Source organism: Scyliorhinus canicula, chromosome 5 (genome assembly GCF_902713615.1).
Source record: "Scyliorhinus canicula chromosome 5, sScyCan1.1, whole genome shotgun sequence".
NCBI classification, from domain to species: Eukaryota; Metazoa; Chordata; class Chondrichthyes; order Carcharhiniformes; family Scyliorhinidae; genus Scyliorhinus; species Scyliorhinus canicula.
Window position 1 is genome coordinate 151625991 of NC_052150.1, and position 1015399 is coordinate 152641389.

The following is a 1015399-nucleotide window of genomic DNA, read 5'->3' on the forward strand; positions in this document are numbered from 1 at the left end:
GCTCTCCCTCACTCCCTTGGATTTCTCACATTTAAATATTTACACGTGAGGAGCATGATTTAACCAAAAGGTTTCTAAGTGTGGTGGTGAGTAGGAACTGCTGCGAGCTTCCCGACGCTTGGACCAGCGAGGCCGTCATCGTTATAAAACGTTAATTGGTCCACTTAATGATGCTCCTCGGCCTTCAGGCTGCAAATGATGGTCCTGCTGGCTGATTCGCTGGGACCGTGCTCGCCAGCCCCCTGCTAACAAGGTCGAGCAGCACTTAACCACTCCTGCACTGCCAACCCCACTCAGCTCGCAGCTATGCCGCCATGGAGAGCGGCCCTCACGATCTGGGGATGCCCACCTGGGCAGATGGTTGGATGCGGTAGAGCCAGACAAGGTGCCCTGTTCCCTGGAGGCTCAGCCACAGGGCAGTCAGAACCGCATGTCCGAGAACAGATTGGTCACCGACGTGGAGGCTGGCAGTAGCCGCAGAGGTCAGGAACCACCAGGCTCCACCTGTCAAATGTGAGTTATTGCCTTACCGACTGACCCATCCCTCCCACTCACCACATGTCCATTCTCCTGCAGGTCCTACAGCCTGTCATAATATCCACTCATGTATATAATGAGATGCAGACAGGCAGTGATTGACACACAGGATGACCAATCACCAGATAGGACATCACCACTATAAAGCCCACAGGGCATTAAGACTCTCCCTCTCTCAGGCCCCAGCTACTGAGACAGTCAGAGTGCACAAGTTAGTCAGTACTATTACCATGTGGTAGCTAGTAAGCCTGGTCAAGCCAGTAAGAGGTCATCAGTAGGATTAGTAGAGTGTCAACCCACAGCTGAACATGTACAGCAGTTCATAGTTAAATAAAACAGCGTTGGATCATCTCCGGTGTCAGATGTTTGTTTCTAGCTTCACAGCATCCAGTTGCAGTCAACGTCGAACCAACCTGCCTAACACATGATGGTACCAGAGTGCTATGAATCCTGCCGAACCTACCTCGAGTGAATCTGCAACGACCAGCAAGCGGCCATCCAGTGAAATGGAAAACATCCAGCCTCCTCCACAGCTCCGCATCTCCGGCAACTTCGCCGCCAATTGGAAAATCTTCAAGCAAAAGTTCCCCCTGTATATCGAGGCCTCCGACCTCAAGGCAGCACGGATGCCAGGAAGATCGCGCTATTCCTGTCGACTAAGGGGGATCACGCCATCCATATCTACAACTCGCTTACGTTTGCCGATGGCAAAGACAAGACAAAGTTCAAAACAGTTCAGCTAAAATTTGACAGCCACTGCGACATTGAGGTGAATGAGAGCTTTGAATGGTACATCTTCCAACAGATGCTTCAGGGTAAGGATGAACCTTTTCAGTCCTTCCTGACCCATCTCCGCATCCTGGCGCAGTCAAGTAATTATGGCTCGGCGGCTGATTCCATGATCTGGGATCAGATCGTTTTCAGGGTCCACTCCGATTCCCTGCGGCAGCAGCTCCTCAAAATCAAACAGCTGACCCTCTCCGTCGCTATCGAGACGTGCGTAGTCCATGTGCATGCCAAGAATCGTTACTCCCACATTAGAGTGGCAGAAACTGCAAAACTGGCCTCCCACGAGGCAGAACGGGTGCAGGCCATTGCAAAAATGCAAGGCCTGGGTATCAAGGAGAGTGGCCGTTTCGTGCGCTTTTCCCGGGACCCTACGAATGCGCACCACAACCTTGTGGACAACGAGGCCGAAAACCCTAATGCGCAGGTCCGTACGTCGGCCGACCACACTGCGCATGCGCGTTGGCGCACGGATGCGCTGACATCAGCGTTACGATGTGTCCGAATTATGGCTCTGCCCATTTAATGCGGCAATGTCCAGCCAAAGGACGGCGATGCCTACAGTGTGGGAAGCCTGGCCATTACACGGCCTGCTGCAGGTCCACTCCACCGATGATCAGCCAGCGATCCCAGATACGGCGCAGAAGTGTTCGCTTGGTACATTAAGACATGCTGGGTTCTGATCCCGACAGCCCAACGGACCCCGATACTGACTGCTTCGAGTCTCCATATCGGGTGGGCATTATAACCTCACGCGAGCTGGTCTCCACTGCACCTGCAACCCGCCTTTCGATCCTCAGTGTGGATCCCGATGACGATTGGTGTGCTGTCCTCACAGTCAACCAGGCTCACATCCGATTTAAACTGGACACCGGCGTGTCTGCAAACCTCATATCACAGTCAGATCTCAACAGCATCCGTGACCAACCACCATTCTTCCACTAGCCTGCCAGCTCCTTGACTACAATGGCAATGCCATAGATGCCAGTGGATTGTGTCGGCCCGGGGTATCTCACAAGGCAATCAAGGCAACATTACGATTCAAGATCGTTCGGCCTGACAGGGCGTCCCTGCTCGGTGCTCGCGCCTGCAAGCTCCTGAATCTGGCCCAGTGAGTCCATGTCCAAGACACCGCCGCAATGCCAGCAATCCCGCCTGTCCAAGTGCCGGCGTCTCCTGCTCCACCTCTGCGGCGATCAACAAGAATTCGTCGCCCGCCTCAAAGACTGAATCTATAGACTTTACTCTTGTAAATTGTGTTCAGTTTGCTCTGTATCTGCACAATAGACACCTTACCATATACAGATGTTCGTTAACTCACCACTTGTACATAGTCAGGCATGTATATACCTTCACGTTCTAAAACTTATTTTTTTAAAAAGAGGAGATGTCATAATATCTACTCATGTATATAAAGAGATGCAGACAGGCAGTGATTGACACACAGGATGACCAATGAACATACAACACAGAACAACCAATCACCAGATAGGACACCACCACTATAAAGCCCACAGGACATTAAGACTCTCCCTCTCTCAGGACCCAGCTACTGAGACAGTCAGAGTGCACAAGTTAGTGGGCACTATTACCATGCGGTAGCTAGTAAGTCTGGTCAAGCCAGTAAGAGGTCATCAGTTGGATTAGTAGAGTGTCAACCCACAGCTGAACATGTACAACAGTCCACAGTTAAATAAAACAGCGTTGGATCATCTCCAGTGTCAGACGTCTGTTTCTAGCTTCCCTGCATCCAGTTGCAGTCAACATTGAACCAACCTGCCTAATACATCACAGCCGATGGCGCCGGCCCATCCCAGACGGCCCCCTCTTGTGACTCCGAGGAGACCACCTCAGAGGAGAGCTCTGAGGATGCAACAGTTATAGTCACGGCACAGCTGTCATCCCCACCCTCCACCAGCGCAGATACACACGCTTCAGTGGGAAATGTTAGTGGTCAGGCTCTTGGAGCACAATCTGGTGAGCACCACACTTTTGATGATGTACATCAGGTGGAGGCAGGAACCCCCAAGGCAAGTCAGCAGTCGGAGGGCTGCTGGATCCCAGGACCCAGCCTGATGCTGAGCCCGTGGAACAGGTTTTCCCGGAGCTGATGAAGACAACAGGGAGCAGCCGGGACATTTAGAGGGAGATGCCAGCGTCACTCCAGCAGATCCATGGCCGCTTGGAGAAGTCCCAGAGGCTACGGGCACAGGAGATAGCAGCGGCACCAAGGCCGCTGGGGTGGTGATCGTAGTGGGGATCCTGGTGCACGACGTTGGCACCATGAGTGGAAGTGTCCAAGGCGTTGCCGGCCATGGCTGAGAGTCTCGGCAGAATGTCCGACTCGCTGGGGGTGCCACTCAGTACCAGGCTGACCTGGATGGGGTCCCGCAGGATATTTCCTACTCTCAGCTATGAATGGCTGAGACGCTGCAGAGCTTGTCCTAGTCGCAGAAGCATCGCCATGGGTGTCGACACCATGCTGCGGACCATGGGGAACCGCCAGAGCTGGCAGTGCCAGATGATGCAGGGGCAGCCGGGGCTTGAACCAGGTATCCCTCCATCCCATAGTGAACCCCAGGTCCCCATGGGCACCAATCAGGAGGAGGGGGCGCTGGATGCTAAGCCGGACCCATCCCATGGAGTGGCAACGGTAGCCACCAACTCCCCCGGGTTCAACCTCTGATGAGGCTGCATCTCGAAGTCAGCACACGGGACAGGGTGGCACGGCTGTGCACATGCCACCTGCCGACAAGTGCACCAGGGTCCTCCGGCCCCAGAGCCCCCAGAGGCCACCCGCCAGGGTAATCAGAGGCCATGGGACAAAGTAAGCAGCTAGCTGCCTCCACCTGAGATGTGCATCCTGGGGACACACTGAGAAGTAGTTGTAGAGCTAGGAAGGCCAAGCATGTTGAGGATTATTGAGGGCACCGGGGGGTAGGGGGTTAGGTAGGGGTGGAGAGGTGGGAGTTTGGTAGGGGGGGTGGCACCACCGGGAGTTGGGAGAGTGGGGGATTATACAACATTAAACACATTTGTGCACAACCATTATGATGCCTCCGTCACTTCCTTCTGTAACGCGGGCCGACCTCCAAACGCTTGGCCCATCTCTCCAGGCATCCCCCCCTCCCCGTGGCACCTACCCACCCTCCAGCCGTGGACATGTCCCCGGAGCTGTGTCCCATTTCCTGGCTGTGCGGATGGTGGCTACTGAGTCTGTGGTGTTGCCTCCCACAGTGCCCAGGCATCAAGGTGTGATTGAGATGCTAGGCAATGACTCTCACATGCTACATGCTACAAGCAGGTATCCACATGGGTTGTGTGAAGTGCTCACTTAACCACAATTGCCAATTCCCTATTAGCAATAGCCTCAGCTGCACAGCCAGAGGCCTCAGCAGTCGGTGGGGTTATGGTGGTTGTTGGGGTACACAGGCAGGGGCAGGACTTGCCCCTGGAACACACACGATCCAGGGATTCGCCTGGTGGTGCCGTGAGTGGTTGACCCCCCCCCCCCCCCCCCCCACCCTCCCATGGCAGTTCACCCCTGCGGAGGGTTCCCCACCACCAGCCAAGGGTCCGCCACCCCCCCACTTAGCACTGGAATGGCATACCCAGTGCCCCGGGCTCTTTGCCTGTGAGCAAAGATGGCTAATCAACTCCTCGGCTCCTGACTTCCGGTGGCGGCGATGACCTAGGAAGCCGCACATTTGGGAGCTCCCGATTCAAACGGACTTTTCGGCTCTTTTTAGAGCCCAAAACGGACTTTTTTCGACGTCTCCCGGTGGGAGAAGGTGTGCTGATCGACTTTCTCCGCATTTCATGACTCGAACTCGGAGTGGAAAGGGGGAAAAACAGCAGCAGCTCCCCAGAAAAAACAGGGGAAGGATTCCAAGATGGCGGCCGGCAGAGCACCAGAGGAGTGGAGGCTGTGGGCCCAGGAGCAGCAAGTTGCTCTCCTGCGCTGTTTTGCAGACTTTATGGCTGAGGTGCTGAGCTCTCTGCGGGCAATGAATAAAAAGCTCTCGGAGATTCAGATTACCCAGAGTGCTGCCATCCAGGCGTTGCAGGCGCAGGCCACTGAACGAGAGGAGGACGCCGTGGTCCTCGTGAGTAAGGTGGAGGGGCACGAGGCACTCCACAAGAAGTGGCAAGACCGCTTCGAGGAGCTTAATCACCGCATGAGGATCTTGGGCCTTTCGGAGGGGCTGGAGGGGTCGGATATGACAACCTACGTGGCTGCGATGCTGAACTCGCTAGTGGGGGCAGGATCTTTCCATCTGCCCTTGGAGCTGGAGGGAGCCCACAGAGTACTGGCCAGGAGGCCTAAGGAGAACGAACCCCCGCGTTCGGTGCTGATGAGGTTCCACCGGTTCAGTGATCGGGAGTGTGTGCTGCGCTGGGCCAAGAAGGTGAAGAGCAACAATTGGGAGAATGGGGTAGTACGGATCTACCAGGATTGGAGTGCGGAAGTGGCTAAGCGGCGGTCCTGGTTTAATCGGACGAAAGAGGTGCTCTACAAGAAGAAGATAAAGTTTGGAATGTTGCAGCTTGCGCGGCTATGGGTAACTTATTTGGACCGGCATTATTATTTTGATTCCCTGGAGGAGGCGTGGGCCTTCGTGCGGACGGAGAAACTGGACTCGAACTAGGGGTTGGGGGTTGCGGGGTCGGTTGTAATACTTTATTGCTCGATTCTGCTGTTGCTGTGTTCTCTTTTTCTGTACTTCTGTAATTTTGATATGGTTATTTATTGGGGTGTTGTTGTGCTTTTTGTTGGGGGCATTGTTTGAGTTTTGTATCTTGCGGGGAGGGTTGGGGGGGTTTGTTGTATTCTATGTCGGGTTGGGGGTATGGAGTGGGGCTGGTATTTGGGAGCTGCGTCAGAAGGGTGTGGTGGGGCAGTGCGAAAGCGCGGGCTTTCCTCTGGTTTCCCGCGCTGTGGGGCTCTGGGGTGGAGACGATGATGGGGGGAGGCGGGGCCTTAACTGGTTCTTCCCCGCGCTGGAGCGGTGCCTGGAGGAGGGATAGATTGGGGGATAATCCCACTTTGGGAGGGGTCGGGTAATTGGCGGGAGTTTCCGGGGTCAGCAGAAGTTAGCTGACCCACGGAAGTACAATGAAGGACGGTTCGCGGCTGGGAGGGTTCCTAGCCTGGGGGGGGGGGGGGGGGGGGGAGGGAGGGGGGGAAAGGGGAATACCGGGTTGCTGCTGGTAGGAGGAGAAGGAGCTAGTGGGGGCTGGGGGGACAGAGGTGAGGTGTTGTCGCTGTGGGGACTGGGTCGGGCAGGGGGTGCTGGCCTGGGGCGGGCAGTCGACGGGCTATGGCTAGTCGATGGGGGAGGGGGGCAGGACGCCCTCTGATTCGGTTGGTCACCTGGAATGCGAGAGGATTGAATGGGCCGGTGAAGCAGTCGAGGGTACTTGCTCCACTGAAGGGGCTAAAGGCAGATGTGGAAATGCTTCAGGAGACCCACCTGAAGGTGGCGGACCAGGTCCGTCGGAGGAAGGGATGGGTGGGGCAGGTTTTCCACTCTGGGTTGGATGTGAAGAACCGGGGAGTGGCGATTCTGGTGGGGAAAAATGTGTTGTTTGAGGCATCGGAGGTGGTGGCGGATAAGGGGGTAGGTATGTTATGGTTAGGGGCAGGCTACAAGGAGAGAAGGTGGTACTTGCTAGTGTGTATGCCCCAAATTGGGACGACGCGGGCTTTATGAGGCGTATGCTGGGACGGGTCCCGGATCTAGAGGCGGGAGGTCTGATCGTGGGGGGGGACTTCAATACGGTGTTGGATCCTTCACTGGATCAGTCCAGCTCTAGGACGGGTAGGAGGCCGGCGGCGGCCAAGGTACTGAGAGGGTTTATGGACCAGATGGGAGGGGTAGACCCATGGAGGATTGAGGCCGAGGGCACGCGAGTACTCTTTCTTCTCCCATGTACATAGGGTTTATTCTCGGATAGACGACTTTGTGGTGAGTAGGGGACTGATTCCGAGAGTGGAGGAGGCCGAGTATTCGGCCATTGCAATCTCCGACCACGCTCCGCATTGGATGGAGTTGGAGATGGGGGAGGTGCGGGACCAGCGCCCGTTGTGGCGGTTGGATGTGGGGTTGTTGGCGGAGGAGGAAGTGTGTAGGAGGGTCCGGGCAAGTATTGAGGGGTACCTCGAGGTGAATGATACGGGGGAGGTCCGGGTGAGGATGGTCTTGGAAGCCTTGAAGGCAGTGATTCATGGGGAGCTGATATCCATCCGGGCGCACAGGGAGAGGAGTGAGAGGGATAGACTGGTGGGGAAGATGCTGGAGGTAGATAGGAGGTACGCGGAGGCACCAGAGGAGGGACTGGTAGGGGAGAGGCGCAACCTACAGGCTAAATTTGATTTGCTGACCACTAGAAAGGCGGAGGCACAGTGGAGGAAGGCACAAGGGGCAGTGCATGAACATGGTGAAAAGGCGAGTAGGATGCTGGCTCATCAGCTCCGCAAGCGGGATGAGGCTAGGGAAATTGCTGGAGTGAGAGACAAGAGTGGGAATGTGGTGCAGAAGGGGGTAGAGGTGAATGAGGTCTTCAAGGACTTTTACGGGGAACTGTACCGGTCGGATCCAACGGTGGAGAGGAGGGGAACGGAGAGGTTTCTCGACGAGCTATCTTTCCCGAAGGGGCAGGAGGAGCAAATGGAGGGGTTGGGTGCGCCGATTGAGCTGGAGGAGCTAGTTAAGGGGATCAGACAGATGCAGTCAGGGAAGGCACCGGGGCCGGATGGGTTCCCGGTGGAGTTTTATAAAAAGTTTGTGGACCTGGTGGGCCCCTTGCTGGTGCGGACACTTAATGAGGCATGGGAAGGGGGGACTTTGCCCCCGACGATATCGTGGACACTGATTTCATTAATCTTAAAGAGGGACAAGGACCCCCAGCAGTGTGGTTCATACAGGCCCATAATGCTCCTCAATGTGGATGCCAAGGTGCTGGCAAAAATCCTGGCCACCAGGATAGAGGACTGTGTGCCAGGGGTTGTACACGAGGACCAGACAGGTTTTGTCAAGGGAAGGTAGCTGAACACGAATGTGCGGAGGTTATTGAATGTCATCATGATACCGGCGATTGAGGGGGAGGCTGAGATAGTGGTGGCGCTGGATGCGGAGAAGGCCTTCGATAGAGTGGAGTGGGGGTACTTATGGGAGGTGTTGGGGAGGTTTGGATTTGGTGAAGGGTTTATTAGATGGGTGAGGCTGCTATATGAGGCCCCGATGGCGTGTGTGGCCACGAATGGGAGGAGGTGGGAGTACTTACGGCTTTACCGAGGGACCAGGCAGGGTTGCCCCCTGTCCCCCTTGTTGTTTGCATTGGCAATCGAGCCATTGGCGATGCCATTGAGGGATTCAGGGAGGTGGAGGGGTTTGGTGCGAGGTGGGGAGGAACATAGGGTGTCGTTGTATGCCGATGACCTGTTACTGTATGTGGCGGACCCGGTGGGAGGGATTCCGGGGGTGATGGAGCTGCTAGCTGAGTTTGGGAACTTTTCAGGCTATAAACTAAATCTAGGCAAGAGTGAGGTGTTTGTGGTGCACCCTAGGGACCAGGAGGAAGGAATTGGTAGGCTCCCGCTTAGGCGGGCAGGGGAGAGTTTTAGGTACCTGGGGGTGCAGGTGGCCAGGGACTGGGGGACTCTTCACAAGCATAATTTCACCAGGCTTGTGGATCAGATGGAGGAGGAGTTCAAGAGGTGGGGCATGCTGCCATTGTCATTGGCGGGGAGGGTGCAGTCCGTCAAAATGACGGTGCTTCCGAGGTTCTTGTTCCTCTTTCAGTGGCTGCCCATCTTCACCCCCAGGGCCTTCTTTAGGAGGGTGACTAGCAGTATTTTGAGCTTTGTGTGGGCACATGGGACTCCGAGAGTGAAGAGGGTTTTCCTGGAGCGAGGGAGGGATAGAGGCGCGCTGGCGCTGCCCAACCTTTTGGGGTACTATTGGGCGGCCAATATGTCAATGGTGCGTAAATGGGGGTGGGGGGGGGGGCGTGGAAAAGAATGGAGATGGTGTCTTGCAGAGGTACGAGCCTGGGTGCCTTGGTAACGGCGCCGTTGCCGCTCTCCCCTAAGAGGTATACCACGAGCCCGGTGGTGGCGGTGACCCTAAGAATCTGGGGACAGTGGTGACGGCACAGGGGGGAAACAGGGGGCTCGATGGAGGCTCCATTAGGTGGAAATCATTGGTTCTTCCCGGGGAACACTGATGGGGGATTTAGGGGGTGGCATAGGGTGGGCATCAGTAAACTGAGGAACCTGTTTATTGGCGGGAGGTTTGCGGGCCTGGGGGAACTGGAAGATAAATTTGGGTTCCCCCAAGGGAACATGTTCAGATACTTGCAGGTAAAGGTGTTTGCTAGGCGACAGGTAGAGGAATTCCCTTTGCTCGTGGGGGGCGATGGACAGAGTGCTTTCAGGGGTGTGGGTCGGAGAGGGGAAGGTGTCTGACATTTATAAGGTAATGCAGGAGGTGGAGGAGTCGTCAGTGGAGGACCTGAAGGCTAAGTGGGAGGGGGAACTTGGGGAGCAGATAGAGGACGGGACTTGGGTGGATGCCTTGGAGAGAGTCAACTCTTCCTCTTCATGTGCGAGGCTTAGTCTCATCCAATTCAAGGTGCTGCACCGGGCCCACATGTCCGGGACTAGGATGAGTAGGTTCTTTGGGGGTGAGGACAGGTGCACCAGGTGTTCGGGGAGTCCTGCGAATCATGCCCATATGTTCTGGGCATGCCCGGCACTGGAAGAATTCTGGAAGGGGGTGGCGGGGACGGTGTCGAGGGTGATTGGATCCAGGGTCAAACCAGGGTGGGGACTCACGATTTTTGGAGTTGCGGTGGAGCCGGGAGTGCAGGAGGCAAAAGAGGCCGGTGTTTTGGCCTTTGCGTCCCTAGTAGCCCGGCGGAGGATCTTGATGCAGTGGAAAGATGCGAGGCCCCCAAGTGTGGAGATCTGGATCAGTGACATGGCGGGATTTATAAAATTGGAGAGGGTCAAATTTGCCCTGAGAGGATCAATATAAGGGTTCTACAAATGGTGGCAGCCTTTTCTGGACTTCCTGGCTCAAAGATAGGTGTCTTGGTCAATTGCAGCAACAACCCGGGGGGGAGGGGGGGTGTTCCTTATTATTGTTTCTCTCTTTTTTTCTGTGGTTATGTAACTTAACATTGTGTTAATTTAAGTTGTTGTTAATATGTTTTGTTGTTCATTGAGGATGGGCGAATGTTTATGACGGCTATCATTATTGATATTGTTGGTATTTTATTACGGTTCGTTGTTGTTGTATAGAACATAGAACAGTACAGCACAGAACAGGCCCTTCGGCCCTCGATGTTGTGCCGAGCAATGATCACCCTACTCAAACCCACGTATCCACCCTATACCCGTAACCCAACAACCCCCCCCTTAACCTTACTTTTTAGGACACTACGGGCAATTTAGCATGGCCAATCCACCTAACCCGCACATCTTTGGACTGTGGGAGGAAACCGGAGCACCCGGAGGAAACCCACGCACACACGGGGAGGACGTGCAGACTCCACACAGACAGTGACCCAGCCGGGAATCGAACCTGGGACCCTGGAGCTGTGAAGCATTTATGCTAACCACCATGCTACCGTGCTGCCCACTAAATACAACATTTTTCAATAAAAATTATTTTTTTTAAAAACAAAAACTCCTCGTCTCCTGATAGAAGCCCTTCGGTCAGGTTCATGTTTTATCAAAAGGTGTACTAATCGGTGCCGGCGTGAGCACTTGCAGGGGAGGCTGCTGGGTGATAGGTGGATCAGGGGTGGCTCCTGTTAATTGGATGGAAATTGGGCTTAAGTGGTAATAATTGATTTCTCGCCTCACTATGATCCCGATTTTGCCTACGGGAGTGGGTCGGTTGCATCGCAAACTGTTTCGGGCCTGGTGCAGTTCTTGTTTACTGCCTCTCCCGCTATTCACCGGCCTTGTTTCGCTTGAGCGAGTGTGTTGAGGCCGGTGCAGATCTGGGCGTGCTGGTTAGAAAGCGAGACAGGTCAACATTGAGATTCGTGCTGGGCATGTATCAGTTTGCCATAAAACCGGCCCACTCCTGAAGACGAGTTCCAGATCTTCCCCAAATATGGCGAGCATATCATTAACCGTCATTTGCATTAATTTGCATCTCATTAGCAAGATTGAAGTTGAATGAAACAGCCTCCTGGAAATTAACCAGAAATCACATGGGCATCGTTTAGTATTCCTTTTTTAAAATGTGGCGCAATGGCTGCTGAGGGGAACTGAGGAGGTGAGTAGCCATAGTTGAGGGGCTTTTCGTTCATGAGGCCTTCCAGCCATCTTTCAATATTGTGGAGACCCATAACAGGGGCAACTACAGCTCTGCCTGTCCTACCAAACACTTCAAGACAAAGCCCTGGTCTTGGTTATATGCTCAAGTTCACTTTAACTCCCTTTGACTGTGAGCAACCTCAAGCTTCATGGCTGACATTATTGCTAATGAGAAATTAGAACATAGAACATAGAACAGTACAGCACAGAACAGGCCCTTCAGCCCTCGATGTTGTGCCGAGCAATGATCACCCCACTTAAACCCACGTAACCCATAACCCAACAATCCCCCCATTAACCTTACACTACGGGCAATTTAGCATGGCCAATCCACCTAACCCGCACATCTTTGGACTGTGGGAGGAAACCGGAGCACCCGGAGGAAACCCACGCACACACGGGGAGGACGTGCAGACTCCACACAGACAGTGACCCAGCCGGGAATCGAACCTGGGACCCTGGAGCTGTGAAGCATTGATGCTAACCACCATGCTACCGTGAGGCCCCAAACTTGTTAGCAGCCATTGCGCCACATTTTAAAAAAGGAATACTAAACGATGCCCATGTGATTTCTGGTTAATTTCCAGGAGGCTGTTTCATTCAACTTCAATCTTGCTAATGAGATTGAACTTGTTATTTGTGAAAGCACTTCACAGCTGCAGGTTGTGCTTGCTGCTTGCTCCTGTTCATGGCCGCAAACACCTGGAGGCTGCTGTTGCTGTTTCCTTCCTTTTCTGTAGCCGGAAAGAAGCAACATTTTTTTCTAAGATACCTGGGACCTGGAACGCCGGGCTCAGGGGGAAGTATGAGTCTGGAAGGCAATCCGGTTAGAGGCAAGAAGACGCTGCGTGACTGGTTCACACCGCTCCAGCCTCTGTACGCAGCACCAAATGGGTGCCGCGCCAACCTGCGCATGCGCAGTTGGGTCAGCTCCATCCTGCGCATGCGCAGTTGGGTCAGCTTTATCCTGCGCATGCGCAGTTGGGTCAGCTCCATCCTGCGCATGTGCGGGGAACTTCTTACACGCACTGGCCCCTAACCAATATGGCGCTGGAGTTCTGGGGCCGGCCGCGGAAGGAGGTAGGTCGGGGGGGGAGAGAGGCCGGCCCGCTGATTGGTGGCCCCCGATCGCGGGACAGACCCCATCAGAGACCCCCCGGTGAAGGAGCCTCCCCCCTCCCACAGGCCCCCCCCCCCCCCCCCCAGCGTTCCTGCACAGTTCCCACCAGTAGCGACCAGGGGTGGACGGCGCCAGCGGGAACTTGTCGTGTCAGAGCGGCCGCTCGGCCTATCCGGGCCAGAGAATCGCCGCTCACCATTTGCGCCGATTCTCCAAGCGGCCTGGTGCGATTCTCGCAGTGCTGGTTTTGGGGTGGGGGGGTGGGGTGGGGGGGAAATCGCATGCGGGGGTCGGGGCGGCGTGGTGCGACTCACGCGGCGCCCCCGATTCTCCCACCCGGGTGGGGTGGCCTGACCCCATCAGATGGAGATCCTGAGAGAGAATGGCCATGTGGTCAGTTAGAGAGAAGGATTGGATTGGATTTGTTCATTGGCACATGTACCAAGATACAGCGAAAAGTATTTTTCTGCGCGCAGCTCAAATAGGTCATTAAGTACATGTAAAGAAAATAAAATAAAAAGAAAATACATAATAGGGCAACACAAGGTACACAATGTAAATACATAGACACCGCCATCGGGTTAAGCATACATGAACATAGAACATAGAACGATACAGCGCAGTACAGGCCCTTCGGCCCTCGATGTTGCACCGACATGGAAAAAAAAACTAAAGGCCATCTAACCTACACTATGCCCTTATCATCCATATGCTTATCCAATAAATTTTTAAATGCCCTCAATGTTGGCGAGTTCACTACTGTTGCAGGTAGGGCATTCCACGGCCTCACCACTCTTTGCATAAAAAACCCACCTCTGACCTCTGTCCTATATCTATTACCCCTCAATTTAAGGCTATGTCCCCTCGTGCTAGCCACCTCCATCCGCGGGAGAAGGCTCTCGCTGTCCACCCTATCTAACCCTCTGATCATTTTGTATGCCTCTATTAAGTCACCTCTTAACCTTCTTCTCTCTAACGAAAACAACCTCAAGTCCATCAGCCTTTTCTCATAAGATTTTCCCTCCATACCAGGCAACATCCTGGTAAATCTCCTCTGCACCCGTTCCAAAGCTTCCACGTCCTTCCTATAATGAGGCGACCAGAACTGTACGCAATACTCCAAATGCGGCCGTACTAGAGTTTTGTACAACTGCAACATGACCTCATGGCTCCGGAACTCAATCCCTCTACCAATAAAGGCCAACACACCATAGGCCTTCTTCACAACCCTATCAACCTGGATGGCAACTTTCAGGGATCTATGTACATGGACACCGAGATCCCTCTGCTCATCCACACTACCAAGAATTTTACCATTAGCCAAATATTCCGCATTCCTGTTATTCTTTCCAAAGTGAATCACCTCACACTTCTCCACATTAAACTCCATTTGCCACCTCTCAGCCCAGCTCTGCAGCTTATCTATGTCCCTCTGTAACCTGCAACATCCTTCCGCACTGTCTACAACTCCACCGACTTTAGTGTCGTCTGCAAATTTACTCACCCATCCTTCTGCGCCCTCCTCTAGGTCATTTATAAAAATGACAAACAGCAACGGCCCCAGAACAGATCCTTGTGGTATGCCACTCGTAACTGAACTCCATTCTGAACATTTCCCATCAACTACCACTCTCTGTCTTCTTTCAACTAGCCAATTTCTTATCCACATCTCTAAATCACCCTCAATCCCCAGCCTCCGTATTTTCTGCAATAGCCGACCGTGGGGAACCTTATCAAACGCTTTACTGAAATCCATATACACCACATCAACTGCTCTACCCTCGTCTACCTGTTCAGTCACCTTCTCAAAGAACTCGATAAGGTTTGTGAGGCATGACCTACCCTTCACAAAACCATGCTGACTATCCCTAATCATATTATTCCTATCTAGATGATTATAAATTGTATCTTTTATAATCCTCTCCAAGACTTTACCCACCACAGACGTTAGGCTCACCGGCCTATAGTTACCGGGGTTATCTCTACTCCCCTTCTTGAACAAAGGGACCACATTTGCTATCCTCCAGTCCTCTGGCACTATTCCTGTAGCCAATGATGACCTAAAAATCAAAGCCAAAGGCTCAGCAATCTCTTCCCTGGCTTCCCAGAGAATCCTAGGATAAATCCCATCCGGCCCCGGGGACTTATCTATTTTCACCTTGTCCAGAATTGCCAACACTTCTTCCCTACGCACCTCAATGCCATCTATTCTAATAGCCTGGGTCTCAGCATTCTCCTCTACAATATTATCTTTTTCTTGAGTGAATACTGACGAAAAGTATTCATTTAGTATCTCGCTTATCTCCTCAGCCTCCACACACAACTTCCCACCACTGTCCTTGACTGGCCCTACTCTTACCCTAGTCATTCTTTTATTCCTGACATACCTATAGAAAGCTTTTGGGTTTTCCTTGATCCTACCTGCCAAAGACTTCTCATGTCCCCTCCTTGCTCGTCTCAGCTCTCTCTTTAGATCCTTCCTCACTTCCTTGTAACTATCAAGCGCCCCAACTGAAACTTCACGCCTCATCTTCACATAGGCCTCCTTCTATGCCTATAGAGATTCGACTTCTTTGGTAAACCATGGTTCCCTCGCTCGACCCCTTCCTCCCTGCCTGACTGGTACGCACTTATCAAGAACATGCAATAGCTGTTCCTTGAACAAGCTCCACATATCCAGTGTGCCCAACTCTTGCAGCCTACTTCTCCAACCAACACATCCTAAGTCATGTCTAATGGCATCATAATTGCCCTTCCCCCAGCTATAACTCTTGCCCTGCGGGGTATACTTATCTCTTTCCATCACTAATGAGTGTAGTATTAATCAGGTCAGCCCATAAGCGGGTCGTTTAGGAGTCTGGTAACAGCGGGGAAGGAGCTGTTTTTGAATCTGTTTGTGCGTGCTCTCAGAATTCTGTATCTCCTGTCCGATGGAAGAGTGAGTAAGCCGGGTGAGAGGGGTCTCTGATTATGCTACCCACTTTCCCCAGGCAGCGGGAGGTGTAGATGGAGTCAATGTATGGGAGGCAGGTTTGTGTGATGGACTGGGCGGTGTTCTGGGCAAGAAACTCTCTGAAGTTTCTTGCGGCCCTGGGCCGAGCAGTTGCCACAACAGGCTGTGAAATAGCCAGATAGGATGATTTCTATGGTGCATCTGTAAAAGGTGGAAAGAGTTAATGTGGACTTGCCGAATTTCCTTAGTTTCCTGAGGAAGTATAGGCGCTGTTGTGCTTTCTTGGTGGTAGCGTTGACGTGGGTGGACCAGGACACATTTTTGGTGATGTGTACCCCTAGGAATTTGAAGCTGCTAACCATTTCCACCTCGGCCCCATTGATGCTGACAGGGGTGTGTACAGTACTTTGCTTCTGAAGTCGATGACCAGCTCTTTAGTTTTGCTGACATTGAGGGATAGATTGTTGTCATTGAACCACTCTACTATGTTCTCTATCTCCATCCTGTATTGTGACTCATCGTTATTCGAGATCCGGCCCACTATGGTTGTATCGTCAGCAAACGTATAGATGGAGTTGGAACCAAATTTTGCCACGCAGTCGTGTGTGTACAGGGAGTAGAGTAGGGGGCTAAATACGCAGCCTTGTTGGGCCCCGGTATTGAGGACTATTGTGGAGGCGGTGTTGTTGTTTAACCTTACTGATTGTGGTCTGTGGGTCAGAAAGTCGAGGGTCCAGTTGCAGAGTGAGGAGCCAAGTCCTAGGTTTTGGAGCTTTGATATGAGCTTGGCTGGGATTGGTGTTCAAGGCAGAGCAGTAAATAGGAGTCTAATGTAGGAGTCCTTGTTATCAAGATGCTCTCGGGATGAGTGTAGGGCCACGGAGATGGCATCTGCTGTGGACCGGTTGCAGCGGTATGCGAATTGCAGTCGATCAAGGCGTTCTGGGAGTATGGAGTTGATGCACTTTATGACCAAACTCTCCAGGTGGCATGTGTGGGCGCCTCAACTGGACATGAAGGGGTTGTGCTGGTGGGTGCCAAGGAGTGTTGGGGAACAAGCATGAAGATCAGATGTTGGGGGGTTGGGGGGTTGTGAGGAGCCAGCCAATTATTTGGTGGAGCAAAATTTGAGGCAGGCAAAACTGATGCCAGAGGGAGGAGGTAATTTACCCTTGCAGCTCGATGGAGGTAATTGGTCTTCTTCTGACATTGCACCCTGCTCCACCATGTCATGCTGCCCGCACTGACAGCCACTGCCTCCCAGTCAGTATTGGTGACACTGCTGCTGGTCCTCCAACCCCCTCGGGGTAACGGGAGGCCCCGTCTCGCATCGACGGCATCGGGAAGTGTGTCCAGGTTGGCATGCCCAAAGCGAGGAGCAGGTCTGCGTGCTGCCATGCTGGTGTGTTGACTGGGACTGAGTGGTGTGGGGAGTGTTTAAAAGCAGCTCCATCTTGTAAGCAGCAAGACGCTGGAGAATCAGACGGCGAGACAGCCAGTAATGGTGGAGAAGCTTGTGGGGCTGATTTTCAGCACTAAGTGCCGTGATCTTGCCAATGTGGCCGTCAAGAAACACCCTGCCAATTGCACCCAAAATTATACGTAGGAACATTTCCGTTAAATCGCGTCCTTAGTCATTTTTTGGGACCTTGGGGAGTTTCGCCCCAGTCTAGCCCTGACTCAAGGTTTATTCAGCAGTGGGGAGCGAACTCGCTGGTGAGACCAGCTCCTCAGAGATTGTGGCACCATCTTGAAAGGGTTCTCCAATCTCTAAGTGACCTTGAGCATCTCCCATGCCACCCTCCCACTGGCAAAGTCAAGCCCTGCACACACGGGATTTACCCCACACCCTGCTATGGGGTCGCTGAGGGGGTCCCTCTTTTCAAGCCTTCATGCCGCCCCAACCCCCCTTTCAGGTCCACCCCTTTTCAGACCCTCACCCTTTACCCCCCCTAACTTTTATGAACCCCCCTCATACCCACCCTTCACGTCCTCACTCCATTTCATGGGCATGGCCCACCTCAGGCCCCGATGCTTGACAACATCACCCTGGCAGTGCCAGGGTGTCAGTGCCAAGGTCCCAGGCAATAGGGGGAGTGCCAGGGTGCCACCCTGCCCTGTCCCCAACCAGCTCCAAAGGCCTGGGAGAACCCCCAGGGGCCATTACACCTGGACCATGTTTCTGTGGACCAGTACCAAATGGCACCCTCACAAAGTCTCCCAGGTGAGGCCGCTAGGTCCTGGGCGCCGGAAGAATCCAGTGCATGGATATTTAAATGAGCCTAATGGATGATTTAAATATGCTGCTCTGGACCTCATCCAGTGAGGGTGAGATCCGATTCGTGATGCCTTGCAATGTTCGGTTGATTCTTACGAGTCATTGTGAGCGTTGCGAATTTCACAAGAGGCCTCTCGCGAAATTCACCGGCCTTGTCCCAACACCAAATCATGCGCATCAAGGCCGTTAAATCATGCACGTTGTTCCTCAGCAGAGGTGCACCGGTGCTGAACACTGGTAGCAGAGAAATGGAAATATTTTACATTCCTTGGGGTTTATATTGCTCCTGTCAGGACGATGATGCTGGAAGGAGCATCAAGTGAGGTTTGAACTGAAGAACAAAAATTAGCAATCACACTGCTTGGGGTGTACTATCGACCCACAAACAAGCAGATGCAGCTTAGGATTGTACAGTGGCACAGCGGTTAGCACTGCGGCCTCACAGCGCCAGAGACTGAGTTCAATTCTGGTCTTGTGTGACTGTCTGTGTGAAGTTTGCACTTTCTCCCCGTGTCTGTATGGGTTTCCTCCCACAGTCCAAAGATGTGTCAGTTAGGTGGATTGGCTATGCTTTAGCATCCAGTGATGTGCAGGTTTGGTTATGGGGTTACGGGGATAGGGCAGGGTGGATGGAGAGGTGGGCGTGGGGGGTTGCTCTTTCGAAGGGTCAGTGCAGGCTTGATGGGCCAACTGGCCTCCTTCTGCCCTGCAGGAAATCTAAATATATGGGCAAATTGCTTTGAAATGTGGGCGTCACTGGTTAGGACAGCATTTCTTGCCCATCCCGAGTTGCCCTTCAGAAGGTGGTGGTTAGTTGCCTTCTTGAGCCATTGCAGTCCCTAAGGTAGAGATATACCCACTGTGCTGTGAGGGAGAGAGTTCCAGGATTTTTTCCCACTGACAGTGAAGGAACGCCGATATATTTCCAAGTCAGGGTGGTGAGTGACTTGGAGGGGAACCTCCAGGTGGTGGGGTTCCCAGGTATCTGGTGCACTAGTCTTTCCAAATAGTAATGCACTTGGGTTTGGAAGGTGCTGTGTCAGGAACCTTGGTGAGTTACTGCAGTGCATCTTGTAGATGGTACAATCAAGCGGCTGCCTTGTCCTGGATGGTGTCAGGTTTCTTTAGTGATGTTGGAGCTGCACTCATCCAGGCAAGTGGAGAACATTCCATTACACTCCGGACTTGTGCCTTGTAGATGGTGGACAGGTTTTGGGGGGAAGTCACGAGAAGAGTTACTTGCCATATGATTCTTAGCCTTTGATTTGCTCTGGTAGCCACAGTATTAATATGACTAGTCCAGTTCAGTTTCTGAGCAATGGTAACCCCCAGGATATTGATTGTGGAGGATTCAGCAATGGTAATTCCGTTGAATGTAAAGGGGCGATGGTTAGATCCTCTCTTGGAGGAGATGGTCATTGCCTGGCACCTGTGTGGCACGAATGTAACTTGCCAGTTGTCAGCCCAAGTCTGGGTATTGTCCAGGTCTTGCTGCATTTGGGCATGGACTGCTTCAGTATCTGAGGAGTCACGAATGATGCTGAACATTGTGCAGTCATCCGCAAACATCCCCACTTCTGACCTTATGATGGAAGGGAGGTCATTGATGGTTGGGGCTAGGACACTACCCTGAGGAACTCCTGCAGTGATGTCCTGGAGCTGAGATGATGGAGAGTAGACGGATAGGGTGGTAATTCTTATTTAATATCAGGACATTGTTTCCTCACCTGCCCTTCAAACACAAAACTGAATCCCCTGGAGGTCAAATGAACTGAAGGATGTTTTTATAATTCTTCATCTCCCACTGGCACTAATGAAGGGAGATAATATAAAATGGGTGGAATGAGTGTACAGAGAGCACCAAACTCACGCCACATGTTTCGTCCTTACGCATTCAGTCATTTGGCACAGCATCAGATCAGGTCTTAGTGAGGATGACCTTTTAAAAATACTCAATAAATTGCAATAAAACACCAACCGTTTCGTGCTTCAGCTGCAGACCTGGAATGATTTGAAGAGAATCTCTGAATAAAAGCTATTTGCAGGCAAATTGCATAAATAACTTGGAGACAGGGTCAGCACTATGAACGGAAGAGAATGAGGAATTGAAAGCTAGAAATAGTGGACGCATTGGTGATCATTTTCCATCATTCTGTGGACTCTGTAAGCATTCCAATGGATTGGAGGTTTTTTAAAAAACTTTTTTAAAAAGGAGGGAGAGAGAAAACGGGGAATTATAGACCAGTTAGTCTGGCATCGGTGGTGGGGAAGATTCTGGAGTCAATTATTAAGGATGAAATAACTGAGCATTTATAAAGCAGGGACAGGATTGGTCCAAGTCAGCGTGGGATCACAAAAGGGAAATCATGCTAGAATTTTTTGAGGATGTGACCTGTAAAGTGGACAAGGGAGAACCAGTGGATGTTGTGTATCTGGACTTTCAAAAGGCTTTTGGCAGGGTCCCACACAAGAGATTAGTGAGCAAAATTAAAGCTCATGGTATTGGGGGTAATGTATAATAATAATAAACTTTATTGTCAAAATTAGGCTGACATTAACACTGCAATGAAGTTACTGTGAAAAGCACCTAGTCATCACATTCCGGCACCTGTTCGGATACACAGATGGAGAATTCAGAATGTCCAAATTACCTAACAGCACATCTTTCGGGACCTGTGGGAGGAAACGGGAGCACCAGGAGGAAACCCACACAGACATGGGGATAACATGCAGACTCCGCACAGCGAGGAACCAAACCTGGGACCCTGGAGCTTTGAAGCAACAGTGCTAACCACTGTGCTACCATGCCGCTATTGACACGGATAGATAACTAGTTAGCAGGCAGTAACTAGTGGGGTACCACAGGGTTCAGTGCTGGGACCCCAGCTGTTCACAATATTCATTAATGGTCTGGATGAAGGAATTGCATGCAATATCTCCAAATTTGCAGACGACACTAAGCTGGGTGACAGTGTGTGCTGTGAGGAGGAAGCAAAGAGGCTGCAGGGTGACTTGGATAGGCTGGCTGAGAGGACAAATATTTGGCAAATACAATATAATGTGGGTCAATATGAAGTTATCCACTTTGGTGAGAAGAACAGGAAGGCAGATCATTATCTGAATGGTGGTAGTTTAGGAAAAGGGGAAGTGCAGCGAGACCAGGGTGTCATGGTGGAACAGTTGCTGAAGGTTGGCATGCAGGTACAGCAGGCAGTGAGGAAAGCTAATGGCATGCTGACCTTCAGACCAAGAGGATTTGAGTATTGGAGTAGGGATGTCTTATTGCAATTGTACAGGGCCTTGGTGAGGCCATACCTTGAGTATTGTGTGCAGTTTTGGTCTCCTAGTTTAAGGAACGACATTCTTGCTATTGAAGGGTGTCCAGCGAAGGTTCACCAGACTAATTCCCGGGATGGCAGGGCTGACATATGAAGAAAGACTGGATCAACTGGGCTTGTACTCACTGGAGTTTAGAAGAATGAGAGGGGATCTCATAGAAACATATAAAATCCTAATGGGGCTGGAACAGACTAGATGCAGGAAGAATACTCCCAATGTTGGGGACGTCCAGAACAAGGGGTCACAGCCGAAGAATAATGGGTAAGCCATTCAGGACTGAGATGAAGAACTTCTCTCTGAGAATTGTGAACTTGTGGAATTCTCTACCACAGAAAGCTGTTGGGGCCAGTTTGTTGGATATATTCAAGAGGGAGCTGGATGTGGCCCTTGCGGCTAAAGGGATGAAGGGGTATGGAGAGAAAGTGGGAGTGGAATACTGAATTTGTATAATTAGCCATGATCATATTGAATGGTGGTGCAGGCTCGAAGGGATGTATGGTGTACTCCTGCACCTATTTTCTATAAAAACGATTCGGAGTTATTGTACTTACTCCCGAAATACCACAATTTTTTTGGCTACCTATTTGATTAAGTGTATCTCCAGGGGAAATGCCAAGCCAAACTTTGGGGCCTACTATGCCAGATCACAGCTGTCTTGAGTCCACTGAGGTGTGTCAAGGGTGTAAATAGAGCAAGTACATAAGCAGGCAAACCTTGTGTCTTTCCTAGGTTTTAGTAACTAAGATACTCCCTCTTGTGAATAGCAATCACAACTATGTTCGAATGACATAAGTATCTGAATTTCACATACACTGCTAGGTAAATGCAAGTTCAGTCTTTTGCTGTCCGAAGCCTCAGAAGAGCAGCTCATATATGTCACATATATGGTAATTTAGTGATAGGTTTAGGAGTGGGTGAGCCGCACCAAATAGGGTAAAGTTACCTTTCAATCTGCTTTTTAGAAATTACATTAAAATTCACAGCACAGGAACAGTTCTAATTTATGCTCTGCCTGTATCCCCTCCTACCTTCACCTAAACCTCCAAGCATAACAATCTATGAAGGATAAGATCGATTGACATCAATCTGGAGGAGGCTTCGCTGTGTGATGTTTGCATGTCACCTCTCATCATGTGATTGCTATAATGCCCTTTTCTCAGAGGCCCAGTGTCCATAATCTGCAAATGGAGGGAATTCCCTTTAGTCACAAGCATTTTGCTCAGTACAACTTTCCAAGAGTTTGAAGGAAGGTGCTAAAAGCCTTTGTTCAAAAGCCTGGCCATTCAACATCTGGTTTACAGCCAGTTGTGTGGTAAAATGGAAGTGAAAATCAGTCACTATAAGCAGTGACTTAGCTACATGATAAGTTCTACACCCAGGTGTCAAGTGGAAAACTCACCCATTTTTCCAGTTTACCAGCTCCTTCCCGCTCTGTTCAGTATGAGTTTACAGTAAGAGGTGTTTCTGTATTGAAAACCTCACTGTTGTCACAGTCAGCTGTATTTCTGAAGATTGGGAATGTAGGTCCATGGGCAGCAGTTCATGTAAAATAAATGCCCTCACAGGCATAGGACAGGTCTCTGGCCTCCAAACTGACCCAAAAACAATAGGCCCGATTCAGCGGACTGGAGTTAAAGTCCGCTGAACGGTGCATTTAGCGGGGTGTTCCTCAGCTCTTGCAGTGCCAAGAAACATCCCACTTTTCGAAGGCACTTTGACATTTTTTGGGGGCCGAGGGGAGATTCTCTCCGCCAAGTCCGAACTTAGTTGGATTTTCTGCCGGCGAGGAAGGTTTTTAAAAAAATGTATTTTATTGCAAAGGTACAAAAACATAAATAAATCAAAAAAACATTTGCCAATCCTCACAGTTCATAGTTTTCCCCCCTTTTCACCCTCTCCCCTTCCATCCCCCATTGCCAATCCAGCAGAATCTTTCACTGGGAAACAAGAGAGGCGAAGGCCACGACATCGGCCTTCCTCCCTTCCATCAGCTTGGCATTTCTGATACCCCAAGGGCCGCCACCATAGGGTCAGGCCCGGCCTCTATCCCCACAATCTTCGATAATGTCCCAGACACCCCCTCCCAGTATCTCTCCAACTTCCCACAGCCCTAGAACATATATATGTGGTTCACTGGTCCTCGCCAACCCTTCTCACACTCATCTGCCACCCCCTGGAAGAACCCACTCATCGTCAACCAAGTCATATGCACCCTATGCACCACCTTAAATTTAATCAAACTCATCCTCGCACATCACCTCACTCCACATTCCCCATTCTATATCCCTCCCCCAGCTCCTTCCCCCATTTCTCATTAATCCTCACCACCTGCGCTCCCCCAGCCACCCATATATATCACCAATCCTTCCCTCCCCTTCCACATCCGGGAGCAGCAATCGCTCAAACAGGGTATACTCTGGCAGCTTGGGAAACACTCTCCATTCCTTCTGAGCAAAGTCCCTCACTTGCATATACCTGAACTTGCTGCCATTCGGCAACTCCATCCTCTCCTGTAACTCATCCACACCTGTAAACCTCTCCTCCAGATATAAATCCCTCGCTCTCACCAGCCCCATCAGCCTCCACTTCCTGCACATGCCATCCGTCTCTCCCAGTTTAAACCCATGGTTCCCACACAGCGGTGTCAGCACCGACATCCCCTCCATCCGAAAGTGTCTCCTCAACTGGTTCCACACCCTAATCATGGACTGTACCACTGGGCTCACCATGTACCTCCCCAGGGCATGCGGAAGCGACCGGACCCTCTACAGGACTCTTCCTCCATCCTAACCCCCTCTAACCCCTCTCCATCCCACCACTGTCTCACTTTCTCCGCATTCGCTGCCCAATTGTAGTGCACCAGACCCCTTTTCAGCCTCTGTAACAGGGCCTTCTTCTAGGTACCTTCATCGCCCATATAAATTCAGAAATTTTACTTTCTACTTTCCTGAAAAAGGCCTTCGGAATGAAAATCGGGAGGTTCCGGGATACAAATAGAAACCTTGGTAGGTCGTGTATTTTTACCACCTGGATCCTCCCCGCCAATGTCAGGTGTAACATATCCCATCTCCTAAGGTCCTCCCTGACCTCCTCCACCAACTTTGTCAGGTTCCATTTGTGCATCGTCACCCACTCCACCGTCACCTGGACCCTCAGAAACCTGAACCTGTCCCTGGCAACCCGAAGTGGCAACGCCTCCAGATCGGCTCCCCGACCCGCCGCATTCACAGGAAACACCTCACTCTTTCCAACATTCAGGTTATATCCCAAGAAGGCTCTGAACCTCTCTAATATGTCCATAATTCTCCCCATACTCTCTAATGGGTCCGACATGACAGCAGCAAGTCATCTGCGTACAGCGACATCCGGTGTTCCCTACTCTCGCTCACAATTCCCTGCCACACTACTGACCCCCTAAGGATCAACGCCAAGGGCTCCAACGCCAGCCCGATCTCTGTTGTCCAGCTCCTCCATCTCCCATCAACATTCAATTTTCCCCCAGTTTATGGTCTATAATGAATTCATTGGCCTCCTTTGGGGTTTCAAAATAGTAGTCCCGGCCTTCAAACATCACCCCCAGTTTTGCCGGGTACAGTACCCCATACCGGATCTGCAATTGGTACAGAACACTTTGGCCCTGTCAAACCCAGTGCATCTTTTTGCAAACTCCACTTCAATGTCGTGATAGATTCAAATCCTATTTCCCTCCCATTCACAGTTCCACTTTGAGGTGACCATCAATTCACTTGAGACACGATTGGAAGTAAACTGTGGTTTTAATAGTCTTACAACTGAGCCTGCCTGCGACCAGAAGTACTGAGGGCAGGCTCACGGCTGCAGCACTTTATACTTCCGGTAGTGGGAGGGGCCATAGGCGGAGCCATGGGCAGAGCCAAGGGTGGAGCCCTGTACAAGCTCCTCATCTCCCCCTATGGGCAGAGCCGCGCAACGGCTCACATACAGAGCCCACAAGGACATAATACTATGCAATGCAATACAGTGTGAATTACAATACATTCACCACATTAATCCCCTGTACAAAAAATCAAGCCCGGCGGGGGTGATGGGTCTACAAGTTGAACCGGTCCGGTGGCCGAGTCGTCCTTTGGGGTTGCAGCCTCTTCAGGTGGCAGGGTGGTGACGATCAGTGTGGGTATGGGGGTGGACTCTGGGGGTGTTTCGGTCCGAGCTTCATTTCTGACCGGTTCGACGGGCATAGGGGGGCGCAGGAAACCTATAGGCACGGGGGCGCAGAGCATGGGCAGGGAACCTATAGGCATGGGGGCGCAGGGCGTGGGGGGTTGGGTGGGGTGTAGTGTGAGGGGTACTTCAGCGGAGGTGGTGGTGGTGGTGGATCCTGCAGGCGCCAGGTCCCAGAAGGAAACGGTGTCCTGACGGCCGTCGGGGTATTCAATAAAGACGTAGTGGGGTTCGAGTGAAGCAGTAGCACTCTCCCTACTAGCGGGTCTGTTTTGTGTGTCCTGACGTGCTTCCGGAGGAGAACCGGGCCCGGTGTCCTCAACCAGGATGGGAGCGACGCCCCCGTGGTAGTTCCCCTAGAGAAAACAAATAGTCATTCGTGAGGGGTCTGGTTGGTGGGGGTGCATCGGAGGGACCTAATTGCATGGAGCGCGTCGTGTAGGACCTCCTGCCAATGGGAGGTCGGGGGATTCCTGGACCGGAGGGTCAGTAAAACAGACCGTCGCGTTCCCCCTCTCCACCTGCCCGTCCCCCTGGGGTTGTAGCTGGTAGTCCTTCTCGAGGCGATGCCCTTGTCGAGCAGGTACCGACGCAGCTCGTCGCCCATGAAGGACGAACTCCTCTCGCTGTGTACGTAGCTGGGGAAACCGAACAGGGTGAAGACACTGTGCAGAGCTCTGATGACTGTGTGGGAGGTCATATCTAGACACGGGATGGAAAAGGGGAAGCGGGAGAATTCATCGATGATGTTAAGAAAGTACACATTTCGATTGGTCGAGGGGAGTGGCCCTTTGAAATCGATGCTCAGGCGTTCAAAGGGCCAGGATGCCTTTATCAGGTGGGCCTTTTCTGGCCTATAGAAGTGTGGTTTGCACTCTGCACAGATCGGCCAATCCCTGGTGATGGCTTTTACCTCCTCGGTAGAGAAAGGCAGATTTCGGGCTTTGACGTAGTGGGCGCGCCGGGTGACCCCCGGGTGGCAGAGGTCATTATGGATAGCCTTCAGGAGGTCGTCTTATGCTCTGGCGCATGTGCCGCGGGACAGGACATCCGGAGGCTCGTTGAGCTTCCCCGGTCGATATATGATGTCATAATTATAGGTGGAGAGTTCAATCCTCCACCGCAAGATTATATCATTTTTTATTTTGCCCCTTTGCGAGTTGTCGAACATGAAGGCAACTGATCTTTGGTCGGTGATGAGGGTAAACCTCCTACCTGCGAGGTAGTGCCTCCAGTGCCGTACGGCTTCCACAATGGCTTGAGCTTCCTTTTCGACTGAGGAGTGTCGAAGTTCCGAAGCGGAGAGGGTTCGGGAGAAGGTGACTGGTCTCCCTGCCTGATTCAGTGGCGGCGAGAGCAACTTCTGAGGCGTCGCTCTCCACCTGAAAGGGGATGGATTCATCCAACGCCCGCATGGCGGCTTTAGCGATGTCCTCCTTGATGCAGTTGAAGGCCTGGCGGGCCTCAGCTGACAGTGGGAAGAGTGTGGTCTTAAATAGTGGGCGGGCTTTGTCCGCATACTGGGGGACCCACTGGGTGTAATAAGAGAAGAATCCCAGGCACCTCTTGAGGGCCCTGGGACAATGAGGGAGAGGGAGTTGTAAGAGGGGGCGCATACGGTCCGGGTTGGGGCCCAGGACTCCGTTTTCCACGACATAGGCGAGGATGGCTAGTCTGGTAGTGTGTAAAACGCATTTCTCCGTATTGTAGGTGAGATTGAGTTTCTGGGCGGTTTGGAGAAATCGGTGGAGGTTGGCGTCGTGGTCCTGCTGGTCATGGCCGCAGATGGTGACATTGTCCAAGTACGGAAACGTGGCCCGCAGCCCGAACTGGTCCACCATTTGGTCCATTGTTTGTTGGAACACCGAGACCCCATTCGTGACACCAAAGGGGACCTGGAGGAAATGGAAGAGGGGGCCATCTGCCTCAAACGCCGTGTAGTGGCGGTCCTCCAGGCGGATTGGGAGCTGGTGGTAAGCAGACTTCAGATCCACCGTGGAGAATATGCGGTACTGGGCGATCTGATTGACCATGTCTGCAATTCTGGGGAGGGGGTACGCATCGAGGTGCGTGAACTGGTTAATGGTTTGGCCATAATCAACCACCATCCGGAACTTTTCCCCGGTCTTGACGACCACCACCTGAGCTCTCTAGGGGCTGTTACTGGCCTCTATGACTCCCTCACGTAGGAGCCGCTGGACTTCGGCTCTGATGAATACTCTATCCTGCAGGCTGTACCGCCTGCTGCGAGTGGCTACTGGTTTACAGTTAGCCGTTAGATTAGCGAAGAGTGGAGGGGGGTCGATTTTTAGAGTCGCTAAACTGCAGATAGTGAGTGGAGTGGAAGTAGGGGTCCGCCGAAGCTGAGTGTGAGGCTCTTGAGATTACATTGGAAATCGAGCCCGAGTAAGAGTGGGGCGCAGAGGTCGGGGAGTATGTACAGCTGGAAATTAGAGTAGCTGGCGCCCTGAATCGTTAGGGTCGCGACGGTGCGCCCTTGTATGTGGACCGAGTGCGAGCCCGAGGCGAGGGAGATAGTTTGCCATGCAGAGAGGATAGGGAGTGAACAGCGTCTTACCAGGTCAGGATGTATGAAGCTCTCGGTGCTCCCGGAGTCGAAGAGGCACGGTGTCCTGTACCCGTTGATTTTGACGGACATCATTGAGCTCTGGAGGTGCTTCGGACGCGACTGGTCCAACGTGACTGCGTTGAGTTGCGGGTAGTCGGCGGCTTGATCAGCAGTGCTGTAGTGGACCCGTGATGACTGTCCGCTGAGGTCGTAGTCATCAAGGTGAACTTCGGTTGATGGTCAAGATGGTGGCCCCCGTTGATCGCACGTGGCGGGTGATGAAGAAGATGGTGTCCAAGATGGCCGCCCCGTGGATTGCATGTGGCGGGCGGCAAGGAAGATGGCGTCCAAGATGGCGGCCCCCATGACTCACACATGGCCGGCCGCATGGGGGAGGATTGCTAAGATGGCGGCCCCCATAAGTCGCACGTGCTGGGCGGAGGTGGAGTCGGCAGACACGCTGCAGCATTACGGGGTCTGTGGGCCTGCGAGTTTGGGAGGCGAGTGCTCTGGACTGCGGGGGAGTTAGAAAGTTTCGATTTTGCCAGGCATACTCGGGCATAGTGTCCTTTGTGACCGCAGCTGCTGCAGGTCGCGTTGCGGGCCGGGCAGTGCTGCTGCGGGTGCTGGTTCTGGCCACAGAAATGGCAGGCTGGAGCAGCATAGTGGATGGGTGGCCGCAGGCCTGGGGCAGTCGCTGGTCGGGGGTCCACGATGGGGTCGCTTGGTCCGCGGGGAATGAGTTCAGACTGCGGAAAGCGACCTCCGTAGTCGTTGCTAACTCTACCATGTCCTCTAAGTTCTGGGCCCCTTTCTCAAGTAATCTCTGGCGCACATAGTTAGACCTGAGCCCTGTAACGCATACATCACGAACAGCGAGTTCCATATGCTGGGAGGCCGTTACAGCCTGAAAGTTGCAGTCCCGAGAAAGGGCTTTTAAGTCGCGCAGGAAGTCTTCCAGCGACTCTGCGGGGCGCTGGCGCGTGTAGTGAAAATGTGCCGCGCGTAGACCTCGTTTACAGGCCGCACGTACAATCGGTCAAGTATAGCCAGGGCCTCAGTATATGAGGTGGTACAATTGAGTTGCGTACAGATACGATAGCTCACCCGTGCGTGCAGAAGGTTGAGTTTCTGCTCCTCTGTAGTCTCGGATGTGCTTGATTCAGCCAGGTAGGCCTTGAAACACCGAAGCCAGTGTAGGAAGATTTCCTTTCGCCTCTGCAGCCTGCAGGTCGAGTTCTAGTCGATCAGATTTGAGGGCTGATTCCATTGTAGTTTTCTTCAAATTTTCTAAGACTATTAAATTGATGTGACCATCAATTCATTTGAGACACGATTGGAAGTAAACTGTGGTTTTAATAGTCTTGCAACTGAGCCTGCCTGTGACCAGAGGAACTGAGGGCAGGCTCACGGCTGCAGCACTTTATACTTCTGGTAGTGGGAGGGGCCATGGGCGGAGCCATAGGCGGAGCCATGGGCGGAGCCCTGTACAAGCTCCTCATCTCCCCCTATGGGCAGAGCCGTGCAACAGCTCACAGACAGAGCCCACAAGGACATAATACTATGCAATACAATACAGTGTGAATTACAATACAGTATGAATTCACCACACACTTCTACCTAGCCCATCGCATGATCTCCTTCTCCAAAACATTATGGAGCCTCATAATCACCGCCCGTGGTGGCTTCCCCACTCTTGGCTCTGCCTGAGGGACCTGTGCGCTCTATCCAGCACCCCAACCACCACTAGCCCCGCCAGCATCCTTGAGACATATTTTATGCCACTTGTGCCTTTCACACCCTCTGGCAAGCCAACAATACGCAGGTTCAGCCTGTTCTCCTGTCCTCTAGATTTGCCCTTAATGACTTGCAAATGTCCCCGAGGAGCCCCACCTCCGCCTCCAACGCCACCACCTGATCACAGTGATCGGACATCACCTTCTCCGTCTCCGGATCTGGGTCCCCTGTGCATCCAGGCACTTCTCGACTCTCTCCATTGATCCTTTCAAGGTGCTACTGCTCCTTCGATGGCCTTTGACCGATCATCCCGCATCTCCTTTCGTTGTTGGCGGAACTCCTCTCTGATGAACGCCATCAACTGCTCCATCTGGGGTTTTCCGACTTGTGAAAAGCCTTCCCCCTGCGCCATCTCCTCAATTGCTACTCTTCCACTGATCTCTTCCAGTTCCTTCACCAGATCTTTAACATTCTTCTGATAACCAGCAGACATGCCACTCATCGAGGGATTTGCTCCTCCACACCTTCAGCTACACTTGCCTGTCAAAATTCCCCCGCTATCGGGTAAACAGAGCACAAACCAATGTGTGCGACCATTCACTCCATGGCCACCACCGGACGTTGCCGGCAAGGAAGGTTGCCCTAAACTGGCAAGGAAGGTCGCCATTGTCAATTCCTCAACCTTGGGGAGGTTCTGGGGAACACCCCACCCATTCTACCTGGTAAGGCACAACCCCCTGGGCCTGAGCCCTGGCAGTGCCAACTTGGCACCTGAATACCTTGGCACTGACAGCCAGGCACCCTGGAAGTACCAGAGTGACACTGCCAGGGTGCCCAGGTGGCATTGCTAGGGTGCCTGGCTGGCAGTGCCAAGGTGTCCAGGTACCAGAGAGAGAGCCATGGGGCCACCTGCTCTGTTCCTGACCACCCAGGGGTCTCCAATGGCTTAGGAGACCCCACCAGGTGCCATTACACCTGTGTTATGGGCCAGGGTTTAGAAAACTCCAATGTTTATCATGTAGTTCACCTGACCTAGAACTGTTTATTGATTTTGGTTATGATGAGCACAAGAGCCTACCTTTCAGGGTTATTCAACAGAGGCCTTAAGCACTTTTAATCAAAAACAAAGTTTATTCTACCAATTTAGTTAACATTTTTATAAACATACACAGAAAGCATTTTTATCAACTACAAACATAAATACCCCACACAGCTACAGTACTCCATGTATCACCCTTAATAAATTTCCCCCTTAAGCTGTCCCAATTTAATAACAAGGACCCAGAAACCAGAAACCTCTTTTCAAAGGTGTGGCCCAGCACACAGCACTCAAGACCTGGTGGTGACACTCTTGTTTCCTGTCCAAAACAGCAAGTTTGCATTCCTTCCAGAAAGCAATGATTTATTTTCAAGTTATCAAGCAGTCTGGAAACAGCTTTTAAACTGAAGGTAGAGAGATACTCCAAGATACTTACTTGTCTGTCTGAATACAGCAGCCAAAAGTGAAAACGAAAGCAAAAAACTCAGAGCCACCAAAACAAGTCCAAACCAAAACAAAAGTAAAACTCAGCGCCACAACCCAGCTCCACCCACACAATGACATCACTGAAGCCATGTGATAAGACTAAACATTTCTCTTGTGAGATTCAACAGCCTTATCCCGACACCAAGTCAGGTGCGATGAGGCTGCTGAATTTAGTGGAAAGGGGACCAGATGCGTATAGAACATAGAACAGTACAACACAGAACAGGCCCTTCGGCCCTCGATGTTGTGCCGAGCAATGATCACCCTACTCAAACCCACGTATCCACCCTATACCCGTAACCCAACAACCCCCCCTTAACATTACATTTTTTAGGACACTACAGGCAATTTATCATGGCCAATCCACCTAACCCGCACATCTTTGGACTGTGGGAGGAAACCGGAGCACCCGGAGGAAACCCACGCACACACAGGGAGGACGTGCAGACTTCGCACAGACAGTGACCCAGCCGGGAATCGAACCTGGGACCCTGGAGCTGTGAAACATTTATGCTAACCACCATGCTACCGTGCTGCCCCAAATATAAGTATATAATAGCCCATACTTTGAAAGCAACAGTTTTACACTGTTGACCTATCTTAAATTACCTAAAACTTACAGTAAATAATTCAGTTTGATGAATATAATTAGAACACTTAATTTTTCATACTTTTATACTTATATTTGCTGTCAAACATTGCTGGAAGGATGAGTTGGACAAAATCAATTTGGAAATCATAAAAATGAAAACTATGCCACAGTTCATTAGGATGAGTGAAGACAATATTGACAGCACAATGTGGAATTTGGAACTGCTCAGGAACTGTGTCTAAAGGGCTGAAGCAAGTGTTATTTATGGAAGATACAAATCTACAGGGATGACAGATATTTTTCTGTATTTACAAGGATTAATCTAAACGAGAGGGTTAGACAGTATCATAAATATAGATAGCAAAAATTCAGTTTGTAACCATTGTCTTGAAACATAAATTACTGCCTTGAAATCACTCCTGGGGGCCTGTTATGTAGTGCACTTTGAGAAAACTGGTTTTACACTGTTTTGAGTCTAATTTTGTGCCTGAAGTTCTACCATTGTTGCTCTTGTTGTGGATTTGAGATGGTTTTCATATTGCATGATTCACAATTTGTCATAAATTGTGTACATAGTGAGAAATGTTATGCCTGTTATATATTAAAAGCCACTAATGAAAATAATTCTATGAAGCCATGTTTTGGCAGTATATAAATAACTAATTTATGCCTAAAGATTGCTACAAAGCAATCAACAGCCAGATTCTTGAAACATCTATTTTATTTACTGCTTTTACAGGTGTGACCCCAGCAAATATCTCTTCTACAATAAAGAGTAGAATCTTTCATTTTACTGCTGGCCCATGAGCTGTTCTCTGTTGAGAAGGTCATAAATGAATGCCTGACACATCAATTTTCTCTGCAGCTCTAACTGTTGGGTTGCTGATTGATGTCGTTTCTGTTCCTCCTTTTCATCTTGTTTTTCTAATTGAATCCCCTGTAAACATCTCGATTGAGAGCTGTATTGTAATACATTATTTTGCAAACCTATCCTGTGGCACATTGTCAGGACCATCTTTTCCTGAGTTCCAAAACATCAGAAAAGCCGCTTTGGCCTCAAGGGTTTACTTTATAGGATTTTTTTTCATTGTTTCTTCGAATAAATTGGAGCTTGATTAATTGGCTTTGGAGATTCCTGACAGATTCAGTCATGGTTCCACTGTTGACTTTTGGTAGTACTATTTCTCTGACTCAGAAGGTTCTGAGTTTAAGCACCACCCTTGAGACTTGAACACAAAACTCTCGGCTTACATTCCAGTGCAGTGTGGAAAGGGAGCTGAACAGAGGTGCCATCTTTCATATAAGATTGTGATAAACCACTGTTAGTGTATTATATGTATTGTGGTAAACTGTACTGTACTACATGTATTGTGGTAAACCACTGCCTGATGGCTCCACCTGTGGCTCCTCCCCTCGGGCTCGGTATTAAGGTTGCTGACCTCCGGCCCTGCCCAAGTTCGGGATCAGTGGCCAGGAGGCTTCCTGTTTAGCTTATTAAAGCCACAGTTTTGTTCACTACTCGTCTTGTGTTAATTGATGGCCATATTTGGGTGCCAGATTTGCCCGAGCTGCCCGAGTGTGGGGGCCGATGTCTTGGCCTTCGCTTCACTGATGCCCGATGGGGAGTACTGCTGGGGTGGATGTCTGCATCCCCATCCAATGCCTCAGTGTGACTGGGAGATCTGATGGAGTTCCTAATTCAGGGGACCAATTGATGGGTTTTATCGAAGATGGCAGCCGTTTATTGTTTATTTCAAGGAGTTGTTCACCGTTAGTTGCTAAGTTGGGGAGGGGGAAGAAGGGGAGGTTGGAGGGGTTATGTTGAGAGTAGTTAGGCTATATTTTACGTTTGTACTGGTATTTCATTCTGTTTTGTTGTCTTGAATTATATAAAAGGAAAAATGTTAATATAAATATATATCTTAAATGTAAGTCGTTCATTTAGAAAGCCATAGAATAATAGAATCACCACAGTGCAGAAGGAGGCCATTCAGTCCATCGAGTCTTCACCAACCTACTGAAAGTGCATCCTACCTTGGCCCACTCCCCACCCTATCCCCATAATTCCACCTAACCTTTTGGACACGAAAGGGCAATTTGGCATTGCCAATCCACCTAACCTGCACATCTTTGGACTGTGGGAGGAAACCGGAGCACCTGGAGGAAACCTACGCAGACACAGGGAGAAAGTGCAAACTCCACACAGACAGTCGCTGGAATCGAACCCGGGTCCCTGGCGCTGTGAGGCAGCAGTGCTAACCAGTGCCACCATGCTGCCCACACCCTTCTTTTACCTTTCCTGTTGAAAAAGATGGGCGGACCTGACCAAAATGGTGACCAGGGCAAACCAAAAAATTATACAACCGTTCATGAAATCTAAAAACAATTATATAGAGAAATATATGTATTTGTACAAACGCACCAAAGGTAAGTTTGCCACTCCCATTTCCCTGAACATCTATCATTTGACAAACTAGTTTTTCTTTTTTTTTTAACAAACAATTTTATTGAGGTATTTTAGGCATACAGAAAAAGTGACATTGTACAGTACAAAAAAAAAGAAGTCAAGACACAAATTAAACATAGTGGAAAACACGGCTCTGTTTACGCACGGACCAGCCTCAATATCCCCCTACTCTACTGTACTGTACCCTTGCTCTCCCCCCCCCCCCCCCCCCTCCCACCCCCCCCACCCCCCACCCCCGGCCCGCCCTGCTGTCGCTTACTCCTCTGCGAAGAAGTCTGTCTGTCACCTTCGGGCAAACCCTAGTAGCAAACCGTTCCAGGCCAAGAAAGCTCGCCATGTCCGATAGCCATACCGCAGCCCTCGGGGGATTTGAGTCCCTCCATGCTAACAGTATTCGTCGCCGGGCTACCAGGGAAGCAAAGGCCAGAACGTCGGCCTCTCTCTCTTCCTGGACTCCCGGGTCCTCCGAAACCCCAAAGATTGCCACCTTCGGGCTCATTATCACCCCAGTTTTCAATACCCAGGACATGACATCTGTCAATCCCTGCCAATACCCTCTGAGTTGAGGGCGCGACCAGAACATGTGCACATGGTTAGCTGGCCCTCCGGCGCATCTAGCACACTTGTCCTCAAGCCCGAAGAATCTGCTCATCCGGGCCACCGTCACGTGGGCCCGGTGCACGACCTTAAACCGGATCAGGCTGAGCCTGGCGCATGTTGCAGTCGTGTTTACTCTGCCCAGAGCTTCTGCCAAATACCATCCTCCAGCTCCCCCCTGAGCTCCTCCTCCCACTTCAGCTTCAGGTCCTCTGTCTGCGTATCCTCAGCTCTCATTAGCTTTTTGTAGACGTCTGAAAATCTACCCTCTCCCATTTCTCCCCTAGAAACTACCCTATTCTGCCTCCCCTTCGGCGGGAGACGTGGGAAGGACGGCACCAGTCTGCGTACAAAATCCCTCACCTGCAAGTATCTAAAGTCATTCCCTCCCGCCAGCCCAAACGTCTTCTCCAGCGCCCTCAAGCTCGGAAAGCTCCCTTCCAGGAACAGATCCCCCATCCTCACAATCGCCGCCCTCCTCCACTGTTCATGTTCCCCGGGGCAAATCGGTGGTTGTCGCAGATTGGGGTCCACACCGATACTCTTACCTCCCCTACATGCCTCCTCCACTGGCCCCAGATCCGAAGAGCCGCCACCACTATCGGGCCGGTGGAGTACCGTGCCGGCAGAAGCGGCAAAGGCGCCGTGACCAGGGCTGCTAAGCTAATGCCCCTGCACAAAGCAGCCTCCATCCGCTCCAAAACCGACCCTGCACCTACCATCCATTTCCTTATCATCGCTATGTTGGCCGCCCAGTAATAGTTGCTGAAGTTCGGCAATGCCAGCCCCCCTTCGCCTCTGCTCCTTTCAAGCATCACCCTCTTCACCCGCGGGGACTTCCCTGCCCATACAAATCCCAGAATAATTTTATTCAGCCTCTTAAAGAAGGACGGCGGGATAAAGATGGGGAGACACTGAAAAACAAACAAGAACCAAACTAGTTTTTCAACAGTATGCCGAGAACGAGCAGTGAAACCAACTTTCAATCGTTTGCAAAGCAGCAGAATTAGAAAGGCTAAATATAAGGTTAAGTTTAGAAAAAATAGTTTGTGATACAACAAATTTAATATGGGTTGTTGCTGAAAGACTCCTTATTCCCAAGGAGCTTTAAAGAATGTTGGAATTATAGAGGTCATCGTCATTATAAGGAGTGTAATAAAGATGGACTCTCGTTTAGTCAGCTTTATATGAATATTTCACAAAGGCACAAGGAAGAAATGAACAGCAATATGAATGGCAAAGTGTGTGAGTGAACAGACATTCTGGAAGGAAATGTGAGAGGGATAATCACTCACTGCTGTCATTGTGAACCTTGCTCTATGGAATGCTTCAGTGTCCGTGGAGCTTGTTGATGCAGTGAGGTTTACACCTGTTGGCTGACAGTTGGTTCAGTAAATAATGTAACATATTTTGTTACATTAGTGTACAGACTGTTCTCTGTTTGGAATTTTTGATCTATACAATATAAGGTGACTACAGTAAGGCAGACAGTCCTTGCTTTAAGACCAGATCAGGCTTCAATTAGAATGCCCTTTAAGAATTTGCCTCAGCATGTTGGTTGGCACCTTGACATGCCCCATTCGGGACAGCACGGTAGCATGGTGGTTAGCATAAATGCTACACAGCTCCAGGGTCCCAGGTTCGATTCCCGGCTGGGTCACTGTCTGTGCGGAGTCTTCACGTCCTCCCCGTGTGTGCGTGGGTTTCCTCCGGGTGCTCCGGTTTCCTCCCACAGTCCAAAGATGTGCGGGTTAGGTGGATTGGCCATGCTAAATTGCCCATAGTGTCCTAAAAAGTAAGGTTAAGGGGGGGAGTTGTTGGGTTACGGGTATAGGGTGCATACGTGGGTTTGAGTAGGGTGATCATGGCTCGGCACAACATCGAGGGCCGAAGGGCCTGTTCTGTGCTGTACTGTTCTATGTTCTATGTTCTATGTTCTACTGCTCCCTCCTTTTGGGGGCGCAATCTAGTGGCCGCATCGCACCGGCGCGAAAACCAGAGGCCGGTTAGATAACGGGAGAGGCCAAAATCAGGAACCATGGCGGGCGCCAATTGATGTGCGATCTAACTGGCCGGATCCTGTTGGTGAGACTAGGATCCCGCTGTGGTGTGGCGAGAAACCAATAATCACCAATTATGACCAATCTCCATCCCATTAAAGGGAAGGAGCCCCTATCGAATAGCCTCCAGTAATCTTACCGCCGCCCCAGTGAGCAATGACCTGGGGCACCATTCAGTAGAAACTTTTTTTAAATGTGAAGCTAGCGAATTGGCTGCTGCCGGGATCTGAGGTGAGCAGCCATCTTGGAAATCAGACAGTCAGCCCAGAGGCACCGGGGCCACTGCAAGGGGGACCCCGGGGGAAGGGGGTGGGGGGGGGGGTGGGGGGTGTCCGACTTGACAGTAGTACATGCTTCGCTGTGCCACCCTGTTCTGCACACTGGCTCTGGGACATGTCGTTGTCAGGAGGACTGGACTCAGGAGAGCTGGTGACCAATGTTCCCATCCCACAGGGAGGCTCCAGGTCGGCCTCCAGCACACCCGCCTCCCAATCAGAGCCCGTAGGGCCCTGGGGGTCACCTTGGGACGGAGGGGCAGCTGGATTGAGCTCCGGATGATCCTGCGTCTTCTGGTTCTGCCAGGCCAGGTGACACCCCAATGTCTGCACCATGGTGTTGATTCCCTCAGCGATGTCCCTCTGTGAGCGGGCCATGCTCTGGAGCTCTACAGCAATACCCACCTGAGACTGGGACATGTCTCCCAGCAATTGGGACATGCTATGCAGTGGCTTGGCAATGCCCACATGAGACTGGGACATGTCTCCCAGCAATTGGGACATGCCATGCAGTGGCTTGGCAATGCCCACATGAGACTGGGACATGTCTCCCAGCAATTGGGACATGCTATGCAGCGGCTTGGCAATGCCCACAAGAGACTGGGACATGCTCCATAGCGCCGCGGAAAGGTCCATTTGCATCACAGACTCGGACATACTGTCGAAGCCCTCAGCCATGGCCATCACTGAGTGAGCAACGCCTTGGTCACCACTCATGGTGCTGACGTCGTGCTCCAGGCTCTACATTGCAGTCACCACCCTGCTGTGTTGGCCTTGATGCCACGCATTGCCTGCGCAATTTCCTGCACCTGTAGTGTTTGGGACTCATCCAATCGGCAATGGTCCAGCTGAAGCGTCGCTGACATCCCCTTCTTAATCTCATGGCTCCACCGTATCGACTGCATCAGCTCCAGGATAGCCTGGACAAGAGGCTCAGCATCAGACTAGGACTCAGACCTGGGATCCAGCAGACCTCCGACTGCTGCCCCCCCCTGGATATTCCTGCCTCCACCTGATGTTCCTCTGCGATTATGTGGTGCTCACCAGGTTGTGCCCCAGAAGCCTGTCCGCTACCTTCACCCACCGAGGTGTGTGTCTCTGCGCTGGTGGAGGGTGGGAATGAGAGCCATGATGCATCGATGGTGGCATTCTTGAAGATTTCCTTCAAGGTGTTCCCTTGGATGGTGGGGGCGGGGCCACCTGGATGGGCCAGCACCATCGAATGGAGATCCTGTGGAGGAATGGACATGTGGTCAGTGATAGGGAACGGTCATTGTTCTGGCATCAACAACTCACATATGACAGGTCATCTGGGTGGGGGCCGATGGATGCTCACCTCTGCGGTGAAGACCTAGCTCAACGCTGGTAACCGATCTCTCCGCAGCCCCCCTGTGACCTCCAGGCCTCGTTCCTCATAGGGGGTCAGAACCCAGAGGTCCGGCACCTTGGTGCCCTTTCCCGTCTATTGTGGGGACACGGAGGGGGCATCATAGAATTTACAATGCAGAAGGAGGCCATTCAGTCCATCGAGTCTGCACTCCCCTTGGAAAGAGTACCTCATTTAATCCCATGCCTCCACCCTATCCTTGTAATCCAGTAAACCCAACAAACCTTTCGGACACGAAGGGACAATTTAGCATGGCCAATGTTAAACCTAACAAGCACATCTTTGAACTGTGGGAGGAAACCAGAGCACCCGGAGGAAACCCACCAGACACGGGGAGGAAGTGCAAACTCCACACAGACAGTGTTCCAAGTCGGGAATTGAACCTGGGACCTTGGAGCTGTCAGGCTGCAGTTTTAACCACTGTGCCACCGTGCTGCCCATGAGCTGCACGCTCATGGAGTTGGGGGGGGTGTTATGGTGGGGGACATGCGTGGCCACCACTGCTGGGCATGGGTGGGGTGTGCTGGTGGGTGGCAGGGTATGCTGGGGCATATCATTGCATTCTGTTGGGGGTGCAGTGCCAGGCGCAGTGTTTTGTTGGGGTAGGAGGGACTGATGTCAGGGAGTCCATGCCAACTCACCCGTGCGGCCCAGTGAAGCTTTATATCTTACAGTCATCAGAACAAATGCAAGAATACCAAATTGCAACAATTTATACTGCAGGAGAAAAGGGTGTGGATTTGTTGGCAAGTGAACTCTGACTGGCCATGGTGTAGCCATGGAGAAAGCAATGAGAAACCATCAGCTCCCAAAGTGCCTACTTAATTCAAAATGGTGCAAGGCTTGAGCATATTCCTGTTGTTTGCAGAGAATAGGTTTCTGAATGTGGATCACTCTAACATGCCAATATGAGCCGATTATGAGCTCAACTCAGTATTTTAAGTAGGTTTTTGTTGTTAGTGTAGCTTTTTTACGCACTCAGGATTATTCAACAAGTGCTGCCCAATTGCAGAATCACATCTAACAATAGACATTTTGTTTTTGCTTTGTCAAGCATGGGCTGGTTGTACTCCACCTATTAGGAACTGAAGGGACATGCTGTTTTGATTGATCAGCCAATCACCCCAATATATAGCCAATGTACCCAGCATCACACTGGCATTGGCAGGATTTTTGAATTATCCAGGGGCTTACAGGTTGCCCCAGAACACAGAGGTAAAACCAGTTCCCCCAGAAACTCCCCCGGCAGGTTCTCCAGCACTCCTTGGCACACCCCTGGCATTACCTGGGCATCAAGGGGGCAATGCCAGGGGGTGTTTGTAGCCCAGGCAGTATCCAGGCATAACCCTCTCCGTGCTGTGCATTGCACCCCACGCTCCCCTTTGGGGTCTGTTTGCCAGGTACATGGCTTTGGAAACCAGTCATATTTCACACCATTCTGCTATCTCGCCGCCGTGGTTGGGTCTTTTGATGGCGGGAGAGAGGATTATTCAAGTATATGGGCCTGACAATGAGATGTAAATTTATTATAATGCTTGCCTTGATGTTGAACATCAGGAACCACAGCCCGTCACTGATGCCAACGTAAAAAGCAACTTACACTTCTCGTGATACTTTCCATTCCTGTCGCTGAACCCGCCTGATGTGAATGGGAATGGATAATTCTAGCCTCTGTCTCCATCACTGTGTATGTAGGCACAGACTGCAGTGTAAGAGTCCTCTTATTAATACAACAAAGAACAATACAACACAGGAACTTCGGCCCTCCAAGCCTGTACCAGTCATGATACCAACCTTTGCCAAAATCCTCAGCACTCCCTTGTGCCCTATCCCTCTATACCCATCCTATCCATGTATTTGTCGAGATGCCTTTTGAATGCTGTTAATGTTTCTGCTTCCACAACCTCTCCTGGCAATGCGTTCCAGGCACTTAGCACCCTCTGCGTAAAAAACCTGCCTTGCACATCTCCTCTAAACTTTGCCCCAAGGACCTTAAACCTATGCCCCCTGGTGACTGACCCCTCCACCGTGGGAAAGAGTGCCTGCCCATCCACTCTATCTATGCTCCTTCTATGCTCCTCATAATCTTGTAGACCTCTATCAGGTCACCCCTCAACCTCCGTCTTTCCAATGAAAAGTGTCCGAGTCTATTCAGCCTCTCCAAAGCCTCCACAAAGTAGTGTGGCAACCAGAATTGTGTGCAATACGCCAAGTGCGGCCTTACCAAGGTTCTATACAACTGTAGCATGACCCACCAGTTTTTATACTCAATGCCCCGTCCAATGAAGGCAAACATCCTGTATGCCTACTTGACTACCTTGTCTATTTGTGCCGCCACCTTCAAAGATCTGTGGACCTGTAGGCCCAGATCTCTCTGACTTTCTATATTCCTAAGAGTTTTACAATTTGCAGTATATTTCCCCTCTATGTTAGACCTACCAAAATGCATTACCTCACATTTGTCTGGATTAAACTCCATTTGCCATTTCTCTGCCCAAGTCTCCAATCTACTTATGTCCTGCTGTATCCTCTGACAATCCTCAACACTATCTGCCACTGCCACTCCACCAATCTTGGTGTCATCCGCGAACTTACTAATCAGACCGGCTACATTTTCCTCCAAATCATTTATGTACACCACAAACAACAGAGGCCCCAGCACAGATCCCTGTGGAACACCACTAGTCACAATCTTCCATTCAGAAAACACCCTTCTACTGCTACCCTTTGCCTTCTGTGACCGAGCCAGTTCTGTATCCAGCTTGCCACCTCACCTCTAATCCCGTGTGACTTCACCTTTAGTACCAGTCTGCCATGAGGCACCTTGTCAAAGGCTTTAGTGAAGTCCATGTAAACAATATCCACCGCCCTCCCCTCATCAATCATCTTTGCCACCTCAAAAAACTCGATCAAGTTAGTGAGGCATGACCTCCACTTCACTAAACAATGCTGTCTATCGGTTATGAGTCCATTTGTTTCCAAATGAGTATAAATCCTGTCCCTGAGAATTCTCTCCAATAATTTACCTACTTCCGGCGTGATGTTCACTGGCCTATAGTTTCCAGGATTATCCCTGCTACCTTTCTTAAACAGCGGTACCACATTAATAGAGTAACCCTCCCCTTGGTGCTGACTGCACACATATATAAACCATAGCACAGATCTATTGTGCCAAATTCAATCCAATTTTAGTCATTGTAACAACAATAATCTGGCTTGTCAAAATGGGAATACATTTTCTCCTGGAAATAATGATTGTTATTGCAAAAGGTAACTAAACGTCTTTTCAGATGCCTCAAGTTCAATAATGGCCCCCTAATTTTATGAAAAATGAATTTAAAACAATATTAACAATGTTAAAGTTAGTCAGAAACAAGATGGCACCTTTATAGTTTCAGAGAGTATGTCTATGTTTTGGCTGACACATTGCTGTTCAAACTGATGAAACATTGATTGGTTAACCTCTAACTTGTGGCCTCAGTGAATTGAAAACAGTATTTGCAGGGTTAAACGTACAACGTGCATTTGGGGGGTCACCAATACGTTTCATTTCTCGAACAGTTATAGAAATAGTTACCGCATTTTAATCTACGAGTCACGGATTGTGCAGGTACATCTGAGGTGACGCTGAATCCGCGAAGTACCTGGTTGGACTCAATGGAGCCTGGCAGCTGCCACCTTGTTTTGCTGACTGAATCAGTGGTCAGAAGAAGTTTAGAGATATGAGGGATCTTCTGGAGCTACACAGCTGTCAGATGTTAAACATGGTGCTATGTTGGCAGTGACGGACAGCACGGTGGTGCAGTGGTTAGCATTGCTACCTCACGGCGCCGAGGTCCCAGGTTCGACCCTGGCTCTGGGTCACTGTCCGTGTGGAGTTTGCACATTCTCCCCGTGTTTGCATGGGTTTCACCCCCATAACCCAAAAGATGTGCAGGGTAGATGGATTGGCCACGCTAAAATTGTAACATAATTGGAAAAAATTAATTGGGCACTCTAAATTTATTGTAGAGTTTATACTGGTTTATTTTCAAATGTGCTCATATATGTACTGTGACGTTTGCATGTACAAAATTAGTATTGCTGCTTTTGTATCCACCTACAAAATCAGGAACACTAAGCACAAGTTTTAGTACAAGATAAAGCTGAATTAATTATAAAAGTTAAAAAGGAGACATCAAGTTTCAACTTATACCAATTTGAAAATACAATACTGTAATACTTATAACCGGGATAAACAGCCAGGATTTGCAGCTTAATTGAAATTGCTGCCTAAGAAAATAGGCATTGGTTAAGTATTGATCCCAGGATAGAGTTCTATCTCTTCGAGAGCTTGTTTTACCCTCTGGCTCAGTTCCAATCTTCTTCAAGCTGTTAATGTGTAACTATAAACCTGCTGCCTCCCTGCATTCATTCAACTTCTTAAACAAATTGTGTTCATGAGAAGCTGTGACAGAGCAGGCAACGCTTTCAAACACAACCACAATACACTAAACCTCGAGAGACAGAGGATGGGATTTCCCGTTCTCCGCACCACCCACCCCGCTAGCAGCAAAGCCACGACGGGGGTTCGCAATTGTCCGGACCGGAAGATCCCGCCGGTGAGATAGCCGGGAAAATTCCAGCCATGATCTGTGGTTAGCGGAGGACCAGCAAAAGCAGCAGCTCCTCCAATCACAACTCGACAGTCATTTCCTGCTCTCAGTAACTGTCAGAAACTGACAGGGCACGAACTGCTGCTTCTGACATTTGGACATCTTTGTGAGTTTCTGGGTGACTTTTAGGAACAATTTTTTCTGTCGCCCCTCCCTCCTCCCTAATCTTGCCACCCAGGTGATCATCTAATTCACCTAGTGGTTGCACCTGTTTATGTCCAGTTTATACGCATATACGCCCAGATTCCTGTGTTCCTACATCCTATTACATATGCATCCTTTATTTTATATTGGGGGCGATTTAACTTGGTGTCAGGACGAGGCCGTTGAACCTCGCGATATTTGCAACGCGCAGATTTAACGGAGTGTGGCGAGATGTCGCAATCTGCAACTAGCCGTCTCTGGGCGAGATCCAGTTCAGCATATTTAAATGAGCCATTTAGATATGCGTTCACAGGATAGTCCCGGCACCAGCCGGAAATTACTCTGAGTGCGGCCTCGGCTGAGAAATTCCCCCAGGCCAAAATAAAGGGCAAAATGCTGTTGAATATCGGGGTGTTTCTCAGTACCTGCAGCCACCAGGAATCACCCCTCAAAACCCACCCAAAACAGGGCATAGCTTTTTCCTGGTTAAGTTGTGCCCATTGTTTTTCCTTATTCTTTCTACCAAAATGTATCACTTTGCACTTCTCTGCATTAAATTCCATCTGACATGTGTCTGTCCATTTCAGCAGCCCACCCTGTGTCCTCCCGAAGCCCATTACTATTCTCCTCACAGTTCACAACATTTCAGCAGCCCACCCTGTGTCCTCCCGAAGCCCATTACTATTCTCCTCACAGTTCACAACATTTCAGCAGCCCACCCTGTGTCCTCCCGAAGCCCATTACTATTCTCCTCACAGTTCACAACATTTCAGCAGCCCACCCTGTGTCCTCCCGAAGCCCATTACTATTCTCCTCACAGTTCACAACATTTCAGCAGCCCACCCTGTGTCCTCCCGAAGCCCATTACTATTCTCCTCACAGTTCACAACATTTCAGCAGCCCACCCTGTGTCCTCCCGAAGCCCATTACTATTCTCCTCACAGTTCACATTTCTAAAGTTTGTGTAATTTGCAAATTTTAAAATTGTGCCCGTTATGGACGGCATGGCGGCACAGTGGTTAGCACCGCTGCCTTACAGCACCAGGGACCCGGGTTCAAAACCGGCCGCGGGTGACTGTGTGGAGTTTGTACGTTCTCCCCGTGTCTGCGTGGGTTTCCTCCGGGTGCTCCGGTTTCCTCCCACAGTCCAAAGACGGGCAGGTTAGGTGGATTGGCCATGATCAGTTGCCCCTTAGTGTCCAAAAGGTTAGGTGGGGTTACTGGGTTATGGGGATACGGGGATAGAGTGGAGGAGTGGGCTTCAGTGGGTGCTCTTTCCAAGGGCAGGTGGAGACTCATTGGGCTGAGTGGCTTCCTTCTGCACTGTAAATTTTATGATTCTACACCTAACTCTAAGTCATTAACACATATTAAGAAAACCTCACATTCCTCCATTCAAAAACATTCACTACTACTCCCTGTCACTCAGCCTACAACATATCCATGCTATGACTACATCTTTGAACCACAATGTTAATATCCAAGGAGATAAGTGCATTAATTTTCTCTTTTTCTCAGCAGAAAATACTTAACTGCTTTTGATGTGGTCAGGATTTATAAATCATAGCTGTTTATAAACATTGTGGTTAGGATCACCGTCGGGTATTTGAGGTCTCTTCAAGCATGAGGGGAGATGAAAATAAACAATCCAGACACCTAGTTGTCTGGAAGCTATTACTTTGTCAATTACAGCCTACTAAAAGCTACTTTGCTTTGAAAGTGAATAGAAGCCTCACAGGACAAAGGATCTGAGGGGGGAATGGTACCATTTGGCCCCGCCAATTTTGGCGCCGATTTTGTGGCGCCGTCGTTTTGGCGCCATATGTTTTGGCGCCCATGCTTTTGGCATTCAACGATTTGGCGCCGCCAATATTCAGTGCTGACTTGCCCACTACAAACTCCTCAAGCCGCTCAAGGAGCACTTCCAACTGCAGACGCAATGAAGCAAATTGTAAGGAGAAGAAGAAATCAAATGAACCTCGTTCCTCCAAACCCTGTTCATGTTCGTGAATTAGTGATCCCCGATGATTACAAACATTATATGAAGAACAATGGTGAACGTGAGAACTTTTTAATAGCAGACAGTGGTCATGAAGATGATAGAATTTTAATTTTTGGGAGACAGAGCTGGACTGTGTTTTTATTAGATTCTGAAGTGTGGTATGTTGATGGGACCTTTAAATTATCTCCTCCGTTATTTAGAACATAGAACATAGAACAGTACAGCACAGAACAGGCCCTTCGGCCCACAATGTTGTGCCGAGCAATGATCACCCTACTCAAACCCACGTATCCACTCTATACCCGTAACCCAACAACCCCCCCTTTAACCTTACTTTTTAGGACACTACGGGCAATTTAGCATGGCCAATCCACCTAACCCGCACATCTTTGGACTGTGGGAGGAAACCGGAGCACCCAGAGGAAACCCACGCACACACGGGGAGGACGTGCAGACTCCACACAGACAGTGACCCAGCCGGGAATCAAACCTGGGACCCTGGAGCTGTGAAGCATTTATGCTAACCACCATGCTACCGTGCTGCCCTTTACACAGGTTTATGTAATTATGGGAAGAAGGCATGGAGGAGTTCATCCAGTTTTATATGCCTTATTACCAAATAAAAGGCGTGCAACATATGTACGCATGTTTCAGATGTTTCATGACGCAATCCCAGGATTAAATCCGAGAAGAATTTCTTGTGACTTTGAACAGGCAGCTATTTCTGCAATGGAAGAATGTTTTCCAGGAGTAACGATACAAGGATGTTTCTTCCATTTAGCGCATAACGTGTACAAACATCTTAAACAGATTGGGCTCCAGGTTGTATATAACAATGATTCTGAATTTGCTTTAAGAGCTAAAATGATCATAGCCTTATGCTTTGTGCCTGTTCCTTACTTGGATAACTACATCGATACCCTGTCCGAAGACTTGCCGGTAGAACTTCAATCACTGCTTAACTGGTTTGAAGATAATTACGTAGGACGACCAATGAGAAGAGGCAATGGCAGGCGGCCCCCTCTTTTTCCTTCAGAGATGTGGAACCAGTACAATCGAACAATCAACGGAGAGGACCGAACTAACAATCACGCAGAAGCAGCACATAGAAAGGTATATGCGGAATTATGAGTTCACCACTCCATTATATGGAAATTTATTGATGGACTGAGAAATATTCAAAACAACCGAGATGCATATTATGAACAATTGGTTGCTGGCCATGCTCCAAAACAAAAACTTCTTAAGTATGTGAGAGCTGACGAGCGCATTTTGAATATTGTGCGCCAGTTTGATGAGAGAGAACCATTAGAATATTTTTTCGTGGTATAGCCCACAATTACGAAATACATTAAATTACTGAGTTTTTATTATTATTTTCTTTTTCTTTTACATAAATATTTTAGGCCAGAATAAAGGTTTCGTATTTTTATCCTAGTTTCATTTAATCCATTTATTACATGCTTTAATTTTGGTGCCAAACCGTGGTGGGCCAGGTAAATGAGCGCCATAACAACTGAGCGCCAAAAAAACGGCGCCAAAAGTTCGGGGCCAAAAAGGCGGCGCCAAAAAGCACCCGACCCTCTGAGGGGGTTTAAAGCTATGTGTTGTATTTTTATAATAATAATCTTTATTGTCACACGTAGGCACACTGCAATGAAATTACTGTGAAAAGCCCCTAGTCGCCACATTCCGGCGCCTGCTCGGGTACACAGAGGGAAAATTCAGAATGTCCCATTTACCTAGCAGCACGTCTTTCTGGACTTGTGGGAGGAAACCGGAGCACGCGGAGGAAACCAACGCACACATGGGGAGAATGTGCAGACGCCACACAGACAGTGACCCAGCGGGGAATTGAACCTGGGACACTGGCGCTGTGAAGCAACAGTGCAAACATGGCTTTCTATGGAGTAATATTTGTGGCTCTCTACATTTTTGTATGAGACGGCAGGTCATCCAGCAGAGGGCAGCAGAGCAGAGCTACTGATTGGCTGTTCTGGGGAAATTTGCATACGTGCAGTGCAGTCAGCCTAATTTGAAGGTGTACCTGCGAAAGATACCCGAGGAGTTCGAGTGAAGGCAAGCATCCAGCAGAGGGCAGCAGAGCAGAGCTACTGATTGGCTGTTCCGGGGAAATTTGCATACGTGCAGTGCGGTCAGCCTAATTTGAAGGTGGTTTGTGGAGGGGCTGTTGTCAAGTGACAGTTAAACCTGAAACACTTCCTCAGTGTTTCCCCCCCCCTACCTCCTCCTCTAACCAAAAAAAACCACGGTCGTTGGGAAGCGGGAGCAGGGGCCTCTCGTGAAGGTGAGTGAGTGCCTTTAAATTTGCTTACCTTTCAGCGGGAGCAGCCTCCAGATTCTCGGTGGGAGCAGGGGCCTGTCAGGAAGGTGAGTGAGTGCCTTTAAATCTGCTTACCTTCCAGCGGGAGCGGCCTCCGGATTTTCGGCGGGAGCAGGGGCCTTTTGGGAAGGTGAGTGCCTGTAACAAGTCGGGTGGTTACTAAACCCGAGACACTACACTTGCAGTGTCCCCCACCCTTCCACCTCCACTAACCTAAGGGTTTGAGGGAATATCAGGTAAACTCTTCCTTTCTTTTTCTTGTTTTTTTTAATCTAGAGGTGATGTCAGGGAAGGCAGTACAATGCTCCTCCTGCAGAATGTTTGAGGTGAGAGACGCCGTCAGTGTCCCTGCTGATTTCATCTGTGGGAAGTGCACCCAACTCCAGCTCCTCAAAAACCGTGTTAGGGAACTGGAGCTGGAATGAACTTCGGATCATTCGGGAGGCAGAGGGGGTCATAGATAGAAGCTTCAGGGAGGTAGTTACGCCAAAGAATAAAGACAGATGGGTGACGGTGAGAGGGGCTGGAGGTAAGCAGTCAGTACAGGGATCCCCTGTGGTTGTTCCCCTTAGTAACAGGTATACCGCTTTGGATACTGTTGGGGGGGGGGGGACTTACCAGGGGTCAGCCATGGGGTACAGGTCTCTGGCACAGAGTCTGTCCCTGTTGGTCAGAAGGGAAGGGGGGAAAGAAGTAGAACATTAGTCATTGGAGACTCCATAGTTAGGGGGATGGATAGGAGATTCTGTGGAAACGAGAGAGACTCGCGGTTGGTGTGTTGCCTCCCAGGTGCCAGGGTCCGCGATGTCTCTGATCGTGTTTTCGGGATCCTTAAGGGGGAGGGGGAGCAGCCCCAAGTTGTGGTCCACATAGGTACCAACGACATAGGTAGGAAAAGGGATAGGGATGTAAGGCAGGAATTCAGGGAGCTCGGGTGGAAACTTAGAGCTAAAACAGAGTTATTATCTCTGGGCTGTTACCCATGCCACATGCTGGCGAGTCGAGAAATAGGGAGAGAGAGCAGTTGAACACGTAGCTGCAGGGATGGTGCAGGAGGGAGGGGTTCAGATTCCTGGACAATTGGGTCTCATTCTGGGGTAGGTGGGACCTCTACAAACGGGATGGTCTACACCTGGACCAGAGGGGTACTAATATCCTTGGGGGGAGGTTTGCTAATGCTCTTCGGGAGGGTTTAAACTAGTTCAGCAGGGGATTGGGAACCTGAATTGTAGCTCCAGTACACAAGAAGCTAAGAGTACTGAGGTCATGAGTAAGGTTTCAAAGTTGCAGGAGTGTACCGGCAGGAAGGAAAGTGGTCTAAAGTGCGTCTACTTCAATGACAGGAGCATCCGGAATAAGGTGGGTGAGCTTGCGGCATGGGTTAGTACCTGGGACTTCGATGTTGTGGCCATTTCGGAGACATGGATAGAGCAGGGCGAGGAATGGTTGTTGCAGGTGCCGGGATTTAGATATTTCAGTAAGTTCAGGGAAGGCGGTAAGAGAGGGGGAGGGGTGGCATTGTTAGTCAAGGACAGTATTACGGTGGCTGAGAGGACATTTGATGAGGACTCGAATACTGAGGTAGTATGGGCTGAGTTAAGAAACAGGAAAGGAGAGATTTCTATAGGCCTCCGAAAAGTTCCAGAGATGTAGAGGAAAGAATTGCAAAGATGATTCTGGATAGGAGCAAAAATAACAGGGTAATTGTTATGGGGGACTTTAACTTTCCAAATATTGACTGGAAACACTATAGTTCGAGTACTTTAGATGGGTCCATTTTTGTCCAATGTGCGCAGGAGGGTTTCCTGATGCAGTATGTAGATAGGCCAACAAGAGGCGAGGCCGTATTGGATTTGGTACTGGGTAATGAACCAGGACAGGTGTTAGATTTGGAGGTAGGTGAGCATTTTGGTGATAGTGACCACAATTCGATTACGTTTACTTTAGCGATGGAAAGGGATAGGTATAAACCGCAGGGCAAGAGTTATTGCTGGGGGAAAGGCAATTATGATGCGATGAGGCAAGACTTAGGATGCATCGGCTGGAGAGGTAAACTGCAGGGGATGGGCACAATGGAAATGTGGAGCATGTTCAAGGAACAGCTACTGCGTGTCCTTGATAAGTATGTTCCTGTTAGGCAGGGAGGAAGTGGTCGAGTGAGGGAACCATGGGTTACTAAAGCAGTTGAATCACTTGTCAAGAGGAAGAAGGAGGCTTATGTGAAGATGAGACGTGATGGTTCAGTTGGGTCGCTTGAGAGTTACAAGTTAGCTAGGAAGGCTCTAAAGAGAGAGCTAAGAAGAGCCAAGCGAGGACATGAGAAGTCTTTGGCAGGTAGGATCAAGGATAACCCTAAAGCTTTCTATAGGTATGTCAGGAATAAAAGAATGACTAAGGTAAGAGTGGGGCCAGTCAAGGACAGTAGTGGGAAGTTGTGCGTAGAGTCCGAGGAGATAGGAGAGGTGCTAAATGAGTATTTTTCGTCAGTATTCACACAGGAAAAAGACAAAGTTGTTGAGGAGAATACTGAGATACAGGCTACTAGACTAGAAGGGCTTGAGGTTCATAAGGAGGAGGTGTTAGCGATTCTGGAAAGTGTGAAAATAGATAAGTCCCCTGGGCCGGATGGGATTTATCCTAGGATTCTCTGGAAAGCTAGGGAGGAGATTGCTGAGCCTTTGGCTTTGATCTTTAAGTCATCTTTGTCTACAGGAATAGTGCCAGAGGACTGGAGGATAGCAAATGTTGTCCCCTTGTACAAGAAGGGGAGTAGAGATAACCCCGGTAACTATAGACCAGTGAGCCTTACTTCTGTTGTGGGAAAAGTCTTGGAAAGGTTTATAAGAGATAGGATGTATAATCATCTGGAAAGGAATAATTTGATTAGAGATAGTCAACATGGTTTTGTGAAGGGTAGGTCGTGCCTCACAAACCTCATTGAGTTCTTCGAGAAGGTGACCAAACAGGTGGATGAGGGTAAAGCAGTTGATGTGGTGTATATGGATTTCAGTAAAGCGTTTGATAAGGTTCCCCATGATAGGCTATTGCAGAAAATACAGAGGCATGGGATTCAGGGTGATTTGGCAGTTTGGATCAGAAATTAGCTAGCTGATAGAAGCCAAAGAGTGGTGGTTGATGGGAAATGCTCTGACTGGTGTCCAGTTACTAGTGGTGTGCCACAAGGATCTGTTTTGGGGCCGTTGCTGTTTGTCATTTTTATAAATGACCTGGAGGAGGGCGTAGAAGGATGGGTGAGTAAATTTGCAGATGACACTAAAGTCGGTGGAGTTGCGGACAGTGCAGAAGGATGTTACAAGTTACAGAGGGACATAGATAAGCTGCAGAGCTGGGCTGACAGGTGGCAAATGGAGTTTAATGCAGAAAAGTGTGAGGTGATTCATTTTGGAAGGAATAACAGGAAGGCAGAGTACTGGGCTAATGGTAAGATTCTTGGTAGTGTGAACGAGCAGAGAGATCTCGGTGTCCATGTCCATAGATCCCTGAAAGTTGCCACCCAGGTTGAGAGGGTTGTTAAGAAGGCGTACGGTGTGTTAGCTTTTATTGGTAGAGGAATTGAGTTTCGGAGCCATGAGGTCATGTTGCAGTTGTACAAAACTCTGGTGCGGCCGCATTTGGAGTATTGTGCGCAGTTCTGGTCGCCACATTATAGGAAGGATGTGGAAGCATTGGAAAGGGTACAGAGGAGATTTACAAGAATGTTGCCTGGTATGGAGGGAAGATCATATGAGGAAAGGCTGAAGGACTTGAAGCTGTTTTCGTTAGAGAGAAGAAGATTAAGAGGGGACTTAATTGAGGCATACAAGATGATCAGAGGATTAGATAGGGTGGACATCGAGAGCCTTTTTCCTCAGGTGGTGATGTCCAGCACGAGGGGACATAGCTTTAAATTGAGGGGAGATAGATATAGGACAGATGTCAGAGGTAGGCTCTTTACTCAGAGAGTAGTAAGGGCGTGGAATGCCCTGCCTGCAACAGTAGTGGACTTGCCAACACTAAATGTATTCAAATGGTCATTGGATAGGCATATGGACGATAAGGGAATAGCGTAGAGGGACTTTAGAAGGGTTTCACAGGACGGTGCAACATCGTGGGCCGAAGGGCCTGTACTGCGCTGTAATGTTCTATGTTCTATGTTCTAGGTGTAAGGTACAGGTAAGTGAAAAAGCTGTTTTACTGTTTCTGCCTGGACTGCTCTGGGGGGTGGGGGTCACTGAATTGGGGGTTCTCTGATATGAGAAGTGTTTCTGAGGTGGGGGCCTCTGATGTAGGAGGTCTCTGATGAGAGGGCTCTGATTTGGAGGGTCACTTGGTCACTTATATAGTGGTGTCAATAATATGGTAGTCTCTGAGATGGGGTGTTTCAAATATGGGGGTCCTTGATGGGGAGTCTCTATGGGGATCTTTGATAAGAGGTGGCCTCTGATATGGGATGTCTCTGAGATGGGGGGTCTCTGAAATGGGAGGTCTCTGAATGGGAGGTCTCCGATATCGGGAGATCACTGACATGGGCTTCACTTATATGAAGGTGTCAGATATGGATGCCTATGTTTTGAGGGTGTCAGAATGAGAATGTGAGATGGAAGTCTCTGATACTGGGAGGTCACTGATTTGAGGGTCACTGATATAAAGGTGTCAGATATGGTGGTCTCTGATTGGGGGGGGGTCTGAGGGCGGACTTTGAAGTGGAACTTTGATGTGGGTCTCTGATTGGGTCTCTGATGGGGGTTGTCTGATTGGGAGAGTCTGATGGAGGAGGGCTGGGTGTGGGGTGTCCAGGATTTGCTTCTCGGTGGAGGGGGCTCTCCGATGAACTTTGGGGGCACCAACATTACATACCTCCTTGGCCCACCGGGAGGTCCACTGGGGCAGGGTTACACTAGAAAATACTTGCCCCAATCCACAGACACACGAATCCTTGCGCGAGGGCCGGGACATCACGGAGATGTGGATAATTGGGCTTCTAGTCCGTTAGTCAGATGCAAATGAGGTCAAGTGTGCGATTTGCATCCTCCTGCTAGAGCGGGGACTGGAGCATTGGAACGGGATCGGCACACTTTTATACCTGACACATGATCCTCCACCGCATCAGGACCTCTGCTACCGGCGCAGGGAATCCAGCCCATTATCATAGAATCCCAACAGTGCAGAAGGAGGCCATTCAGCCCATCAAGTCTGCAATGATCTTCTGAAAGAGCATCCTACCTGGACCCAATCCCCCACCCTATCCCCGTAACCCCAACTGGGGGTAATTTATCATGGCCAAACCACCTAACCTGCACATCTTTGGATTGTGGGGGGAAACCGGAGCACCCGGAGGAATCCCACACAGACATGGGGAGAAAGTGCAAAGTCCATACAGACAGCCACCCAAGGTCAGAATCGAACCCAGGTCCCACTTCCCTGGTACAAGTCTGCCTCTTTAAATCTCATTAATTAGTTCACCTGGCTGGTTAATCCTTAACAGTAACTGGGGAACTACAGATCTGCCTGGTTTAAATATCAAGGGCTGGATTCTCCGCAGCCCCGGCCAAAATCGCGATCGGCACAGGGGCAGAGAAACCTATTTCACGCTGAAATCGGGCCCCGTGCCGGTCCGGCGATTCTCCGGGACCCGAGAATCGGCGTGATCGTGGAGTACTCCGCGCGGCTGGGGCCCATTGACAGAGGCCAGCCCAGTGACCCTCCGCTCCCGACCGTTCGAGTAAGGTCGCCGTGGTGCACATGTGCGGACTGAAAACCGTGGAATTGCCGCTGCGAGATTTACTCCGGGTCCCGGCTAGCCCCTTGCAGGGCTTTGAATTAGCTGCACTTTTTAACAGAAATCGCTAGAGTAAAATTCCAGCGTTTGTGCGCTGGTGTGGGGACATAGTCCCATTTTGCGAGAATCCAGCCCCAGATTATTGAGGTAGCTCAGTTTTTCGTCACCAGGCATATCATCCTGATACCAAGTTTAACCCCAAATAGATGTTTCTTACTGTCCCCCAAAGAGTATAGTTTCTAAAATAAAGATATTAAATGTTGAAAATAATCACCAGATCAGACAACATCTGTGGAGAGACAAATAGAGTTTTCAGGCAGATTACCTTTTGTAGCCACTAATTGATCAAATTAGACATAACATCAGCATTATCTATATTTTCTCTTTCATCTTCCATATTTTGACCCTCTTTCCTAAAATTATTCAAGCATTCATATGTATGATGTGGAGATGCCGGCGTTGGACTGGGGTGGGCACAGTACGAAGTCTTATAACACTAGCTTAAAGTTCAACATCTTATTTGGAATCATTGCTTTTGGAGCGTAGGTCCTTCACCAGGTGAGTCTGACTCCCTATAAAGCTAGATATTCAAATGCACAGCAATTAACCAAAATAAACAATATTTGTAAAAAAGTACGACCATTGTCCTGAGGCGGTCACTGGACTAGTAATCCAGAGATCAGGATAATGCCGGTTCAAATCCCACTATGTCAGATGGTGAAATGTGAATTCAATAAAAATATGGAATAGTGACCATGAAACCATTGATTGTTGCAAAACCCACCTGGTACATGAGGGCATCTAAATCTGTAGTTCTTACCTAGTCTGGCCTACATGTGATTCCAGACACTCAGCCATGTGGTTGACTCTTATATGCCCTCTGAAATGAAGGGCAATTAGGGATGGGCAATAAATGCTGGCCCAGCCAGCGATGCTCACGTCTCATGAATGACATTTTTGAAATGTTTGATAAAACTTTACTTTTAAAAAAATTAATCTACGGAATGTTTGCATCGCTGGTTATGCCAGCATTTATTACCCATCCATAGTTGCCCTTCAGAAGGTGGTGGTGAGTTGCCTTCTTGAACCGCTGCAGTCCCTGAGGTGTAGGTACAGAGAGTTCCAGGATGTTGCACCAGCGACAGTGAAAGAACGGTGATATATTTCCAAGTCAGGGTGGTGAGTGACTTGGAGGAAAACTTCCAGGTGGTGGGGTTCCCAGGTATCTGCTCTTGTCAGTGGTTGTGGGTTCGGAAGGTGCTGTCTAAGGAACCTTGGTGAGTTACTGCAGTGCATCTTGTAGATGGTACACAAGGCGGCCACTATTCGTGGGTGCTGAATGTTTGTGGAAAGGTGGAGCAATCAAGTGGGCTGCTTTGTTAGTGCTAGTGAAGCTACACGGTAGCACAGTGGTTAACACAATTGCGTCACAGCTCCAGGGTTCCAGGTTCGATTCCTGGCTTCGGTCACTGTCTGTGTGGAGTCTGCATGTTCTCCTGTGTCTGCGTGGGTTTCCCCTGGGTGCTCCGGGTTCTTCCCACAAGTCCCGAAAGACGTGCTGTTAGGTAATTTGGACATTCTGAATTCTCCCTCTGTGCACCCGAACAGGCACTGGAATGTGGCAACTAGAGGATTTTCACAGTAACTTCATTTGTGACACTAATAAAGATTATTATTACTCATCCAGGCAAGTGGGAGTACTGCATCACACTCCTGATTTGGGCCTTGTAGATGATGGACAGGCTTTGGGAGGGTCAGGAGGTGAGTAACTCGCCATAGGATTCGGAGTCTTCAACCTGTCCTGGTAGCCACAGCATTAATATGAATAGTCCAGTTCCGTTTCTGATCAACGGTAACCCCCAAGATGTTGACTGTGGGGGATTCAGCGATTGTAATGCCATTGAATATCAAGGGGAGATGGTTACATCATCTCTTGTAGGAGATGGTTCAGTTGCAGCTCCTGTTAGACCGCTTGACGGCTCTGGAGCTGAGGATGGACTCACTTTGGAGCATCCGCGATGCTGAGGAGGACGTGGATAGCACGTTTAGCGAGTTGGTCACACCGCAGGTGAAAGTTACTGAGGGAGATAGCAAATGGGTGACCAAAAGACAGAGCAAGAGTAGGAAGGCAGTGCAGGTGTCCCCTGCAGTCATCTCCCTGCAAAACAGATATACCGCTTTGGATACTGTTGGGGGAGATGGCTCACCAGGGGAAGGCAGCAGCAGCCAGGTTCATGGCACCGTGGCTGGCTCTGCTGCGCAGCAGGGCAGGAAGAAAAATGGCAGGGCTATAGTGATAGGAGACTCGATCGTAAGGGGAATAGACAGGCGGTTCTGTGGACGCAATCGAGACTCCAGGATGGTATGTTGCCTCCCTGGTGCAAGGGTCAAGGATGTCTCGGAGCGGCTGCAGAACATTCTGGGGGGGAGGGTGAACAGCCAGCTGTCGTGATGCACATAGGCACCAACGATATAGGTACAAAACGGGATGAGGTCCTACAAACTGAATTCAGGGAGTTAGGAGTTAAACTAAAAAGTAGGACCTCAAAGGTAGTAATCTCAGGATTGCTACCAGTGCCACGAGCTAGTCAGAGTAGGAATTTCAGGATAGATAGGATGAATGCTCGAGAGATGGTGCAAGAGGGAGGGATTCAAATTCCTGGGGCATTGGGACCGGCTCTGGGGGAGGTGGGACCAGTACAAACCGGATGGTCTGCACCTGGGCAGGACTGGAACCAATATCCTAGGGGGGGGGTGTTTGCTAGAGCTGTTGGGGAGGGTTTAAACTAATGTGGCAGGGGGATGGGAACCGATGCAGGAAGTTGGAAGGTAGTAAAACAGGGACAGAAGCAAAAGGAAGTAAGGGGGAAAGTGCAAGGCAGAGAAGACATAGTCGAAAATCAAAAAGGGCGACAGTGCAAGGTACAGTGACTGAGGGGAGCTCAGTGAATAGGCCCAGTAATACTAAAAGGAATAAAACTGGAGATGTTAAGATTGAAAACAGAGGTAAAAAACCAACATAAGTGTACTTTACCTGAATGCTCGTAGTATTCGGAATAAAGTAAATGAGTTGATGGCGCAAATCATCGTGAATGACTATGATTTAGTGGCCATTACTGAAACATGGTTAAAGGATGGTCACGACTGGGAGTTAAATATCCAAGGGTATCAAACTATTCGGAAGGACAGAGTGGATGGTAAGGAAGGTGGTGTAGCTCTGTTATTTAAGGATGACATCCGGGCAATAGTAAGGGATGACATCGGTGCTATGGAGGATAAGGTTGAATCCATTTGGGTGGAAATCAGGAATAGTAAGGTGAAAAAGTCACTGATAGGAGTAGTCTATTGGCCACCAAATAGTAACGTTATGGTGGGGCAGGCAATAAACAAAGAAATAACTGATGCATGTAGAAATGGTACAGCAGTTATCATGGAGGGGTTTAATCTACATGTCGATTGGTTTAACCAGGTCGGTAGGCAACCTTGAGGAGGAGTTTATAGAATGTATCCGCGATAGTTTCCTAGAACAGTATGTAATGGAACCTATGAGGGAACAAGCGGTCCTAGATCTTGTCTTGTGTAATGAGGCAGGATTGATTCATGATCTCATAGTTAGGGATCCTCTCGGAAGGAGCGATCACAATATGGTGGAATTTAAAATACAGATGGAGGGTGAGAAGGTAAAATCAAATACTAGTGTTTTGTGTTTAAACAAAGGAGATTACAATGGGATGAGAGAAGAACTAGCTAAGGTAGACTGGGAGCAAAGACTTTATGGTGGAACAGTTGAGGAACAGTGGAGAACCTTCCAAGCGATTTTTCACAGTGCTCAGCAAAGGTTTATACCAACAAAAAGGAAAGACGGTAGAAAGAGGGAAAATCGACCGTGGATATCTCAGGAAATAAGGGAGAGTATCAAATTGAAGGAAAAGGTATACAAAGTGGCAAAGATTGGTGGGAGACTAGAGGACTGGGAAATCTTTAGGGGGCAACAGAAAGCTACTAAAAAAGCTATAAAGAAGAGTAAGATAGAGTATGAGAGTAAACTTGCTCAGAATATAAAAACAGACAGTAAAAGTTTTTACAAATATATAAAACAAAAAAGAGTGGCTAAGGTAAATATTGGTCCTTTAGAGGATGAGAAGGGAGTTTTAATAAAGGGAGATGAGGAAATGGCTGAGGAACTGAACAGGTTTTTTGGGTCGGTCTTCACAGTGGAAGACACAAATAACATGCCAGTGACTGATAGAAATGAGGCTATGACAGGTGAGGACCTTGAGAGGATTGTTATCACTAAGGAGGTAGTGATGGGCAAGCTAATGGGGCTAAAGGTAGACAAGTCTCCTGGCCCTGATGGAATGTACCCCAGAGTGCTAAAAGAGATGGCTAGGGAAATTGCAGATGCACTAGTGATAATTTACCAAAATTCACTAGACTCTGGGGTGGTCCCAGTGGATTGGAAATTAGCAAACGTGACACCACTGTTTAAAAAAGGAGGTAGGCAGAGAGCAGGAAATTATAGGCCAGTGAGCTTAACTTGGGTAGTAGGGAAGATACTGGAATCTATCATCAAGGAAGAAATAGCGAGGCATCTGGATAGAAATTGTCCCATTGGGCAGACGCAGCATGGGTTCATAAAGGGCAAGTCGTGCCTAACTAATTTAGTGGAATTTTTTGAGGACATTACCAGTGCAGTAGATAACGGGGAGCCAATGGATGTGGTATATCTGGATTTCCAGAAAGCCTTTGACAAGGTGCCACACAAAAGGTTGCTGCATAAGATAAAGATGCATGGCATTAAGGGTAAAGTAGTAGCATGGATAGAGGATTGGTTAATTAATAGAAAGCAAAGTTTGGGGATTAATGGGTGTTTCTCTGGTTGGCAATCAGTAGCTAGTGGTGTCCCTCAGGGATTCGTGTTGGGCCCACAATTGTTCACAATTTACATAGATGATTTGGAGTTGGGGACCAAGGGCAATGTGTCCAAGTTTGCAGATGACACTAAGATGAGTGGTAAAGAGAAAAGTGCAGAGGATACTGGAAGTCTGCAGAGGGATTTGAATAGGTTAAGTGAATGGGCTAGGATCTGGCAGATGGAATGCAATGTTGACAAATGTGAGGTTATCCATTTTGGTAGGAATAATAGCAAACGGGATTATTATTTAAACGATAAAATATTAAAGCATGCTGCTGTGCAGAGAGACCTGGGTGTGCTAGTGCATGAGTCACAGAAAGTTGGTTTACAGGTGCAACAGGTGATTAAGAAAGCAAATGGAGTTTTGTCCTTCATTGCTAGAGGGATGGAGTATAAGACTAGGGAGGTTATGTTGCAATTGTATAAGGTGTTAGTGAGGCCGTCCTGGAGTATTGTGTTCAGTTTTGGTCTCCTTACTTGAGAAAGGACGTACTGGCACTGGAGGGTGTGCAGAGGAGATTCACTAGGTTAATCCCAGAGCTGAAGGGGTTGGATTACGAGGAGAGGTTGAATAGATTGGGACTGTACTCGTTGGAATTTAGAAGGATGAGGGGGATCTTATAGAAACATTTAAAATTATGAAGGGAATAGATAGGATAGATGCGGGCAGGTTGTTTCCACTGGCGGGTGACAGCAGAACTAGGGGACATAGCCTCAAAATAAGGGGAAGTAGATTTAGGACTGAGTTTAGGAGGAACTTCTTCACCCAAAGGGTTGTGAATCTATGGAATTCCTTGCCCAGTGAAGCAGTTGAGGCTCCTTTATTAAATGTTTTTAAGGTAAAGATAGATAGTTTTTTGAAGAATAAAGGGATTAAGGGTTATGGTGTTCGGGCCGGAAAGTGGAGCTGAGTCCACAAAAGATCAGCCATGATCTCATTGAATGGCAGAGCAGGTTCGAGGGGCCAGATGGCCTACTCCTGCTCCTAGTTCTTATGTTCTTATGGTCATTGCCTGGCATTGGTGTGGCATGAATGTAACTTTCCACTTGTCAGCCGAAGTCTGCATATTGTCCAGGTCTTGCTGCATTTGGGCATGGGCTGCTTCATTATCCGAGGAGTCGGGAATGGTTCTGAGCATTGTGCAGTCATCTGCGGACATCACCACTCCTGCCCTTAAAAAGGAAAGGAGGTCATTGATAAAACAGCTGAAGATGGTTGGGCCTAGGACACTACTCTGAGGAACTCCTGCAGTGATGTCCTGGAGCTGAGATTATTGACCTCCAACCATCACAATCATCTTCCTTTGTGCCAGCTACGATTCCAACCAGCGGAGAGTTTTCCCCGATTCCCATTTACTCCAGTTTAGCTCGGGCTCCTTGATGCCATACTTGGTCAAATGCTGCCTTGATGTCAAGGGCAGTCACTCTCACCTCACCTCTGGCATTGAGCTCTTTTGTCCATATTTGAGCCAAGGTTGTAATGAGGTCAGGAGCTGAATGACCCTGGTGGAATCCAAACTGAGTGTTCATGAGCAGGTTATTGCTGAATAAGTGCGGCTTGATAGCACTGTTGCTGACTCCTCCCATCACTTTGCTGATGATGAAGAGCAGACTGATAGGGCAGTAATTGGTTGGGTTGGATCTGTCTTATTTCTCGTGCACAAGACACACCTGGGCAATTTTCCACATTACTGCGTAGATGCCAGTGCTGTAGCTGTACTGGAACAGCTTGACTAGTCGTGCAGCAAGTTCTGGAGCACAAGTCTTCAGTACTATTGCTAGGATATTGTCAAGACCCGTAGCCTTTGCAGTGTCCAGTGCCTTCAGCCGTTTCTTGATATCACGTGGTATGAATTGTATTGGTTGAAAACTGACACCTGTGAAGCTGGGGACCACCAGAGGAGACCAAGATGGATCATCCACTTGGCACTTCTGGCTGAAGATCATTGTGAATGCCTCAGCCTTGTCTTTTGCACATCAAGGATATTTGTGGAGCCTCCTCCTCTTGGATGTGGCAGGACTGCAGAGTTTAGATTTAATCCTTTGGTTGTGGAATTGCTTAGCTCTATTACTTGCTGCTTATGTTGTTTGGCAAAAAAGTAGTCCTGTGTTGTAGCTTTACCAGGTTGACTCCTCATTTTTCGGTATGCCTGGTGTTGCTCCTGGCATGCCCTCCTGCACTCTTTATTGGACCAGGATTGATCCTCTGCTTGGTAGTAATGGTAGAGTGGGGAATATGCCAGACTATGAGGTTGCAGATTGTGGCTGAGTACAATTCTGCTGCTGCTGATGACCCACAGCGCCACAAGGATTGCCCACTCTGGAGTTTCTAGATCTGTTCAAAGTCTGTCACATTGAGCAGGGTGTTAGTGCCACACAACATGATGGAGGGTATCCTCTATGTGAAGATGGAACTTTGTCTCCATAAGGACTGTGCTGTGGTCACTTCTACCGATACTGTCATAGACAGATGCATCTGCAGCAGGCAGATTGGTGAGGATGAGGTCAAGTATGTTTTTCCCTCTTGTTGGTTCCCTCACCACCTGCTGCAGTCCCAGTCTAGCAGCTGTGTCCTTTAGGGCCCAACCAGCTTGGTCTGCAGTGGTGTTACTGAGCCACTCTTGGTGACGGACATTGAAGTCCCCCACCCAGAGCATATTCTGTGCCCTTGCCACCCTCAGTGCTTCCTCCAAGTGGTGTTCAACATGGAGGAGTACTGATTCATCAGCTGATGGTGGGCGATATGTGGTAATCAACAGGAGGTTTCCTTGCCCATGTTTAACCTGAAGCCATGAGACTTCATAGGGTCCAAAGTCGATGTTGAGGACTTCCAGGGTGACTCCCTCCTGACTGTATGCCACTGTGCCATCACCTCTGCTGAGTATGTCCTGCCGGTGAGACAGGACGTACCCAGGAATGGTGATAGTGGTGTCTGGGACATTTTATAAATGTAAACTGGTCATTAAAAAGAACTTATTTTTTCTGGTCATCATTAATATTCCATGTTGAAGATTCTGCATCTTCTGTTAATTTATCATCATTAAGCACTTTGGAGATGAACGTTTTCACTGTTTTAAATTCCCTTTGTCCCATGTGTTAGAAACCAAACTATTGTTTTCCCCTTGAGGATTGAATTATTTAACATTGTATAGCACCATCCAGAAGAAAGTGCAATTGCATGTTTAAATAGGTCCAGCGTCTGGTTTCATAAATGGAAATCTCCAGTCGAATGATAGATGATGTGCCACCGCAGTAATTGAGCATTTGTCACAGCAACATAAATGTGACTTGAAACCTTGGTGCATAAATGCAGAGCTAGAGAAATAATAAAAGGCATTGCATTTGTTAACTACTGACACAGTAATTGCCTGCTTATCCTCCATACCTTTATAAATTATGAAAGCAAGGTGAAAGATAAAGGCCCAGAGGGCAGAACATAATCAATATGAACACAGGCAAACAAGCGGGCGGCACAGTGGTTAGCACTGCTGCCTCACAGCACCAGGGACCCGGTTTCAATTCTGGCCTTGGGTCACTGTCTGTGTGGAGTCTGCACGTTCTGTGTGTGTGTGGGTATCCTCCTGGTGCTCCGGTTTCCTCCCACAGTCCAAAGATGTGCAAGTTAGGTGGATTGGCAATGCTAAATTGCCCCCAGTGTCCAAAAGATTAGGTGGGTTACGGGGATAGGGTCAGGCGTGGACCTAGGCAAGGTGCTCTTACCAAGGGTTGGTGCAGACTTGATGGGCCGAATGGCCTCCTTCTGTACAGTAGATTCTATAATTCTATGATTTAAAAAGTGTCAATCATCAAATAATAATTAAAAGTTATGAAACTTTGGAGAAGAGTTTCTGAAGTGCATTCAGGAGGGTTTTCTAGATCAGTATGGGCTGAATCTTCCAGAGGGTGGCAATCACTGTTGGATTGCCACTCCGCTCTCTTTGGTTATGTAGCAGGGCCACTGGCATCATGTGGCGATGGTGGAAGTAGAGTACTGAGCAGGGGAACTGGTCAGCCCCTATGGGTCCCTCCCTGCATGGAGCACTGTCAGGGAGCAAACTGAGCCACATGCCATGAGTCCAGAACTTAGAAGGTAGGTAGCAAGGTGGGCAGGTTGTCAGGTCAGTAAGGTGGCTTGGTCGAGAAGACAGAGGGTCTAGGGAGTCAGGGGGATGGGTTCTCCGATTTTGAGGCTATGTCCCCACGCTGGCGTGGGAACGGTGGCGGTTTACGACAGAAAAAGTGGCGTAAAACGGCCACCGATCCTCCATTTGACCGGGGGCTAGCATGCCTGCAGTGTAGAGCACCTGGTTATAGCTGCCGATACGGCCCGATGAATTGGCAGGTCCGTAGCCACGCATGCGTACGGCGGCGTCCTGCAGCGACTGTGCTGTGCAACAGGGCGGCGGCCGCTCGCAAACCCAGCCCGTGAAATAGTTCCCCCTTCTGCTGGCTCGCGACACCCCCCGGACCACCCCCCCCCACCTCCCCCACAGTGCCTCCAGCCCCTGATGAAGTTCTCCCCCCTGCCCGCGGATTGGTCCTTCCCCCAACTATGGCGCTGCTGGACTGAGTCCACAACCGCCACGCCGAGTTGCTAATGGTTGAGACCACATGCGACCGACGGCGTCGGGAACTCAGCCGGTCAGGATCAGAGCATCGGGGGGGCGGGCCTTAGGTGATGTCGTTTCGAAGGGGGTTGAGCATCGCAAAAGTAGTGCCGCCACCAATTTGGTCGCCAACTTTGATTCTCCGGCCGATCACCGAACGCGATTTTGGCCCAATGTTTCAGAGGGTCAGGGAGGTCGGGGTTCATGGGAGGTAAGGGTGGCTGGAGAGTTGTTGAGGGAGTCAGGAAGGGTCAGTGAGGAGTAGGAGGGTGGGGTGGAATCAAGTGTCATTAGTGGAACAGTTAGGAGGTAGTGATCATAGTATCAAAAGGTTTGGATTATCTATGAAAAAGGACAAGGAGCCATCTGGAGTAACAATCTGCCAACCTTACCCGGTCTTGGCTACATGTAACTCCTACTCCACAGCAATGTGGTTGATTCTTAAATGCCCTCAGGGATGGGCAATAAATGTTGTCCCAGCCAGCGACGCCCACATCCCATGAACAAATTGTTTATATGAATTAATTTGGGGAAGGGCCACTTTTAATGGGGAGGGAAGAGATCAGGCCAAGATAAATTGGAATCTAAATCTGGCAGGAAAAGCTGTAATGGAACAGTGCGCTGTCTTTAACATGGAGATAGTTTGGCCTAGAGTCGAGGTACATTTTGACAAGGGGATTGGTGAGGCAATAGAGCTATGAGCTCCATGGATGACTAAAAAGATAAAAAGTAAGATGAAGTAGAAAATGGGTGCACATGACAAACGTCAAGTTGACAATGCAAGCGACGCCAGACTGAATATAAAACATTCAGAGGGAAAGTGGAAAAAGAAATGAGAGAATAAAGAGTTTAACAGGAGACTGGCAACCAACATAAAAGAGAATCCAAAAGTTGTCTTAAACGCAGAAACAGTAAACAGGAAGTAAAAGGAGGCATTGGATTGGTTATGGACTGAAATGAAGATTTACATGAAGGCAGTAATCATGGCTGAGGCACGGTAGCATAATGGTTAGCACAGTTGCGTCACAGCTCCAGGGTCCTAGGTTCGAATCCCGACTTGGGTCACTGTCTGTGCGGAGTCTGCATGTTCTCCCCATGTCTGCGTGGGTTTCCTCTGGATGCTCCGGTTTCCTCCCACAGTCCAAAGATGCGCAGGTTAGGTGGATTGGCCATGATAAATTGCCCTTAGTGTCCAAAGAAAAGGTTAGGTGGGGTTACAGGGATAGGATGGAGGTGTGGGCTTCAGTAGGGAGCTCTTTCCAAAGGCCAGCGCAGACTCGATGGGCCAAATAGCCTCCTTCTGCTCTGTAAATTCTATGATTCTATCATTTGCCATCACCAAGAAAGAAGATGCTGCCAAGTCCCAGTGAAAGAGGAGATAGTTGAAACCACAGATGGGTGAAAATTGGTAAAGAAGAGCTATTGGAAAAGATTGTTGTGTTTGAAGCTTATAGATATCCAGGGCAAGATGAGATGCATTTGAGGATACTGAGGGAAGTAAGGGTAGAAATTGTGAAGGTGTTGCCGATAATTATCTAATCTTTAGATACAGGGCAGGTGCCAAAGGTTACATCCTTATTCAAAACGGGATGTGAGGATAAGTCCAACAACTGCAGTGTAAGATCAACAGGGTTTAGAAATGATAACCCAGGACAAAAATAACAGTCACCTGAGAAACAATGGATTAATTAAGGAGAACCAGCACATATTTTCTGATGGCAAATCATGCTCAACTTGATTGAGGTAACAGAAAAGTTTGCTGAGGATCATGCAGTTAAAGGCATTTGAGAAAGTGCCACAGGCTTGTCAACAAAGTCAAAGCTGATATAGAGGTCTGATGCAGGGGGGGCGGTATGATGAGGGGGTCTTCAATGGGGTTCTGATAAGGTGGTTACTGATAGAACATACAGTGCATAAGGAGGCCATTCGGCCCATCGTATCTGCACCAACCCATTTAAGCCCTCACTTCAACCCTATCCCCGTAACCCAATAACCCCTCCTAACCTTTTTGGTCATTAAGGGCAATTGATCATGGCCAATCCACCTAACCTGCACGTCTTGGGACTGTAGGAGGAAACCGGAGCACCCGGAGGAAACCCACGCAGACACAGGGAGAATGTGCAGACCTGCACAGACAGTGACCCAGCGGGGAATCGAACCTTGGACCCTGGCACTGTGAAACCACAGTGCTATCCACTTGTGCTACCGTGCTGCCCCACTGATATGGGGGGTTCTCTGATGGTGGCCTGGTGGGGGGTCTTGGGGGGGTTGGGTCAATCTCATGCATGTGTACAGTTGGTGGGCAGGGGCCGAGAGGGGGAATGACCCTGCAATTCCCATGGGGGTGGGGGACAGGGGAGGATGCCCCTACTTATTAGTGGGGAGGAGCCGGCAGGATTTTTGTTGTTGGGGGAAGCTACGGTAGTGGAGCGGGCAGCAGAGGAACAGGTGGCAGCCGCCCAGGCTGGAGAGCGAGCTGCCCAACAGTCCAATGAGGAGGAGGTGTCAAAGGGGTGGCGCATAAGGCCTCGTGTGTACTGGTTGCGCCTGTCATTTTAGGACCTGCCGGACCAGGCATGCCGTCGGAGACACAGGCCGAGCAGAGAGACAGTGCGACATATCTGCCAATGATGGCACACCTGGCACCGCAGGGCTATGGGGGAGGACACCTGCTCCCGGTGGCCATCAAGGTGACGGTTACCTTGAACTTTAACACAACGGGGCCTTCCAAGCGCCGAGTGGGAACCTGTCCGGGATCTCACAGACCTTGGTGCACAGGTGCAACTGTGCCATCATGGAGGCCCTATATGCCCAGGTAGCTCAATACTCCATTTCAATGTGGACCGAGCCCTCCAGACTGCCCGGGCGGCGGGGTTCACCGCCACCGCCAAGATGCCCCGGCTCCATGGGGTAATCAACAATATGCATTGGATTGGATTTCTTTATTGTTACGCGTACCAAGGTACAGTGAAAAGTATTTTTCTGCGAGCAGCTCAAACAGATCATTTAGTACATGAAAATAAAAGAAAATACAAACTAGGGCAACACAAGGTACATACTGTAAATACACAGACACTGGCATCGGGTGACGCATACAGGACTGAGTATTCACCAGGTCAGTCCACAAGAGGGTCGTTTAGGAGTCTGATAGCAGTGGGGGAGAAGCTGTTTTTGAGTCTGTTCGTGCGTGTTCTCAGACTTTTGTTCCCCCATACCCGATGGAGGAAGTTGGAAGAGTGAGTAAGCCGGGTGAGAGGGATCTTTGATTATGCTGCCCGCTTTCCCAAGGCAGCGGGAGGTGTAGATGGAGTCAATGGATGGGAGGGGGTCCGTGTGATGTACTGGGCGGTGTTCACGACTCTCTGAAGTTTCCATGCATGTCCCCCAATGAGCACATGCAGATGTCAGACCACTCCACACAAACCGAAAGTGGTACCACTCGATGAACATGCAGCTGTTGTGTGACCATCAGCTGCGCATCATTCACCTCTGAGCCCGATACCCGGGCAGTGTGCACAACCTGCACACTCGGCGATTCCTGACATGTTTGAGAAGCCCCGCGAGTTAGGGGGTTGGCTAATGGGAGACAGGAGCCACCCACTGTGATCGTGGCTGATGACACCTGTTCGGAGGCCACAGACCGACGCGGAGAACCACTACAAAAATGCCCATACAGTGACCAGGGGTGCGATTGAACGGTGCCTCGGTCGCTGAAGATTTGGTAGAGGTGCCTGGACCGTTCCAGAGCGGCCCTCCAGTATGATGCTGAGAGGGTCGCCTGCACCTTGGCGGCCTGCTGCTTCCTCCACAACATCCCCCAGCAGAGGGACAACATGCTGGAGCAGGAGGATGAACACCAGGCTTCGCCCAATGAGGAGGATGCGGGAGAGGGCGAGGATGGGCAAGACATGGGGCCCAGGCAGGCAAGCGAGGCTGCATGACGTATGTGTCAGGACCATCATGCACAGGACGCTCTGATCGTCCCTCATTCCCCGGCCACCTCCAGCCTGCAACTCCTGTGATACATACCTGCCGCACTACGGGTTGGGGACCCTGGGTTGGTGTAACATTGGGTCTGGTCCATGTAATGGAGGATGATGACAACCTGTTCTGTGATCAGCTCTGGTGCTCCGCATCATATGACAATGTCTGACTCCTGCCCACAGTAGCACTTTCCACCATCCATCTGGGTGATCCCTGCACGCAAGCTGGCCATTCCATCACAGTCCCATCGGATCCCTGGGGTGACGGTGGTCTGGACAGTTGGGAGAGGGAGGGGTAGAGAGCCCAGCCCAACCACAATGTCTGCCCCCCCAACGAACCATCTCCCTGGCCAGCCCAGACCAGCCTACCTCTCACACCCATGTGACAGAGCACCGAGGCAGGTTGGAACAGTGTTAACAAACAGGTGTTTAATGTGAAGAAATATTTACACAGATACATAATTAAACTGTACACTGCACTGTGCCAACTTAACTGGTGTCTAATTTCTGGCCTTATGGGCCCTCACGCTATGTCTAGGTGGTTCCCCAGACGGTACTGCAGGAGTGGAGGTGGCCTGCTGTGAATCCCGCCATGTGAAAAGGGTCCCTATTGGCGGGTGTGTTTAGGGGCAACTACACCTCGATGGGCCCGGCTGCCGACTCCGGTGTTCAGGGGGCAGAGAATCCAAGATGCTACGGTATTCCGGCACATCCCTTGCGGGAGTCACCGGCACGGGCCCCATCACCAGCTCCTCCCTCGGGATGCCTGATGTCCCCCGGGCTATTCCATGGGACGGGGTTGCGAGCGGAGCTATCCCCTGAGGCTCCCCCACCACCTGGCCCTGCCAGTCCTGCCGCCCAATCTGGACTCGGACAGGTTCTGCATGCTGGTGGCCATCGAGTGCAGGGAGTGGACCATCTCTATCTGGGACTGCACCACATCACACTGCGACTGTGCCACCACCTTCTGGGTTTTTGTCACATCAGCCAGTGACTACACCACCTCCCTCTAGGACTGGGCCACCTCCCTCCTGTGTCCGCGCCACATTAGCCAGTGTCTGGGCATTGCTGCCGACAGCGCCGGCCCTAGGGTTGCTGGCGCCCCGGGCAAGCTGAACTTCGGCGCCCTTGGGGGGGGGGGGGGGGGGGGGGGGGGGGGCGGGGGGGGGGGTAGGGGGGGTGGGGGTAGGGGGGCGGGGTCGGGGGGTAGGGGGGGGCGGGGCTGGGGGGGGCCGAGGGGGGGTGGGGGCGGGCCCGAGGCGGGGGGGCCGAGGCAGGGGGTATGGGCCGAGGCGGGGGGGGCGGGCCCGAGGCGGGGGGGGCCGAGGCAGGGGGGGGCGGGGCCGAGGTATGGGGGGGGGGGCCGAGGTGGGGGGGGGGGGGCGAGGCGGGGGGGCGGGCCCGAGGCGGGGGGGGCGGGCGGAGGGGGCCGCCCTGGGGGAAGGCGGCCACCGCGCATGCGCTGGTTGGCACCGGCCCAACTGCGCATGCGCGGGACCCGAGTCTCTGGCGCCCCGGGCGACTGCCCGAGTTGCCGGTGCCTTGGGTTGGCCCTGGCTGCCGATGCGCCCAGCCATGTGCTGCTGTGACTGGGCCACACTCAGAAGCGCCGCTGCGATTTCCAGGTGGCTCTGGGACATGGTCACCTGTGAACCGGCAACTATGTCCTGGGCCTCGGCCACCTCCTGCACAGAATGCCCCAGGCCTTGGACATGCTGATCCATAGCCAAAACTGTCGCCCCACCTATGCCTACACCGCAGACACCCCTCGTGCGGTATTGACCTGGGTGGCACGCATGGTCGGCTCCACCTCCCGCTGCAACATGGGTCAGACTCCTCCAACTGCGCCTGCAGGTGCTGGATGCTCGCCGACAAGCCCTCATACAAACCCTGGCTCTGCAACTATATCTCCATTATCGATGGGACTGTCCATTCCAGAAGCCCGATACCCGTCTAGCAGCTAGTTTCTGGGGTTGGTCTGCCCTCTGACCATCCGCCCCCTCGGGAGTTCCTAACTCCACCTGCTGTACCGGGTCAGCTGTCTAGTGAACATAAGATAGTGTGCCAGGAGCCTCTTGACTAAAGTGCCCAATCGAAGTGAGTGTCTGTGCGTTGATGGAGGGTGTTGGAGGCAGCTGTGACAGGAAGTCAGTGTCATCCTCCGACCCGAGCTCCGGGGTTTCCTGAGTCTTGGGGGAGGGCTAATGTCCAAGTTGCTCTCCTCGTCACTGCTTAGTTCACGGGGGAGGGCGGGGGGACTCTGGCTGTGGCACTGGCTGGAAGCAGGGGACACCAGATGGACACGCCTTATCATCAGCAGGTCCTGAAAGACACAAGCAAGACACATGATTAGACCGTGGACCGGGAGATTGTGGGGGTGGGCGAGTGGGTGGGGGGTGGTGTGGGAGTGAGGGTGGAAGTGTGGGGGTGGTGTTGGGGTGAGGGTGGATGTGTGGGGGGTGAGGGTGGCGTGGGGGTGAAAGAGCTGTGGGGCAAGGGTGGGGGTGAGGTGGTGTTGGGGTGAGGGTGTTGTGGGGTGGTGTGGGGGTGGTGTGGGGGTGAGAGAATTGTGGGAGTGTTGTTGGGGGCGGTTGACACGTGACCTGGGGAATCGCAACTAAGCGAGGTCTCATTTCCTTGCCCGTGGTCGAACTCTTACTCGACGCCCTCCCTTTCTTCCGGTCCGCCGGCCACGTCCAGGACCCTCCGCTCGGGCACGGTGAGGGGCCGCAGGTCCGGCGGTTCCCCTCCTGTCTTCTCCCGCTCCCGGCGGTTATGCCTGGCCTTCTCCTGGAGGGGGGGGGGGGGGGGGAGGAACAAACAGAAAAGGACAATGTTAGACAGCCTGACACATCCAGCCCAGGGGGTGGGTAGCTGGTGGCCTCAGTGGCCAGGGCACCAGGTGACAATATTGAGTTCTTTACCCGTCAGTCTGGCCTCAATAAAACTCGAGATGGATTTGTAGGTATAGTATTATTTATTTTTAACCAACTTGCAAGGCTGACTCGCTCCACAAAGACTCAGAACACACAGGCGTCTTCTGAAGCCCCAGAACTGAGTGAAATCGGAGACAAAGAAATCTCTGCAAATATCATTCAAATGGCATCAAGTTTCACATACAAGATTCCCATAAGTCATCCTATACACCTCCTGACCTGGCCATATATCCTGATTGGCTCACTTCGCATTCCTCAACCCTGGGCCTCTTGTTACCCAGCATCCTTTTCCCCACCCTCCACGAGGCTCCCTCCCCCCTTCCTGGCCATGCTTTCTGAATCCCTTTGTCCTTTGTTTGTGAGCTCACTACTATCAGACTGGCTCACATCTACATTATTCTAACTAATAATCCTATTTTATATCTCATTCGTTTGTTCAATTCCTCACAGGTATGGGCGCTGACAGGTGGTGAAGGGTGGGGGATCGTCCACCCTCAGGTGGGGGGTTGGATTATGGGTGTTAGTGCCAGGGGCACACTGTTGCCTACTCATCCTAGCCGCCATGAGGAGGTCGTGCAGTTTTTTACGTCACTGTTAGCAGGTCCGGACGGTGTTGCCCGGACTGATGGACTGAGCCATCTGCGCCCAGGCATCGCGAACCGCGGTGGCTGGCAGCCTCCTTCCAGGGCCGGGGTAGAGGGTCATCCGCTGCTCCTCCACTGTGTCCAAGACGGTCTCCAGCTCGGCATCGGTAAACCTCAGGGCTGTTCTCCTCACTGCCATCTTGTTGGCTGGGATGGCGTGTGAGGAGAGTGCAGTGTGTATATGCGGCTGCAGCTTGTCAACCTCCTGAGTGTCAATCGCGGAACTGGCAAATCTGGCACCTTTTTTTCATTGGGATCAATTGTGTTCCACGTGGCGCCGGTGCTAGCCCCTTAACACTCACTGAATCAGTCCAGGTGCAGCACTAGTTTTTCTGGCATGAATATCCACAAATTTTGCATTGGCATCAACACTTATGGAGAATCCTGCTCAGGGTGTGTTGGGTGATTTAGGAATGGTTTATGGAGGGAACATTCAATTCGGAAAGCTGAAAGCGGGGAGGAGGAGAAGATGTGTTTGGCGGCTGCATTGCACTAAAGGTGGTGGAAATGGTGGAGAATGATTAGCTGAATATGGAGGCTGGTGACAGGGAGGTGAGGTGAAGAGGAACTGGGGTTGCAACCCCCCCCCTCCCGCCCCTGAGTCTCCTGGAGTGACCTAGTGGAGTGGTGTAGCGACACCAATCTCTCCCTCAATGCCAACAAAACTAAAGAGCTGGTCATTGACTTCAGGAAGCAAAGTATTGTACACACCCCTGTCAGTATCAATGGGGCCGAGGGGGAGATGGTTAGCAGTTTCAAATTCCTAGGGGTGCACATCACCAAAAATCTGTCCTGGTCTACCCACGCTCGACGCTACCACCAAGAAAGCACAACAGCGCTTATACTTCCTCAGGAAACTAAGGAAATTCGGCATGTCCACATTAACCCTTACCAACTTTTACAGATGCAGCATAGAAATCATCCTATCTGGCTACATCACAGCCTGGTATGGCAACTGCTCGGCCCAGGACCGCAAGAAACTTCAGAGAGACGTGAACACATCCCAGTCCCTCACACGAACCTGCCTCCCATCCATTGATTCCATCTACACCTCCCGCTGCCTGGGGAAAGCGGGAAGCATAATCAAAGATCCCTCCCACTCGGTTTACTCACTCTTCCAAATTCTTCCATCGGCTGGAGATACAGAAGTCGGAGAACACGCACAAACAGACTCAAAAACAGCTTCATCCCTGCTGTCACCAGACTCCTAAATGACCCTCTTATGGACTGACCTCATTAACACTACACCCTGCATGCTTCATCCGATGCCAATGCTTATGTAATTACATTGTATATCTCGTGTTGCCCTATTATGTATTTTCTTTTATTCCCTTTTCTTCCCATGTACTTAATGATCTGTTGAGCTGCTCGCAGAAAAATACTTTTCACTGTACCTCGGTACACGTGACAATAAACAAATCCAATCCAATCCAATGAAACCTCCAGGAATACATTTAATCACAGTTGGCAGTGCCAAGATGAATCCCTTTGTAGTTCTGGGAGAGGAAGGAGTGAGACAGACACAGTCAATGATCCTGTCAACCGCAGTGGGAGCGGGATTCCTCATTCGAGGAGAAATGCTGGTGTAGAAGGTTGCATCGGTGGAAGAGATGCAGTGTAGCAGAGGAACTGGGAGAACAGAATGAAGTCCATTCAAGATAGAGGGTGTGAAGCTATGTAGTGGAGGTAGTTATGGCAGTCAATTAGCTATAATGAATATTAGCTGATAGATATCGACAGAAATGGAAGCAGAGGTGTTGAGGAAGGGAACAGTCGGAGATGAACCATGTGAAATTGAGAGACGGGTGGAAATTGGAAGTAAGTTTGATAAAGTCTTTCGATTCAGGGTGAAAAAAGTACATTCTGTCCCCTCATTTTGTTTCTTTGTTTTGTTGCATATTTTGGTTTTTCTCTAGTTTTTGCTTTCAGACAATCGCCCACGGAGTCTGTGGCAAGGGATTGTGCATGGAATCTTTCATCGTAGGAAAGACGCTGAGCTGCAGTTACCACACACTTCTGACAAACCAGGAAACTCTCCCGGTCCTATCACCTGCCATAGGCACATCCAAAGGATTTATATGTTGACAGTCAACCTGCTTGGCCACGCCACAAACACACCTTCCATTGCCATTCAGTGCTGTGGTGGGACTTGAACCCCGAACGTCTTGCTCAGAGATAGGGACCCTACCCACTGCATCACAAGACATCCTCACAGAATGGGTAATGGAGTGCATTTGAGGAATGTATTTGACTTATTTACTGTCTTCACTAAAGTAGGAAAGAGAGGTGATGTACCGTCAATTACCACGAGACGAGAATGGTGAAACAATTGAGGCTTTATTGAACAAGATGTTGTGCCTCCTGCAGCTGGAACCAGAATGGCTGCAGTGCAGGAGAGCATACACTTTTATACGCCCCCTGCTGGGAGGAACCAGCAGGCAGGGATTTACTGTGGTACCTTTCATACAGTGGCAGTACCTTAATACATGCAATGTGTTACCAGTGGTGTTTACCACAAGAGGGAGGAAATTAAAAAATAAATGTAGTTCCTAAAATCTCATTTACAGTCACTAACTGTAGTACCGACAGGAGCGCTGACCATGATCAATGCTCAGCAGTCACTGTCAATACAATTGCTTCAACTTCATTTGTCCATTTCCTCTGTTAACTAGAGCATGGCGTGGGTATAAAAATAATATTTCACATCTATTATTATAAACAAAACCTATTTAGGGTTAAGGATGGGAAGCAGGGGAGGGGGAAAGCAGCTATTCCACATATAACCATCTCATTTGCGCAGGGACAGATTAAGACTAATGACAATCATAGTGGAAATGTAGACGATGTAAAAATGGTGATGCCTGCAGTAAACACTCATCACGGGCTCTACATTTAGTGCTGTTCTGAAAATTTTGATCTCTGCAAAATGGATTAAGAAACAACAAACAAAAAGTTGTTTTTTCCTGTCAAGGTCTTTAAGGTCGCAATAAACATGTGATGTGTTCCACAGCTGTACACTGGTTTTTAAAGATTGCTTCACTAAGGTCAGGCCTGCACCACAATAGCAAACAAAGTGAATCAACCAGATGGGTTTTCTAGCCAAGAGCATGGGTGTGGCAGCCATTGTGGGGTATATTGCAATGAAACAGGAAGACAAAGAGAAGTGTGACTGAGAGACGTTGGCACAAGCAGTGTGAAGCAGGAAGAAAACATCCTGCAGTGGAGCCTGCTTTCTGATATGTTGGAGCGGCGAGGCATGGACTTCTGGTCATTTGTCACTTTAATGCCCCATCCCACTCTGACATTGGCATTCCACATTGTTCAAATAAAGTTCAACACAAACTCAGGTAACATCATCTATGGACAATACATTTTACAGCCTTGTTGCCTTGGCATTGAATTTAATAACTTGTAAAGCTATAAACACGAATCCCATTTTCAATCAGAAAGCAGATACTGGTAGTGGAGGATGGCTGTACCAGAGCCACTGGATGTGAAGGTGGTATGGACTGGTACTTAGTGGGGAACTCCTATCAGTCCAGGGCAGGTCAGGGCTGGCAGGGTGTTTGCACCTCTGGGGTCTGCCTGCCTTTCTTCCAATACATTACTGGGAAGAGCCATTTTTCATGCTTCCCTCTTCCTAAGCTATTATACTGTAAACAGCTGAACCTCCTCTGAACCCATCTTTTGTGTTTATGTTTCATTATCGATACATTTTGAGCGTCGTGAATAGTGTTCTTACAGGGAACAGATCAGTCTGAGGGGGAGTTGTTGAGGAGTCTTGTAGCTGTGGGGAAGAAGCTGTTCCTATGTCTGGATGTGTGGGTCTTCAGACTTCTGTACCTTCTGCCTGATGGAAGAGTCTGGAAGAAGGCGATGCCTGGGTGGAAGGGGTCCCTGATAATGCTGTCTGTCTTCGTGAGGTGCATCATGCAACCAAGTGATCCATTGAATCATTCTTGCCCTCCCCATATAACCATGTTAGATTTCTGCCTCTTTCACCTCCCCTTCCTCCCCATGTTCCCTTGGCTCTGCCCTTGCTTAAAAGTTGTGCTTCTAGAATTTATTCCAGTTTTGGTGAAAGTTCAAGTGATGCTCTGAAAAGCTAACTCTGCTTTTCTCTCTCTCTCTCTACAGATGCCATTTGTCCAGCTGAGTGCACCCAGCATTTTGCTGTTTTAAATAGCTGAATTTCTCTTTTCTTTTTAGGCAATGTATTAGCGGCAACCCGATGATCTTGGGCTGAATTCTCCTCCTCCCAACGGTGGCAGGATCATGATCGAAATGGAAAACTCGTGATTTGTGCTCGGTGCCGATGCTGACACCATGCTCCGGTGCCCCGCTGGCGGTGTTAGTGAACTTTGCACCCCACGCCGGCAGGCCTATGCAAAACAGTCATTTGCATGGATTTAAATCTCATTAGCAGGTTGGACACATGTATGCTGTGCCCCTCTCAGGCGGAAGTCACCCGGGTTCGAATTGGTGCAAGTATGTACAAGCGGGGCCTGGGCATTATGGCTGCTGAGGGTTGCAAGAGAGTTAAAAAAACTCAAAAAATGCGTCGGGCTTGTTATGGGGGGCGGGGGGGGGGGGGGGGGGGGGCGGGGTGGAGGGGGGGGGTGGAGGGGGGGAGTGGCTCACTAGGCTGTAGAGAGTAGTGAAAAGATTGGAAGACTTTAGGAATATTGAGCATTGAGCAATTTAAGGGGTAAAAGTCTGGGATTAACTGCAGTGGACATGGTTTTAAAAAATAATTCTGTTTGCAGAGCCATCAAGGGGATGGGCATGGCCAAGCTCAATCACTGGCCCCCCAGACATTGGCATTCCTTTGTTTAGTGCAACCCTCAGATGTACTGCCCCCCTGCAGAAAAATCAGGGGATTAGCTGAGCTCACCCCAATCAAAGTACTCCTGCACCGTAGCTGGATATCCCACTCATGCAGTGACCTCATCAGTGACCCCCCCCACCCCTCAGAATCACGAGCTGCTTCCCCCTGGTGATGCTGGAAGCACTGACTGCCTCTACCGCCTCTTCTCAGGCGGTGTCCAGGGGGGGCGGGCTTGAGTCGGCAGCCCACCCTGGGGTTGGGTGTTCCTCCTCTCCTCATTGGTATTGAGCAATAGGTCCATCTCCGACTCCTTACATGTTGAGGTGAGGTGTTGGATCTCTGAGCCATCTGGTTGGCTGGAATGATTATGTATGGTGAGTGAAGTGCGTGCTTATAAGCAGCTCTAGCTTGTCAGGCTCTATAACTCAAATTCTGGCCCCAGCGAATCAGACGCCAGTGGTTTCCAATTCACGCTAGCAGACTGCTGGCCCATTTGCATGTCCTGGACCCCCAGTACAAACACTGCCCCCAATGGGAAGGCAAATTGCACATTATTCTGTTCTGGCGGGAACATTTAGAGTGGGCCATTAGCTGACACTGAAATCGAGAAATGCGATTTGGCAGAGAATGGCTTCAAAAGGCAAGAACGCAGCAGGTGCCAATTTGACGCCAAATCGCGATTCTCCGTTACCTCGAAAACGCCGTCAATGCATTTCACTCTGCACGTACAGTAGGCACCGTGTGCATATCATTGATGGGCCTAGGGCAGCACGGTGGCCTAGTGGTTAGCACAACCGCCTCACGGCGCTGAGGTCCCAGGTTCGATCCCGGCTCTGGGTCACTGTCCGTGTGGAGTTTGCACATTCTCCCCGTGTCTGCGTGGGTTTCGCCCCCACAACCCAAAAATGTGCAGAGTAGGTGGATTGGCCATGCTAAATTGCCCCTTAATTGGAAAAAATAATTGGGTAATCTAAATTTATTTAAAAAATCATTGATGGGCCTGACCCGTGATTTGCTGCCTCCGATGGGCCGAGTTCCCGATGGTGTGGTTTATTTGTGCTTTTAAAAATCCTGAAACCAGCGTGACGGCTGCTGAGGGAGAGAGAGGGGGTACAGAAAGTGTCCAACATCGTCACACCAAAATTCACTAGACTCTGGTGTGGTCCCGGTGGATTGGAAATTACCAAACGTTACACCACTGTTTAAAAAAGGAGATAGGCAGAAAGCGGGTAGTAATAGGCCAGTTCGCTTTATTTCGGTAATCGGGAAGATGCTGGAAGCTTTCATCAAGGAAGAAATAGCGAGGCATCTAATGGAAATTGTCCCATTGGGCAGACGCAGCATGGGGTCATAAAGGGCAGGTTGTGCCTAACTAATTTAGAGGAATTTTCAGAGGACATTACAAGTGCGTTAGACAACGGGGAGCCAATGGATGTGGTATATCTGAATTTCCAGAAAGCTTTTGACAAGGTGCCACACAAAAGGTTGCTGTATAAGATAAAGATGCATGGCATTAAGGGTAAAATAGTAGCATGGATAGAAGATTGGTTAATTAATAGAAAACAAAGAGTTGGGATTAATGGGTGTTTCTCTGGTTGGCAATCAGTAGCTAGTGGTGTCCCTCTGGGATCAGTGCTGCACCCACAATTGTTCGCAATTTACATAGATTGGAGTTGGGGACTAAGTGCAACGTGTCCAAGTTTTCAGATGACACTAAGATGAATGGTAAATCAAAACGTGCAGAGAATACTGAAAGTCTGCAGAGGGATTTGGATAGTTTAAGTGAATGGGCTAGGGTCTGGCAGATGGAATACAATTTGACAAATGTGAGGTTATCCATTTTGGTAGGAAATACAGCAAAAGGGATTATTATTTAAATGATAAAATATTAAAACATGCTGCTGTGTAGAGGGACATGGGTGTCCTAGTGCATGAATCCCAAAAAGTTGGTTTGAGGTGCAACAGGTGATTAAGAAGGCAAATGGAGTTTTGTCCTTCATTGCTAGAGGGAAGGAGCTTAAGACTAGGGAGGTTATGCTGCAACTGTATAAGGTGTTAGTGAGGCCACACCTGGAGTATTGTGTTCAGTTTTGTTCTCCTTACCTGAGAAAGGATGTACTGGCACTGGAGGGTGTGCAGAGGAGATTCACTAGGTTAATCCCAGAGCTGAAGGGGTTGGATTACGAGGAGAGGTTGAGTAGACTGGGACTGTACTCGTTGGAATTTAGAAGGATGCGGGGGGGGATCTTACAGAAACATATAAAATTATGAAAGGAATAGAGAGGATAGATGCGGGCAGGTTGTTTCCACTGGCGGGTGAAAGCAAAACTAAGGGGCATAACCTCAAAATAAGGGGAAGTAGATTTAGGACTGAGTTTAGGAGGAACTTCTTCACCCAAAGGGTTGTGAATCTATGGAATTCCCTGCTCAGAGAAGCAGTTGAGGCTCCTTCATTAAATGTTTTCAAGATGAAGATAGTTAGTTTTTTGAAGAATAAAGGAAGTCCCCACCTGCTACAATGAAATGAAAATGAAAATCGCTTATTGTCACGAGTAGGCTTCAAATGAAGTTACTGTGAAAAGCCCCTAGACCACCATCATACTGGTGCCAAAGAAGAACCAGGCAATGTGCCTCAATGACTACCATCCGGTGGTCCTGACTTCAGTCATAATGAGAGGTTGGTCATGAAGCGCATCACCTCCATACTCCCAGAACGCCTTGATCCACTGCAATTCGCATACCGCTGCAACTGGTCCACAGCAGACGCCATTTCCCTGACCTTACACTCATCCCGAGAGCATCTCCACAACAAGGACTCCTACATCAGACTCCTATTTATTGACTACAGCTCCCCTTCAACACCATAATCCCAGCCAAGCTCATATTATAGCTCCAACACCTAGGACTTGGCTCCTCATTCTGCAACTGGATCCTCAACTTTCTAACCCACAGACCACAATCTGTAAGAGTAAACAACAACACCTCTTCCACAATAGTCCTCAATACCGGGGCCACGCAAGGCTGCGTACTTCACCCCCTACTACACTCCCTGTACACACACGGCTGCGTGGCAAAATTTGGTTCCAACTCCATCTACAAGTTTGCTGACGATACGACCATAGTGGGCCCGATATCGAATAACGACAAGTCAGAATAAAGGAGGGAGGTAGAGAAACTAGTGGAGTGGTGCAGTGACAACAATCTATCCCTCAATGCCAGCAAAACTAAAGAGCTGGTCATTAACTTCAGGAAGCAAAGTACTGTACACACCCCTGTCAGCATCAACGGGGCCGAGGTGGAGATGGTTAGCAGTTTCAAATTCCTAGGGGTACACATCACCAAAAATCTGTCCTGGTCCACCCACGGCGACGCCACCAAGAAAGCACAACAGTGCCTATACTTCCTCAGGAAACTAAGGAAATTCGACATGTCCACATTTACAAAGCATCCTATCTGGCTGCATCACAGCCTGGTATGGCAACTGCTCAGCCCAGGACCGCAAGAAACTTCACAGAGTCGTGAACACAGCCCAGTCCATCACATAAACCTGCCTCCCATCCATTAACTCCATCTACACCTCCCGCTGCCCGGGGAAAGCGGGCAGCATAATCAAAGACTGGCTTACTCTCTCTTCCAACATCTTCTATCGGGCAGGAGATACAGAAGTCTGAGAACATGCAGGAACAGACTCAAAAACAGCTTCTTCTCCGCAGTTACCAGACTCCTAAATGACCCTCTTATGGACTGACCTCATTAACACTACACCCCTGTATGCTTCACCCGATGCCGGTGTTATGTAGTTACATTGTATACCTTGTGTTGCCCTATTATGTTTTTTCTTTTATTTCCTTTTCTTTTCATGTACTTAATGATCTGTTGATCTGCTCGCAGAGAAATACTTTTCACTGTACCTAGGTACACGTGACAATAAACAAATCCAATCCAATCCAATCTAATAAAGGGTTATGGTGTTTGGGTGGGAAAGTGGAGCTGAGTGCACAAAAGATCAGCCATGATCTCACTGAATGGCAGAGTAGGCTCGAAGGGCCAGTTGGTCTATCCTGCTCTTAGTTCTTATGACAACTGTGATGCTGGCCGGGGGCGGGGTGCTTCTGCCAGGGCTGTGGGGAGTAATGGGGATGGCCAGGAAGTGGGCCGTGGGGTCAGGGTGGACCGACATGGAACACCATAGCTGCAGCCAGCAAGGCAGCCATACAGCTGCGCACGTCGCTAACAGCCCGCTTTGAACCTGGTACCATGGGTCATATAGGTGCCCTGTGGCCCCAGACAACCCATCAGCTGTATGGATGCACTCCAGCACAATGTTTAGTACAGTGGGCTGAACAAGTGGCTTGTAATGCAGAGCAAGACAGCAGTGCAGGTTGAATTCCTGTAACAGCCTCCCCAAACAGGCACCAGAATGTGGTGACTAGGGGCTTTTCGCAGTAACTTCATTGACGCCTACTCGTGACAATAAGCGATTATTATTATATTATTATTGTTATTTAACCAGTGCCATCTTTTTGGCTGGGATGAGTGTGTGTTGTGAGTGTAATGAGTATGTGCGGTTGCAGCTTATCAGCCTCCTGAGCGATGATCATGGATGAGGTGTGTCCCGCACCGTTTTTCAGTGGAATCAATGTGTTCCATGCGGCACCTGTGCTAGCCCCTCAACTGTAGCAGAATTGGTCCAGGTGCGCACCGGCTTTTCTATCGTAAAAGTCCACAGATTCTCCGTTGGCATTAACACTTGGGGACGGAATTCACCATTCCCCGACGCCGATTTCTCATCGGCAATTATGCGGAGAATCCCTTCTGACGCCAAAATCGGAGGTGACGGCAGTTTGCCGCAGGTTTTTTATCCTCTGCCCCCTCAGAAATGGTATCATTGCGCCAGGGGGTGTGCGGGTGTTATGCCATTGCGGCATTGCGCCAGGGGGTGTGCGGGTGTTATGCCATTGCGGCATTGCGCCAGGGGGTGTGCGGGTGTTACGTCATTGCGGCATTGCGTCAGGGGGTATGCGGGTGTTACCCATTGCGGCATTGCGCCAGGGGGTGTGCGGGTGTTACCCATTGCGGCATTGCGCCAGGGGGTGTGCGGGTGTTACGCCATTGCGGCATTGCGCCAGGGGGTATGCGGGTGTTACCCATTGCGGCATTGCGCCAGGGGGTGTGCGGGTGTTACGCCATTGCGGCATTGCGCCAGGGGGTGTGCGGGTGTTACGCCATTGCGGCATTGCGCCGGGGGTGTGCGGGTGTTACGCCATTGCGGCATTGCGCCAGGGGGTGTGCGGGTGTTACCCATTGCGGCATTGCGCCAGGGGGTGTGCGGGTGTTACGCCATTGCGGCATTGCGCCAGGGGGTGTGCGGGTGTTACCCATTGCGGCATTGCGCCAGGGGGTGTGCGGGTGCAGTGTTTGGCAGGTTGGGTCCGTGCACGGCCGGCATCATGTTTTACGGCGCAACCTCTTTAGGTCATCGCCGTGCGCGGCCATGGGCACGGCCATTCTCCTGTCATTTTTATCGTGGGAGCCGCTCACCAGTTGCATGATCGCTGAGGGGTTGGCGCCAATTTATTTGATGTAAAACACCACAGATCCTCCGCACTTAGACTCAAAAATGGTGAATCGCCAAAGAAATGCAGAATCCCGCCCTTTGTCCCTTAAACGGAGAATTCAGCCCCTTGTGTATTTTGTCTAAAAGACTTGTGCATCACACTCACCAAAGTAATTTGCTGCAAGCTTCAGTGATAAGATTATCAAGGACAGAAATGCCTCCTCTCAGAGCACAGTTCTAAATTTAATTATTTAACAGTGCTGCTATATCGCAGTTTTGGGAATGAGGGAATTGTTCATACAAACTCAATTTGCTAAGTTTTCACACAGAGATAGATAGGTTAATGCCTTTTGTAGAGGTTTGTAAACACAATCAATATAGAGGGAAGTTCGAATGATTATGCATGGTAATAATAGTACTTACTGGAAGCATAGGAAGTTGGGTCTAGTCGGTGCAATGCTATCATTCTGTAAAGCACTCAAGGTCTAAGAAATTCCATCAGAAATTTAAAATAACATGCAGCATAAACAAATCACATCTAAGTGCAATAAAGAACACAAAGAGGTTAAAAAAGAACTCATTACTGTAGAGCTTTAATTAGAGTGTGCCCTGTCTGTGCTCATGTCTTCTATGCACCCCCCCCCCCCCCCCCTTTCAAGGTCAGAGCACCAGCCCTGTAACAATACATAAAGCAGCTGTTAAATCTGACTTGGGAGTGTGCTATCAATGTGTGTACACTTCAGCCCTTCAAAGAGGAGTGCATCATGGAACAGAGCAATTTCCTGTTCCCCTAATGTTACAGAGAATGTCTACCCAAACCATGGCCTGCACATTCTTCTGTTGCCATTGATTGGGACAGTTACACTACACCAGGGGTGGGCAAACTACGGCCCACGGGCCGCATGCGGCCCGCCAAAGGTCTTTATGTGGCCCACCAAGTCATTAAAAAAAAAAAAATTTTAATTTTTTTTTAAATTTTTAATTTTTTTTTAAGGTTAATGGAGGGGGCTGTTGGGTTACTTACTGGTATAGGGTGATACGTTGACTTGAGTAGGGTCATCATTGCTCGGCACAACATCGAGGGCCGAAGGGCCTGTTCTGTGCTGTACTGTTCTATGTTCTATATGAGGCGCCCAGAATCATAACCGGGTGAAGTAATTATTTTACTTAATATACTATGCGGCCCTTTAAATTTGTGAATTTCTGAATGTGGCCCTTGCACGGAAAAGTTTGCCCACCCCTGCACTACACTAACAACTGTTACCATCCCAGCTGATGTTATTACGGGACAGTCAGGTCCCAGAATGGAAGCTTGGCTCGACAGACTAACCATTTAAAAAAAAACATGGATGAACAGTCGCAGGACTGCCGCCAATTAACTTTTAACATAATAATAAGATCTTTATTACACCAGAAAAGATTAACTATAATACACTAATCCTGCACCCCAGCTACATTATTGATTTGACAATGGATTTGACAGGATTTCACAAGTTACAAAATATATCTTATACTCGAAAGTTTTCGGGAAGTACACAGTCCATATACACCGACACACCAACTGCGGTCAGAAACAGCACACTCTGAAACCAAATGACAGATACCACCCGAAACCAAAGAGAAAATGCTGGAAAATCTCAGCAGGTCTGGCAGCATCTGTAGGGAGAGAAAAGAGCTAATGTTTCGAGTCCAATGACTCTTTGTCAAAACTAGTGAAAGCTTTGACAAAGAGGCATCGGACTCGAAACCTTAGCTCTTTTCTTTCCCTACAGATGCTGCCAGACCTGCTGAGATTTTCCAGCATTTTCTCTTTCGTTTCAGATTCCAGCATCCGCAGTAATTTGTTTTTGACAGATACCATCCAGTGTAATTTCTGTGGATTACTCCTCAAATCCCTCCCGATGCTTGTGTGAAGAAGGGGGAAAATTAAGATTAAAAAAACCCAAAGTAAAACAGGGAGTTGATTAGAGGCAGACATCTGGAGCAAAGATGAGATGCCAAATCCGTGGTGTGGTAGTATGACTAGGGGTATTACGGTACCTGGGAGTGTGAGCTGCCATTGGTGCAGAGGACGCGCTGCCCATTGGCCCAGGTATGTCATGTGCCTCTCAGCCGATTGGCTGAGAGGAAGGTAGCTCCGCCTATGAGGCGGGGTATAAGTACCCGTGTTCCCTGGCAGCCAGCCATTCTTCTGTACGTCCGCTGCCGGGTCCACTTCTTGCATATTAAAGCCTATCGTTCGGACTTCATCTACGTTTCGTGTCCATTGATTGTGCATCAATTTAATTCGCAAGATTTTAAAGGATGGAGTTTCGCATCAAGCCTAAGTGTCTTCGACTCAGCCCGCACGCAGCAAATGCAACAGCAGCATTTAAGCACTGGCTGGCTTGCTTCAATAGCTCCCTGAGTACAGCCGAAAACATCCCGACGAGGTAACAGAAATTGCACATCCTCCACTCGTGCGTCGGCACCACCGTGTACACGCTCATAGAGGGCACGACAGACTACAACGCGGCCATGGACTTACTGAAAGGACATTTCATATGGCCGGTGAACCAAGTCTGCGCTCGGCACTTACTGGCCACGAGGCAGCAGATACCTGGTGAGTCTCTGGACGAATTTTACCGGGCCGTCCTCGTGCTGGGGAGGAACTGTGGCTGCCCACAGGTGTCTGCTGAAGAGCATACCGAACTTCTGATCAGAGACGCCTTCGTTGCAGGTATGCAGTCCTCGCAGATCCGCCAAAGACTGTTAGAGAGAGACTTTAAGCCTCACGGAGGCACGGGCCCTCGCCTCCTCCCTAGACGTTGCAAATCAGAACGCTCGCGTGTACGCCCCCGACCGCGCGGCGGCCCCGTGGGCAGCGTGGAACGCGACCTCCCTCACCCCCACGGACTCGGACCCCCAGGCCTGCGCCGCAGTGCACCCCGATAAACCCACGGGGCCCCACTGCTATTTCTGCGGCCAGGCAAAGCACCCCCGTCAGTGCTGCCTGGCCCGTTCCGCAACCTGCAAGCGCTGCGGCAAGAAGGGCCACTTTGTGGCCGTTTGACAATCCAAAGCGGTCGCTGCGGTCCCGAGCAGCGACTGCGGGTCCTCCCCCCCCGCTCTCCTCAGGGGCCCCGTGCGGCCCGTGGACCTCATTGCCCCCACCCCCCGCCACCACGTGAGATCCCCGGGCGCCACCATTTTGGACCCCTGACTCCACGTGCGGGGAACGGGCGCCGCCATTTTGTCCACCCCCCATCATGTGCGGCCGACGGGCGCCGCCATCTTGGATCGGCACTGAGGACCCCGCAGGTGACTACTCTCTGCCTGATGACGACTCGGAGTTTCTGCCACGACTCACCTCAGTCAGATTGGACCAGTCGCGGCCTCGCACTCTATCCACAGCGACCACGAAGATCCTCCTCAATGGCCACGAGACAAGCTGCCTGCTGGACACCGGGAGCAATGAGAGTTTCATCCACCCCGCCACGGTAAGACGCTGTGCTCTTCCTGTTTACCCGGTAAAACAAAAAATCGCTCTGGCCTCCGGTTCACACTTGGTACAGATCACGGGGTGCTACATAGCGGACCTTACGGTCCAGGGGAGGGAGTTTAAAAAGTACAAGCTATTTGTCCTTCCCCACCTCTGCGCGGCAGCACTCCTGGGGTTAGATTTCCAGTGCAACCTCCAGAGCTTAACATTCAAATTCAGTGTCCCTATGCCCCCCCTTACTGTCTGCAGCCTTGAGTCCCTCAAGGTCGATCCCCCGTCCTTGTTTGCAAACCTCACCCCGGATTGCAAACCCGTCGCCACCAGGAGCAGACGGTACAGTGCCCAGGACCGGACCTTCATCAGGTCCGAAGTCCAACGGCTTCTGAAGGAAGGGGTCATCGAGGCTAGCAACAGCCCCTGGCGAGCGCAAGTGCTGATGGTCAAGACCGGGGAGAAAAATAGGATGGTCATAGACTACAGTCAGACCATCAACAGGTTTACGCAGCAGGACGTGTACCCTTTCCCACATATCTCCGACCTGGTCAACAGGATCGCGCAATACAAGGTCTTCTCCACGGTGGACCTCAGGTCCGCCTACCATCAGTTCTCCATCCGCGTGAGTGACCGAAAGTACACCGCGTTCGAAGCGGATGGGCGACTCTACCACTTTTTAAGGGTTCCCTCCGGTGTCACAAACGGGGTCTCGGTCTTCCAATGAGAGATGGACCGAATGGTCGACCAATACGGTTTACGGGCCACCTTCCTGTATCTCGATAACGTCACCATCTGCGGCCACGATCAGCAGGACCACGACACCAACCTCCGCAAATTGCTCCGTGCCGCAAAACTCCTGAATCTGACCTAAAACAAGGACAAATGCGTGTTTAGCACCGACCGTCTAGCCATCCTCGGCTACGTAGTGCGTAACGGAGTCATAGGCCCTGACCCGGAACGTATGTGCCCCCTGATGGAGCTCCCCCTCCCCCACTCCCTCAAAGCCCTCAAGCGCTGTTTGGGCTTCTTTTCATATTATGCCCAGTGGGTCCCCAATTACGTCGATAAAACCCGTCCCCTCATCCAATCAGCCACATTTCCCCTGTCGATGGAGGCCCGACAGGCCTTTAGCCGCATCAAAGCAGACATTGCAAAGGCCATGATGCGAGCTATCGACGAGTCCCTCCCCTTCCAAGTCGAGAACGACGTGTCCGATGTAGCTCTGGCAGCCACCCTCACCCAAGTGGGAAGACCCGTGGCCTTCTTCTCCCATACCCTCCACGCTTCCGAAATCCGCCACTCTTCGGTCGAGAAGGAAGCACAGGCCATAGTTGAAGCTGTGCGACATTGGAGGCACTATCTGGCCGGCAGGAGGTTCACCCTCCTCACAGACCAACGGTCAGTGGCCTTCATGTTCGACAACGCACAGAGGGGCAAGATAAAGAACGACAAGATCTTGCAGTGGAGGATCGAACTGTCCACCTACAACTACGACATCTTGTATCGTCCTGGGAAGCTGAACGAGCCTCCCAATGCCCTGTCCCGCGGCACCTGTGCCAACGCACAAGAGGACCGCCTCCGAACTCTCCACGCGGACCTCTGCCACCCGGGGGTTACCCGTTTTTTCCACTTTATAAAGACCCGCAACCTGCCCTACTCCATCGAGGAGGTCAGGACAGTGACTAGAGAATGCCACATCTGCGCGGAGTGCAAGCCGCGCTTCTACCGCCCTGAACAAGTGCATCTGATAAAGGCTTCCCGCCCCTTTGAACGTCTCAGCATGCACTTCAAAGGTCCCCTCCCCTCCAACAACCGCAACACGTACTTCTACAACGTGATTGACGAGTACTCCCACTTCCCTTTCGCCATCCCCTGCCCTGACATGACCACAACCACCATCATCTAAAGTCCCAGACACCATTTTCTCCCTGTTCGGTTACCCCGCATACATTCATAGCGATAGGGGGTCCTCCTTTATGAGTGACGAGCTGCATCAATTCCTGCTCAGCAGGGGCATCGCCTCCAGCAGGACGACCAGTTACAACCCCCGGGGTAACGGACAGGTCGAGAGGGAGAACGGTACGGTCTGGAAGACCGTCCTGCTGGCCCTACGGTCCAGAAATCTCCCAGTCTCCCACTGGCAAGAGGTCCTCCCAGACGCCCTCCATTCTATCCAGTCACTCCTCTGTACATCCACTAACCAAACGCCTCACGAAACCCTTCTTGTTTTTCCCAGGAAGTCTTCCTCAGGGACCCCGCTCCCGACCTGGCTGCGGAAACACGTGCGGGTGCACAAGTCGGACCCCAGCTACTCCACGCGAACCCGCAGTACGCGTATGTGGAGTATCCCGACGGCCGACAGGACATGGTCTCCCTCCAGAACCTGGCACCCGCCGGTTCCCGGCCACTCCCTCCCCCCCCCGGCGCCAGCACCCCCCAACCCCCCCAACCCCAACTGCCCCCAGCAGGCGCGCCCCCCCCCCCCCCCCGGCCCCACCGACACCTAAACACACGCTGCCTAGTGGACATGATGACCCTCCCCCGGCCTGGCCCCCGCTAGCTCCGACTAGGGGTACGGACGCAAGAACAGGATCATCGCTCCCGGAGTCATGGATGACCACCGCTCCAACGTCGCCGGCACAGCTCCGCAGGTCGCACAGGACATCCAAGGCACCCGATCGGCTGATCAAATCCATGTAACCTGCTGATGGATTCTTGTTTTTGCTTGTTCTCCATTTTTTTCTCTCCCCATTTCCCAAACTGTACATAGTTACTGTGTTCTGTATTTTGTAAATAGTTGCGGGCCAGCGGGCAGCCATCAATGAAATGGTACGATCTAACATCTCTAGTCATACTACCAGTCTCTCACATACTCACGGGACATGCACCCCCCCCCCTCCAGGTCCGCGTTCCCCATACGCCCCCCCCCCCCGGTTCCTTTCTCAACAGGGTGCGAATGTGGTAGTATGACGAGGGGTATTACGGTACCTGGGAGTGTGAGCTGCCATTGGTGCAGAGGACTCACTGCCCATTGGCCCAGATTTGTCATGTGCCTCTCAGCCGATTGGCTGAGAGGAAGGTAGCTCCGCCTACGAGGCGGGGTATAAGAACCCGTGTTCCCGGCAGCCAGCCATTCTTCTGTACGTCTGCTGCCGGGTCCCCTTCTTGCGAATTAAAACCTATCGTTCGGACTTCATCTACGTTTCGTGTCCATTGATTGTGCATCACGTGGAAAACAAGTATTTTACCTATGTGACTGGAGAAATAAATGGGACTATAGAGGTGGGAACTTTGAAGTGGAGAGATGAGGAAACTGACATGTAACTGCCAAAAGCCAACTCCACAGGGTGAATAACATAGGAACCTAAAAACTAAGAGTAGGAATAGGCCATCTGGCCCTCGAGCCTGCTCCGCCATTCAATAAGATCATGACTGATCTTTTTGTGGACTCAGCTCCACTCACCCGCCTGCTCACCATAAACTTTTATTGCTTTACTGTTCAAAAATCTATCTCCTTTGCCTTAAAAACATTTAAGGAGGTAACCTCAACTGCTTCACTGGGCAGGGAATTCCACAGATTCACAACCCTTTGGGTGAAGAAGTTCCTCCTCAACTCAGTCCTAAATCTGCCCCCCCTTGTTGTGAGGCTCTGCCCCTTAGTTCTAGTTTCACCCGCCAGATGAAACAACCTCCCTGCTTCTATCTTATCTATCCCCTTGGAAAAAATGGGTATCTCAGAGTTCAGATAAACGTAGATGGTTGGAGACCAAGGGATAGTTTCATGTAAAATTATGTGTGTATATGATAAGAAGTCTTACAACACCAGGTTAAAGTCCAACAGGTTTGATTTGAATCACTAGCTTTCAGAGCACAGCTCCTTCCTCAGGTGAATAAAGAGGTGTGTTCCAGAATCATATGTATAGACAAAGTCAAAGATGCAAGATGATACCCTTGGAATGTGAATCTTTGCAGGTAATTAAGTCTTTACCGGTCCAGACGGTGCACCTGGAGAAAGGAATAATCACAGTTTAAAGAGGTGTGAATTAAGCTCTAATGTGGTGCAAGTGAAACTGGACCCGAGCCCTCGGGAGGCCATATTCAAGGGTGTCGGACCAGCCGGGGTTGGAAAAGGGCGCGCAGGCAGATGCTGTGGCCTTCGCCTCGTTGATCGTCCGAAGGCGGATCCTGTGCCCTGGTGTGGGCGCGGGGGGGGGGGGGGCTGGAATTCTTACTGCTTGAAAAGGTCAAATTTGAACTGAGGGGAAGGATGGAGGGCTTCTACAATTCATGGGTGTTATTCATTATGCAATTTCGAGAATTGGATCACATCGAACATTAGGGAGGGAGGGCTGGGAGGGTTTGGGGGAGGGGGACTGTATAAGTTAATGGTGACTATGGGTGATTCCTGATTCCTTTTTGTCATTTGTTTATGTTAACATGCAGGCTAATGTCTGGGATTTGGTGGGAGGATGGGATTGTTGTAATTGATATGGGGATTGACATATTTGTTACTGATTATTGTTTATTGTTGGGTGTAAATTTGGGAGAAAATGGGAAAAAGGAGAATAAAAAATATCTTTTAAAAACGTGTGAATTATTTCAAGCTAGGACAGTTGTAGAATTTTGCAAGCCCAGGCCAGGTGGTGGGGGGTGAGTGAACTTCCACAAGTATGAGTATGGCCTCAGCCGGGACCTTGGATTCGTGTCTCATTACATTTACATAGCAATTGTTCACACAATACCCAATACCTGGACAGTTCCTCTCTGGGTTGTCCACCCTTCCTATATTATGCCAACAAAAACACATACACCACGATGAACAGGTGTCCCAAGTTAGCCTTCTGGGTTTTGGCATATCCTCACATTTAACATCAGTGTGCTTCATAAGAAAAATGAATGAATGAATGAATATCACTTATTGCCACAAATAGACTTCAAATGAAGTTACTGTGAAAAGCCCCTAGTTGCCACATTCCGGCGCCTATTTGGGGAGGCTGGTCCGGGAATTGAACCGAGCTGCTGGCCTGCTTTGGTCTGCTTTCAAAGCCAGCAATTTAGCCCTGTGCTAAACAGCCCCTGTTTTGAAGGCAAATTGCAGGCTCTTGGGCTGGATTTCAAGAAGTAAAATCCTTGGGTGTGGGGAAATTGTAGCTTCATAAATAATAATAATCGCTTATTGTCACAAGTAGGCTTCAATGAAGTTATTATGAAAAGCCCCTGGTCACCACATTCCGGCGCCTGTTCGGGGAGGCCGGTACGGGAATTGAACCCACGCTGCTGGTCTTGTTCTGCATTACAAACCAGCTGTTTAGCCCACTGTGCTAAATCAGCCCCCTGTAACAAGTGAGAGGAGCATGGAACCAAGTGAGGAGGTGTGTGATTGTGTGTGAGGTGTGTAAGGTGACTGCAAACATGGCTCTTGCACTGGCTAAGACTTGTTTGGGAGTAGATAATATCACCGTGGAAAGTTTGAAACGTGTACCCAATACAAAATTTATGGAATTGGCAAATAAGTAATGATTAGGGATTAAGAAAGCTGAGGCAGCTGAAGAAATAGCAATGGATTTAAATATACAAGAGGTGTCAGACAGACCAAGTATTTCAAAAAGTGAGAACATCGAATTAGCTAAAATCCAAGTCTACAAATTTTAAAACGTGAACTTGAATTGCAGGAAAAACAAAACTAAAGAGAAGAGAAAAAGCGAGAGCTTTTCAATGGGATTTGGGAATGCAGAGGTTAGCAATAGCAGAGAGGGAAAAGGAACGAGAGAGATTTTCAACTTCAAATGTGGGCAGTGGGAAAAGAGAGACCAGAGTACGTGGAGGAAGGAAGTAATTGTAGACATGAACCTAGCGGGGAGATCTTTAGATTTGTGCAGGCACTTCAATATTTTGCCAAAAAGGACGTCAAGAAATGTTTTAAGTCCTTTGAAAAAACAGCCATGGCCATAAGATATGTGAACATTACTCTTACAGAATTAACTTATAAGTCGGGCTAGTAAAGTTTTTTTTTAAGAAACACTTTATTGAATTATCAAATATAAACTGTAATATACATAAAGCCAAAAATATACATACAATGTAACTTTCATAAACAACCAAATATTCCCCGCCCCCTCCCTCCCAGACCCCTAATGAGTCATGGGACAGAATTCTCCGCTCCCGGGAAAAATCGAAAGGGCTGTCGTGAACTCGACTGAGTTTCACGTCGGCCTCGGAGGCCGCTCCTCGCCCCCTATTCTCCCCTCCCGGCGGGGCTAGGAGTGGCGCTCCGTAACTCTCGGCCGCGGGGGCGTCACGCCAGGAATGACACGGCCGGCGCGCCTAATGACGTCAGCCGCGCATGCGCAGGTTGGCCGGCTCCAACCCGCGCATGTGTGGCTGACGTCATGACGCTGACGGCACGAACCCGCGCATGCAAGACATGGCAGCTAGATATTGCGGGGCGGTGAAGGAGAAATAGTGCGTCCGATTTGGACGCCAGCCCGACGATCGGTGGGCACCGATCGCGGGCCTGTCCCCTCCCGAGCACAGTCCCCAAACGGGCATCTAGCGCCCATTTCACGACAGCAAGGACCAGGTGTGTTTGCCGCCGTTGTGAAATGGTCGTGAACGGCCGGCCGCTTGGCCCATCGGGGTCGGAGAATCGCCGTTCGCCGTGAAAAACGGTGAGCGCCGATTCTTCCAAGCATGGGCGGGAGGGGGGGGGGGGGGGGGGTGAAGAGAGAGAATCGCGGGGGGTGCCAGGGGGACGTGAACAATGTTGGAGGGCCCTCCCGCGAATCTCCCACCCAGCGTGGGGAGCGGAGAATTCCGCCCACTGGTCCTTAAAGAAAGAAATGAATGGCTGCCATCTCTGGTAGAAACATTGCCCAATGCAGGGATTTAATTCATTGTGGGAAATTATATAGTTGGATCACAGACAGTGGTGATGCCTACTGTGGCTGAACAGCCGGTTTAAAATCCAGCTACAGATGCTACCAGACCTGCTGAGATTTTCCAGCATTTTCCCTTTCGTTTCAGATTCCAGCATCCGCAGTAATTTGTTTTTATCCAGCTTACTCAACGTATTCCTGAAAGTTATTTTGTAAAGAATCACACATTAATGAGAAAATTACATCTCACATGTTAGTGCAGATGGCAAATGGGCAGAAATACATCAAATTGCATTATCTCCTGAGTATAGGAAAAAGAGTCTAAGGATAGTTCATGAAATTGTTATCAACAACGCTGGTATAGACTACCTACGTTTATCAGAACTCTGAGATACCCTGGCTGGGATTCTCCAAAATCCTCTCGGCCCAGCAATTCAGTGGCCTGCAGGGGGCCAGCACGGCGCCAGAGTGCTGCACGCAGCTCCGGCGGCAATACGCGGCCCTGCACTGCCGGCAGGGATCCATGCATGCGTGCGGCGGCCATTTCTGTGCCGGCGCTGCGCAACATGGTATAGCGACACAGCGGCCTGGCGCGGAAGAAGATAGGCCCCCCATGCCGACGGAACTCGGTGAGAACTTGGCCGGTCGATCGCGAAGACTCGTGACTGGCGCCGATTCTCCGGTCATTGGAGAATCGTGTCCCGGCGTCGGAGTGGCATGGCGGGAATATCCGGCGTCACCGTCAATTCTCTGACCCGGCGCGGGCTCGGGAAATCCCGGCCCCCTTTTACCAAACAACAACTAATTTTAAGTAACTCTAGGAGTTCAATCGAGCAAATAATTACCACAACCAGGTTATGGAGGCCACATCTGGGAAATAGTCTTCAAGTTCAGTGTGGGTGGAAAGTAGATGCTTTCTTTCGGGAGACTCTGCAGTTTGTTGCAATTCTGACGTTAGCTGGCTCTCTCTCTTTCCTTAGTTAATGTTGAACACTTATATGATTTATTTCCTTTTGATGTTGTTCACCCTGTGGTGTTGGCTTTTGGAAGGTACTTGTCAGTTTCCTTATCTATTCATTCTGAAGTTCCCACCTCTATAGCCCCATAGTTTCCTTTAGTCACCTATGTAAAATAATTGTTTTCCACTGATAGGTGAATTTGCATCTCATCATTTTGATTTGATTTGATTTATTTATTGTCACGTGTACCGAGGTACAATGAAAAACAGGTCGCTCCATACATGAATACATAGAACATACTATAAATACACAATATAAATACATAAACATAAGCATATGGAGTATGATGCTACAACTGGGGAGAAGATGCGTGGAAAGATCAGTTCATTCCATAAGAGGGTCATTCAGGAGTCTGGTAATAGCGGGGAAGAAGCTGTTTTTGAATCTATTGGTACATGTTATCAAACTTTTGTATCTTCTGCCCGATGGAAGAAGTTGGAAGAGTGAGTAAGACGGGTGGGAGGGGTCTTTGATTATGCTGCCCACTTTCCCAAGGCAGCGGGAGATGTAGACAGAGTCAATGGATGGGAGGGGGGTTTGCATGATGGACTGGACTGTGTGCGCGACTCTCTGTAGTTTCTTACGGTCTTGGGCTGTACAGTTGTCATACCAGGCTGAGGTGCAGCCAGATAGGATGCTTGAAAAATGAAATGAAATGAAAATCGCTTATTGTCACAAGTAGGCTTCAAATGAAGTTACTGTGAAAAGCCCCTAGTCACCACATTCCGGTGCCTGTTCGGGGGAGGCTGGTACGGGAATTGAACCGTGCTGCTGGCCTGCCTTGGTCTGCTTTCAAAGCCAGCGATTTAGCCCTGTGCTAAACCAGCCCCTCTATGGTACATCTATAAAAATTGGTAAGAATCAATGTGGACATGCCGAATTTCTTTAATTTCCTGGGGAAGTAAATGCGCTGTTGTGCTTTCTTGGTCGTAGAGTCACGTGGGTGGACCAGGACAGATTGTTGGTGATATGGACACCTAGGAATTTGAAGTTGTCAACCATCTCCACCTCGGCACCATTGATGCAGACAGGGGCGTGTACGACACTTCGCTTCCTGAAGTCAATGACCAGCTCTTTAGTTTTGCTGACATTGAGGGAGAGATTGTTGTTGTTACACCACACCACTAGGTTCCCTATCTCCCTCCTGTACTCTGATTCACACAGTCGTGTGTGCATAGGGAGTATAATAGTGGGCTAAGTATGCAGCCTTGCAGGGCTCTGGTATTGAGGACTATCATAGAGGAGGTGTTGTCGTTTATTCTTGCTGATTATGGTCTAAACAATTCCCTGTTTTACTTTGGGTTTTTTTAAACCTTAATTTTCCCCTTTAACATCTGTCAAACTGTGAATCAACATGTCTTACTGAAACTTCCACATGAGTATTTCCAAACTCCACTCTCAAAAAACACGTTTGGAATCTCCTCCCAAATGTTTTTTCTTGGATGCCCTCACCGACGATTCACTTTCAGGGTTTCAATCTCTCCTTCCAGTATCCCTCTACCCTGGATTGCCACATGCATTCAAGCTTCCACACAATCTCTCAGCTATCCAACCATTCTAACAGAACACCACTATTTCACAGGCTATTAAGTCATTACCAAACTGTTGGTTTACCTCTGATGTCTGACTTGACTTCTCATCCGGCCAACTTCAACTCTGGCCCTTGCAGCTGCCTCCTTGACTCAGAGCACTTTCTTTGCTTTTTACTTTAATGGGGCCTTTTCAGCTTCTTGTTCCTTTAACTCAACTGTTTCCCTGAGACATACTGGTTTCGAGACTTCCTTTTGAGAAGTCAGCTTTTTGCAGCTCCCTGGTCCTAACCCTGTGGTGTTCTTTGTAGTTCTGTTATCAGAATGGATGTTGCAGTGTTCACAAAGACCACAAAAGTTATGTTCATAAACAAAGCTAACATTTATTTACACTACTTATTAAAGCTCAACCACTTACTCCTAAAGCAAACAATAATCTAATCTACAATCTTTACTCAACTACACTAGTCTCAACATTCTATCTGATACTGTTCTGCACTCTCTATCAATGCACTCACTAGCTCTCTTCTTCAGCTCTCTCTCCCAGAGATCTGTGAGTCACTGCTTTATTATACTTCTGTAACTAGCTCCATCTAGTGGTTATCCACATCATTATATTAACCCTTTGTTATCTGTACATTTCCTATAATGTCACAATCCCTTCTCCTGCATCCAGCTTAAACCTCAACAGTACTTGCTACGCTAGGGTGGCCCCCGGTTATTAAGCAACAGCCTAGTCTTTCTTTAAACCTGGTTTGTTTTCACGTCGTAAACACATTACCATGCATAAATATAAACCAAACTGAATTCCTTAACCCTTTCAAAAACAAAACCACCAAATTTAAACTTACTCACAGCTATGCCTTATTTCTTTTTTATATAAAAAATATTTTTATTCTCCTCCTTTTTCACATCTTCTCCCAAATTTATATCCAACAATAAACAATAAGCAGTAACAAATGCAATGTCAATCCCCATATCAATAACAACAATCCCATCCTCCCACCAAACCCCAAACATTAGCCCGCATGTTCACATAAACAAATGACAAAAAGGAATCAGGAATCACTCATTGTCCACCCGCCCCCCCTAATGTGTCAGGGGAATGGGAAGCGATGCAGGAGATTGGAGGGAAGTAAAACGGGGACTGAAACAAAAGGCAGTAAGGGGAAAAGTGAAAGGCAGAGAAACCAAAGTAAAAAAACAAAAAGGGCCACAGTACAGAGACTGTGGAGAACTCAGTGAATGGGTCCAGTAAGGCTAAGAAAAACAAAACACAGGGAGAGTGCACAAAACATGAGCAAACAGATGGTCTGAGAAAGCAGGCCAGAGAGCAAGGGAAGTCTCGATTACAATACATTTATTTCAATGCAAGAGGCCTGACGGGCAAGGCCAATGAGCTCAGGGCATGGATGGATACATGAGACTGGGATATTATAGCTATTACTGAAACATGGTTACAGGAGGGGCAGGATTGACAGCTCAATGTTCCAGGGAACACATGCCATGGGAAAGATAGAACAGGAGGTAAGAGAGGAGGGGTATTGCATTGTTGATTTGGGAGAATATCACGGCAGTACAGAGAGAGGATATATCCGAGGGTTCGCCCACTGAGTCTATATGGGTAGAACTGAAAATTAAGAAGGGTGGGATCACTTTAACAGAATTGTACTACAGGCCCCCAAATAGTCAGCAGGAAATTGAGAAGAAAATATGTAAGGAGATTACAGATAACTGCAAGAAAAATAGTGTGGTAATAGTTGGGGACTTTAACTATCCCAACATTAACTGGGACAGCCATAGCACTAGGGGGTTGGGTGGAGAGAAATTTATTGAGTGTATTCAGGAGGAATTTCTCATTCAATATTTGGATGGCCCAACTACAGAGGGGGCAAAACCTAACCTCCTCTTGGGGAATAAAGAAGGGCAGGCGACAGAGTGTTAGTGAGGGATAACTTTGGGACCACTGACCATAATTCCATTAGATTTAAGACAGCTATGGAGAATGATAGTTCTGACCCAAAATTCTAAATTGGGGCAAGGATAATTTTGATGGTATTAGGCGGGAACTCTCAAAAGTTGATTGGGGGAGTCTGTCGGCAGGCAAAGGGACGGTTGGTAAGTGGAAGGCTTTCAAAAGTGCATTAACCAGGGTTCAGGAGAAGCACATTCCTTTAGAGTGAAGGGCAAAGCTGGTAAAGTAGGGAACCCTGAATGACTCAGGATATTGAGGCCCTGGTCAAAAAGAAGAAGGGGGCATATGACATGCATAGGCCAATGGGTTCAAGTGGTTCCCTTGAAGAGTATAGGTCATGTTGGAATAGAGTGAAGAGAGAAATCAGGAGAGCAAAAAAGGTACATGAGATTGCTTTGACAGATAAGGTAAAGGAGAATCCAAAGAGCTTCTACAAATGCTTAAAGGGCAAAAGAGTAACGAGGGAGAGAGTAGGATCTCTCGAAGATCTACAAGTCATCTATGTGCGGATCCACAAGAGATGGGTGAAATCATAAATGAATATTTCTCATTGGTATTTACTGTTGGGAAAGGCATGGATGTTAGGGTACTTGGGGAAATAAATAGTGACGTCTTGAGGAGTGTATATGTTACAGGGAAGGAGGTGCTGAAAGTCTTAAAGCGCATCAAGGTGGATAAATCCCCAGGACCTAATGAAATGTATCCCAGGACGATGTGGGAGGCTAGGGAGGAAATTGCGGGTCCCCTAGTAGAGATATTTGAATTGTTGACAGCCACTGTTATTTGTTATTTATATTAATTCCCGTACCAGCCTCCCCGAACAGGCACCGGAATGTGGCGACTAGGGGCTTTTCACAGTAACTTCATTTGAAGCCTACTTGTGACAATAAGCAATTTTCATTTCATTTTCATTTAATTTCATTAATGATTCGGATGAGAATTTAGGAGGCATGGTTAGTAAGTTTGCAGATGACACTAAGATTGGTGGCATAGTGGTCAGTGAAGAATGTTATCTCGGATTGCAACGGGATCTTGATCAATTGGGCCAGTGGGCCGATGAATGGCAGATGGAGTTTAATTTGGATAAATGTGAGTTGATTGGTAGATCAAATGAGGGCAGGACCTGCTCAGTTAATGGCAGAGTGTTTGGGAGAGTTATAGAACAAAGGGATCTAGAAGTACAGGTTCATAGCTCCTTGAAAGGAGAGTCACAGGTGGACAGAGTGGTGAAGAAGGCATTTGGCATGTTTGGTTTCATTGGTCAGAATATTGAGTACAGGAGTTGGGACATCTTACTGAAGTTGTGCAAGGCATTGGTAAGGCCACACTTGGAACACCCTGTGTACAGTTCTGGTCACCCTATTGTCAAAAGGATATTATTAAACTAGAAAGAGTGCAGAAACAATTTACTAGGATGCCACCGGGACCTGATGTTTTGAGTTTTTAAAATTTTTTATTCTCCTTCCTCCTTTTTCCTATTTTCTCCCAGATTTACACCCACCAACAATAAACAATCAGCAGTAACGAATATAATGTCAATCTCCACATCAACGACACTCCCAACCTCCCACCAAACCCCCAAATAGCAGCCCGCATGTTAACATAAACAAATAACAAAAAGGAATCAGGAATCACTCATAGTCACCATTAACACATCTGCCTCCGTGCCCGTTTCCAACCCTGGCTGGTCCGACATCCCGAATATGGCCTCCCAAGGGCCCAGGTCCAGTTTCAAACACCACCTTCCAGTAATCTTTCTCCTTTTCCAAAATAGTACCGTAAACCACCGATACTACCCCCTTCTCCAGTCCCCCTGTCGTCAGCACCTCCTCCAGCAATGTGGAGGCCGGCTCTACCGGGAAGCTCTGTACCGCCTTTCTGGAAAAATCGTGAACCTCCATGTATCTAAACATTTCCCCCTCCTCCAGCCCATACTTTGCTTCCAGCTCCTTTTATCCTGCAAACCGACTCCCAAGAATCAAATCTTTTAGTGTCTTTTTCCCCTTTTCCTCCTCTCTCCGAAAATTTCCATCCCACTTCCCTGGCTCAAATCTTTGGTTCCCCCAAATCGGCATTTCCCTTGACCCTGCCTCCAACCCGAAGTGTTGAAGGGATCAGTTCTGGGTCCTCTGCTGTTTGTGATTTTCATTGATGACTTGGGTGTGGGAGTTGAAGGGGGGGGGGGGGGGGGGTCAGTAAATTTGCAGACGATACAAAGGTTGGAGTTGTGGATAGTGAGGAGGGCTGTTGTCGTCTGCAAAGAGACATAGATAGGATGCAGAGCTGGGCTGAGAAGTGGCAGATGGAGTTTAACCCTGAAAAGTGTGAGGTTGTCCATTTTGGAAGGACAAATATGAATGCGGAATACAGGGTTAACGGTAGGGTTCTTGGCAATGTGGAGGAGCAGAGCTATCTTGGGGTCTATGTTCATAGATCTTTGAAAGTTGCCACTCAAGTAGATAGAGCTGTGAAGAAGGCCAATGGTGTGCTAGAGTTCATTAGCAGAGGGATTGAATTTAAGAGCCATGAGGTGATAATGCAGCTGTACAAAACCTTGGTAAGGCCACATTTGGTGTACTGTGTGCAGTTCTGTCGCCTCATTTTAGAAAAGGTGCAAAGGAGATTTACCAGGATGTTGCCTGGAATGGAGAGTAGGTCTTATGAGGAAAGGTTGAGGGTGCTCGGCCTTTTCTCATTAGAACGGAGAAGGATGAGGGGCGACTTGATAGAGGTTTATAAGATGATCAGGAGAATAGATAGACAGTCAAAGACTTTTTCCCCGGGTAGAACAAACCATTACAAGGGGACATAAATTTAAGGTGAATGGTGGAAGATATAGGGGGGATGTCAGAGGTAGGTTCTTTACTCAGAGAGTAGTGGGGGGCATGGAATGCACTGCCTGTGGAAGTAGTTGAATCGGAAACATTAGGGACCTTCAAGCGGCTATTGGATAGGTACGTGGATTACGGTAGAATGATGGGGTGTAGATTAATTTCTTCTTAATCTATGACAAAAGTTCGGCAAAACATCGTGGGCCGAAGGGCCTGTTCTGTCTGTATTTTTCTATGTTGGCAAAACTGCCTCCAAATTCTCAATGAGGCTATTATTACGGGAATCCCTGAGTATTTCGCCGGGGCCATCGGGAGCAGCGCTGTTGCTAGTGCTTTCAGTCCCGACCCCCTACACAAACTCTCCTCCATTCTGACCCACTGGGAATCAACCCCTCTGTACAACTCCGCACCTTCTCCATATTCGCTGCCCAGTAATAATACATCAGGTTCTGAAGACCCAAACACCCTGCCTGCCTTTCCCTCTGGAGCAGCACCTTTCTAACTCTGGCCACCTTCCCATCCCATATTAACGAGGTAATCATTCCTTCAATCTCTCTGAAAAATACCTTTGGCAGGGAAATCGGCAGGCATTGGAAAATAAACAGAAATCGCGGCAACACGTTCATTTTAACCGCCTGTACCCGACCCGCCAGTGACAGAGGGAGGCCATCCCACCTTGCCAGATCAGCTTTCACCCTCCCCACCAAACTAGAGCTATTGTACCTACGGAGCCTCCCCCCCCCAATCCCGAGCAACCTGCATCCCCAGGTACCTAGAGTGAGGCCCTGCCCGGAATGGCAGCCCCCACCTCCGGCCGAGACACAATAAAATACCCACTCTTGTCTAGATTTAGTTTGTACCCCGTGAAAGACCCAAACACTCGAAGCAGCTCCAATATTCCCCCTGTCGACACACTCGGTTCCGACACGTATAACAAGTCATCGGCATATAAGGACACCCTATGCTCCATTTCCCCCCGCACTATTCCTTTCCATAACCCCAAACTTCTTAACACGATGGCCTACGGTTCAATCGCGAGTGCAAACAGCAGGGGGGGCATAGGACATCCCTGCCTAGTCCCACGGTGGAGAGAAAAGCATCCCAAGCTGATACTATTTGTGCGGACACTTGCCCTCGGCTCCTTATACAGTAGCTTTACCCAGTCCACAAATCGTGGACCAATCCCAAACCGCTCCAGATCTGCCATCAAGCACCCCCATTCTACCCGGTCAAACGCTTTCTCGGCGTCCAATGCCACAACCACATCTGTTTCCTTCCCCTCCGCCGGTGCCATAACTACATTCAATACTCTCCTAACATTTGAAAAGAGCTGCCTCCATCTCATAAACTCCATCTGATCTTCACCTATCACCATCGGGAGGCACTCCTCCAGCCTACCTGCCAAAACCTTTGCGTCCACGTTTAAAAGTGATATGGGCCTATAAAACCCACACTCCGACGGATCCTTATCTTTTTTAAGCAACAGGTAAATCAATGCCTGCCCCAAAGTTTCTGGTAACACCCCCTTCCCTATCGCCTCCTCAAACATCCCCACCATCAGGGATGCCAGCTTATCTTTGAATTTTTTATAATATTCCCCAGAAACCCATCCGTCCCTGCCACCTTCGCTAACTGCATCCTCCCAATCGCATCTTTTATCTCCTGCTCCACTATTGCTCCTTCTAATGTAGCCCTGTCCCCCTCCCATAGCTTGGGTACTCCAGCCCATCTAGAAATTCCTGCATCTCCTGTAACAGCCTCCCCGAACAGGCGCCGGAATGTGGCGACTAGGGGCTTTTCACAGTAACTTCATTTGAAGCCTACTCGTGACAATAAGCGATTTTCATTTTTCATCTCTCGGTATCTCTCAGGTGGCTCTGACCTGTACAACCTCTCACAGAATTCCTCAAAGATCTTGTTAATCAGATCTGGAGCCACCACTAACTTCCCTGCCCTGTCCCACACCTGAACAATTTTCCTTACCGCTGCCTCCCTCTGAAGCTGACCTGCTAACATACACCCCGCCTTTTCTCCATGCTTATAAACTACACCCCTTGCTCGCCTCAATTGGCGCACCGCCTTCTTGGTAGAGAGTCGGTCAAAGAAAGCTCGTTCCACTTTTCCAACTTCGCTGGGTTCCACCCTTCTGCAGCACTCCTATCTACCTCCAGCATCTCATCTATTACCCTCGCTAACCTCGCCTCTTTGTCTAGCCTAGCCTTAAACAAGATCACCTCACCCCTCACCACCGCCTTCAGAGCCTCCCAGATAACTGCCTTCGACACCTCACCTGTGCAGTTGAAACCTACGTATTCCTCGATTACTTTTTCAATTTTGTCACAGAACCCTCGGTTCCCCAACAGTCCCACATCTTATTTCCACCCCGGCCTCTGTACTACTCCCTTCTCCAGTACCAGAGCCACCCAATGCGGAGCATGGTCTGATATTGCAATTGCCGAGTACTCCGACCCCTTAACCCCAGCCGGCAAAGTCTTCCCCACCAGAAAAAAGTTGATCCGCAAGTATACCTTATTGACTGCCAAGAAAAACGAGTACTCCTGCTCCCTCGGGTGCAGAAACCTCCAAGGATCCACCCCTCCCATTTCTGCCATTAGCCCAGCCAGCGCCTTTGCCCCCCCCGATGGGACCAGCTAGCACGGCCGTGATCTGTCCAACCTTGGCTCCTGCACCAAGTTCCAGTCCCCCCCCCCCCCCCCCCCCCCACTATCAGTTTGTGTGTGTCCAAGTCGGGGATGGCCCCAAACACCTTCTTTGCAAATCCCTCATCATCCCAATTGGGACCATATAATTGGGACTTACCAGCGCCACTAACCTCCCCCCCCCCCCCCCCCCCCCCCACCCCAGCGCCCCTGTCATAATCACATACCTACCCCCTTGATCTGCAACCACCTTCTCCATATGGAACCATACCCTTTTGTTGACCATTACCGCTACCCCTCGAGCGCTTCAATCAAATCCAAATGAAATACCTGGCTAACCCAGCCCTTTTTTAAGTCTCACCTGGTCCTTCACCCTCAAGTTAGTCTCCTGCAGCATTGCCACATCGGCCTTCAAACTTTTGAGATGCTCAAGCACCCTTGACCTCTTGACTGGACCTTCCAACCTGCTCTGATGGTTTGAGTTATTAGGAGAGGCTGGATAGACTGGGACTATTTTCCCTGGAGTGGAGGAGGCTTAGGGGTGAACTTATAGAGGTCTATAAAATATTCAGGGGCATAGTCAGCAGTGTTTTTCCAAAGGTGGGGGAATCTAAAGCTAGAGGGCATTGGTTTAAGGTGAGAGAGGAGAGATACAAAAGGGTCCAGAGGGGCATTATTTTTCACACAGAGGATGATAAGTGTCTGGAACGAGCTGCCAGAGGCAATAGTAGAGGCGGGTACAATTTGTCTTTTAAAAAGCATGTAGGTAGTTATATGGGTAAGATGGTAGCACGGGTAACAACATTAGGCAGCACAAGTGGATAGCACTGTGGCTTCACAGCGCCAGGGTCCCAGGTTCGATTCTCTACTGGGTCAATGTCTGTGCGGAGTCTGCACGTTCTCCCCTTGTCTGCGTGGGTTTTCTCCGGGTGTTCCGGTTTCCTTCCACAGTCCAAAGACGTGCAGGTTAGGTGGATTGGCCATGATAAATTGCCCTTAGTGACCAAAAAGGTCAGGAGGAGTTGTTGGGTTATGGGGATAGGGTGGAAGTGAGGGCTTAAGTGGGTCGGTACAGACTCGATGGGCCAAATGGCCTCCTTCTGCACTGTATGTTCTATATTCTATGGTGTGATGTTCTTTATTTTCTTTGTCTGGATGTCTTGAATACGTAGCGTTTAACAAAGCTAAGTTAATCAACAAAGCTGACTTATTACCACTACTTAAATTAGGAGCACATTCTTAAGTACACGGTTACTGAAATAAACAATGCTATAACTATCTCTACAGAACTCTGAAATGCACAACTACTCTGTCTCATGCCTTAACACTTTCTCCCAGAATCAAGGGTTGTCACGTGATATAGATGTGATTACTCTTGATCACCATCGGGTGGTAAGATGTATTTACATGAAATTATTAACCCTTTATCTCCCATACAAATATCCACATCATTACATCCCCTTCCTTTGAAGATGTTTGGAGACTGGTACAAACATATATACATGGTAGGGGCATTGTATCTTCTGTACATGTGAATGATTACTGTAATTGTTAACAATTTTGTTTTTACAGTTCACAAGTGGAGTCTGTTCGGCTTCTTTTTGATGCGAGTGGACCTTATCAATATGGTTATTCATCAGATTTCTTTGTCTTTTCTGGTGTGACAACATCTCGTTGTTGTGCTGTAGAAGTTGACTTGAATAGCTCTGTGTCAAACTCTACGTATGGAAATACAGGTTGAGCTGTCTTCACTTTGAGAAGTGCTCTACGATTCCTTCATAGAATTGAATCTTCGTTTGTCACAACAATGCGAGTGTGGAGCTGCTTGGCGAATCACATGTGCCATGCAGGACCATCCTCCAGTTGGAACCTTTGCCCGCACATTATCTCCTGGCTCTAGTGTTGCTAGATGCTTAGCTGGTCTGTTGTAGTAATGCTTTTGAGTTTGCTTGTTCTGCTTCATTTTCTGCACAGCATCATCATCATTATCTGCCATTGGTAAGTATGGTAACATTGTACGTAGCTGTCGATTCATCAGCAGTTGAGCTGGTGACTAACCTGTAGCTAGTGGTGTAGCTCTGTAGCTGAGTAGAGCTAAAAAATGGATCGCTTCTTGAATCCAAGGTTTTCTATAACAATTGCTTTGCTATGTGAACACCTTTTTCAGCTTCCCATTCAATTTTGGATGTAATGGGCATAACGTAATATGTTGAAAATTGTACTTTTGTGAAAATTCTGTCCAATCCCAGCTGTCAAAACATGGACCGTTGTCTGTCATGATAGTAAATGGGATTTCGTGTCTTGCAAATACCTTTCTTAGCTTTTATGATCGCTTCCGAACTAGAATTGGACACTTTGATCACCTCAGGGTAGTTCGAGAAGTAATCTATGATTAGTAAATAATCATTACCATGGAAGTAGAATAGATCGATGCCAACCTTTGACCATGGAGTCTTGACTAGTTGATGCATCGTCAATGTTTTCTTTTGTTGCTGTGGCTGGTTTCATTGACATGTTTTTCATTCTGCCACAAGGTTATTGATGTCTTCATTGATACCTGATTGACGAGCTCTTTGTTTGCACTTTTCCATCCCCAGATGGCCTTCATGCATCTTGCTGAGGATCACGTTCCTTTACGAAGTTGGAATTACTAACCGGTCTTGCCGAAGCAGGAATCCTTTGATGCTGCTCAGATCCGCCCAAATGTTCCTATAGTTGGAACACGTTTTCATAGAAACTTAAAATTTACAGTGCAGAAGGAGGCCATTCGGCCCATCGAGTCTGCACCGGCTCTCGGAAAGAGCACCTTACCCAGTCCGTCACCTCCACCCTATTCCCATAACCCAGTAACCCTACCCAACACTAAGGGCAATTTAGCATGGCCAATCCACCTAACCTGCACATCTTTGGACTGTAGGAGGAAACCGGAGCACCCGGAGGAAACCCACGCAGACACGGGGAGAACCTGCAGAATCCACAGAGGCAGTGACCCAAACCCAAACAGAGGAATCTGGAGCTCTGAAGCAATTGTGATAACCACTATGGTACCATACTGTCCTATTACCATTCTCCCTGAGCTGTATTTTGCACTTGAATGGTAACGTACCCATTCCATGAAATACATGTGGAAACTTGTCAATTATGTCATCAACACATACCTTTAGGCCAACCATTTCTCAAAGAACACATCACACACTGTATGTTTCATCCTTGGCTGTTTCTTATTTTATTAATTTCAATTTTTCATCCGAGACAGGTAGATTTTCTTCTATTAAGTTAGCTTGTGCTTCGATTGCCTGGACTATGTTTATCCCAGTATTTCTTCAGTTGCACGTGACAGTGCATCAAGCACCACAACGTCTTTACCCGGTGTGCAGACTAGCTCGAAGTCATACCGTTGAAGTTTCATTATTATATGTTGGAGTCATGGTGACATATCATTCAAATTTTTCTTGATGATTGATACAAGAGGACAATGATCTGTTTCCACGGTAAAGGTTGGTAACACATAGTTATGGAACTTCTCCATTCCAGTGAGGAAACCGAGACATTCTTTTTTGATTTGCACATTATGCTGTTCGGTCGGTGTCATCGCTCTTGGTGGAAACGCTATCGGTTGCCATTGCCCGTCAGATGTTTACTTATGTAGCACAACTCCTATGCCATCCTTGCACCTGTTGATATCTTAGTTTCATTCATAGGATTAAAGAAATGGAATGAAAATCGCTTATTGTCACAAGAAGGCTTCAAATGAAGTTACTGTGAAAAGCCCCTAGTCGCCACATTCCAGCGCCTGTTCGGGGAGGCTGGTACGGGAATTGAACCGTGCTGCTGGCCTGCCTTGGTCTGCTTTCAAAGCCAGCGATTTAGCCCTGTGCTAAACCAGCCCCAAGTGACAGAAAGAGTGGTGGAAAGAGTGACAGAACTGGTGCTGTTGTGAGTGCTGTCTTTAAGTCAGACCACTTCTTTTTGTGTTCTGCAGTCCATGTGAATAGAACATTTTTTCATATCAGCTGTTTCAAAGCTGTCGTACATGATGATAAGTTCGGAATGAACTTTCCCAAAACGTTTACCATGCCAAGCAGTCTAAGGACCGCCGCTTTGTCTTTAGGAGGAGACATCTTGTTGATGGCTGCAACCTTCTCAATGTTTGGCTGTACATCTTGACCTGAAATCTGGTCATCTATAAACAAAGCTTGGATATACCAAATTGGCAATTGGTTCTAGTGAGTTTTAAACCAAACTTCGCTTTTCATTGCATTACTTGAAGAAGTCTTGCATTGTATTCTTCTTGAACTGCTGACCATGTAATGATATCATCATATATACTCTGACACCTTCAATACCTTCTATCATTTGTTCCATCGCTCTATGAAATATCTCAAAGGCTGATATTATACCGAAAGACATTTTATTAAAACAGTACCTTCCATGTGGAGCGTTGAAAGTACATAATTTTCTACTGGTTTCATCTATTTTCAGTTTCCAAAACCCTCTTGTGGCATCTAGTTTTGTAAAAATTCTGGCATGGCCGTTTCACTTGTGATCTCTTCACGTTTGGGAATTGGGTAATGTTCCCTCTTTATATTTTCATTGAGATCTGTTGCCAATCAGCACCGGAGCAATATTGCCAATTAATAATGATGCTCATTTTAATAATGGAATACTATCCCACAAGCGTCACCAATAATGTTGCCAAATTAACTAGATATGGCAGTTATTAATGATAATATTGCTTTTTAGAGTCGCCAGGTATCAAATGATACCACCACAAGGCTTTACTGGATATCAATCAAAGGATCACACAACCAGTTATTCAGTTCAAGTTCAAAGATGGTTTATTTACACACAAGGATTACTTCGACATGCAACACAAAACACTATAAGTTAAACTACACCTAACAACTACAATAACATATACTTAACTTCAGGGCAACCGGGTCTTTGCAGATGAACAAGGCCTTTGTTCGGATCTTGTGTGGCTGGGTGGAAGAAGTGGTTTTATTTCTGCTGGGCTCGTCCGTCTGGTAGCGATCGTTGGGCTTGAACTTGTCTTCTGGTCGTAATGCTACACTTGGGTTTTGAAGTAGGCCGGTGCCAAGAGAGACCGAACACATGGCTGTGTCTCTTTTTACCCCTCTGGGATTCCGCGCTCTTTGGGGTGGTCCTTAGCTTTGGACCCAATAATTCAACAGGCTTCGATCATTGCCTTCGATTTTGGCCAATAAAGGGGCGGGTGCCTTAATGGCTAGGTGTGTCCTGAGCGGTCATTGGCCTTGGCTGTTTGGGCTTTCTTAGCAAAGGGAGTGGCGCCGGTTAGTCTGCATCTGTATTGGTTACCGGAGTACAGTCCTTTTGTTTAGGGGAAATAGGCCATTAGAATGCAAACAAGCGGGGGTTTCGATTGTGTCTAGCTATCTGGGTTGCAAATACACACTCAAGCTCGGAGTCTGTCTGAGTCCTGGGTTGGCCGTAATTCCCATGGTCCTTTGCAGGTGGCCATCTGAGATGGCTACTCATCTTTTGGATCAATGCAGATTTTGAGATCTCCATTTGGTTTCTTGGCACATACCATTGAACTAACCCAGTCAGTGGGCTCTATCACTTTAATGATGATTTCCAGCTGCTGCATGAGGTTAAGTTCCAGATCCAGCTGTTCCCTCAAGGGAGGTAGTATCCTCCTTGGTGGATGAATAACCGGCTTGGCATTCTCCCTGAGCTGTATTTTGCATTTGAATTGTAATGTACCCATTCCATGAAATACATGTGGAAACTTGTCAATTATGTCATCAATTTGGTCTTTTGCATTTGCTGAGATTTCGTCTGACCTGTGAATTTGCTTCACTAGCTGCAGTAGCTCACATGCCTGTACAGCTAAAAATGAATGCTTCGGCCCCACAATCTCAAACTTGATAGGCATCTTCACGTCTTTAACATGGACTATGAGATGTTCCCATCATAGTAATGACACTGCCACGATAGTCTCTTAACTGACAATCATCATCATCTATTTGAGGCTGTATGCTCAATTTGGCCAAGTCCAATTGATTGATCAAATTAGCACGAGATCATAATAATGTTTCATAATGCTTCCTAATAATAATCTTTATTGTCACAAGTAGGCTTACATTAACACTGCAATGAAGTTACTGTGAAAAGCCCCTACTCGCCACATTTTGGCGCCTGTTTGGGTACAGAGGGAGAATTCAGAATGTCCAAATTACCTAACAGCACGTCTTTCGGGACTAGCAGGAGGAAACTGGAGCAGACACAGGGAGAACATGCAGACTACGCACAGACAGTGACCCAAGCCGGGAATCTAACCTGAGACCCTGGCACTGTGAAGCCACAGTACTAACCACTATGCTAATCTTTAATGGAATTGTCCACTCATCTTTATCATGAACAATTGCGATCGGTTTTAAATTGTCCGCTTCGGAAATTGCCTGTGGAATTTTATTGACTTTTTCAAATGCTTCACAGCTCCAGGGTCCCAGGTTCGAATCCCTGCTTGGGTCACTGTCTGTGTGGAGTCTGCACGTTCTCCCCGTGTGGGTTTCCTCCGGGTGCTCCGGTTTCCTCCCACAGTCCAAAGATGTGCAGGTTAGGTGAATTGGCCAGGCTAAATTGCCCTCAGGGTCCAAATTGCCCGTTGTGTTAGGTGGGGTTACTGGGTTATGGGGATAGGGTGGAGGTGTGGGCTTGGGTAGGGTGTTCTTTCCAAGAGCCGGTGCAGACTTGATGGGCCGAAAGGCCTCCTTCTGCACTGTAAATTCTATGAAATGAAGTGCCTTCTAAGTCGTATTCATGTTGGACAGTGTGGGGTTTACTCGCTTTGTTTTCAGATTTATTTAAATTTAGTAACTGCACTCATCTTATATTGATGCATTGAAGTCCCCGTTCAACACTGATTGAATGATTGAGTCTGTGAGACTTTTCACAGGTTTTACCGAAAGCTGGGCACTTTCGCACTTGGTGGGCGTGGCCACAACGTTTACATGTCATGACACTCTTTATGTCATGCGCAAAATGGCGCCGTCTGGAGTGTGCTGTATTTTCAAGTGCGCCACAGCATCAATGGCGTCAGCCGTTATTCGTTTTAATGTCGCTTTAATGGACCAACATCTCAGAATATTGATTTTGAGCAAGTTTGCTTGCACTGCACATACTAATGGCATCTTCTGGTGTTAGCTTGAATTATCAGAGTAATTTTCCACACAGCTTTTCATTTTTTACACCAAATACAACCTAATCACGCAAAGGGAGTCTAATAAAATGGAAAAATTACAGGTCTGCGCTTTGAGCCGGAGATCTGTAACAAAACAGTCAAGTGATTCACCTGGACTCTTTTCCGAAATATGTATCATTCGAAAGTTTTATCTGAAGGTCACAATGCCTGTCAAACATTTTGATAACTTTGTTATATATCTTTTTGTCAACCTCATTCTCAAAATGGAACATGAATTTGGCCATTGAGGGAACCACCCATGAGACCGTGGTATACGGGACCAGATGGCATGTTTGCTCTTGGTGGTAGCGCCACTTAAAATTGGACCGACAACATGTCTGCCACATGTACTGCCATGGCCCACAAGGTGGGCTGGCAAAGTTTCCAGGCGTTTTTGCTGAAGGCAACTAGAGCTGGGCAATAAATACTGGTCTAACCAGCGACTCCCACATCCCATAAATGAAAAAAAAGTGAACCGGGTCTCTCGCCTTGACCATTACCCTGTCCCACTCATCGAGGACCTATTGCCAAGCTCAGCAGGAAAACAATGCTCATGAAGCTCCACATGAGCCATGCGTACTTGCATCTGGTCCTGGATCCTGACTCTCGGAGGTAACCACCCAGTCAACCACCCTGACTCTCGGAGTAAACACCCAGAGAGCTGTACAAATACAGCAGACTGCCTGTTTGGGTTTCGGGTGATGGAAAGCATCCTATTCAGGGTGGCCATGTACCTAGATGATGTACTCATTACTGGGGCCTCGGAAAAAGAACATTTGGTGAACCTGGCCAAAGCCCTCTGGCGTTTAGAATAGGACGCCGTCCACCTCCACAGAGAGAAGTGCGTTTTTAACGTGCCCTATGTCACCTATTTAGGGTACCGGGTTGACAGGAAGGGGCTTCAGCCAATGGAAAACAAGGTACGGGCCATCTGGCAGGCTCCCATTCCTCAAGGCCCACCAAACTCCATTCCTTTTTAGGACTTATCAACTACTGCGGGAAATTCATCCCCAAATTGGCCACACTGTTTAGCCCGCTCCAACATTGTCAAGAAAAGGACACCAGTGGGAATGGAATGCCCCACACGAGAAGGTGTTCCAAGAGGTCAAACGGCAGTTGACCTCCGAGAAGCTGTTGACACACTTTGACAGATAAACCACTTCTCCTGACGTGTGCCGTTTCTCCTTCGGCGGAGGAGCCGTTCTCGCACACCAGATGCCCGGCCAGTCGGAACGACCGATAACTTTCGCATTATGCACACTAGCCAATGCTGAGTGGAACTAGGCCCAAATCGAGAAGGAGGACCTGGCTGTTGTATTTGGTGTAAGGAGGTTCGAACAGTATGTCTACGACCACGCATTTACGATCTAAACCGACCACAAACTTTTACACGAGCTATTCAAAGAGGATCGAGTGATCCCCCGATTGCGTCTGCCAGGGTCCAGCGGTGAGCATTATTTTAAGCAGTGTATGAATACACGCTGGAACACCGCCCGGGCGCACAGATCCCACATGCCGACGCATTGAGTCACCTGCCCCTCTCCAAAAAACTATGTTGCTCGTTCTACTGTTAGTGTGATTAACACGCCTCCGTTTAAAGGACATGTGCTTAACACTGGTTTGGCTCTGTATCGATATCTATGCTCAAGAGTCGCCAGGTGCTGTTAGAGACACCGTCACAAGTTATCAAGGTCAAGTTCAAAGCAATGTCTTAATACCGATCAGTAAGTCTAAACAATTAGTGTTTATTATAACAGATATAATAAATACTCATGCACACGCTAAAAGACTAATACTTATTTCTACTATTAAACGACTAAATACTTATCTAAGTAGGAACCAGCAAGGTCAGGGGACAAGGCCTTTGTTCCTTTCTGGACTGCACCTTCTGTTCACTAATAGTCGGTAAGAGTATAAGCAATGCCTGGGTCACGTGGCGATCGTTGTTTTGGCACTTACTGAAAGATGGCTGATGCTCAACGGCCGGTGATGAAAGACAGGATCTGGAGGCTGGGGTCAGAGTCAGGATGCAACAGATCTGGGCCGGAGTCTGGAAGCAACAGACCGAATCATGTGCTTGACCTTCTCTTTATAGGTCCTAGAGGTCCGTGCCCCTTGGGGCGGGCTCCTTCACCTGCTAGGTATCGATTGGGTCTTTCCCAATCGATATCATTCGAATTCCCCTATCCTGGAGTCGTTCCTCGATGGCGGGGGCGGTTCCTAGGGGTCATTGACCTGGGTTCTCTGGCGCCATTCTGTCTGGGTGGCTATAGAAAGTATCAATCGATACTTAAAATGTTTCTATTGTATCTAGGCCTGGGCCGGGATCACCTCATTACTATGCAGATTGGTTTCCCATTTACACCTTTGGCTGAAACTCTGCACCTGCCTTGAAACCGGTTTTTACGAGTGTCTCACTGTTGAAAGCTTCTGCAAGCTGGTTGTCCTTACTATGGCTGTTTTTCCCTGCAGTCTTAGCAGTTCTCCATTTTGCAGACTGGTGTCCATTTTAGAGGGCTACAACTACCGGTTCCCGCCTTGGCCACAGAGGTAGTAATGACCCTCCACTTCATGGATTCCTTGCCAGTCATGGCTGCTCGCATAAAATAGCGGACCCAGATGGACCCGCAGCTATCGCAGGTCCGGGACATGGTCCAGTATGGGGGTCAACACAGACCTTTGCCTGACAATCTGTAGGCTTATAAGACAAAGCGTAGAGGACAGCGTCTCATTGTGGGGGACAGGGATGGTTGTCCCGGAACGTGGTCGGGAACTCCTGTTGCAAAACCTCCACAATGGACACCCAGGGGTATTCAAGATGAAGGTGCTTCCCGCAGCCAAGTCTGGTGGTCTGGGATAGACTCGGACATCAAGAAGGTGGCCCAGTGCTACGCTCCATGTCAGGAAAATCAGAAGGGCCCACCAGCTGTGCCAATACATCCTTGAGAATGGCCAGGAGTCTCTAAAATCAAAATGTTGGCCCGAAGCTTTGTGTGGTGGCCCGGAATAGATGGAGATATCGAGAAGTTAGCAAAGCAATGCAAATAGTTCCAGGAACGCCAAAACCTCCTCACCTCCTCCCCCCCTCCCCTACTTCACCCCTGGGAATGGCCCGCTGGCCATGGTCCTGCCTCCATATGGATTTCCCCTTCAGGCAGTAGAAGGTGTAAGTATATAAGGAAATAAATCTAACTTTTTCTACAGTTGTTGCTTCCGAGTGGTCACTTGCCTGTGACACTACAGCCTGAAAACAAACCCTCTTGCGAACCAGAATCGCCACCCCTGTTCCCTACTGTCAAACCTACAGTGAAAGACCTGGCTCACCCAGACCTTCAGCAACTTGATCTGGTCCCATACTCCCAGGTGAGTTTCTTACAGGAACGCCACATTGGCCCCCAAACCCTTTAAATGGGAAAATACATTTGCCCTCTTCATAGCCCCCACCCCCCCACGTTCCAGGTGATCAACTTTCTTGGGGGTGTCTCACCCACCCCTCCCCCTCGAATCAGCTATTTTCACTTTAATGCAATATTCCTGCCACAATTAGGGGCAGCACATAGCACAGTGGTTACTACAGTTGCTTCACAGCACCAGGGTCCCAGGTTTGATTCCCAGCTTGGGTCACTGTCTATGCGGAGTCTGCACGTTCTGCATGTGTCTGGGTGGTTTTCATCTGGGTGCTCCGGTTTCCTCCCACAGTCCAAAGATGTGCAGGTTAGGTGGATTGGCTATGCTAAATTGCCCTTCGTGTCCAAAAGGTAGGGTGGGGTTACTGGGAATAGGATGGAGGTGTGGGCTTGGGGAGGTGCTCTTTCCAAGGGCCGGTGCAGACTTGATGGGCCGAATGGCCTCCTTCTGCACTGTAAATTCTATGGTTCTTAGGTCCCAGGCCCACCCAAGATGACCACCAGCTCCACCCCTAGGGAGAGACAAAGAAAATTCCGTCGTCACTGTTGGTTCCTGTCCCCCCCCCCCCACTACCAGGACCACAGACTGCCTGGAACTGCATCATTACCCATCCCCCCCACAAATAAACAGCTAGACCTATTGTGCCCCACCCGATATGGCCCAACAGGCCACAGCCTCTCTCTCCACCACTCCACTCCCATTTGCTGTCCCCCCCGTCTCTCTCTCTCTCTAGCAAAATGACCACCATCCATGATCTCCCTCCAATATCCCCTCAAACATGTCCCTTCACTCACTATCATGCCCAAGTCCCCGCAAAATCCTCTCCAAACAAAACATAATAATACCCTTTTTATTACCGACCTCAGGCCTTTATTACTCTCCACCATGAGCTGCAACTCCGCTTCTAGTGAGGTAAACTGGTCCTCGTGTTGTGATAAGTCCTCCTCCACTCCCTTCAACGCCTCACCTTGTGTTTGCACCATGTTTGAGGTTCTCATCAACTGTTCACGGATCAGGCCCAAAGTCTCCTCAACAGTGGCCTTAAAAGATTCCTTAATCTCCATGCCCTGGCGCTCAAACTGCCTGCCCATCATTTTGCCAAATTGCTCAAGCTCCTGTGCCATTACCATGGCCAATGTGTCTGGTGTAATGGGCATTGTGGCCATCTTCCCTCCTTCACCTGCCTTTGGTGGGCTACCCTCTTGAGCCTTCTCAGTGTTGGGGCTGCTTCGTCGACGATTTCAACATCCCACAGTTAGGAAAGAGTCCACCTACTCAACAAACTTGGCTTGAACACCAAAACCCCTGAAAAATCAGGTAAAAGGAATCAAAAACAAAGACCCAGTCGGGAGCCATTTTTCACGCGTCCTGCTCTTACATGACATTACCGGAAGTGCTGTGTGTACCAATTTACCATGTTTTCATGGCCTTATCCTTCTCTCCCTGGTTCTCTGATGGTGTGTATCGAGGCACCAAGTTGAGTCTAATGATTGTGCTGGACCAGCTATGTTGTCGTTCTCCTGCCCCCTTCTATATCTATACATGTTGTAACATTTTTGTTGGGCTGTATCATTTCCTTGGTTTCGTTACGTTATTTGTCAAAATGGAAACCTTTAAAAAAGGAAAACGTAATATTAACGTGCAGAGATCCGATTGACCTTGTGACTACTTTTACCTCTATCACAAGCATCACCATCAGTTGAACTTGACACGTGCCATCTTCTAACTTCGGGACTGTGTGCAGACTGGTCCACTTGCATACCAATTGCACTTCATTGTTAGGAGTTTATTATTTTTTCAAGATGTCCTAATTAAGTACAAAGTTGTTCTTAATCAGTAGTTTATGAAGCAATTGATTAATTTGGTCTGGTATAGGTGATGTTGCTACATCATTTCTGGTATCAGGGAGACATTTCATAAATCTTCATAACAGTGGTGGTGCATCTACCATCGCCATGTGAGTTGCAGTAGTTGACAAAAGCACAATGGCAACTAGGGACTGGCAACAAATGCAGGACTTACTAGCGGTGCCCACAAATTGTGAACAAATTAAAACATCGTCTGCTTGGAATCTTTATCTGTGGTGAGGTGTGTTAATTTATTTTAGGAGAATAAATAAAATGTATAGAATCCAAAAAAGGATATATTTAGCTATTTTCTCAGTTTATCATGTTTTACTGTTTGGGCCTCAATATTATAGACACTAATACCCTTTAAAAGCAGCCTGCTGAAATAAGTCAAGTGTGAGTTATGATTTTATCATTATTTTATTTATTGGGTTAGCAATATATCAGATCATTAAACATGTTCTGCTTCATTAGCAGACCCCATCATAAGTCGGGGTGAAACCATGTTCTGCAGTTTAGAAACAAATACAAGTGGAGAGTATGGTTTTGTCTTCGCACAGTACATAAGGACTCCTGTAAGCTGGAATGAGACTGCAGCATGTCATGATCACTGTGAAGCAGGCCGAGAGGAGCGTGCAACAGGTCAGGATCACTGAACTGAGAAAGAGAACTGAGAAAGAAAAAAAATCACAAGGCTATGAGTTGATTGGCTTGTGAGTTGCTTTCTTTCCTTTTCTTTCAAGTTCGGAAATTAGAGGAGCTGAGATATTATTTGTTTCATAATAAGGGAAGTAAAGCATTTCAATTAACTTCTCAATATTTAAGACAGATGTGAAGTACATGGTGGGTCCTTTTTGAGTAGTATGTTTTATTATCTAATAGAGGAATAACGAGACACTCTGATCTCTGGAGTGCACATCCTGCTTCATGTGGGAACTCCAGGACATTTTATGTCATGGATAACCTTATGTGCAGGAAGTATCTCCATCTGTAGCTGCTTCAGTTCAGGATTTCAGAGCTTAAGCATAACTGGCATCAATGCGGTGCCACCATGAGGTTGAGAGCTTTGTGGGCACAACCTTTACAGATGTTGTCACACTGCAGGCTAAGAATGTGCAGGTATAAAGGAATGGCTAACCACCAATTAATCAAAAAGGACCAAGGAGGTAGTACAGGAGTCCATAACGTACCTCACTTGCCCATCAGCATTCAATTTGAATACCCGTGGTTCATCTGGGGTCGGCAGACAGTCAATTTCATAGCGCCACAGCTGACTCAGCTGGGTAGGGAGGTACAATACTGAAAGAGCAATAGTTATGAGATTCAATAGTTTGGGGGGAGCAGAGAGGTGTTTCTCCAGATGCAGATGTGAATTCAGAATAGTGCAAAGGTAAATAATGTCACTCAATTCTACAGAGCACCTTGGAGGGTGAAGGGTCATATGGATGCAAAACGTTTACTCTGTTTTTCTTTCCATAGATGCGGTCGGATATGCAGGGTCTTCCCAACATTTTCTGCTTTTCTTTCAGATTTTCAGCATCCGCAGTATTTAATTTTTATTTTGTGTCTATAATAGATGTTAGGTCGATAACACAATTGAGGACCACACCAAATATTGAAGGTTCAAAGTGAAATTAAAAAAGCAAATAAGAGAAGCAAAGGCAACGTAGCTGGCAGCTAACATAAAAGAGAATCCAAAAGTCTACTATCGACATATAGGGTAGGATTCTCCGCCGGCATGATTTTCCGTTCTGCCATTGCCCCAGGGTTTCCCGACAGTGTGGGTCTGCCCCACAATGGGAAACCCCATTGACCGGCCGACGTAACGGAGAATCCCGCCGGCCGGTCGGGGCAGAAATGTGATGCGGCGGGGCAGAGAATCCCGCCCATAAATAGTACAAAAGGTGAAAAGAGGGAATGGGACGATGAGGGACCACCAAAAGGATTTGATCATAGAGGCAGGGAGAATAGCTGAGGTATTAAATTAATATTTTCCATTATCTTTACCAAAGGGTATCAAGGGTTAGGTTGGAAAGTGGCACTGAGACAATCAGATCGGCGACGATCTTAATTTTAGGCAGAGAAGGTTCAAGGGCCAAATGGCCCACTTCTGCTCTTAATTTGTATGATCATATGTAAATCATTGAAGGTGGCAGGACAGGTTGAGAGCTCGGTTTGTAAAGCATTTGGCATCCTGGGCTTTATCAATTGAAACAGAGTACAAAAGTGAGTATGGTTATGTTAAAACACTGCTCTAGCCTCAACCTGGGCAGTTCTGGGCCCCAGACTTTAAGAAGACTATGAAGGCATCAGAGAGGGTGCAGAAAATATTTATGAGAATGGTTCCAGAGTGAGGAACTCCAGTTATGTACAAAGACTGGTGAAGTTGGGACTGTTGTCCCTGGAGAAGAGGAAGTTGAGAGATTTGATAGAGGTGTTCAAAATCATGAGGGGTCTGGACAAAGTAGATAGAGAGAAACAGTTCCTATTAGTGGAAGCATCAAGAACTAGAGGGAAAAGGATGACACAAGGAAAAGCTTGTGGTTAGGATCTGGAATGAACTGCCTGAGAGTATGGTGGAAGCAGTGTCAATCAAGGCTTTAGTACATAGAACATACAGTGCAGAAGGAGGCCATTCGGCCCATCGAGTCTACACCGACCCACATTAAGCCCTTACTTCCACCCTATCCCCGTAACCCAATAACCCCATCTAATCTTTTTGGACACTAAAGGCAATTTAGCATGGCTGATCCACCTAACCTGCACATCTTTGGACTGTTGGAGAACCGGAGCACCCTTAGGAAACCCACGCACACACGGGGAGAACGTGCAGACTCCTCACAGACAGTGACCCAGCGGGGAACCGAACCTGGGACCCTGGCGCTATGAAGCCACAGTGCTATCCACTTGTGCCACCGTGCTTTCACAAAGGGATAGAATCTTTATCTGGAAATGAAAAGTTTTCAGGGCTAACATGAAAAGGCAGGGAAGTGGCACTAGATGAATTGCTCTGTCAGATGACCAGCATGGGTATGACAGGCTGAATGGCCTACTTCCATGCTGTAATCATTCTATGATCTATTATGCATTAATCTAAGCCTATTCTCTAAACAAGAGTCTTCACCTGACAATTTGGTTTAAAGACATCACTTCCTATATAACAGGCCAATACTTCAATAAGCACATAATTTGGTTACAGCATTTGGTGTACATTCTAAGAAGTTTGTGGGTGGTTCACTAAACATTTGAGATCTCATAGTAAATGCAATTTTATACCTAATCACTACAGTGAATGTTGGTACAGTAAATTCCCGTGATTACTCAGTTATACACCAGACATCATACATGTATGAAATACAAATTAAACATTGCAGAAAAGTAACTTGTAGGAACACAAACTCTTAAATGCAGGGATATCTGCGTTACTATAATCATTTTGTAGCAGGAAGCAGGTTCTCAGAGTAGAAACAGTATAAAATATTCAGGCAGCTACTTTTTGACTAATTATTCAACAATATTGACTTGCGTTTTATTAAATTCCCACTTCCTAGCTTTGCAAAATGCTCCTAGGTATGGGCACATACATGAGATACAGCAGTTGAATAAAAAGACACCATTTCCATATTGTAAAATTGGAAGCACAATGTAAACACCCATTTCAGTGCAATATTGCTGATGCAATCAATCAGCAATTAGCATAAAGGCAACAAAGCCACAAAGACACCAGACCAACTTGGCAGATTAATAAAATAGCATTAGTCTAAGCTCATTGTTTAATCATTACCAGGTGCAAAGAATTTATTGCATTTCCATTACTAAGGGATAGCTACAGTGAATAAAAGGCTCATGTACTCCAGTATTATATGTTCATGACCACATCACTTCTACAGCAGTCAGAAGGATTAGACATTAATACTTCCCCAGCATTTCAAAATGCCACCACAGAGTCGGAGATACCAGAATTGATAAATATCTTCTTTATCCTGAAATATCTTACTTTATTATTAGAAATATCCACACCAGTTTCAGCCTTTGAAGCTACTGACAGAATTCAATTGTGTCCGAAGAAGCGGGCATGATCCTGGGGGTGGAAGTATCAGTTGTGAGTACCTGCAGCAGATTCTCGGCATCAAAAATGGTCCCCAGTTAATTAATCAGTGGGGAAGTGCCTGATCCGGGAATCCTGCCTGCCAGTATGTCAATTAGGCTCATGAATGAGCCACTTAACACCAATTACCACTGATCCCACCGGAATTTGTTGGCTCAGGGATTAAACGGGGCTCATATGGCTTGGCTTTACCTCCCAAAGGCCACGCAAAAAACCCTATTGTGTTGGCTTGCGTCCTTGTCAGGGGAGGCCCCTCATTCACTGGTAGTCAGAGCCTCAGGGGATGGAGGCACTGAAAGCTAGCCCCTGCCTTTCCCTTCGACTTCCCACCAGTAAACCCTCCCTACGAGCCCCATTCAGCCCCATACAGAAAACTCCCATTGCTGCCAGGTGAGATAGACACATTCTGCCTGACAGGTTTTTAATCAACATCGATATTCACAGCCTTCATATCAATATTTAGATTACAGGACATGTCAAGCAGGAAGTCCATTTAGTAAAATTAAACTCTGAAGTGTTAAAATGGTTACTAAGCAGTTAGAACTATTTGGGACAGAAGGTTAATGTCAGATGACCATATATCCTCACTTTTGAGGACAGGTCCTGGATGAGATAATGTATCGTCCCAGTAAATGTTCCTGAAGAGTCCCCCAGTTCATGAAATTCATCCCCGCATGAATACCCTAACTATTAAAGGCTGTGCCTGTTCAAATCAAGATTCATATGACATGAGCTACCCTGTGGTGATTAATATAGTGGGCAGGTCTGGGTTCTGATTGTTGGAAGGGTCATTAATCTCCTCTTTTTGACTGGTTGTAAGGGTGGGCAAGCTTTATGTACAGAGACTTTATGTACAGATCTCGCTCTGTGGCTGCAGTGCGCATTCTTGGAGTTCACCCTGCCCTAATCATTTCCTGAATACTTCGCAAGTTATGCAGTTTTCCTGAGAAATGGCTCAGGAGCCAAAATGTACAAGTATTGGGGTCCGCTGGTAACTACTACTGAAGAGTGGCTGGAATGGGATATCCTGGGAGCTGGATCAGAGAGCTGTCCATGGCCTGGGATTGTGTGGGTGAATGTCAAGCTTTATATTCCCAGACTTAATTTGGAATATATGGTCGCCTTAGGCATGAAGATAACTAATAACTGGCATGACTATGAGATGGACACCAAATGTAAATTCACATTATTTAACTATGATCCATCATTCAACTACAATCCAATACACATTATTAGGTCACAAGGACACACTGTAAGGAGCCTTATAAACTTTATATAATTTTCAGACTGAGAAAGGAGTGTTGCAGTTGTCAAGCAATCCATACAGAAATTTAATAGCGTGCAGATAATAGGTTTTCTACCAACATGGAGGCCAATGCTGACTGGAAACAAATTCAGATGTCCAGTGGGCTGACAATGGTGAAATCAGAATCCTTGCTGTTGCTACTGTCGTCATCTGGACTGGATTCGGAGTTGCTGGATGGTGACCCCAGAGCTCCACTGGTCAGAGGGTCAAAAAAAACTGGAGATTGTTGTGTTTGTTTTCTATTTGCTTCAGAGGAGTTAGGCACCTGTGCAATTTGATGTTTCTCTGATTCAGCTCCTGTCGTTTCCAATTTTACAGATGGGTGCTCATGCGCCAAGTCATCATCTTCTTTAGAAACTAAGATGTAGTCATCTGAACTTCTACCATCTGAATTCAGGGAAGTCAGTGACGTGACCTAGAAATAAATATGGCAACAGTTAAAGAATAGTGGATCACCAACTCCAAAAGCAAGGAGTTTACGGTGAACCTTAGTAAAAGGTCCGGAACAGAAATATATGAAGGATGTCAAGGCATGGAAGAGGGTGCAGAGAAGATTTGAGAATGGTTCCGGGATGAGGGACTTCAGATACAAGGATATATTGGAGAAGTTGTTCTTCTTGGGGAAGAGAAGGTTGAGAGGAGATTTGATAATGGTCTGGTGTGTAAGACAGGGAGAAACCTTTCCCATTGGATGAAGGGCTGAGAACCAGAAAACACAGATTTAAACTGATTTTTTATGCAATGATTGGTTCGGATTTGGAAAGCACTGCCTGACAGTGTGTTGGAGGCAGATTCAATAGTGGCTTTCAAAAGGAAAATAGTATCTGAAGGGAAAGGATTTGCAGGCCTAAGGGAAAAAGGCAGGGGAATGAGACTATCTCAGTGCCTCTCACAGAGAGTTAATAATAATAATCTTTATTAGTGTCACAAGTAGACTTACATTAACACTTCAATGAAGTTACTGTGAAAATCCCCTAGTCGCCACACTCCGTCGCCTGTTCGGGTACACAGAGGAAGAATTCAGAACGTCCAATTCACCTAACAAGCACGTCTTTCAGGACTTGTGGGAGGAAACTGGTGTGTCCGGAGGAAACCCACGCAGACACAGGGAGAACGTGCAGATTCCACACAGACAGTGACACAAGCCTGGAATCGAACCTGGGACCCTGGCACTTTGAAGCAACTGTGCTAATCATAGTGCTACCGTGCCGCCTTGTACATACACAATAGGCCAAATGACCTTCTTCAATGCTGTAACCATTACATAATTTTTAAAAAATCTTTTAAAAATTGAGAACATATTATTGATTAATCATATGTAATCTTTAAACTCAAAAAAATCAAAAATTAAATTGATGTACTAAGTTAAAAAAAATCAAAAATTCCAATTAAGGGGCAATTTAGTGTGGCCAATCCACGTACCCTGCACATCTTTGGGTTAGAACATAGAACATAGAACGATACAGCGCAGTACAGGCCCTTCGGCCCTCGATGTTGCACCGACATGGAAAAAAAACTAAAGGCCATCTAACCTACACTATGCCCTTATCATCCATATGCTTATCCAATAAACTTTTAAATGCCCTCAATGTTGCCGAATTCACTACTGTTGCAGGTAGGGCCTCACCACTCTTTGCGTAAAAAACCCACCAATGGTGGGTTATGGGGGTGAGACCCACACAGGCACAGGGAGAACGTGAATACTCCACACGGACAGTGACCCAGGGCCGGGAGCACTAAGTTGATGAACACGCCCAGCTGTTGAATTAATTTTCAAAATGTTACATCTGTATTTACACAACCTACATTCCAGACACCACATTAATACAAAATATTCCAGAAGTTACGTATTTCATAATCAGGCTGTGTTTTAGAAACTAAATGAATGCATATTCAAGCAGAATTCTAACTGGCCAGGTTTGAAGCCATCTTTGGTCATAAAGAGATGATGTAAAAAGTCCTTCAGTTTTTCTCTAACATCTCTTACGAACATTTTAAAATGAATCTCCTCGCCAAAGATCACAAAGAAATTTACTGCACAGTAGGAAGCCATTTGTCCAATAACATCTGTACTGGCTCACTGAAAGTGAGTCCTAATCCACTGCTCCTTTTCCATTGCCTGGTAAATTTTTCTTTCTAAATTAGTTCTCCATTTCCTTTATTATGGATGCTGCTGGACACGCGCAACAACCTTCTTTAAAAATATCTAATCTCCTGACCTCTTTCATTTCTTCTCATAATCTTCATTTTATGTCCCTCAGGTGAAAGAAAACCTGTTTTCTTGAATGAATATCCTAATTAAAGCCTCTTACTCTTGGTATTGTCGTAGTAAGTCACCTTTCTACCTTTTCCATGATCTTGACACCATTCCTAAAATAGGGCACTTTGGCACAACAATGCATATGATTTGGATAGGGTTAGTATTAGAATCATTGGGATGATTCTATGATCATAGGTTTAATGTTGTTTATTTAAATCCCAGGATTCCACATGCGACTTCTCTTGCTCACACCTTTATTCATGTTCTGCTGCCAATCTTAACTCTGAAATGCTGCTTCAGTGAGTGCATTGGCTTTTCATTTTTTTCTCAAAGAATCTTCTTACATTGTTTTGTATTAAATTTCATTCCTTCAATACGAGAAAAGATATTCCTTTGATGCAACAATATTGTTTATGAAAAATTGAGCAATGGTACATAACTTGTAAAATGACTGATTACCCATTTTTTAAAATCCTGCTTTTTAAAGCCATCTAATCTTACCAATTCCTGACCAATAGAGCAGGTGACTTAGTCTTTGGCCTGTGAGAAGATCACACCATTCACCAAGTAAGTTTCAGAGCATCAGAACATAATTCACCTATCAACTTCTCCACTACCTCCTTGTCGAGTCATTTACTTCTCTCCAGGTTGGCTCAGCTAAGAAGCGCCTTGCTTTCGTTAAATTTGGTATAATAATCTATTTGAAGTTAAGAAAGTTAAGTCGTTGATGCTAAAACTTTGAATACATTCAAGAGGCGGCTGGATATAGCACTTGGGGAGAATGGGATCAAAGGCTATGGGGAGAAAGCAGGATTAGGCTATTGAGTTTGATGATCAGCCATGATCGTGATGAATGGCGGAGCAGGCTCGAAGGGCCAAAAGTTCCTATCTTCTATGTATCTATGTAAAATCACATCAAGATACTGAGGCATTTAGTAAGATTCCCTTTTGTAACATATACTGTAATGCTTTTTTTTCTTTGGCCACTGCAAAATTTGCACCACTGGTTGAATTTTGACATATTTAATCAATTGGGTGAAGTATTCATGTCACAGAGGCTTCAGTTACATTCTAGGTGCGGATTTTTTTGAACGAGACTTGTTGTACATGTTAGTGTTTAGAGGTGTTATGCAGCATTCTAAACGCATCCAACGTCAAAGTTTTCCTTTACCAGCAGGATGGCGATGTGCTGTAAAGATGTTTGAAAGTTTAATATTTCTCCAAAATAAACGAAGCCATTCAACTCACCACGGCCTACTCGAGGGCGTTTGAGGATGCTGACCTTACAAGTGACATTCACATCCCAAGAGCATATAAAAATAGCTGACATCACTCTGAGGATATGCTAGCATATTGTTTATGTTACTGGACTTGGTTAATATTCCAAATCCCATTCAGGGAACTAATTAAATAATTCTGAAGTAAAAACGGCCCAAAATAATCATGGTTGTCACAAAAACCCATCTAGTTCACTAACATCTTTCAGGGAAGAAAGCTTTCCATCCATATCTAGTCTCCTCTTCTCAAAACATCTTTACACCCATATTTCTGGTCACCCACATGATTTGGTGTTCACTTTCCCAATCTTTTCCATTTGTGAATTACTTTCCCATTCTTTATGCTTAATGTGGTATATAAAGGTCTGTGTTACATATAATTCCATCCACTGCATCACTGATGAACACATTAAACAGGAAGGTCAGCAGAGGCAATTTTTCTTTGTTCCTTCTTAGAGAGAAAGAGAGTTTCACTGAGTCTCTTGGATCTTGGAGCAGGAGTACACATCTGGGAAAAAATCCAGGAATAAATTTGGAATGGCTACCTTTGTTACAGACATTGCTCTTAAGGTGGAAATGAAACAGAGATATGTGTTATCACCCCAGTTGAAAGTCCTACGAGTAAAAATCAGTGAATATCAGTGGTTGAGAGAAACGACCATTGAAATATAAGTTTCTATCACTGTCAAGACAACAGTTCCACAGCAAAGTGAGACAAACTAAGGAAAACTGCTAACGACTCCAGATCATGGAATCATGGTTCAGCCAACTGACATCGTTCCTGACAGACAGCAAGAACCAAAACAACAAAAGAGAAAATGCTGGAAAATCTCAGCAGGTCTGGCAGCATTTGTAGGGCGAGAAAAGAGCTAACGTTGCGAATCCGATGACACTTTGTCAAAACTTTGATTCAGATTCCAGCATCTGCAGTAATTTGCTTTTATTAAGAACCAAAACAATTCAGTTAATGATAAGCCACTGCACAGAGGCTGGGTCAAAAACCTGGAACTCTCTTCCAAACAGCACTGTGGATATATATCTACATGGTATGGACTATAACAGTTCATAAAGGTGGCTCACCACCTTCTCATGGGCAATTAGAAATAGGTAACAAATGTTGGGGGAAGCGGGTGACTCCAGGGTACAGGGGGGTGGGGGGGTGGGGGGGGTGACTCCGGGGTACTGGGGGGTGACTCCGGGGTACTGGGGGGTGACTCCGGGGTACTGGGGGGTGGGGGGTGACTACGGGGTACTGGGGGGTGGAGGTGACTCCAGGGTACTGGGGAGGGGGGTGACTCCGGGGTACTGGGGGGGGTGACTCCAGAGTACTGGGGGGGGGGGGTGACTCCAGGGTACTTGGGGGGGGGGGGGGTGACTCCAGGGTACTTGGGGGGGGGGGGGGGGGTGACCAGGGCACTGGGGGGGGGTTTGACACCAGGGTACTGGTGGGGTGACTCCAGGGTACTGGGGGGAGGGGGGTGACTCCAGGGTTCTTGGGGGGGGGGGGGGGGGGAGGTGACTCCAGGGTACTGGGGGGGGGGGGGTGACTCCAGGGTACTGGGGGGGTGACTCCAGGGTACTGGGGGGGGTGACTCCAGGGTACTGGGGGGGTGACTCCAGGGTACTGGGGGGGGGTGACTCCAGGGTACTGGGGGGGGGGGGGTAACTCCAGGGTACTGGGGGAGGGGGGTAACTCCAGGGTACTGGGGGGGGGGGGATGACTCCAGGGTACTGGGGGGGGGGGGTGACTCCAGGGTACTGGGGGAGGGGGGTAACTCCAGGGTACTGGGGGGGGGGGGTGACTCCAGGGGGGTGGGGGGTTGACTCAAGGTGATGAATAAACAAAGCCTGGTCCTTAAGAGACAAATGCTAACCATCAAGTCTTTCTCTTGATGATCTTGCTGTCATTGTTCCTGCTTGCAGGCAGGAGACAAGATGACATCAAAGGAGGCACCAGGCTCACCAAAGGCAAGAGCAGAACGGTAACGAGGTAGGAGTGCCAGCCCTTGCTACGCAAGCAGAGGATGGAACTCAGAGGCACCGCACTAGACTAGTGTCTGCAGACGGTGCCTAACATACCTGCAGATTTCAGAGGACCACTGTCACTGAAGACTACACATGTCCATAGAACTAGTTGGTCACCTCTGCTACCTTCTGCAGGATTTGACAACACGGGGACATGGAAGATATCAATAGCCTGTGTCGTTGAAAGTTACTGCAACACTCAATTTGTATACAAGTGGCTCCCCTCCAGGGCTCTATAGGTGATCTGTATGGGATTTCTCAGGAGTCCGCACACAGGTGCATCCAGGAGGTGACAGACGCAATCTTTGTGAGTGCACACAACTTTGTCCACTTTGACCAGGATCAGGCACACCAAGATTCCAGATCGACGGGCTTTGCACAAATCTCTGGTTTTCCACAGGTGCAGGGCTTTATTGACTGCACTCCTGTGGCACTCAGATCTCCACGGTATCAAGCAGTGAACCACAAGGGCTTCCATCCACTGAATGTTCAGCTGATCTGTGACTACACCAAACACATCCTGCAGACGTGTGCTCCATCCCAGGGAGTGTGCACAACTCCTAAATTCTGAGCCACTCCCAGATCCCTGACACGTTTCAGGGTCCACAGAGGTTGCAGGGTCGGTGCCTCGGGAACAAGTGCAATATATTGAGGGGGTGGCTGATGACGCCTGTGCGGAGGGCACAGATTGCAGCTGAGACAAGATACAACAAGGCTTGTGCTGCTACTTGCACTTTGGCGGAGCAGACCATAGGAATGCTGAAGGTGAGGTTCCAGTACCTGGACTGGTCTGTTGGAGCCCTGCAATACAATCTGCAGAGGATGGTCACGCATCGTGGTCGCTGAACACTGCACAACCTGGCTCTGCAATAGGGGAGGAACTGCCTGAGGACTGGGTTGGAGGAGTGGCATGTTTCCTCTAATGAGGAGGACTTCGAAGGGTATGAGGCTGAGGAGGTCCTTGAGGGGGAGGATATTGGCTGTGAGGCAATGGCGATGTTCAGACAAAACAACGAGTTTAGGACACGTTCATTGCCTCTAGCTTCATGGAGAGTGATGAGAACATCCAATGAGGACATCCGACTATCTCCACATCGCTTCTTTGGGCATTACTGTCCCGTCTGACTGATGGCAGCTCGCACTCTCTGTGATAAGGCTCCTGCATGCAGATACAGTGGATGCACACAGACCCTACATTACAGGAGAACAACGATGACTTGCAGTAGTGACAGTTCATCGATTCTCACAGAGTGTCTGTGAATGTCTGACTGATGGCAGCTCTCTTGTTCTCAGTGACTGCGGTCATATCATGGTGATGCAGCAGAGAAAGTTTCACTTTCCCTGATCTTACTGCATCCTTTGTAAACTGAACCCTTGAGTTTGATAGGATGGGGTTCAGCTGCATCTGAAAGGTGCAGAGTGCAAGGCGGCACAGGGTTAGCACTGTTTCCTCACAGCACCAGAGACTCAAGGCCAATTTCGGCCTCGGGTGTCTGTGTGGCGTCTGCACGCTCTCTCCGTGTCTGAGTGCGTTTTTCCCGGGTGCTCCGGTTTCCTCCCACAGTCCAAAGATGTTCAGATTAAGTGGATTGACCATGACAAAAGAAATTGCCCCATAGGGTCTAAAGATTGGGTGGGGTTGTGGGGATGGGGCGGGGGTGTGGGCCGAGGTGGTGTGCTCTTTCTGAGAGTTGGTGCAGACTCGATAAGCTGAATAGCCTCCTTCTATGGAAGCACACATTGACAATGACTAGAATGAGTGACGCTAGCCCTGTACATTGTGGGAGACATCCTCATTCCCTATGAGATACAGGCATGACTGACGTGTTCAGTCAGTGTGAACGGACAATATCAATGTTCTGGCAATCTTGCACAAATCACATGGAAGAATCCCTGAACTGAGCACCCTGCCTTTTCCTGGTGTGGTGTAGGAATCAGGTTTTCAGGTCGGGACTACAGGGACACAGCTCATCAGAAGAAAGAGCGATAGAAAGGGTGAAATTAGTGAAAGTTTATATGCAGAGGTGAATGCTATGTACAGGTGCCTGACACTAGCACCCACGCTGTGCAACTAGATCCCCTCAACTTTTCTAACCTTGCTGCTCCATCACGATGAATCCCCAACATCCACAGCAGAGGTGGAGTCAGCCTTCTGTCTGCACGCCCTGTTGTCTGTGATGACCTTGGTGGGCGTCCTGTAGAGGGCCGAGCCCTGGGGGGGCCAGGCATGCTTTTGGGTCCCGCTGTATGGCCTGTGGATCTGGAGCTAAAGTGGTCACAAGTAGAGGGGATTTGGATGGGCAGGGCACTCCTGGAGTCACCTGGATGGATGGCCCCAGCTGATCCTCGCCCTATGGGTGCCTTCCTCCTTGGGATAGATAGGCAGCTGGAATGAGCTCGAGAAGCCCCACTGTCCTCTGTTGTTGGCACCAACAGATCCCTGCAAGTGCCTGCACCATGGAATGCATGTCCTGCAGTAGTACAGGACAAAGTTCTTGCGCCAAGGTCTCCATGGCAGCCACCACCCTCACCGTGTTGACCTTGTTGTGTCAGCCCAAGCATCTCAGACAGAAGACGGATGGATTCCTCCATTCTGTCTCTCAATCTGAGGAGTATAGCTGACATCCCTTCCTGATTTTTCCGACTTTGGAGCTCCAGCAATGGAAGCATGACCAAGTCCAGAGGCTCGTCACCTGACTGGGATCCAGCAGATTCCTGGCCTCCAGCAATCCTCCCAGTGAGGTCACCCTATGGCTTTGAGAGTGTGATGTGCCTCACCAGATTGTGACTCTGAGGTTTCTCTAAAACTAAGTCCCACCAAGACGTGTGTCTCTGTGCTGGTGGCAGGTGTGGGTGAACGCTGTGACTGTTCTATTTCGGGGTCCATGAATCCCTCTGTGCTGCTGAAATCGAGGACCTGGCGGGACTCCCTGGGCTGCTTCCCAGATGTGCTTGTGAAAGAAAGGAGCATTCATTAGTGCATGGCAAGGGCTTGAGAAACAGGAGACGTGACTCACAGCATTGTTGAAAGATGGATGTTGCAATGATGGATCATTACTTGTTTTTTTTGCCACCGACCTCACCATCAGCACAGGAGCGGACAATGTCCTCCCGTCCAGCTGGATGGTTCTGACCCTGAAGTCCGTGAACATCGTCTGCTCTGGTTTCATTCCACCCATCTAGGATCTGTCCCCCTTGTTGTGAGCCAGCATCTCATGTATGAGAACAGATGGAGAGAGTGTAAGCAAGGCTCTTGCCAGGGCAGATGATAAGAATGCCTGGCATGTGTATATGGTAAGTGGGAGCAACAAAGTGATGAGGACATGGCCTGTAGGGGAGATAAATATGTGGTGTGGGAGAGCGAGTGGTGGTTTCCTTTGAGCTAGTAGTGAGCAAGATCCTTGTGATGGGTGTGTGAATGTGCAAGTTGAAAGTGATGAGTGACTTACCCTGGAAGAATGGAGATGATCTTTGATCCTCAACCTGCACTGTATCGCTGTCCTCTTCTGCAGGGTGTTAGTACTGACCACCATTGTCACCTTGCTGGCTGGTTTTCTTCCTCAGAGCAGGTACAGCATACCACTGCGGATCTCTACAGCATAGAGCAATCTCTCCAGGTGCCTGAAAATGTGGGATCTGATTTCTTGGCAGCCATCACTTCCTGGCAAACTGCGAAGTGTGGCTGCTCTGTCCTGGGACAGCCTTTAAATGTGTGCCCCCCCCCCCCCCCCCCCCCCCACAGTGGTTGCAGCACTAAGGTGATGGCGGGGCAGGCAAATCAGAGACTGCACTGCCAGTGATACAATGTAGAACATGTGCATGAAAATATTTGGTACTAAGTGCTGCATTATATGGTGGGAAAAGCCGCCATAACCATCTGCATGCTAAAAGCTGCTTCCCCCCCTCCACTATTGGCCTTTGTCGATTTCCGATTACATCTCACCCAGGGCTCTGAAGAGGAAGACAAGAGGAGGACAACAAATTTTGAAGATGGACAGAAAGGCAAATGAGTGGGTTAGATTCAGAGTAGAAGTTCTGGAATCAAAACGGTTGCTAAGTACAGTTAGAGAAAGAAAGAGAGCCAAGTACGGATACTGGAAATGAAGACTCAATAGCCTTGTCCTGGCAATAATTGAAGGATAAAAGGAGGTTAAAAACAGAAGAGAAAGAAGAAAAATTGGATAGGTGGATAACATTGAGGGAAGACTGAGGGAGTTTTGAAGAAAGCCAGAGAAGATGCAAGAAGATGTCAACGGACCCACTAAGGCTATGGTGAAAACTAACAAACAAATTAGAATTTTTGCCTCACAAATATTTCCATAAACACTTCCCACTGTAAACAGCAAATTGGATGATATACCTTGCTGCATATACTTCACTAGCAATCAGTGTCTGTCTCTATTATCCTGAATCACAATGAAACTCTAGTCAGTGATTCTGGGTAGATGATTATGGATTACATGATGAAAGAGCTTGTATGATTTCTGCAAGGGTGAATAAGGACAACATTTTCAGATCTGTCCAATTTCAATGATAAATTTATAGTGAAAAGGGGAATTAAGAAAAATTATATTTTAACACTTATCAAAGGGAGAGTTAAAAGATGAGTTGAATCAAAGGATTATTTTTAATCCATGGGAGGGGATGGGGTTGCATATGCCTGCAATGTATTTGAGTCTCATTATTGAAATGAACACTAAAAGTCCTTACTAATGTTACATTAAAAATGTGAAATTGTTATTCATCCCTTTTCAACAATCCATTTATTAATGGATCAGCCGTTAGGATCTGACCTGCAATCTTTTCTAGAGAGCAGACCATTTTTTACAGTTTCCTTCCAGATAGATGCCATTAACTTCACTTCAGTGAAAAGCGTAACTATAGGTGCCTCTTTCACAGACAGCAATCAACGTGTACAGCTATCAGAAAAGCAGCAGGTTTCCTGCCATGTCTTTGAAAAACAAAGATGATCATTTTACTGTACACAAATGTTAAGCTATAAATAGTCTGGAATCCCTTTCAAGTATAATAACGAAAATTAAAATCTTTACTTCTGCCCAAAATAGGGTACATTATTTGCATTTTGAACACAGAGGTGAAGCTGAATTTATCTTTTAACATCCATACGTAGCACCTTCCAATGTTTAGTCATTTAGGTTAGGTAGACAGTTGAATGAATTTACCTCTGCTCTTTTCACAGTGGCCTGCATCTCCCTGTCAGCATTCCGCAACTTGTTGTTCTCACCTTCTGCGACTTCTCCTCGGCTATTGGAACAGTAATGGTTATCTGCTATTGTAATCTCTTCATTTTCCTCTGCCTCCAGCTGGCTCTGGTTAAATCGCAGAGATCCTTTCAGAATGTCTTTAATCTGTTTGTAATTAAGACAATAAATGGTAATTTTCTAAGAAAACAAAGCGAAGCAAGAATTCCAAAGCAAACAAGACTGTTTTGTCAATGCATTGAAACAAATGGAAATGGGTATTTGTTTGAATTAAAAACAAAATATGAATGACTTTGATTTTAAAAGATATATATACTTTTCTTTCCAAACCCAGAATACACCCCAACCTGATCCTTAACCGACACCCAGACTGACCCCCGAACCCCTTTCCCTCCCATAAGGAAAACAAAACCTTAGCAAACCCTTAACCCAACTAAGAAGACAAACCCCTTCCCCTCCCCCAACCGCTAATGATAACCAACTCCCTAAAAAAGATGAAAGGCTGCCACCTCGAGTAGAACTCTTCCACAACCCCCTTAATGCATACTTAATCTTCTCCAGGTGTATAAATGTCATCAAATCTCCCAACCAAGCCGAGGATTTAGGAGGCACTGGGGACCTCCATTCAAACAGAACTTGCTATTAGCGAGGCGAAGGCTAAGACATCCGTTTACGTCCCTGTATGCAGCCCGGCAGGTTGGACACTCCAAAGATGGCCACCAATCGGCACGGCTCCAATTGAATGGGTGGGGAAGGGGTTCGGGGGAGTTGGGCTGGGTGTAGTTTAAGGACAGGATCGGTTGGGGCTGTATTGTGAATGCCCAAAATCCCTGAAAACGTATCGAAAAAGGAGACGCAGAAGCTGACAAGCTTTGAAGAAAGACCAAAACATGCGATTTGCTGGTCCCCAAGAACACCAATCACACCAATCCTCCACCCCCGGGAAGAACCCACATTTACACGCCCTAGTCAGATGCACCCTGTGCACCACCTTAAACTAGATCAGACTTAAACTCACACACGAGGATGTGAAGTTGATCATAGAATTTACAGTGCAGAAGGAGACCATTTGGCTGCACCGACACTTGGAAAGAGCACCCCACTGAAGCCCACACCTCCACCCTATCCTCGCAAACCGGTAACCCCACTAACCTAAGGGCAATTTATCATGGTCAATCCACCTAACCAGCACATCTTTGGACTGAGGGAGGAAACCGGAGCACCCGGAGGAAACCCACGCAGACACGGGGAGAACGTGCAGACTCCTCACAGACAGTCTGTGCAGAGTCTCATTCCACATCCCACCCCCTTTCAGGACCAATCCCAGCCCTTCCTCCCACTTCCTCTTTACCTCCTCCAACGAAACTTGCTCCATCGCCATAAACCTCCGAGATAATACCCTCCCCTCGCTCACTCATGGCCAGGATCCTTTCCATAAGCGAGGGCGATGGCACCACAGGAAATGAAGGGAGTTCCTTGCGCAAAAAATCATGCACCTGCAAGCAGCCTAAATACATTCCCCCGCGTGGGGTGAAACTTCTCCAGTAGCTCGACTAGGCCGGTGAACCTACCCTCTACAAATCATATCTCTAAACCTCTCCAGCCCTCCCTTCCGCCCTGCCTTAAACAATGAGTCTAAGCCAGACAGCACAAATGTATGGTTTCTGCAGATCGGAACCAGAAAAGACATGGAACTCAGCTTATAATGCTGTATAAACTGATTCCAATTCAGCAAGGTAGCTATCGCCACCGGACTAGAAGAGAATCTATCTGGGGAAAGAGGAAGTGACATTGTAACCAGAGCCCTCAGACTAGACCCCTTGCACAAAATCGCCTCCATTTGTTCCCAAATAGATCCCGGATCTTCGAATCACCCACGCACCTTATCAATGTCTGTCCAGTCATAACATAGCAGATTGGGCAAAGCAATCTGCCTGTCCCTCTGCAAAAACGTCTTACAAACCCGAAGACTATTATCTGCCCAAACAAAAGTAGAAATGAACTTGTCAACCCTGTAAAAGAAAAAGTATTGGTAAGAAAGATTGGGAGAGCCTGGAACAAAAACAAAAACCTTGGGAGAATATTGACCTTCACTGTCTGTATCCTTCCCGCTAGGGTCAGGAGGGCATCCCACCTTTTCAAGTCAGCTTTCACCCTGTCCACCAGACCAGAAAAGTTGAGTGTATGAAGTGTGGCCCAATCATGGGCCACCCTGATACGAGTAAAAAAGGATAAGGACTCCGTGGAATGTGGGTCGTGCCGCCCTATTTCTCTACTTAATGTGGATGTCAAGATATTGGCTAGGGTATTAGCACTGTGGCTGGAACATGTCTTCCTCAGGTTTTCGGGGAAGATCAGACGGGTTTTGTTAAAGACCGGCAATTGTCGTCTAATGTGCGGCGTTTGCTAAATATGGTGCTTTCCCTGTTGGAGTGGCGCGATCCAGAGGTAACAATTGTATTCGATGCCAAAAAGGCATTCGATAAGGTAGAATGGGATATCTCATTGCAGTCTTGAAGAGGTTGGTGTTTAGGCCCAAGTTTGTGTCTTGGATACAACTGTTGTGCAAGGCCCCAAAAGCTAATATCTGCACCAATACCAGGAGCTCGAGGTACTTCCAATTAAATTGGGGAACGAGACAGGGGTGCCCTATGTCCCCCCTCTTGTTTGCATTGGTGACAGAGGCTTCAGGTAAGTGGAGAGGGATAATGAGGGCAGGGGTAGCGCATAGGACATCCTTGTACGCTGATGATCTTTTACTTTAAGTGACGATCCGATCCCCAATATGGGTGACATAATGGAACTGTTGAGGCACTTTGGCTCTTTTTTAAGATACAAGTTAAACTTGGAAAAGAGTGAGTGTTTTCCGGTTAAACCCTCCAGGGAAGAGAGTCGACCTAGGTGCTATCTTTTCACATGGTTGCTTCCAACTTTAGGTATCTGGGTGTCCAAGTGGCCTGGGATTGGACCTGTCTCCGTAAATTGAATTATACTAGCCTGATAGGTGGGGTCAAGATCGATCTGCAAGGCTGGGATAATCAGACAAAAGTTGGGGCTCTTGCGTTCAAACTTATTCAGATATTTACAAGTTTGCAAAATGGATTTTCTCAACATTCTCCATGGTGCCACCAGCCTCTCTAATGGAGAGGGTTCTTTCACTTGCAGGGTCAGCGAAAGGGCGCACTTCCGGTATTTATGGATGGACTATGTCGGAGAATTCAGTGACGGTGGAGAAGGTTAAGGCTCAGTGAGAGGAGGAGATAGGCCCATATCAGATGACGGGGTGTGAAAGGGGCTCTACGCAGGGTGAATTCCACACCCTCATCGGCGAGGCTTTGGTTTAATCCAACTCATGGTTTATAGGGCACACCTGACTAAGTCCAGAATGAGTCCCTTCTTTGCAGGGATAGAGGACAAGTGCTAGCTCTGCTCGAGAGGTCCAGCTAATGACCTGCACATGTTCTGGTCTTGCCCCAAGCTTGTGGGTTTCTTGGTCTCCCTCTTTAGCACCATGTCGGCGATTCTGAAAATTAAGCTGCAGTCCTGTCCCTTAGTGGCCATATTTGGGATGTCAGACTCGCAGGAGCTCTAGATGGGCACAGGGGCCGATGTCCTGACCTTCATCTCGCTGATTGCCTGGAGGCAAGTACTGCTGAGGTGGAGGTCTGTGTGCCCGTCCAGTGTCTCAGTGTGGAGATCTTTTTTTTTTATTTAAAAAAAATAAATTTAGAGTACCCAATTCATTTTTCCAATTAAGGGGCAATTTAGCATAGCCAATCCACCTAACCCACATCTTTGGGTTGTGGGGGCGAAACCCACTCAAACATGGGAAAATGTGCAAACTCCACATAGACAGTGACCCAGAGCCGGGATCGAACCTGGGACCTCGGCGCCGTGAGGCAGCAGGGCTAACCCACTGAGCCACCGTGCTGCCCTCTCAGTGTGGAGATCTGATGCCCTATACCTTCAGAAAGTCAGGTACAACATGAGGGGAATAATTGAGAGGTTTTACTGCAGTTGTCAGCCGTTTATTGTCTATTTCAAGGAATTGGTCACTGTCAGTTGTTAACGGGGGGGGGGGGGGGGTGTCTGGGCTGTGGGAGGGGTTAGTTTATGTTCTGGGGGATTTTGTGTGTTACTCTTTCTTTTTTTTGTATTATATAAAGTGAAACAGGTGAATAAAAAAAGAATAATAGTCTCTGCCCTTGAAAATTACCCGAAGTTGAGCCACGTATATCATACCAAACCTGACGTTGTTCTTGTAGAGCGCAGCCTTGGCCTTATTAAATGGTGCACATGTTCTCACCTGTCCTCTCCCAAGATCTAGGTATATCCTGATGCCATGACCCTCTCATCTGCAGTCCAGGTGGTCCTATACCCATCTCAGGACCGCTCCTTATCCCGGTATCGATGGAACCTGACTATAACTGCCCGAGGTGGCTCCCCTGATCTGGACTTCTGCCTCAGCAATCTATGTGCACGGTCCAACTCAGGAGGAGTCAAAAGACCCCCCCCCTCCTTGCCCACCAACTTTCCAAACATCTTCGACATGTAGTCTATGTGGAGTCTGTGTCTGTGGGCCCTCTGGGCTGTCCAGAAGCCCGATGATCCTTCAGTTTTGCTGTCTGGAGCGGTTCTCCAGATTGGCAAACTTGACCTTCAGTGCCCACTGTTCCTCAGCCAATGGAGAGTGCCGTCTCCACCTTTTGAATCGTCTCTTCGTGTACCTCAATCTCTCGGTCCAACTTCTCCAAGGTCGCTTAGATTGGGTCCAAAGCTTCCTCCATTGCTTTCTTTAGATCCTCGATCAACTCCTGTCGCTGCTTCCTAAATTCATCGATCAGGAAGCTAATTAACTTCTTGTTCGTTCATCGAGAGGCCCAGCCTCAGCAGAACCTGCCATGTTTTCCTCTGCTGGGGCTCCAAGAGCTCCAGATACTGTTGATATTCCCTTACCGGACTTCTGCTTAGAATTGCTTCTGCTGAATGAACGGGAATATCTTTTACTATTCCTGTTTCCTCAAACAAAAACTTCTACATTGGGTGGGTGGAAAGCACTGAAAGCCGAGTGGCCCGTCGGGAGTCACCGTGTGTGTGTCTGCTCAGCACAGCACTGCCCTAGATTCCAAAATTAAATGATGTGCAAATTGTTTGGTTATCACCAAATATTCAATCCATATCTTTAGCAAAGATGCATATCTGTTCTGACGCTAACTCTCCTTCCTGGTTGTTCAGTAAATGCGACAGTTTAGAATTTGAAATTATGCCGCCACAGAAGATTCTTATCTCTTATTGCAATTTACGTTAAAAAATACAGCTATTGAACTAAACTTAGCTTTACGGGGTTAAATGGCAGGTTTTCAGACTGGGTGTTTTGACCAGCATCTTGGAAACAATGAAAGGTAGTTTAATAATTCAGTGATTGTTCATGCTCCCACAACAACTCTATTTCATTTGAAGTCAGCAGAATAATTGCTTGTTGTGGATTTTGCTTTGGGGAGGATTTGGTGTGACTAAAAACTGATGCTGCAGTCAGGTTTGGATAACACCAAAGAAAACAGGAAAGTACAAGGAGAAACTGGGCCTTGGGATGTAGGACAGATCTTGCCCTAACCTGTTTATGTTGATGTCTATCCTCCATATGAGCAAAAGTCCAATGTTTTTTTGCTGAGGGTCATTCTGTTCAAGTTACACTGAGTGACATGTGTAGAAAAGGAAATTTCAGTGGTGGAAATTAGTAAAACAAAGTGCAAATGCTGCTCTGCATTTTTACCTCCTTGTGGAAAACCTGCTTTCCATTAAGTCTCACCTTAGTTTAACCAGTTCTATTTTATCCTGAGAGGGACTAAAAAGATAAGCGCGTGAAAGACGTTTCTGGTTCAGTTCACAAGGGGGTGCTAATATTATATCCTTGAGTTATAATATTGTACATATAGATATAGTGCAGTTTGTCAATTAATTTAACTCAAAGATGAGGAGGAATTTCTTCTCCCAGAGGGTAGTGAAACTGTGGAATTCTTTACTGCAGAGAGCTGTAGCGGCTGGGTCATTAAGTATGAACTTTACAGGGGCAGCACGGTGGCACAGTGGTTAGCATTGCTGCCTCACGGCGCCGAGGTCCCAGGTTCAATCCCGACTCTGGGTCACAGTCCGTGTGGAGTTTGCACATTCTCCCGTGTTTGCGTGGGTTTCCCCCCCACAACACAAAAGATGTGCAGGGTAGGTGGATTGACCACACTAAATTGCCCTTAATTGGGAAAAATTAATTGGGTACTCTAAATTTATATTAAAAAAGTATGAACTTTACCTGAATGATCATAGTATTTGGAATAAGGTAAATGAGTTGATGGCGCAAATCATCGTGAATGACTATGATTTAGTGGCCATTACTGAAACATGATTAAAGGATGGTCATGGCTGGGAGTTAAAATATCCATGGGTATCAAACTAGTCGGAAGGACAGAGTGGATGGTAAGGGATATGGTGTAGCTCTGTTATTTAAGGATGACATCCGGGCAGTAGTGAGGGATGACATCGGTGCTATGGAGGATATGGTTGAATCAATTTGGGTGGAAATCAGGAATAGTAAGGCGAAAAAGTCACTGATAGGAGTAGTCTATCGGCCACCAAAGGGTAACATTATGGTGGGGTGTGCAATAAACAAATAAATAACAGATGCATGTAGAAATGGTACAGCAGTTACCATGGGGGATTTTAATTTACATGTTGATTGGTTTAACCAGGTCGGTCAAGGCAGCCTTGAGGAGGAGTTTATAGAATGTATCAGCGAGTTTCCTAGAACAGTATGTAATGAAACCTACGAGGGAACAAGCGGTCCTAGATCTGGTCCTGTGTAATGAGACAGGATTGATTAATGATCTCATAGTTAGGGATCCTCTCGGAAGGAGCGATCACGATATGGTAGAATTAAAAATACAGATAGAGGGTGAGAAGATAAAATCAACCACTAGTGTTTTGTGCTGAAACAAAGCAGATTACAATGGGATGAGAGAAGAACTAGCTAAGGTAGACTGGGAGCAAAGACTTTATGGTGAAATGGTTGAGAAAGAGTGGAGAACCTTCCAAGCGGTTTTCCACAGTGCTCAGCAAAAGTTTATACCTACAAAAAGGAAGGACGGTAGAAAGAGGGAAAATCGACCGTGGAAATCTCGGGAAATAAGGAAGAGTATCAAATTGAAGGAAAAAGCATACAAAGTGGCAAAGATTAGTGGGAGACTAGAGGATTGGGAATCTTTAGGGGGCAACAGAAAGCTACTAAAAAAGCGATAAAGAAGAGTAAGATAGATTATGAGAGTAAACTTGCTCAGAATATAAAAAGATAGTTAAATTTTCGACAAATATATGAAACAAAAGAGTGGCTAAGGTAAATATTGGTCCTTTAGAGGATGAGAAGGGAGATTTAATAATGGGAGATGAGGAAATGGCTGAGGAGCTGAACAGGTTTTCTGGATCGGTCTTCGCAGTGGAAGACAAAAATAACATGTCAGTGACTGATAGAAATGAGGCTATGACAGGTGAGGACCTTGAGAGGATTGTTATTACTAAGGAGGTAGTGATGGGCAAGCTAATGGGACCCAAGGTAGACAAGTCTCCTGGCCCTGATGGAATGCATCCCAGAGTACTAAAAGAGATGGCTTGGAAAATTGCAAATGCGCTAGTGATAATTTACCAAAATTCACTAGACTCTGGGGTGGTCCCGGCGGATTGGAAATTAGCAAACGTGACACGACTGTTTAAAAAAAAGAAGTCGGCAAAAAGCGGGTAATTATAGGCCAGTTAGCTTAACTTCGGTAGTAGGGAATTTGCTGGAATCTATAATCAAGAAAGAAATAGCGAGGCATCTGGATGCATTTGTCCCATTGGACAGACGAAGCATGGGTTCATAAAGGGCAGGTCGTGCCTAACTAATTTAATGAAAATGAAAAAATGAAGTGAAAATCGCTTATTGTCACGAGTAGGCTTCAATGAAGTTACTGTGAAAAGCCCCTAGTCGCCACATTCCGGCGCCTGTCCGGGGAGGTTGGTACGGGAATCGAACTGTGCTGCTGGCCTGCTTGGTCTGCTTTAAAAGCCAGCGATTTAGCTGAGTGAGCTAAACCAGCCCCTTTTTTTTGAGGACATTACCAGTGCGGTAGACAACAGGGAGCCAATGGATGTGGTATATCTGGATTTCGAGAAAGCTTTTGACAAGGTGCCACACAAAATGTTGCTGTATAAGATAAAGATGCATGGCATTAAGGGTAAAGTAGTAGCATGGATAGAGGATTGGTTAGTTAATAGAAAGCAAAGAGTGGGGATTAATGGGTGTTTCTCTGGTTGGCAATCAGTAGCTAGTGGTGTCCCTCAGGGATCAGTGCCGGGCCCACAATTGTTCACAATTTACATAGATGATTTGTAGTTGGGGACCAAGGGCAATGAGTCCAAGTTTGTAGGCGACACTAAGATGAGTGGTAAAGCAAAAAGTGCAGAGGATGCTGGAAGTCCGCAGAGGGGTTTGGATAGTTTCAGTGAATGGGCTAGGGTCTTGGCAGATGGAAAACAATGTTGACAAATGTGAGGTTATCCATTTTGGTAGGAATAACAGCAAAAGGGATTATTATTTAAATGATAAAATGTTAAAACAGGTTGCTGTGCAAAGGGATCTGGATGCCCTGGTGCATGAGTCACAAAAAGTTGGTTTACAGGTGCAACAGGTGATTAAGAAGGCGAATGGAGTTTTGTTCTTCATTGCTAGAGGGATGGAGTTTAAGACTAGGGAGGTTATGCTGCAACTGTATACGATGTTAGTGAGGCCATACCAGGAGTATTGTCTTCAGTTTTGGTCTCCTTACCTGAGAAAGGACGTACTGGTGCTGGAGGATGTGCAGAGGAGATTCACTCGGTTAATCCCAAAGTTGAGGGGGTTGGATTACGAGGAAATATTGAGCAGACTGGGACTGTACTCGTTGGAATTTAGAAGGATGTGGGGTGATCTTATAGAAACATATAAAATTATGAAGGGACTAGATAGGATAGATTCGGACAGGTTGTTTCCACTGATGGGTGAATGCAGAACTAAGGGGCATAGCCTCAAAATAAGGGGAAGTAGATTTGGGACTGAATTTAGGAGGAACTTCATCACCCAAAGGGTTGTGAATATATGGAATTCCCTGCCCAGTGAAGCAGTTGAGGCTCCTTCATTAAATGTTTTCAAGATAAAGATAGATAGTTTTTTGAAGACTAAAGGAATAAAGGGTTATGGTGTTCGGGCGGGAAAGTGGAGCTGAGTCCACAAAAGATCAGCCATGATCTCATTGAATGGCGGAGCAGGCTCGAAGGGCCAGATGGGCTACTCCTGCTCCTTATGTTCGAAGAAGGCTGAGAGAGACAATTTTTTGATCATGAAGAGAATCTAGGGTTATGGAAATAAGTCGGGTAAGTAGATTGAGGATTATCATATCAGGTCAGTGATGATCTCACTGAACAGCAGGCGTGAAGAGCCGAATGGCAGACTTCTGTTCCTATGTCTTATGATGTTATTATTTCACAGGGTGTGGGTGTGACTGGCTGGACTGGCATTTATTGCCTATCCCTAATTGCTCCTGAGGTGTGGTTAGCCACTTTCGGGAACCTCTTAATTTCCATAGATGGTGCTAAGACTATTCAAGGAGGTAATAAAGGTACAGAACAAGTAAGTTGTATACAGCAGATCCAATGCATACAAGTAGATGTAGACCAGTAGCCAAGTTCCCTACAATCTTTCTCCTTTTATGCCACAAATAGGATTTGTCCAGAGTTGAAGTTTCACAAAACTAGAATACTTCGGCACCAATATGAATTGAGCATTGGGACAAACATTCCGTTTATTCTCCAATCAATGCTTTCAAGACATTCCTGGAGTCATGCTGAAGCTACAATACTGCTTGCAGGAGGGCACATAATCATGAACCACATGTATCCCATTGTTCAAACGTGAAATGCACGCGATCCATCGGCAAATCTGTTAAATCCCCGACATGTGAAATAAATTCTGCAACTTTTTCAGAAATTCCGATAACACTCCGAGACCATTTGCATTGCAATCCAACATGTTGAATACACCAACAGTTTTTTTTTAGAATTTACAGTGCTGAACGAGGCAATTCGGCCCATCGCGTCTGCATCAGCCCTTGGAAAGAGCACTGGACCCATGCCCACACCTCCACCCTATCCCCGTAACCCAGTAACACCACCTAACGTTTTGTGGACACTAAGGGCAATTTAGCATGGCCACTCCACCTAACCCGCACATCTTTGAAGTGTGGGAGGAAACCGGAGCACCCGGAGGAAACCCACACACACACGGGGAGGACGTGCAGTCTCTGCATGCCACCATGCTGCCCACCAGTTTGAAGAGAGGCTTAGAATGTTACTTACTCCTCTTTATATAGAGCCATATTAGTTTATAGCACTGAAATGAGCCATGAGCCCATTATGTCTCTGCCAGCTATTTAGTAGAGCAATAAACAGCTAAGCTGACACAGCCTTGCTCTTACCGCATATGGATGCACATTCATAGAATTGTAGAATACCTACAGTGGAGGAGACTCATGACAGAGTTGGATATCAAACCCACAATGGAAGGACTTAGCAAAGCTATTGACCTGCTTCCTTCAGATGCTGGCGCTATACTGCCTGATCTCATTAAGTGTAGGAAACCAGCATTCCTATAGCATGTGCACAAAGTTCTCTGTCTCTGTTAGGGGAAGGGGGCAATGCCCCAGGATATCCATGATGCAAAAGCTGTGACCCTGTACACGAAAAAGAATGACTGCAGGAATTGCAAATAAATTGAGGCATTCCCTGCTGAGCATTGTGGGATACGTATTTGCCCATTGCTCTTATTACACTGTAGATCTTGGATAAATGCATCCATCCTGAATGCCAATGTAGTTCCGAACTGGAAGAGCAGTGGTGGTTCATTTAAGGCTGCTGGATAAAATTGGCTGTCCACCAAAACTCTCAATCTCATTTCCTCTTTTCATGACAACATGATGGGTAAGGACAGCTATGGTGGTGCAACATTGGAACTCTCTGAGATCTGCAGTCGAGTCAAACAGGATTGTGTTCTGGCATTGACACTCTTTGGCACATTCATCTGCCAACACATCCATCCTTGTCATGTACTGTCTTCCTACGCTAATTGCAAAGCAAAAAGACTTTACCCAATTGGATGATGCTTGACTGTCATCCAAACAGTCTTTTTTTCCCCATTTTCCATATTTTTATATCTGATAAAGTGATATGTTGAAAGAAATTAACAAAAATGATTTTTTTAAAAATCCTATGATTTTTCTCCAGGGTTGCACACAGCACTGTCCTGGAGATAGATCTTCAATTCCTGGAGATTCCAGGCTAATTCTGGAGGGCTGACAATCCTAACTGGAACTGTCAGAAAGCTGGTCAGCCTTGCTCGCCTAAGATCCAAGACAAATGTGCACCAAGTCTTCATCAGAGAGTTGCTCTACACTGTCAATGCCACACTAACATTCCATATTGATAAAACACCTGCGGTGGCAAATGGTGACTCTCTCACACTTTGTAAAGCATTTGGGTTGAGCAACCGGAAGACAAATATAATGGTTCAGGGTAGCCATATCACCATACATCAGCATTGATCATGTGTGTGGCCATGTAAAATGGTCGCCTGAAAGGATGATGGGAATTGTGGTCAGGTTGGGACACAGACAAGACACAGCCTGTATGGATTGCAAACAACTCAGACTTGTGCAGAAACTTTCACCTGCTGGAGGCCACTCACAGGTCTCCCCAGGACAATGGGCTTCAGATTGAAACTTAACATTAGTAACAGACTCAGGTGTGCCTATTTGCCTTATTTGGGAGTACTTACGTGCCTTGGACAATAACAACTAGTACCCGCCCAGCTGTCAAGGTATCCACCCCTAATTGGCCAGAATCGATCAGGATGATTGAAATCCTATCGATCCATTGGATCCCTACCTGGGGCCTCCCAAAAAGAGAGCAAAAGATCGGAGGATAAGAAGAACTGCGCGACCAACATTCTGCCTCTTTTGGGACCGGCTTCTATGTACCAGCTGCAGCAAATCGACCTGCCAAGTTCAAGGACCCGCGACCTCCACCTGAAAGACGACACTCAGCTTAGGCGCACCAGACGACCTCCAGTCGCTACACGTGGGGATCCAGATAAAGGCTTTATCTAACTTACACAGAGCCGGTCACTTGGAAGGCAAGTAAATGTCATTTAAACTGCTAGATTTGTCTAATGTGTAGGAGCATGTAAGTTATTAAGTATAGAACCAATCCTATGTTTGATAATAAACTGCAACTGTACTAAAATACTGGTTGTGCGGTCATTTGTCCAATCCACGGGACACACTCGTATAGTTTGGCTATTAATAGTAATAAGATAGAAGTCAACATGTGATACTAGAGGTTGTCCATAGTTTCCATGTCCAGGCACCAGAATCACCAGAAATCTGCACAGGCATTCAAAAGCTGCAGCTATGTCCAGCTGAGTAACAGAGTGTGGAATAGCAGCAAACTGACTGAGAACACCATCTGCAAGTCTATCAAGCCTGTGCCCTTAGTCCTCTACAGTGGTGAGGTGTTGACAACATATGCTCTGCAGTTTGAGCAGTTTTTGCCTTTGCGTCTCAGATATATCCTTGGCATCTCTTGGCAGGACATGATCACAAACTCAGAGATCCTGGAACAAGCCGATTCGATCAACATAAACTTATTGCTAAGTCAACAACATCTGCACTGGCATGGCCACATTCATCAGATGGATTAAAGTCATATACCAAAAGGTCTTCTGTATGGTGAATTCACCACTAGGTCACTACCTTCTGGTTTTCTAATTTTGCCATGAGCACTCTTTCCCCTTGGTTTTTGTGGCCATTAGCACCCGGTTTCCCTGGGTTTCTGTGGCTATGACTCATCTTTCAATCTCACTCCACAGTATAAATATTTCCCCACTTTCTCTATCTATTAGCTTTGACAGTCATCGGACTCGAAACGTTAGCTCTTTTCTCTCCCTACAGATGCTGCCAGACCTGCTGAGATTTTCCAGCATTTTCTCTTTCGTTTCAGATTCCAGCATCCGCAGTAATTTGCTTTATCTGGTTTTCTAAATCCGCTGCAAGGACACTTGTGACATTTGAAGATGGTGGATATTACCACGGACCTCTGTGAGGCAGTTGCTGATGGTTGTGACCTCTGGTGGCTAATAATTAGAAGAGGCAAACAAAAACAATAAGCTCAGCTGTCTGAGATGAGGGCCCAGAGATACTGAGTGCAGTGAATCCTCCATTTTCCTCACCCACTGTCTTCCTCTGCAGAAAGTGCCCTCAGAGACTGTCATACAGAAGATACTTCTTTAAAAAATATTTTTTAAAAAATATTGATTGAAGGCATTTGTAATTTTCATAATTTAACATATTGACATTTCTAAAACCGCGCGGGTCGATGCACAAAATACCCCCTGAAATACAACAAACAATAAAACCACGTACCCCACTTCTCCCGCCCTATCCCAAATTACCTGTATACAAAATTCCCTGTCCTTATTAACATTACCATGCCTCCTATTTTCCTCCCCCCCCCTTTCTCTTTCCCCCCCTTACTGCTGACGTTCAGTTTTGTTAAAGAAATCGATGAACAACTCTGGTGAATCCCTGTATTGATCCTCTCAGAGCTAACTTGATTTTCTCCAACTGAGAACCTCTACCATATCGCTGACCACCATTCTTGATTTCGGGGCTCCGAGTCCCTCCATCTCAGCAAGATCAGTCTCCAGGCCACCAGAGAGGAGAAGGCCAGGATATCAGCCTCCACCCCCCCCCCCCCCCCCCCATAACCCCTGGATGTTCCGACACCCCAAATATTGCTAATTCTGGACTCGGAGTTACCCTACCTTCCAGGACTTCCGACATAACATCTGCAAATCCCTGCCAGAATTCCCTCAATTTCGGACATGCCCATAACATATGGACGATGGTTAGCGGGGCTACCCCCACAGCCGCCCATATCTGTCCTCCACCTCCTCGAAGAACCTACTCATCCGACCTACCGTCATGTGGGCCCTGTGGACTACCTTGAACTGAATCAAGCTAAGTCTAGCACAGGTCGAGGATGCATTTACCCTATTCAAGACTTTTTCCCACAGTTCAGTTTCCAGCACCCCTCCTAGCCCCTCTTCCCACTTCCTCTTCACCTCTCTAATAGGGGCCCCTTCCCAATCTAACAATTCCCTATATATGTCCGAAACCTTCCCACCTCCAACCCCTGTTTTTGACAGCACTTTATCCTGTAGTCCCCTCAGGGGAGGCGAGGAAAGCTTGCAACCCGTTCCCTCCCGGCAAGTCAAGCTCCTCCTCTAATGTCTTCAAGGACGGAAAGTCCTCCTGGATGAATAGATCCCCAAACCTCTCAATCCCTGCCCGCTACCATACCTTAAGCTCCCATCCAGCCCCCCCCAGGACAAACCGTGATTGTCACAGATCCAGTCTCATATGCTGCCTCCATTGCCCCCACACCCTCAGGGCTGCCACCACCACAGGACTTGTGGAGTACCGAGCCAGTGAGAACGGCAGGGTGCCATCATACTTTTGCAGGATGCTGCCTCCATCGCTCCCAGACCGACCCCTCCCCACTACCCACTTCATGGCCATCGATATGTTGGCAGACCAGTAATAGTTAATAAAGCTTGGGAGAGCCAATCCCCCTTCCCCGCGGGCCCATTCCAGGAGTGCCCTCCTTACTCTCGGGGTTTTACCCGCCCATATAAACCTCGATATCGCCACATTCATACTTCTGAAAAAAGCCTTTGGACTAAAATCGGGAGACCCTGAAAAGAGAAAAGCAGTCTCGGAAGGACAGTCATCTTCACCGTCTGAACCCTCCCCGCCAGCGTCAGTGGGAGCATTTCCCATCTACAAAAAATCGCTTCTCATTTAATCAACTGCTTTTCCCAAATTTAACTTGTGAAGCTGCCCCCAATTCTTGGCCACTTGAATCCCCAGATACATAAAACCTCTTCTCAAACCACTTTAAAGGTAGCTCCTTCAGCCTCCTTTCCTGCCCCGTGCCTGAATCATGAACATCTCGCTTTTTCCCACATTTAACTTATAGCCTGAACTCGCTCAAAATCTCCTAATACCTCCATGATTTTGGTCATTACCATCCACCGGGTCCGTGATATAAAGCAGGCAAATAGTCCGCATAGAGAGAGACCCTGCTCTTCACCTCCCCCCCCCCCCCCCCCCCCCCTCACTATTCCCCCCAGGTATTTGCTGCTCTCAGAGCCATTGCTAAGGATCAATGGCCATGGTAAACAGTAATGGGAGAGCGGCATCCTTGCCTTGTCCCCCGACAAAGAACCAAAGACTAAAGTATTCTGACCGAACTTGGTTAGTTCTTACATTTGCCACCGGGGCCTGGTACAATAGCCGGCCCACTCCACAAATCCCTGCCCAAACCCAAACCTGCCTAAAATATCCCATAGATACTTCCACCCCACTGGGTCGAAAGCCTTCCCCGCGTCCATGGCAATTACCACCTCAGCCTTGCGCCCCTCCGCTGGCATCATAATTACATTAAGAAGCCGTCTAATGTTGGATGTCAGGTGCCTGCTCTTTACAAATCCCATCTGATCCTCCCCAATTATCTCCGGGACACAATCCTCTATTCGAGTGGCCAGGATCTTTGCCAATAATTTGGCATCTACATATCTACGATCCACAGCTCTCCGGATCCGTGTCACGATTCAGGATGAGAGAAATTGATGCCTGTGATAACATTGGGGGGGGGGGGGGGAGTACTCCCAGCTCCTTGGACTCGTTAAAAGTCTAAACCAGGAGCAGCCCCAGTAACCCAGAGAACGTCTTATAAAAGTCCACTGGGAACCCATCAGGCACCGGGGCTTTACCTGATCGCAGTGCCCCCAGTCCATCTATCATCACCCCAAGCCAAATCGGGCCTCCAAGGGCCTCTCCTCATTTACCTTCGGGAACTCTAGCCTCCCCAGAAATTGATTCATGCCCTCCTCCCCAACCGGGGGTTTCGACTCGTATAGCTGGCTATAAAATTCCCGGAACACTTTTTCACCGCCCCTGGGTCCGTCACCGTCTTCCCCTCAAATCCTTTTTCCCCTATTTCTCGCTCCTCCTCCTGTTTCCTCAGCTGATGCTCCAGCATCCTGCTAGCTTTCTCGCTATGTTCTTATATTGCCCCTTTTACCCTCCTCAGCTGACCCTCTGCCTTTCCTGTGGAAAGGAGCCCAAACTCCATTTGAAGTCTCTGATGCTCCTTCAGGAGCTCCTCATTTGGAGACTCCGAATATCTCCTGTCCACCTGTAAGATTTCTCCTACCAACCTGTCCAGCTCTGACCGCTCAGTTTTATCCCTGTGGCTCAAATTGAAATACATTCCCTTCTAATGACCGCTTTCAATGCTTCCCAGACCACCCCAGCTGCAGTCTCTCCCGTGTCATTGATCTTTATGTACCCCCGAATGGCCTCTCTCACTCGCTCACAGATCTAATCCGCTAACAGCCCTGAATCTAGTCTCCACTGTGGGCGCTGGGACATTCCCGTGTCTGCCCGTAGGTCTATCCAGTGTGGTGCATGATCTGAGACCACAATTGGTGAGTACTCAGTGTCCTTAACCCCTGCTAGCAGTGTTTTATCTAGCACAAAGAAATCTATCCTGGAGTACGCTTTATGTACATGGGAGTAGAATGAATATTCCCTGCTCCTTGGTCTCTCAAATCTCCACGGTTCCACCCTTCCCATGCGCTCCATGAACCCCCGCAGTTCCTGTGCCATTGCTGATAGCTTCCCCGACCTAGCACTCGACCGGTCCAACCTCGGGTCCAGGACCGTATTAAAGTCACTCGCCATTATCAGCCGGTGCGAGTCAAGGTCTGGGATATTCCCCAGCACCTTCCTGATCAACGCGACATCATCCCAGCACCACTGCCATTCCCTTTAGCTTCCCGCTAACCATAATAAATCTGCCTCCCGGGTCTACCTCTATCCTCCACACCCCGAATGTCACCCTTTTATTCATCAGGATAGCCACCCCCCTTGTTTTGAAGTCCAGTCCTGAATGAAACACTTGCCCCACCCATCCCTTCTTGAATCTAATTTGGTCTCCCAGCTTCAAGTGTGTCTCCTGTAACATAGCCACGTCCTCTTTTAATTGCCTCAGGTGTGCGAACACACAAGCTCTCTTAACTGGCCTGTTCAGTCCACGAACATTCCATATAACCAGTCTGGTCGGGGGGGGGGGCTTGTGTCCCCTACCACTGTCAGTCAACCATGATCTTGCCTAGGCCAGCTCCTGGCCCGTGTTCCGCACCTCACTTGATCTGCCCCTCGGCGGCGACTGCCATCTGATCTCCATCTCCAGTCTCCTAACTGTCCTTTACCAATCAGCAGTACACCCCCCCTCCCACTCCCTCCCCCCAACTTCATTTTTCCTCAGCTCTCCTCCCACTTTGCTCCCTGAACCAGCTATCCAGCTAGCTCAGCACCTCCCACCCTCTGGCGTCACAAAACCTGTGGACTGCCAGATTCTATCACACCTAGCAATAAAACTAGCACTCAACACAGTAACAACAATCCCAAAAAGCAAACATACCCTCTCCCAACGCGCAGGGAACGAGGCAAACCCCTCCCCCTTTAACCGATTCTTATCAGTCTCATCACCTTTAAACAGAATCAAACACAAAAGAAGCTTCAAGCAGCTTAAGCAAAAATATGTGTGCAAGAATCAACCATTTTTCTTGCAGAAACTAAAACACCCCATCGCATCTTAAAAGTTCTTCCTTCTGTATTCCAGTACATAAAGCAATAAATCAAAATCAAATTACACAAGAGAGGAAAGAAAAAAAGGAAATCACCAAAACATTTTCTCTTCGAACATCGCAATTTAACTCTCAGAATTAAAAGACCGAAATTTTAAACAAGACAAAGCAAAACATAGAACCATTTTTCTCCTCCCCCATCCTGTCCCTTCCCCCAAACTCAGACCATCACAGTTTGAGTTTAAAAGTAGTTAAACCAGATTGCCAGGTTCTACCCCTCCCCCTTTGACCAATTATAATCAGTCACATCACCTTCAAAGAGAATCAAACACAACAGAAGACTCAAGCGGCTTAAACAAAATTATGCATGCAAGAATCAACATCTTTCTTCCAGAGAATAACACACCCCGTCGCAACTTTAAAGTTCTTTCCTCTGTGATCCTGGCCCACTTATGTTCTTATGTTCTTATAAAGCAATAAGTCAAAATCAAATTACACAAGGAGAAAAACTGAAATTTTAAACAAGACAAAGCAAAGCACAGAACCATTTTCCTCTCCTCCCCGCCACTCCATCCATTCCCCCAAACTCAGCCCACCACAGTTAGAATTTAAAAGTCCGTAAACCAGATTATTGTTTTTCACAAAATAGCCACCTCTTCTGGAGAATTAAAGTACAGCTCCCGGTTCTTGTAGGTCACCCGAAGGCGCGCCGGGTATAACAGTCCAAATTTAATGTCTTTCTCAAACAGGGCCGCCTTAACTTTGTTGAAACTTGCTCTCCTCTTTGCGAGTTCTGGCCCCCAGTCTTGGTACACCCGGATCTCTGATTCTTCCCACGTGTACCATTTCGTCTGCCTGGCCCACTTCATGATACGCTCCTTGTCGAGGAATCGATGTAGCCTCACCACCATAGTCCTCGGGGGCTCACGACCCTGGGACTTGCGTACGAGCACCCTATGTGCCCGGTCCACCTCCAGCGGCTTGTCAAACACATTGACCCTGACCATCTCCTGCAACATCTTCCCCATATACGCTCCCCCATCTGATCCCTCCTTTCCCTCTGGCAGCCCGACGATTCGGATATTTTGCCTGTGAGACCAGTTCTCCAAGTCTTCTACTTTATCTCGCAGTCGTTTTTGGCTGTCCTGTAGTATGCTAATTTCCAAAGCCATTGCAGTGGACTCCGCCTCTCGTTCAGTCGCCAGCTCCTTTAACTTTAGAATCTCCTGTCCCTGGGTCGTCATTTACTCCTCCACCCCCTTAATCGAGGCTATCATCTGGGTTACATCTTCTGTACACTCCTTGCGATGCCGCGCGAGCTTCTCTTCCAGGTACTCGACCCATTGCTCTATCGACCAGTGAGCTGGCGTGGACACGCTTTGTCTCGTTACCATTGAGCTCGATGACCTCTGATTCTTGCTTTCACTCATTTTTTGGTTTCTCCTTTTTCAACTTTTATTTGGACACGATTCCATAAATTGAGGGTCACCTCCTTTTCCTCTCCCCTCAATCAAATTATGTTGAGAACTTTTCTGAAAAATCCGGCTTAAACACCATTAAAAAAAACCACTAAGGGCGAGAGCTGCTGAATGTGCGACGGTTTACTCCATGGCTGCCACCGGAAGTCCAGAAGATACTTAACGCAGGCATACTACTATCTTATGAAACAGAAGTCTGCCACCAAAGTGCTGACAACAGCCAATCAACCCTCTGCAAATCTGGAGTCTCATTTAAAAATGGCAAATCTTGAATTTAATTTTTTCTTACTTTTCTGTCTCTTTTTTGACTCTCTCATTCCAATCCAATCTTTCTTTCCTTTGTGTTATTTCGCTTTCTGTTTCTGACTTGACAATGGACAAGGTTTTTCTGTAGCAGGACATCTAATTTCCTCCTCCAGTGGTTAGATATACGTTTGCACCACGCAGCTCAATGGTTTTTGTCCATTAAGTTGCTGAAATACAAGCTGGTAATAGTGAAGTGAGAGAAACCGAGCACCTGGGACCTCAGTGAATAGAGAAAGCAACAGGGTATTTCATAACCAATCAGATTCAAGGGTTAAGAAATAAGCAGTGGAATGAGAAAGAAAGGTAAATTAGAGTGAGAGAATTGAATGTCAAATAATTTGCCGAAAGAAATAGAGAGGGGAAGAAACATGGATTAAGTGAGTAAATTGGGAAAAAATTATTTTAAAAGTTAATTTGTTGAAGGTATATCCAGAGAATACAAAAAATACAAAACAAGTCCATAACACAAAACAACATTGAACACTGCATAACATTAACAATGCATGTAACACTGCAGCAATATAACATAGCAGGAAGCCCCCATATATACAAGTACATCAACTACACCCCCAAAGAAAATTTTTAGAAACAAAATAGAGTAACCCCACCACCCTCAACAACCAATAGTTACTGTACCCAGTCACCCTGCCCTACACCCCACCCCATCCCCCACCCCCGCTGCCATTCTAATACTTTTTGAAAAAGTCGACGAACAGCTTCCACCTCATGAAGAACCTCTCAAGGCGAACTTCCTTCTCTCCAAATGAATAAACTCAGCCAAGTCCTGCACCCATGACCCGGTACTTTGTGGATTTGAGGGCCGATGGTTAAGCAAAATTCTCCTTTGGGCTAACGGAGGTGAAAGCCACAACACCGGCCTCCTTTCCCACCAAGACACCCGGATCCTTAGAAACTCAAAAAATAGCTCATGGCGAAGGCGTGACTGCCATTCTCATCCCTGGAGACATCCGTAACATCCTCCCAGAACCCCACCAATTTTGGACAAGACCAGAACATGTGGCCATGATTCGTAGAGTCCTGGCACATCGTGCACGCTGACTGACCACTTCTGGGAAGAATCGGCTCAGCCTTGCCAGCGTCATATGTCCTCTATGCACAGCTTTAAGCTGAATAAGACTAAGTCTAGCACACGACGAGGATGCATTAACCCTATGCAGTGCTTCCTTCCAAATCAAACCCCGCACTGTGCCTTCCAATACCTCCTCCCATTTTTGCCACACTATCACCATCAAAACTTCCTCCCTCCTGGCCAACTCAGCATACACGAGAGATCTTACCTGCCCCAGTATCATCCTCCGACGATTGCCACTCTTGTCCTGTGGATCCAAGGGCAGCAACATTGGGCACGAACCCACCTCTTTACTCAAAAAGGCCTTTATCTGGAGGTATGTAAACTCATCACTGCTGGACATTTGATAGGCCTACATCAGCTCAGTTAGGTCCGCAAACTTCCCACCCAAAAACAGGTTCTCAAATGATTTGATCCCCAGACGGTCCCAGTCCTTAACCTGGTATCTAGTCACGCTGGGACAAATCTATAATTATCATTAATCGTGACCTTTCTGTATATGCCCTTCCAGGCCAAAATGTAACCGGCACTGATTCCACACCCTCAGATTGGAAACTAACAATGGATTTGATGAGTACCTACTGGGTGAAAATGGAAGAGAAGCCGAGGCCAACGCCCTAAAGGAGGTCTCTCTACACGAGGCCTCCCCCAACCTGCACCACACCGACCCTTGATCCAACATCCATCTTCGGACCATGACAATGTTCGGGGCCCAGTAATAACCTTGAAAATTGGGTAGGGCCAGGCCACCACCTTGTCTACTCCTCTCCAGACAAACTCTTAATAGGGGGGACCATCCCCATCCACACAAAGCCCAGAACAAGCCTACTGATCTTTATGAAAAAGGATTGGGGCAGAAAGATTGGGAGATTCTGGAATGCAAAATGGAACCACGGCAGGATCACCATTTTTATTGTGTGGACTCTCCCGGACAGAGATAGCGGCAGCCTGTCCCATCTTTTAAACTCCTCTTTCATACTCTCTATCGACTGGAATAAGCGTATTGTTTGACATTTTGGTGCGATTTGGATTCGGACAGGGATTTGTGGACTGGGCTAAGCTGTTGGTTAAGCTAAGCTGGGTTAAGCTATGTGGTTAGCACTGTTGCTTCATAGAATCATAGAATATACAGTGCAGAAGGAGGCCATTCAGTCCATCGAGTCTACATCGGCTCTTGGAAAGAGCACCCTACCCCATGACTCCACCCTATCCCCATAACCCACCTAGCTTTCTGGACACTAAGGGCAATTTAGCATAGCGAATCCACCTGACCTGCACCTCTTTGGACTGTGGGAGGAATCCGGAGCACCCGGAGGAAACCCACGCAGACATGGGGAGAACGTGCAGACTCCGCACAGACAGTGACCCAAGTCGGGAATCGAACCTGGGACCTGTGAAGCAACTGTGCTAACCACAGTGCCAGGGATCCGGATTAGTTTCCTGGCTTGGGCCACTGTCTGTGTGGAATCTGCACGTTCGACCCGTAACTGCGTGGATTTCCTCCGGGTTCTCCGGTTTCCTCCCACAGTCCCAAAAGACGTGCTTGTTAGGTGAATTGGACATTCAGAATTCTCCCTCGGTGTACTCAAATTAGCGCAGTAGTGTGGCGACTAGGGGTTTTTCACAGTAATTTCACTGCAGTGTAATGTAAGCCTACTTGTGGCACTAATAAAGATTAAGATCCGAAAGCAAGCATCTCCACTAATGGGGTTAACTCTGAGTATTTCATTTTGCAGCCCGGGACGAGGCAGGGGTGCCCACTCTCCTCTGCTATTTGTCCTTGCAATCGAACCATTGGCAATGGCTCTTCAGACGTCTGAGGAGTGGAAGGAAACCGGAATCCTTTTTAGGATGAGGTAAATGGAGGCCTGTGATAGAATAGGGGGGAGCGAGCCCCTCTCCAGTACTTCATTGTACATCCGTACCATTAACGGACACAGCAACATGCCAAAATGTTTATAAAATTCGGCTGGGAATCTGTCCGGTTCCGGGGCCTTCCCTGACTGCACCAAACGCACACATCCCAGCACCTCCTGCTGACCTACCGGGCCTCCCAACTCCTGCGCCCGTGCCCGATCCACTCTCGGAAACTCCAACCCATCCAAGAATCTTCGTCTCAGTTCGTCCCCTGCTGGCGGTTCCGATTGGTATAGTCTCTGATAGGAGGACTCAAAAATGTTATTAATCCCTGCGGGATCCTTAACCACCTCGCCCCCCCCCCCCCCCCCCCCCCCCCCCCTCTCTCTATTTCCCTAGCAGCCGTTTGTTTCCTCAGTTGGAGGGCGAGCATCCTACCAGATTTCTCCCCATTTTTGCACACAAACCCCCTAAGCTCTGCACAGTTGTCTAATCGCCTTATCTGAGGTGACCAAATTAAACTCCATCTGGAGCCTCTGGCGCTCACAGTGCCTTGTCATGTGATCCCAGGTTACTGCGATCGACTGCAAAGATCGCCTCCACCAATCTTGTTTGGTCCTCTCACTCCACCCTTAGTCTGTGCACATGAATCGAGACAAGCTTTCCCCTAACAACAGCCTTCAGTGCTTCTTACACCACCCCGGTGGAGACTTCCCTGATGTTGTTTGATATAATATTACTTCGAATCTCATCTGGGGTCTGCAAGGGGACGGTTTCTCTGCCCGCAGGTCCACCCAGTGCGGAGCGTGGTCAGACACCACGATCGCCGAATACTCTGTTCCCGCAACTCTAGAAATCAACGTCTTATTTAAAATAAAGGAATCTATTTGAGAATAACACTTGTGAACGTGTGAAAACAAAGAAAACTCCCTCGGCCTAGGCCTCCCAAAGCACCGTGGATCCACGCTGCCCTTAAGCTAAATGAATCCCGACAGTTCCCCAGCCATCGCCGACATCCTCCCAGACCTAGGGCTTGATCGATCCAACTCTGGGTCCAGGACTGTATTGAAGTCCACCTCTAGGATAAGTCTGTGCGTAACTAGGTCCAGGATCAGTGACAGAGCCCACCTCACAAAATCCACATTGTCCCAATTTAGGGCATATATATTGCACAGAACCACTGGGGAGCCCTCCAACCACCCACTCACACACCAACACAAATCTATGACTCGGATCAGCAATGAACCCCTTCATTGAGAAAGACACCGCCTTACTTATTAACACGGCCAACTCTCTTGTCTTCATATTCAGTCCCGAGTGGTAAACCTGATCAACCCACCCCCGTCGCAGTCTTATCTGGTCTGCCACCTTCAAATTAGTCTCCTGGAGAAACATCAAGCCCACCCTCAGGTTCTTCAGATGAACAAGTATGCACGCCCTTTTGACAGGTCCATTGAGGCCCCGGACATTCCACGTTACCAGTCGAGTGATGGGACACCTGCCCCCTGTACCCGATAATCAGCCATATTTTTGCGTGAGCCAAACTCTCCAGGTCATCAAGCTGCGCCCTTCGGGACTCCGCAAGACATCCACTGCCCCCGACTTCTATATCTCAATACCCTAACATTACTCAAACCGTCAGCTTCCCCATACCGCACCTCACCCCTTCAGACTGAACCAAAAAAAATATACGAAACGCTGCCATCCTCACACCACTTTGTCCCCCACATCCCTTCCGTTTACAGTTTTTTACACCAGTATGGGGGCCCCTGCATGAGGCCTGCAACTTCAACTTCACATAACACCCGAACTCAATCACAAACAATAGACCCCCCAAGAAATAAATAACCCCAATCCCACCCTCCACATCCCCCGAACATCAGACCCACCTCATTAACACGGAAAAAAACAGGATGGAGAGTGGTAGATAGAAGAACACAGCAATGATACAAGAATGCATAGCAATCAAACTAACAACACAATCCCCAACCACTCAGAACAACACCATTTTAACATTTTAATGTATTGACAATCCCCATGTCCCGAAGAAACTTATCCACTTCCTCCAGGTGTCTAAAAAATATTCCAGTTCACGGAAGATGATCCACAGATGGGCCGGATACAGCATTCCAAACTTCACACCTTTCTTGTGGAGGACCGCCTCGACTGTGTTGAATCTGGCGCAGTATTTAGCCAGTTCCGTTCCACAATCGGCGTCTAACCTGATTACACTCTCCTCCCACGAGCTCTTCTTCGCTTGCCTGACCCACTTCAGAATATTTTCCTTGTGCAGGAAACAATGCAGTCGCACCACAATCACTCTTGGCTGCTCACCTGCCTTTGGCCTTCTTCTCAGTGGTCTGTATGCGCAGTCAATCTCAAGGGGGTGACAATCAACCTTCTCGCCTCCCAACTTCTGCAGCATCTGCGCCACATGCTCCGAGCCCTCCAACCTCTTCGGGAGACCCACTATCCGGACATCCTGCCACCGCTCTCGATTTTCCAGCTTGTCTACTCCTGTACCTTTTGGAAGCTGCTGGCAATCAAGGAAAGCTCTCCTGCCATCGAGACCATTTTTTGGTTGCCCCGTACATTCAGGCCCCAGGTGTCTGGTTTCCTTCACTGCTTTCAACAACTTTTTTCCAATTTTTTTTCCGACTGAAGAATGCAGGCTCAAGCCTAAGCAAAAGCAGGCAGTTACATGCTCTGTTACTGCAAAATCCTGCCCAGTGCTAACGTGGCTGCACGGTAGCATAGTGGTTAGCACTGTTGCTTCACAGCGCCAGGGTCCCAGGTTCGATTCCCTGCTGGGTCACTGTCTGTGCGGAGTCTGTACATTCTCCCTGTGTCAGCGTGGATTTCCTCTGGGTGCTCCGGTTTCCTCCCACAGTCCAAAGATGTGCAGGTTAGGTGGATTGGCCATGCTAAATTGCCCTTAGTGTCCAAAAAAAAAAGTTTGGGTGGGGCTGCTGAGTTGCGAGGATGGGGTGGGGTGTGGGCTTGTGTAGGGTGCTCTTTCCAAAGGCCAGTGCAGACTCGATGGGCCGAATGGTCTCCTTCTGCACTGTAAATTCTATGATTCCTCCATAACTTCACCTGTGAAAATTAGAGCTTCTTCATCCTGGAGCTGTTCTCTCTCTGGATTAATATTGTACTTTTTATATGCTTAAAGAAGCTCTTATTATTTAATGTAACATTACCTACTAGCATTTTTAAAAATTAGCCCATCTAACCTTGCTTTTTACTTCCCCACTTTGTCTTTTCACAAAACTAAACTTACATTATGAGAATGGCTCTTGGAATTATAAACCAGAGCTTCTTTGTTAAACAAATCTTGGTTTTCACATTTAGTTATTGTAAAACAAAACTTCATTTTCAGTTTTATGACCTTAGTATTAGCAAAACTGCTAATCTGCACTGTTTTGCGATATTGTGAGATTGTTCTTAGTTCTAAGATTTTGGTTTCTGTGTCTCCTCTGACTGCACATGGAGATAATATCTGGTGTGAGCCATGGTATTTCCTTTAATTTCCTTCCAGCTCATTCTTGAAAGGCGAGGCACAAAGGAGATGATCAAAATAATTTACATGTGCCTATATCTCTCTACTGACTTAGTAATGGACAACCACCAAGCTTTCTCTACTTCTCCATGTGTCTGTTTTTCTTCCTCATCGTTTACCAATTCACCTCTGTGTCCTATCACATACCTTACAGGTATTTTCAAGTGGATTCCAGCACTGGCGCAATCAAGCAACTATTTCTGAAGCTACCCGTGTTTGATCACTGTAACATTAAAAGAATAAAAAACAACAAAATACACACATTTTTAAAAAATGGTATAAGTCAAATAAATAAGTTACTGGAAATTTTCCCACGCTATGAACTTAATTTAAAATTATGCAACACACTGCTACCAATTGCCCAGAATGGCTTTAGAAATATATGGCTCTAGAACTTTGATTTAGTACTGCAGCTAATTGTGTTTAGCTATGCCCTGCTTGACAAGCGGTGTGCAGTTTTCATTCTCATGTAATCCAGCTTTCTTTAGTAGGTAAACAATAGAGTAATGGACTAAAAATAAACCTGTTTTGTTTCAAATGACCTTCTAAGTGTAATGGAACTGTTATTGCTATAACATAACCTTAGCCAAGATTAGTAGCATTTGGACAAGTATGACCTTGTTACTGATTGTAATTCACTACTTTTAGAGCAAATTGTGAGCCATTTCATCTGTTGTGATTAATATTTAGTCATCACAAATGGGTGCAGATATGCAATTCCTACAACTTTGAAATCTGCAGTTACAGGCACATTGTTAGAACTCTAACACATTGCATTATTAACACTAAAATTACAAATTACGATGAAACATTCCAAGATTATCCACATTTGGATGATACAGAACTGTTCTTTTTGAGGGAAGGTGAAAATTGGAGAAAATCAGCTTCTATTGACATGTCATTTTGTTGCAATAAATATTTACTTCGTCTGAGAATGACAATACTTAAATATTTGTAAAAATGCACGCACATAGCCCTGGATGGTTAATGGAATATTACCTTGCTTGCGTCATATTCAACACGTGCCACAAAAACACAGTCAGTGAATTAAAATGGGAGCAAATTCTTTCCTTTAAGCCTTTATCAAAAATCAGCAATTCCTACTAATGCGCTGAAATTAATTTTCTAATATATATTGCAAAAAATAAAATCTGTTTATTATCAAGCCCAGAAAACTAGTGATTCATTAGGAGCAACATCTTTGTGTCTGAATCTAGTGGCACAATAACTTGGAATAACTATTACATCAACAGCAGTGAACAAATGGCACATTATAGGAACATGGCTACCACATTATAGGAAGGATAAGGTGCCTGGAGAGGGTGCAGAGGAAATTTACCAGGATTCTGCCTGGGCTGGTCTGAGCTATGAGGGGAGATTGGGTAGGCTGGAGCTGTTTTCCTTGGAGCAGCAAAGGTTGAGAGGAGACCTGATAGAGGTGCATAAGATTATGAGGGGCATAGATAGGGTGGATAAGATGACAACTTTTCCATTGGTAGAGGAGCCAGTAACCAGGGGGCATAGATTTGAGGTAAGAAGTAGAAGGCGAAGAGAGGAGTTGAGGGCGTCACTGGTTGGGCCAGCATTTATTGCCCATCCCTAATTGCCCTTGAGGGGTCAGTTAGGAGTCAACCACATTGCTATTGATCTGGAGTCACATGTAGGCCTGGCTAGGTAAGCGTGGCAGATTTCCTTCCCTAAAGGGACATTTGTAAACCAGGTGAGGTTTTATGACAATCGATAATGGTTTTATGGTCATCATTGGACTTCAAATTCCAGATTTTTATTCAATTCAAATTTCCCATCTACCTCGGTGGGATTCGAACCTGCGTCCTTAGATCTCTGGAATATTAGACCTGTGACAATGCCACAATCTCCAAAGTTGAGAAGCAAGTCCGCAGAGGACCAAGATAGACAATACACTTGATGTAGCCAGAGGGCTCTAACAGCAACTGAATTAAAAAGTAGGGAAAATATTGGTGTTCTGTACTTCTCATTGAATTATAATTCTAGTTGTCAGAATAGAACTTTAGGAAAGGACATAAGAAACAAGGGTATGAGTATGTAATTTGGTCACTTGAACCTGCTCTGCCATTCAATAAGATGAGCTGATCTGGTTGGGGTCTTCGCTCCATTTTCCTGTCCACCCTCCTTAACTCTGGACACCCATGTTGATCAAAAACCTACCGAACTCAATTTACAATATATTCAATGGCCCAGCCTCCAATGCTCTCTATGGAAGAGAATACCAAAGACTAACAAACATCAAAGAAAAATATTCTCATCAATTCTCTTCGATGGGAAATGCACATCAGAGTACATAGTTAGATATTAGAACTCAAACCAAACAAAATACTGAAAGCATGCGGGTTCTGAAAATAGGAGCTCTTTCAAACCTTCCTTACACAATTACAGCTTTGTATTCAATCAACAAGAACATCATTTTGGTTCAGGAATAAAGTACTATGAAATGTAGACAGTACTACATTAAATATGAAAGTAACATTTACCACCAGAACATTAATAATACATGAAGCTTCTTATACTTTGAGATTGTACAACCTTTGATCCTATCCATTATGTTTATCATAGAATCCCTATACTGTAGTGCAGACCGTTAATCATTCATTGTTAATATGGTTTGATGTAGATTTGAATTTAAGAAAAGAGACTGCTTAAAATGTCACTATCAGCTACAGTGCAGAACAATTTGGAAACCAATTTCAGGCTGGTGGGCTGGAAAAGAAGTGCAGTGCCACCCAACAACTAGATATCAGGGGATGAGGCCATGTGCTGCTGGCCAACTTCCACAATGCTGCAAGCCATCAGGATTCTTCTTGATGACCACATCCCCAGCTCTACTCCAAGCACATATATAAAACCAAAATCTTCCACTGCTTTTAACAAATATCATAGAATTATAGAATGCCTCCTGTGCAGAAGGAAGCCATCTGGCCATCGAGTCAGTATCGATCCTCTGAAAGAGCACGTTATCTAGGCCCACTCCACACCGTAACCCCATAACCTAACCTACACTTCTTTGGACACTAAGGGGCAATTCAGAATGGCCAATCCACCTAACCTACACATCTTTTTGAATGTGGACGGAAACCGGAGCATCCGGAGGAAACACACGCAGATCCGGCGAGAACATGCAAATTCCACATAGTCACTCAAGGCTGGAATTGAAGCTGGGTGAGACAGCAGTGCTAACCACTACAAAGAAAAGTACAGCACAGGAACAGGCCCTTCAGCCCTCCAAGCCCGTGCCGACCATGCTGCCCGTCTAAAATAAAATCTTTTACACTTCCCGAGTCCGTATCCCTCTATTCCCATCCTATTCATGTATTTGCCAAGATGCCCCTTAAATGTCACTATCGTCCCTGCTTCCACCACCTCCTCCGGCAGCGTGTTCCAGGCACCCACTACCCTCTGTGTAAAAAAACTTGCCTCGTACATGTCCTCTAAACCTTGCCTCTCGCACCTTATACCTATGCCCCTAGTAATTGACCCCTCTACCCTGGGAAAAAGCTTCTGACTATCCACTCTGTCTATGCCCCTCATAATTTTGTAGACCTCTATCAGGTCGCCCCCTCAACCTCCTTCGTTCCAGTGAGAACAAACGTTTATTCAACCTCTCCTCATAGCTAATGCCTACCAGGCAACATCCTGATCAATCTCTTCTGCACACTCTCTAAAGCCTCCACATCCTTCTGGTAGCGTGGCAACCAGAATTGAACACTATACTCCAAGTGTGGCCTAACTAAGGTTCTATACAGCTGCAACATGACTTGCCAATTCTTATATTCAATGCCCCAGCCAATGAAGGCAAGCATGCCATATGCCTTCTTGACTACCTTCTCCACCATTCAGTGACCTGTGGACCTGTACACCTAGATCTCTCTGACTTTCAATACTCTTGAGGGTTCTATCATTCACTGTATATTCCCTACCTGCATTAGACCTTCCAAAATGCATTACCTCACATTTGTCCGGATTAAACTCCATCTGCCATCTCTCCACCCAAGTCTCCAAACGATCTACATCCTGCTGTATCCTCTGACAGTCCTAATCGCTATCCGCAATTCCACCAACCTTTGTGTCACCTGCAAACTTACTAATCAGACCAGTTACATTTTCCTCCAAATCATTTATATATACTGTGAACAGCAAAGGTCCCAGCACTGATCTCTGCGGAACACCACTAGTCACAGCCCTCCAATCAGAACAGCACCCTTCCATTGCTTCTCTCTGCCTTTATGACCTAGCCAGTTCTGTATCCATCTTGCCAGCTCATCCCTGATCCCGTGTGACTTCACCTTTTGTACCAGTCTGCAATGATGGACCTTGTCAAAGGCCTTACTGAAGTCCATATAGACAACATCCACTGCCCTACCTGCATCAATCATCTTTGTAACCTCTTCGAAAAACACTATCAAGTTAGTGAGACACGACCTCCCCTTCACAAAACTGTGCCGCCCTAGGTTACGAAGGCTATCATAGGTTACCTTCTGCAGTGCAGTCACCGCACAAACATTGGCAGACCCCAGTTGTTGTACCCAAACGCTCACACCAACTCACTGCTCTTTGACCGGGAATTGTTTTGTTTATTCAGTCATGGGATGTGGTAATCGCTGGCGGGGTGGCCGGTAAATCCCGCCTTTTATTTCTAATTCCATTTATTGCCCATCCCTAATTATTCTCAAGCAGGTGGGGTGAGCTGCCTTCTTGAACAGCTGCAGACTATGTAGTGTGGATATACCCACAGTGCTGTTAGGAAAAAAATTCCAGGATTTTGACCCAGTAAGAGTGAAGAAAAGGCGATTTTTCCAAGTCAGGGCGGTGAACGGCTTGGAGGGCAACTTGTAGGTGGTGTTGCTCCGTGTGTCTGTTGCCCCTGTCTATTTAGGATTTGGAAGGTGTTATCGAAGAAGGATGATGAGTTCCTGCAGCGCATCTTGTTAATGGTACACACTGCTGGTACTGTGCATCAATGGTGGAGGGGTTTGTAAAGGCGTGCCAATCAAGTGGACTGCTTTATCCTGGATAAAGCTTCTCTAGTGTTATTGGAGCTACACTCATCCAGTAAGTGGGGATATACCATCACACTCTTGACTCATGCCTTGTAGACGGTGAACATACTTTTGGGAACGGGGGGGTCAGGATGTGAGCTGGATTCTTAGCCCCTGATTTGCTCTTGTAGGCACAGTATTTATATGGCTTCTCCAGTTCAGTTTCTGGTCAATGGTAACTGCCAGGATGTTGATAATATGGATTCAGTGATGATAATGCCACTGAATGTCAGGGGTGATGGTTAGATTCTCTCTTGTTGGATGGAGATGGTCATTACCAGGCACTTGTGTGGTGGAAATGATACCTGTCTCGATGTTGTCCAGATTTGCATATGGTCATGGATTGCTTCAGTATCAGAGGAGTCACGAATGGCGCTAGACATTATGCAATTATCAGCAAACATCCCCACTTCTGACCTTTTGATGGAGGGAAGGTTATTGATGAAGCAGCTTGTGGTGAATTATAAACCTAGTAATTCACACTGTGTTGTATCATATGTATTGTGTCCTTGTGGGCTCTGTATATGAGCCGTTGCGCGGCTCTGCCCATAGGGTGAGATGAGGAGTTTGTACTGGGCTCCACCCACGGCTCCTCCCATTAACCGGAAGTATAAAGATCTGCAGTCATGAGCCTGCTGCCAGTTCATCTCGTCGCAGGCAGGCTCAGTTGTAAGACTATTAAAACCACTGTTTACTTCCAATCACGTGTCTTGTGAATTGATGGTCTCATCAATTTAATAGTCTGAGGAAACTTGAAGAAAACGACTATGGAATCAGCCCCCAAACCTGACCGACTAGAACTTGACCCGCAGGCTGCAGAGGCGAAAGAAATCTTTCTACACTGGCTCAGATGTTTCAAGGCCTACCTGGCTGATTCAAGCACTTCAGAAACTATGGAGGAGCAGAAACTCAGCCGACTGCACGCAAGGGTGAGCCACCGTATCTCTACTGAACTTAACAGTACTTCCTCGTATACGAAGGCCCTGGCCATGCTCGAATGAATGTACGTGAGGCCCATCAACGACGTCTACGCGCGCCACATTTTTACGACCTGCCGCCAGCGCCCCGCGGAGTCGCTGGACGAATTCCTGCACGATTTAAAGCCTTAGCTCGGGACTGCAATTATCAAGCTGTATCAGCTGCCCAGCATATGGAGCTCGCTGTCCGAGATGCGTACGTGGCAGGGCTCAGGTCAAACTATGTGCGCCAGTGGTTGCTTGAAAAAGGGGCCCAGAACTTGGAGGACACTGTAGAGTTAGCTACAACCATGGAAGTCTTGTTCCACAGCCTCACCTCGTTCCCCGCGGACCAAGCGACCCCATCCTGGGCCCCCGACCAGCGACTGCCCCAGGCCTGCACCGTGCGGCCACCCACCCACTACGCAGCCCCAGTGTGCCATTTTTGTGGGCAGTCCCAACACCCATGGCAGCACTGCCTGGCCCGCAACGCGACCTGCAGCAGCTGCGGTTGCAAAGGACACTATGCCCAGGTCTGCCTGGCGAAGAACTCCCCCTTTCCAAACTCTCCCGCAGCCCAGAGCACTCGCTTCCCAAATTCGCAGGCCCTGAAATGCAGCAGCCTGTATGCCGACATCGCCCCCACCCGACACATGCGACTCATGGGGGCCGCCATCTTGGCAACCCTCCTCCACGCAGCCGGCCACGTGCGACTCATGGTGGCCGCCATCTTGGGCGCCATCTTCCTCGCCGCCCGCCACGTGCGATCCATGGGGGTGGCCATCTTGGATCCATCCTCTTCAACCTCTGAAACTCACCTCGAAGACTACGACCTCAGCGGACAGTCATCATGGAGCCACTCTAGCACAGCTGATCGAGCCTCCGACTACCCGCAACTCAACGCGGTCACGTTGGACCAGTTGCGTCCAAAACACCTCAGCAACTCGATGATGACCGTTAAAATCAACGGGTACAGTACACCGTGCCTCTTCGACTCCAGGAGCACCGAGAACTTCGTAAACCCAGATGTGGTAAGACGCTGTTCGCTCCCTATTTTCCCTGCACGGCAAACTATCTCCCTCGCTTCAGGCTCACAGTCTGTTCACCTCCAAGGGTGCACCGTCGCGACCCTAACGATTCAAGGTGTCAGCTACTCGAACTTCCAGCTATACATACTCCCGAACTCTGCGCCCCACTCTTACTGGGACTCGACTTCCAGTGCAACCTCAAAAGCCTCACACTCAGCTTCTGCGGGCCCCTACCTCCACTCACTATCTGCAGTCTAGCGACGCTAAAAATCGAACCCCCTCCACTCTTTGCTAATCTCACTCCGGACTGCAAACCCGTAGCCACTCACAGAAGGCGGTACAGCCTGCAGGACAGGGTGTTTATCAGAACTGAGGTCCATAGGCTCCTACGTGAGGGGATCATAGAGGCCAGTAACAGCCCCTGGAGAGCTCAGGTGGTGGTCGTCAAGATCGGGAAAAATTCCGAATGGTAGTGGACTATAGCCAAACCATTAATCGGTTCACACACCTCGATGTGTACCCCCTCCCCAGGATTGCAGACATGGTGAATCAGATCGCCCAGTACTGCATTTTCTCAACGGTGGGTCTGAAGTCTGCATAACACCAGCTCCCAATCCGCCCGGAGGACCGCTACTACACGGTGTTCGAGGCAGATGGCCGCCTCTTCCATTTCCTCCGGGTTCCCTTTGGCGTCACGAATGGAGTCTCGGTGTTCCAACGAGCAATGGACCGAATGGTGGACCAGTATGGGCTGCGGGCCACGTTTCCGTACTTGGACAACGTCACCATCTGTGGCCATGATCAGCAGGACCACGACGCTAACCTCCATCGATTTCTCCAGACTGCCCAGAAACTCAACCTCACGTATAACACGGAGAAATGCGTTTTCCCACGACCAGTCCTGGGTCCCGACCTGGACCGTATGCAACTCCCTCATTGTCCCAGGGCCCTCAAAAGGTGCCTGGGATTTTTCTCTTATTGTGCCCAGTGGGTCCCTCAGTATGCGGACAAAGCCCGCCCACTATTTAAGGCCACACTCTTTCCTCCGTCAGATGAGGCTCGCCAGGCCTTCACCTGCATCAAGGAGGACATCGCCAAATCAGCCATGCGGGCGTTGGATGAATCTGTCCCCTTTCTGGTGGAGAGCGAATCCTCAGAGGTCGCTCTCGCAGCCACACTAAATCAGGCAGGGAGACCAGTCGCCTTTTTCTCCCGAACCCTCTCCGCTTCGGAACTTCGACAATCCTCAGTCGAAAAGGAAGCACAAGCCATCGTAGAAGCCATACGACACTGGAGGCACTACCTCGCAGGTAAGAGGTTCACCCTCATCACCGACCAAAGATCGGTTGCCTTCATGTTTGACAACTCACAAAGGGGCAAAATTAAAAATGATAAGATCCTGCGGTGGAGGATCGAACTCTCCACCTACAAATACGATATTATGTATCGACCGGGGAAGCTCAATGAACCCCCAGATGCCCTGTCCGCGGCACGTGCGCCAGCATGCAAGACGACCGCCTGAAAGCTATCCACAATAACCTCTGCCATCCGGGGGGTAACCTGGCTCGCCCACTACATCAAAGCCCGAAATCTGCCTTTCTCCACCGAGGAGGCAAAAGCCATCACCAGGGATTGCCCAATCTGCACGGAGTGCAAACCGCACTTCTATAGACAAGACAGGGCCCACCTGGTAAAGGCCTCCCGGCCCTTTGAACGCCTGAGCTTCGATTTCAAAGGGCCACTCCCCTCGACCAATCGGAATGTGTACATCCTGAACGTCATCGATGAGTTCTCCCGCTTCCCCTTTGCTATCCCGTGCCCCGATATGACCTCCCACACAGTCATCAGAGCTCTGCACAGTATCTTCACCCTGTTCGGGTTCCCCAGCTATGTACACAGCGACAGGGGTTCGTCCTTTATGAGCGACGAGCTGCGTCAGTACCTCTGCTCGACAAGGGCATCGCCTTGAGCAGGACGACCAGCTACAACCCCAGGGGGAACGGGCAGGTGGAGAGGGAGAACGCGACGGTCTGGAAGACCATCCTACTGACCCTCCAGTCCAGGAATCTCCCGACCTCCCATTGGCAGGATGTCCTCCCCGACGCGCTCCATGCTATTAGGTCCCTCCTATGCATAGCCACCAACCAGACCCCTCACGAACGGCTATTTGTTTTTTCTAGGGGCACTACCACGGGGGTTTCGCTCCCAGCATGGTTGAAGACACCGGACCTGGTTCTCCTCCGGAAGGACGTCCAGGCACACAAAACTGACCCACTCGTAGAGAGAGTGCTCCTTCTCCACTCGAACCCCCCAATACGCTTTCATCGAATACCCTGACGGTCGTCAGGACACGTTTCCCTCCGGGACCTGGCGCCTGCAGGATCCAATCCCACTACCACTACCGCCGAGGTACCCCTCACACTACACCCCGCACAACCCACCGCGCCCCCGCACCTACAGGTTCACTGCCTGTGCTCCGCGCCCCCGCGCCTATGGGTTTCCGGCGCTCCCCGTCGGCAGTCGAACCAGTCGGGTACGAAGCTCGGACCGAATCACCCCCGGAGTCCACTATCGTACCCTCACCGACCGTCACCACCCAGCCACCAGAAGAGGCTGCAATCCCGGTGCTTCGCCGATCCCAAAGGACGACTCGGCCGCCGGACTGGCTCAATTTGTAGACCCATCACCCCCGCCGGACTTGATTTTTTTTTAAACAGGAGGTGAATGTGGTGAATTATAAACCTAGTAATTCACAATGTGTTGTATTACATGTATTGTGTCCTTGTGGGCTCTGTATACGAGCCGTTGCACGGCTCTGCCCATAGGGGGAGATGAGGAGTTTGTACTGGGCTCCACCCTTGGCTCCTCCCACTAACCGTAAGTATAAAGTTCTGCAGTCATGAGCCTGCTGCCAGTTCATCTCGTTGCAGGCAGGCTCAGTTATAAGACTATTAAAACCACTGTTCACTTCCAATCACGTGTCTTGTGAATTGATGGTCTCATCAGAGCTGAAGATGATTGGGCCTAGGACACTACCCTGAGGAACTCCTGCACTGATGTCCTGGAGCTAACCTCCAACAACCACAGCCATCTTCCTTTGTGCTTCAGTATGATTCTAAACAGCATTCACCCCGATTCCCACTGACTTCAGTTTTGCTGGGATTCATTGATGCCACACTCAATCAAATGCTGGGCGGGATTTAACTAAATGGGAACAAAGTCCCAAAGCGGGCACGTTTAGCCGTGTATTTCCCAGCCCTCCAAAAAAAGGTCAATAATTTTCTTTAATGTCTGCTAAGAACTACTGTACTGATGACATCAGAAGATAAAGTAAGCAGGTGTTAGATTCCAGTCTTGAGGTGGCTTGGAGACATTCTCTGCTAATGATCATAAGCTAATGAAAGGGCATTGGCTAAAGTGACATATGAATTAATCAACTGACCCGTTTATCTTCGGTGGATTTTGGCAAGTTGATACTATGGTGCAATAAACAAAAAAGCATGTATTGGAAACAAAGTATTGGAAACAAGCTTTTGAAAACTTCCATGGAATTACTGAATGAAAGAACATTTTGCAGGTTTTTGAACAACACCCAAGATTACCAGTGAAGATGGGTGGAAAAAGTAAAGATTCTATTCAGTATTAGATCTTTTAAACAGAAATGTATGGGATGATCATGTGGCTCAGGCAAAGGCACAAGGTTCTTAAGCGGATCATGGACGGGATTTACCGTCTGTTCATGTTGGCAGAAATTCCAGTCCCACACCAGTGCATGTGTTTCTCTACGCCGAGGGGTGCTTTCAGTGGGAAATCCCGTTGACAACAGTGAGACTGGTAGATCCCACTGACGGGTGGCTTCACTCGCCATAAAACATGTGGCGGCGTAGTCGGTAAATCCCGCCGTATATTTCTAAGTAATCTTTCAGTCGTTATTAATGGAGATTTAATAAATTAAGAATGGAACACTGGTTCTTTCTCTACTTAAATAGTATAAACGTCTGCACAAGATTTTAGCTGCATCTAGGGAAAACAGTATCAGGCTTGAGTCAGAGAGAAAAAAATGCAGAATTATAATTACCTGCTTAAGGCCAGCCAGTGATACCAGGACTTCATCTTCCTTTTGAAGGTTTTCTTTTAGAATAACATCTTGTATTTTGCCTGCACCGAAAATAATTATGCATTACTTCAACGTAAATTGGCCAACTAAAAAAGATATGCAAGATTGTGTTAGAATAGCAACGGCCTTTAAAATATACTTAAATATATAGAAGTTCGAATTTTATAAATGAAAAATTTTAATATCTAAAAACGTAGCCTCCACAATTATAAGCTACAATCACTAAATATTCATGCATCTGAACTATATTTCATAATTTTGTGCCTGCAATGGTAGCTGATAAACTCAAACATCAGCCGAATACTGGTAACGTTAAAGCATTAAAGACTGACATAATAATACCATGAGAAACCTCAGAGGGAGGTATTATTAGATAATAGAATCCAGTTAAAAAGGGCACTTGAAGGGCAACAAAATAACGTTCAACTGTCATTCCATGACAGAACATCAACAGAATCGAATTTAAAAAGGACAGCAATCTTGGAATAAATTGCATAAGTATTGGCTCATTTTGCTTAAAATGTATCTGAATGACACACACTGTTATTAATGAGTAAATTGACCAGCAACTTATGGCAAGGAAAGGAAGAGATAGCTCTGCTAATTAAAAATTACAACAATTTGCAAGGCAAATTGTGCTCTTCAACCACTAGCCTCACAGTCATGTATCAGAGTGACCCCATTGGCTCGTATAATGCCACGTGTTACGCAATGACATAATTGGAGCTTTGCGTGGGCTTTTGTGTAGTTCACCATTGTACCCTGTTTTAGCAGCAGCTTCTTGTAAATAAACATCTTGCACTATATTATACAAACTCAACGCGCGTCACCTTGGACTCTTTCTCTTTGTGGCTACAACAATGTAAATAACAAAAGAGAGACTGTCGACAAGATCTGGGTGGGAAAGGAAAATAGGAGAAAAACAACTTTATTCGACTATTTTATGAGCCAGAAGAAGGGATTTTCGATGGAGATCCAGGCCCAAACCACCACCGGGAAAGAGGTCAGGAGAAATATCGTAGACTTCCAAGGTGAAATCATCTTTGTGGCAAGTCAAAACAACTTTCAACTCAATATGTGAATCCTGAACAGTTTGTAGCGGGTTGTTGATGAATCATCCAGTCTATCACAAAAGCCATCAGTGCAAGTAAAACGGCGATAACAGAACTGCAAGTTACTGGGAGGAGCCTTCAAACGGAGGATCAAAGTCCTCTAAACACTTACTGTTCTAGTAGTTAGAACTGCGTAGATCTACTGCCTGGGAATTGATAGTGAGGCAAAGAAACAGACTGCTTGTGCATTGCAAGGTGGTCTGCTTTAAACAGAGAGGAAAGAAACAGTGGGGAAGACAGAGTGAAGGCTGAGGAGCACAGATCAGGGAGCTGCAATCCAAAAACATGGGAAGAAAAGGTGCTATGGACGCGTTTAATGAAGAGGAGACGACATTTCTTAAAGCCACTCAGGCACCAGCAGACCTGCAATACTGCGAACTTTCTCAGCTGAGTTGGGAGAAAATATTCATGTTGCTACAGAATTTAGTCCACCCACCTAAACTGGGAGACAAGTCATATGGTGAGGAAATGACCATCTTGTAGGAACAGTTCTCTCCTCGCCCACTATTAGTAACTGAAAGATTGTGCTTTCACCGTTGTGCACAAGGAAAAGGGGAAATATTTCATAATTTGTTGCATCACTGCAAAAACCAAAGTACTGCGAAAGCCAGCAAAGTACTGCGAATTTGGCCAGACTGTGGATGATATACTTTGCGACCGATTAGTTTGTGGCCTCAGGAATGAAGCCATCCAAAGGAAATTATTGACTGAAGTCACATTAACCCTAAAATCTGCTATATGGCAACGTCTATGGAACTTGTTATGAGGGAAGCTTTGCTGATTGGAGTTCCAGCTAAAGTCCATAAGATGGAGCATGGGAGAAATAGGCCCACCAAGAACCTACCATGTCATCTTGGCGTTCTAGCAGTACAAGCAGACCAGCAATGATTTGAGGTCGATCCGAAATTAAATAGGAACACTACTAAGATGCGAGTGGATACAGACACTGCAGTATCACTTAAACCTAAATCAATATACCATGAGAAATTGGAGTATCTGCAAGTACAACCATCTGATGTGGTCCTGAGGACATTTACTGAGGAGGTTGTGCTGTGCTGAAGAGCTTCATCAAGATGACTGTGGAAGTTAATGAGCAGAGAGCAGAGCTGCTTCTTCACATTGTTCAAGGAAACTTTCCAGCATTGTTTGGGAGATCTTGTTTAAGGAAGATTAAGCAAAACTGGGCCGTTGTGAACTATCTTATTGATTTTACGAACGATCTTCAACCACTTTTAAGATAGTATGCAAAGGTATTCGAGGAGTCACTTGGATCCATGACCGGGGTGGAAGTGAAACTCTAGATAAAAGCAGACAACATGCCTCGGTGTTTGAAAGCGCATACTGTACCCTATACCATTAAGCTAAATTGGAAGAACACCTTGAGAGGTTACTGAAGACAGGAGTCATTGAGCCCGTCACCACCAGCGATTTGGCAACCCCAATTCTCCCAGTCTTAAAGAGGAGTTAAGTACGAATATGCGGGGATTTCAAAATGACCATCAACGCTGTACTATATGCTGATCAATACCATTCACCACTTATCGAAGATCTTTTCGCAAGTCTCTCAGGAGGCCAAAACTTTAGCAAAATTGATCTCTCCCAAGCCTATCTGCAAATGAATGTAGCTAATGAGTCTCAACTGTTGCTGACCAAAATAACACACAAGGGTTTGTTTCAGGATAACGACAGCACCAGCTCTCTTCCAACGATCTATGGATCAGATCTAGAGTGAGCTATCGTGTGCAATCCTACCTGGACGACATTTTGATCACAGGTTGGAACGATGAAGAGCACACAAACAATCTAGAAGCTACTCTTGCAAGGCTGTAAATACATCATCTCAGGGTCGAGAAACTGCAATTTTCAAAAATCTTCTATTCACTATCTTGGACACATCATTAACCAAGACGGTCTTCACAAAGAACCTAAGAAGGTGTCAGTGATCCTGGATGCTCCACTACTGAAGAACATAACTCAGTTAAGGTTGTTTATAGGATTACTGAATTACTATGGAAAGTTTGTACCGCATTTAGCAACAAGGTTGAAACCTTTACATATGTTGCTTTGTAGCAAACCGGCTTGGCTCTGGACGAAAGATTGGACGGATTCTTACCAAAGTGTAAAACAAATACGGAATCAGAGTTATTGATCCATTTTTAAAAAATTAAAAAAAAATAAATTTAGAGTACCCAATTATTTTTTCCAATTAAGGGGCAATTTAGCGTGACCAATCCACCTACTCTGCACATTTTTGGGTTGTGGGGGTGAAACCCACGCAGACACGGGGAGAATGTGCAAACTCCACACAGACAGTGACCCAGAGCCGGGATCGAACCTGGGACCTCAGCGCCGTGAGGCGGTTGTGCTAACCACTAGGGCACCGTGCTGCCCTTTATTGATCCATTACAACCCAAAACTGAAGATGCAGCTTGCATGTGATGCATTACTCTATGGGGCTGGAGCAGGGTCTTGCATATAATGCCTTCAAGCAAAGAGCGACCAAGGGCATTTGCTTCCAGGCTGTTAACTAGGGCTGAGTCCAACCATGTTCAACTTGGGAAAGAAGCTCTCATTATTATTTTTGGTATTCGAAGGTTCTACCATTATTTATTTTGCCGTCAATTTACTCTATCCCGACCATCATTCCTTAACGATAATTGTTGGCCAGCATAAGGGGATCCTTTCATGAGCTGCTACTCGATTACAACGTTGGTCATGAATATAGTCGACACATAATTGTGCCATCAAATATTGTAAGACTGAATGGCACGCAAACGCGGATGCTTTCTCTTGACTGCTGCTGCAAGATCAACAAGACAAAAAAGATAAACACGAATCTGATGAACACTTCAACGACATATTCTATCCATCTCATGTGGAAAATGTTCCAGTAACATCTCTTCGGGAGTGAAAACTTATCTGAACAGATCCAGTGATGGGGAAGGTGTGGAACATCATTCAAAAAGTCACTCGAACACAAGAGCACAGAAAGAATTCTACCTTAAACCCCGTCTTACCAGGCATCTTGAGTTGACAGTGCAAAATGGAGTATTGTTATGGGTATTAGAGTAATCACTCCACTGTGTCTATGAAGTTAAACAAAACAGAAGCCCTAGGCCCATCCAGGTGTAGTGAGAATGAAGGCGTTGGTGAGAAGCTACTTCTGGAGGCCCAGGTTGGATGCCCAAATAGATACTGTGGGGTTATGCCAATCCTCTGCTGAGTAGAGAAATGTACCTCCATTACACCCTTAGCATCCATGGGAATGGCCTACAAGGCCATTGTAAAGAATTAATGTTGATTATGTGGGACCAGTCGAAGGACACATGTTTTTGGTCATGGTAGATGCGCATTCGAAGTTGGCATCATGAAACGGACAATTATGAAACAGGCCATAAAAGGCGTGACGAGGTATTCGCAAGAATCCAGCGACCTGAACAACTCATGAGTGATAATGGTACACAGTTCACGTCTGTTGAATTAGAGGACTACCTGAAGGGGCATGGCATTTGCCATATCAAGTCTACCCACTACCATCCAGCTACCAAAGGCTCAGCTGAACATTTTGTACAATCGCTCAAGCGTGCAGGGAAGGTTTTGTGGGATAAAGCCTCACTACCTTAATGTGTCAAGAGCTTTCTATTGACATACAGAAATACCGCGTATTCAACAACACAAAGCTCACCTGCTATACTCATGTTAAAAGGAAACTACGCGCACAGTTTGATCTTTTGACTCCCCCTCAACTTCAGATAGTCAGGCAACAACATCAGATGCAGTGGTGAGAAGGGAACAACATTCCAAAAGCAGTCTTTGACCGAGAGGTCAAAGGGTTCTTGTGAGAAACTACACCTTAGTGAAAAATTGACTCCAGAATTTGTATTACGGCAAAAATGATCCAATTTCATGTACTGCACAATCTGACGATGAGCAAATTTGGAGTAGTCATGCTGACCACTTATTGTCTGTACGTAATGGAGTACAGAATCTGTACCAGGCGTTTTCACCACAGAGAGTATGGACAGTGACATGCCTGACTTAAGGACTACAACTGCTGAAATTACAGAATCTGCGATTTTTAAAAATAATATTTTATTGAGGTATTTGAAAATTTTTTATAACAGTAACATAAAGTGATATCAACATGGTAAAATAAACATTTCTCCCCCAGCCCAATCTTCACGCACCTCAACCATACAACAACTATCCCCCCCACCCCCCCCAAAACCTTGGAATACTGCATCTGCTGACATTTTAAATTTCCCTGAGAAAGTCAATGAATGGCTGCCACCCCCGGGTGAACCCGAACATCGACCCTCTTAAGGCGACCTTTATTTTCTCGAGACAAGTGAGAAACCCAGCCATGTCACTAACCCAGGTCTCCACACTCGGGGGCTTTGAGTCCTCCACATCAACAAGATCCGTCTCTGGGCTACCAGGGAGGCAAAGGCCAAGACATCGGCCTCTTTCGCCCCCTGAACTCCCGGCTCTTCCGACACTCCAAAGATCGCTACCTCTGGACTCAGCATCACCCATGTTTTTAGCACCGTAGACATTGCCTTAGCAAAACCCTGCCAAGACCCTACAAGCTTCGGGCATGCCCAAAACATGTGGACATGATTTGCTGGGCTTCCCGCCCACGCACGTCGCACACCTATCTACCCTGAAAAACTTACTCATCCTAGCCGCTGTCATGTGTGCCCGATGGACTACCTTGAATTGTATCAGGCTAAGCCTGGCGCATGAGGAGGAGGTATTAACCCTGCCGAAAGCTCCTGGTAAATATCTGATACCTTTCCAACTCCCACCCAGGTGCTGGAAACTACTCTAATCTGTATTCCCCGTGGCGGCAGCAACGGAAAGGCTGGTACCTGTTTTCTCAGGAAGTCGCGCACCTGCAAATACCTAAACCCATTCCCTGCTGGCAGTTTAAATTTATCCTCCAAGGCTTTCAAGCTGGGAAAGCTCCCATCTATAAATAGATCCCCCATCCTTCTAATTCCTGCCCTCTGCCAACTCCAGAACCTGCCATCTAGCCTACCCGATACAAACCTATGGTTATTATAAATCGGGGTCCAAGTCGATGCTCCCTCCACTCTCTTATGTCTCCTCCATTGCCCCCAGATTGTCAGAGGCGCCACCACCAGCGGACTTGTGGAGTATCAGGCCGGCGAGAACGGGAGAGGTGCCATTATCAGTGCTCCCAAACTGGTGTCTTTATATGATGCCGCCTCCATCCGCTCCCATGCTACCCACTTCCTAATCATGGCTATATTAGCCGCCCGGTAGTAATTACAGAAGTTCGGCAGCACCAACCCACCCTCCCACCCGACTGCACTCCAGCAACACTTTCTTCACTCGCGGAGTTTTACCCGGCCACACAAAGCCCAAAATAATCTTATTTACCCGTTTGAAAAAGGCCTCAGGGATGAAGGTGGGGAGGCACTGAAAGACAAACAGAAACCTGGGGAGAACCGTCATTTTCACGATCTGTACCCTCCCCGCCACTGATAGCGGGAGCATGTCCCATCTCTTAAAGTCCCCTTCCATTTGTTCTACCAACCGGGATAGGTTTAACTTGTGCAGTACCTCCCATTCTCGGGCCACCTGGATTCCCAGATATCGAAAGCTCTTCCCTACCCTTCTAAGCGACAGCTCTCCCAGTCTCTTCCCCTGTCCTGTTGCCTGGGTCGCAAACATCTTGCTTTTCCCCATGTTCAATTTATATGAAATTACGGAATCTGTGATGACAGAAACATCCACACAAGTTCCTGACTGGTTTCGCCAGATGTAACATCGACCAGAGTACATGAAGACACTCCTGGTACCCCGAAGAACCAAGTTCCTGAACGTTGTGTTCTGCCAAAACGAGACAGACATCCACCAAGAGACTGTCCAATTAATATACATATGTATCCGTAAAATGAAATGAAATGAAAATTGCTTATCGTCACGAGTAGGCTTCAATGCAGTTACTGTGAAAAGCCCCTAGTCGCCACATTCCGGCGCATAATGAGTTGGACCTGTGCTGAAGTGTTTGATTGAGCAAAAATGCCGGGGGCGCTAAAGGAGTAAAGAGGGAGGGAGGGGTGTTATGTATCAGAGTGACACCACTGGCTGGTGTAATATCACATTTTACACATGACATCATTGGAGCATTGCGGGTACTTTTGTGGAATTCACCATTGTATCCTGTTTGAGCAGCATCTTGTAAATAAACCCCTTGCACAATGTTATATTAATTCAACGCATGCCACCTCTGATTTTTTCTCTTTACGGTTACAATAAAAACATAACACTCACAAAGGCAGCCTCTCTCCTGTGAGTTTTATGAAGTTGGAGCATTTGCATGTTAATTGCCTATTAAACTCACCATCGGTATCAACACCTTGGAGGTTACTGTTGACCAGAAACCGAACTGGACTCGTCATATAAATACTGTGGCTACAAAAGCTCAGAATCCCATGGCAAGTAACTCACCTCCTGACTCCCCAAAGCCCATCCGCCATCTACAAGGCACAAGTAGGAGTGTGATGAAATACTCTCCCCTTGCTTGGATGAGTGCAGCTCCAACAACACTCAAGAAGCTTGACCCCATCTACTACAAAACAGCCCACTTGATTGGCACCCCATCCACAAACATTTACTCCCTCCACCATTGATGCACAATATCAGCAATGTCTACCATCTACAAGATGCAGTGCAGTAATTAACCAAGTCTCTTTAGACAACACTTTCAAGCCTATGACCACTACCATGTAAGAGCAAAGGCAGCAGATGCAGGGAAACACCAACACATTGAATTTCCCCTCCAAGCCACTGATTATCCTGACTTGGAAATATATTGTTGCTCCTTCACTGTCGCTCGGACAAAATCCTGGAACTTGCTGCCTAAGTGCATTGTGGTATACCTACATCACATGGACTGCAGCCGTTCAAGAAGGCAGCTCAGCACCACGTTCTCAGGGACTGTTAGGGGTGGGCAATGAATGCTAGCTTAGCCAATGATGCCCACATCCCTTGAAGGAAAAAAAAAGGTAACTCAGTAATTCCCAGTGTAAGCACCATTATCATAGAATGTACATAGCAGAAGGAAGCCATTTGACCCATCGATTCTGCACTGGCCCTTGGAAAGAGCACCCTACCCAAGCCCACACTTCCATCCTATCCCCATAATCCAGTAACCCTACCTAACCTTTTGGACACTAAGGGCAATTTAGCATGGTCAATCCACCTAACCAGCTCAACTTTGGACTGTGGGAGGAAACCAGAGCACCTGGAGGAAACCCACGGAGACACGGGAAGAACGTGCAGACTCCACATGGACAGTGACCCAAGCCGGGAATCGAACCTGGGACCCTGGAGCTGTGAAGCAATTGTGCTAACTACTGTGCTACCATGCTGCCCAGATTATGATTTAATAACTACCAATCAACTTCTCTTTTTCATGAAGTGAACAATTATATGTGTGGATTCCCATTCCTTCAGGTTTCAAATTATTTCACAAGATTTCAAAATGTCTAATTTAGGAAAGTATTACTTTTCCTATCTTTTTTTTCTGTTTCCAACCTCATTTCACTTTCTGCATCTGATTTGGGTTTGAGTTCACCTACTCTGATTCATCGTCCTTTACAGACCCTTTGGGTAGAGAATTCCAAAGATTCAGAACACTCAGCAGAAATTTCTCAGTCCTAATGGCTGACCCTTTATCCTGGGACCATGTCCCAAATTTCCACATTCTCCAGGCAGGGAAGACTGCTCTTAATATAGCGGGCAGCATGGTAGCACAGTGGTTGGCATAGTTGCTTCACAGCTCCAGGGTCCCAGGTTTGATTCCCGGCTTGGGTCACTGTCTGTGTGGAGTCTGCATGTTATCTCCGTGTCTGCGTGGGTTTCCTCCGGGTGCTCCGGTTTCCTCCCACAGTCCAAAGATGTGCAGGTTCGGTGGATTGGTCATCGTAAATTGCCCTTAGTGTCCAAAAAGGTTAGGTGGGGTTACAGGGTTGCGGGGATAAAGGGGATAGGGTGGAGTGTGGGGCAAGTGGGGTGCTCTTTCCAAGGGCTGATGCAGACTCGACGGGCCGAATGGCCTCCTTCTGCACTATGATTTATCTGCACTGTCAAACCCTGTAGGAATTATCAGAGCTTCATACTTTCAAACTTATATGACTCCATTCTACTCAATCGTTCCTCATAGGACAACCCTCTTATTCTAGAAATCAACCTAATGAACCTTCACTGCACCTCTTCCAAGGAAAATATATTCTTCCTTAGGTAAATAAATCAAAATTGTACACACTACTCTAGTTATGATCACACCTAAGCTTTATATGATTGCAACAAGACTTTTTGTTTTACTCAAACCTCAACTCTCTTGAAATGTTGACGAACATACTATTTGCCTTGCTAATTTCCTGCTGCACCTAGATGTTAACATTCTGTGATTTGAGCAAAGGACACCCAAATACTTCTGAGTGACAACGTTCGTCGTTTATCTAAAAGAAAGTTCTGTTTTTCTATTATTGTCTTCCCATTCACAATTCCCGACATAATACTTGGGAATTTGGTGCCGGTGGGAATACGGACTGAGGACAGCAGAGTGGGCTTTGGCAGGGTGTTCTTTTGGAGGGTCGGTGCAGACTTGATGGGCCAACTGGTTTCCTTCTGAACTGTAGGGATTTTATGATTCCATGATCTCTGGTACATTTTTCTCAAGCCATAATTTAGATCATCAGTCAGACTTTAACGGGCAGCACGATAGCATAGTGGTTAGCACAATTGTTTCACAGCTCCAGGGTCCCAGGTTCGATTCCCGGCTTGGGTCACTGTCTGTGCGGAGTCTGCATGTTCTCCCCGTGTGTGTGTGGGTTTCCTCCAGGTGCTCCGGTTTCCTCCCACAGTGCAAAGATGTGCAGGTTAGGTGGATTGGCCATGCTAAATTGCCCTTGGTGTCCAAAATTGCCCTTAGTGTTGTGTGGGGTTACTGGGTTATGGGGATAGGGAGGAGGTGTGGGCTTGGGTAGGGTTCTCTTTCAAAGAGCTGGTGCAGACTCGATGGGCCGAATGGCCTCCTTCTACACTGTAAATTCTACGAAAACTACCTATACGCATACTACCTTACTCACCTGCCATTCTACCCACCTACCATCCTACCTACTTACCTCGCCCACCCTATCCACCCCATCACCTTATCCATTCATTAACATTTACCCATTCACTGGCATTCACACTGGAAATTTAAACATAGCTTATGGCAGCTAGTGCTATAAAAAGAAAGCATGTCCTGTCTGCCCCTGGCATTACAGTGCTGCGATGGAGTTGTAAAAGGGACGCTGTACTAGGTATTTCTGGAGAAGCTTGGCTCAAAAGACATAATAGAAATGTGGAGCTGCACCTAGGTGTGAAAACATTGTAGCGGAACGCTAATCTCGCGATGGTTGCTACTTCGCGGAAGACCTGGACCATAGTTACTTCTAAATAAATCCTTTCCATATACTTTTGCATGGTCTTCAAAAAATCTAATTTATTTGTTGATTTTTTAGTTCTGTTCCTCACTCGCTGAGAACTTTACTCATCGATCCAATGCTTGCTTTTTGACATTTTTCATCTCTGCATTGTTGCTTTTTGTCCCAGTGTTTCAATACAAAATATACAATATTACAACCCAAGTGTCCACCCAATTCCTGAATACCTTGAAATGATAGCAATCGGATTTGTGTATAACTGCTCAGACTTTACGGGCAAAAAAACTTGGTATTTCTGGAGTACAGAGTTCACTAGACAAGTACCAGCTATATCCACAACATTTTGGACGACCATTGGTGTTAAGCCTGATAATGACTAAAGAGGGTTTACATGCAGCTGGGTCCACAAAAATAACGCAAATGATGATTTTTTGGGGACAATAATAAACACAGCCCTCAAGCAACATTAACACACATCACTGCATGAGATGGTTGGCATTCATAATATATTACTCATCACCTAATCTATAAATAAATTAACTTGTTTGTAAAAGACCGTGCTTAATATGGAAAAATAGTGAGGAATTTTGACTGTACAGAAAGACCTTTTGTAATTAGTGAGGTATTGGCTTACAAAGTTCTATAGCGCCTTTAACTCAATGAAACACGAAAAGGTGCTTCACAAGAGCATTATAAAGCAAATTTTAACACCGAGTCACTTATGGGAATATAAGGCAAACTGCCAAAACCTTGGTTGGAGAGGCAGGTTTTAAGGAGGACAGAGTTGTGGGTGGAAAGGTTAACATAGAACATCAAACAGTACAGCACAGTGCAGACCTTTCGGCCCAGAATGTTGTGCCGACCATTTATCCTAATCTAATATCAACCTGGCCTACACTCCTTCAATTTACTGCTGTCCATGTGCCTGCCCTAGAGTCGCTTGAATGTCCCTAATGACTCTGACTCTACCACCTCCGCTGGCAGTGCATTCCACGCACCCACCACTTTCTGTGTAAAGAATCTACCTCTTACATCTCCCCTATACCTTCCTCCAATTACCTTAAAATTATGTCCCCTCGTGACAGCCATTCCCACCCTGGAGAAAAAGTCTCTGGCTATCCACTCTATCCATGCCTCTCATCACCTTCTACACCTCTATCAAGTCAACCTCTCTTCCTTCTTCACTCCAGTGAGAAAAGCCCTAGCTCCCTCAACCTTTCTTCATAAGACATGCCCTCCAGTCCAGGCAGCATCTCCTCTGTACCCTCTCCAAATCATCCACATCCTTCCTATAATGAGGCAACCAGAACTGGACAAAATATTCCACGTGAGGTCTAACCAGGGTTTTATAAAGCTGTAGCAAAACCTCGCGGCTCTTTAACTCAATCCCCTGTTAATGAAAGCCAACACACCATATGCCTTCTTAACAATCCTATCAATCTGGGTGGCAACGTTGAGAGTTCGATGTACATGGACCCCAAGATCCCTCCGTTGCTCCACACTTCCAAGAATCCTGCCTTTAACCCTGTATTCAACATTCAAATTCGACCTTCCAAACTGAATCACTTCACATTTATCTAGGTTGAACTCCATCTGCCACTTCTCAGCCCACCTCTGCATCCTATCAAATAAGAGGTTATTGTACAAAATTAAAACGCATGGGATTGAGGGAAATGTATTGAGGTGGATAGAAAACTGGCTGGCAGAGAGGAAACAAAGAGTAGGGATTAATGAGTCCTTTTCAAATTGGCAGGCAGTAACCAGTGGGGTACCAGTGCTGGGACCCCAGCTATTCACAACATATATTAATGATTTGGATGAGGGAACAAAATGTAACATCTCAAAGTTTGCAGATGATACCAAATTAGGTGGGAGGGTGAATTGTGACGAGGATGCAAGATCTGGACAGGTTGGGCGAGTAGGCAAACCAATGGCAGATGCAGTATAATTTGGATAAGTGTGAGGTTATTCATTTTGAAAGCAAAAACAGGAAGGCAGATTACTACCTGAATGGTTGTAAATTGGGCGGGAGGGGAGTGTGCAGCGGGACCTGGGTGTCCTTGTGCACCATTCACTGCATGCAGGTGCAGCAGGCAGGAAAGAAGGCTAATGGTATGTTGGCCTTAATTGCAAGAGGTTTTGAGTTGTTGCTGCAATTGTACAGGGCCTTGGTGAGGCCACACATGGAGTATTGTGTGCAGTTTTGGTCTCCTTCTCTGAGGAAGGATGTTCTTGCTCTTGCGAGACTGCAGCGAAGGTTTACCAGACTGATTCCAGGGATGGCGGGACTGTCGTATAAGGAGAGATTGACTAGGTTGGGATTGTTCTCGCTGGAGTTCAGAAGAATTGGGGGGGGGGTGTCATAGAGACTTATAAAATTCTAACAGGACTAGACAGGGTAGATGCAGGGAAGATATTACCAATGACGTGTGTGTCCAGAACCAGGGGTCACAGCCTGAGGATTCAGGGTAAATCATTTCGGACAGAGATAAGACGACATTTCTTCACCCAAAGAGTGGTGAGCCTGTGGAATTCATTACCACAGGAAGTAGTTGATGCTAAAACTTTGAATATATTCAAGAGGCGGCTGGATATAGCACTTGGGGAGAATGGGATCAAATGCTATGGGGAGAAAGCAGGATTAGGCTATATAGTTGGATGATCAGCCATGATCGTGATGAATGGTGGAGCAGGCTCGAAGGGCCAAAAGGCCTCCTCCTGATCCTATCTTCTATGTATCTATGTATGTATCTTATCAATGTCCTGTTGTAACCTGCAACAGCCCTCGACACCACCTACAACTCCACCAACCTTCTTGTCATCGGCAAACTTACGAACCCACCCTTCCAATTCCTCAACCACGTCATTTATAAAAACCACAAAGAGCAGAGGTCCCAGAACAGATCCCTGCGGGACACGACTGGTCACCGACCTCCAGGCGGAATATTTTCCATCCACTACCACTCGCTGTCTTCTTTCGGCCAGCCAATTCTGTATCCAGACTGCCAAATTCCGCTGTATCCCAAGCCCCCTGACTTTCTGAATGAGCCTTCCTTGGGGAACCTTATCAAATGCCTTACTGATATCCATATACACCACATCCACTGCCCGACCGTAATCAATGTGTCTTATCACATCCTCAAAGAATCCATTGACGCTTGTGGGGCATGACCTGCCCCTCACAAAGCCATGCCGACTATTCTTAATCAAACTATGTTCTTCCAAATAATCATAAATCCTATGTCTCAGAATCCTTTCCAACATATTGCTCACCAAATGTAAGATTGACTGGTATGTAATTCCCAGGGATTTCCCGATTCCCTTTCTTGAACAGGGTACAACATTCGCCTCCCTCCAATCAAGGAAGAGAATTTCAGAGATTCAGGTATGGGTAGCTGGGGACCACCAATGGTGGAGTAATTAAAACTAAGGGTGTTCAAGGAGCCAGAATTGTAGAAGTTCAGATATCTAAGAGGTTTTTGTGACTGGAAGAAATCAGAAAGATCGGGAGGGGTAAAGACCACTAAGGATATGAAAACAGCAGAGTACAGAAGGAGGCTATTTGGTCCATTATGTCTGCACCGGTTTCCAAACAAGCAATTCACAGTGCCAGTCTTTCCATAACACTGGACATTCTTCCTTTTCAGATAAACTCCTCAATGCAATGGCCAAGGGCTCTATCACCAACGTAAAAGAAGGGGAGACATGGGGTACCCTTGCCTCATTCCCCGGTGCAATGAAAAATACCCTGAATTCATAATGTGCGCACATTCACCATCAGCTCCTTATACTGCAACATCACCCATGCCACAAATTTAAAAAATATATTTTTTTAGTCTCCTCCTTTTTCACATTTTCTCCCAAATTTACACCCACCAACAATAAACAATAATCAGCAACAAATATGTCAATCCCAATAACAACGATCCCATCCTCCCACCAACCCCCAAACTTCAGCCTACATGTTTACATAAACAAATGACAAAAAGGAATCCGGGATTACCTATAGTCACCCTTAATACACACAGCCCCCCTCCCCCCCCAACCATCCCCCCCAACTAAGGTTCGATGTTATCCTGTTCTTGAAAGTGCATAATGAATAATGCCCATGACTTGTAGAACCCCTCCGTCCTTCCCCTCAGTTCAAACTTAACCTTCTCAAGGGTCAAGTATTCCAACAGGTCCCCCCGCCACGCCAGGGCACAGGGTGGAGAGGCTGCTCTCCATCCCAGCAGGATCCGCCTTCGGGCGATCAACGAGGCGAAGGCTACGATATCTGCTTCTGCACCCGTTTCCAACCCTGGCTGGTCCGACACGCCAAATATGGCCTCTAGGGGACCTGGGTCCAACGAGGTTTATAGCATGGAAACAGGCTCTTTGGCCCAACTTGTCCATGTCGCCCAGTTTTAGTGAACCAGATGTTTTTTTCACAACAATCAACAATGGTCATTAGACTTTTAATTCCAGATTTTAAAAAAGTTTAATTCAAATTTCAGCATCTGCATTGGTGGGATTCAAATCCAGGTTCCCAGAGCATTAACCCAGATAGAGTTACAGAGTCAACAAGGTTTATAGCATGGAAACAGGCCCTTCGGCCCAACTTGTCCATGCCGCCCAGTTTTTACCACTAAGCTACCACTAAGAATTGCCACATTTGAGGTCCTACTTCTTAGTTTAACTCCTAACTCAATAAATTCAGCTTGGAGGACCTCATCACATTTATAACCTATATTGTTGGTGCCTATAGGTACATACAACTGGCTGTTCACCCTCCCCGTCCAGCTCCACGTGCAGCACCTTGGAAGTTACCCTAAAAACCTCCTTCTAGTAACCCTCTAGCTTTGGACAGGACCAAAACATATGAACGTGATTAGCGGGACCCCCCCCCCGCAACGGTGCGCTCTATATACCACCTTCAGCTCTATCAGCCCCAACCTCGCACATGAGTTGGAGGCATTTTCTCTCTGGAGCACCTCACACCATACCCCCTCCTCTATAACCTCTCCCAACTCTTCCTCCCACTTTGCTTTGATCCCTTCCAGTGGTGCCTTATCCTCGTCCAAAATAGCTCCGTACACCGCTGACACTACTCCCTTCTCCAGCCCCCTTGTCGTCAGCACCTCCACCAGCAATGTGGAGGCCGGTTCCTCCGGGAAGCTCTTATCTTCTTCCCAGCAAAATCTCAAACCTGCATGTATCTAAACATTTCTCCCTGCTCCCAGCCCATACTTCGCTTCCAGCTCCGTCAATCCTGCAAACCGACCCGTAAGAAACAAATCTTTTAGCGTCTTAATCACCTTCTCTTCCAATTTCCGAAAACTTCCATCCCGAAAACTCCCTGGCTCAAATCTGTGGTTCCTCCGAATCGGCATTTCCCTTGACCTTCCCCCAATCTAAAGTGTTGGGCGAAACTGCCTCCAAATTCTCAATGAAGCTATTATTACCTGACTCCATGAGTATTTCCCCGGAGCTATCGGGAGCGGCGCTGTTGTTAGTGCTTTCAGTCCCGATCCCCTGCACAAACTCTCCTCCATTCTGACCCACTGGGAATCAACCCCTCTGGCCCAGCTCCGCACCTTCTTCACATTCGCCGCCCAGTAGCAGTACATCAGGTTCGGGAGACCCAAGCCCCCTGCCTGCCTTCCCCTCTGTAGCAGCACCTTTCTCACTCTGGCCACCTTCCCTCCCCATATGAATGAGGTAATCCTTCCCTCAATCTCACTGAAAAAAGCTTTTGGATGGAAAATCGGTAGGCATTGAAAAATAAACAAACATATTCATTTTAACTGCCTGTACCCGACCCGCCAGTGACAGAGGGAGACCATCCCACCTTGCCAGATCGTCTTTCACTCTCCCTGTACCTGCGAAGCCTCCCCCATTCCCGGGCAACCTGCACCCCCAGATACCTAAAGTGAGTCTCTGCCCTCCGGAATGGCAACCCCCCCCCCCCCCCCCCCCCCACCAACCCCAGGCCGAGACACCACAAAATACTCACTCTTGTCCAGGTTCAGCTTGTACCCCGAGAACGACCCAAATACTCGCAGCAGCTCCAATATTCCCCCGATCGACCCACTCGGCTCTGACACATACAGCAGCAAGTCGTCGGCATACAAGGACACCCTATGCTCTATCCCCCCCCCCCCCCCCCCCCCCCGCAATATTCCTTTCCATGCTCCCGACCTTCTTAATGCAATTGCCAACGGCTCAATCGCAAGTGCAAACAGCAGGGGGTACATAGGACATCCCTGCCTCGTCCCACGGTGGAGAGAAAAGTATCTCGAGCTGATGTTGTTTGTGCGGACACTCGCCTTCAGCTCCTTATATAATAGTTTTACCCAGTTAACAAATCTTGGTCCAATCCCAAACCGCTCCAGAACTCCCATCAAGTACCTCCATTATATCCGGTCAAACGCCTTCTCGGCGTCCAATGCCACAACCACCTCTGTATCCTTCCCTTCCGCCGGTGCCATAATGACGTTCAAAACCCTCCTAATGTTCGAAAAAAGCTGCCTCCCTCTCACGAACCCCATCTGATCCTCGCCTATCACCTTCGGAAGGCACTCCTCCAGCCTACCCGCCAGTACCTTCGCCGATACTTTTGCGTCCACATTCAGAAGTGATATGGGCCTATATGACCCACACTCCGTCAGATCCTTATTTTTTTTAGCAACAGTGAAATCGATGCCTGCCCCAAGGTTTGTGGCAACACCCCCTTCCCTATCGCCTCTTCAAACATCCCCACCATCAGGGGTGCCAGCTTATCCTTGAATTTTTTATAATATTCCACCGGAAACCCATCTGGCCCTGCCACCTTCCCCGACTGCATCCTCCCAATCGCATCCTTTATCTCCTGCTCCACTATTGCTCCTTCTAATGTAACCCTGTCCCCTTCCCCTCGCCTCGGGTACTCCAACCCATCTAGAAATTCCTGCATCTCACGGTCTCCCCCGGGTGGCTCTGACCTGTACAACTTCTCATAAAACTCCTCAAAAACCTTGTTAATCAGCTCCGGAGCCACCACCAACTTCCCTGCCCTATCCCTCACCTGAAGAATTTCCCTTGCCGCTGCTTCCCTCCGGAGCTGACCTGCTAACATACCTGCCTTATCTTCATGTTCATAAACTACACCCCTCGCTCGTCTCAGTTGGCGCACCGCCTTCCTGGTAGACAGTTGGTCGAAGCTCGCCTGTAGTTCGTTCCTCCTTTCCAGCTTTGCTGGGTCCCAATCCTCTGCGTAACCTCTATCTACCTCCAACATCTCGTCTATTATCCTCTGCCGCTCCAACCTCTCCTCTTTGTCCACCCTGGCCTTAAACAAAATTACCTCCCCCTTCACCACCGCCTTTAGAGCCTCCCAGACCACTGCCTTCGACACCTCACCCGTATAGTTGAAACCTACATATTCCTTAATTACCGTTTCAATTTTCTCACAGAACACTTGGTCCCCCAAAAGCCCCACATCCAGCTTCCACCCCCTTCTCCAGTACCATATCCACCCAATGCGGAGTATGATCCGACACTGCAATTGCAAAGTGTTAACCCCAGCCAGAAAAGCCTTCCCCACCACAAAGAAGTCGATCCGCGAGTATACCTTATGGACTGCTGAGAAAAATGAGTACTCCAGTTCCCTTGGGTGCAGGAACCTCCAAGGGTCCACCCCTCCCATTTCCACCATTAGCTCAGCCAGCGCCTTCGCCCCCCCTGATGGGACCAGCGAGCACGGCCGTGATCTGTCCAACCTTGGCTCCTGCACTAAGTTCCAGTCCCCCCCCCCCCCCCCACCCCCCCACTATCAGTTCGTGTGAGTCCAAGTCGGGGATGGCACCAAACACCTTCTTCGTGAATCCCTCATCATCCCAATTGGGGCCATATACACTTAGCAGCGCCACTAATCTCCCCTCCAGCGTCCCTGTCACAATCACATATCTACCCCCCTGATCTGCCACCACCTTCTCCATCTGGAACCGTACCCTTTTGCTGACCAGCACCGCTACCCCTCAAGCCCTTCCGTCAAATCCAGAATTAAACACTTGACTAACCCAACCCTTCTTAAGTCTCACCTGGTCCTTCACCCTCAAGTCAGTCTCCTGCAGCATTGCCACATCGGCTTTTATACTTTTAAGAGGTGCAAGCACCCTTGACCGGACCTCCTAACCCTCTCACGTTCCACGTGACTATCCTAACTGGGGGTCTCTCATCCCCTCACCCTTCTTATCTACTATCATCATACCACCGGGCCCTGCCCCATAAGCCTGACCCGCCCCTGTCCATTGTTAACATCAAACACCCCCCCCCCCCGCCCCACCGAGTCCTAGAGCAAGAAAAAACAAAACCAACAATCCAACCCATACAATTCACTAACATAAGATATAACCGTCGCAACACAGAACGGCAATCCACCCAACCATTACCTTGAACTCTGTAACAATGCAAAGAGAAGTAAGTTACAATACACATCAGTAAAAAGAAAGTTGCAGCATTTATACATTTTCCAGCTGCCCATACAGTCCACAGTCTCTCTTCGAGCTCCGCTCCTCACGTCTGTCCCAAGCCTTCTGCCCTCACGAACGCCTCAGCCACCTCCACTGTCTCAAAATAAAAGTCTTTGGTGTTATACGTTACCCTCAGCTTCGCCAGGTACACCATACCAAATTGCACCCCGTTCTTGTACAGTGCTGCCTTCACTCGCCCAAACGCCGCTCGTCTCTTTGCCAACTCAACTGTCAAGTCCTGATAAATCCGAACTCCAGCACCGTCCCACTGCACCTCGTGCTTCTGCTTTACCCAGCTTATCACCTTCTCCTTCATGCAGTACTTATGGAAGCAGATAATTACTGCTCTTGGCGGCTCCTTCACCTTGGGCTTCGGCCTTAATGATCGATGAGCTCGGTCCAGCTCTACTGGGAGGAGTTCTCACCCTCCCCCATCAGCTCCGCCAACTTCTTAGCGAAGTACTCTGTTGGCCTTGGGCCCTCTGTCCCTTCGGGCAAGCCCACAATTCTCAGATTGTGCCACCTCGAGCGGTTCTCCAAGTCCTCGAGCTTTGCTCGGAGTCCTCTGTTGACCTCCACCACTCTCCGCAGCTCGTCCCCCATCGAGGTGAGCTGGTCGCTGTGCTGCGACACGGCCTCCTCCACTTCCTTCATCTTCTCACCCTGCTCTCTCACCTCGGCCGATGTCTTTACCACAGCTACCCTCACCGGGGCGATTGCCTCCTCCACCAACGATTTCAATGCGACCGCCGTCTCCTTCCTCAAAGCCTCCATATGCCTCGCAAACTGCTTTTCCAGCTCCACCGCCATCACCTCGGTCATCTTCTCCACCGTAAGTAGTGCGGCCCCACCATGCGGTCCGGCATCTGCCATCTTGTCCACGCTTTTGCTGGCCTTCTCATTCAACGGTGAACCCGGGTTTTCTTCCTTCTTCCTAGCTGCTTTTCGCATCCTCTAACGACTTCTTATTTCTTCTTTCTTTCTTCAATCCAAAAATAACCAAGTAATTATTTTCACAAATTTTTTCCCCAAAAATTCCAAAGTCAGGAAATCTCTTCCTCGGGGACCGGACTTCAAACTCCTCAAAGGTCCATTTTCATTGGGAGCCATCAAGTGTGCTCTAGTTCCCCCTCTACATCACGTTCTGGAATCAGGCCTGCCACCTCGATTGCCTCGCCTCATGTCAAGCTCTGCCCACGCATCCGACCTCTGGGTCGATGCCTCCCGCTCCGGCCGCTGGACACTCCCGGCTCCAAACCGGACCGACCCGACGGCCGTCCCTCAGGCCCCAAAGGCCGAAGAAACCCTTCCCCTTTCGTGGGAAGAAAGAACCACGGGGAAACCCTCGACAAATCGCGGACCGGCGGGAGCCACTACCTGATGCAGCCACTCCGCTCGCGAGCGCCACCGGAAGCCCCTCCCCAGGCAACAAATTTAGGCCCAATCCCAAACTTTTCCAGATAACTCCACTCCACCTGATCAAATGCCTTCTCCGCATCTAATGCCCCCACCACCTCTAACTCCCTTCCCTCTGCCAGAGAAAGCACCACATTCAGAAACATCTCATATTCGATGACAACTGTCTGCCCCTAATGAACCCAGTCTGATCCTCCCTAGTCAACCTCGGAAGGCACACCTCCAACCTTGATGCCAGCACCTTTGCCAATATCTTGACGTTCACATTCAGGGAAATATGGGCCTATATTACCCACACTCCACAGGGTCCTTTTCGTCCTTTAACAGCAACAAGATTGAGGCATGTCCCATCGTTTTCAGCAAAACCCACCTAACCTTCGCATCCTCAAACATTTCCACCAGCAACGATACCAGCTTATTATTACATTTCCTAAAAATTCCACCAGGAATCCATCAGGCAGCACCGCCTTCCCCGTCTGCATCTTCCCGATTGCTGCCTTCATCTCCTCTTCCCCCACCGATTCTTCCAGCCCCGCCTTCTCCATTTCACCCAACCCTGGGCACTCTAACCTCCCCATAATCTCCCTTATCTCCCACTCATCGTCTGGTGTCTCCGACTTATACAAGTCCCTATAAAACTCCTCAAACACCTTGTTCTGGGGCCACCACCAACTCTCCTGTCCTATCGCAAACCACCTCCTTCGCGGCGGCTTGCCTATGGAGCTGACCAGCCAACATCCGACCTGCCTTTTCCCCATACTCGCAGATGGCCCCCTTCATCCTTCTCAGTTGACGCACCGCTTTCCCCTTGGACAGCAGGCTAAACCTCGCCTGCAACTCCTTCCTCTTTGCCAGAGCCCCGGATCGGATCCTCTGTGTAATTCCCGTCCACTTCCAATATCTCTGCTTTCAACCATTGGTTTCCTCCCTCTCCTCCCTATCCACCTAAGTCTTAAATTAAATCATCACCCCTCACCACTGCCTTCAATGCCTATCACACCATCGATGGCGAAATGGCTCCCGCACAGTTGAATCCAACATACTCCTCAATCACCTTCGCCATCCTATCACAGAAACTCTGGTTCGCCAACAACCCCACATCTATCCTCCACCCTGGCTTCAGAGCCAACTTCGTCTCCAGTACCACATCCATCCAATGTGGAGCATGATCCAAAATCACAATTGCCGAATACTTTGTTCTCTTAACTCCAGCCAACAATGCCTTCCCCACCATAAAAATGTCAATCTTCAAGAACACCTTGTTCACCGGCGAAAAAAACAAATACTCCCGATCCCTCAGGTGTAAAAATCTCCTCAGGCTCATAAGCCCAGCAAACGCCATTGTTCGCCCCACCCCACGACAGGGTCAGTGAGTGCGGCTGGGTCCTGTCCACCCTCAGTTCCAGCACTGTGTTCCAATCCTCCTCCCCAATATCTACTCATGGGTATCCAGATTCGGGATGGTAGCCAGCATTTTGTTCACGAACCTTGCGTCATCCCAATTGGGGGGCATATACGGTAAACAACGGCACCAAACTCCCCTCCAGTGCACCCGTTACAATCACATTCCTGCCCCCTGATCCGCCACCACCATCTCCATCTGGAACCTCACTCGCTCACCCACTCAAAATTGCCACCCTCCCTGGGCCCTACTATGAAATCCTGAACAAAACACCTGGCTCACCCAACCCTTCCCAAGCCTCATTTGGTCCTTCACCCTCAGATGGATCTCTTGCAGCATCACACCAGCTTTCAAACTCTTCATGTGCGCGAAAACTCTCACTCTCTTCACTGGTCCCCCCAACCCTCGCATGTTCCACATCACCATTCTGACCGGGGGTCTCTCAGCCACCCTCGCCCTTCCTATTCACTATCACCATTACTCCAAACCCCGCTCATCTGGCCGGACCAGCCCCATCCTTTTGCTACCGCCAACTCCCACCCTTTCCCATCCCAGAATCTCCCCATCTACTTCCTCTTGCAAACGTCTCACCCAGTATCGATCCCCTTCCCCAACATTCTCACCAACCAGGTCCATTGAAACCTGCCTGAAGGCTCCAGCGACTGTCACACCACTCCCGGTCACGAGCCAACCTTTGTTTGCTAGCATGGAAGATGTCCACAAAGTACTCAGTCGGCTTCTGGCCCTCCACCCCCTTGGCAAGACCATGATCCTCAAATTCTGTCACCTGGACCTGTTCTACAGGTCCTCCACTTCGGCTTTTAGCCCTTTACTGACCGCCACCACCCTCTATAGCTCCTCACCCGTCGAGGTGAACTGGTCGCTATGTTGCGACAGAGCCTCCTCCACCCCCTTCATAGTCTCTCCTTGCTCAACCGACGTCTTCATCAATATAGCCTTTATTGGGGAAAGAGCCTCCTCCACCCACTCTTTGAGCGAGGCTGTCATCTCCCTTCGAAGAACCTCTAAATGCTTGGTGAACAGCCTGTCAAACTCCCCTGATACCACCTCGACCGGAGTACCAACTGCAATGGGAGCAGTCCCACCCAACGAACCAGCACCCGCCATCTTACCTCCTGTTGGACTCACAACAGCACTCGCTGGCGGACTTTCGCTTGTTCCCTTCCTTCTCTCCTTTCTTCTGGAACTTCGACATTCCACCAATTCCTTCCCTTATCCACTTTAAGTACAGACATTCTACCCAATACCTTCAACTTATCAAATTTAACCCTTCTAATGTCTGAATTACCTCCTTTTTTACCATGGCCTGGGAGGCATGTTCTTCCTTAAAACGATTGAACTAATTGCATGCAATGCCGCTTGAATGTTGGGTATACAAGAGAAAGCCCATATTCACCATCCCATTTTTAATGTGAAGATCAAGCTGAGAGTGAAAGCAACAATGCACAACAGAATGCAGATCAGCATTATGGCGTTGTTAAACTGAAGGCTCAAATTATTATAGTCCAACTTCTGAAATTGACTGAACATAATATCATTCCTCTGAAACGCGTCAATCAGTTTTGGAACTCTCTTTTGCAAATGACAATTTGGAGATAGACTAGAGAAACAAGAACAAGAACAGAATATAATTCCAGAGTGTAGGTCACAAAGGAACTATCTGCTGGAATATATAGCAATTATAAAGGTCTTAATTTGTAAGTGTGTTATTGATTTGAATGCACATTACAGTTCTTTTTCCTACAGAGATCAATCAAATACTGCACTCTACTCAATAAAACCAATCCTAATGGGTTTCTAGAATACAAAGATGTCAGTTTTCCTACAGCTGATGCCACCGTTAATTAAATGGTCACTCAGTTGAATACCAATAAAGATATCGGTTAAGTACTTGCTTTAGCCTTGGGAAACAGAAAAATAGGCATGTCAATAGGCGTGTCAGCCTAATAACTTCATTTTACCATAGTACTTGCAGAATCTTCTTCAAACACAAACACAGATAGTATTTGTTTGTTTCCTATGTCTTGTTGGTACAGTTTCTGGGAAAGGTTTCTTTAACTCTGATTTGCAAACAACTTTTGGAAACTACAACTGCGCTTAACCTGTTCATCAGAAACATGGGGCACTATCGAACTGAATCGGAACAGAGTTCCGGGAGGAGTGCGCTGAGAAACACCACACTATCTACCAGACTCTGGTTCGATTCTGGGTCTCAGTGGGAAACTTCCCGATGAGGCCATACTTAGTCCAGTTTCGGAGATGGAGATCGGAGCGGCATTTAAATATGGACGCTGAATCGGCACTGGAGCTGGCATTTGAGGCATCTGTTTTATGGTCAAGTGCTAGACAATTTCTGCAGCATGTAAAAGTCTAGAAACAGGGATCTTGCCTTCAGATATTATATGATATAACCCCTTGCCCACAATCCTAACTTCAATAGAAACTTAGTTGGTACTTTGAATAGTTGAAATTGTCCTGTTTAAGAGAAGAGGCAACAAACTCTCCTTTCTGTCAATAACGACGGTTAATAAACAATGGGCTGTGGGTTTTATTTTCCAGGTTGTGATATTGAAAGACTCTGGTGTTTCAATTCTAGCCAATTTAGAGCTGATAATATGATGCATGGATTGTGGTGGGTTGTTTGATTTAGTCGTAAATAAAATTACTGGTAAATAAAATGCTTGTTTCGAGAGTTTCACCTGGAGCTCACTTAGCTGGGAGGTGCTCAATGTTTCAAAGTAGTTCATTATAAAAGATGAAGTTGTAATACTGAAGGAAAAGTAAACTGGTTGTTCACAAAGGCATAGAAGAAACACGAGGACAACCCTTTAATGCTGGTGAGTTGGCGATCCTAAAAATATAAGAACTAGGAGCAGAAGGCCATTTGTCCCCTGAAGCCTAATCCACAAGTCACTAATGTCATTGCAGTGGATCACAGCCTCAAATTAATTAAGTAAGACCTGTGCTCTTAAAAGAAGGACAAAAGATGGTTAATAATGTAAAGTCTGAGAATATCATTCAGTTTCTGTCTGGAAAATTCCTGTGTGGATTGTACTCAGTTGTAAAAGAGGCATTGGAATGTCGCACCTGGAGGGTGCCAAGAAACTTCAAAGAGAAGTAATGCAAAAACTGTACTATAATCTTCTGTGGAGATATTGGAGACTTATTACCATCTGATCAGAAATCATGTCCTGTGAGTTATATCCCAGACCGTGGACATGATGTGAGTTGTAAGAAAGCAGTTTCTGGGTGAAAGGCACTTTTGTGTTTCCCCTTTCCAGGCATACCCAATAAAAGGGGTTAAAAACCAACTGCAATCCTGCTACATGTATGCTAATCCGCCGTGTTAGCATGTGCTGTGAGGGTTACAGTTGAAGAACATCCATTTGGCATCCCAGCGCTTTCAGGTGAAAAAAAGTCTCTCTCGCTCTGATTGCTGGAAGCAAGTCACGAGTTAGCAAAGTCACAGCCGAAAAGGAAACTGAACAACTCATTTAAGTTAACCTGCAGAACCAAGGGCTGGATTCTCCGATTTTGAGGCTACGTCCCCACTCCGGCATGGGAATGGTGGTGTTTTACGACAGAAACAATGGTGTAAAACGGCCAGCAATCCTTAGTTTGGCTGGGGGCCTAGCATTAAGGCAGCATTGAGCACCTGGCTCTAGCTGCCGATACTTCCTGGAGAATTGCCGGTCCCGTGGCTGCGCATGCACACGGCGGCGGCCTGCAGCAACCGCACCGTGCAACATGGCACCGGTCACTTGCGGACCTGGCCTGCGAAATAGTGCCCCCCTCTTTGGCCGGCTCGCACGCCCTGGACCACCCTCCAACAGTGTTCCCAGCCCCTGGCAAAGTCCCCCGTCCTCACGGTTCGGCCCTCCCCCGACTGCGCTGGACTGAGTCCGCAGGTGCTACGCCGAGTTACCGATGGATGAGACCACACTTGACTGACTCCGTCGGAGCATTGGGGGGGGATGGGCATCGATATGGTACGTGGCGTACTCTGCGGGTAAGCCGCTTTGGAGGGGGCAGAACATCGCAAAAGCGACATCGCTCCCGATTCGGTTGTGAATGGGGATTCTCCTGCCGATTGCCGAACGCGATTTCGGCGTTGGCGACCGGAGAAGCCCTCCCAAGAATTGCCAAACCAATTGTTCCACTGCTGAAGTCAGCGCTACCAGAATCACACAACTTAATATCGCAAACTATCATCATCGGTTCCTCACAGACAAGCCAAACACAGACAAGCCAAAGACGTATTCTTTTTTTAAACTTTCAGTTTTGGAATAATTAATTTCCAATTTGTGTATGTATGATCGCGCGTGTGCATTTATTGCATTTTATTACTTTAGTAATGCAAGGACCCCGGTGATAAGTGAACATCAATTTATTAACTATTTACGTAGTTCTGTTCAAAGCAGCATATTGCTCCCAGTACAGTCCTTGCGAGGAGAATTAACCTCACCTGCCTTGGCCCAGCTTTTATATTCGTACTCCAGGCGGGTGGCCTCCGCCCCCTCTCGGGGGGAGCTCGTCCTTCATGAGTCTCGCAGGGAGATCAATGCTGGTGGTCCTCGTGGGGGTTATGACAATTATTTTTCTCTCTCAAGTTTTAGTAACTAATAAACTCACTCTTTCGTTAGCTCAAGAGAACCTGGTTAATAGTGTGGGGATAGGGTAGAGGTGTGGGCTTGGGTAGGGTGCTCTTTCCAAGAGCCGGTGCAGACTCGATGGTCCGGGTGGCCTTCTTCTGCACTGTAAATTCTACGATTCTATAATAGCTGACAGGTTTTGTTTTATATTCCTTACCTATAAACATGTAAAACCTGACTTATATTTTCTGCAGAATGCAATAATCCACGTACTTCATAACTGAATCTTTCATCACAGTTGTTTTTTTTTACATCTGCCCTTCCAGACTAAACAATTTATTTCTCAAAATCAGTCACTTAATTGCTTCACTGTTTCTATATTTAGCTGTCAATCTCCACTGCCCTCATTGACCAATTAATCGATTTTTGGGTGCCTGTTTAAAGTTACTGTAGTTTTATCTACTGATACTGTAATTTAATATGCATTCCCCTTTTTAGAAAAAGCAATATGTACTCATTAATGTAAATGAATTTGGGAATTCCATGTCAGGTTTCCAGAGTCACTCCCAGATCAGCTAGGTGCTCAGTAACAGTCGCCCTATTTGGCCCAACAAAGTACCTCAAGTCAATTCTGGAAGGGCACCTGTTGCTCTACTAATGCAGCATTTTCTTTCTTCTCAAGCATAACTAACCACATTAACCTAATCTGTTTGAAGGATATTACCAATTAGTGCAAAATTATTTTCAGTTTGTGGTGATGACTCAACATCCCCAGGAACTAACTCGAAACTGCCCAAATCTATTCCACATGTAGTACGGTCAACAAACTCGGACTTTCATCAATTGAAATTGCATTTGAACTCAGGTAACCCACTATACTGACTATACTGTAGGTATTGGTACGCATCTTTCAATTTTCTTTTACTTGTATCTTCTTCAAATTGGGTGAATTTTATACTTGTATGTTATGCTAACAGAGGATTGATTATTCTGCACACATTGATTATCCTGCACACAAAGAATTCTGCGCAGAATTTATCCCACCATGATTAAAAATCATAACACAAACAAGCTGGTTTATAGAATGTTTTGAATTTTCTGTTTGTACTGAATTATGCATACCTGTTCTTTTGAACCTATCTCAATACCGGGTACCTGTATTTAATATACTGAAATCTAATTTATTTTTCTGTTTTTTTTATTGGTTCATGAAAAGTTCTTTCAAAACTTGTAAATGACATGTTCAACATTTCTGCTTTACAAAACGAGTGCACCTATAAATTATAAAATGTAAATTCTTGTATTCAAGCAAATAAATACAAACAGAATGCTCTTTGAACACCAGCCATGAGACATAAATAGAGTACAGCACACTCAAGTGAATTGTAAGTCCACGCTCATAAATCAAAGAAACATAATGATCACCCGGGCCATTTCAAAAATTTATTACTGTTAAATAATGGCGTAGTAAAAACAGAAAATGTAGTAACCACACAATGGGTCCATCAGAACCTGAAAATCCAAACAAAATAGGATGCTGTTTCAGGCTGAGATCATTTGTCAGAGCTTACTTTATAGATGCTGACTGACTTACCATGTGTTTCCAACATATTCTGTTTTTATTTCAAATGAGATCATCTGCCCACCTGCACACTCTACCTCTCACCCTGCTCCTGGGTTAACCAGAAATGGTTAGAGTCAAGGGTAGAACACATCCAAAAAAAATCAAATGACTTTGCAGCCTAATATACTGGAAAAAGTCAGCAGGCCATTTGAGTACCAAGTGGGAGAATGGTCATATCCCATGGAGAAACACCCGATTAAAATGGTCCAACAGAATGAAGAAATGCGACAGGAAATTCAGGTTAGGAAATCGGGCCTGGTATGAATTAGTATACCAAGTCATTCAAACTCCCTTATTGAGGATGCAAACTCTTATGTTTGTTAATACCTGAGGTCTGGTATTACTAAACCTAGTAGCTTCAGTTTCTTACTTGCGATATTTAATCAGGAAATTTGGAAGTTGAGCTTATGGTGTGGAAATGTGACAAATCAACAAAAATATTCCCTTCGCAAAGGGGGAAATGTAGGGAATAGTGACCTTTAAGGAATATTTTTTTAGAATTGTATAAACTCTTATGGGATTAATTGGTGCAGCATTCTTTCACTCTGGAGAAAATAACAAATAATTGCAAGGTGTCAGGGGCCAAGACAAGGTAGTGATAAAGATCACAACTATTGTGTTACTCGAATTAAGGTTACTAGACTCTATAAACATAGCAGGAATCCTTCTTGTGCCCTGCGTACCCCATTTATCTACAAATGGCTTCCAGCATGAGATAAATAAAAAGTGACCTCAAACCAAAGTTATGGACAGTGGGAGAGGTGACCACCCTGACATCACAGAGCTTAACCTTGCCTTCAACTGCCTCTACAGCCTTCTCTCCTGCGACCAGTATCCCATTGATCTGCATCCTGCCTTCTCTCACCGAAGGCCTGAGAAAACCGCATTCCTCGATCTCGGGCGGATGCAGCGCTGCCAGTAGACACGGCAGCTCTTGGCAGGCTAAACTTTCGCCACTGGGAACCTCAAACATGGGGAAGGCTCAAAGGAGTCAATAAAGTCTGTCACAGAACTAATGGGGATTTCCTCTGGCTCTCTGATCAGGGCCTGACATAATCCCAGCCCCTTCTAAAAAATTAATCCATGGGATGTGGACGTTGCTGTGTGGGGAGTCAACCACAGTGTTGTGGGCCTGGAGTCAGGCCAAACCAGGTAAGGATGGTAGATTTGATTCGCTAAAGGACAATAGTGAACCAGATGTTTTTTTCACAACAATCAACAATGGTCATTAGACTTTTAATTCCAGATTTTAAAAAAGTTTAATTCAAATTTCAGCATCTGCATTGGTGGGATTCAAATCCAGGTTCCCAGAGCATTAACCCAGATAGAGTTACAGAGTCAACGAGGTTTATAGCATGGAAACAGGCCCTTCGGCCCAACTTGTCCATGCCGCCCAGTTTTTACCATTAAGCTACCACTAAGAATTGCCGCATTTGAGGTCCTACTTCTTAGTTTAACTCCTAACTCAATAAATTCAGCTTGGAGGACCTCATCACATTTATAACCTATATTGTTGGGGCCTATATGCATCACAACATCTGGGTATTCACCCTCCCCCTCCAGAATGTCCTGCAGCTGCTGTGAAACATCCTTGATCCTTGCACCAGGGAGGCAACATACCATCCTGGAGGCTCGTTTGCGTCCGCAGAAACCGCCTGTCTAGTCCCCTTAACATTGAATCCTCTATCACTATAGCTCTGCCATGCTTTTTCCTGCCCTCCTGCTCAGCAGAGCCATTCACGGTGCCATGAGCCTGGCTGCTGTCACCACCGCCTGGTGAGCAATCTCCTCCAACAGTATGCAAAACTGTATATCTGTTTTGGAGGGAGATGACCGCAGGGGACACCTGCACTGCCTTCCTGCTCTTCCTATGTCTAATGGTCACCCATTTCCTATCTCCCTCAGTAATTTTTAACTGAGGTGTGACCAATTCACTGAACATGCCATCCACGACTTCCTCAGCATCGCGGATGCTCCAAAGTGAATCCATCCGCAGCTCCAGAGCCGTCAAGCGGTCTAATAGAAGCTGCAGTTGGACACACTTCTTGCACATGATGGAGCCAGGGACACCGGAAGGGTCCCTGAATTTCCACTCTCTGGATTACTAGTCCAGTGATAATACCACTATACCACTGCCTCCCCTGAACTAAGCAGTATGTTACTGCATGAGATATTAGACAGAACAGACACAAAAATGCTGGAAAGATAAATCTTAATTTAGGTTGCTGAATGAAATCACACAGATTACATTACAATATTTTGTAGTCAATGCCAAATCACAGCTCATGCTGCAACCCCCAGCCTCCCAAAGAATTCTGAAGCTAATATTGCCATAGCAGGTATGGGCAATGTAGTTGACTTTACATTTCTGATATATTTTTGGCAAGATCCTGGAGTGGAGATTAATTGCTAAAGAAAAGAGTCATACAATTGGGGGCAAGGCGCTGCGCTGTACAGAAAACTGACCTTGAAACAGAAAATAGCGATTAATGGAAACATTTCGTGCCAAGAGCCACAGCCAATACTGGGGCAGACACATGAATCAATTTATGTATAACCCGCTCAAAGTCCTTAATTACCCACACTTCATTTAGAGAACATGCACACACCCATTGCAAATGTGGCTAAATTGCTGAAAGCACGCACTGATCACCTCATGATGTCAAATTCTTTTGAAAATATTCTTTTAAATTTCAAAAAGGCAGAAATACTTTAACTCGTTAAATTAATTCAAACCTCAACAATATTTAGAATTAATTAGAGAAACTATTGCAGTCACTGGAGAGTCCTGAAAAGGTGTGTCAAAAGTAATTTATTTCCTACTCACAGCAAGGAAATACAGCAACTAAGCAACAGTCCAAGTCCCAACCGGGACCATCCTGAGATGCTGGCTCCTTCCTGGACTGGCTTTATCTTGGGGAATAAACGAGCCCGATGTTGGGTCATGCTACACAAACCCCACGGGGATCAATCGGGTCGTCCCCATGGGTCTTTTGGGGGTTATAACAGAAACAAAAAAAGGATTTGATCCTCTCAGGATGCAGTAATATCTCTACAAGTACAGATTTGTTTTCAGCAAACAATCTTTCAAAAGCTGATATAAATTCAATATTTAAGGTATTACATCACTAAAATAGTGTTGATACCATGAAATCCATCAAAATGTGTACTCTTGAACAAGAGTTTTCAGGTTATAAAGTTTAACTTCCTGTTATCTTGAATTAATGCATGTTTCAAGTTGCTATTAGTAAAAGAATTTGGTATTTTGATTTAGAGATATCTACCAATGAGACAATAACATTAACCTCGTCCCACACTCCTTAGCCCAGATAATGTAAACAAGATAGCAGTGCAAGTAAAACAAGTGGACATAAAATCGTGCTGCCTGAGCTTCGTGAGCTGAAATTTTAGCTTTGATATCTGCTGATTAAATTTGGTCTAAAACTAATATAGTGAGAAATGTGATAATTGACTAATTTTCAAAATAAATGGAGTACAAAAAATAGGTGACAGTTGCTGAGGAATAACGTAACTAAATATGTGCATTAATACAAGCATCAATATGTTGTGTGCAATAGTAGGACTTTTTGCCCAGGAATAATACAACCGATACTTACATATGTGCACATTCATCATCTTAGCACAGAATTTACACATGGCCTCGAGGTCATTCAGTTGCCCTTGAAGAAATGAGACTTGTGCCTCCAATTCATCCTCCTGGAATTAAAAAAAAACAAACTCTTACAAATCTCCAACATGCTATTATACTGGCACACTCTTGCCCCGCCACAATAAGTTGCACTGAATCTTTACTAATTTTGGTTTCAATACTTAAAAAAGAATTTTACTAATATTACTGAGGGACAAAGGATATTAAATGAAACCTCTTCACAACATTGATGTTATTCGTTTCAAACATAATGAAGTGGAGCAGAAAGTCGCTTTCTTATTTACTGGTTGTGAAGAAATTTTGGAAATATTCTGTTTCGTAAAAGGTTACAAACTTTAGTTTCCACAAAAAACTTAATGTGCCAATGAGCTGTGAAATTTATTTTGGGATGGTGTAATACCTTTCATTCAAGTAGCCTATGTGATCGTTCTCAATGCTGATCTGTTCCAACTCAAAACTGATAATACTACTTAAAACATTAGAAGGCCACAAAAATACAGAATTGCTTTGCAATAATTCATTATTTGGCTGTGGACTCTCCATGTACCACAATATGACTGAACATGGTGATGGAGCATTCTGAGATTCAACCATGATAGAGTTGGGGATCACGTGATGTGAGCACAAGAGTGGCTGTGTTTTTGCGAGCTTTGGCTCCGCACATCTTTCAATCTTTATTTTTATCCTTGTACACATCTATTTTTTGCCTTTTCCTGGTCTGCATGGTTAATGTAATGTACCAAGAGTTGTTGGTCAGTGTTTCAGCTTTATTAAGTCAAGTTGAAAGACTCGAGTCCGCGCTGACTCACGGCAGCTCGAAGAAGTTGGGGGGGGGGGGGGGGGGGTCCTGTCGTTGGTGGTGCAGCATCTGGAGGATTCCTGTCCTGACGGTATTGTGTTCACTGGTGGATGATGACTGCCAGCGATTAAGTTAATCCGTCTGAATGACATGACTCCGTGATGTGGGATGTCAGATCCAGGAGTTGCGAGGTGTCTTTACGAAGGGAGTGGCAACGCATGAGGAGGCTTTTGCAACAGAGAGAGCACTGTTTTTGGTGGAAGCCCACCTCTGCACGGTTGAGGTCCTGTTGCCTTGCCTGTCGTCCAGCTTGAGGGATGTGGATAAGGCGGAGCATGGTGTCTCCAGTGAGATGGTGGAGTGGTTCCCGGCCAAGTTTGAGAACTTTTATCTTTTATCCTGATGACTACCTCGTTTTCCTGTTGTGATCCTGGACTTTACTTGTTGATAACCATGATGTTGTCTGCTAATGTTGTTATTCTATCTGCTTGCAAGGTAGTGAATTCCTTGGGGGTGATGTCTTGCACCATCAATTATCTTAAATTAATAAGGTTGTATCATGTTAAACTGGGTATTGTATGTGGGATTGCGTTGTTTCACCCTTTTGCAACCTTGTGAGGAGGGTAAGCTGAGCCGGAGTGGGGTGAGGGGTCGAGAGTGAGTAGTAAGGTTAGTATTGTCCTCACTCTGAAGAAAGTCCGCCGTAGTCAGGGAGGAAAGAGCTGGGTCCTTAACAGATATCTTTGCAACATCTTTGACCACAGGCAAGGTTCCAGAGGACTGGAGAAAAGCCAATGTTGTTCCTTGTTTTAAGAAGGGAAGGAGGGATAATCCAGGGTAATTATAGGCCGGTGAGCCTGACGTCAACAGTGAAGCTGTTGGGAGGAGATACTGAAGGACAGGATTTATTCACATTTGGAAGTGAACGGACTTGTTAGTGATAGGCAACATGGTTTTGTGTGGGGAAGGTCATTCTTACCAACTTGATAAGATTTTTTTGAGGTGGTGATAAAATTACTTGATAAGGGAAAGGCTGTGGATGTCATCTACATGGACTTTAGTAAGGCATTTGACAAGGTCCCTCATGGCAGACTGGTACAAAAGGTAAAGTTGCATGGGATTTGAGGTGTGCCAGCTAGATGGATAAAGAACTGGCTTGGCAACAGGAGCCAGAGAGTAACATTAGAAGGGAGTTTTTCAGAATGGAGATCTGTAACTAGTGGTGTTCCACAGGGATCAGTGCTGGGACCACTGCTGTTTGTAATATATATTAATGATCTGGAGGAACGTGTAGATGGTCTGATTAGCAAGTTTGCAGATGACACTAAGATTGGTGGATTTGCAGATGGTGAAGAGGACTGTCAGAGAATACAGCAGAATATAGATAGATTGGAGAGTTGGGCAGAGAAATTGCAGATGGAGTTCAATCCAGAGAAATGCAAGGTGATGCATTTTGGAAGATCCAATTCAGGTGTAAATTATACAGTAAATGGCAGAACCCTTAGGAGCATCGACATAGAGGGACCTGGGTGTTCTGGACCATAGTTCCATGAAAGTGGCAACACAGGTGGATAAGGTGGTCAAGAAGGCATATGCATGCTTGTCTTCATTGGCCGGGGCACTGAATACAAGAACTGGCAGGTCATGTTACAGTTGCATAAAACTTTAGTTAGGCCACATTTGGAATATTGCATGCAGTTCTGGTCACCACACTACCAGAAGGGCAAGGATGCTTTGGAAAGAGTGCAAAGAAGGTTTACCAGGATGTTGCCTGGTCTGGAGGGTGTTAGCTATGAGAAGCTGAACAAACTTGTATTGTTTTCATTGGAAAGACGGATGCTAAGGGGAGACCTGATTGAAGTCTACAAAATTATGAGAGGTATAGGCAGGATGATGAGTCCAAAGCTTTTTCCCAGGGTGGAAGACTCAATTACAAGGGGGCACAGATTCAAGGTAAGAGGGGGAAAGTTTAGGGAAGATGTGCGGGGAACGTTCATCACGCAGAGGGTGATGAGTTACCAGTGGAGGTGGTGGAAGCAGGCACGATAGCAACGTTTAAAATGTATCTTGATAAGACACATGAACAGGTGGGGAATGGAGGGATACAGATCACTTGGGCAATGAGTAGTAGGTCTAAATAATGAATCTGGATCAGCGCTGGCTTGGTGGGCCGAAGGGCTTGTTCCTGTGCTGTAATGTTCTTTGTAGATCTAATCCTTTTCTTTTGGGTGCACTTATTCTTCTTCAGGCCCAGGCGGATTGTGCTTTATACTGTTGAGAACACTGGTTTGTTGAGCTCCCCTTTGAGAGGTTGGTCAGTTATCCAAAATTGGGTCGTCTTCTTCAATTGTTCATCTGCTGTCAGAACTTTTGTGGCGAGGGTGGTCTCAGGGTCATCTATTTTTGGTTTTAGGTGGTGTGTCTGAAGGGGTGGTCCCTCTTGGGAGTTTTTTTTAATGTGCCGTGTTTTGTACAGGACTGTATGGCCTTCCCTGTGGGGGGTCTTAGATAGAGGTGTCATGGTAGTCCCCAGGGCTAATTTTTTAATGCCTATATTCTTGTGACGGTGCTGGGTTAGGCCAGGAGTTGTGGTCATTATCCTGTTGCTCCTCGGGCGATGGCACCTCCTTTGGGGGTGCTGGGGGGGGACGGGGACCCAGGATAGGTGATTCACACTTGGTGAGACATTGAGATGGTGTAGATCTGAAGGTAGGGCCCAGTCTTTATCCTTGATTAATTCCTCCTGCGGGTTAAGCAGACCCATGTGGCGGTTGGTTGGTCTTTGTTTAGTCATCATATGGTGAGTCAGAGGGATTACTTCTGACAGTTCTTGCTCTTCTTCTTCCTCATTTTTCTTCCGACCTGGCAAGATGTGAGGAGTGTTGCCTATCTCCTGCTTAGTTTTGCTGCCCTTATGGGCAGTGGCTGTAGTGTTGGAAGGTGGGCCTGGGAGGGCACAGTCAAGCTGATATTGATTTTCGTTGGTTTTTGAGTGGCCAAATCCATGCCTTGTGAAATGAAATGAAATGAAAATCGCTTATTGTCACGAGTAGGCTTCAATGAAGTTACTGTGAAAAGCCCCTAGTCGCCACATTCCGGCGCCTGTCCGGGGAGGCTGGTACGGGAATCGAACCGTGCTGCTGGCCTGCTTTGTCTGCTTTAAAAGCCAGCGATTTAGCTCAGTGAGCTAAACCAGCCCCTGATTGTTCTGATTGTCCCATGGTTCCTCGAGCCTGGGAGGTCCAAAGCTCTGGGGGTGCCGCTCTGACGGTCCTCCAGTCCTGGTGTGGATGTCCCCCCACCCTCAGTCTCTTCGACTTGGGACTCGACTATTTTTCTCTCAACTTTTGACTTCAAGGTTGCTTTTTGCCCTATTGGGAGTGGGGTTGGTGGTTCAGTGGTCTGTTTTGTCCTTGTTCCTGGGGCTGGGAAGTGGGATTGTAGGAGTTTGATTCATTCCTACCCTTAGCTCCAATTCTTCCTCTCTTCTTACATTCTCTGTGTGAGATCACAGATTGTTTACATGGGTCTGGTTATACCTGGTTCTCTCCTTGAATCTGTTTTTGTCTTTTGCCATCTTGAAGGTGAGGGTGGATGCCTGTTCCGGCTGGGTCTGGAGAGGAGTTCAAATTGCACTGCAAGTATAGCCAAATTCTCCTTTGTACTGGGGACCCCGGGGGGGGGGGGGGGGGGGGGGGGGGGGGGGGGGGGGGGGGATCGATCCGTTTCCAGTCTTGTTGTTCCTAATGCTGTAAAGACTGTTGTTTTGGGCTGTACCTGTTGTACATTGACACCTGTAGTTGTCTTTTTGCTTGTTTTGTTGAATTTGTGTAAAAATGGAAAAACTCCAATAAACAGACGTCTAGAAAAAAACCCACGATGAATTAAGTATGAGAATCCAAGAGGCAGGATTGATGTGTCTGCAAGCATCTTCAATCAAAAGTTCTGAAGTGATGATCCCACTCGGTCTACCCCGAGGTCCCTACCATCTTAGTTCAGGCAGTTTGGCTCCACGTCATTAAAACGTGGTGGCATGCACTAAATTAAAAAAAAGATCATCATGCCAATCAATATTACAGCAGCAAACTGAAGACCTCTACATCAGAGGCAGCCGAACTGCTGACCAAGGTGTTCCAGGAAGATATAACACTGTTATCTACCTGACAATATATGGGATTGCCTCGAATCCCATCTTAGGGCAGCACGGTAGCACAAGTGGATAGCACTGTGGTTTCACAGCGCCAGGGCCCCAGGTTCCATTCCCCACTGGGTCACTGTGTGCGGAGTCTGCACGTTCTCCCCGTTTCTGCGTGGGTTTCCCCCGGGTGCTCCGGTATTCTCCCACAGTCCAAAGATGTGCAGGTTAGGTGGACTGGCCATGATAAATTGCCCTTAGTGATCAAAACGTTGAGGAGGGATTATTGGGTTATGGGCATAGGATGGTAGTGAGGACTTAAGTGGGTCAGTGCAGACTCGATGGGCCGAATGGCCTTCTTCTGCACTGTATGTTCTATGTTTGCTATGTTTATGAATGTTCTATCTACAAAAAAAAAAATCTAAATGATGCAGATACCTCTGAGAACTTTCCCTAGTGTCATCAAGCAACATCTACTCGCCAATACTCAATTTCATTTCCACCAGAACTATTAAGCTCAAGGCACTATCATAGCACAATGACACAGGAGCTGCATGCCAGCAGAGAGGTGAGAATAGCTGCAACAAGACAACGGTTGGCTGTTGATAACAGCAATCAGCAAGAAAGTCAATGGGCAGTTGAAAGGAAAACACTCTGTGGTGTACCACAATTTTAGGTTAAGTTTTTCAAGGTCTGACATACATCCTGACAAAGAGTCATCCCGACTCTTAACATTAGCTCCTTTTTCTCTCCACAGATGCCGTCAGACCTGATTGTCCAGTATTTTCTGTTTTTGATTTAGATTCCAGCATCCACAGTCATTTGCTTTTATAGACGCCCTGATTAATTCCTCTCAACATCCGCTAGAGGGAGCCAGACCCAAAGACGGCAACTAGGTTCTCCGGATCCGACCCAAACCTCAAATAAAGGAGTGAAAGAAGCCAGAATTATCTTATTCCTTACTTACAACCAGTTTTTAGCTAAATTATAATTTCCCCAGAAGGGGTTTATGAGTCTTTGATACAGAAGATTAAATGAGGCTGGTTTAGCACACTAGGCTAAATCGCTGGCTTTGAAAGCAGACCCAGGCAGGCCAGCAGCACGGTTCAATTCCCGTACCAGCCTCCCCGAACAGGCGCCGGAATGTGGCGACTAGGGGCTTTTCACAGTAACTTCATTGAAGCCTACTCGTGATAATAAGTGATTTTCATTTTCATGAGATAATTTAAGTTTTAAGTACTCCTAAATGTATTATAATAAGAAAGAAATTAATTTGGTGGTGATATGAAAAGCATAACTGGCAAAACTAGATAAATCCCAAAAGGAAAATATAGCTAGTTCTTAGTTTTACAAGAGAATCCAAGCTTTAGACATTATTCATTATACATAAAAATTTTTTTAAAGAATGCAAGGATATGGATATCTATCAAATATTAAAGTGAGGTTACCTTAATTCACAAGGTGTGAGACTCATCAGTTTCAGAACGGAACTGAAGCCAATCTAAACAGTTTAACAAATCTCCCAATATTTGACCTTTCCCCTCAATCTTAATATATTCTTTAAATATCCCATACATTTCCTGTCTTAATGCAGAAGCCCTCTCCCCACCCCCTTCTCTCAAACTGGGCCGTAGAACCATAGAAAAGCTACAGCACAGGAGGCCATTTGGCCCATCTTGTCCATGCCAGCCTGAGGACACCTTTCTCCACCCGGCCCATATCCCTGCAGCTTATAGCATTTAAGGTGCAGGTCAAGGTACTTTTTAAAAGAGTTCAGGGGCTCTGCTTCCTCCACCAACTCAGGCAGCGAATTCCAGACTCCTGCTCCCCTCTGCATAAAAAAGTTCTTCCTCATGTCCCCTCTCCACCTTCTGCCACCTATCTTCAATCTATGTCTCCTGGTTCTAGAATTCTCCACCAAGGGAAACAATTTTATCCTGCCCACTCAATCTCTTCCTCTCATAATTTTGTACAGCTCAATTAAGTCACCCCTCAGCCTTCTTTGTTCCAAGGTAAATAAAACCAACCTATCCAAACTCTCCTCGTAGCTACACCTTTCCAGCTCCATTCTTGTAAACCTCCTCTGCCTCTCTCCAGATCAATCACGTCCTTCTGTAATGTGGTGATCAGAACTGCAAACAGTACTCCAGTTGTGGCCTCACCACTGTTTTATACAATTCTAACATTATATCCTTACTTTTATATTCTATACCTCTGCCAATGAAGGAGAGCATTCAATTTGCTTTCTTTACAACCTTGTCTACTTGAACTGCTGCCTTTAGGGATCTGTGCACTTGTATCCCAAGATCTTTCACTTCATCTACCCCTCTTAGTATATTCCCATTTATTGACCATTCCCTATAACTGCTTGACCTCCCATTTCTCTGTGTTAAATTCCATCTGCCACTTTATCACCCACTCTACCAACACATCTATATCATTTTGGATATTATAGCTATCCTCTATACTTGATGTGGAGATGCCGGCGTTGGACTGGGGTGAGCACAGTAAGAAGTCTTACAACACCAGGTTAAAGTCCAACAGGTTTGTTTCAAACACGAGCTTTCGGAGCACGGCTCCTTCTTCAGGTGAATGGAAAGGCTTGTTCCAGAAATGTGTCTATATAAACATTTCTGGAACAAGCCTTTCCATTCACCTGAAGAAGGAGCCGTGCTCCGAAAGCTCGTGTTTGAAACAAACCTGTTGGACTTTAACCTGGTGTTGTAAGACTTCTTACTATCCTCTATACTGTCCACCATTTGGCCAATTTTTGTGTTGTCAGCAAATTTCCCAATCGTGCCCCCCACGTTCAAGTCCAAATTATTCATATGTAACACAAACAGTAAGGCTCGCAACACTGAGCCCTGTGGAACACCACTTGAAACAACTCTCCATTTGCAAGGGAGTCATCGACCATTAGCCTTTGTTTCCTGTTACTAAGCCAACTTTTTATCCGGTTTCCCACATTGTCTTGTCTCTTGTTCTTAAGTTTGCTACATTTTTGTTGCAATCTCTCTCAGTTACAACGTCTCAGTAGAACGTCCAACAGATTTTCTCTCTAGTTCTGATGGAAGAGCCATGCCAACTAGAAACGTCGACTGTTTTCTCTTCCAACAGATGCTGCTAGACCTGCTGAGTTTTTCCAGCATTCTATGTTTTGTCCCATTATTTGAGTTTGGTTTGAGATATTTTTAGTGAATTTTTGAGTTGTATAATTAATGGTTAGGCAGAAAATGTTCATTTGATCATTAATAGACCATCCCTAAGTAATGTACTGTATTTGGTGAAAGGATTTATTGGGAGTGCCCATTTGATTTCTAAGAAATGTTATTTGGAATTTATCCCTGAAAACTGGAGTTTAGGCAGCAGTCATATTGGTCAGTTTTGCTTTGTCAAGGTACCGTGTTCAGCATGACAATAATACTGAAGACCTAACATTCTTTTATCTCATTGCAGTTTTAATTATTGGGATATGGATACATGATAGTGTAATTGCAGGAACCATAGAATACCGTTTTTCAGGTTTGCGTATATTTCTTATCAGCAAATTCACATTGTTGTCAAGGGAATTAACTATATATATTTGCAAGCTAGTTTTAACTCTTGTTAAAATATGTTTTAATAAATGGCCCCATTCATATTTGACACAGGAGAAGGTAACTATGGTTGTTGGAAGAAAGTTCTGATTAAAGTCAGTAAAATAGTAACGCTGCTTTCCTATCCATATATGCTGCCTAATGTGCTAAGTGTTACAACATTTTTTTTCAGATTTGCAGCATTTTTCTTTTGCATCAACAATCCCGGGGGTTACCACCAGCCAGGAGTTGAATTGGACCAGCCGGCTCAATACTGTGGCTACACGAGGACAGACGTTGGATACTGTGCTCAGCTCTTGACCTAGGTCCAATAGTTATAAGGTGCTGCTAGAGAGCCATTAGGAGGGCTTTAACATTCTAATTCTGAATTTAAATCAATTGTGAAATTGAGATTCACTGATGAATCAATGCAAGTTCACTTCATCACATTTTTGATTTGTCAAAAACTCCAGTGATTTTCTAACATGAAACAATGACTTAAAATAACTTCCCAATGAAAGGTTATCAGCGATGTTTTAAGTTGTTTCTGTTTTCCAAAAATCATATGGGTTAAATTGCTAAAAAAATGTAATTTAGTTCCATTGTTTCCTTATTAGAATAAGCCAATTGAGTGAGACAGTATTCCATTCACAGCACGGGATTTTACTCATAACTCAGTCACAAATCTTATTCCTTTAAAAGTTCTGCTTTAAAAAGCTGCCCTCTGCTGCACAAACCAAGTATTCCATTCACACATGAATGGTCTATTGTGGAGCTCTGGACTAGGTAAATGAATTAAATAACCCACCTATTAAAATGGATAAGTGTAGAAACTTGAATAAATATGTTCATTTTTAATGTGATATAAAATCTAAACATTATTTACTTGTACTCAATGCCCTTGAGACAGTTTGGAATTACAGCTGCAAACTGGCATAAAAGGATTACATGTAAAAGATTACATGTAAACAATTTCATTTTGAACAAGTTGCACGATTGCATTATTGACACAAAGGCTAAATATATTTCAAATATATTTAAATCCATGCTGATTTATCAATTTGAACAAACCACATACAGTAACTATAACAATAATTCAGCATAAATGTGTGTGTGCAGATTATACTGTTTGATCTCTGGCATGCTTGCAGTAAGTCTGAGAATATGCTCTTTTCTTTCTTACTGATTTCTGATGCCTTCTTGTTGCTGTTTTCCCTCTGTCCCAGTTTTTTTCCTCTATCTGATGTTCCATCCCCTGAACTGTTTTTGCTTCTTCCACTCTGCCCCAATCTTCTTCTTTCTTGGAATAATTTTTGGTGGGAGCTTGTGAGTGGTATGGACACCCGAGATCTGCAGGTTGCATTTGGGATGGCACTTTTAGGGAAAAGGTTCCCCTCGGTGACTTCCTTGGTGTTCCCTTCCCAATCATTTCTGCTTCTTGCTCACCCAGTCTCTTGTGTTCCATTTGAACTAATAATTCCCTTTCCGAGCACTCGTGTCACTAACTATACATCTTCACTTCTGAGTTTTGAACAAGAACATAGAATATACAGTGCAGAAGGAGGCCATTCGGCCCATCGAGTCTGCATCGACCTCACTTCTACCCTAACCCATAACCAAATAACCTCTCCTAACCTTTTTGGTCACTAAGGGCAATTTATCATGGCCAATCCACCTTACCTGCACGTCTTTAGACTGTGGGAGGAAACCGGAGCACCCGGAGGAAACTCATGCACACACAGGGAGAACATGCAGACTCCGGAGATAGTGACCCAGTGGGGAATCAAACCTGGGACCCTGGCGCTGTGAAGCCACAGTGCTATCCACTTGTGCTACCGTGCTGCCCAAAGTTGGGGTGAGGACTTGACCAGGATTCAGGGCAGATGGGGTAGCAATGCCACTCAGTGGAGAGAGGATGAGCAGCCTACTTTGGGAAAAACAAGCTATTTCTAAAACATATTCAGTGAGAAACATCCATGTTGGGTAGGGAGAGTTGAGGTGACCGACAAGCATGGTCAGTGACAAAAAAACATACTGTGCAAGGCAGTTAACAAAAAAGGTCACAGGGATGTTCGGTGAAGATGCTCTATAGCTAGTGGAACCTGACTAGCATGCATGCTTAATGGCAAGTCAGCATATAAATTTAGCTGGTGGTTGTGGTGAATAGTGTGAAGTGGGTTGTCAGAAACAGTGGGAGTGGGGAGCCTGTGGAATCATGGTGGTGGGGGGTGTGTGTGTTTGTGAAGAGGAAGGATGAGCCGGGGAGTGTTTGAACTGACAACGTTCATCCTGTTGTTAAAATTGGGCTTAAATTGTAGCTGTTGCTGCAAGAATGTTTCATTGCTGTATTTTTGACATGTCAGTGCAGGCAGCAGCAAGTGCTGTTACTAGTACAGAAAGGAGAAAGACTATGTTTTACTGTGTTTACTTATGTTTTTGCTGTGTGCTGATGTTTTCTTGTTGAGCTGTTTTTTCAGAGAGGCCAATTTGAGGATGTTGAACAAGGGTGTGGGTTGGGTCAGTTAAGCAGCTAAGTGTTGCAATAAAACAAAGATTTGATGAGCAGCAACATTCAATAGTGGGGAAGGGGGAGGGCAAGAATATAATGGTCCAAATGTTACAGTGTCCGGGTCGCCGGAGACCAGACACACGACTGGTATGCGTGTCAGGACCTTATGGAAGTTCAGGGAATTACCCAGGAAGTTTCAACTTCCAATGAGCAATTCTTAGATAGAGTCAGAGTTGGCGGTGTCCAACTGTAATTCTGAGACTGCACATCGCCCCGAGTATAATTGATGTATAACATTTTGTATAGAGAGTTAGATATATATATTTTTTATTTGTTCATGGGGTCTGGGCATTGCTGGCTAGGCCAGCTTTATTGCCCATCCCTCATGGCTCTTGGACTCAGTGGCTGACTAGGCCATTTCAGAGGGCATTAAGTGTCAAACACATTGCTGTGGGCCTGGGACCACATGTAGGCCAGACAGGGTACGGACGGCAGATTTCCTTCCCTAAAGGGCATTTAATGAACCAGTTGGGTTTTTACAACAACGACAATGGTTTCATAATGTGGAGATGCCGGCGTTGGACTGGGGTGAGCACAGTAAGAAGTCTTACAACACCAGGTTAAAGTCCAACAGGTTTGTTTCAAACACGAGCTTTCGGAGCACGGCTCCTTCTTCAGGTGAATGGAAAGGCTTGTTCCAGAAATGTTTATATAGACACAGTCAGAGATGCCCCGGAATGCGAGCACCTGCAGGCAATCAAATCATCAAAGATGCAGAGAGAGAGGTGGACTCAACCGGGATCTGGGATTCATGTCGCATTACATTCGGCCCCCACCAACAAGCCTGGACTTGCAGAGGCCTACCGACTGAACTGGCTTGGGACAATTCACACCTCTTTAACCTGGAGTTACCTCTCTCTCTGCATCTTTGATGATTTGATTGCCTGCAGGTGCTCGCATTCCGGGGCATCTCTGACTGTGTCTATAAACATTTCTGGAACAAGCCTTTCCATTCACCTGAAGAATGAGCCGTGCTCCGAAAGCTCGTGTTTGAAACAAACCTGTTGGACTTTAACCTGGTGTTGTAAGACTTCTTACAATGGTTTCATAGTCATCATTAGACTTTTAATTCCAGATTTTAACAAATTCAATCCCACGGTGGGATTTGAACCCGGTTCCTAGAGAATTATCCTGGGTCTCTGGATTACTAATTCAATGACAATACCACTAAGCCACCACCTGACTAATGCAGATACAAGCTGTGAGCTCTTAAACAGCTGGCTTGTAATGCAGAACAAGGCAGCAGGGCGGGTTCAATTCTCGTACTGGCCTCCCTGAACAGGCGCAGGAATGTGGCGTCTCGGGGCTTTTCACAGTAACTTCAATGAAGCCTATTTGTGACAATAAGCGATTATTATTATTATTATTGTCATGGATCTCGAAAGTGGAGTGACTATTTGAAAAAGCATCAGAAACATAGGATATTAACTCGGACCAGGAGCATGTTGATAAAGAAAATCATGGAGAACGCGGCATGGAGGTGGTAGGTTACTTGCCTCTCCAGATGTTCAAAAACCAAAATAAAAATAACATAAAATGAACTGGTAGAAAGTATACTTAGACATCCATCTGCATTGTTACAACATAGCAATGCAATGCTCTTAATATTTTACTACGTAAATATTTACCAAGAGTAATGCATGTCACAATTGTGTCCAGTTATAGAAATGAAACTTTGCTAATTGACTAAAACTAATGATTTGCAGAAAGGCTTCTTAATCAATCACTTCAAACATTCACCTAGTCCAATGAACTGGAAGCAGAAAATCAATTACAGACAGGATTATAATGAAATGCAGAGGAGAAAATAAAGTAACGTTTCAAACATATAGACTTGTAAATAAAAATCTATAAAAGTTGCAAGCCCCTAGAAATGTTGTGGAAAGGGTGCGGAATATCAATGAGTGGCAATCAATAAATACTCATCCCACAAATAAAATATTTCAACCAAAATCGTAAACTGCTGTACTACACAAGACATACCTAAATGAGAAAAAAAAAATTGGTTTCATACAAGTCCAAAGCAATCATCAAATGAACATGTCTATCATAATACTAGGCTACCCAGAAAGCAATTTCACACCTTATTAAGAAAAAAGGCTGAATCTTCTGCGGAGTGGCAACCATAAAACAGGGAAGCAGAATTAGGCCATTCGGCCCATAGGATCTTCTCCGCCATTCAATCATGGCTGATATGCTTCTCATTCTCCTGCCTTCTCTCCATAACAACTGATCTCCTTATTATTCAAGAACATATCTATCTGTGTCTTAAAGACACTCAGTGATTAGGCCTCCACAGTCTGTACTTGTTGGAATTTAGAAGGATGAAGGGATTCTTATTGAAGTTTATTGAGTCCTGGATAGAATGGCCATGGTGAGGATGTTTCCACTTGTAGAAAAAACTAGAACCAGAGGACACAGACGACCAACCCCCCCACAGTGTCCACAGCCCCGCATAATGTCCTCCCCTTGCCCACGGATCGGCCCTCCCCCGACTGTGGCGGCGCTGGACTGAGTCTGCAGCCGCCACTCTGAGTTCCTGACGGATGAGACCATGAGAGACCCTCCTAGAGCATGCCGCTTTGGAGGGGCGGAGCATCGTGAAAGCGGCGCTGCCTCCGATTTGGTCGTAAACGTGGATTCTCCAGCCGTTCGCCGAACGGCTTTTTGGCATCGACGACCGGAGAATCCAGCCCATGTATTTTGAAGTAGAGCCAGCTATGCTCGCCTACTACCTGGCCTCTGCTGCCGTTGACGATGCATGAAGGCTACAGCACTAGGGAAAGCCCATGGCGGACTCTGCACAAGAAAGAGGAGCCTGCCCTCGAAGAGCAGGGGCCAGCCGGTGAGGCTCTAGTGTTGGCCGCCCCACAGGCCGAGGAGGAGTGCAAATGAGGTGCTGCATCAGGATATATGTATACCGTCGCCACCTGTCCTTCGAAGAGCTGCCTGACTCCCTGTGCTGATGCCGGCTAACCACTGAGACCATGCGACCCCTGACATATGGTAACGCAACTAGCACCACATGATATGAAGGAAGACACTCACTCCCAATGGCCAATGGGTGTTAAGGCCCTGAACGTTTATGCCTCTGGCTCACTCCAGGTCTTGAGCGGGCTCATGTGTGGGATCTCGCAAACATCAACACTGTCATGTGAGGGTCCCTTTAAGAAAAGTGTGTTTATCAAATAGCTGCACCGATGTCATTGTGTGGGTGGAGCTGAGCTGTGTTTCTGGCTTTTACTTTCGTTTTCAGCTGAAAGCTGTTTTGTAGCTGAGTTTTTGGTTTTGTTTACTGTTGGGAGCTGCATTCAATCAAGAAGGTGTATTTTGATCTCTCGCTCTCTGCATGCTAAAGAATGTCTTCAGATCAATTGATAATTTAAAAGTGATAACTGCTTTCTGTAGAGAATTCAAACCTGCTGTCTTTGTTCAAAAGGATATTTGACTTATGGATGCTGTTTGTTATGCTTATGCTCCCCATAACCAAAATCTATAAAAAGTTGTGGGTCAGCTGAACTGCATGATATACTTTGGTGTTCTCTAAACCCTGGCCCATAATAATAATACACAGATTCATCCGCGCTGTGACAGATGCCCTATGAACCCGTGCAACGTGCACATGAGTTCAGTTCCGGCAGGAACACTTAGCACGGGATTCTCGGCTTACTGACAGCGGAATCGCGAAACACGATTGGCCAGAGAATAGCTTCCGATGCGGAAATCGGGGTAGGCGCCGGTTTGACGCCAAATTGGGATGCTCCTGTACCCTGAAAATGGCGTAAATGTGTCGCTCGCCACGTGGGGTTAAAGTACAGTAGGCATATCAATAGCGGGTCTGACACCCTATTCTCCAGGGCCTCCGAGATTCACCACCTCCGATGGGCCGAGTTCCTGACAGCGTGGTTCACTTGTGGTCTCAAAAATCAAGAACCTGGTACCCTGGCTGCTGAGCGAGAGAGAGGAGGTAGGAAATGATGTGGAGTGACTGCGGGCTGCTGGCCCGGACACCGGCTGTGCTGGCTCCATTGGGAGGCCCCTTGCCAGGGCAGGGGGGGGGGGGGGGGGGAAGAGAGAAGAGACAGGCTGAGCAGCCTAGGGCCCGGGTTCGATTCCCAGCTTGGGTCACCGTCTATGCAGAGTCTGCACGTTTTCCCTGTGTCTGCGTGGGTTTCCTTTGGGTGCTCCAGTTTCCTGGAGCAAAGATGTGCAGGTTAGATGATTGGCCATGCTAAATTGCCCCTTAATGTCCAAAAGGTTAGGTGGGGTTACGGGGGTAGGCTCTTTCCAAGTAGGGTGCTCTTTCCAAGGGCCGGTACAGACTTGATGGGCCGAATATGTTAAGTAATGGGTTAAGAGACATTACAATTTGTTGTCTCATTTATGTTAAGTATCCAATAATTGGCAATGATATGTAAAGGGACTTCAGGTGGCCTTTGTGTCAGGTGATGTGACGACAGAGGTTTGTGCAGAGTTTGTTAAAGTAAAATAAAGGTGTTTGTGAAAAGGAGCAGAATCTTTGACTCTTTATACAACAGAAGCTAAACGTTGAACAAATAGTAGCAGAGGATGGTTGCTGTTCAAATGTGAAGGGTTGAAAGATACAACTTTTCCAGACCAAACCAAAGAGTGAGTGTGAAAAATAGAAGATATATGGCTGAACCTAGGATAAAGATGGCCGAATATGACTATCGCAGCTAGATGGATAAAGAACTGGCTGGGCAACAGGAGACAGAGAGTAGTGGTGGAAGGGAGTGTCTCAAAATGGAGAAGGGTGACTAGTGGTGTTCCACAGGGATCCGTGCTCGGACCACTGTTGTTTGCGATCTACATAAATGACCTGGAGGAAGGTATAGGTGGTCTGATTAGCAAGTTTGCTGATGATACTAAGATTGGTGGAGTTGCAGATAGCGAAGAGGACTGTCAGAGAATACAACAAATATAGATAGATTGGAGAGTTGGGCAGAGAAATGGCAGATGGAGTTCAATCCAGGCAAATGCAAGGTGATGCATTTTGGAAGATCAAATTCAAGAGCGGACTATATGGTCAATGGAAGGGTCTTGGGAAAAATTGATGTACAGAGAGATCTGGGAGTTCAGGTCCATTGTACCCTGAAGGTAGCAACGCAGGTCGATAGAGTGGTAAAGAAGGCATACAGCATGCTTGCCTTCATCGGACGGGGTATTGAGTACAAGAGTCGGCAGGTCATGTTACAGTTGTATAGGACTTTGGTTAGGCCACATTTGGAATACTGCGTGCAGTCCTAGTTGCCACATTACCAGAAGAATGTGGATGCTTTGGAGAGGGTGCAGAGGAGGTTCACCAGGATGTTGCCTGGTATGGAGGGTGTTAGCTATGAAGGAAAGGTTGAGTAGATTAGGATTGTTTTCGTTGGAAAGACGGAGGTTGAGGGGGGACTTGATTGAGGTCTACAAAATTATGAGAGGTATGGACAGGGTGGATAGCAACAAGCTTTTCCCAAGAGTGGGGGTGTCAGTCACAAGGGGTCACAATTTCAAGGTGAGAGGGGGAAAGTTTAAGGGAGATGTGCGTGGAAAGTTTTTTTACGCAGAGGGTGGTGGGTGCCTGGAACGCTTTACCAGCGGAGGTGGTAGAGGCGGGCACGATAGCATCATTTAAGAGGCATCTAAACAGGTATATGAACGGGCGGGAACAGAGGGAAGTAGACCTTGGAAAATAGGAGACAGGTTTAGATAAAGGATCTGGATCGGCACAGGCTGGGAGGGCCGAAGGGCCTGTTCCTGTGCTGTAATTTTCTTTGTTAGAATTAGAACAGTACAGCACAGAACAGGCCCTTCGGCCCTCGATGTTGTGCCGAGCAATGATCACCCTATTCAAGCCCACGTATACCTATCCCAGTAACCCAACAACCCCCATTAACCTTATTTTTTTTTTCGGACACTCAGGGCAATTTAGCCTGGCAATCCACCTAACCCGCACATCTTTGGACTGTGGGAGGAAACCGGAGCACCCGGAGGAAACCCACGCACACACGGGGAGGATGTGCAGACTCCGCACAAACAGTGACCCAGCCGGGAATCGAACCTGGGACCCTGGAGCTGTGAAGCATTTATGCTAACCACCATGCTACCGCGCTGCCCCCTATTCTTTTGTTCTTATTTTCTGAAAGGGGATCGGACAACCAATGGAGAACTGCAGTAGTTATGTGGACTAAGGTAACTGCCTTGGGAAAGAGAACACAAGGTATGGCATTGGCTCTTTCTCTACTTTATGACAGTAACATCCGAAACAAAGTGTTTTCTGAGCTGGAATTGGAAGAGTTAGACTCAGAAGAAGGTCTGAAGACTCTATTACGTTATATGGATAAGATTTATAAAAAGGATGACTTGTTAAGTGCGTATGAAGCATGGTCGGATTTTGATAGGTTCCAGAAAATAGAGGATTTCTCCATTGAAGACTATATAATGGAATTTGACAGACGATATAAAAGGCTGCAGAAATACAACCTGGAATTTCCACAGTCTGTGTTGGCCTTTAAATTACTTGACTGTGCTAGAGTGAGCAACATGGATCGGCTCCTGGTTTTGACAGAAGTTCAGTTTGCGGATAAGGATACCTTATTCGATCAGATGACAGAAGCTTTAAAAAGGTTTCTGGGGAAACATTTGATTCCAATGGCCCAAATAGGTCAGGCTGCAATAAGGCAGAATATGGAAGATACACTACTAACAGGATGGCAAAATTGTACGGCTACGAACAGGTTCCAAGACTACAGAAGGAGATCTGAACCTGGAAATTATGAAGACAGAAACCCAGTTAGAACCTACAATAGGAAGATGAACCACAGAAATGCACGGGGTATGATAAATTGATGTTTTCGATGTGACTCTTAATACCATTATGCTTTCAACTGTTCAACATGTTATAATAGAGTGTTTGAAACGACACATGACACGGAAGAGTCAGAAGAGGAAAAAGATAGTGACCAGAAAGAAGGCATTGTCCTATTAACAAGCAGTTTTACGCTGGTAATGAGGGTGTTGGTTGCAGAATCCTTCAATTGTGCTGTTCAATTGTGCCAGGGGTTGATTTGGAACACTGGGCTAAATCGCTAGCTTTGAAAGCAGACCAAGGCAGGCCAGCAGCACGGTTCAATTCCCGTACCAGCCTCCCCGAACAGGCGCCGGAATGTGGTGACTAGGGGCTTTTCACAGTAACTTCATTGAAGCCTCTTCGTGACAATAAGCAATTTTCATTTTTGGGCAGTGGCTGCACATCTGCTGTGTGTGGAATTGACTGGTTAAAATGTTACCTGGACTCCTTGAATGCTGAAAATCGTAACAAGGTTAAGGAATATGACATTTCCAAACGTTTCAGGTTTGGGGATGATAATACTCTGAAGTCGCTGAAAAGAGTGGTGATCCCTTGCAATGTTGCCAGAGTGAATCATTTCATTAGCACGGATGTTGTATCAAGTGATATGCCTTTGCTTTTGAGTAGACCGTCAAATGAAAAAAGCACACATGAAACTGGATATGGAACAGTTTTTGGAAAGACGGTGGATTTACAATGACTTACCAGTCTGGACAGTATTGTATTCCATTACTGACAAATAATATTTCAAGTAGAGTGGTTAGGGATGTGTTAAATGCAGTTGAAAATGGAACTTTAACTGATAAAAAGCTTGTTGTGGCCAGGGATTTTAACGGAATTGTGGCCATGGACCTTAAGATCTGGGATAAAGCCAATAATATATTTATTTTGCATTTTGTAGATTTAGCAACCAGATTTAGTCAATCAACGATTGTACCAAATAAAGAAAAGGAAGTAATTCTGGTTCAAATCGTGGAAAAATGGATAGGAACGGGGTGGGCCCACCGGCAAAATTCCTTACGGACAATGTGGGAGCATTTGCTAATGATGCGTTTAGGGATATGTGTGAAAACGTCAATATCACAGTTACGAATCCAGCTGCAGAAAGCCCATTTAGTAATGGTGTGTGTGTGTGAAAGAAACCAATAATAGATGACATGTTCCGGAAAATGTTGGCAGATACACCAAATTACAAGCTAAACTCAGCTTTAGCATGGGCGGTACATGCAAAGAATTCATTGCAGATGGTTGGGGGCTCTGGTCCCCATCAATTAGTGTTTGGTAGAAATCCTAAAATTCCGTCCATTTTGGATGACCAGCCTCCAGCTTCGAAGGGACTACAATTAGCTCTGCCTTTGCTGAGCATTTAAATGCATTACATAGCAGTGGAAAAGCTTTTTTGGAAGCAGAAGTCTCTGAAAGATTTCGCAGAGCTTTAAGGCATAATGTACGGCCATCAAATACCGTTTTTCAGCAAGGAGACACAGAATACTATAAGAGAGACAATTTTAATGAATAGAAAGGCCCAGGGAACATCATAGGCATAGATGCAAAACAATTATTTTGCAACATGGCCAATCCATGTATCCAAATATTTTGCAACATGGCAATCAAACTGTTAGGGTACATTCATCAAGAATAATGGGTACAGATTACAAATGTTCAAATTTAGACAGAGCAGACAGACATGACGAGGAACCAGGGCCATCTGATACGCACGTGTTACAGAACTATGAGGACCAGTTAATTGATACAGACAGGGTTTCTGTAGAGGAACACAACACTTCTGATGCGTTAGAACAGGCCATTTTTTCGAAAGGCCAACTGCCAAAAGTTGGTACAAAAGTGACATACTTGCCTGAAGGGTCTAGTCAATAGAAGGATGCAACTGTTATTTTATCTAGAGGGGATGGCAGGGAAGGCAGTACAATGCTCCTCCTGCAGAATGTTTGAGGTGAGGGACGCCGTCAGTGTCCCTGCTGATTTCATCTGTGGGAAGTGCACCCAACTCCAGCTCCTCAAAAACCGTGTTAGGGAACTGGAGCTGGAGCTGGATGAACTTTGGATCATTCGGGAGGCTTCAGGGAGGTAGTTACGCCAAAGAATAAAGATAGATGGGTGACGGTGAGAGGGGTTGGGCGGAAGCAGTCAGTACAGGGATCCGCTGTGGTCGTTCCCCTTAGTAACAGGTATACTGCTTTGGATACTGTTGGGGGGATGACTTACCAGGGGTCAGCCACAGGGTACAGGTCTCTGGCACAGAGTCTGTCCCTGCTGCTCAGAAGGGAAGGGGGGAGAGGAGAAGAACATTAGTCATTGGAGACTCCATAGTTAGGGGGATAGATAGGAGATTCTGTGGGAACGAGAGAGAGCCATGGTTGGTGTGTTGCCTCTCAGGTGCCAGGGTCCGCGATGTCTCGGATCCTGTTTTCGGGATCCTTAAGGGGGAGGGGGAGCAGCCCCAAGTCGTGGTCCACATAGGTACCAATGACATAGGTTATTTTCTCTGGGTTGTTACCCGTTCCACGTGCTAGCGGGTCGAGGAATAGGGAGAGACAGCAGTTGAACATGTGGCTGCAGGGATGGTGCAGGAGGGAGGGTTTCAGATTCCTGGACAATTGGGGCTCATTCTGGGGTAGGTGCAACCTCTACAAACGGGATGGTCTACACCTGGACCAGAGGGGTACTAATATCCTGGGGGGGAGGTTTGTTAATGCTCTTCGGGATGGTTTAAACTAGTTCAGCAGGGGATTGGGAACCCGAATTGTAGCTCCAGTACACAAGACGTTGAGAGTAGTGAGGACATGAGTAAGGTTTCAAAGTTGCAGGAGTGTACCGGCAGGAAGGAAGGTGGTTTAAAGTGCCTCTACTTCAATGCCAGGAGCATCCGGAATAAGGTGGGTGAGCTTGCGGCATGGGTTGGTACCTGGGACTTCGATGTTGTGGCCATTTCGGAGACATGGATAGAGCAGGGCGAGGAATGGTTGTTGCAGGTGCCGGGGTTTAGATATTTCAGTAAGCTCAGGGAAGATGGTAAGAGAGGGGGAGGGATGGCATTGTTAGTCAAGGACAGTATTACGGTGGCTGAGAGGGCATTTGATGAGGACTCGAATACTGAGGTAGTATGGGGTGAGTTAAGAAACAGGAAAGGAGAGGTCACCCTGTTAGAGGTTTTCTATAGGCCTCCGAAAAGTTCCAGAGATGTAGAGGAAAGGATTGCAAAGATGATTCTGGATACGAGCGAAAGTAACAGGGTAGTTGTTATGGGTGACTTTAACTTTCCAAATATTGACTGGAAACACTATTGTTCGAGTACTTTAGATGGGTCCGTTTTTGTCCAATGTGTGCAGGAGGGTTTCCTGATGCAGTATGTAGATAGGCCAACGAGAGGCGAGGCCGTATTGGATTTGGTACTGGGTAATGAACCAGGACAGGTGTCAGATTTGGAGGTAGGTGAGCACTTTGGTGATAGTGACCACAATTCGATTACGTTTACTTTAGTGATGGAAAGGGATAGGTATATACTGCGAGGCAAGAGTCATATCTGGGGGAAAGGCAATTATGATGCGATGAGGCAAGACTTAGGATGCATCGGCTGGAGAAGAAAACTGCAGGGGATGGGCATAATGGAAATGTGGAGCATGTTCAAGGAACAGGTACTGGGTGTCCTTGATAAGTGTGTACCTGTTAGGCAGGGAGGAAGTGGTCGAGCGAGGGAACCATGGTTTACTAAAGCAGTTGAAACACTTGTCAAGAGGAAGAAGGAGGCTTATGTAAAGATGAGACGTGATGGTTCAGTTAGGGCACTTGAGAGTTACAAGTTAGCTAGAAAGGCTCTAAAGAGAGAACTAAGAAGGGCCAGGAGAGGACATGAGAAGTCTTTGGCAGGTAGGATCAAGGATAACCCTAAAGCTTTCTATAGATATGTCAGGAATAAAAGAATGACTAGGGTAAGAGTAGGGCCAGTCAAGGACAGTAGTGGGAAGTTGTGCGTGGAGTCCGAGGAGATAGGAGAGGTGCTAAATCAGTATTTTTCATCTGTATTCACACAGGAAAAAGACAATGTTTTCGAGGAGAATACTGAGATACAGGCTACTAGACTAGAAGGGCTTGAGGTTCATAAGGAGGAAGTGTTAGCGATTCTGGAAAGTGTGAAAATAGATAAGTCCCCTGGGCCGGATGGGATTTATCCTAGGATTCTCTGGGAAGCTAGGGAGGAGATTGCTGAGCCTTTGGCTTTGATCTTTAAGTCATCTTTGTCTGCAGGAATAGTGCCAGAAGACTGGAGGATAGCAAATGTTGTCCCCTTGTTCAAGAAGGGTAGTAGAGATAACCCCGGTAACTATAGACCAGCGAGCCTTACTTCTGTTGTGGGAAAAGTCTTGGAAAGGTTTATAAGAGATCGGATGTATAATCATCTGGAAAGGAATAACTTGATTAGAGATCGTCAACATGGTTTTGTGAAGGGTAGGTCATGCCTCACAAACCTTATTGAGTTCTTCGAGAAGGTGACCAAACAGGTGGATGAGGGTAAAGCAGATGATGTGGTGCATATGGATTTCAGTAAAGCGTTTGATAAGGTTCCCCACGGTAGGCTATTGCAGAAAATACAGAGGCATGGGATTCAGGGTGATTTAGCAGTTTGGATAAGAAATTGGCTAGCTGATAGAAGACAAAGGGTGGTGGTTGATGGGAAATATTCAGACTGGTGTCCAGTTACGAGTGGTGTATCACAAGAATCTGTTTTGGGGCCGCTGCTATTTGTCATTTTTATAAATGACCTGGAGGAGGGCGTAGAAGGATGGGTGAGTAAATTTTCAGATGACACTAAAGTCGGTGGAGTTGTGGACAGTGCAGAAGTTACAAGTTACAGAGGGACATAGATAAGCTGCAGAGCTGGGCTGACAGGTGGCAAATGGAGTTTAATGCAGAAAAGTGTGAGGAGATTCATTTTGGAAGGAATAACAGGAAGACAGAGTACTGGGCTAATGGTAAGATTCTTGGTAGTGTGGATGAGCAGAGAGATCTCGGTGTCCATGTCCATAGATCCCTGAAAGATGCCACCCAGGTTGATAGGGTTGTTAAGAAGGCGTACAGTGTGTTAGCTTTTATTGGTAGAGGAATTGAGTTTCGGAGCCATGAGGTCATGTTGCAGTTGTAGAAAACTTTGGGCGGCCACATTTTGAGTATTGCGTGCAGTTCTGGTTGCTGCATTATAGGAAGGATGTGGAAGCATTGGAAATGGTACAGAGGAGATTTACCAGGATGTTGTCTGGTATGGAGGGAAGATCTTATGAGGAAAGGCTGAAGGACTTGAGGCTGTTTTCGTTAGAGTGAAGAAGGTTAAGAGGTGACTTAATTGAGGCATACAAGTTGATCAGAGGATTAGATAGGGTGGTCATTGAGAGCCTTTTTCCTCGAATGGTGATGTCCAGCACAAGGGGACATAGCTTTAAATTGAGGGGAGATAGATATAGGACAGATGTCAGAGGTAGATTCTTTACTCAGAGAGTAGTAAGGGCACGGAATGCCCTGCCTGCAACAGTAGTGGACTCGCCAACACTAAACGCATTCATATGGTCATTGGATAGGCATATGGATGATAAGGGAATAGTGTAGATGGGCTTTAGAGTGGTTTTACAGGTCGGCGCAACATCGAAGGCCGAAGGGCCTGTACTGCGCTGTAATGTTCTATGTTCTGGAGCAGGGAAGGCTATTGGAAAGTATAAACATTGGTTGAATGTACAGCAATCAGGGGAGGGAGTCAAGATAATGGATTGGGAACACGAAGTTCAAAAATGGAGGACACAGAAACGCAATGCCAGATCGGACAGTACATTGGATAGTGAACAGGTCCGCAGGAAAAGGTCAAGAACTTTTGAAAGGACATCCCACAGAAGAAGGGAAAGATCAAGCAGTAGCAGTACAGAATGTGATACCAGGCAGGAGAGAGGACGTAGTTTATCAAGGTCTCGGAACATGAGTAAGACTATGAATACTAATAGGAGTAGAAGCCCACATGCACGTGAGATTTTGGTGGCTTCCAATAAATTAGGTGAAAAAGTTATCAATGATGCCAAACAGCAAGAACTGCATAGTTAGAGTGAATTTGGGGTATACACGGAAGTACCGGATAGGGGACAAAGAGCTCTGACCCACAAATGGATTTGCACGGAAAAGGTTCTTCCGGATGGAACTTATAAGGCAAAGGCCAGGCTTGTGGCAAGGAGATTTGAAGAAAACTAAGATGATCAGGATTTAAGGGTAGATTCACCTCGGCAGGAAAGGTTATATTAAACATCTTCTTGGCTCTATTATTAACAACGGCATGGGAATGCAAATGTACAGATATAAAAGCTGCCTTTTTGCAGGGGCATCAGCTCCAGAGGGACATTTTTCTCCATCCTCCTAAAGAGGCAGCTAACATAGAAGGGGTACTCTGGAAGTTGAACAAATGTGTATATGGATTACATGATGCGTCTAGAGTCTGCCATTTTTCAGTAAGGTCAGTTTTGTTAAAGTCAGGCTGTTGTCAGTTGAATATTTTAATCTGGGATTCATGTCGCATTACATTCGGCCCCCACCAACAAGCCTGGACTTGCAGAGGCCTACCGACTGAACTGGCTTGGGACAATTCACACCTCTTTAACCTGGAGTTACCTCTCTCTCTGCATCTTTGATGATTTGATTGCCTGCAGGTGCTCGCATTCCGGGGCATCTCTGACTGTGTCTATATAAACATTTCTGGAACAAGCCTTTCCATTCACCTGAAGAAGGAGCCGTGCTCCGAAAGCTCGTGTTTGAAACAAACCTGTTGGACTTTAACCTGGTGTTGTAAGACTTCTTACTGTGCTCACCCCAGTCCAACGCCGGCATCTCCACATCATGAATATTTTAATGGCACTATAAAGGAAATCTTTATGGTATCTTTATGATGCATGTCAATGATTTTCTGTGGGGTGGGACTCGTGATTTTGAAGCTATTGTAATCTCTGGTTTGAGGAAAGAATTCAGGGTTGGAACTCAGGCTTCCGCTGCATTTAAATATATTGGACTGGAAATCGGACAGACTAAGTTAGGGGAAACTTTACGTCAGCAATCTTATTTGGAAAGCATCAGCCCAATAGCAATTAGTTGTGGCCGGGTTTCACAAAAAGACCAATGGTTTCAAAGATGGAAAAAGAGCAACTGCAAAATTTAATTGGGAAACTGAATTGGTTAGGTAGACAGACTCGACAGGACGTGAGTTTTGCTGTCTTAGAGCTGAGTACAAAAATGAATGATCCCAAAGTGGAAGACATAATAAGAGCAAATAAAGCGTTGGTCAAACTAAAAATACAGGCATGTGTTTTGAGGTTCCCGGTTTTAGGTGACCGTAGGCACTTGAAACTCATAGTTTATAGTGATGCGCCCTATGCAAATTTATGTGATGGGGTTTCAAGCGCAGTAGGTTTTAGAATTTACCTTTTGGGGAACAATGGTAAATGTTGCCCTCTTGTGTGGGAAACAAAGAAAATAAGGAGTGGTCAAAAGCACTTTGGCTGCTGAGACGTTAAGCCTTGTAGAGGCGGTGGATTATGGCCTTTTATATATCTCAGATATTGACAAAAATTTTGAGATTTGGGTAATATACCTATTGAATGCCAATATTGACAATAAATCCCTGTGGGAAAATGTGCACTCTACAAAAAGTGTCAATGAAAAAAGGTTAAGAATAGACATTGCAGGTTTGAAGCAGATGTTGGACAGAGGGGAAATAGCAAAAATTAAATGGGTCGACAGTAGCTATCAATTGTCAGACTGTTTTACAAAAAGAGGGGCTAGTTCACAGAAACCGTTGGATATTATTAATGAAGGGTACCTGTGTTTCTGTGACTGTTTATTTTTCTTCCAAAAATGAAAAACAAAGAGGGGGGGGGGGGGGGAATTGCATGCGTGCTTTTGAGTTTCTCACAATTTTGTTTTCACCTAATTATTTTTTTTCTCCAAGGAAGGGGAGACTGTTAAATAATGGGTTAAGAGACATTCCAATTAATTGTCTAATTTATGTTAAGTATCCAATAATTGACACTGATATGTAAAGGGACTTCAGATGGCCTTTGTGTCAGGTGATGTGATGAGAGAGTTTTGTGCAGAGTTTGTTAAAGTAAAATAAAGGTGTTTGTGAAAAGGAGCAGAACCTTTGACTCTTTATACAATAGCAGCTAAACGTCTAACAAATAGTCTCTTGCACTATAAATTATATGACCTTCTATACTGTTCTTACAAAGCTAAACAGAAGCTTGTGGAATTATCTTTCCATTAGACACTTTACAACCCTTTGGACTGAACCCCAAGCTTAATATTGCCAGACAGTATCCACTGCTCCCATGTTTTCAGTGTTTCCATGATGGCAATATGTCTTCTGTTCATTTAATCACTCCTATCTCCCATCCTATCACAGGACTTTCTTTTTTTAACTTTCCTCCCCTCTGCTTTCTTTGCACCTGTACTTGCTTAAAGCTGTGACACCTGTAGCTTTTTTCAGTTCTGATGAAAGGTCACCAGCCTGAAATGGAAACTCAGATGCTGCCTGGTCTTGCTGAGTATTTGCAGAATTTTCTGTTTACATTTGCGATTTCCAACATCTGTAGTATTTTGCCTTTGTATTAAAAAAAGTAACTACAATCTAATAACATTGAAGAAATCTGTCAATTTACAAGCAGTCACTTGAATTAACTTAGAAAGTACCAATCAGTATCAAGCAATAAGCTACATGATGAGTCTAAAGTTAATTAAAGATAAACCGTAAAATTGGGATTAATTATTTTCCAGCTGCAAACGAACAGAAAAAATACTGATTATTGACCGGGGAAAAATATTGAGTAGGTTCTGTATTTTTCAGTTTCCTTGAGGTTGATAGAATATTCTTTTGGATGGAGAGGATGAACGATGTCTAAGTTGTAGACATCCCATGGTTTGGCAAATTTCTAATGTCCTTTCCTCTAGTTATCCAATAATTTAGCCCTAAATTGATAAGAAATGCTTTAATTATAAAATATGCAGTCCTAGGACTAGGATATGTTGAGTTAGCAAAATTAACATTCAAATTGTATCAAAATAAATGCAGATATAGAGAGGTATAGAGATTAAACTCACGCTATTTATATCAAAACAGTGTTATAACCCGCACGGGTCTCATGGGGATGATCCACTACCCCATGGAGTTTGCCGAGTACGAGCACCCCCAAGAAGGGAACCCTTAACAGAGTTCACGTGCTTTTGTAAATATAGAGTCGGTCAGACAGGCACTAACTAGAGAAGACTCAGTAGGGAACTATGGAAGCTGTAATTAATAATTAAAGTGTTAAATAAGATTTTTGTTTTCTCTGCAACTCAGTGTGGACTCCTTTCATTGCCCCTTACAAAAACAGCCATTTGGATTTCATGATTATTTTACATTGCTCTAGTAACAAATTGGGGCAGACATAGCAGCAGTCACCATCAGTGTTGTAAACATCTGTACATTTTAGAAGAAATCCACCACAATTGTGATGCATAGATTACAACAGGAGTGACCAAACGTTAATACAGCCTAATTAAGTGTTTTTAAACAGGTGTGAATTTATAGGATCACTATTGTGACTATTTACTTTAACATAATGAGAATACTGTTCAGTAGGTTAATCACATTGCTATTCACACATTAGTTCGATGTGAAAATGTTTCGCTAAATTCCCACCTTTTTATTTCAGTGGTTACCTGAGAAAGGAAATTAAATGATAGTTTAACTTAATAGCGCAGTCCCATATTTCCACAATCTGAACCGTCAAGTATTTTTTTTTAGCATTTTCTGCTTTTATATTAAGTAGTTAACAGTTCTATGGGTTAACCAAAGCTATTTGACAAGAAAATATCAACAAAGGGACAGAAAGAACTAACTTTCTTCATGGTAAAGTAAAGAAGAAAAATACATTGAAGGATAGGTTTATAAATTAGTGTAAGAATAAACAGGAATGAAGATTCAAATTAGAATATAATAATAAACAATTAAAACTCATCTGGAAATATTTGCTTGTATTTCCTACTATTTAGCAACAATATCAATATACAAAATCAATGCACATCCAAATTTATGAAAAAGCTCATCATTTTAAGTCACATGTATAGGGCAAAGTACAAGTGTTCAATTTTGTTCTTACACACAAATGAAACTGGACCGGCCACCTGAGCATCGCCCTGGAGATCTGGAGTGACAATGGCACACCCAGCCTGTTAACTCTACAGTGTTCTCCTTGCTATCTGTGAGGGAGCTTTCCCACAGACTAGTCAAGCAACAGCCTGACATAGTCACACTCACAGAATGATACTTTACGGATAATGCTCCAGACGCCACCATCATCGTTCTTGGGTATATCCCAAGCTTTGACAAAGAGCCATTCAGACTCGAAGCGTTAGCTCCCTTCTCTCTCCACAGATGCTGTCAGATTTGCTGAGATGACTGTCCAGTATTTTCTGTTTCATATTCCAGCATCTGTAGTGATTTGCTTTTAGCTGCTGTTATTGGGTATCTACTGTCCTGCTGGCAGGTCAGAGCCACCAGAACAGTGGTAAAAAAATCAGGAGGGAGTTTCCCTGTGGGCCCTTAACATCAACTCTGGACCCCATGAAGTCTCATGGCATCACGTCAAACATGGGCAAGGAAACCCTCTTGTTGGTTACCACTTACCACCCACCCAGCTGATGAATCAGCTTTCCTCCATTAGCACCAGAAATACTCTGGGTGGAGTACTTTTATGTCTAACACCAAGAGTAGCTCAGTTCCTCCACATCTGTCTGAACTAGCTGAGTCCGAAACAACATAGCTGTTAGATTGGCTTTTTGGCAGGTGGTGAGGGAATCAACAAGAGGGGAAAAACCTCCTCAAACTCATCCTCACCAATCCACATGTTGCAGATACATCTGTCCATGACAATATTGGTAGGAGTGACCACTGCACTGTCCTTGTGGAGATGAAGTCCTGACAGATAGGGCTGTTTATCACAGGGCTAAATCGCTGGCTTTGAAAGCAGACCAACAGCACGGTTCGATTCCCGTAACAGCCTTCCCGAACAGGCGCCGGAATGTGGTGACTAGGGGCTTTTCACAGTAACTTCATTTGAAGCCTACTCGTGACAATAAGCGATTTTCATTTCATTTCATCTTCATATTGAGGATACCCTCCATTGTGCTGTGTGATACGACCACCATGTTAAATGGGATAGATTTTGAACAGATCTAGCAACTCAAAACTGGGCATCCATACGATGCTGTGGGTCATGAACAGTGGCAGAATTGCATTCAACCACAATCTGCAACTTCATGACCCAGCATAAGCTCTACACTACCATTACCATCAGGAAGGTGGATCAACACTGGTTCAATGAATAGTGCAGAAGTGCATGCCATGATCTGTCAAGGATTGATGCATCTGCACCAGGCATACCTAAAAATGAGGTGTCAGCCTGGTGAAGCAACACAGGATTACTTGCATGCTAAGCAGCATAAGTAGTATGCTACAGATAGAGCCAAGCGATCCCACAACCAATGGTTCATATCTAAGCTTTGCCATGTCCAGTCATGAATGGTGGTACACATTTAAACAACATGAGGAGGCAGTTTCATAAATATACACATTTGCATGATGGGGGACACCATCAAAGGCTTCCACTTAACAATCTTCAGCCAGAAGGGCCAAGTGAATGATCCATCTGGGCTTCCTCCGAGGTCTCCAGCATCAGAAATGTCAGTCTTTAGCCAATTTTATTCACTCCATGTGATATCAAGAAATGACTGAAGAAACTGGATACTGCAAAGGCTATGGGCCCTGAGCCCATTCCAGCAATAATACTGAAGACTTGTGGTCCAGAATTGACTGTACCCCTAGCCAAGCTGTTCCAGTACAGCTACAATACTATCATCTACTCAACAGTGTGGAAAATTGTCCAGGATTGCTCTAGCCACAAAAAGCAAGACATATCCAAAACAAACCCCCCCCCCCCCCCCCCCCCCCCCCCCCCCACCGCATCAGTTTGCTTGCAATCATAAAGAGATGGAAGGTGTTGAAGATACTATCAAGCAATATTTACTCAGCAATAACCTGCTTTCTGAGGCCACGATTGGGTTTCACCAGGGCCACTCAGCTCTTGAACTGAATACAGTCTTGGTCAAAACATGAAGAAAGGAGCTGAGCTCAAGAGGCGAGATATGACAGTGGCTGATTCGACATCAAGACAGAATTTGACCGAGTGTCGCACCAAGGAACCCTAGCAAAACTGGAGTCAATGGGACTCTGGGGGAAAACTCTCCACTGGTTGCAGTCACGCCTGGCACAAAAGAAGATGGTTGTGGTTGAAGGTCAATCACCTCAGTCCCAGTACATCGCTGCGTGAGTTCCTCAGAGTTGTATCCTGGGGCCAATCCTCTTCAGCTGCTTCGTCAATGACCTTCCCTCCATCATACGGTGAGAAGTAGGATGTTCGCTAATGATTGCACAATTTACAGCACCACTTGCAACTCATCAAATACTGAAGTAGTCTGTGTCCATATGCAGAAAGACTTGCACAACATTCAGTCTTGGGCTGAAAGATTGCACAGCAGAATTAAAAAATAATCACTATTTACAGTGGATAAAGGGCACGGAAACAGATAACTTTTGTCCAATCAGTCTATGGTGTTGTTTACACCGCACTTGACCTACCAGCCATCTTCCCCCATCAAATTTTATCAGCATAACCCTCTATTCCTTTCTTTCTCACATACTTATCAAGCATCTCCTTCAACTCTTACAATCCTTGTGAGCAACAAGCACTGTTTGGATAGTCCCATTTTCTCTTTATTTTTCAGATCCAGTACTTTTATTAATTGCCTTTTAATTTTCTTTCAGAGTGCCTCAATCTGCTATTCCAAGCTACATTTACTAAGAATCTCTTTTTTATTACTTTTACATTTTAGAAGTGAAAATTTAAACAATAAATATGCAGAAGAATTTTTTTTAATGAGAAAGTAGAGACTGACACCTTGCGGATCCAAAGATCAATCCAATTTTGTCATCAAATGATTTGAAAAAAGTTAAGGATTATCTGTCAAATTTAACAACCAGAATGTCAATTACTGCTGGGCGGAAAGGTTTCAACTCACATGAAAAAAAAATATTTCCTGGCCATGTCCAAAGGATTTGGATGGAAGGGTTTAATCTTGCATGTGTTTATATTACAGTTTCGGATCTCAGGTGTTCAATCAGAAATAATGTACAGTGAAGGCTAACATTATTACAAGGCATATCACCCCAGCATAATTACATAATCCAGTGCTGTGCCAGTAGATGTCTGAGAGAAAGCTGTGTCACTATCCCCTAAATTGAGCAAACAACATTTTTATATTTAAATAATATGAAAATGGACATAAAAAGTACATGGTTCCATGACCTTGCCTTTCCCTTGACATTCATTTAACTCGAATGCAATACAGCCCAATCTGAAAAATCCACCTTTTAACACGGGCGATTGCTGAAGGGACTCACCATGTCTTTTCGGCTGCCCATAGTCTTGCTGTGTGACCGTGAACGGGAGATTGTACTAAAGAATGAATCCTTTTTAGCAGTAGAATACGGAGGTGATGCTGTGTTATCCTTTGTAGCAGGCAAACTCTCGGTACTTGGCGAGGAACTAACATGAGTGGCACCATGACCTAAAACAAAGAGTTCAAAGGAACATAACAATTACCAAAGTGATTTCATGTTTATGCTTCAAAGGTCTTTCTGTTCTGTGTAGTGGGAAAAATGATTACTGTACCATAAATATTTTCTGAATATATTTGAATGATTCATAACTGTGAACAATATTCCAAGGTATGAACTCACCTGCAACTCATTCCATTATCTTTTTAAAGGTAATGATTACTTCAATTCCACATTTCAATTGAAGGGTTTGTTTTAAGGAAATATTAGCATTCCTTTGGGGGGGGGGGGGGGGAACTGCAGATGGTGGAATCTAAATTCAATAAAATACCTGGAATTAAAAGTCTAATGATGAAACCATTGTTAATTGTCGTAAAAACCCATCTTGTTCACTTGGGAAGGAATTCTGCCTTACCTGCCCTACCTGTGACTCCAGACCCACAGCAATGTGGTTGACTCTTAAATTCCCTCTTAAAGGCCTAACAATCCACTCAGTTGTATATAACTATTACAACAAAAATAAAAAGGAATGAAACTAGATGGATCACCCAACATCAACCTAGGCCGTCACCGTTGCTAGGTGAAAATCTTAGAATTCACTCCCTAACAGCACTGTAGGTACACCCAGTGGTTCAAGAAGGCAGCTCACCAGTGTTATGATACTAGTTAATGTTATAACTGGATGGGAAGATTCCAGAATGGAACTCTTGCTCAAAAGACTAGATTTTCCTTTTTGTGCAGAAAGCATGGAAACAGAGTCACAGAATCGCTAATTAGTTTTAACAAGAAACAAACATTTATTCAGCATTATTATACAATACTACTTAACTCCCTTCTTATCTTAACAAATGTACACAGGTTTTAAGATTAATACAGATTACTTAGAACATCTTAAGCTACAATGGGCTCAGTAACACCAAGTCCCTTAAACACTGATTGGCTGTGGTCAAAACACACATTTTGCCATGAACCCAAGTTTGTGTCTGTGGATTTCTCCTCAAAATCTCTCCAAATGATTGTCACATTAGTTTCCAAATGTCATTGACAAAAACCCGCCTTGAAATCTTCTTTCACAGCCATGCTTCCATCAGCAATTTGCATTCCAAAACCCAGTCCAGGCTTTCCAAATGACTCTTTCAAATAAAATGTCCATTCTACTTTTAACAAAAAAATCCAGCATCTGTGATTTTCAACTCCCCCTTAATGATTTCTTTGTCTTGATTGTTGTACCAACTGTTCACAATTGCTTTAACTACTGATTCTCAGACTCTATGGAAATATCATCAAACTTTATATTTACTTCTGAAGTAAATTAATTTGGCTACTGCAACTGTCTCTTTCTCTCATAACGCTTTGTCTGCTTTCCCTTGAATTCTCTTCTGAACAGCACCTTGCTCTCTGTTCTCTTAACTGTAGTCTTCTCAATACATTCTTTCTGTCCCAATTCCCTGGTTATCTGGGTTGCATCTGGGTTGCATCTGGTTCGTTGGGAAGTTTGCCTCTTTGGAGCTGCCTTCCTTTGCCTGGCAGAGTTGAGAGATATTCACTCCCGGTGTCCTGTCTCCAACTGCAAACAAATTCAGCTAAAAACTAAATTCAAAAGTCTTTCTGCCTTAAAAGACTCCCAGTTGCTAAGCAACAACTGCTACTTTTGACAGTCTGTATTTACTCTTCACGCCATAACCCTCTCTCAGCACAACAAAACACAATTTGAATTAAACCAACCCCCACACATACAAACACCTCTGTCCAGCATGATTCTAACAATAGGTTTTATCCTTCCTTCCACAGAATCATAAAATTAAACCCACCTAAAACTATACCTTCATTTAAAACTACCATTGTTTTCCTAACACCATCACCATCTCAAGCGCAACTAGCGATGGGCAATAAATGCTGGCCTAGCCAGTGGCGACCTCATGCCATGAATTAATTTTAAAACATTTCTGAAGCTAGATCCTTATTGAAGATTTAGTATCTTTTAACTGCCAGTTGTTACCTCCACTGGTTTTCCCATTATTAAAATATAGCAGTGTCATTGGATGAGTATATATTAAGGTTCAATGTGCATCAAATTAGTTAATATTCAATCTCTGATATCTGGACTCCTTGTGCAATTCCAGCCCCACTTGCCCCGGAGTCACAACACAAATGAATTAATCAGTAATTTTTATAAAAATACCCAAAGACTTTGGACCTTGGTTGCCCAATAATCACAGTCACCAGGTTTGTAAGTTTAAACACAATTATTGTTTATTTATTTCAGGAACTAATATGAACTAGGCATCAAATATAACTGGTTAACCATTAACTTATTCCTAACTTCCCACTTTAACTTGCCCCCACCCTCTAAAGACATGTCCATTAATCATTCATGGATCAAAAATAATAACTGCAAAATAAAGGGGAGAAATAAGGGAACAAACAGGAAGGATCCTTACAATATCCTTGAGTACCAGTAAATGTCTGATTCACTATATCTGCTACACATAAATTCCCTAGTGCCATTATATTTTATTCGTTCATGAGACGCAAGTGTCGCAGGCTGGGCCAGCATTTCTTGCCCATTCTTAATTGGCCTTGAGGGGCAGTTAAGAGTCAACAACATTGCTGTGGGGCTGGAGTCATATGTAGGCCAGACCATGTAAGGGTGTCAAGATTTCTTTCCCTAAAGGACATTAGTGAACCAGATGGGTTTTTAAGACAATCGGCAATGATTTCATGGTCATCATTAGACTTTTAATTCTAGATTTTTTTATTGAATTCAAATTTCATCATCTGCAGTGATGGGATTTGAACTCTGGGTCTCTGGCTTACTAGTCCAATGACAATACCACAATGCCATCAATTTCCCCTCCATCCATATAGCCAGTCCACTAGTATATCAAATAATAAGGATTTCAGATTCAATTTTATATGTGAGAAGGAATTGAACCCCAAAAAAGAATCAGATTCTTAACTCCCAGAATGAATAGATTATTATAGATGCATCGTCCATTGTACATCTCATTCTCCAAATCTATGTTTTCAACATTACAATTGAAACTAAAATTCAAGTAAAATACTTAATTGGCTTTACGGTGCTTTCTTGAGGTTTTGAAAAGTGTTTGAAAAATACACATCTTTATTTCTTTAAACATGATCACGATGAGCTCATTGAATATAAATCAATATGAAAATTTCTCAACGCTAATTTGTGAATGAAAATTACACAAATCTAACTGAAAGTGATTTCACGCACAGCGAGTTAAATTGAGAGAAATCCTGTGAACAAACTGCCCTATGCTCAAAACAATGGTTCTTTTAGTCCTGTTCAAAATAAAAATCAATACTAAAGTGTTGTATGACTATTCCCATCAAAACTTCTAATGCTACTGCCAATTTCTGAAAGTGAAAGTTATCTCATGTTCCAAATTCCTGGGAAATGAGAAGAGTGGGATGCACTTAACTTTGGACCACAAGAAGTTCTTTGCAATATTTCTAATACTCTATGTGCATATTTTTAACTAATGATCACGCAAAATTTGGAAAATGCATACGTTCAATTCTTCTTAATTTATGCAATATAGTAGAAAATACTTTTTAAAAGTGCCAAATTCTTCAAAATTAAAAATGTTTTACAAATATGGGAACATTAATGATCTAGAATGTAATAATGAAATGAAAAACTAAGCAGAACACGACACACAAATCTGTAGTTTGTTCAAAAAAAGAACATGAGAAGAATGATCTCTTAACCTCTTATTCTTTGAATAGTTTGTCTTTCATTCATAACAGTAACATATGTTGGTAATACTTTTCACACAGCAAAACATGCAAAGGCAGTTAAGAGCAGAATCATTATGGGAGACAGATCAGATGGGTGCTATAACATGTGGGTAGCCTGTGTACGCCATCAGATGGTGAAGACAAAATCTATGCCATTTCTTCTCTCAGGGGTTTACTTTCAGGGTATCTGCATTATGTGGTACACCCACTGTATAAAGCCTAGCCCTAATTCTGTTTGTTTCATGAAAGGCATCATGTAGTTTAGTCTGTGGTTACAAAGTAATATGATTAATTACTAAAATCAGATATCCAAAGACTTTAAATCACAGATAGAAATAATGTTCGGAGAGTTTGAGAAAGGACGAAATGAGAAAAGCCAAACTAGAAGTAAATAATTTTAATCTCTGTCTCATTCATTTATCTTTCACATATTTTAAATATATGCAACAGGAGTCTCAAATTCAGATAGGGTAGAGTCACAGACTTTTACAGCACAAGAAGAGGGCTATTGTTTCTGCGCCAGCCATCAAGCACCTCTCTATTCTAATTCTATTTCTAGTACTTGGTCCGTAGTTGCATGCTATGGCATTTCAAATGCTCATCTGAATGCTTCTTAAATGTCAAGGGTTCCGGCTCTACCACCCTTACAGGCAGTGAACTCCAGATTCCCACCACCCTTTGGGTGAAAAGGTTTTTTCTCAAACCCCCTCTAAATCTCCTATCCCTACATTAAAGCTATGTCCCTTGGTTATTGACCCCTCTACCAAGGGTTCTTACCTATCTTCTCAATCTATGTCCCTCATAATTTTGTCTGCCTTGATCATGTCCCCCTCAGCCTTCTCTGCTTTAAGAAAAACAATCACAGCCTACATTCTTAGCTGAAAGCTCTAACCCAGGCAACATCCTGGTGAATCCCCTTCACCTTACCTAGTGCAGTCATATCCTTAATATAGTGTGGCAACCAAAACTGCACACAGTACTCAAAGCTGTGTCCTAATAAGTGTTTTATACAGCTCCATCATAAACATTAGAAATAAGGTATAGTTTTAAGTGATTTAATTTAATGTTGGACAGCACGGTAGCATTGTGGATAGCACAATTGCTTCACAGCTCCAGGGTCCTAGGTTCGATTCCGGCTTGGGTCACTGTCTGTGTGGAGTCTGCACATCCCCCCAGTGTGTGCGTGGGTTTCCTCCGGGTGCTCCGGTTTCCTCCCACAGTCCAAAGATGTGCAGGTTAGGTGGATTGGCCATGATAAATTGCCCTTAGTGTCCAAAATTGCCCTTAGTGTCCAAAATTGCCCTTAGTGTTGGGTGGGGTTACTGGGTTATGGGATAGGGTGGAGGTGTTGACCTTGGGTAGGGTGCTCTTTCCAAGAGCCGGTGCAGACTCAATGGGCCGAATGGCCTCCTTCTGCACTGTAAATTCTATGAATCTATGTTACTGTGTGTCATAACCCAGGCTTGGGTGAGGATAATGTCGACCCAAGGGTGGGCTAAAAATTGTATCTATATTGATAATGGCAAAGCACACAGTGACACCTTCACGCAAAGGTGTTTACTTATACTCCAAATCCCAGTATAAAAATAATTTTACAATATATCACAAAAGACGTTTTGCCCAATCAAAATAGCAAACAATTAATCAAACACAGAACAAGCACTTAACCAGTATCGCTTTACAGTTATGAGCTACGGTCTCAGTTCCAACTGCAAAAAAGACACAGTCCCTTCCTACCAAATTCTTTAACTTCTCATCCTCATCAGGTATCCATTTAACCTTGCTACAGAGCTTATTTGTACCTTTCTGATGAGGTATATTGCAGTCAATACTTTAGAACAGATCTTCATCATTATCTTCGTTACTCCAAGCTGGTTTGCCCATCATAGTGTGCGCAAAGCTAACATCTACTAGAAGTATGCAGAGTGGGCAGATCATGACACCAGTGGTCAAGACTGATTTGATGCCAGTGGCACCATTTCAGAGCTCTTCACCCCAGTCAATACCCTTTCATAAACTTGTATAGCTAAAGATATGTGAATCAGTGAGAAGAATCACCACCCTGTACCCCCAACCCACCAGCACAATCCAAAGGAATCATAAACCACTTATAGGTTAGTTGTTTTCTTCTGGCTGTTGCTCTATTTCCCACAGCGTTTAGTGCATTTTCAAGCTGTTTCAAGTTGTAAAATATCTACAAGGAGTAGTCTGGTCAGATCTGAAATATGTTTTGTGACTTAATAGCTTCTGCACAGACCAAATTCTGGATGCACTAACAGATATTCCCCTTAAAATACAGCATGATTGGTAGAATGTACAGAGGCCACGCCACAAGAATTTTGCCATCTGCATCAGGCGCAACTGCAATCATAGAGCAGGGAAAGGACTATGTTATCAATGGCTGTGAAGGTAGTAGTGGTAACTAATTTTTACATAAATTTAGGAGTGCCTGACTCCTTCCAGGCTGGAGCTGAGATTTTGCAACATCTCACAGTTGCTGGAAGGAGGCTCTCTATGCAAAGATGGCAAACCAAAGGGTGTTTACTGGTGACAAGGGTTATCCTCTGGCCACAAGAGTTCCCGGTGTGCAACCCCTGGACATGAGCTTAGCAAGCATCCAATGAAAGCCAAGCTATCACATGAAATATGATAGCTCCTTCCTCTGCTGTGCTGAAGCAATGCTTCTGCTGCCTGCACTCCATACGAAAATAAGAACTAGGAGGAGTATTCTGTGTGCCCCCATCTGTCCTCATGTTCCTACAAGGTTCCTACCCCAGATGGTGGAAGACTGCTGACTTTCAGTGGAAGAGACTGTAAACAGTCTTGGGGGATTACTTTAAACAGCCCTGCGGACTGCTTCACCTCAGCATAGGTAGCAGGCGTCTGAGTTGACAGCAGCAAGGATACTGGAGGATTAGCAGGTGTGGAAGGATGAATATTGTCAGTCTGGGTGTGGACAGCAGGTTCACTCATGCTCCACACAGCCATTGCCACCCGACTGGGGAGGAGGCTGAGCATTCCAAATAACTTATTGGAGGGCCTAATCCACAGTCATGATAGCATCATGGTGACATTGTAAGACAACAATCTGAGTTCCCACTCAGCACACAGATGTTGGGTGGTTGCTGCTTGTGCTGCAATTGATGTTATACACTTTTGCACAAAGCCCTGTGCCAAATTAGTTCTCAATTTGTTAATACATCTTGACAGTGAATGCAGACTTGCCACTGCACCAAGTATTACACAATACTTACCATTTTTCTATAGGCTTCCCCATCAAAGTGAGTACTCGTCTGAGTCCTATGCAGTGGAAATCACTTCTGACCTCACCCTCTGGGAAAGCTGACACCTTTGTTATCCTTGTTCCCTTCTCTAGCTGCAGCACACTTGCACTGTGTCTTACCACGTGCAGATCCGACCTCTAATGTATCCTCTATGATACGTGCAGTGTCAGAATCAGAGCTGGTGACTGGGAGTGTGAAATCAAATAATGGTACTGTGTCCTCATCATCATTCTCTTGTTGGTGTTCTTGCGCTGCTGTGTGTGGTTGATATGCGTACATGCATATCTATATACAACTGTACAAATGTATAAAGCCATGTATCAATCTATGTAATCACAGGTATGACCTCCTGCCAGTGTATGATACCAGAGAGGCATCACATGACTGACGGGTTAGGGGGGCAGCTGGTAGTAGAGCACTCGCACTTAGAGTGGCTCCCGAGGAACTTTGTTTGTACGTAGATCTGTTAGTTACATTCCCACATGTTGGACAATAAATCATCGTGCTGGTTGAATACATTCATGTTCTGTCTGTGTCTTCTTCATCGGGGGAACCATGGAACACAACGCTGTGGGATGTCCATGTTAGGCTTGCAGCATTGCAAAGCGTGTGATGGTAAGGTGCAGCATATGAATGCTAGGTGTGAGTAATAATTGACAGAGTTTGTTGGTAGGTGAGTGATGGGAACTGTAGTCAATTGAGCAGCTCCTGAGGTTAGTAGTGCAGCTGCTAGGAAAGAGCAATAAGATATCCAAGGTGTATCTACTTACCTTGACCACTTGTGTGACGTCATTGAGCTTCTTGTGGCATTGTTTTCCACAACAGATTCACTTCCTGCACAATTCCCACCACCTGCTCTCGTGCAAATGCACTTTCACTTTAAGAGGTACAGGCTGCATTTAAGCAGAGTTGGCCCCTGAATTATGATTTTTGGGCCCTCTACTGATGCATGTAATTGATGGATAGCACAGTTAATGCTGACTATGAGCAGAAATAGTTAGAATGTCTGGTGGTATGAAGTTGATGTTCTCACTGCATTTCAATCAATGGCTGCAGTTTAATCACGAGTCACAGCCCTTCCACCAATTTTCAGGAACTAGCCAATTTAACCCCCATTTAAGGGATATACCATTAGATTTGCATACTATTTTGTAATCAGTGTGACCTTGCCCTGATTAACTCGTCAATTATCTCATTTACAATTGTGGAATTTTGTGATATGCAAATTAACATCTGCATTTGGTGACAAAATAGCAATGAATAGATTTTGAAAGAAATTCACTGGTTTTAAATTATTTTAGGGCGTATTTAGAATGTGAAAATCTCCATAAAAATGCTAATTCTTACTGTTATTTATTTTTGTACTTTACAACTTAAGTACCATAGATCAAGACATATAAGTCGACTTGGCGTACAAGATGATACCATTTATTGCACCAAAAATCATATTTAGGCCTAACCTCATTGTATAAATTGACTCCCATTTTCTGCTAAACTTGGGTCACTGTCTGTGAGGAGTCTGCATGCTCTTCGTGTCTGTGTGGATTTCCTCCCGGTACTCTGGTTTCCTCCCACAAGACCCGAAAGACGTGCTTGTTAGGTGAATTGGACAGTCTGAATTCTCCCTCTGTGTACCCGAACAAGCGCCGGAGTGTGGCGACTAGGGGATTTTCACAGTAACTTCATTGCTGTGTTAATGTAAAGCTGCTTGTGACACTAATAAAGATTATTATTATTTTTCATCTCAGAAATGCACGTCTTACTAACCTTATAAGTCAATGCATGGGCTGATGCAAGTAATAATTGCAGTTTCGTTGGCAGCGGGAATCTCTAGACCCGCCGGCAGTGCACCCCTGCCTGTGGGTTTCCTGGCGGCATGGGGTGGCTTCAAAGGGAATTCCTATTTACAGGGAGCAGCGAATCCCATCACCTGTGAATGGCACGCTGCCTCTCGCCGCTGAGAAACACTTGGCTGGGAGGAAGGATAATTCCGCCCAATCAGATTTCACTGTGTGCTGTTGATTGGCAGGTACCTTTCATTTAATCACCAGATAAATGAAATAGTGACAGCCAACACGTTAGCTGCTGCTCACATCTGAATCTTTTGACAACTCAATATGACGGTTTTTAACTTATGTCTCCGATAAGTGGCCTCAACAGTCACATGCATTATTTGGGGTTGAAAAGTATGCTCTCTTGTATATGCAGAGTTTTCAAAAGAATGGGACTCACCAATATTAAAAACATGAATGCAGAAGTACTAGGTTTATTTTAAACAAAGAACAAGAGGTGAGCAAGCAGCACTGCAAAGGGAAACAGCAGCAAACTATGAAATAAGGTCAAATTGCATTTGTTCAAAGGGATTAGAACATAGAACATTACAGCGCAGTACGGGCCCTTCGGCCCTCAATGTTGCGCCGACCTGTGAAACCATCTGAAGTCTATCTGACCTACACTATTCCATTTTCATCCATATGTCTATCCAGTGACCACTTAAATGCCCTTAAAGTTGGCGAGTCTACTACTGTTGCAGGCAGGGCGTTCCACACCCCTACTACTCTCTGAGTAAAGAAACTGCCTCTGACATCTGTCCTATATCTACCACCCCTTAATTTAAAGCTATGTCCCCTCGTGTTGGTCATCACCATCCGAGGAAAGAGGCTCTCACTGTCCACCCTATCTAACCCTCTGACTATCTTATATGTCTCTATTAAGTCACCTCTCAGCCTTCTCCTCTCTAACGAAAACAACCTCAAGTCCCTGAGCCTTTCCTCGTAAGACCTTCCCTCCATACCAGCCAACATCCTAGTAAATCTCCTCTGAACCCTTTCCAAAGCTTCCACATCCTTCCTATAATGTGGTGACCAGAACTGCACGCAGTACTCCAGGAGCGGCCGCACCAGAGTTATGTACAGCTGCAGCATGACCTTGTGGCTGCGAAACTCAATCCCCCTGCTGATAAAGGCTAGCACACCACATGCCTTCTTAACAGCCCTATTAACCTGGGTGGCAACTTTCAGGGATTTATGTACCTGGATGCCGAGATCTCTCTGTTCATCTACACTAACAAGAATCTTGCCATTAGCCCAGTACTCTGCATTCCTGTTACTCCACCCAAAGTGAACCACCTCACACTTTTCCGCATTAAACTCCATCTGCCACCTCTCAGCCCAGCTCTGCAGCTTATCTATGTCCCTCTGTATCCTATAACATCCTTCAGCACTATCCACAACTCCACCGACCTTCGTGTCATCTGCAAATTTACTAACCCATCCTTCTACACCCTCTTCCAGGTCATTTATAAAAATGACAAACAGCAGTGGCCCCAAAACAGATCCTTGCGGTACACCACTAGTAACTGAACTCCAGGGTGAACATTTGCCATCAACCACCACCCTCTGTCTTCTTTCAGCTAGCCAATTACTGATCCAAACCGCTAAATCACCTTCAATCCCATACTTCCTTATTTTCTGCAATAGCCTACCGTGGGGAACCTTATCAAACGCCTTACTGAAATCCATATACACCACATCAACTGCTTTACCCTCATCCACCTGTTTGGTCACCTTCTCAAAAAACTTAATAAGGTTTGTGAGGCATGACCTACCCTTCACAAAACCGTGTTGAGTATCGCTAATCAACTTGTTCTTTTCAAGATGATTATAAACCCTATCTCTTATAACCTTTTCCAACATTTTACCCACAACCGAAGTAAGGCTCACAGGTCTATAATTACCAGGGTTGTCGCTACTCCCCTTCTTGAACAAGGGGACAACATTTGCTATCCTCCAGTCTTCCGGTACTATTCCTGTCGACAAAGACGACATAAAGATCAAGGACAAAGCCTCTGCAATCTCCTCCCTGGCTTCCCAGAGAATCCAAGGATAAATCCCATCTGGCCCAGGGGACTTATCTATTTTTACATTTTCCAAAATTGCTAACACCTCCTCCTTGTGAACCTCAATTCCATCTAGCCTGGTCGACTGAACCTGAGTATTCTCCTCGACAACATTGTCTTTCTCCAGTGTAAACACTGACGAAAAATATCCATTTAACGCTTCCCCTATCTCCTCTGATTCCACACACAACTTTCCACTACTATCCTTGATTGGCCCTAATCTTACTCTATTCATTCTTTTGTTCCTGATATACCTATAGAAAGCCTTAGGGCAGGGGTGGGCAAACCTTTCCGTGCAAGGGCCACATTCAGAAATTCACAATTCACAAAGGGCCGCATAGTATATTAAGTAAAATAATTAATATTTAAAATAGCCAAAATAAAAGGTTTTTAAAGAAAAAAAAAGCAATTAATTTTTATTAATTAATATTTTAAAGTAGAAACTTTACATGAAACACATTTATTTGAAAAACAAAGTAACTCAGTTTAAAGAAAAAAAAGCAATTAATTTTTATTAATTAATATTTTAAAGTAGAAACTTCACATGAAACACATGTTGTGCCGAGCAATGGTCACCCTACTCAAGTCAACGTATCCACCCTATACCAGTAACCCAACAGCCCCCCCATTACCCTTAAAATTAAAAAATAAAAAAATAAAAAATTAAAAAAAAAAAATTTTTTTTTTATGACTTGATCTTGGTGGGCCACATAAAGACCTTTGGCGGGCCGCATGAGGCCCGCGGGCCGTAGTTTGCCCACCCCTGCCTTAGGGTTTTCCTTGATCCTATCCGCCAACGACTTTTCGTGTCCTCTCCTCGCTCTTCTTAACTCTCCCTTTAGGTCCTTCCTGGCTAACTTGTAACACTCAAGTGCCCTAACTGAGCCTTCATGTCTCATCCTAACATAAGCCTTCTTCTTCCTCTTGACAAGTGCTTCAACTTCCTTAGTAAACCATGGTTCCCTTGCTCGACAACTTCCTCCCTGCCTGACAGGTACATACTTATCAAGGACACGCAGTAGCTGTTCCTTGAAAAAGCTCCACATTTCGATTGTACCCGTCCCCTGCAGTTTCCTTCCCCATCCTATACATCCTAAATCTTGCCGAATAGCATAATTGCCTTTCCCCCAGCTATAATTCTTGCCTTGCGGTATATACCTATCCCTGCCCATTGCTAAAGTAAACATAACCGAATTGTGATCACTATCACCAAAGTGCTCACCTACATCTAAATCTAACACCTGGCCGGGTTCATTACCCAGTACCAAATCCAATGTGGCCTCGCCCCTTGTTGGCCTGTCTACATACTGTGTCAGAAAACCCTCCTGCACACACTGCACAAAAACTGACCCATCTATAGTACTCGAACTATAGTATTTCCAGTCAATATTTGGAAAGTTAAAGTCCCCCATAACAACTACCCTGTTACTCTCGCTCCTGTCGAGAATCATCTTTGCAATCCTTTCCTCTACATGGGCCTCACGGTAGCATGGTGGTTAGCATCAATGCTTCACAGCTCCAGGGTCCCAGGTTCGATTCCCGGCTGGGTCACTGTCTGTGTGGAGTCTGCACGTCCTCCCCCTGTGTGCGTGGGTTTCCTCCGGGTGCTCCGGTTTCCTCCCACAGTCCAAAGATGTGCGGGTTAGGTGGATTGGCCATGCTAAATTGCCTATAGTGTAAGGTTAATGGGGGGATTGTTGGGTTACGGGTATACGGGTTACGTGGGTTTAAGTAGGGTGATCATTGCTCGGCACAACATCGAGGGCCGAAGGGCCTGTTCTGTGCTGTACTGTTCTATTCTATGTTCTATCTCTGGAACTATTCGGAGGTCTATAGACAACTCCCAACAGGGTGACCTCTCCTCTCCTGTTCCTAACCTCGGCCCATACTACCTCTGTAGACGAGTCCTCAAACGTCCTTTCTACCGCCGTAATACTTTCCTTGATTAACGATGCCACACACCTCCCTCTTTTACCATCTTCTCTGTTCTAGGGCAGCACGGTGGCGCAGTGGGTTAGCCCTGTTGCCTCATGGCGCCGAGGTCCCAGGTTCGATCCCGGCTCTGGGTCACTGTCTGTGTGGAGTTTGCACATTCTCCCCGTGTTTGCGTGGGTTTCGCCCCCACAACCCAAAGATGTGCAGAGTAGGTGGATTGGCCATGCTAAATTGCCCCTTAATTGGAAAAAAATAATTGGGTACTCTAAATTTATTTTTTAAAAAAAGATCTTCTCTGTTCTTACAGAAACATCTAAATCCTGGAACCTGCAACAACCATTCCTGTCCCTGCTCTACCCATGTCTCCGAAATCGCCACAACATCGAGATCCCAGGTACCAACCCATGCTGCAAGCTCACCCACCTTATTCCGGATGCTCCTGGCGTTGAAGTAGACACACTTCAAACCAACGTCTTGCTTGCCGGTGCCCTCTTTCAAACTTTTAACCCTATCCCTGACCTCACTACTCTCAACATCCTGTACACTGGGACTACAATTTAGGTTCCCATCCCCCTGCTGAATTAGTTTAAACCCCCCCGACGTAGGATGTATCACATGAATATTTTAAAAACATTGATTTGGAGTTGAAGTTTGCCTGTGAATTGTTCATAGATTTCAACATTTCTGACCTCCATTCAATTTACAATTTTAATTCTGTGTTCTTTTGTTAAGTTCACTTCATCAAACCCAAGTAGTGCTTCAGTATTTAAGAATACACTCAGCCTACATGTGGAACTGAGGATAGGCGAGTCCTAGGAACATAAGCAGGAAAAAAAGCAGCAAGACTGGCCTGTGTTGGAAGGGGGTTAAATAAGATGGTGGGGAATGGGCTCTGGTAACATAAGCTTAGCTGAGTTTTAGCAGTCCAATATTCCAGAAGGGCAAACACTAAACTCAGATGGGATGATGAGAGATGCTGTCCATCTTTTTCTATCGCAGCTGGCATTTTACCAGTGGTAGGGAAGGGTAGCCCATCGACCCTTCGATCTTAAGCGGCCTACACTCTTTCTTCTGCTACTGGTACTTCACTCATGGGGGATGATTATCTTGCCATGTGGAGAAGACTGTCCAATAAAGCTTGGCAGAGTCCTTGTGGGTTTTGGAGGGTGGGGAGGGGTGGGGGGTTCCAACTGACTGGGTAATCTGTGGCTCACGGAGGGCCACCCCACCCATGTAGCAAGGGCCGCGCCCGCTGGGGGACCCCCTCCTGCCCTCGCAATCAACACTCCCTCCTCTCACTGGGACCTGCCTGATTCGCCCCAGCAAGTGCCGACTCTGAGGCTTTCTCCATTGCCCTTGGTATAAGATTGCTAAAGTCCGAGCAATGGTCACAGCTGCTGGTGGAGCTGCTGGCCCTTTGATTGGCCGGCAGCTCTTGAAGGGAGGACATCCTGATTTAGATGGACACAAGTCATGATTTTCGGCAATTTGCTGCCTGCCAGCTATAAAACCTGGTCATGGTTTGCTGGGTCAGTGGTGCGTGGTTGCCCAGCTTCCCGGCTGATGAGTGGTGCTGTCGCTGCCCAATTCTGGCCCTTGATTTGTGGTAATTTTAACAAGAAAATAATTTTTTTCCATGCAAATGGTACACCTAGAGCCATTTCTAGTATGTCCTTTTGGAATAATGAAATCATAGAATTTACAGTGCAGAAATAAGGTAAGGTAAGTTGTCATAGTTCCAGATGACCATAGGGCTGACTGATGGTGATTTAACCTGAGGATCACTAAATCTCAGGCGAGGGGCAAGGTTGAGAAGGCGGGACCTTCATGAATAACCTTAGCCAATACAGGAATTGAACCCCAGCTGCTAGCCTTGTTCTGCATCACCAAACAGGCCACAGAATAATGAAGTATGTGATAACACACTAACATTATGTTATACATATAGCTTGTTATCCACTTGACTTGAGGGTGACAATTATGACTTTTGATCATGTCGATGTGAATGCGCAATCATTATATGCTCATATTCACATATGCAGGTAAAACTGATGTTAAAGTATTCAAATAAGCATTAATTCCCCACTTGCAGCATCATTGCAATAATTCTCCCACTTTCTGGCACATAATAATAATCTTTAATAATCTATTCACATACACATATAGTACTGTAGTTACACTTCTTTAAGAAATACATTATTGTGCATTGGTTTATAAAATCAGAAGGGAAAACTTGCACTTGGGATTTAATTTGCGAGTTAAACATGCAAACAAGCACAATAAGGTTCATGAAATTCATTAATTATTTGAATAACACTGCCCCACAGTGGCGAGAACTTGACAATGGATCACAGCAACTAGAAATGAATGTGACGTAATGAGCACATTGAAACAAACCACAAAATGCTTCAATGAGCACGAGCAAATGCCACTACAACAGCCAGCTAAAAAGCGAGTTACTACAGCGATTGTTACCTGGGAGCTCAGTAATAGTCTTGACAGGGGTACAAGCCTTAGCATCATCTCCTGTAACTATCTGCCCTAGTGAATAAAAGAAGTTATTTGCATAGGCAGAACTAATTATTTGATGTCATTTTAAAGTTAGTCCGTTATAAAAATCTGTACTTTGCTTCTGCATAATAAATTCATAGGAAAGAAATCCGAAGTTGCTTTTGTAACAGTGCAGAATATTAACAACTTAGCTTCAATAAATAAATCTATAAACTACCAATGAGGAAACCATGAAACATTTTAGTTTGACAAATTGTTTTTGTTCAGTTTACTTTCCCTCTCGATGAGCTTTAATAGTGAGTGTCACTCGGCTCTCCCCATGGGGGAAATCACAGCTTAACACAATGTAGTCTTCAAACTAGTCAACACAGAAACATGCCTTTCCAGTGCTCAGGTCTGAGACACTGATTAATTTCCCCCCAGCTGAAAGGCAGTGAAATCACGTACAGTGTCCCTCTGTTTCTACCCAAATTGAGTTCAGCTAACTCAAACATTGATCAGGGATCAAAACCTTTAAAAAAAAATAAAAATTAGAATACCCAATTCCTTTTTTTTTCCAATTAAGGGGCAATTTAGCATGGCCAATCCACCTAACCTGCACATCCTTTTGGGTTGTGGGCGTGAGGCCCACGCAGACACAGGGAGAATGTGCAAACTCCACATGCACAGTGACCTGGGCCAAGATCGAACCCCGGGTCCTCGACGCCGTGAAGCAGCACAGTGCCACTGTGCTGCCCCGATCAGGGATCAAACCCAACCTTCCCAGCATGCAGAGCCCAATGACACATTAGGGAGGGCTATGTTTACCTGCTGAAATACCAAGACAAGATGTTCCTTTAATTTTTTGGTATTCTTTGTCTCAGCCCAGAAGGAAACATGCATAAATGATTGTAGAATGGAAAAACAGCTGAAACCAATGAAGCAAAATTGACTTTACAATAAAACATTTTCACTCATTGATCCAAGTAGTTATTATTTCTTTGTGAGGTTAGACATCAAGTATTAGCAGGCTATTTTATGACAGTAAGCATCACAGCTGATTCCAAATCTGTCCTTAAAAGATGTCCACATGTTTCCCTGCAATATACATACAAACAAGGAGCAGGAGCAGGCCATCCAGCCCTTTGAACCTGCTGCATCATTCAATAAAATTGTGGCTGATCTGTTTATAACCTTTCACCCCTTTGTTAATCAAGAATCTATCTAGTTCTAAAAATATTCAGACTCTGGGCGGGATTCATCATTCCCTGACGCCGATATCATAATCGGAAATTGAGCGCAGAATCTCTTCTGACGCCCAAGTCGGGGGCAGTGCCTGTTTGACGCGGGGTTTCCATCCTCATCACCCTCTGAAACGGTGTCATCGCGTTGCGTGCTGCACGCCATTGGAATGACGTTGGCACATCACTTGAAGGCCCTCCCCTGATGGGCCGAATTCCCGACCACGCGGGGGATGTGTGGTCTCAGCGGTCACAGTTGGCCGGGAGCCGTGCTGCTGGACAGGGTGGGGGGGGGGGGGGGCTTCCGCGAGGACTGGTGGGGGGTGGTCGAGGAGGTACTATTTGGCAGGTCGGGTCCGCCATTCTCCAGGCGTTTATATCCTACCCGGTTGTTTTACTCAGCACGCTGCTCGCAAATCACCGCTTTCAGGATCAGTCAGGGTTTGGCGCCGATTGTGCCGTCGTAAAACCTAGCCTGAAAAACAGGGAATCCAGCCCTCTATTTCCACTTACGTTTAAGGAAGAGATTTCCAAAGACTCACTGCTCTCAAGAGAAAAAAAAATGATCTGTCTAACACGACCAACCCCTTATTTTTAAAACAGTGACTCCCAGTTCTAGATTCTCCCACAAGAAGAAACATCCTCGCCACATCCACCCTGTCAACACCCCTTAGGATCTTAAAAGTTTCAATTAAGTTGCCTCATATTCTTCTAAACTCCAGTGAATACAAGCTTTAGTAATTCACATTGCCCTTGTCTGTACATCTCAAGAACTAAATGTTTAACTGCCTGCACCTTCAGGGGAGCCAACATTAATTATTTATTCTGTAATAAATAAGAATCTGCCCAGAATGAAGATTACAGTCAGATGAGTATTTTTGTTAATGATGTCTGGTTATCTGCCTGCAGACACACAATCGTTATTGGATGTAAGATCTAAAATTCTACTCCTATGCTGCATTTGTCTCAGCTCTCATTTCAGAGTACACAATCCTTATAGAAATTCTAACAAATGGCCAGTGATTTAAGATACTTGCTTCCAGTGGAAGAAACTAAGGGGCCACTTGGAATGCACTACTCTAGCAGGAATGCCACGAGCAAAATCTGACCATCCTGGACATATTTCCAGCATGTTTGTTGGACGGCTGGTACGTGATGGGGAGCAATACCAATATCAATTCCCGTACCGACCTTCTCAACCTAGCCACTTGCCTGAAGGGTGGTGACCCTCAGGTAAACATCAACAGTCAGCTCTCAAAAGGAAGAGCAGCTTATGGTCCTCTGGGACTGTGGTGGCGACATTGACATTCTTTTTTACTTCTCAAACTACTAGGGGAACCAACATAAAATACTTTTTTCAGGAATATAAAGATGAATCAACGCAAGTTCAATCTGCAGTTTTTGTTGTTGCTATACTTGATCTAATCTACAAGAAAATCAAAGTTGACATGGTTTGAAAAATTCTGAATCCAATCTACCTGCACATCTAAGTGTACTAACGTTTTACAAACAGATTTTAAACAGATTTTGCATGGATCGGAGCCATCGTCTGCTATTTACACTCGGACCAAAAAAATAAGTATTCGGCCGCTATGCAGTGGCACATCTGGATTTTTTGGCAGCATGGTGGCGCAGTGGTTAGCACTGCTACCTCACAGTACCGAGGACCTGCGTTCGATTCCGGCTCCGGGTCACTGTTCAGGTGAAATAATGACCTCATTGTTCTTCTTCAATTTAATTAGTATACCATATTTGTTGGTCACAATGCAGTCTCATCCGTGAGCTTCTAGTTGCCTGTCATTTTAATTCTCTGTCCTCATCCTACTTTGGCCTCCCTGACCTTGGCACCATACACTGTTCTAAAGAAATTAAACAAAATCTTGAGAAACACCACCTCATCTTTTGATTGAGATATTAGCCTTCCTAAAGAGAGGGATGACTGATTCAGAATAATGCCAATAACGTAGGTTCAATTCCGAGACTTCCGGTGGCGGCCATGGAATGGCCCCGCTCAAGGTGGATTTTTTTCAGTTTTTTCACCGCCCAAAGGGCGAAGCATTTGAGTGCAAGAGGTGCAGGAGTGCCTGGGGAAGGTTTTACTCCTCTGGTGCAGCTGGTGGATGGATGCATTGACCAGGAGTGGGGCTAGAAGGAAAGAGCTGCTGGAATAGGAGAGTGCTCATGGTGCGCCATAGGATAAGATGGCAGAGGGCAAGGCGGCTGGTCTTCCTGCCCAGTGGTCAATGGAACAGTTGATAGAGTTCCTTAGTTCTGCCAGCAGAGGAAAGAGGCCTGGAAGACCGAGCCAAGGTGGTGGAGCCGATTAAGTCGGGGTTCGAGAGAATGGAACAGAGGCTGTGGAGTCTCAGGGCCAGGCGATCCAGAAAGTGGAGGAGGCGGTGGGGAGCACGAGGAGCAGTTCACCTCGTCGATGGCTGAGAAGGGAGTGATGCGGAAGATCCAAAAGAGGCTGAAGGAGAAGGTGGAGGATCTGGAGAATCGCTCAGAAGACAAAACCTTAAGAAACTGGGGATGTCCGAAGGAGGCTGGCGTGTACGTGGACAAGATTCTGGACAAGCTGATAGGGGAGGGGGCCTTTGACCGGTCCCTGGGGGTCGACCGAACACACAGGGCTCTGATGAGGCCGCAGGCGGTTGGAGCCGCCGAGGGCAATACTGATGCGGTTGCGCCGCTTTCTGGACAAGGAGAAGACTCTCTGATGGGAGAGGCAGACCAGGAAATGGACCTGGGAAGGGAACAAGCTGTGGATGTATCAGGACCTGGAAGTAGAACTGCCGAAGAGGAGGGCTGGGTTCAACCAGTTCAAGGCTTCCCTCTTTAAAAGCGGGGTGAAGTTTGGAGTATCGTACCTAGACTTGTGGATGACTTTCCAGAAGCGAGAGTATTATTTTAGGACGCCAGAGAGGCGATGGAGTTCATGAGGGACAATGGGCTGGGAGGAGAGTGATGACATTGAAATTTGAAAGAACTTGTGTGTTTCTTTAAAAGTCTAAAAAAAAAGTATTTTGATGGTGGGTTTACTGAAGAGCAGATTTTTCATGGGGAACATCGAGGGTGAGTGCACCTTTTGTTACACTTTAGGGTAGTGTGGCTGGGGGCGGGAGCAGAGGCCAGCTGGGTGGGCTAGTTAACGGGAGTGAAGTAGGGGGTTGTCAGGAGGCAGGCGTGGGGGTGAGGAAAACAGGGTTGGTGTTTTGTTCAGGAAGGAGGGAGGTGTGGGAATGTTGCTGACAACGGTGTGGTTGACGTGACACAGTTGGTAAAGGATCGATGTCGGTGGACATCCGTGGAGTGGCCTAGAGGATCACGTGACGCGGGCCAGGGGCTGGCCCAAAAAGGGATATGGCTGATCGGCAGGGGAAGGGGGCGGGGAGCCCCCCCGACCAGACTGGTCATGTGGAATGTGAGGGGCTGAATGGACCGTCGAACAGTCACGTGTGTTCGCGCACCTGAGGAATCTGAAGGTGGACGTGGCCTTTTTGCAGGAGACACACCTGAAGATGGGGGACCAGACAAGGTTGAATAAAGGGTGGGTGGAGCAGGTGTTCCACTTGGGACTGGACATGAAAACGAGGGGGGTGTTGGTGTTGGTGAATAAGCGGGTGGCGTTCAAGGTGGGGAGCATGTGTGATGGTTCGTGGAAAGCTGGAGGGGATGCTGGTGGTTTTGGTAAACGTTTATGCCCCAAATTGGGATGATATTGATTTTATAAGGTGGGTGTTCGGGAAGATTCCTGACTTGGACACGCACTGGTTGACTATGGCTGGGGGGGGGGGGGTTCATGGAGCACGTGCGTGTGTTGGGGGGGGGGGGGGCAGTGCTGGACCTGTGGAGGTTTAGGAGGCCGAGGGCGAAGGAATTTTCATACTTCCCCAATGGGCACCGGCTGTACTCCCGGATCGATTTCTTCGAGTTATGTCAAAGCGTTGCAGGTGGGGGTGGTCGACCGGAGCATTCGCTGATCGTGTTTACCGACCACGTGTCGCACTGGGTGGATTTGCATGTGGCTTGGCGGGGGGGTGGGGGGGGGATTGGTTCCCGGTGGAGTTCTATGTTCTATAAAAGGTTTGGGGCCACTGCTGGTGAGGGCATATGAAGAAGCAAGGGCGAAGGGAGGGGAACTCCTCCCTCCATTGTCGCAGGCTTCCATCTCCCGGATACTGAAAAAGGACAAGGATCCAGACAAATGTGGGTCGTACCGCCCGATATCGTTACTGAATGTAGACACCGAGTTGTTGGTGACGGGGTTGGCCTCACGAATCGAGGACTGCGTCCCAGTGGTGATAGGCGAGGCAAAGACCAAACGGGGTTTGTGAAGATCCGGGAGTCCAGGAAGTGAGAGGGGCCAATGTTTTATCCTTTGCCTCCTTGATAGCCTGGAGACGGATCTTGCTCGGGTGGCAGGATTTGGAGCCACCGAAACGGGGGTGTGGGTAAGCAACCTGGTGGAATTTCTGAGGCTTGAGAAGGTCAAATCGTCTTGAGAGGGTCGGTGGATGGGTTGGCTCGGAGGTGGAAGCTGTTTACTGAATTCTTTAAGGAGGTTTGAGGGGTCTGGGGGATGGGGGGTAAGTGAGAGAGGGGCAAGGGGGTTAAAATGGGAGACATGGACGGTATTAGGGGAGCTGGGGGGGTGGAGTGGGTGTTGGTTGTTTATAATGTTATTTGTTCTTTTGCTTTTATTTGTTTACATGAAAATGCATTGAAGAGATTGCTGCCAGCAGCTCACGGTTTGATCCCTGCTCTACTTGAGGAGCATTCAGAACCTGCTTCCTTGCCCAACCTGTGGTGGCAGTCGCCGGACCTGCCTTCGGGCAGAGAACACAAGCAGAAAAAGTCTTCCTAACTCAGCTAAACAATTTCAGATCATAACCAGGCAATGTCAATGTTCCTGAACTTTTGTTCTCATGAAAGGTTAGTGATCTGAACCATTAATTCTGTTACCCTACAGATGCTGCCTGATCTGCTGGGTATGTATTTTCAGGTTTTATTTTGTATCTTTTGTTTCTCCCTTTATCTTAATACCAGACCCCTTTGCCTTACACCATCATCCCTTCTGTTATTTAATCATTCCTGCCTTCCACCCAACCCATCACAGAGCTTCCCATTTATTCTTTCCTCACCTCCAACCCCCCTCCCGCAGGCCCTCATTTAACTGCCCCTGTACTTGTTTAAATCACGAACACTATATCACTATTTTTCATTTCTGATTAAAGGTCATTGGCCTGAAATGTTCCTCTCCTTCAGATGCTGTGTGACCAGTTGAATATTTCCAGCATTTCTGTTTTTGTTTTGAGCGGCCTAGTATTCACAGTAGTTTTGCTTTTATAATAAAAATGTTTCTGTTCTCTGCAGTGGACAGTAAAAACATATCTAAATATTCTGTTCACTAGATCAGAGTAAAAAATATATTCAAATTCTGTGACACATTTATGTAGCTAGCAGTATTTCGATACATTTATCAAGGCTGCCAAACACAACTGTTTTAGGAATAAGAAGCAGTTTGAGTCTATTTTAACCAAGTTTCAGTTCTCACACATAAGTGTACCATCAAAACAAATAGATTGAGTCGTTAAATCATGGGCGGCACAATAGCTAGCACTGTTGCTTCACAGCACCAGGCACCCGGGTTCGATTCCCAGCTTGGGTCACTGTCTGTGCGGAGTCTGCACGTTCTCCCAGTGTCTGCATGGGTTTCCTCCGGGTGCTCCGGTTTCTTCCCACAAGTGCTGAAAGACAAACTTGTTAGGTTAATTGGATATTCTGAATTCTCCCTCTGTGTACCCGAACAGGTGCTGGAATGTGGCGATGAGGGGATTTTCACATTAACTTCATTGCAGTGTTAATGTAAACCTACCTGTGATACTAATAAAGATTATTGATTATTATTATTAAAAAGTTCATTGTTCACTAAATTTTGAGATTATTGGTTCTCGATAGTGTGGTGGTTATGTTACTGTGGTCATGAACCTGAGCGGGTGGGCAGCATGGTAGCATAGTGGTTAGCAATATGGCTTCACAGCGCCAGGGTCCGAGGTTTGATTCCCGAACAAGTCCCGGGGTGTGGTGACTAGGCGCTTTTCACAGTAACTTCATTGCAGTGTTAATGAAAGCCTACTGTGACAATAAAGATTAATATTATTATAATAATCTCGAGAACAGAAGGTCAAACCCCAGCACGGCTGTTGGATATTTGAATTCTGCACATTTAAAAAAAGGGTGTCAGATTGTTGTAAAAGCGCAACTAGTTTACTGATGTCTTCCAGCAAAGGAAACTTGTATCATATAAGTATGATTGATTCTTTACTGTCCTTAATTTAGCAAGCGACTCAGTTGCATTAAACTATTCAGAGCAATGTTAGAAGGTGGGACCTTCTCAATCCAACATAAAGGGGCTGGTTTAGCTCACTTGGCTAAATCGCTGGCTTTTAAAGCAGACCAAGCAAGCCAGCAGCACGGTTCGATTCCCGTACCAGCCTCCCCGGACAGGCGCTGGAATATGGCGACTAGGGGCTTTTCACAGTAACTTCGCTGATGTCTACTCGTGACAATAAGCGATTTTCATTTCATTTCAAGTAGGCAATAAATGCGAGCCAGTGATATCCACATCCTGAGAATTATTGTTTTAAAAATCACTGAGTAACTTCCAAAGTTTCAATTAGTAAGAAATATATGGAATAGATATTGGAGAGTTAAAATGGAACGTCTCTATTGCCATTGTTAAGGTCATGGTTATATTTATGTAACTGGGACAGGGCAGTGCCCCATCTGTAGAAAACAGAAACGTTTACATAAAAAGCTTGGACACACTTTTTAAAATAAAGCAAAAAAAAAAAAAATTTGAAAAATTAGAAACATTAGCTAGTGTATACTTATTACATTTAGGATTACATAGCAATGTAATGAATACTTTTAATAATGGCTCATCCAACCTTAATTATATCGAACATACCGCCTCCAGGTGTGCAAGGCTCAGCCTGACGCAGCTAAAAGTGGTACATAGAGCCCACTTAACAAGAGCCCGTATGAGTAGGTTCTTCCCAGAGGTGGAGGATAGATGTGAACGATGCCAAGGAGGCCCGGCCAAACACGCCCACATGTTCTGGTCTTGCCCCAGACTTGCTGCAGGGTACTGGACAGCCTTCTTCGAGGCTATGTCCAAAGTGGTGGGGATGAGGGTGGAACCATGCCCGAAAGTGGCGGTCTTCAAGGTTTCAGACCAGCCTGATCTATTCCTGGGGAGGAGGGCGGACGCCCTTGCCTTTGCCTCCTTGATCGCCCGCCATAGAATCCTGTTCGGCTGGCGGTCAGCAGCACCACCCAAAGCTGCAGACTGGCTGTCCGACCTCTCGGAATCTCTCCAAATGGAGAAAATCAAAATCGCCATCCGAGGGTCAGACGACAGCTTCCACAGAATGTGGGAGCCATTCACCCAATTGTTCCGGGACCCGTTTGTTGCCAATGAACAAGCAGTGAATAGCCAGGTAGCCAAGAATCAGGGGAAAGTAGCCAAAGCATGAGAGGGAGGGATAGACTGGGGGTGGGGGACAGCTAAACCCAAGAGGAAAGGAAGGAGGGAAGGGACAGGGAACAAGAGAGGAGAACCAGGGAGGTGTGTTGGGGGGCAAGGAAATGACAGCCGGAAGGAGGGCATGGGATACGATAACAAACTTGGCATCCCCAGGAACAGAGAACAAGGAGAATACAGGCGAAAGACGGGAGGAACTGCTGAAGTGGAGGTGAGCGCGAGATGACAACGGCAGCGAGATCCGTCCGGGAGAAGCATGTGACAACACCAACATCAAACCCATTCGAATATTGCCCACTGTAATCGTTTCTCCGGCTCCCCCATATGTATTTTTACCTCCCCAGTCCCCACACACACACACACACACAAACAGTCACCTACTTGTGTGTTGTAAATAATTTTGCCAGTTGTACAGAGTTGCTGCTGTTGAGCTGGTGCATAATACCCTACCAGTTATTCTATTTTATTTTTTATTATTACTTTTTTTTGGTATGTTTGGGTGTGCCCTTCTCTTCTTTATATGTTTCTTATTCCGTGTACATAACGGTAAATATACTTTGTTCAAAAACCCAACAAAAACATTTATTAAAAAAAAATTATATCGAACGTAAAAGCAAATTGCCGCCGTGTTGGTATCTGAAACAAAACCAGAAAATACTGGACAATCGCAGCAGGTCTCACAGAATCGATGGAGACCACAGATGTTCCACAGATGCTGTCAGACCTGCTGCGATTGTTCAGTATTTTCTGTTTTTGTCTTAATTATATTCAATGTTTAAAAATTAGATTAACACTCTGCTCATTAATTTTATCTTCTTTGGACCCATTTTTCATCACTTCATGCCGAAAGAAGTAATTCTAAGTGCGAGAAAAATTGCATTCCTCCAAGTGCTCAAACCCAAACACTGCAGTAACTACAACACTGGCAATATATAATTCAATGAAGTATAATCCACATTAATGGTAACATGATCACTACGATTCAGATGGAATATTTTTGAGTGACTCATTGTTACTGCTAACCCAAATAAAGGCTATCTTATTTCTTGCTAAATAGAATAACAGAAAATTAGAATTTAGCAGATCACAAACATTGCACAACTTCTACAGGTCTACAAATTGCTTTATTGATACCTGTTTGGTAAGGGATTTGGCTGATTGTTTACTTATCGGAACAAATTTTAAGTGCATAATTTTGATGTAATTCCACCGTCACCTTATTTTATATTTTTGCTATTGGTACAAAAGTTATTTTGTGAACCTGTTTTTTCTTTCAGAAAAAGTTAAAAATCAAACAAAAGGTACCAAGATTCCTTTATCATACAAGGATAGGTGAAAATCTAAATTGTGTGGAGGGCAGAGAGGCTGCAAAGAGATACAGAAGTTTAAGTGAGTGGACAGCAAGATGGCATATGGAGCATGGTGTAGGGAAATGTGAGGTTGCTCACTTTGGTCATAAGAAAAGCAGAATATTTTTTGAAAGGTGTGAAATTTGTAAATGTTAATGTCGAGAGAGACTTGGGTTCACTTGTACAAGGAACACAGGAAGTTAGCATGCAGTTACAGCAAGCAATTAGGAAGGCAAATGGCATCTTGGCCTTTATTGCAAGAAGATTGGAGTACAGGAATAACAAAGTCCCACTACAATTTACAGGGCTTTAATGAGACCACACCCGGAGTAGTGTGAGGTTTTGGTCTCCGTACTTAAGAGGATATTTGCGCTGGAGGCAGTATGGCAAAGATTCACTAGATTGGAGTCTGAATGAGGGGGCTCACTGAGTGATGAGAGGCTAAGTAAATTGGGCCTATATTCTTTGGAGTTTAGCAAAATGAGAGATGATCTCGCTGAAACATACAATATTCTGATGGGGCTTGACAGAGTAGACACCGAGAAGTTATTTCTACGACTAGGAAATCTACAACATGGGGGCACAGTCTCAGGATAAGGGGTCGATCATTTAGAACTGAGATGAGGAGAAGGTTCTTCACTCAAATAGTTGTGAATCTTTTGAATTTCCTAACCCAGAGAGATGTGGATCTCCATCGTTATCTATATTTAAGGGTGGGCTAGACAGATTATTGGTCCCGGAGGTAATTAAGGGATAATGGGGAGAAGGCAGGAAAATGGTGTTGAAGCCCAAGATCAGCCATGGTTGTACTGAGTGGCAGCAGGCATGATGGTCTACTCCTGCTCATATTTCTTGTGTTTTTATTATAAAATTGGACTACCATTCTGAAGGCATAACTTTGAACCCAGCTTCAAGTGATATTTGAAATTCAGCTGATTTTAATGGACAAGAATTGCCAAATCTCTCAATTTCTGAAGAAGTCATACAGAATTGAAACATTAATTCTGATTCTCTCTCCAAAGATGCTGCCAGACCGGCTGAGTTTTTCAGCATTTTCTGTTTTTATTAACAAATCTGTTAGTATTCAAGGCGAAACTGCTTACAGCAGGGGGAAGTTCTATCTCTTTGTGAACTCATGTGTGGAAGGAGTAAGGGTTGAAGAAACAGACTGCTGTTACGATCAGACCAGATTGTGAAGATGATCTCCTTATGAAATACCACCAATACTGATCAGGAATTAAGAGGAGTTTAAGGCCAGTCCGAGGGCAGGACTGGAATGGAGGCAGGATGGACTTTTCCTGGATTGAGCCCATCCCAAGGGTGGGATGGGGAGGCAGCAGAGCTACCACATGTAAGTGGCGATCAATAACCAATTGATATGGTAGCATGGTGGTTAGCACAATTGCTTCACAGCTCCAGGGTCCCAGGTTCGATTCCCGGCTTGGTTCACTGTCTGTGTGGAGTCTGCACGTTCTCCCCATGTGTGCGTGGGTTTCCTCCGGGTGCTCCAGTTTTCTCCCACAGTCCAAAGATGTGCAGGTTAGGTGGATTGGTCATGCTAAAATTACCCTTAATGTCCAAAATTACCCCGTGTTGGGTCGGGTTACTGGGTTATGAGGATAGAGTGGAGTTGTGGGATTGGGTAGGGTGCTCTTTCAAAGAGCCAGTACAGACTTGATGGGCCGAATGGCCTCCTTCTGCACTGCAAGTTCTATGCACCTAATAAATTCAATCACTTAAGGTCAATTCTTGGACGTTGACTGGCTTCCTCAGGTTCCCAGATATGGCCAGGGACACTTTGCTGCCTAGCAGTGGCCTCCTGAAGAGAGACATGGGGGCCAGCATTCTAGACAGGATTGAAAGTTCTCCATAGCTGACTGGGTGCAGCAGTAGCTGCAGGCCGGCCTATAGAAGGAGACTCCTCCATCACTCGTCACCCATCCTCACACTGGTAGCTGGATGCGGAATTGATTTTTTATTTTAAGTTTTAAAAAGTTGTAGAGAATGTCTCCATTTTGTCACGGCATGCCTACTGCTTTCAAAATGGAGGGATTGCTACTGGACCTGCAGTTTCAGGAGTCTGCCATTGTCCTTTGTTGGATGGCGTGTCCACCTTCTGGTCATTAATTGGGCATGCTGGGGAAAATCACAGTGGTCCCCATTGAGCCTGAGAGTGGGATTCATAGGCCTGCAGGAAAAATTCTGCCTCAAGTGAAAGGCACAACCATTTGGCACTTACAGATTAAGGAAGATCATGAAGTCACATAGAAATCTAAAAGGAAAAGAGGGATAAAGGAATTTCTAAAGAAAGCACAAAATGAATATAATAAAACCCAGAATCAACTAGCATTAAACCAAACAGACTGAGCTTTGAGAAACCCAAATTATTCAACTTTGGGCAGAGGTTTTTGAGAGGGCACCTTGGTAGAAGCACACAAGGGTGCATTTGCTGGCAATGGAAATCTGGACACATGGCCTAACATAACCACAGATTGAGAAATCCTGAAGGATAAACTTATATTGTTTTTCTTTGACACTAAATGAAATGCAAAGTGCGACTCTAGCGCCATGTTGATTCTGATTTGCAAAGCATTCCGTGGGACCATCCGGACACTTTGTAAAACCCAGCTAATCTCAATTTAGAATGTAGGGATTTCAATGGATAAACATTAAAATGTTTTAATTGTTGGGAGAATGGTGTGTATGAAGCACTCTTATTGCTCTGGTCAGACAGGAACCGGAAAATGCAAACATGATTCTGTTTGACTGGGGCCCAAACTACAGCGCTTAGGTGCTGTGCTGCAGTGTAAATGCTCACTTTGGCTTCATCTTAGCCTTAGTTTTTAAATGAGGGACAAGTCCATTTCCACTTCCAAGCCCGAATGGTTTCTGAGGTCCATCTGCCTGTGCAGGCTTATTGGAGGTGGCCAAATTAAGAATAATGAGAGCATGTCATAGGCAGAAAGGGAACGTGGAGCACTGAGAATCCTGGTGACTGGCTCTCTTCTGAGAGAACTGGGTGCTGTCGATGTAAGGACACCACGAAGGACACCTCAAGGTGGAGACACCCTCTGAAGACTTTGAAGAAAGGTTAACTAAACCATGACCACAGGTGCCGGACCATCAGTGTGGTGGGGGAACACTTTCCCGGACCGTGCTGTGGCCAAAGTTGCCGCCTCAGGCATCTAAGGTTCTAGGGTTGGGGGAATTAGAGCTCCTGGTCTGTTACTGGGAGGTTGCCTCCAGGTGCCTGCTGCGCTTTGGTCACGGCAGGGGTCCTGTACATCACCGGTAACATTCTGGCTGGGTCGGGGATCACCCAGCCTTCAGCAAGATCATTCAGAGGTGGGAAAGTGTCAGGTAGAAGGCTTGACATGTGTATCTCAAAAATTCCCTGCCCTCATGCCTCAGCAGGGCTGACAAAACAACAGCATATTAGTGTGGTAAACATAAAATGAATGAGTTCAGGGGAATTAGAAGAGACTGCAGGCTCTGTGCTAATAGGCGAAAAATGGTTTTTCACATCTGCATCTTATGATTTTCCAACTTTTAATTCTGGTGTGCTAAACCCCGAGAGAAATGCATTCTTTTGTAATACTACCCAAGGTACTAAATTACAACACATCATTTATAATTGATTAACTTTTACCTTTGCTGAGCTGCACTGGCATGCTTTCAGACTTCATCATTCGCTGTTGCTGATGTTGTTGGGTGTGTTCCACCATGACTTTGTGGGAGGGTGGGTGGGGTGCAGGATTGCTGCTGTAGTTTGTCCCAACGTTTTGAAAACCGCTGGTCCCACCAACTAAGATAGCTGGATTTATCAGTTTCCGTCCAAGGTTCATTAAGCTACTGGACACTTTATTGATGTTGAGAGGAGCAACCTTTGGCCCAGCACTGAAAAATGATAAAATATTTGAGAATTATTTTTACATGTATATAAAATTTATCTATATACCTTAATGGTCCCAATAATCAATAATCAATTTAAAAATTACATGTCTGTGAATGAAAGATAGAGGGTGGGGTTCTCCAATAAGCGTGCTGGAATTGTGAATGGGGCAGAGAATCAGGTGTCAGCCAAAAATAGAGATTGGCGCAGGTGCCCAATGGAACATCATGCTCCAGTGCCTTAATAACAGCATGAATGTGTTCCTCGCCTTGCTACGGCGTGAGCATGCAAATTGTACTGTAACACTTGTTAATATATCAACACCCGACTGGGTGCTCTCCGGTCTCCTGCGATGCTCCTCTTCTGCCAGGCAGATGTGACGCTGGCGTAGTTCACTTGTGGTATTTGAAATGGGAACCAGGTGCCGTGGCTGCTGAGGCAATGAGAGGAGGTAAGCCAAGTTGTAATCGTGGGCTGCCAGTTGTGCCGCTGGTTGGGAAAGTGTCTACCAGGGCACGGGGGAGGCACCAGGAGATGGGCTTTGGGCCAGGGATGTCTCAGCACGGACTGCCATTGCCAGGGCATTGCACTGCCCACTGTGTCACATAAATGTGCAGAATGCCACCGACTGTATGGGTGCCCCCCCCTCACCCAGGCTACCCCCAGGAACCTACAGATGCCAGCCGACCCATCAATGTGATGGGCATGATCCAGCGCAGCCAGTGGCATTGGCACCCCTCAGTTCACCTACCCGAGACACTGCTCCAGAGTGCACCCGAACAACGGATGCATGCACCATTGTCCTTGCGACCCCCCCCGCGAACTGCCCCCCCACTGGGCAGAAGGCCCACCAGTGGCACATTTGCTAGCCCACTCCGTAGGAACACCAGCCTACACCATGCCCTACCTGCCAACTGCGCCGTTGCTCCCATCCACCCTACCCCAGACAGGTAGATACTACCGGTGAGTCGTACAGAGGACCAAAGGGACACTACAGCTCCGGTCCCAACAGGAGCCCACCCCCTCGCCCAGCCCTGTCCATGGTCCCTGTCTGCACACATGCCGCCAGGCAGGTTGGTTAGACATGGTGCCCCCTCTGCAACCAGATGGCACCCTGCTGGCGGGGTATCACGCAGCCCACCAAAGGATGGCAACCACTGTAAACCCCACAAGAGGGCGTAAGACAGGGGCCACTGGCAGTGGCACATGGTGGGGCAGGAGGGGAACATGCAGTGGTAGCGGCTGCAGTGCAGGCCAGGGCCACCATGTAGCCCACTGGACTTGGGTGGGCATGGGTGTACTCACCATGCTAACATGTCTGTCCATTACTCCCTGCAGGAAAGAGATTTCAATGTACAGCCGGATGTGGCTCGCATCTTCCTGGCTGCCGCAGCCCTGGCGGATGGACTGAGGCTGCATGAGCTGGAGCTGCAGAATAGGAACCTGCCCCAGAGGAGCAGGAGCCAACTGCTGACAATGGAGAGCCGGCCGCCCAACAGGCCGAGGAGGAAATGGGAAGGAGGTGTCGCATCAGGCCTCGTGTATACCGACAGCCCCTGTCGTATGAGGACCTGCCGGACTGGGCGTGCCGCTGCCGACTGCAGCTGAGCAGGGAGACCGTGCAACATCTCTGCCGGGTCATGGCGCATCGGGAATCGTTAGGGTATGAGGGAGGACACCCGCTCACGGTGGCCGACAAGGTGACGGTTGCCTTAAATCTCGAAGCCACAGGGTCCTTCCAATTGCCGACCTGTCTGGGATCCCATTGAAGCCGCCCCAACGGATGTACTGAAAAATGCTTATTGTCACAAGTAGGCTTCAAATGAAGTTACTGTGAAAAACCCCTAGTCGCCACATTCCGGCGCCTGTTCGGGGAGGTTGGTACGGGAATTCAACCCGCGCTGCTGGCCTGCCTTGGTCTGCTTTAAAAGCCAGCTATTTAGCCCTGCGCTAAACCAGCCCCTACTGTATACTGCATGCCCGGGCAGCATAATACATTGCCTTCGGCATGGACCATGCTCAGCAGGTTGCCCGGGCCGTGGGATTCACTGCCATCGCAGGCAGGCCCCACATCCAGGGAGTGATTGAAGGACACATGTCCTTCTATGAGCAGTGGCGCATGAGGGGGTGCCCTTCATCAACCAGGGGTCCCACTCTCTCAATGTGCAGCTGGTGTGTGATCAACAGCTGCACATCGCGTACGTCTGCACCCGGTATCCAGCCAGCGTGCACGACACCTTTGTTCTAGCAGACCCGATGAGGCGCCTCCCCCCCACCCCCTCTCGGGTTAGAGGTTGGCTCCTGGGTGCCAGAGGTTATTCGCTGCGGTCGTGGGTGATGACGACTGTCTGGAGGTCTCAGATGAATTCGGAGAACCGCTATATTAATGCCCATGCAGCGACCAGGGGCGTCATAGAGAGGTACAACGGTGCATTGAAGGTGTGGTTCAGGTCCTGGACCGCTCTGGAGTAGTCCTCCAGAACAGCCCATGGAGGGTTTCCTGCATCGTGATGGCCTGCTGAGTCCTCCACAATATCGCGCAGCAGAGGGGTGACATGCTGGAAGAGCCATGCTTCGTACTACAAGGAGGATACGGAGGGCCAGGACATGGGGTCTGGGCAAGCACGGGGCCGCCCAGTGTGTGCGCCAGGGACGCCGCACAGGGGACAATTTGAATGCCTCCAAGTTTGCTGACAGGGTTTAGCCACCAGCAGCTCAACTGTCCTGACCCAACCCCATATCCATCGCCCCCAATGGACCCTCTCGCCTACACTGCAAGCCCCACACACCAACCCCACCAGCTGCATTACAGGGTGTTGACCCTGGGTTGGCAGTATCAGTGGGTTTGGTCCATGGGGCGGAGGATGATGATGATGACCTGCTCCGCGATGAGCTGTATCCCTCTGGCACTATGCCAAATCATCCTGGGACTGGTCCATGTCACGTGCCAGGTCCCGCTGTGACTGGCTCAGGTCAAATAGCGCCAGACCAATGCTCTCGACCCCCGCAGCCATGGACAATTATGATTGGGCCTTGCTCTGGACCACCGCAGCAATGTCCATGTGGCCCTGGTACATGATTGTGCCTTGTCGATCTCTGCATCTGCGACTGCCCATTCTCCCATCCTGCCGACCAGGTCCAACGACTTCTGCTCTGCAACGGTGAGGAGTCGCAGGTCCGATGGGCTCCCTCCAGTTTTCTCCTGCTTCCGATGGTTGTGGGCCGCAATTTCCTGGGGGTACAGCTAATGCACAGTGTGAGACACCCGGACGACGGCAGCTCAGGGTGTCTGCGGCTGTTGGCCAGTGTGTGTGGGGCACGCGGCCATGGCGGGTGGGATGGATGTTGGCATGTGGTGCAGTGTGGGATGCGAGGGGGCTACTGGTGGATGGGATGTGGTACAGGGTGGGGTGCGAATGTGGTTGTCCTCTGGGGGGGTTTGGGGGGGTGGGGGGGGAAGAAGAGTGTGTGAGGCAGGGGTGGTGCTGGGGGCACGGAGGTGGTGACTCTGAGGAAGTAATTCAGCTTTTTTCCAGTACAGCTGCTTGGTCCTTGCGGTGGGGACCACAACGCTCACAATCTCTGCCACCTGCGTTCAGGCCCGGGTGACGCGGCAGGTGGCAGCCGCCTTGCCACCCGGGGAAACAGGGTGCCCCGCCTCTCCTCCATAGCATCCAGCAGTATTTCTAGCTCTACGTCTGCGGATCTTGGGCTGTTCTTTGGGGTGACATCTTCTCGGCTGGAAAGAGAATGTGTGGGGAGTGGAGTGCTTATATACAAGTCCAGCCTGTCAGGCTCTCGAGTGTCGATCCTGACCGCAGCGAATCAGACGCTGGCATGAGTTGGAATTGCACTAATTCCACGTGGTATAAGTGCTGGTCTATTTTCATGTCCTGAAATGCTCTGGGACCGGGCACTGCCATCGGGACCATGGAACAGCCACCATTCAATCCTGGCGACAGCACTTAGTCTCTCAACGGAGAATCCCACCCTTAAACTAATAATGTTCACACCATGCTAAGAATAAATCTATTCTTTGAACAAAGCATGGTACAAACTTAAGGTGATCACACATAGAATTAATCAGGAGATTGGAAACAATTTATTTCCGTGGTGGTTGGTTAAAATGTGGAATTCTGCCACAAATCATTGCTGAAGTGAAGTCCATATATTGGCTTAAAAGGGAATATGATGGTATATTAAGAAAGGTATAAGAAAAAGTGGAAGTAAAGATTGATCGGGTGGGAAATGAGAATAGATGAATGGACAACAGAAGACAGTAGTGCAGTGGCAATGTCATCGGACTAGTAATCCAGACACCCTGGCTAATGCTCTGGAAACATAGGTTCAAAAACCACATGGCGGCACATGGCACAGTGGATAGCATTGGGACTGTGGTGCTGAGGACCCGTGTTCGAATCCCGGCCCTGGGTCACTGTCCGTGTGGAGTTTGCACATTCTCCCCATGTGTGCGTGGGTTTCATCCCCACAACCCAAAGATGTGCTGGTTAGGTGGATTGGCCACACTAAATTGCCCCTTAATTGGAAAAAAAAAATTTGGTACTCTAAATTTATTTAAAGAAACTACAACGGCAGCTGGTGGAATTTCAGCTCAACTAATAAAATTTGGATTTGAAAGCTAGTCTTATCAATTTTTGTAACAACTCATCTAGTTTAGTAATGTGCTTTAGGGAAGGAAATCTACCATCCTTACCTGGTCTATCCTACATGTGACTCCAGATCCACAGTCATTTGGTTGACTCTGGCAAGGACAATTAGGGATGAGCAACAAAAGCTGCTCTTGCCAGCAAAAAACATCTCATGTTGGGCAGTGGGCAGGACAGTCACACAGTGGTTAGCACTGTTGCTTCACAGCTGCAGGGTTCCAGGTTTGATTCCCCATTGGGTCACTGAATGTGCGGTGTCTGCACTTTCTCCCCGTGCCTGCGTGGGTTTCCTCCGGGTGCTCCGGTTTCCTCCCACAGTCCAAAGATGTACAGGATAGGTAGATTGGTCACTATAAATTGCCCTTAGTGTCCAAAACGGTGAGGTGGGGTTATCGGGATAGGGTGGAGGCATGGGCTTAAGTAGGGTTCTCTTTCCAAGAGCCGGTGCAGACTTGATGGGCCGAATGACCCCCTTCTGCACTGTAAATTCTATGATTCTATGAAAGAATAAAGAAAGACTGGAAAAAGAACAACTGAGCAAAGTACAAATGGTGAACATGTTACTGTCAAATTATTTTTCCATTATTTCAATGAAAATTTGAACCCATCTAAAATAAATCGGTTAACATGTCTTAAGATAGAACATAGAACAGTACAGCACAGAACAGGCCCTTCGGCCCTCGATGTTGTGCTGAGCAATGATCACCCTACTCAAACCCACATATCCACCCTATACCCGTAACCCAACACATTCAGTTCCAGGGTGAGAAATTTGGGCCTGAAACCATTGTTTTAAATTTAAATAAAAGCAATTACAAGGGTAAAATGCTAATTGGCTGATGTGGAATGGGTACATAGATGAAAAGACCCTAGAGAAGCAGTGGCAGACATTTAAGGAGATGTTTCACAACTCACAACAAAGATATCTTCTATAGATAAAAAAAGATTCTGAGGCTAACTGTGGCTAATTAAGGAAGTTAAGGAGGGTTTCAAATTGAAAGAAAGGCATCCAATTCTCTGAAGAACAGTGGTCGGCCAGAAAATTGGGGAAGTTTAGAAGCCAGCAAATAATAAAAACAATAAAGAGTGCCATCTATCAGTTGGAAAATGTTAACGTCATTTATAAAGAATGTAATAGCATAACATGTATAAATACATAATGTAATCAAGCAGAGTCAGTATGGCTTAGTGAAGGGTAAACTTAATAATTATGCCTGACAAATTCATTAAAATTCTTTGAGGTGGTAATAGGCAGGATAAAGGGGAATCAGTAAATCTGACATACTTAGATTTTCAAAAAGAGTTTGATAAGGTACCACACAAAAGGCGACTTAATGAGATGAGAGCCCGTGGTGTTGGGGGTAGTATATTAACAGAGATAGAGGAATGGCTAACTAATAGAAGACAGATAATTGGGATAAGCAGGGTATTTTCATGATGGCAAACTGCAATGAGTGGAGTGCAACAGGGATCAGTACTGGGACCACAGTTATTTACCATATTAATGACTGGATGGGGAAATAGATGTGCTGCTGTCAAGTTTCCGGATGGCATAAAAATAATAATATAATAATCTTTATTATTGTCACAAGTAGGCTTACATTAACACGGCAAAGAAGTTACTGTGAAAGTCCCATAATCACTACACTCCAGTGCCTGTTCAGGTTTACAGAGGGAGAATTCAGAATGTCTAATTCACCTAACAAGTAAGTCTTTCGGGACTTGTGGGAGGAAACGGGAGCACCCAAAATAAGGGGGAAGGCAAGTGGTGAGGATGATGCAAAGAGTCTTCAGCGGGCTATTGATAGGTTAAGTGAATGGGCAAATATTTGGCAGATGGAATAAAATATAGAAAAATGTGAAGTTATGCACTTTGGTAGGAAGAGTAAAGGAGCTGAATATTATTTAAATGGAGAAAGACTGCAGAAAGCTGTAGTACAGAGGGATTTGAGAGTCCTTGTACATAAATCACAAAACGCTAGCATGCAAGTTCAGCAGGTACTAGGGAAGGCAAAGGTTGGCTTTTATTTCAAAAGGAATGGAATACAAAAATAGAGAACTCTTGCTAAATCTATGCAAGGTACTAATTGCACCGTGAATCATTTTGGTCCCCTTATATCAGGCAAGATATATTGGCATTGGAGGCAGTCCGGAGAAGGTTCACTACGTTGATCCCAGGTAAGGAGGTATTTTCTTATGAGAAATTGAGCCCGTACTCATTAGAGTTTAGTAGAATCAGAGTAAGGGGTCGCCCATTTAAGACAGAGATGAGGACAAATTTCTTCTCTCAATGGATAGTAAATCTGTGGAATTCTTTACCAGAGAGAGGGTGGGTTGTTTGGTTTGTTAAATATGTTCAAGGCTGAGATAGACAGATTTTTAATCAGTAAGGGAATCAAGTTTCATAGGGATTAAGCGAGAAAGTAGAGTTGAAGATTATCATATCAGGTCGATCATGATCTTATTGAATTACGGAACAGACATGATGGGCCAAAGGGCCTACTTCTGCTCCTATGTCTTTTGGTCTTATGACCTGGAGATGAAATGAAAATCGCTTGTCATAAGTAGGCTTTAAATGAAGTTCCCCTAGTCGCCGGCTAAATCACTGGCTTTGAAAGCAGACCAAGGCAGGCCAGCAGCACGGTTCAATTCCTGTACTAGCCTCCCCGGACAGGCGCTGGAATGTGGCGACTAGGGGCTTTTCACAGTAACTTCATTTCAAGCCTAGTTGTGACAATAAACGATTTTCTTTCTTTCTTCTTTTCTTTCTTCTTGGTAGAGAGAAGAAAAATAGAATTCCAGAAACTTTTGAGGAATTGATGTTTGAGCGTGATAAAAGGGATTAAAATTCTCAAAGTAATGTGAATAACAGGGCTTACGATAAAGCTGAGAGTTTGTGTCAGAGTCCGAGGTTATGAACCAAGACTAACTGACTTTGTCATTGGAAAAGGAACTCTGGGAAGCTGCACCTTCAGGATGTGACCTGGCCCAAGGGAGAGGTGTGAATTATATCTGGAGACTCGGATGGCTCTATGGCTGCTGGTGAATATGATTCGAGAGTCCAACTGATTGTGTGGGTAAGTGAGAGATGAGTTAGAGATTTTGGAACTGCATGTGGTGCCACGTGTGAGTATGCAGGTGCTTGTGTTGATATATCTTTGTCGCATTAGTGAAATTTACCTTTTTATTTGAAATATCAGTTGCCTGTTAATTGAAATGAAATGAAAATTAAAATTGCTTATTGTCACAAGTAGGTTTCAGTGTAGTTACTGTGAAAACCCCCTAGTCGCCACATTCCAGCGCCTGTTCGGGGAGGCTGGTACGGGAATTGAACCGTGCTGCTGGCCTGCTTGGTCTGCTTTAAAAGCCAGCAATTTAGCCCAGTGTGCTAAAACAGCCCCTGCTAAACCAGCCCCTTGTTTAATTCATGTTTAATTAAAGTTGATTCTGATTTGTGTTGAAGTAAAAGTTACAAAAAGTTAAATCTTGAGTATTGCTGAAAAATAGACACAATGAAACTTTTCATCCTGCACTCATTAGGACACTTCCCAAGAATACCAATATATAAAAGAGGAAAACAACAATTTATGCTGTAAGAGAATGTGGATTTGTTGGCAACTGGACGTTGTATTTAGTATGCATCAGTTGACGTTGACTAACAGATAAATGTGAAATTTTAAAAATGTATACTTGATAGCTTGGCCCTGATTGGTCAAAGCATTGCCCTGGGGAATGAATCAGTGAATGGCTGTCACTTATTTTGTATAGCTGAATTAAATGCAATGTGTCTATATGTTCTGTCTGTGTGCAAAGAACAGTGCCTTGTGTATTAATATATATATAGCTTCCAGTACAAGCAAATGTACCACACGGCGAACACGGCTGACACGTTAGTTGAAATCTTGTCTGTAATTTCTTTATTTGAGGGGTCATTTGGTGAATTTGGCTATTTTGGTTTATGGTTCACCCACAGAGATTGTAACATTGTAAACAAGTGGCAGAAAATTAACATGTAGGTATCACAATCAATTGGGATAGCAAAACAACAGTCTTTTTGCAAGGAGATTGGAATATAATAGTAAGGAAGTCTTGCTGAAATTGCATAGGGCTTTGGTGTCAGGTGGATGTACTTTTAAGAAATGGATGTTTATCAAATAGCTGCAGTGATGTCAGTGTGTGGGTGGAGCTGGGCTGTCTGTCTTTCACTTTCGTTTTTGAGCTGGCAGGTGCAGTGTGTTTTTGGTTCAGTTTTCAGAGGTGAAGAGCTGCATTCACAACAAGAAGATGTGTGATCTCTCTCTGCACTCTAAAGATCACTTGGTGATTTCACAGTAATACCTGTTTCTGTAGAGAATTAAAACCTGCTGTCTTCATTTAAAAAGGGTTTAACTTGTGGATGTTGTTTGGAAAGTTATCAAGGGTTATCTATAGAGTACTGTATCTTTTGGTGGTGTGGTCAGGATTGGTAGTTGATAAACCGTTTACTGTGTTTAAAAAAGGTTAACTGGATTCATAGAATACACATTGTTTGCTTTAAACATACTTTAGCTCTCTGTTGGATCACACCTGTAAAATGGGCAATGGGCCCGTGTGCTCCGCATAACCAAAATCTATTTAAAGTTGTGGGTCAGGTGAACTCCATGATATACTTTATTGTTCTCTAAATGCTGGCCCATAATAATTTGGGAGCTCGTGAGATAAAAGTCTATCTTTCGTGATTGGGTTGGCTTAGTGTACTTAAGGACAGTTAGGAGTGAGCATATTTGTGTTTGCTTTTCAGGCGTGGTATACCAGTTTAAGGAGAGAGTTTGTTGTGGACAATGGATCTTTCAGAGGCTCGGAAGTTTTTGGGGTGGAGAAGGTCACACGCAGTACCTGACAAACCGAGACTAAAAACAGGGCTTTAGATTTATCAAAAAACATTGCAGTTAACATTACCTGACAGAATACGAAAAGAGGTACTTACGGCGCTAGCTGAGTATTTAAAATTACCTGAGATACAGTCTGGCTCAGGACCTTATCAGATTGAAAGGAAATTAAGTGAGGTGAATCATGTGGTAAGAACACCAGGTAGAAGGAAAACTCACCGAGTGTGTCATGTGAATATGCTTAAAAGGTACTTTTGAAAGGGAAGGAGAGGAAAAGTAGGGTTTTAATGATTTTAACTCAAAGTGACGAACCAAATCCAGATGACTTTGAATTTGACATCCCTCAAATTAAATTGGAAAATGAGAATGTACTTAAAAATTGGGATAAATTGTGGAGTTACCTTCCAGAGGGAAAATGAACTGACCTGAAAGAGTTATTGATATGACATGGGCAAGTTTGTGGAGATAAGTTGGGAAGTACTAAAATGGCTATACATGATGTAGATATGGGAAATGCTGTTCCAATTAAACAACATCCATATTGACTTAACCCTTTAAAATTGTCACAGGTTAACAAAGAGATTGAGAGTATGCTTAAAAATGGCATAATTGAAGTGGGTTGCAGCCAATTGAGCTCACCCATAGTGATCGTACCGAAACCGGACGGTACCCAACGGTTGTGTGTGGACTATAGAAAGGTTAATGCAGTTACAAGAACGGACTCTTATCCTATCCCACGCTTGGAGGATTGCATTGGGAAGATGGGGCAATCAGCTTTTATTTCCAAACTGGATTTACTTAAAGGTTACTGGCAGGTACCTTTATCCGAAAGGGCGAAGGTGATTTCAGCTTTTGTGACTCCAAATGGTATATACCAATTCAAAGTTATGCCCCAGCCACATTTCAACGGTTAACTACCAAAGTTGTTTCAGGATTACCCAATTGTGCGGTATACATCGACAATCTGGTAATTTTCAGTTAGACATGGAAAGAACATTTCAAGTATCTGATGAAGTTATTCGATCAACTGCAGGAGGCAGGTTTGGCGGTAAACCTAGCCGAAAGTGAATTTGGAAAAGCTCAAGTCACTTTCCTTGGCCATACAATCGGACAGGGTCGAATGGTCCCACGGGATGTGAAAAGAAAAGTTATTGGGGAGTCTCCAATACCCTCGACACAAAGGGAAATAATGCGATTTCTTGGCATGAGTGGATTTTACCGGACATTTGTGCCGAACTTTAGCAGTGTGGTTGCTCCACTGACGGACCTGCTAAAGAAGTGTAGCAAATTTAAGTGAACAGCGGAGTGTCAACGGGCATTTGACTTCCTGAAGGCTGTGTTAATCATTGCTACTGTGTTAGCCATCCCAAATTATACAAAACCATTCAAAGTGGCTGTTGATGCGAGTGATGTGGGCGTAGGTGCGGTGCTTCTACAAGGCAATGATGAAGAGCTGCCTATTGGTTATTTTTCGAAGAAATTAAATAAGCACCGGAAGAAGTATTCAACGATTGAGAAGGAGACTTTGAACTTGGTGCTGGCTTTACAACATTTTCATATTTATGGGACCAGCAATCCGTCTGACACAATTATATATACTGATCATAATCCATTGATGTTTTTGGAGCGATTCAGAATAACAATGCAAGACTGTTTTGATAAGAGTTTATTGTTAGAGCCATTTCATTTAAAAATAATACATGCGACAGGACGAGAAAACGTGATAGCCGATGCTTTGTCACGAATGTGATGAAAAGATTGGGCAGCACGGTAGCATAGTGGTTAGCCCGATTGCTTCACAGCTCCAGGGTCCCAGGTTTGATTCCCGGGTTGGGTCACTGTCTGTGCTGAGTCTGCACATTCTCCCCGTGTGTGCGTGGGTTTCCTCTGGGTGCTCCGGTTTCCTCCCACAGTCCAAAGATATGCAGGTTAGGTGGATTGGCCATGCTAAATTGCCCTTAGTGTCCAAAATTGCCCTGAGTGTTGGGTGGGGTTACTGGGTTGTGGGGTTATAGGGATAGGGTGGAGGTGTGGGCTTGGGTAGGGTGCTCTTTCTAAGAGCCGGTGCAGACTCGATGGGCCGAATGACCTCCTTCTGCACTGTAACTTCTATGATATGACAGAAGTAGGTTCAGTGGAGGAAGAACAACTAAAATGGACTATGTTGTTATAAATGTTTGCGTGTTTCGTTTCTTTTAAAAAAATGTGTATTCACTATCAATATTTCTTAAAGGAAAGTGGAAAGGTGAAAAATTAAACCATCTTGAAGTTGATGGTTTATTTATGTTTCTTGGGAGGTGTCAGGTGGATGTACCTTTAAGAAATGGGTGTTTATCAAATAGCTGCAGTGATGTCAGTGTGGGGGTGGAGCTGGGCTGTCTGTCGTTCACTTTTGTTTTTGAGCTGGTAGCTGCAGTGTATTTTTGGTTCCGTTTTCAGAGGTGAAGAGCTGCATTCACAGCAAGTAGATGTTGTGATCTCTCTCTGCAATCTAAAGATCACTTGATGATTTCAAAGTAATACCTGTTTCTGTAGAGAATTAAAACCTGCTGTCTTTATTTAAAAAGGGTTAAACTTGTGGATGTTGTTTGGAAAATTATCAAGGGTTATCTATAGAATATTGTATATTTTGGGGGCTGGTCAGGATTAGTAGTTGATAAACTGTTTACTGTGTTTTTATAAAATTTTAACTGGGTTCATAGAATAAACATTGTTTTGTTTTAAACATACTTTAGCTCTCTGTTGCATCACACCTGTAAAGTGGGCCTTTGTGCTTCACATAACCAATAAAGTTGTGGGTCAGGTGAACTCCATGATATACTTTGGTGTTCTCTAAACCCTGGCTCATAATATTGGTGAGACCACACCTGGAGCTTAATACAATTCTGGTGTCCTTTTGTAAAGAAGGATAGACCTGCCGTGGAGAGGTTGCAATTAAGATTCACTAGATTGATTCCAGGAATGGAAGGCTGCCCTACGAGGAGAGATGGAGTAGAAATTACCTCTGTTCTCCAGAGTAAGAGATGCTATTGAAATGTATAAACCTCTTAGCAGGCGTGACAAAATGGATGCTGAGGGTCTATTTTCCCTGCTGAAGAGTTTAAGATCGGGGAAAGTCGCAGGATAAAGAGATAATCATTTGGTGAGGAGAAATTTATTCACTGAAAGGGTTCCAATTCTTTAGATTTCTCTACCCTCAAGGTTTGTAGATGATCACTTGAATATATTCAAAACAAGAGATCAATAGGTTTTTGGGTACTAAGGGAATCAGGAAATTGGGCAGGAAAGAGGAGTTGTTGTAAAAGCCCAGTCATGATCGCATTTAATGGCAAAGTCGGCTCAGAGTTGCATATCCTTCTCCAATTCTTTACGGATTGGCAATTTAATTAATATATCTTAAAGATAAATACTTTGTCAAAAAACTTGATAGAAATAGCAAGAGTAATTCTGTATCTATCTCTAAATCTTACCGTGTCTTATTTACAATTTCTGCACCACGTGCCATGTAATAATCTAGATTCTGTTGGAACTGGTAATTCACAGGTCTTGGGTTGTTCTGGGAAAAAAAAGTGTGAAACAAATTTATAGGCTGTACAGAAAAATGTAGTAAACTATTTTATATTCAAAAATGAAAGCTACAAAGCTTGTCAACTGAGAACCCAATGCCAGTGCCTCAATTGTTGTATTCAGGCAATTAGGTCAAACCTACTTGTGTCATAAGTTATTTAAACATTAAGATGATGAAACATCACAGCTGATTTAATTCAACACACATCATATGTCATCACGTTGCCCGGTCAATAGACTCTCTTCTTCACTTATTGCTCATTCAGTCTGTGGGCTTTGGAGTCTCCGCACAATTTCTGTCAAGCAACATCTCGATTTTAAAATTGTCATCCTTGTTTTCAAATCCCTCCAAATCTCTGTAAACTCCTCCAACTCCACAGTCTTTTGAGATACTTGCGCACCTTTAATTCTGGCCTGCATTCCCAATCATAAACGTTCCACCATTGGTGGCCATGCCTTCAATTGCCCTGGCCCCAATCTCTGGAATTGCCTCCCTATACCTATTTGCACATTGACCTTGCTTTCCTCTTTTAAATCACTTCTTAAAACTTAACTCCTTGACTAAGTTTTTGGTCATATTGTCAAGAAAGCCTATCAGGAAAACTCAAGAAATTGTAATATTTTTCTGCCGGTAATATTCTTGTCATGTTTTTCAGTAGTTGGGCTATGTGGTTGGTAATTAAAGCAAAGTACAGAGTGATTGTGCAAATCTAAATTGTGGGTTTAATATAGTAATGAGTTTAGCAGGACTTCAAACAGATGTTTACATGAGGTAATTTAGTAAGGATAGTTACAGAATGTGAATGGATTTGAATGGGTTGATGTGATTCAAAGGGGAGGATTTGCAAGGTGCAAGAGAAAAGTGCCATGGGTAAAGTATGGACAGAGTCAGTTTACGTTTTATTTAAATTCCAAATGCCAAAGTAAAGAGATGAAAGTAATCAATTCTGGGTGAGACAATGGAGAGATCAAAGGGAAAGCACGTATTTAAGGGGATACTGAAACATATGTAGATAGCTGTTTTAGATCTCTACAGATAGCAACAATCACAGTCCAACTCCTAACAAGCAGTGTGAATGAAGCCAGATCTGAGAAGCTAATTGCTGTTTTTTTAAAAAAATGTTTTATTGAAGGTTTCACATTTAACAAACATGAACTGAACTGTGACACAACTGTGCAAATTGTCCAAACAAGGTACAATTGTCATGTTAACAACACAAGAAATCAGATATAGAAAACCACACAACAAAAGCTATATCCAAATCCTCCTTATATCCAAACACCATCCATTAATCCTACCTCCCCCAGTTGATGGTAATTAACTCTTTGAATCATGAGTTAAATGGCTGCCACCTCAGGTAGATCCCCTGACGGTGTACTTGACCTTTTCCAGGTGTTAAAAAGTCCATAAGGGCACCCAACCAGGCCGAGGCACGAGATGGAACGGATGCTCTATATCCCAGCAGAACTCATCTTTGGGCTATCAGTGAGGCAAAGCAAGCACATCCGCCCTCACCCCGGTGAGTCCATCAGCCCAATCCACCAACAGGCAAGGCTCCAGATCAATGTCAAGAATTGCTGACATGGTGTCAAAGAAGGAGACCCAAAATCTCACCATCTTTGGACAAGAAACAGAACACCTGCGTTAAGGTTGGCGGGTGTATGAGAACATCGCTTGCACCTGTCCTCCACTTCAACAAAGCCATCTGTCTATAAACAGGTCTATTAAGCACTCTAGCTCCGTCCTTTGCCATGCCATAAAAATCGAACACAAACCCGATGACGGAAACAAATGGTTACAATTTATAGCAGCCAATAATGACATGGCACTCAGTTTGGAATGTTGTCAGAGCTGCCTCCATATCTTCAAGGTGGAGATCACCACTGGGTTTGAGGTATATCTCGTTGGAGAGAGAGGGAGTGGTGCTGCTACTAGAGCCCAGAGGCTCGACTCACCAGCATAAAGCGACACCCTATGTTCCCTTGCCCTCCGATCAATCCTCCTCCATCCCCAGAAGCCCTTCATTGCCATATGTTCTATGGCCAGAGTGAAAAGGAGAGGCGACAATGGGCACCGTCTTGTACCCCTGCTCAGACAAAAGTGTCCCGATCTCGTCACAGTGGTACAAACGCTAGCCATGGGTTTTGTGGACAGCAGCTACACCATGAAATAAATTTCTGTCCAAATGCAAACCTCCCAAGTACCTCAATGAGGTATGTCCATTCCACGCTGTCGAATGCTTTCTCGACATCCATAGTTCGGGGGTCAAAGAAGGCGAGAGGATAACATTCAAAATCCGCCTCTCCTCCTTATTTTCCTCCTCTACTCTCGTCACATTTGACACCCCTTCCGGTGGCTCCGATCTGTACAGATCCCTGTAGAACGTCTGAAAAGCTGTATTGACTTCTCTCGGTGTTGTCATTAACCCAACCTTCAAATTCTTGACATGCATTATCACCCAAGAGGCCGCGCACTGCCTCAGTTGGTACCCCAACAGACGACCTGTCTTCTCCCTGTGCTCATACACTATGCCCCTTGCGCATCAACAGATAACCCTTAATAAATTCCCAAACAATATCTGGAAGACAAAATACCCTTTTAACACAAAAATCACGTTTAAATTCACTATTGATAACAGTCAGCACTTTGAAATCACCCAATTGATTTGGAGACAGTCCTTAGTTTGCAGAGAGTGATCCTTATGCAGCTCCTTGTTTTGCCTGCAGCTATCCAGCTCTCAAAAACAAAACTAACCACACTTTGTAGCAAACAGCCTAAAACGAAAGTAAAGCAGACAGACATCCCAGCTCCACCCATTCTCTGACATTACTGCAGCTCTCTAATGAACACACATTACTGCTGGGAGGACTAACAGATTTGGACCTCAGACGTCTCCACAACCATCAGTGGTTCCCCCAATTAGAATTAATGTTCTTCTTCAGGGTGGCTGTTACCCAACCAGCTTTTCCTACCCACAGCTATATGTTTTACTGGGCCAGTGACGTAGCAAAATTGGAAAGATTTAAACAGACAGGACTGGTTGGGCATGTTGCTACTCTGTGATCACCAATCTATTATTTTTATGCTACGGGCACTGATCATCCCAAACCTGGTCTTCCCCTTCTCCCTTGTAATTTGTTAAACAACATTTAACATGGAGAAGACTGTTTCCTGTACTGAAAATGCAGACATTTTTGCTAAACATGTAAACATGCTGTTAACAGAAGTTGAAGTTTCCTCTTGAAAAGATAAGTGTAGCATATGTAGACATGTGAATTCAATTTAATATGCGCAAATGTCATCTCGTTTCGGTCTTCACTGAGAGGCACGCTTGAAATTCAATTTATTTCTCATTAGGGAGTTTCTTTTAGAGAACGTTAACTTTGCTCGGAAAGGCAAGCAAACATTTTTGATGTCTCTAAAGAATAGTACTTTTTGTGATGTAAGTGCATACCTTCAGACATGTAGAATAATTCATTTCTGAAACTAATTATAAGTTAGTATTATTGCAAGGTTAGAGGGCATAATAAAATGCAAATAGTTATTTGAACCCCTCAGCAATATTGCAGCCTTAAAATTAATATTTATTGGGGAATATGTACTATGTAGTTCATACAATCATACAGCACAGGAGTAAGCCATTTGGTTCACTGCGTCTGTGCAACACTTTGAAAGAACGATCAAATTTGCTCTTTCCCAATAGCCCTGCAATCTTTCACCAACATATAGTAAATTCTCTCTTGAATCTGTTTATACTACTGTTTTGGGCTGAACATTCTAAACCATAACAATGCAATGCATGAAAAAAATGGTCTCCTCAACTCATCTCTGAGCTTTGTTTTTGCCAATAACCTGAAATTTGTGCCCGATGGTGATCGACCCTTCCGCTGGTGAAAACATTATTTTCATTTACTCTACTAATATCCATCTTGGCCGGGACTCTCAGTTGCCCACTGTCGGCACCGGAGTTCCTGATGTGGAGAATCATCTTGCGTCGGTCAAAAAACGGGATCAGCGGCGTTGTGATGCTTCTGTCTCCCACTGGCGATGGCATCGAGGTTTGTGCAGAACGCTGTCAGGAGGATGCAAATAGGTCATTTCAACTCATTTGCTTCCTATTAACGGGCTGGACACCGGATTCTCTACGCCTCCAAGATGCTCCGGCCCTCTGGGCTGGGATTCTTGCGGGTGTGGATTTGTGCAAGTATTTGCCAATGCGCCATAATGCCATTAGTTGCTTCGCACAATACCTCACAGTGGGCCAAGGGAGTAAGTATTTAACATAGTTGCCCCCAAAGTCCAAAAGAGGGCGCCCTCCCCCCACACAAATCCTTCCCACCCCACCCCCAGCCCCTCCCATCAGAGCTCTGTACCAGAGACCCCTAGCAGACCCCCCATTTCCAGGCAGAAACAGTGAAAAATCACTGCTTTCTCACCTACCTGACCCTTACACCTGCTGTCTCAGACAGAGGTGTAGAAAGCAACAGTTGTTACTTCATAGAGAGCCAAAACACATCACAGGGCTTTAAACCCCATCATGTCCTTTGATCTAGGGTGGAATGGACAGCGTAATAGCTTTCAGACAGCCAGGTGCCTGGATTTTTAATTTCCATTTTCCTTCACGCTTGAATGCATCTAAGTACCCTGCTTTGAACCTAACCACAATATTTATAACCATCTAGGAGTTTAAGTATTTCACTTCCGCTTCATCTCAGCAAAAAGCTCTTAACCGCTTTTGATGTGGTCAGGATCTGTCAATTATAGTTTGATGTCCATAAACATTGTGGTTAGGTTAATTATCTATGAAAGTGAATAGAAGTCTTTAGTATCAAAGGATTTGACAGGGTTTAAAGCCCTGTTATGTGGTTTTGAGTTCCTGTGAAGTAACAGCTGCTGCTTTCTACACCTCTACCAAGGAAACAGGTGTAAGGGATAGGTAAGTGAAAAAGCAATGATATTTCACTGTTTTTGCTGGACTGCTCTTTAGTTTCCAGGCAGGGAAGGCTAATGCACATGGGGGACGGCGGTCTCGATATGGGGGAGGGAGGGGTAGAGAGAGAATGTCACTAATGTGCAGGTGGGGGAGGAGCCTTGGATGTGGTGGGGTGTCGCCGATGTGGGGAAGACGGTGTCTCCAATGGGGGGGGGTTCCAATGTGGGGGGGGGGGGGGGGGGGGGGGGGTGTCTCTGATGTGGGGGGAATGTTTCTGGATGTGAGGGACTCTGGTGGGAGGTCTCTGAACCGGGGGTTTCGGTCACCCTCATGTGTGCATTATGTGCAAGGGTGGGATGACTGCAATTCACATGGTTGATTGGGGGGGTGGGGGGAGATGGCTCCCCTATTTGTCAGCAGGGGGGGGCAGGATTTGTTGGATGGAGGGGGAGATAGCTGCTGGACTTCAGTATCGGGCCTCCTGGGCTTTAGTGATTCACTTCCGACAAGATAACATAGTCTCCCAAACAGAAAATCTTGTCCCATAATTTAAATATCCCTGTTAAATCTCCCTTTAAATCTTCTCTGTTTTAAGCAGAACCATAGGACCATAAGTAATAGGAATAGGAGTAAGCCATTCTGCCCCTCGAGCCTGCTCCACCGTTTAACGGGATCTTGGTTGATCCAACGTTCCTCACATCCACTTCTCTGCCCTTTGCCCGTAACGCTTAATTCCCTTACTGATCGAGAATCTATCTATCTCAGCCTTAAATGTAAGTAAGGGCTCTGCCCCAACAGCTCTCTGTGGCAAGGAGTTCTAAAGACTCACAACCCTCTGAGGGAAAAAATTTGTCTTCATCTCAGTCTTAAATTGGCACCCCTTATTCTGAGACTATGCCCAGCTTCTCGATCTCTCCACATAATTTAACTCCCTCATCCTGCTAGCACTGTAATAAATTGCCTCTTTACCCTCTCAAGGTATATTTCCAAAAGTATTGTGCCCTGAACTAGACACATTACTCCATCGGAGGACTGACCCGTGATTTACAAAGGTCGAACAAAGCTTTAATTGATAACTTATGATTTTCACAATGCACAATTACCAGCTGTAATAAAACCACAACAAGTTTGTGTATTTATCAGCGGTTTATCCCAGCAAAAGGAGGTAAGTATTTGAAGAACAAAAGACATAATTTGAAATAAATCACTAGAACACCATTTTAATTTAAACCCTCCCCATCCTCTCCAGAAAATGCAGGGTCCATCAAATTTGTCAACTCAAGAGCAAACTTGCCAGTGCTGTGGTGGGAAGCAGCTTCACGGGAAAGGTCAGTGTCCAGCAATTACTGTCCAATGCTTCCAGTGCAACCAACAGGGGCACTTTGGTAAACTGTGCAAATCAAAACCCCAGGACCGCACAGACACCCTAAAGGTAAACCACAAGGCCAAGACCAAAATCCCTGAAGACACACAACCATGCTTCCTGGGTGACATTAGAGAAAGGGTTTTTCATTTTGGAATGCTGGCATTCTGGTAAATGGTTATCAAACAAATTTTAAATTGGATTCAGATACCTGCGTGACAGATGGACACTCCACTTTATGAAGCAAGTGGAGACCAACTTCTGGTCATTGGCATGATCTTTGCACCACTAAGGTATGGCACCAGACCTTTGAGCTGAACTGGCCTTTCTTTCTCGAGCAGGGATGTCTGCATAGCCCTACATCGCCTTGAGATGGCAGAAGAGTCAAGACTGCCACTGTAATTAGTCTGCTACACAGCACAGTCCTGAGTCCCCAAACTCCAGAGTATTCAGACTTTGATTTCACCTGCCATCTTCCTTCTCTTTTTGCAGAGCAGATTCGTCCATCATCATTTCAGGTTCTGTAAAGTCATCAGTGGTCAGACTAACTTACTGCAGATGACTAGGATACCTGGTGGAAGTGGTACCACAGAAGGATTAACAGTCTGAGGTGCCTCCATCTACAACGATGGCATAATCGGTAGACATATCAACCACTTTGCTAACTTCCAACCAGTGTGCCAGAACCACAGAGATGCCCGGACCTCATTGTAGTCTTGCACCATTAACCAAAGGTCAAGGTGGCCATGCTGCTCAATCTTCTTCTTGTCAAGGAACGCCCTGCCTCAGCCTCAGGGAGCTTCTGACAGTAAAAAATGAAACACAAAAAGCACCATCAAGCAGATAAATACCATTTTTGTTCTCCCTGCATGAAACAATTATTAGCAACACCAACCATGCACCGCCAAACCAGCCAGACCAGTCAGTCGTGGCTTAACATCAAGCAATCGAGGAAACAGATGAAACCATATCAAAATGCCAGTTCAACCTCAATGCCAACAACAAGATCCAGAACATATCACCCTCCCGACTGAAAAGTGAAAGAGATGTGGAAGGTTTAAGGTCTCCAGATCACCTGAATTTCTAATCAAGGACTCAGTGACTAGTGATTCCACATCTAGTGATTCTGGAAGACGGAACTGAGAGCATTGAAGCTAAGTTTATAGATGATACAAAGATATAACAAAGAACAAAGAAATGTACAGCGCAAGAACAGGCCCTCTAAACCCTGCCCCTCGCACCTTAAACCTATGCCCCCTAGTAATTGACCCCTCAACCCTGGTAAAAAGTCTCTGACTATCCACTCTGTCTATGCCCCTCATAATCTTGTAGACCTCTATCAGGTCGCCCCTCAACCTTCTTTGTTCCAGTGAGAACAAACTAAGTTTATTCAACCTCTCCTCATAGCTAATGCCCTCCATACCAGGCAACATCCTGGTAAATCTCTTCTGCACCTTCTCTAAAGCCTCCACATCCTTTTGGTAGTGTGGCGACCAGAATTGAACACTATACACCAAGTGTGGCCTAACTAAGGTTCTATACAGCTGCTTCATGACTTGCCAATTCTTATATTCAATGCCCCGGCCAATGAAGGCAAGCATGCCGTATGCCTTCTTGACTACCTTCTCCACCTGTGTTGCCCCTTTCAGTGACCTGTGGACCTGTACACCAAGATCTCTCTGACTGTCAATACTCTTAAAGGTTCTACCATTCATTGTACGCCGCCCAAGTCTCCAAACGATTTAAATCCTGCTGTACTCTCTGACAGTCCCCATCGCTATCCGCAATTCCACCAACCTTTGTGTCGTCCTCATTGTTGAGGGACAGGTCATGTTGAGGAAGCATGCGGGCTACAGAAGAACTTGGATAGGCTAGGATAGTGGGCAAAGAAGTGGCAGATGGAAGACAATGTGGAAAAGTGTGAGGTTATGCACTTCGGTAGGAAGAAGGGGCATAGACTATTTTATAAATGAGGAAAGATTTCAGAAATATGAAGCAGAAAGGGATCTTAGGATCTGAGTTCAGGATCCTCTTCAGGTTAACATGCAGGTTCAGTGTCAGTTAGAAAGGCAAATGCAATGTTAGCGTTAATTTTGAGAGGGCTAGAATACAAGAGTAGGGATATACTGCCAAGGCTGTATAAGGCTCTGGTCAGACCCCATTTGGAATACTGCGAGCAGTTTTGGGCCCCGTACCTCGGAAGGATGTTACGGCCTTGAATGGGTTCTAGAGGAGTTTCCTGAGAATGATCCCCAGAATGCTAGGCTTGTCATATGAGGAACAGTTGAGGACTCTGGGTCTGAACTTGAGTTTAGAAGGATGAGGTGGTGAACTTACAGAATACTGTGAGGCCTAGATAGAGTTGATGTGGAGAAGATGTTTCCACTTTTAGGAGAGACTAGAACACGAGGGCATGACCTCTAACTGAAAGGACGATCCTTTAAAGCATAGATGAGGAGGAATTTCTACAGCCGAGGGTGGTGAATCTGTGGAACTCATTGCTGCAGAAGGCTATGGAGGCCAAATCAGTAAGTGTCTTTAAGACAGAGATAGATAGGTTCTTGATTAATAAGGGGATCGGGGTTATGGGGAGAAGGCAGGAGGATGGGGATGAGAAACTATATCAGCCATGATCGAATGGCAGAGCCGATGGGCCGAATGGCCTAATTCTGCACGTATATCTTATCTTCTTAATGAGTTGAAGGGGGAGAAGGGATAGTGAGAATGTTGTTAATGTAAGGCTGTAATAGCAGTAGTGTTGGAATAGCACTAACCTTGTAACAATAAGGCAAATGCCTATGGCATTTATAACATTATAAACTTTAAGTAAACTAAAGTAACTCTGTATCCAAAGGATAAAGACTTGATGGGAGTGTAGTAATAGGGTCTGGTACATCAAGCGTTAATTTGGGACTGAGTACAGTACCACCCACACACTGATCTAAGAAGCACATGACCCAGAGCCAGAACCTAATGTGGAAAGATCTAGGATAGAGTCAGCTCCATACCTGTACCCTTTACCGTATATATGTATATAGTTATGAGTTGTTTAAGACTTGCTGTTCATATACTTAAGAATACAAAGCCTACTGTTCTGGGGCAGAGTCTAATGTTACATTCTGTACTTTAAAGGTTACAATCTCCATTCAATCAAAGGTCACCACCACAGGCGCTAACGTACCATGCCTCCACACCAAAACGCAGGCAAGAATCCCAAAACATAGATTCCCTCACACCTGCCTTTGCCATTAGTGCAATTGTGGCATGGCTCACATTTAAAAAAAATAACTCTTGGGATATGGGGATAATTGGCAAGGCTGATATTTATAGCCCAACTCTAGTTGCCCTCATGAAAATGCTGGTGGTCTGCCTTTATTTTGGCTTCAGCCTATGGGGTGAAAATATTCCTACAATAATGTGAGGCCATTTGATGATTTTCGCAGAAGGTAATATGTCCAAGTCAAGTGATTTGAAGGAAAAATTGAAGGTGAAAGCGTTCCCATAAACTTGCTACCCTTGTCCTTCTAGTTGTTGGAGGATGCAGTTTGGGATGTGCTGAAGTAACCGTGGCAATTTGAAGCAGTGCATCCTGTGGGTTGTAGACGCTGCAATCACAGTGTGTTGATGGTTGCAGGACTGAATTATGATGGAAACAATTCTGCTGCTGCTGCTGCTAATGGCCCTGAGGGTGTCCAAGTTTTATATGTTAAACTTAATCCTAACATTTCTCAATTAGTGTGATGGTAGTGCCAGCCAATACAACGGAGAATGCCCTCAACAGAAAACAACTTGATGTCCAAAAATGTGCAGCGATCATTCCTACCAATGCTGTAATGGATAGATTGGTGAAGATGATGTGAATTAGATTTTTCCTCGTTTGCTGCTCACACCATCTGCCCAGTGAGTCTTTGTCTACAACTTAACAGAAATATTTTAAATACATTTTCTCTTCTACCTTGTGATCCTGCAATTATTTTTGACCTTGAGGCAATTCTTCTCTGACATATCCACATAGCCGTTGCTATTATTAGGTTTGGTCTTTTCCAATCCTGACCTACCCGTTGATTCTACACTGTCACACTGTTATCTGCTTAGTGAAGAGAAGTGGTGGGTTGAAATCTACACAGTGGATCCTTGTGAAATGAGAAATGTACCATCTTACTCCACTTTGTCATCTATTTTAATCAACTTTGATAAGGACATGAGGAGTCCACACCAAGGACAATAAAGAAACATCGGTTTATTTACTTATTTTATTCAGGCATTTATGTAAACAACAAACACACAAATAAGAGCAACAGCAAACTTGTACAACATAATAAATAACCAACACCTTCCCCTCCTCCCGTCCGGCCTTCCCCATTTTAACCCCCTTATCCACCCCTCACCTCTGCTGACATCTCAATCCTCCTCAAAGTCGTTGAACGTCTTCCACCTCCAGGCAAACCCATCAACCGGCCTTCTCAAGACAAACGTAATCGTTTCCAAACTCAGGAATTTCGCCAGGTTGTTTACTACCCCACCCACCCCCAGAAGAGTGGCTTCGAGTCCCTCCACCCAAACAAAATCTGTCTCCGGGTTATCCGAGAGAGACAAAGGCCAAGACATTGGCCTCTCTCGCGCCCTGGACTCCCGGGTCTTCCGACACCCCAAATATCGCGACCTCTGGGCTTGGGACAACCTTTACCCCCCACCACTCAGATATGACATCCGCAAATCCCTTCAGTTTCGGACATGCCCAGAACATATGGTATGGTTTTGCAGGCCTCCCCACGCACCTACTACACCTATCCTCTTCTCCCTCGCCAGGGCAAAAAGCAATGGGGAGAGTGGACATCCCTGTCTTGTCCAACGGTGCAACTCTGAGCTCACCCGGTTCGTCCACATGCTTGCTACCGGCGCCCTAACCAGCAGCCAGACCCAATCCACAAACTCTGCCTGAACCCAAACCGCCCCAACACATTCCACAGATAACCACACTCCACCCAGTCAAAAGCCTTCTCTGTATCCATTGCCACTGCCACCTCCACTTTCTGCCCCTCCGAAGGCATCATCACCACGTTCAGTAACCTCCTTACATTCGCCAACAACTGTCTCAAAGAACAATACAGCATAGGAACAGGCCTCCAAGCTTGTACCAGTCATACTACCATGGCCAAAACCCTCAGCACTTCCTAGTGCCCATCCTATCCATGCATCTGTTGAGATGCCTTTTGAATGCCATTAATGTATCTGCTTCCACAACCTTCCCTGGCAACGCGTTCCAGGCACTCACTACACTCTGTGTAAAACGGACCTTAAACCTATGGTGCCTGGTGACCGACTCCTCCACCCTGGGAAAGAGTGCCTGCCCATCCACTCTATCCATGCCCTTCATAATCTTGTCTCTCCTTCACAAACCCCGTCTGGTCCTCACCTATCAACCCCGGAACACAGTCTTCAATTCACACCTTTGCCAACAGCTTGGCGTCCACACTTAGCAACGATATCGGACGGTGCGACCCACACTGCTCCGGATCCTTGTCTTTCTTCAGTGTTAGGGAAATAGACGCCTGCGATAGTGTAGGGGCAGATCCCCCCTTTCCGTAGTCTCATTAAATGTGCTCACCCTCGCCGCCTCCTGCTTCCTGGGTTGGTGGGCCAGCATCCTACTGGCCTTCTCCTCCGCAACTGCCTTACTGTCTTCCCCATGGACACCAGCCCAAACTCTATCTGGAGCCTCTGCCTCTCTTTCAAAAACCCTGTCTCAGGGGCCTCCGAGCACCTCCTATCAACCTTCAAAATCTCATCCACCAATCTTGCTATCTCTGCTCCTTCCTCCTTTTCCCTGTGCTCCCGAATCGAAATAAACTGTTCCCTACCCACTGCCTTGAGTGCCTCCGACACCGTGGCGACCGTAACCTTCCCTGTAAGATGGGAGATATACATAACCCCGGACTGTCAGCCCTCACCCACACGCACACCTCCTCACCTGCTTGTAACCCCACATCCAACCTCCACTGCAGGCACTGGGCAACTGTCCCGTCCACACACAAATCCACGCAGTGCGGCGCGTGGTCTGAAACCATGATCCCCGAATACCCCGGACGACCACCCCGGCCAGCAACGTCTTGTCCACCACAAAGAAATCATTCCGGGAGTACACCTGGTACACATGGGAAAAGTACGAAAACACCTTTGTTCTCAGCCTCCTAAACTCCATGGGTCCACCCCCACCATGCGCTACATAAACCCTTTCAGCTCCTTCGCTACAGGCGACCCCCCCACCCCCTAACCGCCATGATCAACCGGTGCAAGTCCAGATCCCAGCACCCATCTCATAAACTCCACATCATCCCAGTTTGGGGCATGAACATTCACCAAAACCACCATCATCCCCTCCAGTTTTCTACTCACCATCACAAACCTTACCCCAGAACCTGCCACAATGCTCCCCACCTCAAACGCCATCCGCTTATTTACCAGCAAAGCCACCCCGCTGGTCTTCATGTCCAGTCCCAGCTAGCCTGGCAGCCCCCACCCAAGGCATCCAAGCCTCCTATACCCCACTGAGCCACCCCTCACCCCCCCCCGTTCGCACTCCCCATGAAACAAAGAAACAGGAAAAAGGTGCACTCACCCTCAACTCTCGCCCAGCATCACGCCACCAAGCCCAACAAAACTCAAAGGAGTAAAGTTCTCCAACAACCATCAAGAGAAGAAACAAACACCTCCTCAAAAGTGCAATGTCTTCGTTCTCCTGCCAGACCATTGTCCCTCAGAAATTCCGTTGCAAAATAATGTTCCCGATTCTAGAAGGTGATCCAGAGGCGGGCTGGGTACAACATTCCGAACTTCACCCCCTTCTTAAAGAGGGCAGCCTTAATCTGGCTAAACCCGGCCCTCCTCTTCGCCAGATCTGCGCCCAGATCCTGGTACACCCGCAGTTCATTGCCTTCCCAGGTGCACTTCCTAGTTTTCAAAATCCTTTCCTTGTCCAGGAAACCGTGTAGCTGCACCACCATCGCCCTCGGTGCCTCATCTGCCTGCGGCCTCATCAGCGCCCTGTGCGCTCAGTCAACCTCCAGGGGCTGGTCGAAGACCTCCTCCCCCATCAACTTTTTGAGCACCTTGGCCACATACCTTCCAGCTTCCGCTCCTTCGATGCCTTCGGGGATCCGCAGGTTTTGTCTCCTGGAGTGGTTTTCCAAAACCTTCACCTTCTCCGCCAGCCGCTTTTGGGTCTCCCGCATCACCCCATCTCGGCTATCAATGAGGCGAGCCCATGCTCCCCCACTGTCTCCTCCACTTTCTGAATCGCCTGACCCTGGAACTCCAGCCTCTGCTCCACGCAGTCAATCCCCGCTTTCAGCGGCTCAACCACACTGGTTAGGTCCTCATGGCCTTCCCTTCTCTGCTGGCTGAACTTCTTGTTCAAGAAGTCCACCAGTTGCTCCATTGGCCACTGGGCGGGCAGGACAGGCCCTTTACCCTCCGCCATCTTGACCTGTGGCGCACAAAGATTCTCCTGTTCCACTAGATCCCTTCTTCACGACCCACTTCTGGTCCGTGGATCCATCCACCAGCGACACCAGTGGAGACGCACTTTCTCCAATCACTCCTGCACCTTTTTTTCATCCAGACCTCCACCCTGCGGGAACGGGGAAAAGGTAAAAAATATCCGCCTTGAGCGGGAACTGCCAAATATGCAACCACTCACTCCATCGCCACCACCGGAGGTCTTGAAACATAGTTTTATTTACACATAATATTTACACTGTCCAGTAGATCCCTGCCGGATTCCTGTTTTGATCAGTGCCTTACTGGCAGACCTTTTATACAGAGGTTAATAGAGATTCCCTACCCCTAGCGGGGGAGCTTGTACTCTTTAAGACACGGGGAAGATAATGATTCCTACGCAGGCTATTACATCAACGTTAGGTGGTTTTCTATTTTACTCCCAGCTGGTGTTCCGTCTTCACTCTGCTGAATTCACTGACACCAGCTCATTCCCCCCTGCTACCTTTCCCGTTACATCGCATGTTCTGTACTCAATTCCTTGCTCACAGCTAAAGATACCTTTCTTAGGTTATTACCCTTACCTCCCCTCTGAAATAAAGTAATTTCTCAGGACTGCAGTTGTCCTTCCCGTTAAACTTTATCTCTTTGACTCCCTTCACTTAGAACTCTTTGGGCGCGATTCTCTGGAAACATTTCTAAGTTCATTTATGGCTGTTTTCTCAGGGAGTTTCCCGCCAGCTCTACCGGCGATTCCCCACCGCTATTCAATGACACTTAGTCATTGTTTTGGGCCCTCAGGAGTTTCTGACTGGTTTAGCCCACACTTAGAATTTTTTTTTAGCACTGAGGAGCTGAACTCAGAGATCAGGCCACCATTTTGAAAGGGTGCCCTGATCTGTAAATTAGTTTGTGGGTCCCCATATCCCCCACACGTAGGCAATGTCACCCTCTACACACATGGACACTACCCCACACCCCCTAAAGTGAGGACACCTTGATATGGTACCCTTGGGGCCCGTTCTTCAGGCCCTCCAAGCCCCTTACAGCACACCCTCCCTTCCAGGACCCCACCCGTCGCCCCCCCCCAACCTCGCTGAGGCCCCGACTTACCTGCCCTGCACACCCCACCCTTGAAACCCCCCCTTCACCCTCCTTTATGGGCATGGCCTCCCTGGGGCACTGACCCTTGGCAGTGCTACCCTGGCACCCTTGCACTGGCATCCTGGCACCCAGGCAGAGTTCCAGCCAGCTTGACAGTGCTAGGGTGCCAGCTCGGCAGTGCCAAGGTGTCCACGTTCCAGGGGGAGGGTCAGGGGGCTACTTTGCACTGCCCCTGACCACTCAGGGGTCTACAATGGCCCGGGAGATCCCCCGGGTGCTATTCCAAATGTGGACCAGTGCTGAGCAGCGCCTGGCTGCAGCCTCTACTGGGGAGGCCGGAAAATTGAGGGAGGCCAGTGTATCGTGCAGGTAGGTCTTAAGTAGGTTTATGACCTAAATCCAGGAGCGCCTTTTTGTCCCACCCCTTTGGGGTGGAGTTCCAACTCATCTCACAGGATCTGGGTGAATCCCGTGAGGTACAGAGGCTGTGGGGAAGCCCGCTGGAAGGCTCTCCAGGGATTCTCTGGCCTTGTTCTGCTCTTGCTCAAGCATAACGCGGCAAGAGAATCGCGGCCTTTATCTTTCACTTCTACCGTTATTTTATTCATCTTCAACCCATTTTTGCCTCCAAATTACAATTCTCCTTCCATAGTGATCTAGGATCAGATCCTCCCTCTGCACGGTGGATTGATTTGTGCTGTGAGCGCATTCAGTGGAGAAGGAGGCCATTCGTCCCATCGAGCCTGCACCGGCTCTTTGAAAGAGCACCCTCTCCAAGCCCACACCTCCACCTGATCCCCATAACCCAGTAACCCCACCCAACCCTAAGGGCAATTTTGGACACTAAGGGCAATTTAGCATGGTCAATCCACCTAACCTGCACATCTGCAGGGAGGACTGTGGGAGGAAACCGGAGCACCCGGAGGAAACCCACGCACACACAGGGAGAATGTGCGGACTCCGCACAAACAGTAACCCAAGCCGGGAATCGAACCTGGGACCCTGGAGCTGTGAAGTAATTGTGCTAACCACTATGCTACCGTGCTGTCTTGTTGGTTCAGGATGGTTAATCACCTTCATGATGCATCACATGACACCTGCAGCCGTATTTTCATCTTCACTGTGATGCACTATCAATTGCGATGAGACGAGAGTAGAGAGTAATCGAGGCTTTATTACGCATGTGGAGCCTCCCGCAGCTGTTGCCGAAATGTTGAGCTTACCGGGGCGATACAAAATCTCGTAATTGTAGGTGGAGAGCTCGATCCTCCACCTCAAGATTTTATCATTTTTGATCTTGCCCCGCTGTGTGTTATTGAACATGAAGGCAACCGACCGTTGGTCAGTGAGGAGAGCAAATCTCCTGCCGGCCAGGTAATGCCTCCAATGTCGCACAGCTTCTATGATGGCTTAGGCCTCCTTCTCAACGGAGGAATGCCGAATTCCGGAGGCATGGAGGGTGCGGGAAAAGAATGCCACGAGCCTGCCTGCCTGGTTGAGGGTGGTGGCCAGAGTGACATCTGATGCATCGCTCTCGACTTGGAAGGGTAGCGTCTCGTCGACTGCGTGCATCGCGGCCTTGGCAATGTCGGCCTTGATACGGTTGAAGGCCTGGTGAGCCTCGGCCGTCAGCAGGAAAACGGTGGAGTGAATGAGTGGGCGAACCTTGTCCGCATAGTTAGGGACCCATTGGACGTAGTACGAGAAGAACCCCAGGCATCGTTTGAGGGCTTTGGGACAGTGGGGGAGGGGGGGTTCCATGAGGGGGCGTATGCGATCGGGGTCGGGCCCTAGAACTCCGTTCTGAACCACACAGTCGAGGATGGCTAATCGGTCCATGCTGAACATGCATTTTTCCTTGTTGTAGGTTAGGTTGAGAAGTTTGGCAGTGTGGATGAATTTGGAAAGGTTAGCGTCGTGGTCCTGGTCATGGCCGCAGATGGTGACGTTATCCAGGTACGGGAAAGTGGCCCGCAGTCCGTACCGGTCAACTATTCGGTCCATCTCCCTTTGGAAGACCGAGACCCCGTTAGTGATGCCAAAGGGAACCCTAAGGAAATGGTAAAGGCGGCCGTCCGCCTCGAACGCGGTGTACTGACGGTCCACCTTGCAAATGGGGAGCTCATGGTAGGCAGATTTCAGGTCCACTGTCGAGAAGACCTGGTACTGTGCAATCTGATTGACCATATCAGATATGCGAGGGAGGGGGTATGCGTCGAGCTGCGTGTACCGATTGATGGTCTGACTGTAGTCCACGACCATCCTGTTTTTCTCCCCAGTTTTCACCACTACCACTTGGACTCTCCAGGGGCTGTTGCTGGCCTCGATAATACCTTCCCGCAGCAGCCGCTGTACCTCAGACCTGATGAAGGTCCTGTCTTGGGTACTGTACCGTCTGCTCCTGATGGCGATGGGTTTGCAATCCGGGGTGAAGTTCGCAAACAGGGAAGGTGGGTCGACCTTAAGGGTCGTGAGGCCGCATACAGTAAGGAGTGGTAGGGGCCTGCCAAATTTCAGGGTTAGTCTGTGGAGGTTGCACTGGAAGTCCAGGCCGAGTAGCAGTGCAGAGGTTGGGGAGGATGTAGAGCCGGAAGCCGTTGAACTCTAAGCCCTGGATGGTGAGGATGGCGGTGCAGTACCCCCGGATCACCACTGAGTGGGATCCGGAGGCCAGGGAGATTCTCTGGTTGGTGGGGTGGACCGTGAGGGAGCAGCGCCTTACCGTATCGGGGTGGATGAAGCTCTCAGTGCTCCTGGAGTCCAGAAGGCAGGATATCTTGTGCCCGTCGACCTTCACTGTTGTCGACGTGGTCGCGAGGTTGTTCGGTCGTGACTGGTCGCTCGTGATGGAGGCCAGACGTGGCTGGTCGGCGGCGGTTGCAGGCGATGAGCAGCCTAATGTGGTGTCCGACGAGCAGGGGTCCTGAGGCAGGGAAGATGGCAGCGCCCAGGGTCCGCACGTGTCCTGAGGGAGGCAAGATGGTGGCGCCCAAGAGCCGCACGTGTGAGGCGAGCAAGATGACGAGCAAGATGGCAGCGCCTACAGGCCGCACGTGTTGTGAGGGGGCGGTGCCACTGGCCGCATGTGGTCTGAGGCGAGGAAGATGGCGGCGCCCACGGGCCGCACGAGGTCTGAGTCGAGGAAGATGGCGACGCCCGCGGGTCACACATGGGGGTGGCGGGGCAACCGAGCAGATCTGGCACACAGCAGCAAAAGGTCCTTTTTTACCGCAGGCTTTGCAGAGCGCGCTCCGTACCGGGCAGCGTTGTCGGGGGTGTTGTGACTGTCCGCATAAGTAGCATTGGGTCTCCCAGGGTAGTTTGGCTGCCGCGCGGCGCAGGCCTGGGGTTGGCTGGGGGGATGGTGTTCGCTGGCGGGGTCCACGATGTCCAGGAGGGGTGGGCCGTGCGGTCGGGGGCATATGCCTGCATATTGCATGAGGCGACTATGAGCGAGAGCGCAAGTTTCTTGGTCGCCGCGAGGTCGAGGGTAGCCCCTTCTAAGAGTCGCTGGCGGATGTAGGCCGACCCTATGCCTGTAACGAACGCGTCTCTAAGTAGCAGGTCGGAATGTTCAGCGTCTGAAACGGCCTGGCAATCACAGTCTCTCACTAGGAGTTGTAGGGCACGCCAGAAATCTTCCACATACTCATCGGGGAGTTGATGCCGCGTGGACAGGAGTTGCCTGGCTTAGATTTTGTTGGTCTGCTGAGCGTAGTTCTCCTTCAGTAGCGCCATGGCCTCAGCGTAGGTAGGCATGTTCGGATAAGGGGGAAGATGTCTGAGCTCAGACGCGTGTAAAGGATCTGGAGCTTCTGTGCCTCTGAGGGTGGTTCAGTCACATATCCGATGTATGCCTCGAAGCAAGCTAGCCAATGTGTGAAGGCCGACTTGGCGTTGTCTGCTTGACGGTGCAGCTGCAGGCGATCAGGTTTGATGCGGAGATCCATCGTTTTAAAATCTCTGCGTAATAAATTGATGCACTATCAATTACGATGAGACGAGAGTAGAGAGTAATCGCCGAAATGGCTGCAGCTCGGAGAGCCCACACATTTATACTCCGCCTACTGGGCGGAGCCAGAAGGCAGGGATCTACCCCCATACCTGTAATACAAGGGCCTTACTGTAATACCCTCGTATGCAGTACACACAATACAACAGTGGTGACTACCACACACTGTTGATTTAAAATAAAGGCAAAGAGCCCTTAAGATAAAAGCAACAGGGATAATCAAAACAAATGCAGATTCACACAAGAGTAAGGCCAAATTTATGACTCACCATTAGCAATATCAAATTTAAAATATTTTAAAAATTAATCCTTTTGCCTGTTAGAAAATACAGTCTTAGTTAAATAAATCCTCTCCTTTCCTTCCAATACTTCAAACTGTTCAATAGCCAACTCACTCCACTGTTTCTCTTGTACTCAGGCTCACATTGTACAATGCTTTTGTAATACTTATGTCTCATTTTGGAAGTTTTATTCAATAATTTTATTCACTCATTTAAGAATAAGTAATGTTTAAGTAGTGTAGACTTTTAAAAATATAATAAATTAATAAAGTGCCATCGGTTGCAGGCATTGAAGTTCACATTAAACTTGACAAGCAGTTTGTGGAATGCAGTGATTCACCTTCTACTTCAGTGCAATAATGAGGGCAAATTATCTTATCCTAGGTTCAAAAAGCGAAGATAGTGTCCTATTCTGAGAAAGCAGGAGATGCTGTACAGAAATGTGCTGTCCAAGGTAGGGAGCAGCCATTGTTAGTTACCGGTGAATTACTGAAGAGGGAAGAATTCAGAAGCACTGTCCTCTCACAGACTGGTAATGAAATGAAAAGGACAAATGAAAACTGCAACAGCTAAACATGGGCAGTAGGTCTGCCAGCTGGGTCTGGGGAAGAATTAGTCTATCATGGGAAAACTCACTCATCTCAACCCTGACCAGTAAAAGTTAAATGAGCCTGCTGCTCAGGAAGGTGTGACATATTCTTGTTTTCAAGAAGGGTCCTGTAGTTAGTTAAAATTAAGGTGAGATCTGATTACATCTGTGTGTTCATTTATTTCTTGTAAAATAAAACAGTTTGGCCTTGCTGCATTGAGTGTTTCAGGCTGCTCATAAAAGAATTGGAGAAGCGCACATCACAGCAGAACGACACAATCACCAGTTCAGTTCCTGGGGCTGTTCTATCGTTACACCCTGTGTGTGTGTGTGTCACACTAGTGTACAATGAGATATTGGGAAAGCTCCTGAACTCAAGCACCAGGCAGGCAATACAACCTTCGGGATTTTCGACCCTGGTCATAGGGAACCGTGTCAAAGCCTCTAACTATTCTAACCCCAATAACATTTCTTTTTTCTCCCCCCACTTGAACGGCTCCCTGTACCACGGTGCCGTATTCAGTTTGCTCATCCTCCTCGCAGTCCCCATTCCCATCCGCATAGGGAGCAAGAATCTCAAACCTGTTGGACAAGTTCAGGGATTGAGGCTCCTGCAACCCTACCTCCTGGATCCCTCTACCTGCCTCACTCGCAGCCACCCTCCTGCCCCTGGCCGAATTCAAGGTATTTAATCTAAGGGATATGACTGCCTCCTGTAACACAGTGTCCAGGTATCTCTCCCCCCTCCCTGATGTGTTGCAGCGTCTGAAGCTCAGAATCCAGCTCATCAACTCTGAGCCGGAGTTCCTCAAGCAACCAACACTTTGTACAGACATGCTCACTGGAAACCACAATGGGTCCACCAGCTCCCACATCATGCAGGTACAACACATCACTTGATCCTCCATCTCTATTTTATTTAATTACTTTTTAATTTGTTTTATTGAAACTTTCTTTTGTGTGGGGGAAGGTAAGTGTGGTATAGGGGAGGGGAGTGCTCAGTGGGGGAAGGGGAGCACTATGTGGGGGAAGGTAAGTGCGGTGTGGGGGAAGGTAAGTGCTGTGCGCCCCCATCCACAGCACTGTCCCCCCTCAGCACTGCCCCCCCCCAAACACCGCGGTCACCTCTTGCCCACAGCACTGCCCCCCCACCGCGGTCGCCTCCCCCCCCCACAGCATTGCCCACCCATAGCACTTCCCACCCCCCCCCACAGCAATGCCCCCCCACCATGGTCACCTCTTCCCCCCCCCCCACAGCACTGCCACTCCCCCCACAGCACTGCCCCTCAAAAAGCACTGCCCTCCCCCCACAACACTGCCCTCCCCCGCAGCACTTCCCCCCCCCACCAGCACTGCCCCCCCCAGAGCACTGCCACTCCCCTACAGCACTGCCACTCCCCCCGCAGCACTGCCCTCCCCCCCACAGAACTTCCCCCCCCCCCCAACAGCACTGCCCCCCCATACTGCACTCACCTTCCCCCACACAGCGCACTGCTCCTCCTGAAAAGAGGTTGGTCGTTATATCACTCAGCTTCCCAGGCTGCTCTCTAGATTTCTCCCTCTTTAATTACCACACTGCTCCAAATTACCAACTTTCAATCTCCACTCTGGCTGCCTCATTCACTCAGGCTATCTCCAACTTCACGTGTGCAAACCTTTACTCTCACACAAACGAAGAGCAAAACAAGCATCGTATATTGACAGACACGTCTTCAGCTGAAATATTCAAAGAAAAATATGAGGGGCCTAGAATAAACTGGATTTCCCGCACAATGGTCAGATTGTCAGCTCTCCAACTGCACGGCTGAGTTTTTAGACCAGATTTTGAGCCTCGCTGAAAACAAAAAAATCAGTGGGCATGTTTTACGCTGTTACTTTAGCAGGGCCTGAAAGAGCCGGCTAAGCTGGCTCCACAGAAATCAAGTAGCCCTTTAGAAATGGTACCCTGATCAGCACAGAACAGCCCCCCACACTCCTCCCCCCAACGTCAAGCATTGGGGGCTACCCCGCGCATCCCCCGCCACAATTGGGGATTTTTTCTCCCCCGCCCACACCCCCCATCAAAATCAGGGCTCTCTCTTCTCTTCTCCACCACAAGCATTAGCCTTGGCGGCCTCTCCCCCTCCAACAAACCTAATGCAAACCCCACCCTCAATGGGGTTCACCAGAGAGACTGCCCCTGGCACAGCCACGGGAACTACCAACCTGTGCCAGGGCATTGTCTGGGCATGTCCCTCAACCCCCATGTGCTATACTTATCCTTTTGACTGATTTACATTTTTCAAAATCTGTTGTAAACTTGGCCAACATGACGTCACATTGGCGACGTTTGCATATTCAGTGAGGGGGGTGAAAGTTCGAAATTTGAAAAACTCTGAAATCCAGGTGTTTTTTCGAGCGCCGAAATCACGTTTCTAGCAAAAAATATTGTGTTCACCCGAGATTCGTTAGCCATGCGACATTTCACAACTGTACCTGTACAAGTATTCCAATCTTTAAAAAATTCCAAAATCTGAGATACTTTTGGCCCCAAGTATTTCAAACAAGGGATGCTCAACATGCTTATTAAAATGTATTTCGATGAGGTTCCCGCCCTTTCTGGGCATGAACCTCATTACGTCACCGTAGAAAATCGGAAAATACAATCCCAACAATGAGAATCACGGTTTTCCAATTCCCGCGGGATTTCCCACTGCACTGCCGTTCTTGCTGACAGTTAACACAGGCTGAAAATCGGGTCTAATATTTTTTATCCCACTAGCCCAGATCTCAGTTTTAAACTTTATTCACAAACTAAAAAAATATTGGAAAAATATTAAAAATACATCAGAAAGGATTTAATTTTTTCTTTGGTTATTGTTGTTCCAGAGGTAGTTTGTAACCTTGAAATCAAGGCCCAGTAAGAGGGTTTTAGAAGGAAAAAAGACATTTCAAAAAAAGTTTAGAAATCATGTACATAAATAAATAAAAGCTGGTTAAGTGTGAAAATGTCACTCTCTCTTCCCCAATACCCTCTCCTTCTCCCCCATTACTCCCTCTCCTTCCCCAGTCTTATTCCCTTCCTTTCTCTCACACACAAACTCTCTCTTTCTCACCTCCTTATCTCTCTCTGACAGAGCTGCTTTACCTGCATTTGATCTGCCACCATCTTGGCCTCCCTCTCTCCTGTGTCTCCCATGTTGTTTCAGATATTCCTATCACAGGTTTCTTCCCCCTCACCCTCGTTGCTTCTCCAATCATACATTTGCTTCTAGAGACGAAGCAAGATCGAGTGAGACGGACCCTCTGATTCAAGGAGCTGCAGCAGTGAGCCTGGGAGAGACAGCATTTGCAGTTGGAGGAGCAGCTCCTCACAGGTTCTGTGTCTCCCACGCTTGCTGCTCCTCTAATCAAACTCAACAAAATTGTGCATCTGCAATTGCTCAGCCACAGACCAAGAGCAGCCATAATGTAAGATAAGATTCTACAGGAGTGGCATTTCTTGAATTTGTCCCCCGTCTTCTTTGCGGACTACTCGTGATATTTTGAGGGCGGATTTACTGCCAGCCCACGTATTTTGAATCCTAGATAAAGCTTATTAATTCTTCCAAAGAACTCTCTTAACGTAACAATGCTCTTTCCAGTGGAAAATTTTACATAATAATAATATAATCTTTATTATTGTCACAAGTAGGCTTACATTAGCACTGCAATGAAGTTACTGTGAAAAGCCCCGAGTCGCCACAGTACGCAGAGGGAGAATTCAGAATGTGCAAATTATCTGACAGCACGTCTTTCGGGACTTATGGGAGGAAACTGGTGCACCCGGAGGAAACATGCAGGCTCTGCACAGACAGTGACCCAAGCCGGGAATCAAACCCGGGTCCCTGGCGCTGTGGAGCAACAGTGCTAACCACTGGAGCAACAGTGCTAACCACTGTGCTGCCGTGCCACCCTCATGGTGTAACTGTAAATTTGTCTTCCTTAATGGCAAATACTTTGCTATCGTAGGCTGATAAAAGGTAAAAAGGACAACATTGAAACATATTTCTGAATACTTGATCACAGCTTCAGAATAAATTACTTAGCACAACTCTAGAAAAGTAAACAATTTACTAACATAAGAGAGAATATTCTTTGTGGAAAGATAAGTAACGAAATCTAAAAAAAAATGAAAGTTGTCCTGTCATTGTAGCAGAAGAAAGGTTAATTTTCATTATAAATTAGAAATACTGGAAAGCTCACTGAGAAAGTTAGACGGACCCAAATCATAGAATCTTGCAGTACAGAAGGAGGCCATTCAGCCCATTGTCCCTGTGTCTGCTTTGAAAGAGCAAACCAATTATTGCGACTCCTCTTCTCATGCCCCATAGCACTGCAAATATTTTACTTCTTAAGTCCACTAGTTTTTCTTTACATGCCCCAGAAGGCAAGGTATTCTAAGGCAAATACGATGCCGATACATAAAATGTGGAATTAAAGTGTCACAAAATAGGGTATTTTACCTAACTAGCAATTAACAGACTCAATTTAAAGATGTGAAGGAGCAAAAAACAGACCGGTGTATAACCATCAAGTAGACAGCTTCCTCTAATAACAGGCTTGGTACTGACTATGTGGTCGAGTCCTTTGTTTTTCTATGTATAACCAACAAAGTAAAATATATTTTTTATAAATGGTTTTTAATTGGGTTTTTAAACAAGGTATAATTACCGTTATGTACACAGAATAAATATACATATATATATATATATACATACACATATTTAGAAGAGAAGGGCACACCCCAACATAAAATACAATAAAATATGAAATGGAATAACTGGTAGGGTATTGTGCACCAGCTCGACAGCGGCAGCTCTGTACACCTGGCAAAATTATTTACACCACGTAAGTAGGCGACTGTTTGCGGGGGGCTGGGGTTGGGGAGGCAAATATACATTTGGGTGTCGGGGAGATAATTACAGTGTGCGATACTTGGCTGTGTTTTGTGTTGTTGTCACCTGCTTCTCCCGAACGAGTCTCGCTGCCGACCCGCGCTCGCCTCCGCTTCTGCTGCTCCTCCAGTCCTCCATCTTTATTTCCCTCGTTCCCCGCTCCTGGAGATGTCATGCAAGTTTTGGCATCCCGTGCCTTCCTTCCGGCTCACGTTCCCCCCCCCCCCCCCCCCCCCCGGTTCTCCTCTCTTGTCTCCCCCCCCCTCACGGTTCGCCTTTCTTTCCTCAGGTTTAGCTGTCTCTCCCCCCCCTCCGTGGTTCACCTTTCTTTCCTCAGGTTTTGCCTTTCCCCCCCCACCTCCCAGTCTATCTCTCCCTTTCATGCCTTGGCTATCTTCCCCTGATTCTTGACTAATTTCCCTTATTCTTGGCTACCTGGCTATTCTTCCTCTTGTTCATCATTGGTCACAAACGGGTCCCGCAACATTTGCGTGAATGGCTCCCATGTTCTGTGGAAGCCGTCGTCTGACCCTCAGATGGTGAATTTGATTGTCTCCATTTGGAGAGATCCGCGAGGTCGGACAGCCAGTCTGCAGCTCTGGGTGGTGCTGCTGACCGTCAGCCAAACAGGATTCTACGGTGGGCGATCAGGGAGGCAAAGGCAAGGGCATCCGTCCTCCTCCCCAGGAATAGATCTGACTGGTCCGAGACCCCGAAGACCGCCACTTTCGGGCATGGCTCCGCCCTCACCCCCACCACTTTGGACATTGCCTCAAAGAAGGCTGTCCAGTACTCCACAAGTCTGGGGCAAGACCAGAACATGTGGGTGTGGTTGGCCGGGCCTCCTTGGCACCGTTCACATCTATCCTCCACCTCCGGGAAGAACCTACTCATACGGGTTCTTGTTAAGTGAGCTCTATGTACCACTTTTAGCTGCGTCAGGCTGAGCCTTGCGCACGTGGTGGGGGAGTTGACTCTATGCAGTGCTTTGCTCCAGAGTCCCCGCCCTATCTCAATCCCCAGGTCCTCCTCCCATTTCTTTCGTGTTGCGTCCAGTATGGTGTCGGCCCTTTCTGTCAGTCGGTCGTACACGTCACTAGTTTCCCTTGTCTAGTATGCTTGTGTCCAGTAGTTCTTCCAGTAGTGTCTGTTGTGGCGGTTGTGGGTCCGTCCTTGTCTCCTTTCGTAGGAAGTTTTTAAGCTGCAGATACCTTAGCTTGTTCCCCCTGGCTAGCTGAAATTTCTCTGTCAGTTCGTCCAGTGTTGCAACCCTGCCGTCCGTGCATAGATCCCTGACTGTCAGTGTCCCTCCGTCCTGTCTCCACCTTTTGAAGGTGGCGTCAGTCAGTGCTGGTGTGAACCTATGGTTGTTGCAGTTGGGAGCTTTGTCTGACATTTTGGTCAGGCCAAATTGCTGCCGCAGTTGGTTCCAGGATTGGAGGGTGGCTATCACCACCGGGGCTGCTGGAGTGTTTTTTGGGTGGGGATGGGAGTGCTGCTGTGGCGAGGGCCTGGAGGGAGGTCCCCACGCAGGAGGCCTCCTCCGCGCGCACCCACTCGGCCTCTGGCTCCTTGATCCATCCCCTTATTCGCTCGGCTGTCGCCGCCCAGTGGTAGAATTGTAGGTTTGGGAGGGCTAGCCCCCCCCCTGGATTTTGTTTTTTGTAGGACCTTCTTTGGGATCCTAGCATTTTTACCCCCCCCCCATACGAACGCCATGATTAGTTTGTCCAGCGCTTTGAAAAAGGCCTTGGGGATGTAGATCGGGATGGATCTAAACAGGAAGAGGAACCTGGGCAGTACGTTCATTTTGATCGTTTGGACTCTCCCCGCGAGGAAGAGTGGGAGTGTGTTCCATCTTTGCAGGTCCTTTTTTACTTCCTCCGTCAGACTGGTGAGGTTCCATTTGTGGATCCCTTTCCAGTCATGGGCACAAAGTAAAATATTGACGATCCGAGAAACAATGTTGGATATTACTTGCTGCTGAGGTAACCTTCGTAACACACAATAATTGCTGTCTCATTTGGAAAATCTAAATGCACACATGGTGCAGCTGTAATAATAACAAAGTTGCTGCTTTCTCAGAATCAGCCGGTTAAGCAGGACCACCGTCAAAATAATTATTCGGCAACGAACTGTTTAGGAAATGAACAAATTAAATGAATCTCGTATGATTTACAAAAATCACTGCAATGCAGCCATTAAAAAAGAAATTTACTGGCTCACCATAAATATTTACATAATCAACTCAAATGTTCCAAAGAACATTTTTAAGAGTTTGAAAAGACAAATACAATTTTCATGACAGTACATAGAACATAGAACAGTACAGCACAGAACAGGCCCTTTGGCCCTCAATGTTGTGCCGAGCCATGATCACCCTACTCAAACCCACGTATCCACCCTATACCCGTAACCCAACAACCCCCCCCTTAACCTTACTTTTATTAGGACACCACGGGCAATTTAGCATGGCCAATCCACCTAACCTGCACATCTTTGGACTGTGGGAGGAAACCGGAGCACCCGGAGGAAACCCACGCACACAGGGGGAGAACGTGCAGACTCCACACAGACAGTGACCCAGCCGGGAATCGAACCTGGGACCCTGGAGCTGTGAAGCATTTATGCTAACCACCATGCTACCCTGCTGCCCTAAAGTACTCAGCATGCTAAAGGTTCTGTTGTATTCTTACTGGAAAATTATCTCCAAAAGGTTATCTATGAAAAAATTGAACAATGTTGCGTCTCACTTTCTTTTGCGTTTTGTCTAGAATAGCAACATGCTTTATTTTTCCTCACCAATAAATCACTGGTTAACACAAAAGTTCCACTCATGCTCACAGAACAAAAGAAAAATCAAGATCAACAATAAACTCCTCTCTTTGGCACCTTTTCTCGATTAATATTCATATGCCAGCTATGATAGCAAGCATTAACAAGCTTTCGACCTCATGGAGCAAACTAACTAAGCCTGCTTCTGTTGAAGATTAAATGAATACTAAGCTCTGAACATCTGGAATATTAAGATTTCTGATTGTTATTGACAGCCAATGCATTACTATAAATTTAGAATTGAATTATAATGGTTGCAGCAGATGATTAACACATCCCACTAAAATGTTAATATAGCCACCAATACCTTAAGGGTTTTGGTCTTCAGGAACACCATATAAATAAAATTTACATTTGAATAAATAAAAGATTCAAAATGGTGCCCATTAGGAAACAAGTATGTAAGATATATATAATATCAATAAAGATGATTTTTGTGCTGATTTAAAAAAAGGAAGGCTTTTTCAGGTTTGATTTGTAGGGTGCAAAATAGCAGCCCCCCCAAAAATGTACAAAAGAAATGGTTTTTAAAAAGTTTTAGTTTTGATTTTATTCATAGTCTATAATAATGTCTTGATTGATTCAATTCAATACTCCTTACTTATTTTGAATTTGTGTTTTTTCCATTTTCAGACTATAGCAGGTAATATTTGACAGCACAAGTATCAAATAATATTTTCTTCAACAATAAGAACAAGCACCTTGTTGTGAGTTTCAGTGCCATCATCCTTGTCAGATCTACTGATGACTAGACAACTAACTGGACCAATAATACTCTTGATATAAGAGCCGAATGGTCCTATTCCATGCTGTAAATATTTTGTAAAAGCAGAGCAGAGGTCGGGTATGATGTGGTACGGTTCAAGTCAGGAATACTTACATTCATCCCGATGCTGTCTTCTTGACTGACAGCCCTGCTACTAGATTCAACACCCTCTGCCTCTACATGCAGTATATTACAGCCACTGTTTGTATGATTTACAGGACTCACGACAACAACACATTAAGCTTGCTTCAACAGCAGCTCCCAACCATGGAGTCTTTATCATCAAGAAGGGCATGAACAATAATATCCGGAGTAAACACCCCCCTCGCCCCCAATTTCCCCTCCAAAATGCACACCACCCTAACTTGGACATACTTTACTGATTCTTTCCTGTCATTCGGTTGTAATCCTGAAATTCCTTATCTCACATCACTGCAAGGATGCCAGCCAGTGCAACAAGGACTGCAATGATTCATAGAGAAGGCCCATTATTATCTCCTCAGTGCCAAAAGGGTTCAGCAATAAATTCAGCCCAGCCAGCAGTACCTACATCTCATGAATAAATTAAGCAAAAAGCCAATGGTTCAATGCAAAAAATTTATTTTCCATACAATCTAAATGTATAACTGCAACTTGTTTCACCAAACCAAATAAAGGCAATTCAATTTAAAAATGCTCCAAAATTGCAATTATCAATAGATTCAGTAGCTAATCAGAAAGATTGGCTCTCTTCAACAGCCCCGACTCCCAGGCACTCGTATCAATTGCCATGCAACATCATGAGCAGTAACTTTACCAGCAAGAGCACTGGCTACACAAACCTGTGCATGATTAACATAAACTGTGACATGAATTCAACGCTTGGAGACAGGAATGTGGTGTTGAAAAATCAAATCTATTACCAACATCATTACCAACACATGTGATGTGAATGCTGTATATAACACAAATCACATACATCAAGCAACTTATGTGATGTCATTAATCATGAGATCGGATTTTTCTTTCAGCAAAATCACTAGAAAATTCAAAGGTTTGAGTGCTAAAGCTACTTATCCACCAATCTTAAGATTCGGGGAACTTATTATAGAAACTAGAAAAAATATATACTTTTATGTATGACCAATAAAAATTATAGCATACTATTTAACATTTACCAACTATTTGCAAAGATAAAATGTCTTGAATTAACATTGCCAAGTTTCATTTTGGAATACAGTACTTCTATATAACTACATAATCTAATGGAAGCATTATGGAGTAATCATAGCACCATCACAATCCACAGAATATATTAATGAAAACAAGTGCAACAATGCTCAAGGAAATGATAAATTGAAAGGATGATCTCAAGGACGAAGTTACAAGTCAAAATATATATCCCCCCTCTCCCAGTCCCACTGGAAGAATCATTTTTAAATAAGTTGTCCAGCATCGCCAACATGAAATGACAGGAAAGTGGACAACAAGCAATTTCTTAAATTATGATATTTCTTGAATAAAGCAAAATGATTTTTTTTAAAGACAGCCAATAAGATACAAGATAGTGTAAGGGCACAATGAGACTGAGTACAGTACTGGCCATGCAATGATGCAAGATGGCACATGGCTCAGACCTTGGGTGCTGAGCAAAGATGTGTAAAGACATTTGCATGGAGAGAGCTCCTTGTCTGTATCCTTTAATGCATATATGTACATAGTTACAAGTAATGAATGAAGGCTCGTTGTTAACCGATTGAAGGCTACAAAGACTTCTTTAAGAGATGCTGTTCTATTATCAATACTGTTCCAACAATAATGGTTTAGAATAAATGTGAAATCCTGCCCTGACAACAGTGGATTTAAAAGGTCCACCTTTAGCCACCTTTTCCATGCTCAGCCTGGAGAATCAAATACCAATGTGCTGTAGTACCATTATGGTAAACTAGTTTGTCATATTAGTAAAATGTAGCAAACGGGTTTATGCTGCAAGATGCAGTGGGATAGGCCTGTTGCAATGCTTTGGAGGTTCATTTTTAGGTATGTTGCTACGTATAGTAAATGGCAGCATGTGGGTAAAAATCACTTGGCAGTAAATAATTTGGACATGCTGGAAAAGGCACGATTCATTGATCTATGAGAATTTGGAAGTAAAGAAGCAACTACTTTGCGAATAAAGCAGAAACATGCCTTAAAGAATTGAGACTTATTGATCCACAGTTTCAATTCTTTAAGATTCACTGTTCTGACGAACAATTGTTAATTGTCGTAATTCCCCAAGATTCTCATGATTGATCAGTCACATATTTTCCTGACACATCCACACAACAATGTATTGTTGTGCAATGCGGTTGATGATTTCTTGCTACTACATATAGGTTATATATGAGAGAGAGCTATTCTTCTATCTCATAATGTGAATGTCAAAACTTATTTTTTAATACTTGGAGCAATATTTTTTAAGTCCACATTATGTCTCACACATTAGGTTATTTTTCTGTATTTTAGCATTGCAAGTGTTAATACTATTATTATGCATTTCAAAATGGGCAGTATTCCAACAGTGAGAAATTATGTACCTGATGGGTACAAACAAGGTCATTATAATTAGGCTATTAAAAAACATCTGTTATCAAGCTAATGAACTTGATCATTTTGAACAAATAAAACTTGACAAAGACCCTGTAAAATTTTAATTAGTTCACATGTTGCTCTCTGGTATCTTTTAACATTTTCCTATTGGCACACTTATATCAGTAATATATCACAATGAAAATCTGATTACTTTCTAATGAAATTTAATAAGGTTAAAAATACTGTTGAAAGATGGCTGTGATTTCATTGAATCGTACAGCACAGAAAGTGGCCATTCAGCCCACCATACCCATGATGATTCATGGAAAGGGCTATCCCCAAATAGAACTACTCTGCTGCTTTTTCTCCCATTAAGTATTCATCCAATTCACGTCTTCAAGTTAGCAATGAATCTGCTTCTACCAGCCTTTTAGCCAGTGCATTCCAGACCATGATAACTTGCTGCGTGAGAAATTCTCATTATCACACCTCTGGCTTTTTTGACAATTATTTACGCATGTCCTTTGGTTTCTGCCCCTTCTCCACTGGCTTCACTTTCGCTTTATATACTCTGCTATAACCTAACATGGTTTTAAGTATCTCTATTAAATCTCTCCTTCCCCCTCGCTTCCCCCCTCCCCCAGATAAACAAACCCATTTTCTCTAGCTTTCACCATTCAAGTAAATCTCTTTTGCACCCCACTTTGACGTCCTTCCTAAAATACGATGCCCAGCATTGGACATGATGCTTCAGCTAACCAATAATTTATAACGTTTTAATATAACCCCTTTGATTTGCGCTCTATGCCTCTATTTATAAAGCCAGGGCTCCTGTATATATATTTTTAAATAATCTGATTAACTGCTGTGTTGAATTGATGTCATGTTCTGGATATTAATCTTTGAGACGGAAAGCAGGAGTTGGGAAAATTCCTGGCTTCATGTGCCCGCCTCAAGAGAAACTGCCTGCAAAGACGAGTTCTTCATTGCCGGGGGGCAGGTATGGGTTGCAGTCAGGCCGCCGACCGGGAAAAGAGTTCGGAGCAGGTGCTGAGGTGGGCTATTTAAAAGAGACACCTCGATACCATGGGACTTTGGCTTAGGTATAATTTTTTTTAAATGTAAGGCTCTCTACCCCATTCGCCCACCCAGCCATAGCCCTTCATGGTCCCTATGCCAGGCTATGCCCATACACATATACCCCCTCATGGTCCCTCATGCTCCCTATACCAAGCTGTGGCACTTCCATACCAATTGATCGACTGTACACTGTATAGCACCAGTGAACCCTATTGTGACAATGGGATGTGTTTTTTAAAAAAGCCTTAAAAGTAATTAATTCATAACTTTCCACTATGCTAAAAACGTCCTTTTAGTACAGGGCATTAAAAGTGTCAATCAACCAGAACCTTAAAGGTAACAGCAGAAACTGCAAGCACTAAAACCTCCATCTTGCGTAAATAAACATTGTGCAATTGATAGCAGAAATTAGACAGCCAGAGCTGTCAATCAAGCAAAGTTTTCCCTGGGGCTTAAGTTTTTCAACAGATTACTCGATTTCTGGACTCTCAGTCAAGAACGCATACTTTCTGGCTCAATGGCACCACTATTGACCAAGTTGGCTAAGTTCTGAAGGACAACAGGTGTGAGAACACCAAAAAAGGCAAATACCTTGTTCGCACCAATTTACATGTCGCAAATATCTCTATACATGACAGTATTGGCAGAAGTGGCCGATGCAAAGTCCGCACAGACTCATTCTTCACTCTACCATTACCTTCAAGCCAGATGACCAACCCTAGTTCAATGAGGAGTATAGGAAAGCATGCCTGGAGGAGCACAAGCCATATCTAAAAATGAGATGCCAAAATGACAACACAAGACTTCATGCAGGCTAAACAGCGGAAGAAGCAGAAGATAGATGGGGAGATTGAAGCCTGGATATTCTGCAACAAATGATTCATCTCATGTCTCCCCTAAAACTTTTCCGCCGTCTACAAAGTACAACTCAGTGTGATGGAATACTTTCCACTTGCCTGGCTCAGGGGCTAAATGTAGCCCCAGCACTCAAGAAGCTCAATGCTCTCCAGGAACAAAGCAGCTATTTAATTGACACCAAATCCATCACCGTAAACATTTATTCCCTCCACCACCAGTGCAACAAAGCTACCGTGTGTACTATCTATAAGATGCACTGCTTTTTCGACAGCACCTCAGAAACCCACAAACTCTACCACTCAGAAGGGCAAGATCAGTGGGTGCATAGGAAAACCACTACCTCTTGGTTCCCCTCGAGGTCACACACTGACTTAGAAATAGAAGGCCATTCACCCATCATCAAGATCCTCCTAGTCACTACCTAATGGCTCGCCATCACCTTTTCGAGGACAATTAGAGATGAGAAGTAAATGTTCGCCATGCCAGCAGTGACTACATCCTGTGAATAAATGAATTAATATAAAATGGCGTGTAAGTGTGCAATATGCACGGGGAAATGGATGCAGTATGTGACAGTAGTGAAAGGGTTGTGGGGGATATATTAGAACTAATAGTTGGTTGTGAAATTCTAAAGTAGCGGAGGTAGATTTCAATACAGAATACTGAATAAAGACTCCTTGGATATGGTAGTCCTAGGGTCCGTTAGAGAGGAGCGGATACAAAATGAGAGAAGTGGAAAGGGGGCTTGAATAATCAATGGACTCTTGGCGTTTGGAATCAGTGGGAAGGAGTTACAGGATTAGTCTAACAATGGGATGAAGTTTTTAAGAGAGATGGAAGATGCTGAGATATCAGTGCTTAAATAGGATGCAAAGATATGAAGCACTAGGTTGATGGGTAATGATGAATAATAGAGGTTCTCCGGCCTAAGTGTCATGGGGAAATGGGTATCTGATATGGTGGGTGTAATGATATGTATATGTGTAGATAACTAAAAGGTTAATTATAACAGCCAGCTGGAACACTACCACTAGAGGGCACCACTAGATCCACCTATAAGTATCAGCTCCCAGAGGATCTTGGTCTCTTTCAACCCAGGAGTGTTGAGTAAGCAGTGGTGTATGATAGATAGTTCTCAGTATAGTTAGTATTTATAGTTGTGAATCAGTTAATACAATCATATTTAATTACTTGATTTCTAGAGGTAGTTCTGTAAAGTGTCGAACTCAGATATAATCAATTGTTACTTTAATAAATTAGTTTGCTTTAAGTTGAAGACTCGCGATTTGTTCAGGATCACACCATCAGACCATCTGAATCAACAGCAACGAGTAACGATACATATTACTAGATCCAGTAATATAACAGTGGGATCAAAGATGATGGCTGAAGATCCCAAACCGACAAGGATGTGAGACCGAAGAGTATTGGGGAAATGAGTACCAAGATGAAGTGGCACTGGCAGTGGCGTATGAAATGAAATGAAAATCGCTTATTGTCACAAGTAGGCTTCAAATAAAGATACTGTGAAAAGCCCCTAGTCGCCACATTCTGGTGCCTGTTCGGGGAGGCTGTTACAGGAATTGAACCGTGCTGCTGGCCTGCCTTGGTCTGCTTTCAAAGCCAGCGATTTAGCCCTGTGCTAAACAGCCCCTAAACAGTATTGCAATAAAGAAGAATAATGTGGGAATCTCGGGCTGTTGGTTTGCTACTACAGTAGGAATTTTTGACAGGAACAAGTTGACAGTGCAATGAAAGGTATGGGTCTTTGTGATGGTAAAGAGAATCCTTACCCCTTCCATTAGAAATACTTGCATTCATGTAACACTTCTCATTACCACAGATGTCCCAAAGTACTTTGCATCCAATGAAGTACTTCTGAAGTGTTGTCACTATTGTAATGCAGGAACTGTGGCAGTCAACTTGCGTACAGCAAACCCTCACAAATAGCACTGATAATAATCAGGTAATCTGTATGTTGATTGAGGGATCAATATTTAACAGGACCTCAGGGTACCATGGGGTCACTTATATTCACCTGAACAGGCAGAAAGACAGCATTTCTGACAATGCACCACTCTCTCGGTAGTGTGCTGCATTATCAGTGTAGATTTGTACTGCATTATCAGTGTAGATTTTTGTGCTAAAATCCTTGACTGGGACTTGAACGTGGAACCTTGTGATGAGAGTGACACCAACCGAGCCATGGCTGAAAATTTAAAAGAATCAAAAAGGCAATCCAATTGACAAATGTATTTATCGCAAAATCGGTCTCAATGGTTTCGTGTATTTATGTTGGAATTCAGAAATTTGGGTGAATGAGGAAAACTCACTGAAAGTTTTTTCAGAGAATGGTTTGAGTGATTTGTGGTCAAAACACAATACAGTGCCAACTAGTGAAAGAATGAGGAGTTACAAACTTCAGCAAAGTGAGCTGAAAGCTCCAAGCAACATGCAGAAAAGCAGATCAGTTTCCATAGGACAGATAGAGTTAAAATCTTCCTTGAGCGTTTCAAGTAAATGTGCCAGTCGACTGTTGCATTCTGTTCTATGCGTGACTTTTAACATATTATAGATATATAGAATATTATGGGTTATCAGCCCAGAGGAATGTGAAAAGTTAGCAGCAAGAAGGGCACCTGGTTATAATACCACCTGCCAAATCCAAAAATGGTGGTTTTAATGAAAGTCATCAACCAACATTATGGCAACCCCAAAGACAAAACAGGAATCAATCTTATAGAATCTTGGGGATGCTAAGATATTGTGGATGATATTCAGCAATTTATTATTTTAAAATGTTTTCATGAAAATCATTGGGTTTCCAGAATGCACCAAAGACCCAATGTTATGCTAAACATCATTCACATTAGTGTACTGCAGTCCTTAATGATATCATAAATCATTTGTTGAAAATAATTTGTAGGAGATGAGAGATGAAATCTACACTGAGTATACACAAATTTAATTCTGAGGAGCAAAGTACAGTGGATGTGAAAAAAGGTTCAACCGTCATCAGGCACAAGTTCTATAGTTATTTCTCTTTGTGACGTCTGGTGATTGAACTATAATGAAGATGTGGTAATTCGAACACAACTATTGCCAAAAATAATGCAAACAAATTGAACCTATGTCTTCACTGTAAATACAGCATGTACACATCTATAAATTTTATATCAGGTAAAATATAGGGCTGGATTCTTCCACCCTGCCCACCACGGGCGAGCCGCGTAGAATAGAGAATTCCATTCACCGCGGGCGGGATTCTCCAGTCTCCGGATGGATGGAGAATCCCACCCATAGTTACATAGCACAACGGAACATGTCGGGCATGTTATTTCTCGGTACTATTTGTTGAAGTTAAACTTTATATCACTGTGGTATGAATCATGTAACACAAAAACGCACAGGTATGTGTCATGGAGATTTGTGGTGTAATAATGCTACACCTTGACTGAAATTATATAGGATGCATATTTATAGCCCAGCTGAATTGGGACTTTTAACCTGAATCTCAGTAATTAAAGATGAACAATTATCATTGTAAAATGACTGAAAACAGATTTCAAAATACCCTAATTGTAACCTCAATAATCAATCTTATCCAATTGCCTGATAGGAATACATGTATCCGATTGCAGAATAACAAAGCAAAATGTTTTGAAGAGTACCTAGCTCTTCGATCAAATGATGCCGATATGGCTGATAAAGCTTTGCAACACACTCATACCAATATATTTATTCTCCATTTAAGCAACTGAAAGCTACATCTTATTTCGTTCATGAAAAGCATTACAGCAACTCACAAGTGGCAAAAAAAACTCACTTGTGAATTGCGTTGGCCAGTAAAAATGGCTGGGTTTTGATATGAATTTCCTAATTTTTAAAAATACAAATACAATTCTGATTCTCAATTAATTCCGCACGAAACAAAATTATGGAATATGACTGAATTTTCCAATGATACACTACCTTTTCTCTATTAATATATTGTTTAACACTGTTAGTGTTATACCATAATTGTATTCAACCATGTTGTGCTATTCAATGTGTGAGATTGTACATGTTCACATTGTCTCAATAATTTTAATGGCCAAAAGCCACTTGCAAAATATCTCAAGTCAAATCGTACATACCAGTCAGAGTCACAGGAGGCTGCCATTTGGCCCATCGGGTCTATGCTGGCTCTCCATGGAATAATGCACTCATTTATTCATAATTCATTTATTCAAAAAATAAATGCACAGTCCCACTCCCCTGTTCTATCTCCTTGGACTTGCAGGTTTATTTCCTTCAAGTGCCCATCCAATTTCCATTTGAAATCATTGATAATCTCTGCTTCCAACACCTTCGTAAGACAGCGAGTTCCAGGTCATTACCACTTGCTGCATTAAAACGTTCTTCCTCAAGTTTCTCCTGCATTTCTTGCCCAGAACCTTTAGGTTGCACAAAAGCGTAGTGGTTAGCACTGTTGCATCACAGCTCCAGGGTCCCAGGTTCGATTTCCGGTTTGGGTCACTGTCTGTGCGGAGTCTGCACGTTCTCCCCGTCTCTGCGTGGGTTTCCTTCGGGTGCTCCAGTTTCCTCCCACAGTCCAAAGGTTTGGCCATGCAAAATTGCACTTAGTGTCCAAAACGGTTAGGTGGGGTTACTGAGATAGGGTGGAGTTGTGGGCTTGTGCAGAGTGCTCTTTAGTGCAGACTCGATGGGCCGAATGACCTCCTTCTGCATTGTAAATTCTATGATCTGTGCCCCCCCCCCATTCTTTTACCATCAGATTATGGAAACAGTTTTTCCTCACCTTACTTAGAACATCTCCAGCCTCTCCAACCAAATCTGGTAGCTAAAATCTCCCATGGCTGGAACCAATCTGGTAAATCTCTTCAGACTCTCTCTATGACCCTCCTATCCTTTCTAAAGCATGATTACCAGAAATTGATTAAATATTCTAGTTGTGGCCTAACCAGAGATTTACAAAGGTTCAGCATATTTTTCCTGCTTTCGTCCTCAATGCCTCTATTAACAAAGCCCAAGATTCCATAGACTTTGCGAATCACACTGTCAATACGTCCTGCCACCTTCAAAAAATAAATGCACATTCACCACCACATTCCGTTGTCCCTGCACAATCCCCATCCTCTCCCCTTCCCTTCTACCAAAATGCTTCAGCTCACACTTCTCTATTTCCATCTGTCACTTATCTTCATATTCTGAGAGCCTTTCCACGTCCTGTCGCAGGCAATAATAATAATTTTAAAAATAATATTCTTTATTGCCACAAGTAGGTTTACATTAACACTGCAATTAAGTTACTGTGAAAAGCCCCTAGTCGCCACATTCCGGCGCCTGTTCGGGTACACAGAGGGAGAATTCAGAATGCCCAATTCACCTAATAGCAATCTTTCGGGTCTTGTGGGAGGACACCGGATCACCCGGAGGAAACCCACACAGACACAGGGAGAACATGCAGACTCCGCACAGACAGTGATCCAAGCCAGGAATCGAACCTGGGACACTGGAGCTGTGAAGCAATAGTGCTAACCACTGTGCTATCGTGCCGCCGCATCACCCTCAATGTTTGTTACTCCCCCAAGTTTGCAATCACAGGCAAATCTTACTCTGTATTCCGATATCCAAGTAATTTATATAAATCACAAAAAAAGCATTGGCCTTAGCATTAACTCTTGGTGCATACCACGGTCTACCATCCTCCATCTGAGAAATAAATATTTATCATAATTAGTTTTGTCCTTTAGCTAATATTTTATCCAAGTTGACATTAACCTTTCATTCCATAACAATTTTGTGAAAAAGTTTTTTAATGTGGTACTTTGTCACTTCTTAAAATCCATATAGACCACATTCACACATCCCCTTCATCAATCTTTTCTGCTACTTCATCAAAAAAATTAAGTTAGATTAATCAAGCATGATCTGTCTTTTACAAATCCATTCTAGTTATCCTTTATGAATTCAAACCTCTTCATGTGCTTGTTGCATCTCCCCCCCTGCCCCATCCGCCTCCATTATTGTTTCTAAAGCCTTATTGCTCATGGATATTAAACTAACTGCTAACTAGTCTGTAGTTGTTAGGACTGTTCTTGTACACTTTCTTGAATAAGGGCAGAAAGGAAAAAAACAGTGGCCACATTTGCAACACTTCAAACGCAAATTACTGTGAATGCTAGAACTTCGAAATAAAGCAAGTGTTGGAAATACTCAACAGGTCTGGCAGCACCCATGGAAAGAGAAACAGAGTTAACACTTTGAGTTATGACACTTCATCAGAAGATGCTTCATTTTGCTTTGCTTCATCTCAGTTTCCTAAATTACAACAGTGATTAACTTTAGCAGTAATGATGGTGCAGAAGCTTATTGTCTGCTTCAGCCTCAGACAGTTGCCAGGGAAAGGAATGGAGCCGGTTGCTCTGGATCTTGAGCATTCCTGTGAGGCCACTGAACCTTTTGCAGCACTGCGTCCAGGTCCTCATGGCTAGTCATTTGGCACTGATTGCCACAACTATCTGGTCTCACCAAACCACTTTCTGCAATATTATGCTATTATTAACTGTTCCATGTCATATCAATATTAAAATGATACCCAGCATCTGCTCTAACTACAAATCACCTCTCCTTTAAGAAGTAAGGCAGATTAGCTTTAACTTGTGCTAGTTTTGCACGGTTTAGTACCCCTTAGTACGCCATCAGGCATTGAGCCACTCAAAGGCATGCTTATGCTGACTGCACTTACTTAAATTAATACTTTGACTACCAGGACAGGTCAAAGACTAGGAAGCCTACAGTAAGTAATTCACCTCCTGACCCACCCCTGCCCCCAAAGCCTATCTCTCCACCATCTACAAGGCACAAGTCAGGACTGTAATGGAATACTCTCCACTTGCCTGGAGGAATGCAGCTCCAGCAACACTCGAGAAGCTCGACACCATCGAAGACAAAGCAGCCCACTTGATTGCTACCCTGCCACAAACATTCAAACCTCCACCACCGACAAACAATGGCATCCGTGAGTACCACCTACACGGTTCCTTGGACAACAACTTCCAAACCACTACCCTCTAGAAGGACAAGAGCAGCAGATACTTAGGAACCCCACCACCTGGAGGTTCCCCTCCAAGTAACTCACCACCCTAACTTGGAAATATATTGCCGTTCCTTCATTGTCGCTGGGTCAAAATCATGGAACTCCCTCCCTAACGGCACAGTGGGTATACCTGCACCTCAAGGACTGCAGCGGTTCAAGAAGGAAACTCACCACTACCTTCTGAAGGGCAACTAGAGATGGGCAATAAATGCTCGCCTGATCAGCAGCACCTATATCTTCTATATGAATTTAAAAAAGGAAGCACAAAGTTTGGATGCTGCCTGCAATGGAATCAGCAGCCATAGGAAAAACCTGCATCTCAATCCTTGCATCTGTGTTGGGTTCTGCCCAATCGTACATCCCCAAGATGTAGCAATAGGCCATTTAAAAAATGGGGTACATCCCTTTAGACTCAAATGAAAAAGCATTTAGTTAATTCTTGATAAATACAAAGCACTGTACTTACATATATCAAATTAATGTGTAAATATCTATTTAATTCGGTAACATTTGCATGACTTGTGAGGCAAACATAGTTACCTTGTACAAAAATTATAGACCTGTGAGCTTGACGTCAGTGGTAGGCAAACTGTTGGAGAAGATGCTGAGGGATAGGATCTATTCATATTTGGAAGAAAATAGACTTATCAGTGATAGACAGCATGGTTTTGTGCAGGGAAGGTCACGTCTTACAAACCTAATAGAATTCTTTGAGGAAGAGACAAAGTTAATTGATGAGGGAAGGGATGTAGATGTCATATACATGGACTTCACAAAGGCATTTGATTAAGTTTCCCATGGCAGGTTGATGGAAAAAGTGAAGTCGTATTGGGTTCAGGGTGTACTAGCTAGATGGATAAAGAACTGGCTGGGCAACAGGAGACAGAGAGTAGTGGTGGAAGGGAGTGTCTCAAAATGGAGAAGGGTGACTAGTGGTGTTCCACAGGGATCCGTGCTCGGACACTGTTGTTTGTGATCTACATAAATGACCTGGAGGAAGGTATAGGTGGTCTGATTAGCAAGTTTGCAGATGATACTAAGATTGGTGTTGCAGATAGTGAGGAGGACTGTCAGAGAATACAGCAAAATATAGATAGATTGGAGAGTTGGGCAGAGAAATGGCAGGTGGAGTTCAATCCAGGCAAATGCGAGGTGATGCATTTTGGAAGATCTAATTCAAGAGCGGACTATATGGTCAATGGAAGAGTCCTGGGGAAAATTGACGTACAGAGAGATCCGGGAGTTCAGGTCCATTGTACCCTGAAGGTGGCAACGCAGGTTGATAGAGTGGTCACGAAGGCATACAGCATGCTTGCCTTCATCGGACGGGGTATTGAGTACAAGAGTTGGCAGGTCATGTTACAGTTGTATAGGAATTTGGTTAGGCCACATTTGGAATACTGCGTGCAGTTCTGGTCGCCACATTACCAGAAGGATGTGGATGCTTTAGAGAGGGTGCAGAGGAGGTTCACTAGGATGTTGCCTGGTATGGAGGGTGCTAGCTATGAATAAAGGTTGAGTAGATTAGGATTGTTTTCGTTGGAAAGACGGAGGTTGAGGGGGGACTTGATTGAGGTCTACAAAATTATGAGAGGTATGGACAGGGTGGATAGCAACAAGCTTTTTCCAAGATTGGGGGTGTCAATTACAAGGGGTCACGATTTCAAGGTGAGAGGGGGAAAGTTTAAGGGAGATGTGCGTGGAAAAATTTTTACGCAGAGGGTGGTGGGTGCCTGGAACGCTTTACCAGCGGAGGTGGTAGAGGCGGGCACGATAGCATCATTTAAGATACATCTAGACAGATATATGAACAGGCGGGGAACAGAGGGAAGTAGACCTTGGAAAATAGGGGACAGGTTTAGATAAAGGATCTGGATCGGCGCAGGCCGGGAAGGCCGAAGGGCCTGTTCCTGTGCTGTAAATTTCTTTGTTAAAAACAAAAGGGTCAGCAGTGACCTAAATTACGGAGGCATCTCCCCGCTACGTATTGTGGGCAAGGTCTTTGCTGCTGTCACTCTGACCATATGCAGCCACTCATCTACCTTGAGATTCCATGCGGCTTCAGAACTGGCAGATTGACAGTTGATGTGATTTTCATACATTGGCAGTTACAGAAGTGCCGAAAACCGCATAGACCACTCTACTTTGGCTTCAATGGCCTTTGGTCTCATCAGCAGAGAGGGATTCCTCAAACTGCTGCAGAAATTAGGCTGCCTACCTAGATTCCTGGGCGTCATTTCTTCTTTCGATGAGAACATGCTGTCAGATACAATGGATCATCATCAGACACTTTCAAGATTAGCAGCGGGGTAAAGCTGGGCTGCGCCCTATCATCAATGCTCTTTGGCATATTCTCATATTCTTCTCCACGCTGTTATGGTATGATTTTGGCGACGTAAATGAAGATGTTCAATTGCACACCACATGTGACAGCAAGCTCTTCAACTTGGCAAAACTGTGCTCAGATCAAAGTGCCCAAGGTCCTTATCCATGAATTACCGTTTGTTGATGACACCATGCCAATATCCTATCATTTGCAAATGTTTGTGGATCGAATCTCCCACACCTGCAACATCTTTGTACTGGAAATCAGGGTCAGGAAGGCATCACTGGTTAGCACTGTTGCCTCACGGTGCTGAGGACCCGGGTGTGATCCGGGCCCCGGGTCACTGTCAGTGTGGAGTCTGCACATTCTCCCCGTGTCTGCGTGGATTTCACCCCCCACAAATCCAAAGATGTGCAAGGTAGGTGGATTGGCCATGCTAAATTGCTCCTTAATTGGAAAAAATAGAATTGGGTACTCTAATTTTTTTTTAAAAGGAAGGGCATGGGTGTGAGTGAGAACATGAGACTCCGTCTTCCACCATCACCATCACTCTGGAGGTCGTCAACAGCTTCATATACCCTGGACCAACGATCACCAGCAACTTGCCCCTTGATACCAAAATCAACAACAGGGTTGCCAATGCCATAACTGCCATGTCAAAGCTGAGAAGGTGAGAGTGCACCAACAGCAAACTAACCCAAAATGCAAAACTGCTCGTGTACCAGGTTTATGTTTTCAGCACTCTCCTTTATGGTAATAAAGCATGGACAACTTATGAAAGCCAAGAAAAGTGGCTGAATAGCTCCCACCTCCATTTCCTTGGATGACTATTAGCCATCTCATGGATGGACAGGAATACAAAAGTACACCAACGTGCAGGGATCCCCAGAATATCTGCCCTCATGTTTCAGCTGTGACTCTGTTGGCTGGATCATGTGCGCTGAATGGAAGACAGCCACATTCCCAAAGACTTGCTCTATGGCAAGCTTGCTACTGACATGAGACCAACAGGTTGTTCAAGTCTAGGGATCCGGGTTCAATTCCGGCTTTGGTTGACTGTGTGTAGGGTTTACACTTTCTCCCCGTGTCTGTGTGGGTTTCCTCCGGGTGCTCCGGTTTCCTCCCACAGTCCAAAGATGTACATGTTAGGTGGGTTGGCCATGCTGAATTGCCCCTTAGTGTCCAAAAACGGTTAGGTGGGGACACTGGATTACAGGGCTAGGGTGGAGTTGAGGGCTTAAGTAAGGTGCTGTTTCCAAGGGTCGCTGCAGACTTGATGGGCTGAATGGCCTCCTTCTGCACTGTAAATTCAATGATTCTATGAGAGGTTCTGGCTGCTGACCGAGTGCCTGGAGACAAGCAGTTGGGAAGGGTGTGGAAAAGCAAAGGGCAAAAGAAATGACCAGATGGTGGAAAAGAAGGTAAAAAACATCAGTCGATCACAGGCTGCGCTATTCATCTATACCAGCTGCGGAAGGGACTGCCACTCACGAATCAGCCTTTATTACAGCCACAACAGACAATGTTCAACACAGAAGTGACATACACCCGGCACAGTCCATAATCTTCTAAAATGGATGGAAGTTACTACCATAAGTAATGAATTTTATATTTTGAAAAAAAAATTAAAACAACGAGATTTACTAATAGGTGAAACATATTAGCCAGTTATGTCACACAGGCTGAATTCCAGTCTTCTATTTTTGTTTAGCTGTTCTCTATTAATTGCCAGTTACTACTTTCATTATTGCAATTAGTTTTGCAATGTGATGCATTTGTTATCAATAGTGGTTGCTTAGCTACATACTAAAAGGCGGTATTAAGATAAATTTATCAAGGTCAACATTTGTTGCTCTGCTGCTTCCTACTTCAGCTATTCTTTTTAGAATAAACTCTTGCATCAAAGCTAAAATTTGTTACAATCTTAAATGAAGCCTGATTTTGCCAATAGCAAATTTTGCTGCCCTATTTAACATTTTACTTCAACAATTCCCTCAAAACAAATAACAAAGAAACTGAAGTATTATGAAGAAAATGCAAAAAAACACAATGTTTTTTGTAAACCCTGCTTGAATAGTTATAAAAGATTTTAAATGTACAGCAAGTATTCTAGATAACGTTATGATAAAGTACTTTACAGAAAAACACCGATTAATCAAATTAAGCCAGTTTGTGTGTAATAAGCGCAATAATGACTTCATTCTACTTGCATGGATTTATGTTAGAATAGTAATTAAGGTATAAAATCACATTTATTGTACACAAATTTGTTGATTTAAAGAGTAGGAATTTAAAGTGCTGCTTCATGTGTGTGCAAAGCCAAAGACTCTGGGAAACCATTCTAATGACAAAGAATGAAGCATAGTTTCCCTGGGATCATTTAGTTCTGGATCTGCTCTTGTGAAGCTCCAGCATTATTCTCTCAGTTAAAACAAATGGAGTCACTCAGAGAAACAGGAAATATCTTTGTTACTGATGTCACCAGAAGAGTTTGGGAAGATGGGTCTCAACATGCCACATCAACTTTCCATCAGAAAATGCAAGTGTTTTTTAAAGCAATCATTTTATGATGCAATTATTTTATTTGTGACAAAGTATTTGCAAAAAATGGACAACATGCTTTGAATAAAACATGCCTTGTAAGACTTTGCTTTAAGATAATATTCCCGAATTACTTCTTGCCCCATTCTTGTTTTTCATGGCTTTCTAAGTTTTTTGTGTGCTTACGTCATCAACCTGAAAAGTTCACTCTATTATTCTGTCCACAGATGCTGCACAACTTGCCAGGCATGTCGAATATTTTCTATTTTCATTTCATTTTTCAGAATCCACAATATTTTGCTTTTGTATTTTATGTGCTTGCTCTATCTTGCCAGTTAATTTTAGCAATTTGTCAAAATTACTCACAAAAAAATATGCATTACACCCTGACAGTTTAATTATTGTTACATAACATCCATGACCCAAATAACCTTATGAAAATATAAAAAAATAGGATTAAACTAGGCAACCCCTTGATCCTACTCTGCTATTCAATATGATCAATGGCTAATCATCGGCCTTAACTTCACTTTCCTGCCTACTCATCATATCCCTTGATTCCCTGCGAGACCAAAAGTCTGTCTATCTCAGCTTTAAATAAATCCCACAATGGAGCATCCACAAACCTTTGGAGTAGAGATTTACAGAGATTCACAACCTTCTGACTGAAGAGGTTTCTCAGCTCAGTTCTAAATGATCCATCTCTTTTCCGGAGACTGTGCCCGTATTAAATTTTGCAGCCAGGGGAGCGAACTCTCAGTATTTACTCTATGAAGCCCTTTCTGAATCCTGTATGTTTCCATGAGATGGCCTCTCATTCTTCTAAACTCCAGAGGATTGGCCTAATTTACTCGGTCTCTCATTACAGGAAAACCCTCTCACCCCAGGAAGCAATCTAGTGAACCTTTTCTATGCCTCCTCCAATGCAAGCATATCCTTCCTTAAACATGGAGACCAAAACCAAGTGTGGTCTCCATAAAACTTGTATAATTGCAGCAAGTCTTCCTTATTCTTATACTTCAAACCCATTGCAAAAAGACCAACATGGTATTTGCCTTCCAAATTTATTTCTGTATCTGCAAGCAAAATGCTTGCATTCTTTGTACAAGTGTACCCAAGTCTCTCTGAACGTCAATATTTACAGTTTTCATGCCTTTTAAAATATATTCTGCTTTTCAGTCTTATAGCCTAAGTGAATACCTCACACTTACCCATGTTACACTTCATCTGCTACTTTGTTGCCCGCTCACTTCACCTGTCTCTATCTCCTTTGTGTCCTCACAGCTTACATTCTCACGAAGCTAAGATACATAACTCTCAGCCTCTTCATTCAAGTTATTAACACAGGTAAATCCTAGCACTCATCCTTGGTGCACTCCACTAGCCATAACCTGTCCACTTGAAAAAGCTCCTTTTTTCCCCATATTCTTTTCCTGTCTGTTAATCAATCATCTACCGTTACGAAGAATCCATGAGCCCTTAACTTGTGAATTAACCTTTTGTGTGGCACCTTCCATTGAATGCCTTTTGGAAACTCAGTCACAACCTGAAAAACTCTAATGAACTTAACAAGCATGATTTCCCTTTCATAAAATTATGTTGACTTTGCCTGATCACACTATAATATTCTAAGTCCATTGATAATAGAATCATAGAATTCCTACAGTGCAGAAGGTCATTCGGCCCATAGAGTTGGCACCGACCCTGCGAAAAACCACCCTGCCTAGGCCCAATCCCTCATCCTATTCCTGCAACTCTACCTAAGGGGCAATTTAGCATGGCCAATCCACCTAACCTGCACATCTAAAGATGTGCAGGCCTTGGGGATTTGTTGGATTTCAATCCTTTCTAAGTTTCGCAAATCTTTTTCTCGGCTGATATTAATTGACAAAATTCCTTTCACTTTTTAGTCACTTCATTACCCTCCATTTCTGCTGTGCAATTTTTTTTTTAAATTTAGAGAATCGGATTCATTTTTTCCAATTAAGAGGCAATTTAGCGTGGCCTATTCACCTACCTGCACATCTTTGGGTGGTGGGGGCCAAACCCGTACAAACACAGGGAGAATGTGCAAACTCCACACGGACAGTGACCCAGGGCTGGGATCGAACCTGGGGCCTTGGTGCCGTGAGCCAGCAGTGTTAACCACTGTGCTACCGTGCTTCTGCTACGCAATTTGGGTGTTATATTAAGAAGACAGGCACACAATATTTGTTCAACATCTCTGCCATTTCTTCACTGCCCATGGTAATGTCTCTTGTATCAGCCAAGCTCAGGGACAATCCTATTGTTGTGCCTCTACTGCTCAGCGAGCGACTTTGAGACACCTAAAAGGTACTAGTTTAGTTTGTGCACTGGTACATTTTTTTTCCTTCTAGGAACATTCTCTTCATCTCGGCTTTGGGCTTCTCCCTGATACTAGGGTTGGGAACTTGCTACGGCTGGCATCACCTTGCTTCATCACACTGTCCTTTACAGTTTCTTAACTATTTGAAGAAAATCCTTTGCCAGCAAAACCTTGATGATAAAGAAAGAACTTGATTTACACAGTACCGTTCATGGCCACTGGACATCCAACTATTTTGATCAACATAAATAAATAAGTAAACTAAATCAAATAAACTGAGGGGCAAATTAAAGGGAATCTGACTTAAACAAAAAGCGAATCACAAATAAGACTAAAAACATCAAATCAAAATGTGGTTAGAGGAGTTAATAAGGCACCCCATCCCCTGTGCATGCCAGTGGACACCGCATGATCCTTCTCCAGGAACATCCAGCTGCAAATGTAGTGCGGTAGAGGGGCATACAGTCGGGTCAGACGATTCCCTCAATCGCCCGCTGCCTGGACCTGTTGATGACAAGTCTGGCCAGCCCAGGAGCAGGTTCAGGAGGAGGTCCTCCTTTCTCCCTCCTCCTCCTCCTCTCTTCACTGGGTGCCCGTAGATCAGCAGTGTGGGGCTGAACTATAGATAAAACTGCAACAAAAGGTTTTTTAAGTAACTGAAAATGGTTTGCATTCTAAAGCAACCTATAAAGTGCTATACAATAAGTCAATTAAGTCTAACTGAAGTATAATCACTGCTGCAATTTAATGTAACCAATCAGTGCACAGCAAGGTCCAATTGGCAGCAATGAGTCAAATGACTAGATAATCTGTTTAGTGATGTTAGTTGATTTACCAGTACACATGGAAACCTCCCCTCCTTTTGTTCCAATATTGCCACAGGGTCCTTCACATCGAGCTGAGCAGACAGATGGGACCTGGTTTAATCTCAGATTGTGCAACTTGTACTGCTCTGAAGCGCCAGTCTAAAATTATGTGCTTTAAAGTTTCTGTAGTTAGTTTGAAACACATGATCTTCTGACTAATAGGCAACATTATTATCACTGAGCCAAGACTGTAACTTGATGTAACAGAACAAGCCCAACAAGCGAGGGCCACCAAGAAACAGAAAAACAATTATAGATATTTCAGATAAAAAAGTTACTTGCATTTACTGACAGTGTCTTTTTAAATACGAACACTGTTGGTTTGGGGTTATATATTTGTGATAATTTTGGCCTGAAATACATGATTTGCTGAAAATTATTCATGAGAAATTGTTTTCAGTCTTGGCAAATAACTGATGACAGTAGGCAATAATCTTCAGTGAACAGACCACAAAGCACAGGCTATTAACCATTCAAAATGGGTGAAAACATTTCCCATTTGAAAAATAAATTTAGCTCATGGGTACAATAAAACAAATATTGACTGCAGCTCAGAAGCTATAATTGGTGAATTATTACCCCTCTGGTTACAGATGTGCCCTCAAATGTACAATAATTCAGAACATTTTCTTCTTTTTATAAGCCAGCAAATGACCATTATTGAACCAGTAAACCATAGTGGAGATGCCACAACAATGTTCCTATTTGTCACAGATTTTACCCATTTTCATAGACTGTACTACAAATATTTGTACAAATATATGTTTCAAATATAGATTTTCCTTTGGTTGACTTCATATTGTTTAAACATTGAATCTCAACCGTCAAATTGTTTATTATTATTTTTAAGTATTCAAACATTTCATGCTACATTCTGTTGCATTGCCCTGTAATTTTATACATCAAAAATAAATGCAAATCCCACTTATGAAACTTTTAGAACCAAAAATGCATCTTAATTGATTTCAGTTTATTTCATAGGTAATAAACATAACTTAATTTTACATAATTTATCATTTGAAGTTAGATCTCTATACGGTTCAATTTCAGAGAGGGTCAATGAGCAGTGCAATTCTGAAAGTATTTTTTTTAAACATAAGAATGTAACTCAAATGATAGTATGTTACCTTTGGATCTCGTAAGAAGAGTGCTTTCTGAATTAAGGAATGTACATCTTCTACAGAAGGGTAATGGAGAAGTAGTCCAAGACAGGTTTGATAGTTACTGGCAATTACTGAGGAAGATAAAACACAAAACAGTAAAAGTATTTTTAGTCATGTATGGATATGTACACTCACACACATACATGTATAGGTATACCTTTAATAACCGCAGAAGACAGCAAAATCTAGGAATTAAAAACAATATTATCCCAGAAGGCATGTGTCCAATAGTTTTGTTTGGGTAGGGAAATAGCCAGATATCCTACAGTTTTCATCACACAAATATCACACATAAATAAAGAACAAAGAATAATGGCAGAATAATGTTTGCAAAACAGCTTTACTTAAAGATAAGGCCACTTTTAACAGTGAGAGATAAATCAGGGTAAAGCAATATTACAAAACATCAACGCAATGAATAATATACCTTTTCGCAATAACCTCAGGACCTTCATCAAATTTATTTTAGCCATTCTATGAAATGTCTGATAATATTTCAGTAATTAAATATTATTGTTATTAATTGCATTGTTACCAGATTAAATGCCTTAATAATAGAGAAATTAAAACATCCAAGGCAATATTGTGTGCTCCCATCACTCAACTAACTGCAGTTGTATGCTAGTAGTCATTGCAAATCTGGACATTTAAAGATTATGAGCAAAGAATTTTGAAAGTAATTGAAACAAATAATTATATTTTATAGTGAGAACTACTTTATCATCTTCATTTCCTTTTTGATCTGACAGCTTGTAATTTCATACATCTGGTTTCATTTGTGAAGCACTCTCTTACTGTGCTCACTGTTCCATAATACTTTTGTTCTCTTGTGACCATTTACTGTACTTTTTGTGAAAGTCATTAAAACCAAAAACACATGGTACATTAATAATGCAAGTTAGTGCTATCTGAACAGAAAACTATATGGTACTGCGTTCTTACAAAACTTAAATGATTATTGTTTACTTACGAGTTTGACATTTAAACCAATCGGTCAGGAGTATGTTTTGATATTTAATCGACTACACATCTGGACTCTTTATAAATAAAAAATCACCTCAAGTAATATAGTTAAAGCAGTAAGATAGAGATCTTTATTAAGGTCTGTTTTTCATCTCATTCCCAAAGCATGTACAAACAAAAGCTTTGCTATATTTACAATGCAACTTGCAGACTATAAAATTATTTCAATCAAGTTGGAATGATGCTTTAGTCACAAGGTGGCAGGCTTCCACATACCAATGCTTGTGCTTTGCTATACCTATTTTTCTTACTGTTTAAAACTTAGATATACAGTATCAACCTTCTCAGGTCCAATGGCATTGGTTGCTGCCTTATGTGGTTTGAGTATCTTACTTTTACATATATTTATATATTAGCATAAAAAAGGTTTAACAATAATAACCCCATATGACTTAAACTGGATATTCATGTCTTTTACTTGTGGCATTCAAACATTTCTAAAGATGGACCGATAAGACACCAATTAAAGCAGTCGCATATGAATCAATAAGCTGCTTTATTGAACAGTAATGTGAACATACAGAATTATCAGTTGGGATTGAACTCACTTGTTTCAATGAGCACAACTTATCTCAGCATAATATGAAAAAAGCATGTTTCTCCACATCAGTGGGCTGACTTACACAACTTAAACAAAATGACTTTCCAGTTTTTCAGCATTTCTCATCTCTATGATTTGTTGAAAGCGTTCATAGATTTCCAATTTAAAAGCCTTACTGCATATGCAGCATTAACAGGACCTGATTTTGACATTTCTGTCTGTTCATAGCTGAAAACGAAGGTGTGCTTAGACACCTGCCAGAACCAGAGACTTCAAAACAGAATAGGTATGAAGTGCTAATTGATAATAGAGACAAACTGTTAATGTTTACACCTTTGGGAAAACAAATATTAATAACCATCTCAGAGAACCATTTAAAAAAATGCGTAACTACCCTCTACTTTAAAATGCAGTATTTAAAAAGTAACCAACGTCACCCGAATATTTTGCTGCAAAAGTGGTCAAAACACTCAAAGCTTGACTCCTATTTGGGGCAATATCTGGGGCTGGTTTAGCTTAGGGCTAAATAGCTAGCTTTTAAAGCAGACCAAGGCAGGCCGGCAGCACGGTTCAATTCCCGTACCAGCCTCCCCGAATAGGCGCCGGAATGTGGCGACTAGGGGCTTTTCGCATCATTTGAAGCCTACTTGTGACAAAAAGCGATTTTCATTTCATTTCATTATTTTGATATAATGAAATATCATTGCAAATTTATCATACATATTACATCAAATATTTTAAAAAGCATTGGAAATGAGCAATAAAAATGTAATATATATATATGCATATACTTACAAACATCTCTGATGTATAACAGCATTGCTACAAAAACATAGTCAACTAAATCCAGGGTGACACTGTCAGCAAACAAAGTATCCCAGATCACCAAGAGATCCTGAAGAGGAAATTCTCGTCCAAACAAAAGTCTGACCCAACGTCTGCAGGAGTGAAACAGACAATATATTACAAACGAAAGATTTAACAGTTTTACATGTAGTAACATAATGAAATGCATTCAGACTTTATTGCAATACTCAGTGAATTGAAGAGCTCGTAAGAAAGGGTCTTCAACAATTACCTTTGATAAAATCCAATGCTGTTATGTAGTACTCTTGAATAATCACTTAAGACCTTGGTTTTATTTTTTATGCTGGAAAGCACAGACCGTCAATTGGATGGTGAAATTTTAGATTAAAATTATCTGATTTTCAGTTTGACACTCACTGAAAATAAACTGACACTGTCCAGGGATGATATTTATAAATAAAACCTTTACCACTAAAAAGGCAGACAGAGATGCTTGCACAAATCAATTCAAACAAGTTCATGGACTGAAGGTTAAAAAATGCATCTTTTTGGGGATTTCCAAAAGTTGAGTTCACGAATGTCAACACACCATTTGCCTCATTTCCAAAAATTTTACTTTCTGTCCTCAAATTAAGAGAAACATACTCATTTGCTCAATGTGTTTTACAGATGAAGAGGGGGGGGGGGGGGGGGGGGAGGGGGATTATGGGAAGGAGGGGTAGTAAAAATTAACTTGTTCTTTAAGCTGATTTTTAATCAGACTCTTTGCAGTCTCTCTTCAAGAATACGAGTTTGGTTTGGACTACCTGAATTTTTATAACTTTAGGCACAAAAGAATTAATACTTGGAAAAAATATCAAGGTCCATCTAGTTTGCTTTCTGCCAGTCAGTTACATGATACAATGATAATGCAGCTGTTGATGAATCGTAGCGATCAATCTATCAATTAGTCCATACAATACATCCTGAAATGACATGAAGAAAACCTCTGTTGAACAGCTTTAGGAACTATAAAGTCCAAAGCCACCTTTTGCGTCCCATGCATGTTATACTTACCACATGCCATGTCTCAAACTACGCATACACTGTTACAAAATATGATTTCCTGAAATAAATCTATCTAATTTGGACTTGAATAAATCAATTCTGCTTCCCACGGTCACCCTGGAGAGTCTGTCCCATAGACTGACCATAGAAATATTGTTTTTACAAATTAGTTTTGAAATTATCCCCATTTCAAGTACTGGCTGTATCTGTAATGATATGTATAGTACAAGTGGAGTAAAGGATTAGCATCAGAAGCTATGTGTAAATCAAACACTAGATGGTGTTACAAAGTGATTGTATATAAGGCTGCATCTCTTGGAATTCTGGGAGAAGCTGTTGGAGAAGTCAATGATAGAAGGATAGTGTGAAGTTGAGTTATAGTGTTGTTTAATAGTTAGAGAGAATATTGATTACTGTACTACAGATTCAGTATTTTTATTTTATCATCTGTTACTCAGTAAAGTGTGTAAAACTAATCAAGTTTAGTAGTGGAAATATAACATGCTACTAGTAGTGTAAATTAAATTACTTTTGATTTAAACTTCTTAGTTTATATTCTTTGTCAACACTACATATCTGGTTATCTTGGAGAACAAGGCAAGGAATAGAACAGTATCTACTCCAATCGTTCTTGTACAAGGTGAAATAGCTTTGACGCCACTCCTTTATGAATTCTGCCCAATTTGGTCAGGTGATCTTTTCCCCATTGAATTCTACAAAAGGTCTTAACAGGAGTGGGACCAGACATCCCGTGGGGAAGTTTGAGTTTGGTGGGAGTTTAAATTAAATTCTAGGGGGTTGGGCAAGAGCACATAGTAGTAGAAAAGGGAAATGAAGTGCATAAAGATAGAATACTAAACAGTGTGAGAGAAAAGAATAGTTCCATATTACATAGGGGCAGACAAGGAGGAAATAGTAAGTTATTAGGTGGGTTCAGAGTCAGGGAGAAAGTAATAAAGTCCAAATTAGGGCCATTATGAATGTATGTGAAAGTGCAAAGTGTGGTAAATAAGATTGGTAAATTGCAGGTGTAGATTGACGTCTGAAAATACAATGTTTCGGCTATAAAAGTGGCCTGGTTCAAGGAAGGGCTGGGTACTAAATATTCATGGGTGAAAGAAAGGGTAGTTCAGACAATTAAAGGCTTTAAAATTGATAAGGAGGTGCATTGGAAAGGTTGTCGGTATTTAAAGTCGATAAGACACTAAGATTGGATGAGATGCAGTCAAGGAAAGTGAGGGAGGTGACATAGGAAATTCCAGAGGCACTGGCCATAATTATCCAGTCTTCCTTAGTGTAAAGAACCCCGCTGATGTTATCCGAGTATCCCAAAACTCTGAAGGGTAACTTGAAACACTGATTCTCATAATGTGAGAAACAATGTATAGTCCAATGAGGAACCAGTCCAGTCATTGTATAGACAATTAGTTAAGAATATTTATTAACGTAAAAACAAAAATACACACAACAAAAGACTATGACACTACTTTATCTGAAGATATCTCTTGTTCTCAAAATATAACCGGTTCCCTGAACTCACGGAGACACTTTGCCAAAGGGCCTCTTTCCGTGCGATCTTAAACGGAGTTGTGTTCGACTCCCCCCCAACGTCGGGGTCACCAATTTGTTAGGCTAAATCTCAGTTCAATGAGTGAGTCGACACAGTAAGGCTTCAATCAAGTAGATAGTTTTTACTTAGGATTGTAACACGTACAGCCATCAGAGTTATGGCTGGAGAAGGCGCATTCTGCCGAGCCTCAAGTTACACACACTGATAAAGGTTGTTCCGCGCGCAATAGCCTTGGGCGGGTTACATAGCTGCCCACTCACAGTACTGTTGCTAACATAAATGTTATCTAAACCGCCACCCCCATCGCCCTCCTTAGTCAGAGCTAGAAGCAGCTGCAGAAATATACCTTACACTTCATATTAATAATCTAGATCTTGGATGGGCAGAGCTTAATTTCAAAATTTGCGGATGGTACAGAGCGTGGAACCATTGTGAAATGAGGATAATGTAGAACTTCAAAAGAACCTAGACAGCTTGGAGCAATGGACAGATAATTGGCATAGGAAATTTAATCCTGCGAAGTGTGAAGTGATACATTTTGATAGGAAGAATACGGAAAAACAATAGAAATAAAGGGCTCATTTCTATAATGGGGGGGGGGGGGTGTGGGGAGAGAACTGCAGGAGGAGAGAGACCTTGGTGTATAAATCACTGAAGGAGGCAGGGCATGTTGGGAGAACAGTTAATAAAGCATACAGCATCTAGCAAGAAAGTTTTCTCAAACTTGTATAGAACAGTAGTTTGGATTTAGCTGGAGTACTGCGTCCAGTTCTGGGCACTACACTTTAGGAAGACGTGAAGGCACTTCAGAGTTCACAAAATATTTGCAAGAATAATTTGAGGGATTATGAACTTCTGTTACATGGATAGATTGGTGAAGTTGGGACCTTTTTTCTTGCAGAAGGGAAGGGTGGGAGTAAATTTGATAGAGGTATTAAAGTCATGAGGGAAAACCGGCAAAAGAAGCAATGGTGACATGAGGAAAATCTTTTTCACGCTGTGAGTGGTTAGGATCTGGAATGCACTGTGTGAGAGTGTAGTGAGGTACAATCAAGACATTCAAGAGGGAATTGGTATTGTTATCTGAAAAGGAAAAATGTACAGGACTACAGTGGGGGGGGGGGGGGGGGCGGGTTTAATGACATTAGGTAAATTCTCCTACATGGAGACATTATGTGCTGAATGGCCTCTTCCTGTGCTGGAATTCTGTGACCCCCTTGACCACTGTAAAGGGGGAAATTACAAAGTAACTTAATATCATTAATTACACCACCGTGATTTTTTTTCCTGTGACTTTTACACAACTTCACCATTACCTGGATAAGGTAGATCAGCTCTGCCGTCATTAAAATCAATATTAATAATGACTTTCTCTTACATTTGTTTTCATGATACTGCCACTCCAACTCAAATATAATGACATAAGTGGTGTGGCAATGGTGTAATTTATTGCTCCAAATTTCGAGTTCAAATCTTATCGTTAAAAATGAACTACTGTTGCAGAGATCAAACAACCAGGTGCCTTTGGTACCTGGGATTTTCAGTTTTATTATTGCCATCTTATTATGTTCAAAAGGTCACAGGGAAAAAAATTACAGTGGTGTAATTAATGACATCAGAAGTTACTTACTCCATAATTTCTCCCTTTTACACTGTTCAGGGGTCACAGAATTCTTACAGCACATAAGGAGACGTTATGAAATTGTTCCCAGAATTTAAATATTGTTTTTCCAGCGCTCAAACTCACTAAAGGCACACGGGCTGGAAAACCAACAGCGAGGCTAGAAATACGGGGCCTTTGGCAAGGGGCAACAACACGCCGACAGGGGGTGAGGCAACGCCAGGTACCCTGAACAAAAAGCAAACTGTTACCCAACGAACCGCCACAGGTGGGAAACCAGACCCCAGCACAAGGGCACGAAAGTAGCAGAGAAGGGAGAGCAATTGGTGGAGCACAGGGTAGGACAGAGGGGGGAAGAGCGGGCAGAAAAACACAGAGGCTGGGCAGGGGAGAAGCGAGACACTAACTCCCTAGAGGGGGGTCGCCGCACTAGCAAGAAATCTAGCACCGGGGACATGCAAAAAAGCAGCGCACCCCCAACTAGAGGGACGGCCCCAGGCAGGGAAGGGGGGATCCTTTCAACAGAGGCGGGAGAGCAAACGGGGATAGGAGCAGGGGAAAGAGGGACAAAGGAGGGATATACAGGAGAGGGGGAGAAATGGGGAGGAAAGGTAGGGACAAGGGGGGGCACAGAAAGGGAGGGAATGGGGGGGCGGAACACAGGGACGGAGGGACAAACAAGGCTAGGAAAGGAACAGCAAAAGGGCTACAGAGTGCCACAACCAAGGGCTCGGAACAAGATATCACTGCAAGCATCCACCCAGTACGGCCTCTGGGCGAAGGGAGGCCCCAGAGTGCAGGGGACTACCCGTGTGGCGGCCGCACAGCGGGCAACCATGGCGGGGCTCCCCTGGATGGAGGGAAACCCCGGAGCGCAGGGGCCCGACTACATGGAGAGCGCAGTGACAGCGGGCATCCTGGGCGGTCCCCTAACAAGGGGGAACACCAGAGGGCAAGGGCGCATCCACCAGGTGAATATGGTTAATCCCACGGGAGCGAGGGGACAGAAGCCCCCCACCAGTATAGTCACCTGGAACGTAAGAGGACAACGGCTCAGTGAAAAGATCCAGAGTCCTCAACTACCTAAGAAACATGAAGGCAGACATAACCTTCCTTCTAGAGACGCACCTGAGAGAGCAGGACCGACTGCGGGTAAGAAAGGGCTGCGTGGGACAGACCTACCATTCTTGCTACGGGACGAGGGCCAGGGGGGTGGCAATACTGATCAGCAAATGGACGATGTTTAGGGCGACAAAGACGGTTACGGACCCAGGGAGACGGTTACGGACTCAGGGGGATGGTACGTCATGGTTAGCGGGACCCTGGATGGGGCACCGGTAGTACTAGTTAACGTGTACCCGCCCAACTGGGACGACATGAGCTTCATCAAGAAGACCATAGCAGAAATCCCTGACATAGCGACGCACCGGCTAATCGTTGGGGGGGGGGGGGGGGGGGGGGGGGGGGGCTTCAGCTGTATACAGGACCCAACGACTACAGATCAAACCCCAAGACGGGGAAAACCTCAACATAGCAAGGGAACTCGGTCACTTTATGGAACAGATGGGAGCGGTGGACCCTGGAGGTTCACCCACCCAGGGGAGAAGGAGTTTTCCTTCTTCTCCCCAGTACACAATGTATACACCAGAATTGACTTCTTGTGGTGGGGAAAACGGTGCTTCCGGGGATAGACAAAGTGTGACAGCACTGGCCCCGCACCTGCGGGAGATGTTCACAGGCTCACTAGCTAGGGGCACACTGCCACCCAAGCTAGCACAAGCCTCAATCTCGCTGATACATAAGAAAGATAAAGACTCAACGGAATGTGGGTCATACAGACCCATCTTACTGCTGAACGCAGATGCCAAAATACTGGCCAAGATTCTAGCCAAAAGGCTAGAAGACTGCGTGCCAGAGATGGTCGCAGAGGACCAGACGGGCTTTGGCAAAGGTAGACAGCTTACCTCCAACATTAGGCGCCTGCTGAATGTGATAATGACCCCATCCGGGGAGAGAACACCAGAGGTAATCGTCTCCCTAGACGCAGAAAAGGCCTTTGACAGAGTCGAATGGAAATACCTCATAAAGGTACTGGAGCGGTTTGGGCTTGGAACAGGATTCACTTCCTGGGTAAAAGTCCGATACAACGCTCCCATGGCGAGCATATGGACAAAAAACACCAACTCCCGATACTTCCAGCTGCACAGGGGCACCAGACAAGGATGCCCACTGTCCCCGCTGCTGTTCGCTTTAGCGATCGAGCCACTAGCAATTGCGCTCAAGAGTGGCAAAAAGCTGGAGGGGGATCCGAAGGGGCGGCAGAGAGCACAGAGTCTCCCTCTATGCAGATGACCTGCTCCTCTACATTTCAGACCCACAAAGCAGCATGGACAGAATCATCGCGCTCCTAAAAGAGTTTGGCGCCTTCTCGGGCTACAAACTCAACATGAGCAAAAGCGAGATCTTCCCGGTACACCCACAAGTAGGGGGGCAGCACTAGCGGACTGCCATTTAAACATGCCCGACACAAATTCCGCTACCTGGGGATCCAAATAGCCCATGACTGGAAAGGGATCCACAAATGCAACCTCTGACAGAGGAAGTAAAAAAGGACCTGCAAAGATGGAACACACTCTCCATCGCGGGGAAAGTCCAGATGATCAAAATGAACGTGCTGCCCAGGTATCTCTTCCTATTCAGATCCATCACGATCTACATCCTCAAGGCCGTTTTGAAACCATTATACAAATGGCTAGCCCTCCCAAACCTACAATTCTACCACTGGTCGGCGACGGCCGAGCGAATAAGGGGATGGATCAAGGAGCCAGAAGCCGAGTGGGTGCGCGCGGAAGAGGCCTCAACAGGGGGACCTCCCTCCGGGCCCTCGCCACGGCGGCACTCCCACCTCCATCTAAAAAACACTCCAGCAGCCCAGTGGTGACAGCCACCCTCCAATCCTGGAACCAACTACGGCAGCAATTTGGCCTGACCAAAATGTCGGACAAAACTCCCATCTGCAACAACCATAGGTTCACACCAGCAATGACTGACGCCACCTTCAAAAGGTGGAGACAGGATGGGGGGGGACACTGATAGTCAGGGACCTATACACCGACGGCAGGGTCGTAACACTGGACTAACTGACAGAGAAATTCCAGCTAGCCAGGGGGAACGAGCTCCCCCTGCGAGGTACCTGCAACTCAAAAACCTCCTACGAAATGAGACAAGGACTTACCCACAGCTGCCATGACAGATATTACTGGAAGAGTTACTGGACGCAAGCATATTAGAGAAAGGAAACTGTAGCGACATGTATGACCGACTGGTAGAAGGGGCCGACACCGTACTGGACGCAACAAAAATGAAATAGGAGGAGGACCTGGGGATCGAAATAGGAGAACTCTGGAGCGAAGCACTGTATAGGGTCAACTCCACCTCCACATGCGCAAGGCTCAGCTTGACGCAACTAAAAGTGGTACATAGAGCTCACTTAACAAGAACTCGTATGAGTAGGTTCTTGCCGGAGGTGGAGGAAAGATGTGAACGGTGCCAAGGAGGCCCGGCCAACCATGCCCACATGTTCTGGTCTTGCCCCAGACTTGTGGAGTACTGGACTGCCTTCTTCGAGGCAATGTCCAACGTGGTGGGGGTGAGGGTGGTGCCATGCCCGAAAGTGGCGGTCTTCGGGGCTTTAGACCAGCCAGATCTATTCCTGGGGCGGAGGGCAGACGCCCTTGCCTTTGCCTCCCTGATCGGCCGCCATAGAATCCTGTTCAGCTGGCGGCCAGCAGCACCGCCCAGAGCTGCAGACTGGCTGTCCGACCTCTCGGAATCTCTCCAAATGGAGAAAATCAAATTCGCCGTTCGAGGGTCAGACGACGGCTTCCACAGAACATGGGAGCCATTCACCCAATTGTTCCGGGACCTGTTTGTGGCCAATGAACAAGCAGAAGAATAGCTAGGCAGCCAAGAACCTGGGGAAAGTAGCCAAAGCATGGGAGGGAGGGATAGACCGGGAAGGGGGGGGTTGAACAGCTCAATCTAAGAAGGGGGAAAGGTGAACCACAGGGGGGAGGGTGGGGGGGAAGAGACAAGGAACAATAGAGGATAGCCAGGGAGGTAGGTTGGGGGGGGGGGAGGAAGGGAAGGAAGGGAAGCGTTAACCGCCTTGACATCCACAGGAACAGAGAAAAAGGAGAATACAGGTGGAGTACGGGAGGGCCAGTTGAAGCGGTAGTGTGCACGAGAAGACAACGGTGGCGAAATCCGTCCGAGAGAAGCAAGGGGCAACACCGGCACCAGACCCATTCAAGGATCGCCCTCTGGAATTGTCTCTCCGGCACAAACAGATGCCTACTTATATATCATATCCTGTGTACATAACGGCAAATATTCTCTGTTCAAAAATCCAAAAACATTTATAGGAAAAAAAAGGATTGTGAGAATATTCAACTTCAAAGGCCACATATTTCATTTGAAAGTGTAATGATTGTAGAAGATATATATTATACTTCATATTTGTGGCAGTAATGTTATTAAAATGCTGGTTTAAAATACATGCAGGCAGTGTGTCTAATTAAGGAGTCGTAAAGGTTGAGATAATGATTGATTTTAACAATTTACTTGTTTACAGAATGATGGCTAATGGGATATTATTTTGATTAGCTGGAGATCCCTGAAGAGTGGATGCACGGTAGCACAGTGGTTAGCACTGTTGCTTCACAGCGCCAGGGACCCGGTTTCGATTCACGGCTTGGGTCAATGTCTGTGCTCAACCTGCATGTTCTCCCCATGCCTGCATGGGATTCCTCCGGGTGCTCTGGTTTCCTCCAACATGTCCCGAAAGACGTGCTTGTTAGGTGAATTGGACACTCTGAATTCTCCCTCAGTATACCCAAACAGGTGCCGTAGTGTGGCGACGAGCGGATTTTCACAGTAACTTCGTTGCAGTGTTAATGTAATCTACTTGTGACACTAATAAAGAGTATTATTATTTATGAGGGAATTGTATTTAGTCCTAGCTAAACAGGTGAAGGGACATCTTAGTGGGATACAGATGATGCAATTAATGGGAGAAGCCAGATCTGTCTGTAGTTTAAAAAAATTTTTTTTTTTTTTAGACTACCCAATTCATTTTTTCCAATTAAGGGGCAATTTAGTGTGGCCAATCCACCTAGCTTGCACATTTTTGGGTTGTGGGGGCGAAACCCACGCAAACACGGAGAGAATGTGCAAACTCCACACGGACAGTGATCCAGAGCTTGGATCGAACCTGGGACCTCAGCGCCGTGAGGCCTCAGTGCTAACCCACTGCGCCACCATGCTGCCCTTGTCTGTAGTTTTTAGGTTTTCCAAATGTGGTTAGATTGAGCTGAAGTGTCTGGCAAGACATAAGTGTATTGATCTGCTCTTGAAAGGGTCTCTCCAAAACGTCTCTACACTGAAGGCTGCAAATAAACCTGTTTTGTTAATTTAATTTTAAGTTGCATTTGTACTGTATTGGGTTTCTTAACTGGAATTAGTGGCAGGTGTAGATAATAAGTTAAAGTCCTTCCTTTTATTTAAGAAATATGTAACAATTGCAAAGCTATTTTGTTGATGTTAATGTGGTTAATTCTGAGTTTAAAGTTTGTTTCAACATAAAGGATACCTATTTGTCTTTGTCAGAGTCATCACCCCTCCTCGGGTGACACATTCTTTCCTCTCAGTTTTACAAATTGAAAAATTGTTTGGGGTTCTCGTCCAGGAATTCTAGAAACAGTCAGGGTATGGTCTGGTATCCTAACATTTTTTTTTGTTTTTTTTGTTATAAATTTAGAATACCCAATAAATTTGTTTCAATTAAGGGGCAATTTAGCATGCTCAATCCACCTACCTTGCACATCTTTGGGTTATGGGGGCGAAACCCACGTAAACATGGGGAGAATGTGCAAACTCCACACGGACAGTGCCCAGAGCCGGGATCGAACCTGGGACCTCGGCGCCATGAGGTTGCAGTGCTACCACTGCGCCACCGTGCTGCCCGTCTGGTATCCTAACATGAGGTATAACACAAAAGCACATTTACCCTTCATTCTAGGGTTGCCATTAGGCCTTTGGTACCAATATACCATCAACAAAATTGCAATAAAGCTGATACACTTTGATGTTGTGATGTTCTAATTCATTCCACAAAATGGTCTCCTTCAACCAGTGATTGATCTGCATCCATGGGCATTTTACAGACTAAATTTCTTTCTTCAAATACAACGGACATTTGAAAGGAAATAATATAAATTTTATTGTTGCTAGTTCTCACACAGGCCAAACACTATACCTACCAATATTAAGCTTTAGGGAAATCTCAGTGAAATTACTCCATTCTTAGGATTCACAAATAGTATCCTGGATTCAATCAGATTTGGGACTATAATCTTTTTTCATGATAATGAGGTCACATCCCACGCATTGTGAAAGTGAGACACCTTTCAAAGATTTGTGGTAAAATGGGAACATTGACAACTGATGTAAGACTACAGACGCTCTTGTCAGTAAAGTAATTCTGCTGCTGTGAGTGTTTATCGGCATACCCCAAAATATTGGTAGTCTTTCTGCTATCATAACAAGAGAAACTAGACACCTGGGACCTAAGTAAACAGAACAAGCATCTATATGTCTCTTTACCAATGATATTGAAAGTTTGTGGAAGTAATAGTCATAGGACTGAGAAGGAAGTGCAAATTAATGTGGGTAAATTCAATGTCAAACCAGGCACAGAAAGAAAAATAAAAAGGAAAGATAGATTAAACTGAGAGTGAATGAGAACGAGAATGAGAGTGAATGAGAGAGAGAGAGAATGAGAGAGGAGAGCGAGAGAGAGAGGGAGAGAGAGAGAAAGAGAAATAAAGGGAAAGAAAATCTCATTTTTAAAATAGCTAACAATTTAAATCTTAAAGAATCATTTTCCAAACATACAATAATTAATTTTTGGTGCCAGAGAAGTTCATTGCCAGTAATTAACTACTCGCACATCGCAAACATCATACAGCTAATCCAAGCTTAATTAAATACGCACGTACATTAAATAGCTCTAAAACGTGCTCCTGACATGACTTCAGATCAGATCTAACTTTCTGTGGCAACATTAGTTGGGAAATAAGTAAATTTGCCCTGGACCACAGGCTGCTTTCCCCTTTGCGGAGCAGAGCTGACTGGCGGTGACTTAACCTGAGGGTCACCACATCCTCAGGCGAGGGGCAAGGTTGGGAAAGGCGGGGCGTTCATGAATAACCTCAGCCAATATGGGAATTGAACCTGCGCTGTTGGTCTCGCTCAGCATCACAAACTAGCTGTCCAGCCAACTGAGCTAAACCGGCCTCAGGCTGGTATGTCCCGTGCAAATGCAGCAACATTATGCCTCTTAATGCATTTCAATGCGGAGCCAGACAGCAAGATGCTGTTTTGGCGAAGCTAATGGCAGAGCAGCGCATCGTGGAAACCAACCTTTGAATTTCCATATCTAATGAGGCACCAGCCCTCATGAATTTGCGGTAGTATTTGGGTGTAAATGAAGGTTTGGTCATTCAAAAGTGCAACTTTTGTTTGGTCAGGGAACTTTACAAACTGGAATATGATACTAGAGCTAAGAATTGCAGGTTTGAAAGATTCAGTATATTAAGATTGTTTTTCATAGAACATACAATGCAGAAGGAGGCCATTCAGCCCATCGAATCTGCACTGACCCACTTAAGCCCTGATTTCCACCCTATCCCCGTAACCCAATAACCCCTCATAACCTTTTTGGTCACTAAGGGCAATTTATCATGGCCAATCCACCTAACCTGCACGTCTTTGGAGTGTGGGAGGAAACCGGAGCACCCGGAGGAAACCCATGCCGAAACGGGGAGAGTGTGCAGACTCCTCACAGACAGTGACCCAATGGGGAATCGAACCTGGGACCCTGGTGCTGTGAAGCCACAGTGCTATCCCCTTGTGCTACCGTGCTGCCCATTCTAAGAAATTGCAATGTCTCTTAACTCCCTGTCCTCCTGTCCTTCAAGATGATCAAAACTTACCGCCTTGACCAAGCACTTAACTCTTCTGCCCAAATTTAGCCTTATGTGGCTCAACGGCAAATTCTGTTTAATAATGCTCCTGTAAAACATCTTGGGAACATTTTACTACATTAAAGGTTCTATATAAATGCAAGTTGTTGAAAACAGCATAACTTAAAACTACAATATATTTTATTATTAAGCTATCCTCTTGTCTTTGAGGTATGACAGAAATTTGAAATCAATATGAAATCCAAGTGTAACGTGAAGGACAGGAAGTGCATACTAGATATACTGTGTTTGTGCATTACTAACAAATCTCCCTTGGTATTGCCCATCATAATAATCAGAGGATACAACTGGCAATATATCATCAGGGCCAATGATTTATAGTGATTGAATATAAATCAGACCATCATCAGATGTGTTGTGAGAAAAATAATAAAGGTACAACTGTGCAAATTTTCTATCTATCCATCAATATTGCTGTTTTGCATATTGCATATGGTCAAATTTTGTAGTCATAAAATAGCTACAAATTGGAACAGAGTGGATATGAGTACCACCAATCAGGAAGTTGCATGCTAGAATTAAAACCAACAACAGACAGCCAACAGCAACTATCAATTAAACAAAATGATCTACAATATATTAAAAACCTTTTTGCCGACAGGTAACGATTTTCCCTATCTGAGAAATGCGACATTAATAAAAAAAGACACTACATATAAAAAAAACGACTACATTTGCTTACATTACAGCATTTTCGATGTTAAAATGACATATGGGTGCCTCTTTCAGAATAGCCAGATCTTGTGTAATTCATCTTCCAACAAGCATCACCTTGTTAGCTAATTTGTCTTTAAACACAGCTCCTAACATGCATCAATGCCTACAATTTCGAAGGCACCTGTTTTTGAATGGACAACACTCCCTCAGCAGGCATTTCCGTGATTTTTAACAAGTTGTGAAGTTACATGGAAGTTAACCTTGAAAAGTGTGATGTGATGCATTTTGGGAGGACTAACAAGACGAGGGAATACAAAATGAACAGTAGGATGCTAGAATGTACAGAGGACGTGGGTGCATGTCCATAGGTCCCTGAAGGTAGGAGGACAGGTTAATAAAGTGGTTAAGTAAACATATGGAATACTTGTCTTTATTAAACGAGGCACAAAATATAGAGCAAGGAGGTTATGATGGAGCAGTCTAATTGCTGATTAGGCTACAGCTGGACTACTGTGCAGTTATGGTCACCCCACTATACAAAGGACGTGATTGCACTAGAAAGGGCGCAGAGGATGTTGCCTGGGATGGAGCGTTTCAGCTATCAAGAGAGGCAGCTTAGGCTTGGCCTGTTCTCCTTAGAGCAGAGAAGGCTGAGGGGAGACCTGATTGAAGTGTACCAAATTATGATGGGCATAAATGGGGTAGATATAGAAATATTTCCCCTTAGTAGAGGGGTCAATAACCGGGGGACATAGATTTAATGTAATAGGAGATTTGGAGGAGATTTAAGGAAAAACACTTTCTCCAAGAGGGTGGTGGGAATCTAGGACTCACTGCCTGAATGGGTGGTGGAGGTAAGAACCTTCACAGCATTGAAAAAGCATTCAGATCAGCATCTGAAATGCCATAGCACACAAGGCTATGGACAAATTGTTGGAATATGGGCTTAGAATAGTTAGGTGCTTGATGGCTGGCGCAGACACAATGGACTCTTTCTGTGCTACATAACTTTAAGCAATCTAAACTTTACAACCCAACGTGTGAAAATGTAGCAGCAATTATAACTCGATTTTCCAAATGAAATCAAAAAAAGCTAGAACATGAATTTTGGAACATTTGAGGGAGTGGTTTGACAGAATGGCTTGTCCACCCACTGTGGAACCTGCCCAATTTTTATGCTATCGATCAGTATTGGATAGGTTACCCCCGGCAGGGAGGAGGGGGAGGTGGGGTGGGGTGGAGGAGGAGGATGAAAGTGAAAATGACCAAACATCTCTGAGTGATAGAGATCCGCATGATCACCTGAATTTTTCTATAATAATGACAGCAAAATTGTCAGCATTTGCCATCATTACTTCACTGAAATTAACAGAATTAGGAGTCCAGACATGTGCAGGTTAGGTGGGGTTACGGAGATGGGGAGTGGGTCTTGGTGGGGTGCTCCTTTGGAGGGTCAGTGCAAACTCAATGGGCCAAATGGCCTTCTTCTGCACTGTAATAACATGGAAATTCAAATAACACGAACATCCAAAAGTTTCTGTCAAATGCTAGTCCCCTACAGAGGGCATCTTGTACAACTGACCAAAATCTGCAATCTCCCTCGCAATAATTAGCTGACAAGAACTTACACTGATGGCCGTGCTGTAACTGCAGGCGTAACTGGGTTTTTAAACAAAATGCTAATATCATAATTACTGCTGAACACCCTTACTAAAAAGCTAATTTTATATTTCTGGAATGTCAAATCTCTCCATAATGATAAAAAATTCCAAATATATTTAAAAGTAGGTATTTACTTTGGAAAGTCAACTTCATTTTAGTTGCTATCGTATTACAGTCATACATTTGTTCAGTTTCTGAAGTTTTAAATTAAACCTGAACAATGTAAAGCTTCTGGTTTGTTTTGTGTGAATATGTCAATGCGATTGGCTCATTAACTGTTGCTGACATCACTACTGCAGTATGCCAAGACATCGCCTTCACTTGGCACTAGATTTAAACTGCTATCAAGCAAGTTTAAAGTTCCACCAACAATATCATGAGATCTTTGTGGTCAGCTTTCTTCAAGATTAGTGGAGAGTGGCTTTGCTTTGCCGCTAACTGTAAAATCCAGGTCATTATGTTTGAGAAATGAACACACTGGTTAAGAAATGGATGTTGGTTGGGCAGTACGCATTCAACGGGAATTGTATCATCACTGAATAGGACAGAAGATGTCAGAAGATTACAATATGAACATATATGTGTACACACACGTAAGAAAAAGTGAAACTGAGAAAGAGAAAGGAAGAGAAAAAAGAGTATGCTAGATATAGAATACCAGAGAGATCAAAGAAGCATACATAAAGGTACAATCTATGTCAGAAGACAGGAGAAAATCAAGAAAAGTCTTGCACGAAGAAAAATAAAGAGGAAGAAATAGAATTGGAGTCAAACCCAATTTTAATCAGCTCCATGTTTTAAAAAGACTCTTTTTTGTCTTGCTAAACTTGCCTAATATTGAAATAGATCGGCAGTTGGTTACTATAACGGATGCCCTGGCAGTTGACAGGCACCAAATACCCTCTAAAATCAGAGTTTAGATAAAATTGCCCATAATGGATTTCCGGTAGTGTTCGAGAGCGGAACGGTCGCGTTGAGAAGAGGCTCCCGCCAGTTTGCAACATTTCGGCCTTTTTTGGGGGTTTCCCGTTGTTTCTTCAATTGGGATTTCTCGGTCTTTGGGGCCTGAGGCATGGGCGCTGAGTCGGGCCGGTGTGGAGCCCCGCGGCCGGAGGAGCAGTGGCCATCGAGCCCAAAGTGAGCGGTGGGGGCGGAGCTTGGCACGAGGCGAGGCCCGAATCCAGGACGAATGTTGAGGGCGAGCAGAGCGCATTGAGTGGCCCCCACTGAAAAATAAAATGGATGTTTGAAGTCCGGTCCCGGGAGAAGAGATTTGTTGAATTTTCATTTTCTGAATTTTTTAAATTACATTTAAAATTTTTAAAAATTTATTCTTTTAATTTATTTTAATTTTATTTTTAATTTCATTATTAATTTTATTGTTTATTTATTTGAAGATTGAAGAAAGAAGAGGAAGAATAATAAGTCATTAAAGGCTGGAAATGTTTAGATACATGCAGGTTCGAGATTTTGCCAGAAAGGAGATACAGAGCTTCCCGGTGGAGCTGGCCTCCACATTGCTGGAGGAGGTGCTGACGACAGGGGGACTGGAGAAGGGGGTAGTGTTGGCGGTTTACCGGGCTATTTTGGAAGAGAGGAAGGCACTGCTGTGGATGGATCAAGGCAAAGTGGGAGGCAGAATTGGGAGAGGGTATGTATGGAGGAACGGTTCTGGTGTGAGGTGCTCCAGAGGATGAACGCCTCCACCTCGTGTGTAAGGTTGGGGCTGAAAAAGCTGAAGGTGGTGTACAGAGCAAACCACACAAGGGCGAGGATGAGCCGGCTCTTATAAGGGGGAGAAGATGCGTGTAAATGTTGCGGGAGGTGCAAACCACACTCATATATTATGTTTTGGTCCTGTCGAAAGCTGTTGGATTACTGGAGGGAGGTTTTTGGGGTAATCTCTAAAGTGGTGCACATGAAACTGGACCTAGGCCCTCGGGAGACCATATTTAGGGTGTCGGACCAGCCGGAGTTGGAAACGGGTGCAGAGGCAGATATTGTAGTCTTCGCCTCGTTGATCGCCCGAAGGCGGATCCTGTTGGGATGGAGATCAACCTCTCTACCCTGTGCCCTGGCGAGACGGGAGCACCTGCTGGAATTCTTGACTATTGAGAAGGTCAAATTTGAACTGAGGGGAAGGATGGAGGGGTTCTACAATTCATGGGCATTCTTCATTATGCACTTTCGAGAATTGGACTACATCGAACATTAGGGCGCGTGGTTTAGGAGAGTTGGGGGAGGGGGACTGTATGTGATGATTATGGGTGATTCCTGATTCCTTTTTTGTTATTTGTTTATGTTAACATGTGGGCTAATGTTTGGGGGTTTGATGGGAGGATGGGATTGTTGTTATTGATATGGGGATTGACATTGTATTTGTTACTGATTGTTTATTGTTGGGTGTAAATTTGGGAGAAAATGTGAAAAAGGAGAATAAAAATATAAAAATTAAATAAAAATTGCACATAGTGCAAAGTGAAAAATCTATTTTGGCTTCTTCCTGAGATCCCAGTGTCATAGATTCCGGTCTTCCACCAATTAGGTTCACTCCAGGAAATCAAGAAACAGAATTGACAATGCCATGGATGACAAGCTTAGGCAAGAGCAAGCAGAGTTCTGCAAAAGCAGAGGCTGCAGACATCAGATATTTGCTCTGTGCAACATCAAAGAGCAACGTATTGAATGGAACGCACCCCTCTGTACCAGCTTCATAGACTTCAAAAAGGCATTTGGTAGTGTTCAATGTGAGAACCTGTGGAAGATTCTCAGTAAGCCCACAGAATTTCACTCAAGATTGTCAATCTCATTGGGAAGTTCTAGGAACGCTTTGAATGCCATGTCATTCTTGGCAATACATTGTCTGAGTTGTTTGCAGAGAAGTCCGGAGTGCAACAGGGCTGCATCCTCTCTCCTATTCTATTCCTCGTCAATATTGATGCGTCATGTGTCAAACAACATCAGATTGTTCCAGGGGAATTCAGTGGCCCTTCTTTAAATACTTGGAGAACCTTGAATTTGCTGATGATCTTGCTGCCACCTCTTTGAGAAAAACATCCATCTCCAGGTGACAGACTCCGGATGTATGGAAAACAGACTGGTCTGCATTTCAACATGCAGAAAACACAAATCATGAGCATCAACATACTAGAAGCGCCTCCAATTACTATCGATGGATAAGCGGTGGAGTATGTCGAGGACTTCACTTACCTCGTGAACCTTCTCAGCAATGACAAAGGTGTTAAGAAGGAAATTAAGGCCTCGCTACATAAAGCTAGAGGTGCACTTAGCAGACTTCCAACCATCTGGAAGCACAAACAATAACGTCTTAAGACTAAAATCAGACTCTATAACAGAAAAGTCAGTCCTGCTGCATGAACCTGAATACTGGAGGGTAGTGAACACAGATGGGCCAAGGTTAGCCCTGTTCCAAATAGTTGTCTATGTCAGATCTGTAACATCTATTGGTCAAGCAGAATTTCCAATGAGGATAAGAAGGCTGGTTGCTACAGCATTGTCATGGAGATCAAGAAGTGTTGGATAAGATGGCTCCGGCTCATGCGAAGGATGACCCAAGAGCAAATAACAACGTTTTCTCTATGATGGACACCAGTCGGGAAATGTAAACGAGGCAGTCTAAAATCAACATGGCATAGGTCTGTGGTGCCTGAACTGTAAGATATGGGCCTTACGTAGGTCGAGGGACAAGCCACAGCACAAGACTGGATCTGATGGAGGAATATTGTTGTGACCTTATGTTCCAGGAGGATAAGTAACTAACATAACAAAATGGCTGAAGGCACTGGATACTGCAAAGGCTGTGGGCCCTGACAACATTCCAGCAAAAGTACTGAAATGTTGTGCTCCAGAACTAGCTGTGCCTTTAGCCAACTTGTTAACTACGACATTGGCATTTACTAAAATGCAATTACCCAGACTTCGCTTTGCTGACTAATGCGTGCCCATGTACAACTTGTCCACAAAAAGCAGGACAAATTCAACCAAGCCAATTACTGCCCCATCAGTCTACTCGTGATAATCAGCAAAATGATAGAATGGGTCGTAAGTGCCACTTGCCCTGAAATAGCTTGCTCACTACCCCTCCGTTTGGGTTCTGCCAGGATGACTGAGCTCACAACCTCATTACAGCCTTAATCCAAACATGGACACAAAAAACGGAACCCCAGAGGCGAGGAGTGACACCCCTCGACATCAAGGCAGCAACTGACCGACTGTGGTATCAAGGAGCCCTGAGAAAACTGGAGTCAATAGGAATTGGGGGAATCGCACCAGAGGTTGGAGTCATACTTGGCACAAAAGAAGTTAGTTGTGGTTGTTGGAGGTCAATCAAGTCCCGGGTATCACTGCAGAGGTTCCTGGGTTGGGAGTTCTTAAGGCCCAATAATCTGTGGTTGTTGGAGGTCAATCATCTCAGTCCAGGAACATCGCTGCAGGAGTTTTTCAGAATAATGTCTTAGGGCCAATTGTCTTTAATTACCTTCCTTCCATCATAATGTTAGAAGTGGGAATGTTTGCTGGCAATTGCACACAATGTTCAGCACCATTTTCAACTCCTCAGATATTGAAGCAGTTCATTTCAATATGCAGCAAGACTTGGACAATTTTCAGATTTAGGTTGATAAGTGGCAGGTAACAATCACATCACACAAGTGCCAGGCAATGATCTTCTCCAACAAGAGAGAATCTACGCATCTACACTGGATATGACCATTACTGAAACTCCACTATCAAGATTCTGGGGTTGCCATTGACCAGAAACTGAATTGCACCAGCATGTGAATAGTGTGACTACAAGAGCAGGTCAGAGGTTAGAAATTCTGTCGTGAGTAATTCACTTCCTGACGCCCCAAATTTGTCAACCATCTGAACGGCACACGTCTGGAGTGTAATGGAACACTCTCCACTTACCTGGATGAATGAAGCTCCATTGGCGCTCAAGAAACTCAACATCATCCAGGATAAAGCAACCTGTTTGACTGACACCCCATCCACCACCTTCAACATTCACTGCCTCCACCACTGATGCACAGTGGCAGCACCACAGTTGCAGTAGCGAGTACCATCAACAAGATGCACTGCAGCAAGTCACTAAGGCTCCTTCAAAAGCAGCTTCCAAACCTATGAACTCCAGAAGGTCAAGTTAGAAATTTCAGTGAAATTATTATTGGTACCACTCATTAAGTGTAATTTGAACTTCAGGTGGTGATGAAAGAGGTGGTGAAAGAGGTGGTGATGGAACCGATGGCCGCCCTCCAGTGGAGGGAAGGGACACAATGGACTACATCGCCCAAATGCTGGGCAACTTGGTCGGGAGGGACAGCTTCCCAAACCCCCCAGAATGCGACAGGGCACACAGGTCGCTGCGACCAAAACCTCCAAGACTGGGAAGCAGGCGAGAGCGATCATTTCAAAGCTGCACCGGTACCAGGTCAGGGAAAATATCCTAAAGTGGGCCCGACAGACAAAGTTGTGCTCGTGGGAAAGACACAGAATAAGAGTTTATCAGGACATTGCGGCAGACCTCGCAAAAAAAAGGGCCGAATTTAATTCGGCGAAATTGGCCATCTACAAGGGCAGAGTGAGGTTCGGCATGTTGTTTCCGGTCAGGCTCTGGGTAACTCACAAAGGGAAAGAAAATTACTTCAGCACCACGGCGGAGGCCGAAGAGTTCGCGAGAACCAACAGTCCAGAGAGGAATAAACGCGGCAATGGGGAGGACAGCTGGGAAAAAGACGGAAAGTGGAGGACGAAATGAGACCGAGATCTGCTGTATGGACTGTGTTTGCGCAGGACTGTGCTGCCTCGTTCTCGGACTAAAGTAGAAAGATAGAGAGAGGGAATTGAGGATAGGGGGAATAGGTGAGGGGGTGAGGTAAGGTACGGTGACAGGCAGACAGAATAGAGACATGGAAGGACCAGCCCAGGGATGGAAGCTACTGTACTACCAGGAAGGGCTAGCACAGGATGACAAGCAGTAAAGGGGGCCGCAGCACACCTCTCAGGGGAGTGGGAGCGTCTGGCCAAGGGGGTGAGGCAGGAAAGAAAGGGGGAGGAATACAGGGGGGTTGGGAGGGGAGCGAAAGGGAAGTGAAGGGGGGTACTCACAGAACAGAAACGGGGCAGAAGGATAGGAAAGGGTTGGCAGCGAGAAAGGCACAGGCATGGAGCTGACCGAGGAATCAAGATGGCACCACAAGCAGCCACTTTGGAAGGTCCCTAAACAAAGGAGCTGGAGTGCCGGGGTGCACCCATGTGGCGTACACACAGTTGGTGGCCATGTTGAGTACCCTCTGGACAAAGGGAATCGGCAGAGCGCAAGGGCCCGACCTCATGGTGAGAACGGTGACCGCGGCCATTTTGGATGGCCCCCTCACAAAGGGAAACCCCGGAGTGCAAGGGCGCGTCGACCAGGTAAGTATGGTTGAACCCACAGGACTGGGCTGTCAGAAACTCCCCACCAGGTTAGTCATCTGGAATGCAAGGGGACTTAACGACCCAGTGAAAAGATCCAGAGTCTTCGCCCACCTGAGATGCCTGAAGGCCGATATAGTCTACCTACAGGAGACACACCTGAAGGAGAAGAACAGACTACTGGTAACAAAGGGCAGGGTGGGACAGACGTACCATTCATGCTACGGGACAAGGGCTAGGGGAGTAGCCATGCTGATCAGCAAGGGGACGAGATCTACTGAGACCAGGATGGTTATGGGCCTAGGGGGCTGGTATGTTATGGTCAGCGGTGTCCTAGACAGGGCACCGGTAGTACTGGTAAATGTGTACGCTCCCAACTGGGACGACAAAGATTTTATAAAAAGATCACGGCGAAAATCCCCAACATTGACACGCACCAACTGATTGGGGTGGGGGGGGGGGGGGGGGGGGGGGGGGGGAGAGAGAGAGAGAGGAGAGACAGACGACTTCAACTGTGTACAGGACCCACTTACTGACCGATCAAGTCCCAGAACGGGGAATAAGACAGGCATAGCTAAATAAATAGACCGGCTTGTCCATTCTCCAGTTGCATTTTGATGGTGTATTAGCTTTAATTTCTGCCAAAAGACATCTCGAGCACTGAATGTCAACTCTTACCAGTGTGTCGTCTCATTCTTTCAGTTTAATTATTGTTGGGGACTTCAAATAAAAGTAAATACTTTTTTCAATTTTATTTGTCCTGTCTCTCTTTTTCTCCCCTCTTAATTTATTTTTATTTCCCTTCTTTTTCCATTTTCTGCTCGATTTGACATTGAATTAAATATTCTTAACTGGCTCCAACTTTGCATTGCTGAGTAACTATTCTTCAACCTAACTGGTTAATGAGTTATGTAGTTTCTTAACCTGATTACAAAGATCTTTTGTGGAGGTGCTGCAATTAAAGTGCTTTCCACTCCAAACTCCTCCCGTACTGTGAGAAAATGCAAAAGTAACAAATAACTGCTGCCAATTTTTCGCCACGGAAAAGAATATTTGGCTCACCACTGCCTAGTACATAAGTTTGTCCTTAAAAACTGCTTAATACTTTAACCAATAGTTAGCTGACCTTCTGAGCAAGTTTTTGCATCTGCACATGTACAATTAAATGCAGAAGCGCAGAAATTACTGCCAAAGATACCGTGTGGTGAATAGGGTTGGAAGAAGGGGCAGGGAGGTGGTTCACTGTGCCCCCCCCCCCCCCCCCCCTTCCTAATATCAGACCAGGCACCAAATGCCCTTGAACGAGGGGCCCATCCCAGAAGAAAACCTGACAGATCTAGTTTTCGGGTCGCCCGCAAGGCAATTCCCCGCCGGCCGGTGGTTGAACACCAGCAGTGGTAGGATGAAGCCCTTGGCCTGAATTAGTGTCCAGGTAGGATGGATTGTCCACAAACCTTCCTGCCCTGGACTTAATCAGTAGAGGAAGCAAGGTGGTAGAATCCTCTCCAACCTGGGACACATTATTCTTTGACCCTTCACCTAAAGCATTGATATAATTTGTTAATACCTGGGGCTGCATAACTGATCCTTATGACACCCCACAAGTAACAATCTGCCAACCTGGAAATGACCCATTTATTCCTACTTCGTTTTCTGTTCTTTAACCAGTAGTCTATTTGTCCTAATATATTATCCCAAATCACATCTTACAACCATTCATGTGGCATCTTATCGAATACCATTTGAAAATAATTTAAATGCCCCATCTGTGCTATTCTTTAAAGGCCAAGATTTTTCAATGGTGGGGATGGGAAGAAGCTATTAGAGAACTCGAGATGGATGAATCATGAAGAAGTGTAACAGAAGACAGGATTGGCTTGAGAAAGGAGGTAAGTAATAAGGAGATGGGGTGGAAGAATGATAGGAACTAGTAACTATCAGTAGGATTGTAGTCTGGGTGTAAGATGACGTTGGGGCGAATAGGATTCCGCAACACTCAGTTGGGGAGGGGAAATTAGATTCCTCACAACATAAACTGCCATTGCTAAGTGCACAGTCAGGATCACTGTGCATTCATACTTTTCTTAATTAGTTTTACATTTTTCAGCAAGCAAAGAAAACAGCTGTCAAAACAAAAAATAACTTACTATAACGAGAAAACTCAAGGATATTTTCATATATGATTTGCCATTAATTGCATTAAGTGTAATAATTAATTTGTTACTTGGAACACAACTTTGCCTTTAAAGAAATCATGAAATTTTATTCATAATTCAATATTCACCGTTCAAATTTCGCATCTGTTTGCCAGATTTGTATTATGTGTACTGACAGATGAAGTTGCATTTTTCAAACTGGAGCCGAGCACTAATAAACTTTGGGCTGAATTCTGCCAGTTCATATATTACTGCTAATAAAAGTTCTGAAATGGCAAGCAGTGTGTTCCATCGGATCACTTTGCTACCTTTGTGCTCTAGAATGCCCCTCGTGGCAAGAAAGGCCCCAGTGACAGGGAGTTAATTCACTAATTAACTATAGCTTTTGTTGGGAACTACAGCATTTAACTATGCAGAAGGAAGTGCAAATACTGTTCTTTCAAGTCCCTGCTCACAGAGAATGTAGTGGAGGCTGGCGGTGCCTACGCTTTTTCTAATTATTCCAATTATCATGGCACACTATGAAAACTTGATTAATAACACTGAAGATATTGTTGTGGCAATTAGCCATATGGTTGTGGGACTTTATTCTGTCACGATTTGGCCATTAGCATCTACTTATGTTTGTCAGATGTACTGCATCCGTGACAAGTTGAAGTTCCACTCACCTTGTACAATCCCATGTGTGCCAAACTAGAAAACAGTTTATTCCTAGGAGTTCCTTGCCCAAGTAAATTTTTCACATTCATCCGGTCTTACAGGGGACAAATGTCAAACAGGGTCTATGACGACCCATCAAACCAAATGGTATTCGCAAGGTGGCTTAGTAAATTCCCTGTCAGAATAAGACCTTGTTCAAGGAAAGGATTTGACCAGCACAATTTTTGTCATTAATTCACATCTTTTCAGCACTTCACCATTTACACAGTATTCTCCTGGGCTAAACTTGTTCTAATACTCCAGATGGTACCAACACAAAACTGAGGCATGCAGCATTGCAGAGAAGAGGGAATTTTTTTTTTAAATGTAAAAAATACAGAATAAATATCATACTATGCTGGTTACATAACCCTACAGGTAATTCTTGTATTCGAGTAGCAACCAAAACAAATTTTCTTTCCTCCTGCCACCTTCAGCCCCCTCCACCATAATCCACAAGTAGTTGAACAAATTGTAGTGAACAAAATTACATTTTGCTTTGAGGCAGAAATATACATTTTGATTTCTGAATTCTGAGAACTTCATCAAGATGGTCCCTGCGTTGGAATAATTACTATCTACAAAGGTTGCAGCAGCTTCTACTTAATCACTTGAAAATAAATTAGAATTCAACTTTAAAATCATCTGTCACTAGCTACTCCACTTTATTGAGGCAAACTCTGAATATCAGTAGTACCACAAATAAAAATATCAAAGTTTATAACCCAAGGTGTATCTGCCATGGCTCAATAAGGAAATAGATAACATCAGGACGGACAGCCATAACATAGAACATAGAACAGTACAGCACAGAACAGGCCCTTCGGCCCTCAATGTTGTGCCGAGCCATGATCACCCTACTCAAACCCACGTATCCACCCTATACCCGTAACCCAACAACCCCCCCTTAACCTTACTTTTATTAGGACACTACGGGCAATTTAGCATGGCCAATCCACCTAACCCGCACATCTTTGGACTGTGGGAGGAAACCGGAGCACCCGGAGGAAACCCACGCACACAGGGGGAGGATGTGCAGATTCCACACAGACAGTGACCCAGCCGGGAATCGAACCTGGGACCCTGGAGCTGTGAAGCATTTATGCTAACCACCATGCTACCCTGCTGCCCCCTAAGGACGAGTAAATTCTAAGCTTTATACTCTGCTTTGTGAGAATTAGTTCTCATTAAGGTTGGTAAATCCAGACTAACACATGAAATGTTCGTGGATGTACGAGAGTATCATATAAAGTCTCATCTACTATTCTCTTTAACATGACTCCATCCCATCAACGTACCCACCAAGACTAACTATCCATATTCACAAAGAATACCCATCTAGGAGGCATCTTGGGTTTTATAAACGGAGGCACAGGATCAGATTCTCCTATTGGAGGCAGGATCAAATCGGTAACAGGGACTTATTCTGCGGTGCAAACCCAACTCCATCTCTAGCATGCTGTGAAGCAATTTTCATTAGGTCAGGGATATCATCATATTATCATAGGTAAAATCTTGTAAAGATGCAGTTTCAATTGTCAATATTGTTGAACTTGTCAAATGTTCCTGGCTTTTCATACTTTGCAAATAATTTTTCACACTTTTCAATACATCAGAAGCATTCGTGAAAGGTATTATTAAAAATATCTTCAGAATGGTTTCCACATCTGGAAAGATTACCTGCAAACCATCAAGTACAAGTCTATACAAATCAGCAGGTGAATTCGAAGCACAGAGCTCATCATTATTGACAAAATGAATGAATTGTTCCACTTCATCTTCAAAAAATCTATGTCCTCTTGGTAGAATTCAATTAACCTCTTAGTGCAGTGGCTCTTTTCACCCAAAACCTTCTTCGAAAAGCACACAAAATAATTCAAGTCTTCTTCAGAGATCCACTTTTCACCTGCAACTGCACCATTATTGTGTCAAAAATAACACAAGAGTCTCAATAATGATCTTCCCTGTCCCTTTTTAAGTGTTTTCATTGTCTCCAGTTTCATAGAAAAATAACTTCTCGTCTCTTGCATGCTTCTCATCATCAGAGGGACCTGTATTATTTGTTAATGTTAGTGTATCTGCTTCCATTGAGGTATGGTTATTTTGAACTTCCATGAGAAAACCTCAGAGGTAAACAACTGTGAAGCATCGAATAAAGTTGTATGACTATTTTGCAGCGATTAGCTGACACCATTAATTCGTGGAAGTAAACGGTTCCACAAAACAGTAAAAACTACAATTTCGTACTTTTCAAACGTCTCTGCTAAGGATTTTGCTTCACCTTTCAAACATGGTTTCTCTGAATTTGATATGGATATGACTGATAAGCATTCCTTTATATTGACAAAGTTCAGTCTCAAAGCCAGAACAGCGTGAAAATTGAAAAGATGGCATGAAAGTTTTGAACAAAGTCAAGAAAATATACGGCTGCCTCACAGGATTCAGCTGCTGCATTGCAGATTCAATTCAAGGAGTGACTGGAACATTGGATGAATAATGCACAACGGTTCTCATCAAGCCAGTCTTGGTGTTTCCTGGTGCTGTGGTCAATGGTTTCTTCATTGTTTGAGATGATGGCTGTCTTCAGCTCCTTCCAGTTTTCCTCTACTCCATTAGAATGGACACTTTGCAGATTTTGCAGACAATATTGTTGTAAGCTCACTAGCATGCTTGGCTCTTGAAGCCATTCAATATTGATCTTTTTATTTTTTATAAATTTAGATTACCCAATTATTTTTTCCAATTAAGGGGCAATTTAGCATAGCCAATCCACCTACTCTGCACATTTTTTTGGGTTGTGGGGGCGAAACCCACGCAGACACGGGGAGAATGTGCAAACTTCACACGGACAGTGACCCAGAGCCGGGATTCGAACCTGGGACCTCAGCGCCGTGAGGCAGCTGTGCTAACCACTGGGCCACCGTGCTGCCCTAATATTGATCTTTTTCTGAGCTATTTCTTCATCTTCCGCTGCTTCTGTTGGAGTTAGATGGATAGAGAGGAGCGGATGAGCCTGTGGTCTGTCCAGCAGTCATTTGTAAGGGTTATCGCTTTGGTGATGAGGGCATCTTTTGGGTCTTAGGATCGGATGATGATAGAGTCGATCATGTGCCAGTGCTTTAATCCAGGAAGTCTTGAACTTGTCTTTTTGGCGGAACAGTGTGTTGGTGATGACAAGCTAGTGTTCTGTTTATTTGGCCAGCAGGAGAACCCTGTTGGAGTTGCAATTCCCAACTCCTTCCTTTCTGGTGCTTCCTTTCCAGATTTAGGAATATTTTCCAACCCCAGCTTTGAAATCCCCAAGGAGGATGATCTTACCTTCCTTTAAAATGTTGGAGAGCATGGTAGCTAGGGTGGAGTAGAAGTCTTCTTTGGATTCACCATTGGACATCAAGGGTTGGTGCATCGACACTCATGACTGTTGCCTGCTGGTTCTTCGCAAGTTGCAGGCGGAGGGTCATGAGGCACTGGTTGATGCAGACAGGGAGTTCCAAGAGTCGGTTGATGAATTTATTCTTGATGGCGTCCCGGGCTGATCCTTGGGTTCCCCTCTCCAGAAGAACAGAAAACCGCCACCATCTGCCTTCAGCAGCCATTCGCCAGCTCGTTGGATCTCTTGCAAGTCAGAGACATCAATGTTGAAGTGCCCAAGTTCATGGGCAAAAAGGCCAGTTCCCTGTTCCGGTCAATTGTTTTGCTCATTAACCATGATGGTTCGTACATTCCAGATTCCGAAGTTGAGTTTAACTTTGATTTTCTGATCGCTTGCTGGATGTGGTTTTCCAGCCAGGGTGGGGATGGGCATCTTTTCTAGCCCTTTACCCAAGCCAGATGAGCAGAGTGGATTCTGAAGCTGGTTGCTCAGTTGTGAAGAAAGGTGCTGAAACCTCTCTTGTTTCCATTCCAAGAGCGAGACAACCGAATCAAACTCCACTGCCTACGTTCCAGTCTGAAGCTCGGGACTTCCAGATCTAAAGGTCCTGTCCCCAGTCACCTCTTGCTGGAAGGTTTGTCATTGTGAGGGGGTATGCTGGTTTCCTCTCGGTAGACGCCTAGTGCGGGACATCTTTTAACTTGTGTATGCTGTTGCACATCAGCACACACACAGTCCTTGACAGAGGCTAGGTCCAGTTCCAGTGGCAAGGGAACCTCAATGACTGGGGATCTACTACTGATGCAGCCTTAATCTGCCAGCGCAGCCGTTGATACCATGCGCGTGTCTTCTGCCTGATCCGCTGTTGAGGACTTGTTTTGGATTGCTGTTTGTCTGGTTCCTCCCCTCTGACCTTACTGTCATGGGTAACGCTGCCAGGTGCTTAAAACTCCCGACTGCATTGCTCTTGGGATCAATGGAATGTTCAAGCCTCTCCACCACAGCAAGTTGGCAATCCACGGAAATGCTTAGTACCCCCGACACCATGACAAATATCAGAAAACTGCAAATATTTCACTAAAATATTGTTAAAAAAACAAATTTTACTTGAATAAAAGCAAGATACTCTGGATTCTGGAAATTTGAAATGCAAATAGAACATGCTGGAAAAACTCAATGGCAGCATCTGTGAAACAATACAGAGTTAACCTTTATAGTCCTCGTGACTTCTTTAGAGTCTTCTCCCTTGACAGATGCTGCCAAACCTACTGAGGTTTTCAAACTTTATTTGAAGTTAATAATAATCACAATTTTAATCTTTTTGAGCCAGAATCATTAAATTTGCATTCTATCCCATCTTTAGGATATATATTACTTGAACTCTGTGCCCCCATTTTTCACTTGGTGTTCAGTTCTCCTCCAGTCTGCAACGTGGGATTGACTGTAACAAACTCAATTTTTAAAAAAGATTCCTTTCTCGGAGTTACAAAGCCAATGTACAGAGTGGATAGGACAAGCCCTTCATTAATCTCCTTGCTCCAAAAAACAGCTAAGATTCAAATTGAATCCAATTCATGGTCCCCACAAGAGAGACATACAAGATCCAAGCTTGATCTCGGGATTGATCCAAGGTACAAGTGGATGAGAAAAGGCATATATCCCACTTCACTCATGAGAAGAGACAAATTAACAGGAATGCTCAAACAGGGTCAACAGATAATAAGTGGTAAAGCTTACGTAAATCTGCTAGGTTACTACAAGTTAAAACTGACATTAGGACTAGAGGTAAAACAAGTTACAAGGAAATTTAGGACTAATGCCAGGACGTCCTCCACACAGAGTGTGGGATAGATTCATAAGTTCTGCATTATAAGGAACCATCTCAGAGTCATTGAAAGAACAGCTCGACACTATAATAGAGACACAGTGTATTTTTTGAATTTTCCCTTTCTTCCTTTGTCCATAGCCCAAGCTGATAAATCTTGTTTGACTGAGTCCAAGTGAAGAACTATTCTGAAATGGTTGCGGCTTTCAAAAGCTTTAGCTATCAAGATTCTCGATGGGCATAATTTTTAAAATGGCATGTCTGTAAAACAGAATGTTTTGAAGTCAAGCGTGTGCCAAACAAATAGATGTCTTCCTGAAATGTAAGCATTTGGATTTATGAGTTTATAATATGCAATTTTACAATGCACAGATTTTCACTATGGTATTAATATCACACAGTTTAGCTGAAGTAGGTCAGAGCTTGTTTCCTAATTGTTTCATCTGTATCTGTTTTAGTAAACCCCTCAGTTTATTTATCAAAGCTCTGTGGAGGCTAGCCTCTATATCTGAAGCAACAACAGCTAACAGACTCCCCACATTATATCACACCTTATTACACCTGCTTCAGAATTTGAATCTGAGTCGTCTGGTAACCTGCCAATGCAGCATTATTAATCAGGAAAATTAAACACTAGTCCACAACAATGTCTGCTGTCTAATGAAGTCCCATAAATCACAGCTGCAACCCATAATTTTTTTTCTAGAAAGGTCTCACTTGTGACAAAAAAAGATGTTTTGCCATCATACCAATGCTACAAATAACTTGAGCACGGCATTTTCTTTCCAAAACTAAAATCAGCAATTATGGATACTGCTGTGTTACTTCTGCCTTCCAGTTCCAGAAGTATAACATAAAAACATGCTTTTCATTGAAACAAATGCCATTAATCAAAGCAGCATGAGCTACTTCTAGTCAGGCCAAACACACCACCATGCTTGGTAATACATCAAAGTACCTTTTGTCAAATATGCTAAACAAACCTAAGCAGTCTATCTTCACCGACCCGATATGATTCGTACAAGATGGTACAAATAAAAAAAGTGCTTTGTGAGTAAAATTTAATTCTTTGTAATTAATATGGAATAAGTGGAAGTCTTAGTAAAAAACAAAATAAAGGTTATGCTTTATTTTGACAGAATTATATGTAAACTATTCTTATGTGCTTCATTTCTGGCTATCCAATTTTATATCACTCTTTAAAGCTGAAGATGTTAAACTATCAAGTGGATGCTTACATGTAGATGCAATGTAATGACAGGCTTAATTAAAGCTGTTTTGATTTTCGCAATCATTTTTAGGATCATGACTGAAATATATTGCACGCTTCATAGTTTACTTACAGAAGTACCTTTTTCCTAAGTTGCAAACATTAAGTGACTACAAATTTGGTTCCTTTGCTATCCAGACTCTATCTGGAATTTTAAACATATGCATGGATATTGCCATATTTAGAGTTTAGAGATGCAGTTTTGTTGGCCTATATGAAGTGATTTTTGGAGATTTGACAAAATGAGAGGAAGAGCTAAGGAAAATTTGCAAAAAATGAACTCTTCATGGCGTCAAATCAGGATATTTGTGTAGACTCTCCAACATCTGCTGCTTAATACCAGCTGCTGTGGCTGATTAGAATTACCACAAATTTGTTGTTATAAAAATGCCTGGGCAATGCCACTATATTAATAGTTTATTGAGTAAATGATGAAAACCTTGATCCAGCTGATGCATTTTTTGCAGATAAGGTTTTCTGTGAATAATCAGTAATTCTCACAATTTAAAGCACAAGAGAAAAAAATAATTTTACTAATTACTTTGTTTGAACTAACCTGGAAGTCACTAGCCAATACTTAAGCTGCCGTAGATTTATAATTAATACACTCATTTAAAATTCAATACAATACTGTGGCGATCAGAGGGTAAATGTACAATTTTGTTTGAAATACTCTGTGTATAAAGTGAGGAAGGTGATGAAAGAATTGCCAGTGGGGTAGATTTTCACCTTCACCTCCTGTGAAGCTCCTTTTGTAGAACCTGAATGATTTTCATTTCACTATTTCAAATGGAATTAAAATTTATGAAGTGTGAACTCAGCTAGGGTCCTTAGATTGCACCATCTAAACCCACGACCACTACCATGCAAGAACAAGACAGCAGACACATGGGAACACCACCACCTGAAAGTTCCCCGACCACCCACTCCTAATTCGGACTTGAAAATATATTACCTTTCCTTCACTGTCGCTCGGTAAAAATGCTGGAATTCCCTCTCTAACAGCTGTGGATATACGTACGCCTGAGGAACTGCAGCAGTTCAAGAAGGCAGCTCACCTTTGCATTGCTCATTCTTACCATAGGCAATGAATGTTGACCTAGCTAGTGATGCTCATATCGCGTAAAGTAAATTTAAAAAAAAAAATCAGAATTAAATAGCGAATATGGACCGACTATAGGACTTTGGTTAGGCCACATATGGAATACTGCCTGCAGTTATGGTCCCCACATTAACAGAAGGATGTGGATGCTTTAGAGAGGGTGCAGAGGAGGTTCACCAGGACGTTGCAAGGCATGGAGGTGCTAGCTATGAAGAAAGGTTGAGTAGATTAGGATTGTTTTCATTGGAAAGACGGAGGTTGAGGGGGGACCTGATTGAGGTCTACAAAATTATGAGAGGTATGGACAGAGTGGATAGCAACAAGCTTTTTCCAAGAGTGGGGATGTCAATTACAAGGGGTCACGATTTCAAGGTGAGAGGGGGAAAGTTTAAGGGAGATATGCGTGGAAAGGTCGTAACGCGGAGGGTTGTGGGTGCCTGGAACGTATTGCCAGCGGAGGTGGTAGAGGCAGGCACGATAGCGTCATTTAAGATGTATCTAGACAGATACATGAATGGGCAGGGAGCAGAGGGATACAGATCCTTAGAAAATAGGCGACAGTTTTAGATAGAGGATCTGGATTGGCGCAGGCTGGGAGGGCTGAAGGGCCTGTTCCTGTGCTGTAATTTTCTTTGTTCTTTGACTATTCCACAATCCACTTAGAAGTTCAATGGGTAATACACAGAAGCAGGAGACGACATTTGGCCCTTCAAACCTGCTCCCCCATTCATTACGATCATGGGTGATCATCAATACCCTGATCACACCTTCCCCCCATATCCCTTGATCCTTTTTCTCCTCAACTACTTTTTGTGGTAGTGAATAACAAATATTTACCACTCTCTGGGTGAAGAAATTTCTCCTCACGCAGTCCTAAAAGGTTTACCCCTTGACCTCAATTTATTACCCCTAGTCTGGACTCCCCTACCATCGGGAACATTCTTTCTGAGTCTACACAAGTATGGTCTCACCAATGTCCTATACAATTGCAGTAAAACATCTCTATTCCTGTACTCAAATACTCTCGCTATGGAGGTCAAGTTGGCCTTGTTTACTGCTTGCTATACCTACATGCTTACTTTCAGTGACTGATACACGAGGACACCAAGGTCACGTTGAGTATCAATATTACACCAGTTTCAATTTACCCCCATTCAAAAAATAATCTGCCTTGCTATTTTTGCTACGAAAGTGGATAACCTCAGATTGATCCACGTTATACTGAAACTGCCATGCATATATGCCCATTCACTCACCCTGTCCAAATCCCACTGAAGCATCTCTGCATCCTCCTCACAGTTCACCCTCCCACCCAGCTTTGTATCATGTGCAAATTTGAAAATACTACATTTAGTTCACCCGTCCAAATCATTAATATATGTGAACAGTTGAAGTCATAGCACAGATCTGCTGTGCCCCACTAGTCACTGCCTGTCAATCGGAAAAAGACCCACTTATTCCAATGTTTTGCTCCCTGTCTGCTAAACAGCTTTCTATCCATCTCAAGACACTACCCGCAATTCCACGTGCTTTAACTTTACATAGTAATCTGCCACGTGAGACCTTGTTGAAACCTTCTGAAAGTGTAAATAAATCACATTCACCGGTTCTCCATGGTCAACTCTACTCGTTACATCGTCAAAGAATTCCAGTAGATGTGTTAAGCTGGATTTCCCTTTCATAAATCCATGCCTACTTTGTCTGTTTATACCTCTGCGTTTCCAAATGCTGTGCTAATGTAAGGCACTCTATTGTGAATCCTCGTTGGACTCTTGTTTCCATTTAAATTTCTGTTCTTTTACCTATTATAATTCCTGCACCTGGGCATTTCTGGGAGCTACACCTTAAAAAAAAAACAGTAGCAGTATAAGGTGACATCAGCGGTGACACATCATGACTGACTTCGCTAGCAACCGATCAACTCCATTGCAATCCCGGGGCTAAACAGATCCTTGATGTGGACTGGTGCTTTTTATTCTGGAATGCCCTGCTGGGTGACTCTCTGATTGTTTGGTTTCAATTTCATTTTGGGACAGAGCTGAAGAAGGCTTTAAGTTTTCTCTCCCTGAAGGGTGGACCTCTCTTGAGTTGGAGGCTGTGTTTTCTCCTTAGCTAAGCTGGTAGGCATTCTCTGTGAGACTGTTTATCCAAGTTATGGTTTTGATTGGGACTGCAGAGCTGAGCAGAATCCTTTTGAATCTCTCTCCCAGAAGCAGTAGAATGCTCTCAATTCTTAGCTGGACCTCCCCTCAGGTAAACAGAGCAGTTAGTCGGCATTCAAAACCTGACGATAGAGCTGGGGAGGGGGAACTTTCCAGATTCCTCTCCCATTGAAGGTACCAGACCACTCGAAGGCCTTGTGAAATGTGCTGCTCTGATATTCTGTTTAACTGAGACAAACTGTTGGGCAGTCTGTTGAAGCTGACCACATATCAGAAACTGGGCAGACCTGAAGGGCATCTTCCAAGGGTAAGGGTCAGCTCAAAACAAGTTGAAGCATGTCCTGAGAGGGGATCCCACAGGCTGAAAATCTGCCAGAGTGACCCAGCTTGAAGATCCAAACCAACCAATGGTTCAGCGCCTTCCATTCTGAAGAGATCACCGCCTACAAAGGCCTCAACCCCAGCAGTGAATAGCCTCAAATATCAAATAATCCCCATTATTTTGATCCTTCCCCTTTCCCCTTGTGTGTCTGTCTTGTGTGCATGTGGGTGGAGGGAGGGACGGTTTTTGACTTGTATGCCTCTTCTTTGAATCTCATACTATCTTCTCCAATTTCCCTTTTAAGCCATGGTTTGGCTACGGTTCCCTTTGTACTCTTGTGAGAAATAACTTTTGGAGTTCACCCATTCATTCCTTAAATACCTGCCATTGTCTGTCCAATGTCCTTCCTTTCAGTAATGTTCCCCAGTTCATCATAGCCAGCTCATGCCTCATATCATCATAGTTACCTTTATTGAAATTCAGGATCCTGGTCTCTGAATCAACTACCTCACGATCCATATTGATAAGGAATTCTTATCATATTATGGTCACTCATCCCCAAGGGTTCTCTCACAACTAGATTGCCAACTAATCCTTTCTCATTGCAGTACACCCAGTCCAAGATGGCCTGTTCCCTTGTTGGTTCCTCAACATACTGGTCCAAAAAAGCATTCCGTACACACTCCAGAAATTCCTCCTCAATTGTACCGTGACTAATTTGACTCACCCAATCAATATGCAGATTAAAGTCACCTATGATCACAGATGTTCCTTTAACACACATCTCTGATTTCCGGTCCAATGCTATTCCCAACATTACCACTGCAGTTTGGTGGTCGAATGTTTTATGCTCTGTGGTGGTTTTAAATTCAACCCAGAAAAATTCCACATCATCTGTGCTAATATCTTTCCTCAATATTGCATCAATATTTTATTTAATAGACAATGCAACTCCACCACCGTTCCCTTTCTGTCTGTCCTTCCTAAAGACTGAATAGCCTTCAATGTTTAGTTCCCATCCTTGGTCACCTTGGAGCCATGTCTCTGTAATGCCAGCAGCATGGCAACACAGTGGTTAGCACTGTTGTTTCACAGCGCCAGGGTCCCAGATTCAATCCGTGTCTTGGGTCACTGTCTGTGCAGAGTCTGTACCTTCTCCCCGTGTCTCCGTGGGTTTCCTCCGGTTGCTCCGGTTTCCTTCCACAAAGGCCCGAAAGATTCGATTTGTTTATTGTCATGTGGTACTGAGCTACAGTGAAAAGTATTTTTCTGTGTGCAGCTCAAACAGATCATTCAGTACATGAAAAGAAAAGAAAATACATAATAAGAACATAAGAACTAGGAGCAGGAGTAGGCCATCTGGCCCCTCGAGCCTGCTCCGCCATTCAATTAGATCATGGCTGATCTTTTGTGGACTCAGCTCCACTTTCCGGCCCGAACACCATAACCCTTAATCCCTTTATTCTTCAAAAAACTATCTATCTTTATCTTAAAAACATGTAATGAAGGAGCCTCAACTGCTTCACTGGGCAAGGAATTCCATAGATTCACAACCCTTTGGGTGAAGACGTTCCTCCTAAACTCAATCCTAAATCTACTTCCCCTTATTTTGAGGCTATGTCCCCTAGTTCTGCTGTCACCCGCCAGTGGAAACAACCTGCACGCATCTATCCTATCTATTCCCTTCATAATTTTAAATGTTTCTATAAGATCCCCCCTCATCCTTCTAAATTCCAATGAGTACAGTCCCAGTCTACTCAACCTCTCCTCATAATCCAACGCCTTCAGGTCTGGGATTAACCTAGTGAATCTCCTCGGCACACCCTCCAGCGCCAGTACGTCCTTTCTCAAGTAAGGAGACCAAAACTGAACACAATACTCCAGGTGTGGCCTCACTAACACCTTATACAATTGCAACATAACCTCCCTAGTCTTAAACTCCATCCCTCTAGCAATGAAGGACAAAATTCCATTTGCCTTCTTAATCATCTGTTGCACTTGTAAACCAACCTTCTGTGACTCATGCACTAGCACACCCAAGTCTCTCTGAACAGCGGCATGCTTTAATATTTTATCATTTAAATAATAATCCCGTTTGCTGTTATTCCTACCAAAATGGATAACCTCACATTTGTCAACATTGTATTCCATCTGCCAGACCCTAGCCCATTCACTTAACCTATCTAAATCCCTCTGCAGACTTCCAGTATCCTCTGCACTTTTCGCTTTACCACTCATCTTAGTGTCATCTGCAAACTTGGACACATTGCCCTTGGTCCCCAACTCCAAATCATCTATGTAAATTGTGAACAATTGTGGTCCCAACACGGATCCCTGAGGGACACCACTAGCTACTGATTGCCAACCAGAGAAACACCCATTAATCCCAACTCTTTGCTTTCTATTAATTAACCAATCCTCTATCCATGCTACTACTTTACCCTTAATGCCATGCATCTTTATCTTATGCAGCAACCTTTTGTGTGGCACCTTGTCAAAGGCTTTCTGGAAATCCAGATATACCACATCCATCGGCTCCCCGTTATCTACTGTACTGGTAATGTCGTCAAAAAATTCCACTAAATTAGTTTGGCATGACCTGCCCTTTACGAACCCATGCTGCGTCTGCCCAATGGGACAATTTCTATCCAGATGCCTCGCAATTTCTTCCTTGATGATAGATTCCAGCATCTTCCCTACTACCGAAGTTAAGCTCACTGGCCTATAATTTCCTGCTTTCTGCCTACCTCCTTTTTTAAACAGTGGCGTCACGTTTGCTAATTTCCAATCCACCGGGACCACCCCAGAGTCTAGTGAATTTCGGTAAATTATCACTAGTGCATCTGCAATTTCCCTAGCCATCTCTTTTAGCACTCTGGGATGCATTCCATCAGGGCCAGGAGACTTGTCTACCTTTAGCCCCATTAGCTTGCCCATCACTACCTCCTTAGTGATAACAATCCTCTCAAGGTCCTCACCTGTCATAGCCTCATTTCTATCAGTCGCTGGCATGTTATTTGTGTCTTCCACTGTGAAGACCGACCCAAAAAACCTGTTCAGTTCCTCAGCCATTTCCTCATTTCCCATTATTAAAACTCCCTTCTCATCCTCTAAAGGACCAAAATTTACCTTAGCCACTCTTTTTTGTTTTATATATTTGTAAAAACTTTTACTGTCTGTTTTTATATTCTGAGCAAGTTTACTCTCATACTCTATCTTACTCTTCTTTATAGCTTTTTTAGTAGCTTTCTGTTGCCCCCTAAAGATTTCCCAGTCCTCTAATCTCCCAGCACTCTTTGCCACTTTATATGCTTTTTCCTTCAATTTGATACTCTCCCTTATTTCCTTAGATATCCACAGTCGATTTTCCCTCTTTCTACCGTCCTTCCTTTTTGTTGGTATAAACCTTTGCTGAGCACTGTGAAAAATCGCTTGGAAGATTCTCCACTGTTCCTCAACTGTTCCACCATAAAGCCTTAGCTCCCAGTCTACCTTAGCTAGTTCTTCTCTCATCCCCTTGTAATCTCCTTTGTTTAAACAGAAAACACTAGTATTTGATTTTACTTTCTCACCCTCCATCTGTATTTTAAATTCCACCATATTGTGATCGCCCCTTCCGAGAGAATCCCTAACTATGAGATCATGAATCAATCCTGCCTCATTACACAGGACAAGATCTAGGACCGCTTGTTCCCTCGTAGGTTCCGTTACATACTGTTCTAGGAAACTATCGCGGATACATTCTATAAACCCCTCCTCAAGGTTGCCTTGACCGACCTGGTTAAACCAATCAACATGTAGATTAAAATCCCCCATGATAACTGCTGTACCATTTCTACATGCATCAGTTATTTCTTTGTTTATTGCCTGCCCCACCATAACGTTACTATTTGGTGGCTGATAGACTACTCCTATCAGTGACTTTTTCGCCTTACTATTCCTGATTTCCACCCAAATGGATTCAACCTTATCCTCCATAGCACCGATGTCATCCCTTACTATTGCCCGGATGCCATCCTTAAATAACAGAGCACCGATGTCATCCCTTACTATTGCCCGGATGCCATCCTTAAATAACCACCTCCCTTACCATCCACTCTGTCCTTCCGAATAGTTTGATACCCTCGGATATTTAACTCCCAGTCGTGACCATCCTTTAACCATGTTTCAGTAATGGCCACTAAATCATAGTCATTTACGATGATTTGTGCCATCAAATCATTTACTTTATTCCGAATACTACGAGCATTCAGGTAAAGTACACTTATGTTGGTTTTTTTACCTCTGTTTTGAATCTTAACATCTCCAGTTTTATTCCTTTTGTTATTACTGGGCCTATTCACTGAGCTCCCCTCAGTCACTGTACCTTGTACTGTGGCCCTTTTAGATTTTTGACTATGTCTTCTCTGCCTTGCACTTTTCCCCTTACTTCCTTTTGCTTCTGTCCCTGTTTTACTACCTTCCAACTTCCTGCATCGGTTCCCATCCCCCTGCCACATTAGTTTAAACCCTCCCCAACAGCTCTAGAAAACACCCCCCCTAATAATAGGGCAACACAAGATACACACTGTAAAGACGTGCCGTTAGGTAATTTGGATATTCTGAATTCTCCCTCAGTGTACCCGAACAGGTGCCGGAGTGTGGCAACTAGGGCATTTTCACAGTAACTTCATTGCAGTGTTAATGTAAGCCTACTTGTGACAATAATAAAGAATATTATATCATATCACTTTACATCTGTCTGCGCAACTAATTCATCCACTGTAGTTTGAATGCTCCAAGCACTGTAGCTTCACCTTATGGCTACTTTTAATGTTCCTTGACTGGTTCTTACTATATTTTTAAAACATTTTATTATGGTATTTATGGTTTTATAAAATACAAAAGACACAAGTACAGATATAAACATGGTTCAATGTGTAACACCACACTCCATCTCCCACAGTTCTCGCCTAAGCTAGACTGACATAGTCTAACTCCTTCCCGTCTACCCCCCTCTTGCACACTACCCCCCCCCCACCCACCCCCCCCATATTGAATCTGCTGACGGTTCAATTTGCTCCGAAGAAGTCGATAAACAGCTGCCACCTCCGAACAAACCCTAATGATGAACATCTCAGGGCGAACTTGATTTCCTCAAGGCTGAAAAACCGGGCCATGTCACTGACCCATAACCCTGCTTTCGGGGGCTTCGGGTCCCTCTACGCTAGTAAGATCGGTCTCCGGGCTACCAAGGAGGCAAAGGCCAAAACATCACCCTCTCTCCCCATGGACTCCCGGGTCTTCCGACACTCCAAAAATCGCCACCTCTGGACTCGGTGCCACCTGACCTTTAACACCCTGGACATGACATCTTCAAATCTCTGCCAGAATCCCCGGAGCTTCGGGCATGCACAAATGTGGACATGATTTGCGGGCCCTCCTGCACATCGCCCATACCTGTCCTCTACCTAAAAAAACCTGCTCATCCAGGCCACCGTCCAGGGGCTGGTTTAGCACACTGGGCTAAATCGCTGGCTTTTAAAGCAGACCAATGCAGGCCAGCAGCACGGTTCAATTCCCGTACCAGCCTCCCCGAACAGGCGCCGGAATGTGGCGACTAGGGGCTTTTCACAGTAACTTTATTGAAGCCTACTCGTGACAATAAGCGATTTTCATTTTATTTTTTTCATGTGTGCCCGGTGAACCACCTTGAATTGTCCCAGGCTGAGCCTGGCACATGAAATGAAATGAAAATCGCTTATTGTCACGAGTAGGCTTCAATGAAGTTACTGTGAAAAGCCCCTAGTCGCCACATTCCGGCGCCTGTCCGGGGAGGCTGATACGGGAATCGAACCGTGCTGCTGGCCTGCCTTGGTCTGCTTTAAAAGCCAGCGATTTAGCCCAGTGAGCTAAATCAGCCCCTGATGAGGACGTGTTGACTCTGCTCAGGGCATCCTCCCACAGACCCGCCTCTAACCTGTTTCCCAACTCATCTTCCCATTACGCTTTGTCTCCCATATCTGGGTTTCCTCCCACTCCACAAGTTCTTTGTAAATTTCCGATACCTTCCCCTCCCCCACCCCCGTTCTAGAAACTACCTTGTCCTGTATCCCGTCTGCCGGAAGGAGCGGAAAGGTAAAAACCTGCCTTCGCACAAAATCCCTTACCTGGAGATATCGGAACCCATTCCCTCCCAGCAATTCAAACTTCACTTCCAGATCCTCCAGACCGGCAAAGCTCCCATCAATAAACCGATCCCCCAGCCTCTCAATACCCGCTCTCTGCTACTTCTGAAGCCCCCATCCATCATCCCCGACAAACCGGTGATTACCACAGACTGGAGTCCACACTGATGCTCCCTCTACTCCCATATGCTTCCGCCATTGCCCCCAGACTCTCAGGGCCACCACTACCACTGGGCTTGTGCAGTACCAAGCCGGCGAGAACGGCAGAGGTGACGTTACCAATGCCCTCAAGCTTGTGCCCTTACATGATGCTGCCTCCACCCGCTCCCACACCGGCCCCTCCCCCACTACCCGCTTCCTCATCATGGCTATATTCGCTGCCCAGTTGTAGTTTCTAAAGTTCGGCAGTACCAGCCCGCCCTCCCTCCCCTCGGCTCCGCTAACACTTTCTTTACTCGCGAAGTTTTACCCACCTACACAAACCCAGATATCACCCTGTTCACTCGCTTAAAAAAGGCCTCTGGAATAAAAATAGGGAGACACCGAAAAACAAACAAAAATCTTGGGAGAACTGTCATTTTTACGGTCTGTACCCTCCCCGCCAACGAAACAACGGGAGCATATTCCACGTCCGGAAGTCCTCTTTCATTGGTTTCACTAATCGGCCCAGATTTAATTTGTGTAGCTGCTCCCATCTCCTTGCTACCTGAATACCCAGGTATCGAAAACTACCTCCCACCACCTTAAACGGCAACTTCTCCAGTCTCCTCTCCTACCCCCCTCGCTTGGATCACACAAACCTCACTTTTACTCATATTCAATTTGTATCCCAAGGACCGGCCAAATTCCCCTAAGATCCGCATAATCTCCCCCATTCCCAACTGGTCAGAAATATATAGGAGTAGGTCATTTGCAGATAGCGTGACCCTGTGTGGTTCTTACTATTTTTTACAGTGTCGTTATCTGATGCTGGCCCTTGGTTTCGCTGCCTATTACTTTCTTATTCTCTTTGCTGTGTTTTTCTCTTGTTCATGATTTCCCTCCTGCTTCAAATACTTACATAGGTTCCCATCCCCATGCCATAATAGTTTAAATCCTCATTTAAGAATATTAAAAATTGCAAAAACAACAAATCAAATAGAAATATTGCAAATGGTTCACGGAACTACAGATTTAAATCATTACATTAAGAAAACCCCACTGCACAAGCTATGTTGTGCTCACAAAAATGTATGGACAAATGTATTTTTTTTTAATGAATAGCAGCCAATACATGAATCATGCTGAAACACAAGCACATCATCACCATAATTTTGGCTCTTCGGGGTCGGTCACAGAGTCATTATGACAGAAAAGGAGACTAATAGGTCTCTGCTGATAAAGAAAATACACCTCAGAAAAAACTGTAGCCTAAATTTAATCTCCGTACAAACAGAATCATGAACATTTATGGCACAGAAAGAAGCCATTCTGTCCATTGCATAGGTGCTGTCGGAAAAAGAGCTATCCAACCTAATGTTTCAAGTCCATGACCTTTCATCAGAACTGAAGGAAGATAGAAACATATGAGTTTTTAAGCTATTAGAAGGGGCAGTGGCATGAAGAACAAAGGAGAGGGCCTGTGACAGGGTGGAGGCCAAAGTAGATTAAATAACAAAATATTTCATATTTAATCTCCCTTGTCCTCCATGTTATAACAACCCGTTCTTCCTGCTCCCCGCCCCCTTCCACTGGCGTTAAAACTCTTACATTTCTATCTTTCTTCAAATCATCGGTCTGAAACGTTAACTCTGTTTCTTTCCACAGATGCTACCTGATCTGCTGGGTTTTACCAGCATTTCTTGTTCATATTTCAGATCTCCAGCAGCCGCAGTGCTTTGTTTCTCTTTCAGTCTAATCACACTTTCCAGTTCTTGATAGCCTTGAAGGATACGGACAACACTTCAAATGTGCATCCAAATACTTTTAAAATGTAATTATATGTTTCTTTACCTCTACAACCCTTTCAGGTATCGAGTTCCAAACCTCCTCCATCCTCTCTGGGTGAAAGAAATTTCTCAATTCCCCTCTAATCGTTCAGAAAATTACCGTAAATCTTTGGCCCTGGTTATTCACCTCTGCTGAGGAAAATAGGTTACCATCCATTCTCCCGAGGCCTTCTTAATTTTACATGCTTCAATTACCCTCCGGCCTTCAGCCTCTTCGGTTTCAAAGAAAACAACTCCTGCTTAACTAATTTTTCTGATAGCTAAACTTCTCCAGCTCTGGCACAATTTTCGTAAATCTCCACTATACCCTGTCTAGCACAATCACATTCTGTACCTAATTCTGCCCCCCCCTCCCCCCCAATTAAGGGGCAATTTAGCGTGACCAATTCACCTCCCTGCACATCTTTTTGGGTTGTGGAGGTGAGACCCACGCAAACACAGGGAGAATGTGCAAACTCCACACGGACAGTGGCCTGGGACCGGGTTCGAACACGGGTCCTCGGTGCTGTGAGGCAGCAGTGCTAACCACTGTGTCACTGTGCTGCCCGTGGCGCTGAAAGGTATTGTTGCTAAATTTGTTGATGATAGGTAGGAAAGTAAGTTGTGAAGAGGACACAAGGAAGCTACAAAGAGTCACAGATAGATTAAGTGCGTGGGCAGAAATCAAGCAAATGAAGTATAATGCGGGAAAATGTGAAATTGTCCACTTTGGCAGGAACAATAATTTATTATCTAAATGGTGAGAGATTTCAGAGCACTGACATGCAGAGGAATCTGGGTGTCCTCGTGCATGAATCACAAGTACAGCAAGTAATTAGGAAAGTGAATAAGATGTGAACGCTTATTGTGAGCAGAACTGATTACAAAAGTAGGGAGGTTATGCTTCAATTGTACATTGCATTGGAGAGACCATATCTGGACTATTTTGTACAGTATTTAAGGAAAGATGTAAATACACTGGAAACAGTTTAGAGAAGGTTTACTCGGCTGATAACAGGAATGTCTTTTGAGGAAAGAGAGGCGTCATTAGGTTTGTATCCACTAGGGTAAGAGGCGACTTGATTGATACCTTTAAGATCCTGGGGGTATTGAAGGGTGGATGTAGAGAGGATGTTTCCTCTTGTTGGAGGATCTAGAGGAGTGTGTTTAAAAATAAGGGGAGATATCTTCCGGCTCTTCATACCAGTAGGATCTTCTTGTCCTGCCTTCGGCGCCCCCTTGCCGCGGGTTTCTTTGCCGCGTGGGGTAGAATCAATGGGAAATCCCATTGATAGCGGCATGACCAGAAGACCCTGTCACCAGCCAACAGTAGGCTGCCTCTTGCTGCTGAGAGGCCAGAGAATCCTGCCAAAGGGCAGGAAGGAAGGAGGAGAACTTTTTTCTCTCAGAGGGTCGTGATTCTCTGGAACTCCTTCTAATGGCAGGAGCAGGGTGTTTTGAATATTTTTTAAGGCAAAGCTTGGTAGATTCTTGATTGACAAGGGGGTGAAACATTATTATAGGTAGGTAGGAATGTGGGGTTGAGGTTACAATCAGATCAGGCATTATCTTGTTAAATTGCGGAGCAGGATTGAGGGGCCAAGTGGCCTATTCCGGCTCCTAATTCATATGTTTGTATGTTGAATGCCATTAGTCTTGCAGTTGAAACCCTCAAAAAAGTTATACTTTGAATGAAGTTTCATGTGCCAAATTCATAATTCCCACTGAACACCCATTGTAAATCTGAAAAACTAATTGTATATCGGTGGAATGCCAAATTTCACCGTTATAGTTTTTTTAAATCTGTGGAATTGAAGTTTTTTTAAAAATTGATATTTCAGCTTCAAGACTATTTCAATTCTTATTTTATTCTCTATAAAATGATAATTATACAGTAAAGGATAACTATTACTTTTAATTTTGCAGTATGCGAACTGTGAAAACTTTTCACTGTGTTTGGTTGGTTATCCTGCTTAATGACATTACTGAATCTGGAGATCTGGAGACTTAGCACCAGATTCATATTAAAGTCAGTAAAGGTTAAAACCGTGCCACTGAGAGATCTCTGTCGGTGAGCAGAGTACCTTGCTTCGTCTCTGACGATAGAACCAGAACAATATTTTTATTTGAGTCTATATTCCAGTCTGTGTGGGGCATGGCACTAAATTCAACAAGAGCAGCATATGAATTTTGCATTTGAAGAGTCAAAGCTCTTAATTTCATTAGAAAGCAGTTGTCCGAACCCAAAACATCAAATTAACCTAAGGTCAACAGTTTCTGCTTGAATTAATAGAATGGGAACTTCATACTAGTGAATTCTTTCAGGGATAAATCTTTAAAACTGAGAACCAAAATGCTTTTCAAGGATAACAAGTTGGCCATCAGCCCACTGAGTCTGCTCTGCTCTGCCATTCAATTAGGTATTGTCTGATCTGTACACCCTTTATTTATTTATTGTCTGATCTGTACACCATTTATTATCTACTTATCCGCTTTGCTCCATATCCATTAATGCCCAAACATAACAAAATCTATTGATCTCATACTTGAAAATTACAATTGACCCAGGATCCACGACCCCTTTGTGGCAAAATGCACTCCCTGACTTCATACTTTAACTGTCCTAGCTCTAATTTCAAGATTATTCCCTCTTGTTCTTGATTTCCTGACAAAGAATATTGATTCACTGCATGTTGCCGATAGTTTATTATTTTAAGCACCTTCATTAGATCTAACACTATTTCCTCACTCAAGTCATTAATATATATGCTAAATATATATATAGTATATGCATGTATGGTAATAAGCTGAAGTCCCAGTACTGATCCTGGAGGAACACAACTGTTTGCACTCCACCAGAGAATGATCACTTATCTCTACTCTCAAGTTTCCCACATCCTAATCAATTGACAACTTGTGTTGCAAATTACCTCCAATACTGTGCACTCTTTTTGTAATAATCTCTTCTGCAGACCCATTCTGGAAGTCCACATAGACAACATCATGAACTCCCCTACCCATAAGGCCAGTGGTCATAATAGAGGGTTAAGTCCAACATTATCATGGATCTGTATTGCAAACCGCAGAACAATTGGAGTTTAAATCATTGGAAGAGAACATCTGTGAACTCACCCTTGTGCCTGGTCCTTTAGAAAATACAATGACCTGTGACAATGCATTCCATGCTCCAGCAACTTTGTAGGGTTACTGGGTTATGGGGTAGGGTGGAGATGTGGGCTTAAGTAGAGTGCTCTTTCCAAGGGCTGGTACAGACTCGATCAGCCGAATGGCCTCCTTCTGCACTGTAAATTCTATGATTCTATGAACTCAATGCATCCAGAGATTTTTCGTAAGCCTAAACTACTGGATTGTCATAAAAACCTATCTGGTTCACCAATGTCTTTTAGGGAAGGAAAACTGTTATCCTAACCACAGCTAGGGGATCGACCCTGGTTCAAATCGGAATGCAGGAGAGCATGCGTGGGAGCAGCACCATGCATATTTAAAATCAAGATGCCAACCAGGTAAAGCTACACCTGCCAAATAGAGGAAGCAGAAGGCAAAGGACAGATCTACACAATCGCACAATCCAATGGATCAGATTGAAGCTCTGCAGTCTTGCCAAATATAATTGTGAGTGGTTGTGGATCATTAAACTAGTAACCGGAGGAGGAGTCTCCACAAATAGCACATTCTAAATGATGGAGACGACCAGAACATCAGTGCAAAAGATAAGGTTGAAGCATTTGCGACCATCTTCAGCAAAGTGCAGAGTGGATGATCCATCTCAGCAGATTCCTAAAGTCCACAACATCACAGATGCTAGTCTTCAGCCAATTCAATTCACTCCAAAGGATATCAAGGAACAGCTGATAGCACTGGATTCTGTAAAGGCTGTGAGTCTGATAACATACTGGCTGTTGAACTGAAGACTTGTACACCAGAAACATTTATGCCTCTCGCCAAGTTTTTCCAGTACAGCTGGCATCTAACAGAATATGTGGAAAATTGACCAGTTATGTCCTGTCCACAAAAACACAACAAACCTATTCTGGTCTATTGAGGCCCCATCAGCCTATACTCAATTACCAACAAAATGATAGAAGGGGTCTGCAACAGTGTTATTAAGCCGCTTGTACACTGCAATAACCTGCTCACTGGTGTTCAATTTGGATTCCGCAGGTCCTCAATACCGGGGCCTCACAAGGCTTCGTACTTAGCCCCCTATTATACTCCCTGTACACACACAACTGCTTGGAAAAATTTGGTTCCAACTCCATCTACAAGTTTGCTGACAATACGACCATAGTGGGTTGGATCTCGAACAACGACGAGATACAAGAAACACTGCAGCAACTCACTAAGATTCCTTTAACAACAACTCCCAAAGCCACAACTTCTACGACCTAGGACAAGTGCAGATGCATGAGAACATTACTACCGGAAAATTCTCTTCCAAGTCTCACACCATATGACCACTCTTCATTGTCGTTGGGTCAAAAATCTGGAACTCTCTTCCTAACAGCACCGTGGGTGTACCTGCACCAGATGTACTTCAGCAGTTCAAGAATGCGGCTCACCACCTTCTTCTTGAGGGTAACTAGGGATGGGAAACAAATTGTTGGCCTTCCCAGTGACACTCTCTTTCCATTAAAGAATAAAAAGCAACTATTTAAAATTCATAATCAGTTGTCACTCACTGTCCAAACCAAAAGATCTTTTTACTATTTGCCTACCATTTTTCTCTTCTTTTAGCCTTCTCTGCTTCAGTGAAATAGTTCTGGTTTCGGAAGCCACTCCTCAAAACTATACATTCCCATTGCTTATATCTTCTTGGGAATCTACACTGCATGGATTCTATGGCTTTATAACATCCCTCTGTGCCCAAAACTGCACAAATGCATTGTTAACTCAACGGCTTTGTATTCTATACCTCTATCATGGAGCCATAGAATTCCTACTGTGCAGGAGGCCATTCGGCCTATTGGGTCTGCACCACCATCTAAAAGAGCACTTTACAACTCCCCTGCCCTATCCCCGTAACACCGTAATCCCACCTAACCTGCACAACCCGGGACACTAAACGGCAATTTTATCATGGCCAATCCACCTAACCTGCACATCTTGCAAGTATAGGAGTAGAATACATAGATTCCCTACAGTGCAGAAGGAGGCTATTCAGCCCATCGAGTCTGCACCGACCCTCAGATAGAGCCCTCTCCCCGTAATCCCACGCATTGATCATGGCCAATCCACCTAACCTGCACATCTTTAAACTGTAGGAGTAAACCAGAGCACCCGAAGGTAGCCCATGCAGATGTAGAGAGAATGCACAAACTCCACACAGACAATCAACCAAGGCCAGAATCAAACCCGTGTCCTTGGTGCAGTGAGGCAGTCGTGCTAACTACTGCACCACGGTGCCACTGCACATCTCTGCTATTAAACCCCAAATTATAGTGGGCTTTTTCTGGCTTGGCGAACCAGCATGTACATTTTCAGAGAATTTTATATGTGAGAACTCTTTAGTCTCACTGATAAGTCGTACCTTCCAGATGCCTATTCATGCAGTGTTTGGGGAAATAGCATGTGCTGTGGATAAAGAGGAGCCTGTAGACATGCTGTACCTGGAATTCCAGAAGGCAGTTGACATGATGCCACCTTAAAGATTATTGCGCAAAGTCGGACCTCATGGTGTAGGTGGTAACATATTAACATGGAAAGAAGATTGCGTGGCTGGCAGAAAACAAAGAGTACAAATAAATGGGTATTTTTCTGATTGGCAGGATGTGACAAGTGGAGTCCCACAGAAGTCTGTGCTGGGGCCTCAACTTTTTACAATTTGTGTCAATGGCTTAGACGGAGGGAGCAAAGGTATTGTATTTAAAGTTCCAGATGGTTATGGTGTTCAGGCCGGAAAGTGGAGCTGAATTCACAAAAGATCAGCCATGATCTCATTGAATGGTGGAGCAGGCCCGAGGGGCCAAATGGCTGACTCCTGCTCCTAGTTCTTATGTTCTTATGACACAAGATAGGTAGGAAAGTATGTTGTGAAGAGGACATAAGGAGGTTGCAGATGGATATAGATAGATTCAATGAGTGGGGAAATATCTAGCAGATGGAGTAAAATGTGAAGTTATAAATTTCATCAGGAAGAAGAAAAAAGCAAGATTATTAAATAAACGGAGACCGACTTCAGAAGTCCGAGGTGTATAGGGATCTAGGTGTCCCAGTACGAGTCAAAAAAAGCTGGTATGTAGGTACAGAAAGTAACTAAGGAGCCTAATGGAATTTATTCTAGTAAAAAGTGTTACAACACCAGGTTAAAGTCCAATAGGTTTGTTTCAAATCACTAGCGTTCGGAGCACTGCTCCTTCCTCAGCTGAATGGAATGGGTGAGTAAAAGGAGCAGTGCTCCGAAAGCTAGTGATTTAAAACAGACCTGTTGGACTTTAACCTGGTGTTATAAGACTTCTTACTGTGCTCACCCCAGTCCAAAGCCGGTATATCCACATCCTTTATTATGAAAGGCATTGGTGAGATCACATTTTTAATACTGTGTTCAGTTTTCGTCTCCTTATTTAGGGAACGATGTAAATGTGTTAGAGGTGGTTCCGAGATTTACGAGATTGATACCTGGAATGATTGGTTGTTTTATGAGGAAAGGTTGGATAGACTGGGCTTATTTCCACCGGCGTTTTGAAGGGGTGGGGGGTGACTTGGTGGAAGTATATAAGATTTTGAATGTCTTGACAAGGTGGATGTAGAAAGGAAGTTTCCTCTTGTGGGCAGTTCCAGAACTAGGGAGCACTATTTAAAAATATTTTTTAGGACAGAGAGGAGGGTAATATTTTTTGCCAAAGGTTGTGCTACTTTGGAACTCTGCCTCAGAAGGCGGTGGAGGCAGAGACAGTGAATATTTTAAGGCAGGGGTAAACAGATTCTTGTTAGGCAAAAGAATCAACAGCAGTAAATGGCAATGTGGAATTCAAAACACAAACAGATTAGCCATGATCTTATTGAATGGCGGAGCAGGTTCGAGAGGCCAAATGGCCTACTTCTGCTCCTAATTCGGATGTTGGTATGGTTTCATACCTTGTTTTTCTTTACCCTCAAAAAGAATGACTGAATACTTTTCCATATTAAAATGAATCTGCCACCTGCTTGCTTACCCATGTCCTTCTGGAGCCTTTTAGAAATTCACTTGTTTGCTTTCCTTCCTTTCTTTATGCTTCCTCGGTAACTTTCAAATAATATACTCAAGTCTATATCCATCACATTTACAGAGAACAAAAGTAGATCCAGCACAGGCCTCTGCAATACATCGCGTCTGTCACTTCTCCAATTTGAATAGCACCCATTAGCATTAATTACTTGGTTCCTGTCCAATCAACTTTCTATCTACATTGCTATATTTCATATCATCTGCTTTAGTTTTTATAATAGGTTTACTACGAAACATCTTATTGAACACCCTCTGGAAATTCATATACATCACATTGACTGCATTCTCTTTATCTGCAAGTGGTCAATTCTTCAAAAACAAAATTACATTTATCAACTCAACTTCCATTGGCATATCTCCACATCTCCAACTGCTGATTGTTCCATAAATTTCATGAAATGAAAACAAGATTCTCTTCCAAACAGTAAAAATAAATCACAGTAAATAAAAACCTCTTTGCTTGCAATATTTATTACACAGCAAAACCCTCAAACCGCTAAATTATTGGCAAACAAGTAACTGTCCATATGTTATAATAAAATTAGAAAGTAGTCACACCTAACTATTGCATATGCCAGCCATTTATTAAGAGTTCCTATCAATAGCAGATAACTTTTAAATTTACAGGCATCTCCTGGGAAATCCTAATGTCTGATCCTAATCCTCTGAATAATGAGAAAAAAAAATTAGGTTACAGTAGCTGCAATGGAGGTGGTTAAAAAAAGCAGTGCAACTACAAAACAGGATTTCCTACAGGTTTTCTGTTAAATGACTGTTCGTAATTCCAGCTACTTGAGAATTTTGGGGATAATGCCTGCATATAAAAGAAAATGAAAGAAGTCTAAAAACATGTTGAAATACAAACTGAAAAAATGTATATGTATAAAACAGACAAGCAGGGTGCAAACATTAGATTATCTAGCCTGCCTTTCTAAATTATCAGATTCATATCTTCATTTGATATGGCTTTGACTTATTTTGGTTACAACATTATACCAAACTAGACCACAAAATATTGCTGAGAAGTTTGCAGTACAACAATCATCTTTTTTGGGGGGGGGGGGGGGGGGGGGGGGGGGAGAGAGAGAGAGAGAGAGAGAGAGAGAGAGAGAGAGAGAGATAAGAGAAGATAAAACCAACACAACCAGTCTTTTTTTAAAAAATTGTTTTCTGGTTCATTCATTAGATATCAGCTATGGTACAGCAAATAAACTGTTTAAAGAAACAGTGCAATATGATGGAAAGTTCATTTATATTTTGTAGATTGCCTTGTTCCGTCACAAACACCAGAGTTCTAAAGGTGCTGCAGAAGTGAGGTAGTCAGGCCAGACTACTGTACATTTATTCATGTGTCACAATCCATCACGTATCAAAATGTGGAGCATTTGGTGGGTAGGGGAGAGAGGGATGTAGGGACGGAGAAGCTAGGGAGGGCGAGAATGCGCAGAAGGGGTGGAGGGACGCTTTAGAATGGTGAAAGCTTTTGCATCGAGTTGAGGTCACCATGCCATCAGGTAGGCTTGTTAATGTGAATAAAGTGGGGGGGATAGACCTGTAGAGGGAGAAAAGTGGATGGCTGGTTGGGCCGGGATGGTTCTTTTTATTTATGGCTGAGAGGGAGGGTGTCCCGGGGGGGGGGAGGAGACTTTTAGAATGTTAGGGATTAAACGGGCCGATTAAGAGGTCATGGGTCTTTGCTCATTTGAAGACTTTGAAGCGGACGTAGTGTTCTTACAAGAGACGCATTTGAAGATAGTGGATCAGGCGAGGTTGAGGAATGTTTGGGTGGGGCAGGTATTCCATTCAAGGTTGTACGTGAAAACGAGGGGTTGGCAGTGCTGGTTCGTAAGAGGGTACCTTTGCGGCGGGGAACATAGTGGCGATCCTGGGGTCAGATTTGTGATGTTGAGTGGAAAGTAGGAGTGTACGCCCGTAGAGTTGGTGAATATTTATGCCCCAAATTGGGACAACATGGAATTCATAAAGAGGGTTTTGGCAAAGGTTCCAGGCTTGGACACACACCATTTGATTATGGGGATGGTTTTATACAGTATTGGATCCTAGGTTGGATCAGTCCTGCCCCAGGTCCCGAAGGTGTTGGCGATGGCAAAGGAGCTGCTGGGGTTTATGGTGCGGAAGAGCGGGGTGGACCCATAGTGGTTTGGGAGGTCGCGAGAGAAGGAATTCTCATTTTTCTCGCAGGTCCACAGGCGTATTCCCAGATCGATTGGTGTGTCTTGGACAAGACATTATTGGTGGGATGGTTGGTTTGGAATATTAGGCGATCATGGAGTTCGACCAGGCACCACATCGGGTGGAATTGCGGCCACAATGCTGGCTGGTTTTGGGAAAAGATAGGGGTGGCTATCGGGAACTATGTGGCGTACATTAAGACGGATGAGATTTCTGCCTTGGTGTTGGGGGAAGCGTTGAAGGCAGTGGTTAGATGGAAGTTTATCTCTATCTGGACGCACAGCGAGAAGGTTGAGTGGCTAGAGAGGCAGAGGTTGGTTGGGGCCATTCGACAGTAGATTTGAAGTACGCAGAGACCACGGAGGAGGTGTAGTTAAAGGAAAGGAAGAAGTTCCAAACAGAGTTTGGGCAGATTAATTTAGAGCTTGGATTAGTACTTGGAACTATGATGTTGTTGCCATTACAGAGACCTGTTTGAAGGAAGGACAGGATTGGCAGCTAAACGTTCCAGGTCTCAAATGTTTCAGGCGGGATAGAGTAGATGTAAAAAGGGTGTAGGAGTTGATCGACTGGTTAAGGAGAATATCACAGCTGTACTGCGGGAGGACACCTCAGAGGATAGCGAGACTATATGGGTAGAGATCAGGAATAAGAAGGGTGCAGTCACAATATTGGGGGCTTTCTACAGGCCTCCCAACCGACAGCGGGAGATTGAGGAGCAGATAGGTAGACAGATTTTGGAAAGAAGTAAAAGCAACAGGGTTGTTGTGATGGGAGACTTTAACTTCCCCAATATTGTCTGGGACTCACTTAGTGCTAGGGGCTTGGACGGGGCAGAGTTTGTAAGGAGCATCCAGGAGGGCTTCTTAAAACAATATGTAGATAGTCCAACTAGGGAAGGGGCTGTACTGGACCTGGTATTGGGGAATGAGCCCGGCCAGGTGGCAAAAGTTTCAGTAGGGGAGCATATTGGAAACAGTGACCACAATTCAGTACGTTTTAAAGTGCTGGTGGACAAGGATAAAAGTGGTCCTAGGGTGAATGTGCTAAATTGGGGGAAGGCTAATTATAACAATATTAGGCGGAAACTGAAGAACCTAGATTGGGGGTAAATCAAACCTTGTTTGAGGGTAAATCAATATCTGACATGTGGGATGATTTCAAATGTCAGCTGAAAGGAATTCTGAACCAGCATGTTCCTGTGAGGAAGAAGGATAAATACGGCAAATTTCAGGAACCTTGTATAACGAGAGGTATTGAAGGCCTCGTCAAAAAGAAAAAGGAGGCATTTGTCAGGGCTAGAAGGCTGGGAACAGACGAAGCCTGTGTGGAATATAAGGCAAGTAGAAAGGAACTTAAGCACGGACTCAGTAGGGCTAAAAGGGGTTCAGAAAAGTCATTGGCAAATAGGGTTAAGGAAAATCCCAAGGCTTTTTACATGTACATAAAAAGCAATAGGGTAGTCAGGGGAAGGGTGGGCCCACTGAAGAACAGGCAAGGAAATCTATGTGTGGAGCCAGAGGAAATGGGCGAGTTACTAAATGAATACTTTGCATCAGTATTCACCAAAGAGAAGGAATTGGTGGATGTTGAGTCTGGAAAAGGATGTGTAGATAGCCTGGGTCACAGTGAGATCCAAAAAGAAGAGGCGTTGGGCGTCTTGAAAAATATTAAGGTGGATAAGTCCCTAGGGCCTGATGGGATCTACCCCAGAATGCTGAAGGAGACAAGAGAGGAAATTGCTGAGGCCTTGCCAGAAATCTTTGGGTCCTCACTGTCTTCAGGTGATGTCCCGGAGAATAGCCAATGTTGTTCCTTCGTTTAAGAAGGGTAGCAAGGATAATCCAGGGAACTACAGGCCGGTGAGCCTTACATCAGTGATAGGGAAATTACTGGAGAGAATTCTTCGAGACAGGATCTACTCCCATTAGGAAGCAAATGGACGTATTAGTGAGAGGCAGCACGGTTTTGTGAAGGGGAGGTTGTGTCTCACTAACTTGAGAGAGTTTTTCGAGGACGTCACAAAGATGATTGATGCAGGTAGGGCAGTGGATTTGGTCTATATGGATTTCAGTAAGGCCTTTGACAAGGTCCCTCTTGGTAGACTGGTACAAAAGGTGAAGTCACACTGGATCAGAGGTGAGCTGGCAAGATGGATGCAGAACTGGCTAGGTCATAGAAGGCAGAGAGTACCAATGGAAGGGTGCTTTTCTGATTGGAGGGCCGTGACTAGTGGTGTTCCGCAGGGATCATTGCTGGGACCTTTGCTGTTCGTAGGATATATGAATGATTTGGAGGAAAATGTAACTGGTCTGATTAGTAAGTTTGCGGACGACACAAAGGTTGGTGGAATTGCGGATAGTGATGTGAACTGTCAGAGGATACAGCAGGGTTTAGATCGGAGACTTGGGCGGAGAGATGGCAGATGTAGTTTAATCCGGACAAATGTGAGGTAATGCATTTTGGAAGGTCTAGTACAGGTAGGGAATATACAGTGAATGGTAGAACCCTCAAGATTATTGACAATCAAAGAGATCTAGGTGTACAGGTCCAAGGTCACTGAAAGGGGCAGGTGGAGAAAGTAGTCAAGAAGGCATACAACATACTTGCCTTCATTGGCTGGGGCATTGAGTATAAAAATTGGCAAGTCATGTTGCAGCTGTATAGAACCTTAGTTAGGCCACACTTGGAGTATAGTGTTCAATTCTGGTTGCCACACTACCAGAAGGATGTGGAGTCTTTAGAGAGGGTGCAGAAGAGATTTACCAGGATGTTGTTTGGTATGGAGGGCGTTAGCTATGAGGAGAGGTTGAATAAACTTGGTTTGTTCTCACTGGAACGAAGGAGGTTGAGGGGCGGCCTGATAGAGATCTACAAAATTAAGAGGGGCATAGACAGAATAGATAGTCAGAGATTTTTTCCCAGGGTAGAGGGGTCAATTATTAGGGGGCATAGGTTTAAGGTGCGAGGGACAAGGCTTAGAGGAGATGTACGAGGCAAGTTTTTTTTAAAAACACAAGTGGGTGCCTGGAACTCGCTGCCGGAGGAGGTGGTGGAAGCAGGGACGATAGTGACGTTTAAGGGGCATCTTGACAAATACATGAATAGGATGGGAATAGAGGGATACGAACCCCGGAAGTGTAGAAGATTTTAGTTTAGACGGGTAGCATGGTCGGCGCACGATTGGAAGGCCGAAGGGCCTGTTCCTGTGCTGTACTTTTCTTTGTTCTTTATGTCTACGTGGAAGGCAGTGGGACAACTCTGTCAGGCCCGGGGCAATGTATGAGCATGAGGAACAAGCCAGCAGGATGCTTGCACACCAGCTGAGGCAGGTGGCAAGGGAGATTGGGCGGATGAGGAATTGTGGGGGCAAGGTCATCTCGGAGCCAAGAGAGGTGATTGGGATATTTGAGGCTTTTTACCGGAAATTGTACAGTTCTGAGCCCCCGGCGGGGTTGAAGGTATGAGGCGGTTTCTGGATGGATTGGAGTTCCCGATGATTGGTGAGGGGAAGGGGCAGGGGCTGGGTGTTCAGATTGGACTGAGGGAGGTAATGGGGTGTGTGGAGTCAATGCAGTCAGGGAAGGCCCCGAATCCGGATGGGTTCCTGGTACAGTTTTATAAGCAGTTTAGTTTGGAATTGGAACCCTATTAGTTGAGATGTGTAATGAGTCAGTGGGGAAGAGAGAACTTCCTCCCACACTACAGTCCTCTACTGTACTCCCTATACATACATGACTGTGTGGCAAGATTTAACTCCAACTCAATCTATATGTTTGCAGATGATACGACTGGTGGGCCTCCAAATGTCGGAAAGACCAAGGAACTGATCATCGACTTCAGGAAGTGTAGCGCAACACATTTCTGTCTGCATCAATGGCTTCGAAGTGGAGATGGTCAATAGTTTTAAGTTCCTGGGGGATCACCATCACCAACAGTCTGTCCTGGTCCACTCACGTTGATTCAACAGTCAAGCCCAACAACATCTCTACTTCCAATGGAAGCTAAAGAAATTTGGCATGTTTGCATCTACTCTCACAAACTTCTACAGATGTGCCATAGAGAGCATCCTATCCGGCTGTATCACAGCTTGGTATGGCAACTGCTCGATCCAAGATCGCAAGAAACTGCAGTGTGGTGAACTCAGCCCAACGCATCATACAAGCTTGCCACCCTCACATTGATTCTGTAAACACCTCCCACTGCCTCAGGAAGGCAGACAGCATTATCAGAGACCCCTCCCACCCAGGCATTGGCCTCTTCCAGACCCTTCCATCAGGCAGAAGGTACAGAAGTCTGAATACCTGCACATCCAGACATAGGAACAGCTTCTTCCCCACAGCTACAAGACTCCTCAACGACTCCCCCTTGGACTGACCTGTTCCCTGTAAGAACACTATTCACAACGCCCTACGCTGCTCTTGCTCATGTATTTGCTTTGTTTGGCCCCTTGCTCCGCACTGTAACCAATCACTGTTTGCCGATGCACCATTTGTCAATGTACTCTGTTGATTATTCTTTTTGTCTACTATGTGCGTACTGCGTACGTTCCCTCGGCCACAGAAAAATACTTTTCATTGTACTTCGGTACATGTGACATTAAATCAAATCAATAAAATCAATCAATCAATCAGGCTTCCACTTCATTGATTTTAAAAAAAGTCAAGGAGCCGGAGCAATGTGGATCATACCACCCAATATCACTGTTGAATGTGGACGTCACACTATTGGCGAAGGTGCTTGCAATGCGTATAGAGGGCTGTGAGCCTGCGTTGATAGGGGAGGAGCAGACGGCGTTCATGAAAGGGTGGCAGTTGTCAGCTAATGGGCTCAGCTGGAGGTTTTAAGTGCAGTTATAATGCCCCTGGGAGGCCAGGAAACGAAGATAGTAGTGTTAATGGACGTGGAAAATGCATTCGAATGGCAGCAGCGAAGGAGCCTGGGCAGGTAAAGGACTCTGAGGGAAGGGTGGTCACCGAGCCAGGTGAGTGTAGTGTCTAAGGCCTTCGACCGGGGGCTATACAGGTCGGAGACCCTGGAGGGATTTTGGGCATGAAGCAGTTTTTTGATGGCTTGGATTTCCCGAAAGTGGAGGAAGGGAAAGTACAGGGGTTGGATGCCCATTTGAGTTGGAAGAGATGACGAGGTGGATTTGGTCGATGTAATCTGGGAAGGCCCCGGGCCCGGATGGATTGCCAGCTGAATTTCACAAAAGGTTTGTGACAGAGCTGGGCCCGTTCCTAGTGGAAATGTTTAATGATTCATTTGATAAGGGAAGCTTCCGCCTACACTGGCACAGGCAACAATTTCGCTTATTTTAACAAAAGATAAAGATCCAGAGGAGTGTGGGTCATATTAGCCAATATCACTTTTGAATGTGGAAGTGAAGTTATTGGCTAAGGTGTTGGCAATGCATTCAGAGAATTGTGTGCAGAGGGTGATAACTGAGGATCGAACGGGGTTCGTGAAGGGGCGACAGTTGTTGTCAAACATTAGGAGCTTGTTGAATGTGGTGATGACATCCCCGACGAGTCGAGACATGGAAGTGATAATATCCATGAATGCGGAGAAGGCATTTGACTGGGTTGAGTACCTTTCTGAAGTACTGGGGCAGTTTGGTTTGGGGCCAGGGTTGGTTGGCTGGATCAAGGTGTTATACATGGCCCCCCCAAAGCGAGTGTACACACGAATACTATAAGTTCAAAGTATTTTTGCCTACATCGGAGAACAAGGCAGGGATGCCCACTGTGCCTGTTGATTTTTACATTGACAACTGAGCCATTGGCGATGGCGCTTAGGGTTTCATTGGAGTGGAGAGGAAAGAGGGGGGTAACATCTTGTACGCGGGTGACCTCCTATTATTTGTCACAGACCCGATTGCAAGTATAGGTGGTATCATGGGGATCCTGACAAAATTTGGATTGCTTTCGGGGTATAACATTTGTGTGGGAAAGAGTGATGTATTTGTGGTCAATGCTCAGGTACAGGGGAGGGGTTTGGAGTAGCTACCGTTTCAGCCATTATCTCATTGAATGGCGGAGCAGGCTCGAGGAGCCAGATAGCCTATTCCTGCTCCTAGTTCTTATGTTCTTATGTTTTGGCTGGTCGAGTCACGTTTTCGTTATTTGGGGGTATTGGTGACGCATAGTTGGGCTCAACTACATAACAACTTGGCTAATCTGATGGACGGGTTGAGCAACGATTTCACAAGGTGGGATGGTCTCCTGTTATCACTGGTGGGGGCATGTCCAGACCATGAAGGTGATGGTGCTCCTGAAGTTTTTACTCACTTTTCAGAATCTCCTGATTTTTGTGCCGAAGTCGTTTTATGGGAAGGTAAATGGGATGATCACAGGTTTCATATGGGCAGGAAAGGTGCCCTGGATTCAGAGGGTAGTTTTGGAGGCAGGTAGGCAGAGTGGAGGCCTGGCTCTGCTGAACTTGAAGTACTACTGGGCGGTTAACATTGAGAAGGTGCTGAAGTAGATTGTGGAGGAGGGGGTCGGCGTGGGAGCGGGTGGAGAAGGCATATTATAGGGATACAAGTCTGAGGGCACTGGCGATACATAGAAGATAGAAGCAGGAGGAGGCTTTTTGGCCCTTTGAGCCTGCTCCACCATTCATCACGATCATGGCTGATCATCCAATTCAATAGCCTAATCCTGCTTTCTCCCCATAACTTTGATCCCATTCGCCCCACGTGCTTTAATCTTGCCGCCTCTTGAATATCTTCAATGTTTTAGCATCAACTACTTCCTGTGGTAATGAATTCCACAGGCTCACCACTCTTTGGGTGAAGAAATATCTCCTCATCTCTGTCCAAAATGGATCCTCAGAGTGTGACCCCTAATTCTGGACAAACCCACCATCGGGAACATCTTCCCTGCATCTGCCCTGTCTAGTCCTGTCAGAATTTTATAAGTCTCTATGAGATCCCCCCCTCATTCTTCTGAACTCCAGCAAGAACAATCCCAACCTAGTCAATCTCTCCTCATATGACAGTCCCGCCATCCCTGGAATCAGTCTGGTAAACCTTCGCGGCACTCCCTTGATGGTGCCCCTTCCGTTTTTGCCAGCTAAGGACTCCACAAGCCCGGTGGTGGCAGCCACGTTAACGGTCTGGAATCAGTTCAGGCAGCTCTTTCAGACTGAGGGCATGTAATTACGGCCACCGGTCTGTGGCGTCACAGAACAGTCCCAGCAGGGTTGGATGCAACATATAAGATGTGGGAGCGGGAAGGGATTGAGAAGTTTAAGGATTTATTTGTGCAAGGTAGGTTCACCAAGTTGGGAGAATTGGAGGAGAAATTTGAGTTGCCAAAGGGGAATCAGTTCTCAGTTCTTACAGATTAAGGGTTTTGTTGAGAAGGGGCCTTTACTACGGTTGCCGCCCCCTTCGTTGCTTGAAAAGACGGTGAGTCAGGATGATTTGGGGAGGGTAGGCTCTCTGATATCTGTGGGCAGTTGATGGAGGGGGAGGGGGCGTTGTTGGGGAAGTTAAGAAGAAGTGGGAGGGATGAGCTGGGTGGAGTATTTGAGGGGGGGTTTTGGAGTGAGGCCCTGTGGAGGGTAAGTGCAACATCCTCCTGCATGCGATTAAGTCTAATTCAATTTAAAGTGGTGCATAGAGCACACACGACAAATTTGCAGACGGGTTGGTTCTTTCTGCAGGTGGAGGACTGGTGTGGGCGGTGTTTAGGGGGGAGAGGGAAGGCGTGAAAATATCAAAATGGCGGACACAGTTCATTGTCTGAAGTTGTTGTGCTCAAAGTCCAGAAGGCTGTAAAGTGACTAATCGGAAGATAAGGTGCAGTACCTCCAGTTTGCATTGTGTCTCGCTGGAAAATTGTAGCAGGCGGAGGGCAGAAATGTGAGGAGAGAAAGATTTGAAATGAGAAATGCCATGAAGATCAGGCTCATGCTTATGGACTGAATGAAGTTATTCTGCAAAACATTTTGCAAAATATTTTTGTTCGAAACTCAATTGACTTTTGCCCAGACTGTGCTATTCTGGTTTTACATCAAAATTACACTAAGTTGTTATGATAACAAATATTGCATGGCAATGTTTTGTTCAACTTTCTGCCAAAGTAAGCAGTTCAAAAAGTAACACTACCTTTTACTAACACTTTAAGGTGCACGCTTTTGAAATGAACATTCTTGACAAGACAAAATCAATAGAAATAAAAGTACATCTAGTAAGGTTACAATTCTCAGAAAAAATGTATCATTTGAGGTTTCTGTTTTTAATAACAATGCAGTGGTTCAGATAAAGGAAAGCTTAAACGCAAAATTGGCAAATAAAGTAGTTCATTAGTGCAATGTTTGTTATTCCAAAATTTTAATTATCCAAATTTAGAATCATAGAATCCCTACAGTGCAGAAGGAGGCCATTCGGCCCATCGAATTTACACCGACCTTCTGAAAGAGCATCCTGCCCAGGCCCTCTCCCTTGCCCTATTTTCATAACCCCACCTAACCTTTTTTTCTTTTGGACACTTAAGTGGCAATTTAGCCACTTGAATATCTTTGGAATGTGGGAGGACACCGGAGCACCCGGAGGAAACCCACGTAGACAACATGCAAACTCCTCACAGGCCCAAGGCTGGTATTGAACTCAGGTCCCTGGCGCTGTGAGGCAGCAGTGCTAACCATTGTGCCACTGTGCCACACAAAGTGAGCATATTAAGTTGTACTGTGCCACATTCTACTCTTCACAGCCACTGCATAATTTGACATCTTCATATTTAAATTTTAATTACGAAAGCATTGATGTGCAGAATTATAGATGAATAATTTTATCATGTTTCAAATACATATCAGGTATATCCTTTTGATCTTGGTGCTATACACATTTCATAAAAGATACACTCAACAGTATATGATATGTGCAAAACAAGTTACTGGCACTCCCAATTACGTTCTTATTAATTTAAATGGTTCACATTATCAGCTGGGGTAACTTAAAACTGAAATATGTGGACATTGTATCATACGAAAGAAAAAAAAGAACATGAACTTGTATAGCATTTTCCTGATCTCAGTATGTGCCAAAGTGGTTCACAGCTAATTAAGTACTTTGGATGAATAGTCTCTGTTGTAATATAGGGAAACCCAGTAAAAAAGTTTGAATAAAGTTTGTGCCAATTTGAAATTTGGCTGATGCCCAAGTTGTCTGACCCACATATTTGAGCTTTATTCTAATACTGCAATGCTGAACACATCACAGCACTTTAACCACTTTACTTTTATGCATCAATTGTATACAACAATTCTGATAAGGTTCAAAACAAATCTCTTCAATTTTCTCCACTGCATAGCATACTCTTCGCATTTCTTTAATCATTGGGATAACAAAAAGATGAGCTAGATATACACATCTAAATATACGTTTAGTACGTATTATATAACACATATCTGCATGTATATACATGCACTTTTTTTTTGTTTTTAAAATTTAGAGTACCCAAGTCATTTTTTCCAACTATGGGGCAATTTAGTGTGTTCATTCCACCTACCTTGCACATCTTTGTGTTGTGGGGGCGAAACCCAGGCAAACATGGGGAGAATGTGAGGCAGCAGTGCTAATTCCACACGGATAGTGACCCAGAGCTGGGATCGAACCTGGGACCTCGGCGCCATGAGACTGCAGTGCTAACCACTGTGCCACCGTGCTGCCCATATATATATATATTATATACTTTGATATATACATGTGGATGTGCTTCAATTTAATTTTCCTTTCTATTCCTAACTGGTCAATTTCACAGAATTTAGACCATTAGGAAACAAATGGCTGAATTCCAATGGACTGTGGCATTGGGACTGGAGGTGGGTATGCTGATAATGGGGGAAGGGGGAGGGGAATTCCCATTGGTCAGCCAGTTTACACAAGATTATGGTGGAGCCGGACTGACGGCATGAATGGTTACTTACCTGTTTGTCTGTAGTGGATAACCAATTAATACCTAAAGGACTTATTATGGGCACATTCCTGACACAAACTAGATTCTCGATGTAACACACAGGGCAATAATATCTTGCACAATACTTCCTATCGCATCTGGAGGCTGTCCATGAAAACTGTGGCAGTGTCCCAGTACTGGGAGACAATAAAGCTGGAGGCTCCAATCTCTTTGAAACCCTCTGCTCCAAAAACCAGCTGTAACCGCTGCAGTGTTCAGTACGGTAGGAGTTCCCCCTCCAGTTCCAAAGGGCCTAAACCTTTCTTTTTACCCAAAACCATGCCCTTCACCAGTCCTTTACCCACCTGATTTAAGGCCACCTACTGGCTATTTCATTGAAAATCATCCTTTGGTTCTCACTGCTGGCACTTGGGAGAGTTGTTAAAGGCACAATTTTTGAATTAGTACATGGTGTATTTTCAACTGGGGTCATACTTGTTTCAGGGAAGCCATGATGTGGAGATGCCGGCGTTGGACTGGGGTGAGCACAGTAAGAAGTCTTACAACACCAGGTTAAAGTCCAACAGGTTTGTTTCAAACATGAGCTTTCGGAGCACTGCTCCTTCCTCAGGTGAATGGAGAGGTATGTTCCAGAAACATTTATATAGACAAAGTCAGAGATGCCAGACAATGCTTGGAATGCGAGCATTTGCGGGTAATCAAATCATTACAGATCCAGACAATTCACACCTCTTTAACCAGGGATCACCCCCTATCTCTGGATCTGCAATGATTTGATTACCTGCAAATGCTCGCATTCCAAGCATTGTCTGGCATCTCTGACTTTGTCTATATAAATGTTTCTGGAACATACCTCTCCATTCACCTGAGGAAGGAGCAGTGCTCCGAAAGCTCATGTTTGAAACAAACCTGTTGGACTTTAACCTGGTGTTGCAAGACTTTTTACTGTTTCAGGGAAGGAAGATAGTTAATCTTTTTCTTAATGAAAAAAAATTTGTACAAGCATCACTTCAGTGAAACATCTTAAGCATAACGCAAGTTGGCTGAACAGTTCATCCATTTTTACACATTTGATAAACATTAAACTGATTGTGGGTGCCATTTTTGCATTAAATAACATGACTTTTTCAATATCTTGAAGCTGTAAAATGACACATTCATTTCACACACCATATGGACAGACTCAGAAGAATCTCTGCAGCCTTCATTTATGCAGAATTATAAATTTCAAGTCCATCCATTTGATTATTTTTTCACAAAAACCTTCATTTGGCAGTTGTGGGAAATAGGCTACATGGTTGAAATAGATTGGGAACATTATCCCTAATTTTGTTTTCAGCAGGTTTGTTTGTTTCCTGTGCATTGCTTACGAACTTACCAATTCCTATTGCACATGTTACTTGCACAATTTATTACTACGTGTTTCAGCACTCATCGAACATGATTCCTTACACAATTTGTACAAGTAAAACTATTACGGTTTTTTTTAATGGAGCAATGTCAGTGAAGCGAGACTAAAGTTACCTAGGATCACTTACATTCCATAAATCTGAGGTGCTATTTCGAGTCGATTGAGGTGCATGTACAGCTCTGCGTCGTATTTCTTTAACAACTGGTCTTGAATGCGATTTACTTTGGAAACTATTGCAAGTGACGGTCCCATGTCCTGAGGCCTTGCAAATGGTACAGCTGTAACCATCTCTTCTTTTCCCTAGAGATAAAATGAGTGTCCAGATGAAAATATAATGCAAGATTGTCCTACAATCAATAACAATCACACAATATTAATCATAACTTTTTATCAATTTTCTAAATCTTTATTAAGTCTCTTAATTCTTTCTAAAGTTACAAGCACGATTTCAAGTCTTTATCGTGAAATCAGACCCAAAACAGTGATAGGAACCATGAATGTTGCTAATTTTGGAATAAAACTAGCTCCTTGACAATTAACATATATCTTAGTTACACAATCTTGTTGTAATAACAACTTCCTGCACTCCTAAATGGGTCATATTAATAGCGCTTATATCTTGCTTTTTCCTTATCTGTTCTAATTATAGTCTTAAAATGACACCCTTGTGCTCACATCATCAACTGCGTTGAGAAGAAAAAATCTTCTTCTCACAAAGTAACAATTCCCGTGATCTAGGTTTAAACCCAAATTGGCACTCTTATTGCAAGATATATACAAGAAAGCTGAAATAACTGCTGCATATGCCTGAGTCGAATTTACTCTCGATCCAATGATACTGGAAAGAATGATAAAACTACAGATACTTTACATAGCAAAGGAGCCTTCTGAGCCAAGAATCAGAGAATAAAATCCAAGATTCATTATGGTCTCAGTAAGGCCCATTTTATTTATTTTTGGTGAAGCTTTAGATCTCCAATTTATAGTAATCTACTGTCAAGCCAAGTTCTCAAGGTCTTTCCTCTTCCGGTCGAATACTCGGCCCATTTAAATGTTCCTGAGCATCCCTTCCAAAGGCAGTCTTCACTGCCACAGATGAAACAATTAGAGAAACCGCAAGCTGCCATGTAGGTCAGTTTTGGTAAATCTTTTTCAGGATTAATGAGAATGAAGAGCAAAGTACATCTCAAAACTCAAGGCTTGATAACACAAAGGTCCATTGTCACATGTGGTGATGGAGGGAACCCCAAATGTTCTGTGTTTTGCAATATGCAGAAGTTTATGAACTAATAATTTATATTTCATGAATATTTGTGGCTTTCAGGTTCATTTGACATCCATCAGAGTTGCTGCATCTTTTACAACAAATGCTTAGCAGACCATGGTGTCCACTGCTCTGCTTGCAACTTCTTTGGCAGGGCTTACAACATAGACAGTCACAGAGTTGTCGTGTTTAGAAGCATCAATTCACTGAGAGTCTTTAAGACAGAGATAGATAGGCTCATGATTAATAAGGGGATCAGGAGTTATGGGGAGAAGGCAGGAGAATGGGGATGAGAAAATATCAGCCATGATTGAATGGCGGAGAAGACTCGATGGGCCGAGTGGCCTAATTCTGCTCCTATGTCTTATGGTCTTATCATTTGGCAGTCCTGATGAAGGCAATAGCCATACCCAAAATAATTAAAAGTAGAATCACAGCTTGTACTTATATAATGTTTGAATGTAAAATGTCCCAAAGGACTTCACAGAACGTTATCAAACAAATTTTCACACTGATGCATGGAGATACTGTAGATGTTGACATACAAAGGCGTTCCAAAAATTGAGATTGACTAACAGTGAGTATAAAATATCAATCCCGGTCTGGATGCGAGTCATTGCCATTTTTTAAATGTGGAAAAAATTAATCTGGCACAGTTTACTGAATAAATTAATTGTACAACGATACCTTTACCAGGATGAAAACATTTAAAAAACCTATAAAATTCACTGTCTTCACAATGTTGTCATGTGGTGATGGTAGGGACCCCAAATATGGAACAAAGAGACATAAAGAGTGCATCACATTCATTCCAAGTCACTTATGGCATCATGGTTTGGACCCCACTTTGGATCAAATGTGGTGCTTTTGTTTTCAGAATCAACAACAAATTATCTTCCTGTTCATCTATTGAATTTGATACTCTGCCTTTTTTGAATGGTCTGATGACAATTTGTGCATGAACAACACATCTGATGACAAGACCACAGAAAAATATCAAGTGCATATTCTCATGCTTTCTGAAAGATTTTTCTATTTCATTCAGTGTGAACAAGATCCTTGGATGGCTTGTTGAGGCACATATCCAAATGTTGAACAATGGATGAAAGAACCACTGGTATAACTGCAACGTGGGTGTTAGTTCTTCACGAGCATTTTTCTTATGAGATCCGATCTTTTCACAGCGGCTTTTCACAGTAACTTCACTGAAGCCTACTTGTGACAATAAGTGATTATATTATCATCTTGTCCCACACTAATAAACTGCACTCTTTACATAGGCCACTGGGATGCCTATTTCACGCATTATCAATCCACAACCATTTTATCCTCACCCATCCAACCATCATCATGGACATGCACAAAACCGCTGGCAGCAGAGTCGATTTTTTTTTATGTTTTATGGGCCATGGTTTTATGTTTGAAAATTACCATAATTTCATTCCATCTGCCATGCAGGCTAATACCATTGCAAATCTAGTCTTCTCATGACCTGTGGATCTTCACTACTCCACAGTTTGGTTGCTGGATATACTGAAATTGATGGCTTAATATGGTAAGTATATGCAAAAACACTACTTTTAGGGCCAGACAATTGAGTCTTCTTATAAGTCAGGTAGACCTACGTGCCATGATCTAAGATATTTGGGGGGCCTCAGAGTGTGTTCTAGGGCTCCCAGAGAGTCTCCCGATGGGGGAGAGAATCTGGCAGGAAGGGGAGGCACGGGCGTCGTGGGAAAGAAGGACAGGGTCTGGCGGAGGAGGGAGGGCGAGTGTCTGGCGGAGGAGAAAGAGTGTCTGGCAGGGAAGGGAGGGCGAGAGTCTGGCGGGGAAGGGAGGGCGAGAGTCTGGCGGGGAAGGGAGGGCAGAGGATCTGGCGGGGGAGGGAGGGGAGAGGGTCTGGCTGTGCAGGTGGGAAGGGTGGGTCAGATCAGAGGGGCTGGAAAGCAGGAGGGGGTGGGGCAGTCAGGAGGGGGCGGGGCAGGCAGGAGGGGGCGGGGCAGGCAGGAGGGGGCGGGGCAGGCAGGAGGGGCGGGGCAGGGGGGGCGGGGCAGGCAGGAGGGGGCGGGGCAGGCAGGAGGGGGCGGGGCAGGCAGGAGGGGGCGGGGCAGGCAGGAGGGGGCGGGGCAGGCAGGAGGGGGCGGGGCAGGCAGGAGGGGGCGGGGCAGGCAGGAGGGGGCGGGGCAGGCAGGAGGGGGCGGGGCAGGCAGGAGGGGGCGGGGCAGGCAGGAGGGGGCGGGGCAGGCAGGAGGGGGCGGGGCAGGCAGGAGGGGGCGGGGCAGGCAGGAGGGGGCGGGGCAGGCAGGAGGGGGCGGGGCAGGCAGGAGGGGGCGGGGCAGGCAGGAGGGGGCGGGGCAGGCAGGAGGGAGCGGGGCAGGCAGGAGGGAGCGGGGCAGGCAGGAGGGGGCGGGGCAGGCAGGAGGGGACGGGGCAGGCAGGAGGGGGCGGGCAGGCAGGAGGGGGCGGGCAGGCAGGGGGGGGCGGGGCAGGCAGGAGAGGGCGGGGCAGGCAGGAGGGGGCGGGGCAGGCAGGAGGGGGCGGGGCAGGCAGGAGGGGGTGGGGCAGGCAGGAGGGGGCGGGGCAGGCAGGAGGGGACAGGGCTGGCAGGAGGGGACAGGGCTGGCAGGAGGGGACAGGGCTGGCAGGAGGGGCAGGCAGGAGGGGCGGGGCAGGGGGGGGCGGGGCAGGCAGGAGGGGACAGGGCTGGCAGGAGGGGCAGGCAGGAGGGGCGGGGCAGGGGGGGGGCAGGAGGGGGCGGGGCAGGAGGAGGGTAGGAGGGGGCGGGGCAGGAGGGGGCGGGGCAGGCAGGAGGGGCAGGCAGGCAAGAGGGGGCGGGGCAGGCAGGAGGGGACGGGGCAGGCAGGAGGGGGCGGGGCAGGTAGGAGGGGGCGGGGCAGGCAGGAGGGGCGGGGCAGGCAGGAGGGGCGGGGCAGGCAGGAGGGGAGGGGCAGGCAGGAGGGGCGTGGCAGGCAGGGGGGGCGTGGCAGGCAGGGGGGGCGTGGCAGGCAGGGGGGGCGTGGCAGGCAGGAGGGGGCGTGGCAGGCAGGAGGGGGTGGGGCAGGCAGGAGGGGGCGGAGCAGGCAGGAGGGGGCGGAGCAGGCAGGAGGGGGCGGGCAGGAGGGGGCGGGCAGGCAGGAGGGGGCGGGGCAGGCAGGAGGGGGGCGGGGCAGGCAGGAGGGGGCGGGGCAGGCAGGAGGGGGCGGGGCAGGCAGGAGGGGGCGGGGCTGGCAGGAGGGGACAGGGCTGGCAGGAGGGGCAGGCAGGAGGGGCGGGGCAGGGGGGGCGGGGCAGGCAGGAGGGGACAGGGCTGGCAGGAGGGGCAGGCAGGAGGGGCGGGGCAGGGGGGGCGGGGCAGGAGGGGGCGGGGCAGGAGGGGGCGGGGCAGGAGGGGGCGAGGCAGGAGGAGGGTAGGAGGGGGCGGGGCAGGAGGGGGCGGGGCAGGCAGGAGGGGCAGGCAGGCAAGAGGTGGCGGGGCAGGCAGGAGGGGACGGGGCAGACAGGAGGGGGCGGGGCAGACAGGAGGGGGCGGGGCAGGCAGGAGGGGGCGGGGCAGGAAGGAGGGGCGGGGCAGGCAGGAGGGCCGGGGCAGGCAGGGGGGGCGTGGCAGGCAGGGGGGGCGTGGCAGGCAGGAGGGGGTGGGGCAGGCAGGAGGGGGCAGGCAGGCAGGAGGGGGCGGGGCAGGCAGGAGGGGGTGGAGCAGGCAGGAGGGGGCGGGCAGGCAGGAGGGGGCGGGCAGGCAGGAGGGGGCGGGGCAGGCAGGAGGGGGCGGAGCAGGCAGGAGGGGGCGGAGCAGGCAGGAGGGGGCCATCCCCTGTTCATCTTCTCCAGTAATCCAAATTTTCTTGAGTACTGTTACTACACTCTTAACCTGATTAATACCTACAAGTGCAAATTTAACATATTAATATTTGAAACACACTTTGATCATTTTGAAAGCTAGAACAAAGTTTACAACAACACTGTACTTCACACATCGCCATTCAAAATTACCCTTCGGAACCATTCTTGTTCTCTATTAACATTTCTCCCCCATTCTTCATATATCAATTTAAAATAAATGTTCATGATCTAATACAAATCAGCAAACTTCCTCTCAAAGAAATCAAATTTCAGTTTATAATAAAGACATATCTTGTCTTCAGTATGAACTCTCAATGCTGCAGCTGCTGTGGACAAAACATTTGTTGCAATGATCATCACCAGCAATTTTGAAGACCACTTATCCTTTTGGTTCCTGAACAGAAGACCGAAAACTCCTGGTTTTAACATACTAATGACTGTAAAGACAAAATCTGCTCGTGTAGTCGATACCAATCTTCCCAATTATCATGCCTCTTTCTCTTTCCAGGATGGAAATGTTAATGAACATATTTCCGGCAATTATATGCACCAGAGAATGAGGGGATTGGTTACGGTGAGAAATATTAAGATAATTAGTGTGGGCTGTTCCTGTAAACAGAAGTGAAACTGAGAGTGTAGCTAATATATTTGACCGGAGTGGCAATATTTAATTCCATAGAAAATCTAAAAAATATTTATTTTGAATATATAATAAATACTGTGAGCATCTCAGGCGAGAACCCAACTATCTGCCATTTGTAAAAATGTGAGAAAATATTACTGCACCACAGGATAACACTGCCCAATAGGTATCCTTTATGTTGAAACAAACTTTAATTTAAACACATAATTAATCACATCAGCATCAAAGAAATGACTTTACAGTTAATAATAATAATCTTTATCATTGTCACAAGAAGCCTTACACTAACACTGCAATGAAATTACTGCGAAAAGCCCCTAGTCACCACACTCTGGCGCCTGTTTGGGTACACCAAGGGAGAATTCAGAATGTGCAATTCACCGAACAAGCACGTCTTTCGGGACTTATGGGAGGAAGCCGGAGCACCTGGAGGAAGCCCATGCAGACACGGGGAGAACATGCAGACTCCGCACAGAGTGACCCAAGCTGGGAATCAAACTCTGGTCCCTGGTGCTGTGAAGGAGCAGTGCTAACCACTTTTCTACCGTGCCGCCCATGACAGTTCTTAAGTAAAAGAGAAAACCTTAGCTTACTTGCTAAACCTATGGCTATATTCCAATTAAGCAGCCCAACACATCTTAAATACTACTGACAGTCTAGTTTTAATTCTAGTTTTATTCATATAGGGGTTAGTTGAATGCATGTAACTAATAAGCAAATTATTAAAAGTGTCTTGACTGTGGGAACCCAGTCACTTTCTCATATAAAGAACTAAACATTGTATTCCATTGTATTCAGTACTGAGAATGGAATGTTTTTTGTGTAATCAACTAATTAATTGTAGTCAGGTCTCCGCCAAGCTATGAAACATGGCAAAGTGTGAGAAAACATACCCAGTATTTTTCCTAAGACTGTGCACGCAAACGATAAGCTAGGTTTGATAGGCACCAATCAATCTCAAGTAATGTCCAATATCTAGGGCAGCACAGTAGCACAAGTAGATAGCACTGTGGCTTCACAATGTCAGGGTCCCAGGTTCAATTCCCCGCTGGGTTACTGTCTGTGCGGGGTCTGCACGTTCTCCCAGTGTCTGCGTGGGTTTCCTCCGGGTGCTCCGGTTTCCTCCCACTGTCCAAAGACGTACAGTTTAGTGGATTGACCATGATAAATTGCCCTTAGTGACCAAAAATGGTAGGAGGGGTTATTGGGTTACGGGGATAGGGTGGAAGTGAGGGCTTAAGTGGGTCGGTGCAGACTCGATGGGCCAAATGGCCACCTTCTGCACTGTATGTTCTATGTTTAATTAACAGGTTATCCTCCAAGTAACAGACATTGATTTGAACAAACCGGGAGGTCCTAGCTACGAATTAGAAGCCAATGAATGCAAGTGAGGGGTTAAACCGGAGATAAGGGGCTGAATTCTCCGCTGTCGGGATTATCCATTTAGCTGGCAGCCCGGGGTATCCGGATGGTGTGGGGCTGCCGACACCACGGCGTGCCAGAAAACTGGTGCGGCCGGGCGGAAAATCCCACCCAAGAATTCCCTTAAAGATAAAGGCCGGGATTCTCCGAGCCTCCGCGCCGCAATCGCGCTCGGCGCGGGACAGAGAATGGGGCATCAGACCAGTGATTGGGTCCGACGTCTTCCCGCGATTCTTCGAGGACCGGAGAATCGCCACCAATCGCGCGCGCGCGCAGTCGACGCGGCTCCGGTCAGGGGTCATTGAAAGAGGCCCCCGCGGCAATTCTCCGCCAACAACTGGCCGAGTTCCCGCTGGCGTGGTTCACTCATGTCCGCGGCCGCCCTGGTTTGGGAGGGGGGAGGGGGGGGGGGCGGTGGGATCTGTCACCAGGGGGGCCCCCAGCATGGCCAGGCTCGCGATCGAGGGCTACTGATTGGCGGGCGCGCACGATCTGGGGGGAGCCTATATTGTTGGGGCCAGCCCGCTGTGTGGGCCTGCCATGTTGCGCAGACCGCCGCTGCAGGCAGCCGGTACTGCGTGAACTAATCCGGGGCCCTGCTAGCCCCTTCAAAATGGAGAATTACTCTGGATTTTCTAGAAAAAAGCCCAGAGTGATTCGCACCTGTTTTCCCACAGGCGTGGGGACATAGCCCCATTATCAGAGAATTCCGCCCAAGATTTTATGGTGCAGGTTCTTTGTTCCTGAATTCTTGAATCATGTTTGTTTCTTGTTAGTGATTTTATTTTGTGCTCATGTTTTTGCCATATGCTTGACTTTTTTCTGTATTGTTTGATATTTTGTTTCTAAGTTTTTATTCAGTTCTGCAGTTTTTATTCAAGTGTATACCAGTGAGTAACTGAAAATAAAGTCGTATTTTTGACACCTCCACCAACCGGACTACCGATTCTTATTAGAAGAGAAAAATAAGAATCCCCACAACCACTCAGTAATAAAATTAACAACCAGTTTTCTACTTGCTTTCCTCTATGCAGAATCCTTAGAGATAACTTTCAGGACCAAACCGAAGCCCTTCTGTTCAGATGAGAGTTCTAGGATCATTGACTTTTCAGAAAGATGTGGTTCCATCCATTAACTACATCCTCTGTCCCCAAAGCATAAGGAATTTGTTTGTCTCTTCTTCCAAGATGTACCTTGGCTTGTTTAACCATGACCAAACACAGTACACCCTTCCATAAATTATCTACACCTCAGGGATCAGTATTCCATTAGCTAGCCATCTGTAAACAAGTAAACGATTCTCAAGGTATATTAGCAGAACACTCCACCTACAAATCAATGATGACCTCACTTTTACAACACCTTAATCACACCTCGAGCAGTCAGACTGTATGCATCTTAACCCAGGTTTTAATAACATTTTTGCAAAAAATATAAAATATGACAATTTCTTAAGCAACACATAAACCTTGAATGCATCCATGAGAATTTTCCAATATCCACAGGATATTAATGGTAATGTGTGAGATCAGGGAGAGAGGTAATCAGCTGATTTGCATAAATCAAAATAAATAATTAAGTCATTTTATCTTAAATAACTCTTGAGGAAAATGTGCATAATTAAAGTATTTTAATTTATCATTAACTGACAATCAATATGAGCATACCTTTCTTATTTCTCTTTCAAAACTTGAAAACCATGGTTCAGCAGTGTCCATAAGTTGTGAGAACATTGCACTGAAGAGATAAGACGACAAGTTTCAAAACAACAAGAAGCAAAACAATAGCAATAACAAAAATAATTATGTCATTGTTTAACTCACTAAGCATCATGTTCCAAGAACTCAGGGTTGAGGAGAGCTTTCATTTCCTCGCTGTGGAGATATAAACTGTAAATCAGCAAAATATTCCTTTCTATACCAATATACTGCTTGACCTACAAGGATTGCCAAAATCTAAGTATTCACATTGCGCATCATCAAAAACAGCCGTGTGTAATAATCTTTTATAGTTGCAAAACTAAGGTAATTTTTAACAAAATAAAATAAGACTTTTTTTTAAATGATTTTTCCCTCCCCCGGTCCTAAAAGCACCCCATGCATTAATTCCACTGTTTCTTTGGCCAGCCCACCAAATACAGTTTGTTCTTCTGCCAGGAGGAATATGCTGAATTTAAAAGTTTTCTCACTCTCCCAAGGTTTTTCAACTCCATGGGAAACCCGTGGGACTGTTAGTCAAGACTAAAAGCTAAGCTTTGATTTTTTTATTACGAGTCAGCACTGTTTATTAAAAACTATTTAGCACTCTGGGTAGCAAATAGGTGTTGAGATTATTGACCAATCCAGTTGGCTCACAGTACTTTATTTTACGTACATGAAACATTCAAGTAACAAAAAGATTATGGTCAATCAACAACATGAGTTTTGTACCTGATTTGATAGAAAGATTTTTATATCGAACTTTATTTCAAAATCTTTCCTCTTTTCCATTCTCCTGTCAACCGTCCTTCCAGAATTCACATTACCAGTTGTTTAAGGTTTGCAGTAGACTGGCTTAAGAAGGGTATCAAAATTGACTCTCCTCTTAATGGCAGACAAGACTCAAATGCTGCATCACGCTACTCTAACTGCACTTTCGTAAAATCGTGACAATCCAGCTAGCATTGCAATTAATGAACTAGCTTCCCCTCTCTGGAGTTGACTTACGTCCTACATTAAGTGTAATGTTGTACTTATTTCAATTAATTTCAACTTCAAATTAAATAATACAGAACTTGTATAGATAAAACTTGCCTTGGATTTGCTGTCTCATTGGCATGTGAGAAGGCTTGGTGATCACAGTGCAGAATAAAGACAAGAGGAGCCAGCAGTTCATGCATGCCCTAAAACATTAGCATAAAAAAAAATCAACAGAGACGGAGCATTCTTACTCAAATTAAAAAATAAAATGTGTCTGGAAAATGAACGAGGATCTATTAAAGTGGAGTCGCTTCAACTGCTCAATGAATTTACAAAGTGCAAGATGCATGCAGACTAGCTAGATGACACAGTTCTACACCTAAAATGTAAATCAGCCTTTTTTCTTTACAGATGCTGATGGGCTGCTTTGCACACCCAAAATTTTGTGTTTTGAAACATTTTACAATTTAGCATGGTATACATCATACAAATCAAGAGGTTATTTCTCTTTGTTCATATTTATGCATAAATAGCCTAAAACTGTGATATGAATGTACGATTTTCAAATGTAATTGCCTTAGTAAATGGACAATTAATTACAGATTTAATCTCTTATAGCCTTCACTTAAACATTAAAAGAAATAGTAGAGTATATTTGCTTTATAATTTAAAAGCAAGCAACTCTGCAGATAGAAACACATTGGGAAAAGACAGAATAATTAAAACATTAATGTGAAAATTACTAAATCTTCTGTGCATGGAAGGTTTTTTTCTATAAAAATGTACTGGAACAAAACACTAAAACATATGCAATGTGTAACTTGCAGCAGACTTAAATGCTTTGGGGACAGAATGTTATGCCCAGAATGAATGCATATTTATTCTTAGTAAATGTCACAAGACACTTTTTCTTACAGTCCAATTTTAAACTGCTTAATTATTCAACCAAACCTGTACAGTATTTCATTACCTGCTTGTAAAGCAGCTGCTCATTTTCTCTCGCATAACAAAACAGGATATCTGTCAAGATCTGCCTCACACTTTCCTGTTGGAAATACTGCATTTCAGGAAACCTGAAAGACACAAAATTTCAGCACATCATCTCAAGAAATGTTGTTCCTTTTTGCTCCTCAGGTTATTTTTCACAATGCCATCAGACAACATTCTGTTAACACTGTGATCTTGTTACAATTCTATTTGAATTAAGCCTGTTTGAAATGAACATTAAAATGGCCAATTACAATATTGCCTGAGGTACATCAACTAAACTTTTGTAGCGTTTAAATATTAATTTCCATCTATTTAAAAATAATCAGACAAATTCACTTGGTGTTTTAAATTCTTATGGAAGCAATGGATAGGATTTCCTTTTTTGGAAAAAGGCTTTGCGATCCTGACGTTGGGACTGAATTGAGGTGCTGAACAAACAAAGGATTAAATTCAGGTCCTGAGCCCACAACTTGCTGACATTAAGATCAGAACAGTGATACTCCTGGAGGCTGTCTCCTAATTGGTTGCCTCCACGTTTGCTGTCCAATGAAGGATAGGGGGGAAGCTCCGTTGTTACTAGCCAATCAGAGGACCGGCAGCTCGGAAGCCATGGCAACCCCACAGAGGGGTAGATGCTGCTGAGGTAGGTAGGAAACTGATGGGGTCATGAAGGCATCCTCAGAGGACTAACATGGAAATAAAATTTCAGAGTGGTCATGTAGTCAGAACTCTCAGATTGAAGGAGAAACCCCTCAAGGGGGTTCTTCGGGACCAAAGGGCAGCCTTCCTGTTGGAGACCTCCTCTTTTGGAGGACATGGCTCCAATGTCCCCTGGACTGTTGAAAAGTCCATTATGCTGACAGCCTTCAGACATGGCACTGTTCTAATGCCAGCAAAATGCTGCCAAGCATTCTATATAGCTCTTAATCGGGGCCTTAAATATGAAATGAAATGAAAATCGCTTATTGTTACAAGTAGGCTTCAAATGAAGTTACTGTGAAAAGCCCCTAGTTGTCACATTCGGGCGCCTGTTCGGGGGCGGACTGTCAGCTTTCTTTCAGTCGGGAGCCATTTTATTCCCCTGCCTGCCCTTGCCTGATGGCACAAATGAGTCAGGGAGCCATATCAACATGGCTCCCCCACGTCCAATCCCACCAACCTGGTGTCAGGAAAATTCTGTTGTGTTCTATAATTGCTGGACACATCTCCAGTATCACACTAACAAGTATATTTCATGAGAATCTGGGCAATTGTTTGAATGTTGTTGAAGTTTGAGTGACATCACAGTAGAACCACAGTCTGTCATGACCCATTCTCCAATTGAAAAAAATTCTCAGGGTATTAACAGCATTGACAGCATGACGTGTATTGCCCTCGGGACATGGTGGTGGGCCACCTTCTTGAACAACTGTGGCTCTTATGGCAATGGTGCGAGGTAAGGTATTTTAGGATTTCAACTCAGCAAAGAAGAAGAAAATCAAAAAAGGAATTCATAAGGAAGTTCTTTTGCCAGAAAGAGGTGAGAACGTGAAACTCGTTACCTCTGCAATCAGCTGAAGTATATAGTATTGGTGCATTTAAGGGGAGCTAGATATGCATATTAGGGAGAAGGGAATAGAGGATCATGATGCTCGAGTTAGATGACGAAGGATAGAAGTCTTAAGTGGAGTGTAAATATGGTATGGACTAGGTTCGCTGAATGGCCTTTTTCCGATGTAAAATGTCCAAAATATGATTGTGTGAATTGCTGGCATTCCCATGACATTGCTTCTCTAATGCTTTATGATAAAAATCGTAAAATGCTATTGAAGTAAACTTAATAAAATGAATTGATGCAATGCACCCTCTAGGCCACATACTGCAAACAAAATTATCCGGTAGAGTATGGCTACTGTGTCCAGTATCAGCAGCATTGACCATCAGATCTCTCCCTTCTGTATGATGTTGAGCTTCTTGTGTTGGTTCAGCACCCATGTAGCAAATCCATACCTATTCCAACACAATCCCCCTGGAGCCTTGTGGATGGTGGAAAGATAGTAAAGGATTAGAAAATGAGCCACTTTTCAGTTTACCCAGTTTTGTCCGGTTCTTGTAGCCACAGAATTGATATGGCTCATCCAGTTACTTTTCTGGTCAGCACTTTTGCAAAATATGCTGTTGATCAGGGGCTTGTGGTGGCTGCATGCTTAAAGATCAGAGGGAGGAGAGTGAATCATATAATCATGATAGCGCAGAAGGCCATCATTAGGACCTCTTGTCCAATGTAACTCTATGTAAGAGCAACTTGGCTAGTCCCACACCGTCTTTTCCCTGAAATAATTATCCAATGTTCTTTTCAAAGCCATAATTGAGGTCTGCTTTCAACACATTTGCAGACAGTACATTCCAAGTCTGAAGAGGAGCCATATTAAACTCAAAAGGTTAACTGTTTCTCTCTCCACAGATGCTGCCAGACTTGCTGGGCTTTTCCAGAATTTTGTTTTTATTGAATTCCAGGTCCAAACAACATTCATTCATTTATTTTCACTGTAGCTTTAGTAGGGCCATTGGCACTGTCTTGCTTCTTCTCTGTCTTTCTTCAAGCCTCTCAGTCCACATCTCAACATTATCCATCCATCTGATTTTTCTCCTCCTTCTTCTGTTTTTACCCTCAATTTCTCCTTCAATTGTTGCTGAGACAAGGCTATCGAGCCCTTTGTTTCCAATGTCCGGACTTGACTATCTTTCTTTATCTAACTGTACTCAGCAACCATTCTGATTCCTGAACTTCCAGCTCATTTGTCTTTTTGTCCATCTAGTTGATCTTGGGCCATTCCCATATCTCAAAAGCTATTATCCTCCTCTCCTAAATATATGCTGCCCAAAAAGGTTATTCCTAATTTCTTCTCTGGTTCTTCACCAATCATCTTAAATCAATACCCCCTGATTATCAATGCTTCTCAGAATGGGAACAGTTTCTCCGTATCTATTGTGTCCAGATTCATAATTTTGAACACCTTTCATCAAATTTCCTCTCAACCTTCTCTTCTCTAAAGAGAGCAGCCCAATACTCCAGCCAAAGCAGTGTCTTAGAAAATGCTGACCATAACATCCTTCTTGTATACTCCTTGTTTTATTTATAAAATCGAGGATCCCTTATGTCTCATTAATTGTTTTCTCAACCTGCTTTGCCTCTTTCAACAATTTGTCTACATTTAGCCCCCAGGTCCATTTGCTCCTGCACACCTTTTACAATTGTACCATGCCTCCTTGTTCTTCCACATTAAATGTATTGCATCATATTTCTCTGCACTAAATTTCTTCTGCCACGTGTTTGCCCATTCTGCCAGCCTATGACCTTATAATAATAATATAATAATAATAATCTTTATTATTGTCACAAGTAGGCTTACATTAACACTGCAATGAAGTTACTGTGAAAATCCTCTAGTCGCCATACTCCGGCGCCTGTTCGGGTACACAGAGGAAGAATTCAGAATGTCCAATTCACCTAACAAGCACGTCTTTCAGGAATTGCGGGAGGAAACCGAAACCTGAGCACCCGGAGGAATCCCACGCAGATAGGGGGAGAACGTGCAGACTCCACACAGACAGTGACCCAAGCGGAAATCGAACCTGGTACCCTGGTGCTATGAAGCAACAGTGCTAACCACTGTCCTACCGTGCCACCAATATCCTCCTCAAAGTTCACAGTACTTCCAAGTTTTGTCATCTGAAAATTTTGAATACGTGCCCTGCACACACAAGTCATCAAGAATATATATCAAGAAAATAAGTGGTCTGAATACTGAGCTTTGGCAACCACATTATCTACTTTTCCCCAACCTGTCAAACAACTGCTCATTGCTACTTTTCCGCCACTCAGTCAATTCTGTAATCATAGTGCCACTGTATCCGAATTCTATGAGTTTCAACTTTGCGAGCAAGCCTGTTAAACAGCATTTGGTACAAACACATGTTGGTAGTTTATGCACACCATATTAATCACAATTCACTCATTAGTTAACTAGATTAACTTTTTCAATGGAATAACAGAGGATGAAAGACATTTTGCCTTTAAAAAATCTGTACTGGTTTTTCTTAGTTAATCCAAATGACAAGTTAACTTTGGTCTCAGATTATGATCTCTAATAATTTCCCAACACCAAAGTTAAACTGACTGGCCTATCCTTACACCCCATTTTTGAACAAGGATGCAACATTTGCAATTTTCCAATTCTCTGGCACTACCCCTGCATCTAAGGAGGACTGGAAAATTATGGCCAGTGCCTCCGTAATTTCCACCTTTACTTTAGTATCCTTGCATCAATTAAGTCCAGATGACTTATCAATTTTAGGGCCAGCAGCCTTTATCAAATTTTAGCCTATCCAGTGACTCAATTACCTCCTCTTCCCCAAAACCTTGACCACGTCTTCTTACTTGGTAAAGGCAGATGCATAGTAATTTAGTAGCTCAGTGTGCCTTCTGCCTCCATAAATTACCTTTTTAGTTCCTTATCAGGCCTAATCCTTTTACCACCCTTTTGTTATTTACATATCCACAGAAGCCTTTTGATTTTTCTATTATGTTGGCTGTCAGTCTCTTCGCTGCTCTTATTTATTTTTTAACAGCTCCTCTGAACTTTCTATATACAGCCTGGTTCTCACATGTATTATCAACATTGACACCTGCCATATGCACTGTTTTTCTGTTTCATCGTACTCTCTCTTTTGTCACCCAGGGAGCTCTGGCTTTGTTTGTCATACTGCTCCCCCATGTGAGAACGTATCTAAATGAACTCTTCTTTAAGACAATTATGATTTTTCTGCCAATCTTTGATTCAAATTTACCTGGGCTAGATCTGTTTCATTCCCATCAAAACTCGCCCCCTCCCAATTAATTATTTTTTTCTCTGGATTACGCTTTTCCAAAACTAATCTAAACCATATGATACCCTGATCACTATCCCCTACATGTTTTCCGACTGACACTTCATTCATTTGTCCTACCTCATTTCCCAGAACTGGATCTAGCAATGCCTCCTTTCTCATTGAAGTAGAAACATATTGATGGAAAAAGTTGTCCTGAACACATTAGCAAGCCTTCCTCTCTCTGCTCTTTACATTAGTACTATCGCAGTCTTCATTAGGGCAATTAAAGTCCCTCAATATATCTATTCTATAGTTTTTGCATCTCTCTCATTTCTTTGCATATTTGCCCCTCTACAGCTTTCCCAATAGTCAAAGGTCTATGGAATACATCCTGTCCTGTATGTCTCATCTCATGAAAGGTCACGTCATCCTGAAACATTAAACTCTACTTCAATCCACGGATGCTGCCTGATCTGCTGAGTATTTACAACATTTTTTGTTTGCTTGATTTTGCGACAGGTTTCAGTTATCAGCAGAACATTATACTCCCACGCAAAGCCTGCAGTTCAGCTAGTTGGTGCTTTTTTTCTATTTATGGAGATGGTATTTCCTTGCCACTGCATTGATGTCATCACTGACTCATTGATACTGAAGATAGCTCCTCTCCTATCTTCTCCAACAAGGCTGTGAAGATGACAGCAGATGCCTGGTTCTTGTGAACTTGAACTGAGCTATGGGAAAGGAATAACGGTGAATTGCTGTCATCTGTGATTCCTTCTATAACTTTTAGTGAATGAAAGGAGGTTGATGCCAGTTGACCATGTTAAATTTTGCCTGGTTGTGTACAAATCCTGCTATATGCTGGTTTGGAGCATTTGTCAATAAAGCTGAACATGGTATAATCATCAGCGAATAACCCCATTGCTTATCTTATGCTGAATGAAGACACTGCTGACTGATGAAGCAGTTGAGGATCATTGGACATACCATGCCAGCCTCAAGTACTTATGCTGCAACGTCCTGGGCCTATGATGACTGGCTTTCATGACCATCTTACTTTGTACGAATTATATCAATGGAAGGTTTACCCTTTAACTTCAGTTTTGCTAAGCATCCTTATTGCAATACTAAATCTATTGGGACCTTGATATTGAAGATAGTTCCTCTCCTATCATCCCCAACAACAAGGCTGTGAAGAAGTCAGCAGATGCCTGGTTCTTGTGGAACTTGAATTGAATTTTGGGAAAGGAGTAACGGTGAATTAATGTCATGAGTGACTCATTGTATATCTTTTGGTGAATGAAAGTAGTTTGATAGGGCGCTGGTTGATAGGGTGAGACTTTGTTGCTTTTTGGGAATACGATGCATTTTTGGTTGATGTCAGTGTTGTCATACTTGTTAAGAACCACACTGGTGTTAAATGCGAGGGTATCCCATAACCCAGAAGAGTAACTTGGAACACTGGTTCATTGTGGCTTGTGTGTTTTTTTGGCAGAATGTCAGGAACGATGGACAAGCCAGTGAGGGGAACAGTCCAGTCGTGTACGAACAATTGATAAATAATATTTAATAACTTAAAACACAAAGGCATGCATGACAAGAAGGACTATAATACACAATGCCACTTAATTACACTGAAGACTATAGACACAATTTTACATGAAATTATCCCTTCGTCCCCAACTACCCAAGTTACCTAAGCTCCTAGATACCCCTTTTTCCTAAACAGCCAATATTAAGTAACTCTATGAGCTCAATCCAACAAATGATTGCCACACTCGGGTTAAGGTGGTCACATCTAGGAAACAGTCTTCCGGTTCAGCTAATGCGGAAAATGGCTGATTCTTTCAGAAGACAATATCTGCAATTGCTGCAGTTCCAATGTTATCTGTCTCTCCCTTTTTCCCCCCTTAGTTAGTGTTCTACAATTATACCTTTTCTTTCCCTTTGCTGTTATTCACCCTGTGAAGTTTGCTTTTGGCAAGTACATATCAATTTAATCATCTCTCTATTCCATTATTGTTATTATTATTGAAATTACCACCTCTATAGCCCAATTGTTTTCTCTGGTCACATGTGTAAAATACTTGTTTTCCACTGATAGGCAAAGTTCACATCTCATCTTTTTCCAGGTGTTTGCCTCTAAAAAACTCCCTGTCTTACTTTGTTTTGAATCTGAATTTTCTCCCAATTCTTAACACACTACGATAGCTTGAAAGGGGGATGGGTAATTCGGTTAGGCAGGTTTTCACCATTAAAGCTGAAGGCATCAGCAGGACCCCTTGCTTTGGTGTATTCAGAACTAAATATACATATTTGTGTATTCTACACAGGCCACAGATTTATGATTTTCAGAGAACAATGGAGAGCCCATAACAAAGTGGCAGCAAAAGTCACAGAATACCATTTAACAAAATAAAATGTTCTTACTATAAAATCAATGGATGAACACCAATTGCTATCAAAAACTGCATCCTCTACCTCATTCTGCACAACTTCATGAGAAAGACTTACAAACACAAAATGCAATGCGCATATAAAGACATAAGCACAGACTTGCCAGCAAGGGTCATTCAGTTAAAAACAGGGACACGTATTTAAAAAGGTAAATATGCAGGAACACGGGTTTCTTGTTGAAACAACAAAGTCCTCGTCTGGATCTGATCATTAAAGAAAATCACCTTTTGTCAGCACAACACCAATTTATATTGCATTAAATTGGAAATCGATTTGATTAATCTTTGAAAGCTTAAATTGAGAGAGTATTTATTACACTAGGTGGCAGTCTGTGCCATGGATGATATCAGTATACATTTCCAGGTTACACTGACATTTATCGTGCATCTTCCTTAATTTACAAGTATGTCCCCAAAATCCCCTATTCATTTTAGTGTACAGAAAAGTCAGTTATTCCAATACAATTCACATCAATGAGTACTCGTTACCTATTAAGCATAAATGAATTGGGGGTGCTGTTAATTTGAGATTGAAAATACATAATTACATTGCCTCTCAAGTACACATTAACAATGAAAGTTAATGATGGGTTGTAACTTAGTTCTTTATTTTAATATTTTTGCCAAATAACAAACAAAAGCAAAACAATATAGCAGCACGGTCAGGGCAAGTCCAGAATCTGATTAAATTTGATGTTGTGCACTTACTGACTATAAATATACACATTAACACTTTTGTAAAACTATGAAATGGAACTTTGGAGCTGCCCAAATAGAATGTTGTTTGACAGGAATTCTAATAAAAATTAAAAAATCACCGATGGCCTAATCTAGAAAATCTGGAGAAACTCGGAGTGTGAATCAGATGTTTCACGTTCTTAAATGCTTCACAGCCGATGAAGCACTTGTAATGTAGTAATTGTAATGTAGGAAACATGTATGTACAGCAAAGTTCCACAAACAGAAATGTGATAATCAACAGATTTTTAGATGTTAGGTTAGGGATAAATATTGACCAGGCAGTGGCACAGCGGTTTGTCGCTGGACTAACAATCTGGGAGAACTCCATTGATTCTCAGAACTGTGCCAATGGATCTTTACATTCGCATGGTTGAGTAGATGGTGTCTTTATTTCATGCCTCATTTAAAAGATGGCATCTCTAACAGTGCAGCATTCTCTCAGTAGTGCACTGGGGTAGCTGCTAGGTTTTGTGCTCAAGTTCTTCGCATGGTACTTGAATCCACAACCTTCTGACTCGGAGTGAGTGAGAGTGCTACCGCTGGATCACAAATGGCAGAACAAAATATTAATTTTGCCTTCAAAAAGGTTTTGAAATATTTCCTCCTTTTTCAAAATTATTAGTCCTTCACTACATTCCCAGATTGGTTTTGCATTATTCAACAGTTATGCAACGACACTGATCATCTCATATCTAAGCTGCAAACTGACAGTATCATAGCTACAAATTACTGAATAAATCTCCATGGTATTTTGCAGGCAAAAGCAAAAACATAATTTGGAATAGGTGGGTGGCCCAGAAGTTCAACTGCTGTAGAAACAGGAGGCTTTGAGATTTGAGTTGCAGATTTCATATTGCTTGAACTTGCTTTCATTAGTTGATTAAATACAAATGTTTTCAAAAAAGTATTTTGTGCAGTTTGAAAAGCTATTGAAGAATTTATCGCATTCAAAATAAAATTGGAGACTCATTTATTCTCCTCAAGACAGCCTTCTATTGTTTTTTCACTCGGTCATGGAATCTGGGCGTCACTGGCAAAGCCCAGCATTTAATGTCCATCTCTAATTGCCCTTGAACTGAGTGGCTTACATTTCAGAGGTTATTTGTAAGAGTTAACCACATTGCTGCATGGGTCTGGAGTCACATGTAGGCCAAACTAATAACGACAGCAAGTTTCCTTCCTGAAAGGATATCAGAGAATCAGATGAGTTTTAATGGCCATCGACAATGGTTTCATGGTTATCATTAGAGTTTTAATTCCAGATTTCTTCTAAATTGAATTCAAATTTTACCATCTGCCATGGAATTCAAACCCGGGTCCCCTGAGCATTAACCAGTGTCTCTGGATTATTAGTTCAGCGTAAATACCATTGTGCTACTGCCTCCCTGCTGGTCCTAAAATACTACTGCACCACGACTATCCTTCTCATGTGCTTGGGAGGAATATTCAGTATACAATCAGTAAGGACAGAAATAGGAAAGAAATACAAAACCATTTATGAAGAAAATTGCGTATACTTAAGGCCTATATAAAGCCTAATATCAAAATCTTCATACATTTGATAAAGAAATAACATCCTTATGCTGCATAGCAGCTAATTATGCATTTACGTCATCTAAAAAAAGGATGGACAGCAATTTACTGAAAGCAAACATCTTAAATACCAACACATGGTTTGCATTTTATGATTCATTTACAGATTTAATGCTGCACATACGTTCTAGTCACATCTTGTTGAATCATTGCCCGAAGTTCTTTATCTTGAAAAAACCTGTTCCAAAGACTCTAGAAAAGAAATTGGACAATAAATATTAATTGCAAAAAAACTGAACCAAATGCTTTAATAGGCAACATATTTTACTTGATAGTCTTTTTCAATTGCCTCTTGTTCACCTTCTTAGGATCATGTACCTTATTGCAGCCTTGCAATTCATGATACAACCAAGAATTTTCCAAGCAAAGATAACACGGCATTACATTGTACGGATAAACAATTTGTGCTTCTCCTAAAATATTATTCAAACACGTGGAAGCAAAAAGTATAGTGTTGAATTATTTTTGAAAAAAGCTATGTCACAGCTATATCAGTGCAGGATCAAATGTTTAACTTCAAGGCAAAATATTATGTGAAAATGTCAAAAAGCTTTAAAATTAATTTTTCACATTTATTCTTTTAATTTTCATTCAAATATTTTTGTTATTCTACATTAGCTGTAATGTATTGTGCAGTCTTCATTCAATTAGCGGAAAATTGTCACCAAAAGAAAATAGTTGGGGATGAAAGAAGAGAACATGCATTTTACTGTAAAATGAGCTGCAGCTGGCATCTAGAATGTTGTACAAAAGGTACATTTTACAAAATTACATTATCAACACAGAGCTTTGCCTGTCAGGTGTCCATATTAGGTATTTGGGTGTGGCCATTCAATTATAATTGTAATGGATAGAAACCCTGTTGACCTGTGCCGAACATCTTCACATGCATTTCATGCAGGTGCAACTTCATGACGAGACTGGAAATTCATTAAATTTACCATCTAATTTACACAAGAACCACAAGTATGAATAAAATTCTAAGACTGGAAGAGAGAAAAAACATTGGGAACAGGTGGCTACATAATCTTTCTTAAGATATATTTCCAAGTCAACAAGTGGCACAAGGAATGACAAAGGGGGGGATATAATTGATACAGTAAGATTTAACATGTGGAAAATAACCTCCTTGCACATCTCCTTAGCTAATTTCACTATAAAAACATTAAACTTCGAGAAATTGCAATGAATTTTATGTCAAAGTAATATTCCTCATGGGTGGTACAAAATTAACTACACAAAGGCTTACTTTACACAGAGATGTCAACACCTTGATGTAAAAGTTTCTATAGGTATGTAAAGAGAAAAAGATTGACAAAAAAGAATGTAGGCCCCTTACAGTCAGAAAAGGGGGAATTTATAATGGAGATCAAAGAAATGGCTCAGGGACTAAATTCGTACTTTCCTTCTGTCTTCACAAAGGAAAAAATTAATAAGACGCTCTGAGAAACACGGAGCTGAAGGAAATCAGTATTAGTAGAAAAATGGTTTGGTGGAAATTAATGGGATTGAAGGCGGATCAATCTCTGGGGCCTGATAATCTTCATCCCAGAATACTTCAGAAAGTGGCCCTAGAAATAGCAGATCCATTGGTGGACATTTTCCAAAATCCTTTGGACTCTGGAATAATTCCTACAGATTGGAAGGTAGCTAACTTAAGCCCGCTAGTCAAAAAGGAGGTAGAGAGAAAACAGGGAACTATAGACCTGTGAGCCTAACATCATAGAACATAGAACAGTACAGCACAGAACAGGCCCTTCGGCCCTCGATGTTGTGCCGAGCAATGATCACCCTACTCAAACCCACATATCCACCCTATACCCGTAACCCAACAACTCGCCCCCCCCCCTAACCTTACAGGACACTACGGGCAATTTAGCATGGCCAATCCACCTAACCCGCACATCTTTGGACTGTGGGAGGAAACCTGAGCACCCGGAGGAAACCCACGCACACAAGGGGAGGACGTGCAGACTCCGCACAGAGTGACCCAGCCGGGAATCGAACCTGGGACCCTGGAGCTGTGAAGCATTTATGCTAACCACCATGCTACCGTGCTGCCCAATCAGCAATGGGAAGTTGCTGGAGTCCATTATCAAGGATTCCATAGCATAACATTTGGAAAGCAGTGGTTTAATCAGACAACGTTGACATGGATTTACGAAAGGGAAATCATGCTTGACAAATCTACTGAAATTCTTTGAAGATGTAATTAGTAGAGTTGACCAGGGAGAATCGGTGGATATGGTTTATTTAGACTTTCAGAAAGCTTTTGACAAGGTCTCACATGGAAGATTACAATGTAAAGTTAAAGCACATGGGATTGCAGGTGTTGTCTTGAGATGGCTAGAAAGCTGGTTAGCAGACAGGAAGCAAAGAGTTGGAATAAATGAGTCTTTTTCCGATTGGCAGGCAGTGGCTAGTGTGGTACTGCAGGGATCTGTGCTAGGATCTCAACTGCTCATATTATGTATTGATGATTTGGACAAGGAAACTAAATGTATTATCTCCAAATTTGTAGACAGTACAAAGTTGATTGGGAGGGTGAATTGTGAGGAGGATGCAGAGATGCTTCAGCATGATTTGGACGGGATGAGTGAGTGGGCATATGCATGACAGATGCAGCACAATGTGGATAAATGTGAGTTATCCATTTCGATAGAAAATATAGATAGAAAAAATAGAAAGGCAGATTATTATTTCAATGGTGTAAATTGAGAGGTGGATATTCAGTGAGACCTTGGTGTCCTTGTATATCAGTCGCTGAAAGTCAGCGCGCAGGTACAGCAGGCGGTAAAAAAGGCAAATGGTATATTGACCTTCATAGCGAGAGGATTGGAGTAAAGGAACAGGAATGCTTTATTGTAATTGCCCAGAGCGTTGGGCGAAGTCACACCTGGAGTATTGTATGTAGTTTGGTGTCCTTATCTGAGGAAGGATGTTCTTGCTATGGAGGAAGTGCAGCGAAGATTTACCAGGTTGATTCCTGGGTTGGCGGGACTGTCATATGAGGAGAGACTATGTTGGTTGAGGATTATCTTCATTGGAGTTTTGAGGAGCGGGAGGGGATCTCATAGAAACTTATACAATTCTAACAGGATTAGACAGGGTATATTCAGAAAGAATGTTCCCAATGGTGAGGGAGTCTAGCACTAGGGGGTCATAGTTTTAGGATAAATGTTTTGGACTGAGGTGAGGAGAAATTTCTTCAGCCAGAAGAAATTTCTTCAGCCAGAGAGTGGCTACCACAGAAAGTAGTTGAGGCCAAAACTTTGTGTGATTTCAAGAATGAATTAGATATACCTATTGGGGTTAAAGGGATCAAGGGTAATGGGGGGGAGGGGGGGGGGGGGGGGGGGGGGGGGGTCAGGGTACTGAATTTAGTGATCACAATGAATAGCGGAGCAGGCTCAAAGGGCCGAATGGCCTACTCCCGTTTCTATTTGTTGTATGTTTCGACATATCTTGAATAATTTGCAGTGAGTGCTAGTCAAACAGGTAGGTTTTAAGGTGTGATTAAAGGAGGAGAGGAAGAGGAATTTAAAGGTTTCGGGATGCTTTATGCATATGAACGAATTGCTGCGAATGGTGGAGGATGAAAATTTGGATTGCTTAAGTGGCCAGAAGTAGAGCACATGGGCAAATAGGACTTGGTGCAGCCTAGGGATGAACAGCAGAATTTTGAATGAGCTCAAGTTTATAGAAGATGGAAGGTAAGCAACTGGCCATTTAATTGTCAAGTCCGGAAGGAGAAAGTCACAGTTAAAGGTTTCAGCAGAAGATGAGCTAAGGTAGGATGGCCAATATTACGAAGGTAAATGAGGCAGCCATGATGGAGGGGATATTTGGTCTAGAGTTCAGCTTAGGGGTGTTTGTAAGATATATGGGTAGCAGTTAATTATGCAGATATATCATCTCACAAAATTAGCTGCAAACAGTCTGGACAGTGGCCAGAGAGTGGGATGGAGTTGGTGGCTAATTGGTATAACGCAAACTTTTAGAATGCAATAACGAATGGCATCTGAAATTCAAAATAAGCAGCTTGTTTAGCGCACATGTTTCTATTGCAAAAGGCAAGGTTATTTCACACAAATTACATTGGTTTGATGTATTAGCTGAGAGTGGCATCAAATTTGCTTCAACTAAATAGCTGAAGGTATTATGGGTTAACCAGCAATCTTCAAGAAATTAAATGACAGAAACAAATCTGATCATACTCACCCCCTCATCCTGTGAAAGTGGGTTGTTGACGACTAGATCTTGCTGTCCAGCAGCTTTCCGAGGGTTTGTGATATGCTATGGTCAGACAAGACTACTGTTGGTACTTCAGTGTTTGTTAAATAATGAGATATATAGTTTATGGAAAAAGTGTAAAAATACTTACAATTTCTTTTATCTGCTCATAGTGAGATCTTAATTCTCCTATTTTATTCAGCCAATGTTTTTTGTCCTCAGGCAGAACATCCAAGAACAGCTGCAAGGACACAAATCTTACCAGTTAGAACAAAGTAAACAGAAAATATATCATTGCTTTCCAGTGAGAAACAAAACCTATCCATCGGGGAAAGAAAGGCATCACTCACAGGTTACGATAAATCTAACAACACTGAAGTAAACTTTCTACCCCACTGAAACTTATTCCAATTGAATTTAATGTTCACAGACCCAGGATCTAATGCCAAGTCATCCCTCTGCATCTGGCTGTCATTTGCAACGGCTGCTTTATCCACCCGCATTTATTATTTCGTTTAAAAAATTTTTTTAGAGTACCCAATTATTTTTTTTCAATTAAGTGGCAATTTAGCGTGGCCAATCCACCTAACCAACACATCTTTGGGTTGTGGGGGTGAAACCCAAGCAGGCATGGGGAGAATGTGCAAACTCTACACGGACAGTGGCCCAGGGCCGAGATTCGAACCCGGGACCTCAGCGCTGCAGTCCCAGTGCTATCCACTGCACCACATGCCGTCGCATCCACCCGCATTTGACTATGAACAGCAATAATCACTTCCTCAAGGTGGCCCTGGCTCTATTCAGCCAAACTATTGTCAAAAAGTGAAATTTGATGGGAGAGAGGTGGTGCCTGCCCCATTTGGCCAAAATTTGCTGCTTTGGTTTGTTAACGAGGCAGAAACTCAATATATCTGGGTTCTATCATTAATTATGATATATCCACTAATCTTCTGCCTGAATTCTGTCCCGAGGATTGGAGTTCCAAATTTAGGGGTTTAAAATTGATGCATGGGTGACTTCGGTGACGGTGATGTTCTGAGAAGATGTACATCAGGTGGCTCGCCTCCACAACACAACCAAATAGGCACTTTTATTCAAAAATGGCCTGAAAACCTGGACTTATCACACCCACAATTAAGAAAGGGAAAGGACAGAAACAGCAAGCCAGCAAACGGGAGTTCGAGCGGCTGCAGAGACAGCAGGAGCGGAGGGAAAGGCCACAAGCCGACAGACCCTGACCTGCCCCAGAGAAAGGGAGACTGAGTTGGATGGAAGACATTCCTGACAAAGGAACTGATGGCGATGAGGGAGACGATAAAGGTGGAAATCCAGGTAGTGGTCAAGGTGGCAGTGATGGAGACGTTGGTCACCATGCAGAAGGTGATCGATGGAATAGGGGAGAAATTGGTGGCTCAGGGCAAGACGATCCTTGAGCTGGAAAAGGCGTCGGCGGACATCAGCGACAGGATTGTCGATCTGGAGGCCAAAATCAAAAGGTTGGTGGCAACCCAGGGGAGCTTCTAAAGGAAAGTCGAGGACCAGGAGAATTTGTCCCGAGACCAGAATATCCGGACCGTGAGCCTGCCAGGGGGGATCGAGGGCAGGGACCTGACGGGCTATGTGGCCCAGATGCTGGGCAACCTAGTTGGGAGGGACAACTTCCCCAAACTGTAGGAGGTTGATAGGGCACACAGATTGCTCCGACCTGAGCCCAAACCAAGGGCAATAATTGCAAAACTGCATTGTTATCAGGAGCATCAGAGGATCCTGCGGTGGGCCAGGCAGATGACGAGCAGCTGAGAAGGACATTAAATCCAGGTCTACCAGGACATTGGGGCAGACCTGGCAAAATGCAGGGCTGAGTTCAACCAGGTAAAATTGGTCCTGTATAAAAGCAGAGTGAATCTTGGAATGCTGTTCCCAGCCAGGCTCTGGGTCAGATTCCAAAACGACGAATACTATTTCAATACCCCTACAGAGGCGGGCGTATTTGTTCGGACGAACCACCTGGACAAGGGGCAGACAAGGCAGCGCTGAGGGCGAAGCTGAGGAGGAAACGGGGGTGGGGGGGGGGCAGAGAGAAAACTATGAGGGACGCATACTATGTTTGTGCGGGACTGTATTGCCTCACTTTGAACAGAATGGTCAGACGACAGGGAAAGACTAGGGCAGCGGAATGCAGGAGAGGATGAGACAGAGACAGAGGGAACAGGATTCTAGAGGGCATGGGAAAGGGGCAAGATCAGCCCCAGGAGAGGCCACCACACTAGCAGGGAAAGCTAGTGCTACGAAGAATGAAAATAAGGGGAGACTGCAAGGGGGGACCACAAGGGCAGGGATGGGGAAGGCAAGGGGGGAGATGGGGAAGGGGGAATGGGGGGGGGGGGGGGAGAGGGGAGAGGGGGAACACAAGAGGAATACAAGGACAAGAAAGGGATGTCTCTCAGATTGCCTTCAGCAAGTAAGGTGCAGATTGAAAGAAGAAGATGGTGCCAAAAGCAGCCACTTTGGAGGATCTCTGTACAAAGGGAGTCCTGGAGTGCAGGGATGCACTCACGAGGCGTGTACACAGTTCGAGGCCATGTTGGGTGCCTCCTAGACAAAGGGAAACCCCGGAGTGCAGGGACCCAACCAAATGGCGAGAACGGTGACCGTGACCATTTTGGACGGCCCCCGAACAAAGGGAAACCCCGGAGTGCAGGAACGCGTCCACTAGGTAAATATGGTTGATCCTGCAGAAAGGGGGGGGGGGGGGGAACCCACCACCAGGATTATCACCTGGAACGTTAGGGACTTAATGCCCAGTGAAAATATCCAGAGTCTGCGCTCATTTGAGAAGTTTTAAAGCCGACATAGGTTTTGCTGGACATCTTCAAAAATATTTGCACCCACAGCATATGTTCGCAGACTCGCTAGCAAGGGGCTTCCTGCCATGCCTTCTATGCTAATACAGGCCACCATATCGTTGATACCAAGAAAAACAAAGACCTTACGGAATGCGGATCATATCCCATTTTGCTGTTTAATGTAGATGCAAAAATACTCACGAACGTCCTGGCCAAGAGACTGGAAGACTGAGTACCAAAGGTGGTTGCAGAGGACCAGGCGGGCTTTGTCAAGGGTAAACAGCTAACTGCGAACATCATATGGCTGCTGAATGTGATATCGACCCCATCCGGGGAGAGAACACCAGAGGTGATCACTTCCCTGGACGCAGAAAAGATCTACAACAAAGTCGAATGGAAGTATTTCGTTGACGTACTGGAGCGGTTTGGGCTCGGGGCGGGGTTCACCTCGTGGGTGAAACTCATGTATAACGCCCTCAAAGTGAGCATTCGGACCAATACCACCAGCTCTGAATACTTCCAGCTGCACAGAGGCACAAGGCAGGGATGCCCGCTGTCCTCGCTCCTGTTCCCCCTGGAAATTGAACCCCTGGCAATCTCTCTACGAGACGCAAAAGGCTGGAAGAACATTCGAAGAAACTCAACCTGGGCAAAAGTGAGGTATTCCCGGTGAACCCGAATGGGGGAGGGACAGAGCTGGAGGGTCTACTATTCAAACTAGCCCAAAACAAATTCCGCTACTTGGGGATCAAGATTGCTCACTTCTGGACACGAATCCACAAGTGGAATCTGACCAGTCTGGCAGAGGAAATTTAAAAGGACCAACAGCGATGGGATGCACTCCCGTTCTCCCTGGCAGGGAGGGTGCAGATGATCAAGCTGAACGTTCCTCTTCCTGTTTAGATCCATACCGATCTTCATCCCCAAGACCTTTTTCCAAGGAATAGATAAAATTATTATGCCATTTGTGTGAGGGCAGGAGGGGAAACTCCAAGAATCCCCAAAACTACACTGCAGAGGATAAGAAACACGGGCGGCCTGGCCATTCTGAACCTGCAATACTACCACTGGGTAGCCACACCCGAGAGAATGAGGGGGTGGATAAGGGAGCCGAGCAACGAATGGGTGAGCATGGAGGAGTCCTCCTGTACAGGAATGATCCTCCAAGCCTGAGCCATGACAGCATTCCCATTCCCCTCTGGCAAAGTACACATCTAGTCCAGTGGAGGTTAAAAACTTGGAACCTGATGAAACAACACTTCAGCTTAACCGAGGTGTCCACCATGGCCCCCATCTGTGGGAACCACAAATTCTCACCAGCCATGCAAGACGCCACTTTAAGTGAAGACAGGACAGGGGGGATGCTAGCGATTAAGGACTTCTACCTGGGGGACAGACTTGCAATCCTGGACAAGCTGACGGAAAGACTAGAGCCACCGAACGGACAATAGCTCCGACATGTACAAATCAAAAACTTTCTCTGCAAGGAGATGTCAAGGTACCCCTGGGCCCCTAGAGACACAATGCTGGAGGAACTGCTGGACGCGGACGGTAAGGAGAAGGGGAACTGTGGGGACATTTACGGGCAACTGTTAGAAAGGGCAAGGTCACACGAGACATCGAAGACAGAAATGGGAGGACACACTAGGGACGGTAGTAGTAGGTACTCTGGAGCAAAGCACTGAGCGAGGCCAACTCCATCTCCCTTGCGCAATGCTAAGCCTCACACAGTTTAAGCACACAGCGCACCTAACCAGTACCCGAATGAACAGGTTCTTCCCAGTGGCGGAGGACAAGTGTAAATGGTGCCAGGGAGGCCTGGCCAAACACGCCCACATGTTCTGGGCCTGATCTAGACTTGTTGGGTTCTGGACAGCCTTCTTTGGGTCAATGTGTAAGGTAGTAAGGGTGAGGGTGGAGCCATTCCCAAGAGTGACAGTCTTCGGGGTATCGGACCAGCCAGAACTGAATATGGGGAAGAGGGCCAATGCCTGGCTTGTGCTTCCTTAATCGCACGTCGGAGAATCCTGCTCGGCTGGTGATCAGCAGCACCACCTACAGCTGCGGACTGGCTGGCAGACCTGTTGGAATTTCTCCATCGGGAGAACATCCAATATACCATCCGAGGGTTGGACGAGGGCTTCCACAAAGCATTTGGGCCATTCATCAGCCTGTGCAAAGATCTGTTCGAGGCCAATAGCAGCTAGGAAAGGAGGCGGGTTAGGGCCTAATAAGGGCAGATAGGACCACACAGAGCAGATAGGAACAAAGAGGGGGAAGGAGCAGCAAGGAAGGAACCCAGGGAAACATCAGGAGGAGGCATGGGGAAAGACAGAATAGGGGACCAGAGGACACCCCTCCCCCACAACAAAGCCATAGGGGCAACAGTAACAAATACAAAATGAAAGAGAGTCTACAGCAGGGGTGGGCAAACTACGGCCCGCGGGCCGCATGCGGCCCGCCAAAGGTTTTTTTTTTTTTTTTTTTTAAAAGGTTAATGGGGGGGGCTGTTGGGTTACTTACTGGTATAGGGTGGATACGTTGACTTGAGTAGGGTGATCATTGCTCGGCACAATGGCGAGGGCCGAAGGGCCTGTTCTGTGCTGTACTGTTCTATTTGAGGCGCCCAGAATCATAACCAGGTGAAGTAATTATTTTACTTAATATACTATGCGGCCCTTTACAATTGTGAATTTCTGAATGTGGCCCTTGCACGGAAAAGTTTGCCCACCCCTGGTCTACAGCATCCACGACAGAAAAAAGGCCCAAGATAGAGCCCGAACAACAAAAGGGGTGGGGGGGGGGGGGGGGGGGGGGGGGGGGGGGGGGGGGGGGGGGCCCTGATGATAGGAAACAAAACATGTAAATTGTACATACGAACAGTCTTGCTCATCTATTGTATAGTGTACAGATGTAAAAATTCAATAAAAAGATTTTTTAAGAACTGATGCATGGCTTACAACCAGAGTTTATTTCCCAATACTACATACAGGTTTGTACCCAAATCTTCTCAGACTATTATGTTATGGGGATGTCTCTTTAGTAGCGATGGGACAATGTGATATGTTCTAATTACTCCCAACAACAAACCTGGGTGACTTGGGAACTATGGCGGAAATGGAGTCCAGTTTGACTTACTGGAAGGAGGTGCAAGACATCCAGACCTGTAGGTGAAGGCAAGAGCAGCTGTGCCGATTGTGGGAGACTGTTGGTGTCCATGTCTTACAGTGCATTGTTAGGAATGTCAGGCTTTATAAATTATTATACTTTGAACTGCTCAATTCCAAAATCAAATGGAGTTAGGGGTTGATAAGAAAGTAAATTAGCATTTCTACATGAATACAAGGCCCATAATGGTTCATGTTACAAAAGTGATGGGATTTGGAACGGCAAAAGTCAATCAAGAGTCATAGTATCGAGTTGTAAGCTTCTTAGGAGATCACCAAAATTGACAGACAAAAGTCAGTCTGCAAGAATCCAAGAGAACATAGAACATAGAACAGTACAGCACAGAACAGGCCCTTCGGCCCTCAATGTTGTGCCGAGCCATGATCACCCTACTCAAACCCACGTATCCACCCTATACCCGTAACCCAACAACCCCCCCCTTAACCTTACTTTTATTAGGACACTACGGGCAATTTAGCATGGCCAATCCACCTAACCCGCACATCTTTGGACTGTGGAAGGAAACCGGAGCACCCGAAGGAAACCCACGCACACAGGGGGAGGACGTGCAGACTCCACACAGACAGTGACCCAGCCGGGAATCGAACCTGGGACCCTGGAGCTGTGAAGCATTTATGCTAACCACCATGCTACCCTGCTGCCCCTTTTAACACAATGTGCCAATTGGGAGAGGGAGAGCAAGAAGGCAGAGGTAGCCAGTCCTGCACTAAAACAGAGAAAATACCGACTCTGTTGGTCAATCAAAAAGCTCAGATAGAAAAGACCAAGTTCATGAGGATCTAAAGAAGGCTGGAATATTCGCCGAGCTTGGGCTAGAGGGAGAAATATCTGGTGTGACCTCCCAGTGAAAGTCAGTTTCGGGATTAGAAGTTATCCGACAGGAAAGAGGAAAAGGAAGGAAGCCATTGGGGGTGGAGAATAACTTTGAACTGGTCCCTGGAGAATGAGTATCCTCTTGAGTGACAGTGTGAAATATAACAGTCGCGCATGATTTTTGGTCACGTCAAAGGCAACTTTTGAAAAACGAACATGACGGCATGGAAGGGTTGAAGTGTGAAAGTACAATATAGATATGTCAAACAACAGAACTGGTAGAAATTTAACTTTTGCCTCTGGTAACACTTGCTAACATCCAAGTTGTCTCATTTTAAAAAACAACATTGGCCCTAAAGGCAGGGCTACCTCTGAAAGCAATGCCATCACGTGAAACAAAAATGGGATGCAGTCACGGCAACAATATTTCAGACTTAAACATATTAGATTTTCATACACATCCAGGACATTCTTTGAGATGCATGACATAGTGACAAAATACAAATATTGTTTCAAATTCAATGGGCCTGATTTTAACTCTTTATAAGTGGATGGGATTTGAAGTAGTTATAATCGGGCCCATTTTACTTGTTCTTGCACAATAATCAATAAAGCTTTCTCATGTAAAGAAAATTGTTACCTTCCAACAAACACTGCGGAATCTGCTGCTTCTCAGTTGCCCATTAATCCCCTTCAGTTTTATTCTTGAAAAATAATTACTATGTCCAAACAGGTCTTCCCATTCTTTGCTAATTTAAAAATGAAATATATGCATAAAATTTATAGTTTTGGCTGAATTAAAGTCAGCATCCATTTAAAAATATATTAATAGAAATCTGGTAGCCATTGATTGTACAATTTTGAACCAGGCAAACACACAAAACCAATGAAGGGTTACTTGGACCTAAATGCAATTTTTTAAAACTGGTGAGGTTTTCATTATTAGCAATATTTTAAAAGTTTGAGTACTTTACAGTGAGAATCTTTTGCTCTTCGTCTTGATAGATATTCCCTACTTAGAAAGATCACACCTCAGTTATTTTAGAAACATTTTATGATTATTTTGAACATAATATACAAATACCATCTTCACTTCATGAAGGGAAGATAAGCAATTGCTACAGATGTACTGAACACATTGGGAGTGAGCCAAGCAAGGGCAATCCTATGGAGGAAGATTGGAGTTGTTGACTGTATTTAATAACAGGTAGATGAAGGACAAGAAGGGGCACCAGAGCAAACTAAGAGGATGCATGTGGGGCGGCACGGTGGAACAGTGGCTAACACTGCTCCTGCACAGCACCAGGGACCTGGGTTCATTTCTAGCCTTGGGGAACTTTCTGTGTGGAGTTTGCACTTTCTCCTTGTGTCTGCGTGGGTTTCGTCCGGGTGCTCCAATTTCTTCCCACAGTCCAAAGATGTGCAAGTTGGGTGGATTGCCCCTTAGTGTACAAAGGTTAGGTGAGGTTATGGGGAAGTGGGTCTAGGTAAGGTGCTCTTTCAGAGGGTTGGTGCAGACTTGATGTGCTGAATGTCCTCCTACTGCGCTGTAGGGATTCTATGTCGTCAATGTTCTGCCCAGAGCAATCCCGTGCACTGTGCACAGCGTGGAAATGGGGCTGAAGTATTCAAAAGTAGATTTGCACAAGAAGCTACTGAAATTGATAGAAATGGATACATTCAAAAAGTTGAGGGGGAAAGGAAAATTAGAGCATTAATTGAAGATTTGGGGTTTTGAAGAAGAAATAACAGTGAACATTTTGAACATTAGAGAGTGACTGAGGCAAATAAAACTAGTTGTGCACTGATTTGGGTTGGGAGGGAGTTAAGAAAACATGAGATGGATCTCGTGGACGAAGTAAGGATGCAGGGAAGTTAAAAAAATAATTGGGGTCAGGCCAGGAGTGGGAAGGCAAGAGCAAGGGAGGAGGGAACAGGATGCATCAAACATAATTGGCTGTTCACAAGTGGTGTTGGAAATTTGGATGCAGTGGTGAGGGAACAGTTTGGAGGAAGTAAAAGATTGTTGAGCAAATGAGCCTGAGAATTATTTTGCATTTGAGAATAATCATGGAGTTATAGGAGAATTTAGATGTGGCAAGATTGTTTGAGGAGGTCAAGCCAGAGTTAATTGATATTGGAGGACAATGGGCTGAGTTCTAATGAAAGGTCATTGCTCTGAAACGTTAACTGTTTTCTCTCTCCACAAATGCTGCCTGAGCTGCTGAGTATTTCCAGCATTTTCTCTTTTTTGTGCGTGAAGGTTTGAGAAGTTGAAGCAGTAGAAACCTGGAGCCAGCCCGGTGGACAAGAGTCTATGTTTAAGGTCTAGACCCATTAAACTATTAAGTCTGCAGTCAATTGGTTAGTATCACTAGAATGCAACATATCAGGCTGAAAATATTTTACTACACAAAGCTACTTATCAAATTGTACTTACACATCATCCCAAGTTCTATTTTAAGAATTCAAACTTAAAATTTATCCTACATTCTTGAAAAAATGCAAGTACGCCTCATTGTTTTAACTGTTGATTACACACCGCAATACATTATAGTGCCTGCTGTGAACCCCTAGATAAATAACTTAATATGCCTCCTAGGCTTGGAAACACTTGGGAACAAACACCTGTGCTTCATTAATATACGAACGAATAAATTCTCCAATGGGAACAATTAGAAATTAATTGTCCCAAACCATTGACAGAGAAGTGGACCAGTGCTAAGCCCATTTGAGATCCTATAATGATGTACAAAACAAACATATGCTGTAATGATTCATCATTCAGCCATGCACTACAATCTTCTTAAAGCCCTGTTAAAAACAAATATACTTTTATATAATTTCATAGCCTCAATTTCAATGAGGGAGGAATGTGCAGTTGAGCTGACTAAGGAGCAATTTTATCTATAGTTTCATCTTATGCTGATGACACAATATAAATTTTTCCACAGAATTTGAACTCAGGGTTATTTGACAGGTGATTGGAAACTATGGCAAAGGGCCTTCTCTCAAAGGCAATAAGTTAACCATGAGAGTAGAAGTTGATGTGCAGATAGAAAATTGGAGCTGACGGTTACAATGACAGAACAAAGACATGGTTAACACTGGCCTCGTTCCTACCTGATACAGGGCTGTGCCCACAGGATGACCTTCCATGAAGTGAAAACCACACGTGTGGAAAAGTACTAAATGATCTTTCTGATCTATTGCATACAGTTGCACATCAAGAAGCTTGCTGATATCAGGAAGTAATACTACACACTCCTTGGGCTGGATTCTCCGCCCCACCGCGTCATATTTTCGTTTTCACCCCACCGGTGGGATGTTCAATTACTCCGGCCGGTCAATGGGGTTTCCCATTGTGGGGCAGCCGCATGCAGTTGGGAAACCCCCGGGCGGCAAAACGGAGAATCCAGCCCCTTATTTTTGCATACATTTCTTTTTGGACCATTTAAGCATTGCACAAACCTAATATGGAAATTCTCTTATCCACGAGACACACCCAATTGTACATAGTTCATGCTTTTCTATTGTACCAATGCTGCATGGCACACTATTCTTGTATGTACATGATGTGAACAGCTGGTTTTCAGGCTGCTGGTGATAGAGTAGAATCCCAGTAGTTATAACCCATTTAGCCTGTCAGATCCACGCCAACTCTCTGCAAGAACTCAGCTTCTCCTATTCCACTGCCTTTTCCCCAAAGTCCATGTTTATCAAATCTCTTCTCAACCTCTTCTCTAAGAACAGCCCCAGCGTCTCCAAAATATCAATGCAACCAAAGTCCATCCCTTTTGAAACCATTCTTGTGAAATTTTCTGCAGCCTCTCTAAAACCTTCATATCCATCCTAAAGTTGGGCGCCCAGAATTGAAGATAATACATTAATTGAGGTTAAACCAGTGTTTTATAAATGCAACTTCCTTGCATTTGCATTCCATGCCTGTATTTTTACAGCCCAGGATCAGTAAGCCTTATTAACCACTTTCTAAACCTGCCCTGCCGCTTTCAATGGTTTGTACATATACATACACAAGTCTCTCTGTTCCTGCATTCCCATTAAATTGCATCCTTTATTTTATATTGCCTCTCCTCACTATTCCTACCAAAGTGTAGATCTTCATTGTGCTCTGCATTAAATTTCATCTGCCTTCACTGGGCCATAACTTTCTTGGAGTGGCAATCAGCTTGGATTGCCACTCAGTACTGACTTAGCTGTGTGAAAACTCTTAAGTGTCTGTCTTGCCTGCCTCAGGCTGGGTGAGCTCCAGCGTCAAATTATAAAACAAATGGAGCGCAGGAGAACATGTCGCTTTTTCGCAGCACAAGCTTCTGTAAAGCAGAGGAGTTGTTACAATCCCAGCTGATATCATTACTGGACAGTCAGGTCCCAGAATGGAACTCTGGCTCAATAGACCGTAACTTTTATTTTTCTGTTTAGAGACGTGGATGAACAGAGTCGCAGGACTGCCAATTAACTTTTTAAAAAATAATAAAACATTTATTAAACATTAATAAAACATACATTAAACATGAAAAGATTGACTATAATACTCCTTCACCCCACCTATATCTTCACAGATGGACACAGATTTGTAAGGATAAAACATAAGAACTATGAGCAGGAGTAGGCCATCTGGCCCCTCGAGCCTGCTCCGCCATTCAATGAGATCATAGCTGATCTTTTGTGGACTCAGCTCCACTTTCCGGCCCCAACACCATAACCCTTAATCCCTTTATTCTTCAAAAAACTATCTATCTTTACCTTAAAAACATTTAATGAAGGAGCCTCAACTGCTTCACTGGGCAAGGAATTCCATAGATTCACAACCCTTTGGGTGAAGAAGTTCCCCCTAAACTCAGTCCTAATTCTACTTCCCCTTATTTTGAGGCTATGCCCCCTAGTTCTGCTTTCACCCACCAGTGGAAACAACCTGCCCGCATCTATCCTGTCTATTCCCTTCATAATTTTATATGTTTCTATAATACCCCCCCTTATCCTTCTAAATTCCAACGAGTACAGTCCCAGTCTACTCAACCTCTCCTCATAGTCCAACCCCTTCAGCTCTGGATTAACCTCGTGAATCTCCTCTGCACACCCTTCAGCTCTGGATTAACCTCGTGAATCTCCTCTGCACACCCTCCAGCGCCAGTACGTCCTTTCTCAGGTAAGGAGACCAAAACTGAACACAATACTCCAGGTGTGGCCTCACTAACACCGTATACAATTGCAGCATGACCTCCCTCGTCTTAAACTCCATCCCTCTAGCAATGAAGGACAAAATTCCATTTGCCTTCTTAATCACCTGCTGAACCTGTAAACCAACTTTTTGCAACTCATGCACTAGCCTGTGAAGCAGTGGTGTTCTCTCTGCACAGCAGCATGTTTTAATATTTTGCCATTTAAATAATAATCACTTTTACTGTTATTCCTACCAAAATGTATAACCTCACATCTCTCAACATTGTATTCCATCTGCCAGACCCTAGCCCATTCACTTAACCTATCCAAATCTCTCTGCAGACTTCCAGTATCTTCTGCACTTTTTGCTTTACCACTCATCTTCGTGTAGTCTGCAAACTTGGACATATTGCCCTTAGTCCCCAACTCCAATCATCTCTCTAAATTGTGAACAATTGTGGGCCCAAAACTTATCCCTGAGGGACACCACTAGCTATTGATTGCCAACCAGAGAAACACCCATTAATCCCCACTCTTTGCTTTCTCTTAATTAACTAATCCTCTATCCATGCTACTACTTTACCCTTGATGCCATGCATCTTTATCTTTTGCAGCAACCTTTTGTGTGGCACCTTGTCAAAGGATTTCAGGAAGTCTAGATATACCACATCCATTGGCTCCCCGTTATCTACCGCACTGGTAATGTGCTCAAAAAATTCCACTAAATTAGTTCGGCACGACCTGCCCTTTATAAACCCATGCTGCGTCTGCCCAATGGGACAATTTCCATCCAGATGCCTCGCTATTTCTTCCTTGATGATAGATTCCAGCATCTTCCCTACTACTGAAGTTAAGCTCACTGGACTATAATTACCCGCTTTCTGCCTACCTCCTTTTTTAAACAGTGGTGTCACGTTTGCTAATTTCCAATCGGCCAGGACCACCCCAAAGTCCAGTGAATTTTGGTAAATTATCACTAGTACATTTGCAATTTCCCTAGCCATCTCTTTTAGCACTCTGGGATGCATTCCATCAGGGCCAGGTGACTTGTCTACCTTTAGCCCCATTAGCTTGCCCATCACTACCTCCTTAGTGATAACAATCATCTCAACGTCCTCACCTGTCATAGCCTCATTTCAATCAGTCACTGGTATGTTATTTGTGTCTTCCACTGTAAAGACCGACCCAAAAAACCTGTTCAGTTCCTCAGCCATTTCCCCATCTCCCATTATTAAGTCTCCCTTCTCATCCTCTAAAGGACCAATCTTTACTTTAGCCACTCTTTTTTGTTTTATAACAAGTTACAAAATGTGTTTTCTTGGTAAGTATGCAGCCCATATAAACCAATAGGCCACCATACTAAGTGGCAGATGCCACTCAATACAACTTCTGTGGATTTCTCCTCAAATGCCCGAGATGCTTATCACACTGTTGAACCAATTGATCTCACTGGAATTTCACCTCTGCACAAATGTTTCCAAAGTCCACTCTCGAAGAACAATATTTTGTACCTTCTCCCTAACAACGCTTTCTCTTGGATGCCTTCACCAAGAATCCACTTCTTGGATTTCAATTTACCTTTCAGTATTCCCCTGCCCCGAATTGCCACATGCATTCAGGCTTCCACACAATCTCTCGGGTACCCAGACATGACAACAGAACACCACTGCTTCACAGGCTGTACTAAGGTATCACCAACTTTAGGATTACTTTGCGAGCCAACTCCATCAGGCCTGCACCTTGCAGCTCTGTCTTTAACTGGGAGCCTCTCTCTGCTCCTTTCTTTAACTGCAGTGAACTGCCCCTTGTGCAGTGAACAGCACCTTGTTCAGATTCTAGCTTTGTCCCGTTGAATTCAGTCTTCTTGGGACTTAAAAAAAATCATTCTCTGGTTTCCAAAAGAAGCTATTCTGTAGCTTCTGGAATTTGCTTTTTGCCTCTTACTCCAGTGTCCTGCCTCAGCTGGCAACTTCTGTGAAAGCTGCTTTCTTCGCCGATACCTGGTTCTAACTGAACCACAAGTGCTACAGTGTGGGTCACTGGTTGCTAAGAAACAGCGTTATTTCTTTACTTCTATGATTGCTTTTATGTCATAAACCTTTAATTAAAATGCAGACAGTTTAAAATTAAACCAAAATCCAAAGACATGCAGGCACCTCTGTTTAATCTGAGCTAACTGAAGTTTTAAACCTTTCTTATGCAGAAACATGATATTAAGCTTCTTTAAAGCTACACCTTATTTCTAATACCCACAAATACAAATGTAGATTACTTAAAATGATCTTTGTTTCCTGACAGCTTAAAGGTCCCATTAAAATTAACAGGCCAGGGAGAAGGTAAATGTCTAAGGTAAGTGGATGGGATGTGGGGTTTGGTCATGGGGGAGTCCATGGTCCAGGTCGGAGGGCCGGGGGGTGAAATTGGTGGTGCGGAATACCGTGTGGAATGAAGTGCTGAGTTGGGGTCGTGGTGGTATGGCAGAATCCCCAAGGGGGTCTGGAGTTTCGGGGTTATTCCGTGCGGTGCTCAGTCTGTGTGGTTAAAATAGTTACACTAAGTTAGAAGCAGTTTAATTTATTCTAACTCTTCCAGAGTAACTATTAACATATCACTGGCAGAACTATCCAAAGTTAGAGATTTAAACCACTTAATTGGATGGTTCCCAGCGCAGCGTAATTGTGTTGGGAAGTTAGCACTTCTCAACAAGTGCCACATAAACCCTTACGTGGAAAATTCTCAGCACGGTGGCACAGTGGTCGGCACTGCTGCCTCACCGCACCAGGAACAATTCCGTCCTCAGGTAATTCTCTCTGTGGAGTTTGCATTTTCTCCCCATGTCTGCGTGGGTTTTCTCTGGGTGCTCAGGTTTCCTCCCACAGTCCAAAGATATGCAGATCAGGTGGATTAGCCATGCTAAATTGCCCCGTGGTGTCCAAAAGGTTAGGTGGGGTTGCTGGGATAATGTGGATGTATGGCCTTAAGTACGGTGCTCTTTCTAAGGACCGGTGCAGACTCTATGGGCTGAATGGCTTCCTTCTGCACTGTAGGAATTTATGAAACTCAGAAGGATTTCCCAAGCTCATCTTTGGGGTACCCCATAAACCCAATACTGGAGAGCAAGGAAGTTATGGCCCACACTGTTGTTCAATGGGGTTTGCAACTGAAATTAGCCATAGACTTCAAAGAGTCATCTTCCCCCCCTGTGATTGTTTGTTTCCTCTCAACAGGAAATTAGGAATTGTCTCTTACTAATGATATTATGCCTGCTTCCTGGACAACAGCAATTAAAGTGCATACAATATTTATATGGTCAGATAGCAATTAAATATTAAGTGCAAACATTTTCTTCGCAGATGGGCCATACTGTTAATATGAAAAATCTTGACAGTTCAAATGACTACCATCTGCAACATTTTGCACTTCAGGGATGTCTTATCAATCTGTCAAAGTTCTAACCAGCTGATGCCTTCTTTCCACAAGGGATCTGATGAATGTATTGCCCTTTGGAAACATGGCACTTGTAACTTTGATACAGGTGTGCATTTTAGATGAGACAAGTGAAGAGGGGCATTGAATAGAGCGTATGACTCGACACGCTGTGTTAACTCAACATTATTACAATTACACAGCTCTTCCTCAAAGTTTTTTTCCCTGCTTGGTTGATGCTCTGTAATTATTTTTACAAATAAAGACGTTAATAGGATTATTATATTTTGGAATCCTGAAGGTACAAAAGGTTTACACCTGTAAATAATGACCAGAACATCTGTGCTGATGGTGGATGCACTTTTAGTGTTCAAGTACAACAGAGAGGTGTTAAAAATGTCAGGCTTTATAAACTGTTCTACTTTATATTGTCGATTTAATTCCAAGGTAGATTGGAGTTTGGGGTTTAGAAGGTAATTAACATTTCTTCCTGGACACAGGGCCTATGTGATTCATGTTATGATGGAGGTGGGCTTTGAGAGAGAAAAAGGTCATAGAAAGCCATTGTAGTATCAGATTACAAGTTTTCCGAAGATATCACAGCCAGTTTCTATTTTGATCACAATGCAGAACGTGGATGGGAACTTGTGCTCAGATTGAAGAGGCCAAATACGTGATGATATAAAGAAGACTAGAAGATTCACCCAGCTTTGGCTATAGGGAGTAATCTCCACAGTAACCCTCACTGTGAAAACTAGTTCAGGAATTACAAATTACTTGGCTGGAAAAGGAAAAAAGAAACAAACTATTGGGACCTTAAAATAGATTTAGACCGATTTCCTTGCAAATGCAGTGTATAATTAAGGAACAGAATAAAGCATAACCATACCGATGGATTTTTGGATGTTTTAAAGATTCAATTCGGGATCTTTTCAGTAGTTTAGGTTATAGATTTGTCATGTGAATGTCACTTTAGGAAATGCTTGTTTTCTTTTTTTTTTAATTTTATATAAATTTAGAGTACCCAATTCATTTTTTCCAGTTAAGGGGAAATTTAGCGTGGCCAATCCACCTACCCTGCACATCTTTTGAGTTGTGGGGGCGAAACCCACGCAAACACGGGGAGAATGTGCAAACTCCACACGGACAGTGACCCAGAGCCGGGATCGAACCTGGGACTTCAGCGCCGTGAGGCAGCAATGCTAACCACTGCGCCAACGTGCTGCCCTTGAAATGTTTGTTTTCTTAAGTGGCTGCAGTGATTTCATTGTGTGGGTGGAGCTCAGCTCTGCTCTTTCTTTCATTTTGAGCTGGGAGCTGTTTTTGGCTCTGTGTTTAGTTTTGCTTTCAGTTGGAGAGCTGCATTCAAACCAAGTTGATGTGTGTACAGTAGTCCCCTGTTATACCGCGCTCCGCGATATACCGCGGGGGGGGGGGGGGCTTATGGACCCCAACTGTCAGTTGTGTCAATTTCAGCGGCCAGCTCACTTTGATCCGGAGAGAGAAGTTGCTCTCTCACTGAAACAATCAGCCGGCCGCTGAAATTGACACTGCCGGCTGCTCTCTCCCTCCAATCGGAAACATTAAAACTTAAAAGTTGGATTGGAGGGAGAGAGCAGCGGGCAGTGTCAATTTCAGCGGCTGGCTGGTTGTTTCAGTGAGAGAGCAGCTTCCCTTTCCGGATCAAAGTGAGCCGGCCGCTGAAATTGACACTGTTTTAATTAGATCCACGATGGGGGTTTTAAATTTATTTAAAAATCTATGCTAGCGCTTCCCATTGTGAGTCTACGGGGGTCTGACCTCTCCCCCCGCCCCCCGTAGACTCTCAATGGGAAGCGCTAGCATAGATTTTAAAATAAATTTAAAACCCCCATCGTGGATATCCGCGGCTCGGTTGCAACGCGGGTGGCTGTCTTGGACCCCAACACCCGCGTTATAAAGGGGGACTACTGTATTGATCTCTCTCTCTGCAATCTAAAGAATGTCTCCAGATCACTTGATGATTTCAAAGTAATAACTGTTTCTGTAAGAATGCAAACCTACCGTCTTTGTTAAAAAGGTTTATTTTTTTACTTACGGATTTTGTTTGTAAAGTTATTTAGGGTTATCTATAGAGTATTGTATCTTTGGGGAGATATCAGAGTTGATAAGATGTTTACTATGTGTTTATAAAATGTTAACTGGATTCATAGAATAAACATTGTTTTTGTTTTAAAATACGTTTAGTTCTCTGTTGCATCACACCTGTAAAGTGGGTCCTTGTGCTCCCCAAAGCCAAAATCTATTCACAGTTGTGGGTCAGGTGAACTCCATAATATACTTTGGTGTTCTCTAAACCCTGGCCCATAATAGATTGCCAACTGAATAGTGTTTAAGCAGTGCCACTTTTAGTGAGTTTATTTCAGTAAAAGCCTTAAAGCTTTAAACCTTGTTGTGTGGTTGTTCCCATCAGTCACTGAAAATTCATTTTTTCCCTGAATATGTATCAGTCACTACAGGGATCACAAAGCTGAAAAATAAATATGCTTATTAATATCTTCCATCTCACTGAGGAGGTTTCAGGCCATCCAGATCCAACAACCTGCTCTGAAATCTCTGCTCACATTTTGACAGCTGTGACAAGTTACATAAGAACATAAGAACTAAGAGCAGGATTAGGCCATTTAGCCCCTCGAGCCTGTTCCACCATTTAATAAGATCATGGCTGACATTTTTGTGGACCCAGCTCCACTTACCCACCTGCTCACGGCAACCTTTTATTCCTTTACTGTTCAACAATCTATCCATCTTTGCCATAAAAACATTTAACAAAGTAGCCTCAACTGTTTCACTGGGAAGGGAATTCCACAGATTCACAACCCTTTGGGTGAAGAAGTTCCTCCTCAACGCAGTTCTAAATCTGCTCCTCCTTACTTTGAGGCTTTGCCCCCCTAGTTCTAGTTTCACTCACCAGTGGAAACAACTTCCATGCTATCATATGTATTCCCTTCATAATTTTATATGTTTCTGTAAGATCCTCCCTCATTCTTCTAAATTCCAATGAGTATAGTTTCAGCCCACTTAGTCTCTCCACATAAACTAATCCTCTCAACTCCAGAATCAACTGAGTGAATCTCCTCTGCACACCCTCCAGTGCCTGTTCATCCTTTCTCAAGTAAGGAGACTTTAACTGTACACAGTACTACAGGTGTGTCCTCACCAGCACCGTATATAGCTGCAACAGAACCTCCCATTTTTAAACTCAACTCTCTCGCAATAAAGGACAACGTTCCATTTTCCACCTTAATTACCTGCTGCACCTGCAAACCAACTTTTTACGATTCATGCACAAGGACACCCAGATCCTTCTGCATAACAGCATGCTGCAATTTTTTACCATTTGAATAATAGTTCATTTTGCTGTTATTCTTACCAAAATGGATGACCTCAGATTAACCAACATTATATTCCATCTGCCAGATCCTTGCTCATTCACTTAAACTATCCATATCTTTCTGCAGACTTTCAGCGTCCTCTGTACACTTGGCTCTACCACTCATCTTAGTGTCATCTGCGAACTTTGGCACATTACACTTGGTCCCCACCTCCAGATCACCGATGCAAATTGTAAACAATTGCAGCCCAACACTTATCCCTGAGGCACATCACTAGCTACTGATCGCCAACCAGAAAACCCCCTATTTATCCCCACTCTTTGCTTTCTGTCAGTTAACCAATGCTCCAGCCATGCTAATACATTACCCATAACGCAGTGCATCTTTAAATTATGCAGCAGCCTTTTGTGCTAACCTTGCCGACTGCCTTCTGGAAATCCAGATACACCACATCCACCAGTTCCCCATTGTCCACCGTGCTTGTAATGTCCTCAAAGAATTCCAGTAAGTTAGTGAAACATGTCCATGCTGATTCTGCCCAATGGGATATTCGCTATCCAGATGTCTTGCTATTTCTTCCTTGATGACAGATTCAAGCATTTTCGCCACTGCAGAAGTTAAGCTAACTGACCTATAGTTACCTACCTTTTGTCTACCTTCTTCAACACATTCTAAAACAATGAACACAATTCTAAATAAAACAACACAATTCATTTCATCTCTCAATGTTAACGGAGTCTTTTTAAAAATTCCAGGATCTGAATGGTTAATAATAATCTTTATTATTGTCACAAGTAGGCTTATATTAACACTGCAATGACGTTACTGTGAAAATGCCCTAGTCACCACACTCTGGCGCCTGTTCGGTACACAGAGGGAGAATTCAGAATGTCCAATTCACCTAACAAGCACGTCTTCGGGACTTGTGGGTGGAAACCGGAGCACCCAGAAAAAACTTGCGCAGACGCGATAAGAACGTGCAGACTCCGCACAGACAGTGATCCAAGCGGGAATCGAACCTGGGACCTTGATACTGTGGTGTAACAATGCTAACCACTGTACTACCTTCACAAAAAACTAATCAACTCTCTCTTGGACCATACCCTATCAATGCACCTAAGTTTTGTGAGCATTCATCCATTAGGTTTTGCAAGATATTGTTTTCAGACAATCAGACTAACAAATAAGGGCAAAGACATTACCTGCACTGGTAGAGCCAAATGTAGCACATACAGCATGGCTTGAGAAGCTGTAGATCTATGTGAGTTTTTTGCCTTCTTAACTTCACTTCCATTGGAAAAGTTAGTCTTGTTACAAATGTTTTCTGCAGATCATGGGCCGAATGGCCTCCTTCTGCAATGTAAATTCTATGAAATTCCATCTTGAAACATATGTTAATAATGAATGACAGCATAATTGTCAAATATGAGGAGGTAATGAAGATAGGACTCCCTGGACATATCGAGGTACATGGGGAGGTGTCTGTGAACATAGTTGGAACATTTTACGGGTATTATTGCAATTGTATTAGGTGGCTCCTCAGAAATCCTTCCTTATCTGAAAGATAATAACTCAAACTTTGCCAATAATCTGTGCGACAAGCTCAAAAGGTTGAATGGGCTTCTCTTGTCACAACTATATACAATGTCACTTGAATATCCAGAGCAATAAAGATAATAAAGGATTATGCTGGCAACAAAGAACCCAAATGCAAAACTAGTGTGGTGAACGTATTGCATCAACCATTCACCATGTATGTAACTGTCCCACGCTGTTGCCCATGAGGGCTCCACCTATGGACCATTGTAAGGTATTACCTGTAATGTATCATGTTGGTGCCTTTGTGGGCTCCGCCCCTGGTTCCACCCCTTGAGGGGAGGTGTAAAGAGCAGTAGCCCTGTAGGCGGCTCTCAGTAGCAGAGCAGTTGCAGGCAAGCACTGTTCTAGTTGATTAAAGCCACAGTTTACTTCTACTTCTTGTTTCGCGTGAATTGATGGTCGCATCAATTTAATCGACTACAACACCACAATGGAATAGGCCCTCAAACCTGACCGACTGGAACTCGACCCACAAGCCGCGGAAGCAAAAGGGATTTTTTTCGCACTGGCTCCGCTGTTTCGAGGCCTACCTCGCCGCCTCCTCCTCGCCTTCCGTCTCTGACGACAAGAAGCTGAGCCTCCTCCACGCCCGGGTGAGCCATCCAATCTGTGTACAACTCGAGGAAGCTTCCACCTACGCAGACGCCCTCGCGATGCTGAAGGGTCTATACGCAAGGCCAGTGAACGAGGTGTACGCGCAGCATCTCCTCACTACTCGCCGCCAACGCCCTGGCGAATCGCTGGAGGAGTACCTACGAGACCTCAAAGTCCTTGCGCAAAGTTGTGACTACCAGGCCGTTACGGCCACTCAACAAATGGACCTCGCCATCCGGAATGCCTACGTGGCTGGAGTCAGCTCCAACTACGTGAGACAGCGCCTACTCGAGAAAGGTGCCCTAGACCTGGAGGAGACGGTAAAGCTAGCCTCCTCCCTAGAAGTAGCGTTCCAAAGCCTCAACGTGTTCCCGTCTGATCACGCGACCCCTTCGTGGAACCCCGAACAAAGAGTACCCCAGGCCTGTGCCGCGCGGCTGCCCGCCCAACATGGGCTACCCTCCTATTTCTGCGGCCAGCATCAGCACCCCAGGCCCGACCCTCAGACTCACAGGACGGCTCCGCCGCCCCCCCCGGACGCGTCATTGGCCTTGTGTTGTCCGTGGGGGCAGCCATCTTCAAGCCCGCACAACATGGGCGACTCACGGGGGCCGCCATCTTGGCCATCCTTGCCCACGCAACCCACCACGTGCGATTCATGGGGGCTGCCATCTTGGCCGCCATCTGCAACGACGCCCGACACGTGCGACCGATGGGGCAGCCATCTTGGGACCACCCCAGCATCTCTGACCACGCCGGCTACCCGCATTTCAGCGCGGTCACACTTGACCAGCAGCGACCCAAACACCTCCGGAGCTCCATGACCACCGTCCGGGTAAATGGACATGAAACATCTTGCCTGTTCGACTCCGGGGAGCACGGAGAGCTTTATTCATCTGGACATGGTAATACGCTGCTCACTCCCAATCTTCCCGGCTCATCAAACCATCTCCCTCGCTTCTCGGTCACACTCGGTGCAGATCCGGGGGTGCACTACCGCAACCCTCGCAATACAGGGCGCCGAGTACGCCAATTGTAAATTATATGTACTCCCCGACCTCTGCGCCCCTCTCCTGTTGGGACTGGACTTCCGGTGTAACCTCAAGAGCCTAACTCTGAAATTCGGCGGGCCCCTACCCCCACTCACCGCATGTAGCCTCGTGACACTAAAAGTCGACCCTCCCCCGCTCTTCGCAAATCTCACCGCCGACTGTAAGCCAGTCACCACCAGAAGCAGGTGGTACAGCATCCAGGACAGGACTTTTATCAGGTTCGAGGTCCAGCGACTCTTGCGGGAGGGGATCATCGAAGCCAGCAATAGCCCCTGGGGAGCTCAGGTGGTCGCCGTCAAGACCGGAGAAAAGAACTGGATGGTTGTAGATTACAGCCAAACCATAAACTGGTACACGCACCTTGATGCGCACCCCCTTCCCAGGATCGCAGACATGGTAAACCAGATTGCACACTACCGGGTGTTCTCCACGGTAGATCTGAAGTCTGCGTACCACCAGCTCCCAATCCACCCGGGGGACCGCCACTACACGGCCTTTGAGGCAGACGGCCGCCTCTTCCACTTCCTCCAGGTCCCCTTCGGCGTCACAAACAGGGTCTCGGTCTTCCAAAGAACGATGAACCGAATGGTGGACCAGTACGGGCTGCGGGCCACATTTCCGTACTTGGACAATGTCACCATTTGCGGCCATATCAGCAGGACCACGATGCCAACCTCCAGAGATTTCTCCAAACCGCTCAAACCCTTAACCTCACTTACAAGGAGAAATGCGTTTTCCGCACAACCACCATCGGCTACATCGTGGAAAACGGGGTTCTCGGACCCGACCCTGATCGTATGCGCCCCCTCCTGCAACTCCCCCTTCCCCACTGCCCCAAGGCCCGGAAAAGGTGCCTCGGGTTCTTTTCCTATTACGCCCAGTAGGTCCCCAACTAGGCAGACAAAGCCCGTCCGCTAATCAAGGCCATCATCTTCCCACTCAGCTGCATCAAGGCGGACATCGCCAAAGCTGCGATGCGCCCGGTGGATGAGTCCGTCCCCTTCCAGGTGGAGAGCGACGCGTCAGAGGTCGCCCTCGCCGCTACCCTCAATCATGCAGGCAGGCCAGTGCCATTTTTGTCACGTACCTTCACCACCTCCGAAATTCAATACTTCTCAGTTGAAAAAGAAGCCCAAGCCATTTTGGAGGCTGTGCAGTACTGGAGGCACTACCTCGCTGGTAGGAGGTTTCCCTCGTCACCGACGATCGGTAGCCTTCATGTTCGATAATACGAAGCGGGGCAAGATCAAGAATGATAAGATCTTGAGGTGGAGGATCGAACTCTCCACCTATAACTACGATATAGTATATCGTCCTGGGAAGCTCAACGAGCCCCGAGATGCCCTATCCCGCGGCACATGCGCCAGCGGGCAAGATGACCGACTCCGAGCTATCCATGATGACCTCTGCCACCCGGGGGTCACCTGCCTTTCCACTACATCAAGGCCCGCATCCTATCCTGTCCTACTCCACCGAGGAGGTCAGAGCCGTAACCAGGGACTGCCCAATGTGCGCGGAGTGTAAGCCACACTTCTATCAACCGGATAAGGCCCACCTGGCAAAGGCATCCCGTCCCTTTGAGCGCCTCAATATCGATTTCAAAGGGCCCCTCCCCTCCACCAACCGCAACACATATTTCCTCAACGTCATCAATGAGTTCTCCCACTTCCCCTTTGCAATCCCCTGCCCCGACATGACCGCCGCCACTGTCATTAAAGCCCTACATAGTGTCTTCACCCGGTTTGGTTTCCCCACGTATGTTCACAGTGACCAAGACTCGTCATTCATGAGCGACGAACCGCGTCAGTACCTGCTTGGTAAGGGCATCGCCTCGAGCAGGACTACCAGTTATAACCCCCAGGGAAATGGGCAGCTGGAGAGGGAGAACGCAACGGTCTGGGAGGCCATCTTCCTGGCCCTACGGTCTAGGAATCTCGCAGTTTTCCACTGGCAGGAGGTCCTCCCCGATGCACTCCACTCTATTGGGTCCCTCCTTTGCACGGCCACAAACGAGACCCCGCATGATCGCCTGTTGTTATCCCCAGGAAATCCACCTCCGGGGCCTCGCTTCCGTCCTGGTTGAAGACACCGGGGCCCGTCCTACTCCATAAACATGTCAGGAGCCACAAGTCCAACCCCTGGTCGAGAGGGTCCAGCTCCTGCACACCAACCCCCAGTATGCATACATAGAATACCCCAACAGCCGACAGGATACAGTTTCCCTCCGGGACCTGGCACCCGCAGGTTCCACTACCACCGCCACCCCAACTTACAATGCCCAACCTACGCTGACCAGTGCCCCCGCCCCTACATGGCACCCGCACCCCCTCCTGTCCTCCATTCCCCTTTCACCGACCCACAGGAACGAAGTTCCAGAAGACACGCTCCCGGAGTCCACGTCTGCGCCCGCACCGGCGACTTCACTACTCTTGCCCGCACGGATGAGTTCGACACCCGGGCCAGGTGCGATACCAGAGTTTCGGCGATCACAGCGCATGAACACTTCACCCCGCCGGACTTCCTTTTTTTAAACAGCGGGTGAACGTGGTGAACGTATTGCATTAACCATTCACCATGTATGCTCCAGGGTCCCAGGTTCGATTCCCGGCTGGGTCACTGTCTGTGTGGAGTCTGCACGTCCTCCCCGTGTGTGCGTGGGTTTCCTCCGGGTGCTCCGGTTTCCTCCCACAGTCCAAAGATGTGCGGGTTAGGTGGATTGGCCATGCTAAATTGCCTGTAGTGTAAGGTTAATGGGGGGATTGTTGGGTTACGGGTATATGGGTTGCGTGGGTTTAAGTAGGGTGATTATTGCTCGGCACAACATCGAGGGCCGAAGGGCCTGTTCTGTGCTGTACTGTTCTATGTCTATGTCTATGTATCACGCTGTTGCCCATGAGGGCTCCACCTATGGACCATTGTAAGGTATTACCTGTAATGTATCATGTTGGTGCCTTTGTGGGCTCCACCCCTGGCTCCACCACTTGAGGGGAGGTGTAAAGAGCAGTAGCCCTGTAGGCGGCTCTCAGTAGCAGAGCAGTCGCAGGCAGGGACTGTTCTAGTCGATTAAAGCCACAGTTTACTTCTACTCCTTGTTTCACGTGAATTGATGGTCGCATCAACTAGTAGATTTCACAAAGCAAAATTAATGCATGGAACAAATTGAAACACTAAGAAAACAGAAAATTTGTTTTCAGAAGACTACAACGTGTACCTGCTTTTTAAAAGTCTGTTTGCACAGGCTAGCTCCCAAGATCCACAGTATACCATGTTCAACTTGCTAAGCAGCAAATAGTCAATAGTCCAGAACTCAAGCAAAAGAGCCAATTTTCATAAATATTCAATTTTAGTCGGTAGCATGGTCTAATTTTGACTAACAAAAATATCCACATGGGTATAAAAAACCTGATTTCCCATTTATTCCCACTACTTAAAAGATTGTACACCCTTGTGAGACCTCTGGAAATTTGCCTTTTCATCTAAACAGATGGACAAACCAAATATGAAATTGTGGATAGCCAAAATAAAAAGGTTTCCAGATTTTATAGAAAATCAAAATGTCTACATTATTTGATTTTCACTGGAGTTTTTATTTGCATATTTCCATTGAACAAGTCACTATGCCTGTATTGAGTATGTTCAATTATCACCAACAACAATTGTTTTATATATAAAATTAATGCTGAAAATGAAGTACTTAAATTACAGAATGACTTTATTGTTATAAAAGCAATTATTTGGCTTTCTCTTCCTTCTCCAATTTAGTTGATGTTTGTTTACCAATTTAAAACCATAAATGCTTGGTTACATCAATTGGAAAAGCAAGTACTGATTTTTGTACTCAACTGGCCTGAGTGAGCCCAGTTACTCCTATTCACATTATAAATGTTAATGGGTTGTGATAACAGCAATGGCATTCATTGCAAAAAAATGTCACCCAATTGTGCAAGAAGTAATCAACAATTGGGTGATCTGTCGATTTATGATGAGGTCCCCAAGTTCAAATTCCTCTTTTGTCAAGAGGAACTTGAAAGGTTTTCTTGGGAGAAACAAAAAGAAATATTACATGTTGTTTGTTAGTAACTCAGCTCAGCAGGGATGTCAGCAGGTGCCTAGTACATATGGAATTCCTATCTGTGGAATTAACTCAAGTACAGAGAAGGAAAATATTGCAGTTGATGAATAGGTTGATATATAGCTGGAAGCTGCCAACCTCATTTAGCCATACCATGTTCATAACAACCATTTGAGGGCGAAAATACTATTTTTGTACCAAGATAATTCTCTCCCCAACTATTCAGTGAATGCTTATTCTAAATAGAGTAGGTCCTTTAAAGGAGAAGGTAACTGTGGAGACAAGTAGTTTCAATGTAAACTAATTATCTCTTTATGTGTTCCACTTTTCAAGCACTTCTTCTTACTTTCAGAGAAATCAGTAGCTGAAGGGCTCTTCTCTTCGGAACTGAACACACATCGTAATGATGGAGATTCACTCAGGTTACATTAGACAAGGAAACAATCTTCATGGAGCACATCTGATGCTCGAGCATTGACTAGAGCAAAAACAATCAATTTGCAGACAGATCTGAAGCAGTGTTATTTTGTTGTTCTGGGCGAACTTAAACATGAGAAACCCAAGGTTCTTATCAATGTCCAGTTTTAGTATGCAACAGATATGATTCTGGGATATCCTCTTCACAGAGATTTCTGTTAATTCTTTTCAAGACATAAATGTATGAGAGGAAACAATTTAAGCAACCATTTTATTTATTTTATTTTACACAAAATATTAATTAGACCTTTTAAACTAATTTAGCAAGGATAACAGAGGCCATTTGTGTATTTTGCAGTTTGAAAAGGAATTATTGCATTGAGTGGTTATGTGAGTTGATAAAGATAAAATTAATGGCTGGATCTTGCTGGAAAAATAACGGGATGTTAACAGTACATGTCATATTACTGCACAAAATGGCGACTAAGCCGAGGGAATAAAGAGAAATCGTGGAGTTCCGAATCTCAGAGTTTAATCAATTTGTGCTCTTCGCACCTGTTTTTTTTAAGAATTTGTTGGCTCGGTCCATTAAATGACCGACAAAATCAGCACTCAAAAGTTTGAATGAACTTAAACAGTCAAGTACGTTTTCAAAGAGACGACAATTGTTAGTGTAATGCCAATCAACTTCACTGGTCAAGAAAGAGCACAATTTTAACCGTTCTACCTTATTCCTGTATGCAGTAATATTTTCCTTATTTTAGCTATCTCTTTTTTCTCTCTCCGAATCTAATCATTCCTTCACTTGCTTTATTTCTCTTTCTGTACCTGATTTGAGTCCAATTCACCAATTCTAATTGACCTGTTTTTTCTACATTTTCTTTGTGTCCATTTCAAAGCTCAAATCTCATTCAGTAGAGACACTGTTGGTCACACTGTTCACCAACATCACAATGCCCTGTAGCCCTCAGCATGTTTTCATGGTCTCCCACTTCCTGTTATGGTGCAAAACAGATTTTGAGCTAAAGGGTGCAGGAAAAAGACCTAATAACATACAATAAGCTGCTCTGCAACACCAAGATCTGACCCTACAGTTTTCAACAATACAGTTGAAGACTTTCCAACCCGCAAGAAGCAATTAAATAAATATTACGGGAGATATTTAATGGGACCTGAAAGCAGGAATGTAGCAGGCAGGGGGACTTACTTCAGCAGGAGCCAATCTCAATTTCCCCTGATCTTAAGCTGCATTTGTATGATAGTGGGCAGAGTGTCAGAAGTGGAGTGGCCAATACACTGCCAGATAGTAGGAGCCTGTGCACCTTCATTTGCATATCATGAATATTCATTAATTGGGAAGCATGGCAAATTCAGTCCCAACTTCAAGATTAAATCAGTGGTGCACGCTCAACACGTGCTTCCAGTTTCCCAATAGCAAAAAGATGGCATATCGTCAGGGGAGGTCATTCAATCTTTGGATTGGAGGTGAAATTTTGTATTTGTCAAACTCAGCAGCATAAGGAACATTACCAGGAAAAGATTATGGAAAGGATGAGGCTGGTATAGAGTGCTCAGGTCCTCAAATAATGCAGCATTTGGGCTTACAAGAGGGTGGACCTTGTGCTATGATCTTCAAACGGCAGCACATCAAGGCACAGGCATGTTTGGGGGCTGGGGGTGAATCAGAACACCCAATGTTTTTACGAACTTGGGCTGCGGAGGACAGGGTTTGCCAGGCGGTGACCTCCACCACACAACATAGGCAGCAAGTCCATCAAGGAGGGGAGGGGGGGTGTGGTCAGAGGCACGTGGAACTCAATCAAGCCCATCTTTGTCACCAAAGAACATTAATGCATGACCAGAATGCAAACCAACTACCTCCAGATGTCTAAGAGGCAATGTTGGACATAACTAAGGTTTTCTCAGGGCACAGTTATTGACCTGGACATGATCCAAAACAAGACATGCAACAGATTTTGGAAGGTACCCCATGCCATTTGCGTTCAAGGTAACTGGAATCCTAAATTTCTATGCCAGTGGCTTGCTCTACTGCTCTGCGGGGGCATATGTGGCATTTACCAGCCTGCAAAGCACAGATGCAGGAGGAAGGTGGCAATGTCCTGTTTAGAAGGGCCAAAGAATTCACAGTAATCTCAACAGATGCTGATGGCTGGTTTTGAGGCCACTGCGTGGTTCCCACAGGTACATGGTGTAATCGACCACGCGTACGTGGTGGCCATTAGAGCTCCATGGGTACAGTCAGCTCCATGTGTCGACCTGAAAGGATTTCATGTCCCTCACGTTCAAGTTGTCGTGACCAGTGAAAAAGGTGAGTGATCATTTATGAGGGAACTCTCATGACGTTTACATCTTAAAAACCTCCATCTGCAGCAGCTATGTGAGGTCCCTGACCAAGTCTGGGGTGGATCCTGGGTGACCAGGGCTATCCTCTGAAAAGCATAGCTCATGACATCAGTGTTTCAGCCCCTGCAGAGGAACATTAAACTGCTCAACAAGTGCAATAATAGAGCAGATCATAGGATTGCTTAAAATGTATCTGCGATTCCTTGTCCATTAACAAGAAGCTTTGCAACACTCGCCATAAAGGCTGTTCAGGATTATCATTATCTGCTATATGGTGTACAACATAGCATTGCAAAGGGGGAAGAAAGGTAATTTGAGATCATGGAGCGGTTGCAAACCTCCTCAGATGAAGACGATGGGAAAATGCAACAGAGATTTTGTGGCAGCTCTCCCAGATGCCAGGGCCATGCAGTCATGCCAGGGCTGTCAGTGCCAACATCAGGTTAATCATTTTGACTGTGATTTCCATACCTGCAAATATTTGCCTGCTCCAATTGTGTGCACCCATCTCAGCCAGCCACCATCCAGAGATACCACAATACATGTCTTCTACCCCCGAGAAGAGGAGTGAACTATTCTCACATGGAATTGAAAAGAGATCACTAACCCCCCCCCCCCCCCCCCCCCCCCCCCGGATACTGACTTTGAATTGACACTCGAGTCACTGAAGCTATCATAAGCCATCTCTCTGCTCCTTGCCCACACTGCAAAGGAAATGGCTACACGAGCGGCACTTTAATTCTCTCACTCATCAGTGACCTTGGCCAATTGCTTAGCAAGCCATTTATGGGGAGGCCAACAGATGCCGGTTTGCAGCCATGTTGCATTTCCTTGTGAATACAATTCACTCCACATACATGATCTCTGACACATTGCCACACAGTTGCCTCCAACGGTGAAATGTCTCTCAGTCCTTTTTGTCAAATGCACACAATATTCAAATGGACAAATTATATTATACCTATCGTTTACCTATGTAAACAGCTTAACAGTGTCTCAGCACCAATGTTACCCTCTGTCCTTAATAACGTACTAGTTTTTATTTGGTGAGCACAATACGTTGTGGCAACCCCCAAATCAGCAGCTGAAGAAGAGGAGGCTGCTGAGGATGATCCCTGTCACATGATTGCATGTGGGAAACATGCCCACCGCGCACACTAAATTTGTATTCAGATTCTGTGTTGCAGCTCCCGACAGGCAAGCCAATCTCGTCCTTAGGAACTGTACTCTTCTTCTTAAAATCCGCCCTATGTATACTAATTAGCAGTAATGACCAAGGACTAGTCATGGCCAACATTTAATTCATTTGGTACTAGTGCAAACTGGCCCAGTAAAGTTCATTTGGAGGTGTATTGTATGGCCAGAATTGCTAGAATTCTGCAGCAGCTGAAAACCAATTTCTGCAGTACAAAAATATAGATTTTGCAGCAAGAACGGTAACATTATTTTCATATTATGAAAATGTATTTACTTGCTATTGAGAAACATACCATAAAAATAAACTATACTTACAATCATACATTAACTTAATCATTATTGCAATCAAGCATTAATGGCTTTTAAAGCTGTAAGTATCAGCAATTTTAATTTAAAAGCTCAAACCACTTTTATAATAAAAAAGCTTTTTAATCACAAATTCCCTTACTCATGAAAATAATTTAGAATCATCTAAAATCCTATTAAACATAGCATTAAGCTATTAAACAAAATGAAAGCATTAAACTATCAAAAACTACCTTCTAACAAGAGATCAAAAAAAGTCCTCAAGTTATCCACGGTTCACACTGAAGCCACCCTGAAGCAAAGGAGCTGTCATGAAAGGACCATTGCACTTTAATTCCAACAGCAGCAGTTCCAAACTTTTCATCTCATTGTTCTCACACCAAGTCACATAACTGACGCCGGACATTGCTTGCATGTAGAAGACATCAGCATGGAATTTGTTATGTTCAAACCATTTTAAGATGGTTTCTCTTGATAAGATGTAGTAAAGAAGTGACAATATAGTCCCAGATGAGGATGGTGTGTGGCTTGGATTGGAACTTGCAGGTGGTGTTCCCATGTATCTGCCGCCCTTGCCATTCAATGTGGTAGTATGTGCATATTTAGATGGTGCTGCAGCCATCTAAGATGGCCACCTGCAAAGGACCATGGGAATTATGGCCAACCCAGGACTCAGACAGATACAGAGCCTATGTGTATCTGAAACACATGTAACCAGGCCTGATCGAAACCCCCACTCGTTTGCATTTTAATGGCCCATTTTCCCAGGGCAATAGAACTCCAATCAAGCAACCGGTACAGCCACAGACTGATGGGCGCCACTCCCTCTACTCAGAAAGCCCAACTGCCAAGGTCAATGACCGCTAAGGACCCGCCCAGCCACCAAGGCATCCGCCCCTTTATTGGCCGGAATCGAAGAGAGTGATCAGAGCTCTGTCGAACTATTGGGTCCAAGGTTAAGGATCGCCCCAAAGTGCGCAAAATCCCAGAGGGATAAAAGAGAGCACAGCCACGTGTGCTGTCTCTTTTGGGTCCGGCCTGTGCCAACACAACTGCAGCAGGAACAGCCAGCTAAGTTCAAGACCAACGATCGCTACCTGATGGATGAGCCCAGCAGAGACAGTGCCACTTTCTTCAAACCAGCCAAGTGAAATCCAGATAAAGGCCTTATCCATGTGCACAGTGCCGGTCGCCCTGAAGTTAAATATAGGTTATTGTAGCTGATAGGTGCAGTTTAACTCATAGTAGAAATTGTGTTTGCATGTCGAGATAACTCTCGTGTATGTAAGTAAAACATCTTTTGAACTAACTAACTGGTTGTGTGTGGTCATTTGATCGATACAAGGGAAGGCTTGTGGTTCACCAACATTATTAATAGAGCAACATTATTGGCGAACTCTGACGGGACTCGATTAGAAGTGACTGTCACTCCAAGAGAACCCACAAACTTTGAATCCAATTGCGAGAAAGAGAAAGAACCACAAGTACAAATCCCATATCGACCAAATAACTGAATTTCGGAAGTGTGTACTAACCCGCATGCGCACCTAACAGGAAGAGCAAGGTAAACTTGTTAGAATTGTGTACAAATATCGAGGGATTGTGAGCCGGAAAATAGTTTAAGCCATACCTGCTGTTCAAATCGCCGCCTTATTCCCTTGTCCCAAATTAAAAGCAGAGAAAGAGATAAGAGAAGTAATGGCCACTAAAGCAATGGAATGATTGATGAATCCACAGGAACCTGAGGTCACAGTGGCCAACAGAGCAGAGCAATACCCCATATGGGAGGAAGAGTTAAGGAAATACTTAAAGGGGAAAGGATGGCCCCTTTGGTCGAATTTTTGCTCTAATGATGAGTCAGGTCTAGGAAAGGTAGGACAGACTTGGTGGGAGAATCGAAGCGAGGTCCACAAGAAAAATGTAGGGAAAGTCAGAAAGCCGAAGGCAATAGTGTCCTGTTTGGCACAGTTGCGAGGCACAGATGCGGTCGTGAAGACGCTCTGTAGGCAGTTTATTGAGAAGAAAGTAAAGAATGAGGGATACAGTAACGAAAGAGAGAAGATAATTGAGCAACTCCGGGAACAGTTAGCAGCTAAGGATAAGGAAATGGCCGATGTAAAACGTGCACATCAATCTTATCTAGTTCACCTTAGCAGCTTCCAGACCCAGTACGATAAAGCCTACCAAGATACACAGCGCGCAGTCCTGGTAAGAGAGGAAACAGAACAGGTCGCCCAGCTAACTAGCAAATGTGCAGATTTAAAAGCAGCTTTGAGACCGCTCCGAAGCTCCACCAAGAAACAGAGGCAGAGTACGGTTGACCACGCTAAATGCCGACAGAAAACAGAAAAGCTACAGTCGCTACTCTCAGTACAGAATGGCTTCAGGTACACTTTCGGGCAGGATTTAGATGAGGAAGATGCTCCCGATTGGCAAGAGTTAAACGAAAGCGCCCAAAGATACGTAGAAGACACGGGAAATCAAAATTGAGCCCCCAACTCCCCAAAAAGAAAAGCACCCGCAGCACCGACTGCACAGGCAGCGCACACCCCGACTCACAATTCGACCCCCATGAATCCGGTTACCACACAGCGCAAGTCATTGGATCAGGAGGAGCCTGATATCGTTTACACCACCCCACTATCCATAAGCCAAATAAGAGAAGCTTGCACGAAAATTAATCCATTCCAGCTCACCGCAGATCCGCACGGCTTCTTTGAGGAGATGCGCCAACAAAAAAGTTATGTACAGCCTAGACGAGAGAGAGGAAGTAAAGCTAATAGTTATGAGCCTTAACCAGTCCGTAAGGTCAGCTTTGTCAGAACCCAAAATGTAGGAGGAATCCTCCAGGAAATGAAAACAGCCATATTAGATGCCATTGGGTATAACAAAGGAGATCCAGTCGAGGGTTTAAATCACTGCAGGCTAAAGAAGGGAGAACACCCGACTGCGTTTGCTGGCCGTCTATGGATTCATTTCATGGCAGTCTACGGACAATTGAACCGCACACACCTAAATGAGGAGGACACCACTAAATGGTTCCGCACCTTAGTCTTGCATGCCACAGGCGCAGGTCAAAACGCTTGTGTGAACTACAACACCGCAGACCACACACACAATGAAGTTTGGGTGTTGAAACAACTTTGTAGAGTATGGGAACAAACCGTACACCAACGGACAGATCAGGACAATATAGAAGAAAACATGCAGTTTTGTAGTCCAGTTAGGACTAGCCAGGACCCAGCATGGATAAATGAGGGTAGACACGAGGGACAGCACCCCAGAGCACAGGCACCACGAGGTTGTTACAATTGTGGCCACATAGGACATTACGCCCATGACTGCCGACAAAACCCCCCAACGATACAAACAACCAAACCCCCCACCTAGGAAAAGTGTTCGGCCCATGCATAATGTTAGCGCCCATTCAGACGACTTATCGTTTAACGCCACAGATTGGGGAGTCCGAACACCGTCAATCTGTGGAGTTAAACGATAAGTCATCTGAATGGGCGCTAACATTATGCATGGGCCGAACACTGTTGCTAGGCAATGGCTTTTGGTCCATCCCATTAGACAGGGCCTGCCAGTATAAATTCGCGTTTACGTTTCAAGGGCAGCAGTACACGTGGACATGCCTCCCACAAGGATTCCATAACTCCCCCTCCTTTTTCCACCGACAATTGGCCAACAGACTTTCTAAATTTTCCCTACCCAAATGCCTAATACGTAGACGATCTGCTCTTGTAAACTGACACAAAAGAGGAACATGTAGAACTCTTATCGGAATTACTAGGCCTACTGCAATCCATCGGATGCAAGGTAAACTCCAAAAAAGTCCAGATTTTAAAGGAAAAGATTCTTTATTTAGGCACCATCATCACCCACGGGAAGAGGGAAATTGAGCAAAAATGGATCAAGTCCATCGTTAAATTGCCCCTGCCCCAAAATGTCACTGCACTCCGGTCATTCCTAGGTTTGGTAGGATATTGCAAAAATCATATAGATGATTTTGCCATTAAAGCAGCCCCAATCTCTCAGAGCTCCTTAAAAAAAACACGCCATGGGAATGGCTTCCGCAGCACACAGGCACCATTGATGATTTAAAATGCACCCTAGGCACAGCCCCCGCTTTACAAGTTCCAGACCCAGACTTGCCCTATGCCTTGAAGTAACAACCACCGACCGAACCCTATCAGCAGTACTCCTGCAAGAACACAATCACCTAGGACCTGTAGCCTATGCCTCAATAGTATTAGACCCCCTAGAGCAACAATTCTCAGCCTGCGAACGGCACTTGCTTGCAGTCTTTTGGGCAATACAGTACTTTGCGTACATCACAGGCCTCAACCCAGTCACGATCTTGACCGAGCACACCACCACTCAACTATTATTAGACGGTAGATTAAAGGACGATTCAGTCAGCCAAATCAGAGCAGCTCGCTGGACACTACTGTTACAAGGCAGGAACATTACGGTAAAATGCACCAAAACCCACACATTTCTGGCCGATAATCTCCAATAGGGACCCGACATGAGTGCCAGATCATAGTAGCCCAACACCACACAGGACTCTTTATCCCAAAGTCACTATACCTACGAGCAGGCAGGAAGACACAGGATTCCAGAGCAACAGGGGCTGCTTTAAAAATTTATGTAGATGGTTCGTCCACAATCAAAAATGGAGTTAGAATTACTGGTTGTGGAATTTACGTGGAAGATGCGCAGGGTCGCCCATTAGAAGAGATCTCTTTAAAATTACCCGGCCACCTAGGTTCACAGGCAGCAGAACCCACAGCCATAGTCTATGTAATTCAGCACCCCGACTCTTTTTCAACTCCCGCCGACATACACTCGGACAGCCTGTATGTGTGCAACAGCTTAACAGAATTCCTGCCCCTGTGGGAATCTCGAGGTTTTGTTTCAGCCAATGGAAAACCCCTACCCTCTGCCCCGTTGTTAAAGCACATTCTCAAGACAGCCTCAGACCGCACATACGGTTTCATTAAAGTAAGAAGCCATCATCGCTCCTCCCCACCCGGGAATGCCTTAGCCAAAACAGGATCACGCCATGGTCACTTCTGGTAGCCATCCGAAAGCGAACCGATACACTCAGTCCAGGTTTCCCAGACCAATATTGAGGATCTCAAGCCCAAAAAGCAAACAACACCCTCAAACAGGTTTCAGACGGTAACTTCCCAGCCCCATATGGTAAATGGAAGGACGCACTGACTGTACAGGATGGTATAGTTTTAAAAAACGGAATTTATGTGGTCCCCACCCAGGACAGAAACCAGCTCAGTTACCAATTTCATGACTGACACAGACATCAGGGCATAGACAATACCATTGGCCATTTAAGACCTTTGTGTTGGTGGTCCGATTTAAAAAGCAATGTAACCCATTATGTCGATAATTGCCTTATCTGTGCTCTGAACAATCCTGAACGTTACTCAAAGAAAGTAACTACCCTGGGGCAGCAGGGTAGCATGGTGGTTAGCATAAATGCTTCACAGCTCCAGGGTCCTAGGTTCGATTCCCGGCTGGGTCACTGTCTGTGTGGAGTCTGCACGTCCTCCCCCTGTGTGCGTGGGTTTCCTCCGGGTGCTCCGGTTTCCTCCCACAGTCCAAAGATGTGCGGGTTAGGTGGATTGGCCATGCTAAATTGCCCGTAGTGTCCTAATAAAAGTAAGGTTAAGGGGGGAGTTGTTGGGTTACGGGTATAGGGTGGATACGTGGGTTTGAGTAGGGTGATCATGGCTCGGCACAACATTGAGGGCCGAAGGGCCTGTTCTGTGCTGTACTGTTCTATGTTCTATGTTAAAGCACAAGCACATCACACCCGACCTATGAATGACCCTTGGACAAATTTTCCAATCGATTATTTTGGCCCCCTTCCCCCTTGCAGAAATTGTTTCAATTACGTGCTGGTTGTAATCGACACCTTTACTAAATGGGTAGAAGCATTTCCCTCACGGACAAACACAGCAAAGGCCACCGCTAAGATTTTGACCCAACAGATATTCACATGCTGGGGTCTCCCCCACAGCATTAAGTCAGACCAAGGTTCCCACTTCACAGGCAGAGTCATGCAAAATTTTTTAACAATTTTTGGAATCAGGCAGAAATTCCATATAGCATATCACCTCCAATCCAGTGGCATTGTCGAGAGAATGAATTGAAATTTAAAAGCGACCATTTGGAAGATGGTGCAACAGGACAATACCACGTGGGACACAGTCCTCCCATTTGCTCTCATGTTTATTCGGAACACTGTTTCCAGTTTCACATGTTTCACCCCCCACACTCTCATGACGGGAAGGCCCATGAAGGGTACTGAATATTTATTAGGCCTCGATTTGGCAAGCCCCACAGTAACTGCCCTCACCCACAAAAAAGCAGTCCAACAGGTTACAAATTACATTAAAGCGGCACAACTCGCTGCAGCTGTCTTATTAGACGCTAGAAGGAAGCAGAGTAAAGCCTGCATTGACAAAATGTCAATGACAACCCCGTAGAGTACACAGTCGGTCAGCAAGTAATGGTTTCACTTTGCAACCCCAGTTCTTTCCTCTCCCCAAAATTTGCAGGACCCTACTCCATTTCCGACAAAGTGAGCCCCTCCATGTACAAAATAACGTACCCCAACGGTAAAACTGGTTGGTTCCACATCAACCAACTCAAAGGCTACGGATCACAATGTAGCCACTCCCGCCACATCTCCCTGGCAATAGGAGATGATTACGCCCCGCCCATCGACAACCTAGTCCAGCCCCTACGCCAACCCTCCCCTAGCTATGCCGACATTTATCCCTTGTCCACGCCATCAGACCCGAATTTGACTCTGATGACAGTGACAGCCTCCCGGATTTGATTACTATCCCTGAACACTGGCGCAATCTCTCTGCCCTAAGTCACCCCAGCCCCTGGAATCACGATTTACATATCTTTTACCCCCTATGTGCTCTCCCCCAGCCACCGTCCGACCACAGTAACTTGCCCTCCACTCCCAACGCCCCTATGCTTCATGACAAACAACCCCTCTTTGGCACCGCGACAACTCTTGCAGACTGGTGATGCATGACGATTCGGATTATCTGACGGCCACGCGGCCAAGGCACATAAATGGCAGACACGAGTCTGGCAACCGAGCGATGGTGATGATTCAGATTCTGACTCTCGTTCTGGTAATGCTTTTACAACACTGTTTGGTACAGAACCGTGAGGTGTGCAGATGATGACAAAGTTCTGATGGAACCTGCCCGCCTTTTTCCTTCTTTTTTTCTACTACATGGTTTCAATTCATGTTGTCCGACACACAATTACTCTTCTGATTCGAGGGTACAATACCCAATGTCAGTTAAAGGCACAAGTTTGTCGAGAAACAGATCACTGTTCTCCCAGTCTTTATGACAAGTTTCCACACGACTACAAACTCTTACCATCCACTCAGGTCACCCAGGTAGGGAGTAACGGCACTGATCCCCACCCTACCTGAGGACCCCAAATGCATCCAGTCAGTTAAGCTTAGGTAGTGGAGTAACGGCACTAACCCCCGCCCTACTTGGGGATTCCACCCATTCTTATCCCGCAGCGGCCCACACGCACCTTATGTTCCCTTCACTTCATACGCTCTGGAATGGTTCTCTACACTGCCTTTGGCAGGCCTTAGTTTCACCTTCTCTACTCTCCCTTTGGTTGTGGTATAAAGAATGCATTTTGCCACGTTCCGTAAGCTCACCCCTTCTTTCCTTCACCTTCCGCGACCCCCTGGTTGCTCCCCACCTGCTATCGACACATATGACACAATTGGTTGCTATACACGCTGCTGCACGCGAACTACCTCTGAACCCTGGGACTAAACTATAAAACGGGCCGCCCTGAAATTCGTCTGGTTAAGATAAGAGTCAACCACCACTGGTTGCAAGTAAAGCATTGTGGAATATTACAATGGCAAACTGTCTCATTTTATTGACTCAAAAAGCATGTTCACAGGGTTCAAAATATATGGGCCCCCAAATAGCCCGTGGAAAATCAACGATGGGGCGGACAAATGAGAGGAAACATCGCCAAATGTTGGAACGGCGGAATCTGTGAGAAGCTGCTCCTCCAATCAGACGGTTCCTCTGCCATGCAAACTGCTGAACAGATTTGCAGTGAGGTACAGTTCAGCCCATTAGCAGTCAGCTCAAGAGACCCTGGGATTGGAGGAGCAGCGGGAAAGTGAGTAGCAGCACAAAGCCAGAGTAGCAGTGGCGATAGACTGGGGGTTCATGAAGGGACAGAGATTAGGGGTTCAGCAAGGGAGAGAAAATGTAGTAACTGCCTTGCTGAAATCTTCTAACATTGTGCATATGCAATGAAAACTGTGGCCTCACCAGTCCATGGAAGGTGTTAGTGTGTTGGCTTTTTGTGTGTAGAAATATGTGACAATTGTTTTGAAAAAAAAACTTGATGCTAACTTCTGCCTGCTTTTAATTATGTAATTTAAATTGTCTCAGAAAATAATATTTTCCTTATATCTTGTAGCTTCAAGTTTCATGGATGGGTGATAATTATTCATGGTATTTATGAATTCTTCGAATTCTGCTTCCTACGAGTCCAAATATCCCGTATATCATCCAAATGCCTGTAGTAATACATAGGGAACCTGGCATATTTGTTTTAAAAATCCCACACTGCCATGTTTTATTTGTATAGGCTGGGGAAAATTTATTTCCCCGCGTCCGTTCCTTTGATTTGAGGATAACATTCATTATTGAATTCAAAGTCATTTTTTGTTAAACTTAAATATAGTCACAGGATTACAGCTCTATCTCATCTGTCAGGCTGGGGAAATTTATTAAACATACTGTCTGTTTCTATATTTGTGTACAGAACTTCGCTGTCTATTGTAAAAGGTATGCCATTAGCAGGTACGGCTAGCAAGTCACCCACCACTATAAAATGGCATGTGCTCTTAATGTAACTAGGCCTTTCTATGCTAAGGTGCTCCCTAATCGATGGTCATCGGTGTTATAATGAAAAATGTGAAAAGGTGCATGAGCTTGGAAAAAAAATAAATCACTGAAATTGAATTAAGCCAGTGCTGGTGTGATGCCAGGTGCGTAGGCCATACATCCCAATTAGAGACAAACAGATTGTCCATATACCCAGAGTACAGGCCTTCCTCAACCAATCTGCGCTTGCAAAACCCAAAATAAAATGTTTACTGCTAAATCCGATTCTGCAATTGGGCTGCAATTGCTGAACAATCCAGAGTGTGCTAATAGCTCACTAACAACCAATTTAAGGTAATCAGTCAAGCTTGTAACATGGCTCATTATAATTGCTTGAGGCAACATACATTCATATGCAAAGACCTATTCTCTGCAAACAAAGGAATACGTTCAAGCCTTGTGGTTGTTTTTAATTACCGGGGGTAGGCGGAATCTATAGTCCCCACTGTTTTCTCCATGGCAATGCCTTAGCTAATCAGAATCAATCTACCAACAAATCAGCACCCTTTTCTCATGTATCATAAATTGTTTTGATCATTTAAAATCTGGCATTCTTGCATTTGTCCGAGTGCAAGATGTAAAGCTTCGACAACATGTACCTTTTTTCAGCGATATAGAACATCAATTAAAGAATTTAGGAGTGATTTATTTTCATAGTAAATGGTGAGAACATGCCATATGAAGTGGTTAAAACAAATAGCATCAATGTATTCAACAGAGGCTTTGTACATAAATTAGTCAGAAGAGCGAAGCAAAGGCACATAACGTGAAGATCAAATTACCTGAAGATTACATGTGCCACAACACAGCCATTATAATTGCAGGTTTTGATAACCAAGTGCATGTATGTTATTAATTAAAATGCAAAATCAAACAACATCACTTACACTGACCATGCAAGGTTTCAATGGCTAGCAACACAGGCAGTAAGTAGCCATAATATTAACCAATATTCAGATATTCCACAATGTTATTCCACATAAGAAATAGAACAATCCTCATGATGTAAAATCCTACATTGAAGATTCCAAGTTAAATATAAACCGACACAATGCTGAAATACTGTAAATTAACTCTATTGCAAATTTACTCTACAATTATCTCTAAGCTGCCGTTACAATTACACAAAATTTATGACAATTTTTAAGCGATATAGGTTAGCTTTACTAACTTCAGACAAATATATACTATTTGCAAATATAGTTTTGGAACATGAGTTTTTGCGCCATTACCGTTTCTGCCCTTGCCAATATATTTTGGGGCTGATTTTCCTGAGCACTGGAAAGATACAAGCATCTGATGTATAAATTGTTAAAATTTGACATTAACTTGGTCCAGTTGTATACCTGGCTTAGGTCTGTCTCCAGCAAGGACTTGTGCTGGACTCCGTGTGATGGGATATGGCAAGGGAGATGCACGCCTTTCACACCTATGACCATGGCCACCAGCAGCAGGACATACTTGCAAATGGAATTTCGAAAGCATCCATCTATCTGACGGATCCAACAAAGGATGATCATTTATCTTTTGGCCCTTCTGCACTGAGCCACCAGACTCTCTCAGACCCTATAATTAGAGAGGCTTCTGGCACAGAAACAACTTCAAGCTTTAATAATAATAATAATAATAATAATCTTTATTGTCACAAGTAGGCTTACATTAACACTGCAATGAGGTTACTGTGAAAAGCCCCTTGACACCGCATTCCGGCGCTTGTTCGGGTACACAGAGGGAGAGTTCAGAATGTCCAAATTACCTAACAGCATGACTTTCGGGACTTGTGGGAGGAAACCGGAGCTCCCGGAGGAAACCCACACAGACACAGGGAGAACGTGCAGTCTCCACACAGTGACCCAAGCCAGGAATCGCACTGGGACCGTGGATCTGTGAAGCAACAGTGCTACCCACTGTGCTACCTTGCTGCCTACGTATGGGCCACTACTAGAAATGGGAGCCCTGAGTACAATCACAGAAAACAGAGGTAGGAGGGCCCTGCACACCCCTTCTACCTCATTATTATGGTACTGCCCGTAATTATTGCAAATAAAGACTTTGCATTATCTCTCATGAGAAGTCCTGAAAATCCTGGGATGATTTAAATGTGCAGAGAATTGGTATACTAGTTCAGCAACTTCTTCATGGCGAGGACTATTAATTTACTGGATGTTAACAACAGAGAAAATTGCAAATTTAAATGAACAAAATATGGTTCCAAACTTATATATTTCAAAAGCGTATTAAGGCTGAGACTCACTAATCCAAATGGTGCAGTTTTTCAATGCAGTATGGAGACTTGAACTCTAAACTTGGTTTTAATCGACATCAGAATTTACCTACTCAAATGGAAAAGTTTAGCATAAATATCTGCATTTATAAATATGTTTTTATTAATAATTCATATTTTAAGGTTTTATTAACTAGTGATGAATGCAACTTAAACTACTGCATCTCGCAACACACTGGTGATCTGGTAATAATTAATTTTTAAAGTTCCTCCCTCATTCACAACTTTGGATGATTCTTGGGTTTGATTTCATGTTCAAGTACGCCACATTACTAGCAACAGTAAAGCAGGCCTACACATAGATTCGTCAGTGACAAGAAAGTGTGCCTAACTGTAGAGGAATGCAAGTATATAACAACGGGAAAACACATCTCAGATGGAGGAGTTGTTAGACCACAATATTTCTCCCAAATTTGAATATGTGGATTTGAAGACACAGTAGAAAACTAGACCTGGCAATGAGGCACAACAGATGTGAATCACCAATACAAAAAGAAGAATGTATCTTTTAATACTCGTGTGAATTGGGATTGTTTGCACTGTATCATAGCCTTTTTCTCACACCAACATAAAATGAGATTTACCAGCATTTACACTGATCCAGTATGTTTAACTTTGAGATGATTAGACTGGGTAGTGGTTGTTATTATAATTTTGTTTGTTAACGTGTCTTGATTATATTGTGTAAAAAAGCTTTTGTTAGTAGTGGTCATCCATTTGCCCTCAATACCTTAACTGGTTGGGATGCAACACAGTTGGTTCTTCTATTGGTTGAGCTCCGTTACATGACTTTTTCTCACACATCCAGAAAAAGACGTCACAAACTATACTAAAAGTACCTGATACAAACGGGAATAAATATTAACCAGAAACATAAATGATCATTTTTTTAAATAAAAAAGCCATTTAAAAACAACATCAAACTGTTGCAAAATAGAAGTGAAAGAGTATGGTTAGAGCCACTTGATCGTAAAGACGTAATGAGGTGTCTCAGCAGTTTAAGACAAGCTTCAGCAGTTATTGGCAGGCAAAAATTAAGAACATTTTTTCTTTACATTATTAACTGCCTGAACTGTAGTCTTCAAGGTATATTTAAAAATAATTAATTGCAGGATTTTAAAAAATAATTTTATAACTTGAATGGTTTGGATTGGTGAAGAACATAATCATTACTTCTCTCCAAACAGCTGATTGCAACTAATGTATATTTATCTACAGGACACTTCAGTTAAGTACACAGTTGTCTGCAAAGAGGCATCAATTATGTTCTCCAGAGGTGCTGATAAGGTTGCAAATGCAGAATTAATGAGTGAATCAGAGTATAGTTACTGTAGATTTAAAGATATGTAATGGAACATTGGATTGATCCATTGAACAGAGCCATTTGGTGCAAGGCATGATGGAACAGAGTTCTTCAGACTAAATGCAGCTCGTCACAGTACTATGCTCCTTGGTATGTAGAAATTTGCTTATCGCATGCACATTTAAAAAAAACTCACAACAAATAATGACTCACGGGTAATGAACAGAAATGCGAAAAGCATAAAACTTCAGTGAGACCCTTCTCCTTGTAAGGCTACCAGAAATTTGTAGTGAAAATATTCAGTGAAATGATCAATTTGTCAGTATGCCACAAACTTGGTCAGTAGATGACATTTATTTTGTATATTAGGAAAATATGCAGCACTATTAGCAACCCCTGCTTGGTTACTTCTTGTATTATTGCAAGATAACATACCATATTCAATTCTCATGTCCAAATTCAGCTATTTTTAAAAACCTCCACATTTTAACAAGATCTTCTGTCAGTAACTAATCTTGTGTAAAGAGAGCTGTTGACAATTTGTGAATTCTAACATAAAGAATCTGTAAGGATTTATCTCCCTTGGGACACTATGTTTGGTGGTTTATAACACAAGATATCACTTGCTAAAGTGATACAATACTGTAAATTAATCATGTTACTTTAAAGCTAGTTTCCATCCTTCCTTCACTGCTCCACCTTGTCAAATGTACAAAGGCAAGATTGATTACCATGTAATTTGGTTAACATTACTGCATAAAAGATATATACACTGGTCTTATTTAAAACAAACTACACTTGCAGGAATAAACTAACTTCCAATCACACCCAATACTTCAAACCTATAGTATGTTAACATAATTAGATATCTATGCGCAATAGCAAGCATAAAGGGCTTTTTAAAAATATAAATAGAAAACTGCATATGCAGAGGGTGCCAGGATATCTTATACGGTAAATAATTGGAAATCCCATGGTTATCAGTAAATGCCTGAAAAGGGAACAAGATTAAGGGCGGAATTCTCCGCTCCCGGGAAAAATCGGGAGGGCCGTCGTGAACTCGGCCGAGTTTCACGACGGCCTCGGATGCCGCTCCTCGCCCCCTATTCTCTCCTCCAGGCTTGGCTAGGAGCGGCGTTCCGTAAATCTCGGCCGCGGGGACGTCGCGCCGAGAATGACGCTGCTGGCGCGCCTATTGACGTCAGCCACGCATGAGCAGGTTGGCCGGCTCCAACCCACGCATGCGCGGCTGACGTCACGACGCTGACAGCTCGAAACCGCGAATGCACGGTGGCCGTCTTTCCCCTCAGCCGCCCTGCAAGACGTGGCGGCTTGATCTTGCAGGGCGACGGAGGGGAAATAGTGCGTCCGATTGAGACGCTGGCCCGACGATCGGTGGGCACCGATCGTGGGCCTGTCCCCTTCCGAGCACAATCGTGGTGCTCATTCCCCACCAGGCCCCCTACAAGCCCCAAACGGGTATCTCCACACCCGCTTCACGACGGCAGCGACCAGGTGTGGTTGCCGCCGTCGTGAAACGGTCGCGAACGGCAGGCCACTCGGGACATCCGGGTCGGATAATCGCCAGTCGCCGTGAAAAACAGCAAGTAGCGATTCTTCCGAGCCGGGGGGGGGGCGCGCGCGAGATTTGTCGGGGGCCCTCCCGCGATTCTCGATTCTCCCACGCGGCGTGGGGAGCGGTGAATCGCGCCCGAAGATTCTGGACCACTTTCATCATAAAGTTGTGTGGTTTCACACCAGCATTCCTCATTCCCATGATGCATTTATTTTTACACATTTCTGCTCACTGATTCAATCTTACAGCGTAGCTAGTCTCAGGTAAATTGGTACATCTGATTCCCAGATTACACATTTAAGTTCTCAGATTGTACACTAATTCAACAGCAATTTGCCATTATTCAAAACATGAAAATAACTCCTACAACAGCTTATTTTAGTAAACTGCAGACTGTGCCTCGGGATGAAAGGTTATACATTTCTTGGATTAATTAGCAATAAAAAAAGTTATTTTTTTAGTAACTACCACATGTCAGAAACAGTGATTTCTTGAGTGCACAGGATAGCCTTCTACATCAATATGTTCTTGAACCAACAAAGGTTGAGCCACAATAGATTTATGGGCCAGATTTAGTTAACAATCAACTTTTAGACTCTGATCATTTATTGAATAGCAATTACAATATGGTTGGGTTCAATATTGTGCTTGTCACAGAGAAATGTGAATGATCTACTAAATTTCTATCCCACTTGAAATGTTAACTCTGTTTCTCCCGATGGATGCTGCCAGACCTACTGAGTATCTCCACAGATGGGATCAGACCTGCAAAGTATTTCTAGCACTTCGTTTTTATTTCAGATTTCCAGTATTTGCTGTATTTTGCTTTTACTAAGATTCTAGATTTAGGTAAGGTTATCTTCAATGTAATGATACAAAGTTTGTCCCAGTAAACTGGAAAAAATGTCAAAGGTTCAGTAGGAGGTATTCAAAAGATAATTTAATTTGACACAATCAGTTTACATTCCCAAAGGGCAAGAGTTCTTAATTAGCAGAGTGATGGATGGGAAAGATACAAAGTGCAGCAACAAGTGACAAAACAGATAGTCAGAGCTACAAAAAGGGCATATGAAAAGAAACTTCCAAGGATACCAAAATTAAATAAAGGTTTTCACAATTATATTGGGGAAAAAGATGATGATCGGGACTAATGCGGACCTCTTGAAAACTGTTAACGGTAATCTTGTTAATGAAAATAAGGAAGCGGTGGCATGTTGAATAACTTCATTGTCAGTATTTCCAACTGAGGAATAAGTCAGCCTGTCAGGCACCCCAAGAGTAATAATCAGGATGGGACTGTACAGGGGTCAATAACAAGGGGCACAGATTTACGGTAAAAGACAAAGAGGAGATTTGAGGAAAACCTTTTCACCCAGAGGGTGGTGGGATTCTGGAACTCACTGCTTGAAAGGGTGGTTGAGGCGGGAACCCTGAACATTTCAGAAGCATTTAGAGGCGCATTTGAAACACCATAGTGTACAAGGCTACAGAGAAAATGCTGGGAATTGGATTAGGATAGGTGCTTGATGGCCAATGCAAACATGATAGGCTGAAGAGCCTCTTTCTGTGCTGTAAAGCTCTATGACTCCTTGTATTGTTGGTTCCTCACAGGGGTGGGAATGGGGTGGGTGGGGCATGCAGATCCCAACGCAGGCATGCTTCACAGGATGAAGATAAGGCAGATCAGAGATCTAGCTCGATTCAGTTTGGAGGCTAATTAACAATGTTAAGAAAGTCACTGGGCTTGTTAAGGAACAGGTTGCAATTTTTATGGATGCATATGGGTTACATTTGCTGTCTAGGGCAGACCAGTTGAATGAAGAAGAACACAGTGGGGAGCTGGTGATGGCTGCCCCATCAAATTAGCTGGGCCCCCTGAAAGGATGAACAATGCAAAGGGAGCCTCAGCCATTAGGATACTTAAGTGGCAGAAAGAGTTGCCAATAAGCCAGTGCAGAAGGTCAACAAGCTCTTGCCATCACATATAGGAGATGGGGAAAGGTTGAGAAACAGACTGGGGACCACCTGGCTGAGGACAAGGAAGGCAGCCAGGCCCCTGGCTCTCCTGAGACATTCCAATTTCCACATAATATAACTTCCTGCAAGGTTATGCTAGAGCATTAAAAATGCAGCCACAGTAATGGTTGACAGGTGTCTTTGTGAATCAGGCCTGCACTTCAGCAGTCCTGCCTCCTTTCCACATCTGCCACTGTTAATTTCCCACCAAATTACCTTTCATCTCAATTAATGGGGTACCCCCCACCCCAAAAGAAACTTCAGGCTGATGACTGTTTCCCCCTCTATCACAAACATAGGAAATAGGCCATTCAATCCTTCACGCATGCTCCGCCATTCAGCCAGATCATGGCTGATTTTCTAGCTCAATGCCATTTTCCTGCACTAGCCCCATATCCCTTGATGTCTTTAATAAGTAAAAATCTATTGATCTCTCCATTGAACATATTCAATTATTGAGCTTCCACAGTCCTCTGGGGTAGAGAATTCCAACGAATTACCACCATCAGTGAAATAATTCCTCCCCACCGCAGTCCTAAATGGATTACACTTTATTGAGTCGATGTCCCATAGTTCTATACAACGTTCCCCACTCCCAACTTCCTGCATCTACTCTGTAGAACCCAGTATGAAATGTCTGTGTTTCAATGAGATCAGCCCTCATTCTTCTGAACTCCATTCAGACCCAAACTCCTTAATCTCTCCTCATAGGACAATCCTGACATCTTGGGAATCAGTCTGATGAACCTTTGCTGCACTCCCTCTTTGGGGGCCATTTTAGCCCAGTTGGCTGGACAACTGAGGTTATTCATGAAGGCTCTGCCTTCTCAACCTTGCCCCTCGCCTGAGGTGTGGTGATCAGTCAGCTCTCCCCCTCAAAAAGGAAAGCAGCCAATGGTAATCTGGGACTATGGCGACTTTGCTTTACTCTTCCTTAGGTAAGATGACCAAAACTGTATACAATATTCCAGGTGCGATCTTAGCAAGTCTCTATACAATTGCATCAAGATATATTTACTTCTATACTCACATTCTCTTTCCTTATTCTCTCCTCATGGGACAATTCTGACATCCTGGCAATCAGTCTGGTGAACCTTTGCTGTATTCTCTCTTTGGGGGCCATTTTAACTCAGTTGGCTAGACAGTTGGTTCGTGATGCAGAGTGAGGCCAGCAGTGCAGGTTCATTTAAAGGCCAAAGTGCCATTTGCTTTCCTAATTTGTTCCTACTCTGTTTTCTGTCCTATAGGTAATTCTGAATCCATGCCAGTATATTATCCTCAATCTCATGTGCTCCAATTTTATTCACAACTTGCGTGGGTCCTTGTCGAATGTCTTCTGAAAATCTAAACAGACCACGCCCATTGGTTGTCCCTCAGAGGGGCTGGTTTAGCTCAGTGGGCTAAACAGCTGGCTTGTAATGCAGAACAATGCCGACAGCGCGGGTTCAATTCCTGTACTGCCTCCCTGAACAACCGCCGGAATGTGGCAACTAGGGGCTTTTCACAGTAACTTCACTGAAGCCTATTTGTGACAATAAGTGATTATTATTATCTATTCTGCTAGTTACATCCTCAAAAAACTCCAACAGGGCTGTCAAGCATGATTTCCCTTTCATAAATCCATGTTGACTCTGCCCAATCCTATCATTATTTTCTAAGTGTCCATTTATCCACATGCTTTACAACAGATTCTGGCATTTTCCCTACTATTGTTAGGTTAACAGGTCTGTAGTTCCCGATTTCTCTCTTCCCTCCTTTTCATAGAATCATCGAACTTACAGTGCAGAAGGCCATTCGGCCTATCGAGTCTGCACCAGCCCTTGGAAAGAGCACCCTACTTAAGACCACACATCCACCCCGTAACCTAGAAACCCCACCTAACCTGTTTTGGACACTAAGAGTAATTTAGCATGGCCAATCCACCAAACCTGCACATCTTTGGATTGTGGGAGGAAACCGGACCACCCGGAGGGAACCCACGCAGACACAGGGAGAACTTGCAGACTCTGCATAGACAGTGACCCAAGCCTGGAATCGAACTTGGGACCCTGGAGCTGTAAAGCCACAGTGTTAAGCACTGTGTTACCGTGCCGCCAATTTCTAAACTATTTCTAAATAGTAATGTTATATTTGCTGCCTTAATTTTGAAAGATGACCACCTATGCATCCACTATCTTTAGTCACCTCCTTCAACACACTGGGATGTGTATCATCGGGTCCAGGGGTTTAGCCCCTTGGTTCTCTAGTATTTCACGGAGGCTTTTCACATCCTCCTCGGTGAAGACAAACACAAAGTATATGTTTAGTTTCTCAAACCATTTTCTGCACATTCTGCAGGTGTTTCACGCGGTACCAGTGCTAGCCCGTCACCGGTGAGGGTTTCGCGCCGATTTTCCTGTCGCGAAACACCATGGATCCTTCGTTGGCGTCGGCACATAGCCTCAGTCCACTCTGTTGAAACCATTCATAATTTTTAAATACCTATTAGCTCATCCTTCAAGAGTAAAAATATCCACGGCTGTTGTTCATCCTTTGCTGATAATTTTAACCTCACAATTTTTTACACCTATATCTTCTTACTAATATAGGTATCTGAATAGTCACTGAACTTAAGGGCTCCTCTACCTCATATAAATTTTAACTTAACAATATTTTAATATATTCCTTATGTCACAGGAATGTCCCTTTAAGAATTGTTTGTCTTCTCAAATGGATGCAGTGATGTCATTGTGTGGGTCTGAGTTTTACTTTCTGTTTAGACAGTTGGAAGCTGCATTCAGACAAAGAAGGTTTATTTTGGTCTCTCTCTCTCTCTCTCTCTCTGCATGTCAAAAAGGGTCCAGATCACTTGATAATTCAAAAGTGATAACTGCTTTCTGTAAAGAATTCATCCCTACTGTTTTGGGTAAAAGGGATTGTCTGATTTACGGATGTTGTTACTTGAGTGAAACAGTAAAGAGAAGTTATTAAGGGTTAAATATAGAGTACTGTAGCTGTGTGGGTATTTATGCTTATAGTTGATAAAATGCTTCCTGTGTGATTATAAAATGTTAACTGAATTTGTAGAATAAACTTTGTTTTTGATTTAAAGTGCTTCAGGCCTTGTTGAATAACACCTGAAAGGTAGGCCCTTATGCTCCTCATAACCAAAATCTATAAACAGCTGTAGGTCAGGTGAACTCCATGATATACTTTGGTGTTCTCTAAACCCTGGCCCATAACACTTACCAAAATATAACATCCTTATTGAAATAAATTTCCTAATTAAATGTTCATTCTGCAAGTTTACTATGTCTTCTTCTTGTAATTTGTTGTCACCCTGCCCAGTGTTAAATGTCCCAATCAATTAGTGCTACCTACAAATTTAGAAATTGTTATTTTGATTGCCAAATCTAAATCATTCATATAAATTGTGAACTACAGTGGTCCAAACATTGATCCTTTGGAGTTGCACTTTCCACCTCCTGTCACTCTGAATAGTCAGTCTTCATCCTTAGTCTGTTATCTGTCTTACAGCCAGGTGGCTATCCATTCCATTCCATTTCTCCTAAAACTCTGATTGCTCTATTCTTAGCACCTCATCGAAAACCCTTTGCGAATCTAGGTAAATTACATCTACATTTGTATTACCCATTTCTATTCTCTGTTATGTCTACAAAGAATTTAATGATGTTGATCAAGTAAAGCTTTCTCTTTTAACATCTCACGTGATCACGTTAGATCTTGCGAGACTGGTGGGGCGGGTAGATCTTGGGAGCAGGGTCTCCCGTCCTTTACTGGCCTTGTTGCGCTCCGGCACACTGCTTGTCAGTACAGAGTGGCCAGCAGATCGCACTCTGTAAGTCATTTAAGTCTTAACCTGGTCTACTGTGGCATTTGGCATACTCTACATAAAAAGATGTTTGTATTTTAACAAATTCATATTTCAAATTCTCAATATTCTAAATCCACTTGTCATCCCATATCCTATCTTAATGACCTTAGCAAAATATTTATATTTGTGAAACAATAAGATAGTTCTAATGCAAAAGAATACATAATTTCAGAACAAATCAATAAGAAACACTTTTTTTTTTCAAATTTCTTTCAGCATAATATAATCCAAGAAACTATGCAATTATCTATTTTCTGTAGGTATCAAATATACCTGTAAGAGCTGTATTTCCCACTGTCCAACTCTGAAAACATTTTTATTTGCTGGTTTTCATTATTCTCACCTATGGAACACATAAAAACACACAATTAATGAATGTCATAGTTAACAAAATGGAAGATAACTCGGAACAAAAAATTTAAAAAGATCAAACGTAATTGTTATAGACTTGCCAAACCTTGATAAACTTTAAAATGATAAAAGGATCTTATAGGACAGGTACAGCGAGACTGGGCTTAATTTTCATTCCAGATTCGGGAAACTGATGTTTGGATAATTTCTGGGACCCAATTCCGCACTGCATCTCTATCACTCACATAATGCAATCTTCAAATGGAAATGTCCCAATTGGGCTGGCAGCAAGACCGAAGCTACCTGGTGAGCACAAGTGATAAAGGCAGACACCAGCCATGAGGAGGCTTATTTCTTGTTCTCTTATAGAAAAGGGTCAACTGTCTTACGATGCATACAAATGGCCAAATGAAAGGTGCTATTTTCAATCTGATTCAAAATTCCTAGTAGCAAAAATCTCTCATAAAAAACAGAAATCCACATTTTGATGGTAACAGTTCTGCCCTAACATGCACCAGACAGTTTGGGTTTGTTGAATATACATTGAACCTGTCTTCTGGCCAATTAACAGGCCAATATTTGGAAGCAAGTGGGTTCCTGACTTCCCTCCTGCACTCGCACTTTCAAATTTCCAGCACGTCCCGGAGGATGGGTGACTGAATATGCCGGCCACTATTTTCCCTGGTGGGGAGACAATAGGACATTGCAACACTTCAAAATACTTCGGCCAATTAGGGGCGACATCAAGAAGAGCTTCTGGAAGTTCCCACCGGCGAGAAGGGCCGGAAAATCCTGCCCCAAAGTACAGACTGAATGACCTGCTTTTGATCTGATGTTCCTGCATTTCTAAAATAATTGCAATCAAATTCCAACTTAATTCACAATCTCTTGTTGATGTCAGGACAATAACAAAGCAAGATTTTTCTTAGACCATAGCTGATGATGCGGTCACTATAAAATATGATTTTTTAAAATTGATTGCATAATAATTGAAAAAGGATTCTAGTTTGGTGCTAGAATACAAATTACAATTCACATCCAAGTTATTTTACTTGAGATGGGCAATAAAAATAGAAAATGCAGGAGATACTCAGCAGACCCTTCATCAACCAAAAACATTCACTCTCTCTCCAAAGATGCCGCCGGACCTGCTGAGTATTTCCATTATTTTCTGTTTTCATTTCAGATATCTAACATGAGCAGTATTTGGCTTTTGTAACCAAATCATGGGTTATGGTCTGTGTTTCAATTGTTATACTGAGTAACTTAAGCATACATAACTGAAGTCAGTCCTTTCATGGGATGTAAATGTGTGTCTTCATTACACATCCTCATGATTTCTTGCAGAATTAAAATTTTATTAAGTGAATTATCTCAGACTGACTATCGAATTATATTTTAGGACAACTTCCATTTGTAGGAAGATGATTATTGTATCTTATAATCTGGCCAAAAGAGCTGAACTCAAGAGATGAGGTGACTGCTCTTAACATCAAGGTAGCTTTTGACTAGAGTGTGGCATCAAAGAGCTCTAACAAATTTAAAGGTAAATGGAAATCAGGGGAAATCTCTCCACTGCTTCGGGCATACTAAGCACTTTACACAGAGGGAAGTGGGTGCCTGATACCCACTGCCAGAGGAGGTGGTGGAAGGAGGTACAATAGTGACGTTTGAGGTGTGCCTTGACAAATACATGAATAGCATGGGAATAGAGGGACACGGGCTCCAAAAGTATAAAAGGTTTTAGGTTAGACGGGCAGCATGGTCAGAACAGGCTTGGAGGGCCGAAGGACCTGTTCCTGTGCCGTACTTTTCTTTGTTCTAACAAGAGAATTTAAACCACTTTTCTTTGATATTTAAAAGCATTAACATAATTGAAATCCCCAATATCAGGATCGTGGGGGTTACCACTGGCAAGAAATTGAACTGGGTCCATATAAATACTGTGGCTAAAAATTCAGGTTCGCTACTGGGAACGCAGTGGTGAGTGACTCACCTCCTGACTCCTGAAAGCCTACCCACCATCTACAAGTCTCAAGTCAGGAGTGTGATGGAGTACATTCTTCACTTGCCAGGATGAGTGCCGTTCCAACAACACTCAACCAGCTCAACACCATTCAGGACAAAGCAGCTCTCTTGATTGGTGCCAATTCACCACCTTAATCATTCAATCCCTCCATCACCGACACACAGTAGCGACAGTATATACCATGTACAAGATGCCCTGCAGCAGCTCAGCATAGCTTTATTGATTGCACCGCCCAAATCCATGGCCTCTACTGCCTGAAAGTACAAGGGCAGCAGATGCATGGGGACATCGCCACCTCTAAGTTCCCCTCTAAATCACATACCATTCTGGACTGGAACTATAACCTCTATTCCTTCACCGTCTCTGGGCCAAAATCCTGGAAATTCCTTCCTAACAGCACGATGGGTGTATTCTTCACCACATGGCCAGTCGCATTTTAAAAAGCAACTCACTGCCATCTTCTCAAAGGCAATTAGGGATGGCTATAAATGCTGGCTTAGCCAGTGACACCCAAATTCTTTGAACAAATAAATTAAAAATTATGGTTGATTGATTTCCAAAAGCTTGCACTGCACGAACACACTAATATTGCATCTTATCCCCTTTACATGCCAAAATACTTGCTTTCCCACCTTTTTGATTTGTAAGTCATGGAAACAATATACAACGGTCACTATGCAAAATTGCATCATGCGACATTTTGATCAGGTTTACACCTGCTGTGGGAAAATGAATAGATTTCCGGCGATTGCTTTAATTCTCTTTCAAACTTCAAACAATTAAATAACACTACAAAATTCAATTTAAATACTTAAACATGAAGAATTGTATTCCATTATATCCAAAATAACAAAACTTACAGCCTTTCTAGGCCAAAAGAAATTGAATCTGACAGACACTTTACCTAATGATTCAATTTGATCAAAGATGGCATTCTATATTGGCAATTTAATTGCATGGTAGGCCTACCATTTAATTTTAATTCTTCACTCAGATTTTCCAAACATTGAACTTTAATTAACCAATCATTAAACAAATAAAATAAGAGGGAGGCAATTGTACACAGGGAGCAAATGCTGCAAGGAGATAGTAAGCAGGCCTTGAATTTAGGAGAGGGAAGTCCAATTGACAATGCCATGAAGGAGAGGAAAGATCATCTCAGCTGAATATTACTTAAATCAGTAGAAAATAGTGAAGAGGGCATTCAGTAGAGCACACATCTCCACCATGCTGCCCTAGTTCAATGTTATTACAATTACTGAGCTCTTCCCAGAGGCTTTTCCTGACTGGTTGATGCTCTGTAACTATACAGCTGAAAAAAGAAATAATTATATTAAGAGCCCCATCTTAGGGGGCTTCAGGACAATTCACATCCAACATCTTGCTCTGAAAATTCTGCCCTCATTTTGAGAGCTGTGGCAAATTCAACTTCAGTAGCTGGGACAATCCACCACCTTCAAAAAAAAAAAAAAAAATTCTTAAAAAGAAATCGTAAAAGAATGTCAATTTACCTATTCCCAATGTTCATGTATCCTGTAAGAAATTCCAGGATCCAGATCTGCATCTTCACCAAAAACTAATCAGTTCTTCCTTGGGCTATAAATTTCTATGCATCAAGTTTTGTGGAAATCTGCCCATTCATTTTCAGATATATTGTTAGCATATTTTGTATATTGAAAATCTGAGACTTGTGATGAGATGGTGGAATTGGGGAACAGAACAGAGGCCCTGAGATGGAGTGTTGGCAGTTGAGCACCAGGGCATGGATAAAATGGTGGCCAATGATGCACTGAGCCACTACTACATGATTGGTTAAACACTTAAAATATGTATCGAGCCAGTACAATGTATGTTTCACCAGCACCCATACATGTATACGTTATGCATACAAACATATATAGACATGACAATAGATGTTCGCTAGCATCCCAGCTGCAAAGCTGAATGTTATAATCGCTCTCTTTTCAGTTCACGGGCAAACAGTTCAGAATCTAAGCAGAGATTAAGTGACTTAATGAACAGTTTTGCTCTCAACTTGTTGACTGAACTCAACTCGAGTACTAAAATCTAATCTTGCGCTCAGTGCACTCGTGAATAAAACAGTTCATCACAGCAATCAGTCACCAACATTAAGTTTTAGTGTTAGTGAGATTGACATAATTCTGCATTTTTAAAAGTTGTTAAAAGTACTGCTTCTGTTTAAATTAATACAAATTGCCTCCTTCTGTTGACTGTTTAAATCAATCAGTGCTAGTAATTGGCATTTTGGAGGCTCCTTTAATCATAACAGGAAAAAATATGAACAGTCTTACTTTATAATTTCCATCATGTCCAACCCGGTCTTTTGTAGGGGCTGGTTTAGCACACTGGGCTAAATCGCTGGCTTTTAAAGTAGACCAAGGCAGGCCAGCAGCACGGTTCAATTGACGTACCAGATTCCCCGAACAGGCACCGGAATGTGGCAACTAGGGGCTTTTCACAGTAACTTCATTGAAGCCTACTTGTGACAATAAGCGATTTTCATTTCATTGTATGAAATGTATTAAAACATAGTGGCACACCATTAATATGAAGGGGAGGGGATAAGGTAAGGCATCCACTAGCCCGCCCTTTGGCCTTTTGAAAATTTTAAGTGGTTAATTAATGCCCATTTAAGGCCCTTAATCAACTGATTCAAGAGAAGGTAACCAAATAAATGATAAGGCACTTTTAGCATGGTTGCGAGAGGCCAGATGGAAAATTTACAGGAAACAACCATAGAAACCTATGCGGAGGTGGATAATGATATGCACGACACGACGGAACTGACAGATAATGCAATTGTAGATGCAGTGCATTCCTCAACCGACAAATTCAAGGAGTCCAATGGCCCTGAAGACTTTGATAAATATCTGGAGCATTTTCTAACCATCCCTCAAAGGCCATACAGATGCTCCAAGATTTTGCAGTGCAGCACGAAAACATGTTTGACCACATTAACAACATGGTGGACTGCTCTGGAACGCCCAGATACAGGAAGCTCAGCATAAAGAGTTTCCAGAGCCACCAACTGACATTTTTCAATGCAAAGCTCCAGCATTTTACGAGGGGGGAGAGGGAAAAGACAAGGAACAAGAGAGGAGAACCAGGGGGGGGGGGGGGGGAGGGAGGGAAATGAGAGCCGGAAGGAGGGCACGGGATACAATAATGAACATGCCATCTCCAGGAGCAGAGAACGAGAATAAAGACGAACGACGGGAGGAACGGCAGAAGCGGAGGTGAGCACGGGACGGCAGTGAGATCCGTCCAGGAGAAGCACGCGACAACACCAACACCATTCGAGTATTGCCCACTGTAATTGTTTCTCCGGCACCCAAATGTATATTTACCTCCCCAGTCTCTTTCTTCCCCCCCACCCCCCTGTTGAGCTGGTGCACAATATTCTATTTTTTATTTTTTACTATTTTCTTTGGTATATTTGGGTGTGTCCTTCTTACAGAATTTACAGTGCAGAAGGAGGCCATTCGGCCCATCGAGTCTGCACCGGCTCTTCGAAAGAGCATCCTACCCAAGCCCACACCCTATTCCCATAACCCAGTAACCCCACCCAACACTAAGGGCAATTTTGGACACTACGGGCAATTTAGCATGGCCAATCCACCTAACCTGCATATCTTTGGACTGTGGGAGGAAACCGGAGCACCCGGAGGAAACCCACGCACACACAGGGAGAACGTGCAGACTCCGCACAGACAGTGACCCAAGCCGGGAATCGAACCTGGGACCCTGGAGCTGTGAAGCAATTGTGATAACCACTATGCTACCGTGCTGCCCCTAGTTCTCTTCTCTTCTCTTCTATATATGTATGTGTGTGTATATATATATATATATATATATATATTATATGTCTCTTATCCTGTGTACATAATCGTAAATATACTTTGTTCAAAAACCCAATAAAAACATTTATTAAACAAAATATAAAAGATACCTATTGGTCAGTGTTATCATGCCTGGGGCGAAGTATCCTTCCCTCACAGTCTTACAAATTGCAAGTTGTTGGGTTTCCATTCTGGAATCCTAACAACAGCATGCCAAATATGTACTAAGGAAAAATATTAATGTAATGAAACTTGGAAACAGTTTGAAGGGGCAATAAAATTTCTCAGTTATTTCTGTGATTACACATTCAAGCCACATCACGACTCTTTTTGACTTTCCTTTTTCGATATGGAGTCTTTACCATGTTTTGCCTCAAGAAACTGAATTACAGGAAAAAATTACAATGTTCGAAAGCATACCTTATTGCAGGTCAGGATGGACATAATAGAAATTACAATTTGAGACAGTTAATGTTCACGGTTAAGATTAAATACATTTTGAAAAATGGCAATTACTGGCACTGATTGATTTAAAGCTAGCAGGAGACAATTTGCATTGATTTAAATAGCAGAAGGACATCTAATAGTTCTTAAAGACAGGAAATGCCAGAATTATATCACTCCCTCCATTACTTAAACTTTAATTTATTTTTAAAAAAATGTAAAGTAACATAACTGATTACTGAGCAGAACTGTTCTGATCACAAGAGCTTTGAGCTTGAGATTAGGTTGTCAAATGACGTTTTCCAAGTACCATACTCAAATCATGAGTGTAGTCTACAAGTCAAGATTAAAATGATTAATTAAATCATTCAATATCATTGCTTATATTCTCTCACTCTGCCCATAACTGAGGAGAGAGAAATTAAAAATTCAAATTTAAATTTGCGTGCTAAAATCATGCATTCTCTCACAAACAAAACTTTGTAGCCATTTGATACATAATTCTGGAGAGAATAATAATAATAATAATAATTGCTTATTGTCACAAGTAAGCTTCAGTGAAGTTACTGTGAAAAGCCCCTAATCGCCACGTTCCGGCGCCTGTTCGGGGAGGTCGGTAGGAAATTGAACCCGCACTGCTGCCTTGTTCTGCATTCAATAGGCATGAACAGGAAGGATTAAAATAAGTTAAATAAGCTATCACTCTTAAAATAAAGTTACAAAATAGTTACCACACAAGAGCACCTTCACCATTCAATTATAACCTTCACCATTCAATTATAACATAAAGTAGCAAAACTGAGGATTTAAAAAATAATTTATGCCATTCTAAATATGAAGAAATGTTACGGTGACCATATTAAGATAGAAAATATCCTCACAAATAGATGCAAATAATTTTTCAGTACTGATGGTTCAACAGCTTCAGATATCACTCTGCACTATTTCTACAGCTCTTGTTCAAATTTTTTGTACCTTCCAGGATATTTCAGAGCTTGAGCACTCGGCATCAGATGGCGTGACCTGCCAATGGTAGAGAGAATAAAACTGGGGATGCTTAAGAGATCAGAGTTAGAGGAGTGCAGTTTCTAAAGAGGAGTGCACTGACTGAACTAGATGTTCATTGAAGAGGAAAGCAGACAAGCAAATTAGGGAGAAGATGGTTACAGTGGTAATTTAAATGAGAAAAGATGGGAGGAGGCTTGAGTGGAATATAAACACTGATATGGATTGGTTAGGCTGAACAATGTCTTTTGGAAATCCATGTACACGTCATCACCGTCATCAAACCTTCTATTATCTTATTTTTTAATAATCTTGATTGTCACAAGTAGGCTGACATTAACACAGCAATGAAGCTACTGTGAAAAGCCCCATGTCACCACATTCCAGCACCTGTTCGGGTACAGAGGGAGAATTCAGAATGTTCAATTCACCTAACAACACGTCTTTCGGGACTTGTGGGAAGAAACTGCAGCAGCCAGAGGAAATCCACGCAGACACAGGAAGAACGCAGGAAGACTCCACACAGACAGTGACCCAAGCCAGGAATCGAACCTTGGCCCTGGCGTTGTGAAGCAACAGTGCTAACCACTTGTGCTACCGTGCCGTCCATCATAAATTATCACAAACAAGTTAACTAAACATGATTCGGCCAAAAAAAATCCGTGTTGGCTTTCCTCAATTAATTCATATTTGTCCATATGACTGTTAATTTTGTGCAGCCAGCACAACATCAACTTACATTTATACAGGCCCCAAAACATTTCACGAGAACATTGTAAAACAAGATGTGGAGATGCTGGCGTTGGACTGTAAGAAGTCTTACAACACCAGGTTCAGGTCCAACAGGTTTATTTCGAATCACTAGCTTTCGGAGCACATCTCTTTCCTCAGGTGAATAAAATAAAGTATGACACCGAGACATACAAGGAGATACGAGGTCAGATGGTCAAAGATTTAGTCAAGAAGGGAGGTGGAGGAATGCCTTAAAGGAGGAAAGTGTGGTAGAGAGGTAGAGAAGTGTAGACTGGGTATTCCAGAGCTTGGGCCCGGAGCAATAGATGGTGTGGCCTGCTAATGGTAGAGTGAATAAAACTGGGGATACTCAAGAGATCAGAATTAGGGGAGTGCAAATAACTTGGGATGGCTTGCTGGAAGAGATTAAAAAGATAGGGATGGGTAAGGCTATAGAGAGAGCTTATGTTCGGGCAGCACGGTGGCGCAGTGGGTTAGCACTGCGGCCTCACGGCGCCGAGGTCCAAGGTTCGATCCCGGCTCTGGGTCACTGTCCGTGTGGAGTTTGCACATTCTCCCCGTGTCTGTGTGGGTTTCGCCCCCACAACCCAAAAATGTGCAAGCTAGGTGGATTGGCCACATGCTAAATTGCCCCTTAATTGGAAAAAATGAATTGGGTACTCTAAATTTTTTTAAAAAGAGAGAGCTTATGTTCCACCTAACTTTGTATTATACCTTCCATGGACAGCAGTCAGACACAGATACAAAAATGAAAAAAATTGCACCAATAAAGCTTATTACGAGGAGTACATGATAAAAAATAAAACATATCAGTGAAGAATCACTCCAAATTACTGCTATAGTTTTTAGCTTTGCAGTCTGCATAAGATTGCTAACAAAGGAAACTGTCAAGTTCCTTAATATTGCAGCTCTAGCTATTCACCTTATGTTCAACACATTCTAGCAGCTGAATCAACTGTAATAGATTAGTACAAGGCTTGAAGTAAGGGGTTGATTTTAATCTTGTCAGTCTTTGGTGAGTGAATGGCAATTATAGCAAAAGTGAAACAGACTTGGGATGTCAGTGCAGCCTGATCTGCATTTTAAAAGAGGAGCCCACTGAATAAAGAATAAAGAAGAAGGAAAAATAAAGTACAGGAAAAGGCCCTTCAGCCCTCCAACCCTCAGCACTTCCTTGTGCCATATCCCTCTATACCCATCCTATCCATGTGTTTGTCAAGATGCCTTTTGAACATTGTTAATGTATCTGCTTCCACAACCTCCCCTGGCAATGCGTTCCAGGCACTCACCACACAAGGTAAAAAAAGCTGCCTCGCACATCTCCTCTCAACTTTACCCCACGGACCTTAAGTATATGCCCCTGGTGACTGACTCCTCCACCCTGGGAAAGAGTGCCTGCCCATCCACTCTACTCATGCCCCTCATAATCTTGCAGACCTGTATTAGGTCACCCCACAACCTCTATCTTTCTAATGAAAACAGTCAAAGTCTATGCTGTTCATAGTATATATAAATGATTTGGAGGAAAATGTAACTGGTCTGATTAGTAAGTTTGCAGACGACACAAAGGTAGGTGGAATTACGGATAGCGATGAGGACTGTCAGAGGATACAGCAGGATTTAGATCGTTTGGAGACTTGGGCGGAAAGATGGCAGATGGAGTTTAATCTGGACAAATGTGAGGTAATGCATTTTGGAAGGTCTAATGCAGGTAGGGAATATACAGTGACTGGTAGAACCCTCAAGAGTATTGAAAGTCAGAGAGATCTAGGTGTACAGGTCCACAGGTCACTGAAAGGGGCAACACAGGTGGAGAAGGTAGTCAAGAAGGCATACGGCATGCTTGCCTTCATTGGCCGGGACATTGAGTATAAGAATTGGCAAGTCATGTTGCAGCTGTATAGAACCTTAGTTAGGCCACACTTGGTGTATAGTGTTCAATTCTGGTCGCCACACTACCAGAAGGATGTGGAGACTTTAGAGAGGGCGCAGAAGAGATTTACCAGGATGTTGCCTGGTATGGAGGGCATTAGCAATGAGGAGCGGTTGAATAAACTCGGTTTGTTCTCACTGGAACGACGGAGGTTGAGGGGCGACCTGATAGAGGTCTACAAAATTATGAGGGGCATAGACAGAGTGGATAGTCAGAGGCTTTTGCCCAGGGCATAAGTTTAAGGTGCGAGGGGCAAGGTTTAGAGGAGATGTACGAGGCAAGTTTTTTTACACAGAGGGTAGTGGGTGCCTGGAACTCGCTGCCGGAGGAGGTGGTTGAAGCAGGGACGATAATGACATTTAAGGGGCATCTTGACAAATACATGAATAGGATGGGAATAGAGGGATACGGACCCAGGAAGTATAGAAGATTTTAGTTTGGACGAGCAGCATGGTCGGCACGGGCTTGGAGGGCCAAAGGGCCTGTTCCTGCTCTGTACTTTTCTTTGTTCTTTGTTCTATTCAGCCTCTCCGCATAGTTAACACCCTCCAGACCAGGCAGCATCCTGGTAAACCTCCTCTGCACCCTCTCCAAAGCCTCCACATCCTTCTGGTAGTGTGGCGACCAGAATTGTGCGCAATATTCCAAGTACAGCCTTACCAAGGTTCGATGCAACTGTAGCATGACTTGCCAGTTTTTATACTCAATGCCCCGTCCAATGAAGGCAAGCATTCCATATGCTTTCTTGACTACCTTGTCCACTTGTGTTGCACCTTCAAAGATCTGTGGACTTACACGCCCAGATCTCTCTGACTTTCTATATTCCTCAGAGTTTTACCATTTACAGTATATTTCCCCTCTTCTAGACCTTCCAAAATGCATTACCGCATATTTGTCTGTATTAAATTGCATTTGCCATTTCTCTGTCCAAGTCTCCAACCTATCTATGTCCTGCTGTGTCTTCTGACAATTCTCAACACTATCTGCCTCTCCACCAATCTTGGTGTCATCCGCGAACTTACTAATCAGACCGGCTACGTTTTCCTCCAAATCGTTTATGTACACCACAAACAACAGAGGCCCAAGCACCGATCCCTGTGCAACACCACTAATTCTTGAATTCAGAAATACACCCTTCTACTGCTGCCCTTTGCCTTCTGTTACCAAGCCAGTTCTGTATCCATCTTACCACCTCACCTCTGATCCCGTGTGACTTCACCTTTTTTTTACTAGTCTGCCATGAGGCACCTTGTCAAAGGCTTTACTTTTTTTTTTAATTTAGTGGATGGGGGTTGGTTAACCATTGTGTTATCATTGTGCTTAAAAAGGACTATGGCGTGAAGAATAAATCGGCCAGCAGAGGTATTGTGGGCGTTGCTTAGCAACTGGGGTCTTGTACGGTAAAGAAGCTTTTAAGTTTTAGTTTAGCTAATTTGGTTACAGTTGGCGCACGGCCTTGGGAAGTGAACATTTCTCAATCCTGCCAGAAGACAGGACAGGATGGGAGTTGCAAAGGAGCAGTCTTTTTGAAGTACAATTTACAATCCAGATAATCAGGGAATTAGGACAGAGGGAATGTTTAACACGATTGGGATTAAGTGAACAGAGACCAAAGTATTGGTCAGAAGAACTCAAGGAAGAGTAATCAAAATCTTCTGAATTAAAGAGACAATTGTAGTAAGCAGATTTGAAGTGGGGCAGTTGCCTTCAAAGGTAAATCAAATGTGTGATACTATTTTAATACAGTCTGGGAATCGAAAGTTAAAGCAATTGTGAACAGTTTGTCCAGCAGTCAAAAGAAAGAAATCATAAAGGAGCCCTGAACTGGATTTGTGGCTAAAAGTGGAGCGGAAGTTTTGTTTTCAAGTGTCATTTGGAAAATCTGGTTTGGATTTCAGAATGCAAACCGCGAAGGGAAAGCATAATTATGAAAGAAGATTTTAAAGTGCATTTTTTGGGAGTGGAGTTTGGAAATTCTTATGTGACAATCATCTGGGGGATTCTGAAGAGACATCCATAAAGACTCATTTGGGTTTCGAGTGGAGAGGGTTTTTGTCCAGGGTCATTAATGAGACCATTGTCAATTAAGATGTACAGTGGAGGTTGGCATAATGGTATTGTCACTGGACAAGTAATCCAGAGACCCAGAATAATGATCTGGGTTTGAATCCCACCACAGCAGGTAATGGAATTTAAACTCAATAACCATTGTCGATTGTCGTAAAAACCCATCGGTTCACTAATGTCCTTTTGGGAAGGAAATCTGCCATCCTTACCTGGTCTGGCCTACATGTGATTCCAGACCCACAGCAATATGATTGACTCCCAAATGTCCTCTGAAATGGCCTAGCAAGCCACTCACTTATGTTCAAACGCTACAAAAACACAAAGGGAATGAAACCGGTTGGAACGCCCAGCATCAAACCAGGAACCGGAAACGACAACAGGAAACCCTGAAAAGTCATCCTTACTAACATCTGGGGGTTTGTGCCAAAGTTGGGACAGACTAGTTAAACAACAGCCTGACATAGTCGTACTCACAGAATCATACCTTTCAGACAATGTCCCAGACAGCACTATCACCATTGCTGGGTATGTCCTGTCTCACTGGCAGGACAGACCCAGCAGAGTGGCGGCACAGTGGTATACAGTCAGGGGGGAGTTGCCCTGGGCGACCTCAACATTGACTCTGGACCCCATGTAGTCTCATGGCTTCAGGTTAAACATGGACAAGGAAACCTCCTGCTGATTACCACATGCCAGCCACCATCAGCTGATGAATCAGTACTCCATGTTGAACACCACTTGGAAGAAGCACCGAGGGTGGCAAGGGTGCAGAATATGCTCTGGGTCGGAGATTTCAATGTCCATCACCAAGAGTGGCTCGGTATTAACACCACAGACCAAACTGTCCAGGTCCTAAGGACACAGCTGCTAGACTGGGACTGCAGCAGATGGTGAGAGAACCAACAAGAGGGAAAATTAACCTTCACCTCATCCTTACCAATCTGTCTGCTGCAGATGAATCTGTCCATGACAGTATCGGTCGAAATGACCACTGCACAGTCCTTGTGGAGAAAAAGGCCCATCTTGGACACCCCCGATCGTAGTATGTTGCATTGCCATTGTGCTAAGTGGGATAACTTTGAATTGATCTAGCAACTCAAGACTGGGCAGCAGAATTATATTCAACCACAATCTGTAACCTCATGGTCCGGCATATCCCCTACTCTACCATTACTACCAAGCTAGAGGATCAACCCTGGTTCAATGATAAGTGCAGGAGGGGTAGCACTGTTGTTTCACAGCTCCAGGGTCCTAGGTTCGACTCCCGGCTTGAGTCACCGTCTGAGTGGAGTCTGCACGTGTGGGTTTCCTCCGGGTGTTCCGGTTTCCTCTCACAAGTCACGAAAGACGTGCTGTGAGGTGAATTGGACATTCTTAATTCTCCCTCTGCATACCCAAACAGGAGCCGGAATGTGGCGACTAGGGGCTTTTCACAGTAACTTCATTGCAGTGTTGATGTAAGCCTACTTGTGACAATATAGATTATTATTATTATACCAGGAGCAACATCAGGCATACCAAAAAATGAGGTGTAAACCTGATGAAGCTACAACACAGGACTACTTGTGAGCCAAACAGCATGACAGAGCAAAGCAATTCCATAACAAATGCATCTGATCTAAGCTCTGCATGCTTGCCAGATCCAGCCATGAATGGTGGTGCACAAACTCACTGGAGGAAGCAAAGACTCCATGAAAATCCCCATCCTCAATGATGGAGGAGCCCAGCACACATGCAAAAGACAAGGCTGAGACAATCTTCAGCCAGAAGTGCTGAGTGGATCTATCTCTGGATGTCCGCAGCATCACTAACGGCAGTCTTCAGCCACTATGATTCACTCCACATGATATCAAGAAACAGCTGAAACCACTGGACACTGCAAAGGCTATGGGCCCTGACAATATCCCGGCAATAGTACTGAAGACTTGTGCTCCAGAACTTGCCGCACCCCGAACCAAGCTGTTCCAGTACAGATACAACACTGGCATCTACCCGGCAATGTGGAAAATTGCCCAGGTGTGTCCTGTACACAAGAAACAGGTCAAATCATACCCAGTCAATTACAGCCCTATCAGTCTACTCTCAATCATCAGCAAAGCGATGGAAGGAGTCATCAACAGTGCTATCAAGCGGCACTTACTCAGCAATAACCTGCTCATGAACGTTCAGTTATGTTCCGCCAGGGTCACTCAGCTCCTGACCTCATTACAGCCTTGGTTCAAACATGGACATAAGAGCTGAATTCCAGAGGTGAGGTGAGAGTGACTGCTGTTGACATCAAGGCAGCATTTGACAGAGTATGGCATCAAGGAGCCCTAGCTAAACTGGAGTCAATGGGAATTGGGGAAAACTCTCTGCTGCTTGGAGTCATACCTAGCACAAAAGACGATGGCTGTGGTGGTTAGTGGTCAATAACCTCAGCTCTAGGACATCACTACCCCGAGGAGCTCCTCGGGGTAGTGTCGGAGGCCCAACCGTCTTCAGCTGCTGCATCAATGACCTCCCTTCCGTCATAAGGTCAGAAGTGGGGATGTTTGCGGATGACTGCACAATGTTCAGCACCGTTTGCGATGCCTCAGATAATGAAGCAGTCCATGTCCAAATGCAGCAAGACCTGGACAACATCCAGGCTTTAGCTGACAAGTAGCAAGTTACATACCTGCCACACAAGTGCCAGAAAATGAGCATCTCCTACAAGAGAGGATCTAACCACCACCCCTTGGCATTCAATGGCATTACCATTGCTGAATACCCCACAATCAACATCCTGGGGGTTACCACTGATCAGAAACTGAACTTGCCTAGCCATATTAATACTGTGGCTACCAGGGCAGGTCAAAGGCTAGGAATCCTACCGCGAGTAACTCACCTCCTGACCCCCCAAAACCTGTCCACCGTCTACAAGGTAGAAGTCAGGAGTGTAATGGAATACTTTTCACTTGCCTGGATGAGTGCAGCTCCAACAACACTCAAAAAGTTTGACACCATCCAGGACAAAGCAATCCGCTTGATTGCTCCCCCTTCCACATATATTCAAACCCTCGACCACCGACAAACAGTGGCACCATCTCTAAGATGCACTGCAGCAACTCATGAAGGTTCGTTCAACAGCATCTTCCAAACCCCTGACCACTACCATCTGGAAGGACAAGAAGCGCAGCAGATATTTGGGAATCACTCACCATCCTGACTTGGAAATATATCACCGTTCCTTCATTGTCACTGGGGCAACATCCTGGAACTCTCTCCCTGACAGCTAGGTGGGTGTAGCTACACCTCAAGGACTTCAGGGGTTCAAGAAAGCAACTCACCACCACTTTCTGAAGGGCAACTAGGGATGGGCAATAAATGCCTAACCAGTGACACCCACATCCTGTTAAAATGATTTTTTAAAAATCCATGTTAATCCCAAAACTTGTGAAATTGTTAAGCTAAGGGGGCAGTAAATGTGTATTGTTTCCATAATCCATATTTTTCATGTTTAATACATATTTTTCTTGATGTTAAAACTAATTAACGGTCCTGTGACTCTGTCCCTCCATGTTTAATAAAATAAAGTCTATGATCTTTTGAGCCTGCGTTCCATGCTTGAATCTTTCCATATAGTCACAAGCACTGGGCTAAATTAATGGCTTTGAAAGCAGATCAAGGCAGGCCAGGAGCACGGTTCAATTCCCGTAAAGGCCTCCCCAAACAGGCGCCGGAATGTGGCGACTAGGGGCTTTTCACAGTAACTTCATTGAAGCCTACTTGTGATAATAAGCGATTTTCATTTCATTTCAACTGGGATCATATCAAAAACATAATAAGCAATTTCATAGAGTCAAAGGAGAGATTAGATGCTTTGAACAATAGCCTCATTAAAAAAATAACTTGAAAGAGAATATTAAAGGAGGAAGGTAACAAGATGAAGGTATTTAGGGAAGGTATTTCACAAAATGAGTAGGGGGAGATAGAGAAAAGTCCAAAGCTAGAGGAGCCGAAAGCTAGGGAGGACTTGTAAGATTGGAGTCAGGTCATCGAGATAACAAGGGCCATGGGCGGCATAGTGATTAGCACTGCTGCCTCACAGTGCCTCCGACCTCAGGTGACTGTGTGGAGTTTGCACATTCTCCCCATGTCTGCGTGGGTTTCCTCCGGGTGCGCCAGTTTCCTCCCACAGTCCAAAGATGTGCAGGTTAGGTGGACTGGCCATGATAAATTGCCCCTTAGGGTGAGGTTGGAGGAAAAGGGGGGATTGGGTCTAGGTAGGGTGGTTTTTTGAAGGGCTGGTGCAGACTCAATGGGCCGAATGGCCTCCATCTGCACTGTAGGGATTCTACGATTGTATGAAAAAAAAATGAGAATGCAGTCAAAAAATTTTAATTTCAGGCATTCAGGGACAAGGCAAAAATATAGTCAGAAAGATCTGGAATGATGAGCAGGACTAGCGCAAGGTATGATAAGGCCAGCAGGATTTGGGATAAACTGCAGTTAAAGGATCAGAGGCCAGACAGTGGAGCACTTAAGTAAATAAGTTACCCAATGACAAGGTTTGAATAATAGTTTCAACCACAAATGGGCCAATGTGAGGGTGAGGACAGTACTGTTACATATTTGGAAGCATACAGTATTTGTGATGGAAGGATCTAGGTGTAAAACCTTAGCTCAAGGCCAAATGATGGCTTCAAAATTGAATGCCATGACCATATATGTCAAAGCAGAGCTCGGGTTTTCAGCTGTAAATGCTAATCAGTAGTCGGTAATTGAACAAATAGAGGAAAGGATGAACTTTAAAGTCTCAGGAATTTCCGGTGTGGGGAGGAAATAGAAGCCATTGTTAGAGATGCTCTGACTATAATTGGACAGGTAAGAGCAAAACTAAGTGTGGACAGCCCGAGGGGGCAGGACAATGGAGGACAGGTAATGCTACAAGAGCACAATGCAATCAACTGTGTTGAAAGCTACAGGGAAACAGAGCATGACAAGGAATAAGTCCACATGGTCAAAATCGCAGAAAATGGCATTTGGGAATTTGGCTTGTTTCATTGTTGTGCAAAGGGTGGAAGTCAGAGTGTAAAGAAACAAAAGAAGTTGTGGACAGAATGGGTAGCAGCATGTTCAAAGAGATTTGACGATGCGGATGATAGTTAACAAGTTGAGGGAGTTTTTATGGAATAGGAGATAGGCCACATGCATGAGATCCCATGCAAGAAACTAGAGATAACATAAAGAGGAATGCTTCTATATTTTTTAACTAAATGCCTGAATTTTTCTAACAAGTCTCATTGGCTATCAAATCAAATATTTCAATAATATCACTCAAGTGATTTAATCTTATTATTATTTACATACAATCCAACATTATTTACATACTATTACATAATTTCTAACTACAGAAAGATTAACCAAAACATTAAATTGGAATTTTTAATTCTGATTTATACTCAACAATGGATACACTCAATTGTTCAGTCCTGGTAACATAGTAATGAAGGCACCAACTATTTATAGCTTCCTCCCTCCTTCGGCAAACTTCATCTTGTTCAATGGGCCTGCCTATTCAACCCTAGCGAAGGATACAGGTGAGCGGTCAAATCCTTCCACCTAGCTCAATGGTATCAGTATTTGTTATTTGAAGCTAAGTCTTTCACTTTCACAAACATGCTTTCCTTTGTTCCATCAACGTTTTGGAGGAAGGAGGTGGCAAAGTGTTATTGTCACTGGGCCAGTAATCCAGTGATCCAGGTTAACGTTCTGAATTTAATAAAAATATGTAATTAGAAGTCTAGCGATAACCATGAGATCATCGTCGATTGTCATTAAAAACCCATCTGGTTCACTAATATCCTTTAGGGAAGGAGATCTGCCCTCCTAACTTGTTCTGACCGATAGGTGACTCGAGACCCACAGCAGTGTAGTTGACTGTAAACTGTCCTCTGAAGTGGCACTCAGTCAAAGGCAATTAGGGATGGACACTAAATATTGACCAAGTCAGTGATGTCCACATGCCATGAATGAATAAAAGCTTTGAGTGCTGGTACTCTCTGCTTTGATGCCAGTTGCTTTGGATCTGCCTGGTGGTTTCATTCCTCTTCAGCTGCTATTAGCTCTTTTTGCCAGTCTGATGCTCCAATGTCTGCAAAACCTCAGCAGTCAGAGCTTTCGAGTCTTTGGACACATCTTCAGTAGAAGCAGCAATTTTCACAGCAGGATTATAGATTGTCAGGCAGCACGGTGGCACAGTGGTTTGCACTGCTGCCTCAAGGCGCCAAGGTCCCAGCTTCGATCCTGGCTCTGGGTCACTGTCCATTTGCACATTCTCCCCGTGTTTGCGTGGGTTTCGCCCCCACAACCCAAAGATATGCAGGGTAGGTGGATTGGCCACGCTAAATTGCCCCTTAATTGGAAAAAATGAATTAGGTACTCTAAAAAAAAAAAAAATTTTCAAAGGATTACAGATCGTCATGGATTTTTGCATGTCACTTGATTTCCCCGACAGATTATCAAATTCAACAGCTTCACTGGATGTGGCTGACTTCACTGAAGACAGAAGTACTTCATCTCCAGTGAGATCATTTCCAAGTATAAAATCAACAACATCAATAGGCAACTTTGGTACAATTCCCACAACTGCAACACTGGAAATTAAACATTTCATGCACTAAAGCAGTTAAATAACACCCATGAACACCCTTAAGCAACACACTTTAATAGAGGGATGATCCCTTCACCCACTACCATTAACAATTTGGCTTACTCGTATCTCAGAATATTAATTAATTTGCTTGCTTTACTGGACAATGTGTTGGAGACGAAAGGGAAAATGTTGGAAAATCTCAACAAGTCTGGCAGCATCTGTAGGGAGAGAAAAGAGCTAACGTTTCGAGTCCGATGACTCTTTGTCAGAAGCTGGAGTCTTTGTCAAGAGCTTTTGACAAAGAGTCATCGGACTCGAAACTTTAGCTCTTTTCTCTCCCTACAGATGCTGCCAGACTTGCTGAGATTTTCCAGCATTTTCCCTTTCGTTTCAGATTCCAGCATCCGCAGTAATTTGTTTTTCCCCAATGTGTTGGAGACGTGTTCCTTGAACACACAACCCTTCTAATCAACAATCTGGTATCTTTGATTGTAAATACAGTTGAAGCCACTAGTTTCGCACAAGCTGCACCAACTAGAAACAATTTCCCGCAGTCATTATGCATGCCCACATATGCTAGTTTTGGCCTTTAATTTCAAGCAATCTGCCCACTGATGTCCTCTCATAACAAAACTAATACATTTGATTCCCCCGAATCAGGTTTATCCTCCATACCTTCTAATAATAATAATAATCTTTTATTGTCACAAGTATGAAGTTACTGTGAAAAGCCCCTAGTCACCACATTCCGGCGCCTGTTCGGGTAAACTGGTACGGGAATTAAACCCGCACGGCTGGCCTTTTTCTGCATTACAAACCAGCTGTCTAGCCCACTGAGCTAAACCAGCCCATTGCTTTTTAACTACTCTAATTATCTGTCATTTCATTTCTGAAATCTTCCTCACTGAAACCAGTATTCTGTTCAATATAATATCTCTTATCTCTAGTTTCTGTATGAGTTTGCAAACAATAGTCTGCTGCTACTCAAATGTTTGAGAGTCACTTGGAAAACAGTATCAGAATCAGACAGTCAGCATGGATTTACAAAAGGGAAATCATTCCTGCCAAATCTATTGGAATTCATTAAGGATATAAGTAGTAGCGTTGACAAAGGGGAGCCACGTGGTTTATTTGCATTTTCATAAGGCTTTCAACGAAGTCCCATAATGGAGATGATGGAAGATTCACCTGATGAAGGAGCTGTGCTCCGAAAGCTAGTGCATCAAAACAAACCTGTTGGACTTTAACCTGGTGCTGTAAGACTTCGTACAATTTTCTCATATAACACAAAACACATTGTAACTCATTCCTCCCTGAATTCAGCCCAATATTCTAAGCCAAATCCAAATCAGGAGTTAAATCTGACTCATCGTCAAGTTTTCTTACGACTCCTTGTTTGTGTAATTCAAGCTTTTCTTTGCCAAAATCAAATTTCCCACTTCTTTTCTTCCTGTGGAATTCAAGGCTCTCCCTTTCTATTTTTTTGTTTTATCTTTGAATAACAGATTCTTGCGTCTTTTCTCTCTGGAATTCAAGTCCATGATTTTACATCTCTCTTTTTTAAACCCTTTTTCCCCCCCATTTCTTTTCTTCAAGAAACTGCTTCTAACTCTAGTTCCAGTTGTTTTATTGGAAGCTGAATGTTAGGTAACTCAACCGGTGCACTAACGGGATTATTTTTCTCTTCCTCAATGTTCAGGTCCAATACTTCAATAAGCTTTACCTTTTGGTGTCTATTTTAAAATCTATTTTCAATTTCTCTGTTACAGCCTTCAAATTAAGCTTTGTTAACTGTTGTTATAGGTTCACAGATGGGCCTCTTTTGAGAAATGCTTGAGCAATAAACATTTTTAATTGATACAGCAAAAGCAACTTGACATTTTGTCTGTTTTTTGAACTCTGACAAATTCCAGTGTACTCATCCAGCCTCTGAATTCTGATGCAAGTGAATGCAGTAGAAGACAACTCCCCTGCAGCTTCTCAAGGGCAACTAGGGATTGGCAATAAATACTGGCCAAGCCAGCGACACCGACACCCTGTAAATATATTTTTTAAAACCCAAATGCATGCGATTCCTGTACAGATTGATAACTTTAAACAGATTTGAAGTCCCAATGACCAATTTAAAGAAATTACACAATATGTTAAATGTTATGACTTTTACTATAACAAATAACATCAACCAAACATTACCTAGTCAGCAACTAAGTCCATACTGCAAAGAAGATAACATTTATTGATATCTTCACATGACCCATAACCCCATGCCTCTTATACACACACACTTCACAGCATGCTCTCAACAAGATTACAGACTTTACAGGAGACAGTTCATGGTCAATCCCAGCTTCCAATGAGTTAATGTCTCCTCACCCTGTTAAGTCATAATATTTTGGACGGCATTGTGGCGCAGTGTTTAGCATTGCTGTCTCTTTACGTTGAGGACCCGGATTCAATCCCGGCCCCAGGTCACTGTCCGTGTGGAGTTTGCACATTCTCCCTGTGGCTGCGTGACAAAGTCCCTCATGGCAGGCTGGTGTAAACGATTAAATCACACGGGGTCAGGGGTGAACTAGCTAGATGGATTCAGAATTGGCTTGGCCATAGAAGACAGAAGGTAGCAGTGGAAGGGTGTTTTTCCTAATGGAGGTCTGTAACTAGTGGTGTTCCGCAGGGATCAGTACTGGGACCTCTGCTCTTTGTAACATATATAAATGACTTGGAAGAAAACATAGCAGGTCTGGTTAGCAAGTTTGCGGATGATACTAAGATTGCAGGAGTTACAGATAGTGATGACGATTGTCAGAGAATACAAAAGGATATAGATAGGCTGCAAAATTGGGCGGAGAAATGACAGATCGAATTTACCCCGGACAAATGCGAGGTGATGCATTTTGGTAGATCCATTTCAAGTGGGAGCTATAAAATAAATGGCAGGACCATGAGGAGCATAGAGAGATCTGGGCGTGCAGGTCCACAGATCCTTAAAAGTGGCAGCATGGGTGGATATGGTGGTAAAGAAAGCATATGGCATGCTTGCCTTCATTGGACGGGGCATCGAGTATAAAATTCACAAATTATGTTATAGTTATATGGAACGTTGGTGGGTTGGAATATTGTGTCCAATTCTGGCCACCACACTACCAGAAGGACGTGGAGGCTTTGGAGAGAGTACAGAAAAGTTTTAGCAGGATATTGCCTGATATAGAGGGTATTAGCTGTGAGCAGAGATTGAATAAACTGGGATTGTTTTCCCGAGAAAGACGGAGGCTGATGGGCAACCTGATAGAAGTTTATAAAATTATTAGGGGGATATAGGGTGAACAGTTGGAGGCTTTTTCCCAAGGCGGAAATGACAATTACAAGGGGACACAAGTTCAAAGTGAGGGGGGGATAAGTTCAGTGGAGATGTGCGGGAGAAGTTTTTTTTACACAGAGGGTGGTGGTGGCCTGGAATGCACTGCCAAGTGAGGTGGTTGAGGCAGATATGTTAGCGACCGTTACAACTTATCTAGATAGACATATGAACAGACGGGGTATAGAAGAACACAAGCGGTTGGTCTCGATAGGGCAAGATTTTCTGGCCTTTCGAGCTGGTACAACCTTACGATCCCGCCAACGGTGCACCTCCGCTGTGGGTTTTGTGGCGGTGAGGGGTGTGTTCAATGGGAAATACCATCGACAATGGCAGGATCAGAAGTTCCCGCCACTGGAGAGCCACTCGCAGCCACTGTAGAACACATCGCCGGGGGGGGGGGGGGGGGGGGGGGGGGGGGGGGGGGGGGGGGGGGGGGGGGGGGGTGACGACACCAAGCCACAGAGGCTTATGGCGAACAGAACTTGTGGTCAATCACATGTCCCTCTTCACTATTCCATTTTACCAGGTTAAAGAGACACTTTAAAAAATACTCTTACAAAAGTTCACATTTGTAGTAAAGTTCATCAATCAACCAATCAATTAATTTTATTATTCAGAAGGAAATTTATTTCGGATACACAACCTCGCTAATTTAAAAATTACATAGAAATGAAGGATAACAAAAATAAGAAAATTATCCATCGCAGATATTTAACTTTAATCAAAACGTAAAAGCTATTTAATACAATAATCAATTCGTCCCACCCTGAGTGCATGTCCTCATTTGTACATCAAACTCCTGTTAAAAGTTCATGTGGAAGGGACTTCCGGTGACGGCGGACAGGAGGCAGCCGCACATTTGAGGGCTCCCGCTCGGGAACGGCATTTTCGGGGTCTAACGCCCGGTCCCAGGGGTAACAGAGGCGGCAAAAGCAGGGAGAAGGCACAGTGAAGGAAGATGTCGAGAACACGTAATAAAACTGCCGTGAGAAAAGCAGCTGAAAGTCCGTCGGGGAGTGGAAAGGTCACCGCGGGGACGGCAAGAAAAATGGAGGCTGGGGCACCAGGGGAGGCCGCAGTGCCCACGGCTGAAGAAATGACGAAGGTGATGGCCGTGGAACTCGAAAGGCAGTTCACAAAACACATGGAGGCGATGAGGGAGGAGATGGGGACGGTATTGAAAGTGCTGGTGGAGAAGGCGATTGCCCCAGTGAGGGCGGCGGTATTGAGTGCAGTGGCGGAGGTACGGGAGCAAGGTGAGGCGCTCTAGGAAGTGGAAGAGACATTATTGCAGACAGCTATCAACTTACCTCGATGGGGAAGGAGATGCGGAAGGTGAAAGAGATCAACGAGGGTCTGCGAGCCAAAATGGACGACTTGGAAAACAGATCCAGGCGACAGAATCTGAGGATTGTGAGTCTTCCTGAAGGATTGGAAGGCCCGAGGCCAACTGAGTATTTTGCCACGATGTTGGCGAAGCTATTGGGGGAGGGTGAAAATACCTCCCGATATGAACTGGATCGGGCTCATCGGTCGTGAAGGCCTGTACCAAATGAGAGTGAGCCATCAAGAGTAGTGACTCTGTGTTTTCGTAGGTACAGTGTGAAGGAAAAGGTCCTGTGCTGGGCAAAGCAGAAGTGGGTGGTGCAGTGGGCTCGAGCTGGTATACGCATATATCGGGACTTTACGGTGGAGCTGGCGAGGAGGCAGGCTGCCTTCAGCGGGGTAAGGGCGGCGCTGTACATTAGTACGGTGCGGTGCGGCATAGTATACCTAGCTAAGTTGAGGGTGACCTACAAATCCAAGGACTTTTATTTCGGGAGGGCGGAAGCAATGCATGGGTGTCATCTACGGTACTTTTTCAGGAATTGGATGGCATTGAATGTTGGGGGTGGGAGGGACTCTATAGGTTAATGGTGACCATAGGCGATTCCTAATTCCTTTCTCTTTTATTTCGCCGTGGGAGGGTTTGTTCTATTTGATGCTTATATTGCCCAGGTGGGTCGTTGCTTGGGGTGGAGAGAGGATGGGGTCGTTGTTGTTGATAAGGAAATTGACTTTGTATTTGTTATCATTTACTGCTTGTAGGTGGGGTGTAAATTCTGGAGAAAATGTGAAAACGGAGAATAAAAATATTTTGTGAAAAAATAGTTCATATGGAAGTGTACACAAATAAGCTCAGGAACCGATTTCTCTGCATATTTCCTGGACGAATCCAGCAGTAATACTGAAGCAAGGGCCAATTCTCATTGTTCATGACACTCCATCAAAATTCTTCAGGGACAGATTTCATCATAAAGATCTGCTCATTAAATGCCCTTCCTGCCTGGCTCAATAACCTTTAAGTATCCTTTAAGAGACTGCTTTCCGAACACAATAATATCAGGCAAAGCATCTAAAAAAGATAGCACTCTCAACTACAGCCATATAGAAGAGTTTCATGATTGCAGCTACTTCGCAAAAGGATTCTAATTTCCTGAGGTAGTATAATCACCACAAAAATGTACTTTATTCCCTCCAATTCAACTTAACATCTATTTTGACAACTAGATACTTGTAGTAATTATTTCAAGGGGCACATCATGATTATTCACAGGGACAATAAGAACTGGCTTTTTCTTAATGCCTACAAGTAGTGCTTTTGTCTTGTTTTCGTTCAATCTAAGGAAATTGTTATCACACCACTTTACAAACTTCTTCACTTTTAATAATCTTTAATAGTAAGCTTACACTAACACTGCAATGAAGTTACTGTGAAAATCCCCTAGTCGCCACGCTCCGGCGCCTGTTCAGGTACACTGAGGGAGGATTCAGAATATCCAATTCACTTAACAAGCATGTCTTTCGGGACTTGTGGGAGGAAACCGGAGTACTCGGAGGAAACCCACGTGGACACGGAGAGAACTTGCAGACTCTGCACAGACAGCGACCCAAGCGGGAATCGAATCCGGGACCCTGGCGCTGTGAGGCAACAGTGCTAACCACTGAGCTACTTTGTTCGGTTCCTAGTTTCCTTCATTATTCCTGATGAGATCCACAAGCACTGCATCATCTACATTATCCAGGATTATATCGCTATCATGCTCTGATCGACAATTATTAATATAGGGGATGAAAAGTCAAGGTGACAGTACACAGCCCTGAGGAGATCTAGTATTCATTAACAAGAGCTCTGTGTAAATCCTAGAAACTAACATGAAGGAAACCACTGCTCCAAAGTAGGAGGAGGATTGGCATCACAAGTCTTCAAATCTTTCAATAAACGTGAATGGTTACATGGTATTAATAGTTGAAGAGAAATCAATAAAGGCATGTGAACATAGATGCCTAATCCATCTGTGTGCTGTTGGATCTGATGGACCAAGGTCAGAGCAGGATTGCCCACTGACCTATGGGCAAACTGTAATTGATCAATGTGGAAAAAGACGATCTAAAAGACATTTTTACTGAATACCTTGTAACATGTCATGACTATTGATATAATATAATACAATATAATATACTCAAACACCATGACAACAAGGACACCTACGTAAGACAGCTGTTCATAGACTACAGCTCCGCCTTCAACACCATTATCCCGACAGGGCTAATAACCAAACTCTGCAATCTTGGACTTGACCCCTCCCTGAGCAGCTGCATCCTTGACAGGGAGTGGGATAGCTTGATCTTGGTTTCGGACAAAGCTCGGCACAACATCGAGGGCTGAAGGGCCTGGTCTGTGCTGTACTGTTGTATGTTCTATAATACCAGTAATCATTCAGCTCAGCGTGTCACAACTTCCTAGCATGATAAACTATGATGGAGGCACGAAACAGCTTATAAGTGGAGAAGGCAGTGCATCTAACTATATCAAAAATACTGAAAAACTATCAAAGATTTAAAACTTAATAACTGAAACACAAAGCTAAGAACCAAAACATGCCAGCACACAAATCTTTATTTCAATGAATAGTAATTTTTTTAAAGGGAATTGGAAATATCATTGAAACGGAAATATTTGAAGGGTTATGGGGAAAATAGTGGGGGGAATAGAACTAATTGGATAATTCTCAAAGTGCCGGTACAGGCGCAATGAGCCATCTGGCCTCTTTCTATGCTGTATGATTCTATAAACTTTCAAAATACCAATGCCCCATATTCAATATTGTGTGTTCAATCAAGAAAACAATCAATATTCATCTCTAGACATCTGAATTAACAGTCCAGAGGATTTTAGACTTTGATTAAGTGTTATTTTAGATGTCAAATTTGTGCTAACAACAGCTGCTTTGTTGTATATAGAGATATTTTGATACCAAGTTGAATACAGACCTTGATTAATTTATCCTGAAAGATTTGCTATCTAAACTTTCTACCCATTTTAAGTGCCATTAGTCTTTACAGTCATTAGTCACTACCTCATCTCAGAGTGCATCAGCATAAATTTACATTGCTAATGAACATTTGTGGTAAATGTATTAATGACACTTGTAAGTATCAATTCAGCGTTAATAACTTTGTGTAACGCAATGAGTTTATTTTTTTTCACAAGAAAACGTCACCAGTCAAAATGCCTGTACTCAAATTTATTGAGTGCATAAATGATTCATTTTGCACCTGGGTTCTGTAAATATAGTACACTGCAAAGCTGAATGTTTTTTGTCGACTTTATCCCAGATAACCGTGAATAGCAACACTAAGATGTTTCAAATAAGGCAGTTACTGACCTTTATATTACCTAAGAGTGTATTTCAATTATAACAAAATGCTTTCTGAAGATTATAATTCTTTATACGCTGATGATATGAAAAGAGAAAGTAATATCCAGCATCAAAACAATTTCTGATACACATTTCTCATTCTCAAGAATCATCCTCCGTCAAACTGAACACTTACAATATAGGCTGGAATTTACTGGAACAAGTAAGTTAAACTTTTTCCTTGCGGTTAAAAAAAAGATTTGTCACGTATGTTGCTGGTTGTGCAAGCTCTCAACAACAGCGACACTATTGGGGAACCTGGAGCCTTGGTGAATCATGTGGCAAAGAATGTACCACCTTTACAGAGAGATTAAAGAACTGAGAAGACAAGAGACAAAGAGCTGAGGAGGAGAATTAATTTAAGGTTAATTCAATGTTACATAAGGTACCAAAAGAGTAACAAAACAAGGGAAAGGACGATTAGCACTGTGGCACAGTGGTTAGCTCAGTTGCTTCACAGCTCCAGGGTCCCAGGTTCAATTCCAGGCTTGGGTCACTGTCTGTGCGGAGTCTGCAGGTTCTCCTCGTGTCTGCGTGGGTTTGCTCCGGGTGCTCTGGTTTCTTCCCACAGTCCAAAGATGTGCAGGTTAGGTTGATTGGCCATGCTAAATTGCCCTTAGTGTCCAGAAAAGTTAGGTGTCTTTCCTGTGTTATGGGGATAAGGGGGATGGGGTAGGGGCGTGGGTCTTAAGTGGGGTGCTCATTTTGAGGGCCGGTGCAGGCTCGATAGGCTGAATGGCCTCTTTCTGCACTGTAAATTCTTTGATTGCATTATATTGGAGAGAAAAATAGAGAAAGAAAAGTATGAAAAATGAGTCAGTTTTACAGCACAGAAAGAGGCCCATCATGTTTATGCCAGCCATCACATACCTATCTATTCTCGTCCCATTTTCCAGCACCTGGTCCATAGACGTGTGGCTATAGCATTTCAAGTGCTTGTCTGAATGCTTCTTAAATGTTATGACGGTTCCCGCTTCTATCATTCTTTCAGACAGTGAGATCCAGATTCCCACCACATTCTGGGTGAAAAGTCTTTCCTCAAATCCCCTGTAAATCTCTTTATTATAAATCTATGCACTTGGTTATTGACCTTTCTATTGAGGGAAACAATTTTTTCCTATGTACCGTATCTATATCCCTCATAGTTTTGTACACCATAATCCGGTTACCCCCTCAGCCTTCTCTGCTGAAAGGAAACAAAACCCAGCCTATTCGGCATCTTTTCATAAATGAAACACTCAAGCCCAGAAAGCATCCTAGGTAATCTCCTCTGCACCCTTTCTATCACAATAACATCCTTCCTATAGTGAGGTGACCAGAACGGCACATTGTACTCTAGTTGTGACCTAACCAGCATTTTATACAGCTCCATCTTAACCTTACTGCTCTTATATTCTATGGTAAGAAGTCTTACAACACCAGGTTAAAGTCCAACAGGTTTGTTTCAAACACGAGCTTTCGGAGCACGGCTCCTTCTTCAGGTGAATGGAAAGGCTTGTTCCAGAAATGTTTATATAGACACAGTCAGAGATGCCCCAGAATGCGAGCACCTGCAGGCAATCAAATCATCAAAGATGCAGAGAGAGAGGTAACTCCAGGTTAAAGAGGTGTGAATTGTCCCAAGCCAGTTCAGTCGGTAGGCCTCTGCAAGTCCAGGCTTGTTGGTGGGGGCCGAATGTAATGCGACATGAATCCCAGATCCCGGTTGAGTCCGCATTCATGCGTGCGGAACTTAGCTATAAGTTTTTGCTCAGCAATTTTGCGTTGTCGCGTCTCCTGAAGGCCTCCTTGTAGAATGCTGACCCGGAGATCAGAGGCTGAATGTCCTTGACTGCTGAAGTGTTCCCCAACTGGAAGGGAACAGTCCTGCCTTTTGATAGTCGCACGATGCCCGTTTATTCGTTGTCGCAGTGTCTGCATGGTCTCGCCAATGTACCACGCTTCGGGACATCCTTTCCTGCAGCGTATGAGGTAGACTACATTGGTCGAGTCGCACGAGTATGCGCCGCGTACCTGGTGGGTGGTGTTTCCACGTGTAATGGTGGTGTCCATGTCGATGATCTGGCATGTCTTGCAGAGATTACCCTGGCAGGGTTTTGTGGTGTTGTGGTTGCTGTTCTGAAGGCTGGGTAATTTGCTGCAAACAATGGTTTGTTTGAGGTTGCGCGGTTGTTTGAAGGCCAGTAGTGGGGGTGTGGGGATGACCGTGGCAAGATGTCCATCCTCGCTGATGATGTGTTGGAGGCTGCGAAGAAGATGTCGTAGTTTCTCCGCCCCAGGAAAGTACTGGACGACGAAGGGTACTCTGTCAGTGGTGTCCCGTGTTTGTCTTCTGAGGAGGTCGGTGCGGTTTTTTGCTGTGGCGCGGTGGAACTGTCGATCAATGAGTCGAGCGCCATATCCCGTTCGTACGAGGGCATCTTTCAGCATCTGTAGGTGTCTGTTGCGCTCCTCCTTGTCTGAGCAGATCCTGTGTATACGGAGGGCTTGTCCATAGGGGATGGCTTCTTTAATGTGTTTCGGGTGAAAGCTGGAGAAGTGGAGCATCGTGAGATTATCTGTGGGCTTGCGGTAAAGCGAGGTGCTGAGGTGACCGTCCTTGATGGAGACGAGTGTGTCCAAGAATGGAACTGAATTTGGAGAATAGTCCATGGTGAGTTTGATGGTGGGATGGAACTTATTGATGTCATCGTGTAGTCGTTTCAGTGATGTCTCGCCGTGGGTCCAAAGGAAAAAATGTCATCGATGTATCTGGTGTATAGCATCGGTTGAAAGTCCTGTGTGGTGAGGAAGTCCTGTTCAAACTTGTGCATGAAGATGTTGGCATATTGAGGTGCAAATTTGGTCCCCATGGCTGTTCCGTGCGTCTGGATGAAGAATTTGTTGTCGAAGGTGAAGACGTTGTGGTCTAGAATGAAACGGATGAGTTGCAGAATTGCGTCTGGAGATTGGCAGTTGTCGGTGTTGAGGACTGAGGCTGTTGCAGCAATGCCGTCGTCATGGGGGATGCTGGTGTAGAGTGCCGAGACATCCATTGTGACGAGGAATGTTCCTGGTTCAACTGGTCCATGGGTGCTGAGTTTCTGTAGGAAGTCCGTCGTGTCGCGACAGAAGCTGGGTGTACCTTGTACGATGGGTTTCAAGATGCCCTCGATGTGGCCAGAGAGGTTCTCACACAGGGTCCCATTGCCTGAAACGATAGGACGGCCTGGTGTGTTGGCCTTGTGTATTTTCGGGAGGCAGTAGAGATCTCCAATGCGGGGATTACGTGGGATGAGAGCACGTAGGGTGTTCTGAAGGTCTGGATCTAAGGTCTTGATCAGTCTGCTGAGTTGGCGGATGTGTTCCTTGGTTGGATCTGCAGGTAACTGCCTGTAGTGTTCCTGGTTGTCGAGTTGTCGGTATACTTCTTTGCAGTAGTCTGTTCTGTTCAGTATGACGGTGGCCCCTCCTTTGTCTGCTGGTTTGATGACGATGTTGCGGTTGGTCTTGAGAGTGCGGATGGCGTTGCGTTGTGCTTGGGTGACGTTTGAGGCTGCCTTGTGATTGCGAGTGATGAATCTGGCATTGACACGACTTCTGACGGCTTGAGCATACATGTCGAGTCTAGGGCAGCGGCCTTCCGGAGGGGTCCAATTTGACTCTTTCCTTTTCGGTTGCTGCACTGCAGATCTCGCGGTCTGCTGTTCCGGTTCATTGGTCGTGTCCCTGGGTTCGCTGTCGGCCTCTTGGGGTCTGTGGAAGAATTCCCGGAGCCTCATTCGCCCGATGAATTCCTCCGTATCTGCCGCAAGACTGATGGGGTCCATTTTGGTGGTGGTGCAGAAATTGAGCCCTCTGCTGAGGACTTCGATTTCGTCTGGTTGAAGGGTGTAGTCTGACAAGTTGACAATGGATTTCCCTGTATTGTTTTCGACTGTTGTACCGGGAGAAGCTTGATTGCTGCTGGTGGTGATGCCAAGTTTCTCAAGCTTCCTGTTCTTGGTGTGCATGTAGGTGGCATAGTATTGCTGTCTCATCTGTTTGGCGGTGTTCCGCAGCTGGTCTGCTGTGTCCTGAGCGCAAGTTGAGAATATGGCCTCTCTCTTGGTTTCCAGGTTGCGTCGACTGCTGTAGAGTTGGTGTACGAGGTGTTTGAGGAGTGTGACAGAGGTGCGGTGGCAGAGTCTTTCAGCGTAGTCTGTGTTGTAAGTCCTCTTTATTGTAACAATACAGGGAAATCCATTGTCAACTTGTCAGACTACACCCTTCAACCAGACGAAATCGAAGTCCTCAGCAGAGGGCTCAATTTCTGCACCACCACCAAAATGGACCCCATCAGTCTCGCGGCAGATACGGAGGAATTCATCGGGCGAATGAGGCTCCGGGAATTCTTCCACAGACCCCAAGAGGCCGACAGCGAACCCAGGGACACGACCAATGAACCGGAACAGCAGACCGCGAGATCTGCAGTGCAGCAACCGAAAAGGAAAGAGTCAAATTGGACCCCTCCGGAAGGCCGCTGCCCTAGACTCGACATGTATGCTCAAGCCGTCAGAAGTCGTGTCAATGCCAGATTCATCACTCGCAATCACAAGGCAGCCTCAAACGTCACCCAAGCACAACGCAACGCCATCCGCACTCTCAAGACCAACCGCAACATCGTCATCAAACCAGCAGACAAAGGAGGGGCCACCGTCATACTGAACAGAACAGACTACTGCAAAGAAGTATACCGACAACTCGACAACCAGGAACACTACAGGCAGTTACCCGCAGATCCAACCAAGGAACACATCCGCCAACTCAGCAGACTGATCAAGACCTTAGATCCAGACCTTCAGAACACCCTACGTGCTCTCATCCCACGTAATCCCCGCATTGGAGATCTCTACTGCCTCCCGAAAATACACAAGGCCAACACACCAGGCCGTCCTATCGTTTCAGGCAATGGGACCCTGTGTGAGAACCTCTCTGGCCACATCGAGGGCATCTTGAAACCCATCGTACAAGGTACACCCAGCTTCTGTCGCGACACGACGGACTTCCTACAGAAACTCAGCACCCATGGACCAGTTGAACCAGGAACATTCCTCGTCACAATGGATGTCTCGGCACTCTACACCAGCATCCCCCATGACGACGGCATTGCTGCAACAGCCTCAGTCCTCAACACCGACAACTGCCAATCTCCAGACGCAATTCTGCAACTCATCCGTTTCATTCTAGACCACAACGTCTTCACCTTCGACAACAAATTCTTCATCCAGACGCACGGAACAGCCATGGGGACCAAATTTGCACCTCAATATGCCAACATCTTCATGCACAAGTTTGAACAGGACTTCCTCACCACACAGGACTTTCAACCGATGCTATACACCAGATACATCGATGACATTTTTTTCCTTTGGACCCACGGCGAGACATCACTGAAACGACTACACGATGACATCAATAAGTTCCATCCCACCATCAAACTCACCATGGACTATTCTCCAAATTCAGTTCCATTCTTGGACACACTCGTCTCCATCAAGGACGGTCACCTCAGCACCTCGCTTTACCGCAAGCCCACAGATAATCTCACGATGCTCCACTTCTCCAGCTTTCACCCGAAACACATTAAAGAAGCCATCCCCTATGGACAAGCCCTCCGTATACACAGGATCTGCTCAGACAAGGAGGAGCGCAACAGACACCTACAGATGCTGAAAGATGCCCTCGTACGAACGGGATATGGCGCTCGACTCATTGATCGACAGTTCCACCGCGCCACAGCAAAAAACCGCACCGACCTCCTCAGAAGACAAACACGGGACACCACTGACAGAGTACCCTTCGTCGTCCAGTACTTTCCTGGGGCGGAGAAACTACGACATCTTCTTCGCAGCCTCCAACACATCATCAGCGAGGATGGACATCTTGCCAAGGTCATCCCCACACCCCCACTACTGGCCTTCAAACAACCGCGCAACCTCAAACAAACCATTGTTTGCAGCAAATTACCCAGCCTTCAGAACAGCAACCACAACACCACAAAACCCTGCCAGGGTAATCTCTGCAAGACATGCCAGATCATCGACATGGACACCACCATTACACGTGGAAACACCACCCACCAGGTACGCGGCGCATACTCGTGCGACTCGACCAATGTAGTCTACCTCATACGCTGCAGGAAAGGATGTCCCGAAGCGTGGTACATTGGCGAGACCATGCAGACACTGCGACAACGAATAAACGGGCATCGTGCGACTATCAAAAGGCAGGACTGTTCCCTTCCAGTTGGGGAACACTTCAGCAGTCAAGGACATTCAGCCTCTGATCTCCGGGTCAGCATTCTACAAGGAGGCCTTCAGGAGACGCGACAACGCAAAATTGCTGAGCAAAAACTTATAGCTAAGTTCCGCACGCATGAATGCGGACTCAACCGGGATCTGGGATTCATGTCGCATTACATTCGGCCCCCACCAACAAGCCTGGACTTGCAGAGGCCTACCGACTGAACTGGCTTGGGACAATTCACACCTCTTTAACCTGGAGTTACCTCTCTCTCTGCATCTTTGATGATTTGATTGCCTGCAGGTGCTCGCATTCCGGGGCATCTCTGACTGTGTCTATATAAACATTTCTGGAACAAGCCTTTCCATTCACCTGAAGAAGGAGCCGTGCTCCGAAAGCTCGTGTTTGAAACAAACCTGTTGGACTTTAACCCGGTGTTGTAAGACTTCTTACTGTGCTCACCCCAGTCCAACGCCGGCATCTCCACATCATGGCTTATATTCTATGCCTCAGCTAATAAAGGCACGAATCCCATATGCCTTCTTAATCGCCTTATCTGCCTTCAGGGTTCTTTAGACATGCACCCCAAGGTCTCTCTGGTCCTCTGTACTTCCCAGTGTCCTATCATTCATTGTGTATTCCCTTGCTTTGTTAGTCCTTCCAAAATGCATCACCACAAAAAACTTTGAATTTGGCATTTTTTTTTAATTTCAAAAAGTTCACTCTGAACTGAAGAAATTAAATGCCACACTCTTCCATCCTTGCCCTTTGCCTGAGGTGTGATGATCCTCAGGTTAAATCACCACCAGTCAGCTCTCCCCCTCAAAAGGGGAAAGAGCCTATGGCCTGCTTTGACAGAGTCATCCAGGCTCGAAACGTTAGCTCCCTCTCTCTTCACAGATGTTGTCAGACCTGCTGAGATTGTCAAGAATTTTCTGTTTGTATTCCAGATTCCAGCATCCACAGTACTTTACTTTTATCTCATTTGGGACTATGGTGACTTTACTAAAATTACAAAGCAATGATTTCTACAAGTGTATAACTGAACCTCAGACCTACAAACAGAACAGCACAGTAAACAACTTTAGAAAATAACCATACATCCAAATCCAATGGTTCTATGATCCAGGATGTGGAGTTCTAATTTTCTAGAGTTATTATTTGATTAAATATACACACCGGAGGTACTCTCCATCACTTTATCCCATTTCCAGAAACAATATCAAAACGATTCTTGTTCAAGTGACCAGATTCTATTGTGAAGTTGGAAGATAGCTCCTTCGCTCCCATAAGGCAAACACCCCACTTTCACTCATTGCTTTACCTGATGGCCAGCTCATCCTTTTCACATACAGTTAGAGTCTGATGAAAGATCAGACTTGAAATGTTAACTTTTGCTTTCTCGCCACAGAAAATTAAGGCTGACATTCCAGTGCACTGCTGGGTGTGCGCAGCACACATTTTGGATGAGACTTCAAACCAAGACGGTGTCGCCCTCTAAGATGGACACAAAAGATCCCATGGCGCTATTTCATGGAGAAGCAAGTGAGCTATCCCTAAACTTCTGGTAAATCTTTATCCCTCGGCATTATAAAATACAGAATTAGTAGTTATCACATTGTTGTTTTTTGAGCTTCCTGTGCACAAGTTGGCTGTCGCATTTCCTAGATTACAATCGACACTTCAAAGGTTCTTCATTGGTCTTGCACATGGAGGCAGGATAAAAAGTGGAGGTATTAAGCAAATACTTTGCATTTGAATTTACAAAGGAAGAAGGCTGTGGTGGATCTTTTTTGTATTCTATGAATTTCACAATGATTATGAAACCCAAGAAGAGCAGGTGGTTAAAAAAAAGAGGGTGACAGTGACAGAGGGAGTGGATTGATTGGACAGATTAATTAAATGGCGGGCAGTAATGAGGTGGAAAGGGAAGTGGGGGAAAGGTCAAGAAACCTGGGAGGGCACAGGAAGAGAAAACAGTGAGTTGGAGATGCAAAGACAGGATGAGTTGGAGATGCAAAGACAGGAAGAGATGCAAAGACAGGAAAAGCTACACATCCTTTGAGGGGGGGTGGTGAGAGAAAGAAAGAGAAGGCAAAAGAGAGAAGAGAGAGAAGGCGAAAGAGAGAAGAGAGAGAAGGCGAAATAGAGAAGAGAAGGAAGAGAGAGAAGGTGAAAGAGAGGAGAGAGAGAGAGAGGAGGAGGAGGAGAGGGAGGGCTGGAAAAAAGAGACTGAGGGGAGCCAAATTGAGGGGCCAGGCCACAGAGTGGGAGAGAAAGGGCAATTAGGGACGGGTAGTAAATACTGGCCTAGCTAGTGGCACCCACATCCCATGGATTAATTAAAAAGGGGCCAAACAAAAGGACCTTCATGTTGCCGAAGAACAGAACTAGTTTCAAGCAACTCGAGAACTCTGCTGTGTACACAAGAAATGATTTCTAAAAACTACTAAATATGTGAAAATCAGATCATTATTCTGTGGATTCTTTATCACATGAATAAACACAGTTTCATGCTATATGGTAGTTAATGGGATCCTGTATATACATATATTAATTAAGTGGGAGAATTTTAAAAATGCTATTTAAGGGAACCATTCAGACTGTAACTGATTTGTACAGCAAGAGTACTATGTTCACTTTCATGTAGTTAACTAGGTAGAATGAATTCATCTGTGCCCAATTACAAGACTAGTATAACTATTTCAAAAGCAGTTTTTACACCTTCACATTGCTCAAGCAACACAACTTGAGAACTCTTGTGCTCTTACCAGTCAAAGCAACTATCCTGTTCAAAATCAGTTGCTATCAAATTGTAACAGTACGCAACAATGGCCCATTACTCTCTTTTTCCTGTATATAAGACAAAATCAAAATGCTACCTCAGGATTTTTTTTAACTCACCATTGTCGTCGTCTTTTAACAGTTCATTTTGTAATGGATCTATCCCAGTCTCTTGAACATCTGTTTCCAGAGGGTGTCTAGGTTCAAAAGTTGAAATCCTACTCGAAGAGGACAACATCTTGCCTGTTACCTGTAGCCGCAACTGAATTACCTACAAGCAGAAAAGATTAATATATTGGCACTGAAAAATATATTTATCAATGTCAGTTACTTGATTGACTAACACTGAACTGTATGGCTTAGTGTTGCACAAGTACCCACATAAGACTGCTGGTGTCACTGGAGACAGTTTCAGAAGGAAGAAGACAATGCAGTAGTTCAGAATACAGTAGATTATCACAGAAGTATATTAATTTTCAGAAAATATATGAATCTGTCACATATGAATCTGGGTCACAAAAACTAAGCCATGTGGTATTAAAAGAAGTCTAACCATATGCTAAGGGAACAATTTGAACAGGGAAACAAATCTTGTGTGGTCAGAAAGTGGGGAAATGAATATTTTTCAGGTTAGTTGGACGGAGGGCCCCCAGGAATCGGAGCCAGAAACTATTTTGTTTCTCGTTTATATAATTGATTTGGATATAATAGCTTGCTGAAAGCAGTTTGACCAAATGTTATGACCACAGCAGATGTTAACTGCTGAGCAAACCAAATCCCTGAGGGAACGTGGCTTATGGGCAAAACCTTTTCTTTGTATTCTGAAAACTAGAGGAAAACATACCCAACCTCAGCAGCAAGAAATCCAGTCACACTTTCGGGATTTTAAAAATTAAGAAAAGAAAACGTCAGCATACAAGATTATAGTTACATAGTTAAAATTAGTCTTATAAATGTGCCCTCGGGGCAGCACGGTGGCGCGGTGGTTAGCACTGTCGCCTCACATCGCCGAGGTCCCAGGTTCGATCCCGGCCCTGGGTCACTGTCCGTGTGGAGTTTACACATTCTCCCCGTATTTGTGTGGGTTTCGCCCCACAACCCAAAGGTGTGCAGGGTAGGTGAATTGGTCAAGCTAAATTGCCCCTTAATTAGAATGAATTGGGTACTATAAATTAAAAAATAAATAAATAAACATTACCCCCAAAATGATTCCCTACTTTTTCCAAGCAGTGCAAAACTCCCTCATAGATGGTCAACAATAAAAATCTAGTATTACACACGGCAAAACTGCTGTTGCTTTCATAAGGTATACCACATGACCTCTCAAAATCACTTTCACTCTGTTGTGGAAATCCAAGGAACCTTCAGAAACAAGACTGCTTTTTGCAGGCCAAGGTTTTTCTGACTTGACTGGAGGCCTGGTGCAAACTGTACCTTCTCCCAGCCTACAGCTGTTTCAAGGAGATCTTCCTCACAAAACCAACAACTAATTTCTAAAATACCTCCCCCCCCCCCCACCTTCATCTCAGTTTCCATTTTACCCGTGCTTCTTTGAAACCCAAATCCTACCCCCCCCCCACCCCACCTCATATGGGCAGGATAGCCCGGGCCTGATCCTGACGCAGGCAAGATGCCACCTGGACACCTTGCCTCTGCCAGCCCAGTAGTATCACCTGGGCACCTCGGCAGTGCCAGGGAGGCACCGAGGTAACACTGCCAGGCTTCTCAGGTGGCACTGCCTGAGTGCCAGGCTGGCAGTGCCATGGTGACTGATGGCATCAGGGGTGTCAGTACCACCTTTCCCAGATGCCACCTGGGCACCTTGCATCTGCCAGCCCCACAGTGTCACCTGGGCACTTTGGTATTGCCAGGGTAGCACCTCCAGGGTTCCCAGATGCCACTGCTGTGTCAGGCTGATAGTGCCACACTGCCCAGGTGTCATCGAGGGGTGCCAGGGTACTACCCTGCCCAGAGCCTGAGCAGCCAAGGGCCCGTGATCGCCTGGGAGACGCCTCTCCACATGTCAATACGCTTGGTCCACGTTTGTGGAGGCCAGTGCTAAACAGCGCTCGCTCGGGGTCTCCGAGGCATGGACGTTAGACCCCATGCCTTGGGTAACTCAGTGCAGACATATTCAATTGAGCAGTTCAGCCCACTTGAATATGCAAATCTTGATCCTGCCGATTGTGGGCGGGATCCACATCTAGATACCTCTCGAGATCATGTTAGACCTCGCGAGCATAACAAGTGTGATAAATCTCATGCAAGGCCTTTCGCGAGACTTACCAGCCTCGTCACATCCCGAGTCGACACGACAAGATGAATAGATTGCGCCCACTGTTTAAAAATACCGTTCATTTAAGTGAGAGAGATGAGGTGAATCTTTTTCTCTCAAAAGATTTTAGGAACTTCCTTCCTCAAAAGGCCGTGGAAGCAGAGTCTTTGAATATTTTAAGGCTGAAGTAAATTCTTGATAAACAAGGGGATGAAAGGATATTGGGGTTAGGCAGGAGGTTACAATCAGATTAGCCATGATCTTATTGAACGGTTGAGCAGGCTCGAGGGACTGAGGGCTTTTTCCTGCTCATAATTTGTATGCTCATGGGTCAAAGTCAGAATCTGGTGAGAGTCTTTGTAAAAGGTGTTTGTTGATGGAATCTTTTTTTAAATAAATTTAGAATACCCAATGTTTTTTCCAATTAAGTGGCAATTTAGCATGGCCCTGCACATCTTTGGGTTGTGGGGGTGAGACCCAACAGACACGGGGAGAATGTGCAAACTCCATACGGACAGTGACCCGGGGCCAGGATCGAACCTGGGACCTCAGCGCAGTGCCACTGCACCACCGTGCCGCCTTGTTGACAGAATCTTGTTAAAGGATATTTGTTATGGTTCATGTCTTTTATATTCTTTGGTATGAAATGCTAAAAATGTAATAAAAATGGTATGAAATGCTAAAACTGTAATAAAAATAATTTCCAAACAAAAGTCAGAATCTGTTGTAATGTTGCTCGATGTCTCACCAAGGGGTCTGGAGGTTTGTACGGTTGAACTGCTTATTGTTAACATATAATTATATACATATCTCCAAGGTATAGCCCGAACAAGATGCTATTTGCTGACTTCCCTCAGACTCTTTCTACACCTGGTCTGTCATTCTGTGACCCTCCACATCATAATATGTGCGATACGACTTCCCCATTCCCAGTTAACCCTTTTTGACCCAAATACCCTTGTACTATCAGAAGAAAACAACTACTGTGTCAACCAACAGTATTGAAATGTAAAGAAATCATGTAGTGATAGGCATTAGCAGTAATCAATTATCTAGATCCAAATTTGTCTTGAAAGCTAACCAGCCAAAAGGCATTGGACACAATCTCAGTTAGGAAACAAAACAATACTCACCTTCAGCAATATTCTCCTTGACCTACAGGTGCCTTAATCTATTTCTATAGTAAGGCAATTGGCTAGCATATTATCTCCTGCTATTACAAGCTGCATGCCTCCAACACCAAATTATTTCCAAATATTTCCAGCCTTGACAGAGTCATCAGACTCGAAACATTAGCTCTTTTCACTCCCTACAGATGCTGCCAGACCTACTGAGATTTGCCAGCATTTTCTCTTTCGTTTCAGACTCCAGCATCCGCAGTAATTTGCTTTTATTTTTTACCAAATTAATTGAAGGCAGAACGGAATACCCAGTTAGAACAGGGAACACATTCTAATCTCATTAAGGGCCACACCAACGTCTTCCTGTGCATGGAGCAGATTCCACTTGGTTATTTATTTATTCTCTGACTATAGCCAGTTCGAATGGTTTGCACTTGGAATTATTCTGCTGCTATCAGTATTTCCCATACTTAAAGAATATTTGATTTGAAAGGTGGATGGTCTTGCCCAGTTCTATGGATGCTATTAGTGTTGCTTCTCACTCAGGTGGTACAGCAACACCCAGTAGATTTGAGCTCTGAAGAGTCATATGGACATTCAACTTACAGATTCTGCCAGATCTGTTGAGTTTTTCCTAGCATTTTCTGTTTTTATTTCAGTTTTCCAGCATCTGCAGTATTTTGTTTTTAGTATATTGTAATACTTGCTGTTGTTCTGACATATCTTCCTTTGTGTCAACACCTGAAGACTCAACAGGTATTAATAATGACATGAGGAGAAAGTTAGGATTTAAGTATCATTAGAAACAAATATTGAAACCTTATGTCCAAGCACCCAACACTGATGTACTACAAAACTTGCTGTAACTACTTGAAGCCACAGAAATACTACAATAAATCATATTAATTACACAAAGTTTTCAGCACTATTTCATTTTAAAGTTGCAACTGTCTGCCCAATAAGTCTAATTAAACTTCAGCACTCACAAAAATGTAATAAGCTTTAAACTACTAAATTACAAGTTTTAAATTATTACACCTCACATCTAATGTCCAGCTCAGTGGGATTAATCTTGTTTGTTTCCACCCTTAGCTATCCAAACGTAGCAAGCATATCTCCAGCAATGGCTCTCTTCCTGCTGCAGCAATATTATATCTGGAGCTGCAAAAATCTATCCTCGGCCCTTTCCAATCTACGTTTCCTTTTGGTGGCATCGTCCAAACAGGTGGAGCCAGGTTTTATCTTACCAGGCCATTGTCATCTTATTCCTCTTAAAAATTACAAAAGCTGCACATTTCCATCTTTGTAAGTTTTCCCTACCATACCTCTGCCTCACCCATCTGCTCCATCCATACTTTTCTCACCCAAGACTTGGAACTATTTCAATGCTAACCTCCACAAGCTTTTGCCACCTCCAAAACTCTGCTACCCACAACCACACCAACTCTATCAGCACAGAACCTCTCTAACTTCCCTCTTAAAAACCAACTCTGACAAAACTTTGTCACCCCATCAATTAATCTTCTTCTTTGGCTGAGTGTCTATTTGTATCTGATTAGATTTTTGTGAAGTGCTATGGAAATATGTTAATGATGCTAAATAAACACAAGATGCTGTTGCTATTATATTTCCAACCCAGCATATACTAATTACAAGTTTTATATATCATATATTTTTCAGGAGGAGCAACATGGGAATTTATTATGGTAACATTAATAGCTTAGACAAAGAAAGAGGAAGTAATGTAAATCTAAAGACTGAGTGGAAATAGAAGTCAGAAGGACACAGAGGTTACAAAGAGATATAGACAGGGTATATTAGTGGGCAACAAGTTGGCAGGTTAAGCATAATGAAGGGAAGTGTGAGGTTATTCACAAAATAAAATTTTAAACTTAATAATTTAAAACTTCATATTCCACAGTGTCATGTGAGAGTACCTTTAAGAGATGGGTGTTTATAAATGGGTGTGTATATAAACATCTGTATCGAGAGTACCTTTAAGAAATGGGCGTTTATTACTGCAGTGATGTCAGAGAGTGGGTGGAGCTGGGCTGTCTGTCAGCTTTTTACTTTTGTTTTTGAGCAGGCTGCAGGGTGTTTTATAGTTTCGTTTTCAGAGCTGGATAGGTGCAGTCACAGACAGAAGGTGTATGATCCAAGCTGAATCCAAAATTTGCTTTGTGATAGGAGACAGAGGGTAGTGGTGGAAGTCAGTTTGTGTGACTGGAGGCCAGTGTCCGGTGGTGTAACACAGGGATCAATGTGCAGAAGAAAAGGTGGGGGAGGGGTTTGATAAGTAAATCGGAAGGAGGTCTTAGGTTACAGGAGGATACAGACGGATTGGTCAGGTGGAATTGAACCCTGAAAAGCGAGAGGTGAAGCACTTTTGAAGGAGAAACATGGCAAGGGAGCACTCAGTGAATGGCAAGACACTTGGAAGGTCAGAGGAACAGAGGGATCGTGGGGTGCTTGTCCACGTATTCCTGAACGCAGCAGAACAGGTTAGAGTAGTAAAGAAGGCATACGGGATACTTGCCTTTATCAGTTGTGGTATAGATTATAAGTGCAGAGAGGCTATATTGGAGCTGTACAGGACTTGGTCAGGCCACAGCAGGAGTACTGTGTTCAGTTTTGGTCACTGCACTAGCGAGGGTGCAGAGGAGATTCACCAGGATGTTGCCTGGAATGGAACATTTTAGCTATGAAGCGAGGCTGGATAAGAAGGGCCTCACGGTAGCATGGTGGTTAGCATCAATGCTTCACAGCTCCAGGGTCCCAGGTTCGATTCCCGGCTGGGTCACTGTCTGTGTGGAGTCTGCACGTCCTCCCCGTGTGTGCGTGGGTTTCCTCCGGGTGCTCCGGTTTCCTCCCACAGTCCAAAGATGTGCAGGTTAGGTGGATTGGCCATGCTAAATTGCCCGTAGTGTAAGGTTAATGGGGGGATTGTTGGGATACGGGTTACGTGGGTTTAAGTAGGGTGATCATTGCTCGGCACAACATCGAGGGCTGAAGGGCCTGTTCTGTGCTGTACTGTTCTATCTATCTTCTATCTAAATTTGGGTTGTTTTCTTTGGAGCAGAGGAGGACGAGAGGGGACCTGATTGAGGTGTGTAAGATTGAGGAGCATGGACAGGGGGATAATTTTAAGGTGAAAGGCAGGAGATTTAGAGGGTATTTGAAGGAAAAGAAATTCACCCAGAGGATGGAATGCGTTGCCTGGGACGGTCGTTGAGACAGGAAACTTTTCAATCTTTAAAAAGTACTTGGATGAGCACTTGGAATGTCATAAAATTCAAGGCTACGGGCCAAGTGCTAGGAAGAGAGATTAGTGTCAATTAAATTTGTGTTTTTTGTTGGTGCAGGCCTGATGGGCCGAAGGGCCATCTGTACTATCTGATTATGTATTGCTTTGTCCCCTTTCCTTCAACCACCTCTCTAACCTGTTATTAAAGTTGGTACAACCTCCCAACTCCATAAAACGTTTAAAAACTCTTTCACGGGACAAGGTATCCCTAATTTCCCTGGAAAAGCCTCTTTCTTGATGGCTGCAGTCATGTGATGTAGGTGATTCACAGTGTTGTTAAGGAGGGAGTTTCAGAAATTTGACCAGGCAACAGTAAAGGAACAACGATATTGTTCCAAATCAGGATGGTGAGTGACTTCGAGGGGAACTCCCAGGTGGTGGTGTTCCCAAGCATCTGTTGCCCTTGTCGTTCTAGGTCGTAGAGATCACAGGTTTGGAAGATGCTATTTGAATAATTTTTGGTGAGTTACTGCAGTGAATCTTGTAGATGGCACATACTGCTGCCACTGTGCATTGGCGGTGGAGTGGATGTTGAAGGTGATGGATGGCTTGCCAATCAAGCAGGCGGCTTTGCCCTGCATAGTTTGAGTTTTTTGAGTATTATTGGAGCTCCACTCATGTGGGCAAGTGAAATATATTCTATCACACTCCTTGTGCCTTGTAGATGGTGGACAGGCTTCGGGGAGTCAGGAAGCAAGTTACTCTGCAGAATTCCAACCTTTGACCTGCTCTTGTAGCCACAATATTTATATGGCTGGTCCTGTTCAGTTTCTCGTCAATGGCAACCCTCAGGATGTTGATAGTGGGAGATTCAGCAATGGTAATGGTTGGAGTCTCTCTTGTTGGAGATAGACTCTGGGGTGGTCCCCGTGGATTGGAAATTAGCAAACGTGACGCCACTGTTTAAAAAAGGAGGTAGGCAGAAAGCAGGAAATTATAGGCCAGTGAGTTTAACTTCGGTAATAGGGAAGATGCTGGAATCTATCATCAAGGAAGAAATTAGGGGCAGCAGGGTAGCATGGTGGTTAGCATAAATGCTTCACAGCTCCAGGGTCCCAGGTTCGATTCCCGGCTGGGTCACTGTCTGTGTGGAGTCTGCACGTGCTCACCCTGTGTGCGTGGGTTTCCTCTGGGTGCTCCGGTTTCCTCCCACAGTCCAAAAATGTGCGGGTTAGGTGGATTGGCCATGCTAAATTGTCCGTAGTGTCCTAATAAAAGTAAGGTTAAGGGGGGGTTGTTGGGTTACGGGTATAGGGTGGATACGTGGGTTTGAGTAGGGTGATCATGGCTCGGCACAACATTGAGGGCCGAAGGGCCTGTTCTGTGCTGTACTGTTCTATGTTCTATGTAAATTGCGAGGCATCTGGATAGAAATTGTCCCATTGGGCAGACGCAGCATGGGTTCGTTAAAGGCAGGTCGTGCCTAACTAATTTAGTGGAATTTTTTGAGGACATTACCAGTGCAGTAGATAACGGGGAGCCGATGGATGTGGTATATCTGGATTTCCAGAAAGCCTTTGACAAGGTGCCACACAAAAGGTTGCTGCATAAGATAAAGATGCATGGCATTAAGGGTAAAGTAGTAGCATGGATAGAGGATTGGTTAATTAATAGAAAGCAAAGAGTTGGGATAAATGGGTGTTTCTCTGGTTGGCAATCAGTAGCTAGTGGTGTCCCTCAGGGATCCGTGTTGGGCCCACAATTGTTCACAATTTACATTGATGATTTGGAGTTGGGGACCAAGGGCAATGTGTCCAAGTTTGCAGATGACACTAAGATGAGTGGTAAAACGAAAAGTGCAGAGGATACTGGAAGTCTGCAGAGGGATTTGGATAGGTTAAGTGAATGGGCTCAGGTCTGGCAGATGGAATACAATGTTGACAAATGTGAGGTTATCCATTTTGGTAGGAATAACAGCAAACGGGATTATTATTTAAACGATAAAATATTAAAGCATGCCGCTGTTCAGAGAGACTTGGGTGTGCTAGTGCATGAGTCACAGAAGGTTGGTTTACAAGTGCAACAGGTGATTAAGAAGGCAAATGGAATTTTGTCCTTCATTGCTAGAGGGATGGAGTTTAAGACTAGGGAGGTTATGTTGCAATTGTATAAGGTGTTAGTGCGGCCACACCTGGAGTATTGTGTTCAGTTTTGGTCTCCTTACTTGAGAAAGGACGTACTGGCGCTGGAGGGTGTGCAGAGGAGATTCACTAGGTTAATCCCAGAGCTGAAGGGGTTGGATTATGAGGAGAGGTTGAGTAGACTGGGACTGTACTCGTTGGAATTTAGAAGGATGAGGGGGGATCTTATAGAAACATTTAAAATTATGAAGGGAATAGATAGGATAGATGCGGGCAGGTTGTTTCCACTGGCGGGTGACAGCAGAACTAGGGGGCATAGCCTCAAAATAAGGGGAAGTAGATTTAGGACTGAGTTTAGGAGGAACTTCTTCACCCAAAGGGTTGTGAATCTATGGAATTCCTTGCCCAGTGAAGCAGTTGAGGCTCCTTCATTACATGTTTTTAAGGTAAAGATAGATAGTTTTTTGAAGAATAAAGGGATTAAGGGTTATGGTGTTCGGGCCGGAAAGTGGAGCTGAGTCCACAAAAGATCAGCCATGATCTTATTGAATGGCGGAGCAGGCTCGAGGGGCCAGATGGCCTACTCCTGCTCCTAGTTCTTATGTTCTTATGTTCTTATAGTCATTGCCTGCTACTTGGGTGGCGTGAATGTTGCTCGTCACTTATCAGCCCAAGGCAGAATGTTGTCCAGGTCTAGTTTTGTATGGGCATGGACTGCTTCAGTATCTGAGGAGTCACATATGGTGCTGACATTCTGAAATCAAAAGAGAACACCCCCATTCTTACCTTATGATTGAGGGAAAATGGTTGATGAAGCAGCTGGAGATTATTGGGCCTTAAGACACTACCCTGAGAAACTCCTGCATGATATCCTGGGACTTGATTCAACTGGATTCAATTCCCGCTTGGGTGACTGTCTGTGTGGAGTCTGCACGTTCTTCCCGTGTCTGTGTGGGTTTCCTCCGGATGCTCAGGTTTCCTCCCACAGTCCAAAGATGTGCAGGTTAGGTGGATTGGCCATGCTAAATTACCCTTAATGTTCAAAAGATTAAGTGGGGTTACTGGGTTGCGGGAATGGGGTGGAGGTGTGGGCTTCAGTAGTGTGCTCTTTCCAAGGGCTGGTGCAGAGTCAATGGCCTCCTTCTGCACTGTAAATTCTATGATTCTACAATTCTAACAACCACAAATATCTTTCATTGTGCTAGGAATGACTCCAAAAAGCAGAACATTTCCCTCCGATTCCCATTGACTCCAGTTTTCCTGGGCCACACTCAGTCAAATGCTACTTTGATGTCAAGGGCAGTCACTCTGATCTCACTTCTCGAGTTTAGCTCTTTTGTCCACATTTAGACTAATGCTTTTATAAGGTCTGGAGCTGACTGGTAGAACCCAAATGGAGCATTAGTGAATAGGTTACTGCTGAGTAAGTACCGCTTGATAACACTGTCAATAACCTCTCCTATCTCTTTGCTGATGATTGACAGTAGACTGATGGGATGGTAATTGGCCAGGTTGGATTTGTCCTGCTTTTTGTGGACAGGACATACGTGGGCAGCTTTCCAGTTTAGCGGGTGGATGTCAGTGTTGCAGGTGGACTGCACAGCTTGGCAAAGAGGCACATCTCTTCAGTACTATTGCTGGAATGTTGCCAGGGCCCATTACCTTTGCAGTATCCAGTGCCTTCAGCTATTTGTTGACATCATGTGGAGTGAATCAAAGGTTAGGTGAGGTTATGAGAGTAGAACAGTGGGGTTGGTCTCGATAGAGTGCATTTTTGGAGGGTTAGTACACACTCAATGGGCTGAATGGCCTCCTTCCACACTGAAGGAATTCTATGAACTGAGTGGGTTATTATGCAAGCCACATAATGGACATAGAATTGTGAGAAACTATTTGTTCCTTGATGATGAAAGTAGAATGATTACAGAGATAGATTATGCAAGGATGCCAAATACGGTCAGGACAAAGAAAACACTGTTTGATCCAAGATGAGCTTCTGGGCTTATTTATGTCATCACTAAGTCCACCTATTTCCACTTTCATAACATTGCCTGGGTTTGCCCTTGTCTCAATTCATCTGCTGCTGAAACCCTCATCAGCTCTAGATTCTACTGCTCCTACTCACCCCTGACAGGTCTCCCAGATTCTACCCTCTGTAAACCTGAGGTCAACCTAAACTCTGCTAACTGTATCTTCACTTGCTGCAAAACCTATTCCCCTAACATCCCTGTGTTTGCTGATCTACACTAGCTTGCAGTCAAGCAGGGTCTTGATTTTAAAATTCTCATTCTTGTTTTTAAATCTCTCCATGGCCTTGCCCCACCCAGTCACTGCAATCTCCTGCAGCCCACAAACATCTGCGCTTCTCTAATTCTGGCCTCCTGGATATTCCCAATTTTAATCGCTCCACTATTGGTGGCCACGGCCACGCCATCTGTTGCTTAAACTCCAAGGTCTGGCATACCCTCTCTAAAATCTCTCAGCCTCTCTGTCATGCATTATTTCTTTAATAAACTCCTTAAAACCTGCCTCTTTGAATAAACCTTTGGTTTTCTAACCTAATATCTCCTAATGTGGCCTGGTATTTCATTTTATAATGCATCTAAATAGCTTCTTGGGATGCTTCATTACATTAAAAGGTGCAGTTTAAGTTGTTGTACATGATGCAAATCTCAGTGAGGGATTTGATCATCTACTAATTTCCTTTCTCTTCATTAACTGGCTTATCATTGATTGGGGAAGATCCCTACAGGTAACATTTTGATCTTTAGTTGACTCCATCATTAAAGCAAATGAGGACTGTTATGGATCTGCCTAGTAACAGCAGTAAAACTATTTTAACAAGGCATTACAGGATGAGATCTGCTCAACAAGAGTTTGAAATCTACACTAATGACAGCAATAGACAGCATTCAAAAGGCACGATGAGATATGACTTTCCCAGAATTAGCAGGCATCTACACAGAATCAGGTGTAAATCGCCCTATTAGTGAAACAGCTTACCTAGCCACCTGAGAGATCAGTGGAGATATACACATGCTAATCTCTAGAATCTAAGAATGTGAAAGAAGCAGACAGCCCAATACACAGAATGAAGAATCAAAGTGGCAAATGGCATAATTGCCAGCACCTTCAGAAGCAGACAGGTCAGTTTATATCGAAAAGCCTCAGTGGCTGTACACAACTCACAGCCAGGAGGCCCAGCTCACATCAAAGTCTTTTTGGGCCAAGGCCATCAGAAACCTTGATAAAGGCAGTTTAAATATCTTCACTAGACCAAGAAAAGAAGTTTCCCAGACTTGATTATAGCCCTGAATTGTGTGGCAACTATAAACTGGATTTGAAAGATAGATGTATTTAATTTGGATTTTGTTTGTGGAAAGGGGAAGTCTTAAGGAGTTCAGCAATCATTGATATATTTTGGAATAAGGGGTTATGTTCTACATAACCTGTGTGCGTGTTTACTGATTCATATACTTAATTATCTTATTGTATTATAATCCTGTTTGTATGTATTTGCCTTTTCCTTAATTAAATACTCTTTAATAATTGTTATATGACAACTGGGCTGGTTACTCTCAATGGGGTTCCATGTGACTCCTCACACCATTCCTATAACAAAACTATACATCCCCAAGAACTGGTGTTTCAAGTCAGGACCCCTCACAGATAGCATCAGCAAGGCTCGAGACAGAAACCAGTGGAAAAACAGCAAATGTATGTTTTTAGCTTTGGACGGATATGTCGCACAAATGTGTAGCTGGGAAAGATGCTGTGATCACACAGACATGGAAGAATATTTATTCAATTAAGATGTTCGCAACTGTCAGTTCTTATGGTGGCACCTGCACTAATTAACTAGAATATCTATACCCCTTTTTCGTGGAGCAAAAGTCAAGAACAAGTTTATCGTTAGAAAGTTACACTTTTGAAAGTTTCTTTTTAAATAAATTTAAGTACTGCTGTACCTTCCTCTACCCCTAGCACATAACTGCTGTCCTCTAATGGTAAAGTTAATTCCAACCAAATTCATTCAGCTACTTTCAAATTGCTCAAGGAGCCATTGTTGACACAATCAGACTCTAAAATAAAGGAAAGAACTTTCATTTATGTAGTACTTTTCAAGACTTCAGGAGTCCCAAAGCATCTATAGCCAATTCATTACTTTGAAAGTGTAGTCACTGCTGATATGCTGAAAAGACAGCAACCATGCTGTTTTAGGGAAATTGATAAATATTGGCCATGACGCAGAGAACTCTGCTGCTCTTTTTTGATTAGTGCCTTGGAACCGTGCATGTCCATCTGAAAGGGTTATGGGACCTCTTTTTAACCTCACATCCGAAAGATGGTACCTCTGTGCAGTACTGGCTGAGATTATGTACGCAAAGCTCCAGAGTGAGGTTTAAATCCTTTCAGGAGGACAGTGGCAAAGGTAAGCCAAGGTTGATGCCATTGTCAACTGCCCAAAGTAGAAAAAAAAATTGATAAGATTACAAGCATCCAGTTAAAAATGTCTAATTTAAGAACAAAGTTAGATTGGTGTTGCCTCTTTTTGATGCACTGCTGCACGTTGTCAGCAATGCACAAAACATGACTGAAATGTCTGAGTCACTAAATTCTATTGCAGCTTTCTAGAATAAGAACTGTGCACTAACTTTCAAGCACATTGCACACATAACCAGCCTTCTTAAACCTCCAGGACTAATTCATCATGCACACTACAACCACTGAAGAACTAGAATCATAGAATTTACAGTGCAGAAAGAGGCCATTCAGCCCATCGAGTCTGCACTGGCTCTTGGAAAGAGCACCCTACCCAAAGTCCACACTATCCCCATAACCCAGTAACTCCACCCAACACTAAGGGCAATTTAGAATGGCCAATCCACCTAACCTGCGCATCTTTGGACTGTGGAGGAAACCGGAGCACCCGGAGGAAACCCACGCACACACGATGAGAATGTGCAGAAGCTGCACAGACAGTGACCCAAGCTGGGAATCAAACCTGGGACCTTGGAGCTGTGAAGCAATTGTGCTATCCACAATGCTACCGTGCTGCCCCAACTGAGTGCTAAGCCTTCAGGGATCCATGGTCACATCCATAAACCAGTGGTGTGATATGGAATTGAAGCTGCAGTGCATTTACATCCACAAACAAGGTAAGAAATTTAATGGCCAACAGGGTTATAAAGAACCCTGCTGGAGGGAATATTGTTTTTTGTGTATTTTCTCTAAACTGCAGTTTTTGCTGTCCAGGTGTAGAGAAAAATCTTAGCTTTTCTTCAGTTGATGTATTCGCCAACTTCTCATCACATGCAAAATGACACAAAGGTGGCATGTAATGAATTCCTCCATCTTAGAATTTCAGCTCGGGAAGTTTCAAAATCTCGAAGGAGTCACAAAGTCACAAACACTAGGAAATACTAATCTGCAGTTTACATGGATTTTAAAATAAAATCTAAAAATATCTAACTCTTATGCAACATTTTAAAAGTTGTGCAATATACAAAGCACACTCATGGGAGCAGCATGAACTTGAAACCACTACCAAAGATAAAGGACAAAACCAGTGAGGCAATCACAAAGGATTTTTGTGGATGGCTCGGTAGATGTCTGCTATGCTCATGCACTGGTCAACTAAAAACCATGGCAGATTTAGTGCTCTGTTCAGGCATTTTCTTTTCATGTCTTTGCAACTCATTTAACACCTCCGAACTAGTTTCACCTGTCACTGATCTAACTTTGGCGAACAAAAAATGACCACTATTTCTATCAACCTAAGAACACAAGAAATGAAGGAGTAGGCCATTTGGCCTGAGCTTGCTCCACCATTCAATAAGATCACGGCTGATCTGATCGTGGCCTTCACACCAATTCCTGCCTGACCACTTCCTGCCTGACCCACAGCCCTCAACTCCCTTATAGATCAAAAAGCGTAACAGCAGTGATTACACTTCAAATAAATTAATTTTCTGTGAAGCACTTGAAAACATTTCAGAGCTGCTAAACAAATGCAAGTCATTTTTGTATCAAATCAGCAAATTTAAGTTACCCCAGTCTGAGTACGTTTAGTCAGAACAATTACTTTGCATTTGAAGAACTTAAAAACAATTTTTGCGTGCTTTATTTATTTCAAACTACATGACAGAAGGAGGAATAATTTCTGAAAATTATGGTTTCAGATCCAGCCACAATTGTATTAAAACTGTTTAAAATAACCTTTGACAAGTAAAATAAATGTTCTGAATAATTTACAAAAACAAACATTTGCTGTTAATGCTTCCTAATTATAACAAAAAGGTTGTACAGGGAAATCGAAATTTATGCTCTTGGGTATAAGTTGTCATATCTACTCTGGGAAACTTCATCAATATACACATGGAGATTCAATACTGAATAATTTACTGAAGTGAACTGCAACAGTTTAAAGATATATTCATCTCCATATGGAAACAAGTAGCGGAAGTATTTTTGATTTCAAACCATTTATAAATCACCAAAGATAAGTCATGAAAAGCCAATAATTTAAAAATGTGATTCAAAAATTTAAATAATTTTAAATAAAAATTAAATTTGAACAGTTTTTACAATTTAAAAAAGTTAAGAAAATAATGATGAAATATTGCCCTTTCCCTTGACTAGCTCATCTTATGGGCAGCACGATAGCACAGTTGCTTCACAGCTCCAGGGTCCCAGGCTCGAATCCCGACTTGAGTCACTGTCTGTGTGAAGTCTGCACGTTTTCTCCGTATCTGTGTGCGTTTCCTCCGGGTGCTCCGGTTTCCTCCCACAGATCAAAGATGTGCAGGTTAGGTGGATTGGCCATGATAAATTGCCCTTAGTGTCCAAAAAGATTAGGTGGGGTTATCGGGTTACGGGGATAGGGTGGAGGTGTGGGCTTAAGTAGGGTGTTCTTTCCAAGGGCCGGTGCAGAAACGATGGGCCGAATGGCCTCCTTCTGCACTGTAAATTCTATGTTTGACAATGAGATGCATTTCATGCTCCTTCAATCCCCTTCCTTCTCCACTCCCAATCATCCAAATAATTTTCCTGACCCCTTGCAAACAAGCATAGTCAAAGCCAGCCGCCTCTCATTCGTAATTAAGAATATCATCCGCTCAAAAAATAAATTCTTGACCCCATCATATTTCCCAACTACCAACCCATCTCCAACTTTGCTTTCCTCTCTAAAATTCATACAGCATTGTTCCCATTTCACCTGTAACTCATATCAGAGTTCTTCCACCTTTTTCACAGCACTGAAATAGCACTAACCAAAGTCACACACGACCATCCTATCTGACCATGGTGTGTTTTACTCCTCCTCAGCCTTCCTGCAATATTTACATTTTACTGTGCAATTCTCTTCTAATATCTGCCCCTCCATTCATCACCTCTGTGGAACTGCTTTCACACAGTTATATTTGGCCTAACTGAATAGAGTCAGAACATATTAAACAATGGTTTCTCTTCTCTCCCCAGGAGTACCACTGCAGAGTCCTCCAAAAATTCATCCTCAGTCCCCTCCCTCTTCTTTAACTATATGTTGTCCATCAGCAGCATTAATGAAAATGCAACACAAGTTTCCAAGTGTACATTGATGATACCATTTTCACCTCTCCATTATGTTTTCCAACTACCTCCGAATTATCGGATTACAAATATGACATCAAATCATAGATGACTGATCACATCATCAGGATGACAAAAAGCATTGCGCCTTCAATCATCACCACAATCTTTGCCCCACTGGTCACTCGGGCTGAACCAGACTTCCGACCATCTTCCTGTTAGGCTCAGAGATGAGCTCCAGATGCAAGAACCACTTACATCCAATTCCAAATGATTACCCAATTTTGCTTGTACCATTTACAGACTCAATTATTGCTAAACTCTTTTTGCTGGGTTCCTCATTCCCATAAACGGTGGCAGGACCCAAATTCAATTCCAACCTTGGGTGACTGTCTGTGTGGAGTTTGCACTTTCTCCCCGTCAGGATGGGTTTTCTCCGGGTGCTCCGGTTTCCTCCCACAGTCCAAAGATGTGCAGATTAGGTGGATTGGCCATGCTAAATTGCCCCTTTAATTTACAAAGATAAGCAGGTTAGGTGGAGTTACGGGGATAGGGTGGGGTGGGTCTCGGTAGGGTGCTCTTTCAAAGGGTCAGTGAAGACCCGATGGAAAGAATGGGCTCCTTCTAAACTGTGACTTGTCCAAAACTCTGCTGCACATATCGTGCCCAATCAAGTTCAACTTGCCCATCGCTTCCTACCTCGCAATACATGGAATTTAAGATCCTCATCTTCATCTCCTTGTCCTTGCACAGCCCACTTTCGATGGCTTCCTCCAGCACTAAATCTGCCTGCGTCTCTTAAGCTGAACACTATGTTCACTTTAGCCTTTGTGTATCCCCTCTCCATCACTTTAACCCAACACTGGTTGCAGAGCCTTTCAACAGCTTGATCTGAGAGTGCAATTAGACAAGATGGCTCACCATGAGTAAAGTACTGCCACAGATTTGATTTTCTTTATTCTTTCAAGGGATGTAGCTGCCGCTGGCAAGGCCAGTAATTCACGTCCATTGTACTTTTCCTTGAGAAGGTAATAATGAGCAGTCTTCTTGAACTGCTTCAGTCCATGTGGTGCAAATACGTTAGCAGCACGGTTAGAAAGCAGAGTCCAGGTTTTTGACCCAGCAATAGTACAGGATGGCGGTACGGTGCTAAGTCAAGATTGTGTGTGGCTTAGATGGGAACTTACAAGTGAAGATGCTCCCATATGTTTTTTGCTGTAGAGTTTACAGCACAAAAAGAGGACCTTTTGCACATTGTAAATGAGGCAGCCAGCAAACACCTATTTATTCAAATCCCATTTTCCAGCATTTGGTCTGCAGTTGTACGCTATGGTGCTTCACGTGCTCATCTAAATGCTTTTTAGATGTTGTGGGGGGTTCCTGCCTCCACCACTCTTTCAGGCAGTGAGTTCCAGATTCCCACCACGCTCAGAATGATAAAAGTTTTTCTCAAATCATCTCTAAATCTCCTGCTCCTTACCTCAAATCAATGCCCCTGGTTACTATCCCCTTTACCAAGCGGAAAAGTTTCTTCCTATCTACCCAATTTGTGTCCCTCATAATTTTGTACAAATCAATCAGGTCCTTCCTCCACATGCTGAAGGGGGAGGGTGAACAGCCAGAGGTTGTAGTACACATAGGTATGAACGACATAGACAGGAAGAGTGATCAGGTCCTGCAGAAGGAGTTCAGAGAGTTAGGCAGTAAACTAAAAAGCAGGACCTCGAGGGTTGTAATCTCAGGATTACTCCCTGTGCCACATGCCAGTTAGGCTAGAAATAGGCAGCACGGTAGCATAGTGGTTAGCACAATTGCTTCACAGCTACAGGGTCCCAGGTTCGATTCCCGGCTTGGGTCACTGTCTGTGCGGAGTCTTGAAGTTCTCCCCATGTGTGCGTGGCTTTCCTCCGGGTGCTCCGGTTTCCTCCCACAGTCCAAAGATGTGCAGGTTAGGTGGATTGGCCATGATAAATTGCCCTTGGTGTCCAAAATTGCCCTTAGTGTTGGGTGGGGTTACTGGGTTATGCGGATAGGGTGGAGGTGTGGACCTTGGGTAGGGTGCTCTTTCCAAGAGCCGGTGCAGACTCGATGGGCCGAATGGCCTCCTTCTACACTGTAAATTCTATGAAATCTAGGATAGTGCAGCTAAACACGCAGCTAAACCGGTGGTGTAGAAGGGAGGGTTTCAGATTTCTGGACCATTGGGCTCTCTACTGGGACAGGTGGGACCTATACAAGAAGGACAGGTTACATCTAAGCTCGTGGGGCACCAATGTCCTGGCTGGGAGGTTTGCTGGAGTCACTCGGGAGGATTTAAACTAGTATGGCAGGGGGTGTTTACCAGAGCGTTAGCTTGGTAAGGTGTAATAACTGAAGGGGAAATAGAGAACCAGAAAATGAGAACAACATCACCCTCAGGCAGAGCAAAAAGGGTGACTAGTGTGAGAAGGAAGGTGGTCAATGCAGGACTGAGGGTGTTGTTGTACTTTAATGCACGCAGTATACGGAACAAGGTAAATGAGCTTGCTGCGCACACTGAAATTGGCCGGTACGATGTTGTGGGCATCACAGAGACGTGGCTACAAGGGGACCAGGGCTGGGATCTAAATATACACTGATATGTGTCCTATCGAAAGGACAGGCAGATGGGCAAAGGAGGTGGGGTTGCACTGTTAGTAAGGAATGAAGTTAAATCGATAGCAAGGAGCGATATAGGAACAGAAGGCAGAGAGTCTCTGTGGGTAGAGTTGAGGAATCGCAAAGTTAGGAAGACCCTGATGGGAGTTATGTACAGGCCCCCTAGCAGTAATCAGCATGTGGGGAAGAAAATAAATCAGGAAATTGAGAAAGCATGTAAAAAAGGCAATATCACAATAATCATGGGGGACTTCACTATGCAGTGGACTGGGAAAATCAGGCTGGCAGTGGATCCCAAGAAAAGTAATTTTTAGAATGTCTAAGAGATGTTTTTTTGGAGCTTGTGACAGAGCCTACTAGGGAACAGGCAATTCTGGATTTAGTGATGTGTACTGAGGCAGACTTGATTAGGGAACTTAAGGTGAAGGAACCTTTAGGAAGCAGTGACCACAATATTATAGAATTTACCCTGCAGTTTGAGAGGGAGAAGCTGCAATCAGATGTAACGGTATTACAATTAAATAAGGGCAACTACAAAGACATGAGGGAGGAGCTGGCCAGAGTTGATTGGAAAAGGAGTCTAGCAAGGAAGACAGTGGAACATCAATGGCAGGAGTTTTTTGGGATATTCGGGAGGAACAACAGAAATTCATCCCAAGGAGGAGGAAACATACTAAGGGAGGACAAGGCATCCATGGCTGACAAGGGAAGTCAAGGACAGCATAAAAACAAAAGAAAACGCGTACAAAATGGCAAGGATTAGTGGGAAGCCAGAGGGTTGGGAATCCTTTAAAAGCAAGCTGAGGACAACTAAAAAAGCAATAAGGAGGGAGAAGATGAAATATGAGTGCAAGCTAACTAGTAATATAAAAGAAGATAAGAAGCATATTTTTCAATATAGAAAAGGCAAGAAAGAGGCAAAAATAGACATTGGACCACAAGAAAAATGTGTCTGGAGAAGTAATAATAGGAAACAAAGAAATGGCACAGGAACTGAATAGTTACTTTGCATCAGTCTTCACGGTGGAAGACACCAGTGGGATGCCAGAGCTCCAGGGGAATCAGGGGGCAGAGGCGAGTGTGGTGGCCATCACTCATGAGAAGATTCTGGGGAAATTGAAACGTCTAAAGGTGGATAAATCACCTCGACTGGATGGACTACACCCCAGGATTCTAAAAGAGATATTGTTGAGGATATTGTGGAAGCATTGGTGGTGATCTTTCAGGAATCACTGGAGGCAGGGAGGGTCCCAGAGGATTGGAAAGTGGCTAACCTAACGCTGTTTAAGGAGGGAAGGAGGCAGAAGACGGGAAATTATAGGCCGGTTAGCATGACGGGCATTGGTAAGTTTCAAGAGTCCATTATTAAAAACGGATTGTGGCGTACTTGGAAGTGCATGATAGAATGGGACTGAGTCAGCACGGCTTCGTCAATGGGAGGTCATATCTGACAAATCTGTCAGGAGAACCAGTGGATGTGATTTATTTAGATTTCCAGAAGGCCTTTGACAAGGTGCCGCATAGGAGACTGTTAAATAAGTTAAGAGCCCATGGTGTTAAGGGTACAATCCTGGCACGGAGAGAGGATTGGCTGACTGGCAGAAGGCAGAGAGTGGAGTGCAAGATCAGGAGAGGTAGAGGAACAGGAGGGATCGCGGAGCACAAATACACCAATCATTAAAAGTTGTGCCATAGGTTTGTGAAGCCATAAAAAAAGCAAGCCAAGCAAGAGGTCATTTCGAGAGGGACAGATTTGAAAAGAAAGGAAGTTACGTTAAATCTGCATTGAACTCTGGTTGCACCACACCAATGCATCTGAGCCCAGATTCCAACTCCATCCTCAGCTATTTATTCAGGTTGAAGTCTGGTGTTCTCTTCAACTTTAAGCCAAGACTGAACCTTGATGTCTAATCCACCACCAATGCACCAAACTCACTTTGGAATATCACCTGCCTGGCATCCCCACCGTATCCTTTTTCCAACACCCGTTTGCTACAACTCTACCAACACTAGGCTCAAATATCCAATGTTTTTTTTTTTTAACAGCCTCAACTCCAACTTCCACAATCTCCAAATTAGAGAACTCAAACCTATGGATCCTGACCTTTACTAAGTTCTGCTCATCTATCATTCCTCTCTTCATCTACCTTCACTGACTCCCCATCAAACAGCACATTAATTTCAAAACCCATGGTTTCTTTCTAAATTCTTCCAAAGCTTTGTCCTACCCTGCCTATGAAGGTCTCTCAGCCCTGTGGCCCAACTTACTCCCTTCACTTTCTGACACAAACAAGTGGGCATTCTCAAGCACTTTTGTTCCACTCCTGGTGTTAAGAGTCTTCAATCATTGTGCCTCCCACTGCACAATTACCTTTTTAAAGCCCACCTGCCACTTACCACTTCCAACAGCCTGCACAAAAGCTACTTATTTGACTTAACTTTCAGTCACTTTCTTATTCCTTCTCCTGAGGAAGCAATAAACTGTGCTGTGTGGGTTCAACTATCCACAGCTTATCAAATTGAAGGGAGATTCACAGGTATACCATGTTGGCATATTTTCAACTATTTGGACACTTGACACCTTAATGAGAAGAAGGTGCAAGATATTCACATTTGCAGACAATGGTCAGAGCATCGGTGTTCACTTTTGGTAGACCATAGTTGCCAAATCTCCAAGGTGATAGGAATGTCAGATTTTATAAACACATTAATGAATGCTTTTAGCAGTTCAATAAAAATTTAGTACAGCATTGTTATGCCACCAATGGGAGTAGTTGATAATGCTGGAAACAAAAAATCTTTAATAAAAATCCCAAACATCTTGCGTTTTAATTTGAAAAAGATTACTGTCTGCATGATATATTTACATCATCCTGCTATTTTAGCTTTGTCTACAGGGAGCAATGCATAGGGTAAATCTCACGATGAAAGTCAGTTTGGAGATCAGAAGTTATCTGGCTGGAAAAGGAAAGGAAAGCAAACCATCGAGAGCAGAGAATAGTTTTGGATTGATTTTTGGAGAGCAAGCAACCACTTAAACAGGATAAAGAATAACCAAGGAGGGCAATTTTCAGTCATTTAAAAAATGAAATAGGGATCTTTTCTGTAGTTTAGCGTACAAGTTGTCTACTAAACAATATTTCGACATGGTTTAATTTGTTACAGTTAAAAGTCTGAAAACATCAAATCTTCATGAGTGATCCTTCCAGTCAGTTGCTGGGAATCCAAATATCTTATTTTAAGTTATTAGCCTCTATGGGGATCACAACACCAAGTAAAGCTTTTTAACCCCATATAAGACCATAAGACATAGGAGCAGAATTAGCCCACTCGAGTCAATTCTGCCTTTCAATCATGGCTGATATTTTTCTCATCCCCATTCTCCTGCCTTCTCCCCATTACCCCTGATCCCCTTATTAATCAAGAACCTATCTATCTATATGTGGAATGATAGAGAATAAATTGTCAATATCATGGGTGGCCCAGTAGTTAGCATTGCTGTCTCACAGCACCAGAGACCCAGATTCAATTTCAGCCTTGGGTCACTGTGTGGAGTTTGCACTTTCTCCCACGTGGATTTCCTCCGGGTGCTGTGATTTTCTCCAACGATATGCAGGTTAGGTGGATTGGCCATGATAAAATTGCCCCTTAAGTGTCCAGGGATGTATAGGTTAGGTGGGGTTACGGGGATAGGGCGGGAGAGTGGACCCGGGTAGGCTTCTCTTTCAGAGGGTCGAATGACCTCCTTCTGCATTGTAGGAATTCTATGATTCTTCTTTTACAATCATAACATAGATGAGTCAAAAATATGCCCAAGTTAACCTATTTTTATTATTAGGGAGAATAATCCCAAAATCACTTGACACAAGTACAGATGAAGATGACCTTTAGGACATTTGATCTCACCTTTCAGAATATCAGCCCTTCTATTTTTCCATTACAGATCGTCAAAAGATTTGTATGAATGCATGGCTCATATTTTTAAACCAAACAATAATCATAATAAAGGACACAGTCTTTACAACCACAAAAACTTACACTTTTAGAATGCCTAGAATATGGATTAACAGAGGTGGACCAAGCTAAAAATAAAGGTTTTATAAATGGAAACTACAAGTTTGGTCAAGAACGTATCCCTTCAAGAAAGAGAGGTATGTGGGGAGGGAAAAGTAGATTGAGAAGATAATTCCACACCTTAGAGCCTCGAAAGGTTAAGGCACAGCGACCTTAAGAACATAGGAGTAAAAGAAATGAGCAGGGGTAGGCCATTCAGTCTTTCGCATCCACTCTGCAATTCAACACCATTTTCTGGCACTATTGCCATATCCCTTGATGTTTTTAATATCTAGAAATCTATTGATTGCAGTTTTGAAAATACTCAGTGACTGATCCTCTGCAGCCCTTCCTGGCAGACATGTCCAAACATTCACCACACAGGGTGAAGAGGTTCCTCCTAATTTCCATCGTAAATGGACTGTCGCTTATTCTAAGACTTGCTTGAGAACTCCTAAGCAGGGGAAACATCCTTCCTGCACCTACTTGTGCGCCCTACAAGATCACTAACAATTTTGCATATTTGAATGAGATCATCTCTCATTCTTCTAAGCTCCAGAGAATAAAGACCCAGTCTATTTAATCTTTCCTCATCAGAAAATTCTGGAATTACTTGATCGTAGGAATTAGTTTGATGAATCTTCATTGCACTCCCTCTATGGCAAGATTTTCTTTCCTGAGATGCAGTCTCACCAAGGCTCCATGTGTTTGCAGTAAGACATCTTTATTCCTATACTTAAATCCTCTTGTAATAAAGGTCAGCATACCATTTGCATTCTTAATTGCTTGTTAGCTTTCATGAACCAGGACACCCAAGTCCCTTTAAAGTTCAACACTTCACAGCCTCTCACCATTTAAGAAATATGTAGTATTTGTTTTTCCAAACAAAGTGGATAACCTCACATTTCTCCACATTGTATTCCATTGTATTACATCTACCAAATTTTTCTCACTCAAGCCTCTCCAAATCCCCTTGAATCGTTTTACCATCCTCCTCACAACTCACATTTCCGCTTGTTAGGTTTAATCCCCACATCCTAATCATTAATATAGATTGTGAATAGTTCGGGCCCAAGCACTGATCTTTATGGTATCCCATTAGTCACAGTGTGCCAACATGAAAATGACCCAAAAAACTTTTCTGTCCACTAACTAATACTTAATCCATGCCTGTAGATTCCCCCCAATTCTAGGTGCTCTAATTTTGTTTACTAAACTAGTGTGCGACCTTATCAAAAGCTATCTGAAAATCTAAATATACCACAGCCACCGGTTCCCCCTTACCTATTCTGCTAGCTATATCGTTAAAAAACTCAGGTTGGCTAAACATTATTTCCCTTTCATAAATCCATGTTGATGGTGCACAGTCCTACCATTGTTGGGGTGAAAGTGAACCAAGTCTAAGTCCAGAATGAGAGGCAAGGTGAGTTTTAGCGCCCACATGAGTAATTTGGAAGGCAGTGGCATAGTGGTAACAATCACTGGACTGGTCATCCCGAGGTCCAGTCTAATGCTCTGTTCAAATCCCACCACAGCAGCTAGTGGAATTTGAATTCAATTAAGAAATCTGGAATTAAAAAGCTAGGCCCAGTAATGATGACCATAAAAACATTGTCAATTGTTATTAGACCATCTAATGTCATTGAGGGAGGGAAATCTATTCTTACCTGGTCTGGCCTATATGTGACTCTAGGTTGACTCTGAGCTGCTTTAATGGCCCAACAAGCTATTCATTTCAAGAGCAATAAAGAATGGGCAACATATTTGCACTGGAGTGCTGACTTTGAGCTGCATTAAAGTGCTAAAGTGGGAGTTCGCTGACTGATGGAGTTTGGTATCTTAGGATTGCTACCGGTGCCACATGCTCCTTTCATTTCCTCAAAGAGCTTGAGGGGAGCCAGGAGTTTACAAAGAGTACAGCTGACTGGGAGCAGATTTGGAGGGTGGGGTTCCAGCTGGTTCACAGGGCAGAATCTCAGCTACATTCTGTAGGTAAAAAAAAAAATTTTTTGGGGGGGGGAGGCATCAAGCTATATTTCTATCATTCTGCAGAATCACCAATTTTATAGGGTTCACTTGAGAGAGTAGCAGCAGTATATGTATATATTTTTAAAGGGTGCAATGGGTGTTTATTCTTTAATTTTTATTTCTTTTTCCTTTTAAATCTCTTTGGGAATTCAGATCAGAGGGGATGTAAGCTAGGGTAGTTGCATGCTCCTCCCGTAGGATGTGGGTGGTGAGGGACACCATTTGTGTCCCCACTGACTACACCTGCAGGAAGTGCAGCCAACTCCAGCTTCTCGGAGACCGCATTTGGGAACTGGAGATGGAGCTGGATGAACTTCTGATCATCCGGGAGGCAGAGTGGGTGATAGAGAGGAGTTACAGGGAGGTAGTCACATCAAAGGTTCAGGACAAGAGTAGCTGGGTTACAGTCAGGGGAAGGAAAAGGAACGGGGAGACAGTGCATGGATCCCCTGTGGCTGTTCCCCTTCAAAACAAGCATACGGTTTTAGATGCTGTTGGTGGGGGGGACCTACCAGGGGAAGGCCATAGCGGCCAGATCTCTGGCACTGAGTCTGGCTGTGTGGCTCAGAAGGAAAGGGGGAGAATAGAAAAGCGATAGCGATATGAGACTCAATGGTTAAGGGAACGGATAGGAGATTCTGGGACTCCCGGAAGGTACGTTGTCTCCTGGGTGCCAGGGTCAGGGATGTCTCCCGGATCGAGTCTACAGGATTCTTAATGGGGAGGGGGAGCAACCAGAAGCACATAGGCACTAACAACATAGCTAAGAAAAGGGATGACGATCTAAAAAGTGATTTTAAGGAGTTAGGTTGTAAGCTAGAGAGCAGTAATCTTAGGATTGCTACCGGTGCCACATGCAAGCGAGGCAAGGAACAGAGAGCAAGTGCAGCTGAACACGTGGCTACAGGGCTGGTGCAGGAGGGAAGGCTTTAGATATGTAGATCATTGGGATCTTGTTGCTCATGAGAATAGCGTGACCAGGTTAATAGACTCGAACAGGTTGATATTAAGAAGGAGGATGTTTGATTGATTGATTGATTTGATTTATTGTCACATGTACCGAAGTACAGTGAAAATTATTTTTAGCAGCTGAGGGAATGTACACAGTACTTACATAGTAGACAAAAAGAATAATCAACAGAGTACATTGACAAATGGTACATTGACAGTGTTTGGTTACAGTGGGAAACAAGGGGCCAAACAAAGCAATTACATGAGCAGCATAAGGCGTCGTGATGTGCAGGATATGCTGGAAATTTTGAAAAGCATCAGCATAGATAAGTCCCCTGGGCCAGACGGGATATACCCAAGGTTACTACGGGAAGCGAGGGAGGAGGTTGCTGATGACCTTTGCACCCTCACTCTCCATTGGAGTAGTACCGGATGATTGGAGGGAGGCGAATGTTGTTCCCCTGTGCAAGAAAGGGAATAGGGAAATCCCTGGGAATTACAGACTAGTCAGTCTTACGTCTGTGGTGGGCAAAATACTGGAAAGGATTCTGAGAGACAGGATTTATGATTATTTAGAAAAACAGATAGAGAAGATAGAGAACCTAGTGGAGTGGTGAAGCGACAACAATCTCTCCCTCAATACCAGCAAAACTAAAGAGCTGGTCATTGACTTCAGGAAGCAAAGTACTGTACACACCCCTGTCAGCATCAACGGGGCCGAGGTGGAGATGGTTAGCAGTTTCAAATTCCTAGGGGTGCACATCTCCAAAAATCTATCCTGGTCCACCCACATCGACGCTACCACCAAGAAAGCACAACAGCGCCTATACTTCCTCAGGAAACTAAGGAAATTCAGCATGTCCACATTAACCCTTACCAACTTTTACAGATGCACCTATCGGGCTGCATCACAGCCTGGTATAGCAACTGATCGGCCCAGGACCGCAAGAAACTTCAGAGAGTCGTGAACACCGCCCAGTCCATCACACGAACCTGCCTCCCATCCATTGGCTCCATCTACACCTCCCGCTGCCTGGGGAAAGCGGGCAGCATAATCAAAGATCCTTCCCAACCGGCTTACTCACTTTTCCAACTTCTTCCATCGGGCAGGAGATACAGAAGTCTGAGAACACGCACGAACAGACTCAAAAACAGCTTCTTCCCCACTGTCACCAGACTCCTAAATGACCCTCTTATGACCTCATTAACACTACACCCTTTATGCTTCATCTGATGCCAGTGCTTATGTAGTTACATTGTATATGTTGCGTTGCCCTATTATGTATTTTCTTTTATTCCCTTTTCTTCCCATGTACTTAATCTGTTGAGCTGCTCGCAGAAAAATACTTTTCACTGTACCTCGGTACACGTGACAATAAACAAATCCAATCCAATCATAGTTTGATTCAAGAGAGTCAGCATAGCTTTGTGAGGGGCAGGTCATGCCTCACAAACCTCATTGAATTCCTTGAGGATGTGACGAGACACATTGATGAAGGTCAGGCAGTTGATGTGGTGTATATGGATTTCAGTAAGGCATTTTATAAGGTTCCACATAGTAGGCTCATTCAGAAAATTAGGGGGCATGGGATACAGGGAAATGTGGCTGTCTGGACACAGAATTGGCTGGCTGAAAGACAGCAGCGAGTGGTAGATGATGGAAAGTATTCCGGCTGGAGGTCGGGGACCAGTGGTATCCGGCAGGGATCTACTCTGGGACCTCTGCTCTTTGTGGTTTTTATAAATGACTTGGATGAGGAAGTGGAAGATGGGATAGTAAGTTTGCTGATGACACTAAGGTTGGTGGAATTGGAGATTGCGCCGAGTGCTGTTGCAGGTTAAAACAAGACACTGATAGGATGCAGAGCTGGGCTGAGAAATGGCGATGGCGTTCAACCTAGATAAATGTGAATTGATTCATTTTGGAAGGTCGAATGTGAATGCTGAATACAGGGTTAAAAGCAGGATTCTTGGAAGTGTGGAGGAACAGAGGGATCTTGGGGTCCATGTACATAGATCCCTCAAAGTTGCCACCCAGGTTGATAGGGTTGTTAAGAAGGCATATGTGTGTTGGCTTTCATTAATGGGGGATTGAGTTTAAGAGCCGCGAGGTTTTGCTGCAGCTTTATAAAACCCTGGTAAGACCGCACTTGGAATATTGTGTCCAGTTCTAGTTGCCTCATTATAGGAAGGATGTGGATGCTTTGGAGAGGGTGCAGAGGAGATTTACCAGGATGCTGCCTGGACTGGAGGGCATGTCTTATGAAGAAAGTTTGAGGGAGCTAAGGCTTTTCTCTCTGGAGCGAAAAAGGAAGAGAGGTGACTTGATAGATGTGTACAAGGTGATGAGAGGCATGGATAGAGTGAATCGCCAGATACTTTTCCCCAGGGCGGAAATGGCTGTCACGAGGGGACATAATTTTAAGGTAATTGGAGGAAGGTATAGAGGAGATGTCAGAGGTAGGTTCTTTACACAGAGTGGTGGGTGCGTGGAATGCTCGGCCAGCGGAGGTGGTGGAGTCAGAGACATTAGGGACATTTAAGTGACTCTTGGATAGGCACATGGACAGCAGTAAATTGAAGGAGTGTAGGTTGGGTTGATCTTGGATTAGGACAAATGGTCAGCACAACATTGTGGGCCAACGGTCTAGTACTGCGCTGTACTGTTCTATGTTCGATATGCTGGCTTTCCCAGCAACAACCAAATCGCATGAAAGAATAAAGGAAAAAAAGTACATGGGACTGAACATAGAACAAAGAGTTTAAAAATTAAAAGTCAGAGGCAAAATGAATCACAAACAACCCTATGTTATAACAAACATACATCTGACACTGATTTAACACTTATCAAACTTGAACATACATTTGACTATTTATTAAAGGATCCAAGCAGCTTTAAGAAAAACAGACCATTAACAAGCATGAAATTAAACATTTGTTTGATGCTTTTTGAAAGGAATGCCCTCATGCTTACAGAAAACAACGCGTAATTAAAATACCATCACAACAGTTAATACCTTCTTGATCTACAAATCTCACTTTATGGGCAACTTATGATTTCAGTTTCCAGAACGCAGCTGTATTCAAATATATAATGCAGATTTCATTAAAAAAAAGTGAAACAGGTAAAGTAGATTAATCTATTACACATGTCTAACATATTAGATATTCAAACTAAATAATCACTAAGTTATGCCCAGTACAACACGCCTAAATATCAAATATCCATTTTTATGTGAACAGTGCTTTAGCAGGCTTACATCTTGGTGTTTGTTGGCAGAAATGAATACAAACTTAAACCGTGTGACTTTTGGGAGGTTTGTCAAGGACTCACTGCAGTTTCATTCAATGCACACAAATTATTGGTCATATGATTTCTCCATACAGCAGCAGAAAGTGATTGCAACACTCCACGAAAAGGCTAGGTAAGCAAGAGGTGTTAGAGGGCTTCAGTAAATATTAGAACCAGGAAAGATTGGTTTATAATTTTATTGGTATACCTAGTGAGGAAATGAAATATTTCCAATATTAAGCTTTGTATTTTGGTTAAATGTCTATCTTAAATTTAAGTTTATTTTCGAGGACATTTCAGCTTTAAATTCATCTAATTAAAATGGGGGGAGAAATCAAAACTCGGAAATTCAAGCTAACAACTACAAAGCGGTTCCATATGTTCAAAAGAAATCCCTCTGGGCAAAGGGGTGAGTGAAAAATTATGCAGAGAAATTGTTGAGCAAAAAGCTTAGTCTGTAAAAGAGTGGAAATAAATAGCTTTAAAGGGCAGCAAGGTGGCGCAGTGGTTAGCACAGCTGCCTCGCAGTACTGAGGTTCCAGGTTCGGTCCCGGCTCTGGGTCACTGTCCGTGTGGAGTTTGCATATTCTCCCCGTGTCTGCGTGGGTTTCGCCCCACAACCCAATGATGTGCAGGGTAGATGGATTGGCCTCACTAACTTGCTCCTTAATTGGAAAAAATGAATTGGGTACTCTAAAATTTATTTAAAAAAAGAAATAGCTTTAATATTTCTTATGTTAGGGAAAATGTTTAAACTACAATAGATCTTTGGGTATTTAACCAAATGACAATCATCTATATTTTTACTTGGGTCAATTAATATTTCTGATGGATAATCAATTAGTGCTAGCATGGTTTCACATTCAATCTTCCACATGCCCAGCAAAGTTGGCCCATCAGTTGCCAGAGCTCAATTAAGTCCTGATACATGAAAGCAAATCACGCTCCTGTGCTTAATGCTCTCACTTGCTCTTCTCTTGAGGAACCATGTTCTAACAGGGCATTAGGGATCACGGACCTCCATGGACTCTTTCTCTGGAGGCGTGGATAATCTTCGCTGATGGTTCATTCATGCAATTTTCTTTTGAGAGCGATGTTTTGTTGTCTACGTTGATCTGTTTGACCTTCAATCTTTTCCATCAGTATCGAACTTTCTAAATCATACTTTCTTATTACATGGTCAAGAAATTCTAACTGTCTCTTTGTGAACTTGGTCAGTAGAGTTCTTCTGGTCACAAGATTTTACTAGTATCTCTTCATTGGTAATGCAACTTCTCCAAAATATTGCCATTATTCACCTCAAAAACCACAACTCTGCAGCCTCAATTCTTCTCTGAACAGCTTCACTGATCAACTAACACTTCCGTATGTAAAAATTTATGTGCTGCTGCAGTCCAAGATTCTCAACTTTGTTTTTATGGCTAATTCTGAGTTGATCATAATATTTTCATTTCTTTGAACTACATCTTTTGCCATTCCAATTCTTTGTCTTATTTCCTGCTCGCATTTTCCATCCGATGTTAACATACTTCCTGGGTATCAAAATTTGTCTACCTCAGGGCAGCACGGTGGCGCAGTGGGTTAGCCCTGCTGTCTCACGGCGCCGAGATCCCAGGTTCAATACTGGCTCTGGGTCACTGTCCGTGTGGAGTTTGCACATTCTCCCCGTGTTTGCGTGGGTTTCGCCCTCACAACGCAAAGATGTGCAGGCTAGGTGGACTGGCCACGCTAAATTGTCCCTTAATTGGAAAAAATGAATTGGGTACTCTAAATTTATTTTTTTAAAAAGGGGGAAAAAATTTGTCTACCTCTGTGACCTATTCATTCTACACTGTAATCTTACATTCTGGTAGGACTTTCCTTTTGGACACTACTGGACATTTTTCTTTCTTATAATTTACACTCAGCCCTTTCTCAACTTTATCCAAAATGATTTGCATTTATCTTAAGAGTCAGCAAAACAAACAATATCATCAGCATATCTCATATCATTAAAGTTGTAAACTCCAACTAATAATCCAGGAAAACATTCAATCACTAAGAATATTTTCATTGTACAACTGAATAAATCAGGGGAAAAACTCACCCCTGTCTGACCTCTCGTAAAATAGGAGTGCCCACGGTGGATTAACAGGGTAACTCCTGAGAGGATGTTCTCCTCATGGGGGAAGTCTAGGACCAGAGGGCATAGTCTCAGAATAGAGGGGTGTGAATTTAAGGCTGAGATGAGGAGGAATTTCTTCTCTCAAGAGAGTTGAGTTGAGTGGCTTTGGAACCCCTTGCTACAGGGAGCTATGGGCCAGAGACCTTGTGGTTCAGATAGACAGATTCTTGATCAGTAAAGGAATCAAGGGTTATGAGAAAAGGGCAGGAAAGTGGACGCGAGGGATGTCAGATCAGCCATGATCCTATTGAATGGCAGAGCAGGCTCGAGGGGCCTAAAGGCCTACTCCTGTATTTCTTATGGACAAGATTTGAAGTGGGAAGGCAAATGTCAGATCAGGGTTAATGGATTGATCAACATTATACCTCGCCATGATATGGAACTTAGTTAAACGTTTCACTCTAGTTCAGATCAAGTGGTCCAAAATGTACAAAAACATTAAAAAAGGTGGAAGATTTTGGCATATTTGAAATACTAATTAAGAATGGTCATGCCTTTTTAACATGCATCATTTTATACAGAACCTAATATGTTGCACCAACCGTTGGTGTTGTACATACCAACTGATTTTTATACAAAGTAGCAGGAAAATAGAATACTCAAAATAAATTTAATATTTGAAAATATGGGCCCAGAACGTCTGATTTTTTTTTTCATAGAATTTACAGTGCAGAAGGAGGCCATTCAGCCCATCGAGTCTGCACCGGCTCCCGGAAAGAGCACCCTACCCAAGGCCAACAACTCCACCCTATCCCCATAACCCCACCCAACACTAAGGGCAATTTTGGACACTAAGGGCAATTTATCATGGCCAATCCACCTAACCTGCACATCTTTGGACTGTGGGAGGAAACCGGAGCAACCGGAGAAAACCCACGCACATACGGGGAGGATGTGCAGACTCCACAGAGACAGTGACCCAAGCCGGAATCGAACCTGGGACCCTGGAGCTGTGAAGCGATTGTGCTATCCACAATGCTACCGTGCTGCCCTGGGGTTTGTACCTAGGAAGTACCCCAGAAGGTGCGCTGGGGCACGCTTTGGAAGTTCCCACCCAGGACTACACGGGAATTGTCCAGGAAGTTCGTACCTCAGCCTATCTGCAAATTTAAGGTCCCAATTAGAGGCCATTTAGAGCAATTTGCTGGTGTCAGAGTGCGCCTCGCCACGTGCAGAGACACCGGCTTAATGGAGGTAGCCTCCTTTTGATAGCCCATCCCCCAAAAGTGGGGGGGCAGTTGGCAGAAAAGGCTATCCCCATGACCCAACCGCTTCCAGAGAGGTTCTCCTAAACCACAGACTGCCAATTAGGAGGCCACCTCTGAGAAAATAGCTCCCTCGGTCTGGCTCAGGACTCCCATTTGGTTTCATGCAGTGGTCTCGAAGTCTGCTGAAAAGCCCAGCCCCAAGTTCTCAAGTAAAATTCAGCAGTCTAAACTTAAAGAAAATTTATTCAGTTGGACTTCACTGAAATGCTGTATGGCTCCATTTAAATATGGCAAATGGCTTTCTTTGGTCTTAAACTGGGAGAAAGATTATCCTTCACAGCAGTGCTTTTCATTTCCTTTCAGTTAGTTGAACACGCAGTTCAATAATAATTATCATATTTCAAAGTTTTACAACAGTTTCTACATTGACGATTTTATTATTCAACGACCCATGCAAGCCAACATTTGTACAATACTAATACTGACATCATTTTATGTACTTTATTATTACTACTTGCTGGAATACCAACATATTTTTATGATCAAGGTCAAGTGTCGGGGAGGATGGGAGGGTGGACACTGTTCAGAACAAACTTCCAATCTCGTCTTGACATCCAAGTCACAATTTTGTGCGGTCCTTCTTTTTACTCTGTTTTCAGGTATGCAGTGTGAATCTTTGTTCTTTTCAGCTTTTGGGATACCAAGTACTAACTGGCTCTATGCCACATATGCTTCACCTCGAGGCTTTCCGGAACACTACTTTAATCATTTGGGTTTGGGAGCAGGATTGTGTAGCTTGCAGATCACAGCATCTGCAGTATTTTCCCACAAGGAAAGCGATGAAGCTGACAGAACTTGTCATTGTGTACCTAATCTTGAGAAGACTGTTTCACCAAACAAATTGTGGAAAACATTTAGACAGCAGAGATAGATGCTAGCAGAACATAAAAGTAGTTTAAATGCATTTGCTACCCCAAAAATATCTAAATATGTCATACATCATTGCATAAACTTTCAACTTGAAATTATGATTTTTGTCTTACAATGGCTTTAAAGGAACGGGAATTAAATCTGATCAGTCTCATCCATATCAAGCCCTTTAAAAACATACTGTGCTATAAGAGTCCTTTGGCATTCTTTTAGAACAGTTGGGGCAACATTTAAAGTTGAAAACTCATTGGGTGAGATTTTCTTACGGTCCCACCAACGGCGCACCCCAGCCGTGGGTTTCTCAGCAGAAAGGGATGGGAAACCCCATTGACTTTGGCAGGACCAGAAGTTCCCACTGCCATCCACTGGCAAGCGCCCTCTGCCGCTACGGAGCAGGGATGAAAATCCTGCCCATATTTTTTGTAATACTAAGAATGTCACATATGCATAACAACAGTTTGAGTTTGAGATTTCTTTGATAAACAGGTTGTGTTCCTGGATAAATACCCAACCGCGGTTAATTTGTTTGTTTTCCGCATAGTCTCACAGTTGGTATCACCTTGCTTCTTCTCTGGCTTTTTTCAAGCCTCCCTCAGTCCACCTCTCATTGTTATCCACCCATTTGATCTTTTTTCGTTTTTAAACTCAATTAATTCTCTAGTTGTTGCCAGGACAAAGCTTTTGTTTCAAAAGTCTATTTGGCTTTCTGTCCATCCAGTTGTTTCGGAGCATCCTCCACCGTACCCACTTTCCAAAAGCGATCATCTCGCTCTTCAGAGTCTGACTCTCACATCCATGGACTACAAAACTGCACACCATTGATTGTTGTGGACATTTGTTTAGGACTTCAAGTTGGTACTTACGTCACTGGTCATGCCTCCTTACCATAGCTAATCTAACCTAACCTGGATTTCATTCTTGAATGTGATTTTGGTATTTACCTCAAATGTGGCTTGATGTGAAGAAAGCCTGTATAAAATCCAAAACAACTGGCTGAGCGAAAGAGCTAAAGAAGCTGATGCAACGAAAGATTACTGATGTGATAAGGAATACAAGTAAATAGCTATAAGAGTGGACTATATAGGAGATGGTCACAATGCCCAACATAGTAGGCACGCAGGGCTGTTCAAAACATTGTATACAAAGTCCATCAATAGCCCATCTAAAGTACTGATGTCCAGTCAGCGAGTCACCTCAGTGTGAAAGGAAAAGTGGCAAATGAGCAGTTTGGCTTTATTTCTGGAAAGGGTGCAACAGACACAATGTTTGCGCTCAGAAATCTCATGGAGAAACATCAAAATAAGCAGGAAGCCAGCTTTTGCTCATGTACATAGACTATGCCAAAGCTTTTGACACGGTCCAACATGATGCTCTATGAAAGACACTTATGAACATTGGTGTGTCCAACTTTGTATTGATTTGGCTGCGTTGAAAAGCCTTCAGAAGTTAGCAGAGTTGGTGATAGGCATACAAAGCAGTTCCAGTTTGAGAAAGGAGTCAGACAGGGATGTTAACTTCATTACAGTGTTAATGTAAGCCTACTTGTGACACTAAAAAGATTATGATGATTATAATGTTGTGGTGCAGAAAGAATCATCAGAGAAATGTGGCTGTATCACAGGGTCATAGCATAATAAACTCAAGTATGCAGACAATACACACTCCTAGTCAGAATAAAGGAAGAGCGAGAAACTATGCCAAGTTTAGTCAAGAGAAACAGGGAGTCTTTTGGACTCAAGATAAATGAGGCAAAGATCAACATTATTGCTGTAAACAGCAATAAAAAAGTCAAGATTGGAAGTACCAGCATGGAGGCAGTGGACGTTTGCAAGTACCTTGGTTCAAAGTGGATAGACAAAAAGATGCCAAATTAAAAGTCAAATAGAGAAGCAGAGAATGCCAAACTTGAATATCACATTTCAGGCTTGAAACAACTGGTTAGGTTAATACTGTAGTAACTACGTACAGTTAGGGTTGCATTTCGAATGTGCTTCAAAGTTACATCCCCTGGTAGTACTCAGTACATTAACCCATGAAGAGCTGGAATGCACAGCAGCATTTACTTTAGAAGTTGCTTCAATGACTGTGTTTCTTTTCCACATGCTTTAAATAGGATTTTCCCATATGGATCTTCAGAATTTCTGGTTTTAAATCAGTACAGATTAAGTACATTGTACAAACCAGTACCATTAACTACAGTCTCTGGTTTAACTTGATAATTTTCATGTATAATTATTCTATTTGACAAATATAAAAGGTGTCAATAATTAAGAACTTAATTGAAAGAATGAAAGTTAAAAGAACATGCATTTTATTGTATGCATTGTATTTAAGTTTAACAGCATGCTGGATGAAATGTGTCTGCACCCAATAGGTTTGATTTGACCATAATTTATTCACCTACGTGATCAACCTAACAAAAATGGTAGAACTAGGGAGACTGTAACCCATCACATAATACGTCAGGCATATTATTCTCTTTGATAATTGCTTTTCACAAATGAAAAGGCATTGTTCTTTTGGATCATGAAATGGTTTGCAAAAAACAATAAAGTGACCATGTTTAGAGGAACAAATATGTCAAGTTAAAAGACAAATAGAGTAGCAGAGGTTGCCAATTTTGAATATCAAATTTCTGAGAAATATCCATGAACTGTACATGGCAAGTAACTGGCTAATCATGCTGCTGAATCATTAGCATTGTTAAAATGGCATTTTGCCTGAAATCCCTCCACGATTTTCATACAGTTTCTGTAGTTTCACATTTATTGCCCATTAAACCCACCACAGACAGCGATCTAGTAATTAACAGCATGTGTTCTCCTAACATGCCAATTGTTCATAGAAACAGAAAAGGTGTTGGAAAAGTTCAGAGAACCTGGCAGCATCTGTGGAGAAAGAAACAGAGTTAACCCTTCGGAGTCCAATATGACTCTATTGCAGGAGAGTTTGACAGAAGACTCATATTGGACTCAAAAATTAACACTTGTTTCGCTTGTCAAAGATGCTACCAGACCTGCTGAATTTTTCCAGCACTTTATTTTTATTTCATATCTCCAACATCCACAGTATTTTATTTTTATGCCAATTGCTAATGATTGCCAATCAATCTCTCTAGTCCAAAAGGGGATATTATAGGAAGAGAACCCCAAAGTGTATCATGGAGTTCACCCGACCCACAACTTGGAATAGGTTGTGGTTATGGGGAGCACATGGGCCTACCTTGTAGGTGTGATGCAACAGATTTACAGTTTTTTAAAATTAAAACAATGTTTATTTATGAAACTATTTAACACTTTAGAAACCCACAGTAAACATCTTAACAACTATCACCACCAATAAATCCCCCAAAGAATATAGTACCGATAAGTAACTCTTAATATTTCCTTGCAACATCCATAAGACAAATAAAGAACCCTTTGTACAGAAAGACATCAGGTTTAACTTCTCTACTGAGACATGTACCACTTTGAAATCCCCAAGTGAGCTGAAGTAAGTCTGTAGCCTGCAGAGAGAGATCCTTATACAGCTCCTTGCTTTGCCTGCAGCTATTTAGTTCTCAAAGCGAAACTAAAATACACCCTGTAGATGCAAGTCCAAAGTGAAAGTAAAAGCTGACAAACAGCCCAGCTCCACCCACACTCTGACGTCACTGCAGTAATAAACACCCAATTCTTAAAGGTACACCCACTGCAGCTAAAACCATGACACCTCCCCCCAAGAAAATAAAATAAGCCATCAACTTCAAGGTGATTTCATTTTTCACCTTTTCACTTTCCTTTAAGAAATATGGATAATTAATATACTTTTTTTTAACAAAACAAAACATGCACACATTTAATAGTAACATAGTCCTTTTTTGTTCTTTTTCCTCCACTGGAATCCTTCTCGATTGACAGTCTCTTTGGACAAGAAGGTCTCTGCACGATCCATCCATGTCTCCATGCCTCTGCATTTCTCTTTAAAGTCAGATACTTTAGTTCAATCTGATCACAGAGCCCCTTGGATTCTCCAACACAGGAGCATTGGTTATCACAGCTTTCAGGCAGTCAAATGCCTGTTGAAACTCCGCTGTCCACTGAAATCTCCAATGTTTCTTCAGCAAATCCATCAGTGGAGCAACCATGCTACAAATATTTTGCACAAATGTTTGATCAAATCCACTCATGCCAAGAAATTGCATTATTTCCTTTCGTTTCGAGGGTATTGGAAACTCAATAACTTTGTTTTCACATCCAGTGTGACCGTTCAACCCTGTCCGATTGTATGGCCAAGGAAAGTGACTTGGGTTTTTCCAAATTTATTTTTGGCAAGGTTTATCACCAAACCCGCCTCCTGAAGTTGATCGGATGACTCCATCAGATGTTTTAAATATTCTTTCCATGTCTGGCTGAAAATTACCAGATCGTCGATGTATACCGCACAATTGGGTAACCCTGAATCGAATTCAATGTTCGTTAACCATTGAAATGTGGCTGGGGCTTTTTTCATGCCAAATGGCATAACTTTGAATTGGTATATACCATCTGGAGTCACAAAAGTTGAAATCTCCTTCGCCCATTCGGACAAAGGTACCTGCCAGTAACCTTTAAGTAAATCCAGTTTGGAAATAAGAGCTGATTGTCCCACATCTCCTGTGGTCATTTCATTTGTTTGGCTACCTTCTCAAATGAAATGAAAAAGGCTTCCACCTCCTTCTCATCAAACCTTGGCAATGTTTGGACATATTTAAATAGATCCCGACCAAGCCGTCGACTTTGATGTTCTTTCTCACTATCCTCATCATTATCCTCCAACTGTACATTTCCCTTTACGTCCGCCAATTTTAACTGACTGTCATGTTTCATGGCCATTTTCCTCAGTTCAAACTCTCTCTCTCCTTTTTCCTCTCTCTCTTTCTCCCTCTCTTTCTTTTTCCCTGAACTCTACCTCCCTTTCTCTTTTTTGTTCTGCTAGGGTTCTTCTTTCTTTTTCTCTTTCTTCGCTCTCCTTTTATTTTTCCCTGATCTGTATTTCCCTTTCTCTTTGTTCTGCTAGGGCTATTCTTTCTTTTTCTCTCATTGCGCATTGAAGCTGAATTCTTTTTCATGTTCAAGTTGCTCATTCTGCAACTGGATCTTTGCCATTTCCAATGAGTCAGATTGTATCTCAGGCAATTTTAAATGCTCAACTACCGCGGTAAATACTTCACCTTTTTGCATTTTGTCAGGTAATATTAACAGCAATGTGTTTGCCAAATCTAAAAGCCTGTGTTTAGTCTCTGCCCGTAAGGTACTGCGTGTGACCGTCCCCACCCCCAAAAACATCAGAGCCTCTGAAAGAGCCATTGTCGACAACACACTCCCTACTTAAAGTGGAAAACCACACCTGAAAAGCAAACACAACATGCTCACCCCTCACTGTCTTTAAGTTCACTAAGCCAATCCAATAGATAGACTTTTATCCCGCTCGAGCCCCCAATTTATTATGGGCCAGGGTTTAGAGAACCCCAAAGTGTATCAGCTCAGCTCCACCCACACTCTGACATCACTGCAATAATAAACACCCAATTCTTAAAGGTACACCTACTACAGCTATTCTATAAAAACACCCATTTCTTAAAGGTACTCTCACATGACAGTGAACACTTAAGTTTGGAGATTCATTCCTTCAGATTATAAATTATTAGTGGTTTAAAAATTGTTTCTTACTTTATCTTTCTCTTTATCGTAATCTTAATTCAAACTTACTTCAATGCTTCAAGAAGACGACATTCATATACCGGTGTCAAAGAAGAACCAGGCAACGCGCCTCAATGACTATCATCTGGTGGTCTTGACATCGATCGTAATGAAGTGCTTCGAGAGGTTGGTCATGAGGCACATCAACTCCATACTCCCAGAATGCCTAGATCCTAGAATCATTTTTTTTCCAATTAAGAGGCAATTTAGGGTGGCCAATCCACCTAACGAGCATATCTTTGGGTTGTGGGGGTGAATCCAAGGCAGAAACAGGGAGAACGTGCAAACTCCACACAGACAGTGACCCGGGGCTGGGATCGAACCCGGGTCCTCAGCGCCATAGGCAGCAGTGCTAACCACTGAACCACTGTGCCGCCATAGGCCATGGCTGATCTGATGTGGTAATCTTCAATTCCACTTTCTCGCTTTTTCCCCCACAACCCTTGATAATAATAATACTCTTTATTATTGTCACAAGTAGGCTTACATTAACACTGCAATGAAGTTACTGTGAAAAGCATCTAGTCGTCACACTCTGGCACCTGTTCGGGTACACAGAGAGAGAATTCAGAATGTCCAATTCACCAAACAGCACCTCTTTTGGAACTCCGACTCAGCCTTGAACATTCTTAAATGGCCCAGACTCTACAGCTCGCTGTGGTAAATAATTCCACAGATTCACTGACCTCAGAATAAATTTCTTCTCATGTGTCTTAAATGGGTCATCCCTTACGCTGAGACCCTTCTGGTCAAAGACTCTTCCACAAGGGGAAACAATCTCTCAACATCTTACCTGTCAAGCCCCCTGAGACTCCTATACATCTCAATCATGTCGCCTCTCATTTTTCTCAATGAGTATCAGCTCAACCCACTCAATCTCTCCTCATAAGAAAATGCTTCCATATCCAGGATCAACCAAGTGGACCTTCTCTGGAATGCTTCTACTGCACCAACGCCTAAAACCTTGATTTCAATTATGTCATAACTATGTCCTGAATTATATTTTCCTACTCCAGCTGAGGATAAGGTAAATACTGCTGAATAACTCTTTGATGGAATGCTCAACTGACAACTGAAGAGCAGTGTCTATACTTTTTCCAGATCTTAAAATAGTAATATTGTCAAAGCAGATAGCAAACAATTCAGAAAATGAGTGAGTACACCAACAGATCTGCAGCCCATAAAATTAGAAATAAAGTAATACATTGGCAGGGGTAAAATCTCACTTCCGTGAATACTGAACATCCCAATCCAGCTTAGATTAACCTCCTAGAGGCTCTTGTATCCAGATAGCAACACATTTTTAAAAATTGAGTGAACAAAAAAGGGACCAAGCTTTGCCACAATGTTTAGCACTTTCACAGCCAAATTGATACAGAACATTTCTTGGCCCTTCTGGGCTAACTACAATAATAGGTTGAGGATGCTGAGCATTGTACAATTAGTTTGCTTTAACTGTACAGAGGAGAAGCTCAGGACAAAATAAGAACAAAAATATTTAGGCTCTACCATTTTTTTTTCTATGCTAGACTAATTTGTGTTCCTATCATGATTCTAATCTGTCAAACAAAAATTCAGAGAAGCAAGTCAAAAGACCATCTGGTTGGTATTCTAAACTAGCAATATGCACCTTTTCACTATGCAATAAAACCAGTTATATGGTGCAGAGACCACCCAAATAGAATGCAAAGATTTCATGTTACTTAAGGTGTATGTCTGTTGGCTATTAGAAAACTCCTCTTTAATTTATTACAGCAACACACACAATACTCATGTCATACTCATTTTCTAAATCAATAATCAGCACAGCATGCTTCATTAACAGCAACCAATCACAAACAAGTCAGGGATCGCTTTTAACAACATGAGCATTCCAGAGACATAAACCATCTGCCACTTGTAGTAACAGAAAAATCAAATTAATCCATTCTTATCACGCATTCAGATTTTTAAGCAATTAAAGATGCTCTTAGTGTAATCGCAGCAGCAGAAGTACCTTCATAATGAGAAACGCAAACCCTTCAGTGAACTTTCCGCTGTTATAAATTTGTTTGGTACTTTTACAAGCTTTCTGCATTGTGAACTTCTTTATGCTGCTGTTAGAAATGAGGTTTCAATTACAAAACTGACGCCTAGTGTTCATTGTAGTGAGCAATTTTGCTATTTTTGTAACGAAGGACTGCATTTTCTACAACACAGTTGTTTAGCATTCAAAATATTAACAAACAGAAAAGATCCAGCAACTAGTGTACAGAACACAAATTAACAATCAGAGGACAACAGTTAAACTCAGATATTACAAATACAAATTACAAATACAAAAAAATATTACAATACAAATTATTGTCTGCTGCCAAAGAACAGTGTTTAAAAAACAGTACTCAACCCTGCATTTTAGCTACGTAACATTGGATTACTTTAACAGCGGTCTGACACAGTTACAGTGGGTTGGAGAGTGATGCATAGTTCCATGATTCTATATGTATCTAATTAGTAAATTATATTAGATTAATCAGAAAACTACCATTAATCAGAAAATTACCATAAGATAATGGTTAGAGATTCTAGTTGCTGATGCTGAAGTTTGAAGAATTTTGGTGCTTATTTTCACAACTTTTTTCTAGTTGCTTCAAATCTGGGTTTCATTGGCCCAGAATCCACTGAAACATGGTATCTTGTGCTTAAATTGCTGAAATTCTGAGAGGACAATAGTGTGCCAAAGTCTACAGGACATGTAGAATCTTGGTGAACAATGAAGTAGGATCAGGAGTCTATCTCATTAGCAATGAGATCTAAGGATTGACAAAGAATCAGAGAAGCAACAGAAGTGTAAATTGTATGAATTAGAGTAAAGTTAGACATAGAAAGAGAAATAAAATTGGGCCGAATAGAGGAAAAAACACAGCAAAGAAAGGCTGAGGTAATGCATCTTGGAAGATCAAATTCAGGTGTGAATTATACAGTAAATCGCAAAACCCTTAGGAGCATTGACATATAGAGAGATCTGGGCTTCAGGTCTATAGTTCCATGAAAGTGGCAATACAGGTGGATACGGCGGTCAAGGCATACAGCATGCTTGCCTTCATTGGCCGGGGCATTGGGTACAAGAGTTGGCATGTTACGTTACAGTAAAACTTGGGCAGCATGATGGCGCAAGTGATTACCACTGCAGCCTCATGGCACTGAAGTCCCAGGTTCGATCCTGGCTCTGGGTCACTGTCCGGGTAGAGTTTGCATATTCTCCCCGTGTCTGCATGGGTTTCGCCCCCACACCCAAAAAATGTGCACGGTAGGTGGATTGGCCACACTAAAATAGCCCCTTAATTGGAAAGAAAATCAATTGGCTACTCTAAATTTAACAAAATCCCAGCTGTATAAAACTTTAGTTGGGCCACATTTGGAACATTGCATGCAGTTCTGGTCGCCACACTACCAGAAGGCCGTGGATGCATTGGAGAGTGCAAAGAAGGTTTACCAGGATGTTGCATGGTCTGGAGGGTGTTAGCTGTGAAGAGAGGTTGAGTAAACTCGGATTGTTTTCATTGGAAAGAAGGCTGAGGGGAGACCTGATTGAGGTCTACAAAATTATGAGAGGTATTGACTGGGTGAATGGTCAGAAGCTTTTTTCCAGGGTGGAAGACTCAATTATAAAGTTTGATTCTGATATTGGGTGACTGAGTGGAGTCTGCACGTTCTCCCCGTGTAGACACATGAACGAGCAGCAAATGGGTGGATGCAGATTATTTGGACAATTAGTAGGTTTAAGTAAGGAATCTGGATCGGTGCAGGCTTGGTGGGCCGAAGGGCCTGTTCCTGTGATGTAATGGTCTTTGTAAAAACATAAAATGTAAACTTCTAGATCTTAAAAACTTCAAAGAACAAATTACTACCGACAGAGTGAGACCTCATAATGTCATTATTTCCTTTTCTAACCAAAGAGGTTGAATGATATTGCAAGAACATAAATCATGTACATAAAAGGATCCTTATCCTAAGTGCTAGCCCTAACTTATTGTGCAAATGTAATGTTTTAATCGCACAATTGAAGTAATTTATTTACAGCCTATTTTGCAAGGCTAACAGAATGATGCTAATCATCTTGTAATTTGTGGCAATATGTAACCATAGAATTTTACAGTGTAGGAGGAGGCCATTAGGCCCATCGAGTCTGGACCAACCCTCTGAAAAAGAACCCTACCTGAGCCCCACTGCCCCACAACCCACCTAATCTTTGGACACTAAGGAATAATTTATCATGGCCAATTCACCTAACCCGCACATCTTTGGACGGTGTGAAGAAACCAGAGCACCCGGCGGAAACCCACGCAGACACGGGGAGAACATGCAGACTCCACTCAGTCACCCAATATTGGAATCGAACCCCTGTCCCTGGCGCTGTGAGGCAGCAGTGCTAACCGCTGAGCTACCATGCCACCCTAAACACTTGGGGTATTTCTTGCTCACCACAATTGTTCCATTATTTTTTTTTTTTTTTTAAATTTAGAGTACCCAATTAATTTTTTTCCAATTAAGGGGCAATTTAGCATGGCCAATCCACCTACCCTGCACATCTTTTGGGTTGTGGGGGCGAAACCCACGCAAACACGGGGAGAATGTGCAAACTCCACACGGACAGTGACCCAGAGCCGGGATTGAACCTGGGACCTCGGCGCCGTGAGGCATCAGGGCTAACCCACTGCGCCACCGTGCTGCCCAATTGTTCCATTATTTAAACATCACGTCGCACATACTAAATTTGTAATTAGATTTTGATTAACTTCAGGGCCACAATTTTCCTTCATCTCAAAAATATTGGGCAAACAAAAGCACTTTTCTATAGCAGTCAGTCAACTTCGGTGTAATTTGACAAAGAAATTAAATTCTACGTAACTTTGCTGACTAAAAGCAACTTTTACTTTGAAGAAAAGCACTTTCTGAATATTAATAAAAAATATTGCTGTATTATGCAACATAATAACCATTATAGAATAGCTGTTATTCTTACAATCTTTATTTCTATTGCACTGAAAACAATGAACAACAATTTCAGCATTTTCCGCTTAGGGAGAAAGGACATTATTGTTTCAACAGTAACGTGATTTCAATCTCAAGTTGTAACGAGATGTAACGTGATTTCAATCTCAAGTTATCACCAAAATATTAAGAACTACTACAACCTAGAACATTAAAGCATTATTGCTATAGAATTGGCTCCAGAGCTAAAACGTACTGAAAAAAGATTCAGTTATCTCAATGGAAAAAGTGTGAGTAAAATCTGAGCATTTCATTTTGATAATTTAGAAAATTCATAGCTAGCAAAGATTCATATGGATGTATTGCTGTATGAGATAGGGGAGGTGGTGGCATAGAGGTATTGTCACTTGACTAGTAAACCAGAGACCCAGGATAAAGCTCTGGGGACCCAGATTCAAATCGCGCCACTGCAGATGGTGAAATTTGAATTCAATAAAATTCTGGAATTAAAAGTCTAATGATCACCATAAAACCATTGTTGATTGTGGTAAAAACCCATCTGGTTCACTAATGCCCTACAGGGAAGGGAATCTGCCATCCTTACCTAGTCTGGCCTACATATGACTCCCTACCCACAGCAATGGGATTGACTCTTAACTGCTCTCTTAAGGGCAATTAGGGATGGGGAACAAATGCTGGCACAGCCAGTGACACCCAGATCCCATGAACGAGTAAAAAAAGACTGCATCTTCAATTACTCGTTGGGGGCAGCAAAGCAACTCATAAGACAATGGTTTGTGCAGTGGTTGACTCACAAACCATTGTTTTACGAGTAGGAATGCTGCTCTGTTGTGCCTTATGAGCCACTCTGACATTTGCTGCTGAGGAAGCCAGTGGGCTGAAAAAAATGCTACATTTGCTGACCTCTACTTTCTCAAGACAGTCTTCTCGGTTTCTTGTTTCTGCTTGCCTTGTCCGATGCCCTTGCAAACAGCCAGCCTTCAGCGGTCAGAGCTGCCAACAACCGTCTTCCAGTTGTCAGCATCAATGTCCATCATCGTCATATCTCTCTTACAGGTGTCCTATTAGCAAATATAAGGATGTCCAACAGGTTGTGACCCACTTGCCAATTCACCACATAGAAGGCCTTTGGGTATACGACCGTCACCCATCCAATAGTCAAAAGATGTGTAGGTTAGGTGAATTGGCCATGCTAAATTGCCCTTAGTGTCCAAATATTAGGTAGGTTAGGGGGATAGCGTGGTGGAGTGGGCATAAGTAGGGTGTGCTTCGGAGATTGGTGCAGACTAGATGGGCCAAATATCCTCCTTCTGCACTGTAGACACTCTTTGATTCTAATAAACATGATCAAGCAAAGGTTAATAAAGCAAAGGTTGGTTAATAAAGCATGCCGCATCTTGGGCTTTATTGGCAGTTGTTTACAGCACTAGATCAAGTTAAGCTTGCTTGGCCACAACTGCATCCAGGTCTGGGGGCTCACTTTAGGAAGGATGTGAAGACATTTGACAGAGGGCAGAAAAGGAACAGGAGAATGGTTCCAGGGATAACTGCCAAAAGAAGCAATGGTGACACAAGGAAAAAAAATTAGAATCATAGAATCTCTACAGTGCAGAAGGAGGCTTTTCAGCCCATCAGATCTGCATTGACCCTTCGTAAGACCACCCTACATAGGGCCAATCCCCCGCCCTATTCCTGCAACCCCACCCCAAGGGGTAATTTAGCATGACCAATCCATCAAACATCTGCACATCTTTGGACTGTGGGAAGAAACTGGATCATCTGAAGGAAACCCATGCGGACACGGGGAGAATGTTAAAATTCCACACAGATGGTCACCCGAGGTCAGAAACGAACCTGGATCCCTGGTGCTGTGAGGCAGCAGTATTAATCACTGTGCCACCATGCCACCCAACAAATTTCACACAACTAATGGTTAAGACCTGGACTGCATTGCCTCAGATTGTGGTGGAGGCAGTTCAATTGCAGCATTCAAGGATTTTGATTATCTGAAAAGGAAGAATGTGCAGGGGCACAGGGAGAAGGGGCACAGGGTGCATTGCTCCTTTGGAAAGACAGCACAGCCGCAATGGGCTGAATGGCCTTCTGTGCTGTAAACACCGTGATTCTGTGACTCAGCAATTATTTTATGCTGAAAGTATTAGCAAGTTCTCGAGTTGGTGATCTTGTCCTGCCAAGAAATGCCAAGGATGCATCTGAGATCGAAATGGTGGAACTGTTCAGTCATTTTTTTCAGCTTTTGAATGCATGCGTTAATTTCAGCATACGGATGACAAATTGCTGTGGAGCTTAGATATGCAATGCTAAATTTCCAATGTCTCATCGTCAACGGCGATATGGCAACATCCTGGACTATGACATGTGCCTTCATGATGCTGATGGTCAAACCAAGTTCTATACAAGCATGAGAAAGTGTCCATTTGCCCCTGCAGGTGTTTCTCAGTATGGAATGTTAGTGCACACCCCTCCCCAACCAGCCCCCGGAAACACGCTGGGTGAACAGCTCCGCGGCCAAGTGGATACTTGAGAGTTGAAGGCTAAGGCTAAGAGCCTTAGGTCAATCCTAACAAGGCATCTTGAGTGGATTAATTACTTAAATGTAATCTTTCCAGCAACTCTTGCAACCAAACTGGTGTCTGACGTAGGGTTTTGCATTTCTTTGGACTTAACAGTGTAAGTCCAGAGGGAAACTGACATTTGGTTAGGCCAGTGTCTTGTTAATTATGCCCAGGCTTGTGTCCCAGAGAGGGCATTCCAGTTTTGTTGCAGAGCATTAACAGAGCATGGAGGACAGTCTGTGCAGGAGTGATAAGTCCAACTCGATTATTATAGAGAATGGGTGCTACAGACTGTCTCCGGTGTGAGGGACGATCATGCCCCACTGGTCAGCCATTGGGCAGCCCTCAAAGAGAGAGAGAGAGAGAGAGAGAGATTTGATTTGATTTATTGTCACATGTACCAAAGTACAGTGAAAAGTATTTTTTCTGCAGCCGAGGGAACGTACACAATTTGTACATAAGAGACAGAGAGAATAATCAACAGAGAACATTGACAAATGGTACTTCAACAAACAGTGATTGGTTACAGTGCGGAATAAAGGGCCAAACAAAGCAAATACATGAGCAAGAGCAGCATAGGGCGTCGTGAATAGTGTTCTTACAGGGAACAGGTCAGTCCAAGGGGGAGTCGTTGAGGAGTCTTGTAGCTGTGGAGAAGAAGCTGTTCCTATGTCTGGACGTGCGGGTCTTCAGATTTCTGTACACCTTCTGCCTGATGGAAGGGTCTGGAAGGCGGCAATGCCTGGGTGGGAGGGGTCTCTGTTAATGCTGTCTGCCTTCCTGAGGCAGCGGGAGGTGTATACAGAATCAATGTGGGGGTGGCAAGTTTGTGTGATGCGCTGGGTTGAGTTCACCACACTCTGCAATTTCTTCCGATCTTGGGCCGAGCTGTTGCCATACCAAGCTGTAATACAGCCGGATAGGATGCTCTGTAGCCACCTGGGGCGGGCACGTCCTGATTACAAAATGGACACTTGCAGAGAATGAAGGGAAAAATAGACAATGCTGAGAAAGCAAGCAGGACCAAGGTTTGTCTGTTGATTGGAGTTTGCAGCTCCCAGACAAGACCAATACCGCAAAGACATTACCATACTAATGAGCCATCTCCGGGGACAAAAGAGAAACATTTAGGTAAACGATACCAAAGCAGACATCCTGGCGCCAGAGGAGACTAGAACAAAGCAGGCCAGCGACAACCTAGGGCCCGCCCAGCAATGAGGGCAGCCACCCCTTTATTGGAGGAAATCGATACCAATGATCAGGATACGGCCCAATTAATTGGGACCAAGTTCAAGGACCGCCCAAAAGCGCACAAAGCCCACTTTGGGTATAAGAAGAAGCCCCCAAGAGAGAATCGTTCTTCTTGGCCTTGGCTCTCAGCGGCGAGAGGACTGCCTAGCAGCTGCACCAGAACAAGTAAGTCCAAAGTCAACGCACGCTACGAGATAGACGCTCCTAGCTACTATTTCGTACCAGTTCGACCCCAACAGCCTCAGAACCGGACAACGGCCATTGTTCCTCTGACTGAGTGGGTGCCCGAAGCGAAGTACAGGCTTTAGTAGTAGTGATTGTTTAGTTGGTAGAGTTTGTGCATGAGTATAATTGATTGTGTGTGTAAATAAATGAGCATTGATTTCAAACTTACTAACTGGTGTATTGAGTCTTTGATCAGTATTCGGCTTTGAACCCTGTGGCGGTATCGAAAGATACCTGACGACTATTGAGCAAACGTAATTAGAATTAAGGAAGGCGACCATATTAACCGCCATAAACAGAGCCAATTAAAGAGAGAACACAACGAGCAACAGCTCTCTATCGCACACCTGTAGACGTTTGAGAGAGTAGATGCAGATATGCCAAATTTCTTTAGCTTCCGGAGGAAGTAGAGACGTTGTTGAGCTTTCTTGACTGTTGCATCACGTGAGTGGACCAGGACAGACTGTTGGTGATGGTGACCCCCAGGAACTTAAAGGTATAGGCCATCTCCACTTCAGAGCCATTATTGCAGACGGGAGTGTGTGTCGTGCTGCGCTTCCTGAAGTCAATGATCAGTTCCTTGGTCTTTCCAACATTTAGAGAGGGGTTGTTTTCGGTACACCATGCAACCAAGTGATTTATCTCCCTTCTGTAGTCTGATTCGTAGTTGTTTGAGATATGGCCCACTACAGCCGTATCATCCGCAAACTTATAGATGGAGTTGGAGTTAAATCTTGCCACACAGTCATGTGTGTATAGTGAGTACAGTAGAGGACTGAGCACACATCTTTGTGGGGCCCCGGTATTGAGGGCTATTGTGGAGGAGGTGTTGTTGCTTATCCTGACAGATTGTGGTCTGTTGGTGAGGAAGTCAAGGGTCCAGCTGCACAGGGAGGGGTCAAGTGCAAGATTGCAGAGTTTGGTTATTAGTCTTGTCGGATAATGGTGTTGAAGACGGAGCTGTAGTCGATGAACAGCAGTCTTACATAGGTGTCATTGTTGTCGAGGTGTTCGAGTGTTGATTGCAGAGCCAGGGAGACCGGTTGCAGTGATCGGCAAACTGCAGTGAATCGAGATCGCCTGGGAGGCTGGCAGTAATGACTAGCCGCTCAAAGCATTTCATGATAACAGACGTCAGGGTCACCGGTCGATAGTTGTTGAGGCAGGCTACCTTGTTCTTCTTTGGTACTGGTATTATGGTCGTCTTCTTGAAGGAGGTGGGGACCTCAGAGTGGAGAGTGAGGTGTTGAAGATATCTGCGAGTACACTCGCCAGCTGGTTTGTGCAGGCTCCGAGCGCTCGCCCAGGGGCTCCGGCGGGTTTGTTGCTTTCCATGGATTCACTTTCAAGAAGGCAGCTCTTACCTCTGAGGCTGTAATAGTGGGTATGGTTGTGCCCAAGGCTATTGGGGCGGGTGGCACTGATGCTGCATTGGCTGATTGCTCAAAGTGGGCATCAAACTTTTGTTCTGCGTTTCTTTAAAACTTTAGCCTGTGGCTGAACGGGATCTAGTTTCCATGTGCCACTATGAGGAGAAACAGTTGACAATTGCCGATGGAGAGGCTATTTAGTGGCATGGAGTAGCCTATACATTTGCCTCTCTTTCACATTGCTGCTAGCAAGTGATGCCGGCTGTGAAAATTGCTTGCACTCTGCTTTAACCAGTCACACAAACAAACTTCATGAAATAGCTGCCACATTTCTCAGGATTGAAATCTTGATCTATACAGGTCAAGAACATCATAAATACAGACTGTATGAATAGAAGATAGAAAAATTCAAGATAACAGCACTGCACAGCCATCACAGCTTCTTCTTAAAATTTTAATTTCAAAACAAAGCCAGCATTTTATTCCATTTCAAACAGAAAAATGTTTTACAAACAGATGAATTCCTTAGTTGAAGTACTTTAACTCAATAAACCTACATAAATGTTTCTAAAGAACCCTGACATAAGCAGAATATTCAAATTTTTATTGAAGGGTATGAAAGTGTCTGAATCAGCCCAAGGTAATTGCATCAAAATGCCATTATGACTTGATAATCCAACTACTGTACATCTGTTACAGGGAAAAATCATTTAGCAAAGCTATTGATGGCATACATTATTTTTATGCTGAAAAACATTGCTATATTACTATTTTGGACTTACGCAAAGTTTTTTTGAACCAATGAAATTTCCTACAATACAAGGAGTCATGAACTTTCTTTTAAATAATCAGTGCAAACAGCATAAAACCTTGCCCAGGTACTGTGTTGGAGTGCTTCACTTCAATTTGTAGGAAGACATAAACCAATCTTTTTCTGACAACAAATATACAATAAATTAAAAATGCAATGGTGGGTTGGGGGAGGGGGGGAGAAGAGGAGAAAACAGTAGCATGAAACAAACAAAGTGAATCAGGCTGTCAAGAAATAAACAAGCAGTAGAGCAGAAATGGACAGATAGAAAATAAATAACGACACGGTAAAAAGCAAAAGTTGACAGTTGCACAAAAAAAATTACATGGTTGGAAGGATAAAATATTTCATTGAAACACAAGAGGGCAATAACTGAAAATAGAATAATTTTTACATTGACCAATTCCCCAGCAAATCATATTTTTGTGGAACTTCCGACGGCAGCAAGTAGGTGGAAGTAACACACTGGGCAGCTTCTGCTCGAGGCTCTGGTTTTGAGTTTAATGCCTGGTTCCAGGGGCAGTTTTTGAATAAGTTGATGCAGGAAGGCATAAGGAAAGTAGGGAATGTCTAAGACACAGAAAAAAGCCGCTGGGAAGAAGGGGCAAGCGAACATGTCAGCCCGGCAGCAGGAAAGATGGCGGAGGCTGGATCCTGGGTGGGGCCGCAATTGGGGACTCTGACTGAGGTGATGGCTAGAGACTTTGAGAGGCAGTTCATCAAACACATGGAAGTAATGTGAATGGAGACGATGGCTGCGATGAAGGAGTGGGTGGAGGAGGCGATAGCCCAGAGAAGATGATGGCCCCGGTGAAGGCAGCAGTATTGAAGACATCGGCTGAGGTACGGGAGCAAGGAAAGAAGTTGAAGCGGGTGGAGGAAGCTCTGTCGCAACATTGTGACCAGTTCACCTCGATGGGCGAGGAGCTGCGGAGGATAGTGGAGGCCAACAAAGAACTCAGCGCTAAGGTGGAGGACCTGGAAAATAGGTAGAGGTGGCAGAATTTACGAATTGTGGGCTTGCCTAAGGAGCTGTAGGTTCCGAGGCCGACTGAGTACTTTGCAAAGATGTTGGCCGAGATGTTGCGGGAGGGGGAAGAACCTTCGCGGTACAAGCTGGGTAGAGCTTATTGGTCGCTCAGAACTAAGCCGAAAGCAAACGAGCCGCCAAGGACAGTCATAATTTGCTTCCACAGTTCCATATTAAGGAAAAGGTCCTGAGTTGGATGAAGCAATGGCAGGAGGTGAAGTGGGAAGGAGCTGGTATTCGTAGATACCAGGATTTAACTGTGGAGTTGGGGAGAAGGCGGGCGGTGTTCAGTTGGATGAAGGCAGTACTCTACAGCAACGGTGTGAGGTTCAGCGTGGTCTACCCAGCAATGTTGAGGGTGACCTATAACTCAAGAGATTTCTACTTTGAGATGGTGGAGATGTTTGTGAAGGCCGAAAGACTGGGGTTGAAATGAGAGATGGGATTGAGGTTTAGCCTTAGACTGGGGTGGGGGGGGGGGGGGGGGGGGGGTTTAAAACGTTGTGTGTACAGCCTTTATTTCTTGTTTCAGGTGGTTTATTTATTTTGTATTTGTGGGGGGAAACAGTTGGGTTGGTTAATGAGAAAGGGTTTTTTACCTTTGCTATGGGCTACAGTGGGTATGAATATATTGGGCTTGGGGACTAGGGTGGTTTTCTGGGGCGCATTTTTTTACTCTGTTTGCTGGTCGTTATTTTCAGGGACTGGGTAATAGGGAGGGGATTGGGGGATGGGGGTCCTAGGCAGGGGCCTCCACACTAGCAAGCGAACGGGAGTGTGGTGGGGGAGGGGCCGCATCATTGCAACCGGGTCAAACAGGACTTGATGGGCTGGGTGGTGTGAAAGGTGGGGGGGGATGAGATTGATACTGGGAGAGGCGTTTTCAAGAAAAAGAGTATGGGAAATTCTGGGAGGGGGCTGGTGATATTGGTGGGCAAAACAGTGCAGTTTCAGATAGAGACGGTGGTGGCGGACCAGAGGGGCAGATACGTGATAGTAACAGAGGCATTGGAGGAGACGTTGATGGCGCTGGCGAGCATATATGGACCCAACTGGGACGATGCGGGTTTTGTGAAGAGGGTGCTGGGTGCCATTCCGTATTTGGATACCCACAAGTTAATAGTGGGTGGGGGGGGGGGGGGTATTGTAATATGGTGTAAGAGCCGATGGTGGATAGGTCTCAGCCACGCTTGCTGGCCCAGTCAGCAGGAGCGAAGGTGCTGGCTGGGCTCTTAAGGGAAATGGGAGGAGTGGACCCATGGAGGTTCTTGCAGCCGAGGAATGGGAGTATTCGTATTTTACCCCGGTACATAAAGTGCACTCAAGAATAAACGTTTTCATATGGGGATGGTGTTATTGGCTGGGGTCAGGAGTTCCGACTATTTTGCGATATTGATTTTGGACCATGCGCTGCATTGTGTGGATGCGGTTTTGGAGAAGGGGATGGCTCAAGAGGCCGGGGTGGAGAATGGACGTGGGGTTGTTAGGAGACTGGAGCTTTTGCGATACGATCAGGAAGGCGATCAGGGAATATGTGGGGTTTAAATGCACGGGAAAGTTTTGCAGTCAGTGGTTTGGGATGCTCTGAAGCCATAGGCGAGGGGGGAGGCGATATCGCTCAAGGCTAAGGTGGACAAGGAGGAGAGTGAGGAGCGCCAAAAATTGATAGAGAAGATTCTGGAGGTGGATGGGAGGTATGCAGAGGACCCAGACCCAGCCCTCTTGGCCAAGAGGAAGGAGCCTCATGCGAAGTTCGATTAGTTGTCCACAGTGAAAGCAGTGCATCAGTTGAGAAGGGTGAGGGGGGCGGTTTATGAGCACAGGGAGAAGGCAGGGCATATGTTGGCCGGCCAGCTCTGGAGGGAAGCGGCGGTGAGGGAGATAGTTCTGGTGCGGGATAAGTTGGGGAAACTGGTGGTGACCCTGGAGCAGATCAATGAAGTATTTGAAGAGTTGGACAAGAAGTTATATAGGTTAGAGCCACCAGGGGAGGAGAGGATCGAGAGATTAGTGGGTTCCTGGACGGATTGGGGTACCCAAGGTTGGGTGAAGAGGGTCGGGCAGACTTGAAGGGGCCGGTGGGGGAGCAAGAGGTACAGGAATCGATTGGGAGGATGCAGGTAGGGAAGGTGGCAGGACCGGATAGGTTCCCCGTTGAATTCTGTAAGAAATTTAAGGATAAGCTGGCACCACTGATGGTGTGAATGTTCGAGGTTGCGACAGGCAGGGGTGTCGTGCCACAGATGATGGGGCAGGCTTCGATTTCCCTGCTGCTAAAGAAGGATAAGGACCCAGTGGAGTATAGGCCCAAATCCCTTCTGAATGTAGATGCCAAGATATTGGCAAAGGCTTCTGCGGCAAGGCTGGAGGGATGTCTCCTGAAGGTGACTGGGGAGGACCAGACAGGGTTTGAGAAGGGAAGGTTCCTGGAGGGTGTCTATGGGGGGGCATTAAGGCGAAATGGGAGGAGGAGCTTGGTGGGGTGGGGCAATGGAAGAGGGACTGTGGTGTGAGATGCTGCGGAGGATAAATGCCTCAACCTCGTGAGAGAGGCTGGAGTTGATACAGTTGAAAGTCATGCATAGGGCGCACCTAACAAAATCGAGGATGAGCCGGCTGTTGGAGGGGGTGGAGGATGTCCATGAGCGATGTGGGAGGGGCCTCACTAACCACGTTCATATGTTCTGGTCCTGCTCGAAGCTGGAAAGATTTTGGCAGGAGGTATTTAGCACAACCTTGGGAGTCTTGCATATGGATGTGGAGCCTGTTCCCCTAGAAGCCATTTTTGGAGTGTCGCACCGGCCCGAGCTGCAGGCGGGTGCTTGGGGAAAGAGGTTTTTGCCTTCACTGACTGATCACTCATTGGAGTGGAGGCCAGCCTCTCCACCCTGTGCCTCAATGTGGCAGGGGCACCTGCTGGAGTTTTTCACATTGGAGAAGGTGAAGTTCAAGCTGAGGGGTTGAAGGAGGGTTCTACAATTCTTGTGGTTTGTTTATTATGCACTTTTGGGAGTCAGTTGCCGTTGAATTGGGGCTGGGGGACTATTTTCTCTTTTATATTGTTGGGCTTGTTTTGTTTCTGTTTCTTATTGGTATAGCGAAAATGAAAATATGGCCAACAAAAGTATACAAATATTAAAATATTATTTTTGTCTTAAATCGAATACTGGTGTCCTTGACATGCAGGACAGAAAATTTAATGTACAGATAGATATAACGCAGGTAGGATTATTCCTAATTGGAACCGTTTTGCCAGTGTATGGTGTGAAGCGTGGCAATCCGTATGTTATATCATGGTATTTAGAATTCAGATTCGGACTCACAAATTTCAATCAAAATATTTTAAATCAGAGTATCGCTTTTTTCCTCCCTCACTCCCAACCACAATCCCATATTGGAGAGGAACCGAGGCCAAGATCAGATCAGCCATGATCTTATTGAATGGCAGAGCAGGTTCAAGAGACAGGCTGGCCTATTCCTGCTCCTTGTTGTAAGATCTTATGTATTCCTTTAAAGGACATAGGCACAAAGTAGATAGGCAAGTGAATGAGCAGGTCTCAGAGCCCAGGACAGGATCTCGACTGGAGAAACAGAGTGGTTGTGCATATCAAGTTGGATTGTGAACAGAAGGACAAAGCAGATATGAGCAGGTCTGTCAAGCCTGCTCTGTCATTCAATACCATCATGGTAAGTCTTCGAATTAAACTCCACTTCCCACTCACTTCCTCTATCTCCTCGGAGGCCAAACATCTGTCTATTCCAGTTTTAAATATGTTCAACAAAGCAGCATCCACAACCACCTGCGGTAGAAAATTCTGAAGATTCACAGCCCTTTGAGTTAATTATTTTTTTTACTCTTTTACAGGATTGGGCATCATTGCCTAGGCCAGCATTTCTTGCCCTTCCCTAAATGCATTGCCCTTAAAGGTGGTGAGCTGCCTTCTTGAACTGCTGCAGCCCATGTAATGTAGGTACACCCACTGTGCTGTTAGGGAGGGAGTTCCAGGATTTTGACCCAGCGACAGTGAAGGACCGGTGATATATTTCCAAGTCAGAATGGTGAGTGACATAGGGGGTAAACTTGCAGGTGATGGTGTTCCTATGCATCTGCTGCCTTGTCCTTCAAGGTGGTAGATGTTGTACCTTTCAAAGATACCTTGGTGAGTTCCTGCAGTGCATCTTGTAGATGGTACACACTGCTGCACCGCTATGCGTCGGTGGTGGAGGGAGTGGATGTTGAGGGTGGTTACTTGGTTCAGGGTGGTGTCAAACTTCTTAAATGTTGCTGCAGCTCCAGACAAACAAGCAGGTTGAGAGTATTTCATCACACTCCTGACTTGTGACTTGTAAATAAAGGACAGGTTTTGGGGGATCAAGAAGCGATTCACTCTCCACAGAATTCCCAGCCTCTGACCTGCTCTTGTAGCCACAGTATTTGGATGGCCTGTCCAGTTAAATCTCTGATCAAAGATAACCCCAGGATGGTGATATTGGACGATTCAGCCACAGTAATGCCACTGAATGTTAAGGGCAAATGCTGGATTCTCGCTCTTGGAGACGGTCATGCTCGACACTCGTGTGCCACAAGCATTACTTACCACTTACCAGCCCAAGCCAGAATGAAGTCCAGTTAGAACATAGAACAGTACAGCACAGAACAGGCCCTTCGGCCCTCGATGTTGTGCCGAGCCATGATCACCCTACTCAAACCCACGTAACCACCATATACCCGTAACCCAATAACCCCCCCCTTAACCTTACTTTATTAGGACACTACGGGCAATTTAGCACGGCCAATCCACCTAACCCGCACATCTTTGGACTGTGGGAGGAAACCGGAGCACCCAGAGGAAACCCACGCACACACGGGGAGGACGTGCAGACTCCGCACAGACAGTGACCCAGCCGGGAATCGAACCTGGGACCCTGGAGCTGTGAAGCATTTATGCTAACCACCATGCTACCGTGCTGCCCATTCTTGGTGCATATGGGCACGGAATGGTCCAGAGCATTCAAGCACCCTAAACACACAGCATTCTTTCCCAAACACCACCACTTGTCATTTGATCTCACTCTTTGTCCTCTCCCTAGATATCTTCTAATTCAACTCGCACCCCACAATAGCCACTGGTCACTTGCAGCTCATGCAAGCGCCACCACAAAAATCTTAAGTTCCCATCACATAAAAATAATAAGCTTTATTGTCACAAATAGACTTACATTTACACTGCAATGAAGTTACTGTGAAAAGCCCCGAGTCACCACACTACAGCACCTGTATTCAGAATGTCCAATTCACCTAACAACTCATTTTTCGGGGTTTGTGGGAGGAACCGGAGCACCCAGAGGAAATCCACGCAGACACGGGGAGAACGTGCAGACTCCACACGGACAGTGACCCAAACCGGGAATCAAACCTGGAACCCTGGAAATGTGAAGCAACAGTGCTACCCACTGTTACCGTGCCGCCATATCCCCCCAATGACAGAAAACATTCAAACAGAACAAAAACAGAGAATAAAATTGAATGGAAAACCAGAAGAGAAGAGAAAGGGAGGCAAGAGAAGGAAAGGAGGAAAGAAAACCAAAAAGCAAAATAAAATGTGGTTGCTGGCAATTGGAAATAAAAATACAAAATGCTGGAAACACTCAAGCCATCAGAATAAACCTGTGCAGTGAGAAAAGGAGTTAATGTTTGAGGTTAATGATTACAGGTAAACAGCTTTAATGCTTGTGCAGATCCATGGAAAAGGGGGCAGAAAAATAACAAAGACAACAGAGTGGAGGGCAGGAATAATTAAAGGACAAAAGGAGGTGACAATGAGACAGTGTCAAATCAAAAGATGGCTTTAGCAATGGTGTGAATGACTGCAACTGAACAGCAGAGATCGAGGAAAAAGAAAGACAGATGAGCAAAGAAGAGCAGGAACACGTAAATAAGAATGTAAAATCTGATTTATGGCAGCTCACTGATGAATTTAAATAATCCTCACTTTGTGGAAAATAAACAGTTTAATAAATATGAGAGAAACTTACCCACAGTGCCACCTAAAGACAAAGATGGTAATGGCAATTTAGTAAGCAGCTGCACCGCCAAGTGCTGGGTGACCTGAAAAATTAGGAAGGGTAATTTTAACATAATTTTAAAATAATCAGGCATAATCAAAGCATTACAAAACCTTGACATGGATGGTGCAACAAACAAGAATTTATAATACTTTTAAACATAGAACATAAAGTGCAGGAGACCATTTGGCCCATCGAGTCTGCACCAACCCACTTAAACCCTCACTTCCACTCTATCCCCGCAACCCCAATAACCCCTCCTAACCTTTTTGATCACGGAGGGCAATTTATCATGGTCAATTCACCTAAACTAAACGTCTTTGGACTGTGAGAGGAAACCGGAGCACCCGGAGGAAATCCACGCACACACGAGGAGAACGTGCAGACTCCGCACAAACAGTGACCCAGCGAGGAATCGAACCTGGGACCCTGGCGCTGTGAAGCCATAGTGCTATCCACTTGTGCTACCTTGCTGCCCCAACAGGCAAATTATCAGACAAAATGTAATACTGATCACATAAAATGATATCAGGATAAGGGAAAGATGTAGGCTTCAAGGAGTGGTTTATAGCAGGGTTTTTCAAACTCAAAATCGCGACCTGCAGGTTCCTGATCGCGGCAAGCGTCCAACTGCCATGACCGGCTTTTAAAAATGACAGCCGCAGTTGGCTTGCGATTACCAGCTAGACTGTACCCCCTTAGGTGGGTCGGGCAGTGTACATGCCTAGAACCCAGCAGTGCAGACTGCCGCCTCCTGGCGTCAGCACGCTGTCCCAGGACAAAATTCTTTTTGAAAAACAATGAAAAACAATGGAGTCTTCCTTCCAGAAGCGACGGCAGAGAGCAGGTCGTGCACCCGTATGTACACTGACATTACGTGCCCTGTATATCCATGCTTTGGGCGCAAAATCACGGAGGAGAGATTCCTCCATTTTGTAGCTGCTTTCAAGCAAGGCAACAGGACTGTGAAGAGCTGAAGATGGATCATTTCATAATAAGAAAGTGAGGGCCAAAGGCACAGACACATCCAGCATCTCACAACAAAATCTGCTGGACAGCCCTGTCAGGAGAGTCCATGGCAGGACAAAGCAGTGCTGGTGAGAGGTTCAGGGCCTCTGGTGAACAACACATTAAGAAGCTGAAATCAGGAATAAAGCAGTATAAAAGATGATTCCTTGAGTTATGGTTTAATTAAAATGTCAATACAAATCAGGATACAAAGCCCAAGTGTGATATGCAGGAAAGAACTGGCAAATGGAAGTTTAATACCCTCAAAACGTCAAAGGCATTTGAAGACTAAGCATGGCGAATACAAGGACAAACCGCTTGATTTTGTTCAAAGGATGCAGCAAGAACTTAAATCGTCAGCTGAAGTCCTCAGCAGAAAAGTAACATTGAATGACAAAGCAAGTGAGATCGTGAGGCCCAAGCAGGCTCACCTGTCACATTAAAGGTAAGAAATAATGGTGGGTCACGAAGGTCGGTCGGCGTGGGTCACAAAGGCTGGTCGAACTGGATTCCGGGAAAAAAAGTTTGAAAACCACTAGCTTACACGAGGAGAGACATTTAGAGAGACAAGAAGGCTTAGGGAGATAATTCCTGAGCTTAGTGACGAGGCAGTTGAAGACACTGCAACCAATGATGGAACGATTAAAATTAGGAATGCACAAGAGGCCAGAATTGGAATTTGAAAATAAGGGTGTGAATTGTAAAATCGAGGGGTGGCGATGCTGGACCAGGAACCAATTTAGGCCAGTGAGCAGAACGGGACTTGGTGAAATTAGGGTTTAGGTGGCGGAGTTTTGGGTGAGCACAGGTTTCGAGAATGGAGGAAGGGAGAACAACCAGGAGAACACTGAAGCAGACAGGAGGTAATACAAATATGAATGAGGAGCTCAGCAACAAGTGTGTCCAACATTGAATATCATACAAAGTGCTTCTGGTGTACATTTTCCATCACACTTTAAGTATCACACATCAAACTTTTAAATGAAAAAAACTTACATTTATATTGTACCTTTCATGACATCGGGAAGTCTCAAAGTGCTTCACAGCCAATGAAACATTTTTGAAGTATTGATAGACCCTGTTGTAATGCAGGAAACGTGATAGCCAATGAGCACACAGCAAGTTCCCAAAAGCAGCAATGTGATCACGATCAGCATATCAGTTTTTAACAATGTTGATTGAGGGATAACATTGGCCAGGTGCCAATGGAGAACTCCGCTACTCTTCTTTGATAATGAGCCATGAATGTTCATTCACATTCACCTAAGAATGCAGATGGAGGCCTAGGTTTACCATTTCATCCAAAATGCACGGCATTTTCTAGCAGTGCAGCATTCCCTCAGTACTGCATTGGAATATCAGCCATGATCTTTGTATTCAAGTATATGGAGTGGAACTTGAACTTACAACCTTCTGACTCTCAGGCAAGAGTGATACAAACTGAGACACGACTGAAAGCATGTACATTCTGCGCCAAATAGTAGTACTGCATTTATATAGTGCCATTCATGACCACCAGATGTCTCCAGCAACCAATAAAGCATAATCCCTGTTGAGATTTAGGAAACATGGAAACTAAATTGCACACAAAAAAATCCCACAATCTGTAAAGTGATAACAACCAGTAGTCCTTGTGATCTTGATTGAGAGCTCTTCATCAAATTAGTTCTTCAAAGTAGTGTCACAGGATCATTTACATCCACTGAGTGACAGGTTCCCAGAGTCATAATTTCAGCTCAGGAGCTTCAACAAGGGTGCAACCTACTTTGCTGCCCACAACGAGTACGATTGGCCATTCCCGTAACAGCCTCCCCGAACAGGCGCCGGAATGTGGCGACTAGGGGCTTTTCACAGTAACTTCATTGAAGCCTACTTGTGACAATAAGCGATTTTCATTTTTTCATTTCATTCACAGAACATGGCCAAGACCTATGCATCAATGAAGAATTGTGGACAAAGTAAGCGCAGTAAAATCTAAAGCAATTTTCTTTTCCATGAAAAGCAAGGTAAAAGCAAAGACCCTTCTGGAGAAGGATCATTTAGACCCGAAACGTTAACAATGTTTCACCCAACAGATACTGCTAGACATGCTGAGTTTAGCCAGCATTTTCTGTTTAAAACACAACTTATTTGTGATAAATTTACAAGCAAGAATTATGTACGCTTGCATATGAACAGTAAGTACAGTAAAATAAAGAAACAGCCATGGAGAAAACTGGTAAATGGGAAATTATTCAGGTGGGAATGGTTCAAACAAGTCTTCAGATTCTTAAATATATTCGAATGGTTTGACCAGGTGCACTTTTTCAGTTAAATCTGTCATGGAAATTAAAACTAGGAGAACAATATCATTCATTCATAACTGTCAACCTCTAGAAACACTATTATTCATGTTTGATGGGAGATTTTGTTCTATAATTATAAGGATTCATACAAGCTGATTCTTTTACTAATTCAATAAGAAAGCTGCAAATCAGTTTATGCCGTAAGATCATAGAAGCAGAATTAGGCCATTTGGCCCATCGAGTATGCTCCGCTATTCAATCATGGCTGATATGCTTCCCATCCCCTTCCTCCCGCCTTCTCCCCAATACCCTCGATTCCCTTATTAATCAGGAACCTATTTGTCTATGTCTTAAAGACACCCAGTGACTTGGCCTCCACAGACTCCTGTGGCAATGAGTTCCACAGATCCTAAGGTTTAGCGTTCACTGCTAAAACCTGAATCCTAAACTGAGGAGGCAAAAATGACATTTGATATCCTAAGAAAACATTATTTTATTGCCAGAACAGATGTGACAACTTTCATTCCCAAATCCCCTCACAGAATTAAGCTTTGTGTCAATGCAAGCTCAGATTCACTGTAAGGATCACATGGGGCGTGAAAGTCTGTGAAATGACAATCAGAGTCAAATTGCCACTCTGTTCCTAGTTTCCTACCACAAAATCAAAGCAATCCTCTCTCGCCGGCCTACCAAGACAAACAAGAACCATGTAGGCCAACGCATTCCTGAGACCTTCAGTCAAGTCTGCACAGTCGAAAATAAAGTGACCAGGCCCCTTTTTTCACAGCACTAGCTGCCGTAAATCAGTTTAAAGGTCCAGCCACATTAAAGCCAGGTTTGTAAGGTAAGTGGGTAGGATTGGGGCAGGGATCAGGAGGGAGTGCAAGGGAGGTGGCATAGTCAAGGGAATGTGAAGATGGGGGATGATTAGTCAGAGGAGCCTGCAACGGGCTGGGTATCTATTGTTGGAAGACAGTCAGAGCCAGCCAAAGTTTGCATTATTAATTGAATTTTTTGATGGTTCCCGATGCAGAGCAATTGCCCATCGGAGGTTTGAAACTTCCCAGGCGATTTCCATGAATCCTTATCAGAGATCCTCTGGTGGGAGAGAGGTGGTTTTCCTCACTGCATCTTTGGGGTATCCACCAGACACATTGCCCCAGAGCTCGGAAGTAACGGGCCATGATCTCAAAAACAATGTTGTACTGCCAATTTTAACTTCTCAGCACTCACTTTAATTTCCAACAGATTTGGTTTTGATTTGATTTGATTTATTGTCACATGTACCGAAGTACAGAGAGAAGTATTTTTCTGTGGCCGAGGAACGTACACAGAACATACATCGTAGACACAAGAATAACCACAGAGAACATTGACAAATGGTACATCGACAAAACAGTGATTGGTTACAGTGCGGAACAAGGGGCCAAACAAAGCGCAAACATGAGCAATACAGATAAATGTGCATACACAGGTTCGAATAACTGACTACACAATGTTATTTGAAGCCACAGGAAATATTGCATTCATAACCACAAGAAAACGAGGACGTATTCATAAAATATAATCCATCAGTAGTTCTCCTATGCACAATGGTGTTCCCCAGTGGTCAGTATTAGTTCTGTTCTTTTCGATATAGAGGGCATAATTTTCAAGTTTGCAGATGGCACAAAACTCAAATGTAATAAACAATGGGGATAGTAACCTTCAAGAGGATAAAGACAGATTGGTGAAATTGAACAGACTCATGGCAGATTAAACACAGAAGTACAAACAGGGTACACTTTTAGTAAATTAAAGTTCAGTGACTTTCCATGATTTATCCATGTTTTTTTAAAATTTAGAGTGCCCAATTCATTTTTTTCCAATTAAGGGGTAATTTAGCATGGCCAATCCAATTACCCTGCACATCTTTGGGTTGTGGAGATGAGACCAACATCGCCACGAGGAGAATGTGCAAACTCTACACGGACAGTGACCATGACTTACCCATGATGAACAATAAATTGTCAGTGGGTCTTACCCACAAGATCAGAGCAAGTAGTTCTCGAATGCAGACATGCAGCATGATTTTCAACATCCTCTCCTCCACTAAGTGTTTATTCCTGCTCTGCCTTACCTCGCTTATCATGCTCCAGCTCTGAAAAAAGTACCTGCTGAGTCCTCCATCTCCGTAACAAAAATCTGCAACTGATGATAATAAACACACCTCACATAGGCAAGCAAGAAAGGAGGGCCAGGAAAATTTGGCGAGTGGGAAGTAGACATCGGAAGACATTACAAATCCATCGGAAAAGTTTGGAATTCCATCCAAAGTCAGTAAAGTTTCATCCCTGCCTTTAAATTTCCATGACTTTCCAATGACTTGGGTCTTTGTGGAAACTCCTATGGCATTTCCAGGCTTGGGAAAATCATTTACAAATTCTATGACTTTTCCAAGTTTTCCATTCCATTTCTTACATAAAACATTGGTCAGGACATCCCGTGGCGGCATGTAGAAGGTCACACATCAGTAGTTCCTGCCAGGGTACTTGTTTTTTTGGTAGTTTTTGCCGCCATCCGAGGGAACTTTGGTGAATAAACTTGGCTCATCTAAAGGTTTACTGAACCGGTCGATAAAATGGCAAAAGTTTCAAAAAAGACTGCTGAAACTTTGGGAAGTACTTCAAAATACAAGGGCAGGTGATGATGGAAATCCTCAAAAGTCGATTAAGGAGGCGCTTGGTTCGATTCGGGAGAAGGAGCAGAAAATCATGAAGGCTGTTAAGGAGCAAGGAGAGGTGCGAAGATGGTGAGGAAAGTTTGTCGGGACACAGCGATCAAATCACTTCGCTGGAGGCAGATACCTCATTGGCGGAGGAAGAGAAACAAAATCCTGAAGTAGAAAATGGATAACCTGGAGAAGAAGGTCAAGGAGACAAAACCTTAATTGTGGGGTTGCCAGAGGGGATAGAGGGCCCGTGTCCCACTGAGTATTTTTCTCCAATGTTTGGGAAACTGGTGGAGGGGATGGACAGATGTCCCCTCCAGCACTGAACACACCGCAGAAGCCTTGGGCAAATAGGCCACCACTAGCAGTGGCTGTAAGATTCCACAGCTTCCAAGAGAAGGAACTGGTCCTGAAGTGGGCTAAATAAAACCGAGACTTGAGATGGGAAGGGAACGCCATCCGGATATATCAAGACGACGGAGCAGATCTGGCGAAGAAATGGTCGGCCTTTAATAAGGAGAAGGTAGCGTTATACCAGAGTGGAATGAGGTTCAGGGTGGTGTACCCAGCGAGGCTTCGGATCACATAGGGGCCGAAAGACCACTAGATTGATACATCAAAGGAGGCGGAGGTAATTGTTAAAGAACATGGCCTTAGATTCAGTGAAAAGGGTTGTGTGGGAACTGCTATTGTTGTTGGTGGGATAGATTTGTTTGGGATTTTTATGTACTGTATACATTTGTTGTTATTCGAGGTTTGCGTAGTTGTGGGTGGGAGAGAACCAATTTGGGTAGGAGGCAGTGGTTAAGGTAATAGCAATGGGAATACATGGTTCCGAATGGGAATTTGAACATTTCAGTGGTGTTGGATTTTTGTTTCATATAACGAGGATAGGCTATGGAGCTTTTTTTCTTGTTGTTTCTTTATTTCACCCCGAGTAGAGGCTACTTCGCTAGCAGCAAGGTTCTCAGCTAGCAAACGGGAATGTAGTGCGGTGAGGAGCTGCGACCTGTAGGACCTGCTTAGACTTGATTCAATGTGTCCAGCTGTTTGTTTGGTGTGAGGGAATGGGGTTGGAGAGGAGGGAGCATTGTTCTCTGGGTTGTGATCAGCAGGTTCAAGGGAGGTGTCGTGGTTGGGGAGAGGGGATGGTGACAGATTTTTTTGTCTCTTGTTAGCAGAAGAAATTGATATATGTATCAGGATTGGTATAATAAAGATGTCTCAAAGTATTGTAATAATACAGGTCAAGGTCAAACGAGCAGGCAAGGGGTTAAACATATACCAAGGGAAAACCAGCAAGCAAGGGGTTAAAGTCACTCACATTGGAAATGATTTAATCACTTGACAGAGCATTTGAATATGAAAAGGGAAACACAGGAGGCCCCAGTAAGTCTCAGGGATCCATTGTCCAACACATTCGCACCTCTTCTAGAAGTTAAATATGTTAAGCACAAACCCATGAGATTGTACGGAAACATTGTATTCTTTAATCGTTTTCCCATTACGGGGCCCAGAAAATATGCATACTGATCACTTTGTCTTGCTCCGAATGATTCAGTGACGTCAATACCTGCTTATGACTCCGAAAAACTTTAAATATATATGCACGTAATTCTGACTATGAACAGAGCTGACTTTTGCGAGCTAAAGCTAGCAGCAGAACTTGCCTCTCCTATGTGCACACAGTTTTTGCTAATTAAACAAAGTTTTACCAACACCATGCAGTCGAGAACAGATTTTGAGGTTTTTTTTTCCCTCCAACAGTTGGCGTAGTCAGGGTAGGAGATCAACACAGGACAACCGGCGACTATGTGGCTCCAAATCGGGTGAGTGCATTTTAATCTACCTCCCATAGTTAGGGAGCAATTCGACATCAATCGTTGGCCGGCCATAAGTTGCGATCTTAAAGAACAAAACGGAGGAAGAGTCTGACTGCGTGAAGTGAAGTAAAACTCGTTGGGGGAAACCGAGGTGTGGGTTCGTGTAGTTAAGTTAAGGAAAACTTGCTAAGGAACTTGCTTTGGAGATTGAAGTGGCTGGTCAAAAGTAAAAGTCCATAGGACAAGATATCAGGGGAGAAAGAGTTAGAAGGATCTCACCTAGTGTGAGAAAGGAGTAGCCGCAGGAGTAACCGCGAGAGGGCAGAGCCCCGGAGGAGGAACCCCGCAGGAGTGATGTGTGTGATAGTGAGCGGCAGAGATTGCCGGATCAGATAAAACAGGCAGCAAGAGCAAGGTAGAGCAAGATAGATGGGGGGCCCCAGGGATCAATCGTGCAGATGATTGTAACCCACAATAGTAAATGAATTACAAAGATGAGGGAGAAAGGATACAACCCAGATGCACCCGCGACTAAGCAGAAGGCCTGGTGGGCAGGCCAAACCAAGAATAAGTATGAGAAGAGGTAATAATTGCAACTGCAATTTTAAGGAACATAGGGAGTAAAGAATTACAGGAGGTAAGAGTAGTAGCTATAAGACGTGCGCAGGAAGGGGACAGAAGAAAACCGCAGGGCAGATTTGTGGGGACTGTGACCTCGACTGCACCACGTGTCATGGGGGAGGATTACATCCAAATTCAAAACCCCAAAGCGGGGATTAAGGTAATGATCAAGGTACTTAGTCAGACTGTGTAAGTTTGAATTAATCCCCGGGGGAAACCGGAGTTTAAAATTAGGGAAGGGGATCCACAGTAAATCCTGTAGGGATTGTGGAAAGCCCGAGTTAAGACTGACAAAGCTGCGACGTGAATCCTGCGAGGCTTATAGGCGGCCCACATCTGCGAGGTAGAAGTCCTCGAGGGAGGTCGTAGAGAGCCTAATTCTGAGGAGAAGAATGTAAGCTGAACGGTGGAAGGGTCTCGCTCCTAGCGAGGAGGAGTAGCTGCGAAGGGTAATTCCGCAAGAGGGTTCAGCCATGGGGGTTGGTGCCCCAGGAGAGTAGCAAGGATAGAAGTGTGCGACTGGCCGAGATGGCCAGAAATATTAAAACAGGCAATAAGACAGGGGATTTACAATGGAGACCACAGCCAGCGCACAAGTGAATGCTGTACCGCCTGCTTCTGGTGGCGACTGGCTTACAGTCGGCGGTGAGATTTCCGAAGAGCGGGGAAGGGTCAACATTTAGGGTCGTGAGGCTACATACGATGAGTGGGGGTAGGGCCCGCCGAACTTCAGAGTTAGGCTCCAGAGGTAACACTGGAAGTCCAGTCCAAACAGGAGAGGGGTGCAGAGGTCAGGGAGTACATATAACTTAAAATCGGCGTACTCGGCGCCCTGTATTGCTAGGGTTGCGGTAGTGCACCCCCGGATCTGCACCGAGTGTGACCCGGAAGCGAGGGAGATGGTTTAATGTGCTGGTAAGATTGGGAGCGAGCAGCGCCTTACCATGTCTGGATGAATGAAGCTCTCCGTGCTCCTGGACTTAACAGGCAAGATGTTTCATGTCCATTTACCCGGACGGCCATCATGAAGCTCCGCAAGTGTTTGGGCTGCGACTGGTCACGGGTGACCGCGCTGAGTTGTGGGTAGCCGGCGTGGTCGGAGGTGCTGGGGTGGTCCCAAGATGGCTGCCCCCGTTGGTCGCACACGTCGGGCGGCATTGCAGCTGGCGGCCGAGATGGCGGCCCGTCAGTCGCACGTGTCGGGCGGCGAGGAAGATGGCGTCCAAGATGGCGGCCCCCATGAGTCTCAAGTGGCGGGCCGCGTGGGTGAGGATGGCCAAGATGGCGGACCCCGCAAGCCGCACACGTTGTGCGGGCTTGAAGATGGCTGTCCCACAGACAAAACAAGGCCGATGACGTGTCGGGGGGTGGAGCGGAGCCAGCAGACACGCTGCCACACTGCGGGTTCTGCGGGCCTGTGAGTCCGAGAGTCAAGCCTGTGATTTTGAGGATTTGGACCTGGCCAGGCAAACCTTAGCTAAATGTCCCTTTTTAGCGCAGTCGCTGCAGTTCACATTCCGTGCCGGGCAGCACTGCCTGAGGTGCTGATGTTGGCCGCAGATATAGCAGGGTAACCCCCTGTGTTGGGCGGGCAGCCGCGCGGCACAGGCCTGGGTCCTCTTTGGTCGGGGGTCCACAAGGGGGTCGCGTGATCAGACGGGAACACGTTGAGACTTTGGAACACTACTACTAGGGAGGAGGCTAGCTTTACCGTCTCTTACAGGTCTAGGGCACCTTTCTCGAGTAGGCGCTGTATCACATAGTTGGACCTGACTCCAGCCACTTAGGCGTCCCGGACGGCGAGGTCCATATGTTGAGTGGCGGTAACAGCCTAGTAGTTGCAACTTCACGCAAGGGCTTTGAGGTCACATAGGTACTCCTCCAGCGATTCCCCGGGGCATTGGCGGCGAGTAGTGAGGAGATGCCGTGTGTACATCTCGTTCACTGGCCTTACGTGTAGGTGCTTCAGCATCGCGAGGGCGTCTGCGTAGGTGGAGGCTTCCTCGAGTTGTACAGAGATTCGATGGCCCACCCGGGCGTGGAGGAGGCTCAGCTTCTGATCGTTGAAGACGAGGAGGAAGCGGCGAGGTAGGCCTCGAAACAGCGGAACCAGTGCAAAAAAATCCCTTTCGCCTCCACGGCTTGTGGGTGTAGTTCCAGTCGGTCAGGTTTGAGGGCTGTAGCCACCTGGGGTGGCCATGTCCCGATTCCAAAATGGACACTCGCAAAGAGTACAGGGAAAAATGGACAACACTAGAAAAACAAGCAGGTACAAGATTTCCTGTGGATTGGAACTTGCAGAGCCCAGACAGAACTGAAACTATAAGCCATTGGCATAGTAATGAGCTATCTCCGGGGACAAAAAGAAACACTGAAACAATCGGTACCAGGACAGACTCCCCGGTGCCAGTGAGAAAACAAAGGCAGGCCAACGGTTACCTAGGGCCCGCCCAGCGATTGGGGAACGACCCCGTTGTTGGAGAGAATCAATACAAACGATTGGGACATGGTCCAATTAATTGGGACCAAGTCCAGGGTCCGCCCAAAAGGGCGCGAAACCTTGTGGACTATAAAGCAGAGTCCCCAAGGTCAGTTTGCTCTCTTATTTCTCCATCTTCATCTTCACCTTGGCCTTTGGCTCTCAGTTTAAGGTCAACGCACTCTACGAGATAGGCGCTCCTAGCTACTATTCTATACCAGTTCGAAGCCAGCAGTATCAGAACCGGACAGCGGCCATTGTTCCTCTGATTGAGTCGTCCCCCCCCCCCCCCCCCGAAGCTAAGTATAGGCTTTTAGTAGTAGTTGTAGTTTAGCGAGTAGAGTTTGTGCGTGAGTAATAATTGACTGTGTGTGTAAATAATTTCCACAATGCATTGATTTCAAACTGGTGTATCGAGTCATTGATCAGTATTCGGCTTTGAACCTTGAGGTGGTATCAGAAAGATACCTGGCGACTCTTGAGCAAAGGTAATTAAAACAGAGCAAATTAAGGGAAAGCATAACGAGCAACAGGGCCGATTCCATAGTGGTGCTGTAATCGATTAAATTGATGCGACCATCAATTCACGCGAAACAGAGAGTAGATGTAAACTGTGGCTTTAATCGACCAGAACAGTGCCTGCCTGCGACTGCTCTGCTACTGAGAGCCGCCTACAGGGCTACTGCTCTTTATACCTCCCCTCAAGGGGTGGAGCCAGGGACAGAGCCCACAAAGGCACCAACATGATACATTCCAGATAATATCTTACCATGGTCCATAGGTGGAGCCCACATGGGCAACAGCGTGATACAGTGACATACATGGTGAATGGTTAATGCAATACGTTCACCACAGGAAAATCAGTAATAATGATTCACATTGTGGAAGTTATTTAGAACACAATTCTCAGGAAGCAAACAAAAAGCGAAAGCAAAATGTATAAATTGGGATTTGTAAATGATTAGTTTGAACTCCGCACAGTCTTGGCTGCTCTTTTAAAAAAGGAGAACACAAAGGAATCTAAATTTAAATGCGAAGACGAGGCATTCTGTGTGGACTGAGCCCATGTGCTCCTTTGTTAGACGTAGTCATGATGTACCAACATTTAAAAACTTTGTTCTCTGTGTTCCAAATTTGTAGAGATTTCAGTATTTTCTCTCTAAACTCACTACGCGTCAAAATTACTGATCAGGGATTTTCATATTGCGAAGACTGTGGATTTTTAACTTTATTTTAAGATTACAAAGGGGGGAAGGAAGATCCCAGTAAAAAGGAAGAAAGCTATTTTAGAAATGCCAAAACCCCAGACCATAAGAGGAGTTAGGCAGGCATTGGGGCTGTTCAACTACTGTAGGAACTTTATCGAGAATTACTCCGAGCTTGCGGAGCCATTGCAAGGATTGACCAGGGGAGGAAGACAGTCCCAGGAGCAAGTCGAGTGGGACCCAGAGCAAGGCACAGCCTTTAACAAATTAAAGCAGACTTTCACTTTAGCCCCAGGCCGAGGTTTGACAGATTCGACTCAACCTTTTCACCTCTAACTGTGACAATCAGGGGAGACATTATACAGCGGTGGTAGGTCAGAAACACGGGGACAGGATGCAGCCAGTAGCCTATTACTCATATGGACGGGGTCCCGTGGTGGCAGGCTTCCATTGATGTGCGCAGGCCCTGGATTGTCCACGGGGGCAATAGAGGCAGCAGAAGCAGTGACGCTCTTAGAATCCGTTATCCTTCACTCTCCTCATTCCATAGTACAGCTATTAGAAGCAGGGAAATTAAGGGCAGTTTCAGATAGTCGCCGAGCTAAATGGGAAAGCATTTTACTCCCAGCAGACAAAACAATCCAGATAGCGAGCCCTCCACCCCAGAAGACACGGATGAACTTGTATCTGAGATCACCACTGCAGACGTCAGGGCAGCCTTCTCGAAGGTCAACCCACGGAAAGCCACTGGCCCGGATGGGGTACCCGGACGGGCACTCAGGTCTTGCGCAGGTCAGCTGGCGGGGGTATTCGCAGACATCTTCAACCTCTCTTTACAACAATCTGAGGTCCCTATCTGCTTCAAGGAGACGACCATCATCCCTAAACCAAAAAAAAATCCAAGCAGCGTGCCTCAATGACTATCGTCCAGTGGCTCTGACATCCATCATCATGAAGTGCTTCGAAAGGTTAGTCATGGCACGAATCAACTCCAGCCTTGATCCACTACCGTTTGCCTACCGTTGCAACAGGTCCACAGCAGACGCCATCTCCATGGCCCTGCACTCTACCCTGGAACACCTAAATAACAAAGACACCTATGTCAGAATCGTATTTATCGACTGCAGCTCAGCCTTCAACACCATCATTCCTACGAAACTCATCTCCAAACTCCGTGGCCTTGGCTCCTCCCTCTGCGACTGGATCCTGAACTTTCTAACCCACAGACCACAATCAGTAAAGATAGGAACAACACCTCCATGATCATCCTCAACACCGGTGCCCTACAAGGCTGTGTCCTCAGCCCCCTACGATAATCCTTATGAACGTAAGAACTAGGAGCAGGAGTAGGCCATCTGGCCCCTCGAGCCTGCTCCGCCATTCAATTAGATCATGGCTGATCTTTTGTGGACTCAGCTCCACTTTCTGGCCCGAAAACCATAACCCTTAATCCCTTTATTCTTCAAAAAACTATCTATCTTTATCTTAAAAACATGTAATGAAGGAGCCTCAACTGCTTCACTGGGCAAGGAATTCCATAGATTCACAACCCTTTGGGTGAAGAAGTTCCTCCTAAACTCAGTCCTAAATCTACTTCCCCTTATTTTGAGGCTATGTCCCCTAGTTCTGCTTTCACCCGCCAGTGGAAACAACCTGCCCGCATCTATCCTATCTATTCCCTTCATAATTTTAAATGTTTCTGTAAATCCCCCCTCATCCTTCTAAATTCCAACGAGTACAGTCCCAGTCTACTCAACCTCTCCTCATAATCCAACCCCTTCAGCTCTGGGATTAACCTAGTGAATCTCCTCTGCACACCCTCCAGTGCCAGTATGTCCTTTCTCAAGTAAGGAGACCAAAACTGAACACAATACTCCAGGTGTGGCCTCACTAACACCTTATACAATTGCAACATAACCTCCCTAGTCTTAAACTCCATCCCCCTAGCAATGAAGGACAAAATTCCATTTGCCTTCTTAATCACCTGTTGCACCTGTAAACCAACGTTCTGTGACTCATGCACTGGCACACCCAGGTCTCTCTGCACAGCGACATCCTTTAATATTTTATTGTTTAAATAATAATCCCGTTTGCTGTTATTCCCACCAAAATGGATAACCTCACATTTGTCAACATTGTATTCCATCTGCCAGACCCGAGCCCATTCACTTAACCTATCCAAATCCCTCTGCAGACTTCCAGTATCCTCTGCACTTTTCGCTTTACCACTCATCTTAGTGTCATCTGCAAACTTGGACACATTGCCCTTGGTCCCCAACTCCAAATCATCTACGTAAATTGTGAACAATTGTGGGCCCAACACGGATCCCTGAGGGACACCACTAGCTACTGATTGCCAACCAGAGAAACACCCATTAATCCCCACTCTTTGCTTTTTATTAATTAACCAATCCTCTATCCATGCTACTACTTTACCCTTAATGCCATGCATCTTTATCTTATGCAGCAACCTTTTGTGTGGCACCTTGTCAAAGGCTTTCTGGAAATCCAGATATACCACATCCATTGGCTCACCGTTATCTACTGCACTGGTAATGTCCTCAAAAAATTCCACTAAATTAGTTAGGTACGACCTGCCCTTCATGAACCCATGCTGCGTCTGCCCAATGGGACAATTTCTATCCAGATGTATCGCTATTTCTTCCTTGATGATAGATTCCAGCATCTTCCCTACTACCGAAGTTAAGCTCACTGGCCTATAATTTCCTGCTCTCTGCCTACCTCCTTTTTTAAACAGTGGTGTCACGTTTCATAGTTTCCAATCCACCGGGACCACCCCAGAGTCTAGTGAATTTTGGTAAATCATCATTAGTGCATCTGCAATTTCCCTAGCCATCTCTTTTAGCACGCTGGGATGCATTCCATCAGGGCCAGGAGACTTGTCTACCTTTAGCCCCATTAGCTTGCCCATCACTACCTCCTTAGTGATAACATAAGAACATAAGAACTAGGAGCAGGAGTAGGCCATCTGGCCCCTCGAGCCTGCTCCGCCATTCAATTAGATCATGGCTGATCTTTTGTGGACTCAGCTCCACTTTCCGGCCCGAACACCATAACCCTTAATCCCTTTATTCTTCAAAAAACTAACTATCTTTACCTTAAAAACATGTAATGAAGGAGCCTCAACTGCTTCACTGGGCAAGGAATTCCATAGATTCACAACCCTTTGGGTGAAGAAGTTCCTCCTAAACTCAGTCCTAAATCTACTTCCCCTTATTTTGAGGCTATGTCCCCTTGTTCTGCTGTCACCCGCCAGTGGAAACAACCTGCCCGCATCTATCCTATCTATTCCCTTCATAATTTTAAATGTTTCTATAAAAACCCCCTCATCCTTCTAAATTCCAACGAGTACAGTCCCAGTCTACTCAACCTCTCCTCATAATCCAACCCCTTCAGCTCTGGGATTAACCTAGTGAATCTCCTCGGCACACCCTCCAGCGCCAGTACATCCTTTCTCAAGTAAGGAGACCAAAACTGAACACAATACTCCAGGTGTGGCCTCACTAACACCTTATACAATTGCAACATAACCTCCCTAGTCTTAAACTCCATCCCTCTAGCAATGAAGGACAAAATTCCATTTGCCTTCTTAATCACCTGTTGTACTTGTAAACCAACCTTCTGTGACTCATGCACTAGCATACCCAAGTCGCTCTGAACAGCGGCATGCTTTAATATTTTATCGTTTAAATAATAATCCTGTTTGCTGTTATTCCTACCAAAATGGATAACCTCACAAGGTTGACAATCCTCTCAAGGTCCTGACCTGTCATAGCCTCATTTCTATCAGTCGCTGGCATGTTATTTGTGTCTTCCACTGTGAAGACCGACCCAAAACACCTGTTCAGTTCCTCAGCCATTTCCTCATCTCCCATTATTAAAACTCCCTTCTCATCCTCTAAAGGACCAATATTTACCTTAGCCACTCTTTTTTGTTTTATATATTTGTAAAAACTTTTACTGTCTGTTTTTATATTCTGAGCAAGTTTACTCTCATACTCTATCTTACTCTTCTTTATAGCTTTTTTAGTAGCTTTCTGTTGCCCCCTAAAGATTTCCTCGTCCTCTAGTCTCCCACCAATCTTTGCCACTTTATGTGCTTTTTCCTTCAATTTGATACTCTCCCTTAGTTCCTTAGATATCCACGGTCGATTTTCCCTCTTTCTACCGTCCTTCCTTTTTGTTGGTATAAACCTTTGCTAAGCACTGAAAAATCGCTTGGAAGGTTCTCCACTGTTCCTCACCTGTTCCACCATAAAGTCTTTGCTCCCAGTCTACCTTAGCTAGTTCTTCTCTCATCTCATTGTAATCTCCTTTGTTTAAACACAAAACACTAGTATTTGATTTTACTTTCTCACCCTCCATCTGTATTTTAAATTCCACCATATTGTGATCGCTCCTTCCGAGAGGATCCCTAACTATGAGATCATGAATCAATCCTGTCTCATTACACAGGACAAGATCTAGGACCGCTTGTTCCCTCGTAGGTTCCATTACATACTGTTCTAGGAAACAGGTGCGACAATAATAATCTCTCCCTCAATATCAACAAAACAAGGAGATTATCATAGACTTCAGGAAGCATAGTGGAGAACTTGCCCCTGTCTACATCAATGGGAATGAAGTAGAAAGGGTCAAGAGTTTCAAGTTTTTAGGTGTACAGATCACCAACAGCCTGTCATGGTCCCCCCCCATGCCGACACTAGTTAAGAAAGCCCACCAACGACTCTACTTTTTCAGAAGACTGAGGAAATTTGGCATGTCAGCTACGACCCTCACCAACTTCTACAGATGCACCATAGAAAGCATTCTTTCTGGTTGTATCACAACTTGGTATGGAGCCTGCTCTACCCAAGACCGCAGGAAACTACAAAAGGTCGTGAATGTAACCCAGTCCATCACGGAAACCAGCCTCCCATCCACTGACTCTATCTATAATTCCCGCAGCCTCAGAAAGGCAGCCAACATAATGTGCAACTCCCCACAGAAGGAACGGGGTAATGGATAAAGAAACCGACCACGTGGATCTCGGAGAGGGCCACACAGCCATCGACCCAAAGTGATCACAACCGTATGGGGAAGGACGGTGGCAGAGCGCACAGTTTTGGTGCCCCTTGAAAGACCAGGTACACCCATCAGACTCGAGGATCCAGGCTGCGACTGGGCCAATGCCAACTGAGGAACAAACAGCATTAAGCAACCCACAGGATGGCACTTTCTGAAGACACATGTGGAAGGAGGGTGGTTTGCCACCCCTTCTGACTTGGGACTAAAAACTGAACTGGACACTGAAGGACATTTGCTCATAAAGGGGATTTACAATGTACACACGGGTTTGGGAATGTGGGGATATACATGCAATATAACAGGATCACAAGGGGAAGCTTCAGTATTTGGCCCGTATTTAAATATAACAGCACGATGGGCCAGTTTGCCCCCTTTTGTGTGGGAGCCTGGCCTTGGAGGGTTGCACTGTCAGGAATATTGCACACATGTGATAGACAGATCAGGATGTAAAGATGTAAGATGCTACAATCTCAGCACTTGTGGATATCAAAATCCCGGTTAGTGAGGATTGGGCAGCCAAAATTACACAACATGATGTCACCATGGTGTCGCTAGAAGTCACACATAACGTTACAAGGTTATTGGACGTTTTGTGCTCCAAATGCTATGATCACCCTAGAGCTCTCATTTGGGTAGAGACCAGACTGCAGGAAGCCACAGATGACTATACCGACAGGATCGCCCCAGAATCAAAGTTATACAGGAGAGTCGAACTAAGGGAACCTTTTGTGGAAAGCTACAGGTTTGAATCCCTGGGGACAGTACAGGAGGGCTGGATCTATCGAACTGGATCCAGAGGATACATTGCACACAGCGAAGGTTTGGAACACATAAGCACTGCGGAGTGCTGTTCAGAGTCAAGACATTATATTGTGTGTGCATGTAAAACGCTTGAGCCCCTGTCTAATACCAGCAAAGTGATGGTCAACATACTGTCTTTACGGGAAGCCTTCAAAGCTATACAGGTGGGGCCGACACAGTGGTGCTTCACAACGCCGGAGACAGAGATCGTCTCAGGGGGTTTCCTCTGTGGTAGCAGCCATAGCTTCTGTTTGCAAGTCACAGACTCATTGACAGTGGGAGAATTTCACCTACCAGAAAGGACAATAGAGTATTTATTCGGAGCCTGGTGGGATGATTCTCTGTACATTGGCAAGGTAGTATAATTCGTGAGGCAATGAAACGCGCCACAGAATTAGCCCAGTATTATACCAGGCAGTCTGCAGAACAAACTAGCAAGGGGAGAATTCAGGTGAACGAGGATTCACCTGAGGAAGGAGCAGTGCTCCGAAAGCTAGTGTTTGAAACAAGCCTGTTGGACTTTAACCTGGTGTTGTAAGACTTCTTACTATGCTCGCCCCAGTCCAACGCCGGCATCTCCACATCAAAGTATTGTAATAGCACAGGTCAAGGTCAAACCAGCAGGCAAGGGGTTAAACATATACCAAGGGAAAACCAGCAAGCAAGGGGTTAAAGTCACCCACATTGGAAATGATTTAATCATCTGACAGAGCATTTGAATATGAAAAGGGAAACACAGGAGGCCCCAGTAAGTATCAGGGATCCATTGTCCAACACATTCGCACCTCTTCTAGGAGTTAAATATGTTAAGCACAAACCCATGAGATTGTTCGGAAACATTGTATTCTTTAATCGTTTTCCCATTACGGGGACCAGAAAATATGCATACTGATCACTTTGTATTGTTCCAAATGATTCAGTCACGTCAATACCTGCTTGTGACTCCGAAGAACTTTAAATATATATGCATGTAATTCTGACTATGATCGGGGCTGACTTTTGCGAGCAACAGACTAGCAGCAGAACTTGCCTCTCCTGTGTGCACACAGTTTTTCCGAATGAAACAAAGTTTTACCAACACCACACGGTCAAGAACAGACTTTGAGGTTTTTCTTCCCTCCAACAATCTCATTTTCTGAGTGAGTTGGCAGCCATCGTGGGTGGGCATAGGCGGAAATGGCTGACTTTGGGTTGAGGGAGGGTGAGAAACACCCACTCAGGATGGTCACATGGAACATGTGGGGGTTGGAGAGTTCAGTGAAGAGACAGAGAGTTTTCTCTCACATTAAAAATTTAAGGGCCAATGAGGTGCTTTTGTAGGAGACTCACCTGCAGATGAGGGACCAGACCAGACTCCGGTGGACGAAGAGCCAGATATTTAACTCTGGCCTCGATAGTAGAGCCTGCAAGGTGACAATTTTAATCAACAAGCGGGCGCGATTCTTGGCAGATAAGGTCGTAGCAGACTCGTGTGGCAGGTATCAGATTGTTACTGGGCCATTGACGGCTAAATTGGTACTTTGGTAAATGTATATGCCCTGAATTGGGATGATGTGGCAATTATAAGGAAGCTATTGGCCTCCATCATGGACTTGGACACACATCAGCCTGTCTTGGGGGGAGACTTAAACTGTGTGCTGGAGCCAAAGTTAGACCGCTCTCGGCTGAAGTCATTGGCTCCTTGGGGTGTATTGAAGGCACTGTTAGCGTTTATGAAAGTGATGGGGCGCGGACACTTGACGGTTCATGCATCCTAGGTATAAAGAATTCTCATTCTTTACCCCAGTTCATAAGATATACTCCAAGATAGACTTTTAGATGAGTAAGTCTCTTCTTCTCAGGGCGAGGAAGGCAGAATATTCAGCTATAGTCATTTTGGACAATGTTCCTCACTTGCTGGACTCAGTTTTAGAGGTGGGCCCTATTCAACATTCGGCATGGAGGCTGGACATAGGGCTACTGGCAGATACAAGGTTTTGTGGGCATATTTCCAAGGCTACAGGTGAGTATATAGGGTTCAATGGGAAGGGGTTGGTCTCTCATACCATTCTGTGGGAGGGCTTGAAAGCTGACATCAGAGGGGAGAGTATTTCATACAAGGTGCACATGGATAGGGAGGCAAGAGAGCACCAAAAGCTGGTTAACAATATTCTGGAGGTGGCCCGCAAGTATTCGAGTGAACCTACCCCAGAGCTCTGAGCAAATAGGAAGAAACTGCAGACACAGTTCGATCTGTTGTCTATAGGTAAGGCAGTGCTCCAGCTGCGGTGTTCGAGGGGGGTCATTTGTGACTGTGGGGAGAAGGCCTGCCGTCGGCTAGTATGCATACCAACACTTGGGTTCTGGGTACTTCCAAATTGGGTCTCCTTCTTTAGCACCATGTTGCCAATTCTGAACGTCGAATTGGAGTCCTAACCTCTAGTTACCATATTCAGGGTGCCGGACTCGTCAGAGGTGCAGGCAGTGGCGGATGTTCTTGCCTTTGCCTTGTTGAGTTCTGCTGGGGTCTCCAAGCCCACCCAACACCTCGGCATGGTTTGGGACCTAATGGAATTTCTGCACCTGGAGAAGGTCAAGTGGGAGGATTGGTCGAAAGATTGTATCGGAGGTTGTGGCCTTTCATTGCATATTTTAAGGAACTAACCACGGTCAGTTGCTGGGGGGGGGGGGGGGGGGGGGGGGGGGGGGGAGTGGTGGTAGGGAAAAGGGGGAGTTGGTATGAGCTGCATGTAGTTATATTTTATTCAATATATTTTTTTGTATGTTATATCTGTGGAATTGTAAATAAAAAATTAAAAAATATTTGTACTATTTGGTACAATTGAAAATCTTTAATTTTTTAAAAATATCATTGGTCAGGCCTCGCTGGTGTAGTGTATTCAATTCTTGGCAACTATACCTAAGCAAGGGTGTCAAGACCATGTGTGAATGGAGTCCTTGTTATCCAACAACTTGTTGTGGATGATGGCATCAATAACATGGAATTAATGGAAATATCACTCACAGGCAATGAGGCCTCCCTTTAATGAAGTGTTTCTGCTTAGCAATACCTCCCACCACCTGATCCTCCCAAATCACGGTGGTGGCAATGTAGCCCTCATCAACCAACCGGCCCGTCCCCACCGCTCCTCTCCTTAAAGCATCTCAACCGCTGGCCCTCAATAAGCTATGACTTTTTAAAAAATGTGTTCTTTCATGGGATATCAGCACCGCGCGTGAGGCCAGCATTTATTGCCCTTAATCTGAATGGAAATTTTAGAGGGCTGTTAAGAGTCACATGTAGGTCACACCAGGTGAGGTTCACAGATTTCCTTCCCTTAAGACATTCGTGAACCCGCTGCGTTTTATGATAATTGATGATAGTTTAATCGTCACGTTTACTGAGACTGCCTTTCAATTCCCGATTTTATTAATTGAACTTAAATTCTCAATTTAAATCTGTATCCACAGAGCATTAGCATGGTCCTCTGGCTTACTAGTTCAGTGACATTACTACATTACCATCATCTCGGACATTTCTGCAGCCACTAATTTGCTCAACCACACCCTTACCTCCATCTTTGATGCTCTTGTATTCACTAAAATTGCTGTGTTGGTTGTTCCATATAACATAGCCCACTTCCACTTATTTAAGTCCAATACTTCATGGCTGTTCATCGCCAGATTTGGCTGGATTGCATAAAGCACTATATAGCCTTGCTCTTCTCTGCCAAAGCTGCTCACTACTAAACTCTGAAAAACATTTCAAAGCATGCCTCTAAACAGCTATAACGCAGGCACCTTCTTACAATATATTTTAATTAACAATGAGCACAATGCATTCAATTCAATGAAAAGATGGCTTCAAAATGCGAGATTCTTCCTACTATTAACCTAAATTAATTTAAAGAAATTTTCAAAACTGCATTATCTGATTTGGGCAAACCAGTCAATAATAAAGTGCAACTTAATAAATCATGTGTATTTTTATTTTGTTGAAACCTTCACTAACTCCTAGCACCATCTGTTATCATCAAAACTATATGACAAGATATGCTATATAATTAATAGGTAAACAACAATCTAATTAAAATGGACAAATACCCCATGTTCTTGCCATTTGGGAGCTCTAATTACAGGCTAAATTTTAAGCTTGAATTAAATATTTAAGCTGGAAAATTAACTTTCCTTCTAGAGCCTTGAATACATTAATACAAATATGTGAAGCTATTTTCAATACAAGAGTTGCATGCCAGAGAAACTTCTCTATTGCTGTGTATTGTCCTGTGTTAATCATCTACTCAATTATTCACCAGCAACTTGTTTAGAACTCATTCAAGTAGAAGAGATTAAATTTAAGCAGACACTGTTCTAGGCTTTTATCTAGGTTCAACACTCAAAATTTGGCTTCACCAAATGATGAAACCATATTACAGCAAATTACTTCAAAGCATTAGGTAATTAAAATTTCTAATATTTTTAAAGGAATAAATGGTCTATGTAAAACAGTAAAAAAACTGTGAAAGAAATTGTCTCTATTAACTCAAATTACTGTACATTGCAAAATAAATGCACCATCAGAATCATGTAACTTTGGCCACTTACTGTGAGCAGAGGCAGTCAAGCCCACTTAATGAATAACTGATAAAAGATTGAAATATTGACAAAACCGCCAACACAAATCTCTTTTCTAACTTTTTCCAGTGTTAGAGGTCTCTGCTAAATGAATGAAACATTTAACTGAATTGCAGAAATCCTGATTTATTTATTTTAAACTGTTAAATTCCTTTAGTCAATCGGTTAGAATATTTTTAGAAACATTTTAAATTTAGATATAAAAATCATTTATTAACCAATTCAGTGTTTTTTCTGACTACATTTGATCTCATTTGAGTACATTGTTCAGCTTGAGTATTTTTGGCAATTATTATGCCAAGCATTTTGTGAGCTGTTAAAGCTACCTTATCAGGAGTTAATGCTTAGCTTTATGATGATGCCTATAACTCACCTATGTTTAGTGGCACAAAACCCTTCAGCAACAAACTGGCACAAACTGAATAATGGAAATGGCACCTCTCAAGAAGATGATTGTCTTGTTTGCAAGGTGAGAATAACTGCAATGTTGAGTGAGCTAAAGATTTCCAGGATCCTTAAAGTAAAATTTCTGAAGTTTTCTCGTATCATAGCCTCTTATATAAAAAAATAATTGACATACTTGTATAATTATGCAAATGAATTAAATGCACTTAGTTTTCCACATCAACTATGTGATAATTTTAACAGTAATGTAATTAGAATGCAATTTGCATTCGATTGCCATCTTCTTGCCAAACTTGATAAAACTGACAAAACTAATAAAAAAAAGTAGAATGGTTAAGTGAATAAAATTATTTGGCAAAATTATCCATCGAATAGTTTTCTCTATATCTGCATGAGTTTGCTCTTCAGCTACCTTTAGCTTTTGATTCTTTGTGCTAGATCAAGTGACTTGGTTCACAACAATATTAATGGTAATATTTATAACTGGAAATAAACTGGTGTTACCTATAAAACTTGGCTCAGTGTGTAGTTCTGTCATGTTTGACTGGCTGCAAAGTAGTTGCAAAAGTACTTCATCCCTCAACCACCATTACTAAAGCACATTAACTGCTCACGTATCTCATTGCTGTATGCAGTATCTCGATGTGAACTAAATGGCTGCCATGTTTGCCTACAAAACAAGTGACTATATTTTAAAATTAATTATGCGTTGAAGATGTTCAAGATGTTTTATAAATAAGTTATTTTTCCTACTGCTACAAGAACAATGGTTTTGAAATCAATTCTGTGTTACACAATTGCAGAATTAGAATTTGAAACACATGACATTGCATTAAATTTAGTTCTCAATTCTGAAGCACAAAAATTACATTTAATTGCAAATATGGAGAAGGAGCAGGAAGCACCAAAGCCTTGTTGGGAAGCTTCATTTAACAAAATTGACTGATCTAGTCATTTGATTATGATTTTTTTTAAACCAGCCTATCATTTGACAAAATAAAGCTATATAACTCAGTGACAGAAGATGTCGCAAGTCATTCTCCCATGTGTTGGAAAAATATCTTTTAGACTACATGCTGCAGCTAAAAATGCACTTGTCCCTATCTGCTGTCAATAAATGCCACAAAACTATTTTCCTCACATTGTTGTTGGAGGTTCAGCTATGCACAATGATTTTTATAGTCCGATTATCGGTCTCCAGACTTAGGCAGATAATCAACTCTGGACACGCACTAGATTACAGAACAGCAAGTATTGAAATAGGTTAAGTACCGAAGATTTTTTATTTCATAAATTTAGAGTACCCAATTCATTTTTTCTAATTAAGGGGCAATTTAGCGTGGCCGAACAACCTAGCCTGCACATCTTTGTGCTGTGGGGGCGAAACCCACGAAAACACCGGAAGAACATGCAAACTCCACACGGACAGTGTCCCAGAGCTGGGATTGAACCTGCGCCATGAGGCAGCAATGCTAACCACTGCACCACCTTGCTGCCCTAAGTACCAAAGACTGACAGAAAATTGAAAATGAAATACTAATTTAAACTGTACCAAGTTAGAATTATGACCATATTGTCAAGATGCCATGGGAAGAGGAAGGGGTGTTAGCGACGGTAAAGGAGTGGATTAGGGTGCGCATGGGGAATGTTCCCTTCAAAATGCTGACAGGGAAGGGAGAAGATGTTTTTGGTGGTGGCATCCTGCTGGAGTTGGCAGAAATGGCAGAGATAATCTTTTGAATACAGATGTTGGTGGGGTGGAAAGTGAGGAAATTATGAATCTGGGAGGTAAGGGGAAGGGGTGCAGGCAGATATATGGGGAATGGTCAGACACAGTTGAGCATCCTGTCATAGAATAACAGAAAATAGGTGGAGTAGGCCATTCGGCCCTTCTAGCCTGCATCACCATTCAATATCATAGCTGATCATGCAAATTCAGTATCCCACTCCCGCTTTCTCTCCATACCCTTTGATCACTTGAGCCCCAAGGACCACATCCAGCTCTCTCTTGAATGTATCCAACAAACTGTTTGTTGAGAATTCCACAAGTTCACAATTCTCTGAAAGAAGAAGTTCTTCCTCATCTCAGTCCAGAATTACTTAATCCTTATTCTTCGGCTGTGACCCCTAGTTCTGGGCATCTCCAACATAGGGAACATTCTTCCCGCATCTAGCCTGTCAAGCCCATCAGGATTTTATATGTTTCTATGAGATCCCCTCTCATTCTTCTAAAGTCCAGTGAGTACAAGCCCAGTCAATCCAGTCTTTCTTCATATGTCAGTCCTGCCATCCCAGAAAGCAGTGATCTTGCACTATGAAATGCTGATAAATGGTTCTCCTAGAAATGTACATGTTGCCTTACTTGCTCATTCTACTCTTCCAATCTCTCCAACCCAATCACCCATATTAACTTGCCCACTATTTTTGGCCACACGGCTCAACATGCTGACTGATATAATCTTTTTCTTTCCAATTAAGGGGCAAATTAGCATGGCCAATCCACCTACCCTGCACATCTTTGGGTTGTGGGGGTGAGACCCAGCAGACACAAGGAGAATGTGCAAACTCCACACGGACAGTGACCCGGGGCCGGGATCAAACCTGGGTCCACGGCACATTCTTGCCACCCCTTGACTGATATAATCTATCTCAGGGGTGGGCAAACTACGGCCCGCGAGCCGCATGCGGCCCGCCAAAGGTCTTTATGCGGCCCACCAAGATCAATTTTTTTTTTTAAATTTAAGGTTAATGGCGGGGGGCTGTTGGGTTACTGGTATAGGGTGGATACGTTGACTTGAGTAGGGTGATCATTGCTCGGCACAACATGTGTTTCATGTGAAGTTTCTACTTTAAAATATTAATTAATAAAAATTAATTGCTTTTTTTTCTTTAAACTGAGTTACTTTGTTTTTCAAATAAATGTGTTTCATGTAAAGTTTCTACTTCAAAATATTAATTAATAAAAATTAATTGCTTTTTTTTCCTTTAAAAACCTTTTATTTTGGCTATTTTAAATATTAATTATTTTACTTAATATACTATGCGGCCTTTTAAAATTGTGAATTTCTGAATGTGGCCCTTGCACGGAAAAGTTTGCCCACCCCTGATCTATCTACTCTCATTATCTCAAGTCGCTATCTCCAACTATTTCCCTCTATTGTTACCACTCATACCCCCAAAATCCCATTTCTCTCTGTGTCTGCCCCCAGCAAAAAACTCTTCCCTTTACTCGAGTATTGTCCCCTTACTTACAACTGCCTTTCAAATTCTCTAACTTGAACAATCTTTTGGTCCTGTATTTCCTACAATACTTCTGTAGCTGTTGAATCTGCTCAACAGCCATCTCAAGTCTTTCATTGATAACTCTCCCATTGCAGACACTTCCCCAAAAAGCCCATTCTTTGATATCTCATGTTCATGCATCAGAGACCTCAGTGTATCCAGTCAAGCTATCCATTGCCAGATTTGGCCAAGCCATGGCACACACTATCACACCTTGCTCGTCCCAGAATCATAAACTATTTTAGGATTATCCCAGTGATTTTTTTTCTTCACCACAAATCATCTCCTGCCTCTTCCCATAACCACCATCCCCATATTTAACGATGGGGAGGATGTTTAATTGTGAGATGGAGCCTATCTATTCAGTTGTCTTTTCCAGATCCACCACTTCTCCTTGCCAACAAATTTCTCCCAAGCTCTCTCTCCTGCCCAAGTCCTGAATCCTCATCTTTTTTCAGTTTCTCTCCTATCTTGTTTATGAAACACACAATTTGCTTTTGATGTGTTCCCACTAAATTACCCATCACTCAACTAACTTCCCTTCCTGGCTCCATGGCTAGCTGACAATACTCCCTTTACTCAGGTATTGTCCCCTTTCTTTTCAAAATATCTTTCTCATAAAAAAACACCTTTGACTCTTTACAAACTATAGTCCATCTCCAATTTCCATTTTATCTCCAAGTTCTTGAATGGGTTGTCACCTCGCAAATCTGTACACATTCATCCTTTAGCTCCTTGTTTCAATCTCTCTGATCAGTCTGATCGTTGACAAAATACTGAAATGGACCTTATTCCGCGTTATAAATTAAATTCCTTTGATTACGACTGCACTATTTGTCCATGTCCTTCTCAAATATCCATGCAGATTTTGTCATGGTTGAGGATGCCATCCTTTTCTAACAACTTCCCCCATTGGAAATGACAGAGTGTTCTAGCCTAGCTCTATTCTCAAATATCCAGGCAATGGTTCCACTTCATGTCCTCACATAATTTCTTCTAGAGTCTCTCAAAATAATCTTTCCTTGATCCTCTCCTACTTCTCCTTTGCACACTGCCCTCAGTCACATAATCTGAAACCACAATACATTAGGTCCAAAAATATGCTGACAACATCAAGCTGCAGCTCTATCTTACACCAACTCTCTCAACCCCGACACGGTCTCTTTGACAGACTACTTGTCCAATGTCAGTGATAGGTAACATTTTCCCAAATTGTTTTCCCAAAACTGCGAGGTTTGATAGATGGGTCGTTTGGAGGTTTGTGTGCTCCGTCCAATGCCTTGACTTTGCTTCAACAAGTTTCCGAAATGTGTTCATGCCTTCTCGTATGAGCCTTTTCCATTTTACATAGAATTTACAGTGCAGGAGGCCATTCGGCCCATCGAGTCTGCACTGGCTCGTGGAAAGAGCACCCTACCCAAGATCAACACCTCCACCCTATCCCCATAACCCAGTAACCCCACCTAACACTAAGGGCAATTTTGGACACTAAGGGCAATTTATCATGGCCAATGCACCTAACCTGCACATCTTTGGACTGTGGGAGGAAACCGGAGCACCCGGAGGAAAGCCATGCACACATGGGGAGAACTTCAAGACTCCGCACAGACAGTGACTCAAGCCGGAATCGAACCTGGGACCCTGGAGCTATGAAGCAATTATGCTATCCACAATGCTACCGTGCTGCCACAATGCTACCGTGCTGCTACAATGCTGGTCAGTCCCAAACCAGGATCTCCCATGAATCAGTGAGATGAATCGGTGAGGATGTTTGATCTCTTCAGGGATGCTTTGAGGATATCCCTAAAATGCTTAAATGCCTCCAATATAAAAATTGTGAACTACATGCTCAAATCCTTTCCTTTCATCACATTTTCCTTTTATTTTAGTAACCATCTCCATCCCTGCAACACTGTAAAGTTGCCTTGGTAACATCTGAGGACTAGTACTGAATTTGGGAGACCAGTCCAGCAACAACCGGACAGTGATATTCACGCAATCATTGCCAACATTCATTCTCCTCTAGCACCATCCCTGGATATAACTTTGTTCTGCCAGCAAGGCAGACACACGGAAGGTGGGGGCACAGTGATACACAGTCAGGTGGAAATAATCCTGGGAGTTTGCACCAACATCTCCAAAATCCATGAAGTCTCATGGTTTCAGATTAAGCATGGGCAAGGAAACCTCCTGTTTATTACCACATACCACCCTGAAAAAATACTCCTCCATGTTGAAAATTGCTCAGAAAGTCATAGCATAGAATATCACAATCAGTGGTTGGGCGTACCATCACATACTAAGTTGTGCAAGGCAGGCTTCCGGTGGCTGTGATGGATCAGTAAGCCACACATCTGGGAGCTCCCGTTTTAAAGAGATTTTTCGGCTCTTTTGAGAGCCCAAAACGGAAATTTTTCGACGTCTCCCGGTGGGGGAAGGTGTGCTGAACGACTTTCCCTGCAGTCCATGACTCGAACTCGGAGTGGAAAGGGGGAAAAAACAGCAGCAGCTCCTCAGAAAAAACGGGGGAAGGGATCCAAGATGGCCGCCGACAGAGCTCCAGAGGAATGGAGACTCTGGGCCCAGGAGCAACAAACTGATCTCCTGCGCTGCTTTAAAGAATTCAAGGATGAAGTACTGAGCTCTCTGCAGGAAACGAATAGAAGGCTGTCAGAGATTCAGTCCACCCAGGGTGCTGCCATCAAGAAGTTGCAGACGCAGGCCATTGAACGAGAGGAGGAGGCCGTGGTCCTCGTGAGTAAGGTGGAGGGGCACGAAGCACTCCACAAGAAGTGGCAGGAACGCTTTGAGGAGCTGGATCACCGCATGAGGCGGAAAAACCTGCGGATCTTGGGCCTTGCAGAGGGGCTGGAGGGATCGGACCTGACAGCCTATGTGGCTGTAATGCTGAATTCGCTAGTGGGGGCCGGATCTCTCCATCTGCCCTTGGAGCTGGAGGGAGCGCACAGGGTGCTGGCCAGGAGGCCCAAGGAAGATGAACCCCCGCGTGCGGTGCTGGTGAGGTTCCACCGGTTCAGTGATCGGGAGTGCGTGCTGCGCTGGGCCAAGAAGGTGAAGAGCAGCAATTGGGAGAATGGGGTAGTGCGGATCTACCAGGACTGGAGTGCGGAGGTGGCTAAGCGGCGGTCCGGATTTAATCGGACAAAAGACGTGCTTTATAGAAAAAAGATAAAGTTCGGAATGTTGCCGCCCGCGCGCCTGTGGGTAACTTATTCGGACCGGCATTATTATTTCGATTCCCCGGAGGAGGTGTGGGCCTTCTTGCGGACGGAGAAACTGGACTTGAACTAGGGGTTGGGGGTTGCGAGGTCGGCTGTAAGATATTAGTGCTGGGTTCTGCTGTTGCTGTGTTCTCTTTTTCTTCTGTTGTTTTCTTCTTGTTTTAGTACTTTTGCAATTTTGATATGGTTATTTACGGAGGGGTTGTTCTGCTATGTTTTTGTTTTTGTGCTGTGGGACATTGTCTGGGCTGTGTATCTTGAGGGGAGGGTCGGGGGGGGTATGTTGTATTCTATGCCGGAGTGGGGGTATGGAGTGGGGCTGATATTTGGGAGCTGCGTCAGAAGGGTGTGGTGGGGCAGTGCAAAAGCGCGGGCTTTCCTCTGGTTTCCCATGCTGCGGGGCTGGGGGGTGGAGATGGTGACGGGGAGGCGGGGCCTTAACTGGTTCTTCCCCGCGCTGGAGCGGTGCCAGGAGGAGGGATAGATTGGGGGATGATCCCACTTCGGGAGGGGTCGGGCTATTGGCGGGAGTTTCCGGGGTCAGCAGAAGTTAGCTGACCCACGGAAGTACAATGGAGGACGGTTCGCGGCTGGGAGGGTTCCTAGCCTGGGGGGGAAGGGAGGGGGGGGAAAGGGGAATACCGGGTTGCTGCTGGTAGGGTCAAGAAGGAGCTGGTGGGGGCTGGGGGGACAGAGGTGAGGGGTTGTCACTATGGGGACGGGGTCGAGCAGGGGGTGCTGGCCTGGGGCGGGCAGTCAACGGGCTATGGCTAGCCGACGGGGGAGGGGGGCGGGACGCCCTCTGATCCGGTTGGTCACCTGGAATGTGAGAGGGTTGAATGGGCCGGTGAAGTGGTCGAGGGTACTGGCTCACCTGAAGGGGCTAAAGGCGGATGTGGCAATGCTTCAGGAGACCCACCTGAGGGTGGCGGACCAGGTCCGCCTGAGGAAGGGATGGGTGGGGCAGGTTTTCCACTCGGGGTTGGATGTGAGGAACCGGGGAGTGGCGATTCTGGTGGGGAAAAATGTGTTGTTTGAGGCATCGGAGGTGGTGGCGGATAAGGGGGGTAGGTATGTGATGGTTAGGGGCAGGCTACAAGGAGAGAAGGTGGTACTGGCTAGTGTGTATGCCCCAAATTGGGACGATGCGGGCTTTATGAGGCGTATGTTGGGACGGATCCCGGATCTGGAGGCGGGAGGTCTGATCATAGGGGGGGACTTTAATACGGTGTTGGATCCTTCACTGGATCGGTCCAGCTCTAGGACGGGTAGGAGGCCGGCGGCGGCCAAGGTACTGAGAGGGTTTATGGACCAGATGGGTGGGGTGGATCCATGGAGGTTTGTAAGGCCGAGGGCACGCGAGTACTCTTTCTTCTCCCACGTACATAGGGTCTACTCTCGGATAGATTTCTTCGTGGTGAGTAGGGGACTGATTCCGAGAGTGGAGGAGGCCGAGTATTCGGCCATTGCAATCTCCGACCACGCTCCGCATTGGATAGAGTTGGAGATGGGAGAGGTGCGAGACCAACGTCCATTGTGGCGGTTGGATGTGGGGTTGTTGGCGGAGGAGGAGGTGTGTGGGAGGGTCCGGGCAAGTACTGAGGGGTACCTTGAGGTGAATGATACGGGGGAGGTTCAGGTGGGGATGGTCTGGGAAGCCCTGAAGGCAGTAATTCGTGGGGAGCTGATATCCATCCGGGCACACAGGGAGAGGAGCGAGAGGAGTGAGAGGGATAGACTGGTGGGAAAGATGCTGGAGGTGGACAGGAGGTATGCAGAGGCACCAGAGGAGGGACTGTTGGGGGAGAGGCGCAGCCTGCAGGCTAAATTTGATTTGCTGACCACTAGAAAGGCGGAGGCACAGTGGAGGAAGGCACAAGGGGCAGTGTACGAACATGGTGAAAAGGCGAGTAGGATGCTGGCTCATCAGCTGCGCAAGCGGGATGCGGCTAAGGAGATTGCTGGAGTGAGAGATAAGAGTGGGAATGTGGTGCGGAAGGGGGTAGAGGTGAATGAGGTCTTCAAGGATTTTTACGGGGAACTGTACCGGTCGGAGCCAACGGGGGAGAGGAGGGGAATGGAGAGGTTCCTTGACGGGCTTACTTTCCCGAAGGTGCAGGAGGAGAAGGTGGAGGGGTTGGGTGCGCCGATTGAGCTGGAGGAGCTAGTTAAGGGGATCGGGCAGATGCAGTCAGGGAAGGCACCGGGGCCGGATGGGTTCCCGGTGGAATTTTATAAAAAGTTTGTGGATCTAGTGGGCCCCTTGCTGGTGCGAACACTCAATGAAGCGTGGGAGGGGGGGACTTTGCCCCCGACGATGTCACGGGCGCTGATCTCGTTAATTTTAAAGAAGGACAAGGACCCCCAGCAGTGTGGTTCGTACAGGCCCATATCTCTCCTCAACGTGGACGCTAAGGTGCTGGCAAAAATCCTGGCCACCAGGATAGAGGACTGTGTGCCAGGGGTTGTACACGAGGACCAGACAGGTTTTGTGAAGGGAAGGCAGCTGAACACGAATGTGCGGAGATTGCTGAATGTCATTATGATGCCGGCGATTGAGGGGGAGGCAGAGATAGTGGTGGCACTGGATGCGGAGAAGGCCTTCGATAGAGTGGAGTGGGGGTACCTATGGGAGGTGTTGGGGAGGTTTGGATTTGGTGAAGGGTTCATTAGATGGGTAAGGCTGTTATATGAGGCCCCGATGGCGTGCGTGGCTACGAATAGGAGGAGGTCGGAGTACTTCCGGCTTTACCGAGGGACCAGGCAGGGTTGCCCCTTGTCCCCCTTGTTGTTTGCACTGGCAATCGAGCCGCTGGCGATGGCATTGAGAGATTCAGAGAGGTGGAGAGGCTTGGTGCGAGGTGGAGAGGAACATAGGGTGTCGTTGTATGCCGACGACCTGTTACTGTATGTGGCGGACCCGGTGGGAGGGATGCCGGGAGTGATGGAGTTACTAGCCGAGTTTGGGACCTTCTCAGGTTATAAATTAAACTTAGGCAAGAGCGAGGTGTTTGTGGTGCACCCTGGAGACCAGGAGGAAGGAATTGGTAGGCTCCCGCTTAGGCGGGCAGGGGAGAGCTTTAGGTACATGGGGGTGCAAGTGGGCAGGGACTGGGGGACTCTCCACAAGCATAACTTTACCAGGCTGGTAGATCAGATGGAGGAGGAGTTCAGGAGGTGGGACATGCTGCCATTGTCGTTGGCGGGGAGGGTGCAGTCCGTCAAAATGACAGTGCTTCCGAGGTTCTTGTTCCTTTTTCAGTGCCTGCCCATATTTATCCCCAGGGCCTTCTTTAGGAGAGTGACTAACAGTATTCTGAGTTTTGTGTGGGCACATGGGACTCCGAGAGTGAGGAGGGTGTTCCTGGAGCGAGGAAGGGATGGAGGTGGGCTGGCACTGCCCAACCTTCTGGGGTACTATTGGGCAGCCAATGTGTCAATGGTGCGTAAATGGGTGATGGAGGGGGGAGGGGCGGCGTGGAAAAGAATGGAGATGGCGTCATGTAGAGGTACGAGCCTGGGAGCCATGGTAACGGCACCGTTGCCGCTCTCCCCTAAGAGGTTTACCACGACCCCGGTGGTGGCGGCGACCCTAAGAATCTGGGAACAATGGAGACGGCATCGGGGGGAAACAGGGGCCTCGATGGAGGCACCACTGGGTGGCAACGATCGGTTCATCCCGGGGAACACGGATGGGGGATTCAGGGGGTGGCAAAGGGCGGGCATCAGCAAATTGAGGGACCTGTTTATTGGCGGGAGGTTTGCGGGCCTGGGGGAACTGGAAGATAAATTTGGCCTTCCCCAGGGGAACATGTTCAGATACCTGCAGGGAAAGGCGTTTGCTAGGCGACAGGTAGAGGGATTCCCTTTGCTGCCCTCGCAGGGGCGATGGACAGAGTGCTTTCGGGGGTGTGGGTCGGAGAGGGGAAGGTGTCTGACATCTATAAGGTAATGCAGGAGGTGGAGGAGTCGTCAGAGGAGGAGCTGAAGGCTAAATGGGAGGAGGAACTCGGGGAGCAGATAGAGGACGGGACTTGGGCGGATGCCTTGGACAGAGTCAACTCTTCCTCCTCATGTGCGAGGCTTAGTCTCATCCAATTTAAGGTGCTGCACCGGGCCCACATGTCCGGGACTAGGATGAGTAGGTTCTTCGGGGGTGAGGACAGGTGCACCAGATGTTCGGGGAGTCCTGCGAACCACGCCCATATGTTCTGGGCATGCCCAGCACTGGAAGAATTCTGGAAGGGGGTGGCGGGGACGGTGTCGAGGGTGGTTGGATCCAGGGTCAAACCAGGGTGGGGACTCGCGATTTTTGGAGTTGCGGTAGAGCCGGGAGTGCAGGAGGCGAAAGAGGCCGGTGTCCTGGCCTTTGCGTCCCTAGTAACCTGTCGAAGGATTCTGTTACAATGGAAGGATGCAAGGCCCCCAAGTGTGGAGACCTGGATCAGTGACATGGCGGGATTTATAAAATTGGAAAAGGTCAAATTTGCCCTGAGAGGATCAATACAAGGGTTCTATAAACGATGGCAGCCTTTTTTGGACTTCCTGGCTCAGAGATAGGTAACTGGGTCAATAGCAGCAGCAACCCGGGGGGGGGGGGGGGGGGGGGGGGGGGGGGGTGCATTATTGTAGTGTTTATTCTGTAACTTTATAGTGTGTTAATATGCGTTGTTAAAATGCTGGGTTGTTCATGGGGATGGGGCGAATGTATATGATTGTTAATATTATTGTTATTTTCGGTATTTTACTAAGGTGCATCAATGTTGTATAAAATCAAAATTTCTCAATAAAAATGATTTTTTAAAAAAAATTGTGCAAGGCAACTACAACCCTGCATTTGTAGCAGGTGATCAAGAACCAATACCCATTGGTCCTCAACCTTACCAATCTACTTATCACAGATGCATTTATGTTAGCAAGATTTGAACATCATCAGGCTTGGGTTGATTAACAGCTACACCTTTGGGTATGGTTGGGTATTAGCTACACTGTCAGAAAACGCCCATTACAAACAACAGAGCACCTAACCACCTTCTCACTATCAATGATAATGCCCTTGACAAATCCACAACTTTAAATATTGTGCAAGGCCACCATTGACCAGTGACTCAATTGTAAAAAACAGATAAACAGTGCGACTATTTACAGTATGTCAAAGACTGGGCATTCTGGAACAAATGTCATTTCTCTACCATCTAAATGGCACTGGCTGCTGGTGGCGCAAAACTAGGTGGGAAATAAAGTAGATGGAATATAATGTAGAAAAATCTGAAGTCACCCATCTTGGGAGGAAAAGCAAAAGTGCAGATTTTTTCATATATGGTGAAAGATTGGGAAGTGTTGATGTACAAAGGGTCCTGGGTGCCCCTGCTCATAAGTCAACATGAGGTGCGGCAAGTATTTATGAAGGCAAATGGTTTACTGGCTTTCAGTGCAAGAGTACCAGAGTAAAGTAGTCTTGCTGCAATTGTATAGGGCCTTGGTGAGACCGCACCTGGAGTATTGTGCAGAGGAAGGATATACTTGCAAAAGAGGAAGTGCAGTGAAGGGTTAGCATTCTGATCCATGGGATTGAGGAATTGTCCCAGAAGGAGAAATTGAGGAGACTGGGTCTGTAATTCTCCAGAGTTCAGAACAATGCGAGGTGATCTCATTGAAGCATACAAAATCCTCACAAGGCTCAATTGGTTGTAGATATAGGAAGGCTGTTTCCACTGGCTAGAACCTAGGGACAGTCTCAGAACAAGAGGTAGGCCAGCCTGCCCAAATCTTTCATCCGGAGGAGAGGCTCCCACACACAACCACTCACTCACTCATTCGCAAAACAACAATGTGATAGATAGTCTGTTTTAGGTATTGATTGAAGGACAATGTATTGGTCAGAACACTTTTGCAAAGGTGCTCCCACAACTCATAAAACATGAAGATCACAAACAAGATCATACATGGACTGAATTTACATGCATAATTTACACTGTTACGCTAAGAACACTTTTTCAAATAAAGAAAATCATTTAGTTTTCAGATTGGATGAATACAATTACATAGAGCATGGTACTGGCCTCGTTGATTCCTCACATGCAAACGTTCCCAGTCTACAGTTAATAACCACTTCCTACCAATGACAATATTAAAAAAATAAGATTCAGGATTCACCCAACACCAATATTCAAACAACCGTATTCAAGCAACATGGAGCAGGAAGAAACAAGGCAACGCAGACAGTGGGCAAATAATATGCTTTAACAAATATTGGATTTAAAAATAAATTTTGTCATTATCGTCACACCTTTGAAACATGTTTCTGCATTGATAGAATGAACAAACTTGCATTTATATAACATCATTCGTGACTCAGAATGTCCTAGGTACTTAACAGCCAACAAAGTACATCAACATCGGGGCAGCATGGTAGCATTGTGGATAGCACAATTGCTTCACAGCTCCAGGGTCCCAGGTTCGATTCCGGCTTGGGTCACTGTCTGTGCGGAGTCTGCACATCCTCCCCGTGTGTGCGTGGGTTTCCTCCGGGTGCTCTGGTTTCCTCCCACAGTCCAAAGATGTGCAGGTTAGGTGGATTGGCCATGATAAATTGCCCTTAGTGTCCAAAATTGCCCTTAGTGTTGGGTAGGGTTACTGGGTTATGGGGATAGGGTGGAGGTGTTGACCTCGGGTGGGGTGCTCTTTCCAAGAGCCGGTGCAGACTCGATGGGCCGAGTGGCCTCCTTCTGCACTGTAAATTCTATGAACATGCTGTAATGTAGGAAGTGCAGCAGCCAGGTTGCATAGCACAATCTCACAATCCATATATAGATATAGGTTAACAGATAAATATTGGCCAGGACACCAGGGGAAGCTTCCCTGCGAAAGAGATATTTTATATCCATCTGAGAGACAGACAAACGCTTGGCTTAACTTATTGTCCAGAAGTCAGCACCTCCAACAGTGCAGCACTCCCTTGGTACCACAATGAAGTGATGGCCTAGATTATGCACTGAAGTATCGGATGGGGCTTAAAACCAAAACCTTCTGATTCGGAGGCAAGAGTGCATCCAACCGGTCCGATGTAAGCAGATTAGCTGATACAATGCATGATAACGGGTAGATGATTAAATTAGTTAATGACTATTACACAGTACAAAAGAAAAATGGCGTTCAAAAGCAAAAAACAATAAGGATCACAGTCAGCTGTGAGTGGACTTAATTTAGACGGTAATGTTTATGATGTGCATCATAAAGCATCTGGTTGTGAAATAAAAATCACATATTTCCCTTTAATACATAACATTAAGGCATCTGTTAAAGAGGAAGCAAAGTTGCTGTTAAATACCACTGACAACTGAAAACCTAAAAATAGTACATGTTTTTACTATTTGGAATTATTAGGCGATTTGACTTTACTGCTACATTATATCATTTTTTGTTAAAATAACAATGTATACAAGCAAAAAGCTGACTTTCTAAATTTAAGCTACTAAATAAAGCCTGCTATCAATTTTTTCTATTAAAAAGCAGCAAACCTGCATGTCAATGGATTTTTTGTTTACCAGAGATGACTGGAAAGCCATATGTTTTTTCTATTGTGCAAAGAAGAAATGACTTTCAGTCACTTGTGTTTCTGATTAGCAAAATGATTTATGCCACAATCACTAAAAAATGCCAGCAAGTGAATGAAAAAGCACACCAGATGTGCACAATGAAAAAAGCAGTAGTTGCTACATTGTAATCACAGCTACCCAACTCAGTTTGTTATCCACGCAGTGTTTGGCACTCACGTTTTCACTTTCAGCCCGGTAAATAATGGAAAATAAATGATATATTTTAGACTTTTTGCCATGCACAATTCAATAAATTAGGTACAGTTTTGTCTTTAGACTTATCACCAAGAGGAGGCTGGCAAAGATCACAGGGATTAATTGCTTCAGAGGTGTGAAACGTAGGTTTCCTTTTCCCTGCATACCCAGTAAAGAAATAATGATTAATCACTGTTCAACTATTCTCTAAAGGGAATTGAGAGTTTGCCAAACCAGACCATATTCTCATAATCCAAGTTACATTTCGACAAGTTTCAACCTGCATTGAAGAACAGTCATTTGTAAATTAATTGAACAATGATTCTTAATCAATTTGTAATATAATGCTTCTTGCATATCCAAGTTCATAAGATATAGGAGCAGAATTAGGCCATTCAGCCCATGAGTCTGCTCTGTCATTCGATCATGGCTGATCTCATCCTGGCCTCAACTCCACCATACTGCCCACTCTCCATAACCCTAAACCTATTACCAATTAAAAATTTGTCTAACTGCCTTAAATGTATTCACGGTCCGAGCATCCACTCTGGGGTAACAAATTCCACAGATTCAGAACCCTTTGGAAGAAGTAGTTTCTCCTCAACTCCGTTTTAAATGTACTACCTCTTATCCTAAGACTATGACCTCTTGTTACAGAATGACCCACAAGATGAAGCATCCACTCCACGTCTACTTCTATCATTTTTTTTCCCTCAATTTGATCTCTCCTCATTCTTCTAAACTCTAGAGAATATCGTCCTAAACTCTTCAATCTCTCTTCATACCACAAACCCCTCATCTCTCGAATCAAACTAGTGAACCACCTCTGAACTGCCTCCTCTACATCCTTCCTCTAATAAGGGGACCAACCTATGAACAATACTCCAGGTGCGGTCTCACCAATGCATGTACAGTTGCAACAGTATTTCCTTATCTTTATACTCTATTCCTTTAGCTACAAATGCCAACATTCCATTTGCTTTCTTTATTATCTGCTGCACCTGCATGCTTGTTTTCTACGACGCATGAACAAGTACCCCCAGATCCCTTTGCACTCCAAAGTCTCTGTCCATTTAGATAATAAGTTGCCTCCCCTTTTTTTATGACCAAAATGCATGACCTCACACTTACCCATGTTAAATACATCTGCCATATTTTGGCCCACACTCCGAAAATATCTATATCATTTTGTGAGATTCTTATTTCCTTCTTGCAACTTACTGTCCCACCTATTTTTTGTGTCAATTGCAAATTTGGCTATAGAACCTTCTATCCCTGTATCCAAGTCGTTAATATAGATTGTAAATAGCTAGGGCCCAAGGACTGAATGAACCCTGTGACACCCCACTAGTTACATCTTGTCATCCAGAAAAATACCCATTCATCCTGACTGTATCTTCCGTCCGTCAGCCAGTCTTCTATTCAAGCTAATAAATTACACCTAATCCCATGTGATCTAATTTTGTAAACTAACCTTTTGTGCGACACCTTATCAAACACCTTTTGGAAGTCCAGATATACTACATCTATAGGATCCCCATTATTCACTTTGCTTGTTACCTCTTTGAAGAACTCCAGCAGATTAGTCAAACATGACTTGCTCTTCATGCTGACTCTGATGGATAGGTTTTGACTTTCCAAATGTCTTGATATTAATTCCTTGATAATTGATTCTAACAATTTCCCAACAATAGATGTTCAACTAACTGGACGGTAATTTCCCACATTCTGCCTTCCTCTCTGTTTGAATAAGGACATTACGTTAACATTTTTCCAATCCACAGGAACCTTTCCCATGTTTAGTGAATTTTGGGAGAATTATAACCAATGGGATCCACTATCTCTGCTGCCACTTCCTTTAACACCCTAGGATGTAGGCCATCAGGCTCAGGGGACTTATCTGCCTTCAATCCCAATAGTTTATTGGGTACTGTTTCCTTATTGATGTGGATTGTTCGAAGTTCCTCACTTTCTATTACCGCTGAATTGCTCATTCCTATAGGAATGATACTAGTGTTCTCCACTCAGAAAACTGAGGCAAAGTATTGATTTAGCATCTTTACCATTTCTGTGTCCACAATATTAACTGTCCGGTTTCATCTTCCAAGCGACCAACATTTATAGTTTCATCTTCCAAGGGACCAACATTCATTTCAGCGATTCTCTTCCCTTTTTTGTACTTATAGAAATTTTTGCTATTCTTTTAGAAATTTTCGCTAGTTTTTTTTGTAGTTTATCTTAGCTCTTTTTAATTACTTTTTTCGTAACTTTTTATTTGTCTTTGTAAGTTTTCCAATCTTCCAGCTTGCCACTGGCCTTTGCAATATGATATACCTTTGTTTTTGTCCTTACACTGCCCTTGACCTCCTTGTTTAGCCATGGATTTTTTTTTTTTACCCCTCTTACCATCTTTCTTCCTCACTGGGACATATTTTAGTTGTGAGGAATTGAGTATCTCCTGAAACAACCGCCACTGCTCATCAGCTGTTCCATCTGTCCTCTCTACTCGGCCCAAATCTGTCCTCATGCCTTTTTAATTTCCTTTGTTTCATTCCAGAACGCAAGTGTGGGATTCCGCTTTCTCGCCCCCAAACTGAATTTTGAATTCAACCATACTATGGTCACTACTCCCTAGAGGATCCTTAACTATGAGGTCATTAATTAATCCCTTCTCATTACACAATACCAAATCCAGAACAGCCTGTTCACTGGTTGGTTCCCCAACATACTATTCCAAGAAACAATCTCTGATACATTCAATGAACTCTGCCTCCAGGCTACCCTTGACAATTTGCATATTATGTGCATATTAAAATCCCCCATTTTTATTGTTGGATCTTTCTTACAAGTTAGTATTTCCTGGTTTGCACTGTGCCCCACTGCAGAACTAATGTTTGGGGACCTGTAGATTATTCCTTCCAAGAACTTTTTCCTTTGCTATTTCTTATTTCTACCCAAACGGATTCCACATCTTGATCTCTACTGCTTATGTCATTTCTCAGTACAGCACTGACCCCTTTCCTCACCAGCAGGGCTCCGCCACCTCCCTTTCCTTTCCGTCTATCTTTCCGAAATACTGCGTACACTTGGATATTCACTCCCAAACCTGGTCGCCCTGTAACCATGTTTCAGTAATCGCCACAAAATCATACCCTTCTGTTTCTACTTGCGCCATTAACTCATTATGTTTATTCCAAACGCTTCATGCATTTAGATATAAAGCTATTAAATTTGTTCCACTGTTAAATTTCCCTGCTCTTTTATAATTCCTTGGTGCACAAAGACATTCACCCATTCTATCCCTCGCCTTTATTTTCTGGTATCCATCCGCCAGATTGCTAACCTGTACTCTTTTACCTCCTCCTCTAATTTGGGTTTTCTAATTTCCCCTACAACTGAACCCTCCAGTGCAGGTTGCTTTTCCAACTCTAACACATTATGCGGTTTTCAACCTTATCCACCAATCATTCTTGGTGGACCAAATCAGCTTCTTCTATAAAATATTTAATTGGTTTTAACAATAGAAGTTCTCATTCAACCTTCTTGTGTATGACATCTTGCAGTTTTACAAATCTAGTTCCAAGTTAGGCAACTGAGTCACAGCACTGTGTTGGATGCACACTGTGCCTAGAATCCAGTGGCAAATTTGTAGGCCACATTTTTTCACAGTGTGAACAGTCTGTTCTGGGTGACCAATGTTATATGCTGGGCTCTCCACAAAATTCAATGTGTGACGGAGGAGAGATGTCCTTGCATGGAGAATGCAGATCTTAAGTGTAGGCCACAGTTGAGGGAGGTTGAAACCTGGAGGTTGTACCGTCAGATCTTTGTTGATGTCATTGGTGTCATCCCAAAAGTTGCACCATTTGTCCTAAATGATGCACTTTCCTAAATCTCTGTCTGTTCTCCAATTCTCTTCAACATCTGTGTGAGCAACATGCCTCTCACCACCTCTAGGAATTTATCTATGCACATGATCTGGACCTTTCTGTAGGCAACCAACCGTGAGAATTTTGTTTGATGATTTGGAAGTGATGGAACAATATTTCAACTGCTGGTATCTCTGTCCAAACACAAATGATGCCAGCTGGCTAACAGTGGACTGCAGTTTTCGCTTTTGTGGTAAATTGGTCAAGAATGAACCATTCTCCAAGTACCACGGTGTCACCCTGGGCCGCTACCTCACGTACTGCAAACATCTTAAAAGTGCTACAGAAAGGACCAAGACCAGAGTAAAAATTATCCAAGAAATTAGCAAGCATCACCTAGGTATCCAGTGTACGGCTCTCTTCACATTGCTAGCCTTTTTAGTAATCGTTATTGTCACAAGTAGGCTTACATTAACACTGCAAAGAAGTTACTGTGAAAAGACCCCAGTTGCCACATTCTGGCTCCTGTTTGGTTACACAGAGGGAGAATTCAGAATGTCTAATTCACCGAACAGCACGTCTTTCGGGACTTGTGGGAGGAAACCGAAGCACCCGGAGGAAACGTGCAGACTCCACACAGACAGTGACCCAAGCTGGGAATCGAACCTGGGATCCTGGAGCAGTGAAGCAACAGTGCTATCCACTGTGCCATTGCTCTTGTGTATTCTTCAGGAAAAATACTGCACCAGTGTGTGAAAGAGCAGCAACACAGATGTCCTCAACAAATCATCAGTTCTACAGTGAAATCAACATCTGTACCATGGCTCGGAGCCCTGTCGAACATCCCAGATCCTGGCATGAGCCAGAAAGCAAAAACGATGAAGGAGTTTGACTGCATTAAGCCAGTCCACGAAGATCTACCACGAAGAACCTACTGAATATGCAATTCAAATCATGCAAACCTTCAATCGGTTGCATACCTTAACAGATTTTTCAAAAAATATTTTATAAAGAAATGATTTTAATCTTCAGCAGGAATGGGCATAGAAGGCAAATATTTTGAAATGTATTTTGCAATATTATATTTTGTGCATACAATGGTAGCTCAGAGCAACTTGGAGTAATATTCAAGTGATTGAGTTCGTGCTTAGTTTTAAACTCTAGAAGAGTAAAAATAAAAGCTCATAGATTTAACTTAAATCGTTTGTTTTCAAATAGAATTCTCTAGCTTTAGTGATTATATTGTCAACAGGAAGAAGAATGCTAAACAATTCTAAGTTACAATTGGCCGTAAATCCTGGTTCCCCAGCATTGGATTTGTGGGCTACCCCACAAGGATAACCTGGGGAATCCCTATCGGAAGTTCTCAGGTAAGGGTTTGTGCGGCAATTGTTCTGGTACGCTAACGTCCCCTGGACATTTGCGTTGTGCTGAGAATCATCCGACAAAGCAATTTGAATCGCTTACCTCAGATGGTTCTGCCATTGCTACGCTAATAGTTACTCTGAAAACGTGAGGAATATAACCACTTCTAAAGTGTGTAAATATCTTAGACACCCAGACCAAGCACCACATGGGAAACCCTCCCTCCGACAAAGGTATTTCCATCTCCCCATACCAACCCTCAGACCCGACTCTCATTCTTCCTACCCAACACAACCCACACTCATCCCCGACCCGAAACCACCCCCCCCAAGTAAGAGAACCACCGCTGATCCAAATCCCTCCCAATTACTGACCCTATACATGCCCTCCAAATCCCATCCACTTATCTTCTCCCTGGCCTGTCAATTTTGTCAGACTCTTTAAAATTACCTCTTTCACAGCTACCGGTGTAGTTTTAAAAAAGGGCGTGGCCTGCCAAGTCCATCCCTTCTAGACTTGGCTGGGACCTGCGGGTACACTTTCACTTAAAACAGGTTCATTTCCAAGACAGTAAAGCAACAGGGTCCCCCAGAGCCTCGCCCCCCTCGTCTTCAGCTGTCCTGAATAACCAATTAATGGCCCCATTTATAGGTAGACGCACACCTATTCACCTAATTAACAATGCAATACCCATCACCTGTTTAACAACTTTTACAGATGCACCATAGAAAGCATTCTTTCTGGTTGCATCACAGCTTGGTATGGTTCCTGCTCTGCCCAAGACCGCAGGAAACGACAAAAAGTCGTGAATAGAGCCCAGTCCATCACGCAAAGCGGCCTCCCATCCACTGACTCTGTCTATAATTCCCGCTGCCTCGGAAAGGCAACCAGCATAATTAAGGACCCCATGCACCCTGGACATACTCTCGTCCACCTTCTTCCGTCAGGAAAAAGATACAAATGTTTGAGGTCACGTACCAACAGCTTCTTCCCTGCTGCCATCAGACTTTTGAATGGACCTACCTCGCATTAAGTTGATCTTTTCTCTATGTGGTGAATGTATTCACCTAATGCATGAGCTGTCTGTATGATACTGTAACCTATGACCTGGAAGTGGTGATACGAGCTACTTCCAGGTCCTGTACTGTAACCCCGGTGGGCTGCGCCTCTGGCTCCGCCCTCACCGGGCCCATTTATAGACCGGCCACCTGTGGGTGGTACAACCGACTCTGGCTAGGCAAGTTCATGATTAATGAAGCCGAATGTTCACTCGCTCTCTCAGTCTCTCAGTGAATTGACGGCACATCACTCTACATCCTAGTTATGACTGTAACATTACATTCTGTAGTGTCTCCTTCCTTCCCTATGTACGGAATGCGTTGTCTGTATAGCATGCAAGAAACAATACTTTTCACTGTACACTAATACATGTGACAATAATAAATCAAATCAAAAATCAAACAGTGTTATTCCCATTAAATCTTTCCAATGTAAGGCTGGTTTAGCACAGTGGTCTAAACAGCTGGCTTGTAATACAGAACAAGACCAGCAGCGCGAGTTCAATTCCCATAAGGACCACCCCGAACAAGCGCTGGAATGTGGCGACTAGGGGCTTTTCACAGTAACTTAATTGAAGCCTACTTGTGACAATAAGCGATTATTATTATTATTTAATAAAATGATTGCCACTGAATCTCATCAATACGACATTGACAGATTTCCCTAATTTCTTGAGAAATTAAAATTCCCTTGATACTAATAGAACATTGCTGTGTCTTCCTTTAGCTGAATGCAACTAGTTTTCAAAAGGACAGACCTCACTGAGAAAGACCATATAACTGATACATCATCCACCCCATAAAATACATTGTTCAATTTCCATAACTTCCATTCTATATCACCAGCTTCTTAGGTGGCTTCCAAAAAAAACATTTCCTTTGAAATGTCTCACCCTGCAAAAATGCAGCTTTTATATTAATTGAGTTGCTCTCTCGGGAATATGTTGCTAAAAGATCCAAAAAAAAATCTTCAAGCTCACTTTTTCTACAGGAGGGAATTCCACCCTAACATCTTGGTCACTAAGACTTCCTTCAAAACACCGAGCTACTAGTCAAGTGTTAGTCCTATGCGTGCCGTCAGTATGCATATCCACCTGCTTGATGAGGCTAGCTTTTCAGGGTACACCAAATTTTTTCCAACTCCTTTATCAACTTGTCTTCCATTTTATTAGCAGCTATTAAAACCTTCTCAATCTTGGGGCTTATATTCCTATTGACATTCCTAACCTGTTCCATGGTTCTTATTCTTGTCAAAGAAATACCTCTATTTGCAGTCCTCTCTTTCTGGACAACTCACAATTTCATCTGCATGTGATCAGAGTCCCTTTCAAAAGTCTGTGATCGTTTCCTAGACTCGTTACTACAATACATTGGGGCGGCATGGTGACTCAGTGGTTAGCACTGCTGCCTCACAGCGCTGAGGAACCGGGTTTGATCCCGGCCCACTGTCCGTGTGGAGTTTGCACATTCCTCCCGTGTCTACGTGGGTTTCACTCCCACAAATCCAAAGATGTGCAGGTTAGGTGGACTGGCCATGTTAAATTGCACTTTAATTGCTAAAAAAATGAAATGGGTAGTTTAAATTTAAAAAAACAATTACTTCAATACATTCCAGTCCACTTCCAAAATTCGCACTGCTTTTTCTCGTCTTCCACATTTATACCTCATTTTGCCTATCCATGGGTCTTGCCTCCCATCTTACAAGCTGCACATTCAGGCCATGATTGTACTTGCCAGTGGCTTTGCATGCTCTCCCGGTAATTGTGGCATCTTTCCAAACACTCCACCCTACTAGCACATATGTTGATCTTGTTCCTACTTTGGGTAGCTGCCTTTTGGATGAGTAGCCGTATGCAGTGCTTCGGAGTTACTTTTTTGCAATCAGTCACCCCACTATCTACAATAATCTGCTCCTCATAACTGCCCCATAGATGCATATGTGAAGTGTACAGCGCCTCTTTGCTTTCTGTGCATTGTTCAGAATCTATAAAGATATAATCAATGCCAATTAGCCTTGAAGAATGTACCCCAAGAGTTTGATTCCCATGTTAGACAATCACGGTCTTTGCATCACTTCTTATAAAATTACCAGGTTCTTTCTGTTCTTTCAGCCTTTCTCTTTGTAATACACCATGGCTCCATGACTAAACTGTTTACCTGATGGCCTTTTATGGTGCCGTAAGACTCAATGAATTTTCTTTGAAACCTCATCTTTGACGAAAGCTTTTCAACCTGCATGCAAGATGTTCAGGGGAGGTAAAAAAGTAGAGATAAGGCTAATTACCTCCAAGAGCATGGTGGGGCATCCAACATCAACTCTGGATTACTTATGTAGATCAAATGGTAGACTATTACCTCAGGAAGCCCCCCCCCCCCCCCCCAACTTCCCGAGTGGCAGCGCACAATAGGATATGTTGGTGCCATCCGATATTTAAGACAAATGGCACATTGAGCCATGATTTACTCAATAAGGTCACTGTATTCTTCATCAGTCACTCAACGTCTCTCAGTAGAGCTTTCAGTTTTTATGGCTCAGGTTTGCAAATTGTCTATGCAACTTCCAAATAATCATCCTTCTGGCCACCAATCTTTTATCTCCAGAAGTTAACAAGACCGAATGAATTATTTGACGAGAAGTATCTGATTTCCTTAATGGCAGGCAGTAATGGCCTGACTGAGTAAAATGTAGGTCCCCAGTTTTCCCAAACATAATCACTCCGTCGTTCTTCATGTCAAGCTTTTTTCATCAAATGTCTGCTTAAAAATAGAGGTATCTTGTTCAAGACCATTTCAGTACTGATTCTGAGATGGGTCCCAGCTATCCCAGTGGGCAGCACGGTAGCAGAGTGGTTAGCACTGTTGCTTCACAGCTCCAGGGTCCCAGGTTCAATTCCCGGCTTGGGTCACTGAGCGGAGTCTGCATGGGTTTCCTCCGGGTGCTCCGGTTTCCTCACACAGTCCGATGGTGTGCAGGTTAGGTGGATTGCGGGCAGCATGGTGGTGCAGTAATTAGCACTGCTGCCTCACGGCACCGAGGTCCCAGGTTCAATCCGGGCTCTGGGTCACTGTCCATTTGGAGTTTGCACATCCTCCCAGTGTTTGTGTGGGTTTCACCCCACAACCTAAAGATGTGGAGGCTAGGTGGATTAGCCGTGCTAAATTGCCCCTTAATTGGAGATAAAATAATTGGGTAATCTAAATTTAGAAAAAAAAGTTAGGTGGATTGACCATGCTAAATCGCTCTTAGTGTCCAAAAAAGTTAGGTGGGGTTACTGGGTTACGGGGATAGTGTAGAGGCTTAATAGGGTGGTCTTTACAAGGACCAATGCAGGCTCAATGGGCCGAATGGTCTCCTTCAGCACTGTAAATTCTATGATTCTATCTTGCAAGGGAGAATTACACTTTTGGAAGAAATTAGCATGTTATCATCACCAATCTTGAAGCAGGTAGAGCTTCCATACTCCTTAATCTTCCTCCGATCTGCTTTATTGAGAGACTTCTTTCGCTGCGGGCAATTCATTGTGTAATGATACTGAAAATCACTATTCCCCATGTATTTGTCAGGATCAAGCAGCTACAGTCTCCGTCCCAGATCCATTTTCTGTCTCAATTCTCGAAGTGGCTAAAACTGCAACCATCAGAAACTCCATCTTGGTACTGGAATCTGTGTTTAATATTTTGTCAACCTCTGAAATCTGCCACCATGGAATCCCTCCATTCTTTTTTTTTACTGCAGAGTTGTCTGTATTAGATAGGAAAGTAGCTGGAAATGACAATCTTCCCAAATAAGTTTTAGGGCAGCTCTTGACTGTATGTCAGAGAATTGAACCGCCGCCAATACCAAGAGTCTTGCGACACGAGAAATGCATGCACAATCTAATAACTTCAACAGCAATACAGGCCCCCAAAGCCTGTCCGCCTGGTATTCTGCATCTGAAATTGTCAGCAGCATCATTGTCAGCAGTATGCATCATTTGAGAAAAAGTACACTAAAACTTCTTATCCAGCAACAAATCACCAAAGTTTAATGTTCATCTCCTGCGACCATGTCAGTTTCACTAATTGCACGCTGAGGAAGAATTTAGTCTGAAGCTAACCTGCACCTTAAAATAGGTTTATTTCCAAGACAGCAAGGCAAAAGAGTCTCCTCAGTGTTCCAGCTGTCCCCATTTATGTTCTTTTGCATATAACCAATTAATGTCCCCATTTAGAAGTGACCAATACCCATCACCTGTATAACAATGCAACTGCCTTAACACTGTAATTGCCATTAAACCTTTCCAATGTTGTATTTTAGGGCCCAATCAACTAAATAGAAGAACAGATATTAACTGTGGGATGAATTGAAAGGGGCCGCTCCGAAAAGATAACCAGAGCACAGCCTAAAAAAAATGAAGAGGAACGGAAACTTAAAAACATTAAATCAAAATGTGAAAACTGGAGTCGATGAAACATTAACCTTTCCAATGTAATTGTAACAAAGTGATTGCCACTGGACCTTAACAATGTAATTAATAAGACATTGACATGCAGGGTCAACTGGTTTGGATGCACTCTGTCAACTCTGCTTGTTTATCCAAATTCCCAAAAGTCACCCAGCAGCAACATATCACAACTGCCATTTATGTAGCTGTTTAGTTACATATTAATTTATCTCATCTGCACAGGACAGGTCCATGTGCTGTAGCATCAATGTTGTCAAGGAGGGCAAAAGTAATAGACTTCAGGTAACCTGAACGCTATTTTGTAGTTCACAAAGTTGATTGTTGATCCATTTCAGGTACCAGTATGATACATCTTGCTTCAGTTAAAATAATCTATCCTTACTCAGCTCTCAATTTTGAAAAGGTAAAATGTAGTAAAATATAAAGAAATAAGCAACAACTAATTTATTTGAAATGTTTATCTACTTGGTTTATTTACATGTTATAGTTTTAAAAGAAGCCAAATATTGTAACACACATTGTAAACTGAAGCCTTATATCAACCGTATAAACAACAATCTAAAAACATTGATCTCATATTTGCAGACGAAATACTTCAAAGCAGGATATTTTCACTGTTAAATAAGGATATTAGGGAGCCTCTGAGTAGACAGACGGCGAGCTGAGTAAAATATTGCACACTGATGTTTTCCAAATGACTTGGAATGTCTTTATTTCATGAACATTTTAATCGGAAATAAAGGTGACACCTTGTTCAATAGGACACGGTCTGCTTCACCATTCTACCAAATCAGAGAAATAACATCCCTTTAAAATTGCCATTTAATTGCATTGGATCTCATAGCGAACAGTTTAAAATGACAATTATATAGTAAATATATAAACAATAACTTTATTTGATTAATTTCTCATGAATTCCTCAGCATCCTGCATGGATTAAGCACTTGACCTTGAAATTTCAACTCCTCCCATTCACTTCTTCCCCAACAAGAGTTCTCAGATCAGTAGTTGTACATTTCAAAATATTGCCCATTAATACAATTATAAAAATAGACAAAGTGTTTGACTATATTGGGAAGTGAAAGGAAAGGGGTACCTAAGATTTTCATTTGAATGGTGGAATGGCATGATGCTTTTCAACAATAACGGGAGTAATTTAAAATGATCACTTAGTGATAAACATGCATTGAATGAATCGGCAATCCCTTTTACTCCCGGCTTGATTTTCTTTTCTATTGAAGTCCTTAAGTTAAAATACCTCCACTAATTCTCTCACATGCCATGCATAAACAACATTGCTTCTGACATTGATAAGACAACAATACAGAAGCTAGGTGATTCTTAGACTCAGAACCACAGTTTGGAAACCTTTCAATATATTCAAGTCATTGGGCAAATAAGATTCAGCGACCCTGGTGGATAAAGCACATTTTTACATCTGTGCTAATTTCTGTGGATTTCTCATGGTGTTAAAACCACTATTTTTTAAAAATTCCTTCACAGGATGTGACCGTTACTGGCTAGGCCAGCATTAATTGCCCATCCTTGACTGTCCTTGAACAAGTTACTTGCTAGGAAATTTCAGAGGGAATTTAGAAGTCAACCACATTGCTGTGGGTCTAGAGTCACACAGAGTCATAGAGTTTTACAGCACAACAAGAGCCCCATCGGCCTATTGGGTCTGCGCCAGCCATCAAGCACCCATCGATTCTAATCCCATTTTCCAGCATTTGGTCTGTGGCCTTATATGCTATGGTGTTTCAAGTGCTCATCTAAATGCTTCTTAAATGATTGTGAGGGTTCCTGCATCCAGCACCCTTTCAGACAGTGAATTCTAGATTCCCACCTCTGTGTGAAGAAGATTTTTCTTCAAATCCCCTCAATCTCCTGCCCTTTACTTTAAGTCAATGCCTCCTGATTATTGGCCTGTAATGAGATTTTTCCGCACTTCCTTCTTGAATAATGGTACCACATTAACTGTCCTCCAGTCTTCTGGCACCTCTCCTCTGGCCAGATTTGGAATGTGTCAAAGCACCGAAATCTCCTCCCTTGCCTCACAAGGCAACCTGGGATATATCTCACCTGCGCTTGGGGATTTATCCACTTTACACATGATAAAACCTCAAACACCTCCTCCCTCTCGATGTTAATCTGTTCAACTATATCACAGTCCCCCTCCCTGCTTTCTATATCTACATCACCCTTCTCCAAAGTGAACACAGATGCAAAATACTCATTTAATACCTCACCTATGTCTTTCGGCTCCACACAGATTCCTACATGCAGGCTAGACCAGGTAAGGATGGCATATTTCCTTCTGCTAAAGGAAATTAACCGAACCAGATGGGTCTTTTCTAGAATTGACAGTGACTTCATAGTCATCCTTAGACTTTAATTCCAGATTTTTTTTTAATTCATCTGCCATGATGGGATTCGCACTAGGTGTTAACCAGGGTCTGAGTTAGTAGTCCAGTGACAATACCACTTATGCCACCACCTTCCCCAACATCATGTAATAGGCACGTATCCAGGGTAGCAACATTCATGCAGCATTCATAATTGTGGGTACCAAAGGTTAAACATACAATATTTGATCTTCCAAAGTTAAACACTTTTCTTATGATATATGAGGTGCAGGTGGGTCTGGAAATACTAGTTCATGAATCACAAAAAGCTAGTATGCAGGTTCAGCAAGTAGTTAAGAAAGATAATACAGGTGAAGCATCCCTTATCTGAAATTCCGAAAACCGAAAAATTCCAAAATCTGCACCTTTTTTCAAGTATGTCGCACATGCTCAGTTCCCAACAGTGCAGTTCCCAATGTTCATCGCATACGCCGTTCCCCACACGCGTCATATATGCGGATTTCCCCACGCACACCGCACCTGCGCAGTATATTCTGAAAACCAAAAAATTCTGAAATCCGATACATACTTCGGCCCCAAGCATTTCGGATAAGGGATTTTCTTCTTTTCTTTTTGAATTTAGAGTACCCAATTATTTTATTTTCCAATTAAGGGGCAATTTAGCGTGGCCAATCCACCTAACCTGCACATCTTTGGGTTGTGGGGGTGAAACTCATGTAGATATGGAGAGAATGTGCAAACTCCACACAGACAGTGACCCAGGGCCGGGATTCGAACACGGGTCCTCAGCGCCACAGTCCCAATGCTATCCACTGCGCCACATGCCTCCCCGATAAGGGATTTTCAACCTGTAGAATGTTACTGTTCATTGCAAGGGGAATTGAATAGAAAAGTAGGGAGGTTATGCTTCAGTTCCTTATTTACGGAAGGATGTAAATGTATTGGAAGCAGTTCAGAGAAGGTTTACCAGGCTAATACCTGGAATGGGTGGGTAATTTAATGAGGAAAAGTTGGACAGGCTAGGATTGTATCTGCTGCAGTTTTGAAGAGTAAGAAGTGACTTGATTGAAACATACAAGATCCAGAGGGGTATTATTGACTGGTTGGATGTGGAGATGATGTTTCCCCTTATGGGAGGCTCTAGAATGAGGGGTCACTGTTTAAAAATAAAGGGTCACCCACTGAGATGAGGAAAAAGGTTTTCACTCAGAGGGTCTTCTCTTCCTGAAGAGGTAGTGGAAGCAGTCTGTGGCCATCTAAAATGGCCACCCGCAAAGGATAATGGGAATTGTGGTCAGGTTGGAACACAGATGATACACAGCTCATGCGTATTGTGCAAAGGAAACCAGACCTATCCATAAACTTGCACCTGCTAAAGGTCAATCACCGATCTTCCCAGGACAATGGGACTCAGATTGAAAAATAACAGTAGTAACAGACTCGGGAGCGCCTATTCACCTTATTTGTAAGTGCATACGTGCCTTGGACAATAACAACCAGGACCTGCCCAGCTATCAAGGTGCCCGCATCTAATTGGCCAGAATCGATTAGGGTAATCAAAACCCTATTGGTCCATTAGATCCCAAGTTGGGAACGCCCAAAGAGCACGAAAGATCAGAGGATAAGAGGAACCACGCGACCAACGCTCGCTCTCTTTTGGCACCGGCCTCTGCCCCACCAACTGTAGCACCTAAGAACCAGCCAAGTGCAAGTACCCGCGATCGCAACCAGAACGAGCCTCAGCCCAGAAGCAACTGACAACTTCCAGCCGCAACATGTGGGGAAGCAGATAAAGGCCTTATCTAACCTGCACAGAGCCAGTCACTTGAAAGTTCAGTATAGGTCATTTAAGCTGTTAGGTATAGTTTAATGTGTAGCAGCATGTAGATTATTAAGTATAAAACCAATCCTATGTCTAAAAATAAACAATAATTGAACTAATATACTGGTTGTGTGGTCATTTGTCCAATACACGGAACATACTTGCGTCTTGTGGTACTAATAAAGATAGAGGTCCAACAAGTCTTTTAATATTTTTAAGGCAGAGAGGTGGATAGATGCTTGGTAAGCAAGGGGGTGATAGATTATCAGGGATAGATGGGATATAGATTTGAAGTTACTATCAGATCAGCCATGAGCTTATTAAATGGCGGTGCAGGTTTGAGAGGTTGAATGGCCTACTCCAGCTCCTCGTTTCATACGCCAATTTGATGCAAGTAATATGCCCACAGTGAAAATTATTCCTCAAGATACTTTGTCTTACAAAATAACAATCCAATGGCAAACATACTCACCAATCTTTGATTAATTTTTACTCCAAATGTCTTATTAGATGTCCAATTTAATAACTGATAATGCAGCCAATCAGCATCTAGAAGAGAAAACCAAAAAATTAGGAAACCAAATATGCTGTCAAATAGCTTTTAGAAAGTGTAAAGTTAGTCTGTAGACTTCCTACACTAACAATTTGCACTGTGTGTAGTTTTACTTTATCATTAACAAATTCTTTGAAGACAAAAAAGAACAATTCTTGAAGAACTGACGGACACAAATTTCCTTCCTTCAGGCACATCACCAAACAAATAGTTATAAACATGATTTCTATATGAGATTGTATAGAAATACATATGACAGTATATAAAGCAGTAAAAGATATTCCATTTACATAAATTCACGATAATTTTAATGTACCATCTTGCTGATTTGCTGCGATATTCAAACCCATATTCAGGACTTTTGGGAGGAAACAGGAGCACCCGGAGGAAACCCACGCAGACACAGGCGGAACGTGCAGATTCCCATCAGAGACTCTTTACCTTTGCGATTTCTCAACTCTAGTCACACAGATTCTATGCCTTCTAACCCAATATTGGTTCTTGCTATCGATTCAAATTAATTTCTTACTAACAATGCCATCCCACCCCCTCTGCCCATCTGCGTGTCCTTTAGATAGGACACATATCCTTGGATACAGGAGGGAGATAGAGAACCTGGTGGAGTGGTGTAACAACAACAATCTCTCCCTCAATGACAGCAAAACTAAAGAGCTGGTCATTGACTTCAGGAAGCAAAGTACTGTACACACCCGTCAGCATCAACGGGGCCGAGGTGGAGATAGACATAGAATAGAACAGTACAGCACAGAACAGGCCCTTCGGCCCTCGATGTTGTGCCGAGCAATGATCACCCTACTCAAACCCACGTATCCACCCTATATCCGTAACCCAACAACCCCCCCCCCCCTTAACCTTACTTTTTAGGACACTACGGGCAATTTAGCATGGCCAATCCACCTAACCCGCACATCTTTGGACTGTGGGAGGAAACCGGAGCACCCGGAGGAAACCCACGCACACACGGGGAGGACGTGCAGACTCCGCACAGACAGTGATCCATCCGGGAATCGAACCTGGGACCCTGGAGCTGTGAAGCATTTATGTTAACCACCATGCTACCGTGCTGCCCCTAATGGTTAGCAGTTTCAAATTCCGAGGGGTGCACATCACCAAAAATCTGTCCTGGTCCACTCACATCGACGCTATCACCAAGAAAGCACAGGAAACTAAGGAAATTCGGCATGTCCACATTAACCGTTACCAACTTTTACAGATGCACCATAGAAAGCATCCTATCGGGCTGCATCACAGCCTGGTATGGCAACTCCTCGGCCCAGGACCACAAGGAACTTCAGAGAGTCGTGAATACCACCCAGTCCATCACACGAACCAGCCTCCCATCCATGGACTCCATCTACACCTCCCACTGCCGGGGGAAAGCGGGCAGCATAATCAAGCATCCCTCCCACCCGGCTTATTCACTTTTCCAACTTCTTCCATTGGGCAGGAGATACAGAAGTCTGAGAACACGCACGAACAGACTCAAAAACAGCTTCTTCCCCCACTGTCACCAGACTCCTAAATGACCCTCTTATTGACTGACCTCATTAACACTACACCCTGTATGCTTCATCCGATGCCAATGCTTATGTAGTTACATTGTATATCCTGTGTTGCCCTATTATGTATTTTCTTGAATTTTGTTTAATTCCCTTTTCTTCTCATGTACTGAATGATCTGTTGAGCTGCTTGCAGAAAAATACTTTTCACTGTACCTCGGTATACGTGACAATAAACAAATCCAATCCAATATATGAACATAAGAACTAGGAGCAGGGGTAGGCCATCTGGACCTTGAGCTTGCTCCACCATTCAATAAGATATTTTGTGGACTCCACCCGCACACCATAACCTTTTATTCTTTTACTGTTCAAAAATCTACCTACCTTTGCCTTAAAAACATTTAACGAGGCAGCCTCAACTGCTTCACTGGGCAGGGAATTCCACAGATTCACAACTCTTTGGATGACTATGTTCCTCCTAAACTCAGTCCTAAATTTGCTCCCCCTTATTTTGAGGCTATGCCCCCTAGTTCTAGTTTCACCCGCCAGTGGAAACAACCTCTCTGCTTCTATCCTATCTATTCCCTTCATAATTTTACATGTTTCTATAATGTCTCTCTTCCCCTCCCCCCCAACAATTCTTCTAAATTTCAATGAGTCTAGTCCCAGTCTCTCCTCATAAACTAATCTTCTCAACTCCAGAATCAACCTAGTGAATCTCCTCTGCATGCCCTCCAATGCCAGTACATCCTTTCTCAAGTAAGGAGACCAAAACTGTACACAATACTCCAGGTGTGTCCTCACCAGCACACTGCACAGTTGCAACATAACATCCCTGCTTTTAAACTCCATCTCTCTAGCAACAAAGGGCAAAATTCAATTTGCCTTCTTAATTACTTGCTGAACCTGCAAACCAATTTTTTTTTTTTTGCGACTCATGCACAAGGACCTATATCATCTCTCACCTAGGTCCTTCTGCACAGCAATATACTGCAATTTTTTACCATTTAAATAATAGTCCATTTTGCTGTTACTCCTGCCAAAATGGATGACCTCACATTTACCAACATTGTACTCCATTCTCTAGTTTACCACTAATCTTTGTCACCTTGTATGCCTTTTCTTTCAATTTGATACCCTCCTTTATATTCTCAGATATCCATGGCTCATTATCCTTTTTCCGACAGTCCTTCTTTTTCACTGGTATACTTTTTCTGAGCACTATGAATAATCTCTTTGAAAGTCCTTTACTGCTCCTCAATTGTCCCACCACAAAGCCTTTACTCCCAATCTACCCTAGCCAACTCCTCCCTCATCCCATTGTAGTCTCCTTTGTTTAAATACAAGACATTGATATTAGATTTTACCTTCTCACACTGCATCTGTATTTTAAATTCAACCATGCTATGATCGCTCCTTCCGAGAGGATCCCTAAGTATGAGATCATTAATTATTCCTGTCGCATTACACAGGAAAAAACTAAGATAGCTTGCTCCCTTGTAGGTTCCGCTATATACTGTTTGAGGAAACTATTGTGGATACATTCTATGAGCTCCTCCTCAAGGCTGCCCTGACCGACCTGGCTTCATCAATCGACATGTAGATTAAAATCTCCCATAATTCATAAAATCCACAGTGCAAGAGGCCATTCAGCCCATTGAGTCTGCACCATCCCTTGGAAAGAGCACCCTACCCAAGCCCACACCTCACCCTATCCCCATAACCCTATATAATCTTTTGGCCACTAAGAGGCAATTTAGCATGGCCAATCTACCTAACCTGCATTTTTTTGGACCTAACCAATCCACCTAACCTGCACAGTGCCATATCATTTTTACATGCATCTGTTATTTCTTTGTTTATTGCCTGTCATACCATGATGTTATTATTTGGCAGCCTATAGACTATGTCTACCAGTGACCTTTTCTGCTCACTATTTCTAATTTCCACCTAAATAGATTCAGCCTTTTTCTCCATAAAACCTATATCATCTCTCACTACCGCCCTAATGACATCCTTAACTATCAGTGCTACACCCCCTCCCTTACCTTCCTGTCTGTCCATCCGAATAGTCTGTTATCCCTGGATATTTTACTCCCAGTCGTGACCGTCCTGCAACCATGCCTCTGTAATGGCCACTAAATCATACTCATTTGCGATGATTTGTGCCATCAACTCATTAATCTTGTTTTGAATGCTACGATCATTCAGGTAAAGTGCCTTTATGGTAATTTTTATACCTTTGTTTTGAATGCTATCACCTCCATTAATAACATCTCCCGAATTCTTCTTCCCTTTATCATTTGTCATGACTTTCCATTTAGTCAAACCCACCTTCCCACATGCTAACCTGCTGCTTTGCTTCCCATCAATCATTTTACTTCCCACTGTGTTACCCTTCCCTCCCCCACCTGCTAGTTTAAAGTGCTTGAGACCACCCTATATATCCTTTCCTCCAGAACACTGGTCCCAGATCGGTTCAGGTGAAAACCGTCCCAACGGTACAGATCCCTCCAGTTCCAATACCGATGCCGATGCCCCATGAAATGAAACCCCTCCTTCCCGCACCACTCCTTTAGACATGGGTTTACTTCCCTAATTTTCTCATCCCTATGCCAATTCACACGTCAGTCGCATATTAATCTAGAGATTATGACCCTGGAGGACTTGTTTTTTAAAATTTAGTTCCTAGTGCCTGATAATCCTCCAACAGGTCCTCTTTCCTAGTCTTGCCTATGCTGTTTGTCCAAACGTGGACCACAAAAACTGGATCCTCCCCCCCTCCCTCTACAATATCCTTTCAAGCCAGTCGAAGATGTCCCTCACCCTGGCACCGGGCAGGCGACATACCATGCGGATCCCAGTCCTGATCCCCTTGCAACCACGCCTGATGCCCACATCGTACCCGCCAATTTCAATGTGCACAACAAGTTCATTTACCAGGTTTCGTATTCTGCATGCATTTAGGTACAACATCCTGAGTCCTGCATTGATCCCCCACTTCTCAGAGTTGTCCCTTTTTTGCTGTGCCTGAAGTTAGATTGATTCCTGCCACTTTCTATACACTGTTCTAATGTGTATTCTGAAAACTTTTGCTAACCTCTCTTCAGCCCTCGGCCACTTTAACCAGTTAATTAATGTGCACTCCCACCTTTTCCTCTAACTTTGATTTTCTAATTTTCCATACAACTGAACCCTCCACCTCACTAGTTGTCTTGTGCCTTGTGGATAGGCTTTGAAGAGTCAAGAAGTGAGTTACTTGTTGCAGGATGCCTAGCTTCTGGCCTGTTCATGTAGCCACAGTGGTTATATGACTTGTCCAGTTCAGTTTCTGGTCAATAATAATCCCCAGATGTTGATAGTGGGTAATGATAATGCCATTGAATGTCAAGAGGCAGTGGTTAGATTCTCTCTTGTCCAAGATGGCCATTGCCTGGCACTTGTGGTGTGAATGTTACTTGCCACTTGTCAGCTGAAGCCTGGATATTGTCCAGGTTTTGCTGCATTTGGACATGGACTGCTTCAGTATGCGAGTCACAAAAAGTGCTGAACATCGGGCAATCATCAGTGAGCATCTTATGATGGAAATTCGGGCATTTCGATCAAATGCTGCCTTGATGTCAAGGGCAGTCACTCTTCCCTCACCTCTGGAATTCGGCTGTTCATGTATGAAACAAGACTGTAATAAAGTAAGGAGCTGAGCGGCCCTGGCAGAACCCAGACTGAGCACCAGTGAGCAGGTTATTACTAAGCAGGTTTTGCAGCTGTTCATGACCCCCTGTCATCACTTTACTCATGTTCGAGAATAGACTGATGGCAGTAATTGGCCGGGTTGAATTTGTTCTGGTTCTTCTGTACAGGACATATGTGGGAAACTTTCCACATTGCCAGGAAGAGGCAAGTGTTATAGCTGTACTGGAGCAACTTGGCTAGGGGCACAGCAAGTTCTGGAGCACACAGTACTGTTCCTGGAATATTGTCAAGACCCAAAACCTTTGCTGTATCCAGTGCCTTCAGCCTTTCCTTGATATTACATGGAGTGAATCAAATCAGCTGAAGACTGACATTGTGATTCAGGGGACCTTTGGATGAGACCAAGATGGATCATTCACTCAAAAGATTGTTGTGAATGTTTCAGCCTGATCTTTTGCAAAGATGTTCTGGGCCCCTCATCATTGAGGATGGGGGTATTGTGAAGCCTCCTCCTCCAGTAGTTGTTTAATAGTCCACCACCATCCATGATTTGACATGGCAGGACTGCAGAGCTTAGGTCTGATCCGTTGGTATGAGATTGCTCAACTCTGTCTATTAGTTGCTGCTTGGCATGCACCTAATCCTGTGTTGTAGCTTCACTAGGTTGACACATCATTTATAGGTATGGCTTGTTTTGCTCCTACCATGCCCCCCCCCCCCGCACTCTCCATTTAACCAGGGTTGATCCCTGGCTTGGTAGCAATGGTAGAGTGGAGGATATGCCAGGTCATGAGGTGAGAGAATGTGGTTGAGTACTGTTCTGCTGCTGGCTCACACAGCCTCAGAATGCCCAGTCTTGAGTTGTGAGATCTGTTCAAAGTCTATCCCATTTAGCATAGTGGTAGTGCTGCAAAACACGATGGAGGTGTTGCTCTTTTACCTGAACCACAAGACGCGAGTCTGTTTCTTGTATTGGACAAATGACCACACAACCAGTGTGTTAGTTCAATTACTGTTTCTTATTAAGCACAGGCTTGGTGCTATGTGTAATAATCTACATGCAGCTACTTATTAAACTACACCTAACAACTAAAATGACTTTTATTTAACTTCCAAGTGACCGACTCTGCAGGTTAGAGAAGGCCTTTATCTGGATCCTCACGTGTGTCGACTGGAAGTCTTCAGGTTCGTCTCGGCTGCGGCTCGTCCTTCAGGTAGTGACCGTGGGTCCTTGAACTTGGCTGGTCGAGGTGCTGCAGTTGGTAGGGGCAGAGGCAGGTCCCAAAAGAGACAGAAATCACATTGTCTTTTAACTGGCGTGAGTTTTCCCCGCCCCTTTTGTGGGTAGTTTCTGGGTCACTGTCAATCAATTCCTCAGGGCTCCACCCTCTGATTGATCACATCCAATCAGGGGAAGCCACATCACGTTTGGGGTGGGCACTCAGTGGGCAATCCTGGGAGGGCTCCGAGCAGGAGCTTGGTGCCGTCTAGTCGAGAAGATGATGCGATTGACCTGATGGTCCCATTGTTACTTTCATCACCCTGAATGAGGTGTGAATTCCTGCATACTTCGGGGCTGCGGTTTGCAAAGAGACAAGCTTCTGTGTCCCAAACCTGGCCACAATTCCCATAATTCTTTGCGGGCAGCCATTTTAGATGGCCACAGAGGATATTCTCAATATAAATCTCTACAGTGCCATTCGGTCCATCGAGTCTGCACCAACCCTTGGAAAGAGCAACCGACCTTGGTCCCACCCCCATAACCCAGTAACCACACAGAACCCTTTGGACACAAAGAAGCAATTTAGCATGGCCAATCCACCTAACCTGCACATCTTTCGACTGTGGTAGGAAAGCGGAGCACCTGGAGGAAACCCATGCAGACACTTGCAAACTCCACACAGATAGTCACCCGAGGCTAGAACTGAATCCATATCCCTGGCGCTGTGATGCAGCAGTGCTAACCACTGTGCCACCATGCCGCTTTGTCTCCACAAAGACTGTGGGGTGGTCACTTCTACTGAAACTGTCATGGACAGATGCATCTCCGGCAGGTAGGCTGGTGAGGATGAGGTCAGGTATGATTTTCACTCTTGTTGGTTCCCTCACCATTTCCCCTACAGGTGGGGTGGTGGTGGTAGCGTAGCAGTATAGTCACTGAAGTAGTCTATCAGAAACTCAGGATAATACTCTGGGGACCCAAGTTCAAATCCCACCATGGCAGATTACAAAATTTGAATTCAATAGAGCATCTGGAGATAAAAGTCTCACCATGACTATGAAATCATTGTTGATTGTCATAAAAACCCATCTGGTTTACTATGCCCTTTAGGAAAGGAAATTTGCCATCCATCTTTGGTGTGGCCTACATGTGACTCCAGACCCACAGCAATGTGGTTGACTCTAAACTGCCCTAGAAAACCACTTGGTTCAAGAGCAATAAATGCTGACCCAGCCAGCTACGCCCACGTCCCATAAATGAATTTCAAGAAGAACCAGTCTAGCAGCTATGTTCTATAAGACCAGTCTAGCAGCTATGTTCTATAAGACCAGTCTAGCAGCTATGTTCTATAAGACTTGGTCTGTGGTGATACTGCTGAGTCATTCTTGGTGATGGACATTGAAATCCAAGTATATTTTGCACCTTTGCCCCCCTCAGTGCTTCCTCAAAGTGGTGTTCAATGTGGAGCACTGATTCATCAGCTGAGAGGGGCCGGTATGTGGTAATCAGCAAGAGGTTTCCTTGCCCTCGGTGACCTGGTGCCACGAGACTTCATGGGTTTGAATCAATGTTGAGCACTCACAGGGCAACTCCCTCCCAACTGTATACCACTGTGTCCTAACCAAAGCACAATGAGCCGATGCCACAGTTTGCCTAAAGTTTACAGATGGTTAAAATAGTGTAGTTAAACCAGAAACCTTAAAACTGAAATAAGCCAATGAACTAAAAGCAGAAACAAATTCATTATTTAAGCACAGATAATCCAATCTAATGCAATTTAAATCTTCTCAGATGGTAAAATGTATTATTAATGTATAATTTTAATGACTGCAGTTCATGCAGTTTATTTACACACAATAAACTCAGGAGGTGAAGAGAAAAAAAAATCAACGCAACAATTTTTCTTTTTCCTCACATCCCTCCCTAATCAATACTGCAGGATGGGAATTTAACCAAATAACTATGATTTCCAAGTGCATACAGATAAATACTCTTGAAACTGCACAAGCATTTTGAATCTTTTTAGTTCAATTTCAGACAAAGCGAGTGGGCTTCATTGAACAACTGATTTGTCTGGTTGCACAAGAATTGATTACACTATTTTCCACTCAAAACAAATCAGTCATGTCTTTAATGAAACTAAGGTACTTCTCAAAGGTGTTTTCTTTTAAATGTAACTGTTATTAATGAAAAGCAAAAAACTCAGGCAAATAGAACATAGAACATAGAACAGTACAGCACAGAACAGGCCCTTCGGCCCTCAATGTTGTGCCGAGCCATGATCACCCTACTCAAACCCACGTATCCACCCTATACCCGTAACCCAACAACCCCCCCCTTAACCTTACTTTTTATTAGGACACTACGGGCAATTTAGCATGGCCAATCCACCTAACCCGCACATCTTTGGACTGTGGGAGGAAACCGGAGCACCCGGAGGAAACCCACGCACACAGGGGGAGGACGTGCAGACTCCACACAGACAGTGACCCAGCCGGGAATCGAACCTGGGACCCTGGAGCTGTGAAGCATTTATGCTAACCACCATGCTACCCTGCTGCACCTATATACTATGAAATTTGCATGAAAACATAAGATTGTTGAAAAAAGACATTGCCGAAGCTGTACATCTTCGCTCATCATGACAATTCACAAGAATACCAAATGTAAAGGTAACAACAATAGTTCTGTCCGACAAAACATGGCAGGAATTTCCGTTTCTGAGACTAAGTTTTGCCGGCGATGCAGAATTTGTGGACTTTCACAACAGCAAAACTGGTGCCGAACCTGGATTGGATTCAACAACTGTGAAGGGGCTAGCACCGGAGCCATGTGGAACACAATCGATTCCAATAAAAAATGGTGCAGGATTCGCCAGGTCCGTGATTGACACTCGGGAGGCTGACAAGCTGCAGTCGCAAATACACATTACAATCCCCCCACACACACTTATCCCAACCAACAAGACGGCACTGGTTGTGCTGGAGAGCACCCATGAGTTAGTTGGGACCAGAGGGCACCTCGGGGGAAACCTATACATGCCATGGGCCTGAGTGGGCTGTTAGCGGTGTGTGCCGCTGCATGGCTGCCTTTCCAGCTGCAGCAATAGTGATCCATGCCTCCCCCCCCCTTTCCCGGCCCCCACAGCCCACCTCCTGGCCACACCCTGCTACTCTTTCCACCCACCCCCCTCCACCCCCGGCCCGGCAAGCCGCACAACTGTCAGCAAACTATGGTGATGTTGGACACTTGCCACACACCCCCACACCCCCTCTCTCACAGCAGCCAAGCACCAGTTTCACGATTTTTAAAAGCAGAAGTGAACCGCGCCATCGGGAACTTGGCCCATCGGAAGCGGAGCATCACAGAGGCCCTGGAGAATAACAGGTCTGCCCTTTAATGACATGCAAATGGTGTTTACCGTACGTGCGGTCCAGACCGTATTGATTCCGCTGTCGAGGTGACAGGGAATTGCGAGTCAAATCGGCGCCCGCAGCGATTTTAGCGTCAAAACCTATTCTCCGCCCAATTGCGTTTTGCGATTTCAGCGTCAGCCATCGGAGAATCCCGGCCAAGATGTTGTGCTATCACAACAGATCAGTGACTGAATGAAAGGTTAATATTTCATATATTCCACATGCGACAGACACATCTACCTACATCCCCAGCTTGATCTAAATTACAGATCTCAAAAAGGATTGCAACAAGATGACAAGTGGAATATGGTCCTGAGATAGAAAAATATATATTGGATTTTGTGTTTGTAGCCCTGATAAATTTTCTACTCCAATTCAAAGTTTATTAAAAACAAGATGGAAGAAAAATCGCACCTACTTAGCAATACTGCTCTCTCAATATCTTTTCCTCGATTACAAAGTCCTGGCTTCAAATCACCCTGTTTAACGTTGCTTCACTTATTCCTCAAAGCCTGTTTTTGTCAGTTTACGTCGCTATTTTCGATCTTATATTGTCTGCACTCGGTTCCAGCCCTTGCCTGCTGTCCCACTGCATTCTAGGCCAGCCATCAGAGGCCGCAGCCGCATGGAGAAAGCAATGCCTGAATCTGGGAGGAGGAATTACCTAAAGATTTTCAGGAATGCAACCACAACTTTAAGTGAGCACTTACGGTACTGCAATGAAGTTTCTTCCTCTGAACTTAGCTTGTGTTGTCCTTCTAAGCCACAAATAAGTAATACCCCATTGTTTTCCTCTTCCTGTTGAAATCAAGCCTCCTCAGTCACTTTATTGCAGTGTTAATGTAAGCCTATTTGTGACACTAATAAAGATTATTGTTACTATCAGGGTCTTACATTTGTTTTTAGGAGCTTAAAATTGTAGAATACGTTACATTTGTTTTAAGAGCTTAAAATTGTAGAATACTTTACAATCTTTCAAACACAAACTTGCTATTGACTCCTAATTTTGTATATGGAGTCTTAAAATTTGAACTTTGGATTTAAAGACAATGACCAAAATACTTTTTACAACAAAAAGTCCACCCATCAGTCGATTTAAGAGATGCATGACCAGGACAGACCAAATGAAAAGAGTTATGACGTTTTCATTGTGATACTTGAGGCAATTGAATTTATTTCTTTGTTCTCATGGTGTGCACAGGCACACATCAACAGCTTCTTCATTCAAAGTTTAAAATTAGAATTTGGTTCCCACCACTTAGGCTGAAGTTGATTTTTTTATGTCACCCCTAGCCAGTGACGATGCAGCAAAAGTAACAAAAGCAATAAACTATTTCCAACAAAGTACATGTGCACTTGATGCCGTAAGTGCATTTTATATTTTTATGGGAACACAGTCTCTCAAATGGATAATGGCTGTTGCTACTAATTTACATTAGAAATCAACTGAGGCATGAAAATCTGTTTTAATGCATAAAGCTACATTGCTTTAATTTACTTTGTCCATCGATGAGTCCCATGACAGAAAGGGAGGCTTAAAAGATATGCACTCTGAACTGAAATTCCTGAATACGTCTTGGTGAAAGTTTGAAATTTACAACATGGTTGAAATTGTTCTCATAATAATCTTTCGTATTTAGCACAGTGGGCTAAATAGCGAGCTTGCAATACAGAACAATGCCAGCAGCGCGGGTTGAATTCCCGTACCGGCCTCCCCAAACAGGCACCGAGACTAGGGGCTTTTCACAGTAACTTCATTGAAGCCTACTTGTGACAATAAGTTGTTATTATTATTGTTATTGTCACAAGTAGGCTTACATTAGCACTGCAATGAAGTCACTGTGAAAATCCCCTAGTTGCCACACTCCGGCACCTGTTCAGGTACACTAAGGGAGAATTCAGAATGACCAATTCACCTAACAGCACGTCTTTCGGAATTTGTGGGAGGAAACCGGAGCACCCGGAGGAAACCCACTCAGACAATGGGAGAACATGCGGATTCTGCACAGACAGTGACCCAAGCCAGGAATCGAACCTGGGACCCTGGTGCTGTGAAGCAACACTGTGCTACCGAGCTGCCCTGTTGGTGAACAAGCTATATGAACAAACCCTAATAAACCACAAATTGTGCTGCTATAGAATAACAGTAAGATAATTTTCCCTATTATCTTTGTTATGCTGTAGCCTTTAACTAAAGTGATGAGAAAGGATTTATACTAAAAAACAGCAAAAGCAGCACAAACATAAAATATAATCAGCAAGTGAGACGTATGCGACTAACTACAAAATACAACATTTATAAGCCTACTGTGAATTTATAGAATGACATAAAAGCAACAGTATAACTTCAAAAAAAGTAAATACAAAATACAGCAAAAACAGAATTTCTGAAACAAAAAAAAACAAAGGCTGGAAACCCAAAGCTGGTCTGTTACCATCTGTACAGAGCAGAGAAGTTTTAAAATTTAGGTGCAGGATCTGTAAAAAAATCTTCTGCCTCTTATTTTTCATTCCTAAAAGGGTCCAGTTGCCAATTTGCAATTCTTTCTGTTCTCTATAAATGTCAACTGATCGTCTATGCGTTTCCAAAATGATGTGACCATCAATTCATTCAAAGACACGAGTGAAGTAAACTGTGGCGTTAATCGACTTACAACTGAGCCTGCCTGCAACTAACTGAACTGAAGGCAGGCTCATAAGACCGCAGCACTTTATACTTCCTGCTAGGGATGGAGCCAAGGGCGGAGCCCTGTACATGCTCCTCATCTCCCCCTGTGGGCAGAGCCACGCAACGGCTCACAGATGGAGCCCACAGGGGCACAGTAATATACAGTGTGGATTTATGTTATACATTCACCACACAAAACTTTGTACTTTTATTTCACTGTGACTCAGGGGTCACGTGAGTAATTTCTGAGCACTGTCAAGAAAGACTTGCTCTTTCCATTGTCAGAGGAGAGAATCCAAATATGCGTTATTTGTGTATTTCAAAAGATAGCGTGATTAGCTCACGCCTACAAAGTTACCTTAGCCGTTGTCTCATGGTCCAAATGATTATGTTTAGCATACTGTTTCCAACAGTTGAATCTCAGATGTTTGTCTTAATGTCTTACTAATCGCACAGGAGCTGGTCTTTCACATTCCTCAGGAGATTATTGTCTCTGGTGGAGTCTTCACAGACTCAGCATCCCCATCCCTATAAAATGTAGATTGCATAGTAATGCAAATTCTTCAGCCATTTTTGGCTGTAATTTCCAGTCACCCTTTCCAGCCTACTTTTAAAAAGTTTGTTCTTAAAAGTCTTCAAGTCCAAGTTCCCAGTTAGTGGATTAAAAAGCACTATTTGGAATAAGGAGCATCTTAAAGACACTTTCCACTCTAACACAACATAAATTAAATCTTCCCTTGAACTCCTCGGCTCCAAAGAGAACAATACTTATTTCTCTAATTGCTGTATATACTATACACAAAATCGTGCACATGATGCACACTTCCTGTCAATATTTAAAATCAGAAAACTGTCAGCATGTTACATTTACAGATTAATTAATTAAATAACTCAATGTTTTCACATTGCAGACAGTGCAGAGAAGGTTCACTTGGTTCATTCCCAGAATGAAGGGGCTGTCTTAAGGAAAGCTTGTTACTGGTGAGTCTATACCTTCGTGTTTATTAATAATAATAATCTTTATTGTCACAAGTAGGCTTACATTAACACTGCAATGAAGTAACTGTGAAAAGCCACGAGTCGCCACTGTTCAGGTACACAGAGGGAGATTCAGAATGTTCAAATTACCCATCAGCGCGTCTTTCGGAACCTGTGGGAGGAAACCGGAGAACCCAGAGGAAACCCACCCAGACACGGGGAGAATGTGCAGACTCCTCACAGACAGTGACCCAAGCGAGAATTGAACCTGGGACCCTGGCGCTGTGAAGCAACAATGCTATCTACTGCACTACCGTACTTCCCAAGAGGTGGTGTACATGTACCCACCGAACCATCTTCAAAAGACTGAGGTTTCAACAGAATATTTTTACCTCAGTTGGACAGGCCTTTAAATCATATCTGAATGGGGTGGGGGGAATACGGCATGATGGCGTAGTGGTTAGCACTGCTGTCTCACGGCACCGCGGACCCGGGTTCGATCCTGGCCCCGGGTCACTGTTGTGTGGAGTCTGCGCATTCTCTCCGTGTCTGCGTGGGTCTCAACCCCACAACCCAAATATGTGCAGGTTCGGTGGATTGGGCATGCTAAATTGCCCCTTAATTGAAAAAAAAATGAATTGGGTACTCTAGATTTTAAAAAATCTTATCTGGACATTATTAGTACATGTAGTTTGCAGAATTTTCCAGCATATAATCTGCACATCAGCATGCGCAAGGATGGGTCTCCACACCAAATTACTGAAAGTTTTGTTGTATTTTTCCAAACAATTGAAATAGACTGGAAAATTAATTCTCAAGGTGTATTAACTGTTATTCTGCAGTATGTTCAGACAGTGCTGATAGCAAATATTTTTAAATTAATAATTAGAGAAGAAAAATAATCTATAAAATATTTTTCTCTCAAGGATTGGAATAGTTTTCTAATGTAAACCATCTCGGACTTGGACGAATTATTGTATTCTTTCTCATTGGCTGTTGTCCACGTCAGTCACAGCAATCCATCCACAAATGCTGTTAATTCCCCCAATTTGTATTCCAAAAGCTCCTTGATCTGAGGGCCATCCAAATGCTCCCAAACCGAAAGACTTCTCGAATGGTCCAAGCACTCAACTGGTGAAGTGCCTTTTTAAAAGATGTTATTCTTTTCTCAGTTACAAAGCTAACGTGCAGAGGTGAAGTGCATTTGACACATAATCACTATTGTAACGTTGTGAGATTGCACTTGCCTGTTTCTATCCTTGTCACTCCAATCATAGTAAGAGTATCATCACCTTCTCTATACATTCCCACACTGTTAACTCTGCTGGACGCCAAGGATTTATTCTTGATCCCTGCTATTCTCATTTAAATGCTACCTCTCAGTGACATTCGAGAAGACAGTATTAGGTTTTACATTCAATAAGACAGTATTAGGTTTTACAGAGATAGCAATATCCTACAGCCTCACAACTCTGTAGGATCTCCACACTACTTCAGTTCTAGCTGCTTGTAGCAAATCCAAATGTAATTACTCCACCACTGCCTGTACCTTCAGCTGCTGAAATCCGAAGTTCTGGAATTCAAGCCATAACTTCTCCGCCTCTCTTCCCTCCTTTAAGATGTTCCTTAAAACCGACCTCTTTGACCATGCGCTTGGTCACTTGCCCAACTATCTCCTGATGGATTGACAAGCTATTTTTCTTTATTATGCTCCTGTGCAGCACCTTGGGATGTTTATGTTAGAGCAGCTGCACAAAGTTGATGTTGAAGTGGTTGCCTTTTGCGGATATTACTTCTTGAAGACTAAAGTCACGATGGGTAGCTCCCACGAAAAAGCCATCAAGCTTCAGAGCCACCCCGAGGCATATTCAAAGTCTGAAGATAGGGTGAAAATAATTTACAGATCTTGTAGTAGGAGTGCTGGCTGTGGGGAATACTATTTTTTGGTGAGAAATAAAATTAGAAAGATTAAGCAACAGCAGCCAAAGGCATTGCATCACACTGGAAATAAAGACGTATGAAAGCTTGGGAGCATCTCAGGCTTAACAGGGCAGCCAGATAGTGACAACTATATACCATCAGGCCAGATAAACAACAAAATGAATCAAACCTTTTCCTGACAGCTACCATCAAGAACTGACCTGGCAGAAGGGGAGGTATAAATTTCAACGCTGAACAAACATTGGTAAATTCAGTTATTTACAATTCTGCAAGCTACAGCTATGAGGGAAGAGACAGCAGGGTCAACAGATCTACCTGGTGGCACAGCTGGACCCCATGGTGTGGCAGGGAGCCTTGACAACTCCCTGATCAGATTAATACAGCAAATTCTGTGAAATAGTTACCCTACAGATGTGAGAATTAAGTGTGCATTTTAACCTTTCAAATTTTATACAAAATGGTTACATAGCTGTTTTCAATACAACATGAAATAAAAGAAAATAGATACACCACATATACACACATATATATATATATATATATATATATATACATACACACAAAATATTTCAAATGTCGTCATTTGAATTGTACAGCATGCAGTGCTTAATGTTGTTAAAATACAAAGCTCCTTGCAGAAACATGAATATCATACATCATAAAACATTACCACTGAATGTATCACAGTATTGTACATCCCCATTTGAACCACAAGAATGATGTATCTGAATTCTCAATTGTTTCACCTGCATTTGCCGGAAAATTTGTTGGTTGTTCACGCTCAAGGGCTTATACCACTCGAGTGGAATAAATATAGTTTCTCATATAGTTATTTCTGAGTCTGGTAATTTAATGTTTATGGGGGCCCATTTTGATGGACCAAATGGCCATTTCTTATTCCTGACTTAAGTTTCAATTTCCCCAAAGTTCTGCAATGCATTACAACGCATTCATAAATGATTGAAGTGTTTTAAATTGCTGCTTATCATGCCAACTGTCGACAATGGACTGCCACACTCCACTACACAAAATAATTGCTCCTCACCATCCATCTATTAGTATCAAACATTAAAAAAACAATTCTTTCAAGCCATACTGTTTCGCATCACACATTAGTTCATTACCACAACAGTGAATTCACTTTCATGAAATACCACAATTCAATTATGTATCAGTGAACACCCAAAAGAATTCTGCCACGACAAGTACAAAAACATTAAAAGCAATTGTGTTATATCAACATGTCAAAAAATTGCTTTAAAAACATTGAACATGTGCACTTAAGATGTATACTTCAGGTTTTGAACATTTTTTAAAAATTGAATTTTTCAAAAATAAAAAGCCTAAAATCCTGCCGTCAAATCTAAAGAGACTTGCACATGTATTTAGCATTCTACATGAAAATTTTGACTATATTAATCCATTGCAATTCAGTAATCCTAGAGTGGCATAATATTAGAAATGACCCTGGTTCCCTGGGATCATAACTCCATGCCTCATTATAGCTTGGTCCATAAAAGCTGACGGCCAGAGGTCAGATGAGAATGATTGCCTTAACATAAAGGCAGCATTTGGCAAATGTGTGATATTAAGGAAACCTTGTACAACTGAAGTCAATGGAAATCAGGAGGAAAGATTTCCACCAGCCAGTCATAATTAGCACAAAGCAAGATATTGTGTTGTTGGAGAGAACTGCAGGAGTTCCTTAGGGCACAGTCCCACATACAACCATCTTCAGCTGCTTCAAAAATGACGTTCCCTCCATCATAAAGGTAAGAAGTGGGGATGTTCAGTGATTATTTCAGTGTTCAATCCTATTCATAGCTCCTTAAATAATGAAGCAATCCTTACCTGCATGCAGGAAGACTTGGACAATATTCAGGTTTGGGTGATAGGTGGCAGGTTTGTCTTACATATGTGCTGGGCAATGACCATCTCCAACAAGATAGAATATGGCCATCTCCCTTTGCATCCATCAGCATTAAACAAGAATATAAGAAATAGAACCAGGAGTAGGCCACACAGCCCATTGAGATGCTCCGCCATTCAAGACAATCATGGCTGATCTTGAGCTTCAACTCCATTTTCCTGCCAGCTCCTAAGACACCAAAAACCTGTCTATCTCAACCTTGAATATATTTAACGATGGAGCACCCTCTGGGGCAGTGAACTCCAAAGATGCACATTTCTTTGAGTGAAGCAATTTCTCTTTGTCCTAAAATGATCAGCTCCTTATCCTGCGACTGTGTCCCTGTGTGCTGGATTCCCTGACCAGTGGGACTCAGCTTCCACCCTAGCAAGCCTCTTCTGAATTTTGTCGGTTTCAATGAGATTACCTCTCAATCTTCTAAACTCCAGGGAATATAGACCCAATTTACTCAGCTGCTTAGCATAGCAAGTGCCCTTATTCCAGGGACCAACATAGCGAACCTTCATTGTACTGCCTCCAATGCAAGAATATCCTTTTCATTATACTTTCACAGGATATAGGCCAGTATTTATTGTCCAGTCCTAATTGCCCTAGAGGAAGTGCGATAAGCCACCTTCTTGAACTGTTGCAGTCCATATGGTGTAAGTACACCCACAGCGCAGTTAGGAAGGGAGGTCCAGCATTGTGACCAATTGTGATTGTGATCACAGGATTGCAGCTTGTGTCCTGCCCGAAGCTTATCTTTCCACCTAGCTTGGTATAATCAGAAAACTTAAATGCATTTCTTTGTTGCTTCATCAAAGTAATTTTTATAGATTGTAAATAGTTAATTCTTGTGGTATTCCACTATTTAGTGCCTACCAACTTGAAAATAGCTTGCTTATGCCCACCCTCTGTTTTATCTCCATTAATCAATAATTTTTATGTTTTATTTTATTTCATTTTATTTTGGGTTTTTAAAAAATATATAATTAGAGTCCCCGATTATTTCTTTCCAATTAAGGGGAAATTTAATGTGGCCAATCCACCTACCCTACATATCTTTGGATTATGGAGGTGAGACCCACGCAACACGGGGAGAATGTGTAAACTCCACACAGACAGTAACCCGGGTCCTTGGCGCTGTGAGGCAGCAGTGCTAACCACTGTGCTGCCCTTCCATTAATCAATCATCTATCCACACTAATATATTACCCGCAATTCCAGCAGGCCTCACCTTGCCTATTAACCTTTGTGTGGCACCTTATCAAATGTCTTTTAGAAATTCAGGTATACTCTATCTATTGGCTCTCCTTTATCTACTCTAGTACTTAGATCCTCAAAAAAAACTATAATAAATTTGTCAAACAAGATTTCCCTTGGGTAAAACCAGGTTGACTTGTTCTAATCATGCTGAGATAAGTGTAATACTAAGACCTCCTTGATAAGATTCCAGCATTTTCCCAACAACTGATGTTAGACTATCAGACCTTAGTTCACTGTTTTTTCACTCCCTCCTTTCTTAAAAGCAGTATAAAATTTGCCAACTTCCAATCTAATAGGACCATTCCAAAATTTAAGGAATTTGGGAAAATCATAGCTAGCATATCCACCATCTTGCAGCTGTCCCTTGTAGAACCCGAGGGCGTAGGCTGTCAAGTCCCCAGGGATTTGACAGAGTTTAGTTCCTCAAACAATTCAATTCACCATTTTATACAAAGGATATGGAGGCGCTGGAGTGAGTACCGGGAAGATTTACCAAGCTGATACGAGAAATAGGTATGTATACATTTTGTAAAAGATCGACAGGCAGCATCTCTTTTCTCTTGAAAAAAAAGATAAAGCTGAGGGGCAACCTAATAGATGTTTTTAAAATCATGAAAGATTTTGATAAGATAGATCCAGGTTGAGCACCCTTATTCGAAATGCTTGGGGCCGATTCCTTAATGTTTTGAATTTTGGAATATCTGTATAGGTATAGCTTTGAAACATGGATAGCTAGCAGATCTTGGGTGAACACCATGGGCGGGATTCTCCAATAATGGGGCTATGTCCCCACTTCAGCATCAAAACGTGGGAGAATCACTCTGGACTTTCCTGAAGAAAGTCCAGAGTGATTCTCCTACCCGAAAGGGGCTAGCAGGACCCCGGAGTAGTCGTCGCAGCTCCGGCTGCCGATACAGGGCCCTGCATTTCCGGTTGGGGGTCGGCACATGAGCACGGCAGCGGCCACCCCACGCGACATGGCAGACCCACACCGCAGACTAGCACCAAAGAGATAGCCGCCCCCCCGCCCCCCCCGGGATCGCATGCGCCTGCAGATCAGTGGCCCCCTATTGATTGCCTGGCTGGCTGTGAGGCCCGCCCAATGAAGGGTTCTTCCCCTCCCCCCCCCCCCCCCCCCCCCTCACCACAAACCAGGGAGGCCGCGGACTGAGTCCGGAGCCGCCATGCCAAGTTCCCGATGGGTGGGACCATGAGAGACCCACGCCGCGGGAACTCGGCCAGTTACACTTGGAGAATCGCCGCGGGGGCCTCCGGCAATGGCCCCCGACCGCGTAGACCACACACGCGATTCTCCGGTGACCTGGGAATTGCGGGAGCAGCGTCACGCTGGATTTTAGCACCAATGCCGATTTCCCGCGTCGATCGCCATTTCGACGCAGAGGCTCGGCGAATCCTGACCCATGGTATTTCAGGAATTCAGGAGAAATGTCTTCACTCAGAGTGCTGAAAATGTGAAACTCACCATCAGAGACTGGTTGAATGTTGCATTTAAGGGGAAATTAAAAAGCACTTGAGGGAGAAGGAATAGAGGGTTGCGATATGGTAGATTTAAATGAGAAAAGAGACGACTCGAGTGGAGCAGAAAGAATGACCCGTTTCTGTGCTGTATATCCCATGTAATCCCCTCTAAAGCATCTCCAACACAATTTCTCTGATAATAATTTTCTTAATTTCCTCACTTTTTAGCTCCTAGGTTATCATCTGTTTCTCATGAGGAACGTGTGTCTTCTACTGTGAAGACAGACACAAAATATTTGCTCAATGCCTCTGCCGTTTCCTCATTCCCAATGATAATTTCTCCTGTCTCTGCTTCTAAGGGACCAAGGTTTATCTCAGCTACTCTCCTTCTTTTTCATATACTTAAAAGCTCTTCCAATCTTTTTATATTTCTGGCATATTCTGTTTTTTCCCTTTTTTAATCAACTTTTGGTGACCATTTGCTGGTTTCTAAAACACTCCCAATCCTCAGATTTCTACTGATTGTGCAACAGTGTAAGCCCCTTCTTTTAACCTAATACTACCCATAACTTCCTGAGTGACATACAAATGGCTCTTTCTTGCTGGGTTTTTGTTTTTCAATGGAATGTATTTTGATTGAACATTTTGAATTGTTTCAGTTCATTTACTTCCATACCTTTTAGTCTATTTACCCTCTTAACCGTAACCCGTTCTCCCCTCATATCTATGCAATTGGTTGTGTATATGTTATAACCTGCCCAGATCCTATTGGCTGGGGACAATTGGTTACCCTATGTTTCTTGAGGAATACGAGCTCCCCCAATTAGGGAGGGCCAAGCATTAGCTGTGTAGCTGTATAAATAGAGCTGACCAGTGTGGCACTAGCTACAGAGGGAAACAGTTGTGAATTGCTGGTACTGCATACATATTGTTGTAAATAAAATAACTTTCTGTTTGACTCTACAAACTCGTGCTGGATTCTTCGTGGCACTCACAAAAGTATAAGATTCTTGCTTGTGATTGGAATATATCACTTTCAAACAATATGGAATTGAATGGTATTATGATCATTATTTCCCAGTGGAACTTTTACTATGACATCACTAATTAGCCCTGCTTCATTACATAATTCTAGATCAAATATAGCTTTTATGCCTGGTAGTTCCACAATGTATTGCGCTAAGAAACAGTCCTAAACTGTCATTCTGCAAACTTGTCTTTAGGTCACTCTGTATAGACTGGGACAGTTAGATTAGCAAAAGATTAACATCTCCCACACTTACATTCCCTTTATTATAAGCTCTAATAATTTCTGGCCCAATGGCATAACTTTTGGTGGGGTCTCTAAACTTCTCCCACCAGTGTTTTCTAATAATCATCCATGCTGATTCTACTTCTTGATCTTCTGAGACCAGAGTCTTTCTCACTCGAGTCCTATGTCATGCTTTATTATAAGGGCTACCTCTCCTCTTTTGCCAGCCCATCTGTATTTCCAAAATATTTGTGTACCCCTGGAATATTTATTTTACAACCTTGATCACATTGTAACCATGTCTCTATAATACTGATTTAGATACAATTAATTACCTCTATTTGTGCCGCTAATTCAGCTTATTGCAGATGCTTCATGCATCCAGATAACTAATTTTTAATTACAGTTCTAAAAAATTCTGTTCCCTGCAATGACCTTATGCGCTGATGTATAATTTTTGATTAACTCTGTCCCTCTGCTCGTCTTTATCCACATCGTGATAATGTTCCAATGCCACAACATTTCTCTTTGGATTTCTAAATCTCCCTTCACCCAATCTTGTTTGTTTTAAACCCTGTTCACAGCCCTAGTTATATGACTGGACAGGACGCTGGCTCCAGCCTGGTTCAAGTGGAGCCCATCCCAACAGAATACTGTAGCTCACTCCTCCTCCCTTAGTACTGTTGCCAGTGTCCCATGAATTGAACCCCTTCTTCCCACACCACTCTTTGAACTACACGTTTTAATTCTCCAATTTGTTTGATACTATGCCAATTGGTACACGGTTCAGGTAACAATTCAGAGATGTTCACGTGCTCTGCATTTCATTTGGATCCAAATTCCTCAAATTCTCTCAAACATTATTCCTGACTACCTATGTCATTGGTTCCCATGTGGACCACGACAATGAATCTTCCCCCTCCTATTTTCTCTCCAACTGTGAGGATATGTCGTTAACACTGGCACCAGGCAAGCAGCACAGCCTATGGAGCTTCCGATCGCGGATGCATTAAACAGCATCTATCCCTTGACTGTACTGTCTCCTATGACAACCACTTTAATCTTTACTCATCTCCCATTTAAATGGCATCCTTCACCATGATGTCATGGTCAGTCTATTCATCCACCTTGCAGTCTTTCTACTCATTCACACAGGTAATAAGCGCCTCATATCTGACAGACAAAGTCAAGGGCTGAGGCTTCTCCATCACTACATGCTGGCTTCCCATACCTGCCTGACTCGCAGTCACACCTTCTTGTCCCTGACCAATTACCAACTCTAAAGTTCTGTCATTCCCAAGATAATAAAGTATCCTAACTAACAGTCTCCCTCCATGATGCATTGCAGTGTCTGCAATTCAGGCTCCAGATCAATGACTCTGAGCCAAAGCTCCTCGAGATGCAGACACTATCTGCAAATATTTGCCTTGGATCACATCATGTCCAGGAGCTCCCACATTCTGCAGTTACAACACATTACCTTCCCTGCCATCTTTATTGTGTTAATTAATTAATCACATTATTCTTAATTTATAATTAAGAAACCCTACTCCTCCAAAAAGGTTTTACTACTGCTAGTAAACCATACTGCCAATGAAATCTAACAATTACTAGTAAATTATTTGAAAGCTAAATGAGCAACATACTCACCTGTTTTTGTCCGAGGTCACTTTGATTTTTCTCCGAACAGTCGGTCCAAAAAAGAGCCCCCAATGCTCCTGTCACCTTCACCAGCTTATGGGTTGAAGCCTCTCTCTCCTTCTCATGCTTTTTCATGGGCAGAAGTCTCTGCTCTCTCGCGCTTTCCTGAGCTGCTTTATGGGTCCAAGTACCGGCTCCCTCTCACTCTTCTTCTGTTTCATGGGCATAAGTCTGCTTGCTCACTGCCTCCCAATCTCCAGCTCTTTTATGGGTCTAACTCTCTGCTCTCTCTCACCCCTATTTGTGCTGTTCTACAGGCCAAAGTCTCCACTCACTCTCCTTGCTGTTTTATGGGCTAACATTCTCTCTTCCTCTCACTTTCTGATGCTGTTTTATGGTCTCTCTCTCCCCCCTTCTCGCTCTGTCTTATGGTCCCTCTCTCTCTCACCTTCTCACACTGGTTTACTGTCTCTCTCTCTCTCTCTTCCCATCCTATTCTCGTGCTATTTCATGGTTTCTCTCTCCTTCTTGCACTGTTTTATGGTCTCTCTCTCTACTTTCCATGCTGTTTCGTGGTCTCTCTCTCCCCTCCTCGGGCTGTTTCATGGTCTCCCCTTCTTGCACTGATTTTAAGTCTCTATCTCTCTTTCTTTCCCCCTCCCTCCCCCAAGGAGTCATAGTTACAGACAGCACTGGAAGAGATCATTCAGCCGATCATATGCTATCTCCCTTCATTGTTTTATTGTCTCTCAGTCTCCCTCCTTCTCATGTTGTTTTATGGTCTCCCTCTCCCTCCCTTCACATAATATTTCATGGTGTTTCACTCTTCCCCACTCTCTCACATCCCATCTCGCACTCTTTTATGATCTCTATCCTCCCCCCCCCCCCCTCTGTTTTATGGAGCCCGTCTGCCCTTCTCATGCTATTTTATACACGCTCCCTCTCTCCCCCCCCACCCTCCCTTCCTGCACCGTTTTCTGGTCTCCCCCTCTCACTCTTCCCGTGCTCTTTTATGCTCTCTCACTCACATCCCTACTCACGCTGTGTTTATGTTCTCTGTGACTCTCTCTTCCCTTCTCGTACTGTCATGGTCTTTCTCACTCCCTTTCTTGCACCGTTTTATGGTCACTCTCTGTCCTCTTCTCAGCTGTTTTGTGGTCGCTCTCTCTCCCTTCGCACACTCTGGTCTCCCTCTCACCCCTCACACTGTTTTATGGCTTCATTCTCTTTCCTTCTTACACTATTTCATTATCACTCTTTCCCCCCCCCCCCCCATTCTCGTGCTGTTTTATGGTCCATCTCTCTCTCTCCTCTTTTTACACTGTTTTATGGCTATCTCTCTCCTCTCACTCTTTCTGCCCTGCTCGTGCCATTTTATGTTTCACTCTCTCCCTTTCTCGCACTATTTCATGATCGCTCTCCCCTTCTCGTGCTATTTTATGGTTCCTCTCTCACGCTCTCTCCTCACGCTGTTTTTTGGCCTCTCTCTTGTCCCTTCTCAGTTTTATGTTTTCTCTCCCCCCAGCCCCATCTCACACTTTCATAGTCTCTCTCTCAGCCCCCCCCCCCCCCCACCTCAGCTTTTGACAATATTTTATGATCTCTCTCTACCCCACCGCCTTCTCATGCTGATTTATGGCCTGTCTCTCTCACTCTCTCCCCCTTCTCGCGATTATGTTATGGTCTCTTTCTCTCCCCTTATGCTGTTTTCGGAGTTGAAGTCTCCACACTCTCCATCCCCTTCTCGTGCTGTTTCTTGGGCATAAGTCACTGCTCTTTCTCCTTTTCTCAAACTGTTTTATGGAATGAAGTCTCGGCTCTCTCACTCCTTATAGTGTTTTTTAATGGACCAAAGTCTCCACTCTCTCTCTACCCACTTCTCAGACGGTTTCATGGGCTGAAGTTTCTGCTCCTTCTATTAAACTGAATCCCACACCATCCACATCCCACACTATGGCCAGAAACTTAACTGGACTAGCGAGATAAATAGTACAGCTACAAGAGGTCAAAAGTTGTGAATTCTGCAGCGAGAACAAACTTCTTGATCCCCAAAGTCTATTCAACATCTTTAAGTCAACAATGTGGTCGAATGGTCTCCACTTGCCTGGAGCCATAAAAGGAGTTTCCCACTCTTTCTTTAGTTAGTGTTTGTGGCGAACACTGGAGTGAAGACATGACCAGATCAGAGTGTAGTGTATTATCATAATTGTTAGTTTAATCTAATCTTACTTATTTGTTTTACTGATCAAAGTATTAAAGTGAAAGAACTCATGAGCATATGATTATATTACTCAATAAATAATTTGTCTTCACCTGGAAGACTTCGACTGTTTGTCAGCAGAATTCAATACAACTCGGCAAGACAAAAGAGTAATATTATGGGCCAGGGTTTAGAGAACGACAAAGTACATCATGGAGTTCACCTGACCCACAACCTTTAATAGATTTTGGTTATGGGGAGCACAAGAGCCCACTCTACAGGTGTGATGCAACAGAGATCTAAAGTATTTTTAAACAATAACAATGTTTATTCTATGAATCCAGTTAACATTTTATAAACACACAGTAAGCATCTTATCAACTACCAATACTGATGCCCCCCCCCCCCCCAAAGATACAGTACTCTCTAGATAACCTTTAGTAACTTTCCTAACAACATCCATAAGTCAAAGACCCTTTTTAACAAATACAGTAGGTTCGCATTCCTTATTGAAACAGGTATTACTTGGAAATCATCAAGTGATCTGGAAACAAACATTCTTTAGCAGGCAGAGGGAGAGAGACAAAAATACACCTCCTTGGTTGTAATGCAGCTCTCCAACTGAAAACAAAACTAAAACTCAGAGCCAAAAAGAGCTTCTAGCTCAAAATGAAAGAAAAAACAGAGCCAGAGCCCAGCTCCGACCACACACTGACATCACTGCAGTCACTTGAGAAGACAAACATTTCTTAAAGTGATGTTCCCATGACAGTAATATTTACATTACAGTTCATTAATATAACATGGTACCAGGTAATAACAAGCTTTGAGAACAATTAGTAAAAAGATTAGAGAAGAAAAGAAAAAGTTCCGATACTGACTGCTCGACTGTGGAAGTCATCCCAGCAAACGGATCGACAGCAAATCGATTTGATGGACCCAGTGCAGGCTCCCAGACATCTGAAGACTACAGGTGACTTAAATCTTAATTGAAAGTTATTTAAACAGTAATTCCAGTTCTATATAGAAGCTCATGACTTAAATACAGCCTCTGAAGCTAGATGCATAGCTTTGCTTCTGGCTCTGGCAGGACACCAAGCTATCGAAATTTATAATTCGTTCATATTTGTTTAAGGCGAAGATACAAGTAAAATTTGGGGTAATTGTCGCAAAATTTGATGATCATTGCAAAATGCAAAACAATGAAATTCTGGAGCGATTCAGGTTTCGCAAGTGTTTACAGAAAAATGGAGCATCCATCACCAGCTTTATCACTGATCTTAAACTCCTAGCCCAGACTTGTAATTTTGCTGATTTACACGACTCTTTAATCTGAGATCAGATCGTTTATGGAATAACGGATGAATGTCTAAGAGAAGCCCTATTACGGAAAAATTATTTAACTCTAAAAATTGCTATCGAAAAGTGCATTTCAAATGAGCAGAGTAAAAACAAGTACTTGGAATTTTATCCACGAGAAAAAGTCCACCACGAGGTTGAAAATGGTAAAATGGTGCCGCAGGCAGCAAAGAAGCAAGTTCAGGATGCCAGCTATCTTGCATGTGCACATCCCAACTCGGGACATGCACAGTTCGTTCAGAAATACAAGACTCAACAGAAGTCTGTGCATGGGCGAACGTCACTCATTTGTCAAGGAGACAACATCATGGCATGCTACAGATGCGGTAACGCCCATTTAAAGGGGAATTGGCCTGCTCAAGGAAAACGTTGTTTAAAATGCTCAGAATCAAACCATTTTACTTCTCAATGTAAATCATCACCAATTTGTCGCCCTGCCGCACAGAAAAAGTATTTCAATGTAAGATCCATTGATAAAACTCAAAATTAAAACTCTCAAAATAATTTTTCAGATGAAGATGAAAGTTTTTCTTTGGAAAACACATTTTTTGTTGGTGTAATTGAAACAACAACAACAGATCTTCAAGCAACAACGACAGATCTTCCAAGCAACAAAGAAGGTTCCTCATCAAGTAAACGTCATTCGTCACGACAATGAATGGACAATAATGTACATATTAATAAAAGCCCTATGTTATTTAAACCCAACACCGGTGCTTCTAAAAATTTGCTCAACTGTCAGGATGTATCATCCATTCAAGGGGGTTACAAGATTTTACCTGCGGCATGCAAACTTAAAGATTATAATGGCAATCAAAGAATGTCACATGGTTCATGTCATTTAACAGCTCTCAACAGAGAAATACAGAGAACACTGCATTTTGAGATTATGGATGATCACCGATCTTCTTTATTAGGTGCTCAGGCATGCAAGGAGTTGCAGTTGATTCGAAGGATTTTCATGCACACGAATGAGACATCAAGATTAGAAGGTGACATTCAACAGTTACTCAGTGAATACCCTGATGGTTTTCATTATGGGCACATTGCCATATCAGTTTAAAATTCTGCTAAAAAAGGATGCAATCCATCCGCCCAGAAGAGTTCCAGCGTCTCTGAGAGAGAGATTGAAAGCAGAACACTTGAGATTACAATCTCAAGGTATCATATCCAAGGTCTCACAACCGACTGATTGGATTAGTTCCTTGGTCTGTGTAAAAAAAAGTCAGGAGATATCAGAATTTGCATGGATCCCAGGGATCTTAACAAAAACATATGTAGAGAACATTACCCTATTCCCAAAAGACAAGAAATCACTTCTGAAATGTCGAATGCGCGAATTTTCACAAAGTTGGACGCATCACAAGGTTTTTGGCGGATGCAGCTTAACGACTCAAGCAAGCTCCTCTGTACATTCAACACGCCTTTTGAGAGGTACTGCTTTAATAGAATGTCCTTCGGGATCATCTCTGCCTCAGAGATTTTTCACCGATTTATGGAGCAAATGACTGAAAACGGAGATGGTGGTTCGAGTCCAAGTATACAGCATCATTATATGGTCGACCACTGAAGAAGAGCACATTGTAAACACATACATCAGTATGGTTTAAAATTAAACCACTCAAAATGCACATTTGCTACCTCACCAGTACAATTTCTAGGTGATAACATCACAGCCAATGGTATCAGACAATATGAAGTCAAGATAGAATCGATCAAAAAAATGCAGCAACCAAAAGACAAGAAAGCTGCACTAAGGTTGGTATTGTCAATTTCCTCGGGAAATTCATCTCCAATCTATCTTCCAGAACTGTTGCGCTACGTCAATTGATTAAAAAAAACACTGGATTTGAGTGGACTCAATTCAGTGATATAACACTTACTTGAGAAAGGATATACTGGCAGTGGAGTGTGCGCTGTGGAGATTCACTAGGTTGCTTACGTAGTTGGGAGAATCAGCTTATGAGGAGAGACTGAGTAGACTGGGACTATAGAACATAGAGTGCAGAAGGTGGCCATTCGGCCCATCAAATCTGCACCAACCCACTTAAGCCCTCACTTCCACCCTATCCCTGTAACCCAATAACCTCCTCCTAACCTTTTTGGTCACTAAGGGCAATCCACCTAACCTGCACGTCTTTGGACTGAGGGGAAACCGGAGCACCCGGAGGAAACCCACGCAGACACGGGGAGAATGTGCAGACTCCGCACAGACAGTGACCCAGCAGGGAATCGAACCTGGGACCCTGCCGCTGTGAAGCCACAGTGCTAACCACTGTGCAACCGTGCTGCCCAAATACTCATTGGAATTTAGAAGAATGAGGGTGATCTTATGGAAACATAAAAAATTGTGAAGGGAATAGATAGGATAGAAGCAGGAAGGTCATATCCACTTGCTGGTGAAAATAGAACTGGGGGCATAGCCTCAAAATAAGGGGGAGCAGATTTAGGACTGAGTTGAGGAGGAACATCTTCACCCAAAGGATTGTGAATCTGCGGAATTCCCTGCCCAGAGAAGCTGTTGAGGCTCCTTCATTAAATGTTTTTAATGCAAAGATAGATAGATCTTTGAACACTAAAGGAATAAAAGCTTATGGTGAGCGTGCTGGTAAGTGGAGCCGAATCCACAGAAAGATCAGCCATGATCTTATTGAATGGCGAGCAGGCTCGAGGGGCCAGACGGCCGACTCCTGTTCTTAGTTCTTATGTTCTTATAATGAAACCACATGAAACTTCAAAATGGGCAGCAAGCATACTCTTTGTGAAGGTTTTTCTCCATCAACTCTGCTGGGATTGTGTCTTTTTTTCCGTTTTTGTTTCAGATTCCAGCATCGCAGTAATTTGCTTTTATCTCCCCCATTCCATTTGGTGAGAACATCATGCTTGAATGTCTTGTTATGGATGTTAGACCCCCAGTATAACTGTAATGTGGGTACTATTTATTTGCAAGCATCTCTTGATCTCATTATTCATAAGAGCTCTGAACATGTCCCACACGAATAAGCAACATTCTTTGCATAGGCCACCAGGATACCTATCCCATAACCTATTGATACATAACCTCACTCCATCTTCATCCAGTGTTATCCATTATAACACTGGCCTTGATTTTGATGTAAAAATGCATTTACAGTTACCAAAAATTAAAAAGGGTAGCTACTTCCAATGATGTGGAAATCAGGAAGCTGCTTTGAGTTTGTCTGCTTCTCCAGAAGTTTCAATGATTTACCTCCCCCAGGCACAGGAACCTGTGAATTTGTTGTACACACCCAATAGATTCCCACTAAGCCAGCGGGTAAAAGTGAAGTCCCGTCCATTCTTGTATAACTGTATTATACAGGGGGCAGCAGGGTAGCATGGGGCAGCAGGGTAGCATGGTGGTTAGCATAAATGCTTCACAGCTCCAGGGTCCCAGGTTCGATTCCCGGCTGGGTCACTGTCTGTGTGGAGTCTGCACGTCCTCCCCCTGTGTGCGTGGGTTTCCTCCGGGTGCTCCGGTTTCCTCCCACAGTCCAAAGATGTGCGGGTTAGGTGGATTGGCCATGCTAAATTGCCCGTAGTGTCCTAATAAAAGTAGGGTTAAGGGGGAGGTTGTTGGGTTACGGGTATAGGGTGGATACGTGGGTTTGAGTAGGGTGATCATGGCTCGGCACAACATTGAGGGCCGAAGGGCCTGTTCTGTGCTGTACTGTTCTATGTTCTATGTATTTCTAACAACGTAATATGACCATTACTGCCAAAAAATATATCCAGCACTGAAATGTTTTCTTTCAAAAAAGATGTATCCTCATTCTTTTAGGTTTAATTGCTGGCGGAGATTATTTTCTCCTATCTCTTATCTTTCTCCCTCTCAACCCATTTAACTTACTTCCCTTAATTTGCTTTTTATACATCATTTCACAATGAAATAAATACTTTAGCTCATACTTCCGAGTTTAGACTCTGCTTGGCACAGTAGGGATTCTCAAATCTGAACACTGACAGATACCCTATTCACGCAATTCTAAATCTCCTGTAAACCAAAGGTTGCTGGTGTGCTGAAATTGATTCCTAATTAGTGCAAATTCCAGGGCAAAAGCCCATAGAAATTCTGCAGGCAACTCAGTGTTATAAACATCATTCGCACCATTCGTTTGCTGCTGACCGCAAAATCTGGGTCATTGTCTTCGTCTGTCAAGTACCTTTACAATAAATTGCACCAGATAATTTGACAACTGTCCTATTTTTATAAGCTTCACAGCAACTGATGTGTCGGCTTCTTTCCCATGCCATTTTCAAACCAATTGTAATCTTGCATTGCTGGCTTTGGGTAGATTTACTTCCTTTCTGCTTTTAGAGTGGAAATCACAAATCTATTCATGAGAAATAAATCAGAAATGAATCTCTTTTTTCAGCTAGTCTGCCTCTGAGGGGCTTCAGCTAATGTGATATTAACTCGACAGAGACATGTTGTCATTTTTAACCATTCTGATAAGGTTTCCAGTAGTACAAGATTAAATCAATGTATGAGTCAGTTATATTTTTGGCAGAAACATGTGACTATTTTTATCTACACTTCACAAGCTTCCTAATGTGTCAATTAACATAACTTCTAAATAAAGGCTTTTATTTGGTGCTTAAATGAAACAAGAAAATTGACCATAATAAATTATTTCTATATACATGATAGAGCTCATTTAAAAAAACAAATTTATAGAAATAAAGCACTTACAGAAGAGGCAAATTATGATATACACAGTAGATCTTTGACAAAGTTAATTGTCAGTACCAATACCAACGAAGCAGGGGCAAATTCAACAAGCCATCATCTACAACTGTTTTAACACAATACAAGACAAATGTTAGCACCTCCTGCGTTTAAAGCATGGGCCTACTCCCAAGTTGGTTGCCACCTGCAACTAAATTTACACTACCAACTAGCATGGCCACAAACATCGGCAAATCTCAACAGGTTCATCTTCATGTTGCAGTCAGCTATGCAAAGCCTATATATAAATAACCTTGTGTGTTAATTTGGACCTACAATATAATTAAAAATTCAAATAAAAGTATAAAAATATTAGAGCAAAATCAATGTACACTAGTTGCCAGGCAATAGTCCTAAACAGCCCATTTAGAATAGTGATTCCCATTTGCACTTGCACACAATATCCCACAGGAGTAGAAACAGAGTCACACTTTCTATTAGAAATGCAAATCACCAATCATGTCTCCTGGGTTCTTATTGAACATCTGTAGGTGAGGTGATTTCCAAAAATCATGTGTCCAATTTATTTTATTGTGCTACAGGGGTGAAGTCAACAAAGAGCTACCCGAGAGCTTCAGAAAGTCAACTGTCGAGGCAAATGCAACACAATCACCAAAAGCAATGGCAAAGAGCTTTTCTGGGCTGAGCTGATCACAAACGTTTGTTTATGTACTTACAGAATGGGTTGGGGGGGGTGGGGGGTGTCACCAACAAAATTTAGCTTTTTGTTGCATCATTCTGGTGCCATGTGGTCATTTTTACTTGTGCTGGGCAGCATGGTGGCACAGTGGTTGACACTGCTGCCTCACGCCGCTGAGGTCCCAGGTTTGAGCCCGGCTCTGGGTTACTAACAATGTGGAGTTTGCATATTCTTCCTGTGTTTGCATGTATTCCGCCCCCACAACCCAAAAGATGTGCAGGGTAGGTGGATTGGCCACGCTAAATTGCCCCTTAATTGGAAAAAATAATTGAGTACTCTAAATGTAAAAAAATAAAGAAATAAATAAACAAATTTTACTTGTGCTGCAGGAAGTCCTTATTTGAATGAAAAAATACCAGTCAGGCATTTGGTGGGACAATGATCTTCAACTTTGGAATTGGTGCTTGAACTCACCTGCAATGAAGATAAAAAGTCAGTATTTGGGGTGCAAATGGAATGGGCTTTGGCAGCACTGACTCATTGTGGGCATGGGCTACAGCATAAAATTGTACCGGACACTAAATTAGCAATCTCACTCAGGTCTGCCAAAGGATGGCCTGGATTGGAAGTGGAAAAGTAATACGGGTGCTCTTCTGAACCAGCGTTAAGCCATATCCTGTAGAGGTAGAGTAAAATATATTTTAACTATTCTTCAATGCAATACTCCTCTATAAGAACAAAGTAATAGATGCAAAAACTTGTTCTGTCCATCCACATTTACAACGCGTAAGAATCATCCTAAACCAGATCTGGAAACATTTAATTTTGACATCAAATGCTTGAAATGGAAAGTGGCTCTTATTTTCTACTTCCCATCCAGGCCATCCTTTGGCACACCTAAGCGAGATTGCTAATTTAGTGTCAGGTACGAATTTATTCATGATATTTCCACAGTAAATTTGCCCACTGCTCCCATATTTTGAACCCTGCATCCACAGTGAACAATTATTCCTTATGTTACAGGATTGTGCCGTATTTGTGGCCACTTGTCCTATGTTGCATACTGTCGAGTTGCGGTTTTTCCTCAGTAAATTTTGGCATGAGCAGCATCTGCTGTCCTCCAGTTTGTGGGCTCTCAGTTCTGCCAGCACCCTCACTCCACAACCTTGGACATTCAGCACCCTCATTCCCACTGGACATTGCCTTAAGGTAGGTCATCTAGAATCCGTCATCTGGGGCACGCTATATAAATGCAAGTTGGTACTTTTATTATTGCATGTTTATTTTTCCTGTTCCACCTATATCTAAACATTTAAATGTGAAACTGCCTAACATAGCACCATTAAAATAGTGTCTCAGGGCACTTTGCCGATTCACCAGCAAAAACATGAACACCAAGCCAGTGACATATTAGAGCAGAAACCAAAACCACGATGAAACAGCTGGTTTTACAGCACCACATGGAGCTGCTGGTTTGAGTAGGGAATCATGTTGCATAGGATCCAAGTAATTGAACAGAATTGCCAATGGTTGGGCAAAGGGAGCGTATGTTTAAAAGGCCATTTGGGTTAGAGAAACACAGATTTGGAAGATTGTATGTGGGGGTTAGAGAGAAAATTATGGGGTGAGGAGATGGAGGAATTTCAAAACAAGGATTGAAATTTTAAAAATGAGGCATTGCGGAACCATGAGACCATGTAGGTCAATGTACACAGGGATGGTGGAGGAACACAACTTTGTGTGTTAGGATATGAGCAGCAGAGATTTGAATAACTTCAGGAGTTTATGCAGGGTGCAACGTGAGGAAGAGAGTTTGGAATAGTTGAGTCTAGTAGTAACAAAGGAATGGATGAGGATTTCAGTAGATAAGCTGGGGCAGGAGTGAGGATGGATGATATTAGAGAGGTGGAAGTAGGTGGCTTTGGTGAAGGAGGAAATATGGGCTCAGAAGCTTGACTCAATGACAATAGGATGCTAATGGGATGGTCTGGCAAGGGCAAACCCATTTGCAACCTTAGCATCCCATCTTAAGCAGAGACTCAAGTAATGGCTTTGATCTTCCCAATATTTAATTGGCGAGTAATTTTTTCTCATCTAATCAAACAAGCAATGTGATAAATTAGAGGAATTGGAGAACTGAACGAGGAAGTGGTGAGGTGGAGTTGGCTCCTGTCAGCATAAACATATAGCATCCGTTTTTAGATATATCTCTGAAGTCCAGAATATAGGTGAGAAATAGGATCGGGTCAAGAACAGATCGTCAAGTCACTCCAGAGATAACTACCTGAAAGTTGGAAGAAACGCTATTTCGGATCATTCTCTAGCTACAAATCGATTGATGAAAATGGAACCAGGTGAGTGCAGTCCCATCATAGACAGGTGGAGAGGCACTGGATAAGGATAGTGTGGTCAACCATGTTGAAGGCCGCAGACAGATCCAGAAGAACGAGAAGTAATAGCTCACCTTTGACATAGTAAAGTATGTTATTTGTAAGTTCACTAAGTACCATTTTGGTATTGTTGTAGGGACAGAAATCAGATTGAGGGTATTCGGACATGGAATCTAGAAAAGATGGGCTTAGATTTGGGAGCCAAAATGGTGATAGGAGTTGAGGTAGTCGTTTGCAAGGGCAGTGGGGGTCAAGGGCGATTGAAAAATAAGTAATATGAGAATACAGCTACTAATTTTGGATATAAATGAGGCAAAGTACTTGCTCACTATACTGTTGTTCCAAGTACAGTAATGATGTCAGGCAGTTGGGTTCAATTTTGTCGTACTATTTAAAAAAAAAGCTTTGTGCACAACTGTAGACTTAATGATCTTTTTAAATTATGAAAGCAATTTTGTTCTTGAGCTCTTGATACTAAAATTTCTGAATAATAACCGGCACACTTTTTTTTAAACAAAAACAAAATTATGGTCCTCAGATAGCCGCATTCTGTTTAAATTTTGAATAATGTCATTTATATTTTTCCTAGCAGATGCTGAGAGACTTTACAAGGACACCAGGTTCAATCAGAACCCTGATTAAAGTTCCATCTGGAGCTTAATGGATTCACAGATCTGTTACAATTACCAAAGTCACCAGTGTCAATCTTCACAACTGTATAAGGGCCTTCAGTTCCCATGTCTACAACAAAAATATTTTTAATCAAACAGCCTCAATCCATTTACAGTAAGTGGAAGAAAAACATGCATGTTTGTTAGGATAGAACTAAACATGATGCAAAGAGACTGAAAATTGTGTCCTGCCACATAACAGATCATTAAATACTTACGAGGCTATTCCCAATAGGAACCTTGCCCCACTAAATTTTGTTGTCTTGTTTCGACGAATTAAGAGTTATGTAACAATATTTTGATACAAAAAGAATTTCATTTGCAGTTTTGCCCTCTAGAATTGCAGCACCATACTTGTGACATGCACTTTAGGTCAGGAACACTTCAGAAGTGTATATGCACATTTATTTTACAAATTCCAGAAAGCCATTTTCAAATACACTTTTTTGTCTCTTTCCTTCGCCGCATCTCTCTCCCCCCCCCCCCCCCCCCCCACCACCAAGCCCAGTTAACAACTCCTTTGCAAGCTGTATTCAAAGTACTGGTAACTCTCTGCTAAAATTAGATGCTGAAAGACCTAGCTGTTTATCCTTCTCAACTATGGAGCACAACATCTCATATCTGGTCTTATGCAGTCGTTTTCCATGCTTTCAAACATCTTCTCTCAATTCTACCAAATTATATTAAGTCTTCAGCTCTGCATTCTGTTCATTCTAGCTCAAGAATACAGTCTCAACTGGAATTGCATTATCAACTAAAAAGCTATTTACTAATATATTCATATTTCTGGCTTAATACTAAGATCTGATACGTCAGAATTTTTCAAAATAAAGTCAGTCAGTAATGTTGAATGACATCAATACTGAAATTGCCACCAGATCATAATTTCTACATTCATCAGAAACCATGACATTGTGTCCTCAAAAAAAATTTAAATACTCCATTTCATCAGTGGTTTCCCATTTTGAAATGCAGCTTAACTCATGTGGAAATAAATGCTAAATACTAACCCAGATGTCACTCTGTTTTAACCAATATCTTACAGGAAATAGTGATTTGTTCTTTTGGTCATCAAGTAAAGTAGCCCTTAAACATTTCAATAATGTACATCTGATGCAGCCTACAAACAAGCTTATTCGTCAATCACTCCTGGCCAGTGCATCAAGTTGATTGATTTTAGTTACATGAAGTACATTCTACAATTGTACTGATGGTTTACAAGAAACCGGTTATGGCAATTCCATCTGGCAAGAGACAACCAAAGCTCAGCAGTTAGCTAAAAATTGACTAACAAAGCTAAATGGCAAAGCAAAAATAAGCAAGAAATAATAGCAAGCGACATTATCAATTTGCTGCAGTCGTTCATTTTTAATCTATGAATTACCATGGGGCAGAATTTCTTTACTTCATAACACTAGCTTGCACGAATTTACCCAGTTTCAAACATGTTAAAGAAAAGACCGCATGTTGAGCGGCCCATAACTATTTACAGAACAGCAGACTGAATTACTGCCCAAAACTTACATCTACTAATTGAAACTGTATTAGCCCCACTCTCAAGCTTGTTACCAAGGAGACAGTAACAAACTTATGAATAATTTAAGAATGCAGGTGGCTTTTTAAAATATTGCATATTCTAACCAGTGTTAAAGGGGTAACTGCCAGATGAAAAATGTACAGCACTGTTTCATGTTTGCCACATACCACAGAGCCAGTTTCAACAAAACATTATTTACAACATATTTTATTGCACGATATTTCATTTTGAAGCCTGCAGAAAAGGTAAGTATCGTGTTGAACTGAAATCCCATTTTGTCACTTCTTGCTCATCCCTTTTACTGGCAAATTGAAAGTGGCATGAACAGGATTGCACTGCAGTGACGGCAGTAAGCCAGTTCAGTTAGGAAGCAGTAGAGTCAAACGCAAAATGAATCCAAGCAAGTACCTATCAAGTGCCAATAGAGCTACAAGCACTGTCCATTTAAACTACTGAACTGGTTATAACCAAGATACCATAACCAAGGAAGACCTTATTCTTTCACATGACGATTTAGTATATAATTACATTTTTGATACAACTCATATGCCTTTCACAAATTGAAGAATTGTGTACAATTGAATGATGAAGACCTTTAACAAAAGGCATCAACTACAATATATAGCATTTTTCAGAAACTATTACTATAAAATCTAATAATAAACAGGGACATAGAAGCTGAAAGTTTATATTGTATACAGCAAATGTTTTAATGTATGTTTAGGGAGGTATGCAACTTTATTAAAAAAACTATAACTTTGAAGAGCCAAAGACCAGATAGAAAGGCAATACCCAAAGTAAACTATCAGGGAGTGAGCAGCCAGTGAATTAAAGCACTGACATTCAAAGAGAGAGCACAAATAGAGCAGCAACCAATTTTGTTTACTTTAATTGAAACTTTTTTGGTAAAAACATTCCTTTCATTCTGCTCTCCACTAGTTCTGGAATTTGTATATTCAGATTCTGTAGAGAAACCAGTTTGCAAGTCAGTTATTGGGACTCTTGCTGTGTAACATTCTACAGATCTCTACATATTAATACAGAATTTACCAAACTCCCAAAAACATTTCTATATGTTATTAATACTATAAAGATGTTCAATACACAGCTTTTTTTGTATACTTTAAAGGATTAACTATTTGCAAAATCTTCAAAATGTAGTATTAGGTCTGACACATTATAAACAAAAAAAATGTCAAGATGGAGCAATGATACGAATAGCACAAAAAGGTTCAAAAAGTACATAAAACCTCCAGAGATTTTTCAAGGAAGGCAACCAAGTTGTTCAAATTTCACTTACCAGACAACTTACGTAAAAGAGCAAGGTTACTTTAAGTGGAAATTGCACTACCTTGTCTCTATGGTTTGCTAAATCAAATTAAATATGAAAAACCTGATCAGCTAAAAAGCTCTGCTTTAAATAAATAATATCACTGCAACATAATTTTCTAATTACTGCATATGCTTAAAGCATTAAATCGACATTTTAATTCTAGAAGAGAACAAAGCAAAGACTTAGGAGGGCCCATCTTGCTAATAAGATGAATTTATGACATTTATTGCAATACTTAAAGAACACATTTACTTTTGCACAATAGTATTTATATATAATTTACTAAATTTTACTTCAGTTTTGTTGCAATTTCACAGAAAATCCTTCTATCTTACACCTCATGCATCGTTATATATTAACGATTTACATCAATCATGAAGTTACAGATGTTAAACGTTTTATTTATGACAATTGTGAAATGTTTTATTTACCAGGGAAGTTACATTTCTACTGTCTACATATTTAAAATTCAATCTCAGCATGTTCGGCATCACTGGCAAGGGCAGTATTTATTGCACATCCTGAGAAGTGGTGGTCGGACTTAATACAATGGAGTGCATTGTTCGGCCGCTTCAGAAGACAATTAAGAATCAATCAACTTTTTACTTTCAGATTTTAAAAATTGAATTCAAATTCTCAAATGAAGATATAAACTAGGAACGAGAGTAGATCACTCAGCCCTTCAAGTCTGCTCCACCATTCAATATGCTCATGGCTGATCTAACCATAACCTCAACTCTACAATTCCACTTACCTCCAATAAGCAATGGGGTGAAAAGTCATCAAGAACCAATCAACCGCTGCGTTAAAAATGTTTAAAAACTCTGCTTCCACTGCCTTTTGAGCACAGTAAGAAGTCTTACAACACCAGGTTAAAGTCCAATAGGTTTGTTTCAAACACTAGTTTTCGGAGCACTGCTCCTTCCTCAGATTCACCCGAGGAAGGAGCAGTGCTCTGAAAACTAATGTTTGAAACAAAGCTGTTGGACTTTAACCTGGTGTTGTAAGACTTCTTACTGTGCTCACCCCAGCCCAACACCGGCATCTCCACATCACTGTCTTTTGAGGAAGAGAGTTCCAAAGGCACTTCAAACCTCAGAAAAATGTGTCATCTCCATTTTAAATAGGTGACCCCTTATTTTTAAAATGTGTTCCCCGGTTCTAGATTACCTCACAAGAGTAAATATCCTTCCCACATCCACTCTGCCAATACCCCTCAGGATCTTATATGTTTCAATCAAGTCACCTTGTACTCTTCTAAACTCCTGTGGGTGCAAGCCTAGTCTGTCTAACCTTTCCTCATAAAACAACCCGCCTATTCCAGGTACTGTTCTAATATCCAAATAAAATGCTGGAAAATCACAGCAGGTCTGGCAGCATCTGTAGGGAGAGAAATGAGCTAACATTTCGAGTCCAGATGACCATTTGTCAAAGTTCTAGTAAACCTTCTCTCAACTGCAAACTCAATCATGGTGCAGTTTGAATTCTCATTCACTGTGTTATGGACAGAAGGGGGAGTGGGCTGGTTTAGCACAGTGAGCTAAACAGCTGGCTTGTAATGCAGAACAAGGCCAGCAGCATAGGTTCAATTCCTGTACCGGCCTCCCCGAACAGGCACTGGAATGTGGCGACCAGGGGCTATTCACAGTAACTTCATTGAAGCTTACTTATAAGCGATTATTATTATTATCATTAATGTAAACAACACTAATTTCTCCTCTCACCACCCACCAATAAACACAAAGGTGTTTTGATTGGTTCTTCTCCTCTTTATAAGTAGTGGCATATTTCTCCAACGCCCTCAGTGACTTGACTAAGGATGAACTCAAAGGGTTAATTTATTTAAGCACACTCAAAACACAGCAAAGAGGGTTCACAGAGAAAATAAATGTTGGTTCATGCGAGTCCCAGAGTTCAGAATCAAAATCAAGTAAGGTATACTTGCACGGCTGGCTGAAAACAGATGACAACTTTGCTAGTAGTGAAATAGGCATGCTGAGGTGAATCAGTTTTGGAGACAATGGAAGGATTTTCTGAGAATTTTCAACCGTGTAGTTGCAGTGTAGATGAGGCCAGATGTCCAACCCGGGGAGATTTCCGTTCTGTGTAGCTGCTAGTCAGATGCTGAAGAGCAGGCTGAGCTATTCAGCTCAGCAAGGTAATATTAACTTGTTCAACAAGGCCGATACCTGGGTCACATGACCCTCCACTCCATCAGATCTTCACGAAAGGATGTTTATCCAGCGTCTGGAATTCAGCTGGGGCTTAAGGACTGCTAAACGTTCCAGCGATTATAGAAACATAAAAAATAGGAGCAGGAGGAGGCCAGTCAGCCCTTCAAGCCTGCTCTGCCATTCATCATGATCATGGCTGATCATCCAACTCAATAGCCTAAACCCACTTTCCCCATATCCTTTGATCCCCTTCACCCCAAGTGCTATATCGAACTGCTTCTTAAAAACATACAATGTTTTGACCTCAACTACTTCCTGTGGTAACAAATTCCATAGGCCGGCCACTCTCTGGGTAAAGAAATTTCTCCTCATCCTCTGTCCTAAATGGTCAACCCCGTATCCTCAGACTGTAACCCCTGGTTCTTGACACACCCACCATTGGGAACATCCTTCCTGCATCTACCCTCTCTAGCCCCGTTAGAATTCTATAGGTTTCTACGAGATCCTCCTTCATTCTTCTGAACTCTTGGCAATACAATCCTGATTCAATCTCTCCTCATACGTCAGTCCCGCCATCACAGGAATCAGTATGATAAACCTTCGCTGCATTCCATCGAGAGCAAGAATATCCTTCTTTAGATAAGGAGAACAAAACTGCACACAATAGTCCAGGTGTAGGCTTACCAAGGCCCTGTTTAATTACAGCAAGGTATTCCTGCACCTGCACTCGAATCTTCTCGCTATGAAGGCCAACATACCATTTTTGCCTACTTTACCGCCTGCTGTACCTGCATGGTTACCTTCAGTGACTGGTGTACGAGCACATCCAGGTCTCGTTGCACATTCCCCTCTCCTAATTTATGGTTATTTAGATAATAGTCTTGTTTTTTGCTACCAAAGTGGATAACCTTGCATTTCCCCAAATTATACTACATCTGCTATTCATTTGCCCACTCACTCAAACTTGTCCAAATCACACTGAAGGATCTCTGCATCCTCCTCACAGCTCAAGATCCTACCCAATGTGGTGTTACCTGGAAATTTTGAGATATTACATTTTGTTCTCATCTAAATCATTAATATATATTGTGAACAGTTGGGGTCCCAGCACCCATCCCTGCGGTACCCCACTAGTCACTGCCTGCCAATTTGAAAAAGACCCGATAATTCCTATTCTTGGTTTCCTGTCTCCAACTAGTTTTCTATCATCTCAATACACTATACCTAATCCCATGCACTTTAATTAGGAGTTTAAAAGAATATTCAAGGGACTTTTGTCTCAGCAGACCATCTGCCTCCTGTGGGCCAGCTAAGTTATTAAATGCAAATGGTCTTTGTATAGCTCCCTTTAAAGTTGAGCTCCACAGTCAACAAGTGATCACTCATGGCTTGACAGACATACAGCTACTTTAAGGATCTTGTTCACTCAAAGTTTAGTTTTAAATTTCAGAAATAGCACTGAGTACATATACATATATAAAAGCAAATTACTGCGGATGCTGGAATCTGAAACGAAAGTGAAAATGCTGGAAAATCTCAGCAGGTCTGACAGCATCTGGAGGGAGAGAACAGAGCTAACGTTTCGAGTCCGATGACTCCATATACATATATATAATAAAAATATAGTGTGAGGTTTTAGCCCATCGCTATTGGATGGTTTTGGCTTAACATTCTAATAACTTAACTATACTAAAATGTCCCTTAGTAGTCAATAAAATCTTCAAAGATGTTGATTGTTATCCAACATAAAGGTTACAATTTAGCATGCATTACAAAGTCAAAATTAATTTTTAAAAATGGTATCCTAAAGGTAAGAGTGTATTTTGATATACATTTACAACAAGTGTCTTCACAACAGAGGCACAAATAACCCCCCAGAAATGTTTGGGAACCAAGAGTCCAGTGAGAGGGTGGAATTGAAGGAAACCAGTATTAGTAATAAAATGGTGTTGGGGAAATTAACAGGGTTAAAGGCAGACAAATTACCAGGGCCTGATAATCTATGGGGATCAGGGGTAATGGGGCGAAGGCAGGAGAATGGGGATGAGAAAATTATATCATCATGATTTAATGGCGGAGCAGACTCGATGGGCCGAGTGGCCTAATTCTGCTCCTATGTCTTATGGTTTAAATCCAAAGTAGGAAGTGGCACTGGACATATTAGATGCATTGGTGGTCATCTTCCAAAATTCTCTAGACTCGGGGCAGTTCTTACAAACTGGAGGGTGGCAAATGTAACCCCATTATTTAAAAAGGGAGGAAAAGAAAAAAAGGGAGAATTACAGACCAGTTAGTCTGACATCAGTAGTGTGGAAGATGCTAGTGTCTATTATAAAAGACGTGATAACAGAACATTTGGAAAGCATTAACGGTTTGGACAAGGCTAGCACGAGTTTATGGATGACAAATCATGCTTAACAAATCTACTGAGCTTTCTAAGGACGTAACTAGTAGAATAGATAAGGGAAAACCAGTGGATGTGGCATATCTCAATTTTCAGAAGGCTTTTGATCAGGTCCCTCATAAGGTTAGTGGACAAAATTAAAGTACATGAGATGGGGGTAATGTGCTGACATGGATCAAGAACTGGTTGACAGACAGGAAACAAGGGGTGGGAATAAATTAGTCTCTTTCTGAGTGGCAGACAATGAATAATGGGGTATTGTGGAGATCAGTGCTTGGGCCCCAGCTGTTCACTAAATATATATATATATATATATATAAATTACCTGGGTGAGGGAACCAAAAGTAACATTTCCAAGTTTGCTGACGACACAAAATTGGGTTGAATTGAGAGTTTTGTGGAGGATGCAAGGAGGCTTCATACATCGTGGCTAAATGTGACGTTATATACTTGGTGTAAAAAAAAAAGAGTATTACCTAAATGGTGATATATTGGGAAATGTGGTATACAAAGAAATCCGGGTGTCCTTGTACACCAGTCATTGAAAGTGGAGAGGTAGGTGCAGCAAGTAATGAGGAAGGTATGTTGGCATTCATTGCAAGAAGATTTGAGTTCAGAAGTAGAGATTTATTACTGCAGTTATACGAGGCCTTGGTGAGGCCACACTTGGGAGTATTATGTGCAGTTGTGGTCTTCCTACCCAAGAAAGGATATGCTTACTGGGTTCATTTGGGCGGGTAAGGACCCGAGGATCAGAGGGTGGTGCTGCAGAGACAAGCAGGGGGCTTGGCCTTGCCAAACTTTAAATATTACTATTGTGCGGCTGATGCTGAAAAAGGTGCTGGAGTGGTGCGGGGACCCGGAGGAGCTGTGGGTCAAGATTGAAGCAGAGTCTGTGAGGGGGATAAACCTGGGGTGTTGGTGACTGCTCTGCTCTCGTTGGTGCCAAAGAAACACTCAACTAACCCTGTGGTAGTAGCCATGTTAAAAATTTGGATGCAGCACCACCAACATTTCAATTTGAAGGCTGCCTCAAGGCTACCTCCCATCTGAGCAAACCAATTATTCAAGCCTGCTAGGCTGGATGTGAGGTTTAGGGAGTGGAAGGAGAAGGGTTGGAGAATGTGGCAGATTTATCTTTAGAAGATCGGCTGACCAGCCTGGAGGAGCTGAAGGCGAAATAGGAGCTGACGGATGCTGATGGGTTCAGCTATTTCCAGGTGCGCAGCTGGGTTCCAGCCTTCCCGGTGATGCAGCTTTCTACCTTGCTTGAGTGGATTTTATCCTGCTCGGGTTGGAGGTGGCCAGTACGTCAAGCATACACCAGCGGATAGTGGGGGAGGAGACAGGCTCAGTAGAGGGAGTGAAGGCAAAGTGGGTAGAAGAGCTAGAGCCAATTTTGGAAGAGGAGATTTGGAGCGAGGCACTGAGGAGGGTGAACGCGACCTTGTCCTGTCTGAGGCTGAGTCTCATTCAGCTAAAAGTAGTGTTTCAAGCATACCTCACAAAGGCTAAAATGAGCGGGTGGAGGATAGATGTGCTCATTGTTCAAGGGGCCCGGAGCACCATTCTCACTTGTTCTGGTTGTGCTCAAAGCTGGTGGGCTTCTGGAGGTCCTTTTTTGACACCATGTCAAAACATTGGGATGGAACAGTGTCTACTTGGAGCACATTTTGGGGTTTTGGATGTGCCAGAGCTCCAGATGGTGGCAGGCATTTTGGCCTTTGCCTCACTTGTGGCAAGAAGGCAGATCCTCTTAAGTTGGAAGTCAAGGACACCGCCAAGTGCCTCGGCGTGGCTGGGTGACCTGATGGAGTTTTTGCACCATGAGACAGTAAATTCACAGTGAGAGGATAGGTGGACAGGTTTACCACAGATGCCGGCAGTTTATAATGTACTTTTAAGAGTCGGTCACTGTCAGCTGTTGGTTGGGGTGGGGTGTTAGTTTATATTGTTGTGGGAGGGGGCTATTCCTATTATCTGTTACTGTTTGGTTTTGAGTAAACTGTATAAAAATCATTAAAATTTCAATTAAAATATTTCCCCAAGAAAAGAAAGGATATACTTTTCATAAAGGCACTGCAGCGAAGGTTCACTAGGCTAATATAATAATCCTAATTAGTGTCACTGGTAGCACAAGTGGATAGCACTGTGGCTTCACAGCACCAGGGTCCCAGGTTCGATTCCCCGCTGGGTCACTGTCTGTGCGGAGTCTGCACGTTCTCCCCGTGTCTGCGTGGGTTTCCTCCGGGTGCTCCGGTTTCCTCCCACAGTTCAAAGACGTGCAGATTAGGTGGATTGGCCATGATAAATTGCCCTTAGTGACCAAAAAGGTTAGATGGGGTTATTGGGTTACGGGAATAGGGTGGAAGTGAGGGCTTAAGTGGGTCGGTGCAGACTCGAAGGGCTAAATGGCCTCCTTCTGCACTGTATGTTCTATGTTCTTTGTAGGCTTACATTAACACTGCAATGAAGTTACTGTGAAAATCCCCCAGTTATCACACTACGACGTCTGTTCAGGTACAGACAGAGAATTCAGAATATCCAATTACCTAACAGCACGTCTTTCGGGACTTGCGGGAGGAAACCAGAGCACCCAAAAGAAATCCACGCAGACACAGGGAGAACGCGCAAACTCCACACAGTGAACAATGTCGGGAATCAAACCCGGGTCCCTGGCGCTGTGAAGCAACCAGTGCTAACCACTTTGCTGTTGTACCACCCATCAGGGTTGGCGGGACTGTCCTAAGAGAAGACATTGGTTCGATTGGGCCCCTATTCAATAGAGTTTAGAAGGATGAGAGGACATCTGAATGAAAAGCATAACAGGACTGGGCAGGATGTTTCCCTGGTTGGGGAATCTAGAACCAGGGAACACAGTCTCAGGATACGGGGTATACCATGTAGGACTGAGATGAGGAAATGTTTCTTCACTTAAGGGAAACGAACCTGTGGAATTCTCTACCCCAGGAATATTTAAAGTTATAGAGGTTAGATCAGCTTGAGTAGTTTTCTCTGGAGCAGAGAAGACTGAGGGGTGATCTGACTGAGGTGCACAAAATTATGAGGGGCATGGACAGGGTGGATAGGGAGCAGTTGTTCCCCTTAGTTGAAGAGTCAGTTACGAGGGGATACAAGTTCAAAGTGATGGGTAGGAGGTTATGGGGTGATTGGAGGAAAAATATTTTAACCCAGAGAGTGGTGACGGTCTGGAATGCACTGCCTGGAGGGTGGTGGAGGCACGATGCCTCACATCATTTAAAAGGTACCTGGGTGAGTACTTGGCACGCCATAACATTCAAGACTATGGGCCAGGTGCTGGCAAGTGGGATTAGGTGGGCTGGTCAGGGCCTTTCAAGTGCGGTGCAGACTCGATGGGCTGAAGGGCCTCTTCTGCACTGTAGTATTCTGTGATTCTGTGAGAAGGCTGAGCAGGCCAAGTCATTTTTTCGTACTGACTGAGGTTATTCATGAAGGTCCTTCTTTCTCAAACTTGCCCGAGGCGTGGTGACCCTCAGGTTAAATCACCACCAGTCAGCTCTTTCAAAAAAGGGAAGGCAGCCAATGTTCCTCTGGGACTTTGGTGACTTTCATTTAATCAATTCATTAAATCACTATGTTATCAAGGGCACCTAAGAATCTAGGATTGGAGAAGTTACTTAAAAATCAAAAAACACAATGCCATAACCTCAGTGGTACTTCAAAACTGAAACAAAGTTACAATGCAAGATCAGTTTATTACACTAATCTATCTACCTCTAATATTTCAAAGAAAATGAAATTTTAAACTGATCCAGGAAATTTTGACTTCTGTTATATAGGATTAAATTCTACCAGCCTTCGAGTTCAGTGCTAACTGTGCAAAGCAACATGATTAAAAATCATTTGATTAGAACTTGAATTATAATTTTAACTTGGACTTTATCTTGCGTCTTCACACACTCCCTATTTATAAAAACTTTTTCCTGTTGTTAATGTCCTTGTCAATTGTTTGACTGCACTTATAATGGAAACTATCCATGTCAATTTATGATATTACATATTCTGACCATCAGGTGGTGCTGCATAATCATTCTCCAACAAAACAGACCAAATACTTGAAAAACTTTCCTTTCTTTCTCTCAGTAACTGAATGTATTAATGTCCAAAATTAGTGCATAGCAAAGAATTTTTAACTTGAAAAAACTTTCAGCATAACATAATTGGATATATCACTGAATTGTCTGTTAGGTCACTCAATTCATGCACTTATTACTTGAAAGCTATATCCGCTTACAAAACCCTGGGTTTGGACTTGATATTTTGTTCTGATATTACATGCTAAGATTTGATTTTTCAATTTAAGAATGCGCAATGTTCCAGAGTGCATCAGGAATATTCAATTATTTATGCTGATTCAACATTTTCTTTCACTTCTTGCAGTTTTGACGCTGGTTCTTGTTTATTTGATTAAAATTTAAGGAACAAATCAAAAACATCATTCAGGTAAAATTTCTAATATAGTTGCCTTCTTGAACCACTGCAGGCAATGTGGCGCACCCACAATGCTGTTGGAGAGAAAGGCCCAGGAATTTGACCAAGTGACATGGAATGGTGATATATTTCTAAGTCAGGATGATCTGTTCTTTTGTATTTAAGGGACGTGGCTACCAAACCTGCAGGCTGTTATGTTTCCGATCGCCTGCTGCTCTTATGCTAAATGGTAACAGTCCTGGGGGGGGTAACTGTAGTGCATTTTGTACATGGTACACATAGATTCATGTTGTGCCAGTAGTAGAGGAAATTAATATTTAAGCTGATGGATCAGGTACTAGTCAAGCAGGCTGCTTCTCCCTGGATGGTGTTGCATTTCTTGAGCATGGTTGAAGCTACGATCAGCTGGGAGTGTGGGTGTGTATTCCATAATATTCCCAACACCAAATCTTGAATATGGTGGAGTCAGGTGATAAGTCACTCACTGAACACCCAGTCTCTGATCTGTTACTGTCACTATTATTGCCACATTGCTCTACTAATTTTCTACAGTTGTAGCTTTGATGTTTTACAGTAATGCACTTAAAGGTGAGAAGAAAGTGTGTCTTGCACAATCCGTGAATTCATTTAGGAAGAAAAACAAAATTTGTTGAATTGTAAAGCAAACTAGCTCCAAGTCCAAATGCAGCAAGTCTTGGACAATATCCAGGTTTGGACTGACAAGTGGCAAGTTACGTTCCCACCACACAAGTGCCAGGCAATGGCCAGACAACAAGAGAGGATCTAACCATCGCCCATTGACATTCAATGACATCACCATTGCTGAATCCCCCACAATCAACATCCTGGGGGTTATCATTGATCAGAAACTGAACTGGATGAGCCATATAAATACTGTGGCTACAAGAGCAGGTCAAAGGCTAGAAAGTGACTCGCTTCCTGACCCAACAAAGCCTGTCCACCATCTACAAGGCACAAGTCAGAAGTGTAATTGAATACTCTCCACTTGCTTGGATGAGTGCAGCTCCAACAACACTCAAAGCTTGACACCATCCAGGACAAAGGAGCTCCGCGTGATTGGTACCCCTCCCACATTCACTCCCTCCACCACCAATGAACATTAGCAGCAGTGTGTACCATCTACAAGATGCACTACAGGAACTCACCAAGATTCCTTAGGCAGCACATTCCAAACCCACGACCATTACCATCTGGAAGGGCAAGAGCAGCAGATACCTGGGAACAGCACCACCTGAAAGTTCCCCTCCAAGCCACTCACCATCCTGACTTGGAAATATATTGCCATTCCTTCACTGTCACTGGGTCAAATCCTGCAACTCCCTCCCTGACAGCAGAGTGGATGTACTTCCACCACGTGGACTGCAGTTTCAAGAAGGCAGCTCACCACCAGCTTTTGAAGGGAATACAAGGATGGGCAATAAATGCTGACCTAACACATGATGCCCACATTCGGTAAGTTATTATTTTTAAATTGCATCACCTAATTATGATCTGGCTTATATGTAGTAATTTGAATGTGTTTAAGTACAGCTGTCAGGCAGATAGAGTGAGTGAATGTGAGACAGGCAAGACATTATCCCTCATCTTAACTTGTGTTACTAAGTGCTATGTCCTGTGGTTCCTCGAAGTTCAAAATAATCACACTTCAACTTAAATGCTGACGGATATTTCTCATATCATATCAGCAAAGTGATGGAAGGAGTTGTCAAGAGTGCTTTCAAGTGCACATACACAGCAATAGCCTGCTCACTGACAGAGTCATCTCATCTCCAGGACATCACTGTAGGAATTTCTCAGGGTAGTGTCCAAGGCCCAGCCATCTTTAGTTAATGACCTTCTCTCCATTATAAGGTCAGAATTGGGGATCATCGCTGATGATCGCACTATGTTCAACACTATTTGTGACTCCTCAGATACAGAAGCAGTCTGTATCCATATGCAGAAAGGCCAGGACAACATTCAGGCTTGGGCAAGTAATTTTCGAATCACACAATTACCAGGTAACGACCACCTCCAACAACAAAGAATCTGGCCATATCCCTCGACATTCAACGATACAAGAGCAGTTCAGAGGCTGGGAATTCTGCAGAGTGCAACTCACCTACTGACTCCCCCAAAGCCAGTCTATGAATGCAGTTCCAACAACACAAGAACTTGACATCATCTAGATCAAAGCAACCTGCTTAATTGACACCCCATTTACCACCTCCAACATGCATCCCCTCCACTGCCAGCACACAGTGGCAGCAGTATAGGTATCTTGTGGATATACCACTTACAAGATGCACTATAGCAACTCAGCAAGTCACCATGCCCTCATTGACAGCAACTTCCAAACATGTGATCCCTGCCACCTAGAACAAGGTCAGAAGATGCAGGAAAACACCTCTAACTACAAGTTTTCCACAAGGCCACACACCATCCTGACTTGGAATGATATCGCATTCCTCTATTGCTGGGTCAAGATCCTGTAACTGGAAATATGCTCCCAGTATCCACCCTATCAAATCCCTCAGGGATCTTGTATGATTCAATAAGATCACCTTTCAAATCTTCTAAACTCCAAAGGGTACAGGCTCAACCTGTTCAACCATTCTTCAAAAGATAAGCCCTTCATTCTAGGAATGAGTCAAGCATACATTCTCTGAACTGCTTCTAATGCAATTATATATATTTTTTAAATAAGCAGACCAAAACTGTTCAGTATTCTAGATGTGTTCTCACCAAGGGTCTGTACAGTTGCAGTAAAGTTCTCGAATTTTATATTCAATTCCCCTTGCAATAAATGCCAACATTGCATTTGTTTTCCTAATCACTTGCTGTACCTGCATGCTAAACTTTTGAGATTCCTCTGTACCACCGGGTTCTGCAATCTCCCTCTTTTTGGTATGCTGCTTTTCTATTCGGCCTGCCAAAGTGGACAAGTTCATGTTTTCCCACATGATACTCCATCTGCCAAATTTGTGCTACTCACGTAACCCATCTACATCCCTTATATCGCATATATAGCTGTCTCGTTTCCATGGTGTTGAACATGTCTTTGCTTCTGTGTCCCTCTTATTTGAATTGTTCCTCGTTGTCGAATCTCAGTTCCACCACATGCCATTGCTCGGTTTCAGAGGATCTTTCTCTGGGTACCCACGTTTTTAACATTTTCAGGAAACGCTTCTGGGATAGTCTGAGTGGAATGATGTCACTCTGTATTCCGATATCAAGCCTCTTCCAGCTGTGGGTGTTTCCCAACATCTTCCTGATCTGAATAGTTATGTGAATTTATTTTCTCTGGGAACGAGGGCATTCAACCATTTTATGCTTGCATTCTTCCTATGTCAATTGTATAATGAAACCCTTCGTCATTCCCTTTCACATTCAATGGCATTACCATCACCGAATCCCCCACTTTCAATATCCTGGAGGTTACCATTGATCAGAAACTGAACTTGACTAGCCATACAAATACTGTGGCAACAAGAACATGTAAAAGACTTAGAATCTTGCAGCGATTAACTCACCTCCCAACTCCCCAAAACCTGTCCACCATTTACATGGCGCAAGTTATTAGTGTCGTGAAATACTCTCCTCATTCCCAGATGAGTGCAGCTCCAACAACACTTGACATCATCCAAGACAAAGCAGCCCACTTAATCGCTACCTCTTCCACAAACATTTAATCCCTCCACCACTGACGCACAGAGGCAGTAGTGTGTACCATCTATAAGATACACTGTAGGAACTCACCAAGGTTCCTTCGGCAGCAAATTCAAAACCCATAACCACTGCAATCTAGAAGGTCGAGGGAGCAGATACATGGAAACACCACCACATGGAGGTTCCCCTCCAAGTCACTCACCATCCTAACTTGGAAGTATATTCCTGTTCCTTCACTGTCGCTGGGTCAAAATCCTGGAACTCCCTCCCTAACAGCCCTGATACAGTACCTACACCTCAGGGTTGCAGTGGTTCAAGACGGCAGCTCACCACCATCTTCTCAAGGGAAACAAGAAGAGGGCAATAACTGCTGGTCTAGCCATGATACCCACATCCCATAAATTAAATTTTTTAATCCAGTGTATGGATGATTTAGTTTATTTACCTTCACATTCACTATGCTGCTCTGCCTCTGCAATTCTGGTTTCATCTTACTTTATTCTATTTCCAGTGATTGAATTTTCCACACATTCTGTAGTTTGATCCACAGGTGGGATATTTCCTTCTGCCTTTTAACTCAATGCGATCATCCACAGCTCCTACACGTCTTTCTCTCCATTTGGTGTGCACCTCCCACAAGTTCCGAAAGATGTGCTGTTAGGTGAATTGGACTTTCTGAATTCTCCCTCCGTGTACCAGAACAGGCGTCGGAATGTGGTGACCAGGGGATTTTCACAGTAACTTCATTGCAGTGTTAATGTAAGCCTACTTGTGACACTAATAAAGATTTATTCTTTTGTTGCTATTTCACTGCATCAATCCTGTTGGTTTTTCCCTTAACTTAACTGAGTAGTCAGTATCTTCATCTGTCTTCTTCTGGCTTCATGTGCTCTGGCAGCCTGCGATATTCTCAACTTGTTCTGTCCAGAGCTTTTTCTACTTCAGAGTGTGCAGAGCCCCAAATGAGCTAATCTACCAGCTCTTCAGCCAGTTTTCTTCACTCTTGCTGGCTTCATTTTTCAATCTCATTAAGAAATTGTCAACAGACTTGCTTGGCTCCCTGCGTCAGGCTTTGAAAATCATGTCGGTGGATCCGATGTTTTGACTTTGGCTGGAGATTTGTGCTGAATCCCTCAAAACCTTGGTCTGGGTTTTTCTTCTTATCCCCACTCATCTTGCAGCTACTAAACAAATCTAAATCTTTCTCTCTTGCCCACAAATGGGTGTAGTTGATTCCTTCTTCTTCAGTACTTCCTTTTAGAAAACTATTGAAGGTCAATCTGTACTTTCGTTAAACTTCTCAAATGCTTCCACATCATCAGCCTCCCAATTCATCTCGAGCTGGAATCGAGCATTTATTGCTGCAGCAGTGGCCATTTTGTTTTTGTACAATTCACTCAGATCTGCCTCTCTCTCAGGTATTAAGAATTGATTTTCTTCAATCGAATTCAACAGTAACAGTTACTCACAAATATCTGCTTCAACCATGCGATGTCTTGTAGCTCCTAGAAGTTTGAAACAATCTCAATTTTTTGGACCAAAATAATTCTAGGTTCTTGGCAGCAGTGGGAAATGACCTTGTGACAGTACTGTAAAGGGCTGCAGCAGTTTAATCTGGAATTACTGTGAATGTGGAACCAACTGTTCAGCAAAATTTGAAAAATGAACCATGTGCTTATGATATGTAGCTCACTAGTGAATTCCTATCGTCAAGTGCATAAAAGCGAGACTTCCATCCCTTTCTTGGGCAGAAGTCCCACCATAGAGAGCTGCCAGCCACCTGATTGTAATCCCCGCAGCAGCAGTCAGAAGCAATCATCACTACAGGCAGTTCCCACCACACAGAGTCCTGGTAAGTCTGGGGTCTCAGTCCAATATGATGTGGCCTCCACCCTAACCATGGGTAAAATACCACCTGGAGCTTAATGTGGACCTTGAGTGGCCACTTAAGAGGCTCAAAAGGTCCAACGGCTGCCTGACGCCTTCCCCACCTTCGTAAAATTTTAGAACGGTCATGAGCAGTAGGGCATGTTCACTAGCTGGATCTTATGTGCCCTGCAATCAAATCTGCAAGCAGAGGGGTAAAAGATTTAGCCCCGGCACCAACTTCATCTGCCAACCATGTCCATAATTTTCTTGACACTAAATAACATCTACTTTGTAAATTCGTATTTTGTAATATTTTATAATTATTGGAACATATAGGTTAACTTCTAACATTGAGATGAACTTAAATCAGTTGGGAATTAAATGTGATCTAAATACAGCCGGGCGTCAGGGTATGTAGGGTTTCCAGTAGGTATTAAAATTAAATGCAGCCTAATTTTTTTTTAAAATCAGCTTTCAAGAGAAGCACAATTTTTATTAACACGTCAATCTAGGCTCAAATCTATTCCAATGGGCTTCAGGGGTAGCACAACAACCAAGAGTTAAATAAATAATAAATGTAGCCAGAAGATAATTGATTTTAGAAGTCAATTCACCCTCAATACATACAAGTGGGGTTTGGCAGAAGCAGGCCAATTGGGAATTAATGAATTCAACATTTATATCCTGCATATCAGGTGTTAAGAGGAGTGCACCAACAGTAAATTAGTGAATTAAATACATTTTGATAAATATATCTAATGCAGCTTCAGGTGCAGGATATCATTCACAAATCAAACAAAATATATAACAATGAAGCATGCCTCAGTGACAGCTCAACTGCTTTGAACTAGTTTTAATTTCTGTCACAACCATGCCATATCCACCTTTCGTGGATGGGAGATTTAACATTTAAAAAGGCTAAACATTTTGTCTTCCAACTTTGTATGAAACCTGCATGTTTTTAAGTTCCACTAAATTGTCTTAAATGTCATATTTGTGTGTCTGTTACCTCGAGACTCAATTAATCCAATGCTGGTCTCCCACATTCTACACTTCTTCAACTTGAGGTCATCCAAAATTCTTTTTATTATTTTATTTTTCCAATTAAAGGGCAATTTAACATGGCCAACCCACCTACCCTGCACGTTTGAGTTGTGGGGGTGAGATTCAAGCAGACGGGCATTGGGCAGCACGGTAGCATAGTGGTTAGCACAATTGCTTCACAGCACCAGGGTCCCAGGTTCGATTCCCCGTTGGGTCACTGTCTGTGCGGAGTCTGCACGTTCTCCCCGTGTGTGCATGGGTTTCCTCCGGGTGCTCCGGTTTCCTCCCACATTCCAAAGATGTGCAGGTTAGGTGGATTGGCCATGCTAAATTGCCCTTAGTGTCCAAAATTGCCCATAGTGTTGGGTGGGGTTACTGGGTTATGGGGATAGGGTGGGGGTGTGGGCTTGGGTTGGGTGCTCTTTCCAAGGGCCGGTGCAGACTCGCTGTGCCGAATGGCCTCCTTCTGCTCTGTAAATTCTATGAAAGACATGGGGAGAATGTGCAAACTCCACGCGGACAGTGACCCGGGGCCGGGATTGAACCCAGGTCCTCGGCACCATCAGGCAGCAGTGCTCGGTCATCCAAAATTCTACTGGCTGTCCCATCTCTCTATCAGCCCTGTACTCGCTGGCTTACACGGTCTCCTGGTCAACTAACATCTTGGATTTTATATTCTTATCCTTGTTTTCAAATCCCTCCACGGCCTTGACCCTCCCTATCTTAAAATCTTCTCCAGTCCCACATTCCTCAAAGAGACCTGCACTCCTTTAATTGTGCATCCCTAATGTGAACTGCTCCACCACTGATGATCCACCATTGGAGACAATGCCTTTAGTTGCCTAGGGCCCCAAGCTCTCTAGAATACCTACTCTCCTTACACTTCTCCATCTCGCTTTCCTCCTTTAAGGCACTCCGGAAAGCTTTTGGTTATCTGACCTAATATCTCATTCTGTGGCCCAGTATCATACTTTACGACACTCCTGTGAAGCACTTTGAGATGTTTCATTACATTAAAGGCACTATACATAAATTATTGTTGTTTTTACAGATTAAAAGCAGTGACAAATCTCAACAGAATTGCAGAATGTACCATTCAGCAAGTTATGAGCATGAATGAAAACCACTATCACAAGTAGTATAAACAATCTTGAGTTTTCAATGCACAAAACTAATATTAAGTAAGCAAGAACTAAAATGTTCTTCAAAGATAACTTTGTAATCAAACTAATGTATGTTTTATCGTAGATGTGGTTCTTCAAATGAAAGGCCGGGTAAATAACCACACACAGCTAAAGAGAAAACCATCTATTGGAAAGCTATTTAGGAACAAATCAAAAGCAAGTCTCATTCTCTGATGTATTCCATTCAGCTGTCTCTCTCTCATTTGTTTACAATTTGAATTTTAAAAAACATTGTTCGTATTAACAAGACAAAAGTTATGAAAGGACCATACCATCTTGTGCCTGATTTAAACATGTATGTTTATTAACTTTCATTCTAAAAATTAATACCTTATTGATAATAAAAGTAAACCAATATTTCTCCCCTTGTCTGCATGGGTTTCACCCCCCACAACCCAAAGATATGCAGGTTAGGTGGATTGGCCATGCTAAACTGCCCCTTAATTGGAAAAAAAATTGGGTACTCTAAATTTATGAAAACATTTAAATAAAGTAAACCAATATTACAGGCAGAGATTTATTTACATATCTCTACTTGCAGTCAATAGGAACCAAAAAAAATCTTTACTATTTCCTGGAGAAGTCCTATTCAAACGGCTTCCCTTTTTTTTAGGGCAAATGTAAATTTGCCCCAACCAAACCCTCCCCTTGCCTAAATTGTACTGTTTAACTAAGCAGAAGCAAATTATAGGTCTAACTCACTGAAACTGCAATTCACAAACATTTACAATGGCTGATGCTTTCTGATTAAATGAGTCCTCTAACATCTGGCTTAAAATCAGTCCAATAAATGTGTTGAGAAATAAAATCTGTGAAAAAACCTCAATAGGTTAAACATGTTCATAACCAAAATGCAAGCTCCTATCAGACAGGGGAGGTAGTGGCACAGTGGTATTATCGCTGGACTAGTAATCCAGAGACCCAGGGTCATGCTAATTCTTTTTCTAAAATAAATTTAGAGTACCCAATTCATTTTTTCCAATTAAGGAGCAATTGAGCGTGGCCAATCCACCTAACCTGCACATCTTTGGGTTGTAGGGGCGAAACCCACAACAACATGGGGAGAATGAGGGCAATGCTAATTCAATAAAAATCTGGAATTAAAAGTCTAATGATAACCATGAAATCATTGTCAATTGTCGTAAAAACCCATCAGGTTCAATAATAATAATAATAATAGCTTATTGTCACAAGTAGGCTTCAATGAAGTTACTGTGAAAAGCCCCTAGTCACCACATACCGGCGCCTGTTCGGGGGGGGCGGTATGGGAATTGAACTTGCGCTGCTGGCAATGTTCTGCATTACATGTCAGCTATTTAGCCCACTGTGCTAAACCAGCCTCTAATGTCCTTTCGGGAAGGAAATCGGTTGTCCTTGCATGGTCTGGCCTACATGTGACTCCAAATCTGATATGCGGTTGACTGTTAAATGCCCTCAGGGATGGGCAATAAATACTGGTACAGCCAGCGACACCCACAAATAAAAAAAGACACAACTGAACTGATGAACTGAAGAATTCCAGTGACAATTTCTCACAAATACAAATCGATAATTCCAATGCTGGAAAGGCTTTTGAGGCACTAAACACCACTATTATAATCAATTACTTTCATTACTTACAGATATTGTTTTCATTTTTTTTTAATTGATAGTGATGATTGACAGTGAAATATCAAGGTCAGATGTGCCAAAATAGTATGATGAGCACCTGACACCAAACCAAACATCCACTGAAATCAGAAGTAGCTTTACAGAGCCTTGTATTCTCAGAATTGTCTCGGTTAGTGGTTGGTCACATGCCACAGCAGAGCAAGTGATTTGTATAGGATGACGGTCTTTGTAGCGAACAGGCTTCATGGCGCAATGGGCTTTTCTCATCCAGCTACACAGTGCTACTTGATTTCAATGTCAACAAGTTCCATACAACTAAGATTTGCAAAACTGCATCTGAACAGATCTATCTTTCAATCTATTTGCATTACTGAAAAGTTTTGTCTTGTAAGCTAAGTTCTATAAAATTAACTTAATACTTATTAAGTGCCAACCAGTTTGCTTCCTAAAAATATCTAATTAAATAGAACATTTAAAATTTTTGATTTGCCTTTCAGTATCACATTTCATTTGAAGTTTGCGTAGTATGAATATTTGTTCCACTGTGTATCATTAAAGATTACTATTTTTGTATAGCATACAAACACACACTTCCTTAAAACATTTTCTCATGATAATCTTTTAAGAGTTCAGTGTCATAGTCCCCAGGGGAAGTAGAATTTAAGCAATGCCAAATCTTACAGAATAATTTCTGTAATGATAGAATAATTCTCAGAACCTGTCTTTGACAATCACAAAACAAGCTGCATTGCAAGCACCAAGGGATAGAATGGGGATGTCTAGCAGGTGCTGTAGTTTATCACAAAACCATCTAAAATAATTGGAAGTGACAACCAGCAGCACCACAAATGATTTATTAGTCTTTCACTCAGCTTCCTCGGGGCCAGAATAAATAATTTACTGAGTCAGTGTCTTCAAATCATTAATTCTTCTCCATGGATCCAAAATGCATTAAACTCTGGTGGGTATTTCATAGCATTAAAATACAATACAAAGGGATTTTTCCCCACTTAACAGTATATAAAGGTTAAGTAGTCATACCAAAAGCACAATATATCCTATACAATATTCTATCAATATATTAATATAGCCACCTGGAATGCTGCCAATTTCATTGTCACTGATGATGCTGAGGAAAATATGCTGCTGTTCCTGATTAGCTTTAAATAATTCTGCGTCAAAAGCTTGGAAATAGTGCGATTAGTACAGCAACGCTTCTCAATAGCTTAAAAACCTATAATGAAGAAATAGGCCCAGAGTGCAAAATTAACTCCCATTTTCAGTTTTGTCTTTCAGATTGTAAATTTGAAATTTTAAAAGTTGTACATGCCTAAAGATCTAATCAAATGAAGCAATTTAATTTTAAGTAATTAAGACTCAGATTCACTGAATTTTAATTTGAGATAATCTATTTATTGATTTTAGAAAAGCCACACACGGTGCACATGTGCATCAGCACCCACTGCATGTCATTTATGAATAACTACATCCAGCCAAAAGCTGGAACTGAAGCAACTTGTGTTTTGCAGCAATTTATTTGGTAGCGATATGGCTTCAAAATTAATTTTACAGCCTTAATCAGCTGAAACAATATCTGAATTTTAAAATTAATGGAGAAGAACTATTTGTCTGGAAAACATAACATTTGTGCAGATTTCTTATTATCAAAATTCCAAGCACACTGAGGTGAGCTGGCAAATATGGTTACAGAAACACTTTGGGTGGGATTTGCCACCCCCCATGCAGCGTGTTTTGTTGTGGCGGAAGCCACCCCCCATTGGCCGGCAGCAGGATTTTCCCGTCCCGCCACTGTCAACGGGGTCTCCCGTTGTTCACACTCTTTGCGGCCAGGGAGCCTGCGGTGGGGGATCGCCATTGGCAGGACCAGAAGATCCCACCAATGGGAACAGCCAGAAAATCCCACCCCTTAGATTTTAACTTTTGAAAATTTGAAAGGCCCAAATGTTATAGCAATAAACAATGAAATATTTAGAAAAGGGATTATGTTTGAGGAAGTCACCCTCCTGAGCACTTTTTAAATCCTGGAGCTTAATTGCCAATTCTAAATTCATCTTTCCTGAGCAAACCTAAGCAGAAGCCACACTTTTGACAAAGCAATCAAAGAAGATGCTCCCCACTTGATTTTTCAAAAAATAGCTTTCTGCTTTTTACAGGCTTTTTTAGGCACCAGGCAACAATATAAGATAGAGATAAGTTACTTAAGAATAATATAAAAATTATATTTGAATTAATTGTTTACTCCATTGGGCTTCCTCCAAGATGTCTATTTTGATCTTCTGTCTCAACCAACATTCACAATCTTACTTCTCATAGGATTGATGGTAGTGTTAAGAAAAAAGGAGTAATACAATTTCTATTGAATTGCAACCCAAAGCACAATACTAATAAGTCTTCTTGAACTGTCAAATTTTATTTGTATGTGCTACAGACAAGTTTTATCATGTGCCTAAAGCACCTGTTTTAGAAACATACATAGAAAATACATTCATTCGGCCCTTGGAGCCTGCTCCTCCATTCATTATGATCATGGCTGATCATCAAGTTCCTGATCCCACTTTTCCCCCCATATCCCTTGATCCCATTAGCCCCAAGAGCTATATCTAATTCCTTCTTGAAATCACACAATGTTTTGGCCTCAACCACTTTCTGTGATAGTGAATTCCACAGATTCACCACACTCTGGGTGAAGACATTTCTCCTCACCTCAGTCCCATAAGGTTTACCCCTTATCCTCAAACTATGACCCCTAGTTTTGGACTCCTCTACATTCTTTCTGAATCTACCCTGTCTAATTCTGTTAAAATTTTGTAAGTTTTTGAGATCCCCTCGCACTTATCTAAACTCATTGAATACAATCCTTTTTTTTATAAATTTAGAGTACCCAATTCATTTTTTTCCAATTAAGGGACAATTTAACGTGACCAATCCACCTACCCTGCACATCTTTGGGTTGTGGGGGCAAAACCCACGCAAACACAGGGAGAATGTACAAACTCCACATGGACAGTGACCCAGAGCCGGGATCGAACCTGGGACCTCGGCGTCGTGAGACTGCAGTGCTAACCACTGCACCACCGTGCTACCCTCAATGAATACAATCCTAAACGACTTAGTCTCTCATCATAGGACAGTCCCGCCATCCCAGGAATCAGCCTGGTCAATCTTTTCTGCACTCCCTCCATAGCAAGAACATCCTTCCTCAAATAAAGATACCAAAACTGCACACCATACTCCAAGTGTGGCCTCACCAATGCCCTATACAATCGCAGTAAAACATCTCTATTCTTGTACTCAAATCCTCTTGCTATAAGGCCAACATACCATTTGCCTTCTTTATTGCCTGCTGTATGTGCGCTTACTTTCGGCGACTGACACATGAGAACACCAAGGTCTCAATTTACACCCATTCAGACAATAATCTGCCTGCCTATTTTTCTACCAAAGTGGATAACTTCACATTTATCCACATTACACTGCATCTGCCATGCATGTGCCCACTCATTCGGCCTGTACAAATCCCACTGAAGCATCTCTGCATCCTCCTCACAGCTCACCCTCCCATCCACATTTGTATCATCTGCAAATTTGGAGATAATACATTTAGCCCCCTTGTCCAAATCATTAATATATAATGTGAACAGTTGGGGTCCTAGTTGGGATCCCCGCGATACCCCATTACTCACTGCCTGTCAATCAGAAAAGGACTCATTTATTCCAACTTTTTGCTTCCTGACTGCTAACCAGCTTTCTATCCATCTCAAGATACTACCCGTAATCCCATGCGCTTTAACTTTACATATTAATCTGCTATGTGAGACTTTGTTGAAAGCATTCTGAATATCTAAATAAACTATATCCACCAGTTTTCCGTGATCAACTCTACTAGTTACATCTTAAAGAATTCTAGTAGATTTGTCAAGTATGATTTTACTTTTGTAAATCCATGCTGACTTTGTCTGATTACACCACTGCTTTCCAAATGCTGTGCTATGAAATCCTTGGTAATGCACTCTAGCAAATTCCCTACTACCCTTGTTAGGCTCACTGGTCTATAGTTCTCTCTACCTCCCTTTTTGAATAGCGGGGTTACATTCGCTATCCTCCAATCTGTGAGAACCATTTCAAAGTCCAAAGAATTTTGGAAAATGACCACCAATGGATTTACTATTTTTAGGGCCACTTCCTTAAGTACTCTGGGATGACTATTATCAGGCCTTGGAGATTTGTCTGCCTTCGATCCCATTACTTTTCCCAAAACCATTTCTTTACTAATATTAATTTCCTTCAGCTCTTCACTAAACCTTGTGTTGCTCAGAACTTCCAGTACATTATTCATGTCTTCCTTTGTGAAGACAGAAGCAAAGTACGAATTTAGTTCTTCAAACAGTTCTTTGTTCCCTGATACGAGTTCCCCCATCATAGGGTCGAAATCCTGGAACCCAGGGTCCCCCGCTCCCTCCCCAACACCAACACCGGGCAAACCCGGCCCGATCGCGGCACGCAAAAATTCCAGCTTGGCACTCTGGCAGTGCCAACCTGCCAGTGCTCCTGCCAGCACCATCTGGGCACCTTGACAGTGCCAGGCTGGCACCCAGGTGGCACTGCCAGGGTGCTAGGCTGCCACCAGCAGTGCCAGGACACCACACTGCCCAAAGGGCATGCAGCTGGGGGCCTCCGATCCCCTTGAAGACCCCCACGGGTGCCGTTCCCTTTGGTCCCCATTTGTGGCACCCAGTATCAAATGGCACTCGCCCAAGGTCCCCGAGGAAAAGGTATTGAGTCCCAAAGCCTCAAGTACCTTGGGAATCTTCACATTAGAGTAAGGCTTACTGCCTTGCTCTAATATGCATATTTGCCAAATACTGATCCTGCCCATTGTGGGCGGGATTCCCCTTGCAACGTCTCGCGAGATTGTGTTGAAATCTCGTGAGGCTATGCAAGTCGGGTAGATCCCGGGAGCGGGATCTCCTGGCTTTCATCATCCACACTGCGCCATGGCTGCTTTTCTGGTGAAGTGTGGCCGGAAAATCGCGCCCAAAGCATTTTGTAATACTTCTGGAAGATATGTTAAGAGATAATAACAATACACATTTTTCTGATATTCCACCCCTAGATCAGAAAGTAAGTTTCTTCCCTCCAAAAATATATAAAATGGATGACTAATTATTGTTCTAGAAAATATACTAGCTTTTCAAACTGCTTCAGCTTTACTAAGTGAGAATTCAAGGCTTTCAGATTAAGCAGGATGGTTTTAGCCGAAATGAGGGTAAAAGCCAGCTATTTTAAACTATTACCCAGAGCAGGTCGAATGAAACCCGAGGAAATACAAAGAAACAAAAGAACAAAGAAAAGTACAACACAGGAACAGGCCTTTCGGCCCTCCAAGCCTGCGCTGACCATGCTGCCCGTCTAAACTAAAATCTTTTATACCGGGGTCCGAATCCCTCTATTCCCATCCTATTCATGTATTTGTCAAGATGCCCCTTAAACGTCACTATCGTCTCTGCTTCCACCACCTCCTCCGGTAGCGAGATCCAGGCACCCACTACCCTGTGTGTAAAAAACTTGCCTCGTACATCTCCTCTAAACCTTGCCCTTTGCACCTTAAACCTATGTCCCCTAGTAATTGAACCCTCTACCCTGGGAAAAAGTCTCTGACGATCCACTCTGTCTATGCCCCATATAATTTTGTAGACCTCTATCAGGGCGCCCCTCAACCTCCGTTGTTCCAGGGAGAACAAACCGAGTTTATTCAACCTCTCATAACGAAAGAACTTTGGAGAACTGCTTATGGATTAGATTTTGGCTAAAATGAAACAAACTTTCAGAATCCACTCATCCCATGACTTTTAGATTGGATGACAATAGCTTCCCACCCACTTTTGAAATTTACGGCCTCAGGATTAGTAAACCAAGTTCATCTCGTTTGGCAGGCGGGTGTAAAGTGGTGTTACGGAAATGGATATATTTAATTCATGAGTTTATATTTATATAGAATCTCGAATGTAGTAAAATATCAATGTTTCACGGGAGCATTATTATATAGAATTTGAGTGGGGTTGGGGATGTGGGTGGAGAGCAATGGCAGGAAATGGCCTGTGAAATCCTGTGACTGGCACACAGTTCAAAGGGTTGGATGTGAATGTGTTTGAGAGGTACATAGAGGGGCAAATTAAGGGAGGTTAGGAGGGCAGTGAATTCACAGAAGTGGAGCATGATGAATTGAGCTGGATGTTGAAATCACGGAGGATGAACAGTTACTCATTGCAGAGGACAAGGGAGGAAAGCTGTGAAGATATTTTGGTGAGTGCACTTTTATGATACTTGAGTGGGTGGCAGAGGTGAAGATTTTAAATGAGAGGAGACCAAAATGGAAAAGGGTAAGATGTTCAAAGGAGCAGAAGGCACCAGAGGACCAGAAGGTGCAGGGCAGGGGGAGTTCATTTAGGGGGATGGTATCATCACCCCTCAGTAAGAGATCCATCAAGGCCACAATGTCATGCAATCATCCACAAAAAAGGGTGAATTTGTGGCAAAGTTACTTATTTTAAGAAGTTGTGGGTTATTTGATTCAGTATGCAGTTGATAGTTTTAGAATGCTTTGGATTGCCTTATTTGCTCTGGTGGAATTGATCCCAGCTGTCAAAGTGTGAGCTGAGTATTCAGAGCTCGTTATTGGCCTGCAGTCACCTCAGTGAAATGGAAGCTCTTGATAAAAATATTTCTCATTCAGTTTTGTACTTACAGAGCATCAGCTAGGCAGGGAAAAACCTCAAGGATGAACTGTGTAATTGTAAGAACATTGGGTTAACACAGCACAGTGGAAATGTGCTCTAGAGTGCAGTCTTCATTTTTTAATTGACACGAGATCACTTTATTCAATTTAAAAACTGAAATCCAATGGCTCCAGAGACATGGACATTTTTTATGACCTAAGCTGCAGCGATATAGCAATATAACTAATGGAATATTGGGTATGAGGTGGAGCCAAGTACATAATAATAGTTTCTGATGATAAATCTGAAATTGTTTAAGAAGAGGTCTAAGCTCTGATCGCATAAAATTTATTTTCTGGTGTGGCATGCATTTTGGTAAATTTTGTTTTCTAAAAATTTCAGTACAATGTTCAGCTTTTTTTGTGTGTGCTGTGATTCAGCACAACAGCAACTGTCCAAGCCACAACTGATTTACTTAGTGTATTCAGGTGATACTCAGTATATAGATCAACTTGCATTTACAGAGCACCTTCAAAGTAGCAAAATAATCCCAAGGTTAATCACACAAGACATATTTTGCCACCAAAACACAATATACTAGGACATATGACAAAAACTTTGATCAAAGAGCGAGGTTTTGAGGAACCTCTTAAAGAAGGAAACAAAGCTCCGTGCCTTGGCAATTGAAGGCACAGCCGCCAATGATGGAGCAATTAAAACTGGGGATGCCCATGTGGTTGGAATTAGAAGAGCGCAGATACCTCTTACAGTTGTAGGACTAGAGGAGGCAACAGTCAGAAGGAGAGGATTTGAGAACAGGGATGGGAACATTTAAAACCAAGGTATGCTTAAACCAATATATGGTGGCGAACTTAGGGGTGACAGGTTAAGAAGATTTGGTGCCAGTTAAGACATAGGCAGCAAAGTTTTCAACTAACTTGTATTTGTGGAAGGCAGAAGATGAGAATCCATCCTGGAGGGAGCATCGGAGATCAGGAGGCCATTAAAAATGTTCCCAACTGTACAAAACAGGGAGATGTGCGGCCTCGGATGCACATTCCCTGTTCAGGTCCCTTATTCAACGCGAGTCGCTAAATGTGGCTAAACGGGCTCGCTAGTGGACTTTGTTCCCTATTGGGAGAATCGTGCCTAGGCGTTTAAAAATCTTCCCTCCACACTTCTATCAGTAACAAAATTATTGAGGATGGGGACTGTTTGACTGATGGTCAAGAAATATTCAGTCAGAGGGCAGCACAGTGGCGCAGTGGGTTAGCCCTACTGCCTCACGGCCCTGAGGTCCCAGGTTCGATCCCGGCTCTGGGTCACTGTCCGTGTGGAGTTTGCACATTCTCCCCGTGTCTCTGTGGGTTTCACCCCCACAACCCAAAGTTGTGCAGTGTAGGTGGATTGGCCCCTTAATTGGAAAAAATGAATTGGGTAATCTAAATTTATAAAAACAAAAACAAAAAAAAAAGAAATATTCAGTCAGGTAATGAAGTGTTAGTTGACTTTCCATTTAGCACTGGGCCTCACAAATGCATATGGTTGGGCAACCAATGGGGAGAGTGTGGGGTGGCAGAGCATTGGAGTGAGATGCACATGTGAAGCTTCCAGGAATATATCCAATCAGAGCAGGCAATTCTAATGTCTGCAGCTTCCATAGCCAATAAATGAAATGAAAATCGCTTATTGTCACGAGTAGGCTTCAATGAAGTTATTGTGAAAAGCCCCTCGTCGCCACATTCCAGCGCCTGTTCAGGGAGGCTGGTACGGGAATTGAATCGTGCTGCTGGCCTGCCTTGGTCTCCTTTAAAAGCCAGCGATTTAGCCCAGTGTGCTAAACTAGCCCCAGATAGCAAATAATAATGATCTGGAAGCAACAAAATAGAGCATTAATAAAAACACATCCAGGTGAACTAATTTTATTCCTACAACATCATTGCATTCATTGACTTGACCAAAGTATTCAACTCAGTAAATCATGAAGCTCTATAGATTGTACTCCAAAGATTTGGATTTCCAGGCATCTTCACCACAATCCTGCAATTGCTTCATGATGATATAACTGCAACTGTTGAGAGTGGGAGATCTGAAAAAGATGCCTTCAAAATCCAAACTGGTGTCAAGCAAGGGTGTGAAAGCCCCCATGCTATTTACAATCTGACTATTCACCTCCATCAAAGATCAACTGACCTCTAGCCTCAACATTAAATACCATGTAGGTGGAAAATTGTAATCTCAACCCATGCCAAAAATAAACTGATCATAGATATAGAACATAGAACATACGGTGCAGAAGGAGGCCATTCGGCCCATCGATTCTGCACCAACTCATTTAAGCCCTCACTTCCACCCTATCCCCATTACCCAATAGCCCCTCCTAACCTTTTTGATTTCTAAGGGCAATTTATCATGGCCAATGTACCTAAGCAGCACGTCTATGGACTGTGGGAGGAAACTGCCACACCCGGAGGAAACCCATGCAGACACGGGGAGAATGTGAAGATTCCGCACAGACAGTGACCCAGCGGGGAATCAAACCTGGGACCCTGGTGCTGTGAAGCTACAGTGCTATCCACTTGTTGCCGTGCTACATTAGCTACAGTTTGCGGATGAATGTCTACTGTACACTAGATTTGCAAACCACTCCGATTTCTCCAATTCTGCAAATAAGAATCTTGGCCGGTCCGTCAACGTTCCCAAAAGAAAACCTATATACCAACTCACTTCTGGTCAATCAAATATTTTCTCTCCTTTTTATGTTGAAGGAGGAAACTCTGAAATATGTTGAGCATTCCCACACCTTGGCAGCCACTTCTCTCAAAAGGCCACCACTGACAAAGAAATCAAACACCAGTCAGCTGCACCAGTTCAACCTTCTACAAACTAAGGTGAAAGCTTGACAATAAAGATCTCCACGAATCAATAAAAGTCCGAGTGTGCAGAGTAGTTGTCGGCATCACACTCCTAAACTGCAACGAGATCTGGACTATGCACTGAGACACTAACAGTGCTAGAAAAATGCCATAGGCAATGCCTCTGCCGCAAGAGCGACATGGTAGCACAGTGGTTAGCACTGTTGCTTTACAGCACCAGGGTCTCAGGTGTGATTCCCAGCTTGGGTCACTGTCTGTGTGGAGTTTGCATTTTCTCCCCCTCTCTGCATGGATTTCGTCTGGGTGCTCCGGTTTCCTCCCACAGTTCAAAGATGTGCAGGTTAGGTGGATAGGGTATGCTAACTTGCCCTTTGTGTCCAAACAGGTTAGATGGGGTTACTGGGTTACGGGGATAGGGTGGAGGTATGGGCTTAAGTTGCTCTTTCCAAGGGGAGGTGCAGACTCGATGGGCCGAATGGCCTTCTTCTGCACTGTACATTCTATGATCCTTTGCATTCAATGGGTGGACTGTCGAGGGTGGACTGTCGAACAACCACTACTGTCCTTTTTGAAGCCAGTGCCCTAAGCACTTATGCAAAACTCCTGCAAAATCAATTTTAACGGACTGGACAGTGTCCGGATGACCAAACAATGTCTACCCCACCAGGATCTCAACTTTCAAATGGGCAATGTCCCAAGGGAGGACAACAAAAACATTCCAAAGGCACCCTGACAAACTCCTCGATGTACAGCGGCATTGATCTTAATGACAGAGAGGAGCTTGCTACCAATCATTTTACAACTTGTCCTTCAAACTGAATCGTGGTCTGAGTCTCACGTCCCAACGACGAGGCAGAGCGATGGCAAAGAGAAAAAAAGGAAGCAACTGCTGCATTCCAGATTCCACCAACTCATACAACACCTACCCCATGTGCCTAAAGATGTGAGAGTCAAGAATTGGCCTGGTTAGGCACAGGAAGATCCATGACAGAAACCGGCAATGATTAGTAGATATCATTCTCAAATTGAGGACTAGCCAATGACACCTCGAGGACAAAAAAAATCTCATTGCATTTTAGCCATGTCAGCTATGGCTCAATCTGATCCTATTTATAGGAGCACAAGTGAATCCCGGTTAATACCTACCACGTGAATACAATTAAAAAACAATTAATACACAATTAGTGGTATCTGTCCCTCAGGTGTGCTTTAGAGAGCCCATGACATTATTTTGAAAAAGAGCAGGAAAGTTACCTCCAGTACCTTGGACAATATTTAGTCTACCAATTACTACAAAATAAATTATCTGGTCATATAATTTTGGTTGTCACCATACCAGTGCTTGAGAAAGTGCACAAGAGACAGTCAAGACACAAGCTTCAAAAAATACCTCCGAGAGAGCATCTTAGAGTTATACAAGATACTTAAAGAAAAAACGGTAAAACGGAGGCAATGCTTTCAGTCAAGAAGCCTGATAAACCAGTATGCACCTTTTTATTAGAAAGCTCCATATTTCACTTGGAATGTTAGCACCACCATTTCTGTAAACAGGACCACAATTTCAACTCTATTATGCATAACCATCTTCTCGTAAATAATGTAAAATATGTCAACAAAAACATATCAAAATCCATTACTGTTGTAGACGATCTTGGTTTAATAAATCACTATATTTTTAAAGGAACTATGACATAAATTGTGAAACAAAGCTTCAGTAAAAATGATTTTTTTTCTGTGCATAATGTATGAACTTATTGTCATGGTATCTGTTGGCTATATAATGCATTACCACAAACAATTTAGGTGGCTTTTTCACATTGAAGAATCTTAACACTGGGTATTCTTTTTGCCCTATTTCACCAAAGAAGTAAAGATTTATTGCCTTCCAGCTTTTTGGAAAAATAAAGCTTTAGATAGTTTTAGTATCAAACATTCTAACCATTGTAATTGCTACATTTGTGATTTTGGATAGAAACTTATTCAAACCTACATTTTAATAAGTTAATCAAACCTACATTTTACTAAATTAATCAAACCGACATTTTACTAAGTTTCAGCTCTCCTAGTTTCTTGTATTGAAATCCTTTGGTGATTGCCGACACTTCCATTAGTGTAGCTTTTTTTCCCGTTAACAAAACGCCTGTATTTTTCAGTGAGATATCAAACAAAATATTAAAACACACCTTACCTAATCAAAATCAAACATTTTAACTATTTTCTGCAATTAAAAAATAGGTGGCGGATTCATTTAAAAAAAATAAATTTAGAGTACCCAATTTATTTTTTCCAATTAAGGGGCAATTTAGCATGTTCAATCCACCTACCTTGCACATCTTTTGGGTTGTGGGGGCGAAACCCACGCAAACATGGGGAGAATATGCAAAACTCTACACGGACCCAGAGCCGGGATCAAACCTGGGACCTCGGCGCCGTGGGACTGCAGTGTTACGACTGCGCCACCGTGCTGTCCTCGTGGCGGATTCATTTAATAAATGCTATCAATTACTTTATTAAATATATATCTGAGGAAGACATGTAGTATGGTGAAAATAACAGCAATTTAGTTTTGGAAAAAAGTTACTATTCGGTCATCCAAGGACAAAAAATATTAAATTCTTTGTTATACTCTAAGCACCTGGACTGAACTAAGCAAACAATAATATTTTCACAAACATTCAAGCCTATGTAAGAGCACCTAAAAACCTTGAGGGAAAATGCTCATTTAGCTAATTACCTCTGCCCAATCCAGAGTGTCCGATTATTTTTTCTATGGATATCACCGATTGATCCCATCTTTTACAGAACATTGACTAAAAGTCATCAATCCGAAACATCAATTCTGTTTTTCTCTCTCCACAGATGTTGCCAGACGTGCTGAGTCCTTCCAGCAATTTAAGTTTTTATTTCAGGTGGTCAGCATCTGCAGCCTTTTGTACTAATTTTCTTCCCCTATCCTCAATTACACTTTCCTCTCTAAAAAAATGAAAACCAGAGTATAATTTTTCAGTTTTACTTTAATTTAAAGGCAGAGGATATAAGGCGGAGAATTTGGGATTGTCCTTCTTACAGAAAACAAGGTTAAGAGGAGATTTGAAAGAAGAGTTGAAAATCACGAGGGGTCTAGATAGACTAAATAGAGGTAAACAGTTCCCATTGGTGGAAGAGTTGAGAACCAGAGGACACAGATTCAAGGTGACTGGCAAAAAAAATCAAAGGGGACATGGGGGAAAACATTTTCATGTAGAGTTGTAACGATCTGGAATACATTGCCTGAAAGGGAAGTGGAGACAGATTCAATTGTGGCTTTCAAAAGGGAATTCCGCATGCACTTCAAACAAATATTTGCAGGGCTACAGGTAGAGGGACTGGGTGCCATTGCTCTTGCAGAGAACCAGCATGGACCTGGTGGACTGAATGGCCTCTTTCTGTGCTGAAACTATTCTTTAGCTATTAAGTTGATTGATAACAAGCAAATTCTGAAAGAATGAATTACATTGTAAAATATACATTTTTCATTAAGATACAGCAATGGTTAAAGAAAGGTAAAAGTACCACTGGCGCTGCAAATTCAGCTGGATGCTATATCTAAATGACAGAATACATAAAATGTTGATGGGTTGAAATGTCTTCTTTTGTCTGTGACTTTTATTTTTCCTTAAAAGCATGATACCGTCAAAAAAAATTTAAACATTACACTATTTTTAGCGGGCAGCACGGTAGCATGGTGGTTAGCATAAATGCTTCACAGCTCCAGGGTCCCAGGTTCGATTCCAGGCTGGGTCGCTGTCTGTGCGGTGATCATTGCTCGGCACAACATCGAGGGCCGAAGGGCCTGTTCTGTGCTGTACTGTTCTATGTCTATGTCTATTTTTCTTTAACTTCCAACTGGCTTTTTTTGCCTTCAGAATTCCAGCAAAAGGCAGATAAAAATTACAAATGGCTTCAAAGCTCTTCAAAATCATGTATAATTAGGTTAATTTAAATAGGGTAAAATAAGCAAAAGTTTGTCAAATTTTACTCCTGCAGACACACAAGTAGTAACACATTTGGCCCAGAAGAAAACAAAAGAGTTGATGACTATACATAGTTGGGATGATAAGTTTGTGAAGGATTTCCTTTAAAAGCTTGTAAATCAGGGACATTAGGAAAGAACTGGAAAGATCCAGATAATTAAGTTATTATGAAAAAAAAAGGAGCAATGTTGATTCTACAATCATCTGCTTTATCAAAATAAAAAATAATTTTGGAAGCTAATATAGGCAGCAACATATTCAAATATATTTTGAAAGTAATGCAACAAAATATTCTGAAATCTCTGGTCCTTCTTTATTAATCTGACATGCTAAAATCAGAAGTGAAAGAAAACAGATATTGTGAAACAAAACAAAGTAAATTGGAGGCAAAATGGTTGAGAGGCTCATATATAATATAGTATGACCACAGGCAATAAGTTGAAGTAATAAACTGTTGTAGGGGACATTTAATGAAACATATTTTAGCATTTAAGTTTCAAGAAGAATACTAAATTGACTACTTTATGTAGTGCAAGAATGGATTTGATGGGAGTTTACCTACTAAACAGATGCTTGTACGAGACTGGTACTATGCATGATTAAGTCAAATGCCTAGGCAGTTGGGTTAAATAGTCCTTCACTGAGGTTTTGAACAGACTGTAGGTGTTAATATTGCAAATCTCTTCTGGCAAAGTACTTAGAAGAGTACATGCACAGAAAGTGAAACATCTGAATCCAGAACAACAGACTAAGAGAAAAAGGCCAAATAAAAGACGAGCACAAGCTAAATGAGGAAAGAATGTTAACTCTGGGATTCAATTCTCATAAAAGAAACATGTTTGGAAAAGTCTAGTGAATACTCGTTCTGTTGCAACTGCATATTGATATTTAAACAAAAAACATTACTGCACAAGTCTGAGGGTTTGCAGAAAGTGAATTTATGACATGAAAGTATTTAGAATGTAAGAAACAGAAACAAAATTTTACAGTTTAGAAAGAGCCAACCACTTCTGATGTTTCCTGCATTCAGTGTCCTTTTAAATTCTACTCTTTCAGATATTTATGCACCTCTCTTTTTGACACTTCTTTCACTCCCATTCCCCGTCTTAACAAGACTCCATAAAATTAAAATAAAACAATTATTCTACCTTTCCCTTCATTCTTTGGGTGATGTCTCACAATTATCCACTTGTATTTTTTATGGGATGTGGGTGTCGCTGGTTAGTGTCACTTATTGCAATCCCTAATTTTCTAGTTGTTCTTCAGAAGGTGGTGGTGACCTGCTTTCTTGAACCACTGCAGTCCTTGAGGTGGAGGTACACCCAATGTGCTGTTAGAGAGGGTGTTCCAGGATTTGCCCAGTGACAGCGAAGGGACGGCGATATATTTCCAAGTCAGGGTGGTGAATGACTTGGAGGGGAACCTCCAGGTGGTGGGGTTTCCAGGTATCTGCTGCTCTTGCCCATCTAGATGGTAGCGGCCGTGGGTTTCTGTCCTTGAAGTAAACAAGGGGATATAACTTCCTCAGAGTGGCAATCAGCATCAGATTGCACTCATGCCCAATTACTTGCATCGATTTTCTTGCAGGCCTGACTCACCTAACCTTCCAACTCAGGCCAGCTGAGATGCAGGCAGCCCAGCTCGTCCTAGAGGCCCAGCATCAAAGTCCACCCTGTACTGAAGTGAAAGAGGACTAGCTGCCGCAAACCAGATAAATTTAAAGATTCTGTTGAAATTTAAAAGGCAGGGAGAAGGTAAATGGATAGGATTTGAGTGGGGGCATTGGAGGTCCAGCCCAGAGAAGGGCAGACAATCAGGCCTTTGGTGGGGCAGAGGCAGTTACAGTGGAGGGCTTGAACTTGTGGTTGGGCAAGTCAGAGTGGGTCTCCTGGGTTCTTTGCAACAGTTGGCCCAAAGTTAGATGTGGTTTTAATTCTTCTAATGTTTTCTGTATAACTATTGGAACAACCCTATCAGAAACATCTGGGGTATGTTTCATCCCCCCCCCCCCCCCCCCCCCCCCCCTTCCAATCCGACACTGGAGAGCTTGGAGGTTATGGCCCCTTAAGAGTTCTTAGATTTTATCCTTGCCTCAAAGTTTGTGTGAATACAACTAGTGGCATCCACAATGCAGATCAGAAAGTTCAGTCTCTGAGTTCACATCATCACAGATGGCAGTCTTCAGTCAATCCAGTTCACTTAATGTGATGAAGAAACAGCTGAAAGCACTGCATACAGTAAAGGCTATGGGCTCCAACAACATCCTGTAGGTTATTAAAAAAATTTATTTACCGGATGCCAGCATCACTGATTCGGCCAGCATTTATTGCCCATCCCTCAGTTGCCCTTGGGAGTCAGGATGGTGAGTTTCTTGGGAGGGGAACCGGCCAGGTGCTGTTGTTTCCAGGTATCTGCTGCTCTTGTGCTGCTAGATGGTAGTGGTCGTGGGTTTAGAAGGTGCTATCTAAGGAGCCTTGGTGAGTTGCTGCAGTGCATCTTGTAGACGGTACACGTGGCTACCAATGTTTACTGGTGGTGGAGGGATTGAATGTTTCTGGAAGGGATACCAATCAAGTGGGCTACTTTGTCTTGGATGCTGTCGAGCTTTGAGAGTGTTGTTGGAGCTGCATTCAGGCAGGACAGTGGAGAGTATTCCATCTTCATCCTGACGTGTATCTTATAGATGGTGGACAAGCTTTGGGGAGTTAGATGGTGAGTTACTCACCGCAGAATTCCAAACCTCTGACCTGCTCTTGTAGCCACAGTATTTAGAGACAGAAAGCAGGAAACTGTAGACCAGTTGGCACTGCTGCCTCTCAGCACCAGGGACCCATGTTCAATTCCGGCCTTGCGTGATTGTGTGGAGTTTGCATGTTCTCCCCTTGTCTGCATGGGTTTCCTCTGGTTTCCTCAGTCCAAAGTAGTACAGGTTAGGTGGATTGGCCATGCCAAATGGCCCCTTAGTGTCTAAAGGTTCGGTGGGGCTACAAGGTTCTGGGGATAGGGTGGGGAGCGGGCCTAGGCTAGGGTGTTATTTTGGAGGGTTAGTGCAGACTCAATGGACCAGAGGGCCTCCTTCAGCACTGTAGGGATTCTATGATCTGTTATAGAGAAAATGATACGGCTAATGCATTCAGTTTCTGGTCAATGTTAATAGTGGGGGTTTCAGCAATGGTATTGCCATTGAATGTCAAGGAGCAACAGTTAGATCCTCTCTTGTTGGAGATAGTCATTGCCCGTCACTTCTGTGGCACTAATATTACTTGCCACTTGTCAGCCCAAGCCTGCATATTGTCCAGATCTTTCTACATTTGGACATGGACTGCTTCAACATCTGAAGAGTCACGATGGTACTGAACATTGTGCAATCATTATAAGCAAACACCATTACTGCCTCACGGCGCCGAGGTCACAGGTTCGATTCCGGTTCTGGGTCACTGTCAGTGTGGCGTTTGCACATTCTTCCCATGTTTGGGTGGGTTTCGCCTCTACAACCCAAAGATGTGCAGGGTAGGTGGATTGGTCACGCTAAATTGCCCCTTAATTGGAAAACATTAATTGGGTACTCTAAATTTTTTTTTTAAGTAATCAGCAAACATCCCCACTTCTGACCTTATGGTGGAAGGAAGGTCATTGATAAAGCAGGTGGAGCTACACCACTGGCAAAACTGTTCCAGTGCAGGTATGACACTGGCACCTACCCAGCAAAGAAGAAAATTGTCCTGTCCACAAAATGCAGGACAAATCCAATCTGGCTAATTACCACCCCAGCAGTCTTCACTCATCGGTAGAGTGATGGAAAGTGTCACTGACAGTGTTATCAAATGACACTTGCATCTCACCAATAACCTGCTCACTGATGCTCAGTTTGAATCCCGCCAGGACCACTTGGTTTAAAGGCCTCACTATGGTCGTAGTCCAAATATAAGCAATTCTAGAGGTCAGGGTCAGAGGACACTAACTGCCCTTGATAACCAGGCAATATTTGATCATGTGGCATCAAGGAATATTGAAGTTAATGGGATCTGGATACACATTCCAGCACAAAAGGATGATGATTGTGCTTGGCTTGTCCCAGGAATTCTTCAGGACATTGTCTCAGGCCCAATCATCTGTGGTGATAGTACATTGTTCAGTTCCACTCAGAACTATTCAGATAATGATGCAGCCCAAGCCTCATCCATCAAGGCTTGGACTGCATTCTGTCTAGCACCGATAAGTGGAAAGTAACATTCATGCCACATAATTACCAGCCAATGATTATCGCCCACAAGAAAGAATCTGATCACCTCCCCTTAACTTTCAACGACAGGAGGAGACAGTGGTGTAATACTAACGTCAATAGACTACTAATCCAAAAGCCCAGCCTCACGTTCTGGGGACACGGGTTTAAATCCCACCATAACAACTGGTGGAATTTGAATTCAACTAATCAATCTGGAATTATAAAGCTGGCGTCAGTATGAAACCACCATTAATTGCTGCAAAAACCCATATTGTTCTGCCAACCTTAACTGATCTGGTCTACATGTGACACCAGTTCCGCAGCAATATGGTTGACTCTTAACTGCTCTCTGAAGTGCTGTGGCAGTTAGGGATGGACAACAAATGCAAGCCTAGACAGCAGCAGCACATCCCATAAAAGAATATAAAAATAAAAATATAACCATTATTAAATTCCCCATCAACATCCTGGGGGCGTAACCGGTTACCAGAAACGTAACTGGAACAACTTTATAAATACTGTGGCTACAAGAACAGGTCAGACGCTCGGAATTCTGCAGTGTGCAAATCGCCTTCTGACTCCCTACAGCCTATCCTCCATTCACAAGGCAGCATATAATGGGATATTCTCCACTTCCCTGGATGTGTGCATTTCCAACAACACCTAAGAAGCTCCAACCATCAGGAACAAAGCAGCGCTTGATCGGCATCTCATTAACCACCTTAAATATTCACTCCCTCCACAGCAAGCTAATTGTTGCAACAACACGCCAAAAACCTTTCTAAACCCAGAACTCTACCATCTTGGGTGTGTGGGGGAACCCAACAGTTGCAAGTTCCCCTCTAAGTCATACGCCATCCTGACTTTGAAACATTTCGCCATTCCTTCACTGTCACTTGTCAAAATCAATGAACTGCTTCCCAAAAAGCAGTGTGGATGCGCCTAAACTGCATGGACTGCAGTGGCAAACAAGGCAGCCCACCACCACCTTCTCAATTGCAATTAGGAAGAAGGAATAAATGCTGGCCTTGCCAGCAACATTCAAATTCCATGAACAAATACCCCATATGTGCCATTTTTTTGTAAAATCAAACCATAGAGGATAGGACTGACAAGATTGACCAGGCAACAGATTTGCTTTATAACTTAATTGCTCACTTTCACTCTCCAGTTTATGTGCCACTACATTCATATGGCAAATTTATGGCTTGAATCAATTAGCATATCTTGCCATGAATCTCAGGTCTCCCTGGTGACATACAACAAAACTTAAGAGATCCCTTGCTTCGGGAGAAACCGCCTTTCACAAATTGGAGATTTTAAATTGTTAATTCTCTCAGGAATGCAAAAGTGACCATTGGCTTATTTTCTCCACTACTCAATTATCCCCTCCATGCTCACCTCCAAAATTCAGTGCAAGAAGCCTCTTTGTCACCAAGACTGAGACCAACCTCCTTTGCCATGCTCCTCCCATCCATTAACCCACCTGAGCAAAATTCCTATATAGCTCCTCCCCACCTCTCCAAACTCATGCCTCTCTACTTTCTCTATCCTTGATCCCCTCTTATTTTTCAACTACTTAATGGCATTATCTGAAAGCACAACGTTAGTTTTCAAATTTTTGACTTCCGAAAGGACTTGGGTGGTCTTGGTCATAAGTCACTGAGCGTTCACATGCAGATGCAACAAGCCTTTATAGCAAAGCAATTTGAGTACAAGTGAGGAAGTTTTGCTGCAGTTGTATAGAGCCTTGGTGAGACCGCAATGCAACACTGTGTGTAATGTTAAACAAGAGAGGAAATGCTGGCCATTGAGGGAGTGCAATGAAGATTCACCAGACTAATCCCTGGGATGGCAAATTGCCTTTGGAGGAAAGATAGAGGAGAAAGGGCCTATATTCTCCAAAGTTTGAAAGAATGACAGGTGATCTTACTGAAGTGTACAAATTCTTAAAAAAGCTCGACAGAGTAGACGCAAGAAGGATGTTTCCCCTGGCGGGGGATTCTCGAACCAGGGGACATATTCCCAGGATAAAGGGCTGGCCATTTATGACCGAGATGAGGAGGAATCTCTTCACTCAAGAGGTGAATCTTTGGAATTCTCAAGGGGCCTGTGAAGGTTCAGTCATTTTAAGCAGGGATCTCTAGATTCCGATGACATCAAGGGTTACAATGATATTTCAGGAAGATGGCATTGAAGAGGCCCGTTATTTGCTTGTAGAGGGCAAGTTAAAATGTTATGGCTGTTGAGTTCATAAAGAAGTGTCTCTGTGAGGAAGCATATTCCTTTAATTTTCACAAGTGTTTTTGTCCTACTGTTTAAAGGATACCTACCTTTGAAACATTCCAATCCAGCAAAATAAGTTTTTAACTTGAGGTAAAGGAATCTAAGTCATCATGAATAATGACAGGAAAATGGCCATGCTATAATATTTGCTATAAGGCAGGAAGGTACATCAGTAGTACAATGCAATCTCATCTGACAATGTTAGAACCCAAATATTCCTGACAGCACTTTAAATTTATCACCTTGACATTTGCACTTAGACAAATGACTTAACTGTTCATAGTAAACAATTACAACATGTTTGGAGTATGCTAAGAAAGCTAAGATTCCTCATATCTCAAGAAAAATGCCAACAAGGAACAATACAGGTTTTGTTTTCAAAGGAAGGTACCTTTGAAATCGATTTAGGATTGCTTTACAACAAAACAGCTTCGCCGTCACATCTTCCTATGAATGTGGAGGATTCAGAAGAAACTTGCTAGTCGTAGGGTTGATGCTGGCAACATTCACATTGTCAAAATGAAGATCAAGTAAGGATAATGCTCGATAAACAGGTATTAAGTCCAACATTCAAAGCAGAATGCTTTTACAAATTCAGTCAACGTCTTCCTTTGGAGACATAGGCCTGTCTCCTTGGCATAGGAAACAATCTGAAGGTGCAAGAATGGAGCCACATGGAAATGGTGGAGACATTCAAGCAATAATATTGCGGTGGTGCATTAAATAAAGCAATAAGGAGACACTCTCTCCTTGTACTTGTGCAAAATCAGCTTTACTGGTCTGGTTACTGCATCCGCATGCAGTTACTCTTTCACAATTGAAGGTGGCACATGCTATTTTTTAAAAATATTTTTATTCTCCTTTTTCACATTTTCTCCCAAATTTGCACCACCAACAATAAACAATAAGCAGTAACAAATATGATGTCAATCCCCATATCAATAACAATCCCATCATCCCAGCAACCCCCAAACAACTGTCCACATGTTAACATAAATGAATAACGAAAAGGAATCCAATTCTTGAAAGTGCACAATGAATAATACCCATGAATTGTAAAACCCCTCAATCCTTCTCCCTCAGTTCAAACTTAACCTTCTCAAGAATCAAGAATTCCAACAGGTCCTCCCACCACGCTCGGGCACAGGGTGGAGAGGTTGCTCTCCATCCCAACAGGACTCGCCATCGGGCGATCAACGAGGCGAAGGCTACAACATCTGCCTCCGCACCCGTTTCCAACCCCAGCTGGTCCGACACGCCGAATATGCATCACTTTAGAGATTACCCTAAAAATCTCCTTCCAGCTTTGGATAGGACCAAATCATATGAACACAATTTGCACCCCCCCCCCCCCCCCCCCCCCCGCAACGTTGACACACATCTACTCCCTCAAAGCGCCGGTTCATCCTTGTGAGGTGTGCTCGATGTACCACCTTCAGCTGTATCAGCCCCAACCTCCAGAGCACCTCACACCAGAACCCCTCCTCCATATCCTCTCCCAACTCTTCCTCCAACTTTGCTTTGATCCCTCCAGTGGTGCCTTCTCCTCTTTCAAAATAACCCGTAAACCGCCGAAACTCCCCCCTTCTCCAGTCCCCCTGTCGTCAGCACCTCCATCAGCAATATGGAGGCCGGCTCCACCGGGAAGCCCTGTATCTCCTTCTTGGCAAAATCTCGAACCTGCATGTATCTAAACATTTCCCCCTGCTCCAGCCCATACTTCGCTCCCAGCAACTTCAATCCTGCAAACGACCCCCAAGAAACAAATCTTTTAGTGCCTTAATCCCCATCTCCTCCCATTTCCGAAAATTTCTGTCCCACTTCCCTGGCTCAAATCTGTGGTTCCCCCAAATCGGCATTTCCCTTGATCCTACCCTCAACTCGAAGTGTTGGCAAAACTGCCTCCAAATTCAGAAAAACATTTTTAAGGGCACTCTGACTCCTCACTGTAAAGGGATCAAATTGACATCAATGTGTGAGAGGATCTGGTTATAAACCATGCCAGGTGATGGCACCTCAATCAACAAACCACAACAGTCAGAAACTAACCATATAAACTTTGCTGCAGAGAAGCAACAAAAGTCAGAGAGAGAGAAGAACCCTGGCTCAAGAACTTCTGTTCCTCAGGGCAACTCTTGTCCTCTCTGCCCAAAGGCCTGTGACTTCAGGATTGGCCTGCTGAATCACCCAAGGGAACACAAATCATCAAGTCTGGTAGATGCCACCTTCATTTCAAGGGACTGATGACGAGTGACTAAGTCAACAAAGCTTCGCCCTTTTAAAGTCACACACTACACCCTAGACAGAAGTGAAGTCCTCAAGTTCATGCTCGACACACTTTGCATTATTTCCAATGGTATCCTTCACTATACTATTCCTTCATTATGGTTTCTAAACAAACAGCTATCAAAATCTAGCTTCAGGAGCCAAGATAAATAGTTAGTCTTGAGAAATATATTCATGTTCTGGAAGTGAGTGTCAGTACCTGTATATGTTCTCATTTCCCGTTACTTTGAGGATCATCCATAAGAAGACAGCAATTGTGGTGAGCCCCACAGAACTGAGTGTTGACGCTCCTTTTGAAGTCCCCCATAGAGATAGCAACAGTAGGTATGATATGATTTCCCCACCCTTCGTCTTCATCAATTGTTTAATTCCAGAAAGTCTGTGAATACAAATTTATCTTGCTCCATTTAGAATATCCAGCCAGGGTGATGGTGTTGAATGGAAATGGTTCTTATTGGTGGCAGGGACATTAAATAGTTTTGGATGTGACATCCCAAGCTCTGTTTTCTTTGGTAATCCATGTTAATTTCAGATATTATGTCCAATTTTCCATACAACAGCCATTGTATTATATTGCTAGCAGTTGATAAAAAGCTCAATGGGAGAACATATGAAGGAATCCAGCAGAGGGCAGCAGAGCAGAGCTACTGATCAGCTGTTCTGGGGAAATTTGCATACGTGCAGTGCGGTCAGCCTAAGTTGAAGGTGAATCTGCGAAGGGGACCCGAGGAGTTTGAGTGAAGGCAATCATCCAGCAGAGGGCAGCAGAGCAGAGCTACTGATCAGCTGTTCTGGGGAAATTTGCATACGTGCAGTGCGGTCAGCCTAAGTTGAAGGTGAATCTGCGAAGGGGACCCGAGGAGTTTGAGTGAAGGCAATCATCCAGCAGAGGGCAGCAGAGCAGAGCTACTGATCAGCTGTTCTGGGGAAATTTGCATACGTGCAGTGCGGTCAGCCTAAGTTGAAGGTGAATCTGCGAAGGGGACCCGAGGAGGTTGAGTGAAGGCAATCATCCAGCAGAGGGCAGCAGAGCAGAGCTACTGATCAGCTGTTCTGGGGAAATTTGCATACGTGCAGTGCGGTCAGCCTAAGTTGAAGGTGAATCTGCGAAGGGGACCCGAGGAGTTTGAGTGAAGGCAATCATCCAGCAGAGGGCAGCAGAGCAGAGCTACTGATCAGCTGTTCTGGGGAAATTTGCATACGTGCAGTGCGGTCAGCCTAAGTTGAAGGTGAATCTGCGAAGGGGACCCGAGGAGTTTGAGTGAAGGCAATCATCCAGCAGAGGGCAGCAGAGCAGAGCTACTGATCAGCTGTTCTGGGGAAATTTGCATACGTGCAGTGCGGTCAGCCTAAGTTGAAGGTGAATCTGCGAAGGGGACCCGAGGAGTTTGAGTGAAGGCAATCATCCAGCAGAGGGCAGCAGAGCAGAGCTACTGATCAGCTGTTCTGGGGAAATTTGCATACGTGCAGTGCGGTCAGCCTAAGTTGAAGGTGAATCTGCGAAGGGGACCCGAGGAGTTTGAGTGAAGGCAATCATCCAGCAGAGGGCAGCAGAGCAGAGCTACTGATCAGCTGTTCTGGGGAAATTTGCATACGTGCAGTGCGGTCAGCCTAAGTTGAAGGTGGTTTGTGGAGAGGCTGTTGGCAAGTGACAGTTAAACCCGAAACACTTCGTGAGTGTTTCCCACCCTACCTCCTCCTCTAACCAACCCCCCCACCCCACGGTGGTTGGGAAGCGGGAGCAGGGGCCTGTTGTGAAGGTGAGTGAGTGCCTTTAAATTTGCTTACCTTTGAGCGGGAGCAGGGTTTGAGGTAATATCAGGTAAGCTCTTCCTTTCTTTTTCTTTTTCTTGTTATTTTTTAAATCTAGAGATGATGTCAGGGAAGGCAGTACAATGCTCCTCCTGCAGAATGTTTGAGGTGAGGGACGCCGTCAGTGTCCCTGCTGATTTCATCTGTGGGAAGTGCACCCAACTCCAGCTCCTCAAAAACCGTGTTAGGGACCTGGAGCTTGAGCTGGATGAACTTCGGATCATTCGGGAGGCAGAGGGGGTCATAGATAGGAGCTTCAGGGAAATAGTTACACCAAAGACTGGAGATAGATGGGTAACTGTAAGAGGGACTGGGAAGAAGCAGTCAGTGCAGGGACCCCCTGCGGTCGTTCCCCTGAGTAACAAGTATACCGTTTTGGATACTTGTGGGGGGGACGACTTACCAGGGGTAAGCCATGGGGTACGGGCCTCTGGCACGGAGTCTGTCCCTGTTGCTCAGAAGGGAAGGGGGGAAAGGAGTAGAACATTAGTAATTGGGGACTCAATAGTCAGGGGCACAGATAGGAGATTTTGTGGGAGCGAGAGAGACTCACGTTTGGTATGTTGCCTCCCAGGTGCAAGGGTACGTGATGTCTCGGATCGTGTTTTCCGGGTCCTTAAGGGGGAGGGGGAGCAGCCCCAAGTCGTAGTCCACATTGGCACTAACGACATAGGTAGGAAAGGTGACAAGGATGTCAGGCAGGCCTTTAGGGAGCTAGGATGGAAGCTCAGAGCGAGAACAAACAGAGTTGTTATCTCTGGGTTGTTGCCCGTGCCACGTGATAGTGAGATGAGGAATAGGGAGAGAGAGCAATTAAACACGTGGCTACAGGGATGGTGCAGGCGGGAGGGATTCAGATTTCTGGATAACTGGGGCTCTTTCTGGGGAAGGTGGGACCTCTATAGACAGGATGGTCTACATCTGAACCTGAGGGGCACCAATATCCTGGGGGGGAGATTTGTTAGTGCTCTTTGGGGGGGTTTAAACTAATTCAGCAGGGGCATGGGAACCTGGATTGTAGTTTTAGGGTACGGGAGATTGAGAGTATAGAGGTCAGGAGCACAGATTTGACTTCGCAGGAGGGTACCAGTGTTCAGGTAGGTGGTTTGAAGTGTGTCTACTTCAATGCCAGGAGTATACGAAATAAGGTAGGGGAACTGGCAGCATGGGTTGGTACCTGGGACTTCGATGTTGTGGCCATTTCAGAGACATGGATAGAGCAGGGACAGGAATGGTTGTTGCAGGTTCCGGGGTTTAGGTGTTTTAGTAAGTTCAGAGAAGGGGGCAAAAGAGGGGGAGGTGTGGCGCTGCTAGTCAAGGACAGTATTACGGTGGCGGAAAGGATGCTAGATGGGGACTCTTCTTCTGAGGTAGTATGGGCTGAGGTTAGAAACAGGAAAGGAGAGGTCACCCTGTTGGGAGTTTTCTATAGGCCACCTAATAGTTCTAGGGATGTAGAGGAAAGGATGGCGAAGATGATTCTGGAAAAGAGCGAAAGTAACAGGGTAGTTGTTATGGGAGACTTTAACTTTCCAAATATTGACTGGAAAAGATATAGTTCGAGTACATTAGATGGGTCATTCTTTGTACAATGTGTGCAGGAGGGTTTCCTGACACAATATGTTGACAGGCCAACTAGAGGCGAGGCCACATTGGATTTGGTTTTGGGTAATGAACCAGGCCAGGTGTTAGATCTGGAGGTAGGTGAGCACTTTGGAAACAGTGACCACAATTCGGTGACCTTTACGTTAGTGATGGAAAGGGATAAGTATACCCCGCAGGGCAAGAGTTATAGCTGGGGGAAGGGCAATTATGATGCCATTAGACATGACTTAGGATGTGTTGGTTGGAGAAGTAGGCTGCAAGGGTTGGGCACACTGGATATGTGGAGCTTGTTCAAGGAACAGCTATTGCATGTTCTTGATAAGTACGTACCAGTCAGGCAGGGAGGAAGGGGTCGAGCGAGGGAACCGTGGTTTACCAAAGAAGTGGAATCTCTTGTTAAGAGGAAGAAGGAGGCCTATGTGAAGATGAGGCGTGAAGTTTCAGTTGGGGCGCTTGATATTTACAAGGAAGCGAGGAAGGATCTAAAGAGAGAGCTGAGACGAGCAAGGAGGGGACATGAGAAGTCTTTGGCAGGTAGGATCAAGGAAAACCCAAAAGCTTTCTATAGGTATGTCAGGAATAAAAGAATGACTAGGGTAAGAGTAGGGCCAGTCAAGGACAGTGGTGGGAAGTTGTGTGTGGAGGCTGAGGAGATAAGCGAGATACTAAATGAATACTTTTCGTCAGTATTCACTCAAGAAAAAGATAATATTGTGGAGAAGAATGCTGAGACCCAGGCTATTAGAATAGATGGCATTGAGGTGCGTAGGGAAGAAGTGTTGGCAATTCTGGACAAGGTGAAAATAGATAAGTCCCCGGGGCCGGATGGGATTTACCCTAGGATTCTCTGGGAAGCCAGGGAAGAGATTGCTGAGCCTTTGGCTTTGATTTTTAGGTCATCATTGGCTACAGGAATAGTGCCAGAGGACTGGAGGATAGCAAATGTGGTCCCTTTGTTCAAGAAGGGGAGTAGAGATAACCCCGGTAACTATAGGCCGGTGAGCCTAACGTCTGTGGTGGGTAAAGTCTTGGAGAGGATTATAAAAGATACGATTTATAATCATCTAGATAGGAATAATATGATTAGGGACAGTCAGCATGGTTTTGTGAAGGGTAGGTCGTGCCTCACAAACCTTATCGAGTTCTTTGAGAAGGTGACTGAACAGGTAGACGAGGGTAGAGCAGTTGATGTGGTGTATATGGATTTCAGTAAAGCGTTTGATAAGGTTCCCCACGGTCGTCTATTGCAGAAAATACGGAGGCTGGGGATTGAGGGTGATTTAGAGATGTGGATCAGAAATTGGCTAGTTGAAAGAAGACAGAGAGTGGTAGTTGATGGGAAATGTTCAGAATGGAGTTCAGTTACGAGTGGCGTACCACAAGGATCTGTTCTGGGGCCGTTGCTGTTTGTCATTTTATAAATGACCTAGAGGAGGGCGCAGAAGGATGGGTGAGTAAATTTGCAGACGACACTAAAGTCGGTGGAGTTGTAGACAGTGCGGAAGGATGTTGCAGGTTACAGAGGGACATAGATAAGCTGCAGAGCTGGGCTGAGAGGTGGCAAATGGAGTTTAATGTGGAGAAGTGTGAGGTGATTCACTTTGGAAAGAATAACAGAAATGCGGAATATTTGGCTAATGGTAAAATTCTTGGTAGTGTGGATGAGCAGAGGGATCTCGGTGTCCATGTACATAGATCCCTGAAAGTTGCCACCCAGGTTGATAGGGTTGTGAAGAAGGCCTATGGTGTGTTGGCCTTTATTGGTAGAGGGATTGAGTTCCGGAGCCATGAGGTCATGTTGCAGTTGTACAAAACTCTAGTACGGCCGCATTTGGAGTATTGCGTACAGTTCTGGTCGCCTCATTATAGGAAGGACGTGGAAGCTTTGGAACGGGTGCAGAGGAGATTTACCAGGATGTTGCCTGGTATGGAGGGAAAACCTTATGAGGAAAGGCTGATGGACTTGAGGTTGTTTTCGTTAGAGAGAAGAAGGTTAAGAGGTGACTTAATAGAGGCATACAAAATGATCAGAGGGTTAGATAGGGTGGACAGCGAGAGCCTTCTCCCGCGGATGGAGGTGGCTAGTACGAGGGGACATAGCCTTAAATTGAGGGGTAATAGATATAGGACAGAGGTCAGAGGTGGGTTTTTTACGCAAAGAGTGGTGAGGCCGTGGAATGCCCTACCTGCAACAGTAGTGAACATGCCAACATTGAGGGCATTTAAAAATTTATTGGATAAGCATATGGATGATAAGGGCATAGTGTAGGTTAGATGGCCTTTAGATTTTTTCCATGTCGGTGCAACATCGAGGGCCGAAGGGCCTGTACTGCGCTGTATAGTTCTATGTTCTAAAGGGTTTCTGACACAGTCAGAGGCTTAAGCCATTGGCCTAGCAATACTTTGCTGGGAACTTGATCTTGCTCGAAATAGGCTCATATTTAATGTGCTTGAGTCTATGAAACACTTTAAGGTACTTTTGAGAAAAACGATAAGGTACTTCTATAAATGCAAGACTCCCTTTCTCTTCACTTTAATTTAGTGGGCTGTGAATATGCATTGGGCTCAAAATTGCCTATGAAGAGGAATTTTGCCATCTGACAAGCCAGCTTGATCAGCTTCTGCATCCAGCAAACTGGGATTTTAACCAAAATTAATAGAAAAAAATTGTGCGGTCATTTATCTCATTAGTCTTTGAGGGACCTTGCTGTGCACAAATCGGGCAGACATTTCCCTACACTGCAACAGTGACTACACTTCAGAAGTATTTTGGAGCACCCGAGGTTGTGAAAGGTGCTATATAATTGGACATTCTTTCTTCTATATTGTTGCATATCATTCTATTCCATTGAGTAAAGTGTCAATGGTAATCATGCAAGAGAGGCCAGCACTAGAACTAAAAATAATTTCAAAAATCACTTCAAGCGCATTATTATTATTGTGCTGGCTGTATTTTGGAAAATAATTAAAGCAATAGTATGAAAAACAATAAAATGTATAACACATCAGCAATAATAGCTGAGTTCATGACAGACAACTGGCATACACTATTCCAAATCACAGAATTGCAATCTTAAGAGGCCATACTATTAGCATTCAGTACTTTATTACAATACAAAGAAAGTTGTGCAAAAGTGTTAAGGCCTTTGTCACTACCAAAATTAAAACCTAAATAATTTAAAAATGAGGCAAGATGAATAATTTACAAAATAAATAATTTAATAATCAAATAAATAAAATTCATAAATAATTCCCAAATAAAGCTAAACAATAAATAAATGAGATAATATGAATAATCAAGCCAGCATAATGCAAGCTACATGTACAAAATTTACAGAAAAGTTATTTTCCTTTTCAATGTTAAGAGCATGCATTTTATGTTTTAAGATGATTAAAAGAAATACTTAAAGTTCAGGAAAATCGTATTTTTCTGCAAATTAATTTTAAGCAACCCAACCAATGTGCATTCGCAATATATTAGTGTTAAGTTTCCAATGGGGAAAAGCGTTTTTATGTTTCCACTGATGGTGAACCAAGGTATTAAACCAAACTCATTCCACCAAGAGCCAAAATTACGACTGTCCCCTCTGGGGAGCTGATCTCACACCTTGACTCCAGATTCAGGTTACATTTTCATTTAAAGTGCAACGTTAGCCTGAAAAAGAAATTAACTTTGCATTGATGCTACCTGTTGTAAAGTGATTGAACGTTTAAACCATACATATTTTTCTTGGTAACTGAAAAGGCTACCAGTTCTTGGTAACTGAAAAGGACAATTGTGCGTAAAACAAGTTTTATTTCATAGATCAACAACTTTACCCACCCAAACTTCACAACATATTATGCCACAATGCCTGAATTACACATATGGAACACGACCTTTACATTGCCGAGATTACTCTTTCCCACAGGGAGTTTCATACACTTATTGATCCAGTTTCCTGAATTTGTAAAGTGGGTCCATTGTTTACAACATAAAGAGTGGCCTTTGCTCAGCTATTAGAAACTCTTTTTTTAAGCAAAGGTCACTACAGGACAAATTGCAAAATCAGAATAGATTTGGATGTCCTTTCGGCTCATCCAAATTTACTTGGTTCCATTGAGGTGGTATAGAAAGTTCACCTGCACTGGCTGCCACATTAACAAGAAATAACACCAACAAAAAAATCAATAGATAAAGATCGAGTTACTCCACTCACCTCCTAAGGTTTAAAGGAACAGTCACACAAATAACCTCAAGCAACGAGACAAAACAATTTTGTGGAGATCTGGAACAGAACCTTACAGCACCAAAGATGTAGGACCCGGAATTACAGGAACAGGATCGTAATACTGCCTGGATTATTCTTTCCATTAGGGAGCTTCATACATTTATTGATGCAATTTAAATATTTTGAGACTTTAGACAAGTGTCCAGACCTCCTTAAAAATCAAATCAAGGTACTGAAAATTGCTCAAGAGGTCCAGAGACCCCTCAGGTACTTTTCAAGTCAGTTTAAATAACAACACCTCCAAGCCCCGCACAAAGATTATTTATTTCAAGTGAAACACTAGCCAACATCGAACTCCAGCTTTTTTTAAACACTGAAGCCAAACAAATGTCACTTTGCAGAGATATTAAAATTGCTGTATTAATTGTTAAGCAACAACAGCAAGATGATCACTGCACAGAAAATAAACTGAATAGATCTTTTTCTTTAAAAAAAAACCACCCAAAATGTAGAAATATTTTCAAGTATACAAAATCATGGTGTTTCTCTTTTTATATTCTTTCAAAGGATGTGGGCGTCGTTGGCTAGGCCTACATTATAGCTCATCCCGAATTGCCCTGGAAAAGATGGTGGTAAACTGCCTTCTTGAACTGTTACAGTCCATGGTTTGTAAGTATATTTGGTGCTGTAAGGGAGGGAATACCAGGATTTTGACCCGGTGACAGAGAATGAACAGCAACATAGTTCCAAGTCAGATTGGTGCATGGCTTGAAAGGAACCTGTACGTGGCGTTCCCATCTATCTGCTGCTCTGGTCCTAGACAATAAAGGTCAAGGGTTTGTAAGAGGTTGTCATTGATGAGTTGCTGCAGTGCATCTTGTACACGGTACACATTCCTGTCAGTGTGTGTCGGTGGGGGAGAAAATGAATGTTTAAGTTTGTGGGTGAGCGCTGATCAAGCGGATTGCTTTGTCCTGGATGGTGTCAAGCTTCGCGAGTGTTGTTGGAGCTGCACTCAAGCAGGCAAGTGGGGAGTATTCCATCACAATCCTGAAGTGTGCTGTGTAGATGGTGCGCAGGCTTTGAGGAGTTAGGAGAGTTACTCATCACAGAATTCCTAGCTTCTGACCTACTCTTGTAGCCACAGTGTTTGCATGGATGATCCAGTTAAGATTCTGGCTGATGGGAACCTCAGGGGGGGGGGGGGGGGGGGGGGGGAGGATTCAGAATGGGGACATGAGGAGATGGTCATATTCTCTCTTGTTCTAATGTCTCGATGGTACGCAAGTGGGTAATGGATGGGGAGGGGGCAGCATGGAAATGGATGGAGATGGCGTCCTGTGGAGGCACGAGCCTGAAGGCACTGGTAACGGCGCCATTGCCGCTCCCTCCAACGAGGTACACTACGAGCCCGGTGGTGGCGGCTACCCTCAAGATCTGGGGGCAGTGGAGGCGACACAGAGGGGAAGGGGGGGGCTCGGTGGAGGCCCCGCTGCGGGGGAACCACCGGTTTGTCCCAGGGAACATGGATGGAGGGTTCCTGGGGTGGCACAGGGCGGGCATAAGGAAGTTGGGAGACCTGTTCATTGACGGGAGGTTTGCGAGCCTGGGTGAGCTGGAGGAGAAGTTTGAGCTCCCCCCGGGGAATATGTTCAGGTACCTTCAGGTCAAGGCGTTTGCTAGGCGGCAGGTGGAGGGATTCCCTTCGCTGCCCCCGCGGGGGGTAAGGGATAGGAAGGTGTCTGACATCTACCAGGTGATGCAGGAGGTGGAGGAGGCGTCGGTAGAGGAGCTGAAGGCTAAGTGGGAAGTGGAGCTGGGGAGCAGATTGAGGAGGGGACATGGGCAGACACCCTGGAGAGGGTGAACTCCTCCTCTTCATGTGTGAGGCTTAGCCTCATCCAGTTCAAGATACTGCACAGGGCTCATATGTCCGGGACGAGGATGAGCAGGTTTTTTGGGGGTGAGGACAGGTGCATTAGGTGTTCGGGGAGTCCAGCGAACCATGCCCATATGTTTTGGGCATGCCCGGCACTGGGGGAATTCTGGCAGGGGGTGGCGAGGACGGTGTCGAGGGTGGTAGGGTCCAGGGACAAGACAGGCTGGGGACTCGCGATATTTGGGGTTGGGGTGGAGACGGGAGTGCAGGAGGCGAAAGAGGCCGGTGTTTTGGCCTTTGCGTCCCTAGTAGCACGGCGGAGGATCTTGTTGCAATGGAAGGATGCAAGACCCCCAAGCGTGGAGACCTGGATCAATGACATGGCGGGATTCATTAAGCTGGAGAAGGTCAAATTCGCCCTGAGGGGGTCGGTACAAGGGTTCTTTAGGCGGTGGCAGCCTTTCCTCGACTTTCTGGCTCAAAGATAGGGAACTAGGTCAGCGGCAGCAGCAACCCGGGGGGGGAGTGTGGGGATGGGGGGTTTCAGGGGGGGCATTGTTTATGTTAATTTAATTTATTGTTAATTTATTTTGTTGTTTATTGGGATGGGGGGGGGGGGGGGAGTGGGGGGGTTTGTTATATGCGTTGTTATCGGTGCTGGGAGGGTGTTTATTATTGTTATTATTATTATTGTTCTGTTGTTATACATTTTTCAAAAATCTCAATAAAAATTATTTAAGAAAAAAATATTCTCTCTTGTTGAATATGGCATTTGCCTGGCACCTGTGTGGTGTGAATGTTGCTAGTCACTTACCAACCCAAGCCTGAACCGTACAAGATCTTGTTGCATATGGACACAACCTGCTTCAGTATGGGAGGAGTTGCGAATGGTGCTATACATTGTGCAATCATCAACAGGCATCCCTATTTCTGAGCTTATGATGGAGGGAAGGTCATTGATGAATCAGCTGAAGAAGAGTTGGCCGAGGACAGCAAATACAGCAAGCATGGACAACTGCTAACATTCAAAATCAGTTAAGGTACTATTGATGGTCTATGAAGTTCGTGCGCAGTAAAGTCAGCTTTTACATGACCACAAATAGAAACTCAACTTGAACATTTGAAGATTAGCTACCCAAAGGTATAATAATCACACATTCTAATTAATGTTTTATATATCTTAATTTTTGCTGAATTTGACGGGTGCCAGTTTTGAAGCCATTTATTTTATCTGCTTGCTAAGCAGTTTCAGTCCTCTAATGCTTAAATCTATGTATTTTATATGTCATTTCTATTCACAGCTTTGTCCTAAAAGCTTCTTCAAACCAAGAAGAACACTGCAAATGAAGACAAAAGTGCTCCTATCTTTAGGAAGCATCATGAACCAATAGATTTCATATTGCAAATTTGTGAAGTTAAGACTTGGTGAAGGAAAGTCTTGGAGAATGATGCGTTAAGTACAATTCATTAGGCAAAAGCTGGTAAATGAATCTAATGGCACCATTGGCAACAGACCTGAAATCAATTGCCTCCCAATTATTCTGGCATCACTCCATTGTTTTTTCACTCTTATGATTTATTGTGCCATAAGGTGAAACATGTGAGTATCAAGGCATAAGCAATTTCCATTTTGAGCACCTGGCAACTTCAAGCATTGTAAGGTTAGGCACTGTATAGTTAAATGCACTAAACTGCTCTTTCTGCAATGCCCAATATTCAAAATATTTGCTGTACCAGTGGTATTTCCCACAGAAGCCACCAAGTGGTTCCTCTCAGAGAAACTGATAGTTTTATGCTGTAGACCTCACACCACAATAATCTGGTTACAGCGTTTGGAACCCAATTTTGTGCCAGTCCTTTCCACCCAAGGCTCTCATCTCTTCATTATGTGAAGTTCCACAGGGAAAAGTCCAGTTTCTAACCCAATCCCCTTAGATCTTGTATGAAGCAGTGTATTCATTTGCCTTAGAATCCTCCAAAGAATTCCATGTTCCACCAATTTTGTTGCCTTTTGGATCCCAAACTTCATCTGCTTACCATTAGCAGCAATACTTTCAGTTGTCTCAGCTCTAAACTCTGGAATTCATTTGGAAGCCTCTCCTCTACAACAAAGCTTAAAAACTACCTGTTTGACTGAAGCTTTGGTCACTTGCCCGAATATTTCCTTCACTGACTCGGTTTCAACAGTTGCCCCCTTTTAACAGCAGAGATGGTGCAGCACGCTGCAGTCCACCACTCGTCTGCTCCATCGTGTGTGGCAGACGGCTTTCAATTTATGTACATATGCGGGTAGGTTGCACACTGGAGTCATCAGCTATATTGTCAGTGGATAACCACCATACCCTATTAACCACCCCGTGGCTGCCATGGTGGCTCATTTGCAGATTTCACTGAAAATTCCACAAAATAAAGGTATCATGACTGCTGCCTAGATATCTGACATTTACCTGTGCCTTTTATTGCCTATGGTCATATATCAGCTGGATATTGAAGGAATGGAATGCCTTTCAGTTCAAGTACAATCGATATTCAGCATTTGCAAGACAGTCTGCAAACTCGGATAAAATGTCCATTGCCAAGACCACCTTCACAGCCACTAGCAATGCGAGTGTCATTGTTCTGCGGTTGCAATTGCAACAAATGACCGATTTCAGTGAATACTTCCTTACTGAAGTTTTGACATCTTACACATTACTCCTTATTGAGGTGCAGAGAGGAGAATTGGTCTCATAACACACCAAGGGAGTGGTGGGGGAGGAATTATAGGTGCTTGCTCTGCATAGTCTTTGTTCGTTCTCATTCCTGAAGCCATAGAGAATTCCAAGCAAAATGACAAGTAGTATACCAATATTTGTGAGCAACTGGTTTGTGCAGATGTCTTGAAATCACAAAACATCCTTCAGTACGTATCACACCACTTCTTGTAGACGTACAGCTTGTCACAATTATACAAAGCACAAAACTCTTGCAGGGGTTACGGGGAGAAGGCAGGAGAATGGGGATGAGAAAGTATCAGCCATGATTGAATGGAGGAGCAGACTCGATGGGCCAAGTGGCCTAATTCTGTTCTTATGCCTTATGGCCTTAGAAGAGCATAGCAACAAATATAAAAAATAAATCTGCAACTAACCTATAAGTAGTTGATGGTCCTTTTAATTGTCACAAGTTGGAAGCAGAAATGCTTATTACCAGAATTGCATGCAACTGAATTAATATCATTAGCTAGAGAGGGGGAGAAAAAACAATATTGTCAATCTTATTGCAATATGGTAAACCATAATGTTAAGTGTTGATGTAGGCATGATGTAAGAACCGGATATGTGATCTCTGCCGCAAAAATAGATTGCTGGCCTGAGTTGACTCAGGAATGGCTACTTGGAGATAGAGAAGAAAAAAAATCACTTCAAATCCCTACCATTACAAACACAACACATTAGAAATGTCATTTGATTTAATTAACAGTTTTGTTTGCTCTGCCATGTCGCAGAACCAAATGGGATTCCAGTCCCTCAATGTCCAAAGATCACAAGGAGCTAATGGCATAGATAAATGACTAGAGTCTTAACAGCAGTCATGACAGCTTTGGGAAGCCAAAAATATAGTTTTTACGGGAACACATTAACCTGTAACTTCCTCCCCTGGCAGATCAGACCGGGTTTTTGGGGGGGGGGGGGGGGGGGGGGGGGGGGGGGGGTCGGTACGAGGCTCAGTCTGAGTATTTAAATAGTTACACTGGAGTTAGAAGTTTTTTTCCCCCTTGTGACTCCTTCAGAGTAACTATCAGGGTATAGCTGGCAGAACCATCTGAAGTTAGCACTTTGGGATAATTGCCGGCTAAAGCCTTGCCTGGGAACCCAGTGCATCTTTGGGGTACCCCTACATGTGATGCTGGGAACCAGGTAGTTCTAGGCATTTAGTATTTTGGGCGCGATTCTCCGCCCCCCCACGCCGGGTGGGGGAATAGCGGGAGGGCCTTCCCGACATTTTTCCCAACCTCCCGCTATCTTTCTTCCCCCCCCCCCCCACCCACCCCCCCCCCCCCCCCCCACGACACGAATCGCTGCCCGCCGTTTTTTACGGCGAGCAGCGATTCTCCCCTGGCCGATGGGCCGAATTCCCAGGCCTTTACGGCCGTTTCCACGAATTTCAACACACCTGCTCTCACCATTCGTGGAAACGGCCGCAAAGTGCCGATCTGCCCAACCATGCCACCGATTGGCACAGCCGCACCACGGCCGTGCCAAGGGTGGCATGGGCCCGCGATCGGGTCCGATTCCCACGCACTCTTGTCCCTCCGCCGCCCCGCAGGATAAGTCCGCGGGGCGGCTGAGGGGCATGACGGACTGCGCATGCGCGGGTTGACGCATATGCGCGATGATGTCATCCGCGCATGCGTGGGTTGGAGCCGTCCAACCCGCGCATGCGCGGCTGACGTCATCGTGCGCGTCAGCCGCCGTGAGTCTTGGCGGCCGGGCTTAGCGAACGTTCGCGAAGCCCGCGCTGCCGTTCTTCCCGGGGCCGCGATGCTAGCCCCGACCGGGGGGGGGGGGTGAATCGGGTCCCGGGAGGGGGCGCAGAGGCTGCCGTGAAACACGGCCGGTTTCATGGCAGCCTTTACGACTCACCGCATTTGCGGAGAATCGCGCCCTTTATCTCAGATAAAAGTTCAGTTCTCAGTTTCCCATTTCCATAGAATCATTACAGTGCAGAAGCACCCCATTCGGCCCATCAAGTCTGCACCAAACCTCCGAAAGTGCACTCTACCTGGGCCCACTCCCCACCCTATCCACATAAGCCTGTGCATTGATCATGGCCAATCCACCTAACCTGCACATCTTCGGACATTTGAAGCAAACAAAAAACTATTTGTGCAAAGCTAATGAAAACCAAGTACATCAACATTTAAACACTGGAATTGTTTCGCTGCGAGCACTGTAATCCTGAATCTGTATCTAATAGCATTTTTTTTTCTAAATCAGCATTTGAAATTTGGATACTAGTACATAATTAATTTGAAGATGTACCTGAATGATAAATAAACGGAATATTGCACTTCATGGTGAATTCAGTGATTTACTTTAGCTAATGGTTTATTTATCCTAGCAAATCATATTCTTTTACAATTAAAAATGCTGCCGTTTAAAATCAATTTCAGTTGTTACTCTAGAAATATCTTTGGTATCACAATATTTTAATATCCTTCAGCAATGGTTCATACAGAATTTGGCCGACTGGGGAAAGGAGTATGTGGGGACCAAGATCTCACCTGATTTACAGGACAGCAGTGGTTCCCATATTCCAAGATGCTTCGGAAACGTGGACTACTACGGCGGAAACCTCAAACCACTGGGGAAGTACCACCAAGATGCCTCCACAAGCACCTAAAGCTGGTGGCAAGAAAACAGCTGCAAGCCAAAATCTGCATGATCGAGGAGACTAATCACACAAAATGAGCTCTGCTGGGTGGGACATGTTGTTCGTGTGGATGACGCCAGACCTTTGAAGCAACTGCTCTACTGGGAGCAACAGAAACGCTTCAGAGATTTTCTTAAAGCACCGATGAAGCGACTAAAACATCCCCGTCGACTCATGGAAGTCCCTGGTTTGTGACCAACCAAAAAGGAAGAGGTTTATTCAGGAAGGCACAAGAGAGAAACTTCATCGGGAGCATGCAGAGTGAAGTTGAGGTGTTGGAGAAAGAACAAACCTCCAAACACCTCCTTTGCTGGATTCTTCACATAGCAGAGTCTGCAGATTGCGCATTGAGCACATGAGCCATCTCTGAACCCATCGAATCAAAGCTATTCATCCACAATCCAGTGGGACTGCCAAAGGAAGAAGGACTAAAGAGAGAAAAGAGCTGACAAAGAACTACCTTAAAAGCAAACTGCTACTTTCCCCACATTCTGATTAAGATTAATCTGATTAGGGGGCAGCATGGTGGCGCAGTGGGTTAGCCCTGCTGCCCCACAGCGGCGAGGTCTCAGGTTCGATCCCGGCTCTGGGTCACTCTCCGTGTGGAGTTTGCACATTCTCCCCGTGTTTGCGTGGGTTTCGCCCCCACAACTCAAAAGATGTGGTTAGGTGGATTGGCCACGCTAAAATTGCCCCTTAGTTGGAAAAAATGAATTGGGTACTCTAAATTTTAAAAACATTAATCGGATTAATCTAATAAGATTAAAAAAACAAAGGAGAAAAGGACCTCAAAACTATGGATCTCTCTACTCTTCCTTTCCTCCCAAAACCTACAGGATTCTAAGACACAGGATGCCATCACCTACCATCATTTATCAAATCACAGTAGGCCAGCCAGCATTTGTGAAGAAAAAGATAGTTTTGATGGTTCAGATGTATAGCCTTCAAAAGGCATTTTTAAACAAAAGTGAGAAACTGGAGCATGATGAAAAATGCGGCAATCTTTGAAATTAAAATAAAATGCTGGCATTATACAATTTAGGAGTCATATCATCTCTCCTGCTCTTTTCGATTGTTTATGATGCACCACATTGTCTGTGGCCGACACTGAAGTTAATTAAGTTAACAAACAAAAACTTTGGTAAATCAGACATCATTCTCTAATCTCAATGGTTGAGGAGAGAATTACCCCACGTTCGGATCATGGGATTGAAAATATTACAACCATTTTTTTCAAATGATAAACTGTTATAATTAGACATTTCAACAGAATTCACAGAACTGCAGTTTATCTTTAGCCATCAGTGTTGAATCTGATCCCATCTTATGGACGAATTAAACTTTCCAAACTATTCAGCACTTGTACAAATTTAAATACCTAATCACACGTCTGATTAATTTTAAGTAATTTTAGTAGCAGTAGCACACCAATGGTTTTACTCACTAACTGAGAAATGTTATACATATCCCCATTTAACTTTCTCTTCCTATCTACAAAAATTACCCTGCCTGACTTAATTTTGACTAGCCTTTTTATGCCAAATCATAGAATCCCTACAGTGTGGAAGGAGGCCATTCAGCCCATCGCAGCCACACCGGCCACCAAAGAGCACACTATTTAAGCCCATGCCCCCCAGCCCATCCCTGCAACCCAGTAACCCCACCCAACTCCTTGGACACCAAGGGGCAATTCAGCATGGCCAATCCACCCGATCTGCACCCCTCTGGACTGTGGGAGGAAACCGGAGCACCCGGAGGAAACCCACACAGACACAGGGAGTAAGTGCAAACTTTGCACAGTCACCCTCAAGGCTAGAATTGAGCCTGGGTCCCTGGTGCTCTGAGGCAACAGTGTTAACCATTGTGCTGCCGTGCCACCCATGGTCTTTGCATGACTTTTTAAAAATATATTTTTATTCATAAAAGATTTATAACAATACAGAAAACCCCAACACAAACTACACCCACCCAATCCCAGTCCACCTGCCCACCTCCTCAATTCCCCATAAAAAAAGCAAAACTTTAACAAAAAGACAACCCCCTCCCCCTCACTAACAGCTGACAATAACCAGTTTCCCTGAAAAAGGAGATAAAAAACTGCCACCTCGAGTTGAACCCTTCCACTGAAGCCCCTACCCCTCTCATGGTTTACTTGATTTTTTTCAAGGTACAAAAATTCCATCAGGTCCCCCACCAGGCCGAAGCCTTGGGCAACACCAGATACCTCCACCAAGCAGAACTCGCCACCAGGGTATTAGGGAGGTGAAGGCCAGGACATCTACCTTCTTCCCCATCTGGAGCACCATTGAGTCCCAAATTCCAGAATGGCCACCGACAGGCACAGAACCAATTGAGCACCCAAAATCCCCAACATTGTGTCAAAAAGGGAGACCCAGAAACTAACAAGCTTGGAGCAAGATCAAAACACATGCTTGTGATTTGCCGGCCCCTGGAGCACCACTCACACCTTTCCTCCACCCCAGACAAGAACCAACTCATACGTGCCCTGGCCAGGTGCACCTTGATCTGAATCAGCCTTAACCTAGCAGTGAAGTTGACCTGTGAAGAGTCTTACTCCACGCTCCCCCCTCAAAACACAAACCCAGTCATGTGTGTATAGGGAGCACAGTAGAGGACTGAGCACACATCCTTGCGGGGCCCCGGTGTTGAGGACTATTGTGGAGGAGGTGCTGTTGCCTATCCTGTCAGATTGTGGTCTGTTGGTGAGAACTTAGAACATGGAGCAGTACAGCACAGAACAGGCCCTTCGGCCCTCGATGTTGTGCCGAGCTTTGTCCGAAACCAAGATCAAGCTATCCCACTCCCTGTCAAGGATCCAGCTGCACAGGGAGGGATCAAGTCCAAGATTGAAGAGTTTGGCTATTAGTCTTGTCGGGATAATGGTGTTGAAGGCGGAGCTGTAGTCTATGAACAGCTGTCTTACGTAGCTGTCCTTGTTGTCGTGGTGTTCGAGTGTTGATTGTGGAGCCAGGGAGATAGCATCTGCTGTGGATCGGTTGCGGTGATAGGCAAACTACAGTGGATCAAGACCGTCTGGGAGGCTTGCATTGATCCATCTCATGACTAGCCGCTCAAAGCATTTAATGATAACAGACGTCAGGGCCACCGGTCGATAGTCGTTGAGGCAGGCTACCTTGTCTTCTTTGGTACTGGTATTATGGTGGTCTTCTTGAAGCAGGTAGGGACCTCGGAGCGGAGAAGTGAGGTGTTGAAGATATCTGTGGATACACTCGCCAGCTGGTCTGCGCAGGCTCTGAGTGCTCGCCCAGAGACTCCGTTGGGGCCCGTCGCTTTCGACGGATTCACTTTCAAGAAGGCAGCTCTTACCTCCGAGGCTGTAATAGTGGGTATGGGTGTGTCCAGGGCTGTTGGGGCAAGTGACACTGATGCATTGGCTGACTGTTCAAAGCGGGCATAGAACTTGTTCAGATCATAGGGTGGGGATGCTCCAGCCCCAAGTATTCTGTCTGGCCTTGCTTTGTAGCCTGTGATCTTGTGCAGGCCCTGCCATCGTCATTGTGGGTTAGTGTCGTTGGCCTGGGACTCTAGTTTGATGCGGTATTGTCTTTTTGCATCCCTTATGGCTTTCCGTACGTTGTACCTGGATTTCTTATATAGGCCAGGGTCGTCAGACTTGAATGCCTCCATCCGGAACTTCAGCAGAGAGTGAACCCTTTGGTTGAGCCAGGGTTTCCGATTGGGGAACACCCGTATTGTCTTCTTTATTACACAGTCCGAGACACACTTACTGATGAATTCTGTGACGGTGGTTGCATCTCTAAATACTAGCGAATCTACCTTCGAGAAACATGTCCCTAAACATCTCCAACCCCTCCCTCTTCCATGCCCTGAACGGTGAATCAAAGCCAGATAGCACAAACTTATGATTCCTGGAAATCAGAGCCAACAGTGACATGGAGCGATTTAAAATGCTGCCTAAACTGATTCCAGATCCTCAAAGTGGCTATCACCACCAGGCTCAAAGTGAATCTTGCAGGAGAAAACAGGAGTGGGGCAGTAACCAGAGTCCTCAGACTCAACCCTATGCACAAACCCTCCTCCATCCACCCCCACATAGAATCCGGCACCTTGAGTCACCCCCTTATCACCATTTGCCGCCCAATAGTAACAAAACAGATTAGGTGGTGCCAAAACCTCTCAACTGCCTATTCCTTTGCAGAAATGTCCTACGAACCCGTGGGGTCTTACCCACCCAAACAAAAGCAGATATCAAATTAGTGACCATGCAAAAGAAAGCCTTGGGAAGAAAGACTGGGAGACATGGATCAAAAACAAAAACCTCGAGAGAACATTCATCTTCCCGCGAAGGTCAGAAGGAGGGTGTCACACATTTTCAAGATGACCTTCATCCCATCCACCAGGCTAGTATGTTTATGGAGCGAGGCCCAATCATAGGCCATGCGTATTCTCAGATAACGGAAGCTAGTCCTGGCCATGCGAAACGGCAATCTCCCCAGATCAGTTCCCTTCCCCGTGAGGTTGACCGGAAAATATTCACTTGCACAGATTCAGTTTGTATCCAGAGGAGCCAAAACTGTAAGGTATATTTGTGCAGCTGCTTCTAGCTCTGACTAAGGAGGGCGATGGGGGTGGCGGTTTAGATAACATTTATGTTAGCAACAGTACTGTGAGTGGGCAGCTATGTAACCCGCCCAAGGCCATTGCGCGCGGAACAACCTTTATCAGTGTGTGTAACTTGAGGCTCGGCAGAATGCGCCTTCTCCAGCCATAACTCAGATGGCTGTACGTGTTACAATCCTAAGTAAAAACTATCTACTTGATTGAAGCCTTACTGTGTCGACTCACTCATTGAACTGAGATTTAGCCTAACAAATTGGTGACCCCGACGTTGGGGGGGAGTCGAACACAACTCCGTTTAAGATCGCAGAGACAATTAAAAGCCGGCTAAAAAGAAGGTACGGAGTCAAACCTGTTAAATCAAAACTCCAAAATTGAAATTTTAAATTGTGTAATAATTGTCTCAGTGATTGAAAAAGGAGAAAAAATTAGAAGACGACCATAGCCGGACGTCAAACGCCTTGGGATTGTGACACGTAAGTGTTAAGTTAAACTTAAAAGTCCTTAAAGTGTAAGATTAATGACCCAGGAAGTCTACTACCTTCGACCAAATATTAGTGATAATATTTACTTAAAGTCTTTACTTAAAAAACTGTCAGATATCAGAAGTAGAGTGAGAAGGAAATAGAATTATTACCTTCGACCAAATATTAGTGATAATATTTACTCAAAGTCTTTACTTAAAAAACTGTCAGATCTCAGAAGTAGAGTGAGAAGGAAGTAGAGGACATGTTATTACCTTCGACCAAATATTAGTGATAATATTTACTTAAAGTCTTTACTTAAAAAACTGTCAGATATCAGAAGTAGTGTGAGAAGGAAATAGAGTCTATTACCTTCGACCAAATATTAGTGATAATATTTACTTAAAGTCTTTACTTAAAAAACTGTCAGATCTCAGAAGTAGAGTGAGAAGGAAGTAGAGTCTTAGAATCGGAAAATTGTTTTGTTGCCTTAGACTGGTTATTAAGAACAGAGATCTGTCACGTGAAGGTCGGGCATTGAAAACAAAACAGCTTTCCGATTCTAAGACTCTACTTCCTCCGCGCAACCTCAAACAAACCATTGTTTGCAGCAAACTACCCAGCCTTCAGAACAGCAACCACAACACCACAAAACCCTGCCAGGGTAAACTCTGCAAGACATGCCAGATCATCGACATGGACACCACCATTACACGTGGAAACACCACCCACCAGGTACGCGGCGCATACTCGTGCGACTCGACCAATGTAGTCTACCTCATACGCTGCAGGAAAGGATGTCCCGAAGCGTGGTACATTGGCGAGACCATGCAGACACTGCGACAACGAATAAACGGGCATCGTGCGACTATCAACAGGCAGGACTGTTCCCTTCCAGTTGGGGAACACTTCAGCAGTCAAGGACATTCAGCCTCTGATCTCCGGGTCAGCATTCTACAAGGAGGCCTTCAGGAGACGCGACAACGCAAAATTGCTGAGCAAAAACTTATAGCTAAGTTCCGCACGCATGAATGCGGACTCAACCGGGATCTGGGATTCATGTCGCATTACATTCGGCCCCCACCAACAAGCCTGGACTTGCAGAGGCCTACCGACTGAACTGGCTTGGGACAATTCACACCTCTTTAACCTGGAGTTACCTCTCTCTCTGCATCTTTGATGATTTGATTGCCTGCAGGTGCTCGCATTCCGGGGCATCTCTGACTGTGTCTATATAAACATTTCTGGAACAAGCCTTTCCATTCACCTGAAGAAGGAGCCGTGCTCCGAAAGCTCGTGTTTGAAACAAACCTGTTGGACTTTAACCTGGTGTTGTAAGACTTCTTACTGTGCTCACCCCAGTCCAACGCCGGCATCTCCACATCATGGCCTGATTAGATAGGCATTGTTCTATTGAAGAACCAAGACAGATAAGGTAGGCTAAATAACAAACTTCTGTGCTGTCAATTTCTGTAGTACAATACAATGGAGAAACCTATAAAATCTTCAGAACTGCAAATAGGTTCTACCCTCTTGTTACTCAAAATGTAATATTTAATTACAAAAAAATCTTTAAAACAATGCTAATCTGGGAATAAAAATACACAAATCTGTAATAATAGCAACACAGGTTAACCAGGTTTAAAAAAGCAAAGCAAGCACCAGGATTTATTTCTAAAGGGGTCGATTTGAAAAATGAAGTTAAACAAGTTTCAAACCTTGGTTAGACCACACCTAGAATGTTGCATACAATTCTGGTCCCCATGTTATAAAAAAGATATAGCGGCACCGGAAAGGATGCGACGTAAAGATTTATAAGGATTATACCAGAAATGCAGCGACATGCCTATCACAGGGAGTTCGGAAACTCTAGATGTCATTTCTCCTGAAAAGAAAATACTGGAGGATGACTAAGAGGGGCCTGAAAATGTTGATAGAGAACATACGGAGAATGTTTCCATTTGTGGGGGAAACAAAAACAAGAGACCATTAATAGGATAGTCATCATTGTCCTCAACCTCCAATTTGTCCCCCCAAGCCAGTCCCTCCTTTCAGCAGAACAATTCCCCCCCCCCCCCCCCCGCCCCCCAACCCCCCACACTAACAAAACAACAATCCCAACCTCCCATATCAAACTAGTCACCTGCTCGCCTCCTACTGCGCTTCCGTGAGCTAGCCTGCCCAGCTAGCCTGGTAGCCCCCGCCCATGGTGCCAAGCATCCTACTCCCTATTGTTCTCCCCCCGCTCGAACATACATATGCAAAATATCACAATCCCCAACAAACACAAAGAAGAAAATTCCACCCACCGTCCGCCCACAAGAAAAAGGTTAACCCACATACAAAACTGAGCAACTGCCCAAAATTGGTACAAAAACACTACATACACAGCCCATAAAGAAAATAAATTTTAGCAGCATAGGTACAGAATTACTCGCCCCCAAATTCAATGCCCTCCATCACCTGCCAGTCCCCTGTCCTTAACAAAGTTCTTTGCCTCATCCGGTGATCCAAAATAAAGTTCTTGACCCTCGTAAGTGACCCACAAACGAGCTGGGTACAGAATGCCGAACTTCACCCACTTCTTGAAGAGGGCAGATTTAACTTTGTTAAAGCTCGCCCTTCTTTTGGCCAGTTCCGCACCCGAGTCAAGTCCTTGTAAATGTGTGGGACATTATTTTCCCATTTACAGCTCCTCGTCTGCCTGGCCCAGCTCAAGATCTGTTCCTTATCCAGGAACCGTTGCATTAATACCACTATTGCCTCGCCGGCTCATTCATCCGCGGCTTCCTTGCAAGCACTCTGTGTGCTTTGTCCACTTCCAAGGGACATTTAATAATGGGAAATGAGAAAATGGCTGAAGCATTGAATAGTTATTTTGTGTCAGTCTTTACAGTGGAAGACACAAATAACATGCCAATAATTGTCGGCAAGCAGGCTACGGCAAATGAAGACCTAGAAACGATCATTATCACTAAGAAAGTAGTATTAGGCAAGCTAATGGGGCTAAAGGTAGATAAGTCTCCTGGCCCTGATGCATCCCAGGGTACTAAAAGAGGTGGTGGGGGAAATAGGAAATGCGCGCGTGGTAATTTACCAAAATTCGCTGGATTCTGGGGCGGTTCCAGCAGATTAGAAAACAGCAAAAGTGACTCCAAAGTTTAAAAAAAGGGAGGTAGACAAAAAGCAGGTAACTATCGACAGGTTACCTTAACTTCTGTAGTGGCAAAAATGTTTGAATCGATCATTAAGGAAAAAATAGCGAGACACCTGGATAGAAATTGTCCCATTGGGCAGACACAGCATGGGTTCATGAAAGGTCGGTCATGTTTGACTAATTTAGTGCAATTCTTTGGAGGAAATTACGAGCGTGGTGGACAACAGGGAACAGATAGATGAGATTTCCAGAGGGCATTCAACAAGGTGCGACACAAAAGGCTGCTGCATAGGATAAAGATGCATGGCGTTACGGGTAATGTATTAGCATGGATAGAGGATTGGTTAACTGACAGAAAGCAAGCGTGGAGATAAATGTGTGTTTTTCTGGGCAAGGCTCTGACAGATGGTTCAATGTTGATAAATGTGAGGGCATCCATTTTGGTAGGAATAACGGTAAAATGGTAAAACGGTAAAATGGACGATTATTTAAATGGTAAAAATGGTAAAAAATTGCAACATGCTGCTGTGCAGAGGGACCTGGGTGTCCTTGTGCATGAATCGCAAAACGTTGGTTTGCAGGTGAAGTAATTAAGAAGGCAAATGGTATTTTGCCCTTCATTGCTAGAGGGATGGAGTTTATAGGCAGGGAGGTTATGTTGCAGCTGTACAGGGTGCTGGTGAGGCTACACCTGGAGTTCTGTGTACAATTTTGGTCTCCTTACTTGAGAAAGGATGTACTGGCACTGGAAGGTGTGCAGAGGAGATTCACGAGGTTGATTCCGGAGTTGAGAGGATTAGTTTATGAGAAGAGACTGAATAAATTGGGACTATTCGAATTTAGAGGAATGAGGGGAGATTTTATACAGACATATAAAATTATGACGGGAATAGATAGGATGGAAGCAGGGAGGTTGTTTCTCCTGGCGTGTGAAACTAGAACGAGGGGGCATAGCCTCAAAATAAGGGGGAGCACATTTCGGACTGAGTTGAGGAGGAACTTCTTCACCAAAGGGTTGTGAATCTGTGGAATTCCCTGCCCAGTGAAGCATTTGAGGCTATCTCGTGAAATGTTTTTTTCAGGCAAAGGTAGATAGATTTTTGAACAGTAAAGGAATAAAAGGTTACGATGGGCAGGCAGGTAAATGGACCCGAGTCCACAAAAAGATCAGCCATGATCTCACTGAATGGCGGAGCAGGCCCGAGGGGCCAGATGGCCTACTCCTAGTTCTTATGTTACACCACACACACGGCACTCACATTCTGAGCTCACAGACTACGTCAAAGCAACCCGGCAATATACCGACAAATAACTATATTGTTCTTATATAGATACGTAGATACATAGAAGATAGGAGCAGGAGGAGGCATTCAAGCCTGCTCTGCCATTTATCACGATCATTTGATCATCCAACTCAATAGCCTAATTAATCCTGCCTTCTCCCCAAAGCCTTTGATCCCATTCTCCCCAAGTGCTATATCGAGCCTCCTTTTGAATATATTCAATGTTGAACTTCCGGTAGCAGCTATGAGGGAGTAAGTCGCACACTTGGTGGCTCCCGCTCCGGTCGGACTTTTGGACCTTTCCCCCTGACTTTTTTGCGCTTTTAAGCACTGGATTGGAAAGTAATAGCACTCAGGCACTGAATCCATACAGAGATGTATGGAACTAAGAGGTAGGAAGGATCGCAGACAGCTGAAGAAGTGGACAAGCAAGGGCAAAGGGGAGGCGGTGAGTGAAACCAATATGGCCGATGTCCAGACCCAGGCACCACCAGCTCAGCCGACAGTGGAGCACCTGTTGCAGGTTATAGAACATAGAACATAGAACAGTACAGCACAGAACAGGCCCTTCGGCCCTCGATGTTGTGCCAAGCAATGATCACCCTACTTAAACCCACGTAACCCGTAACCCAACAAACCCCCCCATTAACCTTTACACTACGGGCAATTTAGCATGGCCAATCCACCTAACCCGCACATCTTTGGACTGTGGGAGGAAACCGGAGCACCCGGAGGAAACCCACGCACACACGGGGAGGACGTGCAGACTCCACACAGACAGTGACCCAGCCGGGAATCGAACCTGGGACCCTGGAGCTGTGAAGCATTGATGCTAACCACCATGCTACCGTGAGGCCTTTATGCATGAGAACTTCCTAGCACTGAAAAGTGATTATTTGGAACCGCTCCAGAAATCGTCTGACCGAATGGAGAAAAGCCTGGATGCCCAGGCCGAGAAGATCCAGGAGCTGGAGAAGACGGTGGAGGAACAGGCGGACTTTCAAACGGTGGCGGACATGGAGATTCGAAGGTTGAGAGACCAACAAAAAATGCTCCTGGAAAAGCTGGAGGACCTGGAGAACAGTTCACGCCTGCAGAATTTAAGAATCGTTGGCCTCCCGGAGAGGACCGAGGGACTGGATGCTGCCACGTATGTGGCAGATATGTTCCAGAAGCTGTTGGGGAATGAGGTGTTCCCTCGCCCGCCGGAGGTGGACAAGGCACATAGAGCGCTGGTGAGGCAGCCGCGCTGAGGGGGTCCTGGATAAGGAACAGGTTCTTCAATGGGCCAAGAGCACGCTGAGCACGCTTGTTTACCAAGACCTGAGCGCAGAGGTAGCCAGAAGGAGGGCAGGCTACAGGCAAGTTAGAGATTTTATATAAGGTGAAATTTGGACTGCTCTATCGGACACGACTGTGAGCTACACACGAGGGCCAGCACCATTATTTCGAGGAACCCGAGGAGGTGATGGACGTTGCAAAGAGGCACGGGCTGGTCCCAAGCTGAGGACACCTGGACTTGCGTTGGAACTTTTAATTCTTTCTCTCTTGTTTCTGAGAGAGGCCTACATTTTTTTTCATGCTTTTGTATCTTGGTTTTTATGTGTTTTTTGTCTTTTTTCTCTTCATGTCTCTTTTTCGCTTTTGTGTTTGAGTTTAGTTAGAAAAAGAGAATAGTTAGAATCGTTCAGATATGGGGGGTATTTTTCGGGGAATTTTTGCAATCTCTTACTGCGTTCAGATAGGAATGGTTGACAGTACCTGGTATTTTATTTTGTATGACTTAAATTGCACTATTGTTGGGGCTGTCTCTGTCCTGTTTAGAGTATTTGTTCAAGCAGGGCTGATTGGGGAAGTGGTGTGGATGAGCCGGGGTGGGGGGGAGCCAGGGAACAATAGGTGAGAGACTCGCTGGCGCCGGAGTTGTGAGTCACAAGCTTAGCTGGGTGGGCTAGTCAATGGAAGCCAGGTTTTGGGAGGGGGGGGGGTGTTCATTTAGCTAGTTTACGACAGGGGTTAGGTCATAGGGTGGTGTTGCTTGGTTGGGGGGGGGGGGGGGCAGTAGGTCTGCTGACAATGTTGGAAATTGGGCATGGTAACAGTGAGGAGGTCAGGGGTGGAGGCTGCCAGGAGGCGTGACACATGGCTTGGGGGCTGGCCAAAGAAAGGAGATGGCTGAACGGCAAGAGGAGGGGGGGTGGCGGGCGGGCGAGGTGCCTCCCCCCCCCCCCGCCCCCCAAGACTAGGCTGATCGCCTGGAATGTTAGAGGACTAAACGGGTCAGTCAAGAGGGCGCGTGTATTCGCGGGTTTTGAAGGCGGACCTAGTCATGTTACAGGAGACTCATCTGAAAATGGCTGACCAGGTCAGATTAAGGAAGGGCTGGATTAGTCAGGTCTTCCATTCAGGGCTCGACACTAAGACCAAGGGGGTTGCCATCTTGATCAAGAAGCGGATCCAATTTGAGATGGAGGGCACAGTTGCGGACGGGGGTGGCAGATTTATTATGGTTAGGGGTAAGCTCGAGGAGGTGAGACTAGTCCTGGTCAACGTATATGCCCCTAATTGGGATGACGTAGATTTCGTTAAGAGGTTGCTGGGGAAGATCCCTGACTTGGACTCACGCAAACTGATTATGGGTGGGGACTTTAACACAGTTCTTGATCCTGGCCTGGACTGGTCGTGTTCAAAAATGATGGCAAAAGGAACTGAGAGGGTTCATGAAGCAAATGGGGGGAGCTGACCCATGGAGACTTAGTCGGCCGTCAGCGAAGGAGTTTCTGTTCTATTCTGATGTCCACAACGTGCATTCCCGAAGCGGGTCATTCTGTACCTATGCTGCTAAAATTTATTTTCTTTATGGGCTGTGTATGTAGTGTTTTTGTACCAATTTTGGGCATGTGGTGAATGTAATATATATATGTATATATGATAATTCACACTGTCTTTGTAAGCGCAGTAGCGCTATCCTACCACTAGGGGGAGTAGCTCTGGGAGTACTCAGGAACTTGTACTGGGCTCCACCCTTGGCTCTGCCACGACTCCTCCCCTTAGAGCAGCTGTATAAATACCCTTGTCCAGAGTCAGCCTGGGTTCACTAAGAGTTCATCAACGGGTAACAGGCTGGCTCTGAAGTAAGTCGATTAAAGCCTAGATTCATATCGGAAACACGTGTCTGGTGAATTGATGGTTCCATCAATTTAATCGACTTAAGAACAGTAAAGATCGATTATGGAATCGGCCCTCAAGCCTGGACGCCTGGAACTCGACCCGCTGGATGCAGAGGCTAAAGAAATCTTCTCCCACTGGATCCGGTGCTTCAAGGCCTACCTGGCAGAAGCGAGCACAGCCGAAACGACAGAGGATCAGAAGCTAAGTCTACTGCACGCGAGGGTGAGCCACAGAATCTCTACGCAACTAAACTCGGCCAGTTCATATACTGCGGCGCTAGCAGTTCTCGATAAAATTTATGTAAGGCCTATTAATGAAGTTTACGCTCGCCATGTGTTCACGACTCGCCGCCAGAATCATTCGCCAAATTTCTAAGGGAACTCAATAATTTGTCCAATGACTGTAATTACCAAGCGGTTACCGCGGCTGAACACAGGGAACTTGCTGTACACAATGTTTTTGTAGCGGGCCTCAGGTCTAACTATGTGCGCCAACGACTGTTGGAAAAGGGGGCCCAGGACTTAGAAACGACTGTGGAAGCTGCTACCACGATGGAGGTCTCCTTCCGCAGCCTTAACTCGTTCCCCGCGGACCCCGCGACCCAATCATGGGCCCTCGACCAGCGACTCCCCAAGCCTGTGCTACGCGGCCGCCCAGCCAACCTGCTGCCCCAGCCAGCCACTATGCTGCTCCAGCCAGCCACTATGCTGCTCCAGCCTGCCATTTCTGCGGCCAGAACCAGCACCCGCGGCAGCACTGCCCGGCCCGCAACGTGACCTGCAGCAGCTGCGGGCGAAAAGGCCATTACGCAAGAGTGTGCCTCGCTAAAAGGGCCCCAGCTTCCAACTCCCCAGCGAATCGAAGTAATCACTCCCCTCACTCGCAGGCCCGCAGGGCCCGAAACGCTGCTGCCTATGCCCCGACTCCGCCCCTTCCAGCCACTTGCGATCCATGGGGACCGCCATCTTGGAAAACCTCCACCACGCAGCCGGCCATGTGAGACTCATGGGGGCCACCATCTTGGACGCCATCTTCCTCGCCGCCCGCCACGTGCGATCCACGGGCCCGACCTGCATCTCCACGCTCGGACAACTCTGCGGAAGAATTCGAATTTGACTATGAACTCAGAGGGCAGTCATCATGGGGCCACTCCAGCACAGCTGATCGAGCCGCCGACTACCCGCAACTCAGCGCGGTCACCCTGTACCAATCACGACCAAAGAATCTACGAAACTCTATGGCAGACGTCCATATCAACGGGTACAAAACGCCATGCCTCTTCGACTCCGGGAGCATGGAAAGCTTCATAAATCCAGACCTGGTAAGACGCTGTTCGCTCCCCATTTTCCCCGTGCAGCAAACTATCTCGCTCGCTTCAGGCTCCCATTCAGTCCAGATCCAGGGGCACACCGCCGCGACACTCACAATCCGAGGCGCTAGCTACTCGAAATTCAAACTCTACGTTTTGCCCGAACTCTGCGCGCCACTCTTATTAGGCCTAGACATCCAATGCAACCTCAAGAGCCTCACCCTCAGCTTCGGAGGGCCCCTGCCCCCACTCACGATCTGCAGCCTCGCTACGCTGCGAATTCCCCCCCCTCCTCTCTTCGCCAATCTCACAAAGGACTATAAACCCGTAGCCACTCGTAGCAGGCTGTATAGCCTGCAGGATAGGGTATTTGTCAGAGCAGAGGTCCGAAGGCTACTCAGTGAGGGGGTTATAGAGGCCAGCAATAGTCCCTGGAGAGCTCAGGTGGTGGTCGTTAAGACCGGGGAAAAATTCTGTATGGTGGTCAACTAGTCAGACCATGAATAGATTTACGCTCCTCGACGCGCATCCCCTCCCCAGGATTGCAGACATGGTAAACCAGATCGCCCATTACCGGCTCTTTTCCACGGTGGATCTGAAGTCTGCATACCACCAGCTCCCAATCCTCCCGGAGGACCGCCACTACACGGCATTCGAGGCCGATGGCCGCCTCTTGCATTTCCTCCGGGTCCCTTTCGGCGTCACAAATGGGGTCTCGGTGTTCCAACGAGCAATGGACCAAATGGTGGACCAGTACGGGCTGCGGGCCACGTTTCTGTACTTGGACAATGTCACCATCTGCGGCTATGACCAGCAGGACCACGACACCAACCTCCACCGTTTTCTCCAGACAGCACAGAAACTGAATCTCACATACAAGGAGAAATGCGTTTTCCGCACAACCAGACTAGCCATCCTCGGCTATGTCGTGGAAAACGGATTCCTGGGCCCAGACCCGGACCGTATGAGCCCCCTCTTAGAACTCCCCCTCCCCCATTGCCCTCTAACGGTGCTCGGGTTTCTTTTCCTATTACGCCCAGTGGGTCCCTCAATATGCGGACAAAGCCCGCTCACTCTTTAGGGCCACACGATTTCCCCTGTAGCCGAGGCACGCCAGGCCTTCGACGGCATCAAGGAGGACATCGCCAAAGCGGCCATGCAGGCGATGGATGAATCCACCCCATTTCATATAGAGAGCGACGCCTCAGAGGTAGCTCTTGCAGCCACGTTAAATCAGGCAGGGAGACCAGTTGCATTTTTCTCCCGTACCCTCTCCGCTTCCGAACTCCGACATTCTTCAGTCGAGAAAGAAGCACAAGCCATTGTGGAGGCTATCCGTCACTGGAGGCACTACCTCGCAGGTAGGAGGTTAACCCTCATCACCGACCAAAGATCGGTTGCCTTTATGTTCGACAACTCGCAATGGGACAAAATTAAAAATGACAAAATTCTGAGGTGGAGGATCGAACTCTCCACCTACAATTACGATATCAACTATCGACCCAGGAAGCTCAACGAGCCTCCGGATGCCCTATCCCGCGGGACATGCGTCAGCATGCAGATTGACCGATTAAAAGTAATCCACAATGACCTCTGCCACCCGGGGGTCACCCGGCTCGCCCACATCAGGGCCTGAAACCTGTCTTTCTCCAACGAGGAGGTAAAAGCGGTCACCAGAGACTGCCCGATCTGTGCGGAGTGCAAACCGCACTTCTATAAACCAGACAGGGCCCACCTGGTCAAGGCTTCTAGGCCCTTTGAACGCCTCACGATTGATTTCAAAGGGCCACTCCCCTCAACTAACAAGAACGTTTACTTTGTAAACGTCGTAGACGAGTTCTCCCGTTTCCCATTCGCTATCCCGTGCCCCAACATGACCTCCCACACAGTCATTAGGGCCCTGCATAGCATCTTCACCCTGTTTGGTTTCCCCAGCTACGTACACAGCGACCGGGGTTCGTCCTTCATGAGCGACGAGCTGCGTCAGTACCTGCTCGACAAGGGCATTGCCTCGAGCAGGACTACCAGCTACAACCCCAGGGGGAACGGGCAGGTGGAAAGGGAGAACACGACGGTCTGGAAGACCGTCCTACTGACCCTCCGGTCTAGAAAGCTCCAAGTCTCCCAGTGGCAGGAAGTGCTCCCAGACGCGCTCCACGCTATTAGGTCCCTTTTGTGCACGGCGACCAACCAGACCCCTCACGAGAGTCTCTTCATTTTTTCCAGGGGCACTACCACGGGGGTCTCACTTCCGGCATGGCTGAGGACGCCGGGCCCCGTACTTCTGAGGGAACACGTCAGGGCGCACAAAACCGACCCCCTTGTTGAAAAGGTGCGCCTGCTCCACTCCAACCCCCAGTACGCATTCGTCGAGTTCCCTGACGGCCGTCAGGACACAGTATCCCTTCGGGATCTGGCACCCGCATGATCCAGCACCCCCTCTACCCCCACAGAAGGACCTCTCACCCTCCACCCCATGCTCCCGCCCCCTTGCGCTCCCGAGCCCACAAGCTTGCTCCACCAGTTCCACGCCGGCCAGCCCCCAGCGCCCCCAGTCCCCGGTTGAACCAGGAGAGTATGAAGCTCGGATACAGCCCTCCCTGGAGTCCGCCATCGTACCCCAGCACACAACACCCATCCAGCCACCGCAAGAGGCTGCAACCCCAGTGCTCCGCAGATCACAACGGACAATTCGACCACCGGACAGACTGACGTTGTAGGCCACCACCCCCACCGGACTTGATTTTTTTTGCACGGGGTGAATGTAATATATATATGTATATATGATAATTCACACCGTCTTTGTAAGTGCAGTAGCGCTATCCTACCACTAGGGGAGTAGCTCTGGGAGTAATCAGGAACTTGTACTGGGCTCCACCCTTGGCTCCGCCCACAACTCCTCCCCCTAGTGCAGCTGTATAAATACCCTTGTCCAGAGTCAGCCTGAGTGCACTAAGATTTCATCAACGGGTAACAGGCTGGCTCTGAAGTAAGTCGATTAAAGCCTAGATTCATATCGGAAACACGTGTCTGGTGAATTGATGGTTCCATCAGGGCAGTTGCTCAGTTTTGTATGTGGGTTAACCTTTTTCTTGTGGGCGGAAGGTGGGTGGAATTTTCTTCTTTGTGTTTGTTGGGGATTGTGATATTTTGCATCTGTATGTACGAGCAGCGGGGAGGGAGAACAATAGGGAGTAGGATGCTTGGCACCATGGGCGGGGGCTACCAGGCTAGCTGGGCAGGCTAGCTCACGGAAGCACAGTGGGAGGCGAGCAGGTGACTAGTTTGATATGGGAGGTTGGGGATTGTTGTTTTGTTAGTGTGGGGTGTGGGGGGTGGAAGGGGGGCCTCACGGTAGCATGGTGGTTAGCATCAATGCTTCACAGCTCCAGGGTCCCAGGTTCGATTCCCGGCTGGGTCACTGTCTGTGTGGAGTCTGCACATCCTCCCTGTGTGTGCGTGGGTTTCCTCCGGGTGCTCCGGTTTCCTCCCACAGTCCAAAGATGTGCGGGTTAGGTGGATTGGCCATGCTAAATTGCCCATAGTGTAAGGTTAATGGGGGGACTGTTGGGTTACGGGTATACGGGTTACGTGGGTTTAAAGTAGGGTGATCATTGTTCGGCACAACATCGAGGGCCGAAGGGCCTGTTCTGTGCTGTACTGTTCTATGTTCTATGTTCTGCTGACAGGAAGGACTGGCTTGGGGGGGACAAATTGGAGGTCGACAGAAGGTATTCTGAAGCCCCAGAGGCAGGGTTGTTGAAGGAGCGGCAGAAGCTGCAGATGGAATTTGGTCTGTTATCCACAGGGAAGGCGGTGGGGCAGTTGAGGCACGAGGGGGAGGCGGTATATGAACATGGGGAGAAGGTCAATAGGATGCTAGCACACCAGCTAAGAAGGAGGGAGGTGGCCAAGGAGATAGGAAGAGTGAAGGACAGAGGGGGGAACACTGTCTTGGACCCAGCAGGGGTGAATGGGGTGTTCAAGGAGTTTTATACTTCAGCCCAGTGGTTCCCAACTGTTGTGCCATGGTACAGAAGCTTGCATGTGCTGGAGCCTGCACACCAGGAGCGTGGCAGGCCCAGAGCTGAAGTATGGACGAGGAGAGCTGGCGGAAGAGAGGGGAGGACTGTGGTGGATCCAGAGCTCTGACTGGTGCTGTGAGCCCAGTGATCAGCAATCGCTTGGCAGCCACAATATCTCCGAGGGGCAGTAAAACCTGCCCAATGCTGCTGAAACACTCGCTTTCCAAAAACTTGTTCATTTTCTTGGCACATTTCTTAGGGTCTTGCCTCACAGGTGATAAAGTTTTCCCTTGTTTTTGAAAAAGTGCATTCCCATGTTCCTCATCACCCGCAGTGGGAACTACCAGAGGACATGTCTGAACATTAAATAACAGCGAAAGGCACACTCCCTTCAGCCTTAGCATCTCACTTCAGCAGTAAAACACAAGTCTGACAATATGATGGAGTAATTGTATGCTTATCCTCCGTCTCTCTCCCCACTGCAAAGCACATGTAAATATAAAGCTCCTTCACATCATTCCTGTTTAATTCCCCATGATTGCAACATGCTTAATGGTATCAGTGCAACTTTATTTGACTCAGTCATGTTGACAATCTGCAGCTCCAAAGTTGCACTGCAACAGCTGTGGTTAAACTGCAGACACATTCATTCAGGAATACTTTGTCCTGCTGAGAATGGACAGTGAGTTATAGACATGTGTGACACATGGTTAAGAATAACTAAACCATTTCACGTACAGGGGTTGGCTACGAAATACAACAAGGTGAACAGCACGTCACTGCAAAATGTATAAACATCATCGTCCCGGGCATCGGGCAAATGATCAGTTTTCAAATTCGAGTAAAGCTTCAAATATAGGCAGAATCCCCAAGATTGCAATCTAGCGAACTTGCTTTGAAGTTTATCGTCTAGTAAGACCGTGACCATGGTAAATATAATTAAATATGGCATTTATGAGCAATTGATTAAAACTGAAAAAATGGGTGTGCCATAGAATTGTTTCTCTCATCAAAATGTGTTGTGTTACTGAAAAGGTTGGGAATCACTGCTTCAGCCCATTCAGCTCTTCCTAGCTTGAGAAGGTTGAAAAGCTTCCACATTGTCCAGTTTATCAGTAGCAAGGAATATTTTGCATAAATATGATTACAACACTGACATGTCGAATGAGTGAGATTTGGCATCTGACTTTTGCGTTATATAGTCCAATTGGGTTAAAGACTACATTCACAAAAACATACAGAAAAAAAATCAATATAAAAGCTTTCTACATTTCTTGTGAATAATTATCATATTTAATTGTTTTCTTTTGTAGTGGTTGGAAGCAGAAGAGGTTTCATGCTTTAAAAAATGTTTCTTTCACTAATCACTGCATATAGCAGGCAAATCACATTCATATGAACCCATCATCAGAAGTGATGGTGACTGCATATCTAATTCCCTTTGAAAAGTTACTTTTAAATCTTCTTCCACTACATTTTCAGGCAATGCTTTTCAACTCATCTCGTCAGGCTATTTTATCGATTATCTTAATTCTGTATCCTCTAGTTAGTGATTCTCCTGTCGAGTGAAAATAGTTAATTATCCAGTATTCTATCAAAATTTCCCACAACTTTGATACATGTCTATTAAAACTCCCATTAACTTTCACCGCTCTCAGGAGAACAATCCCACTTTGTCTAGTTTCTCCACTTAACTGAAGTCCTTCATCATAGTATGATTCTGGTAAATCTCCTTTGCATCCTCTGAAGGCTTCAATGTCCTTTGAGTAGGAGGCTCAATTTACAAATCTAAAACGTTGAAAGGTTGGGGCAATGCTTTCAAACCCAAAATCCAGAAAGGTGCCCCTGTGTACAATATGAAGCCGTCCACTATTGCTACTGAAAGTTTCATGCCCAAAGGATTTGCACATCATATAACCTACAGTATCCCCATTATCCAGTATCATAGAGTAACATAATGTGACACTTGGTAATATTGATACATGATGATATACCGTTTTTTAAACAAAATCTGGTTGGTTGACATCTACAACTGTAAAGCACAATGCTCCTTAATTGAGGGGCAGTTACAATGCCTACATCCATATTGCTCATCGTAAATATTCTATACCATAGACCTGTTAACTGGTTATATATGCTGCATAACCGGAATGCACTGCCAGCTTCCATCAGATTGCAAGAATAAAATGCAAATTAGTTTCATAACTATGACACAAGAATACAATCAAAGTTCTGCAGCTTAATTTCTACACTACAGGTTAAGTTGAAATCGCAGTATGAATAGTTAAGTTTCAAACTGTTCTTTTCAGTTGAAGTAACCTAGTTGATATTAATACATTTCGCTTCTATGAAGGGAGTTTTATTTTTGTACATAACCCGTGACTCAAAACACAGTTCCACTGATGAAAACGAGAGCTTGTTTACTTATACAAAATCTCACTCTTCAACGTTTTGCATACATTCTGGACCTATTAATTTCAAACTACAGATGTATCCCAGTTAATGTCCTTTACTTGCTTTAGAAATTTGACTGGCTTCGTGGTATGATTAATTTAACCCTCTTCGAAAACATTTCCTTACTCAGAGCAATTGCAAGCAGAGAGAGAAATTAATTTGGAAGAGGCGGAGGGAGGGGGTGGGTTTAAAGTTTATTTTTTCCCCAGGTTCAGTTGAAATCCCGCTCCCTCTACCTCTGCAAGTCAATGTCGTCTTCAATAAAGCAAAGTTTCATCATTCACCCAGAAATAATATAAGGAAACTCCTTGGGGGTTGGAATCAGGCAGGTCCTCATATCTTAAGAGCTCGGCTCGGGTTTTACTCGACCTCAGTAAAAGCCTTTAGTTCTAGGCCTGACAACATGTCATTGGGGCGCTCAGAGGCTTGCAATGTGTGAAAGCCCCCCTCATTTCCCCGGGGGGGCCTTTGAGGCAGCAGGTAATGGTGTTTGTTTACCTGGTCCGCCGCACGGACTCCGCCTCCTCCAACCCCGTCCCAGTGACAGGCGACTGCAGCCCCGCGCCGCTGCCACGAGCCAGCCAGCCAACCGGCAACGCGCCTGCGTCCTCCCGCCGGGCGACCGGCAACGCGCCTGCGTCCTCCCGCCGGGCGACCGGCACCGCGCCTGCGCACGCCCAGCAACGGCGCCCGCACTCTAGCCGGACGTCACGTCAAGGCAATCATGAAAACAACTGTGGATGGTGTCTGCTGCACCCAGTGAGAGTGCGAATTCAACAAAAAACTGCACCTGAAACATGTCTATTTTAAAGTTTGCGTCGCAAAGTGTATTTTACTCTTACATGTGGCTATTGGAGCTGGCGTCACCACTTTAATCAACTCACTGTAGCCAACCATGTCTTCATGCCCTTTATCTTTAAATTGCCTTTATTTAAGATCAATACATTAAAGAGAAGGGATAAGGCAAAGAGCAGGGTTGTGTTATGGGCAATAACCATACTGTGGCAGGAAGGACAGAATGTTTAAACTTTAGAGTGCCCAAGCAGATAAGAGCAGGGTTTGCAAGAATGGACAGCACGGTAGCACAGTAGATAGCACTGTGATTCCACAGCGCCAGGGTCTCAGGTTCAATTCCCTGCTGGGTCACTGTGCAGAGTCTGCATGTTCTCCCCGTGTCTGCGTGGGTTTCCTCCGGGTGCTCCAGTTTCCTCCCAAAGTCCGAAGACGTGCAGGTTAGGTGGATTGGCCATGCTAAATTGCCTTAGTGTCGAAAAAAGGTTAGAAGGATTTATTGGGTGAAGGGGATAGGGTTGAAGTGACGGCTTAAGTGGGTCGGTGTAGACTCAATGGGCCGAATGGGCTTCTTGTGCACTGTATGTTCTATGTTCTTAATGAGAGCAGGAAAACTGGTGCCCTCTGGCTTTATAGTGGTCGTGTCCTGTCTGGTGATTGGCTGCTGTGTTCTGTGTGTCATCCTGTGTGTCAACCACTGCCTGTCTGCACTCCATCATATACATGGATGTATATTATGACATCTCCCCCCCCCCCCTTTTTAAAAAAAAAATGTGTTCAGGTCAGTAAATATTGAATATGTGTACAGGAACTTGACTATATACAGAATATGCTAACTTATATACATGGGAAGGTGTCTAGTGCTGATAGAGGGCAGATAACACATGAGAAAAAAATGATATGTACAGATGTCAAAACGATGAGATAACAAGGTAATGCAACATTCAGTCTACAAATTCAGTCTCTGGCGGGCGACGAATTCTGGTTGACCGCCTCAAGGGTGGGTCAGGGGCCGCCTGCACCTGAACGGGCGGAACTGCCGCCAATGCGGTGGTCGTAGAGGTCGGTAGAATAACTGGCAGATCGGTGGCCTCATGGAAGAGCGTGTCCTGAGGAAGCAGTGTGCAAGGCGGGACTTCACGGTCGGGTGGCGGGCATGGAAGTCTGCTCAGTGTCCGCCTGTTGCACCGGAGAAAGGAGCCATCAGGCATGTGAACGAGGAACGATCTCGGGGCCACTTGCTTGACTACCACAGCTGTGGCAGACCAGCCACTGTCAGGCAGCTGAACACGAACTCGGTCAGCAGGGACCAACTCGGGGAGATCTGTGGCATGGGCGTCATACGCCGACTTGCATTGGGCCCGAGACTGCTGCATCCTCTGTATGACCGGGAAGTTGTCCAGGTCCGGAATGTGCATAGCCGGAACCGTCGTTCACAGTGTGCGGTTCATGAGAAGCTGCGCTGGGGACAGCCCAGTGGACAGAGGGGTCGCTCTATAAGCCAACAGCGCCAGGTTGAAATCAGAACCCGAGTCAGCAGCTTTGCACAATAATCTTTTAACGATGTGGACCCCTTTTTCGGCCTTCCCATTCGACTGGGGGTAGTGGGGGCTGGATGTGATGTGCCGAAAGTTGTACAGCCGGGCAAAAGCTGACCACTCCTGGCTGAAAAAACGGGCCATTGTCACCGTGAGTGGGATCCCATGTCGGGCAAAGGTTTCCTTGCATCCCTTGATTACTGCCGCCGACATGAGGTCAGACAGTCTGACCACTTCGGGGCAGTTGGAAAAGTAGTCCACTAGGAGGACATCGTCATGCCCCTTGGCATGGAACAGGTCAACACCAACTTTGGACCATGGGGAGGTCACCATTTCATGCTGCTGTAGAGTCTCTTTAGACTGGGCCAGCTGGAAATTTTGACACGTCGGGCAATTGAGGACCGTGTTGGCGACATCTAGGCTGATGCCTGGCCAGTATACTGCCTCTCGGGATCGACGGCGACATTTTTCAACCCCCAGGTGACCCTCGTGGATTTGGCCGAGAACCAAATCTCACATGCTCTGTGGGATCACAATTCTGTCAAGCTTCATAAGGATGCCGTCTACCACCGTTAGATCATTCTTGACGTTGTAAAACTGGGGACACTGCCCCTTATGCCAACCATTCGTGAGGTGCTGCATCACCCGCTGGAGCAGAGGATCCCTGGCCGTTTCCTCACAAATTTGCACGACCCTCTCATCAGAGGCCAGAAGGTTGGAGGCACAGAATTGCACATGCGCGTCTATTTGACAGACAAGGTCAGTCTGCTCACACGGTGTGGTGATAGATCTGGAGTGTGCATCGGCAACAACGAGCTCTTTGCCCGGTGTGTACACCAGGTCGAAATCGTAGCGGCCGTAGCTTGAGAAGGATGCATTGTAACCATGGCGTCATGTCATTGAGGTCTTTTTGGATGATGTGAACCAATGGCCTGTGGTCCGTCTCGACCGTGAATTTGGGGAGGCCATACACATAATCATGGAACTTGTCGATCCCTGTAAGGAGGCCCAGGCATTCTTTCTAAATCTGAGCGTATTGTTGCTCAGTGGGCGTCATGGCTCCCGAGGCATATGCAACTGGGGCCCAGGAGGAGGAGTCATCCCGTTGGAGGAGCACTGCCCCAATGCCATCCTGGCTCGCGTCGGTGGATATTTTTGTTTCCTTGGCGGGGTCGAAAAATGCCAGCACCGGGGCCTTGGTGAGTTTCGCCCTTAGCTCACGCCACTCTTGTTCATGAGCGGGTAGCAACTGGAAGTCTGTCGTTTTTCTAACGAGATGGCGGAGAGCTGTGGTGTGTGACGCCAAGTTGGGGATGAACTTCCCAAGGAAGTTGATCATCCCTAGAAAGCGGAGGACCGCCTTCTTGTCCTCTGGGGTTTTCATGGCGTTGATCGCCGAAACCTTGCCTGCATCCGGCTGCACGCCTTGCTGCGAAATGTGGTCGCCAAGGAATTTGATTTCTGAGTGACCGAACGAGCATTTGGCTCTGTTGAGTCGGAGGCCATGCTCGCAGATCCTGTGGAACACCCGCTTGAGGCGATCGATGTGTTCTTGAGGAGTTGTGGACCAGATTATGACATCGTCGACGGACACTCGCACCCCCTCGATGCCCTCCATCATTTGTTCCATAATGCGGTGGAACACCTCTGAGGCGGAGATGGTGCCAAAGGGCATTCGGTTATAACAGTAGCGACCGAACGGGGTATTGAATGTGCACAGCTTGCGACTGGAGGCGTCCAGCTGTATTTGCCAAAACCCCTTGGAGGCGTCCAGCTTCGTGACAAATTTGGCATGAGCCATCTCGCTGGTTAGCTCTTCTCGTTTAGGTATTGGGTAGTGTTCCCTCATGATGTTGCGGTTCAAATCTTTGGGGTCGATACAGATTCGAAGTTCCCCTAATGGCTTCTTGATGCAGACCATGGAACGAACCCAGTCCGTGGGTTTCGTGACCTTTGAAATGACGCCCTGGTCCTGAAGGTCTTGCAGCTGCTGCTTGAGGCGGTCCTTGAGGGGTGCCGGCACCCGACCCGATGCGTGAACCACAGGGGTGGCATTTGGCTTCAATAGGATTTTGTATCGGTATGGGAGTGTGCCCATACCTTCGAACCGCTATAGTATTGCGCTATGATGTCATCGAGTTGAGCCTGGAAGTTATCGTCTGGTGAGGCTATTGCCTGTGCGGGCGACATGGTTTGAACCCGCTGCACTAGGTTCAGGAGCTTACAGGCCCGAGCACCGAGCAGGGAAGCTTTGTTGGTTCCTACGATTTCAAATCGCAGCGTTGCATTTAATGACCTATTGGACACTGCAAGCTGCATGAGCCATTGGCAGCAATGGCATTGCCATTGTAGTCGAGTAGCTGGCTGGCCGGTGGAAGAATGCTTGGTCTGACACGGATGGCGTCGAGGTCAGACTTTGAAATTAAGTTTGCTGAAGCGCCGGTGTCCAGTTTGAAACATATGCGAGCCTTGTTAACCGTAAGGGTGGCACACCATTCGTCGTCCGGATCAATGATCAGGATTGGGAGTTGTTTCACCATCGTTGAGAAAGGCAGCGCATGCTTAGTGATGATGCCCATCTGGAATGGGGATTTGAGGCACTCAGCGTCGGGATCTGGTACTCTGTCGGGGTCGGAATCTGTCACGGGCTGCTGTACTGATCGGATGCTCCTGCACTGTGGCTGGGATTGCTGTGTGCTGGGCAGTGGAGCAGATCTGCAAAGGGCTGCGTAGTGACCAAGCTTGCCACACTGGAGACAGCGTCGTGATTTTGCCGGACATTGCCGCTTTAAATGGGCGGAGCCACAATTCGGACACGTCATTGACGCCGACGTCAGGATGTTCCGTGCGCCACCGCGCATGCACAGTGCAGTCGAACGACGTGCGCAGTTGCGTGGGCTGGTCGTCGGTCTTGCCATCCCCTCGGTCGTGTCGCGCATGCGCTGGAGCCCTGGAAAAGCACGCAAAATGGCCACTCTCATCAAGACTCAGGCCCTGCATTTGTTTGATGGCCTGCACCCATTTCGCATCGTGGGGGTTTTGCCGTGCCGTTTCTGCCACCCTGATGTGGGAGTACCGGTTGTTAGCCTGCTCATGGAAGACACAGGTTTCGATAGTGATGGTAAGGGTGAGCTGCTTAACTTTCAGGAGTTGCTGGCGAAGGGAATCGGAGTGGACCCCGAAAACGATCTGATCCCGGATCATGGAATCAGCTGTCGAGTCATTGTTGCATGACTGCGCGAGGATACGGAGATGGGTTAAAAGGGACTGAAAAGGTTCATCCTTACCCTGAAGCCTCTGCTGGAAAACGTACCATTCAAAGCTCTCATTGACCTCAATGTCACAGTGGCTGTCGAACTTCAGCAGGACTGTTTTAAACTTCGTCTTGTCTTCACCTTCAGCAAATGTGAGGGAGTTGTAGATGTGGATAGCCTGGTCCCCGGCTGTAGAAAGGAATAGTGCGATCTTCCTGGCATCCGATGCGGCCTCGAGGTCGGTGGCTTCAAGATACAGCTGGAACTTCTGTTTGAAAATCTTCCAGTTTGCACCGAGGTTGCCGGCGATGCGAAGCTGCGGAGGAGGGCGGACGCTGTCCATGCTACCAGATGGCTGTTTGCTGGTCAAAGCAGATTATCTCAAGGTAGGCCCGTCAAACATCAGCATTACTCACTGGTACCATGATGTGTTGGGCAGGCTGGGTCTATGTGGACTGCGTTTGATGCAGTTTAGAGAGAGACAGGCTTCCAAGACTTGATGAGATGAAACACGATTTTATTGAACAACTAACTATAATACATGCTTAACTGTAGGTTGACACTATGCTGACTTGACTGGAGACCTGAGGCTAACCTGACCAGACTAACTGACTACCACATGGTGTTTGTACTAGCTTCTGCTCACGAGCTCTGACTGTCTCAGAAGCTGTATCCCGCGAGAGCAGAAAAACTGGTGCCCTCTGGCTTTATAGTGGTTGTGTCCTGTCTGGTGATTGGCTGCTGTGTTCTGTGTGCTCACTGGTCATCCTGTGTGTCAATCACTGCCTGTCTGCACTCCATCATATACATGAATGTATATTATGACAGCAACTTTGCCAGTTCAGGGAGTTGCCACCTCCCTGTCTTTGTGCAGGCAGCAAAGCAGTGGGCAAGACTGTTTGGGCTCCACCTCAGCAGGAAGGAGGCAACTGGACATGGGTGCAGTCCCTTCAGAAATTGAGCCATTGCCAGTCAGAGGTGTCTGTGTGCAGAAGAGGTGCAGTGCGGAGTCATCAGGAGGTCAAAGGTGAGAGACAAGGGCACAAAGAAGGAGGAGGCATTAAACTGAGCACAGCGTCTGCAGACAGAGGCAAAGAGATCTGTAGATGAACTAGTGACAAAGGAGGCTGCAATTCTGGAGGCAGATGGTCATAGACATCTGTGCCCTCATCAATATTGATCTCTATATTATCTGATGGGGCTGCATGGTGATGCATCACCCAGGTGACAAATGCCCTATTCACTCTTGCTGGATAACACATCAAATCACAACTGATGGAGCATTGCAGGCTCAGAGGGCACCAGGACAATTGCCTAGTCCAAAGATGTGCAGGTTAGGTGGATTGGCCATGCTAAATTGCCCTCAGTGCCCAAAAAGGTTAGGTGGGGTTACTGGGTTAAGGGGATAGGGTGGAGGTGTGGTCTTAGGTAAGGTACTGTTTGCAAGGACCGTGCGGACTCAATGGGCCAAATGGCCGCCTTCTGCACTATAAATTCTATCTATTCTATGATCCATGTAGGTGATATCCTCCTGCAAGAGTCTCAATCTTTGTGATGGTCTGCTGCTTTCCATAACATTGCCCTCCGGAGAGGTGTCGGATGGGAAGACCCGAGAAGGGGACAACTCATCGGGAGAGGAGCAAAAGGTAAGAGAGGTGGGCAAATTAGAGGAAGATGATGCTGAGCAGAGACATTCCCTTGCTGCATGATGAAGTAGCCTCCTGCCACTCTCCGAGAAGAAGTCCTTTCTCTTCCTCATGGATGGCAGACATCCAGCTCCTCTGGTGTCCAGGATGTCCTGGAGCTCACTCTATATTTTTATTAAAAATATACACATATCATCGGATCTCGTTTATAAAAATTTTTGAAAAACTGGACAAAGGCTTTAAAATGATTAAAGCCATTGCTGGCTGTGACTCAAGCAAACTGAAATTTCTGGCATTCAGAACAGTTGCCACTTAGTTACTATGAAGATATGCTCATGATCCCAATGACTGCAGAGATTAAATCCAAGGGAATTGTACAATACTGTTCTAAGACCAAGGTCTGTTCAACAGAGAGGAACAGTCTGACAGGTCAAAGGATCCCAAAACGTCTTTTGAAATTATTAATGGTTGAAATGTTAACCATCTTAAGTCAATCCAGTCAAAGGAATATGCAGCCTTTGTCCAAACAAAAGTTGAGAAGTGGAAGCCACGTATGATCTGCAGCTTGGAGAACCAGTTACCCTGCCTTGTGGAGCTGTAAAGCAGACTGTCAAGAGGGCAGCTCAGAACAAGGGTTGGTCCAGGTAAATGCCTGTGCCCCATCTACACAGTTTCTATGGGAACTACTGGGATCTCTAAACTTCTGGACCACCACCTACAAGACTAATTTGCCTCTGTGTACCCGACTCATCATGGATGTCATCTCTATTGGAACAATGGATAATCCAGCATCAGTTTTCTACCTGCTGATCCCTGTGAAGGACAACACCATTTTACTTTTCATTCTGGACTCTGCACTCATGTAAAACACGCATTCTTATCTCTGTGATCTTTGTTCTGCTCCTCATTTTCTTCCTTATTTCCTTACTCTGGGAAAGAGAAGGTGGTATTAAGTCTTGCAATGTTTGTCTCATCTTGCTGAAAATAAATTGTTGCAATTGTTAGCACAGATGCATTCTGCGATTGTCCTCCGCTATATTTTTATAATTCTTCATAAGATGATAGGGAAAGGAAACCTACTGAATTTAAGGCCTACGCTTTTCAGGGAAGCAGAAATTCTCTGAATAAAAACATTATTAGGCACATTTCAAATATAAAATACTACTCCGTAAACTGGACTTTATGTCCTCAAATTGGGAAGTTTTTAAACCCCCCCCCCCCCCCCCCCCCCCCCCCACCCCCAAACACACACACACACACACCCACACACATGTAAAATAGGGCAATATGATGTCGGGTTGAGCATGCCATTCTCCAAAATAACAGAAAGCAAGCAGTTGCAGAAATCGGAAGCCCATCTGCCATTTTGAAATTACCAATCAACAAACCAATTGAACTTGTTAACCACCTAATTGTCTGGAACTTTTCACTGCCATTGTACTTTTTGAGTGCCAGATGTGAAAGATTTGCAAGTGTTTTACTGCAAGTATAACAAGATGGCACCAGGGCAGAAACAGAGCTGTTCTCTGACTGCATGTAGCACCAGCTTCTGCTGGTGAAGGTAATAGCTGCTGTATGCTTTTTTATCTCTTTTTTTTCACTTTTTGGAAGTTACCATGAGAAATTAAGAAAGATTCAGAGAGTAGGGGTCCTTTAAACTTGTAGCCATGACCGACTTCCTGTTCATGGCAAAACCCCTCTTGGCCTACAGTCCCGATTGGGCTTGGAACCCTCCAAATGCCTCACCTCTAATTGGCTCCCTTCCTGTTGTATGGCGAATAATTGACCATTTGACACTTGAATCAATGAGCTGAGAAGGTGGTGGTGAGAGTGAGCAGACCACTCAGTTTCCGTTCCGCCTCCCTCACTCCACTGATAATCATAAAATCCAGCAGCCCATGTTTAAGTGTTGAGTTCATACAATAAATATTTTTCTCCCTGTATTAAATGATAAACTTCAGCCCTGTATTTTTTTAAACGTTCTTTCATGGGACGTGAGTGTTGCTAGCTAGGCCATAATCTTTTTGTCCATCCCTAAATGCCCTTGAGAAGGTAGTGGTGAACTACCTCGTTGGACCACGACAGTCCATATGATGTTGATTCGCCTTCTGTGCTATGAGGAAGGGAGTTCCAGGATTTTGTCCCAGCGGCAGTGAAGGAATGACGGTATAGTTCCAAGTCAGGATGGTGAGTGGCTTGGATGGAAACCTGCAATTGGTGGTGCTCCCATGCATCTGATGGCCTCATCCTTCTAGGTGGTAGGGATCACTCGTTTGTAAGGTTCTGTTGAAGGAGCCTTGATGAGTTGCCGCAGTGCATCTTATGTACGATACAGACTGCTGCCACTGTGCGAGGTGATAGAGGAAATTCATGTTTAAGGTGATGGATGGGGTGCTGATGAGGCAGGCTGCTTTGTTCTAGATTGTGTCAAGCGTCTTGAGTGCTGTTGGAGCTGCACTCATCTAGGCAAGAGGAGAGTATCCCATAAAACTCTTCACAGATTCTTCTATGGTAACTATGGTAGAAACACATATTTGGTAAAAAGGACTTTTTTATAGGTGTTTCTTCAGGAATTTTGCTAACCTCCTGTCAAAGGTGCAATATAAAATTAGAGAGCCTGCACAGAAATCTCCGGTACATATGTCCATTAATAGGTTTCTCTATTTGGTGAGAACTCAAAATGGTAACTGAAGGATTTTCAAAAGATAGTTAATGAAATTTCATTGATTTCATCTCTGCCATGTTTTGGTAGGATTTGCTCACTAGTTATTGTCTTTTTAATCTATCACTCAGGAGATTTCTATTGGAATCATTCAGTTGTGATATGTTGCTGTTTTATAAATATTCAATTTGAACCAATGTTATGCAAATTTGACACAGGGATTTGTATTAATGTATATGTATATGTAGGTGAGATGCCTAAACTGTGGCTCACAAGGTGTTAGAGGAAGTGCAGGTCAAATGCAATATATTTTTCAAAACAAATGTATTTTATTACAAACATGTATCAAAGCAGCTTACACATACTTCCCAACAATCAACCATACAGTCTATACAGATTTTCCCCCTTTTTCACCCTCCCCCCTCTCCTCCTCCCGTCTTCCCCCTACCCCAACCCCTTGTGACGGCCAGCTCCTCAAGCACGGTCACAAACATCCCCCAACTTTTTTCAAAGCCCCCTGCTGAGCCCCTTAACTCGTACAGGTCACCCAACCATGCTGCTACCCCCGGTGGCGATGCCGACCACCACTCCAGCAAAATTCACCGCTGTGCAATCAGAGAGCTGAAGGCCACGACATCGGCCTTCCACCTCTCCATGAGCTCCGGCTTAACTGAAACCCCAAATATCGCCACCAAAGAGTCCAGGTCCACCTCCTCCTCCACTACCCTGGCTAAGACAGCGAACACTCCCGCCCAGAATCTTTGCAATTTTCCACAACTCTAAAACATGTGTGCGTGATTCGCTGGCCCCCGCCCACACCTCTCACACTCATCTGCTACACCCTGAAAGAACCTACTCAATCTCGCCCGAGTCATATGCACCCTGTGCACCACCTTAAACTGTATCAGGCTCATCCTTGCACAAGAGGAGGTCCCGTTTATCCTTGGCAGTGCCTCACTCCATACTCCCCAATAGATCTCCCCTCCCAACTCCGCTTCCCATTTCTTCTTGATCTTCACCACTCACTCGCCTCCATGCTTCCCCAGCCACTTGTATATATACCCAATACTTCCCTCCCCTTCCACATCCGGGAGCAGCAGTCGCTCCAGCAGGGTGTATCCCGGCAACCTAGGGAACACCCTCCAGACCTTTCGCGCAAAATCCCTAACGTGCAGGTACCTGAACTCACTCCCCCTTGGCAGCTCTACCCTCTCCTTTAGCTCTTCCAGGTGGCGAACCCTTCCTCTAAATACAAATTCCTCACCTGAACCCCACTTCCCTCCACCTCCTGTATACAATATCTACCCCCCCCCCCACCCAACCCAACCCATGATTCTCAGACAGCGGCATTAGCACCGACATCCCTTCCATCCTAAAATGCCTCCTCAGCTGATTCCATATCTTCATTGGGGACTGCACCATTGGGCTCCCTGAAAATCTACTCGGAGCCATTGGCATCGCTGCCATCACCAGAGCCTTCAAACTAGACCCCTTACAAGATTCCTCCTCCATCCTAACCCACTCTATCCCTTCTCCTTCCCATCACCACCGCACCTTGTCCACATTCACGCCCAATAATAATGAAGCAAGTTCAGCAACGCCAACCCCCCCTGCTGCCTCTGCCGCTGTAGCAGGGTCCTCCCCACCCTCGGCATCTTCCCCGTCCATACAAAGTCCGAGGTGATCGTGTTTATTTTCCAAAAAATGGCTTTGGCATAAAGACCGGGAGAGCCTGAAAGATAAACAAGAACCTTGGCAGAATATTCCACTTATGGAGCCCCATCCATTCCCTCGCTACCTGAATCCCCAAATACCTAAATGTATTCCTCGCTACTGTAAATGGCATCCCCCTAAATTAGCCCGCTGTGCCAGCTCATTCACCGGGAATACCTCACTTTTCCTGACATTCAGTTTGCACCCCAAGAACCCTCCAAATCTGCCCAACAGGCACATAATCCTTCCCATACTCTCCAACGGATCCGAAACATACAGCAAGAGGTCATCGGCATAGACTGACATCCGATGCTTCCTCTGTCCTCACATAATCCCCTGTACTCCGCCGACCCCCTGAGAGCCATCGCCAATGGTTCCAAGGTTAGCGCAAACAGCAATGGCGAAAGTGGGCACCCCAGCCTCGTACCCCTGTGTAAGCTCATATCATTCGTCCTCACCCTTGCCCTTGGTGCCACATACAGTAACCACACCCATGCCATAAATCTTGGCCCAAACCCAAACCTTCCTAAAACTTCGTGGGCATTGCCACTCCACCCGATCAAATGTCTTCTCCGCGTCCATGGACACTACCACCTCCGGTACCGAAGCCCCCGACTGATTCATCACCACATTCAACAGCCGTCTTATATTACTCTCAAGCTGCCTGCTCTTCACGAAGCCTGTTTGATCTCCTGCAACCACTCCCGGGACACAGTCCTCCAACTTCCCCGCCAACAACTTTCACATCCGTGTTCAATAGTGATATGGGTCTAGATGACCCACATTCCACCGGATTCTTCCCTTTTTTGGGGATTAGTGTGATTACTGCCTGCGTCATCGTCTCTGGCAACTCCCCCTTCTCCAGTGCTTCATTAAACGCCCCCAATAGATGTGGACCAGGTCCATCGCAAATTCCTTATAAAAATCCACTGGGTACCCATCCAGCCCAGGAACCTTCTCCAACTTCATACCCCTAATACTAGCCAGTACCTCCCTCAGTCCCAGGGGCTCCTCCAATGCCTCACTCTTTGCTTCCTCCACCTGGGGAAATTCCAGTTTGTCCAGAAACCGCCCCATGTCCCCCTCCTCTCCCCGTGGGTCCGCCTCGTAAAGTTCCTGGTAGTGCTCCCTAAATGCCTCATTTATCTTCCCTGGCTCCAACACCACATCCCCTGCCTCAGCCTGTATCCAATATTTCCCTGGACGCAGCCTGCCTCTGCAGCTGATATGCCAGCCTGCGGCTCGCCTTCTCCCCATACTCATTTTGCACCCCTCTTGCCCTACGCAGTTGCCCTATCAACCTCCCCGTTGCCAGCCTGTCAAACTCCCCCTGCAACTTTTTCCTCCTCGCCAATCCCTCCACGGTGGGCACCCTCAAATATTCCCTGTCCATCTCCACTATCTCGCTCACTAGACGGTCATGTTCCTCCCTCCTTTCCTTATCCGCACGAGCCAGAAACAAAATAATTTCTCCCCGGACCACTGCCTTCAGTGCTTCCTGAAAATGCCTGCCGAGACCTCCCCATTCTGATTCAACTCCACATAATCATTAATCGCCGCCCACACCTTATCACAAAAACCTCCATCCGCCAACAACCTCGATCCAAAACCACCCCGGTCTCTCCTCTCGTCCCGTTCTAAACTGAATCTCCAGCCAGTGGGGCGCATGGTCCAAGATAACTATCCCCGCATACTCTGCCCCCTCCTCCTCAACCAAAATCTTCCAATTCACTACAAAGTAGTCGATCCTCGAATACATCTTATGGATGTGTTAAAAGAAGGAATACTCCCTTCTCCTGGGTTCTGAAAATGTCATGGGTCCACCATACCTATCCTCTCCATAAACCCCCCCGCTCCCTCGCCATTTGTACCCTACCCTCGACCTGGGACTTGACCTATCCACCGTTGGCTCCAGTTAAAATCTCCCATGATCAACTGGTGCGTGGCCAAATCCAGGTTCGCTGCCAGCAACCCCCTCATAAAACCCAAAACATCCCAATTTGGGGCATACACATTTACCAACACTTGGAAGGTGGCCCTTCCAATACCCACTCACAATCACATATCTCCCACCCAGATCCCTCACCACCTTCGCACTCACAAATCCCATTTTTTTGCTCATTAAAATTGCCACTCCCCTGGATTTGGGCAGCACGGTAGCATTGTGGATAGCACAATCGCTTCACAGCTCCAGGGTCCCAGGTTCGATTCCGGCTTGGGTCACTATCTGTGCGGAGTCTGCACATCCTCCCCGTGTGCGCGTGGGTTTCCTCCGGGTGCTCCGGTTTACTCCTACAGTCCAAAGATGTGCAGGTTAGGTGGATTGGCCATGATAAATTACCCTTAGTGACCAAAATTTAGGTTAGCTGGGGTTACAGGGTAACGGGGATCGGGTGGGGATTCACCCTCTGAATCCCCACCCGATCCCCGTTACCCTGTAACCCCAGCTAACCTAAATTTTGGACACTAAGGGGGAATTTGGCATGGCCAATTCACCTAACCTGCACATCTTTGAACTGTGGGAAGAAACTGGAGCACCCAGAGGAAACCCACATGGACATGGGGAGAATGTGCAAACTCCACACAATCATTCAAGGTTGGAATCAAACCTGGGTCCCTGGTGCTGTGAGGCAGCAGCGCTAACCACTGTGCCACCGTGCAACTCCATCTAAATGTATGTGCTCTCTTATCAACCATATTTAAGTTTATATGGAAGGAAGTGTGCGTTTCAATTTTTTTAATTTGCAGCAAGTCTTTGAAAGTTCAAAAATAAAGAATGTTATTCATTCTCACACACTTAGTCCAAATTTAAGCAACATCATACACACGGTCTCATGCACGCACACACATATAAAGATTGTATACAGATAAAGATAGGGCACTTTTATAGATTACAGTTAATTCAGTCTCTGCTTTACAATATCCAATCTCCCAAGTGGCAGGCTTATGGTTTCTTGAATGGATTCACTGATTTAAACTTGAAGTGAGGGTCTTGTAAAGCAAAGAGTTCACAACAGGATGCAGTCATAATTGAAATTGAATATTTGGGAGATTGGTTCTCAGGTGAACTTCAAAACTGGAAGAACATAGAATATAGAACATACAGTGCAGAAGGAGGCCATTTGGCCCATCGAGTCTGCACCGACCCACTGAAGCCCTCACTTCCACCCTATCCCCGTAACCCAATAACCCCTCCTAACATTTTTGGACACTAAGAGCAATTTAGCATGGCCAATCCACCTAACCTGCCCCTCTTTGGACTGTGGGAGGAAACCGGAGCACCCGGAGGAAACCCACGCAGACACGATGAGAATGTGCAGACTCCGCACAGACAGTGACCCAGTGGGGAATCGAACCTGGGACCCTGGCACTGTGAAGCCACAGTGCTAGCCACTGGGGCTACCGGGCTACCCCAAAGAAGTTAAGTACTTGGGCTGTTAGATGACTTGCATCTAGTTTCAGAGTCTGGTACTCAGACTGCCTGATGGCTAATGGTACTGATGAATCTGCTGGGCCTTAGGATAAAATTGGTGTAGTTCCTGCATATGACTACTGAGTTAACATTTCTGTGGTTCACATGGTCTGGTTTAGACAGGGGAAGATCGTCATGATACAATGGGAAGTTGATATTGGCCAATGAGTTTCAATCTTTCCTTTTGTATGAACCATGGAGACAGGGCAATCTGGAAAGTCCAGAGTGCCCATTCTTAAACATGGCAATGTGTGAATTCCACAACGTGAGATACCCTCACCTATATCCATATTTAATTAAATGTTCATAAAAAGCTTGATACCATCTGTGGTCCAAATGACAAAGTCACATGATTTCAGCAGCCATCCTAACAGTTTGCTTGAGTCAATTTTTTAAATGTATTGACTGAAAGTTCATAATATATGATATGCCTGTACAGCTGATTGACTTTATTTGCCTGAGCAACTGGGAAGAGAAAAAAGCTGCATGGAGCATGAGAAGTGCAATAAAAAGTGAATATAAACTAGAAAAAAATTCTAAGAAGTCATTTATTGCTTAAAAAGTTTGTTTAGTTACTTAGAAAAAAATGACTAGCAGAACATTGTTAGCCTTTGTTTCTTTTTCACATTTCCTGTACAGATCGGAGTTCTGGAAGTGTGATTTAGCAATGGAGATTGTGCAGTAGTAATAAAATGCAATTCTGTGCATGTGTAGCAGAAAGCATTGTGCTTTGGCAAAAGGGTTTTGTAGCTTCTATCACAGTATTATCTGTAACACAACAGTTCAAGTGAAACCCAAGCACAGCCTGGAGAAAAACACCTGACAAAATCATGCAAATTCAGCACATTGTATGCAGATAACCAGCTGACTTCATTACCTTTGGGCAAAATAAGTAATGTTGGATGACATTTTCCTCTACAGGAGAAAAGTCACTTTATAACTCAAATTTGCATACCCCAGATGAAATCACTTGATTGCGCAGTGTTGGAATATATGCTTCCTGGGTAGGCTTGCCAACTGAGATTGGATGTATTCTGGGAAGTCTCAATGCATGATACAACAGGTTTAAGCAGTGAAGTACTGGAAACTTATTTACTATGGAACAAGAAGTTTTACTGCAGCTTTCCTCCAGTGGAAATTAAAGAGTGAATAGCTTGCTGTGGACCACAGTGGCTGACTGTGGTTATATGGAGAACTGGTTACAGTTACATGGATACCTGGCTGCAGTTAAACAGAGATAACTGGTCGATCTGACCACTTGCCCATATCCGCGAAGCCCCCACCCCCACCAATAACTATTAGCTCCTGATTTAAAAATGAGCTAGATCTTGATTGAACATACCTCAAGTTGAGAAAAACCTCATGTCAAAGGCACTTCCATCCTCAGTGATCAAGGTACAGGTTGGATCAGACAAATCTCCCCCCCCCCCCCCCCCCCCCCCCCCCCAGTTCCCCCAACTCAGTTGTTTGCAGCAGAGCCTAGGGAATTAATCTTCAACTCCTGGAGACTTCAGAAAGATTCGGGAGGTTTGAAAATCTTGTGCATGATAATGTGCCTTTGATAGCAGGTCATCACTGCAATCTATAGCTGGTTCTCTCTATGGAAGCGAAAGAGGAACATGTATTAAAATGCTGGTTCAAAAACACGCATCAAACTCAAACCTAAACAGGATATAGGATGAACATTTTAGCATGACTGCATGCACTTTTCAAACATTTCAGCATGATAGATGCTCTACTTGCAGAACAAGTCATCAGGAGGTGCACATTTCTAAACCAAGCCAGAAGGAAGTCATTATAGCTAGTATTGTGATCATGGCACACCTGTTATCTTGAGGTTTGACAACAAAGATGGAGTAGGTCAAGGTGAATCTGAAGGCTTCATTGAAGCTCAGGGTGAACTTCACTCATTCACACAACAATGTGTGGCTGTTACGTATGAATGTAACCTCTGTCCAGATGAATTCTGCAACTTGTACCCTGCTAAGCATTCAAAGGGTATGAGACACTGTTTGGGTAGGAAAATGTTTGTGGCAATACTTAACTGAACTTGGTTTAAGATAATGGCGGATAGTCTTATCTTTGTTGATCTGGTGAGGTCTCTAAACGACATATAAATTTGTAGCTGGTTTCTCTGGGTGTTGGAAACAGCATTCACTCAGAGCGCAGCTGCTCCCACGGATTCTCCTATTTTCCTGTGGGGAGGATGATAAACAGGATGATCCTCCTCAACAGAGGCTTCAATAAACTGGATGCTCATTATAATAGAGCCTAATCATGGAGGATTCAGCAGCATTAGGCACATGTAACCAGACAGGTGCAATGCAGGGTCTCCCAACTCTGCCTTTCACAATTGGAAAACCTCCCAATGCTTCTCATTTAAGAAGGTTGAAGATGATTCTGCAATTGCAATCTTCAGGCTACCGGTACTAATCTAAACAAGATGTTGACAGTTCAGGAGGTAAGATCAACTCTCACTTTCAATGGCAATGGTGATGCATTATTTATATTCACAGCACTTCTTAATCCTTAAAAAGGCCACGAAGCATTTGCTGAATAAATTTAAATATGACAAACAATCCATGCAGTAACATTGTGGAAAATTAGTAATAAATTCAGAATGTTAATTTTCTTTTGTAAGCAGGAATGTGGACCACCACCACATCATGTCAAAAATCACAAAAACTAGTGTAAAGGATGAGCAAAAATGTTGTACAATCCTCCCCGAACCTCGTTTTAAAGTGATACTGCTATTTTGAAATGTAATAAAGTTACTTGAAATACAAGGCATGATTTTGCAATCCTGTCCTTTTACTGTGGGGAGGATGCAAGGGAGCAAGCCACACTGAATATTGTGATCGATGTATACCCTCTAATTTGAACAGCCACAGGCAAACGTTTGCAGAACACTTGGCCCACAGGACACATGGCGAGTGATTGCAAAATCTAGCATGTGATTATCTCTTAAAAATCTCCAGCTTGTCATAGAGAGGGAAAGTTATGTGGAAGCAGGGAGAGTTATGCAGTTCAGAAAAAAACTAATAGTTTGCTCTGGCAACTCAACAGACATAAACCACCATTCCCAATGCTCCCATCCCTGCTCCTCACAATCGTGAAACCTCTCAAATCTTCTCATTTAAGAAGCTAGCGGATGCTGTTGAGATTGTAACCTTTAGACAAACAAGGAGAACAATTGAAAATAGGCTAATGACACCTTGGCTGCGTGTGGGTAATGGCTTCTATTGATATTGAGAAGTTGAGAGGTTAGCTCCAGGAGGCACACTAAAGGAGGATGCCCAAGCCTGGGGCTGAAAGCTGCCTTCACATTTGCCAGTGAAAGGCTTCTATCCCAAACACCAAACCTTCTTGCCTGCAACTGAAACAGGCATGCCCTGCTTCACAAGTATTCCCTGCTGTCAAAAATGGAGTTTTACACAGGTCCTAAATTACTAAAGTCTATATGCAGACAAAGGATTCTCAGGGGAAAGATGAGAAACTATGACTGAAGTTTGTATTGAGTTTGTCATTATAATCTTTATTATTGTCACAAGTAGGCTTACATTAACACTGCAATTAAGTTACTGTGAAAATAGGGCAGCACGGTGGCACAGTGGTTAGCATTGCTGCCTACTGCGCTGAGGACCTGGGTTCGAAACCCGGCTTTGGTTCACTGTCCTTGAGGAGTTTGCACATTCTCCCCGTGTCTGCGTGGGTTTCACCCCCACAACCCAAAAGATGTGCAGGATAGGTGGATTGGCCACGCTAAATTGCCCTTTAATTGGAAAAAATAATTGGGTACTCTAAATTTATTTAAAAAAAGTTACTGTGAAAATCCAATAAAGGCGAACGTTTAAGCTCTGTGCTCCAGAAAGAATGGCTAAGAGGCAGCTGCTGTAAACTATTAAATGCCATGGAGAAGGTGAAGCTAGAACTTAAAGTAAGAACTAAAGGGCCTCACGGTAGCATGGTGGTTAGCATCAATGCTTCACAGCTCCAGGGTCCCAGGTTCGATTCCCAGCTGGGTCACTGTCTGTGTGGAGTCTGCACGTCCTCCCTGTGTGTGCGTGGGTTTCCTCCGGGTGCTCCGGTTTCCTCCCACAGTCCAAAGATGTGTGGGTTAGGTGGATTGGCCATGCTAAATTGCCCGTAGTGCAAGGTTAATGGGGGGATTGTTGGGTTACGGGTATACGGGTTACGTGGGTTTAAGTAGGGTGATCATTGCTCGGCACAACATCGAGGGCCGAAGGGCCTGTTCTGTGCTGTACTGTTCTAAAGGCAGGCAACCCAGGGTCCCACAATTCCGAAAAATTCACCCTGCTGGCAGAAATGTGGCAAAGCAGAACTCCCTGGACCTGCAATGAGTGCATCAGAGGCAGCAATTGTAATATAAGAATTAGAAACAAGGGTAGACCATTCAACACCCCGAGCCTGCTTTGCCATTCAATAAAATGTGGCTAATCTGATTGTGGTCTCAACTTCACATTCTTCCCACTCCTGATAACTTCTGATTCCCTTGTTAGTCAAGAATCTACCTACTTCTGCTTTAAAAATATTCAATGACCCTGCCTTCACCGCACTCTGGGAAGATAATTCCAAAGACTCACAACCCTTCGAGATAAAAAACATTCTTCTCATCTCCATCTGAAATGAGAGCCCCTTATTTTTAAATGATGCTTCCTCATTCTAGTCTCTCCTACAAGGGGAACATCCTCTCAACACTGTCAAGTCCCCCCCACATCTTATATATTTCAATGAGATCACCTCTCATTCTTCCAAACTCCAATGGGTACAGGTTCAGTCTGTTCAATCTTTCCTCATAAGACAACCCTATTGTAAAGTTTTGTTTCTAGGTCTCACTAAGACGTTCAGAGGCTTGTAAGATTGAACAGTCGTGTTTATTGCCAACACATAGCTATTTACATATGTACAAAGTATAGCCCAAATAAGTAGCTGACTCATGCAGACTTCTCCTTGATTCTTTCCATAAAACTATGCCTCCTGTCTACTGTCATGTACATCTCTACATCAGGGTTTTTCAAAGTGTGCATGCCCAACGGCCGCAACCGGCATTTAAATTGAGAATGGCGGTCCCTACCAGCTTTGAAATTAGAACAAAATGAGGAGATGTGCAGTCTTCCACCCATAAGTGGCTGCAGTGAGCAGGGTCATGCACCCTCCACATACACTTGACATCAAGCGCCCTGTACGTACCTGCTTTTGGTGCCAAATCACGAAGGAGAGCTTCTTCCATTTTCCATAGCAAGTAAGGCAAGATGACTGTTAAGATGGATCATTTGTTACAAAGAAGCAATGGCCAGAGGCACAAATAGGCAGTGTGCCTACTGGCCAGGATCTCACATTTGAATCTGCTGCAGAGAGCTGCTCAGGAGAATCCACAGCAGAACAAAGTAGTGCTGGTATTAGCTCTGTACAGAGCTCCAAGGCCACTGGTTAACAGCTTACAAAGAAGAAACTTAACTCAGGGACAAAGCAGTATAAAGATGATTTCTCAAGGTATGGTTTTGTCAATTGTGCCAATGCAAATAAAGATGCAAATCCCATGTACCAGATACAGGGAAACTGGCAAATGAGAGGGAAAGTTTCAGATTTTGAAAAAGAAGTGGTGGGTGCAAAATTATTTTTGAGGGTGAGACTCCAGAATGAGTTATTAACTTACAGCTGACTCCAAGTGAAGACTCCGCTGCTGAACTGACCTGTGACAGCACATTAAAAACACAACAAAAGTCCAAAAGGCTGTCAGCATTCCAGAATAGCATTTCCCAGGGGTAGCCAGTGCTATTGTTTTGTTACTATCGGCCTTTAAATGGCTGAGGAACTGAACAGGTTTTTTGGGTCGGTCTTCACAGTCGAAGACACAAATAACATGCCAGTGACTGATAGAAATGAGGCTATGACAGGTGAGGACCTTGAGAGGATTGTTATCACTAAGGAGGTAGTGATGGGCAAGCTAATGGGGCTAAAGGTAGACAAGTCTCCTGGCCCCGATGGAATGCATCCCAGAGTGCTAAAAGAAATGGCTAGGGATGCACTAGTGATAATTTACCAAAATTCACTAGACTCTGGGGTGGTCCCGGTGGATTGGAAATTAGCAAACGTGACACCACTGTTTAAAAAAGGAGGTAGGAGGAGAGCGGGTAATTATAGGCCAGTGAGCTTAACTTCGGTAGTAGGGAAGATGCTTGAATCTATCATCAAGGAAGAAATAGCGAGGCATGTGGATAGAAATTGTCCCATTGGGCAGACGCAGCATGGGTTCATAAAGTGCAGGTCGTGCCTAACTAATTTAGTGGAATTTTTTGAGGACATTACCAGTGCAGTAGATAACGGGGAGCAAATGGATGTGGTATATCTGGATTTCCAGAAAGCCTTTGACAAGGTGCCACACAAAACGTTGCTGCATAAGATAAAGATGCATGGCATTAAGGGTAAAGTAGTAGCATGGATAGAGGATTGGTTAATTAATAGAAAGCAAAGAGTGGAGATTAATGGGTGTTTCTCTGGTTGGCAATCAGTAGCTAGTGGTGTCCCTCAGGGATCAGTGTTGGCCCACAATTGTTCACAATTTACATAGATGATTTGGAGTTGGGGACCAAGGGCAATGTGTCCAAGTTTGCAGATGACACTAAGATGAGTGGTAAAGTGAAAAGTTCAGAGGATACTGGAAGTCTGCAGAGGGATTTGGATAGGTTAAGTGAATGGGCTAGGGTCTGGCAGATGGAATACAATGTTGACAAATGTGAGGTTATCCATTTTGGTTGGAATTATTATTATTTAAATGATAAAATAATTTTTATCATTTATCATTTTATCAAACGGGATTATTATTTAAATGATAAAATATTAAAGCATGCTGCTGTGCAGAGAGACCAGGGTGTGCTAGTGCATGAGTTGCAAAAAGTTGGTTTACAGGTGCAACAGGCGATTAAGAAGGCCAATGGAATTTTGTCCTTCATTGCTAGAGGGATGGAGTTTAAGACTAGGGAGGTTATGCTGCAATTGTATAAGGTGTTAGTGAGCCCACACCTAGAGTATTGTGTTCAGTTTTGGTCTCCTTACTTGAGAAAGGACGTACTGGCACTGGAGGGTGTGCAGAGGAGCTTCACTCGGTTAATCCCGGAGTTGAAGGGATTGGATTACGAGGAGAGGTTGAGTAGACTGGGACTGTACTCGTTGGAATTTAGAAGGATGAGGGGGGATCTTATAGAAACATATAAAATTATGAAGGGAATAGATAGGATAGATGCGGGCAGGTTGTTTCCACTGGTGGGTGAAAGCAGAACTAGGGGGCATAGCCTCAAAATAAGGGGAAGTAGATTTATTACTGAGTTTAGGAGGAACTTCTTCACCCAAAGAGTTGTGAATCTATGGAATTCCTTGCCCAGTGAAGCAGTAGAGGCTCCTTTATTAAATGTTTTTAAGGTAAAGATAGATAGTTTTTGAAGAATAAAGGGATTAAGGGTTATGGTGTTCGGGCCGGAAAGTGGAGCTGAGTCCACAAAAGATCAGCCATAATCTCATTGAATGGTGGAGCAGGCTTGAGGGGCCAGATGGCCTACTCCTGCTCCTAGTTCTTATGTTCTTATGTTCTTATGTTCAAGAAGACCCACATATGCGAGGTTGGATTTTCCGTTCTCACAAAGATGAAGTCTGCACATAGGAACTGGCTGAACTCTGCACCTGATATGTTCATTGCCCTCTCCGGCTGTGAACCTGGTTGGAGCGAGGACCAAGCAGGCTCCCCTTATGCACTAAATGTAAGCCAATGTGACGTGTGCCATGAAGGTTGGTTGGTGTGGGTTGCAAAGGTCGGCAGGCATGGGTCGCAAAGTAGGCTGGTTGGTAAAAGTGTGTTCTGGGATTGAAAGTTTGAAAAACAGTGCTCTACATCAGAGTGGGGTGGTACTATTCTCCAATCCCGCATTAACCCTTGCTATGCCGAGCATCCTTTTACCAAAACTTCATTATTTCTTTATCCTCCATCATTCTCTGGAGCACCAATGTGCACTTTACTTATTATTTTCCTTTTTAAATACCTGCAGAAACTCTTACAATGTGTTTTTTCATTTCTAGCTAGCTCTTTCTTGTACTCATTTCCCATCCTTATTAATCTTCAGTCATTTATTGCTGTCCTTTATGTTCTGTCCAATATTCTGACCTGCCACTCATCTTTGCAAAATTACAGTGTTTTCTTTAATTTGATACTATCTTTACCTTCCTTGGTTAGCCACGGATGGTACGTCCCTTCATTAGATACATTCCACTGGAATGTACCTTTGCTGAGTATTCTGAAATTCTGAAATATCTCTTTAAATGTCTGCCACTGTATGTCAGTTGACCTGTCACTTCACCTAATTTCCCAGTTCACTGACAACAGCTATGTCTTCATGCCCTCCTAATTGCCCTTACCTAATGGAACGTTTCATTAGAGTGACAATTAGCAAACGTAACTCCTTTATGGACTGACCTGATTAATACTCCACTCCTGTGTGCTTCACCCGATGCTGGTGACTATGTATTTACATTGTCTTGTCCTATTATGTATTTTATTTTTATTTTATTTTATTTTCACGTACTAAATGATCTGTTTGAGCTGCTCGCAGAAAAATACTTTTCACTGTATTTTAGTACACGTGACAATAAACAAATCCAACCCAATCCTTTATTCAAAAAGGGAGGGAGACAGAAAGCAGAAAACCAAAGGCCGGTTAGCTTAACATCTGCCGTAGGAAAAATGTTTGAAACTATTATTAAAGATGCGAGAACATGAGGCTTGGAAAAATTCAAGGAAATCAGGCAGAGTCAACATGGATCAGTGCTGGGTCTCAACATTTTACAATTTATACAAATGACTTTGATGATGGTGCTGATGGGATGGTTGCTAAATTCGCTGATGACTCAAAAATAGATAGGATAGTAAGATGTGAGGAACTAAGGAGATTACAAAGGCATAGAGATGGGTTAGGTGAGTGGGCAAAGATCTGGCAAATGCAGTATAATGTGGGACAATGTGAAATTGTCCATTTTGGCAGGAAGATTAAAAAAGCTTATTATCTAAATGGTGAGATATTGCAGAGCTCTGAGATCTGTGTGTCCTTGTGCATGAATCACAAAAGGTAAGTATACAGGTACTGCAAGTAATAAAGAAAGTGAATACAATGTTATTATTTATTATGAGGGGAATTGAATGAAATGAAAATCGCTTATTGTCACGAGTAGACTTCAAATGAAGTTACTGTGAAAAGCCCCTAGTCACCACACTCCGGCGCCTATTCAGGGAGGCTGTTACGGGAATCGAACCATGCTGTTGGCCTGCTTGGTCTGCTTTCAAAACCAGCGATTAAGCCCTGTGCTAAACAGCCCCAGATCAAAAGTAGCAAGGTTATGCTTCAGTTGTACAGGGCATGCTGAGACCAAATTTGGAGTATTGTGCACAGTATTGGACTCCTCATTTAAGGAAAGATGTAAATGTGTTTGAAGCAGTTCAGAAATGGTTTACTAGATTAATACCAGGACTGGGTGGGTTGTCTTATGAGGAAACGTTGGACAGGCTAGGCTTATATCTGCTGGAGTTTAGAAGAGTAAGAGGCAACTTGATTGAATTATATAAGATCCAGAGGTGTATTGACTATGCGGAATGGCAAGGATGTTTCCACTTGTCAGAGAATCTAAAACTAGGAGTCACTGTTTAAAAATGAGGGGTCACTCATGAAAGTCAGAGGGTTGTGAACCTTTGGAACTCTTTTCCTCAAAGGTAGTAGAAGCAATGGGTGCAAGTCTCTGGAAAGATTTCTAAGTATGGAAGCGAGTGGGAATTGCCGTGAGCTTCCCAGCGCTCGGCTGGTGAGGCCGGCAATGCTATTCAATGCTAATTGGTGCACTTAACGAGGTGCCACAGGCTTCATGCCACAAATGAAGGCTTGCCAGCCGATTCGCTGGGACCATGCTTGCCAGCTCCCCCGCTATCAAGGTTGAGCAGCACTTCAACAGCACTTGCACAGGCAACCCCACTCAGCTCGCAGCCATGGTGCCGAAATGACCGGCCCTATGATTTGGGAGTGCAGACCTGGAGAGGCTCCTTGATGCGTTGGAAGCCAGGAGGGATATTCTGTTCATCCAGGGGTCCCGAAAGGTGAGCCACATGGCAGACAGTGCCGCCTCAAAGTGGCGGTGGCCGTGAGCTCGGGCAGTGTGACCACGAGGACTGGCCTCCAGTGCCACAAGAAGGTCAGTGACCAAGATGGGCAGCACGGGTGAGTTAACACCCCCCCCCTCCCCGGAACCTTCCCAACCCTCAACGTGGCCATCTTTCCCCCCATCACCCCAACCCTCCCTTCACACCACCGCCCCCCCAGCACTGTGACCCATGCGTGTGGCTAATCATCCCCTCTCTGTGTCTCCGCAGGACAAGCTCTCCCACAATTGCTGGGAGAGGGCCCAGACTGGCAGAGGGGTGCCAGACATTAGAACCCTCATGACATTTGATGAACGGGCCTTGAAGGTTCCGGGGGTGCCCAGGGACATAGTGGTCGCCAATGTGGAAGTTGGTGCATTTTGCAGAGTGAGAATCCACCAAGCGCCACCCAGATGGACTGTCACACATGAGCTGCTATTACCATATGGACTGACCCATCCTTCCCACTGACCACATGTTAATTTCCCCCGAAGGTCTTCCAGCGCAGGCCCAGCCGTGTTGGCCCCCACCCCGACTCCCATGAGACCATCTCGGTGGAAAGCTCAGAGGATGCCACAGTGGATGCATCACAGCTGTCATCCCACCCTCCACCAATGCAGACACATGCACCTCGGTGGGAAACATTAGTGGACAGGCTTCTGGAGCACAATCTGGTGAGCACCACACAGTTGCTGATGTACATCAGGCGGAGGCAGGAGCCCACAGATCAGACAGCAGTCGGAGGACTGCTGGATCCCAGGAGTCAGCTGGTTCCCAACCAGATGCTGAGCCTCTGGACCAGGTTTACCCTGAGCTGATGAAGATGTTGGTCGGTGATGGATGAGGGCCTCAGCAGAATGCCCGACTCACTGGGGGGCGTGACTCAGTGCCAGGCTGACCTTGATGGGGTGCTGCGGGACATGTCCAGCACTCAGATGGGAATGGCCGAGGCGCTGCGGAGTTTGTCCCAGTCGCAGGTGGGCATTGCTGAGTGACTACAGAACATGGCCCAATCACTGAGGAGCATCGCTGAGGGCGTCAACACCATGGTGCAGACATTGGGGAGCCACCAGGGCTGGCAGAGCCAGATGATATAGGGGCAGCCGGGGCTTGAACTAGCTGCCCCTCCGTCTCGATGTGAACCCCAGGGACTCATGGGCACCGACACGGAGGAGGGGGGCACTTGGTAGCAACCTAGATCCATCCTATGGACTGACGACAGTGGCCACCAGCTCCCCCGAGTTCCACCGCTCTGATGAGGCCGTGCCTCACAGTCAGCACCTAGAACAGGGTGGCACAGCTGTGCATGTGCTGGTGACTAGTGTGGCGGGACCCTCTGGCCCCAGAGCCACCAGAGGACACCTGCCAGGGGCAGCGAAGGCAACAGGATGAGGTGAGCAGTTGGCTGTCTCCACCTCAGATATGCATTGTAGAGACGCCACCTAGACGTAGCGATGAAGCATGGAGGGCCAAGCATATCGAGGATCACTGAGGTGGGTGAGGGTGGGTGGAGGGTAAGGAATGGAGTGTGCATAGGGGGCAGGGGGCTTTGTGTGGGGTTTGGGGGGGGTGAGGTTAGGGTGGGGATAGTGGGTCGGCACAATAGGGTTAGAGGGGCACTTTTATGAGGAACATTAAAATACCCTCAACACAACGAGTATGACGCCGCTGGCTCTTTGGTCCGCGATGTGGGCCGACCATCAATCCCATGCCCCAACCCCCCAGATATCTCACCCCTCCCAACGCGCCATCCCACCTGACACCTCCTGCCCAGGCAAATCCGGCTGCGTATATGTGCCCGGGGCTGGGGCCCATCCCTGGATGCTCGGAGATTGGCTGCTGCATTGTGGTGCTACCTCCAGCAGTGTTCAAGCACAATGTCCATGCATCAAGGTGTGATTGGGATGCTCGGCATTCTAGGCCCGCCCATCCAATTTCGCCTATGGAAACGGCCCGGTTGTACCGTAAACGGTTTGGCGCCCAGCACATCAATTCTCATTTAGGGCTCTCTTGCTATTCACCGGCCATCGCTCGCTCGAGCGAGAGCCCCGCAATGAGGCTGGAGAATTGTGCCAAGGGTCTTTGAATATTTTTAAAGCAGAACAAGATAGATTCTTGATTAACAAAGGGATGAAAGATTATCGGGGATAGGCAGGTTGACACTGGTGCTGCACTTTTGGCCAGTTGATTGTCACAAATATAGGCCCACAACTTCTTCAGAATGTCAATCTCTGCCAGATTGCCACTCTCGATGGATTTAACTTCACTGGGATTCTGAAGCCCCTGTCTCACCCAACTTCCCTCACTCAGGCTGGGTGAGATAGGGACTGCAAAACACGTCCCCAGGACGCAGAGAGGTAAGAAATACCCCTTTTTACGACACTACCAATTGTAAAGGAAGTGTTTAAAGGGACAATTAAAAGGTAACTGGGTCAGACAACGGGGAGCAGGTGTACAGGTCAGACCAGAGGGGAAAGGTGGTCCTGCCTGGAGAATGGGGTGGGATTCTGACCTGGGGGGGTGTTGTTGGTCCTGGGGTGTTAGGGATGTTGGTCCGGAAGTGGGAGGGGGGGAAGCGGAGGTCAGTCCCGGTGTGTGGGTGGTGTGGTTGGGCTGGGTTGGGTCGAATGTGAGTAGATGGGTCCCCTGAGAGGTCATGTTCGGGAGTTGTTCCGTGTGAGGCTGGGTATGGGTTTTTAAAAATAGGCTTAGAAATGATTTTTTTCCCTCTAACTCATTCAAACTATCGGGGTAAAACTAGTAGAATCACATGAACCATCCGAAGTTAGCGATTTAAATTGCTTCTGTTGGATGGTTCCCAGCCCAGTGCACTGTCCGGTGGAAGTCATCATTTCTGGACAATTGCCGGGTAAACCCTTACGTGGGAACATCTGGGAGGAATTGCCCAGCACACCATTGGAGTGCCCCCTAAATGCAACGCTGGGGAACCAGGAAGTTATAATTTTATGGTTCCTATGTTTTACGAGTATCACTTTTAGTTTTGGGAAGTGAAATTTTAAAGGTAAGGTAAATGGAAAATCCCCGGGTTTGGGAAACTCATAAACACCCCTCATGTAATTAAATTCAAATGATGGTCCATTTTTAATGAAAAGAGTTAAGACTTAGAGGTGTAAAAACAATAAACAACAGGTGGTCTTCTCTTAGCTTCTTAATGGAGCCAGTGAGTCTGGTAGGATTGTAATCGCACCTATTCGAGATTTAAATTATTTATGTGGGTCCCAGAATCAAGGGGATGTTTTAAAGGTAGAGTTAATTAGTGAAAATCAAGTCCTGGCATATTCCAGGTGTGCCAATTGCTGTGCGGATAGATAGCATGGAGATATTTTTGGTTTTGGTTTTATCTGTGTGATTTTGTACACAAAATAGCAGTTGAATTCTGCACAGTTAGCTTGCAAACAGATAGAGAGAGAATCTGTCGAGCTTCTGAAGCCAGTAGCAGAAGATTATCCAAAACCAAGGGTGTTTCCTGATGTGACGTTATGAATGCAGTGAGGCCCATGCTTGAGCTGGAGAGTCCACATGCGTGAGGTGTGGAAGGAGAGTTGGAATGACATTTAGCTGGCTATTAATGGAAGGACCCCAAGAAATCTCAAAACTCCAGGAATAGCAGGGACATGGAGAGGAATCAAAGTGAATTCCTGAAAGCAGTGACTAACCTCCTTCTTAATTTTTTTCAATCCTATCTTGCCCAACCTACCAACCCATGCCGGTTGAGACCCAGGCCGGGTGAGACCCAGGCAGTGCAGTATGTCTGCGGGACCTAACATCAGATGTGCAGCTGGGCTGAACGAAAGAAGGTCATACCCTCTTTTAAACTGCACTACTACTGTTTTTTACAAAACAGACTATAGCTAGGGTGATAAAATGGCTCCAGTTGATCACATACTAGCTCCTGGAAGTTTCTGAGCAGTTTGATGCAGAGAGTCACATGATTGTAGATTGTGTGTTGCGTCTGGAAGGAGCCAACATGGAGACAGCACCCATGCAGGCCAGTACCTTGGATTTGTACATAGCTATGGATTACCAGGAAACAGTTTGTGTTCAACTGTACAAGCCTCCTGACCTGTTAATGAGACACCAAACAACCTTGCAACATGGTGACAATAAAGGAAGGACACCAAAATCCAAAAGTGGCGGGAGAAGGAACTCAGACTCTCAAAGCATGAAAAACTAAAGAAACTGAAGCCTGACCTGAGCAAAGAGTGCCTAAATTGTATACACAGTTGGAAATTGATGTGACCATCAATTCACAAGACACATGGTTGGAAGTGAACAGTGGTTTTAATAATCTCACAACGGAGCCTGCCTGCGAAGAGATGAACTGGCAGGCAGGCTCAGACTGCCAAGCTTTATACAACCAGTTGGTGGGAGGAGCCATGGGCAGAGCCAAGGGTGGAGCCCAGTACAAACTCCCGTACACTCCCAGTACAAACTCCCGTGCACTCCCAGTACATTTCCCCCTAGGGGCAGAGCCGCGCAACTGCTCGTGTGCCGAGCTTACACAGACATAGTACATCATATGTAATAACAGTGTGAATTACGCTACTGTGATTCACCACATTCACCCCCTGTAAAAAATTGAGTCCGGCGGGGGTGATGTGTCTACAATTTTCCCGATTGCGGGTTACAGTTACAAGTTACAATTTACAGGTTAAGTCGATCCGGTGGCCGAGTCGTCCTCTGGGATCGACAAAGCACTGGGGTTGCAGCCTCTTCTGGTGGCTGGGTAGTGGTGGTCGGCGAGGGAACCATGGCGGACTTCGGGGGTGATTCGTCCAGAGCTTCGTATCCGACTGGTTCGACTGATGACGGGGAGCGCCGGAAACCCAATGGCGCGGAGCATGGGCAGCGGAACTGCAGGCGTGGGGGTGCCGGGCGCAGGGGGTTGGGAGGGGTATAGTGCGAGAGGTATGTCAGTGGAGGTAGTGTCGGAGTAGGATCCTGCAGGTGCCAGGTCCTGGAGAGAAACAGTGTCCTGACGGCCGTCAGGGTACTCTATAAATGCGTAGTGTGGGTTTGAATGGAGCAGGAGAACTCTCTCTATGAGTGGATCAGTCATGTGAGTCCGGACGTGCTTCCGGAGGAGAACTGGGCCCGGTGTCTTTAACCATGCTGGGAGCGAAACCCCTGTGGTAGTGCCCCTGGAGAAAACGAATAGCCGCTCGTGAGGGGTCTGGTTGGTGGCCGTACATAGGAGGGACCTAATAGCATGGAGCGCGTCAGGGAGGACCTCCTGCCAATGGGAGGTCGGGAGTTTCCTGGACCAGAGGGTCAGTAGGACGGTCTTCCAGACCGTCGCGTTCTTCCTCTCCACCTGCCCATTCCCCCGGGGTTGTAGCTGGTTGTCCTGCACGAGGCAATGCCCTTTTCGAGCAGGTACTGACGCAGCTCGTCACTCATAAAGGACGAACCCCTGTCGCTGTGTACGTAGCTGGGGAACCCGAAAAGATTGAAGATACTATGCAGGGCCCTAATGACTGTGTGGGAGGTCATGTCGGGGCACGGGATAGCAAAGGGGAAGCGAGAAAACTCGTCGCTGACGTTCAGGAAGTACGCATTCCTATTGGTCGAGGGAGGGGAGTAGCCCTTTGAAATCGATAGCGAGGTGTTCAAAGGGCCGGGAGGCCTTGACCAGGTGGGCCCTGTCTGGTCTATAGAAGTGCGGTTTGCACTCCGCGCAGATCGGGCAATCCCTGGTGATGGCCTTTACCTCCTCGGTGGAGAAAGGCAGATTTCGGGCTTTGACGTAGTGGGCGAGCCGGGTGACCCCCGGGTGGCAGAGGTCATCGTGGATAGCTTTCAGGCGGTCGTCATGCGCGCTGGCGCACGTGCCACGGGGCAGGGCATCTGGGGGCTCGTTGAGCTTCCCCGGTCGGTACATAATATCGTACTTGTAGGTGGAGAGTTCGATCCTCCACCGTAGGATCTTATCATTTTTGATTTTGCCCCTTTGGGAGTTGTCGATCATAAAGGCTACCGATCTTTGGTCGGTGATGAGGGTGAACCTCCTACCTGCAAGGTAGTGCCTCCAGTGACGTATCGCTTCCACGATGGCTTGTGCTTCCTTTTCGACTGAGGAGTGTCGAAGTTCCGAAGCGGAGAGGGTTCGGGAGAAAAAGGCGACTGGTCTCCCAGCCTGATTTAGTGTGGCTGCGAGAGCGACCTCTGAGGCATCGCTCTCTACCTGAAAAGGGACGGATTCATCCACCGCCCGCATGGCCGCTTTGGAGATGTCCTCCTTGATCCGAGTGAAGGCCTGACGAGCCTCATCCGATAGGGGGAAGAGTGTGGCCTTAAATAGTGGGCGGGCTTTGCCCGCATATTGAGGGATCCACTGGGCATAATACGAGAAGAATCCCAGGCACCTTTTGAGGGCCCTGGGACAATGAGGAAGAGGGAGTTCTAAGAGGGGGCGCATACGGTCCAGGTTGGGGCCCAGGACTCCGTTCTCCACGACATAGCCGCGGATGGCTAGTCTGGTCGTGCGGAAAACGCATTTCTCCGTGTTATAGGTAAGGTTGAGTTTCTGGGCAATCCAGAGAAATCAATCAAGGTTAGCGTCGTGGTCCTGCTGGTCGTGGCCCTGCTGGTCGTGGCGACAGATGGTGACGTTATCCAGGTACGGAAACGTGGCCCGCAGCCCGTACTGGACCACCATTCGGTCCATTGCTCGTTGGAACACTGAGACCCCATTAGTGACGCCAAAGGGAACCCGGAGGAAGTGGAAGAGGCGGATGTCAGCCTCAAACGCTGTGAAGTGGCGATCCTCCGGGCGGATTGGGAGCTGATGGTATGCTGACTTCAGATCCACCGTGGAAAAGACTTTATAGTGGGTGATCTGATTCACCATGTCTGCAATTCTGGGGAGGGGATATGCATCAAGGAGCGTGAACCGATTAATGGTCTGGCTATAGTCCACTACCATTCGGAATTTTTGCCCGGTCTTGACGACCACCACCTGAGCTCTCCAGGGACTGTTACTAGCCTCTATGATCCCCTCATGTAGGAGCCTATGGACCTCAGTTCGGATAAATACCCTGTCCTGCAGGCTGTATCGCCTGCTGCGAGTGGCTACGGGTTTGCAGTCTGGTGTGAGATTGGAAAAGAGTGGAGGGGGGTCGATTTTTAGAGTGGCGAGGCTGCAAATAGTGAGTGGGGGCAAGGGCCCGCCGAAGCTGAGCGTGAGACTTTTCAGGTTACACTGGAAGTCGAGTCCCAGTAGGAGTGGGGCGCAGAGTTCAGGGAGCACGTACAGCTAGAAGTTTGAGTAGCTAGTGCCCTGGATCGTTAGGGTCGCGGCGGTGCGCCCTTGGAGGTGAACAGGGTGGGAGCCCGAAGTGAGGGAGATAGTTTGCCGTGCAGGGAAAATAGGGAGCGAACAGCATCTTACCAGTTCTGGGTGTACGAAGCTCTCGGTGCTCCCGGAGTCGAAGAGGCACGGTGTACTGTAGCCGTTGATCTGAATGGTCATCATAGAATTTCGGAGGATCTTTGGACGTGACTGGTCCAGTGTCACTGCGCTTAGTTGCAGGTAGTCGGCGGCTCGATCAGCTGTGCTGGAGTGGCCCTGTGATGACTGCCCTCTGAGTTCATATTCTTCTAGTCGAATTTCTGAGTTGGAAGAGGATGGAGCCCAAGATGGCCGCCCCCATGAGTTGCACATGGCCGGCCGCATGGAGGAGGATTCCCAAGATGGCCGCCCCCATGAGTCGCACATGCTGGGTGGGGGCAGAGTCGGCATACAGGCTGCAGCATTTCGGGGCCTGCGGGCCTGTGGATTCTGGAAACGAGTGCTCTGGGCTGCGGGGGAGTTAGGAGAGGAGGCCTGCTTTGCCAGGCAGGCTCAGGCATAGTGTCCCTTGCGACCGCAGCTGCTGCAGGTTGCGTTACTGGCCAGGCAGTACTGCGGTGGGTGCTGGGGCTGCCTGCAAAAGTGGCACACTGGGGCTGCGTGATGGCTGGCTGGCCGCGTGGCGCAGGCCTGGGGCAGTCGCTGGTCGGGGGACCAGGATGGGATCGCTTGGTCCGTGGGGAACGAGGTGAGGCTGCGGAATGAGACCTCCATAGTGGTAGCTAGTTCTACCATGTCCTCTAAGTTCTGGGCCCCCTTTTCTAACAACCGCTGGTGCACATAGTGCGATCTGAGGCCTGCCACGTACACGTCTCTAACGGCAAGTTCCATGTGCTGTTCGGCTGATACCGCCTGATAATTACAGTCCCAAGCTAAAATCTTTAACTCCCGCAGGAATTCTTCCAACGACTCCGCGGGGCGCTGGCGGCGGGTCGTAAAAATATGGCGCGCGTAGACCTCTTTGATGGGCCTCACGTACATTCGATCTAGCATGGCTAGGGCCCCCGTATACGAGCTGGTACCATTTCGTTGAGAAGACATACGGTGTCTCACCCTTGCGTGCAGTAGGTTGTGTTTCTGCTCCTCGGTAGTTTCAGCAGTACTTGATTCAGCCAGGTAGGCCTTGAAACATCTGAGCCAGTGTATAAAGATTTATCTTGCCTCTGCAGCCAGCGTGTCGAGTTCTAGTCGGTCAGGTTTGAGGGCTGATTCCATAGTTGTTTCTTTGAGTTGTTTCTTCGATTTCTTCTTATCGATTTCTTCTTGTTTCCTGAGATTATTAAATTGATGTGACCATCAATTCACAAGACACATGGTTGGAAGTGAGCAGTGGTTTTAATAATCTCACAACGGAGCCTGCCTGCGACGTGATGAACTGGCAGGCAGGCTCAGACTGCCAAGCTTTATACAACCAGTTGGTGGGAGGAGCCATAGGCGGAGCCAAGGGTGGAGCCCAGCACAAACTCCTGTACACTCCCAGTACATCTCCCCCTAGGGGCAGAGCCACGCAACTGCTCGTGTGCCGAGCTTACACAGACATAGTACATCATATGTAATAACAGTGTGAATTACGCTACTGTGATTCACCACAGAAATTATGTAAAAAGCTCCATTGCAGACATGGAGGCTCAGAATCCTCGACCAGGGCACGTGGAGATCCATTGCAGACCTGATCAAATGTAAGGTGAAGGGGCCTAGCTAGATTGAAAAAGGCAACGCATCATTCATAAAAAGGAAAAAGAAATGCTGAAAGGTAGCAGAGGAATCCACTGTACAGCTGAAAAGCCAGACCTAATTTGATGGAGAGTCAAACGGCCTGGCCCGATTACAAAAGGGCAAGCAAAATGAAGTAAAACCGTTGAAATTCCTTTTTAAAATAGGCAGAAATTCAGGATCCGCATGTCCAGAGAGCAGCAGCAAAAAAAGTATATAAGGAGCAAGAGGGTAACTAGAGAAAGGATTGGCCCACTCAAAGACAAAAGAGGGAATTTATGCGTGGAGTCAGAGGAAATGAGTGAGATTCTTAATGAGTACTTTGCATCGGTATTCACCAAGGAGAGGGACATGAAGGATGTTGAGGCTAGAGATGGATGTTTAAATACTCTAGGTCATGTCGGCATAAGGAAGCGGGAGGTTTTGGGTATTCTAAAAGGCATTAAGGTGGACAAGTCCCCAGGACCAGATGGGATCTATCCAAGGTTACTAGGGGAAGCAAGGGACGAAATAGCTGGGGCCTTAACAGATATCTTTGCAGCATCCTTGAGCACGGGTGAGGCCCCGGAGGACTGGAGAATTGCTAATGTTATCCCTTTGTTTAAGAAGGGTCGCAGGGATAATCCAGGGACTAGACCTGTGAGCTTGACGTCAGTGGTAGGCAAACTATTGGAGAAGATACTGAGGGATAGGATCTATTCACATTTGGAAGAAAATAGACTTATCAGTGATAAGCAGCATGGTTTTTTGCAGGGAAGGTCATGTCTTACAAACCTAATAGAATTTTTTGAGGAAGTGACAAAGTTAATTGATGAGGGAAGGGCTGTAGATGTCATATACATGGACTTCAGTAAAGCATTTGATAAAGTTTCCCATGTCAGGTTGATGGAAAAAGTGAACTCGTATGAGGTTCAGGGTGTACTAGCTAGATGGATAAAGAACTGGCTGGGCAACAGGAGACAGAGAGTAGTGGTGGACGGGAGTGTCTCAAAATGGAGAAAGGTGACTAGTAGTGTTCCACAGGGATCCGTGCTTGGACCACTGTTGTTTGTGATATACATAAAATGATCTGGACGAAGGTGTAAGTGCTCTGATGAGCAAGTTTGCAGATGATACTAAGATTGGTGGAGTTGCAGATAGCGAGGAGGACTGTCAGAGAATACAACAAAATATAGATAGATTGGAGAGTTGGGCAGAGAAATGGCAGATGGAGTTCAATCCAGGCAAATGCGAGGTGATGCATTTTGGAAGATCTAACTCAAGAGCAGACTATATGGTCAATGGAAGAGCCCTGGGGAAAATTGATGTACAGAGAGATCTGGGAGTTCAGGTCCATTGTACCCTGAAGGTGGCAACACAGGTTGATAGAGTGGTCAAGATGGCATACAGCATGCTTGCCTTCATCGGACGGGGTCTTGAGTACAAGAGTCGGCAGGTCATGTTACAGTTGTATAGGACTTTGGTTAGGCCACATTTGGAATACTGCGTGCAGTTCTGGTCGCCACATTACCAGAAGGACGTGGATGCTTTAGAGAGGGTGCAGAGGAGGTTCCCTGGTATGGAGGATGCTGGCTATGAAGAAAGGTTGAGTAGATTAGGATTGTTTTCGTTGGAAAGACGGAGGTTGAGGGGGGACCTGATTGAGGTCTACAAAATTATGAGAGGTATGGACAGGTGGATAGCAACAAGCTTTTTCCAAGAGTGGGGGTGTCAATTACAAGGGGTCATGATTTCAAGGTGAGAGGGGGAAAGTTGAAGGGGGATGTGCGTGGAAAGTTTTTTACGCAGAGGCTGGTGGGTGCCTGGAACACTTTGCCAGCAGAGGTGGTAGAGGCGGCACGATAGCATCATTTAAGATGCATCTGGACAGATATATAAATGGGCGGGGAGCAGCGAGAAGTAGATCCTTGGAAAATAGGCAACAGGTTTAGTTAAAGGATCTGGATCGGCGCAGGTTGGGAGGGCCGAAGGGCTTGTTCCTGTGCTGTAATTTTCTTTGTTCTTTGTTCTTTAACAGGTCCACGGCTGGCACCATAATGAGTGGTGCCCGAACTGGATTGATGGAAGTTTTTTATTTTTTGTAAATAGTACGCAGAGTTTAAAACATCACCATCCAGTTCATTCCCAGAGTTGGACGGGCAGGCAGCTGACCAAAACAATTTGACCTGACATTTCCCAACGAATTGAATCATTTTTTTTAAAAACCCTGTCGGCACAGCAGGAGCCTGCCAAAATCTCAAAAAATATGGGAAGAACCAAGAGTGAAAGAAATGGTAGCAATGGAATCATCTTAAAGAGAAATAAAACGGTACTAAATTGTTTTGACAAAATGAGAATAACTTAAAACTATCAGACCAATTTAGGCTAAAGCAGGATTACAGACTTTAAAAAGAGATCTGGGACCCCCCCAATAAAGAACTGACGAGGTGAGGAGACCCGAGAGCAAGGGAGACAGAGATCCCAGGCTGAAGTAGACAACACCTATGCAACCTCACAATGGCCATAGACCATGTTGGCGCACTGAAGTGCATGGACCAATCAGTTTAGTGCAAAAGAAAGAAGAGACATTTAAGTGGCTGAAATGCTTAAACATAGAGCTTTTGAAAAAGCTGACACAATACCCAAACTGCAAAATACTGGTGGCAGTATGGAGTGTGCTGATGGCTATAAGTGAAGCAAAGTTATCTCAGCTAACCCAAAGAAACAAAGCCTGTGAAAAGAAAATGAAGCTATTCCACAGGAAAATGTTCATATCAAAGCTGAGTTTGAAGAACTCAACCAGAAGTACAACCAGGCTACCAAGAGCTATACACCTCGGAGCCCCCAACGGGGAAGGCTGGGATGAACTGGTTTCTTGATGGACTGGATATACCAGTCGTGGGAGAGGGCAGAAAACGGGATCTGGAAGCACCACTAGCACTGGGAGAGATCATGGAGAGCATTAGCTCCATGCAGACGGGGAAGGCGCCGGGACCGGACGGATTCCCGGCGGACTTCTACAAAACATTCGCGACAGCGCTGGCCCCGCACCTGCGGGAGATGTTCACAGACTCGCTAGCTAGGGGCACACTGCCACCCACGTTAGCACAGGCCTCAATCTCGCTGATACCTAAGAAAGACAAAGACCCAACGGAATGTGGGTCATACAGACCCATATCCCTGCTGAACGCAGACGCCAAAATACTGGCCAAAATCCTAGCCAAAAGGCTAGAAGACTGTGTACCTGAGGTGGTCACAGAGGACCAGACGGGCTTCGTCAAAGGTAGACAGCTTACCGCGAACATCAGGCGCCTGCTGAACGTGATAATGACCCCCTCCGGGGAGAGAACACAAGAGGTGATCGTCTCCCTGGACGCAGAAAAGGCCTTCGACAGAGTCGAATGGAAATACCTCATAGAGGTACTGGAGCGGTTCGGGCTTGGAACAGGGTTCACCGCTTGGGTAAAGCTCCTATACAACGCTCCCATGGCGAGTGTACGGACCAACAATACCAACTCCCAATACTTCCAGCTGCACAGGGGCACCAGACAAGGATGCCCACTGTCCCCGCTGCTGTTCGCACTAGCAATCGAACCGCTAGCAATCGCGCTCAGGGCAGCAAAAAAATTGGAGGGGGATCCGAAGGGGAGGTAGAGAGCACAGAGTCTCACTCTATGCGGATGATCTGCTCCTCTATATCTCGGACCCACAAAGCAGCATGGACGGAATCATAGCGCTCCTGAAAGAGTTTGGAGGCTTCGCGGGCTACAAACTCAACATGAGCAAAAGTGAGATCTTCCCAGTACACCCGCAAGGGGGGGGGGGGGGGGGGGGGGGCAGCGCTAAAGGGCCTGCTGTTCAAACAAGCCCGAAATAAATTCCGCTACCTGGGGATCCAAATAGCCCATGACTGGAAAGGGGTCCACAAATGGAACCTCACCAGCCTGACGGAGGAAGTTAAAAAGGACCTGCAAAGATGGAACACACTCCCGCTCTCCCTCGCGGGGAGAGTCCAGACGATCAAAATGAACGTACTGCCCAGGTTCCTTTTCCTGTTTAGATCCATTCCGATCTACATCCCCAAGGCCTTTTTCAAAGCGCTGGACAAACATATCATGGCGTTCGTATGGGGGGGAAAAATGCTAGGATCCCAAAGAAGGTCATACAAAAAACAAAATCCAGGGGGGGGGCTAGCCCTCCCGAATCTACAATTCTACCACTGGGCGGCAACAGCCGAGCGAGTAAGGGGATGGATCCAGGAGCCAGAAGCCGAGTGGGTGCGTGCGGAGGAGGCCTCCTGCATGGGAACCTCCCTCCGGGCCCTCGCCACGGCAGCACTCCCATCCCCACCCAAAAAACACTCCACCAGCCCAGTGGTGACAGCCACCCTCCAATCCTGGAACCAACTGCGGCAGCAATTTGGCCTGTACAAAATGTCGGACAAGGCTCCCATCTGCAACAACCATAGGTTCAAACCAGCACTGACCGACGCCACCTTCAAAAGGTGGAGGCAGGACGGGGGGACACTGACAGTCAGGGACCTATACACGGACGACAGGATCGCAACACTGGACGAACTGACGGAGAAATTTCAGCTAGCTGGGGGGAACGAGCTACGGTACCTGCAGCTCAAAAACTTCCTACGAAAGGAGACAGGGACGTACCCACAACCGCCACGACAGACACTATTGGAAGACCTACTGGACGCAAGTATCCTAGAGAAAGGGAACTGTAGTGACATGTATGACCGACTGGTAGACAGGGACGACACCGTACTGGACGCAACAAGAAGGAAATGGGAGGACGACCTGGGGATGGAGATAGGGTGGGGACTCTGGAGCGAAGCACTGCATAGGGTCAACTCCACCTCCACGTGCGCAAGGCTCAGCCTGACGCAACTAAAAGTGGTACATAGAGCCCACTTAACGAGAAACCGTATGAGTAGGTTCTTCCTGGAGGTGGAGGACAAATGTGAGCGGTGCCAGAGAGGCCCGGCCAACCACGCCCACATGTTCTGGTCTTGCCCCAGACTTGTGGAGTACTGGACAGCCTTCTTCGAGGCAATGTCCAAAGTGGTGGGGGTGAGGATGGAGCCATGCCCGATAGTGGCGGTCTTCGGGGTTTCAGACCAGCCAGATCTATTCCTGGGGAGGAGGGCGGACGCCCTTGCCTTTGCCTCCCTGATTGCCCGCCGTAGAATCCTGTTTGGCTGGCGGTCAGCAGCACCACCCAGAGCTGCAGACTGGCTGTCCGACCTCTCGGAATCTCTCCAAATGGAGAAAATCAAATTCGCCATCCGAGGGTCGGACGACGGCTTCCACAGAACGTGGGAGCCATTCATGCAACTGTTCCGGGACCTGTTTGTGGCCAACGTACATGAGGAAGAATAGTCGGGTGGCCAAGAACCAGGGGAAAATGGGCGGGAATCGGGGGAAGGTAGCCGGGGGGAGGGGGGGGGGGGGGGGGGGGGGGCTACGGGCTCGGTATGGGGGTTTGATGGCAAGCCAAGGCCCAAAACCAAACTATAAATAAATGCCTATAAACATGTGCCTTGGCCATATTGGGGAATGTAAAATATGTATGCTGGCTAAAGGGGGCGGCCACAATTATTGTTATGAAGATGCTTACCTGTAAATATTCATGTAAAAAATTTTTGTGTTTTCCTTTTTTTTTCTTTTTTTTTTCTCTCTCTCTAATAACTTGTAATTTGTCATATATGAAATATGAAAACTCAATAAAAAACATTTATATAAAAAAAAGAAGTACAACCAGGCATCATAGCAGGCAGAACAGGTACATTGTCCGTCAAGACTCTTTGAAGAATCAATATGTGCCCATGGAAATAAAACATGAGGAGCTATAAAAGATATTGTTTATGTCAGGAATAAAAGAATGACTAGGGTAAGAGTAGGGCCAGTCAAGGACAGTGGTGGGAAGTTGTGTGTGGAGGCTGAGGAGATAAGCGAGATACTAAATGAATACTTTTCGTCAGTATTCACTCAAGAAAAAGATAATATTGTGGAGGAGAATGCTGAGACCCAGGCTATTAGAATAGATGGCATTGAGGTGCGTAGGGAAGAAGTGTTGGCAATTCTGGACAAGGTGAAAATAGATAAGTCCCCGGGGCCGGATGGGATTTATCCTAGGATTCTCTGGGAAGCCAGGGAAGAGATTGCTGAGCCTTTGGCTTTGATTTTTAGGTCATCATTGGCTACAGGAATAGTGCCAGAGGACTGGAGGATAGCAAATGTGGTCCCTTTGTTCAAGAAGGGGAGTAGAGATAACCCCGGTAACTATAGGCCGGTGAGCCTAACGTCTGTGGTGGGTAAAGTCTTGGAGAGGATTATAAAAGATACGATTTATAATCATCTAGATAGGAATAATATGATTAGGGATAGTCAGCATGGTTTTGTGAAGGGTAGGTCATGCCTCACAAACCTTATCGAGTTCTTTGAGAAGGTGACTGAACAGGTAGACGAGGGTAGAGCAGTTGATGTGGTGTATATGGATTTCAGTAAAGCGTTTGATAAGGTTCCTCACGGTCGGCTATTGCAGAAAATACGGAGGCTGGGGATTGAGGGTGATTTAGAGATGTGGATCAGAAATTGGCTAGTTGAAAGAAGACAGAGAGTGGTAGTTGATGGGAAATGTTCAGAATGGAGTTCAGTTACGAGTGGCGTACCACAAGGATCTGTTCTGGGGCCGTTGCTGTTTGTCATTTTTATAAATGACCTAGAGGAGGGCGCAGAAGGATGGGTGAGTAAATTTGCAGACGACACTAAAGTCGGTGGAGTTGTAGACAGTGCGGAAGGATGTTGCAGGTTACAGAGGGACATAGATAAGCTGCAGAGCTGGGCTGAGAGGTGGCAAATGGAGTTTAATGTGGAGAAGTGTGAGGTGATTCACTTTGGAAAGAATAACAGGAATGCGGAATATTTGGCTAATGGTAAAATTCTTGGTAGTGTGGATGAGCAGAGGGATCTCGGTGTCCATGTACATAGATCCCTGAAAGTTGCCACCCAGGTTGATAGGGTTGTGAAGAAGGCCTATGGTGTGTTGGCCTTTATTGGTAGAGGGATTGAGTTCCGGAGCCATGAGGTCATGATGCAGCTGTACCAAACTCTGGTACGGCCGCATTTGGAGTATTGCGTACAGTTCTGGTCGCCTCATTATAGGAAGGACGTGGAAGCTTTGGAACGGGTGCAGAGGAGATTTACCAGGATGTTGCCTGGTATGGAGGGAAAATCTTATGAGGAAAGGCTGATGGACTTGAGGTTGTTTTCGTTAGAGAGAAGAAGGTTAAGAGGTGACTTAATAGAGGCATACAAAATGATCAGAGGGTTAGATAGGGTGGACAGCGAGAGCCTTCTCCCGCGGATGGAGGTGGCTAGCACGAGGGGACATAGCCTTAAATTGAGGGGTAATAGATATAGGACAGAGGTCAGAGGTGGGTTTTTTACGCAAAGAGTGGTGAGGCCGTGGAATGCCCTACCTGCAACAGTAGTGAACTCGCCAACATTGAGGGCATTTAAAAATTTATTGGATAAGCATATGGATGATAAGGGCATAGTGTAGGTTAGATGGCCTTTAGTTTTTTTTTCCATGTCGGTGCAACATCGAGGGCCGAAGGGCCTGTACTGCGCTGTATCGTTCTATGTTCTATGTTCTATATCCGGCTTAGACTAAGTGTTGACTCAGGTGCGGGACACGTGGACTTCCAAGATATCCGGCTTAGACTAAGTGTTGACTCAGGTGCGGGACACGTGGACTTCCACGACAGCAAAACTGGCGCCACACCTGGACCCATTCGGGGCTTGCGCCCGCGCCATGTGGAATTCCAATGAGACACAGTGTTGGATTCACCGGATTTACGATTGATATTCAGGAGGCCGGCAAGCTGCAGCCGCATAAACACATTACACTCCCCACATACACTATCCCAGCCAACAAGATGGCACTGGTTGCACTGGAGTGTGCCCATACAGCTGATGGGCTGGCTGGGACCAGAGGGCACCTAGAGGGTGGCCTGTGGGGACACCCATACGACCCATGGCCCTAAATACACAGTGGGCTGTCAATGGCGTTTGTAGTTGCCTCGCTGCCTTGTTGGCTGTGGCAATGGTGTCCTGTGTCTGTCTACACAACCCCACAGCCCAGCTCCTGGCCACCTTCTGTTATTCCCCCCAGTCCTGGCAGAAGCCCCCTGGCCAGCGGCACAACTGTCAGCAAACTTTGGCGATGTCGGACACTTTCCGTACTCCCTCTCTCTCCAGCAGTCACGGCATCTGTTTCACGATTTTTAAATGCTCAAGTGAACCTTGCCGTTGGGAATTTCGCTCATTGGAGGTAGAGAATCGCAGAGATCCTGCAGAATACTGGGTCAGGCCCGCTAATGATATGCCAATGGCGTTTACTGTACGTGCGTTCTGGAACGCAACTTACGGCACTGTCGAAGTGACGGAGAATTGCGATTTGTTGCCAATGTGATGCCCACTGCGATTTTGGAGTCGGAACAGATTCTCTGCCCACTCGCGTTTCCCGATTCCGGTGTCAGCCGCTGGAGAATCCCGCCCACTGAATACTACTTCAGAAAAATCTGTATTGGAACTCTCAGTAGCAACAAAGCGGAAATACAGCAGGAGTTGACAGAGGTCAATGAAAAAATAAACAATTGAAAGAACAGCTAATCTCCCTCCAAGATCAATGCAAGTGGAGTGTGTAACTGTTTACCAGAATGAAGAAATGAAGGCTGTCTTGAAAAGCAGAGTGGAAGAAAAACAGAAGAAACTTAAGGAATCTTTGTTGAATAACAAGAAAACACAAGACAAAGCAATTGTGCTTCATAAAGAAAAGGAACACCTGATGGAGGACCTTCACACACTACAAAGATCCCTAAGGTCAAAGTTTGTTGCTCTGGAAAATTATGAAGAGAAGCAAAATTAATTTATTGACATTTAAAATGGCCTGAAGAACCAATTGGCAGAGAAGACTCAGCAATGTTCAATGTTCCAGGAGCAAGCCAAGAGGTACAAGAAAGAGAAGCTGAATGGAAAAGGGGAGGCATTGAAAATAAAAGCGGTAGAATTTTCCAAGCTGTGAGTGGATATGAAGCCAAGATGGCATGATAACAGAACGTTTAAGAAAATGTATTTTTATTTGAGCCAATTTCTATTTTACAACAAATATTCAACTTTATGCGATTTCTATAAAAACCATCCCCATCCCCCATGTCCCTCCCTTATGCAGATCCCCCTCCTCCCCCAATTACCCCTCCATCTACCCACCCTCACTTGCTGATGACCACCAATTCTTAAAGCAGATATAAACAGCCTCCACCTCGAATAGAACTCCTTCTCCAACACCCTAATGGCATATTTAATTTTCTCCAGGTGTAAAAACTACAATAGGTCACCCACCCAAGTTGTCGCCTGATATGGCTCCGGTTCCCACCACCCCAGCAGAATCCTCTCCGGCCTATTAGGGAGTCAAAGGCCAACACATCAGCCTTTTTCCCCTCTTGCAGCACTGGCCCATCCAATACCCCAAATATCGCCACCCACGGGCACGGTGTCACCATTACCCAAAGATTTTCTGATATAATTTTGAAAAAGAAAGCCAAGAACTTCTCAATTTAGGGCAAGACTAAAACATGTGCAAGTGGTTTGCCGGCCCCCTTCAACAACGATCGCACCTACCCTCCACCACGGGAAGAACCCATTCATTCGTGCCTTAGTCATGTGTGCTCTGTGCACCACTTTAAACTGTATCAGGCTCAGTCTTGCACACGAGGAAGTATAGTTTACCCTATGGTGGGCCTCACTCCACATCCTCCCTCTCAACTGCACATCCCAATTCTTCCTCCCATTTTCTCTTTATCTCTCCCAGCGAAGCCCAATTCCACTCCCCCACCATCAACTGCCCATAAATATCAGAGATCTTCCCTGCCCCATCTCATCCAATGACACTACCTTATCCATCAGAGAGGGGGGGATAGTAACTGAGGAAACGTAGAAGCTCCTTCCTCAACTGTAAATATCAGAAGCTGAAACTTTCCCACCATTTCCTCCAGTCCAGCAAACCTACCCTCCACAAACAAATCCCTAATTCGTATGATGAGTCAAATAACGCCAGGATAAATCTATGGTTCCTACATATCGGCACACTTAACAACATCATCTCCAGCTTAAAATGTTGCCTGAACTGGTTCCATATTCTTAAGAAAGCTACTACCACCGAGTTTGTAGAGTACCCGGCCAGCGAGAATGAAAGAGGAACCGTCACTAGTGCTCTCAAACATGACCCTATACAAGAGGCCTCCTCCACCCAGCCCCAGACTGACCTTTCCTCCTTGAGTAATCTCCAAACCTTCTCAATATTTGCTGCCCAGTAGTAATTCATCAAATTGGCCACGTCAAGCCCCCTGACTGCCGATCTTCCTGTAGAAACGCTCTCCGGACCTGAGGAATCTTGCACGCCCATACAAAGGTTGAAATTAGTTTGTTCAATCTCCCCAAAAATGCCCCTTTTTTGCAATAGCCAACGGCTCAATTGTCAATGCAGAAAGTATCGGGGAAGTTAGACATCCCTGCCTTGTTCCCATACAGCTGAAAGTATCCCAAGCTCAATGAGTTGGTATGAACACTCGCCCTGTGGGCGCTATCCAAGAACCTAATCCATGAGATGTACCTTTATCTCAAAAAGTTAATCGCACTCCATTTGGCTGAACGCCTTCCTTGCATCCATGGAGATTATTACCTATTCTATTATGGAGCGTGGTTGGATTTAACAATCACCGAATATTCCGCACCTACTATCCACAGGAGCAGCGCCTTATCCACTACAAAAAAAGTCAATGTGGGAATAGACCCAATGCACATGTGAAAAGGAGGAAAACTCTTCCCTCGAATGTCTACATCTCCATGGGTCCACTCCCCCATCTGTTCGATAAGCCTTATTAGCTCATTCCAGCCCCCCCGCAACCCGATATCTTAAGGAATTTGGGGCACAACCTATCTAGTCTGGCATCAAGCACACAGTTCAAGTTCCCCCTACCATGATCAACCGATGTGAGTCCAGGTCAGGGATAGCTGCCAACACCCTCATTTTAAGAATAAATTTAGAGGGCGGGATTCTGCCGCAATTGACGGGGCGGGCAACTCTGGGGGGAAGGAGTGGCGTGAACCACTCCGGCGTCGGGCCACCCCAAAGGTGCGGAATCGCCGCACCTTCAGGGGCTAGGCCGGCCCCAGAGTGGTCTGCGCCGTCCGGCGGGGAAAGGGCTTGGCGCCACGCCAACCGGCACCAAAGGGCCTCCGCCGGCCGGCACAAGTTGGCGCATGCGCGGGAGCGCCAGCATGTGCTGGCGTCAACATGCGCAGAGGGCTTCGTCTCCGCACCAGCCATGGCAGACTGCTACATCCGTTGGTGCGGAAGAATAGAGTGCCCCCACGGCACAGGCTCGCCGCAGATTGGTGGGCCCTGATTGCGGGTCAGGCCACTGTGGGGGCACCTCTCGGGGCCAGATCCCCCCGCACCCTCCCGAGGACCCCAGAGGCCACCCGCACATCCAGGTCCCGCTGGCAAATACCTGGTGTAACATACGCCGGAGGGACTGGCCGAGAATGGGCAGCCTCTCGGCCCATCGCCAGAGGGGCCGCTGCCAGCAGTCGCCGACCGGCGCGGCGCAATTTCCGCCCTCACCAAATCTCTGGTGCCAGAGAATTCTGCAGCCAGCGGGGGCGGGATTCACGCCACCCCCCGGCATTTCTCCGACCCGACAGGGGCTCGGAGAATCCCACCCAAAGTATCCAATTATTTTTGTTTTCCAATTAAGGGGCAATTTAGCATGGCCAATCCACCTACCCTGCACATTTTTGGGGTTGTGGGGGGAGACCTATGCAGACACGGGGAGAATGTGCAAACTTGGCAGTGACCCAGGACCGGGATCGAACCTGGGATCTCGGCGCCGTGAGGCAGCAGTGCTAACCACTGGGCCACCGTGCTGCCCTGTCAACACCCTCTGAATAAGATCCGCATCCTCCCAGTTCGGCGCGTACACATTCATCAAAGCCACAGAAGCTCCTCCAACCTCCCACTGACCATCACAAATCTCTCTCCCCCTAATCCACCACTTTGTTACCCATCGGGAAGGCCACCCTCTTATTGCTAAGTACTATAGTTCCCCTCGTCTTCCCTTCGAAATCCGAATGGAACATCTGTCCCACCCATCCTTTCCTCAACCTCCTTTAATCCCTAACTCTCAGGTGCGTCTCCTGTAAGATGACCACTTCCGCATTTAAACTCTTCAAATGGCCAAACACCCGAGATCTTTTGACCGGACCATTTAACCCCTTACATTCCTTGTGACCAGTCTGGTTGTGGCCCTCCAGGTCTCTTTCCCCCCCTCCTCCACCCCCTCAAGCAGCCATACCCTATTCCTTTTCGAAAGGAAGTCCAACAAGGTCGCTCAAATTCCAGGCCCATCCAAGTTGGCCACTACCCCCTCCCTTCCCCCAGCAGCTCAACAAAAAAACATTCAAGGGCAGCACGGTGGCCAAGTGGTTAGCACAGCTGCCTCACGGCGCTGAGGTCCCAGGTTCGATCCCGACTCTGGGTCACTATCCGTGTGGAGTTTACACATTCTCCCCGTGTCTGCATGGGTTTCGCCCCCACAACCCAAAAATGTGCAGAGTGGGTAGATTGGCCGCGAATTGCCCCTTAATTGGAAAAAATTATTGGGTAATCTAAATTTATAAAAAAAACCAAAGAAACCTTCACCGTCTGCAGCCCTTTTGCTTCCAAGTCTTGGTAAATTCTAACTGCACTATCGTGTTTCCTTCACCAACTTCAGGATCTTTTCTTTGTCTAATTACCGTGTCGGACTATGATCGCCTGTAGCAGCCTATCTGGGCTTCTTCCCCAGTGACCAGTGGGCCCGGTCTAATTAGGGAGGGCCTGAAATGAGCTACTCCCCCTAGCTGCTCAAACAACTTTGCCACATACTCTGTGGCCTTCACACCTACTATGCCTTTGAGCAGCCAGACGATCCTCAAAATTTGTAGCCTGGAGCAATTCTCCAGATTGTCGATCTTGCCCGTCATTACTTTTTGCTCCTTCACCAACATCATCACTTCTACCTCCAAGGAGACGACCCGATCATCATGATCCGAGACCATCTCCTCTACCTTTTGGATAGACAAGTTCTGTGCCTCCATGCGCTGTTCCACCCTTTCCAGGCTGCCCAAATTGGTCAGTCACTACTGTCAGATTCTCTGTGACCACCTGTCTCTGCTTTCTAAACTCCCCTGTCAAAAAACCCACCTACTTCTCAGTCAACCACTGAACGGGCAATGACGACACAGACTCATCTGCCATATTTTCCCAACCTGCGCCGTGTGTGCCTTCTGAGTCCAATGAGACCCCTTTGCTTGACATACTCCTCATCTGGTAACCTTTAGATATCCCACACCGGAGGAGCAATCTTTACTCTTTCACTATATCACATTTGCACCTCAACAGGCAAGAAGGGTCAAAAATCAAATCCTCAGGCAGGAGCACATTATGTGCGACCTCTCACTTTATGGGCGCCACAGGAAGTCATGATTACAGAACTGAAACACGTTCTATCGCCAGAGACAGGCCTGGCCAGGAAACAACAGAAAAAACTGCTGCAGACAGTAAAGAAATGACAGAAATAACATCAGAAAATGTAAATCCGATGCTGAAGCCCATCGAATGAGAAGGAAACATGCTGGATTCCTCAAACATATTGAGAATCATTGGGTTGTTGAAAAATAACATGGCTGAACAGAAAATTGAGAACGGAGAATTTCGTGAAAAGTTTGAACGGTTGCAAGAGAAGGTAAAAGTTTCCACAAAGGAGCATGAGAAATCTCAGAAACAAGTAGCAGAAATAAAATTAAAGCATGTTATCTTGAATTAAGTTCTGCAACAGAAAAAAATGTTCAGTGTAGAGAACCAAATTGCACGTACGGAAATGAGTTTGATGAAATGTTGGAACTTCATTGTGAAAAGGGCATTGAAATTCCTGAACTTCGATCCAATCTAAAGGACATTAAAGATAAGATACACCCAATGTGCAAGAGAAAATCTAGGCTTTAAAAGCAGATAAGTCTGAAACAAAGATATCTGAAATCACCAAGTAGTTGATGAGCTGACTGAAAAAGATAAATAAGCTTGACAAACATCTGAAAAATAAAACAGTAAACAAATATTTGATTGAAATTGTGCAACAAGTGGAACTAAAGGTTCAATTTTTGAAACGACAAACATGGCGCAACACATGGAAAAATAAAATCCGAAACCTCTCGAGCAATGAGTGGAGTGAATATTCTTTTGGAAGGAATGGGACAAACCCATGGGGTGGGATTCTCCTTTGGGCTGACCATGAAATCGTGAAACGCAATTGGGCAGAGAATAGGGTCTGGCGCTAAAATCGCAGAGGCTGGCGATTTGATGCCAAATCGCAATTCTCTGTCACCTCGACAAGGGCATCAATGCAGTCCGGAACGCAGGTACAGTGAACACTGTTTGCACATCATTAGTGGGCCTGACCCGGTATTCTCCGGGGCCTCAGAGATGCTCCATCTCTGATGGGCTAAGTTCCCGACGGCGGCGTTCACTTGTGCTTTTAAAAATCGTAAAACCAGCATTGTGGCTGCTGAGGGAGAGAAAGGGGTACGAAAAGTCCCCAACAGCATCATAGTTTACTGACAGTTGTGCCGCTGGCTGGGGGGGGGGGGCTTCTACAAGGGCCGGAGGGAGTAGCGGGCTGTGGCCAGGTGATGGGGTGTGGGGTCGGGGTGGACAGACGCAGAACATCATTGCCGCAGCCAGCCAGAAAGGCAGCCATGCAGCTGCGCACGCCGCTGACAGCCCTCTGAGAACTGAGGGTCACGGGCTGTATAGGTGTTCCCCAGGCCACCCCCTCAGTGCCCTCTCGTCCCAGATGACCCAGGTGTATGGGCGCGTTTCAGCACAACAGTGCCATCTTGTTAGCTGAGATGAGTGTGTGTGGGGAGTGAAGTATGTATATGCAGCTCCAGCTTGTCAGCCTCCCAAGTGTCAATCACGGACCCGGAAAATCCCGCACCGTTTCTCATTGGAATCGATTGTGTTCTACGTGGCGCTGGTGCTGGCCCCTCAACAGTTGCTGAATCGATCGAGGTTCGGCACCAGTATTTCTGTCGTGAAAGTCCACGACTTCTGCGCTAGCGGCAATCGATCCCGGCTCTGGGTCACTGTCCGTGTGGAGTTTGCACGTTCTCCCCTTGTTTGCATGGGTTTCGCCCCCATAACCCAAAGACGTGCAAGGTAGGTGGATTGGCAACACTAAATTGCCCCTTAATTGGAAAAAATGAACTGGGTACTCTAAATTTATGAAAAAAACAAAAAAAACTTTGTCTCAGAAACGGAGAATCCCGCCCATGGTGTCTGAACTAAGAAGATAGGAGGCTGGATTCTCTGCCCCCGCAGAGCATCCCGCTGGCGGAGAATCCAGCCCAGGAAATTGGTAAAGAGAAATACAATCAAATGAGTGCAAAAGGTGAATCAAATGGAGGCAATCAAGTTAAAAAAACACCAAGTACTACAATTTCAAATCCAAACAGACAGAGTCAACCCAAAACAACTGAGGTTACCATCCCCCCCAAAATGTAACAGTTTGAGATTTGGAAGAATTGTCACGTTTCCAGACCATTTGGATTTATAAAGTCAGACTGGAGGCAGGGAAAAGGGGCATCAAGTAAACTAAAGAGTGCTTTGTAAATGTATTTAGGTAAGGACTTAGGGACAAGGTGTAGGATAAGGGTGATTGGACAGATAAAGGGTTAGTGTGGGACTGAAACGTACTACTCATGGTAATATGTACAGAACCACAGGACAGTAGACTGTATGTCGAGGAGAGTCTGGTAGGAGTCAGCACCCATGAATGCTGTACCTTGGCTATATATAGATATAGTTATGGGTTTCCAATAAACAGTTTATGTTCAGTCATACAAGATCCCATTCTTTTATTTTAAATGTTTTTATAAACATGACTAGATGCCGCTAGTAGATGGCAATGCCTTAACTATCTGTGTGTTGTAAGGCCACTACGGCTCCTTCCATCCTATCAAGGGGAGTTCTAACCTTCTCTCCTTTCATACAACATGGCTCCAGATCTTTTGGTGAGACAGCAAACAATATTAGAATAGGTCATGAGAGAAATGATGGTGAAAGGGAATATAGGAGTAGCGACTGGGCTCACACGGTATCCACTTTATACTCAGTGGGCTGAATTTTCCAGCTGTTCCCACCGATGGGGTCTTGCAGTCCCACCAATGGCGATCCCCCACAGAGGGATGTCCGGTGGCATGGCCCCACATGCTGCTGATAAAATATCATTGACCTGGAACATTAACACTGCTTCTCTCTCCACAGATCAGTTCTGGCTGTTGCAGTTTAGGAGATGCACGTACTCTTGAAGAGTGGTAAGGTCTGTATAACATCCATGATCTGAAGTTTTTAAAATAACCCTCTCTTTAAACTTAAAAAAAAGTGGCTGCAGTTGTCAATGACAGTTAAAATGATTTCTCAGCTGAACATTTTTTTGATTGACAGGCATAGGTTAGAAAATAACATTAGTCATGCAGTTTTAATAGAGCTTTTGTTAACATTCCTCCAAGGGCTTTCTCTATGCCATTGTGAATGCTTGTCTTAGCTTCAAAGACTTCAATTATGTCAGGTGGCAGTTCTGATTTGCAGTTTGGCTGACAGTTTAAATAGGCTATCAAAGAATAAAGCTGTCCCAATATAATGGAGAAAAATTGGCTTTTCTGGTAAATAATTTTCAACAAAGATAAGAAACCCTTTTCACTTTTAAACATTCAGATTGTCATTCTTGGGAAATTTGCAAAACATTTTCCACGACCAGCCTGAGATATTATGCCTATTAAGGTACCACATGTAGAATTACGGGCTGGTTATGCATAATTTTGCAATGTACACACTCAGCTGCCCTGAAGAACTGCACAGCAGAAGTAATGATGCCTGGAAATACTGGTAGAAGAAATCAAAGCCTCAAAAAAGTCAGTCCTACTTCCATCTGCAATTTCTGTCTTCTACGAACACTGAACCTGGAATATTTCATTTCTGTTTGGTTGGCTATATATATATTAGCCCTTTTCTTGCTTTGAAGCTTTTTGACTTAACAGAGACAAAATAATCATATCAAAATCATTTACATCATCAAACCGATATAATTTAGCTGAGAGTATAGCCAGGTTCTAACAGAGCAACCACATAAGCTGATGTTTATACAAAATCTGATTCAGCTGCACTTCCTTAGATAAATATTATTTACTGAATAAAAGGTTACTGGAGCAGCAGCAGTTTCTCCAAAGGCTGGATTTTACAAGGCGCTGTGTCCCCATGCACACACCCAGGCACCCAGCTAAAACTTGGGCGGGAGCCTTCCCACGATCCCAGTGGCCACCCTCTAACAATTGAATTCATGTTAATTTATGCCCACAAGGAGTCCCACTTTAGAGAGTTGCTAGTCAATCAGGTTGGGAAATAGCTCTGCAGTGCTCAGCAACATTGGTCAAGAGCAGTGACCATGCCTGGGACTGCAAGCAGCCCTCCATGTCATGGAGCCGAGGTAAGTCTGTGTTTGAACGTCTCAGTGTGGGGAATGGTGGGTCGGGTTCAAGAAGTCAGGACAGGGTTAAAGGGGGGTTGACTTGGGGAGGATCCTGCGATGGGCACAGGCAACCCGCAAAGGAGGTGCTCGATCTCCATGTCTAATACCATCCTTTACAGCGAAAGCTGCCAGGCATCCCGCATGGGACTGGTCTTTGCCACCATGGATAAATGTCATTCATTGACCAATTAAGAGCTTCCATAGGCTGGGCTGCTGAATGCCTCAACCTCCCTGTAACATTTCAGGCAAGGTGGAATGGATAGGTAGATGGGGCGTGGGTGTGGGGGGTGGGGGGGTGGGGGGTGGGGTGGGGGGGGTGGGGGGTGGGGGGGGTGTGGGGGGGGGGGTGGGGGGGGGGGGGAAGCTACCCACTGGATTTTATGTGACCTCCCCCTGTCTTCAAATAACACCAGCAGAGGAGGGTAAAATCCAGTCCCAACTTGTTCTGCGTTTCCAGAGTGGTGTCAAATTTTTGAGATACACATGCGCATGCAGATGCCATCAGCTGTTGTTTGCCATTTAGTTAGATGTTAGATGTATCAGAGGTAGCATTGGCAGCACTGGTATCTGAACCTGAAAGCCAGAGCTTTAAACTACATCCCAGAGACTTGAGGACGTAAGCTGTACCAATACTCAGGGCAGTACTGAGGGAGTGCAGCACTGTTGAAGATGCTGGGCGGGATTCTTGTTTGGCTGATGCTGAAATCGCGGAATGCAATTGGGCGGAGAATAGGTTCCGACGCTAAAATCACGGCAGTCTCTTCTGAGCTCTCCTCTGAGGTGTTCTCTTGGGTGGCAGGGTTGGGGTTACAACTCTGGATGACCCGGCCTCATCAGATGGTGATGTGAAATCTCACTGTGATAGATTTCCATTCACCCCCAATGCCCACCCAGTACTCCTCATTCTTCTTTATCTTCTGTGGTCTCGTGCTATATCTAAGTGTGTCCCCAGGATGCCTGCTGTTTTCCATGCCCTGTATTCTTTGATGCCTTTGCGGATGTCCTCTGGAGGCCCGGGTGGGGGGTGGGTCCAGTCATATTACTGTGTGACTTGCGCGCCGTGCCACCCTGTTCTGCCCGCTGCCCTTGAGATGTGCTGTTTTCAGAAGGGGGATTCAGAAGAACTGGAAACTGCTAACGTCTCCTTGGTGGCAAGCCCTGAGTTGGTCCTTCTTCCTGATGGTGCCTATAAGGCCCTGGGGGATTCCATGGGATGGAGAGGCAGCTGGAGTGCGCTCCAGAGGCCCCTGAGTCATCTGGCACTGCCAATCCTGGCGGCTCCCCATTGTCTGCACCATGGTGTTGATGCCCTCAGCGATGCTTCTCAGTGACTGGGCCATGCTCTGCAGTGCCTCGGCAATGTCCACCTATGTCTGGGACTCGTTTCTCAGCGACTGGGACATGATGTTGAGGCCATCAGCCCTGGTCATAACAGACCAGCACACAACATGCAGATGTCATGCTCCAGATTTTCCACTGCAGTCACCAACCTAGCAGTGTTGGCCTCAGTGCCACGCATTGTCGGGACCAACTCCTGTGCCTGCAGCTTTTGTGACTCCTCCAATCAGACTTGCAGTCCCTGGAATGTCGCTGGCACTGCCTCCTGAATCTCACGGTGGTGTCCTATCACCTGCATCAGCTCTGCGAGAACCTTGTCCAGAGGCTCGGCATCTGGCTGGGACCCAGATGTCTCCTAGGATCCAGCAGACCTCCGACTGCTGTCTCCCTTGCATGTTCTTGCCTCCACTTGGTGTGCATCAGCAACTCTGTGGTACTTTCCAGATTGTGCCCTGTCCACTAATGTCGCTCACTGAGATCACAGATCATAGAATTTACAGTGCAGAGATGTGTGTCTCTGTGCTGTTGGAAGGTGTGAGTGATAGCTGTAACATCTCAGTGGTGGTCTCCTCTGGCTCTCCTTCGAGGTGTTCTCTTTAGTGGCGGGGGTACGATTCCAGATGGCCTGGCCTCATCAGATGGTGATCCTGCGAGACAATGGACATGTGGTCAGTGAGAGGGAAGGATCATTTTTCCTGACATGAACAACTCACTTGAGACGGATCATCTGGGTGAAGGGGCAGTGGATCCTCACCTCTGTGGCACAAACCAACTTCATTGTTGGTGATTGTTCTCGCCTTGGGCAACCCTGCGATCTCGGGTCCCGGGTGAGGACTTGAATCTCCGGGATTCCTCCCCCCGTCATGACCCTATCCTGTTTATTATGGGCTATCTTCTCCTTGGGGACAAAGAGAGGGCATTGTGAGCCACATACTTAATGGATATGGGGGGTCTATAGCAGGTGGCATGTGTGGGCACCGCACCTGGAAATGAAGCGGTTGTGCTAGTGGGTGCCAAGGGGTTCTGTGGAAGATTGGATGTGGGGAGGGTGCGAGGTGTCAGCCGGTTGATTGGGTGGGGCTCTTTGAGGGGTGGCAGGTAGAAGTGATGCCAGGAGAGAGCTGGTATCCTTGCAGCTCATTGGCGGTTGCTGGTCTTTTTCAGACATTGGACGGTGGTCCTCCTGGTCATGCTGCCCGCACTGACAGCCGCTGCCACTGCCCCCCAGGTTGCATTGCTGACTCTGTTGCTGGTCCTCCGACCCCCTTGGGGGAACAGGGTGCCCGGCTTCTCATCCACAGCATCGAGATGCCTTGTAAGCACCCCAAAGCGAGGAGCAGGTCTGTGCACTGCCATGCTTGTGTGTTGACTGGGAATGAGGGGTGAGGGAGCGTTTAAAAGCAGCTCCCTCTAGTTAGCGGTGAGCTGCTGAGGCGTGAGTCAGGTGAATCAGTCAGCGAGGGAGTCTGTGGTGCTCTTTATGGTTATCACATTATATTATTGTGGTGAACGTATTGCATTAACCATTCACCATGTATGTAACTGTATCACGCTGTAGCCCATGAGGGCTCCACCTATGGACTATTGTAAGGTATTACGTGTAATGTATCATGTTGGTGCCTTTGTGGGCTCCGCCCCTGGCTCCACCCCTTGAGGGGAGGTATAAAGAGCAGTAGCCCTGTAGGCGGCTCTCAGTAGCACAGCAGTCGCAGGCAGGCACTGTTCTAGTCGATTAAAGCCACAGTTTACTTCAATTCCTTGATTCACGTGAATTGATGGATGCATCAATTATAAATGCTCCCAGTAGAAGCCTGAAAGGAACCTGAGGCACAGCGATTGAGGCCTGTCTTGATTTTGACTACCGTTGGCAATGCCTTCCCAGTAGTTGATGCTCACTCTACTGCTGACAGGAACCATTCTTCACTCTTCCGTAAAGATAAACCATTTGGCCACTGTCCTGGCAAATTATTTGACAATTTTGTTGGGATCAAAAAGTTGGGAAAGGCGACGGTCAACGATGTGAGACTTTGAAGTACTCTGGGTCACAATTGGAATTTCCTGGATTGGAAAACAGCTGACAGCATCACTGGAATGATGCCTTGAGCATATGAGTGTCTCTGCCTGGAGTAATTGATAAGCATCCTATGGAAGATGTGAACAGAGCCCAGCAAGATCTTGCAAATCCTGTTGCTTGCTAGGATTGTCAGGAATAATGACTCAGTGACACAACATCTGGAAGTAGCTGGATCAGATGGATGCTCTGTCTCAAGGCCACATCTTGCATGCTTTGTTACCGTCGAGGTGGAACTCATGGTATTCTATGTTCCCCAGGCGTTTGGAGGAAAATTCACAAAATGGTGGGGAGCCAGTATAGCCTCAGCAGAAAATCCTACCCCATACCTCCACAGGTACGAAAAAAATCGACCTTCAGAAGTCTTCATTCGTTGGAGTCTGTTTCTAGAATTTTTTTTAGAACAGTACAGCACAGACAGGCCCTTCGGCCCTCGATGTTGTGCCGAGCAATGATCACCCTACTTAAACCCACGTAACCCGTATACCCGTAACCCAACAATCCCCCATTAACCTTACACTACGGGCAATTTAGCATGGCCAATCCACCTAACCCGCACATCTTTGGACTGTGGGAGGAAACCGGAGTTTTCAGAAAATAAGATCGAGGAAAAAAATACTATTTTTAAGTAATGCAACTTCCAGAAAGAACAAAAGACTCACAAAAATTGACAGATTTGCTTGGATTTTCTTTTAACGTTTCCTAGAAAAGAGCCACTTCTGCTGCTGACATTATGTTTACATAGACTGCTCAGAATAACTACTCATTTATTCTTAATTTTTAATTCACTGCACGTAAGTACAAAATTATTATTTTGATAGATTTCTTTGTGTTTCCTATGTTTTGTACTTTTAAATTAATTTTGCCTTTGTATCTGCATAGACATGCCATCATGTTGATACCAAAATCTATTGAAAAGATTGGCAGTGGAGGTACAAATCATCACATTGTTCTGTTTCACAAATCTACCTAACAGAGTGCTTCACATCACTTTTCCCAGCATAACAACTTTATGCTCCATGAAGTGTATTGTCATTGTCATTGTTTAGAGTACTGTATGCTACAATCATAGCAAAGAGAACAATTATGTGTATGCTTCCACAAAAGTTTTAATAGTATTCATTTTTAATATGTCCCAAAATAAAGGGCAAATGTTTAGCTCCCACCATCAGTAGGAATTGTTTTTACATTCATTCACAGGATGTGGCTGTCGCTGGCCAGGTCAGCATTCATTGCCTGTCCCTAATTATATTTCAGAAGTGGTGGTGAGATGCCTTCATGAACAGTTGCAGTCCAGATGGGGTAAGTAGACCCACAGTGCTGTTAGAGAAGGAGTTCCAGGATTTTGACCCAGTGACAGTGTAGAAATGGTGATATATTTCCAAGTCAGGGTGCTGACTGACTTGGAGGGGGATTTCCAGGTGGTGGAGCTCCCATGTGTCTGCTGCCCTTGGTCTTCGAGATGGTCGTAGTTATGTGTTTCAAAGAAGCTGGATAATGAATCTTGATTAGTTTCTGCATCGTTAGTTGTGGTGGGTGGTGGAGCAAGATTTGGTGGGAGACAAAAATCAGTTCCCTAATTTGTTTGGAAACTTGTTCCCCCTACTTTCACTGGCAGCTTAAAAGTGGGTCAAGTGTCCCATGCATCTATGTCAGGAACCCCATTTGTATCCCATGAATTCTCATTGAAAGGTCAACATGCCGTTCTCTTGTTCTCGCTTCAAATCTAGCCCTGCTGACAGGAATTTAGGACGTTCTGTTTTATGGCAGTACATAAGTGGTGTGCACCTGGCGAGTGAGGCTTCTTCCGAGACTTACCGGGCAGTCGATGTTGCCTTTACCATTCTTGCAGATATTCGTGGGTGCTGGGAGCCTAAGCTGCACCAAAGCAGGAGATGGTAGGCAGGAGAAGGGTGTGGAAGGATGGATATCTGGGAAGGGGGTGGAGAGGTGGTTGTCTGGAAGGAGGGGGGAAGGCTGGAAGGGGGATAGAGTGTCTGGGGAATGGGGATAGAGTGCGTTAGAAGGTGGGGGTCTGTGGATTCTGGTAGGCCTTGGGGCGAGAACTCAGGGTACTGATGGTAAGAGGGTACAGTGGCAGTCAGAGAGAAATGTAGGATGTGGTAGGGTGTAAGGTTCAGGGTGTGTGTGTGTGGCACATGTAGGGGGTCATCGGATAGATCATTGAGGGGTCAAGAAAGGTGGCCTGGACAATAGGAGTGGAAAGGGTCAGGGTGGGCATGGTCATAAGAGTGGGTGCCAAGGGGAGGAAAGGCATGTCAAGGTGACAATGCCCAGGGTGACAGGGGGAGGTTCAAGGGTGACAGAGGGGACAGTAAAGGTAATTATTGGTAGGTCAGCAGTGATACGTGGACATTGGTGAGTGACAGGGGAGGGTAAAAGATGATGGAGTGTGCTTTGATGGAGACATGCACTGTGTCTGCAGCAGCAAGGCAACTCCGTCGATATAAAACTGCAATATATTAAAGTGGGCGGAAGGTATTTTCGGGTGGGTGAACTCAAGGTCAGCACAGTTGGTCGACCAAAGGGGCAATGGTGAGTGGTGATCCTCAGTCTATGGTAAGGCCCACATGGCACCAGGTTTGACCCAGAATCATGGATCTGATAACATTGAGATCCCAACAAGATATGGAGCTGTGTTCATTCTGAGGCATTTGCCATCAGCTGCAGTCAGAGTCAGGAATGAAGGAGGTGGTGTGGGTGGATGGTTGCCTACAAGAGGTACAGCTGGTGGAGGGTTGCCAACTTGCGACTCCAAACTTCTATGCTCCTGAGTGAATGGCCAAGGCTGGCAAGGACTTTCGAAGCTGCCAAGGCAATGTCCTCCCCCTAGAGTTTGGAATGCTGTGGGTGCAAGTGGAAAAGTGTCTGTGCCAGGCTTCTTGCACATAGCTCTCATCACCCAGGTTAAAGAGTAATATCTGGATACGCATTCATGTAAGAACATGAGGATACCCATCTCTGGTCCTCCAGGATTTCCTTTACCTGGAAAAGGTGACGGCAGAAGAATAATCCAAAAATATGTTCTGAGAATTGTTAGTCGGTGTTTGCTTCATTGAGTCGAGATAGAATATTTAAATCCTCGCCTGTTGATGGTGGCAGGAAGGAGTTGGGGTGAAGCCTTCCTTTTAGTGGTGTAGCTGCTTTTGAGTGGATTCCCGCCCTGACAGTGTGATGTGCATCAACAAATGATGGCTGCCAACAAAGATGTGGTTCTGGCTGAAGATCTTGGCTGTGGTATAGTCTATCAAGGCCCAAATCCAAGAGATGGGGGATGTTTTTCTGGAGGCAATGGAGGTGCACAAGGAGATCCTGGCTTTGGAGAAATTCTATGGAGCGCATCTAATCTTGTCTTTGAGGCCTGGAGTTGGTGTGGCCTTCCGACACTGGTCCTGTGTTGTCCTGTTCCAGATGTCAGTTGCAGGGTATTGGGGGTGGCCCAGCTGGTCAAGTTATCCTCTCGGCTGGTGCCTATGTTGTTGACCGCCTGGGTTCTGGTGAGTCGGCATGGTGGAAGTAATGGTGCCTTGTGTTTCAATCGTTGGAATCCTTGAGAGATCCTGAAATGTGCTCATTGATCCTCAACCTTGATTTTGGCTTTCTTCGAGTGCCCGTGAAGAAATCTTTAACCTGAGGGCCGCCTTGCATTTCTGCATCTTGGTGTTATCCTGGACTTGACTCCCTGTTGATTATATTGTTGCTTGTTTGATGTTATCAATTGTTTCCGTTTACAGGGAGGTCAATAATGTCGATGTGATGATCTGTACCGTTGAATATCCTGATTTAATAGTTTGTATCATGTTAAGCCGAATGTTGAATATGGGATTTGTGCACAGTCTTTATCTTAAATGTATTCAGGCCTAATATTGTCTGACAATCCTTGTGGTGAGCACAGTAAGAAGTCTTACAACACCAGGTTTGTTTCAAATCACTAGCTTTCGGACCACTGCTCCTTCCTCAGGTGAACGGAGAGGTAGGTTCCAGAAACATTTATATAGACAAAGCCAAAGATGCCAGACAATGCTTAGAATGCGAGCATTTGCAGGTAATTAAGTCTTTACAGAGCCAGAGAGAGGGGTAACCCCAGGTTAAAGAGGTGTGAATTGTCTCTAGCCAGGATAGTTGGTAGGATTTCGCAAGCCCAGGCCAGATGGTGGGGGATGAATGTAATGCGACATGAATCCAAAGTCCCGGTTGAGGCCGTACTCATGTGTGCGGAACTTGGTGATAAGTTTCTGCTCTGCGATTCTGCGTTGTTGCGTGTTCTGAAGGCCGCCTTGGAGAATGCTTACCCAAAGATCAGAGGCTGAATTGTTCCCTGACTGGAAGGGAACATTCCTGCCTGACGATTGTAGCGCGATGTCCGTTCATCCGTTGTCACAGTGTCTGCATGGTCTCGCCAATGTATCAAGCTTTGGGACATCCTTTCCTGCAGTGTGTGAGGTAGACAACGTTGGCCGAGTTGAATGAGTATGTACCGCGTACCTGGTGGGTGGTGTTCTCATGTTTAATGGTGGGACCCATGTCGATGATCTGGCACGTCTTGCAGAGATTGCCATGGCAGGGTTGTGTGATGTCGTGGTCGCTGTTCTGAAGGCTGGATTGTTTGCTGCAAACAATGGTTTGTTTGAGGTTGTGCGGTTGTTTGAAGGCAAGTAGTGGGGGTGGGGGATGACCTTGACAAGATGTTCATCTTCATCGATGACGTGTTGAAGGCTGTGAAGAAGATATCGTAGTTTCTCCGCCCCAGGGAAGTACTGGACGACGAAGGGTACTCTGTCGGTTGTGTTCTATGTTTGTCTTCTGAGGAGGTCGGTGCGGTTTTTTGCTGTGGCGCGTTGGAACTGTTGATCAATGAGTCGAGCGCCATATCCCGTTTGTACGAGGGCATCTTTCAGCCTTTGTAGATGTCTGTTATGCTCCTCCTCGTCTGAGCAGATCCTGTGTATATGGAGGGCTTGTCCATAGGGGATGGCTTCTTTAATGTGTTTAGGGTGGAAGCTGGAGAAGTGGAGTATCGTGAGGTTATCCGAGGGCTTGAGGTAAAGCAAAGTGCTGAGGTGACCGTCCTTAATGTAGATGAGTGTGTCCAAGAATGCAACCGATTTTGGAGAGTAGTCCATGGTGAGTCTGATGGTGGGATGGAACCTATTGATGTCATCGTGTAGTCGTTTCAGTGATTTTTCGCCGTGGGTCCAAAGGAAAAAAATGTCATCAATGTATCTGGTGTATAACGTCGGTTGAGTGTCCTGTGCGGTGAGGAGGTCTTGTTCTAACTTGTGCATGAAGGTTTTGGCATATTGAGGTGCGAATTTGGTCCCCATGGCTGTTCCATGTGTCTGGATGAAGAACTTGTTGTCGAAGGTGAAGACGTTGTGATCCAGAATGAAGCAGATGAGTTGCAGAATTGCGTCTGGAGATTGGCAGGTGTCGGTGTTGCGTACTGAGCAATTGAGCTGTTGCAGTAATGCTGACGTCATGGGGGATGCTGGTGTAGGGTGCTGAGATGTCCATGTGATGAGTAATGTTCCTGGTTCAACTGGTCCATGGGTGCTGAGTTTCTCCTTGTGGTGGGGGTGCTTTTTATTGTCTCCCCCCTTGTGTCACTTTGAAGGAAGATGAGTGTAGCCAGAGTGGGTTGAGGGGCAGAGGTTTGGAGTTGGTAAGGTTAGTTTGTTCTCACTGTGGCCGACGAAGGTCCTCCCCAGTCGAGTTTTCGGCTTTTGTTTCTTACTTTTTTCTTTAAATTTGGATCAGAGTGTCTGTGTTTTTTCTCTCAGGTAGAACAACCCCTTTCTCCTGAGTGGTGCTGGTTGTCACGGTGGGTTCCCTGGTGCTGGGGGGAGGTGGGCTGGCCCTCCCTTCCAGGGCGTGCCCCCCACTCTTTGGGATGTGTCCTAACAACTCACCCAACACACCCTTCCTTGGGACGGGGTTCCCCCCTTCCAGCTGGGACCTGATGATATTCTTTAACCTCGGGCCTTTTGCATTGTGGGTAACAGTTTAATTCCCCCTTAATTCTGGGGTTCTTGATTTTCTTTAAATTCCTGTTATTTTTCTGTGAAGCTTTGGGCATACAAACATAGAAACAAAGAAAATAGCGCAAATCCAGCAGAAACCACTGGATTTGGGTGTCCAAGGCAGCCACCACCCTTCCTATGGAGACTTTGGTGCACTCACATACCAGAGCCATGACATCAGAGAGAATGTGGACATACTCCTCCATCGCTCATCCCAGTCTGTCAACAGCCTCTGCCAACTATGCTTGCTATTCCCGTGACTCTCTTTGCATCTCTAACACTTACCCTCAGGTCGATTTTAGAGGCTCGTCATCAAACTCAGAATCTGAAGGGGTCTGGTCTCCAGCAATCCTCTGAGTCCTGGAGACCTCAGATACCACTGGTCCTACTGTGGAGATATGTTAGTCAGTTCACCACATTGTGAACCCGGGCCCACTCTCGATCTCGGAGTCCCACCGAGGTGTGTGTCTGTGCTGGTGGAGGGTGCAGGTGAGTGAGGTGACAGATTGGCAGGGACCTTCTTCTTGCTTCACTGCGGGGGCTGGGGCTTTGTATTGTGGAGGACAATGTCCTCCCCCTCTTCCTGCTGGCACCTGGAATGGACAAATGAAAATATGAGAGAATTAGATTTGCTCAAACATTATACATCACTCTCAGTCGTGTCTCTCTATAATGGATGCTTTCTCATTTGTTTGTTGGGGGAGGCCAATATTGACTTTGGCGCATGTATGGTCTGTGTCCTCTGCCAGCACTGCAGCCTGCTCTGGGATTGAGTGAGATCCTGAGCTGTGGGGTCCTGTAACCTGTCTTGTATCTTTCCCTCCTGTTGTAGGTTTCTTGTCCTGCATAAAAACAGATGGATTGAACATGTGCACTGTGGATAAAAGGGCAGTTCAGAAGGCTACATGCCTGCTGTGTGTGCTGAGTCCTCACCAGTAAGGGAATAAGATGCCTTTTGTGCAGGATCCCAGATGAGATGTGAAAGTGGCAGTCAGGTTTTCCCACGAAAGCCAGGGCGAATACCTGGCCAATTACCGCCCCATCAGTGTACTTACAATCATGAGCAAGGTGATGGAAGGTGTCGTCGTCAAGCGGCACGTACAGCAATAAACTGCTCAGTGATGCTCAGTTTGGGTACCACTCGGGCCACCTAGCTCTTGACCTCATTATAGCCTTGATCCAAACATGGACAAAATAGCTCATTACAAGAGCTTAGTGTTCAAACAAATCCACGAGGGACACCTCGGTGTCAAAAAGTGCAGGCGCAGGGCCCGGCAGGCTGTCTATTGGCCTGGAATCAACCAGGACATATCCAACATGGTCCTAAATGGTGCGACCTGCCAGCGCATCCAGTCTGCTCAGACGAAGGAAACACTCCAGCAACACGAGATCGTAACCTCGCCGTGGTCTAAGGTGGAAATCGACCTTTTTCACACCAATGGGCGTGACTATGTGCTCATCATAGATTACTTCTCAAGTTACGTTGAAGTTGTGAGGCTGTCAGACCTCACATCCAGGACAGCCTGCAAGGAGACATTTGCCAGGCATGGTATTCCACTCACTGTCATGAGTGCAGTGTGTATATGCGGCTGCAGCTTGTCAGCCTCTTGAGTGTCAATTTTGGATCCGGCACGGTTTCACATTGGAATCAATTGTGTTCCCTGTGGTGCCAGTGCTAGCCCCTTAACAAACACTGAATCAGTCCAGCTGCGGCACCAGTTTTGCTGTCATGGAACTCCACGAAAAATGCGCTGGGGTCAACACTTAGGCTGGATACATTGATTTTGAGGCTATGTCCGGAGGAGGCATCTGGTCTTACGACCAAAAAGTCGCCGCTGCCCCCGCACCGATGCTATGCCCGGCGGGGCGGAGGGGGGTGGGGCTTGCAGCCGCACCATGTAAAGTCACTTACCTGCAGATACGGATGGAAAATGGCCAGGTCCGTGGCCGTGCATGCGCACTGCAGTGACCTGCGCCGTACAACATGGCGTCGACCACGCGCGGACCTGGCCTGCCAGATAGTGTAACCCCCTTGCCTCCCCCAGACCACCCCCCTTGCCCCCGCCGAAGCCCCGCATGCCAGGAGAACGGCTTCCCCCACCCCGACTGTAACGGACCTGGACACAGTCTGCGGCCGCCAGGCAAAGTCCCCAAAAATTGAGAGGACACGAGACCTACACTGTCGCGAAGTCGGTCCATCAGAGGCGGAGCATCAGGGGAGGGCCTCACGTGATGTCCTGAGGCCGCTGCCCCCGATTTCAGCGTAAAATAGATTCTCCACCCAATCGCCGAATGCGATTTCAGTATCGGCAATCGCAGAATCCAGCCCAGTGTCTCAGGAATGGAGAATTCCGCCGTTGTTCTTTCTACTTTCAAAATATTTATCAGTTAATGGATCTTAAGCTGTGTTTTAAAGGTTAATCATGGGAAGGATGCATTTGAGCTACAAAATCATCTTTTGTACGAGGTCCATGTGAAAAGGCAATGTACACCTAGTATCAAAAATGAGATTGGCTATGACTAGCCTCCACAATGAGCTGGGATTAATGCAGCCCAGTACATCTCATGAGTACAATGTTGTAAATTAGTTTCAATTTCAGTTGAGTAAACGTGCTGCGAGATATTAATCTGCCAATCCTACTTCAGGTTTCACTGAGAGCCAGTGCATGAGGTATTATACTGACAGATTACGCTTGACTGATTTTGTCACAATGATTTCATACCAGAATGAAGCTTAAATGCTGGTGCAGACAATTACTGCAGCTGCATTGAAGATCTTGTCTGGATTCTCCGTTTTGGAGATCAAGTCCCCACACCGGCATGAAAATGGTGGTCTTTAAGCTTGGAAAACTGGCGTAAAGGGACACCGATTCTCCGTTTTGCTGCGGGCTATTAGGGAGGCAGTGTAGAGCTCGCAGCTCTAGCTGCCTGTATGACCCCGAGCACTTCTGGTTCTGAGGCCGCGCATGCGCAGAACGGCGGCCAGCAGCGGACTCAGCCCGCAGACCTGGACCGCAAAAGTAGTGCCCCCCTACGGCCGCTTGTACGGTCCAGACCACCTGCCCACAGTTCCCCCAGCCCCAAATGAAGCCCCCCCCGCCCGTGGATCGGCCCTCCCCCGACTATGGCAGCCCCAGACTGCTGTCCGCAGCCTCCACGCTAAGTTCACGATGGGTGAGACCATGAGAATCCCACACCGTCAGGAACTCAGCCGGTCGGGGATGGAGCATCACGGGCCGGACTTCAGGCAATGGCCTGAGGCCTAGTACGCCACTTTTCAGGGGGCAGAGAATACAAAAACCGGCACCGCTGTCGATATTGGTTCCAAAACGGATTCTCCACCCCATCACCGAATGTGATTCCGGCGTCGGGGAGCGTAGAATCCAGCGCCTTACCTTTCCTGACTTTTTTTTTATTTTTCAAAGTTAAACCTTGTCCTTTCCTTATTGAAAAACACACACAAAGGCAATCGTTCCTTTGCTCCCTATCTAGTGTAAATGGATGGCTTCATATTTTTAGTCAGCTGGATAAAATATATGATGGTGTCCATCATCATTTTCAAGTGTCTCCAAACTAAGCTACTGCTAAATCTTCTCAGGCTGAGTGCACGTATTCCCTTTCCAGAGGGAGGTCCCACTTCAGAAATATCATTAACAGAGTCAAGCTAAGGAATCCAAAAACAGCCTACTTTAATTAGAAATTGGTAAGATTTCCACGACATGCCTTGGTGGGACTACGCAGTGCTCTAAGATCTTGACTCGCAGAGGCATTTTGGGATGAACCCAGCCTACATTTTGCCCTTCCAACTCCATCAATGAGTTAAGATGGTGGAAACCCCTGCGAGTGGCTGTGAAGGAAACTACCTTCTCAACTTCTAATGCCTCAGGATCTTCCCAGTGACCATCAGGAGACCTGTACGATATATCCCAGTCAGTAGCACACAGCTACTTTACGGTTAGAACTAATGTCCTGTTTGTTCGTGTAAGGGAGCACATTTTCCTTACATTTGGCATCTCAGATGCAGAGAGCCATGGCCTTTTCCCAATGATCCGGCCCCCTCAGGTGCAGGGTGTGATTGATTACGCACAAGTTGACATATTGGCTCCAAATCAACATGAGAACGTAATTGTCAATTGGAAGTCCTTCCACTCAATCGATGTTCTGATGGTTTGTGACTATCGCAAGATTTTCTTTCATGCGCATGAGGTTCTCTGGTAGCTTCCATTACTCCCTCATACCAAAGAGTTCTCAACACCCTCAGCTATTGCAGCACCAACACAGATCTGTGGGTGGTTCTAGGAGACAAGAGCTGCCCCTTAACAATTTGGATAATGACCCCTTTTAGGAGCCCACAAACAGAGGCAGAGGCAATTATACTAGCAGCTGTGTCTTCACCACAAGCACCATCAAGCAGGCCATTGACATTTTAAAACTTTACTCCAGATGCCTTGATCGTTCAGTTGGAGCTCTGCAATGTGCCCCAGCAAGGCTATCAGAAAAATTGTGGTGTGCTACATGCTGCACAACACTGCACAGTGCAGGGGATTACAAATCAATGACGATGAGGTCAAGGGCAGAGCTCCAACCTCTGAGGAGATGAAGGTGAGTAAGAGGAGGAGAACGAAGAGGAGGAGGATAAGGGAGAGGAGAAGGAAGCATCTGTGCATTTGGAAGATTCTGAAACAGATGAAGCTGAGGAGGCCAGCAATGGCGGAGCAGCTGGGAGGCATGACCACGTAGCCAGGGCTGGCTCTGTGCAGGAGAGGATCATTGCCAGACGGGCCTTAGTGCAAAATAGATTCTCATAAGGTCCTTCAATATCACAATTGGCATCAGCCAGTCCCTGATGACATACTTCCACATAAAGAACCTTGTATACTGACTCCACAATTGCTCCAGGGGTTGTTGTCCTCATAAGCGAGGGAATCAACATCAATGAGTTGGACTCATTCATATGGTTGAAATCCTCACCATCATAACCATGGGATTCATCATATTGCAAACAAACATTATAATAAATAATTCAGAAACTGGCCCCTTCACATGAACGCAGATAACTTTAATAGAGGGACCCATGCTGCCAAACTGCGCATACTCGAATCATAGCCACAATGCTGAGAGTGACACAATGTCAGAATATCAAACCCTATACATGCTGATAGGATTGTATGCTTTGTGTATGCACAGAAAGGCACCTTGCGCTTGTGGAGCCCATAACTGTGAAACACCAGAACTTGCGCATCATCCATTCAGGCCAATAGTCCAGTTTCGAATGTGGATGCCACACGTAACATTCGTGGCATTCATGTACCCCTGCTTACTGCAGAAAGCACTTCTTGTGACACTGAAATGCAAATGCAGCCAAAGAACTGAGGACAGCAGACAACCAATATTCCCTGTATAATACATGGCCTCTCAAGCTGCGATGCCCATACCTAGGCCAATGTGTAACACTGCAGTGTGGATGATTGCCTAGCACCCAGCACTCATACTTCAGATGCACCTGCTGCTCAGCATCTGTTTGTTCATTGAATATCCCTTGAAGTCAAGCTTGGATGGATATTGAAAGATACAAGGAGCATTTCAGTGCCTGAGTTTTTGAACACTGGAATCTTATGCGATACAGCAGAGAAAGAAGGAGCTCTCCAAAGTATCACCAAGTTGACAACCTTGACTTTATTGTTACCATGTTGAGATGGCCCTCCACAAACCATCCTCATTATTATTGGTAGAAACCAGTTTCCGAATGCTACCATTCTTTTTGAGCTCTCTAGTGTCCAGACACACACTGAGTCATGTACAAGTGTAAGTAAATATATTAAAGAAGTGTTCAGATGTGCTATTTCCAATGTGAGAAGTAGAATCAAGGTGAAGCTATTAGTACTATAGGGGAGATGGTGCCATTCTCTCTTGCATACTCCTAGGAACTCCCCCCTAGTGTTGCACCAGAGGCAGTGGAGGGAGGCTGCTTATGTCTCTGTCTAAACAGCAATGAAGAGTGTGGTGTCTGGCCTTGTCGTGCAGGCACCCATTGGGGACCTCCTTCAGACTGGGGCCTCTGTATCTCTGCATGTGCAGCAGACAAAGGCTCTGGTAGAGGGGCCTCAGAGCTGGAGGAAGATGAGCGTGCTGAGGAGCTCTATGTACCTTCACTCCCCTCAATGTGGTGTTGATGGAGCTGGCTGTTGGTGGACAGCACTCATCCAGTTCAGCAGTCGCTGTGCCAATGATGCAACCTTCGTGTTAAGGCTACACAGCTCCTTACACATTCCATGGATGCCAGCACTCATACACTGAGCAGACTGATTCAGGCTGCTGAGAGAGATTTGCACCCTTTCCTGGATGAGACGCTGTTCTTGCATCCATTCCGGCTGTCGCTACATGTGTCTCTCATGAAATTGACCAATCTGTTGTGGACATACCCACTGTGATTGACAATATGGGACTCATTTTTTAAAAATATTTTTTTATTCGCATTTTCAACATTATGTACATTGACGTTCGTGTTTATTTATTGTACAGTGTAACGCAAAAAGGCTTTTATCTTACACTACTTTATTTGCAGATTGCTGCCGTCTAGTTCAGCGTGTCCTCCACCATGCATCCCCCAGCCCCCCTTTCCCTAATCCTTCCCCGTCTCTCCCCCCCCCGCCAACCCCTGTGCTATCCTCCATGGTTGATACGTCAATGTGGAACTCATGGAGGTGATGAATTCCCCCATTCGCATTATAAGAGCTCCCAGTACTCATTCACATATGTTCTGTGCACATCTAAATGAGCTGTGTACACATACAGGCCTCAGTGCCGAAGTAGAGGTGCATGCCATGTTTCACACCTTAGCTGCAGCAAACAGATATGACCCTTCCCTTGGAGCTCTGTGTGGATGAGCCAAGCTGCTCACCTTGCCGGAATGTAGCGAGTCATTGAACCTTTTCCTGCACTGAATCCATGAATGCTGATGGTCTCCTGTTGCCTTCACCACTGTCATCATTTCAGTCCAGGACATCTTTGTTGCTGCAGGCGCATTGCAGTGGCCAGCTGGGTACAGGACTCGTCTCATCTTCTGGTCCTCTTCACAAAGTTTGGCCCTGGTTAGAAAAGTGTGGCGAAGTTAGAGCCATCCCTCCCCCAATATCTCTGTGTGACACTATATGAATAAAAACATAAAGCAAAAAAGGTTGTGAATCATTCAGATTAGATGTGCTCATTGACTTTTCTTTGCTAACATGCACTAACCGTTTGCACCAAATAAAAGCAAAATACTGCAGATGCTGGAAATCTGAGATACAAACAGAAAATGCTGGATAAACTCAGCAGGTCTGCAGTATCTGTGAAGCGAGAAACAGCGTTAACGTTTCAAGTCCATGTGACCCTCTACTGAACTCTTTCAAATGGGCCTTTCTGAAGCCCTGCTTTTTATCTGCAACTGAGATGCCCAACCCTTACCAGGCCCACCTCTGATCACCCGCCCCAGTTTCTACTGTAGCACGCCAACCCCCACCTAAGTCAAAAATCAGAAGTTTGGGCAACCGTTTTTACAGGTCAGGTTTGCTGAGGGAGTAAATCCCCCATCTCTGCATACCATCCTGGGGGTGAAAATCTGAGCGAGAGTGTTAATTTAGTTCTGAAATTTCATCCCCTGGATTGCCACAGATCCTATTAACTTTTCTGTGTTCCTAAATATAGTGTCAGTATGTTGGATATAATCTGGCCGATCTGGAGATGTTTTATTGTCTGCTTCATTCAGTTTAATATCTTAAAATAGCCAAAGAATCAATTCCCTTAGCTGTACCTGAAGTCAAATCCAGAACCAGAGAATGCCTATTAGGAACTTATTTAAGTCGTATCCAGCTATTGCTTCATTAATGCTGTCACTAAATTATTTTCTTTAAGCTTGGGGAAACATCCCTTGTTTATCAATTTTCTAGATTTAAGGAATAGGCTCATTAGGTTTTTGATGCTCCACATGATGCCTGTTCTGCTAAGTAGCTATAGTAATGATTGCAACAGTTATGGCATTTCTGTAATCTATTGATCAAAACATATAATCAATCATTGTTTGATTAATCAATATTGTAATTAGACTTCCTTCACAAGATTAAACAATGATTTGGTGCTTGAAATACATCTTTGATATGCTGGTAACATCACCAAGATACCATCTTGCCTAGTTGTCGCTAATCAATTCTGAGGAAGTTCTGATGGGAAAGACTTCTAAACTTCAAAACTACATTAAAAATCTTAGCAATGTAGGTCAAACATTGGTGGCATAATGACATTGGCCAAAAGTACATTCAAGCCACATATTTTCTTTATATCAGGGAAAGGTGCAATTTTATTTGACAGTTTTTAGGTTATTTGTTTTGATCTATTTGTTTTCTTGTTTAATTTTTACCGGCTGTAAGCTTTAAGAGTAGTGGTGTGATGAAAAGCACTTTGGGATTATTAACCATCGATAAGCACTGCTCTAAGGATTCCTAACATTCCAAATGTGATTCTCCTCCATTACAAAGTGAAACCTGATCACAAGAAACTCTCGCAGAATCCTATAGTTGTGACGATGGTCAAAAATGTGTATTTGGCTCCATGACAGTTCAGCTGTTAGTGAGATTAAGGAATGGAGGATTTAAAATTACCATTGGAGAACTGACAAAATTATTAATGCAGCCGAGAGGGAAGAAGTTCTTGCATGAACCCCTTAAATATCCAACCTTGTCCCCAAGGCGCCAGGACAAATTTAGGCCTTTGAATGAGGCTCTGGCTACCAGTTTATGCAGACGTTGATTAAAAATTTGGTACAGGAAGAATTTAGTGTTGGCACTCAGAAAGACTGAGACCAAATGGACCGAAGCGCCTTTTAAAAAACCTATATGATGTGTTGAACAGATTCAGTTACAAACCACCTAAAGTCATGCTCGTTTGATGCTTTTGTTGCTATTTGCCCTGTGTTTCTCCAGTGCTGAGTTTGTCTCGAAACTTTCTCATATGGATAAAATGTGATGGAAAGTTACTACCATCAAATTCCAGCCTCAGGTGTGTTAGGGAAATTAGGCGATGTTGTGCATCTGTCCTTCACTCGCAAATCACATCATATTTTCCCTTGAACCTTGGCATGACTTCTCGTTGCTCCCTTGGCCTTTGCTCTTTTGCATTGCCACTGCCAATGACCATTTTTGCTACATACCTTGCAGAATTCTTGACATGCTGGCCAGCTCTTTGGGACATGCAGAAGTTCACATCTTCCATGTGTCTTCCCTTTGGTATTCTAGTCCCTGAGTCGACATTTGGGGTTGCAGATAAGCGGCGGGGTTCTCCGTTCCTGAGGCTAAGTGTTGACGCCAGAGAAGGATTCTCGGAGTTCCATGACAGCAAAACATTCGCCGCACCTAGACCGATTCAATGACTGTTAAGGGGTCGTACCGGCGCCAAGTGGAACACAATAGATTCCAAACAAAAATGTGCCGGATTCGCCAGGTTCGCAATTGACACTCAGGAGACTGACAAACTGCAGCCACAAATACACATTGCACACCCCACACACACCATCCCAGCCAACAAGATGGCACTGGTTGCACTGGAGAACACTCATACGGCTGATTGGTTGGCTGGGGCCAGGGGCACCTAGGATGGTGTCCTGGGGGGGCACCCATACAACCCGTGGTCCTAAGTTCACAGTGTGCAGTCAGTGGTGTGCACAGCTGCATGGCTGCTTTGCAGGCTGCGGCAATGGTGTTCCATGCCCATCCACCCCAAACCCCACAGTCCACCTCCTGGCCACTCCCCATTGCTCCCCCAGCCAGCGGAATGTTAGCAGACTATGGCGATGTTGGACACTTTCCGTACCCCTCTCTCTCCCTCATCAGCCACTTTCACGATTTTTAAAAGCAAAGTGAACCTCGTCGTCGGAAATTCGGCCTATCGGAGGCGGAGAATCGAGGAGGCCCTAGAAAATACTGGATGTTAATGATATGCCAACACCGTTTACTTTACGTGCGTTCTGGAACACATTGACACCGCTGTCGAGGGGACAGACAATTGCGATTTGGGATGAAATCAGCTCCCGCCGCGATTTCAGTGTCAGAATCGATTCTCTGTCCAATCACGTTTCCCAATCCTGGTGTCAGCCGATGTAGAATCCTGCCCATGACCTGTAAACTTTATTATTTTGCATTAACCACTTTATACTTATGTCCGTCTTTGAGTAACTCATTGATGGTGTTGTTTTAAAAGCAATAACTCTGTGCATGTTTAAATAGTTTAAACTCAGAGAATTGGTCAGCTGCCTTCTAATTTAAACTTGGGAATTCTGTAGACATTTTTCAATATTCCCTTGACCTTTCTGCTTCTCTGAATAGTTCCTCTACTCACCACATCATGTTCCAGTGTCGCTGCAGCAACAGGGAAGAGTGGTGCTGTTACTGATGGTGTATACATTTCTGATGCTCCGCCCTTTAAACTAGGCTGTGTGGGGAATTCATCAAAATGCTCCACACAAAAAAAGCGCCAAAGAATTTCTCAACTTTCAACTCTTGATTTTGCCTGACATCATAGCAAACTTACTTGTCCTGATTTTCACGATGTTTACTGGTTCTCCCTTGACTGAGATCAATCTGGTACATATCCCATTGACCCACCTTTCCCGAATGAGCAATGCCCAGCTTTGAACCACTTGACGCTCTCTCACTGTGTGTTGAACTCAGAGACTGTGCCTCCCAATCTTTGGTTCAAGGCGAAACCAGCAGAGTTAAATAGGGAACCAGCACCTTCTGTAAATCACATGCCTGTAAGCCTTCCCCTAATTTGCAGCAGTTATGATCTGTCACACAGAAGTGGGTGACCTTACAAGGGGAGGAATGTGAACAAAATTCCAATGCTCAAACCGATGCAAAATGTAACTCCTCTCAAACATATTGGCTGGGATTCTCCAATCCTGCGGCCAAGTTCTAACCCCGGCGTGAAAAGTGGCGCGGGCCACTCTGGTGTCAACGGGCCCCAACTGGCAGCTATCCACCCCTTCCTGGGGGGCTAGTAAGGCGCCGGAGTGGTGTCCGCAGCTCCGCCGCATGAAAGCTGGTGCGCCACGGCCGACGCGAGTTCCCACATGTGTGCCACGTCCGGCCCGAGTTCACGCAAGCACGTGGGTTCCCGTTTCTGCGCTGGCCCCCGGGCAATATGGCGGAGCCCTACAGCGGCCTGGCACGGAGGAACATGGATCTAGCCCGCCCACTGATCGGTAGGCCCCGGTTGCGGGCCAGGCCACCATGGAGGCACCCCCTGGGGTCGGATCCACCCGTCTCCCCCACCAGGACGGCCCCCACAGACAGAACTCTGAGGTCCCGGTGTGTGGGACCATACGTAACCCTAACCCACACCGGTGGGACTCAGCCGAACGCGGCGGACACTCGGCCCGTTGACGCCCGGAGAAGCGCGGTGGGGGGGGGGGAGAGGTGCTTTTAACGCCCCGAACCGGCGCAGCGGCGATCCCGCGGGTGCCCGAGAATCGGCGAGCTGGCGTTGGGGCGGCGTGGCGCGATTCTCCCGCCTCCCCCCCCCACCCCCAGCGAGTCTCCGACCTGGCGCGGGGTTGGAGAATCCCGGCCATTCTCTTTGAACAGGGTCTCTGTCACAATCGTGCTGAACGGGAGAAGACTGGAGGCGGGTCAAACTTTTCTGGCGGGGTTCTGATTGAATTTGAGGAGAGGACCTGGGCTGAAAGGAGTGGACAGGGCCATTGACGATGGAGAGCTTCGCCTTGGCAATACTCAGACTAAGGATTCATCCATTCAATGCAAACCTTAGGGTCGAATGTGCCACAAGTTTGGAGGCTGCTAATGCTGTCACTTGCACTCACCTTTCCCACTTACAGGTGCCTCCAGGAAGGGACCAAGACCCCCTACCAATTCAGGTAGGTACACTTCAGTGGTGGTTCAGGAAGAGTGGTCACCGCATGCACACGTGTCCGCAATAAGAGGAGGCACGTTGAGCCAAGCTCTTGGAGAACTTCTGAGGAAGAGGCATTTGTGAGGACTCAGTCGCATACCAGCCTTTGGAATCCACCTTCCAACTTAGGGCAGCATGGTAGCACAGTGGTTAGCACTGTGGCTTCACAGAGCCTTTCGTTCAGGGTCCACGGTGGTTAGAAAATGTAGTATTTACAGGGAGCATTCTTTCTGGAGAGACACGTAGGGTGGGATTCTCCGATCCCTGACGCTGATTTTATCATCAGCGATGGGGATAAGAATCCCTTTTTACGATGGAATCGGGGGAGGTGCCTGTTTTCACACGCTCCGCCCCCTCCAAAACAGCATCATCGAGGAGCACGCCACATGCCTGAATATCACCTGAAGGCCCTCCCCCGTAATCCACCCCCGATACGGTGAGTTCACGACGGCATGGGGGATGTGCGGGAACCCGGCGTGGCGGCTGTGTACGTGTCCAGTCGGGCGGGCACCGTGCTTCTGGCCGGGGGGTTCTTTGGCGAGAGCTGGTGGGACTGGAGTGGGGTGGTGAGGGGGTGTGCACAGCGGCACGCTATCAGGCAGGTCAGGTCCGCGCACGGCAAGTGTCATGTTGTGTGGCATGACCGCTGCAGGTCGTCGTCTAGTGCATGTGCACCCACGGGCAATTCTCCAGTCATTTTTGTCATGGAGGTTTGGCATTTTACGTGGTGCGGCTGCTCGTCCCTCACCTGTTGGAGGATCGTTGCTGGGGCGCCGCTAATATTTTGGATGTAAAATGCCACGGATCCTCTGGACATAGCCTGAAAATCGGAGAATCCAGCCTGGGCCTTTAGCTGGAGGCTTGCCTTCAGGCCTACATCCTTCTGTAGAGACTCTTTATTTCACATTAAACCTTTCTGCTTTCTGCTTGTGGTTTGGCTTCAGACTTCTGAAGGCTCAAGAGAACAACACCCAGTCTTGCTGGAGAGAGAGTCCACACATTAGCCTTCTGAAGAGGATTAGTAACATCTTTTTGGACAGAGTTAGTTAGGTCCCTCTATCCAGGCTGCAGAATCAAAAGTGAAACCAAACTGGAACCTCAGGACTTTGAAAACATTCCAGTGGGGTAATATCCAATCATCACCTGTTAGCGGGCAGAGCACAGACTTGTGGGCCCATTCATTGGCCACCAGTCAAATCAATCAAAGCGAGTCATCACTGTGCTGGCCAGTCTGCAATCACCAGTCGAAAACAACACAGCCTTCTGGAATTTTCTGTTTGAATTAAAGACACAAGCATCTCCTTCTTTCTGCTTAAATTAAAGATACAGGCTGCCTGAAAGACACTAGTTCATAAATCATCCACGGATCAAAAATGTAATGGCAAAAATAAAAGAAAGGAGAAATAAGAGAATAAATAGGGAATAAACAAGAACAAACAGAAAGGACCCTTACAACAGAATCCCTGTTTTGGAGGTCTCCGAATTCTCCTTTCAGCAGGTGCTCACTGCCCCTCTGTTTTTGATGAGCACCTCTCTGTTCTTTATCTGCAGCGAGGTGGGCCTTTAGCTGCTTGGGCTGTAGGTGGTCTTAACTGCGCTGAAGAAACAGCACGTGTCATGGTTGTGAGCTAACTGCTGCCTCCTGCTCTTTCTCCACCCACCATCTGTTCTTTATGTTGTCGGTTTTTATGCTGGACCTCAGCCTTCAGCCTTCTGCAGAGCTGCTTTCTTGCTTTTGAGTTGAGTTGCTATTTTAGATTCAGAAAAGCTTGCATTCGTGACTTTTCAGCTCCTGGATATCCTGATCTCATCGAACCAATCTTGATATTCCCTTGTTGAATGACCAAGTGTCTCTTTGCAGGAGCTGATTACTCCTCATCTGTGTGTCACTGGGAGGAGTCACCTTGGCATTGAGGCGCTGGCGGAGTAGAATTCTCTTATCAGGATCTTTGAGTACCTCATCATTAATTTTCCTGTGGCATTGAACATCGCTGATTTGGGGGTACATTGATGTTAATTAAAGAACAGATTAGATTGGCCCGCCCAGCAGTCATCGGCTTCTGACATGGCATGGGTGATACGCACATCCTTGCAGTTCCTTGCTCGATAATGAAGTAGTTGAACAGCTGCCAGTGCTTGGAGTAAGAGTGCTGCCATGAGGTCCTGTACCTTTCTCTCTGACAGGTGTTGGTTATGACAAGTCCATGTTCTCGGCAGTTTCTCAGAAGGAGGGTACCGTTGGTGTTGGATTTCCCTGATCTATAGCTTTCAGTGTTAGGATGTAGGGGCTGAGGACTGCAGAACACTGGTTCTGGGCTAGGGTGAGCCGAAGGGCCATGAGGCATTCATTTAACCCGCAAGGGGAGTCTCTGAGATGGCCAACTAGTTCATTTTTAATGGCAAGGCCAATCCCATGAAGACAGCGGTCTTCTGTATTACCTTTCCAGAAGAAAGTGTAACTGCCACCTTGTTTCTTGACCTGGCCTTCCCCTGCCTGCTGGGTCTTGCTTAGGGCAGCGATGTCAACGTTGAAATGTCTGAGCTACCGGGCAATGATAGCGGTACATTGTTCTGATTGTCGCTGTTGGTATTGTCCATGAGGGTCCTGACATTCCAGGTCCAAAAGTTCACTTTAAGACGTGTATGATGCCTGTGTGTATGTTTTTTTTAAACATGGAGTGGCTATTGCACACCAGCTACCACACAGGATTGTTAGAGCCCATGGCCTTGGTCCAGTGACAAGGGGGTCCAAAATGACTGGAGGCCAGGCTCCACTGTGTGGGCCTAGGACGTACAAGCACACATACACCTAATGTCTTCCATTCTCCTTCCCACAGGACTTTTCCTCTTGGGATTCATAGAGTTAGTGGCACCCGTTATTCTCATTGACGCCTCACTCTTTTCTTCCCTGCTTTCCTCACTGAAGTTGCGTGCTTCATTCCTCTTGCTCCTCACTGGATTCTCGCTTGTTATCCAGCGCTCTCTTCATTGAAGTCTTGCTCTTCATTCCCCTCTCTCTTCTCTGAAGTTTTGCTCTATATTCCCCCTCTCTTTGCGAAATCCTGCTCTTTAAGCCCCGCTTTCCTTGCTGAAGTTTTGCTCTTTACAGCTTTTAAGCTATGCCAGGTTCAGAGTAAACTCTTCGCGACTAGCTGCAGTATGCTCATATGTGGTGATTTGTGGTGATTGTCTGTTTAAGGGAAACACAACAGAGTACGTGTTACCTGATTTGGGGGGCCAGTTGGGACTCAGAGTGGGTCCTCTCTGAGGCTGGAGTCATGTAAGGAGTTAGGTGCAGCCGTGAGATTGCTCTTATTAATGAATCCCTTTTGTTTTCACAAATGAAGGCTGTGAAAATGCATCATTACACCGTGTATTTAAGATTGGTGAATGCAAGTAGTTTTCCCTTGACAACCTCACAAAGAGGGAAACTATTTGTTCCAAACAGGTTTGGACTTTGGGGAGATGGAATTTACTCTCTCGCATGCAGTGAGGTAATCAGAAGACACATTTCCCTATTTTGCTACATTTGTTCGAGAAGTATCTCCAGCACAGTCTTCAGAAAATGCGGTGAGATCTGCATTTAAGCTATGATCCATGACTTACTTCTTTAAGTGAATTTTTCCAACAGATACTGCTTTCTTTTCAATCTGAACAGAAGCCCCTTTAAGTTATCTTGCCCTTGCGTGCAGTACTCTCCATATAGGTGGGCCAATCTGTTAAGGGAGTGTAAATCATCTATGGAAATGAGCTGATTTCAAAATATCCATTGAGATTAGCTTTTACAAAATGTCTGCTTTCCTAATGTGACCAAATTATTTGCCTTTATCTGCTATTTTAGCAGCAACATTAACCCATTTAAGGAAAAATGGCAGACAGAGAATGACATACAAATAAGGTGAGCAATCACCTGCTGATATCATCAACAATAATTTGTTGGTTTTAACATTATATGAATTGTCAATAAGCAACAAAAATCAAAAACAAAAAAATCATGAATTGGAAATGACTGGTTCACATTATTATTGAGGTCGTTAAGGGGTGATTCTGCGATCCAGTGCTTCCAGTGGGAAGAAGCACTCGCAGGGAGTACATCTCGAGAAATTACAATGCACGGCTCATGATTTTTCATCCATTAAGACTAAAATTAAAATTAATGAATGGAAAATCACAAGCTGCATGCCTGAGATTTCCCAAAATGTGCTCACTTCAAGCAACGTTTCCTGCTGGGAGCACTGGATCACGGAGTTATCCTGTAAGTGCACTTGTAGCAAATGCCTCTTTCCACTATTTAACGACAGCAATTACACATATATTTTGAATGGGTTAATGTCATTATTAAAATACTGGAGAAAGGACTTTGATATGAGCACATCAAAAACACCGCCCACACTAATTTCCAGCTTTATGCTTTTTTTTGATTGTTCAATATTTTCTTTTACTCTTGTTGTCAGCTGCCAATTGTTGTGCAGCACTTATGAAAGGCAAGGGAGCCATCCTATTTTTTTTATTTATCTTCCACTAGGCTTCCAGAAGACATTCTGGAATATATAGCCTCAGAACTTCAAACAATAACTTTCCCAGTCAGGAAGCATAGCATTTTACAAATACTCAGTAATAAAGTGTCTCCTACCCTATTTACACAAATTGTCAAACAATCACAAGCAAAAAAATTGAATAAAATCAGTCCCTAGATTTCTGAAAAATAAATTGTTTGTGTAATGTCAGTTTGGTGTTTCCTGATATTGTTCCTGTCACTTATAAGGCTTCAGCTGCTTTAAAACTTAATGAAACCCCCGAGAAGCAAATGGTCTACTAATTCTATAACCAATCAGCCGAATTAAAATGAGATTTTAAAGATGTAGATTTAAATGTATTTTATGGATTTGGAAGACTTTTCCCACCTGCTATTAGATTGGCAAATTGGGTTTAAAGTGTTTTAAATCAGTCTAATATTTTTTATATATTTTTTTTCTGAAAGGCATATTTAGAGTGTTCAACACAAAGTATTGATACAAAGTTATATTTTCTGACTGGACTAAAAATGGCATGTGCTAATTTGCTTAATTCTCTGTGAATCATATTTATACGTTGCTCCAGTTTAGATCTGTAGAGAGTGAGGAAGACCTATGTGATGATCTATGAAATAGTGGGAAGCAAAACGTCCTCTCCAAGTTGCATGAACATGGAAAAATCCCCATGCAGGCCAAGTGCAAGTCAGCCTCTTTAAGGTATCATGAGTGGGCCCACACACTTAAACAACTCGCCTGCAAACGACAATTAGAGAGCATGTTCATGGGAACGATATTTAATATTTCTTTAGATTTTTATAATGGATAGCCAGAGTATTTCCCCAGTGGTGGGATTAACATGTAAATTCAATATTCTGATAGTGGTTAAAGGTGAAATGGGAACAGAGAGCAATACTAAAACATGATTTAATCAATTAATTACCATACTATTTTTAACAGACTTCCTCTGCAGATCATCGTCAATCAACTGATATATGAATTAGTGTGCATCTTCTCCACAGATTTTGAAATTGTTCTCCAGGGTCCTATAAAGTTTAATCTAAATTTGACATAATTTAAGTCTTGTTCTATAGGGTTTATTATCCAATCATAAAGATTTTGCATTATAAAATGTAACTGTTTTAACATAAGCTTTATGTCATTTCCCTTACATGTTCTATATGAACTGGCTCCTGGCTGAGAGGACAGGTGGTGACAGTAAATATTTCCATGGTCTCTGCCAATGTCACTTGCTGGCCGGCTGGTATGCAATACTGAAGTGCAATCTAAGGTGCAAAACATCATGCCCTCTCCGCCACTGCCTATTCTCAGTCCGAGAGTGGCATTTCATGGCCACAACCTTTTGGTGACCAATGAGCTAGTGCTGGCACCAAGTAGTGCCAGCACTAGCTGGCACTACTGATCAACACTTGCCATTGTCTTTGGGGACACCGGTGGAGGCAAAGACTTTGGAATACCTAGCGGAAAAATTGGAGTAAATGTGTGGAATGCTGGGTTGTCTGTGACTGTTGAAAATCTTCATGAGCATTTTTTGTTCAATGGCAAAATCTATTTCTGGACTCAAAGTTTCAACCACCAATAAATTAAACCTACTGAGATCATTAGGCAGGGGTGGCAAGGTAGCACAGTGGTTAGCACTGCTGTCTCACAATGGCAGGGATCCGGGTTCAATTCTGGCCTTGGGTGACTGTGTGGAGTTTGCACTTTTTCTCTTTGTCTGCGCCAGTTTCCCCCAAAACCATCCCCTCCATCCCCCAAGCTCCTCCTAAACCAAAAGCCCCCCAACAACCTCCCCCCCAAACCCTTCCCCAGCAACAAACTAAATTTCTTTATTCTATCATGGATAAGAGTCAACCACATTGCAGGGGGTTTGTAGTCACATGTAGGCCAGATCAGTTAAAGAGCATTAATGAACCAGTTGAAATTTTTAACAACAATTGATGAGAGTTACCATGGTAACCAATACTTAAGCTAACTTTATATTCCGGATTATTGATTGAATTTAAATTCCATCAGCTGCCGTGATAGGATTTCAACCACTGGCCCCAGAAAATTAAGCTAGATCTCTGAATTACTCGCCCAATGATGTTACCACGACACCACCACCTTCCCCCAAATGTTTTGGATACAGGAATAAAGGTGAGAGGTGTCAATATTTGCACGTCAACCAAAGCAGGAGGTATAGTTTTTAAAAAAATATATATTTTTATTCGATTTTAATATTTTATACATAAGACAAAACAATGCAAAAATCAAGCACAACTGAAACCGCCCCCCATCCATCAATAAACATCCAAATAACTCAAAGAAACCTCCCCCCACCCCTAAATCCCACCCCCCCTTATCCCCCTCCCCTTAGCACTTATAGAATAAACACAGCCCATCTCTTGTGGAACCCCTCCATTTGGCCGGCCACCCCCCCCCCCCCCCCCCCCCCAAGTAAACTTAACCTTCTCCAAATACAGGAACTCCATCAGGTCCCTAAGCCACAGTGAGGCACAAGGCAGGGACATCCACTCCAATAGGACCCACCTGCGAGCAATCGGCGAGATGAAGGCTAATACAACTGCCCCCGCCCCCGTCTGCAGCTCCGGCAAGTCCCACACCCCAAACAGGGGACTGGGCTCAAAATCCACGTGCAGGATCGCCGACATGGTGCTGAAAGACCACCTCCAAAATTTCTCCAGCTTCGGGCAGGAGTAGAATATATGTACATGATTTTGCAGAGCACTCTCACATTGCTCACAAATGTCCTCCAGCCCTTCAACCGGCTCATCCTCGATCTCGTCAGTTGTGCTTTGTGCATCACCTTTAACTGTATTAATCACAGCCTCGCACATGAGGTTGAGGCATTCATCCTCTGCAACAGCTCCCACAACAACCCCTCCTCAAGCACCACCCCCAGCTCCTCCTCCCACTTGGCCCCCTCCAGCGATGCCATATCCTCTTCCAAATTCCTCTCATAAATCACTGAGATGACCCTCCCCTTCAACCCCATCACCAACAACACCCCCTCCAACAATGACGAGGTAGGCGTCACCGGCAACATTGGGAAAATCCTTTTTGCAAAATTTCACACCTGTATATACCTAAACGCCCACCCTCGTGGAATCCCAACCTTCTCCATCAACTCCTCCAAACTTGCAAACTGCCCCTCCAAACATACGTCCTTCACCCCGCAACCCCCCCCCCCCCCCCCCCCACACACACTCCCATCCCCGCCCCTCCCACCCCTGAAATCTAGCATCTCGCCTCGCCGGCTCAAACCCATGATTCTCATGGACCGGCATCAAGTTTGACCCCTCCCCCAATTTAAAGTGCTGCTGAAGTTACCTTCATATCTTCAGCTTGGCCACCACCACCGGTCTACCTGAGTATTTCGCTGGGGCAAATGCGACACCATTGCCAAAAAGAGGGGGTGAGACGAGGCACACCCCTGCCTCATTCCCCCCTGTAGCTGAAAATATCCAGAGTTCACCTCATTCATATAAACACTTGTCTTCAGTTCCTTATATAATAATTTGCCACAAACGTCGGCCCAATCCCGAAACAGTCCAACACTGCAAACAATTAACTCCACTTGACTTAATCAAACGCCTTCTCTGCACTCAGCGCCATTTCCGGCTCCCCCCCTTCTGATGGGATGATCACCACATTTAACAAACGCTGCACATTCAAAGATTACTGCCTACCCTTTACAAACCCTGTCTGATCCTCCCCAATCACCTGTGGAAGGCACTCTTCCAATTTAAGCGGCAACACCTCGGCAAGAATCTTAGCATCCAAATTTAGCAGGGATATTGGCCGAAATGACTCACCCTCCATCTGGTCCTTATCCTTTGTTAACAGCAGCAAAATAGATCAGCAGCAAAATAGATGCCCGTCGCATTGTCTCTGGGAGCACCCCCATAGACAGCACATCCTCAAACCAACAGTGGGACCACCCCCATAGCCAGCGCATCCTCAAACCAACAGTGGGACCACCCCCATAGCCAGCACATCCTCAAACCAACAGTGGGACCACCCCCATAGACAGCACATCCTCAAACCAACAGTGGGACCACCCCCATAGCCAGGGCATCCTCAAACCAACAGTGGGACCACCCCCATAGCCAGCGCATCCTCAAACCAACAGTGGGACCACCCCCATAGCCAGCGCATCCTCAAACCAACAGTGGGACCACCCCCATAGCCAGGGCATCCTCAAACCAACAGTGGGACCACCCCCATAGCCAGCACATCCTCAAACCAACAGTGGGACCACCCCCATAGCCAGGGCATCCTCAAACCAACAGTGGGACCACCCCCATAGCCAGCACATCCTCAAACCAACAGTGGGACCACCCCCATAGCCAGCACATTCTCAAACCAACAGTGGGACCACCCCCATAGCCAGGGCATCCTCAAACCAACAGTGGGACAACCCCCATAGCCAGCACATCCTCAAACCAACAGTGGGACCACCCCCATAGCCAGCACATCCTCAAACCAACAGTGGGACCACCCCCATAGCCAGGGCATCCTCAAACCAACAGTGGGACCACCCCATAGCCAGCGCATCCTCAAACCAACAGTGGGACCACCCCCATAGCCAGGGCATCCTCAAACCAACAGTGGGACCACCACCATAGCCAGCGCATCCTCAAACCAACAGTGGGACCACCCCCATAGCCAGGGCATCCTCAAACCAACAGTGGGACCACCCCATAGCCAGGGCATCCTCAAACCAACAGTGGGACCACCCCCATAGCCAGCGCATCCTCAAACCAACAGTGGGACCACCCCCATAGCCAGGGCATCCTCAAACCAACAGTGGGACCACCCCATAGCCAGGGCATCCTCAAACCAACAGTGGGACCACCACCATAGCCAGCGCATCCTCAAACCAACAGTGGGACCACCCCCATAGCCAGGGCATCCTCAAACCAACAGTGGGACCACCCCATAGCCAGGGCATCCTCAAACCAACAGTGGGACCACCCCCATAGCCAGCACATCCTCAAACCAACAGTGGGACCAGCCCCATAGCCAGCACATCCTCAAACCAACAGTGGGACCACCCCCATAGCCAGCACATCCTCAAACCAACAGTGGGACCAGCCCCATAGCCAGCACATCCTCAAACCAACAGTGGGACCAGTCCCATAGCCAGCACATCCTCAAACCAACAGTGGGACCACCCCATAGCCAGGGCATCCTCAAACCAACAGTGGGACCACCCCCATAGCCAGCACATCCTCAAACCAACAGTGGGACCACCCCATAGCCAGCGCATCCTCAAACCAACAGTGGGACCACCCCCATAGCCAGGGCATCCTCAAACCAACAGTGGGACCACCCCCATAGCCAGCACATCCTCAAACCAACAGTGGGACCACCCCCATAGCCAGGGCATCCTCAAACCAACAGTGGGACCACCCCCATAGCCAGCACACCCTCAAACCAACAGTGGGACCACCCCCATAGCCAGGGCATCCTCAAACCAACAGTGGGACCACCCCCATAGCCAGGGCATCCTCAAACCAACAGTGGGACCACCCCCATAGCCAGGGCATCCTCAAACCAACAGTGGGACCACCCCCATAGCCAGGGCATCCTCAAACCAACAGTGGGACCACCCCCATAGCCAGCACATCCTCAAACCAACAGTGGGACCAGCCCCATAGCCAGCACATCCTCAAACCAACAGTGGGACCACCCCCATAGCCAGGGCATCCTCAAACCAACAGTGGGACCAGCCCCATAGCCAGGGCATCCTCAAACCAACAGTGGGACCACCCCCATAGCCAGCGCATCCTCAAACCAACAGTGGGACCACCCCCATAGCCAGCGCATCCTCAAACCAACAGTGGGACCACCCCCATAGAAAGGGCATCCTCAAACCAACAGTGGGACCACCCCCATAGCCAGGGCATCCTCAAACCAACAGTGGGACCACCCCCATAGAAAGGGCATCCTCAAACCAACAGTGGGACCACCCCCATAGCCAGGGCATCCTCAAACCAACAGTGGGACCACCCCATAGCCAGCACATCCTCAAACCAACAGTGGGACCACCCCCATAGCCAGCACATCCTCAAACCAACAGTGGGACCACCCCCATAGCCAGCGCATCCTCAAACCAACAGTGGGACCACCCCATAGCCAGGGCATCCTCAAACCAACAGTGGGACCACCCCCATAGCCAGCGCATCCTCAAACCAACAGTGGGACCACCCCCATAGCCAGGGCATCCTCAAACCAACAGTGGGACCACCCCCATAGCCAGCGCATCCTCAAACCAACAGTGGGACCACCCCATAGCCAGCACATCCTCAAACCAACAGTGGGACCACCCCCATAGCCAGGGCATCCTCAAACCAACAGTGGGACCACCCCCATAGCCAGGGCATCCTCAAACCAACAGTGGGACCACCCCATAGCCAGCACATCCTCAAACCAACAGTGGGACCACCCCCATAGCCAGCACATCCTCAAACCAACAGTGGGACCACCCCCATAGCCAGGGCATCCTCAAACCAACAGTGGGACCACCCCCATAGCCAGGGCATCCTCAAACCAACAGTGGGACCACCCCCATAGCCAGCGCATCCTCAAACCAACAGTGGGACCACCCCATAGCCAGCGCATCCTCAAACCAACAGTGGGACCACCCCATAGCCAGGGCATCCTCAAACCAACAGTGGGACCACCCCCATAGCCAGGGCATCCTCAAACCAACAGTGGGACCACCCCCATAGCCAGGGCATCCTCAAACCAACAGTGGGACCACCCCCATAGACAGCACATCCTCAAACCAACAGTGGGACCACCCCCATAGCCAGCGCATCCTCAAACCAACAGTGGGACCACCCCCATAGCCAGGGCATCCTCAAACCAACAGTGGGACCACCCCCATAGCCAGCACATCCTCAAACCAACAGTGGGACCACCCCCATAGACAGGGCATCCTCAAACCAACAGTGGGACCACCCCCATAGACAGCACATCCTCAAACCAACAGTGGGACCACCCCCATAGCCAGGGCATCCTCAAACCAACAGTGGGACCAACCCCATAGCCAGCGCATCCTCAAACCAACAGTGGGACCACCCCCATAGCCAGGGCATCCTCAAACCAACAGTGGGACCACCACCATAGCCAGGACATCCTCAAACCAACAGTGGGACCACCCCCATAGCCAGCACATCCTCAAACCAACAGTGGGACCACCCCCATAGCCAGGGCATCCTCAAACCAACAGTGGGACCACCACCATAGCCAGCACATCCTCAAACCAACAGTGGGACCACCCCCATAGCCAGGGCATCCTCAAACCAACAGTGGGACCACCCCCATAGCCAGGGCATCCTCAAACCAACAGTGGGACCACCCCCATAGCCAGCACATCCTCAAACCAACAGTGGGACCACCCCCATAGCCAGGGCATCCTCAAACCAACAGTGGGACCACCCCCATAGCCAGGGCATCCTCAAACCAACAGTGGGGCCACCCCCATAGCCAGCACATCCTCAAACCAACAGTGGGACCAACCCCATAGCCAGCACATCCTCAAACCAACAGTGGGACCAACCCCATAGCCAGCACATCCTCAAACCAACAGTGTGACCACCCCATAGCCAGGGCATCCTCAAACCAACAGTGGAACCACCCCCATAGCCAGGGCATCCTCAAACCAACAGTGGGACCACCCCCATAGCCAGGGCATCCTCAAACCAACAGTGGGACCACCACCATAGCCAGCGCATCCTCAAACCAACAGTGGGACCACCCCCATAGCCAGCGCATCCTCAAACCAACAGTGGGACCACCCCCATAGACAGCACATCCTCAAACCAACAGTGGGACCACCCCCATAGACAGCACACCCTCAAACCAACAGTGGGACCAGCCCCATAGCCAGCACATCCTCAAACCAACAGTGGGACCACCCCCATAGCCAGCGCATCCTCAAACCAACAGTGGGACCACCCCCATAGCCAGCGCATCCTCAAACCAACAGTGGGACCAACCCCATAGCCAGCACATCCTCAAACCAACAGTGGGACCACCCCCATAGACAGCACATCCTCAAACCAACAGTGGGACCACCACCATAGCCAGGGCATCCTCAAACCAACAGTGGGACCACCCCCATAGCCAGCACATCCTCAAACCAACAGTGGGACCACCCCATAGCCAGCGCATCCTCAAACCAACAGTGGGACCACCCCCATAGCCAGGGCATCCTCAAACCAACAGTGGGACCACCCCCATAGCCAGGGCATCCTCAAACCAACAGTGGGACCACCCCATAGCCAGGGCATCCTCAAACCAACAGTGGGACCACCCCCATAGCCAGGGCATCCTCAAACCAACAGTGGGACCACCCCCATAGCCAGCGCATCCTCAAACCAACAGTGGGACCACCCCCATAGCCAGGGCATCCTCAAACCAACAGTGGGACCACCCCCATAGCCAGGGCATCCTCAAACCAACAGTGGGACCACCCCATAGCCAGCACATCCTCAAACCAACAGTGGGACCACCCCCATAGCCAGGGCATCCTCAAACCAACAGTGGGACCACCCCCATAGCCAGCACACCCTCAAACCAACAGTGGGACCACCCCCATAGCCAGGGCATCCTCAAACCAACAGTGGGACCACCCCCATAGCCAGGGCATCCTCAAACCAACAGTGGGACCACCCCCATAGCCAGGGCATCCTCAAACCAACAGTGGGACCACCCCCATAGCCAGGGCATCCTCAAACCAACAGTGGGACCACCCCCATAGCCAGCACATCCTCAAACCAACAGTGGGACCAGCCCCATAGCCAGCACATCCTCAAACCAACAGTGGGACCACCCCCATAGCCAGGGCATCCTCAAACCAACAGTGGGACCAGCCCCATAGCCAGGGCATCCTCAAACCAACAGTGGGACCACCCCCATAGCCAGCGCATCCTCAAACCAACAGTGGGACCACCCCCATAGCCAGCGCATCCTCAAACCAACAGTGGGACCACCCCCATAGAAAGGGCATCCTCAAACCAACAGTGGGACCACCCCCATAGCCAGGGCATCCTCAAACCAACAGTGGGACCACCCCCATAGAAAGGGCATCCTCAAACCAACAGTGGGACCACCCCCATAGCCAGGGCATCCTCAAACCAACAGTGGGACCACCCCATAGCCAGCACATCCTCAAACCAACAGTGGGACCACGCCCATAGCCAGCACATCCTCAAACCAACAGTGGGACCACCCCCATAGCCAGCGCATCCTCAAACCAACAGTGGGACCACCCCATAGCCAGCACATCCTCAAACCAACAGTGGGACCACCCCCATAGCCAGGGCATCCTCAAACCAACAGTGGGACCACCCCCATAGCCAGCGCATCCTCAAACCAACAGTGGGACCACCCCATAGCCAGCACATCCTCAAACCAACAGTGGGACCACCCCCATAGCCAGGGCATCCTCAAACCAACAGTGGGACCACCCCCATAGCCAGGGCATCCTCAAACCAACAGTGGGACCACCCCATAGCCAGCACATCCTCAAACCAACAGTGGGACCACCCCCATAGCCAGCACATCCTCAAACCAACAGTGGGACCACCCCCATAGCCAGGGCATCCTCAAACCAACAGTGGGACCACCCCCATAGCCAGGGCATCCTCAAACCAACAGTGGGACCACCCCCATAGCCAGGACATCCTCAAACCAACAGTGGGACCACCCCATAGCCAGCGCATCCTCAAACCAACAGTGGGACCACCCCATAGCCAGGGCATCCTCAAACCAACAGTGGGACCACCCCCATAGCCAGGGCATCCTCAAACCAACAGTGGGACCACCCCCATAGCCAGGGCATCCTCAAACCAACAGTGGGACCACCCCCATAGACAGCACATCCTCAAACCAACAGTGGGACCACCCCCATAGCCAGCGCATCCTCAAACCAACAGTGGGACCACCCCCATAGCCAGGGCATCCTCAAACCAACAGTGGGACCACCCCCATAGCCAGCACATCCTCAAACCAACAGTGGGACCACCCCCATAGACAGGGCATCCTCAAACCAACAGTGGGACCACCCCCATAGACAGCAGATCCTCAAACCAACAGTGGGACCACCCCCATAGCCAGGGCATCCTCAAACCAACAGTGGGACCAACCCCATAGCCAGCGCATCCTCAAACCAACAGTGGGACCACCCCCATAGCCAGGGCATCCTCAAACCAACAGTGGGACCACCACCATAGCCAGGACATCCTCAAACCAACAGTGGGACCACCCCCATAGCCAGCACATCCTCAAACCAACAGTGGGACCACCCCCATAGCCAGGGCATCCTCAAACCAACAGTGGGACCACCACCATAGCCAGCACATCCTCAAACCAACAGTGGGACCACCCCCATAGCCAGGGCATCCTCAAACCAACAGTGGGACCACCCCCATAGCCAGGGCATCCTCAAACCAACAGTGGGACCACCCCCATAGCCAGCACATCCTCAAACCAACAGTGGGACCACCCCCATAGCCAGGGCATCCTCAAACCAACAGTGGGACCACCCCCATAGCCAGGGCATCCTCAAACCAACAGTGGGGCCACCCCCATAGCCAGCACATCCTCAAACCAACAGTGGGACCAACCCCATAGCCAGCACATCCTCAAACCAACAGTGGGACCAACCCCATAGCCAGCACATCCTCAAACCAACAGTGTGACCACCCCATAGCCAGGGCATCCTCAAACCAACAGTGGGACCACCCCCATAGCCAGGGCATCCTCAAACCAACAGTGGGACCACCCCCATAGCCAGGGCATCCTCAAACCAACAGTGGGACCACCACCATAGCCAGCGCATCCTCAAACCAACAGTGGGACCACCCCCATAGCCAGCGCATCCTCAAACCAACAGTGGGACCACCCCCATAGACAGCACATCCTCAAACCAACAGTGGGACCACCCCCATAGACAGCACACCCTCAAACCAACAGTGGGACCAGCCCCATAGCCAGCACATCCTCAAACCAACAGTGGGACCACCCCCATAGCCAGCGCATCCTCAAACCAACAGTGGGACCACCCCCATAGCCAGCGCATCCTCAAACCAACAGTGGGACCAACCCCATAGCCAGCACATCCTCAAACCAACAGTGGGACCACCCCCATAGACAGCACATCCTCAAACCAACAGTGGGACCACCACCATAGCCAGGGCATCCTCAAACCAACAGTGGGACCACCCCCATAGCCAGCACATCCTCAAACCAACAGTGGGACCACCCCATAGCCAGCGCATCCTCAAACCAACAGTGGGACCACCCCCATAGCCAGGGCATCCTCAAACCAACAGTGGGACCACCCCCATAGCCAGGGCATCCTCAAACCAACAGTGGGACCACCCCCATAGCCAGGGCATCCTCAAACCAACAGTGGGACCACCCCCATAGCCAGGGCATCCTCAAACCAACAGTGGGACCACCCCCATAGCCAGCACATCCTCAAACCAACAGTGGGACCACCCCCATAGCCAGCACATCCTCAAACCAACAGTGGGACCAACCCCATAGCCAGGGCATCCTCAAACCAACAGTGGGACCACCCCCATAGCCAGCGCATCCTCAAACCAACAGTGGGACCACCCCCATAGCCAGCACATCCTCAAACCAACAGTGGGACCACCCCCATAGCCAGCACATCCTCAAACCAACAGTGGGACCACCCCCATAGCCAGGGCATCCTCAAACCAACAGTGGGACCACCCCATAGCCAGTGCATCCTCAAACCAACAGTGGGACCACCCCCATAGCCAGGGCATCCTCAAACCAACAGTGGGACCACCCCCATAGCCAGGGCATCCTCAAACCAACAGTGGGACCACCCCCATAGCCAGCGCATCCTCAAACCAACAGTGGGACCACCCCATAGCCAGGGCATCCTCAAACCAACAGTGGGACCACCCCCATAGCCAGCACATCCTCAAACCAACAGTGGGACCACCCCCATAGCCAGGGCATCCTCAAACCAACAGTGGGACCACCCCCATAGCCAGCGCATCCTCAAACCAACAGTGGGACCACCCCCATAGCCAGCACATCCTCAAACCAACAGTGGGACCACCCCCATAGCCAGGGCATCCTCAAACCAACAGTGGGACCACCCCCATAGCCAGGGCATCCTCAAACCAACAGTGGGACCACCCCCATAGCCAGGACATCCTCAAACCAACAGTGGGACCAACCTATCCAAAAATTTCTTGTAGAATTCCACTGGGAACCCATCCAGCCCCGGTGCTTTACCAGTTTGCATCTTCCCTATCGCCGCCTGAACCTCCTCAATCCGCACTGGCTCTCTAACCCTGCCCTCTCCTACTTTAGGGCACTCCAGCCCCTCCAAGAAGACCCTCATATCCAGCCCCTCCTCCGGGGACTCTGACCTATGCAACCTTTTATAAAACTCCTCAAATGCCCTGTTCACCTTCTCCGGCGTCACCACCAACCCACTCGCCCCATCCCCGACCTGAACAATCTCTTGCGGGGCCGCCTGCTGGCGGATCTGTCCCGCCAACAAACGACTGGCCTTCTCCACATATTCATTTTCTACCCACTTTGCCCGCCTTAACTGACGTACAGCTTTCCCTTTTACTCTAAAGGTCAAACCCACCTGCAGTTCCTTTCTACTGACCAAAAGCTCCGGAGTGGGATCTTCGCATAGTTCCCATAAACTTCCAAGATTTAATCTATTTGCTGCTGCTGTTCCTCTCTTGCTTCCCTATCCACCTGCGCCTTACACGGGATGATCTCGCCCCTTACCACCGCCTTTAACGCCTCCCAAACTACTGATGGCGAGACTTCCCCATTATTACTGAACATTTACCATCCCCGCACAAAGAAACGAATCCGCAAGCAGCCTCCACATCCAACCTCCACACCGGCCTGTGTGCAGGCCTCTTCTCAAGGACCATATCCATCAAATGTGCAGCATGTTCCGAAATGATCGCTGAGTATTCCGCTTTCCTCACCCCCGACAACAACAACCTCCCCATAATAAACAAGTCAATCCTTGAATACACATTATGCACTGGAGAAAAAAAGGAATACTCTCTACTTCCTGAATGTAAGAACTGCCACAGGTCCGCTCCCCCTATCCCCTTCATAAAAGCTGCCAACACCACCATACCCCCCAGAAAGGGTCAATGAGCACGGCTTAAACCGGTATTTATCTTCGGGTGCAGCGCTGTATTTAAATCCCCACCTAAAATCAATGGATGAGTGTCCGGACTGGTATGGAACCAACATCCTCTTCATAAACCCTGCATCATCCCAATGAAAATGAAAAAATGAAAATCGCTTATTGTCATGAGTAGGCTTCAAATGAAGTTACTGTGAAAAGCCCCTAGTCGCCACATTCCGGCGCCTGTTCGGGGAGGCTGTTACGGGAATCGAACTGTGCTGCTGGCCTGCTTGGTCTGCTTTCAAAGCCAGCGATTTAGTTCTGTGCTAAACAGCCGCGCACGGCATACACGTTAACCAATACACCGACTCCCCTCCAAAGCACCCATTTCTATAATGTATCTGCCCCCCTGATCAGCCACCACCTTCTCCATCTGAAATTGAACTCTCTTACTCACTAGTACCGTGAGCTGCTATCAAAGCCCGAGTGGAACTCCTGACTCACCCAACCCTTCCGAAGCCTAACCTGGTCCTTCACCCTCAAATGGGTCTCTTGCAGCAGCACCACATTGGCTCTCAAGCCCTTCAAATGGGAGAAAACACTTACCCGCTTCACATCCTGAGACTATTGCTATGGCACGCTTTGGAGGGGGTGGAGTATCGCAAAAGCGATTTTGTCGTAAACGGGGATTCTCCGGCCGATCTTGAAGTTGTACAAGGCATTGGTAAGGCCACACATAGAATAATGTTGATGCACTATCAATTACGATGAGACAAGTAGAGAGTAATTGAGGCTTTATTATGCAGAGATGTGTAGCCTCCCACAGCTGCTGCCGAAATGGCTGCAGCTCGGAGAGCCCACACATTTATACTCCGCCTACTGAGTGGAGCCAGCAGGCAGCGATCTACCCCCGTACCTGTAGTACAGGAGCCTTACCGTAATACACCTCATATGCGATATATACACAATACAACAGTGGTGACTACCACAAATGTGTTCAATTCTGGTCATCCTATTATAGGAAGAATATTGTTAAACTAGAAAGAGTGTAGAAGAAATTTACGAGGATGCTACCAGGACTTGATGGTCTGAGATATAAGGAGAGGCTGGAAAGGCTGGGACTTTTTTCCCTGGAGCTTAGGAGGCTGAATGGTGATCTTGTAGAGGTCTATAAAATAATGAGGAGCATCGATAAGGTAGATAGTCAACATCTTTTCCCAAAGGTAGAGGAGCCTAGAACTAGAGGGCAGAGGTTGAAGGTGAGAGGGGAGAGATATAAAAGAGACCAGAGGGAAAATTTCTTCACCAGAGGGTGTTGAGCATCTGGAACGAGCTGCCAGAGGCAGTTGGTAGAGGCGGGTACAATAGTTTTCTTTAAAAAGCAATTAGACAGTTACATGGGCAGGGTGTGTATAGAGGGATATGGGCCAAATGCGGGCAAGTGGGACTAGCTTCGTGATAGAAACTGGGTGGCATGGACAAGCTGGGCTGAAGAGCTGTAAACATCTATGACTCTATGGGTGGGATTCTCCTGCCACTGGCCGGATGGCCCGACGCCGGCGCCAAGAGCCGCGCGAACTACTCCGGCGTCGGGCTGCCCAGAAGTTGCGGAATCTTCTGCACTCCCGGGGGCTAGGCCGGTGCCGAAGGGCTGACGCGAGTTAGCGCATGCGCAGAACTGCCGACATGCTTCCGCGCATGCATAGACCGGCCGGCGTGTTCCTGCGCATGCACAGGGGGTTTTTCTCTGCGCCGGCCATGGTGGAGCCCTACAGAGGCCAGCGCGGTGGGAAAGAGTGGCTCCGCGGCACCGTAATGTCAGTGGGCCCCGATCGTGGGCCAGGCCACCGTGGAGGCCCCCCCCGGAGCCGGATCCCCCTGCGTCTCATCTGAGGACCCTGCTAGACGGCCGACAAGCCAGACCCCGCCGTGATGGACCATGTCCATTTCACGCCGGCGGGACTGGCCAGGAAATGATGGCCGCTTGGCCCATTGGGGCCCGGAGAATTGCCGGGGGGGCCGCTGCCAACGGCCCACGACCTGCGCGGCATAAACCCCGCCCCCGCCCGAAAACCGGCGCCGGAGAATATGGCAGCCGACATTGGAGTGGCAGGGCGGGATTCACGCGCCCCCCCCCCGGGGATTCTCGACCCGACGGGGGCTTGGAGAATCCCGCCCTATGATCGCTGAACGTGGTTTCGCCGGCAGTGACCGGAGAATCCTGCCCAATGGATATCTTCCAGCCTTGCGTATTTTTGAATTACCTGGAAGCATGGGAAGTTGAAGGTTCCCTGTTGCTTCATCCCTGACATGATCTCAACCAAACAGAGTCAGGTTTACAACAAAACAGCTCCCCTTTCTCCTGTATTACAAATTGTTGTAGTTGTTTGAAAATGTGTTTTTCTTGCATTTGTCCTGATAAGTGCAAGATGAAAAGCTTTGACAACATTTCAGCAATGTTCAAGCACTGCACAGCCAAGTGATTGTAATAGCTTTTACGTAGGTGAAATGGAAATTTGGAAAAGAACAAAATGGAAGGTTTGTGGAAGACAGAAGATAGTAAATGGCAAAAGGTTAGTGGGACGGAGCCAAAGGGAATGATAATGGGACAAGTTAAGAAACACAAACAGGTCCAGAGGAAGTGTGAATGGCAGAATAGTGAACTGTTGCCATCCAAAAGCAAAGCAAGAAAAACAAGATTAAGGCTGACAAACAGGGTGGTGGCAGCCTTCCGTCTCCTACAATGATGGATGGTCTGACTGTGTTAAACATCTTTTAGTGTGGCTCAGGAGCACCACTGTTCCTTGGCAGTCTCTGCAACATTTGCTGCAGAGGAAGACAGTGAACAGAGATGGTGCAGGAGGTGCCGGTCTGTTTTCTCTGGGCTCTCTACTTAGACAACTGAGCTTTTCATTTTTGCTCTGCTCTTCCAATGCCCTTCCAAACAGTCAGCTTCCAGACGTCACAGTCCCAGCTGTTAGTGTAAATGTTCCACATCCTGGTATCGCACTTACAGGTGTCCTTGTCGAGGAGGTATGGGCGCCCACATAGTCATGATCCAGTGGCCAGTTCATACATATACGGCTGTCTTCCATTCGATGAACTTGGCTGAGCCCAAATGTCATTGGGTTAGCAGTGAGTATTTTTTGATGGAATCAGCATGCTCCAGTTGGTGACCTTGTGTTGGCAGGAGATGCCAGGGATACATCTGATACAGTGAAAGTGAAAACTGTTCAGCTGTTTCTCCTGCCGAGTGTATGTTGTTCAGATCTCACCATTTAGAGGAGTGTGTTGAGGATTGAGACTTCGTAGACTCACAGTTTGGTATTCTCAGCGAGATTGCTGTTGTTCCATATGTTCTTACTCAGCATGGATATAACAGCTGCAGCTTTTGCAGTGCCTACGTCAATTTCAGCATCAAGTAACAGATTATTGGTAATTATGGAACCAAGATACATGAAACTATCAACAACCTCCAGCATCATATGGTCAATGCTGAGAGATGGCAATGTGGAAACATCCTGGACCATGATATTTGTCTTTCTAATGCTACTGATCAAACCAAATTCTTTACAGGCGTGAGAGAGTCTGCCCATTTGCCACTGCAGGTGTTCCTCTGTATGGAATGCTTTTGCAGCATCAACAGCGTAGAGCAAGTCTTTGATAAGGACTTGGAGAACCTTTGTCTTGGATCTCAGGTGGGCAAGGGTGAACTGATTTTGGTCAGATCTGATACGTAAATAGACAATTAAGTATGGACCTAAAGGGACATGGCAGCAGCAAAGAGAAGAGTATGTGAAAGAGTATCAGTGCCAGAAGACAACCCTGTTTGACTCCCACTTTGGATCTCAAAGTGTTCTGATGTTGCCATAACTTCCCTTATGTTGTCACATTGAGCAGCTTTGGCAGGCAGCCAAATTTCTCCAACAGCTTAAATAGACCTCCTCTGCTCACATGGTCAATGGCCTTGAAGAGATCAATGAAGGTATTATTAAATGGTCTCCTTTGTTCTCAGCATTTCTCCTGCAGTTGCCGGGCTGAGAAGATAATTTCAATTGTAGATCTTCCAGTTCTGAAACCACACCACACTGGGATTCAGGGTAGATACATTCAGCCAGAATCTGTAGTTTGACAAGAGCACCGTGACCAGTATATTTCCAATGATATCAGTAGGAGATGACTCAATAGTTGTTGCAATTGCTATGGTTTCCTTTGTTCTTATTCAGGGTCACAATCTTTGCATTATGCATATCCTGTGGCATTGCAACAGAGACAGAAATGTTTGTGCAGATGCTGCAGGAGTGCTGGTTTCCTGTGCTTGATGAGTTCAGGCAGTATAATATCAGCACCTGGAGCTTTGCCTCATGACAAATGAGTCAATAACTTTGCTGTGGGTTCAATATCAAGCTCTGCCATGATAGGTAGGCTTTTATGGTGTCTACAGCTTCCTCAGTGACACTGTATGTCCTTACGTACAACTCAGGAAAGTGATCCACCAGGTACAGACACAGTTTTCTGCAGCCAGGAGTATATGCCCAGGATATTGTATTGCTTGCCTAGTGCCAGAATTCAGGACATCTGAAAGCGCAAATAGAGATAAATACATATGACCGTATAACCATTTCATAGATGTGGTTAGAGCGACACAAAACTAGAAAGATATGGTGGAGTATTTCTGTTAATTAAACATGGGCTTAGTACAGTAGTCGAAAGAAATGTACTTAGTTCAGAAAATAAAGATGTGGAATAGATTGGGTAGGGATAAGAAATACAAAGGTAAGAACTGACTTGTGGGAGTAGTTTTCAGATCACTAACAGTAGCCACACTCGAGGATAGAGTATGCAGGGAGAAATAACGGGGGCTTGTAAGAAGAATACTACAATAATCATGGATGGTTTTCAACTTCATATAAACTGGGTGAATTAGATTGGCAAAGGTAGCCTGGAAGACGAGTTCAAAGAGTTTGTTCCAGGCAGTATCTTGGAGGAGCATGTTCCAGTGTCAATCACAAAGTAGATTATTTTAGACCTGTAAATGTGCAATAAAATAGGATTAATTAATGATCTCATAGTAAAGGAGCGTCTCCTTGAAGCTAATCGAATGTTATTGATTATTACGAGGGGAATTGTATACAAAAGTAGAGAGGTTACTTCAGTTATACACCGCATTGTTGAGATTACATCTGTAATACTCTGTAGAATATTCATCTCCTTACTTAAGGAAGGATGTGAATGCATTGGAAACAGTCCAGCGAAGGTGTACGAGACTAATAACTAGAATGGGTGGGTTGTCTCATGAGGAAAGGTTGGACAGGCTAGGCTCGTATTGATGGAGTTCAGAAGAGTAAGAGGCAATTTGGTTGAAACATACGGGATCCTGAGGGGTCTTGACAGGATGGATGTGGAAAGGATGTTTCCTCTAGTGGGAGAATCTAGAACTAGGGTTCACTGTTAAAAAATAATGGATTGCCCATTTAAGACAGAGATGAGAATGTTTTTGGTTTCTAAATGTCTTTGGAACTCTTTTCCTCAAAAGGGATGGAAGCAGAAATTTTGAATATTTTTAAGGCAGAGGTGGAGAGCTACTTGATTATAAGGGGGTGAAAGGTTATTGGGGGTATGTGGGACATGGAGTTGTGGTTACAATCAGCCATGATATTATTGAATGGCAGGGCACACTTGAGGGACCAAGTGACCTCTTCCCAATTTGTATGTTCATTGTTTGTGCTGTTATGGGCCAGGGCTCAGAGAACCCCAAAGTGTATCATGGAGTTCACCTGTCCCACGACTTTTAATAGATTGTGGTATGGGGAGCACACGGCCCACTCTACAAGTGTGGTACAGCAGAAATGGAAAAGTATTTTTTAAAGCAAAACAATATTTATTCTATGAACTCAAGTTAACGTTTTTAGAACATACAGTGAACATCTGACCAACCATTAATTCAAATACAACCCCCAAAAACTACAACACTAAGCAATCCTTTAAGCTTTCCTTTTAACATCCATAAGACTTAAAAAACAAAACCTTTAACAGGAGCACATCAGGTTTAACTTCACTACTGAGAACAGTTACCACGTTGAAATCAGCAAATGGACATTCATGAGCTTGCAAAGGTTCACACACATCCTGCTGTGATTGCAGCTTCTCCGAAACTAAAGTGAAACCAAACCCAGCCTGCAGCAAAAAGCCGAAAGCGAAAGTAAAAAGCTGACAGTCAGCCCAGGTCCACCCAGTGTCTGGCATCACTGCAGTAATAAACACCCATTTCTTAAAGGTACTCTCAAATGACAGTACGTTAGGCAACAGTGATCATAACGTGATGGAATTTCACATTGTACTTATGGGTGAGAAGTGTGGGTCTAAGACTTGTGCCTTAAATTTAAATAAAGGCAATTATAAGGATATGAGGACAGAGTTGGCTAAAGTGAACTAGGTAAATATGTTGAAACTTAGGACAGTAGAGAACCAGTGGCAACGTTTAGGAGATATTCCATCAGCGGAGTTCTCCATCGGCGGGTTTGTCCGGTCCGCTGGCAGTGCACCAACGCCTATGAGTTTCCCGAAAGCGTGAGGTGACCACAATGGGAAACCCCATTGACCGGATGCGGGAATGGAGAATCTCACTGCTGGTGGGGGCACGCTGCATCGGAAAATATGGCTGGCGGACCGGAGAATCCTGCCCCATAACTTTCAGCAAAAATATATTTACCTGAAAACGAAAGACTATGAAAGTGATGCACCATAACTGGCTAACTAAGGACGTTTAAGGATATTTTTGATTAAAAGAAAAAGTGTAAAATACTGTGAAGATTGGACAGATTTTAGAAATCAGAAAAGAATGACGAAAAAATGTAGGAGAGAAATTAGAGTATGAATTGAAACTATCTAGAAATATAAAACATAATAATATTTTCGACTGGTATTTAAAAAGGAAAAGAGTAACTAAAGAGAGCTTTGCTGCCTTCGCGAGAACAAATGGGCAATTAATAATGGGATAGAATGAAATGGCAAGTTTTGAACAAGCATTTTGTGTCTGTCTTCACTGTATAAGACACAGAATACTTCCAAAGAATATTTGAAAATCAAGGGGTAAAAGGAAGAGAGAAACTTAAAACAATCACAGTCACATAAAAGCTTTTGGGAAAACTGACTTGCCCCCTTGACCTAATGGCTTTCATACTGAGGTCTTAAAAGAAATGACCTGTTGAACAAGGTGCGAAGTTCACACACCTGAGAACGAAAAACACAGGGCACTGTGGCTAACAGAAAAGAAACTTAACTGGCCCCAAGCTTTTAAACAGAAGATAAAAGGGAGAGAGGAAAGGAATAGTGGTTTGTGTGGTCAGCAGAGCGAAGAGGCTGCAGGTACTTTGCGACCTACTAAAGCTGGACATGTGAGGAATATTTGCAGCCATCGAAGGAATTTGGAAGATTTGTCTGGCATGGCCAGGAGAGAAGAAGAATTATCAGAGTGGCCTTTAAAGCTGGTAGTGGATTTAGTAAAAGTTCAGCAAACCATCTGGAGACGGTCACTCAAAGATACCACCCAGTGAAATGTTTTAAACCTAAACCCATTGGAAGCTGGGAACGACTGTGGATTGCTTTCAATAAGGACTGTAACTCCACGGGGAGTGCGATATGTTGTAAGTATAAAAGTGGAATGTTCTTTTCTACAGTTTAAAATACTGGTTTCCTACAAAAAAAATTATTAATTAAAGGTTGCAGTAAAAATCTTAAAAGGTGAAATCTTGTTGTGTCATCCTTTTCAGCTATTGACTAGGTTTTCTTTTTAAACATCAGCAGCCTCGAGGGGAATTGTAACGCTGGCCTGAAGGAAGATGGCAGACAAGACCAATGGCCACACTCTCAACCCCCAGGACAATTGTTCAGTGTCCAGGACATCAAGATGAGCAGGTTGTCGTCCTAATCCCTGTATCAGACCCAGCTTCAAAACTTTCACCCTTCCCTCAGTATTTCAAACATCTTCTCCTCTGCTTCATGTGTCGCTCCTCCATTCACCAGGCGGCACTGTAGCAACGTTCCTCACTCCAATCACTCACAACAGGTACAAACAATTTTCTGTTTTTACCTGGTAGCAATTGTGAAATGTTTCACATTCTCTGCTCAATGCTTTCACTTTGTCATCATTTTCTTGCTCAGAAACACCCCTTTATCCTGATGACAAATTGCTGCTTCCTATCTCAGCTCGTGCTGTATATACTGGTTGCATTTGCGCAACTCTTTACAACAGCTGGACACTAGCTAACTTCCTCTATTTCTGCAGGAGAGGCTGGTTCACTAATACTCGGAGAGGACCAGAAGTGGTGACACTCAGTTAACACAGTGCAGTTGTGGCAATATGCAGGAAGACATTAATAAGATTGCAGAAGGGGTATGCAATTGGCAAATTAACTTCAATATAGATATGTGTACTGTGGTACATTTTCCTTTCGAGCATAGACCTTAGAAAATAAGTGTCTAAAATGGGATAGAGAAGCGGAGAGATCTGCTGATACAGATATATATAAATCATTTAAAAAGTAGCAACACAGATTAGTAAGGCCAAGAAAGGAAACCTCAAGCCCTGTGAGTAATTTCTAGAATCAAAAAACAGAAAAGTTATGTTAAACGTGTGTCAGAAGGATAAGACCTCACAATCTGGGCTGAATTTTATAGTCCCATCATGGAGGGGATGGGGCTGGAAATTGTGGCAAGCCATTCAAAAGTCTATTGACTTCAGTTGGAGCAGAATATCTCGCGGGTGGAAAATTTCATCCTCTATATTTTTATAAAAATATATATAGATATCCTCATGGTTAATTGCTAATTTAAAAAAAAAATTGAACAAAGACCCTTTTCAAATGGCTGAAGCCAAGTCTTTATTCGGCCCTCGAATAATTGGAACTAATATGGCAGTATCGCTCAAAATGTACACCTCGTTATCTCTGAAGAGATGCTAATGAACCCTGTGGGCTGCAGAGACCAAATTCAAAGGGAACCAAACAAAAGCCATCTGCATTTCATAAGCCAGGCCTGGCCAACTGGTGCCAACCATCTGCCAGGACAAGAGACCTTGTAATCTCCCTTTCAAGACTTAACGGTTGGAACATTAACTATCTCAGGGACCGAGACAAAGGGATACACATACTTTTCCAAAGCCTTAATGGAGGGATAGGAGCCATGTAACCTGAGCCCACAGTTGGTTGAGCAAGTAATATTGTCTGTGGCACTGAAAAACCTTAGTCTACTATTTTACCATCTAAAAACAATACAGAAAAGGGGGGCGGGATTCTCTCAGCCTGGGGCCGGGCCGTCCCGATGCTGGGACCCGATTCTCTGCAGAGTGGAGAATCAGCGCCATTGGCGCTGCTTGGTTGGCTTGGCGCCAGTCGGGGGCCGCTCTACGCGGCACCCCCCCCCCATCCGATTCTCGGCCCGGGATGGACCGAGCGGCCGTTGTAAAAAACCCAAGTCCCGTTCACACCTGCTCTCAGTCAACAGGACCTCGCATTGAAGGGTCCGGGGGTGGCCTGTGTGTGGGGAGGGGGTCTGACCCCGGGGGGGGGGGGGAGGCTCCGATGTGGCCTCGCCCGTGATCAGGGACAACCGATCGGCGGGCTGGCCTCTCTAGCTGGAGGCCTCCTTTCTTTCACGTCGGCCCCTCTAGCCCTGCGCCATGTTGAGTTGGGGCAGACGCGTTGAAGGGAGTCATTGCGCGTGTGCACATTGGCGCCGGTGCAATGTGTGGACCCCGTGGCGCCCAGTTCATGCCAGGATCAGCAGTTGGAGCGGTATGGTCCGCTCCAGTGCCGTGCTGGCCCTTAATAAGGGCCAGAATTGCTGATCCTGAGGCCATCTTGACGCCGCCGAGAAAAGCGACGGCGTTTCCAATGGCGTCAACACTTAGCCTCAGGATCACAGAATCCCGCCTGGGATTCTCCCAAGCTGAATACCTGCCCCATTTATATTGTTTCTGTTGGAACTTCTGTACAATTTCTGACAAGACTGATTCATCCCGGCGTGTGTATCTTATCATATATCAACTCGACTGGAAATGTGAATCATCCAGCATCAATTTTGAGCCTGCCTGCCTCCAGGAAGGAACTTCTCATTGGATCTTGTTTTGGGATTCTGGACACACATGAAACATTTATGTTTCTTTGTGGTCTTTGCCCTGTTATCTTTCTTTCTCTATCCCCCTTTTACTATGTGAGAGCACTGGGAGCTACATCGTGACCCCCATTCCGGCATTTTGATTGTGTGCAAATAATCTAACGAACTGAGTTCTTCCTATCTTGAGTTTGCTGTGGGGTAATTAATAGAAAATTGAATTACATAAAAACGGAGGGATTGGGAAAGGGAAAAACCTGTTGGCTGGAATGATTTTTAAAACAAAAGTAATTTGCCACAGCAAATTCCTTTCCCTAACACTTAGGAAATGGCAACATTTGATGCCGAGATGTGGGTTAAACAAGGGAATTTGAATGGTGAAACTTTAGTGGCTCTTTGCAAAGAGCAACTGAAAGCTGTAGCGTGGGAGATACAGTGAAAATTGCTCGGTAAAGTGAAGAGAAATGAACTTGCTGGTGGGACATTGGATCTTGTGATACTGTTTCCAGCACCCTGGGCTAGTGTGCGATCAATTCCAGCCCCACTTGACCTGGAGTCACAACAAAGTGAATTATCTAATAATTCTGGGAAAAACACATAAGCCCTTGTCTGCCCAATAATTACAGTCACCAGGTTTGTAAGTTTAAACACAATTACTGCTTATTTATAACAAGAACTCTGCAGCAAATTCAACTGGTTAATTATTAATTCCTAATCCCCCCCGTTTTAACCCCCCCCCCCCCCCCCACCTCACACACACAAGACAGACAAAAAGAGAGTGTAGGAAAGGGTAACAAAACACAAGTAAATGAGAAAAAAAAGAGTCTTTGCTTCAGATGGATGTTTCCAGCACCTTACTCCTGTTTAAACTTTGCTTTCAGTTTGAGGTTTACTGTAGATTTATCCAGGTTCACTGCAGTTTTAGGAATACAGCACTCACAACCTTTCTGGAGAGAGAGGGTCCTGTTCTTTCCTTGCAACCTGTAATGGTTCTCTGTAGCTTCAGGAATACAGCACTCAGCCTTTCTGGAGTAGGAGAAAAAGCAGGACCTTATCTTTCTGTGTCCAGGAGTCAAACTGAAACTGCTTGGGACTTTGAAAACCATTCCACTGGGACAAGATCCAATAACCATCTGCTCCTGGGCAGATGAAATGAAATGAAATGAAAATCGCTTATTGTCACGAGTAGACTTCAATGAAGTTACTGTGAAAAGCCCCTAGTCACCACATTCCGACGCCTGTTCGGGGGGCTGTTACGGGAATCGAACCGTGCTGCTGGCCTGCTTGGTCTGCTTTCAAAGCCAGCGATTTAGCCCAGTGTGCTAAATGGCCTTTTCATAGAATCAATAGAATCCCCACAGTGCAGAAGGAGGCCGTTCGGCCTATAGAGTCTGCACCAGCCCTCTGAAAGAGCACCCTACCTAGGCCCTCTCCCCGTAACCCCACCTAACCTTTGGACACTAAGGGCAATTTAGCAAGGTCAATCCACCTAACCTGCACATCTCTGGACTGTAGGAGGAAACTGGAACACCCGGAGGAAACCCACGCAGACACAGGAGAATGTGCAAACACCACAGACAGTGACCCAAGCTGGAATCGAACCAGGTTCCCTAGTGTTGGGAGGCAGCAGTGCTAACCACTGTGCCGTCCTCACTGTGCCTAATTCATTGCCCCCCACCCAATCACTCAAACCGAGTCCCATCCCATCTCTCTTTCTGGTGCCGAAATGTCTGAAACTTCTGTTCAAACTAGCAGAGACTAGCAGAATGTTCTCTCCTGTAACTTCTGAATTCTCCCAAATTGGGGCTATGTCCCCACGCCGGTGTAAAAATGCTGGCGTTTCACTCTGGAGTTTCAAATAAAAAAGATCAGCCGATTCACTCACCTGCAGGGTGCTAGCAGGGACCCACAGTGATTCACGTAGCTTTAGCTGAGGATACGGGCGCCTGCACTTCCGGTTTTGAGTCCGCGGCCGCGCCGAGGCCATGGCAGACGCGGACCACGAAGGCAGTCTGAAACGCAGGCTCCCTTGATCCGCTTTCCGGGTCCCAGAGAATTGCCGAACAAGCGCAGGGCCCGATTTCGGCATGAAATTGGATTCTCCGCCCCCGCACCGAAATCCAGCTCAATGTCCTTGCCACTGTATTAACTCAGGTTTAAGCCTCAAAGGGAAAATACAGCAGGGAACTGCCATTGTCCCTGCTAACTGTGTACCTGCGTGAATGAGAGAATAAATGCACACTGCATTATTTCCTATTCTTCCTTCAGGAGACCACAAAAAAAGAAATATAATTCATTTTTCTTTTCTCTAAAGCTGCGAAGGCTGTCAGGCAGCTAAGACCTCAGACTCTATTTTTATAAAAATACATGTTGATATACTCATGGCCAATTTCTATCATTTTTAAAACTGGCAGAGACCCTTTTAAATGGCTGAAGCTATATCTGTCTGTGTCCTTGAGCTCTGGGAGGTAATATGGCAGTATTTCAGAAGCGTGCCCCTCATTATGTCTGAAGAGACACTAATGACCACTGTGGGCTGCAGGAACCAAGTTCAAAGGGAACTATACAAAGGCCATTTACATTTCATAAACCAGGCCAGACCAACCAGAACTAATTCATCTGCTGGGACAAAGGACTCAGTAATCTCCTTTTGAAGCCTCAATGATTGGAACATTAATAATATCAGGGATCAAACAAGTGATACACATCCTTTTTGAAATCCAAAATAGATATATGGGAGTCATGTGACTGGAACCTCGAGCTGGTTGGACGAGTAACATTGCCTTGTGGTACTGAAAAGCCTCAGTCAGCCAGTTTATCATCTTCAAGCAGCACAGGAAAGGAACTGTGGCCAAGCTGAATACCTGGTCCCATCTACACTGTTTCTACCAGAAAGTTTCTTTCATATGGGCGGCACGGTGGCACAGAGGTTAGCACTGCTGCCTCATGGTGCCAGGAACCCAGGTTCCATTCTGGTCTTGGATGACTGTCTCCTCATGTCTGCGTGGGTTTGCTCCCACAGTCCAAAGATGTGCAGGTTAGGTGGATTGGCATTCAGTAATGTGCAGGTTAAGTTATGGGGATAGGGCGGAGTGGGTGGGGAGTGGACCTGGGGAGAATACTCTTTTGGAGGGTATGTGCAAACTGAACGGACCAAATGACCTCCTTCTGCACTGCAGGGATTATATGATTTAAAAAAAATATATATTTTATTCCAAACATTCACAACATTATCAAAATACACAGTCCATCAAAGCAGAGTCAACTGTCTGTCCAGTTTCCCCCTTTTAGTCCACCCCTCCGCAATGAACAGCTCCTCAAATAAAGTCATGAATGGCCTCCACCGCACCTCAACACCCTCTTCTGACCCTCTCAACATGAACTTAATCTTCTCCAGCCAGGCCGCCACCCACGGCATTGCATCCGACCTCCAATTCAACAGGATCCTTTGCCGGGCAATCAGAGAGGGGAAGGACACTACATCGGCCCACCTCTCCTCCAGCAGCTCCGGTTCCTCTGAAACCCCAATGATCGCCAACATAGGGCCCAGCCTGACCTCTGCTCCCACTATCCTGGATAACGTCCCAAACACCATTTCTCAAAAGCTCTCAAGCTTCTTGCAACCCCAGAATATGTGAGAATGATTCGCTGGCCTCCGCCCACACTTCTCACACCCTTCGACCACCCCTGGAAGAACCCACTCACCCTCGCCCGAGTCATGTGTACCTTCTGCACCACCTTAAACTGAATCAAGCTCATCCTCGCGCAGGAGGTTGAGTTCACCCGCCACATAGCCTTACACCAGAGTCCCAACCTATTTCCCTCCCAACTCCTCCTCCTAACCACATTGTATCCTCACCACCTGTGCCTTGTCCTGCTCCCCAACCATCCGTACATGTCTCCAATCCTACCCTCCCAAATTATCAGTCAGCAGCAGATGCTCCAACAGCGTGTATTCCGGTAACTGGGGAAACGTCGGCCACTCCTTTTGTACAAAGTCCTGTACCTGTATATACCTAAACTCACTGACCCTTGGCAGCTCAAACCTCCCCTGCAGCTCATCCAGCCCCACAAATTCCCCTCCGAGAACATATCCCTAACCTGCTCCAGCCCCGCTTCCCTCCATTCTCTGTACATCCTTCCCCGCACCCACCTCCGCCCCCGGCTGAAACCTGTGGTTCCCACACAGTGGTGCCCACACCGACATTTTATCCAATTTAAAATGCCTCCTCAACTGGTTCCATATCCTGATAGTCGACTGCACTCCCCGTATACGTCCCCAGGGCGAACGGTAACGGGGCCGTCACCAGGACCCTCAAGCTGGAACTGTTGCAGGACTCCTCCTCCAACCTGATCCCCCCCCCCAACACCATACCCTCTCCACTTTTGCAGCCCAGTTATAATACATCAGATTTGGGAATGCCAACCGAGCCCCATTTCTGTCTCTGCCTCTGTAGCAGAGCTCTCTTCACTCTTGATATCTTCCCTGTCCAGATAAACTCTGAAATCAGTGCCTCCACCCTCCGGAAGAAGGCCTGAAAGTTCGGGAGGGTCTGAAAGACAAACGGAATCTTGGCAGCACATTCATCTTTACCACCTGCATCCTTCCTGCCAATGTCAAGTGCAAAGTAACCCACCTCTTGAGATCCCCCTTAACCTCCTCCACTAACGCTGTCAACTTCCATCGGTGTATCATGGCTCACTTGTGCATCACCTGAAAACCCAAATACCTAAACTTTTCTCTTGCCACTTTAAACAGTTGTCCCCCTAATTGGGCCCCCGCAACATTCATTGGGAGCACCTCGCTCTTCCCTATGTTGCTCTTATGTTCAGAGAAGGCACCAAACCTCTCCAGCAGGCCCATAAGTCTGCTCATACTCTCTAGCGGTCCGACACAAACAGCAACAGATCCTCTGCGTACAATGGCACCTGATGCTCCTTGCCCCCTTCACAATCACAAAGAGGATCAGGGGTTATGGGGTGAAGGCAGGAGAATGGGGATGAGAAGAATATCAGCCATGATTGAATGACGGAGCAGATTCGATGGGCTGAGTGGCTTAATTCTGCTCCTATGTCTCATGGTCCAAAGGACCAGTGCCGAGGGCTCAATCGGCAGTGCAAATAACAGTGGTGATAGTGGGCACCCCTGCTTATTAACCCAAATACTCTGAACCCGTCTCACCCATACACACTCTTGTGTTATGGACCAAGTTTTAGAGAACCCCAAACTGCATCATGGTGTTCACCTGACCCATGACATTTAATAGATTTTGGTTATGGGGAGCACAAGGGTCCACTCTCCAGGTGTTATGCAACAGACACCTTAAGCATTTTAAAAACAAAACAATGTTTATTCTATGAACCCAGTTAACATTTTATAAACACACAGTAAACATTTTATCAACCACCAACACGTAGCCCCACAGATACAATACTGTATAGGTAACCCTTAATACCTTTCCTAGGAACGTCCATAAGTTAAACCCTTTTTTTAAACAAAGACAGCAGGTTTAGAATTCTCTACAGAAACAGGTATTACTTTGAAATCATCAAGTGAGCTGAAAACATTCTTTAGCTTGTAGAGAGAGATCATTACACATCTGTTTGCTTTGAATACAGCTCTCCAATTCTGAAAATGAAACCAAAAACAGAGCCACAAAGCAGCTTTTACAGTTCAAAACGAAAGTAAAAGACAGACAGACAGCCAAGCTCCACCCACACATTGACATCCCTGCAGCTGTTTGATAAACACCCATTTCTTAAAGGTACATCCACCTGACACTTGTCACCGGGGACGCATACAAAACACAAAAGACATGCCACAAACTTCGGCCCAAACCCAAACATGCCCAGAATTTTGAACATAAATACATTCAATAGCCTCCTAATGTTGCTGGAGAGCTGCCTAAACTTCACAAAGCCTGTTTGGTCCTTGGAGACCACCTCTGGCTCACACCCCTCCAACCAATAAGCCAACACCTTCTCCAGTGCTTTCACATCTGTTTTCAACAATGTAATGGGCCCGTAGGACCCACACTCCAGTGGGCCCTTCCTCTTCTTCAGGATCAGCGAAATCGAGGCCTGTGACAATGTTGCTGGCAACTCACCCTTCTGCACCGGTTCACTAAACATCTCCAACAGGTGGGGGGCCAACTCTATCGCAAACTGCTAATAAAACTCTGCCGGAAAGCAGTCCAGATCCGGACCTTCCCCTGATTGCATTCTCCTGATACTATCCATCACTTTCCTCAACCCCAACAGCTCCTTCAATGCCTGCCTCTCCCCTCCTCCGGTTCTGGGAACTCCAATCCATCCAGAAACTGCCCCAAATCCTTCACCTTTCCACCCGGCACGGCCTTATACAACTTCTTGTAGTAACCCCTGGACATCTCTTTTGTGAAGGCCACGAAGAATCCAGCACGAGTTTTCAGGATACAAAGAAATAACATTTATTTACAATAACATGTATATACACAACAGTAGCAGCAACAACTTCCCTTGCTGCTCACTCCTCTCTCTCTCTGGTTTCAAACTGGCCAGCTCTATTTATGCAGGGAGTCTGCTAATGATTTCTCCGCCCCCCTCATTGGGGAAGCTCATACTCCCACAGGATTGTGGGATTGTCATTAGTCCCCAGCCAATTGTAAGCAGGCAGGTTATAACAATTTCATTTATCTTTTCTGGCTCCTACACCAACTTCCAATTCTCCGCCCTTATTTCCAAAATATCCCTAGACGCTGCTGCAATTGGTGGGCCAACATATGACTCACCTTCTCTTATACTCATACTGCACCACCCATACCCTCCGCAGTACTCCACCACCTCGCCCCATCATCATCCTGACTAACTGCCCCTACAACCTCTTCCTCTCCCCTAACAATAATTCCTGCATATTCCGCCCCTTCCACCCCCATCAGAACCGCCCGACTCGCCACGAAAAAAATCAATTATAGAGTACATCTTGTGCACATGCGTGAAGGAGGAGTACTCCCGCTCTCCTGGGTTCCTGAACCTCCACGGATCTACCATCCACACTCTATCCATAAACCTTCCCAACTCTCTCACCATCCTCAACCTTCCCATCGACTTGGAGCTCAACGTGTCCACCTTCGGCTCCATTGCACAGTTAAAGTTCGGAATCGCCCCTAGTGCCCTCTTTACAAACCCCGCATCGTCCAGTCAGGCGCATAAACATTGACTAACACTATGAGCGTCCCCTCCAACACTCCACTCACTATCACAAACCTTCCCTCTTTGGGGTTTCGTACGTCCCTGGCCCCCACAAATCCCGTTTTCTTGCTCAAAAAAATGGCCAACCTGCCTCAACCTCAAGTCAAACCCCGAGTGATGTACTTGTCCCACCCATACCTTCCTCAGCTGAATATGATACTTCATCCGGACATGCGCCGCCTGCAAGAAAATCACCTCTGCTTTCAAACCCCCAGGTGTGCAAACCTCTTGATCGGTCATGCGGACATGCCATGTCACAATTCTTACTGGAGGATTGTGCCTCCACTCCCCTCTATCGTCTGCCATCACCCCGCTTTGGTTCTACTTCGCCCATTCCCACTCTGAACCGGGCCCTTCCAAGATGGCCACCCACTCCGCCCATGACCACACTCTTCCTCCAAGCCTCGCCACGTGGGATTCAATGATTCAACGATTGCCTGCAAAATTGATTCATCTCAATATAGGTATGAAATGAAATGAAAATCGCTTGTCACGAGTAGGATTCAATGAAGTTACTGTGAAAAGCCCCTAGTCGCCACATTCCGGCGCCTGTTCGGGGAGGCTGTTACGGGAATCGAACCGTGCCGCTGGTCTGCTTGGTTTGCTTTCAAAGCCAGCAATTTAGCCCTGTGCTAAACAGCCCCTCACCATCAAAGTTAATTCCACTGGAAAAGTGAATTATCTAGCATCAGTTTTAAGCCTGCAAACCTCGATACATCTCATGGACTTTGAATCTGGACTCTGGGCATCATGAAATTATAATTCCTTTATTTGTGGCCTTTGCCCTGTAAAGCTTACTTTCTCTATTCCTCTTTTACTCTATGAGGAGGGCTACGTAGCAACTCTCTCCCGCACTTGATTGTATGAAAATGAACTAATCCTCTGAGTTTATCCCATCTCAAGTTGGCTGTGGGGCTATTCATAGAAATCTGGATCACACTGAAACTGAGAGGTTGGGAAACACGCCATCACCTATAAAAGAGGATGGAAATCAAAGCACCTGTCTGTTCATGGATGGGTGGTAAGAGGAGAAATTAGGGCTGTTTAAATTAACAGTTGTATAGACTCCTGGTCTCCATTAGAACATAGAACATACAGTGCAGAAGGAGGCCATTCGGCCCGTCGAGTCTGCACCGACCCACTAAAGCCCTCACTTCCCCCCTATCCCCGTAACCCAATAACCCCTCCTCTCTTTTTGGTCACTAAAGGCAATTTATCCTGACCAATCCAACTAACCTGTACGTCTTTGGACTGTGGTTGGAAACCAGAGCACCCGGAGGAAACCCATGCAGATACAGGGAGAACGTGCAGACTCCGCACAGACAGCGACCCAGCGGGGAATCGAACCTGGGACCCTGGCGCTGTGAAGCCACAGTGCTATCCACTTGTGCTACCGTGCTGCCCTTATATTAAAAGAATACAGATAAGGTGAAAACATAGCTTTCCGAGAATCACCTCAGAACTCAGAGCCTATACCTATTAGATGGTAATGAATGGTGAGGAAAGAGAAGACTGAGAGGTGACCTGACATAGTCCTTTAAGAGTATGAAAGGCTTTGGTAATGTTGAAGTCGAGAAAATCTTGGAAACTAGAACTAGGGGCCATAACAATAAGATTGCCATTCTTCAATGCATATGCAGAAACAAGGGTTAAAAAAGCATTTGAGGACACAGAATCTGGTGTTAAGATTGGGGGAGATCTGCCAATGCCAAAATTGGTTAGATTTGCAGATGACAAAGCACTTGAAGCAAGCACAGAAGAAGGATTACAGCAACTAGTAGATAGACTAGTCAAAACAGGCATGAACTTTGGAATGAAAATGAACAGAAGCAAAACCAAAATGATGCATCTCTCAAAATCACCAAGGTAATATCCATATATTCATGAAGGAAAAGTTATTGAAAAATGAAGAGACTGGCTTGGACAGATAGACTATGCACCAAGGACCTGCCTCCGGGAAGAGGGCCCATGATGATGAAAATGAGTCACTATTAAATCCAATTGGTAATTCAGGAGAGATTTCTTTACGCAGCAAATGGTTAGCAAATGGAACCTACTGCCACAAAAGTAGTTGAGATGAATGGGATAGATGCATCTAGTGGAAACTAGATAAGCACATGAAATAGCAATAGAAGGACATATTGATGGAATGAGATAAAGAAGAATGAGAGGAGACTTGTGTGGAGCATATCCACAAGCATACATCTATTGGGCTGTATGGCATATTTCTGTGCTTGTAATACTTTGCATAGTCATCTGCTAATGCCCATCTCTTCCATGCCATGCTGACCCCATGTCCCTCAAATTGTTTTTAGTTCCATCTGAAGACATGGACCCTATAGAACACAACTTGAGGAGGAAAATCCTCCCGGAGAATATTTGATACATACTCCATTCTTCTCAAGCACCAGCAAAGTAGCATCAGGCCCTAGAATGCCCCTAGACAGGGGCATGTGAAAGTAACAATGATAGCCCTTGTCCGGAGTGTATGGTCTCTAATTAGGTGAGCTGGGGCAATTGGTTTTGGAGGATAGATTGGCAGTATATATCACTCATGACCACTGTCAGGAAACTGACCACAGATTTCTATGATTTGTTAGTGGGGGTGAATCAACAGCTGAACATTAATGGTAACCTTTCAAAATCATGAAGACTGCTGGCTGAATGGGATGAACACTGATCGGTACATGATGACACTTTCCTACAGACTCTTGACCTTCAGAGTAATGGAATAAAATTGTTACTCCTGGCAAAGGCATCAGTGATCTGCTTGATGTGAGCGTGGAATAAAGATGAACTTAAATGCCTGTCACCTGCGACAGCCCAGAATGTGCCCATGGCACAAGAGAAAATCAAGAGCTGTAAGTGAACATTTGGGAGAGTGGATTAAGGGTCAGAACATACGATGCTGGACAAGTTGGCTACAGAGGCTCTGAAGAAATGTAGTTTTGGAAGAGGTACACTGGAGGTATACAATCTGAGCCTGTGGCCCCAATGGAGAGAATATGGAAGCCTGAGCGTAGCTCACATCTTGTAAGGTCTCTTTAAAGTCACAATTTATATCAGAACAGGAGTGGGCCATTTAGCCCCTTAAGTCTGTTCTATCAATCGATAAAATCGTGAATAATGTGCGACTTAAATACATGTGCTGCAGCTCTTTGAAATTCTCTTGTTTTGATGTCATTCCTGCTTCTGCCGAAGCTTGTCTTACTCTGACTAGTGTCCAGAATTTCACTTACCTTGAGCATTAGGCTTCTTGAATATTTAGAAGCACAAGGAAAACAGAAAATCAGCCCAATGGCACTGGATTGGCCCAGGAACGCACAATACTTTTACTTTAGTGGGTGACGTTGGCTACAATGTCCGAATGACATAATAGAATCCTGATTTCAATTAATTCATGAGGTTCCATGTTTTAGGTAAATGCCTGGACCACCTTTGTGTCGATCCCAAGAAAAATGGTGGAAGGCGGGAGCGGAGTAGGAACGGGCCAGTGAATGCAGAACTGTGATTTTCGGGGGACTACATCTTTCCAGCCAGGTGGAATGATGAAACGTCAGCCCTATTAACTTTAAAGAATTTTAAAAAAACTAAATGAATGCTATCAACAAAAAGGCATAAACAGAAAGGAATTATGACAGCTCAGCGATTCAACAAAGTATTGGAAATTCTTTGGACTTTAGAAATCTCAAATGGGTAGTAAAGAAGAAAATGGAATATAGTGGAAAAGGTTGAAGGAACAACAAAAAAGCAATGCAGCTATAAAAAACCCTCCCACTCAGTTGGCTCGAGGAAATCATTGCCCAGTATTACTATTGAGTTCACAAAAGAGCCAGCAGAGTTCTTAAAATTGGATTTACTGTGTCGCTGATTTTATGAAGCCCAATTTGGGGATTTGAAGGGGGCTGTGGAACAGGGCATGTGAGCCTCACATTAATATTTAAATGAAGGCAATGAGGCCTCACATTGCATTTGATAAATTTGGTTGAAGCTTTGCCCACAGCATTAGCCTCTTCCATACAAAATGGTTGCATCGGTACGAGGGCAGCTGAGGCTTATTCAATTTGTCCTTTTAAAGCTCATTTGTTCCGTCTTCTGCCTGCATCTGTTTTTTGTTGCAGCAAACATTTAAAAGTTTCTACTTTCATCTGTGTTCCGACATGTTCATATATGTTTTGCAATCCCTTTTGCACAACCTTCATATTAAGTATGCTGCAAATGCATTTGAAGTGGAAAATAGTTTCAGCAACCCATGTAGCATTTAGGGAGGTTGAAAGGAAGGGCCTGGCAACATTAACTCAGTGTTCCGAAGACGAGTCATATCGGGCTTGAAACGTTAACTTTGTTTTCCTCTCCACAGATGCTACCAGACCCACTGAGTTTATCAAATGCTTTCTGCTTTTATTAACTCTGTGTCAAGTCCACATTGGTGCTCTTTTCAAATAATCTCGAAGTCTGTATCATTAATCAGTAACATCAATAGCTTAATCCTGCTTTTCCCCCATATCCTTCGATTCCCTTGACCCTAAGTGCTATATCTAACAGCTTCTTGAAAATAAACAATGTCTTGGCCTCGCATTTCCTGAGGTAACAAATTCCACAGTCTCATCACTCTCTGTCTGACGTACATAGAACCATAGAATCCCTACTGTGCAGAAGGAGACCATTCAGCCCATCATGTCTGCACGGACCCTCTGAATGAGCACCCTACCTAGTCCCACTGCCCCACCCTATTCCCGTAACCACCTAACCTACACATCTTGGACACGAAGGGGCAATTTAGCATGGCCAATCCACCTAACCCGCACATCTTTGCATCGTGGAGGAAACCAGAGCACCCTGAGGAAATGGTGGGGCTGATGTATGAGGAGAGATTGAATCGGTTAGGATTGTATTAGCTGGAGTTCAGAAGAATGAGGAGGGATCCCATAGAAACCTATAAAATTCATTCAGGACTAGATAGGATAGAGGCAGGAAGGATGTTCCTGGTGGTAGGTTTGTTAAGAACAGGGGTCACAGTCTGAGGATACAGGGTAGACCATGTAGGGCAGAGATGAGGAGAAATCTCTTCACCCAGAGAGTGATGAGACTGTGGAATTCGTTACCTCAGGAAATGTGAGTCCAAACATTGTTTATTTTCAAGAAGTAGTTAAATATACATAGATAATTAGAAGATAGGAGCAGGAGGAGGTCTTTTGGCCCTTCGAGCCGGCTCTGCCAGTCACCACGATCATGGCTGATCATCCAACTCAATAGCGTTATCCTGCTTTCTCTCCATAGCCTTTGATCCCATTCTCCCCAAGTGCTATATCCAGCCACCTCTTGAATATATTCAAAGTTTGAGCATCAACTACTTCCTGTGGCAATGAATTCCACAGACTCACCACTCTTTGTGTGAAGAAATGTCTCCTTATATCTGCCCGAAATTACATATAGAATTTACAGTGCAGAAGGAGGCCATTCGGCCCATCGAGTCTGCACCGGCTCTTGGAAAGAGCACCCTACCCAAGATCAACACCTCCACCCTATCCCCATAACCCAGTAACCCCACCCAACACTAAGGGCAATTTTGGACACTAAGGGCAATTTATCATGGCCAATCCACCTAACACGCACATCTTTGGACTGTGGGAGGAAACCGGAGCACCTGGAGGAAACCCACGCACACACGGGGAGGATGTGCAGACTCCTCACAGACAGTGACCCAAGCCGGAATCGAACTTGGGACCCTGGAGCTGTGAAGCATTTGTGCTAACCACAATGCTACAGTGCTGCCCCTAAAAAGGACAATGTCAGGAGTGGGATTTGAACCCACGCCCCTAGAAAGGGACAAAAATCACCAGGCTTAAACAAGGCAAGGAAACACACTCCTTGAGTCTGGCGCCTTAGACCACTCGGCCATCCTGACAAGTTGCTCTTGGTCAATAAAATAAACAAAAAACAAAAAAGAAAACACCTGGGCCACTAATGCCCTTTCGAGAGGGAAATCTGCCCCCCTTACCTGGTCTGGCAAGGGACATCAGGCCCACAGGTTGGACGAAATATAATGACAATCATTCAACGATTTTTGGAAAAAAAATGTCCCTTTGTTAGATCTGGAGGTAGAATTGTGAAATCCAAAAAAAGTAGCTAAAACAGTTGATTTTGTGTGTCAGGAGTGATGAATGACCAGTTACGTTAAAAGAAAATTCTCCATGTCTTGTTCAATTAGACCAACTCTGAAAAGAATAAGCAGTGACACCCTCCTAGCTACCAATTGACTTTTGGCCAATACAACATACATAGATCTCTAGATGCACGACGGAATTATTGTGCACTTAAGCTTTGCGATGTTGAATCAAAAGGGATGTGCGCCAGAACCAAGCCCACAAAACAAATGCTCATTTTTATAAATGACCAATATTGTGCTTATTTCCAAACTTTCTTCCCTCCCCAAGTGAAATGGTTTACCCTGAATCCTCAGACTGTGATCCCTGGTTCTGGACACACCCATCATTGGTAACATCTTCCCTGCATCTACCCTGTCTACTCCTGTTAGAATTTTATAAGTCTGTATGAGATCCCCCCTCATTCTTCTGAACTCCAGTGAGAACAATCCCAACCTAGTCAATCTCTCCTCATATGACAGTCCCGCCATCCCTGGAATCAGTCTGGTAAACCTTCGCTGCACTCCCTCAAGAGCAAAAACATCCTTCCTCAGAGAAGGAGACCAAAGCTGCACATAATACTGCAGGTGTGGCCCTAAATTGCCCCTTTGTGTCCAAGGCCCTGTACAATTGCAACAACACATCCCTGCTGCTATACTCGAAACCACTCGCAATGAAGGCCAATATACCATTAGCCTCCATCAGCTTTGCCAAAGAGTCATCGGACTTGAAACGTTAGCTCTTTTCTCTCCCTACAGATGCTGCCAGACTTGCTGTGATTTTCCAGCATTTTCCCTTTCGATACCATTTGCCATCTTTACTGCCTGCTGCACCTGCATGCTTACCTTCAGCGAATGGTGCACAAGGACACCCAGGTCCCACTGCACACTCCCCTCTCCCAATTTACAATCAGGTAGTAATCTGCCTTCCTGTTTTTGCTTCCAAAGTGAATAACCTCACACTTATCCAAATTATACTACATCTGCCATTGATTTGCCCACTCATCCAATCTGTCCTGATCATGCTGTAGGATCCCTGCATCCTCGTCACAATTCACCCTCCCACCTAATCTGGGATCATCTGCAAACTTTGAGATGTTACATTTTGTTCCCTCATCCAAATCATTAATATATATTGTGAATAGCTGGGGTCCCAGCACCGATCCCTTTGGCACCCCACTAGTTACTGCCTGCCAATTTGAAAAGGACCCATTAATCCCTACTCTTTGTTTCCTCTCTGCCAACCAGTTTTCTATCCATCTCAATAAATTTTCCCCAATCCCCATGCGGTTTAATTTTGCACAATAATCTCTTATGTGGGACTTTGTCAAATGCCTTCTGAAAGTCCAAATATACCACATTGACTGGCTCCCCCTTGTCAACTGTACTGGTTACATCTTCAAAGAATTCCAACAAATTTGTCAAGCATGATTTTCCCTTCATAAATCCATGCTGACTATGACTGATCCTGCCACTACTTTCTAAATTTCCGCTATAAAGACCTTGATAATAGATTCAAGCATTTTCCCCACTACCGATGTTAGGCTTACTGGTCTATAATTCCCGGCTTTCTCGCTACCTCCCTTTTTGAACATTGGAGTAACGTGAGCTACCCTCCAATCTGCAAGGACAGTACCAGAGTCTATAGAATCCCGGAAGATGACCACCAATGCATCCACTATTTCCAGAGTCACTTCTTTAAGCACTCTGGGATGCAGATTCTCAGATCCTCGGGATTTACCTGCCTTCAATCCTATCAATTTACCCAGCACCATTTTTCTACTAATGTCGATGTCCCTCAGTTCTTCCCTCTCACTAAACCTTTAATTCTCCAACATTTCTGGTATCTGATTTGTGTCCTCTATTGTGAAAACAGAACCAAAGTATGTATTCAATTGTTCAGCCATTTCTTTGTCCGTTATTATGCATCTCCACCCTGAGATAGCACTTAGGGTGGAGGGAATCAAAGGATATGGGGGAAAGCAGGGTTAAGCTATTGAATTGGATGATTAGCCATGATCAGAATGAATGGCAAATGACCTCCTCCTGCTCCTATTTTCTATGTTTCTAAACCCACGAGGGTATGGGGAGAAAGCGCAAACTCCACACTGACAGTCATCCAAGGCTGGAATTGAACCTGGGTTCCTGGCACTGTGAGGCAGCAGTGCTAACCAGTGTGCCACCGTGCCCTAGCACAAGAGCTGTATGTTGCTCACAGAGTAGACTACAGTTGAAACTAGCGCTTTGTGCTCCTGCATCAGTTCACTTCTGAAGGCATGCCAAATGGATGCCATAGGAGGTATATACATATGTAAATACGGGTCTGTAAAAAGTATGTGAGTGGTGTGACTCTTAGCCCATGAAATGAAAATGAAAATGAAAATCGCTTATTGTCACGAGTAGGCTTCAATGAAGTTACTGTGAAAAGCCCCTAGTCGCCACATTCCGGCACCTGTCCGGGGAGGCTGGTACGGGAATCGAACCGTGCTGCTGACCTTGGTCTGCTTTAAAAGCCAGCGATTTAGCCTTGTGAGCTAAACCAGCCCCTGGTTTACAAGCACATGCATGGTATTGTGGCAAGCAATGCAAGCTGGCAGAATGGTTGTTAGTGAATATGGTGCTCGAGTACTTTGCCAGATAACATCCTGGATTAATGAGTTTTCCTGAAATTCAGGCACAGACAGTGAAGGAGTATGGGGTTAGCTGGAGTGTGAAAGCAGTAAATGGGTGAAGATGTGAACTGCCAGAATTACCCAGATTTACTTTGAGCACCCTTGTCTGACAGTTATTGGGTGGTAGAGGTTGCACTGACCCTCCTCTATGCCTCCTGAACCATCTTCTTATGGCATTTGCTGTCTTCAGTGTCCAACAAATAGCACCTTTGTGTCAGTGTGCAACCTCCCTTACATTTAACTAATGGTTTGTTTTGGTGGAATGTTATCAATGATATACATTTTTCTGAAGGATAAAGAGGTTTAACTACTAATTCAACAATCATTGCTCATTATTCATTACTGACTACATCAATCATTAATCAACAAAGAAAGGATCAGTGCCTGCAGGTGCTGTCGAAAATTCTAAAATACGATTTTACTATTTCATCAGCACTTTGAAAGCAAGATTATTTTCCAGAGGAGTTTCCATTCCCATTCCGAAACAATATTTCATGCCAATTAACTTAGTTAAACAATGTAAAATGCAGTTTGAAGATGATCAGACAGCATTTAATTGTTTCATTGTTAAAGCCAGATATGAGTGGAATGCATCATCAGAGTGCTGAACTATTTTAAACCAAGTCTTGCATTAAATAGTCTTTTAATGAGTAATACTAACTGATGAAAACACATATATTGTCAGCACACAAATCAGACAGCTGCAGAATCAGGATTAAACAAACATTTTAGAAACTTTTAAACCTTCCTGGAAAAGAAAGATGCTTAAATGAATCTATGTTTACCTATGCCAACTAAAGACCACTCCTATGAGCAGAGTAGTTAGCAGATCGCTAAATGAGAGTTTAGCACATGAATGCACCAAACGTAGGAGGAAAAACAAAAGAGTTAGAAGCACAAATCCTGTCAAGACCATGATGTCATAGACATTTCAAGTTGGGCATGACTGGGAGTAAATATTTAATGTTGTAGAATATTTAGAAAGGACAGGACAATTGAAACAGGTGGAGGAGGAGGGACACTGATAACAGAAAAGATGGCATCAGTGGAAAGGGAAGATTTCATTTTGGGTGATCAGTCAGTGGAAAAACCATGGGGAATATAGCCCCCGAAAACATCATGCGGATTGCAATGTGCCTTGATTAACCCATGCCCAGTGAATTACAGGCAGCACGCCAACATTGTGCCGCTTGCTTATTTGAATGATTGCTGCGTGCAGCAGTTCTAATCACTGTTCATTGGCTGCACACATCAACAGGGGGCCCAAAATCCTAAATTGCCACTACCAGTTAAAGCTAGCTTCGCTGCATAAAGCTGGCCAGCACCTCTTAAAGAGCAAGTGCATGGTGAATGGAGCAGTACTGGCAGTTGTGCAGGAAGTGAAGATAAAAACAAATTACTGTGGATGCTGGATTCTCAAACAAAAGCAGAAAATACTGTCAAAGCTTTGACAAAGACTCGAAAAGGCTCCCTTTTCTCTCCACAGATGCTGTCAGACCTGCTGGGATTGCCCAGTATATTCTGTTTTTGTGCAGGAAGTGAGCTTGACCTGTGAACAGTGAGGGAAGGCACGACATGGGACATAGGGCACTCCCAAGCTTTTTGACACTGCACGGGAGGCCTTGGTGCATGAGGTGGACAGGAGAAAAGATGTCCTATACTCAGGGGGGGGCCAGAAGGTCTTGAAGACACATAGTAAAATGGCAGTAGGGGAAGATATCTGTAAAGGTTAATACCAGCAGTTCTGAGGATGTGGATGCAGTGCAGCAAGGTGATCAATGACCACACATGATGATCAATGTCAAATGCTATATCCTAACAAATACACGACTAGCCTCAGACACTGTTCAACTCACAACATCCCCATCACTCAATAATCTATCAATGAGGCCTCATACATAATGTTCATACACACCATTGCACCCTCACACACTCTGCAATGCTGCATACCACACAATTACATTCACAGCTTTGCAAACACAGCTATTCAACCATGACAATCACATCACCCAGACGCATTGCCCGACATTTACTGACATACTTTCCTCTCCCTTGCAGGACAAGGTGGCACACAACTGGAAGCAGCAGGAGCTAACCGGAGATGGACAAATATATCTACATGTCCTAACCCAATGGAAGAGATGGTGCTGGCCCTTTGTGGGATTCCCACTTCTGAGGCAGTGGCTGGTGACAGGGTTGAAACTATCAAAACATCCTCATACCAAATTCTTCCTCTTACATCTCACTTCCCCCTCATCCTACACTCTTCTGATTTACAAGATGCAGATACTGGAGGGATGCACTGCTTACATTCCCCTACTCCCCTTCAGTCCTAACCTTGTAGCTTTTCATTTTAGATGCTCATGACGAGCACCCTGGCCAGAGAGTGGAGAAACACAAAGAAGAGACTGATAGCAATGCACAGCACTGCCACTTGATTTCATACACAATATAATAAGAATAATCTTTATTGTCACAGGTTAGCTACCAGCTCAGGCACTGCTATTGCTTTCATCTTAGAAGATGGGTTAGAGGTGGGAACTGCACACAGTGAGGAAGCCAACACAAATTTTTTTTATTATTCATTTACGAGGTGTGGGCGTTGCATGTTAGGCCAGCATTTATTGCCCATCCCTAGATGCCCTTCAGAAGGGCAGCAATCATTCAGATAAGCAAGCTGCACAATGTTGCGTGCTGCCTGCAATTCACTGGTGGTTACTGGCCTTGTTCCTGGATCAGCACACTATCTCTTGTGGTGCAATGAATGTCCCCAGAATCTTTGGCATATCCTGAATGGTTGTTAGGGGCTGAGATAGTTGACTGCAGCATGCACAACATATTCTGCGATCAGTTATGATCCAATTTATTAATTAGATTGCGACTGATCACAGGATAAATCAAGCTGTTAACATCCAAGAGTTTCAGCGATGTTACACCACTGTCATCGTGTGCTAAATGATATTTCCATTGACCCCTATGGAATCTGGCGATGTCTACTCCTCTGGACAGACAGTGGACTGTCTGGGCCCTGACTAATTTCTTTTCCCCTTCTGCTGCATTCCACTCTGATCAATATCAGGAATGTGCCCTGAGAATCAAAGGAACTGGGTTCAGGGATTTCTGTAATATTGTCACACTGAGGTGAGGTGTTTAATATGTACAGAGTCAAATTGCATCCCATCACTTTGTCGTTGCCCCTCGAAATATAAATTCACCACCCCACTTTAGATAACAAAAGAGAGAAGTGAGAATAGAGAAATGTGAAGAAAATATAATTCAACATCTGTTACAACTGTTGAAAAAACAGATGTCTTTTACTCGGTTTACTGATTGTTGCTGACATGCTAGGTCCCTACCCAGGCTGGGAGCTTTGGGACTTCCTGCCCTGGCCCACCATCAGTTACAAGGTAGCCCCAAATCACACAGAAATAACAGAGACCCAAAGCAACCAGATGGCCAATACTTTGTTGGGGTTCCACTGGTTACGCTGAAGCAATGATGGGCAACCTGTAGAATTCTTATGGAGTTTCAGAGCCATTAACTCTAGATATTGACAGCAGCTGAAAAGCTTCTGTGAGCGTATTAAAGAGAAAAAGGAATGAATTCTCTCAGCAGTAAGCAGCTTAAAAAGCAGCCTATCGCATGGTGATGCAGAACCGAGGAAAAACATACTCTGGGACTGATTGTGATGAAGGTTAGAAGCAAAGCACATATGATTAACTCTGCAGCACAACCAATGATCTAGATTCCACTAGGACTTGGAGGAAGTGGAATCCATTTCAGTTCCAGTGTAGCCCCTCTGTGCTATACAGTAAAATTTTACACTGTAACAGAGTCAAATAAGGTGCTGTTAGGGCATTCAGTCAAAAGTTTAATCAAAGAGGTATGAGCATCTTGAAGGAAAGGGAAATAGACAGGCCAACAGGCTTAGGAAGGGAATGACAGAGCTTAGGTTATAGACAACAAGGATAGTTCCCATCCTTATTTTATTTTTAACTCCCAAAAATGGATGAATTGGGGGTCTGGCAAGATGTTATAACTTTTACAATCTCAAACCCAAACCCAACACATCTTCAATTCTCTCACTTTCAGGTTCAATGTAACCGGGACAGGGGACGGGAAACCAATCAATCTCAAGGGGCAGGTTGCCAATTTAAACATTACAATGAGGCTTGAAGCCTCACATTTAACTTGCTTTACATTATCAACCAAGACTTGTTAAGGTCTCCCAGGCTGGAAAACCTGACAGTTCAAGAGAGGCGAGAATAACGTTGGGCAGAGCCTTTACAGCATGCCTGTGAGCCTTGAGGAGTAGGAGTTCTTAAACAGCATCCCAAAGTAAGGTGCCTTACAGGAGCCAGACCCCTTCTGTCAGACCATCTCATCCCACCTGAGATGAAAGATTAACCCCCCCCCACCTCTGGTTTTCGAGATCAGATTTCCACCTCCCCACACAACACCCCCCACCTCATGCCCCCCAGTGTTGGGGATCAGAACAGCATCCCTGCTCCCACCAGCCCCCCACCCCCCCCCCCCCCCCCCCCCCACCTCCCACCACACCCCCTCCCTCCCAACCCCTTCTAATCTCCTACTGGCAGCTGCAGGCTCTTTACCTATATCTGGAGTCTGCTCCAGAGTTTTCTCTGCAAGGTTCAAAGCCAAACCTCTTCTTCAGGCTGACATTCGGATAGGGACCTTGTTTAAAAAACAGCCGCACACTGTGAAGTCAAAACTCCACAACATTCAGGGAAACAGGGGCCTCCAGCTTTCCTCGCGAAACTTCAGCTGTTCTCTTTACTTGGCTGTGCTCTGTCCTTGAGGTGCTGGATTAACAGTGCCAATGTTATCAACTCCCTACTCTTCATCTGCTCTTTCTACTTTGTCTTCATCTTCTTTTTCAGCCAAGCCAATGGCAGCTTCTTCTGGGGAAATCAGTGCTGGACAGGAATATAGATGGTTCATTTAGTCAGATATGAAAGTATGATTTATAAACATGCCACTTTGGGATCTGTGTCATCTGGTTTTAAAATGTTCTAAGAGACACTGAATTTTTATTATTCCTTGCACATTTTATGGAATGCATATAAAAGTGTTCAAAAAATGCTGTCTGTGTCTTTTATGTGCTGTACGGTGATACTGGTATCCATCATGTTAGCCTACATTGCATGCAGCTGACATTTCTGTACTGTTACAATATCAAAAAGGCTGAGGAGAATCTGATGACTCAGCCAATATGATCTTGTTCAAATGGTTAAAAATAAGCCAGCTTTTGTTTTGCAGTAATCAGTCTTATTGTTGGCAGAGGTAGAGTGTCATGTATCAGGTTCCAGATTGGATGGGCCAGAGTTACCTGGATAGAAATTGGTTACCATAACCTGTCTTTAAATTAGAATTGTATTCTCTTTTCTTAGTCCTGAGGGAATATTGTGGCAGAACTTTTCAATGGCAGAAAATAAATCAGAGCTCTGAAATATGATGACTGGGCTGAGGTACATTCCTAATAGAGAAGCTACATTTTGCAGGAAAAATCACTCTGGAGGGGTGGGCATCAAATAGTAGGAACAGGACAAAGAACACTAAAAGGACTAGCCTTGAAGTTTTGTACCTGAATGCTCAGAGCATTCATAATAAAATGGATGACTTATTTGCGCAGATTGATGTAAAGGGATATGATATAGTTGGGATTACGGAGACATGGCTCCATGGTGACCAAGGGTGGGAACTAAACATTGAGGGGTATTCAGTTTTTAGGAAGGACAGACAAAAAGGAAAGGTGGAGTTGCATTGTTGATTAAAGAAGATATTGATACAATATTGAGTAGCAATATTGGCACAGGTGATGTGGAATCTGTAACGTCAGGTTAAGAAACACCAAGGGGCAAAATACATTAGTGGGGTGGTATACAGACTACCAAACTCTAGTGGTAATGTTGGGAATAGCATTAGACAGGAAATCAGAGATACATGTGATAAAGTAACATCTGTGATCATGGGTGACTTTAATCTGCACATAGATTGCATGAGTCAAATTAGTCACAGTACAATAGAAGAGGAATTTCTGGCTGGGTACGGGATGGTTTTCTGGACTAATATGCTGAGGAACCAACAAGGGAACAGGACATCTTGGACTGGGTGTTGTGCAATGAGAAAGGATTAGTTGGCAATTTATTTGTGAGAGAACCCTCGGGGATGAGTGACCATAATATGATAGAATTCTTTATCAAGGTGGATAGGGAGCTGGTTGATTCTGAGACCGGGGCCCTGAATCTCAATAAGGGTAACAATGATGGTATGACACATGAGTTGGCTATGATGGAACGGGAAACATTACTGAAAGGAAAGTCAGTGGACACGCAATGGCAGGCATTCAAGGAACGAATAGGTGATCTCCAAAAATGGTTTATTCCTATTTGGCACAAGAGTGGAATGGGAACTGTTGCCAAATCCTGGTTTACAAGGGAAATTATAGATAGTTTTGGAAAGAAAAAGCAATAGACCTAAGGATTGGGAGTTCGAATTGGCCCGAGGCTAGGTAGGCCATCAGAAACTTACCCACCACTAGTAAAATACAAATGAAACCAGCATGGAACCCATCCCCTATTGCTGCCTTACCAAGCAATTTTATGCCCCGCTTCCTACTGCAAGAAACAATACTTTTCACTGTATACCAATAAATGTGACAATAATAAATAAATCAAATCAAATAAAAAGGGCTGACAACTACCAATGTAATGACTGGGAAGGGAAGTTATATAATGGGGATTGATTGGATAGACATATGTTTGTGATTTATGTCTTGCACACTCCGAGTACAGACCCAGAGTCCTCAACCGTTCCTCATATGACAAGCTCTTCATTCCAAGGATCATTCTTGTGAACCTCCTCTGGACCCTTTCCAAGGCCAGCACATCCCATCCTTCCTTAGATACGGCATCCAAAACTGTTCTTGAGGACTGTGCAGTTAGGGAGAGAGTGGAGGCCATGGCGGTGGGGGATGCATTGGTTTTGACCTTCCAGAATTCCTTAGATTCTAGAATGTTCCCTGTGGATTCGATGCGAGTAATTGCAACCACATTATTCAAGAAAGGATTCTGAAGGAACTGTCTTCCCCATGTTGCCCTTGTTCAGTCCTCAGTCACCCCAGCAGCACTCAAGAAGCTCAACACCATCCAGGACAAAACAGCCCTCTTAATTTCTCCCCCTTCCACAAACATTCAAACCCTCTGCCACCGATGAACAGTGGCAGTCATGTGTACCATCTACAAGATGCACTGCATAGACAACACTATCCAAACCCATGACCACTACCATTTAGAAGGACAGGTGCAGCAGATAACCTGGGAACTCCACCACCTGGAGATTCCCCTCCAAGTCACTCACCAACCCGACTAGGAAACATATCGCCGTTTCTTCACTGTCACTGGGGCAACATCCTGGAACTCCCTCCCTAACAGCACAGTCCTCAAGAACAGCTTCGGGCCCCGTATCTAAGGAAAGATGTGCTGGCCTTGGAAAGGGTCCAGAGGAGGTTCACAAGAACGATCCCTAGAATGAAGAGCTTGTCATATGAGGAACGGTTGAGGGCTCTGGGTCTGTACTCGGAGTATGAAAGACATAAATCACAAACATATGTCTATCCAATTCATCCCCATTATATAACTTCCCTTCCCAGTCATTACATTGGTAGTTGTCAGCCCTTTTTATTTGATTTTATTTATTTATTATTGTCACATGTATTAGTATACAGTGAAAAGTATTGTTTCTTGCATACTGTACAAACAATGCATACCGTACATAGGGAAGGAAGGAGAGACTGAAGAAAATAATGTGACAGTTAAAGTTAAACCTGTTACAATGCATCCACAATCACATTATCCTTTCCAGAAATATGTACAATTTTAACAGTAAACTGCTGTAATAATGAACCCCCATGGAATAATCTTGTGTTCTGGGTTTTAAACTTCTCTATAATCGCAAGTGAATTATGGTCTGCAAAAACTAAGCTTTGTTTATTGCCATGTTAGACAGATACATCAAAGTGCTGAAGGACTAATAGCACTGCCCCTATCCCAGGTAACCGGCATCTGTGGCTACTTCAAATGGTCTGATAAGTCCGGGGTGAACAGCACTGGTTCTCCCACCAACATGGCCTTCAATCTCACAAACTCTACTTGGCCATCTGTGGACCACAGCATTTTCACTTGTTTCTGCAACGTGTCCAACATGCATCGTATTTCAATCTCTAACTGAGTCAGTCTCCATGGTTTTAGTCGCGATGGATGTGGCTTTATTGGTTCAGAGTTTTTGAAGTCTACATCATGATTAGTTAACAGAGTGCCCCCTTGTGTTTCCTCACAACTCTGTCTATGCTCATTCAGTATCTTTATTTTATTTTCTCTCTCTTCTTCTGCTGTTGATAGGTTTGTATCTTTGGTTTTAGAACTCCTTCTGAGATCTTTAAACAGTGTCTTATTTTCACTCTCTTCTTCAAAATCATAGACAACGTGCTTATTTGGTCAGGTTTCTGACTGTCCAAATTAGAGAGGACCCCTGAATGAGTTTCTTCTGCATTTCTGTCTCTGTCTCTCGCCAGTCTTAATAATAATCATAATAATAATAAGACTTAATGTAGCCAGTCATAATAATAATCTAATAATCTTTATTATTGTCACAAGTAGGCTTACATTAACACTGCAATGAAGTTACTGTGAAAATCCCTTAGTCGCCACCCTACGATGCCTGTTTGGGTACACAGAGCGAGAATTCAGAATGTCCAATTCCCCTAAAAAGCATATCTTTGGGACTTTTGGGAGGAAACCGGAGCACCCGGAGGAAACCCACGCAGACACTGGGAGAACGTGCAGACTCGTGCAGACAGTGACCCAAGCCGGGAATCGAACCTGGGACCCTGGTGCTGTGAAGCAACTGTACTACTGTGCCGCCCGGTATGATTGTGCAATCATTGTTTATCTAAGTTTTGAGGATCTTCTGCAGCCAAACTACAAGTAGTATTATCAATGCTGAGGCGAATATTTGGTTCATTATTAATCAACACACACTCTTCAACTCCTCCAGCTTTATATTTTCTCTTTTCCTTCACGTGGTTACTTTCAGTGAAAAATAAAGCTGAGGGTTCAATCTTGGCAGAGTTAGTTGGCTATACATGCACCATTCTTTGTTTTACAGCTGGTACCTCCTCACTGTAGTCTTTGTAATCACAGCGCTTATCGCCATTTAATAATATAGACTGAAACAATTTCCACTTTTCAACTGTTCTTTACTTTCATAATCAGGAGATGGCACGTTACTGGCTCCATTAACTTTCTGGTTTTTGTTAACAAGGTGACACTGTAGCTCAGTGGTTAGCACTGCTGCCTCACAACACCAGGGTCCTGGGTTCGATTCCGGCTTCGGGCGACTATCTGCTTGGAGGTTGCACTTTTCCCCATGTTTGCGTTGTTTTCCTCTGGGTGCTTCGGTTTCCTCACACGATCCAAAGATGTGCAAGTTAGGTGGATTGGCCATGCTAAATTACCCCTTCGTGCCCAAAAGGTTAGGTTGGGTTACGGGGTTAAGGTGGGGGCTCTTTTGGAGGATTTGTGCAGATTCAATGGGCCTCCTTCTGTACTGGAGGAGTTCGATGTGAGATGCGGTTGCAGAATCACAACATGATTCTCCATCCACCTTCCTCTTAATTTTCAAATGGAATTTATTACTGATTATTTCATTTGCTATTTGCTTCCTTTATCTTGAAGAGGCACTGGGGACCTTTTAAAGGATGTGGGTTTTTTCTTTTTTTAAATAAATTTAGAGTATCCAATTATTTTTTTCCCAATTAATGAACAATTTAATGTGGCTAATCCACCTAACCTGCACATTTTTTGGTTATGCGGGTGAAACCCATGCAGACACGGGGAGAATGTGCAAACACCACACAGCTAGTGACCCGGGGCCAGGATTAAACCCGGGTCCTCAGCGCTGTAGTCAGCAGTGCTAACCACTGTGCTGCCCAGGATGTGGATTAATCAGCTGTTTGTTTGGTGTTACTTCAGACTTTTCTGTCATTACTGTCCTCATCCTGAATAACTGATGCCATGCTATTATGTATATTTTCCTTCAAAACAGGCATGCCCTGGGAAATATTTGCACCTGCAGTGAATGGTCTGGGTTTCCTGCAAGAGGCTGTAACAAATTATTTTTAATAAAGTCCAATTCACTTTCTTCTTCCTACTTGTTGTCTTCTTTCCTCACTATGGAAGAATTACTTGCCATTTGTTCAAGATCAGTTAGTGACAGGTCTATTCGGGAGCAATTCTTTATATTTCTTCACAATCAGAACCCAAATTGGATTCAGAACTCTCATCTGACCCTCCATCGCTGTTATTACTATTAGATTCGGGCTCCTTTTTTCTAGGATCACCTTCAGTCTTGGAGTTCTCAGAATCTGGTTTTCTACTAGATTTTATCTTTGACAAATCTTTGTGAGGAATCATTCTAGGAAAGATAATTTCATCAGAATCAGCTGAAATGGATTTACTACCATTGCCATTTGATATGTGAGTAATGTCTTCAACATTTCTTTCTTTGAGTCATTTAATGCCCAATCAGTTTTTCTAATTCCCACATGCCCTCCTGTTGTTATTTCACGTGCTAACTGCAGTACTTCCCTCGGACTCTCTGTAATCATGGGTGAAGAGGCAAGGTTTGATCAGGAATAGTCAGCATGGCTTGGTAAGAGTGAGGTCATGCCTAACAAATTTGATTGAATGTTTTGATCCTGTGAGCAGGGATTTCAGCAAAGCCTTTGACAAGGTCCCACATGGGAGACCTATAAAGAAGGCAAATGCCAAATGGGATACAGGGTAACAGGGATTCCAAAATCATTTTAACTATCGGAGACAGACGGTGATGAGGGTGCCACAGAAAGCTGTGGAGGTCAAGTCACTGAGTGCCTTTAAGACAGAGATAGATAGGTTGTTGATTAATAAGGGGAACAGGGGTTATGGGGAGAGTGCAGGAGAATAGGGATGAGAAACATATCAGCAATGATTGAATGGTAGAGCAGACTCAATGGGCTGAATGGCCTAATTCTGCTCCTATGTCTTATGGACAGACGCTGCTTTAGTGACTGGAAGCCAGTGTCCAGTGGCGTACCACAGGGATCTGTGCTGGGTTCCCTATTGTTTGTCATTTATATAAACAACATAGATGACTGTGAGGGGGGTAGGATCAGTAAGTTGTGGATGATACAAAGATTGGCCGGGTGGTTAACAGTGAGGTTGAGTCTCTTGGGTTACAGAAAGATATAGAAGAGATGGTCAAATGGGCAGAAAAGTGGCCGATGGAATTTAACCCTGAAAAGGCGTAAGGTGATACACTTTGGAAGGAGTAATTTGACAAGGAAGTATTCAATTAATGGCATGACACTGGGAAGTTTTGAGAAACAAAGGAACCTTGAGTGTTTGTCCATAGATCTCTGAAGGCAGAAGGGCAGGTTAGTAGGGTGGTGAAAAAGACACTTGGAACACATGTCTTTTTCAATCGAGGCATAGATTACAAATGCAGGGAGGTCATGTTGGAGTTGTATAGAACTTTGGTGAGGCCACAGCTGGAGTACTGTGTGCAATTCTAGTCTCCATATTATAGGAAGGATGTGATCGCACTGGAAGGGGTGCAGAGGCAATTCACCAGGATGTTGCAGGGATGGAACATTCAAGTTATGAAGAAAGGTTGGATAGGCTTGGGTTGCTTTCATTGGACCAGTGAAGACTGAGGGGCAACCTGATCAAGGTGTAGAAGATTATTAAGGGCTTGGACAGGGTGAATAGGGATCAGCTGTTCCCCTTTGCTGAAGGGTCAGTTACGAGGAAACACAAGTTCATGTGAGGGGCAGGAGGTTTAGGGGGTTTTGAGGAAAAACGTTTTTACCCAGATGGTGGTAGAGGCCTCACATCCTTTAAAAAGTATCTGGATGAGAACTTGGGACATCATAACATTCAAGGCTATGGGCAAAGCTAAAACTCAAGATGGCGCCGGAGCAGAGCGACTCTCCGTAAACTCTCTCCCACAGATCCTCTTTCTCCATCTCTTATTACTGTACGACCATGACCTCGTGTAGGAATCAACCCGGCTCCTGGAGCACCCAACCTGGCCTGGGAAGCGTCCCCGGCCCCCAGGGCTGTTTCCTGAAACACCCAGCCTGGGCCCCGAACATGAGACTCGGTCCGACCCGACCCGGAGAGGCCCACCCAGTTCCCTGACTTACTGACAGATGGAGGAAAGGAGGTGAATCCATGTGGAGGCCCGAGACCCGGCCAGTTGCAACCAATTACCGCATAGTGGCAGCATAGTGGTTAGCACTATGGGTTCACAGCACCAGGGTCCTAGGTTCGATTCCCGGCTTGGGACACAGACTGTGTGGAGTCTGCACGTTCTCCCCATGTCTGCGTGGGTTTCCTCCAGGCCCTCCGGTTTCCTCCCACAATTCCCGAAAAATGTGCTATTAGGTAATTTGGACTTTCTGAATTCTCCCTCAGTGTACCTGAACCGGCACCGGAATGTGACGACTAGGCGCTTTTCACAGTAACTTCATTGCAGTGTTAATGGATTGGATTGGATTTGTTTATTGTCACGTGTACCGAGGTACAGTGAAAAGTATTTTTCTGCAAGCAGCTCAACAGATCATTCAGTACATGGAAGAAAAGGGAATTAAACAAAATTCAAGAAAAGACAAGAAAATACTTGAGAATACATTATAGGGCAACACAAGATATACAATGTAACTACATAAGCATTGGCATCGGTTGAAGCATACAGGGTGTAGTGTTAATGAGGTTAGTCAATAAGAGGGTCATTTAGGAGTCTGGTGACAGTGGGGAAGAAGCTGTTTTTGAGTCTGTTCGTGCGTGTTCTCAGACTTCTGAATCTCCTGCCCGATGGAAGAAGTTGGAAAAGTGAGTAAGCCGGGTGGGAGGGATCCTTGATTATGCTGCCCGCTTTCCCCCGGCAGCGGGAGGTGTAGATGGAGTCCATGGATGGGAGGCAGGTTTGTGTGATGGACTGGGCGGTAATCACAACTCTCTGAAGTTCCTTGCGGTCCTGGGCCGAGCAGTTGCCATACCAGGCTGTGATGCAGCCCGATAGGGTGCTTTCTATAATGCATCTGTAAAAGTTGGTAAGGGTTAATGTGGACACGCCGAATTTCCTTAGTTTCCTGAGGAAGTATAGGCGCTGTTGTGCTTTCTTGGTGATAGCGTCGACGTGAGTGGACCAGGACAGATTTTTATGTGCACCCCTAGGAATTTGAAACTGCTAACCATCTCCACCTCGGCCCCGTTGATGCTGACAGGGGTGTGTACAGTACTTTGCTTCCTGAAGTCGATGACCAGCTCTTTAGTTTTGCTGGCATTGAGGGAGAGATTGTTGTCGTTACACCACTCCACTAGGTTCTCTATCTCCCTCCTGTATTCGGACTCGTCGTTATTCGAGATCCGGCCCACTATGGTCGTATTGTCAGCAAACTTGTAGATGGAGTTGGAACCAAGTTTTGCCACGCAGTCGTGTGTGTACAGGGAGTAGAGTAGGGGGCTAAGTACGCAGCCTTGCGGGGCACCGGTATTGAGGACTATTTTGGAGGAGGTGTTGGTGTTCATTCTTACTGATTGTGGACAGTTGGTCAGAAAGTCAAGGATCCAGTTGCAGAGTGGAGAGCCAAGTCCTAGGTTTTGGAGCTTTGATATGAGCTTGGCTGGGATTATGGTGTTGAAGGCGGAGCTGTAGTCAATAAATAGGAGTCTGATGTAGGAGTCCTTGTTTTCGAGATGCTCTAGGGATGAGTGTAGGGCTAGGGAGATGGCGTCTGATGTGGACCGGTTGCGACGGTATGCGAATTGAAGTGGGTCAAGACGTTCTGGGAGTATGGAGGTGATGCGCTTCATGATCAGTCTCTCGAAGCACTTCATTACAACTGACGTCAGGGCCACCGGGCAGTAGTCATTGAGGCATGTTGCCTGGTTCTTCTTTGGTACCGGTATGATGGTGGTCTTCTTTAAGCAGGTGGGGACCTCGGAGTGGAGTAGGGATAGGTTAAAGATGTCTGTGAATACCTCTGCCAGCTGGTATGCGCAAGCTCTGAGTGGGTTCACTTTCAGGAAGGCCGATCTGACTTTGGAAACTGTGATGGTGGGTATGGGTGAATTATGGGCTGCTGGGGCACTCGACAGCGGATTGTTGGTTACATAGAACATAGAACATAGAACACTACAGCGCAGTACGGGCCCTTCGGCCCTCGATGTTGCGCCGACCACCTGCTCAAACCGAGCATAGAATGCATTAAGTTCATCGGGGAGGGGATGCGCTGCTGCCAGAGATACTGCTCGGCTTCGCTTTGTAGCCCGTTATGTTGTTTAGTCCTTGCCACAACCGCCGAGAGTCTGTCTGTGACTCTAGCTTAGTTTGATATTCTTTCTTGGCATCTCGGATGGCTTTGCGGAAGTCGTACCTGGATTTCTTGTATAGGACAGGGTCGTCTGCCTTGAACGCCTCAGATCTGTCCTTCAGTAGGGAGTCAATCTTGCGGTTGAGCCATGGTTTCCGGTTGGGGAACGTATGTACTGCTTTCTTTGGCACGCAGTCGTCCACACATTTGCTGATGAAGTCTGTGACGGTGGTGACATACTTATTTAAGTTAGTCGCTGAGTTCTTAAATATGGACCAATCCACTGTCTCTAAGCAGTCACGTAAGAGCTCTTCTGTCTCCTCGGACCAGCACTGCACAACCTTCTTAGCTGGATTCTCCTGCTTGAGTTTCTGCTTGTAAGCTGGGAGAAGGAACACAGTCTTATGGTCTGATTTCCCAAAGTGCGGTCAGGGGATGGAACGGTAGGCGCCCTTGATTTTTGAGTAGCAGTGGTCAAGAGTGTTGTCGCCCCTGGTGGGACAGGAGATGCGCTGGTGGAATTTTGGCTAATGTAAGCCTACTTGTGACAATAAAGATTATTATTATTATTCCACAAGTTCAGACTTCTCGCATCGGATCTCACGACCTTCCAGGAGCAGCCGCCGACCAAGGAAGTGAGGGAAATCCAGCGGTCGGCAGACGAGACTACAACAATGTAGTTTCAAGTCTCCTCCCCCCCAGCATACTCCTGGTCATCGTCCAAGTGATCGAAAACAAGCTGGATGAGCTCAACGCCAGACTTACTTCTCAGAGGGAAGTAAGAGACTGCTGTGTGCTCTGTTTCACGGAGGCATGTCTCACCAGACTGTGCCATACAACCTGACCGAGGGATTCTCAATTCACTGGATGGACCGCACGCGTCATCGGGCAAGGTGAAGGGCGGAGGGGTTTGCCTCCTCATCAAGTCCTCCTGGTGCTCGGATTTGGTGACCCTGGCGAACGACTGCTCTCAGACCTGGAATATCTGACTGTGAAGTGCCGCCCATACTCCCTTCCACGGGAGTTCACTTCTGCCATTATCACAACGGTCTACATCCCACCCCAGGCGGAAATGAAGATGACGCTTGAATAATTTGTACACAGCTATAAATTATAATGAAACAGAACAAAATCATTAACCACTGCTACTCAAAAATCGAGGGTGCTTACCGATCCATCCCCTAATCACACTTCAGAAAAATCGGACCATAAGACAGTACTCATTCTCCCGGCTTACAAGCGGAAACTTAAGCAGGAGAATCCGGTTAAGAAGGTCATGCAATGCTGGTGCGAAGCAACAGGAGTGCTCCTACGTGACTGCTTGGAGTCAGTGGACTGGTCCATATTCAGGAACTCAGCCTAAACAAGTATGCCATCACTGCCACATACTTCATCAGCAAGTGTGTAGAAGATTGCATGCCAAAGAAGGTAGTACCTTCAACCGGAAATCGTGATTTAACCGGGAGATACACTCCCTACTGAAGGGCAGGTCTGAGGCATTCAAGACAGGCGACCCTGATCTAGACTGGAAATCTAGGTATTACCACCGCACTGCCATCAGGGATGCCAAGAGACAATATCAGACTAAGTTAGAGTCAAAGACTAACAACACAAACTCCTGTTGGTTGTGGCAAGGCTTAAACAACATAATGGGCTACAAAGAAAAACTGAGTAGAAACTCTGGCAGCAGCACACTCCGTCCCGAGGAATGCAATGCATCCTATGCTAGTTTTGAGCCTAGACACGCCCATACCTATCATCACAGCTTCCAAAGTCAGATCGGCATTCTTAAAAGTGAAACCTCGGAAAGCAATGGGTCTTGATGGAGTCCCTGGTCATGCATTCAGATCCTGCACGGACCAACTGGCGGGTGTGTTCATGGACATCTTCAACCTTCCCTTAATCTGTTCCGAGGTTCCCATCTGCTTTAAGAAGACCACCACCATACTGGTGCCAAAGAAGAACCAGGCAACATGCCTCAACGACTAACGTCTGGTGGCCTTGACATCTATCATTATGAAGTGCTTCGAGAGGTTGGTCATGAGACACATCAACTCCATACTCCCAGAATGCCTAGATCCACTGCAATCCGCATACTGCCACCACTGGTCCACAGCAGATGCCATCTCCCTGACTCTACATTCATCCCTGGAACATCTCGACAACAAGGTCTCCTATGTCAGACTCTTATTCATTGACTGCAGCTCCACCTTCAACACCATAATCCCAGCCAATCTCATATCAAAATTCCAAAACCTAGGGCGCGATTCTCCGCCCCCCACGACGGGTCAGAGAATAGCGGGAGGGCCTTCCCGACATTTTTCCCGCCCTCCTGCTATTCTCCCCCCCCCCCCCCGCCCAACTCCCGACACGAATCGCTGCCGCCGTTTTTTTACGGCCGGCAGCGATTCACAGCTGATAGATGGGCCGAAGTCCCAGCCCTTTACGCTGTTTTTACGAACGGCAAACAGACCTGGTCTGGCCGTTCGTAAAAACGGCGGGAACAACTCGCTTTTTATAACCATGGCACCGATTGGCACGGCAGTACCACGGCCGTGCCAAGGGTGCCATGGGCCCGCGATCGGTGGGCATCGATCGCGGGCAGCGGGCCCGACGCCCGCGCACTATTTCTCCTTCCGCCGCCCCGCAGTATCCATTCGCGGGGCGGCTGAGGGGCATCCCGGCCCGCGCATGCACGGGTTTCGCGCAAATACGCGATGATGTCATCCGCGCATGCGCGGGTTGGAGTCTTCCAATCCGCGCATGCGCGGCTGACGTCATATGACGCATCAGCCGGTGCTAACTCCGGCAAGCGGGCTTAACGAAATTCGTTAAGCCCGTGATGCCGGAGCTTACGGCGTCGGGCTGCTAGCCCCGACCGGGGACCAGAATCGGTTCCCGGTCGGGAAGGGGCGCGCTGGCGTCAAACCCGCTCGGGTTTGACGCCAGCCTTACGATTTCTCCCGTTTTGGGAGAATCGCGCCCCTAGGTCTTGGCTCCTCAGTCTGCAACTGGATCCTCAACTTCCTGAGCCATAGACCACAATCAGTAGGAATAACCAACAACACCTCCTCCATGATAATCCTCAATACTGGGACCCCGCAAGGCTGCGTACTGAGCCCCCTATTATACTCCGTATGCACACACAACTGTGTGGCAAAATTTGGCTCCAACACCATCTACAAGTCTGCTGATGACATGACCATAGTGGGTCAGATCGCAAGTGAGGTGTCTTTCATGCGTCAGTGCAGACTCAATGGGCCAAAGGACCTCTTTTGCACCCTATTATTCTGTGATTCTGTGAAGCTACTGTTAAGTAATGGGTTAAGAGACATTCCAATTAGTTGTCGCATTTATGTTAAGTGTTCAATGATTGACACTGATATGTAAAGGGGCTTCAGGTGGACTCTGGAGCTTGTGATGATCTGTAGAGTTCTGTGCAGAGTGAGTTTGGACCATTAAAGGTGTGTTGGTGAAAAAGGAGCTGAACTCTTGCCTCTTCATACCACAGCATCTAACACATTTAACAGTGGTAGCAGAGGATGGTTGCTGTGTAAATGTGAAGGCTTGAAAGATACAATTTTTCCAGATCAAACCAAGGAGTGAAAAAAAAAGGGAAACATGGCTGAACCCAGGACAAAGATGGCTGGTTATGATTATCCTCCCCTATTTTCTGAAAGGGAATCATACAACCAATGGAGAAGTGCAGTAGTTATGTGGACTAAGGTGACTGCTTTAGGAAAGAGAAAACAAGGTATGGCATTGGCTCTTTCTTTACCATATGGCAGTAAAATCCGAAACAAAGTGCTTTCTGAGCTGGAGTTGGAAGAGTTAGACTCAGATGAAGGTCTGGCGACTTTATTACTTTATATAGACAAGAATTATAAGAAAGATGACTTGTTAAGTGCGTATGAAGCATGGTCAGATTTTGATAAGTTCCGGAAAATGGAGAATTTATCTATGGAAGACTATATAATGGAATTTGGCAGACTATATAAAAGGCTGCAGAAACACAGGCTGGAATTTCCACAGTCTGTGTTGGTCTTTAAATTACTTTACTGTGCTAGAGTGAACAACATGGATAGGCTCCTGGTTTTGACAGGAGTTCAGTTTACGGATAACGATACCTTATTCGAACAGATGACAACAGCTTAAAATTTTTTTTTGGGGAAACATTCGATTCCAATGGCTCTGATGACCCAAATAGGTCAGCCTGCTATAAGGCAGAATATGGAAGATACACTACTAACAGGATGGTGAAATCGTATGGCTACGAACAGGCCTCAAGACTATAAAAGAAGACCGAGACAAGGAAATTATGAAGAAACCCAGTTAGAACCTACAATAGGAGGATGAACCCCAGAAATGCACAGGGCATGATAAATCGATGTTTTCGATGTGACTCTCAATACCATTATGCTTTCAACTGTCCAACTCGTTATGATAGAGTATTTGAAGCGACACATGACACGGTAGAGTCAGAAGAGGAAAAAGATAGTGACCAGAAAGAAGGCATTGTCCTATTAACAAGCTGTTTTATGCCGGTAATGAGGGTGTTGGTTGCAGAATCTTTTAACTGTGCTGCATTGGACAGTGGCTGCATATCTACTGTGTGTGGGATTGACTGGTTAAAATGTTATCTGGACTCATTGGATGCTGAAAATCATAACAAGGTTAAGGAATTTAAAAGTTCCATAAGTTTCAGGTTTGGGGATGATAATACTCTGAAGTCGCTGAAAAGAGTGGTGATCCCTTGCAATATTGCTGGAGTGAATCATTTTATTAGCACGGATGTTGTATCAAGTGAGATACCTTTGCTTCTGAGCAGACCGTCGATGAAGAAAGCACACATGAAGCTGGATATGGAACAGGATAAGGCAACAGTTTTTGGAAAGATGGTGGACTTACAATTTACACAGTCAGGACATTACTGTATTCCATTATTGACAAATAATGTTTCAAATAGAGTGGTTAAGGATGTATTAGTGACAGTTGATAATGCGACTTTAGCTGGTAAAAAGCTTATTGTAGTAAAACTGCATAGGCAATTTGCACATCCGTCTCCTCAGAGGCTGAAAAATGTATTAAAGGATGCAGGGGTAAGGGATGACGACTATTCTAAGCTGATAGAACAGGTTAGTGATCGCTGTGAAGTTTGCAGGAAGTACAGAAGGACACCAGCACGACCGATAGTAACCCTACCTTTGGCCAGGGATTTTAATGACATTGTGGCCATGGACCGTAAGATCTGGGATAAAGCAAATAATATATTTATTTTGTATTTTGTAGATTTAGCTACCAGATTTAGTCAATCAGCGATTGTACGAAGTAAAGAAAAGAGAGTAATTTTGGACAAAATTGTGGAAAAATGGATCGGAACAGGAATGGGTCCACCAGCAAAATTCTTTGTGTACAATGGGGGAGAATTTGCTAATGATGAGTTTAGGGATATGTGTGAAAACATGAATATCAGAGTTATGAACACGGCTGCTGAAAGCCCGTTTAGTAATGGTGACTGCGAAAGAAATCATGCTGTTATCGATGACATACTTCGGAAAAGTTTGGGAGATCGACCAAACTGCACGCTAAATTCAGCTTTAGCATGGGCGGTACATGCAAAGAATTCATTGCAGATGGTTGGGGGCTATAGTCCTTATCAATTAGTGTTTGGTAGAAATCCTAAAATTCCCTCCATTTTGGATGACCAGCCTTCAGCTTGGGAAGGGACTACAATTAGCTCAGGTTTTGCTGAACATTTAAACGCGTTACATAGCAGTAGAAAAGCTTTTTTGGAAGCAGAAGTCTCTGAAAGAATTCACAGAGCTTTAAGACATAATGTACGGCCATCAGATGCCGTTTTTCAACAAGGAGAAATGGTATACTATAAGAGAGACAATTCTAATGAATGGAAAGGCCTAGGGAAGATCATAGGCATAGATGGCAAAACATTTATTTTGCAACATGGTAATCAAACTGTTAGGGTACATTCATCAAGGATAATGGGTACCAATCACAAATTTTCAAATTTAGACAGAGCAGTCAGACAAGACGAGGAACCAGAGTCATCTGGTACGCATGTGTTACAGAACTATGAGGACCAGTTAACTGATATAGACCGGGTTTCTGTAGAGGAACACGACACTTCTGATAAATTAAATCAGGCCATTTTTCCGAAAGAGCAACTGCGAAGTTTAATTGGGCAACTGAACTGGTTAGGAAGACAGACTAGACCGGACGTGAGTTTTGATGTTTTAGAGTTGAGTACAAAGATGAATGATCCCAAAGTGGAAGACATAATAAGAGCAAATAAAGTGTTGGCCAAACTAAAAATGCAGGAGTGTGTTTTGAAGTTCCCTGTTTTAGGTGATCCTAGGCATTTGAAACTCATAGTTTATAGTGATGCGTCCTATGCAAATTTATGTGATGGAGTTTCAAGCACAGGAGGTTTTATAATTTTTCTTTTGGGGAACAATGGTAAATGTTGCCCTCTTGTGTGGGAAACAAAGAAAATAAGGAGTGGTCAAACGCACTTTGGCTGCTGAGACATTAAGCTTAGTGGAAGCGGTGGATATGGCCTTTTATATAAGTCAGATATTGACAGAAATTTTGGGATTCGAGGATTTAGTTAATATACCTATTGACTGTCACATTGACAATAAATCTCTGTGGGAAAATGTGCACTCTACAAAAAGTGTCAATGAAAAGAGGTTACGATAGACATCGCAAGTTTAAAGCAGATGTTGGACAGGGGAAATAACAAAAATTAAATGGGTTGACAGTAGCTATCAACTGTCACGAAAAGAGGGGCTAGTTCACAGAAACTTTTCGATATCGTGAATGAAGGGTGCCTGTTTCTGTGAATGTTTTTTTTCTTTTACTAAAAAAGGGGACTCAGGTGTGTGTTTTAGTTTCTTGACATTTTAGTTTCTTGAAATTTTGTTTTTACCTAATTATTTTTTTCTCCAAGGAAGGGGAGACTGTTAAGTAATGGGTTAAGAGACATTCCAATTAGTTGTCTCATTTATGTTAAGTGTTCAATGATTGTCTCATTTATGTTAAGTGTTCAATGATTGACACTGATATGTAATGGGGCTTCAGGTGGACTCTGGAGCTTGTGATGATCTGTAGAGTTCTGTGCAGAGTGAGTTTGAACCATTAAAGGTGTGTTGGTGAAAAAGGAGCTGAACTCTTGCCTCTTCATACCACAGCATCTAACACATTTAACAGCTACCACCTTAAGTTCTACCAAATCATTCTCCAAAAGTAAGTCAACTCCATCCACTGGGAATTTCTTAACCATTCCAACAACTACTGGAGCTGACACTATACCACAATCTAATTGTACTTTGTACAATGGAACTGGGATATAATCTCCACATATCCCATTCACTAATACCTTAGCTTTTATTGAGGTCTCTGGAGGGTCAACAAAATCCTTCTCCAGGAAAAGCATTTGAGTAGCATCTGTGTCCCTCAAAATAGTTATGGGTTTAGCTATATCAGTTGAGGAAAATGTGGTGATCTTCCCCTTAGGCAAAAACTCAGCCTATCTCTCCTCCACCTCATTCATCACACCTGCTGCCACAGCAGTTTTTAACCACAGGTTGCCCAAGTCCAGTTAATGCTACAGTCTGCCTTGTGGTATTCTCCACTTTTCTTACCTTTCCAGAATCCTCTTTATGAACTCCAACAAGTCCCATGGGCCTTCCTTGCAACTTCCAACGTGCTGAACGAATGTGTCCACCTTAGTACAATGGTAACACCTAGGTTCTGAGTCTCACCTCCACCTTCAGTACCTTCCTTCTTGGTCTGAGGAGGAGATCTCAGAGCATTCTCAGCTACCCATTCTTTACCTTGGCTACCTGCCTTCATTTCACTCTCCTTTTCAAATTTATGGGTGTGATGGAACAAAGTTTTACATTTATGGATTAGCTCATAATTGTTAGCCATAAATGCTGCCTGTCTACCAGTCTTTATCCTCTGGTCTTCTACATAGAATTTACAGTGCAGAAGGAGGCCATTCGGCCCATCGAGTCATAAGCCCACACCTCCACCCAATCCTGTAACCCAGCAACCCCACCTAACCTAAGGGCAATTTAGCATGGCCAATCCACCTAATCTGCACATCTTTGGACTGTGGGAGGAAACCGGAGTACCCGGACGAAACCCACGCAGGCACGGAAAGAACGTGCAGACTCCGCACAGACAGTGACCCAAACCGGGAATCGAACCTGGGACACTGGAACTATGAAACAGCTGTGCTAACCACTGTGCTACTGTTCATGGGTTCTTATTGTAGAAGGTAGGAAATTCTTTAAATTCCTCTGAGAGAATGACCTCTCTCAGAGCCTCATATTTAGTTGCAACTCCCAATGCTCGTACCCATCTATCAAACCTTTTCTTCTTAAACCTTTCAAATTCGGTACACATCCATCTCAGCTGTCTCCTTAAATTCCAAAACTTTTGCCTCTATACCTTGGGAATCAGTCCAAAGATGTGTGTGTTGGATAAATTGGCCATGATAAATTGCCCCTTTGTGTTCGGGAATGTGCAGGTCACGTTATGGGGTTAAGGGCATAGGGGGGTAGTGGGCATGGGTAGGGTCTCATCCAAAGGATTGCTGCAAACCAACTGGGCCTCCTCCTGCACTGTTGGGATCCAATGGACCAATTAATATGTGCCCAGAATAGTCTTTTTTAAAATCTCATTATAATTCTTAGGCAGGGAAGCATACATTTTCAGTTCCCGCCTTGTCAATTTACTTCGCAGGGTAATGTCCACTTTTCTTTCGGCGACCCCATTTGGGTTGCTATGTTCTCAAAAGCCCTAAAAATAGTTTGTCCCTTCGGATTTTGGGAGAACCACTAGGTTCCGCTCTAAAATTAAGCTCCCCTTTAATTCCTGGCAGCTCCCATCTAATTTCCAGTACCTTAAGCTGGAACTCTCTTTTTCCTCTCTCTCTGTAATTCCATCCTCTTCATTTCAATTTCCATCTCCATTTCATTTTCCATTCTTTTTAATTCCATCTCATGCTCGAACTGCAACCTCAATTTCCAACTCAATTTCCCCACCGGAAAATGTTTTTGATGCCACGTTATTTCATTGGCTCTCCTGTGTTCTGAGCATCTCTTTCAAATTTCAATCTTGAGCAATTGCTTCAGTTATCTCCACCTTCCTAGCTTTAGCTGGTACTTCTATTTTTAACACACCTGCCAATTTGACTAGCTTGTCTTTTCAAAGCTCTTTTAAATAAACCAAAGACAAGTTGTCCACCTGAAGAATAATCTCAGCAGTTTCCAGAGCCATCTTGTTATATTGCTACAAACCTAGTGTCTCTCTTTAATTTATACTGTTACTTAAACATCGCCATCTACCGTTCCACAAATCTCGGACCCTAGCCAAATTATGAAATGAAAACCTGGGCTAGGACGCAGTCAATTCCAGTTCCCCTTGACCCAGAGATTCAATACAATTGAATTAATCAATAATTCTTAGAAAAATACTCGAATTCTTTGGCTCTTGGCTGCCCAATAATTACATTTACCAGGTTTGTAAATGTAAACACAATGACTTTTTTTTATTAATGACAAGAACTATAATGAAATATGCAGCAAATACAACTGTTTAACTATTATCTAATGCCTAATTCCCCCACTTTAAATTGCCCCTACCCTCTATACACACACACACACAACAAGCAAGCATAAAGGGAAAGAAAGTGGTCAAAAAATAATTAAAAAGAAAAAGAGTCTTTGCTTCAGATGGTGGTTTCTATCAGACTTTCATTCACAGTAAGCTTGCAGGTCAAAGTCTCTGTCTTCCTGCAGGTTCATCCATTCAGGTTCTCCGCAGCTTCGGAAATACAACAGTTATACAGTTTTTCTGGAGAAAACACAGAGGGGTGGGAGTGAGCCTTCGTGTGTCTAGGATTCAACTGCTCCCTAAGGTCTCTGAGAATCATTCCACTGGGGTATGATCCCATCACCACCTGTCACCGGGCAGAATACTGCCTTTTAGCCAGTTCATTGCCACAAGCCAATCAATCAAACCGAGTCCTATCCCATCTCTCTCGGTGCCAAAAGGTCTGAGGTATCTTGTTCAAAACTAGCAGAGTGTTCTCTCCTATAACTTTGGATTTCTGTACTCTTCTCTGCTGCCTGACTTAAAGACACATGTCCATTAATCATCCATGGATCAAAAATAATAACATCAAAATAAAAGGGGAAAAAAGGAAATAAACAGGAAGGACACTTACACTATCAGGTTGTCTCGGGCATGTCTGACAGGTTGGAGTTAGGTGATGGCCTCTTTCTGTGGCTCATTTACATCTTGATTGGCTGGTCCTCATCTGACCTATTCCCTTCCACGCCCTCCTCATTGAAGGAAACATCTCTCTATTTCTATGCCTCCTTAGGCAATGCACCTTCCCTTTGCAGCACGATGATCTGGGACAGTCTCTGTGCTGAGTGTTGGAGAGCCTCACCGGAGTGGCCAAACATTGGTAAATACATCTTCAGGAGGCCTATCAAGGACCTCGTAGTGGAATGTGCAGGATTGTATCTCTCTTCAGCAGCACTATGTGGACAGCAAACCATCAACCAAGTCTTCTGACAGTGCCCTTTTCCCCTAAGGAGCCAAACTGGGGCAGCACGGTAGTACAGTGGTTAGCACGAGGGCTTCACAGCGCCAGGGTCCTAGTTTCGATTCCCGGCTTGGGCCACTGTCTGTGTGGTGTCTGCACGTTCTCCCTGTGTCTGAGAGGATTTCCTCCGGGTGCTCTGGTTTCAGGTCTTGAAAGACGTGCTTATAGGTGAATTGGACATTCTGAATTCTCCCTCAGTGTACCCGTACAGGCGCCGTATTGTGGTGACTAGGGGATTTTCAGAGTAACTTCATTGCAGTGTTGATGTAAGCCTACTTGTGAAAATAATAAAGATTATTATAATACTATTATTGTGGGCGCCGAGGTCCCACAAAAATCTGTGGTACCAGTAACTGTCAAGATGTAAAAGTCATGAGAGCTCCCTCACACAAACATGCAGAATCTGCTTTCTGTCAGCATAAATTAGCTGGACTTTCAGGGAGTTAAATCTTTTTAATTGCTGAACCTCACTGGTTGCTGCCAGGGTGCTCTTAAGGCTACACATGTGCATTCAATGGCACCTGCACTTGTGACAAACCTGAGATTACTGCAAATCCAATAGCTCTGGCAGCCCGGATTTTGCATTCTTGTGGAACAGGACATACTGGTGTGCTTGGTTGAATAGAGCATCTGTCACCTCTCTTTTGCATTTGTACGTTGCTAATTGTGACATGCCGAAAGGTCCCCAGTGGAGCCCTGGGAGGACCCATTGGCAAAAATGTTCAGTACATTGGTTATCTTTGATGCCCGCAGCAAGAGATGCCCTCCAAGATCTTGTGGCACTGGTTCTTCATGGAGAAGCTGGAAAATGTAAACTATCACATCCCTGGACAATTGAAGGTGCCTCTGCTTTTTGCTCATCTCTATACATGAGCAGAATCTTCTTTTTATCTGTGGTCGGGCCACTGGACGTTGTTGAATTTTCCCCACTTTGGGATGATTTTGGACTTCTTGGGCCCCCCCATTTTGCTGCTCAGGCCTCTCATCCTCCCTGACCTGTGCCAATCCATGATAGGCTGTGTCCTCCTCCTTCAAATTAGAGTGATAAACAAGACAGGGTTGCGTCTAGCCTGCATTTGACGCTCCTCTTTTTACCCGTCAATGGATACACTTGAGAATTTATTTTAACTTTCCGTTGACTGGTTCCCCTCCATCACCAAGCCAGGAAGACAGTGCAAAGTCCTTGGACTGGCCTCCATGCAGACATGGCATACCTAGGCCACCATCCCTTGCAGTCAAAATTTTTATTTTAGAACACATAAATAACTAAGTAAAATAAATCAAATAAACTGAGGGACAAAACAATGGGCAGCCCCTCAAAGGGATATTGCTTGAACCAAAAAGCAAATCGCTAGTGAAACTTAAAACATCAAATCAAAATGTGATTGTGAGGGTTGATAAGGCACTCCGTCACTGTGGTGCCCACCGGGCATGTAAGGCCTTGATGGTGTTGGTGGACCCATTGCACTTCCTCCCAGGGATACCCAGCCATGAATATAGCCGTGGTAGAGGAACAAACAGTCAGGTCCATGAACCCCTTGGTAGCCAGTTGCGTGGACCTATTGATTACAAGTTTAGTCAGGCCCAAAGTAGGTTCATGAAGTGGTCTGCATCCTTCCCCGCCCTTCTTCACACCAGGTGAGCACATTCTGGAGGATCACAGTGACTAATCTACCCCTTCAGACAAGACTGTCCAAGCACAAAGAGGGCCTTGATCAGGATGATTAAAGCCATGTGTGAGAACCCTCCATCAGGCACTTGTCAGCTGCCAACATAACCCCGAGACATAACCCGAGACATAACCCGAGACATAACCCGAGACATAACCCGAGACATCCTATGTAGAGAATATAGCCCTGTAGTAATGTCATGACTTTAGGCATTGTGCATTTTCAGCCATGACAATTAAACTGGCAATATTGAAGCTTAGATTAAATATGCAGCTTCTGTCCAGCAGCCATGGCCCTTGAATGATTTAACTTCCATCTCTTTCTACAAGGTTCCGTCAGGAACTGAAACCCCCAAAATTAATAGATGCTCATCTGAATGCACTCCAGTAGTTAAGGAGCAATGCTCCTTCAGTGGCCATTTAATGCTTGAAATCAGTACTCAGCTGTGTCTTGTTCTCCATGGCTTGAACAACTAATTAATAGGATAACCCTTCACTTGGACCCCCTCCAACATGCTTTGTGACTCCTCCCATATTGCTTATTCATGCTTCTTTTTCCAACTCTGTCTTTTTTTAAAGACAAAGGTAATGCTGCTAACGTTTGTGAGAACAATCAACATCTTCCAACCTCCTCCTGTTACACACTAGCTTCCTCCATCCTCTTCCATAGTTACTGCCTCCTAATTCCACAACCTCCCATGACCAGCCAACACCACACCCCCTCCAATTATCCTTGACTCCATTATTGTGAATACTCTTGTCCTCCTCCCTTTAATTTTGATGTCCCTATGCTCTGTGTTAATTTGATGCTTCTCCTGCTGAAGAAGACCTGCAACGTTGCTTTAAGAGACCAGAACCCCACGAGACCATTCAATGCGCCCCGTGATTTTAGAATTACCAATTCACTAGATCCAATGTGTCCCTTGAATGTGACTGTGCCCTCTATGCCCTAGTACCGTGTTTGAACCCAGGATCAAATGCCTTAGATGGCAGATCACATCCCACTCTTACACACAATTCTCAGTATGATGGTCACTACCGAAAGAGACCTTCCCCCCACCCAAGGCCAGGGCCAAGACTATGTGTGCCATGCATAGCTCACTAACATGGCTCAGACAGGAAAGCCTCATTCTGTGTACATTCTCTTGAACATGCCTCCCTCAACACCCCGATGCTGCCTCCATCTCACCCTTCCCATCTGGTCTTCCTCTTTGCAGTCTCTTTCTTTCCTCTTGTTACAAAACCCTGGGCAAGTGCGCAGGCAATTCCAGCCCCACTTGCCCAGGAGTCACAATACAAGTGAATGAACCAATAATTCTTATAAAAATACCGGATATCTTTGGTCTTTGGCTGCTCAATAATTACAGTTCCAAGGTTTGTAAGTTAAAACACAATTACTGCCTTTTATAACAAGAACTATAATGAACTATGCAGCAAATACAACTGGTTAACTATTAACTAATTCCTAACTCCCCACTGTAAATTGCCCACCCACCCTCCACACACACACACACACACACACACACAGACACAGAAGACAGTGGAAAGGAGTAAAAATAATAATCAAAAGGAAATAGAGTCTTTGTTTCAGATGAAGGTTTTTACCTTCCTTCACAGCAAGCTTGCAAGTTAATGTCTTTGTCCACAGCCTGTAATGGACGTCTCTGTAGATTCATGCATCTAGCTTCTCTGCAACTTTAGAAGTACAGTAGTTACAGCCTTTTCAGAGAGTTCTGGTCTTTATTTGCAACCTATGCTGGTTTTCATGTGGATAGATTAATTCAGGCACTCTGTAGGTTCAGAAATACACCCCTCACAGGCTTTTTGGAGGGAAACCCAGAGGAACAAGAGTAGGATCTTGACTTGAAACTGCCAGGAGTCAAACTGAAACTCTCTGGAACTCTGAAAAGTATTCCACTGGGATAGGATCCAATCACCACCTGTTACTGGACAGAACACAGCCTTTTTGGCCCATTCATGGCCACCTGCCAATCAATCAAGTCCCAACTCATCCTTGTCTTTTTGGTTATAAAAAGTCTGATGTCTCCTGTTCAAACCAGCAGGAACTGGTATTGTGTCTGGTGACTTCTAAATTCTGCTGCTTGTCTTAAAGATATATGCCTATTAATCCTGTTTTACTTAAAGATACATGTCCATTAATCATCCATGGATCAAAAATCATAACAGAAAAATAAAAGAAAGGGGAAACAAGGGGTTAAACAGGAAGGGCCATTACACTCTTTACAGCTTCCAATATTGCGAAGCTTTGTACTGTCAGTAAATTTACATACATTACTCTCTGTCTCTTCATCCAAGTCATGAATAGCTGATGCCTCAACACTGATCCTTGTGGCACTCTAGTAGTCATAGCCTGGAAACTTGAAAAAGGCCCATTGATCCCTACTCTATTTCCTGGCTGTAAACCAATCCTCTAACCATGCTACTATATCACCCCAACTCCATGAGACTTTATCTTGCGTATTAAACTTTACTGTTACACATTATCAAATGCCTTTTGTAAATCCAAGTATGTTTATTTATCGGTTCCCCATTATCGACTCAATCTACTCAATTGATTACATCCTCAATAAACCCAAATAACCTCAATCATGACTCCACTTTCATAAAACTATGTTGACTTTACCTGATGTCACTATGATTTTCTAAGAACGTTGTTGAGATTTCCTTAATTATAGATTCCAGCCCTTTCCCGACGATTAATGTCAGGCTGACTGTCTTGTAGTTCCCTGTTTTCTCTTCCCATTCTTCCTTGCTGATATTAATTTTTTATTAAAAAATTAAACAAAAAAAATTTTAGTGTACCCAATTATTTTTTTTCCAATTAAGGGGCAATTTAGCCTTTTCAATCCACCTACCCTGCACATCTTTGGGTTGTGGGGGTAAAACCCACGCAAACACGGGGAGAATGTGCAAACTCCACACAGACAGTGACCCAAAGCCGGGATCGAACCTGGGACCTCGGCGCCGTGAGGCTGCAGGGCTAACCCACTGCGCCACCGTGCTGCCCTTGCTGATATTAATAACCTTAATTGTCTAACTCTTTTTAACCCCTAGCTTTCCCTTTATTTCTTTTATGTAGCCTATGTATTCTATTGTGAAGACTGGCATAACCTAATTGTTCAATACCTCTGCTATTTTCTCATTGTGCATGATACTTTCTGCTTCTAAGGGGCAAATATTTACTTTAGCTACTCTTTTCCTCTTTATATTCTTGTCAAAGTCTTACAATTGTTTTTATAATCCTGGCTAGTTTATTTTCATATTCTACTTTTTTTCCCCTTCATATCCATTTTTTTGTGGCCCTTTGCTAGTTTCTAAAGCATTCTCAATCCTCAGGTTTGCCACTATATTTGCAACATTATGAGTCCAGCTCTTCTTTTAAACTATTACTTTCCTTAACCTACTTAGTAAGTTAGCGATAGAGCTTCCTTTCTCAATTATTCATTTTCAATGGAATGTATTTTTGTTGAAGATGTTGAATTATAAAAAAATGTTTCCCATTGTTTATTTACTGCCATATCTTTTAGTCAATTTACTCAAGCACTTTTATCTAGCTCTTCCCTCTTTGAATCATAGAGCCGTACAGCACAGAAACAGTCCCTTCAGCCCACCATATCGACACCAACCATCTAATCCCATTTACCAGCACTTGGTCCATGGCCGATTATGCCTTGGAAATGTAAGTGCTCATCCAGATGCATCTTAAATGTTGCGGGAGTACTTGCAGCGTGTTCCATATGTCCAACACCCTCTGGGTGAAACAAATGTTTCCTCAGATCCACTCTAAACCACTTGCTCCTCACCTTAAACTGGTTTTAGACACCTCTGCCATTGGAAAAAGTTCCAATGATCAACCCTAGTTATGCCTCTCATAATTTTGTATACCTCTATTAGATCCCCCCTCAGCCTCCTCTGCTCCAGGGAAAACAAACTCAGCCTATCCAGTCTCTCCTCATAGCTGAAGCTTTCCATCGCAGGGAACATCCTGGTGAATCTCCTCTGCAAGTCCTCCAGCGCAATCACATCTTTCCGATGGTGTGACAATCAGAACTGCACACAATATTCCATCTGTGGCCGAACCAATGTTTTATAATGTTATACCAAGATCTCCGTGCTCCTATATTTTATGCTCCAGCTCATGAAGGCAAGCATTCCGTATGCCTTCTTCACTACCCTATATACCTGTGCTGCCACCATCAAGGAGCTGTGGACTCGGACACCTAGGTTCCTTTGTTCCTTAATATTCCCGAGCGACCTACCATTCATTGTGTACCTCCTATGCTTAATAGACCTCCAAACATGCATCACCTCACACTTATCAGAATTAAGTTCCATCTGCCATTTATCTGTCCAATTTACCAGCTGATCAATCTCAGTCTGTAGCCTAAGGCTATCCTCCGCTCTATCAACAACATCACCAATTTGTGTGTCATCTGTAAAGTTACTAGTTATATCTCCTACATTCACATTCAAGTTGTTAATGGATATAACAATAAAGCAAGGGTTCCAGAGCCATGCTTCCAATCACAAAAGGTGTTTCACCAGGGAAACAGGCACAATATCATCCTGCAAACTGACCTTCCAGACTGCCTTTGACAATTTGTTTGGTCCAGTTTATATGAGGATGAAAGTTGCCTTTGTCGCAAGCTCCAATAATTTATTCTTTAATGTTCTGTCAAATGGTACAATTGCTGTTAGGTGGCCTATGAACTGCTTCGATCAACATTTATGATCCTTACTAATCATAATCTTAATCCAGACTGATTTTACTGACTAGCATTCTGAGCCAAGACTAATATCCTTCTATCATCCCTTATTATCAATGTTACCAATCCTCCTTTTTCATTCTGCCTTGCCTTTCAAAACGTCCCATTCGCTGGAAAATGTATTTCTCAAACTTGGCTTTCTTATCACCATGGGCGGGATTCTACGCCCTGCCACGCCACATTTCTTCCCCGACTGGCTGTAGGGATTCTCCGTTACGCCGGCTGATCAATGTGGTTTCCCATTTTGGGGCAGACCCACACCATCGGGACATCCCGTGGTGCCGGCATAACGGAGAATCACACCGGCGGAGAATCCTGGCCCATGTCTTTGTTACAGCTATTAGATCCAAACCATTTTATCCCCACTTGTGCCACAGGTTAATCTATTTTATAGTAGATGTTTCACATGTTGACATGAAGAGGCTTTAATTTCAGCGTGGGTGGTGGTATACGGGTATTTTCATTAGACTAGTAATCCAATGCACCATGGCATGTGGGTTCGAATACCACCGTGAAATTTAAATTCAATTAAAAAATTGGGAATTAAACATTTAGTGATGACAATGAAATCAGTGGCAACACATCTGGTTCATTAAAGTCTATTAAAGAAATAAATCTGCTGTCAGTACCTGATCAGGCCTACATGAGACTCCAGAACATTGGCAATGTGGTTTATTCTGCATTGCCGAACAAACTAATCAGTTCAAAGGCAATTAGGGATAATTGGCTGATCCAGCGAGGCCCACATTCCATGGCTGAATAAAACTTCCTGTGATAGTGCAGTACTCACTCATTGCCTGTGAAAGTGCAGTACTCTCTCAGTACCTGTGATAGTGCACTACTCTCTCAGTACCTGTGATAGTGCAGTACTCTCTCAGTGCCTGTGATAGTGCAGTACTCTCTCAGTACCTGTGAAAGTGCAGTACTCTCTCAGTACCTGTGATAGTGCACTACTCTCTCAGTACCTGTGATAGTGCACTACTCTCTCAGTACCTGTGATAGTGCAGTACTCTCTCAGTACCTGTGATAGTGCAGTACTCACTCATTGCCTGTGAAAGTGCAGTACTCTCTCAGTACCTGTGATAGTGCACTACTCTCTCAGTACCTGTGATAGTGCATTACTCTCTCAGTACCTGTGATAGTGCAGTACTCTCTCAGTACCTGTGATAGTGAAGTACTCTCTCAGTGCTTGTGATAGTGCACTACTCTCTCAGTACCTGTGATAGTGCACTACTCTCTCAGTACCTGCGATAGTGCACTACTCTCTCAGTACCTGTGATAGTGCAGTACTCACTCAGTATCTGTGATAGTGCAGTACTCTCTCAGTACCTGTGATAGTGCACTACTCTCTCAGTACCTGTGATAGTGCACTACTCTCTCAGTACCTGTGATAGTGCACTACTCTCTCAGTACCTGTGATAGTGCACTACTCTCTCAGTACCTGTGATAGTGCATTACTCTCTCAGTACCTGAGATAGTGCACTACTCTCTCAGTACCTGTGATAGTGCAGTACTCTCTCAGTATCTGTGATAGTGCAGTACTCTCTCAGTACCTGTGATAGTGCAGTACTCTCTCAGTGTCTGTGATAGTGCAGTACTCTCTCAGTATCTGTGATAGTGCAGTACTCTCTCAGTACCTGTGATAGTGCAGTGCTCTCTCAGTATCTGTGATAGTGCAGTACTCTCTCAGTATCTGTGATAGTGCAGTACTCTCTCAGTATCTGTGATAGTGCAGTACTCTCTCAGTGCCTGTGATAGTGCAGTGCTCTCTCAGTACCTGTGATAGTGCAGTACTCTCTCAGTACCTGTGATAGCACAGTACTCTCTCAGTACCTGTGATAGTGCAGTACTCTCTCAGTACCTGTGATAGCGCAGTACTCTCTCAGTGCCTGTGATAGTGCAGTACTCTCTCAGTACCTGTGATAGTGCAGTGCTCTCTCAGTGCCTGTGATAGTGCAGTGCTCTCTCAGTACCTGTGATAGTGCAGTATTCTCTCAGTACCTGTGATAGCGCAGTATTCTCTCAGTGCCTGTGATAGTGCAGTACTCTCTCAGTACCTGTGATAGTGCAGTACTGCCTCAGTGCCTGTGATAGTGCAGTGCTCTCTCAGTATCTGTGATAGTGCAGTGCTCTCTCAGTACCTGTGATGGTGCAGTACTCTCTCAGTGCCTGTGAAAGTGCAGTACTCTCTCAGTACCTGTGATAGTGCAGTACTCTCTCAGTACCTGTGATAGTGCAGTACTCTCTCAGTACCTGTGATAGTGCAGTGCTCTCTCAGTCCCTGTGATAGTGCAGTACTCTCTCAGTATCTGTGATAGTGCAGTGCTCTCTCCGTACCTGTGATAGTGCAGTACTCTCTCAGTACCTGTGATAGTGCAGTACTCTCTCAGTGCCTGTGATAGTGCAGTACTCTCTCAGTACCTGTGAAAGTGCAGTACTCTCTCAGTACCTGTGATAGTGCACTACTCTCTCAGTACCTGTGATAGTGCACTACTCTCTCAGTACCTGTGATAGTGCAGTACTCTCTCAGTACCTGTGATAGTGCAGTACTCACTCATTGCCTGTGAAAGTGCAGTACTCTCTCAGTACCTGTGATAGTGCACTACTCTCTCAGTACCTGTGATAGTGCATTACTCTCTCAGTACCTGTGATAGTGCAGTACTCTCTCAGTACCTGTGATAGTGAAGTACTCTCTCAGTGCCTGTGATAGTGCACTACTCTCTCAGTACCTGTGATAGTGCACTACTCTCTCAGTACCTGTGATAGTGCACTACTCTCTCAGTACCTGTGATAGTGCAGTACTCACTCAGTATCTGTGATAGTGCAGTACTCTCTCAGTACCTGTGATAGTGCACTACTCTCTCAGTACCTGTGATAGTGCACTACTCTCTCAGTACCTGTGATAGTGCACTACTCTCTCAGTACCTGTGATAGTGCACTACTCTCTCAGTACCTGTGATAGTGCATTACTCTCTCAGTACCTGAGATAGTGCACTACTCTCTCAGTACCTGTGATAGTGCAGTACTCTCTCAGTATCTGTGATAGTGCAGTACTCTCTCAGTACCTGTGATAGTGCAGTACTGTCTCAGTACCTGTGATAGTACAGTGCTCTCTCAGTACCTGTGATAGTGCAGTACTCTCTCAGTACCTGTGATAGTGCAGTACTCTCTCAGTGCCTGTGATAGTGCAGTGCTCTCTCAGTACCTGTGATAGTGCAGTACTCTCTCAGTACCTGTGATAGTGCAGTGCTCTCTCAGTACCTGTGATAGTGCAGTACTCTCTCAGTGCCTGTGATAGTGCAGTACTCTCTCAGTATCTGTGATAGTGCAGTACTCTCTCAGTCCCTGTGATAGTGCAGTGCTCTCTCAGTACCTGTGATAGTGCAGTACTCTCTCAGTGCCTGTGATAGTGCAGTACTCTCTCAGTATCTGTGATAGGTAGTGCAGTATTCTCTCAGTGCCTGTAGTCGTGCAGAACTCTCTCAGTGCCTGTGATAGTGCAGTGCTCTCTTAGTGCCTGTGATAGTGCAGTACTCACTCAGTATCTGTGATAGTGCAGTGCTCTCTCAGTACCTGTGATAGCGCAGAACTCTCTCAGCACCTGTGATAGCGCAGTACTCTCTCAGTACCTGTGATAGCGCAGTGCTCTCTCAGTAACTGTGATAGCGCAGAACTCTCTCAGTACCTGTGGTCGTGCAGCACTGTCACAGTACCTGTGTGAGTGCAGTACTCTCTCAGTGCCTGTGATAGTGCAGTACTCTCTCAGTGCCTGTGATAGTGCAGTACTCTCTCAGTACCTGTGATAGTGCAGTACTCACTCAGTATCTGTGATAGTGCAGTGCTCTCTCAGTACCTGTGATAGCGCAGAACTCTCTCAGCACCTGTGATAGCGCAGTACTCTCTCAGTACCTGTGATAGCGCAGTGCTCTCTCAGTACCTGTGATAGCGCAGAACTCTCTCAGTACCTGTGGTCGTGCAGCACTGTCACAGTACCTGTGTGAGTGCAGTACTCTCTCAGTGCCTGTGATAGCGCAGTAGTCTCTCAGTGCCTGTGATAGTGCAGTACTCTCTCAGTGTCTGTGATAGTGCAGTGCTCTCTCAGTGCCTGTGATAGTGCAGTACTCTCTCAGTACCTGTGATAGTGCAGTACTCTCTCAGTATCTGTGATAGTGCAGTGCTCTCTCAGTACCTGTGATAGTGCAGTACTGTCTCAGTACCTGTGATAGTGCAGTACTCTCTCAGTGCCTGTGATATTGCAGTACTCTCTCAGTACCTGTGATAGTGCAGTGCTCTCTCAGTGCCTGTGATAGTGCAGTACTCTCTCAGTGCCTGTGATAGTGCAGTACTGTCTCAGTATCTGTGATAGTGCAGTGCTCTCTCAGTGCCTGTGATAGTGCAGTACTCTCTCAGTCCCTGTGATAGTGCAGTACTCTCTCAGTGCCTGTGATAGCGCAGTGCTCTCTCAGTGCCTGTGATAGTGCAGTACTCTCTCAGTATCTGTGATAGTGCAGTGCTCTCTCAGTATCTGTGATAGGTAGTGCAGTATTCTCTCAGTGCCTGTGATAGTGCAGTACTCTCTCAGTGCCTGTGGTAGCGCAGTACTCTCTCAGTATCTGTGATAGATAGTGCAGTATTCTCTCAGTGCCTGTAGTCGTGCAGAACTCTCTCAGTGCCTGTGATAGCACAGTACTCTCTCAGTACCTGTGGTCGTGCAGCACTGTCACAGTACCTGTGCGAGTGCAGTACTCTCTCAGTACCTGTGTGAGTGCAGTACTCTCTGTTGTATTCTTCTATTGCTTCTTCTTTGCTTTAGTGATTCTTTCACTTCTTGTTATCAGTTTCAGGACTGATGATCTGTCGTGCCCGGCTATTTAAATATTTCCACTACTGGTAATCATGTGGTAACGGGGTTCATAGTCTTCTCCCCTGTAGCATTTGTGCTGCTGAGAGACCCAGATAGGTCCAAATTTCCATTTGTTGTGTCGTTTACTTGCTTTGTGCAAGTTGATTTGCATCTGACAAGTAGGAGATGCTTGCACATACTAATCTATCTTTCTGTTTATACCTAGCCAATAGACCGATTGTCTGGCTCGCTTACGACATTTCTCGATGCCGTGTTGAGCCTTGTGAATCTGCTGCCGAATCCCTAGACGTAAACTGGCAGGTATCACTATCCTGTCTCCTTTTAGAAGGACACCCTCAATCGTAGTCAAATCATCTCATGTCTTTAAAGGGTGATTCGCATCCAGCAGGCCACCATTCTCTGATGTATTGTTTTACCTTCTGGAGCGTCAAGTCCTTTTTGGTTTCTGCTTTTCTGGTCTGTAGTTTGCGATCAATTACTGGCAGTACCTCAGAAATTAAATACATTTGTGATTCCGCTATTCGGATTAACTCAGGTTCGGATGTTTCTGCATCAGTAGTAGCTGTGCTTTCTGATGTTTCAGCATCAGTAGAAACTATGTTTCCGATGTGCGACCCGCATTCTGAACTTTGGAGAGGTCATTCACATCACCTAGGTCTTCCCTAGACTGCATCTGTGCCATCTGAAGTACCATGTGAGTGAGTCCTTTCCACTAATTGCAATCTTTCACAAGCAGCAATACCAACCAATGAAGATTTCTGACCCTCAAAGAACTCCAAGTCGATGGGTAACTATTTGCCCATTCTTCACGACAAGACAGCATGGCCCTTTTGTAGCTATCCTGTTACCATTATAATCTCTGAGCTCACAGGTGGACTGTTTTACCTGAGGCTTTCTGATTGCTTGCTGTAAAGAGCAGAATGTGATAATATTTGTGTGTGCTCCTGTGTCAATCTTGAATGGCATCATTCCACCATTTATTTTAAGGGAGACAGTCCACTCCTTTATTATCTTTGAGGGTAAGTTTATTGGTCTATCTTCCCAATCCAATAAATCAATCTTGGTAATAGCTTCAAATATGAAGGTATCTGACAATACATAAGGTGAGCAATCCTATGTATCTTCTGTGATTTTGGATTTGTTCTCAACATTTTGCATACTTTGGATCCTTCTGCTATCCCAATGTTGCTGAACGTCACAGTGCTGCGAAGTGATTCAGTCTATCACACTTGGAACAATGTTTCCCTCTCGCCCGACAATTTATTTTACTGTCGGTGTGTCCACAGCATGTTCCCATCATCCCGCTCGTGATGTCACAATCAAAATGGCCACTGGCCATTGTACGCAGTTTGCTATGCTGCGACACAGCATCAATGGCGGCAGCCACGTTTATCCAATTTGTGCTCTTTTCCTTAGCCTCGAATTCGGCATATTCACTGGATGCCTGGTCACTGGCTTTACACATATTTACAGCGTCTTCAATCGACAACACCAATTTTCTCAACATTTTCTCATGTAGCCGTTCATTGTTAACACCGAACATAATTTGGTCCTGCAGCATAGACTTGGAGGCCGTGGCAAAATTACAGGACTATGCTCAGAGCTTGAGAGCTGTGACAAAGGAATCCACTGACTCTCCCCTAAGCTGCAGCCTTTTCTGAATCATGTGAAGCTCATAAGCTTCATTCACCTGCTTCTTACAGTGATTGTCAAACTTCTGGAACACCATGCTGTATTTATTTTTGTCTTCATCTACACTAAATTCAAATGAATTGAATAATTCCAATGCTCGCGGTCATGCCAGCTTTGGTATGAGAGCTATCTTACACTGGTCTGGTGCATTTTCTAGTGCGGAGACTGAAATAAAGACTTTGAACTGTTGCTTAAAGAAAGCCCAATTCTGACATAGTTTACCGTGTGTCTTGAAGTGGTCAGGCGTTTTGAGACCTTCCATCTTCTGATCAGTCTTTACCATAGATTTTTTCCAAGGTGTAGCTTCTGGATTGCTTTCTTCAATCTCCATTGCTATTCTAACTAATCTAATTACTGTTTATTTCAAGGAAAACACGCCTGGTACCATATGCTGTTCTTTGAGTTGCTTATTTAGGATGGATTGCGTAAAGTTCCACAAAGACCACAGTAAAGCTTTTACTTAAATAAAGCTGTGATTTTATTTACACTACTTGTTTTTTTTTTAATTTAGAGGACCCAGTTAATTTTTTCCAATTAAGGGGCAATTTAACATGGCCAATCCACCTACCCTGCACATCTTTGGGTTGTGAGGGCAAAGCCATGTAAACACGGGGTGAATGTGCAAACTCCACATAGACAGTGACCTAGAGCCGGGATCGAACCTGGGACCACGACGCCGTGAGGCAGAAGTGCTAACCACTGAGCCACCGTTCTGCCCTATTTACACTACTAAACTGGGTTCCAACACTTAGTCCTTATTAGAATACAGAATTGATCAATAACATCTAACTACACTCACCTACTGCTAATCTCACTCACTGGTATAACTTTAATCTAACCTTCTCACACGAACTGCCCTGATGACCTTCACTAGCTGTCTCCTGCTTACTCCTCCCCTGAGGTCTAGCATCACTGCTTTATATCGTACTCTCTGCAGATCCCTCTAGTGGCTATTCATGCTACTACATCAACCCTTGTAATGCTGATAATTATGATAATACCATAGAGCTGGAAACCCCTTTCCTGTTGGACCAGGCCAAAACGCCCCCTTTAGGTTCTGTGGCAGAAACCATGATGTCATTTGATAAACTTGGCAAGTAGCCAATCAGTGGATGTGGAATTTTCAGCCTTCTCCTATCATTGCCTGTGGTTGGTGAAGCCAATCAGAAACTTCCAGGAAAGATGGCGGGTCTTCTGGAAAATGCCATCTTCTGTTCAGTTTTGTGAAGCAAGCCAGCAAGTAAGGACCCTGAAGACTCTCTCTGCCAGATGATTTAAGAAGCATTTTAGCCAAATTTGTGAAGACCTTTTTGTTTTAAGGGGCACAGACAGCGATCAGAACTGGAAATGAGATTTTGAATGGGGAAATGTCAGCCATTTTCCCAAGGTCAGTAATCTTCAAACTGTGTGCGGCAGGGGTTAGGAAGAGTTCAAAATTGAAGCATAAACTGAGAAATTCCTTAAGGACTGGCCATAATTACGGTGCAAAGATCAGACAGAGGAGAATAAACCAATGTTTACCCAGTAAGGGAGCAGTAGTAATTGCACAGGGAGGCCAAAGATTCATCTGGTGATGGAAGAACAGAAGTGCATTGATCTGACCATCCTGTGTACAGTATCACCTGGTGGATGGGGACAAGAATTGCACTGACCTGAACGTCCTGGACCTAGCTCCATCTGGTGGCCGAAGAGCAGAATTGCACCCACTAGGAATTCTGAGGTGAATCGCCATCTGGCGGACAAAGGATGGAATTGCACCACCTGACCCATCTATTTCCAAAGGCTGCAGCCAGAGCAGTGAAAACTCATCTCAAACATGTTTTAATTCTTTTTTTAAAATTCCTCGCACACCCTTACCTTGTGTCTGTCTTGTGTGTGTCTGGGTGGAGGGTGGGACTGGTTCTTGGGTTTAAGTAGCCTGTAGACTATTATGCTGTTATTTCCTTATATATTCACCTTTTCTTTTTTTAATTACAGTTTGTTGACGTCTTATTTATAAATCTGATGTCTGTAACTCATTGGAACAGATGATCATCCGAAGACATGATTTATTGATTAATACTTATGTTGGGACTTGAGGGTCTGTGGGGCTGGAATTGACCGCACACTCACTGTGATAGTGCAGTACTCTCTCAGTGTCTGTGATAGTGCAGTACTCTCTCAGTACCTGTGATAGTGCAGTACTCTCTCAGTGTCTGTGATAGTGCAGTACTCTCTCAGTGTCTGTGATAGTGCAGTACTCTCTCAGTACCTGTGATAGTGCAGTACTCTCTCAGTGCCTGTGATAGTGCAGTGCTCTCTCAGTACCTGTGATAGTGCAGTACTCTCTCAGTGTCTGTGATAGTGCAGTACTCTCTCAGTACCTGTGATAGTGCAGTACTCTCTCAGTGTCTGTGATAGTGCAGTACTCTCTCAGTACCTGTGATAGTGCAGTACTGTCTCAGTGCCTGTGATAGTGCAGTGCTCTCTCAGTACCTGTGATAGTGCAGTACTCTCCCAGTGCCTGTGATAGTGCAGTACTCTCTCAGTACCTGTGATAGTGCAGTACTGTCTCAGTGCCTGTGATAGTGCAGTACTCTCTCATTACCTGTGATAGTGCAGTACTGTCTCAGTATCTGTGATAGTGCAGTACTCTCTCAGTGTCTGTGATAGTGCAGTACTCTCCAGTATCTGTGATAGTGCAGTGCTCTCTCAGTACCTGTGATAGTGCAGTACTGTCTCAGTACCTGTGATAGTGCAGTACTGGCTCAGTATCTGTGATAGTGCAGTACTCTCTCAGTACCTGTGATAGTGCAGTACTCTCTCAGTGCCTGTGATAGTGCAGTGCTCACTCAGTACCTGTGATAGTGCAGTACTCACTCGGTATCTGTGATAGTGCAGTACTCTCTCAGTACCTGTGATAGTGCAGTGCTCTCTCAGTGCCTGTGATAGTGCAGTACTCTCTCAGTACCTGTGATAGTGCAGTGCTCTCTCAGTACCTGTGATAGTGCAGTACTCTCTCAGTACCTGTGATAGTGCAGTGCTCTCTCAGTACCTGTGATAGTGCAGTGCTCTCTCAGTACCTGTGATAGTGCAGTACTCTCTCAGTACCTGTGATAGTGCAGTACTCTCTCAGTGCCTGTGATAGTGCAGTACTCTCTCAGTACCTGTGATAGTGCAGTACTCTCTCAGTACCTGTGATAGTGCAGTACTCTCTCAGTGCCTGTGATAGTGCAGTACTCTCTCAGTGCCTGTGATAGTGCAGTACTATCTCAGTGCCTGTGATAGTGCAGTTCTCTCTCAGTACCTGTGATAGTGCAGTGCTCTCTCAGTATCTGTGATAGGTAGTGCAGTATTCTCTCAGTGCCTGTGATAGTGCACTACTCTCTCAGTATCTGTGATAGTGCAATGTTCTCTCAGTATCTGTGATAGGTAGTGCAGTATTCTCTCAGTGCCTGTGATAGTGCACTACTCTCTCAGTATCTGTGATAGTGCACTACTCTCTCAGTATCTGTGATAGTGCACTACTCTCTCAGTATCTGTGATAGTGCAGTGCTCTCTCAGTATCTGTGATAGGTAGTGCAGTATTCTCTCAGTGCCTGTGATAGTGCAGTACTCTCTCAGTGCCTGTGGTAGCGCAGTACTCTCTCAGTATCTGTGATAGATAGTGCAGTATTCTCTCAGTGCCTGTAGTCGTGCAGAACTCTCTCAGTGCCTGTGATAGCACAGTACTCTCTCAGTACCTGTGGTCGTGCAGCACTGTCACAGTACCTGTGCGAGTGCAGTACTCTCTCAGTACCTGTGTGAGTGCAGTACTCTCTGTTGTATTCTTCTATTGCTTCTTCTTTGCTTTAGTGATTCTTTAACTTCTTGTTATCAGTTTCAGGACTGATGATCTGTCGTGCCCGGCTATTTAAATATTTCCACTACTGGTAATCATGTGGTAACGGGGTTCATAGTCTTCTCCCCTGTAGCATTTGTGCTGCTGAGAGACCCAGATAGGTCCAAATTTCCATTTGTTGTGTCGTTTACTTGCTTTGTGCAAGTTGATTTGCATCTGACAAGTAGGAGATGCTTGCACATACTAATCTATCTTTCTGTTTATACCTAGCCAATAGACCGATTGTCTGGCTCGCTTACGACATTTCTCGATGCCGTGTTGAGCCTTGTGAATCTGCTGCCGAATCCCTAGACGTAAACTGGCAGGTATCACTATCCTGTCTCCTTTTAGAAGGACACCCTCAATCGTAGTCAAATCATCTCATGTCTTTAAAGGGTGATTCGCATCCAGCAGGCCACCATTCTCTGATGTATTGTTTTACCTTCTGGAGCGTCAAGTCCTTTTTGGTTTCTGCTTTTCTGGTCTGTAGTTTGCGATCAATTACTGGCAGTACCTCAGAAATTAAATACATTTGTGATTCCGCTATTCGGATTAACTCAGGTTCGGATGTTTCTGCATCAGTAGTAGCTGTGCTTTCTGATGTTTCAGCATCAGTAGAAACTATGTTTCCGATGTGCGATCCGCATTCTGAACTTTGGAGAGGTCATTCACATCACCTAGGTCTTCCCTAGACTGCATCTGTGCCATCTGAAGTACCATGTGAGTGAGTCCTTTCCACTAATTGCAATCTTTCACAAGCAGCAATACCAACCAATGAAGATTTCTGACCCTCAAAGAACTCCAAGTCGATGGGTAACTATTTGCCCATTCTTCACGACAAGACAGCATGGCCCTTTTGTAGCTATCCTGTTACCATTATAATCTCTGAGCTCACAGGTGGACTGTTTTACCTGAGGCTTTCTGATTGCTTGCTGTAAAGAGCAGAATGTGATAATATTTGTGCGCGCTCCTGTGTCAATCTTGAATGGCATCATTCCACCATTTATTTTAAGGGAGACAGTCCACTCCTTTATTATCTTTGAGGGTAAGTTTATTGGTCTATCTTCCCAATCCAATAAATCAATCTTGGTAATAGCTTCAAATATGAAGGTATCTGACAATACATAAGGTGAGCAATCCTATGTATCTTCTGTGATTTTGGATTTGTTCTCAACATTTTGCATACTTTGGATCCTTCTGCTATCCCAATGTTGCTGAACGTCACAGTGCTGCGAAGTGATTCAGTCTATCACACTTGGAACAATGTTTCCCTCTCGCCCGACAATTTATTTTACTGTCGGTGTGTCCACAGCATGTTCCCATCATCCCGCTCGTGATGTCACAATCAAAATGGCCACTGGCCATTGTACGCAGTTTGCTATGCTGCGACACAGCATCAATGGCGGCAGCCACGTTTATCCAATTTGTGCTCTTTTCCTTAGCCTCGAATTCGGCATATTCACTGGATGCCTGGTCACTGGCTTTACACATATTTACAGCGTCTTCAATCGACAACACCAATTTTCTCAACATTTTCTCATGTAGCCGTTCATTGTTAACACCGAACATAATTTGGTCCTGCAGCATAGACTTGGAGGCCGTGGCAAAATTACAGGACTATGCTCAGAGCTTGAGAGCTGTGACAAAGGAATCCACTGACTCTCCCCTAAGCTGCAGCCTTTTCTGAATCATGTGAAGCTCATAAGCTTCATTCACCTGCTTCTTACAGTGATTGTCAAACTTCTGGAACACCATGCTGTATTTATTTTTGTCTTCATCTACACTAAATTCAAATGAATTGAATAATTCCAATGCTCGCGGCCATGCCAGCTTTGGTATGAGAGCTATCTTACACTGGTCTGGTGCATTTTCTAGTGCGGAGACTGAAATAAAGACTTTGAACTGTTGCTTAAAGAAAGCCCAATTCTGACATAGTTTACCGTGTGTCTTGAAGTGGTCAGGCGTTTTGAGACCTTCCATCTTCTGATCAGTCTTTACCATAGATTTTTTCCAAGGTGTAGCTTCTGGATTGCTTTCTTCAATCTCCATTGCTATTCTAACTAATCTAATTACTGTTTATTTCAAGGAAAACACTCCTGGTACCATATGCTGTTCTTTGAGTTGCTTATTTAGGATGGATTGCGTAAAGTTCCACAAAGACCACAGTAAAGCTTTTACTTAAATAAAGCTGTGATTTTATTTACACTACTTGTTTTTTTTTAAATTTAGAGGACCCAGTTAATTTTTTCCAATTAAGGGGCAATTTAACATGGCCAATCCACCTACCCTGCACATCTTTGGGTTGTGAGGGCAAAGCCATGTAAACACGGGGTGAATGTGCAAACTCCACATAGACAGTGACCTAGAGCCGGGATCGAACCTGGGACCTCGACGCCGTGAGGCAGAAGTACTAACCACTGAGCCACCGTTCTGCCCTATTTACACTACTAAACTGGGTTCCAACACTTAGCCCTTATTAGAATACAGAATTGATCAATAACATCTAACTACACTCACCTACTGCTAATCTCACTCACTGGTATAACTTTAATCTAACCTTCTCACACGAACTGCCCTGATGACCTTCACTAGCTGTCTCCTGCTTACTCCTCCCCTGAGGTCTAGCATCACTGCTTTATATCGTACTCTCTGCAGATCCCTCTAGTGGCTATTCATGCTACTACATCAACCCTTGTAATGCTGATAATTATGATAATACCATAGAGCTGGAAACCCCTTTCCTGTTGGACCAGGCCAAAACGTCCCCTTTAGGTTCTGTGGCAGAAACCATGATATCATTTGATAAACTTGGCAAGTAGCCAATCAGTGGATGTGGAATTTTCAGCCTTCTCCTATCATTGCCTGTGGTTGGTGAAGCCAATCAGAAACTTCCAGGAAAGATGGCGGGTCTTCTGGAAAATGCCATCTTCTGTTCAGTTTTGTGAAGCAAGCCAGCAAGTAAGGACCCTGAAGACTCTCTCTGCCAGATGATTTAAGAAGCATTTTAGCCAAATTTGTGAAGACCTTTTTGTTTTAAGGGGCACAGACAGCGATCAGAACTGGAAATGAGATTTTGAATGGGGAAATGTCAGCCATTTTCCCAAGGTCAGTAATCTTCAAACTGTGTGCGGCAGGGGTTAGGAAGAGTTCAAAATTGAAGCATAAACTGAGAAATTCCTTAAGGACTGGCCATAATTACGGTGCAAAGATCAGACAGAGGAGAATAAACCAATGTTTACCCAGTAAGGGAGCAGTAGTAATTCCACAGGGAGGCCAAAGATTCATCTGGTGATAGAAGAACAGAAGTGCATTGATCTGACCATCCTGTGTACAGTATCACCTGGTGGATGGGGACAAGAATTGCACTGACTTGAACGTCCTGGACCTAGCTCCATCTGGTGGCCGAAGAGCAGAATTGCACCCACTAGGAATTCTGAGGTGAATCGCCATCTGGCGGACAAAGGATGGAATTGCACCACCTGACCCATCTATTTCCAAAGGCTGCAGCCAGAGCAGTGAAAACTCATCTCAAACATGTTTTAATCCTTTTTAAAAAATTCCTCGCACACCCTTACCTTGTGTCTGTCTTGTGTGTTTCTGGGTGGAGGGTGGGACTGGTTCTTGGGTTTAAGTAGCCTGTAGACTATTATGCTGTTATTTCCTTATATATTCACCTTTTCTTTTTTTAATTACAGTTTGTTGACGTCTTATTTATAAATCTGATGTCTGTAACTCATTGGAACAGATGATCTTCCGAAGACATGATTTATTGATTAATACTTATGTTGGGACTTGAGGGTCTGTGGGGCTGGAATTGACTGCACACTCACTGTGATAGTGCAGTACTCTCTCAGTGTCTGTGATAGTGCAGTACTCTCTCAGTGTCTGTGATAGTGCAGTACTCTCTCAGTACCTGTGATAGTGCAGTACTCTCTCAGTGTCTGTGATAGTGCAGTACTCTCTCAGTACCTGTGATAGTGCAGTACTCTCTCAGTACCTGTGATAGTGCAGTGCTCTCTCAGTACCTGTGATAGTGCAGTACTCTCTCAGTACCTGTGATAGTGCAGTACTCTCTCAGTACCTGTGATAGTGCAGTGCTCTCTCAGTGCCTGTGATAGTGCAGTACTCTCTCAGTACCTGTGATAGTGCAGTGCTCTCTCAGTACCTGTGATAGTGCAGTGCTCTCTCAGTATCTGTGATAGTGCAGTGCTCTCTCAGTGCCTGTGATAGTGCAGTACTCTCTCAGTATCTGTGATAGTGCAGTACTCTCTCAGTGTCTGTGATAGTGCAGTACTCTCTCAGTACCTGTGATAGTGCAATGCTCTCTCAGTACCTGTGATAGTGCAGTGCTCTCTCAGTACCTGTGATAGTGCAGTGCTCTCTCAGTACCTGTGATAGTGCAGTACTCTCTCAGTGTCTGTGATAGTGCAGTGCTCTCTCAGTACCTGTGATAGTGCAGTGCTCTCTCAGTACCTGTGATAGTGCAGTGCTCTCTCAGTACCTGTGATAGTGCAGTACTCTCTCAGTGTCTGTGATAGTGCAGTACTCTCTCAGTACCTGTGATAGTGCAGTACTCTCTCAGTATCTGTGATAGTGCAGTACTCTCTCAGTATCTGTGATAGTGCAGTACTGTCTCAGTGCCTGTGATAGTGCAGTACTGTCTCAGTATCTGTGATAGTGCAGTACTCTCTCAGTATCTGTGATAGTGCAGTACTCTCTCAGTACCTGTGATAGTGCAGTACTCTCTCAGTGCCTGTGATAGTGCAGTACTGTCTCAGTATCTGTGATAGTGCAGTGCTCTCTCAGTACCTGTGATAGTGCAGTACTCTCTCAGTGCCTGTGATAGTGCAGTACTCTCTCAGTACCTGTGATAGTGCAGTACTCTCTCAGTACCTGTGATAGTGCAGTGCTCTCTCAGTGTCTGTGATAGTGCAGTACTCTCTCAGTGTCTGTGATAGTGCAGTGCTCTCTCAGTACCTGTGATAGTGCAGTGCTCTCTCAGTACCTGTGATAGTGCAGTACTCTCTCAGTACCTGTGATAGTGCAGTACTCTCTCAGTACCTGTGTGAGTGCAGTACTCTCTCAGTACCTGTGATAGTGCAGTGCTCTCTCAGTGTCTGTGATAGTGCAGTACTCTCTCAGTGTCTGTGATAGTGCAGTGCTCTCTCAGTACCTGTGATAGTGCAGTACTCTCTCAGTACCTGTGATAGTGCAATACTCTCTCAGTACCTGTGATAGTGCAGTACTGTCTCAGTACCTGTGATAGTGCAGTACTCTCTCAGTACCTGTGATAGTGCAGTACTCTCTCAGTACCTGTGATAGTGCAGTACTCTCTCAGTGCCTGTGATAGTGCAGTGCTCTCTCAGTACCTGTGATAGTGCAGTACTCTCTCAGTACCTGTGATAGTGCAGTACTCTCTCAGTGTCTGTGATAGTGCAGTACTCTCTCAGTACCTGTGATAGTGCAGTACTCTCTCAGTGCCTGTGATAGTGCAGTACTCTCTCAGTGTCTGTGATAGTGCAGTACTCTCTCAGTGTCTGTGATAGTGCAGTGCTCTCTCAGTACCTGTGATAGTGCAGTACTCTCTCAGTACCTGTGATAGTGCAGTACTCTCTCAGTCCCTGTGATAGTGCAGTGCTCTCTCAGTACCTGTGATAGTGCAGTACTCTCTCAGTACCTGTGATAGTGCAGTACTCTCTCAGTACCTGTGATAGTGCAGTGCTCTCTCAGTACCTGTGATAGTGCAGTACTCTCTCAGTGTCTGTGATAGTGCAGTACTCTCTCAGTACCTGTGATAGTGCAGTGCTCTCTCAGTACCTGCGATAGTGCAGTGCTCTCTCAGTACCTGTGATAGTGCAGTACTCTCTCAGTATCTGTGATAGTGCAGTGCTCTCTCAGTGCCTGTGATAGTGCAGTACTCTCTCAGTGTCTGTGATAGTGCAGTGCTCTCTCAGTCCCTGTGATAGTGCAGTACTCTCTCAGTACCTGTGATAGTGCAGTACTCTCTCAGTACCTGTGATAGTGCAGTGCTCTCTCAGTACCTGTGATAGTGCAGTGCTCTCTCAGTGTCTGTGATAGTGCAGTACTCTCTCAGTACCTGTGATAGTGCAGTGCTCTCTCAGTGTCTGTGATAGTGCAGTACTGTCTCAGTCCCTGTGATAGTGCAGTGCTCTCTCAGTACCTGTGATAGTGCAGTACTGTCTCAGTACCTGTGATAGTGCAGTACTCTCTCAGTATCTGTGATAGTGCAGTACTCTCTCAGTACCTGTGATAGTGCAGTACTCTCTCAGTGTCTGTGATAGTGCAGTACTGTCTCAGTACCTGTGATAGTGCAGTACTCTCTCAGTACCTGTGATAGTGCAGTACTCTCTCAGTACCTGTGATAGTGCAGTACTCTCTCAGTACCTGTGATAGTGCAGTGCTCTCTCAGTACCTGTGATAGTGCAGTGCTCTCTCAGTGTCTGTGATAGTGCAGTACTCTCTCAGTACCTGTGATAGTGCAGTACTCTCTCAGTGTCTGTGATAGTGCAGTACTCTCTCAGTGTCTGTGATAGTGCAGTGCTCTCTCGGTACCTGTGATAGTGCAGTACTCTCTCAGTGTCTGTGATAGTGCAGTGCTCTCTCAGTATCTGTGATAGTGCAGTACTCTCTCAGTATCTGTGATAGTGCAGTGCTCTCTCAGTACCTGTGATAGTGCAGTACTCTCTCAGTATCTGTGATAGTGCAGTACTCTCTCAGTGTCTGTGATAGTGCAGTACTCTCTCAGTACCTGTGATAGTGCAGTACTCTCTCAGTGTCTGTGATAGTGCAGTACTCTCTCAGTACCTGTGATAGTGCAGTACTCTCTCAGTACCTGTGATAGTGCAGTACTCTCTCAGTGCCTGTGATAGTGCAGTACTCTCTCAGTACCTGTGATAGTGCAGTACTCTCTCAGTGTCTGTGATAGTGCAGTACTCTCTCAGTACCTGTGATAGTGCAGTGCTCTCTCTGCCATTGATAATATGCTCTTGGAGGCAGGCTGAGCATGCAACTTTATGTTATATTGGAGCGACTGCTGTACATGACCTTTGTCTTACAGTTAAATCAAGAGCAAATGTTTCTGACGTTTACTGGAGTTTTCAGGCTCAATTATTGGTGTCTTTGAGTTTGTAGCTTAGTCTTTCCACATGTTGTAAACTCGTACCCTTTACAAAATGACTTGGCATCACATTGTCAATGGCCACTTATCTCTGGGCAAACCAATGGGTAGGTGATTTCTGAAGATTTTATCATGTTTGGGAAATGTCTTGTGTGGTTTTCCAGACTTGTGATTATTATTCACTCATTGCTTTTTCCCATTTTCTGAGCATAGATCTTTATTAATTCTGAAGCAGATGAAGAATCTAATTTTATGCATTAAAATTTATAATAGGGCAGCAATCCACTTTTCAATTTCATTCTTTTAGAATTATTTTGCTAATATCATTATTGAGCATTATAAAACATAATAAGAATTGTTAAACTGGATATTGCATTGGAAAAAAAAGGCTGAAATATATTTTTACGCGGGATTTGAAGTAGTGCTTATTTTTCAGCAGATGTTGCAATCATGACTCCGTATCACAGCCATCACTCAAAAAATTTACAACACGTGACCTGCACTTCATTTTATTACTTTTCACTAAATGGATATTAGTTTTCATATGTGATGTATAACACAATACCACTGTGATTGAGAGCTTAGAGTGTGAGCACCAATCTTTTCAAATTAAATTCAGGAATCTTTCCATTTTTTGTATCTTAGTCAGAGTACTTAATGTAATGAAGGTGGCAATATTGAGTTTGTGAGACGTTCACAATTGGGGAGGCATCTCGGAGTATGAGAAAGGATTATGTCCATACAGGGCCTACCAAACTCAAATATGGCACCAGACACAGACTCATGGGAAGCGGGGCAATTTGGAGGGCCTGTGAACTCCTGAACTTAGGGCAAGGAAGTGGGGCGATTATAAACTTTAAACCTGAACCCCAAAAACCTGACCCCAACATAGTGTGGACAGTATATAGATTTAAAAGAAAAACACTAAGAGCGGCAGAGTTGCTGACTGTGACATTCCTTTTCACAGGTATTGTTGAATTATTGCCCTGCACTACCGCTGTACACGGTCAGCATGGTTTATAGTTATGGTCAACTCTCCTCCTCCAGCGCTGATCTGATGGAGGTTAATAAGGTGGTGAAGGAATAGCTTATGCTCCAGGTGACAGTTTGTTCCTCCAAAATAAATGAGGACCAGAGTTCACAAGTTTAAGTTGTGTAAAGCCAGGTTGAGATTGGATGACAAGAGATGGTTTATTTACCAGAGAATAGTGGATCAGTGGAATGGGCTGTTTGTTTCTTATTGGGTTGTACAGGATGTGTTATAGAGGTCGGTACTTCAGAGAATTCAATGACTGGATGACCCCCTGGAATAATTTCATTTGCCTAAATGAGAGGAGTTTTCCAGAATTTCTTTCTCTACGTTGCCTTGGTTTGGATTTTTTTTCCCTGTCTCTCCCAGGTGATGACATGGTTCCAGGTGGGAAAGTGAGTGCCACGATACACAAGGCATCACGATTGTATGGGAAAGGCTGGAGAGCCTTTACCCACCTGTCAATTTTTATATTCCTCCTGAATATATTCTGGGATGGGAATTTCCTTGAAACTGCTTCTACTCCACTTGCGTAAGGTCACTGGAAGTGTAGTGCATCCCCACTTATACCGCAGTCCCGGAAAAGTAACGGCAGCAAAGCGATGGCAGCTTCATGGAAATCCCTGGAAAACATATTTCCAAAACGGTCTTTGCAAACAGGCTCTAATGTCAAAATGCAATGGGAGGAGGAGACGGCATGTGAGTGTGGGTTGTTTCAGCATCATTAATTGTTAATGACTTCTAACCTTAAACAAAGCATTTATTTAGATCAGAATAGATTTTTAATATTCAGAAGTGTTTCCTCCCAATTCTAATCCTTTACCTCGTTCTGTTTGTCATGTTGCCTTGGCTTCAAATTAATTCCTTCTGTCTCTCTCTCCCCTGTCTCTATTTCTCCTCTTGCTTATTCTCCATGTTTCTTAGTCTCCATTCATTACACCTGTGTCTGTCAGCCTAATTCAGCCTCAGTTACTTCCAACTTGCACCTGTACATAATTTCTCTCTGAAGGTTAACTGTCGAACCTCCTGTGGTTGACATCAAAACTCGTCAATATCTGATCTCCATTACAAAACAACCCCCAAGCAATTGTTTGAAGCATTTCAAGAGCCGATCCAGATCACACCTGTCAGTAACACAGGCAGCGTGAATATTGTGTGAAGCTCACTGCTGACATTATATTTGATGTCTCTTCCAGCAGAATTAGCTGTATTCTTGCAGCAGGAGGTTGGCTTCTTCGTGAAATAAATTCCTAAAAGCAAATGCATTTTATCTCCAATTAATAATACGCATTATTTGTAACATTTTGAAAGAAAGGAGGGGACCAACTATCACGTAACAATCCAAACTGTTGGAAGAACTGAAAAGCTGGACAAAAAAATGAAGGCTTTCTCTGACCATGGATTGGATGAATTCATGGTAAGAAGGGGATTGTGCACCCGGTTTTGCCGTGAATGCAAACATCGACATGACTGCAAAATCCCGTGAGAGTCGGCAAACGTGGCCGGGTGGGATTCTCCAATAATGGGGCTATGTCCTCACTCCAGCGTCAAAACGCGGACGTTTCACTCTGGACTTCTTGAAGAAAGTCCTGAGTGATTCTCCTACCTGAAGGGGGCTGGCAGGGCCTCGGAGTACTCCACACAGCTCTGCCTGCCAATACAGCGCCCTACACTTCCGGTCGTGAGTCGGCGTATGCGCTTGGAGGCTGCCCTGCGCGACATGGCGGGCTCGCACCGCGGAGCGGCCCCAAAAGTATAGACCGCCCCCCCCAACCGAGAGGATCGGTGGCCCCCGGTCACTAGCCTGGCCGTCCCTCAGCCCCCCCCCCAGTGAAGAATCCCCCCGCCCCCTATCAGGGCGGCCGCAGACTGAGTCAGCAGCCGTTGCCGACCGTTCCCGATAGGCAAAACGCCGTCGTGAACTCAGCCAGTTTTTATCGGTGAATCGTGGGGTGTGGGGGGGCCTCTGTCAATGGCCCCTACCCGCGCCGTGTAGACCGCATGTGCGATTCGCGCCGATTCTCCGGGGACCGGAGAATCATGGGAGCAGTGCGTACCGGTTTTCGCCGTCAACTTCCATTCTCCGTCCCCGCACCGATCGTGATTTCACCACGGAGGCTCGGAAAATCCCGCCCGAGATTCTTGCTGGCGAAATCGTGTTTACCAATTTTCCCCAACCCTCGTCAGTGACGCAATGAGGTTGGGCGGAAACTTAATTTCCATACATTCTAATAAATTTCCATCTAATTAAAGGAGGATAGGGAAATATCTGGGCAGCACCTCAACACTGCCTGCTGACACTGCCCCTGGAACAGGTTGGCACTGATCCATGGCACAGGTTAACATCGCCACTGCCAATCTGTAGCAGTGCAAGAGGGCAATACCCGTGATGATGCCAGAGTTGGGCTCCCGGGAAGGGGGGGGGCGTTCCCTTTTTGTGTGTTGGGGGGTTGGGAGGGGAGTGCCCTGAAGCATCTGTGGTTGTGGTAGGGAGGGGGGTGGGCAGGCAGAGAAAGCCCCTGGTATCTCCGTGGTGGGTGTGGGTCGCCCCAATGTTTTTGGGGGAGGGGCCTCCGTGTCTTTTGGAGATGGGGGAGAGTTTAACCCCAGCACTGATTGGGACACACTTTAAAGATGGCACCTCATTCTCTGTGGCACCCCGATCTCTGTGGAGACAGCCTTGTCATCTTGATCAGGCCCCACTCCGCAAGAATAATGGCGTAAACCACGCCTCCAGATTGTCTGTGCACTAAGTGTCAGAAAATCATCTGAAATCTCGGTTGTGCAGTGGGACAGATACAAGCCTGTTTTCAGTCTGAAATTCACACTTGGGACAAATTCTGGTCAAATTCCACCCAATATCTCTCCAGGTAAATTCACATACTCCTTGGATATTTTAAATCTTAAAGGAAGTACACATGATAAAGATGTGTTTATATTATCAATTCGGCATGTGAAAAGGGAAAGATGGGGAATAGTGGGAATGGGTGACAGGTGACCTGACTATGCAACAGGTAGGACAGTGTAAAATGAAATGGTTCAGGCAGCAAGTAGTAACTCTGTAAACTCCCAGAAGCCTCTCTAATTACCTCATTAAGTCAATAAAAGTGGGCAGAATCAGAATGAACTGCTGTTAATGTGCATTTTGTATATTTCCACACAGGGCCACTTCTCCGCGATGCTGTTGGGAAAACATTGCTGTCCAAAACTTGCCTGGAACACTGTGGTGTATTGATGTCAAAACTCACCTGACAATAGCTTAGGCTGCCTCTAGAGTTCGGGATGGAGGCCGCCAGTAACCCTGGACCCCAGAACACCACCGCAGTGGGTGGGAGCAGCATCTGCAAGTGGATATTCCACATATATTGGCATCAAGAAGTTCCATCTTCCAACCTCAAGAGTGTTCCTGCAGATCCATGTTCTTTTTCAGGAAGTCCACCTTCTTTTATCAATGGTGGGCAGTGATGTTGAACGTCTTTTCAATATGGCACCCAGATACAATGGTGTGACTAAGCTATCATGTCTTTCCCGCCATGGAAATGTGCACAAAACTCCTGGGTGCGAAACTAATGAGGTTGGGGTGGAATATATGGCATGCTTTCCGGTCGGCCTCCGAAGTGGGTACACGCCCTGTTCTCGCCCCTACCACACGACATGATCCCAAATGGGAGAATTCCACTCATAGGGCGGGATTCTCCGACTCCTCGCCGAGCCAGAGAATCGCCGGGGGTGGGGGGGGGGGGGGGGGGCAGCGTGAATCCTGCCCCCGCTGGCTGCCGTATTCTGCGGTGTGGGGTTTTGGCGGGGGCGGGAATCACAACGCGCCGGTCGGCGGCTGCTACAGCGGCCCCTCCCCGACGATTCTCCAGCCTGCGATGGGCCGAGTGGCCACCTGTTTTAGGCTGGTCCCGCCGGCGTGAATTAGAGCTGGTACTTACCGGCGGGACCTGGCTCTGCGGGCAGCCTCCGGGGTCCTCAGGGGGGGGGCTCCCGCGCATGCGCCAACTCACCCAGCGAAGGCCCTTCGGCACCCATTGGCGCGCGCCAAATCCCTTCCGCACTGGTTGGCATGGCGCCAACCCCTCCGGGGCCAGCCTAGCCCCTGGAGATGCGGAGGATTCTGCACCTTCCGGGCGGCCCGCCGGGTAGGGGAGAATCCTGCCCATAATGTCTAACTTTAGATGTAATCCTGCGATTAGACAGCACTTGCTCAACAATCAGGGTGTTCACTAACAATCAATTTAAGATTATCAGTCAGTCTCGAAATGTGGCTTGGTTATGCTTGCTGGAAGCTACTTATATTTATATGCAGGTATCTGTCTTCTGAAGGCAAAAGGGACATTTCAAGGCCCTTTTTTGAACTAAACAAAAGCATAGGGGACAATACCTCCCTGGTACATTCTCCATGTGACATGCCAACTAATCAGAACCCTTTTCTTCTTATTGAATGGTGGAGCAGATTCAAGAGCCGTATGACCTACTCCTGCTCCTAACTTATGGTCTTGTGTTCTTGTATACTGTTGAAGCTTTTCATCTTGCACCCATCAGCTTTTCATCTTGCACCCATTCGGACAGATGAAAGAATACCAAATTTCATGACTGATTTGACTGTGGCCGCAACTCCACTATTTTGTTCATCCTCATAACCTACAACTCCCTTGTTGATCAAAGTCTATTTTAACTCTTTATGAATAAATTCTATGCACCAGTCTCACAGCTCTCTCTGGAAGAGAATTCCACAGATTAACAACCCTCTGAAGAGACAAAATGTCTCCTTATCTCAGTCTCAAATGGGAGACCATTAATTTTTAAACTGTGCCTCCTAATTCTAGACTCCCTCAAAAGGGGGATCATCTCAGCATCCACCCTGTCAGGTTTCCTCTAAGCTCCAATAAGTATAGGCCCAACCTGTTCAACCTTTCCTCATAAGATAACCTCCCCACCCCAGCAATCAGGTGAGTGAACCTTCTCTGAACTGCTTTGAATGCAAGTATATCCTTTCTTAAATACAAAACTGTACACATTACTCCTGATGCGGTCTAACTGAGGCACTGTACAGCTGCAGCAACACTGCCCTACTCGATTCCCCTTGCAACAAGTGCCAACATTCCAGTTCCATTCTTAATCACTTGTTGTACCTACGTCAAACTTTTTGTGACTCATGTGTGAGGACACTTGGGTTTCTCTGTACCCCAGAGTTCTGTAATCTTTCTCCATTTAAATAATACTTTACTATTCTTCCTGCCTAAGTGGAGAAGTTCACATTTTCCCATACTCCGTCTGACAAACTTTTGCCCACTCACTTAACCTATCTAAATTTCAATCTTTATGCCCTCTTGACAACTTATTTTCTACCCATTTTTTTGTCATCAGCAAATTTAGAAACCCTGCATTTAGTCCCTTCATCCAAGTCATTGAAGTGGATTATAAATACTCGAGGCCTCAGCACTAATCCCTTTGGCAGTCCTCTAATAAGAGCTTGTCTTCCCAAAAATGACCCATTTATCCCTACCCTCTGCTTCCTGTCAGCTAACCAATCCTCTATTCATGTTAATATGTTATCCCCCACACCATGAGCTCTTATTTTATGTAGTAACCTTTGATGTGGCACCTTATTGAATGCCTTTTAGATAGTAACCTTTGATGTGGCACCTTATTGAATGCCTTTTAGATAGTAACCTTTGATGTGGCACCTTATTGAATGCCTTTTAGATAGTAACCTTTGATGTGGCACCTTATTGAATGCCTTTTAGATAGTAACCTTTGCTGTGGCATCTTATTGAATGCCTTTTAGATAGTAACCTTTGATGTGGCACCTTATTGAATGCCTTTTAGATAGTAACCTTTGATGTGGCACCTTATTGAATGCCTTTTAGAAATCCAAGAACATCACATTTACAGGTTCTCCATTATCTACCTTTCTTGTTATTTCCTCAAAGAACTCTGACAGATTAGTCAATCAAGCTTTCCCTTTCACAAGAACATTGTTGACTCTGCCTGGTTGTGTTATGATTTTCTGAATGTCCTGTTATTACCTCTTTATAATATATTTGAACATTTCCCTATGACAGGTATGAGGATAACTGGCCTATCGTTTGCTGTTTTCTGTCTCACTCCTTCCTTGAATAGTAATGTTACATTAGCAAATTTTAAGCTGCTGAGGTCTTTGCACAATCACGAGAATTTTGGAACATCACAACCAATGCAACTACTATCTCTGCTGCCATTACTTTTAAGACCCTAAGGTGCAGACCATAAAGTCAAACGGACTTGTCAACATTTAGTTCCAATGGTTTTCCCAAAAACATTTCCCGACTGATTATTTTATATTCCTTCTTCCTTTCACCTTGTGAATTTGGAGTATTCTTGGGATGCCTTTTCTGTCTTCTGCAGTGAAGCCAGGCACAAAATTCTCATTCAATACTTTTTCCCGCTCGTTGTTTCTCATTAGTAATTTCTCACTCAAAAATATCTAAGGTATCACTGCTCACTTTAGTTACTTGTTTCTTTTATAACATCTTAATATTTGTTTTTACATTCCTAGCTATCTTTCCCTCATGCTCGAATTTCCTCCTCTTTGTTACTGTTTTTGTCATTCTTTCCTTGTTTCTAAAATCTGTCCAATATGTTGACTTACCACGAATATTCACAGTATTGTCCACTTTTTCTTTCAATTTAATACCATCCTTTACATGCTTCATCATGAAATAGCCCTTAAATGTCTGCCACTTCTTCTTTTGACCACACTTTGCGCTCTCAATCTGAATGCGAAATTCTCTCAATCTGAATGTGAAATTCTATCATGTTATGATCGCTATTACCTGGAGGCTCCTTTACTGAGGTCATTAATTACTCCTGTCTCATTGCATATTACCAGTGCTAAAATATACTGCTTCCTAATTTGTAGTAAAGTGTACTTCTCGGGGAGTGATCTGTATCACAGTCAGCACTGTGGCGACTGTGTCACATCTGGTGATCAGATCCAGCTAGTGCCAAGTCGCTGAGTGTGGATGTCTCCAGGATACTTTATGTTATTGTTTGTTCTGAAAGTGGGTGTTAGTTACACATAGTTCACAGGGGATCTCCTGTGATGGCCAACAGGGAAGAGAATGCTCCGACAGGCTCTAACTGCTTCCAGCAAGCTATGGAGTGATTTATCTGAAAATTGTGGTGATGCTCATTCTTCAAATGGGGCTCACTCCTTAACTGGTAATGCCTCCCTCCCGTGTTTGCTGGCACTTATTGGGTGGCAAATAGGACTCTTGTCCAATTCGCACATTTGTATTCGGTAACTGCGTTGGATGCGTGTTCACCCATGGATGCAGGGTTAGGGTCTTGAGCTGGGAGCTGAAATCCTGTCCACTGTATTATAGACAGTTTCTTCCTCATGTTGGTTCAGTCCAAAACTGCAGCTCATGATCCTTGTTATCCCGTTTCAGTCTGGATAACAAATTCCGCTGCGTTATGCTCACTTTGCTCACTTTGCAAGTTGTTTCTCTACCAGATTTGCTGAACTATCTCATTCATCTGAGACAAAACTTAAGATAGTTTATTTTTCATCACTTACTGGCTGAGGATCCACTAAATGTTTTGCCACTTGATCTGTCCACAACTACAAGATGTGCAGTTTGGTTGGTAGTTGGCTTCAGTTTGTATTCTCAGAATTTGTTTCTGCCAATAGTTTCTGTGATGATATGCATAAGCAATCTTGTATATAATAATGTGCATGACCTCCGACCAGCAGGTGGCAGTGTAAATCTACCATGTGAATCTTTGCCTAGGTGAGTTGAGAGTTGCCGAGGGAGTTCTGAGATGAGACCCCTTAAAACCGGATAGCGAGGATAACACTAGAATAGTTCTACATTAGTTACTTTATTGAGGATTGAGACTTATCATCGAAAGTATACCTAGTAATCGTTATTAACCATTAAACATGTATTCTTAGAACAAAGCAGGAACAAGTATTTAAACTCTTACATTGCGGCCACTACTATTAGCATGATGGGATTTAAACTAGCTAACTTGACCCTGAGACAGACAGAATCAGACAGAAATAATGTGGTCAGCAATAACACAGCCAGCTCAATAAGCAGTTCTTATCAGTAGCTTCAGTACCCTGTGCTCAGATGGACAATGGTACAGGCAGAGACCAACTGAGATAAGAGAAATAAGAGTAGGGGAGGGTCCTGAGAAACAACAGATGGCCAGGGAACAGGATGGGGTTAAATCATGAGCTGATCACGCAATCACCCATGCTGCCTGAAGTAAAACTCATTAGTCAAGGTAAAAATCGACAGCTACAAGGATTGGAATGAGTCCAAATGGGGTGGGCTACCGATTTTTGGAAATTGTGTCACTGTTGAACCTAGAGTAATGTAAAGCAGAGTGATGTTGATGAAGGTAAAGTAAGAAAACAAACTTTTTCTGCTAACCTTGTAAGCTATTGTTAACTAGTATTCAATGCACAGTAAAAATTCGAAGCCCAGGGTGGAAGGTCTCAAGGCACCTCAACAGCTTTGGGTTTCCGGTAATGTAGATGAGAATTGGCGGGTGTTCAAGCAGCAGTTCAAATTGTATGTTGCAGCCCTTGGTCTGCAGGCACAGCTCGATAAGAGGTATATCGCGTTGCTGCTCACTGTAGCAGGTCCCTAAGCTGTTGAAATTTTTAACACGTTTGTCTTCATCAGCAAAGCGATAGCAAGAACTTCGACAAAGTTCTCAAGCAATTTGATCAGCAATGCTCTCCTAAAAAAAATGGACACTTCGAGCACCATGTATTTCGTACATGCACTCAGAAATCGGGCGAGGCATTTGATAGTTTTCTCACCGACTTGCGGTCAAAGGCGCAGTCGTGTAACTTTAGTACCCTCCAGTCATTGATGATCCGTGATCAAATTGTGTTCGGGATCTTTAACGATAAGGTAAGTGAGTGGCATCTAAGAGAAAATGAGCTTCAACTTGATGCCATCAAAATATGTCACGCTAGCGAGCTTGCAGCAAAGCAGATTAGCACATTGAAACTGATATTTTGGCATGAAACTAGAAGAGGCGGCTGACTCCATTAGTGTAGTGACGCACTCTAATAAAATACGTGGTCCCAGCGCTGGCAGCCATTTTGAGAGGCCAACCTGGTCCTACATTTCATGTCTGCGATACGGCAGATGACATTTGCCATGACAGAGTCCAACGTTTAGAAAGATATGCTCCAACTGAAATAGCAAAAATCATTTTGTGCACACTGCTTTTCCAGGAAAAAAGCAGAACAAACAAAAGTCATCAACACATAGAACATAGAACAGTACAGCACAGAACAGGCCCTTCGGCCCTCGATGTTGTGCCGAGCAATGATCACCCTACTCAAACCCACGTATCCACCCTATATCCGTAGCCCAACAACCCCCTCCCCCCTCCCCCCTTCCCCCCCTCCCTCCCCCCCTTCCCCCCCTCCCTCCCCCCCTTCCCCCCCTTCCCCCCTCCCTCCCCCTTCCCCCCCTTCCCCCCTCCCTCCCCCCTTCCCCCCCTCCCTCCCCCCTTCCCTCCCCCTTCCCCCCTCCCTCCCCCCTTTCCCCCCCTCCCCCCCTCCCCCCCTCTCCCCCTCCTCCCCCTCCCCCCTCCTCCCCCTTCCTTCCCTCCCCCTTCCTTCCCTCCCCCTTCCCCCCCTCCCCCTTCTCCCCTCCCCCTCCCCCTTAACCTTACTTTTTAGGACACTACGGGCAATTTAGCTTGGCCAATCCACCTAACCCGCACATCTTTGGACTGTGGGAGGAAACCGGAGCACCCGGAGGAAACCCACGCACACACAGGGAGGACGTGCAGACTCCGCACAGACAGTGTCCCAGCCGGGAACCAAACCTGGGACCCTGGAGCTGTGAAGCATTTATGCTAACCACCATACTACCGTGCTGCCCAGTTGTGCCTTGAAGACACTTTCTTTGTTGACATGATTTCTGGTGAAGACAAGGATAGTCAAGTCATGCAAAATGACAATGCTTTCATGACAATTTGCAGCAATAGTGAATTAAATGCAAATATTATGAAAGGCAAATGGACAGTTCCATTAATGATTAATCATACACTTATATCAAACTCGACACAGGTGCGATGGACAACCTTATCAATTTGCCAGATTTAAAAGAGCTGATAGTTAAACTGCAAGTAGTAAACAAAACAGCAATTGTATCAGCATTGCTCTCCTGGGGTGGCACGGTAGCACCCGGAGGAAACCCACGCAGACACAGGGACAATGTGCAGGCTCCGCATAGACACTGACCCAAACCGGGATTCAAACCTGGGACCCTGGTGCTGTGAAGAAACAGTGCATATCACTGTGTTACCATGCTGCCAGGTGGAAATGGGTCTGGAAATGGCTCTGCCGGTATCTGATGTTAAGTAAAGGCTCATAAAAGAAGAAACCACCAAAGACACAGCGCTGGACTCTCCACAGCCTGACGGCGTAATCGAGGCCGGAGTGGAGAATCCAGTTTGACACCGTAATCGGGCCCGGCACCGGTGTGGCGATTCTCCGGCCACTGAAAATCGGCATCGCCGTGGAGTAAGCCTCGCCGCCGGGGGCCCATTGCCAGAGGCCTGCTCACTGATCCTTTGCTCCCGACCGGCCGAGTTTCCAACGGCGTGGAACTAACCACCTGTTGCCGGACAGGATGCTCGCCTGGTCGGGGCGGGCGCATCGGAGATGGGATGAACAGGCAACTGAGAATGACCTTGCCTTATATTCCTAGTGAACCACACCTTAGAGAGGCAACTGATCTTTCAAAAGAGTAGGCAAAAGAGGTTTTACGATAAATCTGTTAAAAATCTCCAACCATTGCTAGATGACACAGTCAGACTGGAAAATTCCAAAGGGAATGGATGGTCAAAGTATGCAAAGGTACTGCGACAAGCAGGTCCAAATTCGTATCTCATCATTATGGATGACGGTGTAGTCTTAAGAAGAAACAGAAGAGCTCTGCTGAAAGTTCAGCAACCTTTTGTAATGCAACCCCATCATGAAGCAGGTAGCAGTCCTAATGTTGCTCTGTTTACTTGCTATAAATATAGCAGTCAATATGGTCGCCTTCCTTAATCCTAATTATGTTTACACTTAGAGTCGCTAGGTATCTCTCGATACCGCCACAAGGTTCAAACCTGAATACTGATCAAAGAGCCAATACACTAGTTAGTTAGTTCAAAGTCAATACTATTTATTTACACACGCAGTAAGATCTACACATGCACAAAGGTACTACAAACTAAACTATCTCTAATGCTAACGCCTATACTTAACTTTGGGTGCCCACTCAGTCAGAGGAACAATGGCTGTTGTTCGGATCTGAGGTTGTTGGGTTCGAAGAGGTAACAGGAGAACAGCTAAGGTCATCCGTCTGGTAGCGAGCGTTGACCTTGAACTTACTGCTTCTGGTGATGCTGGTGGACGGGTCTCTCTGCTTTGAGAGCCAAATCCAAGAGAGTGAATCTCTCGTGGGGGGTTCCTTCTTATACCTCGTGCGCTTTTAGGCGGGCCTTAAACTTGGCCCCAATTAATTGGGCTGCTTCTCGATCATTTCTATCGAACTTGACCAATAAAGGGGTGGGTGCCCTGATGGCTGGGCGTGTCCTAGGTGGCCGTTGGTCCTGCATTGTTTGTGTCTTTCTGGCGCCGGGATGTTTGCAATAGTGTCGGTTACTTGAATGTCATTCATTTGTTCCCGGAGATGGGCCATCGATATGCTAATCGACCCAGAGGTTCGATTCCGTCTGATAACTGCTTCCCAAATATACATTCAGGCACTGTGCCTGCTTGCTGTCTAGCATTGTCCACAGTTCCCTACATTCTTTGTGAGCGTCCATTTTGTGTTCTGGAAGTGGCCATCCCAGATGGCTGCACTCCCTCCTTGTGATCCTAAGCGTGAACGATCAGATTACTGCATCTTCTTTGTTCTCCTCCTAAATCGAGAACCCATAAGCAAGGACAGGCTCTACTCTACTCTGTCCTATGGATTGGAACTTTCCCGAAATTGCTTTATATACACACATCATTATAAAATTCTACTGGGCGCTATGACATTCATGCATGCATTACAAAATAAAAACATGGGAACCTCGAACTATCCTTATCTAAGCTATCCTTAATCATTGAAAAGCATGTACAACATTTTAAACTATACAGTCGCAGCAATGCAGGGCTCTGTGGCTAAGCAGTCAAGCACAGAGTTTTACATTTTTATTAAAACAAGCAACAAACAAAAAAACTGATGTACTTTAATTCACTTAAAGAGAGTGGGGGGTTTGCTGAAGTCCGCAAATAGGGGATCTGAAGGTATATACCAGAGTGCGGGAGGCTTTCCACCGCCATTTCCTAAGTCTCAGTGTCTGAATGACATTGCAGAGTATCGCAATAACTAACAGTGCTTCTACGGCGTAAGACAGGGAATACCAGGTGATGAACCTGTCACACCAGGTTGGTGTATCAGTTGCTGTCTCTGGGTACAGTGTGTGGCAGGGATGGGAAACATTCACGGCCTGTGGGGTAGGGGTCAGGGGGGTCGCGTCCATGCACAACTGTAGGGATCCCGCGAAGATCCAAATGTAGACCATGATGTCTGTCTTCATGTTCTCTTCTTTCTTCCATGGTCTTCCTGTGGCTTCTGTGGTTCTGGATTTCTGTGGGCACAAGCATAATATCTGTTATTATCTTGCTTAAGATCTCGTATGTCTGTCTGTCCTTTTGTTCCCAATTACCCATTATAATTGGTCACCATCTGTGACTCCCTCTTTTTTTTTAAACCAAATATTTTTGAACGAGACATCCGAGAAGAAAATGCTGTCACAGCGCGAGCAGTCTCGCAGCCTGTGTGATTGATGCGGTGAGTGTACCATCCCAGTGTTTGAGGATGTATATAGCATATAGAGGGCAACCTAAGGGTCGCCGTTAAACAAACAAAAGAGTTTTGAACCAAAAGTTCCGAATGGGGTGCGTATGGGCCGCGGCGGGTAAGAATGGGTGGAATCCCCGGGTAGGACGGTGACCAGTGCAGTATGTGCTCTACCTGAGAATAGTTGACCAGATGGGGGTCCTCAGGCAGGGCGGGGACCAGTGCCGTTACTCCAAAGCCTGAGTGACCGGACAAGAACGGTAAGAATTTGTGATCGTGGTGGGTGTTGCTTTTTGTGGCTACCTTCAAATCAGGAGAGTAGCTATGATCGGTTGTCTGTGGACAAATTAGTTCCATTAACTGCCAGTGGGCGTTAAAAGAGTGATGGCATGGGGCCGTGAAAAAAACTTTAAGTGCACAAACAACATTTAACATTCACAATAACAAACACTTAACGTAACACACAAACATAACAGAAATCGTGCAGGTTCCATCAGAAAGGACACCGTAAATCTCCGTTGGTTCCTTTTTACCATCATCTGGGCACCTCATTGCTCTGTAGCGAACATAGTCGCAAAGGGGCTCGTCTGGTGGGAGTCAGACTCTAAGTCATCATCTTCTCCCGGTTGCCATACTCGTGACTGGAGTAGTTGTGCCAAAGCGGCTTGGGGCGAATTGGGTCCATCTCATCATTCCGGATGAGTCTGAACAAATTGTCTCGGTACCAGTGTTTCGTGTCGAGGTTGGAGGTGGTGGGGGGCAATCCATAATCGTCGGGCGGTGGGCCTGGATCAGGGGCTTTAATGTACGTGGTCTCTAAGGGGTTGCTGGAATCTTGCTCGGAGTCACTGGGAGTGGGGTCTGGTGCAGGGGTGTAATCGTGGCGTGGTGTGCTGGGGCTGTCGCTATTGCTGTCGCTGCTGGTTGGAGGAAGAGAGAGACGAGTCGTGCCTCTGGGGTTGGAGTCGACGTAGTGTGTGAGGATGGGCTGGATTGGTTGGGGGAGGGTAGGAATAGGTCATTTGTGGGTGGGGCGTGTTCATCTGCTGCTGCAAGTGAGATGTGGTGTGAATGGTTGTTCTGTGTGCCATAAGCCTTAAGTTGGTTTTGCTGCTGCTTTTTGGGCACATTGCACTCTCGTGCGTAGTGTCCGAATTGTCCACAATTATAACATTCTTGGGATTTAGTGTGCTGTGGGCTGTTTCTTCCCTCATTTACCCATGCAGGGTTGTGGTGCATCCTAACTGAATGCATGTTAACATCTGCCTGCTCTTCCTCTGCTTTACCGTAAGCTGATTTTCCCTGAATGGACTGTTCCCAATCTCTTTAGTACCCATTTCTCATTGTGGGCCTCGTCTGAGGGGTCGTAATTTGCCCAAGCTCTCTGTCCTGCTTCTGTCACCTGAGAGACTAGGATTTGAGTCTATTTGGCCATATTGTCTGGGCTCAAATGGACGCGGGTTAACTCTCCAAACACCGCTGTGAAATGAATCCACAAGCGCCCAGCAAATGCTGTGGAGTGCTCTGTCTTTTTCTGCCTACATTTGTTTAGGCCTTCTACGGGGTCTCCTTTTGTTGTAGCCGATTGCATCTAGAATCACTGCATGCATTTCTTGGAGGATGCCTCCTCCTACATTCTGTGGGTCGGGAAGGGCTGCCATGACTGAGGAGTCGAGGCTCAAAACTGTGAGCTTCACTTGCTCTCTTTCATCCAGGCCGTACATGGTCGCCTGTTGTTTTACTCTTGTGAAATAACGATGTGGGTCCGCTGTGGGTTGGAATGGTGTTATCTTATCGCACACGTCCCTTAATTGAGTGACGGTTAATGGGGTGGTGTACAGAAAGTCTGGGTCTCTGTCTGTTGTGGCCCTGCGCTGTGTAGTGACAGGGCTCATGGGGTTGTGCTCTGACTGTGCATTCAGGGGTGGGGTGCTTTTCTTTTCTGAGGTCTGTCCTGCGTACATGTGCCATGTACATATCTATGGGCAGTCTCATTTAACTCCTGCCAATCGGGGCCATTTTCTTGGTCTAACTGGGGTCCAAACGTGCTCTGGAATCCATTTTGTACAGAAAGCAGAGATTGCAGGTCTGCAATTTGCTTCCGGCATTTTGCGTAATCTATCGAGCTCTGCCTTTGTTCCGTCGTGGAAGTGTAGAGTGCTTGTAGGGCTGTTTTTAAATCGTTACATTATTTCTTTAATTGCTTGACTTGGTGTTCTGTCTCTTCTCGTACCAACACCACGCGTTGCGTGTCTTGGTAGGCCTTAGGGCAGCACGGTAGTATAGTGGTTAGCACAATTGCTTCACAGCTCCAGGGTCCCAGGTTCGATTCCCGGCTTGGGTCACTGTCTGTGCGGAGTCTGCACATCCTCCCCGTGTGTGCGTGGGTTTCCTCCGGGTGCTCCGGTTTCCTCCCACAGTCCAAAGATGTGCGGGTTAGGCGGATTGGCCATGATAAATTGCCCTTAGTGTCCAAAATTGCACTTAGTGTTGGGTGGGGTTACTGGGTTATGGGATAGGGTGGAGGTGTTGACCTTGGGTAGGGTGCTCTTTCCAGGAGCCGGTGCGGACTCGATGGGCCAGATGGCCTCCTTCTGCACTGTAAATTCTATGATAAATTATCATATTGTGACTGAAAGCTGCTTAAATGGGTGAGACAAGATTGGTGTGCCTGTTTGACATCCTCCATCTCCTTGTCCTTCGCCACTGTCTGCTCTCTCAGTTCCCTGTTTTCTTTCTCACACTCACTCACGTCTCCCTCACTATTCTTATCTCTCTCTTCAATCTCTCTGCGGAGCGGCCTCACAACCTCCTCTGTGCCTCGCAATTGTGCCAAGCAGGACACGATTGCCATTGGCTTGCGAGCTTTCCCTAAGCTCTTCTTATGGATCTCTGTCAGGTTCTCCCACCAAGTATGCCCGATATTTCCGGGACCTGTCTCATCGTTCGCACAAAATTTACTCCAAAGGGGCCATCCTTTCCCTTTGAGATATTTTCTGATTTCCTCTTCCCATACGGGACACTGTCCTACTCTACTGGTCGCTGCGACCTTGAATTCTTGGGGGTTCATAAGGCATTCCATTGCCTTCATTGGCATTTCTATTGCTATCTCTAGGGTATCTACTGAATTTGGAACAGTGGGGAATAAAGTGGTGATGTAAACACGGGTACAGCTTACGCTATTTTCCGGCCTACAAAGCTCCCGATAGTTTTACGCAACAAAATCTCTCAGGTTTACCTTATATCCATGTTAGTAGGCATGCAAATAACACACTTCCGAATCTTGGAGGTTTGATCGACATTGGTCTTACACTTGTGGTTTTTCTTTTTCCAATTGGATTCTCATTCAAATTTGGGTTCTCTCGGAGTGACTAGGCCACTTCTAGGTCGAGTCCTGCCAGATGTGGCCAGTAATGTTGCCTTGTTTACTTGCTATAAATATAGCAGTCAATATGGTCGCCTTCCTTAATCCTAATTATGTTTACACTTAGAGTCACCAGGTATCTCTCGATACCGCCACAAGGTTCAAACCCGAATACTGATCAAAGAACCAACACACCAGTTAGTTAGTTCAAAGTCAATACTATTTATTTACACACATAAATAAGTAAGATCTACACATGCACAAAGTACAACAAACTAAACTATCTCTAACGCTAACGCCTATACTTAACTTGGGGTGCCCACTCAGTCAGAGGAACAATGGCCATTGTTCGGATCTGAGGCTGTTGGGTTCGAAGAGGTACAGGAGAATAGCTAAGGTTGTCCGCCTGGTAGCGAGCGTTGACCTTGAACTTACTTGCTTCTGGTGATGCTGGTGGACGGGTCTCTCCGCTTTGAGAGCCAAGTCCAAGAGAGTGAATCTCTCGTGGGGGTTCCTTCTTATACCTGGAGGGGCTTCGTGCGCTTTTTGGCGGGCCTTAAACTTGGCCCCAATTGATTGGGCCGCTTCTCGATCATTGCTATCGATCTTGACCAATAAAGGGGTGGGTGCCCTGATGGCTGGGCGTGTCCGAGGTGGCCGTTGGCCTTGCTTTGTTTGTGGCTTTCTGGCGCCGGGATGTTCTGCAATAGTGTCGGTTACTTGAATGTCATTCCTTTGTTCCCGGAGATGGGCCATCGATATGCTAATCGACACAGAGTTTCAATTCCGTCTGGTAACTGCTTCCCAAATATACATTCAGGCACTGTGCCTGCTTGCTGTCTAGCATTGTCCACATTTCCCTACATTCTTTGTGAGCATCCACTTTGTGTTCTGGAAGTGGCCATCCCAGATGGCTACACTAGGACAGCTGAAGAAGATACAAAGCAGCATACAGAGCCACAACAATAAGATCCAGACACAACAATACAAGAACAACACAAAGCAGCATCCACAACTACAAAAGAAGAATAAGTAACTTCAGAAGTTCAGCAGCCACTCAAAAGATCTACAACGCAACAACTGAGAGACTGAATTTGTGATGGGGCTGTAAATAGTTGAATATTATAATGCTTTATGCACATCATATTGAAGTAATGATTGTAAATAACTAAATTTGCAAAGGAAAGGAGATGTGATGATATGCATAAGCAATCTTGCATATAATAATGTGTATGACCTCCAACCAGCAGGTGGCAGTGTAAACCTATCACGTGACTCTGTGCCTAGGTGAGTTGGGAGTAAGTCATGTTGGTGGATCGATGTATTTTGCGTAGCTCTTGAATAATTAGTTAGCGTTAGTAGTTTGTTATATATTTATTCTAGTTATCTTTACCAGACATTTATTTTATAACTAATTGATTTAACTTGTCAAGAAATAGATGTGCTATAGTGCTTCATTCCTATCAGTTTCGAGCCGAGTCAATATGTTCACAATTTCACAGTAAAACCTTGATCTAAAAATAAGCTGTTCTCAACTGTTCTACAAGGCCCTGAAAGCTAATATCTCAAAGTTAGTGATCTGAATTAGTCCGAACCTGCATATCAAAGAAGCCTCCAGATTGTCTGATCGCTGGATTAACGGATTGAAGTCTATATTTAAATTTTGGAGGAACTTCGAGGAAAGTGACACTGGTGCTGAATGGAAATCCTTCAGCTCCAGAACTTTGATGAGAGCCCCAAAACAGCCAATTACCTTAGCAGAGCAGGCAAGGCAACACACGAGACCTTGGGAAGATAGACTAGGGCCTTGGTACAACAAAGTTGAAAGATTGCATTTGAATGAGACGAAAAGTGCTCCCACTAAACCAAGTCTGGCACTTATGATCTATATTTCACATGTTGATCCCTGCTAATAAGCTTATACTTTTGCAAGTACCCACTTATTCTGTTACTGATGATGGATTCTAGCAATTTCCCCAGTGCTGATGTTAAACTTAACGAGTTTGTGGTTACTTGTTTTTACACCTTTTCAAATTCTTTTTGGATTGCGGTGTAATATTTGATGCTTTCCAATCCTCTGATACTATTCTCAAATCCTGAAGGGTTAGAAGATTATAACTAATGTCTTCCCAATATTTTTCCGTTTTCTTAATATTAAAAGCTGTTTTACTACACTGACATATAGGTTGGCACAGTCTAAGAATAATAGCTGCATTTGGCCATTCAGACCTTTGAACTTGTTCTACCATTCTGTAAGATCTCAGATACACTGTCCTGCCCTGTCTCCATAGCCCTTGATTCCCTAAGTGTCCAAAAATCAGGTGATTTCTAACTTGATATACTGAATGACTGAATATCACTAATTCCCCGCAGTAGAGAGCTTTGAGTGAAAATAGTTCTCCTCATCCCAGTTTTAAATGACTCACATCTTATTCTGAGAATCTGACCCCATGCTGAGGTGTGCTGTCCAAAGGCAGGCCCGCAAGACCAAGAGTTCCTCAGGGCCATGACCATCTGCAGTTCCCCCCCCCCCATAGAAAGTCAGCAACACTCCACCACCAGGAATGGTTTTCTTGTGATGTATTTTATTTCAGGAGCTTATCCAAGAGGACACTGTGTGATGGTCCACAGTGGAAAGATGGGGGGTGGGGGGGTGGGGGGGGGGGGGGGGGGGTAGTGGAGTACTGCTCTTGCAAGCCTGTGATTCCATTTTGACCCACTGATGAAGTAAATGTTGAAGGTTTATGAAGATGGATTTGCATTGCCTTACTGCTTGCTGTAGCAGTTTTCACTGGCTTTACTCCACTCGAGGTACATTCAAACACCTTCAGTGAAAACCTGGTGTAGTTCTTGAAATAAGAAGGTAAAGGCAATCTTGAATTCTCTGCCTTTTGACATTATTAGACAGGATCCTATTCCTTTGTTGGTCTGGATCTGTTTCTCTCTCGTCTCTCTGTGGCAAAACTGTTTCTTATTCAAAGTCCATTATTGGAATTTTGCGGCCGGATTCCCCGTTCCTGAGGCTAGGTGTTGATGCCGAGGCAGGATTCGCAGAGTTCTACGACAGCAAAACTGGCACCACACCTGGAACGATTCAGTGACTGTTAAGGAGCTAGCATCGGCGCCAAGTGGAACACAATCGATTCCAATGAGAAATGGTGTGGGATTCACTGGGTCCAGGATTGGCACTCAGGAGGCTGACACACTTCACTCTCCACACATATCATCCCAGCCAAGAAGATGGCAACAAGACGCAGGTCCCCTAGGTTCACCGATGCGGAACTGAGACCCTGCTAGACGCCACGGAGGAGAAGCGGGCAATCATGCACCTTGGGGTAGGAAAGAGGCTGCCAGCTGCCTCCTTTCGCCAGGCCTGGAAGCAGGTGGTCAGTGCCATGGGCAACATCATCCGTACCGGCCAACAGTGCCGGAAGAAACTGTGCAACCTCCTCAGGACGGCCAGGGTGAGTAGGCAGCATTGTGCCGCTAGCACCAACCCCCATCCCATACATCGCTAACCACCCCCACCTGGAGAGTGGCCAAACCCCCACCTTGTACCACATGCCAGCACCCATACCAGTCACCATAGCTGGGTGCCCTGTCCACTGAAGCCACCAGGTACCCACCTCCTGGGCTACATGCGTCAGACTGTCTAACACTGCATTTCCTGTGTCACCCCTCCTCGTCCAGGAAAAGGCTGCTCATAACCGCAGGGAGCGGGAGAAGACTGGATGGGGGCAGTCGGACCTGGGGCCCCTCACCCCAGAGCACACGGCATTGGCCATGGTTGGCGGGCCCGGAGTAAGGACAGTCGCATTCTGGCCCATTCTGTATGTTCTATATCAGTGTTTTTCAAATTTTGTTTCCGGGGTCCCATTTTTACCAACCGGCTGACCTTTGCAACTCATGCGACTAATTAAAATTAAAGTTTGACAAATTCTTAATTAGTAATGGTATAATATGACCCAAGCCGCCCGAATTTTGTAACCCACTATTTTCGCTCACCTTTAATGCGGCAGATGAGCTTGCTTGACCCTCACAATCTCATTGCTTTGTCATTCAATGTTACATTTCTGTAAGGGTTGTTCATAAGAGGTCCTGTGGCTCACACCAGCAATGCTTTGTCCTGCCATGGAATCTCCTGTGAAGCTCTCTCCAGCAGATCTGGCCCCCCTCCCCCTTAGTCCAAAAAGATCCATCTTCAGTTCTTCATGCAATCCTGTTGCTTGCTTGCTGGCAGCTACAAATTGGAGGAAGCTCTCCTCAGTAATTTCTCACAGTTTACTGGGTGCGTGTGATGAATGGTATCGATATAACTGCTGTAACTGTACCTTGCCTTTAATACATTGGCCCTTTAAGACCGGGCTTGGAACCCTGGGGGACTCCGCCTCTGGTTCCGCCCCCAGGAAGCTGTATATAAGGTTACGTTTAGTGGGCAGCGTGCAGTGAGCACACTTTTCGGCAGCTGTCCGGTTCTCTGGTAATTAAAGCCTTTGAATTACCAATCTTCTCTCCTGAGTCGTAATTGAGGGTATCTCAGTGCGTGACCTACTTTTCGCCATCGCTTCAGGCGGGAAGACTATCGACTTTAAAAAAGAATCTGCTCCTGGAACAGTACGCTGACGAATGGAGGAGGCAGTCTGCCATGCTGGGCTCCGGGCCTGTGCTCTGCCATATTCGGCGGAGAGGGCGCGCATGCGCAGGATGGCCGGCATTCTGAAAGCAGGTTGCGGACGGCATTTTTGAAAGCTGGTCACGGACGTTGGGCACTTCCTCACGCGATTGGGAACTGTGTAGCCGACTGCTCCGCTCCCTCATCGACACCGCCCGCTCCCACCTGTGGGTCGCGACCCTGAGTTTGAAAATAACTTCTGTATTAATTTTAGAGAAATCCTTCACATTTCTCCCTATCAGATTGATATGTGCTCTTCTTCCTTACTACTTAGTTTTGAATAATTTGATGAATCATTTAGACCTGTCCTGAGCTTTCTCTTTTTGTTCCTTTGTTTTTTTTTGTTTTTTTTATAAATTTAGATTACCCAATGATTTTTTCCAATTAAGGGGTAATTTAGTGTGGCCAATCCACCTACTCTGCACATTTTTGGGTTGTGGGGGCGAAACCCACGCAGACACGGGGAGAATGTGCAAACTCCACACGGACAGTGACCCAGAGCCGGGATCGAACCTGGGACCTCAGCGCCGTGAGGCAGCTGTGCTAACCACTAGGCCACCGTGCTGCCCTTTTGTTCCTTTGTTGGCCAACATGCCTTTCAGTTCCAGGTAATGAAGACTCTCTGCTCTGATTTTCTGTGATGAGCCCTTGCGACGAGTTGGGATACCTGCTTATTTCACAACATCTAATTTAAGTAGCAAAATAAGCATCCATTGAAGTTTAAATACCTGATATTGCCAGGCACATTGTCATTGCTCCTGGGAGATCCCCTCTGGGAAAAGCTCATGGATGTGGGAAGGCTTTGGGGAGGCGGCCCAGCTCACATTTATTTGTTTCCTTCCCCCCCCCCCCCGCCACCAACCCAGCATCACCACCTCCAAACTGCCCCCCAACCCTCGCCTCCAAAGCTGACTCCAAGATTTCTGACCTCAGTTTCCCTCTTCTACCATCATCGACATGAATGCACATAGAAAGAGCCACATTTTATGCAGCCCGTCATGATGGGAACCATGGTGGCTGGGCCTACTTAATCACAGGAGAGGCTCCACGCCACTGTCGACAGTGGCAAAATCTCTCCCGATTAAGTTGGATGGCGGAAGGAGTCAACACAGGATTCGCACTTGCCGCTGGTGGGATGTCAATTAAGCTGATTAATGGGATTCCACAATGATCCTCGGCCTCCAGTAGCTGCATTGCTGCCAGATACCATCACTCCTGCTAGCACTGCTGTACGAGGAGTTGCCAGCTTGTGATTGGCCACCAGCGCTTGGGGATGCCCCAACAGTGGCCACGTATGTGGCTGAAAGCCATTAGAGTTCATTGGGTCTCCCCTGTAACCCTGTAACTGATGGGTGGGTGTGACTCCTGTCAGCCACAAATCCACCAATCTTCAGTCTCACTACTCTTTATTTGGAAATCTTATAAGCCTTTTCCTTTAGTCTTATAATATCCTGAACTTTTATTATTAACCATGGTTGGATGACATTCAGAGAATGAACATTGGCTGCAAATTATGTAAATGGTGCATTACATTTTAAATGTTCATCATTGTTCAGCTACCACCATGGGTATGATTCTCCGGAAAAGGTTAGATGTGTGGTAGCGAGTGGGAGCCCGTGTGAGCTTCCCAATGCTTGGCCTGGTGAGGCCGGCACTGCTGTAAAACATTAACTGGATCACTTAATGAGGCCCCATAGGCTTCACGGTGCAAATAACTGTCCCACCGTGGATTCGCCGGACTGTGCTCGCCAGCACCCGCTAACAAGGCGGACCAGCACTTCAACCGCTCCTACACAGCCAGCCCAACACAGCTGGCAGCCATGCCCCCTGAGGAGATCAGTGATTCAAGGATGCTGATCTGGCCAGACTGTTCCCCTGAGTGTCTCAGAGGGTCAGCCACAGGACAATCAGTGCTACCTGGGAGGAAGTGGCAGCGCCCATCAGCTCGGGAAGTGTCTCCAGGACGACCGGTAGCTGGTTTCGTAAGAGGTCAATTATCTCCACTGGGCCGCATGGTGGGTTGGCACGGCTCCATGACCCCACCCCTCTCCCCACGAGTATGTGGCTAGCACCACCCACGCCCGGCACTGCTACATGCCCCAGGCCACGTCGAACAGTGCCGTCCACGCTGTTTCCACCCCCCCCCCATAAACCACATTTCACACCTCAGACTCCCCATTCCACCCCTCCACCACTACTCCCCACCCCTGCAATGCTCCTCATTCCCCGCCATACTCCTCATTCCCCCCATACATCCCATCTCTCCCCCTCCACCAAAACAACCCCACCCCCGCGATGAACAATGCGTGCAGCTCACGATGGCCCCTCTGTGTCCCCACACGAGATGTTGGCCTACAATAGACGGGAGAGGGCCCAGACGGTGTTGCGGTGTCAGACATCCCCCTACGAGGGACAGGTGGCGGGGCTGTCCTTCAAACCCTATGACGAACGGACCCCGGATGTCGCAGGGTTGGCCGAAGACAAAATTATCACTGACTTAGAGGTTGGCACACCCAGATGATGGGATGCGGTAGACAGCAAACTGCCTCCACCTCTGATGCTGGGCACCGACGGGACCATGGGTACGGAGATGGGCATGCAGGGGCGGAGCCCGCAGTGCCAACCAGGGCCACCATGTAGCCCGGTGGACCTGGTTGGGTACGGGGGTACACACCACACTAACATGTCAGCCCCCTGCAGGCACTGGATATTGGAATTCAACCAGCAATGTTGGCGTTCCTGCCAGTTGCTGCAGCCCTGGGGGATGTCCTGCAGCTGTACAAGCTGGAGCTGCTTGAGGAGGAGGAAGCTGCAGCAGCGGAGCCTCCAGCAGTGGAGTGGGCAGCAGCGGAGAGTGCAGAAGGGGTGTATGCAGCAGAGGAACAGGAGGCAACCACCTAGGAAGGAGAGCCAGCCGGCCAACGCGCCTAGGAGGAGGAGGTGCCAAGACGGTGTAGTGGCAGTGCCTGGCATTCAAAGACCTGCCAGTCCGGGCATGCCGTCAAAGACTCTGCCTGAGCAGGGAGACAGTTCAACATATCTGCCAGATCATGGCACACCTGGCACTGCGGGGTATGGGGGTGGACACCTGCTCTTGGTGGCCGTCAAAGTGATGGCCGACCTGAACTTCTGCGCCATGGGGTCCATCGAGGCGCTAAGAGTAAAACTTTCTGAGATCTCACAGACCTCGGTGCACAGGTGCATCCGTGATATCACTGAGGCCCTGGATGCCCAGATGGCTTAACACACCCACTTGAATGTGGACCTAGCCAACAGGATGCCTGGGCAGCGGGGTTCGGCACCATCGCCGACATGCCCCAGGTCCAGGGGGGTGTTTGATGGGATGCATGTCCCCCTGCAATCACCTGGATTTCACTGGGGCAGGAATGGCTGTTAATGTTCGGGGGTTTAGATGTTTTAAGAAGAATAGGGAGGGAGGTAAAAGGGGAGGGGGAGTGGCACTGTTAATTAGGGAGTGCATCACAGCTGCTGAGAAGGAGATAGTTGAGAAGGGTTTGTCTACTGAGTGAGTATGGGTGGAAGTCAGAAACAAGAAAGGAGCAGTCGCTTTATTGGGAGTTTTCTATAGACCCTCCAATAGCAGCAGAGAGATGGAGGAACAGATTTGGAAGCAGATCTTGGAAAGGTGCAGAAATAACAGAGTCATTGTCATGGGTGACTTCAACTTCCCTAATATTGTCTGGAACATCTTAGTGCAAATGGTTTGGATGGAGCAGATTTTGTCAGGCGTGTCCAGGAAGGATTCCTGACTCAATATGTAGATAGGCCGACTAGGGGGGAGGCCATATTAGATTTGGTGCTTGCCAACGAACCAGGCCAGGTGTCAGATGTCTCAGTGGGAGAGCATTTCGGTAACAGTGATCACACTCCTTGACCTTTACCATAGTCATGGAGAGGGATAGGAACAGACAGTATGGGAAGGTATTAAATTGGGGGAGGGGAAATTATACTGCTATTAGACAGGAGCTGTGGAGCATCAAGTGGGAACAGATGTTCTCAGAGAAATGCACAACAGTGATATGGGGGTTGTTTAAGGTGCACTTGCTGCAAGTGTTGGATAGTTTTGTCCCACTGAAATGAGGAAGGAATGGTAAGGTGAAGGAGCCTTGGGTGACAAGGGAAGTGGAGCTTCTAGTCAAGAGGAAGAAGGAAGCTTACGTTAGGTTGAGGAAGCAATGATCTGGCACGGCTCCAGAGGGTTACAGGGCAGCCAGGAAGGAACTCAAAAATGTACTTGGGAGAGCAAGAAGAGGGCATGAAAAAGCCCTGGTGGGAAGGATTAGGAAAACCCCAAGGCGTTCTACACTTATGTGAGAAATAAGAGGATGATCAGAGTGAGAGTAGGGCTGATCAGGGATATTGGAGGGAACTTGTGCCTAGAGTCTGAGGAGATAGGGGAGGCCCTAAATGAATATTTTGCTTCAGTATTCACAAGAGAGGGAGGACTTGTTGCTTATGAGAACAGCGTGAACCAGGTTAATAGACTTGAACAGGTTGATATTAAGAAGGAGGATGTTCTGGAAATTTTGAAAAGCATCAGGATAGATAAGTCCCCTGGGCCAGATGGGATATACCGAAGGTTTTATGGGAAGCAAGGGAGGAGATCGCTGCACCATTGACGATGATTTTCGCGCCCTCACTCTCCACTGGAGTAGTACCGGAGGATTGGAGGAAAGCGAATGTTGTTCCCCTATTCAAGAAAGGGAATAGGGAAATCCCTGGGAATTACAGACCAGTCAGTCTTGCGTCTGTGGTGAGCAAAATATTGGAAAGGATTCTGATAGGATTTATGATTATTTCGAAAAACATAGTTTGATTAAAGATAGTCAGCATGACTTTGTAAAGGGCAGGTCATGCCTCACAAGCCTTGAATTCTTTGAGGATGTGGTGAGATACATTGATGAAGGTCGAGCAGTGGATGTGGTGCATATGGATTTCAGTAAGGCAATTCATAGAAACATAGAATTTGCAGTGCAGAAGGAGGCCAACCGGCCCATCGAGTCTGCACTGGCTCTTGAAAAGAGGACCCCATCCCCATAACCCCATAACTCAGTAAATCCACCCAAGATTTTTGGACACTAAGGGTAATTTATCATGGCCAATCCACCTAATCTTCACATCTTTGGACTGTGGGAGGAAACCGGAGCAACCGGAGAAAATCCACTCAGACACTGGGAGAACATGCAGACTCCGGACAGACAGTGAGCCAAGACAGGAATCGAGCTTGGGACCCTGGAGCTGTGAAGCAATTGTGCTACCGTGTTGCCCAAGGTTCCCCATGGTAAGCTCATTCAGAAAGTCAGGGGGCATGGTATACAGGGAAATGTGGCTGTCTGGATACAGAATTGGCTGGCCAAAAGAAGACAGCGATTGGTAGTGGATGGAAAGTATTCCGCCTAGAGGTCGGTGACTAGTGGTGTCCCGCAAGGATCTGTTCTGGGACCTCTGCTATTTGTGGTTTTTATAAAGACTTGGATGAGGAAGTGGAAGGGTGGGTTAGTACGTTTGCTGATGACATGAAGGTTGGTGGAGTTGTAGATAGTGTCAAGGGCTGTTGCAAGTTAAAACAGGACAGTGACAGGATCCGGAGCTGGGCTGAGAAGTGGAAGATGGAGTTCAATCTAGATAAATGTGAAGTGATTAATTTTGGAAGGTCGAATTTGAATCCTGAATACAGGGTTAAAGGCAGGATTCTTGGAAGTGTAGAGGAACAGAGGGAGCTTGAGGTCCATGTACACTGATCCTTCAAAGTTGCCACCCAGGTTGATAGGGTTGTTAGGAAGGCATTTGGTGTGTTGGCTTTCATTAACAGGGGGATTGGGTTTAATAGCCGCGAGGTTTTACTGCAGCTTTATAAAACCCTGGTTAGACCACACTTGGAATATTGTGTCCTGTTCTGGTCGCCTCATTACAGGAAGGCTTTAGAGAGGGTGCAGAGGAAATTTACCAGGATGCTGCCTGGATTCGAGAGCATGTCTTATGAAGAAAGATGGAGGGAGCTAGGGCTTTTCTCACTGGAGTGAAGAAGGAAGAGAGGTGACTTGATAGAGGTATACAAGGTGATGAAAGGCATGGATAGAGTGGATAGCCAGAGACTTTTGCCAGGGCGGAAATGGCTGTCACAAGGCTGTAGTGAGCTGTACATCTGTACATACATCTGCACATACACCAGGGACTGCAGCACAGATGTAACAGCCACAGCATCACTAGAGGGCAGCATCAGAGACGGGTATAAAGGGTCCAGCCCAAGGGAGGATCTGCCTCTTTCAGAAGCACAGGGCTAGTGAGCAGCAGCAGACAGAGACAGCTCAGCATAGGCAGTTTACCTTAGCTTCACAGGTCATACCTCTTGGCTGTTTTACATCTCGTTTAGCTCTGGAAGCAGAAGAAACCCTTTAAATAAAGTGTTTGTGTTAACTGGAAGTCTACAGTCTTCATTAAGACTTAGAGAATAACATAGAGGCGACATAATTTTAAAGTGATTGGAGGAAGGTATAGGGGAGATGTCAGAGGTAGATTCTTTACACAGAGAGTGGGGGGTGTGTGGAATGCACTGCCAGCGGAGGTGCTGGAGTCAGAATAATTTGGGACATTTAGGCAACTCTTGGACAAACACATGGACAGCAGTAAATTGAAGGGGTGTAGGTTCGGTTGATTTTGAATGAGGATAAGTGGTCGGCACAACATCGTGAGCCGAAGGGCCTGTACTGTGCTGTACTGTTTTATATTCTTTGTTCTATGTTCTACATGAACGGAAAGTGCAGCTGATATGCGACCATCAGCTGTGCATCATGCACGTCTGTGCCCGGTACCTGGGCAGTGTGCCCGAAGCCTTCATCCTGTCACACGCGCACCAATTCCTGACATGTTCATGACGTTCCCCCCGGCTTGGGGGGGGGTTGGATCTTGGGACACAGGGGTTACCCACTGCCATCGTGGCTGATGACGCCTATCTGGAGGCCATTGACCAACACGGAGACCCGCTACAACTACCCCATGCCTCGACCAGGCCCATGATCGAGCGGTGTCTTGGCCTCCTGGAAATACGGTTCAGGTGCCTGAGCTGCTCTGGAGGAAGCCTCCAATATGATGCGTACAGGGTCGGCCTCATCGTGGTGGCCTGCTGTGTCCTCCACAACATCAAGCAGCAGAGGGGTGACGTGCTGGAGAAGGAGAATGAAGGCCGGGCCTCGTCCGATGGGGAGGATGCGGGGAAGGGCGAGGATGGACAGGACATGGGGCCCAGGCAGGCAGGTGAGACAGAAAGACATGTGCGCCAGGGCCAATGCGCACGGGATGCTATGATCGCCTCCAGGTTCACTGACTGGGGGGTATACTGGCCGGGGCAAGGACACCACATTCCACCTCACATCCGCTCCCCCCGGAAACTGCCCACCTGAACCCCTCTGTGATACATACCTGCCACAATATGGGGTGCGGGCCCTGGGTTGGCAGTGACAGTGGGTCTGGTCCATAAGATGGAGGATGGTGACAACCAATGATGATGAGCTCTGGTGCTCTGCATCATTTGACATCTTCTGACTCCTGCCCACGGTGGCACTTTCCATCATCTACCTGGATGTTCCTTGCATACGAGCTGGCCATTCCATCACACAGTCCCATCAGATCCCTGGGATGGCTAAGGGGGGGGGGGGGGGGGGGGGGGGAGGAGGGGGGGGGGGGGGGGAGGAGGGGGGAGGGGGGGGAGGAGGGGGACCCACGGTCACCCGCAACGTCCGTCCATTTCCCCCACGCATCACCCCCCACACACACAAGATGGCAACAGGAGAGCAGCACCCCATTTCACGGACGCCATCAAATGGAAACCAACAGTGTTATACAGTCCGCTGCATGCAGCCCAGGGTGTGGGTAGCTGGTGGCCTCAGGGCACCCAGCCATGCCAGCCGGTATGGGCACCATCATATGGTGCAGCGTGGGGTTTGGTCACCCTCCGGGTTGTGGGGGCTGGGGTAGGGTTATGGGTGTGTGGGATGGGTGTTTGTGTCAGGGGCACAGTGTTGCCTCCTCACTCTGACCACCCTGAGGTGATCGTGCAGTTTTTTCCAGCACTGCTGGCCAGACTGGACAATGTTGCTGGTGGCGCTGATCACCTCTGCCACATGCGACCAGGAACAACGAATGCGGCAGCTGGCAGCCGCCTTCCTGGACTGGGTCTGCCTCTTCTCCACCACGTCCAGGGGGATCTCCAGCTTGCTGTCCGAGAAATGGGGTGCCGCTCTCACGTTGTCATCGTCTGGGTATGGGGAGTGAAGTGTGTATATGCGGCTGCAGCTTGTCAGGCTCCTGAGTGCCAATCTTGGATCTGGCGAATCTGGTGCCATTTCACATTGGAATTGATTGTGTTCCACGTGGCGCCGGTGCTAGCCCCTTAACAGTAGCTGAATCGGTCCAGATGCGGCGCCAGCTTTGCTGTCGTGGATGTCCACAAATCCTGCGCCGGTGTCAACACTTAGTCTCAGAAATGGAGAATCTGGCCCCATATATTTTAATATAGCTTCCTAAACTACTCCAGCCAACTTGTTCCTCATACCTATGTAGTTTCCTTGTTCAGATTTACAACCCTGGTTTTGATCTTAATTAAATAACTTGCAAATTTTTCATGACGTCTTCAGTTTTGCGCATGGTAAACTGTCATTACTGCCTTACTGCCATTTGAGAGCTTCCTCCTCGTATTACTGGAGCTCCTGTTATTTTCTGTCATTTATTTTCAATGATTTTTGTTTCTGTAGGCCCCAGTCTCCAGGATGCCTGGTTACATGTCAATGTGGCTAATTTGAATATATTAGAATATAATTTGCAATACATTTTCATCTCACACATGATTGCAAAAATGCTTTGGCACACATGAATTAGCCAGAGGAATAGGATACAAAACAGCATCTTGAGATATGTTTTTACCTATGGATGCATAAATGTTCAATATATATCACTTACATTAATAGAATAAAAACAAATAATGTTTGCCTTCAGCTGAGCTCCTGTGAGGATGCTGCATTGTGCAATGTGTGTTGATAGTCGTTAGTAAGATTATACCATTATTTATCAGGGCACTATTAGTCAGTCTTTTTAACACTAACTTACAGGCCATTCACTAAACAGCATATATGACAATATAACGTAGTTAGATTTGATAAATTCCTCATCATAACTCATCACTGCAATGCTTACAACAGAAGTTATTTTATTAAGTTGCATGTTATAGCTTGAATACAGTATTCATGATCTGCACTAGCAAGCAGAATTCTTAATGTGGTATCAATCAATTTGAATTATGATGTATGCTGGTTGCTATATAAGAAAAATCATGTTGCATTGAAAAAGAAAATGCAGACAGTAATTGTTTGATCATAAGGAGATAACTCATCCTCTCAGTGAAAAAGTATTTTAAGGAATGTGGTTTTTGGATATTGTTGGTATTTGCAATGCCATTAACCCTTTTCATTGTTTGGACTGCATTTGAGCAGTTGCATTGCTCATTTCTTATTTGCACTGAATGAATGAGCCAGTAAACTGGCAGTATTTTTCCTTGATAAAGTCAATTATTTATAAATGGAGTCATATGAAATGGCAGGTAGAGGTTCCACTGTTTTCACACTGTTGTGTCTTGACCTGTACAACACAGGTAGCCAGTGGTATAGCAGCTTCCAAAACACAATTTTGAAGAACTATTAAGCTATTTTGCTGGTAGGGACAGCTGGTTTTCAAACAGTCATGCCAGATTGGCTTCAGCAGTCACAGGTTGTGGAATGTTATGCTCATTGAAGATACCGGAGAGGTCACTCTCAATCTTGCTTTTTGACTTGAACTTGCCTTGGTGCTGCTTTTGTCGACATTCATAGTTGATATTCCGCTTCCTCCTCTCGGGATCGTGCACCACGATGGAGATGACTTTCTTTCATTACAAATGCCTTTTGACAATCTGGGAAGTTGCATTTGTATTCCAGGACCTTGAAATGGTCTTTGCGGATGTGATGTTTTGTTAAAAGAACAAAATGTATTGATTACACACTGTAATGAAAATTATTTGTAAAACCTTCTCAGTATAAATTCTGAAATCTGCAGTTGAACTTGCGTTTTGCTTTTGTTTCAATCATACAGTTCACATTCATGAAAGGTGACACTCACAGTACATACACAGATATAAAACAGCACCACAATTACTCATTGCATTAACATCAACTGGAATTTGCCCTGATTCGAATTCAACACTGTAAAAGTTATCTTTCGGCAATAGGCAGTTACGTTACTTCAAATTGCAATTCTCTGAAAGCATCTTTGCAGTTTCCATTGAGTTCACAATTCAAAGTTCATTTTGTGGTCTATTCTTTTGTTCTGTTCTTCAGAGTTACCTACTCAGTTATCTTTAACAAATAAGCATCTCTGATATACTTGGATGCCAATCAGAGACTACTGAGAACAGAACATTCAGTGCTACTTGAATGTATAACAAGACAGAGTTTAGAGATTAATTGCTAGAATTAGTCAATAACTCCATTACATAATTGAACTTAGACAGTCCCCAGGTGAATGGCAGTCATATATACCAATACCTCACAATTCCAGATTTTAACAGTTGAACTATGAGGAGGAACTGAACAGAAAACAGTCATTTTCCAGTAGGGAATCGAGGAACAGTATTCTACTACACGTTATGACGGCAAACTGAGGATATATTTGTGATGGACTGGAATTATGTTTTCAATTGATGTTGTGGAAAGGGGGGCGGTAGAAAACATCAAAAGGGAAATACCCACATCCAAATATGTACATGTTAGGTGGATTAACCATGCTAAAATCGGTTAGATGGGGATATGGGATGGAGGGGCGGGGGAATTGGGCCTATGTAGGGTGCTCTTTCAGAGGGCTGGTGCAGACTCTATAGGCCAAATGGCCTTCTTCTGCACTGTAGGGATTCTAAGACACGAATAACATTTGTTATATTAGAGTTGCCCAAATATTCCCTCTTGTCCCAAGGCTTCTGGCAAATATATATTTTTTTGATGGGCCACTGGCTGCAATAACTGGAGAGGGACGATGAAGTTCAATGGGTTTCATTCTTGTTTGGTGTTCCAACTAAAAGGCATAGACTCTGGACTCAAGGTCGTTCTCAGTTTGCAAGATGATAGAATGATTGCCCTGTGGATCCCAGATTGGGAATAATGAATCTGTGTCTGAGAGTCTGCAGCTCATAGCCATGTTGTCTTTGATGTGGGACACCTTGTTTGGGGTGAATAGAGGTTTGACTCCCAAGTCTGGCAGATACTTGATGTTGAGGACAGGACTGGGCATATCTGGCTGGAGTAAGCTGGAAGATAAATGGAAATTCAGAGACCATAGATTGAAATTTATTTCCCTACACGTCCTTCTCTCCAAAGAATGTTGGCGTGTGATATGAATCATCATACTTCAATATATTGCCTATGATGGACGGTATTAAACATTACTGAAAGGATGGACAGGCAATGGCAGGCATTCAAAGGATAGATGGGTGAACTCCAAAAGTTGTTTATTCCTCTTTAGTGCAAGAGTAGAAAGGGAACCGTGGCCAAACCATAGCTTACAAGGGAAATTAAAGATAGTGGTAGATTCAAAAAAGAGGCAAACAAGTTAGCAAGAAAAAGCAATAGACCCGAGGATTGGGAACAGTTTAAAATTCAGCAAAGATGGACCAAGGGATGGATTAAGAAGAGGAAAGTACAATTTGAAAGTGAGCTGGTGGGGGACATAAAAACTGACTGTAAAAGCTTCTATAGGTACATGAAGAGAAAAAGATTGAAACAAATGAATGTAGGCCCCTTACAGTCAGAAACGGGGAAATTCATATTGGGGGAACAAAGAAATGGCTGAGGAATTAAATTTGTACTTTGCTTCTGTCTTCACAAAGGAAGACGTGAATACTGTACCGGACATTCTGAGAAAGACAAGTTTCATGAGGAGCTGAAGGAAATTAGTATTAGTGGAGAAATTGTTTTCAGGAATTTAATGGGATTGAAGGTGGATAAATCTCCATGGCCTGATAATCTTCAAAGAACAGTACAGCACAGGAACAGGCCCTTTGGCCCTCCAAACCTGCGGCGTACTTAACCAGAGTACTTAAGGAAGTGGCCCTAGAAATAGTAGATCCATTGGCGGTCATTTTCCAAAATTCATTGGACTCTGGAATGGTTCCTACAGATTGGGGAATAGCTAATAGAACCCCGCTATTCAAAAAGGGAGGTAGAGAGAAAACGGAACTTTCGACCAATAAGCCCAACGTCGGTAGCAGGGAAGTTGCTTCGAGTCTGTTAGTAAGGATTTTATAGCACAGCATTTGGAAAGCAGTGGTATAATCAGACAAAGTCAGCAGTCGCTGAAAGTAAGTGTGCAGGTACAGCAGGCAGTAAAGAAGTCAAATGGCATATTGGCCTTCATAGCGAGAGGATTTAAGTATAGGAATGGGGAGGTTTTACTACAATTGTATAGGGCATTGGTGAGGCCACACCTGGAATATTGTGCGCAGTTTTGGTATCCTTATCTGAGGAAGGTTATTCTTACTATGGAGAGAGTGCAGCAAAGGTTTACCAGGCTGACTCCTGGGATGGCGAGACTATCATATGAGGACAGACTATATTGATTAGGATTATATTCATTGGAGATTAGAAGAGTGAGAGTGGGTCTCGTGGAAACTTATAAAATTCTAACATGATTAGACAGGGTAGATTCAGAAAGAATGTTCACGATGGTGGGAAAGTCCAGAACTAGGGGCCATAGTTTGATGCTAATGGATAAACTCTTTAGGACTGAGGTGAGGAGAAAATTCTGCTCCCAGAGAGTGGTAAATCTGTGGAATTCACTACCACAGAAAGTAGTTAAGGAAAAAACATTATCTAATTTCAAGAAGGAATTAGATATTGCTCTTGGCGCGAAAGAGATCAAGGGGTGTGGGGGGGAAAGCGGGATCAGAGTATTGAACTTGATGATCAGCCATGGTCATAATGAATAGCGGAGCAAGCTCAAAGGGCCGAATGGCCTCCTCCTGCTTCTATTTTCTATGTATGTTTCGATGTATATTGGTGACCTCGAATGTTTTGCATACATTTGACCTCCAAGCAGTATCAAAGTAATTAAATGCTTTTAATTGAGATATTTGGGTCAGAACAAGGCTATATTTCATAACCAACAAAAATGTTAGCATGGCTTTCCATTGTCCTATAGGGAAGAAATAAAGTTGGCCCTGATATTTTCGTGGAGGCAGAAAAGGATTGGGAGCATACAGCAGAGGAGGGACCCTTGAAATCCTGGGAATGTGGTCCTTCTACCAAATTTAACAGAAGGACCTTGTTAACATTGATTTATTCCACCAACAGCTAGGTAGATCAACACACTGGTCAGTTAGACACTGCCGAGGACAATGCCCAGCAACCAGAAAAGATTTACCTTGGTGAGAATTTTGGAGCATGGAGGTGAGCCAAAAATTGTGGCATGGTAGGAGTGGTGGGGTAGATTTTGGGCTTGGAGCATGGTGATTGGTAGGGAGGGAGGCAAAGATTAGAGGCACTAAGCATATCGAACACTAAGCATAGACTGCAACCGATGTGAGGTTTGCTTCAGGGACCAGAAGAACATTCTTGCATCTACAGGCTTTTAAAACATTACTGCAACAAATGCATATAATTAAATATATCTACTTACATTCATCACAATTTCATGGTGTTAAATGTTGGAAATGTATCTGCATGGAAAGAATTCGACTCTAAACCTCTTAATAATCAACTAGATTGATGTTTGATTTTGGTTTAAAGTGAAAAATGAATTTGCTTGCATGTCATTTCTCATTTTTTGTTCCTTTTTAAAAAATAATTCCAATTTAATGTGGCCAATTCATCTACCTGCATATCTTTGGGTTGTGAGGGTGAGACCCACGCAGACACAGGAAGAATGTGCAAACTCCACACGGGTAGAGACCTGGTCCTCAGCACCGTGAGGCAGCAGTGCTAACCACTGTGCCATTGTGCCGCTCCGTATGTCATTTCTCACCTTGACAAACAAACTAGGAAAGACGTAGCTGGGGATAATACGTAATATTCTGCTGGTTATATGATTTTAAAGTAGTGATTATACTTGGAGTAAGTAGGCTCAAACTGGGCAATCAGTGTGCTGCCTCAAGCAGTGATAGGTGAAGCACCATAGAGTTAGCCAGTGAGACATCTATCTGATTCCAAGAATGACACTAAATACCCATGAAGTTTTATAGAATGGTGTCTGCTACTCCTGTTCGAGTCTTATGACTTTCTTGAGAATTTCGATTCAAGTTCAAGTCCTGTAGCTTCCTTAATCCTTTATTTGTAGCCCATTTCTAGGTCACCAATGTGGCCCATCACTATGTTTGCAAGTTGGAATAGATTATTTATCTTTTTTTCCTTAAGATTTCAAAACATTTATACAGAGAACACCATTGCCTTCTTCAGTGCCACCCAGAGTCCCTTGAAGGGCTCATTTAGCCTCCTCCAAAATTTGCACTTGATTCCAGTACCCACAATAACATTTGTTGCTGCCCTCTCTCTGCCCTTCAGCCTCCTGTTTGTCAGTGATGACGTTTTCAGGGTTTCAACCTCCTGTTGTTGCCTCCGCCAACATCATTTGAAATATATAATCCCTGTTTGCAATGTACCCAGTCTTATTCCGTTTTAATTGCCTGCATTTGTCCTTGCTAATATTTTACAACAACACTTATATTTCTCAAATTATGATTTATACTTGCACCTCAAGTGTATTTATGTGATTATGTGCTTATTCTCATTTCTTTTTATTCCTGTTGAAAAAATAAACAGTGAAATATCAAAAGGCACATTCACTTTGCATCTTAATCAAAGCCAGAATGATTCTGTGCCAGTCAGTGTTGAGCGACACAGATCGCGGTCTTGTATACGCATACGCACAAACACACAGACACACAAACAGAATTTAATTATTTAACTAGTTAATAGCAATCTTCAATGTAGGCTGGCGGCTCACTGTCAGACAAAAAATTAGTACGAGGGAATTTATAATAATGTAGCAAGCAAAAAGACAACTCGTATCAGTTTCTTATTATTGAAATATTAAGCCCATAGATTCTGATCCACTACAAACAGATAACCTATATGTTATAACATATACTACACTATGTGTAGTTCAAAAGCAGGGAGACACCATCAGATGGTGGTATGATTTGGAACATGATACTAAGCAGCTGTTAGTGCTATTTAATTGGCTTCATTTCAATTGATTTGTGTTAGAAATTTTGTTGACAAAACATGGAAACTAACACATGGGGATTTTACTACACCCTATTCCTTTCATACAAAGCTGCACAGTTTAGCCACTTATATTTTTAAAAAGTGTCATTAGCACATATATCTATAAATGGATGCTACTTGCTTACAATTCCGGTATTATGGAATTAGCTTTAACAAAGTGGACACCAATTCATTTTCTCTTGTTCCTTAGCAGCTGACAGAACACATTCTTTTTATTACAACGACATTGACTAACTCATTTTCTGCTGGTCCTCTGCATTTTTATCACAGATTTAAATTTAGTTATAGCCAATTTTGGTTTAATGACTTGCTTTACCAGGCTTTTACAATCCAGAGCCTGTGCTATCATCAGGGAGTTTATAAAACAGCAGGTTGTTTTTTATATGCAGTCTCCAGACAGTCCACATTCCCTGGTAAAGCCGGGATATGGCTTTTGAGCAGAGCATTTTCAACTTCTTACCAATCACATCTGTTTCATACTTCACTTATTTGTAATTTAAGTCCCTGAATTGAATCTTTCATTTTCAACAGCTGGGCTCACAAATGCAGTCTGCTTAAGAATAGAGATTTCATATCTACAGTCAACTCTCGGCTCGGCTTCAACAATACAGCCATTCCTTCGCTTGAGGCAACCAGAGATAACTACCTCTGAGCCGTGGATTTATACCATGTGTTATTTGGTTGAATAGGCTGATTCAGTTCAATATCCTTAAATTGACTGGCAATTTGCCCAGAATTAGACTGAATGCCAGAAATAAGCTGCAACATTATCATAATATCCACAATGAAAATCATTCACACGGGAGCAACCAAATCACATATACAATGCACTTCTAGCATTTTCTGTTATTTGTCTTCCCTTTACTTCTGCAAAAACAAGGCTGAAAGAGATCATGGGGCAATAACAGTGATTTAACTCTCTGACTTATCAAAACAAAATGCAGACCCGAGCAGAAACCCGGAAGTTGAACTCCGATTCATCTCTCCTTTTGTTTTAAATTCCATGCCACCCCTTAAACAAGAGCTATTTATTAAACTAGAGCAACTGTGGGCTATGTTCATGGGATTTGGGCGTCACTGGCTGGACCAGCATTTATTGCCCATTCCTGAAGGCATTTAAGGGTCAACCCCATAGCTGTATGTTTAATGGTAACACCATATAAGAGGATCATTTTGGAATTATATAATAATACAAGCACAAATCCAATCTCAGAATACTTTGCAATTTTAACAGTCATACATTTTTTAGCATTACCAAAATTAATACCTCTAGCTGATAAGACCAACTGAAGAGGAATAACATCTAATTCTTTAAGGCACTGGGAAGTTCGTAAAATAAGAAATCTGAACGGAGAAAAGTCTTCTAGATTCAGCAAGCCCATTTCCTTCATAAATCAAGAATAATTTTTCCTTTTACGGAATCTATCCAAAATGTCATAACCAGCACAGTGTGGGAACAATTAGGATTCCCGTTAATCTCACCCAATACGAGCTCCCCCGTTAAGGGGCGGGGAACTGTACACTATGTATATTTATCACTTGTATAAAGTCTTCTGGGTTTGGTACCGATGGGAGGTGACCATCTTCCATGTTGCGTAAATGATAGTTCATCATAGAACATAGAACACAGAACAGTACAGCACAGAACAGGCCCTTCGGCCCTCGATGTTGTGCCGAGCAATGATCACCCTACTCAGACCCACGTATCCACCCTCTACCCGTAACCCAACAACCTTACATTTAAGGACACTACGGGCAATTTAGCATGGCCAATCCACCTAACCCGCACATCTTTGGACTGTGGGAGGAAACCGGAGCACCCGGAGGAAACCCACGCACACACGGGGAGGACATGCAGACTCCGCACAGACAGTGACCCAAGCCGGGAATCGAACCTGGGACCCTGGAGCTGTGAAGCATTTATGCTAACCACCATGCTACCGTGCTGCCCCACCATGCTACCGTACTGACAAAACTTTGTTTCAGCTAACTACCCGGTGTGGACTCTTTCGTGCTTGACAAAACAATCCCATTCAACTTACTGAGGATGGAAACCAAGCTGAAAGAAAAAGATCTGGAAAGTTTTCTTGCTAACTTTCAGGAAAGCTCCAGAATATTGACCTTGAGAAGACATTTTTGTGATCCTTTATGATCCTCATTAATGAACTAATGCCATTAATGAAGGTTTGAATGATTTTTTTCAGCCAAAATTACCTCCATCATTCTCCTCCCCGATCAAATTGAAGGTACTTATTCCTTGCTGGTGTATTGTACTGCACCTAAGTGACCATCATTCACACATAGCTCTTAGTAGTGACTGTTGGCAGATTAATCAATCACAGGGGCTACCACTGCTAACTCCTACTTCAACTAATAGTTTATTGGATGCTGATCATCTTGGTTGTTTTCCCCCTATCTAATCCAAAGGCACTGAGAGTAACTGCAACGCTGTAATACCCCCTTAACTAAGATCAATACGGCACAAAACAGGAGTAGAATTTGAGATTGTCCATTTATTCAACATACAGATGTGCTGAATGTCCGAATAAGTGATGCACATGGCAACCCAATTGCAGCCTCATGCATGAGTAATACCAGGGGTAAAATAACATATTTTCATTTTTTATGAAGTTCATCACCATATTATTTAGAATTTTTTAGAAGGCCTTCAGTCCAAGGTTATCAATAATCTAGATATTTTAACACAATCAAGCATTAAACCACTAATCAGAGATTTAAAAAATGTATAAACATGAAGCAAAAACGCTAAATGTTGTAAATGTGGAGTGGTTCAGTCAGCATCTGAATAAAAGCAAGATCGATTAATAATAATAATCACTTATTGTCACAAGTAGGCTTCAATGAAGTTACTGTGAAAATTTATGTTTAGATTGTGACTTGTCATCAGAGCATATCATACTTTAAATATGCTATAAGCCTACTCCTGCATCCATCTCAATTCCACATTTCATACACCCTCCCAGAATAAAGAACAATGAGTGTGATTATACAATTCAGTAATCGAATCAATGAGTCCCAGACAACATTCTAACCATATGTTTCATGTTTCATCTCTCAATCACATCTATAATGGATTCTGTCAATTCCTATGTTATGCATGTCAGAGTATATTTCTCATATCAATATATAAATACAAAGTACAAGTTGGCTTTCCACTGACATAAGGGGCGGGATTCTCAGTTGGTGGGATCCCCCACTTCACCGGCAGAGCACTCACACGCGCGGATTTCCTGATGGCGTGGGGATGGCCACAATGGGAAACCCCATTGGCCGGTTGTCGGACGGAGGGTCCCGCTGCAGGCGGGGTCGCGCCAGACGGAGACTCCCACCCAAGGTATTTTTTTCAACATCCAATTAATATCCAATTAAAATGTGAGCAGATCTGCTTTCTTCCCAGTTTCCTTTGATCTCCCTGAAACTCAAATTAATTGTAAACAAGAGGACCACCAATGAGTTTCCATATAGCCACCAAAACTGCTGTCATAAGGACAAACCCTTGTGCAACAGTCTACAGAAGATTAGGAATTCAGTGATCTGGGAGATTGAACCTATGTCCTTCCACTCAGTAGCATTATAGAACAGTACAGCACAGAACAGGCCCTTCGGCCCTCGATGTTGTGCCGAGCAATGATCACCCTACTCAAACCCGCGTATCCACCCTATACCCGTAACCCAACAACCCCCCACTTAACCTCACTTTTAAGGACACTACGGGCAATTTAGCATGGCCAATCTACCTAACCCGCACATCTTTGGACTGTGGGAGGAAACCGGAGCACCCGGAGGAAACCCACGCACACACGGGGAGGACGTGCAGACTCCACACAGAGAGTGACCCAGCCGGGAATCGAACCTGGGACCCTGGAGCTGTGAAGCATTTATGCTGACCACCATGCTACCGTGCTGCCTAATGGCAATGGCAGCCCAGCACACTGCATTACCTTCGATTTGTCTCAACCTAGTTCATTTTATATACATGACACAGATTTTAAGCAATATGTTATACTTTCTAATTCAACAATATGAACAAAAATATATGCAGAACAACGCAATAATACTAGTTTGAAACAGAATTGAGGCTTTGTGACGGATGCAAAAGTATGACACAAGATTCATTTTCTGGTTAAAATTGCAGAATTACTCAAATAAGCTTAAAGAACTGGGCCTGTATACTTTAGAAAAACAGGGAATTTGATGAAGGGTTATAAAATAACAAAGTGCTTATTATTTAATTGAAAATGTTAAGGAGGACCAGGGGTCACACTTACTGGGCAGAAATGAATTTGATATTACGTGGTCTGTCTTTGTCCAGAAAACAATGGAAGTTCCATGAGGGTAAAGGAAATGTTGATGCACAGGTCATCACAACTGCATGTATAGATCAGGCTAGATAGATTGAGGGGGAGGGTTCAGTTGTATGGAGAGTTAGAAAATCAAAGTTAAAGGAGAAGGTAGAAGTGGAGGTTAATGACGAGGACTTTAAACAAGTTAAAGCAGCTGAAGGCTCAGGAAAGGTTGGTAAATTTTTCAGAACGCGTCATAGAACAGAGGGTACAGAAGATGGCAGGAATCTAGCTTCATCTAGAGCAAACAAGGGAACAGATATGAGAAGGGGGGGGAGGGCGGTCAATGCAGGACTGAGGGTGTTTTATCTAAATGCGAACAGTGTAGGAAACAAGGTAAATGAGCTTGTTGCGCACGTTGAAATTGGCGGGCACAATGTGGGCATCACAGAGACGTGGCTGCAAGGGGATCAGGGCTGGTATCTAAATATCCAAGGATATGTGTCCTATCGAAAGGACAGGCAGATGAGCAGAGTGGGGGGGGGGGGTTGAATTGTTAGTAAAGAATCAAATTAAATCGCTAGCAAGATGTGATATAGGGTCGGAAGATGTAGAATCTATGTGGGTAGAGTTGAGGAATCGCAAAGCATAAAGACCCTGATGGAATGTATTTACAGGCCCCCTAACAGTAGTCAGGATGTGGGGCAGAAATTAAAGCAAGAGATAGAAAAGGCATCTCAGAAAGGCAATATTACAATAATCATGGGGGATTTCAATGTGCAGATGGACTGGGAAAATCAGATTGGTGGCGGATCCCAAGAAAAGGAATTTGTGGAATGTCTACGAGAGTTTTTTTTGGAGCAACTTGCGGTTGAGCCCACTAGGGAACAAGCAATTCTGGATTTGGTGATGTGCAATAAGGCAGACCTGATTAGGGAATTTAAGGTGAAGGAACCCTCAGGGGCAGTGACCACAATATGATAGAATTTACCCTGCAGTTCAACAGGGAGACGCCGTAATCAGATGTAACAGTATTACAATTGAATAAAGGTAACTACAAAGAGATAAGGGAAGAGCTGGACAGAGTTGATTGGAAGGGGAACCGAGCAGGGAAGACAGTGGAACAACAATGGCAGCGGTTATTGGAGGTCATTCGGGACAACAGAAATTCTTCCCAAGAGGGAGGAAACATGCTGAGGGGAGGACGAAGCATCTATGGCTAACAAGGAAAGTCAAGGACAGCATAAAAGCAAAAGAAAAGACATACAAGGTGGCGAGGATTAGTGGAAAGCCAGAGGATTTGGAAGCCTTTAACAGCGAGCAGAAAACAACTAAAGAAGCAGCAAGAGGGGAGAGGATGAAATATGAATGCAAGCTCGCTAGTAATATAAAAGAAGATAGCAAGAGTTTTTTCAATATATAAAAGGTAAGAGAGAGGCAAGAATAGACATTGGACCATGGGAAAATGAGGCTGGAGAAGTAGTAACAGGAAACAAAGAAATGGCAGAGGAACTGGAATAGTTACTTTGCAGCAGTCTTCATGGTGGAAGACACCAGTGGGATACCAGAATTTCAGGAGTATCGGGGGCAGAGGTGAGTCTAGTGGCATCACTAAGGAGTAGGTTGTGGGGAAATTAAAAGGTCTGAAGGTGGATAAATCACCTTGGACTATACCCCAGAGTTCTAAAGAAGATAGCTGAGGAGATTGTGGAGGCATTGTTGATGATCTTTCAGGAATCACTGGAGGCAGGGAGGGTCCCAGAGGACTGGAAGGTGGCTAATGTAACACCACTGTTTAAGAAGAGAGGGAGGCAGAAGACAGGAAATTACAGGACGGTTAGCCTGACTTCGGTCATTGGTAAGATTTTCATGATAAAATAGTCAGCACGGCTTCGTCAAGGGGAGGTCATGTCTGACACATCTGCTAGAATTCTTTCAGGATGTGACAAGGAAGTTAGGCAAAAGAGAACCAGTGGGCGTGATCTATTTAGATTTCCAGGAGGCCTTTGACAATGTATAGGAGGCTGTTAAATAAGTTAAGAGCCCATGGTTTTGAGGATAAGATCCTGGCATGGATAGAGGATTGGCTGACTGGCAGAAGACAGAGAGGGGGATAAAGGGGTCTTTTTCAGGATGGCAGTCGGTGACTAGTGGTGTGCCTCAGGGGTCAGTGTTGGGACCACAAATTTTAACAATCTATATCTATATAACAATCTGGAAGAAGGTTCTGAGGGTATTGTTGCTAAGTTTGCAGATGATACCAAGATATTCAGAGGGACAGGTAGCATTGAGGAAGCAGCGGGGCTACAGAAGGACTTGGACAGGCTAGGACAGTGGGCAAAGAAGTGGCAGATGGAATACAATGTGGAAAAATGTGAGGCTATGCACTTTAGTAGGAAGAATGAAGGCATAGACTATTCTCTGAATGGGAGAAGACATAGGAAATAAGAAGCACAAAGAGACTAAGGAGCCCTAGTTCAAGATTCCCTTTAGGTTAACGTGCTGGTTCAGTCGGCAGTTAGGAAGGCAAATGCAATGTTAACATTCATGTCAAGAGGGCTAGAATACATGAGCAGGGATAAACTTCTGAGGCTGTATAAGGCTCTGGTCAGACCCCATTTGGAGTACTGTGAGCAGTTTTGGGCCCGATATCTAAGGAAGAATGTGCTGGCCTTGGAAAGGGTCCAGAGGACTCTGGGTCTGTACTCATTGAGCAAAGAACAAAGAACAATACAGTTCAGGAACAGGCCATTTGGTCCTCTAAGCCTTTACCGGTCATGATACCAAACTTGACCAAAACCCTCAGCACTTCCTTGTGCCGCATCCCTCTCTACCCATCCTATCCATGTATTTGTCAAGACGCCTTTTGAACGCCGTTAATGTATCTGCTTCCACAACCTCCCCTGGCAACGCGTTCCTGGCACTCACCACCCTCTGTGTAAAAAACCTGCCTCGCACATCTCCTCTAAGCTTTGCCCCACGGATCTTAAACCTATGACCCGAGGTGACTGACCCCTCCACCCTGGGAAAGAGTGCCTGCCCATCCACTCGATCCATGCCCCTCATAATCTTGTAGACCTCTGTCAGGTCACCCTCAACCTCTGTCGTTCTAATGAAAACAGTCCGAGTCTATTCAGCCTCTCCGCATAGCTAACACCTTCCAGACCAGGTAACAACCTGATAAACCTCCTCTGCACCCTCTCCAAAGCCACCACATCCTTCTGGTAGTGTGGCGATCAGAATTATGCCCAATATTTCAAGTGCAGCCTTACCAAGGTTCTATACAACTGCAGCATGACTCAATGGAGTTTAGAAGGATGAGGGAAGATCTTATTGAAACTTACAGGATACTGAGAGGCCTAGATCGAGTGGATGTGGAGAGGATTGCACTATTAGGAAAAACTGGAACCCGAGGGCAAAGCCTCAGACTGAAAGTATAAGCCTTTAAAACTGAGATGAGGAGGAACTTCTTCAGCCAGAAGGTGGTGAATCTGTGCTGCAGAAGGCCGTGGAGGTCAAATCACTGATTGTCTTTAAGGCAGAGATGGATAGGTTCTTGATTAATAAGGGAATCAGGGGTTATGGGGAGAAGGCAGGGAAATCGCGATGAAAAACATATCAGCCGTGATTGAATGGTGGAGCAGACTCGATGGGCTGAATGGCCTAATTCTGCTCCTATGTCTTTTGGTCTTATGTTTTTTTCTGTCTGTCATTTTATTATTAGTACAAATCCTGAGTGCCTTTCTCTCATTTGTGGTCCTGAGCGTTTGATAAGTTGTCCTCAGAATTGAGCTGATTGAAATGCCTACTTTGTTTCTAAAAGTGAAGATATTAAGACTTTTCTGAAGTTGTTTGTCCCAACCATTCAAAGTGTGCGTGTTGTTAAATGTCTCGTTTTCATTTTCTCAGAGTACTGCAAAATAACCTTTTATTGCATCTGAATACCAAAATCTTTCGGGTGCAGCTGTCTGAAGCCATTAGGGGGCATTTTAACTTTGAGGCTCTCATGGATTTAGATACAGGTGGGATGTTTAAGGTTGTGAAAAATATTACATATGTGGAAGCCAGTTCCAATGTACCAACCTTAGGTTTAACTTCGGTATGTTTGATTCTGTGTATGTAACCCCCTCCACTGAAACAGGATAGTGATTTCAATTTTTACATCAGTGAACTGCAGTGACATTTCAACTGGTATTTCAATTAAATTCAGCATTCTCGGATTTCCTGGGCTCCCTGAAATTCGCTATTGAAACCAAGATGGGAAAAGACCAGCAATTCATGCACTTCATTCAAAGTCAGGTACATGGGGGCAGCAGGGTAGCATGGTGGTTAGCATAAATGCTTCACAGCTCCAGGGTCCCAGGTTCGATTCCCGGCTGGGTCACAGTCTGTGTGGAGTCTGCATGTCCTCCCCCTGTGTGCGTGGGTTTCCTCCGGGTGCTCCGGTTTCCTCCCACAGTCCAAAGATGTGCGGGTTAGGTGGATTGGCCATGCTAAATTGCCCGTAGTGTCCTAATAAAAGTAAGGTTAAGGGGGGGTTGTTGGGTTACAGGTGTAGGGTGCATACGTGGGTTTGAGTAGGGTGATCATGGCTCGGCACAACATTGAGGGCCGAAGGGCCTGTTCTGTGCTGTACTGTTCTATGTTCTATGACAAGAATAAATAGTCACTGTTCAAGGTTGCTTTGTTATCTACCACTGGGAAAGGCTTGGAGAGGACTGTATCCTCAAACGTGAACTCCCCACTTCTGCCTCCACCAGCACTGTTTCCTGTAGCTTAGTTGTGAAATGTGAGTCACCGTGTGCAAACCCACCATGTGAAAACCCAACCTTCTGTCTAACTGGTCCTAATGGAATGTGAATACCTGTCCTGGTGCTCTCTTAGCATGGCCTCTGTGAGGGTGCACCCTCAGAAGGAATCCTCAGGATTCAGCGACTGTGAGATTCATCGGCTGCTTCTATAATTCTGAAGTTCCTAATGGAGAGAAAATATGTGAATAAGTACAAGGTAAGAATGCTGTAACTTAAAATTAAGAAGATGAATACATTTCACTTTATACTGAAATCAAATCAACATGACTGAGTGTTGTTTGATATTTGGGTGGCTGATATTTAATTCTGTCACCAGATAGCTGTGAGTTCTCTATTGTCCCATCACTGATGGTAAGGGATGTTTAGTCACCATTGATTTCCATCACTTCCTCCTCTGCAGTTGTCAGCTGGAAAAAACTGTGGAGGATCACCTCTGGCTTCCTCCCTTGTACTCTGCACTTTTTTCTGCAATGGAAGGCAATGAGTGATAGTAATGGTTTGGTTTCAACTGATGCACTTGATGAGGGTAACTATCAGGGAAAGAGATCAAATTACACAAGAATAAGGCTGAGTGACAGACGGAGCATACAGTGGCAGTCTGAGAAGTGCACAGAAAGAGGACAATGGGCTTGTTTGCAAGTGAAGATAGGACATCAAAGGGTGGAAAAGTATGGGCATGGCTTTCTGTATTTCTATCTAGCTGCACAGTGTGTTCGAAGGTTAGTGTATTCTGTGTGCATAATTGTGATTAAAATGTAAAAGAAATTATAACAGAGTTGGCAAAGGTTTTGATTTAACTCATTTTGATCAAACAAGGTAAATTTGGATGTGCTCACTTCTCTGACCCAGATGAATTCGCATCCCTCGATATGATAAATTATGTTTTTGCCTGTCCATCTGGACAAATGAATTTGTAAGCTAATTTGTGCTGCAGCATGATTGGCATAACCACCATTCTGCAGAGACATCGGCATTCAAACAGATGTAATTACAACTCTTACTCCAGATCCTAAAGTTTCCGAGGACATGGAGCCACTTGTCCTGTTCGCACCTCATATAGAAAACAGAAGCAGTAGGAGGCCATTCGACCTTCAAGCCTGCTCCGCCATTTATTATGATCATGGCTGATCATCGAGTTCAATACCCTGATCCCTCCTTCCCCCCCATATCTCTTGATTCCTTTAGCTCCAAGAGCTACATCTAATTCTTTTTTGAAATTAAGCAATATTTTTGCCTCACCTACTTTTCTGTGGCAATGAATTCCACAGATTCACCACTCTCCTCACCTCAGTCCTAAAATGTTTACCCTTTATCTTTAAACTATGACCCCTGATTCTGCACTCATCCACCATCAGGAACATTCTTTCTGAATCTACCCTGTCTAATATCCTGTTAGAATTTTATAAGTTTCTCTGAAATCCTCTCTCACTCATTTAAACTCCAATGAATATAATCCTAACCGATTTAGTCTCTCCTCATATGACAGTCCCGTCTTCCCAGGAACTAGCCTGGTAAACCTTTGCTGCTCTCCCTCTATAGCAAGAACACCCTTCCTCAGATAAGGATACCAAAACTGCATACAATATTCCAGGTATGGCCTTATCAATGCCCTATTGAATTGTAGTAAAACATCCCTATTCCTATGTTCAAATCCTCTCGCTATGAAGGCCAATATACCATTTGCCTTCTTACTGCCTGCTGTACCTGCATGCTTACTTTCAGTGACTGATGCATGAGGACTCCAAGTGTATCCACCTCTCTCAATTTACACCCTTTCAAATAATAATCTGCCTTCCTATTTTTGCTACCAAAGTGGATAACCTCCCATTTATCTGCGTTATGCTGCATCTCCCAAGCATGTGCCCACTCACTCAGCCTGTCCAAATCCTGCTGAAGCATCTCTGCATCCTCCTCACTATCCACCCTCCCTCCCAACTTTGTAAGGTCTGCAGACTTGGAGATATTGCATTTAGTCCCCTCTTTCAAAGCATTAATCTGTAATGTGAATTGTTGGGGTCCTCGCACAGATCCCTGCACTACCCCACTAGTCGCTACCTGCCAATCAGAAAAAGACCATTTATCACAATTTTTGCTTCCTGTCTGCTAACACAACCCACAATCCCATGTGCTTTACCTGTACATATTAATCTGCTACATGAGACCTTGTTGAAAGCCTTCTGAAAATCGAAATAAATCACATCCACCTGGTCAACTCTACTAGTTACATTTTCAAAGAATATCAGTGGATTTGTCAAGCATGATTTCCCTGTTGTAAATCCATGTTGAATTTGCCTGATCATACCACTGCTTTCCAAATATTGTGCTTTGAAATCCTTGATAATGGACTACAGCAACTTCCCAACTGCTGACATTAGGCTCACTGGTCTACAGTTCCCTGTTTCCTCTCTAGCTCACTTTTTGAGTAGCAAGGTTACATTAGCTACCCTCCAATGGTAGGAACCATTCCAGAGTGCAAAGAATTTTGGAAAATTACCACCAATTATACTATTTCTAGGGCCACTTCCTTAAGTACTCTGATGTGGAGATGCCGGCGTTGGACTGGGGTGAGCACAGTAAGAAGTCTTACAACACCAGGTTAAAGTCCAACAGGTTTGTTTCAAACATGAGCTTTCGGAGCACGGCTCCTTCTTCAGTACTCTGGGATGAAGATTATCAGGCCCTAGAGATTTATCCACCTTCAATTCCATTAATTTCCCTAAAACTATTTCTCTATTAATACTAATTTTCTTCAGCTCCTCACTAAAACTTGTGTTTCTCAGAACTTCCAGTACATTATTCACATCTTCCTTTGTGAAAACAGAAGCAAAGTACGAGTTTAGTTCCTCAGCCATTTCTTTGTCTTCCATTATGTATTTCCTCGTTTCTGACTGTAAAGGGTTTAGATTCATTTTTATCAATCTTTTTCGCTTTACAAACCAATAGAAACATTTACGGTCAGTTTTTATGTTCCCTGCTAGCTTACTGTCATATTGTATTTTCTCCTTCTTAATCCATCCCTTGGTCTGCCTTTGCTGAATTTTTAATTGTTCATAATCCTCAGGGCCATTGCTTTTTCTTGTTAACTTGTATGCATCTTCTTTGAATCTAATACTATCTCTAATTTCCATTGTAAGGCATGGTTTGGCCATGGTTCCCTTTCTACTCTTGCACCAAATAGGAATAAACAACTTTTGGAATTCACTTATTCATTCCTTGAATGCCTGCCATTTCCTATCCACTGTCCTTCCTTTCAGTAATGTTGCCCAGTCCATCATTGCCTACTCATGTCTCATACCATTATAGTTACCGTTATTGAGATTAGTTTTAAATCAACTACCTCACTATCCACCATGATAAAAAATTCCATCACATTATGGTCACTCATCCCCAAGACTTCTCTCTCACCTAGGTTACCAACTCATCCTTTCTTATTGCAGCACACACAGTCCAAGATGGCCTGTTCCTCGTTGGTTCCTCAATACATTGGTCCACCAAACCATCCTGTATATACTCCAGAAATTCCTCTTCTATTGTGCTGTGACTAATTTAACTCACCCAATCTATATGCAGATTAAAGTCACCCATAATCCGAGATTCCGTCTACTTACCGCTCAGTAGCTTACACACGGGTCCGGCTTGCTAAGTAGAGTAAAGTAAACTTTCTAATAATAATAATAACCACTCTTTCAGGTTATCAATTTAAACTTAACTTTATTTTCAAGTTAAAAAGATAAAAACTACTGTTACACGAAGGTAAAAAGATCCCTTTCTTGTTCGGACCAGTTGTAAGACTTTCAAGTCTATCTTGTCAATCGTTTTTCTTTAACTTTTGGTCTTCTGTTCGCTTCTCGGAGTTGCTGGGTCTTCAGATGCTGCTTGTCCCATCACCCTGGAAGATTCTCTCTGGTTTTCTGCTCACTTTTCAGAGTTCGTATAGCAATTTATGCAGCCTGACCTTCACAAATGGCTCCCTTCTGCTGCTTGAGCCTGATAGTTGAAAGCTAGTTTCTATCGGTTAGAAGCGTGGCTCCTTGCAACAGCATGGCTTCATTCCACCAGCTCGCCATTACTTACTTTGAACTTTTTCCACTTTGCTTGACATGTAATAAATTTGTCTGTGTCTTCGTCAGTAACGTTTCAGATTTATGTCTTTTTTGAAGATTTTTTCAGTCTCAACCCGGGTCATCTTTGGGTCAAGCTAATGTCATGTTCAGGTTACCCCTTTGACTCCAACCTTATCTGGTTTGGCCATTTTCTAAAAGGTTTTAACGTCAAAATGGTCTATGTTATAGTGTAACCTTGTCACCTTATGGGTTTCTGTATTTTTAAATCAGGGGCGGGATTCTACGACCCCTGCCGGGTCGGAGAATCGCCCGGGGCCGGCGTCATCCCCGCCCCCGTCATGTCCCGAATTCTCCGTCCCCCAAGATTCGGCGGTGGCGGGAATCGCGCCGTGCCGGTTTGCGGGCCCCCCGCGGCAGTCGGCGGGCCCCCCCCGCAGCGAATCTCCGACCCTCGACGGGCTGAAGTCCCGCCATTGAAAACGGGCTGGCTTCTATGGTTGCTGATGCCAAAATCGCGTTCAGCAAACGGAGAATGAATCAAAGTTCCTGACCGAATTAGGGACGACGCCGCTTTCGTGATGCTTCGCCCCCTACAAGTACGCCGCGTGACGTATCGACGGCCTCAGAACGTTGCCTGAGGCCCGCCCCACGATGCTCCGCCCCTGACCGGCTGAGTTCTCGACGGCGTCGGTTGCGTGTGGTTTCATCTGTCGGTAACCCGCCGTGGCAGCTGCGGACTCAGTCCAGCACCGTCACAGTTGGGGGAGGGCGGATCTGCGGGCAAAGGGAGGACATTATCACGGGCTCGGCGGAGAGTGGATTAGGGTGGAGGAGGAATCTTGTAAGGGGTCTAGTTTGAGGGCTATGGTGACGGCAGCATTGCCTATGGCTCCGATTAGGTATTCAGGGAGCCCAGTGGTGCATTCCACGTTGAAGATATGGAATCAGCTAAGGAGGCATTTAAGGATGGAAGGGATGTCGGTGCTAACACCGCTGTGTGAGAATCATGGGTTTGTGCTGGGGGGATGGATAGTGCATATAGGAAGTGGAGGGAAGTGGGGCTGGTCAAGGTGAGGGATTTGTATTTGGAGGAAGGTTTGCCAGTCTGGTGGAGTTAAGGGAGAGGGTAGAGTTGCTGAGGGGTAGTGAGTTCAGGTATCTGCAGGTTAGGGACTTTGCATGAAAGGTCGGGAGGGTGTTCCCTAGGTTGCCGGGATACACCCTGCTGGAGCGACTGCTGCTTCCGGATGTGGAAGGGAAGGGAAGAATTGGGGATATATATAAGTGGCCGGGGGAGCAGGGAGATGAGTGGATGGTGAAGATCAAAGAGAAATGGAAAGCAGATTTGGGAATGGAGATCAATTGGGGAGTATGGAGTGAGGCACTGCAAAGGGTAAACGGTACCTCCTCTTGTGCAGGGATGAGCCTGATACAGTTTAAGGTGGTGCACAGGGTGCATATGACTCGGACAAGAATGAGTGGGTTCTTTCAGGGGGTAGCAGATGAGTGCGAGAGGTGTGGGCGGGGGCCAGCAAATCATGTGCACATGTTTTGGGGTTGCGAAAAATTGGGAGGATTCTGGGCGGGAGTGTTTGCAGTATTAGCCAGGATAGTGGAGGAGGAAGTGGACCTGGACCCATTGGTGGAGATATTTAGGGTTTCAGAGAAGCCGGAGCTCATGTGAGGAGGAAGGCCGATGTTGTGGCCTTCGCCTCTCTGATTGCACGGTGACAAATTTTGCTGGAGTGGCGGTCAGCATCGGCACTGGGGGGTAGCGGCATGGATAGGTCACCTTCACAACTTCCTGTGATTAGAGAAGATAAACTATGTGTTAAGGGGCTCGGCGGGAGAGTTTGAGAAAAGGTGGAGGATGTTTGTGACCATGTTTGAGGAGATTTTCGTCGCAGAGGGGTGGGGGGGGGTGGGTGATGGGGAGGTGGGGTGGTGAAAAAGAGGAAAAATCTGTACAGACTGCATAATTGATTGTTGGGAAGTATGTTTCCCGGGGTGTTTAGTTGCTGTACCTGCTTTGATACAAGTTTGTATTAAAATACTTTTTTTTAAAAATTAGGGGCTGGGGGCACTATGTCAGGGGGGAGGTGGGGGGGGGGGGGGGTGGCCCTGTGCGCACGGGCCGGCCAAAGGGGAGGCACTACTTAGAGGGCCGGGTCCATGAGCGGCCTCTGCCATGTAGCAGGGCCTGGCCACCGGTGTGCACATGCGCGGCCACGACCTGGCAATTCTCCGGGCCATATCGGCAGCTAGAGCCAGCTGCTCTACGCTGCCGGCATGCTAACCCCCAGCCATTTTATCTGGCGTAAAACACCACCGTTCCCATTGAAGTAAAAACCTCACCACTATTCTTAGAATGCCCCCTATAGTCGATAGTGCGCTGCAATTCTAAATGCTTTCCCTAACTCCTAGGCAGACTTAGGTGGATGCCAATCCGATCAAACTATTATTTCAAGTTATTCCCTGGTATAATCCATATCTTCCGAGGAGATTCCGTCTACTTACCACTCAGTAGCTTACACACAGGTCCGGCTTGTTAAGTAGAGTAAAGTAAACTTTCTAATAATAATAATAACCACTCTTTCAGGTTATCAATTTAAACTTAACTTTATTTTCAAGTTAAAAAGTTAAAAACTACTGTTACAGAAAGGTAAAAAGATCCCTTTCTTGTTCGGACCAGTTGTAAGACTTTCAAGTCTATCTTGTCAATCGTTTTTCTTTAACTTTTGGTCTTCTGTTCGCTTCTCGGAGTTGCTGGGTCTTCAGATGCTGCTTGTCCCATCACCCTGGAAGATTCTCTCTGGTTTTCTGCTCACCTTTCAGAGTTCTTATAGCAATTTATGCAGCCTGACCTTCACAAATGGCTCCCTTCTGCTGCTTAGTCCTGATAGTTGAAAGCTAGTTTCTATCGGTTAGAAGCGTGGCTCCTTGCAACAGCATGGCTTCATTCCACCAGCTCGCCATTACTTACTTTGAACTTTTTCCACTTTGCTTGACATGTAATAAATTTGTTTGTGTCTTCGTCAGTAACCTTTCAGATTTATGTCTTTTTTGAAGATTTTTTTTCAGTCTCAACCCGGGTCATCTTTGGGTCAAGCTAATGTCATGTTCAGGTTACCCCCTTTGACTCCACCCTTATCTGGTTTGGCCATTTTCTAAAAGGTTTTAACGTCAAAATGGTCTATGTTATAGTGTAACCTTGTCACCTTATGGGTTTCTTTATTTATAAATCGGGGCGGGATTCTACGATACCCGCCGGGTCGGAGAATCGCCTGGGGCCGGCGTCAACCCCGCCCCCGCCGTGTCCCGATTTCTCCGTCCCCCAAGATTCGGCGGTGGCGGGAATCGCGCCGTGCCGGTTGGTGGGCCCCCCGCGGCGAATCTCCGACCCGCGATGGGCTGAAGTCCTGCCATTGACTAGCCTCTCCCGCCGGCGTGGATTAAACCACCTCTCTTACCGGCGGAATTGGCGGCATGGGTGGGCGCCAGGTTCCTGGGGGGGGGGGGGCGTGGGGCGATCTGACACCGGGGGCTGCGGCCATGGTGGTCTGGCCCGCGATCGGGGCCCACCGATCGACGGGCGGGCCTGTGTCGTGGGGGCACTCTTTTTCTTCCGCCTTCACCATGGTCTTCACCATGGCTGGAGAGGAAGAGTCCCCTCCCCTGCGCATGCGCCGGTATGACGTCAGCAGCCGCTGACGCTCCGGCGCATGCGCGGACTTACGCCGGCCGGCCAAGTCCTTTTGGCCCCGGCTGGCGTGGCGCCTAAGGCCGTTCACGCCAGTCGGCGGAGTGGTAACCACTCCGGTGCAGGCCTAGCCCTTCAATGTGAGGGCTTGGCCCCTAAAGGTGCGGAGACGTCCGTGCCTTTGGGGCGGCCCGACGCTGGAGTGGTTCACGCCACTCCAACACCCCCCGCCCCGCCAGGTAGGGGAGAATCCCGACCCAGTTGTCTCATCTTATTTTTGTTTTTAAATTTTAGAATACCCAATTCATTTTTTCCAATTAAGGGGCAATTTAGCGTGGCCAATCCACCTACTCTGCACATCTTTGGATTGTGGAGGCGAAACCCACGCAAACACGGGGAGAATGTGCAAACTCCACATGGACAGCGACCCAGAGCTGGGATCGAACCTTGGACCGCGGCGCCATGAGGCTGCAGGGCTAACCCACTGCGCCACCGTGCTGCCCCGTTGTCTCATCTTATTACTGGTGTCAGCACGTTTTCACGCTTAACGGTTGTTCCTTATTTTAAACCTTAGATCCTGGCTGCTCTTCTTAATTGTTCAATAAAATAATTCATTGCTTAAAGAATTGTGAAATACTGTTCCCTTTCATATAACTTAAGAATTTAAGTTTATCAAATGACTTTTTAACTTGTAAATCAGAATGAATTGTTCCGAGCTATTTTTCTTTACGTCTGTGAAGTTGTCTGCATTTCAAACAAGCTGCTGCTTTTAAACCTTTGTGTGTGTTTTCCCTTTCATTCAGGCATTCTGAGTGTCACTTTCATGTTTCAAATGTCATATTTTTCCAATTTGTCATTACACCATGCTGGCGTGGGGACATAGTCTCAGGATCGTAGAATTCAGCCCAACATTTCTCATCATCCCTGTCATAAATAGGAGACCCCTTATTTTTAAATTGTGTTCCCTAGTTCCAATCTCTCTGTTAAGGAGATACATCCTCTCAGCATCCAGGCTGTCTTATCGCCTCAGGATATTATGGGCTGGATTCCCCATCCTGGAGACGAAGTGCTACTGCTAGTGGAGAATGGCGACTGGTTGCCAATGGCACTAGGATCGCTGCCCAGTTGAAATTCCCTTGCTTTTGCCATGCTAATTTATGCATGGGGAGAGCTCGCCACTTTCCGTCAAAACCCCAGTATCGGGCTGCCATTTTAAGCTGTGGCCTGATACCAAGGTCCAGCGGCGGGACCCCCCTGACAAGTAGGGGAATCCTCCCTCTCTCCACGAGAATAACAGGTCAGCCCCACGCCCCTCAGCACATATGCATGAGGATAACCCAACCTGCCATGAACCCCCCAGTGGAGACCCCCAACAGACACCCCCAAAAAGATCTCCAACAGCCCCCATCAGAGATCCTCCTTCAGACATTCTCATCAGAGACCACCCAGCAGAGACCCCATTAGAGGCCCCATTAGGAAGCCCCAACAGACAGCATCATCAGGGATCCCCCAAACAGGGACTGCCATCAGATTCCCCCTCATCAGAGACGCCCCTCCTTCAGAGACCCCCAACACAGACGCCCATCAGAGCGTCCTGCCCGAAAGCTGAAGATCAGTCCAGGCAGAAGAGTGAAAAATCGTTGCATTTTTACTTACCTTCCCTAACATCTGCTGTCTCAGACAAATGTGTTTAAAGCAGCAGCTGTGTCAAGTGTCAAAGGCTTCCTCAAAAATCAAGTATATTTCAAAGGTCTTTAAAACCCTTGACAGCCTTTGAAATGCAAATCTTCCATTCAATTTCACACAGCAATACATTGCAATAGCCAGTATTGACAGTTTTATTATTCCAGAGACAGGTACTTGGTGGGATATTGATTTATCTTTCTCTTCACGTGTGAATGCATCTCAAGTATCCTGCTGTGAACCACAATATTTATAAACACTCTTGCTATGATTGACAGCTCCTTACCAGGTCAAACGTAGCTAAGTGGTTTTGGTATGAAGAAGAGGAAGTGAAAGCACTTGATGACCTCTGTTGGGGGTCTCTATTGGGGGTCTCTGTTGGGAGTCCAATGGGGTGGGTCCGATGGGGTGGGTCCGATGGGGTGGGTCTGATGGGGTGGGTCTGATGCGGTGGGTCTAATGGGGGCTGGGGGGATGCATGGGGGGTTCGGTTTACCCTCATGCATTCATGCAATTGGGGGGGGTGACCCATTATTCCCATAGTGGTGGGGGAAGATGCCATTACTTGTAAGCGAGCAGAGGGGAGGGGCACGATTTGCTTTGAGGGGGTAGGGCGCCTTCTAATGGACTTTGTGGGCATTCAGTTATGCATTGGCCTCTTGATCCACAGTAGCGTCCATCGTGTCAGGACCACACTTGGGCAAACTTGCACCAAATCATTCCAGGAGGACTTCCCGCTGTGGGGATCAGTGGATACTCAGACCTCCAGCCCTGGTGCAGGGCGAGTAGCTCGCTGTTGCCGCCCGCAGGGGGCCGGAGCATCGGAATGGGTTTGGCGCCCAGCACCTATCCTGTTTTTCATCCAACACTCCCAATACCAGCGTCAAGCAAGGGAGAATCCATCCCAGTATGTTTCAATAAGATTAACTTTCATTCTTCCAAACTTCAATACACACAGGCTCAGCCTGTCGATACTTTCCTCATAAAATAATCATTTCATCCCAGTAATCAGTCAAGTGAACCTTTTCTGAACTACTTCTAATGTGCTTATCCTTTCTTAAGTAAGGGGACCAAAACTATACTTGGTGCTCTATATGTGTATCCACCAATGCCATGTAGAATTGTAGCAACACGTTCTTACTTTTATATACCATTCCGCTTGCGATAAATGTCAACGTTCCATTTACCTTCCCAATTACCTTCCCGTACCAGCCTCCCCGGACAGGCGCCGGAATGTGGCGACTAGGGGCTTTTCACAGTAACTTCATTGAAGCCTACTCGTGACAATAAGCGATTTTCATTTTCAATTGCTTCTGTGCCTGAAAACTAACGTTTTTGATTCATGTGCCAGAACACCCAGATCCCTCTGTATAGCCAGGATTTGCAATCTTTCTCCATTAAAATAATATATTCCTCTTCTGTCCTTCCTGCTGAAGTGGATACGTTCATATTTTCCCACATTGCACTCCATCTGCCAATTTTTGCACATTCACAACCTATCTAAATCCCATTGCAAATTTTCAATGTTTTAAAAAATTTGTTTATGGGATGTGGTTGTCGCTGGTTAGGCTAACATTTATTACTCATCCCTAGTTGCCCTTCAGAAGGTGGTGGTGAGTTGCCTTCTTGAACCGCAGCAGCTCTTGAGGTGTAGGTACACCCACAGTGCTGTTAGTGAGGGAGTTCCAGGATGTTGCCCCAGCGATAGTGAAGGAATGACGATAGATTTCCAAGTTAGGGTGGTGAGTGACTGGGTGGGGGGGGATCTCCAGGTGGTGGTGTTCCCAGCTATTTGCTGCTCTGGTCCTCCTAGACCAAAGATCTTTATGCGGCCCACTGAGATCAAGTCATAAAAAAAAAAATGTTTTATTTTTATTTTTAATTTTAAGGTTAATGGGGGGGGGCTGTTGGGTCACTGGTATAGGGTGGATACGTTGACTTGAGTAGGGTGATCATTGCTCGGCACAACATGTGTTTCATGTGAAGTTTCTACTTTAAAATATTAATTAATAAAAATTAATTGCTTTTTTTTCTTTAAACTGAGTTACTTTGTTTTTCAAATAAATCTGTTTCATGTAAAGTTTCTACTTTAAAATTTTAATTAATAAAAATTAATTGCTTTTTTTTTCTTTAAAAACCTTTTATTTTCGCTATTTTAAATATTAATTATTTTACTTAATATACTATGCGGCCCTTTAAAATTGTGAATTTCTGAATGTGGTCCTTGCACGGAAAAGTTTGCCCACCCCTGTTCTAGATGGTCGTGGGTTTGGAAGCTGCTGCCGAATGAAACTTGGCAAGTTCCTGCAGTGCATCCTGTAGATGTTACACACAGCTGCCACTGTAGGTGGTTGAATTGAATGTTTGTGGAAGGGGTAACAATCAAGCAGACTGCTTTGTTCTGGATGGTGTTTAACTTCTTGAGTGTTATTGGAGTGGCATTCATCCAGGAAAGTGGAGCGTGTTCACTACACTCCTGAACTATGCCTACAAGATGGTAGACAGGCTTTGGGGGGGTCAGGAGATGAGTTACTGGTTTCAGGTTTCCTAGCCTTTGACCTGCTCTTATTAATATGGCTAGTTCAGTTCAGTTTCTGAGCAATGGTAACCCCCAGGATGTTTATTGTGCAGATTCAGAAATGGTAATGCAATTGAATGTCAAGGGGTGATGGTTATATCCTCTCTTGTACGAGATGGTCATTGCCTGGCACTTGTGTCGAGCGAATGTAACTTGCCACTTGTCAGCCCAAGCCTGGATATTGTCCAGATCTTGCTGCATTTAGACATGGACTGCTTCAGTATCTGAGGAGTCACGAATGGTGCTGAACATTGTGCAGGCATCGACAAACATCCCCACTTCTGACCTTATGATGGAAGGGAGGTCATTGATAAAGCAGCTTGGAGATGGTTGGGCCTGGGACACTACCCTGAGGAACGCCTGGAACCCAGGAGCTGAGATAATTGATCTTGAACCGCTACAACCATCTTCCTTTTGTGCCAGCTATGACTCTAACCAGCAGAGAGTTTCCCCCCTGATTCCCATTGACTCCAGTTTTGCTAGGACTCCTTGATGTCATACTCAATTAAATGCTGCCTTGATGTCAATGGCAGTCACTCACACCTCACCTCTGGCATTCAGCTCTTATGTCCATGTTTGAGCCAAGGTTGTAATGAGGTAAGGAGCTGAGTGACCCTGGCAGGACCAAACTGAGCTTCTGTGAGCAGTTTACTTTAGGTACATACCGCTTGATGGCACTGTTGTTGACTCCTTCCATCATTTTGCTGATGATGGAGAGCAGACTGATAGGGCAGTTATTGCTGGATCGCATTTGCCCTGTTTCTTGTGTACAGGGCACATCTGGGCAATTTTCCATATTGTCGGGTAGATGCCAGTGTTGTAGCTGTACTGGAGCAGCTTGGTTAGGGGTGTGGCAAGTTCTGGAGCACAAGTCTTCCTTACTATTGCCGGAATACTGCCATGAGCCATAGCTTTTACAGCATCCAGTGCCTTCAGCCATTTCTTGATATTACATGCAGTGAATCTTTTGGCTGAAGACTGGCATCTGTGATGCTGGGGACCTCTGGAAGAAACCAAGATGGATTATCCACTCGGCACTTCTGGCTGAAGATCGTTGCCTTTTGCACAGAGGGGCTGGGCTCCTCCATCATTGAGGATGGGGATATTTGCAGAGCCGCCTCCTGCTCCAGTGAGTTGTTTAATTGTCCACCACCATTCACAGCTGGATATGGCAGGACTGCAGAGCTTAGATCTGATTAGTTAATTGTGAAATCGCTTAGCTGTATATTACTGCAGATATTGTGTGGCACAAGGTTTATCACAGAGTTGGCCACCATGGCACAAACCACCATCTTCTGAGACAAAAGGCTTCTACAATCATGTGGGTACATAGTCAGGAATTTTGGTTTTCCATTTGACATCTGTTCAATCATCGAATCATTGATTCCCTACAGTGCAGAAGGAGGCTATTCAGCCCATCAGCTGAAAACCTGCTGCTGGTCTGTCTTAGTCTGTTTTAAAAGCCAGCGATTTAGCCCAGTGCTAAACCAGCCCCTCTGTGGCAGGCAGGTTGGTGACTTTGAGGTCATATATGTTTTTCCCGGGCAGCACGGTGGCACAGTGGTTAGCATTGCTGCCTATGGCGCTGAGGACCTAGGTTCAAATCCCGGCCCTGGGTCACTGTCCGTGTGGAGTTTGCACATTCTCCCCGTGTTTGCGTGGGTTTCACCCCCACAACCCAAAGATGTGCAGGGTAGGTGGATTGGCCATGCTAAATTGCCCCTTAATTGGAAAAAATAATTGGGTACTCTAAATTAAAAAAATATATATGTTTTTCCCTCTTGTTGGAACCCTCACCACCTGCTGCCGTCCCAGTCTAGCAGGTATGTCCTTTAGAACCCGGCCAGCTTGATCTGTGGTGGTACTGGCTCTTGATGGTGACATTGAAGTCCCCTCAGCCCCAGTATATTCTGTGCTCTTGCCACCCTCAGTGCTTCCTCCAAGTGGTGTTCATTAGCTGATGGTGGTCGGCGTGTGGTAATCAGCAGGAGGTTTCCCTGCCCATGTTTAACCTGAAGCCATGAGACTTCATGGGCCCAGAGTCCATTTTGAGGACTCCCAGGGCAGCTCCCCCCCCGCAGTATACCACTGTGCTGCCACCTCTGCTGGGTCTGTCCTGCTGGTGAAATGGGACATACCCAGGAATGGGGTGATAGTGCTGTCTGGGAAATTTCCTGTAAGATATGAACCTGTGAGTTTGACTATGTCAGGCTGTTGTTTAACTAGTCTGTGACTTAGCTCTCCCAATTTTCGCACAAGGCCCCAGATGTTAGTAAGGAGGACTTTGCAGGGTCGGCAGGGCTGGGTTTGCTGTTGTCGTTTCTGGTGCCTGGGTTGATGCCGGGTGGTCCATCCAGTTTCATACCTTTTTCAGCATAGTTGAATACAATTGAGTGGCTTGCTCGGCCATTTCAGAGGGCATTTGAGAGTCATTGCTGTGGGTCCAGAGTCACATTCAGGCAAGGATGGCAGATAGGGGCAGCATGGTAGCACAGTGATTAGCACAGTCGCTTCACAGCTCCAGGGTCCCCGGTTCGATTCCGGTTTGGATGACTGTCTGTGCGGAGTCTGCACATTCTCCCCGTGTCTGCATGGGTTTTCTCCTGGTGCTCCAGTTTCCTCCCACAGTCCCACGATGTGCAGGTTAGGTGGATTGGCCATGCTAAATTGCCTTTAGTGTCCAAAAAGGTTGGCTGGGGTTACAGAGATAGGGTGGAGGCGTGGGCTTAAGTAGGGTACTCATTCCAAGAGCTGGTGCAGACTTGATGGGCTGAATGGCCTCCTTCGGGACTGTATATTCTATGATCTCCTTCCCTGAAGGATATTAATGAACCAGATGGTTTTTAAAACAATTGACAATGGTTTTGTGGCTATCATTAGACTTTTACTTCCAGATATTTTATTGAGTTTAAATTTCACTATCTGCTGTGGGATTTGAACCCGAGTCCCCAGATCATAACTCTGGGTCTGTGGATAACTTGTCCAGCGACACTACCACTATGCCGCCGCCTCACTCTTCAGAATTGACTCTCCTACATGTCTTTGTGTCATTGGCAAATTTAGCTATTTAGTCCCTTCATCCAAATCATTTATGTAGATTGTAAATAGTTGAGGTCCCAGCACTCATCCCTGTGACAGTCCACTGGTTATTTGTGCTGTAACATTTGATGTGGCACCTTACTAAATGTTTTTTGGAAAACCAAGCACATCATAAGTGCAGGTTAAAAAAACTCATCCTGACGCTGCCTGGTCGCATTAGGATTTTGTAAGTGCTCTGCTATGACCTCCATAATAATAGATTCTAACATTTTACCTATGACAGATGTTAAGTTAACTGGGCTGTTGTTACCTATTTTCTGTCCCCTTCCTTTCTTGAACATTTACTAGTTTCCATCTAGGACCTTTCCAGAATGTTGGGAATGTGGAGAAATTTAAACCAATGCTTCCACTACTGTTGCAGCCTTTTCATTTAGGGCTCTCGGATGAAGCCCATCAGGTCCTGGTGGTTTGTTAGCCTTTCATTGTAATAGTTTATCAGTAATCTTTCCCTGGTGATTGTAATTGTTTTAAGTTCCTCCCTCCCTTTCACCTTGATGTACAGGTTTTCGATGATGTTGAGCTAAATTCGCCACTGCCCACGGCCTGCCCCCAAAGTCCATCCAAGGCCCACCCCCCCCTCCCCCCACAATGCCAACTACTCCCATACTGGACCCACCCTCTCCCCGCTCCTCCACCCAAGGAACCACCTAAAATGGGAGAACCCCCGGGATGCCCTAACTAGGGAACACCCCTCCCCAGGGCCCCCCTAACTAGTGGGATTCCCTCCCAGGATCACCCCAGGAAAGAGACCCCTTTCTGGAAGCTAGAGCGCAGTCCAGACAGGGGCAGTGAAAAAAATTACAGCTGTAACATTTTACCATGTCCATTCCTGGAAAAGGAACCATTATGACCTGTGTTTAAACCCCTCAGATCCATTAGCTGCAATCCATTCGTTCATTTTTGCTGGTGGGCTGTGATTGACAAATCAGCTTTTAGCCTTGCTTCATTCACCTTCTTCATGGATGAGTAAGTCTAAGTGCTGAAACCACAATGTTTACAAACATCAACCATATCGAAGACAATTATGTGCATTCCAATCACACCCCTTCACGCTTGACTGATTTTGAAGTGCTGAGCTGAAAATTGACAGCACTTAACTCTCTTTCATCTGGTGGATGTTTGTAAACATTATGGTTTCAGCACTTGGACTACTTCAAAAGGAAGGCAGCAACACTTCACCCAACAGTCCCTGGGATCCTTGATCAGAGGAGTGCAGATGCACAGGCATGGCCTATATCCCAAAATGGCTCCAGCAAGTACACTGGCCCCACCTCTCTGGCCTGGAAGGCTGTCACAGAGCAGGTCAGCGCGGCTAGCAACCACATTCAAAATGTCACCCAGTACAGGAAGAATCCCTACAGTGCAGAAGAAGGCCATTTGGCTCATTGGGGCTGCACCGACTCTCTGAGCGAGCACCTTACCTCGGGTAATCCTCCGCCCTATCCCGATAATCCCAACTAACCTGTGCACATTTGGACACTGAGGGGCAATTTAGCATGGCCAATCCACCTAACCTGCACATCTTTGGACTGTGGGAGGAAACCGGAGCACACAGACATGGGTAGAACATATAAACTCCACATAGACAGTGACCAAGGCCAGAATGTTCTCTGAGACAGCAGTGCTAACCACTGTACCACCGTGCCGCCCAGAGGATGACTGCTCTCATCTGCTCTGCCAGGTTAAGTCATCCTTCAACTCCCTCCAATATCAAACTCTCATCATGCACCATGCACTCGAGCAGCTACTCTCTCAGCGAGGCCACATCACCATTAGCAGGGGACACATATCAACACTCATTAATCTCATGGAGACTTTACATCACTACCATCCCATCTATCATGTTGCTTACGTTCTATTTTCTGGCACTTGTGGGGAGGACTCATCGGCCACAGGAGACATGCTGGCTTGTGAAGTATAACTAGAAATAAAACGGAGGATATAGATGAAATGCTCATAGCTTGCTGTTCAGGTACAAAATATAAATAACGTTTGTCAAATGACAACATAAAGGCTAACAGGTTTCTTAATGCTGATCAGAAAAAGGTTATGGCTAAACTTCTGTGACCTGCTAAGATGCTAAAAAAGCTGACTGGTGAGGCATAATAATTGACATAATGTTTGAGAATTTTCTTGAAGGAAAGATAGAGAAAGAAAGACCACCTGAAATATTATTGGATAGCTGCTAATAAAAGATCTCTTTCTTGAGGGGAAAAATAATTGATACCAATGCCAGCTAGACCAAAAGTCCTACAGAGAATTGCTACCCAAGACAACATCTGTTATTTGGCAGAGAATGTCAAGTTGTTATGTCTTGTTGACTGTAAGCCCAGGTGTATCACCTCTTTTGGATGTAATCGTATTCCTGTGTAATTCTGTACAAGGTGCTGGTCTCAGCTGTTTGATATTCATTAGGATTATTCATTTTCTAATGAATGTTCTGTCAGTGGAGAAAAACAATCTCATCTGCTGATCAGCGGAACAACATTGTTGGTTTCTGTGCGATTGACTTTCACCCCAATGCTAGACTCAGCCTTGAGGATAGCTAATTCCTCATGGACTTTACATGATGTCTGCTGAATCTCCGAAGAGCTCACACAATTTTAGATAGCATTTACTGCACTTCAGGCTCCTATTATCTTGTCCAAAAACACCGCTAACAGCTCGGGGAATCAGCCTATTTCCTGACGTGAAGTTGTCAGCATTAGCAGGACATTCCTAACGGGAAACAAAATACAGGTCAGCCCTGTATCAATGATCAATCCACCCTAAGTGAAGAAAGATGAATTAATTTCACAAGATCTTGCGCCAGGAACATCAAAATATTTTGTTTAATTATATAGACACCATCAATACAAATTGTCTGTAATTTAGAGTGTGTTTTAAATCATGACAATGAATTCTAGCCCATCTCATTTCTTGCACAAACACAGAGAGCTGGCCATAGCTGGACTTCCATCTGAAATGCCTGAATTTAGAATCCTGTCGGGGCTGAAATTTGATTTCAGTTTCCCTCAGTGGTCGGTCACCAGATATCACAGTACGGACCAGTGTAATTATACCAGAGGAGGGGTGGGATGGCAAAAGCTAGGGTTAGATTTGTACTTTGGGAGAGGCATTTCTCGTCAATCGGTGATGAAGCAACAATGGTGTCTTCAGAAGTGCATGTTGCAGATATATTAGCCTGTTTAAGGAGAACGAGTGGTGACAGATAGTAGGTTTGGGGACCTTGCTGCGATGTTCTTATTTTTTTAAAGTTTCTTGTTTGTGACTTGGAATTTGTGCAACTGAATGGGACAGGCCTTTCCGAATTCTGGAGATTGCATTGTGTTCAACAACAACAATGACAACATGATCAGTGAGGGAGCCATGTTGCTTGATGAAATAGAACATTTACCCTTTATCTGAGGGATCTGGCAATCCAGACTAATGGGATAAGATATTGAATTCGCTGTAAGCTAAACGAATGCAATTACTTTATGAAGTGGTGGGTGCTGGTGTGGGGAGAAGAGTAAACAAGAATGTGTAACATCATCCTATAATTCTGGAGTAATTGATATTAAATTCCTTCAGAGAGCCCATGGACGGTGGGGTGGGGGTGGGGTTGGGGGGCGGAATTCAATTCCCACCATTTGTGGTTCTAGGAAACCAACAGCTGATTGCATAATCAGTATGAGTGGAGTCAAATATCATTTAGACTGGGGTGGGAGAGTATGGCTGGTTCCCTGCCCTGACATTATCACCACAGTTGGGCTTTCATAACAATCCAGCAGCTTGTGTTGCTCATTTTTCTTCCTGGTACTCGCACACAGATTAGAAAGAGGAAGAAAGGAAGGCTGCATCTATATCACTCATTTCATGACCTCGGTGGATGCAAAAACATTTCATGGCCAATAAGTACTTCTGAAGAGTCATTGTGATCTAAGGAATTGAAGCAGCCAGTTTATACGCAGAAAGTTCCCACACACATCAATGGTGGACAATGTGTTTCAATCATCTCGGTTGAGGAATGGCACATTGGCCGGCACACTGGGTGGAACTCCCCTTCTTTTCTTTCAATAGTGTCGTGAGATATCTAACATCCACTTGAGAGGCCAGACTGGGCCTCAGATTAGCATCTCGTCTAAAAGATTAAACCATGATGTGGAGATGCCGGCGTTGGACTGGGGTGGGCACAGTAAGAAGTCTTACAACACCAGGTTAATATCCAATAGGTTTCTTTTCAATCACTAACTTTCGGAGCACTGCTCCTTCATCAGGTCCATTCACCTGAGGAAGAAGCTGCCTCCGAAAGCTAGTGATTCGAAATATCCCTGTTGGACATTAACCTGGTGTTGTAAGACTTCTTACTAAAAGATTAAAGTGGATGCAAACATATAAAAAGATCAGTGGGGCGATAGTTTTAGAAGTGGGTGTACTGTAGATTGTGCAATAGGTTTCTTCTTTAGGGGAAGTTAGGGGACATTTCCCCAGATGTTAATCTTTGGTTCCATATTTTGTTCATTTTCATCTCTTTATGAGATGATTTTTACATCTATGGAAATTCTGTAAGATATGCATATCAATAAATTATGTGCAGAAATGCAGCATGTTATTTAGAATACCCAGAACATGCTGCCCAATGGCTCAGTGAGTTTTTCTAGTCAGTAACTAAGTCAATGTATCAGTCACAGCTAGTCAACCATTACTAACAACAAACTGGTAGGAGCAAGACAGCAATTGATCCATTCAGTGGTTACCAGCTGCCAGCCCGCCAGCCAGCTAACCATCACTGGTAGAAGCACTGGAGTGCTACCATAATCACCAACTGTTCACCAACAACCAGCCACCCACACTGGCAGTCACTAGTTATCATGTTTAGTCTTCAGACAGAGGCTCATCTGCAGCTACCACTCGAGCTCATCCATCCAGAGCTGGCTGCATGTCATGAGGGGCCAGCCTTCCACAAGTAGTGAGCAAACCAGATTGCAGGTCAATAACCACTGCCAAAACCCAAATGTCCGAACCTAATAAATCATCGCCCGCAGCTCGTCCCAGCCAGCAGCCGACAGCCATCAGCAGGGCACCAAAAGGCAGCCTGAAATCAGCTTGTAGTCTCCCACTAGCCACCATCCAGTCGGAATCACTCTCCCATGCCCAGCCAGTCACCCGAGGTCAGTCTTCTATTAATGCGGGGAGATTAGGAGATGGTGGTGTAGTGGTAATGTCAATGGACTAGTCATTCAGAGGCCCATACTAATGCTCTGAGAACTTGGGTTCAATTAGAGATGGGCAACAATTGCTGGCCTTGCCAGTGATGTCCGCGCCACCTGAAAGAAAAATAACTCTGCAACCAAGGGCAGCTGCCGATTTAAAACAAGTTTAAGATGAACAAGAATGTAGCATGAGTTGTACACCGATTCTGCACTTATTAGATACTGACCCATAACTTCCAGCTAGCGGAAAGCCACAGGCCCCCGTATCTGAGATGGAAAAATGGGCATTTACCTGTGCTCAGATATCACGGTGAACCTTCCTCTTGGAGCGGCAGCCTGGGGCCTCCAGCATGCCAGTCTGTGCAGGTTCCAACGTGATGCAGGAGGAGCACACCCGCCCCCTTATGATGGGGCAAAGTTGGGAACGCCCATTGAGGGCATGCATTTGATCAGCAGATATATATTGAATACAACAGGCAACATGTTTAATAAGCGTTTTAAAGGCAAGTAAAATTTTCTTTTAACAGTTTTTGTTTGCTCTTTCTTTTAAACAGGCATTACTGTTGTCATTGGCTCTTTTAAAGTAATTTTTAATTTTACTTTTATGATTAAAGGTGATTATTTATAAATGAACATAGGTTTGGTTATTTGTTTTAAATCTGTGAATCTATTTTAATCTGCACTAAATTATTATCCTTCTTTATGTGTGGCCTGCTGAAAAGTGTTTGTATGTTTTAATTTAGATTATGGTCATAAGATTTTAAAAGTACACCAGGTTTTTGCTGACACTGTCCTTGCAACATCTGATATCTTCATAGAATCAGTGTAGTGCAGAAGGAGACCATTTGATTGATTGATTGATTTGATTTATTGTCACACATACCGAAGTACAGTAAAAAGTATTTTCTGCGGCTGAGTGAGTGAGCTTACACAGTAAACAAAAAAAATAATCAACAGAGAACATTGACAAATGGTACATCGACAAACAGTGATTGGTTACAATGCAGAACAAGGGTCAAACAAAGCAAATACATGAGCAAGAGCAGCATAGGGCGTCGTGAATAGTGTTCTCACAGGGAACCAGTCAGTCTGAAGGGGAGTTGTTGAGGAGCCTTGTAGCTGTGGGGAAGAAGCTGGTCCTATGTCTGGATGTGTGGGTCTTCAGACTTCTGTACCTTCTGCCTGATGGAAGGGTCTGGAAGAAGGCAATGCCTGGGTGGGAGGGGCCTCTGAAATGAAATGAAATGATAATGCTGTCTGCCTTCCTGAGGCAGTGGGAAGTGCATACCGAATCAATGTGGGGGTGGCAAGTTTGTCTGATGCATTGGGCTGAGTTCACCACACTGCAGTTTCTTGCGATCTTGGGCCAAGCAGTTGCCATACCAGGCTGTGATGCAGCCGGATAGGATGCTCTCTATCGCACATCTGTAGAAGCTTGTTAGAGTTGATGCAGACATGCCAAATTTCTTTAGCTTCCGTAGGAAGTAGAGACGTTGTTGGGCTTTCTTGATTCTTGCATCAATGTTCAGCCCATCGAGTCTGCACCAACACTCCAAAAGAGCATCCTACCCAAGCTCACGCCCCCGCCCTATCCCAGTAACCCCACCAGAATCTTTGGACACTAAAGGGCAATTTAACATGGCCAATCCACATAACCTGCACATCTTTGGACTGTGGTAGGAAACCGAGACACCCAAACGAAATGGCAGTGGCAGGATGGCACAGTGGTTAGCACTGCCGCCCACAGCACCAGTGACACAGGTTTGATTCCGACCTTGGGTGACTGTGTGGAGTTTGCACTTTTCCCCTGTGACTGCATGGGTTTCCACTGGGTGCTCTTGTTTCCTCCAACAGTCCAAAGATATGTAGGTTAGATGGATTGGCTATTCTAAATTCTCCTTCGTGTCCAGGAATGTACAGGTTAGGTTCCGGGGATAGGGTGGGGGAGTGGACCCAGCTTGGGTGCTCTTTCAGATGGTTGGTGCAGGCTTGATGGAATGAATGGCCTCCTTCTGCACTGTAGGAATTCAATGGTTCTATTCTATGGTGCTAGGAAACCTATGCAGACATGGGGAGAATGTACAAACACCATACAGTCATAAAGTCCGAATTGAAAATGGGTCCCTGGTGTTGTGAGGCAGCAGTGCTAACCAGTGTGCCACCATGTTACCCGTGTTATTATGTTTCTGCCTCATTTGCTTCAATTATCTTATTCATTTTTAAATATCTCCTAATTAAATGTTGTGTTTTGATGTTTCAGTGACACATTTATGAAAACTTGTAGAGTTTAATGGAAAACATTTATTAAAAAAAATATTTATTTATAAATACCAAACTTTGAAACCAGTTAACATTTAACTTAACGTTTAAGTTTATCAGCTGAACAATGATATTTTGTGTAATAATCTAAACTTTTACAAATTTCTTGCTATAAAGAATATTTTCTCACTAAAAAACAACGGTCAATAAAATATATTTTTCCACATAAACTCAACGGTTCTGTATATTTGTAAAGGGGAGGGGAGGGAAGAGGGGAGGGAGAGGAGGGAAGAGGAAGAAAGGGGAGAGAGGGGGAATGGGAGAGAGGGATGGCGTGAGATGAGGAAGGAGAGAGGGTTCAGACATAGCAATTGTTAATTTTACAAGCTCAAAGTCCCAAAGCAGCAGCTGCTGAAGCACAATATCCTGGCACACGTCTCTGACATCAATTTGGGATGTCCTTTGCCTACACTCTTTGGGGTGGTTAATTGATTCATTTCCTCGCCAGGCAGAGATGTAGCCTGACTCTTGTCTCCAGATCCTTGCACCTACTTTGAAGCCTCAAAGGAAGTTGAAGCCAATCTATGAGTGTGCTGGCCTTGGAAAGGGTCCAGAGGAGGTTCACAAGAGTGATCCCTGGAATGAAGAGCTTGTCATATGAGGAACGTTTGAGGACTCTGGGTTTGTGCTCGTTGTAGTTTAGAAGGATTTGGGGGGATTGTATTGAAACTTACAGGATACTGCGAGGCCTGGATAGACTGGACATGGAGAGGATGTTTCCACTTGTAGGTAAAACTAGAAGCAGAGGACACAATCTTACTGAAGGGACGATGCTTTAAGACAGAGATGAGGTGGAATTTTTTCAGCCAGATGATGGTGAATCTGTGGAACTCTTTGCCGCAGAAGTCTGTAGTTGCCAAATCACTGAGTGTCTTTAAGGCAGAGATAGATAGGTTCTTGATTAATAAGGGGATCAGGGGTTATGGGGAGAAGGCATGAAAAAAATATCAGCCATGATTGAATGGCGGAACAGACTCGAGGGACGAGTGGCCTAATTCTGCTCCAATGTCTTCTGGTCTTCTGGTCTTATGCTCTATCAGTAAAGTAATGAAAGTGGTCATCAACAGTGCTATCAAGAGGCACTTACTTATCAAAAGCAACAGGAGTAGGCCATTCAGCCCATCCAGCCTGTCCTGTCATTCAATGAGATCATGGCTGGAATGTGGTCGAACTCCATGTACCTGGTCCCCATGAGCCTCATGGAGTACAAGCTCCCCCGGTGAGGGCTGGAGGCCCATCAGCAGGCTTGCTAATTCATTGCCATAAAAGCTGGCCCAGGTAGGAGCTGAGCTACAGAGTAGCCCAGACTGGGACTGGGCCTGTTACTTGTGAATACTTTACTTTTGGGAAGAAACCATTTTTTGATTCTCCTTTGCAGACTCCTCCATGACTACTAAATTGGTGACAAGGATAAAGTGGACCTACATTTGCTGCTATAAACCATTTGGAGCACAACCACCTCTCTTTACGAAGGAATAAGGTTTGCAACATTTTGAAAATGCTGCTCTTTGGCAGACATAATGCATTCTGTGTGGATGTAGAGGACTGGAGACTCAATATGCGGAGCATATGCAATATTTTTCTAAGACAAACACTATCTTTGGGGATGATCGGCAGACAATCATTCTTCTGACTGCATATGGGGCTCCCACTTTCAGTGTCATGTTGCTCGTTTTACTGGAGTGTATTAACACGCCTCCGTTTAAAGGCCGTGTGCTTAACACTACTATGGCTCTGTGTATGTAATTATGCTCAGGAGTCGCCAGGTGCCGTATTTAGACACCTCACAAGTATATCAAGGTCAGGTTCAAAGTAATAAATCTGTACACCGATTAGTAAGTCCAAACGATTGATATTTATTATGACAAATATAATAAATACACATGCATACGCTAAAGAGACTAACTTACTTCTAATACTAAACAACTAAAATACTTATCTAGATAGGAACAGGCAAGGTCAGGTGACAAGGCCTTCGTCCCGTTCTTGGTCTGCAACTCTCAGGTACTTAAAGTTGTCAGGATCTAGCAAGGTCTGGATCACGTAGCGATCGTTATATTGGCACTTACAGTTCGATGGCTGATGCTCAACGGCCGGTGCTGAAACTGGAGTCAGGATGCGATGTAACAAGTCTGGGCCGGAGTCTGGAAGCAACAGCAGATCTGGGCCGGAGCAAAGCAGACCGAACCATGTGCGGGGTCTATTCTTATAGTTCCTAGAAGTCCGTGCCCCTTCGGGGCGGTCCTTTTACCTGCCATGTATCGATTGGGCCTTTCCCAATCGATATCTTCTAAACCCCCCAATCTGAGGGTCGTTCCTCGATGGGTGGGGCGGTCCCTATGGTTCTTTGTGTTGGATACTGTGGTGCCATTCTGTCTGGGCATCTACTCAAAAGTATCCATTGATACTTAAATGTTTCTATTGTGCGGGGTCTGGATCTGGATCACCTCATTACTATGTAGATCTTGTTGCCATTTACACCTTTGGCTGAAACTCTGCACCTGGCCAAAAACTGGTTTCTGTACGTGCAGAATGCTAATTAGTCTTCTGCAAACTGCTTGTCCTTGCTAAGACTGTTTTTCCCTGCAGCCTTAGCAGTTCTCCATTTTGTAGCCCAGTGTCCATCTTAGATGGCTACAGTCATAAAGAACCTAACACACCCAATGGCCCCAGACTCCAAGACGTTCGAAGAGCGAGTGGCGCGTGTGACAAACCACTATGACCCCAAGCCGTCGGTTATTGTACAAAGGTACTAATTTAATACAGCAGGGGAGTCCATTACTGAGGTTTTGTTGCAGTTGTGCAAACTGGCAGAGTTTTGCGACTATGGGCCATCCCTACCTGAGATGATATGAGACCGCCTTGTATGCGGAGTAAATAATATGGTAGCCCAGTGGAAATTACTGGCCAATCTGTTGCTGGACCTGAAAAAGGATGTTGAGATCTCCCTTTCACAGGAGAGCACAGAGAAAGGAGTCCAGGAACTGCAGAGGATGTCATGGATAGAGGTAAACAGTGTAGTATGCCCCCCCCCCTCCCATTCTGGTAAACAGTGCCTGCTAGGACTGGGACTCCCGGAATGCCATGGGGCCCGAACACTGGCGGGTCCATGGCTGTTGGCAAAGGGCCGCTACAGCCAGGCGGGACAACTCCCGGGAATCAATGGAATCCACGGCAGTGTGGCACTTGTGGTCGGTGAAACTGTAGGTTTAGGAAACCACAGGTCCGCCAGCAAGCCTATCACCTTACCCAAGGGCAGCAGCTCAGAGCCAGGACCATCCACTTAGTACAACCTGATGATGAAGAGTGTATGCAATTGCATTGCATTGCTGTGCCACGAGTTGCCCTCATAGGGCTACTATCCAGGTGAACAGCTACCCATTAAAGATGGAGGTGGACATGGAGGCTGCAGTTTCAGTAATGGGAGACAGACCTTCGAGAAAATCCAGACTGGAGTTCAACAGTTGGGTTTGTGGGACATGAAGGCAAGGCTAGCGATCTATATGCAGGAACCTTTACCCAAAGCAGGCTCGACAAAGGCTCTGGTTACTTATGGGCTGCAGTCTGTTAGGCTGCCGTTAATAATAGTGCAGGAGAGCTAGTTCACGGAACCAAAATGCGGGGTGAGCTGAAGACCAATGTGGGGGGGGGGGGGGGGGGGGGGGGGGGTGGGGGGTGGGTGGATGGGAGGGGGAGGGGGTCTGGGGAGGGTTAGACTGCTGACGGGGAGTTAGACTTTTAAGTTGGTGGAGGAGGAGAGTTGATGGCAGTAGCTGCCTGGGGGCAGGACATGGGCCAAGGACTGGCTTAGGAGATGTTATGGCTGACCTGCAGGGGAGGGGAGTGGGGTGCACCGCGACTAGGCTGGTCACGTGGCACGTTCGTGGGCTAAATGGGCCGGTCAAAAGGACCCATGTGTTCGCACACTTGAGGCAACTGAAGGTAGACGTGGCCATGTTGCAGGAGACGCACTTGAAGGTGGGGGAATCAGGTTAGGTTGAGGAAGGGATGGGTCGGACAGGTGTTTCATTCGGGATTGGACTTTAAAACGAGGGGGGTTGCAATCCTGGTCAATAAAATGGTGGCATTTGAGGTGGGGAGGATAGAGGTGGACCCGGGGGTGTTGATTCATCATGGTTAGTGGGAAGCTGGAGGGAATGGCTGTGGTATTGGGGAATATATATGCCCCAAACTGGGATGATGTTGAGTTCTAGGGAAGATCCCGGACCTGGATTCACATCGTCTGATTATGGGGAGAGTCTTTAACACGGTCCTGGATCCGAGGCTGTACTGGTCGAGTCCCAGGTCCGGAAAGATGTCAGCTATGGCAGAAGAGCTACGGGGGTTTATAGAGAGCATAGGAGGGGTGGACCCGTGGAGATTTGGGAGGCTAAGGAGTTTTCATTCTACTCCCATGTGCATAAGGTGTATTCCCGGATAGATTTCTTTGTGCTGGACAAAACGCTGCTGACTGAGGTGGTGGATATTGTTGGAACCAACAATTCTACGGACACGTGCTTGTAGGATTAGAATAGCGGTTTTAATATACTTACAACAGAGCCAGCCTGTTAGCCGTTGAACTTTCGGTGAACTGACTGGCTGACCCTGTGGCACTGATCTTTATACAGCAGCTCCTGGGGGAGGAGTCCTGGGCGGAGCCAAGGGAGAAGCCCCGTACAACTCTCAAGCATTCCCAGAGCTACTCCCCCTAGAGGTCAGGTAGTGCAACTGCACTTATAATATAGACACATGTATATACAGGTTATAATCTGGTGTGAATCACATTCACCATAGATACTGAATATTCAGCAATTGTGGTGTCAGATCACGCCCCACACTGGGTAGATCTGCAAGTGAGCAAAGGAAAGGCCCAGCGGCCACAATGGAGGTTAGATGAAGGGCTGCTAGCGGAGGATGAGGTGTGTGAGCGGGTGAAGGAGGCCATTCGGGGATATGTAAGGATCAATGATACGGGTGAGATCTTGGCAGGGGTGGTGTGGGAGGCACCTAAGGCGGTTATCAGGGGGGAATTAATTTCGATTTGGGGCCATAAGGAGAACGCTGAATGGGCGGAGTTGGACAGGCTGGTAGGCAAACCTTTACAGGTGGACAGAGTGTCTGGATGAGGGGCTTCTGAAGGAGCGTCAGAGACTGCAAATTGAATTTGGGCTCCTGTCCACAGGTAAGGTGGAGGGGCAGCTGAAGGGGGTGAAGGGGGCAGTATATGAACATGGGGAAAAAGCCAGCAGGACGTTGGCGCATCTGCTGAGGAAGCAGGAGGCGGTGTGAGAAATTGGGGAAGTAAAGGATACAAGGGGGAAGGTGGATATGGATCCGGCGGGGGTGAATGATGTGTTTCGGGAATTTTGTAGTAGACTATACAAATCGGAAACCCCAGACAGGGAGGAGGATGTGAAGCGATTCTTGGGGGGGCTGGAGTTCGCGAGGATAGATGAGGAGTTGGTGGAAGGCTTGGGAGACCCAATCGGGCTTGGGGAGATTATCGATGGGTTGGGGGCGATGCAATCGAGCAAGGGTCTGGGACCTGATTGATACCCGGTCGAATTCTACAAAACGCTTTCCAGGCTGCTGGGGCCACTCCTGGTAAAGGCTTTTAATGAGTCCAAGGAGCTGGGAGTGCTCCCCCCAACGTTATCACAGGCATCGATTTCCCTTATTCTGAAGCGGGATAAGGGTCCAGATAACTGTGGATCGTATAGGCTGATCTCCCTTTTAAATGTAGATGCAACATTTCTGGCAAAGATCTTGGCCACGCGCATGGAGGATTGTGTCCCAGAGGTGATAGGGAAGGACCAGACGGGGTTTGTGAAGCGACGTCACCTGATGACCAGCATTAGACGGCTCTTAAATGTGATAATGATGTCAGCGGAGGGGTGCAAAGTCGAGGTGGTGGTAGCCATGGGTGCAGAAAAGGCCTTTGATCGGGTAGAGTGGAAGCACCTGTGGGATATCCTGGGAAGGTTTGGGTTCGGGCAGGGATTCGTTGACTGGGTCCGGCTGTTTCTACCAGGCACCGGTAGCGAATGTAAAGACCAACTGGGTCCAGTCAGAATATTTTAGTTTGTGTAGGGGGACAAGACAGGAATGTCCACTCTTCCCACTACTGTTTTCTCTGGCCATAGAGCCCTTGACAATAGCGCTTAGGTCATCAAACATCTGGTGGAGGAAAGTGAGAGGGGTCGTGGAGCACACGGTTTCACTCTACGCGGACGACTTGCTCCCTGTTTGATTTCTCTGCCTTTCACCTTTCTTATTCCCCTTTTTGTCTTTTGTTCTTGTCTGTGTTTTTCCTCCTCTGACTCTTTGCATAGATTCCCATCGTCCTGTCATTTCAGTTTAAACCCTCCCAACCACTTTAGCAAATACTCCCCATTGGACATCAGTCCCGGCCCTGCCCAAGTGTAACTCATCCAGTTGTACTGGTCCCACCTTCACAGAACCGGTCCGAATGTCCCAGGAATCTGAAACCCTCGCCCTTGCACTCTCTTTATCCGATATATCCTGCTATTTGTGCTCTGACTGGCATGTGGCACTGGTAATAATCCTGACATCACTACCTTTGAGATCCAATTTCAACTTTTTTCCGAACTGCTCATATTCTGCTTTTAGGATCTCATCCTGTTTTTTTTTAACCTATTTTATTTGTGCCAATGTGTCCCACGACCACTGGCTGTTCACTCTCCAAAGTATCCTTTAGCCGCTCTGGGACGTCCTTGACCCTCACAACAGGGAGGCAACATACCATCCTGGAGTCTTGTTTGCAGCCTATCTATTCCACTGACATTTTATTCCCCAATGACTCTAGCATTCCACACTTTTTGCTCCTCCCCTGTGCAGCAGAGTCAACCGTGGTGCAATGAATTTGGCTGTTGCTGTTTTCCCCTGAGAGGCCATTCGCCCCCAACTGTATCCATAGCCTTACATTTGTTTTGCAGGGGAATGGCCAGCGGAGATTCCTGCACTGCCTGCTTAGTCCTCTTGCTCTGCTTCGTGGTCACCCATTCGCTGCCTGTCTGTGGATTCTTGGCCTGCGGTGTGACCACCTCTTTATAGATGCTATCCACGATACTCTCCGCATAGCAGATGCTCCAGAGTATCCCCAGCTGCTGCTCCGAATCCTGGGCTTCCAGAACTGCAGCTGGAGACACTTCCTACACACATGCTTGCCCCAGGCACTGGAAGTGTTCTCGGCTTCCCACTTAGAGCAGGAGGAGTACAGGATGGCTTTGAGCTCTCCGGCCATAACTTAACTTTTGAATTAAACTTTTTGTAAGATACTTAAAATGAAATAATATTAATTACTCTAGCGCCCATCTTTCCTGGTCCTCGTTACTACAGAATATATCCCATAGACCACAAAATATAGATCTTACAAACTATAAGCGATAAAAGAAAGTAGTAAATACTAGCCCATAAGGTAAGTCGCCTATTGCCCTCTCAGTTATGGCTCTCGTGGAGGGACGTATTCTATTGTATCTCTCCTCCATGCACTTTCTTGGTGACTGATTGGTGTCATCAGCCACCTTTTAAGAAGCTAACCTTTATCCCCCACCAGCCATCCAAGTCCCCAAAGAGAATGAAAAGCCTTGGAACCTGGGAGTGACAAAGAATATGTGAATCAAGACAAGACCCAGGATACCTTGCACAAACCCGGAGGATTTGCTGGTGCTGATTGTGCACTAACTGGACATTGAGTGAATGGAAGCCCATACAATTCAAAAAGGCCCCCGGTTCTCTCGCAGGTGCCTTGATTGGCACATGGGTGCAATCAATCATTCCCTGAATCTTTGAGAAGCTGGCAGAAGCTGCAAATCCTCTTGCATGCTCTGCCTGGCTATCCTCATCTGTTCTGAAATGTATGAAGGTGTTGATCCCTCTGAAAATCTATCACAAGCTTGATGCAGCTGCGTGCTGTGCATGGTGACACACTGCACACATCAACAGATCAACAACAGGACTCTGGAAAGAACCAGAGACATAGAGGTTGAGGGTGACTGCCACTTTCAGAACCAATGACATTGGGTGCCCAACTACACAGTCGGATGTGATCTTAGGCCCTATCATTTCATCGAGTGAGTTTACCGTCTCCCTTGAGAGGGGCCATCTCTAGATAGCTGGGATTAACTGCGGACTTTTCCTGCAGGATGTTGGTGCCTACTTTTTGTCCCTTCATTTACTGCACAATTGTTAGCACCTGTTCCCGTTACAATGCACCTCCTCATTAAGAAGTGCAATTAGTTTTAAGCAGTGTCAGCTAGCTTTAAGCAATGCTGCCATTCATAAGAGTGCCCACCTATGGTTAGTGCTAGCTGGATGCAGGGGCCCTTCAGATGAACAGGCAGCATGAAGTTGGCATGCTCCCTCAGCATGCTGCCTAGTGCACTGCAGTCAATGGGCGCGTGTTAATTGGGCACTACAATCTCTGCTCCCATTTCTGAAGGCTATCCAATTTAACCCCAATGGTTCCTATATGTTAAAATATAAAGATGAAACAAAACATTGAGGACATAACACGTACATTGTGTGGAAGCATAATTGGAGTGAGATTGATGAAAAGTGCAAATGAACCGAAGTGCAAAGTGGGGACCTCAAATAATTTAGTCAAATTATACTTATACTCTCGCTAATGAGGAAATCGGCTAGTTTTTCTGCAGGGCTTCTCCAGCAGAACTACTGGGGAAACAGTGTAAACAGCTTTTTATATAAATTCTCTGGAGATCAGGACAGCATAAAAGCAGAAAATGCTGGGAAAACTTAGCAGGCCTGAGAGTTCTATGGAGAGGGAAACACAATTAACATTTCAAGTCTGTATGAGTCTTCTTCAGAGCTGAAGAGAGGGAGAAATGTAATAGATTTTGTACTGCTTGAGATGGAGCAGAGTAGATGGTCTGGGATCGGTGTGACTTCAGGAGTGATTGGAAGATATTTAGCGGACAAGACAAAGGAGGCGTTAATGGCAGTGTTGAGACCTAAGACAGCTGCTGATAGCAGCCAAGACATGCAAGGCTATGGGCCAAGTGCTGGAAAATGGGATTGGAATACTTACGTGGTTGTTTTTGACTGGTGCAGACGTGATGGGCCAAAGCACCTTTTCTGTACTGTGGACCTCTACGACTCTATGACTCTAAAGGTAAGACAGTAGAATGGATTAAAGCAGAGCAAAGGTCAATGCCCTGTGAAAGCAAAACTAAAGAACAAATGACAGATGGCCCTGTGGGGGTCTTTGAGCTGGGACTAAAACAAATTTTGAATTTAATAAAAATGTCAAGATGGCGGAGAAGGTTCTGAAGTTATCCAAATCAATGTTGAGTCCAGAAGGTTGTGAAGTGCCGAATCAGAAAACTGAGGTCACTTGAGATTTGCAGTAGGCCAAGGACCAACATGTGGGGGCACAGAATGTATGTATGTAAATAGTCCAACTCGGGAAGGGGCCATACTGGACCTGGTATTGGGGAATGATCCCGGCCAGGTGGTTGAAGTATCAGTCGGTGATTACTTTGGGAATAGCGATCACAATTCCGTAAGTTTTAGAATACTCATGGACAAAGACGAGAGTGGTCCTAAAGGAAGAGTGCTAAATTGGGGAAAGGCCGAGTATAACAAAATTCGGCAGGAGCTAGGGAATGTAGACTAGGGAATGCAGCTGTTTAAGGGTAAATCCACATTTGAAATGTGGGAGTCTTTTAAGGAAAGGTTGATTAGAGTGCAGGACAGACATGTTCCTGTGAAAATGAGAGATAGAAATTGCAAGATTAGGGAACCATGGATGACGGGTGGAATTGTGAGACTAGCTAAGATGAAAAAGGAAGCATACATAAGATCGAGGCAACTCAAAACTGATGAAGCTTTGGAGGAATATCGGGAAAGTAGGACGAATCTCAAACGCGCAATAAAGAGGGCTAAAAGGGGTCATGAAATATCTTTGGCTAACAGGGTTAAGGAAAATCCCAAAGCCTTTTATTCGTATATAAGGAGCAAGAGGGTAACTAGAGAAAGGATTGGCCCACTCAAAGACAAAAGAGGGAATTTATCCGTGGAGTCAGAGGAAATGGGTGAGATTCTTAATGAGTACTTTGCATCGGTATTCACCAAGGAGAGAGACATGACGGATGTTGAGGCTAGGGATGGATGTTTAAATACTCTAGGTCAAGTCATCATACGGAAGGGGGAAGTTTTGGGTATTCTAAAAGACATTAAGGTGGACAAGTCCCCAGGACCGGATGGGATCTATCCCAGGTTACTGAGGGAAGCGAGGGTCGAAATAGCTGGGGCCTTAACAGATATCTTTGCAGCATCCTCGAGCACGGGTGAGGTCCCGGAGGACTGGAGAATTGCTAATGTTGTCCCTTTGTTTAAGAAGGGTAGCAGGGATAATCCAGGGAATTATAGACCTGTGAGCTTGACGTCAGTGGTAGGCAAATTGTTGGAGAAGATACTGAGGGATAGGATCTATTCACATTTGGAAGACAATAGACTTATCAGTGCTAGGCAGCATGGTTTTGTGCAGGGAAGGTCATGTCTTACAAACCTAATAGAATTCTTTGAGGAAGTGACAAAGTTAATTGATGAGGGAAGGGCTGTAGATGTCATATACATGGACTTCAGTAAGGCGTTTGATAAAGTTTCCCATGCAGGTTGATGGAAAAAGTGAAGTCGTATGGGGTTCAGGGTGTACTAGCTAGATGGATAAAGAACTGGCTGGGCAACAGGAGACAGAGAGTAGTGGTGGAAGGGAGTGTCTCAAAATGGGGAAGGGTGACTAGTGGTGTTCCACAGGGATCCGTGCTCGGACCACTGTTGTTTGTAATATACATAAATGATTTGGAGGAAGGTATAGGTGGTCTGATTAGCAAGTTTGCAGATGATACTAAGATTGGTGGAGTTGCAGATAGCGAGGAGGACTGTCAGAGAATACAGCAAAATATAGATAGATTGGAGAGTTGGGCAGAGAAATGGCAGATGGAGTTCAATCCAGGCAAATGCGAGGTGATGCATTTTGGAAGATCTAATTCAATGGAAGAGTCCTGGGGAAAATTGATGTACAGAGAGTTCTGGGAGTTCAGGTCCATTGTACCCTGAAGGTGGCAACACAGGTTGATAGATTGGTCAAGAAGGCATACAGCATGCTTGCCTTCATCGGACGGGGTATTGAGTACAAGAGTCGGCAGGTCATGTTACAGTTGTATAGGACTTTGGTTAGGCCACATTTGGAATACTGCGTGCAGTTCTGGCCGCCACATTACCAGAAGGATGTGGATGCTTTAGAGAGGGTGCAGAGGAGGTTCACCAGGATGTTGCCTGGTATGGAGGATGCTAGCTATGAAGAAAGGTTGAGTAGATTAGGATTGTTTTCATTGGAAAGACGGAGGTTGAGGGGGGACCTGATTGAGGTCTACAAAATTCTGAGAGGTATGGACAGGGTAGATAGCAACAAGCTTTTTCCAAGATTGGGGGTGTCAAATACAAGGTGTCACGATTTCAAAGTGAGAGGGGGAAAGTTTAAGGGAGATGTGCGTGGAAAGTTTTTTTACGCAGAGGGTGGTGGGTGCCTGGAACGCTTTGCCAGCGGAGGTGGTAGAGGCGGGCACGATAGCATCATTTAAGAGGCATCTAGACAGGTATATGAACGGGCAGGGAACAGAGGGAAGTAGACCTTGGAAAATAGGGGACAGGTTTAGATAAAGGATCTCAATCGGTGCAGGCTGGGAGGGCCGAAGGGCCTGTTCCTGTGCTGTAATTTTCTTTGTTCTTTGTTCTAGAATGTACTCTGGATGGGGTCTTCAAAGCTCTACAGGAAAAGTGATTGAATAGCACCATGATGAACAAACTGGTAAAGTCCTGAAGCACATATCTGCCAGGCCGGGCCTGCAACAGATGGTGAGTGAACCAACAAGAGGGGAAAACATACTGGGCCTCATCCTCACCAATCTACCTGCCACAGATGTATTTATCCTTGACAATATTGTTTTTTTTTTGTATAAATGTAGAGTGCCCAATAGATTTTCCAATTAAGGGGCAATTACAAAAAATTAGGGTTAAATAATGTGGCCAATCCACCTACCCTGCACATCTTTGGGTTGTGGGGGCAAAACCCACGCAAACACAGGGAGAATGTGCAAACTCCACACAGACAGTGACCCAGAGCCGGGATCGAACCTGGGACCGTGGCGCCATCAGACAATGCCTATTTGACAGTATTGTTAATGGTAACCACTACATGTGGTGATGAAGTCTTGTCTTCACATTGACACCGTGTTCTGGTACCACAATGGTAAATGGAATAGATTCAGAACAGATCTAGCAACTCACCATAAGGTCGCTGTGGACCGGCAGCAGCAGGATCAGGAGCAGCGGCAGCAGCAGTATATACAACCACAGGGTGGCATTTTCCCATATATTTAGCTGGTTTAGCACTGTGGGTTAATAAGCTGGCTTGCAATGCCATCAGCACGGGTTTAATTCCCATACCAGCCTCACCGAACAGGCGCTGGAATGTGGCGACTAGGGGCTTTTCATAGTAAATTCATTGAAGCCTACTTGTGATAATAAGTGATTATTATTATTCAAAGTGTTGGTCCCAACAAGAATACCAGGGAGAGTTCCGTCGGGGGCAATGGTGAGAAAAACTTGCCTCTTTAACAATTTTTTTTTCACATGCTTCATGCTGTGCTCGTGGCGGCTGATTCGCTCACCCCAGGCAACCTTCATCTCTGCAATCAGTGGAGCGCTCCTTTTAAATGGCTCCCCAGCACTTGTTCCACATCTAGTCGGGGAGGTGGCTACCAGGAAAACAGCATCCCGTTTCACAGAGGGAGCCCTCACCAAACCTCTGGATGGTGTTGAGCACAGGCATGATATCCTGTACCCAGGATCAGCCTGATGTCCAGCAAGCGAGGTCACCAACCCTGCCTGGTAGCCGCTGGCCATGATAGTGAGTGCCAGTTTGCTCTATAACAGGGCAGGGCCATAGTACCGGAAGAAGATTAATGACCTTCTTCATGCAGCCAGGGTAAGTCTGCCTCCTCATGTCTCACGCTGCACCCCTGAACACACCCATCACACATCCATGGTGACCTCACTCCCAACCAACTCACTTCCCCCACCCCACCCCAACTCCACAAGGTCCCCCAAGTAGATACCCTGGGCTGGATTCTCTGATCCCCGATGCTGAAATCGTGTTCGGCGAGGGGGCGGAGAATCCCCAATGATGACAGAATTGGGGGCGGCGCTGTTTGTGATGCTCCGCCCCTTGCAGTATCCACGGCTTCAGGCCATTGCCTGAGGCCCATCTCACGATGCTTCATCCTCAACCGGCCGAATTCCCGACGGTATGGGACACGTGTGGTCTCACCTGATGGGAACTCGGCGTGGTGGCTGCGGACTCAGTCCAGAGCCGCTTCAGTCAGGGGAGGGCTGATCCAGGGGCGGGGTGGGGGCTTTAATCAGGGCTCGGGGCACTGTGGGGAGGGGTGGCCCAGGGCACGCAAGCCAACCGAATGGGGGACTATATTTGTGGTCCGGGTCCGTGGGCTGCGTCCGCCACGAAGCACAGCGCAGCCACTGCAGGCCGCAGCCATGCGCATGCGCAACCACAGATTCGGCAATGCTCCGGGCCATATCGGCAGCTAGAGTTGGGAGCCCTAAGCTGGCTGCTAGCCCCGCCTCTGGAACAGAGAATTGGTGGATATTTTGCACCAGTTTTCCTGGCGTAAAACACTACCGTTTTCACGCAGGCGTGGGGACTTAGTCTCCCAAACGGAGAATCTAGCTCCCTGTTCCTCACTCTCTGCTCCTACTCACCTCTCCTGCATGCCAGGCTTCATCACCATCTGACCTGGCAAGTATCCTGCTCACACTCTCCCCATTAGTGTCATAGCCGGACAAATCCGATCACAATCGGCGTGAGTGGGCACAGCCACCGGCTGGGCACAGCCATCGGCGGAGTCATATCCAACCTGAGAAGTCTCATGCTCTTTGAGGAAAGAGCCCTTGAGTTGGCCGGCGAGGAGTAGGATTACATCTGTGCAGACGCGAGGTGGGGGCAAGAGACAAAAGTGAGAATCCTTAATGCACGCAGCCATGGAGCAAGTCTCACGTGAGTTAACTTTCTTCCATCAGTCTGCCCCTGTGATGTACTAAAGCTATCTTGTTTCCCTTGCATGTCAGTCAGTCGACCAGCCTGGACTATATTCATGCCCTCTGGAGACTACAAACCCAAGGAGGGGTCACAGCTGTTACCTGCTCCCTCCAGCAGTGCAGATACTCACACCTCAGTGGGAATAACAAGTATGCAGGCTTCTGTGCCACTCACTATGAGCACCTCACTGCTGAAGATTCACAGCAGGTAGAGGAAGGAACGTCCCAGGGACCCGACACTCGGAGGAATGCCAGAGCCCAGGGCTCTGCTGAGACCCACACCAATGATGTGCCTCTGGGTAGCGTTGCTCCAGCTGAAGGAACGAGAAAGGCCGAGTCATGGGTATCAGGGAGGGATGACGGAATCCATCCTTGGACTGCAGGGCTGACTGGAGGAGTCCTATCACCTTCTGTCTGAGAAGATGGTGCTGCCATTCCTATGTAAGGAAGCCAACGCTGCGAGGGTGGCATCCACAGTGGAGACTTTAAAAAATAATAATTTAGAGTACCCAATTCATTTTTTTAAATTAAGGGGCAATTTAGCATGGCCAATCCACGGACAGTGACCCAGAGCCGGGATCGAACCTGGGACCTCAGCGCCGTGAGGCAGCAGGGCTAACCCACTGTGCCACCGTGCTGCCCTCACAGTGGAGACTTTGGCAATCCATGGCAGAGGATGTCCGCTCCATGGTTCAGCCAATGACCTCCATGGCTGAGAACATGAGCTCCATGGTGCAGGGCTTCAACTGCATGATGAAGGCACTAGTGGGAATCCACCTGTGTCTGTACCAGAGGATGGTGGGCCTTTTGGATCTTGCTCCAGCTGCCCGTCTATCCCATGGTGGTCCCTCAGCACCCGAAGGGAAGAGGAAGAGCTGGAGCACAGCCCAGGCCCTTCCACCCAAGAGACCTGGGGGTCACCAGCCATCTGGCACGCCGTCTGTGAGCGACACGCCTCTAGCCCCACACCCCGTGGACCACAGCATGGCAACACCTGTGCAGCCCAAAGATAGGCCCAGATCCTCGAGATCCAGGCCTCCAGGGGCTGTTTAGCTCACTGGGCTAAATCGCTGGCTTTGAAAGCAGATCAAGCAGGCCAGCAGCACGGTTCGATTCCCGTAACAGCCTCCCCGAACAGGCGCCAGAATGTGGCGACTAGGGGCTTTTCACAGTAACTTCATTTGAAGCCTACTCGTGACAATAAGCGATTTTCATTTTTAATTTCCAAGGGACCCTGCTCAGGTAATCTCAGGCAACAGGGTGCGGAAGTCAGCAGACCACCTCAATCTCAGCTGTGGATCCTGGAGATACACCTAGAGCTAGCGGGAGGGTAAGGTAGTGTAAGAAAAGATAGGCACCCAGTGGGCACAGGTGACCCTAGGCACTAGTAGAGATGAGACATCATTGTAATAGTGCACTTGTATTAAAAATCACTTTATACATCCATATTGGTCTTCCACAATGTCATGTCATGGCAACATGCTCTGCAAACCCTCGCGCAAACACAGTGCTTTATCCCTGTGCAGTGAAAATGACAGCTCTACTCCTCTCCCACGTCCCACACTGATAACGCAGTAAAACCGCACTGTTCCTGGGGTGGGCCCTCCAACCCCAACTCCTCACAACCCCCCATCTATGGAAGGTTCACCCCCAAACCGCTCACCCCACAAACAGCAGCACCCAGTCCTCTCATGTCTGCCAGCATTCTTTTGTTATGCCAAGAATATCAAGGAAATGTGTGGGAGCCTGACCACTTCATCAGTAGGTGGAGAAAAGCACCGGGGCCCTTAACTTCATAGGAGGAAGTAGCAGCTGAGTTGTGTCATTCAGCTTCTCTGAGCCCTTTGATCACCCTGTTCAATGGCAGGTCACATTCAGCTCTCTGTCAGGCTGGTGTTAGACATTTTTCAGAGGTTGAGATGAGCATCACTCTGTCCTCACAGCAAGTCTTCACCATTCTCCAGCAGCGTTCGGCCAATCCCTTTAGCAATTGTTGCCAGGAATGTTGCCACCATAATGATGACCTTCCACAGGCACTGTAGTAGTGAGCGGATGTCAGGCCCCATGGTGAGGAAGGCCTTCACACCCTAGTCTCGGTCATCTCCAAACCGAGAGGCTAAGAGGGCATCTCTAGCCCTGCGCTTCACACGGACCCTGGCCATCACCCACGATGCTTCCTCTGCCTCCTTTGTGGGTTGCCTCTCGCTGGCCTCCTCGACATCCTCCTCATCCGAGGACATGTGGTGCTCCTCCATGCCCTCCATATCCGGCTGCTCATCCCGCTTCAGTGTCAGGATATGCAAAGTGCAACATACCACTATGATGCAGGACACTCTCTGGGGGTTGTACTGGAGGGCTCCCCCGATCGGTCCAGGCACCGGAACCGCATCTTCAGCGGTCCATTCGGCTGCTTAACCAGCATGCGTGTTGATGCATGAGTCTTGTTGAAGTGAGTCTCAGCGGCCGTTCAGGGCCTCTGCACTGGTATCATCAACCACTTCCTGAGTGGGTACCCTGTGTCCCCAAGGAGCCATTCCTCCAGGTGTTGCTCTCCATTACAGTTCTGACTTGTGTCTTGTAGATGGTGGACAGGCTTTATGGAGTCAGTAAGTGAGTAACTCACTGCAGGATTCCTAGCCCTTGCCTTGCTTTGCTAGCCTCAGTATTAATATGGCTAGTCCAGTTCAGTTTTTGATCTATGGCAACCCCCAAGTTGTTGATAGTGGGGTATTCCCTTGGTGATGGTCATTGTGTGGCACTTGTGTGGCAGAAATGTTTCTTGCCATGTGTCAAGCCTGGATAATGGCCAGGTCTTGCTGCATTTGGACATGGACTGCTTCATTATCTGAAGAATTGCAAACGATACTGAACGTTGTGCAGGCATCTGCAAACATACTTCTAACCTTATGATGGAAGGGAGCTCATTGATGAATTGGCTGAAGTTGGTTGGGCCGTGGACACTACCCTGGGGAACTCCTGCAGTGATGTCCTGAAGCTGAGATGATTGACTCTCAACCACCACAACCATCTTCCTTTGTGCCAGGCATGAATCCAATCAGTGGAGAAATTTCCCCCTGATTTCCATTGACTCCAGTTTTGTTCGGGCTCCTTGATGCCATACTCGGTCAAATACTGCCTTGATGTCAAGGGCAGTCACTCTCACCTCACCTCTGGAATTCAGCTCTTTTGTCCAGGTTTAAACCAAGCAGCAATGATGTCAGGAGCTGAGTGACCCTGGCGGAACCCAAACTGAGCGTCCGTTAACAGGCCGTTGCAGAGCAAGTGCCACTTGAAAGCATTGTTGATGACACCTTCCATCACTTTGCTGATGATGGAGAGTAGACTGATAGGTGGTAATTGGCTGTGTTGGATTGGCCTTGCTTTTTGTGTACACGACACACCCGGGCAATTTTACACATTGCTGGGTAGATGCCAGTGTTGTATTTGTACTGGAACAGCTTGGCTAGTGGTGCAGCAAGTCCGGGAGCACAAGTCTTCAGTACTATTGCCAGAATATCATCAGGGCCCATAGCCTTTGCAGTATCCAGTGTCTTCTGCCATTTCTTGACATCATGTGGAGTGAATCGTATTAGCTGAAGACTGACATCTGTGATGCTGGGGACCTCTGGAGGAGGCCGAGATGGATCATCTGCTCGGCACATTTAGCTGAAGATTATTGCGAATGCTTCAGCCTTGTCTTTTCTACTGATTTGTTGGGCTCCTCCATCATTGAGGATAGGGATATTTGTGGAGCCAGTGAGTTGTTTAATTGTTTGCCACCATTCACGGCTGAATGTGGCAGGACTGCAGAGCTTAGATCTGATCTGTTGAATGTGGAATCGCTTAGCTCTGTCTATTACTTGCTGCATATGTTTGGCACACAATTAGTCCTGTGTTGTAGCTTCACTAGATTGATGGCTCATTTTTCAGTTTTCCTGGTGTTGCTCCTAGCGTGCTCCTCAGCACTCTTCATCGGACTGGGGTTGATCTCTTGATTTTACAATCTGAGACGGCAGGACCAGGAGCAAACAGACCACTTAATTTCCACTTTGCCTTGCGCATCCCCAGAAGAAATCTATTATCCAGCCCATGGAACTGGTTCCCTCACAGCCGCAGACTATAGCTTCAGAGGAACTTGGAGGAAGTTTGGACCCCAGATAGACAGGGCTGAGTTTTACAGAACCCTGGGTGGGTTGGCAGGTGGGATAGGGAATGGACTGTAGAATTGGACTCCCCCGACACCTACCTGCCTGCTCCCATCCCTCTGCCATTTTACCAGTGGTTGAGGAGGAGTCAGGAGGCATGCTCATCCCTGCGGGAATTGAGGCCGGTAATTGGCAATTAATGACCGATTGAGCACCTCCTCTCTACTGCTGTTGAGATCGGCAATGGGGGGCGGGGGGGGGGGGGGGGGGGGGGGGGGGTGCTGGGGGCAGCATCATGTGTCCAGCCTGCCAGTGAAACTTGGTGGATTGGTGGCAGAGCAAGGCTGGGGGGTCCTTTCTTTCGGGTCCCCTTTGGCAATCGGAGAACCTCCTTCACCCCTCGGATTCCCCTCACACCGCATCCTTTCCACCATTCCCCCAACTTCCCTTCAATACCTTGTCTTTGCCAACAGGACTGGCAACATGGCTTGTGTGAGATTCTGGTCTTATTTTGAAGTCTGGCTCCAATGATGCTTGCTTCCCTGTGGGACTTGCTATAGTCAAAGTCGTGGCCATCGCTACTGGTGGTGCGCCTGGAACCAGAGAGCTGCTGGACATTTGATTGGCTGGCTGCTCTTGGAGATGAGATTTTCTCCCTGCTGGGCATTAAATGCCCCTGGCACAAGATGACCAACCGTGAGGGTGGGCTTGCCTTTGAGTTTTATGTTGGATCATGCCCACATTGTACAGATTCACCAACTTGTGGATGCATCCTGGCACTCTTGAACCAAACTCCCAGCCTTGGGCGGAGACCCTCACTGCCTTGAGAATATCTCAGGAGAACTATAGGTTAAGGAAATAAATCCTGACAGAAAATATGGAGAGAAGCCCAAAGGTGGACTGATGCCTAATGCTGTCATTCTTCAGCAACTCCTGAAACCAAGCTAATACCAAACAAAGTTCTCTGAATTTCTTTGAATCCAATCACGGTAGTCACGAGGGTAACCTCTGTCATAATATACATCCAGGTATATGATGGAGTGCAGACAGGCATTGATTGACACACAGGATGACCAGTGAGCACACAGAACACAGCAGCCAATCACCAGAGAGGACACAACCACTATAAAGCCAAAGGGCACCAGTTTTCCCACTCTCTCGGGATCCAGCCTCTGAGACAGTCAGAGCTCGTGAGCAACAACTAGTGCAAACACCATGTGGTAGTCAGATAGTCTGGTCAGGTTAGCCTCAGGTCTCCAGTCAAGTCAGCATAGTGTCAACCCACAGTTAAACATGTATTATAGTTAGTTGATCAATAAAATTGTGTTGCATTTCTTCAAGTGTTGGAAGCCTGTCTCTCTCTCTACACTGCATCAAATGCAGTCCACGTAGACCCAGCATACCCAACACATCATGGTAACAGTGAGTAATGCTGAAGTTTGACTGACCTACCTTGAGATAATCTGCCTTTGACCAGCGATCAGCCATCCAGGTAACATGGACAGCGTCCGCCCTCCTCCGCAGCTCCGCATCGCCGGCAACCTCGGAGCAAACAGAAAGATTTTCAAGCAGAAGTTCCAGCTATATCTTGAAGCCATCGACCTTGAGGCCGCATCAGATGCCAGGAAGATTGCTCTCTTCCTCTCTACAGCCGGGTACCACGCTATCCACATCTTTAACTCCCTCACCTTTGCTGAAGGCGAGGACAAGACGAAGTTTAAAACAGTCCTGCTGAAGTTTGACAGCCACTGTGACATCGAGGTCAATGAGAGCTTTGAACGCTATGTGTGCCAGCAGAGGCTTCAGGGTAAGGATAAACCTTTTCAGTCATTTTTACCCATCTCCGCATCCTCGCGCAGTCATGCAACTATGACTCGACAACTGATTCCATGATCCGGGATCAGATTGTTTTCAGGGTCCACTCTGATTCCCTTCGCCAGCAGCTCCTGAAAGTTAAGCAGCTCACCCTCACCATTGCCATCGAAACCTGCGTCTTCCACGAGCATGCTAACAACCGGTACTCCCATATCAGGGTGACAGAAACGGCACGGCAAAACCCCCATGAGGCAGAATAGGTGCAGGCCATCAAACAAATGCAGGGCCTGAGCCTGGATGAGAGTGGCCATTTTGCACGATTTTCCCGGGCTCCAGCGCATGCACGCCACGACCGAGGGGATGGTGTGACCGCCAACCAGCCCTGCGCAAGTGTGCATGTCGTTCGACCGTACTGCCCATGCACGGTGGCGCACGGAACGTCCTGGCGTCGGCGTCATGACGTGCTCCAATTTTGGCTCCGCCCACTTAAAGCGGCAATGTCCGGCAAAATCTCGATGCTATCTCCAGTGTGGCAAGCTTGGCCACTATGCAGCCCTTTGCAGATCGGCTCCACTGCCCAGCACACAGCGATCCCGGCCACAGCGCAGGAGCGTCTGATCAGTACAGCAGCCCGTGACAGACTCCGACCCCGACAGTCTACCACAGGGGTGGGCAAACTTTTCCGTGCAAGGGCCACATTCAGAAATTCACAATTTTAAAGGGCCGCATAGTATATTAAGTAAAATAATTAATATTTAAAATAGCCAAAATAAAAGGTTTTTAAAGAAAAAAAAAGCAATTAATTTTTATTAATTAATATTTTAAAGTAGAAACTTTACATGAAACACATTTATTTGAAAAACAAAGTAACTCAGTTTAAAGAAAAAAAGCAATTAATTTTTATTAATTAATATTTTAAAGTAGAAACTTCACATGAAACACATTTATTTGAAAAACAAAGTAACTCAGTTTAAAGAAAAAAAAGCAATTAATTTTTATTAATTAATATTTTAAAGTAGAAACTTCACATGAAACACATTTATTTGAAAAACAAAGTAACTCAGTAAGTAACAGAACAATGTTAATGAGAATGATGCATCTGACTGCAGTCATTTACCAGTTTGTTAAAATCAGGTGTCAAGTTGCTTGTGCTGGTCCTTAACACTGACTGAAGATTTGAGTCTGTGAGAGGTGATCTGTTCTTTGACTTGTTAACTTTCATTATAGAGAAAGTCTGCTCACAAATGTAAGTTGATGCAAACGGGCACGTCTTATCTCTTTGGCATCTGCCAGGACACTAGTTTTATTGCAGATAACACTACCTTGTAATATACAAGTCTAACAGATTCAAACATGAAATTGCCAGTATTTTCAGTGCAGATAGGGTTGAAAGTCCTTACAAAAAAACTTTTTGTTCAAGCTCTACGGACTGAGCCAGAGTGTGGTCGCGCGGGACGCCAACAGAAGCACATCCGAGTCATGAGCCTAGCAGAGTCAACGGTGCGGCCGAGCGTAGTGGGGTAGATGAGCGGGCTGTCTTATTGGTGGGTATAGTTGGGTGCGACCAATAGGACGGTCGTAGTAGTCCCGGTTGTAACCAATTAGCGTGCGGCATATACCTCAGCGCTTCCCCCGGCAGCATCCTGCCTTTAGCCCTCTTTTTCTCTACTTTTCAAAAATGGCGCTTCACCCGGTTATGATTCTGGGCGCCTCATATGATTTGATCTTGGTGGGCCGCATAAAGACCTTTGGCCGTAGTTTGCCCACCCCTGGTCTACCAGGTCCCGACACCGAGGGCCTCAAATCCCCATTCCGGGTGGGCATCATCAGCAAGCATGCGCTGCCTTTCTCAACGATGGTGAAACAATTCCCAATTCTGAGTATTGATCCGGATGACGAGTGGTGTGCTACCCTTACGGTTAACAAGGCTCGCATACGTTTCAAGCTACACACCGGCGCTTCAGCAAACCTCATTTCAAAGTCTGACCTCAACACCATCCGTGTCAAACCAAGCATTCTTCCACTGGCCTGCCAGCTCCTCAACTACAATGGCAATGCCATTGCTGCCAGTGGCTCATGCCAGCTTGCGGTGTCCAATTGGTCATTAAAAGCCACGCTGCGATTTGAAATCGTAGGAACCAACAGAGCTTCCCTGCTCGGTGCTCGGGCCTGTAAGCTCCTGAACCTAGTGCAGCGGGTTCACACCATGTCGTCCGCATAGTCAACAGACTCGCCAGGTGATAGCTTCCAGGCTCAACTCGATGACATCCTAGCGCAATACTATAGTGTGTTCAAAGGTATGGGCACACTCCCATACCGATACAAAATCCTATTGAAGCCAAATGCCACTCCTGTGGTTCACGCATCGTGTCGGGTGCCGGCACCCCTCAAGGACCACCTCAAGCAGCAGCTGCAAGACCTCCAGGACCAGGACGTCATTTCAAAGGTCACGGAATCCATGGACTGGGTTAGCTCCATGGTTTGCGTCAAGAAGCTGTCAGGGGAACTTCGAATCTGTATCGACCCCAAAGATTTGAACCGTAACATCATGAGGGAACACTACCCAATACCTAAACGAGAAGAGCTAACCAGTGAGACGGCTCATGCCAATTCTTTACGAAGCTGGATACCTCCAAGGGGTTTTGGCAAATACAGCTGGACGCATCCAGTCGCAAGCTGTGCACATTCAATACCCCGTTCGGTCGCTACTGTTATAACTGAATGCCCTTTGGCACCATCTCCGCCTCAGAGGTGTTCCACCGCATTATGGAACAAATGATGGAGGGCATCGATGGGTTGCGAGTGTACGTCGACGATGTCATTATCTGGTCCACAACTCCTCAAGAACACATCGATCGCCTGAAGAGGGTGTTCCACAGGATCTGCGAGCATGGCCTCTGACTCAACAGAGCCAAATGCTCGTTCGGTCAATCAGAAATCAAATTCCTTGGCGACCACATTTCGCAACAAGGCGTGCGGCCAGATGCTGACAAGGTTTCGGCGATCAACGCCATGAAGACCCCAGAGGACAAGAAGGCGGTCCTCCGCTTCCTAGGGATGGTTAACTTCCTTGGGAAGTTCATCCCCAACTTGGCGTCACACACCACATTCCTCCGCCATCTCGTTAGAAAAACGACAGACTTCCAGTGGCTACCCGCTCATGAACAAGAGTGGCGTGAGCTAAGGGCGAAACTCACCAAGGCCCCGGTGCCGGTGTTTTTCGACCCCGCCAAGGAAACAAAAATATACACCGACGCGAGCCAGGCTGGCATTGGGGCAGTGCTCCTCCAACGGGATGACTCCTCCTCCTGGGACCCAGTTGCATATGCCTCTAGAGCCATGACGCCCACTGAGCAACGATACGCTCAGATTGAAAAAGAATGCCTGGGCCTCCTTACAGGGATCGACAAGTTCCATGATTATGTGTATGGCCTCCCCAAATTCACAGTCGAGACGGACCACAGGCCATTGGTTCACATCATCCAGAAAGACCTCAATGACATGACACCACGGCTACAACGTATCCTCCTCAAACTCTGCCGCTACGATTTCGACCTGGTCTACACCCCGGGCAAGGAGCTCATTGTTGCCGATGCACTCTCCAGATCTATCACCACACCATGTGAGCAGACTGACTTTGTCTGTCACATCGACGCGCAGGTGCAGTTCTGTGCCTCCAACTTTCCGGCCTCTGATGAGAGGGTCGTGCAAATTCATGAGGAGACAGCCAGAGATCCTCTGCTCCAGCGGGTCATGCAGCACCTCACGGATGGTTGGCAAAAGGGGCAGTGTCCCCAGTTTTATAATGTCAAGGACGATCTAACGGTGGTAGACAGCATCCTTATGAAGCTTGACAGAATTGTGATCCCACAGAGCATGCGAGATTTGGTCCTCGGCCAAATCCACGAGGGTCACCTGGGGGTCAAAAAGTGTCGCCGTCGATCCCGAGAGGCAGTATACTGGCCAGGCATCAGCCAAGGTGTCGCCAACACGGTCCTCAATTGCCCGACGTGTCAAAGATTCCAGCTGGCTCAGTCTAAAGAGACTCTACAGCAGCATGAAAATGGTGACCTCCCCATGGTCCAAAGTCGGTGTTGACCTGTTCCATGCATAGGGGCGTGACTATGTCCTCCTAGTGGACTACTTTTCCAACTACCCCAAAGTGGTCAAACTGTCTGACCTCATGTTAGCAACAGTAATCAAGGCATGCAAGGAAACCTTTGCCCGGCATGAGGTCCCACTCACGGTGATGAGTGACAATGGCCCTTGCTTCTTCAGCCAGGAGTGATCATATTTTGCCCGGCTGTACAACTTTCAGCACATCACATCCAGCCCCCACTACCCCCAGTCGAATGGGAAGGCCGAAAAAGGGGTCCACATCATTAAAAGACTTGTGCAAAGCTGCTGACTCGGGTTCTGATTTCAACCTGGTGCTGTTGGCCTACAGAGCAACCCCTCTGTCCACTGGGCTGTCCCCAGCGCAGCTCCTCATGAACCGCACACTGTGAACGACGGTTCCGGCTATCCACATTCCGGACCGTGACAACTTCCCAGTCATACAGAGGATGCAGCAGTCTCGGGCCCAATGCAAGTCGGCATACGACGCCCATGCCACAGATCTCCCAGAGTTGGTCCCTGCTGACCGAGTTTGTGTTCAGCTTCCTGACAGTGGCTGGTCTGCCACAGCTGTGGTCGTCAAGCAAGTGGCCCCGAGATCATTCCTCATTCGCATGCAGAGCAGCAGAGGCACACCTGGGCACTGGACCAACCTGCTTGACCCCCTTGGGGTCCAATGCATCTGGTCCACACTTGTCAAGACCTGCACTGAAGCCTGCCCAGTGCAGTTCCTGCTAGGGGAGGGACGGCTGACTCCCAGGAGGCCATTATGTTCCACTTTAATCTCGCTAATCAGATCATAGTAAGTGAGGTGTGATCAGGTTCTCACCCTCTCTGGATGAGACCCTGATCATGCCAGCTGGACTAGGCCACGAGAGTGACAAACTGTTTGGTCCCCGGCACCAATCCCCCAATCCCGCTTCAGGACTCACCGGCTATTCTCCTGACATAGCGAGATCAGCGTTGGCTGCACCACGGGCAAAGAATTGCCCCCCCCTCCGCATGTTCACTTTAAGAAAACAATTTCTAAAATGTGAAGAAGGAGCATTGTAGCGTGAGATTTTCCAGCCCTTTGCGCTGGCAGGATCTTAAGGCCCCACCCAAGGCCTCCCCGTGTGGCGGTTTCTCTGGCGACGTGGCCGGTGAACAACACAAATGGTCATCGACTTTGGTAGAGCTGGGAAATGCTGCCGGCAGATCCCGCTGGAGAGCCACCTCCTCCAGAAAAGCTGTCATAGTGGGGACTGGAAATTCCCAGCCGTAGAATGGAATTCAGTGGGTGGGATTTTATGCCCCCCCTCCGGCGTCGTGTTGTCCAGTAACAAAAGCGGCTGCCAGGAACTTCTGGTCCCACCATTGTCTACGGCATTTTGCAGGGCTCGCCTGTACCCATCACTGGGGCTTGCTTTTGGCGGGCTGGATAAGCCAGCGGGAAGGGCCAGAAAATCCACCCAGTATCATCAATATTAAATATGAAAGAAGTGAGAAAAAATAAGCTAAAATAAAAATGATTAAATATAGAAATAGGTGGAATCTATGGCACTTGGCCTGTTAATTTTCATTTAATTAAGGTTTATTAATATACAGAATATAAAACTATGGAAAGCTATATAAAATGGGATAGGGCGGTAGACTGGGCCTAGGTAAGGTGCTTTTTCAGAGGGTCGGTGCAGACCCGATGGGCCGAATGGTCTTCTTCTGCGCTGTAGGAATTATATTGATTTAAAAACTGGACATGTGTTTTTGATGTATAGAGTTCCTCATGTAGGATAAATACTTACCAATACACTCCAATTTGTGTTCCAGAAGTGTATCTTGTAAGAACATTTAAGTGTATACAAATAAGGTCCAACTATAGTTCATTCATATGTCACCTCAACTAACATTTAAACTCTGTGTTATGTAATAATACAGCTCATTTTTCATGATTTTCTAATCGAACTGGGTCGAATTTGAATATTGTGTTATCTCTAATAGCCTGATGGTTACGTTCCAATTTCACAAAGGTCAGATTTACTCTTGTGAAGTTCAAGTCAAATGCTTCCTCCTCACTGTGCCAAAAGTGTCTCTTCTCCTCCACTGTCTATGCTTTCCTCTGCTAGACAGGCAGAGGGGTAATATGAAAGAGACAAAACAATAAAGCAGGGAAACAAGGTAAAACAGACACAGAAACAAACAAGAGAGGGACAATTTTCTTGAGGAGATGTTTGTCTTTGAGCAACAGAGGAGGGAATTAACACTTGGTTAACACTTAGCATCTGCATGTTGAGTTTGACTATTAGGCACATGTGTGGGCATACTATTGATCCATGAGAAGAGGCTATTTGGCAGCAATTTGGATGCTAAAGGCAGTGGCACTGTTAAAAGACAGGTACTGCAAAAGTCGTGTGCAAGAAGTACATAAATGTAGCCAGTTGGTATTGTTTGTGGAAGCTTTGGTCTTTATTTTGTCAGCTGGTGTGAATAATTGAGCATGATCTAATAATTTATGTCAGCTGGAAGAAAAAGTTTGAACGTCTCTGGTGCTTCCAATTATATTAAGGAGTCTACCTTCTGTGAATATATTTTGCGTCATGGCTGGGACAGCAGTAACACTCTGAGGAGTAGCTACTGCAGTCTGCTATTGAGAGAGCTGTAGTAAAAGGGCAACATCCTGGTGCTAATCAGAAACTGAGGTGCAGGGATAACATGCATGGGTTTGAAGAATGATGGTGCAGGTTCTGGGTTTATTTGACTGCGGGTCTTCTTTTTATATTCTAGATATTGTAGCGGATGAGTGCAGTCAAAGCCGGGGGTGTTGGGTTTCCTACTTGTGGTGAGACAGCAACAGTTGTTAGCAGATTTAAGGAGTCCCAGTTAACTTTCTTCAGTTGTAAAGGGATGTTGTTGCTTCTCATTTGCCTCCAAATAAGATATGTTGCAAAAGGAGAAGTATGGATAGGGCAAGGGGCAAGAGTCTGCATGACAACAGTAACAACTTACATTGAGATCATGCCTTCAATACAGTAAAATGACTCCAGATCCTTCACAGGTGTGTTATCAAATAAAATTTGACACTAAGACATGTGAGGAGCTATTAGAGCAGTTAACCATCAGACTTGAACTTCATCCCACTGACCGATCTTCTTTCTAAGCAGAGCCAACGGGTTGCTCCAAAACACTCAATGCAAGTCACAGCTAATTGGCCTGGCCCACAAAATGGACATGGTCTTCCCTTGGGATGACTGGGCTCCACCGACCAACTGTCTGAAATTGTCGAAGGGAAATGTGCCTCCAAAACCCTCAGTCAACTCTATGAGTCTACAAAACTTAGTTTGTGAGTTTTAGAGGCCTTTCACATTTTAGGCACTTGATGGTACAGAAACTTACAGTGTGGAGAAACATTTATAATATATTTTTTTAATAAACATTTTATTGAGATATTTTTTGGTTTTACAGCGACAACTAAATAAACAATATCCATGAATCTATATAGTGCAAAAGCTGTCTTCCTCCCTTACAGGTCCCACCTTTATTAACCCCCTACTCTAAGCTAAACTAACACCCAGCCCCCCCTTCTGCTGACGATTAATTTTACGCAAAGAAGTCGACGAACGATTGCCACCTCCAGGCGAACCCTAACACTAACCCTCTCAAGGCGAACTTGATTTTCTGCAAACAGAGAAAGCTGGCCATGTCAGGTAGCCAGGTATCCGTCTTCGGGGGCTTTGAGTCCCTCCAAGCTAATAGTACCGTCTCCGGGCTACCAGGGAAGCAAAGGCCAGAACGTCTGCCTCTTTCTCCTCCTGGATTCCCGGATCTTCCGAACCCCGAAAATTGCCACCTCTGGACTCGGTGCCACCCTTGTTTTTAACACCGTGGACATGACATATGCAAATAGCTGACAAAATCCCCTAAGCTTTGGGCATGTCCAGAACATGTGACCATGGTTCGCTGGTCCGCCCGCACACTTTGCACACCTGTCTTCTACTCCAAAGAACCTGCTCATCCGGGCCACTGTCATGTGGGCCCGGTGAACGACTTTGAATTGTATCAGGCTGAGCCTGGCACATATTGTGGACACATTGACTCTACTCAACGCGTCTGCCCATAGACCACCCTCTATCTCTTCCAACTCGTCATCATAGAATTTACAGTGCAGAAGGAGGCCATTCGGCCCATCGAGTCTGTACCAGCTCTTGTAAAGAGCACCGTACCCAAGGTCAACGCCTCCACCCTATCCCCATAACCCAGTAACCCCACCCAACACTAAGGGCAATTTTGGACATTAAGGGCAATTTAGCATGGCCAATCCACCTTACCTGCACATCTTTGGACTGTGGGAGGAAACTGGAGCACCCGGAGGAAACCCACGCACACACGGGGAGGATGTGCAGACTCTGCACAGACAGTTACCCAAGCCGGAATCGAACCTGGGACCCTGGAACTGTGAAGTAATTGTGCTATCCATAATGCTACCGTGCTGCCCACGTCCTCCCACTTGCACTTCAGCTCCCCAGTCTGCATCTCCTCTGATCCCATAAGTTCCTTGTAAATGTCAGAGTCCCTCCCTTCTCCCACCCACCCTCTGGAAACTACCCTGTCCTGTATTCCCCTTGGTGGTAGGAGCGGGAAGGTTGAGACCTGCCTGTGTAGGCAGTCCCGCACCTGCAGGATCCTGAATTTGTTTCCCCTCGCCAATCCAAATTTCTCCTCCAGCTCCCTCAAGCTAGGAAAGCTCCCCTCTATAAACATATCCCCCATCCTCTCAATGCCTGCTCTCTGCCATCTCCGAAACCCTCCATCCATCCTTCCTGGGGCAAATCGTGATTATCACAAATTGGAGACCACACCGATGCTCCCTCTGCTCCCACATGACTCCTCCATTGCCACCCAACTCTCAGGGCTGCAACCACCATGGGGCTGGTGGAGTACCATGGCGGCGGGAATGGCAGAGGCGCTGTTATCAACGCCCCTAAGCTGGTGCCCTTACATGAAGCCGCCTCCAAACGCTCCCATGCCGACCCTCCCCCGCCCCCCCCAGCCACCACCCACTTCCTGATCATGCCTATGTTCGCTGACCAATAGTAGTTACTGAAGTTTGGCAGCGCCAGCCCGCCCTCTCGCCGGCTCCGCTCAAGCATCCCCCTCTTTACTCGCGGGGTCTTGCCCGCCCATACAAAGCCAGTGATCACTTTGTTGACTCGTTTAAAAAAGGACCGCGGAATAAAGATGGGGAGACACTGAAACACAAACAGGAATCTCAGGAGGACCGTCATCTTCACCATCTGGACCCTCCCTGCTACTGACAGCGGGAGCGCGTCCCATCTCCGAAAGTCGTCCTTTATTTGGTCTACTAGTCGGGCCAGATTTAACTTGTGCAGCCATTCCTATGCCCGCGCCACTTGGATGCCAAGATACCTCAAGCTTCCCCCTACCACTCTAAACGGCAGCTCCTCCAGTCGCCTCTCCTCTCCCCTCGCCTGGACCGCAAACATCTCACTTTTCCCCATATTATACCCTGAAAACCAGCCAAATTCCTCCAGAATCCTGATGATTTCTTCCATCCCCTCTGCTGGGTCCAATACATACAGGGGCAGGTTGTCTGCGTAAAGCGAGACTCTGTCCCCCCCCCCCCCCCCCCCCCCCCCCCCCCCCCCCCCGGGACCAGCCCCTTCCAGCCCCTTGAGGCTCTCAGTGCAATTGTCAGCGGCTCTATGGCTAATGCGAACAACAGTGGGGAGAGGGGGCAGCCCGGTCTCGTCCCCCGATTCAGCCTAAAATAGTCCGATATTGTCCTAGTCGTCCGTACGCTCGCCACAGGAGCCTGATACAGCAACCTGACCCAGTCAATAAAGTCCCGCCCAAATCCGAACAATCCCAGTACCTCCCACAGATATTTCTATTCTACCTGATCAAAGGCCTTCTCTACGTCCATTGCAATCACTACCTCCACCTCCCTACCTTCCGGGGGCATCAGGATCACGTTTAATGTCCTGAACACAATCCTCAATCCTAGAGGACAAAATTTTGGCCAGCAGTTTGGCGTCCACATTAGTAGGGATATCAGCCTGTAGGATGCTCGCAGGGTTCTTGTCCCGCCTCAGTATCAGCGAAATCGTGGCCTGTGACATCGTCGGGGGAAGCACCCCATGCTCCCTTGCCTCATTGAATGTCCTCATCAACAACGGAACGGCCCCAATATCCCAGAGAACTTTTTATAGAAGTCCACTGGATACCCGTATGGCCCCGGGGGTTTACCCGACTATATGGCCTTCAGACCCTCCGCTATCTCTTCCATTCCGATCGGGACCCCCAGCCCTTCTACCAGCTCCCGTCCACCTTCGGGAAATTCAGCCCTCCTAGAAAATGCCTCATCCCCTCCGGCCCCGGTGGGGGTTCCGACCCATACATCCTACTGTAAAACTACCGCTACCGAAATTTCCCTCCTGTCGTTGACTTCCAGGTAGTTCTGAATACATTTCCTCAGCCGCCTGCACATCTCTTCGTCAGCTAAAAGATCCACGTCTAACCTCCAGTGCGGGCGCTGGTTACTGTTTTTACTAACCTGTAGGTCAACCCTAAGGGAGGGTTTCAGATACCCGGATAATTGGGTCTCATTCTGGGGTAGGTGGGACCTCTACAAATGGGATGGTCTACACCTGGACCAGAGGGGTAACAATATCCTGGGGGGAAATTTGCTAATGCTCTTCGGGAGGGTTTAAACTAATTCAGCAGAGGGTTGGGAACCTGAATTGTAGCTCCAGTATACAGGAGGCTGAGAGTAGTGAGATCATGAGTAAGGTTTCAAGGTTGCAGGAGTGTACCGGCAGGAAGGAAAGTGGTTTAAAGTGTCTACTTTAACGCTAGGAGCACCGGTATAAGGTGGGTGAACTTGCAGCATGGGTTGGTACCTGGGACTTCGATGTTGTGGCCATTTCAGAGACATGGATAGAGCAGGGACAGGAATGGTTGTTGCAGGTTCCGAGGTTTAGGTATTTCAGTAAGCTCAGGGAAGGTGGTAAAAGAGGGGGAGGTGTGGCATTGTTAGTCAAGGACAGTATTACGGTGGCAGAAAGGACATTTGATGAGGACTCGTCTACTGAGGTAGTATGGGCTGAGGTTAGAAACAGGAAAGGAGAGGTCACCCTGTTGGGAGTTTTCAGTAAGCCTCTGAAAAGTTCCAGAGATGTAGAGGAAAGGATGGCAAAAATGATTCTGGATAGGAGCAAAAATAACAGGGTAGTTGTTATGGGGGACTTTAACTTTCCAAATATTGACTGGAAACGCTATAGTACTTTAGATGCTGAATTAGTTTAAACCCTCCCAAAGAGCATTAGCAAATTTCCCCCCAGGATATTGTTACCCCTCTGGTCCAGGTGTAGACCATCCCGTTTGTAGAGGTCCCACCTACCCCAGAATGAGCCCCAATTATCCAAGTATCTGAAACCCTCCCTTAGGGTTGACCTCCAGATTGGTTTTGTCCAATGTGTGCAGGAGGGTTTCCTGATGCAGTATGTAGATAGGACAACACGAAGCGAGGCCACATTGGATTTGGTACTGGGTAATGAACCAGGACAGGTGTTAGATTTGGAAGTGGGTGAGCACTTTGGTGATGGTGACCACAATTCGGTAACGTTTACTTTAGCGATGGAAAGGGATAGGTATATACCGCATGGCAAGAGTTATAGCTGGGGAAAGGCAATTATGATGCGATGAGGCAAGAGTTAGGATGCATAGGATGGGGAAGGAAACTGAAGGGGGATGGGCACAATTGAAATGTGGAGCTTGCATGTCCTTGATAAGTGTGTACCCATCAGGGAGGGAGGAAGTGGTCGAGCGAGTGAACCATGGTTTACTAAAGTAGTTGAATCACTTGTTAAGAGGAAGAAGGAGGCTTATTTAAAGATGAGACGTGAAGGTTCGGTTAGGGCGCTTGAGAGCTACAAGTTAGCTAGGAAGGACCTAAAGAGAGAGCTAAGAAGAGCCAGGAGGGGACATGAGAAGTCTTTGGCAGGTAGGATCAAGGATAACCCTAAAGCTTTCTATAGATATGTCAGGAATAAAAGAATGACTAGGGTAAGAGTAGGGCCAGTAGTGGGAAATTGTGCGTGGAGTCCGAGGAGATAGGAGAGGTGCTAAATTAATATTTTTCGTCAGTATTCACACAGGAAAAAGACAATGTTGTCGAGGAGAATACGGAGAAACAGGCTACTAGACTAGAAGGGATTGAGGTTCATAAGGACGAGGTGTTAGCAATTCTGGAAAGTGTGAAAATAGATACGTCCCCTGGGCCGGATGGGATTTATCCTCAGATTCACTGGGAAGCTAGGGAGGAGATTGCTGAGCCTTTGGCTTTGATCTTTATGTCTGGCACAGGAATAGTGCCTGCCAGAAGACTGGAGGATAGCAAATGTTGTCCCCTTGTTCAAGAAGGGGAGTACAGACAACCCTGGTAACTATAGACCAGTGAGCCTTACTTCTGTTGTGGGCAAAGTCTTGGAAAGATTTATAAGAGATAGTATTTATTATCATCTAGAAAGGAATAATTTGATTAGGGATAGTCAACACGGGGCGCGATTCTCCGCTGCCCAGGCCGGGTGGGAGAATCGCGGGAGGGCTGCTCTGGCCCCCCCCCCCCCCCCCCCGCGATTCTCCCACCACCCCCCAAAATGGCGTGTCGCAAAATGCGACACGCCGCTCGGAGAATCGCGGGTCGCCATTTTTCACGACGACCCACGATTCTCCGGCCCGGATGGGCCGAGTGGCCTGCTGTTCCCGACCGTTTCACGCTGGCGGCAACCACACCTGGTCGCTGCCGGTGTGAACATGGCGCCAAATGCTCGTTTGTGGCTTGTGGGGGGCGGAGAGGGGTGTGAGCACCACGGCCGTGCTTGGGAGGGGACTGGCCCGTGATCGGTGCCCACCTATTCTCTTTCATTCCTACTCCACAGTATATATATTTCCCACTCTCTCAGTCTGTTAGCTTTGACAAAGAGTCATCGGACTTGAAACGTTAGCTCTTTTCTCTCCCTACAGATGCTGCCAGACTTGCTGAGATTTTCCAGCATTTTCCCTTTCGTTTCAGATTCCAGCATCCGCAGTAATTTGCTTTTATCTATTGGAGCCACTGCCACCTCCTTGGCCTCACCAGCGAGTTGCAGGGCCCTTTCCTCAGAGGGAGTGTGGACCTGAATGTCAGCGATTTCCCCCTCCCGTCTCCTGGCGATTATGAGCCGCTTTCTCACTGGGGACACACAAAGCACACAGGAAGATGCTGGGAGGCGTGTTCTAGAGGGGGTGTGTAGCCTGTGCTCTGTTTGTGCAAGGCTCCTGGCCAAAGGAAACAATACATATTTGTGGAGGGTGGGTTGTAAGGGGGATGTAGGCAGGTAGGGTGTTGGCCTCTAGGGGATTGGATGCAGATGTGAGGAGTGAGGTACGGGAGTGATGTCAGGGGCACAAAGTGGTTGCTCATCCAAGCTGCTTGAAGCAGGTCGTTTATCTTTTTACAGGATTGCGTGCCAATCCTCCCAGTGAGGCTGGCAGCGCTCACAAACTCTGCCACCTCATCCCAGGCCTTGTTCAGTACGGCAAGCTTTTGTCTCCGCCCCGCCCTGGCGGCCAGCATTCGTTCAGTTTCCAAGTCCAGGTATCTTGGACCTGATCTTTTCGAAGCCATCTTCTTGGCTGGAATTCCAGTCTGTGGTGAGTGGAGGTTTAAAGGCAGCTCCCGCTTGTCAGGCTCTGAATGCGATTCCCGACACCAACAAATCAAACACCTGCAGGGCTGGGAATCGGGCGGGTTGCACGAGGGCTGTGTGCTGGCCCATTTTTATGACCTGAATTTCTCCTGGCTGGCAGTCCTCATGGCAGAGCGCCGTTACCGCAGTTCTACACCGGCGGCAACTGAGTTTTTTTATTTTATGTTAGTTTGCTGAAGGTTCACATTCAAATGAACAACCATGGCAGCTGTGGCGTTTGCCATACAGGTAATCAAGGGGCAGGTCGCTGGTAATAGTTGATCCAAGGTAAGTGAAATGGTCAACGACCTCCAGAATGCCGATTGTCAGTCCAAACTTCTTGGAGGCCCTCTATAACTGATTTACAAGCTGCTTCAAGTGACCTTCAGTGTGGGATGCAAGTGCAGCATTATCAGCCATGATCTAATTGAATGGCGGAGCAGGCTCAAGGGTCCAAGTGGTCTATACCTGCTCCTAATTCTTATGTTTGTATGTAGTCGTCAGTAAACAGAACTTTTACGCACTTTGGTCATGGTGCACAGTCTTGCCAAGATGCCAGACAATGCTTAGAATGCGAGCATTTGCAGGTAATCAAGTCTTTACAGATCCAGAGATATGGGTAACCCCAGGTTAAAGAGGTGTGAATTGTCTCAAGCCAGGACAGTTGGTAGGATTTCACAAGCCCAGGCCAGATGGTGGGGGATGAATGTAATGCGACATGTGTCATAATATACACATAAGTATATGATGGTGCACAGACAGGCAGTGATTAACACACAGGATGACCAATGAACACACAGAACGCAGCAGCCAATCACCAGAAAGGGCACGGCCACTATAAAGCCAGAGGGCACTAGTTTTCCCGTTCTCTTGGGAGCCAGCCTCTGAGACAGTCAGAGCCAGTGAGCAGCAACTAGAACACACACCATGTGGTAGTAAGATAGTCTGGGCAGGTTAGCCTCAGGTCTCCAGTCAACTCAGCATAGTGTCAACCCACAGTTAAAGTATGTATGATAGTTAAGAGTTCAATAAAATCGAGTTGCATTTCTTCAAGTGTTGGAAGCCTGTCTCTCTCACTGCTGCAGTAAACGCAGTCCTCGCAGACCCAGCTTACCCAACACATCAACATGAATCCCAGGTCCCGGTTGAGGCCGCACTCACGTGTTCGGAACTTGGCTATAAGTTTCTGCTCGGCGATTCTGCGTTGTCGCGCGTCCTGAAGGCCGCCTTGGAGAACGCTTACCTGGAGATCAGAGGCTGAATGCCCTTGACTGCTGAAGTGTTCCCTGACTAGAAGGGAACATTCATGCCTGGTGATTGTCGCGCGATGTCCGCTCATTCGTTGTCGCAGCGTCTGCATGGTCTCGCCAATGTACCACGCTTTGGGACATCCTTTCCTGTAGCGTATGCGGTAGACAATGTTGGCCGAATCGCACGAGTATGTACCGCATACCTGGTGGGTGGTGTTCTGACGTGCACTGGTGGTATCCTTATCGATGATCTGGCACGTCTTGCAGAGATTGCCATGGCAGGGTTGTGTGGTGTCGTGGTCGCTGTTCTGATGGCTGGGTAGTTTGCTGCAAACAATGGTTTGTTTGAGGTTGTGCGGTTGTTTGAAGGCAAGTAGTGGGGGTGTGGGGATGACCTTGGCTAGATGTTCATCGTCATCAATGATGTGTTGAAGGCTGCGAAGAAGATGTCGTAGTTTCTCCGCTCGGGGAAAGTACTGGATGACGAAGGATACTCTGTTGGTTGTGTCCCGTGTTTGGCTTCTGAGGAGGTCGGTGCGGTTTTTTGCTGTGACGCGTTGGAACTGTTGATCGATGAGTCGAGCGCCATATCCCATTCGTACCAGGGCATCTTTCAGCGTCTGTAGATGTCTGTTACACTCCTCCTCGTCTGAGCAGATCCTGTGGATACGGAGGGGTTGTCCATAGGGGATGGCTTCTTTAATCTGTTTAGGGTGGAAGCTGGAGAAGTGGAGCATCGTGAGGTTATCCGTGGGCTTGAGGTAAAGCGAAGTGCTGAGTTGACCGTCCTTGATGGAGATGTGTATCCAAGAATGCAACTGATTTTGGAGAGTAGTCCATGGTGAATCTAATGGTGGGATGGAACTTGTTGATGTCGTTGTGTAGTCGTTTCAGTGATTTTTCGCCGTGGGTCCAAAGGAAAAAAATTAATGTATCTGGTGTATAACGTCGGTTGAAGGTCCTGTGCGGTGAGGAGGTCTTGTTCAAACTTGTGCATGAAGATTTTGGCATATTGAGGTGCGAATATGGTCCCCATGGCTGTTCCGTGTGCCTGGATGAAGAACGTATTGTCGAAGGTGAAGACGTTGTGATCCAGAATGAAGTGGATGAGTTGCAGAATTGCGTCTGGAGATTGGCAGTTGTCAGTGTTGAGGACTGAGGCTGTTACAGCAATGCCGTCGTCATGGGGGATGCTGGTGTAGGGTGCCTAGAATTCCATTGTGATGAGGAATGTTCCTGGTTCAACTGGTCCATGGGTGCTGAGTTTCTGTAGGAAGTCAGTCGTGTTGCGACAGAAGCTGGGCGTACCTTGTACGATGGGTTTCAAGATGCCTTCGATGTAGCCAGAGAGGTTCTCACACAGGGTCCCATTGCCTGAAACGATAGGACGGCCTGGTGTGTTGGCCTTGTGTATTTTATGCTCGCATTCTAAGCATTGTCTGGCATCTTTAAATTTGTCTATATATATGTTTCTGGAACATACCTCTTCATTCACCTGAGGAAGGAGCAGTGCTTCGAAAGCTAGTTTTTGAAACAAACATGTTGGACTTTAACTTGGTGTTGTAAGACTTCTTACTGTGCTCACTCCAGTCCAACGCCGGCATCTCCACATCTTGCCAAGTTGAACAGCTTGCTGTCAGCTCTGGCATGCAGATAGACGCCCACATTTGAGTCACCTAACGTGTACAATAGCAGCCTGGCGAAGATTATGCTAAAGAGGCTTGGTGCCCTGATTTACTCTACTCTTGATCTTGATAATATCTGATGATGCTCCATTGGAACTGATGGAACTGTGTCTGTCCTCATGGAAAGAATAAATGATACCCAGGTGTCCAGGAGGAAACATAGGGCAAAATTTTTCATTTGGGAAACTATGGGGTAGATTCTCTGTCAGCCAATGCCGGTATCAGGGTCCATGATGCGGCGGAGAATCGCAAAATCGGGATTGGCGCCGGACGTTGGCAGGTGCTGATCCGAACGTGATGCTCCAACACCCCCCCCAGCTGGTGTCAGAATCAAGATCCATGACCGCACGCTAGCAGGAGCATGTTAATGAATGCAAATAGGTCTTTATAACCAATTTGCATCCATTTAGTGGGCCCGGCACCTTGGACATCTTGACCGACGGACAAAACTGTCGCTCCCAAAACCTCCACTGTGGACACCACCGGTGCGATGTTGGCCTGAGTGGCACGATGGTCGGTACCACCTCCTGCTGCTAATAATAATAATCTTTATTGTCACAAGTAGGCTTAAATTAACATTGCAATGAAGTTACTGTGAAAAGCCCCTAGCCGCCACATTCCAGCGCCTGTTCAGGTACACTGAGGGAGAATTCAGCATGTACAATTTACCTAACAGCGTGTCTTGCGGGACTTGTGGGAGGAAACGAGGAGCACCCGGAGGGAACCCACACAGGCACAGGGAGAACATGCAGACTCCGCACAGACAGTGACCCAAGCCGGGAATCGGACCTGGGACCCTGGTGCTGTGAAGCAACAGTGCCAACCACTGTGCTACCATGTCCTGCAGGTGGTGGACCCCTCCAACTGCTCCTGCACCGGGCCGGGAATCATGTGGGCAAGGATCACGGATGCTTTAAGCATTTGTGAGCTTGTCGTCGTGGACCTTGCAGTGTGCCAAGGGGTAAACTCCAGAAGGGAGTTGCCCCAAAGTCCAACCAAGAACTTCCCTCCCCATCTAAAATGCACTAACTGCCCACCCCTCCTCTACTAAACTCACCCCTCATGCTGCACCCCCGGAATCCCTTTAATGTGGTGACCACCCCCCCGAGGAACGCTGTAATAGGGAGATTCCCCCCGGAACCCCTGTATTAGGGAGACCGTCTCCAGGGACCGGGGTAATAAGGATACACTCCCAGGAACCTCAATAATAGGGTGACTCGCCCCTCAGGGTCCCTGCTGGATGGCACGGAGGAGAGGTGGGTCATCCTGTACCCCAGGGTGGGAGGAGGCTGCCATCTGCCACCTTGCCCAGGTCTGGGCACAGATGGGAGGTGCTGTGGGCAACACCGCCAGGACCAGGCAGGTTGAATAAGCAGCACTGTGCCCCTGGCACTAACCCCCGACTCACACACCCGTGACCCGCCCCCAGAGGGGACCAACTCCCACCTGCACCATCTGTCAGCACACATACCGGCCACCATGGCTGTTGTCCTGGCCATGAAGACTACCAGCTACCCACCCTCTGTGCTGCATGGTTTCAAATGGCTGACATTGTGCATTTTCTGTCTCCCCCTCCCAGTAGAAGTCGGCCCATAACCATCGTGAGAGGGAGAAGACTAGAGGGGGACTGTCGGGCCTGTGGCCACTCACGGCAGCAGAGCAGCAGGTCCTGGACCTGACTGGTGAGTCCCGGGAGAGGACAGTCACCAAGGCAGAGGTAGGCATCGGGTTAGCAAGTGAGACCCTGCTGAGTTGCGGTTCTCCATGGCACGTGTGTCAACACCCGCTCCACCACCCCTAACCCCACCCCCCATACCACCCCCAAACCCCACACCAGCCCCTCCACCACCCCTAACCCCACCCCCCATACCACCTCCAAACCCCCACACCACCCCCTCCACCACCCCTAACCCCACCCCCCATACCACCCCCAAACCCCCACACCACCCCCTCCACCACCCCTAACCCCACCCCCCCATACCACCCCCAAACCCCCACACCACCCGCTCCACCACCCCTAACCCCACCCCCAAACCCCATACCACCCCCAAACCCCCACACCACCCCCTCCACCACCACCACCCTAACAAGCCCCCCCACACCACCCTCTCCACCACCACCAACCCTACCACCACCCCAACACCCACTCCCCCTCCCCCACAACCCCACCATATCTCCACCCCCCACACTGCCCCCTCGAACACCACCACCCCACACCCAATCGACGACAACCACCAGCCCCACACCCACTCCGCCTCCACCACCTGCCACCCCAACACGTGGTCCACTGACGCGTCTTGTCTTGTGTCTTGCAGGATCTCCTGGCGATGAGGCAGGTGTCTGTTGTGCACCCCACCCCCACCCCCAACCCCAGGAGGAGAGCAGCGAGGAGGAGGATACAGACAGTGACAGGAGACCTCGACCCACAGCCCGAGACTCCCCAGTGCAGCAGTCTGGGAACGACACTGACTTTCCGTCACAACTGTCTCCAACAGCCTCCACCATCTCAGAGACACTCATCTCGGTTGGCCACTTCAGTTAAGAGGCTCCTTGAGCACCATATGGTGCACACCACACATATGCAGCAGTGCAGCAGGTGGAGGTAGGAGCCACTGAGGGGGCGGATGGACAGAGGGTGGCCCGACCCCAGGCACTACCTGCCACCTGGAAGGGTTTCAGAAGGGCAGTCCCATCTATAGTGGAGATGCAGTCTCAGAGCCAGGGACTACATGAGTATCCGGGTATAAGCACCTGCAAGTGCAGTTGGAGGAGTCCATCTCCTGCAGGACATGGTATCACAGTGTTTAGCACTGTTGCTTCACAGCACCAGGGTCCCAGGTCCGATTCCCGGCTTGGGTCACTGTCTGTGTGGAGTCTGCACATTCTCCCTGTGCCTGCGTGGGTTCCCTCCGGGTGCTCCGGTTTCCTCCCACTGTTTTGTTATGCTCTTGACATAGCATAAGCTGCTTCCTTGATGTGGACTCTGACAAAGGAAGGTTCAGACTTGGAGATAGCTTAAACACATTTATTAAACTGTTAACGATTCTCCTACTTGGATTCGACTCTCCTGTTAATCCTTCCATAGCTACTCAGACTGACGAACCAGTCTGCTACGATCCAGGTGGTCGGTGTGATGTGTTGAATCAACCCTGTGTACTCACTGAGTGTCTCCACTGGAAAGAGGAAGATCATGTGTGCTGTGTCCTTTTGTATGGGTTGGTGTAATGCCCTCCTGTGGTAGTGTCACCTCTGTGTGTGTCATGAATGTCCATTGGTTCTGTCCTATCTTACTGACCTATTGGTTGAATGTCTGTGTGTTATGATGTCTCTGGTGCTCCCTCTAGTGTCTAGCTCGTCTACGTGTATTTACATTAACCTCTTGTGCATTTACAGTGATGCATATCACCACACGCACAAGTCCCGCAAGACGTGCTGTTAGGTAAATTGTACATGCTGAATTCTCCCTCTGTACCCGAACAGGCGCTGGAATGTGGCGACTTGGGGCTTTTCACAGTAACTTCATTGCAATGTTAATGTAAGCCTACTTGTGACAATAAAGATTATTATTATTAGCAGCAGGAGGTGGTACCGACCATCGTGCCACTCAGGCCAACACTGCACCGGTGGTGTCCACAGTGGAGGTTTTGGGAGCGAAGGTTTTGTCCGTCGGTCAAGATGTCCAAGGCCTGGGACATTCTGTGCAGGCGATGCCTGAGGTCCAGGACAGGGTTGCCATATGCCAGGGCCACCTGGACATTGCAGCGGCACTCCAGAGCATGGGCCAGTCAGAGCAGGCCTTGGCTGACGGCGTTGATGGCATTGCCCAGGCCGACATGGCACAGACACAGAGGGAGGTGGCCCAGCGCCAAAGGGAGAGGTGCAGTTACTGGCTGATGTGGCACAGACCAGAAGGTGGTAGCACAGTCAATGGGTGATGTGGAGCAGTCCCAGGCGTTGTTGGTCCACTCCCCGTGCTTCATGGCCGCGAACATGCAGAGCCTGGTCGAGACCAGAGTTGTCCTCCAGGACTGGCAGCGGCAGGTGGCAGGGGGGAGCCTCAGAGGTTAGCTGTGCTTTCACCCCCATCCCACGGATTAGCCCGGGTCCATCGGGCACACTGATGGAGGAGAAGGTAATGGGGTCCATGCCAGTGACTCCTGCAGGGGAGGTGCCAGTACACCACAGCACCTCGGGCTCTCCCTGGTGCATCTGATGGGCAGCGGGCAGAACAGGGTGGCACCATTCCACCTGAGACACCTGAGCAGTAGCTGGGTCCATCCAGGCCCGGTTGCCACACCTGGCTGTGATGCAGCCAGATAGGATGCTTTCTAAGGTGCATCTGTAAAAGTTACTAAGAGTCAGTATGGACAAACAGAATTTCCTTAGTTTCCTGAGAAAGTATAGGCACTGTTGTGCTTTCTTGGTAGTAACATCAACGTGGGAGAACCAGGACAAATTTCTGGTGATTTGCACACCTCGGAATTTGAAGCTGTCAACCATCTCCACCTCAGCCCCGTTGATGCACACAGGGGTGTGTACGACATTACAACCTGCCTTGGTACTCTGTCAGAAAGGTGTGAGGCATGGGCTGTGTGGTGTTCTTTGTGATTTGTTTATCAGGATGGATGTCGTAGTGTTCACAAAGACCACAGAAGCTAAGTTCATTAACAAAGCAAGCATTTATTTACACTACTTATTAAAGCTCAACCACTTACTCCTCCAGTTAATAATAATCTACAGTCTACATTATACTAACATTAGTCTCTACAGTCTATCCATTACTTTACTCTGAACTCTCTCACTGCTCCTGTGCTCTAATCTCCAGCCTTCTCCCAGATGTCTGTGAGTCAGTGCTTTATTAAATAATAATAATTGCTTATTGTCACAAGTAGGCTTCAATGAAGTTACTGTGAAAAGCCCCTAGTCGCCACATTTCAGTGCCTGTTCGGGGAGGCTGGTACGGGAATTGAACCCGCGCTGCTGGCATTGTTCTGCATTACAAGTCAGCTGTTTAGCCCACTATGCTAAACCAGACCCAGTAGCTAGTTCTGCATCTAGCTCCATCTAGTGGTTAATTTTGATATGTCATTAACCCTTTGTATCCTGAACATAATGTCACAGGCTGGTCTGGGCTGGTCACAGAGAGGGCACTGGGGGTGGGGTGGATGGGTGGATGTTGGGGGTGGACTTGACCCAGGGACTCCAGTTCACTAATGTTCACCGCATTGATGTCCCACCACATCACCCCCCCCCCCCCCCCGGCCCTCACTCCGACCCCATCTCCGCCATCCCAAGGCTACTGTGGTACCGTGTGATAGAATGGCCAGTTCAATGCAGGGATGGGTCAGGTGGACAGATGAAAGTGCTACCGTGGGCAGGAGTCAGATGTTGTCATATGATGCGGAGCACCAGAGCTCATCGCAGAGCGGGTTGTCATTATCGTCCATCCCATGGACCACACCCACTGTTACTGACAACCCAGGGCCTGCACCCCATAGTGAGGCAGGTAGGAATCACAGAGGGGATTGCAAGGAGGGTGTCGCAGGGAGGGTGTTCATGGGAGAGGATGGGCTGTCTGTGCCGTTGGCCAGGCCCCCTAGTTTGTCCATCCGGAGGCGATCAGCGCATCCCCATGCCTAGGCGCACACATTGTGCGCCCTCCCATGCCAGCTCGGGCCTCATGTCCTGCCCATCCTCGCCCGCCTCCGGATCCTCCTCATTGGATGAGGACTGGCTTTAATCCTCCTTCTCAAGCACATCGGCCCTCTTGCTGCGTGCTTTTGTGGAGAATGCAAACGCAGCAGACCACCATATGTGGGAGACACTCCTAGCGCTATACTTGAAGGCCCTCCAGAGCAACCCAGGTCTGCAAAATCCTAGACAGGTCCCCACTCAGCGCCTGGAAGGACCCCGTGACGTAAAACATCAGGGCGACCGTTCACTTGACGGCCAGTGGGAGCGGGTCCTCGCTCAAACCCCCGCGGTGCCATGTGCACCATGATCTGGCAGATATGTTGCACTGTCTCTCTGCTCAGCCGGAGTCTTTAACAAGATCCGCGGTCCGGCAGGTCCTCGAATAACAGGTTCTGACGGTACACACGAGGCCTTATGTGGTGCCTCCTTCCCACCTCCTACTTCTCGGTCTGTTGGGCGGCTGGCTCTCCATCTTCACCAGCTGCCTCCTGTTCCCTTGGGGGAGGCTCTGCTGCCCCGGGGTCCCCCTCGAGCAGCTCCAGATCATAAAGCCTCAGTGCATCCCCCAGGGCTGTGGCGACCAGCGTGCTGCCCTCCCGGTGGCTGGCGGCTGGTTTTGGGGGGGCAGATTTGGTGGGGTAGAGGGTGAGGGGTAGGGTGGACAGTGAGGTATAGGGGTGGTGGGGATGGCGGGGTGAAGAGTGCGGACTGGTGAGGTGGGGGCACCCATACAGCACGGTAGCATTGTGGATAGTACAATTGCTTCAGAGCTGCAGGGTCCCAGGTTCGATTCCGGCTTGGATCACTGTGTGCACATCCTCGCCGTGTGTGCGTGGGTTTCCTCTGGGTACTCCGGTTTCCTCCCACAGTCCAAAGATGTACAGGTTAGGTGGATTGGCGATGATAAATTGCCCTTAGTGTCCAAAATTGCCCTTGGTGTTGGGTGGGGTTATGGGGATAGGGTGGAGGTGTTGACCTTGGGTATGGTGCTCTTTCTAAGAGCCGGTGCAGACTCGATGGGCTGAATGGCCTCCTTCTGCACTGTAAATTCTATGATACAGCCTGTGGCAATCTGAACAACCAGGACCACGGTGTGCTGTCATTGGGGTGAGCAGCAAGATGGCTGCCTTTCAGGCCGCGGCAATGGCGGTCAGTGCCTGGACACCCCGGTCCTGTGGGGGGCCACCCCGACACGGTGCATCTCCTGGGCCTGGCAGATGCCCCCACCCTTCCTCAGCCAGCCCCGCAATGACAATACCGGCTGTTGGGCCTCTGCATGTCTTTCTCTTCTCTCTCACTCATCAGCCACTGCGTGTGTTTCCTGATTTTCAAAACCACAAATGAAACTCGCCATCGGGAATTCTCCTTGGCAGAGTCAGAGCATCGTGGAGGACCCGGAGAATACTGGGTCAGGCCCATTAATGATATGTGGACAATGTTTACTGTACATGTGGAGTAGAACATATGGACGCCGCTGTCGAGGTACTGGTGCATGACATTCTGGCATGCGCCCACTATGATTTTTGTGTCACGACCGATTCTCCACCCAATCGCGTTTCACGATTCTGGAGATGGCTGACAGAGAATCCTGCCAATAGTCTCGCAAATGTAGAATCCACTCCGAAGTGTTGAGGCCGGGACCGAATTGCGTGCAGTTTGCATTCCCGTTGGGGGTGCTATTTGTGGAGCAATTCAGGACATGCTAATGGGCCAGTACTCTGCTCACGTGAATCTGGAACAATTCGCATTCCTGTTGCCGTTGGATTCGCTGGGGCCAGAATAGGCGCAGGCAGCTTGACAAGCTGGAGCTGCTTGTAAGCACTTCACTCTCCACACACTCTCATTTCAGCCAAGAAGATGACTCAGAGAAGAACAGCAGCACGCTTCACCGAGTGGGAGCTCAATACAATGTTGGTGATGCGACCATCAATTCACGCGAAACAAGGAGCAGAAGTAAACTGTGGCTTTAATCGACTAGAACAGTGCCTGCCTGCGACTGCTCTGCCACTGAGAGCCGCCTATGGGGCTACTGCTCTTTATACCTCCCCTCAAGGGGTGGAGTCAGGGACGGAGCCCGCAAGGGCACCAACATGATACATTACAGGTAATACCTTACAATGGTCCATAGGTGAAGCTCTCATGGGCAACAGCATGATACAGTGACATACATGGTGAATGGTTAATGCAATACGTTTGTTCTTGAAAATACAGAAAAATGTGTCATTTGAAACATGGAAGTCTGGCAATATCTGATTTGAGAGGATACAGGGAAAGATCCCACAAAAGTTTCATAGCAGCTTCAAAGAGCAGGGTTGTAAAATGCAGATTCTTGCTCACAAACAGGCTTAGCAAACACACCGGTCTCATGTGGTAAGCTAAAACAATGGCTCACACCTTCATGGAATGTAACTATCTCAGGAAGCATCTGAAAAAGCATGGATGAGAGTTTCAATTGCATTAAGTGACGAATGTTTAAAACAGGCAAGTCTTTCAAGTCATAACCAAGTTAAATTTTAGCATACAGCTAAAAGCAAAGTTTCACACCTTAATTGAAATAAACTCTCTTAGTAAACAGCTGGAAAGGATGGAAGATGCCCAGTCGAATTTGGTGTCAATTTTAAAGTGTAAAATTCTATGAACATCAAGTCAATTAAAAGAAAATTGGAGACGACCTGGCTACGAGAAACATCATTTCAGTCAAAATCAAAGGCAAAGTTATGAGCTGGGGACAATTGGAAAATTAAACGATTCGAAATCACAGAAATAAAAGTTAACTATTGAAACCAAAGCATTTTTTAATCAGATCTGAGAGGAGACGATATGCCCAAAATGAATAATTAGTTGTAGTAAGATGTTTACATCAAAGATACTTTTAAACTATCAAAGTGAAACAAGCCCATTTACAATAAAGTCGTTAAAACTTAATAACTCTCAGAAAGAGAATATAAACCCAGGGAGCAGCAGCAACAAGGACAGAGGACAGAGGACAGAGGAAACCAGCAACAGGAGAGAAGGGGAGGAGAACTCAGAGAGAGAGAGAGAGAGAGCTCGGTCATGGGAAAGACAAGGCAAGCAGCCGAGTTTAAACAGTTATACATCTAAGGAAGACTAGAATTTAAACAGGAGTCAGAGTCAGCTTAGAGATAGCTAGCGAGTTAGCTCTTATAGCTCAGTACATGGATCGACAAGACACAGCAACAGAGCTAACCAGCGAATACATCCCAAGAAGACCAGACTTTAAAGAAGATTGATTGTCAAGGTGGGCCTGAAGCAACCAGCAGCCAGAAGCAAGATCTTTTTTCCTTTCTGTAAAGAAAGTGTTTGCAGCTTTTAAAAGAAAAAATATAATAATAAAAATAACTTAACCTGAAAAAGTGGTTATTAGCTTACTTCACTTCCTTAATAACGCAGGACCCAGGACATCGATGCTATCAAGGGGTAAGTAGGTAAAATTATTCGGTGAAGGTATGGGTTATACCGGGGGATAACTTGAAAAGATAGTTTGACCTGAATAGCACCCACAGAAGCCTGCATTGGAGTCAGGGAGTGAGAATCCCTGTTCACCATTTAGAATATCGACCTTTTTTTGGTATAGGGGGAATTCTAAGAATAGTGGTGAGTTTTAACTTCAGTTCACCACAGTTGGATTCGGCGGGGCAGAGGTGGGATACTCTCTTCTCCAGGATGGATAGGAGGCTCACGCCCCCGGTCATTACCCGGGCCTGGCAGAGGCAGTAGGTGCTGTCAGCCTCACCATGCGGACTGGCAAGCAGTGCAGGAACAACCACCTTCGGGCAGCTCGGTGAGCCACCACCTCTGTTCCCCTGGCATCACTCCTGTCCATCACTCCTCACATCACCCCCCCCCCCCCCCCCCCCCACTCCCATACAGACCAATCAAAACCCACCTGCCTGCATCTCCCTGACATCCCACCCTGCACCAAACCCAGACACCTGTATTATCCTCTTTGGCCAGGTGTCACCAGCTACAGACCCCCCCCCCCCACCATGTCACTCGCCTCCATGAGTCTCACCATGTCCTTAATGCATCCCCGAGGAAAAGGTAGCCCATAACAGAAGAGAGCAGGAGAAGACCGGAGGGGGTGTCCCGGACCTCAGAGCTCTCACCCCCGCTGAGCAGAGGGCGATGGAATTGGCCAGTCAGGTGCAGGAGAAGGTTGTCTCTGAGGCAGAGATTGGCATGCGACAACCAAGTGAACTCCTAATATAAAATTATCTCCCTGTGTGACGTGGGTCCTGGGTGTGACACACAGGTCGTGACAACCTGTCCAGGGGCAGGATGGATGGTAGCTGACAGTGTCACTGGTTTGGTCTCTGCCCTGAGAAGGGCAGTGTGCACGATGCATATGTCCCTAGTTTGGGGTGAGCCAGGTCTCCTGGTTGGGGTGAGTACTGCTATTCCCCTGCTTCCCCTGCAGTGGGGCTGAGCTTCTGATGTAAGGCACTGAGAAGTGGCAGCACCTGGTGTGTCACTGATTGAGCCTGGCCTTGCCCATCCCGGTGATGGGTCATCTGGGGTCTGAGGGTTTCCAGAGGGGCGGCCTAGGTGGGCTCCCAAATGACCAGAGGCTCTGTGAACATTTACAGGACACAGTGAGCAGTCAGCCCTGACTCTGGCAGCCACCTCCCAGCAAGCGCTACCATTTTTAACAGCTTTTCAAACTTTACCTTCTCTTTCCCCATCGGCAGCCATGGTGCCCAGTTCCTGTTTGTAAATACCTGTAGTAAATCGCGCTCGTGTAACTTCTGCCTCAGAGGCCTGGAGCATCACAGCATAGTGGATCAAACGCGCTAAGTACATTTAAGTGCAAGCAAATTGTGGTTTTGCAGGCTGCTGCCCGCACATGACTCAAACCTTGTTATAGCCACCAGCGAGGGACTGGAACACGGCGCTGGAATGGGTGGCAGGCACGGACCGTGTTTTTGGCCGGAAGCCCGATACTCTGCCCAATCACGATACGCATTTACGGCATCACGAGGCAGAAAGTTTCGCCCATACTTTCCACAGCAGGAAAACAGAAACTGCCCACGCAGCACCCATTAACGGCCCCACTGAATCCAGCAAATAAAATCTCCTGTAATTTCACTAAACGTCACCTTTCAGGATTTGAAAGGTGTTCTATTGTAGATCTCCCCTGCTTCCTACCCCCCCCCCCCCCCCCCCCCCCAATTGTTTCCTAGCCCTCGTCGAATTTACCCTCTGGGCCTCAACACCAGCCAATACTGCTTCAGCTGGACAGACAAGCTACTGTTTGCAGCTGACCTGCCGATGATGATGATAATGTCCAAGAATGAACTAAGTTTGTGATGTACCGTCAATTACCACGAGACGAGAATGGTGGAACAATCGAGGCTTTATTGAACAAGATGTTGTGCCTCCTGTAGCTGGAACCAGAATGGCTTCAGCATGGGAGAGCACACACTTTTATATGCCGCCTGCTGGGCAGAGCCAGCAGGCAGGGATTTACCATTGTACTTCCAAAAGATGGGCAGGGTCGTAATACATATAATATACCACTACTGGTGTTCACCACAGTTTGGTTCCAGGGGTTCAATTTTGTCGTATTGTTGTTAATTTAAAACCTTGCAGCTGGGATGGTAATCCAAGGGAGTGGCCCCTCGTCTTTTACTGAATGTGCCTGATATTTGTTCCACTGATTTTTGTCATGTGCAGCACAAAATTCTGCAAGAATCACATTTAACTGTTCAAATCAAGTAGAATTAAAATTTTTGCAAATGAATTAATCACTTGATAATTTGCCATGCAGCCTTCCTAAGGAATTTTGTGTCTGCCAATGTTCAGGATTACAAATGACAGGCAGCTGGTCAGCACGGAAGCCGCACTTTAGAAAGGTTAATGCTTGGCTGGTGTGAAGCAATATTAGATCCTGCAAACATGCTGCAACACTCGGGGAGCAGAATGCAACCTGTCACTTTGTGCCGGGGAAAGCAGTAAATCGTCAAAATAAAAGGAAGGGCGCAGAACTGCAGGATATGATGTGAAGAGGAAGTAATTCTCCTGGATGTACTCTACGGGGTGGATCATCAGCCCTCAAAGTGCTCAGATGTTTGGAACAGAGTGACAGAGACACACACACTGAGAGAGACAGAGTGACAGACACACACACTGACAGAGACAGAGTGACAGACACACACACTGACAGAGACAGAGTGACAGACACACACACTGACAGAGACAGAGTGACAGACACACACACTGACAGAGACAGAGTGATAGAGACACACACTGACAGAGACAGAGTGACAGATACACACACTGACAGAGACAGAGTGACAGAGACACACACACTGACAGAGACAGAAGTAGAGACACACACACTGACAGAGACAGAGTGACAGACACACACACTGACAGAGACAGAGTGACAGAGACACACGCACTGACAGAGACAGAGTGACAGACACACACACTGACAGAGACAGAGTGACAGACACACACACACACACACTAACAGAGACAGAGTGACAGACACACACACTAACAGAGACAGAGTGACAGACACACACACTGACAGAGACAGAGTGACAGACACACACTGACAGAGACAGAGTGACAGACACACACACTGACAGAGACAGATGACAAACACACACACACTGACAGAGATAGAGTGACAGACACACACACACTGACAGAGACAGAGTGACAGACACACACACACTGACAGAGACAGAGTGACAGACACACACACACACTGACAGAGACAGAGTGACAGACACACACATACACACTGACAGAGACAGAGTGAAAGACACACACACACTGACAGAGACAGAGTGAAAGACACACTGACAGAGACAGAGTGACAGACACACACACACTGACAGAGACAGAGTGACAGACACACACACACAAACACAAACATACTGACAGAGACACACACACACAGACAGACAGAGACAGAGTGACAGACACACACACTGACAGAGACAGAGTGACAGAGACATACACACTGACAGAGACAGAGTGACAGAGACACACACTGACAGAGACAGAGTGACAGAGACACACACACACTGACAGAGACAGAGTGACAGTCAGGCACACAAACACTGACAGAGACAGAGTGACCGACACACACACTGACAGAGACAGAGTGACAGAGACACACACACAGACAGAGACAGAGTGACAGACACACACACACTGACAGAGACAGAGTGACAGACACACACACTGACAGAGACAGAGTGACAGAGACATACACACTGACAGAGACAGAGTGACAGACACACACACACAAACATACTGACAGAGACATACACACACAGACAGACAGACAGAGACAGAGTGACAGACACGCACACACAAACACAAACATACTGACAGAGACACACACACACACAGACAGACAGAGACAGAGTGACAGATACACACACTGACAGAGACAGAGTGACAGACACACACACACTGACAGAGACAGAGTGACAGAGACACACACACTGACAGAGACAGAGTGACAGACACACACACTGACAGAGACAGAATGACAGACACACACACACTGACAGAGACAGAGTGACAGACACACACACACAAACACAAACATACTGACAGAGACACACACACACAGACAGACAGAGACAGAGTGACAGACACACACACAGACAGAGACAGAGTGACAGACACACACACACACTGACAGAGACAGAGTGACAGACACACACACACAAACATACTGACAGAGACATACACAAACAGACAGACAGACAGAGACAGAGTGACAGACACGCACACACACTCTGACAGAGACAGAGTGACATAGACACACACACACTCTGACAGAGACAGAGTGAAATAGACACACACACTGACAGAGACAGAGTGACAGACACACACACACACACTGACCGAGACAGAGTGACAGAGGCACACACACACACTGACAGAGACAGGGTGACAGAGACACTCACACTGAGAGACAGAGTGACAGAGATATGGACACACACTGACAGAGACAGAGTGACAGAGATATGAACACACACTGACAGAGACAGAGTGACAGACACACACACACACACACATCTGACCAAGACAGAGTGACAGAGGCACACACACACACTGACAGAGACAGGGTGACAGAGACACACACACACTGACAGTGACAGAATGACAGAGATATGAACACACACTGACAGAGACAGAGTGACAGACACACACACACACACACATCTGACAGAGACAGAGTGACAGACACACACACACACTGACCAAGACAGAGTGACAGAGGCACACACACACACTGACAGAGACAGGGTGACAGAGACACACACACACTGACAGTGACAGAATGACAGAGATATGAACACACACTGACAGAGGGCACAATTCTCCGGCCTCATTACGCTCTCATTCGAGTGAAATGAAGCCGGTGAATAGCGGAAGAAGCCGAAAACGGAGATCCACAACAGGCCAAACAGTTTGCGATACAACCGGCCTGCTCCCATAGGCAAAATCAGGATCCCACCGTAACGTGTCAAGAAACCAATTTTCACCACTTAAGCCCAAGATCCAGACAATTAACGGGAGCCACCCCATATCCAACGGCCTCCTGTCATTCAGCGGCCTCCCCAGCAAGTGGTCACATTGGCGCTGATTATACTCCTTTTTGAAATTGTGAACCTGGTGGAAGGACTTTTGTGGGGAGGTAAATAGCCTTTGTAGCAATCTGGGATGGCCACTTCCAACTAGGTCCAGGGAAACTCACAAAGCCTAGTGGGTGAAATGGACAAGCCAAGACTCAGGCAGGCTCAGAGCCTGAAATGCATATTTGTGAGCAGGAAGTCCAGACGGTATCGAAACTCTGTCCAATTATCATTGTAATGGGGCCGATTAGCTTTTGATGGCCCATCTCCACCGAGACAAAGGACTGGTACTCAAGCAACCGGGGCAGTCCCAGACATTTCAGCGCTACTCCCTGTTCAAGGGAAACGCAAACAACGCAGTCAGTGACAGCTTTGGACACGCTCAGCCATCCAGATCCCCGCCCACTTATTGGTTAGGAATCGAACAGAGTGATCAGGGATCACCCAATTAGTAAGGCCCAAACTGAAGGACCTCCCAAAAGAGTGCAAAGAACCCCCGAGTATAAGAAGAGTTCGCCATATGTTCGCTCTCTCTTGGCCTGGGTACCCTGGTCACGGCCATCGCCAATTGCAGCAACACCAGAAGCAAGTCCAAGTTCAATGCTCGCTACCAGATGGATGAGCCCAGCTGAGCAGCAGTTACTCCTTCGAACCCGCTAAATCCAGAATTGAACAGCGGCCATGTTCTCTGACCTAAGCCGGGTGCCCGAAGTTAAGTACAGGTTGTCTTAGTCGATAGGTGTAGTTAACTAGTAGTGTTTATTTGTGTGTAAAAAAAGTACCCTTGACCTTGAACTAACTAAGTGGTATTTGGCTCTTTGATCGATAGCCGGTTGAAACTTGTGGTGGTATCATTTGATACCTGGCAACTCTAAGCATTAGAATATAGATAACATAGAAAGAAGAGCAAATTCACTGATTGCCCTAATTGGAACAGAGCCACAGAAAGGACAAAGTAAAAGAGTAAAAGAAAAGAAAGGCAACACCTTCTTTCTTCACAGGCAAAGGGCCTGGGGACATTAGACCTGCAACCCCAGTGCTCAACGGGGGGGGGGGGGGGGGGGGGGGGGGGGGGGGGGAAATCCTGGATGAGGGATGGGGGGAATACCTGGTTGTAGGACCCTCCGCAGGGGTTGGCCACCGTGGGAGGGTGGGGAAAGGTGCCGTGGGATTGGATAGGGGGGAGGTGGGGCAACCGGGAGCCAACCGCGTGCAGCACCGCCATGCAAACACCTGGATCGTGTGTATCCATTCCGGGGCAATCCTTGTCCGTCCCCCACCAACCATCCATTATCCCTACCGACTGCCGAAGCCTCTGGCCGTTGCGGCTGAAGGCTATTGCTAATAGGGAATTGGCAGTCGTGGTTAAGTGAGCACTTCACACAACCCAAGTGGATACCTGTGGGTGGGGGGGCATGTAGCATGTGGGAGTCATTGCCTAGCAATGACTGTGGGAGGCAACACCACACATGCAGCAGCCAACATCCCAACACCTAGGAGATGGGACACAGCTTCGGGGACATGTCCACGGCGGGAGGGTGGGTGAATGCCACGGGGAGGGGACCAGTGCCAGATCCAGGTGATATTATGAATGGGTGTCCAAGGTACAGGGTCTGGGGTCTAGTGAAGGGGTCCCGGTGCCGCCAGGAGTGAATGGGTTGGGAGTTCCGGGTTGGTGGGAGGGGATCAATGGAGGAAAGGAGGGTCTCGGGGGTGGGAGCGGGAGCCACTGTTGTTTGTCAGTCTAATGCCCTCTCCCAATTCCTTACAGATCTTGAACGCTATGGCAGGAATTTGGACCCAGCTGAACTTGCCCTCGTGGTACTGCTGGTAGTGCGGGCAGCCAGATGCCAGAGACAGCAGTGGCAGCAGCATCTGCAGATGCCCAAGGCGGCATTCCATGTGCCAGACCCCGCCCCACACACTGAGGACCCGGCCGCCCATCAGGCTAGCGAGGGACCCAGAAGGGGAGTCTGCGAGACGCGGGCTCATCAGAGGGTTGGTACTTGGGGGAGCTGGTGGTGACGAGACCGGGTTGGCACACAGCATCCCCTCCTCCTGGTCGGTGCCCGTAGGGCCCTGGAATTCACCTTGGGAAGAAGGGGTAGCGGCTGCCCTTGCAAGATTTGGCTCTGCCAGCCCTGGCGGCTCCCCATTGTCTGCACTATCCTGTCGATGCCCTCGACGATGATCCTCAGTGACTGGGCAATGCTCTGCAGTGCCTTGGGAATGCCCACCTACCTACGGCTGGGACAAGCTCCGCAGCGCCTCATCCATTCCCATCTGAAAACGGGACACAGGGCCTCATCAAGGTCAGCCTGGCACTGGGTAACATCTCCCAGCAAGTTGGACATCCTGTCAAGACCCTCAGCCATGGCTGTCACCTACTGCGCAACGCCTTGGATACCTTTCTTAATGGTGCCAATGTCGTGCACCAGGCTCGCCCCTTTTATCGCTACCCTGGCAGTGTTGGCCTCAATGCCATACAATGCCGTCGATGTCTCCTTCAACTGTCGCCTCTGGGACTCTTCCAACTGGCTATGGGTCTGCTGGAGTGTCGTTGAAATCTCCCTCTGAATGTCCTGACCGCTCTCAATCATCTCTATCAGCTCCGGGTATACCTCCTCCAAAGGCTTAGCATCACACTGGGACCCAGCTGGGTCCTGGGATCCCGCAGATCTCTGACTGCTGTCTCACCTGGGTGTCCCTGCCCCGATATACATCAGCAACAGTGTGATGCTCACCAGAATGTGCCCCGGACTCCTGACCAACAGCGTTTCCCACCGAGGTGCGTGTATCTGCGCTGGTGGACTGTGGGGATGACAGCTGTGATGCCTCGATCATGGCATCCTCGTACTCCCCTCTGAGGTGGTCTCCTGGGAGGCTGGAAAGGGGACCATCCGGAATGGGCTGACGCCATTGGCTGGAGGACCTGCAGGAGAATGGATATGCGGTCAGTGGGAGGGATAGGTTGGTCAGTAAGGCAAAAACAACTCATATTTGACAGGTCCTCCGGGTGGGGCCCGGGGATCCTCACCTCTGCGGCATCCGCCAGCCTCCGCGTGGATGACCGCTCTATCCTCGGCCACCCCAGTTACCTCCAGAATCCGTTCCTCAAAGGAGGTGAGGATTCTTAAGTCCAGCCCCCCCTCCGTCAGTCCGGGTCCCCTCCCAATGGTTGTGCGAGAGGTTTTCTTGAGGCACCACGGTAGGACAGTGCTTAGCATAGTTGCTTCGCAGCTCAAGGGTCCCAGGTTCGATTCTTAGTTTGGGTACTGTCTGTGCGGAGTCTGCACCTTCTCCCCGTGTGTGCATGGGTTTCCTCCGGGTGCTCCGGTTTCCTCCTGCAGTCCAAAGATGTGCAGGGTTAGGTGGCTATGCTAAATTGTCCTTAGTGTCCAAAAAAGGTTACATAGATCATAGAATTTACAGTGCAGAAGGAGGCCATTCAGCCCATCGAGTCTGCACCGGCTCTTGTAAAGAGCACCATACTCAAGGTTAACACCTCCACCCTATCCCCATAACCCAGTAACCCCACCCAACACTAAGGGCAATTTTGGACATTAAGGGCAATTTATCATGGCCAATCCACCTAACCTGCACATCTTTGGACTGTGGAGGAAACCGGAGCACCCGGAGGAAACCCACGCACACACGGGGAGGAAGTGCAGGACTCCGCACAGACAGTGACCCAAGCTGGAATCGAACCTGGGACCCTGGAGCTGTGAAGCGATTGTGCTATCACAATGCTACCGTGCTGCCCCTAGCAGCATGGGGTTACGGGGTATAGGGTGGAGGTGTGGAGATAGGGTTGAGGTATGGGCTTCGGTATGGTGCTCTTTCCACAGGGCCGGTGCAGGAATCGATGGGCCGAATGGCCTCCTTCTGCACTGTAAATTCTACATTCTATGATTCTACGATTGAGGAGACACCAGAGAGGACATTGTCCTCCTGGTCACACTCCCCGAGCTTACAACCATAGCCACTTCATCCCAGGCAGCAGGGGCTGCCCTGTGGCTGACCCTCCGGGATCTTCAGGGGAACAGGACATGCCTCTGGCTCCACCATGTCTAGGAGACTCCCCAGGTCAGCACTGGGGTATATTGGAACCGGTTCCCTCAGCGCCATTGTTGCGAGCTGGCTGGGGTTGGCTGAGCAAGTGCTGCTTAAGTGCTTTTCGACTTTGCTAGATGGGGGTTGTTGGCGAGTGTGGTTCTGGTGAATCAGCTGGCAAGCCTTCATTTGCGGTGAGAAGCCTGTGGAGCCTTGTTAAGTGGATCAATTAACATTGAATAGCGTTGCTGGCCTCACTGGGCTGAGCACCGGGAAGCTGGCAGCAGGTCCCCGCTCGCTACCAGCACTTCAAATCTTTCCGCCAAATCATACCCAGAGTGACAGAGACACGGATATACGCGGGACAGAGATGGGGTGGCAGGAATCACACACACTGACAGAGACAGAGTGACAGGGACACACACACACACTGACAAGAGACAGAGTGACAGAGACAGAGTGACAGAGACACACACACAGACAGGGTGACAGAGATACACACACTGACAGAGAAAGAGTGACAGAGAAATTCACTCGCACACATGGACAGAGACAGAGACAGAGACAGAGACAAGCACTCACACACACCGACAGACACAGAGTGACAGATATACACACACACACTGACAGAGACAGAGTGACAGAGACACGGATATACGCGGACAGAGATGGGGTGGCAGTGAATCACACACACTGACAGAGACAGAGTGACAGGGACAGAGTGACAGAGGACACACACATACACTGACAGAGGACACAGTGACAGAGACACACACACAGTGACAGAGACCCACACAGTGACAGAGACACACACAGTGACAGAGACACACCCACACAGTGACAGAGACACCCACACAGTGACAGAGACCACACACACAGTGACAGAGACACAGTGACAGAGACACACCATAC

The 1015399-nt window shown here is 45.6% G+C and overlaps 1 protein-coding gene and 2 non-coding genes across 5 annotated transcripts; all 3 read right to left on the bottom strand.

Moving 5' to 3' along the window:
• Positions 1-119501: 119501 nt before the first annotated feature.
• Positions 119502-724446, bottom strand: tbc1d5 (TBC1 domain family, member 5). Of its 3 annotated transcripts, XM_038797832.1 has the most exons (26): positions 724336-724446; positions 688632-688811; positions 609636-609712; positions 578455-578634; positions 556853-556925; positions 499343-499492; positions 463287-463356; positions 420017-420125; positions 412680-412769; positions 412517-412591; positions 408420-408487; positions 398635-398737; positions 397779-397867; positions 396810-396860; positions 396654-396723; positions 387945-388117; positions 324914-325056; positions 322519-322625; positions 273325-273410; positions 260077-260324; positions 246274-246339; positions 230758-230924; positions 199231-199330; positions 167452-167531; positions 130159-130344; positions 119502-119828 (listed from the first exon to the last, which is right to left on the bottom strand). In XM_038797832.1, the coding sequence occupies exons 2-26, from the start codon at positions 688645-688647 to the stop codon at positions 119502-119504; spliced, it is 2904 nt and encodes a 967-aa protein (XP_038653760.1). In that variant the 5' UTR covers positions 688648-688811; positions 724336-724446. The 3 variants fall into 3 exon arrangements, with proteins under 3 accessions (XP_038653760.1, XP_038653761.1, XP_038653762.1); XM_038797833.1 differs by lacking the exons at positions 609636-609712; positions 688632-688811; positions 724336-724446 and having other exon boundaries at positions 499343-499493; positions 578455-578510; XM_038797834.1 differs by lacking the exons at positions 499343-499492; positions 556853-556925; positions 578455-578634; ... (1 more) ...; positions 688632-688811; positions 724336-724446 and adding an exon at positions 475595-475602.
• Positions 724447-774216: 49770 nt separating this feature from the next.
• LOC119966689 lies at positions 774217-774341 on the bottom strand. Its single transcript, XR_005460812.1, has one exon. It is a non-coding gene; the product is annotated as a U6atac minor spliceosomal RNA (small nuclear RNA).
• A 63756-nt stretch (positions 774342-838097) lies between these two features.
• On the bottom strand, positions 838098-838215 carry trnal-caa. The gene is made up of 2 exons: positions 838178-838215; positions 838098-838132 (listed from the first exon to the last, which is right to left on the bottom strand). It is a non-coding gene; the product is annotated as a tRNA-Leu (tRNA).
• Positions 838216-1015399: the final 177184 nt, after the last annotated feature.

Coding starts and splice junctions, on each gene's coding strand:
- tbc1d5 (XM_038797832.1), bottom strand. Junction 499,493..556,852: donor GTCTTTAGGTGGCACTGTGG/GTAAGTTTCTCT, acceptor TCTGCTTGTAGG/TAATTCAGTTGCGGCTACAG. Junction 398,738..408,419: donor CAACAAGATGTGACTAGAAC/GTATGTGCAGCA, acceptor TGTGTCTTTCAG/GTTTCCTGAAATGCAGTATT.